The sequence below is a fragment of the Camelus dromedarius genome, chromosome 4 (genome assembly GCF_036321535.1).
Source record: "Camelus dromedarius isolate mCamDro1 chromosome 4, mCamDro1.pat, whole genome shotgun sequence".
Lineage (NCBI taxonomy): Eukaryota > Metazoa > Chordata > Mammalia > Artiodactyla > Camelidae > Camelus > Camelus dromedarius.
The window spans coordinates 19236522-20389954 of record NC_087439.1 but is presented as its reverse complement, the minus strand read 5'-3'; the positions used below and the strand labels follow the sequence as shown (position 1 = coordinate 20389954).

The 1153433-nt window shown below is 38.9% G+C and overlaps 2 protein-coding genes and 5 pseudogenes across 2 annotated transcripts; 3 read left to right on the top strand and 4 right to left on the bottom strand.

The window, feature by feature from the left end:
* Positions 1-20466: 20466 nt before the first annotated feature.
* On the bottom strand, positions 20467-34355 carry LOC116152910 (ras-related protein Rab-40C-like; annotated as a pseudogene).
* Positions 34356-79586: 45231 nt separating this feature from the next.
* HNMT (histamine N-methyltransferase) lies at positions 79587-109305 on the bottom strand. Its single transcript, XM_010983928.3, has 6 exons — positions 109045-109305; positions 103127-103179; positions 89588-89695; positions 88432-88562; positions 86799-86892; positions 79587-80451 (listed from the first exon to the last, which is right to left on the bottom strand). The coding sequence occupies exons 1-6, from the start codon at positions 109179-109181 to the stop codon at positions 80096-80098; spliced, it is 879 nt and encodes a 292-aa protein (XP_010982230.1). The 5' UTR covers positions 109182-109305; the 3' UTR covers positions 79587-80095.
* A 28239-nt stretch (positions 109306-137544) lies between these two features.
* LOC105092461 (large ribosomal subunit protein uL22-like) lies at positions 137545-138143 on the top strand (annotated as a pseudogene).
* Positions 138144-339724: 201581 nt separating this feature from the next.
* On the bottom strand, positions 339725-341060 carry LOC105092469 (large ribosomal subunit protein uL4-like; annotated as a pseudogene).
* Positions 341061-349659: 8599 nt separating this feature from the next.
* On the top strand, positions 349660-349763 carry LOC116153182 (U6atac minor spliceosomal RNA; annotated as a pseudogene).
* A 7126-nt stretch (positions 349764-356889) lies between these two features.
* THSD7B (thrombospondin type 1 domain containing 7B) lies at positions 356890-1121059 on the bottom strand. The gene is made up of 28 exons (XM_064484730.1): positions 1120766-1121059; positions 1015437-1015609; positions 871173-871983; positions 847191-847439; positions 834183-834352; positions 792979-793134; positions 781735-781932; positions 708637-708828; positions 706796-707030; positions 699118-699233; positions 673117-673246; positions 668978-669081; positions 582949-583143; positions 576568-576831; positions 540009-540187; positions 444290-444423; positions 437305-437455; positions 396367-396508; positions 394886-395001; positions 392660-392777; positions 379573-379718; positions 374322-374481; positions 373091-373264; positions 372895-372990; positions 370553-370635; positions 368038-368230; positions 364921-365008; positions 356890-358081 (listed from the first exon to the last, which is right to left on the bottom strand). Exons 2-28 carry the CDS (start codon positions 1015573-1015575, stop codon positions 358000-358002), a joined length of 4821 nt encoding a protein of 1606 aa, XP_064340800.1. The 5' UTR covers positions 1015576-1015609; positions 1120766-1121059; the 3' UTR covers positions 356890-357999.
* On the top strand, positions 1068708-1082284 carry LOC116152909 (large ribosomal subunit protein eL33-like; annotated as a pseudogene).
* Positions 1121060-1153433: the final 32374 nt, after the last annotated feature.

The window sequence follows — 1153433 nt, the reverse complement described above, 5'->3', positions numbered from 1 at the left end:
ACTGGTGAGGTATACAAAGAGCTACTTAAAGTAATTATAGTGTCAATTTTCTGAAACTGTTCTTGAGTTCCTCATACCATTAACTAAGAGGTAGTATATTTTTTGAGTAGCTAGTATGTGTCTGGCTTTTCCCTGGGCACAGAGATACACTGGTGAACAAAAATGAGAGGTTTGCTTCTCTTGGAAAGTAACACCAAGTAAAGGAGGAGATAGACCAAAAGTAAACACACAAATAATATCATTACAGACCTCATTACGTGCTTAGAAGAAAATAAACAGTGTCTTGGTGGAGGATCAGGGTTTGTGGAGTGATAAAAAAGCAATGTTATTTGAGTGGTCAGGGAAGACTTCCAGGAGGAGGTAACAAATTGAGCAGAGACCCGAATGATGAGATTGAGACAGCCATGGGAAGATCAGGGAAAGGAGTTCCTGGCAAAGGGAACAGCATGTAGGAGGGCCCTGAGGTAGGAAAGAGCTCAATGAGAAACCCAGTGTATTGATTAGGGTTCTCCATAGAAACAAGCCAATAAGATGGACACACACATATAGGCACAGACATATCTGTATTAATATAATGTATATTATAAAGAATTGGCTCACATAATTATGGAGGCTGAGAAGTCCCAAGATGTTCAGTTGGCAAGCTGGAAACTCCGGAGAGTCAAATATTAATCTCATCCAGAAACACCTTCACGGATACACGTTTGACCAGATGCCTGGGCACCCTGCGGCCCAGTCAAGCTGAAGCAGGAAACTAATCATCAGACCCTGCGAGTCTGGAGTACGGTGAGCAAGAGAGAGAGAGATGGTGTGAGATGAGCTTGGAGAAAAATGCTGGGGTCAGACGATTCAGGGCTATGTAGATAGCAGCAAAGGATAGACCCATGCATGTCCTACTGGAAGGCATTCAGAGGAAGCAGAACTAAAACTGACCGACTGCTCAGAATGAGTAGGATTTATATGGACACAGAGGTGGGAGAGAGCGTAGTGTCAACTAGAGCAATAAAATCATGATATAAAGCAGATTTGTATTCTGGCTGCCTAATACAAAAGGCCTGTGGTTATTTCAGTTATCCCATTCACTGGAGAGAGAGTGGCGCTGAAGTAACTTTTGCCAACAGCACTTTTATTTTAAGAAACATTTTAAGGAAGTTCAGGTAGAGTCAACGTTAAGCTCATTTTTAGAATCCCGGTCTTTCCTTTATCATGCTACCTCATGTTTTATGGTATGAAGGACTCAGGAACTGTTCCAGATAACTGGCAGACCATAGCTAAATAAAAAATATCAAAAGTTGTTCACACTTTGTACAGGTTATTAAAATTAACAATCAAAAGTTGAACAGTAAAAGGCAAATGGGCAATACTGTTCAATCTTACCAGTCATGTGAAGCTAATGATGAGTGCAGCTGATCATAAATTTAAGAAAATAAAATATTTATTGTGAAAGAGTAAATACAAATCTGAAACCTCAGCAATGCAACATAAATGAACACCAAAAATATTCCGTTAGATTTCAATGCTTGGTCGATTTAATTTTATTGCAGCTAAACTCATCTCTTCCCTGTGAGCAGATTGTAACATAAAGGGATATTTATGACATTTTATAACTATTCATAGTTCAGTGTTAAGAAAACATCTGAAAACGCTTTTCATTTATTTATTTTGAGACAGGTAAAGCTGAAAACCCTGCAGAAGAACGAAGCCAGGCTCTCTGTTGTGCCTTTATTTCGTGTGTGTTTGCTTTTCTGCTTTCTCTTAACCTTTTAACCTCTAAATGCTAAAGTTTAACTGACTAGAGCAAAAAAGCACTTTGTAAAGTTTAGAATCAGTTATTTCCTATTTAACCCACATATTATGTCCCACATTCAACCATTCTAGCTCTTTCTATCTGCGTATCTTGCAGAAATCCAGTGCTGGACAGCTTCAGCTGTTGCTTTCTCTGCATCTCACCCAGTCTGCTATTGGAAAGTGCCCCAGGTACCACGAATCCAGAATCTTCAACTTCAGATGGGCTCCCAGTGCTATGAATAAGCCTGAACTTACTTCATCAGCCTCTTTTTTGTCCCCCATGCCTTCCTTATTTCCCTCCAGATCCCTGCTCAACGTTCTGCCTCACATTTGGTAAACACCTTTCAATGCTTCTCTGACTTTGTCACAGAAAACAGATGTCTTCCTAAGGGTTTCCCCAATTGAAAAAAAGTCCCCTTACCCGCTCTGGTCTTACCACTCACTAAATTATCCCCACAGCCTCCCTTCCCTGCCACACCCCAAGCCCCAGTGTAGAAGGCATTCCTGGTCTCATCTGAGCTGCTTTCCCCATCTCGGCCCTTCCACCTGTTGCCTGCCTGCCTCGCTAGGTCTAAGCAGACGTGCTTTCCTGGTCATCTCCCTTTTCTCTTTGTCATCTTCAACTACTTCCCTGAACATATTTAAATTTCTTTTACTGAAAACAAACTAGACAAACAACAACAAAACCCCAAACATATGTCTTCCTTCATTATTGATCAACTAAATCTCTCCTCTTCACAGCCTACTTCTTAGAAGACAAACCCACACTGATGATTTCTGCCGTCTCCTTTTCCACAGGGTTGTTCTACTTACTGTTGTCTGGGACTTCGTTACCATTTCACCAAAATTGCTCTTGCCAGGTGGTTAACGCCATGTCATGGAACAGACCCCAATTCTCATTTCTGAAATGACTTTCGCAGCCATGGATGCTATTGCTCCCTTTCTCTTTGCCGACACTTCTTTTCCCTTGAGTTTTATGTAACACTGCTCAATGGATTTCCTCCTACCACTCTGGGAGAGCCTTCCCTAGACCCATATAGGCTCATATTCCTCCTCTAACTCTCTAAATGTCCCTGTGTCACAGGTTTCTGCCTGCAGCCCCCTTCCCTTTAACATTTTACAAACTCCCTGCGTGACTATCTGCTTTCACTTAGCAATTTGCCTATTGCTTCCAACTGCTCTCTACTGTCCTGCTGCCTTCCTCAGGTCCTTACAATGAAGGTGATCATATGATTTCATGCCCTGATTTGGGCTCTTTGGAGAGTGAAAGGGGGCATTATTCATAACTTCACTGTGGTAACAGGCAGAAACTGGAATTTGCCTTGCAACCCAAGGTGTATGGTCAACTCTACTTGAAATCAACTGACATTCTTAACAAGTTACACGTAAAGGAATCATAGGACCCAACAATGCTACTCCCAGGTATATCCTCAAGAGAACTGAAAACATATGTTCACATAAAAACTTGTATACAAATGTTTATAGTAGCATTTTTAATGTTAGTCAAAAAGTGGAAACAACTCAAATGTGCATCAACTGATGAATGGATAAACAAAATTTGGTATATCTAGACAATGGGATATTATGCAGCCATAAAAAGCAATGAAGTACTGATATATGCGGCAATATGGATGAAACTTGAAAACATTATGCTAACTGAAAGAAGCCAGACACAAAGGCCACATAATGTATGATTCTATTTATATTAAATATCCACAGTAACCAAATGCATAGAGACAGAGACAGCATTATCTGTTTTCCAGGGGCCCCAGGTAGAGAAGAATGGGGAGTGACTGCAAACGGGCATGAGGTTTCTTTGTGGAACAGTGAAAATGTTGTGGAATCAGGTAGTAGCAATGGTTACACAACTTTGTGAATATACTAAAAACTACTGAATTGTACAGTTTAAAAGGGTCAATTTTACTGTATGGGCAATATATCTTAATAAATTAAAAAAAAAAAACCCTGGACAAATAAAACTTTCTACCTTGATGTCCCACATCCAGGTACCAAATTGAATTCTCATTTCTTATCTCATTGAATGGCACCACCTTCCAACAAAATAGCTGACCCTAAACTCTAAGAATCATCACTTACTCCTTCCATCCCTGAATTCAATCAAAGAGCACTTTCAATTTTACCTCCTTAATCTCATGTATCCCTCTTTTTTCATACACGTCTCAATTTAGGCCCACATTTTTCAGTCCTTCTTAACACATTGCTATTCATTCACTCAGCAAGTATTCATAAAATGCCTATTAAATGACAGACTCTGTTCCAGGTACATGTGATGCATAATGGAACAAAATGTATAAAGATCTGCTCTGGAGAAGCCTTCATTCCAGCAGGCAAAGAGTGATACAGACATAAAAGATAATAAATAAGTATATTACTATATGGTAAATTAAAAGGCAGTGATTGCTACAGGATTAAACAGGGTAGGGGAGATCCAGAATGCTGGTGGGGTAAGGGGTTACTACTTAATATACGGTGCCCAAGGTAGGCCTTATAAAAAAGTTCCATTTGGGCAAAGACTTAGACAAAGTGAGGGTGTATCTAGAGGAATACACAGGACTATCTAGAGGGAAAACATTCTTAGAAAAAGAAACAATCAATACAAAATTTGTTAAGAGGAAGTGCTTCTGGGGAATCTGAAGAGTGATCAGGAAGGAGGCCATAATGGCTGAAACAGAGTGAGGTCAGAGAAGTGAGGGAGATGGCAAGTCATGGGGCACCTTTTAGGTACTTTAGGTACCTTGGCCATCACTCAGGGTTTTGAGCAGGAGTAGTAAGTTTAAAGAGAATTGTTTAGTGCTGAGTACATATTTTTTAGAAGATAAGAGTGAAAGCAGGGAGACCTGTTAAGAGGCTTTTGAAATAGGAGATGATGGCTCTGATCAAGTGGCAGCAGTGAAGGTGGCTGGGAAGTAACAGGATTCTAGCCATTTCATGATAGTAGAGACATAGGATTTAATTATGTATTGGGTATGGGAGAGGATGTGAAAGACACAGAAGCCAGGTGGGTCTCACTATTTTTGATCTGAACAACTAGAAAAATGGAGATGCTTTTGAACAGGATGGAGAAGGCTTTGATGGAGCAGGCTTTGTGGGGTAAGACCAATAGTTCAGTTTTGGATCTGTTGAGCTGGAATGTCTATTAGTTGTCCTAGTGAAGGTCTTGAGAAGGCAGTTGCATACGTGAGGCTGAAGTGTGGAGGAATGGGGCTGACCCAGTTCCTCCCCTCCCAAATATATATATACATATATATGTATATATATATTTGTGAGGTGTTGGCACACAGGCAGTATGAGTATAAAGAAAATAGAAAAGAGGATCAAGGGTGTATCCCAGGGCAACCTAACAGAGAGAGCTGGGGAGAAGAGGCAGAATCAGTAAAAGAGACCAAAAAGCAGTGACAGTGAGGTAGAAAACCAAGAAAATGTGTGCCCTGGAAGAAAGTCAAGAGAGAAGATCTAAGAAGAGGATTTATGCAACTGTATCATTACCAATGTCACTGAAGATGAGGACTGAGAATGGATCACTGGATTTAACAAGATAATTTCTGCAGAGTGGGTGAGGCTTAAAGGCCATAAGTAGCAGGTTTACAGAAAGAAACTGGGAGGGGAGGAATTGGGTCAGTGAGTAGAGACAACTTTTCGGAGATTTACTATGAATGGGAGCATTTAAAATGGCAGTATTTGGTGGGGAAAGTGGGTTGAGAAAAGGACTTCAAGATGGTAAAAAAATAACAGCATATTATATGCTGATGGGAATGATCCATGGGTGAAGAAAAACATCCTGGGAGAACAAGAGAATTGCTTTGAGTAGGCCAGAGGGAATGGGAACTAGAAACGGGAGGGATGGGGTTTAGATGGGAATCCAGGGAGCTCATCTGGTGCCAGGCAGGAGTTGTCAGAATATGCAGACACTGAAGGTCAGTAGATATGGTATGAAGAGTCTACTGAATGTCCTCTTCTGCCTGCTTCCATTTTCTCAGTGGAGACCAAGGTCAACGAGTAAGCATGAGTTTCTCGGAGGAAGCAGCAGTTTGAGGGAAGAGAAGTGATGAAATAGCATCTAGGGAAGAGGAGTGAATGGACATAAAGTATGACTGGCGGGCAGCACAAAAGGCCCTTATGAGGTTGTTGGTTGTGATGCAAAATGAGATCTATCGGTGAAACTTTGTGACTCTCATGCTAGCCTATTGGCTCCACATTTGCCTCATTCAAGGTTGGAGCCCCAGCGACTAGGACAGTGCCTGGCACACAACAGGGAGCCCAGCCCCCCTCTGCCTCTAGTCTTGCCTCCTTGTAATTAATTCTCCACTCAGCTGTCAGAGAGATTACTCTAAAATGTCATTCCTCTGCTTACATTTTCACACATGGTTCTTCCCACAGAACTCAGAGTTGGGTTCTAACTTTTTGTCACAGGGTAGAAGCTCTTCACAGTTTGGTCTCTGGTTAGATTCAACCTCATTTACTGTGTTTACTCTCATGGCCCACGCACTAGGGCCGGCCATAACAGCCACTTGGGAGTTTCCATTATGCTCCCTGCTATCACCTTTGGATTATAGCTTTCAGCTGATTAACTCCTAACTAAGTTTTCAGGGACTTAGTTCAGAAATCACCTCCTTAAAGGAGCATGCACTGAAATCCTAACAGTGCCTCCTCCCAGTCTGTGTTTGATGCCCCTTTGGTGACCTCAGTCATAACACTTCCCCTACAGAATTATAACTATGTCTTCTCTTTGCTCCCTAACGTATTGTATGCAAATCTAGGACAACGATATGATATTTATCTGTATCCTGAGCTACTACAATGTTGGCTAGCATATAACAGGTGCTCAGAGAATGTCTGTGGAATGAAAGAAGGAAAAATTGGAGTCAATAATGGTTGTCTATTGTCTATACAGGCAGGGAACAGTGAATGTTGACATATAATGTATATCAGGACCGCCATTCATACCCTTTTTGGATTATTTGTTTAATTTTTGACTCTTCCTTATTCCTAAAAGTACTTCATGGTGCTTATAAGACAAATTTTACAAGTAAAACAGCTGTGATTTATTTAAGATTTGATTTACAGATAAGCCATCAGTAGAATATATTCTTTGGACAGTTTTTTTAGATTCTGGAGTTAGGTGGCTCTGGACCATGCTCACTGCCTTATATACAATTACCATGGGGAAGGAAGGACACACTCTGAAGTCCATTAGACCAGGTTAGATATCCAACCCTTCTCTGTACCTCTTTGAGTCTCATTTCCCCATTTGGAATGAGCTTACCTGAAGCAATACTGTAAGGATGGCATTTTGCAGCTGAACAATAAATGCCAGTTAGCTATTGTAACTGTGACCTAGGACTCTCATTGTTAAGGCAGCTGCCCTGAACAAGGAGGGTTATAGAGCCAAACAAAACCAACTGTTCCACTTGACAAACTACCTCCTTCCCTATGCTCTGAAGTCTGCTCCTTCTCCCCTTTTGGGTCTTAGTTGAAATGTCCTCACCTTTTCCAGCTACTCCATCTAGATTAGTTCTTACTACAACTGTCCCCACTCCCTCCAGCTCACCTGCCCCTACTCTCCCACCCAGCTCCTCCTTTGTCATCACAGTTCTCCAGTTCCTTCATGGTGCTGATCACCATTTATAATTCTAGAGTACAATTCTTATAATTGTCTTGTTCAGAGTTATACCTGTGTTGCCCAGAGTCCAGAACACAGTTATTAAGTAATCAATAAATATCTGATGAATGGATAAATTACACTGTATTTTGATCATACTGGCCAACCAATTTGTATAGGATCTTCGGGGAGTCAACTTCAATGAGATGCCTATAAACCATGACCCTGCCTTCCTAATGTGAGGAAAGCATGTTTGTCACCAAATGGGAACAACTCCAGGTACTAGGGGTCATGGTTTCTGAGATAACCCCTCTGCCTCCCCATTGCCAAAGGCTTTACCACTGAAGAATATTGACAATTGTGTCAAAGAAGGTTCTGTGCTTACAGAATAATCTGTAATATCTTCAAAAGTTCTTAGCAATGTATAGAAACAGAGGATATCCAGAAAAATAGGCAGTTTCTCAAATGGAGCCTCTGTCAAAAAAATAAATGTAACGAATATAAAATCTACTGGCCATGCCTTAAGATAGGAATCGCAACCCAGCTCCCCGCGTTTGCTAGGAGCCGAGGGAGCATGCCAGGATGTGTTAAAACACTGATCATGCCCTGTGGTTGCTTACAAGCTGGCTGGAGAAGTCGAGACTGACATCCTTGAAATCCAGTGAGACTACAAGTCGATATAAATTACGGGCTAAGCTGTGCTTCATAGACGAGTACTACTAAAGTTACCGGAACTTTTTAGTATGGAGTGCCTGAGGAGAGGGAAGATCAGTGAAGGCTAAAAGCTTCCCACAAGGGATAGGCTTGAGGAAAACTTTGAAGTGTAAAGAAAAGGCGAGGCGTGGCCAAGAGAAGGGAGGGGTTTCTGAGCACAGAGTAGCGCCCCCTGCTGGTGGTAGGCTTGCCGTTCAGATAAGAAATACTCTGCTGCTTCCTGCCTTCTCTGGAACACCGCAAAACTAAACCAACATCACCACGCTAACTGCAACGAAAGAAAACAAAAAATTCTCTACCCACAGGACTGGAAGCAGGTGGAAACTCCAGGCTTTCTTGCCAAGGAAACCATAAGGACAAGCGTTTGCGAAAATGTGTCTGGCTACACAGTTGTTATTTCCCATAAAGGATAAAAGACTGAACAAATGCCAGCAGGACACTCAGCATGGCTGTGTCACTGTGTGTGTGTACTGTGTGTACTTGTGTGAGCTCATGCATGATGTGTGTGGGTGGATGTGACTGTGTGTACGTGTATGGTGTATGTCCATATTGTATGTTCCTGTGTATGTGAATGCAGTGTGTAGTGTGTGTGTAGAGGGTGCACGTTTCCTTCCCTCCCCTGGCACCTGCTTGGACATCCTCAGTTCTTGGCTCCCCATCAGCTAGGAGAAGGTTTAGGGTGTAGTCCCCTGCTCCTTCGCCACTGCCCGGCGCACAAGGACTGCCCTTGTGCCCACTGCCCATCTGTGGGGATCCTGTCTCCCACTGGCTTCCTCCTCATTGGCAGGAGCAGGCCTCGCTCCCACTCCCCGGGGAAGGCAGGAAGGCAGAGGAAGTGACTTTGATGGATCGCATTGCTCTGGAGGCCCAGCATCTGCAGATTAGAGAGGCTGCCGCTCCCGTGTGCGCGCCTCCATCCGGGGTTGTTCTGATGAGATAATTTTTCTCATTAACCTTGATAACTCTCTGCTGATATACGGATCTGTTTGCACTAACATAGAACTTTTTTTTTTTTTTTTTTGAATCCTTCTGGACTCCTACACTTTTCAGGTGGGAGCTCAGCTGTCGAGTTGTTGAGTAGCAGTTTCATCAGCTTCTGGGAGCCGAATCCGAAGAGGAAGAAGCTCACCAGCCCTTGTCTTCAGGACCCCGGATATTCTTAGGCAAAAAGCTCTCAACAAATCTGTACCAAGTATTGGAGTGAGTGAGAGGCTTAGAGATTTAAGGAACCCTTGAGGGCAGGAAGTGGGGCTCACCTGCTCCCCACTCCCATCTAACCCCTGACCCTCTGACCACCTGCAGCAAACCCCATCGAGCTGCTTGAGCTCTTTACACACTCCAGTTTCAGATACTCGAGCCTCTGTCCCAGCTGTTTCTGGGCTGGAAAGCAGTACAGTATACCCCATTATTGGGGGGTTTCCCCCAGAACACTCTCCCTTCTCCCCAGTTCAAATTAATTTCTGTGTCATAGTCATACTTTTCTTACACTATGTATCATGAAATGTCCCCATGCTTCAAGTCTTTTCCCTTGGTCGGCTATGAGCCCTTTGAGAATACAGGCTGTCCTTTTTGTCTTTGTTTCCTCAATATTAATACAGTGGCACTTAGCACTTGATAAATGCTTGTTGACTTCTGATATAAATTAGATAAGACATGAAATTAGGAAGTACTCTGAATGCTTCATGGAGTTTGATTTTAAGGGGAAGTTATCAGTGTAGGTAGCATTATATCCATTTGGGGCCTAATGCTGGACGCTCATACCGACTCCCCTAGATCCTGAGTATCTTTCCAGAGTTTCTCATAAGGGAGAGAGGCCAAGGCAAGTTGATACAGTGAAGCTCTTAGGCCATTATCATGAATAATTGCAAGAACAGGGCCCAAGAATTTAATATATTGACAAATTACTTTTATGAAAATCCAATGCAATATAATTATGTTGTCTATGAGGTCAGTACAGCACTTCTTTATAAAATAATTCACTATACGCTACGAAAACTGTAATCCACATATGAAACACAAGAGAAATGATGACTATTTTTCAAGTGTGCCTCTGTGAGTTTACACATAATCCAACTTAGAAATAACGAGTCTAAATTCATGCTCCTTCATGAATACGATGCTCAGACAGAAGCTTTCCTTGACTCCTAGTCCCTGATCTGATCCCCAACCACACACACACACAACTATTACATTCTCTCCTTTCTTCCCTCAACCAGGCAGAAGCCATCTTATAGCCTTTGCTTACAAATTGACACTCAATTTTAGGAAGATGTCATGTGTTTCTTGGGAAGTGAAATTATCCTTACATTCATAACAAAGATGTTATGTTGGGTCACAGGGACAGGGGAAGTCCAATTTGAAGAACCCTTGTTGGTTTGCAACCTCAGAAGTTCCCCCAGGTGAAATCTGAAACTGGCCCCCCTACACAGAGGGCAAGGAGAGATGGAAGGAAGAGGCAGACCACTCCAGATTGGTAGCAGACCACTCCAGATTAGAAGGAAGAGGCAGACCACTCCAGATTAATAAACCAGGGAACTTACATACAAGGCCTGTCTTGAGCAGCTGTAAGACCAGCGGATCTCCATATCCGCCTGCCAGAATTTTAAAAGTTGATCTAGAGGCCTTAACTGAGTTCAGTCATGTATGCCATCCAGATGGTCTCAACAATACACAGCTCTCCTAAGGCTACTTCCTTGGAACAGTTCCCTCTGTAGGAATGGTGGGCAGAATGTGCATTCCAAGGACAGGAGAGGAGCTGAGGAGCCTCCGATTACCCAGGTCCAGCTTGCAGTCAACAGGTGGAGATGGCCCCTCCAAGACCTCCTCCCACCACTCTCCAGGCACTCTCCTCTCTGCAGAATGCAGGGAGGTGTTAGCTGGCAGCTGCTCTGGAGCTGGACCCAGTGCTGATGTTTACGGAAAGACTCAGAGGGAGAGGTAGGAAGTTCTTCCTTTCAACAGGGGTGGTTTTCAAACTCAGTGTACAGGTCGTTGTTGATTCTGCTGGTCTGAAGAACCACTGCTCTAGAGGAACCTGATCCCAGAAATATGTCAGGTTACCCCCAAATTATTGGAAGTGGGAGAGGAACAAGTGGGTACTATTTCAATTATATCTCTCTTTAAAGCTGTGAAGGATCTTATAAAGCATCTAGCCCATACCTTCATTTAATAAACAAAGAAACCACAGGGATCCAGTGAGGCAGAGTGACATCATTTTTAAAATAAGTGACTAAATACAGTACCAAGAGAGACACATAATTGGTCCTAAGGCCGACTCAGACCACCCAAGTAGTTGTTTCAGCTACTTAAGATGTTATAAAGATTACAGCAGTATGTGCCATGGAATTAAGAGGTAAACACTTGTTCTTTATCTAAAGATCCCGGTTCCTGAACTCAGTGTGAGGAAAGCTATGCTCAAGTTGTGCTCTATAAAACGTTCACTTCCTCCTATCTGCCAGGCACTCTGCCAGGTCCTGTGAACGGAGCTTCTAGTCCAGTGACACAGACACATTTCTGACAATATGGTTAGAGCTGGCCAAAGACAAGCTCTCAGCAAAGCTTGGCCTCCAGCTCATTATGAGGACATCAGAGTTGCAGGTTATGGACAACTGGCAGAAGCTGGCATGGCTGCAAAGAAAGAAGCTCCCATTTGAATGTGCCCCAGCCTTCTGCATGCAAATGTAGAGCTGCTCTCTTAGTCAATGAAAATTGTTAGATCTTGGTTTATGCTTTGAAGTAGCCTGGCAAATTCCAGTCAGAGCTAGTGGTTCTCATTTTCTGCTTTCATCACATAGCTTTCAAACTCTCTCAGCCCCAGTTTCTCATCCAGCTAAATGAGGTGAGGATTTAATAAAATGAGATGATGAGAGTAATGCGCCTCACACAAGGCCTGAAACGTGGAAGACACTCAATAAAATTGTAGCTTATGCCAAAGTGAAAGAATATTCAGTCTAATTCTAGATAAACTTGAATTTTTTTATGCTTTAACTTCACGCTATGAAATGGATAAAATTATTATCCCCATTTTGCTAATAAAAAATAAAGGTTCAGATATGCAAAGTAACTTTTTAAGGTCACTCAGCATGAATAGATTATGAATTCAAACCTAAGTTGTTTGAAACTAAATTTGTTTTCTTTAAAATGCCTTCTCTTTTTTTTTGCCATTATTGCTTTTTTTTGGTATATATATTTATTGAAATATAGTCAGTTTACAATGTTGTGTCAATTTCTGATATACAACATAATGCTTCAGTCAGACATGAACATATATTTGTTTTCATATTCTTTTTCACCCTAAGTTACTATAAGATATTGAATACAGTTCCCTGTGCTATACAGTATGAACTTGCTGTTTATCTATTTTATATACATTAGTTAACATCTGCAAATCTCGAACTCCCAATTTATCCTTTCCCAACCTTCCCCCTCCAAGTAACCATACATTTGTCTCCTATGTCTGTGAGTCTGTTTTGTAAATAAGTTGTTTGTCTTTTGCCAAAGCAATACTGAAAAAAACGAAGGAAGCTGGAGGAATAAACCTCCCAGACTTCAGACAATACTACAGAGCTACAATAATCAAAATACCATGGTATTGGTACAAAAACAGACATATGGATCAATGAAACAGAATAGAGAGCCGAGAAATAAACTCATAAGCTCTTGGTAAATTAATCTTTGACAAAGGAGGCAAGAACATACAATGGAATAAAGACAGTCTCTTCAGCAAATGGTGTAGGGATAACCGGACAGCTGCATGTAATCAATGAAGTTAGAATACTCCCTCACATCATACACAAAAATAAACTCAAAATGGCTTAAAGACTTAAACATAAGACAAGACACAATAAATCTCTTAGAAGAAAACACAGCCAAAACATCATCTGACATAAATCTTAGCAATGTTCTCCTGGGGCAGTCTACCCAGGCAATAGGAATAAAAGCAAAAACAAACAAATGGGACCTAATTAAACTTACAAGCTTTTGCACAGCAAAGGAAATCATAAGCAAAACAAAAACACAATCTACAGAATGGGAGAAAATATTTGCAAAAGATGAGACTGACAAGGGCTTAATTTCCAGAATACATAAACAGCTCATAAAACTTAAAAATAAAAAACAAACAAACCCAATCCAAAAATGGACAGAAGGCCTAAAGAATCAATTCTCCAATGAAGACATACAAGTAATGTGCCTTCTTAATGATGCTTTAGCCTGTGGGAAGAAAAAAATCTGAAAAGGGCTGCTTGTTACCTGATCTAAGGAATGAGCTGACCTACAGTGCTTTTCTTCTGATGTGTCACATTATCACTTCAGTTTTCTTAACATTATTTCATCAGGTACGAGTTAAACACTGGATCTATAGCAAATTGCTACAGTCCTCACCACCCACCCCCTTTTATCTTATACTTGGTCTGCTTCTTTCATTTATACTACCTGCCTCTTCCCTTTGGCATCTGAACTTCGGCCCTTGAATATACCTTTAATATTTCTCCTTGCAAAAGAGCCCTGATATAGCCACACAAAGCTTGTTCAGGTAAGTTTACAGCAGCTTGACTTAAATAGCAGAACAACAAAAAACAAAACAACAAAAAAAAGGAAACAGCCTATATAATGTCCACTAACAAGTGAATGTGTAAAACGTTCTATAAAATGGAAACTAGCACTAAAATGGACTGACTGCCAATACATGAAAAGAACATGAATGAATCTTAAAAACAATATGATGAGTGAAAGAAGCCTGACACAAAAGAACACAGTTTGTGATTCAGTTTGTGTAATACTCTAGAGCTGTAGCTTTATAGACAAACTAATCTACAGGCAGAGCAGATCAACGGTTGCCTGAGGTCAGGATATGGAGTAGGTGGGGGCTTGACCTTAAGAGACATGGGAAGCTCTCTGGGGTGATGACAATGTTCTACATCTTGGTTGTGGTGGTGGTTGTAACACAAGTGTATATATTTGTCAAAGTGCTTTAGACCATATACTTGACTTTTTAAATTGGCTCTTGCTTTGGCCAACAAAAAGGTGCAGAACAGGACAAAGCCTTTGAGAAAGAAAAGTACCAGACAGTGGGATAAGGTCAAACAAGGCCTGCTTTGCAAATGGGGTGAGGGCTTGATGGTAGCAAGCATCCTCATTTCTCTGAAAGCATCTGCTAAAACATATCTACCAAGGCTAGGACCTAAAGAATTCCTGTTCTAGCACTCTGGGCTTGTTTCTCTAAGACAGTAAAAGAAAGCAATATAAGAAACATAAAACCCTCACACCATGGTGGAAAACAAATTTAAAGTAAAGACCCGCCCAAAAGACTAGCATGCCTTGATTTTGAGGATTTTATCAGGAGCTTAAGCCAATGATGGCAAAGGACCGGATGCAGAAGTGAAAGAAAAACACGAAGTAATGGATTGATTCTGAAAAGAAGCTGGTATAAATGGACAGAAAATCATACTATGTTCACCTGAAGTAAAGAAAGAAAATTTCCAATATACCTGAAGAGTTGAGATTGGGCTAAGAAATCAAGTCGTCCAAACATCCCAGAACACTGCAAAAACACCCAAATACCACACACACAAAAATTTCTCTAAAATCAAAATCTAAAATTGTGATATTTGTGATATTTGATCTGAACTTGACATCTTGTCAAGATGCAAACAATGGAGTAAACCTGAAAATTAGCTAATGGTTAATATAGGCAGTTTGTCTATAAACCTGGAATTCACCAAAATTGCTTCATTTTATTGATAATTCACACAAATCTCTCAGTGTGGTACTTGGCATAGAGTAAGAGCTAAGCAAATCTTTGCTAGAAGGAAGAGAGGGAACGAGAGAGGGAAGGAAGGACTGTATTTTAAGTTTTGGCTGAATCTATATACCTAAAGACAAAAAAAAAAGTATTTGATAAAAAGTTCAATAAGTAAAAGACATTAACATTATTTTTCATTTACTTCACACCCTCCAACTCCCCCAAGTGGCCTACTGATTAGTGAGTTAAAATATTTATTTAGAGTAATTTCAGAAGTCCAAAGTTACAAAATGCATACAATTAGGATGGCTACTTAGAATGGATTTCTATCTCTTTATTCCTGCCTCAGCAAACTCTGGGCAGGGAAGGAGGATACATGCCTAGACTGCTCAGTGGATGTCATGCCCTCCTCTAAGCATTTGACTTCAGGAGGAGGAAATGGGCCATGGTTATTGAGTAGTCATGGCAGTTCAGCTGACGGGTGATCAATGAACTTCGACTCAGATGCATAGTTTGATTGACAGAAGATAATTCTCATTCAAGCTAATGGGAAACCTAAAGTAGACTCATAGTTTTAGAAAGTGAGGAAAGGGTAAGTCTTCTAAATGAGAAAAAAATAATCTCTGGTGAGTCCATCCGTTTAGCCTGAGTTCCTCTGATAGTCCATGATATAGAAGTTTGCATTTTCAAATGATCTTTTTCAGTTTAGATTCTTATCAGTGTTCCTTACTGGTACTACTTAATATATTTTCTCAGAAAGAGGCTACAGATTGCCTTCTTTCCTCCAGGAGAGAGTAACTGAGCATTACAAAGGTTTTCTGCCAAAAGCATGGAGCCTCAGATAAGGAATCTCATCCTTCACCCATGATAAATAAGCTATTAAAAATCAAGGGGAAAAACAAGGTAGCAGTTGGGATGTCTGCAGTGCACAGACGATGTTGTGGAAACCTCATCTACAAGAGCACGTGTCTTCCCCAATGTTTAGCCACAATGCTGGCGTCTTCTCTATCTACATTTTTGTTTGGGGATTTTTTTCCTTCCCAGGGCTGAAGTGCATGAGACTGAAAAGCTGCCAGGACTAGTCCATCTGGCCGACCAAATGGACTGCACGCACTGGAGCACTGCCAGATGTATATCAGCAGAGTTTAATTTCTGGACAGTCTAACGCCCCAGTTCCTTTCTCAGTTTAATAGAAACCACATTTCTCTTTTCCAGAAACTCCTCCAATTCGCTTGAGTATCATCACCTAGTGTTGCCTCCCATAATCCTGGTCCCAGTCTTTAGACATCACCAGGCTCAAGACTGCCAACCTCTCCATCAAGTCCAAAGCAGTGAAATGGGTTAGACAAAAAGGTCTATGCCAAGTGAAAAATCACTGTGGTACATCTGATTACATTTGTCTGACCTTCAACAATCTTAGGAGCCAGGGTCGTCATTCAAGTCATTTAGTTTAAATTGCTTAATTAAGAAATAAAATTTCATGGAATTCCCTAGATTAATTTGCACTTATACTTAAGAGCATCAACATTTATAATCAATTTAAAGAGGAAACAGGCCTACAGTATTTTATAGTTTGCAGTGAAACCTAATTGGATTCACTTGGGCTGAAATAGGAAATACAGAGAGATCTGATATATTTTTAATTTCCCACATCTTAAGGACAATAATAGGTATTTAATCTTTGTGAGGCACTGAGTTTTAGAGTTGAAATTACAGAAATAGTGGATTTCAAAGATAAATTGGCTGATTATGCTGTGTTCTTACCTTTCAGGGAAGGCATTTGGCAGGGCTAGTTTGTAACAGGCACTTACAGGTAGGGTTGGCATACACGCAAGTCATGCATAGGAGATGGGTAGGGAGGGTGTCTGGGACTAGCAGGGGCCTGATCTCATCAGCCTCTGTATGTGCTCTCTACCACAAACCCTTCACTCCCCATTTTTTTTTTAATTTAAGTACAGTCAGTTACAATGCATCAGTTTCTGATGTACAGCCTAATGTCCCAGTCATACATATACATACATACATTCATTTTCATTAAAGATTACAAAATATTAAATATAGTTTCCTGAGCTATACAGAAGAAATCTGTTGTTTATTTTTATATATAGTAGTTAATATTTGCAAATCTCAGTTTTTTAAATGAGAGTGTCAGGATCAGATTTGAGTGTTTAAGATTCTGTCTGAGATGTAGAGAAGGTATTTGAGGAGGAACAGACTGAGAATTAGAACATTTCTGAGCTCATGTGTCTATCCAGTCAGAAAACCTGAGATACCTGGAATTAAAACAGCAGTATTAGAGATGGAGAAGATGTATTCTGGAGGTTATATTGAAAGGACTTGTGACCCATTGGGAGAAGGTACAGGGGAAGAGAGGGATGAGGGAGTGGGAGGAGGCATGAATGATTGAAAGTTTTCTGCCCAGGGTGACAGCTAGGCACCCACACATCAATAGATCCAAGTATATCTGGAGATGTGCTGGTTAATGCCTGTAGGATCATCCTTTTATTCTCTGGTGTGTCCCAGTTTGACAGATAAATTAACATGATCACTCTAGTAGAGGAATGAATGGCAACCACATTGGGAATTCTAGGGAAGAGATTGTTGAAGGGAGATTTTGGACATTTCACATTTGAGATGCCTGTGGTATAGCTATTTATTCACTCACCTCCTTCAAACCTTTGTTTAAGTCCCCCTTTCTCATTGAGGTTCCCCTGACCATCTAATTTAATCCTTTAACTTGCTCCTTGACCCATCCCTGATCCCTCTTACCCTGGTCTACTTTTTCTGTAATCTGTGTACTTAACATCATCCATCATACTGTATAATGTACTTATGTAGCATGTTTATTGATCACTGCCTGTAATCTGTCATGATGGAATCTCTCTACGGACAAGGACCTTGGTCTCTTTTGCTCACTGATGTACTCCAAGCACCTACAACAATGCCTGCTATTTAGTAGGTGATCCACAAATATTTTTGAATGAATGAATACGTGAACTGAATGAACTCTACAAATATGTATGGAGCCTAGTGCTTTTTTGAGCTCATGCATCTATCCTGGTCAGATATGTTCAATAAATTCTAGGATGTTCAACAGAAAGTGAGCACATATACTTCTAGGCTCAAGAGAGAGGTCTGGACTAGAGCTGTAAAAGTGTGTCTCAGTAGTAAGCATATCATGTTTGAGCTATGTCATGATTAAAATCCCTTAGTGAACTCATTCTAAGTGAGGTAATAAGAGGGCCCAGGATGAAGCCAAGAGATGAGTAACAATTAGGGGAAGGTATAGGAAGAGAAATTTGGATGGAAATCGAGTAGGGTTTCCAATAAGATAAATGAAATAGGCAGAAACAAGAAAAAGCACTGTCATGGAAACTGAAGGGGGGATTAAGGAAAAATTTTTCAAGGACGGAATTGTCAAAATTATGAAGTAAACCACACTATTCAAGTAAAGCCAGAGCTGCCGTCAAATTTATTAGAAAAATAGTTGTGACAAAACGATGTGCCCCTAAAATTCCTATGTTGAAGCCCTAACATGACTGTATTTGGAGAGAGGACTGTTACAGAGGTAAGTGCAGTTAAATAAGTTCACAAGAGGGGGCGCCTAATTCAATAGGACTGATGTCCCTACAAAAAGAGAGAAAAACACCAGGGCTGCACCCTTACCGAGGAAAAGCCATGTGAGGACACAGAGAGAAGACGGCCATCTGCAGTCCAAGGAGAGAGGCCTCAGGAGGAACCAACCCCAACAACACTTTGATCTCGGACTTCCAGCCTCCAGAACTGTGAGAAATAAATTTCTGTTGTTTGAGCCACTGAGTCTGTAACATTTTATTCTGAAAGCCTTACCAGATTAATACTATGGTCATTATGGACACTGGAATAATAACATTTTCAGAAGTAGCAAAGGTTGATATCATAGGGTGGCAGGGTAGAGAGTGAAATGGGGTGTAGGGGGTGAGTATAATCCCATTTATATAGACTTGTAGCTATGTGGGAGGAGAGAAACGGCCCAGGAACGGAGGGGCTACGTCCAAAACCCAAGAGTACACAACTAAATCATGGTTACTATAAATTTCCAAGGGACAAGCTGATCATCTTCACACTATAATACAATACAGAATATGATACATATAATTACTCATATTGAAGAGAACATATTTCTTTGTTTTGTAACTGAAGGAGGTCTTGGGAGAGTTTTTAATTTGAATCGAGCAGGAGAATCCTAGCATTAACAAGGAAGTTTGCATTCTTTTGGTGTGGTTTTAGGGTCACTCCTGATCTAAGTTATACTGTGTTGATGCCGTACCTCAAGCTGTAGAAAGCTTAGGGTTGTCTCAAATCATCTCTCAGATTTTTTAATGAACTTTCAGTTTTTTTTTTTAACTCAGAGTTTATCATTGACAATTTAAAGTCAGAACTGAGTTTTTTCCTTTCTAGAGGACATAGTTTACTCCTACTAACAGAACTTCCCTGAATTATCACGTTATACTTTCCAGAGTGAGTCTGCATTCATTGGGTCCTAATTCCTCTGTCCCTCTCAGGGAATTTGCTCCTGCAGTTACTCCACATCTTCCCAGCGTCACCAATTTCCCAACATAATATAAATGCATTGTTAGTCTCCAATATTAAAAAAAAATAATAAAATACACCTTCTACTCACATTACTCAAGGATTCAGTCCTTTGACCTCCTATCTTCACTGCAAAAGTCACTTCTTAGACGATCTCATGATGATCTCGGATATACATAGCATCTTGAAGATGGTGACTCCTAAACCTTCCCCCTGGACTTCAGTTCCATAAACCTAGGCATTGAAAATAAACACGTCAAAAAAGAAAAGGAAACCTCTTGTTTCTCACCACCATCTCTAACTCAACTCTTACAATTAACATTCTGCCTAGCAATAAACGGCTTAATTCAACCAGGTGTTCAGGCCAAAACTCACCAGTCACTTTTGAAACTTTTCTTTCCCAATCCAGTACCAAAGTTGTGTTTGCTCAAGCTTAAAGTGAGATACCAATGAAAACAAACCAAAACAAAAAAGCCACGGTGCTCAGAAAGACCAGCACAAGTAGCTGGGGGTCCTAGATTACTCCAAAACTTCTAAGGGGTTCGCCTCCTTCGTGTGTCCCCATTGGCCCCTGCACAGCCCCCACACCCCCTACGTGAAGCATACGTGAATTGAAAGAAAAATTGGAGCTTTGAAGGCACATTCCCTCCCTCTCTGAAAGTCCCAAGTTCGTCGCCAAAACTGATGTGGGCTCACCACTTGGCTGTATGGAGGTTTCCCTGCCAGCCCTCTAGAAGTGCACAAGACGGGCAAAAAGTCTTCTATTGTAAATAAAAAGAGAGCCAGGTCTCCCAGGTCCCCAGGGGTAGCCCCTGGAGGCCGGGTTCGGGCCTGGCAGAGCGCCCCCTGACCGCTTCTCAAGCTGTGTGGGTGGGGGTGGGGCAGGACTTGCCCAGCCAAGACCCCCGCAGCACCCCAGCGCAGCCCTCTGTCCTTCTATGGACATCACTCTGGCTGAGACCACCAAAGTGTGTCCCCATGCTTCCCAAAAGGGGCTGTGTGGCCCAAGTTTTCCCTGCACAAGGCGTTATCAGCTCTGGGCCAAGAGCAGTCCCCGAGCGGGAACCCTCTGGAAGCCAGTCTGGTGAGGTGGAGGTTGTTGAGGGAAGGCCGGAGGGTAGGGCGGGCTAGGGGCTGGGGAGCGGCGGATGGACTCAGACCTCTGGAGGCTGCTGCCCTTGCTGCCGCCGCCTCGGGTCCCACTGGCCAGCAAGCAGGAGCGCCCGTGCGTCATGAACGCCGTCGGCCATGGAGAAGGACTTGAGGTGGCTCTTCACGGTGGCGGGCCGCGGGAGCTCGTCGATGAGGTGCACAGGGGTGCAGGAGGCGATGGCCGGTTGGGCCTCCAGGGCTTCTCCAAGCCAAGCTGTGCGAGCGCAGTGAGGGACAGCTCCGTGAGAGACTCGGCACTGAGGGTCCACAGACCTCGGGCCTCTGAGGGCGTGCGTGTGCGTGCTTCTGTGCGCAGGCGCGCAGCTGCTCCGTCTGGACGTGCCTCTGGAGGGCCTGGAGTAGCGAACGCCCAGCCGGGCCCCGGGGGGCCCGGGGTGCACGCTTGGTGACGTCAAACGACCAGGGGTTTGTGAAGTCGCACGGACACCAGGAGGATCCCCTGCGCGACCCTGGAGTGGGACTTGAAGACAATGTAGAACCTGCCTGATACCTTCCAGAGCTCCGGTTTGACCTGCCGACCTCCCTCAAGATGGTGGTCGTCTCGTAGCCTGTCCAGTTGCTGTAGGCTCACAGGGACTCAGCCACCCCGTCTTGTAGGCTCTCCAAGATGTCCCTTTGGTCCTGCCGCTGTCGCCGGCCCGCAGGAACTTGAGCAGGTAATAGCGTGGGCACAGAGGTGGGGGCGGGGAACGCGGCCGCGGGCCTTTGGCCCGGAGTCCTCAAATGGAATTTGGAGGGGGTGCCACCAGCCTCATCCCCGTCTGAGGTTCCAGGTTCCAACCTCTGCTAACTACCTCCAGACCACTAACACTTGTTTCATGAATAACTGAAACAGCCTTGCTTCCGTTCTTGCTACCGCAGTTTATTCTCCACATAATAGCCAAGATGATATTCTACAAATATAAACCCTATCTGGGCACTGCAGTGGTAGTCATAGTGCCACCCACTGAACTCACTGCTCCCTGTGCCTTTGGATACCCGGTAGGATTGGCTTCCCTGCCTTCTTGTAGGTTTGTGGGGTCACATAGCTTGTTCTGGCCAATAAGTGGTTTGCAGAAATGACACCTGCAGTGAGTTGGAGCATCTAATTGCTGCTTCCAGATCCTCCAGAATTTACTTTCCCACTGCCACTGGGTCTGGTATGACCCAGACCGGTATGACTCCACCTGTATGGACACCAGAGTGAGAGTAAGGATGGTCAACAGAGAGAGCAGAAAGATAGGTAGAAGACTACTTCTGAAAATTTTCCAGACTAACTTTTGCCCTCCTCAGTCAAGTGAAATGTGTTCTCTCTCCCAAATACTCTCTAAGATGAAATACTTCCTCTGTCTTGGAATGCAGGGCCTCATCCCAAGGAGGGGCCTTGTCTTCCCATCTCTGTACAAATATTGGTCGAAAAATTTATACCATGAGAGAAGGTACTTACATGGTGTGCAGAACTTCAGAAAATATCCAGAATCTGGGCTCCAGGATAGCTGCCCATCCCCCCACCTCCACTCACTGAGCAGAGAATAGAATCTTTATCTGAGAGACAGCCCTTTAAGAAATCTAATTGTACAAAGTGACATTTAGAGATGATCATATTTAAAGTGTGTACTCTATAGTCTAAATATTTGGATCCTCATACTCCCACTTTTTCCATGGACTTTCAAGCAACCTTTGTTCCCAGAGACTTACTTCTGCTTTTGCCTTTCCTCAGCAAGTGCTACCACACGAGACCACCCACATCCTACCATCTGAATTAGTTACTAAATTGCACTTTGTTATCAGAGGCCTCTGTAAGGACTGTCATATGATTCTTCTGCATTTTATATGACATAGGGGCTAATTTTTACCTTTAGATTGTAAATGTCTCCTTTTCAAGGTAGGAAGTCTCTTTCCAAGTTTGATATGAAGTATAATTTTGTTTCCTCGAGGAACAAAATATCTTAAGACCTCTGCATTTTGGCAGCTGAGACACTTTGCACGTTTTATGTTTAATTCCAGAAGCTGTGTTGCTCCGTCTGGTTGGGGTATTGCCTTTGTCCTCTTAACTCAGACCTCTCCATGCCACCATACATTGAGACCAGGTAAACTGCAGCCTCATCCCCAATGTTTGTGTGTGGCCATGTGCAAGAGAACAAAGGCGAGTATGTGCTGGAGTGGGGAAGAACAGATGGAAGGAGGAGCACCAGGAGCCAAGGAAGCCACATGGCATCAGACAGACTGATGGGCTCAGATCCCATGTCTGCCTTTTGATTGTCACAATTTACATATCCTCTGTAAGCTTATGTTTCCTCATCTGCAAGTTAGTAATAAAAATACCTGCCTCACAGAGTTACTGGGAGGATCAAAAAAATACCTAAACAATTAGTACAGTGTCTGGTTCTCAGTTAAAGCTCAATAAATGGTAGCTCTGATAGTTCTTATTATTAACGTTATTGAAGGAGAGAGATGAGGAAATCCCAGTAAAAGGTCAGCAACCTCAAAACGGAACCATTAGTGAGTTGTCCTTAATGCACTTTCTCTGTGACATGAGCAAAGCCTCAGACCTCCAGGGAAACGATGACATGGTAATGTTTTTCCTCCAAGGATTCAATATTTTTTTTTTCTTTTTCTTCTTTCAGGATTTATGACTAATTATGGCCACTACTTTACTCAAGTGTGTTTATTCTTTTAGTCTTTTATTCATCAATCATTCATTCATCCATTCAAAAAATATTGCTGTGACTATGCCTTGTGCCAGACACTGAGCTTGGTGCTGGGAAGTAAGAGTTAACAGAGGCACAGTCCTGCCTCTATGGAGAGTACAGCCTAGAGAAGGAAGCAGGCTGAAGGCTATTACGGAAGGTAACTATGTGCCTCCTCTTGTCACAAATAACAGTGACCCAGTGAGCTTTTTCACACGGAAATCCTTCTCGGATTATGTATGACTAATGAAGAACTCCTAAAGAGGTGAAAGCTTCATCCACATAAGTGAATCTCTAATGGCAGGAGTTTGGTTAATGTGGCACCCACAGTAAAACAGATGTTTAAATCAAAAGCTCTGCCAAGAACCCCTCGAATCCCACCACATAGTTAACTCCTATTCTGCCAGAAACCAAGGCTTTGATATTCTTTGCACATAGTGATGTTAAAGAGTTAGGGATGCTCTCAACCCCATGCCCCAGTGACACTCTTCCTCCTTTCTTGTATTATAAGCTCAAGACAACCAGAGTCTGTTTTATATTTTAAAGATGAAAAGGACTTCTCAACTAGATAGGCAAAGAAAGATCTACAATTGAAGGAACAATAGGCTTTTTTTCATTGTAAGCTGAGACATTTAAACAGAAATATGGGAAGTGCAATTAAATTACAAAGTGGAATGTGGTGATTCGAGTTGAATGGAATTAAGTAAAATCTTGCTGCACATTAGAATCACCTGGGGACCTCTTTAAACATTCCAATGCCCAGGGTCCATCTTAGACCAATTAAATAAGCATGCTTGGGATCTAGACATTGGCCCCCCCCCCCTTTAAATCTCCCAGGAGATTCTGTTATGCAGTCAGGGTTGAGAACTACTGGAGCAGACGAAGGGAGAAGGGACTGGAGATGAACCCAGATGTTGATACATGGGAGGAGTAAAGATGGCAGTCCAGCATGAGACTAATGTGAGAATAGTCAGACTTGAGAATGGCCCCAGACTGGGCTGTGAGGAGAGGGCCTGACCTAAACTAGTGCCTCCTTGTTGAGAAGGTAGAAGGTAGGGCTGGTTTGGGAGTATAGGAGTTCCTCCACCACAAATACCTTTACTTTCAATTCTGATTTAGTTTGTGAAGGTTTCCTTAGATAGCTTTTTGGGAGGAATGAATATTTTAATTTCTGTGAGTTTTGAACTAATTATTTTGGTGATTCCTAGAAATAAGGGAAACACTGGGGGTTAGAAATCAAAAATGAAACACAGAGTTTTGGCTAAGAGGCTTTTTTTTTTTTCCTCAGGGGTCTCTCCGAAAGGAGAGAAAGCATTGACAATTAAATGAGATACGAAACTTGGGGTTACAATTCAGTGCCTTCAGAGGCCAGGGAGGTAGTACAAATGGGAGTCAAGAATATGAAGATATTTATAAGCACTTCTGTAGTTTCACTTACAATGTTAATGCACCCCCCTAACTTCCCTGAAGGATAGTAAATTCCCGAACCCTGAATTCTATGAAAATGAGGTTTCCAGAAACCTAAATCAAGGCGTTAGAGATGCCTATGTTGTTAGAAACCATTCCAGGTAGTGTTTGCAAAAATCTAGTAGTAGTCAAAGCTACTGACCATCCTAATTCTTTGCATTATCAAGTTTAAAGACTCTGTTATGTACGTGTAAAAGCATAGCTCAGTTCAGAGTACAGATTTTCACTAGGGAGTTAGACTCTGCTATAATATCATTGGGAATGGAAAGAGTTAGAGGAAAGTGAATTTTAAAAACTTGCCTTAGGATGAGTATCGTTTGTAATTAAAAGAAATTATGTTATAGGCTGCTTTGGGATGATGAGGCCAGGAAGGGCATAACTGAATAACTATCGATGATCACTAGACCACATTCTAAAGAAGGTGCTGGCAGTTAAGTGCAGGAGTTTATTTTAATGAATGAGTTTCCAAACTAGACTGTTGTCTTCAATATTCTTTTATCTCTTTCCTTTCCTCACAGCTCTTCATTTCTTCTTTCTATAAACATGGAATAAACATTTTTAAAATATGAGTTTAGAAATGTGTCAAATGTTCATCTTCCTGGGCTGGTCACGTTATTATTTCCATCTCTGCCTTACTCCTCTTAAAGAGTATTGTTTGCCCCTGAATGCTCCTTTAGCCCCTTTCCAATATTTTTTCCTTCTTTACCTATTATATAGGACAGATTCTAAGGTGGGTTCACCTACCATGCCTCCTGCCTCCTCGTATTTATGCTCTTGTATAATCCCTTCCCTTGTGTGTGAGTGGGACCTGTGACTTGCTTTATCTTATGACAACTTATCCAGAGGTTGTTTCTCTTCTGCAAGTAGCTAGAACTTGGATTTGTGGAAAAGTAGGACAGCTGCTCTCTTGCAGAGGAGTGAACACACACACACACTCAAATGTGAACACATGGCCCCACTATAATAGGTGCAGCAAAAGTTGTATGCTCTCACTGATGTGTCTGCACAGTGATAAATTTTTATTTTTTAGCATTTATTTGAAGTGCAGCTTTTTGTTGTCTCTTTATGCAAGCTTTCATCAGCATTATTAAAAATGCCTGCTGCAAAGTGACAATGACCACACAATGGCCAGTGTGAGCCATTTCCATCCTGGCTAGACTGCTTCATTAGGGCATCAGTCTGCCATGGACCCTGAGCTTCCTTGCTGTTTCCCTCCTAAGGAAAGGCAGTGGAAGTTCATAGGTGCTGAAGGACCCTATCAAAGACATGAGACTTTGGGTGGAGCCAGAGTACAATGTGGCACAGTTTGTATTTACACAACAAATGGAAGCTTTCCTTGGGATTTCAAGAACAGAAGGTGCAGACAGACACAATAGTCTCTCAGCCATGCTTTAATGAGCCAGGGCCCTTGGCTGGATGGATGCTCAGTAACAGGATGTCTGTGCAGTGAGAATACAAGCAAAGGATGCTCGGGCTTTGCTTGGGCAGGTGTCTCCAAAGGAGGGAAACATGACTCATGACTCTTGAGCAAAGTAAACACTGCTGCCATCACCCTTGGAAAGCAATTTGTAGGCAGAGATCTAGGCTGTTTTTAAAAATGACATGAGCAGCAGGTTCAACCTCAGGAGGCTTCATAGGGATAGATAAAGAGGAGGATTACAGAAGCTAAAGCTTTTGTTTAAAGACAGATTACAAAGCATTTAGTTCGGATCAATCTGCCTGAAGCTTAACTGCTTAAATGTGCGCCTCTTCTCTGCTCTGTCATGAGTTTTGCTCTTAAACTTAGTGCTCAAGTGTGAAGATGAAGACCGGGCTTTATTTGGAATGACTGTAGATGAGGCTGTTGGTCTCTCTCCTTTCTGTTAGTATGAATTCAGGAAACATGAGGATTAGAAAAGATTCTAATCAATTTACCCAACATGAGTTTCTCTAGTAACAAGGGCAAGTGATTCGTAAGTACTTAAATGTGAAAAGGAAATCATGCAGCCGAAGTGAATGCAGCAAGGTGAACACCTACACAGATTTTCATAAAGTTATGGTTTCTGTATTGGAAATTATCCAAAGTATTGACTGCTCATGTTGGGAGAATAAAATATATATGTTTAAAAACACTCAATCTATTTCCTTCTTCTGAGACTGAATTGGATTGACTGCATGGCTGATCCAGTGACTGCAAAAGCCTACGCATTCAGGAGGTGACTTTAAAAAATGAATTGATGAAAACTCAGCCAATTTGTCAACTAGTTGTAGAATTGGCCTTTGTTCAGCGAGGGATCATTCCTGATCTTTTCTACGTCAGGGAGATTTTCTGCTTCAGTGAGTCTTTCCCTTTCTTTGGGAATTAAAATCTAAAGAAGAATGATAGAATTCTAATGGAACCATATACAAAATTAGATGTGTGTGACCTATTAATTTGTTCATGCATATGGCCCTGCATGGGGCACCTACCAGCTGCCTGGCTCTATTCTGAGCGTTGGAAATCCAGTGACAAATGAGACCAATTTCCTGCACTTAAGTTACAGTAGGAGAGACAGAAACTCAATAGTTAAACAAACAAGTATATACAAGGATATACTTTCAGACTGTGGCAAATTTTGCCAAGAAGTTAAAGGGGAAAGAACATAGGAAATGGAAAGACTATTTTAGAGTGGATTTCAGGGTAGGGTTTTCTGAGGAGGTAATATTTGAGTGCAGATCTGAAGATATGTGAGGACAAGCTATGTGAAGATCTGACAAAACAGCATTCAGTAGAGAGGGAATATTGGTTGTAAAGTTCTCAAAGCAGAAACGAGCTTGCACGGCTATAAAATGCCCAAGGAGGCCCAAGTGTGACTGGAATGGAGAGTGTGGGGAGGAAGCAAGTAGGAGTTAAGGCTGGAAGTAGCAGAGGTCAAGTTATATATGCCAAGAGAGTCCATGGTAAGGAGCTGGGCTGTTATTCTAAGTGTGATGAGAGGCAGGGGATGAGTACTGCAGGGAAAGCTACAGAATCTGATGTGTGGTTTTAAAGAGTTCTCTGATGACAGTGTAGAGAAGAAACCATAGTGTTGCAACGGTAGACACAAGGAGACCAGTTGTGAGTCAATATCTAAAGTCCATGAAGGAGATGGCATCTCAGAGGATCTGATGCTTAGAGAAGTGAACAGAAGTAATGGGACTTAGATATATTTTGAGAGTCAATCCAACAGAGCTTTATCTTGGATTAGATGAGGTGAGAGAGAGAGATGAAATAATGGGAAGAATGGAGTCATCTAGAATTGTGCAGTGCACAACCTTCTCCTGTGTACAGATGGAGCTTTAGCAAGTGAATGAATGTTGATGGTTGCAATGAGGAAGATGGTGAAAAAGCACACTTTTGGGGGGTTGAGAATAAACAGTTTTGATTTGAGTATCTTATGTTTTAGATACCTCTAAACTACTACTATTACTACTAACTAGTAGTATGGATGAGTCTGGAATCAGAGGTCTGGATGGGGAATCCAAATGGGGTATCATCAGCATGTAGATACTACACAAGATAAAGGGATTGGAAGATCACTAAGGGAAGTAGAGAGAGAACAGGGCCAATGACAAAGAATGGGAGAAGGACAGTATTCGGGAAACGATAGAGGAAGAGAACCTGGCAACTAAAACTGAAGAGAAGCCATCTGTGAAATAAATAAACTTTATGGAGGCTAAAGTGAAGAAGTTATGTATTTGAAATCTCACTGAATGGTAGCGTTAAGATAAAGACATTGAACTTACTGATGGATTTAGTGAGATAAATGTGTTGGTGACATTGATGAGTGATTGGTGAGGAAAAAAGCCTGTTACAAAGTTAAAAAGAAAACGGAAGCTAAGTGAATGGAGACTGAATGTAGATGATCCATTCAATGATTTTTCTCTCCTAAAAATAGCAAAATAAATTGACAGTAGCTGGAAAGGGAGGTAGGATGAAGAGGTTTTTTTTTTTTTTAAACAATATATTTGTATTCTCTATAGTCAAGATAGGCTAGATTATGCTGCAGTAACCAATTTGGCCCCAAATCCCAGTGGTTTACTACATCAAAGGTTTATTTCTCCCTCATGCTACATGTTCTAGAAGAGTCAGCTGGAGGCTCTGCTACCCACAGTTTCTGGGGGTCATTATCTAACTTAGACTCCATTGCCTTATATCTGCATAATCTGAAGTATGCAGACTCTTCAATTGCTACAGTAGAAGAGAAAGAGTGGAAAAGAGTGAAGCCGATTTTCATTCTCTGAGCCTGAACTGATGCACATTTAATGGTCAGAAGTAAACACATGACCTGCCAAACCACAGAGGAGGTGGAAAATGTAGAAGAGCTAATGAAATCTTCAGTGGCCATCACTGCCCCGACCACATAAGCCAATAGGAACAAAGCAATAGAGTCCATTAGTCTAAAAGTCAAATTCCTGAGCAGACCAGAGGGGATGGAAATCAGTGCACTTTTGGAGGGACTAGTTTTAACAGCCCTATCTGAGTGAGGATGTTTTATCCAGTGTATCAGGAAAGAAAGCTGGGTATGTGGTTACTGATTCATGGAGGCTGGGAGATTTGGTATTGGAAAGATGAGGGCAAGGCCATCAATTAAGAATGAAGAAAGAGGAGTGATTTCTGTAGATTTTAGGAGACTGTAAGTAATGGTCTCTAATAGTAGAAAGACAAGTTTACTGGGAAAATGAGATAAGGTGGTAGAAGCAGCCTTATGTTCTGGTTACTCTGCAAAGATCTTAGAGCCAGACTGTCTGGAATCCAGTCTTGGCTGTGTCACCTATGATTGTGGCCTTGGGTAACTTACTTAGCAGCTAAGTGCCTCAGTTTCCTGATCTGTAAAATTAAGGTAATAATAATACTTACATCATAGATTTGTTTAGGGGATTAAAATAGTCTGACACAGTGAAGTGTTAGCTGTTATTGTGAGGATACCCTGACAGTGCGACAACTTCAGGTTTATGGTCTAAAAATGAAAATTGTGTGTGTTTCTTCCTCCAGCCATGTTCAACTGCTCAGTTGCTAGGAGGCAGATAGGGAGTAGGCAAAAAAAAAATCAGATTTAATCATGGTTAGGCTAGATGAGTATGAGAGGGGGCATTTTGTCCAGTGCACTGTTGCTAGGTAGTCTTAATCTCCCAAGTATACAGTTGTCTACTTCCACATTGTTTCCATTTTATCTGGAAATTCAAGCATTTTTCTGTTTTCTGTGAGTTCTGTCAGGTTTCACAAAGTTGAACTTTTCAGGGGCCCTTCAGACTATTTAGAGGGTTGGAATTCCATTTCTGATTAGATTGATCCTCTTCTCCAAGAAGGACACCATTGATGATTCTGTAAAAGTGGCACATTTAGAGCAGCAACCAACCTGCAAGTCTCTCCATGAGGAAATTTCACTTAGAGCTACAGAAGTCAAGTAAATTATTTTCAAAGCTTCTCTCTTGTAAATGAAGAATAGTATTTCTATACCAAATGAAATTACATTATTGGGATTAAGCTCATGTTATTTTTCCCATAGGTGACACCTTTTTCCTCTGTTTGAGAATCCCTGAGTATCTGAACCTTAATCTGTAGTGGGAAACAGTACACCAAGGATCTCCACTTTCATATCCTGCCAGTTTATGCACTGCTTTCCTAGTTGCCAATGATCTGAAGCAAATGTCACCAAGTAGAAAGGGAATAATTCTAATGAGATTATACGGGCATGCCAAATCTATCTTCTTTCCTCACACGGGAATCTGCAAGGAGGCCAACAAAGATCTGTTATTGGGAAATAACAAAAGGACTGTTTTCTCCATGTTTTTCTTTGCCTGTAGCAGTCTTTTTACTTTGACTTATCTTTCCAGAATTCATCTCTAGTTTCCTTAGTAACTCAGGCTTTACAGAAACCCTTGTGATGTTTGATATTAGATATTACTCGCTATCTAATTCATTGGGATTCCCCTTCCTACAACTATTAGATTTCTGATTTCAAAGGGCAGGTGGCTAACAATCTCCATGGTGGCCTCTTCCAGCTCTCATGAAAATGATTATAAACATATGAAACAAGAAATACAGAATCAGCAAAAGGTGAAAACTCAGAATAAAGAAACGGAGATTAGAAAATAATCTAATGCCAAAATCAAAGAAAAATTGTTTTATATTACAGATAGAGCCAAGTGGGAGGATGCTTCTATTCCCAACACGCAGACAACCAAGGAAATATACAGTTCTTCTATGACCTCAAGTCTGTGATGCTCACCTTATTTGAGTGGTGGAATTGTGAGTAAATTTGATATGTTTCCCAACATTTATTCTTTACTTCCTAATTTTTAAAATCTAGCTTTAAGAAGAGAATGTCTGTATGGCAGAAGATAATCTCAAATGCAAAGTGGTTGTTTTTGGGATTGGAAATTTGGATGATGATTTTGTCCTTCTATTTTATTATATTTACAAATATTTTGCTATATTCATATATTACCATATAATTGGGGGATAGAATATAGTTTTTAAAAGATAATACTATAGAGGACTTTGAGGACATTGGTTTTATTACCTCTTATTTTAAGTCAAATTTGCAATGAAATATTTTCATCCTACTTGGTGTTTTTTATCATTAAAGTGAGAAAGCTTATATTTTTATATATATATTTTTTAATGAATTTTTATATGTATATATAAAATTCAAGATGCCTGTCTGGATTCTTACCCAAAATGGAGGGGATGGTTGGGTACAGTCTTGAAATACAGTCTAGGTAGTATGCAGAACTTACAGTGGTCATTCCAGAACTAGATTGTCTAGAAGCTAAAACTGAGGATGACTTTTTAATAATAATAATTTTAACAATGTGGAAAGAATTATTGAGATAAGCTGTGTCATTGATAAAATTCTTGTGGGTACCTAAGAGGGGGTGGCATATCTTAAAAGACACAGGAGTCATCCTCAAAAACAACAAAAACTGAGTTAAGATAAGAGACTCTTGTAACTACTGATTTAGAAGCACCTGCTATACACTTTATTATTTTATTATTATCATCATTGTTATTAAGGCATAATTTCCATACATTGAAATTTACAACTCTAAAGTGTACAGTTCTATCAGTTTTGACAAATACATAGAACCTGTGTAATCTATACCAAGATATAGAACATCTCTATCACTCCAGAAAGTTCTCTCAGGCTTCTTCCCAGACAATTTGGTTCCTTTCCAGTTTAGGGCTTTTATGGATAAAGATGCTATGAATATTCTTGTGCATTATGGTAGATAGAAACACTCATTTGCGTTGGGCATATGCCCAGGAGTGAGATTGCTAGGTTATGGGGTATGTGTATGTTGAGATTTAATAAGTACCTTAAAACATTTTTTCTATGCATTTGGACTAATTTACACTCACTCTGCTAAGTAAGACATTCACAGTTGCTCCATATACTTGTCAACACTAGTATTGCTCGTATTTTTGGTTTTACTCATTCTGATATGTAATGGCAACTCATGGTTTTAATTTGCATCTTTCTGGCAACAACGTAAGCCCTTTCTCATACGTTTATTAGGTATTTAGATGTCGTCTGTTATGAAGAGCCTGCCATCACAGTGTATTTTAAATGTCTTATTTTCTTGCCTATAATTATGCCCTTACAACTAGTCTGTGAATTCCCTAAAGGTAAGGAATGTTTTTAATAGATCTTTCTTTTTCTGATACTTGGTACACTGCACTAGCACATTGCAGATTCTAAAAAATGTTGGTTTGAATGGAAAAAGGATAATTATTAAATAGCTCCTCTTACGTGTCAGATGCTTTTCGTGTATTGTCTCAGTTAATCCCCATAGCAAACCCACCTACCAATGAAGATATTGAAGCTCAGCGGCCATGGAGGTAGTAAGTGGCTTGCACTGCTGTAGTCTGAAACTAGGACTTTCCTATTTGAAAACTGTTTCCTTTGTTCCTTCTAATCCACCACAATGGGTTCAGATTAAAAAGTAGTCCTTCACTGTATTCATTTTGTACCCATTTTTACTGCACATGGTGGCAGAGAAGGCTGTGCTAACATCCAAGTTTCTCTTCTTTCCTCTGGGCACACAGCTAAATTACCGTTCCCAGGCCCCTTGATGTTAGGTAGGGTCTGTGACCAAGTTATGGTGATAGAATGTGATTTAATATGGTGCATGTCACCTACAGGTTTCACCCACAGAAGTCTGCCACATGCAGTCTTCCACTTACTGTCCACATGTTGAAGATGGTCACAACATGAGATAAAAGGAGCTTGGGTCCTGAATGACTGTGTGAAACAGAAACTCCTCCCCTCCCCCATCACATTGGTCTATTATGAGTGAACATTAAGCTCTCATCGTAATAATCCACAGAGATGTCGAGGTTTGTTACAGCAGCCCAGCCTCTTACAGTGACTCTCTAGGTATTGGTGATGCAGAGGTGAATAGCTGTTAGCCTTGAGAACTTTGGTAAGTTAAGAATTCTAGCACATGACAAATGTTATAATAAGGGTACAGACCAAGTTCCGTGGTAAATGATGGGGACAGATCAATTCTACCATGTAAACTTAAGGAATATCTTACTGAAGAAATAATATTTTTTATCTTGGTCCTAGGAGGGTCAGATCAAAGTGGTGGGCGTTTCAGGTTGTAGAAACAGCATGGAAAAATTTTGTAGAAAGCTGAAAAGCATGCTGTACTCCCTCCTAGAGATTTGTGAAGTTCTCTGTGGCTAGGTTACAACTCACATGTAAGGAGAATGCTAAGAGAGAAATAAAAATAATAATTAAAAAATAGATTAGTGGCCAAAATTGAAGCATCTGCTCTGCCATGAAAAGGAATTAGGGCTTGGTGTTATGATCAATGGGGAGCCATCTCTTATGGATTGAAGGGAAAAAAGCTAGACCAGGAAAATCTTATAAAGGTGTTGGAATTATCCAGATGAACAATAATGAGGATCAGAACTAAGACATCGTCAATGAGGATTAAGAAGGGGTAGATTTTTAAAATTAATATTGCTGTGGAGGGAAAAAGAATGACATTTAGACTGTTTCTTTTGTTGAATATCACCCACTATTAGAAAAGTATTACATAAATCAGGTCCAGATGAATCTTTGGTATTTTCAGGTCTTATTCTAGAGTCTGTATTTCTTGTTAAAATGTCAGTTGTTGATTTCTTTCTCTAACTTCTCAGAACTTCTGGAAGCTTTGTTCTACTTAAAATACATTCATCAATAATATCCTATCAATGAAAACAAGGTTATGATTTTGTAATAGTTAATTCCTTGCATGCCATTCCCCAGCATTTCAGTTTCTTTGTTTTCTGTTTTAGATGGAAGTTAAACAATTTAATTCCACAAAGTTACTGAACTTCTGTTATGTTCTCAGCATGGCAGTAGGCAATATAGTCTAAAATTACTACCAAAACGAGGTATTATGAGAGTTCAGAGTGCTAAGAGGATTCAAAGGAGTGATGTTGGGAATTAGGAATGGTAGGTAGACCACGCACAATGTAGTGGGCCACACACAACGTAGTATAGGTTTCAAGGATGAAGACAGTGACAATGGTGATGATGATGGTGGTGACAATGATGACGATAATGGAGGGCAGGTTCCTCTTAGCATCTACAGTTACATTAGTTACTGCTGACATGTCTGTGGGCACATGACCAGGAAGGCTTTTCTTCCACATGCATACCTGGTCTCCTGCATTAATGATTCAAATCCCTGATTATGTAATAATAGTAATGAGAATTGTTAGCCCAAGAGTTAATTTTTACTGTTTGGTTTGCTTCTTCGGGGGACTAAAAGCAGTTTTAGAAAGCCTCCCTTGAATTTTCAGAATAAAACAAACATAGAGAAGAAAAAGCATCACCAGGGATTAAGGGAGCTCACGTGTCAGGGTCAGAGTAGGAGACACGCAGAAGCCTAGCAAAAGGGATGAAAGAGCAGTTTCTTTTCTTCTGCCCCTGAAAATATATTTACAAATTGAATCACAAGTACAGGAGGAAAAGGTAGGCCATTGTATGATGAGAGGCAGTAGGGGGTGGGGAGAAAGCAGCAAGTAGGATTTTAGTTTGGTTTTTAGAGGATTAAATATGCCTGATGCCAGGAACGTGATGAAGTAAATTTCCCAAGGGGGTAAGATTTTGGCAGAAAATCAGAATCATGTATTTAGAAATGTGCATTATTCTTTAACAGTAGCAACAAAGACTATAAACGATTCAGCCTGAAAATGAATTTTGGAAAGAGTGTAATAGATGTATTCATTCATTCATTTATTCTCCAAACATATATTGAATGGCTATTATAGACCAGACACTGTCCTAGGCATTGATAAAAAAAAAAAAATGCTGAGACAGTGAGGCCTCCCTCAAGAACTTCATATGGGGATGAATCACAGGAAAACAAAAAACATAGAAACATTAAACATAGTGATGTGTATTGTGAAGCTGTATATGAGCTGCTAATTTAGTGTGGAGAGAAAAAAAAAATTCTTCATCTGTCTGTGACAGTCAGGAAAGGTTTCCCAGAGGAGAAACTATCTTGAGTTAGGATGTGCAAGATGAATAGAAGTTGGCCAAGAGGAAAAAGTGGGGATAGGTATTTCAGGCAAAAAGAAAAATTTGAGAAGCGGATCACGCATCAGTGATAATTGTTGCACGTAACAATTGCTCACTGTTGGATGCTAAAATTAGTGGGCAAAAGCTTTAGAATAAACAAATTTTACAGTCTCAAAGTATCTCCCCCAAGGTATGTATTAACTGCAAAGGCAAAGATAGTAATTTTACAGCAGAAAAATCCAGCAGAAACCACCTTCTAGTGGATAGAGGTCCACATCACCAGTAATCAGACATACCAGCATTATGAACCCAGTGATACGATGCAGAGGAGAGCGCAACATTCCTGCATGTTCTTGCCCCAAATGCATAACTTCAGTCCAATCATGAGACGATAACAGACGAAATAAAACTGAGGGACGTTCCATAAAACATCTGATCGATACTCTTCAAAGGCATCAAGCTCATTAAAGATAAGAAAAGGCTGAGGAACTGTCACAGACTGTAGGAGGCCAAGGGGAGATGACAGCTAAATGCAAGGTGGGATCCTGGGAGTGATAGGGAACAGGAACGAAGTTAGTGAAAAATCTGGTGACATCTGAATAAGGTTGTTATCTTAGTTAATGATAGTGTCCCAACGTGAATTTCTTTTACTTGATAAATGGACCACTGTTATGCACGATGTTAGGGGAAGAGAGGATATATGGAAAGTCTCTGTACTGCTTTCCCAATTTTTCTGTTAAGTCTCTGGTTCAAAATTTAAAAGTTTAAAAAAATAAATGCAGGTTTAAGATAACGGAATGTCCACATGGGAGGATAAGTACACTGATAGACTGTTAGTGTTGGGTATTTCTGGGAGATGAGGTAGACCAAGTCTTTTCCTGAGGAGTCTGGGTGCGGTCCAGTGGGTAACAACAGGCCACTGAGGCAGTTAAACAGCAGAGCATCGTAACCAGATTTGTGTTTCATAAAATCCTTCAGCACGGACAGGAAAGGTAGGGACACTGGGCCTGCAGCTACTTTAACAGAGGCAAGAGGGTAAAGACTTGTACCAGGACAGTGGTACAGGTGATGGAATGGGATGATAAATTTCCACAACAGCCTTTTTAAGAGATCCATCTTCATTCCCTTGTGAAAATCGTATATACATGTTTCCTAGGCCGATTTGCTGTCATCCTCCATTTATCTGTGCATGCAGCCTACATTGCTGTCGCTTTATCCTGGTTAGGAATTTGCTCGTCCTCTATCTCCTATGTGCTTCCCCTTCCTGACTTCCAGCCTGAAGTTTGAGGTCATGACCTGGAGATCAGCTGCTCCCTGTATACATAGAACAGGTCAGGTTTCTTTCAGTGGAACATCCAACTTGATGATGAGCTTTTCCTGCCCCTAAAACGTTCTCCATGTGGGCAACAGGAAACAGAGATGAGGAACTTCCGCTCTTTTCCTGTGCTAAGGTTGCTAATCCATCTAGCTAAGGAAGACCACTCAAATTCAAGATCAAATAAGTTCTTAGCCAAGTGTAACATTACTCCTTTGTTACAAAAAGGAAGGAAGGAAGGAAAAGAAAAGGAAGAGAAAAATAAGAGAGATTGACAAAGAGAATATTTCTTGACTCTCAGAACAATACAACCCACCTTCCAAACCATTTCTCTTCTTTGGGTCTTGTTACCAATTTACAGTGTTTTGCCACTCCCTCCAAAATTCACTACCTGGGCTTCTACTTGAGGCTTCTTGGTTCTATGTTGAAATCTGCTCTGGAGTTTTAATTTTAAAAGAGCCAGAAACGGGAAAGACTTCAAGTAAGATCGAAAGACTGGCAAAGGTATCCTCCAAAACCTCGACTCCATCTTGCACCCTCTACTAGTTCTTGAATGCTTCCGTGCAAATGGAGCCCAGGTGACCATCAAGTGGCTTCATAATGAAGCAGATTTGATAAGTCTAGGAAATAAGTTGCCTTCCTCAGTCTTTTATCTGCGTTGTTCTATTAAGGACTATTCCTTTTTAATGAAGCATATCTCCCAGTTCTTCCTAAACTTTCTAGCAAAGCAAAAACTCCTGATAGGAAGGCGACATTAGGCCACCACTGTCTAGTGTGTTCAGTGTTACCAGGTTTCTCTTCTTGAGTAAAGCAGGTGGAAAATCTGAAAAGCTGGACACTTTAGAAGGAGCAGTAGCAGAGGGTCCAGGGTTAAAATACATATCAGAGATCCTGGCCTTCCAAGGATGCCAGACGTCCGGGTATTAGCAGAATACCTGATTTATTCCCACGTCTGCCCCATTGCTTTGAGTCATACACGGCATTACCTAAGACATTAGTTTAACTATAGAGCTATCCATTGCCTTGGACATTGGAGTAGATAAGCAGTAAGCTTGGTCTTCAGTAAAAGAAAGTAGAAAAAGGTTTCTGAAAAAAGATAATTGAAAGGAGGAGGAAAGAGACTCTGCACCTGCAAGAACTGGAATTATTATTTTTTTAAGTTAAGACACTAAATATCAGCTAAATGCCCAAGTTGAGACTGAGAACAAAAAATAGAGGAGCCAGAGTTTGTAACCCAAAGGATAGTGCAGAGCCTCGTGGCAGGGGAAGATGAATTGGAGAGAGAGTATAGACGTATAATCATCTATTTATCTGGATACTTTGTGTCTAGTTACCTGGGATGTAGCTTTGCCCCAGCAATCAATATAAAAGAACATGATAAATATAGTCTAGTCTAACACAGTCAGTATTGAGGTCATTGAAATCCTTGGCCTGTTCTGTGGCCCTGTGACAGGGAGAAGGAGGCCACTGTAGATGAGAAGTCCATCCCAGACAGAACCACCCCAGAGAGAAGTTGTAGGTGTGTGTCTGTTTTAGGGGAGTTATTGTGCAAATATTATAGGAGACTCCCAACTCCTGCTCAGGTCCCAGATTAACTTTTATACAACAGTAAGGAGAATACAGAAGATGTAAGGGAAGCTTGAGACAGAAAGTTTTTCAGCAGAGTTCTTTTATTTTCTGCTCAAAATGATATTAATAATTAAACATTACCCAGATTATTTCTCAGCTTGGTGTGAATGAGTTCTGTACTGCCAGAGTGTAGATTCAAGATCTCTTCTGTTGAAGGAGAAGGAAACAAAGAGAGACTCTTCTGCAGTCCAGCTTGTGGACGATGCTTCTCCCCTCTTAGGGGGCCCGTCCTCTGTTATCCCCAAGCCCATTAACAGACATAATAACCTGTGACATCATTCACTTTCTTATTTGAATGTAAGAGGTAGACTGTCTCTTTTCTGCTACCCAGCTTTTATAAAGTAACAAGCAGGCAAAAAATCTCTGAACATAAAGATACAAAGCCCAAAGAATGTGTTGTGTTCACTTTTCATTCCCTTGTTATAAATCATGGGCTGAAAGTGCCCTGCTGTTCTAGGGGCAGTATTACCAGTTCCTTATACCCATAGATGAAAGTAGCACTGTCACATGAAAGGTGGTCAAGAAGAATTATTCATGGGACATGTGATACATTTCCAAAGATGAGACTTCACCCATCTCATAATTTCGTCCTGAGTGAGCCCTGAGTTCATGGAAGAGTCCTCACGCAGCCCTGGAATGGCGTCTCTCCATCACAACCCCACCGCTCAGGACTGCAGAACAGTGGGGGCCACCACTCGATGCACTGGCTCTCCGCTGACTGAATGCTGCTGTTGGATTGCAGAAGTCGTCTATGGGGACTGGTGGGATTTTATAACAATTACCAAGGACTAATTTCCATTCAACTTCCATTAAACATGATGTGCTATATATTAAGAATATTACTTACCAGTGATAATTTATCCGTGACCTTTTGAAATATGAGGAATTATCTTGCCATGTATTATCATAGTAAATCCTCCTCTCCTTTATCTAATAGCAAACATTTTTAATAGGTCTCTGAGGATCTATTTGAATATTCAGCCTAATACAGAATGCTATAAACATGTATCTTTTGCATATAAAGAGCACTGCTTTTCTCTTCCCTTGGAGATCCTGGGCTTTAGATGGAGGGACTGCTGGGGGAGGCGAAATGTTAGAAGCCATGCATCTGATTCAACCCCCTAACTTTGAAGCAGAAAGCTAAGAGGTTAGCTGATTGTCCTAGTTCAAAGGCAAGTCAGATACAAAGCCTAGACTCATGCTGAGTTTCCTTCACTCTCTGTCCAGGACTCTGTCCTGCACACTGGCTGAGGACAGGGTTTAGAAGCAGCTGCTATCTAACAAGCCAAGTTAGGGAAACCCATGCAAGGGTGAGAGAAAGGACTTTATAACATAATCAGCGAACCCCCTTGTAATCTAATAGTATGCTATTAGGAGATGAAGTGTTTGGTTCTGTGGAGAATAAAGAGGGCTCCCTGGAACTCTAGCATTGGCCAGGTCACACATGGAAGAGTCTTGGACATTTGTTCTTTAAATATGTATTTATTAAATCCCTCTGTACGCGAGACATCGTGGCTGTTGTTGTCTAGGGATCTCGGGGGCTGGGTCGGGAATCTCCCTTCCCCAGCCTCAGGTGTCTCCGAGAAGAGACCTCACTTGGTGTCTCTAAACTCGCACACGCGCACGTCTTCCCCGGCTAGGGACAAGAGGTGGGCGGTGACCTACCATATTGAAGAATTTCAAGCAAGAACTTGGCATGACTCAGCCCTTTCTTCTTTCCTTCTCTTTGGAATCTGTCTGGTCAGCTCTTGGTCATGTGTTGAGCTTAACAGTAGAGATTCTGTTCTAATGGGAGCCAATCTGTGGTTTCCCCTCATGTTTATAATAGGAACTGTCAATTTATCTAATATGAAGGCACAGAAGGTGCCAGGTCTACAAACAGCATCTGGACTACCACAGTGCAGGGCTGGGGTCGTCAGTGTATGACCAGGGCAGTCACACAGGGCCCTGCTACTTGAAGGGCTCACACCGGGCTTAATGCTTTAATGTCATTGTCTTCGAATTCTTAATTCTTGAGCAAGGGGCCTGCATTTTCATTTTTCACTCGGCCTCACAAATTATGTAGCCAGTCTTGCCAAGGTCCTTAGCTCAACAGTGGGGACTTAAGGTATGGACTGCATGGCTTAGTCCCAAGCTACTTAGATGAGCTTGGCCTGGTGTTCGAAGATCACTTTAGGCACTAGTGGATAGAGCATTTGCCACTTCTAAACCTTAAGGTGGCTGAGATCTGCATTCAGACCACTGGTAAAACTCTAGCAGTAAAATGTTAGGTTGAGCTGGATTTGCTGCCATTCCACATTCAGGAAAGAATTCCATATTCCTGAGACTTATTGAAAGCCTCTAGTATCACCATCTGCACCCCCCGCCAAACACGCAAGTTGGCTTCTCGCTGGTTCAGGATTAGTTAACTATTAAGCTCTTTCTACATTTTACAGTATTTGAAGAGTGCATGTTAGAGATTTTGGTCCTCACAGGGCTTCTACATACAAGTGAAAGCTTTAGCTTCAGTGTGTTGGTCCTGCTGAAATCCTGGTAGGGAAAGGGAGAAACTCTCTAGGAAGCAAGTTTGTAGTCCTAGTCAGTTCCACAGTCAGGGACTTTGTTAATAGACACTGAGGCCTACGGGTAAGAATGCCTGCCAGCATTCTTACTGTAGAAACATGCTTCTAGAATGAGCCATACTCAGTAGAAGACCGGGGTGCCAGGGACACAGGGATTAAAGGAGACATGGAAATCGGTAAAGTTTAATTACGCTGGATGAAAAAGAATGATGCCTCAAAAGAGACTTGATGACTGAACAGCTACATTACAAATTTCTAAACTCCAGAAGACAATATGTCAAAGGGCACTTTCTGGATGGGAGACAGAACCCCTAGGTGGAATTCCCCCATGGATGTGATAAAGGCACCATGCCCAAATAAGCCTTCTTTACAAACTCTCCCAACTGAGTTTAAACTTAAAGATGATGGTGTTCTTAAGCAGACACAGCTTAACTGATATGCTTTGGAGCTGAAATAAAACATTTCCCCATAAACCCACAGCTTTCAAATACGACTGAATCTTTGCTGTATTCTTTGGTAGCCATAACTGCTGGGTTTCTTTGCCTGAGATGAGAACTTGAGGACTGGAAAGTGCCTTTGTTTTTCTGTTCGCTAGGTTTTCAGCAGCGCTGAAATAATGTCTTGTGTTCTAATATACCTTTGACCTCTTTAAAGGGTGAGAAACATGAAAGAGTGAGATTTTATTTGGAGCTAATTCAGCTCTTGGGGCCCAAAGGAACTGCCTGGATTCTAGTGATGGACAACACAGGCTATGGCTTCTGAAGGAAGCCAACTCCATTCTGGCACTGAGAGAATACCTCTCCAACTGAGATGAAGCAGAATACAGAAAGATTTCACTGTCTTTGGACTTTTCATACCCAAGAACAATATTTGATTTGGGGCTTTAATTACTTTCAGCTTTGATGTATTTGAACTTGAACTTTCAAGGGGATCTAATCTGTAGGCTTTATTTTCTCCCAAGGAATTTGATCCTGGGAGTTTATGTTCAGGTACTGGGAATTTTATTATTGGATTAACTTTGAGTGTCCCAATGAGTTATATTAGGTACTGTGCTTGAACATAAGGCAGAACTGGGAAAACAAAAGGCAGACAAATTTCATTTGGTGACAGTGGTTTTAGAACTAGTTTAATGAGTGACCCAGTTCCATGAGGAAAAATCTACACTGTCACCCACAACCGCATGAAGGTCCTTAACAAAGGAGTGATTGGTATGGGGGAGAGCTGTATGAAGGTGGACTCACCCCACCCTTATGGGCTGCCACTCTCCTCCCCCAACGAGCTAATCATACCACTATTGACCATGTATTTAGGGTAAAGTCAAATGAGTTAAGAGAACCAAAGTCTTCAGAATGTTGATTGGAAAACATGCTTTATCCTCGTTTATGTTTCCAAGGAAAGAGACATCAATCAATAACCTCTTGGCTTCTCTCTCCAATCTATTTTTTTTCCTCTCTAAGGCAGATGGAATGAATAATCAGATTGGTGCGATAGGGAGAGGAACTGGGGATGCTCAGTCCTTCCTCCCTCTTGTTTTGTGCTTTCTCTGCCTTCAGAGAACATGTGTTCTTGTCTTTTCTTAGCAATGGGCTCAGCTTAGTGCTTGAGGCTTCCCTTGGAGGAACCTGCAGTTTTCTTTTCTTTGAGACAGGGGTGCAGTATTACGAAGTACACTGTTGCTTTTCACTTAAACTACAATCTCTTTCGGCTCTATAATGGAAAGGTAACATTTTGACCTCTCTCTGACTCATAGAGCCTAGAAGGTCTCCTATTTGTAAGCTAGATGATCCTTGCCCAACTACTTATTTCTCAGTTTCCCTGTGTGTAAAATAGGATAATATCTGTACCTACATTTACGGGATTGTTACAGATGAAGAGAGTTAGTGGCAAGTGCTTAGAGAATGCTGTATTAGTGTTTACTGTTACTACTTTATCTTATCTATCAATTTGTACAGAATTTGAGGAGTGGGAATGAGAGATGCTTTTCATTGTGTCTCCCCTGCAATACAGTAAGTATAGGTGTACACACAAAACACTGTCATGGTCCTGGCTTCAGTCTAGTGGTAGAAACAGACAGGTAAATTAATATTTGTAGTAAAGCATGCAGCATATTATAATAGACGTGTGCTATGTGCCATGGGAACTCGGAGATGGGAACAGCTGACAATTCAAATGTTACTACAGCTGTGTTCAGGGCTAGTTTAAGGCAGACTGTGAATCCCCAGAGTTAAAACTTCATCTTAGTGCTCTCCTTCCCCATTTTTCTGCCACACAGTGATCTGTGCCCTCTCAACACTCCCTGGCTGCCCTCCTGGAGTTGCTCCTTCCAGTATTCAGATCCAGACTCAAAAGCAGGTTGGCACAACAGCTGCCTGAGGCACCCATCCATATTAGCTGCCAAACCATTAGTTGAGGATGAAAAACATCACTGGATATGTAGCAGGATAGATAAAATTGAGTTTATCATAAAGGAAAGGAAATTGGGTACTGGATGAGAATTAGAGTTCCAGGCAACAGAGGCTAGCTCAGAAAGATGAAGCAGAAAAGGCATTTATTAAAGAGATATTCAGTAGATCACAGAATCATTTGAAAGCGAGCTGGAGACTGTGTTCATGGCAGTGCTTCACAACCACATTATAAAGCTGGTCTGGTGAGAAAACCACAGCTGCAGCCACCGCACACCAGATGACACACTGTGTGCTACTCTCACTAGTGCATCAGATCAGGACCTCTTTGCTTCTGTAACCAGTGTTGCTGCCTGCACCATGCCTCTTCTCTACCAGCAAAGCAACTTTGTATCTTCTGCAGCCACCACAGTCCCCAAATGATGGACACCTTCTTTAGTCTGGCAATAACAATAACATGAAAATGAATTCTGTGCATTTGTTACTTTTGCCACTGTTTACTTTCTGCCACAGTTTTGCAAAGGTGTATCCAGCCGGTAGAGTCCAGTTCATATACCTGAGTTCCAGCTGCAAGGAAGCTGACAAAGCCAGTTCTCTGGTTTCTCCCTTGGGGTGGTGTTGGAAAAGTATTAGACAGCCAGCAAGTAAGACAAATGTCTAGTATACCACTAAGAGCCTTGGAGGAGGAATGAGACCCTTTAAAGACTTGATTGATACCAGTAAGTATCTTAAAATGTTTTTTCTTTCTTTCTCAAATGAATGGAAAAGTTTTCTTTTTCTTTTCTTTTTTCCCTTTTATATGCAAGTTTGGAGCCAGAACTCAGAAAAATACATGCAAGGCCCAGCACCTCCACTGTGATTTCTTTTTATCCAACATTCCCCACCCAGTGATCTCCCTCTCCTTTAAGGGTTGAATTATTGAATATAAATGTTGAAAAGCAAATTATTCTGAAGTTGTATCAAGTTAGCTAGCCTACTTGTGGCATCCACATGTCTTTATATTTAATGGTGTATCATGGTAAGTTCTCCCTGCCAGGCTCTCCAAGATACAGTGTCAGGGATTCTCTTATGCAGATAGGACAGTGTCAGATAGTGTCCAACAGTTAGAGCCTTCTGAAATCTGGACTAAGTGATCTCTCCATCTTCTGCTACCTTCTTTCTCTTACCAGATGCAACAACCACATTGGAAACAGTGGGCCTTGCTCAAATATATCAGTAGATTCAATATATATTTAATTTGTGCCTCTACATATTATAATTTCAGACCTTGAAATCAAAAATGCCTTCAAGTCTTGGCTCTGAAATGTCATAGATAAGATACTTTTGTCAAGTTTTCTTCCATAAGATGAGAAGCATCAATACTATCAAATAAATACTCAGAAACCATTAGCTGCTATTACTGTGTTTCCTTTACTTCTCTCACTGTTGAATTTCTGCCCAGCCTCCAAGTGCAGAAGAAATCCAGATGCTCCAAAGAACGCCCTCCCCGTCCCCTCCCTCCTCAGACACAGTTGTGCTTGCTTTCCTTTTACAACACTCATCTCAGTTTCAAAGACTGGTTTGCATCAGAGTCACGTACTAGCTTTTCCCACTGCCATCACCTCCCTTGTGACCTTCCTAGGAGCCAGAGTAGACTTCATCTTCTGTTCCTCCACATGGAGGTAAATTGCTTTTACAGACCAGAATTTCAGCAAATATTTGTTGGATTAAGCTAAGTATTAATTCTTATTTTGTCACAGACCCCTGCCTTTTGTTAATTAGTCATAGAGGATAAAGGATTTTAATAGAATACTGAGTTATCCCTTCATGTAACTTACTATTTTTAATTTTTAAAAAAATTTTTATTTTCTATTTTTATGGATATATTGTTGATTTACAATACTGTGTTAGTTTTGGGTGTATAGTAAAGCGATTCAGATATATATATGTATTTAGATTATTTTCCATTATAGGCTGTTACAACTTATTGAACACAGTTCCCTGTGCTACTCAGTAGGACCTTGTTGTCTGTCTATTCTGTACATAGTAGTGTGTATCTGCTGATTCCAAACTCCTAAGTTATCCTCCCCACCTTTCCCCTTTGGTAATCATAAGTTTGTTTTCTATGTCTGTGAGTCTCTTTCTGTTTTGTAAACAGATTCATTTGTATTATTTTTTAGATTCCACATAAAAGTAATATCATATGATATTTGTCTGTCTTTGTCTGACTGACTTCACTTAGTATGAGATTCCTTCCCTAGGTCCATTCATGTTGCTGCAAATGGCAATATTTCATTCCTTTTTATGGCTGAATAGTATTCTAGTGTGTGTGTGTGTGTGTGTGTGTGTGTGTGTATCACATCTTTTTTTTTAATCTATTCATTTGTTGGTGGACATAGGTGACTTCCATGTCTTGGTTATTATAAATAATGCTGCTATGAACACGGGTGTTTTTTGTCTTTTCTAATTAGAGTTTTCATCTTTTCTGGATATATGCCCAGGAGTGAGACTGCTAGATCATATGGTAGCTCTATTTTTAGTTTTTTTGAGTAGCTCATTTATTTTTATAAGGGGTTTCTGGAACCACAGTGCAAACTTCTTAGATGTAGGGGTCCCCTAGAAACAATATAGGTAATTACCCTTGAGAAAGACAGTCAGGTAAAGTCTCATGGCCCAGAAGGGAAGTATATCCAGAATAGCCCCTTGTGTTACACAGGGGGAAAGGACATTTTCTTGATCCTTCGGACAAAGAATGACAGTAAACTGAGAGGGCTGGCTTCAGAAATCAAATAGGGGTGCTTGGGTTAAATTCAGCACCAAAAAGTGGAATCATGTCAATCTCTTCTTCCCTTAAAATACCACTGATGGAAGCTTAAGCTTGTCTAGTGAAAACCTGCAGTGCTGGGCATTATCAACCAAATTCATCAGTGACACTTTTTGGTACTAAAAAAAAAAAACATTGGGTCAGAAACTGCAGCAGACTGATTAAAAAGCCAGCCTCTCCTTCTTTGGGCATGGGAGTCAAAGAAAGAGGACGGCCAGTTCTTTTCTAAACTTCCTCTGGGAGTCTGATCTGATTTATTTTAATTTGGAGAAATAAAATGTGTCATCAAACTTAGAGGCTGAATTACAATATTTAAAACCAAAATTATATTTTTACTGTTGCAGCAGTTAAGGATGTGTGCCAGTGTATGTGCAAAGGACATGGGGCAGACTGCAAAGCTGTGATGGGAAATATATAACAGTATACAGTGTAAGTGTAGGTGACAGTGTGTTCACAGATAATAGCTTTTCTTCAGAGTAAGTTCTGGTTGCTGTTTATTCCTCCTCTGTTTTGCAAAGTCCTTTTGAGGGAAAGATCACAGAATGTTTATAGAAGAAACTTGGATATCGTCCAGTCATTTCATTTGACGAAGAAGTACCCTGAAGGCCAGTGAGGCAGTGAGACTTACTAAAGATCACACAGAGTAAACAGCAGAAGTGGGACTGGAGTCAGACCTCTTTTGGTACCTCCGGGTCCTGATCAAAAAGCTATCTAAGAAACAACTCAGAGACAACAAGCATCCTTTGCTTCCTTCCTAGGCATCAGGCAGGCTTTGTTTCGAGTTCTCTTTTTCAAAATGATTACTTTATAAATTTTAACAGCCATGTTGGGAAGCAACATAATTCCAATGTTGTTTACTATATAAAAGGGGAGGGGCCTTTGCCAATATGTTACTGTACCCATAAGCTAACCCAGCAATGGGGCTAAATCTTTTCTTTGTTACCTTCTTCCCCCATCGCAGTCTAGAAATACTTGGTAATGAATAACCTGTTCCAACTACTCCTTTTTTCTGAATACCAGCACTTGTCTTTGCCTCTCTTTAACACTGGGCAGCTGTGGGTCCTGTTTGGCTTCGTTCCTAATTACTGTGCTATTAGCTTGATCTTCATCTGTTCTTGGCCATTTCGTCTACGTGGACTTGTTTTCTCTGCCCTACCGATTATGAGCTGGGCAGTGGGGTAACTGAAACAATCCCACTCAGACCCAATAGATAACCTTGTCTGATCTTAATTGTCTCATTTGACTAAATTATCACTAGCCAGCCCTTGAGGCATTCCCTTTGAATTCTAATCCGTTAGATAATAAAGTTCCCAAATTGCCAATCAGGAGTCCATATGGCTTAGGCAGACAAATCCTATGAGTTAATCCTATTAATCCAATTTGAGGGGCACAGTTTAGACCCAGGGTGCTTCTTGAGAAGCTATATCTAGTTTTAAGGTTGTCTTTGGCAGCTTCATTTGGGGAAAATTTACTAAATAACCCAGTATGTATTTTTCTCTGGTAACCTCTGTGTGTGAGTAGGTTTTGCACACCAGAACAAAGGAAGACTGGTTGATATCTATCTATATTCAACTACATAGAAAATCCACCCTAGATGGTCTGTCCAGCAGAAGAAAAATGTCTTGAGACTCTGACTTGTTCAGATAAATCTGAAAAGTCCTTAATGAATTCATTCTACTTAATGATCTCCATTTCCAACCATTCATTGATTATTATGAAACAGAGCAGAGCCGCAGAAGAACCCCCCACTTAGTTGAATGCTCTACCACTGCTGTCCTGAAACTTAAAATTTTAGTCTTTGAATGTATATTTTGTCTGTGAAGTCTGATGGGACAGTAGAGCATATACTGGAACAAAAGCCATATGTAGAAGAAAGGTATTTACCTTTTATTTTAGTACTTTTAGTGATACTGTTTTTCTGGTTTTTGAGCAAGAAATCTCGTTTTCACATCTGAGTGTGAGTGGCATGCATTGCTGAGTCCCCACTTCACCTTAGCCATTTATATTTAAATAGGGTCCTAAAACCTTCTGTCCTGGCTTACATTTTACTCACAAGTCACAGACATTGTCTTTGAAGTTTTCTGGAAGTAGGGTCAAGGCTGAGGTGGCCATCAAGACAGTGAACAAGGGCATACAGTATTCAGTGAATGAGAGGTAACGTCTCAGTGGTGGTAAAGGATCAGTAGGATGATAGAGAAGGATTCTGTAATACTCAGAGGAGTGTGGAATGGTCTTGAATTAGCCCCAAGGGGAAAGAGAAACAATGCCACCTCTTGTTCCTATTATGAGATAAAAGCACGCTCCTTTTCAGCAGGCTACAGGAAACAGTATTCAAATAAAGTGTTAGAGGGACCTTTGTGACTTTTTTTTTTAACATTTTTTGTTGATTTATAATCATTTTACAATGTTGTGTCAAATTCCAGTGTAGAGCACAATTTTTCAGTTATACATGAACATGTATATATATATATTCATTGTCACATTTTTTTCTCTGTGAGCTACCGTAAGATAAATTCACTCCTATTAAGGTCTCCGATGACCTCTTTCGCTAAAAGCTCAGCTACCTTTACCTCACATCAGGCTTTGACAGAATAGGTAACTTATCTTCCTCTTGAATCATTCCTTATGGCTCCTGTGACTTGCCTTCCAGGTCCCTGGTCCTCAGGCTCATCACTTCTTCCTTTTATGCAGCCCTTAGGGTGTGGAGTTCTTCAGAGACCTCTCTTCTCATGCTGCACTTTCTTTCCAGGTGATCTCATTTCCTCCCACGGCTTTACAAATACCATTTATTGCTAATGGTCTCAGACTTATTTTCCTACCCAGCACTATCTTCTGAGCATCAGGCCCATGTTTTCATTAAGAATCTCAATGTGGTATGTGAAAAACTAAATGCCAAACTTATTATCCTGGAGAGTTACTTCCCGGAAAATGGTGTCATTGCTGAATTCAGAAGAGTCTCTTCCCTTTCCCTTATTTCCTGCGTTAGTTCCTCACCAAGTCCTGTCTATTCTGCTGTCGCAGCATACCCTGTGTCTGTTGCCTTCTGTTTATCTCCTTTGTCTTACATAAACCATCATTTCCCACCTACCACACTGCCACAGTCATCTAAATAGTCTTTCTGCCTCTACTCCTGTCTCCTTTTAATCTGTTCTCTGCACAGTCTCCAGTCTGATCATGCTGCTTCCTTGCTTAAAACACTTCAAGCAGTCCTCTTCACAAGTAATCTGTAAAGTCCATTAAGCCTGGTCTGTAACTGTTTCTCTTGCATTGATATCTCCTATCTCTCCTTCACACTCATTATCCAGCTACACACATCAGTACTCATGAATGGCTTTTATTAGGGTGTCTATTAAGTGTATTGTGGTAGTAATTTAACTAACCTACATTATCATACCAGATTACATCTTTCATGCAAAATGAGCAGAAATGCCATGAACTTGAAGGTGAAGAAGTTGAATTCCAGGGAAATTGATCTTGGCACTGGAATCATATTTATTGAATGAATAGATGGATGGTTGGATGGATGAATGGATGAATTTGCCCAAGACCTCATACCTAAGCATTACAGAGCTTCTCTACCACACCGGGTTGTTAGAATGATACGCATGTCAATTTTTGGAAAAGTAAAAGTACTAAAGTGTAAATTTTTTAGAATCATAGAACATTTTGGAAGTTTGTCTTACCCTGTATTATGCAGGCATTCCTGCTGGTGGGGGGGGGGAATAAATAACTAAAAGGCTGAGTCCTCACTGCTAAGGAGCTTATCTTCTCACTGGCAGGGCTTCCACGTACTAAAACTCATAGAGAACAATATAAGATGCCACGAATAAATGCCTGGGGAGAATAACTGGGGAAGATCTTCTTTTTAATTCTTTTGAGGAAGGATACAAATAAAGGGCCTCTGCCTGGTCAACTAATCTACCGAGGAAACCAAAGGAGTGTCATAAATTATAGCCAGATCTCCGGTGTCCTGTGTGAAAGTCCCCAGCACTAGATTTACCGCAGCATACATAAGCCACACGAATTTGCTATATCTGATCCTACAAAATGATATCTAACAGAAGAGGTCTTCTCTGACACCATGTCCACCGCACACTGCAACTCCCTACCCTTTAATCTGGCTCCCTTTCAACGTGATTTATTTTCTTTTTTCTCACCACCTGACACTGTATATTGATTTGCTTGTTGTCTCCCTGTTTTTGTTTATTCTGTCTCCCCCAACTAGAGCATAAGCTTGAAGAAAGCAGAGACTGTTTTATTTGCTTTTGTGTCCTTGGTCAGTAACCAGGGCTTGCAATTGGCAGTCACTGAATAAATAACGTGTTAAATGCCCGAATAACAAAGCACTAGTTGTGTAGAGTCCATTCTTTGAAGGACTCAGGGATTAGGATGACCATTTTAACAATTCTCTAATATAATCCTTTCTTGAGTAGAAAACACCACCTACTTCTCCTCTCTCAATTTCCAGGACTGTCTTTCCTGCCCTGTTGCCAATCTTATCATAGGAGAAATTGCAGCCCCAGCCACCCATTGTCCCCAGGAACATGACCTGGGCCTGGGGCGTGCCCTCACAGAGACAGAATGAGTGCCCCCACAGGCAGCTGTTTGGTGTCTCAGTGGGCCTCACTTCGGGCATGGCTCCAATCCAGAGGATCACCAGCTCATCTCCAAATGTGCTGTTCATGAGGATTGATCCAGATACCCCCCTCCAGAACCCAAGAGGCCCCATACTGGCTCCATTCAGCTATGACAATGTGCCCAAAAGCTACTGCAGGTTTCACTAAATTACAGAGCAAATGTCAGACTTCCTTTGCATTATCAGACACATCTTACATGGCCTCTTTATTGGGTTTTTATATCTTGAGGGGGTCCTAATAGGATGAAAGGGAGGGTTGCTAGGTGCAAATGAGTGCCGTTCAACTATTTAAAGGCACATTTAATTAAACTGGATTCATTGCCTGCATGGGGCAAGTTAAATGAAAACTAAATAGATGGAGTATGATTACATATTATTAAGAAGAGAGACAGCTCTGGAGACCAAATTCTTTTAACACAACATTAAGCTGAGCTCATTTCATATGCACAGTTTAGCACTGGCCTATAAGGAGAATGTGTTTTGAGAAAATCAGCAGAATGGTTATGAGCTCTAAACAGCTTTTAATAAAATGCAATGTTTCAGGGAAGGACCAGCGTCTAAGCTTCACTTAAATATGCTAATTAAAGAAAATGAAGTTTCCCACCGCTTCCAGGTTCTCTTTGTTTTCCCTCTATTTTTGTGTTCATCTCAGCCAGGCTACTTTCCACTTTATTTTTTATAAACTCCTAGAAATGTTCCAGATTCCTTGTTTAAAAGATGTCAAGACTTTCTGAGAGTTAGAAGGAAAAAAACAAACCTAAATCTGTCAAGTTGATAACTTTATTCAAATTGGCTGTCTGGGCCTGACTGTCCGTAGGCTGAAGTAACCCTCAGCTTCTAGCTGGTGTTTAGATCATTTTAACCAAATGGGCCCACTGAGTTTGGCTATATTAGTAAAAAATAACTGTTATCTGTCGAGTCACTCTTGTGGGGCAGGTGCATTACATACATCATCTAATTTGATGCCCACCATCCCCCTAGAAGATAGGTACTGATATGCTCATTCCACAGAAACAGACTGAACAGAGCAAATAGTCATTGGTGTTGCTGGGGTTCAAACTCAAGTGTGAATGACCAGGAAAAAATCCCTTCTTCCCCACTGGCAACAGCTGCCCTGAACCTATCCAGGGAATTACAGCTCTGGGGGAAGGCGCAGTATTTGAAAAGCATATGAAATAGTATAATTTTGTAATGGAAAATAGAATAAAAAACCTTCCAATAACTTTCAAAGCATGAACCTCTTCAAAGAAAGTTTTATAGAATTCTCTTGGCTGCTGGTCCACAGGTTAAAACAAAACAAACAAACAAAAAAGTTGAGAAACCCTGATCTGATTTACCCACCCCAGAAGTACAGCTTTCTGACTTCGCCTCACTAATCCCCATTCTTCTGATGGCAACCCCTGTGGTGTAACTTCTTCAGATCAGCTCTCCTCCATCTTCAGCCCGTGTGGCCTGAGCTGTGTTTACCCTGCCATTTAATTCCATGAGTTTGCACATGTCTTTGGGCTGGTCAGTAGAGTCCCAAATTGGTTCATGAGACCTATTCCAAGAAAGTAGCCCCAGCCCTCATACTTATGGCTGGAATGATTGAGAAAGAGATACTCGCTGAAGTTGCTAAGCTGGTAGAATGTATGCCGGGCATTGCTCATGGTCCTCTTGTCATCATGAGGGAGAGTCTGTCTGAGATGAAGCCAGACTCAGAGATAGAAAGGCTCAGAATCCTGATGACATTGTTTAAAAACCTGTGTCCAGCCATGCAGGAAGTCAGACATCTACACATGGACTTTCCAAGTTCATGAACCAGTCAGTTCCACTTTTCTAAACACTAGCATTTGAAAAAGCATGCCCTCCCCATCCCCACCAATTTTATAGCTGTGGAACCAGCAGCTCAGAGAGGGAGAATGATTTTCTCACAATTTTTATTCCTAATTAGTGGCAGAATTAAGCCGAGAACCTAGGACCCCTTCTTCCCAGCCCAGTTTTGTCTCCCTAGACTATTGATTCCCAAAGTGGGATCACCAGACCAGCATCAGCATCACCTGGACCTTGTTAGATATGGAGATTCTCCAGCCCCTTTCCGAATCTACTGAATCCAAAGCTGTGGGTAGGACTAGCAATATGTATTTTTAATAAGTCATTCAGGTGTCTGGGATGCCCGCCCAAGTTTGAGAACCACTGGTCTGGATCAATGTTTCCTAAATTTTTGGAGTGGCAGAAACATTTTCTTTAAATAGAATATTGCATAGGAACTCAATATAAATACCAGATAGGGGCAACTTGTCTGGTGAGGAGCCTAGAGACCTGCTTGTTCCTCAAGATACATGAAAGCACCTGAGAACATTTCCAAGGAAGCTCCAGGACCCCAAGAGAGATACTTCGGACAGAGACAGATTGGTGAGATGTTGTGCAGCGTCCACCCCAGTTCTCGTCACTGTAAGATATTCCCCCACTACCATTTATGCTCAAATTTTCTGTAATCTCTGAAGTGCTGTCTTAGGGTGAATTATTCAAAATCTCTACATAAAAAAGGACCTTCTGTTCATTGACAGAATCAGAGAGAGCAGCTGGGATTGGAGAGTTCACAGTGACAGAGATCTGTCTTGGGAAGTCCCGGATCCTGTCCCCGCTCTCCCTACATCCAAATGTGCATGTAGGAAGTGAAGTGGCAGCAACTCTGCCCAAAGAGCTGAGGACCCAAACCTTTGGCATCTGGAAGTGGTGTGGGAAGCTATTCATATTCCCCTCAAACGTGGATTGCTCTAAATCTTTTTTGATTCCAGAACCTTTGCTCTTATCCTGTCTCTCCCTCTCATTCATTATACATTCATTCATTTATTTAGCCCACGTGTAAGGAGAACCCCCTTTGCTTCAACAGCATGACTGGACGTGTGGACATTCCGAGAGGCTGTCCTCAACCTAAAAGTCCGGACTTCCCTAAGCTCACAGAATGGTGGCAAGAAAGCCCCTAAAACTGCAACAAATAAATACGTAAATACAGTCTGTTTGATTATGGTACTTGTCTTGGATCTACAAGCACATTTTTTTTTGAAAGAATATAAAACTCTGAGTACCTAAGCAGTGAGATCCTAAAGAGATTGTCCTTGTTTCACTACTTTCCCCTACAGAAACGAAGCCCATTCCTTTACAACATCCTGAGACGTCAAGGAAGATCAAATTTAGCAGGTTGTCTTGGTACCGTTAATTATCCCAGGCCTGCTTGCCTGTGCCCTGCTCTAATTGCTAGCTTTCCTGGTCAGAAGTATTTCCAAGCTGCACCCTCGGCACTTTCTCCTCCTTTTTTATATCATCAGATTTGAAATAGACATGCACTGCAGTAGAGTTGCTGGAAATATTATAGGAGCCCAGTAGGAGATATTTGCATATTTATGAAAATAGTTTACCTTCTGCTATGACAATAACAAATGTTCACAATCTCGGCAGTTTGTTCACTTTGTCCGTGGAAAGAATCAGGAGTATAAGCAATTTAAGAAGAACTTTTGGTGGGGAGGGGCAGTTAGAAGTGATTCCATTTTCTTTAATATTGTATTCCAAGAAGTTTCTGTTTTGGCATAATTGCTCATGCCAGACATAGCCTTCTTCTGGTCATGGTAAACATGGAAACTTGAAATTCTCCCAAAAATGTGCAAAAGTTTAGGTCAGACTTTGCCAAACTTAATCCAGCCAATCTATACTCATTGTTCATATTTGACAAATATAATTTTTTTGGTAATTACTTATAACTGATTTCTTAGTTTCATGAATCATGTTCAACTTTCTAAAAGTCTTTCCAAAGACATCAAAGAAAGGAGGATGCAAATCTGACTCACAAATAGCTAGTCTGTAGTCTTTCTCTAGGAAGAGAATGAAGATTGCGGAAGAAACGTTTTAAAACAGAAAGATGAAAACTGCAGTGCTTTTAACGACGTATGTCTTTGGCAGCCAACATTTGTGTTCGACTCTCTCCAGCTACACCACCAGTTTACTGTAATTTTGAAAAAGTTTAAAACAGGTGAGCCACTTGTGGAACAGGCTAAATAACATATTGGAAAGACAACAGTCTTGACATTAGACAGACCTGGACACAAATCCCCACTCTCCTACCCACTGCAGTGGTCTTCAGGAAAATTCCTTAACCTTTCTGATATTCCGTATCATCAGCTGTAAAGTTGGGATGGTCTTGCCCACCTGCATGGTTCTATAAGTTTGAGATGACAAAGAAATATGGGAGGATTCTGGGTTCAAAATGCTCCAAAAATATTAGCAGGTGTTCACGAACCTTACTCTTGTTCAATAGCCATAACCAAGATGTGTTCCATCTTTTACTCTATTTGTGTTATAGTTATCGTATAGTTTCAATGTCATTACTAGTTGTTTTTCTTTCCTGTGGCTACTGAGACAAATTATAACACACTGGGTTATAATAAAAAACATATTGCCTCACAGTTTCAGAGGTCAGAGGTGTCAAATAAAGATGTTGGCAGAGCTGTGCTCTCTTTAAGATTTGAGGAGCAAAATCATTCCTTGCCTTTTCCAAATTCTACTAGCTTCATGTGTTTCTTGGCTCGTAGCTACATAACTCCAATCTCTGTCTGCCTTCTCTTTGTCTTCTCCTATCTTGACTGTTACAGAGACACTCATCATTGGATTTAAGGTGTACCCAGATAGTCCATAATAGCATCATCTTGAGAACCTTAACTTAATTGTATCTGCAAAGGCCCTTTGTCAAAATAAAGTCACATTCACAGGTTCAGGAGATTAAGGCATGGATATATCTTTGTGGGGACCACCATTCAGCTCACTACACTAGTATATTGTGAAACTAGAGTGAGGCAACATAAAAGGTAAATTTCTTTAGCTGCATAAGAGGGTGCAGCAAAGCCTTTAAGTAAGCTAGGACCTGTGTGGATCCATAAAAGGTAATGGATGTCATGAGATGATAATCATGAAATGTTAGGCAGGCAGATAGAAGATAATGAGTTTGGATGAGATTGTTGCAGTTTGTGATGAGCCAGTCTGGCTACTCTGGATCGCTCTTCAGCTTTTCTGCAGTAAGCTCAGTCTTCCTAGAATCTCCCTGACTCAAGTATTTCTGTAAATCCCAGAGTAGGAGTGGTAACATGGCAGTGAGTTAGCTAACACAGTGAAATCAGTCTTGTACCTAGTTAAGCAGGGAATCAGACCCCCTTGAAATTCATTTTAATAGAGATATCCCCAAGCAACTAGCAGCTGAGCTTCATAAATATTGGCCTCCATTATAGTTTGTTGGGAAGATTGCTGCTGCCTCTAGTATTTGTGAATGTTATAGGTTAGGGAGTCTGTCTGTTTTGCCCCTGCTCCTTGATCTAGGGGGTCCTCATCATTGTTATTTGCTGTGAAAAGGAGAAATTGAGTTTGAATAAGGCAGAAGAATGATGAATCATCTATGTCACTCCTAGCTTGGGTCCTCAGGAAGATGACCCAAGCTCCCAAGGGTTGCAGCTCTCCCATCCTTACCAGACCAGATGTCAGTGATAAGGTTCTAGTATCAGCTAACATACTTCTTTAGATTTACTAATAGCCTCCAAAAATTTGAACTTCAGTGCTGAGTTCTCATACATATGTTCAGCCTTCCTGCTCTCAAAGGGTCCGGTTTTCCTTTTTTGTAATCTGAACTTCAGACACAATTCCTGTACGCAGACTGTCTGTTAACAACTCTGGATATAGAGCTCTGGCGATCTGAATTCCATTCTCTTTTGACCAAATCTTTTTCAACTCTTAGGCAAAAAGAGGTTTCAAAAAGATACAGAAAAGATAAATGCTCATGTCTGTCTCCCACCAGTAGCATCCAAGCTCCAGACACGACCCGGTCATGTTATTTTAGGATTTTACACCTGAATTTTAAAATTGAATCTGTTTATATCTTCACTTGATATCACTCCCCTACATGCACACCTTTTACGAATTTCTTAGAAAAATATGTCTAAGTAAACTGTACTTAAAAACAAAGAGAAGTACAGTCTTTACATCATAGGGACAAAAGAAGAAGGTACACGGATCAGTGAGTGAGGCCCCACTAGGGAGGTGCATTCATGGAGAGAGCAACTCCCCATGGCTAGGCATTCAGCCACCACTGCTTCCCTAAATCTTCTGGAGGTCTTTTCTGCTGCAGTACTGAAGAAGTTGGTTCTTTATGATTGATCTTAGTATAGAGGGGACAATTATGGACCTTGGAACCAGAGGAACCTTATAAAAATTCTAATCTACCATTACCAGCTTTGCTTTCTCAAACAAGTTGTTTAGCTTTTTTGATCATTTGCACCATTATTACGTCGAAGAAAATACCACCTAACTTAAAGCATTGCAGGGAAGGTGAAATGAGAATTGAGAGCTTTGTCATAGTAAGAGTTCATTACCTTACAGCTTTATATAAGCTTTAGTAATTTACAGATTAACTGTCCTTGGTACCTTTAACTAAGAACATCTTTGTTGCTGGACCTATCTCTTTGGCTTGTTGTCTCTTCCTCTTTGGCTTTTCAGGCCTGCCATAAACTTTGCTCCGTGATAGGTTAATTGATGAGTGCTGAAGGTTTGGATGAAAATACTGTCATTTTCAGAAATCTCTCCTTAAATAAATACACAAAATTCATACTCTTATCTTTCATTTGCCTTTAAAAAATAAATAATGTAGACAGAACTTCCTGACACACTTAAATGCTAGTTTGAGATCACTCAACTCATTTGCATGGATGACCTCTACTTGAACTCGTTTCTCTGGAAATAAAAGTTTAGTGCACTACTAATTCAACTTAGAAAGTAATTGGAAGACTTCAGCAAATGAGGAAAATTCTAATTTTATAGGGACTGGGGACTTAATTCAAATGAAAAGAGCTTCATTGATGACATGAGGTAATTGTGCAGTTAACATGAAATAACCTCACCTAGCATCGCAAAGATGCTGAAAGCACCAGTTTGCAGGTGTCAATGATTAAAAGATTCTTTAACAGGAAATCGCATTTCTTGAATTTTCCCTGTGTTGTATATTAAAAGACACAGTCACCGGTCACTAGAGAATCTAATACTCTCCATAATATTAAATGGTAGAACTCTATTATAACCCCATTCTATACACAAAGATAAGGTTTCCTCAGATTCCAAGATACCATACTCTCTCTTTTGTGGAATCCTTACCTTCTACTTCTCACTGTTATAAGGCTCAGTTCCAGACTCTCTTATCTAATTACATGCCTGCTTGGAGATGTCATCAATTCCTCTGGCTACTAGTACCATTCAAATGCTGCTGATGCCCAGACACTCCATCTCTCTGAGGTTGAGTCATATATCAACCTGCCTACTTAACATCACCACTTGGATGCCTCATAGTCATGTCAAACATAATGTGTTCAAAATTAAATTTCTTCTCAGGTTGGGTTCCTCAGAAGCAGAGCCTCAGACAGGAATTCTCAAGTGATTTATTATATTGGTACTGATTTAGTGATATTCAGGTGATTTATTTGGTGAGGGTTCTCAGGAGAAGGGGAGGGAAGTAGGAGAGGGCTGGCGAAAAGAGCTAAGTGAAACTAGTTCAGTGCAATCCCACAGGGAAGCTCTGGAGTATAAACTGTGCACGCTCTTGGTCTCATCTTGAGGCAAGGAGGCTGGCCTGTTATAACCACACGTCAGGTTTCTGGCTCCCCGGGAGTGAGAGGGTGGAGGACATAACTTCCCAAGTATTGCAGCTACTGTTTTACTGGAGAAAATTCTCCAAAGATGGCAGCTACGAGCAGTCAGCATCCAGCACCCATGGCAGCTGGGAAATGGGTATATCTGTCAGTTGAGAGGGTAAAAACAGGCACCAATTGCATTCACTAAAGATTCTTAGTTGATCCCTCAATATGTGGCTCAAGTTCTACCTACAGCTTTTATCTGAAACCCACCCACATCTCTTCAACACCAGTTCTAATACATAGTCCAATACATGTCTTATCTACACTAGTAAAACACTTCCAACAGGTGCCCCTAGGTCCATTCTTACTCACCAGCAATACGTTGTCCTCACAGAAGCCAGAGTTGTTTTCTTTGTTTAAAACACAAATCTGACCACCTTCAAATCCTTTAATGTCTTCTTATTGCCTTTATAATTAATTTTAAGCTCAAGGTCAAGATCTAAATTTCTCAAAGAATCAGGCCTCTGCCTCCCAGGCCAGCCTTATCAAAGGCCCCTCTTCCCCTGTTGTTGCCCTGTGGTCCATTCGTAGATCATTAAAAGCTGCTGCCTTGTGGCCTTCCCTTTTGTGGTTTCCTCAAAGAGAAGGCTGTTTTCAGATCTCTTTGGTTGGCTCCTTCTCATCACTCAGTCTCAGGTTCAAGGACACTTCCCTGGGAGAAGCCTCTCCTGACCTGTTAGCTCATTCACAGCGCTAATCGCAATCTGCAGGGTTATTTGTTCTTTAAAAACCTTAGTATTGAATGAGCTGGGCTGGTGTATGAACGAAGAAAACAATTTTCTATTAACCTTGATCTCTTAACTCATTATCCTCCACAATGGATAATCCCATAGCTGCTTCTGTTCCTCTCAGGTATTAAAATTCTAATCTAGTGAAACCTCTACACTTTAATTTCTTGGACTTATACTATTTAAAGCTTTTCAGCTTCCCCCAACTTGGGTCGGCCTCAGGGAGAGACTGTATTGGGCGAAGAGGGCAAGATCAGCTCCTTTACTATTCCCCTTAGTTTGCATTCCCCTCCTGCCCCCACTGAACTGGGTAGGCTCCCTGTGTCTTCTTCAGGACTGAAGCAAGGGCAGAGCCAGACGGGGCATAAAACCACTTACTCCACTCGGGTAATTGTAACCTGGCATCAGGGCCATCTACATGTTGTAGGTCTGACTGCTGGTCCTCCAGCTGGGACTCCCCCTCTGCAATTTCTGATACAGTTAATGCCTTAGGTCCTGGTTGATTATACCTCTGTCAGCTCCTGGCTTCTTGTGGCCTATTCCCTCAACCAGCTGGGTTGGGGTCTCTTCACTCCTTTGACCAGTCCACTTTTGAGATAACTCAGATGCAGTTCCCTTTTGCAGAGACAGTATCTGGAATAGAGAAAATAATTCAGCTTTGCACTGCCATCCCCCAGAGTGTGCAAGATTGTCTCAGTCCATTCAGGCTGCTATAACAAAAACTGAGTGTCTTATAAACAACAAACATTTATTTCTCAGAATTTTACAAGCTGAGAAGTCCAATATCGTGGTGCTGGCAGATTCAGTGTCTGGTGAGAGCCCACTTCCTCACTGATGGCCATCTCTCACTGTGACCTCACATGGTGGAAGGGTCGAGGGAACCTGTCTGGGAACTCTTTTATAAGGGCACTAATCCCATTCATGAGAGCTCCACCCTCATGACCTGGTCACTCCTAAATATTTCTTCTTCAAGTACCATCACTTGGGGATTAGGTTTTACCAAATAAATTTTGGGGAGACACATTCAGACCATAGCAAAGGCTTCCCAGTGAAACCTGCTACCAAAGTTTGCACAAGGTCATCTGGAGGCATTCAACCACAAGTAGTAGGACATTAACCCTGTGTCTTCCAGGCTTCTGCTTTCTGAGGATCAAACTTTCTGAGGATAAAAGAATCTGCATCCATCTGACCAGGCTGCAGTCTGACAACACCTTGTCCATCGCTCCTTGCTCCCAGGCCTCTCTTGTTTCCCATTCTTGACAGCCAGGAGGTGAGGGCTGAAACAGATGGCAGAACTGGTTCTATCCAGTCTTCTTGCATAGCCAGCATAGAGTATCTAGCACTAGATTTAGAATGTGGAGTACATGACACCTGCTAGTCTCAGCTTCAAGGCCTCAGTTAAAACTCCCAGGAGAGGGGAAGCCCCATTTAGTGTCATGTTATTTTTTCCCCTTTTGTTTGTAGCTCTCACTAGAATGGATGCTATGAAGGCCAGCTCTTGTCCATCTGGTGCTCTGAAGAGTCCTCACCACCTGGCCCATTTCCTCTCACCATAGTCTGCACCCAGTAAATATTTGATAAGTAAATTAATGATGCTGCGTCTATAAACTTTTTTTCTTAGTTCCTTTATCTGTAAATTTTGTTTAAAACTTAACTCCTAGGATGAAGGAGACAAGAGGAAAACTTACGCAGCATACAGAGAAAAGAGTAGAGGACTGATTATAGCCTTTATTTAGGATTTGAAGGGTGTCAGAAGTCAGTATCAGGGATTTACAACACCTCCCACCCCCACTGACTCCCTATAGGTCTTTTGTTTAAAAAATAGTATTTAAACTGTTAAGGACTTTTTTCCTACCCCAGTTCTTGGTAAATTCTTCCCATCATTCATCTCCGCACCTGCTCTCCCTTGAAAAGCTGTTCAGCATAATATGGTCTGTGTGGTTCCACAAGGTGAGAGGCCCCTTCTCCCACCAGGCACTTATCAGTCTCACCAGTCCTGTCCCACCTCAGCAACTCCTGTCTCCCTCCCAAGAGTTCAGAGATCCATAATAGTAGCTCTGTCTTTCCATGAGGCAGGAAAAAGAGATACTTGGACATTGTTCTCTCTTACGGGGTGATCCACAAATCATACCTATTATAATAATTATCATCATCATTATTCTCATGATATGTTAGTAAACCATCCTACTGGAGTCTTTTATGTAGTGAAAGTAACAAACCTCCTTTCATCATCACTTTCCTTTGTCAACGTGTATTGTTTCTGCAGCTAAATAAGCAAATTGTGCATTTTCATGGTCCGAGTGAGCAGTAAGTTCTGCAAAAAAATGTGCAAAAGGAAGGGGTGTCCATATTCCACCCTAGCAGCCCAGCCATCTGCTGAGAGGGCATCCGGCTTCCCTGAGGGGCTCCTTACTACGTGTCAGGCAATGATTTTGCCAGGGTCAGTGCTGGTGAGAATGCTGTGATTGGATGCTTGGGAAAAAGTCAAGAGGAAAAAGTATGTGGAAAATCTAATAAATTTTAAAATTTTGGGTTGTGGCCACCTCCACAACCCAAAACAAGTATTTGAATAGGACAAGGACAAAACCCAATACTGACTTTTTCCCTCAAGCTCTTCCAAGACTAGTGGGAAGAAAAAGAGAAATGGGAAAAGAATTACTTCAAAGGACGTCTGTGGAAACCTTCTAGTTTATTATCAAAGTAAGTGAGTATTGGGTCTTTTTTCTTTGAGACTGGCAAGATATGAAAGAACATAGCTCTTCCATAACAAATGGAGTACCCAGTCTGTAAAAATGAAGTCCTGTGAGTTTGGGGAACATGCCTGGAAACTGAGGAGCACCTGCAGTTCTGGATTAAGTACAGAGACAGTCTGTTCTTCCCTGAGAAATATGTGGCAGTGATACTTTATCTTTAGGGACTGTAGTGGGCGTTGAGTTTCCACTGGTAAGAAGAATTTTTCCTTGTATTTATTACTCTTTCACCTTCCATCTCTTGTAACTATACCAACATACCTAATCGTGTGACCACTGATAGGCGTTTATGTGATTGTTAGCACAACTTAAGGGAGTGCAGGACAGCGAAAGTTGCCAACAAATGTTTGTGCTTTATGTATGGTACCTTACTTTGCACAATGAGCTTTAAGTCACACATCTTTCTACCACACTTCAAGAATCTCCCTGGAGCATCGTTGCCTGGATCTGTATCCTGGTTCTACCCAGTGCCTCTAATGACTGTCCACATGGAAAATTTGTGCAGATTTGAAAAAGGCATACTTTTTTCAAAATTCTTTACTCCCATCAGTCCAAAACATATCATAATACACTGGTTTTGTTAGAACAAAACACTTTACTGCCATCTTTGGAAAAATTATCCTGCTCCATACACAAGCCTACCACGGCTATAATGGGAATGGTAGACTCTTAGGTGGGACACCTTTTGTGTTGTACAAATGCAAAAGCACCTTAGTTCTGCTGTTTTTTTGTTTTGTTTTGTTTTGTTTTTTTGCTACATGAGCTTGTGTAGTCATTTAACATCCCTGCTTTTGTAAGATGAAGCCAATAATATGGTTCTGGGGATTCAAATAATTAATATACATAAAGTACTTGAGCAACTTGGCAAATAGTAAATATTCAGTAAATATAAATTATAGTCATTATCATTGGTGAAGAAATAGATTTTGATCAAGCAGCTTCTCCAAGGATTTCCCAATGCTAACAGGAGCTGGGACATGAATTGGTGTCTCTCACCCACCCCATTCATCTTCTTGCCCCCACTTCATGCCGACTTCATGTCAGGGATGTGGTCTGTGGTCAGACATCAAAAGCTTTGCTTCATCAACACTGAGCTTTCACTGCATGGAAAGTAGCTGTGTAATAATCTGTTACTAGGAGGGAGGGTGTAGACATACATTCTGTTGTTTGCATTTACATTTTGAAAAAGTGAGCAGCTCCCTCCAGGAAATCACATGGTTCTGCTCAATTTTCTGTTATCTAACGTCTTGCAAAAAGAGTATCGCATATTTACTACCCAATGTGGAGTCTGCTGTAAGAATAGCCTTTGTAATATGGTCTTTTAGCCCTTTTGAGAATTTATAAGCTCTTGAAAATCAGAAGCCCAACCATGGGAGGCAAGTTTGCAAATAACACTGAACCCTGGGAGTGATTGAGGAATTGATGGCCACGTTCCAGATCAGACCTCTCACCTGATGGTTCCCTTAGGACTGAGGAGGTGGCCTTGAGGGATGTGATGCAGCCTCAGAGCACTGGAGGCTCTTCTCTTACTCCTCCTTCTCACTATCCTATCCTCCCACCGCTGACCAAAGCCCCCCACCTAAACCCAAACTGTGGAGAGTAGGCTTGGCTGCACTTCATATCCTGAAGGTCCCTAAATGCAAGTTTAGATTTTCTGGGGCAATTAACTGACAACTGCAAATGAACAAAACCCCATCTGTGTGCCTGTTCATGGCACTGTTTGCCCTTGGATTTCTTTCTCTGCTTCCCTGCTCTGCTCTATATAACAAAGGGTGAGGAGGCGGTGAAGCAGAAGGTTGACTAACCCCTGTAGGCTGTTTTCCAGGGTCCTATGCTGTGCCCGCAGACACATGCTTATGGCTGGGTTTGGCCAAGGAAGGTACTGATGGAAGATTAGAGGTCGGTGGATAGGAAGGAGATGCTACCACTTCTCTGCCTAGGGCAGGATTTCCAATAATGGCTGCTTTTCCTCTGTGTCTCCAGCAAACCCTGCAGTGACCTCCCCTGGCTCCGTCTTACACCAGGTGACCCCCTCCACAGGGCTCCAGTGGTGACTGTCCTCTCTTGTCCCTTCTAACCTGAAATTGTAGGGCCTCCTGCTGTTGCTCATCTCTGAAGTTGTACCAGGTGACTGCACAGCATCCTCCCTTTACCCTGTGTAACTTTGGAACTAATTCCCTGCGTTGTTTTAAACACTCAGAGTGGGTTCTGTTTTCCTGGTTGGACCCTGACTGATAGAGAAGCTATTTTTAGAAAAGGTGGTTGTGGTGGGGTAGAGACGAGGATAACCTCAGGAATACAGTATGTAGAAGGAGTATGCTGTGAGGAATGGACATTGTGGAAAGCGATTCAGATTCAGCATAAGATATTGGCTCCTAAAAGCTGCATTGCAGAAAGGAAGGGGGTTAGTTCTCACCAGCCTAAAACTGGACAGCCATCACACCCGGGCCTTAATGCATCAAAACCACAAGCTTTCTTTCATGCACAAATACAGTACTGATCTCCCTCTCTGAGAACTGCTTTGTGCTCAGCACAAAGGGAGCAGCTCTAAGGGAGCAGACAGGAGACCTTGTGATACTTAGGATGGGTGGGGTAGAGGTGTCTGAGGGCAGGAGAAGATGGATGTCCCAGCTCAAACAGAGAGCAAATTTGCCCGTCCTCTGCCTTTTTGTTCTATTCAGGCACACAATAGATTGGATGATGGCTATCAACATTGGTGAGCTGTTCTTCCTTACTCAGTCTATCAGTCAAATGCTAATCTCTTCCAAAAGGAGCCTCACAGACACAACCAGATGTAAGATTTTACCATCTGTCTGTTCATCTCTTAGCCCAGTCAACTTAACACGTAAAATTAACCATCACAAAAACCTTAAAAGTAGTGGCAAATGAGGTGTGAAGCAAAACATGAGGTGGGGGGGCGGGGGTGTCCTAAAAGTCACAGGAATGTGTTTCAAGATAGAATGTAACAAATGCTTCTAATACATGGAATAAGGTGAGGACTAAGGGCTTACCATTGGATGTAGTCATCTAAAGTCACTGGTGATGCTGAAAAGAACAGTATCAGTGGAGTAGTGTGAATTTAACAGAATGGGCTCAAGGGAGAATGAAGTAACATGAAAATGAATGACAGTGAGTATAGAAAACATTTTTTAGGAGACTTTCTATAAAGGGTAGCAAGAGGAGAAAATAGAATTAGTTAAGAATTTTTTTATGTAGGAGAATAAACAGTAAGTTATGTTGATAAGAAAGATCTAATAGAGAAAAAAAATCATGGTTCAGGAAAGAGAGAGGATAATTGCAATGTCTTTGAGTAGACTGGAGGAGTTGGCACCCAGGGCACAAGTAGAGGCACTGGTGTTAGCTTAGAGTGAGGACAGTGCATCCATGGTACCAGGAGAGAAGGCACAGATGCAGATAGGTAAGTAGATGTGGGGGCAGTCTGCAGAAGTTCTCTTTCGGTTGCTTGTGTTTTCTCAGTAAACTGTGAAGCTGAGGAGGGTGAACTGAGTCATCAGCTAATAAAGGAGGTTGGGAGAAGAGCTATTGGAGGTTTCCTGTATGACCTAGTTCACTGGTAGAGTGGGAGAGAAATGGGTATGGAAATATAATTTCCAGTTAGCATTAAGAGCCCATTTGAGATTAGTGATCATGCATTTAAAATGAGGCCATTTATCATAGTTTTATGCTTTTCTTTGATCACGTTGAGTTGCACAGTTGTAGGCGTGGAGTAGACAGAGAGTTGTATTTAACTAGGACTGTGTTTTTGCCTATGATGAAGCTAGAAAGGGGCAAAAAAGTCATGGGTATATGCAAGGGCAGGTTTATAATTATTAGTCACAGAATTAAGGCTGGATAAGAAAGAGAGTGAAGTCAAAATAGGTCAGGAAAAGTGAAATATTGTTATCATTGATGGATTTTAGACCCCGATGGGTTCAAAGGGCAGTTGGAGAGAAAATACTGGAAGAAATGGGCTGGAAAGAGCAGGTGGTGAGCAGAGAGTGTGATGCTGGAAATAGAGAACATGGAGGGGACATGGTTCAGGTAATGACAAGGTCGGTGGTATATTCATGGAGCAACTGGCTGAGGAACAGAGAGTAGAGAAGGTCATAGGAAGAGAGGAGCTTAGGGACCAAGAAGCTGGGGTATTAGAAGAATTACATTGGACCAGAAGGACATTGATATTACCAAGAAGTGGGAATGGTATAAAAAAAAGTGACAAAGAGCTAGAATCAAAAGTCTTCAAAAATTAAGAAGTGGCCTGAGTGTGAGTTGATGATTTCTACAAGGAGGACTGGTGTGTGGAAGCACCTGCTCATCTGAGACTCAAAGCTGTGTGTTTTCATGAAGAAGGAAGAGAAAATACAAAGGAAGGAGCTACGAGGCAGTAAGAAGACACCTGTCCGTCCTGCACACCCAATGTAGGAGAGTGCAGGAGGGCCAATATTTATCATTTGCAAAGGCTATGGGGAAAGTCGTATTCTTAAGAGAGAGTCGGGGTCTGAAAGATAAGGTGTCTTTAATTATAATGGACCAGGAGTTCTATAAGTCACAGTGGGAAAGTTTTGGGAATTGGGTACAGTTAGAAGATGCGATCAGGAAGTGATTTCATGGGCTTTAGCACATGGATTATAGGGAATGAAGAATTCTATATGATGTCTATAATGATGGAGACCAGGACTTCTAATATGGCTTTCTTTTGTTGAAACTTTGATTGCTTTAACTACTGACTTCTAGCTTTGTCTAATTGTGGGGAGATGAATTTCTTAGTGTGGGGTAAGGTGCACAGGCATGAATACACACGTACTTGGCTGTGTCGAAGAGATAATCTTCCCTGAGCTGTGATGCACTATGCTGAAGAGATAACATAGGGAAATTGGGTGGAAAGCAGAGTTTGGCTCAGGATAGCAAGATCTATACAGATTAAGAGCAATTTGCATGGAAGTGGGAAGATGAGGTTATTAGAATCTAAAGTCGAGCCTGTCTTATTGTTATGGGAATGCCCCTTCTACTGTCACGTCTAGGACAAGATGTCATGCCCGGGCAACGGTAACATAGATTTCAGGGGTGGAAGGAGGAGCAAACTGACTTACACAGATGTTGAATCCTTACGTGGGTGATAGATGCCCATGTTGAAAGTTACAAAAGCAATATTTTACAAATTGGGCTTACTTTATGTCACTTTCTATTTCATTTCCACCTAATAGTGGAAAATATAATCGAATTACCTTTCCATAAATTCAGATGAATAATGGATGACTTAGACATTTCAGGTAAAAGCTCAAATTCAGAAAGTGTTTCCCTACCCATCCTTCTCTCTAGTGTCAAAACTGTAAGTTTGGGGTAGGGAGAGTCAGCGTCACTCCAGGGAGAGCCAGTGCTCTTTAGCGACAGTAAACTGAACAAACGTGGTGCCATGTTCTCTGTCAGCAATGCTGCATGGTCACTGGTGTCCCCTGTGCTCTCACTGTCTTCCAGGCCCCCTGCCCAAGCAGCCCTCTCTCGTTGCACCTCCTCAACACATATAAAAAAAACCTGTTGAGAATCAGTGGCCATCCCTCCACCCTTGCACACTCATTTGGGTGGCAGAGGGCAGAGTGAATTGGGATCTTGGGAACGCTTGCTCCTGCCACTCTGAAGCATAGGAGAACATGTCCTAGAGTGTGGTGTCCTGTGTTTCCCTCGCTTGGCTTTGCAGGCTCAGGCATGCTATGCCAGAAGTGACAGTTTTACTTTGCAGTAGCTGCCCATGATTATAGAAAGTTTTCTCCACGAAGTTTGCTGTCTCCTTGGCTTGACCCAGGATGGAAGACCCATTCCTGTTTTTCCCACAACCATATTCCCGACTCTGAGTTCAAAGTGTCTTTAGCTTGTGAAGACCTGGGAGCTTGGTCAGGGCAGAGAGAGAAAATCATTACTTACCGAAGTCATATGCTTTCTCCTTGGAGTAAGACATTTGATGTCCCTGCTCTTTGGTTCCCCATGAAGAAAAAACTGTGGGGATATCATTGGATATGACACAAAGTACATTTTTACATTGTCCTGAAATGTCTATTTTTATTGTAGTGAGAAGCTTGGGTTGATAAATAAAACAATATATCTGGCAATTGGCAGACTCTGTGCAATAAAGGTGCTATAGGAATGGGAATCGTTGTTTTAAATTCTTGAGAATGGGAAGGAGAGAATGAGCAGATGGCTCGTCATGCTTTCATTGGCTTCCAGGTTGGTTCCAAATGGCAAACTATTGCCTGGGCAAGTATTTGGAATCAAAATGACCCTACTCCATGTGTTCAGAATATTTCAGTACTCTGTGTACTATACAAGTCACGTTCACCATTATGAAAGGACATAAAACTTGCTAGAAAAAAATGTGATTTATTAGAGCACTAGGATGGAGTTTGAAAAGAAAGCAAGTGAAAGAACAGATATCTGTCACCAAATGGCAAAGATGCTAACAGAGGAAGTAAAATCTGAGCACATTGTGAAATTTGAAGTTAAGGTGGCAAAACTTTTATCTAGGTATGGGCAACCTCTATCTGCTTCATTGTTAGAGCGATCGGAAATATTTTCAAATGAATAGTAGATATTGAATTATGGTTTTTGTTCTGAATAAGTCAAAGAGAATATTGTGTAATTTTGATAGAACCAGTTATCTTTATTGAGTAAATAAAATTTATCTATCTATTTTTTGCCTTTAGTTAAACATGAAATCACTGTATTTTGGAGGAGCTCTTGAGAATAAAAGTAAAGCAGAATGATACATGGCTGAGCGTGTCAATCAAATTACTTGGACCTAGAAAGAAAGAAAATGAAGCATAATATTAAGTAATAAGAATTAAGTTTTGGCAGGTGGGCGTTCTCTTTCTCAATGCTCTAGTTTATTTCTTGAGATTAATTTTAAAAACCACCATAGGGGTGTACAGAAGCTAATGTGTGGTACAGCCTGTATGATCAGATAGGCCTGAGTCTGAATTTCCACTGTACCACTTACTGGCTGTTTAATGCTAGGCAAATCTTACCTGTCTTAGGTTCCACAACTTGCTGAAGTATCAGTTTCTCCTTCTGTAAAGTGGAAATACTAAAACCTTCTTCATGATTTGCAAGAATGCAATAAAATACATGTATTGCTTAGCATAGTATCTGGGAAATGGATTAGGATTTTGCATCTCATCCTTCTTAGTGAATTTGCTATGCAAAAATTAGACTGGTATCCCCTGAATTATTTGACTTTTCTTTCAAAGACTTTGGGAATAAATTCAATAAAAGAGCCCATTTGCTCTGTCTGCTTTTTCCCACTTAGTGATTGAGTAAAACCGAAGTCCCATTGAAAGAAGGCTAGAAGGACCTAGATATTAGAGTTTCTCTGAAATAAAAAGTAGATTCATTCCCTCTGGCTACACTTTATTGCTCACCCTCTCTAAGAAATAGGTACATTCTGGCTGTGATTCTGTACTTGTCATTGTTAGAAGTTAGGCCAGCATGAATTAGTCCAGCCCATCCCAAGCTAATGGTTATTTCTGAAATAGGAATCTTTTACTCGCCTCATGCTGTGACTTATTCCAGAAAAAGGCGCTGCGTTGGGGGATGGGGTGGGGGCGGAGTCTCTAAAGAAAGGGGAAAAAAAATGGAATTCTTCAAATCCTGCTCAAAAGTGTCCTGCCTATGAAATCTGTTTCTTTAATCCTCTCGTAAGAACTAATTGTGTTACATTCCCTCAAGTAGTTTCTGCAGCTCAGTGTTGCATTTATGTCTCACTTGATCTTGTATTATGTTTTTCTTGCTTGTCAGTTCCCCTGAGCAGTAAGCAGCCACTGTCAGAGCCAGGCCGAGTCTTCTCCTTCGCCGTCGCTTTCCCATCATACCTAATATCCCGTCTTGCGCACGGTGTCCAAAGTCAGCCTGTCAATCATTCCCTCTCTGCAGAACCCCAAGACTTGAATTTCTTAGTTACTGTGTTTGTATCCCTGGAAATGCATGTTCTTAATTTGGGAATTGGGGAGAATTTTCAGGTAACCCGTAATTATCTAAAATTCTATTTTGAAGTAAGAAATAGCGAAGCTTGTGGAACCAGTTGCCCTGTAATGCAGAAAACCCTTCCTGGTTCTGCTGCCATCCAGCTCCTTGGCGCAGAAATATCACAGACTGGTAAAGCTCACCTCCAAGCCAAAGGCACATCTATTACACAGTTGTGGCTATTTCTGTTTCAATATTACATTTGTTTCTCCCATGCTCCTCTCCCTTCTCTGTAATGTTTTCTCATTGCTCCACGTAAATTCTTTTGTTTTTCAAATGATTGATCTGAAGAGGATAGGAGTGGGAGCTCTCGCAAGAGAAGGAAAAAAAACAAACAAACACAAGAAACACTTGGCATATGTTGTTACCTTGAATGCCTGACATTTGAGTTTAGTTGTTACCCTCCTAAAAATTAAATAATGTCTTTTTAAGGCACACAGTTGGGGCTGTTATAAACTCTGATTTTAAATAACCATAGGTATCTGGGCCAGATCTAAATGTATTCTTCTGGGTGGAAAATGATTATGTCTTACAGATGCCTTCGGTACTGTTGTGCACAACCCAGCAGACCTCTGTTCTTTTTGATTGGAAAATGTAAATCATACTTAAGACTTGTTCCAAAAAGAGTCTCGAGTTGAGTCCTTGGACGCAAAGTTGCAGCTCACTGCAGATTTCTGATAGTTGAGTTACAACTCACTGAAAATCAGGGTTTTAAAATGGAAGCACTGACAAACCTTCAAGCCAGGGCAGCACAAATGGCGCCTTGATAATTTATAATCTACAGGCAGCTCTTGGGTTTATTATCACAATGACAAATGCACTGTCATTGTTAATAGGATATGTCCCAACAAGGACTTCTTGTTATGCAAGCCAGGTTCAGTATGTCATGCAGCATGATAGCAATAAAGTCTACAAGAATTTGTAATGAACTTCAATTACTAATAGATTATGGTTAATGGGAAATATGTGCAGTAAAGATAGGGGTTTTTATATGCGCCTTCTGGTATTCTACAAGGCAGTGATTTATGCTACAATTTATGTTAACATTTTCTACTATGAAAAGGCCTAATTTGGTAGAAAGCCACTTCACTCATAACAAATATTTAAGATAATTTTGCACATAATATAAATGAAAGTATAAAATTAAATATTAATGTATTTAATTTTAGCATTTTTATTTTTATTGAAAATGGAGATTTTTTCTCCTGAATAATACTGTTGGTTAAAAATTCTTGCTGTAAAACAAAAGCATGAGATATATTGATGTCTTTGAGTTAAATGGAACATTTTGTATGTTAATTTCTTTGTTTAACTTCCTGCTGTAATTAAGGACCCATTTAAGATTTGATATATTCTGGTGTCTTGCTTATATAAGTATTATTTTAAATTAAGAAGACTCGCAAGTATACATGTTAAATTAACATGAATTTGTGATCCACATCATGATTCCTCTTACTTTAGAGGTTGATAGCTGTGATATGTGGAAGTGCACATGTAAATGATTTATGACACACAAACACACAGATACACTCACATATGTGGTTTATATACATATATACACTTTGGCAAAAACTGACAAAATTGAAAAATGCTAACTAACCACAGCTTAGCCAAGTATAGACCAAAAAAATAAAAAAAAATCAATACAATCCAACTAAAGAAAATGAAACAATTCAGTAAAGGATCTTGAGTTAAATGATAGTGAATTTAAAATTATGATCATAGAGCATGCATAATCTTGGGAAATCACTGAAAGCATTTTTATATCTATCATGTGCGTTAATAGCGAAGATGGTTTATTAAAAGCTTGGTCTTAAAAGTTAGAAGACATGTTTTTAATGCTCTTCCTTTTCTTCTAATTCCTGAATTCATTTTTTTCATAAGTTCTATGTGAGATCTTGCAAATGGCAGGTATGGACATAATGAACACTGCACTCATTACTGCCCTTACTTGAATAACCTTTGAAACATGGTTTCATGTTTCATGAAAATAAGGAGAGTTCTTAGTATCTCAGAGTTAGGCTCTTGGACTTTGGAGAAGAGACTCAGCTCTGCCACATCTCAGCTTAGATTGCATACAAGCCCATCTAAACTTATTAAACCTCATAGTCTTCATCTATAAAATGAGCGCAATTAGTAAAAAAAAAAAAAAAGCCTTTTTATTTTGCAAATGAAGTGACACATCAGAAACTTTGTATAGTGCCTATACATACATAACTTGTGCTCAGTTCATTTTAAATTATTATTTGTAGTGTTTAGAGAAATACTGGTCTAGATATGTCAGTGAATGATGCCATACTTCTATAATTATTACTATATTATTACCAATATTCCATACAAGCTTCCATATCTTGTGGGTTTTGAGGCTGTGGTGAGCCTGAGAATCACACCACCTGCATGATTAAAAGACAGATTCCTGGGCCTCGCACATGATTCAAATGTAGGGTAGAACCAAGAAATTTGCATATCTAATAAGCCTGCAGCGGGATTCTTCTGACTACTGAAATTTTAAAAGTAGTAAGTGAGTAAGATTTATAGAATTTGTTGATGTTCATGTCTCTGTAACTTGTTGAAACAGGACTAAATACCATGATGAATGACTAAGTCATTTGCTAGGTGAGTATTTGATAGCATTCAGGTTAAACATTTAGAATTCAGATGATTGACAAAATAGGTGCACTTATCTTGATATTTTGGCTCTATTTGGGGAAAAATAAAAGTTTTCTTCTCAAAAATGTCACCTCCTTTCCTAGACCCACTGTGATCTGTGTTGTATTTTTCAGTTTTCTCTTATTTTCTCAATGTTCCTTTTGGCCTGCTTTATAGATGTGAAAAAAAAAGATTTTGAAAACGTTGGGAAGGACTTGGTTAAGATGAACCTACTTGTGGTAGGTAGGGCATGTATTCAACCACTGTTATTTCAAATAAGTTAACACTGTATGTAGAAGGTGGAGAGTTATTTCTCTCTCTTGTAATAGTCCATCCCTAGTCTGGCACCTCTGCTCCATCAGGTTCGGGAACCCAGCTCCTATTTCCTACTCTTGTCTACTTGGTCTGAGATAACTCCCTGTCGCATACACATTCCAGTCATCCAGAAGAACAAAAGGCAGATGCGGAGAATATACCTCTTCCTTTTTCTGGGTGTCCCACAAATTGTTACTCCTCTCATCCTGTTGGCTAGAACTTTGTCACATGACTATATCTGGCTCAATGGGGGTATGGGAAATGTAGTCCTCATCTGGGCAGCCATGTACCTAATTAAAAATTAGATTTTATTTTGTCATAGAATAAGGGGAGAATTGTAATTAGGAAAAAGTCTCTGCCACATTACATTTAATTCTCTGGCCATCTGGAGCTACACAGGCCTTATGATTAGCCATTACAATGTGTCTTGTATTATGGATACTCAATAAGTAAGAATATGTGTACACAGGATTAAAATAATACATCAATTCTCTGGTATTGTCCTTCTCTGCCCAAGAAGACAGACCGCCGTCATACAGGGGCAGCCTTTTGGAGATAATACACTGTTGGATCAAAGTTGACTATGTCAAACAGGTACTCTGTACTTGAGTCACCAGGTGAGATCAGTCCCCAGGAAACAGAATGAGAATTCGAAGCTAGCAGATAATTCCTGTAATGAAGCTTGGAGAGTCAGGAGAGAAAGGAATAGAATCAATAAGGATCAGCATTAGAGGCAGCCAAGATGATGTAGTTAAGAAAATGCCTCTGGGGTTTATCTGTGGAGGCTAGAATTCCGGTTCTACCAGCTGTGAGAATGTGGGGAAAGTTATGCAAGCAACTTAAACCTCGGTTTCCTTCTTTGTGAAATTGAGATAAAAATGGTAAGTAATCCATAAGCTTGTTATGAGGATTAGATTAAATAATGTGACACAATGCCTAATACATCATAAACCCCCAATAAATATTAACTATTTTTTTTAAAGATTAATTTGCTCTTCCTCTTAATTTTTATTTATTTATTTATTTATTTATTTATTTATTTATTTATTTATTTATTTATTTATTGGAGGGAGAGGTAATTAGCCTTATTTATTTATTTATTTTTAATGGAGGAAATGGGGATTGAACCCAGGAACTTGTGCATGCTAAGCACATACTCTACCAATGAGCTATACCCTCCCCACCAAATGTTAACTATTATTAACATGGAGTCCTTAAAATTCTTTAAGATCTGTTTTATTTAACAAAGAATCTTTCTCTTTAATCAACTCTTTTTCAACCTGGAAATCTATAAATTAGAGAAACCAAAGGAGACAGGGAAGCAGCCAAGCCTGGGAACCAATATGTACTCCAGCATTCCTAGGACACACAGATGGGAAACCCATGGGTTGCCAACCTTGCCCAAACAAATCCATCCCATGAGGTATCTTCTGAGGCAGTAAGCCCTAGCTAATTTCCTTGTCGCATTTTCTGGATATCTTTTATAAAATGAGAGAGAAGTCCAAACTCTTCTCCCAATCAGACCCGAAGAAATAAAAAACCTAATAAAATAAAATTAAACAAACCACAAAGATTGTTATGCTTCTCCCATTAAATTCTATTATGTTGGGTAGATTAAGCCTCTTGGAAAATGTGCAAAACAGCAGCAATATCTTGATAAATAAGCCAAGGTTGCAGTGTGCTTGTGCTGATAATAAGTAGCATGGAACAACTGTCTCTTCTACAAAACCCTGGGATTTATGTGCATTCTGCCTGCATTGGAAACTAGAGAATTAACTCATGAAACCCATCCATCAACACGTAGAAAACGGAATCACAGTATAGAAATGGAATTAGCATAAAATTAGTTAGCTATAGGACATAAATTAGAGGCACTGACATTTTCCTGCGTCTTCTGTATCAAATGTCTTTGGAGAACTCACCAAGCTTGGACCGTAGTAGTTGATAGCCCCTGTGATTTATTTCAACATTTTCTACTGTAGGCATATTGTTTGCAAAGTCCTTCAAGTATCATTAAGACAAATCAGGAAACACAGATAGTTCTTCAGGAGAAGAATATGATCATGGGAAGACACTGCTTATATAGGATATCCACAATGTGTCATTGCAGACTCCAGAACAGTGCATCACTGTATTTATTAAACCATTGCTACAGAGATTACAGCCATCTGACATGGAGCCCTAATGAATTTTTGGCACGTTTGGAAATTGTGACTGTCATTGCCCAGGGAGCCTCTTAAATCAACCCCCCTTTTACTATGGTTGCCTTTTCATGGTGTATATCACATTGAGAAATGGATTACACGATCCATAGCTTTAACTACCCTGCATTAGTTGATCACATACAATGAATGCATATTCCACAGTGTATGAATCATGGGGGAGCTAGGATATGGGTGACAGATGATTTAAACATGAAACTAGTGATACCTGGGACCCAGTAGGAATAGAGGTACAGAAATAAAGGTGAAAGTCAAGGAAAATGGATGGGAGAACCCAGATATTTAGGAATAGGTGAAAAGTAAGTTATTAGTGAATCATAGTGTTTAGAAAGGGTGCTACTCCTCCATTCAAAGAGGTGATTTTTGTTTTTACTAACCTTTGACCGTCTCTTCTCTTTTCTTTTTTCTTCTCTTCTTTTCTTTTTCTTCTCTTCTATAATCAGAGCCCCTTCAGTTTGCAGATGGACATTTAGGGGCAAAGGCAAATTAGTTTGATGAAGTCTTACACTCTTTAAGATAATCTGCATCTATGATGCAAGCGGATCATAAACTTAGTTTTCCCAGTATATAGATGCACAGTGTGAAGTCAGAATGTAGAGGGGCTTGCTTACCTCCTGTTACAAACTCATTTTGAGAGGTGGGCAAGTCATTTAACTTAATACATCAGCTTTCTCACCTCCAATAAAGGATATTAATAACTAGTCTTTCAAACTCATGAAAGTAAGAATCAAGCGAGATCTTATACAGTATTCTAACTAGGACATTTGGGAGGCAAAAGGTAGACACCCACGTGGACACTTCAGGGAAAAGGGTATTTGTTTTCAGGCTAGGCACAGACAGGAATTGGAAATGGCAAGGAGCATTCCTCCAGACAGCCAGAACTCTTCTCCTGTTCAAAGGCCATGTGGTCTTATTCTCTCCGCAGTTCTCCTCCCTCTCTAACCGTGGGCATCCTTGTGAGGTCCTCCCACACATGGCCCGCAGTGGCTTCTCTGGACTTGAATACATCCCATGAGGAAGCCAACTAACTTCCCGACTCTTCTTCAGATGCGCGAAGCTCGTCCCCACATCAGGGGCTTTGTGCTTGCACTTCCTTCTTCCTGAAATGCTCTTCTCCAGCCTCTTTGCTGGGCTGCTCTTCACTTCATTTAAGTCTCTGTTCAAATCTCACCCATTTAAAAAAGCCTTCCTTGACCTCTACAACTAATATTGCTCCCTGCAGTACTCTTTTCTCCTTATCCACTTTTGTTTTCTAAATAGTGCCTATCATCATCTGACAAATATTTACTTTTTGGTTCACCCTCCTGCTAGAAATCAACTCACTGACGTTGGGAACTGTTTTCTTTACCGCAGTATCACCTTTGCTTAGACCAGCGCTTCACACAGTCAGTATTGGTGGAATGTCTATTTCACGAATGAGGGAAGGAATGAATGCCCGATTCCCCCGGATTTGTAATTCCAAGTTTCTAAGAGAATTAAAAGGATCCATTTTATATTTGTCCAGAGAAACCACTCCAGTCAATTTCTGGCCAGTCTGCAAGACGCTGTCCTTAGGTCAGCTGCCCACCGTTTGGTCTACCCAGACAGGATTGAGATGGGGCCATTCTTCATAGTACAGAGTGCAGGTATTTACAGCAACAGGCAGGCAGATGCCCTGAAGTGGGGTTCGAGCGGCCCCCTCCCTCGTGGCAACGTGGGCTTTGTGAAACACCAGCTCAGTTCTGTTAGAAGCAGAGAGGCCCTCTACCCTTGGCTAGAAATGTCAAGGTCAGGAACTAGGTTGACTTCCCTGGGTACTAGCTCTCTGGCCTCAGTCATAATTTTCCTTAGTTTTAATTTCTTAAAATCTGCTCTGCATTTTATATCTAATTTTAATGTGCAGTTCATAATAACCATAGTTAACATTTTTGGAATTCCCTATGAGCCTGCCACTTTATGAGAATATTTATGTAGCTTAACTCCTGGACTGCTCATTACTATCCTCTGAGGTGCGAACTATGATTATTATCTTCATTTTGAAGATGAAGAAATGTGAGAATAGGGAGAAAATGAGTTGCCTGAGATCTTTCAGTGAGTAATGAACAGAACCAGCATTTTTTTCTCTTCTTAAAAATCATTTAATTAAAATTTTTATTGACATATAGTCTGTTTACAGTGTTGTGTTAACTTCTGGTGTACAGTCTAGTGATTCAGTTATATATATGTATATATAACTGGGTCTATGCAGTTTCACGGATTTTATATATATATAAATATATATATATATATTTATATATATTGCTTTTCATATTCTTTTTCATTATGGGCTATTACAAGGTATTGAATAGAGTTCCCTGTGCTCTACAATGGGACCTTGCTGTTTATCTATTTTATATATAGTCTTTTGTATCTGCAAATCCTGAATTCCCAATTTATCCTTCCATTCCCCTTCCCCCCACACTGGTAACCAGCATTTGAACCCAAGAAATCTGGTTCTACCTCTCTGTCTAACAAGACTTTTATATATTCACTTCCCTGTGGGGCTTCACAAGAAGTCCTTATTTTCTTAGAAATAATATTCTGATAGGGTAAGCAAATGCAAATATGCTTTTAAAATGACAAAATATTCAGTGTGAGCTATTTTTATTAAACAAACATTATAAATACATTAAATATACACTTGGGTCTGTGCAGTTTCACAGATTTAATATCTAGTATTCTCTGTGACCTTTGCATCTGATTTTATGGATGAACACCAGAAAGTTAAATTTTTTCTTTTGCCCAGATTGGCAGGCTTTTTAGTTAAGAAAGTTGCCAATTTTTATGATAAGTAAATATCAGGGCCCTAAAATACGGTTCTCCACTTAATACTTTTTTTTTTTGCAATACCCCCTAATAAATGCAAAAAAAGTGTCAGAAACACTTTAAATAAATTAAGGTTTATACTAATGCTGAAGGAAACAAGCAGTTTTGTTGGGTTTCTCAAGCTGTAGTTACAATGAGAATATAAACACATAGGTGTAAGATAGATACTTGAGAAAGAAAGAATTCACTGAACACCGATTACTTAGCATCTCCCACATTCATGGCCCCTCATTAAACACTGAGAGATGCACAGTGATGTGTAAAACAACATTCCAAATTCGTGTTGTGGGCTCTTTTCTGAACCACGTGAACAAACTTGAAATGTCAGCATGTGGCTGCCCCAAGTCCTTGGTGGTATCATGCAGCCTGGGCAGAAGCCAATAATTCCATCCCTTGCACCTGCTATACCCCTGTATCTTTCCGTCACTTACCAGTGGGTAACTTATGAGGATTTTCCTTAAAAAAGGCTTGAGTCTTTTCACTGCATTAAATTGAAGCTGGTGAGAATTGATTTATCTTTGTATTTTATAGTAAGGGGTATATGAGAAAAAGACCATATTTATAAATATTCATCTATAGACTGCTGTTCTTTTCTATCTTTAAACAGTATGTTAGTTCTTTTGTTTTTCATGTGTGCTTTTTAGAAAAGGCCAGAATTCGCTCTGTAGTGTCTTGATTTCCATCCTTTTGGTGAAGTTGCTCAAGGTCATTATGGTCCATATCCATCAGGCATGCCTGTCTCACAGATTTCCTTTGTCAGGGGTACATATCAGTATGATTAATGGTTCAGGGTTCATATTCAGGAATCTCATTGGATAACTGTCGTTTTATTGGTTGGAACCTATAATTCAAAAACATTGATGAAATTGTCCAAGAAAAGAGAGGAATGCAGGTCAATTATACTCGTTATGAACGATAAAGCTTGGTTATTTGTTAGCACGAGTAGGCTCTGTACTCCCTCGGTCTCAGGGAGGGGCAGTGACTCTTCTAAGTGACTGCACGGCAGCACTACGTGGTAGCTCTGTAAAGTGCAGGAGTGAATGTCATACTGCGCTGAAGGCTTCATCACCGGGAGAATCAGCGCTCGTGAGCTCTTTAGTACAACTTAACTTTTGTTCTGTTTCTAACAGGGAGTAGTAATTATGTACTTCAAAAATACGTGTTTATTAATTACAAAATGACTTAATACTTATCATAAGAGATGTACTATTTTTGTAAGAATGACAGATGTTTATTATTAAAGATGAAACAAAGATTATCAAATAAGTTTTCAAAAATCCCCTGAAATCCTGCTATCTTGATCTTAGAGGAGATCTTAGACAGAAGGACGTAAGGGATTATAAAGTATTGAAATAGATGCAAGGTTTTCTAGAAATTTAGTAAATCATAAAAGATATATTTTGTCAGTGGAGCATTTTTCCCAAGTAAATTGTGTTGATGTAGCTGACTCCCTTTTGGAGGGAAAATTGTTTCTCAATCTCACTCTTTATGCTTATGTAAATTTTAAACATTTATTTTTTTAAAGTGAAACTATAAAATTATTATGATAAAATATGTTGATATTTTAAAACCACAGTTTTAGAAGGTCTTTAAAAATGTGTCAGAAACCCAGAAATTAAAAAAATGAAAAAAAGGAAATTTGACTGAATAAAATAGGAAAACTTAAATATATCAAAAAAAGAACAAAACACTATAAAATCATAGATAAAAGAGAAAAGAAAATGAGAGGAAATAACAACACATGACAAAGTTAATTTTGTAACATCTTAAGTGTTTATTTTTAGTAATCAATAAAAATAAGAAACTACAACAGAGTAATGCACATAGACAAATACTTCACAAAAAGGAAAAAAATCATTTTTTAATGTCCAGGATTATCAATAAGTATATACTTTACTAGTATTTAAAGAATCTATAGCACGTATTTTATTGGTAGTCCAGGAAATTCCACTACAATTAACAAATGAGAAGAATTTTATCACGATATAAGTCAGTGAAATTGAGTTGTCTCATTTTTCCAGCTTTTGCGGTCTGTAGCCCTCACATATCTGCTCTACCTGGAGAAGCGATAGAATTAAGACCATTTATCATATATAATTCTACATGGAAGTCCAAGAATATCTTGGAATTTTCTAGATTTTACATATAAGGGACAATACTCCGTTTATGTTATGAGACGTATTTATAATTTTAACACACATTTAAGTGAATAATCAACGCTGTTCAAAATAACAATTTTTGAATACGTTCTCATGATGGATACTTATGCCTCAGCCACTATGAAACTCAGATTATTATTAAAAAGAACCTTTCCCTCTTTCTTGACGCTGAATTCAGGTTCTTGCAGATCTTTCATAATTTCTGCTTTCAGATCAGGTGGTGCTGTTTTATTAAAGTGGCAGGTTTCTGTCAAAAAATCCCAAAGCAGGTCTCCATTTTCACTGCCATCAATAAAGCAGTCAGATACGTCCATGGTGGACAGAAGATCGTAACATTCATACTTAATCCCCAACTTGTCCAGCATCTGAGTGACATGGGATGATGTGACATACTGGCAGAGGTCATCCCGGGGTAAGCGGGATCCGTACTTTTTCCACAGCTTGTCCCAGCCGCTGGTTCCTGGTCAACAGAACAGAGTTCACACTTTCAGCTATTCTTTTCATTTGCCTACTCCGCCAAGCAGTACACTAGATGCTTGGAACAGAGCAGTCAAGTTAAAAAAAAAAAATTCCTTGCCTATGTGTAGCTCAGTTCGAAGAGTGCAGGGGGTAGGGGGAGAGAAAGTTAAATAAATAAGTAATAAAGTAATAAATCAGATATCTGATAGTACTAAGTGCTAGTGAAAAATTAGAGCAAGGAATAAAGAGGATCAAAGAGTTGGACCTTCTAATCTATGCATGTAATACTGGGCTGTTACATACGTAGTGGATACAATGCAATAATTAAGATTGATCTCTAAAGCCTGACTGCATATGAAGCTTGGCTTTTCCTATTATTAGCTTTATGAACCTGTGCCTCAGTTTTGTCCTCTGCAAATTGGGGATAATAATATATATTCATAGGACTGTTCCAAGGATTCACTGAGTTAATAAAGTAAGGCACTTAGAACCATACTGGCACATAGTAAACATTGCTCAAGTATTAGAAAATTAAATTGGACTTGGCCACAGCGCTATAAGAGAGAACCTATATTTTCAAGGATTAAAAGTTAAGATTTCAAAGGCATGAGATTTGAAACTCCTTTATGATGGAAAGAAAGTAATGCACTCTCCAGTAAAGTACACAAACAATACATACCCACACAGTTCTGCATATAACTATAGGATGTTCAAAGACCCCTGACCTTCATCCATCAACCAGGCTAAAGTACCCTGACTTAACAAAAAAAGGCTATCAAGAAAGAAAATGGTAAATAATAAATAGCCTAGATAATTGATGTTCTACTAATATTTCAGACAAGGGAATGATACCTGCAGGATAAGCTCTCAGAGAAAGTAGAATTGGAATGAAGCAGTAAAACAAACACAAAAACAAACAAAAGAACACCTCAGTTCAATTAAAAAAAAATGAGGGTCATGTGTATATGCTAAAAAACCTTTCATTCCAGAGACAGTGATTCTCTGCCCAAATAAGAATTTGCCTACAAGCAAGACATTACAAGAAAATAAATATTTCAGTGGTTGAGGAGAGGCTCTGTTACTATTATTATTATTATTATTATTATTATTATTATTATTATTATTATTATTATTATTATTACTACTACTACTACTATTTTTAACCTGGCAGAGTAAAAAGAACCAAACACTAATTGCAGAGAATTTGCTGGTGTCAGTGTTCTGTGACTCAGTGCCATTTCTGAGCTGAGCAATTATACACTTTTTGACTGATGCATTATCATAATGGCTCTCGGTGGGCACAACATATGGTGTTAATTTTGTTTTCAACATGATATAAACCAGATCCTTTTCCCCCCACTGTATTAAAAATAACATACCATGATTTGCCTCCTTCCTTAGATAAGGAGAGGGCAGGACAGAAAACTTCACTGATTTCCTTCTATCTTCCTTAACCAGATAAGTTGCATTTTAATTAGTAACTCTCTCAACTAATGCCTGGCTACTACATTTGCAGGAAAGCAAATTTATTATTATGACATTATTTTAGTGTGAGATATTCCTCATTTAAAAAAAATCCACCTCTTCTTATTTCTCTTCTTTTTCATCTGCAAATCAAATCTTTTCTCTTTATAATCAGGAACTTCTTCTTGTTATAAATAAATGAGTATTTACTGAGCTGGGCTAATTCTTTTAAGGATCCTTAGCAACCAGAGGAAGACCTCTCTTCGCTTGAGCAACATGTATTCAAATGGGCTGACCAGTAAAATACTGTCGTTTAATTCTGATTTCAGTTTCTCTTTCTTTTCCTAGTTTCTCTTGCCTATGCTTCATTGCTTTTGTTTGCCTACTTCAGTGTGCACTGTGTTGTGTGTGTGAATATGTATATCTTCTTTATTGAGTCTTTTATTCCTGTTTATTAAATCCACCTTCAAATATCCAGCACTTTCTATATTCTCTGATTTCATGTCTATCATGTGGTAAGTTTTAGCTAAAACATGTTCTCTTTTTTGGATGGACATTCAGAACCAGTTGTAGTTAGGCTATTATAAAGCAGGAACAATAAACAATTATTCAGTTCCATTCAAATACATTCACTGGGTGTTGTCTTCTAGGTGCCAAAGGCTTAGCAAAGATCTGGGGCTAGAAATGAGAGGCAGAGCCCCCTGCTCTCCATGAACTCTCCTTAAACTCCACATGCGCCTCTGTTAGGAAACTTGGCACACTGCTGAAAGTGTTTACACATCTAATAGATTAGGAGCCTTTCAAAGGCAGAGGAAGAGTAATAGTCATCTTTGCAACCTCAGAGCCTAGCAGTGACTGACAACAGGCGATCGGTAAAAGCTGAACGAACCAAATCTACACAATGACTGTGCTGTCTGAGAGTGCAGGCTGAATATGCTGAACACACCTGGCACCTTAACCAAGCTAGGTGCCATGCACAATTAAATCTAGAATCTCACCCTATATTCCATTATCTTACAATCTAATAAACTGCAAAAATGGGTATCCATATGGTGCTCACATAACTAAGTAATTCAGTCTTTTCAGAGAAATAACTTGTCAGTTCAGTGACAGGTCAGTTTCTGGCTGGGTTGGACTAGCAGGAGCCTTAGCTGTGAGGCATTTGTAAGATGACCCTTTAGAGCAAGAGGTTAATACACATATGCCATTATCTGCTTAGATGAGATGCTGGCTCAGTGAGGGCTCTGAGACATTTACTTTAGTAACTAGTTCTAGGCTTGGCCGACTCTGTCTGCAGTGAGTGGTCGGTTTGCCACCCTGCAGTGAGGCTATGGATGACAGTATTGCCCTGAAACAAAGGATGCAGGCTTCTGCACTTCTAGGGAATTATGAAGCAGATTCCATTTAGAAAGTGACTCCAACATACTTGATAAAAAATGGTTCCATTTGTGTCAGTGTTCCAAGTTTTAGGGTACTGTTCAAGTTTAAGGAATGTTTTCGTTGGGCCAGTGTGGAGAGTAGTGTTTCAAGAGTTATAGTTTGGACTAAGAAGGCTGCCTAGGGCAGTGGTTTTTATGCAGGCTGAGGTGGGAAGCTGATCCGGCACCTCAGGTGACCTGGGGAGCTTTCTCAAACTTGTCTGCTCTCCGTGGGCTGGTCTGGCAGACAGGGATTGGAGGTGACATCATCAAATGAAAAAGTGACTAATAAAAATGTGGATTCATCCTATACATGTTGATTGACAATGATATAAGACAAATCTGATTGGAAAGTTCTTGTGATTACATTTGTTTTCAGTGTTGGAAATTGACCATGATCCATTTTTCTAAAAGTTGACCCAAATCTATGTCTGGGCTTTATGAATGCAACAAAGTAATTGTTTCTATTTTTGAAAAAGGAAACTGTAACCAATTCCACATACCGAGGGGCTAATAGAATTTATCTCAGAGAAATATATTGTTGTTAAGATAGTTTTATAGGTGTACAAGTTTATCTAGGTCAAGAGAGGTAGAGCAAAAAGGAGTTAAACGGCTCTGTATAACAAGAGGGGCACAAGGCGGGTGAGAGGAATCAGTACTTAAGGAAAAGCACTGAGCTAAGAAGATACGGGTGAGGTCTGAGAGAAGTTCTGAGCAGGTGCAAGAGAACTGGGTCCTGACGGAGCAAGAGGAAAGCCAGAATAGCCACTCTTTTTGATGCTGAATTGTGTTTCTGCTGTTCTTCCTCCTCACAGATCTTGATATCTTCCAAAATCAACGGATGGTGCTTTGGAGAATGAAGGAAGTAGGGCTATGTCCACGGTGGGACAAAGCAGAACAGGATAAGAAAAGATAGCTTAGTACATGTAAGGTTTGGAGATAAGAAATCAAAAGTTGAATTGGGAGCAGAAATTTGGAGGAAACAGTGGCTGGCAACCATCAGGAGCACATAAGCAGGACCCCCAGGAATCCTCGGGAGTCATGGGGTGAGGGATGAACCACCCAAGTAAGCTGAGATGAGGCCTCCAATCACTTACTATGGGTTTGTAAGAGTTAAGTATGAGCCCGTAAGACTGGGGAATCTGGAGACATGCAGGTTACACTAAGTTGATGACAAAATCAACATACTTTAAAATTTATTTCCCCTATCAGGTAGAATATTTTCTTTAACTGCAAAGGAAACTATATTGAACAAGGTGGGTTTAAAAATTGTTTTTTACCTATACTTCATTAATTTATTTACTTAACAACTTTCCTGATAAATAGAGGCAATAAAGTATGACTTTTAGCCTTAGGAGAGAAGTGGAAAATTCAAAATAAAATACCTAAATCCATTTTCTCCTTTTGCTAAGTGGTTCTTTAGGTAAAGATATATATGTAATATTTCTTCTATAGCTGTATAAATCTCTTCTAAGAAAGCAGTACATATGGTAAAGGAAGGAGGTCATTAGTGTCCTTTTAATAACTTGACAGCTGTTATTTGTTGCATTCTTCTGTCTAGGAACCATATCTATTGACAGTTTCCCTCTTTGGGACACCTGTCTCCCAGACTGTGTACAGTAATGAAATTGTAAATTGCATCCTGAAAAAGTTAGTAAAATATTTCCACCATCAAACTACAGAATGAATAATTTTTGACCCACATTTTTAAATAAAAAGCTAACTGGTTTTTGAGCTTTTACTTCTTTTCTTTAATTTTTTTCCCCATGAATGTATGTATGTATGTATGTATGTATGTATGTATGTATGTATGTATGTATGTATATAGTACATAGGAGCTACATATATATATGTGTAGATGCCATATAACATAGGTATGGTTATCCAGAAATAGCCCTTGCATAAACTGAGACTCATGGGCCAGATTCACATCACCAGGAAGTGCCTCAGCATCCTCCTTTTCATGTGTCATCATGCATTTCACTGGGCCTGCATTGGCTTACACATATCCTAATGCCAATGAACATGGATTCTATTAACTTCTTCATGATGTGGTCATCAGAATACTGCATCCATAGGGGCACTGAGTCGATTCGTAGTTGCTTGTAGACCACTTATAGCCACTTTCTAAACCTCAGACTGGCCTTTTCTTGTTGGTAGGCATATACTCATAGAAAGCTGCTTTCTGACACTCAAATACTTAACTTCTGAAAGTATTTAAGAATAAACCAACTATAAATAACAGTGGATCTGGATTTAATATGAAATATATTCTAAAATCAAACATATATGACTTCTGGATGAATTGCTGCTTCTGCCTGCAACACAGTTTCTATGTTGTTGATACAGATTATCAAGAATAGACTGCCTTCAGTATTTGTAACTGAATTTACTTTTGTATTCCTAAATGCAGTACAAAGTGCTTTACCCAAGTATCCTAATTTAGAGAGAGGTTAGTGGGAAACATCCAGTTTATATAAGCCCTTCTAAATAGGAAGATAGAAGTCTCCCACATAAATGGGTATTTTTAACTAACCTGAGAAAAATAGTGTATCAAATTTTTGCTTGGAGGAGAGGTTGCCTACAGGAACTCTCACTTGCCAAACTCCCACATGAGTTCAAATCCAAGATTATAGGCAACAACTGTGTTTGCCATCCCTAAAGCCATTCCTCACATTTAAGAATAAATGAATTTTGTGACATACGGTTTTTGACTTTGAGGTCTCGTATAAGCTTAGGAAGATAGCTATTGTAAATCTGAAGTCACCCTGCCTAGCATTGCATGGACAATCCATAAAGATTGCCGAATGAAAGAAGTAATGAATTAATGAACTCAACAGTGTCAGTGTTTCATTTGCTGATCTGTTTGCTTATGTTCTCTGTGTGGTACTTATTGTATCACTGGAAGCAATGTGACATGATCAAATGCCTTCTTTGGGAAATAACACAATAATACAAAACAAAACAAGTGAATCATTTGTGGTAGTTATTTGAGAAAACCTATAATGAACAACATTGATAATGGCTCTAGAAATGTAAATTAGTCAAATATGATAGTGTCCCAAATAATTAAACCTTTATTTTATTTATTAATAAACACCACAGAGGGGAGACATTCAAGGGACAAAAAGGAGGTAAGTAGAAATATTTACTGTTTTTAGTCTTATTAAAAAATTCCTGTCAGTTGTGTTCGCTGTATTTTATATTAAAAAAGAATTTATATGTAGATGGCTAAGACAGATTTTCCCAAGAGGAAGAAGAGACATTTAATTCCACTAGAATCCCTGAATTGAGAGCTGTTGTGAAGGACTTTCCTAATACGGTGTTAATTAATTGACTATGATCAGAAGCCAAGTCAAGAATTTCCTAATGAAGACGAAATATACCAGCTGCCTTCAAACACATGCATCCATGTATACATGCAATATTGCCGTTTTAAAATTCAAACTGAAGGAAAATAACTTACCTGACACAAGAACAATGAGAATCTTCGCACTGGTAGCTAAGAGACTATGGAAGAATTTCAGGGTGGCTGGGATGTCTTCTACATAATACAGCATCTAGAAATGAAGGAAAAGAGAAACGAGACGCTCTTCTGTGTCCGTGTCTTTGTTGCTTGGACTAGATACTCACTAGAAGGTTTGATTTTCAAGTTGAGTGGATTTTTACTCAAGACACTTAAGAAATTTAAAAGTTAAAGATGTTATGTAGAGGAATAGAATAACAAAATGGGAAAATATTGGGGGAAAGGCAAAACTATGATATTTACTCAACTAAAGTCACAAAGTTTTAAATTTACTCTTTCTGGCTTCAATAACAGACATTTCTAGCTGGAGACACTTAGTCTCCACTCCACATGGGGGCATCGATTCCATGCTTACTCTATATTTTGTGAACTGCAGTTCTTCTGGGAGAAAATGGTCCTGGCACCATAAACAGAGACCCCATTTCATGGAACGTTGCTTTAAAATTAAGCCCTTTGCACTAGCTTCACCATATGCTCACAGATGCTTTTTTTAAATCACAGAAAATGTGACAGGCTTTGATGTTGACAGATTCTCTAGGAAAACGGACTGGATAAAGCATGAGTTTCATGTATGGTCATAAGGTGTTAGGAGTCAGCCCACCCATTTTTTAATAATTCCAGACCATCTCTGCTGAAATGCAGGGAGAGACCTTTCCACCCAGCACAGATAGAACTTGGAATTATACATTGGCAGTGGAAAATTTTCCCTAATGGCTTACATCCCTGGAACCTACTCCCGCAGACATGTACTTCTTATATCTCATCTTCAGCTCTTTTGGATAAGAATTCAATATTTTATGTAGATGCCATGATGGAATTTATTGCATAAAGCAAAAGCAACTTAAGCTATGCCCATCTCACATGGATGAAATACAATGGCCCTGCACATAGCCTGTCCTGCCTCGGGGGCCATTTTTGGTATCATGTCACTCCTTGCTGTTGACCACGGGGACTGTACACAGATAGGCACCCAGATGCAGCTAATCTATGAGGTGGCTGACAACCTATGACATGACCTGGCTGAAAAAGAGGAGGCAAGTCATAGCAGATGCTCTGAAATTTGATCTAATAGTCTCAGATTCTCTGCAGCTGACTGTGAATATTAAGTTGAAAGAATGTCATGAGAGTGTTAGGACTAAAAGGACCAATAAAGAGACAGAGACATACCCCAGAAAAATGCAGAGTAGATGGAAAGGAATAGAGGAGTAATACAGAGGAAGCAGCATTGCGGTGAGAAAGAAAGAACAGAAGTTTTGAGAGTAACTGGAGAGTGATCTCCAAAGCTGCAACATACTCCCTATAAACTTTCAATCCTACAAAAATTAATGAAGCCAGCAGTGAAAAGAAATCAGTAACCATGGAGGTATTTGGAGTAGAGGAAACTGGCTTTTTGAATCTTACAGAGAATCTCTTAGTATTGTCAACATCCTTACCCTTAATTTGGATAATGCTCACTTGTAAAATCAGAAATCAGATTTTTATTTTTCTTTTGAAGTAAACTATTAGGCACTCTTCATACATACTTCGGAAAAAACTTTTATCTGAGAGTATGTAACAATAGATTTTTTTTTACCTGAATCATATGAATAAAGTCATACTTCTGAATTTCTTTTTTCTCCATCATTCTATTTTGATATTCAGATGATGTCTCCTTATGCCAAGTAAACTTTATGTTCTCGAGGTTTGATGTCTTGGCTACAAGCTCTAAAATACAGAGAAAAGGTGGCACACCATCAATTTTAACTGCAAATTTGGAACCCATTTCCATTTAGAATTTTAATGCAATCAGTGTTATATACATAGCAGATATAAGCACATTTTTCTTCTTTATGTACCTCCAGAAGACCAGAGAGTTCATCCTGGTTTTTCTCTAGTATTAAATGAAATGGGAGATGAATGAAAGAGTCAGTAAGAAATAATGATGAGAATCCTGATCAGACACAGGTTACATTGTCTTAGTATTAATAGGGAATCCAGTGGTGAATTTTATCAATGAAAAGCTGATATAAAACAGGTGACGTGATTCTGTAAACCACCACCCATGTATCACATCTGGTCCACCACCTATTTTTAAATAGACTGAAAACTAAAAACATTCCCTGTTCTACTTCCTGACTTCATGCCTCTATCTTTCATATCTCGTACCATTTACACTTTTAAATGGCTGAACAAAATCAAAAGGAAGAATAATACTCCATGATAGGTAAAAATGATGTAAAATTCAAGTTTTAGTGTTTATAAATAAAGTTTCATCGCACCATACCCACACTCATCAGTGTACGTATCGTCCAGGGCTGCCTTTGTGCTTCAGTGGCAGAGCTGCGTAGTTGTGACTGAGATCATGTGGTCTCTAAGTCTAAAATACTTCCATTTGGCCTCTTGCTGATTCCTGCTGTAACCCATTAAACTTAAGCTCTTTAAGGGCAGGGATTCTGTTTCACTTCCTCCAAATGAATTAACGACTCTATCTCTAAGAAATAAATAGCAAAAATAATAGTTGATGACCAGGGGATAGATGGAGAGTCAGTAACAAAAGGATTCTATTCACCATTCATATTCTGAGGTGTTTAGTCATGCCTGCCAAGAAAATAAATTAATTAGGTTCTTCTCCGAATAAGCTTACAAAGAACATACCACAGTAACCATGTTGTTAGTGACTGAAGGGACGCACTTGGGATGACACGCTTTTCAGAACAGGATTTGACATACAGCACCAGGGATTCAGGTACCTTTGTACTTGGTGATTTGTTCAGCACTTGGTTCAACAACCTCATTGTTGATACGAACTCCTGGGTGCTGATCCTGCACTTCGGAGAGGATTCGAAGATCAATTTCACCTACAGAACAAGCATACAGAACAGATCACCTCAGTCCAGAAAGAAATGATTAAGAGTAATTTGAACTAGTTTATTATCTCTAGCAAAGCCCAGCATAAATAAAGAATAATTCTCAGCTGCTGCCCTGCCACAATGACTATGATGCAGAACAGCTACGTTGTAAGTAGGAATAACAGTGTGATTTGAGGAAGGCTATGGTTGTTATTCATTCATTCATCCATTCATATAAATAACCTTAATTTAATATCTATTATTGTGTTACATTAAATCTAAGATGCCACTGATTACAGGATACAATCAACCCTTCTTTTTATATCACTAAATCAGAAAAAAAAACACTGTCAATTATCATTTTAAGATTTCATCAACTGGAAGATGTATATCAATTTCAGAGATGTGAAAATATGAAAAAAATACACCTTACATTTGATTAATTAGGCTGGACCAGAAGCATACAAAAATATGTCAGATATAAAATGTGTCAGGTACAAAAAAGGATACAAAATGATATTGGCCATGTGCCCTCAAAAACACCATGGTCTCCTGAAAGAGACAGGCTGTAAGGAACACTGGCTTGGCTGGGCCAGGGTGGGAAGAGGGAAGGAGGCAGGGAGGGAGAGATGAGAGCCTCGTGGCAGGAGATGACTCCTGAGCTCTGTGTCACAGGGTGAGTGGCAGTGAGCCCTGAGACTTCTGGGGAAGTGGGACGTGCAGGTAGAGAGGACAGGAAGTCAGAGGCATGAAGTCAGCAAGCAGAATAGTGTGTCTGAGGCTCCTGGCAATCCAGTTTTGGAATATTGGGCAAGGCAGGGCCTTGAAGCAAGACTGCTCCCAGAGAGGTAAATAGAGAGGCGGTTATGGCAGAATAGACATTTGTTCATTAATTCATGCACCAACGATTGATTACTTATCCACTATGTGCCAGGCACACACGAGGCTCTAGCAAATGGTGATAAGAGGAGCAGATACCTCCCCTGATGAAAATTTAGCCTGTAAGTGATTACAGGAGAGAGATGGTGGTGCGTTGGATAGACTTGAGTTCCAAACCTGTGTGATCCACTTACCAGGTAATATGACCTTCAGCAATTTGCTTTATCTTTCTAAGCTGCATTTTCCTCATCAGAAAAATAGAGATAATAACAGTACATAACTTACCGTTTGTGAAGGTTAAATGAGGCCATGGATATAAAGCACAGTGCAAAATAGAGTTGGCACCCAGTAAATGTTAGCTGTTCATTATTTTTATTGTTAACATTGAGTCCCTCTCTTTAAAAATATCTCTTCTTTCCCTATTGCTGAAGCCTTCAAATTAAGTTTTGCACTTTTATCCTCTTTGGCTATGATGTTGACCTTCACTAAAATAGACCTCTGTGCTGGCAAGACTAGCATATGAAAATGGTATTAGTCCTTACCATTTTGGCATAAATGACATTAACAGAATCTTTCCACGGTTATATGTGGTGGGAAACAAGGGCATAGGTCATAAGACTGAGAGAGAGGAAGGAGATGAGGACGATAAATCAGGAACAAAAGATGCAAGACTAAGAGAAGAGGGTGTTCTAATGATAATTACAACCCTAAATACTAGTAATATGAGAGTGTGGGGAGCTGGCGGGCGAGAAGGAGTGAGAAGGAAGCTGAAATGGAGGATGAAGGAGTCTAGGTGGCAGTTTTCTGCAAAGCTGGTTCCACCAACATGAAACCTTTAATTCCTTCCTTAATAATAATGCTAGCAGTCATTTACTGGCCACTTATTATTTGTTAAAACTGTGCCAGGCACTTTACTTGAAACATCTCACTTAATCTTGACCACGATGCTATCACAAACTCCATAGTATTGTTCCCAACCAGTAAGGTGATTTGAGTACTCTGACACTCAGGGGACAATAATATGTCTAAAGTTTAAGGCATTTGTCTGACTCCAAAGTGTGTGTTCTTCTACTAAGAAATAGGAAAATACCAAATACTGAAAGGATAGAGGAAGTTTTTCTTTTTCTCTACAGTAATTATTTTTTAAAGGGTTAAAAAATAAGATAACTAAGGCAAAAGGCTGATGAGAAAATCTGCAGGCTAATGAGAAATAGAGAGATTCCAGCTCACCCCAAAGGAGCAGAGGCCAAAAGTTGTGTTCTTGCCTCTGTCAGCCTCTGTCAGCCTAGCCATATATTTTAAATAAAAAAATCATCAATTCTGGAAACCTCAAATCTAAGATTTTAAAACTCATGCAGTGGAAATGCAACAATTTTCCTGAGTTCAATGAGCTCCGCTAAGGTGGACCCTGACATCCGGGATCTGCCCAAATAGCAGATTGTGTCCCACACCTCCCAGGGATGTTCCTGTCTTGTCACTTCACCAGCCTGCAGAATGTTCTACCACAGTCGGAGCCAGCCTGTCCCTCCTCCTCGGGCAATGACAGGACACAATGCTAGAACTGCGGCTGAGACAGGGAAACCACGGGTTCATGTAACAGCCCGTAGAGCGTGAGCCTGTGTGTGGACGTGAACTGCTGGATCCCTAGCAGAAATGGATAAACCACAAGAGGAGATAAAGAAATTATCTTCTCAGGAGTTACCAAGTAAAATCCAGTTCTGACTTCATAAGTCAGGGGACGTACTTCTTGTTTGCCAAGGACGGTTGAGCTTTGTGCTCATTTTGCTGATGTCTCATCTGGTTTTGCTTCTTATCCCAAAGTTCTTTTTTAAAAATTTTTTAACAAAATATTATTATTGCAATTTTATTTTTGAAAATAGTTTTTTTTAAAGAACTACTTAAAAATATTTTTGTACTGAGATATAGTGGATAGTTGTATTGACATAGTTGAAGATATAGTTGATATTATATAGTTTTCAGGTGTACAATGTAGTGGTTCAAAATTTTTTATATTATACTCCATTTATAGTTATTATAAAATATTGGCTATATTCTCTGTGCTGTACAATATATCCTTATATCTTATTTATTTTATACATAGAAGTTTGTACCTCTTAATCCCCTATGCCTGTCTTGCCCCTCCCTTCTTCCCTCTCCCCAGTGGTAACTATTAGTTTGTTCTCTATATCTGTGAGTCTGTTTCTGTTTTGTTATATTCATTCATTCATTTTATTTTTTTAGAATCCACATATAAGTGATAAAAAGTATTTGTCTTTTATTGTCTGACTTATTTCACTTAACGTAATACCCTCTAAGTCCATCCACATTGTTGCAGTGGTAGAATTTCCTTCTCTTTTGTGGTTGAGCCATATTCAGTAATATGGCTGAGAAATAATCTTCTTTATCCATTAATCTGTTGATGGACATTTAGGTTGCTTCCATATCTTGGCTATTATAAATAATGCTGCCATGAACATTGAGGTGTGGGTATCTTTTCAAATTAGTGTTTTTGTTTTCTTTGGGTATATACCCAGGAGTGGAATTGCTGGATCATATGGTAGTTCTGTTTTCAGTTTTCTGAAGAACCCCCATACTGTTTTCCATAGTGGCTACACCAATTTACATTCCTACAAACAGTATACTAGGGTTCCTTCTTCTCCACATCTTTGCCAACATCTGTTATTTGTAAGCTTTTTGATGAAATAAAATAACTATTTTATAAATTGACCAATATAATAAAAAAAACTTTTTCAATAAATATTTCCAAAAAAAGTCATAATTTTAATTATTTTACCCACACCCTCCCACTCTCACTCTTAAAAGTATCTTGGGTTTGACAATAAATGCCACTGTGCTCATGAGGCACTTATTTTCTGTGCTATGTTTTTATTTATAACAGACTCTGTTATTTCTTATTGTGAGATATAGATAGATAGGTAGATAGATAGATAATCTCCCATAATATATCCCTTGATCTCATATCTTATGTAACTTGCTTTCTAGTATCATTCAGAAATAAGAGAAATTCATTTAAAAAAATATTTATTTGAACCTCTTCACTAACAAAAAGAGAGTCAACAGAGAGGTAGTTCAGATGTTCTGTAGTATTACAGGCTGAACATTTAGCAGTCAGTTATAAATATGTTTAGTGACAAATATTTTCATGATATATCACCTCTACCATTCACTATCCATCCAGACACCCAAACTTCGCCCTTTCCTTCATCCTCCCTCCCTGACCATCAGCAGGTTTTCCTGCTAAATGTTTCTTTACCTTCTCTTTTCCATCCCTACTAGCAATGTCCTGTTCAGGCCCAAATTATGTCTCTCTTGGAATACTGCAATAATATACTAAAACTTCAGCCTATCTCTGCTGAACCTGGTCTCCCTCAAAGCCATCACTACAACGACCATTTAAAACCCTCAGCTAAGCAAGCCCATCACTTCCCTGGTTAAAACCTGGTAAAACAGGTTAAGCCCAGCTCCTTAGCGGAGTATGGACCACCCTGCCTGCTTCCTTATTCTCATCTCTCACAACTTCCTATTTTGAAACTCTTGGCTCCATGTACCCTGAATTTCTTGCATTTCCACCTTTCTCTCTCCCCCTTCTCCCCTATACATCATGCTCTTCCTTACATTTTGTCCTTTGCCCATGCTTTCTCCTCTACCAGGAATCCTCTCCCCTCCTTCCTTACTTCATCTAACTAACTCCTAGGCCTGCTGAACTCTTCCACACATGACTAACGGCCTTGGTCGTCTTTCCCACAGAGCCTGGAAGTAGCGTCAGAATCCTTCAGACAGAAACTGTTTGTCAGTTGACTGGAGGTGGTAGCAGAGATAAAACCTTCTTGTGTTCCTTGATCTGAATTATTGCTTTACTTCATTTATTTTATTCACTAGCAAAGGCTGGATTCCAATGAGTTGGTTAAAAATATCAAGGACTCTAAAATGCTAGATTAAGCAACCGAGCAGGTTTGACCATCAATCACTGAAAAGCATGTGAGGGGTTATCAGACCCTACAGTACCACGAACCAGCAATAAAGAGATTCAAACACGGGGGGGAAGTAAAAAGAATGGAGACCATGTGTTCTTTCTCAGCTGAGTCCTTCTGTTCCAGTATCAGACATGAGCACCCTATAAATGCTTTTAGAGATCTCACAAACCAAACCAATGTGTCAAATAACGGGGGAAAGTAAACCAGAAATGAATCAATCAAATAATTCATAAATTCTCAGTAAATTTATCAGTAAACAAAAGAAACATAGAAGCCAGCAGCCTGCTGCTTTTATTGTGCATTGCAAAGGCTTGCAAGAATCTTAATGTTGAGGTCCAGAAAACAGCATTTAAGGGGAACAAGGCAGTACATGTTCATTTTATAGTCAGTCTCTGAATTTCACGTATGATCCCTTATTACACATTGCTTAATCATAATTCTGACAATTACAGACTCTATTTTTGACATCTTAAGCCTTTAGGCCGACAGTTGTTTGGGTTAACTAAAGCCTTATTTTGTGTTCCCCCTAACGTTTTGGAACAAAATCTGTAGTTTCCTGTGACAAATGGAAAAACTGTAATGATTAAGCAACTCTATTCCAATATACCATCCTTCTTTTTGTTTCTTTTCCTTTCTTTCCTTCTGTCCCCCAGCCCGTTTTGTGACTACCAAAGCAGATTAATGATTTTGGAGTCTGGGCATTTTATGATGATGTAACTGATTTGCTCAGTTGATCAATATATGGAACTTGAGCAAAGTGAGCAAAATTCAAACGTGTGTCAGCATGAATCAAAAGTTGTTTTCTGTGAGGTAGGGTTGTGGGTTTTTTCTGTCCTGTTCACTCCTGTGTTATTTTCTATCAAACCGAATATGCTGACCTTTTGATTTGGACAGTTAAATGAAAACTAAGTTTTTAAAGTTTCCTTCCTTGCAAATCTCTTTCCTTTTTACTACCCTTTCCCTCAATTAGCCACAATTGTAGAATGACTTCTAATCTCTCCTTTCTGAGCTAAGTTGAGTGTTTTTCTTAATGCTACAGTCAGATATTTTTGTCATTATACTATCTTACTTCCATATGAGCCATATTTTAAATGCATCATACCTATATTTGAAGACAGACATACAATTGAAATCCCTGACAATGGAACGCAAATTTAAAAAGTTGAAAACAAGGAAAAGGGTGGGAATCTTATCTTCTAGACAACTTTTCTTCACTCCCTGAATTTCAAGGATATATTTAATGAGATAGCAGAGGAATGTTGCATTTTGGCTTGAAACCCAAGGTCATTTGATTAAATGGGAAAAAACATGAAGAGGAAAAGTTAGAGGCTATACAGAGACAAAACTGAACTCAAATTTAGTATTCACCAGAAACATCTTATGCAAATTTGTTAGTATCTCTGCCCTTTAAATTGCGTATCTGTAAATTAGGGATAAGACGGTCTTTGCTACAGGGTCATTGTAAATGTTAAAGGCATTTTGTGGAGATAATTACCACAGTTCATGATATATAGTAATTACTCAATAAATTGGAGCTACTATACATTAATCCAACAAATATTTTTTGAGTGCCTACTAAATGCCAGGTTCTAATCACTGGAGATGTAGCAATGAATAAAACAGACAAAAACATCCTTTATGGATAGTGGTAAGTCCCATGGAGAAAATCAAAGGATAAAGAGTGAGTGGAAGTCATAGGGGTGGCTTTGAGATTTTTGATTGGTTGGCCATGTAAGCTTCCTGGGAAAGGTGACACTTGAGAGAAAGTCTGAAGGAGACTGGGAAAGAAGGCAGTGAAGACCTGCCTTTCTAAATGGGCATCTCCATAATTAAAATGACAACTTGAAAGAGCATTCATCACGTACTGGTGACGGTTTGCCTTTCGGACTGAGCCTGCATTAACTGAAACACAAATCCCAGCTTCAGAACCCTAGGGCTTCCCCAAATGAGAACATCCTCCTGGTCAAGAAAATGAAGGATCAGAGACTGGTCGAGGTATCTCCAGCCATTTGATTTCCATCTATTCTTGCTTCATTTCTCATGTCAAAATATAGATGAGTTCTTCAGATTATCAGTAGCAAAGATTTTATTCTATTCCACGTTGCATTAAGATTACTATCTTCCCTGTTCCCTCTACTAGTATATCAGGCACACAAAAAAAATTGTTTCTAGTGAGAAAAATTGTCCAGATAACCCTGTGCTTAGTGATGAAAAATAATTTCAGCTATGGATTTGTAACCAGAGCAAGAACAATCTGATTTGAAGCTGCAGTGCAAAAGATAAAAGATTCTTGATGAAATCTTTTCTTCCCTTCTCTTGTTTTCTCTTCCCTTTCTCTCTCCTCTCCATCCCTCTCTCCCTCCCTCCCTCCCTCCCTCTCTCCCTCTCTATCTATTAATGGTTAGAATGGGCCCCTTGATCTTTGGTGATTTAAAACAAAACAAAACAAACAAAAAACAGGCCTCAGATGCCAAATGCTGAGAAAGGATGCGGGCTAAAGCACATTCTTAGAACCCCCTGGTCAGGCAAGACCAGTCTAATTGCTGGAGTCCTTGGAGATGGTGGAGCTGAGGTACAGGATGGTTGGGGAAGTGTACAGAATCTACAAGGAAGGGCTGGAGCAGCAGCTGGGTATGTGTTGGGACAGAAGGGATTGGCTATTTACCAAGTAAGCCAGTATTTTAACAACCAGCATTACAAGGTCCTTGTGCGTTAGATGATTATCAGAACTGTTCTGATACATAATGCCACATTACTTTCAGGAAAATTTCATTTCAGTTCATACTCTTACCTTTTGTACATGAAAGCTTTCAGATCATTGTAACCTCATCACTCTTGCATATTGGCTTTTTAAATCTCAAATTGTTCTCAGTAAAAATTCGAACTTTTCTTCAAGTAGGTTTCTTATATTTTGTATTAAATATGTTATTAGCTTGCTAATCCAATGTTTTTCATCATTTCTATCAGTTTCTTGTTGTTAATAGAGAGAGACAAAGCTACAGAAGACCCTGCGCATTGAGCCCAACCTCTAAAACCCTCAAACCCCCTGTGGCATATATGACTAGGTTCACCAGGTACAAAATGAAGATGAAAGCAGACACCCTCCACCAGGGCTACGTGATTGTGTGTATTAAATCGCAGAGTTTTATTCAATAGTGTATGTCAATTAGCAGCATATTCACTAACAGACTGCGTCCCAAACTGGTACAAGAACTGGCAAGATATAAACTTGACCTTCAGCAAAATTACAGATAACCACATGCCATGAACTTTCTAGTACATTGTAAATAATCAAAACTGTGAATGAAAAACACTCAAATGTTGACAAAAACAGAAATGTGGATCAACCATATTGCTTTTTTCCTATTTTACCTGTATCAGGCCATTGCCGCATTCTTATTAATTTTAAGGCTGCACAACTGAGTTTATTTGCTTTTCTTAGTATATAGTCATTTAATCTGCAGACAATGATAGTTTTGTCTTCACTCTGCTCATTATCCCATTTTCCTGTTTCAAGCTTTATTGAATTAACCAAAACAATCTTGTTTACTTTGGTTTTAATGACAGTGGCTCCAGTGTTGTAGCATTATGTTCCCTTCGCTCAAGTCTGCAATGTGTCTGTCTTTGACAATACTTCCATGTTCACTGAAAGTTTAAACACAATACAGTGATGTAAACTATTTTAGTAAACATATGTATTTAGAATAGTTTATTTTAAAATTATATAGCCATGAATGCCTTTAACAATACTTTATATCTGAACCCCCAAACTATGGTTACGTGAAGTAGACAGTCCTAACTTCTACAGATTAGTGATCGACTAGAGTCCATATCCTGCTGATTATGGAGTAAGTGCTAAGAAGAGTAAAACAGTGCTTACTCATTTTAAGTTACAAAGCAACTAGAATCCAGGTTGACAGTTGTCTGCATGTCTAGAAGCCCTATTTAAATTCCACTTCTCAGTATAACCAAACACGGTGTCAACCATACCACTCTGGAGAAACTCCTACCTCTTTCTAGAAGGTTACTCATAAAACCATAGGTTTTCTGGACTGAAGGCACCTTTAATGGGCCAAACACCCAAGAAATTAGTGCCTAAGTCCCTTCTATAACATATCTGAGAAGTATTTTCCCAGCTTATGCCGATACTCCTAGAATGACAGATAGCTCTTTATATCCCAACATGTGTGCTTTCACTTCTGAATAGGTTTGATCAGTAGTAAATTTTAATACTGAACAAAGAAATCTCTCTTTCAACAACTGGACCTTTAGGGGCAAATATTCTGTAGTTTGCTCAACAGAAAATATCTGAAGATGGCAATAAACACATTCAAATTCTGTTTTTCTGGGCAGAAAAAAAAAAAGTCCCCATTCCCTCTATTTCCTCGGTCATTCCTAAATTTCTGATGTAGATTATTGGCTTATTTCAGACCACGGGAAACGTTAACCTGTGCTTCCAGCCAGCTCCTGCTTCTAAACTGAATACACTGGCTCTTCCAGTTCTTGCCCTAATTACATATGTTCTACTTCTGTCCACCTAGCTTAGAAAATTAAACTTCAGTGTCACCTTAACATGTCATTTGTGAAAGGAAACAAGATTAATAATTTAATAAAACTAGATTTTCAAATAGCTAATCATTACTAAATACCCAATCTCTCCTTTGCCAAGTCGGTAATTAACTTTTATATCTATTTAGTAGTTTGTTGGACTGAAGTCAAGAGATCTGAGTTGTATTCTGCCTTGATGGTTCTCAGGTTGTTTGTCTGTGGAGTGAGGGTGTTGATGGTCTCCAAACTTTTCTATTTTTTTAATCTCTGCAGGAATGTTGCTGTCTATATGTTAACAGAGCAAGAAAACCACCCAGCTGCTCTCAATATATGTCAGCATTATTATTATCAAAAAATGTTATAAAAGGGTTCATACCACCTGTTTTTCATATGTGAGTTGCTTCAGTGGATTAAAAAATTATCAATATATACACTGTTATATAAGGTACGGCAACTGAGTAGGTATAAAATAGGTTAATAAAAATAGAAGTAGAAAGCTGGATAAAATAAGATTATTTGAGTTATAGTCCTATCTAAACCTCATAAAATTTTCTGGCATTTGAACATAAGAACTGAACAATGCAGTAGATAAAATGATTTTCCTTCAAGCAGAGCCCAGAGCAAGGAGAACACTTTGCCCATTACTGCCTCTGAAACATTTTTCCAGGCATAAATGTGTGCACTGTAAATTAAGAACATTCTCCCATATCAAAAAGAATATGGGTTTCTTTCTCTCCGTGTACCATCAGACATAAAGACAACACTCATTAAAAGTGAAAAATAATTAAGCTATATTGGGTAGTTTAATTTTAGGAAGCATCAATGTTGAAAATGGACCAAAAAGCATATTCTTTGAGATTTAGAATACAGTGCAATTGCTCGCAATATCTAAAAACAATTGCTGAAATGAATATGGTATGAATACTCTGAGGCCTCAGATAAAGCAATTCCCACTGCTCAGTGTGTTTCATTAAAGCACACAAATTCATGCACATACACACACTTTATGCTTCCCAGTTTGCCCTGTGTAAAAACTATATGGTCTGTATTTCTGTGCATGATTTGCTTTTCTCCTGATTTCCTCTCTTTCTTGTTTTGGGTACACATAAATATTTATTTCAAGCATTCTCGTAACTTAAACGTATAATCTATGAATAACAGTGTTGCTTATCAATTGTATTTTATTGATGTGGTAGATCACTTACAGGCGACATCAAAACGTTTTCCATCAATTTCCTTTCTTTTGAACTGCTCAGAGCTTTAATAACTGTTTGGCTTCTGGACTGAATTGCCAAACACCTTTTTCCAAAACCTTAATCAATGAGATCCCTCTCCACCCAAATATCAATCTCTTCCGAAGAGACAAAAGACAGAAAGAGTGCATAGCACCCCCTGCTCATGTTTCTGAAAAGAAAATCAAACAGGCTCCCCAAAGAACATGAGCGTTAAGTGATATAATTGAAGCAATTTGATGTAGAGAGGTTTTTAGTTTGTTAGCTTTTGGTATTTTTCTCACTGTGGTAGTGAGAAGTGGTAGCACCATTATGGACGTAGAGAGAATATTTGCACCAAAGATATGCAGAACAGGATCTGCAGGTGTCTGGGCATCCAAGAAGAGAACATCTGGGAAGTGAAACCAGAGACACCTGAGACTGGAGTAGAAGAACCCTGTAAGATGCATTATGGGCCAGGGGCCTCATTTGCCAGGGATTGGAGTTCAGTGACTGATCTGAAAGGATACTCAAGCCACAGGATAATGCAAAAGTCTCAGGCACACTGTAGATTGTTAACCATGTGGGGAGAGCATTTCTCTAAGGCAAGGACAGGAAGTTCCTCGCTATATGATAACATATTGTTCTCCTGCACAGTACTTGCAGTTAGGCAATGACAGATTATTAGATAAGCATCTCCCAGTTGGCATATGAGTACTCAGACTCAGTGGGGTGTCCTTTCCCCCAAAACACTATTTTTTCATGCCAAGAACTTCTAGACCTTTTTAGGATTTTAAATGCATTGCTTTCGATTTCATGTAGCTTACTTGAGCAGTGAAAACTAAGTATTTACAGCTTGAATTTATCTTGGAATTCTTCTTATGTTTCTGATCACTTTCTTATGAAGAGTGACCTTAGAGGGCACCGATATTCTCCCCAAGGCAGAGTTTGTTATTAATGCAGTGTTAGGGGTCATTCAGGAGAACACCAAGTGTCACTCCTCCTTTTCTGAGGAGTTCTGTATGTTAGTGCCTCTGTGCACCTTTATAAGGAATCACTGTGTGGGCCAATGTTCCTTTCTCTAGATAGAAGCATCTGGATAAATTTACATTAGAAATTCAATTAACTTTATATTATAAGGCCAATTAACTTGACCATGGTAGAGATTGTTTTTAATTACTTTTCCTGTAGGGCTTCTCATCTCATCCAAGCACAAGTGACACTCTCAAATGATAGACTTATTGCCTGTGGTTGCTCGAAACTCATATGCAAAACACACTGGAAATGACCGGCTTGGTTAAATGAATTAATAGGACACTCTTTGGGCAATTCATCACTCTTATAATCCTTAGGACATAAAATATCAGAAGCAATAACAGGGTGTGTTAGCTTAAACACAGTGTATTAGATCATTTATGACAGTATCTTTCATTATCTGTCCTTGTTGGTTTCTATTTTCTTGGTGAAAGATGATAATAAAGTAAAATTATTTTAAGAGTCAATCCTTATTACATTATATCACAGTGTATTTTATGAAAAATGAGCAAATGATGTCATCAAATGCTAGCTATGCTATTCCATTAGAAGGCTCTTGGCTATCTTTGTGTTAATACGGCTACAATTCACTCATTCATGTAGCATTAGAACACTTATACTTAAGAGACTCGAGAGATTACCATTTGGTACTATGTAACAAGTGGTAATGTAGTGTCTACTTGTTACCAAGTGGTAACCTGTACTAAGCCATCACTCAGTGATTGATTCAAAAGAAAATAATAATAAAAGTATAAACATATAAATAATATATATGAATATATACACACTCAGACCTCCAGGTGACTAGGAGCTTAAAAGTAAAGCAAACACTACTCAGGAGTTTAATATGAGTCAGAGTCTGGAGATAAATTTTTTTTGTTTTATTTTTGCAGAAAAGACCTACCTGCACCTTATGGGAGGACTTGGTAACTTTATCTGTATAAGTCTCACTCCCACCCTGTGAGATACAATTCATTGTTCCCACTTTACGAATGAGCAAACTGAAGCTTACGTTTCAGCCAAGTTTACACAGTTCATTAGTGGCAGAGTCAGAAACGGCACCCCCAGTAATCTGTCTTTCCAGACTTCCCACTTCCTCCTAGGATAAAAGCACTGACTCTAAGGGTAGTGAGACCATGACCTGCTTGTGAAAGGGGATTGAGGAATGTGCTGAATGCTTAGAGGGCAGCTTTAGAACTGAACCAGAGGAAAGGAATGGTTTAGGCCAGTGCAACTCAAAGAGTGGGGCCACAAGAATGTAAATGAACTGTTGTTAAACATATTTTTTCCTGTATCAATGCTTTCTCAATGAAAGGAGCTGTGTGTTGATTTACATTCCAGTGCACACTTCTTATCTCCTTGTGTACCAGTAATAATTTACAAACCAGCAACCAGTCTATGGACCTTGCTTTAAGTGAAACAAGCTTAAGGAACATCTTATAAAATCTTCCTTTTCTGTGAGCAGTTAAATAATTTTGGATAAAAGTTATCTTCAAAGTTATTCTATATTTTTTCCATTTTTAATTTTTTTTTTAAATAAGAAAGTCACATTTATCCATATTACAGGTAATAACGAAGGCTGATGTCCTAAACTCTGTAAATCTATGGGGACATTAACCTTAGTTGAAGTGGTATGACTCTTACTAGTTTTAATAAACCAGTCTCTTCCAAAAGCAAAAGAAAATGGCTTTCCTAAAAAAAATGAGTAATATTTCCATGAAACAGCATGATGTTTGGCGTGAAATACAAATTTTAAAATGTGTTATTCATACCTGCACCTCCACCAATGCTTAGAATCTTAATTTCAGATTTTGTGTCTCCAATCCTGAAAAAAAAATGTATATAGTTTAAGAAAAAGGTATCAGGTAGTTTATAAAATTTGATTATCAAGTCTAATTGAAGAGAACAGACTAAAATTATAGAGACTAGGCCAACATGAAAAGTCTCAATCATTTCAGTGGTTATACTGCTGTTTTTAGAAATCTTTAGAAGGAAAGGTTCCATTCATTAACAGTCTTGACCTGGGAGACTTTTAGAAACAGCACTATAAACATCTCAGAGGTAGGAAATACCATTTGTTTAAATATTGTTTGGAGAACAAAAACAGAAAAAGTGGGCCTTTGAGGCTAGTGATACAATAAGCCATTCACTGTAGATGGGAGCAAGGCTATGGTGATTCATACTCCCTCTCTGAGACCTGCCTTCTTCACTTCCTCTTTCTAACTTCTTTTCAGTAAGCAAATGGTTATTAAACATTTACTATGTGCCTATCCTAGACCCTGATGTCTAAAAATGAGTAAGATACCACTTTGTTCTCAAGTTGAAATCTGAAATAATAAAGCCCAGTATTATGGCTCTAGTATAGAAAAAGAATGGAATTGATGGACTGGGATGCACAGCAGGACTTTCTTTAGACTGATTTTTTTTTTTTTTTTTATGAATCAGAAAAAAATACAAGGTTCACAATGACTGCCATGTTTCCAATTTGATCGGGTGAAGCATGGTATCAAAAGGAAGCTGGATGATGTAATTTTACAGCAAGTTTATGTTTCATCAGGTTTTTTGTTTGGGTTTTTTCCTTTTTTGGTTTTTTGATAAATCTGAATTCAGCAGACAATTTGGATATGCAAGATGGAAGCTGAGTAGGAGAGACAACAGGGTCAGTGATGTATTCTGGAGAATTATCATAAAGTAATGGTCAGAACTAGGAGAGAAAATTATCACCATGGTTACTGTAAAGAGAAGAGCGGTAGGATTATGACGCAATACCAGCTTTCAAACATCAGGGATAGTGGGGAACACACAAAGGAGACAGAGAGGAAGCAGTAAAGCCGAGAGAGATGATAGGAGAATTAGAGAAGGAAAAAGCCATTGGTAGAGTCAGGGGTGACAGCATGTACTACTAAAAACTGAAGAAAGAAAACTCTCTGTTGAATTAGGCAATATGTGTATCTTTGATAACAGCAGTTTGATAAGGAAGTTGAGGGCAGGAGACAGGTGGCAGTGGGATTACAAGTGAACTCAATAAAGAGGGAGATCCAGAGATTTTTGAAATAGAATGAAAGAGTGAGAAGGAAAAAGACTGCTGGAGGGGAAATATGACCTGAAAGAATGGTGCTTGTTTGTGCTTTAGGATGGTAAATAAGCCTAGTTTTTGGTTAAAGTGAAGCGCCTGCCCAGACTAATAGGATGAAGGCAGAGGTTGAAGCAAGGTTCTTAAGGAAACTGGAAAGCACAGAATCAAGGGTACCTATGAATGAGTTGCCTTCCTCAGTTCTAATTATCTTCCAATTCATAATCCTGAGTCTTACTACACCCATACCTATCTATGCTCTTGGTTAATTCTTTAAAAATGTGTATATCCTGTGGATAGCATAGTGAGCTATGGAGCAGAACACCTTGGTTGAAATCCCACCTTATTAATATGTTACCTTAAGCAAATCATTTAACTTCTCTGTGCCTTTATTACTAAGAAATAGGATAATAACACCACCTACCTTATAGGGTTGTAATAATAGTATCTATCTTAAGAAGGAGTTGTGGGGATTAAATGATTTAATTTATGTAACTCTTTTAGAAATGTATCTGCACATGACAAGCACTCAACTTATTATTATTCCAGGCACAGCTAAGTGATTTATGTGAATTAACTCTTTGAATCCTTACAACTCCTCTATGAGTTAGATACTATATTATTATCCCATTTCATATATTATGATGATAACTAGCAATTATTGGAAACTTGCTATTTTCCAGGCAAGGATCTAAATGTATTATATGTGACAACAGCAACAAACATTACTCTTTACAGCTATATACTATAACCCTCCCTACCCCACCCCTCACCTCCAGATAGAGATTAAATAATTCCTCCCTGAGGAGACAACCCATTTCACTGAGTAAACTTATCTACATTGGCAACTGAAAATCTCCCATCCGAGAGCTAAGTCCACATCCAGTTATTAGAGTTGGCCACCCACTCAACAGACTCCATGTATACACAAAGAGGATCTGAACCAATTTTTAAGTGCCTCATTATTTGATTGGATGGACAACCAAGGTTCATCAGGTAGTTGAGGAGCACCCGTAACATAAGAGAGACCAAGAGAAATGGGTAAGTGGAACTCAAAAGAACATGCAGAGAGCAGAGGAAAATTTTATTGGATAAAAGAAGGTATTATAGCTATGAAAGATGAACAAGATGCTATAAAAAAGGAACATTCTTGGAAATTAAAAATATAACAGCAAACAACTAACAGAGGGGCTGAAAGATAAAATTGTAAAAATGAAGGAGGATTAATAAAATGGCCACATTTAAGCTAACAGATTGCTTATTGTTATGCTTGCCCTTAAAACGGTCAGCTGACCTGACTGACCGGTTGCTACTCACAGCCCCAGGCCAATTGTTAAAATAAAGCTATTAATTTTACTGTTTCTGCTTTACTGCAGTAATCAAAAGTAATAATCATACTTGGTTTCAGAACTATACAAAATAGGCTAAATACCAAGAAGACCACGCCTTCGGCACATATGAGATAAAGAGATCAAAAAAGTGACAACCACTAGCCTCTGTAGAATTGGTCGCCTGGAGGCATCATGATGAAACCACTCTAAGTCTTATGAGGAGGAAATGATTCTGTTGATTGTTTATTGTTTGAGCTTCAGCCGTATAACCACTCCACCCCATCCCCAAGGTGGGCTCACAGTTTTGAAGGCACTAGCCTGCTGTGAGTCCCCTTTGCCCAGCAAAGTAATAAAGCTGTCTCTTTTCTTCTAAGCTCCAAGACCCTGTCTCTAAGTTTCAGTTTGGCTGGTCAGGAACGGGGGCCAATCTTTTCAGCAACAAAAAATGGAAGTGTAAGAAAATTAAAGAATCAATTCAAGAGGTGTTCTGTTTAATGAACAGAAGTCACAGCAAGAGAAAAGTAGAGGGGAGGAATGATTAAATAATGCCAAAGTCTCCCTGAACTGAAGGATCTGAATCTTAACTGAAATGTCCCAGGGACTACCCACAAAAATGGGTGACAAAGACCTGCACCATATCTCCTTATCTTAAAATTTCTGTATACTAGATATAAGGAATGATTAAAAAACAAAAACCAACAACAACAAAAAGGTTACAAGCCAAGGATGAGGAATTTGAATGGCATTAGATTTCTCAACTCCAGTAGCTGCAAGACCATGGGGAAATATCTTTAAGTTTCTGATATAAAATCATTTTCAGCATAGAGTTCTGTATCCAAACTATCTAACAAAGGGGAGCAAAGAGTGAAAGCATTTTTAAACATTTCAAAAAGTTTACCTCCCATTCTCTCTTTCTTAGAAAGCTCTTAAAGAATTCGCAAGAAAAGAAAAAAAAGACTAAAGAAACTAGGAAAAGAACAGCATGAGATCTAGAATCAGGGAATTTAATACTGGAGCAAGGCAAAGAGAATTTCTAGAAGGTGAATGAATTCCTTCATCAATACTTGTATAGCAGGCCAACAGCAAATCACCCCAGACTAGAAAAAAAGAACAGAGAACTCCAGAAAAGATGTTCCCATGGGGAAAGATGAACAGATCACTCGATCTGTTGGAATATGTTGAAAGGAGATGAATAATTCTGCTTGGGGTTTTAAGTAGTGATAGGTATACAGAAAACTAAGAAAATAAAGTTAAATCAAGACAATAGTTAACTCTAGGAAAAACAAAAGGTTGTACATTAGAGGAAGTGTAATTATAGTATAAATGCATTGTTCAATTATGAATAATATGTACATAGGCAAAAATGATACAAATTATGTAACCAAATTTGGACATAAATATATGTATACATATATACTGTATTGACATGATATGGGGAGGGATGTGCATGTTTATTTAGCTATTTTAATACATCAAAATTAAGAAAGAGGATAACATGTTATTTAGAATTAGGAAAGAGAATTCCAGAAGAAACAGCTAATGATTTCAGAGTGTTGAAAGTGATTGTCTTTGGAGAGCAGGCCTCAGCAATGGGAATGGGTAGGGCAAGGAACCAGTATTCTTGTTGTCGTTAAAAGCTTTTTAGAATCATTTGACTTTTTGAAATACGAATTTTATAGTAAAAATGAATTTTTAAGCTGGCATGTTGCCTCCTTAAAGCTTATAAACTTTTAAGTAGCAAGTTTGAAGGTCCTTCAGCTAAATCTCATTCCACATCACCTTCAGGGAAAAAAAAATGCTTTTTTAATAAATGATACTTTGATTCAGATGATTTCTAATTATTACTAATTAATAATTATTTCTAATTATTCTAAATATTACCACTGTAATGAAACTTAGTTATGCCTTTGAAAATTCTTCAGTATTTCACAAAATTTACGTTCAGTATTTCCAGTTAGATTGTATACACCTTGAAGACAGGGCAAGAGTCATCATTCATTATGTTCTGTGCAGCCATAGTATGTCTTCAAATCAACTTGGTGGCTGAAGTAAACCACATCATTTATCTGCATGAGCCACAGACATGGAACAGATGCTTGGGATTATTGCAAAAGGACTCAGAAAGTAACTCATTACCTTAAATGTTAGAAATGAGCAAAAAGATCCAAAGAAGTAAACTATAATTAGTTCCTAGGTAAGAAGTTGTCTGTATTTGCTGTCTGCTTTGATTTTTGCATTGTTATGCTATTACTTACTAATTATTAATATATTATATAATACTCAGTGTGGGGAAAAAAAAACCACTTAAAAAGTGAACCATGAAAAATAGAAGATAGAAAGGGAAACAAAATTCCATATATATGCCCAACAGTGCCTTCTCTAGTCAGGCAAAGTTAACCGTCCTGGTGAAAGAATTTCAGGCCTACAATAGAAAAATGCAGCAGAAGATAAAAATATCAGTTTCCTTTGCTGTTGGATCCACATTCATTTCCCCCAGTTTTCTATTATTATTTCCTGAAGCAGAGTAAGTTACAGCAATCCACCCCCAGAGAGGTGATTTGATTATCTTTAGCATGTGGAATCTGTTACTCTCAAAATGCTTATCAGCTCTGGCACAAATTGAACACATTAATCACAAAAGAAAGAAAGAAAGAAAGAAAAAGATTCTGCAAGAAGGATAGGAACTAGTGAGTTTCACTGATAATGAGGAAATGCTTTTTTAGGGTCATATTGCTAATATTAAAGTTGAAAGTAAAATACGATTTTTTTTTCCCGAGAGTGTTAACTATAATAATGGATAAGGAAAATGAATTTAAATGGATATTAAGATAATTCAGAGACACCCACTCAGTCCTCGGGGTAAATAGTATTTGGTAATTATTTATATTTGATTCTAATGAAAAGAATACCAGACGCTGTTGGGGATTTTTTTTTTTTTTTAATGTAGAATTTGGAGGAGAGCTGAAAAATCAGCTCACATATTTGGATCTTATCTTTTCCCAAACGAACGAGGATTTGTGCCTTCAAATAGTTAACGCCTATCTCGGTGCAGCTGGAAATCCTGCACAAACCGGAGCCTTTGAATGCTTAAAGCGAGCGTCTCACTGCAGCACCGCGGGAGCAAGGGCGCCGGGCGGCGCGGCCCCGCGCAGCTGCTGTCAGCTTATCCCCGCGCCCAGCCTGCGGGTCTGGGCTCGACCCATGCGATCACTGCGCAGAACGAGCGCGAGCCTCGTCCCTTGGAATAAAAAAAGCGGCCTTTTGTTGTTGTTGTTGCTGTTGTTACCTTGCTATTATGCCTGGCAGCTTCTTGTCCATGAATTCCTGCATGCACTGGTGCTCCGTGGAATTGCTGAGAAACCTCCGAAAACAGTCAACATATCTGCTGTGGTCAGAAAACAAGCTCCTCATGGAAGATGCCATATTGGGTTTTCTGAGACAGACAGGGAGGGAAGGTTTAACTTCCCCTTTCCTTTCTCTTTCCTGCTCTTCCCAGCTGCTCCTTTCTCTTTTCACCCTCACCAGTTTCTCGCCAAAAAAAAAAAAGCCTGCTTTGAATTTAGCACACGGCTGGAAGGGCTGATGTACAAAGTTCATTACTAAGTCAGTATTTGTACAGGACTTTGCCACTGACACTTTAACCACTACATAGGTGTTTTGTAAGAAATGGAGGCAGTTAAAGCAAAGCAGTAAATCCAGTGCTAACACGTTTTAAAACTCTGGAAGTTCAGAAAGTTGTTAAAGCAGACTGCATTCCAATCACTTCCTGTTTTGTCCTCAGCTGCCAAGAGTAATTTCCAAGTGGGAAAGTGGCTGCTTTAAGGGCCAAAGGAGATCAAACACAGAAATAAACACGCCAGTTATGAGGCTATAAACCAGAAATCTACAGCTGCTGAAATCTTTGACAGAAGACTGTCATCTGCCTCCAGGCTTTCTGTAGGAGGGTTTCATGCTTTCACATCCCTAAACACTTGAACCTTAAACTCATCTTCTGCATTTCTTCATACGTTGGCTGATTGATTGGTTGTGATTCAGGGAGTCTCTTTAGAATAAACTCTTAGGAGGAACCAGGGAACTATTAACTAGAGGGTCTGAGAAGCCTCGTTGGGGTGGGGTTGAGGGACCCGAGAGGGGAGTCTTAGGAAAAGAGTGCAAGACCCTGGAAGCCTTCCCTAAGCTCCTCTGAATGTGAGATCATAGAAACTTAGCATGAGCCTTTGGAGGCCCAGTGGTGTCACCCATCAAAAGACCCAGAGCGTCTGAGTACCCACACACTGGCCCTTTCACCTGGGAAGTCGTCTTTAAGAAGGCGAACCCTTGTTCAATGTCAGATATTAATAGTAGTATCCAACTTATGGAGGCGTTATGAGAATTAAATGAGTTAATTCATACACTTCTCTTAGAAATAGGTCTGCCTGAACCATTCTCTTCCTCTGATTCAATTGCAAAGCTGCCCTCAGCATTCAGCATTCTCCGCTAACCCTCTTTTATAAGCATTTCATGGTCCAGCTACTCTTAGAGCCAGTGCTTTTATCCTAGGGGGAAATGGGAAGTCCGGAAAAAAAAAAGATGAATATGGATGTAGTTTCTGACTCTGCCACTAATGAACTGTGTGAACTTGGTGAAACGTAAGCTTCAGTTTGCTCATCAGTAAAATGGGAACAGTGAATTCTATCTCATAGGGCTGTAGTGAGAATTATGTACAGAACAGTTCTAAAATGCTTAGCATATTATTACTGCTTAAGGTGCAGGCTGGTCCCTTCTGCAGTAATAAGACAACAAAAACACTGAGTTTCATGTCATTTTCACCTGTCACAAAATATTACTCTTCTTTGGGTTATTTTTTCAGTCATTTAAAAATATAAAAGCCATTCTTAGTTCATGGGCTGCACAAAAATCAGGTGCTGGCCTGAATTTGGCCCATGGGCCCTCTTTGGTGGACTCCTGATGGAGATCCTCGGCCTCCATGCACTGCTTAACTCCCATCTCTATCCAACAAGCCTTGCCTTCCTGAAACTGACCCTCACAAGCTTTTAATTGTTCTATTACCATTTTTCACATTTCTCTTAGAACTCAATCCAAATCATTCATTCATGTATTCATCTACAGAACAAATATTTAGTAAGGGTCTACTGTGTGCTATTCTATTGAGAAGAGATAACTTTGACCTCTGTCTTCCAACTGAAAGCTACCTTTCTTTAAAACTCAATTTTCACCTGCCTCATTTGTCAAATCCTCTACAAAAATCTGCTCTGCAGGTGTGACTCATTAAGAATTTCCTCTCCATTCTTGTTGCTTCCAGGATACTTGAGTCTCTCTCTCTTTTTCTTTTTTTTTCTCCCATTCTACTTGCTGGTTTTCTTACTGGCTTTTCTGCACTAGGCATCACGCAGATCCTAACCAATTGTATTGCCACCACCAAATTCAGTTATTAAAGCACAGTTTGGTTAAAGTCATTCCTCTCCCCACAAATGTTTACTGTCTCTCCTAAGTTAAGTCCAAGACTCATTCTATGATCCTCCCAAATCATCTAGATTAACATTTCATTTTTCTTTAGACTAGCCATTGCATCCCTTCAAACTGTGCTGCTTATCTGTATTTATCCCTACACTTTCCTTCCTACATACTCTCCTCATAATAATAATCCTCTTTCTGTGATGTCCTACTTCTCTTACCCACCCACTGAAATAGTTTCCATTCTTTCTGTACTGCTGTTACTGAGCAAGGTCTCACTGCCTGATGCACACAGAAGCAAGTGCTATGGCACAGGCTTTTGAAAGAAGGAAGAGCTTTAATGCAAGGTCGACTGGCAAGAAGACAGGAGGCACAGCTCAAATCTGTCTCTTTGATACAGTATTTGGGGTGAAATTTAAGGGCTCAGGGGAATTTCAAACTTGGAAGCTGATTGGCTAGTATTGAATCAGTCCGTACAAGGTGCTGGAAGCCAGATTTTCCTTACTGATGGACTTCTCGCTTCATAAAGGGCTCTGGTGGCAACATTTCTATTCTTTGAGTTCCTAAACTGAAGATTCTTGGTTCCAGGGTCATCCTAGAGACATGGGTTATCATCTTGTATATCCGCAGTGATGTCTCTGTAGAATACTCAAGGTTTGATTAGTTAACAATCTAAGGAGGCAAAACCAGTTAAAGCTGGTTAATGTTTTACATGCTGTTTCACTACCACTTTAATAAAGGCTTTCATATTTCCCTCAAAAGGATTAGCCCTTGTGCTCTTAATTTGTGAACCTCTTACAATTTTGGTAGCATTTGTCCTAATGTCCTGGTTTGTTACTATGTTTGTTTCATCTCCCCTGCTAGGCCCCATGTGGTTGCTAGCTTATAAAGACAGAAACTGAGTTACAGCTACTCTCCCTGTGTGCTGCCCATAGTAGGCTTTCAGTTACTCTAAATCATTAAAAATTGTGCTTGATCATGTTCATGGAGATGCTCTCTATCATCAGCTGTTCTTCATCCTTTTCATTATTGGGCAACACTAACTGTTATTAATACAATCATAATTCCACTTATTGAGTACTTAGAATATATCAGGAGCTGTGCTGATCTTTTCACATTTAGTACAGTGTTTTTACTTTGTAATACTGCTGTGAGCTTCCCTGATGAGAAAATTGAGATTCTGAGAGGTCAGGGCCTTTGCTGAAGGGTGCTTAGCTAGGGTATGGCTGAACTGGGCATATTATTATAGTTCATCAAATCCCGAGACCAGTGCTCTTACAAAAGTCTTTATATCCAGCCAAAACCTGCCTCCCTATAATTTCTACATAATACTCCTATCTATGTAGAAACTGTTGGGGAACACGGCAGGCTAGTGTCATAGGCAGTAAAAGAATTTACCAAAGACAAAGAATGAAAATAGAAGAGGAGTTATTAGGTGAGCTGCCATAGACAACAGTGAGCCACACAGACAGGAGGTGCCTGTGTGAGCAGAGGGCCAGTTGTTGGGGTCTTTTATGGGTAAGTGGTTGGTGAACACAATATGTTCGGGGCTGCATGCATGCACAGTTCTCTGGTTGTAGGTGAGGTAAGAAGTTAGGGTCTGTGAAGGGCGGTGGGATTTATGACTCTAATGAGGTGGAGATGTGGGCTGAAACAAGCCAGCCTGAGCTATTGTGAGATTAGGCATTACCTAGGGTATTAGTTTGTTAGGGCAAACACACCCAGTGAGGAATGTACTTTTATCTCTTGAGGGCAAGTAGACACCTGAGAGACCAGGAATGGCGGTTGTGGGACTTTGAAGGATGTCTTTTGGCCCCACAAAAACTATGTATTAACTAAACAGAATGATTCTAATTCCTTTTCCATATGAAAAATTTGAAATTGGCTCATAGGACAGCCCTACTTCCAAAGGTGTCTCTTCCATAGTTCCATAATTAGTCTATTTGGATTGCTATAACAAAAATACTGTAGACTGAGTGACTTAAACAACAGGCATTTAGTTCTCATAGCTCTGAGGCTGGGAAGTCCAAGATCAAGGCATTGGCAGATTCAATATCTTGTGAGGGCCTGTTTCTTGATTCTTAGGCATCATCTTCTGTCTGTGTCCTCACATGATGAAAGGGGCAAGAAATCTCAACAGATGATTTGGGGGTGGGGGGTGGGCATGCATATTTAGTCCATAATAGTTACTAATTATTTCCTTTACAATATATTACATTGTTTAAAAATATATATATATATATATAAAATTATATAATGCATTATACTGGTATCCTCCTTTGGACAAACTCTTGTTTCTCAGACTTTCTTTAAAAACTGATGTTTGGAAATAAACACATTTTCCAAAGGCTGCCTAATGAGCCCAAGGTATTACCACTGTCTAGGCTTAGATTAGACTAGTGTTTCTGGATGATGTTCTGCCCAACCCAATTTCTTTTAGGTGTTATTAGCTGCTCTACACAAAATGTGTTCCATGGGCAAAATAGTATAGAAAGTACTGCATTTAGTAGCTTCCTCTAGATACTCATAATGCACATTAACATGTTAAAGTTCTGAAACCTTTGTTATACACCCTGTCCAAATGCAGATATACTGTGTCTATGGCATTTCTCTGGTTAGTCTTTCAGCCCCTCCAAATAAAAAGAGGAAATCTGGTTGCTTTCAGCATGACTTGCACTTGACTAAATGCTGGTTTTAGTAATCACAACTTCCTTTTAAAATTGCATGTAGAATATGTTTCGTAATTGTAATGCACCCAGAATGTCACTGGAGATGAAAACATCTAACTGGCTGGTTAGAATTACTAAGTATTGAGAATTCTTTTTTCCCCTCTTTTTTGAAAATTGGAGCAACCGTCTAGCCCATCTGTCATTTGCCATGACTTCTCAAAGGTTACTGGCAGTCATTACTGTTTTTATAATTTATATCAGTGCATTGGGATGTGATTCTTCTAAGGCCTTGAAAGGTTGTCAAATTTGGAATTCTTAGATATTCTTTTATCTACTTAGGGCTTCTGCCCCCTGTTACCTGTCACTTACTAGGCTGTTACTGTGTCAAAGTGCCTTCCATACATTATCTCACTTAACAATCCTAACCCTCTAGGGATGGCACTATTGATATCATCAAGCAAGAGAGCAAATAAATTGTATAAGATCATGAAACGCATGAGAGGAGTCTGGGTCCAAATTCATGTTGAATTCTATGAACCACTTTTTAAAACTTACATCACACTACCTCTCATCACTTTGTGCTTTTCTAACGTGAAGGTTATTTTCCGTGTTAGAGACAACTAGAAGAAAGAAAAGGTGGAGGAGTAATTCTGTATTGTTCCTATCACGTATTAATATGATACCATCTATGCTAAGTCAAAAAGTAAAGGGTTTCCCATGTTTATTCTTGTTGCTCTGTATGTGCTATACCAAAAAACAATGAACAGAAGAGAAGAATAAACATTAGCAAAATTCTAAAGATCTACTTTTATTGTATACAGCATTCTTTGGCCATCTGAACACTGTTCTTTTTTGGACTGGCCTCTTTTCCTCAGTAATATGCCCCACGGCATAGCATTTCTGTTTATGATAATGGTAATATTGTTAAATTATCTTAATCAAATAGTTGGAAGAATTCCGTTTTCTCTTGGCAAGACAGGAGGAAGAAGATATTTTATACAAATTGGTTGGCTCGCTTGATATGTTAGTTTATTTGAAATTTAGCAAGCAGGTGACCCAATAGTGGTCTTGAAGGGAGGTTTGAAATCATAGTACATCAAATTTTAGAGCCTGATTAGACTGGTGATTTCAGGCAAATACAGTAGATACCAGAAATCTTAGTTTCAGGAGGATATTTGGCTAAGTTTCTCAGGAGTTTAGAAACAAGCCAGGAAGTGAGAGACCTGAGCGCTATACAAGTTTAACCTCTACTAACTAAATGGTTGGATAAATAATGTAACTGCTCTAAACAGTAAATGATAACCTACAGATAGTCTCTGGATGGGCAGTCCCTTGACTTCATGTGAAATGCCATTGATCACATTTTATCAGAGTAAGTTGCTTAAGCTCACACAGGTGATAATATGCTATATGCCTTGCTTTTAATGGCATAGTTGCTTCAATTGCACTTTATTGACATGGAATTTACAATAGTTTTGTTTTAATTAATATATAACAGAAAAAAAAAAGGCCCAAAAGACCCCGAGAGGAAACAAATTAAATGAAATAATGCAGAAGAAATAGTTGGGGAATCATTAGTTGAGAGGGAAAAAGGGTGGATGAGTAGACAAATAATGTTAAAAGATAGAAGAGTAGCCAGTGATATTCTAGAGACATAAAGCTTATACAAAATGTTTAAGGGTGGTAGTGAGACAAGACAAAGAAGAAAGCCTGAGGACTTAGTTCCTATTTAATAAACCAAAATCTTTAAAAATCACCTGGAAAGTTCTAGATTCCCTTCCAAAGATAGAGTTTGGTAAATATTTAGAACCTGGTAAATTATCAGTAACTGGACAGTTGAAAGAAAAAAAGAAAAAGAGAGAGAGAGGGAGGGAGGGAGGAAGGGAGGAAGGAAGGAAATAATACAATTCATCAAATAAGCTTTGCCTGAGTCTTTGCCTGAGTCTGTGATACATCATCTCAGTTACTGACTCAGTGACCCTAAGAAGAAGGTCTAATGTTGATTAAGGGATCTGGTGAAAGTTAAGGGTTCATGTAAGAGAAATTTTTATTAAAAGAGTGGCAATAGTAAATAAACTTCTGGCATTTAGTGGAGGGGCATGCGCTCAAGAATATTCTGAGAGAGAACACCCTTCCACAGGGACCTTGCCTGTGCGTGATCCAGAGATCATGTGCCCAAGGGGCCCAAAGATTACTTTATTAAAAAAAAAAAAAGCATACTTTACATACATTAAAATACATACATCTTAAGTGTACAGGTCGAGGAAGCTTTACATGTGAGTACTTCCAGAAGGTTAACTCATGTCTGCAATCTATAATACTGCCCCCTCCACACCCAGGATAGCTACCGTTCTGACTTTTATTCCCATAGATTAGTTTTTCCTGCCTTGAACTTCGTATAAAAGGGCCACAACAGAATGTATTCTTTCGTATATGGCTTCTTTTGCTCACCTTCATATTTTTGAAATTCACTCATATTTTTCAGGGGATGAGCATCAGCAGTTTATTCTTATTTATTGCTGGACATTATATTGTATAAATATTTCATAATTTTTAAACCGTTTTTCTCTTAATGGACATTTGAGCTGTTCCAGTTTGGGGCTATTATGAATAAAACTGGTAGAAACATTCTTATACATGTCTTTTGATGGATATATGCACTTATTTTGGTTACCATGAGTAAAATTATGTCATGGGATAAGCAAATGTTTAGCTGAAGGTTTTGCAAAGAAAGTTTTACAAATGCCCTCAATTACCAGCAGAATATAAGGATGTTAGTTGCTCCATATGCTCACCAGTTCTGGTTTTGCCAGTCACTTTTGCTTTATCTCTGCTGGGGATATATAGCAGTATCTCTTTGTGGTTTTAATTTGGGTTTTCCTCTGAGTAATGATTTTGAGTGTTTTCGAATACTTGTGGGCCATAAACGTTGTAGTCTTTTATGAAGAGCCTGTTAAAATCTTTGTCCATTTTAAAACTATTGTTTTTCTCTTTTCTTACTGATTTATGTAAGATTTCTCTGTATGTTCTAGGTATCTTGTCATATATACATATGCATATGTATGTGTATATATAAAACATCTACCAGTCTGTGGTGTGCTGTTCATTTTTTGATGATGTCTTTTGAAGAATAGGAATTCATCAACTTGTACTTTTAGAATCTGGATATTTTTTAAAATATCTGAAAATATATGCATTTAATATAACCAAGTCATCAAAAACTACACACGTGCCTTTTATAGCTTTAGCCATTGGTGTGTTGGAGCTGATTGTTAGAGGTTCAGGAATCCTGTGAGCTGGCTGACATCACATTAGTAGCTTGAAATCAGCCACAGTAGGAATATTTATACTATGGAAATTGGCAGACATAGTGAATCAAGACTCCCCACCCCCAGCCCACCCGCCTCCGGCGAGTGGATTGTTAAACAGTTAGCAGCACATCACTGCTTTTAGTGCTGTGATTGTTTGCAAAGCAGTGGTGGTGAGCCTTCTGGTAAACTGGCCGAGTTGTGGTAATGCAGAGGCCTCCTTTCTCCAGTCTCTAGCATGAACTTCCTGAAGAGCTTGAAACTCTGGAAGAGGTGGTACCATCTTCCAGCACCTCTTAATTAATTGGTTGTGCCCTCACTATGGTCTAGGGACTGAACTCAGCATAGCTCCTAGGTCCGCCACTAACTAGTATGCCTTTAGGTAGATTATTTATGTTCCCTGGGCCTTGTTTTGTCGTCTGTGAAATAGGAGTGATAATATCTACCTTATAATATTTTTGTGAGGATTAAATGAAATACTTGGTAAAAGTGTTAGCATAGGGTCTAGCAACATAGTCCTCTATCTGGTATGAAGACAGTCTTTTCTAACCTTCATGTCCTTTATTTATAGGATGAGGAGAATAATGAATTTCAAGTCCAAATGACAGAATCCATGTCAAGTGGTCCAGAGGGAATTTTTAACAATGGGAACTAGTTGTAAAGGTACTAGAAGAGCTGAAACCCCCAGGCAAACCCCCAGGAAGCTCCTGCCACCCGTAGGGCTGGAGGGAGGGAGGGAGAACGTGGTGTTACAAAAGCCCTGGAGCCTGGGCTGTGAACCAAGGGCTAGAACAATGGAGGGGGCACGGCCATTCTTGGGATGCTGCCTGAAACTGAAGAAATGGGCAGAAATATCTGGCATCTCCCTTCTTCCTAACTTCTCATCTTTGCCACTTTACCTCTTTACTAAAACTAACCGAAAACCATTTGGCAAGAAAGCTTGGGTGATGTCACTTGCAGAATTCATCCACCTTCAGTACTGCACGGGGCAGGGGAAAAACCAGAAACAAATTTGACAGCAAACAGGCAACAACCAGCACAAGTGCCCACTAGACTAATTTGTTGCGAGAGTTAAAGTTTTCTAAAAAGTATAAAGCAAAACACCTAGGTCATGTTAAATGCTCAACGAAGGCCAGATAATCACAGTAAAACAGTGAAAATTAGAGCTATTTTCATTGTATTATGCTATTGTTATAGCTATTATGATACCATGTATGTTATGTTATATGATATTATTACAGTTATTATGATAGCTGCAGGGTCAAAGAAAGACTGGTATTTATAAGGTCTTAAAGATAAGGAGCTGAGACGGTTGACTGCAATCATTAATTTCCTCAGGTCACCAGGAAGACTGGCTTTGTTTTAGGAGGAGGGTATTTGGTTGATGTGTCTTGGGAATCCATCAGGGGTTCAGTGAGCTCATCAGGAAGAGCCATCAGTGAACACCTGTGACTCCTCTAGCCTCTGAGCGTTTCAGAGCGGGCTCGGTGAGTCCCCCTCCTCCCTGGCACTCAGATGGAGGTGGGAAGCAGAGCCACGTGAGACTCCTGGTTCTACTCCTTGCAGCTCTGCTTATTAGCTACCTGTGTGACTTTGAGCAAGTCCTTAAATCAGTTGGGCTTGAGTTTCTTCAAATGTGAAAGACTAGATTCCTTCATCTCATTTCCAGTTCTTAAATTCTAAGATTTCTTGGGTTGAAACCTCATACTCAGAGACAGGCTAATACGTCAGGTGGCGGGTAGGATGCCTCTTCAGAAATTTGGCGCTCTGTGTGCCTCATTCTCTGACTCTCTGGTGCTCCTCCTTCACAAAATTCAAAGCTGTTTTCCATTTTTAAGCATAAAATAGTCCATCATAAAGTACTAATTATTTGGAGAACATAAGGAGACCATAGTAATTACCCATATGCTCTCAGGCAGTAGAAAATAATTAAAATCTGTTTATCAGTATGGCTACTTAAAAACAAGAAGCGTATACATATATATATCAATGTGTGTTTTTATTATTTCTTAGGTACAGGCCTCTCAGACTTGTTGACAGCTACAGGGCCTGAGGAACTAGCTCCTTTTCCAGGATGTTCCAGAATCAGACATTATACACGGAGTGAAAGCCAGTTTAAGTCACTAGAGGATGGCCCCCCATAAACACAGTTGCTGTTACATTTCAGAGTTAATTCTGAATACATTTTGTTCAGTCAAGTGAAATTTGCAGTCAAAAAACACATGATTAAAGGAGGAGATATCATGTATATAAAGTGCATATGAAAGCTCTCTATTCTCCTAGTCCAAGGAAATGCTTCCACCTGGTACAGTTCTACAGCTCTAGCAGCCATGAAATGCAGATTGGGTCAAAAATGGTGAAGGTGTATGGAATTAACTCAGTCACTTCCGAAAATTTGCTTTGGGGAATTCTGAATACATGTGTTGGCTGTCTTGACTCTGAAACATCACACCACCTCCCCTCCACGCTGCCCCCAGAAGGTCCCACAGTGATTTTTGCCTTCCACAAATGCCTGCTGTTTTTATAGTCTGCCTTTTGTTTGGATGCCAAAAGAAACACTGGTTGGAATCTCAAACTTCATTAAAACTTTTCGCAGTATTTGGCCTTTCACTAGCCAGATAAACACTGAAAAGCTCACCTGTTTTTCATAATGTTGCTGCTAACATCGTTTTCTTAAGGTTCATTTTATCACCTTTTTATCTCCAGTCAGGATAAGAAATGAATGCATATTGGAATTTAATTTGTGTAGGGAATTCATTTTGTTTAATTTGGTTTTAAAATACTAGCTGTAATCCAGTATTGAGAAGAGATAGCTCAAACTCCTTAATAGCCTTATCCAGAGAGATTTTCACAGTGAAAATGGAGGGAGAGGGGAAGATGGATGTTGGTGATATTCAAGCAAATAATTTTAGAAGACCTGTGGAATGAACCAAAATTATGTATAAAAACTCAAATTGGAATTAGAATTCAAAGCAAGGTCTCAGTGAATACAGGGCCCTGCACACCACTGCTAGTTGGCAGACAGAAGGAAGAATAAATGAGCTCCAGCTTTTGAGAAACTTAATTAAAAGTTATATCAAACCTGAGATTCTCCTGAAAGAATTTGTACTTTCTTTAATAAAGGCTGTTTCTCATTGAGAAGCAATTCTAATTTTACACCAAGTTTGCAATTCTGTGCTGAAAATGGGCTTTCTATGAGGTCTTGTTCATTTTTGCAAACACAATATATCCCCACCCCCAGAACCTTCCTCTGGCACCCAGACAGGACATCATTTGCCAAAACAATGATAGGAATGCTTGGAAAACAATAGCTCTTCTTTGAACTTTATTACTGTGAGCTACAGTACAACAAAAAATCCAGACCAAGGGCAATGCAGAGTTAAGAAGGAAACCATATTTACGACCCACATGGGAAGTTTTCATTTCTAAATTTAAAATTCTAGTAGAGCCAGAGAACAGATCGGTGGTGGCCAGAGGTTAAAGGACAGGGTTGGACTATAGAGGAACAGCAAAAGGGAGAAGTTTTGGGACTGATGGGACTGGTCTGAGCATGGTTGTGGTATTTGTCAAGACTTCTAGAACTGTACACCCAATAAGAGACATTTTACTGTACATAAATTTAAAAATAAATAAACAAGCAAACATGATCAACTTTGACATTTTAAAAAGTGTGTCAGTTTAGCTTTATGTTCCCTGAGTCCATCAGTAGAACTGAAACCTTACTGGTACTTCTCTACCTCCCTAATTATGATTTCAAAGGCCCCCTCCCTCCCACCTCTCTTGCTATGATTTCCCGATCTCTCTTCTTTTGTGGAAAAACCTTTGAGAACGAAGGCCTCAAATTAGTGATGATGATGATGAAAAGAATTCAGACCTGGGAAGGAGCATTTTGATGGTGGAAAAATGTGCTGGTGGAAAATCTTCACACAGAAAGTTGGTGGTGGGGGCAGTGGGGGGCTTCTTTTTCTGCAAGACCCCTGATGGGGGGCAATAGGGAAGGAATGAAGAGAAGGATATAATAATCCTACCTTATGTTTGTAAAGTGTGTTACAATTTACGATAATCTTAAACCAGCTCCTTTAATATGCCAACAGTGTGCTAATGTAGGCAGGGGTCATGGCCCCATTTTACAGATGAGGAAGCTGTGGCCCAGAACAGTGGTTAGCCCATGGTCACAGGGCTAGCACGGAGCTAGGATTCCTGGATTGAATGAAATAAAAACATACAGCACGAGAGCTGTGCACTTGGAGACCTCCTCTCAGCTCTGAGGAACTGCTCTGAAGAAAGAGCAGTCAAGCACACATTTTGTAAAAGCTTACTGCTAGTCATGAGGAACAGGTATCTCCATTAGTGATTTTAGTGCTTTTCTAAGTATGGGGAGATGCAAGAATCCAGGTTCATAAAAAATTTCCCCTGAAATATTTCTATCTAAGGGCCTAATTGGCCTGTTTTCCCAGAGCACAGAGTGCCTCATCCTGATCTTCGCCCTGAATTCCTTTCAGGGTGTGTGGCAGCTCAGTGACTGCAGTGGCTGATGACTTGATTCATACAGAACGGGATGGTGGGAAGCATTCTTTGTTTTATACCTGCTTCTAAGCAGTGGCTTCAGTCTACAATGCACCCCACCCCCACCGTAGCCTCTGCTAAAATGCTGTGAGACCAGAGCTACTGAGAGAGCGACGCCACCCCCCGGTGAAATCCTTGTGGGCAGTTGCGCAGAGGGTGTGGGTGGGCAGTGAGCCAGCGGTCTCCACCTTGGGCGGGTCGTTTAGCAGTGGCATTGCGGCTGATTCTGTGTGGTTGGGCTCACTCCAACTACTGTTCTATTTTGGTCTAGAAAAGCCACAGAAATAGGTAGCTCAGGCTGGGGCAGTGTTCCCTCAGTCAAAGGCCACTTCCAACAACAGGCAGCATCAGTTTGAAAATCCAAGCCCAGAAAAGACTGCCTGAGTTCTCACCTCCCACGTGCTGAAGGAGAGGAACTTGACTGACTCCAGGATGAACGTGTCAGACAGGGTTTCCCTCATGAGGCAGGAGGTGACTAACTACAGAGATAAATCTCTTCATTCTGTGCCTTGTTCCACAAATGATTTCAGGAGGCTAACTAGGAAATTACAGATCTGTCCTATTAAGCAAGCATAGTTCACGGGAGATGGGCCCCAGCGCTTCCTGAGAAATTTCCTCAAGAGACTTTGGTTTGGCCAAATGTTGTGTGTTTTGCTCTCTGTAGTGGATTCAGTATTTCTCAATATGTTCCAAAGTATAAATAGCAAGCCAGTTGAGCAAATGGCCATCTGGTTGTCTAATCTCCTCTTTTAAATAGAGAAAAAGAATGCTTTTGAGTTAGGGGAAAATTCATATCTGATCTGGCCACATTAACTCCCTGAACAATACTTGAAAGTCATGTCATCAGAGGAACAGTCCCTGACCCCATAATCCAACCCCCTTCCTGGCTTAGATCTTTCCCTTAGATCTTTCCCTTCAAACCATTTATAAAAATCTCCTTCATTAGGCTGAAATACCAAAAGGGCAAGGAGCTGCGTGTTTGAGTCACGTGGCTGGATCTGTGTGTGTTTCTAGTGCCTCTCACAGTTCCTGGCATATAATACAGGTTAAATTAATCAATGAAAGAACGTGTCTCATGTTAGATGATTCTGGATACATGGGCAGCCCCCCAGGGGTGCCTGCAGGCATGGGACAATATAAAGCCACTCTTTCTTCCACCTTAAAGTTTTCCTCTTGTAAAGATTGGACAGGCTGGAAGGCAAAAATTAGGATGATTATTCTTGGGTTTTACTCCATTTTGGTGTGAGAAACTCAGTTTCCAAAGAAGTAAAATGTGCAAAAAGCTGTGGAAAGTGCTGGGCTGGTTGTAATGAAATCCTAAAAACAGAGCTGGAACTGCTTTAGACCAGAAGTGGGTAGCAGTCTTCAGCCCTCACAGCATATTAGAGTCTCCAGTAGAGCCTGAAATAAACATATAGTTGGATGCCTGGGCCCCATGTTGAGGGATTCAATTCAGTTGGTCTCCGTGGTATTTTGTCATTTAATTTGTCCCCAGAGCTCCCCTGGTGATTTGTCTGTGCAGCTGGGTTTGAGAACAATGCACATGAACCAAAAGCATTCTGTACACTGGTCACTAGTTTGGGCCAGCGGCATCTGCCCCCAGCTCTGTGTTCAGGGAATTCCCCACCTAGTGAGCTCTGGTGGAGGCAGCACCTTCTCCCAGGTGTCCAGCCTCCTTTGCAGCTAGAAGAAGGTCCTGAGGGCCTGACAGTGGAGCTCTTTCAATCAGACACACCAGCCCAGGACTTTGAATGGAGACCTCAGGACACTAAGGTCCCACCAGGTCTCTCTGCTGATGGTGGCAGCAACACCACGAATGTCTTTCTTGGGCAACAGTGGGGGCAAGTCCATCACAGCAGCATTTGCAGCAGCAGTGGTGTCCTTATCACACCAATTCCGGCTTCTTCTTTCTGGCATCAATTCTGGCTTGTTTCTGGCAAGCAGCCCTCAGGGCTACTTTTCCAGGCCTCCCTGTGAGAGAATCAAAGTCCTTCAGAAGATTAAAGTTAAATAAATGCCTTTTCTGCCTAGATCAGCTAGACTCAGGTTCTGTTGCTTGTAAAGGGGGATCTTGAATACTACAAATCCATTTTTTTTTTTTTTTTTTTTTTGGTTCTGACTATATTTCTGGGAATCTTGTGATTCTGCAGTTCCCTCAGGAGCAATGTGGAGAAGACAGTCAGTCAAGCCTGCACTTCTCTGGGCTCTCTGTCCCTTTCAACCAGAGCAGTTCCATTTAACGTTTCCTCACCAAAAAAGGGTTTCTGCTGCCAAGAAAAAAGTTTGGAAACTACATTTGGGTAGCAGGGAAGAAGTTCTTTAGTTTCTACCAAATTCCATTTAATTTTTCTGGACTTTCCCTGAATACCAAGATGGTGCAGTTCTCCCAGACTTGGGTGAAAGATTCTAGTAGTGAAGTGAACCAAAATGACTGCCAGTTCCTTTTCTAACATTCAAAGTTGTCCAGCTTATGTTTTAGCTGGGAGCCTGGAGACCCAGTGTAGATCATATTTCTGCTGTTTCTTAGCCATGTCATCATGGGCAAATACCTTATTTCCACTAAAATTAAATTCCCCTTTCTGTAAAATAGAACAACTAATACTCTTCTGTCAACCTCATATGAAACCTGTAAGGCTCAAAGGATATAATAACTTCAAATAATACAGTAAGTAAAGATGTCTTATGCACTTATAAGCTATTCTGTGCGTGCAAGGTGAAATTATTATTCCCACTACTGTCAGCATGAAATTTTAAATCAGTGGGTGAGTTTATTTCCTGGATGTGAATGAACTAAACTAGTTTATCTGTTGGAAGAAAAAGCTGGTTCTTGTCACAGGAAGATGGATAGTGTTATACCAGGGGTCGGTGGTTAAATTCTGAGGTGATACTGAAATTTTACAGTATATAATCTTTATACTTAAAGGGCCTGCCTCTAGTCTGTGAAATGACTTACTTGCTTTTGGTATATTATTGGCCCAGAGATCCAGAAGTAGTAAAAATGGTTGAAGGACAATATCCCTTATATTTTCATCTATATAAATTTGTGTATTTATAATTATATATCAATATCAAGAACAAAGTTTATTAAGCATCTCAAGCACGACACCATGTGATTCTATGGTTATGTAAAGGTGGATTAGCATGGGTTGTTGGAACTCTGGTTATTAGCCTGAAGTGCTTGGAACCTGCCCCATAGTTAAGAAGCCATTGGAAGTATTTGAGAAGATTCATATCATAGCAGCAATGTTTTCATAAGAAGTAAAGGTTAATTGGATAATAACAATTAAGGAATTAGAAGAGTGAAACATAACTCAGATTGCCTAACTTGTGAAATTGAGAGACTGGCGTTGCCCATAGAAAAGAAAGATCTGGCTAGCTGTTTTAGATGAACCTTTAGAATGCGTAAAAGTCTTCAAATATGGCCAGAATGAAAAGGGGAACAATGAATACAGAATATTCTTGACTTGCATCCACTTTTAACAACCACTGCCCCCTGCTGGCTTATGACCCTGTTTCCACTGAAGGAAGACGTCTCATTGATTATTAATTTTTTTATTGAAGCATTGTCAGTTTACAGTGTTGTGTTAATTTCTGGTGTACAGTGTAGTGATTCAATTATATATATGTGTATATATATTACTTTTTATATTCCTCTTAATTATAGGCCATTATAAGCAATTGAACATAGTTCCCTGTGTTGTACAGTAGGACCTTGTTGTTTATCTATACTATATATATAGTAGTTTGTATCTGTTAATCCCAAACTCCTAATTTATCCCTCCTCCCCTTTTCCCCTTTGGTAACCATAAGTTTTTTTTTTTTTCTATGTGTGTGAGTCTGTCTCTGTTTTGTAAATAAGTTCACTTGTGTCATTTTTTAGATTCAACATGAAAGTGATATCATATGGAATTTTCTTTCTCTTTCTGGCTTACTTTCACTTAGTTTGACGATCTTCAAGTCCATCCATGTTGCTGCAAATGGCATTGCTTTATTCTCTTTAATGGCTGAGTAGTGTTCCATTGTATATATACACCACAACTTCTTATACTTTAATCATCTTTTATGAAACAGCCAAAGCTGGAATCCAGCAGGATTTCTGAGACCAATAGATGTGGGTTAAAACTGAAGATCTCGTCACATACGTTTGACTTACTCCATTCTGTCTCCTTTTGATTCAATAAGCCTCATACCTCTCCTGAATCACTGAGTAACGGAAGACATAGGAACCGCAGTCGTTAGGGGAGGAGGAAGTAACAGGCGGACAGACAGAGTCCCAGTGAGAGAAAGACAACGAAAATGAGAAAATGAGCGGCCCGAAACGTTTCAAAGAATAAGTTAACACCTGATTTTTTTCTGAAGTAACTTTGTAATAGAGGTGCAGAGCTGCTGCTGATCCTGATTCTGAGAGTAAATATTTACTCTCAGGGCCAACCTCCCATCACCCATAACTTCTCATCATTTCCCAGGAACAATAATTCATTTTAAGATTTCATGGTACCTTTCTTAATATCTCCTGCTGCTGGGAAATTTCACCATGCTGTCTACACATTTCTTCCAGAAACTCTTTGTTCAAAGGATCCTTATGCTGGAAAGCCTTCTAAAACTTTCCCTGAGCAGAGACATTTCTTTCCTCGGTGATACCACTGATTGCATTTTGTTTTCATCTTATTATGTTCTTATCAACTCCTCATTATTCTTCTATCAAAGCAAGGTCTGTTGTATCTGTTTAAATGCCTATGATATCCCTGTACTTTGGCCTTCTTCGGATCAGACACGTTGTGGTTCAGTTCTATGTTCCACGTGTTCTCTTGGTTGACAGCTGCTGGAGTAGGTGATGCCCCTCTCGCACTTTCCAGGAGGATAATTCTGGGGAGAAATTAGTTAAGCGTGTGATAGGCCTGGACACCAGGTTTTATGAGGGTTAGGGAATGAAGACAGAATTTAGGTAAATGTATGCACGCCTATACCTGTGGACCCTGAGCTTCTAAATACTTTCTTAAGGCCTGACTCAGAATGCACAAGGAGAGTTTGCCAAAAAGTAAATTTTATCATGGAAATTTACTAAATTTGGACTTTTTTTTTAAGCAATGATCTTTTTACTAACAATATGCAGACATACTTTCTGGGGCTCTTCCATTTCTCTAGAGAGGATGCCTCCACCTTTGCCCAGAGGTATGGCTCCTGACTGTCAGTCAGTGCTCTGGAAGGAGGCAAGAGAGGATATCCAGGGAACCTAAGGTTAAATGTGCAGAGCATGGAGGAGACAGAGATTATCCAAAAGAAGAAGATTAAAAAGCAAAATAATACTATCAGTAGTAATCTCAAATAGGTAAGAGAAGCTATTCTATCTTTTGGAGTAGGGTGCTATGAAAAAGGAAATTAAAAATACAATAGACAAGATAAATGCAATAGAAACCTTAGAAGATAAACTTTTTTTAAAATCTCCTCAAAAATAGAGCAAAACAGGAAAAAAAAAAAAAAGTGGAAGAAGGAAGCAGAAGAGGTAGAACCAGAGAAATGACATCATGAGGAAGGTTTGATGGAAGGAGGCCATGAGCCAAGGAATGTGGGCAGCATCTAGAAGCTGGAAAAGGCAAGAAGTTGGATTCTCCCCTAGACTGTCCTCCAGAAAGGAAGGCAGCCTGGCTAGCACCTTGATTTTAGCCCAGTCGGATGCCCTTTGGACTTCTAGCCTTCAAAATTATAAAATAAAAAAATCCATGTTGTTTTAAGCCCGTAAGTTTGTAGTAATTTGTTACAGCAAAAATAGAAATTTTTTAAAAGACCATATTGCATTTATTTATTCCCTCCTTCGGTTGCTTTAGGACATTTGCTCCAATCCTGTTGTCCTTGTCCCCAGAAGTCTGTCTTCCCCACAGGATATGGTGTCTGCTTTGCTAGAACCCCCAGCCACCTTCCTCACTGCACTTGGACCAGTCCTAACTCCTTGTTGGCTCCGAGTCCTGGCACTGCAGTGTCACTGAATTTGCTGAGACCCTGGCTGTCCTCACTCACGCCCACTCCAAGCCTCTAATGAAGACAGCATTGACAAGGATACCAAACCTCCTGAGATTATTTGGCATCATGACATAGACAATGGAGGTTCCATACTGTGTCTTCTTTTCCCCTCTAAGGGCTCAAAGGCCCTGACATGGCTGTTTTCAACACATAGATGAATCTTAGTTATCTTGATTGAACTCTCCATGCATGGTTTTTAAACAAAATTGCCTTTAATCATCCAGGTCATCAACTGAATCCTTGATGTCGATCAGAAAAACTGTCCTATTGGGGGCCAGTTCTTGCCAATCCACAAATAATTATTAAGTAAGAGTATTTCTTTTATAGTTGCAAAGGCTCACAAAGACTGCTAGAAACTGCCAGAGACCTGAGAGGGAAAGTCATTGGGTCTATTAAGAACATAAATAATAACTGAGAAATCTCAGAGGATTGCTGAGTGAAGAGGGCCATTAGTAATGGGGGAGCCACCAGGAGTGGAAGGTGGGATCCTGCAGAGGCAGGATCTGCAAGAGAGGCCAAGTTTATCTGAGTTCAGAATCTCAGTCATAGGAGAAAGTGCCTGGCTTGATAACAATTTGCCCCAATTATCCATTTCCCTCTGACCTCAGACTAAAATCAAATCATACTCAGCATGAAAAGAGGCCTGGTGGGACTTTAATATCCACAGCCTCTCTGCAATCTCTTTTTTAGAGTGCTAAGAGGGGGCTGCATATGTAAAGAAAACCTGCAATCTTGATTTCGCATCAGGCTGACAAAACCTCATTTTAGGAGACAACCAAACTGTCTGGGATAAAGAACAGATTCTTCTGTCGCCTGTGATTCTCCAAGGTTGTTTTCATTAAGATGGAAATATCCAAGGCTTTATGCAGGGCTCACGTGTCCATGAAAGAGCTGCCTCACCAGCAGTGGAGCTGTAATTGTCTTCTCTTGTTCCTGAACTCAGCACTTGGCTGTTCATTAATTAATGGTGCACCCCCTGAGCAGAGCATTTCTAAACTGTGGGCTCCTGAGCAATTCCTCAGCAAACACAGCGTTGCCTGCATTAGTGTTGCCGCTCCTTGCTGTTATGGGCTTCTAATTATAATTTTATTCATTTTTCATTTGGCAGATCTGTGTTGAACTTCTTGTGCAATAAGCCACTTTATTAGCTGTTCTGGAGAACAGAGAGATAAGTAGGATGGAATCAATGCCTCAAGGTGCTGGAAGCTGGGGCGACCCCCAGAGGAAATGTAGAGCATGTGGCCCCCACCTTGGATTTAAGAATACAAACTCCAAATTACTTCCCTGTATCCTAAGCCTTCTATTTTTACTATCAACAATTTTTTTTCTTAATTTTAGTTGCAAAATAGCAGATTCAAGAAATATTTGAGCAATGCTATTAGACTCTATTGGATGCTCGTAATAACCTTATGAGGAAAATGATATACTTTCCTGTTATATGTTAACCGCATTTCCCAAGTTCCCCTGAGACTGTCACAAATGAGGTCAAATAGTTGGCTGTGACCCACGTTTTACACAACTTTGCCAACATTCACCAATGAAGGACTTAGAGAAATATGTGTTTTTCTAGTTAAACAAACCATTACTCAAGCAAAATGGACTCCTGGTGGACCCAGGCCACTGACCTAGCAAAGCCTACACTACATTTGGGATCCCAGCTCTGTAAAGATGAGGAAAAATTGGGCTCTGTGAGTCAGTGAGTTACCCAAGGGCACCGCTTGGGAGAGACGGACCCGGGTTATTGCACTTCTGACTCCAAGCACAGTACCTTCTCTCTGCTAGAGCCAGCCAACCTCTTGTCTAACAGCAAAATCATCACACATGGTCCCTCTCGTGTATGTTACTACATGCTTTTGCAATCACACAGATTAGTTTCCTCTGGCAGATAAACTGGAATTGCAGCAATTGGCTGCCAGGCTAGGAGAGTAGGGTGGGGCAGAGGAGTCAGGTCCTGAAAGAGGCTGTGTGAGACCAAAAGGCATATTTCCCTGAGGACAGTGAACCATGAGCAGAGAGGAGGGGTAATGCCCAGCACCGACCTCACTATTCGTCTGGGCTGAGCATAGTTTAGGTCATACTTTGTACTTACTACCTAGCAATATTTAGTAACTGGACTGCAAGCTTTGTTGCCAACCAGAAACCCATGTAAATATTAACCTCTTGCCCATACTATGCCAACCATATTCTCCATGGTTTGGTGTCTTTCATCTATGTATATAGTCTTCTCAATAAGCCCTTAAGATCCTTTGGGAAAGAGAACGTCTCTTGCTTTTGTACTCCCTTACCACCTTGCTTATATGCATGATTAATAGATTTTGTTATTTCAAATTTCAACAGGAGTGGAAATTCAATAGGTATTGCCCAAATTAATCTTCCTTGAAAGGGGCCAGTGCCCTTAGGATGCAAATCCCAGGGACCATATGACACTGAATGGCTCTGCAGTCATTGATGTGATTTCTGGCTTCCCTCTCCCTCTTTGAACATCCATGCTGCATTTTCTTTTTCTTTTCTTTTTGTAGGATTAAGGAAGCAAACCCTCAGCTTCTTGGAGAAAGTGCTCATCTGCTGCAGCTCACATATCTCTTGTTGGACGGCCATGACCTCAAAGAGGTGAGCACTTGACTTTTTCTAAAACAGTGAACATTTCATTGCCCTTCCTTTAGACAAGTACTGAGTCACAGTTTATTCCTGCTCGATGCTCCAGCCTGTTCACACTTAGCAACTTCTTCCTCTCTCACCTTCAACTGGGAGCTCCAGACTGCACAAGTATCCCAGTTGCACCATCCTTCTTACTCTTGACATTTCTATGAGCTTGAAATACTCAGGGAAAATTCTGTTTACCAACTCATTTGATGTGGACAGGAGGACACATCCCACCTACCATTTGCAGTCACTGTTTCTTGGGATCAGTAATTTTAAAGCAATACACATCCTCAGGCTCTTAAATATGTCATCGCAGGAGCTGCTGCTCCCTTTTCTCATCTTCCTCATCACCCATGTGTCAGACATGCCTTAGGCCTGCTGGGCATCTGCTGTGCACCAGTGGGCCCTTCTCCCCAGCCCCCAGCCCCCTGGGAAAGTCATGAGGAGCAAGTTATGGGAAACACAGCAGCCCACAGGGAATCTAATCCAAAATGTTTTCGTTCCTGGCTTGGCAAAAATAGGTAGCGAATTAACTGAAGGTTTGCTCACTGCAGGCTCTGTTCATAAGCATAATATTTATATCTTCTGGTTTCTAACGTGCTCCAGATAGGTCAAAATGGTGATTTTGTACATTTTATTTTACCAATCAATTTTTGGAGAGGTAACTGTAGACCAGGCATTTTATATAATTCTGGCGATATTTTGATGAATAAGGCATGGACAAGGTAAGGCCATAGACTTACTAGGGGAGAAAGACATAATGAGATCATTAGAGCAGAGTGTGGTTAGGGCAGCAGTCGTGCTGCCTTCCAGTGGGAGGGCAGAGGAGGGTCACTGAATGCATCCTAGTGGGGTGCGGAAAAGGAAGTCCGAGAAATTCTCTGAAAAGAAAAGGCACCTAAATTGAGAGTTAGAGATTGAATAGTTAGCACCTTTTCGAAAGGGAGGAGATAGGTAGAAAGGAGAAAAGAAAAAAAAAGTATTCTTACTTCTGTTTTCCTCTAGCTCGTGTGTATTATTAGCACACCATGGGGAATCTATACCTACTGCTTCTTCAGAAATCATTACACCTGATTTCCATGAGCCTCTGCCCCCATATAATTTCTGTGCATTTGCTTAATTAAGACACTGTGATAGACTGGGCAGACATCTCCTGGCAATTAATAATCAGCTGGAGAAGCTTAAGTTTGAAGCAAAGCTGTGAAAATATGCACTTACATTTATATAGAAAGTAGTCAAATTATTACCTTTTCATGCCTCAATCAGCCAAAAGTTGAAAAGGCACATTGTTGTGGTTGACAAGCTGCATTTATGGCTTGCTTCTTTTCCTAATCACTAAAAGCCATCCACAAGTAAACAGAAGGAGAGCAGTGCATACTTTATTCAATTAGGTATTTGGAATCCAATGTAACTCGGAGAACATTCCTAAGGGGAACTACTGGTTAATACTGGGATGAGTTACTTGGCAAGATTTGTGGTGCAACCATCATAAAGACTTTCACAGATGTCTTTATTTAATCAAGATAGATTCGGCAGAGTTCTGCCTAGAGATGGTGGAGTAGGCAAAATGAGTCTGGTAATTGTCCTATAAAGTGTATAAAGATGTTTTGGGTTCATCAATGCAAGGTGTAATACTTGAATTACGCACAGAAGGGACCATGTAGTATGGGCTGTTTGCCTATAGGGAATTCGTAGAAGATTCTAAGCTTTACGCCAACCGTTTTCTGTCTGTAACAATTAAAAGGTTTGGAGATGCTTTTTCACTTAAGTTCTCTTGTGGTGGACTGATTTCTTTCCTGGCACCCTGTCCCACCATTTGAACTGAAGCAAGAGACTAGAGTCTTAAAGGGAGTTAGAAACAAGGAGCAAGTGATGTGGATCAAGTTCCATTCAGACAGGAAGGGAAAGTAAAACAAACAAGAACGCTTACCCCTTCCTGCCCTGAGGGATCATGGAAAAAGAAAAAAGAGAGCAGAAAGTTTCTCATTCCCACTGCCCCACCTAGTGAAGTAGTAGGTATGGGGAGTACACAGATATCAGGGGAATCGCTTACCTTCCAGGACAGACTTGGGGAGGCTGCAGGCCCCTGGGACAGTCCATCTTCAGCTGAAGTTAGATTGTGGGGAAGGCTTCAGGATGGGTTCAGATGCATGAGCCCAAGTTTGACCTGCTGGCTTTTTACTGTCTGCAGTCGGTGTGACAGGAATCCAAAAGTTCCCATATGTCCCAGAGGGGATGTGGAAGTGTTGAGAAAGGAGTGGGGCAGCTTTCCAGAGGCTTGGAGTCTGAGTGAGTAGGATAAAGTCAGGGTGGAATTGGAGAACACACACGAATGCCTGGAACCATGTGGGACTCCAGTGGCGGGTGCCAGAGCTTCACTCCAAATGAATTAGGGAGAGCTCGTCACAGCCATCCCCAGTATAGGAGAGGTGGGCCAGTCCGCCCACAGCAGGGAATAGGGGGCATCAGGGGACCCTGCATGACCTGAGCCTTCTCTCCCCTCTACCACAAGGACAGAATAAACCCCCTTGTATGCCGGGCATCATCCCAGGGAAGAGGAGGAAAACAGAAAGTCTGAGCAGCGTCTAAACCAGATTGTGTTACCTAAATGACTTCCAGCTCCTGGATCAGACCAAGAGCACATGTTTGTCTCCACTATCAACTGGTGTCCAAGTTTATAAGGACCGGCTAGAGAACACTAAGAAGCTACATTTTTTCACCCATATTTGACTATTGCATGAGTACGGTTGTAATCATACTGCACATGTGTTTTCTCATTGGATTCCCAGAACATCCCTGTAAATCGGTATTAGTGTTTTTCAGATGATGAAATAGACCCATCATCTCACAGCTACAAGTGTAATGTGGGAGAGAATACAGATCAGTCTGAGTCCAAAATCCATGGTCTTCCAATGATGACTCATAACGTCCCTTTTCCCCCCCTGAATATAGAAACATAGGACGCTTTGTATCTGATGGAAAGGAAATATAATAAATAGTGGGGATTCAGTGTCCCTTTTGTCTTCAGGGACTCTTATCAGGACCTGTGAGGAGACATAAATGAAGGACAGTTGCCTTCTAGTGGGTCTCCGGGTCACCGTGGCATGACTGGGGGATGGGTGCAGGCAGCGGCCCCACAAGCGATGGGGTTAAAGGCTGAACAGTAATCACTGCAGCTATTTGCTGGAGAAATGAAGAACCACAAAATTACTGATAGCTCAGGAGGTAGCAAGCAGCATGCGGTGTTGGTTTAATTAGAAAGGGAGGGAACAGAGCTGAACAACTCAATGCAGTGAGCATTTACTAAGCTTCTACTATATACATGGCAACGTATGAGAATAAGATGACGCATAGACCATAACAGGGTAAGCCAGTGCACGGAAACTGATTTTTTTTTCCCATCTATTTTTAAAGCAGCTTCTTTCTTGCTCAAATCTTTGTAAAACTAAAGGCAAAATCTGCACCTGCGCGAAGGAGATATGGCAGAGAGCTCTCAGGGAGGAGCGGGCCACTTAATAAATCTGCGGCCTCTTTTCACCTTGTCATAACCTTGCTCTCCCTAGTGAAGCATCTGGGGACTCCATCGCGTATTATGTTTCATTTCGCTTATTTGCCTTCTACTCATCTCCAGTTCAGCTTTGTCGGCTCTTAAGCACCTGCATGAGTGCAATTCTCCCAGGACTCCTCTGGCTCAAACATAAATTGAAAAACAGCAAGTTTGGCAACAGCCCTTTGGACACATTTCAGTGGACTCATATCTCAACGAACTGAGTCAAAGAGGCCAACTTGTTTTTACCAACAACCTATAGACAAAAGCACCTCAGGGTTATGAGAAAGGCTTACTTTAAAAATACAGTAAAGGGGATTGTACGGCCGAAAAATAGCACATGGCAATGGAATTTTATTGTTTTCAGGAACCAAAAATGAAAATGTTTAGACTGGGAAAAAATTGCTGGGAAAAAAGTATTGGGCCTTTACTTGTACCCTTCAGAGAAGAATGAAAAATACTGAGTTTAATTCTGCTAGGAGAATTAGCTGGAAGGGAAGCGTGTTCTTAGGACTTTCTCACACAGGAATGAATGGCACACCCAGCCCTCCCTCTTCCTAGCTGGACCAGCCTGCTTCCTTGGCTGGGAGACCAGGATCCTCACCTCGTCTCAGTGGCACTGGGAGGTCCCCTACATACTTGCTCCAACCAAGAGCTTATGCTGACAGTGGTGCATAAGCTGGCATAGCAGAGTGGCTTGGGGCTTTGTCCCTGGGGTGATAAACCTGTTTAAACCATGGCTTCGCAGTGCACTTAAGATTTACATGTGCTTTCTTGGAAGGATACTGGAGGGGTAACGGGAACGTGTCTGTGCTTTGCCACTGCCTCTTTTTCAAGGGTCTTATTCCAGCTCTCTTCCTACCCTTCCCACCATGACGGAAAACATGGAGCACACAGGGGCTTCTCTTGTCTTGTGTACACAGAGATCCTGTACACAAATCTGGTGACTCTGCATTGTGAGGGCTTTAAGGCTTCTCAGACTTCAAGTGGATGAAGCTCTTCGCCACACCTTGCACATACATCCTCAGACTGCCATCTCCCGTCAGTCTCTCGATTGAAGACACAAGCTGTGTGTGATCTTATGTTCCCTTTTCCTTATACAAACACATTGCCTGTGCGCTTCTGGAGCCACATAGCTCCATAGGCAAAAACAGGTTAAAATTTTGGGAAAAGAACCTGAAAGTAACATGAGCTGGAGAACACTCTGGAAAAACTAAGAAAAAGTACATTTTTTCTCTTCTCTTTAACCATGTCTAGGAGTACCAAGGGCTGGAGAGAGGTTTCTTTTACCCTGGGCACACTCTAGACAATGTTTCTCAGCCTCCCTTGTAGTTAGGTGACATATGACTGCATCTGGCCGGTGGCATGTGGGCCAAAGTGATAACTGCCCTTGGCCCCTTACCCTCCTATGCTCAGTCCTTTCTCTTTCCTTGTTGTTGTTGGATGTTGACACTCAAGGAGACCTTGGGAGCGCCGCACTGAAGATGTTGGGTTCTCCTTCAGCCTTTATTTCTGAAAGGCTGTGTACATTATCATTATGGACTGAATGGTGCACCCCTCTCTAAAAAGTTATATTTTGAAGGTTTAACTCCCAGTGTGACTACATTTGGACATAGGGCTTTAAGGAACTAGTTAAGGTTAAATGAAGTCATAAAGGTAGGGTTCTAATTCAGTAGGACTGGTAGCTGTAAGAAGAGGGACACCAGAGCTCACTCTCTGTCTTGTGCAAGTGCAGAGAAAGGTGTGCTGACAGAGCCAGAAGGCGGCCATCTGCAAACCAAAGAGAGTCCACACCAGAAACCATCCCTGTGGACACCTTGATCTTGGACCTCCAGCCTCCAGAACTGTGACACAAAACCTTTCTGTTGTTTAAGCTCCCCAGTCGTGGTGTTTTGTTACGGTGGCCTGAGCTAACAAATCAAACATAGATCTCACTCGCATTCCCACCCCTGCTGCATACTGGATCTTACATGACGAAAAATAAACCTCTTTTTTTGTTAAGCTGCTGAGATTTCAGGCTTCATCTCTTAAAACAGCTAGTGTTTATTTTTCTAACCCAAAGGCCAAACAGAGCTAATCAACTTTGTGCTATCCCTTTTCTCAAAGTGTATATATAGGCTGGAATTTATGCAAACTACCTCAGTGCAAAAGGATCCTTGGTGTCAACTCCACAATTATTATTTTTTTTTAAAGATAGAAAAGCTAAGACCTCTTTATTTATTTATTTATTTTTGTTTTGTTTACGGTGTACAACAGGATGATTTAATATACATAATACATTGTGACATGATGACCACAATCAGGTTAATTAACACATCTGCCATCTCAAAGTTATGTTTTTTTGGTTTTTTGTTTGTTTCTTTTTGGGGGGGCGTGGTTGGAACTCTCTTAAGGTCTACTCTCTTAGCAAACTTGTAACACAGTATTGTTTACTGTGGTCATCACGCTATACCTTAGAGTCCCAGAAACTTTCATCTTATAAATGAAAGTTTGTACCCTTTGGTCAACATCACCCCACTTTCCCACCCCCTGGCAACCACTGTTCTACTCTCTAGTTCTATGAGTTTGACTTGTTTAGATTCCACATATAAGTGAGACCATGCAGTACTTGTTTTTCTGTGTCTGGCTTATTTCACTTAGCATCATGCCCTCCACGTTCATCGTGTTGTCACAAATGGCAGGATTTCCTTCTTTTTAAGACTCAGTAACATTCCACTGTATGTGTGTGTGTGTGTACATACATAAACCACGTTTTCTGTATCCATTCAGTTGTTCATAGAAACTCCAGTTGTTTCTGTATCTTAGCTATTGTGAAGAATGCCGCAGTGAACATGGGAGGACAGATATCTCTCTGAGACACTGATTTCATTTTCGTAGGACATATACTCAGAGGTAAGATTGGTGGTTCATGTAGTGGTTCTATTTTTAATTTTTTGAGGAACCTCTATACTGTTTTCCATAATGACTTGTACCAATTTACATTCCTACCAACAGTGCACAAGGGTTCCCTTTTCTCCGCACCCTTGCCAACATTTGTAATCTCTTGTCTTTTTCTTAATTGCCATTTTAATGGGTGTGAGGTGATATTGTGGTTTTGGCTTGTATTTGCCTGATGATTAGTGATGTTGAGTGCCTTTTGATATACTTGCTGGCTATTTGTAAGTCTTCTTTGGAAAAGCATCTATTCAAGTCCTTTGCCTATTTTTTAATCAGGTTGTTTGGATTTTTTTTTTTTTTTTTTTTTTTTTTTTTTGCTACCAAGTTGTATGAGTTTCTTATACATTTTGGAGATTAGCACCTTATCAAATATATGGTTTGCAGATTTTTCTCTCATTCCACAGACTGCCTTTTCACTGTGTGGATTGCTTCCTTTGTTCTACATAAGCTTTGATACAGCTTCGTTGGTGTGGTTTGATGTAGTCCTACTTGTTTATTTTTGCTTTTGTTGCCTGTGCTGTTATTGATGTCATATTCAGAAACATCATTGCCAAAACTAATATCTTATGTCTCAAAAATAACAGTACTTAGCTAGAAACACTTTGTGTATTCACCTTGTAATTAAAAAAAAAAAAGAACTTCCTTTTCCAGTAGGCGGCCTGAGGTGACCTCTAAAAATGGTTCGCTATTCACTTGACCCAGAAAACTCCACAAAATCATGCAAATCAAGAGGTTCAAATCTTCGTGTTCACTTTAAGAACACTCGTGAAACTGCCCAGGCCATTAAGGGTATGCATGTCCGAAAAGCCAGCAAGTATCTGAAGGACGTCACTTCACAGAAGCCGTGTGTGCCGTTCCGTCGTTACAGTGGTGGAGCTGGTAGCTGTGCCCAGGCAAAACAGGGGCTGGATGCAGGGTTGATGGCCCAGAAATAGGGCTGAATTTTTACTGCACATGCTCAGAAATGCAGAAAGTAATGCAGAGCTTAAGGGCTTAGATGTAGATTCACTGCTCATTGAGCACATCCAGGTGAACAAAGCTCCCAAGATGCGGCGCAGGACTTACAGAGCTCATGGCCGGATCAACCCTTACGTGAGCTCTCCCTGCCACAATGAGATGATCCTTACTGAAAAAGAGCAGATTGTTCCTAAACCAGAAGAGGAGGTTGCACAGAAGAAAAAGATATCCCAGAAGAAACTGAAGAAACAAAAACTTATGGCCCGGGAATAAATTCAGCAAAAAAAAAAAAAAAAAAAAAAAATGCAAATAAAAGTAAAAAAAAATGAAGAAGAAGAATCAGCCCATCAGATTAACTGTACTTGACAGCTATGTGCCTTGGAAGACCACATTTTCTGAGCACTAATTTTATCTCCTGGAGGAGTAAGACGTAACACACAAATCTAGTCCCCCCAACCTAAAGCCTCTACCACCACAGCGGGAATTAGGTCATCAAAGCGTCCCTAAGAAGGACACTCATTCTAAAGTCATTACAGTTCAACAAGAGCAAAGGGAAGACTAATCGGAAAATGTGATTCCTGAGACATAATAAGGCGGGCTAATTTAGGAATGAGAAATGACACTGTGAGGGACATTGAGCATCATCACCCTTGAGGAGCATGTCAGAAAAATCCAGAACCCGTTCTCTGGGTGGCACAGATCTGGAAGTGCGCCACCACGTCAGCTCTCCTTCCCTTCCCAGGAGACTGTTACTGCTTAGCACACAACTCAATTTAGAGCAGCAACATACTCTGGAATTTCATGTAATACTTCTAAAGGATCGAAAAGTCTAAATAAAAATTAAAAGACATTGGTGGCAGTAGAGGAAGGTGATGGGGAATTTCTTGGGCAGGAAGTGTTTATGTAGAGATCAGTCATGCACTAGCACTTTCTGAGCTCCACTCTCTGCCTCCGTTCACATGGCCTTCTCTCCTGTGTCTCTGTGCCCTTTCCTCCCTTTTGTAAGAACACCCATCATTGGATTACGGTCTCAGTCTAAATCCAGGATGATTTCATCTCAAGATTCTTTTTCACATCCTAATTGCATCTACAAAGACTCCTGTTTGCAAATAAGGTCATATTCTGATGTTCAGGGTGAACGTACATTTTGGGAGGACACGATTCATCCCACTACATCTCATTCCTTTTAAGCTAATTTATATTCGATTAATGATGCCCAGGGTTTATTTAGTGACAAAAACGCCTATTGTTAATCACTGAGTGTCTGATTAGAAATGGAAATACGGTCCTCAGCAGCCAGCAGAGTGTGTGGGCCGCGAGGAATCCTATTTCATTCTTTATGTTAGAAAGAAAAAAATAAAGACATGGAGACATGAAATATGCTTTGTGAGTATATACTTTAGTCTTTTACTTTTAGCTTTCTTTTTTCTTAATTTTGGCATAAATGAATGTTTTATTGCCTCCGATTTAGCAGTATTATTATTTTTAACACAACTGAGGGTGTGTGAGTATAAGTCTTTTTCCTAAGGAGAAAAAATACTGACGCTTAAAAATCAGATCAACAGAACTGGCTTTATTAAATGCCTACTGTGTGTCCAGGCACAGAGCTAAGGAATGAGAACAAGGATGAGTAAAGGTTGTCCCTGCTCTCAAGGCTCTCACAGGCTACAACAGAGCCTACAGCAAAACAAATAAACACAGACCTACGAAGGTCTTCCATCTTCACCAACTATGAAGCTCTGGGGCGCAATTGTAATTTTGCAGGAGAAAATGTGAGGTCTTCGCTGCTGCATCTGTGGGTCGCCGTGACTTCCCAGGACCGTGAGAGACAAGGGTCCCCTCCCAGAGCAGACTCTGACCCCAAAGAGCATTTGTCCAGCCTTCTCTGCTCTAAGCTTTCCTCAAAATAAATTTATCTCCTTTGTGAATTCATGCTTTTGGAAAGAAGTCTCCCCAGCTTGGGGGCATGTCTAAGTATAAGAAATAAGATTTTTATAGTTTTGTATATATTCTTTCCTTTTTGTTACGTTATCGTTAAATCAAGCCCCTGTCTTCCTTGGCCATTCCAAGTCAGTGCTTAGCTTGCATGCAAATACCTCATTGTATTGGATTCTCTCCACAAACCCCACTGCTCATTTCTCCTGCACACTGGATCTCCTGTGATTCTCCAGATAACTGGACAATGCAGAACTGAAAGCTGCTTTCTCTATCAGCAGGATGTGGCTGGCCCAATTTTCCTTCTTGCTTTGTTGAGTTGGATCCCAATGTGTCAAATCTCAGATGCATCAGAGCATTTGTCTTTCCTGCCTATGCCTTTAATTGTAGTTTACTCCTGCTATTTTTTTCCATTTAATTTCTTAGGCTTCTTAATTTCATAATATATTTTTGTCTATCATTTGGGTAAGGAGATGTCATGGAAATGAGGTGAGAAAGGGATGAACTTTAGCACCCCAGATCAAGTGTGTTTGTTTTCCCTTACATATTTGTTTTTGTGCCTTCCCAACACGGTATGTCCGGGAGCCCTGGACAACAAGCAATTATGCACTTACATTGCTGAATTATGCTTCCATGAATCTGCTGCTGGAGCAAGTTTTATGGTAAGGAATTAAAAGTAATCATATCACTTTAAAAAAGCTGTTTACAGTTTCAGCTGAGGATCACTGAGGGTACCTCGTGACTCCTGTCCTCACTGCTGACCTTCCTCAAAGGACTAAAGTTAATTGAGACCAAGTTTCCACTGGACTCCAATTTTCCTCCACACAAAACTACATATTTCAAAAAAAAAAAAAAGGGAGGAAGAATTTTACTCTTTCATGCATTAATTAGCAATTTTCTCTAAGAAATGTGCAAGGAGGTGTGTGTGTAGGGGGGGGGGTTATAACTGCAAAACTTACTCTTTGTACAGACTTATAAAGATCCCATTCCCTCATAGACTAGGAGGAGTTGAGTATGTATTTTACCAAAATTAAAAAAACCAAACTGGATTCATTGACCACCTTGAGTGGTAGGTGGGTGGGAGTCTTCATCGTAATCCTTTTTGCTCTTTAACATAAGAGCCATTTTGACTGTAGGAGCCAAAAGCTCTGTCTTCCTGGTCTGTCATATTTGTATAGTCAGAAAAGGTAAATGACAATCAGGCAAGTGCCCTAGGGTTTGCGTATCTGCTAAAAGGAGAGAAATTGTTACTTTCCAATCCAGACTTTGAAGGTAGACAAACCAGAGTTTCCATTTTAATCCCAGCCCCTTCTATCTATGGGCTCTTCAGCAAGTTTCTTTGGCTTCCTCAGCTATAAACTAGAAATAATAATTTCACCAGCAAGTACCAGATCCCTACTGAGGACAGTTGGCATACTAGACAGAGTAACTGCCTACAATTCAACAATAAGAAAGCAAAGCCTGTTTAAGAAATGAGCCAAAGACCTTAACAGACACCTCACCAAAGAAGATATACAGATAGCATATAAGCATATGAAAAGATGCTCTATGCTATCAGGAAAATACAAATTAAAACAACGATGAGATATGACTGCACACCTATTAGAACGGCCAAAACCTAGAATGCTGACAATACCAAATGCCAGTAAGAACATGGATCAACAGGAACTCTCATTCATTGTTAGTGGAAATGAAAAGTGGTACAGCCACTTTGGAATATAGTTTGGCAATGTCTTGAAAAACTAAACACATTCTTACCATATGATCTAGCAATAACATTTGTTCGTATTAACCCAAAGCAGTTGAAAAAGCATGTCTACACAAAAACCTACAAACAGATGTTTATAGCAGCTTATTCATAATTGCCCAAACTTGGAAGCAACCAAGATGTCCTTTAGTAGGTGAATGGACAAATAGACTGTGGTATAACTCAACAGAGAAATACCATTCAGTTCTGAAAAAGCTGTTACAGAGAGGGATGCTGCCACTGCCAAATCACCGTCTGGCAGAGTGGGGTGGAACATACAGACCTAAGGCTCTTTCCTGTTGCCTCCAGTCCCCTGGCAGTGTGCTCAATTGGTGGCAATCAACAAAAGGCCAGATGACAAAGGAGGACAGGGGATTGGGGTCAAAGAGGTCATGTTCCTGGACATAGATTTGGGTCAGAAAGGATGACAAATGGATATGGAGGGGCAACTAAAGAACATTCAGGATCCCCCCACATTAGATGCTTGTTATTTGCCTAGTATTCTTTCTTTTGAGTAACCACTACTCCTCCCTCAATAAAACTCTGATGAGGCTGGAATAGAAACCCCTAACCCCCATGACCAAGACCATACAAAGGATTGAATTCCCCCAAACTCCAGTAAATCAATCAGACTCAACCTTGAGATTTAATACAGAGTTTTTAGAGAAGAGAGTCTCTTTTTCATTTGGATTATGAATCTCAAAGATATAGACTTATGCCAACCAACAATCATCTTTCTGGCTGTATGGAAAGACCTGGTCTGAAGACCTAAATAGATATTTCTCCAAAGAAGACATACAGACGGCCAATAGGCACGTGAAAAATGCCCAACATTGCTAATTATCAGAAAAACGCAAATCAAAAATACAATGAGGTGTCATCTCACACCAGTCAGAATGACCATTGTTAAGAAGTAATGATGTAGTTAACAAACAATAAATGCTGGAGAAGGTGTGGAGAAAAGGGAACCCTCCTACTTCATTGATGGGAATGTAATTTGGTACAGCCACTATGGAAAACAGGATGGAGGTTCCTTAAAAAATAAAAACAGACTTACCATATGATTCAGCAGTCCTGCTCCTGAGCATATATTGAGAGGGAACTCTAATTCAAAAAGATACATGCACCCCAATATTCATAGCAGAACTATTTACAATAGCCAAGACTTGGAAGCAACCTAAGTGTCCATTGACAGATGACTTGGTAAAGAAGATATGTGTTTTATATTATTTATACATATATATAATGGAATACTACTCAGCCATAAAAATTTAAATAATGCCATTTGCAGCAAAATGGATGGACCCAGAGATTATCATACTAAGTGAAATAAGTCAGAGAAAGACAAATATATGATATCACTTGTATGTGAAATCTAAAAAAAATGATACAGATGAACTTATATATAAAATGGAAACAGACTCACAAACATAGAAAACAGACTTATGGTTACCAAAGAATCACTATGCTGTACACCAGAAACTTAACACAACAGTTGTAAGTCAACTATACTTCAACTAAAAAAAAAAAAGAAGAAAGGCCATGCCTGCCAATGAAGAGAATGCAGAGAGAGCACAGAAGAGTCCAGAGATGGGGAGAAGGAGATAGATGCATGATGACTTCGTTGGAAGTCCTAGATCTAATTATATCTTAATACAGTTTCATTTTTTAACATTCCACTTATGTGAATCTTTCATTTCCTGTGTTGGAAGAGTTGAAGGACAAAACAAGGAACTGTGACACATCCAGAAGTTGACATCATCAGGGAGTTTCTATTGTGCCAGAATTGAGGCTCAAAGGAAGGCTTTTGACTACCAGATTCCATGAGCTAGGGATACCCAGCAGGACTGGAACCATGGAGAAGGAGCTTCCCAGAAGATGCTTCATCTGCCGGGCTGGAACTGGAACCACAGCAGAGATTGCACAAGAGTTAAACCAGAGGGAAGATGGGACTACTATGGAGCCTTAAGCACAGAGTGATAAGAAAGTTTCTGGCTTGCCTTTTCCTCCACCCTTTGATGCTAGTGCCCTCTCCTCCCCCTGTTAACTGAACCTAACTGGTAGCCATTTAGTCAAGGGAGCCTGAGGAATCTGGTTTGTGGAGGTAAGACTCTGCAGTTCACAGCAGAGCAGGAGAGGGGCAGGGGATGGCTTGGAGAACAAACAAATGACCAGCACAGGGGGTTGAAGCACATCAGTTCTCTTTTCCTCTTTCCTTTCAGAATGCATTGCAAACTTTGGTAAATGATGCACAACTTCTTTTTCTTCTCCGGGTCCAAAGAATCCTGATCAAGTTATTTTCAGATTAGGGACTTCAATGAGTTACTATTTAATGCTCTTTGATCTGATATTTAAGTTACTTTAAAATGTGACATTTAAGTTCATTTAAAATTTGGTCTGATATTTAAGTTCTTTTAAAATGACTTGTGGGCATGAAATATTGTGACAGGAAAATGTGAAAGCAAATGATCATGCAGTCACATTAGGTGACTTGCTCTTCTTCATTGCTGCTTAACTTTCCCAGACTTGCCAATGATAACCCCTCTGCCAGGCTCACCATCCTCTTCCCCATCTCTCTTCAGTGAACATCCACATCACAAGTTAGCTTACACTGTTTTCCCAAGCTTTGTTTTATCTCTCCCTTCTTAAATTTTTATTTCACTCTCATGTCACTTAACAAAATGAATCTTGTATTTTAAATGTTGAAATTTCTATCTTATCCTTTGATAATGGACTAAGAGTTCTCCAAGGGCAAAGAGTCTTTCCCACAAGTTTGTACCCTTCAGAGAAGGTCTGAATGATTCCCTGTACCTGTTAGGTGCTTGATAAATATATGTTTTAGTAGTTGGATATCTGGAACAGATGGATACTCAAAGTATGAGAAACCTAGATTCCACTGTTTTCTATGTCACATTAGGGTGATCAGCAGAGTAACACTCCTCTGTGTTCTTATCTGCACAAGGAGGTCAAATTAGATGAATTCAGAGGTCCCCTCCTGGCCCTTCCATAATTCCCTAATTTCAATCAGAAGGTAGATGATTAAATTTGTAAGCAGCAACTTTATAACTCTATTCCAGAATTTTCACTTGGGGAAAGCTAACACTGCATGATCTTACTCTTGCTAGATTCTTTCTCAAGAGTTTCCATGGGGCCAAAATTAACCCATACTTCAAAAATAAATGGAACTACTTCATGGTCCTCATTCTTCTTCCTCTTCTTTTATACCTCTACCCTGGTGATGGCACACTTTGCACCAAAAAAACCCCACCTTATTTTATAAATATGTTGTGAAGCATAGCAAGAAATAAAGGAATAAAAGTTTATAAAATATTACATTCTTTAAAGGAATACCAGTCCATCCACAAAGTTTATAAATGCTGGTATGTCGACTATGATGGTAAAACACGTGTCTGTATAATACATGCAGTATGATGGGTGCTATTGGGGTGGCTTTGGCATATTACAGTTTATTTTTATGGACTAGATAAAAAAAGGAAATGTCTGCTGTAAGCAGTCACATGAAAATGGATAAATACAAAAGCAAGCATGAGAGTATTCAGCAGAGAATTTTGAGCCTGAACAATCAAGTTTCAGGCAAATCTTATGTGGTTCATAATTTTAGCCCTTTATTATGCAAAGCTGCCAATTCAATTTTACAATGCAAAGAAATGTTTGGCATGATTATCAAGTTATATTTACTGTTCTGTGGATCTAGTGAAAGATTCACTATCTTCAAAGAGCCTGTTCAAATTACCTCTGAACACACTTTTAGATCCTCAGTGGTAAGCAGAAGTTGGCAGCGTAAAATGCATCAGCATGTGAGACTTAAAAAAAAAAAGCTGGTAGAGTAAATGATGATTCAGTTGCAGAGCCAGACAAATGATTTCCAAATCAACAAATTCAGAGAAAAAGTTGCTGATCCTTGTTGAATTGCCACATGTTGCCACTTCCTGTTACATGTGTCTTGCTGGAAAAAAATCTCTTGTAAAACTTTTCTCACCCATCAGAATGAAGTGTTTGTTATTTCCAGTCCCTACCTGCTGAAAAATCCGGATCTCAGAAGACCCATTACAAAACCCAGGCTTGAGAGGTTGGAAAGTTCGAGAGCACTAAATTCTGTGCTCTAATCCTGCTCCAGATTCTTCCCCTCCCTCTACAGCTTCCCCCGCTTCCTCTCCCTTGAAAAAGTTGTCTGCATTTGCCAAATTCGGTTCCCCTTCTCCCTCTCCTCTCTCTGATCAGTGTACTCGGTTCGTGCGTTTGTTTGCATCTCTCCACGGAAACTTTCTCTTCAGCATCATCGATGACCTCCAGGCTATGGACGTCAGTGCCCCAGTCTCAGTCCCTATCTAACTTGATAGAGCGACGTGAAAGACAGTTGATGGTTCCTGACTTCTTGAAGCGTTTTCTTCACTTGTCTCCCAGGACTCTGCACTCCCTTGAACCTCTTACCTGTCTATACTTGCTGCCTCCATGAATTCATCTAGTCTTGTGATAACTCCCTAATGTATAACTTTAGTCTAGACTTCTGCCCTGAGATAGAGTCAGTGATTCAGTGGACCACTTGATGCCTCCAATTGGATGTTCAGTAGTCACCTCAAAGTCAACATGTCTGGAACCAGAATTCTTCTGTTCACTTCAGTCTCACCCACCCTGCTTCTGTACAGCCTACCCCAACTCAGTTCATGGTGACACCATTCTTCTGGTCAGGACTGGGACCAGGGTGAAGCAAGTGTGTTGCTTAAGCATGGAATTTAATTCGTTCAGAGTTTTATGCAAGTGCCCACACTGCTTTTGCAGGACCTTGAAAATGAGTGCCTCCTTAAATTTTATATCCTCGACACCTCCTTCCCCTTACCCTAGGCCCACCTTACCTGGTCTTATCTGCTCAAGCCAAAAACCTCAGCAGCATCCTGTATGCCTCTGTTTCTCTGACACCCATGTCCCATCTGTGAGGAAGACCTGTTGGCTCTGCCTTCAGAAAGAGAGAGTCATGCCGTAAGTCTGCTTTTTAGGAAAGGCTTGAGGATCAGGCAGTGATGGTCTCTGGGGCTGAATTTTAGATCATGTAGCTGCTGGAAGGAACAGCTGGCCTCAAGGGTGTGCGATAGAACAGTGTGTTTGGGTTGCTGTGGCACTGGTTCTTGGCATATGTTGTATTGGGGCCCCAGTTTTCCTCACTAGAAGAATGTGTGCTGCCTCTAGGCCCTTTGGGGTCCTGAAAGGCTATGGCTTTGCTGCCCACTCATGTGCGGTTCACTCCCCTGTTCCGGCCTTTGGACCGGAGTCTCCACCCTCCCTGCACCTGGCTTGGCCTCTAAGGCAAGTGGAGTGGGGTTTGCATGAAGGTGATATGAGCCAGACTTCTTACCCATGAGTCTGAATGAGGGAATCCAGCACTGGGCAACCCAGGTCCATCCCCGGACTCCCCTGCTGTTCCTAAGACCCCTTGAAATCAAGCTTCCTCTCGATTGCAGCTTAGCTCCTCGAGACTGATTCCACCTTTCTCTGAGCCACCCCTGACATGCAGTGCATCCCATCCCATCCTCTCCCTGCCTCTCCATCAGGACCTGCACTCACTGCCCCACATACCTGAAGTCACACAGCGTACCCTGTGGGCTCCATCTGCACCATATGCCTTCCTGGAAAGCCCCACACAGTACTCAATCAGCCCAGGCCCTGATCATGGCCCACAAGTGTCCCACACCCCAAAAATCTATTTCAGGCACACTTTCTTCTAGGCATTTGTAAGATATGCTTCTCCTTCTCCTTGAAATTAGGCATGGCTGTGTGACAAATTCTAGGCAATTGGTTATGGGTGGATATGATGTATGCCATTCCTGGTCACACATTGGTCAATTGAGCTGTTCTAGAGCTTATTCCCCTGCTGTTATTATCAGAGATGCTCCAGATGGTAGATCTTCCATTAGTCTCAGTCCTAGGATAAGGATAATACAGAGCAAAGCCCCCATAGACAGGCAATTTCCATATAGTTGATCTAGAAATACACCGGTGCTTTAAAGCCACTGAGATTTGAGGATGTGTTACCCTAGCATAGCATAACCTGTCCAGATTAAATAGGACCAAGTTTCTTCTAGCTTGAAGGCAAGAGGATTAAATAACAAATTGTGTAAAATAGAATCAATAAGAAATTATGGTATCTAAACTTGTCGGAAAATACCCAAACTTTGGGAGACGTGCTTTCAGTTCCTTAGAGGGAAACTCACACATGCACACGCTCAAGCACACACACAGCTGGGTGGGCCTCAGAAGCTTCATTCTAATGTAGCAAAGAGTCTGGTAGTTTTGATTAGACAATTGTAATGATGTCTATAGTTACACATCTACCTGTATGAGCCTTACTGTGCTTGTTCTGTCCTGGTAGCAGGATCAGGACCTATCTACTCATCATGTATTGACCTTTGGGGATAAGCCAGAATGAAGAGTGGTATGTATCAAATGAGTCATTGAAGTATTTGGTCTAATTATTGAAGAAGTAGTTACAAATATCAAAAATAATGCAGTAAAAAATTTTGTGTATTTAAATACTATGCTTCTCCTAAAGAGAGGAAATCAAAATCCTGAGATTATTTTTACAAAGGGAGAGAACTCGTACAAGCTGGATGCATTGTTTCAGAGGCATGTTTTCCCTTCAGCTAGCAGTGACACATTTAAGTTCAAGTAAAAACCACTGTGTTACAACTTGCTTGCTGCTGTCTGTGTTAAGCAGGTTAGACACTGAGGGCAGAATGACATCACCTGCCCTCCAGGTTGCAGCCTGTGTCTGATGCAGTCAGAACCCAGGGCCCATCTGGCCGTGTGCCCCAGTAACCCTCTCCCACACTCAAAACGAATGACCTTCCAGACGAATCATAAGTACCGTCTCCTCTGTAAAGCTGTCATGAGTCCTCCTAGCAAAATTAGTTGCTCAGTTTTCTTTATCCTGCTACTGATATTAGATGCATAATTACAGCACTCATCAGGCTGTCTAATTCTTTATTTACACGTCTGCCTCCCTGACTAAACTGTGGGCTTTTCAAGGGCAAGAGCTCCATCTTAGTCATCTGTGTCTTCTTCAAGACCTGTACCTGTCATTTGGTTGGTACACATTGATAACGTGCGAAAGAGGTGGAGGTTGAAGTGGGGTCGAAGGAAAGAGGAGTGAATGAAGAAAAAACTGGGAAAGAAGAAAGAAGGAAGAAGATGAGCGAGGATCCAAGGAAGGAACGAAGGAAGGAAAAGAAGAGGTTTGCACCTGTGTGCCTCTTGCACATGTCTCCATAGATTGGCACAGGCTTGGGCACAGAGCAGCAGGAAGATGCCTGCGCGGGTGTCTCTGAGTCCGGGCTCGCACCCGGCAATGCAGCCCATAGCTGACTGATTCTAGGGTATTCTACATCTCCCCACCAGTCGCCCTAGTTAAACAAGTGAGACTATTGACTGTCATTTCACTGACTTCATAGACTCATAAAAGCTAAAGAGTAATGAATTTTATAGTTACACGGGATGGCTTAGTTTGATAGGTTGCTGTAGTTTTACATATAAAGAAACAGCCATCACTGAAATCTTTGTGAACATAATGAATTGAAACTCTTTAGTTTAAAATAGAAATTAAGGGGAAAAGTTGCAGTTTATGAGTCATTAAGTTGAAGATTCAAAATTGTGACTATACTTGAGAATACTGATTATTATTTGAATATTCATGTTCTTTGATCTAACAATACCATTTCCAAAAATTTATCCTACAGAAACACTAAAACATGTGCACAAAATTATGGCAAAAATATGTGTGTGGCAAAATTATTTGTAGTCATGCAAAATTTGAAATGATGCAAATGGTTTTAATAGAAGATTAAATAACTGTTTAATGGAGAGTATGTAGTAGGTCAAAAAGCTATTATTTTGAATGACTGAAAAGTAAAGATTCTAAGATACATACTCATTGAAAAAAATTTAGGACCACACGTCTACTGTCATTTCATCTTTGCAAAACAAAAAACAATAAAAACAAAAACTATATGTACATACACATATACTCACACACACACACACACCCCAGGACACTTTTCACTTTTGTAAACTAAAGGGGCACTGTTAATATTTGTATCTGAGCCACAAGCATGATACAGGAGTATCCAGAGGAGACAGGATGTATAGACACCTTAATTTAAGGGTTTTATATTCTTAATTATACATTTTGTAAGTTTGTTTAAATAGCAAAAATACACTACTATTAATAATAAAGTAAAATTTTTCATACTTAAAAAAGTATCTCTGAGAAGAACATTGAGTTAATCTTAAATGTGGATCTCAAGTCTGGTACCTCCAGTTCTCTCAGAGCTCCCTCCCTTTGTTCCAGTACCTGTAGGTTGAGCTGTTTCTTCAGAATGCTCCACAGTACTTTAAGTTCACGTATCACCAGGACATTCTTTTCTCCTGTTCTCTTATTGTCAGAACACACTGTTAATTATTCTTGACAGTCTGACCATTGCAGAGCTCCCAGCTTTGTCAGTTTTATATTTTATCATTCAAGTATCCAGAGCAGCAGACTGATGGTAGTATATAGTCTTTATTTTTGTCCTTCAGATTTTTCTAGAGATAAATTACAGTATCTATTTAAGTGGATGATGCCTTTTGCTGGTTCTTATTGCTAATGAGGCCAAAAAGCCTTTGCTGAATTCCCACATCAGCCTGGTTGATCAGTCCTATATTTGGTGTAAGTTGCAAGCCACACTCACATTGTGCAGATGGTGCCATTGGTCACATGAAGACTGGAAAAGAAACTGTGGTGAAGGGATCAACACAAATCTATTCCTCTAGCAAAATGCAACAAGTCAAGACATATGCATTATGAGTACTGGATCAAAGATATTATCTCCATATTCAAAGACTAGCATATAATTATTAAGGGCAGACATGTAAAGAACATGAACAGCTTGATGATGGCATTGGTGTGCATGTATTATTAGAAATCCAATTTGAAATCTAGGGTACAACTGAGTGGGTAAAAATATGTCAGACAGTAGGTGACAAAGAATATGAGAAAATTACAACTTTTTCCCACCACTAAATTTAACAGTGTTTTGCACCAAATTCTTTACTTGGTTGACTAAGTGCTTTGGCTCTGCAAAGCTATGGTCTCAGGGAGATGTTCTTTCTGCTATTATTTCAGTCTGTGATGCAGCTAGTCTGGGATTTGCATGCTGTACTAGTCAGTGTGACTCCAGAAATGCTATCAGAACACAGGCCCATCTTCTCTCTTTCAACAAATCCCAGTTGAACATGAAATCAAACTTCTCCTGGTAGTAGGGCTATAATTCAGAAAAAGTCAAAGGTTGAGAAGTTTGAATTTAAGTTTAAAAAATAAAAACTTGTGTGTGTAAAAATTGCTACCATGATGAACAGATACATGAGATAATGTCATTGCGAAATCGAATTCAAAATCATCAGCTTCTTCAGTATTGTCCTATGCTTCAGTTGGACCATGTTAAAAAGCTAACCAACAGGAAGATGGCAGAATAAGAAACACCACGAATCTGTCTCCCTACCAAGACAGCAGATGCACTGGCAAAGTCTGTCCAGTATAACTATTTTGGAACTCTGGCGTCTGTTTAAGATAACTTCCAGGGCAATACTTGGATGGTAAATTGATGTTAATGATTATTAGGACTTAGGACAGTAACACCTACCCACTGCTACTACAGCCACGTGGCAGGCAACAGTACCTTGCACATAGCTGGTAAGAGTCAGGGTAGACAAAAAGGACCCCATCTTCCAAATATCAAGGATTTGTGCTCTGATCTCTGATTGCTGCTTCTGATCACAGAAGTGTATACAAAGAGGTGAGCAGCCATCGTTTTTGCGTCTACTCCATTGTTGCAAGCCCCTCCCCCTCTGTTGAAGTCACTTCCAGGGTTTTTAAAGGGCTAATACCCTTTCATTCCCCACTTCATTTCCCCTTTTGTTCTCCTTTTGGGAGCCAGACATTAAAGATAAGGACATTCAAAAACAACCGTATATACTGGGAAAATTAGAAAGTGACAACACATAACCAAGAAAAGGCTCTGAAAAGACCTTAAATTCCTACCTGATCCTCAGCACAGAGGCAGCCTAAGCAATAAAAAGAAAGAAAGAAAGAAAATTAAAACAATAAATGAAAACATAAACAGCAAACCTTGGAAGGGGGAGAATCTGATTTCCAGTTACCATGTTGTTAGATTCAAATGGTCAGTTTTCAAAAAAAATCACAAGTCATGCAAAGAAACAGGAAAATATGGCCCTTTCAATGAAAAACAAACAAACAAACAAACTGTCCCTGAGAAAGACCTGATGACAGATATACTAGACAAAGATTTTTAAATAACTGCCTTTAAAATACTCTAAGAATTAAAGGAAGATGTGGAGAAAGTAAAAACAATACAATACAAAAACAAAAACATGATATATGAGCAAAATGGAAATATCAGTAAAGAGAAAATCTAAAAATAAACCAAAAAGAAACTCTGGAAATGAAAAGTATAATGACTGAAATGAAAAATTTACTAGAGGGATTTAAAGAGAAAGGAACTTTAAAATATCACTATAAAAATCAACTAAACGTTAAAGAAGAAAGTAAGGCAGGAAATAAGGGATTAAAAGCTATAAGGCATACAGAAAACACATAACAACATACCAAAAGTGAGTCCCTCCTTATCAGTTAAATAGCCTAAATGTAAATGAATTAAATCCTCCAATCAAAAGGTAGAGATTGGCAGGATGGATAAAAGTACATGATCCAACTATATACTGTTTACAAAAGACTCATTTTAGATCCAAAGACATAAACAGATTGAAAGTGAAAGAGTAGAAAAAGCTATTCCATGCAAACAGTAGAAGAGACGGGGTGACTATGCTAGCATCAGACAAAATAAACTTCAAGTCCAAAAAGATTATGAGACAAAGAAGCACATTACATATTAATAAAAGATTCAATACAATGAGAATTTTATACAATTATAAAAATTTTATGCAATTATAAAAATTTATGCACTGACAGGCCACCAAAATATATAAAGTAAAAGCTGACTTGAAAGGAGAATTGAAAGGAGTAATAGATAGTTCTATAATAATACTCCACTCATAATAATGGACACTTCACTACCCCACTCGCAATATCAGGTAGAACAGCCAGAAAGAATTTAAGTAAGGAAACAGAGGATTTAACACAATAAATCAACTAGGCGTAACAGACATATACAGGATACTCATTCTTTTCAAGTGCACATGGGACATATTCCAGGATAGACTATATGTTAGGCCACAAATTATGTTTCAATAGATTTTAAAAGATTGATATCACACAAAGTATGATAACCACAATGAGATAAAGTTAGAAATTTTTTTAAAAGTTAAAATAGAAGAAAACCTGGAATTTTCACAAAATTGTAGAAATTAAATAACACACTCTTAACCAATAGATCAAAGAAGAAATCACAAGGAATATCATATAATATACTTACATACAATGAAAATACAATATACCAAAACTTATAAGATGCAACAAAAGTAGAGCTAAAGGGAAAATTAATAGTAATAAATGCTTACATTAAAAAAAAAGATCTGAAATCAACAACCTACATTTACAACTCAAAGAATTATAAAAATAAGCATAAACTAATCACAAAGCTTGCAGAAAGAATGAAATAATTAAGTTTAGAGCAGAGACAAGTGAAATAGAGAGGAGCAAAACAATAGAGAAAATCAATAATACAAAAAGTTGGTTCTTTGAAGCAATCAACAAAATTGACAAATCTTTAGCTAAATGGACTAAGAAATAGAGAAGACTCAAATTACTAAAATCAGGACTGAAAGTGGGGACATTACTACCAATTCTAAAGAAATAAAAAGGATTATGAGAGTACTATGAGCAATTGTACACCAACAAATTGGATAACCTAGATGCAATGGGCAAATTCCTAGAAATATAAAATCTACAAGGACTAAATCATGAAGGAATAGAAAATCTGAATAGACCTAAAACTAGTAAGGAGATTGAATCAGTAATCAAAAACCTACCAATGAGGAAAAGCCCTGTACTTAGTGGCTTTGCTGATAAATTCTACCAGATAGTTAGAAAAGAACTAATACCAAATCTTCTCAGCCTTTCCCAAAAATTGAATAGAAGGAAGTAATTCCTAACTCATTCTAGGAGGCAAGTATTACCCTGGGACACCAAAGCCAGACAAAGACACTACAAGAAAGGAAAACTATAGATCAGTACCCTTTTATGAACACTGATGCAAAAATCCTCAACAAAATACTAGCAAACAAAATACTGGCAACTAAATTCAGCAGCATTTTAAAAAGAATATACATGGTGACCAAGTGGGATTATCCCTGAATACAAGGATTGTTCAACATATGAATATCAATCAATGTAATACACCACATTAACAGAATAAAGGAAAACACCACATGATCATCTCAATTGATGCAGAGAAAGCATTTAACAAAACTCAACACCCTTTCATGATATAAACACTAGTAAACTAGGATTAGAAGGATTACCTCAACATAATAAAAGCCATATATGGAAAAGTCATAGTGAACATCATACCCAATGGTGAAAGACTGAAAGAAAGCTTTTCCTATAAGGAGAGGAACAAGGTTAGGGTGACCACTTATAGTACTGGAAGTTCTAGCCAGAGCAGTTAGGCATGAAAAAGAAATAAAAGGCATCCAACTTGGAAAGTAAGAAGTAAAATTATCTATTTGTAGATAATATAATCTTATATAAATATAAAAATTCTTAAAAATTCCCCCCAAACCTGTTAAAGCTAATAAATGAATTCAATAAAACAGTCAACCCACAGAAATCAGTTGCATTTCTATATACTAACAATGAACAATCTGAAAAAGAAATTATAAATACAATTTCAGTTATGATAGCATCAAAAAGAATAAAATGCTTAGGAATCAATTTAATCAAGGAAGTGAAAGACTTGTACAATAAAAACTATAAAACAATGCTGAGTGAAATTAATGGAATATTATTCAGCTTTTAAAAGGAGGGTAAGTCTTCAATATGCTATGAAATGGATGAACATTAAGAACATTGTGTTAAGTGAAAAAGCTACTCACAAAAAGACAAATGCTATGTGATTCTACTTAGAGTAGTCAAAATCATAAACACAGAAAGTTGAGTGATGGCTGCCAAAGCCTGGACTTTGGGGGCTGTGAAGTTATTGTTTAATGAATATAGAGTTTCAGTTTTATGAGGTGAAAATTCATGGATATGGATGGCAGTGATGGTTGTACAACATTATCAATATGTTTAATACCACTGAACAGTGCACTTAAAAATGGTGAAGATGGTAAATTTTATGTTACATGTATTTTATCACAATAAAAAATATTTTTTTAAACTAATGGACATTATGTTTCAAAGAGGACAAATAGAGTAATATAAGGACACACATTTCTAGCATCTTCAGACGCTCAAATAAATAAATATTTTATATATATATCTCAGTTTGCTTTGTTATTTTTGAAAAACATTTTTTTTTCATTTTCATGAAAATGTCTCCAAAATGCCTTAATGATTTATTCTTTGAATAGAGGAATTCGGATACAATGAATGTGAGTTCGTTCTTCTCTATGTTACTAAGGATCATCACAGTTTTGTGACTGTGCTTTTTAAATGTAGTGCTCATTGTGTTTTTGAGGTATAAAGCCTGACCCTGAACTTACTGACTCCAACCTCTTTATATTTGTTGATTTTGCTACCAATATTGTCTCCTCCGTCACTCCTATTTTGTATTTCAGTGTTTCAAATTCTGAATGTTTTTGTTGTCAATTGAGACATCAGATGGGTCAAAAGTTACCAAGATAACTAAACAAAGTAAATGCAATGATAGGGTTTTGGCAGAGGATGAATGGATAAACTTACTGTAAAGCAGTAGTTCCCAGTCTTGAGCATACCTCAGAATCACCTGGAGGACTTGCGAAAATACAGGTTGCTGGGCCCGCCTCAGATTTTCTGTTGCAGTAGGTCCAGGGTAGGACCTGAGCATTTTCATTTCTAATAATTTTCCAACTGATTCTGCTGTGCTAGGACCACACATTGAGGACGACTGCTGCTGAACAAAGTGGGATGGGGACAGTTTGAAATACCAGTAAGAATTTGAAGTTTCAGGAAATTTTGGAAATGTCTAGAAATCTGAAAGTAAAAAAGGGGGAATGTTACAGCATAAAGGAGAAAAATAGAAATACAAGTAAAATTCAGGCATTTGTATAAAATGGTAGATTAGAGTTACATGTTGGTTCATTAAGAGATTTTAGGAAGATACATTAAATACTTCCATCATTATAAAGCACATCAGACACAGACAGCCTTGGCATCTCATGTTGCCTCTGTAATAAGCTGGCCTGAATGGACCATTAGTTTGACCCCGTGTGGCATTCCTGATGTCTCTATATTCTAATCCATTGGTTGCCACTAAAGTGCTTTGCCAACAGATTTTGTTCTTAGATAGAGCACAGCGCTGAAAAGAAAATCACTTTGCAAATCCAGTGATTTCATGGGCCACTAGGCTCTCTGCATTGTCTATCACCCAGCTTATCTTTTGTTCATTTAATGCATCGCCGACAACATTGGATTAGTTTGTTGGACAATTAGGTAAGATATTAAACTAAAGATGTACATATAAATATGTTAAGTAATTATTTTAAGAATACATATGTAAGGAGTAGCTGTGAAGGCTTTTTCTCCTGCTTTCTCTAATAGAGAAAGCTCCAACTTTTTATAAATTATTACACCTTTTGCTAAAGTGTGCACAGTGAAATAAGTTTCTGTAATTAATGTTTAAAAATCATTTCCAAGGAAATTAGGTTTTGTAAACATCCTGGAAAATGTCAGGAAATTGAATTGGTGTTTGTTAGAATGAACATCCCAAATTGAATCCACCGTTGCAAATGTTGGCTCAGACCTGGTTTCTAGTCTCTGTAAGTCTCATCTTTCCTGAGCTGTGGCCACGTAAAGCCCTCCTGCAGTTTTATCCCTGGCTTGACTTTCAGCACGGCTCCTGAAATGTTGCTGGGGTGACTTACATGGCTGCACATCTGGGAGCTGCGGTTTGATCTTGTTTCCTTTGCCTCTGCTCCAGTGTCGTATCTTAATTTTGCTAAATGGACCTCAGTCTGACCCTAAGTCTTATTTGCCTGTTCTCTAGACATCTAAGTTTGATGACTAAGCTTCAACTTGATCGCTGTTCACGAGCTTCTCTTTTGTTATCTGCCATCACCCATCTCAGGAAGGGGTAATGCAGTCCTGGATTCTAAACCATTGGCTTGGACTCTTATCTGTCATGACAGATATCCCTCATTCCCATGTGCTTGTACTTCCTGTGAGAATGAATTGCCTTATAAGCCACTCATCTGTTTGGATAAGCCAACATTCCATTTGTAACCCTTTGCTGATAATCTACTTACCAAGAGTATTACTTGTTGTCACTGTATTCTGTGGGACATGCTGCTTTGGTCTCTGTTTACATTATGGGACCCATTCACCCAGATCCAAGTTAGTAATTGAGTTTTTTCCCCCAAATTTTGGCCCTTTGCCACCTGAGCTATATGACAGTAAGTAATTAAATGTACCTGGTTTGTTCATTCTGAAACCACTGAGGGCTTATCCGATGCTGTAACTGTACTGCCATTGGGCAGATGGACATGAACAGTTTTGTTTTGTTTTGAAGAATTCATTCTGAATGACAGAGTACATAAGCAAACAATTGAAATACGTTTTAACAGTAAGTTCTAAGAACCTTTCTCACCAAGATATCATAGGTCAGACAATTATCCCCCATGAATACACATTCTATTAATGTTTGCTCAAAACCTATGGTTTGCCAGGTATTTTGTTCACATGCTGGGGCTGGAGCCAGAGGTTCCCTTCTGAGAACTGTGAGTCAAACCTAGACATTCGCCCTGGCCTGGAGTGCCCAGACTTTTCACCTCCCAGAGACAGATGTTACATGTGTTCTGGCCCGAGGAAGTCATCAGGAGGCCTGTCTGGTAGGTAATCTCCAAACCTGACTCCTGCTCGCTCAGTCCGCAGGTGATCTACTATGATGACTGCAGGATGGGGAATTGTAAATTCAGTCACTTTGTTGCCAGATCTGCTTTTCCCCCCCAAACCTCCGAATCAAGCGTCGGCCTGTTTCATTTCACCGTTCCGGGTTAGCTGGAGCTGGATATCCTGAAGGGATGAAAGTTTCCCCATCTGATTGCAGTGCTTGTTGGAACAGGTGGAAGGAGGCCCTGGTGATAAACCTGCTGTATCTTTCAAAAGTCAGCATTAACCCTGAGTAGCAGGAGGCAGCGTTTGTGTTTCCAGTGGAAATGCCCACCAGAATGTCTCTACTACCTCCTAACTTACTGAAGAGACAACTGAGCAATCCCTGGACCTCCCTGAGTGAACTGTGACTCCCCAAGGACACCTAAAACATTCTTTACTCTGAGTTGTTAAGACTGGTCACGACTTTTGGCTGATGAAATGATGCCCGGGCTTGAGATGGCTATGTCAGGGATCGCTAAGGACATCCTAGGGAAATGTGAGATTGCCCTGGTGCCTCTGACCCACGCTCTAGAACTAATCTGCGCTTCCCATGACGTTTTGCTCCTCTGCCCCAAATCTAAACCAGCCCAAGCCCACTGGAGAATAATTCTGAAACAAACCTAGAAATAACTTCTCTATCTACCAAAGTCCCTGGAGTTTCATGAGGATTTTGAAGAGAGGAGACAGGTGTTTGGCTTAGAGAAGGTAAGAAGGTCAAAGTGAGGAGAGGGTGTCAGGTACTCTGCAGACTTGCAGCAAACAGGACTGAAGCAATGGCCCCAGACACAAAGGACAAGCCAAGGTGCTTACTTCCACCGTGAAAATACAAAGTCAGTTACATCAGCGTACTCACCTATAAAACATTCACCTTCTGCCTCACAGCGTTCTTCCCATAACCTAATAAGAAAAAGCATGTTAAAATGCTAGGCCATATTTTAAGGAGTTAGTTAAATATAATATACTATTGGGGTAGATTATAGATTATCCTTCTATCATTTCCCTCTTTCTCACTTGTATAGTTCCTGAGATGCTTTTATGAACTTTTAGTTAATTATGTTTTGCCTTCCCTCCTTATTTACGAGCATGCATGCCTCAAGTTTTAAAATATCATCTCAAAGTTAGTAAGAGGTTTAGAAAATTCAACCGTGTCTTTTATTTGCTTACAATATTTTGTCTGGAAAAGTTCTTAAAAAAAATAAAAGGTCTGTTTATGAAATTGTGGTACGATCAAGGCCAACTCTAAACAAATGCTCACAGGCCAACAGACCAAGTACGTCGGGCAGTTGGGTGACTTTCCCGGTGTATCATAATAGTTCCTTAAAGCTGTTATGAATTATTCCAGGAACTCATATTTAGGGACTTTTAAAAATGCAGATTATTGGCCTGAGAAACCATTCTGTCTCCAAAGGAACATTTGCAGGCTGTCGTGTGAGTCTGCATTGGAGCTCCTTTCACATTATGATCTTAGTGAATTCTTGACCAGATGGACTTGAACAGCTGCCACCCAAGCCCAGTAAGTCCCTTTGCTTGAGAAGACAAAGTAGCTCATTTGTTTGCAATTCCTTCCCAAAAGTACACAAGGGCAGTTTTCTTCATTGTGAATTACTTCTATCAGAGCAACATTTTCCCTGAAAGACCATAGCTCCTTATGCTACTTAGAAACAAACAAAAAATATGCACAAACATTTTTTTCCAGGAGTCTTATAATTTGCACCCAGAAGGGACAAGTTCCTTTTCAGATTAAGTTTTTCAAAATGTTCCTTAGTTCCCAATATATTTAAGCTGCCGTGGAAGGTTATAACTGAGAGAACTCCCTCTGAAATAATGCCTTACTTTTGCATAACTCTTTATCCTTTTCAAAGTGCTTTCAGACACATTTATCTCATTTGAGCCTTGAAACAACACAGGGAGGCAGGAAAGTGGATGTTTTTATTTGTTACCTTGTAGATAAAGAAATCTATTCACTCCACAAATATTATCTGAGTATCTACTAACTCCATTGTATTGTACTAAGTATCATAGAGGATAAAATAACATGCATTCCTGAAAGAAGAGTCAATTTTGTAGGTAGGACATAGAAACACAAAGCTGAATAATATAAAAATGTACAACATGTTTCAAAAGATGACAGAAGGCAATATATGGTTAAAATATTGGAGGCACTTATAGTGAGCACCCTCTGTTCTAGAGGATTTGGGGAGGCTTTTTAAAGCAGGTGGCACCTAAAATATGTATGCCTGGAAGGAGGCTTGGAATTTGTGGAATCCACACGAATGTTTCCTCTTTGGTATCACAATCATATAGTCGCATAACCTTAGAAAATGTAAAGATTTTGGCATCTAGTTTGTCCTAATCCAGCATTCTGGCACTGTTTCTATGACACTCTGGACAAAAATGTGGAAACAGCTGTAGTGTTTAGAAAACTCTCTCATTTGAGGTCGCAGTCCCTATCTCTATAATCCTACCCCTTGCTGACTGAAGCAACGCAACACAAATCTATTTCCTCTTCCTGTGGAAAGCCTTTAATACGTGTGTAGATCGCTGTCAGATCTGTCTTTGGTCTTTTCTTCTTTGCATTGAATCTTTTAACTTCTCTCGGTACCACAGTCATTATTATACCGCTGGACCCCTGTCTTATTTGTCCAAATTATCTGACTTTTGCCATCTAAAATTGATACACTTTTGTAGGTGTACTGAGTTAAATAAGATTCTTACCTCCTGAGCTCTGAACACTGTACTTACCTTTCTAATACCCCTTTTCAGCATGTAAGTTACTATTGCTGGTCATGAACATTCCTCACACATAAGGGTAGCTATCACGTGAAGGGTGCTCAATTAATGTGCCTTGAATGAGTTATGAATGTTTTCCTAAAGAACAAAGGCCACTTTCATTGCATGGCCTTCCCCCTACCACGTTTTTCTTTTTCCTTCTTTTTGTTAAGTCATTCATGGTCTATGCTTATCCACCCAGATGTAATCCTTGCTTAAGATATTTTAAAAAATACCACTGTTCCAATATAACAATGATCCTCCATATTTTGTTTCTCATTTTTACTAACTGGGAAAATAAAAATTAATAGCTCGTGTAAATTAATGAGCCAATACTGACCTCTGGTGCGTAGTGAAGAAATTGCTTACTGGATGAACTAGTGGACACTGGGGAGAAGTTTTGTTTTAATGTTGCTTCATCTTTGTCCAAGCAAGGAAGTTTCCCGAGTTATAACGACAAATGCGGAAACTGGGGCATGTAAAACTAACTGGAGGCAATTTCTCCATGTTAGCCCTTTGTGGTAGGTCAGTAAAAAGGAAAAGAAAGACTAGCACTAGGACAGCCCCATTAGATGATGGTTTTGCCTGACTTGGTCAGTTTTTAAGCAACTGTAAACACGAGTTGGGAAATGATCTACCCTCCCTCCTTTGACTCCTTACGAACTGGATTTAATTTTTAAAACCTGCCGTGAATTTGTTTCGTCCTCAGATAGTAGATGTGTATTCATTGCTGCTATGCCCCCCAGATACGTCTCCACTTATTTCAGATACAGTGTCCCAAAGTCATCTTTTTCTAGTCATACTTGTTCTTCTTTATTCTCCTGTAATCTTCCGAAGCCGTGCCGTAAGCCTGGGATATACCACACAGGTTCAGGCCTCAGTGGCCGCCAATAGCTCTTGCTGCCTGACCCTTTCCTATAGGAGTTCTCCTGGGATCTTAGAAACTCACTTGTTGGAAGAATATCCCTGGGCTGGTAGCCCAGAGTCTAATTTAATCCTGGCACTGCCACTGACGGGCTATGAGACCTCCTACAGTTCATTCCAACTCCCAGACTGCTAGACTTCTGTTTCCTAATCTGTGAAAAGGGTGATTAGGCTACCGTCACCCACATCCCATGGCGGTGACCTAATTCTACACTTGTATAAACCTGGACTCAGGAAGCCAGCTTGGAGCCCTGGGTTCTATGCTGCCTGCAGTGCCCCCTCATCTGTCTCCTCCCATCCTCCAGTTCATTTTGATGTTTCTACTGTATACTTCCTACGTACACCAAACCAATGTACCTATTACACTACTTTGTAACTTCTGTCTTATTTTCCTTCTTGGGCCTGATGTATGGCAGGCTGTTACTATCTATTGAGTGAATGAAAAAAGAATAATTATCTTATCCTGCAAGTCTGTATCTGCTATGTATTCTTTAGAAGCGTCTGGGCCCTAGAAGCCATGTAAGTCATATCAACTTTTTGTCCTGATTCTGCACATCAGTTAATATGCAAGAATGTTGCCTCTTGAAAACTCTCAAAGGTGGTGAATAGATGTAGTCCAAGCTGGAGGAAAGTGAGGGGACACTAGGTTGTTACTGGGAGCCAAATCACAGCCATAATAGAATGAGAAGTTTTAATTCCTAGAGTCAGGGAGACTAGAAAGGAGTGGATGAGAAGAGATTTGGGTCAAGGGGGAAAGTAGAGTTCATGAAATGGTTTGAGGTTGGAGACATGGGCTGAAGGCCCGGTGAATGTTTCCTGCTCTTGGCGTGGCCACAGGAAATTTTTAAAACTTGGAATTGAATTTGATTTAATTAAATGTGATTGCCTATCCAACTCCCAATTTCCAAATTTCAGTAAATTCTTCTAAACTTCACGAACGCCTTGCCTGGGCAGCTTTTCATGGAGAACAGTGAGGGGAATGAGCATTATGTGTGGGTCTGTGTTTCTCAACCTTCAGAGCACTTTAGAATCACTTAGGGAGGTTTTAAAATCTGGATGCTGATGTCATACTCCAGAGCAATTACAACCGAATCTCTGGGGGTGGGGCCTAGCCATCAGTATTTCGTAAAAGGTGCCTGGTGACTCTAATGTGCGGCCAGAGTAATGAACCATTGGCCAAGCTGTACAGAAGAGAGCTGGCAAGCCCCAGAGCAGAGGCTGCTTTGGAGTGAGTGGTTATGCAAGAATAAGTTATGGCTAGTTATCAATGTGAACTTATCCAAAAACTACTCAGCAGCCGTGCGTGCTCTGGTTTTTAATCGACTCTATTTCCCATTATTTGCAATAACTGTTTAAATGTTACAAATCTTTACTCCTTCCAGTTCCATGGATACTTTAAACAAATGACTTATCTTTCACTTTCTGGAGATAACTGGTGCTTCAAATGGAAAATTCCCCCGATTTTTTTTTTGCCCCCAAATCTGTAAATCCGTTTTCTTCTGCATTCTTCTCCTTTCTACCAATGTGTAAGTATCCAAAGCCATCCCTCTCTTTAAATCAAAGATTCAGAAACACAAGTGTGTGTGGGGAGGGGTGGGGAATAAAACAGCCCTGCCAGCAAAAGACCCCTGAAGCGACGTAGAAGAGAGAACAGTTTGTAAGTAAGTAAGCAGTATCAGATTTACATGAATGTAAGTTAGCAAAAGAAGTGACTAAAAAGTCTGGACAGATTTTCACATAATTTATTTAGCAAAGTAGAAGCAAGAGTAACTTACCTCCTCAAGAGACAAAAGGCTACACCTGATAACAGTCTCTTTGTGAAGTCTTCTGAGTTAATTTTGGAAGCATATATGTATAGTTCCAAGGATGAGAAGGTCCCCAAACTTGCATTGTAAGACCAAAGAGCTCAAAAGATCTCTTATTGGGCCTATTGAGATTTTAAAGATGCACTCTAAGGAGGGGAGTGTGAGGAGATAGCCAGCTCCTCTTCAAAGGCAGTTTCATCATTTAAGCCTGACAGTATGCACTGGGAAGTATATACACATATATTCCCAGCTTTGTCCACTGAGAGGGCATAAAACAACAGGTGACACTCCAGGAGAACATCAAGCACTAGACCTTGGTATCTAAACACTTTTTCAATAAAAGGTGTCAGTGCATATTTGGAAAATGGCCTTCCTGGACTGGTAGGGAAAACACAAGGTGAGCTCAGAATATCTTGTGGCCTCAGGAAATAAGGAAGTGCTAATAATAACTAAATAAAAAATAAAGGAAAAAGATGGGTGCTTGTTAAAAGAACACAGTGGACATCTTAAAGGGGCTCCTAATGGCCAAAGCTCAACCTGTTTGAGAAATAAAATAATGACATTATTGGATTTTGTTCCATAGAATAGAATAAATATCTGGGAGTGTACACCCATATAAATAATTGAATAAATAAATAAATGCAGGGATAAGACAGCTCTTGCTTAAGAAGAATTCTAAATAATAAATGTAGACAGAAAGAGGAAGATGAATAATCCCCATTAGTCTGTTCCTACGATTGTAGTCATAGTGGCAAGGTCCACCAACAGATGCTCAAATTAATGGGCAAAAGTTTGGGGTGAAAAGACATTTGCACTATCTCAAAATGTCTCAAGATATTTATTAGCTACAATAGGAAAGATAGTACCTTTAAAGAGTGGAGAAATCTAGCAGACACAACCTTAGCCAAGTGATAAAGGTAAACACCATCAGTAACAAGATATGTCACCATTATCACATGACACCTGCAATGATGTACTGAGAAAGGAACATCACTTCTGATTATTCTTGTCCAAAATGTGTATCTTCAGTAACAATCATGAGGAAACATCAGACAAACCCAAATTGAGGGACCACCTACAAAATAACCAACCAATACTCTTCAAAGGTGGCAAGATTCTAAAAGGTAAAGGGACTGTTATAGATTAGAGGTGACTGAGGAGACATGACAACTAAATGCAAGGTTAAATCCTCAGTAGAATCCTGGAACATGGAAGGGATGTCAGTGGAAAAACAGATGAAATTTGAATAAGGTCTGCAGCTTAAGTTAATAGTATTCTGCCAATGCTAGTTTCCTAGTTCTGATGATTGTACTATGGTTATGTAGATAAAAACATTCAGGAAAGCTTGGTTTGGGGCATAAGAAACTCTGGGGTATATGGAAAATTTTACAACTTTTCTGTAAGCCTAGATTTAGTTCAGAATTAAAGTTTAACCCATCCTCCCCCTACAAAAAGTTCTAGGGATAAAGATAGGGTGGTATTGGACAACAGGAAAAAAGGACCAAAGGAATAGAATGAAACAGACAGAAAGAGATGAACACATATGTGCATACGTCGATTATGACAAAGATGGCTCTGGAGAGCAGTGGGAATATGAAGGTATTTTATGTGGAGTGAAAAAAAGAACATTGACTGCCATCTCACATTTTACACAGCAATTAATTTGAGGTGAATTCTAGATCTAAATATGAAAATGAAACAATATTTTAGAATGTAATATGTGAGAATATCCTTATGATTTTGATATAAATAAGATTTCTGAAAACAACAAAGAAAAGCACTGACAAAGATATAATTTGGACTGCATTAAAGGTAAGAGCTGCTTTGTAAAAACATATATGATTAGGTGCCTGAAGAGTCAAGCCACAGATTGAGAGAAGATGTATGCAATACACAGAACTGTAAATGTCTCATGTCTAGAATACGTAAACAATTTCTTCAAACAGCAGAAAAAAACATTTGACAGAAATCAATATCCATTCATGATTAAAAACTCTCACCAAAGTGGGTATAGAGGGAACATATCTTAACATAATAAAACCCATTTATGACAAACCCAGAGCCAACATAATACTCAGCATTGAAAAGCTGAAAGCCTTCCCACTAAATTCAGGAACAAGACAAGGATGCCCACTCTCATTACTTCTATTCAACATAGTATTGGCAGTCCTAGCCACAGCAATCAGATAAGAAAAATAAGAAAAGGTAGCCAGATTGGAAGAGAAGAGGTAAAACTGTCATTGTTTGCAGAAGACATGATCATCTATCTAGAGAACCCTAAAGACTCCACCCAAAAACTATGAGAATTAATACATGAATTCAGCAACATAGCAGGGTACAAGATTAACATACAGAAATCTGTCACATTTCTTTATACTAACAATGAAATATTAGAAACAAAGAAAAAAAATCCCATTTAAAATTGTGTCAAAAAAAGAAAAAAACTACCTAGGAATAAACTTAACCAAGGAGGTGAAAGACCTATATGCTGAAAACTATACAACATTGATAAAGGAAATTGAAGATGATTCAAAGAAATAGAAAGATTGCCCATGCTTTTGATCTAGAAGAATTACTATTGTTAAAATGGCCATATTACTCAAAGCAATATAGACATTTAATGTGATCCCTGTCAAAATGCTCAGGACACTTTTCACAGAACTAGAACAAATAATCCTAAAATCTAAATGTAATCACAAAAGACCCAGAATTGCAAAGCAATCCTGAGGTAAAAGAACAAGACTGGAGGCATATCCCTTCCAGGCTTCAGACTGTATTACAGAGCTACAGAAATCAAAACAAAGTGGTATTGGCAGAAAAACAGACATATAGATCAATGGAACAGAATAGAGAACCCTGAAATAAACCCACACACCTACAGTCAATTTATCTATGACAAAGGAGGCAAGAATATACAAAGGAGAAAAGACAACTCTTCAACAAGTGCTGTTTGGAAAGCTGGACAGCTGCATGTGAATTAGTGAGATTAGAACATCTCAAACCATATACAAAAATAAATTCAAAATGGTTTAAAGTCTTAAATATAAGGCATGGCACCATAAAACTCCTAGAAGAGAGTGTTCTTGGTTATAAATCGTAGCAATATTTTGTTAGATCAGTCTCCCAAGGCAAGAGAAACAAAAGCAAAAATAAACAAAGGGAAGTAATCAAACTTAAAAGCTTTTGCACAGCAAAGAAATTAGCAACAAAGGAAAAGACAAACTATGGAAAGGGAGAAAGTATTTACAAATGATGCAACTCACAAGGGGCTAATATCCAAAATATACAAACAGCTCGTACAAGTCAATAACAGCAACAACAGAAAAGCTCAATCAAAAAATGGGTAGAAAAACTGGATAGACATTTCTCCAAAGAAGACATACAGATGACCAATAAAAAGACACTCAGCATCACTAATTGTTAGAGAAATGCAAATAGAAACCAAAATGAGGTATTATCTCACACTAGTCAGAATGGCCATCATCAACAAGTATGCAGAAAACAAATGCCAGAAAGGATGTGGAGAAAAGAGAACCCTCCTTCTCTGTTGGTGGGAATGTAAATTGGTGCAGCCACTGTGGAAAACATTATGAAGGCTTCTTAAAAAACTACAAATAGAGATGCCATATGATCCATCAATCCTACTCCTGGGCATATATCTAGAAAAGATGAAACTCTAATTTAAAAATGTACATGCACCCCAATGTTCCTAGTAACACTATTTATAATAGCCAAGACATGGAAATAACCCAAGTGCCCTTAAATAGACAATTGGCTTAAGAAGATGTGTTATATACATATACAATGGAATATTACTCAGCCATAAAAGGAATGAAATATTGCCATTTGTCCCAACATGAATGGACCTGGAGATTATCATACTAAGTGAAACAAAGGCAAATATTATATCCCTTATATGTGGAATCAAAAAATAATACAAATGAATCTATATACAAAACAGAAACAGACTCACAGACATAAAAAACAGACTTACGATTACCAAAAGGGAAAAGGAGGTGGGTAGGGATAAGTTAGGAGAAAGGGATTAACAGATACAAACTAGTATACATAAAATAGGTAAGTATCAAGGATTTAATGCATAGTATAGGGAACTGTATTTAATATCTTGTAATAACCTACAATGGAAGATAATCTGAAGAAATATATAACTGAATCACTTTACAATACACCTGAAACTAGCACAATATTGTAAATCTGCTATACTTCAATTTAAAAAAAATAACAAGTAAATGGATGAACAAACAGTAGTGTACCCATGCAATGGAACACCATTCAGCATCAAAAAAAGAAGGGAATGAACTATTGCTATATGAAACACCATGAAAGAATCTCAAAATAATTATGAGTGAAAGAAGCCAGACAAAAATAAATACATACTTGTATAATTCCATGTGCTCGAAATTCTAGAAAATGCAAACCGACCTTTAGTGACAGAAAGCAGATCAATGGTTGCCTGGAGATGGAAGAAGCAGTGGAGAAGGGCAGAAGAAAGAGCAGGATTACAAAGGAAGTTGATGGGTATGTTCACCATCATGATTATGATGATTTCACAAGGGTATATACAGTTGTGTATTGTAATATGTGCAGTTTGTTGTACATCAATTATATCTCAGTTAAGTGGAAAATAAACAGTACTCGTGTGTGTGTGTGTGTGTGTGTGTGTGTGTGTATGAATTCCTAGAAATCAATAAAAAAATTTAACAATCTGTTAGAAAACTGGGCAAAAGACTTTCAACAGGCACTAAATTGAATCAGATACCAAATGGTCTATAAACTCAGGATATGTGTTTAACCTAATAAGTAATCAGGAAATTGCAAATTAAAGCCAAATGAGCTTTTTCTCTTCCTTTTCCCCTTCCCAGTGCCTTCTCTGTCCTTTTTCTTTCCCTTCCCTTTTTTCATTCTTCCCTTATTGCACAATTCAGTCCTAAAATCATTGGGTGGGACAGAGTAAGGAATGCATAGTGTCTACATAAGAAGAATGCCTCGTGTGAGTTGAAACCAGAGGTAGGTAAAGGCTTCAGTGCATGCTGGTGACCCCATATGGGGTATTAGAATCCAAATAGGGTGATGAGACCATCCATACAGAAGTATTTTCCAACATTTAGTGTCAGAGTCCAAGGGGCTAGTGTAAGAGCCCCACACAGAACAGTGACGCAGAGTGGAACTTCAGAAAGAGAAGGGGGAATAAAAACGGTGTCCCTGTGGAAGAGGAAGTTCAGTGTAGGATTTCAGAGTCCAAGCAGGGTGAGGAAGGCATCTGTAGTGGAGGGCTATACACAATGCCAGATAATGAAGCCTTCTTCAGATATTGATGACTCCTTTAGGTGTGTGTATAATTTATGGATTTAATTTCCATGTTATTTAACTTTAATTATTTCATACTTTTTTATATTTTAAAATTTATTTTGGGATAATAGCTCACTGAGGTTAATCTAGATTACTAATTCAATACAAAGGTATAGTTTACTCATGCATAGAATACTAGGCAGCTATTCTTAAAAAATGAGACAGGTGTTGGTCTTACAATATATAGATGCTATAATGTATAGGAATGTCCTTTTGCACTTCTAAATGAAAAATAGTGCAATTTATATACTGTGTTGCTTTAATTAAAATTTTCTGTGTGTACATGGTCTGCGTTTCTTGGCATATTGCTTTAATCATATAGTATGTGTTTGGTGATTTGGCTGCAAATAACAGAAGAGTTACTAATAGTGGTTTAAGAAGTCAAATTATTCCATTTTTCTACATAACAAGGCCTCTGGAAATGGCAGCTACCATGTTTTCTGCAGCAGTTCAACAATCTTATCAAATACTCAGCTTTTCTCTAGCTTTCTGCTCAGCTATCCTTAGCATGTTTACTTTTCATACTATGTAGTTCTTCATAGTTAAAAAAATCACTACTACAACTCCAATAATTATATTTTTAAGCAATAAAGCCAATTTTTTTGTTTCCTTTTTTCCGTTGCTTTTGTTTTCATCAGAGGTCAAAATCTTTCTCATAAGCTCCCTCCCACAGCATACTTTCTAATACATCTGATTAGTTAGAACAGGGTCAAATACTTATCTCTAAATGAATTGCAAAAAAGGGGGAATTATATCAACATTTGTATTAGTCAGCTTTCACTCCAATAATGCAGCTAAAGGAACACACTAACATGTCAAGAAACATATATTTGTTGTTGCTTGCTCATGAGTCTGTAGATCAGTTACAACAGTTCTACGTCAGTGGGTGAGGTTCAGGTGTGTTTCATGAGTCCTCATTTATGGACCCAGGTTGAAGCACAGAAACTGGGACATATGATTTTCATAATTCAGGACAGGAATGCAAGAGGAGAAGCAGAAATACATGATGCTTTTTAAAAAGTTCTGCTTAAAATAGGCACACTCTCACTTCTACCCACATTTCATAGGGTAAAGCAATCACACAGCCAAGCCAAAGTCAATGAGATGAGAAGTGTTCTCTTCTCTCACTGAAGCATGCCCAGTGTGGGGAGCGAACAAATAATTATGAACCAGCAAGGCAATCTACTACAGCATTCATGGCTTAGACCAGTCACGGTTCATCCCAATGGATTTCTCCATTGGGAGAGAAATCCAGGTTCTGTGAACTTGTTGCAACATGCACAAAGTATGAGTATTATAAACTAAGGAAAGAAGGGATTGTGGTTATTGAGTAGACAATCATCATTATCTAACATGATTCACATCAACCTCGTGATGAGTATGCCCGGGCTGGAGAAGAGAGTGGATGGGCAGAGACCACTGTGAGGCAAGAATGAAACAGTTCTGTGTTGACATCTCACTATTTAAACAATTAAACTAGAAGCCTCTTCTAATTAGGAAAAGGCACCACGTTGGAAAAAGCAACTCAAATATTGATGAAAATTTGACTGTTTTATTTATTGACTAAGCATTTTAATTCAACAATTTGGAAAGAGATACACTGTCTTTCAGAAGCCATTCTGCCTTATTTCAAGGAGGCTAAAATTCATGTATTTCGAGTATTAATTTAACATTATATCCAACTCTCTGACACCTTGGGTGAGAAACCCCCTGCTGTCTTACCTTCAGGGCAGCAATATTTTTTTTTAATATTTTAATGTTTTATTGTTTCATGACTTACAAAGTTTTTATACCAAATTTAAAAGTATATAATGCAGAACATGACAGACATCCATGTCCCCACTCCTACTACCAGAAATAGACAAAATTACTATCAGCAATATAAATACGGGGTGGGTATAGCTCAGTGTTGGAGCACATGCTTAGCATGCACGAGATCCTGAGTTCATTCCCCAGTACCTCCATTAAAATACATATATATATATTAAACCATATATATATATGGTTTCTAATGGCTGCATAATATTCTAGCTCATAATGTAATGAATATTTGTCTGCCTTAGCATAGTAAAATTACTGAATCTTTTTTTTAACATTTTTTATTGATTTATAATCATTTTACAATGTTGTGTCAAATTCCAGTGTTCAGCACAATTTTTCAGTTATTCATGGACATACACACTCATTGTCACATTTTTTTCTCTGTGAGTTATCATAACATTTTGTGTATATTTCCCTGTGCTATATATTCTACAATTTTGAAATCCCAGTCTATCCTTTCCCACCCTCCACCCCCCTGGTAACCACAAGTCTGTATTCTCTGTCTGTGAGTCTATTTCTGTCCTTTATTTACGCTTTGTTTTTGTTTGTTTGTTTGTTTTTGTTTTTGTTTTTGTTTTTTAGATTCCACATATGAGCGATCTCATATGGTATTTTTCTTTCTCTTTCTGGCTTACTTCACTTAGAATGACATTCTCCAGGAGCATCCATGTTGCTGCAGATGGTGTTATGTTGTCGGTTTTTATGGCTGAGTAGTATTCCATTGTATAAATATACCACCTCTTCTTTATCCAGTCATCTGTTGATGGACATTTAGGCTGTTTCCATGTTTTGGCTATTGTAAATAGTGCTGCTATGAACATTGGGGTGCAGGTGTCATCCTGAAGTCGATTTCCTTCTGGATACAAGCCCAGGAGTGGGATTCCTGGGTCATATGGTAAGTCTATTCCTAGTCTTTTGAGGAATCTCCACACTGTTTTCCATAGTGGCTGCACCAAACTGCATTCCCACCAGCAGTGTAGGAGGGTTCCCCTTTCTCCACAGCCTCTCCAGCATTTGTCATTTGTGGATTTTTGAATGACGGCCATTCTGACTGGTGTGAGGTGATACCTCATTGTAGTTTTGATTTGCATTTCTCTGATAATTAGTGATACTGAACATTTTTTCATGTGCTTTTTGATCATTTGTATGTCTTCCTTGGAGAATTGCTTGTTTAGGTCTTCTGCCCATTTTTGGATTGGGTTGTTTATTTTTTTCTTACTGAGTCGTATGAGCTGCTTATATATTCTGGAGATCAAGCCTTTGTCGGTTTCACTTGCAAAAATTTTCTCCCATTCCGTAGGTTTTCTTCTTGTTTTACTTCTGGTTTCCTTTGCTGTGCAGAAGCTTGTAAGTTTCATTAGGTCCCATGTGTTTATTCTTGCTTTTATTTCTTCTAGGAGAAAATTTTTGAGATGTATGTCAGATAATGTTTTGCCTATGTTTTCCTCTAGGAGGTTTATTGTATCTTGTCTTATGTTTAAGTCTTTAATCCATTTTGAGTTGATTTTTGTATATGGTGTAAGGGAGTGTTCTAGCTTCATTGTTTTACATGCTGCTGTCCAGTTTTCCCAACACCATTTGCTGAAGAGACTGTCTTTATTCCAATGTATATTCTTGCCTCCTTTGTCAAAGATGAGTTGACCAAAAGTTTGTGGGTTCATTTCTGGGCTCTCTATTCTGTTCCATTGGTCTATATGTCTGTTTTGGTACCAATACCATGCTGTCTTGATGACTGTAGCTCTATAGTATTGTCTGAAGTCTGGGAGAGTTATTCCTCCAGCCTCTTTCTTTCTCTTCAGTAATGCTTTGGCAATTCTAGGTCTTTGATGGTTCCATATGAATTTTATTATGATTTGTTCTAGTTCTGTGAAATATGTCCTGGGTAATTGGATAGGGATTGCATTAAATCTGTAGATTGCCTTGGGCAGTGTGACCATTTTAACAATATTGATTCTTCCAATCCAAGAGCATGGAATATCTTTCCATTTTTTAAAGTCTTCTTTAAATTCCTTCATCAATGGTTTATAGTTTTCTGTGTATAATTCTTTCACCTCCTTGGTTAGATTTATTCCCAGATATTTTATTACTTTGAGTGCTATTTTAAAGGGGATTGTTTCTTTACTTTCTTCTTCTGTTGATATCGTTAGTGTAAAGAAATGCAACTGATTTTTGAACGTTAATTTTGTAACCTGCTACCTTGCTGAATTCTTCAATCAGCTCTAGTAGCTTTTGTGTGGACCTTTTAGGGTTTTCTATATATAGTAACATGTCATCAGCATATAATGACACTTTTACCTCTTCTTTTCCAATTTGGATCCCTTTTATTTCTTTCTCTTGCCTGACTGCTGTGGCTAGGACTTCCAGGACTATGTTGAATAGGAGTGGTGATAGTGGGCATCCTTGTCTTGTCCCAGATTTTAGTGGGAAGCTTTTGAGTTTTTCACCGTTGAGTACTATGCTGGCTGTAGGTTTGTCATATATAGCTTTTATTATGTTGAGATATGTTCCCTCTATACCCACTTTGGCGAGAGTTTTTATCATAAATGGGTGTTGAATTTTATCAAATGCTTTTTCTGCATCGATTGAGATGATCATGTGGTTTTTGTCCTTTCTCTTGTTGATGTGATGTATTACACTGATTGATTTGCATATGTTGAACCAGCCTTGTGTCCCTGGGATGAACCCCACTTGGTCATGATGTATAATCTTTTTTATGTGTTGTTGGATTCTATTTGCTAAACTTTTGGTGAGGATTTTGGCGTCTATGTTCATCAGTGATATTGGCCTATAATTCTCTTTTTTTGTAGTGTCTTTGCCCGGTTTTGGACTGAATCTTGATATATGTTGCCTACCTGAATGTTCCAGTGTTGCATCCCTGCCAACAATAAGTTACTTTAATCTTTTTGTTTTAATTTACTAAGTGAAAAAAATGTTGTTACAATGTAAATGAACTCATTCTTTCCTTATTTTTAATTTCTCTGCTTCTTTAATGAGATTGGATATTTTACCATGTTTCATTATCTTTCATATTTCATCTTTCATGAATTATCTATGCATATCCTTTGGGGTCCTCTGTATTTTTTTTCTTCAACAATTTATAAAAACTTTTGCTATGTTAACAGATACAAATGCTTCACCATACTTGTTAGAATAATTTCCCCTATTTTTTTTTGCTTTAAAGTTTTGTGTTTTACTTTCACGTGTACAAGCTTCTTTTTATGTAATCAAAATGATGTATTTTGTAATTTATTTTATTGATTGTTAAGCTTAGATAACCATATTAGTGTCCTAGGGCTGCCATAACAAAGTACCAAAAACTGGGTGTCTTAAAACAGAAATTTATTGTCTCACAGTTCTGGAGGCTAGAATTTCAAAATTAAGATGTTGACAGGTCCATACTTTCTCTGATGGCTCTAGGGGAGAGATCTTCCTTCCCTCCTCTAGCTCCTGGTGTTTACTGACAATCCTTGCTGTTCCTTGGCTTGTAGATGCATTACTCCAGTCACAGGGTGGTCTCTTCCCTGTGTGTCTTCATATCGCTAGGATGACATTTTTACCATTTAAATTCTGGCCTATCCACAGGCACAGACTGTTCATTTATGTTACTGTCATAGGCAAGTGATGCAGGAAGAGAAACATTGAAATTAGACAATACATTAAATCTGTCTTGGTATTTAAGCCACAGTAAGTACCATGTTTAATTGGGTTTATGATATGACATCTTGTTCAGGGCAAGGGTCAATATGGAAGAGAAGCTATAATGGGTGCTAAATGTAATGCCTAAGTTAAAGCTAAACTATTACATGTACAAGTCAGTAATTTCAGAACTATGCCTCCCAAGTGAATTAACAAACTGACCTCTTTGAGCACAGTGTGGGACATAGTTTGTGTGACATTATATGGCATTAATTTTAAAAACCTGATCGGACTTTTTTCCAATTATGTGCCCCCAAAACCTAACTGGGAGCATTTTCTTTTTCTGCATTTCCTGACATTTCTTCTGCAATACTAAGTTGATGGATGGCTTCAAAGCTAAAATCATGGGAAATGCAAGAGCCTACCCGAATGTTAATATGTGAATCTTAGGGTTTATCAACTGTAGCATATCTAAAGATTCAAAACCCACCTTTTCTGGTTTTCTGGAGTCTATTAAGTGTGAAAATAAAGACCTCATTGCACGTGTAAGTGCCCTACGAGGTACAATTTTCATAAAGGGAATTTAATTGGCTGTTTTAATTTGTAGACCAGACTGTGTGCGCCTGGAATCCAAGTCTAATGAGACACTTTCTCAGAGAATTGCCTCTTCTAAATAAACAAGGCCTTTTGCACTGACCCAGGAATCTGAGTTGTAGCTGGAGGACTAGTTATACCACTATTATAATGGGCATATCCACAACAATAAAAGGAATATTTTCTCCATCTTCAAAGTTAGATGCTCATTCAAATGAAATCCAATTTATTTATCTGCATTGTCTTTAGTGTTTTCTTTTGCACCTATAAACGAACTAAAAGACTTTTCCTTTTAAGAAGCAGTTTGAAAATTCATTATTTTTACTTTTTTTCAATACATATGAAAACTCCTCTATAAATGAATTCCAAACTAAATTTTTCCCTTGGTAATTTGATTTAAAAGAAAATTAGAACAAATCATTATGAGCAGAATGCTTTCAATTAAGACCTAATTAATTAAATGTGAAAATACAGAATACATTTGGATGTGCAATTAGATGACTGATTATTCCGGAAATCTAGTTTCATATTTATATTGCCAGCCACAGCCCCATCTTAAGCTGTAGAACCACCACAAGGGACCACAAGTTTGGACTTCACCTCCGGAGGAAATGACCGCAGTGAATAGTGCTTTTGCAGTGATTCTGTAATCATCTGTTAGTATCTGTTTTTAGCCAGTAGTTAGAGGCAACATGTGCCTTTCTTATTTTTAAACAAGCATCTTGTTTTATTTTAAATAAGTGATGCGTAATTTGGCAAATTGTGAAAGGCCTCTTTTATCCCGCTTTACTTAGTAACTGTTTTCTGTTCAGAAACTCTTGAAAAGTAAGTTGATAAACAAAATGTTAAACATGTATGAAAAGTTACTGAGCTTTGAATTTTTTATTTAGAAATTATTTGGCATTGCCTCACAAATTGTCTTTAAGTTGTAGATACAAACGTCTGGAAGCTACACTTAGCTGTTGGCGTTTATGGGTTAGAAATGTCCTTAAACTAACCAAGACGATGGATTTTAGTGCTAGAAGGAGTGGAAGGGGTGATTTAGCAAGGTTTGTAACTGATATGTATCAATATTGCTCTAAAAATTGAAGAGATTCCCATCTCATGCTAAAAACTGTTTATAATTCCAGAAATTAGCTAAAGTCCTCTAAATCAGACATTGTTTTAAGTTCCCTGAATAGTTGAAAAATTTGTAAAATGTTTTTAAGGATTCTAAAAACTTGATAATTCGGGAAGGAGGAAAGAGTTAATGAGTCAATGCTCTGTGTCAGGCAGTGTGCTAGATTTTCTCTTGTATCATGTTTGCATGTGACAGTTATTAAGGTGTCATCTCTCAAATCCAAGCCCTTACTTCATGTCTGTTCCTGCCATGCTGGGTCTGGAAGTCTGCAAGCTGTCTTTCCCAGAGCCGGCACACAGCATGGTGGGAATGTCTCTTGGATCAGAGAAATCTCCCTACCCTGAATTATAGCCATTAGCATTTCAGTCCATTGAGTTAGATGTTTTCCTCTTCAGATAACTTTTGAAAATGCAAAAGGCCATCAAAGATAACAGTAGCCCCCTTTTGGGTCACTGAAGCTTCAATATTAGCAGGTTTGTCCAATAGTTTTCTTCAACAATAGCGAGTATGTTGTCACAAAGGCAGAGTAGGGATCCGGGTAGATAGGAAAAAACAAACCAAAACAAAACAAAAAACAGGTGCAAAGAAAGGGAGGTAGACAGCATCAGAGCTTATTAATTTTGTAATTGTGTCTTATTTTGAGCTTAGAGCTATTTGGGAATGACTCAGTTTCTCTTCTTTATGTAGTTGTTCATGGACCCATTTGTGGTCTGACCTTTGGTAGCTGACTGCAAAAAGAGGAATGTTGAGAAAACAGGCAATGATAACTCACTGTTAACAATCCTTAACTGGGAAATCCAAAATAGTGGTTCTCAAGCTTAGCTACTCATTGGAACCACTTGGGAAATTTAAGAACTACTGATACATGGGTCCCGTGCCCAGAGATTTAAAAAAAAAAAAAGTCCTTCAAATGATTCTGACATCCTAGGCAAGGTGAAGAATCACTGCTCCAAAGAGCTAATCAAATGAACAATTATCATGTGCCCATAGGATTTATGATTTAGGAAGTTCTAGCACAAAGAAAAAATTAGAAAAATTGACTACTCTCCTACTCTGCCAATCAGCATCCAATTCAAAGTCCATGCTTTTCCTTATTCCTGTTTTCCCCCAAGCAAACTGCCTCCTGCTGCTGCAAGAGCTAGCAGTTAAGGGACTGTTCCATTGGACTAAAAACTATTTTCCATAAAATAGAAAAAGTAAAAACTATATTTCATAGTCTAAAAACTAGGCAGTACTAGAAAATGTGAGATATCAGAAAGCCCCGCTTTTAGTGAGCAGACGCAAAGAGAAGCAGGTGTTGCTGGAGAACTCTGATGCCAGATTCTCTAGAAATTGTGCCTTTTGTAGTGATAGCTGGTTTTCTTTGAGGAGAGAAACTGAAATGCGAATAAAGGATGGAAACTTAAATAAGATTTTTTTTTCAGGACCCACATGTAACCTTGCAGAAGGCACCCAGGAGAGTCAGCGAGGAGTGTGGAACACATAGCCAGGATGAGACAAGGTAGGAATACAACTATGAGATAAGACACGGGTATGTTGTGTTTCTTTTTGAAGAATCAGCTCCCTCTATGAGCCTAAAATTCCTACTGCATTCTTTATGTCTTTTTCCCATTTTCTGCCTAGAATTGTTGGGTTACCTTGATTTTAACTTTTGCTTGAGAAGAAATATTGGCAGGGTCAGCCTAACAGACTAATTTATTGAGACATTACCCTGGGGCAATACCCTAGGTTGTCAAATTCGAGTATGTGGTCACAAACACCTGAGAGTTTGTTTAAACAGACTTCTGGGTGCTTCCCCCAGTGGGTCTGAGCTGGGGCTTGAGAATGTGCATGCCTAACAAATTCCCAGGTTATGCTCCTGTTGCAAGGTGCATGAGGTCACTCAAAGTCCCTGGTTGCTAATCAGCTTCAGCTGGCTAGGAGCCGTTGTAATGAAATGCCACCCTTGACTTTGTCATCTCTTAGGCAAGTGCTGCTACAAGTGGCAAATTTTCATTTTACAAAAAAAGAATACCTGGAGGGGGCATCCAGAGTCAGATGTCAGAAGCAGTGCTGGACAGGGATTGACAGAGGGTTGAGGAGGGTCATTTGGCCCCAGGATTATTTGTGATGTAAAAAGTACCCTGAATTTGGAGATAGAGGAACCTTGGAGAATTGCTGAGTAGACTGGGTTGTCTTCAGTGAAGGGACCATGTGGGTCTAGAAGAATAAATAAAGATATCTATGGGTCTGTCTGTGCAGCGTGTGAAAGGTGTGACCATAAGATACAAGTGTAAGCCCTTCAAAATGACAGTTGTCTCCCACGTGAGTGGTAAGCTTCAATGTAGTTACTGAGAAACACTGTTTAGTATTACGTTGAAAATAAACTTGAGACACCTAAGAAACTAGAACCTACTACTCTGTTCCATGTACATGTGGGTGCACAGTGTATTACTTGGGGAATTGTCCCAAATCAATTCTACGTAACTATATATACCTTTTCCCACCTTTGTCTATATGACTATGCACGTCTTACTCTCTGTGATTTTGGCTGTTTTCAGATTGCGCATTTAGCTTCAGAGGATCATTTAAGAGGTTTGGAGAATCTTTGACAGTCTCTAGGGAAAACAGGAAATAGCAACAAGCCTCTTATGAGTAACAGTGGTGGCAATGTCGGGGGTGCTTTGGAGAAGCAGCACTTATTTGAGTCTATGAATTCTGGTGTGTTTGATAAAGAAAAAAATTCCATAAAGAAGTAATTCTGAGCATCTATATTTACACCATTGTAAAACATTTTTAAGTGTTGAGGTATGAGAAAAAATTAGACCCAAACATGTCTGGTACCCAATATGGGTGCACTGTGTAATCAAGGTCAATGTAATTTCCCACAGGCTGTTCTGCTGGGTTAGCCAATATACTGAAGCCAGTTTACCACAGATATTTCCTAATTTATCCAAATTAATTTCTAGACCAATTAAACAGCTTAAGATACCAAACACTTATCTTTCAATGGAAAAGTCAAAGAGAAAATCTATTTCTAAAAGTAGGAAAAATGAAAGGCTAAGTAACCATTTTTTCTTCTAGTCATGATAAAGTTAGAATCTTCTGACAGATTCTGTGTTCAGAGTGGTCTTTCTGCCCTGGTGGTTCAGGTTTTGGTGAGAATGTTGTCGACTGAAAAAAAATGCACAGCCTGAAAGTTGAGAGTTACGTTTTATTCGTCGGGCTTTCTGAGGACCCGGGCCTGGGAGACGGCCGCTCAGATCACTAACAGGCTGCTCCAATGAGGTAGGGGAGGAGCCGGGATATTTAGGAATTTTTACAACAAAGACCAGGTAGTCAGAACATCAAAAGATAACTGTTAATTGAAGAAAACCAGATATCTCAAGGTAAGGAATTTAATGCTTTTCTGTGTATAGGATGGTGCAAAAGTCTGGGCTCATTGAAATCATTTATTTGGTATGCACCTAGCTCTCTAGGGCCAGCATCCTGTTCTTTCACCATTTTGGGTGGCAGCAGAGGTCAGACTGCCTGTTTGTCTCCATCCTGAGTTCTCTCCTCACTGTCAGTGGGAGGAGGGTGCGGTGGAGTGGCTGATGACATGAAGGCCACAGCCTGATATGGCAGGCAATATTTTTCATTCACAGTATCTTTAAAGTTTCTGCATGCGAATGTCCACTCTAGGGTACGTTTTCCTTTTTCTGTGTACCTAAAGTCTCCAGTAGAAGAACATATGGAAATGGTAAGAATTTCTAAACAATTGAATGAAACAGAATGCTGTTGGAGGTACAGTTTTGTGGGTCTGAGAAGGATAAAGGAGAAGGGGAAGAATTTAATGATTGCCAGAGAAAAACTGAGAAAAGAAACAGTCCTGGTTAAGAAGGTCCCAGCCATCCCTATTTTTAACATGAAGTCTCCTAGAAAGACTATGTGCATATGTATGTATACATTTATTATTTTATTATGCATTTAAAAGGACAATTTCGAGTTTACTGGTAAACATTAAAAGGTGTATGTCAAGTTATATCAGTACTATTTGTTAAATAATTCATCATTTTCTCGTGTAAGTGAACTACCACATAGATGTTCTGTTACTTCTCATATATATGGGATGCCATTTCTGGATTCTCTGTTCTGCACCACTGATCTGTTTGTCCTATCTTATCCAAATACAATCATGAATCAATTATTCATAGTATTTTATAATAACTGGTAAATCATCATGGTCTTTTTCTTGACTGTTCCATGGTAATGGTAATCATCTTTAATATAAGTGCTTAATTCAGTTTCTCCAATTAAAAAGAGTTATTGAATTTCTGATTGGAGTTCATTAAATTTATATATTAATTCAGGAGAATGAGCGACGCCATGAAATTGAGCTTTCTCATCAAAAAAGATCGTGTTCCTTTTAGATTTTGTTTCACATCTTTTCATACAATTTTATAATTTTCTCTCATACAGACTGGTGACTCTCTATGTTAATACCACATTGAAATTACAAGCTTTAAAAAAATGTTGATACATGGAGTTCACACATAGACATTCTGATTTGTTTTCTCTGAGAACATCAGGATATTTTAAAGTACCCCAAGGTGATTTTATGTAGAGCCAAGGTTGAGAATCATAAATACAGGTGTTACTCCATTCATGTTAAATTTATTCCTAAATATTTTATAGTTTTCTGGGAGTCTTTTCCAATAATATATCCCTAATCACCTTTTGAATCTCTTCTATTGGGGTTGATCCATCCAAGTTTCCCACTTCTTAATTTGGCAAGGGGTACTTTGTTAGGAATTCACTCGTTTACTCATAAGTTTTCAAACATATTCCTATAGAGTTCCATATTCTCTTTCCATGATTGATTTGGTGTTACACTTGAATCCTTATATACTTTTTGTTATAGGTTTTCTTCTTTTTCTCTAGCAATTTTATTTTATTGGATGTGTATTAAAATTGTTCTGCCTGATCTTCCTTTCTCTTGCAGTTGGCCCTACTTTTCTTTGTCATCTAATTGGGACCCATTTCTGATTATTGGAAAAATTCATCAGTACAAAAAAGTGACTTTGTCCCTATAAGCCTGTTCTGGCAGATCCCTGCCAGACGCCTGGAGGAAGCCTCTTGGCCCTTTATACCCCAAATACTCTGTTTACTAAAAATGCACAAAGTCGTCCAGTTACACATTTGACTTCTTTATCTTTTGGAGATCAGGAAATCTAGCACCTTGTAGGAGACCCATGTTGCCATTTTCCCAGATGTGCCCAGATCTTTGAAAGCCAGGCGCTTCCCTGAATAGGCTGCCTTCTTGTCAGTGCTCATCACTAGACTCTGACACTGTTTGCTTGTCCTTCCATCCCTTGCCTACCCGTGAGGGAGAAATCCCCACATCAGTGTTCTCCGCTGAAGCCTGAACAGAGGCTCTGCTGAGCCTGATCCCTTCCTGCTGCGGTGAAGAGAAAGCTAGCTGTATGAGGATGCCACATTCCCTATGATGATAGGAAAAGACGTAACATAGATCATAATTCACAGCCTTTCACTGAATCTCTCAACTTGTCTGTCTTTGGGAAATGTTTAATTTCACCCTCCCCTGAACTATATTGTCCAGACTCATGTCGCAAAGATATGTTTCTCAAATTTATAGGTATCTCTAGTTGGCTTCTCACACACACTTGCCTAGTGTTGTGTAAGGAGAGAAAGAAAAAAAATCAGGCATGTGAGTACTTTTTAGGGGAAAACAGTGCTTAGTGGGCATGGAATGTATGCATCTGAAATCTTCCATATATTAACTATAAATACACTGCGTAAAATTTGATCCTTTAAAAATTTTCTTTTTGTGTTGATGACAAAGCAATGCTCTGTGTCAGGGAGAGTGTTTTATAGTTATTCTAAACATCAAAGGACCATTGTGAAGTTAATTGGCGATCTTTACACAAATAGCCATTGCACTGCGTTGAACTTAACTTTGGGAGTGCATGATGTATAATGATGGCGAAACAGTTATAAGTAAATTACTGTGGTTGCATGAACTTCTAATCTGGTATTAGATCTGTTGATGGAACTTGAACACCACAGGTCAGCCACCAACAAAAAGCATGAAAAACGAAGGTGGGCCTGGAAGCATAATATTACTTTTCTTCTCCTAATATTTCTGCTTTAGATTAAGGACAAGTGGATTTTTGCATCTTTTCCAATTTCGGAAGTGTGAAGAGAACTCTACTAGTCTATCTCTGTCTCCACACTGATTTTTACCTATTTTGTAAGGCTGGCGTTTGTACTCCTGAAAAACACTCTGTCGTGTTATTCATGGAAATAGTAAATAGGTCAAAAATAAAATGACTTTGCCTAGGTTTTTAAATCCAGTTTCTTTCCCAGATTTGTAGAAACTAAATCTGGTTCCTACACAACTAAAGTGTGTTTATACTTCTGGTCCCATTTTGCAAGCCACTAGGGGGAAAACTCCAACATTGTGCAACTTTTCTGCCCGAGTTGTGATGGGTAAGTCCTATCAGCTCTGCCTCCAGGGATTGTCTCTCTTCATTCTCATGTCTCATTTTGACCTCAGTTTCCAGAAGTATATGGAACATATACTAAAAGGAATTACACTGTACTGAGTTAATTTTGACTAGAATATGAAATTATGGATTTTCTATTGTTATTTACACCTTACAATTTACCTGTACTGAATTTTTATAACCAGGCAAGAGTAAATGGAGTAAAATTTGGAAGTGTGTACTTAGAAACGCCTGGGTCTGAAATGCCATCATTCTCACTTCTTACTTAACAGGCTTAGGAATAATTAGTTCTATCTGAAACATTTGAAGTAATTTATGCTTTTAAATTGATCACATTTTTCTCTGCTACATTTCCCCATTTTCCTCTAAGCATCTATCTTCCCTTGAATGTCTTCCATTTCTTTGTCACAGGAAAGCTTAAATTTATTTCTAGCAGTTTCCCTCACATTCGCATGAAAAATACACACCTGCTTGTGTGCGTGTGTCCTTTCTTTTTTGGTCATATCTCACTGAGAGGATGCTAGCATTTGTTTCTGATGATTTATGGAAAAGTAAATATAGTTTTCCAGTGCTATTCACCCCATGTAAATTTCTAATAATCCCAAATGTGAGGGCGTGTATGACAATGATGCTTTGGTAAAAAGCCAGCTGCTCTTTTCATCTGAGCAAGAGTTTGATATTATTCAGCTCACTAAGTGAGCTTGCTTGTTCCAGCAGCTGTTGACTTCGTCTCCCTCTCAATGAATAAAAAGCAAAAGAAAAAGGGAAAAGTTTCCCTCCATAATCCTTGCCTGGCTGCCTTTCAGGAGGCTCTTCGCTAGGCGGTAGATTTTTTGCTCATTATTAGAATCAGGGATATTTGGCCCTAGAAAGCGTCTGATAGATTCTAAGTGTCAAGCTTCCTCTTTGTGAAGTAATTTTACATCGCATACATTGTGTTGTCATTAACCACTTTCTGTCAGATAAGAAAACTGAGGGTCAAGTCTCCTAAGTAGCTTGCCGATGGTCACAAATCTTGTGGAGTGAGAATCTGAATCACTCTCTTCTTTCTTGCACACGTGGAACTGCAAGGTCTAATAACCTTACTTGACTTAAGGTCTAATAAAGTGTATCACCGAGTTCCATTACTGGTAATTGATCTGTTCATACTTTCTGTTTCTTCCTGATTTATTTTTGGGAGATTGTACATTCTAGGAATTTATCCATTTCTTCTAAGTTGTCCATTTTGTTGGGATATAATTGTTCATAATAATTGCTTATGATCCTTTGTATTTCTGTTTTGTTGGTTGTAACTTCTCCTCTTTCATTTCTGATTTTATTAATTTGAGCCCTTTCTTTTTCTTGATGAGTCTGGCTGAAGGTCTAACAATTCTGTTTTCTTTTCAAAGAACCAGCTCTTAGTTTCATTGATCTTTTCTGGTTTTTTTTAGTCCCTACTTCATTTATTTCTGCTCTGATCTTTATTATCTCTTTACTTCTAACTTTGGGTTGTGTCTGTTCCTTTTCCATTTCCTTCAGCTATAAAGTTATATTGTTTATTTGAAATGTTCTTGTTTCCTGAGGTAGGTTTGTATTGCTGTAAACTTCCCCCTTAGAACTGTTTTTGCTACATCTCATAGATTCTGGATCATTGTGTTTCCATTTTCATTTCTCTCCAGGTGCTTTTTAATTTCCTCTTTGATTTCTTCAGTGACCCATTGGTTATTTAGTAGCATATTGTTTAGCCTCACATGTCTGTGTTTTTTACAGATTTTTTTTTCTTATAGTTATTTCTAGTCTCATAACATTACGGTCAGAAAAGATGCTTAACATGATTGCGATCTTTTTAAATTTATTGAAAATTGTTTTGTGACCTAGCATGTGAACTATCCTGAAGAATATTACATGTGCACTTGAAAATAGTGTGTATTCTGCTACTTTTGGATCCATTTGGTCTAATGTGTCATTTAAGGCCACTGTTCCCTCATTGATTTTCTATGTGGATGATCTGTCCACTGATATGGAAAGAAGTTAAAATGTCCTGCTGTTATTGTGTTACTGTCAATTTCTCCTTTTGTTTGTTAATATTTACTTTATATATTTAGGTGCTCCTATGTTGGGTGTAAATATACTTACATTTGTTATATCTTCTTGTTGGATTGATTCCTTTATCATTATGAAATGTCCTTTTATTAAATCTCTTGTTATAGTCTTTGTTTTAACGTCTATTTTGTTTGATATAAGTATTGCTGTCCCATCCTTTCCATTTAAATTTGTGCAGAATACCTTTTTCCCTCCCCTTACTTTCAGTCTGTTTACCTTTAGGTCTGAAGTGAGTCTATTGTAGGCAGCATATATATGGGACCTGTTTTTGTATCCATTCAGCCACACTATGTCTTTTGATTGGAGCATTTAGTCCATTTATACTTAAAAGTAATTATTGATAGGTATGTACTTATGGCCATTTTGTTAATTGTTTTGGGGTCATTTTTACAGCTCTTTTTTGTTCCTCCCTTCTTTTGCTCTCTTCCCTTGTGATTTGATGACTGTCTTTAGTGGCACGTTTGGATTCCTTTCTCTTCTGTGTGTGTGCATCTGTTACAGATTTTTGGTTTGTAATTACCATGAGGTTCATATATAGCAACTTGTATCATCATTCATACAGATATGAATATATGTGGTTATTTTAAGTTGATGATCTCTTAAGTTTGAACACATTCTAAAAACCCTGCGTTTTTTTCTCCCCTCACCCACGTTTAATGCTTCTGACGTCCTGTTTTACGTCTTTTGTTTTGTGTATCCCTTAACTCCTTACTGTGGGCAGAGATGAGTTTGCTACTTTCATCTTTTAACATTTTTACTAACTTTATAAATGGTTGGCCTTTACTGTATGTTGAAACTTTATCAATTTGATTTTTTTTCTTTTACAATCTTTATATTTCTAGTTGTGATCTTTTGCACTTAGAGAAGTCCTATTAACACTTTTTGTGAAGCCAGTTTAGTGGTGCTGAGCCCTTTTAGCGTTTGCTTGTCTGTAAAAATCTTTATCATTCCTTCAAATCTGAATGATGCCCTTGCTGGATAGAGTATTCTTGGTTGTTGTGTGGACTTCTTTGGGTTGATCTTGTTTGGGACTCTCTGTGCTGCCTGGATTAAGTGTCTGTTTCTTCCCCCGGGTTAGGGAAGTTTTCAGCTGTTACTTCCTTAAATAATTGCTCTGCCCTTTTCTCTTTTTTCTGTCTCTCCTCTCCTTCTGGGATTCCTACAGTGTGAATGGTAGTATATTCAGTGTTGTTCTGGAATCTCTTAAACTGTCCTCATTTTTTAATTCCTTTTTTTTTTTTTCTGCTTTGCTTGGGTAATTTCCACTATTCCATATTTCAGGTTGCTTATCTGTTCCTCTGTGTTATCTAATCCTCTGTTGATTCCTTCTGGTGTATTTTTTGTTTCAGTTACTGTTTGGTTCTCCTTGATGTTTTCTGACCCTTTGTTAAACTTCTCCCTGTGTTCATCCCTTCTTCTCCCAAGCTCTTTGAGCATCTTTGTGATTATTACTTGAACTCTTTATTGGGTATACTGCTTATCTATACATCACTTAGTTCTTCTGGATTTTGTCTTGTTCCTTTGTTTGGGGCACATTCCTTTGTCTCCTCATTTTGTTTAATTCTCTGTCTTTATTTCTATGTATTAGGTAGGCTGGTTACACTTCCTGGTCTTGGGGAAGTGGCTTATGTAGGAGGCTTCCTTGGGGGCTCCCAGCACACTCCCCTCTGGTCATCAGAGCTTTGTGTTCTAGGGGTGCCTCCAAGTGGCTTCACGGGCCCTTCTGTTGTGTCGAGGCTAAATCCTAAGGGTGTGCTGATAAGCGGCGCTGACCCCCAGCCCTGCTGGTGGGTGAAGCAGTGTCCTCCCATGGATGGTTGCACAGTCTGGGGAGTCCTGAGGCATGGTTTTGTTTTGTTTTGTTTTGTTTTGTTTTTTAAATGCCAGACAAGTGTGGCAATCATTTGTTAAGAACAAAAATTATTTCATTTTTGTAAAAAAAAATTCAAAGAGCTCATTAAAAAGATTTAGTGGATGGAATGTAGTTTATTGGAATAGATTAAGTTGATAATAATAATTAAAAGAAATCAGAAAGTGGCAGGGAGAAGTAAGAATGTATTTGCCAGGTCAATTTTAAATCAGGGATATATAAGGAAAAGTTTACAAAAATTCTGTCTTTGAAGCGGGAAGTGTGCAGGGAGAGACAAAAACAACTGTCAAGAAGTTCTATCCCAAATCCTTATTCCCCTGAGATGAGTTCTTAAGAGTGCAGATTAAATACATTCAAGGAAACTGAGTTTCCAGGGGGTGAATTGATTTGTCTCAAAATTATACAGCTAAGGATTTCATAGCTTAAAAAAAAAAAAAACAAAACAAGAATTATAACTGGGAAGGAAATGTCTTTTTTGCTAACAGAATACTCTGTGGCAAATCCTAGACTTAGTTCTTGCAACTATAGCGTGAAACTGCTCCCAATACTAAACACCCCCGCTTTTCCATTCTTACCATTAGATCAGGTAAATTAAGTATCTTGATATATAATGTCGACGATATATTTAGCTAACAGCAGCACACAATGGACATTTTTCTCAATTGCTTAGGCAAACTTAGCATCAGCTTTGCTACACATCTGGGCAGATGTTTCTTACACATTTGATGTTTGAGCTGCAGTGCAGTTGTTGGAATGTGTCTTATTTTTTGCAACATATCAGTCACTTGTATCCTGTTAGGAGAGATTTGTGACTACTGAAGTGAAGCTTTCTTAGAGGTGCATTCAGAGGTGAGGCAGCCAGCTTCTGACAAGGTAACTTCCATACTTGTGTTTGGAATTGTTTCAAGCCACTGAAGCTTGTAACGTTTTTTGGACACATGGGGATTTAACATCTCCAGAGTTAAGTCTGATATGCTCTAAAAGGGAATGCTGACACTACAGAAAGCTGAGCAGGTTAGTTCAAGACTGTATTTCACCTTCCTGATGCCTTTTTATTGACTCTTTTGAGATTTTGTTGCACTGGGTGAGGGCTCCCTCTCGTGGCCAAAGATCCCAATAATTCAGTAACTGCTGGATAACACTGAAGGTTGCAGGAAGATGGTGTTCTATGCTCTGCGGAAACTGCTGATCAGGGCAAAAGACATTATCTATTCAGTATCTTTTCATGCTCTAACTGCCAGAGAAGAGAACCTTACATTTCAACTTAGGCAAGATTCTGGGTTTTTTATAGAATTTATCTATTTGCAGGACAGATTTCATTCTAATTTGACAAAGTAGCATTGGAAAAAGACTTGGAAATGTCTGCTTTGGAATGTTTCTTGAGATAGTGCTTCCAAAGAGGACCATTGCTTTCCTGTGACCATAGCCTGACCCTCACTTCATGACAAGGAGGACACTGAGTCTCATGTTCTGTAAGAGCTGTGCTTATTCCATCTTTTAATGTGAATTCTTTATTCCCAGAGAGGATCTATGTATTTTGAAGTATCTGCATTAATAAAATCATACTCACTTCTGCAGGTTTCACTATCCTCTCTGCTGTCTCTAAATAAAAAAGTTACTCTACAATTTATTTAAGTCATAGAATATTACAAGGTATTCAAATTTTAAACAAAATCAAACCATCACAATCCCATTACCCTGTCACCACTATTATAATTTTGATGTATTTGCTTTCCCTCCTTTTATGTTAATATATTAATATTTCCCTCCTTTTATATATATTATATTATATTACATATTATTATATATTATTTATATTCACACTACACATAGATGCATATATCAAATGCATATTTTAGCCTATAATACTCATTTTCATGTAATTTTAAATTTACAATTACACTTATATTTACTATATAATATATAACATGTTAAAATAATATATATTATTATTGTTTTTTATTATTCATAGATTTTTTTTGTAATGTTGATCAATTATTACCTTGAGCAAATTATATTCAGAGAACATGCTCTAGCTATTGAAACTTAATAATAAGAGATTTGAAATAAAGTGGACCTGGAGTGAGCCTGCATTCAATATATGGGAAGATCTTTGGAGTTATCTATCTATATATTTATATCTAAATCTGTATCATTATCTGTGTCTGTCTGTCTTTCTTTTTTCCTTTCTTTCTTCCTTTCTTTCTTTCTTCCTTCCTTCCTTCCTTCCTTCCTTCCTTCCTTCCTTCCTTCCTTTCTTTCTTTCTTTCTTTCTTTCTTTCTTTCTTTCTTTCTTTCTTTCTTTCTTTCTTTCTTTCTTTCTTTCTTCCTTCCTTCCTTCCTTCCTTCCTTCCTTCCTTCCTTCCTTCCTTCCTTCCTTCCTTCCTTCCTATCTATCTATCTATCTATCTATCTATCTATCTATCTATCTATCTTCATTCCATCTTTCTCCAGGAAGCAAATAAGGTTATTAAAATTTAATTTGTGTTCCTAAGCTTACCACAGTGTGTGTCCCTTTCACCAAAGGTAAACTCCAGTGAGGAAGAAGAGAATTTTAGACCTGAAAGACCTGGGACTGTGCTGGCTTGCAGAGAACATCCTTAGGAACTAGCTCCAACACTGTTCCTGTCATGGTAGTGAGCTAGCCAAGTGTTTAGAGTTCATGCTGCTGCAGGCTGTTCGGCCATCCTGCGAATAAGATGTGTTTGCCTGCGGACCCTCTGGAGAATATGTATACCTATCTCCAGTTGCATTCCTTTATGATTTTCCTTTCAGCTAACCAATAATATATATAATTCATAATAAGGTCTATTTTGACCAACTAGGCAGCCCTTGGAAATTTGGGATCCACAGGGCACTCAAAGTCTCTGAAATCACTTGACTCCGGGCGGGCAGCACCCTCCCCAGAGTGAGCTGGTCCCTTAGGGGAGCCTCACAGCACACAAAGCAGGACTGTTCTGCATCTGTTCCATCCCTGAATCAGAGAAGGCGATGTCACACACACGTCTTTCCACAGGGGCACCTCAGTGTTATGAAGTGCTGACATCAGTCACAAAGATGAAGATAGATCATCTTGAATGAGACAGGCAGGGGGTTTCCAATCAGGAATTTCCCCATTGCTTGGTACTCTTACTGTTAACTGGATATGGGGGTGTTGGACTTGAGAATTAGGGAGCATGGGGATCCTCTTCAAACTTCCTACTTACAGAGAAGGGGCTGCCTGCCATTTTCGCCCTGGCCTTACCCTCTGCCCAGGTCTTCTGATCTCCTTCCCAGGAGAGAAAAGCTTTAGCTCACCCCTGCTACTGAAGGGCGGAAGTGGGTAAGCTGGGTAGATGATTGGAGCCAACTTCTCCTATTTCATCCTAATTTACATTAGCACTCAGCTTTGCATCCCTATCTCTACATATATAATTTGTAAGTGAAAGAAAAATTTTCCTTCTCTTCAGTTTTGCACCTGAAATTATTCTGAACAATTTGGTTGCTATGTGTCAGTTACTTTAGGATTCTCTTAAAATATACTCACATTTTGTTATGTATCTGGCAGGCATGCACTAATGTGTGTTGTTATAAAATATGCTTATGGGTATTTAATGCCAGATATAATGATTGTATTTCATTTCAACTTCAGTCCACAGCATGGGACCTCTTCTGAAAGTGCAGATACAAAAGTGATTATATCTAGTAAGGCCCAAAGTGTTATCTTCCTTTCTTCTCATTCCTGGAGAGTGTTAAATTCTGTTCTCCTTCCAGAATTTGGAACTTATTGTTGGAAAAAGAGAAACTAAATGGTGGTAAATTTTCTGAGTGTGTATCTTCCAATATTGCACAGATAAAGTTGCCACAAAAAGATTTTTTTCAAAATAGTTCTTACCACTACTTTCATGGAAGAATTAGCTGAAGATTTTCTGTCTGTTATGAAATTAGGCTATTCTCACAAAATCTTTCTCTCTGTAATTAAAAATTTCATCCTCATGTTCTAAATTAGTTTTACTACCTACTATCTATAAAATACATTTAAGCTAATGTGAATTTCCTTTCCGTATCCCATTTCCCTATTAAGATCTTTAACTGCTCTCATTTACTGAAACAGGTTGAAAAGTCAAATGCATATGAGGGATGTGTTAAGAAATATAGCAGAGTCATCATCGTACCATAACCAAAGGCTCATTTATTGAGCACTTACTAGAAGTGCCAATCACTGTGCTAAGTGCTTTATATCCACTCTTTCATTTACTTCTCATAACTCATAAGCTAGGAATGATAAGATGCTCATTTTGCTAGTAAGGTTATACATTTTCCTAATATCACTGGCCTGAATGTAGCAGACCATGATTAGAATTCAGTTCTATCTGACTACATCCTGAGACCTTAATCATTGCCTTTTTTTTTTTAAATTGAAGTATAGTCAGTTTACAGTGTGTCCATTTCTGGTGTACAACATAGCATCTCAGTCATGCACATACATACATACATACATTTGTTTTCATATTCTTTTTCATTATAAGTGACTACAAGGTATTGAGTATAGCCTCTACTGATTACATGCCCATATTTTTCTTCCATGTCGTTTATATCCTCTTCCAGGAAATAAATTTCTCTTACAGTTCAGTTGTTTTTTCTCTCCCTTCTTCCTGTTGAATGCTTATTACACCTCAAATTGCAGTTAAATTTTACCCTTTCAGTATTCAAGGTTGTAATGTTTTCTTCCTTCCCTTCAAATATTTAGCTAATTATATACAGCTTTCCTATGGAATATTGTATATTTATTCTATATTGCAATTTGGTTATTGAAGCTCAACTTGGTTGAGTGCAAACAAAAAGTTGTACTTGTTTTATCCACTAACTTTTAAATTCTCTTTATGGCATCTTTTTTCTCACACATGGAGGTTAGTTTGAGGAGATCCTAGAATTTTTCTGGTCATGTTCAGGCACTGAACGCCTCATTTTCCGTTAATTAAAAGCCTTATCTAAAGCTATTTAAAATTTTTATTTGGAAATATGAAGGATCTAAAATAGCTAAGAAAATTTTGAAGAAGAAAATTCAAGGGTTTACATGATCAAATATTCAAAACTTTTACTATAAAACCAAATTAAATCAGACAGTATGATATTAGACAAGGATGACAAAGTAACAATGGAATAGGGAACAGTCCAGAAGCAGACCTTCCCATATAGTGTCACCTGCGTTTTGACAAAGGCAGTACTACAACTCAGTGTAGTAGAATGGTCTTTTCAATAAAAGGTGCTGGACTGATTGGATATCTACAAGGGAAACATTTATTTTGATGCTTCCTCATACCCTAAACAAAGATTCATTTGCTATGAATCTGACACCTCGGTGAGAAGTATAAAACAATGTAGCCTCTAGAAGAAAACATAGGAAATTATTTTTGTGATATTAGGATAGGCAAAGATTTTCTAAATAGCACACAAAAATGATTAGACATAATTGAAAGAGCAGACTTCTTTAAAACTGAGAATTTCTGTTCATCAAAAGACACAATTAAGAGAATGAAAAGCTAAGCTACACACTAGGGAAATTACTGTGATATAAACATATCTAACTAAGGATTAATATACTGAGAATATAAAGAAATACAAGTAAATACAAAAGACAATGAATAAAAGTCGCTAAAATGGTCAAAAGATTAATTAGAACAGTCAATACACACACACACACATACACACACACGAAGGAATGATCGATGAGTGTAAGAAAAATTCTTCAACATCATTACTCATTGAGGAAGTGCAATGAGATACCATTACACAATGTCTCCAATTTAAAAGATTACTAAATATAAAAATTTAAAAGTAAGGAAGTAGAGCAACTGGAACTCTTCTATGCTGCTCATTATGGAGTGAATGTTTATATCTATTTAAGAAAATTGTCAGGATCTACTAATGTTTATGTAGTCTATTAATGCCACTCTTAGATAGGTACCTTACAGAAACATTCCTACAAATATGTTTGCAGCAGTTTTATTCATAATAGACATAGCCTGGAAACAACTCACCTATCAATAGTAAAGTGGAAAAACAAATGGTGATACATTCATACATTGGAAGTCTTGAAAAGGACAATGGGTACACACAGCATCCTGAGTCACACTCACAGCTATGATGTTGAGGGAAAGAAGGCCAGACACAAGAGATTTCATGCTGTGTAATTTTTTCTGTGTAAAATTTTAGAAGGATTAACCATCTAAGATGATAGAGGTTAAGATAGTGCTTATTGACTCAGAAGATCTGGCTGCTGGTCAGACATGTGTAGAGATACGTAAAAAGTCATCTTGCTGTACCCTTAGAATTGTTCTCTTTATGTGCTGAGAATCTTCAAAAGAAAAACAAAATCCAGTCTAGGCTAGTAGACGCTATATTCCCAATTCTCCTGTTCCACCCCCACCCCTACAGCCTGCCCCCTGCTCTCCAGACTTGCTTGCTGTGTGGTTCTTCAGACTTGCAGAGGGGTAGGAAGAGGTACTGCAGTTTTCGTCTTTCTTTTCTCCATGCTCACTCACTCACTAGTTGCACCCTTTAAGGTCAGCCACAGGGGTGAGGCGAGGGAGGATCTGAAGGTCTTTCTGGCCTAGGGCATCTGTGATAGATGTCCAAGTGCTCCCCCTTCAATCCCTGGGATGTGTAGGGGAGAAGAAAGTTTTCCTCTGCCCTGCTACATTCAGTGTTTGGGGCCCTGCAAACAAAAGTGACATGAGATAGATTAACAGGAGAAAAGAGAGCAGAGTTTATTTACACGTGTAAAGTACACACCCACGAGAGAAACTCAGGGATGAGGAACTCCAAGAGGTGGTTAGAACTTGGCGTTTATATACCCAGTTTAGTAGATGATGGGGAGCAGGGAAGGGGCACGTATGGGAAAACAAAGGACTTTTTGGAAAAATAAGTGGGTTTTCAGGAAAACAGGACAGGAAATTGGAAAGTTTGTGATAATGTTTATCTGTACAGGGATACAGCTAAGAGTGAGCTTTCTGTTCCTTTGAGTCCATAAAACTCTGATACATTTATTTATGCTCTCCCTTCTGAGAGTAGCTCTAACCTGAAGAGGAATTACTGCCTTTAGTCAGGTAATGAGAGATCTGAGAAGGCTGGTTTGTATTTTTTTGGTTTTGGGGGGTTTGTTTTGTTTTGTGTCTGTTGAATCAAATGTCTTCAACTTAACATAATCTTTATACCAAAGTGGCATATTTCATGGAGGGGGTATGTTTTGATCCCCTTCAGATGCTATTGTCTATTCTTTGGGGATGGCCCACTTCAGTGGGCACTTCCCATGAAAATCCCGCTTTCCTTGTCTTTCTAAATTCTAGAATGACAGACTGTTCCTATTATGTCGTCCTTTCTTCCCTCTGCAACACAACATGCTTTGGCTAGCGTCTCACAGAGAGGTTTTCTGGCAAGAGTCAAGTACTGGTTGCTATCCCGTCAGTCTCCAGGGGTTCCTTCAAACTCTTTAAGTGGTCTTTGGGTGCAACCTTCATTTGTCTTGAAGTGGTGAGGGAGGGGTTTGCGGGGAAACCTCACCGATCTCCTCTCCCCAAATTTCTGGGCTCACTGTATAAATACTCTCGTTTGGAGGCACATAATGGGCTGAGGATTGCAGAGCCAGCTTTGGGACCACCTATTAGAAAGGCCCATTGCATGTCCTATCCTCTTCACCTCATGTTCATATCAGAAGCCATTGGGAAAGATGCCTTAACCTCGTGTTATAAAATACATCTGATTTACTTATTTGTACACATAGCTACTCCTCCCCAACCCTGACACCCATGTATTACCCACACCTTGAAAACAGTGGTGGAATGCATTCTTTGTCTCCAGAGTGCTTAGCTCAAATTTGACATGGCCTAATGCTTAACCAGATTTTCTGTGGAAAAAATCCATGAGAATTGTTTTTTGTTTAGGATCAACACACCAGTCTCATGTATTGTACTTTAAATAGTCATAAACTTGCAACCTCAATGCCTTTGCATCTGTCAGGATAAGCTAGGTTATGCTACAATAGTAAATAAAACAAAAGTCCCAATGACTGAAACACAAATGGCTTATTTCTCATTTGTGCTGCATGCGCACTGCAGATTTGTAAGGGTAGTTTTTCACATCGTAGTGACTCAGAATTTCAGGCTATCTCCAAGTGTTTCAGTGATCACAGGGGAAAAGGGGGAAAAAATGTGAATCACGCACTGGGTTTTTCAAGATTCTGCTCAGAAGATACATGTTAATCTCCCTCACATTTCATTGACCAAAGCAAATAAGACAGATGTCAACTAGAAGGAGGAGTCCAGTCCTTTCCCAGAGAAGGGCAATGAATATCTGTGAACAATAATTCAAGCTAGCATACAATCCTATTTCACGAACCAGAATTTATCACTGTTCATTATTTACTATGTTTGCCTCCAGTGTTTTTTCTTCTGTTTATAAAATGATGATGGAGTTTAATGTCTGTGGATTGTTATATTGGCATCACTGTTCTAAACATTTAAATACATAAATTAATTTAATCCTCATAATAAGCCTATGAGGTTAGTACTAATATCAACAGAGTTTTAAAATGAAGAAATAGAAGCTGAGAACAGTAAGGTAACTTGCTCAAAACCACACAGCTAAAGAAAAGGATTCAAACTCAACAAGTGTGGTACAGAGACCATAACCTGAATCATGTCTATCTACCTATCTCTCATATTTCTATCTGAAATGTACTATATAATTGCAATATATAGTTCTATATATAGTATGCATCTGAACACACATATGTACTGATATACATACATGTATGATATATGCCCCTTTTACATTTAGAATATCATAAAATGTCGTAAAACCTTTTCTCGATTTCTGAGCTCATCAGGGTTCCACCTTGTCCAAGTATAAGGAACTTGGTGCACGTGCTTACAACCTTGTTCTACATGCTTTTAAGAAAGATACCCATAAAAATATAATATTGTTTTGTGCTTCAAATTTACATAAATGACCAATTTTTTGCCACTTGTTTTTTTTCACTCAACACTATTTTTGAACTGTATCCTTTGCTGACACATAAAGACCTAATTCATTCCTTTTAAGTTCAGTTAACTCATTAGTTTCTTTTTTGTTGTTGTTAACACCTTTATTGTGGTATGGTTCTGGTACAGTAAACTACACATATTTCAAATGTACAATTTGATGAATTGTGAGAGATGTATACACCAATGGAACCACCACCACAATCAAGGGTAGCTAACATTTGCATCACTCCCTAAGAGGTGCAGTTTTTGAATTCCCAATTTATTCTTCCCACCCCCTTTGCCCACTGGTAACCAATTATTTTCTGGTTACACTTAACTTAGTCACTTGATCCTATACTTGATTTCTCAAGAGTCAAAGATTTGGGGTTTGTTTTTTGTTTTTGTTTTTGCTTTAAAATTTCTTTTCTTTAAAATAAATTAGGGAGTTTGAACAAATGCCAAGAAAAATGGGTTCTGTATCTTCTTTCAGCTTTGTCAGTGGGGTCAAGAGGAGAGCCTAACCTGAGAAAAAAGATCAAAAGCTCCACATATCATAACAAATCCTGCAATTTGGAAAATACCCCATGTTGTGACATGTCGAAACATGTCCCAATACATGACATCACAAAGACTAAAAACCTGTTTACTTGTAAGCTACCAGATTCTTTGCTGGATGGTCTAGGATATAAACAGCTGATATCAGTTCTATAGACAAGAATTTCAAGGACTCAGATATATTTTTTTTCAACAAAAGTTTAAGTCTAAAATAGTTGTTGGTCTTCGATACAAAATATCCTTGTTAGGAAATGTATGGTCAAATGAAGTTTCAAAGGCACAGGTGAAAATATGATCTTATACATCATAGAATAAAAATTTGAGGGAGGATGGTAAATATTTTAAGATTTGTGTTTTCTTTTAAAATTGGAGATAAAATTTTTCTTCCTTGAACAGAAACGTTTGGTTTCTTGAAACATATTTAGATTTAATACCTTTACTTTTCCTATTTTATGAGCTAATTTTATTTATTTTAATTTTTTTTATTGTAGTGTAGTCAGTTGGGAATGTTGTATCAATTTCTGGTGGATAGCATAATAGTTCACTCATACATGTACATACTTATATTCATTTTCATATTCTTTTTCATTATAGGTTACTACAAGACATTGAATATAGTTCCCTGTGCTATAGAGTAGAAACTTTATCTATTTTATATACAGTAGTTAGTATCTTCAAATCTCAAACTCCCGATTTATCCCTTCCCACTCTTTATCCCCCAGTAACCATAAGTTTGTTTCCTATGTTTATGAGTCTGTTTCTATTTTGTAAACAAGTTCATTTGTGTCTTTATTTTTTTTAGATTCTACATATAGGTGATATCATACGGTATTTTTATTTCTCTTTCTGGCTTACTTCACTTAGAACAACAATCTTCAGGTCCATCCATGTTGCAGCAAATGGCATTATTTTATTCATTTTTTATGGCTGAGTAGTATTCCATTGTGTGTGTGTGTGTGTGTGTGTGTGTGTGTGTGTGTGTGTGTGTACACATATCATGACTTCTTTATCCAGTATGACCTAATTTTAATTTGCTCAACTATGTCACACATGTTGAACAATATATTCTAAAATGAAATCAAAACCTGCAGATTTCTTATTCAAGTTCCAGTGTTTTTAAGAGAATGTATGATTGGACAGGGCATTTATAATGCTGTAACTCACTTTTATAGGTAGATCAGTGATTATCCATTTTCCAACAGGTATTAATGAAACAGTCAGTTTGTTTATTACAAACTTAAACATTCTTGGAAGTATTGATTTTTTTTTTCCAGCTTACAATGTTGGTAAAGGACTTTTTTCTTGTTAAGAAGAAAAGATGTGTAAGGAAGTTTCCCTTTCAGGATTTTCCACCTCCTCAGGCCACTTTTATGTTTGAACACAGAAGGAAGTTCAGAGATTGTATACACACACCTTCCCGTTGGAGGTATTTCTTTTGCAAATGGTTATACACTTGTCTTTTTATGTGATTAATTGAGAAAAGCACTCTATTCATGGAAAAGATTTTAACAAGTTATAAACAGTATTTCAGCAAATCCAAGACACTGTACTATTCTCAGACATACTATCCTTCCTTCTCTTCCTCCTCTGCCTTCTTATTTCTTAGAGAAGTAGGAGCAGATATGTGAAAGCCTCTTGTTTTTCTCCAATGTGTATAATATTGATTGGATTGAGTTATACATTCAGATCTTGTGGTGGCTCACAGTGAAAGAGAATGTGACAATGAATGTATGTATGTTCATGTATAACTGAAAAATTGTGCTCTACACTGGAATTTGAGACAACATTGTAAAATGACTATAACTCAATTTAAAAAATGTTTAAAAAAAATCACATTGATACCTAAAAAAAAAAGGTTTATTTTTGTATTTTTCACATAAAGAATGGATTTAAATTTAATTAAACACTTTTTGTGGGGTCTCTATCCATGTGGTTAAATTTTTTCATCTGACTTACTGATACGATGAAAAATATCATTGACTTAATATTGAATTATTCTTTCGGTTCTAGAGTAAACTGCTTAATCCTATTTTATATTCCTTTTGGCATCACACTCAATTCAGTTGCTAATAGTTATGTACAATTTTTGGTTATGTTTTTCAGCAATGTTTTTTTTTTTAATTTTCCTTTCTGTTAATCTGAGCTTATCAGAAAGGATTTGTAAATTTTTTATTTATTTATATATATATGCTGGAAAAGTTTAAATAGCCTAGGATTTGTTCTTTAATGTTTAAATCCCTTTGATAAAGCATTCTAAGTCTTGTGCAGCTCAGGGGAATAAAGTTTCAGGTCTTTCTTCAAAGAATAGAGTCATTGATGGTTATAGAATACTATTCTGGTTTTAATTTGGCTGTTTACAAGTTTTGATAAGAATAATTTTGCTACTATTCTTATTTTCAAAGTGGTATGCCATTATAACTTTTATTTCTTATTTGATGTGAGTTATTTGAGATTTTAAATTTTTCAGTAAGATAGTTTGGGGAATTTTTTGTCCATTTGTTATCATTTCTCAATTTATTGCAATATAGTCAGAGAATATTGGCAGTAAAATTTCATGATTAGATTTTTTTCTCTATAGCTTAGTATGTTTTATGAAAGTACCATGGATATTATAAAAGAATATCTATACATTTTATAAAATTCCATATAAGATATACATTGTTGATTATATAATTCACATATGCTATATCTGTATTTTACTTTTGTTTAAATTATTTGCAGATAACCGAAGGATGTCTGTTAATGACATTTCCTGGTTTGTCTTTTTGCTTCACATATTGCAGTGCTGTGTTATTTTATGCGTAATGTTTATAGACCATACATTAATCCGTAAGAAACCTTCTTATCCCATTTAATTATTTGGCTTCTTTGTCATACCTTAATACTGACGCTCATTCATCTTTTATTGATGCATGCTTGTATATTTGATGCCCATCCCTTCCTCCTCCACGCCAGCCCATAAAATCAGGCCAGATTATTACTTTGTAATCAAATGTAAAACTAAACACTTGTATGGATGTGAGTAGGCTACTTTTTTTTCACTGCAAGCAAAGCTACAGTTATGATGAGAAGTTTCATTGTGAGTAATGAATCAAGTAAGAAAAATTAATTAGATGACCAGACACCTAACAGTATTCTGCTAAGAGAGGCAATACATCCATCTTTATATTGAATGACTCTGAAAAAGGGACAATCTTTAAAATTTATAGGCTGAAGTTCCTTTTCTTTTTTACCCCTCTGTGTTTAATTTTATCTTTTATCATTTTAAAAGTTTGAGTTTTCAAGATAGCATACTCTTAAATTTCTTCCTCAATACAAAGTCAATTCTCGTGGGATGGACTGCAGACCTTTGTTCCCTGTGTCCTGAGGACTGACACTTGAATTACAAGGCTGGGTTCCAATTTCCATTGGCCACAAAATATAACAGACCTCAAAGCTTGCTCCAACTGGGCATACTCATTCTTTTTCTTGAAGTACAGATTTTTCTTTTGATTTACTTTAATAATTATTGTTTTGAAATTATTCCAAAATAGCTTATAGCTACACAGAATGTAAGTTTCTTACTTCGAATGATATAGTATCTTCATGCTTATGGTTATGACATGGTTTCTATCAGATTGCTCTGGATATCTATTTACACACTTGGGTCTCAGAAACTAAGAGAATGGGAACATTTGGATTATAGTTTTATGATGTCAGATGAAAAGTTCTTTCTTTTTTTTTTTGGTGATCAGTAAAGAATGAGACTTGGTTGGAAGAAGCACTGTGGCACTGTGCTAAAGTTGTCTTGCCCACGTCGGTTGTTACAAACCAAATTAGCTGGAGTATTGCTTTTCTACTACAAGACCATGAATGTCAGTGGCTGTCCCCTAACTCCAACCAATTATCCACACCCACTTATCCACAGAGATTCCTGCATCCCACGGGTAAGGCAAGCTGGAAGTGAGTGCTTTGGCTGACATTGTGTGTAGCAGTTCTGGAATGCTGGTCTCAGAAGAACTGGAAGGGTTAGTGTTTACTTCTTATCTACTGCCTTTGCCTCAACACTTAACTTTGAACTTGGTGGCACTAGGTTCTGCTGGGTATTTACTGGACTTTGACTTTACCTACAGTGTCTTACCTTTTGGTCAGCCCTCCCTTCTTCTGATCTCACCTGTGCTGTGTCTTACAAAGATTCCACAAAATCTCTGGCTTGTGGCGAATACTCTCCCCCCATTTCCAGTGCGGTATAAATGCTCCCCTATGAGTTGGGCGAGTTAGAAAGACGGCAGGGAAAGCAGTTAAATGTGCAAGGCCAATTTGCCCTGTTATATTGAAATATGTCATTTAGTTCATTTAGGCTGTTTAATTAACCATATCAACATGTTAATGAGCTTCTACGTAATAGTTGGAAGTGTGTATTAGCCTGAGATTAAGGACAAATAGACCTGTTAATAGCTTACCACCTGACTTTACGCAAGCCACTTAATCAATCTGGGCTTTAGGTTTCTTAACTAAAATACGAGATAAAAAATGTTAATCTCTAAAATTCCTCTAACTGGTCTTATTTTATGACTCCCTGGTTTTTAACAGTGCATTTAACTAAAGCATTCCACCAGGACTGCGTTTTACTGCAGTTTGATTGTTATGAGGTGACCCTCACATGTATATAAAAGTCGATTCCTACATATAAAGGGAGTGTCATCCCCTCTACATTTTGAGCAGATCGCAGTAATAACAACCTGTGTGCACACGCTTTGCTTATCTCTCACATAGTAATTGTTCATTTGCAATACTTGATACTGTAGATATTTTAAGGACCGGTTCTCCTGGATGTTCTTGATGAAAAACGTTATGCTCCAGTACTCAGCACTTAGAACTGATAACTGTTACTCTCAGCTTGTCCGCCAGCTCCCACTTTTCTCTCCAGGACACTTATGATGGCAAAGCGTATCTTTTGAGATTTTTGGAAAGATATTAAGGTCCGGAAAGGTCACGTTCAGGAAGTGCTTGGTTTCTGTCAGTTCTTGAACAAAATACTTAGTTGCATGTCAGCTGATGGGAAGGAAACAGCAAGCAGGACTGTTGCCTCTGAAAGGGGGCAGCACTGAGGCTTTCCTCACGGTTCGGTTTGGTCACTGCTTTGTGGTAAGTTATGCAGAATTGCCAGATGCAGAACGTGTCCTTTGGATTGGCACACAAGATGACAAAATCAAATATATTAACTATATAGTCCAGATAATTTTTTCAAACATCTTAATTATTCAATATCTAAAGGTTTTTTTTTTTTTAATTGTACATTTGACTATTAGAAAGGATCATAAATGTTACCTTGAACATCCTCCCAACCAGCGCAGTGATTCTTCCTAATATTGCCATGGCCATGGTGGGGGCCACCTGGCCTTTGTCGAGCATCTCTCATTACAAAGAAATCCCTATTAGCAACATAGATATGTCTATTTTTGAACAAGTTTTTACAAATTAGATTTACTAATTTTTTCTTGGTCCTACCAATTGGTCCTAGTTTTTCACCCATACCCTTAATCCCAAACTTTTCCTCCACCCCTATATCTGCATAGAGAAAGGAAAGGTTTTCTTCTTTCATTCATACATTTAGTCATCTGGCAAGTCAGTAATTGTGTAAATAATGTGTGTGTTTATGTGTGTGTTTGTGTATTGAATGCCTCCTACATATTAGACACCATGTCAGATACTAGAATAAAACAGCGATTAAGGTAAAAATTGTAACATCCCTCAGAAAATTTACTGGTTAGGAGTAACACGTACAAAGCAACTGTCTATTTCAGTATATGGTCGGCAGTATTTCAAATCTTTAAATACAAGTTTTGGGAAATAACTTCGCATCTAATAACCTTACATGTGTTCAACCGTCTCCACTCCTCAAATTAATAATGTTAACAACATATTACATTTGTACAGTACTTGGGATATGATATTGCTTGCACCTGTATCATTTTGAACAGAATAATAATCGCAAACCTTATTTATGATAATTGAGAGTGCTGTTACCATAGGAGTTTAGTGTGTATTATTACCTTGACTTTATTTTTACGTATGAGGAGGCAGATTCATCCAAGTGACTTACTCAATCATAGAATTAGTGCATGGAAAAATAAGATTCCATATTCACTTCTTCAACTCCTTGGCTTCTGCTGAACATCAACTATGGGAAAGAGCTTTTGCTTTTGCACGAGGAAGGGGCATTCTCCACTTTTGAGTCCATCCTATAAAGTAATACTAAACCGCACACATGGCAAGGAGCTCAAACAGTGGAATGGGAATTTAGAAAGGACTTCTTGTGTATGTGTCTTTACAATATGAAGCCTTCTAAGAAAAAATGGTTTTAATTGATTCTCAAATAATAATGATACGGTGATTAGAAACACAGCATTGCTATTTTATAACTGAATGATTTTAAATATGTTTGTAAGAAACAGACATTTCATTAAGTAGCCCTGGGAAGAAGTACTGAGATCTCCATTTACTATACCAGTGGACTTCAGGCTTTAGCCAGTCAGTTAAACCTACTGTAAATAAACTGCAAAGATAGCTTTAAAATAAATACCAAAAACATCACAGAACATTTGGACTTCACAATTCTCAGAATGCTATCTTGGCTTATTTTGAGAGTGAGTGGCATCTGATAAATAGACATTGTCCTGAAATGCTGTTAATCAGTGGCAGAAGAGGCTGGGATAAGTCAGTTACTCCTGGGACATTTTTCTGTGCAGGGCTCTTTATCAAATGTTTGCTGTTAAGGAACCCATGTGATCAGGAAGATTCTTTTTTAAATTTATATAGCTAAATAGTCTCTTCTCCTGTCATGGAAACATTTGCTTAGAACCTCAGAAAAAAAAAAGGCATTTAAGCTTTTCTTTCTTAGGGCATAACAAAAGCAGGCAGAATCCATGTTTAATTGTGATAGCTTAATCATCCTCATTTCTAGTTAATTGCAATTTATAAAATTCACACATACACACACTCATTTTGAACAACTTTCCAATTCCAAAAGTGAAAAAGAAAGTGTGTAACTCCTTTAGCATTTTCATCGATGCATTGATTCTTTAAATTTGATGTTTGCAGGTGTGTTTCAATTTATAGGTGGCTATAAAATAGTCATAAAAAACCAAATACACTATCTTCCCCCAAAGCTTTATTTCAAGTATCTCCCACAATGGATAATAGTATAATACATAAAGCAAGGCAGTTTTAGAAAATTCAAGAGCCACAGTATCACTCTTTGGATAAAACAAATAACTAATTAGAAGTTATAGAAAATATTACTTACTCATTCACTTGATATAATTCAGCAAAGAATATTTAAAATTCAGTTTCTTTCCCTACGAATCAAGGAAATTCCTGATTTCTTCACTCCTCTTTTACATAACTGCGGCGCTAAAACTGAGGGTAGGAGAGAAGGAAGATGGAGCTAGTTATGGTTGGAGAGGGGAAGGCTTTTGAACCTCATAAATAAATGTGTGATAGAATTTGTGGTGCTGGGTTACTTCATAGGATGTCTAATGCATTTTATACTACCTTAGATACTGTAAATGCTTTCTTAATTTTATCAAAAAATAATTTTTTTTCTCATTATGAGTCACAAAATACTCTACCTGTGTTTATAATTTTTTTTGAAACACAAGCTACTAAATAACTTTGTACAATTGAATGACAGTTTGCAATCTGTTGACAGCAAAAGATCAAGATCCACATAGAAATGGTACTTCTACGCCATCATGACATATTCATTTGGTGTTACTGGACATTAATCAATACCATTTTCTCAAGACCTAGAAGCCTTTTCTTTGTGGTTGAAAGAACATTCATTAAGTCAAGTTTTCTCCTAGTACTTAATACCTGAATTTGATTATGTGTTCCCAAGTTTGTACTTAACTCACTTCTTTCTTTATGAAATTAAAATTGTCTATGAAATAGAGTGTTTTCTTATCAAAGACTGTCTTTAAATTGAAAAGGTAATGTATTCATCATTTGTGAGGTGTCATTGATGCAGGAAAACGTATGTGGGGCATGAGGAGGGCCGTGTCCCAGGCTTCGGTTGAGCCCCTGGGACGTGCCCCGCCACGTGTGGGTCCTTGGCTTCATGCAGGAAAGAATTCAAGAGCGAGCCACAGTTGGGTAAAGGTAGATTTACTGAGAGAGATACATTGAAAGACAAGAGAAGGGCCACGAGGTGTGGGGGCTGGGCTCTCAGATTAGAGTAAAGTAGGTACACACTCCACAGACAAGAGTGTGGGCCTCTACGAACTGGAGAGAGAGAGAGGCTGTGAGGGGCAGTGTTGCCCGTTTTTATGCGCTTCGGTAGCTTCATATACTAATCCGTGCAAGGACCAGTCTAACTAGTTTGGGGTAGGGGCTGAGATTCCCAGAAAATTTGACTTTTTGTGGCTAGACTTGGGAATGCCATGGCGCCTTTGGGCATGTTATTTACCATGTTAATATATTACAGTCGGCGTATAATGAAGCTCAGGGTCTGCTAGAAGTCAAATCTCCCACCATCTTGAGCCTCAAGGCCTACTGGGGGTTGAATCTCCCACCATTTGAATGTTAATTGCTGTAGCATTCCTTGAATGGCTATTCCCTGCCCCCTTCCTGTCTCACCGTGAGTTCAGGAACCATGTAAGACGTGCAGTCTCAGGCACAGGAATGCCTTCTGTTCACATGATGGTGTGCATAAGAGCATAATACCTTAGATGTGTGGGATGGGTAAATGAAAGCTTGAGTTACAGGAGTCCAGTGAATAGGGGTGTATTTTTCTCAAGGAATAAAAAACAAATCTTGAGTAAAGCAGTTTTTGGTATTGGTTTAACAACCATATGAGCAGGGATAATATCTCAGGTTCCTTGGGTCTTTCCTTTGTCCTTGCCACCCAGCGGTCCAAAAAGTGTTTCATCTGTATTCAATAATTTAAACGAAGAATACCGAGCCATAGAGCCAAAGTCTTTCAAGAAATCAGAAGTATTTCCAATACTTGCCAGTGTTGTATGGTTATTATAGTTGCAAGGGATTATGTCAAAAGGAGCATGTAGATTTCCATTTGATACAATCCCTTGCTTAAAAAGGGGGCTTGAGTAAGTATTGGGTTTGCAAACCCACAGTGCCTGCTATAGCTGTTGATTTTCAATCTTTTTTGACCAAAAATCCATACAGAACCCACCTGTTAAAAGACTCTGTAATTGTAAAGTCAGAGAAACACTAGTTTGAATTAACACTCTCACTCTGCTGAAGAGGAGAATAAATTAATTGGCTGTATTTATATCTAACATGCACACTGGTTGAATTTATGTCATGTAGATATATATATATATATAATTAAAATATATATAACTTTTCCCCTAGGTTTGTAACCAAATGTTACCTTCTTTGTGAACCCTTCTCTGGTCATTCTGTTGAAAAGGATAACACTCTTCCATCAAAAAACTTACTACTTGTATTACTTTAATTTTATTCATAGTGCTTTTAACTAACTATATATTTTATAAATTTAATCTATTTAGTGTTTGTTATACTAGAAAATAAGTTTGATGGAAGCAGATGTTCTGTCTGTTCCATGTCTGTCTACCCTACTCATGGTACACTACTGTTTGCGTTTTAAGTATGCAATAAATCTGTTACAGAAACCAATAAATGAATGTCTCCACTGAGAAATTTCTCATTAACCAATAGATTGATGTAAGCTAGAACTTTGACTCTACATAAATTGTTGAAGATTAAATAGAGCTATTCATTTATTATCATTGTGGCATAATATTGATCAAACTAAACTCATCATTTGCTGTCTCCTTGAGCTCAAGACACCACTGATTGATCATCTTTAATACAGGTAGACTTGATTTTCCTATTTAGGGTACTGAAAGTTTCTGCTGGATTCTTTATGATCTTAGAAAGACAACTTTCCTCTCTTTGCTTAGTGAGGATAGCCAATCTGAACAGAAAGACAATTTGAATAAAGTTATGTATATCTAGATTTATGCTAGGAAAGCTATACAATACATAACTCATCAGAAATGTGGAATATGTTATACAGAAAAATTAAAATTCTTCTTTTGGAAGTCATTTGGCTTCAATTTGAGGCAGTTCCCCCTAGAACATAACAATAGGCTTAATGTGTGTGGATTTAACTCTTCAAAGCCTTTGCAAACTGTTACCTTATTTTTGTACCTTGTATATAGATAAGTACATACCTGAATTCCCCTGTTATACCACTAACTGTGAACTGTCCCACTGTTCCCCTCCCCCTCCCATCTCCACCTCAGGGATTCCAGTGTCTTGACGGTAGGATTGTGTTTTCATTTTTGTGATATTTAGTTAAAATATGCATTAAGTTATCTATATCTATATCTCCCTCCCCCCGCCCCATATATATAGTAGCACCAGATAAATTGTACTGAGTTCCAACAACTTTAGACTGAGAACAGTTTGGGAGCTTTGTTTAACCCCATCTCCTACAAGGCATCTGTGTCTGTTGTTACGAATTTCAAAAATATCTTGGGTGGGACCTGAGAATCAACAAAACTATAGTTACAGTAAAATTCCAACGTTAATACAGTGATTGAAGTATAAAAAAAAATCAATTTTATGAAAATGTGGGATTGAACTGGTGTGAAGTTAATGAATTAATTGATGCAAGTCCATGTAGTTAGCCAGGATGAGTTTCAGTGGTCTGGCTGTGTGATCTAAAACTATACTGGTTTGAGCTGTAATTTGGCACCACCTGCTGGGTGTTGTCTGTGTTGATTTAAACATTGATGGAGATGATACTGGGTCCTGTGGATGGCTGGGACTTGGACCTCAGCGGGGGTTCCAGGAAGCTCTCTGTACACTGACATCTGAAGTTGGGTCCAGAGAATACTAAGAATGCTGGGGCTTTCTTCTGAGTTTCCCTAATTCATAAAAAACCACATTTGCTTGCTGTTTCCCTGACCTTATTTCCCTTGACCCTCTTTCCATTCTTTTCTACCCCCACAAACTTCTAAAAGTATAAACTGCTCTGATAGTTGATGAAGGACAGAAGGCCGTCACCAGTTGTGTTATATGCCAATTTATGTTATGAGTTGTGGCATATTAGCATGAGTTTCAATGGTTAGAGGTTTTAAAGTTAACATTGAATTTTACAAAAATTTAGTTTTCCTTAAGCCTTTTAGTTTATCTAACTTTTAAAAAAATTATAAGCAGTATTTAAATAAAAGTGAGAGCAGTCTCTTACTTTACTTTAAAGTAATGATTGGTTACCCCAGATTAAGCAGATAATGTCCCCTAACTGGTGGCTCCCACTTTCCAAGTTAGCAAAGTACATTCTCTTCAGGATGCTAAACTAAATTTAAAATTTAATATGTTTTCTTTTTTAAAACATAAGTAACCTTATTAATCTAATAAATGAATTAACAAAAGCTAGGAGCAGAGTTGCCATAAATATTCCAATTCAGTTTACAAACTTATATTTTCTCATAGCTGAAAACCATCAATTATTTTTAACATTACAAATACCCATAATATTCAAATATTACCCCAAATTTCATGTAAAATATTAATACTCTGGGTTTGATTTAATATTATATCTATACGTATTTCTTGGTGTGCTCAGTGCTGCAGAAGTTCTCAATGATGTAATCTCATTTAAGTCTCCTCAATAGTATCTTATTAGCTAATGTTGCTAATTTAAAACCTTGGGGTCTGAGTAAAGTATTTATCAGTTTGAGACTAAGACATGAATTCTACCAGAATGATTTTACCAAAGTCTTTCTTATAGTCACTATGTCAGCAGGTAAACCAAGGTCCCCGCCTTCACCTGGAATTTGACTTTTTATTCTATGCCCTGATCCAGTGTTTTGAACCTTTTTAAAGTTTTTTTTTAATTGAGATATAATTGATATATAACATTATATTAGCTTCTAGTGTACGACATGATTCAGCATTTGAGTATATTACAAAATGATCACCACAACAAGTCTACTAAACATCTATCACCACACAGTTAACACATTTCTTTCTTGTCATGAGAACTTGTAAAATTGACTCTCAGCAACTTACAACTCTACAATACAACATTATTAACTACTGTCACCATGCTGTACATTACATCCCCATGACATATTTAAATTGGAAGTTAATACCTTTTGAGCCCCTTCCCTCATTTTGCCCACCTCCCATTTCCTGCCTTTGGTAATCATCAATCTGTTAATCTGTTCACTATGAGTTTAGTTAGTTTTTTTTTTTAAGATCTTGTAAGCTTTAATCATTTAAGTTCAGATCATTAGTTTAGTGCATTAATTTAGATCAGGTTTTAATGCTGATTTTGGTAGAAAAAAATTTGCCTTGCATCCTCATGTTCTTGAATTTTGTTTAACATCGATCTCATTAACAACAGCTCTGTTTTCATGTCAAGATATTGTATTGGCTCCAGCAGCCCACAGAGTGTAGACTGACAACCTCACTGAATAAACAGTTGAAGAATGATTTTTTTTTTATAAACTAAAGAGAACGTATTATTTATTTGATACAGACAGTTCAAAAATACTTTCACTTAGTGCTTTGCTTCAACATGATTCACTTGGACACTGACTGAACAACTACTCCCATACAACCAAATTTCTCTAACCATAAAGTATAGGCACCAATAAATCATCGTTAGTTGAGACTCCTGAATGGAAAATGCTATAAAGGACTAGAAAAAGCATGTATCACATATTTCAGATGTCTCCAACTTGAGAGTTAACTGCAGTGTCACAAAAGCAGCTCTTTATTTCCTAATGGATAATGCTGGTGGAACATATTACTTGGCTTGCATGCTGTCGCCAAGCCATGGGATATAATCATGTAATTGTTCCTGCAAAGAAGTGAAATTGGTGTTCTAATCCCTCTTATTGTCTTTTTTTGGGGGGGCGGGTAAATGCAGGACAATGGGTATATAACTTTTTGTTTGTTTGTTTGGGATGTAAAGAAATATCTGTTGGTACACACTTCACATATACATATGCATATATACCTACATACAAAAAAAAATCCATCAGGCAAGATTTTAAAGAAAAAAGTCAGTAAGTTGTGTGTTCTTACTTAGTACAAATTTGCAAGAGACAGATACTGAACTTAAAAACAATGAAGCCATGGTTTCTTACACCCATAGTATTTCCATGAGAGGAAAAAAAGTAATAGTAGTTATCAGGTCCCATTTGAGTTTGTACTGAGAGTTTCTAAAGAGATGCTGAGATTAACAGATCTTGATTCCTTCCATTGAGGGTAGTATTGTGACAAAAAAAAGGGAAGCAAAAAATAAGAATATCCTATAGGAACCCATCTACAGTCTTTCATTTTCTTTGTAAAAACTTCGTTTAATTGGTTACATCTAAAATAGCTTCAATTAAGAAAAAAATTATCCAATTCTGAAAGACAGATTTATTTTCTGAGACAGTGTTGGCTAATATTATTGTGAAAACTAACCAATCAATCAGACAGATCTAGATCGCTAGTGAAGGCAGCAGTACTGTTAGCAGTTGTTAACCACTAAGGCTTAAATAATTCTGCTTGAAATCTTTAAACAACAGTACACAAGTCACAGTTCTTTTCAGGAGCATATGCAGTGCTAACATAATTGAAAATTAATACCTCACGAAAGTTAATGAATGTGATTTCAAAGAAAGGTCATGTGCAGTTAAAAAATAAACAATATGAACAGTTATTGTTTATGCAAACATACAGGCTTTGATTCAGAAAGCAAAATGCCTTTAAAATAAGTATGTTAAACAAGTGTATATTTATTTTCAAAATCAGAAAACGTGGAAAAATCAAGTTACATAGTTCCACTGCACAAGAAGAACTATTTTTTTTAATACTTTTATTGAAGTATAGTCAGTTTACAATGTTGTGTCAGTTTGTGGTGTACAACACAATACTTCAGTCACATAGGAACATACATATATTCGTTTTCATATTCTTTTTCACCATAGGTTACTATAAGATATTGAATATATTTCCCTGTGCTATACATTATGAACTTGTTGTTTATCTATTTTACATATATTAGTTAGTATCTGCAAATCTAGAACTCCCTTCTCACTTACCAGTAAATAATAATTCTTCTGTAGATCTCTGCAGACATATTTTTTCTGTGGAGGGGAAGAGGCTGGTGTTGGTAAGTGAGATGTTCCAAAGCAGCTGCAGGATTTGAGAGAATAGATGAAGAGAGAAAATTGGTTGTTGTAGTATATGAATTTGATAGCCTTTAATATTCTTTGCTAAATATTGATTTTGTATGTTTTAATTAATTTGACCATCGGACATATTTCTTAAAATGCAGCTCTATGCAGAGTTTGGACCTCATGAAACCTCTGAATTCATTTGAGTTACAGTAATGTTATTTTAAATTTTATTTCAGTTTTAACAGCATATTCTAATTCAATTCAAACAGCATATTCTAAAAATGTTTCTGCATCAATAAATATATTTATGTAATATCTTACGGCTGACTTTTGTAGAAATGTGACATACTTCATTCACCAAGCTCACTTATAAAACATGTCATTTTCTTCTTTACTCCATTATATAAAGTGTTACAACTAGCATTAGATAACTATCTGTGCACATTTATGATTTTTTAGTTAATGCCTAATAGTAGAAAACCACAGTTAAGGATAGTAGACTAATCCAACCCGTCTATCCCTTCTGTCCACTAAGCACCCACTAAAATGATTATAGATAAATATTGCAAATAATAAAGCCTAAATGTGAGAGCAAAGAAAGAGAATCGTTGGTGGACATGCAGTTTCAATACATTCTGGGATATGGATAGCATAGCAAAGGCTCATAGAAGAGGAGAGAAAGTAGCAGCCAAGAGTAAGATGCCATGGGGGAAGAAGCAAATCTGACAGCCACATATCAGAAATACTTGGTTTGCAGTTAGCATGTTGGAGATTCTTGGGAAAAGGGGTAACAAAGCAGGGGATTAATTAAAAGTCTGTCCCAGTTTCTTCTACACACCCCCTTCCCATACACTTGTAATGCAGCATATACTCTCAGGAAAAGTCTGCAAGCCTCTGTCCTAAAGAAATAAAATGACCTCCTTGGGAATTATGGTTCTTAGGGTGAGCATCGGCACTCTCCTCTTTATGGTATGTGAATTACACACGGCGTAGAATCAGAACCCTATCCTCCTATCCTAAAGTGAAGCCTGCATTATAAACACAGATAGTCTTCCGGTCTTCCTTCAGGACATGGAGGAAACCTCTCAGTCATCTGAAACTGACAGATACAAAAGAAGAGGAAACTATAGCAACTTCCTAGAAAAATCAATCCAGAAGCAAAGACTACTCTATACATGAAGTTGACTAAAATCTTGAAAAAATGATATACACTTCTAACATGCATCACTAACATTCTCTCCATCTCTTTCTTAAGTCTAGACAATCAACAAAACAAAAAAACCAAGCCCTGATTTGTAGTGTTTGCCAGTTTCTGTGGTATAAATGCTCCTGCCGTTGGGGATTTTGAACTATCATTGTGACATCTTCCAACACAGAGTTGGAAAGAGATTCCCAGAGGTGCATCATTATAGAGTATTCACAATATAGAAATAAATATTTATAAATGTAAATAACCTCTAAAGCATCAATCATAATAAAATCTAGTAAAATAATTAAGTGATGAGTTTTTAATACTTATTATCTTTGTTTGTAATATATTTCATTTAAAGTTTATCTGATTTAATGTTTAATGATGACCATGTTTAACAACCTGCTCATAAAATTCCTAATAATTTAACAGTCAGCTTTTATGAGCAATTACAAGCCAGCTTCCACACACCATTGCACCTTAAGAACTTTACTCCTACTGGTAACTCTTCCAAGACTTCTCTTCCCCCACCACTAAATATTTTGTTCAGATGACTGGATAAAGAAGTTGTGGTACATTTATACAATGGAATACTACTCAGCCATAAAAAAGAATAAAATAATGCCATTTCCAGCAACATGGATGGACCTGGAGAATGTCATTCTGAGTGAAGTTAAGCCAGGAAGAGAAAGAAAATACCATATGATATCACTTATATCTAGAATCTAAAAAAAATGACACAAATCAACTTGTTTACAAAACAGAAACAGACTCATAAACATAGAAAAAACCTTATGGTTACCAGTGGGTAAAGAAAGTGGGAAGGGATAAAATGGGAGTTTGAGATTTGCAGATACTAACTACTGTATATAAAATAAACAAGTTTCTTCTATATAGCACAGGGAACTACATTCAATATCTTATAGTAACCTCAAAAGAAAATGAATATGAAAATGAATACATGTATGTATATATATGACTGAAAAATTATGCTGTATACCAGAAATTGACACAACATTGTATGCTGACTATATTTCAATTTTTAAGAATTAAAAAAAAATTTTGTTCAACTTCCTTTCTTTAATAAGATCTACTCTGATGATACCATTTATTACTGCAATTTGACTCCCCTCTACTCTGTTCTAATTTACTGTACTCCACTTATTTTTTCTATATAATTTCTCATTTGAATATACTAAACTATTTATTTATTAGATTTATTTATATTTTCACCCTCTTTCCCATCTAAAATATAAGCTCAGTGAGGGCAGGAATCTTTGTCCAACTTTCCAGCATTGTAGCCAGTAACCTAAAATAGAGATCCCACTTACAGTTTCAACTCACATTACTCCTTTCTTCAGTGAATGTTTAAAATTCTCCAAATACTCCAAAGTGCCACTTCAGTCAATCTTCCTGTGTGTCTTTGATTATGCTTGTCAGTGCCCATTGTCTACTATGTCAAAACAAATGGTTAAAAAGTTTTAAAATTCAGTCAAGTTATTTTTTATGAACTTGATTGAGAAAAGTAGATTATTTGACTACATTGAATTAACTGTTCTTGGGGAGATTTTATGTCCAACAGCTCTGGGTGTGTCAATTAATCTTTGTTTTCAGAGATAGCAGTTGAAACTAATACAGTCATAATATGTAGCTGTTAGAATCTTGTCATTGGATTTATTATCCCAAAACAAGACAATTGACAATTCTTCTGTGTACAAAATTATTCCTATCAAAGTTCTTAATGGCTTGACTAGATGTGGTAAGAGCTGATGAATGTGCATTTGTGACTCAACTGAGTTCTGTATTTAAATTTGGAGCTAATATATTCTTGAGTAAAAACATTATAGTGTGAGTGGTAGGGCTGTGTGAGTCATATCTTCTGTTCATTAGGAATGTTTTTTAAATTCATAAATATTAATTATTACCCATTTACCATAGAGTTTAAGGAGCTTTATTTAGAAAGGAGCACTTAGTTGATTCAAAAGCAACTTTAAATATCCTCAGGAGGGTATTTATATGACTGAAGCATTGTGCTGTACACCAGAAACTGATACAACATTGTAAACTGACTACACTTCAATAAAAATATTTTTAAAAATATAAATAAATAAATAAATAAATAAATAAATAAATAAATACATAAATACATAAATACATAAATATCCTCAGGAGATTAAAAGTTAAATATGGTCAGATAATTAAGCTTATCATTTGCTAAGCAATATACACTATAAATTGACTATTTTAATTGAAAAGTATTTTGTTCTCTTTTTTTAAAATGCACAATTCAGCAATTTTTAGTATAGTCACAGGGTTGTGCAACTATCACGACTGTCTAATTCCAGAATGTTTTTCATCATCACCAAAGCAAACTCTGTACCCATTAGTAGTCAATACCTACTTCTCCCTTCTCCCAAGGCCCTGGCAAACACTCATGTAGTTTCTGTCTCTATTGATTTGCCTGTTTTCATTTCATAATAATTTAATCATACAACATATGATATTTTGCATCTGACTTCCTTAATTTTGCATAATGTTTTCAAGGCTCATCCACATGGTAGTGTGTATCACCACTTCTTTCTCCACACCACACAACCCCTTTTTAAACAGGTTTACAGAGATACAAATCACACATTTAAAGTATAAAAATCCAATGGCTTTTGGCATATTCACAGAGTTGAGTATCATCACAAAATCAATTTTAGAATATTTTCATTGCCCCAAAAGAAATCCTGCACCCCTTAGCCATAATCCCACAACCTCCCATCGCCTCCACCACCCCTGCCACCAGTCCCAGAAAAACACCCATGTACTTTTTGCCTTTACATAAAATTTTTTATCTGAAAATTTCATGTAAAGAAATAATATAGTAATCTGTGGTCTTTTGGGCCTGGTTTCTCTCATTTAGTGTACTGTTTTCAAGGTTCATCAATTTTATAGTAGGTATCAGTGATTCATTCCTTTTTATTACCAAATAAAATTCCATTCTCTGGATGCACCACATTCTGTTTATTAGTTCATCAGTTGATGAACTGGACATTTGGGTTGTTTTCACTTTCTGGCTATTATGAATGATGCTGCTATGAACATTTATGTATAAATTTTGATGTAGTTGTATATTTTCATTTCCCTTGGGTAAATACCTAACAATGGAGTTGCTGGGTCATATGGTAACTCTTTGTTTAACCATTTGATAAACAGACTTTTCCAAAGCGCATTTTCAATACTTGTTACTGTCTGTCTTTTTGGTTTTAGCTAACCTAACAGATGTGAATCAGTACCTTACTGTGGTTTTAATTTGCACTTCCCTAATGACTAATGATGTTGAGTATCATATTATATATTAGTCATTCATATGTCTTATTTGAAGAAATGTCTATCCGAATCATTTGCTCTTTTAAAAGTTGTGTTATATGTGTTTTTATTGTTGAGTTACAAGTGTTCTTTACATATTCTGGATATCAGATATATGGTTTTAAAATATTCTATCCCATTTTATGTGTTGTCTTTTAATTTTCTTCATAGTGTCTTTTGAAGCACAAGTGTTTTTATTTTGTTTTGTTTTAATTTTGATGAAGTCCATTTTATCCTTTTTTATTTTATTTTATTTATTTATTTTTTTGGTTGTTTGTGTTTTTGGTGTCATATTTGTGAAACCATTGCCTAATCCAAGGTCATGAAGATTTACACCTGTGTTTTCCTCTAAGAATTAAATAGTTTTAGCTTTTACAGATAGGTCTTTAATTTTGAGTTAATTTTTGTATAAGGTGTGAAGTAAGGGTAATCCAACTTCATTCTTTTGCATGTAGGTATCCAGTTGTCTCAGTACTATTTGGTGATTATTCTTTCTCCATTGAGTTGTCTAGGCACTCTGGTTGAAATCAATTGCCATAAATGTATGTGTCTATTTGTCTGCATTCTCAGTTCTATTCCTTTATCTATATGTCTATCCTTACACAAGTTCCACACTGTCTTGATTACTGTAATTTTGTAGTAAGTTTTGAAAATGAAAAGTGTGAGTCTTACAATTTTGTTCTTTTTCAAGATTGTTTTTGTTATTCTGTGTCTTTAAAACTTCCATATGAATTTTAGGATCAGCTTTTCAATTTCTGCAAAAAAAAAGTCAACTGGGATTTTGATAGGGATTACTCTGAATCTGAAAATAAATTTGGGAAGTATTATCATCTTAAAAATAAAAAATCTTTCAACCCATGAACAGGAAAGCTTTCCCTTTTTTTAGGTCTTTAATTTTTTCAACAATGTTTTATATTTTTCAAAGTACAAATTATGTACTAGTTTGATTAATTTTTTCTGAAGTATTTTATTCTTTTGGGTACTACTATAAGTGAAATTGTTTCTTAATTCCATTTTCAGGATTTTTTTTAATGCTAGTATATCGAATACAATTGTTTTTGTATATTGATCTTGTGTCGTGCAACTGTGCTGGACTTGCTTATTAACTCCAATAGTTTTTGTTTGTTCATTTGTGAGGATTCCTTAAGATTTTCTATATACAAATATGTCATCTATAAATATAGATTATTTTACTTATTTTCAATGTGGATGTTTGTGTGTGTGCACGTGTGTGTGTGTGTGCAGAACTTACAGTGTTAAATAGAAGTGACAATAAGGGACATCCTTGTCATGTTCCTGATCTTAGAGGAAAGCTTTCAGTCTTTTGCTATCAAATATGATGCTGGCTGTGGGGTTTTCATAGATACCCTGTATCAGATTGAAAAAGTGCCCTTTTATTTTTAAGTTGTCATTTTTTTTTAAATAGGGGGTTAATATACATTGATTTTCATAGCTCTGAATAAATTTTGCATATTTGAAACAAATTCCACTTGGACACGGTGTATAATCTTTTTGTGCACTGCTGGATTCATTTGCTGGTATTTTGTGTAGGATTTTTGTGTCTACATTTGTAGGAGATATTGGTCTTTCAGGTTTATTTTCTTGTGACTCCTTTCTCTGGTCATGGTATCAGGGTAATACTGACCTCATAAAATAAATTATACTTTCTCTCCTATTTTTGGAAGTGTTTGTAAAGTATTGGTGTTAATTATTTATTTAATATCAGGTAGAATTCACCAGTGAAGTCATCTGGTTCTTTTCTTGTGGGAAGTTTTTGATTGGTAATTTATATTCTCTAACTGTTGTAGATCTATTCAGATTTTCCACTTTTTTCTTGAATCAGTCTAAATGGTTTGCATCTTTGTAGGAATTTGTCCATTTCATCTAGGTTATCTAATTTGTTATCATACAATTGTTCGTAGTATTTCCTTATAATCTTTTTTATTTCTGTATGATTGGTAGGAATGTTCCCTCTTTCATTCCTGACTTTAGTAATTTGAACTTTCTTTTTTCCTTCCTTTGTCAGTTTAAAGTTTGTAAATTTTGTTGGTGTTTGTGAAGAACCAGCAATTGGGTTTATATTGTTTTTTAATTCTTTATTTTTCCCACATACTGATGTTTTTATGTTCTTCTGCTTGCTTTGAGTATAATTTGCTCTTAGTTTTTTACTTCTTAAATAAAATGTTACTGATTTGAAACTTTCTACTCTTTTAATAAAGGTGTTTACTGATATAAATATCCCTTTAAGCACTGTTTTCAACACATCCCATAAATTTGGTGTGTTGTATCTTCATTCTCATTCATCTTAAAATATTGTCTAATTTTCCTTGTGATTTCTTCTTTGATCCATTGGTTATTTAGCAGTAGTATGTTGTTAATTTCCAAGCATTTATGAATTTCCCAAATTTCCTTCTTTTATTCAATTCTAATTTTATTTCATTTTGATCAGAGAGCATATTTTGTATGATTTCAATCCTACTAAGTTTATTTACACTTGTTTTATCTTCAAACATATGATGTACTATGGAGAATGGTCCATGTGCACTTGAGTAGAATGTGTACCGTGTGTTGTGGGTGAGTGTTCTGTAGATGTCTGTTAGTTCTAGCTAGGAAACAGTGCTGTTTAAACCTTCTATTTCCTTGTTGACCTTCTGCCTGGTTGTTCTATCCATTATAAAAAGCGGGGCGTTGAAGTCTCAAATTATTATTGTTGAATTGTCTATTTCTCCCTTCAAGTCTGACAATTTTGCTTCCTATATATTAGGGCTCATTTATTAGGTGCATATGTATTTATAATTGTTGCATCTTCTTAATGAATTTGCCATTTGATCATTATAAAATATCTTTTGTGTCCAATAACAATTTTTGTCTTAAAGTTTACTTTGGTATTAACAGAGCACTGCAGCTCTCTTTTGTTTACAGATTACATGTTGTATCGTTTTCCATTCTTTTCTTTTCAAACTGTTTCTTTGAATCTAAAGTAAATCTCATGTAGGTAGCATATAGTTAGTTCCTATTTTTTGTCCATTATATTGATATCTGTCTTTTAAAGCATTTAATTTAGATGCTATGTAATTAATAAAGTAGAATTTACATTTGCCACTTTGCTATTTATTTTCTGTATCTTTGATGTCTTTCTTTTTCTCTGTTACTTCATTCTTCATTGTTAAATAGACATGATCATCTAATATACCATTTAATTCCCTTTTTATTTGTTTTAGCATATATGTTAAATTTTCTTAATGGTGACCCTGGGGATTATAATTGCCATTTTAATTTATAATCTGTTTTGGGTTAATACCAACTTTCAATAATATACAGAAATTTTGCTTCTGAATTAGTTCCCTCCCCTCCCTCATCTTTATGCTGTTAGTGTCATACAGTTGACATCTTTATATATTACATGCCCATTAACATAGATTTATAATAAGCATTTTATGCAGTTGCCTTTTAAATAAGATATGAAAAAAAGGACACAAAACAAATTTTACAAACAAAAATACATTTATATAATCTTTTATACTTACTTGTGTCATTAAGTTTACTAGTGCTGTTTATTTTCAGAGGGTTCCAGTGACTGTCTAGTGTCCTTGGATGGCAGCTTGAAGAACTCCCTACTGTAATTCTTGTATGACAGTTTTGCTAGTGATAAGTTCTCTCAGATTCTTCTTACCTGGGAAATTCTTAATTTCTACAGTATTTTGAAGGATAGTTTTACTGGATATGGGATTCTTGTTTGATAGTCTTTTTTTTCCAGTTTGAATATGTTATCCCACTGCCTTCTACCTTCCATTAGTTTCTGGTGAGAAATTAGATGCTTAAGTTAATGAGGATCCCTTGTGTAAGATGAGTTGCTTCTTTCCCGCTGCTTTTAACATTCTCTACCTTTAGCTTTTGATAATTTGATTACGATGTATAGATGTGGATGTCCTTAGATTTATCCTACTCAGTGTTTATTAAACTTATTGATGTGTAAATTTGTTTTCCATTAAATTTGGGAAGTGTTTGGACATTAGCTCATCGAATATTCTTTCGACTCCCTTTTTTTCTTCACTCCTTTCTAGAGAGCCATTGTCCATATATTGGTTTACTTGACTGTTATCTCAAGGTTTCTGAGTCTCTGTTCATTTCATTCCACTCATTTTTCATTCCTGTTTTCAGACTGAATCATCTCAATTGACCTATTTTCAATTTCGTACAGTTTTTTCTTCTGCATGCTCAAGTCTTCTGTTTAGTTTCAGTAGTGACGTTTCAACTTTATTTGTTGTGCTTTTCAACCCCAGAATTTCTCTTTGATTTTTTTCATAATTTCTACATATTACTGTTCTCTCTTTCGTGAAACATTATTCTTGCTTTAATTCTTGAGACGCGATTTCCTTTAGTTGTTTAAACATATTAAAGTGGTTGATTTAAAATCTTTTTCTATTAAATCCCATGCCTGGCTTCTTTAGTGATAGTTTTATTCCTTGATTTTTTTCACTTTGTAAGGACAATATTCTGTTTCTTTGCACATCTGATAATTTTTTTGTTGAAAAATGGACATCTTAGATAATATAATATAGCACCTCTGGAAATCAGAATTTCTCTTATTCTCCCAGGCTTATTACTGTAGTTGCTTTTTGTTGTTGTTATTCATTTAGTGTTTTTTTTTTTTCTAAACTAATTGTGTAATGTATGCACTCTTTTTCAGTGTGGCCACTGAAGTGTCCTGCTCAGTTAGCTTAGTAGTCAGCTAATGATTGGATAGAAGTTGTCTCAAATGTCTGGAACCAGTATGTCTCTCAGTCTTTGCCAAGGGGCTCTATGTATTTGTTTAGACATGCCTTCAACACCAACTCACATAGGTGACAACTCTATTTTAGCATCCCACCTTCTGCTTGTACAATGCCTCAAGTTCAGCCAGAAGTGAAAGGTTAGGAATGGGCATGTCCTGTTAGGTTCCCAGGAAAATGTCAGGACTTCTCAAAGTCCCTGTGGACATCTTATTCCTCAGCTTTTCCTTTATAGCTTTTTGGTTAGCCTCTTGTTTGCCCCTCTGTTATCTACTACTTCATGAAATTAAATAATTGTTTTTACATGTTTTCAACACCTCTGGGAGAAAAGCTGTTCATATTGGGTGAGCTCTGAGTCAGGTAAAATAAAGACAACCTGGGGGGGGGGGGGTCTTCCAGGAAACCACCAGATGAATGAAATAATGAGAAAAGGAATTTCAGGTAACTTCAACCCATTATGCCATTTGCAATGGCTACCAGGCTCTTGTTTTTCACTGAGATTGCAGGCTGTTTGTTTTGAAAGCTGTAGCAAGTTTGGAGGGGTGGAATGGGAATAGGGCAGGTAAAACAGTCACAAAGCTCGGTGTTTTCATTGATGTTCTGCCATTTCCTTAAACAAATAATCTTTGAATAGCTGAAGACCTTATTTAATTTTCAGAGTTCTGAAAAAAATTGATTTTGACAGCCATTACCAGGTTTTTTTATTTTTATAGAAATGGGAATTTTTGGAGGTCCTGACTCTGCCGTTTTTTATTGACACCACCCCAGAAAAAAAAAAAATCTCCTGAATGTGACTGATAATGGTGTGTCTGTTATAATGAGAAATATTTTATAATAATAAACTATATAAGTTTTGCAAAATGAAGATACATTTTTAGTATGAATTATGAGAGATATCCTAATAATATATGCCCTGTGATTTTGGATTTTTCTAACAAAACTCATCACGCTGATAGTGAATTTCTGAGGCAAGAGAGATGCATTAGCCTTACTTAGATTCAGCTATAGATAATCTCATGACACAGACACTAGCGGACAACCAAACCGTCTATGTCCCCCAAACAAAGAGGGTGCCCATTTTAAGCAAAGACTCCAAAGCATGTCAAAGGCAAACACACAAGAAGTAGGTTTCGAAAACAGCAGAGGCTGTGTTTGCCGATGGTAAACCATCCTAGATGACAAAGCCAACAGTCACACATCAAAGCTCTTAGACACATCTGTGAGCACAGCTGTGATCAGTTTGAAAGTCACGTTAAAACAGGAAAGCCAAACATCCACCGTTATAGGAGGATTCTAATAGCCAGATATTCAGAGGGGCTGTTCTTGTGTTTGAGAGTTCAGGTAAAATTTTGGGAATTGTCTTTTATAGACTTATGAAAAACACGAAGTTGCTCAAAACAGTAATCCTATGTTGCGAGCATCTTTCAGTTCTCATATTTGAGAATGCTGGAACAGTTTGGAGCTAAACTACGCATTCTATCACTGCGGTACCCTTTAACCATCTAGTCATTTTTCTAATTTGGATTTAACATGAAAATGAGCTAACAGTGATCGGTATGCTTTGTTGTTTGAAGAGCTTCCAAAATAATGCTGTTAGATCAATATTTATAGAAGCCTGCCTGAAAATCAATCTTGTGTACCAGTGACAAAATGTTGAGTAAGTCATTTAACTTTGTTTTATTGTGAAATATACATATAGGCATGGCTATTCAATTATATGATCTACATGTAAAATCCAATAAATATTTTTGCAATGTCTTGCAATCAAATACAGTTATTACAATTGCGTTAATGCTGCTGCTGCTGGATGCCCAGATTATACCAAAATGACGAGTGGGAGTCCTTCAAGATTATCTCCTGTATCCTTTTAAAATGTCCAATTCATTTTATAAAACACAAATTAAGATATCTAGCCCAACTGTTCACCTGAATCTGCCCACTCACCCCTTGAGATCATACTATCCCTTAATAAATACTTGCTTTGCTTTCTTGAAAAAAACAAAAACAAACAATCAAACAAAACCAAATTAAAATATCCAGACTCACTTTATATTTTCCCAGCCTGAAGCAGGGACTTGGCCAATAACTCTGATTGATTTTAGTGAAGAATTATATGTAGAAACCAAATAAGGCTGCTAGTTGCACTCATGGCCACTGGCATGAGATTGCTCCCTCACGTGTTCAGTCAACTGAGATAGGAGAAGTAGACATATACACACATACATATTTAAAAATCATGAGTCAGTTCTGATATTTTCAATTCAATTTTAACATTATGTTTATTTTTATATTTTATTCACTGGATAATATTGTTTCTAATAGTGTTAACAAATTTACTTGTTTGCTTTATCCTAGAACACAGGATCTTCAAACATTAAAAATGGTTTTCAATTACAGTATCGTTATTTCTGTTAACAATAATTAACGCATGACATTTCAAATATCTTTACATTTCTTATTTGTCGTTAGACTGTCTTTTAATCCTTTTAACTTGCTTAATTTGTTTTTAGTATGTAAAACATCTACATAATTCAGAAGCCAAAATTATATAAAATGGCAGATTCCAAATTTTCACTTCAATCTCCTATATTGTGAACTCCCCACACTCACTTTTTTAAAATAAATTTTTAATATGAAAACAGTTTTAGACTTACGAAAAAAATCCCAAAGAGAATACAGAGTTCCTGTATTATTAACACCTTACGTTAGTATGACACATTTATTCCAACTAATATATTACTACTAACCAAAGTCCATTGTTTTTTTTCAGTTATCTTTAGATTTTTACCTAATTACCTTTTATCCAGGACATCACATTTATTTAGGTGTCATATATCCTTTGGCTCCTCTTGACTGAGACAGGTTTTCCAGACTTACTTTGCTTTTGATGACCTTGATTACCCTCCGTGCACTCTAAAAACCACAGATTCCTATAATGACTTGTTGCATGCCAACCGCATACTGAGAAATCTTGATTTTTCTTCTAATTCCTGGATACTAACGCTGAGGTGTCTTAGCTGATGTTGAAGGTGATCTACCTGGGCTCTGCCTACTTTTGATGCCCTTTTATGTCTTTGTAAGAGTGAACCATTCATTCCAGCAAAATTCATCCGTTTATTGCATACAAGTATACTGTTATATATTCCTATCCTTCTTTCTGAAGAAATGATCTAAATTATTCCTTGAATTCACAATTCCAGCTTCAATTCCTACTTTAAATCTGAAATTTTGTGGTCCTCAGTTTCTGCATCACAGATTTTCATAGTCATGACATGCTGTGCAGTACTTTTATTAATCTTTTTTTTTACAAATTTGACAAATCTCTAAACATAAAGTCAGGCACCAGATGTAGTTCACGATTATCAGTAAGTAGATGGCAAATAAGGAGAGAAAGACTATTTGTAATAGGGTGTTTAGAAAGTGCACATCTTAGATGCAGCCAGTCCAGTTGACAAAATCTAGAATGAAGAATAACCCAAAATGCAGAAACAGTGTTATTTGTACAGATGTTCATGAGGAGTTTGTTTACAATTGCAAAAATTTCAAAATAACCGAAATGCCCAACTATAGTTAGGTCATTAAAAACATCGCAGTGCACTCATTTGGTAAAGAAACATATATTGTTACAAAATTAGGTTGTAATCTGTCTGTAAAACATAGGGAAATACTTCTCATATCCTTTACCATTTATTGAGTACTGACTATGCCAGAGTTGGGTTAAGAGGTTACACATCTGTTAATTTCGTTCCCCCTGTGTCACCTGATGAGGCTGGTGGTACCTCTCTTTTTCTGTTTACCTGTTTACAGCACTTCAGCCACTACATTTAGGAATACTCTGAGAAAGTTTGCTGACAATATTGATAACAATCACAGGACCTGTGTGTCAGACGTAATACAGAATAGTACAGCTCTACTGCTGTTTTGCACTTTGATCGTTTTTGGAGGGACTTGTCTTCATGGGTTTAGTCTGTTACAGTCCTAGACAGAAGATTCAGCTCCCATGTCATTGCCAAGGTAGGTGACCTGCAGTCAGTATCTTGTTACGGGTTTTTGCTTTCTCTAAGGGTAGTCATCTATTTGCAGAACAAGTGATGTTCATAACGTTTAAAAACTAAAACAGCATGGGCACTGGCCAATCAGCAATGTCACCGCCGGTCAGAATGTATACCTGCGTAAGTAATCAATACGGCTGTACCTGTGCAGTGGGTCAGTATCAGCCCTGGTGATTGGGGGTTAGACAGTTACTCATGCTGGCCTGGGCCCTTCCAGTCACACTTTACCGGCAAACTCAGAACTGTTAGACTCTTAGGAACCAACCTGTGCTTTCATGGATGGCTGAGCAAAGTTTTAATGAGACACTCTTTAACACATTGAAGCAGTTTCCTCATGAAATCACAATAACCAAGATAAGGAGGGTTTCCAACAAGTTACACTGGGAAATCTGGACAGAGTTCTTAATGAAGGGGCAAAGATAATTACAGACTTCTAATTAACTACTTAACTGCTATGAATTAGTAAATCTCCCAGCTTGGATCGTTTTTACTCAGTTCCGTGGTTGAAAAAATACATTCTTTTTAACTTTCTTCTTCTTCTTTCAGTGTAATTAACAATTTCCTTGTACCACTGACCTTTTCTAAGAGACGTTTAATTATTGTTAATCCTTCGCTCTTGTTTTTAATCATCCAAAAAATTAATGGCTTTAGCAGCAGTAAGCACCTTAGCTTAGAACTGGGTCTATGTAAAGTATAGAACATTGAGTCACATGACCTTGAGACTAATGTGGCCCATTTCTTAACTAGACAAAAAGCCATCCCAAGCATCTGTGACTTGTGTCTGAGGAGACTGATCAGTTGAATAAAAATTAGAAAAGTGAATTAAATATGTTTAAGACATTTGTTTGTTTGCTTATGCATATTTAGTTGCTGTGTTCTTAGGCAACATAGGGGAAACTCAAAGGGGTTAAAAATGCGAGGGAAAGATCAACACGCATCTTCACTCCCTGTGTGAACCTGGGAAAGTCATTTCACTTCCTTAAACCTCAGTTTCATCAGTGATTAATTCCACCTACCTAATAGTGTGGTTAATAAAATAATGCATATTTTTTAGTAGAGTGTTTGCCACTTACAAGGTACTAAATAAATATTACCAACCAGTCTAATTTATCTAAGTTCTGAACTGAACTAGCTGCTTTCTAAAAGCTACACTCTATACAACTTGTTTTCAAAAAATTCCCAGTGAAGCAAAGAGGAACAAAATATGATGGGTTTTTTATTTTTTAAATTTTACATATTGATTGGGTGGGGGATTAGGGGGTGGGAAATTAGGCTATTTACTTATTTATTTATTTATTTTAATGGAGGTCCTGAGGATTGTGCTCTACCACTGAGCTATACCCGCCCCTTAAATATGATGGATTTTTGGGTGACTCCTTTCCAGCATGCCTCTGGCAGGGCTCACAAACTCCTGGGCCTGCTGGAATGTGGTCTTAACTGTCACCAACTGGACTGAGCCCTTGGTCTTGCCACACTGAATTAGTGTGCTGCCTGGGCGTTCACATTAACCTGAGGGTTGAAGAATTCTCAGATATAAAGCTCTAGGATTTTCTCTGAGGGAGGCGCTTGACATATTCACAACAGCACCATGGGACGTTCCTTCCGAGGTACAGCTGTCCACACACTCTGCGGTAGCCTCATTACCCAAGCCATGACTGCCTCCCCCTCCAGTCAGTCTCAGCTTCAGCCATGTGAACTCCAGATGGAGGTCTGGTTTGTTAAGCTGCATGGAAAGTCCTCGTGCTGAAGTCCCCGGGATTTAACAGATATTAGGCTTGTACAAACCTGAGAGGTATCATCTTGTTGAGGGTTCTAGGTTTTCCAGCCCCCGTGTTGTCCTCCATCTCCTGCAGTCTACAGAGATGCCATCAGGATTAGAGCTGTAGCCACATCCAAAATGCAGTGACTCCTCGCCAACGATGCCACCCAAGTGAGAGGGTTGACAGAAACCCAGGAAGGACTGTCACGGCCAAATCTTCCCTTTTTGTCCCAGGAAGGTCTCACAGGACTGGAGAGAAGTGTTCTGTTTTCTGATCCTCGTGGGAGAATCAAAAAGACCATGGGAGTGAAAGTAACTTAAGAGTTTTGGTCTCCTTTTTATATTTCTAATGTGAAAAATAATATTTAACTCCGTAAGTTTCTATATTCAAAAAAATGCATGCATTATGTGCATGAAAGAGTTATTTAAAAATCCTAAAATAAAATATGCATTAAAAACATAGCATGTGCTACAAATTCAGAACTTTTTACAATCATTGCAGAAATTACTTTCTCTCGTGAGCATGTTCTTAAGTAAATTTATTACTGAAACGAGATTACAGGAGACACACGGATGTAGCCTGCCGAAAAGCATAGATTTTTTCGTAATTTGAGTGCATTATATATAAGTGGCATATAACTAGTGAACTTTTTCATTCATTATTCAGAACTTCCACTTGAAAATACATTTTAGTGTCCTAAGAAGTTCTTAAGAACATTTTAACCTCATTGCCCAAAATAGCTTTCTTATTAAGGTTAACATGGATTTTGGTATAACCTGATGGCATATATGTGCGTAGTAGCTTAAACATACATGCGTATATGTGACGTTCTGCCCTCAATCAGCTTGAGAGAACGTGTCAGGATGACTTTCTGTCTGTGTGTACTCTAATGCAATATATAAAGAGTCACTGAAGCATTGACATAGGTATGCATGTTCCAGAAAATGAAGAATAGAAAAGAATGAAGGAAACACTATATTTCTCTTGTATGTTCTTTTCAAATGTACCCATGTAAAGGTGTCTGGGCAAAGTCATACCTAAACATCAGGTACAGTGGAAGCCTGCCTTAACTCATTTCAGAAGAAGAACCTCATGGTGCCACATGTCTCTAATTTCACATGTGACATCTTATCTCATCCACTGGAAGTTAACTCAGTGAGGACAGGCACTGTCCTTTCCTTGTCGCCCAAGCATCCAGTTCAGTGTTTAGTTAGGTGTTTAGCTCATCTCCCTTTCAAGATTGAGTGGAAAAAAGTCCTCATTCTCCGAAATTCTTCCTTTGCACCATCTGAGGTCACCACACCGCACCACGTGCTCTGCAAAGGGCCCTTTGGACACTCTTATTTAAGCCTTACAACAATACTGTGAGGAAGAGATTGTGCCCATTTTAAGGATGAAGAAATGGAGCTTAGAAATGCTAAGTAAAATACTGAGTAATATACTCGTTTTCACACCTGGGGATGAATCTGGGATTCAAACTTAAGTCTACCCGAATCTATGCTCTTATCTACTATTAAATGTGACTGGAGAAAAGTGAAGTAGAATTTCAGGGTGGATGTGTCCTCATGCGTGTTTACAAGGCTCCTGGCAGTTTGTGAATGTAGGGGAGGGGTGGGAAGGGAAAGAAAGGACTCTGAATGCCAGCTGCCTCTCCCAGTGCCACTGTGACCCGGTATGAAACATTCCAGTCAAGATTTCTCTTCTCTTGGTTGTTTTTAGAATGCCCCTTCTCCAGCCCCCTCCTCACAATGCCAAAGATGTCCATACCTTAATTCCTGCAACCTGACATTATATGGCAAAGGAGAATTAAGGTAGCAGATGGAATTAAGATTGCTAATCAGTTCCCCTCACAACAGGGGTATTGGCTGGATTACTGTAATGGGTCCAGTGTGATCACAGAATCCTTTAAAGTGGAAGAGGGAGATGAAACAGAGAGAACCAGAGAGGTGGGAGTGAGTAGGCCTGGATCCGATGTTGCTGGTTTTAAAGAGGAAAGAAGAGGCCCAAGCCTGGAGGTATTCTGAAAGCTGGAGTAGGCTAAGGAGCCTGCAGAAGCCTGCAGACCTGCTGACACCTTGATTTTAGCCCACTGAGACCCATCTCAGATGGCTGGCCTCCAGAACTATAAGGTAATAAGCTTTTGTTGCAAGCCACTTAATGTGTGCAATTTGTTACCACAGCAATAGGAGACTAATACGAATACTAATAGGTGCCTTAGGAGCCTTAGAATGTGTATTTTATAGTGGAGTGATGAGAGCTGCACCTTCTCTTTCTATATTTACACGGAGGCATTCATCATTGCATTACCTGTGTCGAGGAGGAAGACATTCTCCTCAACCCTTTTGGTTTTTCTGGCTGGTCTAAGAATTAAACTGACATGAGACAGATTAACAGGAGGAAATCAAACCAAAGACTAATAACATGTATACATGGGAGAGACGAAAGAATACTGAGTAACTTCCCCGAATGGCTGAAACTCCCACCTTAAGTACCATCTTCAGCTAAAGACCAAAAAGAATGTTGGGGGTAGTGGTATGGGATTTCAAAGGGGAGGAAGGCAATTTACATGGAGATGGGAAAGCAAATTTTGGTAAACAAATGTTTGCTAGTTCAGGCAGAGACAATGGACACAGAGAGGAATTTTAATAGACTTTGCTAGGTTCCTCCCTGTCTATTCACCTAGTTCACACTATCCTTATCTATGGTGATAGCTCTGTTCCTGGAACAGGTTCCCTATCTACATTCTGATAGGTAGTTAGAGGGAAGGTCCAAGTTTCTTCCTGAATCTTTTGGAACTTGATTGTTTTCAACTCAAAATAATCAGCATGCCAAAGAGACATTTTGGGGTGGCAGATTTTGTTCCTCTACAGCTAAAAGGTGGTCTTACTTTAGCAGCCAACTCACACCCATGTGCCCTGGGCACCGTCAGCACCAGAATCAGCTCTTCCATGAGCTTAGTATGGAAGCTATCTTTGATGGACAGAAACTGTGTTTTCAGGTATGAAAAATGATTAAAAGCAAAATCTGTTAGCCATTTTTGTCTGAACTCCTCCCTAAGATTGTTGTCAAATCAGACAATGCCAAAGGTTTCCAGTTTCATTAAAGGGAAGTTAGGGGAGCATATATTTTTGCTTGTGTTTTGCTATTACTGAGGGTGGACCTAATTCTTTCACTCTCTGTTACAGAGAAGATGGCCAGGTGAGGTGCATTTATGTCAGACTGGCGTGCATGTGTATATAGAGTGCAAGGGAAGTTATTTGATGCAGATTTTGATAGGGTCCCTATTTAAAAAGCAGAAATTAATTACTAATACCAAAAAAAAAAAAAAAAAGACACCAGAAATGGTCCATACGGCTATTAATTATGTTCCCACTAGATGGCAGTACAATGTAAGCAAAAAAAAAAAAAAAAAAAACACATTCCTAGCCCTTGGCTTCTTGCTGCTGGTGAAGGATACTTAACTGTTATTTCGGGAGAAGAGGAAGATAGGCGGGTCAAGGTAGTCAACTTTATGGGGTAGGTCTAATCTAGACTGATCCCAGGGCAGTGGAGTCCTAGAAGGAACATGGACTTTGTGGCTCTCAGCGCCTATAACTTCTAGCTGTAAAAGATCCTAGCAGGTTACTTAACATCTCAGAGCCTCAGTTTCCACATTTGTACAATGAGTGTGAATTTAATATCTTCCTTATAGGGCTATTATCAAGATAAAATGAAGTACTATAGGTAAAAATCTTAGGGCATACTAGGACATCAATTACTAATAGTTCTTTCTCTCCCCTGCCCAGGGGGGAATGTAAATAGAATTTAAATTTTGTATCTTAAGCTCTTATAATCTCCAGGTATGTTTGTGATGAAATGAAGGGTCTTGAAAAGGAAGGAGATATGATTTACTCTTTAATCTGCTTGGGTTTGACTTAAACTTTACAAAAACCAAGGCCATAACCTTCTATTTATTCTCTCAAATGCTTTAGGTGTTTTAGCTCCCCATCTCATCTCTCCATCATAATTGAGGTTCCCTTCTCATGAGTAGGATTGTCAGCTTCCCCCAAGGACTGCAATGCTGGGCTAACATTCCCTTCTTCCTACGCCTGCAGCAGGTTGGCCTTCAGTTTGTGGGTGCACAGGAATGATGGCCAAAGAGCAGGATTTGAGTGTAGTGAGTTGAATGGTGACTCCCCAAAGATATGCCTCCCTGAAACCTGGGAAGGTAAACTTATTTAGAAATAGGCTTTTTATCAAGTTGAGGCTTCTGAGATGTACTGTCCTGGATTATCCAGGTGGGCCCCAAATCCAATGATAAGTGCCCATAAAAAGGCAGAGGGAGATATGAGAGAGGAGAATGGAGGCAGAGACTGGAGTGATGCAGCCACAAACCGAAGAACACCTGCAGCCATCAGAGGCTGGAAGAGGCAGGACAGGAATCTCCCCTAGAGTCTTCAGTGGAAGTGTGCTTCCACTGACAGCTTGATTTCTGACTTCCAGTCTCCACCACTGTGAGAAGATAAACGTCTGTTGTTGTAAGCCACCAAGTTTGGGGTAATTTATTATGGCAACCCTAGGAAACTAATACAGATTTATATCAAGAAAATTCCCATCCCCAAATATATTTCTGCTGTCGTTAAAAAGTCCACCATTAGCAAATTTATTCCTTTGGTTTACACTGCAGCCTCCTTGAAAACAAAATTCATAAGATCCCTTAGGAAAAGTAACATATTTCAGAGAATGAGTTTTTCATGTTATGACCTGCATAAGCGGATGGCTTGGATTAAAAGCATTGAGCATATGGAAGGATGTGATTCCAAAGAGGTGAAGGGAATACGCTCTAAAAGACTAGCTTCACCTGCAGAGGCATTTGATGGCATTTGGCCCAGTGCTTACTCGTTATTTCAATGGTTCTCAATGAGAGAAGCCAAGATTTGTAGAAATCTCAAGCAGCATTGCCATGTAAAAAGCTCCCACTCTGTGCTAACTTCAGCATGCCTCTTGCTGCAAGGTGAGGCATCTGTGAGGCCAGTGGAACATGTCCTCACAACTAGCACCTCCCAGACCGTGATGCAGGTGCCCAGAATCCCAGAATTCAAGCGGCCCCACACAGCCTTCTTTTCCAGGTCCCCTCTCCCTAGGGTGGATCACAGCACCACCCCGCACACTCCTAGACCCAGGGCGGTGAACGTGAGAGGGCTTTCTCTGCACAGAGTGGAGTCAGGAGCCAGAAGAAGAGGGAAGAATGTCACTGGGGCCCAGGACCTGTCTCCTTTAGCACCACCACATTTTGGCCAAGGAATTGGATCACTTTAGACTCAAGCATAGCCTTCCTGTTAAGGCAGAAGGAATGAACATATTTCATCAAATAGTTTGTTGTCTTGGTCTATATACTTAGTATTTAGGCAAATGGAATGTGGACCTGCATTTACACCTTTTCCCTGGGCCCAGCAGAAGCCAGGGTGGCCTTGACTGTGAGATATGCAGCCTTTAATAGCATTCCAGGAAGGTAGAGTAGGGAGCCAACAGCAGTCCATTAAAGGCAGGGCATAAAAAGTCATGGTGCTGGAAGTGCCACAAGGAGGAAAAAGAAAAGAAAAAAAAGAAACCTTGGAAAAGAATTGGTAGTAAAACCGAAGAATTGCATCAGGCATGCAAGTGACTCCACGGTAGAAAGCAGACACAACCTCCCCATCTCTCAGTTATTTGCTTTATAAAAGATACTCTATGTTTTTAGACTGAAGTTTCTTCAAATACAAAATTGGCATGATTAGACCTATGCCAAAAAGCTACTGTGAGAAATGCAGGAAGGAGCAAACAGAAGTCGTTGCTTTAAGTGCAGACACACGCTGAATGCCATGTAAATTGTAACTGTCCTTGTTGTGTGATTGACAGCTTCTCTCATAGTACCCCCGGGGCTTGGTAGGGTGAGACTTGGCACAGGGCACAGCACTGGAATGGACCTCTTGCTCAAAACGTCAGATGCCTCAGGAACTGAGACACACTCCGCTACCCGCTGTGGAGCTTTGCATAGACAGACATCTATGTATAGTGAAAGTAAGCCGCCCGAGACAACGTTGCAAAAGGGATTGCTTCCCTGCTCTGCTCATTTTAAGCCCCAGAGTCACACATGTGAGTCTTAAATGTGATTTTCAGCTTGGCTTAGCTCAGACCAGATATCTCTCTGCCATGACACAGGGAGAGTTATTATTATTAATTTTTAATAACAGGGGACTTTATGAGAAAAATACATGGGTAGTTTCAAAACTATATGCAGTTTATTTAAAAGTTACTTGAGAATAATTACACATAGTAAACTGAAAGTTACAAATGGCCCACTCTTACATTTCATTCTCTCTTTAGTAAAATCTGGTCATTCCTCGGTCAGCTGGAAATGCAAGTGGGAGCGGCTTCTGTTTTGGTTTAGCTCAGAGTTCCTTTCCTCCTTCTCCGAGCAGAGCTTGTTCATTTCCTTTGCGGTCTCCATCCCCTGGGGTCCCAGGCGGCGGGGATGATCGCTCCCTTGCATCACAGTCTTTGTTGTAATTTCCGAGATTTTTCCTCTCTATAACTACCAGTGAAAGGTTTTAAGTCACAGAGTCTTTACCAGGTATCTCTAAGTGGGGGCTGTTTCTCCACCATAACCTAAAAAGCCAGCCTGCGTGCTGTCGGTCATTCAATGGCCAGGAGTGAATGCCCTGTTTTTCTGCTTTCTTGGCTCAGTCTCCTAGTTCTGTCTCGGCCTCATGGATTTGCTCTGTGTTCTGCCCGTTTGACTCCATGTTGTTCTCAAAGCTGTGGCAGTGGGTAAGCTTTTAAGATCCATGGTATTTTTCTTCTTTTGGTAAGCAAAGGGGAACACTCCGATTAGATCATTACTAAGTATTGATTCTCCATTGAGCAGAAACATAAATACTGCTTCATTTCCTGTATAACACCATTAAGTGTCCTCCCTGGCTATAGGAGTTCAAATTTTGTGATGTTTACTATTGATTGCCAGTGGTCGTTTGGCTGCTGAAGCACCCAGGATAGTTCAGGGTGAGAAAAAGAAGAGAACGGCCGATGTTACAGCTCTAGGCATAAATACGGTCGCTCAGTGGTGATCAATGATTTCAATTCTAATTTTTAGGCATGATCCAGTAAGATCTTTCTTGGGAGCTTATCAATAGCTTGATTAAAGATAATGATACATGCAGAAAGCTGAAGAGGGTAGCTTAATACACACAAAGTCAGAATCAGGAGATAAAAATATCTTGGTATTGGAGTGATGAGTGGAAGCCAACAAGGTCAAATGCAGGCTGGATATGTGGACATTCCCACACTGAAGCTGGAAATCCTGCCATCCAAGTGGAGGATGGGGAGACGTGTTTTCACAGCTGCGTTTTTACCAGTCTTAGCCTCCACATTGGCATTAGAAGCCAGTGTGGCCTTCAGAGCACTTCACCTTCTGGTCTGCACCTTCCCGTCAGCCTCATATCTAATGACATTTTCTCCCAACCCACTCCCTTCACACAGGTAATGGGAGGTAGATTTTACTCAATACAAGGAGGAATTTTCTGACAATAGAGCTGTCCAAAAATAGAACTAACTTTCACCAGAGGCAGCCAGTCCTCCCAGCAATAGGGTGTTCCAGCTGAGGCTTAATAACTTTTTGTAAGGTAATTGCAAAGGGGATTGAAACAGTGTAACTAAGAAAATAGTCTTTGGAATAAAAAAGTTCAAAGACTCTCTCTAAATAGATGCATTATTTTGGGCAGAGTGGTGGTTTCTAGAGCTCATTGGCCTCTTTTCAATCCAGGTCTGCCACTTCCTGGCTGTGTGACCTTGGCAGGTCATTAAAACTCTCCTGACTCAATAACAAACAAACAACAACAAAAAAAAAACACACAAAAAAACCCAATCAAAAAATGGTCAGAAGACCGAAACAAGTATTTCTCCAATGAAGACATACGAATAGGCATGTGAAAAAAAAAGAGCTCAATATTGCTAATTATCAGAGAAATGCAAATCAGAATTATAATAAAGTATCACATCACACCAGTTAGAAAGGCCATCATTAAAAAGTCCACAAATGATAAATACTGGAAAGGGTGTGGAGAAAGGGAACCCTCCTACACTGTTGGTGGGAATGTAGTTTGGTGCAGCCATTATGGAAAACAGTATGGAGATTCCTTAAAAACTTGAAAATAGACTTACTCTATGATCCAGCAATCCCACTCCTGGGCAAGTATCTGGAGGAAACTCTAAATCAAAAAGACACATGCACCCCAGTGTTCACAGCAACACTATTTACAATAGCCAAGACATGGAAGCAACCTAAATGTCCACCAATAGACGACTGGATAAAGAAGTTGTGGTATATTTATGTAATGGAATACAACTCAGCCGTAAAAAAGATAAGATAATGCCATTTGCAGCAACATGGTTGGACCTGGAGATTGTCATACTAAGTGAAGAATTGGAAGTTCAGGATTAGCAGATACTAACTATTCTATATAAAACAATAAGCAACAGGATCCTACTGTAGAGCACAGGGAACCCTATTCAATACCTTGTAATAGCCTATAATGAAAAAGAACATGAAAAGGAATATACATGTGTATATGTTATAAATGAATCTCTATGCTGTACACCAGAAATTAACACAACATTGTGAATCAACTATACTTCAATTACAAAAAAAAAAAATCCCTCTCTTGGCCTCAGTTATCTCATCTATAAAATGTGGACAATGGTCCCTTCCTCACAAGTACTATTCTCAGCGTTGTGTGAGGATTAAGCAAGTCAACACACATAAAACTCTTAGAACATTATGTGGCATATGGTAAGCACTTAATAAATTTTAATCATACTTATTATTATTTAACTACTTAAACCTAGATTTTTTTTTCATGGGTAAAATAAAGAGAATGTTTATCTCATAGATTTATTTTGAAAAAGAAAAGATGTGTGAGTAACATAATTCTTAATGCTAAACAGCTGTGATTATTAGTTTGCTGAACTGTTTTGCTGTGTATAATATCTAACATTTCTTATAAACTGGAGATTCTGTCATTAAATGACTCACCAGTGGCCAGATACCAGAGGAATTTTCCAGCATGCTCTGTGGAGGCAAATGCCTATAACTTGTACATGGAAACAAAACCTTCCATCATTCCATCCAATTTAATACATTAATGATGAGAGAGAGTATGAACGGAGGGGGAGGGAGAAAGAAATGAGAACTTGAGATTATAATTCTCACTCCCAGTATTCCATGAAACAACATGTGGACAATTAGGTACCAAAGAGAGATTTAAAAAAAAATTACTCTGGCATCATAATCTTTCTGATATGCAATATATTTGTTATTCCTCATTATCATTGTATTTTTACTGGCTTTGAAAAAAATGCATTTTTCAAGTTGAAGGACAGAATCTGATTTTAAAGTTCCAACATAATTTTTCAATTGTATTCTAAAAACTCTGAATTCCTTCTGAGTTTAATCACCTATACTGAACTGTCAGTATCAAGACACGTGTAAATTGTGCTTCTCTGTGAATACTATGTTTAGAATATAGTTTTCGACATTGTGGACTTAAAGATATTTCTAATACGCATCTTTTTACTTCTCTCTTCTATTCTGGTGCTAAAAAGTTAGAAGGAAACAGTAATTTTCTTGTTTCCAAGCTCCTATGAATTGGACTTGGGATCTGCCTCCAGCTGCTTTTGGTTTCGTGTTCTGAGCAATTCATTTACTCCTTTATGTAATAAATACTTACTCGTCTGCATGCAGTGGGCTCCACAGAAAATACAAAAGTTGCGTAAGACCTCATCCCAGCTTTCTAGCTTAACGTACTCCAGTGGTGTGGAGCAGGGAGGCGAAAGTAAGAAGTATGTCTACAACATCGTTAAGTAACAGCACAAGCAGTTGGCTGTTTACAAGTTGGGCGCTGTCGGTACTTCGGGCTTCAGAGATGTTGCTGGACAGGTATGGGAAGGAGTAACCATTTTTAAGAGGTGCTGCTGCAGGGCCAGAGAAAATGCTGCCTCCTGACGTCTGTGCTCTGTGACAGTGAGCAAAATAACCTCACAAAGCTTCTGCTGATCCATCTACAGAATGAGCTAAATGATGCTCCCCCCACTGGTGGTGTAAGAACTAAAGACAACGTATAGATAATGCCTACCATATGGAAATAGCCAATAACTGTGAGTTTGTATAGTTATCCTTGACATGCAGTGTGGCTAGGGTTCAAAAGGATAGATTAAATTCAGACACATCCAAAGGTTTGAGGGAAAAAGGAGTAAACCACAGGAGTAGAAGTTCCATGCTGACTGTGGTGGGGCTGGGAAAATTTGGAATGAATATGAGCATCCCAGAAGGGAAAGCACTGAATCCCAAACTAGTTGTATTTTTAAAAACTATGATGTAAACAGAAATGGATCTTCTTTTTTTAATCTTGAAGCTTATATAATTGGGTGCCCCCATAAGAATGTTCGTACAAAATTAGGTACAAGGTGAATGTTTATTTCAAGTGGAGAAATAAATCACAACATATTACAGATTTTTAAAGGCTGACAGATTTCAAAAACATTAGAAAACTTAGGAAAATAACATAATGTGATTATGAACCAAAAAGTTTAGCACTAAAATGGATTAAAACGTATTCTCAACTAAAATCCTGTTATACAGAGCCAGAATTTGCCCACTGTTTTATCACCTCCTGGCAAAAGGGGGTGTGTCAACAAGGGTTTGCCAAAGCAGAGACATGGTCTTAATTAATTTGGATTAAAATATCTTTGGCTAGTTTTACAATAGCATCTGACCACGTGAACACGATACTGGGTCCCCTGCCAGTGAGGAGCCCTCAGGGTTAAGCCTCATTTACTTGGTGGCAAATTCACCTCTGCATAAAGACAGTGGGAAAACCACTGGACTGAGACATGAGAATTATTGTTTTAGGAAGGTGAATCCAGTGTTGTCATAGCTAGAAAAGCACTGAATAGAGAGAGAGCAACACTTAGAAGTCAAGACATCAGGGAGAGAATCCACACTTGTTAGATGCACAATGACAAGGAGGAGCCCAAAGTGACAGGCAGGTTGAGCTCAGATGACTGAGAGACTATACACCAGAGGATGTAGCAGGGAAATAGCTACTGCCCGTGAGAAAGTCTGTCCACTTGATATTGGCCTTGGACTTCAGGAGGCAAGGACAGCCAGTGGTTGAAAAAGAAGGAACATGCCCCTCTTTCTGGCATGAATGATCCCATCAAACATGGAAATAGAATGACTAGTCATTCCAGTGCTTATGGTGATTAGAGATTAGGGAAAGTGTGGGGTCCCCCCTATGGCAGTACTATTGCCAGGGTCTAGGGACACCCAGCTTGGCCTACATCCAGTTTGGGGGAGATTACAAAGAAAAATACACTCATAGCAAATAGAAGGCACATTATTCTTGGATATTGTGAGGTTTTTCTGCCACTACCCAAATGAGAACTGTAGAAATCTGGGATCCACCAGGTGCAAAACTTCTTTGGGTCAGTTTAGAAGTCTTCTCCTTAAGTCTGAAACTGAATCCCAGTCCCAGTAGCATAGGGTGGAAGCCAATAGACAGTGAGAGAAAGAGTGTTTGCCTGTAGTGCCTGCTGCTAAGCTGGCCTGTGCAGGAGCCTGGGCGCTAGCCCCACCTGGCTTCCAGGTGAGATAAAGAGTGAGCGTCCAAACTGAGAAGGGAGCTAGCCAAACTCAGGTAAGATGATCACTCCAGCCGTGGAAAGAAGAAGCAAGAAGGGGTCACATCCATATTATGTCTTCATTAGGTAGCTGGACTCAATCCACCATCTTCCTTGACAATGACTAACCTAGAGAATGATTCCAATTCCTTGGCAGCAATTTTTTTAATTGAAATATAGTTGATTTTACAATGTTGTGTTAGTTTCTGGTGTACAGCATAGTGATTCATTTATACGATTATATAAGTATATTCTTTTTCATTATAGGTTATTACAACATATTGAATACAGTTCCCTTTGCTATACAGTAGAACGTTGTTTATCTATTTTATATATAGTAGTTTGTATCTGCAAACCTGTATTGTATCTGCAAAACTCCTAATTTATCCCTCTCCCCATTCCCTTTTGGTAACCATAAATGTGTGCTCTATGTGTGTGAGTCGGTTTCTGTTTTGTGAATTAGTTTATTTGTGTCATTTTTTTAGATTCCATATATAAATGATACTATATGGTATTTGTCTTTCTCTGTCTGACTTACTTTACTTAGTATGATAATCTCTAGGTCTATTCATGTTGCTGCAAATGGTATCATTTCATTCTTTTTTGTGGCTGAGTAATATTCCATTATACATATATGTCACAACTTCATCCAAACTTCTTTATTCAGTCATCTGCCTATGAACATTTAGGTTGCTTCCATATCTTGGCTATTGTAAACAGTGCTGCTATGGGCATTGGGGTGCATGTATCTTTTTCAGTTAGAGTTTTCTCTAGATAAATTTGGCAGCAAATTTAATTTCTCATTTAATCATCACATTCACTAACAGGCAAGCATTGTTATTCTACTTCACAGAATGAGCTAATAGACTCCCAAGTTTAGCTACTTTATCCAAGGATATATAGCTGTAGAGGCAGCACCAAGCTAACACCAATGATAGGAAACATAGTATTGTAAGTAGTTATACTGTGTCATCTTATTTAATCATCACCACAACCCTATAAGGCGGCGCTGTCATTATTATTTTACAGGTGAGGCAACTGAGGCATATTGATGTTGTTGCAGAAAAGCATGTGACAGTTCAGTGTTATAGCTCAGTATTACAGCTCCATGTTATAGCTCGGTGTTACAGCTCAGTTGTGACAGCAACCTGGATCCGGGCGAGAGACCAAGAAGCACTTGGAGAGTTGGAGAACTCAGGTTTATTACGCCAGCAGGCCCAGAGGAGTTAACACTCCAAGCTCTGGACCCTGTCTGTAGGTTTATACAGGCTTTTATAGGCTACCAGTCTAGTTTTGCAACATTTTGTAACATCATATGCAAATAAGGTATAACAAAGATGACTAATTAGGAACAAGCTTTGTAGAAATAGACCAATCAGGAGTGAAAGAAATAACCAATCAGGAGCTTCATTTGCTCCATGCAAATGAAACACTACAAATGGACCAATCAGGAGTTAGCTCAGGGAACCAATAGAATTTTAGGGGTAAGTTCCACTTTCCTAGAAGTAAGCCATTTCAGAGGCAAAAAGAGATAAAGCTGCTGGGCCAGGGAACTGGATGGTGCTGGCAGGACAGTAGTGGTCCTGCCGGTCTTTTTTAATGGGGCTTCCCACCTCAATGTCAGAGGGCTTGTCTGAGGTCACCAGCTTATGAGAAGTGAGACTGGGATTTGAATAAAGGCCTTAGGTGCTAAACATACGATATTCACCATGTGCTATTCTGCCTTTCCAAAATTTCAAACCATGACTTCTGATTCCACAACCATCTTTCTTTGCTCAGTCCATCACCCTTTCTTACGTTCATAATCAGATCCACCTCACGTAAAGAGAGAGAGGATAAATCTGTCCGAAGTACCAGAAGGAGAAGCAGAAAGAGGAAGAAGCACTTGGGGGAAAGGTGATCAGTCCATTTTTGGAAATGCAAAATGAGGATCTGTGAATGCCCCTGAGGAAAAGGGGCCTAGGTATTTGTCCTAGAAATGCTGATTTGAGAGTCAGCAGCCAGAGGTAATAGAGTCACGAGATGGGATCTGCTCATGTATAATTATGTAATTAAAATAATGATACCTTAGAGTCATTTAGTACTTTATAATTTTCAAAACACTTTCATATATACTATTACATTTAATCACCTGCAATATTTTTAAGTGATACTGAACCTGCTGCATATTACAAAAACGTTTAAGTGTGTTTCCATTCCAGAGATAAAAGAACAAGATGACATAGGAAGGCAGGGAAACCAGCATTTATTGGACTCTTGCTGTGTGCCAAGAAATGTGCAAGGTGTTTATGCCATTATCTTACTTAATCCAACAACAAATTTACGAGAGCAAATCACATCCTTCCTTTACAGATAAGGAGGTGAAGTCTCAGAGAGTTTAGGTAACTTGCCCACGATCACACAACCAGCAAGTGCTGGGCCGGGTTCTTTTAGGACTGTCATCCAACAGATGACAGCAGCCCAAATGTATGTTTCCAGCTTTGACGCTTCATAGTATGCATTTGTTGAGTTCTGTTTGTTCTGGACACAAATCATTCATGTATTCACACAAAATGAGTAGAATGAAGATTAGAAAATCTGTGTCAACACAACCCCCATCCCATGACCACCAAACTCCCTGCTTCAAGCCCAGTTCATCTGCTTTCAACTGTCTTCCATGTGAACAGCCTTTGCCTTGGAATCAAGCCACATCCCCAGCAGTGTTGCTGTTTCTCACGTACTAAGCCTTGCCAAATTAACACATTCCATCCGCCTCTTCCATCCCTCTCATATTCTTTACTATCTGTCTCCCTGGACTTCTGTTCACCTTTAGAACTTCATCAGTTTCGACCCTGACACCTGCAGTGTCTCCTGTAAGCTCACTATGCTTGGTAACCCAGCTGACCAAGCCTGATTCTTGACCACTTTTAGTAAGAAGTTCAGAGATCAGGGAGGTCCTTCAAACAGCAGATCCTCATAGTAGATCCAGACAGAAAAAGCCCACCATGCCAACTTAAATTAAAAAATGTTTGTTGGTTCTGGTCTTCCCTGAGCCAGACCCTTTTCTGGGCATTATCTAGGCTGCATGTTCAAAGCCACTTTTCAAGTATCTGGAGCAAGAGGTCCTGGGTAGGGACAGTATGCTATACTGGTTAAGACTAACTGCTTTGGGGGTGAATCTTGTGTTCAGATCCTTCTCCCATTCTTTATTTACCTTAAAGGTTTGAATCATGTTTTTGAAGATATTTGAGACTTGGATTCCCCATTTGTAAAATTGAAGAATAATGTCTATCTCAGGGTTGTCTCGTGAATGAATGGATGAGAGGCACGTGTTACCTATGGAGCACTCAGAGAGGCTGCTGCTGCTCCTGTTACTTTTATCACTGAGAGTTGCAGGCATGTTACAGCCTGTTCATAATGCCTAGGGGGCTACATGTGATATAGACCAGTGGTTCCCAAACTTTGCTGCATATTAGAATTACCTGGGGGGCTTTTCAAAATTCAGACGTCCATTCCATCCTAGTTTAATGAGAATGTCTGGATAAAGGAACTAGGCAGCCCATTGTTTTCAAAGACATGTGTGGGTGATTCCAATCTGTAGCAAAGTTTGGGGGAACCACTGGCATAGACAGAGCTGCTTTCAGTTCTTCCAACACCTGTTCGAGGACCACTGTCTCTCCATGCTCACCTCCGTGGCCCCCCAGGGAAGGGCAGTGACCCCCAGCTCCCCTGCTCTGGTCTGCCCTCCTCCCCTCGGTACGTGTGTTCCATCAGTGGAACCACTGCTGAGTCTTCGTCAGTAAAATGGTGAAGGCAGAGGAATGTGAAATATTAGCATGGAGCAGATATGGGGAGTGGGGCTGTGGAGGCTACAAGTTCAGCAAAATAGCATATGAGGAATTTAGGCCTCTGGGGCTCAGGATGATGAGAGCAGCTATGTAATCGTAGTCAGCCCCTCTCTGGGGCCAGAGTCCCTTCAGTTTCACTCCCACTTTTTCTCCTGCCAATGGGCTAAAATGGACAAATGCTGAGCTTTTCAAAGAAAGTCTACAAGCAAGGCTTCTTCTCAGAGGCATTAAGGAGTAGGGGGATTAAAAGTGCTGGAGAGGGTATTCCTGTGGAGATTGTCAAAGGTAGAGCCAGGCACTAGTCAGAAGGGTCAGGACAGATTTTAATCATAATAACTTACAATAGGGAAGGGAGTCCAGCGTGAACTAAACTCAACTGACTTGTGACTGGGTGTTTCAAAGCGGGGATGAAGGATTAGGAGGGGTGAGCAGGGGTTCAGTAGAGTCAGGAAGTGAAAAGTTACAGAAAACTGGAAGGAGATTTATCCATGCGAAACTCATCTGGGTTCGCTAACTGGTGCTTATTAAAGTTGGGCCCCACCCTCCCACAGAGCCCCGGAGACAGGGGCCCCATCTTCAGGTGTTAGCTGGAACAAACAGGCAATCCATTTAGCAGCCTTGAGTTTTCTCAGGCAGCACTTTAAGGGAGGTTGGGGTCAGCCTTGGGATGTGACCTTGAGCTGTTAACAACTATGTTGGTGTTTGTTCAAGTCTTTATAAGCCAAGGTTGAGTCCTCATGGAGAAGAGGGCTCGGAGGAGCCTAGCTAGAGTTGGGTCAAGGAGAGGGTCTTCGTCAAGACAGAGGATTGGTGAGTGTTGTTTACAGTCTTTCCTTTTCCCTCGGTGCCTTTCTGCTGTTCTGTAGAATTGAGGTTCAGCATGTATGTAGTGTGTGCTCTGCAGCCCGTGGCAAAGCACTGGCCTGACTCGTAGTGGAAAAGGTGGTCGCATTTGACATCCAGACCTCCTCTAGTTCAGCATTGACTCAGACCCCTCCCTCGTCCTTCTCCAGTGTCCTGTCTTCTCCTTACCAAACATGTGGTTCCCCTTGGCCTCTCTGCTGTTTTGGGGAGAATGTGACAAAAAAGTGGCAGATAGTCACAGAAACCCTCATGGTAGCTATAGTCCTGTCCTTTGAGGTCTCAGCCCGTTTGTCAAGATCCAGCAGCCCCAGGGCCACGGAAGCTGCAGTGTTGCCATGGCAGCACGAGTAGGCTGACCCTTCCAGGACTCCAAGTCCCTGGAAACATTTTTTTAGGATTGTGCAGAAGAGGAACATGAGCCAGGTTATTCCACAAACCACTACTAGATGATAAAAGGTATCATTTAACCTTTTTTCTCTAATGTGCTACAGTCTGGTCAGCGCAGGTGCCATTCTCCCGAAACCATGGCATGACGGAAAATGACGTGTGCTCGTACCAGACTCTGGGTGGCATCGCAGCTCCAGCACTTACTAGCTGGGTGACTTTGGGCACTGCTTCTCTGTGCATCAGCTTCCAATCTGTAAAATGGGATAATAAGCTTATGATAATTATACAATTATTGTGTTATAAAGTACTTAAAACAGTTCCTGACATATAAGCACCTTTTAATGGCCAATATAACAATCTGGCATTGTTATCCCAAAGTTTCCAGTAGCCTTCCACTCACCTTTCCCTTTGGCAAAAATTTACATTGTAGATTATGGATTTCTCTTGAAATGTCTTTGTTTTCTGTGACTCAGACCCACTTCTGTCTTCTGGTTTCTTACCTTCTCCATCTTCCTGTTCTTTCCTGCTTCCTACCACCCACCCAAATTCAGCTATCCCAGCATTTTGTTCATGGCCATCCTTCTCTTGGTCTCTGTGTCTTCCTTTCAAACAGTTTCAGTTTCTGCCTGTGGCTTCTCTCGTGATAAGGTAGGTGATTCGTAGCCTCTGCCCCTGCCTTTGGATGGGGCTGGAGATCCAGCCTTTGGTTGGAACTTGTGTATTGATTCAGTTGTTGATTAGTTTTGGCATCAGAAAGATTTTTTTGTTTGGCTTTGCTAGATGAACAGCATAATTAGCAAATCACTGACTCTCTCTATGTCTTCATTTTTCTCCCAATGCAGTGGTGGGTAATAATAATGATAGTTGCTAGTTCATAGAATAATTATAAGCATTAAATTAATATTTTATAGCAAATGCTTGGTAGAGTGACGTGTATGTATGAAAGGCATTCTAGTTATTCTGTTTGACTCCTCAATTCCCACATGTCCAACACCCAGATTATTGCCCACTTCTCACAAAACCAGCTCGTCTTCTACATTTCTTAAGCCCGTCACGGTACTGCCATGTCTGTGGTCACCTGTTTTCATGAGTTGAGTCACCCTCGACTCTTTCCTCTCCTTCACTCATCTGATGGGTCAGCAAATTCTGCTGACCTTTGCTTTCAGGTTCTTGCTGATTTCTGTCCTCGCTGCCCCATTTTCATTGTCACTGCCCTATACCTTGTTTGGTCTAATTCAGTAGTCTCCCCAATAATCTCTTTGATTTCAGAGCCCTACTACCTGTATCAGAGTCAGCAATTGCTGCTGGCAAGATCAGGGTCACAGATAATGTTAGAGGCCTGAACGGGATGAGTGTGTGTGCGTGTGTGTGTTTAAAATTTTTCATTCTATCTGTTTGATGCCTGAAGATTTTGGACCTGTAGCCCCTGTTAATCTAGTTAATTCCAATCCTTTGGTGATATAATAGGCAGAATTGTCCCAAAATGACCCTGGCAGCTAGCTGGGGCTTGCAATCTCCTTTGAAACTCAGCCTGCTCCCCCTACAGAGGATACTGCAACATCTCATGGGTCCCAGGGCCTCCAAATCCTGGCTATCTGCCTTCCCCAGACACTTCCTATAAATAGCTGGCATCACAAATTCAGACTCCATGTGATTAGGTAATGAGAATTTACCCACTATGGTGCTTAATTGTCTGTGTCAACTTGACTGAGCCACGAGGTACCCAGATTAAATACCATTTCTGGGTGTGTCTGCGAGGGTACTTGTGGATGAGAGGAGCATTTGAATCAGTGGCCACAGTAACGTAGGTGGCCCTCCCCATGTGCAGGTATCATGCAGTCTATCAAGGGCCTGAATAGAACAAAAGGACAGAGAATGGAGGAATCCAGCCTTTTTGCTTGGTGCCTCACTGCATGAGCTGGGACATCGGTCTTATCTCGCCCTGGCACTGGGATTATACCACGGGCTCCTCTGCACGGGCTCCTCTGGGGTTCTCAGGCCTTCAGACTTGGGCTGAATTACACACCACCATCTTTACTGGGTCTCCAGCTTTCAGACAGCAGATCATGGGACTTCTCAGCCTGCATAATCACATGTCAGTCACTCATAATAAATCTTTACACACACACACACACACACACACACACACACACACACACACACACACACACACACACACACACACCCCTTGTTGATTCTGTTCCTCTGGAGGGCCCTGAGTAATACATCCACTGATGGGCTAATTTCCTTTACATGTCCTGTAAGAAGTGAGACCAACTGAGGAAGGTGGTCTGACGACTGTTGCTCAGATACAGGTCAAGTTCAGCACTGCCTTGATCCCAATAAAAATAAACTTCTCTGTGGAACGAAAGTCATATCAGGGCTCCATGGCTTCTTTTCCCTTGTTTATCTTTAGCCTATTTAAGCTTCCCAATGAATCCTGTTCCTTAATTCATACCATGTGAAGCTGTGAACTTTGTACCTAGTGTGTTAGAAGTGGGAACTCAGAAGAGATCCACCTTGCCACGACCACCTTTTGTCTATCATGTAAAGTATCTTTATGACCCTGTGATCAACGTTTCCCTCCAGATTTGTCTTCCATTTGTCCTTCCAGTTAACCTTCTACGTACACTGAGGTACTTTCACTTTTAAGTCTCCACCTTATGGTTGGCTGCCTCAACCCTTTGTAAGTTCCCATCCATCTCCTACATCCTCCTACAGAAATCCTGCCCACCTTCCACCATCTGATTTGCTTCTCTAGGAAAGCTTCCCTTAGAGGCTAATGCAGGTAAATGCTCTTCTGCCCTCATTTTTTGTTCTTCAGACAATCCCTGTAGATCGTAACCCACAGTGCCTTGGGTAGTAAATACTGGGACACACTTTATCTTCTTAACCTTCAGAGAGAAGATGGCTGTGACTCATCGTTACATATCCCATCGTGAGCACACACTGCTTTGCTTGAAGTAGTCAGTAAATGTGTGGGAAAATGGGACTTCCGTGTCATAACGTATGTGAAGAAAATGATGTCCCTTTGAAACGTTTGAGGCTTTAAAAACTAGCAGAAGTTTTCTTGGATTTTAAAGGCTGCACAAGCCAATGATTTACTGAATGCAAACTGCAACAGTAGCCTTTCCCTGCCATTCTGACTCATGGGAGAGTGTCTCCCAGGTCTGAATGCCTGGCTGGTACTCTGAAACTAGTTTCTATTTGTTGCTTTTCTTAGCATAGTGAAGAACTCTGACATTTTTCATTGTGTTTGTCCTTTAAATTACTCTGAAGCAATTTGGCTGGGCGTGGGACCTCATTTCCTGGCCAGGTTGCTTATCCACATGCCAGCTGTTTTCTGCAGGGAGACCACCACACCTGTTTCACTGTTACTATCTTTTTCACTCAAATATATTTCAAATATGAGTAAATACTTGAAGAGAAGTCTGCATGATAAAATGTTTTTCGTCTTACTTAAATAAGGCTTTATCAACAGAGTATAAAACTTCGGGATGTAACGTCAAAACAATCTAGGTGTTTGACACAAGCCATACATCCTCCAAGTATTTACTTTTTTCTCCCACAAGATGTTCGGGATCCTTTAAAATAAATTTTTTAACTTGTGATCTTTGAATGGATTTATTGTGGCCTCAAATATAGATGAGTGAAAGCAAAGCTGTCTATGGCCATATTCTGACCAACAGCTAGTTTTTGACCAAAACTGTGTGGACATAAAGTAACTAAAAATCGCAGAGGAAGGATTTCCACTCCCAGTCAGAATTGCAGGGATTGAATTTACTCTCTGTGTGGATGAATGTTTGTATTCCCCTAAAATCCATATGTTTAAGCCCTAACCCTCAATGTGATGGTATTAGGAGGTGGGCCTTTTTAAATGAGGCCAGAAGAGTAGAGACGCCATGATGGGGTTAATGCCTGTTGGAGGGCAGAGATACTGAGTAATAACCTCCAAACTGAGAAGGTGCTTTAAGAATGAAAAATGAAGCTGGCAACTCCGAAAAAGGCAATTCTGAAGTTTGCTGTGGGTAACTTACATACAGGAAGGATCGGGTGGACAGTGATCTGGCAGCATCCGCAGCTGTAATCTGCACCACCGAAAGGAGTACCAGGAGATTTAAAGGGGCCAAAGCTAAAGATGTAATCCGACTACTAAGGGAGAGGCATGTTTATACCAACGGGAACCAGGGGCTTTTACTCCCCCGGGGCGGGTCTCATGACCGGCAACCACCTGCGTCAGCAGAAGGCATTCTTCCAGTTCTCCTGTCATGTGAAGGCAAGGGTAGATGCTGATTGGGAGCGTACTGGCTTGGGCTCATTTCTGTGAGTAGGCTAAAGCCCAGACATGCAGAACGGGGAGGGGGTAGCACTGTGAGCCGAAGACTGAGCAGAAGTCAGTGTGGTTTGGCCTTATAGGAAGAGGAAGAGTGGCCAGAGCTTGCTCGCTCTCTCTCTCTCCCCACCGTATGAGAACAAAGCCAGGAGGCAGCTGTCTGCGAGCCAGGAAGAGAGTCCTCATCAAGAACCAAATCTGTCGGCCCCTTGATGTTAACTACCCATCCTTCGGAACTATGAGAAATGAATGTCTGTTTTTGAAGTCATCCAATTTATGGTACAGAGCTAAAACACTCTCCTGTCTTAAAATACGTGTCACAAAATGTGTGAAGCAGTAGTTTTCAGATTCTGAACAACGGTGAGTGTGGAACAGTGAACCTCCAGAGAGAAGATATAAACAATATGGGTCCTGTGATTGTCCAGCCTGCAGACTGGAGAGAACTTTCAGGCGATGATGTAGGGAAGGGGACCAAAATGGGGCCTGGCAGTTTCGGGAGAAGGAAAGGGAGCACAAAGATGACTGACAGAACATACGAAAGTGGCCTTATTCATCAAATATTATTACCTGAAAGCTAGAAGTTTTCACTGCTACAAAGAAAGCATGATTTCTTTTAATCAAGAAAATAGACGTGATTGCAAACCATCAGACAAACAAAGAGCTATGCACGAAGGTCATGCTTGAAATATACAGCAAAGCAAAATGTGGCATGCTTTGAACAACTAATGGAAAAAGTTAGAAGATAATTATTTTGACAAATGCTAGGAACATTCTGTTTTCATCAGCATACTTGACATGACGTTGAATTATATTTCTTTCTGTGGGTTCAAGCACCCTACTTGGCTCTAAAAGGAGGAGTATTTAGATAATCAAAATATTAGTACTGTTTATTGGGATTCAAATTTTTAGAATCTCAAACTGTGGTTTCTGAATTATGGTTTTATACTATAAAGTAAATTTCATAAGCTTTGAAATTCCAATAATGGTACAGAAGGAAAGAGGGTATAGAGAAGATGTAGAGAGTTTGGAAGGTGTAGCTTGGTGTGGGGGGTATGGATTTCTTCTGTTTTTTAGGTTTAAAGTTAATGGAACAAATACATTGGCCCAGATATTTTATTTACATTTTAAGGAAATCTGTAGAAGAACTAAAATAATCTCTCTCAAAATTTAGAATACAGGGAAAGACTTGGTGGATGGTAGAATAAGTGAACTGAATTTTTAGTCTCCACTAGCTGAATAAAAGATAACTATCTGAAGATGGCAAATCAAGCAATGGACTCATATCCATATTATTAAAATATTATTAACCACTAGAAATCCAAAAATGCAAAGACTTTAAAGCAATTAACTGTGAAGTAACTGAGAATGACAATCATATCTTGGCTTTTTTCATTGCATTTTATACCGTTACGTGTACTATTATTTTGTAATAAAAATATTGATCAAATTAGTTCAAACATGATAGGATTTAGACAGTTTTAAAGTAGAAAGTACCTATAAGTTATCATAATACTTACATGGCACATTTATTTGAGGAGTAAATGAGTTAGTGATTTCAGGAATGATTAGCAGATAGTAGCTACACATCCATAAAATTACGTTGTATATAGCTTTTTCAAAATTTACTTGCACCATCCTAGTTTTTGCATAGAATCTAGTTTTATTTCTTTATTATAATAAGATTTATCTCCTCGCAGGCCCTAAAGGAAATCATACTGCTTTTGATTATCATGTCTTTGTTCATTTTTTCTGAAAGTAATTGACAAGTTGATGTCCCATTTAACTAGAATATTCTTCTTATCAAATATCCTCTTTCATTCAACAATGTGATAATTTTTGGAGACTCCATTATGTGCCAGGCATCATTCTAGGGGCTGGTGGTACAGCCCGTTGATACAGGTGGCTACCGAGGATAAGGTGCCTTTGATGAGCTTGCAGACTATCAATGGGGAGACAGTTTAAGGACATTGTGGTAACTTCTAGGACAAGGTGAATGAAGATATTTTAACAACACATGGGGGTTTCTTAATCCAGCCAAGTGGATCTGAGAAGCATCCCAGAGTAAGCTATGTTCGAGTTGCTTTTGAATGGCTAGAAATTGGTGGTCAGAATAGGGTGAAGAATTGGGCACAGCTTTCTAGGCAGAGGGAGTAGCGAGAACAAATCAAGGAGGCATCAAACCAAACAGAGTCTGGGGGTAACATTAAGTAGCCTGTGTGCCTATCGCAGCCGTTTCATGTGAGGGAACAGATGAGGATTAAACCAGAGATGGAAATAGCTCAGTTGTGGCAGAGTTGATTCTGGAGCTGCTGCTTCCTGAAATAGTAACTGGATCTTACAGACCAGAGGCATCCTCCCTGCTCAAGCCTTTCTCTGCCACTTACTCAGGGTCTTACTCAGTTCATCTTGCACTCATCAAACATGCCATGTGTTTCATCTTCTCTCGGTAAGACCCTCTATTCCAGGAGGCATAGACTGTGCTTCATTTGTTTCTTCCATAGACGTTAGCACTGTTCTTGGTATACAGTGGCCCTAAACAGTGTTGCATTAAAATGTTTCGGAACATATTTATTAAATACAACGCGATAGATCTGTGACAGTCTGCTTCTCGGGATGTCAGCTAAATGGATAAACACAGTGTCATTGCAGATGTGTTTATTTCTTCCGCATGAATTTTGGCACATCTGATTTGAGAATATTTCTCTTTTTGGGGGGTTGCTGAGATTGAATAAGAATTACAAATGAAATGCTTTACTATTTTCTCAATTTATTTCTACACTTAAGACTTCCCCTAAGTTTAAAATGGAAATGCTTTCATCGGAATATACCTACATATTCAAGAATAACATCACCATAAAATGAATGTTAAAAATACCTTTCTGTTCTCTTGTCACTCCAGACTGCCAAAGTATTGTGGCATTTTTAACAAAGTCTAGATCCTCATGTTCAAACGAGAGTTTGATTTGTCTTCTAAATTCTGGGATATGTATCAGCCAGAAACCTCATTAAAGCCCAGCGTTATTAAAACAGAGGAAATAGCCAACTCCTAGCATTGCTTCTATAATGTGCACTATCTGTAACAAGCCCAGCAAATAAAACTTGAATGGCTATAGAGTAAGGAAATAACTAATTAGTAAGATGCATTATAAAGAAATATGAGAAGTTAGAAATACAATCTGAATAATATAAAGCCAGAGTGTTTTATATACAATCACAAGGGAACTCTAGGAAAACATCATTCTACTTCCAAATAATGTAGAGCGTTGAGTTCCCTATGGGAGAGCAGATAATCAATGCTACCACTTCTACTTTTGATTTAATTATCTCGTTTTATGCTATGGTAAATGAAACTGCTGATTGTTTTATTATGCAAAATAATCCTCCTCTAAGACCCCATCTCTACCATCCAGACCAGGTGGCATATAACATGTGCTCAATAAATATTAGTTGGACAGAATTGAACTTTTAGATCCATCGCCTTTTTCTGAGACAAAAGACAAGAAAGCCAAGTCAGAATAAATCCTTTAAATTTACCTCCCCACTGCCCGCCTTAACCTTTTCAGGGCTGTTTTGCCTCCACATCTGTTACATTTCCTAAGTGGCACATCGTGTTCATACGGTTTCCTAAGCTTAATCACAGCCCATCTCCGCTACACACATTTTCCTTCTCGATTTTCTCTGGGAATTCATTGCAGTTACAAATTATGGTCACCAGTGTGAATCAGGCCGTCACTTCTCCTGCATCCCTCTACTTGACCCTGTCCCATTTTCTTTCATCTTCCAGCATTTACCTCTGTTGGACTCACGGCAGAAAATCTGGTCATCTCTTTCTGTGAGTAAACAAATGCTAACAGAAAGCAAACTATTTCAACTCCTTGTTATGAAAAAGTCGTCTCCCTGCCCCTAAACCCACCTCATCTACTTTGCCTCTTGTCCAAATGAAAGCAGAGTCCCTCCTCCCGTCTAAGGCCAGTCTTCTGCCTGGTACTCCAGTGCCTCCCCAGGACTCTCACTCTTTTGATTACTTCTTTCTTTTCGGTACCTTTAACCTCTCTTTCTCTACCAGCTTGTGCATACTAGCTTTGCAAATGCTCCAGACTTCCTTGTTTACAACAAACACCCCCCCCTTTTCATTTCTAGCTACTGCACTCTCTGTGGTCCCCTTCAAAGCCAAGTCCTCTTGAAAGAGTTCTCTACACTATTTTCAATTATTTAACTCTTGCTTATGCCTCAAACCATGGCGAACTAGCTTACCCTGCCCTAGGCAGAGACTGCTTTACAGTGTCACCAATGACATCCTTGTCACGTAATTTAATCAGGCTCTTCAGCTCCCTCTAGCGTTAACCCTCATAAACAACATCTTACCCTTCAATACTGTGCAGAAAAGTTAACTTAGCAGGTCTGACTGCTTATCCTTAGTAAGGCCTGCTTGCAAGGTTGGCCCTTGGGAAGCACCTGGGAACTTGGATTTCTGGCGGGTTCCCACCATTCCCAGAACTGGAAAGAGTGGCTGCCTGTACCTAAACTATCTGTGCAAACAACAGGATTTACACTGAACGCCTGCTTTCCTTCAGGGAGTCTGGAATTTTATGTGCCAGGCAGAGGGTGCCTACCTGACGAGCTTCCAATAAAAAATGCTGGCCACGGAGTCTCTAACGAGCTTCCCTGGATGGCAACATATCACATGTATTGTCAAATCTGCTTGCGGAATAAAGCATGTCCTATGTGACTGCCCCTGGGATAGAACACTTGGGAGCTTGTGCCTAGCTCCCTTTGAATTTCATTCATGTGCCTTTTCCCTTGGCTGGTTTTGCTTTGTGTCCTTTACTGTAATACATCATAGCCGTGAGTACAACTATGTGCTGAGTCCTGTGAGTCTTTCTAGAGAATTATTCAACCTGGGGATGATCTTGGGGACTCCAACACAGACACACACTCCTTTTAAAAACTCTCTCCACCTCTAGCGATATGCTTTTCTGGTTTTTTTTCTTGCCCCTCTGTCTCTTTCTTAATTCATTTTTCAGATGCATGTTTCTCTCCCTGGCTATTAAATGTTTCTGTGCAGCGGGCTTTCCTTTTGGTGTTACTTCCTTCATTACAGCATCATCAGTGACAGTATATATGCCAGTGACTCCCAAACTTGTAACTTGTCTCCAAGTCTCTCTTCTGAGTTCTGGACCCTTATCTTCAACTATCAAACATCTCCAATTTAGTGGCTCACAGATTTCTTAAGTATGACAATTCCAACACTGTTCACTTGCCTCCCTCCAAATCTGTCTTCTCCATGGTGTTCCTACCTAAGTAGTGCCATCAGCTCCTACATTTCAAACCATCTACAAGTCGAATGCTTCTACCTCCCAACATATCTTGAGTTCTTTACTTTTCTCTAACACATTATCATGGCACAATCATGATCCTAGCATACTTGTGTCTTTCCATTATTGTTCTTGCTCTATAATCTTACCATTGCCAAACTGTGTTCCCAAAATTCACATATTGAAGGCCCAAGCCCCGATGTGACTGTATTTGGGCATGGAGCCTTTAAGGAGGTAATCAAGTTTAAATGAGGTTGTAAGGAGGGGATACTGATCCAACAAGACTAGTGTCCTTATAAGAAGGGGAAGAGATACTAAATAGCTGTGTCTAGTTTGAGCTGAGCTGGTTAAGACTGGATAGGACCACTGACCCTTCAACTGGGCATGGGCCAGTGGTGCCTCAGTGTCCTTTTGAATGTGCAGAGGCCTGTAGCCAGCGCAGAATGACAGTTGTTACACCTTTTTCCAATCACCTTTCCCCATGCTCTCCACACCTCAGACTGCCTTGCTTCCTTATTCTTTATTCCATAAATTCACCGAGCCCCTTGCCTCCAGGGAGGCAGATCTGAAACTTGTTCTCCTGCCTCCTTGCTTGGCTGCTTTGCGAATAAACCCTCCCTTTCCTACAACCCTCAGTGTCTCAGTGTTTTGGCATGCTGTGTGTCAGGCAAAACAAACCTGATTTGGTAAGAGTTCTGCTTCAGAGACAATGATCCTTCAGCAACTTCCGAGATTTCATGAATGCTTAAATGAGCACAAAATAGGATAATCCTAATTTTTCTCAGGGTCTTTAATTTCTTGGCTCCTTAAATAGGATTTACATAAGCCCAGTGCTTCCTTGAGAAAGCAGGCTTCAGCAGGCTCTGGATTTTCACCCATGACTGCAGCATTAAGACTGGTTGGTACCTCTGTCCAAAAAGAATCATTTTGCTAGGAAACCAAGGGTTGCATCGGGTCACTGAGGCTGGTTGATGGAGAACAACTTTCAGGAGTATAAGCTCAAGAGGCAGAGTCCTTAGTTACTGGGAGCGTGTGGACTGGCATCACCCGCAAGACATCAGCTGGTTCACTGGGTGCACTGGGCAAGCCGACCCTGTTTGTGCGTTAGACTGTTTCTTGACCTGTGCTCTGTCCCCAGATCTTCGCTGCTGACACATTTCTCATGTTCCACTCCAGCGTCATCTTCCTCTGCTCTGTCTTTCTCTACCCATCCCACACTTCCTCAGACTCTCTCCTTTGACACAGAACCCTGACAACACGCCAGCAGCGCCGCCTTCTTCGTCCCCTAGTCAGCCTCACTCTTCTAATCCCCGTTTTTAAGCTTCGTGATCTCACATGTGGTTGAGTCACTTTGTTTTCTGACTGAAAGATGATTTATCATTTCACCTTATTTACATTTTAATAGGTCAGATATTGCAAGGGAGACTCAATCCAAAGCAGCTTCAACAAACGGATAGAATAGGAAGCATTCATTGGTTTAGGAAGCTTGAAAGAATACCAGGACCTGAAGAGCTGTGAGAACCAAGTCCTCACCTCACAGAATAACCCTGGGATTCAAATCCCATTTCTGGGTTTTTGTTTGTTTGTTTTTAACCCTCACTTTGAAGATATTCTTCTAAATGGATGGAAGACACATTCCAACAGCTCATGCCCAGGTTCATACACCAGTTTATTAAGACCAGTGTAAAGATAGCTTCATTTTTTCAGCATCTCCATAGAAAAAAATAAAAAGCAATCAGAAGAAGTCCAAAAACAAACAAACAAAAGAAATATCTATTTCTTAGACCCATCACTTGTTCAGTTAGAAATACATAATAGTTGGCCAGACTTGGAACATGTGCCCATGCCTGTATCCTGAGGAAAGCAGGCTAAGGAAGTGTGGTTCTCTAGAGGGAGGAGGAGAGACTGACCGTGGGCATGCCTGCTGATGTGCAGGGAGGACACTGAGATAGTAAAGAGCTCATGTGCCGACTTAGTCAGTAACTAGCTGAGCGGCTCACCTTCCTGGGTCTCAGGGCTCCCTTTTTCCTTCCCACTCAGTAGATTTATTGTATCACGAGTATGATGCTATAACAGAGACAAACGATTTGAAAACTTTTTAGAATGCTTTACATAATTAGGTTGTTTGTTGCCGTTAGCATTTGATGTCGTTATTTTTTTCCTCTTTACCATGGCAAAGTTTGGCTTGTGGGGTCACTTCACATCTGAGAAATTTGAGTTTCAAAATAGGACAAATTCTGCTTTTTTTTAAATTGAAGTATACTTTATTTACAATGTTGTGTTAGTTTCTAGTGTACAGCAGAGCGCTTCGGTTATACATATGTACTCCTTTTCATATTCTTTTTCAATATAGGGTTTTACAAGATATTGAATATAGTTCCCTGTGCATACAGCAGGACCTTATTGTTTATCTGTTTTATATATAATAGTATTTGCAAATCCCAAACTCCCGACTTATTCCTACCCTCTTTCCTAATGCCAGGTATGTCAGAAAGAGAAAGCCCAACACCATATGAAATCACTTATATGTGGAATCTAAAAAATGACACAAATAAACTTACTTACAAAATAGAAGCAGACTCACAGACATAGAAAACAAACTTCCGCTATGTTGTGGTAACAAAGTTGTATCCCAGATGCATTAAGCCACAAGTAGTCCTGGAGGAGTATCACTCTGCACATCCTGGGAGAGAGCTGCAGATCTGGTCACCTGCCCCTGGATGGAAATCTGCTGCCTGGTGGCTGCCTTGTCTCAGTTACCCTATCCTAAGTTTGAGAGGTGTTCTGCATCCTGGAGTCTATAGCATATTCCCAGAGCAGACTAGGAATAGCAGTCATCAATCCACAAAGCAAGTGCACCAAGGCACCTACCAACAGGAGACACAAACTGACACCTGAGTCATATCACTCAGATGTCAAATCAAAAAGCAAGGAGGTTGAGAGAACATATTTCAGAGCATTTTCTTCCTGCCCCTGTTCTTAAGTTATTTTTACACGATGATATCTCACTTTAGACTCACTGCATTTATCCACTCCTGTATCTGAATTTCTTTGATTCTTTAAGGTTGAAAGCAGGAGGGAAAAACATGTTGCATTTGGTAACATAGCTGTTTCTGACATACTCAGAAATATAGGATGGCAGAGAACTTCAGTGTTTCATCAAGATAATTTTTTAGGCTTTGAGTATTTCTAAGATTGGGATTATATGGCTGGTCTTATGGAAAACTACAGAAATGTTTCAGAATTCTTCAGGAATCACATGATAGGCATATGTATTGCCTTCTCTCTGCACCTAAGAATTTATTTCCACAAGAGTGAAGCTGATAGACTCCTTGGCCACTACACGAGAGAGCAACCCTACACGGTGGAATTTTGCCTCGGTATATTTTGGAGGCTGCTCTTCCTTCAAGCACTAATCCATGACCTAATGAGTTAAGACTAAGAGAAAAAGTTCGCTATTATACAATATATGAGCCATAGTTTTTTATATAACTTCTTTCCTGTCAAAGTAGCTGGATTATGACAGGAACATGAGACTTCACTGTCCAGTGAACGCCCTTTCCCTCATCTAGAAATCCAGACCTAATTTCCAAAGAGAGTAGACCTAAGAATTCATGCATGCAGTTCACTCCTTCATTCACTCACTGCATGAATATCACTTAAACATGTCAGGTCCTGTTATACTCTGGAAACTGAAAGAGAAATGAACCAATGTCCTTAGGTCTGGAGGAGCTTACAATCAAATGGAAGAGACAGACATGTAAACTGTCACTGTAGTTTAACATGCTAAGTTCTGTGAGCGATATATGAATAAAATATTGTGGAAACACAGAAAGAAGAATGAGTTGAATGCCCTCGAGTTGTCTAGAATGACTAGAATACTCCAGTTATCTGTTTCCTGGAATAGGAGGAAGAGAAATATTGTTTAGGACTATTGGCTCAAAACTAAATCTTGAAATAACAATGGTAGTATTTTCTGCAGTTGATTCCAACAATGATGTATCTTGATATATAATGACAAAGATGACTGACTGTCTATCTACCTATCTATCTATCTATCTATACACATACACACTGAGAAACTTTTAAGAGACAAAGAAGCCTCTTTTTAAAATTACCCAAGGACAACATGTCTCAGGGTATCTTCCCCCAGATGCAGAATAGGAGACAAAAATTTGAAAACAAGCCATTTATGTGGGAAGTTACCCCAGGAAGCAGCAGTGGGACATGCAGGAACTAAGACAAGGACAGGAGGGAAGCCTCACATCAAGCCAAGTACCACTATGGTCACCTGGGCTGGATCCCACTGAGAAGCTCTGAAAACCACTCGAGAATATACCTCAGAGTTAGACACCAAGGAAAAAAGGAAACTGAGCTGTTTATTCTTCATCTTCCATTGTCTGAGGTTCAATCTCAGAAGCATAAACAACTATACACTCTCTTTCATTTGAGCCAAGAGACAGCCCTTATAGAGGAGTGGCCCCGGTGCTTGCACTTGGACACCTTGGACATGAACTTGAATGTGACGCCAAGGTGTTATGGGTGAACACAATATAGCCTCATCTATAAGATGTTAACTAAGATTGTCCCAAGCTAACTGGGACATATGATCTCCCTACTGTTGGCCTCATATATTAGGAATACATGTTTGTCTTTCCCTCCTTGAGCTGAACATGAAAGTGAAGAGTTCAAAACAGGTGAACGTGGGGAGAGGCAAATAAAACTTCCCTTGTTAGACTTCCACCAAGATCCTCTCCTGACATCTTGCTCATACAATCCACAACTGTATAAAAGCTCACTGGTTTGCTCTGTTTCTTCATTCAATTACATTTGCTCCATCTGCACTTGCTTGTGAAAATTCTCTAATTAGCAAGCACACATTTAATTAAGCACCTTTTTAGTCACTTAGCATGAAGTTGTGAAAGTCGTAAGAGTGAGAATCAGTCATATGAGACGAATAGCAAAAAGTATAATAGACCCACCTGTTCGAAACTGGTGGAATAAAATGAATGTGTAGGGCATTAAATATTCTGAGGAGCAAACTTCCACTTCGTTGCTTTGCAAAATGGCTTCTGGATCATCATTAATGCTCTCAGTAATTAATGAACACCAAATGGAATATGCAACAGACAGGACCACATCCATCAGGAGGTGTTTTCTCAGAGTTAAATGAGGCAGAGCTTGGAAAGTTTTCTCCTCCCTTAGTCTTCAAAGAAGGCCCTTAGATGCATTTTTACATACTTTGGGGGAGACCTAAATGCATGCCTTGACCTCTCTGATACCCAAATATGAGACACAGTACTTTCCTTCCACCCATCTATTTCTCATGCAAAATTCTGTGATCTGACCCCACTGTCTTCAAGCAATTTCCCTTCTTTCCCACTAGGTAGAAAGAACAGTTTTGAAAAATCTAAAAATGGGTGGAAAGAGGAAGAGAGCAATCCGTATCATTTCATGTGGCTAAATCATGAAAATGAATGTCAGTAGTTACTCCATGGCTTGAGAGGACAGGCATACATTGACAGCGGAAGCATATGAGTATTGGAACTTCCAAATAGTAATAGAAACACAAGCTTTGAGGTTCTCTAAGGTCCTGAAGGACAGGGTATCAAGGGCACAACTTAGGGAACTTCAACATGAAGGGGGATGATGGAAGATGAGGTATTGTGGAATTAGGTAGTAAATCAAGATGCAATGACTGTGTACCAGGATACAAGAATTGGGAAGTGTATCTGTTCTTTGGATTTTTCTATAATTTTCCTTTTATCTGAAACTTTGAGGTGTCTCAGAGAATGGAATAAACCGTTTAGTTCTAACAATGAAAATTATTAGAAAAGTTTCTGAAGAATCTAGATGGAAAAGACTCGCTCAGAGATACAGCAAGGGAGGATGACGTACAATGGAAGGAAGTCCTCCTAAGAAGTGAATAACATGCAAATGTATACAGATAGCTTTGTTGATTATACTCCAGGTCTTGAGTTTGCTTCTTATCCAAACCAGTTAGAAAGTTGGAAATAGGGGTTATGCAAGTTTAGAATGAACTAATTTCTACCATTTGAGACTAATGATATGTTGAGCTATTTCCTTATTTGACCTTACCATGCTCACTCTCAAATCTGGGCTCCTGGTTATGTAGCCCCTGCTAACTGAATTATTATTACCTATTACTTTTGCCCTTTCATCTATCTACATGATGGATCTACCTTCCTTAAGAGTCTAACAGAAGTCTAAGCCTCTCTGGGAAGATTTTCTTTATCCTTAGAGTCCACCCTCATCTCTCCCCTCTTCTGAAATATTTTGACACTCATGATCCTTTCCACCCAATTCAAGACAAAACTATAGTCAGTTCTATAATGCTTGCTATCACTTTACATGCATAGCCTTATATCTTCAACTAGATTGTAAGTTCCTTGAGTCATGACTGTGACTTATACTTCTGTATATTCATAGCATTGAACACAGAATAACATAGATTCATGGACTGTTTGAGCTGAAATAGATTAAAGTTAAATCCTGTATCTAAGGATAAGGCAACTGAGACCCAGAAAAGGAAAAACACTTTATCAATGTCTTTTAAAGACTTAGAGTGTCAAAACTGGGATATAAAATTTTGACCCAAGTCTAATGTTTTTTCTATTATACCAGATAGCCTCCAAGATCTGATATGTTTTAGGACAAATTTAATTACTTTAAAGTCCTGGAAATTTTTAGGGGCCTTCTCCAAAACACAAGGATCAGAACCCACCACTTCTTTTGTGGGAGGAGCATTTTTTAAAGTTGGCAAACTGAAGAGTTTCCCTTGCAAGAACTTTTACCCTGTTTGGGTTGGGACAGAGAGCTTTGGTTTTTCTCATCATTGTCTCTGCTCTTTGGTTCTGTCTAATAAGCAGCAAGAAGGAAGGTTAATATCATTCATTTAAAGTAAGTCATCTACCTAACTATGAGCCCACCTTTCTGTCTTCTCTAGCAGTTAGGAAATCTCTAAATTTGGTGTCAAGCGACAAGTGGAAAAGGTCTAGCAACAACTTAAGACTCATCAAAAACCAGCCTGTCCCTTCCAGCTATAGATCACTCAGTATTTTGATAGCAGCATGTGAACTTTTTTCCAAATATAAAGGAACAAGCAAACAGTAAGAGAAAAAAGGAAAAGGGCAGACAAATAGCAAAAGTGACAGGAAACACTAGAGAAGCCTTTCTCTTTTGCAGAGCTTATACTGCCTGACCCCCTCCCCTCAACCTTACCCACAGGTAAGTTCGTGACAGCTGCCCACCTGCAAACGCAGGTGTCAGCTGCTGAAAATGTACAATGCTTGGATTTAATGCTTGGATTTCTTAAAACCTGACAGCAAAGATGAGCCTGATCGAGTATTATAGGGACAGTACACAGTGAGCTAGGGATGGAAGCTGCTTGAAAGTAGCAACAGTGGGAATTTACAGAGTGCTCTGTGAAATAAATAATCAGTGTACATTTCCTTTGAATCCTGAAAAAGATGGCTGAGCCTTAATCTTAGGGGAAAATGTTGGACAACTAATTAGTCCTGGGCTTGCAAACTTGAAGTGCTGTTGATCAACTTCCTGATTTTTAAATTTGCTTTAGACTGGTATTTTTCTTTTTCCTCTGCTGGTCTAGGAAGCTAGAACACGTAGGGTTTGGCAGCTTATGGTAAGAAGTTCATTTTAAATATAAGAGCTGCCTTAAAATCCTCTCCCACATTCCTTGTCGTCTCTCTTACCATCTCTCTGTGATCTAGTAAACAATTTAGACCTACAGTTTGTCTGTCTGATTAAATGTGTCCAAGGGATAGGAATGGATCAAAGGCACAAAAGAGAATGTCACACTAGAAGCTAAAATACTAACTTCATGGTGACCCAAAGAAATGGAGGAAACCATGGTAAAATTCCAGAAAGTAACTGGGTTGAGGGAAGAGTTTTGGAATTATGACAAGTATTATAAACTTCCCTGTCTGGGGTTATTGACTGACAGTTATCTCAAGTGTAGCTGAAAGGACCTGTGGGTGGGAACATGTTCTAACTTTGGGGGATTTGAAGAGAGCAGAAGAAAAATGGCCAGTTTCTGGATCACGCAATTATCTCCTCAGAGACTAACCTATAAAAACTCAGCGTAGCCATGGTTCAGCTATTTCTGGAGCTCATAATCCTGTGAGAATTTACCTTGTTCCAGATACTTTGTTAGAGACTCATCGCAGGTTATCTCTAATTTTCACAGTAGCCTGCTTTACAGATGAAGTTACAGTCTGAAGAGTGATTACAGTAACTGTTTGCACCCATGAAGCGAAGAATTGTCAGAACCTACATTTTAAGCCAAGTTAATCTAACTCCAAACTCTTTAGTATAATTTACTCTGTGTTACATGACTGTAAAATGTAAAAACAAAAGACAACACCCCCCCCAAAAAAAAACTGTAATTAAAGCAGCCAGGATGCTGTTCTAATCCATCAGCATATACCGTGACTAGCCTTATGACCTGGGCAGTATTGAAGCAGCTCACCCCAAAACCAGATCACTAGCCTCTTTGTTGGACGTATTCCCACTGGATATCTCAGTACAAATACTACGCTTGAACACAGATTGTTTTTCTCATCTCAGCGTGCAGAATTAAGGATCAGCTTGCTTCCTCAATGCTTTGTAGGTTACCATAAGCTTGTAAGTAATCAACTTCCCAATGAACTTTTAGGAAAGCAAGTCTCTCAGTCAGCTGGTAATCACAGCAGTGTTGCATGGGTTCAACATTAAAGTTCCTCATATGTTAGCATTCTGAGCCTTACTTATCAATAAGAGGTTTTCCATGTGTTTGCTTTTCATGTATTTAGAGAGGAGCTGCTATACCTAGCGTTTACAGAAAGTGGAAAAGAATGTTCTCCTTTATAACAAAAACATGTGCCTGACGCCATAGTTATTAAGATACTTTTTCCTAAGTTGGTTTCTTTCTGATTTGGAGGATACATTTGAATTACTCCATTCATTCCAGTACATATATCATTGGGAGCGTGGGACTGTTAAACATCTTACATGTGGCCTCCTGTTCAGCTCTTTACATTGTTTTTCATTTCATAATCACTAAGTTTGATGATGTTCTATATTTTTCAGAACTCTTCTGATTAGAAGTGACAGAAACCCAACTTAAAATGGCTTAAATCAAAAAGTAGTTTTAAAAGCCAGGTCATATAACCAAATTCAGGGGTAGGCTGGCTGCAGGCACAGGTGAATCCAAGGGCTCACAGAACATCATCACAACACATCACTACACTGCACCTCTGAGGTCTGCACAGTGTCAGCCTGCCCTGGCTCAGTTGTCCATCGGTCTCAAATTGCATCAGCAAAAGGGCTGCAGCAGCTCCAGGCTTCTATCTCTATCATATCACCCCAACAGAAGCTAAATTCATCTTTCGCAGTTACTTCATTGAGTCCCAGCATTGAGTCCAGCTGGACCACTGTGGGTCACATGACCAACCTTGAGCAAGAAACAGTGACAAGGAGAATTTGGTGCCTGAATAAAACCTGTGTTCTACTGCCTATTAATGTTGAGGCAAGAGACTCTCTGCCTCAAACATGGGCTTAATTTGAGGGGTGGAGGGGGGTTAGTTTGCTAGGGAAAATCAGGAATTCTCAAAGAGGGGGATGGGCTAAGTATTGGGGGTTGCTGGATAAAATACAAGATTCTCATTTAAATTTGAATTCCAGATAAATAGTGAATTTTTTTAGTATAAGTATGTTCCGAAAGTTGCATAAATTTTAGTATATGTCCCATCCAATATTTGAGACATAATTTACACTAAGAAATTATTCATGTTTACTTGAGATTCAGATGTAAATGGGTGTCCTCTACTTTTATTTGCTAAGACTGGCAACCCTAAAAAATGGAAATGGCAGAGGTCCACTACAGAGATCCTATTATTTACATTTTTCACATGAAAATGTTTTAGCCCAGAGAAATTTCATAACAAGCCCCAAATTATAACACATACAACAAATCTTGACAGGATATTAACTCATGCCTATCTAGTTATAAAGCCCTTGCTTTTTCTATCCCAACTGCCCTCATCCCACACCCCTTAAAATAAGAGGTCCCAGGCGCTCACTGGAACTAAGGAACTGCTCTTGGCATTCAGCTTCACAGTGCGCACCTGGGATCAATTGAACTTACCTCCTGACTCATCAACACTAACTTTTAGGAGGATCATCTAACATTTGCAGCTTCACTTTATTCTAAGAATTTAAATTAGCCAGTATTCTGTCAAATGTGCCTTTTCCCACTACGTCCCTTGGAGGGAAAGATGATCTGAGAAGGAAAACAGATTACACAGAACTGACCTCCGTCACACAGAGCTTACCAAGAACACAATTTTAAAAAAGGGGTTTGTAGTGCCTGGGGCTAGAGGGCTCCTAGTGACAAGAACTGACAACTTTGGCTTTGTGGACGAACAGGAAGTGAAAAACCTAACAGGATTTTAAAACAACAAAAAAGATGTTGTTTCCTTGGCTTTGTGTACATAAAGGGAACGCCAGTTTTAGATTTAGTGTTATCACACCAGTATTAACTGCTTTGTTGTCATTTCAGGAAGAAGTAGATCATGATTTTTTTTAATCACTTCACTAAAATCAGTATATTAAGGTTAAATGAAACTTCTATTTACCAATCCTACTGTGCTTACAGACTTCCCTCTGAAGACACACTACAAAGAATTGAGAATGCAGACAGGGAAAGAGCCAAGAGAATGCCTGCTTGAACGGCTGCATTAGCTCACTGGGATGAAGATTAGCCCCCTCACTTCCAGGCACGCCATCTAGATGAAGGCAGAGCAAGAGGTCAATTCAGGCATAATGATAAGACATAATGATGAAATCAGTGATTAGATTCAGCTAAATAGGTCGCCCTGTTGTGTCCATCCATGTTTCCAGAACTGAGATTGCCTGGGACCTGGGACCCTTTACCAGAGTGCTTGCACTGCACCCTGGACAGAAATCTCCTCCAGCAACAGAATACAAAGAAACTATAAAGGACTAAAAATAACTATATGAGTAGGGACATGCATGGGTACTCGGGGCAATTATGAACAATAAGATACAAAAAGGGCACAGACTAACTGCCACTTCTGAGGTGCCCGGAGCAAAAGCAGGTACTGCACACACAGCACCGCCAAGGGGGAGGGGGCGAGCAGACCACCTAGGCCATCCCTCCAGCCCCACCCACCAATCCGCCCCTACCCTCACCCTCGTTTAAGGGCCCCGGTTTCTTGTTTTCGCTCCCTCGTGTGGTATGTGGTAGCACGAGCCACAGTAAAGCCTTGCCAGAATTCCTCATCTGGCCCTTATCAGTTTCTATTGATCAGAGTCCAAGGACCCTCATCAGTAACAGAATAATCCAGCACCACCAAACTGACATACTCAGGAAGAATAATCGTAATCTTGACACCACCACCACTGCTTTCAATGATGTGGGCTCTAAATACTTGTGTTAGTTTATTTAAAATTTGCAACAATCACAGGAGGTAGGTTTTGTTCTGGCATCTTACAGATCAGGAGACTGGGATTCTGAGATTTGTAACGGAGTTTGCCCAGCGGCAGAGTTGAGGTTTTAACACCAATCTGTTCAGTTTCAAAATCCATGCCATTAACTGCTGCGCCATACTGCATCTCTAGGTTACAAAATAAGTATAAAAGCAAGGTCAGAAAAACTTTTAAAAATCTTTTAACAATGTTTGAAAGCATCTTTATTCACATCTTGTTGGCTCATCAAAATAATGTAAGTAGATGACCTTTAAGATTCTTTCCAGGAAAATCATCATCTTGGGCCCAATGTGCTCTCGGGGAATCTGTCGTAACTGTGGGACACAGAGCTCTTACCTCTCTGTGCGCTGACGCCAGAGCCCCGTCTCAGGGCTGAGCTAGCACTTCCCTCCCTGCTTGGCACCTAAAGGTCCTGGCAGAATTCCCCCACCTGAAATAGGCACTGCAGCTCTTGTTAAGTGGAGAATCCTAACACCCCAAGTAGAAGGGGCTGAGACCCCTCCATGAAGCACCACATCCTGGGTTCTGGGCCCTGGGTTTTCAGCCCTGCCGCTCCTCTCTGAAGTACCCCTTCTTATTTCCAGTACAGGATGATCCAGCAACTAGTTAATTAAAAACAAAACAAAACAAAACAAAACAAAAAAAACCACTACTATTCTCAGGATACAGTTAAGGAACTGTCCAGACATATTTTGGAGGTAAAACTCATGTAGGAGCCAGTATTTTTCCTGATGCCTGCAAATTCCCAGCCTGCCCCCCATCCCTTCTTGGGATCCCACCCAAGAGAAAATACCATCACCATTTACTCAAATGCTCCACTCACCAACCCTGACTGACTGGTCAGATAACTAATCACCTGTGGCTGTGGGGGTGGGAGGAGGGGTGGGTGTTAGAGTGAAAAACAATCAAGTGAACCACAGCCACCTGGCTGGGGACTTGCAACGTTAATGCAGACTGATCAGGTGTTACCACTCAGATTAACCGTGAGCATTTTAACATGACAATAAAGGGGCGACCCTTGAACCCAGAAGACTGAGTCCCTAATCCCAAGTGATGAGTGGGGAAAATTATACAAGGAGAAATACATTTTTTCAGACCTCAAATCATACTTTCACACGCTGATGCCATTTCATGTATATACAAAGCCAGCCTTGGCAACGTGGACGAAGAAAGGAGCCTATACTGGGAATTGAATGCAAGGATCCCGCAATTACGTTGTCTGCCACTAAAAAGGAAGGATTTTAGGGGGAAAAAGCCATTTAATCCCTTTAAGACTGATTACAAAATTGCAGAAATTCTCAGAAATTCTCTAGAACTTTGTCCAGATTGCTATGCTTTTACGATTCTCTATAATTTAGTAAGAAGAATCTTTTTACCTAAAAGCATCTGAGTACTTGTCTTGGTTCAGGCTATTGTAACAGAATACTGTGGTCATATCGCGTGAGACCCTCTTCCTGTTTTGCAGATGGCTGTCACCTTGTTGTGGAGGTGGCAGGGAAGGTGGAGATCTTGTGTCTCTTCTTTTTATAAAGGCGTTACTTCCACCCTGAGGGCCCCATTCTCATGACCTAGTCTAACCCTGATTATCTCCTTAAGTCCTCATTTCCAAACACCTTCACATTGCCATCAGGGCTGCAACGTATGAGTTTTGGGGGGACACACATTTTCAGGCCATAACGGTACTTCTTGTCTAAACATCACTATCATTAGTCTCATTAAAATGTATTAAGTGTCTGCGAATGTTTCTGTGCCAACGAGAATTCCACAGACGGGGAGTTTTCCTAGGTAATTCTTAAATAGTGCTTATCAAGCACTTGCTTCACTCCAAACCTGTGCTAATATGTGTTCTAATCTTGAAAACAACTCTTCAGGGTAAGTGTTATTACTCCCTTTTTGCAGGTAAGAAAACTAAAGCTCAGTGAAGTCAGTAGCTTATCTAAAGTTTAAAAAACAAACAAAAAACCCCCCAAAAATTAGTTGATAGAGGCAGCAAGATTTAACTCCAAAGAACCAGATCCTGCTTCTGTTCATATTATGAACAGAACATTAGCATCCTTTCTGTATTACTGCTAAGTGGAGTAAACTGGACAGAAATGCAAAGGCTGAGGGAATATTACGGGATTCCTCTCCTGGAGTATAGCAGAGTCATACAAGGATTGATTACTCTGTAGCCAGACCTGGTTCAAATTCTGTGCCTGCCTTATTAGCATTGTGGCCACGAGTATTACCATGTGTTTCTAATATTTGACATCTGAGACCTCTGGAGAGGCAGCCTCTCCCAGGGTTAGCCCATTTCTGAAGACATTAAAAGACTCACCTGGGAGGGCACCTTTTCCCTGCAAATCCAGAGCCCATACCCCCAACAGCCTCTTTAATGGGATTCCTACACACCAGGCCACTTTCCCTTCTGCCCTAATCACGCCCAGCAGACCACTAGGGGCAGCCCCTACACCCTGAAATTGTTCGAACTGGCCAATCCCAGGCCGGTTTACCCCGCCTCCCTGGTTCCGGCTCCGGCCCCGGCCCACAGAAGCCGCAGCAGAGGCTCTTGTCACGCTTGCCTCCTGCTCCTCCTGCCCAGCCCGTTTCCCTGCGTGGCCTTCCGTGGCTGGGGCGTCACCAGCGTGGCGAGGCACGTCTCCTCCTCTGGGAACTGTGAGTGACAAACTATCTTTTTAATTACAGTCGTCTCCCAATCTTGGCTTCTCTATACCTGAATAATAATGAAGTCTACGTTTTAAAACACCTTGGGAAGTTCATTTAGCTTCTTGGCATCTCGGTTTTTCTTTTCTTTCCCTGTAAAATTGTTGATTGCAAGTTTCTATGTGAAAATGTGCATGAAAAACTCGGCTCGGGGCCAGGCTTGTGGCGAGAATTCAACAACTGGTGGTATTGGTGATGTCATCGGTAATCAGACTGTCAGTCTCCTTACAAAACTTCTGGTAACAAGGACCAAATCTGATTCCCTTCTGCATCTCGAGTGGCTGACAGAGAGTAGACACTCAAAAAAAAAAAAGTTTGTTGAATTTTAAATAAAACATTTATCCTTCTCAGAGGCCACTATGACTGAAATTAAAGATCTAATTGAGCTACCTGCTTTTATAATTAGAGTGGCTGAGCAAAACTATTCATTCTTGGGTATTTGCATTTTAACCTATTTATATTCTAGGTAAACGCATGAACATAGTAAACACTTAAATACAAACAATGTGACAGGAAAATTCTTCCACATTCACTTTGCTCAGTCCTGTGATAAAAACTATTAAGAGTTTGGAACTGGGGATATATCCTTTGAGGAAAAGAAATTACACATTCTTTTTAAAAAATGCAATAAATAATAAATCTCCTTCCCTGGGAGCACGGTGTCTGCCAGGGACAAATGATTGCCACGTTAAGTGGAAGCAGCATGCAGCCTTTATAAACAAGGTTCCTCTCACATTGCGCCATCTTTTCTATTCTGATTGTGGATTCCAGAGGCGTAGCATAGCACGGAGGCCTACTGAGGGAAGCAGAGCTGCTCTCAGGAAGGCTTTGGACTCAAGTGACAATTAGTGAGGAAATGAGATGGTCTGAGTTTTGCTCCCATATGTGCAGGCTCTGATCTGCCTCCAACATGGATTTCTTTGCCTGCGTGGGAGAAACGTTACCCAGTGCGCCAAGCAGAAAGTGTTAGGAGCGGATACTGTTGTGTCTGGGCAATAATTCCTTGGAATCTAAAATTCTCTATAATAATCCCCAAACTTATGGTAGCTATGGGGGAACAGGATATAAGAGGGAAAAAAATGCGGTGCTTTGGGAAATTTCTAATACCATCAACGCTGAGTCTGACTGACAAGGTGATTATGAAGTAACGGCCACAAAATTGCTCAGGGATCACCTGTCTTCAATTACCTCTCCAGGCCGCCCTCTTTGTGAGCTAATGTGGAATGGTTTAAGAAGGAACATAAATTCTCTTATTCCAGGCCATAGAGTCTCCCTTCCTTTCTTGCTGGTTCATCTTTTAATTTGTGTTGGATCATTTATCCCTTATTTCACATATAAATGAGGGCAATAGCAAAATTTGCACCAATGTCAATAAGACATACCTGGGGATTGGGTATAGCTGAGTGGTAAAGCACATGCTTAGCATGCACAAGGTCCTGGGTTCAATTCCCAGTACCTCCAGTTAAAAATATTTTTAATAATGACAAATATTTATCAATATTAATTATAATAAATATTAATAAATTAATTAAAAACGCATACCTTCTTGAGAATTTATGATTTTTCTAACATACACACTGATGTTCTATGACTAAAATTAATTCTTTTTCTGCAACATTGGCGAACTATTAGGATTGGCCTAGAAAAAAACAGTCTATACATAATATTTAAATCATCAGTTACCATGTGCCTACAATGTGCTGGGCACTGTGCCAAGTTTCATGTACTTACGATCTCTTATCGTTACAAAAATTCTCCAGGCTCGACATATCCACATTACAAATGAGGAAACTCAAACTCGGGTAAATCAGGCAGCAGAAGTCACTCAGGTATAAATCATGGTTTATAAACCCTACAACTTAGGTATTTTTCTGCTTATTACATCTTGTGCTTCAAGACACTGTCATTTTCAGTGAATTCTCAAAAGGTTAAAAAAAGCATTTATTTGCTTATTTAACGTAGAAATCCACACTCTTTATGTTCTTGGGTATGCTAAGAAACAAGAAAGAAGGATAGATCTTCTGGTTGATTCAGATTTGACTGGTTCCGCAGTACTTTTGAGGAAAGTGGATCTCAGGCTTTGTCCAGTCTCCGGGTTGACTGTCTCATGCCAGCCTTTTTCCTTTCCCATGGAAACATTCTCCTCCACCGTGATGTGTTGCAGGCCCACACCAGGCCCCCTCCTGAAGTCACAGTCCCCAGAGCCGAGCCAGGATGGCAGACGTTACACAATTTCTCAGGATGGCCTTGGATTAGGTGGGCCCTTTGATAAGGCCCCGAGTTTGGAGTTTAGCTTTAGCCCTCCCTCACTTAGCAATCTCCCCACTGAGTGGTGGATAATGCCTGGGGCCTAGGCCTTTAATCGCGGATGTTTGTTCTGTCTTGCTAAAGTGATTTATTCAGTTTAGCATATAAAACAATGCAAATTATCAAACAGAAGCTGCTTGAATGCCAGTGCACAAGCACTGTGATGTAAGCTGTGTCAGAAAAGTTTAATAAGTCACCCACAAAAGGCTGATCCTAGGGATGAACAGTGAAACAGGAGGGAGAGGCCTGAGTCTGCCTCTCCCCGCCATTGCCCGCCCAGGACCCACGGAATCAAAGCAGCCATCTCTGTCTTTCTGGTCTGTTCAGCACCCCATGTGAACCAAAGGCCATTGTGGCTGTGATATCCACCCCTTCTCTTTTTCCTCTTCGTTGCTTTTGCTTCTCAAGTGTTTAAGGCTTAAAGCAGAGGAGTTTTGCTCCCCTCTGCCCCGGCATCCCCAGCCCTAACACTATCATAAAATGTCAATGCTGAGAAATTGGAAATCTCACAGAATGCATGCTCCTCTGTGGCCTCAGCTGCTTGGTGGTGATATAGGCTCTGCTGTGCTAGACCTTACGGACTTGGCGTGACGATCTCACCTGTTCAGGACTCAGCTCCCCTTCTCAGCTGAAGGCTTTGGTTGCTGTTGGGAAACAGTTTGAAAAGAGCAGACTGGGCTGGGGGAGAGGAAATGGAGGTTGAGCTGATGGCAGAGCAGAGGGGCAGCTTTGGCCACACAGCTTTCTAGAATTAGATGAAGAGGAAGCCAAGGACTCCAGTGTCATCTCTCTTGTTGGGTCTGAGTGGCGTCGAGATGTCTGGTCAAAGGGTTTTCTTCATCTTTCTAGGCTCTGACAAAATGCCGCCAGGAGTGAAGACAAAGCAGAGAAATTCAGAGTAAAATGAGCAGGTTTGAGGAAAGTCCTTTAGCTCACACAGAGATTTTCTCACCTGTGCCAGGCTGCGTAGATGAAATAAAAGGACCTCACTTTTCTTTGTCTTGAATTTAAAGACACACAGAAGAATAAAAATGAGAAAGGATAATTCATACTCATCAGTCCAAAACTAATGTTAAATCTTTGCATATTTGCTTTGAGCCAGTTTGGGTTTTGTGTGTCTTTTTTTTTTTTTCTTTAAAATTTTCTCAATTGCTTTTACAAAATGAAAAAATACTCCTATAGAGTTTTTAAACAACCAAAAAGGCACAAAAGGCATATGAAAAGATACTCCACATCACATGTCATCAGGGAAATGCAAATTAGAAAAACAATGAGCTACCACTACACATCTATTGGAATGGCCAGAATCTGGAACACTGAGAATGCCAAATGCTGGTGAGGGTATGGAACAGCAGGAACTCTCATTCATTGCTGGTGGGATTGCAAAATGATCTACTCTGGGAGACAGTTTGACAGTTTCTTACAAAAGTAAACATGCTCTTACAGTACTGTCCAGCAGTATTTACCCAAAAGAATTAAAGACTATGTCCACACACAAGCCTGCACCCAGATTTTTCATAATCTATTTGTAATTGCCAAAACTTACAGGCAACCAAGGTGCACTTTAGTAGATGAATGGGTAAACTGTAGTCCATTCAGTCAATGAAATGTTCCTCAACACTGACCAACTGAAATTTTCATGAAGTGATCACAGTTCAGGCATACACAAATGGAGATGGGTGGCCATTGAAGATCTGGTCTCAGACATGTCTCTGCACCACTGAGAACTTGAACTTTCTTTGAAGTGTGCCAGACCCAGGGACATAATAAGCCATATTCAGAGCAACACCTGCCAGCTACAGCCTTATGGTCTGGTCTCCCCCTTGTAACTATGCAACCATTTTGGACTCCAACCAATCTTTATTTAACAAGCACCTTTACTTCTGGCCAGCTCCAATTATTTTTGATAATTCATATAACTAACAGGAACCTTACTTTTTTTTTTTTTCCTCTTTAGTTTCCTCTATTCTGAAACATGATTGAACACAGTTCAGTCTTCTTGAATCTGTCTCCCAGGCTGCAGCCCTGACACACGCCAAATAGGCTCCTTTTTATTTCAGTTAGGTCTTCATTTCTGAAATGTTGATTAGCAGTGCTTTTCATCATTTTTATCACTTCTTTTTAGACATAGCTATCAATCCATGAAAAAAAAAAAAAAGAGGAAGCTTAAATGCATATTACTAACTGAAGGAAGCCAATCTGAAAAGGCTACATACTGTATAATTCCAACTATATGGGATTCTAGAAAAGCCAAAAATATGGAGACAGTAAAATGATCAGTGGTTGCCAGAGTTTGAGGGAGAGAGGAGTGTATAGGTGGTATACAGAGGATTTGGGGGACAGTGAAACTATCTGCATGGTACTATAATGCTGGATACATGTCATTAAATATCTGTCAAAACTCATAGGATGTACAACTCCAAGAATAAACCCTAGTGTAAACTAGGAATTTGGGGTAGTAATGATGGGTCAGTGAAAACTCATTGATTGTAACAAATATGCCACTCTGGTGTGGGATAGCGATAGTAGGGAAAGTTAGTGTGTGTGGAGAGGGAAGGAGGGATGGACGGGGCACACGTGAGAGCTCTCTGTACTTTCTACTCAATTATTCTGTGAAACTACAACTGCTCTAACAAAGTTACTAGAAATACACACACACAAAGGTGAAGTATTTTCATAAAGAAACATAATTCTCACTATCTATATATTTTTATTATCACCGTAGTTGGAGATTATGTTCTAGATACCCAGATAGATGAATGATTTATAAATAGATGGATAAAAATAAATAAATAGAACTACTTGTATAAAATTATAAAGTACATGCTATTTTAATAACAAGGTGTTTACTATTCTGGGTCTTTTGCCTCTTCATAGAAACTTTAGAATTAGTTTGCAGGTAGTTATCAAATAATGTGATGTTATTTTGACTGGGATTACATTGAATCTATAGATCAAGTTGGGAAAAACTGATTTCTTTCTGCATCTAATTGATAAGATCATGTGATGTTGTTAATTTACTTCCATGTATTTTATGGGGTTTTTTTTGGAATTGATTTTTTAACAGTTGATTTGTCTCCGACTGGTTTAATCCCCATCCCACCCTTGCTGAAAATTGACTTGCTTCTGTTATGAGGTTAGGCTAGGGCAGATTAATGTAATCCAATCAGGGATTGAGCTAATTTGAAGTTAGACTGCTATCTGTGAGAACTCCCTATTTCCAGTTTACCTATATTTCTAGTTTTGGCCCTCCTAATGTGTGGTTCTTGAGAGCTGGTTACAGCTGGGAATCTGGAATACTTAACAAGGCTCTTTCTCCCTGATGGTTCCTGAACTCTATGTTTTGTTGTTCATTCCTATGAAATAATCCAAATCTCTGCTCAGATTCTCAATTTCTACACTTTTTATTCTTAAACTCTGTGCCACAACTTCAAATTAGCAAAATCTGGAGTGAAAAAGCGGCACAAACAGAGGCTTCACATCTTAGGGATTCCCCTCACTATGCTTTAAACCCTGCAGTAACTTTTTGCTTTGTTTTTTGTCTCCTGTGGATTTAAAGATGATATGTGTGTAATGATGTATTTGTTTTTTATTCACTTAAGGAGAATTGGTCTGAGTTGTTTATCCACCAATGCCAGAAATGGGATTTTTGTTCTGCGTTTTTGAGAAATATTTTAGGTAGGCAAAATTGTTTGACTCACTTTTTTACTCAGAACTTTGCCATTGTCTCTGACATTGAATAATGCTAGAAGTCTCAGTTTCACCTTGACAATGAATTTGAGTTTTCTACCTGGGTATCTAAAAATAATTTTTCTCTACCTGGCCTTTTACGGATTACCTAGTGTATGTCTTTGTAAAAAGCTTTTAGGGTACATTTTTCTTTAAAATGAAATAGAATTTTTTGATACTCAAATTTTTGTGTTTAGAAATTAAAATGTTATTGTATTATATTTTGAATGATTTTCCTTTTATAGTATTCTTTACTAATTAACATCATGGCATACTGTTGTCTGTTGAATTTCTTTAACTTATTTTTTACTACCTTTGTCTTTTTTATCTGTATTTGCTGTGTTTATATTTTGTTTTAAATCTGTGTCAGGAATTTGAAAAACATAATTATTCTATTACTTTCTGTTTCTAATTTATTTAAATCCATAATATTTTTGGTTTTTTTCATCAATAATGTTTTTGTTAAAAAGTAAGATAATAAGTCCCTTTTAAACATCATTTGGTTTTAATATGTTATCTTTGAGTTCTTGTTGCACTAAGATTTTATAATGTGAAACACTGAGAAGATTTACTTCTAATCTTTGAATTACATTTTCATCTATTATGGGCTTGTTTTCTGTTTTGTTTTGTTTTCTATACACAGTGCATTTGTTAGGGTGATGCTAGCTACCGTAACAAAGAAATTTTTAAAAGTCTGTAATGGTTCATATGCGATAGAAGTTTATCTCATATATGGGTGTTCCTGAGAGTGGACAGCTCTCTGACAAGTTTCTTTCCGAGAACCCAAGTCCTTTCTATGTTGTGACTTCAACGTTTCCAACACATAACTTTCAAAGTTAACATATTTGTCTGTATCAAGTTGGAAACTGCAAACAACCATACTGCATCTCGTGGAATTTTTAGATGGGCCAGTTCGTTATTCCTTCCTCCTCCTTCCCTCCCTTCCCTTCTTTCATTCCTCCCTTTCCTTTTTTTTCTTTAGGTTGGCCTATTGCCGAGATTCCTTTATTTTCTATTCTGCTCCTTTTGGGGAGTCTCTATCTACATATTCTATTTGCTCTGATAAATTGTAGTTAACTTTTAGACTCTTTCCCCAGAAGCGTATCTTTGCCTTTTTCTTTTTTTTTTTAAACCATGAACTATAGTGAGACCTGAATACTTTGTATTATTTCCATTTTTCTGCAGCCTGAGGAAATGACAAAGAAATGGGTAAAACTCAGCTGACGTAGTGTGTATTCTTAGTTGGAATAGCTTGAATCTGTTCTCTCTTCTGAAAATTTTGTAATGGGAGTAATGAAGTAGTAACATTTATCCCTCCTAGCTGTGGCTGGGGTGAGCTGGTTACACCGTTCTGATGGGAATAGACGAGGGAGATTGGTTTCTCAGGATTTATTGCACTTAATCTAGGCAGGGCAGGAGGGGGTGAGATACACTGTTATGTAGCCCTGAAGCCTTTTCATCTCTCCAAGAAGGTTAGTTCCCTACTTTTTTTTTTTTTTCTATTTCCTATTATAGGGGCTTGCAGTATTCTTTCCAGTAATCTCATCATTTTCCAGAATTTCCAAAGTATTCAAGTTGTTCAATTCCTCTGGAACCTTACAAACTAGGGTAAACATCCATTATCATAGAGCCACGTGAAGCAAAACAAATAAGTCACCTGACATTTCATGACTGTAAACAGGTCAACAAATAATAGGCTCTTGAAAGATAATAAGCCACCTTATTTTAAAAAGAACTGTCCTACCTACACCCCTAATAAAGGAAAAGGGATTCCTAAATCTTACTCCCTCTAATAGGGCTTTGAAATTACTTCCTTTTGCTCAAAGCTGCACAGAAAACTTAGGGCTCCCCTAATGAAAAGATGTCTTGAATTAGAATCTAGTCTTCTGGTAAGTGCTGATTTCTACCTCAAAAGTCTCCTTTTGGCAGGGTGAATAATATACTTAAAGATAAGACATTTATAGTTAATTTAGATTTATTAATGAAAAAATGGAAATAACTTTAGTGTCCCCAAATAGAGAAACAGCTTTGTAAGCAATTGTCATTCTCAATCCTGGAAAATCATGAAGCTTAAAAATGTTTAAATAGTTATACATGACATAGCAAAAACTGTGATAAAATGCCCTAACCAAGCTGTCAGCTCTACAAGGTCACATACAATGTCTATGCTGTTCACCATTTATCCGCATACCTATTGCAGGGTTTGGCAGTATAAATGGACTGAAGGAACAAAAAAATGAAAGCTCCGATCTGCCTACAGTTGACCCTGAACAACGTGGAGGTAGGGGTACTGACCCCCCCACAGTAAAAAATCTGCATATAACTTTAGAGTCAGCCCACTATCCAAGTTCCACATCTGTAGATTCAACCATCAGCAGATGAGGTAGTACTATAGTACGTATTTATTTTTTAAAAATCCCCATATACGTGGTTGGGTGTAGTTCAAACCCATGTTCAAAGTCAGCTGTACTTCCCTGCAAGAAAAGGCAGAGAAGGCAGTAGATAGATGCTCAGTGTAATCAGTTCTAAGATACTGCTTCCGAATAGAGGTACATATGTGAAGGGCATTAACTGAGAGACCACACAAATTAACTTTTTTGTAGTCTGAGTGGAACTTGAAGTTCCTTTTCTTTTTCTCCGAATGGAACTTGAAATTTTGAGTCTTAATGAATTCAGGCCATTTAAAAATCTCAAAAGAAATATACATCACATTGAAATTCTACCAAGTTCTAAGCAGCTACGTTCCTTTCTCTTAGCTCAGCTCCTAATTACTATAAAGTTTTGACAAGTAGTTCACACATTCAGAATTCTGCACTCAGCTCTTGAGAGTCTCCAGATCCTTTAATCATCTCACTGTCAGCTGTGTCAGCACAGAACCAGGGGGGAGTTCCACAGCCAGTAAGGAGTGGAGTGGCCCAGTGCTTCCTTCTTTTAAGCCTAGAATAGCAGACAGGATGCAAAGTAAAGTGTAGCCACAAAGCAGGGGTGTCTGTTTCAAAGACCAACTGAAATTTAATGAAAGGGAGAAGTTTTCATTAAGCTGAAGAATCAGAGAAACCAAAAAAGTTTGAGACATTTTACTTTTAGGAGAGTCAGGAAATAGCAACTTTGAAGAATGTTTAGGATTTTAAATACATGGTCAGGTATTTTTAAAGTACCTATTCTGCAAAGATGCACATAGGATTCAAAGAGGAAGAACAATATGATGCTTTTCATGTCTCTGTACTTCAAAGTTTATTCATCTGATCGTCACAATTTTGTGAATTGTTTGACGTATCGTCAGTGAACTAATAATTCATAAAAGGTAAGTTGTCCATTCATTCATTCAGCAGACTAGAGTCACTTTGCTAGGCACAGGATAAAATACACATCCTGACCATGTTGTGCACAGGCAGACAAGTGAAGAGATGAGTAAGTGTAGTAAAATTCTGGCTGGCTGTCAGGAAAAGATACATGGTTTCATCCCTACCTCATTCTAAGGAGTCAGATAAATCATACCATAATATTCATGTGGCTTTGCTTAAAATGCACGCAGAAAGATTCAGCTTAAATGTTTATACTTCACTTTTTGAATGGTGGGAACTGAAAAAAGTAGTTAAGTAGAAAACATGCTGTTTGTTATATGTAGAGGCTTCCAAGTTCTTCCAGCTTTTCTAGGGACCAGCCAGCAGGGGGAGAAAGGAGTGTGAACTCTGGGGCTTGACTAGCTGTGTTTGCGTCCCAGCTCTGCTTTCTTCCAGCTGGACAAACTTGGCCAAGTTATTCAGTTCCACGTACTTCAGTTTCATCCTCCTGAAATGTGAACAGCAATAGCACTTACGGGGTTTTTGTGAGGATTAGAGCAAGTTAAGATACATAAAGAACTTAGAAGATCGCCTGGCCCATAAGAAGTGGTATATAAGTAAAAGTTATTATTATTACTCGAGATATGTCATTTTACAAATGAAACAGCAAAGAAAACACACAGACTGAGTATAACAATGTAAAAACTATATATTCTTATATGTATGTAAATGCGCATGTAAAACCATTTCTGAAGCATGAATTCACCTGTTAACCATGGCTAATTTTTGCATGAAGATTAGGGGTGTGGGGATTTTTTTTTTTTAAATGAGTAGCTTTCCAGTTACCCCAGCAACATGTATTGAAAAGGCTATTTTTCTTCCGTTGAATGTTCTTGGAACTCCTGGTGAAAATAAGTTGACCATAGACACATGGGTTTGTTGCTGGACTCTTCACTTCTGTTGCATTGATCTGTGTGTTGTATGTCAGTACCACATGGTCTTGGTTACTCCAGCTTTGTAGCAAGTTTTGGAAGTGGTATATAAGTAAGTATAAGAGTAAAAGTATATATGTAAGTATAGGAGTAAATCTTCCTACCTTGCTCTTCTTTTTAAAGATTGTTTTGGCTACTCTGAGTCCCTCAAAATTCCGTGTGAATGTTAAAAAAGAAATCATCTGGGATTCTAATAGGGGTTATTTTGAATTTCTAGACCAATTTGAGGAATACTGCCACCTTAACAATATTAAGTCTTCCAATCCATGACCATGAGATGTTTTTCCTTTTATTTAGATCTTTAAATTCTATCAATAATATTTTTTGCATATATTGTGTGACTATATGAGTATCTATTGTGCACCTCTCTTGTTAAATTTATACCTAAGTATATTTTGTAATTCTATAGTAAATAGAATTGTTTTATTTTGGATTCTTCATTGCGAATGTGTAGAAATACAGTGACCTTTTTCTGTGTGTATATTGATCTAGTGTTCTGTAATTTTGTTGAACTCATTTATTAGCTCTAATAGTTTTCTGGTGAGTTCTTTAAGAATTTCTATGTATATGATCATGTTATCTACAAATAGATAAAATTTTATTTCCTCCTTTCAATCTGGATGTCATTTGTTTCTTGCCTGTTATCCCTGGCTAGAACCTCCATCACAATGTTTAATAGACGTGGCAAGAGTGGACATTTTTGTCTAGTTCCTGATTTCCCCATTCTGTATGATGATAGCTATGTATATTTCACAGATGCAGTTGATCAGGTTGAGAAAATTCCTTTTTACTCCTACTATTCTGAGTCTTTTTTTTTTTCAATCATGAAAGAAGGATGGGTTTCGTCAAATTCTTCTGTACTGATTGAGATGATCACGTGGGTTTTGTTTTGTTTATGCTTTTTTCTGTTGATAATGGTACATTGCATTAATTTTCAGGTGATCAATCAACCTTACATTTCTGGGACAAATCCTGCTTATCCAAGGTGTAAAATTCTTTTTACATGTTGCAATTTCATTTGCCAGTGTTTTGTCGAGGATTTTGGTGTCCATATTTGTGAGAAACTTATTTGTAGTATTCCTTATCCTTATCTATTTTTGGAATTGGGTTAACATCAACCACAGAAAGTGAGTTGGAAAGTGTTCTCTTCTATTCTTTGGTAGACTTCATGAAGAATTGGTATTAATTCTTTAAATGTTTGGTAAAATTCAGCCATGAAGCCATCTGCTCCTGGGCTTTTCTTTGTTGATAATTTTTTGATTACTGTTTGAACCTATTTACTTATCATAGGTTTGCTCAGATTGTCTGTTTTTTCTTGCATCAGTTTCAGGAGTTTGTGACTTTTTAGGAAGTGTGTTCATTTCATCTCAGTTATTAAAAAATAAGTATACAATTCTTCATGGTATTTCTTTATAAATTTATAGGGTTAGGTTATTAAGTTGAGATGTTTATTTTTAAAAATATAATTTTCATTAAGGACTGCTTTAGCTGCAGTCCCGTAAGTGTTGGTATGTTGTGTCTTCACTTTCATTAATCTTGAAGTATTTTTTAACTTCTTTTTATTCCTGTGACCCACTGGTTATTTAAGGGCATGTTTTTTAATGTCCACATATTTTTAATTGCCCCAGATTCCTTTCTGTTATTTCTAAATTATGCATATTTTACTACAAAAAAAGCCAATAGACAAGATAGGATGAATACTGAAAAATTGTTGTATTTACTGAAAGACAACAGGAATCAAATCAAAGACATAGTAGACTTATCCCCAATCATAGCAATAATTACATTAAATGTAAATGAACAGAACACTTCAATTAAAAGGTAGAGATTATCAGACCAGATAAAAAGCAAGTACAAATTTATGATGTTTATATTAGGTGCTATAAATATAAAGACACTCAAGGTAACATTAAATATAAAGACATTAAAAGTAATGGGAGAAAATACATGTTACGCAAATATCAAGCATAATACAGCCAGTATGACTGCATTAATATCAAACAAACTAAACTTGAAGACAGGGGATATAACCATAGAAAAAGAGGGCCATGTTACAATTATAAAAGGAGAAAAATCCTTTATATTAAACATATATACACTTAAGATAATTTCAAAATATATCAAGACAAAAACTAAAAGAACTTGAAGGAAAATAAGCAATTCCACAAACATTTATGGATAGTTTAATAATTCATGTAATTGGTAGAAAAAAGTCAATTAAGTGTACAGAAGATTTGAATTAACACTTGGATTTTTCTAAGTTTAGGTTTTCTGAGGAACAGATGCAGACAGATACTTGTGCACAAAAACTTAATGAATACTTTTGTAAACAACTTTAAAGAAATGAGGGAAGCCGAATTGAAGAGAGAACTGAACGGCCACAGTATAAAATTATAAAAATGAACTGTGATCATGGTGTAAGGATAGACAAATATTACAGTCCAGAAATGACCAAATACATTTATAGTCAATAGATATCTGACAAGATGCCAAGATAACTCAATAAGAAAAGGACAGTTTTTTTCAACAAATATGACTTGAGAAGCTGGTTATTCAAACAATGAAAAAATAAATATAGCTATAAAAATATACTATATTATATTATTGTGTATATGACAAAGGGCTTTTGTCCAGCATATATAAACGACTACTATGAATCATAGGAAGAAAATTAACATGATAAAAGTCTTGAACAGGCACTTGCCAAGTTATAAAAATGGCTAAAAGTCACATATGATTTTCAACCTTATTAATAGAAAAATGCACACATCATTTTGCACATATCTATAAAGGATGAAATTAAAAGGTTTACAATATCAAATGTTAAAGGGGGAATAAAGCAACTGGGTCTCTCATACACTAATCTGGTGTAACACTATCCCACCACTTGGGAAAACGGTTTAATAACTTAAGAAATTAAATATATACCAACATGATGACTCAGCAAGTCCACTTCTGTTTACCCAAAGGAAATAAAAATGGATCCCCACCAAAAAATTATAAAAGAATGTTTATTACATGTTCATATGGCCTCAAACTGGAAATGATTCAAATATCCATCAGCTAACTGGTAAATAAAAAGACATTTTGGAAAATTTATACAATGAATCCTTCTCACCAATAAAAAGGAATGAATCCTTGCTACACTCAACAATACAGATGAATTTTAAAGTGTTGTGTTGAATAAAAAAGGTACATAAAAGAGTACATACTGTATGAGTTCTTTATCTGAAAGTTCTAGAACAAGTAGAAGGAAGCTGTGGTGACAATGTGACATAGACAAGTGATTGTCTTTGTGTCAAGAGGGGGCAGTTTGGGGGTTCATTGTCTGAAAATGTGTCAAGAATGGGGGATTAATGGAAATCTGGAAAGCACAAAGGAACTTTCTAGGCTAAAGGAGATATTTTTTATCTTGATTGCTGTGGTAGTTACATTGGTGTATAGATTTCTCAAAACTTACTCAAGTGGTAACATGAAATCTATGTGTTTTGTCATATGTAAAGTATCCCAATTAAAAAAGAAAATTTAATACATTTTAGTTTTTGAAAAAATTAAAGATGAAATCTCATAAATTAGAAATTGAAACTAAGACACCAGAAATGAAGTCATGGTTTAAAAAACATTCATTTTTTAAAAAATATAGAATTAAAATTAAATTATTGTAGAAGTTATGGTATTTATAGAACATAAATTTTTAAGTTTGAATATAAAAAACATTCATAAGTGGGAAGGTTAGGAGTGGGAAGAGAACATCTAAACACATTAACTTTATCAGCTTATATCATATAAACAAAGTTCTTATTGTAGATAAACTTTCACTGCAGATGCCAACTGGATGCTTTAGATATACATGGGAAGCATTTTTTGGTCAAAATTTTTGAAATAACACACTTTTCTCTTCATATATAAATAACTGTGTGATTTGATGAGGGAGTTCCAGGATGTGTTTACATTGGAGTTCCATGCTCAGTCATTCAGTATCAGGCTCAAGCATTAAAGGTGTGCCTTAGAGTTTTTATTTTCACGTATACAAAAACTAAATATTTAAGTAAAGTGGTGAAGCAAAGGTAGGGAAAAAAATCCTCAGAAAGCAGAGATACTAACAGTAAGATTACAGGAATATATCAGACATTTGAAATAAACTTGGAACTGGCAGAAACGAAAGAATTTCTGCTAAACTCAGCAACATGAGTGTATGTGACTGTTCTAAGACCTTTGCCATCATCATTATGACTCAGTGAATTCCAATGAGCCCATCCTGGATCAGGATCCTTGGCTATGGCCAAGAAGGGAGGGTGATGTTAAACAGACCTGGGTGGGTAGCACCCTCTCCAGTGTAACTCCCAGGGAAGGGGAAATAGTTTGGGGCTGGGAAGACACACTAAGATATGCCTGCTACATTGGAAGTCCAGTTTTCTTTTATTGTTCTCCATCTTTTATACCCTATTTAGAACATTTGTTATTTCTTTTGTTGAGATTATCTTGCATATGTCTCAGAGAAAGTCAGCCTGGATTTATCTAGTTTCATGCAAGTCATTTTTCTCTAATTGTTCTAATGATGATAAGTTTTCTTAAAACATTTATTTGAAGAATCTTCTAGATCAATTAAGGAAAAAAAACTAAAAATAAGACTTTTCACACTCTTTCTCTATGGGTCTTACATAATTAAACTAAAAACCAGTTCTGGGCTTACTTGAGTAAACCCAGGTCAGCCCCCAAATAATTATTAGGTAGGTCATGTGAAATTAAATTTTTAAAATTACATTATGAGGCAGTTGATTCATTTTTATCTCAGTTATCTAGATTTGTCCAAAGAAATTCTTCTACCTTAATTATTTGTCCAATACTGTCAACAGTTCTATAGCATTAAATAAAGAAAGTCAACAACTTTAAAGATACACAGATTAGGAGTAAAAATGTTAATTGAAATTTATCAGTTTCTTACTGTTACTGTTTCATTGCACATATTTGTGGCTTCATGGGGAAATTAGACTTAATAATCTATACAGTTTTCTCATGCTTCCCTTCATGAGAATGGTGTAGTAGAAGGATCAGAGGCTTTAGAGCTAGACAAACTAAATTCAAATCTTACTTTTAGCAGGTGTGTAATTGTCTCCAATTTCCTTAATCACTGTGAATCTCATTTGAGTCATATATGATAGAAAAATGATGTATAACATGATTTGTGACTATAAAATGTATTGATAGTGAGAACATAAGGGAGAATGTCACACATAGTGGTTGTTTCATAAATGGTTACACTTCTAAGTTTTCCTTATAAGATATGAGAAGGAATGAAGAGAGGAATGCTGACACAGCTGACCATGAAGGATATTGAATGAATCCTTGCTTAAGGAGGAGGAGGCAAGAGACTAGAAATGAATAGAGACAATTATATGATTAATAGTAGGAGATACCAACAAAGGTATGGAATAGACAGTCTTAAAAACAGCAAATGAACAGCAGAAAAAGCAAATAGATTTCCATTTCCAGAAGCTGTTTTCTTCCAACGTACAGAATCTGTGGTGCTTTAGGATGAACAGAATGCTCTTTGTTAATTTTATCTACCTTCTGTGGTGATAAATAACCTTTTCTGTTGTGCCCATGTCAGACATCTCAGACTAGATTCTGCTGCAGTATCAAATAACCCCTGTAAATCTCAGTGACTTCAACAGAATTTTAATTTTTTCTTGAGTTACATGTCCAATATGGATTCAGTACATCTCATTTTCTTCATTCTGGGACACAGGATGAAGGCAACCCCCATTTTGGGGTATTTCCAGTCTCATGGCAGAGGAAAAAGGGAATAAGGACAGAAGGACATGACAGCTCCAAAAGTGTCCACTCATTAGTAATACCCATCACTGCTGCTCACATTGTATTGGTCAAAACAAGTTATGGGTGAGACTGAAGTTAGTAACTTGGGATGGGTAATCCTCCCCCAGGAAAAGAAGAGAATATTTTATGTACTCATCTAATCACCTAAAACAGACTTTTTCACTTCACTCCCAAAAGAATCTCATGGATTAGATAAATACTTACGTACTGTTATGGATATAAACTCATTTTTCACTCTGATTTTACTTGTCGAATCCAGTTATTATAGGCCAGGTGTATCCTAAACAAGTAAGAACTCCCTCAAGTGTCTGGCTGATCTCAAGCTGCGTAAAGACTTGAGTGTGGGCCTTCATCATGCCATCAGAATTTTATCTTCACCTGACATGAATTGTTACACTGCCGAAATATCTGGAGAACTGTTGAGACCCAATTCTAAGGAGAATCTCTGAAGTCTAAAGCATGTGAGAGTTAGAAAAAAATTAACTTGAAAAGGAAATGGAGAAAACCAGCTTTGTCAGCTCAGCAAGATCATCGCTGACATCTACTGGATAGAAAATTAAGCAAAAAATGTAGTCAGCTTGTGAGAACTGTCGTTCTGATTGGCAAGTGTGGCATTATAAGAAAAATTTCAGAACTGGCTGTTAACTTTTTTGGGGGTGTCCATCCAATTATACTTGGAAGTCATTGCTTTATGATATTATGATGGTAGCTATGACCAAAAAACCCCTATTTTACAGTAACATTTTATTGAAAAATTTGGCCAACCGCTTTGTCAGTATGTTTTAAACATCCCTATATATGTGCTGAGTGTTGTGATATGTGTAGAAACGATATCTAACAGCTTCCAATATTAACGTTCTTCATTGTTCTAGAAACTTTATTAGCTGCTTATATATAATGTTTCACCTTACTTTATTATCAAGAATTCTGAAGGGTCTTGAGATTTTATTCTTGCAGGCTAATGAGTTAACCTGCCGCAGTTTTATGAATGCTGGTAGATTACATGAGACTCCTGGTTCAGAAAAGGACTGTTTATCACTCATAGTAATAGTAGTAGTTAGAGTAGCTGCATTCTTTGTGTGTGTATGTGTCTGTGTATGTGTGTTACAGGAGATTAGCTCTGTGATTAGAACCTTGATATTTTGTAATAGGAAATAAGTATGCCCATCCTTTGTTCCAGAGGGAAATATTATCTTCATTGTGTTAGACTGTGAGCATGTTTTCTCTTTGCTCTGGGGGGTAACATTATATCTTCCAAAGCTGTTCTCTCTGCAAACATCTTTTAAAAGATCAGAGTAAATTATTGTAAATTTATTGTAAACAAGACATGCAAAAATATGAGAGATCCCTGGAGAATTCTCCCCTCAAAATATCTGCCCCTCATTGGTACTGTATCTTGACTTGTGGTGAATTTCCCCATGAGTTTGCCATTCTGTTTGTTCATGCTCATTGATATGAACAACATAGGCTGCAACCAAGTCCATCAGTTGGTTTCCTATATCACTTAATTAGGATTGTCATCACAAATGGGATCAAGATGATGGAGGAGGAAGATCTTAAACTTATGTTCTCCCATGGACACACAAAAACTCTGTTTAGAATAACTCTCTCTGAGAATGACCTGAAAACTAGCAAAACAGCTCTTACACAATTAAGGATGTAAAGAAAAATCCACATTGAAACTGGTAGGAGGGACAGAGATGTGCTCTAGTCAGGACCCACACCTCCAGCGTGGTGACTCACAAAATATGGGCATATCACAAACTTAGAGGTTCTTCCTAAGAAGTAATGGGTTCAAGCCCAGTGCTTGGAATCCCAGCCCCAGGGTCTGACACTGGGAAGAGGAGACCCCAAAACTGGCCTCTTAACAGTAGGGCTTACATCTTGGAGAGCCTGAAGTCTGCAGAAATCTGAGACTTCACTTTTCGAGGGGTCATGCACAAACTTACTCTGGGTCCCAGCACAGAGGCAGCATGTTGAAAAGTGCCTTGTAGCTGGCCTGCCTCCACCACACCAGCAGCCCCTTGGCCCATGCCTGGATCCAGCTCCAGCCTCCCACCAAAGCCACCAGGGATATGCAGTCTGCAAAGGAATGTTCCTACGCTAGGCTGTATCTTCAACTCTAGGAAAGGTAACCCTTTCAGCTAACAGAAACAAACACAGAAAGTGAAACAAAATGAGAATACAAATGAATTAGTTCTAAATGAAAGAACAAGATAAAATCTTAGGGGAAAAAATGCTAATAAAATGGAGACAATTAATTTACCTGATAAAGAATTCAAAGCAGTTGTCATAAAAATGCTTACTGAACTTGGCAGAAGAATGGGGGAACACAGAAAGAACTTAGAAAATATAAAAAAGAACCAGTCAGAGCTGAAAAAGATAAATACACTAGGCAGAATCAACTGCAGATTAGATGATACAGAAGAACTCACGAGTAACCTGGAAGATTGGGTGATTTCTCCAATTCTATCAGAACAGCAAAATGAAAAAATTTTTAAAAATGAAGATAGTTTAGGGACCTCTAAGACAACACCAAGCATACTAACATTCACATTATAGGGGTCCCAGAAGAAGGAGAGAGAGAGGTAAGGGCAGAAAATTTATTTGAAGAAATAATGGCTGAATATTTCCCTAACCTAGGGAAGGAAACCGATATCCAGGGCCAGGGCACAGAAAGTCCCAAAGATGAACCCAAAGAAATCTACACCAAAATATATCATAATTCAAATGGCAAAAGTTAGAATTTTGAAGGCAGAGAAAAACAATGAGTCACGTACTAGGAAATTCCCACTAGCCCATCAGCTGTTTTCTGAAAAGAAATTTTGCAGGCTTTTCTTCTTCTTTTGGTCTATTCCCTTGTGGCTTGATTTTCTATAGGATTATAGAAAATACCTTTCTCTTTATTTTTTAAATATATATTGTAAATTTTTGTATTGTGGTTACTGTGAGTTTTGTATATATCTCTATATCTCTTTCAAACTGATGGTCACTTAAGTTCAAACACATTCTAAAAGCTCTGCATTTTTTACTCCTTCCATGTTTTATGCTTTTGACATATTTTTAAGGTATGTGTATTCGTTAGCTGTTTATTGTAGTTATTGATTTTACATCTTTTGTCTTTTGAATTTCATACAAGATTTTGAAGTGGTTGATCCACTGCTTTTACCATATATTTGCCTTCACTAGTGAGATTTTTTTCTTTCAAATATTTTCGTATTTCTAATAATAGCTTTTTTTTTTGCCTAAAGAAGACCTTTTAACATTTCTTGTAGGTTTTTGGTGTGTTTTTAAAAATTTTTTTAAATTGAGGTATAGTCAGTTACAATGTGTCATTTTCTGGTATACAGCATAATGCCCAAGTCGTGTGTGTGTGTGTGTGTGTGTGTGTATAATTTGTTTTTATATTCTTTCTCATTAAAGGTTATTACAAGGTACTGGATACAGTTCCCTGTGCTATACAGAAGAAATTTGTTTTTTATCTATTTTTATATATAGTGGTTAACATTCGCAAATCTCAAACTCCCAAATTGATCCCTTCCCACCCCCTTTCCCTGGTAACCATAAGCATTTACTATGTCTGCAAATCTTTTTCTTTTGTAGATGAGTTCATGAGTGTCCTCGGTGATGAACTATTAGTTTTTGCTTGTCTGGGAACTTTCTCTCCCTCCTTCAATTCTGAATGATAACCTGAATAAGTAGAGTATCCTAGGTTGAAAATTTTTTTTTTCCTTTCAGCACTTTAAAAATATCATGCTGAATGAAGGGGATTGGGCAGGGGGTGGGAGGGGATGAGATGAATAGGTCAAGGGAATTAAGAAGTACAAACTACCAGTTCTAAGTCACAGGGATGTAGTGTACAGCACTGGGAAATAGTCAAAAACATTGGAATAACTTTGGTGTGTAGTATATAAAAATATCACTGTTGTATATCTGAAACTAATGAAATATTGTAAGTCAGCTGTACTTCAATAAAAGAAAAAGAGTGCTGTTACCAAGACTTCAGGCAGCAGGAGGTGGACGACCTGCAGTGTTAGCCTTTCCTCCCAGCTGCACTCAGCCAGCTGAATGAATTCCATAAATGGTCAGGGTTTTACTATAGGAGTACAGGTGATTTTCTTCTTAAATTTCTGCATTGACCTCTTACCTTGATCCAAAGTCTCAGTCTAGAACGATAAGGTGTATCAGTGAGCATAGATTTCATCTTGTCCCACAAAGAGGAGGTCTGCAGCAATTCTGTTACATGCCACAACTCTGGCTGTTGACTTGTTGCTTACCTGAATGCGTTTTAGAGCTGCGGTGGTGTTGTTGATCACATCAGCTAAGTTAAGGGCCAATTTTATTCAACTTTTTCTAATTGGATGACTCCCATTATAGGAATAATAGCCCACAGGGTATGTATATAACTAATTAGCAGTTTATCTCTCCAGAAATCTCCTCTGAGTAAGGGTGACCAAATTTTGGAGAGACTTCCACAGTCATATGAGCATTACATGGTCTCCTTAAATACTTGAAGGTCTTCTAAGTTCAGGTTACAGTGTTTTCAGGAAGAAGTCAAGTTAATGCCTGACTTACACACAGGAAGCAAATGTACATGGTGCCCTTGGGAATGAAGTGCTATTTACAATTGTTGGTGCCCCTGAAGTAAAACCTCTGTTGGTCAGAGTCATGGGTTGACAGGGCTTCTAACATGATCATCTGGCCAGTAGATCTTAGGGTCCCCAGTTCAGTTAAAATAATTGAGTCAAGTCTTTGTTTTGGAGGAATGGCTTGAAGGACCTGTCCTGTTTGTCTTTGCTACTAGTGAGTGGAATTAGCTTCATGGGACTGAGCAAGGGCTATTAGAATGGAGGTGGGAAAAACATCCAGAAGTGTTGACAGATGTTCTAGATGGAAAAGGAGATGCTTATTCCAATAGACTTCTGAGTAAGGTTAAGAAAGATGATGATCAAATCATGGTCCCAGGTGTCAGGTGGGGCATGGCGGGCGGTACATCAAGTGGTCAGTTAAAATTAAAGCTCTTACACCATTTTTAGAGAACAAAATTGGGAATTTTTCCTCTATGTTAAAGGCTCCAGAGGTAATTCTGGAAAACTGATTATTAACAGTCCCCCTTTCTGGTGTCTGAGGCATTTCTCCCTCTGGTGTCAGGATGTTAATTCTCTCCTACAGAATCACCTTTTCAGTATCAGTAAATTCACCTTTTTTTTTTTTTTTTTAACCATCATCCCCTGCTCACACCTAGACTTCTCATTTAGAAGGTTCAGATATGAGAGAAAAAAGGACATTTTTACAAAACTTACAGAAACCTATTATGTTTCTCAGTTTGGCCTGGGTAGAGGGACTTAATGAGCAATATAGTCAACCAGGAGGTCATTATCCTGATCAAGGACCATGTCAGTCCAACAAGAGAGCTCAAGTAGCTGAACCAGAATTAAGTTTATTTACTTTATGCCCCCTTTTGGCTGGGCTGCCATCCAAAGAATATAGCAACCAAGCTGGCCTGGGTTTTCCATTAGGGGAAGGCAAAAATCTTCATGTCCAGAAATAGTAAGAGAGGAATCCTGAATTTTAAAAACAGGTCTGTATAACCTTCTACTCCTTTGGTTTTGATCGTTACCTAAGAAGCAGCCAAAAGGACATGATACCTTTCTGGGGATAGTTGCATCCAGTGTTTAAACAAGAAAGGTAAAGTCAAAAATTTACAAACAATTTTAGAGGAGGGTTTTGCAATGCACAATATCAGATATATGTGGATGGGAAGGAACATGGACATTCTGTCAATCACCTAGACAATCAACTCATTCTTAGGCGATTTTTGTGATACAAAGCACTTCTTAGACTTCAAGTGATTTAGAAGACCAGATATGTGATGAGGACTGGTTTCAAAGGTCACATTTGTGGCCAGATATAGCTAATCATACAGGAACACCAGAACAAGAAAAAGAGTAAAGAGTAGTGAACAGTTATTAGCCTTACGAAGGAGTCAAAGGTCTGATGTAGTCAGTCTACAGGAGCTGGTGAGAGCCATGCCCTGTCTGATGTGGTCTCCCACACCACAGAACAAATGGGCCAACTCTTGTCACATGGGTTACAAGTCTGGCAACTGGTGGTGACAGAAGTGGTACACCAGAAATAGAGTCTTTTATATTGTGCCCAGCCTATGATGGTGGCTGCACTGCCCTATCTGGTATGAAGCTGAATTTAGACAGCAGTGGTGGCAATCCGAACAGCACAAGCTCGAGCAGTCAGTCTTATCAGAGAATGGACCCTGACTGTGGACCTCTACACCAGTAACCAAGATGGCTCCACTAGTAGCTATGATTTGTTTTCACAGTTTGTGGCTCCAAAGGGTTTAATCGGCCAGTCTGTAGCGTACCAAGTGGTAGACCAAACAGCTAGACCATTGGCAAGAGCCCAAAAGCCAGTAAAATATAAGACATTTCTCCAAGGCAGGTATTACCTGCTGAACAGAGTGGTCACGTCCATGTTGGTTCTTCATAGCTGGTACTGGTGCTGAGGTTGAACAGCCCGGTGGGCACCACTGGGTCCCCACTTAGATATGCCATCACATCTGTGGCACACAGCCCCAGACAATGTTTCGAGAGCACAACAAGCCAGCAGATTTGCTTTAGATAGTAGAGCAGAGGAAAAAGATTCCCCAAAAGTAATAGTTGTCAGGTTACTGTAACACCAAGATGCTGCCCCAGGCCAGGCTGTCTGTGTTCTTAAATACACCAGTTCCATTTTGACAAGTGAGGTTTCATGAGGCTTTCACACCGTGAGTTTCAGACCATGAGTCTGAATTGCCCACGCCAAGATGGGACTATCAGGCTGGAGAGTCATAAAGCCTCCGCTGGGCCAGCGTCCAGTATTAACAAGAACCCCATAGCAAGCCAGTGGCTGCTTTTGCATAGGAGTGTACCTGGTAACCGTGCGAAGAGGCAGCAAGTCCAAAACCCAAAGTGGTGCCTCTCTTAGCAAGGGATGCAGTCAACGAAATCATCCATCACAGAGATTTGTAGCTTAGGGGGTCATTAGAAAAACCCAAACAAGATGAATATGATGAAAACTACACATAGGCACAACATAGCCATTCTGCTGGAATCTAGTAAGTCTTAAAAGCAGTAAGAGAGAAAAGTGATCCATTTCTTAAAGAATAATAAGACAGTGGCCAACTTCTTTTCAGAAAAAAATAAAGGTCAGCAGAAAATGGAAAGGCATCTTTAAATTGCCGAAAGAAAAAAAAAATCTATATTTACAAACACTATCCTTCAAACCAGAGGACAAATAAAAACATTCTTAGATAAAGAAAAAAAGTAGAGAATTCATCTCAAGCACCTCGTGTTGCAAGAAATTGTAGAAAAAATCCTTCATGCTGAAGGAAGATGATACCACGTGATAACTTTAATCTCCAGAAACACAGATCATGGGAAATGGTAAATATAGAACACTGTATATAGTTTTGTTCTAATTTTTAAAATAAATGATATATATTTAAAACAAAATTTGAACACTGTAAGATGTGTGTACTATATATGTATATTAATATCTGACAGCACAAAAGGTGAGGTGTTAAGTGAAAATATTCTATTTTACAAAGTTTTTGTTTTATGCAAAATAATAAATATTCTCAGTAGCCTGTGATAACTTAATGATTCATATTGTAACCCCTAGAGCACCCACTAAAGAAAATAATGCAAGGAAGTAGAGAAAAGAAGCCAAAAGAGGACTCAAAATGGAATACTAAAAATATATTTGCTTAACCTAAAAGTAGAAAGGAAAGAAGGAATAAAATGACATGATGATCCAAATAAAAAACAAATACTAAATAGCAGATTTAAGATGTGCATATTAAAGGACTCCAATTAAAAGGCAGAAATTATCAGACTAGATAAAAAGCAAGACCCAACTGCTTACCTCTCCCAGAGATGCGTTTTAAATATAAAGTTAGAGTAATTTGTACTTGATGTTCTCATAGACAATAGTTATACTAACTTAGCTACACCTAAGTCTGCAGTTTGCAAATATATACAGATAAAAAGTGTGATTGAATCAGGCTAGAGTTTGTTATTATTATTATCACAAGAGAGCAGTTCTAAGCCCTACACAGAAAAACGTGAAAATCCAAAAGACATTGTAAAAGCAGAAAAATCAGGAAATTGGTGACAAATTGGATATGAGATAGGATAAGAGGGTGAGAAATGACTTTGGACTTATTACAGAGGCATTTTGAAACTAACATTTTATTGAGCAACAGTTTTTTAATTCAGTGATTTTAGTGGTCGCCATAATAGGGAGTAAATAATAGTTTTTGTGTACTTGACTCCCCCACCTCCCCACTGGTTTGGACTCAGTGACAGGTGGGTTCCAGAATGGGGAGAAGCTACCATCCAGAGCCTTAAATTTTATGAAATGACAGAATTCAAGCAAACTCATGAGAGAAGAGAAATTGAGTTTCTACCAGTTTTGTTCAGAAAGTTTTTTTTATATCCTATTCCTCAGCTAAACTTCCCTTCTAGTGATGTCAAAATGCTCAACTATCGTTTTCTCCTTACTAATCGAATTTTCCCATGTGCTCTTTTTTTTTAAATTTTTGCCCAGTGCAAACTTCTTTTATTTATTTTTTGATATATTTTTATTGAAGTATAGTCGGTTTACAATGTGTCAATTTCTGGTGTACAGCACAATATTTCAGTCATACAGGAACATACATATATTCATTTTCATATTCTTTTTAACCATAAGTTACTACAAGATATTGAATATAGTTCCCTGTACTGTACAGTATAAACTTGTTGTTTATCTATTTTATATATAATATTATCTGCAAATCAAATCTTGAACAACAACAAAAAACACCGTGTGATCTTATATGTAATGATAAAGCTTATCTTGCTGAGGAGGTAAAACACCAGATACATAATATACTCGTAATACAAAGAGCCCACAGCATGTTTGCCATTCCAACTCTATGCACAGAGAGAGACATGCCTGTTACCACATTATGAGACTCTGAAAGTGAATTATACGCATAAAAACATATTCAACTTCAGTATCTCAAACTTATGAATAAATGATACCTGAAATCAAAGCTGCTTCTTTTTTTATCATGAAGCAAAAATGTTCATCCTAAAATCATTCTAGGAATCTGCCTGGAGGGTTGAATTGATTGGAGAGAATGTTGTGTTCATTACCCTTTTTTTTTTTTTCTTCTGGCCAAGTCCCATGGAGATGTTTTCTGAACAGATTTTCCTTTAATGTCAGTGGTACCCCTATGCTTAGATTAGCTTTATAAGCTCAGAGCAGAATAAGAAATAGCCTCGTAGGGATAATGTCCCTGAAAAAGAGACATTCATAATCCAAATAAGCCCAACTGCCCTGAAGAGATAAGATACGAAGAAATGAGGAGAAGGCTGAAAGTAGATTGAACAAGAGACATGAAGGCACACAAAAGACTGTCCTACGAAGGAAACCGCCTGGTCTTTTCTATTTGAATACACAATTTTAGAAACTGATATAGTGATTTACCAGAGCAAACGCTGCAAGGTTGATAAGAGTTACTGTATCTTCCAAAAGCACGTATCCTGTCTCAAAACATATATCGCCTTACAAAGTCAGTTGAGAGAGCACCGTGTAAAGTAATTCAACAGTTTCCTCCCCTTCCCTGTCCTGCTCAGATACCATCAGCTGAAGCAAGGGGCCTTCACATTCAGTGGTAAATAGAAAATATCTTGGAAAGTAGATTTGTTTCCGGAGAGTTAATAAGTATGGTCCTGGATAATATGTATGTGTGTTTGGAATGGTTATTGATTTTGTGTCTTGGGCTACAGGATTCTTCATTTTGGTGGAGTGTACAAGGAGAGAGTTAAGCCTCATTAGGACTGCATTCTATACACTCAAATGCTTACCTGTTCCATCCACTCAGGGCACCAGAGTCTTGACTCTAATTATATAAGATGGTTTCCATTCACTCTCTTATCAAAATAGGGAGGGTTCTTTAATTTGGGAATGTTTGAGAGGACAAAAGAAAGACAATAAGAACTGTGTAGCATTCCATGTGCACACATGCAATGAACTCTGAAGTAATTCCATGGCTTCTGATGTTGATTCGATGTTCTAATTGCCACAGATCTGATGATAATCCCTAAGCTTGCAACACGGGTTTTGTGCCCCTCTGTGTTGTCTTCATGAGGATGCTCTGATGTCTGTTGCTTTCTCTAGGTTCTAGTGACTTACTTTTTTCTGCTTTTGCTCATGGGACAGCCTTTAGCAGCTGAATTCCATAGAAGCTATATTTACTCCACTATGTTCTGCTCAATGCTAGCTTCCTATTTTTCATATTATCAGAGATAGCCATGGGCCTTTGCAAGCCTCTGCTCTCTACCTGAGGCCGGTGGCAGTGCTGTCTGTCACCTGTGCCCTCTCTGTGCTATCAGCTTTATCCCAGGTGCTGTTGAGATGGGAAGGGCATTTCCAAAGCCTCTTCAGTGAGAAAAGTCATTTTACTACCCGGCGACTTTAGAAAATGTGCTGCAGTCTAGCTTAAGCCAATGGAATATGATGATTCAAAATTGTGAGGTTCTTTTTTGGTTGATACCGGTCTCCAGTACCTTAGAGGTGGTTGAGAGCTATAGGTATCTTCCTTAAAGTCTCACGACAATAGGTTACAATGAAAACAATGAAAAAATTCTGCCATATATACCAAGATGTATTAGCAAGTGTGCACAAAAATAATCATAGAACATGTTCAGTAGTATTGATGTGGTCCCTGGTCTCTGTCCATTTCATTGTTCCAGCACCACCTGGCATGATCACTAGAGGCAAATGTGACATCCTTCCAGAGGCAGCACTGACTTAATGTTACAGTTGGGGCAGGTGTCAAATTCTCTGGTAGCTGGTTGTGGTGGTTAATTTTGTGCGTCAACTTGACTGGGCCACGGGGTACCCAGATATCTGGTCCAACGTTATTCTGAGGGTCTCTGTGAGGGTGTTTTGGGATGTATTTAATATTTAAACCAAGCAGATTGCTCTCCCTAATGTGGATGAACCTCATGCCATCAGCTGAAGGCCTGAATAGAACAAAACGGCTGACCTTTCCCGCAAATAAGAGGGGAGTCCCTTCCGCATACTGCCTCTGAGCTGAGACATGGGTTTTGTTTTGAATTGAGACTCAGACTGAAATATCAGCTCCTCCTGGATCTCGGGCCTCCCGACCTTCAGATGAGAACTTACATCGCTGGCTCTCCTGGGTCTCCAGCTTGCAAATCTTGGGTCTTGTCAGCTTCTGCAACTGCTTTAGCCAGTTCCTTATGGCAATTCTATATTATAATCTCCTACTGGTTCTATTTCTTGGGGGAATGCTAGTACAGTGGTGAAATACAGGTCTAATTACAGAATCCTAAACCCAAGACAACATTCTGTAGGACTGAGCCTATTGGGTTTGCTGACTCTTACTCTGTGTTCTTACAAAAGTGTTGGGGTGGGACATGCTGCCCTGAGCAATAACCTTCCTCTACATGCATCTTAAATGCCACTCAGTTCACTGATGAAAACATATTGTATCGTCCAGTATGTGAACTTTTAAGGGCTCGATGGTGATTGGAGATAAAGACAGCTAAAGCCCCTGGACGGGAGACTTACAGGGTTATAGGCTGGTGTATTCCCAGTCAAGGTACTTTAAATGTTCACTCAGTGCCCCTCAGTTACAGATTGAAAATAACACCCACATATATTGTCTGCGCTGAGGTATTTTAAAATTAAGTACAGACAGTATAACAAAACAGGCCCCTTATTGCAAGTATACAGGCAGCAGGACCTAACTACATAAACCAGCAACTTCCTCTCAGCACCGGTAACTTGAGGCCTTCCTGTTTGATTATTCTACATTCTATATTACAGGGCCGTCCAAGAAATACAGCATTTCATATTTTGTACAAGACTAAATCTTCAGATTCGGGCTCTATTATCAACAATTCTAAGAGCATCGAAAGACAGGTGTCTTCATGTGACACACTTTTCTAGGCTTGTATTCAGAATCTTTGGTCACAGGCTTTTCTGAAGATACACCATTTCATTGCCCAAGAAAAAATGCATCTTGCAGCATTTCATGGAAGCAAATTGCATGGCTTCTGGGTTCTTTTGAATACGTGAATTCACACAGACACAAAACAGATACTCAGTCCGTATTACGCCAGCCTCTCGGTTGGATAGCTCTTTCTCCAAAATGGTGCCAGTTCCTGCACTTTCTCTCCTTCATGTTCATATTTATTCCTTAAAATAAGAAGATAGTATATACTTCTTAGTCTCTTCACTGCCCCTTGTGAAACCCTGGCATATACATGAGATCATCCAGGGACTAAAGTCTCTTCTCTTTTGATAACAGCTGTTGTATTTTAGCATAGCCATCACAGGTCACCTTCCAGTGTTGAGTTATCTTAGCAATGCCATCAAGGTACTTAAGTTGATTATCGCTAACCAATGGCTAGCCCTGCTCATTGCTGGTTTTCAGCTTCAAATGCAGTGGCTATTTTAAATTCCACATATATGAAAAATGCTGTTTCAAGCCAAAGGCCATATCCAAATAAAACATCTCTCCTATCAGTTTAGAACTCAACACAGGAGAGCAACACATTAAGGGAAATTCTGATGCTAACGTGAACATTTCCGGGTCAACTGGTTCCATCCTCTTGTATCCTTCTCGAGTCCCATCTGGCCATCAGGAAAGCTTCCACTCCGTTTTGAGTTTTAGGGCATAATAACAATGTACTCCTTAAGGTCCACAAGCTTATTATTAGGGGTAAAATGTGGGTCATCTGACTTGGATACAATCTGAAATGGAAACATTGGGTCCCGGTCCCCAGATTTAGTCAACTAACGTGCAAAAACAGTTTTTATAATTCCTTAATAACAGGCCGATTAGCTAAAAGCAATAGGCCAACGCGTCTGAATTACCCTGTTAACTGATTGAATTTAGCAGCCTCTTTAGTTAAAACAAGTAACCTGGCAATATCAAATTAATTACGTGGAATCCCTGCTAGTGTGTTAGAACTACTAGCAATCTCTGCGACCTAATTGGATAGATGGTTATCGCACTTTCTAGATTTGATGAGACAGCCAGTGGGAGAGGAAACAGTGATTTTATGATTCTTTTTGCTCTTGCGTCCTCCCTCCCCTCTCCAGAGTGATTTTGGAAGCCCTTGCCAAGTCCAGAGAGGCTGCTGCAGGGTGTGACCACCAGACAGTTTTGGAGAGATTTAGTTTTATTCCAGGAGCCCGGATGCCTGGAGGGCGTGGGAGGGTACAGGGCTGCCGCTTCAGGCTGCCTTCTGGTCTCAGGCAGAAAAAAGCATCTTGAAGCAAGATTTCTAGGAAAGGAAAAGGAGAGTTTAGTGGAAGTGTATGTGGGTAAAAGGGAAGAGGTCAGAGGCAGAAGGTCAAAAACACAATGACCTGGGGTGACTAGGCATCACCCCCAAAAAGTGACGCAGCTTAACTGTTGGGAGAGATGGGAGCTGGTCCGTGGGCAGAGGCAGCAGGATGAAGTGCCTGCTTAGCAATCAGATCAGTAGCTGCCTGTGCCCTTCGATTAGAAAATGCAAATACGACAGGGCTAAAGGGGGAGGGTAACACGCCCTGTTGTCCCGTGGGGCTGGGGAAGGATCAGCCTTCTAAGGAATACCCTTCTGAAAATACCAAGCAGAAGAAGCCTCAGGCCTTTCAGGCTGCTTAGAAGTCTCTGTGCCCTTTCAGCAGCTCCCATTTAAAGGAGCGCTCATCCCTGCAGCATTAGGCCGGTGTTAAAGCCACCGAGGAGGGGAGGAGCTGAACAAATGGGCATGTAATGGGCTGAATTTCTAGGTCAGCATTTTGGAAGCCATAGTTTTTTTTTTTCCCTTAAAGCATAATTTTTTTTTGTATATATATATATATTTTTTTTTTAATTGAAGTATAGTCAGTTTACAATGTTGTGTCAATTTCTGGGGTACAGCACAATGCTTCAGTCATACATGAACATACGTATATTCGTTTTCATGTTCTTTTTCATCATAAGTTTACTACACGATATCGAATATATTTCCCCGTGCTATACAGCATGAACTTGTTCTTTATTCTATATATATCAGTATCTGCAAGTCTCTAACTCCCAGTTTATCCCCTCCCACTCTCCTCCCTCCTTGGTAACCATAAGTTTGTTCTCTATGTCTGAGAGTCTGTTTTCTGTTTTGCAAATAAGTTCATTTGTCTTTTTTCTTTTAGATTCCACATATAAGTGATATCATATGGTATTTTTCTTTCTCTTTCTGATGACTTAGAATGGCAATCTCTGGGTCCATCCATGTTGCTGCAAATGGCATTATTTTATTATTTTTTATGGCTGTGTAGCATTCTATTATATAAATATACCACAACTTCTTTATCCAGTCATCTGTCCATAGACATTTAGGTTGTTGCCATGTCTTGGCTATTGTAAATAGTGCTGCTATGAACATTGGGGTGTATGTATCTTTTTGAATTAAGGTTCCCATTGTATATATGCCCAGAGTTGGGTTGCTGGATCATATGGTAAGTCTATTTTTAGTCTTTTGATGAATCACCATACTATTTTCCACAGCGGCTGCACCAAACTACATTCCCTCCAACAGTATAGGGAGGGCTTCTTAAAGCAGTTTTGGTGACTGTTTAGGAGAGTTCTGGAGTCATATAGTTCAGATTCACATTCTCACTCTGCCCCCTGCTGTGTGACCCTGCATAACTTAGTTAATTTCTCTGCCTTAGTTTATTCCGCCTATGCAGTGAGGGGACTCATGTTGAGAGGATAAAAGGGATAAAAGGTATGGAGGGCTTCGATGTGCTTGGCGTAGACTGGTTGATCAACAGATGTTCAACTATGATTGATAAGCTATGATTTCTCATGGTGCTCAGCTCGCATCCTGTATGTGCCTAGGCTGAAAGGAAGCCTGTATAATTCTGTGTGTTCTCTTGACAATGAGAGTGTGCATGGTGGCTGTGTGCCTTTTTAAGGGAAGGATTTGGGTGGTGATTACAGGAAGGCAGATGACAGAGAGACCTCCAGGGAATGGGGGTCCCCCTGCAGAATCTGCTCAGAGGAGAGTGCCAGGCTCCCACACAGACAGGATTGGGGGATTATTGCTGTTTTTGTCTTCTTTTCTTTCCATATTTCACTGAAGCAACAAAGCTGCTTAATATCCACTCTTGGCATTTTCATCACATGCCTTTAGCAGGTTCCAGGTGGTGGTACTAAGCTATTTCCAAAAATCTGTTGGAAACTAGTTTTTGAAGGAAAGAGGCCAAGTACCTCACACAGCTGAACTGCTGCAGGTATTGTGAGGGGTCAAACCTTTTGCTAAGTTAATGAAGTAGCTGTCTTTTCACCTATGGCTTCCATCACCTTGTCAGTTCAGTTTACTTCCCCACCCGTTTTCCCTTCGAAACGCAAGGCTGTCGGAACTGAGCTTCATTTCTTTTTGTGGAGGGACCTTTTTATATTCATTTAGTTACTGTGTGGCGTTTTTATGTCAGGAAAACCACATTTGCTGTCATGAAATGACCCTAAGGCAATAAACCATGAATTCTGTTTAAAACCTGGTAAAGGATTTTGTAGTTATAAACAAATCATACAATAATTTGCAGGCACTGTTATGTCCCCACCAGATTTGCCAAAAGAGACTGTTTTGTGGCAAGATCGATTTATTACACAAATCATTGTAGAGCTGGTGAATGGCCATTCCAATTTTCATTTATTTTACTTTTACATTGGGAGAGAGCTGTGGTGGAGAGTGTGGAGGAAAGCTCCAATATCAAGGCCACTGAAGAATTAGAGAAATACTTTTAAAGTGAATAAGCACTTACATCATGTTTAAGGTAAGTGTAAGAAATGGGGGAAATGGCTTTGAATCTGGTATGGAATGAAATTTTAGAAGTTCATGTACGTGCATACACATTGACATTTTATGCCAGCAAGTGGTTGTCATGCTAGGAAAATCACTGAGATTAGAGATGTACCAAGAGGACTTCTATCTTTCTATTTTTTTTTTTTTTTGCCAGTAATATATGTTTATCATTTTATAACAAAAGGTCTCTCCAAAGAACACACCAGGTATGACCAAGTATGTATATACACACACGTGTGTGTGTGTAGCCAGTTCACTGACACTTTTAGTCATTGTGTTTGCTTGCTAAACTGTTTCCTTTTTTAATTTTCCAAAATTTCAGTACCGCAGACATTTGGGATGATGTGAGAGAGGGTGGGGGGGATATAGGAGAGAGAGAGAATCAAGTAAAAACTGATTTTTTCAGAGTCGATTATATATATGTTAAAATGCATAAACTGGAAAAATAGATTAAAAAAGAAAGAGGAAATGGAGGTGAGAAAAGATAAGAGGAAAAAAGCAAAGGAGAGAGATAAAACAAGAAGGAAAGTAATGGGATGTTGAAGAAAAAGAATTGGAAATCAGGGAAAGGAAGTGAAAAAGAAAGAACAAGGAGACACGGTCTCAATTATTGATGGGTAAGAGGCTCAGAAATCGTTCCCTAAGGGGAGAACTTTGTTAAAGGATGGGAGAAAAAGAGGAGAAGGAAATGACCTTGGCTTCTCTCATGATTGAAGAGATAATGGGGAAAGGAAATCTTGCCAACCGTCAACTACTAGTACAGAAAGCAGGCTTGAAAATAGTTTTGAAAAATCATCGTCTTGTGTATGCCACCTCCTAAAAGACACACAGTTTGCTTCCTTTTTATTTATTTTTCCCTGAGCCCTGTAACTCTTAGAGGTTGTATCTGTCTGCCTGGATTCCTGTCACTTAAACAGATTGGGATTTATAATCCACTCAACAGGGAGAAGTCTGAAGACAAGCGCTTGCCGGCTTTGGTTCAGCTGCTAAAAGGTATCCATCCGAGTCCAGGTTTCTGCGGCTCTCTCGGCTTTTCTTGAAAGGTTTTCGGATGACTGTTCTGCCCCAGCTCTCACTCCCAACCAGGCAGGAGGGAAGGAATGGCAAAGGGTAAAAGGGCATAAACCTGCTGAGACTGTTCCCTTTAAAGAAGCTTTTAAGGAAGCTCTGTTAATTACTTGTACTTACATCTAGTTGGTCAGAATTACATCACTTGGCCATCACTGTTTGAGAGGGGGACAAGGTGATGCAGGGCTTTTTTTCTGTTTGTTTTTTTAAGCTTAACTCTTTGTTGCTGCCCTCAAAATTGAGATGTCAGTAAAGAAGAAGGAGGAAACGAATACTCGGTCGACAGCTCCTTTTAAATTACATAGATTAAATATACTGAAGTTAAAACAATAGATGGGACTGGCCTTACCATTTCTTTGCTAATGATATAAAAGTATGCATTTTTTTCAGTGAATACTTGTATTTTAGAAAAAATAATTCAGACTTGTGGTTACCGGGGGGTGGAGGGTGGGAAGGGAAAGACTGGGATTTCAAAATTGTAGAATAGATAAACAAGATTACACTGTATAGCACAGGGAAATATACACAAAATGTTATGATAACTCACAGAGAAAAAAATGTGACAATGAGTGGGTATATGTCCATGAACGACTGAAAAATTGTGCTGAACACTGGAATTTGACACAACATTGTAAAATGATTATAAATCAATAAAAAATGTTAAAAAAAAAAAGAAAAGAAAAAATAATTCATCCTAAAGTAGAGCTATATGTTTACTAATGGCTGCATTTTCTTTACTTTACTCCAAATAATCACTGAGTAAAGTTGAAAATTGACTTAAATAAATGCAAATGAATGACCTATCTACATAAATGAAATCAACATGAATAAAAAATTACGAACATACTTGTATCAGTGGCATGGATGGCCACAAATCTCTGATAACACTTAGGAATCACTGGTAAGCAAGATTCTTTATTTTAAAAATAATAACAATAATGTTTGTCAGTTGGTAATGGGATGTTATGATAAAATAAGTTAGGATTAGGTTGGCTGCATGAAAGAAAAAAACAAAATAACAATGAGGTTAAAAAAGCACATAAAAGGTAGCTCATCAAATCTCCTGCGATGATTTGATGAATGACCTAGCCACCTAAGTCCTTGTAGTTTTCTGCCCAGATATCTTCACTACAGGGCTTCTATTTTCAAGTTTGCTCCATGGACAAAGATAAATTCTGGGATTCAAGCCATCTTATCTTTAATTCAGATAAAACACAAATAGAACGAGGAGCGGAGAGGCTGTAGAACTGAGTCAACTTGCTGCCGGCGATTAGGTTCCTGTCTCGTCACAGAAAGAATTCAGAGATGGGACATGGAGATTGAGAAAGTAAACTGGGCATTTATTAAGGGGTAAATAGTATGATCTCAAGTGGAGAGCAGGCAGGCTTAGGTGAGCAGCTGTGCTGAGTTTCTTTGGCATGTTGGTTATATGGTGTGTAAAAATGAATGGGCAGAGTAGTCACTGGGGAGAGGTTTGGGGTCATATTCCCTGATCTCCATCCCAGCTCCACCTTCCTGAGGGGAGGAGGTTATTTTTTGTCCTCATTTAGTCTGGATCAGAAGTGTCATGGCATTGGTGCCTGATGGGTACTTCTCATCTGCAAGGCTAAATTTATTGTAATGAGGGCATAATGAGCAAAAGGCTACATAGGACACTGAAGAGTCCTGCCTTTTCTCACCTTTCTTTGCCTGCCTCCAGGCTGCTCATCACCCCAAAACATGTGATCTCTTTTCAGTCCAGAGGTTCCTGCTTTTCTCTGTCTGCCCAAGGACCCCCATTGTTCACATGATACATGGATTCCTGACATTTGGGCAGTGCCCCTCTTTCTCTGCTCATATGTGGCTATCTGCCTGCTCTAACAAATTGCCTTCTAAGCAACTTTCCTAGGAGTCACATACTATGTACCTGTGTATATATTATGAGCTGTAACATATTGACATGCCCACACCTCATGGAAAAGAAGGCTGGAAAAAGTAGTAGAAGGTTGATTGCATTGTCATGCTAAATAAAAATTGAGTTGTGTTTTTATGGAAGAAGTAGAGAATGGATATTGGTTAGCAATTAGCAGTGTCTGCCAGAGTGAGTTAAAACGACTCTACTTCCAGCAACTTGCAGAGTTTTGACACACCAGGTACCTCAGTAAATAGGACAGTGGCCACCCAGCCCAATTCATGATTAGAAATAGCAACTTCATGGCATACATAACGCAACAAGAACAACAAAGAGAAAAGGTTTGGATTGCTGACTGTAACACGTGTGCCTTTGCAGTCTCTGTCCTGTCTTGTGCTCACGTTCAGGCTAGGCTTAGCTTTTGGTAACCAACCCCCTAATCCCAAATAGCCAACCTTGAAAGATTTGCTGAACAATAAGGATGTCAAGGGAGCTTTGTGTGGGGAAAGATGATGACGAGGACTTTGCACTTCGTGCAGAAAATGCCCCTGTTTGCCACTTTAAACCACCTGATCTTCCTTCGTGGGTGTTTCCCTCTGGTACCTGCATCTCTCCCCTCTCTTCCAATCCTTTCTTCTTTGGAAGCTTCTCCTGCCTTCTGTTTGGGCCAGCCTCTTACTCAAATTCCCAAAGCCTTCATTTCTCATACATTCATGGCAACACCCAACAGCAAGCCCAGAAGTCCTTCGAATGAAGACCACACAGTGTCCCTTAATTAACCTCATTGCATGTTGAACAACTGTTTGCTAATAGATTTCTCAAAGTTCTGGATTCTTGGCAGAGTACAAATGCGTGTAAAGCACAGTCACTGGGCTCCAGAAGTTTGAACTTCAGTGTAATGTGGAATGTAAATTCCATGAGGACAAAGACTTGCTCTGCTTGGTTACCATTGAAAGCTATGAGCATCAGTGAGAAAAACCACGAGCAAGTCTCACCTTTATTTCTAACAGGGCCCAGCATACCTTTTCTGCAGCTCATCTTCTCTCCTTGGTGGCTTCTTTCAACCAGTGTTATCCTGGAGTCTTTTTTGTTTGTATTTTTTCAGTTACATTTATAACTAATGTTAGAGAAATTTGATTTTTTTCTTTTTTGCAACAGTAGCAGAAAGGGTGCTCCCCACGTGGCTAATAGAAATGGCTATTTTTGCTCTAAATATGTGTGTGCCAAGCACAGTGCTTGGTGCCCTACAGATGTTATTTCATTTCATCCTCTAAATAGCCCTTTGAACAAAGTATTTTAAGTAGAGCATAACTAAAATGTTTGAGGGAGAAAGGGGCCTTGACTGAAATTTTGTAATATTTCCACTAATACAGGAAAAAACCTGTAAACTGTGTTTCATAATTTATATGAGCATTTTTCTACTTTTGATAGTTTTATTATAGTCTCGATGACTAAGGTATTTCCTACCCAGCAACCCCGGGCCTGCATCTTGCAGGTTGGGAGCAAGGGCGCTGGCCCTGTGCTCTGTGCCCGGGCCACCCGTACCCACCGAGGATAATGAGCATCTCTGTGAATTCTAGGTGAAGAGGCTGAAGTTTAGAAACATGAAGTAACTTGCAAGGTTATGGAATGAGTGGCAAGACAGGGATTTAAAACAAGAACTGATGAACCAGACAGTTCAGTCTCTTAATCATTATGCTGCTCAGTCTTTTAGGTTCTTACTTGTAGGGGGAGACTTTCCCATAAACAAAGAATTAAACTATTCTGGGTCAAACCTTGAATGGCTGGATTACTTGTTAAAAAGAATATGCTGGTAAATGTTTAATGACTAGCTATCAAAGAAAGAGCAGCTCTAATTTTCAGCCTTTGCTGATTTCTGTGGTATAAATACTCCCTCCAGGGCTGATTTCAAGCATCCAGTGTGACAGTGTTGAAAGAGGGGTCGGAAAGAGATGTGCACAAGAGGCCCTCGATGGCCAGCGTGAACCAGCACAGCGCCGACTGTGATAATTAGTAAGGATACTGTGCTCTGCATCAACAGTTAATTAAATCACTCACTGGGTTGTGAACTACAAAGGCGGTATGTAGTGTGGCAGAGACTTAGCCTTTCTGCCAGGTCAGAATTGCATCCTGGTCACACTACGAAATAGCTACATGCCCGTGTGATTGAGGACGACTTATTCACCCTTTTCGAGCCTCCGTCACGTTATCTCTTGCATGGAGATAACGTCACCTACCTCATGAGATTTAGTGCATGTTCAATGTAATAACATGGAAACCGCATGGTACAGGCTGAGTGATAGTATATTGAGTTACATACGTATTAACTCATATTTCTCTTCATTCCTTCCATTGTCAAGCGTTTACTGATTGATAAAGAAAAAAAAATTGTACTGGCTTTATGAAATATATCATTTTTGTTTTCTTCATCATAAAAATTATCTTACTCTACCTTTTATTTTCCAACTTTTCAAAGAAATGTTAATATAAGAAATATTGCACCTTCCTCTACTGCCATTATTAAAGACCCACAACCCAAACTAGCGCAAGTTAAATAGTGACTATTACCTTCGTCTAGTATTGAGGAGACCATAGGGAGTGGTGGGGTCTGCACCATCTAGATAAAGCAGCAACTACTCAGCTCTTGTCAGTCTTTCCATTTTTCTGAAGAACTAGGAATCTGAATCTCTATGAAACCTCCTAATTTTTAAGTATCTTCTTTCAAGGCACTATAAAACCAGTACTGCATAAGCCAGTTCTGACAGATTGGCTGCCAGTTTGCAGCTTCTGAATTCATGGTTACCACCTCCTTGGGTGATAGAACACGTGGAGACAGGAGCCTTAACGAGGCAGGAATGATGAGGGGAGGGACCTACTTCAGGCAGAGCAGGGAGTCTGCCACTGCTGGAGAGAAGCACTCTTGCAGTAGACAAGCTTGGACCAGCGTCATGGGGAGAAATTGAGCATGGTCTAGAATTCTAAGAAAATATCATTTTTCTTCCATAAAAAAAGAATTTTTTTTTGTCATGGAAAGTGATGGAATTAATCTGATAGTAGTTGAAGATGAATTCAAGAATGGAAAGCAGTACACATGAGTATTTTAAGAGCCTTGTCCTTGGTGCCAGGCTGCCTGGGTTTGCATCCAGCTCACCACTCTGTAGTTCTGTTACCAATAGGGAGGCCATTTGATCTCCCTGGGACTCTCAGTAATAAGATAGTTGTGAGGAGTAAATGAATGACTGACTACAAAGTGTTTAGGCAGTGCCTAGCACATAGGAAGCATTCAAAACAATTCTAGCTCATACTGTTAGTGCTCAAATAAAGGAAATGAGCAGGAGGAACACCAGTTAAGATGTCGCTATAAAATGCAGGTGTAAATTGTTCAGTGAAGTAGTCAAAGACATTTGATGACCATAGAAAGAGAAAGAAAGTGTAAAAGTAAAAACTGGGGTCTTTTACATTTTTCTTAACCTTGCTAATGAGAAAAATGTCCTACCTTGACAAATAGAAGGAATTTAAATGTGGAATCTTATGATCGTGGGAAGATAAGTTCAACTTTAGATGTGAGTAGAATTCCAGATAAAATATAAAACACAGTGTGCTGTGAGCAGTTGAAGCTGTAGGACAAGAGGTAGGTTGCAATTTAAATGTGACACATTTACTGAACAGTGAATGATGTGTGGCACCTTACTATGTTCAGTGCTTTAGAAGAACATTGGGTATGTGAAACACAGGCTATGCCTTCACCAAACAATATGCAGTTTATTTAATATTGTAAATTAGACAAGGACACACATGGCCATTTTACCAGGTAAGCAATGAAAAAGAGTGCTCTGGGTGTTCACAGGAGAGACAGTATTGGAGATGGAGGAGCACAAGGGGTTTTTAACAAGGCATCCTCCGGGATGTGCAATGATGCGGTACACAGTTTGGAGGGAAGAGGCAGACTTGAGAAAAGGCACACTGGGCAATATGTAGGTGCGTTGGGGAACAAGGGTCAGGCTACTTTGGCCAGAATATGGTGTCTCTTTGGGTGTACACATTGTCAAAGCAGAAAAGATAGGTTAAGGGCATATTAGAGAGGGTCTTACTGTCAGGATGAGGGCTTTCCTTTTAATGTAAAAGGTGAAGAGTTTGCACTGTGCATTTTGGCAGTGCAGTAATGTAAGGATGCTCTGCTTTTTAAAATTTTTATTTTATTTAACTCTAGTTGATCTATAATATTGTGTTAGTTTCAGGTGTACAGCTTCAGATTCTTTTCCATGATAGGTTATTACAAGATTGAATATTGTTCCCTGTGCTATATAGTAAATCCTGTTATTTATCTATTTTGTATGTAGTAGTGTGTTTCTGTTAACCCCAAACTCCTGATTTATCTCTCCCCTACATTTCCCCTTTGGTAGCCATAAGTTTGTTTTCTATGTCTGTGAGTTTTACTGTTTTGTAATAAATAAGTTGATTTGTATTTTTTTAGATTCCGACATATAAGTGGTATCATATATTTGTCTTTCTCTGTCTGACTTCTCTTAGTATGATCATCTCTAGGTCCATCCATGTTGCTGCAAATGGCAATATTTCATTCTTTTTTATGGCTGAGTAATATTCCATTGTATATATACACCACATCTTATTTATCCAGCCATCTGTTGATGGACACTTAGGTTGCTTCTATGTCTTGGCTACTGTCAGTAGTGCTTCTGTGAACATTGGGGTGCATGTATCTTTTCAAATTATAGTTTTTTTCTTTTCCAGATGTATGTCCAGGAGTGGGATTGCTGGGTCATATGGGAAGTCTATTTTTAGTTTTTAAAGGAAACTCCAGACTGTTTTCCATAGTGTCTGCACCAATTTACCTTCCCACCAACAATGTAGGAACGTTCCCTTGTCTGTACACCCTCTCCAACATTTATTATTTGTAGACTTTGCACATGGCCATTTTTATATAGGACTGAGAGATGAAGAAGGCAAGTAAGTAACTACAGGAGGGACAACCTGCATGATTTCACACTATGTGAAGATGCTTGAAGGAGGACATTAGAATGTGCCTTTAAGAAAAGCAGCAAAATTGTACAAAGCAGCTGGTACCCAGGAAAACATCTGTAATTCTGGAAAGAGATTGGGCTTTAAATTGCAAATTTAATAATCACCTAGAAATCATTGTTGAAACTAGAAAGCTAATGAGATTTTCAAAGGAGCATATTTGGAAGAAAAGCGATTCTTTGTAAGAGCCTTTGGTGATACCCACATGGAAGGAATGGGAAGAAGAGCAAAACTTGGTGAAAAGGACAGAGAAAAAGGGTCATCAAGGTGGAGGAAGGGCTGAGATAGGGTCCTGTCATGGAAAGCAAATATGCAAGAATGCAGGCAGCAGAGCACCAAACTCATGCTTGGAGATGAGTTCCTGGGTCACCCCTACTCTTTTCCTTCAAAGAGAAGAGGGTCTGTGGAGAAAGGATAAGGGACCCTGAGCTCAGCCAGCTCTGGGGAAGGCCCTGCACTGTAGGGGGCGGAATAGGTACAGCCAGAAAGAATTCAGATGTCTAGAGTACTCCAAATTATAACTAAAAATGCATTGGATTTCTTGGAAATTAATCTACATAATATATACCTATGTACATTAACTTATTTAGATTTTAAGGGGTCTTATTTTAATGGAAATGTCTGGTTCTAAGTAGACATATCTTGATATGTAACTATTGCACTACAGAAACAATTCTGTGGCTCAAGACATACCAACCTTGGCACTACTGACATTTTGGACTGGATACTCGTGCAGGGCTGACCTGGCACTTGCAGAATGTTTAGCAGTATCCCTAGCTTCTGCCCACTAGGTGCTAGTAGCACCTTCAACAACTGTGGCAACCCCAAATTTCTTCATTCACCATAGATCCTTTGGAGGGCAAGATTGCCCTCTTCCCCCTGCTCTGGGAAGCACTGATGTAGTTTAATAGTAGCCAAAGGAAGGTATTTTTTTTTTTTCTTTCTTTCCTTCTGCAAGGGGAAAGAAAACATATCTAGGCAATAAAGTTCTTGAAATAATAAATTATAGTTGCCATACTTGACATAAAAGTGTTGCATATACACACGCATAGACACGTATTTGCAAAGAGAAAGAGAAAGTTATGCTTTCAAGTATGGAGTAGAAGAGGCTGAAGTTATAAAACCACAAAATAAATTAACCATTATATCTAAACAGATATGCCAGAGGCTAGTATTTTCATTTAGTGGCAAATACAATTAAACAGACATTCAGTTTGAAGCAAATAAAATCCTCCATATATCTGGTGGCATCTTTATACTGATATAAATTGCACTGAGAAGCAATTTGTATAAATCACTATTATACCAGAGAGAGATATATAGACCGAGCAAATCTAATGTGACAGATGTTATAAATGTCATCATTATGGTTTTTCATTTCTATTCAAACAGTTCATAGACTTCTGATTGTGTTAAATAGGAGCTTCTACTGTCAGAAAAGACAATAGCCTTGTCATGTAGCAGACTTGTTCAGGTTGAGATTTTTTACTGTCTTGTCGATAAAACAGGCTCCATTATACGGTCTTCAAAGCAAATACTTTGGAGCAGGAATAGGCTGAAAACCTATCTGAAATAGCAGATTAAGATGAAATAAGAAAAAAAAATTCTAGTCAATACGTGAACAATTTTAGATAATTTTATATAAAACAGTGATGAATTTTACATTTTTTCTTATAAATAAATATTAAAATGCACACTAGAGGGCTATATCAATAGTCCGTAAAGGTCTCAGTTCTCATAGGCAAAGAGCATAAAAGCTCTCTTGTGGCCAGCTTTAGCAATTTATTTTTATCCCCTCAAATGCAATGGATGATGTAGAACAGAATTTATATGCCTGTAAATGCATGTCTGTAAGGATGTTTGATGAGAAATATTGTTTCCCCTTAAGATCTTTCCTAAAATAGCAATATACTGCTATCTATTGGCTAGAGAGTCTCCCTTCCATATCTGTGGGTTTCTCACCTGCTGATTCAACCAATGGCAGATCCAAACGCAGCTGATTAAATCTGTGAATGCATAATGGGTGGTGTGGATGTAAACTGGTGGATGCAAAATGCTGAAGGTCCGCAGTATTCATTGTACTATAGCATTTTATGTAAGAGACTTGAGCATCTTCAGATTTTGGTATCCAGGGGGACTCCTGGAACCAATCCTCTGTGAATATGAAGGGAGAACTGTATATTATTTTTTCTGATGTGGGGTGTTTAGGGAGTTTATTTTAAGTAAATACAATTTAAAATATGTGACAGCATGATTTACTTCGTTTCAGGTGTACAGCATATAATTTGATATTTTTATACATTACAAAATGATCACTGCTAGTGACCTAGTTACTGTGAGTCTGGTCACCATCTAAAAGCAAAGTTATCACTTATTATTGACTACATTGCCTATGCTGTACAGTGGGTATTTATTTTGTAACTGGAAGTTTGTACCTCATAATCCCTTTGACCTATTTCACCTATCCCCCTGCCCCTCTCCCCTCTGGGCAACCAGTAGTTTGTTCTCTATATCTATGAGTCAGTTTGTTCAATTGTTTTATTTTGTAGATTCCACATATAAATGAAATAATATGATATTTATCTTTCTCTGTCTGATTTACTTTACTTAGTACAATGCCCTCTAAGTCCATCCGTCCCTTATTGGACATACTTCAAAATACCTTCACCCATTCAGTAGGTGGCCCTTTCATTTTGTTGATGGTTTCCTCTACTGTGTAAAAGCTTTTAGTTTAATGTGGTTCTATTTTTTGTTTTTTCCTTTTGTTGCCCTTGCTTGAGGAGACAGAGCCAAAGATCACTGCCAAGACCAATGTTAGAGAGCATACTGCCTATGTTTTCTAGTAGTTTTATGGTTTCAGGTCTTCTACTTAAATCTTTAATCCATTTTGAGTTTACTCTGTATACAATGTAAGAAAATGGTCTAGTTTCATTTTTTTTTTTTTTTTACATGTAGCTGTCCAGTTTTTCTAACACCGTTTGTTGAAGAGACTGTCTTTTCCCCATGGTATATTCTTGCCTCCTTTGTTGTAGATTAATTGACCGTATAAGCTTAGGTTTCTTTCTGGGCTATATTTTGTTCCATTGATCTATGTGTCTATTTTTCTGCCAATACCACACTGCTTTTATTACTATATCTTGGTAGTATAGTTTGAAATCTGGGAGCATGACACCTCCAGTTCTGTTCTTTTTTTCAAGATTGCATTGGCTTTTCAGGGTCCTTTGTGGTTCAGTACAGATTTTAAGACTATTTGTTTTCATTCTGTGAGAAATGACACAGGTATTTTGATAGGGGTCACATTGAATCTGTACATTGCTTGGGATAGTATGGAATTTTAACAATACTAATTTTTCTAATCCATGAGCACACTGTGTTTTTCCATTTATTTGTGTCATCTTTATTTTATTTAATTAATATCTTATAATTTTCAGAGTACCTGTCTTTCATCTACCAGGTTAAATTTATTCTTATGTATTTTATTCTTTTTGATGTAATTATAAATGGAATGTTTTTTAAAACTTCTTATTCGGATAGTTCATTATTAGCATATAGAAGTGCAACAGATTTCTATATATTAATTTTGTATCCTGCAACTTCATTGAATACATTTATTAGTTCTAATAGTCCTAGAGTCTCTAGGACTTTCTATGTATAGTATCATGTAATCTGAAAATGGTGACAGTTATTTCTGTTCTTCCAATTTAAATACCTTTTATTTATTTTTCTTGTCTGATTGCTGTCCAGTACTATCTTGAGTAAAGGTGATGACAGTGAGCATCCTTGTCTTGTTCCTGATCTTAGAGGAAAACCTTTGTTTTTACCTCTGAGTATGATGTAAACTGTGGGTTTGTCATATACGACCTTTATTATATTGGGGTATGTTCCCTCTATATCCATTTTGTTGAGATTTTTAAAATAATAAATAGATGTTGAATTTTGTCAAAAGCTTTTTCTACATCTATTGCAATGACTGATCATAAGATTTTCATCCTTCATTTTGTTAATGTGATGTATCATGTTGATTGATTTATTGTTATGAACCATTCATGTATCTGTGGAATAAATCCCACATGATCATGATATATGATCCTTTTAAAATATTGTTGCATTCAGTTTGTTAATATTTTGTTGAGGATTTTTGCATACATGTTCATCAAGGATATTGGACTGTAATTTTCTTTTTTGTACTATCTTTGTCTGGTTTTGGTATCAGGGTAAGGCAGGCCTTGCAGAGTAAGTTCAGAAGCTTTCCTTCCTGTTCAATTTTTTTGAGAAAAAATAGGTATTAACTTTTCTTTAAATGTGTGGTAGAATTCACCAATAAAGCTGTCTGATCCTGGGCTTTTGTTTGTTGGGGATTTTTTGAATACTGAGTCAATTTTATTGATAATTGGTCTGTTCAGATTTTCTATTTCTTCATGAGTCAGTCTTGGAAGAGTGTATGTTTATAGGAATTTATCCATTTCTTCTAGAAGGATTGTCCAATTATTTTGGTGTATAATTGTTCATAGTACACTCATAATTATTTGTATTTTTGTGGTATTGATTGTAGATTCTTTTACTTCTGATTTTATTGATTTGAATTTTTTTTTCTTGATGGGTCTGACTTAAGGTTTGTTAATTTTATGTTTTCAAAGAACCAGCTCTGTGTTTCCTTGATCTTTTCTATTGTTGTTCCCTTTTTTTAGAATTCATTTTTTCTGCTCTGATTTTCTCCTTTTGTTTACTAATTTTAAGCTTTGTTCTTTTTCTAGTAACTTTAGGTATAAAGTTAGGTTGTTTATTTGGAATTAGTCTTGTTTCTTGACATAGACCTGTATTGCTATAAGCTTTCCTCTTAGAATTGCTTTCCTTGCAGCCGATTGATTTTGGAACATTGTGTTTCCATTTTCACTTGTCTCTAGCTATTTTGGGATTTCTTCTTTGATGTATTCATTGGCATATTGGTTTTCAGTCATGTGTTGTTTAGAATCCAAATGTTTTTTTTCTGTAATTGATTTTTAATTTCATACTGTTATAGTTGGAAAAGATGATTAATATGACTTCAGTCTTCTTAAATTGACTAAAACTTCTTTTGTGGCCTGGCATGTGATCTGTCACGGAGAATGTTCTATGTGTGCTTGATAAAAATGTGTGTTCCACAGTTTTGGGGTAGGATGTTTTGTAGGTATCTATTAGGTCATGTGGCTTAATGGTATCATTTAAGGTCAATGTTTCCTTATTGATTTTCTGTCTGGATGATCCATCCATTGATGTAAGTTGGGTAGTAAAGTCCCCTACTATTATTGTATTGCTGTCTGTTTCTCTCTTTAGGTCTGTTAATACTTCCTTTATATATTTAGATGCTTCTATGTTGGGTGTATATATACTTACAAATGTTATGTCCTCTTCTTGGATTGATCCTTTTATCATTATGCAATACTCTTCTCTCTTGCTTTAGACTTTGTTTAAAGTCTGTTTTATCTGATATGAGTATTGCTACCCCAGCTTTCTTTTTGTTTCCATTTGCATGGAATATCTTTTTTCTATCCTTTCAGTTTTAGTGTGTTTTAAAGTCTGAAGTGAGTCTCTTCTAGGCAGCCTATAGATGGGTCTCTTTTTAATCCATCAGACACCCTATATCTTTTGATTAGAGCATTTAGTCCATTTACATTTAAAGTGATTATTGATAGGTATGTAGTTATTGCCATTTTTAATTGTTTTCTGGCTGTTTTTGTAGTTCTTTGTTGCTTTCATCTTCTTTTGGTCTCTTCCCTTGTGGTTTGATGGTTTTCTTTAGCATTATTATGTTTGGGTTACTTTTTTTTTTTTCCTTTTTTTTCTTCTTTTTTTCCCCTTTTCATTTCTTGTGTATCTATTGTAGGTTTGGGTTTACCATAGCATTCATATACATCAACCCATATATTTAGCTATTTGTTTTAAGCTGACAGTTGCTTAAGGCTGAACACATTTTAAAATTACTACAGCTTTACTACCCCACCTGTGTTTTATCTTTTTGCCATCACATTTTGTCTTTCTTTGTGTATCCCTTATACCTTTTTGTAGTTACAGTTGATTTTACGACTTTTATCTTTTAACCTTTTAGCTTTTTAAGTGGTTAATCTATTGCTTTTACCATATATTTGCCTTCACCAGTGAGATTTTTTTTCTTTCATATATTTTCTTATTTCTAGTTATGGCCTTGTCTTTTCCACTGAAAGAAGACCTTTAATGTTTTTAGAAATGCTGATTTGGTAGTGATGAATTCTTTTAGATTTTGCTTATCTGGGAAACTTCTTAAATTCTCCTTCAGTTTTGAATGATAATCTTGCTGAGTAAGGTATCCTTCATTATAACTTTTTTCCTTTCAGCACTTTAAATGTATCATGCCATTCCCTTTTGGTGTGTAAATTTTCTGGTGGAAAATAAGCTGATAGATTTATGAGGATTACCATGAATGTGGACGCATTGTTTTCTCTCGTTGTCTTTAAAATTCTTTATCTTTAATTTTTGCCATGTGAAGTATATCTGTTGGTATAGATCTCTTTGGGTTCATCTTTTTTTGGACTCTGTGCATCCTGAACCCCAATATCTGATTTCTCCCTGGACTGGGGAAATTTTCAGCCATGACTTCATCAGGTAAGTTTTCTGCCCCTCTCTGTTTTTTCTGTCTTGGACTCCTGTAATGTAACTGTGAGTATGTTAATGTTGTCTAAGAGGTTCTTTAAGCTATTCTTGTTTTTTGGTGGTGGTGGTGTTTGTGTGTGTGTGTGTGTGTTTGTTTTTTTAATTCTTGTCTCTTTTGGCTGTTCTGATTAGGTGATTTCCCCTATTCTGTCTTCCAGGTCACTGATCATTCTTCATCATTTAATCTGCTGTTGATTTCCTCTAGTGTATTTTTTATTTCAGTCATTGTATTCTTCAGCTCTGTTGGTTCCTTTTATACTTTTTAACTTTTTGTTGAAGTTCTCACTATATTGATTTTTCTCTTGAGTTCAGTGAGCATCTTTATGACTTTGAACTCTTTATTGGTTACATTATTTATCTCCATTTCATTAGGGTTTTTTCCTTGGGTTTTATCATATTTTGCTTGGAACAAATTCCTCTGTTTTCCTCATTTTGTTTGACTCTCTGTGTTTGTTTCTGTGAATTAGGCAAAAGAGTTACCTCCCATGGATTTGAAGGCATGGCCTAGGAGATGTCCTATGTAGGCTGCATGTGCCAGGCAGCTTTGGCAGGCAGGATCATGCTGGAGCAGGTGTGGTTTGGGGCTTTCTCAAGGCTCACCAGGCCAGGCCACCTCTTGTGAGATGGCTGGAGCTGGAGCATGTGTGGGCCAGAGGCATGCTGGGACAGCTTTGGCAGGCCAGCTAGTGTGCCAAGTGCTTTTCTAATGGCTGCCTCTGCACTGGAACTTGGAATGAGTGAGTTTGTAGATGAGTCCTTTAAGAGCAGAGTCTCAGTTTCCTATAGACTTCTGGCTCTCCCAGACTTAAGCCCCATTAGTGTTCAAAGCCAGTTATGTGGACTTGTCTTCCTGCTGCTTGTCCCCAAATCTGGGGTGCTTGATGTGGGGCTCAAACCACAGAGGACCTCTGTGGTTGTGATATCCCCTCCTGTTTCTGGGTCACCGCATTGAGGTTTGGGTCCTGACTAGATGGTGTCTCTGCTCCTCCTACCCATCTTAATTTTTTTTTTCTGTACATACTTAATTGTAGAAGAGATGTTCTGCTGCTCTTTATTTTTTCTCAGAGTGGGTCGCTCTATATATGGTTATAGTTTTGGTGTGTTTATGGGAGGAGGTGAGTTTAGGATCTTCCTACTCCATCTTGATCCCATGTGTTGACTATGTAATCTTAACAGAAAAATGCAGACTTTATTTTGAGATTCTTTTTAGAATCATAATACTCATTATCTGCATAAATATATATTTAATAATCTTTGTGTATGATTTATTTTATTTGTATCAAAGTATGGCAACATTAAGGAATTAATCTTTTGACAGAGCGGATACTCATGATATCCAAGAATCCTGAGCTGGATTAGATCTGGTGGACTGGATTGTGTCCCTCCCCAAATTTATTTGTAGAAGCCCTAAGCCCCCCTGTGATTCTATTTGGAGATAGAACCTATGAGGAAGTAACTAAGATTAACTGTGATCTTAAGAGTGAGGTCCTAGTTCAATATGACTGTATCCTTAAAAGAGGAGGAAACATCATGGATGCATATGCTCAGAGAAAAGGCCATGTGAGCACACAGTGGGAAGTCAGCCATCTAAAAGCCAGGGAGAGAGACCTCAGGAGAAACTTAATTTTTTGACACCTTGATTTTGGACTTCCAACCTCGAAAACTGTAAGAAAATAAATTTGTGTTAAGACCCCCAATTTGTGATTATGAAATTGTTTGGCATTCCCAGTAGACAAATACACCAGAGAAGGTCACCTCTGCCTGAGTTTCCAAAAAACTTCTGTGCATACCATCTCTTAGACTTATAAGAACATACAGACTTTGAAAGATTCTGCCTCTTCAGATATCTCCAAAATTCCCCAGGAATGCATATGTTTCCTTCCACAACTGAGAATTTAGTAAGACTTGTTCTTTCCGAGTAGAATAGCAATGCAAGTATGCCTCTCAAGATAGGACTCTACAAACCACTGATTTAATGACTAGTTGCCCAGGAAGATTGGAGCTACTACCATCTTGTTCATTGCTCCACAGTGATAGTTATATAAAATCTGACACAGCTGCTACTGTTCTTGAAGGACTAGCCTGAAAATTTCACTGCTGCCATGATATTCTAGATGTCATTTCTGCTGCCACCACCTTTGTGGTAGTTGTTGGGCACAGATCTAAAAGCAGCAGGGGCAAAGCTCCTAGTCACATGGAGCTTGTCATCTTGTGGGAGAAGCAGCAATTAAGTAAATTATCTCGTAATTAAAGTGAGAGCATCTTACTGTGAGTGAAGTGCCTAACCTAATCTTGGAAGTTAGAGATGTTTTCTCTGAAGAAGCAAGTTTAAGGCTGAGGCCAGAATTACAAATAGGGGTCAACAACTTGAAGAGTTAATCAGTGAGGAGAATTAATGGAAGACCTGAGGAAGCACAGAGCTGGGGGAACGCAGGCAACAGAATGCCTATGTGCTAGACCATAGTGAGTACGCGCAGAGGGGCTGGATAGGCAGTGGGAGCAAAGGCTGGTAAGAATTCATACTAGGGGAGGACAGGAGAGGAGCCCATGTGACATGATGCTTGCAGACCACTTTTGTGTCTGGAGAAAAATGAAATCTACTTTGTAGTGCTTCCAGGTGATTAATTTTACTATGCCAAATAATTATAAAATAAATTACCTTGAAGCGATGATTTAACATGTGTATTGGCAGTAATTGAGCGGTCAAGTGAGATTAATTCAGTTGATTTCATTATATGAGAATATTTCTTTGGAGTTGGTACAGAGACTACCTGTTGGATCTGTTGCTTGAAATACATGCCTGCGGGAAGCATTTAAGGTTTTGAAGATGGAGCCAGAGATTGTGTTCAAAATATGTAAAACTCTCTGACTCTTGATAAGAGTCTCTGCTTGCCCAGAGAGGAATGGGGTTGTCTCTTAGTTTGTGGCAGCCCTAGAGGTCAGCTGCCTTAAGAATTACAGTTCCTAAAGATTAATTTTTTTGCCAAACCAGAGAGTTGCCTAGAGTTTGAGAGTTGAGACTACTAGGACCAGAACTTCGCTTTTCTGCCATATGATGTGTGTCCAGCAGGAAGGCAGAAGTGAGTGGTATTCTCTGCTGTGCTAAATGCCCCACTTAGTCTTAGATAAAAGAGCTTTATCTTTGATGACAGGTCAGCAAAACTAGTAAGTTTATCTCCAGTTCACATTGTTAATAGAGATTCCTGTTTACTTTAGAAATCATTTCTAAGTCAAAGTAGCTTTCCAAAGTCTTAAGCAGTAGGTGCCTCAACCACCATCTATTATAACCTGGCCTGATAATTTTAGCAAATGAGTCTTAAATGCTAATGGCTCAATAATGCCTTTAGCATATAATTTATTTCTAAGACACTTATTATTGTCTACCCCAGAGCTGTTAAAATTGTTTAAGCTAGAAAAATGGTGATGCTTTTAAAAATGAAAACTAAATAATTAGAGATGGCCCTCAAAAATATCCCCTAGGTAATCACTGGATTCATAAAGCAAAGATAATTGGTGAAATGAGACTTTAAGTCTGTATCGTTTTGGAGCTAGTTGGTAGTTTCTGTAGTAAAAATTGGAACATTCTAGGTAATAGAAGTCTTGGTTTGCCCAAATTTTATTCTCACCTATTTCTCACTCAACTGTGAACTGAATTTTTAAAAAATCAATTGCTCCAGAGTTGCATGCACAGCATAAGCTTTTGCTACTTCTTACTGAGCACTGACTGTATATAAGACATAGACCAGGTCCTGCCTGGGTATGATGGGGAAGACAAAGATAAGTAAGAGCAACAGTTGTTTTCTCCTCAGGAGAATACCATTTAATAGAAGACAGAGTAAGATACATTGGTAAATATGCCAGTACACCAACTGTGAGCCGACAGGTCCTAAACGTGAAGAATGAGAAGTGCCATCGGACCAGGGCTTTGGTACCCGTTGGTCATGAAATAAGAAAAATAAGGAAAATGTTGAAATTTTTCATAAAGTTAAATATACTTAATCGAAGGGATTTAAATTAATTCTAAGATAAAGATCCTTCCTGATTTTTTTTTTTTTTTTTTGGAGCTGAACATAATCATTTATTTTCTGAAAAGATGGTGATATAGATGGTAAGGAGGGAAATGCTGTGATGGACTCAGAACCTCTCTCCTTTACTGGACAGAACATCTAAATATCTGAGATCCACTGTTTTGAGAGCCAAAGAGGAGCAACTTGAGTGCCTGTATTAGAGGATGTCTTCATGAAGGAGGTAGCTCTGAGGTGGGTTTGCTTTGAATGGACTACTCAGCATTCTATCCGATTTCATTCTTTGCTGCCCACAGTTCAAAACTAAAATATCATTGATAGAAGAAAAGATGTTGAACAGATCAATCTGGTCACCTTAACATTCAAAGAATACTGAAATGTTCTTTACAATCAAGAGATGTAACTCTTACACACAGTGTATCAGTGAAGTCTCTTTTGTTGAAAGAAAATGAAATCAAGTCTAGGAAAAATGTAAACACTAAATGTAAGAACCCATAAATGTTTCCTAAAACCCCAAAGACGGGAAATAACTAAAGCTGGGCCTCAGCAACAATAAAAATGCTAGACATAGCCACACCACAACTCCCACGTTCACTTGTTCCAATTCAAACTATCGACAGAGACTAACCTGATCCTTCAGTATTAATTCCACATTCTCGGAAGATCATCTGCATAACTCAGCCTGAAACAGGTATCCTCCCTGGTCAAATTAATTCCATCCTGAGATGAAGAAGGTGAAATGCACCCACAGACTTATATAAAAATAATAATCATATGTCAGACACTATCTTAAAAGCAGTACTTCTATCAATAGTATTGAGTTGTATTAGACAATTAGGGTGTATTTATTATTTAATCTGCCCAGCAATTCAATGAGAAAGTATCATAATTATCATCCTCAATTTGGAGAAAGGACAGTAAGGCCCAGTAAGGTTAAGATCTTTGTTTAAGATCATGTAACACTTAAATGGAAGCGCTTGTATGTTAACTCATGTAACTCGGCTGTGGAACCAAACCTTTATGTAACATGACCCTGGACTCTCATGCCTGTGGCTCAGAGGGAAGTTCCCTCCAACAGGGGGGTCATTGTGAGCTGGAGATGAAATGTATGAAAGGTATTCCAACTGCAGTCACTGAAGGATGTAATCATTCAATGGCAGGAAGAGTTTCATTCCTTTTAGGAGAACTACAAATGAAAACTGAATTTTTAAAATGCGCAATTAGGATATGAACTCAGGTACAGCATATTATTAATCTTGTTCTCATTTTGATCCAGTTATATAAATATGTTCTACCTGACAGAGAAAAATTAATTACTCAGTATCAAAATAGGGGTAAGAGAATTCTCATGCTGAATTCTTTCTCACTGAAACTATAATACGTTATAATCTTAAAATTAATAAAGAGAATAGCAACTTGTAGAGATTTTAAATTCACATTTTGATAAATACTATAGCTTTAGACATTGGAATATATCTTAACCACGTACTTTTTAAAGTACCAGTAATAAATATCAAGTCATTTTAAATACCGTAAGATGATGCAGAGATCATTGTGATGAAGGACAACATCTAAGATGAGCTGGGGAAATAAATGTTATTTAAAAATATAAACTGGTATATAAATATATATATATATATATGTCAGTGGTAAATTATCTTGATCCAGAAAAATAAGATTATAAAGTAGAATTTGTTGTGAAGAGAACTTGGATGTATCTCAGTGCCTTAAATGAATACCCAAGAAAAAGTAATTAATAAACTGAAAGGTGTAAGAAGTCAATTATTTTCTTCTATATAAACATAAAAGTAGGTTGAAAAGTAGATTAAATATATATATATATAAAATTGTATCAAATAGCAATTTTTATTATAAAATATTTGCCAAAAAAGAGAAAGAAGGTTAAGAAAATATTCATAAGGAAGATACAATCAAGGTTAGAAAAGAAAAGAATTCAGATGAAATCTTGTATTTCAGATGAGAGGTAGCTGAACTGAAAATATAATTTCATTGGAATTAATAGATAATTAGTAGATTAGTAGATTGTTTTGATTATAAAAATTAAACTAGTTCTATCAGGAAAATAATAATTTTATAAATGTATTAAATGATGGGTAATCTTAAACACTTATTTTTAGTCAATCTAAAATGAACATTAAGAGGTTTTTAACCCAGGAAGTTGGAAGTAGGAAAAAGCAGCCTAAAAAGAAGGTATTGTAGATCTGAAGATCTTTCCTGCTGATCCTACAGGTACCTCAGATGTGTCCCCATCTCATCTCATCACCTTTTTCCTCAAACAAGATCCACATAACTAGTCAGTTCATCTCTTTTTTGTTTCCACAGCAACTTCCTCATTGTCTCCATTACCCTGCCCCATTCAGTGTACTAAAATACAAATCCGACTAGTGTTCTACTTAAGCTCATTGAATGGATCGCCAAGCCTTTGGATAATTTCCACACTGATTATTAGGTTATGGATAACTGTCTACAATTCAACTCTTTTTGACTTCTGAAGAAATCCGTTCTATAGCCCAACTTACATCTGTGCTTATGTAATTCTGGTCTAATAATAGTTTCTAAGTATCTCAAATATGTCTCCATGATTCCTACCTCTGTTTTTTCTGCCTGGAATGCCGTTCTCCAATCCATTTCAAAACTCAGCTCTAAATCCTTCGTGAAGACATCTCCTAGTTATTCCAGGCAAACTTAGCATCTTTGGGCCTTTAATATATTCTGAACGTGATCTTATAATGCTAAACATTTTACTGCTAAATGTTTTATTGTACCCTACCATTTATAACTCTTAATTCCCCGTAATAAACTCTCAGTTTCTTGGGGGTAACAGTCATCTATTTCATCTTTCTGTTCCCAACACCTAATGCGTAACATTGCCGAGTAGATGTGGTTGCATACTAGTATCCTAGCAGCTGTGGCTGCAGTGTCCTAGATAAAACAGAAAAGACAAGGGCATTCCAGATTTAATGACTTGTGAAATTTTATTATCTTTCCAAAGTCAAGACTCTATCAAAGCAAGTAGTAAATGGAACTCTGATGGTTATTTCAAAGATACATATTTTGACATAAGTATATATCAGAAAAATATAACTTTCTCCTTTCTTTTTAGTTATAATTTACTTATGGATTTTGGCTTTTATATGTTAACAGTCCTGCCATTTTGAATAATGACAATGTCTTTCCATTATTTGTCTTTCCTTATCTCACCACACTGGATAGGACCTTTAGAGTAATACTGAAGAGTAGCAGGCATCCTGTGCACCCTTGGCTTATTCCTGATGTTGAGAAGAACAATTGTGGCATCTCCGTTAGCAATGATAACTCGTGTGGATGAGTCATATTAGGCTAAGGGAGTTCCCATTTGTTATTAGTTTGCTAGCAGTTATTATCATTAGTAAGTATTGAATTTAAGTTAAAGCTTTTCATATATTTTGAGATAATAGATTGTTTCTTTAATTTCTAAATGTAGAAAGTTATATCTATAAATTTGCTTTTAAATGTTAAGGATTCTTGGGAAAATTTGATATGATTATGATATCTATATTTTAAAGCAAATGTTCAGATTTGGTATACTAAGAGTTTTGAGAAGATTTTTACATCTATAGTCAAAGTTGGCCTGTAATTTTCCTTTTTACTTATTTTTGGTCTTTTATTCTTTCTTTTTTAAAGTCTTAAATACTTTCATTTTCTGTTGTTTATCTTATATATACACATCTGTTTATTCACTGTAACAAAACTAAATAGATTTGGACATGTTATTAGGGTTTTTTTTTTATTTAAATATACCTAATTCTTTTGTTCTCATCCTTCCACACTTATCAATCCTTACCTCCTATTTAAGAATGCAGGCACTATTTACAATTTCTCCTTGATCTCACAATAATATGTAACAGTGTATATGAATATAAATACATAATTATACATTCAAACATATAGAAGTGTTGGGTGATTTTATAAAAACTGAATACTCTACACCCTTTTATTGCTTTTCAGCCCTTTGCTATATTTCATAGAAATATTTCCAAGTTAAATGATAACTAATTCTTTCTAATGGCTGTATAATATTCCATTATGTGCCCATATCATTACTTACTAAACAGTCCTTATTGAAAGGCATTTACCTCTTTTTTTTTTTTTTACTATGAAAAATGCTGCAATTAACATCATTGTATATGTGTCATTATGCACTGGTGATTTAGTTTTTATTGTATGGTTTCCTAAGAAATAGATTCCTGGAAGCATATAAATGTATACTTGATTGTTGTTCAGTAAACTTTTAACAACATACACATACTGAATTGCGCACAATTGTAAATGCATACCACATAGTTTAAGAAACAGATTAGCAGTACTCTCTAGTTGAACATTACACAGACTCAAGACAGTATACGTTCTCTTGTGTATAACTGCTTTTGCTTAATTTGTGTGTGAAATTAATCCTTGTTGCATGTAAAAATATTTGCATCATTTTCATTGTGTGCTACACAATTATATGACCACAGTTTATCCAGTCCACAACTGAATAGTTGTTTCTAGTTTAGGGTTATTACTAATAGTGTGGTTATACATTCTTCTGCATGTCTTTTGGTGACGTAGCTCCACACGTATATAGAAATGGAATCAGTGAGTCACAGGATGTGCTTTTATTCCACTTTAGGGGAAACTTGTACAAAGTTTATCTAAAGCTGCTGTCCCAATTTACATTCCCAACTGTAGTATAGGAGGGTTTCTATTGTGCTACATTCTTACCAACACACGATACTATATATATATTTTTTTAATTTTATTTTTACTTTAGACATGTGGCAAATGTGTAGTGATACCTAGTTGTAGCTTTAATTTCAATGTGTTGAGGGATAATGAAATTTAGCACTTTTTTCATTTATTAGCCATTTGGGTATTCTCTTTTATAAATTGTTTTTTTGGGGTTCTTTATTTTCCTGTTGTGTTGTCTTTTATTGACTCATGATAGTTCTTCATATATTCTGGATACATATATATCTTCTATTTCTTGCTTTACGCTTTCACTCTCTGTAATAGTGCCTTTTGATGAATAGATATTTTAAATTTTAATGTAGTTCATCTATCAGTCTTTCATTTTGTAGTGTATGTTTTTATGTCCAGTATAAAATATCTTTGCCAATCCCAAGCTTATTAAGATATTCTAAATATCTTCTTCCAGAAGTTTTATTGCTTTATCTATTACATTTAAATTTATAGTCCTTCTGGAAGTGAATTCTGCATATGGTGTGAGGTGCTTGTCAAGATTAAATAGTTTTCTATATGGATATCCAGTTGACACAGCTTCAATTATTAAGACAGTTCTTTCCATACTGTATTCCAGAGTCAACTTTGATATAAATCAAGTGACCATATATATATAGAGAGAGAGAGTCTTTTTTTTGGATTCTCAATTTTATTCCTTTGATTTATCAGTCTGTCCTGCACTAACATCACATTACCTTAATTAGGGTAGCTTTATAATAAGTTTTGATATCTAGTAATAAAATTCTTCCAGCTTTGTTTTTCTTCTACAGATTTGTCTTGTTTATTCTTGGCCCATTACATTCTTATGTATATTTAAGAACCAGCTCGTGATTTTACACACATACACTCACACACACACATATTCTGAGATTTCATTTAATTTTTAGATCAAGTTGGAGATAATTGGTTCTTTACACTTCTGAAGATTGCAATTAATTAAGCTCCATTTACTTATGCAGGCCACCTTTAATTTACCTCAGACATGTTTTGTAATTTTTCTGTGTCTATGTCTTACACAACTTTCAGTTTTACTCTTTGATGTGTGGCGGTTCTTGATGTTGATGCAATAGTGTCATTTTTAAGAGGACGTGGGTTTATAATTTTGTTACTATTTTTATACAATATTTTAATATTATTTTGTATATATTTATTTATGTGTTGACCTTGTTTCTAGAGACCTTGTTAAATTCATTTTTCAATTCTCTTTTTGATAATATTTTGGATTTTTTTCTTTGGAGTATTTTTTACATGTCATATGTGAATTATGACCATTTTATTATTTTTTCCTAGTCCCTACGCATTTTCCTTTTTTTTTTTCTTTGCCTATCATAGAAGAGAGGACTTTTTGCAATGTTGTACAATGTTGGGTAGAGGAAGAGATAGTGGACATCTTCATCTTGTTTCTGATCTCATGAGGAAAATTCAATAATTAACCCATTAAAGAGAATGTTATAGATATATTTTAACATATTTGAGATAAAGCTTGTATAAAATGAAGTGCACAGATTAAGTATTCAGCTAATTAAGGTTTATATATGTATATTCTTTTGGAACCATCCCTGAACATTCCAAGAATCTCAGAAGTCTCAGATATGACCCTCCTCCATTCCTACCAGTGCCTCTGTCTTAGGGACTGAACCCAATTGGAGTTAAATGGGTAAGGGGTCTCATTGATAAATTACACATCATTTTTTGGATCATAGAACATGGTGGAGGAAGGTGAAGGTTAAATCTGCAAGGGAAAAAGGTAAATATTCATTCTCTTTTGTTCTTTTGAGAAATATAGCAGCTATCATATCCTTCTGAGATGATGCCTATTCAGTCATACTTTCTGAAATCTAAAACATGGCTTTTTGCTCTTCATGTAAGAAGACATCAATAAAAAAATATATGTTGGAGTTTTGATCCCAGTTAAGTCATAGTTACAAAGTTGATCATTCTATAACATTAAGATAAAACAGATAAATAGTGATGGAATTATTAAGTATCTTGATTGTGGTGGTGGTTCCATGGGTGTATACATCTATCAGAATTCATCAGATTGTACATCTGAAATATGTGTAGTTTACTGTACAGAAATTAAACTACAATGAAATTTTTAAAAAACAGATAAACTTTAAAAATATATACTTTTTATATATTTTTACTGAAGTATAGTCAGTTTACAATGCTGTGCCAATTTCTGGTGTACAGCACAATGCTTCAGTCATATAGGAACATACCTATATTTGTTTTCATATTCTTTTTCACTATAAGTCACTACAAGATATTGAATATAGTTCCCTGTGCTATACAGTATAAACTTGTTTATCTATTTTATATATATTAATTACTATCTGGTAATCTAGAACTCCCAATTTATCTTTTCCACCCCCTCTCCCCACAGTAAGCATGAATTTGTTGACTATGTCTGTGAGTCTGTTTTGTAAATAAGTTCATTTGCCTTTTTTTTTGATTCCACGTATAAGTGATATCATATGGTATTTTTCTTTCTCTGGCTTACTTCACTTAAAATGACAGTCTCCAGGTCCATCCAAGTTGCTGCAAATGGCATTTTATCATTTTATTGGCTGTGTAGTATTCCATTGTATAAATATACCACAGCTTCTTTATCCAGTCATCTGTCAGTGGACATTTAGGTTGTTTCCATGTCTTGGCCATTGTAAATAGTGCTGCTACGAACTTTAGGGTGCATGTATCTTTTTGAATTAAGGTTCCCTCTGGATATGTGCCCAGGAATGGGATTGCTGGATCATATGGTAAGTCTATTTTCAATCTTTTGAGGTATTTCAATACTGTTTTCCATAATGGCTGCACAAAACTACATTCCTGCCACAGTGTAGGAGGGTTACCTTTTCTCTACACCCTCTCCAGCATTTATTGTTTGTGGGCTTTTGAATGATGGCCATTCTGACTAGTGTGAGGTGATACCTCATTGTAGTTTTGGTTTGCATTTCTCAGATAATTAGCAATATTGAGCATTCTTCCGTGTGCCTAATGGCCATGTGTATGTCTTCATTGGAGAATTGCTTGTGTAGGTTTTCAACCCATTTTTGCATTGGGTTGTTTGTTTTTTTCTTAAGTTTTATGAGCTGCTTATATATTCTGGAAATTAATCTCTTGTCAGTCTCATCTTTTGCAGATATTTTTGCAAATTCCATAGGTTGTCTTTTTGTTTTGCTTATGGTTTCCTTTGCTGTGCAAAAGCTTCTAAGTTTAATTAGGTCCCATTTATTTATTTTTGCTTTTATTTCCATTGCTTGGGTAGATAAAAAAATATATACTTTTAAAAGTCATTAAAGAGCTAGGGACACAAAGAGGTCTAAATGAAATAATTTTAGAAAGATGGTAGCCCTTCAAAGATGAGCAAAGATCAGCAGCATTCTTTATTAATGCAGTTCTTGAGTCTGTATAAGCAATTGGATGGAAAAGTAAGACCATTATAGGCAGAGAAAGATTAAGGAGAGAAGAAGAGATTCTCTGAGGTTTTACCACTAAAAATTAGCTGACATGGCTGCTTGCCAATTCTACACATAAAGAATTTAGATGACTAAGCAGTGGTTCTGGAAAATTAAAAGCTGATTGGAAAATAAAGAGAAGTTGCTTAATTTCTCTTTGACTAAATTTCAAAGCCCTCTTGTAAGGCAAGACTTGATCTCATTGTGGAGAACCAGAACACAAATCACCTAAACTACTAATCAAACTGAAGTTATAAGCACCTAGCTGTGTTACAGAGGAACAAAGCAAGCCCCTTCTGGAAGAATTTATTATCCACTTGAGTCTCTCCTGCTATCTTATACCCAAAGTACAATATATACACAAAAATCTAGAAGATATGCAAACTAGCAGAACAATGTGACTCAAAATAAAAAGTTAAAAAGTCTAAAGAAGCAGAACCATAGATGACAAAAATGCAGGAGTTAGTATTTCTAAAATACCAGGCTAAAATATAAGTATTATAAATAAGAAACTTAGCGGAAAAAGGTGGATGAAATGGTATGGTATAAAGATGAAGAATTTCACCAGAGAAAAGAAAACTCAAAAAAAAAAAAAAAAAGTAAATTCTAGAACTGAAAAATAAAATACTTAAAATTAATAATTCATTTGATTGGTTTAAAAGTAGATTGGAAAAAGGATTATTAACTTCAAAGAAGGTCATTTGGAATTATCTAAAGTGAATCACAGAGAGAAAAATAAATAATAATTTAAAAATAGGGGATCAGAACCCTTTTAGAGACTAAAATGTTCTTATATATGTTTAATAACAATTAATTGTAGAATAATGCAATTGCAGCCCTCTAAAATATAAAATACCTAATAATTTGAAGAAACCATGTGTAAATCGTATACATTGAAATTGTTGAAGGAAATTAAAGGTCTAAATAAACAGACACATACTATGTTGATAAAATGGAACTCTGAATATTAAGATGCCATTCCTCCTGAAGTTGACCTATAGATTCACATTTATCCCATCTCAATTCAAATTCTATTTTAGAACTGGAAAGTTTATTTTTTATAAAAGAATTATAAAACTATAATATATAATTATATCGTACATTAATACATAATTAATGTAATAATTATAACATACGTTACGAGTATAATTATAAAACAATACATACGTAAGTATATAATTTATATATAAATGTGGAGAAAGTAGAACCAAGGCAATCTTTAAAAAGAAAAATAAAGATGGAGGACTGACTTATGATATTTCAAGACTTAGAATAAAACTACGTTAATTGAGCTAATGAGATATTAGTATAGAGATAGACAAATAAATGAATGAAACCAAAAAGAAAGTCTAGTTATAAACCCCCATATACAATTACTTGATTTTGACAAAGGCTCAATAGGGTAAGGGAGTGTTATTCAATTAAAAGAATTATTAGCCAGAATTCTCCAGAGAAATAGAACCAATAGGAGAGATGATACAGAGAGAGAGAGAGAAAGATAGAAAGAAAGAAAGAGAAAGAGAGAAATGCAGAGAAAGAAAGAAAGAAAAGAAGGAAAGAAAGGAAGAAAGGAAGGAAGGAAGGAGGGGAGGAAGGAGGGGAAGGAAAAGGGAAGGGAAGGGGAAGGGAAGGGAGAATTTTAAGAGGAATTGTTTCACACACTCACGGAGGCTAAGTCCCACAATCTGCTTCATCTGCAAGCTGGAGAACCAGGAAACCCAGCGGTATAATTCAGTTTGAGGTCGAGGGAGGGGGACTTGGGTAAGTTCCAGGATCCCAAAGCCTCAGAACCAGGAGCTCCACTGTCTGAGGACAGGAAAAGATGGATGTCCCAGTTCAAGAAGAGAGAGACGCTACCCTTCCTTCACCATTTTGTTCTATTCTGGGCCTCTTTGGACTGGAAGATGCTCACCCACTTTGGTGAGAGTGAATGTCTTTACTCAGTTTACTGAAGCAAATGCTAATCTCTTCCAGAAACATCTTCATAGATACACCCAGAAATAATGTTTTACCAGCTATATGGGTCTCCCTAAGCCCAGTCAAGCTGACACATTAAATTAATCATCCCAACAAATATTGTTGGAGAACTTGTGTCTCCAAATGAGGAAAAATAAAGATGTTACAAAATCTGTTACCATTGATTCTTCCATCTTATCCCTTATACCAAAATTAATTTAAAAATGGATCATAAACGAAAATGTCAAAGCTAATATTTTAAAGCTTTTAGAAAGGAATGTAGACAAATCTGGTGTAGGCAAATATTTCTTAATGAGGACAAAAGAGGCACTACCTGTAAAAAATATTGGAAAATTCAAGTTCAAATGCAAATCTTCAAAACACTAAAAGACAAGTAAAAAGACAAACTGCAGACTCAGAAAGTATATCCATAAAATATATATCTGGCAAAGGATTCATATGCAGAACGCATAAAGCAATCCTACAAATCAGTAATAAGATGACAAGCAAGTCTGTTTCTTCAAATGAGCAAAAGATTTGGATGAACACTTCAGAAGATGAGATACTATGTGGCCACTAAGCATATGAAAATTTCCCAGTGCCATGACTAATGCAAATCACACTCACAGTGAGATTTTAGAATTAAAAACAAGTGAGGAAAACCAACCAGACAAAAACTACACTTAGAAACAGTGAAAACTCCAAGTGTTTGTGAGGATGTAGAGCAACAGAAACACTCGTGCTGAGAGTCTAATGTTGTACAACCACTTTGGAAAACCATCTGCTAGCCTCTCATAAAGATTACCAAGCTTTGATCATATGAAAAAGCAATTCCATTCTGTATAAGACTCTATACAGGGATGTTCATTAAAATTTAACTTATAAAGCTCATAACTAGAAACAAACCAAAACTTAAGCAATAATAGGCTAGGTAAATAAATTGAGGACTTCAAGACCTCCAAACACATTAATTCCCCTAAGCTGCTATGAATGGGAGGCAAATTTTTTATTGTTGTTGGATGATTTGGTGCAAACCTAAGAATAGTCACTCCTACCTGAAATGGACTGAATATTGGTACCCCCCGTTCATATATGGAAGTCTGACCCCCCAGTGTGATGGTATTTGGTGGTGAAGCCTTTGAGAGGTGATTAGGTCATGAGAGCGGATCCCTCAGGAATGGAATGAATGCCCTTATAAGAGACACCCCAGAGAGCTCTCTCCCTGTTCTGATTGTGTTGAGGTTAAAGCAAAAAGACTGTTGTCTAGGAAGTAGGCTCTCACCATACGTTGAATCTGCTAGTGCCTTTATCTTGGACTTCCTAGAACCCTTAAGTTCTTACAGTTCCTAGAACTGTAAGAAATAGATTTGTACTGTTTATAAGCCATGCAGTCTATGGTATTATGTTATAGCAGCTCAGACAAACTAAGACATATCTCAACACTGTGATTTTACAACCTGTTCATGGGGGAGATCATTGCTAATGTAAGACAACCTAAAGCACCTTACTGCATCCTCAGTCTCCTAATTGTTACCGTCCATAAGCAGCTCCAGCATTCACTGGAGCCAGCTCCTTACGGTTTATGGTAGCATGTGGTAAGACTGCTGAATTCAGTGAGCCTGTTGTCACACTTCATGTGTCTTGAGTTCTCTAGTTCAAGGTGCTGTTTGGTGAACACCTGGCAAATAACACATTCTGTAAGTCCATTAATGTAGGTGCTGGGAGAGGGAAGGGGTAGTAAATCTGACTGCAGAATGTATTTCTGTCTCTGTAAGATCATCTCCTTGTTCCCTCTCTGATGGAAGTTCTGTTATAAACAATCAGCCATCTAGTGGCTAGCTGGTTTCCTTGGAAATGGTGCCGTTTGGAGCTCAGTGTTGGTCTCTGTTATTAGCAGGTTTTGCACACAACAATTAGTAGCTCTGGTGAGAGAAAGAACAGGCTATTAAGCTATGTGTACCCTCTGCCTGTATCAGGGTCTCATTGCACATGAGCTCAGTGAGCAAACAGAGTGCCTGCAGAAAAAGGCTGACTTCAGAGAATGAATCTTGTGCATCTCATTATTGAGAGTGATGTTGTGGATACCCTATGGTGGGCATTTAGGTAGAATATCTTTATACTCTGTGCCAAGATATTCGTTAACATACTTCACATTTGGACCTCATTGCCAACTTTGTCCAAGACTGTGATTTACCAGCCAGCATACAGTGTCATCTATGAATTGATGTTGACTTTTACCACAGGCCATCTGTATCTTATGTAAAGTGGAAAACCAACCCACTGGGAAGATACCCCATCACCACTGTCTTTCTCTTTTCTCCATTTCCACTTAGTGATAGAACACTGTGCAGATTCATGAATAACGCTGTACTGTCCTTTTTCCTTTTCCATTAACTATTCTTACAATATTTTCCATCTGGCTGCAAAAGGATGAGGAAGAGACAGTAAAGCAGGAGTAGACACTGAAATCTGAACCACTTTGTGCATTTTACCCATACATTCTGGACCTACTAGTGCTGGATTGCATGCTATTTCCACCTTACAATGCAGTGACTGCTGAAAATGTTCCAGTTTGATGATTGGTAAATTACATAACACCAAGTACGTAATAAGTGATTTAGACTGCATGGATACTTGGCGCCCCATAGTTTGCTAGACGTTTCATTCAGCATCTCTCTCACACAGGTACTTCCAGAGCAGTATACCTGCAAGTCCCAAGTCCCAAATGACAGGGCAGCTTGCATGTTACCCTATACTTGCTATCGACTTTTTGCTTCAGGGCCCCTCAAAATCAGGCTTCCAGGTAACACAATAAACACCTTGAAACAGTGTTCCTGAGTAGATGATAGTTACCCCCAAATCTAGACTACCACCACCATTGGGTCTCTTTCTTCATTGGTGAGCAGGCAAAGTGCAGTTGGCTGTCCCTGTGAGTGGCTTCTGCATCCACAGATTCAACAGAGTCTTCTGATGCGGAACCTGTGGATATTGAGGGCCAACTGCACCACACCACTTTATACAAGGGACTTGAGCATCCACAGACTTCGGTATCCGTGGCGTCCTGGAACCAAGCCCCTGCCGATACCAGTGGATGACTGTGTAGCAGTTGTTTTGTTGGTGGTGGTGGTGGGTGGTTCTGTGTCTTGTTTTTGTTTTTGTTTTTGCTTAGTTTTTACTTTATAGACAATATCCCAACATGCTACAGATCAGTGGGTCCAGAAACTTTGATGTGGTCGGCCTCTAAATGTTCATGGGTATTTATTACCTACCTCTGGCACACATGTGTTACTCTGTACTCATTAGATACAATGAGGAAAATCTTATCAACATAAGGAATCAGCATAATGTTTTGGGAAGTATCAGAAAAATCAATCTCCCTTTGGAACATATTATGGACAGAGAATAGGAGGATTCTTATAATTCAGTGACAAGATAATAGTATACTGTTGTCCCAAATATGTAAAGACAAACAGCTTCTAACTAACTTTGCTCATAAAAGTAAGGGAAAATATTGTCAAGTTAATACCTGTGTACTAAGTGCCAAGGGGTGTGTTGTTTTGTTGCAGAAAAACACCACTTCCACAGAGACCACTGTAATTGCCGTCACTGCCTGACTGCCTGAGTTTGTGGTGGTGTATACTAGAAGACATGATGGCTTTTGACGTTTCAGACAAGATAAGAGAGAATGAATGGCCCTTACTACATGGGTCAGAAGATCATTTTTTGAGAACTACTGACTTAGAACACCAATTGCTTACCTGAACCAAAAAAAAAGGACTATTATGGTAGATAGGGTTCTCAAAATATGATCCCTAGACTAGAAGCATCACCATCACTTGGCAACTTGGACATGCAGATTGATAGGCTCCATCAAAGACCTACTGAGGCAGAGGCTTTGGGGGTAGTGCCCAGCAATCTGTGCTTTAACAAGTCCTCCGGGTGACTCTGGTGTGTGATAAGGCTTGAAAACTGCTGTTCTCTACTTGTGATACCTACACTAAGCCTTAATTTTTGGACAGGGTACATCACCACAGCATGTGTCTGAGCTTTCGCTGGACTCACTGTGATGAGATGGATTGCAGTCAGCTGTTTACCTATCACCTGACCTCTATAAATCTCCACTGTCACTTGTGGAACATATTAATGTTTTCAGTACCTAGTTATGTCCACATGGTCTATGTATTTCCATTTTCGTAGTGCACAAAATGGTGGGAAATGGTCACAGGTACCTCTGGGGAGGGCTTGAGCTATGATTTGTAGTATATTGCTCTGGTTACGCTGTAAAGTCTCCTTTTCTATCAGAAGACCCTTAGTCCCTTAAATTATTTTAAGTCTGGGTACTGTATAAAATGCCGCAATTCTCTACTGTAGTTAGATGGACCTGTGCCACCAGACATGGAATGTTCTCTTTATATATGTAAAGCAGTGGCTTAATAACTTTTCAATCTATTTTTTGTTTAAGTATAGTTGGTTTATAATGTGTTAGTTTTAGGTGTACAGCATCGTGTTTCACTGTTTTTGCAGATTATATTCCATTATAAGTTATTGCAAGATACTCAGTATAATTCCCTGTGCTATACAGTAAGTCCTTGTTGCTTATCTATGTTATGTATAGTAGTTTGTATCTGTTAATTCCATAGCCCAAATTTGTCCTTTCCCTCCTTCCCTTCCCCTTTAGTAACCACGTTTGTTTTCTATCTGTGAATCTGTTGTGCATATACATTGATTTGTATTATTTTTTAGATTTCACATATAAGGCATATAGTATTTATCTTTCTGTGACTTATTTGGCTAAGCATAACAGATCCATATACATTGCTGCAATGGAAATATTTCATTCTTTTTATGGCTGAGTAGTATTCTATTTTGTGTGTGTGTGTATCTCCACATCTTAAACCAATCACCTGTTGTTGGGCATTTGGGTTGCTGACTATTGTAAATAGTGCTCCTGTGAACATTGAGGTACATGTGTCTTCTTTAATTAGTGTTCTCATTTTTCCAGGATATATACTCGGAGTGGAATTGCTGGATCATACTGTAGTTCTATTTTTAGTTTTTTGAGGAATCTCCATACTGTTTTCCATAGTGGCTGCACCAATTTACATTCCCACAGTGTATGAGGGTTCCCTTTTCTCCACATCCTAACCAATATTTGTTACTTGTAGACTTTTGACTCTGACAGGTGTGAGATGAATATCTCATTGTGGTTTTGATTTGCATTTCTCTAATAATTAGTGATGTTGAGCATCTTTTCATTTGCCTGTTAGCCATCTGTATGTCTTCTTTGGAGAAATGTCTATTTAGGTCCTCTGCCAATTTTTTGATTGGGTTGCTTTTTTGATATTGAATTGTGTGGACTGTTTGTATATGTTGGTTGCATCATCTGCAGATATTTTCTCCCATTCCACAGGTCGTCTTTTCAGTTTGTTGATGGTTTCAGATAGTTGATGGTTTCCTTTGCTGAGCATTTGTTTATTTTTGCTTTTATTTCTTTTGCCCTAGGAGACTGATCCAAGAAAATATTACTATGATTATGTAAAAGAGTGTTCTTCCTATGTTCTCTTCTAGGAGTTTTATGATTTTAGGCCTTTAATCCATTTTTTTAGTTTATTTTTGTACATGATGTGAGGAAATGTTCAAATTTCATTATTTTACATGTAGCCGTCCAGTCTGTACATGGAGACACCAGTCTGTGGCTCGACCTGCTCACTCCCTAGGGTGAGGGTTCACCTATGCAGACCTTGTCTTCCTTTCAGATCCCTCCCAGGGTCACATCCCAACCTGGTGCCTTTTTTCCATCCTACCCGCTTATGTGGAAATTTTTCTTGCAGGCTTCATTGTGTAGGAGTTCTGCCAGTTTCCAGTTAGTTTTCCTTGAGAACTATTCTACATGTAGATGTATTTTTGATGAGTTTATGAGGGAAGGTGAGCTCCTCCATGTCTTCCTACTCCACCATCTTGATGCGACTTCTCAATCTATTTTATTTCCAGGGAACATGTGATCAATTAACAATCACCATAAATCTCTATGGGTCAAAATATTCTGATTACCACCCTGTCGCTATGAATTTTTGTGAAAACTGTGACAAATTTTTGTTGCTGATTTTTCAGTATAGCAACCTGACCCTTCCCATGTAGAGTCTTATTATTCTCATTAAAAACAGGGATCTCAATTCCATTGCAGCATCCTCCACCACTATCTCTGACCTGCAGAAGTCAGCTGCCCCAGAAGGGTTGGTATTAATTCTTCGAATGTTTGGTAAAATTCACCAGTGAAGCTGTCTGGTCCTAGACTTCTCTTTGTTGGGAGGTTTTTGATTATTGATTCAGTCTCCTTACTAGTAATCAGTCTGTTAAAATTTTTATTTCTTCATGCATTAGTATTTGTGGGTTGTTTGGTTTTAGAAATTGATCCACTTTTTCTAGATTTTTAAATTTCTTGATATATAATTGTTCATAGTAGTCTCTTATGATCCTTTATAATTCTGTGATATCGTTATAACATCGCCTATTTCAATTCTGATTTGTTTTTTGGGCCCTGTCTCTTTTCTTCTTGATGAGTCTGGATAAAGGTTTGATTTTATCTTTTCAAAGAATCAGCTCTTAGTTTCATTGATCTTTTCTATTTTTAGTCTCAATTTTATTTTTTCTGCTCTGATTTTTATTATTTCTTCCCTTCTGCTAACTTTGGGGCTTGTTTGTTAGTATTTTTCTATTTCCCTGAGGTGTAAAGTTAGGTTGTTTATTTGAGGTTTTTCTTATTTCCTGATGTAAGCATTTTTTTGCTCTGAAGCTCTCTTTTTTTTAAAAGTAAACTGCTTTTACTGCATTCCATAGGTTTTGGTATGTTGTATTTCCATTAGTATTTGTCTTGGGGTATTTTTTGATTTCTTCTTTGACCTATTGTTTGTTTAGAGCATGTTATTTAATCTTCACATATTTGGGAATTTTTCAGGTTGCTTCTTGTGATTGATTTCTAGTTTCATGCTATTCTGGTTGAAACAGATGTTTTACATGATTTTAATCTTCTTAAATTTATTAAGACTTGTGTTGTGGCCTAACATAGGACCTATCATGGAGAATGTTCCATGTACACTTGAAAATAATTTGTATTCTGTTGCTTTTGATGTTCTGTATATGTCAAGTCCATCTGGTCTAACATGTCATTTAAGGCCAATATTTCTTTACTGATTTTCTGTTTAAATGATCTATCCATTGATGTAAGCGGAGTATTAAGGTCCCTTACTACTATTCTATTGCTGTCTATTTGTCTCTTTAGGTCTGTTAAATGTTGCTTGATATGTTTAGGTACTCCTATGTTGAGTGCATAAATACTGACAAATGTTGTAAGTTGACCGGTGAACAATGTAGGAGTTGGTGGTGGTGACCTCCCATAAATAAAAAATTTGCATATAGCTTTGTGGTCAGCCCTTTGTGTGTATGGCTCCACACCTGTGGACTCAGCCAGCCATGCACTGTGAGGCACTGTAGTATTTACTGAAAAACCCTGCATGTAAGTGGATGTGTACAATTCAAGCCTGTATTGCTCTAGAATCGACCGTAATCTTATTGGATTGGCACCTTTATCATTATGTAATGCCCTTTATCTCTTATTACAGTTTGTCTTCAAGTCTGTTTTGCCTGATGTAAGTATTGCTATCCTAGCTTTCTTTTAGTTTTCACTTGCGTAGAATACCTTTTTCCATCCCTTCACTTTCAATCTTTGCGTGTCCTGATGTGTAAAGTGTGTCTTTGTGCACAGATAGATGGATCATGTTTTTTAATCCATTCAGCTACTCTGTGTTTTTTGATTGGACAATTTAGTTCATTTACATTTAAAGTAATTATTGATAAGTATGTACTTACTGCCATTTTGTTAATTGTTCTGTTTTGTCGTCCCACTCTGTGTTTTCTTTTTCTTTGGGTCTCTCCCTTTGTGGTTTGATGACTTTATTTAGTGGTATGCTTAGATATCATTCTCTTCATGTTTTATATATGTATTACAGGTGTTTGCTTTGTGGTTATCATGAGGCTTACATGTAACAACTTATATTTTAAGTTGATAACATCAGTTTGAACACATTCTAAAGCTGTACGTTTTTACTCTTCCCACACATTTTGTTTTTGACCTCATATTTTATATTTTTTTTAAATCTTCTGTACCTCTTAACTAATTATTGTAGGTATAGTTTTTTTTTTCACTACTTTTGTCCTTTAACCTCCCTACTAGCTTTGTAAGTTATTAATCTACTCCCTTGCTAAGTATTTCCATTTATCTATGAGATTTATACTTTCATACATTGTTACTAATTAGCACCCTTCATTTTCAGCTTAAAGAAGCCCCTTTCATACTCCCTGTATGGCTTGTTTAGTAGTGATGAACTCCTTTAGCTTTTGCTTGTCTGGAAAACTCTCTCTTTCTCCTTCAGTTCTGAAGGACAACTTTATCATGTAGAGTATTCTTGGTAGGAAGTTTTGTTTTTGTTTTTTTTTTCTTTTGGTGCTTTGAATGTATCAGGCTTGACTTCTGACTTGCAAAATTTCTGCTGAAAAATTTGTTGATAGTCTTATAGGGTTTCCTTTGTTTGTAATTAGTTGTTTTTCTCTTGCTGCTTTTAAGATTTTCTCCTTGTCTTTAACTTTTCACATTCTAATTATAACGTGACTTGTGGGTCTCTTTGAGTTCCTCTTTTTTGTAACTCTCTGTTTCCTGGATCTGCATGTCTTTTTCTTTCCTCAACTTTCAGGCATTATTTTTTCAAATAAGTTTCTCTCTCTCTGTCTCTGTCTCTCTCTCTCCCCTTTTGGGATCCCTATAATGTGAATGCTAGTCTGCTTGATAATGTCTCATAAGTCTCTTAAGCTATCTTCACTTTTTTAAAATTCTTTTTTCTGCTCGGATTGGATGGGTTCCAATACCTTTTCTTGGAGAGGTCACTGATCCTTTCTTCTGCTTTCACTAATCTGTTGTTGCACCCTCTAGTGTTATTTTAGTTTGGTGATTGTATTCTTCAACTCTATGACTTCTATTGTATTTTCATATATATATATTCATTTTATCTCTTTATTGAAGTTCTCACTGTGTTCATCCATCCTTTTCCCAAGTTCAGTGAGTATCCTTATGACCATTACTTTTAACTCTTTATCAGGCAAATTACTTATCTGTGTTCCATTAAGGGTTTTTCTGAGTTTTTAATCTTGTGTTATTTTGTTTGGAACATACTCCATTGCGTCTTCATTTTGCTTGACAGTTTGTGTTAGTTTCTATGTTTTAGATGTAATAGCCAACTCTCCCAGCCTTGAAGAAGTGCCCTCGTGTAGGAGACTAACCTTATTGTTCAACCCTGCCTTAGCTCTTGGTTGTCTTTCACACCTTTGATTGTCCAAGCAGACTGTTCTATTTTTAATCACTTCAATTAGTTGAGTATTAGCCAAAACCTGTCTGTGTCCCAGAGGGGAGAATCTCATCCAGCACCTGGATTCAGACTAATATAAGCCAGACCTTGAGGCAGCAGCTTTTAAAGTAAACAAATATATACAGTCCCATGGGGCCACAAGTATATGCCCCACTGGTCACCAAACCCAGGCTATTCGGAGTTGTCACATGGGTGTCGGTTACAAAGTATCCAGGTTCCAGGCAGGTATATAAACTCCTTTCTGGGTGATACTGGCAAGCTGTAGCAAGGCAGACGGAAAGTGCAAACCTGGCGATTTTTGGCCTCTGTTCCCTGAGAGCACCTCCATAGGCCTCTCAATGTGTGCCCAAACCTGAAGCCTGGCCCTCAGGCTGAAGCATCAGAACAAGAAAATAGGCTTCTTCCATAGAAAGACTGGGAATGTGCGTCAGTCTGTTGTCTGTGCAGTGTCCCGGGGGTGTAGCCAGCCAAGAACACAAGGATAGTTACAGCCTCTGGTGCAAGCCACGTGGACACCAGAGGTGCTCAAGGGATGTCCCCTGGGTGGCAGTCATAGAAACTGGGGCACCAGATGTGTGGCAGAGCTCCCCTCTGAGAGACACTGGTGCTCTGAGCACTGCACATGGAGAGTGCAAAGAGAGTGCTGGCCCTCCCAAGGTCTCCGGAAGGGATTACCGTCAGCCCTTGATGTGTGTTAATTAGAATTCTGCTCCTCAGCCTGCAGCCATGATGAGAAACTAATAGGCCTCTTTCACGGGAAGATTGTGCTCCTGAGTTGATTGCCTTTTGCTGAGCCCTGGGACTGGGAACTGTTTAAGAATTCTTTGTCCACTGGTTAGAGTCCTGTGGAGCCTGTGAGCATAAGCCCCATGGGTCACCAGAGCCACGTGATGTAGAGATGTCCCCTGGCAGCAGCCACTAAAACTGGGCCACCAGACAAGGGTGTAAGTTCCTTTCTAGGAGGTCCCGGCGAGCTGCAGTCAGGCAGAAGGGAGTGCCAAGATAGTCTCTACTGGCCTGTTTCTGATAGCCCCGATGAGGGCCCCTAGACGTGTGCCAAATCAAAAGCCTGACCCTCAGACCAGAGCTCCAAGATTAGGGATATGTCTCCATCTGCTGTCTGTGAAGTGCCCTGGGGGGTGGCAGCACACCACGAACTCTCTCTCTGATTGTTACAGTCCCACAGGACTGTCCACCCGACCTCCAAAGCCAGGTGGTCAAGGTGCATGCCCAGGGTGGCACCCACAAAAACCAGAGCACCAGACAAAAACCCAGGGCACCAGACACATGTGAGTTTCCCCGCGGAGAGATGCTGGCACTCTGGAGCGTGGCAGAGGGAGAGTGCAGGGGTAAGTGCCAGCTGGAGTACAGTGGAGGGGGAGCAGAAGGACAGTGCCCACTGGGAGGAGAGAAAAGGTGGTGTTTTCTGGCTGGAGAGAGGGAGAAGGGGAGCATAAAGATGGAATCCTCCAGGGGTGGAGGGAAGAGCCTAGAATTTTAGGGGGAAAAAAGATGTGAGAAGATTGTGCCCGCCAGCCTCTGACTGCAGAGAGAATCCCAGCAGGCTTCCAGATAGGTGTTCACTTAGATGCCTGTCCCTCAGGTTGATGCTTTTAGCAGATGAGCCTCTTTTTACATAAAGTTTGGGCGAGATCAGGTGCTTTCCTGAGGCAAGTGAGTCTGAGTGTATGAGCACTTTAAAAGCCATTTCTCAGATTGCTACAGCCTATGGGTTTCCTGGTCATGAGCCCCTCTGGCTTTCAAAGTTAGATGTTTTGCGGGCTCATCTCTCAGGTGCAGGTCTTAAAAACTGGGGTGCCCAATGTGGGGTTCAAACCCTTTGCTCCACAAGGAGAAGCTCCAGGTTTTGAGTTCCCTCCTGATGGAGGGATCACTGTACTAGGAATGGGCTTTATGGTAAGACTGTCTCAGCTTCTCTTACCCACTTTGATGTTTTTTGTTTTTCTCTAGTTCGCTTGATGTGTAGTCATTGCTTAGCTGTTTTTTAGGAAAAGAGAGCCCTTATATACTGTTGGTGGGATTGTAGACTGATGCTGCCACTATAAAGAATAGTATGAGGGTTCCTTCAAAAATTAAAAATAGGCTTACTCTATGATCCAGCAAGCCAACTCCTGGGCATATATCTGGAGGAAACTCTAATTTGAAAAGATACATGCACCCTAATGTTCATAGCAGCACTATTTACAATAGCCAAGACAGGGAAGCAACTTAAATGTCCATCAACAGATGACTGGATAAAGAAGGGGTGTGTGTGTGTGTTTGTGTGTAGTCATACTAAGTGAAGTCAGACAGAGAAAGACAAATATTATATGATATCACCTATATGTGGAATCTTAAAAAAATGATATAATTGAACTTATTTACAGAAGATGAACAGACTTACAGGCATAGAAAACAAAGTTTGGTTACCAAAAGGGAAAGGTGAGGGGAGGGATAAATTAGGAGTTTGGGATTAACATATCTATACTACGGTATATAAAAAAGATAAATAGGGACCTACTGTATAGCGCAGAGAACTATATTCAATATCTTATAATAACCTATACTAGAAAAGAATCTGAAAAAGAATATATATATGCATGTATGTGTATATGTATATAAAACTAAATCACTTTGCTGTACTCCTGAAACTAACACAACATTGTAAATCAACTATACTTCAATAAAAAAAATTTAAAAATATACATATCACAAGAGAAGAAATGCAAAAGTAGATCCTAGAAACCGTTCTACTAAGCAGGTGTTAGAGATCTTGTAAATGTGATGTACTCTTCTCAAAATTTTTTCTTGAAAATAGTTATCTTTTCCAAAAAAGATGTCATTTTTTAAAAAATTGAAGTATAGTCAATTACAGTGTATCAGTTTCTGGTGTACAGCACAATGTCCCAGTCTTGCATATACATACATATATTCATTTTCATATTTTTTCTATTAAAGATTATTACAAGATATTGAGTATAGTTCTCTGTGCTATACAAAAGAAACTTTTTTTATAATCTAACTTTATATATAATGGCTAACATTTGTAAATACCAAACTCCCAGATTATCCCCTCCCACCCCCTTTCCCTAGTAACCATAAGATTATTTACTGAGTCTGTTTCTGTTTTGTAGGTGAGTTCATAGTGTCCTTTTTTTTCAGATTCCACATATGAGTGATATCATACAGTATTTTTCTTTCTCTTTCTGGCTTACTTCACTTAGAATGATGATCTCTAGGTCCATGCGTGTTGCTGCAAATGGTATTATTCTTTTTTATGGCAGAGTAGTATTCCATTGTCTAAATACAACACAACTTCTTTATCCAGTCAAAAAGATGATATTTAATGTTAACATGAAGTAGGTTTATTACTGTTAATTCTAATGAAATAATACATGTTTAAGATTAAAAAAAGAAATTGCTGTCTATATAGCAGTAGATCCAGTGTGTCTGTGGAGGTTAGTTCACAATCTTTCTATATCGCCATCTTGAACGGGCAACATTGATATTTTGATTTCCAATCTGACTGACTTACTAAATTCTTTTATTAATGTTAATAGTTTGTCTGCAAATTCTTTTGCATTATCTCTTAAGGCAATTTTTTATCTGTAAGTATTATTTTTTTCCTTATTTCACAATCTTTATAACTTTTCCCCCTATCTTTTCTTGTTGGTTTCTCACTGCCTCTTTGATCAGATCCTTATTCAAAATGAGCTGTCCAAAGTGATTTGACCTTTATGGAATAAAGAACTTTGAATTTATGCACCAGGCTTCTTTTCTTTTGTGGTGCATTTCTCTTCTGCTGGCTTCTTTTCAACTGCTGGTTTCTTGGTAGCTACAGCCTTTTTTCCCCCACCAAAGGGTTCTTCTGATTCTTAATACTAACAGCCTTCTTTCCTTTGTTCCCTACTGCTAGCTTTTGCCTGGAATCCCCTTCTCATCTGATTTGGCTTCTAGTGCTGCCTTTTGTACCTGTGGTTTGTGATTATTGGCCTGGCAAAGAATGACGTTCCAGTGCATGCTTTTTACATGTGGGTTTAGGGTCAACATTATGCTCAGGTTTTTCAGTGAATTCTTCGTAGGAAGTCTGTGATGAATCTTCTTATGTGATTCTTGGAAGGCTCTCTGAATATCTGTGGGCTTTTCAAAATTATGCTAAGGTCTGTATTGAGCATCTTGTGTATGGGAAGGTCGTAGTTACTCCTAAGGGTAACTTGTGGAAGGCACTTTCAGTCCAAAGCAGGAATGTCCCACAGGCCCACCAGGGGCAAGTTTCAAAATGTTTAGTTTGCTTATGTTAAGTAGCGTAATTGTAGGGATGTTCCGCACGCCTTGGCAATGCAGGGCCCTCTGTGCTGGATACAATGGCAGCTTCTCGTTTTGCTTTGCCAACTCTCGTTTGCTGAGAGGCATAGACCTTGTTGATATCATTTCAGATGCTCAGTTTATTAAGAAGCAAGACAGCCTCCTTGGTCTTCTGGTAGCCTTCAACTTTAACTTCAACCACCAATGGAATTTCAGAAACCTCCTCTGTATGAAGTGACCAGCACAGTTAAGGCTGAGTGAACCACGGCAGAGCAAACGGCACATCGCTGTGTGCTGTGTTCACTCTAGGGGGAACACTTAAGGTTTTGGTTGATGAAAACACACAGCCCCACAACACATATTTCCAAAAGCCCCCTGGCCATAAGCAGGAGCTAAATACTTACTGCCCTGTAAACAAAACCGTGGGTCACTGTGAAACTGGGGAAACCTTGTGTTTTCTTTCCAAGACACACAAGCTTATCAGAAATCTCACTCTTCAAAGCAAGGCATGGGCTTCCTGGGTGCTGACTGTGGAGGAACCAGCAAGATCACGCTAGTCTCCAAGAGACTGAATTTGCTGGCAGCTCCAACCTAGAATTCTTGATGGCTTTCTGAGGGACAGCTACGCCAAATGGGACTAGAACCAAAACAAACAATAAGTGAAAAAATCACTCAAAATTTGAGAACTGGACCAAAGACCAGATGAAAAACAAGCTGGATGCTAGTAAGGAGGTTCTGGGATGCCTGCCTGAAGCTCAGGGTTTTGATGCATTCTTTGTCGATAGTCATTGCTTGCTCTGTGTATTGGACTAGCATGAGGTATAGCAGCAATTTGGGACACACTGGCTTTTGTCTCTTGATCCGTAAGCTCGTGGTTTACTAGTGGGCAGAATGCTGACAGAGTCTGATGATAATTTTCAGCTCATACAAAAAAAAGCTAATTCTTTATGGTAATATAAATCCATCAACTGTAGGCTGAGCACAGCTGTGAAGAAAATTTGTCAGATTAAGCAATTGTAGCCCCTTGGTGACACAGTATTTGATGGAAACCACATTTCTGTTAACATTAAGGCATCCAAATTCACTTGTTAAAGCACGACTTCCTTTTATTTTTAAAATACACTATTATAACAGGTCACTTTACAGCGTCTAGCAATACACCATCCTGCCCTATTGCTCTTGAATTTGAGATGAGTAAATGTCTTCCTTAAAATGCTCACGGTAATACATTCTTTGCTCCCTAGCCCCCAGGGAACAGTATGTTTTAATTAACGTATACATTATACAAATATCTGCTCCTCTTGGTTTTCTGTATGAAAGGGAATGAAATTTGTTCCACCAAAGAAGCAAAATCAGCACACTCAAAGGCTGGGTACAGATATATTAGCATTTCAGAGGCTCAAGTGTCGTAACTGGTTTAACTAAACAAAGCCATAATGTACATTTCAGAAAACTACCAGGAAGGAAAATCAATTCTGTATTTGACTTGAATTCAAATAAATCCAGCACCATGTATCTGCATTCTGTATATCCCTGCTAGGATTTCTGCAAGTTATTTGCAATCAAAATCTTACTTAAACTTGTTTGAAAAGAGGCATAAATTTGCCGTTTTTCTTAAACTGAAAGCTTTGTCCTTACAGATCTACAGAAATATTTTGTGTCCTTAAAAGTGATTGATGTTGACTTGCTATTTTTCAATTTCTACCTGGGTAAAGTTATTAACATTTTATACTTTAATTGTAAATGTACTCATTTTGCTTGGGAGATGGACTGAGTGAATTGGTAGTGGTATATAATGCCTAGAGTCTGATTAGTCAGTGGGAGTGAAGAAAGCTCGTTAAGTCAGCTGTACATTTAGTGTTTCTGTAAATTGATAGGAGATTGGTCTTTAAAGGGAAATCTAGAAAGCTAAGGAATTGAGGATTACTATTTTGTACTTAAGGATTATGTTTCATTTTTCCCGAATCTTAGGATGAAGCAAGTTGCTGGTATCATGTCATAATATTTGAGAGATACAATGCAGGTGAAAAACTGACAAATTTAAGATCTCATACTTAAAAGGCGTTCTCTTTAAAGAATAAAATCAACAAGACAGTTTTTCAGATAAAAATTAAATTTATATGACCATTTTTTTTTTACTTCAAGTCTCTGTTCATTTGGTGCTCTAGCTTCAGTATAAAATATCTCAGTCTTCATTTAAAATATAAAATATGATAAATTTCTCTGGAAAATACTAGAATTAGAGGCAGTTATTCCACATTATCGGACCAGGAAGACCATGAGGGCAACTGCATCGCACAATTCGGGTTGGAATCGTTAACACAGAACACACTGAGAACGGCAGCCCCCCTGTGCAGCTCCATGTGAAGGGAGCTCCGTGGGGCCAGGCAGTGCCCTGCAGCCTTTGTGAGGGCTGTGAGCGTTTCGTCTTTTGTGTCCAGTATACAAAGAGGAGGACTTGAAACTCTTTCCTAGTTTTCCACACACTTTCTCTTCCTCTGTGGACAACTTTTTAAACTACCTGAGTATCTTCTCCATTCCCCTGGGGGTGACTGGGCTTACTGACTTGTCCTGCTGTTCTGTCCAGGGGAAAATACAGTACTGAGCCATTAAGGACTATCCTCCTATTCTCTTAAAGATGAAAGAATGGGAACAGTAAATCAGGATTCTTTTCTGACCCTGTCTGGAGCATGGCCATGTTCCTGCTTGACATCATAGACAAATCTGTATGCAGATCTTAGTGTGCAACGTGATACACAACCACCCTTAACATTGGTTGCACTATGAGATTGCAGGTCAGAGTCTGTCCATTGGTTAAAAGACTAATCCCTTGAGTACTTGCAGGCTGTTCTAGTGGATTCATTACAACTTACTGATGTTTCAAAGTATCTAACCTCATTTGTAAAATGAGGATAATTCTTTCTGGCCTAATGTAGTGACTATAATATGTTAATATATTAACTCTTGAGTGGTCTTATATCTCCTCTTGTTGGTCTTAAATTTGGGTTCCCTGAAGAAAAGTGTCTTAATATGTGTATATATATGTATATAAATCTACATACATCCATGTGTATATATGTATATACATCCATGTATTCTCAGGCAATTCTAGCTATGAACAAAACTTTCATCAGTCGCTTTTTATGGCAATGGCTTTGGATCCTTTTAACTTATGATGTAGTAATTAGTAGCTGAATACTTCTCTATATTTTTACCTCTTTTGTTTTTTCTTTTTCAATTTTTCTGCAACATTTTGCCATCTCCTGTGTTCTAATTCCATGTTTCCTGGTAACTTTTTTGGCCATAAATAAGTATGATTATGTTAACTAGGTCTTAATGAGAGGTGTCTGGGTAAAGGGTCTGATAATAGAAAACTTGGCGGAAAGTGCATATTACTCCATTTTAAGGGCACCCTCTATAAAAAATATCTGAACCGAATATATTTACTAGGGGTGAGTGATCACACACAAAAAAGTCCTTTGGCTGCTCCCCTTGTGTTCGAAATATGTAGCAAATCAATAGTGTTTGATAGAAAGATTTTATGACATTTGAGGAATAAATTGAAGCTGTACAGAAATATGAGGCTCAAGTGGTTATTTATCCCTGAAATGAAAAACAAGCTCATGGAAAATAAACACGGATGTCTAAAACCCTAATGCAGTCGCAGCCCTCCAGAAACAGAATTCTGTCTGGTTGTGTCTCAAAGTCTCTTTGGGATTATGTTCACCAGATTTTAAATTTATAAGAAAAACACAGCAAAACACAGCATCTGTCAGACATGATAAGAACTACTAGCCTAAGGCAGTTTGCATTTTATTAGATTGCACCACATTTCTTTCGATGATGCCGTATCTTTAAGAAGCTGCGTTTTCACTGATTGTTGTGATAAAAATAGTGAAAAAAAATCAAGATGAAATGGGAAATGATGGTGGTAGCATCCAATCTGATTCCATGATCTGATAAGTTCCAGGAGCACAAATCCATTTAGGGTGTAATTGTGGTTATCTAAAAAAAATTTTTTCTTTTAATTTATGTGTATTGTTTTTTCTAAAAGATGACTAAGTTGTTAAGACATAAGTTATTAGGTTGCTTGAACCTAACTACTTCATAAAAAGAATGATTAGGTATTGCGTTGGGCCTGTCAAATGTCATGAAAAAGTTGCAGAGACTCTAAGGGTCCTGTAAACCAAGGCAGTCTGGGAATCTCTGAATTATACAATTTTGTTGTTTGATAGTCTTGAACTATTTGAGTATGTTGATTTTTCTTTGAAAATAATCAACAAAGACCAAGTGACACTCTAGGAGGGTTTTCTGGTGTGTGTGTTTGATTTCTAGACGATGGCTGAGTACCTCCCAGATCCCTGGTATCTTAACTATCAATGAGTTGAGGCAGAGTTTTCTTAGGTAGTTGAGTAGCATGTTCTACATTCCACAACTCCCAGTTCTGGTAGGAGGTTGATGAGGCTGTTTCCTTGGTGGACACAGGGTAGAAGTTCTTTGCTATTGATGTGGTACTGAGAAGCCCAACCATAAGGCAGTGTCAGTGAAAAACCATTTCACACTGCCTGATGAAAGACTTGTTACATCTTGATTTGGACTGATGTATTCTTGGACCATCCCAAGAATGTGACTGTTATTCTCACCTTGCTTCTCATTCCAAAGAATGTGAAAATTATCTTAAATCTCTGGGGTAGCACTACGAATCCAATTAGCAGTCACCTTTCCTCTACCCCATCAAAAAGTCTGCACTCTTCAGTCTGTAGCTCAAATTCCATTTTCTCCCTAAACCTCACCTTAATCCCACAGATGAAGTAGTCAAAGCTTCCTTACGCACTCCTCCCTATCAGTGTTCCCTATTATTGATAGGTGCTTCCCCTAGTTTGTAAATTCATTAAAAATTTGAATATACTCAGGAAAACTTTGTCAAATTATCCTAATTTTCATAATCTGGGCTTCATAATCTCAGCAGTAGCCACAAACTTAATGATTTTTTTTTTTGTCTTTTGGAAAACAGATCATTGACAAATTACGACTGTTGTCCACTGCAAGACTTCTTAACCTTGTGACATTCAAATAAAAGGACCGTACTTCTATAACATATCAGGATGAATGGATGAGGCCATGACTGATGGAAGGGGTGGGCTCTGGTCACCCCCAATGTGGGGGAGCATTGATATCTCAGCAGGACTCTAACCCATGGGTGGCACACCAGTGCACTCCAGTATATTGGTTTGTAAGCTGGGTTTTATTGCACTTTGGTTACAATAACATCTTTATATAAACCTCTCAGAAGACAACTTATAAACCTTCTAACAAACATAATACATACGACTTAGAAAACTCACATAGAATCTGTTTCAAAATCACTGAGCTTACTATTTAACGTTATTAAAGAATTGTGCAGAGTTTGCCAGTAAACCCTTCTCTCCCTGGGGTTTCTGTCCGTGGAGGAATGTTCTGAGGCGGAGTCATTGAACACTGGTGTTTTGAGATTCCATTACCATAATCATTTCTCATTCATGGAGTATTTGCTGGACTCAGATCTGTAGCACAGATCAGGGAAGTAGCACCGGTGAATGGACCTGAGTCAGTCCAGGGTAAGGAATGTAGGAAGTCATGAGATCATGGTGGTCTGGATAATATCATGTTATTCCACTGTTGAAAACCTTCCTGTGTCTGCCCATAAATTTGGAATAAAATCCAAATTCTTCACTACGACTTCTTCCATGGATGTATGCTGTGTACTGCTTATTTCTCTAACCTCATCTGATCATTCTGCAAATATTCACTGAGTACCTATCATATTCCAATCATTTGGGATACATATATGAACAAAATTAAGATGTAAACACCTTGCCTTCATGGCGTTAACAATGTGAGAAAAAAACCAGATAATAAGCCATAAAATAAATGTATGTAATAAATAGAATTTTAGAGGTGATAGGGATATGGGATAAGGAAAGTTGGGGAAGTTAAGGGGGGTTGAGAGGACAAGCAGGAATGGGGTTGGCAACTCTTTTTCTGTAAAAGGCCAGGCACTAATTTACGCTTTGAAGGCCATAGGGTCTAAACCCCGCCCTGCCCTTGTAGCACAAAGGCAGCCAGAGGTGATAGTCAGTGAGTGGGCGTAGCTATGCTCCAGTGAAACTTGACAAAAACAGGCAGTTGGCCTGGTATGACTGATGGGCTATTATGTGAAGACTCCTGGGTTACAGTATTAAACCATCACTGGGAAGGCCTCATTGTGAAAGTAGGATCTGAGCAAAATAACTTTCTGTCCCATTGTCCTGTATAGGTTTAATCATAACGTTTATCATCTTGTTAACATGTTTTCTTTGCATGCTTGTTAGCAAGCTCTGTTGCTCTCTCTCCTAATGAGTATGTAAGCGCCATGAGGGCAGTGAGCTGCTGTCCTTTTGGCACCTGGAATAGTGATGGCACAGAGTGGATATCCGATAAATATTTGTTAAGTGAATGAGTGGAGAGTGAATGTCCTTTCTAAAGAGAGCAGCCTGTATCTAGTTCTAGCAAATTATAACCATGAAAGGTTGAGATGTTTGTGGCTAGATCTTTTGAGTTTTCAAGAGAAGCTAGAGATCCCAATTTTTGTATAAAATCTCTCAGTTTCAAATGACTGCAACTAATTAAAAAAAATAGAAAAAACTTTGCATGTCAAACTAAATATTTCTGCAAGCTAGTTATCCAGGACTTCTATATACATTCATGGGGTGAATCAGCTGGTGTTTTTATTTGAGTTTTTTTTCCTGTGGTGCACAATATGAAAGATGATTTTGGTGTCTTGTTTAGGTCATGACTAGTTAGTAGCAATATAGATCACACTTCTTATGACTTCCTACCCATATTCTCTGCCTGTAAGAACTGCATGTGTTAAAATCGTATTTACTGTAGGGCAATATGCTGTCCTAAGGGAAAGAGTTCACAGATTCCATGCCTAAACTTTTGGAACCTGTATAAGCCTATGGAATATAGTTTTTTTTTACTTCTTTACTTGGCTTTGCTCTTAGGAGAGTGAAATTCCCAACTCTGGATCTATATGGTGTAATTTTCAAGTAAAGTAAAAGTTGGAAGGCATCATTCATTTCATTGATTCACAGTGTGCCTATCCCATGGTAGATAAGTAATAAATATGTACTGTTAGAATGAGACAATGAAATCTATATTCATTATGACATTTGAAAAACAGATGAAAGTAGAATAAATATATTTCGAGTACTGTGTATTATTGGAGAAATTACTGTTCTCAAGTCATGGATGCTGAAAATCTAATACAGTAACACAAATTCAATACCTGGATAATTCTTTTTTTTTTTTATTGAGTTATAGTCAGTTTACAGTGTTGTGTCAATTTCCAGTGTAGAGCACAATTTTTCAGTTACACATGAATATACATATATTCATTGTCATATTCTTTTTCACTGTGAACTACCACAAGATCTTGTATATATTTCCCTGTGCTATACAGTATAATCTTTATCTATTCTACATGTGCCTGTCAGTATCTACATCGAACTCTCAGTCTGTCCCTTCCTACCCTCCTCCCCCCGGATAATTTTTAAGTCTACAATGAATGAAAAACTTGAGTGACCTAAGGGCCCTAACTGAAAACGCTATATCATACTAATTGTAGGTAATATTTATTACACTTTTAATATGTGATGAGTCCTTTTTACATTATTATTCTTTTTAGAATATTATATTATGTTTAGAATAAGGTTGAAAATGTATTTCTAATACCATGATTATACCAAAGTCACATGATCCATACAGTTTCAAGCAAGTATGGCAGGAGATGCTTCTGAGGATTTAGGACTATTTATTTCAGATCATTTTCAAGATAACAAAAATAGAAAAATGAATGATACTCTAACCTATAAAATATAAGGCAAAGGATCTGAGTTTTTTTGATTATGATGCTTTACTTTGAGGATCAGGTTTGGAAAGAGCATGAATGATATGTTTTGGTATTCATTTTCTATAATATGCTTATGTACATATGAATCTATTTGTACTTTAAGGGACACAATTATCACAGGTACTTAAAATGTGGAGATAATACTGAGAATAAATTTTTAAAATACATCACATTATTAATCTTATGTTTAGTAAATGGTAACCAGAACTATTAGTATATATTGGTAATTTTTTTTCCTACATTTTTTTTTTCATGGAGAAAATTGACATATAAAATTAGGTTAACTTAAGGTATGCAACATAGTAATTCATTACATGTGTAAATTGTGAAATGATGATTACAGTAAGTCTAGTTAACCGTCACATACAGTTACAAATTACTTTCTTGTAAAAAGAACTTTTAAGATTTACTCTCTTTAATAAGTTTTAAATATACAATACTGTATTGTTAGCTATGGTCACCATGCTCTGGATTATATCCTTAGGATATTATTTATTTTAAAATTGGAAGTTTATAAGTTTTGACCACCTTTACCCATTCCACCACCACCCCCACTTCCCAACTCTGATAACCACCAATCTTCCTATGCATTTTTTTTAAAAGATCCCATGTGTAAGTGAGATCATATGGTATTTGTATCTTCTCTGTCTGACTTACTTCACTTAGCACAATGCCCTCAAGGTCTATCCATGCTCTCACAAACGGCAGTATTTCCTTTTTTATGACAGAATATTATTCCATTGTATAGATATCACATCTTCTTTATCCATTCATCTGTTGATTGACACTTAGGTGGTTTCCATGTCTTGGTTATTGTAATTAGCACTGCAGTAAACATAGGATGCAGCTCTTTCTGAGCTAGTGTTTTATCTCCTTTAGATAAATACCCAGCAATGGGATTGTTGGATCATATAGTAGTTCTATTTTTAATTTTTTGAAGAACTTCCATACTGTTTTCCATTAGTAGCTCCACCAATTTACATTCCTACTAACAGTGCACAAGGGTTCCCTTTTTTCCCCACATCCTTGCCTACACTTGTTATTTCTTGTTTTTTAAATAACAGCCATTCTAACAAATGTGAGATACTATGTCATTGTGGTTTTGATTGCATTTCCCTGATGATTAGCAATGTTGAGCATGTTTTCATGTACCTATTGGCTATCTGCATGACTTCTTTGGAGAAAAAACTCTGAGATCCTCTGCCTATTTTGTAATGAAATTGGTTTTTTGCTTTTCAGTTGTATGAGTTCCTTATGTATTTTGAATATTAACTCCTTATCAGTTATATGATTTACAGAAATTTTCTCCTATTTGGGAGGTTGGTTTTTCATTTTGTTGATGGTTTCCTTTGCTGTGCTGAAGCTTTTTAGTTTGTTTTTTGCTTTTTTTTGCCATTGCTTTTTTTAGATCTAAAAAAATACCACCAAGACTGATGTTAAGAAGCTTATCACCTTGTGCTGTATAAAAGGAGAAAAGGTTGGAGGCCACCCTTGGGCCTGACAACACACATATGGTTAGGTATTGCCACCTACTTCGTGGCATCTAACCATCATTTTTAGAAGCAATCTAAATGTCCATCGACAGAGGATTGGATAAAGAAGTTGTGGTATATATACACAATGGAATACTACTCAGCCATAAAAAAGAGTGAAATAATGCCATTTGCAGCAATGTGGATGGACCTAGAGATGATCATACTAAGTGAAGTCAGACAGAGAAAGACAAATATCATATGATATCATTTATATGTGGAATGTAAAAAAAGGACACAAATGCACTTACTTATGAAACAGAAACAGACTCACAGACCTAGAAAACAAATTTATGATTACCAAAGGGGAAAGTGGAGGGCAGGGTGGTTAAATTAGGAGTTTGGGATTAGCAGATAGAAACTATTATATACAAAATAGATAAACAACAAGGTCCTACTATATAACACAGGGAACTATATTCAATAGCTTATAATAACCTATAATGAAAAAAATATAAATAACCGAATCACTTCGCTGTACACCAGAAACTAACACAACATTGTAAATCAACTATACTTCGATTTAAAAAAAAAAGCTTATCACCTTTGTTTTCTTCTAGTCTTACAGATTCAGGTCTATGTTCAAGCCTAATCCATTTTGAGCTAATTTTTGTGTATGATATTAAATAGGGGTCCAATCTAATACTTAGTATGTGGCCAAAGTTTTCCCAGCACTTTTAATCGAAGAGACCATTCTTTTTCCCATTCTATAATTTTTACTCCTTTGTCATATGTTAATTGACCATATATGTGTGGGTCATTTCTGGGCTTTCTTTTCTGCTCCATTGATCTACGTGTCTGTCTGTTTGCCAAAAGCATACTGTTTTGATTACTAAAGCTTTTTAATACAGTTCAAATCAGAAAGCATGATGTCTCTCACTTTTCTATACTTTTTTAAAGATTGCTTTGGCTATTATAGGTCTTTTTTTTTTTTTTAATTACATATACCTTTTAAGGTTGCTGTCTATTTCTGTGGAAAATGCTATTGGAATTTTGATAGGAGTTTCATTGAGTCTATAGATTCCCTGGGTAGTATGCAGAATTTAACAATATGAATTCTTCTAATACATAAGCATGGAATATCTCTCCATTCATTTTTGGTGCCTTCAGTTTCTTTCATCAATGTGTTATACTATTCAGTGTAAAGACCTTTCACCTCCTTAGTTAAATCTATTCCTAGGTATTTTATTTATTTTATGCAATTGCAAATGGGATTGTTTTCTTAATTTCTCTTTCTCTTTCTTATAGTTTGTGTTATTAGTGTATACAAATGGAACTGATTTTTATATACTATTATATTCTGTAAATTAGCTGAATTTGTTTATTCTAACAGGTTTTTGGTGTTATTTTTAGGGTTTTCTGTATGTAATATCATGTCATCTACAAATAGGCATTTCTATTTCTTCCTTTCCAATTTGGAGACGTTCTGTTTCTTTTTATTGCCTAATTTCTCCGGCTAGGACTTCCAATACTACATTGAATAAGAGTGGCCAGCATAAACATCCTTGTCTTATTCCTGGCCTTAGAGTAAAAGCTTTCAGCTTTTAACGTTAAGTATGATGTTAGCAGTGGACTTCTCAAATATGTCCTTATCATGCTGAGGTACAATCCCTCTATATCCAGTTTTTTGAGAGTTTTCTTTTTCCAGTCATAAATGAATGTTGAAATCTGCTAAATGCTTTTTCTGCTTCTTTTGAGATGATCATATGATTTTTATCCTTTGTTTTGTTAGTGTGGTGATTGCACTGATTGACTTATGGATGTTGAACCACCCTTGCATCCCTGGGATAAATCCACTTGATAGTGGTGTATGGTCCTTTTAATGTATTTTTAAATTCAGTTTGCCAATATTTTGTTGAGGATTTTTATATCTATGTTCATCAGGAATATTTACCTGTAATTTTCCTTTCTTATAGTGTTCTTGGTTTGGTACAAAGGTAAGGCTGCCTTGACAAATGAATTTGGAGGTTTCCCCTCCTTTTCTATTTTTCGGGAGACTTTGAGGATTGGAATTAGTTCCTTACATATTTGCTAAGAATTCACCAGTGAAGCCATCTGGACTTTAATTTGTGGGAAGTTTTTGATTACTGAACCAATCTCCTTACTAGTAATTGGTGTGTTAAGGTTTTTCTATTTCTTTACAATCGTTATAATTCAGTCTTGGTAGATTGTACATTTCTAAGAATTTATCCATTTTTTCTAGGTTTTTTGACTTGTTTGCATATACCTGTTTGTAGTAGTCTCTTTATGATCCTTTGTATTTCTATGATATCAGCTGTAACATCTTTCCTTTCATTTCTGATTTATTTATTAGAGTCCTATCTTTATTTGTCCTTGCTGAGTATAGCTAAAGGTTGGTCTATTTTATCTTCTCAAAAACACAGCTCTTATTTTCATTGATGTTAACTATTATCTTTTTAGTCTCTATCTCATTTATTTCCATTCTAATCTTTATTTCCTTCCTTATACAAACTTGGAGGTTTATTTGTTCCTCTATTTCCTTGAGCTGTAAAGTTAGGTTGTATGATATCTTTCTTGTTTATTAATGTGTTTATTGCTATGAACTCCCCTCTTAGAACTGCTTTTGCTGAAGCCCATAAGTTGGGATCCTGTAAGTTTGATGTTGTATTTCTACTTTCATTTACCTCAAGATATTTTTTGATTTCTTTTAATTTTTTCTTTGACCCTTTGGGTGTTCAGTATCATGTTGTTTAATTTCCACATATTTTTGATTTTTCCAGTCTTCTTATAATTTCGTTCTACTGTTGTGTTTGAAAAGACTCCTGATAAGATTTCAGTCTTCTTAAATTTAGACTTATTTTATGGCCTAGCATCTGATACATCCTGGAGAATGTTCCATGTGTGTTTGAGAAAAAGGTATATTCTGTTTTCTTTTGGATGGAATGCCCTTGGTCTGTGACGTTCATCTGGCCTAATGTGTCATATAAGGCTGATGTTTCTGTGCTGATACTCTATCTAGAGGACCTTATCTATTGATGTTAGTGGGGTATTAAAGTTCCCTATTATTGTACTGCTGTCTATTTCTTGCTTTGTATCTGTTAATATTTGCTTTATTTATTTGGGTGTGTAAGCATTTACAAATGTTATACCATCTTGTTGATTTGATACTTTTATTATTATATAATGGCCTTCTTTGTCTTATATTAGAGTTTTTGCTTAAAGTATATTTTGTCTGATGTAAGTATAGCTATTCCAAACCTCCATCTTTGTGCTCTCTGCTCTTTCTAACCCCACGTCTCCAGCATCTCATGGAAAGGAGCTTGTTCACATATTTGGTGCCCTGGTTTTCATACTGCCACCCAGGCTTCTGGACATCCTGACCATCTGGCTCTGGTAGCCAGTGGGGCTTACGTTAGCAGCGCCCACACGACTGTAACCCAAGTGTTTCTTAACTAGCTTCCCTGCCCCCCATCACTAAAAGGCACAGTGCAGAGACAGAGACAGAAATGCCTACCCAGTCATTCCATGAAAGAGGCCTATTAGCTTATCTTTATAGCTGTCTTCTGAGAGGTTTCCATTTCGATGCAGTATCTTTTCCATCTTTTCACTTTTAGACTGTGTGTGTCCTTATATTTGAAGTGAGTCTCTTACAGGCAGCATATAGACAGTTTTTATTTTTATCCACTTAGCCATTCTGTCTTTTGTCTGGAGAATTTAGTCCATTTACAGTTAACATAATTATTGATAAGTACAGACTTACTGCCATTTTGTTAATTGTTTTCTGGCTGTTTTCTAACTCATTTATTCCCTCTGTTCTTTCTTCTTTTGTGATTGGATGATTTCTCTAATGGTATGCTTAAATTACTTTCTCTTTGCCTTTTGTATATCTACTGTTGGTTTTTGCTTTGTGATTACCATGAGGCTTACATATAATAAGTTATATTTATAACAAAATTTTAAGTGGGAATATCAGTTTGAATTCTGGAGCTCTACATAGTTACTCCCCCTCCCACATGTTATGTTTTTGATGTCACAGTTTACCTTCTTTTTATCTTGTGTACCATTAACAGATGATTGTAGTTATAGTTATTTACTACTCTTATCTTTTAGAGTTCATACTGACTATATAAGTGATTAACCCCCCACTTTACCACGTTAGATTATTCTGACTTTTACAATATTTGCTTCTACCAGTAAGATTTATACTTGCATAAATTTATGTTACTAATTAGTGTCCTTTTGTTTCAGCTTAAAAAAATTCTTAACATTTCCTATATGCCAGTCTAGTGGTGATGAATTCTTTCAGATATTCTTTCTTAGCATTTTTCTTCTTTCAGTACTTTGAATGTGTCGTGTCATACCCTTTTGGCCTGCAAAGTTTCTGCTGAAAATTGCTGATAGTCTTACAGGGTTCCTGTATGAAACAAGTTGTTTTTCTCTTGTTGCTTTTAAGAGTCTTCCTTGTCTTTAACTTTTGACAGTCTAATTATAATGTGTCCTTGTTTGAGTTTCTTTGTGTTCATCATATTTGGAACTCTCTGGGCTTTGTGGACTGGCGTATCTGTTACCTTCCCCAGGTTGGGGAAGTTTTCAGTTATTTCTTTAAAGGCGTTTTCTGCCCTTTGCGCTCTGCTTTCTTTAGGGCTACTCCACTTGATTTTCTCCCATAAGTCCCTTAAGCCGTCTTCACTCATTATTTTTCTTTTTGCTGCTGTGAGTGAATGGATTTCTCCGCCTTGTCTTCAGGTTTGCTGATCTGTCCTTCCACTTCGTCTAGCCCACTGCTGAACTCTTCTGGTCTGTTTTGCAGGTCAGTTATTGTATTCATCAGCTCTGCGACTTCCGTTTATGTTTTCTGTCTCTTGGTGAAACTCAGTTCGTCACTGCATTGCTCTCTTGACCTTGATAAGCATCTTTATGGTGATTATTTTGAACTCTATCAGGTGAAGTATTATCCTCATTTCACCAAGGTCTTTTTCTGAGGGTTTATCTTGTTCTTTCATTTGGAACACATTCCTCTGTTCATTTTCCTTGACATTCTCTGTTGGTTTCTATGCCACAGATAAAACAGCCATCTCTCCTAGTCTTGAAAAAGTGGTTTTGTGTAGATGGAACTTTTCATTCAACCCTGCCTTAGCCCTTGGCTGTCTCTCAAAACTTTGTGATTGTCCAAGTAGCCTACTTTGTTCATAGTGGCTGTTAGTAGTTAAGGGTGTGTCAAGACCTGTCTGTGTCCCAAAAGGGAGGATCTCAGTCAGCACCTAGATTCAGGCTGAATGGATACTGGATTCCCATGTAGCAGCTTTCAAAGTACGCAAAATACCTCCTTCAGGAAGATTGGGAGGTGGACATTTCTGTCTCTTCCCTGAGAGCTTAGCCCTGGGGTGAAAGATAGTTAAGAACTGTTTCTTTGTTTGCTACCATACTGTCAAACCTATGGACACAAGCCGTACAGGCTGCCAGAACCAGACTGTCAAGGGATGTGTCCTCTGGGCAGCAGCCACAAAGGGTGGGGTGCCAGACATGTGTACAAGCACCTTCTTGGAGATACCAGTGACCTGGGGAAGACGAGAGGGAGAACCCAAAGATAGCACCTGCCAGCCTCCCTGGTCTCCAGAGAGGATTGCCGTTAGCTCCTAAAATTGTGCCTGCCTCTCAGATGACAGCTATAAAGATAAGTTAATAGGCCTCTTTCATGGAATGACTGGGTGGGCATTTCTGTCTCTGTCTCTGTCTCTGCACCGTGCGTTAGTGGGGGGGGGGGGCAGGGAAGCTGGTTAAGAAACACTTGTGTTATAGTCGTGTGGGAGCTGCTAATGTAAGCCCCACTGGCTATCAGAGTCAGATGGTCAGCCAGATGCCTGGGTGGCAGCGTGAAAACCAGGGCACCAAATATGTGAACAAGCTGAGACCTGGGGTAAGAAAGAGCGGAGAGCAGAAAGATGGCACCCACCAGCCTCCATGGCCTTTGGCGAGTATTTCAGTTAGCCCCCAGATGAGTATTAAATCAGAGGCCTGCCCTACAGGTCAAAGCTCTTAAGATATGCAAATAAGCCTCTTTCACAAAAATTCTGGACACTTTTCAGTAGAGTGTCTCTCTGCTGGGCCCTGTGAGGTGGCCACAATGAGTCCATGCAAGCTCTTTTATAACATTCTTAGTTTGTTATGGCCTTGTGGTCAGAAGCCCTGCTGGCTTTCTAAGTAGGATGTTTTGAAGGCCTGTCTTTCAGGTAGAGGTGTCAGAAGTTGGGGTGCCAATGTGGGCTTCAAGCCTTGTACTTCTCAGGGAGAAGCTGGGGGTCTAAGTGTCTCCTGGTGCCACTGCACCAGCGGTGTGGCTTGTGGAAGGATGATGTCTCAGCCTCTCTGACCCATTTTGATGTTTGTTCTTTTTTTTCCTGTTTGCCTGATGTGCAGGAGTCACTCAGCTAGTTCTGGGGTTTCTCTCGGAGGCCCTGCCTGTAGGGAGATTTGGCACATTTGTGGGAGGAGGTGAATTCAGGATACTCCTACGTTGCCATCTTGAACCAGAACCCCATTTTACATTGACTGATAAGTGTCTAGCTTACAAGGAAAATGACTTCATTGTCTTCATTTTGCGGGTCCTACAACTGAGGCCGAGATAACGATAATCCTCACCTCAGATCACACAGGCAGAAAGGGCACAGCTAGGATTTGACCTACCGTGAGGACAACTGAAGCGTCAGCTGACGAGAACTAAGAACAGGACAACTCTAGGACTTGTTTCCTCAGCCACGGCATTGACATAGCTCTTCTTTCATATAAAACCACGGTGCCACGGACTAAAATCAGTTAGTCAGTGTTCATGTGGTTAACAGAAGTCATAGTATAAATAAAAAGATCCTCTACTTTGCTCATGGTATCGTGTTTCTAACATTTCCATCTGCTCAGGCTTAGTTCATTTACGTACCGGCGTCTGCCTTACCACAGAGGTTTGTTCTGATACGTACTAAGCTGCAGATATTCCTTAAAAGCTACTCCGCGTAATTGTGCTTGGCTCCATTTCATAGTGTAACCAATAGTGTTGAGAACGTGGGGTAAGATTCCTTTCCTCTGTCAGTGATTTCAGCTGTCACCCTCTAACACAGTGACACGGGGAAGCTATATTACTAAAGCTGTTTTTGTCAAAGCATGGGCTCTTCTGAAATGAATGAATCTACAACAGTGAACATCTCAGTCTCTTGAGCACTTTATTTGTTATAAATACAAGTCAAAACCACAAGATGGCGCCTTCTTACTTGTCAACATCTATGATTACAAACACGTATCCTCATAAAATGGTTTCAGCTTTTGAATGTGTTGTCTTCGGTATTATTGAAACCTTTATAAAAGCAAGACCGGCTATAAACAGGATCGGTGTTTGATGTCTATTAAATGAGGTCAGATAATTAAATTCAAAAAAAGGATTTATAAATATTCAGATAAGAAAATTGAAATTACAAAAGCAGGGTTTGTCATCATTAAACTGAATTGCAAGTGTGGGTGGTTAATGCTGTATCTACACGGCTAAGTTTTTGTTAAAATACAGTTTTAGTAATTAAATAATTCACCTCATTCTCCAACAGAACCAACTGTTTCATTTGTACACCCTGACATTCAATACACATTTCATCCAAAACCACCTAGCTTTCATCAGGTCCAGAAATTACACACATTCCGTTTGTTTTCAATAGATGCAACCCATGAAGTGCCATCATGTCCCTGGCTACAAACAAAATATACTATTTAAAGGTAAAAACTCAGAACATTTCTGAAATGGTAACCTATTCTCTCTGTGTTCATGAAAATAGGCCATCCCAATCTGACAGTCTTTGAACCAATGTAAACTCTAGAAAACTCAGTGCTGAAGGATGAGAAGAGATCTGCACTAATATAGTGCGTAACGATGCGCTGTGGGACTCGTCATTTACAGTAAACGCCTTGATTGGACTCTCCTCCGGATTGTCATCATGTGGCTGAGGATAAAGTTCACTCAAGTCTGTGGGAATTCCATCCCGTTTTCTTCCTCCCGTTTCCAAACAGGAAGAGAAGGGGTTTCAGGTCCCTTGGGAAAATCAAAAAATTAAACACTCACACCCACAAACAACTTGAAAGCAAAATGGCAGACCTGTTAATCCTTGACTCCACGTCCAAACGAAGTTGAGGCAATATTACTTTTGCAGTATTTGTATTCTGCCCGATATATCACATCACGAGATTCCTCAAAAAACTGAGAAGTCTGAGCTACAAAAGAGAAAGCGGTTAAGGCAGTCGATGTCTACATTTGGGTTTCTTTTTCAGGTTACATGTCTAAGTCTCCGTCGTAGGCTAAGGTCAGAGGCTTCTGCTGGGGAGGTGTGCTTTGATGTGGTTTTGGCTTCTTGCTGTAAAAGGAAAAGAATTCCTGAGATAAAGTTCACAGAGCTCTGTTTCATCTGCCAAAGACAGCTGTGAGGTACAGACATTCAAGTGGTTAGACAAGAGGTTCCTCTCTCCGGACGGGTGGGTTCCCTTTTGGAATGCTTGTATATTTTAACCCTTAGAACAGAAGCTTTTTTTTCCCCCCAAAAAAATCTTAAAAATTGTTTAGTGGGAACAATGAACTTGGTAAAGGGCTACTTTCCTTTATTTGCAGTCATGTGAACATGTACTGTTCTCTAATTCCTAAGCTACTTTGACCTCCATAGCACAGATGTTTAACATCGTTAAGTAGCTGGAAAAGCCAGACTCCTGTGCCTTCCTCTGGGCTTGTTTTTAAGTAAACATGCTTCTACTCTGGTCTGAAACCTGACATGTAGCTGCCAAGTCACCAGAGTCTGTCAGGAAAATTTCACTGATTCTGCACCAGCCAAAGCCTTTCTCCCTTGGTCTCTGTCCTCCTTGAAGCTGACAACTTTGCCAGGTCCGGGAGGACTGCTATTCCTTCTCAGAGAGAGGAGCTGAAGTTGAGTAACATTCCCCAGCCACACAGGGATGCCCAAGGGCAAAACATGCTGCATTATGCTCTTTGATGCTTAGTACGGGTGAATCTCAATCTGTGAGTATTTATAGCTCGAATTCTGCCACACACCACCCCACCTCCCACGGTACCGGCTCCCTTCCCTCCTTGGTGCCTTGGTTTTGGCACGCCTTCTGAGTCCAGATTAATTGGATGTGTACAAAGTGCCCAGCCCTGTGCTGAGCATTTTCCATCAAATATCTCGGTAACCTCAGAACAGCAATGAGTGGGAGGCATAAGGATTACTGATACTTGACAGAGAAGGACTAGAGAGATCACTGACCTTCCCTCAAGTCACTGAGTGAGGGGCAGAGCCGGGACAAAGTGCATCTAAAACACACAGGACAAATGCTTGGAACCCTTCAGTGCCTCTCATACACATGCCAGTAATTAGGCACGTGGTAGAAACAACTTTTTTGTCTGTACGTATAAATTTTTATACAATGAGTATAAATTAAAAACAAACATCTTAATGTGTACAATTGAGTGGCAGTTTGAACGCTCACAACGTAGGATACCCGTAACCCCAAAGGGAAGCTCTGTACCCACTAAGCAGTCTCCCCCATTCCCTGCCCCATCCTTGGCGACCACGTATCAGCTTTCTGCCTCTGTAGACTGGCCTAGTCCGGGTATTTCATAGAGGTGGAATCATACTATATGTGTGCCCTTTTGTGTCTGGCTTCTTTCACTTAATGGTTAACATGGAGAAGTCTTTATGGTGGTAAAATTCACAAAACACAAAAGATGTTTGATAAAACAGTTGTGGGGAGACTCTCCTGGTTTAAAATACTCAAGTTCTAATTCAAGAGGAAAAACTTTTTTCTTTGTTTTGATGTTGGAAGCAAAGTATAGATGCTAAAGAGATACATTTCAAATGATTTTTAAAAACCTACTAAAGAGAAGCACACAGCCTATCAGTTCCCTGATCCCGGTACCTGGCAGGCAGTGGGTGCTCAGTGGATGACTTGCTGAGTGCTGGGCACGGGCCACAGGCCAACACCCTCCCACCAGAGGAGAGGCAGAGACATGCTTTAGAACCCTCTGCAGGGCCTCGATCTATGATTTCCTGCTTCCTGGGTCTGTTCTGCTTTTCAAAAGAGTAGCTATTGCATAATTATCTGATTAACGTTCATTTCGACTTTGCTTATGTTAATATATATGTGTATTCCTGTAGCTTTAGACCCGGGCCCAGGCTCTAGAATGGACCCAGCTTGGGACCTGAGCACTCATCTGCAGCATTTAAAGGGATTAAGAAGTCACACAAGTGAGAGTACAGGACAACTTGGACGTCGCAGTGTGTATCCACTCTGGTGGCAGTGGTGATGACAGGGTTGCCTTAATGTCCAAAAGGATAAGAGGGAGTGCATCTGGAATGGCAGTTCCTCTTCCCGTGTCTCCTGCTGCTTTAGGGGAAGAGAAGAGAGGGGCAAGAAATGGAGGTGCTTCCAGAGTTTCTGGCAATTGCTAAGGGCTATTTGGCAGAGAAATGGAAAGCTGGGTCCTGGCACGTGGGGAGGAGGGACAGAGATGGCTGGATCTTTATAAAGAGACAGTAGTATTGCCTAGGAGACAGCTAACCTTGGCCAGACTCCGGGAGCTGGGACTGGAAAATTCTGCTCAAATATACAGATTTTTATATCAGTTTCCAAGTATGGAATTATGAATATTGTGTTCTGGAGTGGGGGAAGAGGGGCTTCCTGATATGTAGGCCTTGGATTTTTCTGGACCGTGGGGTGTGTTAGGGATGGTTGTGATGAAGGCCTCATGTCATTATGAATCTTCATCTTACGTGAGCTCTCAGCTGACTAAGCTCACAACTAGAAATGCATGAGATCTGAGAACTTTTAGAGAGTTTTAAAGTACTCAAATGTTGGCACCCACTGAGCCAGGCGGCACTTTTGCTGGGAAGCTGTGGTTTTGGCAAATAGGAGACTTGTCTGGAGAGGGCCTTGCTTCTTTCTCCCTTACTGGTGGTCATTAGGAAATTCACTCAGAAGTTTTTAAGTCAGGTTTTCTCTTCCACTTTGGTATCAGGGGAGGAGCGGCCATTAAATAGGACCTAGAAATGCCTGGCACGTGGGCTGCTGCCACCACCGGTCATCTCGCACCCAGGGCGGACTCTCCAGCCAGCACACTGTTCCTTCCCGCTGAGCCGAGGATTAGTCTCGTAACTCTGCCTAATGGAGCAGCCCTGACAGCCACCACCACTGTGAGAGTTGGCACAAGGGGGAAAACCATTATGCAACCCTGGCTGTAAGAGATTGGGTGACACATTTTAAAGTTACCACTTCCGCGAGCATTTGAATTTTAGCAGAAGATACCGCCCATTAAGCCAGAAAGGTGAGATTGTTATGAACTGGCAGGCAAGCTGCTGGCACTTCTCTGCATCCTCGAATTCAAGCCACAGGGACCCATCCCTAAGCCAGATGACATGAACAGGCAGCACTCACGAGGGCTGAGCCTCTGGAACGGGTAGCACCACTTTCAAACTTAGGCAGGAGAGCCCTTTTGCTGAGTTGTGCTGAGCAGGGTAGAATAGATGCAGTCATTGGGAGTAACTCCCAGGCACTACGTCTAAATTAACCGCAAGCTCACCCAGCGGTTGTCCTCGCTAAATTGCCTCATGGATCTTTATTACCAGGGAAGCTGGGGCATCAGTAATATTTCAAAAACTCCAAACACTAATGGCAGATGTACAAAGGGTTGTATCTGAATGAAGCAGTCCTTGAGAAGATGATTTTTCTATATTTTCTCAAAAGCATTTCCTAGTTTTATTATAAATTGCTTTCATCTAAAGTCTACGCCTAAAACGTGGCATATTATATATAGCAGCTCTCTTAAGCTTTTTATTCGGGGGAGAAAATATAAAACCTCCAAAACTGTCATCCTCTAAGTAAGTCTTCTGCAAGCTGTTTAATAGAAGTAGATGCAGTGAAACTGTATACTTGGATTCTAAAATTTAGGAGGCTCATTTGTAACAGTAAATGGTATGTGTTTTGATATCAATAGATCTGTTCCCAGGGCTGTAGCTTACTTTACTGAGGAAATAAGTAGCCCCTAAAAATGTGAAAGGTGTAGACACTGCATAGAGTCTACAGAGTTTTTAGGATTACTCCAGGGAAAGACACCATGGAGACTGGAAGTCTTGTGGCAAGAGTATACACTCTGGGGTTAAGGCAAACCTGGAGAGTTGGCTGTCCTAGGCTCATGTGTCCTTATGTGTTATTAAACTTCGCTGAGGATCACTTACTCCCTCTTTAAATAGCAACACTCTTTGGATTATTGTGAAGATTAAATAAGGCAGTCTACGTAAAGCACTTTGTTTGACGTCGGAATGTTAGATTTTTTTGCTGACCTTTATCTCTAAAATTCATGGGTACTAAATGATTTTTTAACTTATTCACTCATTTATTCATTCACTTATTTATTTGTTCCATAAATATTTGTGAAACTTACATTCTAGAAATCAATACGATATAGTCACTATACCTCCTCCCCCTCCGACCAAGTCCTTGGGGTTTGGTAGAGGAGGAGCACGTAGTGGTACCGTAGTACGAGCGTGGAGTAAATGCCACAGAGAAGGAGGCATGAACAAGTTATTCTAGACGGTTTGATTAGGAAAATGTTGCGCTTGAGTTTTACTGGGCAGAACTGGTAAAATGCCAATAGCTGATGAAAAATTAACTCTAGAAGAATGGGATAGGAAGCAGAAACCTTCTTGTGAAAGAAGATACCACCCTAACTTAAGGTAACGTAAGGTCCTGAAACAGCATCCTTCCGAAAGAGGTTATAGCTTTATATTCAATTCCTATAAATCTCTTTGTAATATGAGGAGCTACCTTTATAATACAAAGTTTTTTTTAAATGGAAATCCTTAATATATGTTGATGAGTCTTGGGTCAAAACCTCAGAAACTTGGATGGACATAAAGATGGTAGCCTTGAAAAACTGAATTTGATGGTGAGAAGGGAGACTAAAGCAATGACAAAGTGACCAATATGAAAGGACAGATGTGAACTTTGTTACAGAATAAGCAGCTAGAGAAAAATGAGTATTTTATCATGGTCGTGTTATAATGAATACAATGAATTATTATGGAAATAATATAGGATTACTGATGGGAATGCATAAGCACATTGGCTAACTACTAGAGTAGAAAATTTACTATTTCATCAAAAAAAAGTTGATTAAGGAAAAAAAATAAAAAATGTTACCTTCAGTGATAAAATGAGGGTTTAAATATACCTGGGCCTATACAAACGCCAGGGCATAGGGAAACAGTGGAAGACTCAGGTTGACAGGCGAGGCAGCCACAACCAGACTTCCATTTTGCTGTCAATGGGAAGCCGCCCCTGGTGTCTGAGTAGGAAAGGGGCTGATCACCGGCTAAGTTTTAGGAAGTCTAATCTGGCTACTGAGAGCTGAAGGGAGCACTTGTAAAGAATCCAAGTAGGGAGCTACTGTGCTGCTTGCAGAGGAGGATTATAAAGGCTGGGCACTGAGAATGAAAAAAAGAGAGAAATACTGTTCATAAATATTTATATAATTTGGTCACTAAAAAGTACGGGATGATTCCATTGATCTTTCATATTAAATATTCTCTAGGAAATTATGTTTGTCACCAGAATTCAGTGACCTGCCTAATTAATCCCCGGAGCCTAGTGTCATACAGAAAGGGCATCAGTAACTATTTATTTTTGAAGAAATGGATCAAGGTTAACACAATTTTAAGTTGGGGGAGTGCAGAAATGTAAAAAGGCAAAATTTACTACTGTAGTTAAATTTTAATTGTTAATCTTTTAAATATCTGAGGGAAGAAGGAACCATAGCATGTGGACCTGGGCATGTGGCCATTAAGTAGAACACATCCAAGCTTTTACAGACTGATAGACTAGCTGATGATCTTACGCTGTATGGGCCATTGCTTTGAGAGCAGTTTCTCATTTGTCAAACCTTTCTGTTCTTTGTTGCAATTTAAGACCTTTTCCTCTTTTCCTAGTAGTGAATGCTTCCTATCACTCTCAACCTGATATAAAGCTTTCAACCTCATATTTGTTCATTAAGACAGGACCTAGACAATACCAATTCAAACATAAGTGCTCAAATCACTTGCTTACAGGGTAAATGGTTAACTGAAGGGTTACTTTTTACTACACCACCATGCAAACATGAGCTGGATAGGAATCTAACTTCTAGAAATTCAATTTCTATCACTATGGGTGGCAGAAAAATTTAGTCACCTCAATTTCTTCACTTTCACTGACCAAGGGCAAAGATTTAAAACCCTGTGTAACCTTGGAAACATAAGCGAAACATACAAAGACTGGATTTGAATTAAGATTAAAACTTGGGTTAAAAATTCTCAAGGAAATAGTTTGAGACACATGTGATGAATATAAATCTCAATTTAGAGAAAAAAGCAAAGTAACACTTTGATCTCATGAAAATTAATAAAAAAATCCTTTGAAAATTCTTCTTGGGCATCTAATAAAATATTCTCAACACACTTTGAAGACATTCAAATGTATTTACGTCTGTCTGGTTTCAAGAGCAACTCATCAAATAAAATATATTCTATATAGTAAACTAATCATCATTTTCCAAGAATAACAAACTCTCTTACAAAATGGGGTTCCTGGAATGGACAATTAAATTTTCTCTCATGCTGGTCAACGTAGATAAACACCTGGCTCTACGATTCAAAATGTACTAACAGGTTGGTTGAACCAACTGCTCAATTTAATATAACTGGTCAAAACAGGTCAGTTTGAGAAGAAAATTTAAGAACTAGAATTAGCTAGAGTAATGGTTCTCAGCCTGCACATTAGAATTTCCTGGGACACGTTTAAACATCCAGGCAACCTGACCACATGCAAGACTAATTCAATCAGAATCTCTGGGGCTAGGACCCCGGTATCAGTCCCCTGGAAGTGCCCATATGCTGTCAAAGCTAAGAAGTAGTGATCTAAATCCAAATTCTAAAATGGGAAAGCCCTGAATAATGATTTTTCTCTTATACTTTCTGATATTTGAAAACAATAAAATGATAATATTTCAAACAAGGACAATTAATCTCCCAGTTCAGCAATTCTACTGTTGGTGATCATTTGTAGGTTTGAGGGTCCTGTTCTATATGATCAATGATCTTGACATAGTTTTTTTCTTTTAGTATAATATGCCACCCATAAAAATGTGGAATATAAACTTTTACTAGTTAGTACTTACCAAACAAGGTAGGAAGTAAATACTAGGAATATCATGATGAGAAAACCACCACCTGAAGCACCATAAACCCAAATTTTCACTCGGCCATCTGTTTAAAATAGAAAGCAACAAGTTTAGCCTAGAAAAGCTTTCTTTCTCCTCTGAACTCTGAGACTGGCACAAGATGAACATATAAAATATGAGACAGTCCTTCAAGTGTTCCAGAACACCAAAGAGTCTAACAGCTGGCAGAATACTTTCAATTTATCTTCATTTGTATGCACTCTTCTACTTGGCAATACTTTATTACATATATATGTCTGCAGGGGTGCAGGTATGTATTATTTTGGATTTGATATCTGCTGGAGTTAAGAGAAATAGAACCAAATAGTCTGATCTATTTTGTGATTTTGACTATGTGAGGTACCTTACTGTATGTATTTGAGTTGTGTCTGGAAATCAAGTGGTTTTTGTGCTGTTTTATGTGAGCATCCAGTTCACTTAAACTTAGAATTAGACCGACAGTAGCAGTACCTTAAAACCCCAAAGGAACTATGTTCCTTTCTGAAAGATATACACACACAGAATTCATTATGCTTACATGAATATAATTAACCGTGGGTCCAAAATAACTCCCCCCCCCACAGATCAGCATCTTATTCTAAAAGGCTTCCATGGGATGAAAAACAATAAAAATCTATTATAAACAGCACTTGTTTGGAATAAAATCACAATTACTTTCAATTATATTGTAACTACCTATTACAGTTTTGCTTACAAGACACTTTCGAGCCTCAGTCAGGTTTTAGAATGAGGTTTCAAGGTAGTAATGGTATTTTTTCTACTGTCATAAAACTTTGAACAAAGCTTTGATTCTGATCTCTTTGAAACACTAATGATGAAATCCCCTATTTTGACTTTTTTTTTTAATTGCCAGTGTAAAAAAAAAGTCTTCCCTGAGTGAGAATGCACCTTTCATCTTATTACCTCTAAACCTCGTAGAACTACATAAAGTACTAGAAGATCCAGTGCTTTTAAATCTCTAGTGCAGAAGTATGTGGTCCATGACCTTTAAACCATGTTACTGAAAGAATTAATGCAGCTTTTTATAACACCATTATGGGTAGGATCAAAGTACAAACTATTAAAAAATATATGTAGTGAAAAAAAAAAAATCAGTCTTCCTGCCACTCTGAGCTCCCTACGCAGGTGCTACCACTGTTGCCCGTGAATCATCTCAGTTTTCTCTGCCTGTGCAAGCACCCGACTACTTACATAATACATGCACTTTTTAAAAAGGCACAAATGGTACATATCATTCACTTTGGTACTTTTTTCCACTTAATATACTGGAACTATTTCCATGTTAGGTCATAATGGCAGGTCTATCTCATGCTTTTTAATAACTCTATGAAGACACACTGCACAGTTGTATATTTTTGTTTTTCTACTTAGACATTTAGTTTGTCTCCATTCATTAGCTATATAATACTCATATAATGAATATCATTTACATAATTCTTTTTGTATATGTGTGTATATTTTGATGAATTCCTAGAAAAATTTGAGGTCAAAAGGTATGATAGAGTTTGCCTAATTAGTCCTCCTGAGAGGTTGCTCCAATTTACAATCTCATCATGAGAACCTAATGAAAGTTATAAAATACGTATTTGGTCTGGCAGAGAGTTTTTATTTGTTTACATACATACACAGTAACATATATATGTGTATATGCATGTATACACACACACATGATTTTAATGCTTTAGCTAGATCTCCAAAAGGTTAAGGACCTCAGTTGTGAATTTAAAAACTCATTTCCCTGGAACCTAACCCTAATTCTCTTCCTGAAATAGGGTCTGCATGCGTCTCACAAATCTAAGTCTATTGCTATAAATTAGGGAAATGTCACTAAATGTCACAAAGTTAGTAAGATATTTCTGAATATCTAATGGTATGCCCAGACATACGGGAATCAAAACTTGAGCAAAATATTGTGGTCATCCTTAAAAGTTGGCTGAGACATTGAGAGTCCTTTGTGCCTGGGCTCTGGTTTTGCTTCATCTAAGCGTGGCATCAATGCACTTTGGCATGGCAAAGGCCTAGCATCTGGGGGAGCGTTCCCAGGGCAGCTGCCTAAGCTTTGTCTGTCCCTTCCCTCTCCATGATCCCTTTACCAGGTATGCTGTTTTGCTTAGTCATTCACAGCATTTTGTTTTCTAGAAGAGGTATGTTGGTAGGCACAGTTTTACTTTCATTTTCTGACCACTTCACGGTGTGGGAAGTAGAGGCCAGTGTTATGGAAAGCCCTCAGTGACCTGTCTTTCAAGCATTCCTGTTACTTACCGGTGGTCTGTCCTTGGTCAAATTAGTCTGCACTGCCAGTTTCAGAATCCTAATATCTAACATGGGGGTAACGGCACCTTGTTAAGTTGCTAGAACGTAATGAGATGAGTTATGCACCATAACCAGCATGCAACCACAGGGAACATGGAAAGCATCTACTAAGTGTTCATTCTTATCCTTAACATCCACTGATTCTTAGTCCTGCAGGCCAGACACTGTGCTAATCCTCATGAAACTCCTGCACGGTAGGTGCCTCTAGACTTATTTCTAGATGAGGAAACAGTTCCAGAGAAGTGAATCAATTACAGTCAGTCACAGAATAGGTACTTTCTGAGCCATGATGCCAGTAAGGTCTGTTGGCCTCTGCAACTGATGCTCTGTTTTACTAGTGTTTCTCAAACTGCAGAGAGTCCCTGGACGTTTCCCTAGGTACCTGCATGTTCCTGAGACTATTCCAATTTTTGCTTTTAATTTCAATTATATATACAAATTCATAGTAAGTCTTCTGCAGAGATGATTACAGTTAGAATAGCTTTAAAGATTAATATTTTGGTTACTTAGTGTCTCTTAGATTGGAGTGGACAGACTTATCCTCAGCCACCCATGATAACATGCTACACTCTGCAACACTCAAATTTGAGAAACCTTGAACTAGGCCATATTACCTCTTCCTTCTCTTTTCCTCCTTTCCTCCATTCTTTCCACCAGGAGCAGTGGCCACAATATGAACCCGAAGCCCCCCCCCCCCCAACATAAGAAAATTTACATTTCTTACTCACAACTGATACGTACCTGGATCAAGGGGTTGGAGAGACCATCCTTTAAAAATATCATGTATTTTTGAATTCACAGGCCTGTTTTTCCCAGCAAGGTTTTTCACATCAGCTTTTTTATCCTCTGAGCCAGGCACTTTCATGCAGTAATCCAGGAGACCATTTGATCTCATTATCTCTGTGTAGCCCTTCTCACACCCACAGACTCCACCCTACAGCATAGAAAAATATGTGCATGGTCACACAATGAGCTGTGCAGATGAAAAAAGAACACTTTAAATGTTGGAATCACTTAATATCTGCAGGGTATGTCATGGCAATTTAGGGTTTTTCGACACCAGGCTTGCCAAAGAGATGAAAACCCTATAGTTCATCTTTCTAAATTCCAAAGTCTAACTCTAAATAAAGTATCAGGTTTTCCTAGTGGTTTACAATTCTTACACTTTCCAAATATAAAATCACCATTCTTTGTCAACAGAGGGCATTAAGCACATACTGTTCTCGCTTACAGAGATGTTTAAGCATTTAATTAAGCATTAGCCTCAGCTCTCCCTCCTGCTGTCTGAGATTCCTGCTCACTCACTCCAGCCTGCCCTTTGATACTGAGAAGCAAGGCATCAGGAACTGGGTACATATCTGCGTTGTGTTCTGTGCTCTTTGAGGACCGTTGGTGCCCCAGCTGCTAAAGGCCTCCACCACCTTCTACCTTTGATCACTAACTGGTCTCAACTGCCTCTCTGCTCCTGGGCTTAGTTCTGCTCTCAGAGGCAACAGCCCAAGGCTAGAAGCAGCCCAAGTGGGGGAAAAAAGACGTCACCAAAGACACAGGGCTAAGAGAAGCAGGAGATAACTGTGTACTGACAGACATCCTGCAGCAACCCCGGTGTCACACCACCTCACATTCCCGCTGGCATCATGACAGTGTGTCCTTCATTGTTATCTATGGATTCCAGGTAATTTTCACGTACAATAAACCTCTCCAAGAAACTGATTATGATAAAGTATAATGGACAAGGATTTCTATCCGTGTCTGGATGTGAGACTAACTGCTCCTCCTTCCCCCCAAACATAAAGGCAGCAGAGAAGAACAGAAAATAAGCGTTAAGATGATGAGTCTCTCTGCCTGTGCGATGAGGGTTCCCTGCCTGAAGCTGTAGCTGGAATTTTCTGAATAGGCCCTCGCCTCACGTAGCCACTCACGTCAATCCTTCTGAACCAGACAAATTTACTTAGGCTGTCCATTGCTGACCGAACACAGGATTTTGAGGAGCAATAGACGCTAAAGCTAAAAAGGGTCCCTCAATCTTCCCCAAAAAGTAAAAGTGAGAGAAGCATATAACTAACAAATGCCTAGAGTTAACAAATAATAAGGACAATTACTACAGTAGTTCCAGGTGGTTTTTTTGACAGAGGTACTGGGGATTGAGCCCAGGACCTCGTGCATGCTAAGCATACACTCTACCACTGAGCTGTACCCTCCCCCTCTGGTGGTTTTAACTGAAGGCATTAATCGGTGTTCAGTGGAGAGAACTAATTGAGAAAATTGGAATATGCTCAGCTAGGAAAGCCATCTTTCCAAGATGCATCTACTAGTCTGAGTTAAAAGCTGCAGGCACTCACGTATGCCAGAGGTTCAAGGGAAAAAGTCAATTCATGTTTTATCAAAGAGGGTGTCCAGAGAGTTGGCTGGAAGCCACAACTCCTATTTTTGCAAACACCATGAGCCCATGAAGTTGTTGATCTTTTCCTTCTTTTCCCCTCTGGAAGCTTAATCACTAGCGTTTTCTGTGATAAAGAATGAACTCACCTTGACACAGAAGAGCCATAAAATAGGACTGAGTACTTGAATTATTTTTAACCAAATCATTTTTGGAAAGAACACACAGTAAGAAGAAACTAGTTTCCTTGAGAGACATGACACATCTTTCTTATATACACACTGTGTACTCTAGGTGCCACTGATTAGAATACATTGTACGTTTTTGCATTAATTACTGAACAGTGATAGATGGGAGGTAAGGGGGGGGAAGAAAGATTTCTGCTTTAAAAAAATGTATATACACACACACATCATTATTACCCACAGTCACATAGTCAACTTATTTAAAATCAACTAAAATTTACTCACACTATAATAATCAGGGTGTAATCGATTTTGCTAAATAATATTTAGCAAGTAGGAGCATGCATTTATAATACCTTTGAAAATAGTTTAGGTATATGAAAGGCTAAGAATGGAGGACACAAATCAGCTGAGAACACTTACTGATAAATAGCACTCACATAAATTAGGTATCTGAAAGAGAGGTTTGGCCATGTATAGATTTAGGGGAAAAAAAAAGACCACTTTGTTTTAACACATGGTGCGACAAAGAAATTCTTACTAGCTGTGGGTATGCCTGCAGTTGCCTCTAGATGGTATCGTGGGCACACGGAAGTGCTGCTTGGGCTGTAAGCAGACTGGAAGACGTCAGACAGCATATGAATAATGCAGCAATTAAACTACATGTCCAAGTCTCCCACACATGACTCACCTGTGTACAGTAGGAGAAGGGTTTTCTGCAGGCGGGGTTACACTGCCGAATAGCAGCAGGGCGTGCCTGAGGGGAGCAGCCTCCTACAAAGGAAAGCCCATCAGTTACAGATGTTTCTATGATAAATACTAATTTTCTTTCTTCTCCAGCCCTGGCTGCTTTGTAACAGCATTATTTTTAAAAAATCTGTTTGCTGACAGTGTGGCTCAGTCTGAATTTATTGATTACTCCAGGATGAGCTGTTTGAGATGGGCAGCTCTGCTAACAGAAGATGTTTACAGTAGAGGTTTGAGACCTGCGAACTGGCAATGTGATTCTATCATCTGGTTGTGCTTAAGGGCAAAGTCTAGAAGTGCCCGGACCAGTGAAACCATTGATGAAATCTCAATTTAAGTTCAGAAGCAGAAAATATATATGCTCAAATATTCTTGTTCTACATAATTTTTTTCCCCTAGCTCAAGAATACCAAATTTAGGCACTAGACTAATTCCCGGCAACTAAACGCTAAAAGAATGCCACTAGTCACTTCATGGGACCATGATATCAAACACTTTGGTAGCATTTAAAAATGGATTTCAACCAAAATACACACACACACAGACTCCCACACACATTTTTAGGAGCAAATGTATACATTCCAGGAAGGGTAATTATACATCTGACATGGTACTTGCAGGTGCTGATTAAATATTTCTGAGTAAGTGGATGGAGTAATGTCTCTATAATCTGAAAAACACTTATACATTAGTCATGACCTTCTGGATTCCAGGTACTAAGCAAAGAAGTTGACATATTATTTGAGGGCAGTGTCTAAACTATACTTATATACCACTGGGTGCATTTATAGGTTCTAGCCTCTGCATTACTATAATTGTCAACCAATTATAGTTCATGATTTTGTAACCAGCAAAAAAAAGCTCTGGGCCTAAGGCTGTGTAGGGAACAGTCAGATCTACATTTTTCCTAAAAAAAAAACGAAGCCATTACATTCTCACTGTTACTTGAAAAATAAATACTCCCCACAGAAATTAACAAAACAAAACACCACTAGAATTAGCAGGGAGGTGCGAAATTGATCATGTGGGTGTCAGTGGCAATACCCACACAGCCACGTTGCTGCCAACAGAGTCTGGAGGGGGTGTTTTTCACACTTGAAACTAGGGATCTCCACAATGCAGTGTGTGCGCCCCATGGGGAGGCGATCTCTTGGGAACTGGAGAAAACGTTAGAATTTGTGTTGTTTATACAACATTTTAATTTACATTTTAGTAATGAAATTAAGCACTGATAATACTTAGCAGGTGATACTGGTCACTTGAACTCATTTGTCAGATGGCCCTGTGTTGAACACTGGGCACGAGGTGCTCTGTGCAGAGAATTTAACAGTTTAACCCTCGCCAGTCAGTTAATTCCCTGCATATTGCTGAGGATGTGCTTTCTGTGTTCCTGCGTAGGTGAATTTACAGTATATTTAGTTTCAACAATACCCTAACAACATGGACGAGTAGCTTACAATAAATTATTGTTTGGATAAACTATGGATTAAAGGGAATACCAATGATGCACAAAAAGGTAAACTAGCAAAAGGTGAAGCTGACAGTCTTTCTAAGGCTATAGAAAAATAGAAATTCTCCTATTCCTCTGATGAGCACTCAGTCAGCCACAGTGCTAGTAAAAAGAATGACAACTTAATTTTATTTGATAAGATGGCATCAAAAAAAAAATCCCCTTTAAAATGATTGAGAAGATCATTTATAGCAGCCAGTTGCATTTGCCATCATGAATGTCCTCAGACCCTTCCTTTCATCTGTATTCAGCTATTAAATAATGATCATGACTAACACATTATTAAAAATGAAGCTTCCAGTACATAAGCATAATTTACAGTAAAATATTTTCGTATCATTACTGTATTTTAATTTTTATACCTTCATCAACCCTTTTAACTCTGTAACATGATGTATTTGCACAGTAGTGTAGGAATGGGATATGCTGAGATCTGTTCTCAAATACTTTTTTTTACTGAAAAGGTACATCTTTTATAAATTTAGAGACATTGTTTTAAACACCAGTCTTTTCCAGTCTTTGTGTCAGATCATGATATTTAAGGAAATTGTATTGTTTCAGCTTGTCTTTAAGTTGTCTGCTATATTGTGAGACTTCAAATAGAACTGTTTGCTGTCTAAGATGCAAAGGTCTACTGGTAACTTGCCATAAAGATCATCTAAGGCCACCTGCCTCCTCTTCCTTTGCTTATAATCTTCCCTTGCTTATAATTCTTCTCACAAACAACAACACTCAGATCTTTTCAAAGTACCCACATGAATCTTAGGCAGGAATACCTGTGACGTTAATGCCATCTGAACGCTGGCACCACACAGTCCGTTCATTATTGTTCCAAAGACTTGCTTTCCACGTGTAGAGATAACATTTACCTCCTGCAAGTAAATACGGTAACAGCGGTTCTATTATGCCTCCCATAAAAGTAGAAAAAGCACTGATCAATCAAAGCTGAGAACTGAAAAGCGCTCTTGGTACCTGTACAAGGGCGTGTTTCTAGAACTTGCTGGGGGCAGCTGTCTTGGTTCTCAAAAGACTGAATTATAAATGTCCTTGATCTAGATTGGCGGCCCAGAGTCTCGAAGCTTCTTCCATCGATGCAGGTTAATTCACACGTGCTCCACTCTGACCATTCCGTTAAATGGCAGTCTCCTGGGTGGTCGCATGGTACAGAGCAGAGGAAACGACGTGAGAACTGGTACCCAGCAGCATTCACAGTGAGAGCCGGGGTGATGGTGCAGTGATACAGGAGGAGGGGCTTCTAGATACCACACATTCTCTGTTGACCAATTTTCTAATTAAAAAGTACTAAGAATGATGAAGTAATTTATGGTTTAATCTTATTTAGTGAAAGAGTGCCAAACACTAGATTGCCATTACTTTGCTTCAAATCATGACAGTTTTATCTGGAGAACACTACGTGTCTACTAGGGATAATAAAATTTTTAAAAGGAAATGTAAAGATTATAGCAACTCAGGTTTTAAAGAGCAGCATAATATCATAAAATGGATGTTCACAGAAATCATACCAAGGGAGTAAGTTGGTTACTGAAGTGGAATTTCTTTGGCCTTAAAGAATGTTTACTAATCTAAACATACACACGTCTGTATGTACGGATGTAGGTATATACATATGTTACATGTATATTATCAGGATATATAAGGGTATGTTAATCCACCTTAAACTGATGCCACACAAGTTGTATTAGGATTAAAATAAACCCGTAAGTTTTATGTAACTAATAATGACCTTCACAAGAACGCAGAACTTGACTGTTTACCAGCATGTTTTCACGAACCCATGGCCTCACTCGTCTGGCTGTGTCATTGCCCAGGGGAGGGCTTCGTTCACTCAGGGTTCAGTCATGGGCTGAGTGCTGGCCAAAGTGCTCGGCTGGGTCAGGTACTATTAACACATTTTCTAGACGGAGCTACCGCAGCTCAAAGGGACTGACTGTGTGTCCCAGGTAAAACCCAGGGAGTGTGAGGGTGCTTGTACATTTCCAAGTCCTGTGTTATTTTTCCCCTCTGGCCTACTTGGCCTCCATTGAAGTGGTTAGGTGTATTTCAAGGTGATAATCACAATTAACAATGAATTAAAGTGAGTTAAAAACATCAACTTTGATGAGAGAAAACTCCAGAAAACAGATAATAGAAAATAAATGAAGAGGGCACCATAGAAGGCGCTCCCAGTCATTCTGTTGCTTACCGGGGCAAGGCACGGAACACGGCTGCTTCAGGTTGCGGTCTTGGAAGGGCATTTCTCCACACAGTGCATCCTCTACCCGTACTGTCCAGTGAGACACTGAACCACTGTGGACCACACAGGAGGGGCTGCGGACCTGGACTCCTTCCCCACAGTCTCCGCCCTGTCAGAGGAAAGGATGCTGTCAGGGTTACCCACGTCATCATCATCTCCAAGGTCTGGCTCCCGCTACCTCTTGCTCCAGAAAATCCTAGTTGCATATTTCAGCAGCTTCTTCCTCTTGACAGTTATTTTTCAATTGTTGACAGAAGGGATCCCTGAGCAGTTCTCCTAGAGCTGATAGAGAAACTGAAGTAGAAATGCAAATTTATGCTGTGAAATTTATGCACTCAGAATATGATTCATTTTGGAACTCAGCCGGGACTGAGTGTAAAGGAAAAACAATACCTAATTTGTCTAGTGTGTGTGATGAAACGGTCTAGTCCATAATCCCTCCCCGGGAGAGCATGTGCAGCCACAGGGCAGACATTTCCCTTTTACTCTGCTTATTTTTCTTTTGTAGGGAATTCAGTACTTTCCTCACATCAGTTAGGTTGGGGTTTCCAGTAAAACACTGACTATCTCTATTGCCACAAGAAGTTGTTTTCCCAGAGTGTCTTCTGTGCTGAATATTATTTTTTGAAGTTATTTTATACAAATCCCACTCAGATTATTCTGGGCAATTAGAAAAAATACTGTGCAGTGTCTCACAGAAACAGAAGCTTCAAAGTGGAAGGCTCTAGTGGTCATCTCCCAACCATCTGCCTGAGGAACGACTTCCTAACGTAACACTTTGGCAGATACTCATGAGTATTAACTCCTCAGTCATGGTCAGGTGCTCCTACTTCAAAAAGAAGTCCACTGGATATGTGGATAACTTTCCAAGGATAGTTCTGTTTTTACATAAATGCCTTAAAAAGCAAAGCCCGAGGAAAAGTTTTTAGACAAGGGAGGTGAAATCGCAGGATACTAAGAGGGAGAGTAAAAGAACCACGGCAGGAACAGAGGGAGAGCAAACATAAGGTGGCGTGTTGCCAAGTGGGCCTCAGCCGCAGAAGTGAACAGAGCTGGCTTCTTGGTCCATCACCACACCTTGCAGACAGACCACAGGTCCATCCATGATGGGGGGAGGGAGGAAGAAGGGGGGGTCATTTACACTCTAGCTCCTTCTTGGATCAACCTTCATCTCAGAGTATTACCCACCCCACGCCCCATACTTCCAAGGCATGTAACTCAGCCTCCACCAAGTCCAGAAGCTGGTAGAGAAGCTAGAGCTCTCATGACCATTACTGATATGGATGCGGGGGTTGGGGGGGGAGAGACTGAGCCTCTGCACAGGCCCTGTTGCTGCCAACAAGGATGCTACATGCTACAGCCCCTGATTAGGTGACACTCGGACAACTGTGCCCCACACCGGGAAACTGAGTTTCAGCTCCTCCTTCTCCCTTTCCCCCTAGGACCCAGACACTGCCTTGGAGCTTCTGTGGCTCTTGTACTGGTGGGAGTGAAGAGGGACAGGGCGACCAACTAAAGCAGTTATGACAGCGTTCTAGGGCATGGAGCAGGTGACCCAGGGGCTGACGGGTCTGCTGAGCACCAGCCAGGTCAAGAAACTGTGGCAACAGCTGCCGAGGATTAAGGGCTAGTTGTGGACAGACTGCTGGATGTGCAGGATGGTGCAGAGTGGCTGCTGAGAAAAGTTCTTGACAGAAGAAAGTTTGGATTCAAAGCCATAGTGGCAAAAAAAAAAAAAAAAAAAAAAGGTGAAACTTGGACGAGGTCCTAGCTGCAGCAAATTAAAGCCTGAGGAATCTGAGTAAACACACAAGTTAGGATCATCACATCCTTTTCTAGAGATGCTTTAACAAGAATTATGATTTGTTTAAGATGGCAATTCCCACACTTGATATATCAAACCTCACAACTGCTCTAATCACCTCTACGGCTGTTGTGCAATTATTAAAAAAAATGCATCATAATTTTGAACCTAAGTGCATTTTTTTTTGAGACATTGAGGTTCAAAATCAATTCATTGTACTTTCCTTCAAAGCAAATGCTCTAGTAAATGTTTACTGCCTAAAGTGGAAAATAACTAGTGTTTAAGTTAAATTTCTTTTGGGGGAGAGTTCTCTCTCTAATTTATTATTCCAGATGATGGTTCCTCGAACAGAACTGTCTAAGGTATACATTTTGCTAGAGAGTGTCAGACTTCCTGAACCTGGAGTCTGAAGACACTGCAGCATGCCTGAAATTTGACTTTGCTGTTCTCTGCAACCTCGGTAACAGGAGAGGTTATTGATTAGAGCTTTGTTTGACGTTGCAGGAGATGAGGTATGAAGACATAACAGGAAACAAGTCTACATCAGGGATCACTTTAAACAACAAGACAAACAGTAATGTGCTCCCAGTAGGTATCCCTGTTCAGCCTTAATCTCTTACACCTTTGACAACAACGGGCACAGCAAGAGAAATCAGCATCAGAATGATCATTTCATTCACAAAGCAAGCACTCATTCAGTCTCCGTCAGAGGCTTTACACGCAAGAGAGCCTGAAGAGAGAGCCAGGCTTCTCAGAGCGAGATAGTCAATAGTGAGAATTCTGTCACTGACTCTCCACCGTCCCCAGTCATCAATGCACTTTTTGTATATACTCTGAATCCACATCACCACATGTGGACAGGCAGACGGTGCTAACGATCAGGATAGTAGTTTTAATCAAAACTAGAACAGCAACCCCAGTTTACTGAACTGTTAATTTATGTCAGGTACTCTGCGGGGCACTGTATATGAATGATCTAACTCCGACCAAAAACCCCTAGCAAAACGGGTACCGTTGCCACCCCAATGATACAGCGAAGACAGCAGAGGTCGGGAGAGGTTAAAGACTTGGCAAAAACTGCAGAGCGAGGAACTGTAAACACCTGGACCAAAATTAAGCCTGCTAGACTCCCGAGTCTGAGCTCTGAAACAGATTTTGCAACATATGTGTGGATACGTGTTACCAGCTGAGGAACTTGGAAAGAGTTAGGAAACCCTGAAAAAAAAGTGAAGCCCGAGGATAAACACTTCCTTCCACAGACGACGGTGGCCAAGCTGGCACATCCACTGTGCCCTGTGCACGCCCCTCTTGGGACATTTTGATATAATTGAAGGCATTCAGCCGCTTAAACATAACCACCACCTCTAGTGCATGAGTTTCTGACTGCGTTTGGCAGGCAGGGTATTACAGATGGAGGAGGCAGAGGGGACAGGCATGAGAGGGGTGTGCTTCCTTTGTGTGCAGAGGCTCCCCCGTAGTTTGATGAGTAATTCCCCAAACTCAGCTTCATATACATTTAAGAAACAGCAACTCACTGAAAAGCTGTTGTGCTATCTCACAAAGCATTTGCAACTAGGCTTCAGGAAAAGCAGGAATGCACTTCAAACTCAGGAAAAACCCCAGTCGACTGTTACCGTGATTCCCTTTCTCCTCTGCCTCTATTTATGTGTGTCCCCTGCTTTTCTGTGTCCCCTCCTTTGTTCTTCTTGCTTCCGAGTGACTTTACCTACCAGGTGGGGAAATGTGGCACCTCCAGGAACTGCTTCAATCCCATTCCAAAGTCTTAGGGGAGCCTGGCCTCATTTGGGAAAGGTGCCCGCATAGGAATAATTCATACAAACATGGATTTTTTGAGAGCTTTGCCTGGATTGAGTCTAAAACTCCAGTTTCCCCCTGACTGGAAGTGTCAGTGAGTGGCACGACCTCATTTAGAAATCTGAAGCACCTCTGCCATTTCTGGGTACACCTGCTCTCATGGTCTCCGTGCCTAGGTTCCTCCAACATATGCCACAGCCCCCCGTTTCCCCAGCACGGCTACAGAGAATGCTCACAACCCACCACTCTTGCCCCTAAGGTTCTGGCCAAAGCTCAATGACACATGGCATTTGGCATTTCCCTGTAATGTTCCCATGGGACAGATTGGCAGCCTTATCTATAAAAGAGTGTCCCAAAGGAGAAGTTAAAAGGGCAAGTACAAAAGACCACATGCAGCCCAGAAGCAGCTGTGTGCCCAGCCAAATGCGCAGCGTGGAGTCTGTCTGTCCTCCTCCCCCACTGAGCCACCTTCCCCCTCCTCTCCCTGCCCCCGCAATGGGTTCCTGCATTCCTCACATTTATTTTCTCTACTCCATCAATAGTTATCGCAATTATAAGAAGAAATACACCATTTGCTTAATTGTGATTCCAAGCAGCACTTAAAAAAAATTGCTGAAGGTTCAGGAAAGAGGATTTTAGAGGAAGTAGACAAAGTATTCATATTTAAAGCTATTAGGTTACTTGGGAATTAATCAGCACGGTTACCTTATTTTCTGTAAAGAGGAGACTGAACAAATGTACCACACATTTTTGTTCCTCTGGGACTTATCAAAATACATGGGCATTTCACTTCTGCAAGATGATAATGCCGCGCGACAGTCGTCCTGAAAGGAGCACGAAACGTCTCTATGGGACGACTCGACAGATCTCCTAATGCATCATCAAAATTATCGTTATTGAATGAAAACCTGCTTTGGAATATGAACTGAAGGATAAGCTAGTAAAATAAGAAAACAGGGAAAATCAATGTGCTTTTTCTTACACAAGAAGCCAGAGAGCAAGCCATAGAGGATCTTTGCTGACCCAGCGAAAGCTCTGGGCATGTGAAATATTACGATGTTACTAAGCATTTATATTTCAAGTCAATAAAAAGCAATCACTGAGGAAAATGTAGTAACCTTGGTTCATCTAATACTGTTAAAATATAACTTCCCTAAGCTTTTGGTTTTCAGCCCATATGCAAGATTTTGTCTAAATCTGCAAGTACTTTTCTAAGAAATACAGTCTACAGCAAGCTGTACATTTCCATAGCATCCAGGTTTTGCCTCATTACCTAATGCTTTGATATTTCCGACAAGGCAAGAAGATAGAGAATTCTTGAAGATGCTGAAGAGATTGTAAGTCCCATGACCTGGCTTATTACAAATAGTGCCTAACAAATGGCTATTTATCTTCCTAGCAGTAGCGCTCTGCGTGAGCTTAAGTCATTTGGTTATTTTTCCCATGCTCTCCATTGCATAAAAATACACTGTGCCAGGCCCCTGGGGCTGTGAAATTTATTCCATCAGCGCACAGGGTTGACCAGACGAGTCCTTCGGACACGCTGAGAAGCATTTCTCTAACTGTCGCTACGTGACGTACCTCCAGGTTACATGCAGACCAGTTGCTGAGGATCCAGCTGTAGCAGGGGGTCACTGGGCAGGCTTGCTGCTGGGTAAGCTCTGTGGGGCACGGCCGTCCTTCCCCTTGGGTTGGCATGATGATAAATCGAGTCCGGCTCATTCGACCTAAAATCATAAGGAAGATGTCAGCTTTCCCGTTAGAGTTTGGCTTGGAAAAGGAATTAAAGGACGGAATGCTGCCTTCCATACAGAAGTCTTCATTAAAACACACATGTCCAGATTCCAGTTTTTCTGCCATTTTAATTTAGGCCTCTACAGTGACACGGGTTCCCTAAGGTCTGCGTTATGCTTAAGGATCCGAAGTTCCGTCTTCTACTTCTTTAGTCATCCTAAATCGAAACTCTGTATTGTTGCCAAATAGACTGATCCCATAAACACTGGTGGAATATTAATTCATTCAACAAATATTTCTTTATTAAGCTCTAGAATAACCCTGGCATCCTGCCATGTGCTAGGGGTACAGTGATGAAATTGCCAGATGTACCTTCTGCTCTCAAAGACCCTGTATTTTAGGCTAGGATTACAAATGTTAAACAGAGTCGCATCTTCTTTGTTAGGTTCTAAATTAGCAAGGTGAAACTGCACATAATCCAAATTACTAGGAAAATTCTTTGGGAAGGTGCCACCCTAGTTCTAATCACTGGATTCTCAATTCCTTGAGGTTTGGGTTCTGTCCCTAACATGGTGCTCCTTATATATTAAGTACTAACTGAATGCTTAATTCATATTTTTAGTAATTGTCTACCTGTTATTATCTGGCATCTGAAAGTATGTGATATAACAATATTATTATCGAGCAGGTACCATGTGTTAAACAATTTTCAAAATACTTTATATATACATTGGCTCGTTATATAATCATAATAACCCTAGAGGAAAATTCTATTATTTTCCCATATTACAGACAAGGAAATTGAGACACAGAGTTTGTCACTTGTTTAAGGTTAGAAAGAAGAAAAAACAAACAAACAAACCCTAGTAAGTTGCAAAACAGGATTCAAACCCAGAAACTTTTGCTCCAAAGACTGCTGTGTTAGCCATGATGCTCACGCAACACAGCAAGGACAGCACCTAGCTAGGTCTTTTATGGGAAACAGAAAAGAAACTTCAGATGGCGGTACAAGCTTGTCAATGGTAACACAGGCTTGGTTAACACTGACTCCACCCACCCTGCACCCCTGGGCACGGAGCAGAGCCTAGGCGAGGAACATACGTGTTTGGACAGGTGTTCCTCCCAGCATCACTCAAACCCAGTCATACAGGTTGGACATCACCTCCTTCATATGAAACCTTGTCCCGCTTGATGAACACATTTGGCTCAAGATTTTACATTAATTCTTGCTTAAATAATGTTCAGTTTTATAATAATCTTTATGTTTATTCTCTTGACCTAACTGTCTATTACCCTAACATCATTATAATTGCATCTGTTCTCTATCCACCTCTGTAGGAATAATGACCATGTAGTGTCACCTTGATCACAGCTGAAGAGGTTCTATTTCATTAAAACCAAATAATTTTAAGCTTCTTCTTAAACTGGTGGCATGTGGATGACCATTCCTTTAGGACTATTTTATTTATTACCATTGAAGTGTCAGATATTTTCTGCTGGGCACAGAGGTGGGGGGAACCTAATGAATTCAATAGAAAAAAGTGATGCCATTTTACTTTTTGAGATAACGGAGTCTTAAAACCACTCGCTGATGGCACAGCCCTATGATTTCTCTGCCTTTTTCTATCCAAACACAAAGATATTTTCAAACAATGCCAACAACTACCAAGGAGCATATCGTAATTCTGCCTTTTTGGGGCACCTGATATCTTTTAATAAGTTCCTTTTTCTAAGTCAGGGATATTTGGTTGTTTAAATAAAATAATCAGAGAAAGTGTCCCTCAAATTAGGCACTTCTCCAGCAAATCCTGAATCTATAAATATAAAATCTAGCCACATGGAATACGGAGGCAGTGCACAAGGAGGCCCTCTGTCTCCTCTGGTAGCTGGCTGCTGTCACCTGGGGTTGCAAGCATCAGACTGGATGGAATATTCAACCAAGCACCTATCTCTCAGCCATACGTATTCTAAAAGGGACCCTAATGGCCGGAGACTTAAGGGACTGTTGGTGATCGTGAATTTTCACACGAGAGGGACAGCAGAGGAGGATGCGGCCAAATGGGAGAGATTTAAAATTATGATGCAATGCAGAATATTAGAGAAAGAGTTTGAAAATAGCTGATATGTGGTGGAAAGAAACCTGGACTTAGCATCAAAATTCTCTAGTTGGAAACAGTTCTGTCAAATTAACAGCTAGTAAATGATGTGACCGCCTGGCAGTACTTTAACTCCTCTGAGCATGAATTTCCTCTTCTATAAAATAAAATTAAGTATACGGAGAGTCCTTGTTATCTGAAGATAATTTATGCTGGGGAAAATGCCATTTAAAAGGGAATGTATTTCAAATGGGCATTAAACTATTTTTAATAAATAATAAAATGTCTAAATGGGACTTTTTCTAAAGGAACTGAAAAGTATGCAAATGGATTTTTTTTTAATCTAAAGCAACTACTATGCAGACAATTACAACTATGCAATCACTATTAGAACAAAAAGTGATTATTTCTTACATAATTTTATGATTACCCTAGAAAAGTTTTATCCTGTCACGACTGGCTTTCACAGTTTGATCATAGACTCTTTGGTCTTCGAGTCACTTTTCATCAGTTTTCTCAAGTGCTCCCTCTAATATTTGGCATACAGTTTGCTCCATTTTGGGCCCCTCTGTTGTGGGTGTACATTCCATTTGCAGCCAGAGATGCACCAGCAAATACCATGATGCAATGACAGAGCGTGTGTGTTAATGGAGGAGGCTGGGTGGCTGGGGGGATGGCTTTATAAGCAGTCAGTTCATTGGTGAATGTTTTGATACCATGGTGGGGGGGGTGTGATTTGCCTCCTACAGAACTTATAATTACACTGATGCAGGTAAAGAATACTGAGATGATGGGGACTCCTTGGACTCATCTCATGTCGCTTATAAGAATAAAAAAATACTGTGTATAAACTACCTTACAGTGTATCTAAAATATAGTAGGTGCTTGTTAAAGCTTTTCATAATTGGTAATCATGTTTTTTAACAACTACAATTTTGTATCAGTGCCAAAAACTGGCCCTAGAACAAGCCTGTCATGGGTATAAAAGCATGCAACCTGTTTTCTGTCGGGCTTATAACATTAAATGCACACAACTACAGAGTCCATAATGATTCCAACCCACCAAACCCTTACACCCTCGCTTACACTCCTGCCCTCAGAGGAAGAGTGAAGGTTGTTGCCATGGACAGTCGCATGCTTCCTGTCTGAGAAAGTGAGATATTTCTTGGACACTCTCTGGATAACTCTTGTTGGGGTTTATGTGTTTTAATAAAAGCATAAGATAGGGGAATAGACATCTATTTGAAACTCGAACTCAATAGCTGATATAGACAATATGCTTAATGGGTAATACCAGTGAGACATAGAAACAGGAACTGATTCTCTTATTTATCTGCACTTCAGGCTATAAAAGTGAGAAAAGCACTACATCTGAAATACATTTCCAATTTAATAAAGACCAAGATTATAGAAGGTTAAGTTTGCTAGCAGTTCTCTCTGAACCTGTTCCTCTCCTCCCTTGAGGAATATTGGGGACTCATTATAAGCAGCAGTGATACTAGGCCTACTATTACATTAGCAATAATTTTCTGCAATAAAGGAAAAAGAATTGTGTGTTAAGACCTCCAGAAAAATACAGACAGTGGGGCACACTAGTTGTAAACACATATACACACATAAACAAAAACCCAAAGAGAGGCCAGTATTGGTACCTGCAGACAGGTTTAAGGCACACTGGACCAGATCATACTTCCACTGAATTCAGTGGCAGTCAGACTTCACCCTGAAGAGCTCCATCGACAAAGGCAATGTGGGAAATTTTAAGCAGTTTTAAAAAAAACCCTCAAAATTGGTTAAATAGATGTCAGTTTATACATTCATAAAAGGAACTGGAGTCAAATGCAATGGTTCTCGGTTCTGACCATACTTTTAGACCCAAGTAGCCAGCCACCAGGCACCATTGCAGCGGGATGCTCTAGACACTTGTCCTGTGGCCCTGACACATGCTCATCGAATTAACTGAAAATTATGCTTTTGATAGCTCTGGAAAACCTGAAAATGGTCCAGGCAAACAATGCGAAGGGTATATGTATGGGAAAACGGAAGAAGGAAAATAAGAATAAATAGAGCAGTGAAGAATATTTAACCTTGAACAGTTCATTAAATATCTGAGCAATTTATATGACCTTACCTATAAACTCCAATGCACCATAGACATGTAAATACAAAAAGGGTAGCATATGAAGTCACTCTGAGCTTTGAGAATGTTGTTATTATGAACATTATTATTACTGGTTTGCTTTCCACCTGGGAACTTTTTTTTTTTAATATAAGTTGAATTTTCAAGGCATGTGCACAATCATTGGCAGGGGATGCTCTTCCTGAGCTGACATCTATAAGGGTTTGGCCAACTTTTACCACAAAGGATGATGTTCAGTGTCACCAACCTCAAGTTGATGATGGTCCTTCCTGATGTGCACCCCAAAATTAGGTTACTGAATACAGTGTTTCCACTTTTAAGTATTTTCTCCTTTGAATTTATTCTTAAGCTTTTATTCCTCAGTAGAAAATACTAGCAGATTCCTGGCAAAGGGATACTAACAAAAAACCTTGTTAATAGCTGGTTATGTAATCTCTTAATCGGTTTTAATCACATAGGTCTTTGTGGTTAAGGCAATTTACTGTACACTACCTCTTGTCATTATAAAAGTATTCCTCATTATGGAGGGAGGGACAGAATTAACTGAGTGAATACAATGTGCTACGCTGTAGAGATGACACAGCGTATTCTTGCTTAGTTCTCTCCCCTTCCTTATCCTGCTTTCTTTGCTTCCTGTCCACTGAGAGCACCTGCTTGCCCCACCCTCTAAAACACTTCAACAAGAATCCCAGTCTCATTTCATATGTGACAAACTGAAGCCCAGGGAAGTTAAATAATTTTTTGCAAAGTCACCCAGCTGGAAGAATTGGAACAAAAATTGGCCTTACTCTAAAAGCATGTGCTTTCCAACAAATCTCACCTGGTCCAAGTTAGTATCAGATGCTCTGCTGTGCTTTTTGGCCACTTGAGCAAGTTTGAAAAGTACACTTAGGTCTACTCTCAGCAATAAGTATATTACTTGTATTCATACGTCTCATATTTTCCTTTAGGGAAAAAAACTATAAAATTATGGTACTAACATCTTTCTCTGTGGTAAGTCTTTATTTGCTTCTGGGTACCTGTCGGACTAAATTTCTGCAAACAGCAAGAAGTTAGGTTGTATACAAAATGCTCAGTTAATTTCATGCAGCTCTTTATGCTGGACATCTGTTTTTTATTTCTCTTAACAGACATTATCTGGAGTTTTTATCCAAGTTTATTTTTTAAGTGCCAAGTTTGTTTTAAATATCCACCCTGGATTGACATGGATTTGGGATCAAGGTTATTTTCTAATGGAACAGAGTGGAGAACAATTACGGCCCTGATCTGCAACCTAAAGACAGATCTTCAGCATATGCTTGGCATCACTAGAGATGGAAGATGCAGTAATGATTCTGCATTCAGAGCTACTGTCTGTTCCCCTATAGAGGGATTCCTTGCCTTGTCTGAAAAGTGCTTCAGGCACCCAGACACGTTTCATCCTAGAGAACACTCAGGTTAGGTAAGGCAAAAACTCTGTAGTTTTTCAGCATAAAATAGACCAGTTCCAGCCATGACCATCTATTTGGGAGTGAGGTCAGCTAAACAAAGAAGTAACGAGACCAGTTTTAGAGGTCAAGACAGACCACGGCATCACGGGAGTGAGAGAGGTCTTTTAAAGGAGGATTAGGCACTGTTGCTTTTACTTGGAAACTGAGCTCCAGATTTCTCTGTGATAGTGTGTATGCATTCTAGCCGCTTATTTCCCGTTCTGTTCCCAACAATCACATTCCAGACCCACTAAAAGCTAACAAAACTTGATGGGCCACTATAAATATATAGCAGAAATGCCTCCAATGATGCTCTCTGCATAGGATGCAAGATGACCAGGTCACAGAGAGTGATTCTGGCAATCCTGGAGCTATTCTGTCCATCAGACTCACACAGTCCCTGTCTGGAAGACTGGCTCCCTGAAGCTATATTCCAATTAGATGCACTAGATAGTAATAGGCAGCACTGTTCATTATGAAACAAGTATACATTTAGGAAGCTTAAGATTCAGAGACAATTAAAGCCCTCACTGCTCTTTGTGTTCCAATCTTAGATCCATTTCCTCTACTTAGGCTTAAACATACCTATGAATTATGAGAGTTTTTGTAAAGTGATACAGAACCCAACCCAGAGCAGGTATGTTACATGGACATTTACATCCGTCGAATGTAAAGGGGCAAAGTGGAGAGCATGGGGCTTAGGAGACACCTGAACTTGGGTTCAGATCTTTTCTCTACAAGTGATAAGCTGTATGACCTTGAGCAGATTACTCAATTGCCTGACATCTTACCTATAAAGTTATGCGTATATTCCACACCACTTTTGTAAAGAATGATTACAATATTCCTGGCAACAATAATTGTGCCTTTGACCAATAGATACCAAAAAGTAATTATCCTAATATTTCATCATTTTACTGATAAAAAATAGTGCAACTGAGTTCTGCAAAGGCTAGCTCAAAGTCTTACAGCTTGCTGTCGGAAAAGCCAGCTCTAAAACTCAATCTTCTTGTCTGGTCTATCTTCCCAGTCTACAATTTAGCTTCTTGTTCTCTGTCATGGGAACTGATTACTTGATACAGTTGATAAGTTTGAATTGTTATAACTGTTAGACTGTGCTTGATCAAGGATACCACACAGATCCTATTTTATACACATACTACAAATGAAGGTTACTACTGGCTTGTCTTTGAAAGTTAAAAAAAAAAGAGAAATCACAAACTTGTGGTGCTTTGGAGTTAATACAAAATCATTTTCTCATTAAAGGCTACAGAAAAATCATGTGCTATCTGGGAAATACAAAAGGCAGGCTGGATTACTCGTATAGAAAAGTATTATAAACTCATACATTGAATTTAAAAAATATGAAAGGAAAAATCATAATTTGGGATTAATAACATTCTTGGAATATTATCAGTTAAATAATAATTATGAATAATTCATGATATGCTAAATTTAGTGAGTTCTACATCCCACTGAACTGATGAAAATTCAACAAAGAACATGACTAATCCAAATATTAAGCTCTTCTGTTACAAGCTTTGATCTTTGAAATCTATCTAAAAAGATCCCTTAGTGGAAAGCTAGAATCAGTCTCTCTGTAACATGCAATAAATGGGATTCAAACCGTCCTGACCTTGAAATCTTTAATATAATTAGAAAGTATATGCCAAGCATCAGGTGTACAGTAAAGAAACAATCCAGACGCTCAGAAATAAAGGAAGGGCTCATTTTAGAATTTCCCCTCAGATCAATGTAGTTCTGTAGGTTTGATGACAAAGTGTGGCCGTGGGGAAGCAGCCGGGACATCCAGCTCACCAGGCTTCGCCTGACAGCCCAGTGACTTTCTAAACGGGGACAACTGTGTGCATTTTGCCTTTGATGAAAAGAAGTCAGCCGAGAGCTGCAGGTGAAGTCAAACTCCCATGCAACTTGCTTGCGGACTTTAATGTGACTAAATAAACTCTGTCTCCTCTTGTGGTCGCTGCCCCATTGCCATCGCCAGTGGGAAAAAAGAAGGCGGCTCCTAGAAAAGACAGCCGCTGGCGCGCTGTTTCAGAGGAGATAAGGCACAGATGTTTTCAATGATAGTTTCCAGCCTTTTCAGCACGAGAGTTTTGGTCTCTTTTAAGAAACAAGTTCATCTGTGCCATATACTTCTGCTTTTGATTATCACTGTTAGTTTGTTGTTTTTAGCCTGTGCTGCTTGAGGATTAAGGCATGATTTAAATACAGAATTCTCTCATTCTGGAAACACTACTATCTGCCAGAGGGCTGGTGATCTGAGAAGAGTGGGGCTGGCAGAACTGGAAGGCTGGAATGAGGAAGTAGTTTGGAAGCAGGTGGGATATAATACAACATATGATACATGATATGATATAATGTAATACAGTGTCATATAACCACAAAGGCTATCTCAGCAGTGTCCTGAGGGTAGCTGCTTAAAAACTCAAGGGCCATGTGTCCTATTCTTTGTACTACTCACTTTATTTTTTAAAGATTAAGATCAGGCACAAATGTAATAAAAATACTCATTTTTTAATATTTTTGTTTGTAGGTCGTGACACAGAGCCTTCAATGTAACAGGTTGTCAAAAAATGGCTGTGAGACTGAGCCCAGAGCAGTCTTGTAAAGAAAACACAGGTCGTAAGAGCTATGGTAACTTGTCATTCAATTCTGACACAAATGTCACCTCCTCAGCGGCCCCTCTTCCCCCCTCAAGACACCTGTTATTCTCCATCACATGACCTGTTTTTTAGTTTCAACACAGTACTCATCGGCATCTGTGGCTTTTGTGTTTATTTACTTTTTTTTTTGCCGTCTCTCTGTCTTGTCAGTCTTGTCATCACTGTCTAGTCTTCCCCTAGAATACTGGTTTTATGAAGTCAGGGGATTTTGTTTCCCCGGGATCTTATTCATTCCAGAAAGTGTATCCTCAGCTCCTAGGAGAACGCCTGGCTCTTTGAGTGAGTATTTATGAAATACGTGAGTAAGCCTCTCGATAGCCCTGCCTTCAAGAATAGAACTCAAAAATAGCAGGTCACCATATAGTTCATTTTCCACTCTGCCACTTTTAACAATGAAAGAGCACACCCGTAGGTGTCAGGATGACAGGTGTAAACACACTTTATAAATCTTGGTTGAATACATTCGATTACTGGAGGATTTGTCAAGTATCAGGATCATGGGACATTTTTAAAAAGGCATTATTACATCTTAAAATTCAGGAGACTAAGGCATCTAAAGGTCAAGAAAGGATTCCCAGGAGGTCATCCTAGTACCCCACTAGAGGCTAATGAGGGGTGATTTATAACTAGTGCTATATTCATGTGCCAATGGACACTATTAAATGCCTGCAAAGTGCTTTATGCAACTTGACTTCTCTAAGTAGTTAACATTCCTTCCTGAGTCCCTCTGTGCCTTAGGTCACACAGTGACTTTCATTAGGACATTTCTGAGTTTCTTTATTATCCTAAGGATTAGAAAAGGTGAATTTAAGTTTAAATTCTAATTGCCTAGAAATCTCCAAAAGTGGGATTCAGATTTGGAAAGCTTTTTTTGTTTGTTTTTGTTTTTCTAGTAAACTAACAAGGTTTGATGAGTCCACAGCACTAAAAGAACTGCTTGAAAAAATTAATATTTTATAATACAAAACTGACAATTTGGGGTCCTATTTTCAAAGGTAGCATATTAGCATAACTTGGAGATCTGTCATGCCTCACTGACTCAGTACAGTGGCAGAATTAGGACTTCCAGGCAAAAACAATAATAAACAGATCTTCTGACACCTTGCATCCAACACATTCTTGAGCAATGCTACCTAAGACTTATGAATTTACTTAAAAGGAGAGGAAAATAGCCATTGGCAGCGGTTGGCTGCCTTTGAGTTTCTGACCCAGTCTTCCCTTTCAAGGTTTCCCTTGTGGTCCAGAACTACCGGGCAAGGACAAATGTTGAGTGCCATTCCCCCAGTGCACCAGGCACTGTGTTTCATGGGAACTAGAGGGATTCATCCATGAAGAACCCAGTCAGGGTCTTTGACCCTTTGGACAGACAGATATTACAAAGGATTTAATTTATACATAATTAAAGTAGTAGAAGTGATGGTGAGCTAGTCCACGCAAGGAAAGGAGCCAAGGTAGAAGGAAGCGTACACTCAAAGATGTGACTGAAATATACTTGATTGCAGCAGAGAGACCCAACATGACAGCGAAGGGTAAAGGAGACAGGCAGGCAGGCACAGGTGAGCTCCTGCGGGTCCCTGTGGACCACACTCACAATCCAGGACTTCATCCTTTCTCTGTTCTTCCATGCTACCCTTTACCACTGTGAGAGTCACACCTCTCACAAGGGGCCCATGAGGACAAGACTGCAGTGGGTGGCTCACCCTGGACAGAGAAGCAACCAGTTATTCACATCACTAATGCAAGTAACAGCCCTTGTTTAGTGAACTCATCAACATGTAATATTACCTATTTGTCTATTATCTATTGTCCCTCAACTAGATTGTAAGCTCCATGAGAATCAGGAAATTATCTTTTTTCTCCCTCACTGCTTCGTGCCCAACACATTATACTCTAACTGACACATCAGTATTTATGGATAAATGACTCTTAAGTCAATAGGGAAACAACTGTCCTGATTTGCATTTTTCAAATATCACTTAGGCTGTGATTCTAACGTGTGGCTTTTGAGTAGGGTAAAAGGATGAGATTTGAGAGTGTCTGAGGGTGACTGAGTCTATGGAATAATCTTTAAAAGATCCTAGGAAGTCTCTGATAACACTCTCTACTACAGGTGGGTAGGAAGGTGGAGATGGAAATTAACATACAATAACCACCCATGCTGTCAGTTATTGGACTGGATGCCTACAATACTTCATAGCATTTAATTCTCAAATCCAAAACAAAGCCTCTAACATGTGCATGAATTCCATGTCAAAGATGAAGAAGCTGAGACTCAGAAAGAGTAATTTGCCTAAAGAGCTGCAATTACAACCGAGATTTACCCAACTTTAAAGTCAATGCCCAATCAGAAATGACATCATGCTGCCAATCAGAATATCTGAGAAACTAGCCTAGGTCGGTCACTGAAATCTTGGTCCTAAGATTTACCATGCAGTTTCCTGAGGTGCTTTGCAGACTCACAATTGTGCAGGAAATGACATGTTATTATTGGACATTGCGATTCCCACATTTTGAGCAATGCTCTTTGCAGAAGTAAATTACAGTTTCCTGAGCCACATTTTCCTCACACATATCCTGAGTACTGTTGTCGGCTCTGCCCTCTCCAGGATCTTAGAGCTGAGTTCACAGAGGAGCCCCTTTTCTGTGCCGCATGCTCCCTCAGTTCCTCAGACCATCGCAGCTAAAGCAGAGAATTACCGATAACCCCAGCACACACATTTGTGAGAGGCTCAGAGCCCATATCTTTGTTGGGGCAGGCAGATAGCTAGATATGAGCAGAGAAAGGAGGACGCAGGCCAAATGGCAGGAACTGAGCCAAAAAGGAGCAGCCCGGCCAAATGCAGGAAACCATACATCTTGTGAACAACAGGGGTCCTTGCGTAGACAGAGAAAAGCAGAAACCTCCGCACTAAAAAGAAGTTACACATTTTGGGGTGACAAGTGGCATGGAGGCCAACAAAGCAAGGTGGGAAAAGGCAGGAATCCCCAGTGTCATAATGTAACCTTTTGCTCATTATGCCCTCATTACAATAAAACTAGCCTTGCAGATTAGAAGTACCCATCATGCACCGGGGCCATGACACTTCAGACCCAGACTAAATAAGGACAAAAATCCCTCCTCCCCTTTGGAAGGGGGAGCTGGGATGAAAATCAGGGAAGATGACCCCAAACCCCTTTCCCAAATAAATATTCCGCCCATTCATTTTTACACCCTATGGAACTAACTTGCCAAAGAAGCTCAGCGCAGCTGCTCACCTGAGCCTGCCCGCCCTCCCCTTGACAGTGTACTGTCCATCCTTTAATAAATCCTCACTTTACTCTCTCAACCTCCCTGTCTCATCTCTGAATTCTTTCTGTGATGAGACAAGAACCTAATTGTCGGCAATACCCCAGCACCAGTCACAGGACTTCTGAACAACTGCTTCCACACTGTCTGGTGACCAGATCCAGGCCTTTGAGCCCCATCTCCCCCCAGATTCCATGATTCCTCCACTTGAATTTCTTCCCTTCTCCTCCCCTACTTAGAGATGAACATACAGCAGGATCTTCCCTAGGTCCCTACTCCAGACTGCTGACATTTACCTTGTGATAAACTGTAACTGTTTTTCAGGACCGGAATCCTATACCTGAACCACAGCTCTGTGCTTTCCTGGTCTGCTTTCCTTGTTCTCTCGTACATGGACACCCGTCTTGCTCCCCACTTCAGCCTGATGGCTGGGGTGCCATCGCTGTTGCCATTTGCCCGGCTCCTGAGTACTGACTGCCTTCCTTGCCATTGTGCCGGACTTACCTGGGAACGTATCGTATTAATTGCGATCTGCTCTGCAAAGATTTAAGACTCCCTTTCCTCAGGAACTATTTCTCCCAAAACACTGCTGCTAAGAAGTGACTGACCACCCAGAAACTCCATTTCCTGCTCGACCATCTTGCACTGAGCTGGAGAAATGGGACCACATTTTATCTGACAGAATATAGGAGGGAGAGATGTATGCCACTTCCCACCTGGTCCATAAAAACCTTCACGGAGCCAGCTGGATGGCACCCTCCAGAGAAACGTGCTTATGTTAAAGCAGCAGAGCCTCCATCAGCCCCTGCCCTCGGCTGACACTGTGAGGCAGAGACGACCCCTCCCTCTTCATGGGGTAGCTAAAATTCTTCTCTGACCTATGATATTAAGCCACTGCGATGGGGCAGTTTACCTGACACAGGAGCCAGCTTTACTTCTAGAATATATACTTCTTCTAAAACAAGAGAGGCCAACGTTGTTTGAATTGGTTGAACTGAGGACCTTTGGCATAAACACCACCCCGCAGGGCCAGCAGCCCCTCTGAGTCTGCCACTGTCACCAAACCCTTTCTCCAGCCTCTGCCTGGTCACAGAGGGCCGAGAGGAGGCCGGGCTCTGATCCTGCTCCTCTGGGTCAGCCGCACGTTGTGTCCAGCTGGCCAACACACCTTATGCCCATTTGTCAAGCTCTGGCACACTGAAAGATACTTCAAAACTAAAGTGTGTAGTGGGAGCAAACACAGGGAAGCTAGATACCTCCATGGCCACACGTCTGTGAGCACTCTGTCCAAGCGGTCCACCCCGAGAGCTGACAGTTGACCACACAGTCCACCAGGCAGGGCGTGCTCATCCTCCGGGGCTTCTCCAGGTAATGCTGCAGGTGGGAACGGGGTATGATTGCACTGGAGAATTCATGTCAAGTCAAATCTCTGTCCTTTTATGGGAGAATAGTCTTTATTCTGTGATAATAATCTTCCTATACTTTTGTGGGGAAAAGTATCTTTGCTTCTGTAAACGGGCGGCAAACCGAGAAAATGATGGTCCCTCACTTTACAAAATAGAAACTTGTCAGCCCCAATTTCTTTTCATAAAATCCTTGACTTTTGAATAGACCTGCAGTTAAAATTAAGGAAAGCAGGCCTTTATGTGACACACAGATCTGTCTGTCACTCAGCCAGCAAGGAGCCAGGAGGATGCCTCCGCGCTGAATTCAGGCACCTGCTCTTCTGGGTGGGCTGATAGTGCACACAGAGCTCAAACGATCAGCTACTGGGGCTAAAACAATAAACAGAAAAAGAATAAAATCCAAATCAACAACCCATCTGAAGTTCATGAAAAAGACCAATTAGTCTAAAAACAATCATGATCTTAATCAAGGAAAAGCTGGTGACACAGTTTCTTTTCCTCTTGCCCTCTCTGAAACCCACATCTAGGCCACATTACACATTTTCTAATGGCCAAGACAGAAGAGGTCTTAGTGAAAGAATAAATCATCCAAGAAACACAGAAGAAGAAGAAAAAAAAACTCTGCTTTGGGAATCACACATTGTGTGCTTATTGAGGAAAACTTTGACATTCAATACACGCTAAATGTTAGCAGTGTCCACACTTGAGTAAAATTAATGATTACAGCGTGACTGCTTGCTCAGTGGACAAAATAGAAATCACCACTATGATCCATTTGAGATATATGGGTATTCTAGTTAGGTTAATAATTCAGGACTTTAACATTCTTTAAATATTTGTTGGACATACGATATTTGAAAAGCAGAGAAACTGATTTTTCTATTAATTAATAGTTTATATCGTTCTTTGTATCAAAAGAAAAGGTTTACTATTTGCACTAAATGTAAGATTTCCACTTATGTGGAGTTGTCATACATTCCGCTGATTTATTTTTCCTAAAGCAGACAACTTCTTGAGAGGCAGATGAAATGAAACAAAATGTTAAAATAAGTAAATCACTGACACTTGGTAGACAGAACTCTGCCCTGTACTAGCCAGTCTCAGAATTTCATTAAATGGGACATCCAATTTCAGGTGGTCTAGTCTCAGGGTTGCTGTTGGCCTGTGGTGATACTGTTGGTTTAAAAGCATGTGGTGGCAACACTTAACAGAGTTAGATCAGGGTAAATGAGGAGGATTTTGTTCTGATTTTAATTTCCATTTGTGGACTCTACTTACCTAAGGAAAATTGAGACAACTTTTATTTTGCCAGTTTGTTAAAGTTTCTGTGGAAACCTGGCTTAACTTGCCTCATATATATAATAATTTCCAATTATTCCAAAGATTGTTTTAGTGATTCTTATATGACAGCTTATGGTCATCTTTATGTCTATGAAACTGTTCCTATCATGTGTTTCACATATACATTGGGAAGGAAATGCCAACTTATTTGGAACGTGTCTGATTACAGCTTTTGTCCAAACTCCGCATATTTTTGTTGTGGGAAAAAGAGGGGCAATAAAATTTCAAAAATTTAAAACTCACTACTTGGAGACTTGGTAGGGAGGCATCTTCACTTTGAGAAGAAGAATGCAACTGTGCTAATGACCTTACAATCATTTGCTAAGCAAATTAGCAGAGCATTCTAATAGTGGGTGTCAGTGTTCACCCTGTATGCAAGGGGCAGTGTTTACTATACAGGCAAATGAATCACCTGCCCGATTCAAAGAGTTGTATCTAAATATTAGAAGAGTCACGTGATGTCAACACTTTGTTGGCCAGCAAGTGCCTCTAAATAAGTTCTTGAAAATAATATTTTTTAATGACCTCTGTCATTGTGCAAAATGCAAAATGACCTCTCCTAGTGATTCTAAGTTCAAACTAGTGCGATATAACTGTAAAGATACTGGTACCTCTTATTCTAACTGAACTGCAGCTATAATTCATACTGTCATCTATGTCAAGCATCGTGGAGGTTGCAGACCAACATTAAGAAAACCAAGCTGTGGATGTGGGACACAGACACACAAAATTCACCTGCTCACACTGGTCCACGCCGACGGGCTTGCCGTCACTGCGCACACAGCTCAGAAGGCGGGTCCTCATGCCTTGTCCGCAGGTCGCATTTTCACTCAGCTGGCAAGTGCTCCACTCTACAGGCATAAGATCACCACACTGAGTTTCAAAATTATGGCCATGTGAGCAAAATACAACACACCTTTGATGATCTGCATTGGTTGCAGAAGAATGGTGTGCACAGAATCCTAAAACCACTTCCAAGTGGCTTCAAAAAGCATGATTCAGTTCTATTTTTGCCAAACAATTGATTAACCAGATAATCAAATAAAAGTGAGTTACCTTCCTAAGGTCAAAAGCCAAATGGTTTTTAGAAACCATCTCACAGTTGGCTGGGGTAGGGAAGGAAAAACACTAAGCACGACGGCAAAGGAAAACCAGTTTGGAATCATCTGTGTGCTGGGGATAACTGAGATGGAAAAAAACTCAGAAATGATGCTAAGTCTTCGATGTCAACTTGAAGATACTTTCAAGAAATAATTATAATTTGGTCTAATTGGTAGAATGGATACAAGAGAGGTACCACAGAAGGGAAAGAGGGCAAGATATATGGACCGTGACAGAAATTCTCATTTTAATAAAAGTTATTCTCTCATGAGAGAAGGTTTTATAGACTTGTCTAGCTGTAATATAAACTAGACACTAGGAATTAGAATAAATTACCCCTTAACTAATTCTTTTAAAAAAATCTTACTTTCGTGTGGGTAGGAAAAAAAAAGATCCTTGATCATATACCGTGAGAACCTCTTTAAGGAGATTTTTCCTATTTGGTAGATGATCTACAAGTTTAATAGAAGAGCAAACCCATGTATGGTGAAATTGGTATTTTAAAGACATGCTTTTCCAGGAAAGCAAACTCTATTGTGTTTCTGAAAAATTACTACAAAAACTAATGATCTGAAACACCCTTAACTGAAGAAAAAGAGCAGATACCCCAGGCCAGCTTTCACCTGTAAAGACAACCAGGCAGCCCGGGGGAAATCACTAGGAGCTTCCTACGTGAGAACTCTCCGCAGTGCCGCTGTGACCACGGGTGACAACTGGTTTCAGGAAAGGCTACTGCTTTGCCTCGGCAGGCATGTGGCGATTTGGTCGTCGGCACTGAATTCAATGCTGAGACTTAACATGGCTCCGCGTCTTGCGGCGTCCTGTGTGTCAGCTGCTGCAGGGAACAGCAATCAGCGTAACTACACAGTCCTTGGGTATCAGACACTGAGCACTGTGGTCCCCAGGAAAAACCTGAGCCGGGTCTGAAGGAGGAGGCCGTTGTGACTTTCAGTGCCTCTAAACCATCCCTGTCCAGTCATGCCCGGCAGCCATCCTTAGTGAGCCCCAGAGAGCAAGGATGGTCAGGAGCCTGACATTTCCTGAAATAATCAGAGCCATGAAAGAGCTCAATTCTACAACAGCATAATCACATTCTGCATGGTTTTCAACCATACCTGTTAGATTGTACTGGAACTGAAAGCAGTTTTCATTGAGGAGGCAGGGCTGCACCTGGGAGTCCTCAGTGCACGACCTTGAGCTCAGCGGGGGCCTCAGCAGATGGCGGGTTCTCCTCTGCATTGTGTGGGGATCACATGACTGAAAATAAAAAAGCAGGCAGAGTCAGAAGGGACCTGGAGCTGGCTGATAAATTCTACGTGATGATCCGTACGCGTGTAGGCATGTGTATAACAGTGACATGGAAGAGACTATTGAGAGTATGAAACATACTAAGAAAATCAAACCATTATGTGATTCAATGTAAAGCATTGTGAGGTTTTTCACCTGACACCTCTTTCTTGTGCTGTGTTATGATGAAGACTACATTTCTACCTCCCATGCATAATAAGGCACAGGGAGACTATTTTCATCAATGAAACACACCCTGCTCTCAAAATAGTCTGCCATTTGTAAGAGATGAGTGCATTTTGAATGTTTACATGAATGAGAAAAGGAAGACAATGTCCCTTGTGCCCTCAGATAGTCTGGTCCAATAGAAAAAAAAAAAAACTACACATAACATTTTAATGAGAAAATCACTTTTTAAAAAAGAACAAACTCACAGAGGACATTACAGGTTCAATCCTGCCAATAAGTTAAAAATTTCCTCTTACTTGGGAGGCCCTCTGATCTGCAGAAGATGAGCCACTGCATGCTGTTCCCCTTCCAGCAAAATAAACGTATAAATATGAACTTCAAAGATCTCCTACACAAATCACTTTACCCACGGGTCCCCACATCTTTGTATACTCTTGGCTCATACAACATTCTTGAGCCAGGGAAGCCTGCCTACCACCTGCCATCCACCTGCTCTACCCACAGAGGACCTGCAAAATCTCCCTCTACTGGAAGAATCTCCTTCAAGTGTCCTAAATCCTATCTTTCCTCTTCTTCAGAGCACTGAACAAGGCTTCATTGTGGACAGTCTTTCTTTTAATAATGATGAATTCTTTTCTTCCTTCCTAAGCAGCTTTCCACCCATGCTCAAGAATTACTCTACAGGATTTGATTCTAAACATATATACATACACACGTTACACCTGCCCGTATATGATCATTCGTTATTTCTTTATTACCCCATCTCCTTCCTTTCTTTATAAACTCTTTGACGGCATGATAGATCATGGTCTCTACTTCCCATGTCACTGCCTGAAGATCTTGGTATGTATTTTACACAGTGGTTGTTCAATAAATACCATTAAATATGGTCAAAGTAACACAATTCCAGACACAGAAATATAAAGAGGCACACAGATGTTTAAACGACAGGAGAAATAGAAGTCTCTGAATTAAGGTCACCAAAGCATCATTTCCATATTTGGAATGTTTTATTTATTTTTTAAGCCCTTTTACCTTTTCAGATACTGTAGCAAGAACAAAACCTGTAAACTTAATCTTGGCTGTTAATCAAAATGATAATGTTGGATTGCACTGAAATACGCAGAAAACTGCCACAAAATTTTCTTCTAGTTCTACATGTTTAGAGCCATTGAAACACATTTACTGTCCATGTGGCTTTATAATTAGATAATCTGTCAATACTTGTAAAGTCATTTTACATTTTAATTGTATCAAATTGACACCAGATGATCACGAAAGGCCTTTGAAATCAGGTAATTACTCTTAATTATCTGAAAAGGAATCCCATGCTAAATGCTTACCAATAATTTATTACTAGTTCACCGTTGAATTTGATTGTTTGTTCTCATGAGCAGGAATACTAATTTAAATGATTTACCAACAAAAGAAAATAGAAGTATCTTAAAAGATCCTCCTGATTAGCATTCTACTACTTTTCTACCTTCTAAACATCAATTAATGCTTGAACCAAGTGAACATGTGAAAAGATTTATGTACCTGCTTAGTCTAAACCATCAAATAAAGCAAGAGAAAATAACACATACACACAAGCATGCACACACAGTTCAAATTATTATGTAAACCCTGAATAATTCACTTGTATATTCTGTGCCTTAGTTCTTGTGTAAACCCAGGTGAGAAAGGCGTTTGGAAATAGTGCTGTAATGTGATAGGATTTAAGAATATCCTCCTTCAAGGCCTCACTCTCCATCAGTCTCAGTCTGCTGGGTCTGCTTTTGAGATGATACCCTCTGCCTGTCATTCATAACCGTGTAGACGTTCTAGAAATTAATACACTGAAAACCAACACTGCAGCTAACTCTCCTACCAGCCCTCGCCACGGAAATAGGCAACGGGGTGGGGGGGGTGTAGGTGACTGAAATCCACAAACACAATCCAATCTCAGGGGATATTTGTACATTTCAGCCTATAAAAACTGTTTAGCACTGCTAACAAGAGTTAGATGAGTTAGTGTTTCTCCTTACTCCTTTCTCTCTGTTAGCTAGTGAGATAGGAAGTTCATAAAATAGGTCACAGGGGAGATGGAGGTGGGCTAAGAAAAGAAGAATAACAAAGGAGGCTTACATCTGGACGATTTCTTTATTAGATCGAGATTCTTCAAATATAAACCTGGATCTCCTCTCCCCTAGAGTATTTATATATATAAGACATACTGTCAGCTTCCAAAATAGAGAAGTGAGAAAGTAAGGTGTGGATACCTAACCCAAAGTCAACTTTGGACCAGTTTCATTATAAAGAACAAGATCATACAGCTAAAGTTTACTTGCTAGGGAAGGAGATGGCCAGTAAGAACCAATAGTCTTTGGCACGTAGGCCCCTTTATGATTCTAGATTTTTGAACTTATTTACTGTTGAAAACCAACACTTAAAAGTTCAGTCCTTCATTATGACACTGGGCCTTCACACCTTTTGTTCTCTCTAGCAACAATGCTGTTACCCCTGAACCTGGCCTGAATGTCAGTATTACTCTGTCAAAATTAAAACGGATGTTCCCTCTGAGAGCCTCCCCTGACTTCCTTGCACCCATATAAATGGAATCACCTTACTAGTAAACGTTCCCACTGCATCTGTGCTGATGTGTGTGCTTTCTTTCCTGTGGGCTATTTGGAGAGTCCATGTCTTAACATGTCAATTTTCTTGGGCACTGAGAGCCTTGTTCTGTGTCCGACATACAGTATGTAAATCATAAGTATTTCTTGGTATAGGATAATTTAGTTCTTCCTGGGCACTAAGACTGGACTTTTTAAAGTTGCCATTAGCAGACAAAAAGTCAACCCTGGACTGTGATCACATTGCCTAAATGTAAGGGTTCCCCATAGGTACCTGTGTATCTGATACAAAGAGAATATAATATTTTCTCTAATTCTCATACTTATTCTCTAAAATCCAGATGACATTTCCCAGAATGATAGACTATCATTACAGTAATAAAACATACAAACATTAATGAGTTTAAATCACCCATATAAAATATAACAGATAATTGAAGTAGAATATTTTAAATAAATCCAAATAAGAATGTATAATTTGATATTTTTCTAATACTGAACTATTAACTGTGACAGTTTAATAAAACCTGGCATTAATCTAGGTGCTTGTGAATTTAAGTCCCTGTGTAGATTTCTCATCTGGAGATAAGCACGACTCCAAGGCCTGGCCTTGTCAGCTCCCATCAGATATAGAAACCCACTGCCTTTGTTCTGTTATAGGATTTCTCTGATGATTCTGATGTGGTCTCTCCCTCATTTAACTCATTAGTCCTACTGTCTGTAGCTCTGCCATTTCTAATCTTCCTTGAGGCAAAAAAAAAAAAAAAAAAAAAGAAGAAGCTATATATGCTGTGAAGTTGAGTCTTTGGAAAAATGGGATAAAAAGATTTACCAAATACCACTGCAATGCTTTCTAACGAAATTCTTAGCGAAATTACACTCTGATTCTCAAAAGTTGATGAGGGATGAGAAAACCTCTAGGACAGAAATATTGCCTAAAAATTTTTTGTTCTTGCTTCTCATATGTAAAAAATTCCTCAGAGATTCTGAGGAAATGGTTATAGAAGTGGAAAAAAAAAGTCCTTTGCATATCATGGTGCAACAGAGAGAGCAAAGACAAAACCAAATAGACCATATTCTCAGTAAAAGTTATCTCCACAAACCTCAAAGCATGAACAGGTGGGGACTGATGACTCAAATTACAGAACCTGTGTGATATCAGTATCCAACACGAGAAACAGAAGGTAAAAATGTGGCATCTGACATACTCAAGAACACCAAAATGGAAAATTAAGCTTGAGAGTAGATTTTTTGCATACTCCAAAAGCACGTGAATACAAGGGGTCCATGGAGAGATTTGTGGGCCTGAAGCTGTGTCCAATGAACTTTCAACAGACCAAAGCTGCCTTCCAGGACAATTTCCTGCACTGAAGAGAAACTGGTGGGGAAAGTTCCCAAACTGATCAAAACAGGGAAACTAGCAATTATGGAGAAGAAAAGGCCAGTAAACCAAAGGGGGAGGAAAAGGAATCCGGCGAATTTCACAAAGAGCTGCTATATCTTGAACATGCAAAACAAACAAACAAGCAAACAAACAAGAGACGAGAACTCTGGACCATGAAAAGGAAATTAGGAACAACAGTCCCCAACCACACCTCTTTCTAAAAGTTCATAAAACTTCATGAAAAAGAGAATAAATGTCAGAATACCATCTCCATAGATAAGAAACTGCAGCAGAAAGACATGCATGAATACTAGATAGAAACTACTATTTCAAAATGAGCTAACAGTCATTTAGGAAATGACAGGATATGAAAGAACAACATAATAAGAATTACAAAAACTCAGAACTTAAGTGATAGAACTCAGTAAATAGACATTTTAAAAATTTCAGAAATGAAGACAAAACTAGGAGAAATACAAGGATAAAAATATAAACAATGCCTTAAGAAAAAACAAAATAATATATAAAAAGAAAAACGATCGAAGAAAATATTTTTAAAAGAAATTGAAATAATTTGAGAAAAACTAATAGAAAAGTGAGGCAAAATAGATGCCACATGCTTATGTAGAGTTTATGAAAAACAAAACCTAAGCAAGAGAACAACACTTTACAAAAAAAACCCCAAAAGATTCAAGAAAACTTTCAAAAAATAAAAAAGGTTTGAAAGGGTCCTTTTTACTTTTTTGGTTTGTTTTGTTTTATGAAAGAGAGGTAATTGGGTTTATTTATTTATTTATATTCATAGGAGGTGCTGGGGATTGAACCCAGGACCTCGTGCATGCTAAGCATGTGCTCTATCACTTGAGCTATACGCTCCCCACAAAAGGGTCCTATATTAAAAGGGAACATCAGAATTGCGCATACTGAGACATATCCTAGTAAAATTATTAAGCTTTAAAGAAAAAGAAAAAAAAATTGAATATCTAGGCAAGAATGCCCAATGTCTTATAAAGAAAATAAAATCAGATTGTCATTAGATTTGACAGAAAATTTTATGCCAGAAAAAAATGCAGAACTATAAAAAAGATACACAATGACAAAAAAAAATCCAAGGATTTTATATCCAGCAAAGCTGACTTCCAATTAAAAGACCATACATAAACTGCTAACAACATGTAGGAACTCAAGGAATATTGTTTCCTCGAACCCTTTCTTAGGAATTCACTAGAGACTTGAGTTTTAGACATCAAAACTGGCTGGAAAGACATCAGTGTGAAGATTTGTGTTGAGCCAGTTTACATGGAGAACTTCCGCATGGGCTATATGCTCTGAAGACACAGATCAAATGCAAGTGTAAAAGAATGAGAGAACCTATGTAAAAATATTACCTTTTTTATGTACTCCTCTTGGTGACAGTATAAGTATTATTCTGAAAATGTTTTCTGTGTTATGTGGAATAAAGCAAATGTATAATTATAATACATTCTGTTTCCATATTCAATGTCCTTGAAAAAGTGGATTCTTACTATAGTAAAAAGGAGAGATGGAAGACAGAACTTAAGTGAACACCTATAGTTCATTAGTATGAACTCAAGAAGTATTTCATCTTCAAAATAAAGGAAATAACAATATATATTTCAAACCTCTGCTCACTGAAATGGTCTGGAAGCAGCAGAATCCAGTAAGTGTGAGGATCTCTAGAGTCTTCCCGTGGCAATAAAGAGCTGTTTTCACTAAAAGAAGCCAGAGCTTTTTAGAGATAAACAGCTGATTCCAAGTCTGGCACAGAAAATGTGTAAGATGAGCCTGAAATGCCTCACTGTAGTGGGTAACAAGGAAGCTAACAAAGCCCACCAGAGTCTTTATTAAAATCTTTGGAGAACAAAATTACAACTAGCTGATCTGAGCTTAATATAGGTGATAATTGAAAAGAACTAAAACATATCCAATCTGCTTAAAACTGTGTTTTCATTATGATACAAATTAATCACATGCTAGGAAAACAACTCCTTGTTTTGAAAACTGGTAAATACAAAGCAAATAAGCATTTTTCCTGCCTTTTCTATACAAAATGGATCAGCAGGTGATTAAATACCAGCTGGGGAAAAATTTCTCCTTACCGTAGTAGTACTTCCACAATGAATTAGTATTTCCACAGTGAATGAGAAAGGGTTACAGAATCGGAAGGCTGCCAGCTTATATTTCCTAAATAATAAAAAATCTAGGCCTTGATCATCAGTGACAGCCAAGCTCAAAAAGAGATAACCATACATTATGTGCCTCCTGAAAAAGAGCGCATCTTCTAAGAAGGTGTTTTGCCAAAGTAACCAGGTTTGAATCTGATTAAGCCTCTATAATCCAACTCCCAATTTATGAGAAACTCAAGGATAGAGGAACATGTTAAACCTCACCATGGGGATGCAATTTACTAGACAGACTGGGAAATTCAGTAACAAAGATGGCCCATTTCCCTTACAAATAAATTGCTAGGAAGAAAAAAGATATAGAAGAAACAGCTAGATTAAAAGAAATTTAAAGACATATATAAAAATAGCAGAACCAAGCCATAATGGCTGGCCCATTCAGATTACAGATCTAAAGAAAAAGGAAAAGATTATCATGCAAGTCTGTACAGGGTTTACTTTTGAGGGAAGTGAGGAAGCTATAACCTGTGAAGCTCTTTATGAGTAACTGGCAAGGTTCTGTCTCCTAACCTGAGTGGCTGTTTCAAGAGTGTCTGCCTGATAATTAACGTGTACAATTTGTTTTACATAGTTTTCTGTGTTTATTTTAAAATTACTATTTTTAAAAGTTTAGAAATCTCTCTCCGATCATCCTTGGAAAATGTAGGTTTCATTCCATTATGTGATTCGAGAGTCTCCAGATATCAGTCTTTCTCAAAGTATGCTGCTTTCTACAGTGTGTTAATAGGTGCCAAGAGAGAAAAGAATTTCATACTTAAATGCATTTAGGGAATATTGAGCTAAACAGTTCTAAACAAGGATTTTTTTGATAGACCTTTACTATATCTTTACCCTTTACTATATCTTTACAGAGTCTGCTATAAAGTCATCAAAATCTAGTCTCTCCTTTCTTCCAGGCCACAGGAGTGGACCGTGTATTCCAGCCTTCCTTGCAGGTGAGTGCAACCATATAACTGAGTTCTGACAGATGCTCCGTTAGCCTGTGTTCCAGGATGACTGTATGGAGCAAGAAGTGTCCTTTCCTCACCAAGAAATCCCACTTGGGACTGTTTGCTGGGAGACAGATAAAATCATATACCATTTGAACGATTATAATTTGGGGTTATTTGGTTTTTGCTAATTATCTATTATTATGCTATATATTGTGACTCTAAGGGTCTCAAACTTTCATGTATTAATTTAGCATTTCATATAACACATTTTCAGAAGCACGGATTGCAGATTTAAAGACACATTGAATGGGAAATTCTTCATAAATTACAAAATTATTAATTTATTATCTATGTAAATCAATTGCTCCCCTTAAGAACTCTTCCAGTAAGGTTTCCATTCACTTTAAACAAATAGTTTTTGAAAATACATTAAATTCAAGGCATTGCACCAATGAATAAAACATCCTTTCAAGGAGGATTTTCCTTTTATGCTTTGGATTTCCAAGAGATCATACCTTGTCTCTCCAAAAGACTTAATAGTTACATTTTAAAAGAACATGTCAAGGTTTTAGAAGGCAATGTAGTTTTTTCATCCTCCCTATAAAACAAAGGGGTTTATTAAGTTTGCCTCGGAGGAAGTTTATTTAATTTGTGAGTTTTTAAATTAATGTGTTCGAAGCCAAGGTGGCAGGTGAGATCAATCTAGGTTATCTAAAGAAGTAATTTTTTTTTCAAACTTCAGGTTATGACATATTAGTGGGTTGTCAACATGGTATTAATAACGAATACTTTCATAGTGTTTACTGTGTCCTGGTCGCTGTTCTAAGCTATTTAACTTATTTCATCCTCATAACAGCCTTCTGAGGTAGATGTATTATTTTCCCCTTTATACTGATGGCACAAAGACGTTGAGTAACTTCATCAAGATCACATAGCTAGAAAAGGGAAGAACCAATATTCCAACCCCATCAGTCTAATTCTATAGTCTATGTTCTCAACAGTGATGCCATCTTGGTTCTCAGTTTAGGGAATCAAATTCAGCACTTAAAAAAAAATCAGCACTTTTAAAACTGATAGAGCATAGCATGGAAAATATGTCATAGACTCAGGATGAAAATTATTTCATGAAAAGGTTATTTCTGTTTTATATATATATCTCCCCATAAGTAAGTAATAATGTATGTAATCGTTTGTGATATAAAATGTCTTTCTTACAATGTCACGGTCAAAAAGGTTTAAAAGCCACCAATCTAGTAAAAAATGCTTATCAAAAGAATTTTTCCACTAAACAGACTGTCACGATCAGTACTGCAACACAGTGTTTTCATTTATATAGGTATGTTTGGTTTTTAATTTTGCAAGTATGAACTGTAACTTTTTGAAAAGGGGTGGTTTTTCATTCTATTTTTCTTTCTATAGTATTTCTACCATAAAAACTAATTGCTTCTTTAAATACCAGGATTAATTTTAGGATAGAACAATTATTAGATTGAGTTTATACCTAGAAAGTATGCATTTATTTTCAATTATATGGGATAAAGAGCACAAATATGATTCTTAAATGTAAATGTGTAAGAAAAATTACTTTCCTAAACACATCCTTTCCCACAGGAGATGGGCAGGGGGCTTGGTTGGTGCCCGTGCTCTATCTAGGTAAACTCGACCTACAAGAGGGAGAACGAAGTGGGTGCCTAAGTGAAGGCTTCATGTATTGACAGAGCAGTTCCATTCAGAGTGTTCCCTTTCACAGGGTTCTTTGTGACAGGACAGAAGTGGAGTCAAAGCTCAGAAGCTGAGTCATGGGCCAGTACACGCTGAGCTTGGCCGGAAGCGGGTGCTCCGGCAGTAAGGCACGGAGAGCACTCCAGCACCTGTGACTTCACTCCTCTCGTCTAATGATCTGGGCATTCTCTTTACCTTAGCCGACCTCTTCCGCAGATACATCCAGGACTAGAGCAGTGGTTCTCCACGTGTGGTCCCAGCACCAGCAGCACCAACATCACCTGGCACTTGTTCGAAATGCAAATTATTGACCCCCATCCCACACCCATCGAATCAAAAAACTCTGGGGGGAGGGAAAAAAACACAGATCTGGGGAAGGGTCCAGCAATCTGTGTTTTAAGAAGCTCTGCAGGTGATTTTGGTACACTCCGTAGTTTGGAAACCACTGTCCTCAAACCACTGTTGGAATTTTATTTGTACGATAACTTCCTAATTTTCTGGACCTCAGCATCTTCCTCGAGTCTCTCCTATCTCTATTAATGACAACTCTAGCCATCCAGAGGTCCAGGTAAAAAAATTAGGAGTCATCTTTGATTCTTTTTTTTTTTTCTTTGTTCCCTTACATCTAACAATCATACTCTGAGCAGATCCTTTCAGCTCTAACTTCAAAATAAAATCTATGATGCAGCTGCTTCTCACAATCTGCATCACTCCCACCCTGGTCAAAGTCACAATCACCTTTCACTTCAGCGATAACAGTAACCTCATAACTAATTCTGCCCTTCCTGTTCTATAGATGATGTTGAACTCTGGGGCCAGAATTATCTTTTAAAATAACACAAATGAGATCACTTAACTTCTCTCTTCCATACTTTTTAATAGTTTCCCAACTTAGCATGAAAACTAAGTCCTTTTCTAGGACCTACAAGGTCCTGCACAGACTGGTCCATCACTACCTGTGAATGCTCATGGCCTTCGATGCTCACTGTCCACTGCTTCCTTCACCACTCTGGCCTCCCAGGTGTTCCTGGACAGCTCCAAGCACTCCTGGTCTCAGGGCTTTTGTTCTTGCTGTTCCCTCTGCCTGCAGTGCTCTTCCTCCAGCACCTACATGATTTGTCCTCTTACTTCCGTCAGGGCTCTGCTCAAGTGCTGCCCTATTTGAGACTTCTTTGACCAAGCTGTGTAGGAATGTCAGCAACTCTTCCATGTCACGCTTTGTCTCATTATTTTTCCTTCTTCTTATCACTTACCACTAACCTGATACGTTATATGTGAAATTGGTGTGTTTTGACGTTTGTTTTTCATCATGTCTTTCCTTTCTACTAGAATGCAAGCTCCTGGAGGGCTGGGACTTGCTCTCACTGATGGGTGATGTTCCGAGTACCTGGTAGGCCCAGACCCCTAAGAGATATTCCATACACAGATCTCCACAAGAGGGTATGAGTGAGTGACAACCCAAGCCTTGCAGAAGCACACTGGCCTTTTCACCGGCTGAAAGAGAGCAAATATTTATCACTTACCCTCCCCAGGACTTTGGGATATTTAATGAGTGAAATGAGATTAATGAATGTAAGCATTCCAAGTTCCTGCAAATTTTGGATTTGGCAAGTGTAATGAACTCTTATTATCACTGTATTTTACACAGGTCAAAAGACAGCGTACAACAGAGGAATATTTGCTATGACATCATCGCAAACCTGATCAGGAATTAAAATACTGTAAACTAAAGTTACTGGCCAGAGAGGCCAGAGGCTGGAATCTTGGGCCCTACAATGAGAGACTGTGTTTCTTCCTCTACTTTACCCTAGATTTGAGGGGGCCAATAAGACATGCAACTCTATGTATAGTGGAATAGCCTCTTACAGCTTCTGTTTGTCTTTTGAGAGATTAAGTGGATAATAACAGTGGAGACTGAGACTATATTCTGGATGCAGTCGTATCCCCCAAATAATAGAGACAGGCAACATTTTACAGGAAGAACACACACCCAGTATTGGGGTGATCATTCCATGAGATTATCTCCTAAAGCCTTTCAGAGTCCAACCAGGTGCACTCTGAGGATCCTCGTTTTTACAGATGGTGACATTGAAAGTTCAAAGAGTAAAACCACTGTATAGTAGGTACTCAAACCAGGATTTCAGTCTGGAAGTGTTACTTTGCTCCTCAGTATCTTCAGCTCTTCTCCTTGTAAAGTAGCGATGCTTGTGGACTCTGCGGAGGTGGGGACAGTGGATGTAACGGGGCATCACAGAGCTTCGCTGTGATCGTGGTTATTGTGGCTGCTATTTATTTTAACCTGGAAAGCATGTAGTATGGAAAGTGCTAATTAGACGTGGAAAGGACAGAGAGAATGGACACCAGGAACTGTGGCTTACAGACTAACCAAAAAGCGAGGTAAACCAGACTGAAGGGTGGCAGAGTCAAGCTAGGGACAGGACAATGAATAAGGCTCACTGCCTGTCTCTGAGGAGCCCACGGTTCATGAAAGACGCTCTCAGTCTAGGGGCGGACTCGTCCAATTTAGGGAGTTAACTGGAAGGCATGCCAGACACATGTCTCAGTATAATGGGATGACAAGAGCAGGGGCAGAAGCTATGACATCATCAAGATGACATAATGGTCCTGGTGTGGCTTTGCTGGGCTACTGCTAAGAGGACGTCAGGATGACACATCAATACCAGGAGATGTTTGCTTGGCCAAGATGTGTGGGCAGAGATTTTATAATGGTCAGGGACATCCCTGAGAGTCCTTCTGGCTGGTATTTCATGACACTAAGGAATTGTGAACGTGAATATTTATAATCCAATCAGCGACCCTGGAACAGATGAGTGACGTATGGCATATCCAATTGGAGTGTCCGAGGCTGTCTGCTGCTTATATTATAACTGTTGGGGCTGGGGAATGAAGAAAGAAGAACGACCCAAATCCAAGCCCAAATACTGCCCTGCATTCCTCGAACATTTCAAAGTCATACAAGAGAAAGAAAGATGGAAGAAACAAAAGAGATGATTATTAAATGCAATATGGTCTGGATCCTGCTATGAAAGGAATATAAATGCTCTGGAGGGCATTTCTGGGCCACTGAGAACATGGGAATATGGCCTAGAGAGGAGCTGTAAGTACTGTGTCAACGTTGTATTTCCTGAATTTCTTAACCATTGTGTGATTATGTTAGGAAACTGTACTTAGGAAAGGCATATTGAATTAATGATACGATGGGGTAAAGGGGTGTGATGCCTTCAACATATGCTCAGATGGCTCGGAAATATTAACAGTGTGTGTATATATGCACAACATACTGTTATTTTTCATATATGTATACATATGTGTGTGTGTGTCTGTGTATGGAGGAGGCAGAGAGTTAATAAAGCATATGTGGCTAACTTGAAAATTAGTGGTGTGGATTTTTTGTAAATTTGAAACATTTCTAAATAATTTTTGTCCAGTAAGAGAACTGTAAATGGCACTGACACACCAGTATTCAGGAGACAATGATGAATGACATAAAGGAAGCAGGCACTCCTAACCATCTCTCTCCCACCCAGAGCATCCTTAGGTGGAAGCTCCTGTTTGAATTGAGGGCACATACACCCCTAATCTCAATCACTCTCCCTCTCCCTTCTTTTTCTTCTTCTTTTTAAAAAAATTTCCATGCAGTGCTTACCCTTTGTTCTTCACTCTAAACCCCAAACCTTCAAGGACCAAATAAAGAAGACAAGTCAGAATACGCAATGAACTCCCAGCCTGGAATGGGCCCTAGGATGCTGTCTGGAATGAGAATCCCAGGACAGAAGTTTTGGTCTCTATCAGCTATGTAGGAGTGCTGGGCCCCTCTTTAGACCCGGGAAGACTAAAAGAGTCGATTCTGTGATATTTTTGTTTTACTGTTTATGCCCTATTCCAATTCCAGTCCCGACCACAAACCAAAGAAAAGGCGTCCACCACTGCATCTAGAATGTGTCTGAGATCTCACTCTCCAGTTCTGCCTTTCCTCTCCCACCAAAGATTACTGGGACCCTTTCTTCTCAGAAGAATCCTATCCTTGGGTAGCCAAAGTCATCTGATCTGCTAGAAGGAGAGTGTTACCAAACACAGGGCTACTGACTTTAGGGTACCGCATGTACTAGATATGAATGAGAATGTTCATGGCGGATGACTCTAAGACTGGACAGCACTGGTTTTAAGACTAACCCCTCGTTGAAGTATTAATATTTGTAAACGTCTATACACGGGGCTACCAACATGGAGGGCACCCACATGGGACTCTGACCTGGGTTCATTCTTTGTAGTCACACCATTGTTCTAGGCTCTCACTCACACCGAACGTTTTCTTTCTTTTTTCTTCCTTCTTCCCCATCACTCCTCTGCCTAACTAACCCTTACTCATCTCTGAGGTTTCCATATGAATATTCTCTCCCTAAAAAACTTCTCCGATCCTCCTTGGGATTAGACCATGTGCCAGCATATACTCTCATGACACCGTTTGCTTTGCTCTTTTAACACATTCTACTCTGTTGAAACAGTAGGGATTTTCTGCATTCCTCATTAGACTGGAGGTTCCACGAGGACAAGGAATCTTCACTGCCATAGCCCTACTGCCTAACAGAGCATTTATCATGGATGATTGAAATTGGCTGAATTTATTTTTGTATGATGTGCTAGACCCTGTGCTAAACGACTTACACGTTTCAATCTCCACTCTGCCTTCTGAGACGTGCATTACTATTCTAACTATTTAACTTACTGAGGTTAAATAGCTTGCCCAAAGTGCCAGTGCTAAGAAGAGAGACAAGGAGGAAAGAAAATACAGTGTGTTTGGGCTGTTTCTAAATCTCAAACTTATTTCTTGCAGTTGTTTATTCAGCATTGCTATGTATCTAACACTTGCCTCTAAAGATGAAAATTAGCACCTAGAAAATAAGACTTGCAATCAAATTGCATTTTCTCTGGGCACCTCTTGGAATGGGGAAAAATCTGAGGGATGGGACTGTGGTTTCCATAAAATATATAAACTAATTTTAAGGTAAAAACACCCATAATATTTCTACCTGTAAGTACTATTATTTTTCTCTGTTACTACCATATAATACATGTAGTATTGTAAACCTTAAAAAAAAAACCAACAAATATGAAAACCTAAGGAATACTACTAGGATATGATAAATCTAATATCAAACACATTAACATCCTTCTTTAAGAAACCATAGTGCACTTGAAATTATTCAGAGATATTTTCTCAAGGTGTAGTATGTGTATAGTTACCACAATGGAAAGGAAGTTAAGACTTGGAGAGAAACATAAATTTTAAAAAGCTGAAGTGTGTACAAAAACCAGCAAGAGCTCTCTGTCAATTATGACTCATCAGACATGCCATTTCATTCCCTGGCAATCAGTGCTGCAGTGTGCCATGGGGGAAATTGTATTTTCACATTTTTTTCCCTATATTACCAACCTGGGGGATGGAAATGATGCAAGAAGGACTTGTAGGATAACCTTCATGTACTGTAAATGCACGTTTAAAATTCAAAGTGAAAACCTGGCCTTTTCTTCTTGGACATGAAACATACATTTGGGATGGAATAGAAATCACAAGTATAATGGAGTATAGATGACAAACCTGAGTTCAAAACTGTTCATACATAGTAGTTTGATACTAAAGTTAATAAAAGCCATCATAATAATGAAATATCATTGACAGTAAAGACAGATCTCACATAGATCAAAGAGGAATTAAAGTCATTTTTAAAAATCAAATTTTATATTTCACTATTTTAAAAAGTTGAAGTAGTCACTTTTCATACTTTGTGAAGAAAACTCTGTAGCTACTTTCAGGAAGCTATGAGCAATTACAAACATTTATTGTAAGTGACATTTGGGCTTTTTGATGTTTTAACATTTTCAATATTATTAATTTTTGATGCATTTGTAATCCCAATAAAATCATCTGATATTCCAAAAAGTAACTATTACACTCACTTTTACAGATCAGTAAACTGAGCTTCAAAGAGCATCAGTGACCCGTCAAAGTGACACAGCTTAAAAAGTAGAACAGAAACCAGAATCTCGATATCCCCTCTCTGCTATTTTCCCGGATGTCAACAACTGCATCGAGTACTGTCTTTATATACCTGCTTTATGAGTGATATTTATACATTAATAATTTAATATTAATTCAATATCAAGATGACTAATTTTATTATTATCACAATGGCTAATCATTCCTCATTTCCCTGTTCTAAATTATACGTGTAACTAAAATATGCCAAGCACGCTATCCAATCATCTGAATAGTCCTATGTCAAAACTATCCTATGCAGAAAGTCAGAGATTTTGAGAACTGATATTAGCACATTGTAATTACGAAGCGGGTATTGGCGGAAGTCTATTTCCTTAAAAACCTAAAGCCATTGCCTCCAGCAATAAACGTCATTTTTCCGTATTCATTCCTTCACTCAGAGATTTACCCTGCAAATAACTCACCATGAAGTCAAGACAGTGAAATAAGTCTGAGAGTACTCGGAACACAAAAAGCATTCTACAAAGATGAAGTCATGGTGTCCATATTGCAACTGGGGGACACTCAGGTTTGGTGAGGAGGTTTCTGCTGGGCTGTGCCCTGAGATAGCAGTTCAGCAAAGCATCATCTAAATGAAAACCAAGAGCTATCAAGTTTCAACTCATCACTAATTACCCAAAGGTTGGGGCTACTCAATCAAGGGCCATCAGAAACAAGTTGAAAATTGGTGGAGCACAAAACAGACAACAGTCAAATTCTGGGATGTGAGTCAGTGAACGAGGGCTGATGTCTGTCAAGCAGAGTCTACAGGGATGGCAGACACACACATGGGGCACTAACAGAACCCCCATTGCAAGGAATCTCCACTCCCTATTGACACCTACTCAGAAATAAGCAAGCCTTTTAAAAGATAATTTGGAGTGTATCCCCTCCAGAAGCATGGTGGTTCTCTCAGCCTGGAGGCCCAATGTGACCAGAAAGAGGCAAAGGAAAGGAACAAAGGTAAATGTGGGGGGGAGAGGGCCACTGCAGGTTAGGAAAGTCAAGCACAGTTAATGGAGGCAAAATGTCAGAGCATTCTATCGAATAGACGTGACGCATTTCCCTAAGATTAGAATAGCTCGCCATAGTTATGAACAAATAGATCAAGCTGAAAGAACACAGACGCTGGCTTTTGAATTAGGCTCCGTTTCAAAATCAGATGCTGCAACCTCAGGTATTGTGGGTATAATTTGTAATTTTACTTCTGTATATTTCACTTTCCTCCCTAATACAAGGGGCTAATGCTATATTACGAGTACTAAATGATATAATGCACACAAAATGCCTAGCACAGAGAAACACTTTTTTACTCACTCTTATTTTCAAGGATAAAACTGAAATCAATGGTCTGTATTGGTTCTAAAGCTGAATGACCATTTTACTTCCGATGTGCCCTAAGTTCTAATGAATTGATGGAGCTGAGAGTAGACAAAATGTGTCTGCATTGGTTCCTATGATAATGTTGTTGGGGGTGGAGGCAGAGGGGAAAAGAGGTGGGGGAGGGGAGGGAAAAAAGGTCAAGGAGAGAAAAGAAAGGACAAAGGAAGCCTCAAGGCTTTGGAAAATGGTTTCTCCCTGTAGGGAATTCCTGAGGCTTCCAGGAAGGATGGCTTGATAGGGAAAGACCAGAAGGATACAAGAGTGATGACCCACCAATGGGCAGTGAGTCACTCTATATGCTTCTGGTGGATTCCTTCTTGTTATATATTAAATCCTCTAGCTTCTAGTAAAAAGAAAAGCTTTATAAAAGCGTTCAAAATGAATTTCTTTGAGCTAGATGTTTGTCGATATCATAGGAGAAGGGAGGGGACAAAAACAAGAGAAAAATCTCTAAGGTTTTCTTCAGAGGGTTGCAAATCACTGAATTATGAGTTACACAGCAATTTACAAGCTCGGTCTAGATAGACTACAGTAATCTATAAATGCTGTTCAAGTGATTTATGGCCCAACTGTTCCAACACATTAACAATAGCAGCAAATGTATTTAATTTATTCTCAGGGATGCACATTTACATTATTCACAACAAGCCATTTGTAGGGAAATGTGCAACCCTTAAACTAAAGTGAATGCATCTCTAGTGGGTTTTGAACAGTTATAACTGTCTAATAAATGCTCGTATCCTAACTTACTGTACAGCCAATGGAGATGTTCACCAGCTCTCCTGTAAGCCCTTAATTCTGTGAATTAGTGAACAGCTCTGGAATGCAGGACAGAATCTGTAGTCAACAAAGTTCTCTGCGCCCAAATGATAAAGAGCCTACTTGCCTTACTGAAATTTTGCTACAGCGTGAAAAAGAAAATAATCTTTTATTCTGGATCCCATATTTCAGATTTGTCAGATGGAGCAGAGTGATATATTTCAAGGTTCTAAGGAGCTCTAAGCTTATCTGGCTACCGTCTGGAAAACGCACCATCTGGTGGAACACTGTGGCATTGGACTAATTTGCATGCTACCTGAACCAAAACAAATATAATGTTTTGGGCTTTTCTGGTTCTTTATAAAAAATACTCACATGCATACAGCTTGAAGACATAAATGAAGAAGAAAGAGAGGAAAGAAGAAAGAGTAGGTGAAGAACAGACAGGAACAGGGATGACAGAGGGTGAGGAAGTGAGAGACGTAGGAAAAGGGAGCCCCATGCTAAATCACCAGGGACTTTCATGTTAGGTCATTTATTTCTCTCAGGAACCCTCTGAGGTACAGTTACTTAAATAACTATGTTGCAGATGTGAAAAGCGAGGACTATAACTCTATATATAGATAATCTAATTATAATTTGAATAGTCAGCGTCTTACCAATAAATAGCGTAGCCCCGGTTTAAAGTAATTAACCTGTAACTGCCAACACTGTGTACCCTTTGTAGGTCTCATCTTAAACTCAGTAAGAATAGTGCTCTTTTATAAACTTAGAAAGCTAAGTTTTACAAAATTGAATTATCTTGTGTGCTTGAAACACAACATATTTCAATGACTGTGTCTTCTTGTCTTGATGATGCTCGTAGTTTCTTGAACAATATATTCTCTGTCTCTTGGCCACTGATCAAATCATTCCTTGTCAACTATGCAAACAACTAAGTGAACCAGAAGCCAGCTCTTCCTCTGATTCCCAGATAAATTTTATTGTAGCCATAAGATAGCTACAAACAAGCACCATCTTTTCTAAAGCAGTTTTCTCCCCCTTTGCACACTGGACCTTCTTGGATTAGTAAATGGACAGCTCATACAATGGGTGCATTTTAGACATAAAGATGCCTGTTTTCAAGCCCTAAAAGACCATGCCCTGAGGCCTGATGGACATCTGAGAATTCCATGGTCTCAGATTGTTTTAAAGCCAGAGAACTATAACTCAGTTTTACAGATGTTTGATAACACAGGCAGAATTCCATTATTCTAAATGCCACTATGACAAAGATTGTATCCAACAATCTATTTCCATGTACCGTTCAATTGTCCATGGCAACAGTAATTTGTTATGTTAATTACAATGATGGTCTACTGTAAAGAGTTGCCCAACTAAAATTTCAGCCCATGTCTTTCAAACTAAGGGTCATTTACAATAAGGATAAAGTGTAAAAGTGTATTATATTAACAAAATAATTCTCGTTACATCATCTCTGGAAAAGTCTGAGTAGGGAAGGGCAGAGAAAAAGGCAAAGAGCTTTATTAATGAAAATGAAAGTGCTGTTATATTTTATTAAAAATTGACCTCAGAGTTTTTCACTAACCCCTTAATAGAAGAAAGAATCAGAATAAGTTAGTTTGGAATACTGACTAGACCATAACTAGCTGTTGTACTCCGGGAATAACTACTTAGCCTTTTATCCTCTTATGCAATATGGACATGATCAGATCTGTCCCAAGTCCCCCCAGTACGGTTCTGAGATCATATGTGTAAAGGTATGCAATTATCATCAACCTCTCAGTGCGGATTTCCTCCACACTCGTCAGCACATTCTGAAGAACCTCATTTTATTCTGTCTTGATATTTTTCTTTGATAACTCTGTATTTGTGTGCATAGGTGCGCACGTGTGTGTGTAAATGTAGAATAATCAGAGGGAAAAAGATATATGTCATTGTGCCATATATTTTACCCTGTCTTTTATAGCTCCCAGGTATCTAACTTTTTCAAAGCTGTGCTAAAATGTACTCTTACATTATGCCGAACATTAGCCACTTCCAATATACTAATCTCCATTCTAACAAAATTTCAAAACCACGTACCACATGACCTCATACCCATGATTTTGGAGACTGGGCTGTCAGAAATACTGGTTTCAAAACTTTTTTTTGTGTGTGTGAAATAACCACACAATAGCTTAAATATTTATGAAAGCAATGAACAAATGTTATATTCTTATATTCTGTTGTTGCTATGGTAATGCACATTTGTAGCATCTCTGAAAAAAGTATGTAATCATCTTGTTTTATTATCTCATTTTAAACCTTTATAAATAATGTCAAATATATAGTAAGAGGGGAGTAAATGCACCGATCAATCCACTGTTACTAAACCATAGAAAATACTACACAGTACCACCAATTTTGAAGAGAAAGAAAGAGGAATAGTAGGAAGAAGAGAAGGAGGAAGAGAGGGGAAAGGAGGAGGAGGGAGGGGAGAAGTCCTCCCTGCAGGGTGGGGAGGGAGAGGCAAAGGGAGGAGCAAGAGGAAAAAGAGGAGGGAGGGGGAGGGGGAGAACAGGGAGAGAGAGAAGGAAGAAAAGGAGAAAAATAAAAGAAACCAAACATGTCAGAAATTCACAGCGCAACTCTCATATTCACTCAGTTTGTGTGCACTTTGATTACTCTGAAGTCAGTTAATTTTATTTCAAGGTAAGATAAATACAAGTTGAGATACAGCTAAGAACTGTTTGGTACTTTACCAGAGTACGTTTAACTATGACAATAAGATGTTGCTTTCAGGAGCTTTACCTGCTCATCTGAGCAATCAGAAAATGTGTGTTTGAATACACAGCTAAATGAAGTGTAATTAAAGGAATATTTTTAATGGAAGTCTTCAGGAAGTGTGCAGTTTTCAAAGCACATACTCATTCTATATGCTGCCAATTTTAAAATAATTCCTTAATCTGCCGTTCAAGACCTTTGTTCTCTGTTCCCATTTACCTGAATCCCTGCAGTTTGTTAACAGCTACACTGGACTCCAGGTAAGACACGTTCTGCCCTGTCCATGGAGGATGCTCTATCACACAGCATGTACTCATGATTTTGCCTGTATTTGATGACTTTTACTACTGTTTTTCTCAGCCTCTTGGGTTTATAATAATCTCAGGGTCCCATAATAAGATTTAAAGGCTGAAATACATTTGACCACTTTGTACTTTTCTCTGTTTTTGCCACTTGTGTAAATACCTATTTTATTTACTGAGATTCTGAGTTTTCTTTAACAATTTGAATCATAGAGATCTTTAAAAGTACCCAGCAATGTGTAAGCTTCCTCAATTTATACTTAATACTTTCTCATTTGAATTAAAATATTAAACAGGCAGCTACTATAACCTTCACCTAAAGGAGTTTATAATAAATGACATTATTTTAAGAAGTTTTGTGTGACTCATACATCACTCATGATGCATCTGTATCTGTAGTTATTGCCACATGTGGAAATGCATGTATGTGTATTTTTAAAATCAGATTCTTCATAAAGGACAATCAGCAAAAAAAAAGAAAATCAATCAGATATGAGCTTATCTATAAAAGATAGTTCATCCTGATCAAAGTGAAAGTTGAATACTTCCAAACCATGCCAACACAGTAAGTCTTTACTTAAATTGTGATGGATCAACATTTGAAAACGTTTTAAGCTAAACAAAAGCTGATCTGGAATTATACAAAGTAACAAAAGTGTTAGGAATCAGAAAGCATTTTTATGTATTTCATCATTCTTACCCTTTTGAGAAAGCGTGTGTCTCTTGGTTGGTAAGATGTGTCTGTTTTAGGGCTGCTCAGTTGGCCATATGCATACGTTATGTCTGATAAAAAGCATGCCGGGACTTACGAAACACAGCACAACAATCTTCTCGTACTACTTCCCATGAGAAGATATGAACAGACTGACAAATATAAGGAGCAGGTGTGGCATTTTGCATCTCCTTTTAATTAAATATTGTCATTTTGTAATAGATAAATAAGCACAGGAAATGCATTAAAGATGAGGATTTGGGTTTTGGAGACCATGACATGCACTACGGTGATGAAATATAAGAAGTCTGCCTCACGAAGACCGGAAAGACTTTTCTACAGGAAAAGAGAGTTTTTAGCACTAGTGATTTTAGCATAGAAATAATATATAAGGTTAATGTTTGAAAATCAGTGCATATCAGCAATCAACAATGGGAAAGTGAAACAAGCAATTTCACTTACAATAACATTGAAAATACAAAAACAGAAGAAATAAGATATGAAAGACGTCAAAACTGAAAACTATAAAACATTGAAGAAAGAAATTAAAGAAGACCTTCAAATGGAAAGATATACCAGCTTCATGGATTGGAAGATTACTGTTAAGATGTTAATCTTCTCCAAACTGATCTATAGATTGCCTGCAATATTGGTCAAAAACACAGCAAGATTGGTGGGAGAAATTGCTGATTCAATACTAAAGTTTACATGGAAGTGCAAAAGACACAGTATAGCTGTGACAATCTTAAAGAATTAAAACAATGGAAGATTTTAATTCCCAGATTTTAATTCTTATTTTAAATCTATAGTAAGTAAGACGGTATGATATTGGTATGTGGATAGATAAATAGATCAGTAAAATAGAACAGACTGTCTAGAAATAGAAACACACGTAACTGTTCACTTGATGGTATACAAAGGGAAGAAAAGGAGGTCTCCTTACCAAATGATGCTGGAGAAATGAGCTATCTGTATGGAGGTGGGGAGCATCCATTCTACAGTGCACACTCTTTGTGCACCATTCAGATTACTTTGCATCTTCTAAATAGCTCTGAGAACACCTTTCTCTGCTTCTGCATGCTTTGCTCCTAATGACTTGCACCTAAGACTCTCAAATGATTGCTCTTGGACATTTATCCTACCTCTCTGAAACCCTAAGGAGAATCCAAAGTGCCTACAAGATTTAATCCCCAACCCCCAAAGGCAGCTTTTTTTTTAGTGGATGATGACTAGTGACAAGGAATATGAGCCTAGTTCCTCTGCCTTAAGAAGAGACAACTCTGTAGTGTAATTATGCTCCAGGATCTGCTTTCCAAATCAGGCTGAATCGGGGACTTCATTTCAAATGGCACCCTTGATTGGTTTCTCTACTTTTACAATTCTGCTTCCCCACTACCCTACTGGTTACTCCTTAGTAAATCATTTACACTGAGTTATTGGCTCAGGATCCAGCTTTGGAAGAACCCAACCTGATGACAGTCCTAAGCCATGCTACACACACACACACACACACACAAATCTGAGATGTGCCATAGATGCAAATGTGAAAACTAGACCTATAAACATTTAGAGAAAAAAAATATATAGGTGAATGGTTTTATGGCCTTGGGTTAGGCAAAGACTCCTTAGATAGAACTAGATATTAACCATAAAATAAAACAATAAATTGGACATATGCTGCCTACAAGAAAGTCACGTTAGTTTTAAGGACACACGTTAAGTTGAAAGTGAAAGAAGGGAAAAAGTGCCAAGCAAATGGAAACCAAAAGAGAGTAGTAGTGACTAAAGTTAGACAAAACAGACTAAGTTAAAAAGAGTCACAAGAGACAAAGAAGGTCATTATATCGTGATAAATGGGTCAATTTTTACCAAGAAAATACAACAATTTCAAGTATGCACCCAACACTGGAGCACCTAAATATATAAGCAAATACTTACAGAAATAAAAGGGAAAATAAATAGCAAATAATAATAGTAGGGGACTTTAATACCCTACTATCAACAATGGATAGATGATCCATTGTTGAAAATAAAATGGAAACAGTGGATTTGACCACCACCATAGACAAAATGGACCTAACAGACATACATGGAACATTTCATCTAGCAGCAGGAGAATACACATTATTCTCAAGTGCACACAGAAGATTCCCTAGGAGAGATCATGTTAGGCCATAAAACAAGTCTTAGCAAATTCAAGAAAATTTAAAATATATCAAGTATCTTCTCCAACCTCAGTGGAACTAAACTAAAAATCAGTAACAGGAGAAAAATAGGAAAATTCACAAATAAGTGGAAATGAAACAATGCATTCTTCAATGACCAATGGGTGAAAGGAAAAATCAAAAGGGAAATTCAAAAATATTTTGAAACAAATGAAAATGGAAACACAATCTTCTAAAATCTATGGGATTCAACAAAAGTAGGTTTAAGATGAAAATTTATTACTATAAAAGGTTACATTAAAGAATAACGAAAAATCTCAAATAAGTGAACAAACATTATACCCCAAAGAACTACAAAAAGAACAGACTAAGCCCAAAGTTACCAGGAGGGAGGAAATAATAAAGATTAGAGCAGAAACGAGTGAATTAGAGAGTAGGAAAATAAGAGAAAATATTAACAAAAATAAGATACTATTTGAAAAGATCTTAAAAAATTACAAATCTTTGGCTAGACTCAACAAGGAAAAAAGAGAGTATTCAAATAAAATTAAAAGTGAAAAAGAAGACATTACAACTGATACCACAGAAATAAAAAGGATCATAAAGGCCTACTATGAACAATTACATGCCAACAAATTGAATAACTTAGAAGAAATGGATAAATTCCTGGAAACATACAACCTACCAAGACCAAATCATGAAGAAATAGAAAATCTGAACAGACCAATAATCATTAAGGAAATGGAATCAATAATCAGAAACCTCCCTAGAAAACCCTGGGATCAGATGGCTTCACTGAAAATTTATACCAAATATTTAAAGAAGAATCAATTCCAATCCTTCTCAAACTCTTCCAAAAAAAAAAAAAAAGAAGAGGGAATACTTTCAAACTCAATTTACAAGGCCAGCATTACCCTGATACCAAAACAGCACAACAAAAGAAACAATCAACACAATGAAAAGACAGTGCATATAAAGAAAATATTTCCAAATCATGTATCTGATGTTAATTTTCAAAATAACTCACACACCTCAATAGCAAATATCAAATAATCCAATCTGAAAATGGGCAAAGAACCCAACTAGATATTTTTCCAAAGATCACACACAATGGCCGAGAAGTACAGGAAAAGATGCTCAACATCCAGAGAGATGTTTCATCAGGGAAATGCAAATCAAAATCATGATGAAATATTACTTCTTAACTGTTAGAATGGTTATCATCAAAAAGACAAGTAGTAAGTGTTGGCAAAGATGTGGAGAAACCCATTGTGCACTGTTGGTGTAAATGTAAATTAGTACAACTATTATAGAAAATAGTACAGAGGTACTGCAAACAATTAAAAATAGAACTACCATAACATTAAGCAATCTCACATTTAGGTATATAGCCAAAGGAAGTGAAATGACTACCTTGAAGTAGTACCTCCTGTACCTCATGTTCTTTGTAGAATTGTTCACAATAGCCAAGACATGGAAACAGCTTAAGTGTCAGTTGACAGATGAATGAATAAAGGAAATGTGATTTTATATATATGTACACAAACACACACACGTATAACGTAATATTATTCATCCATAAAAAGAAAATTCTGCCATTTACAACATGGATGAAACTTGAGGGCATTATGCCAAGTGAAATAAGACAGAGAAAGAAACATACTGTATGATTGCACTTATATGTGGAATCAAAATGTCAAATTCATAAACACAGAGTAGAATAGTGGTTATTATGGGTTAACGAGAAGGAAAAGTGGAAAAACGTTGCTTTAGTTACAAATTTTCACTTATAAGATGAGTAAGTTCTGGGGATCTAATGTATATAACGATAGCTATAGTTAACAATACTGCACACTTGAAATTTGTTAAGAGAGTAAATATTAAATGTTCTCACCACAAAATTTTTTAAAAAGGTATCTATGTGAAGTGATGGACGTGTTACTTAACCTTATTGTAGAAATCATTTCACAACATACATGTATAGCAAATTATTACACTGTATACCTTTAAACTTACACAATGATATTTGTCAATTATTACTGAGTAAATATGGGGGGTAAAAGAAAACTACCTCCCATTCCCTCAAAATAAATTAATGCACTTGAAAAACAAACTGGTAAATTATTTGAAAAGGCATTTTACAAGTAAGATATCTAAATGGTCATAAGCCTGTGAAAAGTTACTCAACATTATTAGTCAAAAGGAAAATGCAAATTAAAGTCAAAATAAGATACTATAAACCCAATGGATGGCTAAAATTTAAGAAGGGGAAAAAAAACCCCCAAACTTCAAATGTAGATGAGGATGTATTAGCATTGAAACTTTCATACATTGCTGAAAGTAGTGTAAAACTGTTCTATAACTTTGAAAATCATCTGAATGTTTTTAATAATATATACCTATTCTATGACCAGCTATTCCACTCCTAAGTATGTGCTCAAGAGAAATGAGTGCATATATCCACAGAACGACTCATAGAATGTTTTCAGTAGCTATATCCATAATAGCCCTAGACTAGAAATGACACAAATGTTCACTAACAAGCAAATACATAAATAAATGATGCATATTCCTACAATGAACTATTACTTAGCAACAAAAAGGACAAACTACTGACCTTCTCAAAAACACTCATAAATCTCAAAACATTATATTGAGCAAAATAAGCTAGACATACAAAATATATACTGTGTGATTCCACTTGTATAGTATACAAGACATAATATTAAGGTAATGAGATCAGATACAAAAGAGTACATACTATATTATTCCAACTACATGAATTTCAAGGCAGGGAAAAGTAATAGGTATGATAGAATTAAGAACAGTGACTTTCTTGGGGTAGGGAACTGTGTATATAAATTAAGAAGTGGCATTAAGGTGCCCGGAGGGTGCCGAAATTGGTCTATATTCTGATCTGTTTAGTGGCTAATCAGATGTGAAAAAAAGTGAAATTACATCAAGCTCTACCCTTAAGATTTGTGCATTTTAATGTATGAAATTTATACCTCATCAGAAAATAATTAAAAATTTCCTAGAATTGGGAAAATACACATATAATAACCTAAGCACAGCATACTACAGTGGATAACAGAATAGTGCAGCATGGATAAAGATGGATCTAGAAATAGATAAAAATAAGAGGTGGTGTAGGCATAATGGTTATGGTCTTAGAATACACTAAAGCACTTGAAATTTTGTATAATGAAGTAAAGAGAAACATGAAGTATTACTTCAACTTGCTTAATGTGATATTTATAATTAAAATACAGTAACTAAAGAGTAACATGTTCTTAAAAGCAAAAATGGTCTTATAGAAAAAAAATTAACATTTCCTATGTAGAAACAGAATAGAGAGCCCAGAAATGAACCCACAAACTTTTGGTCAACTCATCTTCGACAAAGGAGGCAAGAATATACAATGGAATAAAGACAGTCTCTTCAGCAAATGGTGTTGGGAAAACTGGACAGCAGCATGTAAAACAATGAAGCTAGAATACTCCCTTACACCATATACAAAAATCAACTCAAAATGGATTAAAGACTTAAACATAAGACAAGATACAATAAACCTCCTAGAGGAAAACATAGGCAAAACATTATCTGACATACATTTCAAAAATTTTCTCCTAGAAGAAATAAAAGCAAGAATAAACAAATGGGACCTAATGAAACTTACAAGCTTCTGCACAGCAAAGGAAACCAGAAGTAAAACAAGAAGAAAACCTACGGAATGGGAGAAAATTTTTGCAAGTAAAACCGACAAAGGCTTGATCTCCAGAATATATAAGCAGCTCATACGACTCAATAACAAAAAAATAAACAACCCAATCCAAAAATGGGCAGAAGACCTAAACAAGCAATTCTCCAAGGAAGACATACAAATGATCAAAAAGCACATGAAAAAATGCTCAATATCACTAATTATCAGAGAAATGCAAATCAAAACTACAATGAGGTATCACCTCACACCAGTCAGAATGGCCGTCATTCAAAAATCCACAAATGACAAATGCTGGAGAGGCTGTGGAGAAAGGGGAACCCTCCTACACTGCTGGTGGGAATGCAGTTTGGTGCAGCCACTATGGAAAACAGTGTGGAGATTCCTCAAAAGACTAGGAATAGACTTACCATATGACCCAGGAATCCCACTCCTGGGCTTGTATCCAGAAGGAAATCGACTTCAGGATGACACCTGCACCCCAATGTTCATAGCAGCACTATTTACAATAGCCAAAACATGGAAACAGCCTAAATGTCCATCAACAGGTGACTGGATAAAGAAGAAGTGGTATATTTATACAATGGAATACTACTCAGCCATAAAAACTGACAACATAATGCCGTTTGCAGCAACATGGATGCTCCTGGAGAATGTCATTCTAAGTGAAGTAAGCCAGAAAGAGAAAGAAAAATACCATATGAGATCGCTCATATGTGGAATCTAAAAAACAAAAACAAACAAACAAAAACAAAGTGTAAATACAGGACAGAAATAGACTCACAGACAGAGAATACAGACTTGTGGTTACCAGGGGGGTGGAGGGAGGGAAGGGATAGACTGGGATTTCAAAATTGTAGAATAGATAAACAAGATTACGCTGTATAGCACAGGGAAATATACACAAAATGTTTTGATAACTCACAGAGAAAAAAATGTGACAATGAGTGTGTATCTCTCCATGAACGACTGAAAAATTGTGCTGAACACTGGAATTTGACACAACATTGTAAAATGATTATAAATCAATAAAAAATGTTAAAAAAATTAATATTTCCTATGTAGAAATCTATAAATAATATATGATTATATAAGATACAGAAACTAATAAAATAATCATCTAGATCTATAATCTCAGATTATATCAACAAAGATATGAAGCTTTGGGGAGAAATAAAACAAGATAAATATTTTTAATACACAGGGTTCATAATGTTATGTTTTATTTAGAAGTTTAAAATGGAAGAATATATATTTGAGATTATTTATAAAAACAAAAGTATTAATATTAAATTACTCAAGCACACAGAAGAATGCAAGGCATAGCCCATGACACCAATGGAAACAATCAAAATTTCAGGGATCCTTATTTTAAAGCATAAAGCACAACAGATGTCAGCTATGAAAATTTTAAAAAATTTAAACACTCCTAGAAAAGCCAAAAAAAAAAAAAAAGGTATACTTGTAAGAGAAGTCTTTTTCAAGAGAAAATAACATTAAAACATGAGTAAATATAATACAAATAAAACGAAAAAGCAGAAGTAGACAAAATAGAATAAAAAGGCAAAGTTTGGATAAAAAAATTGAAAATTACTGAAGCCAACATCTATGAAGTTTATTGTGCTAAATAACATGGTATCAAAATATAGAAATAAAACAATTATAAAGATAAGGAGAATTTGACAGAAATACAATCGTAATAGCATAGTCTAGTAGACTGCTGTCAGCCTATAACTTTTCAACTGGCTAATGACAAATATGGATACAAGAAAATTGAAAAATATAATAAACAGTGCTGAAGTTTTCCGTATATATGCATGCATCCTAAGAAAGGCAATAACTCACTTTTTTTTAAGCACAGTGGAACATTAACAAATATTGATCTTTCCCCAGTCTCCAAAGCAAATCTCAATACATTTTTAAAGCAAACAAATATAAAAGATTACATAAGTAGGGAAGCTTTTGAAATTTAAAAACTTACATATATTTTGTAAAACAACTACTTAGGATACAAGGGTATCTGTATCTTGATGAGCTTTTTAGATAACAGTGAAGGCAGATATTGGCTATGAGAGACAAAGGAGACTTGCACCTGAGGCTGTGTCTGAGCGGAGCCATAGGCAACTGCAAAGGCAGTGCACTGGTTCTTTGTCTGCAGGTGACCCAAGCTGAGAACCAGCACAGGCCCCACTTGCTTCCAGATAACACACCACTTCTAGACTGCAATAGGTAACTGTTTCACCCGAATTCATAGAGGCACAGAAAGCTAAGCAAAATGAAAAGACAGAGGAACCACTCTCAATTGAAAGAGTAGGAGAAAACACCAGGAAAAAAAAAAAAAACATAATGATACAGAAATAAATAATTCACCAAATAAAAAATTCAAGACATTGGTAACAAAAATGTAACTGAATTAGGGAAAAGAACTGATGTACGCAGTGAATGGATTAACAAGGAACTAGAAAATATAAAAGATCAAATCAGAAATGAATTCAACAGCTGAAATAAAAAACAAAGAAGGAATGAGCAACAGACTAAGTGACACAGAAGGCTTAAGTGATATGGAAGACAGATTAATGGAAATCACCCAATTAGAACAGCAAAAAGGAAAACAAATAAAAAATAATTAAAACAATTTAAGAGATCTTTGAGATAATATTAAGCCGACCAAAATTCTCATTATAGGGGTCCCAGAAAAAGAAGAGAGAGAGAAGGGGATCAATAATGTATCTGAGGAAATTATGACTGAAAATCTGAGAAAGGAAACAAATATCTAGGTACAGGGAGCACCCAGGATCCCAAATAAGATGAACCCAAATAGACCCACATCAAGACACATCATAATTAAAATGGTAAATTTAAAGATAATACTAAAGGTAGCAGGAGGAAAACAAAGTCATCTACGAGGGAATCCTCATAAGCCTATCAGCTGATTTCTCTACAGAAAGGTAGAGGGTGGCTGATTGAATTAAAAATCAAGACCCTTCAACATGCTACCTACAATAAAAACTCACTTCAGAGCTAAAGACCCGCACAGACTTAAAGTGAGGGGATGGAAAAAGATATTTCATGAAAAAGAAAAAGACAAGAAAGAGGCGGTGACAATACTCATACCAGATAAAACAGACATTAAAACAGAGATTATAACAAAAGCCATAAAAGGGCATTACATAATGATAAAGTGATCAATACGAGAAGGTATTACACTCAACATGTGCACACCCAATAAGAACATCTAAGTATACGAAATAAATACTACTAGACATAAAAAGAAGAAATTAACAATAATAGCAGGGGACTTTAACACCCTACTTACATCAATGGACAGATCACCTAAAATCAGTAGGGCAAAATTGGTTTTAAATGACACAGTAGACCAGTAGGATTTAAAGACATCTACATCCAAAACCAGCAGAATACATATTCTTTTCAAATGCACATGGAATGTTCTCCAAGATAGATCATATGCTAGAACACAAAACAAATCTTAACAAATTAAAAAAGTTAAAAATTATATCAAGCACTTTTTCTGACCACAATGGAATAAAACTTGAAATCAACAAAAATTAAAAAAGAACAAATACATGGACACTAAACAATGTGCAACCAAAAACTAATGGGTCAATGAAGAAATCAGAAAATACCTCAAGACAAATGAAAATGGAAACACAACACTCCAAAATCTATGGGATGCAGCAAAAGCAGTTTTAAGAAAAAAGTTTATGGTGATACAGGCCTTCCTCAAGAAACAGGAAAAATCTCAAGTAAACAAGAGATTTGCAAATGGTAGCCACTATATATAGATAGACAGATAGATAGACAGATATAGATAGACAGACAGACAGACAGACAGATTAAAAATTCAAATTTCTTCTGTATAGCACAGGGAACTATATTCAATAACTTGTAATAACCTTTAATGAAAAAGCTTATGAAAATGAATATATGTATGTATATGCATGACTGGGACATTGTGCTGTACACCCAAAATTTACATATTGTAACTGACTATACTTCAACAAAAATAGAAAAGACCTGCCCCCTCAAGAAGAAATCTAACTTACCACCTAAAGGAATTAGAAAATAAGAACAAAGCCCAAAGTCAGCAGAAGAAAAGAAATAATAAAGATCAAAAAGGAAATAAAAACATAGAGACCAAAAACACAATAGAAGGATCAATGAAATCAAAAGCTGTTTTTTTTTTTTGAAAAAATAAAATTGATAAACCTTTAGCCAGGCTCACCAATGAGCAAAGAATGAAACCAAATAAACAAAATAAGAAGTGAAAGAGAAGAAACAACTAATACCAGAGAGATACAAAAAAATCATTAAAAAATACGAAAAAAACATTTAAATGTCAACAAATTGGATAACCAAACAGTAATGGAAAATTTTTCTAGAAAGATACTAATTGACAAGACTGAATCAAGAAGAAACAGACAATTTGAACAGACTGATCACTAGGACTGAATTTGAATATAAAAACTCTCAGCAAACAAAAGTCCAGAACTGGATGGCTCCACAGGGGAATTCTACCAAATATATAAAGAATAATAATACCCATCCTTAAGCTATTAAAAAATTGAAGAAGATGGAACACTTTCAAATTCATTTTACAAGGCCATCATTACTCTGACACAAAAAACAAAAACAATACAAAACAAGAATTTACAGGCAAATATCTGGTGAGTACAGATGCAAAAATTCTCAATAAAATATTAGCAAACTGAATTTAGCAATACATAAAAAGAATCATATACCATGATCAAGTGGGGTTTAGTCCAGTGTCACAAGGATGGTTCAATATTTGCAAATCAATCAATGTGATACACTGCATCTAAAAAAGGAAGTCTAAAAATCACATGTTCATCTCAATGGACACAAAAAAGCATTTGCCAAAATTCAACATCTATTCACGATCAAAACTCTAATCAAAGTGGGTATAGAGGGAACACATCTCAATATAAGAAAGGCCATTTATGACTACCTCACAGCTAACATCACACTCAACAGAGAAAAAAATGAAAGCCCATACACCTATGGGTCAATTAATCCATGGCAAAAAGGACAACAATATACAATGGAGAAAAGACAGTCTCTTTGGTAAGTGGTGCTGGGAAAACTGGGTATTATATATGTAAAGCAATGAGCTTAGAGCATTACCTCACACCATACACACACAAAAAAACCTCAAAATGGATTGAAAACTTAAATGTAACACCTGAAACCATAAAAACTCCCAGAAGAGAACACAGTCAGAACACTCTTTGACATAAATTGGAGCAATATTTTTTTGGATCTATCTCCTAAAGCAAAAGAAATGAATGCAAAAATCAACAAATTGGACCTAAATAAACAAAAAATTTTGCATAACAAAGGAAACCATCAACAAAATGAAAAGACAACCCATAGAATGGGAGAAAATATTTGCAAATGATATGATCAACAAGGGGTTAATATCTAAATGTCAAAAAAACCAAACACAATTTAAACAATGGGCAAAAGAACTGAATAGACATTTTTCCAAAGATGACACAGAGATGGCTAACAGGCACATGAAAAGATGCTCAACATCACTAATCATTAGAGACATGCAAATTAAACCACAATGAGACACCACCTCGCACTTGTCAGAATAGCTATCATCAAAATGTTTACAAATAACAAATGTTAGCAAGGATGCGGAGAAAAGTGAATCCTTGTAGACAGTTGGTAGAAATGTAAATTGATGAAGCCGCTATGGAAAAAAGCATAGAAATTATTCAAAAAACTAAAAACAGAACTACCACATGACACAGCAATTCTACTCCTGGGTATATATCCAGGGGAAAAAAACTAATTAAAAAAGATACATGCACCACAATGTTCATAGCAGCACTATTTACAATATCCAAGATACGGAAGATACTCAAATGTCCATCAATAGATGAATGGATAAAGAAATAGTATATTTACACAGTGGAATGTTACTCAGCCATAAGAAGAATGAATTTCTGCCATTTGGATCTATGTGGATGAACTTGGAGAATATTAGGCTTAGTGAAATAAGTCAGAGAACGAAAAATACTGTTTTATATTATTTGTTTGTGAATTCTAAAAAAAAATACAAATGAATTAATACAGCATAACAGAAATAGACTGAGATATAAAAGAAAAACATTGGTTACCAGTGGGGAGAGGGAAGAGAGATGGGAGCAGGGGCATGTTAGGGGTATGGGATTAAATTACTATGTATCAAATAGATAAGCAATAAGGTTATATTGTATAGCACAGGGAATTACAGCCATTATTTTATAATAACTTTTAATGTAGTTTAATCTGTAAAAACACTGAATCACTATGCTATATGTCTGAAGCTTATAAAATATTACAAATCAACTATACTTCAATTAAAAATGGCTCAAACATCACATTATGATTAAAACCAGGTAAAAACTGAAATAAATTTGTACTTAATTTTTAGCACTATTTAGAAAGATCTTTCTAATAAACTATGTCCAGAAAAATAATGTATCAAAAAGATAAAAATAATTATTTGCGATTATATAATTATATATAGATTATATAATTATATGATGAGGAAAACCTAGTAAGTGAACCAATTGAAGAAAACTCTCTGAAGAAATAAGGGCCTTGCCCTACCCTACCCTCTTCAATATTTTGCCCTTCAAATTTCAGCCTCCTTCTACCTCTCAGACCTCTGATCTCTGCCTTCTCATTATGATCTTGTTGGGATCTCATTCCTGGTCCAGCCTTCCCGAAAGTATCTCCATTCTATAAGGTGATTGTAAGGCTCACCTCATCAGGCTTTCCTCCCTTAGGATCATAGTTCTATGCCACCTATTGTCTGATGTCTAAAAACTGTTGTTTCATGTATTTTTTAGTTATTTCCAGCGGGAGCATAAATTCAATCTAATTCAAATAAATCTAATGACAGTCCATTATTGCTAGAAGTAAAAGTTCTCTGTCCACTCCCGAATCTCCTTGAACCCTACTATCATGCTGACTTAATCATTAATGAGTTGAATACTTTTTGACACTTTGTATGAGTCATGTTTCTAATTTTTTTAAAAAATCATCTTTTATATAAAAACATCGTGGTTATTTTGTTGTAATTAGTCATACTGCTTAGGAAGATACATAAAAGTATTCACGGATGAAATAATACAAAGAGTAGGATATATGTTAAAGTCATTCACAGGAGGAAAGATAAGAACTGGGGAGGAGGAAAGGAGTAAAACTGCCACATGTAGAGAATTATTGAAGCTAGGTGATCAATATTGAAGTTAGGTGATGAATATTGCAACTGTGTGATTAATTTATGGGGCTTATATATTTTTTTCTGAGAATTTATATTATAGAGATAGAAATATAGACAAGAGGAGAGGGAGGCAGAGACAGAGACACTGAGAGCAATAAAACCCTTATTTTGAACTTCAAATTGGTGATCGTAATATTCAAAGAAATTGCACTGCATAAAGAAGAATGATAACAAACATATTAAATTTTAAAACTTAGAGCACCCCAAAGACTGCTTTTATAGGATTGTCATTTGCTGCCAAACTACGTGAAATGAGACACCCTTTCTGCAGGACCTAATGGAGTTGTGGAAATAAGAATGTTTCTGAGGGATATGAAACCTCACTGCACACAGGAGAGACATACTCCACAAGTCCCTGAGTAATGATTTACTGGCTTCTGACAAGAGCTGATATCAATTTAACAGAAGCAACCAGGATTTGCAATCCAGAATATAGAAAATTATCATCTTTTCCCTCTGGCTTTCAGTTGTGAGTCAAAGAAAAGCACCAGGCAGCCTGAGGGTCGTGACCAGTAGACATGCCCCCCAGAGACAAATACAGGTTGTCATGTGCATGTAACAGACCATGAAGAGAGGCTGATGAAGCGCTTGCTGCTGAGGAGTAAACATTGGGGTAAATTGCTTCCCTGGAAGCAAAACTTTCAGAGGTAGCGCTAAGGTGCCGAAAATGCCGAGTCATCAGTAATAGAAGGTCACTGTTGACAGCCTTTACCAAAAATAACACTGAAGCACAATGGAAAAAAAAAAGGGTATTTTTCTTAAACTCAAATGCTTAATTCTGGACCATTTATCAGAAAATCGGTACACGTTTCTCTTTTAAGAGTGTCTTGGCCTGCAGGAGTAATGGCAGTGCATCTGTGCCTATACATACTTGCAATGGCTTTCATTAGTGTGTGTTGCATACACAAAAAGTTAAAGAATACAATATAGAAATAAGATGGATTTTGGAAGTACACTAAGACTAAGACTGCGATAGAATCTAGATTTGATTACACTTAAGCTCTATGTAGTTTCTTTGCAGTTTCCCTCTGTGATCTTTCTCCATAGGTTGTTCTGGTGATAATGGCAACGATTTGAGTTACCATTTGATCATGAGGTTGCAGTTGGACCACTGTTTAATGAGTCTCCAATTCCCACAGTGTGAGAGGATGCCCAGCTGCAGTCCTAGACAGCCTTTGATGCATTCAGCTGGGAGTGAATCAATTAAAGTTCAAATAGGTTTGCTAAACTTGTCATCTTTCTGGGGAAGGTTTCTGAAAGCTGGCTTCTGTAAAGTATACATCAGTTTGGAAATTTATCTCCAAGAACTTCCTTTCTTTTTCTTTTTTTTTTTTAAATCAATGTAATAGCTTAAATTTATTTGTCAAGTTTCCAAGGAGAGTCATAAATAGAGAATCTTTATTACTCAATGGAAATTCACTGTACGGATTGGTATCATAAATGGAGAACCATATATTCTTTCGGATGTGTCAGGGGCTGAGCAGTTTCTGAATTCAGAAATTTATAAACCTCACCTAAAGAGTCTATGAATACCCATCAGCATAATTTTGTAGTATGAAGGGTAAGGATAAAAACTGGAAAAATTTAGATAGACAAAAGAGGAATATTTGGTAATAAACAATTATTAAATATATACCTGTACATGTGTACACATACATCTGTGTATGTGTACATACACGCCTTTAAAAAGTGATTATTGCAAAAGGCCTTTTATGTATAATTCCATCAGCTTCCTCTCACATTAAAGCATTCCACAGAAGCGAGCATATTGGAGTTAAAAAATAAATTATACACATATATTGATGTGTGTGTGCATGTGTTATAGGAACAAGAAAAAACAAGAACATGAAAATAAGTGAAACACATAGTTTTCCATTTCCTTCAAATTCTGCCTTGAATTGTGTTTGTTTTCGCTAGATCCATTTATAGTCTCTAGTTTTCCCCAGTATAGTTCAAATGGTCCCATTACAATTTTTAATGCCTCTGTCGTGTTTACCTCTTTGTTACAGTTTGCAGTTGGCAATCACTCTACGTGCAGTAAGCCATTCATTCAAAGTCATCTTTCGGATGCCTTGCTTTTGGGGGTGACCATTATATTAAGCAGAAGTCATTTTTCAGCAAAGGTGACATTTTATTTTTGTAAGACCAAGTATTAACTCATTCTGTGTGGGGGAAGGGAAATTTCCTGCATGTCTTAGAAAATATACAGCTGCCTTCTGGTTCCTGACAATACTATAAGCAACATAAAGGGGAATTTTGATTCGCTTCTCTTCTCCTTCCTCTTCTTCTTTTTTTTTTTTTTAAACAAACCTGGATTAAGTAATTCTCTGTGCTGTGCTGTTCATTTTAAAGATATTATCTCTAGTCCTTAAGCAATCTGGAAGAGGAGACGTCACTATCCATATGTTCCTGATAAGGAACCTACAACTCAGAAGTGTAAGTAACTTGGCTAGGATCACAAGGCCCCCAGGCTTCCCAGGGCATCAGCTCACACCCTCTTTCATGACTTCCTTCCCTTCCATGGCAAACTACTCAAATGAGGTAGACTGCTCAGTTTAGACGTATCTTCCTTCGCAAATCTAATTAGCAAAGTAAGCGAGAACAGGAGACAAAAGATTTATAGGAAGTGTGGCTTCTATTTCTTCTGCACTGGGTAGGAGGATATAGACTTCCTGTGCTAATGTAGTCACTGTGACTCTTTCTAGCTTTTTAAAAGCAACAGGTTCCTAACCTCTCTGAGAGGTTAGGAACCTGATGAGTTTACTCATCTCTACGTAGTGAGGGTGGTAGTATCTGTTTCATAGTTACACTATGCAGAGTCAGTGAAATAATTTAAGTGCTAAGCACATTGTCTGGCAGGTGGAAAAGCATCTGCAAATGTAAGCTAAGCTTCCACATAATGCTAGGTGTTTATTCAATAGTCAGCAAACCATGCTGTGTGACAGGAACTAACAATGTTGTAGGTCAATAATACTTCAAAACCAAACAAACAAACTCATAGAAAAAGAGATCAGATTTGTGGTTACCAGAGGTGGGGGTGGGTGGAGAGGGAATGGAGCCAAAGGAATAAACTTCCAATTCTAAGATAAATAAATAAGTACTAGGGATGTAATGAACAACATGATAAATATAATTAACACTGCTGTATGTTATATACGAAAGTTGTGAACAGAGTAAATCCTAGGAGTCCTCATTACACAAGGGAAATTTTCTTTTTAAATTTTGTACCTACATGAGATGGATGTTCACTAAACTTACTGCACTAATCATTTCATGAATATATATAAGTCAAATCATTATTTATTGTGCCTTAAACTTATATACAGCTGTATGGCAATTCTACCTCAAAAACTCGATGAAAATGAATTTTAAAAATGCCACTCCCCCCCAAATAAATAAGATCAAGGAAAAAAAAACTGTGATTAAAGTGAGATTGAGAAAGAACATGACATAGAGATAATGACCAAAAGCATTGTGACTCAAAGGGTGTCCCCAGAACAGGAGAATCAGCATCACTTGAAAAGTTGTTAGAAACATAAATTCATGGGAACTGCCCCAAATGTACTGACAGAATTTCTAGGCTGGGGTGGAGGAGCTGGGTGAAAATCACTGACTCAGAAAGTGCATTTCAAATTATTTTCCGTAACGCCTACCGTTTTATTGGTGAACACTGTGTGAACTAATAAACTCTGCTCATCAGCTCTGAATGTGACACCTACACAGTATGTACGTATAAAAGATCCTGAGAACTGTGCACTCCTTGGAGCACTGATAGTCTGGTACAGACGTCTGGCCTCAGAGTGTAGGACACACGCAGGAATTCAAGACATATTTTAAACTGATTAACTGGTTTTGCTAAGTTTCTCTTCATTACCTACCGTGTCTATTTACTTAACCATGTTTAAAACCATTATTAAGCTTATTACATGTTAAGTAACGTTTTTATAGCTAAATCAAAATATACATTTCAGAGCATTTTATGGGTATATAAGAGAGACATATGTTTGTCTCAGAAATATTCTGTTAGTTTGTTTTCGAACTTATTTATGTTTTTGGCTCTAAAGAGCTGCCCTGGGAAGAAAAAGAAGAAGAAACAGTAACAGTGAATTGGTTTCATTAACATGTCACACTGCAGACCATCAAAGGAGAACTTGGTAAAATAACGGCCAATATTTAGAATCCACGAATCAGCACACAGCATACAGAAAAATTATACAATTGTTTCCTTTTTTCTCAGAAAATGCACATTGAAGTGCTAATTACACTTCAAGCACACAGATCCAGCTTGCTAACTCTGCTATAATCACAATTATCATCACCATCCAGTGGTGCTTAAGCTCTGTGATGTTGGGGCACTATGCTAAGATGCTGCGATTTATTAAAATGATGCAGCGTATCTGGAGATGGGGAAAATAATCAGACATGAGCCCTGATTATCTTTTTTTTCCCCTTCATTTTAAAGTCTTCATTTACACTTGAGAGCAGTGTGCATCTAAGAAAGAAGGCCATTGTGTGACCTGAGCGCCCATGGATGAAGGTGTTCTAACATCATAGCAAAGTGTAGCTATGAAACTCCAGCACGGTGCCAGTTACCTAAGATGTGCTCAATGACAGCTATTGTTGTTGTTGTCAGAGCTATTATTATTAGTATGGAACTCAGAAGGAATATAAGCAGTTGCAGAAACAACCCCTCTGCTTCATGCTGACAGGAGAGTAACTATCGGTGTCATCTTCCAGACACATGAAAGGAGGTTAAAGTATTTTCTCTCGCTCTAGTTTCTCAACACTCCAAAAATAGAGTGATTATGTTTAGAAGAGCAAACTTTAAAGACAATTGCCTCTAAGAAGCCTGAAGGGGTAAACACAGGATGCCAAGCCGTCACAACATCATATAAAATGCTCCTAGGACAAACATTTTAGCTTTTGCAGCCAGATCCCTGGACTTAAGAGGGCAACATTTTGATTGCAAAGTGATTACAGCTTAATGGAGTCTTCTGTGAGCAAATTAGAAAAAAAGAAGCGAGGAAGAGAATGACCTCTACAATTAATTACACTTCTTCAGGTTGCGAATTTTTCTGCAAGTTGATTAATAGTGTATGCTACCATGCTTTCTAAAGTATGAATGTACGTACTCAGTCATGAAATAATCATACAGACTGCTAAAATAATTAGCTTTGTTCCTAAAATAAATGTTGCATCTTAAAGAAAGAGAACTATTGAGTGTAAATCTACATTGCTTCTAAGGTAACTGAGCCAAGAATGTGAGACCAAAGGTACTGGTTCCATCAGACAGAATAAGGCTCATTCCCAGCTCCATGGCTTATTAAGTGATGTAAGTAGTGCAAACTACTTAGCCTTTCTGAGAATCAGTTTATTCAGCTGTACAATGGGGCTGATGACGGTACGTACTTAGTAGGATTCGTGCAAGGACTAAACGGAAGAATTCTTACATGTGCCTTGTACAACACAAGTGCTCATGAAATGTAAATTCTCATTATATTCAAGTCAGGCACAAAATAAATGACTTAGTAGGAGAAGCATTTCATCCCTACAAATCACGATTCATTGGTGCCTTGTCATCTTAATATTGTACTGTCCTATCCCCAAAGAAAAATGCAACAAATAATAATAAGAACAAAGGAAAATCTCTTTCAGGAATGGAATTATAGAAACATCAAAGATAAATCTGCAATAACTAATAGGAAATCAATAAGTAAAAACTACAAATGTAGGATATTAACTGATTTCAAAAATATTTTCCATTTCCATACAGATTTTTCACAGTGTTTTCACAAATTGTCAATATCACCACTGAAATCAAAGTATTCTAATTCTTTCCTTCCCAATGTCTGGAGCTATATAATATTTTCCTTATCCTCATTTTCTTTTTTAGCACTTTAGGCAAAAGATTTAGTCTAAAATATCCAACTTTATCTTCTGAGAATACTAAGTTGAACCACGCTACTCGAAGAATAATTATTTTGCCATACTCCTGTTATGTTTCTATTTTTTTTTTCTTCTTAAAAAGAAGAAAAAGGCAAATACTTAAGACTTTATAAAAGGGTTTTTTGGGTCAGCTTTCGAAGAAGAGCATGGCAGAAGAACACCCCATCTTTGGGAAAATAGCACAAGGCAAAAACATCATCCCTACAGAAGCTGAATCACACAGTGCTATTGAGCTCCTAAGACACACTGATTCTGCCAAGATAAAAATGGAACAGAACCAACAGATTAAAGAGAATCATTTTGGTACTAAAGAAGCCCCTTTAACAATGGGCATGCATTCGAATCCTAGCATGATCATTACAGGCTCATTTTCCTTGTCCATGTTCCCACGATAAAGGCCTTAACAGAAGCACTGGCTTTTTAAATTACTCAGTCTCAGCTGCTGACATTTTTTTCTTTCTTTCTTAGGCAAAATCACTTTCCCATGTTCTGGGAAGAAAGGCTTTGGAGAGCAGCAGTGTGAAAGTGTCAAGAACAGCAGTGAGGGCAGCCCTGGAGGATGAGGGTGTTGACAAGGAAAGAAAAATTACCTGTGGGCATCTGCTCCAAGGTCCCCACTCGGACATGACACATTCCCCAGGACATGGCAGAGAGCAGGACTGGCTTTCCGGGGGAACGTCATGCTGGTCGCACAGGCTGTTCTCCACCACTCCACCTTCACCAGCAGCAGTGCTCACACATCTGCAGGGCAAGAGCACAGGCATCCTTGATCATTAAAACAGTGAGGACTAAATTTAAAATAGTGATGTCTCATAATTACTTACCCTTAAAAGACAGTTAAACAGAAAACAAGACCAGCAGAGAAACCAGGAGAAAACAACATCCCTCCTTCAGCCAGTCAGGCTCTACTGAGTGACTGACTCAGGGCAGAGCCCTTTAATCAGCAGAGCAGGGGAAGCCTAGAGACAAGTGTCATCCTTGAGGAGCTCTCCGTCTAAAGAGACTACAACAGAGTTCAGCCCACGGTGAGTTTTCTTTTTATTACAACCAATCTTGAAGGCTCTCTTCTGAATAAATCCATGACTTTTTAATAGCTAGACCCTTCATAGTTCCGGTGACTCAGACGCTTCCTAACTTCTCTCTCACAGCATCTAAGCTGCCCTAGTTTTTGCTCAGTACATTTAAGGTCACGTCAGAGTGATGTGGAAGAAACTGAACATGTTTGTCTTTCAGGTATTTTCTGCATTTCAGTAAGGACTTTTCATATCGTCAACCAAAGGGCAACAAGCAAGCGTCTCCATGCAGCAGCTGAGCACACGGCATCATTGCACATCCTGCAGTTGCTCGGCTGACTCTAGGCTTTGAGGTAAGTGTCGGTGAAGATGAGATATATAATCATGCTGTTGGTTCAGTCAAATTAAAACCAAATTATTATACTAATATATACCTGCCAGAATGGCTTAAATCAAAAACATGGAAACATCAAGGGTGGGCATCATTGTGGAACAATGCTAACTTGTCTCACTCTGCTGGTTGGAGCATAAATCCTTTGGCAAACTAGTTGGCACTATCTATGAAAACTAAACATATATACACACTATGTGACCCAAAAATTCCACTTGTATTTATAAATGCAAGAGAAATGTGTATAAATGTGGACCTCCACCCAAAGGGGAAAAAACCTGCCTGAAAATGTTCATAGCACCACTATTCAAATCCACCGAAGTAGAATCAGCAGCATAGTATCTAAAATATCTATTCAGTAATAGTAAAATAGATAAATATATTGTACGAAACTTGTTGAATTAAATGCTATAAAATGATGAGAATATATAAACTATTTTTGCATGCAAGAACATGAATGCAGCTTACAACTATAATGCTGAACAAAAGAAGCTAGACGCAAAACAACACAGACTAGCGTTCCATTCATAGGAAGTTAAGAAACAGGCAATACTCATCTATGGTATCAGAAGACAGAAGAGCAGTAACCCTTCGGGGAATGGTTACTGACTGACAGGGCTCAGGTAGTCCTGGTGATACTTTATTTCTCGGCCTTTGGGTTGGTTACACAGGTGAGTTCCTATTGTGCAAATGCATGGAGCTGTACCCTATGATGTGGCTATTTCTCTGCATTTACATTGTATCTCAGAAGTTTACATTTAAACTGTTTTTTCAAAAATATTTAATAAAGGCTTGCCATATACAAGCCTCTTTTGCTGATACTGGGATACAAACTTACTGTTAATAACCATTCATTTAGTAAACATTTTGGGGGGCTTACTACGCACCATGCCCTTCCCTGGGTAATTGGGTACAGAGTTGCGGGAAAAAAAGACAGACAAGATCGCATGTTATTTCAGTGGTAACGATCAAAGTGAAAGTGAAAATGACAATGATGATGAGATAAATGGTGCTATTTGCTGATCTGGTGATTTCTGGCACAAAGCCACAGCCAAGGAATAGGCGTTTAAGAGGGTTGTGCTGGAGAGATTTCGGTGCTCCTCAAATCATACTATGCTGGGATGAATTATCCTACATTAGGAGTTTCTTTTATGTAGACCACCATTTTTTTTTTTTAATTCAGGAAAACTGCAAAGTAGTCTACCATCTGGTACAAAAAAAGCTTTATGAGGTATAAAGTAATAAAAAATTAACATTGTATGAAGCAGGTTAACAGAGAGGAGATGTAAGTAATGCCTTCTACTGCAAGGAGGCGAGGCAGAGAGTCATCTATGGCCTTCCATTTCTCCTGTGCTCACAGTCAGTAGTGGAAGGAGGGACAGCGAGATGGCTTTAATGTCTTCCCTGGTCAAACCTAAAACCTGGACATTGCTGTCCTTCTTGACTGCATACTCTCAACTGATGTCCTTTTATTATTTCACTGAAAAGGAGGAGGTAATACTTCTGGTCAATGATGTCCAGTTGAACATAAGCATTAGTCTCTGTTCACTCCCATTATGCCACAAAAAGAATAGTCAAGGAGCTTATTACAAAAAGGAAAAAAAGGGGGTGGGGTGGGGAAGGAAAGATATTATCCCACAAGGACAAAGAACATGGGAGAGGAAAAGGCAATGAATGGAAAATAGATGGGCTAGTGGTAACTGACTTAACATACTAAGAAACAGGATGACTAAGGCTTCATGGGAAAACAAAGAAAGCCACTCCATTTACACATCAGAACACATGAAAAATTCAGGAATTTGTGGCACCAAGCACCTCTGGAAATGTCGATGAAGGTGGGCCTGAAAAACATACTTCCAATAAATCCTCCAGTTTAAGAAGTACCGAAGCCCTCAGATCGCCTTCCCCACCTCACAGAGCTAGGTGATGGCCGCGTCCCCGCCCCCACAGGTAAGTGAAGGTTTATCATCTGGAAAGGGTCACAAAATGGGTCTCTGGGTTAGAGAACACGTGGCCCAATTAAGGATAGGGATATCATGCTAAAAATAGGGTTTAAGTAAAAGTTAGCTTACTGGAAAAATTACCACTAACTTAGTGACTTAAACATGCACATTTATTAGTTTACAATTTTATAGTATAGAAATCCTACATGGAACTCACTAGGCTGATGTCAGTGCTCTGGCAGGACTGCATTCCTTTCTGCAGGCTCTAGAGGAGGATCACCCCCTTCCCTCTTCCAGGTGCTAGAAGCCCCCCACATTCCTTGTGGCCATGATCCCTTTTCTCTGTCTTCCAAGTCAGCAGCCTTGTATTTCTCTGTGCCTTGTCTTCTGTAGTCACATTTTCTGCTTTCCCTTTCCCAGTTCCCCTTCCACTTTTAATGACTCTTGTTTGTTCCCAACCAGATGATCCAGGACAATCTTCCCATCTCAAGATGCTTACCTTAATGTATCTGCAAAGACCCCTTTTCTATTTAAGATAACATATTCACAGATTTCAGGGGTTAGAATGTAGATGCTTTTAGGGGCCCTCATTTTGTCAACCCCATCAGCCTTCTTCCACTGGGTTCCCAAAATACTGGTTTCTAGGATTATCTGTTTCACAGGTGATTTAAGAAGAGCACTTCTGGGGGTTCCGACAAGCCCAAGAGTAAGGCCTTAAAAAGACTGAAATGGAAGGTTTTCCCAAATGAAAATGCCCCTGTACTTACATATCCTGCATCATTAGTTTCCTTGCCAAAGCTCCCTTTGGCCATCACCTCATTTCTATTCAAACTTACTACAAAACTGCTCTAAAGCATGCCTATACTTGCTATTTCCACACACTTCTCTTCTTTTCCTCCGTTATTATCTCTTGGACTTACTTTAATCACACTTACTACCATTCCAGAGAAATCCCTTATCAAAATCAACAGAATCCCCTTTGCTAAACTCAACAGCCAATTCTTACCGTAGTAAACTTATCAGAACCAATGGAAACTATTGATTGCTATCTCTTTTTTTGAAAATCTCTCTTGTCTTCCCATTCTCTTGGTTTTCCTCCTAGCCCACCGGCTCTCAGTCTGATTTGTAAGATTTTGCTCTAATCTATGAATACTCCTCAAGGCCCAGTTTCTTGTCTTTCTTATCAATATATATCAAGTTTCTAAGCTGCTGCTGCCCAAATTTATACCCCCATCACTCTCTGAACTCCAGCTTGTAATATCTCAGTGGGAAGGCTAATGCCATCTCAAATTTTCTGTGTTCAAAAGCTGGGTTTTGGATTTCTCTCTCTACTTTGCCTCTAATATTCCTCATCTCAACAAATGGCACCACCATTCTTATAATGGCTCAGGACCTAAAATCTAGCAGTCATTCTTGATATTCCCCTTTCTTCCATATTCTACAACCACTTTATAAGCAAATCCTATGGTCTGTACCGTCCAAATACAGTCCAAATGTGACCTGCTCACCACCTTACTACTACTATGCCCAATTTAAGCATCAGACTCTCACCTGGAACCATGGATGTCCTTCAAAACGTCATCCCTGTTTCTACGTCTACATCCCAAATTATCTTCTCTATATCCTATCCAGCAAGGTCCTAACATGGCATTCACCCTGGCTCAAACCTTCTATAGCTTCATGATGCAGTCATAAGAATATACTTTAACCTTATTTTAGAAGACTACACAATTTGAGGACTGGCACCAGCCATATGGGATGCAGTGTTATCCATCTTGTTCTAACAAGCCAAGAAGGTTCTTGCTTTGGAAACTCCCTCCCCCTTGGAATTTTCTTAATAGAGATCTTTACATTCATTCAGGCCTCTCATATTTTTCAGGTCTCTGCTCAAATATTTTGCTGACCAGCCTCTCCAAAGTAGTATCCTCTATGACACCAATCCAATCTTATTTTCCACCTTGGAATTTCATAGCAAAGACAGTCCATTATATATTAATTTATGGGTTTATTTTTCTCTGCTGTTCTATGTTCTTTGAGGACAGTAACTCGTTTTGTTCACTTTTGTTTCCCCAGTGCCTAGAACAGTGCTTGATACATAGAAGACAAATATTCATAAATATTTTCTGAATTAATAAATGATTGCAGGCATGTATGAACCATGACAATGTCCTCTAGTTCTGAGGTTCCAAGAAAGAACAGCTAACGTGCTGCATTCACTGTAACACCATTTCACTAAGGCCAATAATGGGTTGGGATGCAAGATATCCAGGAAATCAGTTTCACATACTTAAAACTGATTATATATATATAAAGCATGTGACACAGTGAGTTTGTATAGCTAGGGCTGCCGTAACAGAATATCACAGACTGGGTGGCTTAAACCACCAACATTTATTTTCTCACAGTTTGAGAGGCTCAAGATCAAGGTGCTGGCAGGGCTGGTACCGTCTGAGGCCTCTCTCCTCCGACTTGTAGAGAGCAGCCTTCTCCCTGTGTCTCTGCATGGTCTTTTCCTCTGTGTCTGTGCCTGTGTCCTAATCTCCTCTTCTCATAAGGACATCAGCCAGATTGGGTGAGAGCCCATCCCAAAGATCTTGTTCAATATTAATTACTTCTTTAAAGACCATATCTCCAAATACAGCCGCAATTTGAGGACTGCCAGTTAAGACTCCAATACACAGATTTTGGGGCGGAGGACAGAGGAGACACATTCAGCCCACAACACATAATATTTGGTAGGTGTATTATTTTTTTTTTTTATCATATCAGGCTATGTCCATTTGGGCTGAGAGGTCTGGCTTAAAGGCCCTCTTGTTCAAGGGTGTTTTTCCTCAATCAACCTGCCACAATTCTGTCGGTTGCAATCTATTTTCTTAAAGCTTTCCTTTCCCTCCTGAGATTTTGCTTGAATACTGCTAAGAGGCCTGGCTGGGATGAGAATGAGAGATGCCACCGCTCATTTACACATAATACTTGATAAGCCAGGTCAGTCAGTCATTCCTCAAAGACATGAGAGGACAGGACACTGGAGACACAGCTTTTGAAGAGAAAGAGGTAGAAGCCCAAGTTCGTGACAGCCTGAGAACCTCGTCCCTAGGGGAGAGGGCAGGAACAAAGGGAAAGAAAGGCAACTGTCTGTTAGCCATTTGCCGGGGCTGGTGATGAGGATCCCCTCTATAATCTTGCCAGCAGCCGTGTCTTCCAACGGGCCACGTGCCTACCGGTGATTTTTCAACACTGGGACTAAGTCTCAGACATGGTGGGTACAGGCTGAATTACTGAATATAGTAAGTTCACTGGAATTGAGTAACAACCAACCCATATAAGCAGGCTCTGCCTTGGCAACTGACTTCAATCTCATAGTTAACTGGATAGGGGGTCTCACGTGATTTGGGCGCTGCCCGTCCATTTGAAATGGAGCTTCCTAAACCTAGCAAATGATACACTAAGCTCATGCACTCAAATAGCTGACTATACTAGGTCTTCTTCTCGATTGTACATACTGATTGTTGTTTATGATGACTATTTTGGCTTTTGCTTAGTCAGTCTCTAATATTTATTGCAGTTTTCCCTAGCTGGTAATGAAATGATCCTTTTTTCCTTCCCAAATCCATTCTAAATAGACCTTTTTGATGAACTGAGGCCAAGGGTTTCCTTTGCTTACCACTGCTCTATTTACAAAACACAAATTTTAAACAAACTCCCCCAGTAGATAACCTGGCATTCACTAAAATTCTTTCAGAGATGTGTTCTTTTTATATTAAAATAGATCATCTCTGTTCATTACGTGTTCTCAGGTTAGTTTCCAAGGCCAGTAGTTGGGGTTTTAAATTGACCTTTTCAGTGTATTGACATCCAAAATTAAGATAATGTCCATCAACCACACTAACCACAGAAAGAGGCACGGCATCACAGTCAGGATCACCTAACTCGTTAGCAGTGATGGCCCTGAATCACTGGAGGGATGTGGGCCTGCTCCCATGCAGCTGGTTTTCCCTCTGAAGTCATTTGCAGGAAGCGTTAAGGATTGTGGCTGCACTGCAGAGGGAATCCCATAATATACATGGCAGTTCAGGGCACATGTGCTTCCAGGGATACATCAAGATGAGCAGAAGCCAGAGGATACTGTGTAAAAATCAGCGTGCACTTGGATAAGCAACACTGTTCTCTTTATAAAAACACATAAGTCCCACTGCCACATTTCCCACATATCTCCGTTTCCACACACCTGATCTTCCTAGATTGCGTTCCTCCTCCACAGCGCAGGGACCTCAGCTCATTGTGGACGGTACATGGAGACCAGTGTTCTACAGCCCAGGAATACTGATTGCACTCACTGTAACATGGGACTGCCTCATGCACCTGTTAAAAATAGGAAAGGAAAAAAAATTATGCGGGACTACCCAAGGTAGGGAAAAATAGCGTAACTTTTAGTTAAGTCTGTTGAATATAACCCAAAGAACTACACTCTGGCCCGAAAAGCCAAACTGTACTCCCCCCAAAGCAAGACATATTTGGCTTCTCTAAAATTACTGACTTGCCTAAAGAAACATCCAGAGGAAATCAACCAGAATATAACTGCATGCCTTTGCAGAAGAGAACAAAAGCACAGTTATTTCCTACCACCAAGAACAGGAATTCCATTACGTTTTCATTCTCTCAAACAGCTCACACAGCATCTATTAGATGGTCCAGCTCTCAATTATATGGTATATCGTATTCTCAGATGTACTTTACAATGTCAATTGAAACAAATACATGTAAGGCAAATTTACTCTTGAATATAAGAGGTTCTTAGAATGCATGAGAAAAGTGGTATTATTTGCACCAGAAATTTCTTTTCATGCCCCCAAATGATCAGAGCTAACAGGAAATCATTTAGCCTGGTGGGCATTGTGACTTCATATGAATTTAGCTATTTGTAGGATGTTTTTAGAGCGTAGCTGAAAAACACAGACACACACAGACAAGACGCACACGTCAGAGGCTGTGCGTGATTACTGATTGTGAATGTATAGTTTTACAGTAAAAACAACGAATACAGTAAATGGATTCTTATGTTACTTTCTATGCATTTACTTGTCATGATTTTTCCTAAAATTTTATACCAGTGGGTAGTCAATTGAGTTTTTCTGCTTCTTCAAGACTGAATTTAAAATGCAGTACTCAAGACAGAACACAGCTTTCTCCCTTGGTAAGGAAAAAAAAAAACTGTTCTGTCATAGGATATGTGACTAGATCACAAAGACGGTTCTAAGGTAGCATGCTAATGAATAATGAGTCAACCTATTACCAAAATAGTTAATTGACGCTCTTCCTTTTAAATAAGAACTTAAGCCCATTCTTTTCCTCCTTTTGCTTTTCCAATCCCATAAAATTGTAAATGATGACTAGGGAGTGCTATCCAAACAGACCCATTACTAGCAAGTTTCCACTAAATGCAAGGGAAAGCGCGATGTAATGGGATAATCAGAAAACAAGATTGGAGCACTGTCAGCATGTTAGATGGAAGTCAGGTGAGGAAAGGTTATTTGCGAGACTACATCTTAGAAATCACAAATAACGTCAGAAACTATTTTTAACTGAGGGGTTCGATCGGGCTCTCTCATGTAGAGTACATAATGATAAAGGAAACCACATAGTGAAAGTATGTGAGGGCAAAATGAAAGGAGATGGGAAAGTAGAAGTGGAAATGGGTGTGAGCAAAGTGAGGAATTAAGTAATAGAAGAATCACATTTCATGCTGTGAATGCTGACAAGAACGGAATCAAAGGGTCAGAAGTAGTGTCCGAATTAGAATAAGCAGGTAACACTTGTCAAGAAGAACAGTATGGCCCCCCAAAACTCAGAGTGCAGTGGAGGTAAGAAAAAAATCTATAAAAATGAAAAGACACGATGCCAATCAGACACCAGGAAACTGAGCTGAAGACCATTGAGGGTTTAGCTGACCCAACTGCACTATGGAAATTAAGCTTTCACTGAATTTATGAGTTTGTTCTATAAACTCTTCAATACGTATCAGACAATTTAAAGAAAGCTTTTTGATTTTCCTATGAGCTATAAGAAGTTCTGGTAAAGCACTCTGCACAAACGGGGTGGATGAAAAAATTAATTAATAGAGTAATTCTTCCCACACCTCATGCACGAATCTAAGAGCAAATGGATGGGGTATCCTCTCTGAGATGGACCTATCTTTCTAAGCTACCAATACTAAGCAGAGCTTACACCTTTACCCTCCCTCCCATATAAAGCTCCAAGGTCAGAGGGAAAATGAAACACTGTTTCATTGCATGTACCTCTGATATACACATTTGAACACCTGGTCATATATCAGCTTACTATTTTTATTCTTTATTCTCCAGTGAGCTACACATATAGCAGAATAATTAATCTCATTGACAAGCTATTGGAACACAGGAAGCAGGTCTCCGTAGGGAGATGTGGACCCACCTCCTTGAAAAATGGTGTAAAAAAACAGGACCTCTTGAAGAAGATTCTCCAGTCACATGAATTTAACTGATATTTTCCCCCCATATGTGTCTGCCATTTTAATATCCCTCATATTGTCATTTCTGGCTGACAAATCCCTACCTTCTTCCTTCAAAATCTAAGTAAATCCCACCACTTCCACAAGGCCTCTCCCATGACTGGCATCTTTGCTACTCTGTGAGTTTCAGTTCTTAGTAGACTCATAGTCAGATTACAATGTCAGGGTGTGCATGTGCAGGGCCAGGACAGCGGTGGTGGGTATGGCCACAGCGTGTGGTGCTGGGGGAGCGAACGCTTTCAATGACATCATCACCTTGACTCTTCCCTCCGCGTCTCATCTTCTCACGCTACTTGAACTCTTTCTCACCTTAGTCTTAATATAGCTGTATGTCTGCTTTGTACTTTAAATCATACAGAGTGAATAGGCTCAGAGAAACACAACTGAACTCTCCACAGATAAACATATTTCTGGTTTTAACCAAAGTCAGACCTGGACTATCAATGTTTGTTTATATGACTACTTGGGGGAAAAAAAACAAACCTGTTGAGACTTAGGAAGACAGGGATTGTGTTCTATGATGTCTGTATTTTGTAAAACATTCAGAGGGGACTGGTGCCCCATAAGTATTTGTTGAATTGAAACTTATTTTTGAAGGGGTCTTGATGGCTAAATGACCCTCACTTAATTTTTTACAGAAAACAGGCTCAGAATAGAACATGGAAGGCACAAAGCTCAAGGGACAATAAGAAGGAACAAAAATGAAAAACTTTTCTTTCCATTATGGGGCTTCGGTGAAGAACAGCCATCACTATGTTATCAAAAGGTGCCACCTAATGACTTTGTGATGGGAAAGAAAGGCTGCCCCTAAAGAATTGTGAGAGTTGTTTCTTGAGAGCCCGTGTTCATCAGAAAAGGAGTCTTCTGTAGAGGATCAAAAATCCTCACAAGAGGTTAAAAAGGCAGCAGGCATTCAAGAATAAAAATTTACCACCAAGATGCCCGATCTCTCCTCGTGTTGGTCCTTTGTGTTCTGGATATTTCATATTGCTATTTAGTTGGTGCTTATTATAGTCTCATAATGGAAATGTGTTAAAGCATGGACTTTAACCAGGGAACCATATGGAAATGCTCTAAAGGAGAGAAATGAGCCATGGGAAAGTTAAATGAAAATCATTTCTAAGTGGCACAAATTACAAAGAAAATAACAGGGTTTAATAGGGCCATTGATGCTAAAAAATGCTGCTGAAAAATCTAAATCCTCTGAGAGAAGTAACATTTCATTCTCCTACTAAGGAGTCCTATTTATTTCTTCTTTACTGGGGAACTGGGTTTTTATAATTTTGTAGTTCCAGATTCATATCATAAACTCATTGAGTCAGTCTTTTAATATTTAATAAGTAAGCCTTTGCTCATTGTAACCGATCAATTTAATTAAGTATTGTTTTCTGATCCTGCTCGCTGACTGTATAGACTGCCGGCTATAAACCAGGAGGCAGGGCACCCCTGGGGTTCAGACGTCACTATTATATATCAGAGTCTTAGGGTTTGAGGGCTCACATAAAGCAAATCGTCCAACAACACCCACAACAGAAACAAAAACAAAGAAAGGAAAATTCATGGCCTCTAGTTTCCTGTAGCAGTAACTTTTGCTCCAGTGAAGCTGCCAGTCAAGGCCCAGGTAGAAACCTGCAGGCTTGACACCTCCATGCTGGGCGCCGTGGCTACTCTGTAGAACTTGAATATCAGTTCAAAGGCCCAATTGGGACAAGAGATTCCTGCAAGTCAGAGACAGCGTCTGTCCCACTGGAATGTGAGAGGAAATGGTCTCTAGGAGTGGTAAGATCAGTAAGGCACAACAGGTCCTCTTCGCCCCTTGAAGGTTGCAAGTTCTTAACATAAGATGTACATATTTGCCTCTCACAGGTCGATGATCCTCACCCCTTAATTCAAAGAACTTCCCTACTAGTCCTTTCTGCTTGTCTATGGTTCCTTTCTTTCTTCCTCCAGGGCTCATATTTTCCTCACAGAATGGTCCTCCAGACTGTACTTTCCTTCAACTTACCAAATTCTGTCCCTTCTCTTATTCAATCAGCCACAACGTTCTGCTCTCCATTATGACTTGTCTGACCAGCTGGAAACTATCACATTTACACAAATAACCTTTCGGTTCCATTTTTGTTCATCATGCATTTATAGCTGCCTGTGTACAATGCAGTATGTCTATGCAATGCTAAAAAGTTCAGCCCTAATGCAGCTGCATCCATATGCCTTACAATGTGCCCGTCACTAGTCTCTGATCATCAATGGTAAGACAAATATGCTCCGTGGATGTTGGTGGCTTATACAAACATTCTATGCCGTAGGTCTTGACCATAATGATCATTTGAGTTAGACAAGGTTGGTGCAGTCCCTATTTACAGGTAAAAATAACTAAAATTTGAAGAAGCTAAGTTAGTCATTTATGACTTATAAATGACGAGGCTGGTGCTCAAACTGAGATTAAGAAACCTACTTTTGTGATGCCGAGTTCACAGGCTCTGCCAGTTTAGCTTGTTATGGGCACATCACCAGGATTCCAAAGAGTTATATTTTCAGTGATGAAGCTAACACTAACATTGATCAATTCCAGGAAAAAAAAAGAAAAAAGAAAACCAAGAGCTGAATTTTCAAAGGTGTCTATATAATAAGTGATAGAAATATTCCTAGTCGTTGGATACGGAATCATTGTCACAATTTCAAAAATCCAAAAAGTATCTTGGAAGACTTGGTTCCATGTTTAAAGTCAAGTCAGGCCTGTGTCTTTTGAATGGTTGTAATTCTTTGTGTGAAGATGATGGGTTAAAAATACACACACGTGTTTCTACGTTGGCATCTGTGGGAAAGTCATCATGCCTATCATCTTGTGCTATGAGTTGCTCCTTGGAGTCCGGATTCTCTGGAGATCTGGAGCCCATGGTGGGGTAACTGGCAACTTTAGCCCAGATGCTCAAGTCTGAGGCCCTGACTAACCTCCTCTTCCAGGACGTTTTCACACACCACCTCCTTAGCTACACAGCAACCAAAGACTTCCTCAGAATTCCCTAAATTTACCATTATTCCTGGTTTGTAAGATTCATCATTAATAAATATGCATTATATGTTTTCCTTACAATTTTGATGTTAAAAAAATCTAAAAATGAATCTAATAATGCAGAATATATTTTATTTGCAAGATCTGTTGACAAATAAATTGTTGAACTTTAAAGCCAATGGGAGATTCATTAAAACAATGACCATAGGAGCTTCATTCCCCTTCTCCTAAGAATAGTGGTTTCCAAGCTTGATGTGCAGACCTGGAAAACGGCAGCTTTATTGTAAGCATGAATGCATTCTCATACCGAATGTTGTCTGTATTTTCCATGAATATCATCTCAGAAGTGTTAGTCCCACCACTTGTCAAATGAATGCAGGGAATGTTGTGATTTTAAAAGTTTTAATTTCATCTGAAGGTACTGCTAAACTTGAAGTCACTCATTAGAGATTTCTCAGTCCATACTAACTAAAGGCATAAGATCTTTATATCAAACACTCAGGGAGCCACTGTCTTTAAATATAAGGAGAAGAATAAATGGCCTAACAAGGAGCCTGTGCCCTATACTGTTTATATTTTGATTAAAAGATATTGTACAGAATAACCCTCTTTCTAAAAGTAAATAGTGAAATAAATTTTTCCTGAGAAGTTCTAACCTCTAGATTCTTTACTTTTCATTTTCTGATGGTCTATACCACTTAACCCTGCCTGCCCTGGCCTGAATATCGCTGATGATCTTTTAAGCACAGAGTCCTGGTTATCAGTACCAACACCCATGCACAGCTAAACCATCTCTGCATCCACAGCATCCTATTTTCCTACCCCCATGGCAGGGGATGGAGGGATGGGAGGCAAGAGAGCCGGGTACTGAGACTGAGTAAGTGGGGCCCCAAGCCATGATGAACTTCTTCCCCTCCTCTATGTTTCCTTCCCCTTCAAGGGTATCACACACAGCTCATCCATTACAGGGGGTATTTTGTGGAGGGGAGCCACAAAGCCCTCATCCAAAAGTCCACAGTTAAGCTCAGTTATCTGTGTTGATGTAGTTTAGATTATTTATAATGGTGAATAAGCAGAGATGCCTATTTTTTTAAATGCATATTATATTTTCCTCATAGCAGATTTACATTTCTTATTGTGCATCATTTAAGCTATTATAAAAATAAACCATGGTCCTAAAGTGAACTACATGGTGATGGACATCAGCAACAAAACCCACTGTTGTGGACCCATTATCCATAAAGCACAGGATATTCTACAGTAAGTATGTGTGTGCACACTCACATGTGCACTGATCAGAATCCCTCTGTGCCTGGTATGTGTCACAGAACTGAGGGAGCATACTGACATACACAACTTGGGGGGCAAGCTGATCTAGAAAGCCCACTCTCTGTACCACAGCATGGCGTAAAAAAGGGAAACTCACTCCAGGGTCTGGACTGCCATCTGCAGTCCCCTGGGAGAAGCCGCCCACTGCCATGCTATGATCTCAGATCAGATGGAATTCTGTAGATTGTTCACAGTATGCCAGGGACTACGGTCACGGTGGCCTTTTTGATTTTCATAGAACAGACTGCAGTGATCAATCAAGCTCAAGTGAAAAAAAAAAAAAAAAGCAACCCTATGCCACTTACATTGATACTTTCAGAAAATTCTGGAGGAGCTGAACTCATAGCCCTTCATAAAAGAGGTTACAGATGAACCTTGAGGACAGTAGGTAAAATAAGCCAATAAATACTGCATGAGTACACATATATGATGTAGCTCAAACAGTCAAACACATTGAACCAAAGAACAGAATGGTGGTTGTCAGGGCCTGGGGGGAAGAGGGAAAAACAGGGACTTGCTAGTCAAAGGGTATAAAATTTCAGTTACGTAAGATGAGTAAGTTCTAGAGATCTGTGCAGTGCTGCCTACGGATGACAGATTTTGAAGAGTATAATACAGCACTGTTAAGAGGGTAGGGCTGATCTTATGTTAAGTGTTCTTAAAAAGAGGTGTGTGTCTCAGAGGGGGTTGGATTACACCATGGAAACCTGACCAGTGAAAGGGCCTTTCTGCCCTTAACATCTATGAGATGCTGCCTAGGGGTCTAGTTCAAAGATTAGACAGACAGACAGACAGACGGAGTGAGTCTGGATCCAGCAGATGACCAGCAGAAATCAGGGGAGAAATAAAAACTTTCTGTTGCCACAGAAAAGACAGTCTGAAACAGAGACAGCTTTGCCTTTTGGCAGGTAACAGAAGCTTACAAGTTATAGGCCGAAGGCAGTGCTAAAGCAGAGATTAGCAGATCTCAGTTCTTAGAAACAGATGTGCAAAGGGTAAGTAATTCAGAAAGGTATATGGCATTGTTTGGGGTTTATCAAGAAAGGGAGGAGATGAGGTTTAGGTCCAAGACTTGCAATTCATTATATAAGTGTCATATACAAGTGAAGGCTTTGGGGAAAACCTTTACTTTCCTACTGGTTTTCGCTGGGAAAGCACCTCGTGTAGATCCCACTCATTCTCAGTAACTGAGAACCTCATGCGACCCCCACTCTAGGGTACATGCAACTGTCTCTACACTCAACGAATATGAGAAGCCTGTCGGAACATGCCTAGGAAATCAACGTAACTTGAACTACAAAGAAGGTATTTGTATAAAGAAGCAATGCGATCTAAGTTGCACATTCTTCAGGCAAAGAAATTCCAGGTTTGTATGGCTGAACTATCAGGTACAAATGGACAAGGATGCGTAGCCAGTGGGATGCAATCTACTACGAACTATTTTGGATGAAAGATTTGTCAATGAAGCAAGCAAACAAACAAAATCTAAATACAATTCTCATCAGATATACACAAGGCCCTGGTACATACAGGATGAAGCCTGAAGACTGTAGCTACCTGTGGTAAGTAAATGGGGAATTTGATGAGGTAGAACTTTATTTCTAGACAATGGGAGCCACTAAGACTTCTGGGATTCATATCAGGAGAAATAGTCCAAATGAAGTTTGGGATACATAAATCACCTTAAATGTGGGGGAGAAGGAGATGGGAATATGTGAGAAGGCTGAGAAAGGTGAAGTGGTCTCAGTATGAGGTCATGGTTCTGAAGAAAGGATTATTATATCTACCATTTTCATAAAACTTCCAACATAACACGGAAGAAGAGACATCAAGATGTGGTGAAAATGAAAGAGACAAATGAAACATTAATGCTTCTCTCTGAAGTCATTTAAGATTCACATATTCTAGAACCTAGAGACACATTAAAATTTCTTCTTCTTTTATTTTTTTCACCCAACAGAATTGCGAGGAAGAAGACAAGGCATCAGCTTCTCAACTGCCCTGAATTCCAGGGAGTGTTGCTAATGAGCAGAGCAGCAGAAACTCTTGGGTATTTGACAAGAAAACTTCTTCATCATATTTTTACCATCTTATTTCATCTTATGCTGGCTTAGCTGGGCTAAATCCGAGGCCATGTGTGACCTGAAAAGCCATCTAGTCTTTGGAAGGTTTGCTCAGAACTTCCCAATATTCACAGTAGGGAAGCACAAAACTGGTTTCTAGGACCATGTCCAAAAGGAAAGCCCCATAATTGGCAAGAAGCGCCTTTTCCCATGTTTCCTATCACACAGTGAGGACTCTGGCCCACCATACCTCAGCCTCATGACCATTGCAACAAGCAAATCATGCCTACTCTAAAACGCATCAGAGTTCTCATACAACGCTTACTCCCAGGTCTATGGGGAGTGAGAGGCAACAGAACAAAAGAAGAAGCCGTCCAAAATGGACTTTATGCTATCTAGTAGAAGGAAAGACATAAGAATCACAGTCCGCAAATTCCAGTCCTAATCTGGTTAATTCCAAAATGCTCCTGCTATCAGAAAAGGCAGGAGAAGGGGAGAACGGTGTATCTTTATCCAAGAAAAAAACACAATTATTTCCTTTTAGTTTGGTGCAAAAGAGAAAAATTGAAAAAAATTTTAAATATTATAAAATATCCCTAAAGACACTTTTTGCACAAAGATGTTGTGTGTCACACACACACACACGCACACACAGAGTAGTCTCTTTTCCTGCTGCAGATACCTGCATGAGGAGGCAGTTCTAAGACTGCGTTGTGCTGTAACGGTTTTCCCTGTAAAAATACAAGGCCAGTCACAGCACTAAACAGCTTTTAAAAATATGAACTATTAGTGCGAGTCCTTCCATAACAAACCTGATGTGTCTGGGACAAAGTTAAAGTGAAACAGAGCCACAAGGGATGTTTTATCACCAAGGATGGCACAGCCTGACCTTTGCAGAAATGAGAGGCAAGATTGATTGGATAATGGAATCCCTGCCATTCACTTACATAGTGATAAATTGGAATCTTGGCTCTGATTTCCACCCTAATTTCACCACTTGGAGATTCTTATTAGGGGCTAATTGAAAGCTGCTGCTTTATGGAGTAAAGGGTATTTTGTTGGAAACAGTCTTTCCCTGAGGCAGAAAGTGAGGAAGAGACAAAGACTGATACAGACCTTTAGGTCTTTAGGCTCTTCACAAGATAAAAACAGAAGATGACTGTTGAAGGAAAATAGTGTTTAAGGTAGACCTGTACCTGCCCTCCAAGATAGCTGATGGTGAGACAGAAGTCAAGCCTAACAGGAGCAAAATCACCACAGAGAACACAAATGATGAGCCTATTCCTGGGTACTTGCAAAACACAGGTTATCTGAAAAACTTGACAGTGAAGTTCTTAAAGTGCGTTAAAGAATGATCAATTAATCCATTTATATAAAGTGGGCAAGTTTCCACAAACTTGGACTCGACGGAAAGTTAAAATATAAATACATGTGCAACCGATGACAGCTTTTCGAGATATTTATTGAGAATTAAGATTCCAGATACCATACTTCCTCTGAATAATCCTTCCCCTACCCTCACCCCTCACAATGAAAGAACTTTATACACTGTGCCCCTGGTTTATACTCCATGCTCAACAGATATATATTGGCATAAATATGAGTAAGTAAAGAAATATTCTCTAAGCATGCTCCTGAAAAGCATACATAGAACAAATCATGATGCTGGTATCACCTAAAGATAAAAGTTTTGCCCCCCTTGTAAATGACTTTATGTGGACTTTAATATTATGCATTAATAATTCAAATCTAATTGCTTGTAATTATACTATGGTCCCCATATTTGAAAGCAGATAGCCAAATGATTTCAGTCTTTCTTATATATTTTATGATTTCAAAGTTCTCTCATCTCTGATTTCATTTCTGATTTCTCTGAATACAGATGACAGTAATTGGAAAGTGTTACTCCACTTTCCTATCCCAATTACGGATGCCTTGAATTCATTATGAAAAATACAAGCTTCAGAAGGACTGACTTTTTCTTCCCCCAAAGGTAGGTAATACTCAAGGTTTTCAGGACTCACCATTCCTACTAACTGAAGGAAGCCCCTGCTGGCGCGAGGGGGCCAGGCTCACAGTGACAACTGGCTCTCTCAGAAGGGAGGGACAATCTCTTACATGTCTCTTAAGTTGCACTTAGCATCTGACATGTTCAGGGCCCTTAATAGGCTCATAATAAATGCGTGTTGAACTTAACTAAATGCTAGGAAGTATAGGGCTTATGGTTCTAGATCTGAGCTGGCATCTCACTTCCGGGGGATAGGGGGTCTGTTAATACATTCTTCCTTAGCAGAACCACACTGCTTTGGATTGATGAAATGGCATCTGTAGAGTAATTTAGGAGATAGGCAGCATCAAATACTTCACTTGTATTGGATTCCTGTCCTGCATTATTGAATTCCTTGGTTGGATCCCATTAAATTGATAATGCAGTCCTCTGCAGGGGTGGCTTCATTTCTGTGATGGGTGAAGTGATCCTTTATACTGTGTTAAAGATCATCTGTGTTCTAGTGAGTGGAGAGGTATGAAGGGAGCCATGAGAAAGGGGTTGTGATTCAGGTTCCGCCACTGATTTCCTGGCAGCTCACTCAAGGGACTCTTGGGGTCTAGCTTTTCTCATCATAACCTGACATTAATACTTACTTTTCCAGAGAAATATAGTAATGGTATATTAGCTTTCAAAAGTTTGAGTTCACTATGAGTAATATTTGTTTTGAGTAAGATTAGCAATGAGGCATGGAATTGAAGAAATTTTGTAGCTGGAAAGGAGCTACATGACCATTTATTCCAACTGCATCATTTTCTTTATCATAAAAGAAAAGCGCACTCTCATCTAGATTAACCTAATAAACTTTGAAGAGTTGTTAACACGGCACCCTCAAAGCCTGGGAGAGATGACAGACTGAAAGAGACAGATGCCTTGAAGTTTTATCCTTCCTCATCCTCCACATCACTGAATACACTGCTTAGAAAGAGAGGTGATCGGTAACAGCTAAGCCAGCAACCGGAGTCATTCTGGAAGCAGCATTATTATTTCTGATAAAGATACAAAAGGCTATGTACAATTCCCCAGTCACATCAACTTCTGACATTCTCTTGAGCATGAAATGACTCCTCCTAAAAAGAAGTCTTTAATTTTATAGCTGAGACATAAAAAGTACCCCTAATGAAAACCTATTAACAATTGAGGGATCATTTACTAGATACAAGGTAGAGAATAAGGTATTGATTAGGACTGGAAAGAAAAGAGTATGAATATCATGAAAATTATTCTTCATTAGGGATAAATGTCACCTTACAGTAACAGCTGAATATCCTGTAACAGTTGGGGCTTTTAGTGGTTGCAACTAGATCACTTGTACTTATCTAATAATGCATTCATTCATCAGCCATGTACTGATTATCTACTGCGTAAGACGTAGGATCACCTTAGCCATTGGACAAAGATGACATAAATTCTTCTCTCATGTAGGTTTTGAAAAACTACAGTCCAGGGGCCAAATATGGCCTGCGACCAAGTTCGTTCTTTCTTTTCTAAAAAAAGTGACATATAATTTATATATCAGGAAATTTACTCTTTTTAGTGTACAGTTCAGTTTTTAGTATATTTACAAACTTGTGCAACCATCACCATTATCTCTAATTTCATAATATTTTATTCATCTCAGAAAGAAACCATGAATCTATTAGTGGTCACTATCCATTCCCTCCTTCCCTGCCCCCCGCCCCGGGCAGCCAATCACTAATCTGTTTTTCGCCTCCATACAGATTAGCCTATCTGGACACATCATATAAATGGAATCATACGATTTATGGCCTTTTGAGTCTTTTTATTTTGACTTAGCAATTTTCAAAGTTCATCCACATTGTAGCATGAAAAGTACTTCATTATTGTTTATGAATGAATAACATTCAATTTTATGCATATACCAAATTTGTTTATCCATTCTTCAAGTTGATGAACATTTGTGTTGTTTCCATCTTTGGCTCTTATGAATAATGCTGCGATGAACATCTGTGTACAAGTACCTGTGTGGATACATACTTTCAGTTCTCTTGGATATATACCTAGGACTGAAATCCCTGTATCATATGGAAACTCTATGTTTACCTTTTTGAGAAACTGCTCAAGAGTTTTCCAAAATAGCTACAACCTTTACATTTCTACCAATAATGCATGAGGGTTACAACTACTCTACATTCTTGTCAAGACATCTCATTATATAAAACAATATTGTTTTATATTTCCCTAACAAATACTAATGTTTAGCATCTGAGCATTTTTTCATGTGCTTACTGGTCTTTTGTGTATCTTCTTTGGAGAAATGTCTATTCAAGTCCAGTACCCACTGATTAACTGAGTTGTCTTCTTATTTTTGGGTCATAAGATTTCTTTATGGATACTAGATTCTTATAAAAGATGTAATTTCCAAATACTTCTTCCATTCTGTAGGTTGTGTTTGCACTTTCTCAATTAAGTTCCTTGAATTGCAAAAGTTTTTAATTTTGATGAAGTCCAGTTTACCTTTTTTCCTTTTAGTTGCTTGAACTTCAGGTATTCATTTCCTGATCCAAGATTACAAAGATTTATACTGATGTTTTCTTTTAAAAGTTTTATCATTTTTGCTCTTACATTTTGGTCTTTGATCCATTTTGAGTCAAATTTTATATATTCTGTCAGAGTGGTACAGATTCATTCCCTGGATGTGGATATCCAGTTGTCCAAGCACCATTTGTTGAAAAGACTATTTTCTCTTCATTAAATTGCATTGACATCTGTGTTGTCCTGAACAACAGCTTCCATGTCCTAGTCCCTGGGTCTAATGAATGCTACTTTATATAGCAAAAAGACACTCTGCAGAAGTGGTTAAGTATCTTCTGACATACAATCCTAGATTATGAGGTGGGCCAGATGCAATCAAAAGGGTCCCTTATACGAGGATCACAGAAAGGCCAGATATAGACAGTAAGACGACAATGAAGCTGAGATCAGAGTGATGTAGCCACAAGTACTGAAGCCTCTAGAAACAGATTCTCTCCTGGAGCTTCCAGAAGGAACTAGCCCTGTTGACACCTATGAGACTTATTTTGGACTTCTCACCTCCTGAACTGTAAGATGTTGCTTGAAGGCCGTAAGTTTGTAATAATTCCTTACAGTAGTTATGACACTAATGCAACCTCCTCATCAAAAATCAAGTATCATAAATGTCTGAGTTTATTTTCAGATTCTTGGTTCTATTCCCTTGATCTAGAGGCCTGTCTTTAGATACAACACACTAATTCTTGTAGCTTTGTCTTAAGTTCTGAAATTGCAAAGAATATGGCCTCAAAATTTGATCATTTTCAAGACTATTTTCACTATTCTGCTTCTATTGCACACACTGCATGACTTCAATCCACTTAAAGTTACTAAGACTGTTATATATTCTAGCATATGGGCTTTCCTGAAGAATATTCCTCGTGCAATTGAGAAGGATAGGTATTTCGACATCACTGGCTAGACTAGTTTTGAATTTATATCGTTCACCTATACTAGTGCTCTTTACTTCATGTAGAGTTACTGTCTCACGTCCTTTCACTGTGGATGAAGTACTCCCTTTAGTACTTTGTATAGGGCCAGCAATGAATTAGCAATGAATTCTTTGCTAGCAATGAATTCTTTCTGCTTTAGTTTATTGAGAGAGTTTCTTAAGTTCTCCTTCACTTCTGAAGAATGATTTTACTGGATATAGAATTTTTGGTTGCATCTTTCTTTTTCTCTCCCAATATGTTGAATATGTCTCCCCACTGCCTTCTGGTCTTACTGGTATCTGATGAGAACTTAGCTGTTAAGCCTGATACTGACGATCACTTGTATAGGATGAGTCATGTCTCTCTTGCTGCTTTCAAAGATTCTCTCGGACAATTTTTATTATGATTTTTCTGTGTGTATATCTCTTGGGCTTTATCCTATGTGGAGTCTGTTGAGTTTCTGAATTTGTAGATTAATGTCTTTTTCACCAAATTTAGGAAGTTTTGGCCTTTGCTTTTTCAAAAATTCTTTCTGCTTTTTTCATCCTTCCTCTTTTCCTGGGACTCCCATTATGCATATGTTTGTGTGCTTGATAATGTCTCACAGATTTCTGAGGCTCTATTCATTTCTCTTCTTTATTTTATTTTTCTGTTCTTCAGACTGGATAAATCTCAATTGACATATCTTCCAGTTATATGATTCTTTTTTTCTGTCTGTCCAAATATACAGTTCGGGCCCTCTAGTTAATTTTTTATTACAGTTTTTGTACTTTTGAACTTCAGATTATCAATTTGATTCTTCCTTATGATTTCTATTTTGTTATTGATATTCTCTATTTGGCTTGACATCATGCTTATCCTTTATTTTAGTTCCTTAAATGTTATTTAAAATAACCAATTTCAAATCTTTGTCTAGTAAGTCCAACTTCTCAGCTTCCTCAGGAACAGTTTCTACTGACTGCTTCCTGTGTATGGGCCATACTTTTTCCTTTGCATGTCTAATTTTTTGTTGTTGTTAAAAACTGAACACTTAAAATAATGCAATACGGCAACTCTGGAGACCAGATTTTTCCTTCTCTCTAGTGTTTGTTGGTGTTGCTCTTTGTTACTGATATTGTTTGTTTGTTTAGTAGCTTATTTGAAGAAATTATGTCAAATCTGTGTTGCTTGTCACGACTAATGATGTCTCTGCCTAATGACCTGACAGAGATTCCCTTTAATGTCTGGCACCAGTAAATCTTCCAGTCTTTGTTGAGGGGCTCTATGTGTTGGGGCACACATTAAACATTTAGCTAGGCTATTTACAACTCCATCTCAGGTCTCAATTCCTGCTTGCACAGAGCCTCAGTGTTAGCCCGAGGAGAGAAGGTCTGGTCAGGGCTTTCCTGAATATATGCACTGCCCCATGTACGCACATGGTCTTTTACTTCCCAGGAATACATCAGGGATTTTTAAAACCCCTATGGACATCTCACCCCCTAGCCATTCCTTTTAAACATGTTTTGGAATTGAAGTATAACTGGCATATAGTATTATACTAGTTTCAAGTGTACAACATAGTATGTACATTTCTAAATAATCACCACAATAAGTCTAATTTCCAACTGTCACCATACAAAGTTAACATGATATTATTGACTATACTCCCCATGGTTTACATTATATCCCCATGAGATACTCACTTTTTAACTGGAAGTTCGTACCTCTCTAGCCCCCATCCATTTCACTCATACTCAAGCCTTCTCCCCTCTGGCAACCACTAGTCTCTTCTATGTATCTGTAGGTCTGATTTTGTTTTGTTTCATTTGCTTTGTTTTTTAGATTTCACATATAAGTAAATCCTGCAATGTTTATTGTTCTCTGTCTGACTTATTTCACTTAGCATAATACCCTCAAGGTCCATCCATGTTGATCATCTCAACAGATACAGAAAAAGCATTTGAGAAAGATCAAACATCAGAATTTATGATGAAAAGTGTCAACAAAGTGGGTATAGACGGAATGTACCTCAACCTAATGAATGACTTATATGACAAACCCACAGCTAACATCATAGTCCATGATGAAAAGCTGAAAACGTTTTCTCTAAGATCACAGGAAAGACAAGAATGCCAACTCCTGCCAGTTTTACTTAACACAGTATTGGAAATCCTAGCCACAACAACTAGGCAAGAAAAAGAAAAGACATCCAAACTGGAAAGGAAAAAGTGTAACTTTTGTAGAAAATATGTAACCTTTGTTTGTAGACAATATGATTTTGTAGATAGAAAACCCTAAAGACTCCACCAAAAGATTGTTAGAACTAATAAATTAACACAGTAAAGTGGCAGCATACAAACTTAATTTACAGAAATCTGTCACATTTATATATACTAATAACCAACTTTCAGAAAGAAAAATTAAGAAAAGCTCATTTATAATTGAATCAAAAAGAATAAAATACCTAGGAATAAATTTAACCAAGGATGAATGAAATTGATGAAAGAAACTGAAGATGATACAAACAAAAAAACACACCACGCTCATGAGTTGGAAAAATTAATATTGTTATAATGCCCATACTACCCAAAGCAATCTGTAGATCCAGTGTAATCCCTATCAAGATACCAATGGCATTTTTCACAGAACTAGAATAAATAATTCTAAAATTTGTAGGGAATCACAAAAGACTTTCTTTAAAATTTGTGTTATCCTACTCTTTGCTCCAACTGTTAGCTACTATGTCAGGTAGCCACAAGTTAAACAATTATCTGATAGTTTTGGACTAATGTCTCCAAGGAAAAAGTTGTTCATACCGGGCCAGTTCTGAGTCAGGGAAAACAAAGACAGCTTGTGAGCAGGGTCTTCCAGAGAACATCAGACAGTCAAATGACAATTTTTCAAGAACAGGACTTTGAAGGCGCCCTAACCCTGTTCAGCCCTCTCCAGTGGCTACCAGGGTGTTGATGTTTCTTTTTAACATGATTGTGGGTAGCCTCTTTCAAGTCTACTGTGGAGCTTGGAAGCAAGGTAAGTTAAAATACAATAGAGTTTCCTGTTTTGAGATTCAGCCATTTTTCTTGGTGGGGGAATAAAAGGTCCTACATTTCTACAAATCTTTAATTTATAGAATTCTGAGAAACTTGATTTAGACAATTTTTGCCAGTGTTCTTGTTGCTTTCATGCAGGAGAGGATGTGGGGAGATCTTTTCTCCACTATTTTCGCTGATGTTGCCTATTTCTTTAAATCAAGTTTTACTGAGTCACAGCCATGCTCATTCATGAATGTGTCATCTATGGCTGCTTTTGTACTATGATGGCAGAGCTAAATAGTTGTGATAGAGGTCTTATTGCCTGCAAAGTTGTATTTGCTGACCCCTTCTCTACATCTCACAGTCCATGTTATGTAAGACATTATGAGCTATATGAAGCTTTTACTTCTTCAGTTTTTACACTGTATGAACAAGTTTTGGAGGAAAATTTCAAATGGGCTCCCCTTTCTTTATAAAATGAAATAAAAATAAAATAGACTAATCAGTAAGATGAAGGATTGGTTATTTAGAAAGAAATACGTCATGAACTAGGAGGAGAATGTCCACCTTCTTCAACTTAAAAAAAAAAAAAAAAGACTAACTTCACAAAATGAAACATTTTGGGTCAGTAACCTAAACCAACCCACCAAGTTGCATGAGCCATGCAGCATAATATACAGCCATCTAAGCAAAAAGTCATTAGTCTCACTCAGAGAAAACAGTTTCTGTAAGACTAAGTATTAATCTTGACAAATCATTATAAACAATCTTGGAAGTTAAATATGAGAACATGAAATGAATATTTAATTTCAGCAAATTCATCCTCTCCGTAAGTTGTTTATGACTAGAGCATGAAGTGGAAGATTACCCTAAGAATATCATACCATGATTTCACACACCATATGACCATAAAAAGCCAACATGAGCATTTAGTTGAAACTTAGATACAACAGGAGGTATGATGTCATAAAAGTCTTTGGATTTGCTACCCAGCTCCCATCAACAAAAGACTGAGTAGGTCTGGAGTTCTACATTTTATACCCTCCCTAGAACATGGAATCCAAACTGCCTAACCATTTTATTTTTCCTTGTTAGTCCTTGTAAAACTTTGCACATGAAAAAAAAAACATCTAGATTCTCCTGTGACTGACAAACTCAGTTTAGCTGTACTTAGCTCCTGGCCCCTAAGATATCATAAACATCACTCTAGTCTACTATACAGGCATCCTCTGAAAACATTACTGATGTTTTTATTCATTATATGACCAACAATATTTCAAATAAAATTGTGGACAGAAATAGCATGTGGATTTATTAAAACTATAAAAATAAAGAATCTGAGATTTACATGAGATATTGATGTAATCTTGAACAAAGATTAACACCTTTGAAAAACAAGAAGAGAGACTGAGAGAGAAAAAACGATCGATGTTCTGAATGTCATTTGCTAAGAATTTGGTGATCCTAAAATCAGCATCCTGATAGAAAGCTATGTACAGAACTCTTAGTACTAAGTTTGGCTCTCTGGAGATCATGCACAGTGCCATCTAATATCCCCTGAAAGTAGGAGATTTAATGTCAGAGACCTTTTCAGAGTCTGGTATATTCTGTTGATTCTAAAATCTCAGAGCATTGTTTTCTTTATATCTTAAAATAAGCCAAGGGTGGCAAAGTTAAGCAGATATAAATCAGTTTCTGGATTTCTGAAAGTCCTTTTGCTGATGTAAAGAAATCCATTCAACCACAACTTACAGCAACTGACTCTCTATGGGAGATTTTTTTCTTCCATGTGTAAACAATGTTTTGATCAGGATTTACAAAGAGAAAAAAAGCCGAATTGTGAAAGAACACATCAAAGCTTCTTTTCACTAAATGAAAACAGTAAAGACCAAAACAGATTGCAACACCAACCTGAGCCTTTGTAGAAGTCCATGTTGGCGGTGCATGACAAGCAAAAGGGAAAGAAAATTATACATGCATTAGTTGAGCTGCTATTATAACGCAAAACTGAACAAAAAGTAGAAATCCTTTCCCCTGGTTATTCAAAATTAACCGCTTACAGTTTAGCTAGAATGTGAATGTTTCCATCCCAATTTTCAAGCAAAATACCCCCTCTAAGTGGAAAGGCAACCGTATGCTTGTGTGGGAAAATAAAGAACAAATGGATCTGAGAGAGTCGAGCCGATTTTCTCTAGCTGCCCTCTGGCTGTGAGTTGATTCCTAAGACCAAGGCATAAGGAAATACAACAGCTCTCTAAGAAGTAGCACAAGTATCACGCTCACAGCTGATTAGTCATGGTAAAAAAAAAAAAAAAGAAAAAGAAAAAAGAAAGAAAGGAAGAAAGAAAAAAGACACAAGAATGATTATTTTTGAAGGTCACAGCTCACATGGGCCAGACTAAACCTCAGAATGTGAATTCCATGACAGATTCTTACTGCTCAATCCCTGCTCCTTGACATGCATTTTTACTTCTTAATATTCCCACAACTATAATTTTGAACTTGAGTGGTTACCTAATTACTGTCATCTCTATAAACAGACCGTATACTCCCTGAGGGCACAGCTACTATCATTTTGTTGTTGTTCATCACTGTAATCTCTGTTCATCCAGTGCGTGCAGTTGAGTAGATATTTCAAAAGTATTTTAGAATGGTGAATGAATGAATAGTAATCCCAAGGCTATATACATTATAAATATTTGGAAACATCTAAAAACTGTAACCCAAATCAAAAATTCATTTTCAGTTTGAACTAATTTATGGAATAATAGGAACATCCTTTTACCTGCATCTTGGGAATTCTAATCCAATTCTAATTTGAATCAATCCATCGTCATCGCAATCTATAACTAATGACTGTTTACAGCCAGAAGTCACCAAACCCATAGGGCTTCACAAACTTAGCAGGTGGCCAGACCTACTGTCACTACCTCAAAAATAGTATTAAAATTGATACATTTGCCAGCTGTAAGTTATATAGGTTAACTGAAAGAAGAACATCTTTGGCTTTAGAAAGAAGTATAAAAACATTTAAAATCCATAAGAAGTTCAGGAAGATCTCTGACATTAGAAAACATCTGTTTTTGGGATAACAGCTCGGTGTAACTCACTCAGAGTTAAGTGTTCGATGAACAATGTTCACAGGGTCATTCTACTGCACGTTAGTATCACATCTATGGAAACGATCCATGTGCTGTTTTAATATCACTACCAAATGTAAAGGATTACTGCTTATGGATTGGCGTTTAAATCAATGAACAGAGAAACCTGGGTGTATCACCTCTTTCACTCCTGTCTTTGTGTAGACATCCTACACGTTTTGGACTATTCAGAATTTAGTAAGGTTCTAAGTATACAGCTCCATAGTTCAAGGATTGCTAAAACTATTCAATTCTATTTCACTGCACTTCTGCAGCAAATTGATACAAATATGTGTCAATAATGAACACATTATTAACATTAAAGACCAAGAATTGTCTCCACGAATAGTAGTGGGTAAGTGATTTCTTTGATCTACATGGTTAAATTTCCACAAGTCAATATATAAAAGCAATCAATAAGTACCTCTTTTGTTATTCCTCAGGATATATACTGAAGTTTTCCGAAGTATTAGTAAACAGGCTAGATATCGGAATCTGTACTTTGAAGAACCGTTTTCCAGAATTTATGTTTATTACTCTCCCTTTTTCTGTTTTCCCCCCAAAATCTTGGGAATGTAATTAAAATACAGATTAAAAAAATTTTTTGGATAAAGATTAACCCCCTATTCTTGCTCAAAATTCTTTGCGATATTTCAACCACTTTACCCCTATATGCAACTTCAGTTTTTCTCCTTGGCTTTAGTCCAACTGCTTTTGACTGTTTCTGCTTTAAAGTACTGCTCTCATAAATACATGTGCCTAAGCAGAACCTGCTTAACATTCCCGCTGGGCCAACTCCACTTCCACATACCAAAATGCTATTTTTCCTTTAAAGATCAATTCAGGTCTTAGCCTAAATTTCCCCAAATCTGTGCTTCCACACTGTCCTGAATGCCTGAGGCTCAACAGACAGTTCCACAGATTTAGCTTTTTATCCCTAAGCCTCCATCTAGGGAGACAGAACACAGTCTGTTCTGAGACTGGGATCCACAGCACATACACTAGACAAGTTCAGACAAAGTCCCTTGGCTAAAACGCTGCAGGGCTCCTATCACAGTGTGAACCATACCCGCGGTTCTCTTACTCGTGGCCTCCCGGAGCCCTCAGCGACCTCATCCTGCTTATTTGCCTTTAAGTATCTCTGACTTTCTCCCTGTAGCTCATTCCACTCCAGTCACACCAGCCTTCATGCAGGTAAAATTTCCCCATTAGGTTATGCATGTATTTGGTATGCAGTGCAAGGTAAGAGTGAATTAGGTATTATATTCATTTTCAGTTAAAGAACAATACAAAAGTTGAATGACACAGACACAATTCAAACACGTTTCCTCTTTCCTTAGAGCACCTGTATTTCGCTGTTTCCTCAAAGACCAAATGAGGGGAAAAAAATGCATTGCCCAGAAATGTTAGTTAGCAATGTTATTTTTCAAAGAGTAAAACTGCTAGTTGGTCATAATATGCTATCTTATGCTCACAATGACATACAAGGGATTGCTACACACCATTTAATAGCCACCAATGACTTCCAAAATAGATGTACTGCTGTTAGACCCCTGGTTCTCATTAAACCTCTGGAATCCTCCAAAAATAGAAAGGCAGAAAAAGAAATGACTTTCTATTTGATGGTACAGAAACTAAAAATGGAGGAATAAACCTGGATCAAAGGCAAAAGGGGAAATGGGAGGATTAGGGAAATAATCAGTGTTTCAAACTCTGGAAAATCAAAGTTGGAACAAAACAAGCTCCTTTGATAACACTATTAACTATCTGTGTGTGTGTGTGTGTGTGTGTGTGTGTGTGTGTGTGTGTGTGTGTGTCTGTCTGTCTGTCTGTCTGTCTGTCCAGCTATGCAAGTACATGGGCGCATGAGTATGCATGTGTACAATGGGCAGAGTTACTTAATGTACACTTCAAAAATACGGGAATAAACAAGCGTGATATTGGAGAGAGAAAGCTAAGACTAGGGTTGACAAATTAATGTTTAGTCAAAGTTTTCACGGTGCTTCCACCTAATAAGAGAACCAATCAGGCAGTCCAAGAAACAACATTATCAGAGGCAAATTGCTGGTTCTAAGAGCCCTTTAGTCAGATGAAACTTGCCGAAATCTCAATAGCCTGTGAAGCCCAGTGGCAGCCCAGGCTAAGGACATGAATGCTGTGACTACATTAAGACAAATATAATAATCTATCTAGGGAATCATTACTTCCTTCTTTTGCAAAGAGCTATTTACATAACATCTGAAATACTCTGCTTTGCATACCACAAGACTAAGTCACAAAACAAAGCCTTTGTTAGAATGGAGGATCTAAAACAAACAACCCCAAACTACAAAACAATAAGAACGACAAATAATGCTCCAACTGCTTTGCTTAACCTCCTGCTATGTATCAGAATAGCAGGGATCATTTTTCTTTTTAAAGTAGGGCATTAAGATGAAGGAGGGGTGATGGAGTTAGCAGATTAAGGTAAGTCTGCAAGTCATAAAGTAACATGACAGAGGAGCCTTTAGTCATGTGAGCGCAGAGAGGCGAGGCCGACTTAACCAGTGCAGGAGTAACAGTGGTTTTACTCTGCAGTCTACTTAGTTTCTATGAGACAAAATTCTGCACAGTCATGTTACAGGGAACTGAAACCTTCCTAATACTAGAGGAAAGAGTTCGGATTAATGCGTACTGAAAGAAACAAACTAGCAGTAAGGAGCCATTTATATCCAAAAGCAATTTGGTGAATTAAAATAGAACAAATATATTTTGTCTTCATCTAATATTTCTAAGCTACATTGTTAAAAACACATGCTACTTTACTGTGCATATCTATATTATGTATTTATATATAAATATTATGTTGTATATATTACATAAGATAATTACATAGATATATGTGTATATATAGGCATATACCACAGATACACCAGATATCTATATATCTATGTATGACATGTCTATATCTATCTTATCTAAGCAAACAATGTGTGGGTCAGGTCCTCACTTCTCCATTTTTCTGACCCAAATATTTTAAGATGTATGAATTAAATTTTTAATATCAAATCCACGGCTTATCCACTATTTTAATTTATTATTTGTCATCAGACTTTTTTGTCCTAATGTCTGTCATCTTTTTCATGCAGCCACTAATTTGTTTTCATCCTGTTCAGTTATTATAAAATTTCTACATCACTCATCATTTAAAAAACACAAGTGAGATCATAAAACCCTGCAGATAAGAACAGAGTCAGAACAAGAAAGAGAAATAAAGATGCAAGGAGAAAGCCAACCATACTCTGTATCTGGAGACAAACTCAGGGGAACGAACATATTTAGTCTGTATTACACAACCAAGCAGTTTGTTTACAGAAAAACATTCAATTTCTTTCCCTCGTTAATAAGAAAATCTTACCTCAGAGATGTTATCTTTTTTCCCCAAAGGCTGTGATCTCATCAAATTAAATCTAAATTAAATGTGTTTTGTAGGAATTTAGCAAGTTATAAAACAAATCGAATAATCTAGAATAATTCTATTTGTTCTCAATCTAAAAGTTTTGCCTGTTCTATAATTAGATTATTTCTAGTTTCTTCAATCATTAATATCAAAGATCTAAGAATTTCTCTTTTAGTAGCTAAGTTAGTAATAGCTTCATGTGTTTAGAAAAACATCCTTTATTGGCATTTTATATGCAGAGAAACTAGCAAAATATATTTGATCAACATAGTTCTAATGACACCGCAAGATGCAGATTCGAAACGGTCCAAAAGTAATTGCATTCACCAAACATTTACTGACAACTACTGTGTTCTCAATATTATGCTAAGCAATTAACTTGGTAAATCACAGTTCCTAACCTCACTTCTTTAAGATTCAGCTCCAAAAATACAATGAAAATGAGTTCTTCTGTTCAAGCACACTTTGCTCTGTCAAATACACTCTATTTTATAGGAGTCTAATCATCTCCATTTGGCTATAAGCCCTAGACTTGGGCTCATTTCTCTGCCAAGAAAGCACCATTTGACATTCTGTGTGCAAAATACCACAACCTACCCAAAGTCACTCCAGGAAGACACTTTACCTATTGAGAATTCAAAATAATGCTAATTAGGCAAAGGACACGAGGCAGTGGCATCAAGCACACCCACGCTGATGGGAGTCAAAAAGGCTCCTTTTCTTCCGTGAACCTTTAGCCCTTACGATTAACCACAGGTGTACATAACTGCAAAGCAGATACAGCTGCACCTGAAAGTAGCTGATGGCAGGTGTAACTCGTCAGTTGTACCCACCCAAGGGAGTCCTTGGTTAATTATGCCAATTATTAGGTAAAGATAGGTATAATTATGTGAATTTCCATGTAATTTTATTGCTTAAAAAAACTAATGCAGAAACTAAAATACGAACATAAGCTTTCATAAAATTTTTCATTAAGTGAGAGTGCTGCTGGGTTTCAAGTTCTTCAGAACTGAGTTCCACACTCACGGTTCTTAGCCTGAGTGCCAGCCTGCACGCTCAAACATTGTTTGAATCATGCCTGCGAGTTTTCCAACAAAGTGACATGGCAAGGACATCTGGGACAGGATATTTTCTTGGGCTCAGGATTAAGCCTGAATCCTAATTCTAAATTCAATGCAGAAAACATTATACTCTGATAAGACTGCTTCACTGATCTTTCGAACTCAAGCAATATAAATATTGTAGAGTCAAGTGCTGTTGTCAGAGGAAAGTGGGCGTGTACCACACAGGGTCCGGCCCTCCTGCTGGGGACAGAACGCCTCTCTATTCCCCTAGCAGAATGAGCTTGCTCCTTGTGGTTTTATTTTCTGGCTATGGAAACACTGAGGTTGCGATCTTTAAGCCCACATTTTAACAGTAAGGCACATGCAACAAAAATGCTCTGTACTGATTGAAAAACTAACCTGAATATTGGCTGTTTGCATAGTTGAGAATGGATAAATTTCGCTGGTTACATAGCAAAATTCAAGGACCAATAATGCCTGTACTCCTCTGTCTCCTAATTTCAGCTACTAAGCTCTTGCCATATTCCTTGTGGCACCACACCCTATCACATACCACAATTCTACTTTTAGGTCCTACGCTTGTTTCCATATGCTTTTAGTCTACTTTGTGCTTTACAGAATGCTGTTTGCTCTCTCGAGGCCTCCTGGAGTCCTGCTTCTGCATCCTGGCCCCTAAGATCAGATCTGTGATATCCATCAGTAGGACTCCCCTTAACACTGCCTCCTTGGACCTCTCAATTTTGCTCACAGCAGTATAACTCACCTTCCTGTCTTGGTAAGTAAAAGAGCCTAGTGCTAAGACAGCCTAATTATCCAAGCAAGGCCAATGATCAAGCTGACCTGAAGTTCTGCCTTGTTGTCATTGTAAGGATCATCTGACAAATCCAAGAAATGTTTTTCACATTGCAATTTGGCCCCATTTCAGTTGTGCTCCAGCAGCATCATGGGCAGGGCCGACAATATGAATAGAGCACTTTGTCACTGAAATACATGGGGAGGCCTGGCAGGTCATTCAGCCACCGCCAGCAACATCCCCATGCAAATCTCACAAATGGCTTAATAGATCAGACTGCAGCATCTTGGTTAAAGAAAAGGCTGTAAATCAGTGAAACTTACACAGTTCTTCAAAAGTTCTACAGTCAGAAATACTTGTGAGACACCGCATTATAAATAGATGAGATACGTGTGTAAGATACATCTGTCTTACCTTTCTTTCGTAATGCATATTTATATATCAGAAGTTCCGAGACTACCAAGAAGAAGCAGGTTTAAATTTGTTAAAATTCATGTTTTTCAAACTTATTTTAATATAGAAACCTTTTGGGAGCAGAATCCCCGAGAACACCCTTTGTAACATCCCTGGCACATGCTCTGAAAAACCCTGCTCAAAAGTTCCATTTGTAAACAGATGTCACTCATTTTGGGTCCCTAGAGCTGCTTCACCTATTATTCACTCAACAACTGACTATTGCAAAGGGGAGGAGAGGTAGAGAGGGCTCTCTACTGACTGCAAGAGCAGTAGTACAATGCTCATTTTTTCCCCTACAGATCTGCACAGCTTTTAAACTCGAATTTTCCCAGGTGTACTACAGAACACATTGCACTATGAACAGTTACTTTTTCAATTAACAGTCAATATTTAGAGGGAGCAGTAAAAAAAAAAAAATTTAAAGGCTCCTTCGTGCTTAATTTTCCTATGCATTACTTAAAAAGCACTTTCTTCCCTTATAATGTTAATTGAATGATCACCCACCTGTCACTTAAATTTTAACCGCATGGCAGGACACTTCTCTAAGCACTGCCTTGAGGTTAGATGGCCCCTGTCCAAACCCACGTGTCTCTATTCTCACCTCTCATCTCAACCACAGCCAGAAAAGCAAGTGTGATATCTCAAGGACAGTTTAATTCTCCTGACAGTTAAAAACATATTGCTCTAGAAAACCTTGCTTTCAATTGGAAGTTCTGAAGGTTCTTATGGTTTCTCTGAGCACAGGTGCAGTGAAGATGTCTTTAAAATTTTTTTGGAGGATTCTAAAAAAATAGATTCTAAAATATTCCTTAAAATATCCAGATTCCTTGGACATTGTATATTACACTCAGCCATCTTTACTGCTTATTTCTTCTTCTCCTTCAAGGCTCAACTCTTACAACAGCTTCTTTAGGGAGCCTCCCTAAACATAGTGATAACATTCAGCCTTTACCTTTTGAAGTCATTAGTCCCTCAGCATGTGCAGGCCTTATCTTGTTAAGTAAATCTGAGGTGAAAGAGGTAATTCCTCAATTGCATTGAAAATCCTCACTTTGAATATAAAAAAAGAATACACATATGTATATGTATGACTGAAACACTACACTGTACAGCAGAAATTGACACAATATAACTGACTATCCTTCAATTAAAAAAAAAAAAAGGAAATCCTTGCTTTGCCTGTATATCATTGTCTGTCATTGCAATGCCTGTCACAATGAAGTGTACATTCTGTCTTTTATTCATTTATTCAACACACATCTACAGATGACCTCATCAAATAATAACTATCATATCCAGATTACCCACTGTCCAGTGGAGAAAGAGAGGGAAGGGAGGCAGATGACAGTCATGTAAAAACAAACAATTCATAAAAGTGAAAATGGCCTTAGTAAAAAAAAGGACTATTTTTGTCAAAATGGGAGACTCCTGAGAGATTTAAGTTAACCTCGATCACTATACAGTCGGAATTTGCTCGAGTGAAGTGAAAGATTTTTCAGGTGAAAATAATTACATGGATGAAAATTTAACAACTAAACAAAATTGTATGCTCCAGAAATGCCAAGGATTTTTGATGTGGCTGGTAGGTAGGGGATGGAGGAAGAGACAAACGGTAGGAAGATGAGTCTGGAAAGTGTCAGCCAGTTGAGTGCTTCGTGCATCACTCTAATCAGTGTGGTCTTCGCCCTGGGCACCAGGAGGTCTTCAACTGCAGAAGCCACTAAGGAGTCTAATGAAGGAGGTCTACAGTGGAGTCCAGGAATGTGCATCGCTAACATCTCTGGGGACTCTGATGCAGGCTGTCCGCAGATGAAATACTGAGAAATGTCGTGTGTGTGTAATGAGAAACCTAAGGGGGTTATTAAATAAGCAGTATGGAGGCTGGCTTACACTGGGCAGTTGAATTCTCCACTGCTAGGAGGCTTTGGCATTAGTGCAGGCCAGAGGTGTCCATTTTAATAATGATTATAAACAGCTTTATTTAGTTAGTTCATTGCTGCTATTCTTGCATAAAACAAGATTGTACCCAAATGATCATTAAGTAAAGGCACTGAAATATCTAGTTTGATTCACAATATTCCAGGGTCTATCAATCTTCTCTTGTTATGCAAAGTACTATCCCACTTAAGCCTCATAAAAACTCTAGAAAAATATTGAAACAAATATATGTGTGTATATGCATGACTGAAACATGCTGCAACCAGAAGTTGACACAACATTGTAAACTGACTATAAACTTCAATTATAAAAAAAAACCCTATGTGGTAGTCATTGTCTAATGGATGAGGAAACAAGGGCTCAGTAAGTTGAATGACACACTCAGTGTCACACAACATGTGCATGATAGGAATGGGGGTTAAAATCTAGGTCTAGCTGACTCCTTTCCCTACACCATACTGCCTTTCCAAATAACTGCAAAGTAACTTCGAACATATGCAATGAAATACAACAGACATCAATTTTGTACACAAAACTGAACATAAATTCGGCATTACAAAGTTTAAAAATGTAGGTACCCGATTAGTTTATATCAGTTATTGCAATATGTGTCCTTACTGCAAATGGCAAAACTCAAGCCCAGATGGTTTAAGCAAAATAGGAATCTATTGATTCTTATGGTTGAAAAGTCTGTGGTAGGCTCTAGGTATTACTGGATTCAGAAAACCAAAAAATGGCTCTGGAAATCAGCTTCTCCTTTCCCATGTCCTGACTGCTTTCTCTTTGTTATCTGTTTGTGCACTTCCACTGGTCTCGGCAAGGTGGCTCCCTCCAGAGCTCCAGCCGCAAATCCTCCAAAGTTCAAGGCTAATGGAAAAGAGCAATTTTTGCTCCAGCAATCTCTGTCGAAGATCAACTGCAGTTCTTACTGGGTCACATGTCCATCCCTTAGCCAACCCCTTATCTAGGGCTACTCAGTGCTCTGAGCCTCCACATGGAGTCTACTGTTCAACTTTGAATTCAGCATAGTGTCCATACCACCCAAACATCACAGACTACGAGCGCGGGAAAGTGGTTCTTCAAAATAAAACTGGGGGTTTCATCCTTGGGACAGCAACACTAGCAGATATCCACCATGTTCAGCTAAAGAAAAGCGCATAACTGACCATGGTTTCATATTTTTATGACAAAATCAATTACACTCATTAACGAATTAAATACTTTCCTAAATTTTCCTATTTTCCTTAGGATAGCACAGCACCAAAATAAATGAAACTTTAACAGAGAATATATTTTTAGATGGTCTCTAGACACACACACACTGATTTCTACAAGACTACTATGTTGCTATGGATTGAATCCATTCAAATAAGATTACTTTGTAAACAACTGACTGAATTCTGTCATTTTGTTTTCAAAAGAACCCACTGATCAATCAAATTCAGGCACTTGAAAAAAGCCCTTTAAACTAACTAGTGTGCACATACAGCCATAATCATTCTTCAGCCCGAAAACACTGGTTCTTTTAATCAATACTTCCTTCCAGCAATTTACATCTTTTTATTCCCTTTCCAGGATTATTCATTTCTCTAAAGAAAGTGGAAGGCTTTTATGAATCCACCTCTTTGGTGGCTTGTTTCAGACTGGAGAACCAGAACAAACTTCCTGGGCATTTTCCTCTTTGGTGATATTTTATGTACTTCTCTGTGTACGTGCTCATTTTCAACCTGCTAATTCTTTAAACCACAGTTCAAGTCTCTAAAACACCACTCCTCAATGGTCCAATAGCCTTTATTCAAAACAGTTAGCACAGTGTGCCACAAGTATTAAGTATTCATACCATAATAATACAATTAATTAATTATACAAATAAAATTAATATCATTAAACTAAATAACATCAGTTTAATCCTGCATAAACTGAAAGCTCCCTGAGGTCACAGATGTGATTTTTCAGCCTCTAGCACAGTATCTTGTAAACAAGAATTGTTGGTTGAACGAATGAACATATGATAGGCAGTCATGTGGTGACTGAATATTTTATAGCTTCAAAGAGTTGATTTTGCTCCAATCTCCTGGATGCAAAGGCTAGAAAGGGAACCCACCCAGCAGCCAGGTGTTTTATTCCTGCAAGGCAGAGGTTGGTAGGGGACACAGCTCTCCCCAGGCAGTCAGTGTATCGAACCTGGGGAGGTAAGGGAGGCAGAGAAAACAGGCCAAGGGGCTTTCAGGTCGGGAGGAGCTGGCTCAGCACAAATAGCTGGGTGTGAACAGTCAGAGCTGGGAAACCAAGACGCGGGGACAAGAGAAGAGATACTTCTAGACTAAGGAGGAAAGGGGCTGGCTGGTGCACAAACTGTGACAGGCTGGGTGAAGCTGGCTTTTATGTGTCTCCTAATCAGGGATGTGTGATTATATTACTAGCCAGGAACCGAGGAAGTAATCTGGTTACACAGACACTTATCCAGCCCCCTCCGACTCATGAAATACTTCTAAGGGTGTGAACTCACCAGCAGCTCTTCGCTCTCTGGCTTTTCCAGAGCTGCTACTCTCTGACTATAATATTTCCATTTGTAAGCACGGCACAGCATGACATGTTGGTATTAATGATATTTAAGCAAATTAAATTGCACTATTATGTTTGCTGAGTGTGGCCCACATCCATCCATACCACACATTACAAATGCAAAACACTGCTTAAGCTGCATAATGACAGTGTATTTTGAAATCTACCCCTGAGTGGCAGTTAGGAGTTTCAAGAGAAGACAGAAGAACTGTACACAGCTGGGAGATGGATAAGTAAGTATAAGTAACTTGCAAAGGTTTGCAGTTAAAGGGTTTACCTAATGAAAAGTGTGCTCCTAAGACATGCTAAGAATTTAGCTTCCTGCAAAGTCAGAAGACATTTGCTGCTACCAAAGAGGTGGACGTTCCCCGCTTAGGCATCATCTGGGGCAGTGGTTCTCTTTTGAGATGTTAAGAATGAGAATAAACTGAGATGTCTGGGCACAGTGAGAGAGAGAGTGCTAGAAATTGTGCACAGTGTCTATTCTATTGTCTCTCTAGCAGCTCATGTTCTGGGACCTGTCAACTGAAGCAAAATGCATAACCTAGAAGTTGCCAGTTAAGTTTTATTAGAGGACCTTACTGAGGACTATAGCCCGAGAGGCAGCCTCTCAGATAGCTCTGAGGAATGGCTCCAAAAAGGTAAGGGAAGAGCCAGGATACATAGGAGCTTTTGCTGGGAAAAAATGAAACAAAATATCTACCCAAACATCAAAAGATTACTGCTAGTCACAAAAACAGACATTTCAAGTTCATGATTTTGGTACTTTTCTATGAAAGATGCAAGAGTCTGGGCTCATTGAAACTATTCCTTAGATATATGCACCTTAACTTTCCAGAGCCAGTGTCCGAAGCACATAATACTTCCAGTTTTCCTCTATCCTGGATTCCCCCCAGGGCACACTGTCAAGGAGGGTGGCTGATGGCTTGATCCTTGTTTACTGGATTGGTGGGTAACATTCTTTGTTCACTGGAATGGCAGGCGACATCATCTGTCCACAAAATCATCCCTTGTGAGGATGTTGCTCAAGTGAACCAAACAGGCATGAACGATCCCACTGCTCTTAGTACTCTGAACCTCCTAACCAACAACACATCTTTATTTCTGACTAAGTACCAAGATGCGCTACGCAGCTGGGAAACATAAATCAGCCTCAAGCCAAGGAACAAACAAAAAAGACACACCTACAACCCCACCAAACACGCAGTGCAAACTCCTCTTTGTTTTCAATTCCGGTTACTGTCAACTGTGAAAATGAGAAGCAGCAGCATGATACCAAAAAATACTGCCCACAACTCATGTGAACACAAGTTCTAGAGTGGTGATGATATTCAGAATACTTAACAACCTGCACGGTGTCACATAATAAGACACATATATTTAGTCTCTATCTCCAGTTCCTGACAGAGTTCCTAAATCCCACGGGGTTTCCTAGGTGACAGGAGCATCCTTTGTTCTAATGAGACGGCTCTTGATGGACTCCTGGATAGCTTCTGGATGTGGACTGGTCACCAGGGAGACCAAGCTATGATTAGAAGCTTGGAGTTTTCAGCCCCAACCTCTGAATTTTTTGGAGGAGAGAAGGGCTGGAGATTGAATTAATCACCAATGACTGATGATTTAATTGGCCGTACATATGTAACGCAATGTCCACAAACCTGAAACAAAGAGGTTTGGAGAGCTCCTGGGCTGGTGACCACATCTATTGCCAGAGGGTGGCACGTCCTAACTCCATGGGGACAGATGCTCCTGTGTGTAAGACCCTTCCAGACCACACCCTGTGTACCTTTTCACCTGGCTGTTTCCCTGTATCCTTTATAGTAACATCCTTTACAATAAATCAGTAAGTGTAGTAAATCAATAAATGTTTCCCTGAGTTTTATGAGGCATTCCAGCAAATTATCAAATCTGACCGGGGGAGGACTGTGGGAACCCTCAACTCTGCAGTCAGTTCAGACAGAGGAGCGAGTACCCTGAAGACCCAACACTTGTGCCTGGCATCTGAAGTGAGTAGAGTGTAGGACTGAGCTCTTAACTTATTAACTTACAGGATATCCAGTTGGTGTCCAGAGAGCTAGAGAAGTGGTAGGTGTGATGGAGACACCCTTACACATCTGGTGTCAGACGTGTTGTGAGCTTTCCTTTAGGCTAGTACACACTAAGAAGAGTCACCAAGTAATCAGAGAGGAGCAGCTCACGAGCTAGACAAGGACACATCCATGAAAAATCTGTCCTAAGAGGATGGGCTGCCCTATATAGGCAAGGCCCAAGATTGGAAGCTCACCCCAGACCTCTACACGTCGATTTTCTGACCTTAGGAACATATATTATTTTTCTGCATACTCAACGCTTCCAAAGCAGAATCTAAGCTCTTTGTGAGTTGGCACTGTTTCTTACTCACCATATAATGCATGGCGGTTGACGGTATAACATTGGTTTGGCAAAGATAAACAAGCACACTGCAGCCACCTATTAAAACTGCAGATGTTTCTGTTCCAGACTATGTGGGAAGGTGAGGAGACATCTTGTACTTCAGAATACCTTGGACCCAAAATAGTAGTGAGCAGGAAAGAAAGCAAAATAAACAGTGAGCCCTAACAAGCTGGGTCCCCACGCTCTGCCTGCCAAGCAGCAAGTTCCAGCGGCCCATGGCAGAGATGCCGGGGAGGTGGTTCCACATGAGAAACTTCTTCATGACTTGGAAAATGTCTCTTAGGCTAACTGCAAAGCCTCCCCCAGCTGGGCTGGGATTTTCCAGTGGCTTACTGAATATCCTATTAGTATCTCAAGGCATTCTTTTAAAATGAGGTTTTGATGCCAAATCTTTTGACATTTTGACAGACTACAAAACTCAGAGCAGCAGGACTTTGTTTGTTGCTGCTGTTTGGATTTCGATTCAGTCAACACACATGCCATTTCACTCAGCAGACTGTAAACAGAGTTGGATGAAATCCAGAAATTGATTAGTAGACTATTTTAATGGGGGAAATATCCATAAAAAAACTACCTTGACAAAAGATTAAATCCCCTCAATATATATTTTTAACTAAGAGGCATGTGCTGAGAACTTACTGTTTCAGAATATGCTACAGCAGTGGCTTCCTCCATGACTTCACTCTGGGAATCATAAAATGATCTTTACAAAATGATGGTGCCTGAGTCCTACCCTTGAGCTTATAAAGAGTTTGCCCTCGAGATCTCTAAGTAGAGGTTGCGAGAACTAGGTCATGGGCTGACTGAAACAGCATAATGGAATAACCACGGCTTTGCTTAGACCGTCTCAATAAACTCAGTGGAGCAGGATGCATAATTGACTGAACACATTTGGGTTCTAGGAGCATGAAGAAAGGAATGGAAGGAAAAATGGCTCTTGTGCAGTTAATCACTGGGTGGGCAACCGTGTCTGCCATACTCTCTAAGTATCTCACATTGTTCTTAGAAATTTTCAGAGGAGATGGGAAACTTACTAGAGCATAGTTTGAAACGAGTATTTATCATATCAATTCTTCCAGTACCCTTGCTGTTCTGTGTGAGGACACAAAATTAACTTTGACGATGGCTCTGATATATGTGAATTAGATTCAAACATTTCTAAGCTTCTTCCTATCTCTTAAAGCTCCTGATTCAGGACTCTGTGAGAAGAAGTAGGGTTTTCTGGCATTGAAAATATGATAATCTTATGGAGACATAACATGGACACATGGAAAACATTTGAAGATTATGCCCACAAAATTAATAAAGCAAAAATCGAACTCTGAATTAATGAAAGAAAAAGTTATTAACCAAATAACCACTGTAGCCTATAATCGGAGCAGTGAATACCTGCCCAGTCCATTTCTACATCCGTAAATCTGAAATGATATTTATACCATTACACTATCCTAAGGAAAGTACTCACTCTTTGCAGATTTTTAGATTGTGGCATTTACAAAGTCAGATACTAATCCTCCAGCATATTCACTCACAACACATGCCTGTTCAGTAGCCACGATGTGGAATGTCCTCCATCGGGTGGTAGGGATATTTAAAGATGAATGAGATGCGATCCTTGCCATCAGACAGATAAACAACTGGTTTGAATGCAATCATCCAGCACAAATGGCAGTAACTGGCAGAGTCTTAAACGCAGAAATGATCTATCTGGAGTAAATGTATATTGTGTCATAACGTATAATTCTACGTGCACCATTCTGCTCTGTAAGAAATTTCTAATCAAAGTCTTCTTTGTTCTCATTCAAGTAGCAGGTAGGTTAACTACAAGACTTAGCCCTTACAGAGCTGGATTTATAACAATGTCAATGAGATAATACAAAGGAATGGGAAACCCAGAGTAAAAGGAGTTGCAACGAAGGCTTCTAACTGTTAAGGAATTTCACTGTTGCTCTATCCTTATTCTTTCTTCATTTATTAAAAAAAAAAAGAATCCACTTGGAAGTGCTTTCTTTCCCTCACCTGAAATTCATTTAACAAACATCCAGCAAGTGTTTCCTATGAGATGAGAAATACGCTAACCACAGCGAAGCAAATTAAGCATGCAAGGCAGTCACAATACTAGAATTTCTGGGTGGTTATCTTTCTGTTTTGGAGATGAAGGAATTGAGATGCCAAAGCTGGCTTACTCATGTTACAGAAGAAACATGTACAGAGCTAGGAATGAAGCTTAGGTATTTCATACCTAGATGCTGTCTCTGCAGAGCATCCTTGGGGATTACTTGGTTACTGCACCAAGACAGGGTTGTTTGAGCTGGTCTAAACCTTAGAAGAAGAAGGTCCAGCCCACACAGTCCTCAGGCTGAGTACAGAAGAAAGGGAAGTTCACCTCCCGAAGGAGGCTGTACAGGTTCACAGAGGGCAGGGCCAAGCAGGACTTGTGGGATTAGGCTTATTAACCGCCACAAGGAGGGATTCAAGCACTGGATATTTTGTGCTCAAAAGTAACACAGAACATGGGGTGAGATTACCCAACAGCTCAGGCGCACATGCCAAGCAGAGTCTTCGCAGCTGTGTGGACGTCCTGTAACTGACAGGCCCTCCAGTGCGTCGCCATGTGACACAGTGCCCATATGCTGAGGAGCTCTCCTACTCTATGGGGAGACAGACTGTCAGCGAAGTCTCAAAAGCCAGGCAGGTGCCAGTATCCTCTCTACCGTCCCTGATCTACCAGCAACAGCCTTGCCAGCTGGCGTCTCCACCTCCTCCAACCATGCTCTGATCACAGAAAACAAACAGGGCTGAGACACTAACAACTCTATTCCCCTGTTATCAGTACAGCCCTGCCAGGGGGAGATGAATTAACGGGCAGGGAAGGAGTCCAAGGAGAGGCAAAGGGGCATGGGGTGAGTGTGATTGTGCTGTCCTCTTGGCTTCTTTTCCTTAGACCAGCCTGTGTTGCACTTTGCATGACCCATTACAATTTTTTTTTTTTAACTTTTTCATTTTTTTTTTATTTAATTTTAAGTACGGTCAGTTTACAATGTCAAGTTAATTTCTGGCATACAGCATAGTGATTCAGTATACACACACACACACACACACACATTCCTTTTTATGTTCTTTTCCGTTATAGGCTATTATAAGGTATTGAATATAGTTCCATGTGTGATATAGTCAGAACTTGCTGTTTATCTATTTTATATAGACTAGTTAGTATCTGGCAAATCCCAAATTCCCAGTTTATCCCTCCATGCCTCCATTTCCCTTCTGATAACCACAATTTTGTTTTATGTCTACGAGTCTGTTTCTGTTTTATAAATAAGCTCATTTGTGTCATTTTTTTTAGATGCCACATATAAATGTTATCATATGGTATTTTTCTTTCTCTTTCTGGCTTACTTCACTTAGAATGACAATCTCCAGATCCATCCATGTTACTGCAAATGGTATTATTTTATCCTTTTTATGCCTGAATAGTATTCCACTACATATATACATAAAGAAGTTGTGGCCACAACTTCTTTATCCAGTCACCTGTTGATGGACATTTAGGTTGTTACCATGTCTTGGCTATTGTAAATAGGGCTGCTCTGAATACTAGGGTGCATGTAACTTTTCGAATTACAGTTTTCTTCAGATATATGCCCAGGACTGGGATTGCTGGATCATACGGTAAGTCTTGTTTTTAGTTTTTTAAGGAATCTCCATACTGTTTTCTGTAATGGCTGCACCAAACTACATTCCCACCAACAGTGTAAGAGGGCTCCCTTTTCTCCACAGCCCCTCCAGCATTTATTGTTTGTGGACTTTTTAATCTATTGAGTAATCCCTCTGCCCACTAGAGTACGAGCTTCTTGGTGACAGGGATGGTCTCACTGCCTTCAGGGGTCACAGCTCCTCCTGGGTACAACGGCTGGCACAGAGGGAAAGCTCAATAAGTATGTTTTGCTATTTTTGTGAAGAATTGAGATAGAATACTTATTAAACAAGGACTGTGACATTTCCATAATGCGGGTCCTCGAGATCCCAGGAATAGCTCTTTCTCACCCAGAAATGAATAAAAATTCCATGTCACTCCACGGGCTACACCCAAATGGTTATTTGCCTTGATCGCAATTTCGCCCCTGTCCCAGCTGTAGAGTCAGGCAGCAGAAACCACAACCACAACCCCAGCTCCACTCCAGGTCAGACAAATAACTGGAAATCAGGGCTGCTAATATTTCACTCCTGTCTGACCACAGAGTTCACCCACAACAGCTCACCAAGAATAACTTTCAAACAATTTAGAGATGTGTTAAAAGCCCAAGTGCTGGTGATTTTAAGCTAGTCGTGACTCATCCAGCATACTGAATAATCCAATGTAATTCTGTAGAAATTTCATCACACTCTAGCATTATGAAAGCAATAATACATAATTGAGATTTAATATGAAGCATCGCCCTATTTATTGATTTCCTGATATACACACTGTGCTGAAGTATAAAGACACTAAGATGCTGAAGATAACGTACCCTATGCCAAAGAGCAGAATGTGAGTGGACTGTACAAAGAAATCAAGCAATACATGACCTCACCGTTCTTGCAAGTTTTCCTGCCATAACGGTGCCTACCTAGGAGCCTCTGGACATAAAACACATCTAGTATTTACAGGCATCTTTCTCCTACATATTCAATGCTTTTAATGGAGATTTGAAAATACGTTTCAGTTCTGGATTCAGTTGCCTTCACATAAGCAGAATCTCTAGATCACTAACTTACACCTAATTTGCCCTTCTGTTAAATAGGAGTGCTTCAAACATATTAATGATGATGATTTTACGTACAGAGTGTGTATCCTACTGTCTGGCATATGGTTAGCTGGCACTCGTAACAATTAGACTGTTGTTCACAGAAATTGTTCTCTTCATCGTCATCATCATCTTTGATGGAACAGAACAAAAAAGCTGGAAAGACCTTAGCAGAGGTAACTAAGCCAGATTCTCTTTTTTCTTTAGATAAGAGAAGGTAACTACTGTAGTACACCAAAGCCATCCAACAAAGTAGGGAGAAAACTGAAAACAGGAATGCATCCTGACTCCAGGTCCAGAACTTTCTCACGCAATTATTAAACGATCTAAAATATTGTCAGGTTGCTCAGGGCATTGGAACAGGAGGTCTCTGTTAGCATCTCTCTCGCCAAGCTCCTGTGACAATGCTTCCCATACCTCAGGACTCTCAGAAAGGAGATGGCAAGAGATACTGAAAACTTTTGAACATCTTCTGTTGACACTCACTCATTCTTTGACATGTGCGTTTCCTTTTAAAAGTCCCAGTGACCAAGTAAAGTTGTTCTTTCTATATTTTAAGTATTTATAAACTATTTCTAAGAAACCATTTCTAAGAATATTTGAAAGACATAAGAAGGTCTAAATGTATAAAAATAGGACCACTAAGATCCGTACCTTATGACAGATGCTTTATTTTCTGTTTCCTTTTAATGTTAGACATTAACCTATTATGTTTCAGCTCCAAACTTGTCCTTCTGTATTCACCTTAAAACTGCTATCACGAGTAGCCTGTGAACTACAATTTGCAGGCTTCCTTGCTAGCAAGTTTCTGGTTATATTCTGTCACTTAGAATCACTCATGCCAAATGGAAGTCAGTGAAAAGTTAAGACATTCCTCTTCTGGTGGACAATCCTATAAGTAGCAGCAACAGCAGCAAAATCAGCAGCCCAAGTTTTACTAATTACACATCTTAAAAGCAGTAGCTGGCGGTTCCATCAAATGAAGAGACAACAGCTCCTGCTCACAGCCACCTGCTGTGGTCCCAGTAGCCTTGAAGACGACTGTTCTGAGAATCTCAGGGGCAAGAATGCTCTTACTAGCATCGGCCCAGAGATGGTAGTATCTACCTGACATCGGGGTAATATCTTCTCCTTTTACTTCTCCAGCCCTTCTAACAAACACTTCTGTAAACTTTCCTGCGAAAAAAAATCCTTCTCTGACTTAAGTACCTAGATTGCTGTTGATTTCCTGACTAGACAGTGATACCAGACGAAGATACATTTGATTTTTACAATGACTTTTACAACTTTACAATGATTCTTCAAGCCAGTATTTTTACCTCCACTTTAAAGATGAGAAAAAAAATTCATAGAAAAATTAAGTAATGTCCCCAGGGTGATTGGGCTAATAAGTAAAAGAATCAGAATCAGAACTATAGTTCTATGGGGCTCAGATAGCTTCGTTATTCAGTGTTAAGTACTACCTATTTAAGCATGTTAACTATTTTAAGTGTATCTTATTCTAATTCGAAACAATCCACAGTAAATTGATAAAATTTGGAAAAATACAAGAAATGAACATGGCCTTTTAAGTATCCACATGAATTGGGAAGCACTCTGATCATTTCCCATGGACCTTTAATCGATGGCATATACAATAGGGTATATATCACATATCCTGTCATATATATCAGCAGGGAAAGAGGGAACAAGGTCAATTTTGAGGCATTCATCAATTTTCAGTTGATGTCCAGTGAGAAAATACTATCAATCATGAAAAGAGACAGTCACAGGAAGGAGAAAAAAAGAGAAATACAGTGAGGTACAGAAACAGGAAGCAACTGAATTACTGCTTTGAGACATATAAAAATTATAATTTACAAAGGTAAATGGAATAACATAGTCAAACTCTGTGTCTGACATGATTCACGTCCCCTCTCAGAGCCTCTGGATATCACCTGTCTCCTAGTCCTGAGGCTTTGTTCACAGTTTCCCACCTTCCACCACTGCCCCATCTGCAAACTCTTCTTGTTGCCTGGACAACCTCTGATTAAGCATCTGGTTCCAGAACAACCCTCTCTGTGTTTCCTCTGCATCTGCCAGCCTCTACTGTCTAGGGTACCGTGAGCAAGACACAAAGCAAGAGAAAATCATTCTTAATGAAAAATTTATCTATTTGAGTTAAATTATTTTTGGTCAAATTTATACTACAAGATTCTTGTTAGATTTAAAATGTGACTGTATACTTTGTAAGTTATTGAAAATTTGAAGTTACCAGTGCATACAATATATTTATGCCTACCTGCAATATTTGGACCATAGTTTTATGACTATAAATCAGAGGATCTTCTCTTTGCTTTTCTGTTCTCTTGGCCAAGCCTAGATTTTTATGTGAAGCTGAATCCTACACTCTCCATTTCCTCCACCCCCAATTAAAACATCAATGCTATAGACATGGCATCAATGTTTTAACAACTCACTTTACTATGCTCTTTCAGGTATGTGCTGCAGCAAAACTACTTCCTATCTTCCCCAAATTTTTGCTCTCAAAAAGCTCTTGCAGAATGCAGTGTAGCCTATTGCATATTATCACTTGACTGGTTGACGGTGTAATAGGGAAGAACAAATCTGACTCCATACTGGATCTGTTTCTTTTACTGTAATCTTTGTATTCTATTGCTTTTGCTACAAGTTAAGAATGTTGCCTATAGCCTGAAATATACAGGATAGTCCATTCTCAAGGCTCTGGCCTTTAAAGGTGTAACACTTTTCCATTCATAAAGAGAGAAAAAGTTGCAGAACAGAGAATAACATTTGTCTTGTTGGAGGTTTACAGGAACATTGTGACCTGACCTACACTGACAGCTACAAGAACAAAGGATTCCAACACCAAGAAGTTTGCACCAACCAACCACATTCCCTCCCCTTTAAGCATAAAAGAAGCCTGAATTCTAATTTGAGTAAGATGGTTCTTTGAGATACTGGTCCACCGTCTTCTCAGTCTGCTGGCTTTCCAAGTACAGTCACTCTTCCTTGCCCCAACAACTCATTCCTGGATTCACTGTTGTGTGATAAGCAGTACGAGCTTGGACTTGGTAACAATGGTACTAAGTATTGGGTATGAATTAGAGAAACTGCATCGATAAAAGTATGATGAACATGCCCCCAGTGGTCTAGAGAACCTTGAGTTTTTCAGTGTGGGAAAGCTGCAGGAAGACACTGGGAAATATCAGAAATCCATACTGTATATCCTTCTGAGTTTTTCTATGGTGTTGCCTAGACATTTTCAGCTTTTTTTGGGGGGGGGCTATAATTTAGCCAATGTCAGAAAGTGAGTAACAGTCCTTGAGAACTTTTGATGTTATCTTAAGTTTATTTCTCTAATACAATGAAAGAAGAGAGTATCAGTGACTATCTCCAAATGCCTGAATTTGAATTCTGGTTCCATTAGTTAGTAGCTGGGTGATCTCAGGCAAGTTATTTTTCCTGTTTGTGCTTAGTTTACTTATCGAAAAATGAGGACAATAATAACACCTTCTCATAGGAGTGCTGTGACGATAAGAATATTACGTGTAATGAAAGTAAAACTGTGCCTGTGTTAAGTTAATCTTTAAATACATGATATCTTTTATCACACTCTTTTCAAGGTCCTTTAAAAGTCTAACTCATTTAAAAGAAAACAAAACTTATATACATACAGATTCCATAAATGGTTTAAAAATGATTATGGAAACATTTAAAATGAAAGAAAAAAATTTTAATTGGTCAAATTATTAAGAACAGTCATTGACACTGAAAAAATGCCTGAAGGTAAAGCAATGACTTGAGAATTACTTATTTGTGAAACACTGCTAATTCATTCATAAGACTAGTGATTTTGTTGCTATGGTGCTAGACACATTTCCATTCCCTCAGTTTGGGTGGCACAAGCCCATAGCTTTACTAGTTGGTGTTTGTAGACTAGTTCAGTGCAGGTGGCAAAGCAAGTAAAAATTTTAGTGAGGAATTGTAATGCCTGGAAAAATAAACTCTCCTCACATCCCTGGCTTACTCTTAAACTACACATGCAGGTAGGACACACAAGAGATCCAGGTGAAAACTGAAAGCCTGGGGGGAACTGAGGATTTGTCATGCCTTTGAGTTCACTTGTCAACCAACACAGAGATCAGGTAACGGAGGATGGAAACCTTATTGGAGCAATAATGTCTGCATATATCACTGGTTGACTGTGAACTCTGCAGGGGATCCAGGCTATCAAACACTGAGCAAACACACAGGACTGCACACTGCAGGGCATACAGGTACTGCCATTTAAATCCAGGAAATACAATTGCCTGTTAGCACAACAACCAGCTGCAACAAACAGCACAACAAGAATAAAAGGACACTGACTTAGAAGTAGTGACAACATACCATCTACATGGTTCAGTTTCTCACAAAGTACATTACTAGACATGTAGAGAAATAGGAATGAAGTAATGCCATTTGCATCAACATAGATGGACTTAGAGATTATTATACTAAGTGAAGTAAGTCCCATAAAGACAAATACCATATGATATAACTTACATGTGGAATCTAAAAAAAAAAAATGATACAAATTAGCTTGTTTACAAACCAGAAACAGGTTCACAGACATAGAAAACAAACTATGATTAACAAAGGGGAAAAGTGGTGAGGGAGGAATGAATTAGGAGTCTGGTATTAACATATACACAGTACTATATATAAAGTAGATAAACAAGGACCTATTGTATAGCTCAGGGAACTATATTCAGTATCTTGTAATAATGTATAGTGAAAAAGAATCTGAAAAAGAATATATATGTGTATAAATATACATATGTATATAAGTGAATCACTTTGCTATATGCCTGAAACTAATACAACATTGTAAATCAACTATAATCCAATAATAATAATAAAAAAAGAAATAAGAAACCTATTGATGCTCAGAGGGTAAAAAAAAATCAACAGAAATTGACTCCAAGTGAATTTAGTAGACAAAGACTTCAAAATAGCTATTCTAAATCTGCTCAGACTTAAGAAAATATACACAAAGAATTAGAGGAAGATATGTTCAAAGCATTTAAAAATATGGAAATAATGAGCAAACAATTTGAGGACAGATCAATATCCAATTAAAAGAACAGAGGAAAAATGTTTAAGAGAAATGAATAGTCTCAGAAATCTATATAGAGTATCAAGCATTCCAACACTCAAATTGGAGCCCCAGCACAAGATGAGAAAGGGGAAGAATATTTTAACAAGGATGGCCAAAAATTCCCAAATTGGTGAAAAATGTTAACTTATGCAACCAGAAAGTCCAACAAATTCCAAATGGCATAAATAGAAATAAGATTGCACATAGATACATGAAAGTCTACTGCTGATATAGACTATTCTAAGATAAAGAAAATACCTTGAAAACAGAAAAATGACAAATCACACACAAAGGAAAAACTATATGATTAATGGCAGAATTCTCTTCAGAAACAATGGAAGCCAGAGACATTGGAATGCTGTTCAAAGAGCTAACAGAAAAAAAAAAAAAAATCAATGAAGTATTCCATATTCAGCAAAACCATTCTTCAAAACCAAAAGTGGAATAAAGACTTCTCCAAAATAAGGAAAACCAGAACAAATTTGTTGCTTGGAGAACTGTACTATAAAATATACCAAAAGAAGTCCTTTAGGCTGAAGGAAAGTAACATAAAATGATGACTTAGCTACACTGGAGGAATACACTGGAAAAAAATGAAGAGCATGTGAAATGGTAAATACAGGGTAAGTGTGTAACACACACATTTCTCTTCTTAACTTCTTTAAGACTTAGAATTGAGTAAAGCAGAATTTGTAATATTATATTTGGGGGCTTACAATGCATACAGATGTAGTATACTTAATGCAAAGGATGGGGGAAGTGGAGTTACATTTGTGTAAATTTCCTACATTTAATCAGAAGTCAGTGTTATTTCATATTAGCCTATAGCAAACTAAAGATGATATTATAATCCCCAGAGCAATCATTTTATAAAGAAATATAGCTAAAAAGTCAGTAGAGAGGATGAAATTATCAAAATACATAAATGCAGATAGAAAGGAACAGAGGAATAAAAAAACAAATGGAAGAAACAGAAAACAAGTAGCCAAGTACCGTATCTAAATCCCATCATATCAATTATTATATTAAATGCGAACTTACTTATCAAACAGTAGAGATTTTCAGACTGGATAAAAATCAAACTCCAACTATATAACGTCTCCAGGAAACATACTTTAAATTCAAAGACATGAATAGGATAAAAGGATGGGAGAAGTTAAACTAACCAAATAATAAATAGAGAAGAGATGGAATTGTTATACTAATACCTGACAAAACAGACTTCAAGAGAAGAAATATTGCTAGAGAAAGGAATTTCATATTTAATGATAAAAGGAATAATAAACCATAAGCCTACAATAGTTATAAAAGTAGAAACACCTAACCACGGGAGTGACTGCAAAAGTCAACAGGGAAACTGGCAGATAATGGAAGCATTCTAAAACCTGATTGTGGCAGTGGCTAAAACTCTTCTCATTGAATTGCTAGAATGACTGGATTTTATTGTAAATAAGTAAAGCTACACAAAATAAATAAAAGGAAAAAGAGAATAAAGACACACACACACGAAGACGACCTTAGACTACACAGGACTGTCAAAGGATTTGCAGGTCTCTGGGCAATATTTTGGATGGGACTCCTGTCTCTGTAAGCAATCTGAGTCCTCCCCAATCAGCACTTCTACTGGTAACAGGATTTAATCCCAGGGTGTCTGGTTCCACAATAGCTGCTCTTCATCATTATACTATTTTTAACTAAAGCCTATAAATGCAGGCAATGTACTGATTGGGGTAACGCTTTCAGTTGCAACCGTCTTTTTAGAAAAATATGTTTCACTCAACAATAAGTTTTTAAAAAGGAGGGAAAGGAGAGAGGGAGGAGAAAAGAAAAGAAGGAAAATTAGAAATTTTCAAGGAGTTATATTCCCATTTATAACCTATTTAGGTCTTTATTAGAGTCATGAGGGAAGACATGGGGATTTATGACTTCATGGAGGTTAAGCCACCTGCCCAAATTGGTAGAAGAATGAGTAATAGAGCAGATCTGACTCTGATCCCACTGAGTTTATTCCATCCAACGGCACTCTGGAATTTTTAAAACACCCAACTCAAAAGTCTGGGGAATTTGTTGCTGCGGGGGAAAGACAGTGGACTTTCTGGTATGATTTATATTCCAAAAATCTCAAACCCTTAACGTGTGATTGCAGTTTGGCCTCCCCGGGGGCTAGCAATTCTTGGACTCCATGTTGACGCGACTGTTTCAATGGTTTGAAGAGAAGCCTGAAGGTAGGATCGTTACTTTCTGGCACTGGAGGGAAACCCATTTGTGACCTCCCTCCTACTGCTGACATTGTAAGATGATGGTTGACAAAGAGGCCAGATTTTGGATGAATGAGAATACTCTATTCCTGGAGGGATCATCTATTTTCCTTTCAAGGATGTAATTCTGTACTGTGCTGCCCTCTGAAATATCTTCAAGTTCTTCAAGTCTGCCAGCTGAGCTCCACGGTTGTACACTGCTTTCCTCGGAGAACACCAGTTATGTGATGGTTATGTCTTTCAAGCCTCTGGGGATGAGTGTGTTGGCGCTAAGTTGAAGGTTGCCAATTCACCTTTACATTTGCTGTGCAGGACTCCTTTCTGGTGCCGAGATGTTTACTATTAGTTGCCTCCTGAGCCCAGGAACCCGGCGATTTGTGACAGCTTCCTGGACCTTCCCAGACAACAAAAGCTTAAAGTCCATTACCACTGAATCAGGTTTTCATCATGAGGTCATCACGAAACTTGAAAGAACACTGTGGGAGAGTTCCGGAGAGAAAGACGCCCACTCTGCAGCTTTACCTGTGTTAAGTGCTAATGTATGAGTCTCCTTGTGGCCTTCCTGACCCTCCCTCCGGAGTGTTTACCTAAGACTTTCCACATCCTTCTGTTCTCCACAAAGCAACACTTGAGTCAGAACCATGGGAAGTGGAAGGAAGGTAGACTCGGCTATCTTAGAGAAAAAAAAGCTTCATTTTAATTGACATTAACTGATATTTATATAGAAATGAGGATTCTGATAAGCTTTTACCCAGGAATATTAATGAAATCAAGAGGAGGGAAGAAAGTGTTTATTCTGACTAGAAAGTAGTTCTCCCAGGGGCACGCCAAGCCACTAGAGCAGGTCTCCCTTGGGTGTAAGTGGTAACACTTAGGATGAAGAGGCAGCTGAGAGCTTTCTGTACCCAGAAGTCACTTCTGAGAGAGCCACTGGCTGTATTAACTATGGTTCTAGCTTCTGCAAATGTCATACTGTACCATCCTCCCCACATGCACATGCTGAACATTCCTAGTTCTGGACAAGCTGGTAATACCGCCGGGGCCTCTGGCCTCCCTCATCCAGCCCACCCAGTCCTCAGGACGAGTCCTCTTGCTTGGAGGTGGCCTTCTCAAATGCAAAGCAGTCAATCTAGAGCCCACACTCAACCTTCTTTATCAGGCTCTCACACTCTGCACCTCTATACACATGCCCCAGTCATCCCAGGGCCAGATGCCAGACAACCAGAGATAGTTCCTATGTCCCCAAATCATTCAAGCTCGCTGTACCTAAGCCTGCTCACCCTGCTTTGCTCACTCCTTCCTGTGCAGACCATGTTAAAGACTCTTGTTCATGGTCCCCCATGTTCCCCTACGTCCCGCCAACCCTCCTCCTATCCGGTGTGGCTCCCCATGGTGTGGTGTGCCCTCTCCTTCAGGGATCAGTGAAACTGTCTTTTCAATGGCAGGTGTTTTCCTGATCTGTTGGCCTTCTACACCCCATCCAGTTTCCTATCCACTCACTGTATTTTAAAACACGGGCTACTTATTATGCATGGTTACCCCAACTTTGTACATTACCCTAGAAGGCTGACCACAGATTCTTGGTCCAGGGATGCAGAGCAGCCATCTACAGACTGGACACTGGCCTAGAAGTCGGTGTGATACAAAGTTCTATGTAACTGGGCTTCCTTGACCGCAAGTGAATGGAGGAGCAATGGATCCACAGATGTGGTCTGATCAATAACAAAGTGCTCTCCACCACTACAACCCAACGGTGGTCCTCAGACAGAGTGGCTTAAGCAGCTCCTGAAGGCTTGTTAGTTACAAGACCTCAGTTCCCTCCAAAGAACTTCCAAATAGAACCTGCCATGTACTGGTGGTTTGTATGCTCATGAAAGTTTGAAAAGGACCACATGTGGTGGTCATGAGAATGGGCCTCTCAGTATCCCAAGCTGCTAGAACTCTGAGATCCTTCACTGTGTTTGCACTGAGATCTAGCTTCCCTCAGGGCTGCTCCCAACTTATAATTGACTATAGCAAGAATACTATGGCAGGCCCGTTCTTGGGAAATATGGGACTCCCCTGACAGGTAAATTTGGCTCAAGGACTCGCTGATGGCCTTCGTAAATTTTCCTTGCAACAGCAGTCTAAGATATCTGCACCAACCTTCCTTCCTTCCCTGTCTCCTTCACCCAGGGTCAGACCTGCACTGTGGGCCAGTGGCTCTGCCAAAACATTGTATTTTTTTCCTCACAGGCATTTCCCCCAATAAATTGCTCAAGGCTTTAATTCTATCTTCGAGTCTGCTTTCAGGACAACCTAGATTAACACGCAGGTCTATACCATTTCAAGTGACAGCTTTCCAGATCTGCAGAGATCACAAAACTGACACAAAGAAGCTGGCCAGAGTTGTAGTTACATGGTTGGGGAGATATACATATATTTTGCCTCACCAATAATGTAACAGTCTTACATATCCCCTCCTGAGTTTATGATCCAAGATTGAATATGAGATAGATGTTGGACCCAAGATGACTACACAGAATGACAAAAAAAAAAAAAAAAAAAAAAAAAAAAGTATAGTTTGCCACATCTGCAGTGGGGATCTAAGTTTTGCTTGACTCAATCGTATTTGTATTACATCATTACCCATTTTAGATTAAAGGAGTAAAGCGTCTCCTTGTTTAAAGGACAGGTGTTGGGATTGTTGCAGTTGTTCTGGGCTAGCTCATAAAGGCAAAAGTAGTCAACCTATATGGATTAGAGGGGAGGGAAATAATCCAGTACCAACCTTGGAACCTGATCTCTCAGCAGCACAATAGGAGCTGAGGGAGAATGGCTAGGACTTAGATTAGACAGATGTAATGATGGCTGTCATCTTCCAAAAAAAGCACATGGGGAAAGGATTTTTCTAATTACAATGTATTCCATGTATGAACATATGTACTTTGGATGAATTTCAGCAGTATTCTAAAAATGTTATAAATTCATCATCCTGAAAATAAACATTACAAACCATAACCCACGGAATTAAGATACTGTACAGGGCTAAGGCTGACCAGAAACAGTCTTCACAGTAAGAGTATAAGGTATGCTTAGCACCATAAAGGTGACAATTGCTGCACTGAGTGAATCACCCATGGGAACTCATTCACTGTTTTCTATCTGTAAGGAGATGCCATCTATTAACAGGGGAGGAAGCCAGGGTTCATAGAGGTTATGCTACTTTAATGAAAATGATGCATCAAGCCAATAAGTAATCTGGAATTTTAAAGTACTGAAGCCCAGTGCTATTTTTATTACTCTCCATCTGCACTGCTTAATATTCTTCCCATGAGAAAGATATAAACATAAAATTTAAAAACTGTAGTATCTACATATAGAATTTTCAAAATACTTTCATATGTCTCTGTCCTCCAACACACAGCATGTTTATTAATACTGTGTGCCAAGACAAGCTTAAAATGGGGAATAGCTCTGATTTTTCAACCATGCTTTAGAAACTAAAGCAAGACGGATGGTGACTGAAAAACGGGCATAAGGAAATCTTTTTTGGTAGGAATGTTCTATATATTCATTGGGGTGGTAGAAATGTTTTGTGTTTTGACTAGGGTGGCAGTTACACAAGCATATTTGTCACTACTCACTGAACTGTACTGTACACTTAGGAATACATTTCATTATATATAAATTAAATCTCTAAGGTTTATAATACAAGTAAAAATAGTCACAGGGTTATAATAATGGAACGCTTAAAGACTGTAGTATGTTCTTTTAGGAGGCATGATTCTCCACAAACAGCAGTGATAGGGTGAAGGTTTTATTAGAGCAGGAACATAGCTAGATACAAGCAGAGAAAGGCGAACACAGATCAAGTGGCAGGAATTGGGCAGAAAGGAGGGGCACAGGCCAAATGCAGGAAACTAGACATCATGTAAGCACCAGGGGTCCCTGGGCAGAGAAAGAAAAGCAGGAACCTCTGGGCTGATAAGTGGTCACACTTTGGGGTGATGAGAGGCCTGGAGGCTGACAAAGGTGGGAAAAGGCAGGATTCTCCAGTGTCCCAATGTAACCTTTTGCTCATTATACCCTCATTTCAATAAAATTAGTCTTGCACTTAAGAAGTACCCATCATGCACTGACGCCATGACACTTTGGATCCAGACCAAATAAGGACAATAATCTCCTCCTCCCTTCAGGAAGGTGGAGTTGGGATGAAAATCTGGGACTAGGACTCCAAACTCTTCCCTCCCCAATGACTATTCTGCCCATTCATTTTTACACTCTCTGTAACCAACTTGCCAAAGAAACTCAGGGCAGCCGCTCACCTGAGCCTACCCGCTGTCCTTTTGACAGTCAGTGTACTGCTATCCCTTAATAGATCCCCACTTTATTAACCTCTGCATCTTGTCTCTGAATTCTTTCTGCGACAGGACAAGAACCTGGACACTGGCTACATCTACCGGCAACAGTTTTACTTACAAATATGCATTTTCCCCTGTTGCTTTTTTGAAAAGATTTCTTACTGTTTACAGCCTGTTATTATGTAAAATGTGTAATTTATAATAATGACTATCATCCTCTAAAAATGACACAGGGAAGATTTTTTTTTCAATTGCATTGTATTCTGCGAACATACACACTTCGCATGATTTTCTGCTGTACTCTAAGAAAATAAATTCATCAAGCTGAAAATAAACATTACAAACCAATACCCATGTAGTCAGCATCATATACGGGGCTGAAATTGACCAGAAGTGGTCTTCAAAGTGAAGGTAATTTGAGGACAAGGGGTGTCAGCACTGGATTAATTAAAGTGGGTGTTGTCCCAAGGCATAAAATCCCTAATTTATTTAAAGTTATCCAGCTAATATTTGTTGCAGCCATAATGACAATTTTAGGTAGGCAGAGTCAGCTGACTTCACCACACTTTAGTTTTAATCCACAAGAAAGGTTGTTGATTTGAAAGCATTTATTTAGTGCCAAGGGTCATATTTAGCAAGCAGCTAGATTGTATTCATTTCGCCCTTGAGGTTTCATTAACAGAATCAATGCACTCCTGTTTCAAATGTCGTAGTCGTTTCCTCTCTTTCTCTCTGTGTCTCTGTCTGTCTCTCTCTAGATATACGCATGTATGTACACAGACTGAAAGACGTACACATGTACGTGTCTACCTATCTAATCCTGTACCACTAAGGATTTATGACGCACAGTGAACTGCTAATCTGATTTATTCTCCAACTTGGTGAGAGAACCACTGAAGTGCAAAATCATTATGATGTAAGAACATTACTGTCGGAAGAATAATAAACACAAGGATCTCACCCTTAATGCACAGAACCTGACTTCATCATCATTGGTTTCATCAGCTAATATACTTTCAAATTCTGCTAAAGCATTTCACTATGCATCATTTATGTGTTTATGAGTTTCTTTTGTTTAGTCTTAGGATAAGCACAGAGAGCTGACAAATCAACACTCTGAGCTTAAGCATTGATCATCAGTGCCCATTTAATCCTTTCCTGCTTAAATTACTCAATTCATTAGCGAGACCACAGCCTCCAAGGCACTTCCCCTTGCATTCAGGGGAAGCTCAATGTTCCTCATTGAGGGAGAGCCCTGCCTAGATTTCTGTAACTTCCCATACAAGCAGCTGCTGATTTGAACTTACCTCTGGTCTTCTGTGGCTTCAGAGATGCTAATTTCCTTGCTAACCCACAATTAGAGGAGTAAATCAGTGGCAATTTTCTTGAAGAAATCTTGAATTAAATGCACATTACCTGAGTGAATCCTCTAAATTCAATCAAATTGGTACTGCACTGATGGCTCTGTGTGTATGCGTGTGAGGTTGGGGACTGGGGTGGGGAGAGCGTGTCTCTAAGTTTTAGTCTTCTTTAAGGAAAGTTTTCCATTACTGAAGCAATCTAAAGAGGCATCAACCACTAAAAAGTAAAGCAACAAATATGGAGGAATAGATTCATTTTCATAACGCCATAGAGTAAAACCCAATCAAAAACTTTTTTGAGATTACGTATTTTGACCTTTCCAATAAGACACCTTTACCAAATGTATGGTTTTCTTTCAAAAGATTGATGCAGAAAACCTCCATGTAATACTGAAGTGATCTTCCTATTAGGAATGAATTCATTCAGTATTCCATACATATTGGGCTAGCATTTAATTAGATACCTTATGGGGAGAGATATACCCACAAAGTCTATTGTAGGGGAACAAGATGTGCCACCTCAAAATGTCTCTTTGTCATGCTGATTATTTCAAGCTGAAAATAATCAAGGATCAAAAGACTCAGGAAGGAAAACTCTGACCTTACCCCTAACTGCCAAGTACAGACAGAGGGTCTGTTCCAGGAAGAGTGGTACCACCGCAGAGAACTAGTGTGAATTAGGGGAGCAGACAGGGAGGAACATAGCAAAGTCTGTTCAAATTCTTCTCTGTGTCCCATTATCTCTTCAAGGCTCTGTAGATATCTGTTTACCAAACAGCAGCTTTTTCCTTCTTCATGTGAACTGCCTCCCTCCCCTCTGAAGTCCCAAGCTGCTACCCTCAACGTCCTCTTTATCTTTAGATAGTATTTAATATTGACGGTTTTCACCATTTTGGAAAGTTACTTGTTTTCCTGGGTTTGTCCCATGTACACGTTATTAAATTTTTGTTTGATTTTCTCCTGTTAATCTGTCTCCTGTTAACTTACTTCGTAGACCAGTCAGAATTACCTAGAAGAGTAGAAGAAAGTTTTTCTTCCCTTGACACTATTCTATGAAGAGAGATATTTCTATTAGAAAAGGTAATCCTCCTTCCCCTTTGCTAGATTGTGGAATCTCTTCTTCTCAGTATATGAATACCCTTCAATGTTGACTCCTGTTGCCGACTAAAAACTGTCCCTCGCCAAATGGTTCTACAAGGATGAAGTCACATGCCACTGCAGTTACTAACCTTCAACACACCCTGAAAGAAGTTCAGGACGGAGATCAGGAACGAGGCACTCTACTCTGGGGGAAGCTGGCAGAACAGGCCTTCAGATAGTTAAGATATTTTTCAGGAAAGCTTTTATGACCTCAATTTATCGCATCTTCTCATAACTAGAAAAGTAGTAAAATCATTAATGGAGACATCTGCTTCTCATGACTAGTGGCAACCTTTTGCCAAAATGTGTGCTTGAAAGCATGTATTCTCCCTTCACCAAAATCACATATATGCTGACTTCTCTCCTTGCTTCTCTGGAGTAATTTTTCAGAGCTATCTGAGAGGCTGTCTCCCGGGCTATAGTCCTCATCCTCCTTTTGCCCTAAATAAAACTTAACTCACAACTCTCACGCTGAGCACTTTGTCAGTCTGAGACAGGAAGAAAGAGGGCAGGGTAAAGCCATTCAAGAAACAACACAGCAATTAACACCAAGGTGGTGGAAAATTCAACTCCCAGTAGACCCTGAGGCCCAAGATGGTGGGAGATCTGACTTCCAGTTGAACTTGAGCTTCATTATACGCTCATTGTAATATATTAGCACTAATAGGCACTCCCACAGGTGCCATGACAGTTCCGAGGCTGACCATGAAAAGTCAAAAGTGAGCTGTGGCCCAATTCCTGAGAATCCCAGCCGCTTCCCCAAAGTAGTTTGAATACTCCTCCCACATGTTAGCATATGAAGCTACCCAGCCCATAAAAACTAGCAACACTGTGCCTGCCGGCCTCTTGCTCCCTTGCCTGCTGAGAGTTTGCACTCTGTCTCTGGGGTATCTATAGAGCACTCAACCCCCACACCTCATGGCCTTTCTCTTGCCTTCTGATATAGCCTGTACTCTGTCTATGTAGTATGTATCTCTGAATAAATCTAACTTTATTCAACTGTGGCTCACTCTTGAATTCTTTCCTGTGAGAAGCCAAGGACTCACACTTGGTGGGGCGTGTCCCAGGGACTCAGTTGAGACCTGGGACAAAGCCATCCCCTCTCCCACATTCATTTTCCTGTATCAAGGCAACACTGTTTCCCTACAGCAGTGGTGTCTAATTCCAAAGGGATGGAGGTAGTGAATCCTTAGCTCCATGATTTTAGAAAACGATGCTAAGTAAAGCCCTAAAATACCTGCCCTTTTAAAGTAAATGTCACAATTCAGGGTGATTCTACATGTTAACTATCCCTGCCACGCAGTTGATTTTACTCTTGTGTGAGGCCCTGGAATGTTTAATCTTACAAATCTAACACCATTGGAAAATGTTCTTGGTTTTTTTTTTTTTCCCCTTTCACAAGAAGCCACAAAATCTGTAAGGTCCTAAGCTTACAAGTCACAAGGCACATTTTCAATAATTCTTTGTTGTGCAAGCGCCATGTTCTAGGCTGTAGGGGAGGCCATACCAAGGCACTGAGTGATAGACTTGGTAGATATGATATGTACTTCTCATATGAACTACAGTGCTTAGAGATGCCCACAGCATGTGTTACTAATGTGTGTATAAACAAAATGACACACATTACTGAATACTTGCTGAATGTCAAATTCCTTATTAGAAAATGTGCAAATATTACTTTGTTTAATCCTCATGGAAAACCTCATAAATACATAATATGTATGCCTGTTTTACAGATTTGAAAAATAGCTTCAGAGAATGTGACTCTCAGGGTTGCACTGGTAGTAAGTGGCTGAGCTGTAAAGAAAACGTAAGTGTGCCTGACTTGAATCTTAGACCTTGCTCATTTGCCTTCTTTGCTCTGTTGGTGAGTTAACTCTCAAGGCCCTGGAAACTTTTTTTTAAACTTTTTTTTATTGAGTTATAGTCATTTTACAATGTTGTGTCAAATTCCAGTGTGGAGCACAATTATTCAGTTATACATGAACATACATACATGCATTGTCACATTCTCTTTTGCTGTGAGCCACCACAAGATCCTGTATATATTTCCCTGTGCTACACAGTACAATCTTGTTTTTCTGTTCTACATTTTGAAGGGCACTGGAAACTTGACAGAACTGTGGCACATACTGAGCTGAGATAAGAAGTGAGCGATCAGCCTGAATATGCACATCTACAATATCTAGATCTTTGCTACTGACTCAAAAAGATGTGCCTCTGAATTATCTACAGAATTGCTTTAATGTGTATTTCTGATGGCAGATCTGAGCAGAGTCAAAGTTTATACTTAGCTTATGCTAGGTTGTTATGTTATTATCTCATCTTATGTACTCACAGAAGTTTTGTCATTCAACATTCAACTCTACTCTGAGATTCCAAAATGAGTATTTTAATTTGGTCAGGATTTTGCTAGTGAGTGATCGTTTGTCAAAGAATGGGGAAACTTTAATTGGAATTGAGGGTTTTTATCTGAACTCCATGCTTAAACAGTGAGTGTCTTGAAATCTATGTGTTTTTGTTAAATTTTCCCTATATTATCAAGGATTAGACACCACTACAATTTTTTATTATGCTATTTTTCCTCATAAGCTCCATTTTTTTTTTTTTGTCCTAGAAGAGTCTACCCTCATCTTCTCCCCCAGGATTTATGTAGTTTCAGCATCCTCCTCACTGACTCTGGATCATACTGTATTGCCTGATCTCTTGCAATGTACTCCTCCAAGAATATCTGATAGTCTGCAAGGTGCGGAGCAACCATATCTGACCACTTTGTCATTCAGCTACAGTCATCACATGGTACTTCTTAGTGAGTCCTCTCCTGCCCAGCTCATGTTCCCCATTGCCGCTGTGCTCTGTGAAGGAGCTTCCATTGTCCTGGCTCACCCAGCAGTTGGAGAGAACACTGATACCCACTGATGGACACTGGTAAGGACTTAAGCAACTCAATACCTGTCATACGTAACTAACACCTGGATCATCCAAAAACCCTTTGGTGCTGCTGGCTGGCAGTCTTTGCCATAAAGTGTTAAACATACATAAGGAGGTAAGATGAATCCTCAAATGAAAAAATGGGAATGAATGCAAAATCAGAGGAATGAGTTATGAGAAGACAATAAAATGCTGCAGTGAGGACATTCTTTTGTGGCTTATGGAAGCATTCATTAGAACATACTGGTGCCTATGCCAGGCTGAATATATCCATATGCTGTGTTCCACAAGCACCAAGATACATTCAAAATTTCTCAAAATTCTGCAGGTTGGACAGGTCCCTGCAGTCTCCAGTTTACCTTATGTTTAAAACAATTGAGTCTAAAAGAGAAATTGGATCCTGGAACAGAATAGATTAAACCAGTAAATGTCCTCTGGTTCCTACTATTACATACATATAATTGGTCCCATCACAATAATAATTGAATAATTGAGAGTCTGGCCTCATTTGCTCCCACAATATGCCCACATTCACCCCTCTCCTAGAAGAGGCTCCCCAACTCCCCCAGGTTCCCTGGAGTTCTGAACAGGTGTCTGCAGATGCTTGTGAGAAGGACTCTCAATCACAATCATATACAGGAGCTCCAGAACCTCCTTGCCATCTTCTGGGCCCAGGAAGCCACCTGAGGGAGTCTCAGTACTGACCCTACTAGTGGTCACGGTCATGCTTATATCCTTGTCCAAAGTTCAGTCTGTCTCACTCACTCAGAGGCCAGAACACCACTGAATTCTTAGTAGAAGTGGGGAGTCTATCCCTTTCCCCAGCTGGTGCAGCTCACTCTCATTTAGGCCCTGAGATGGATTTGCTCTCTCCTAGAGTTTCACAAAGGCTACCATGAAGATCATTTCCTTCAGGACATAATACTCACATCTCTCCCTTCTTACTCACATCTAATCTAAGTGGCCAATTCCTACCCTTTCTTCTTTTCCCTCTCTCTGTCTTTGCATGATCTCTATAGATGGCTACAAAACAACCAACCAACAATTAGAGCCTCCTCCTCTCAACTTCTACTTCTCTCCTCAAAAATAACATATCCCATAGAATAACTCCAAAGAAGGTCACTGGCCAGTAAACTTTATAAACTCTAAAGTTTAGTTTGGGATTAGTAAGACATTTGTTGTTATTCAACTTGAGAAGACATACAGGATCACCGGGTCTGATGCTTTCATTTAAGGATAAGGACTGAGACCTCACAACATGCCCAATGTCTCAGAGCTACTTGGTTATGAAATCAATTAAAATTGTCCAAATCATGCTAATAAGCTCTCCATATGAAAAACAAGATTTCTCCCTCCCTTTACAGAGGTATGATATACTAAATAGGCTTTAAGTATTTTTTTATTCCCTGTGCCTAACATAATACCTTGGCACACAGGGAGTGGGGTGGCTCAAAAAATACCACGAGGGGTGGCGGGTAGAGGCAGTACAGGGGTGAAGAAGTGGGAGGTTCAACTATTGGGTGCAAGAAGCCTACAAGGAAGTACTGTACAACATAAAGAATACCACCAATATTTTGTAGTAACTGTAAATGGAGCATAACCTTTAAAAATTATATAAAAGTAAATTAAAAAGAAGGAAATCACAATAAAAATACCTCCTCAACAAAATCAGGGAAGGTACTATAAATCTCTAAATTTCATTTCGTATTTATCTGAAAATATTTAAATATTAGTTGTCACACTACCATTTTATACATGGCTAAGTTCTTTATGCCTTAGATATTCGAACTGCAGTGGTAGTGAAGCCAATATTCTATGGTACAATGAGTTCTCTGATGGTGCTTAGCATCCAAGATTACAAAAAAGAAAATTACCATCAAATCTATATTCTCAACAGGAAGGTTTCATTTTATTTCATCTGGGTGGAAAAGATCCCTTTGAGATTTTTGATCCTTAAAAGGAAACCAGCTTTCCATGAAAAGCAGTATTAGTTTACTCTCTTAAGGTTGAACATGTATGACTTTAAAAATGGGAGCCATTGAAGGAGTCATGAAACCTTCCTGTTACTTAATAATGCCTTTATTTCATGAGGGTAATTTTAGTCAGCAGCCTCTGGCAGTCAGAATGAAGTTATATTGCTGTTAGAGAGTTTTTAAAGGAGCCAACAATTCTCCCTCATAATTCCAGAGGAAATTACTTCACTCGGGAAATAATATTTTTTTGCTATATTCTATACAGAAAGGTTGTATGCAGTTGGTACATTTGGGAATGAACCTAGTCTCAATGCTGAAATAACCATGCTTAACATATGATGTTTATGGGATCTATACAGCTTACCAATAAGTTGGAAAAAATTTTTAGGATCTCAGATTCTTTCACCAGGAAGTTGAAAGAAAAATTAATTATATTCAAAGTTATTGTACCATCAATGCTAACAAACAGTTCTTAATTTTTAAATCAGAAAGAGGCTTAAAGTTTGTGTGTTAATTTCACCTGTAAGAAGTCTAACGAAATAACCAACAATATTTCTGGAAGTTTTTACCTGCCTTAGAGTTTGGGCAAGGGTTGGCTGGGTTTAGCATTTCACTTTTTTTTTTTTTTTTTGGATAATGAACCCTGGAGAACCAAATGAAAATTATGGCTATTCTCTGCAGGAAAAAAAAAAAATGAACAAATAATCACACAGAATTTTCCCCACAATTTCAGGTGGTTCACTGATCCCAGAAGAACAGATGACTAGAACCTCTCAAGGATAACCACTGAGTGCATTAATTTTAAATCTCTAAGGTCAGGTGTATTGTAGACACTCAAAAGTTGTGGCTGAATTTAAAAAATTACCTTTATGAAAAAAACTAATGAGAAGTCACAGCTCTCTGGCTATAAATTATATCTGATTTTTTTAAACTGTTTCTATTCACAGAGTATTTACAACATAATGATCACTTTAGAACTCTCCCAATTATAAGAGTTTATCTTATCAATAAGTGGATGAGAGATTTATGCTGCCAGAAAGATCAAATACTGCCTGTGGTTTTTTAAAAGTGCAGTTGAAGGAGAGAAGTTATTGATGTAGCCGTAATTGTAACTAGTAATAACTTAAAAGAGCTGGCTGCATGAGAGAAATCTGCATACAACAAACGCTGGCCAAATACTTGGGAGTGAAAAAAGACCTGTAAAACAAAGACTCCAAGAGGTAAGAAATGCGCCTACAGGTGGGAGGGGCCAAAATTTGGACAGGGAGCCCTGATTAACAGACCTAGACTTAAGTTTATCTTTCAAATTGAAGAGGAGACAGACCTAGATTAGCTGGGGTATAAAGTGTATTGATTTGGTTGTCAAGAGACCAAGACATTAGTCACTCTTTGGCCGAAAGAGGGGACCTCAAGAAAGTTACCTAGCAGCACAGGGTCTAGTATCTAACCGTTACTTGTAAAATAAGGTGGCTCATTACCCATGCTTGAAAGTCTTTGGTATCTTTAAAAATCAGCTTTCTTTGATACGTCTCCACTTACAGAATTTCAAAGGATGGCTTTAACTACAACTCACTAATTTTATTATTTTTGCTTTTACGTTTGTGACTGTGATTTAGGGAACACGGTGTTTTAAGAAAAAATAAGAGTAAAGCAAGTGAAGTACAAACAATTGCATCTAAATTGAAATGCCGTTCAGTAGGAAGAAAACGCTTGCCTTTGTTTTTTAATATGAAAAATAAAGTAAAAAACAAAAATTTTTAATGACTGTAGTGGGCTTGAAAGGTGACAGTTGGTAGCTTTGCCAAAACATGCCATTTAAAAGTTGAGAAGTACATACTCTGTCCAAGAATAAATATCAAAATGTGCTGGAGCAGAATTTTGTTCTGGCAAGAGCCAGGTGCACGGTCCCTTTTCGTTATATAACCTCCCACTGTTCAGAAAGGCACGGGGTAAGGGGAGCCCTGGAGAGGCTGAACTGACCATTGGGTGGTTAATGAGGAATGAGGTTTGACCTTCTAACTCACTAATTTCCTCACTCTAGAGTTTCTCCCAAGATAGCCCTTGGGTGATGGATGTTCCACCCCTGGCAGTAGCTATTTGCATCGAGAAAAGTCCTTCCCTAAAGGCTGAGGGGGTAAAGCCCAGAGTATGCCTCCCCAGCTTTTGGGATTATTATGGGTAAGGGATTAAGGGAAGTTAAGATCTAATTTCCTGCCAATACCAACAAGGGAGAAGGGTTCAAGTGGGTAAAGCAGCTCAACACCTGGGGATCAGAAGGCAGCAGCTTTTAAGAAAGAAGGAAAGGCTAACGGGCCTATTGCCTTATTGTCCTGCTATCATATTATATCTGCCTTTTTTTCATGGGTAATATTTATTTTGAAATTGTGTATTTATTGAAGTTTTTAATGCATTTTCTTCCTGTACTGCTAAATGGAAAGGGGAACAAATTGGCTGATTTAATGTTCTGAATACACAGTACTTAGCACTGCAGAGCAGTCTACCTAGCATATATAGAAAGAGACGAACAACCCATAATTACACTCTGGTATGAAGATGGTAATCAGGGCAGCACTCTTGGAGAAGGTGACACAAAGCATGGTTACTCACACATGAGTTAAAGGTAGAGAACAGACAAATGGACTGGGTAGGCAGGATGGGGATTAAACAAAATGCACAGTTTGTAGGAAACAAGGAAGAGTTGAATGCAATTCTAGATGACTGGGGAAAACAGTGTCCATGGAGGCATAGCACCAGATCATAAAAGCCACAGTTATAAAGCTAAGGAGGGTAAACCGTCTCTTGATAAGGTAGCTACAAAAAGTTACTATGAAAGCAAAATGCAGCTTGAGAAGTTATAAGAAGATACAAGGGAGAAAAAATATGCAGGAAGAGTCATGAGGGTAGCGAGGAGAGATGGTCAAGTGATGTTTAATAAATGCACGTAAGGAAAATGAAATTGCTGTTTTGCTTTTATCTGCTAAACCAGATCCTTAAAGGGCAGGAAAATAGGTAGACAGATGGTATTCCCTGTCCATATGTCACAGATCATTTTCATTCTGGTACAGAATGAAACCAGAATGTACAGGATCTCTAAACTCTATCCTCATTTTTTTTCTGTACCTAACTTCTAGAAATAAAAACCTATTAAGAAAAACTGGCAGTAAGTACCAATTGATTATTTAAAAGAATAAATTCCAAGGAATACTTTATAGTTGATATGATCTACTCTCCTGTACCTTATGAATGTTCATCTACTGTACTCTTAGGTACAAAATAATATTAAGGAAGTACAGGAATGCAATCAGAGAATATTCTATTCATTACATCCAGCATACCATGTTCTATTTAATAAGACTATAAAGTAGAATAATAATTTTTAAGCTCTTTTCAACAGTAAAGATTAAGTAAGTAACTGTCTGTTAACCACAGCTTTAAAATTTAACAATGAATGCTCTCTCTCTAGGCATTTTGGTTAATCAAGAGGCAGGAAGATTGATTTCTCTTGGAAAAATGATATGCTATTATTCAATGTATTCACTAAGAAAATGTATATTCAAAAACATCACGCACCAAATTTAATTACTAAGCAAATAACTCCATATAAAAAAGGGTGAAGAATTATGAAACGTGGAGATTTAAGCTGAAGTTTTAACACTACCATTTTCCCAATGATGCAGACGGTGTAATATCCAGTGGTAGGGAGATTTTCCTATTAGTATCACTCTTCTTAAAAAACATTCTGGCCAAAATGGGGGAAAAAAGTAGGAGTAAGGGATAACACATTTCCATTATGTTACTATTCTCTGCCTTAAAAAAATTTCACTTTAAAGGCTGTCAGCATCTTGCCTCACCATCTGTGTGGCTTTGTATCTCTCTGATCCAGAAACCAAAGGTAAAATTGGACTCATGAGTTGACCTTTACCACGAGTCATTCTTTTATTTGAAGATGATAATGGACTTTCCTTATAGTGGAAGTTCTGAGTCAGGAGTGCCCTCACTTATCTTACCGTTCAAGTGTGTGAAGTGGCCATAGCAGGGAGGAGCATGCGGAAGCAGCTCTTGGGACAACAGAAGCCAGGCATAGCTGCATTGTGGTTTGTCAGCCTCAGAATGTCCTCTGATTACATATAATAAACTTAATCTCTTGGTGACATTTAACCTACATGTTTGTGGCCAAAAATAGTAAGACCCATTCTACAAGCTGTTAGAGGAAAGCAACTGTTCAAACTATAAAGGAAAGGCCTCTGTGAATTTGGCTTATAACTTCCTGTAAATCCCCATTCAGAAAAACAAAAAAGATTCAAGGCACACTATGGCTAAAACGGGGGTGGGGGGGGGAACTGCTGTACAAAAATACCTTCCTTAATTTACTGCCACAGTACTTAAAATTGCACCATTTCTAACTGCTAATTTCTTCTATTAGTTATTAACTGTTAATTGATAGCGCACGATGTTTGGTGCTCTAGATACATCACCCAGTTTAATCACGGCAAGACTCCTGAAAAGTAGCCATTGTTAAGCCTTTTTACAGAGGAGGAAACTGAGGAACAGATGGGGCTGGAATGACTACACAAGGGTTCTTAACTCCAAATCTCAACCTCTCTCCATTAAGCCCTTCTGCCTCCTCTTTGCTTAGTTTGAATTTGGAATTTTTCTTTTACAAGGCAAATTATACTGGGCAGATGACAATACTATGCTGGTCATTCACTGACTCACACCCTAATGTGACTTACTTCCTTTCAGATGATTTCTCCCTTAGAGTTGGTTTTGCTGATACAAGATGGGGTCAGGGAGGTGTCTAAATAAGAGGGATATAGTAACAAGCTCCTAACAGGCACATGGACACAACAGATATTGGGTGGATAGCAACACTGAATCAAAATAGGTGGAAGATGGAAAGAAAACAAAGTTTCAAAAATTAAATTCAACATTTTGCTGTTAGCCAGCCCTACTTAACTAGGATTGAAATCTCTCCCAAAAGTTGGAAAACAAAGTCCTGTAAACAAAAAGAACAAAGAGAGCCACACATCATTCTGTTGTACAAAGGGTTAGGTCACAACCCACTGAAGTCACCAAATGAGAGTGCACCCTGAGGGGAATTCAGGAGGGAAAAAACAGGATGAAATACCCTGTGCTCTGGATATTTGGGCCCCTAGATAGTTAAGACACATACCTAAGGAAGAATGTCAATGACATCAGATCCTTGCATTTTCCATACACAGAAAGACACTAAATCATTAACTTGAGATGTCTATTCTTTGTGATTAGCAGTTATCTTTTACCAAGATGATGACTGACTACATGTATTTTCCAGCCAAAAATTCATGTCTATGTGTGTGTGTATATCCTTACGCGCGCACACACACACGCACTAACTCCTCCCCTACTTCTTCAGAGCAGTCCCCTTAGAGCTACAGAGAGGTTGTTTCCTTGGTTACAGTTCTCAGTAAGGTCCCTGAATAAAACTTAACTCACAGCTTTTGCAACGTGCATTTTTCTTTCAGTCGACAATTTTGGTGACCACGAAGGGACCCAGAGTAGATGTTTCTCCATTGCCTGAACTCTATGAGGATGTGGAGCTTTGGTACTAGCAAGGGCCACTGGAGCATGTCCTCCTCAGTGAGTCGAAGTGATTGAGTGAATCTTTCCTGGGTCTCAGATCACTCATCTTGGTCAATGATCCTGGGTTTTTAGTCAGTGGCGGATAAAAAGTTACCTGGCTTCTCAGTTGAAAGATACTGAGAAAGTGCTCAGTACAAAGATACTGTGGAGGTTTGTGTAGGAGGTTGGCCTGATGTTTTTTTTTTTTTGAATTGGCTATTTTAACAGAGTTTGTTGGAATAAAAGTGAAGCTACCCTATAAGAGCTTTTAGCTCTGAAGATAAGACACAGCTCCTTCTGGCTGTTGATGGCTTTCTCAGGCAACTGTGAAATTTACAGGAGCTGTAGAGGCAAGTCCTCGTACTGTGCAGTAGTCCCATAGGAAAACCCACTCATTAATGTAAAGAAACTTGCTCATGCAGGAAGGCACACATAAGGACTGGCCTTCCAGTGCTCCCAGCTTCCATGGTGGTTTCATACTACAGGCAGGAGAAGCTGAGGCATGCAAGAGCTGAAATGACTCTAGGGTGCCACCTAGAGGAATTAAGCTCACAAACAGCACACAAGTCCATCACACAGTCTTCAACAGTAATTTTATCTCGACCAACGGACCCTGAAATGGGAAACAAACCTTTCAAAACAGAACAAAGATGGGTGCCAGAGAATTAACCTCCAACTAACACTCCAGCCCAGTTTATGAACATCTGGAAGTCATATTTGCAGGTACTTACTTAATTGGGAACTAAGTAAATCTCATTCTGAGATGGCCTAGATGAGGCACTTCTGACACTACAAAACTGGATTTTCTGTACATAGCTAGAGAACTTTTATTTGATAAACATTTCCTCAAAATTCTGACATTAAGAGAACAAAAGTTCTCCTAGGAGGAGCTTGAGTTTCTTTGTGCCTTTGAAATGTAAATGTTCTCCTAGGTCAGGGAACTTCTATCTAGCCCATCTCCAACTCTACAGATTAAGGGGAAAAAGTGAAAAAGAGGCCTTTTTAAGCTCAAGCAAGTAAACTTAACTTATTCCAACTGTTATTCATAAACTAGTGATTCTACATTGTAATATCAGATACATAAATAACTTTTAAAATGAAGCTATGAGGCCTTTGGTTAAGTCTTTTTATATGTCTGTGTGTATATTTTAGATATGCTATATCTCTACCTTCAGATGGTATTGTCAAAAATAATTTGTAAAAGAGCTCTATTTAATTGACTTAAAAGTGCTTATAAATTAAATATTTCTAAATGTTAATAGAAGCTAATCCACATGAATTTCAAGTTCACATGGCCTTAAATTAATATTTGGTATTAAGGTTAGTTTAAGTTTTTTTGGTTTAATTAATATAGACATGTTTTACTTTTATTGCACCTGGGTTTACTAAAAGTTAAACAAAATCTTAGCAATGTTCTCCTAGGGCAGTCTACCCAGGCAATAGACATAAGAGCAAAAATAAACAAATGGGACCTAATTAAACTTACAAGCTTTTGCACAGCAAAGGAAACTATAAGCAAAACAAAACGACAACCTACAGAATGGGAGAAAATATTTGCAATGATGCAACTGACAAAGCCTTAATTTCCAGAAAATATAATCAGCTCATACAACTCAATAACAACAACAGAAAACAAACAATCCAATCCAAAAATAGGCAGAAGACCTAAGCAAGCAATTCTCCAATGAAGACATACAAATGGCCAATAGGCACATGAAAAATGCTCAATATCACTAATTATCAGAGAAATGCAAATCAAAACTATAATGAGGTATCAACTCACACCAGTCAGAATGGCCATCATTCAAAAGTCCATGAACAACAAATGCTGGAGAGGATATGGAGAAAAGGGAACCCTCCTACACTGCTGGTGGGAATGTAGTTTGGTGCAGCCATTATGGAAAACAGTATGGAGATTCCTCAAAAATTAAAAATAGATTTACCATATGATCCAGCAATCCCACTTTTGGGTATGTATCTGGAGGGAACTCTAATATGAAAAGATACATTCATAGCAGCACTATATACAATAGCTAAGACGTGGAAGCAACCTAAACGTCTGTCAACAGATAACTGGATAAAGAAGCTGTGGTATATTTATATAATGGAATACTATTCAGTCATAAAAAAGAATAAAATAATGCCATTTGCAGCAACATGGTTGGACCTAGAGATTGTCATTCTAAGTGAAGTAAGCCAGACAAAGACAAATAGCATATGATATCAGTCATATGTAGAATCTGAAAAAAAGCGCCCCACCCCAAAGAACACTATGAACTCATCTACAAAACAGAAACAGACTTGCAGACATAGTAAACAATCTTATGGGAAGGGATAAATTGGCCATTTGAGATTTGCAAATGTTAGCCACTATATATAAAAACAGATTTTTAAAAAATTTCTTCTGTATAACACAGGGAACTATTTCAATATCTTGTAATAATCTTTAATGAAAAAGAGTATGAAAACAAATATATGTATGTTCCTATATGACTGAAATACCATGCTGTACACCAGAAATTCACACACTGTAATTGACTGTACTTCCATAAAGAAATTAAAATAAAAACCAAAGTAAAAAATCAAAAGTCAAACAAGATCATATTTTCTCTGTTGCAAAATTTATCAGCAAGAAAAATAGCTTGAAATGATGGCTGACTTGGCCTAATAGCTCATGAAGTTTTCATGGGTAACCTAAACATTATTGCCGGGAACAAATGAAGTAAATAAATACAAACAGAGAAATGGGGTATGAGCTTTAGGGTGAACTTCTGAACAATAATCATGTTTTATGGTATATCTACTTAAAAGCAGTTTCTCAAGAGTTTTGGTAACTTGAAAATTTGGAGTTTTGCTAAATTAAGTTAAATAATGAAAATTTATTGACTGTTTAGATCATTTCCAAATAGGATAAAACATTAATTATGAAACAGGCTTCCTTTTACAGAGAACCTAAAGATATTAGTAAATATGTTTGGTGCCATAATGAGACATTTTGTATAAGAAAGCACATAATTTTTAGAAACTGTAAATAGTATTTGTAAGTTTGCCAATATACAAATGCTAATGTAAAAGTGCATAATTGCTTACTTCTTAGTTTTCACTAGGAATTAAGGTTTCTAAAGGTGAAGGATTCTAATTAAAATATGTAATTAAAACCACTAAAACTAATAAGGAAAACATCTACATCTTTGTATACAAGGGAAAAGAAGGTATAAGGAATGGAAATGCAGTTTGTTACGGAAAAGAAAGTAATTTTGTCCTAAAGAGTGGTTAAGACAGAGGAGGGCCAGTAGAGAGGGAAGGAGGAACAAGAGAGGGGAGGGAAGAGAGAGAAAGAAAAGGCCTAGGACAAAATCTGAGGTTACAAAGGGAATTTATATAAGGTTATGGAAAAGAAACCCTGGGGAAACAGTTTAATTTGCGGTCAGGATTGGCTAAGAACAGAATGAATTTATTTGAGTAAACCAATTCTAGTTTCAAAAGGTAATACAAACTAGAATTTGGCTTTCTTTCTCTGTTAAGAGGACAGACTTACCCTGCAATATTGATCTACTTTTGATAACAGATTCTAAAATTACTCTACCTTTCAAGCAATCTGTTATAACTATCTGTATTTGCTTTTGAAATCTTTCATTGTTGCTTTGGTTAAGTAAGTATTGTTTCACAGTGATCTATGACACTGTTTGACAGTGTTCTAAATCTTTTTTGATATCTTTGAAAAATATCCTCAAATCAAATTCTAAATGAAGTTCTTCTGACCTCTAGCTAACATTGGGATGCTTCAGAGGGCCCTAGAAACAACTCAAAGAGAGATTAACTTAATTAGGCTTATTTGGTATGTTAAATTACAGGGGTAAATACTCTCAAATGAGTGACAATAAGCCTTCGGTTATATGAGTGGTTAAATGTTATTATGTGAAATTACTAAAATTTCGGTATGTCCTGGGTATGTTATCAGTCATAACTCTAGTTGTTACCTTAAAATGTTGTATGTCACAGAAATAACCAAATTTCCTTGTCAATTATATGGTAATTAGATCTTAACCATGCCATTTTAAGTCTTTCGTCACTTATTGACAATTATTTTACTCTGGTATTTATAAAACTGCTTCATCTTCCAGATGATTCACAGAAAGGACTTTTTGACAAGTACAGATTTCTGGAAACTTTTAGATCATACGCTGTATTGGCTAAGAAATTAGAGGATTCTAATGGAAAAACCTGATGGCTTCATAAAACTGTTAAAAGAAGATCAAGTTTTCTAAGAATTAGCTACATAAGGCTAAATGATAATTTTTATGACTCTTGTCTGAAATATTACTGGCTTTTGATCTTTGGCTTCCAAATATGAGAAAAGCCTTTCCCCCTTGGCCTAACTATAACTTAAAAGTAATTTGGTAGACTATACCTTTGTAAGGAGAATTGAAACATTTATCTTTTCTCTCCACCTGATCCCTCCAGAATTTGGAGACTTTTAGTGAGTATTCTTATTTTCATGGTGATATGGTTATTTGCACAAATTCAGTAGAATCTGTTCTCCTTATAACAGGACATAATTGGGAACATTATTTATACTACCATGGCTTTGAATGGGATGTCATATTTTAGAATATGCACAGAATCAGGTATCAGATATGATCAGACAGCTTCAAAGAACTAAGGTGGACTTTATGGAGCCATAAAACCCCCTGGAAAAACAACCTTTGCTACAAACTTCCCAGCAGCCTTATCAGGTGAAAAAGGAAGGCTATTTCCTGGCAGGTGCAGGAATCTCAAGATAGTTTGGGGACATCAGAAACAGAGAAATCCACCCACACCTGCAGGGATTACAGGTAGAATATGATGACAAGTCCTTGGCGTGTCTTTCCTGGCCTTGGCAGGCCTTTTAAAGTTCAATCTTAGATTCCTTATGCAAAGTTCCAGTGAAGCCAATGGGAAGGAGCTTATCGGATTACACCTACGTAAATAATCAGGCCAAGTTTATCAAAACCAGACTTATTTTGCGAACATATTAGTCTTAATTTGGCTCTATTTGCTAACAATGAGGGTCATTTTAGAGAGAAAAATTATGTTGCAGTGCATAATAAGTTCTCGTGTTGTTAACTGTATTTGAGGTTTGCTATTTACTAAGACTCACTTTCTAGATGACTCCTTGTTACTGTGTCTCATTATTGTTAAGGTTTACTTGAACTATTAAAATGACACCCGAAGCTTGTTTCTGAAGCTTATCACAGTAATCTATCTTTGGATGAAGATCAGCTGCCCCACGACCCACAGCAGTTTATCCATATTGGGAAAAATCAGTTAAAAGTCTCTCTGCAACCTAGTGGAAGGTCACTTATTAAGGACTCTTAACTAGCTCATGTGCAGCAAAACTAAAGGGAACTGACTCTTGGATCACATTTCACACTTAAAAAGGGCCCCTGTACCAGAATCATTTATAGACAGGACTGCTGACTGCAAACTCACCTTAAAATGATGCTCTGTCAGAAAAGAAATGACACTGATGCAAGGACAAGACAACAACATCACAAGTAAACAGCTGTCTCCAGATGCCTGACCTGGCCCGTGTGATTATTCTTAGTGTTTTCTTGATTTCTTACACTTTTGCACATGAACCAAATGTTTTTCTATCATGAGCACACAATCCTATACAAATTTTAGAAATCAATCCAATTGTTGGGTTTATGATCAGTTACCTATGTCCAGTACTTCTGGTTTACCTTGGTGGATTTCTCCTCCCCAAGGCTCTGATTGGATGGTCCTTAGTAAATTTATTTCAGAAGAAAAGAATTGTAGTTCTGCTCAGGCCACTATTGGTATTATTTGATGGGATCCCCTCACTCGGTCAATCAATCACACTTGCTCTGACCCTGGCCATAAACATTTCTTTTAAAGTTACTCAAGCTCAGTCAGATCAATGAGCTAAATTTTGGTCAAAGAATACAAACTCTTGATTATTAGGAGGGACCTTCCCTCAGTTACAGGGTGGATTTATATGATTAACACTGTGGTCATTTACGTTTAAAGCCCCCCTAGGTTGGGAAAAATTAAGTCACACTAAAGATAATTAGCCTAAGAACACTCGGGAATTAGGCTGGGTGCCTTGTGAAAAATGTCAACATGTTATTTCCCTTAAAGATAGCAATTGGAATGAGGTGAGGCACAGGGTGAGGCAACCAGGAACTTGCTGGGCCCCCTCTAACGGAACTCAGTGGCTTTGCAGCACCAACCTGTGGTCCTAGCTTTCATCAGGACGGACAGGAAGATGTCCTCTAAGATTCCCTTGTGCTCAAGGCCGTATGTGCACCAGTTTGGATATGAATCTAGCAAATTTACCATCAGTACAAGTCCGAGGTATCAAGAGACATGTGTTTCATTGGTATGAGCATTCAGCGGCTATTTTTGCGCCTTCAGTAGGATTGAAAGATGTAATCACTCACATGGAAGACTTAACAAGATTCTCCCAACACAGCTTAAATGACAGAATCAGGCTGTTAGTGTACTGAATTCTGAGGTCTCTATAATGAGAAGAGGTTATTACAAAATCACATGACCCTTGGTATCCTTACAATGTCTCAGGGAGGCACCTGCACCATAATTCAGACTAAATGCTGTGTTTTTACACCTGATGAATCCTCTGATACAACACATTTAATGACCCACATGAAAATCAGATTTCTGCCTTAAGTGATCCATTCTCTAATCTTGGTGATCTTTTAAAGAGCTGGTTTGATTCTGGAAACTCCTGACTTAAACCCTAACTTATGACCTTATTAATGTTACTAGCTATATTATTTATATCCTATCTATTTTATAAGATTGTTGTTTCTTACATTACTCCAATGTGTAACCAGGTCTCCAACAAAATTAATGATGGCTAAATGTCTTGAAGCAATTGATCACATATATAGCTCTATATAAAATTAATTGTAGTAGTACAACTCTAGATATGGGAAGAAGCAACAAAGGAAAACATTTCCTAGATCATAACAGACTAGCAAGACAGACAATGCAGAGAAATTTTTAGGTTATTAACAGGGCCTAATCCAGATACAGGACATGAATGGCCTAGCAATGAAATCCTCACCCGACCTAGGAATGAGCCTTCCTAGCACTGTGGGACAAATTGATCATGAAATGCCTTCCAAACCTTTGTCAAACTCATGACCAAAAGGGGAAAGCTGAAAACAAAAAGAACAAAGAATGTCACACATCATCCTCTTATACAAGGGGTTAAGTCACAATCCACTGCAGTCACCCATAGACAATGCACCCCAAAGGGAATTCAGAATGGAAAAAACAGGATGAAGCATTCCGAGTTTTGGATGCATGGGCCCCTAGATAGTTAAAATGTGTATCTAATGAAAAATTTCAGTGATCTTGGATTCTTGGATTTTTCCATACATAGAAAAGCACTAAAATCATTAGCTTGAGATTTCTGTTCTTTCTTTTATAATGATGTGTGCTTGACAACATACATTTCCTAGCCAAAAAGTTCATATACACACACACACACACACACACTGGCTCCTCCCCTGCCTTTTTGGAGCAGTCCTCTTAGAGCTACTGAGAGGCTGTTTCCTGGGCTTTGGTCCTCAGAAAGTCCTGAACAACACAACTTACAACTTTCACATTGTATGTTTTTCTTTCAGTTGACAGTCTCATGTCTCTTCCGTTGCAATATGTATGTACTTGTATCCCAAAGTAGTAGAAAAGGAATTCAGGGTTAAATGTAAAACTTTATAAACGATGGATACAGTTGAAAATAGGGCTAATCAAGAAACTGCTCTTATCTGCCTTATTGAAATAAATGCAAAGATTAGCTGCGACCATGACCAGATTAGAAGCAGTACTCTTTAGAAAAAAAAAAAAGCTTCAGATTTTGCAAAGATCAAACAGCACTGATTGCTTAATAAAATCAGTTAATTATCACGGCACACAGAATACCGGAAACAATCTGGAAATTAGTAGAGTTGTACAGTAATCTTCCAGGGACAACTTAATTCATTTCCTTCAAAGAATTCTTCCCCAACTTGTTAACTCTTAAATAGTTTACCTTTCTTTCAACTGACATTGAAATTAGGAAAGGTAAAATCTTTCAAAAAGGAACCGGAATATAATTCCAACCAGTATAGCATGAAACAGACTTTGGCTCAAAATTTTGCTGGCTTCTAGCAGCCTGGGGTGAAGCTTGTCAACGGCTAAAGCTATTGGCAACCCTGCATCCACATGGCAGCAAAGTAACAGTCCATCTAATTAAAAATATTGAGGATAGGGGAGTAAAAGTCAGCAATTAACACACTGTTTGGCATCATGTATATAGAACTGAGCAGTTGACTTGCCTTTATATATTTCCTTTGGTTCCTCACTGTTTCATAAGCCCAGATCAATGGACAAGGTCAGGAAGTCCTACAGAAAAGGTGGCCACACCTATAGTTCCTGATAGTCCTTTTCAGTAATTCAGAAAAAAAGATGAATATGTTTTTTTTTTTTTTCTCTCTTAACTTTCCCTCTTCTCTTTTCACTTTAACTCTGGTTAAAGTTGAAAAAAAGTCATTATTTCTGTGTGTGTGTGTGTTGGGGGAGGCTTCATGTGTGTGTGTTTGCTTCAGGGATCAACTGAAAAGCTTCATCTCTAGCTTTATTACACATGTTATTCTCATAGTAAGTATTCATGTTGAAAACAGCCTGTCTGCTGGAGAATATGTCTTTGTAACAACCTGGGACAATCTGTCTCTAACTTAAAAATACAGGCACCCTCACAAATATTTCATTCCTACATCCACTGTAGCATTATTTACAACAGTCAAGATATGGGAACAACCTAAATGCTCACTGACAGACGAATGGATAAAGAAAATGCAGCATAAACATAAAATGGAGTATTATTCAGCTTTAAAAAAGGAAACCCAGCCACATGTGACAACATGGATAAACCCTGAGGGCATTATGCTAGGTGAAATAATCCAGTCACAGAAGGACAAATACTGGGTAATTCCACCTGTGTGAGGTAAGGGGACTAAATTTCATGTTAAATGTTCTTACCACAGTAAAAAATAGGGGGTCAGCTGTAACTGTCACAAGTCTATGGATCTCAACTTAAGATTTAAAATAAACCATTCAGTTAATTACTTGTTATTAGTATGACCAGAAACACAAATGTGAAAAAGGTTTAACTAAACATATCACTTATTTACATATAAAAGGTCTGTTTGAATAAACTAGAATAAGTAATACATAAATTGATTCTTTTCACAAGAATTATCTTTGTAATTAAAACAATCATAAGTACATGCATGCATAGTCCACTTGAACAACTTACATGCTGTCTAGACTACACCTATTATCCTCTGGGGATCATCAGAACCCAGATGGACAAAGTTCAATACAGAAGATTTGCATATTTGTGACTTTCTCAAAAATAATGCTTCTGTTAGGATCTTCTGAGGGACCATTTTTTAAAAAATTAAATAGTTCTAGCATGCTATTAAAATCTTTAACTTATGTTACTTTTTTAACATCATTAAGAATGAATGTTTTAAAATATGATCTTATGTATTTAAACTGAATTTTCAACATGAAACACAATTAAAATTTATACTTTGAATTCTGTAACATCTAACAAAAAAACATTTCTGAGAAGTCACCATCCTATCAAAGATCAACTGCACTTACCTGGTCCTTGATGGGTATGTTTTTAATATCAGTGGCCAAATGCTAATTAATGGCCAGGAAACATACACACTTCAGCTGCGCTCACTTTGTCTATAACATCTTCATCTATGCCAGCTTGGTGATTACACTGATTTTATGTTCTGTTCAGTCTATTTCCATTTCTCCTTGGTAAAACTTAAATTACCATCGATTTATTTGATAGATTTTTCTAACAAATATCTATTGTTCTTAACTTGCTCAAGTGTTTTCTCTAAATGAGACCACTAGGGAAAAAAAAAGAGAATGCTATTCCATGAGCTTCACAATCAGTAGTGTTTGTGCAGCAATGGGGGAAGGAGATGATCAAGGAGAGGTTCTCTCTTCAAGCACTGAGTGGCTTGAGTTATGATCAGTGATTTCAGGCCAGAAATACATAAAATGTTCTACATTGAGGATATAGTTAAGGTGTGTGTGTGTGTGTGTTGTGTACAGGTGGGTGTACCTGCAGGTGTACACATCAGGAATAATGCTGGGTTCTAATTCAGGATTTCCTTTTATTAACACTTTTACTGAGGTGTACCTGACATACAGTAAAAGCTGAACATGTTTGATATATTCAGTTTGTTAAGTTTGGCATATGCATGTTATGAGCTCGACATATGTGTATCAACCCATGATATCATAAGCACAATCAAGGTAATAAGTATTTATATCATCTCCAAGTTTCCTTGTGCTCCTTTTTGGCTAAGAACCCTTAAGATGAGATTTACCCTGTTAACAAATTCTTAAGTGTGCAAACCTGTATTGTTAACTATAGGCCCCATGTCAGGATTTCCTATTTTTAACCATTCAAATTATGATTAATCTGGATCACATTATCTATGGACTGACTCAGTGATTTTAAAAGCTACAGTAAAATTTTCAAATACACATTTGATTTTAATCCATGTATATTTGATTTTAATTCATTCCATGAATGCAGTTCTTAAAATAAAAACAAGGCAACTTACTGTCACTAAGACTCAGTTGGTAAACACCAAAGGAACAAAACCTAATTAACTCTATTCTATTTGTTATGGGATTGGGTGGATTAACATTTTCTTGAGAGGAGGAGTCAGACGAGACCAAATCACTGGTTGCTGTGTCTTTTCAATCTGTTAGCATTATAATTAAAGCAATGTAAATTATGAGCAGGTCCAATCTGAAACAAAGTCATATCCCCAAATCTACTTCTATGTCAATGTTGTGGAACTCAAAGTGCCTTTTCTCATAGAATTATATATACATATATACACACATAATATATATTGGTACATGTACGTATATAATATCTTACCTAGTTATTAAGTATTTATCTCATAACATTCTTTTAATATAAAGCAGTTACTTCTGTTTTTTTTTAAATAAAAGTACTATTGGTTGAAATATTTCACCCTTTTTGTTCCAGTGTGTCCTGTACTGTGTGTCCTGTACTGAGAATTTTCCTACACTTCAGATATAATATCCAACTACTGATTGGAAATGTCCACCTAACTACCTTAAGAAACCTCAAACTAAGCACATCTGGAAGTAATCACATCACATCCAGCCCTCAAGGTGCTCTCTGTCCTCTCTGTCCATTGATTGTTTTAGCATCTCACCAGCCATCCAAGCTTGAAAGATCATCCTTTCTTAGCCCTCTCTGCCTCAAGTTCCAATCCATCAGCACGTCCTGTATATTCTGTCTCTGAAATGGTTTCACAGGTTATAACCAGTTGGACCTGACAATTCACTGTCCTTCCCTACAGAAAGGGCTGCGGGTCTTTGTGTTTTATTTTTTCCTGCCCAGAAGGCCTCTCCTCTGTTTTCTATTTGTTAAAATCCTCCTACAGACTGAGCTCAGTTGTTATTTCTTCTATGGAACCCTCTCTAACTTCATTAACTAGAATTAACTGTTCCTGCCTCAGTGCTTCTGAAAGTTCATCTATTAAAAAATAAAAGTAAATGCACAGTAACAAGAATTCAATGAAACATGTGTCATATGTAAGAACCTTCAGAGCAAGGGTTGGATCATATCTACTCCTGAGTGTCTTGCTCCTGGCACAGTGCCAACATGTTCATCAATTACTAAAGGTTTCTATTGGGATTAGGGATTACTGATCCCTCATGCACTGGGTCAGAAGAGACAGGCATTAGCTAAGAGTCTGGAGACAAGCTTACCTGGGTTTTAGTTTTTAGTCCTAGATTCACGACTTCCTAGCTACACAACTTTGGGCAATTACTTCAACCTTCCTGGAGATGATTTCCATTATCTCTAAAAACAGCGTGATAGAAGTACCTTCCTCAAAGGATAAATCCCAAACTAAAACAGATGATACAGGTAAAACATTCTTCTTATTAGTCAGAATTCTTAATACTATAATTCCTTTGAGCAGGAGAGCCACAGGAACACCAGAACCAATGACCATTGGTGCAGAAGAGGGTCAGGGATGAGAAGCAGTAGGTCCCAAGGCATCTTGTTGGAGACACTTCTCAGCTCCAAGTGGGACAAAACATATTCATTCATAGCTTTCATCCTTGGCTTCTGTGACTTAATAACACCCTACTCTTTCCCCTCATTAAGTTGTTTGCTAGAACCAGAGCACCTTGCATGTTTCTATGTCCACGGGTCTGAAGGATACTTCTTTCTTATTTCAGAAAACCTAGGCTGTCTTGGGCATAAGGATCTACCATAACCCGATTGCCTTTCCCTCACCCTGTCAGTTTTCCCTATTCTGGAACAAAGAGAGAAGTGGGAACATAAAAAAGGTGGAAAGGTGGTTCTGGGAGTACCAGCTGAGGAGAGACAGCCCTAAATGTTGGCTGATGAGAAGAAACAGTCATTTTCAGAAGACTTGGAGCCTTTCAGCTGAAAAAGCTGTTTCCAGATGCTCAGCCATAATTAAGAACACTGTTAGGCATACCCAAGCCAGGACTACCCACACTAGCATTTCTCCAACTATGCTCCATTGTATCTCCTGTGATTACTCAATGGGGGTTCTGTGATTAAATGTCTGAGAAACAGAACATCAAATCCACACTGCCACCTGGAGATTTACATTGTATCACAGCATATTAAAAGTTTTATAAATAAAAGTCAATACACACATTTAATTTTCTTCAATCCTGTGTTTCTGAAAGTTATTTGGATATGAGAATTTACATAATCAACTCTACCCTTGTTGTTTCTTCGTGAACATGTAAATTATAGATGAAGAGCTTCACTATACTAATAGCTAAAACAGCTACTATTTTGTTTGCAAAAATGAACCCTGTGGCTAAGCTCTTACAGAATGCAGTGTCCAGTAGCCCAAAGGAACCATACCAGCTAATTTTAGAGGTGTTTCTGACAGCCCTAGGGTGTGTGAAGGGGCTAACAGGGTCTGCTCTTTATGTGATTTCTGATTTTTAACATCTTTTGTAACTCCTGAAATCCTGAAAAAAATCCTCTCCATTCATAGAGGGCTTCAGGGTTGGTAAACTACAGTCCACAGGCCAAATCCAGCCCGCTACCTGTTTGTAAATAAAGTTTGTGTGTGTGTGTGTGTGGAAAAGAAGAAAGTTACTCACCCTGATGTCTTGGATTATTTTTTTAGAATTAGATGCCATATTTCTAAAAATAATTTTACCTTATCTAGTGCCGGGACAAAACCTTAAAACTGTCAGAGGCAAAACTAACACATCAAAAACTGGTATTACTGTATGAGCTGCAAAACTCATGGCATGATGAAGTCTGAGTTTGCTGAGAGGTAGCTAATAGTTGAACACATAATACTTTGGGGAGAATGCTTTCTCCAAAGTTCTGATTTGATTTTTTTAAATTTACAAAATTGTCTTTTAAAAAATCTAGATGCTTTGCACAGTCCTTTACATGGTTAAAATTTTAATCTTGTTAATTTATTAATGCACTTAAATTTAGCCTCTTCTGAACACTAATGAAAATTTCTATGTGAATTATAATTAATTAGAAAGTTCTTGAAACATGCAATTTAGCTTAATCAAAAGTGAAAGTTCTCATTTTTTCTCAATAAAGACAGAATTTCAGAGTAATTGCTCAGTATGTCGAACCCTCTCCAGGTAAATTTAATAAAATAATCTTATACTTAGGGCTAGTTTTTTGTTGAACTGCAGAATTTGATGAGAACTACAGGAGTACTATAATAAATGTCTTGTGTTGCTATCTTAAATTAGTATAATACACTATCATTCAAAATGAGTTTCTGAAAACTCCATAAGATAACATGGGCACAGACTTTTTGTAAATACTGAGATGATAGCTATGATTTTAAATTGCTGATGAAACATTATCCTGAGAATATTCTTTGTAGAATCACTACTAGTCGTCTAATCCTGTATTCTTATCCCAAATGTTAAAGCCCATTCTAAAAGTACTTCAAAAGGGTTAAGCCCAAAGACCTTAACATTGAATGTATGTCTAAATACATATGAACAAAGACTCCACTATGATGATTAGAAATGCATCTGGAGGATAATTGACATCACTCAAGCACACTGAGGGCACTGGTCTTTCTGAAGAGTTCTTCTTTCTTAGAGTCTCTGTAAAACAAACACCCAGCCCTGGTGAGACTTACACTTGAACAGAACCACACAGAACTAAGAGAAAAGTAAGTAGAAATGGGATATAAGCATTTAGAATGATTCATTAACAGTAGCAATAAGAGCTATCATTTACTGAGAATTAGTATAGCCGTAGGCTGTGGTACATGATTTTTGTGTATTCTTTTCTTACACGTTAATTCAGTAATATAGATACTATTCTTACCATTTGTGATTGGGATGTTGGGATTCTGAGAGTTTAATTTTGTTGGAGATCAAATAAATGACTACAAATTTTAAGACATGTTTACTGGACTCCAATGCCCAGGCCCTTATAACTGTGCTCTAAGATGCAAATGGAGAGGCTCACTAAAGAAGAGCAGATCAAAAGATGTGCCAAGAAAGTACAATTAGCTATTTTAAAATCCTGATTGTCTAAAATGTCTGTCTTTGGTTTCAGAGTTTTGAACTAATGCCAAGCTTACAGGGGTATCTAAAGGAATACTTCCTGTGAAGTATCTGGCATTCTCATACATCCTGGTCAAGTTTAATGAACTGTGTGGTCTCTGTCTTGGGAGGCTGAAGAAACGATTACTATTGGTAAAGCTAGAAAAAAAGCAACAGAGAAAAGGCAGCAGACTTTGATGAGTGAAACCTGAAACCATTTCATGTCTCCCTTCCAGGTCTGATGACTTAAATGAGACCTGGAATACGAAGAAAAAATGCAAGCCAAAAGACTGATCAATGGCACACATAAGTTTTCAGGAAACATGAAAAGAGTAAGTTTTCAAAAAAGCTAAGTTACCAAAAAACAGAAGACTAAGGAGCAACTTAAGAGCAGTATTTACAGAGAGGAATTATAAACGGCATGGTAAGAATATGTATTAACACCATGAAAACTTCAGTAGGAAGGATTTTGGTCAGGAGTGAAAATAGCTTCCTAAAAGTGAGGAGCCTAAGAACTGCAATGTCTTGGAAGAGGAGATTAGGCAGCCTTCTTAAACAAAAAAAAACTCATGTTGCTTTATAATGGATTTAATATGACGAAGTGGGAAATCTAAGAGGAAAATGCAGTTTTCTCCCCCCAACCCTGAAAGGTTCTACACTCATCCTTCCACTTTTAAGGTAGTAGTTTTCAAGCTGTTACATGAAAATTAAAATTTTGGAAAACTTGACTCTGTCATCATAAGCTTGGGAGCTTCCCAGTCCTTACAGGTTTTTCTGATAAGATCAGTGGCAATATGAATGAATATGAATTTGATACTATGTAGTAAAATAGGTCAAAATTTTGGCATAAATCAACAGATATATTCCAAATGATCAATGCATGATATCATCTGCATGGATTAAAGATTTATTCAAAGTGCCAGACGGCCCAATGGATTTTAATGTATTAGAGTAGAAAAAGCACATTGTCATGATTTCAGATTTCACATTGTAACTAAACTTTGAAAAACTACCACCTATCAAGTTTGTGTACATTACCAAACATTATCCAAAGTTATCTAAAAATGACCTACTAAAATATTTTTCCTTTTTCTATCTACATATCTGTGTAAGTCTGGGATTTCTTCACATATTTCTTCATATGCTTCACTAATACAATCTATTGAAAAAGGCTGAATGCAGAAGCAGATATGAGAAGTCAGCTATCTTCTATGACGCCAGATAGCAAAGCAACTTTCCAAAATGTAGAACAAATACCTCATTTTAAAACTATTTGTTTTGTGATATATAGTTATTTTTTGAAAAGGTTATTAATGTTAGCATGTAAAGGATTTCATTTTACTTACTTTTAAATAAATTAATACTTTTTAAATATCTTAATTTCAATTTAGAGTAAATATAGGTAGTCATAACCCATATAAACAAAAGCTCTTTGAGATCTTCATTCATTTTTCAGAGTGTAAAGATTCCTAGAAAACTAAAACAATTTGAGAATCACTGGTTTAAAGGCACTTCCTAGAAGACTTCTTATAAATAACAAATGTTGGTGAGGATGTGGAAAAAAGGAACCCTTATAAACTGTTGGTGGGAATATAAATTCATGCAGCTACTGTGGAGAACAGAACTGAGGTTTCCAAAAAACTATAAACAGAACTAGCACATGACCCAGCAATTCTATTCCTGGATATTCAACCAAAAAAACCAAAAACACTAATTTGAAAAGATACAAGCACTCCAACATCGTTAGCAGCATTATTTACAATAGCCAAGTCATGGAAACAACCTAGGTATGCATCAACAGATGACTGCATAAAGGAGACGTGATATATCTACATACACACACAATGGAAGGAATACTAAGCCATAAAAAAGAATGAAATTTTGTCATTTGCAGCAATATGCATGGACTTGGAGGGCATTATGCTAAGAGAAAGAAGTCAAACAGAGCAAGACAAATCCTGTGTGGTATCACTCATATGTGGAATCTAAAAAATACAACAAACTAGTTAATATAGCACAAAAGCAGCAGGCTCACAGATCTAGAGAACAACCTAGTGGTTACCAGTGGGAGGGGCGGGAGGGGCAAGACAGCGGTGGGGGAGTGGGAGGTACAAATTATTAAGTGTAAGACAGGCCACAAGGATGTATTTTAAGCATGGGGAATAGAGCCAATATTTTGTAATAACTGTAAATGGAAGTGACCTTGAAAATGGTGTAAAAATTAAAAACTAAATTTAAAAAAAGGCTTTTAAATGAAGGTCTCCTAATTTCTTTCTTATGTCCACTGAAATGATATAATAAGTGTTCCACAACCTCACACTTTGGCACTGTGACAAGCAATTAATATTCATTAGCAGCCACTCTGCATCATGAACAAGGCATGACAGTCTGGGCAGGAAGAAGATGACTCAACCAACGGTCTCAAACTCAAAAACCTGCCGGCAAATACGAGGCATGGGATATAAATGAGTACAATCATCTCCATCTGAAAACTAGGCCCTTTCCATTTTCATGAAATTCTCTACATTATTTTTCTGTCATTTACGTTTTTTTTTTGGTAGAGACGTGAATTCTAAAACTAAGGCTTTCATCTTAAAGGTACCCCAAGAAAGCAACGGTACAAGTCTTATTACAAACAGCCACTGACAGTGCTGCCTTCTGGCTTCCCCCCGCACAGAGAAACCTCCTCTGCCCTCCTCCAGCTGTGCCTCTGCCCTGTGGGTGAAGAACCTGCAGCGTCAAAGGGGCATGCCACTGGCAGCCTGCTCTCTGCCTCCTCCTAGAATCTATTAGGCCACATTCCAACAACCCTGGAACCCAGAATTCTCCACCAGTAAGTGTGAGCTGCTTCCATGACTTGGGCAAGCGCCTCCCCAGGTCTGGCCCCTGAGGAGTGGGGCTGCATCCCCTTGCCCACATGAGTGTCCCTAGGCCTGAAGATGGGGGAGAGGGTGCCTGCCAGCAGTGGGCAGAGCTTGTACAAGTAGATGAGGTTGTGTCTGGGACAGAGCAGAGGCTGCAAGAGCAGAAGCACAAAGCACAGGCTGAAAACTGGCTCTCCCGATGGCGTCGCATTCCATCCCAGAACTCTGAGAACCTCAAATTTGAACTTAGCCTTCTGGACTGTTATGAGGGTATATTCGTTAAGGGAGGATGATAAAACATTTTACAGAACATTCTGTTGCCTTGGTTTGTAACTTAATTACTGAAACATTGGAAATGCGGGTATCTGCTGTGGTCTCTCCCCAGCTCACGGGTACTTAGGGATGGACCTGGCTGTTGATGCTGGGCCCAGGTGCAGGGGAGCACTGTGGGGACAGAGAAGGAGTGGGTCACCGTACTGATACAGTCTGTCTAAGGGGAACAGGCATTCTAAGATTCACATGAAATTTGCCAGATATTCTGATTTTAAAAGGATTTTAGGAACCCAAATTTTAAGGCCAAATTTTCTAGTTTTAAAATCTTCACAACTAATCAAAAACCGTAACACCTAGTAGCAAATACTGAACAGTCCAAATAACACTCTGGCATCTAGAGCTTGCCGATGGACCTCCAGATTATAGTATGCGGATGTGAAGAAAGTTTGTAATACAGTGGGATTTCCAAAGACCTCCTCCCAGAATCCTCACTAGACTCATAATTAATGATGATGTTAATAATGCCTAGTACAAAGCCAGGCATTATATTAGGACCACTGAACACATTATTATCTCCATAGCATACACACTTTAAAATGTTTCTTAATCTATAGGAAAGCTTTGGAGTTTAATCACTAATTTTCACCTAGCCTGTCCCCTTCATAGTAAGTCTTATCAGGAAATCTATTAATACGTTTGCATGGTGACTTGATTGGAGCAGGTATAAAGTATGTGCATGCAGATGAGAACAATTTACCTGGTCTGTGGAGGGCTTAAACTTTGGCACAAATTGTAATTAAGTAAATTAATCTGCTTCCCATATTGATTCCAAGCCTGTTATTCAGTAACAGATTCTGGGCAAGAGAAACTTGAACTCTTCTGAGCAATATGGGTATTGGGCATAAAACTCTTCTGTTTCTATGCCAATAAAGTGTCATCTCTTGATTACGACTTCGTCTATAGCCTTTCCATAACTCCTTCAAATGGTATTCGAGATGGGCTATAAAGTAGTTAATCAGAATAAATTAAAATTTGTACTGAGCACTAAAATGTGAATTAATTGTATGTTTTCTCCCAAATCTAACCATTTTAAACATCTGGTATATATATTTTAGAGCTTCATTCACTCTAATGGTGATAATTTTTGCAAGCTGTTAAAACTCTTTCTCACTTCCCCACCATAGCAGGCCAAGGGATGCAGCTCATGTGTCAGCAGTGAAGCATCTCTTACAAACTCATTAGAGAAACACCCGGTCCTCTTCGGTTCATAATAAAGTAAAATAGAGCAGAACGTTATCATCTGCCCACTGCCAACCACACAATGAAACCACTGGCCTTCCTGTGAGGAAAGTTTAAAGTTTTCAAGAATCAAGGGCAGTAAGCATAGAAAATTAATCTTTTCATTGCCGTGTTTTATACTTTTGAATATCAATTTTCTCCAGCTGTGATAGCTTCCTTGTAAAAGGAAGGTGCTAGAAGGTAGAAAAATGCATAGCGATTGTACTTAAGTATAGCAATGTTTTTGATGATTAAGACCAAGAGAATTATGGGGAATTCATGACTTGCAAATGATATAAATTATATAAAGATTGAAAGTGCTCATAACTTACTTTTAATTAAGTAATAAGCCAGAATAGATTTTTCTATAGTTTTGAATAATATGCATTTCAAATGACAGGCAATAATTCATGTGAAGGCTATCATATATTGAGTTCAAAATGTCCATATTTCACTTTCACATTCCAAAGTTGTTTCAGTTCTTCCCTTAAGTCTTTGCTACCCCTATTTAACATTAAATAGCTAATTCTGTTTCCCCAGAATTCATCAGCATTTTACTCAATTATCTTTCTGGTTTGGTTTTCTAGACATAGAGGGCTTTAATTCTAATGTTACAATTCCAAGGAGAAAAAAAAAAAAAGAATGCAGATAGGTCTATATTTAGGTCATCAAATGTTCCATTTTCATGGACTTTTTCCCCTGGACTTTACTGAAACTGCCATTTATTTCAGCTTCATAAAGACGTGGCTTCAGTCACTACATGTAGAAAAATAAGCCTTTTTGAAAAGCTGACACAGTGAGCAACTTAGTTTCTAACAAAAGCTGCGATCTCTTTTTAACCAAGAAAAGAAGAATGAACTACACTGATAACAGCAAAATGACTAAATTAAACTTTCCTTCTTCTGTAGATCCTAGGACTTGATTCTGCTTGCCTAATTGCAAGCTCTGAGTGATAAATTCAACCACCATAAAGAAGCCATGAAGAAAGTGAATTTAAGGCTAAAAATGAAATCTGAGCATAAAGTATCTAATTACATATGCATCACTATCTTAGTTCAGGCTGCTATAATAGAAATACCATAGACTGGGTGGCTTGTCAACAGCAGAACCGTTTCTCATAGTTCTGGGGGCTTGGAAGGCCAAGATCAAGGTGGCGGCAAGTTCAGTGCCTGATGAGAGCCCACTTCCTGATCCACAGCCAGCTGTCTTTTCTGTTTCCTCACTTCGGAGCTCCCTGGGGTGTCTTTTATAAGGGCACCAATCCCATTCATGAGGGTTTCTACCCTCATGGCCTAATCACCTTCCAAAGGTGACATCTCCAAATGACATCACACTGGGAATCAGGTTTCAAAATATGTATTCTGGGTGGACACATTGACTCTACAGCACTCAACTTATTCTCCAATGACTCATAATTTACTCGGAGCAAAGAGTTCAACACTTCCACCATGTCAGAAATTCTTTACACATAAAAAATCCATTTGCCTCTAAAATATTTTCTTCTTTTTAAAAAAAAATTTAGGAGAGCACATGGACTTTCAGTGACACGGCTGAGTGATCAGCCCTTGGAAGAATTATGGCAACAGAAAACAAAACATCTACCTTCTAGCAGCCTCAAGTCTCAGGATGAACCAAGACAGACACACAGAAAAGAACATTACAGTTAACTACAAGGGTGTGTACCTATTAAACCACGCTCTAAATGTCTGATGTCTCATTGTTTTGCATTTTCAGACTCCATCTGCACCTATTCTGAATGTATCATCCTTCAGGGGCTTTTAAAATGTTTTAAAGCAACTATATATACAAATCTAAATCTATCAATCTCTAAATGAGCAATTTCACTGAGATTTTTTTCCATAAACATGGGCTTTTATTTCACCTTCATGCAAACGATACTCAGCTGTACTCACTCCTGCCATCTGCTATTGTCACTTGCATTACCAAATGGTGTTGCAATATTGAATAGTCTATGGAAGGTTTACTTGGATTGAAACATTCTGGAGGAATCCAAAGGAGATATTAGACTTGGCTTCCTTCATTAATGTTGTTATGAGCCCTCCCCAGTATGTGCATAGTTCCAATATGCCTTTAAATTATTAACTCAACTTTAAATTAAATAACCCAAGAAAGGATTGCCTGGGCTACACAGAGCAGGGAGAGTAAGAGACACGTGGCATATGAATGTACGACGTATCTGATATTTAAGTCTGCTTATTTATCATAGAGAGAGAGGCACTGGTAGGCTGGTTATGCAAAATAACTTGCAAAATGGAATGATGTTCTTGTCAAAAGAAAAAGCATCATGGAAGAGCTCTAGTCAAGGCAATTCATATCCTCACAGGTTAAGTATAAGGTCAGATTTCATAACATAGTAGACTTTCAGATATTCTACTAAAATAGTACTTAAATTTTCCATCATGATAAAAGGCGCAACATGTTACTTAAAACTAATTATACTCTTATCAAATTAAATGTCAAAAAGAGTAAAATTAAGGGTATACAGTGGACATTCTGGTTCACTCCACCCCAGGTATTAGTCTAGGAAAGGGTTCCCAACTGGCACACACTAGCATCTCAAGGTGTAATCTGTATATTAGCAGTTCTTTCACCATCTGGGAGCTTATTAAAATAGCCATCTCTTCCCTCTTTCCGCCAGACCTACTGAATCAGAGTCTGTATTTTAGCAAGCTCTGTCATGTGATTCACATGCACATTAAAGTTTGAGAAGCAGTGCTACCATACCAGTGTCTCAGAAGTGGATTTCAGGTGTGCCTGAGATATTGATGGCACCATCCAACAGAGACTAGGGTCTCAGACCATTCACCCCTGCCATAGTAGTTTTTAATACATATCCCAGTTTGCCAGATATTACAGGGTTTTACATCTATTATGGAGTTTAAAGCAACTTTGGTTGAAAAATGCTTGTTCAAACTAATGAAGTTCATCCCATGACTCCTTCCAGAGATTAGTTTAGGGATGGACCCAAAATCCAACTTAAGCCATTGATGTGTCAAGTGAAGTCTTCTGGGGAGTCGGGGAGGCTCTAGGAAAATTGTCTTGTTCCTAAGAGTCACAAGAGAGAGGCTCTCTTCATTCTTCTGGTCATTGCTGCATCAGGAGGCATGCCTGAAACTGCAGATCATGCCAGCACCCTGAGGATGAAGCCAACGCTGGCAATGACTGTTACTCTAGTATTTGATTGTCCTGGAACTCCTTAGTTGTGTTCAGTCAGATTCTATTTTTTCATGCACCGACAATGCTGCCTAAGAGTGTCACATGCCAGTCCCACCCTGCCCCTCCTCCTTTTACTTTCAGGCCAACAAAACTGTACTTGGTAGCAGTCACAGAGAAAGGGACACAATACGCCGTACAGCACCTAAAGGGAAACAGGAGGATGTATGCAGGGTAGTTCTAAAGCCCTTTGAATGACCTTATTTCCAGCTCATGAATTGGGGCATGTTTGGTCTCTGTACCCAGATTTCCTCCTTCCCTTCTCCTTGGTCCAACATCCACAAAGGACATGTGTTCAATTTCAGGAAGGACCAGATGAGACTGCACAGCCTGATAATCAGAAATCTATTTTCACCCCAAAAGAAAACAACTCAAAATGCACATCTAACTGGCCATGGGGCTGTAGTAAAGTGTGGTTTTATTGGGAAAATGTGGACTTCTGGTTATGACATGGATTGTAGAGGCAACGTACAACTCCAGTTTAAAAACAATATTATATGAGCAACTTCAATGCATCTCAGTACTTTAAATCACAGAGGGATAATATCAGTAGCAACCTTGTGCGCTGGCCAAATTCCAACTGCCAGTATCTAGATCTCTGTGTCTATGCTTAGCCCAAAGTGCACAGAGTGAACATTCGTCTCAAGGGACTCTCAGAAATTTCCACACAAATATCCTGGCTTCCTGGCCCTTCAAGTCTGATAAAACTTGGGCATGTGTTTTGCATAGTCTCCCAGAGTTCTCCAGAAGCTCAGGCTTCAGTGGGCACTGTGATACCTGGCTTCCTAACACAGGTACCGTACTGTTTCTTCTCATCCTTGTAGCACTTCTGATTCACTTCCCTAATGCTGTGCCCTGCACTAGATAAACACAATTCTGGGTGTGTCTGTGGAGAGACAGCCAAAAATCAAAACCAAGAATAAATAAATAGCAGGAAAATGAGAGACAGAGGACAAGCGAGAGGAGTAAAGGTGGTGGGAGAGGCAGTATAGAGTCCAGACGGTCCTCAACTTAATGATTTTTCAACTTTACAATGGTGCAAAATTGATATGTATCAGCAGAAACTGTACTTTGAATTTTGATCTTTTCCCGGGCTGGCGGTATGTGGTACATATTCTCTCATGATGCTGGACAGCTCCCAGCCAGTCACGTGATCACAAGGGTAAACAACTACACCATCTGCACTCAGACAACCGTTCTGTTTCTGCACTGTCATTAAAGAATTCGGTAAATTACATAAGCTATTCCACAATTTATTATAAAATGAGCTTTGTGTTAGATGATTTTGCCCAACAATAGGCTATATTTAAGTGTTCTGAGCACGTTTAAAGTAGGCAAAGCTGAGCAATGATGTTTGGTAGGATAAGTGTGTTAAATACATTTCCGACTTGTATTTTCAACATATGATGGATTTATCTGGATATAACTCCATCATCAGTCAAGGAAGATCTGTATTAAATATATGCTCAAGTAGGACACATTTAGAAGCTGAATTTGGGTAGATTTAAAGTATAAAAATACACTTAAGCCAGTACCAAATGTCCTTTGAAATATATAAAATATAAATTTTTGGGCCAACAGTGACTTCACTATAGTTCTGTTCCTTTGCGCCAAAACCAGAAAACAAACAGCAATTTCACTGTGTTGCCATTCTAGTTTATGACACATGGCCCCTGCTGGCCCCCATCAGATACACAGCCCCCTGGAGAGTCAGCTGAACTCATAATTCTTTCCTAGCACTGCTATTCAAATTAATCACCTTCAGTTCTAAGGGTGACAAGATTGGTGTCCATTAGGGTGGCAGATGGCTTTGGACAACATTTCTGCTGTTTGGGAACATCATTTGGAGGCAGACTTTGCAAATGGTTCAATATTTGCTTACAGCACTGATGATAAACACGGTGTCCCTTACCTTGTCATCTAAGAGAAAAGGATTTCCCTTCAGAGAAGAAAGCAACAACTCCAATCTGACTTGGGCAGCCTGTATTTAAATGGTAGCAGAGTTTGATTTTAATCCAATGTACAGGGAATTTGATGAGTAGCTTCTAGAGAAAGGGTGGTAACATCAATCCAAATATTTAATTTCCCTCAAGTATGAAAATGTGATTTGTAACTGAAAGGCAATTTCTGTTAAGACACCATATTAGACAGCTATCTATTGATTTACAGAATCATCCCATGAATGTGAAATTCTGTTTATGAGAGCCTGTCCAAGGGCTGATGAGGAGACAGAAAGACAGTAGTGGTCCCTTCCTCCTGACTCATCAGAAGCTTCCCTGAGGGCTTAGCTCATTTGACCATGACTCTGAGCTCACAGAACATTGTTGGGGCCAGATCAAGAAATGTCTTATAAACCACAGTATGTAGTTCTCGCTTTATCCTGAAGGTAACGAGGAAGAGGCAGAGGAAGCCTGGCGGTATGCTGGTTGTTGAGAAACATGAGCGGGGTCCAGCAGGAAGGCAGTGCTCACACACTGTTCTCTCTGGGAAGAGTCACAACATGGGAGTCGACCACAGCCACTGATGTGACATGAGAAATGCTAAGATAGACATTTAATGCATCCCAATGGCTTTCACACCTCTTTACATGGTGTCAGACAGGTCGTATTTCAAGTCATTATTTAGAATTAGGTACTATCTGTATGTAGGGAGATCTGTGATAATGTACAAGTTAAAGTGAAATGCCAATTATCTACTGAAGTGGAATATATGCATAGCCCATGACCTTGGAGTTCTATTGTCAGGTGTGTACCCAACAGAAACGCACACAAGAAAGCACCAGAAGACAGGTGCAAGAATGGCCACTGTAGAGCTGTTAGGAATAACTCCAAACTGCAAACAGCCCAGATGTCCACCCATTAACAATGAAAATGGGTAAAATGTGGAATATATCATCTAACAATGAGATATGTACAAGGATGCAACATAAAGCAATGGAAATGAACAAAATACTGCTACTCATCACAACATGGATAAATCTCACAAACATCATGCTGAGGAGACACAGGCAGACACAGAAGAGCACACAGTGCAGAATCCACATGTGAAGTTTTTTAAATGATAAAACTAATTTATCGTGTTAAGGCTGAAGAGCAGTTCTATTTGGTGAGAGGAAGGTGGTAGTGAAGGAGGGGGAGCTCAAGAAGGGGCATGTGAGATGCTGATGATGTATTACTTCCTGATGTGGGTGGTAACTGAACAGCAAGATTCACTTTGTAAAAATTCAGTGATACCCATAATGATTTGCATAACTTTCTGCTATACTCATACACACACATACACACACACACACACACACACACACACACCTCCAAAGAATCACAAGTTCATGGGAAATCATTTATAAATATATAAAAAGTTACATCCTTTTTTGCCACTAGGAAAAAAATGCAATGCCAAATAAGATGTTTAGAAATAAAACAGACTTTCCATGCAGGAAGCAGTGACAGTAGTTTTTCTGTGTATATAAGCTGAGTGATTACAATGAAAATATCTGACTTCAAATATTCCAGTAGCTAACTGTAAAAAGAAAAGCAATCTGCATAACTTAGTTCTAAAAGGCAATGTGGTATAGGTGAAAACAAACTGAACTGGGAACAGAAATTATGTGTTAGAGACCAAGGAAAAACAATCCTATCTAGTATTTACCAAGTACCTAACTAAATGCCAAACAACAAAACAGGAAGTTTATATTTATTTTCATTTTATATTTTCTAATACAATAACCTTTTAAGGTAGTCTTTACTGTTATACCTATTTGACAGATTATGAAATTTGGACCTAGAAAGGAAAAATAATTTTCTCACATCTCTCATCTTCTAGCTTCCCACAGCTAGAAGATGGCAAGGTAGCATTTCACCTCAGATCTGAATGACTCTTAACCCCTTATATACATCAGTGGGTATAGTTGGTCAAGTAATTACACCCCTCTAAGCCTTAGTCTCCTCTTCTCTAAAATGGGAGGGTCCTCCCAGATTTGCTTTGAGTAGCAAAGAACCAGGGGTTGTGTTCATTGTTGATATTAGAAAGGGCAGGCTAAGTCAGCTGCAGAGATCTTTTCCAGATCTGACCTCAACAGAAACGGTAGCCTCGGGGCAAGACTCTCAATTCAACAGTGTTCACCAACTTGCCTGATCAGAGGACACAGCCAAGACAGGGCTTTGTTAACAAACACATATTCCTGAATCCACTCTAATTGTGCCGACTGGTTTCCAGAGCAGGGGCCTGAGAACCTGCTTTGATGTAAACTTTTCTCCCACCCAAGGTGATTTTTTCTATTCTTACGATCAGTAAAGATTATGAAACAATACTTTCTATTTCAAAAGATTTAGATAAGCTTCTCATAGAGACTATTTTTATCTTGGCTCTTAAGTCACATAGGAAAAATTAAATCATGATTCAACCAAATGCTTCACCTCAGGGATTGATCATAGGATCTAGTCAGGACCAAGGTAACTGGCTTTCTGGTATTTTAATATAGGGATAAAGCTTGAAAAATCTAAAGGGTACACACTTGCAATTAGTAGATAAATAAGCTCTGGAGATCCAAGGCACAGCATAGTGATTATAGGCAACAAGACTGCATTATCAATTTCAAAGTGGCTAAGAGACTAGATCTTAATTGTTCTCACCACAAAAAGGAAGAGATGATTATGTGATGTGAGAGATCGGTTAACTAATGTTATGGTGGTAACCATATTACAATATATAAATGTATCAAATCAACACATTGTACATCTTAAACTTATACAATATAATGTATCATTTATGCCTCAATAATAATTTTTTAAAAAGACCTGGAGAATTAGTATGCCACTTAGAATCTTTCTTTTAAACAGGTTTTGAGTGAGTTATTTTAAGAAGGTGTTACACTCCCATCAGTACGTGGTGGTTTAACTTCCTAAATGTTTGTGGTTAAAGTCAGATCCACATTTTTTTTAATGCATGAGAGGAGAAGGGAAGTTTCCATTCTTCATTTAAAGCTTAAAAGACAGGATGATTCAGGAATGCTCTGAATAGCAGGTTCTGCCCATATTTTTTTCTTTCTAGAAAACTACTTCATGCGCTTCTACTTGACATACTTGGTTAAGAAGACAGTTTTGCAAAATCAAATACAGATGATGTGATTTCCCGCTGAGGATGATGTTACCTGATATAATATTTCAGAACTTCAGGAGTTAAGAGCCAGGGATAATGGGAGGTTTGACAGCACACTGAAAGAGTTCCAAAGACAAAATCTGCCCGCTTCACCACTTTACAGGTGCCTCCTGCCAATCCTGGAAACCCTGCCTAAGGACAGCATTAGAGAGATTTGCCAAGCCAGCTTAGGAGTTAACATTCCAGGAACATGGCAACATCCTGTGTAACAACTGAAAGTGAGCTTGAATATGCACAGAGTAACAATACTCAGTATGAGAAAAACACAGTAAAGTCCAAAAGAGAAGGGACAACAGGGATAGGAAACCTGTTTCTCATGAGTGATTCAGGCAGTTCAAGAAGAATGATCCAAGTTTCAAAAGATTTTAACAAGCCCTGAGGGACATTCCTTTTGGAACAATCAAGAAAAGAGTATGTGTAGATGCAGATGTGGTGGGAGAGGAATCTCTTGAGAAAACTTTTTTTTTCCCTTGGAGGTGGTGACAGGGCAGGAACAAAAGACAAAAACTGCCTCTCCTCCAAGCTCTACTCAGCTCAATCAGAGCGACGTCCCAATTTTAGAGCACAGAGTCGGGCTGGCACAGGCACAAAAGACAGACAGACGGACGCCAGTCCTTAGACATCTCACTCGGCTTCTGAGAGGGGGTGCAGTGTATTGCGCTTCGTGATCATAATTACTGCGTTGGGGAGAGGTGAAATGTTTTAGTGAAAGGAAATCTATTAAATCCTCCCAAATAACCCTGAGGAATAAATCACCCTGCATCTCTTAATTTTATGACATTTGGTATTTCATAATTAAAACAAGTTCTTGTCAAAGGTGCCATCACCAACCCCCACCTCCCACGCCAGAACGGTACACCTGATTAAACTTCATCATAGATAAGCTGGAGCCTTCCACATTTACACTCAAGAAGATGATTTCTTGCTCCATGACAGTCTGGAGTGCCTGCCAAAGTACTAAGTCCTAAGTGAGCAGGACTGTGCCAGCGATGATTTGGACAAGGTTAGGATGAGTGGGAGTCGGGTTGGTTGAAAAGAAGCAAGAGGCTAAAATCAGTTAAGTCAAATTAAACTTTAAGTGTAGCCAGATTTTTCTGGGTAAACAAACATTCAGATTGGATGACAGTTATCCTATTTCCGCATCCTAACATCCTACCAATAATAAATGAAGCAGTATTAACATGAGCATATGCTATTTCTCTATAGAAAACTTCTCATCCAAAACCTTCTTCTAAGGAACAAATGTTCACGCTAAAATATATTTGTATCTCTTAGGAAAGAATGTGTTCTTTAAAACATCATTACCCTGCTGTGAAAAATAAAACACATTATACTTATCGCTTCCAAATTTAGACTACTTCTTTTCAGGGAGAAGACACACCTTTAAACTAGCAGTTGTTATCGATACACATTACTAAATATAAAATAGACAAACAAGGACCTACTGTACAGCACAGGGAGCTGTATTCAGTTTCTTGTAATACCATATAATGGAAAAGAATCTGAAAAAATATATATGTATGTACATGTATAACTGAGTCACTTTGCTCTACATTTTAAAAGAATATTGTAAATCAACTACACTTCAATAAAAAATTTAAAAAACAAAATAAAATAGTAGTTGTTTCTAGAGAACACACATATTTAATTTATACTCTCATTCAGTTGCAAACAATCAAAACTCTTTCAAAAAAAGTATTTAAATAGATAGCATGAATTTTAAAAAGTATAGATAATGAATGTCAATGTAAGATTTTTATTCAAACACACTGGACACACAGATTTACAATATATAAACAACATCTAATTCCCTGGAACTCCCTTGCTTTCAATTGTGTGAAGAACTCATAAAGGGAACTGTAAGTCCAATGGAGCTTTAATGTCCCCATATTTAGTCTTCTATTAAGCAATATTCCAAAAGAAAAAAAAATACAGCAAAAATATACAAGTGCACTTAAATCCACTCACATTACAGACCATAAAAAATTAAAATATATTTCCTATTGATTATGCACAACAGTCAAGGGCAGCAGCCAACTGACCCGATAATCTAATAAACTATTTAGAAGTTTTCTGCCTCAATCAGAGCTTTGGGTGAGGTGCACGCTCAAGCTATTTAGCATCACAACTATACTTAGCAGAAAGCCACTCAAATGCTGCTGTCACTTTGGCACTTCTAGAGAAAGAGCGATCATGTTGATAGGTTTTAGCTTAAAAGGGAGGCTTTTTATGAGAGATTATAAATATTGATTTCACTAACAGACTCAGAGCAGTTTATGAGCTTGGGTACATAACACCACCCTTTTCATTTATATCACTGAGTAAGATTTCACTGGGGATCCAAACACCCAGGGTTTTTCAGGAAAGTCACGAAAGACTCCTCGGGCAATAATACTTTGGAGATTCTTATTTCTTGCTTCTAGGAGAGCTCATATTTTTTGAGAATTCGAATGACAAATCATTGCTTAAGAGACCAGAGTTCTAATACATTTTTTCTTTCTATGGAGCTAGCCAGCCACTCATCCAGAGAGAAAGCTTCTTTTCAACTAAAGTATCCAATGAATATAATTTGAGAATCCACATGGTGGTGTACCAGGGGCTGGAATGAGTTACAAATGTAGAAAGAAGCCCTTGCCCTCAGAAAAACCTCATGTTTTCAAGAGAAATGAAGGAGGAGAATGATTAAGCACATGTAGGTACACTAATGTTTACACAGCAGATGCAATATACATACACACACAAATAAGAAAGTTCAGTATTTTTTTTATGAACAGTATGTTAGGCTCAATCTGACATATACTGAATTTTCATCATGCGTAGGTACTAAAGATATGTACCTCTCTTACTGCTATAATTTGGTCACATTTTTTTCAAGTTCTTACTTATGGCTGAGTGGATGAGAGAGTATTAATCTGGTTCCAGAAATAGGAAAATAAATCCAAACCTAAAAACAACTGGAAAGGAGACAAGTAACCTAAGGCCAGTAGTAAAACTGAACTTAAAAGAGCCTCCAACTAGATCATATTTCGAGCTCAGAGAAACAAATAGTAATCTCTTCTAAAGAATTGCCATAAATAATAGAAGCTGGGAATATCTTCTGAACCATGAAAATTACTGACAATCCAATTTATCTTCAGATAAATTAAGGGAAAATGGATAACTTCAAACAAATTTCAATACATAACATACACATACACACACACACACACACACACGGTGGGGGAGGAGGGATTCTACCACGTATAAAAGCAAATATATAATGAAATCCACAGATATCCTTCCACAAACATAGGTAAAAATGTGCTTTCTTTAGAAAAGGAAGTGCTCTGGGGTCAGTTTCCTTTAAATTTAGGATTTTTCACAATAGCATTTTCCCTTGCGATTCACAGACTTAGAGTGAGAGGGAACGGTTATAACTTACTGCCTTAATTAACTTATGTTAAAATATAAAGCACAGATTGGGATGAATTTTTTCAATTTAAGGGTAACTAAGCTCTATATACCTGAAACCTCTTCACATCAGAGTCTATGCCACACTCAATTTGCTACCTGAGAATTAAATCCCGGATTCACCTCTGAGCATCCCCACAAATGTCTCTGGAATGCTACAATTCCCTTCCTGAATTCAAACTCCAGAAACAGCTCCTGGAGACAAACCCAGTCTCACCTAGTCTTCACGTAGGGCATTTACTGAAACTGTTCTTGAACTTGGGCTTAATTTTCAGCACGCACTGCTTCTTAAGGTCACAAGTTTTATATGTCAATTAAACGTTTAGAACACGTTTGTTTTAAGTCATAACAGGCTTACAAATACCTTTATCTTATTCATACTCTAAATCTGAAGACCTGTTTCTATACATTTGCCTAAGAATACTGAGAGTATAGTTTTAGAATCTGTGCTCAAGGAAGTCCTTTTACTCCCTTGACAATTTCCTAGTTCATATAATTAGCTTATTAAAATTAGTGTTTAACACTAGTGCTAGAAAGGCTTAGTTTCAGAGAGAATGATCATACCTTATAACTATAAATGCTTAATCGTTATTTCCCATTTAAAATGTCTAGAAAGTCCCCTAGGGAGAATCAGACAGTCTTCACACAGAATAGTCACCTGAAAGTCTTCCTACTGACCATCAACCTATGTTACACCTTTCTTCATACTGAAGAGGCTTCCCTATTCAGACTCTGATTATTTCCCTCCTGTTTTCATTAATCACATTCGACTCTTCCCCTCACCAAACTACTGTACCTGTGGAGTTTTTATTTTTTACTTGGCAACCTTTCTGTTGATTATACAATCCTCTGTCTTGTTTTACCCAATAAAGTTCATATCTGTGTAGAGGGAAGAACCTATGGTCATTATTTTACCAGATAACCTTGAAAGACAAGACCAGCCTGATACTCTGCCCTGCCTTAGAACACGATTTTTTTTTTTTTTTGCTGGAATGGTAATTTTTCGTTTTCAACGAGTTATGCATCTTTTATCAAAACTTAGGCAAAAGTAGCTGAAGATGTCAGTCTTGAACTGACAAATGATATCTAAATACAAGTAGTACTAGATACACTATTCAAATTAATTAACAGACGTGTGGATTTCCCTTCCATTAAACAACCTGTTTAGAAAGTCTAATCAAAATGGAGTTAAGAGGGCAGAAATTAATATAATAGAATTAGTAATAGAAGTGTGTAGCCATTCTGTTAAGAGTTTCAGAGTTATAAAGGATCTAGATACCTGTATAAGACACACTCCCCTCTCTAAGAATAAAGAACTTTCAACAATCATCTTGTGCTCCACATATTCAATTGATAAAAATTTATAAATCAGTCTTAATGTAATAACAGTATGCAATCATGGGAGAAATGTGAGTGCTTCATTGTAATTCTTAACTAAGTCTTAAACTGTTACATGGGTAAAACCAACTGAAGTGCTCTAATCAATTTTGATTACTTACAATGGCAATTTTATTAGAGATATCTATGGAAGGGTCCCTTTAGGGTTCCATTTAGGAAAATAGCTTTGATTTGGGGGGAAAAGGTAGAGAAATAGCCCAGAAGACTCATGAATAGCTGTGGAAACAGTGGTGAGATTAGGAACAAAGAAAATTCAGATGAAGAGTTAGGTGACGGAAAAACAGAACACCATTTTTGGAGTATGTGGATGAGACCACTAATTATGACTATTGCCATAAAGTAACTGACATCCTCCCAACATTACACACACACACACACACACACACACACACACACACACCTTGCATAATACCATGATTAATCAAATTATATTTCAAGATAATTTAAAAACCAGTTGGATTTAATTTTGTAAACATTAGTATTGCTAATATTACCAAGTCATTCTCGGCACTCCCTTTAAAAACCAATTGGATTTAATTTTGTAAACATTATTATTGCTAATGTTACCAACTCATTCTCAGCATTCCCAAGGAGTGGCCAAGACTCCTATTATCAATTCTATTATATTAATTTCAACCCTCTTATCCTCTCTTCTGAACTTGTAATAACTTCTTATCAGCTACTTATAACAAGAGAATGACTTCAATTTCAACAGGAAATAATAAAGGGGATACTTTTTCTGCTTTTTAATTTGTTGCTTCATGCACTTTACCTGATTCTTGAGATCCAATTTGGGACACGGGCGCCCTCCATTGTAAGGTTTTTCTTTCAGCCACTTGGATCGAATTCTCACTCCAATCCCACAAGATGAACTGCAAGACCCCCAACTAGACCAGTCACTTAACTTGCAATCAAATGGGCAGGGGATGACACACTCTTCTTGAATATAACCTGAAAGGAAAAGATTTAAGGGAGGAAAGTTTGATCAAAATATACTGATCAAATTTACTTTCTTTTTCCATTATCACAGCTCAGATTGCCTAACAATATTGCTGCAGGGATTTCAATAAACAGACAAAAGATCGAAGGGACAGACACATGGGATCACCTCTGCATTCCAAATCTGCACCGTCTGTTTACTTCCTAGGCAATTCTGGGATTGAAGGAGTAGGGAAAAGTGCTTTCTGATTAGAGGAACTGAAGGAGCTCGGGGCTAATGATAGCACTATCGCCCCCACCCCAGGCCTTGGGTCCTGCAGTTCCCAGTCTGGGAACAGAGGGCACGACAGAGTCGATCTTAGCACCTGTGCTCTGCAAGGCTTTCACAAAGAAAGATCTTGAGTCTCACTTCTACGCAGTGTGACTTGGAGGTGGGGGGTGGGGGGATGAAGAGTGGACCACAAATTAGGAAGAGTAGGATATTACTGAAAGACGAAGAGGAAGAGTGAGAGGTTGTGTATGAGATAGTGGACTGGAATCCAAGAGTACGGGTTGACATACAGATGCAGATGTTCCCGCTTTACTAGCTCTCGCTCCTGTCCTCACCCCACTTCTTGCTACAGCCTCTCTCTGGATGATTCACTATCACCTCTGCCGATCACTACCAAGTAAGTATTTCCAATTGTGATCTCTCCACTAAGTTCTATACCACCTACTGACCCACTCTAACCAGATGCCCAATTACCCTAAATTCAACATGTCTAACACTGAGGCCATCAGTTTCCTCCTAAAAGATTCTAATTCTCTTGTATTCCTCATCTGAATTAACCACAACATATCTGATTCCTATACAATGGTGTATATGTCTTTATAATCTCCTCCCCTTGACTTTGGACAGGACCTGTGAATTACAGGAAGTCAGTCCCATGATTAAGTTACAGTATGTGCCAAAGGGGAAGGGAATGCACAGATACTATTAACATAACAAGTGACTGATTTTGAGTTAATCCAAAGGGAGATTATCCTGAATGGGCCTGAATTCATCAGGTAAAAACCCTTCAAAGAGTGACTGGGCCCTTTTTGTGAAGAAGCCAACAGCCACACTATAAAATGCCTATGGCGTGGCCACATGGCAGGAGACTGCAAGCAGCCTCTAGGACCTGAGGGTAGCCCCTGGCTGTCAGCCAGCAAGAAAACCTAGAGCCCTCTAGGTACATGAAGATGAATTCTGCCAACAATTCCAAGGGAGCTTGGAAAAGAAGCTTTCCCCAGTCAAGCCTCTGCTGAGACTTAAGTCTGGGCTCACACCTTGACTGTAGCTTGGTGAGACTCTTAAGTAGAGAATTCAGAAAAGCCACAGCTGTACTCCTGACCAGGGGAAACAGTGAGATAATGAATGTTTTGAGTTGTTACATCTATAGGAATTTGTTACGCAGCCATTGAAAGCTACCAGATAATCCAAAGTAAAAGTCTCATTTATCTTAGACCTGCCTCCATCATTTTACCCATCTATTAAAAGGGGTAATAAGTTCTTATGTTGAAGCATCACAAACATGTCCCCCGCCCTGTAATTCTTTTGTTAGTCCCTGGTTCAGGATCATAGTGTTTCTGGCCCAGAATACTGAAATACTTTCTCCACTGGTCTCCCTTTCTCCTCATCATTCTCTTCCGGTATCAATCAGTCACTCTGACAAAGAAGTTACCTTTCTAAAATACATAATACCTTAGGCTACCCCTTTTAAAACCTCTGCTAATTCTCCATTGCCTTGAAAATAAAGTGACAACCACTTCTGAAAAACTGTAAGATTCTTTATAAGAGGCTCTAAACAAGGGTTTTCAACTTTGGCCATAAACTATGTTCCCATTGTCCAGGATGTTCTGTGGACCAATTCAACCAAAATCGCAGAAGATGGGACCTAGGCACCGGTAGTTTTCAAAGACCCCTGGAGAATTCAAATGTGTAATCAAGTTTGAAAGTCACCTCCCTAACTTGTTTTCCTCCTGCCCGCCCCTCTCCTGTATCTTGAAATCTTTCCATACAGATGACTTCATCTTCTCCAATAATATGCATGTCTTTCCTCATGAAAAAAACTCTGCTCTTCCTCTAACCAGTTTAGCCTTCCTGGTTCATTATTTCAGCTACCCTCTTGCTAGTACAGATGACCATCTGGCCCTACTGCTCCTACTGCCATGCCAGTCTGCCAAAACTTCAAACCTAGACCAGTCTGTTATCCTACTTTGTGCTTAATACTGGACGCCAAGCAGAGATCAACGCAGTGCTAATGCCGCACACTGCCCAGTGATTCTCCTGAGCTTTCTTCTCACTCCCGTTCCACATTATGGCTTTTTCAAACCTTCTCCACCTGTCTTCAAATTTTTAAGATCCCAACTCTTCTTTCCCAGAAAAAAAAAAAAAAAAAGAAACAAATGAATAGGCACTCCTCCAATTTCCTATGAATGCATGTGTCTACATTCCCATCTTTTTTCTTCCCTCCTCATATTATAATGGAAAAGGCATCCATTTTCTTGTCTAAGGCCTATTTTCACCACTGGGTATCTCTGCAAGCTTACTCACTCTCTAACTTTACATCTATATTTCTCTTACATTAATATGAGAATGACTTTATATTTCCCACATAACAGTCACTGACGAGAGAGTAGAGCAAACATCTAAATCATCAGGAAGGATCCTTCTGGGGTTGGAAAAATTGCTACATTTAAGGTTGTTAAAAGACTAATTCTCTATTGTTTAACAGGGTTGTAATTCCATGGCCATTTCTAGGGAGCTTTGATGGTTAATTCAGTATGAGGGACATAATAAATGCTAAATACAGAATGAAATACAGGCCACAGGAATTAGTTTACAGAGAAACTGAGTCCAAAATGATTCCACTGTTACTGAATGAAAAGAGCAGGACACTTTTCATGGTGTAGCTGCTTCAAACATTAAATTTCAGGAGACTTCATATAAATAACTTTAAAATATTTGAGTGCCCATTTTGATTCTATTTTAAAGCATATTTTGAATTAGGTGTTTTTTTTAATTCAATGAGATTTTAAATCATTTTCATCTTTACTTGCATATTGAAGGATTTTAATTAGAAAGCCTCTTATAGCAATACTGTTTTTCTTTTCTTTCCCCGTGATAAGATAAAAACCCAGAGGATCTCTATGAAAGTCAAGGTCATAAATTCAGTAAGTATGCAATAATTTTGAAATTCAACAGGTCTAAGCAATAGTGACATTTACTTTACAGGAAAGTTGTTTTCCTGCTGGAGTATACCCCAAAGGAAAGCCCATAGTGAGAACCATTAATAACTGCATGTTCTTATACCTGCCTCATAATTGAAAGGATTAGTTTTACCCACATACTTAATGCTTACAACTTCTGGCAGCAGGATATGATCAAATGTGACTACCTACAAGGTTAACCTGCCGTAAGAGAATTCCAATTCACTTCACCAACAAACTTCACTAATGTTTTCAAAACTCATTTACATAAAATATACCACAGACTAGCTTCACTGGCAACATTCATAAATCTAAGTCAAATCGCTATGAAAGAAGCAGTTTTTCTACTGAAGCTATTTTACACTGTGATTTATATGCAGAACATATTGCTTGGACCATCACATTACTTGGCCTGGGAATGCTTTCCTGCTATTTTAGAACATGAACTTAGGTATGAAGTACTCATTACAGAATTATCAACAGGGAATACATCCAACATTGTGATTTTGTAAACCATATACACTATATATAATAGGTGTTGATATTATAAAAGTATCTGTTGATATTACAAAGATGAGATGAGTAGAATCCACTAACAGAATCTCTATGTCACAACTGAAGGAATTTATCTGTTGACTTACACCCAATAGGGCTGAAGCCCAGGAACCTGGAATGACTTCAATCTATCTTACCAACCCCCAAACACTGCTCTTCAGTGCAATAGATAAAGGTGAAAAGACAGCTCTCTGAATACAGTGGTCTCCTTGATAAAACTACTTCCCAGGGTATTACCTGCTGTGCATTTTTTTTTTCCCTTCAGCATTCAAGCACTAACACCCTTCCCCCGGCCCCTGCCCCAACCCCTACTCCAGAAGATACTGCTTTGGAAAATGTGAAAGAAAGAAATATTGACAATATTCAGCCTGAGGAAATAATTTAGATTAATTTACTTATATATTTTCCTACTGTGTAAATTAAGGGCAAACATCCTTCTAGACAGTGAATGTTCTATTCACTGATACTGTGCTGAAATAAACACAATACCAAAAACAAAAGAGGGAAAAGAGAAAGAAAATGCCATCATCTCCTCCCTTCTTCAAAGGGAAGATCTGGGAGAGTGCTGTGAGTTCAAACGGCATGATGTCTTCATTTCTCAATATTTAAAGAATTATTATTTCAATTTATACATTTTAGTTCTACTGTTTATCAAGTAAAAAGTTCCATACTAGAACGTACCTGATGACTTAAGCCAGAGTGGTTTAAAGTAGGTATTTGTTTAGGAGGGTGGGGAAAACATGGGGGCAGATGTTTTGACATGGTTGTAAGAAGAATCTGAGAAATTAGATCAATACTTTGCCACTGTTCTCAAGGGAAACACGACTGTTAAACATTTATTTAGAATCTCAGTCCATTAGTGTGTGGATACGTAGTGCAAATTCAATAAGGCTGCCAGCTTTGGTGAATTTCTATTTTGGCCTGAAAAGACTACTTATAGATGGCAGTTACATTCTTTAAAAGATGGTTCCAACCTTGTTTAGCCTTCTGTGGGTCCTGAGAGGGGAGAACCACCTAAATTATTATCTCCTTTTAAAATTCAGAGTTATTAAAGTAACATTTTTGAAAATACTCTCTAATAGAAATATCTCTACTGCATATATAAACACCCATCAGCTTAGACTCTCTAATATTAAACCACTATAAAATCATGTTTACAGTATTACAAATAACCAAGAGTTTTTTTGGACCCATAACCTCATTAGATACCTAAATATAGCTGAATTAGAAGTTACACAAAGTTCGAATAAGCACATTAATTGTAAAGTTTTCCTGGCTGCCTTAAAACTCAAGTACTTCATAGCATGATTACGTATTAAATTTTATTATATCTACTAGAAAAAATGTCATCTAATTGTTAACCAGTTTTCTTAATTAAAAAATATAATTTACTGGTGAAATTTTAGATGAGTGATTCAAAGTCATCAAAACCAAAAGATTCATTTTATAGACTGGTCAAAATTGGATTTGAATCCAGACTTGACTGAGATACACAGCTCACTGTCAAGTAAAAAAAAAAAAATTATTATTATGATGTCAGAATGTTCTCTTTAGTACTGGAGTGACAAAGTAGAAATTTAACCCTGGCCTTAAAAACTCATAGTTTGCTAGTGAGCAGCCTTATAAAAAAAAAATGGTATAAAATCAATGACTTAAATTACATGATACAAATGACATACAAATTATACAACAATTTCAGGTAACAAATGAATTCTGGCTCAAAGTTCTAAACATTTCATGTGAAAATATTTACTGGCAAAACTGTGGAAGACACAAGTTTTTGACTGATTGCTCAACATGGTTCATCTGCTGTAACTAGATGTATCAGTGTCAATTTAATCAACCAACCAAATCATATAAAGAACCAATCTTTTAAATTGACTTGTCCAGGCAAGTTATCCATAGCCGTTCATACAGAGTTTCTGCATTAACAACCTCATGCAAGGTTCCTCCGGGCAGACAAAGGAGGCATTTTGCTCCCAAGACACTGAGGATGTTAGGGACAAATGGAATGCTCTTAGACACACAACAACTTGAACTCTTCAATTAGGACTGTATGTACCAAAGCAGCTTTTATCATTACTGTGAATAAATGCTGTTAAAATTAAAGTGACTGAATGCCTTAACCACATAATAAACTTGGCATTTGAAGCACTACAAAGAGACTGTTGACAAGACAATATTACTGGGTAATTGTTAGAAGTGTGGCTGCAAAAGCCTGTCGAAAGTCCTCTCTTTATATCTTCTTGCCCTGAGAAAATCTTGACTTAAATTACACCAGATGTTCTTTACATTTCCTTTAGAAGTTCTGGAAGCTGATGTCGGAGCATGTCAGTGCTATTCTCATCATGCTGTCCACACTATTCTCCAAAGATTTTAGATTTTGCTTCTGCACACATAGTATGACAAAGCGTCTGTGCTCCTGGAAGTTAGGTGTGATCTTATTACTTGCTTTAGCCAATGAAATGTGAGCGGAAGTGGAGTGTCACTCCTAGGTGGAAGCTTTAAGAGCCTGAGTGTAATCTGCCCCACTCTTCTTTCTCTCTACCACAGAGGCCAAAGATGTTCCAGAGAGCAGCTGCTCCATCCTGGAGTGATGAAAAGCCACAGCCAATGCAGGACACACACGGATACTGAATGATCTCAGCGGCTTTCAACCCTGAGATTCAAGTTGTCTGTATCATTCATTACCACGCTGTAACCTATCTTATCCTAATGAATCAACCTTGGCATAGGAAAGTGTACCTTCAGAAGTGAAGTAAAAAAAACCCCATGGAACAACTGTTTATAGAGTATTTTGAGATTCTATATATAATGTCCTGAGAAAATAAGATTGTGCTATCTCAGCAGTTAGCACAATCTAAATGGTAACACCATTAAATGAGAATGTGACTTTGTAAAAGTTGAGCCTATAGATACATATTTCAGAAAACATTTTAATTTATTATTTTAAAAAAGGACTAGTGGAAGAGAGAAGCAAGATGGCGGAGTAGAAGGACGCTCGCAGGTCACCTTCTCCCACAAATACACCAAAACTCACATCTACGGACCTACTCAGCCAACCAGAGCACCTGCCGAACTCTGACAGAACACTGCCCTCTTCGAAAGACAAAGATGCCAAAAATCTGGTAGGAGAAAAGGAATAAAGAAACAAGAAAAAGCATAACAGTGCGGGACCCATCCCGCGGGGAGGGAGCGGCAGAGGAGGACTGGTGCTCGTTCGCTGGGGCTCCCTGCTCCAATGGAGAGGCCAGCGGGACGGAGGGGGGGCCTCTGAGGCTCAGATCTGCCCTAAGTACCCCTTGACCGACAGAAATGAGTTAAATAGGCACAAAACGTCCCTGCGACACCCAGCCTGAGACCCGAGCCAGTGGCTGGGGCCAGGGCAGGCGGCCCAAGCAGGGTGGAGGGCTGGGGCGGCTGCACTGAGGAAGCCCTGGGGGACTGCAGGGGGCTGCACGCAGTGGCTGGGAAGGGATACAGAGCAGAACAACTTGGGTGCTCCATAAATTGCAAAAAAAAGCAAAGCAACAGGGCTGGTGTGCCCTAGGGGGAGGGGCGCCACAGCCTTTGTCTCCTGGGACCTGTGCCACCATTACTGGCGCTTTTCGTGAGAAGAGGCGGGGCGCAGCCACAGCCGCCATCTCCTCCTGTGCGCAGCGCCTGGGCTGGGGCGGGGCTGAGGCCTGAATCTGCACTCAGGGGCTCTGCAACCTCCTGGGCAGGACTGAGACTTGTTTACAGCCAGATGCAGATAGGATCTTTCTGTCTTGGCACCTCAGAGAACTCACACAGCCAAGACAAACAAGGAGCTGAGATTTGGCCCGGAGCAGGGGCGGGGCCATTCCGTGGTCTCCCCCGAGCCCGCCTTCGGAGCACAGACCTGAGACGGAGCGGGCAGCTGCACAAAGCAGTGGAGCGACCAGCGCCAGGAGAGGGCGGGTGGCCCACCGCCCACCTGGCAGGAACTCAGCACCTGACCATGGTGCTGGGAAGGGGCGCGATCAGCCCACCTGCCTTGCCCGAGCCCAGCAGCTGACAGCAGCATTGCATTGGGAGGGGGAGTGACCTGCCCGCCCACTAGTTAAGAGCTCAGCACCTGACCCAGTGTTGGGAGGGGGCGCAATCTGCCAGCCACTGGGAGCAGCATAGACAAGGGCGCCAACGGAGGGCCTCTGCAAACAGCAAGTTGAGTACGTGAAACAGGGTAAAGACACAAAGATCTCTCGATAAAATCGTTAAGAGCACATGTCTCCAGGAGAACTAGATAACTGATACTCCTTAAACCACAGCGCCAGAGAGATATGAGCAAGATGAAGAAGCAAAGGAACCACTCCCAATTAAAAGATCAAGAGAAATCCCCTGAAAGCATGATCAAGGAAATAGACATTGAGGGCATACTAGATAAAGATTTCAAAAAAGGAGTGATCAAAGTACTGAAGGAACTAAAAGAAATAGTGTTTAGAGATATAAAATATGTCAAAAATGAAATTGAAGCTATAAAGAAGAACCAAGTAGAATTAGTAAACTTATTTGCTGAGATGACAGCTGACCTAAAGGCTGTACAAAGCAAGCTAGATAATGGAGAGGAACAAAAAAGTGACCTTGAAGACAGGACAACAGAAAGCACCCAATCAAAACAGGTGAGAGAAAAGCAAATTGAAAACAATATAAGGGACCTATGGGATAATATAAAGCATGCAATCTACGCATAATAAGGGTTCCAGAAGGAGAAGAAAGAACAAAGGGAACTGAAAAGATATTTGAAGAAATCATGACTGAAAACTTCCCAAACCTAAAGGAATCAGATATCCAAGTACAGGAGGCCCAGAGGGTCCCAAACAGGAAGAACCCAAGCAGACCCACACCAAGACATATCATAATCAAGATGGCCAGAGTCAAGGATAAAATGATCCTAAAGGCAGCAAGAGAAAAACAAAGAGTGAGTTATAAGGGAACCCCCATAAGGCTCTCAGCTGATTTCTCTACACAAACACTACAGGACAGAAGGGAGTGGCAAGATATATTCAAAGTCCTGAATGAAAAAAAGATGCAGCCTAGGTTCCTCTATCCAGCAAGGCTATCCTTTAGAACAGAAGGAGAGATAAAGAACTTCACAGACAAGCAAAACCTAAAATAGTTTAGCAACACTTAAACCCATGCTAAAAGAAATATTCACAGGTCTACTCTAAATAGAAAAGAAGCAGGATGCTACAAAAATGAGAAACTCATAACTGGAAAGGAGATAACTGCCATGAGTTACAAAAAGAATAAACACAAAATTGTAAAAGAAGACATCTAAATCATTAAGAGTGGGAGAGGGAAGCAAGAAAAGCCACTGTGGAAAACAGTATGGAGATTCCTCAAAAGACTAGCAATAGATTTACCATATGACCCAGGAATCCTGCTCCTGGGCATATATCCAGAAGGAACCCGACTTCAAAATGACACCCGCACCCCAGTGTTCATAGCAGCACTATTTACAATAGCCAAGACATGGAAACAGCCTAGTTGTCCATCAACAGATGACTGGATGAAGAAGAAGTGGTATATTTATACGATGGAATACTATTCAGCCACAAAAACTGACAACATAATGCCATTTGCAGCAACATGGATGTTCCTGGAGAATGTCATTCTAAGTGAAGTTAAGCCAGAAAGAGAAAGAAAAATACCATATGAGATCGCTCATATAAGGAAACTAAAAAAAAAAAAAAAAAAAAAAAAAAAAAAAAAAATATATATATATATATATATATATATATATAAAAAACAGAAACAGACTCATAGACATAGAATACAAACTTGTGGTTGTCAAGGTGGTGGGGGATGGGAAGGGACAGACTGGGATTTTAAAATGCAGAATAGATAAACAAGATTATACTGTATAGCACAGGGAAATACATACAAGATCTTGTGATATCTTACAGTGAAAAAAAAGTGACAATGAATATATATATGTTCATGTATAACTGAAAAATTGTGCTCTACACTAGAATTTGACACAACATTGTAAAATGACTATTACTTAATAAAAAAATGTAAAATAAAAAAAAGGACTAGTGATATGGATTATAAATCAAGGTCTGACCTTATGTGATCTAGAAAAAATAATAAATCTTAATAGTTCAGTTTCCTCATGTAAAAATAAAAGTGTAACAATACTTGCCCTTTTTAACTTCCTTTAATACTGCAAGGTCAAAATACACTAAGTAGGAGTTAGTGGAAAAATTAACATACAATATACATGGCATACTAGTATTTTAATACTACAAAACCTATAGAGCAAAGTAAAAATGTTTTTATGCTTATCCTGGTTTTGGTGCTAGTGATTGATAGAGAATATAATTCTGTAAAGATGATTTAACAGAAAAATTATAGGGTAGTATTTTTCAAATTTGGGTGCCATTTCTCATTCTGGTTCATTTCCATGTAAATTAAAGGCTAGGATAACATTCACAAAATGAGAGATTCTGTCTGGATCAGTAAATCAATGGTGGTTTGAGCCCATTTCTGTCTTTTCAAGTCTGCTGCCACCAGCCAAGGCCAGATGCTTGTTCTCTCTCACCTGAACTGTTATAATGGCCCTTACCTGACTCCAGGTGTCCAATCTCTTCTAATCCACTCCATGTCTGGGCCAGTGCCACATTAATGTTCCAAAAGCACAACTCTAAATAGATCATGGCCTAACTTAAAATAAATCATCTCTAAAGCACAGCAGAATTTTGACAAAAGGATAGATATGCAGAAGGCCATCTAGGCAGAAGAGATACCACAAATTAAATCAAGATGATGAGTGTGAACCCCAAATGTTCACAAGTCAATAGAGGAATCTTTTGTACAGGAATTGGAGGTTGAGGAGGGGTATGAAATTGGCTGTCAGGCAGGGCCACACTAGGAGGTCACACTGGAGGGCTTAGAAAGTTGATTAAGAATTTTGATCATTTTCATTATAGGCCATTACAAGGTGCTGAATATAGTTCCCTGAGCTATACAGTAGGACCTTGTTGTTTATTTTTATATATAGTAGCATCTACAAATCTCAAACTCCCTATGTATCCCTCCCCATCTCCTTTCCCTTGTAATGATAAGTTTGTTGTCTGTGGGTCTGTTTTGTACATAATATATATTATATATACATATATATATATATATGTGTGTGTGTGTGTGTGTGTATATATATATATATATATATGAATTTAACTATGCTGTACACCAGAAAGTAACAACATTGTAAATCAACTATGTTCAATTAAAAAAAAGAAAATCAGATTGCTAGAAGAATCAATTCTGAGTATCCAATAAAGATTTTGCAGAAAGCAAGCCAGAAAACCTTATGACCAATAAAGATACCACGTTAATAAAAATAAATAAAAATTAAGAATAATTTTGATCAGTAATTCGGGTGTGCTACTGGATTGAATTAAAACAGCATGAGAACAGGGCACTTCTTAAGAGATGATGGGAAAATTCAGAAGTGACAAATGGCTAGACCTTAGGCTAAAAGACCACTAAATGTAGTATCTATGTAGTACACATTGTATATGATATATTGTAATATATTGCTAGATGTAATATATATTATACATTATCTATGTTGTTAAACAATAATATAATGAAACATGATAGAATATTACTTGTCATTAACCAGCTCTGACAGGTACACATGGCTAACATATTGTCTAAATAAAACTTATTATTCACAACGACCAATGAATCAGTTCTTTAAATAGAAACTTCATTTTCCAACTATTAAGGCAGGTTAATATAACTAATGCTAAGAATCAGCAATGGACAGTTTGAATAGATAGAAGTTTCTAAGAATCCCATGGGATTCAGAAATACACACGCTTAGACAGAACATGTTTGTCCCTTTGCTTCATCTCATCAGTCCTTAAAGGAAGCTCTGACCTGAATCCAGACATTATATTGGGCTAGCATATGGGATTTATTTATTATCTACCTTCTCATTTATTTTCTTGTTTACATACCTAAGGTCAAAAATTCAATATTGGGGCATTTCATATGAAAAATAAAGATTTATGGCTTCTCTTGAAAAAGTGGAGGATCTGAGAACACCTGGGTCCTCATTTCAGCCTGGCAAGAATTAGCGGTTATCAAGTAGCAAGGCCTTTTCAGATAAAATATGCCTTTGCTGTCCCTTTGGAGTCCTGTAGGTGATAATCTAAATTTCTAAATAATTTCTCCACCAACTAAAGCAAAGCAAAAACTCAACACCTAATTCCAATATAAAAACAGGTGAGACAGAGGCTGCTTGTACTGTAGGGAAACATGGAAGGCACAGAGACCCCCTGGTTGGGGCTCACTCTACTCAACATATGAAGAGATCCATAAGGAGTCTAGCTAGAAAGTTCCACCTTGGAAGAGGCCCACTCAAGAGAGTTCTTGAAGTTGAAACTTCATTGGGTGAACTGAGTTCTATTGCCATCAGTACCCTACATATCACTAACACCAGCATTTAAACGTAATGTCTCAAGGTGGCAACAAGAGACATCGAAAATACCTACAACAGCATGAATACCTAGACATGAGGTGGATGAAGGCACCCTCTATTCAGAGCCAACCTCCTCCAAACCCTGTAGCACAGAACCAAGCTCACTGAGGGACACGGCTGCTCATGGAGCAGACTGCAGGATGAAACCCTAATTATTTTTTATTTGCTGCAATGTTGGATCATCCAGACAATGATTTGTATTCATGAACAAAGAAATAAGTTGTTAGTGTAATTTCTAAATTATGGATTACATGATGAAGAAAATTTACCTCCAGAAGTTTGTTTTGCCAAAGAACTGCATCTTTCGCTGAGATAATGCAGAAATCAATGTACTGGAATGAATTCACAGTACATTAAACTCCTTGCAAGTTAAAGTTACTATTAAAAAACCTTTGAAATATCGCCAAGGTATAAAATTAAATATGACCCCCAGCCTTGATTTATACTCTATGCTGATAATGGTGAAATTTGTTTCACTTACCAATAAATTTGTTCCCTAATGGATTGTGCATTAGCCAATCCAGAGATTTACATTTAGGCTTCTCCTGTCTTCTATGGACAAACAGATACCTTGTGATTTTATTTAATGATATTTAATGATACACCCGCTACAGGAATAAAAGAAGTTTCAGAGGGAGGGTGAGATATTTAATTTTATTTGCCTCTAAGAAAATTGAAATAGTCAACAATCTTCTAGTTACACTAATAGTGTCAAAGAACAGTGGATAATTTCAACTAATAAGAGAGAAGACCTCTTAAACCAGGAAAAGTCTCAAGAGTGACCAGAAATCTCTCTCAGAAAACAAAAAGCAACAGAAAAAAAAATGTAGAGATAAAGAAATGAAAAGCAATGAGAAGAAAGAGAGGTAGAAAACATTCTCAGCTTTTAAAGGTTCTCAACTATTATTATTTTGATATATTTTTCCTTATTTTGTTAAATTTCTTATCTTTAGTGGGCTGGTTTTTTTTTTTTTTTTTCTGTAAACTATACTATCTTACCAGCAACCTAATGATCATATTGTAGCACAAGTTGCCATAAAAAGGTATTTACATCATTAGTTGATTGGCCAAGACTAGAATAAAGCCTAGATAATTTGTCACTATTGGAAATAAAAAATATGTGTAAAAGATAGAATACTATGCAGTGCCCTCAAAGGAATAAGCAAATCTACATACAGAATAATGAATAGAGGCAATTAATATATTGACTAAGAGATATACCCTGGAACCAAATTGCATGGATGAGAAAACAAGCTCTGACATTCCTCGTAGAACAAGTTTGCGCAAGTTCCCTAATCTCCCTATCCCTTGATTTCGGTAACAGTAACATGGTAATAAAACTAATATCTGACTAGACTGTTGATAAAAGAATAGCATCAGTTAATAGAGGACACTTAGAAACAGGTACATATTGTAAATGTTCAATAAACGTTAGCTATCATTATTTATCAGGAAAAAAACTAAGAAACAGCACTACCAGGTGATTCAGCAATCCCACTACTGGGCATCCACTCAAAGGAAATTGATTTAGTACCTCAAAGAGATAGCTACAGTCCTGTGTTCATTGCAGCATTATTCACAGTAGTCAAGACATGGAAACATCCTCATTGTCTAGCGACAGATGAATGAGTAAGTACTATACACACACACACACAGGAATATCATCCAGCCTTAAGAAGGAAATCCCACCATTTATAACATGGATGAACTTGGAAGACACCATGCTAAGTGAAATAAGTAAACACAGAAAGAGAAATACTGCATAATTTCGCTTATATGTAGAATATAAAATAGTTGAACTCATAGAAGCAGAGAGTAGAATGGTGGCTACCAGGTGGAAGCAATGGGGAGATGTTGGTCAAAGAATACAAAGTTTCAGTTGTACAAGATGAGTAAGCTTTGGAGACCTAACTTACAGCACACTGACTATAGTTAACAATACTGTATTCTATATTTGAAATTTGCTAAGAGTGTAGACCCCAACTATTCTTCCCATATACACGCAAAAATGGTAACTCTGTAAAGTGATGTGTATGTTAACTAGCTTGATTGTGGTAATTATTTCACAATATATATCAAAACATCAAGCTGTACACTTTCAAAATATGTAACTATTATATGTCAATTATACTCCAATAAATATGAAAAAAATTGGAGCTACACCACAAATGTAAATTAAAACATAAGCTAAATAATTATATTTATACTTCAGGAATGCACAGGCTTGAATATAAACAGATGCAGAGAGGACTGGAAAGTTATAAATTAAATATGAGGGAAGCTAATAGGATCACAGATACAGAATGATAGGGGAAATTGTGAAACTGAATTAAAAATAAAAGAAGGATGTGCCTGGACTAAAGATGAGAGCATGCAGCAATGCAGTCAGATCCTCTCTCCAGGAATTTCAAATGTGAGACAGAGAAGTTGGTAGAGACAGAGGCGGAAGCAGAAGGCTAGGCTGTCAAGGAAAACTCAGATCAAAGACACACTCAATGAGAGAGTCATACCGCGGGAGCAGTAAGCAAAGGGAGGAATCAGGAACCACAGTGTGTTTCCTTCTGAGACAAAGAACCTTCTCTTCGCTCGCTTAGCTCCCCATGTACCAACAATAGGCCCTAATACTGAGGGTACTTCAGTTTGTCCTCATTCTTTGAGATTAAAAATAGCCTAATAATACATCTGTTTGGGCACGCCACAGAGAAAACTTCCCTAGGACGTACGTGATAAAACACTTCAGTTCAACCTGAGACGTAAAATATAAGGACACAGAAAACTATTATAATGACCTTCAAGACAACTGTCATTATTTTTTGTCCTGTTCAGGGCCCTGCAGTGGGCTTTGGTGGGGCAGCAATGGGGAAAATCGCATATTTAAGATCCCTGTGCACGGTGATCCTTTGTTCTAGTCCTTTGTATCATGTCAAGAGTTTGCAAAGATTTTAAATATTTTATTTTTTTCCAATGTGATCCTTTATCAAGGGTGAGCTGTGTGGGCCCTGAGGTTTTATTCCTGCTGAACAGATGTTATAAAATAAAAAAAGCAAAGCCCCTAGCAGAGTGCCTGACACACAACACACAACACACATCACAACAGCTAGGATCTTGTCCCTCACCTTCCTCAAGCATGGCTCCAATATCCAAGAAAAACCTGTCAAAACTTGTAAAATTAATGGACTGCTACTTACATAGATGATATAAGTGGAAAAGAGTAAAACTGAGGACAAATCTGGAATGGAGCTCCTGGGACTTAATAATCTTAGATATGCGGATAAGGGACTTGGGGGGTTATGGATGGTACTAACAGTTTTCTCCTAGAAGCAGCCTTTGAGAAAGAAGAGAAAGGAGATAGAAAGTAACATGCTTGCAGTGCAGATAGTACTGAAGATCACAATGACAATTTTTAGGCTATGAAATATAACAGATCTCTTGGCAAACAATTTCTAAGAGGAGAATCAAAAACTGTGTTTTGCAACTGACATGACCCATAGAGAATCAAGCTGAATTTGAAAAAAAGGAGAGACAAATGTACAGGAAAACATATAAGACTGAGAACAAGACTAGAATCAAGAGTGTACTGTAATAGCCTATAATGAAAATAAATATGAAAAGGAATATATATGTAATTGTGTTAATTTAAAATTAATAATATATAATTTCTGGTGTGTACAGGATACTGATTCAGTTATATATATGTGTGTATATATGCTGTACGCACCAGAATTTAACATGACATTGTAAACTGACTATACTTCAATTTAAAAAAAGTAGAGGAGACCCAAGTTCTCATTAGAAAAATAACAGTAGGAACTGAAGACAAATAACTGTAGCCGTTATTATCTTTAGATCAACACACAGACTATGGAAACTAAACACAGTAAAACAAAGACTTGGGTTAAATCAGGGCAGGAAATATATTCTGCAGCTACATCCTGAAATTGTCATTACTTTCCACTGAATAGCATCGCTACCTGAAAGGAACCATGAGCTGTTAAGAGATCATTCTCACTGGGTGCTGAGCAACCTGGCCTGGGTGTCAAGCCATTGAGACACTACCTTGGCCCAGGAGAACCAAGGGTAGCCAGATGGGATGGAACTATAGGGGGTTAATTCAAGAGTTATAGCAGTGCCCAGTTCGAACAAAAATCCATAAACATCCTATTGAAGAGCTTGCAAATATTTCAATGTAGAAGAAATGGGCACTGGACATGAAAATGAGCTCATTGATCAGAGGAAGTGATCTAGCTTCTTTTTTAATGTATTTACTAGACTGATAGAGAAGGAAGAGGATGCTACAGGCAGAAAGTATTATGACCAAAAAACAAAAAACAAAAAACTGCAACTCTCTCCTGATACCCTCACAAACAATTCTAAAGGAGCTGGATGAATCAATGCATCAGGGTCATCCTGAGGGATGTCTCCCTGTAGCTGAGTCCTAGGGGGAAAATGCTTGGTTCTTTCTTGTTCAACATTTTGATTAACAACTTAGATAAAGACACAGATGGCATGCTTATCAAATTTGGGGATGATATAAAGCTGAGAAGTTATTGCTGGTATGCTAGGTGTCAGAATCAAGATTTAGAGAGCTTAACAAGCTAGAATAATGAGCTACAACTAAGAATATGAAAGGCAACATAGGGCAAAGCACAGTTTTGCATTATGGTACGCAACAGACAACCAAACATTTATACTCAGAATGGGGGTTCAAAACTCTATAGCTGTTCCTAAAAAACAGACTTCAGGATTTTCTTTTAATTGCAAACTGAACACGCATCAATAGTCACTATACACATTAAATTATGCATTTTATTTCAATGCAAACTTCATCTACCAAGAAGTATTTGAGATGGTTTACAAAACAAAACCTGCACAGAAGTACTATTAAAATGGTCCAAAGAACATGGGAAAAAATACAATATTGGGAATACTGTACTTTTATTTATTCAAAAGACATTAGCTGAGCTTTGACTCTGGCTGAAAGAGTGTTATTTGCCTCCTGTATACTCATCCTTCACTCATCCTTGGGAAGATCCTGTTTACTTCCCTAAGTGGGCTTCTGAATCCCCAGTTTACCTGAAATGTTCCCTTTCACTGTTCTTCCTTAGCATCCTGATCAAGTCTGTCCTAGCACTTAGGACAAATTGAACTTATATATTCTGAGTGTACACTTTCTTAATGTATCTCTCAATTACTAGACTGCAAGTTCCAGGAAGGCAATGACCATGTTGTGTCCAACACTATATAACCAAGGTGTAGCATAGTAGACAAACGGTAGATTTCAATAAATATGTCCTGAATTGATGAATAAATGAGATAGGAATTGAGGGCTATTAATTTGGAAAAAGAGAAAGACATGTAAAGAGGTAAAGTCCAGTGTAAACCATAAACTATGTTCTACATGTAAGTAGGACTATTTCTGTGAAAACATAGAACTGGTCTAGAGAAGCTAGGGAGATTTTTTGAAGAAACTAACTTGATTTCAGGCTCCAAAGATGAGTAGGAGTTCACTTTAAAAAGAAAAAGACATCAGGCAAAGGGATGAAGTCACACAAGGACAGAAGGTGCGTGGGGAACGGTGGGAGGAAGTCCAGTCTGCATACAGCATATGGTACATGAAACGTGGGGTTCAAAGTGACACTGGGACATCTTGTTCCCTTAACTATCATTGAAATGCTTACTGCAAAAGGAAACATACCAGAGAAAAATGAGCATGATAATGAAGGAAATGAATTGCACATGAGTTTGAGTCCAAAACACTCTGGATATTTAACTTGGAAAATAAAACATTTATGTATTTATTAAAATAAGGGACATTGCACATATTTTTCAGAATTTTGAAACGCTCTTTTAGGTAGACAATATTTTAGATCTATTTTTTTAATTGAATAAAGTTAATTTGGAACCAATGAATGGAGTTACATTTAGATTTGAAAATTTCAAATTTTAGAGCTGTTCAGCTGACTTGTAGCAACAAGCTTCCAGTCAATGAGGAGGTTTAAGCAGAAGGTGGATGACTCTTACACCACCATCTGAAATAAATATTTCTTAGAGTTCTGAGGTCATCTCTTCTAGTTGTCAACACCATTCTTACCACCTACCTTGTCACCTATAAGCTATCCTAAAATCTATATTCCAAGTCTGTAATTACAGAAATTTATTTCTCTTGACTTGTATTTTTTTTACATCTCTAGTAATTGTTCTGTTCAGCCCTCAAACTATCTAAATCTGAGTTCTCCATTTTCTACTCTCAAGCTTGTACCTTACCCTTGTTAATATCACCATTCCTGACCCAGTTTTCACAATTATTCCCAATACTGCCCCGTTTCGCCACCTTTAATCAGTGTTATTCCCTCCTGACTTTCAAATACTGTCTTCTCTCCCCATCCCCATGGCCTCTGCCTTTTTTTCAGTTTCACAGCGGCCCCTGCAACTCTCTTCTAATGGTTTTTCTACCTGTAGTTTTTCTTTTATCTAATCTAACCACAACCCTGAAGCCAGAATTATCCTGCTAAAATAAACACAGAATCCTATCACAGCCCTGGTTAATAATCCTACTTTCTAAAGCAACCATGTCTTGACATTTTGGGACTTGAAGAATCAATGGGAGAGGGAAGGTAGGGTTAGGACAAAAACTGAGTTTCTCATACCCTCAAGCAATCTCATCTATGAGGCAGCCTGTAGGGAACATCCACTTCTTGAGGAGTATGTCCTAGGTGAACATTATCGGGAGAACATGGGACCAGATTGAAAGGTTAAGAACTACTGTCCTAAAGCTGAGGTATGTACTTGCGGCTCTGCGGCCCCTAAGCACAGAAACTTCTCAGAGGACAGGAAATCTCAAAATCTAACATCTACAATTGTATGTCTCTTTCAACTTTACATAGCTTATGTCCTGTAAACATAAGGAGGGTCTATCTAGTTTCATGTTAATACATATTTAATAATTACATAATAAAAACAATTTTAGTTAAGACTGAAAGTCTGTTGGATGAATTACTTTAAAAAAACAAGTTCAAAATATTCCTGAAGTTTTAAGTGCTTTGAATAACAAAATCCCTTTAGCATACGAATTCCTACACAAGTTAGCTCCAACCACGCCCAGCCCTGTGTTCTATCACCTTCATATATACCAACCAAACAACACTAGTCATCTTTGCCAAACTACAGTGCATCCCTTCCTACTCCAAGCCCCAGACCAGATATTCCCTCTCCTCTAAGACACTGTTGCTGCAATCATCCCCGAGTTAGTTTTCTGCTGTCTTCCCAGAACATTTTGTTCATATTTCACTTTCGGCATGTTCTACATTTAATTAGGTTCACTCATTTACAAGTCTATTCCTATCATAGGAGATTCTCAAAAAAAAAAAAAAAAACAAAAAACCCAACCCTTAATTAGTCAAAATTCTTAGTGCCCATATTTTAGATATGTGTATAGACATAGATATGCTACATATATTTTGCACTGAACTATTCTTTGAATTATAAATTTTCATTAGATCTTAATTTTTAATTTTTTACAACTTGAGATATTATTCATATAATTTATGTATTTAAGTTGCACAATGCAATTTTTTTTCAGTATGTTCAGAGAGTTGTACAGCCATTACCATCATCAATTTCAGAACATTTTCACGACCTTATAAGATACCCCATAGCCACTGGGGGCCTACCATGGACTACAGTGTGCTCTCCTCAAGTTCAGATATTGAAGTCCTAGCCCCCAGTGTGACTGCATTTGAAAATGCTGTCTTTGGGAGGTAATTAGATTTAGATGAGGTCAGGTTGGGGGGCCTTCCTGATGGGATTAGTGCCCTTACAAGAAGGGACACCAGAGAGCTGGCTCTCTCTTGCGTGTGCTCGATTTCTTTTTGTCATGTGAGGACACAGCAAGAACGCAGCCATCAGCAAGCCAGGCAGAGAGCTCACCACAGCCAAACCATACTGGCACCTTGATCTTGAACTTCCAGCCTCCAGCACTATGAGTAAATAAATTTCTTTCATTTAAGCCACCCCCATCTATGGTATTTTGTCTGGTAGCCTGAGCTGACTATTACACAGTCTCTCTATATATCTGACGGTTTCAGACATTACATGTAAACTGAATCATACAGAACGTGGCCTTTTGTGACTGACTACTCGCAATTAGTCTAACGTTGTCATCATTCACCTGCATTATAGCAGGTATCAATACTTCATTCTCTTAACTGTCAAGATAATTGCTTTATATATGCTACATTTTGTTTATCCATTTTCTCAGTTGATGATAATATGGGGTGTTTCCACATTTTGGCTTTTATGAGTAATGCTGAGAAATAATTGTGTTTTATGTGAATACACGTTTTCACTTCTTTCATTTCTGTTGGGTCATATGGCAACCCTATGTTTATCTTTTTAAGGAACTGCCAATTATTCAAAGTAGTTCCATTATTTTACATTCCCATTTGCAGTGTATGAGGTTTCCAGTTTCTTCACATCCTCACCAACACATGGTTGATTGTAGCCAACCTAGGAGGTATGAAGTGTTACCTCATTTTGATTTTGATTTCCACTTCCCTGAAGACTAATGGTATTGAGTATCTTTTCATGTGTTTATTAGCCATTTGTATTGTTTGGAGAAATGTCTATTTAAATATGTTGATCATTTTTCAACATAAAAGACTGTCTTTTTATTGTTGACCTGTAAGACTTTATATACTCTGAATACAAGTCTCTTCTTACCAGATATATCATTTACACCTATTTTCTTCCATTCTGCGGGTCTTCATACATTCTTAATAGCATCTTTTGCAGCACACAAATTTTTAATTTTGATGAAGTCCAATATATCTTTATTTTCTCTTTTCACCATTGCGTCGGTGTTGTATCTAAGATGACTTAGCCTAGCCCAAATCACAAAGACTTACTGTTATTTTTCTGTTAAGAATTTTATAGTTTTACTTATTACATTTAGCTCCATTATCCATTTTGTTAATTTTTGTGTAAGGAAGTGGCCAAACTTCATCCATTTAAATGTGGATATCCAGTTGTTCCTGTACCACTTGTTGAAGAGACTATTCTTCTCCCATTGAGTAGTCACAGAACATGTCTTAAAAATCAGCTGAGCATAAATGTAAGGATTTCTTCATGGACTTCCAAATCTGTTCCAGTGATCTATATGTCAATCCTTATGTCCCTGTCTTGATATCTGTAGTTTTGTAGTAAGTTTTGAAACTGGGAAGTGAGTCCTCCAAAATCCTTTCTTCTCTTTTAATATCTTTTATTATTGGGCTCTTGCATTTTCATGTGAATTTTAGTATCAGTTTGCCAATTTCTATTAAAAAAAAAAGCTAGCAATTGTGTTGACTCTGTAGTTGAATTTGAGAAGTATTGGCATTTTAATATTAAGTCTTCTGGCCAATGAATATGTTATATCTTTCTATTTATTGAGGTCTTTTTTTTAAACAATGTTTTATAGTTTTTAGAGTACATATTTTTACTTATTTTGTTCATTTTTAATTATTTTGCTCTTTTCATGCTATTATAAATAAAATTATTTTCTTAATTTTATTTTCTGATTTGCTGTTAGTGTACAGAACTAGAACTGATTTGGTATATTGATCTATTTTTTTCAGCTCCGAGATACAATTGATGGTATATTGATCTTATACCCTGCAGATTTGATGAATTTTTTTATTAGTTCTAATAGTTTTGTAGAAAAATTATTTAAGATTTCTTATTTACAAGATTATCTTATGTTATCTACCAACAGATACAGTTTCACTTTTCTCTTTTAAATCTAGATTATTTATCTTATGTTATCTACCAACAGATACAGTTTCACTTTTCTCTTTTAAATCTAGATTATTTATCTTTCTTGCCTGCCTTAGCTAGAACTTCCATTAGAGTGCTGATTAGAAGTAAAAAGTAGACATCCTTGATTTATTCCTGACCTTAGGGAGACTGAATTATTTTTTTAAGGCAACATAGGCAGAGAGTTATTTTGCATTTCATAAGATATCTATGTGTTTGACTCAAAGGAAAAAAAGAGTAACAGACATTAATTCCTTTAAAAAATCAGTTTCAGAGTTCTGTTTACCTTCTAATTTAGAGTAACATATCCCATTTTTTATTTCAGTTAGGTTAAAATAAAATTGTACATGGATTTCATTATGGACCCACAATTTCTCCAAAGAAAGGTTACAACCCAGAGCCTTTTCTAGAAAGGTGCTCCAACCCAATCCACAGATACTAGGCTATAAGGCTTAGCCATGCCTTCTCTCACTGTCCACCTCTAATCTCCAAGACAGAAGTCTTTATTCCATATTTGGACATAATTCTGGAAAAGAAACACAGACTATATGAAACTATTTGACCCACTGATGTCCTGAAGTTTTTGTTTTACTGCAATGCCAAAAACTACAGTACGGTCTGACTCAGAAAGGGAAGATAATCCCAAATTCGGAAGTCCCTAAAACTGTCCTGCATATTAGACTGAATATCTCCAGTGAGTATTACTTATTTATCTTTATATACTATTACATAGTCTAATGGAAACCAGATGTTCCTTTGATGTTTGTTGAACAGAATAAATGAATACATAAACAAGTGAGTCACTGTTCCCAACGTATCCCTTTCCTAGGTGAGTTCTTGGAATAGGAGTTCCTGAGACAGTTTCAGGAGCAGAACCCTCTCTTCAAATGAAATCTTATCCGTAAGCCTTTGTCTCTGGTAATTGTTAAGAAGGTCAAATTGGAACGTAAAATGTAAGAAATAAACAAGATAAAGCTAACATATGCCCTAAAGACAAGGGGATACTCTGAACCCTATTAAAAAAAAAAGTGAAAGGAAATACTGATTTCATATATTGTTCAAGTGAATAACTAAAAGCCACATTTGCTTTCTTCATTACAACATTTTAGACATTGTGACATTTTGCCTCATAACTTTCCAGATTATGATATCAATTGTCCACATAAATCCCCTTGTGTAGACACCACGCACATGAAGAAATAAAGTAACACTATGTGTGTGCCTCTAATACTTGAGAACTTTCCAATTCTTTTTCATTTGCGTATCTTTAAAAAGTTTAGGTTCAAAAATAGAACAGCCTTCACATATTATGGTATGCTAAATAATGATCCCCAAAGATATCTGGTCCCCAAAGCTATTCTACTCTCTGGAACCTCTGAATGTTCACTTCTGTGAAAAAAGAGACTTCACAGTTGTGATTAAGTTCAGGATATTGAGGTGGGAAGATTACCCGGGATTATGAGCGCAAGCTGGGCCATCCTGTGTTCTTTGAGGGAAACAGGGAGCATTGGCCCAGAATTGACACCGATGAAGGTAAAGACACTGAAGCAAGAAACTATGCCACTGGCTCTGAAGACACAGCAAGAGGCCATGAGTCCAGGACTGCAGCTCTAGAATCCAGAAAAAGCCCAGGAGACAGATTCCTCTCTAGAGCTTTTGAAGGAAACATGGCTCTGACTACATCTTCGTTTTGACCCAGTGAAACCGACTGTGGACTTCTGCCCTTCAGACCTGTGAGAGGATGCATATTATTTTAAGCCACCAAGTTTACGGCTTTGTTATAGCAATCGTAAGAAACTAAGACATATATGTCCATTACAGTTCTTTATACACAAGCACAGATTCCTATTCTGTGTTTCGCTAACAATTATTGAGTAATTTTGATGTGCTGACTCTTTACCAGATGTTTGTGATGACACAATGATGCAGTAGACACCGTCCTTCCCTCAAGGATCACATACCCCTCTGGCAGGACAGACTAGCAATAAGGTAGGTAAAATATGAGAAGTGCTAAGACTGGGGACTTGTATCTTGTTAACGGACACAAAGCAGATATACTCAATTCCTAGTAGTTCCTAGGGGTTGTGGAAGAGCTGACTGGCAAGTCTGCCTGAAGTTTCCCAGAAAAGCTGACATTTCTACCCTAAGTCCTGAAAAGTTATTAGGAATCAACTAATTAGGTTGCAAGGGGGAAAAATTAAAGTCACAGCAGGATTACAGTGTCCAGGTGGAGAAGGCAAAAGCCTCATGAGAGTGAGTGTTATGTACTGAGATATGCAAGAGCCTGAGGTGGGTTGGGCTCAGCTTGGGAAGGAAGAAGGAATTTCAGGGGTAAACAAAGGGTAAAAGCATGAAGGCCCCTCAATGCCTTGCTAAGGGGCCCGGGCAATGGTTGACATTGACAGTTTAAAACCTACAAGAGTGACAGTCAGATGGGCCTTTGGAAAGATTGCTCTCATTGAAATGGGACAGAAAGGTGATGGAAGGAAGGGCTGAGTGAGGACAATGGAAAGGCCCCCACTGCAGTGGACCTAAGGGAAAGGTGAGAGAAGTCTGAGCACGTGAGGGAGGGCCCCTGGGATGGAGAAAAGCCCCTGGGGTGGATAGAAAAGCATCTCTGAAGGAGTGACATCATATGAATTTTTTCCAGCAACATTTACATGAAACACAAATAAAAAGCAAAGGAAGCAAAATCTCAACATGAAAAAACACAAACATATTCATCTTGTCAAACTGAAATTTCTTTGCCCCAGAGTAGGCACTATGATTCTCCTCAAGTGGTGATTTGAAGAGCCTATCAACATCCCAGGAAACATAAAGGTGCAGAAGATTTAGGAAACAGGTCATTTGGCAAAAATTTCAGATCACTGAAGGGTTTCTATATCTTTCTGCAAGAGATATAATTATTTCGTCCCCCTGTGCAGTGGATTTATGAAGAGAGTTCAAAATAGTTTAAAAGTTTGTGTAATCTTTGACATGCACAAGTCTTTGCCAGGACACTTCATAAAATGCTCTCTTAACCAACTCAGTTCATAAAGATGTAAATTTCACTCTCCTATCTTGGCCAAAATAAACTTGTCCATACATAGTTGTGATAAATCTTTCAATAATGCAAAATTCAATACATACACAGAAAATATAAACTTTCTAAAGGGTATTAAGATTAAATTCACATTTTTTTCCAGTAACTGCAAATATGTGAAATATTATTTTTTGAATCAAAGATTCTTTAGTTTATTTTGCTTTGTCTGCTATCCATACCTTCTTATATATGACAGCAAAGTAATGAAACTGCTGTACTAGAGTTATGCATCTGCAAATGCCAAGTTACTTCTCCATTAAATATTAATGAAGATAAATTATTATTGCTTTTGATAGGCAATTAATTATGTGGGACCAGATATGAAACAGATTGCACTTTGACTTTATAATCTGATGAATTAAAGTTTTATTCACATAGTTATCATTGGATCACTAGAAAAATTGGTTTTTCTGTATTTTTCCATTCTTTCAAAAAAACACTCCTTGTCCACCAGTAACACTACAATTTCATTTCCTCTAATCCCAAACTGTATATCAAGGGCAACACAGAAACAGATATTCTGCAGTGTTTGCCTGACCACGTATTGTACAACTCACTTCTCTCTGGGTCTGCATTCATTACACACATCTGTTCTACCCAGAGAGCTGTAACACACACACACACACACAAATTCAGAACTTCTATCTAGGCATGCATGTTGACTCTTGCTGTATCTAAACCAGTCTTTCATTCATTCAGCCAACATTTACTGATTGCCTGTGATGGGCCAGACCCTGTGTTAGGCACTGGGATGGAGAAATAAATCTGATTCTGTACTGGATTTCAATGAACAACCAGATGAGTAAGAGAGCTAGAAATATACATGGGGATTAAAAAAAAAAAAAAAGGTCAATAAAGTCATAAGGAAAAGCATGAGGAATAATGGTAATCCTCAGACATGATCCCTTCACCCACCCTCCGAGTGGAAATAGGGGAAATGCCTCTCGAATCACCCATCACCTGGTCCTGTCCCCCCAAACGAGGGGTCTCACGAAAGGAAAGGAAAGAGCATGTCAGGCAGACTCCATAATTATGTAGCCCCTTTGGTGTCCTATGAAGGGTGTGAAGAAGAGACCAGGAAAAACTGCCAACAGAACTGTAGCATGGCTGCACTGGCCTTTTCGTATGCTGGCTGATGGCTCTCGGCATAATAGGTATCAGGTGGATAGGTCAAGATGCTACTGTAACATCTACCACTGGGTGCAACAGTAGCAAGAGAAAAGAAAAAAGTTTGAGAAAGACTTAGGCTACAAAATTACTAAGACCTGATGATACAGTCATGTATTTAGAAATACGTTTTGAATACCTACTTTCAGGCACCATTCTAGGTGCTGTGAATACAGTTGAAAAAAATTAAAAAATATAAGCAGTTCTTTGTTTCTTGGCAATTTACCATCCAATCATAGAAGGGAGACAATCAGCATATTTTTAATGTAAATACATAATATTTTAGTTGGTGATTAAATACTACAAAGAAAGATAAAGGCTGGGAAGGGCAAGAGGAAGTGATGAAGCGGAACGATTTATTAGGGGACTTTGGGAAAGACTTGCTATAACAGAAACCTGGATGAAGGGAGGGAAAGGAAGAGAGAAGAATGGAGTGTTTTGGGTGCGACCAAAAAACAAATCACTGGGCTAAGAGACATAGTTGGAAGTAACTCACCTCAGGCATCTTTATTTGGGTACATGCTATGCTGTTGCCTGAAATAGGTAATCAGAGTCAACACCCAGCCTGTTGTCAGTACCATGGGGGAGCAGACTGAACACTGACACTAGGCAGTCATGGGGCTCAAGAGGAGCAAACAGTTGCGGATGGGATCCAGATACAAACTGCATTCTTAAGTTTTTTTCTTTTTGTTTTTTAAACCAAGTGTAATTTTAATACTTGTCTCCTCAGTGATATTCCTCAAGACAAAAAGACCTGGCTAAGATCATCGGTGGTTTGAATCTTCTATGAAAGCCATTAGCATTGATAATTCAGAATTTACTCAATTGTGTTGCACACAGTTGTATGTACCACCAAGGGACACACAGGACACCTCAGCATGAGGAATAATTACCCCATGAGGAAATCTCGATGCTATTATCTGGGGGAATCCCATTTGTGTCTTCCAAATGCAGATGGAAGGTAACACTCATGCTACAGCTTAAAAGGGTAAATAAAGTAGTTTTCCAGATCGAGGTCACTGCTCTCTGCTTCAGTTTGTCCATGATGAAAATAGAATTCTTAAGGAACTCATGGAAAATTTTAAAGTGTCTGTTAGTGATCATTGAAAGATCTTTTTTTTTTAACTTGATAGATGGATATGTCTCTTATCCTTAGAAGTGATAAAATGTGCTATTTTCACTTATTATCTTTTTTGAAAACTGTGCTATAAAAATATCTTAACACAAATACATTAAAAGTTATATACGTCTCTGATGAATCTTGATCAATGTATTGTTTTCATTTGGTAAAAATCTCTTAGATTCTCTAGCAGCTTTTGCTATTGCTCCGTTAACTGGTTCTATTTCCAGTGCCACTTCTTCCTTGAGGACACTTTCTTTTCTAACCTGAAATGATTATTTTTAAAATTTTTTGTGGGTGGGGTGAAGTAATTAGGTTTATTTATTTTTAGAGGAGGTACCAGGGACTGAACCACCCAGGACCTTGTGCTTGCTAAGCATGCACTTTACCACTTGAGCTACACTCTCCCCAAACCTGAAACGATTATTTCTAAATTAAACACACACATACACACACAAACCTCTGAAAAATTAGAGATGAGTGATAGAATTGACAAAAGTATTCCAAATAAAAGTCACCTTTTCAATATATTTTCTATCTCCAAATTTTATCTTAAAACTGTTTCCCCTATTTCTTTATTGTTGCCATCCTAAGTCTGATCTAAAATCATGTCTTACCTTGGTTATTTCAACAGTCTCCCAATAGCATCCTTGACCCTTTGAAGCCAGTCGATACACACTATTCTATAGTGATTTTTTAAACACTTAAATTGAATCACATTACCTACACCTCTTCCCATCCCCTTCCCCTTGAATTAGATCCAGACTCCTTGCTTTGTTCCGTAAGATTCTGCCTACTTCAACATCATTTCAAACAACTCTCCTCACTCCCTAGTATTCAAACCACAGAGCTTCCTTTGCTTTTGGCCAGTATTTCTTTCCTGCCTTACATCATCTGGACATGTGTGTCCCACTAGCTGAAATTACCTTGTGTGTATTTCTCACATAGTTGTCACCTACTCACTCATCACATCTCAAATTTGTTTTGCTTTACTGAAGACTCCCCTAAAGTCTCCAGAATTTCTATTGAGCATCCTAAGGGCTAATCAAGACCTGAAATCCTTTTTATTCATTTGTTTTGTTTCTATATTCCACTAGACAATAAACTGCACAAGTCCCTCATTTCCCCATAATAGTATGCCCAAATCAGAAGAGGACTAGGAATATAGCAGGTTTTCAATACATAGGTGCGATCAAATGAATAAACAAACCAAGATGCAAGTGACATCAGATACATGGTGGGGCAAGGCATTCCTTACTTCTCTTCCCTTTTTGTAATAACTAATTAGACATCCATTACCAAACAAAAGTAACTCTACTACTACACCAAGGGACCTGGAGATTTCTAGTCCACTTGGTCATCCAAAAATAAACATAGGGGATGTCAGTAGGGGTTGTGAACACAAAGGAGTTGGAAAAAGCTGCCCCACTTCCACTCACCGAGATCAGAAAAGAAAGAACATGGAGAGGGCAAAACTGGGCAGATAACTCATGGACAGAAAGTTTGGAAGCACAGGCTTCCTAGGGGAGATTCCTGAATGCCACTGGAATGGAATAGAGAACAGTTCGGATGCAGAGGAATGGGAGAAACTTTCCGAGGTGCTTCTCCCTCTCCAGTGTGACACAGCAAGGGCTAAGTTTCTGGAAGTGGCAGTAGCTACCTCTCCAGCAGAAGGGGTTAAAGAGTATTGACCTCTTTCATAGAGGATGGTAACCACAAAGCAAAAATCTAGAGTAGATTCACAAAAACATCAAAAACGGCCAGAGAAAACATCATCATGGAAAACCACCAATTTACAAAGACAGGTAAAAGAGTAAAACAATGGGCATACAGAACAACCAGAAGGCAAATAAGATGGCAGTAGCAGGTCCTTACATTTAAATGTAAGTGGACTGAATTCACCAAACAGCAAAGAATATCTGAATGGATTAAAAAAAAAAGGGTCCAATTATATGATGCCTACAGGAGACTCATTTCAGTTCTAAAGACACACGGAGGCTCAAAGTAAAAGGATAGCATAAAACATTCCATGCAGGTGGAAATCAAAAGAAAGCAGACATAGCCATACTTATCAGACAAAATAGACTTCAAGCCAAAAACGAACACAAATAAGGTCATTATATAATGATAAAGGAGTCTCTCTCTCCCCCTCCCTCTCTATATAGGTAGATACATATTATTATATCATATATATAATTGTATCTCATATATACACATGTATACATACATACATTTTATATATATATATATACACACACACACACACACACACACACACACACACACATATATATATAAACAATCATGACTATATACACACCCAGCCTTAGGGCACCTAAATATATTAAGTACTAACATACCTGAAGGGAGAAATATACAACAATAGTATACCTCTGTCAGCAATAGAGATCATCCAGACAAAACTGATGCAGAAATGTTGGAACTGAACCATACTTTAGACCAAATGGACTTAACAGACGTATATAGAGTATCCATTCAACAGCAGCAGAGAATACATTCTTTCAAGTGCTCACAGAATATTCTCCAGATTAGATTATGATAAGACTTATCTTGTGTCCTAGCAAATTTAAGACTGAAATCACATCAGCCATCTTTTCTGACCACAATGGTATGAACCTAGAAATCAACAAGACAATCTACAATGATGTGGAAACTAAACACACTTCTAAACAACCAATGGGCAAATAATGAAAACAGAAATAAATTATCTTGAAACAAAAAGGAAAGAAAACATCAAATCCTAGGTGATACTGCAAAAAACAGTTCTTGGAGGAAAGTTTACAGTAATAAGTGGCTATGTTAAGAAATTAGAAGTCCGAACTACCTAACTTTATACTTCAAGAAACCACAAGAATAAATTCAGCCCAAAGTTAGAAGAAAGCAAATAAAGATCAGGGAGAAAATAAATAAAACAGATCAGAGAAACAAAAGAAATGATCAATGAAATTAAGCTGGATTTTCAAAAAGATGAACAAAATTGACAAACTCTCAGCTAGACTCAAAACACAGAAGACCCAAACTTAGAAATGAAATAGGAGACATTACAACTGATACTACAGAAATGTAAAGGATAATAAAAGACTACTATGAACTGCTATATGCCAGCAAGTCAGATAACCTGAAAGAAAAAGATAAATTTCTAGAAACATGCAGCCAACCAAGACTGAATATGGAAGAACAGAAAATCTAAACAGACCAATAATGAATACGGAAACCATCTATAACCAAAAACCTCCCAAAGCAGAAAACTACAGAACCAGATGGCTCTATGTGTGAATTCTATCAAACATCTGAAGAATTAATGCCAACCCTTCCCATACTTTTCCAAAAAACTCAAGTGAACACTTTCAAATTCATTCTACAAGGCCAGCATTACCCAGATACCTAAATTAAATATGGCCACTAAAAAACCCCCCAAAACTATACACCAATACTACTGACGAACATAAATACAAAAAAATCAATATTAGTAAACTGAATTGAACACATTAAAAGGATTATACACCATGATAAGTAGGATTTATCCCTGAGATGCAATATGCAAATTGATAAATGTTTTACATCTCATTAACAGAATGAAAGAAAATATTTTCACATTTCCTTCCACGATAAAACCCTGAAGAGATTGCATATAAAAGGAACATACCTCAACATAACAAAAGCCATCTGTGACAAACCCAGACTTAACATTATACTCAACAGTGAAACACTGAAAGTTTTTCCTCTAAGATTAGGAACAAAACAAGGTTGCCCATTCTCACCACTCTTATTTAACACAGCATTAGAAGTCCTAGCTAGAGAAATTAGGCAAGACAAGGCAGTAAAATATATCCAAGTCAGGATGGAAGAAGCAAAACTCTCTACTTGCAGATGATATGGTTTTGTACACAGAAAATCCCAAAGATTTAACCAAAAAACTGTTGGAACTAATCAATGATTTCAGTAAAGTTTAAGGATATAAAATCAACAAAAAGAAATCAGTTGTACTTCTACTCACTAGTAATGAAACATCTGAAAAAATAAAGAAAACTATCCCATTCACAATAGCATCAAAACCAATAAAATACCTAAGGATAAATTTAACCAAGGAAGTGAAAGATCTGTACAATGAAAACCACAAGACTTCACTGAAAGAAGTTAAAGAAGACATAACAAATGGAAAGATATCTTGTATTCATGGATAAAAAGGGTTTATAATGTTAAAATGTCCATATCACCCAAAGCCGTCTGCAGATTCACACAATGTCTATCAAAGTTCCAATGGCATTCTTCACAGAAATAGAAAAAACAAATGCTAAAATTTGTATGGAATAATACATATTTAGCTAAATAGCTAAAGAAATCCTGAGAAAGAACAAAGCTGCAGGTATCACATTTCCCGATTTTAAACTGCATTATAAACCTATAGTACTTCAAGCATGGTACTAGCATAAAAATAGACAAATGGAACAGATTAGAGAATTCAGAAGTAAACTCCAACACATTCAGTCAACTAATATTTGTTTAATATTAGTTAAGGAGCCAGGGACCACCTGATGGGGAAATGATAGTCTTTCCAACAAATGGTATTCGGAAAACTGCATAAACACTTATAGAACAATTAAATTGAATCCCTATCTTACCCTACTCATGAAAATTAACTTGAAATGGACAAAGCCCAAACGCAAGACCTGATACCATAAAACTGCTAGAAGAAAATGCAGAAAAGAAGCTGTTCAACAGTTATCTTGGATTGGAAAAATTAATATTGTTAAAATAGCCGTAATACCCAAAGGAATCTACAGATTTAATGTGATCCCTATCAAGTTACTCAGGACATTTTTCACAGAACTAGAACAAATCATGCTAAAATTTAAATGAAATCCCAAGAGACCCAGAATTGCCAAAGCAATACTGAAGAAAAAGAATGAAGCTGGAGGAATAATTCCCCCACACTTCAGACAATACTACAGAGCTACAGTAATCAGAACAGAATAGTATTGGTACAAAAACAGATATATGGATCAATGGAACAGAATAGCCCAGAAATAAACTCACAGACTTTTGGTCAGTTTTTTTTTTTTTTTTTTAATACAAAGGAGGCATGAACATACAATGGAGTAAAGACAGTCTCTTCACCAAATGGTGCTGGGAAAACTGGACAGCTGCGTGGAAATTAATGAAGTTAAAATACTCCCTCACCCCATACACACACACACACACACACACACACACACACACAAACTCAAAATGGCTTAAAGACTTAAACATAAGACAAGGCACTATAAACCTCTTAGAAGAAAACACAGGCCAAAACATTAGCTGACATAAATCTTAGCAATGTTCTCCTAGGGCAGCCTACCCAGGCAATAGAAACAAAAGCAAAAACAAACAAATAGGACCTAATTAAACTTATGAGCTTTTGCAGAGCAAAGGAAACCATAAGTAAAACAAAAAGACAACATATGGAATGGGAGAAAATATTTGCAGAAGATGAGACTTGTCTAGAGCTTGATTTCCAGAATATATAAGCAGCTCATACAACTTAAAAACAAACAACCCAATACAAAAAATGGGCAGAAGATCTAAACATGCAATTCTCCAAGGAAGACAAACAAATGGCCAATAGGCACATGAAAAAATGCTCAATATAACTAATTATTAGAGAAATGTAAATCAAAACTACAATGAGACTACCTCACACCAGTCAGAATGGCCATCATTCAAAAGTCCACAAAGATGAATGCTGGAGAGGCTGTGGAGAAAATGGAACCCTCTTACACTGTTTGTGGGAATGTAGTTTGGTGCAGCCATTATGGAAAACAGTATGGAGATTCCACAAAAGACTAAAAATAGATTTACCATATTATCCAGCAGTCCCACTCCAGGGCATATATCCAGAGGGAACCTTAATTCAAAAAGATACATGCACCCCAATGTTCATAGCAGCACTATTTACAATAGCCAACACACAGAAACAACCTAAATGTCCATCAACAATGACTGGATAAAGAAGCTGTGATAGATTTATATAATGGAATACTGCTCAGCTGTAAAAAATAATAAAATAATGCCATTTGCAGCAACATGGATAAACCTGCAGATTGTCATTCTAAGTGAAATAAGCCAGGAAAGAGAAAGAAAAATACCATATGATATTACTTATATGTGGAATCTTAAAAAAAAAAAAAAAGAGACAAACTTATTTGCAAAACAGAAACAGACTCACAGACATAGAAAACAAACTTATGGTTAACAGGGGGAGAAAAGGGTGGGAAGGGATAAATTAGGAGTTTAAGATTTGCAGACACTAATATATATAAAATAGATAAACAACAAGTTTATACTGTATAGCACAGGGGACTATATTCAAGATCTTGTAACTTATGGTCAAAAAGAATATGAAAACAAATACATGTATGTGCATGTATGACTGAAGCATTATGGTGTACACCAGAAATTGATACACTGTAAACTGACTATACTTCAATTAAAAAATAAGGAAGACTATTAAACAAAACAAACAAACAACAACAAAAAACCAATGGTCTTGGCAATGACTTTTTGGATATGACACCAAAAACATAAATTATAAAAGTAAAAATTGACAAATAGAATCACATCAAACTTAAGATTTTGCACAGCAACAGAAACAACTAACAAAATGAAAAAGCAACCTCTAGAATGGGAGAAAACTTTTGCAAACCATATATTGGATAAGAGGTTAATATCCAAGATATATAAAGAATGTATACAACTCAATGACAATGAGTGTGTATATGTCCATGAATAACTGAAAAATGGTGCTGAACACTGGAATTTGACACAACATTGTAAAATGATTATAAATCAATAAAAAATGTTAAAAAAATAAAAAATAAAAAAAATAACAAAAAACAAACAATCCAATTAAACACTAAGCAGAGGACCAAAATAGACTTTCTGAAGAAAACATCCAAATGGCCAAGTAGTGCATGAAAAGATTCTTAACACCACCAATCATCAGGGAAATGCAAATCAAAACCACATGGGCTATCTTATGACCCGTTAGTATAGCAATCATCAAGAAGACAAGAGACAACAAGTGTTGATGAGGGTGTAGAGAAAGGCAATCCCTGCACACTGTTGGTGAAATGTAAATTGGTGCAGCTACTATGTAAAATACAGAGGTTCCTCAAAGAAGTAAAAACAGAACTACCATATGATTCAACAATTCTACTTCTGTGTATACATCCCCCAAAAGTGAAAACAAGGTATCAAAGAGATGCAGGCATTCCCATGTTTACTGCTGCATTATTCACAATAGCCAAGATATAAAAACAATCTATATGTCCATCAATAGATGAATGGATAAAGATGTAGAGTATATACACGATGAAATATTATTTAGCCATGAAAAAGACATTCTGCCACTTGTGAAAATACGAAAGATCTTCAGGATATTATATGAAGTGAGATACATTAGTCAGAGAAAGACAAATACTGTGTTATTTCACTCATCACTCATATCACTGTTACATCATACTCATACATGGAATCTAAAAAAGCCGAACTCATAAAAGCAGAGTAAGAGTGGTTTCAAGGGGATGGGAGTGAAGGGATTGACAGGGATAGGATAGTTATTTAATGATACAAATTTGGAATTAGCAGAAAATAAGTCCTAGAGATCTAATGCACAGTACAGTGAATATGGACAACAATATTGTGTTATAATCAAACTTGCTAAGAGACTAGAATTATTCCAACCACTAAAAGGGAATGGTAATTATGCAGTGTTACAGGTAATAATTTTCACTACAATCACAATCACATTACAACCTACAAATGTACAGAATTAACATGTCATACACCTTAAATGTATGCAATGCTATAAGTCAAATATATTTTAAGACAAAAATTTTAAAAATAAACTGATATGTACATTAAAGGTGAAAAAAAGATTTGAGTTGACCAACTTTGGCCTCTGTAAAATGGGTCCATTACCTGCTTACGATGTGTTTAATGTTTCTGAAAGTAAAATTACTGAATACAATTCTGTAGACTAACTGAGTAAGCAGAGCAACAACCATACTAATTAAAAAATCATTAAGCCTTAAATTGCATTCCTATGAGGATCTAGATATATCCTAAGCAAAATGAGCTGTTACACTGGCAATAAAGAATAAAGATGAACTATCATTTAGTTGACTTGTGTGTAAAAACTGAATTCAATTTTCCATTTCTGGCATTATTGAGAAAGTTTATTAGACTACAAGACCTTGATGACAGAGACCAAAATCTACATTTTTTTTTTAAGAGTTTGTCACTCAAACATCAATTCTCTCTATCCATACCTTCTGTAAAATCCCTAACTTGCTTAGTTTTTTTTAAAAGGTAATTAAAAACCAAAAAATAGGGGAGGAAATTCATAAGCCACATTGTAATCATTAATCTCAGCCTCTTCCATCAGTGTTTACCCCGACCATATTTAACCATCATTCTTTTCTCTGTTCAACAATATCTTTTAAATCATCCCAAGGTTCCCCATCCCCTCCCCCCAAAAACAGTCTTCACCCTGATTAACATCTCAAAAACTTTTCCAGATTGCCTAATTTCTTTTCTACAGTTCTAGTCTATTAATTTGGGTGTACTTATACACTGCACTGTAAAACATTTAAAATTAAACTTCTTCTTTGGTATTCTGTCCACATCTTTAGAAGAAATCCAAGGCCTGATGCCTTCTACATATATGACCAGAGCACCAACAAAGCATAAAATATATTTGTTTGTTCTGGACTTTGGCTTTCTCAGAGAAGAGTGAGATATGGCTATGTGCATTTCATACGCCCATATTTTATGAGAGGCAGTGTGTTCTTGCCAGAGGAGAAGGGAAACATTTCTAAGAAACAAAGCTACTAATTCTAGACCTGGGACAAACCTCCCCATCTCCTTACCAGAGCTGTTGCAGTGGGCGGGGTCAACCAGCCTTCCATGTTTATCAGAGCAGGTTATTGCTCGGAAGCGCACGCCTTTTCCACATTCTTTGCTGTCTCCTTGTACCCGCCGTCCTCTGTGAGGCTCCCTTCTGCCTTCAGGAAGAAGGCAATCTGACCAATTACCATAAGGTTGAGATATAAACGCATCACAAGGACATGGTTCTGTTTCCACCAGAGGGTACAGGTCAGCATCTTGACATTTCTCCTTCTTCCTGCTTTTGCCTGTTCCAACAAGAGACATTCACGTATTAATTTCACATCGGCTGTTTTGTTAAAAGTCACTTACATTGTATTTAAAAGCTATTAGACTATTAATTCGTAATAAAGTTTTTTTTCACTCTTTTTTTCCACATGAAGTTAATCCTAGGAGAATGGAAGCAATTCCCAGAGCATCTGTGAAATTAGTTTATTTGGGAAAAAAGTTTCATGTTGAATACTGGCAGAAAATACTTAGAAGATGTTTGCTATGGTGGCTCAGCAACTAGAAAGGGTCTTGGTTGATTTATTTACTATCGATTTCCCTATGATTTACTGATAAAAACAGATTGATTACCTTGTCTCCATTTTCTTGAAATTAATGGTCACCAGGGAAACCAACAAAATACTGTAAATATTAACTCCTTCCGTGTTTTTTCGAGTAGCTTTTTAAAAAGAGTTTATGTATTCAAGGAACAAAATGGTATCCTCCCAGACAATGGCCCTGGAGTGAGGCTGGGTGCCACATGGGGTGGTGGGCAAAATGGAACTTACTTTGCCTCCTGCTGTTGGGCAGCTCACAAATGCTGCCAGAAACAACAGATTGCAATAAATGCTCAAATCATGTTGGATAATTTAATCTGAGGAAAAGGGTATGCCTTCCACTTTGAGAGACCTTTTTAACTGAAATATTTTAGAATATGACCTTACCTTGCCAACTGACTTTGATGGACCTTTTTGCTGGAATACTAACTTTGAGTAATGACAATGCAAAGTCATTTTTCAAAGCTGTGAGTGCTTGCTAATCATGTTCAATGGATTCCAAGACAGCCTGCAACTTGACTCAACTTAGCTACTAACACAGTTCCTCTACATTTTTTAAAGGATTTCCTAGATCTAATAATTTTACTTTGTTTCCTCATTAGTAGGTCATTAGCTAGAGCCTTGGCTCTGATTGTGTATGGGGGGGGGGGGGAGAGGGAGAGAAGGCGGCTTTATTAGTCTATGTTCAGTCTTTATGGCTGTTTTGGAAATGCTGGATACAAGCTGATAAGTAGACTACTTTCACTGGCAGATGGTTTTACATTACACACAAGTCTACAGTTGTCACCTGGACACTTGGCTCTATGTCTTCTGTGATGCTTATGGTCACAATAAATAAGGATTCCTGCAGGACCTGAAATGACCTTGTGAAAGCTCAGCCACACCAGCGTCCTGCTGGGAGGCAGTATTCACTTACCTCTACCATCAGTGACACTTACTGAGAGTAAGTTTGAGAGGCACAGCTTCTACCACAGCTGTGAGAACGTACCGGTTGAGAGATCTGTCAGTGGGTGGGGAATGGCTCCTTATCAGCATTTAACCTGCCCAAGTCTCTGGTGCTTTCTGAATTCCCATAAGGTACTGTTATCTCCATCTCTTCCATTTCTACTCTCTCAACACATGTAACCCTAGATTCTAAGTCTACCTGTTCCTTTAAACTACTTACTCTTGCCAAAGTAATAAAACAAACCAAGCCCTGAACTATCTTTTCTTATCTTTTAGACTTGATCATTCAGTGACAGCTCTGAGTACTGACTACACCGTCATTCTTGAAATAACCTTTCCAAGTTTCATCAGACCTTAACTTTTTGTCCCTTGCCCCTACCCCACGCCCCCGCCATCTCTCTGGGCACATCTCTTTTTGCTTGTTGCCATCTCCCTCCCTACCTCTCTTAACTGATGGGCATCCTCAGGGCACTGCCTTAGATTCTCTTTTCTGATCCTACACTTCCACCCACGCACAGAGTTCAAGTAATCGTCTATATGCCTTCGATCCCTAATTATTACCTTCAGCCCAGATTTTTTTACTCAAGCTCTGAGCCAGACTGGAAAACTACACTAAAGGACCAGTCAAACTCAATGTGACAAAACCCACCCTTCTGAACACCACAACTTTTCTCTCTCCTTCTGTGTTTCCCAGTTCTACCAATATGGCCAAGTCAAAAACTGGAGTGTCACGCTTGAAACATACCTCTATCTTTTAATGACAAAAATAATTTCAAATACCTAAATATCTCCTGAATCAGTCCACTGTATCCACTCTGACTGATACCACCCATATTTAGCCCATCTGCAAATCCCCAGCTTAAATCACTACAATGGCTCCTTCCGAGACGTCACTGCCACCACAACCCCCTCCCTCCCTTCCATCTATTCCCCACACTGAGGCCAGGACCAACCTACAAAGTTGGAAGTCTGATCACAACACCCATCTATTTAAAACCACGGTTCATGGAATGAAGTCTAGACTCCTCAGCCTGGTCATCAAGGCTCCAAAGGATCTGGGCTTATTAGTATCTGCCTCCTGCCTGTGTTGCACCACCTGCCTCCAGCAGGTTACAAACTAGCATCTTTTAGCTCCTAGAAACCACTCATTTAACTGCTGGCCTTTGTATGTTCTACTCCAGAAACTCACCAGTTCTAGCCTCCCTCCATAGCCTAGCTAATGACTGCTTGCCCTTTAGGTCCAGAATGAGAGATTAGTCCCTCCAGAAAGTCATCCTTGAACACACTCTTCATCTCAGCCCTAGAAGCGGTGTTCTTCTGTACTTGTGTATCCTGTGGTAGGCAGAGTAATGGCTCTCCAGCAAAGTTCACATCCTAATCCCTGGAACAGGTGAACGTGCTACTTTAGATGGCAAAAAGAACTTGGTAGGTGTGACTAAGAGTATGGATTTTGGGGTAAAGAGATTATTCTGGATTATCTGGGTGGGTCCAACATAATCACAGGATCTTAAATTCAGAGAGCATTTCCTGGCCTCCAGTAGAGGGTCAGAGGGAATATGACTAGGAAGGAATAACCCAACAGATGCAATGTTACTGAATTTCAAGACTTGGAAGGGAGCCATAAGTCAAGGAATGTAAGTAGCCTCTAGAAGGTGGAAAAGAAAACCTTTTCCCCTAGAGTTTCAGGAATAAAATGCTATCCTGCCAACCTTTTGCTTATAGGCATGTAAAACTTCTGTCTGACTTCAGACCTACAGAAATCTAAGATAATAAATCTATGTTGTTTTAAGCCACCAAATTTGTGGTAATCTGTTACAAAAGCAATAAAAAAACTCACACAGCACCCTGTAACAGCTACTGTAGCAGGTACTACACTGTATTGCGACTTCTGTAGCAAAACTCTTATCTCCCATTAGCCTGTAAGCTCTTAAATCAGGGTAATGTCTATCTATTCCCTTGTAGTGCCTAGAGCAGTAAGTGGTAAGCAAAAATTGTTCCTTGATTAATTGAGGAAAGTTTTTAAGAAAGAAGGAAAAAGGAGGAAGAAAGAAAAGAGAGTAGAAAGAAATAAAGAAAACGTCCAAGTACAGGGTAACCAAAAGTTACTGGCAGAGCAAATATTCTGTACAAATATACACTGTCTCTAGTCATAATCAGCATTAAACTCTGGATTCAGAACCAGCTAATACTTTAAAATGTTTTTTTAAATCAATCCCTACTGCAGCTCTTAAGATATTTTTCCCCTTAAATCAGAGAAATTTATAACTGATTCCACAAAAACAAAACAAAAAACTACAATATTTAATGGGTATTAGTTATCCAATTATTTTGAAAAAAAAAGTATGAATAACCCGACAGACCTCCTATTTGATGGGCTGATTATTTACAGTACTGTATAGACAACAGCTTTAATTATCATTGAATCTAAAACTGTGATCATCTACTTTACATACAACACAGAACACCCAGATATTCAATTAAAACCTCTGGTTAACAAAAATGGAAAAAAGAAACAAACAGCCTAGATGGCCCCCTGTACAATGGGAGGCTTGTCTTTATGTCTGTATGTTGCCCTGTGTGTGACTGTGTTGAAGAGAGAATCACACTGCCTTGCAATCTAAGCCCAGGCCTTTCACTATCATTTGTGTTAGACACAGCTTATTAAGCTTACTACCAAATTACATGGGGAAAATCAAAACACAAGCATTAGTATCACATCAAATAAAGCTTGAGAAGCACACATTTTTCACTGCTTGTTTTTCCACCAATGACACTGCAAACAATGAAGAGTAAAGAGCATTTTACTCTCCACCCAAGTCTACAAAGATTAACTCAATGCAGTGGCTGACTGACAGTGAACTCAGTGTTTCAGACAGAGGAAATTAAAGACAGTAACAGGATCCTCTGTGCTTTAGATAAACAGACTCTTAGCTTATTAGGTGCATTTCAGGAAGAAGTGTAATTACCCCCTCTTCTTGCATCTTCCCACACATGGAAAAACATCACGATCATTAGCTTGATCATTCCTGTTCTTTGTGACCAGCAGTAAGTCTTCATCAAGATGTATGCTAACGCATGTATTCCCCAAAAACAAAATTGCAAACTAGCCTTCCCCCATACCTGTTTGGAGCAGTTCCTCAGAGCTATCTGAGAGGCTGTCTCCAGGGCTAGAGTCCTCAGTAAGACCTCGCATAAACCTTAACTCTTACACTGTGCATTTTCCTTTCAATCAACAGCCCTAGATAATTCATTTGATTCTTTTTTTTAAAAACAACTCTTATATTTCATGAAAACAGCCAGTTGTTTAGGTGTCATCCAGATATTAAGACATGCAAAGATCAATTAGCTAGGCAAAAGCACAACAGTTAATAATCTAGAAAAGAAGTTCTGAATAGTCTTTAGCATGAGTAATTCTTGGGATAGAGTTTGCAGAAAAAAGTATAACAGTTTGCCAACATTTACATTAAAAGTATATGTTAAATAAAAGTCCAATCCATTACACTTTTGACCATTCATAACACAAACTGCACTGGTTGTAAAATGAATAAATATCCTAGGATTTTCAGTATTTTTCATTCTCAGTTTGCATGTACAAAGTATCATCACCAATTAAAAACTTTCTTTCCTCCTAAAGGAAATTCTCTTTCATCTCAAAGATACAAAGAAAGTTGCTAGGATAACGACTTTCGAAGCGTTATGTATGAACACGTAAACCAAGCTCCATTACATTGCCCCTGAAGTTGGAATTATGCCTGTAATATATATATTCTATACCAGTATATTGTTTCTCTGTAAGAAATCTGTTTTATCTGAGAAACATAAGCAATATTGCATAAAATTATGTATGAACAAATTTTTATAGAAGAGAGATCAAACTATAACATATTTTATTTGATGTTTCCATTTGTGATTATGTTTCACCTGTACTTACAAATGGGCTCCTGATGTGGGTGCAGAAAGCCTGTTAAAGGCTCTCATGGATTATGTCAATCCATTAGAGTGAGTCAAATTTAAAACAATCTTGTATGTAATGCATTCAAACAAAAGGGGTCTTGAAACCAAGAGAATTAGCTCACGAATTGCTCATGAGAACAAATGTCATCTGTGCTTAATTCTTCAATGTCAACCCTAATTTTATTATCCCAATTGTTATTTTGGCATCTTTCCTTGGGTTCTTCACTCCCTGAATTAAGTTTTCTGCTTATATGAAAAAAACATACAATGAAGAGAAGTTCTGGCATATTTATTTAGACAAGAAGTAAGATATATTATTGTATCAATTATTTGCATATTATAGGCACAATTGCTCTAGGACCTTGATTAAACTATTCATTGCTTTAATTTCCATTAAATTTCAAGGATGTAAATAAAATCATTAATTAATATATATCACAAAAATGGAATTTATTTATGCAGTTAATTTTTTGCCTTCCCCTACTAAAATTTTAAGATATCCAGTTACTTAAAAGGTAATAGTAAAAGATGAAGACATAATGAGATCTGCCTCTAATGTTATTTACAAATCCGGGGCTGCTTCCAAGCTGGCTGAGATCCTGGCATGAAAACGACACGAGATAATTTGCCATTAACTACTCCCAGAAAGTTGGTGGGTATATTGCCATTTATGACTATAAAGATTATAAAGCTGTATAGAGAGGAACTTTAGAGCTATAGAATGATTCACATCTTTCATTTGTTTCACAAGCATTTAACTGAGTATGTACTATGTAGTACCAACCACAGGCAAAGAGGATGCATAATGGCAGGGAGGGACGGGGAGAGGGAGAGACCTGATACAATTTCCTGCCCTTCTGGAACTTGATAGGTTCAGGAGAGCATCACTTGCCTGAAGACAGAGTGAGAGGCACACCCTACCTGTGAGCTGTCGCCGTCTACTTCGAGTTGTTTCACAATTCGTGGAGCAGGGCGTAAACTTGGACCAAGCACTGAAGGTGCAGTCATCACGACATGGGACTGTACACTCCTGCACAAGGGGAGGCATGCCATTTGTCTGCCTGAGGCATTCCGTCATTTCTGCTGACTGGTTGTTATCAGAGACACATGAGACAGCTAAAAAAACAGAAACAAACATGGATCCTTTTGTTATTATTTTAATTAAATCAGTCTGCTGCTGGTTCTTTGACAAAATAGCAGAATTTCCCAACATTTGAAGAATTTGGTTATCACAGTGATTGCAAAAGGTGTTCAACATAGCTAACCTTATTCATCTCTGGAAATTAAATGTTTATTGTTGCCAGTGGAGGTTTTTGAGAATTCAATTGGTTTCATTATTAATCCAAATCCTGCATTGACAGCAACCAAAATAACATTTAGTAATTTACTGTATGTCCTACTTTGAGCATCTGATCTCTAGAGGAGATATAAACCTAGAAAAACAGAATCTGTAAAACAGTAATATAAAGACCAAAAAGGACAAAACCATCAAAAAAAATCATTAAAAATTTTCCTAGATTTGATCTTTTTGTTTAGTTGTTGAAGTGGCACTTATGGAAGTGGTCCTATTTTAATTTCACAGTCAGTATTTAAAAAGGAATTTCTGCTCTCTACAAGTAACCTTCTTCCTTACTAACATTTCAGGGTCAGTGAGAAATTCTAAATCATTTTTTTTTCAACTACAAGCTAATCTATCCAGATAATCCCCACTACAAATATTCTACCAACTGCAGATAATTCTTCCACGTTTCTCACATACATTTTCAACTAGGATGTCTCTAGTCATACCATGAAGTAATTAATAATCTCAAGATAAAACATTTATGAGATTTTATTTGATTCTTTGGGCTAATGAAATTTACTTTATTCAATTACGAATGGATAATATTTTTGTGAATCTTTTACTCACCCTCATTACGGACTCTAAGGATGTATCTTTATTTTCTAGACCAGCACGCTTCAACCTTGGCACTACTGACATTTTAGATTGAATAGTTTCTTTTTGTTGGTCCAAGAGTCTTGTGCATTGTAAGATATTGAGCAGCATTCCTGGCCTTCACCCATGAGTTGCCAATAACACACACACCCTCCCAATTTTGGAAACCAAAAATGACTCCAGGCATTGCCAAATATCAGCCCTAGTTGAAAAATACACTTCTAAGCCAATTCCTAACCAAAAATGTCTATGAGAATATATTCAATGGCATAAATTCAGACCTACTATATCAGCATCTCCGGGGGAGAAGTCCAGGAATATTTTTGTCTTTAAGTGTCAAAGGTGGTGCTGATCCAGTCTGCCCACTGACTGGCCACATCTGGCACGATGCCTCTGGATGTGGTATATGTTAATGGCTATTTGCTGAGATCATCATCTTAAAGAAACCAAAGTTTAGGGTCATTTTATTATAGCTCTATAAAATCTACCAAGATACAAGGAATAAAGAGACCACAGCTTCGGATCAATATTGTTAAGAACTCTTTATATAAACCTCTCTTATACAGGATAAGTGTACGTAGGGGCTTTCAGTTGCCCATTTCTCTTATATTCTGAATTCCTTTCTTTATTCTGAACACAACAGAGAACAAGTCAATCTGAATCCCATCCAGCCAGCCAGCCATTTACTTATTATTTATGAACTGGTGAAAGCCAATCGTACTGAATGCTTTAGGACCTAGGAATTAGCTAAGATGACAATGGAGGCACACACAATACTTCCCAGTTTGTACATCTGCTCTGTGGCAGGTGGAGCTATTCATTCATTTTGAATAATTTTTTTGTTTTTTTGTTTTTATCCACATCCTAGGAACAAAATCCACTGCACATCAAGCCAACATCACCTGCATTTTCTTTGTTGGGAATATTATAGCCATTAATGATGAATTTAGCAATATATTTTCTTAAGTAGGATACAAGCAAATGTTATTTGAATTTCATGCTGAGAAAACTAATTTGGAGTCAATTTAGGGGACTTTTATTGTGCCAAGTTTATTTTTTCCCAACATGACAATGCACTAAATAACACGAAGAGGAATTTTAAATACTTCCAAAAAATATTGCCATTTGAAATTTAACATCTATGAATATACAAATGAAGAGCTTTTTTCCCAATGATAATAAAATATTAACTTTCTATAATTTCATTTGAGTAAGTTTAAAATTTGAAAGCTATGATAAACATTCAATGATATTCTGAAGTTCTACAAACCGTATAAATTAGAATGTACTAGGTTTATGAAAGTCCATATTGAACTATTTTGCATAAGAAATTAAGAAAGAATAGCTCCAGCACACGATAGAAATCACAGATACTGCTGTCACATGGCATGAATGCAAATTCCAACCCCAAACATCTGGGAATTACGTGAACCGAGATAAGTTATTTAAATTCTTCATGCTTTAGTCTCCTCGTCTTTAAAATGACTATAACAAGGGCACATGCAACAAAGGGTTGTGAGAATTCTCGTAACAGTGCCTCACACCGACTAAGGGCCAAATAAAGGCTATTATTATCCTTCATATTTGTTTTAAATCAAGCTGATAGTTCCAGCAGGTACACACACTCTTGCTCGCCAACATCACGTTTCTTCCTTGGCCACCCTCAGAATCTGAAGGATAAAGATGAAGAGAAAACTGGGGGAATCTTCACCTGATTCCCTACTACACTTAAAATCACCCTTAGTCAACCCATTTATTAGATACACCCTCAACACATTGACTGCATTAACAGGACTACGCAGAGCAAATCTGAGCCATCACTCCCACGCAGACTGATGCACTAGTCTAATGGAGACACTGGAGGATTCTAACGGCCACAGAATACATCCAAAGTTGTAGCATGAAATCTGATCCATACTACTCTGAAGACCAGAAAATCTAGGATCATTTATCTCAAGGGTGAGTAGTAACTGACAAGCTACAGAGCATGCAATCATCAGTTTAGGTCAGGCCCTGTGGTTTTCAGATTTCTTCAAGTTCAAGATTCTAATTTCTTTTCACAAGCAAAAAGAACCACTAGAAATAAAAACATGAAAAAGTTAAATAAAATGATTTCCTTCTTGGGGATGTTCTAGTATAAAAGGAATCATTGAATATACATGTACTGAATGACTGGGTATTGAACTATACTAAAGGGGAGGCAAAAAAATGAAGAAAGAACAAGTGAGAGGTAGGCAGGACTAGAAACCCCGCCGAGGAAAGAAGACAGATACACACACAAAGGAAATGAGAAGACATTTAGAGTCAGTGGGAATACACCCATTCACAGGCCCCCTCCACTGGGCAACTCATGGGCAAAGGATATTTTTAAAATGTTATTTTTAACCTACAACATAGTTCTGTGACCAATATTAAATGTGTATTAACTCCATCAGTCAGATAACTTCTTTTGAGGACTAAATCAGAGGTGGCAGGCAGAGTGTACCACCAAATTGTGGGGCTTGGTGTCTAACAGAACTAAGGATGGCTTTTAATTTTTTTTTTATTGTTGTTACCTTGGGCAAATTATGTAAATTCTCTTAAGGCAATTAATTCATCCATACCATGGGAATGATAACATCTACATCACATGATAAACTGATGCCGATGAAGCGCTTAGCACAGAACTAAGCACTTGGTATGTGTTTCTGGAGAGTTACCTATTACTCTGAAGAAGGCTAGTGGAAATGAAACCTAAGACATGGCTGGAAAGAGGATTCCACCATCACTTGTCTTAGGTCAGGAAGAATTTCCCAAATCCCACCAAACTCTCTTGACCCTTAAAAAGTGTGACTGGACCCTCCCTTAAATTATAATGTCGCTGCAGCCTCTTCCAAAGACTGTGTGGCCCTCCCTAGGATATTGTGTTATATTTCCAAGTGAAGCTCTGTGCACTGTGTTTACCATCTATAAAAATGAGCCTACAATATAAGCTTCCATATAAGATCACAACTCCAGGAAAAGTCAGAAACGGAAATCTAAGGTCTGCTGGAAATTCTTTTCAGAGGCAGCAAGATCAAAATACTTTCAAAGAGTTTAATGAGAAAAGAGTGAAGATTTGCATCAGAGAGCTGGCCATATTTATACCTCATTTACTGAGGTGGTCATATCCCACAGAAGCAGGTGCCATGTCCCTCTCTGCCAAAACACACTGAATTCATGAGAATTTTAACACCTAAGTAATATTTAGGGGTATATATCAAAGCTTTTCAGACCATTAGAACCATTTCAGCTTCATTACCGATCAGAAGAACAATGAACGTAAGGCAGAAAAAATAGCTTATGCCCCGGGATTGAGAATAGAACTTCTTAATGTCACTTACTTCCCTGGTGGCCTAGACTTTAGACGACTTATACACCTTGATCCTTATTAACTACATCTTCTGCCCTAATACTTACTGAAATTGACCTACTTTTTCATCCATCCATTCCTCCATCCACTCACTTGGTCACAAAAAATATAAAGAACTAGGAATAATTATAAAAACATCCTGTGTATGTACACAGATATGCATGTACATATAAATAATTCAGTTTCTGAGAGGCTACATTAGCGGCAGTAACAGGCAGGTAAATAGATAAAAGTGGCATAATACTACAGTTTACCTACTGGCAATAACCAGTCGGGAAGTCCTGGTTTACCAGAGAAAAGTAGGTACCTCAGTCTTGAAAAGATGTTGTAAGGGGCAGACAGGAAGAATAAGCCGTTACAGAGAATGTACCCATAAGACATCTGCTTTTTAGTTGAACTCTGAGTTCCAGATCTTCTGGCTCATAGCATATCACTTACAGGTCATAATCTTAAGAGTTCTCTTTCAGTGCTTTTGAGTATTGGAAGTACTGTACCACACTAGTGAGCAAGGTGCTTTCCATCAGGCAAGGAAGAGGCATTTACTGCTGGCCATGCCTGTCATGTATTTCTACCTGGGGTGAATCGTTCAAGAGCAGTGGCAATTTAGAGATTATATTTTATTTACCAAACTTGAAATGTTGTCATCTTTACTAGAGTAAAGCTGTACTCCCAGGTAAAAATCAGCTCAAAGAGCTGCAGAACATTCTCATCGTGCTTTGTTTGAAATTGAGCTAAGCTCAGAGTAGCTGCCTGCAACAGCTGGGTATTCTCATTAAGGACTGATGGAGACAAGCTACCAAGACAAAAGCTCCCAGACAAGAAGAGTCACCAGGTAGGTGGGTCCGGTGATCTGGAACTCTCTAGCGGCCTCTGTGATGCCTGGGGTCCCATTTTTCTATTCATAGTGTCTAGCAATGTATGTAACATATAGAATTGAGTTCAGCTTTATCTTCCTCTCAATCACGACACAGCCTGAGCAAAAATCACCCAAGAAGGAAAACAAGTTACTAATTGCTTTCCCTTGTTACCTGATTCTTTTCAATTCTAGTAGCATGAAAAGGAATGGCCTAGGAGAAAACGTAAAATTATCTGAGAATTGAGCAAAAGAAATGTAGCAAAGATGTGTATGAATTCTGAGCGTGTCTCAGAGTTAATTTTTTGAAGACAGCAGCTTTTATGTGGGATAGTTAGGCAGCCTTCTTAGCCTTTAATGATGACTGAAATCAGCAGATTATTAACCACTACTAAATGGCTAGTCTTTCTGGCCCCATCACCTCTCAACTCTGATAGTCACACATGCCATGGTAAGTTTGTCTTCTTTTCAGTTATGATGTGAAAAGGGCAGGGTTTGCTGGCCTTATGATAAGAAATGATAATGTTCTATCTGGAAAGATGAAATAAATGATAGAGCCCAGATCTGCTCATGTTTATCACCTTCACCAAGGACACCCGCATCACTTTCCTGAAGTCACTTCTGACAGATTTCAACTCTAATAGTTGACAAAAAAGGGCAAGAAGAATTTCTTTCAAGAGGTCATGATTTCCAGGAAATAAGGGTGAGATGCTAGGAAAAATAGAAGGGCTCCATTAGCTTGCCGTCCTGCAATTGGGAACTGCTTCAGTTCAGATACAGAGCTCAAGGGACATGCACCTCCAGGAGTGGGGTGGGGGGGGGGGTTGGGGAGGGGGGCAGCAACTGCTAGATCAACATGCAGACAATGTGCTCTACAGGGTAGACCCTGCACTAGTGGTCTGGGCTACCCAGACGAAAGAAATCTGGAATTAAAAGTACCCTACACCTAGGGTCCCACAAGAACGTAACTCCAGGTGCCTCAGACACTGGGCAGTCAGGAACTTTCCTGGACCAAGGGGATGCATGAAGAATGAGCAGGATGCACCCAGCCCAGATGGAGCCCGGCCAGGCGCTTGGCACACCTTACGCCCGTGCAGAGGAACAAGCAATGATACAGGCTGGCTTCCTGCCCTTGCTATGCACATTCTAAGATCCTTAGATAAGGCTCATAACACTTGCAATTACACGTTCCACGTCTGTGTAGCAAGGTCACTAGTTCAATGATGCAATGCAGGTTGCCAACATGTGTGGAGACCACAAACCACATGTTTTATTTCATGATTGCCAAAAGTCACTTCAGATTAAAACCTCTGTAAATATAAAACAACGTCTGTGGACCTTTAGGTAAAACCCTGTAAACCATCAGCCTTTTGCTTCTGAGTGAACCTTAGAAAATGTATAATACCTTGAATTTTGAAATTTTTTTTTAGTAATCAGATTTCAAATAAACCAGTTTGGTTATTATGTTTAAAAAAAATAGGAGGCCACAAACCACATGTGGAAAGAGATAGAAGTTATAATTGAAATGCACAAACGTATAATAGATCAGTTCTATTCTGCCTTAATACATCTGTCTTCATGACTGGGAACATTAGGGTCCAGTAAAAACTCTGGGATGACCTGGAGTTTCAGGCTGAAATGGGGCAGCGTAAGGGTTGTGGGCCCGGGTCTCTGGCCGGCCACCTTCTCATCTCACTCCCAGCTGGATTCTACCCCCGGAGGGATCTCCCTGCACTTAGGAGTGGGCACTACAGTCTGTCCCCCAAAGCTCAATTCATGAATCAGCCACCCCTGTCCACCCCAGAGGTCTAGGGTATACAGAGAGGCAGTGCAAGTCTTCCTCTGAGGGCAGACTCAGAAGACAGGGCCCTGCAAGTCCTTAAAGCTAGCTCAGGGCCATTGGTTTGGGCAGGGGATTCTGGGGTCCTGACAATTGGGCAGAGTTTAAATAAGTGAATGGATGGGGAAGCATGGGGTCCTGTGGGGCTCCTTGCCTGTGGGAAGGAACAGGCTGGAAGAAGGCCAGAGGAAGGCCTCCTAAGGTCTAGAGGGGAGGGCAGGGCAGGGCAGGGCAGGGCAGGGCAGGGCAGGGCAGGGCAGGGCAGCCCCCTCCACCTCCCTTCAGCCCAAGGCTAAGCGGGGAGAGCTGCACGCCATTCCAATTACTTCATTAGAAACAGGTGTCACCCTCCTTAGGCACTCCCTTCCTAGCAGGTAATCAGGAAAGGTACAAATGCCAACTAAAACGTATCTCAGTTTTGGCCATTTTGACGAGTTTCCTTCCTATTTAATTATTTTCGGGTAAATCTGGGTGCCTGCAGTGGCCAGCAAGGGTCTCAGATCTGCAAAGGCCTTTCAGAAGCGCTCTGGGTCTTTGCTAGCACCTGCAGGAAGAGTGGCCACCAGCGAAGACTCATCTCAGGCTGATGATTCACGCTCAGCCTGGTCAGAGGAGACTGTCCTCTAGCTAATGAGGTCTCAGCCCACACTGGTACCTGCTGGTGCGGAAGATCCTGGGGGACCATGGGACCGGTGCCCTGGGAGAGACAGGGCAGGTTCTCAGGTGAGACCTGCCAGCACCGGCTGCTGCCACGCCCCTCTCTCTGGAGCACAGGAAACTCAGGAAGCACCTGGGGAGGCACTAAGGCCCTCCTTCTGGAGTGGCGTTCCCGGAGGGCATCTCTTCCCAGAGTCCCAAACAGGACACAGAGCAGAAAACCTTCAGCTTTCCTCTTTTTTCCTTAGCCAAACTCTCCACCCCTACATCAGCCCTGAGTCAGGGACAAGCATGACACGGGTTCCTTCTAATTCACTTTCATCTCCCCTCTTTTTCTACCCACCACCTACCCTGGCAGGAGGAGAGCTTTTCATTCTTTCTGACAGATACTTTCCCTGCACAACGTCCATCTCCCATCTGAAGTGGCATTTATCTCCTCCCTTTCCCTGAAGCCATAATGGCACACAGGATGCAGAGAAAGCTGATTGGATCAAGGATACAAATTAAAAAGCATTTAAAAAATACAAAGCCTGCCATACACAAGCCGAGGCCCTAGTGAACTGAGCCTGTGACGGGCTGGTGTATGGATGTGTCTCCTAGTAAGAGAGGACGCATATGAAGGCGCCCCTAAATGCAACAGATGGACTCTCTGAAGCCCCATCATAAAGGAGGAGGCAGGGGCCACTGCGCAACACACGTTTGGGAGAGGTGGGGGCCAGGCGCTGAGGGGCCGAGATGCTGTAGCGGATAGCCCGATGCCATCTGGCCTTTAGTTTCAGGAAAGTCCCACGAGATGGTCTGTTTATATTATAATATTAATTATAATTGGTTATATTATTATATTATATATTATAATATATATATATAATTAATATATTATAATATTAATTGGTTTCCAGGGTATTACTGCTTTTCTGTTGCCTCTGTAACAAATTAGCAAAAATTTAGCACCTTAAAAGAAAAGAAACATTTTTCTTACAATTCCAGGTGTTAGAAGTCCGAAAACAGGTTCACCAGGCTCCAGTCAAAATGTCTGCAGGACTGGTTTCTTCTAGAGGCTCCAGGGAGGTTCAGGTACCTTGCCCTTTGCAGCTTCTGAGGCCGCTGACTTCCTGCACTCCTAGCGCCTCCCTCCGCCTTCACAGCCAAGAGAAGCACTACCCACCTCTCCACCCTCTCCTTACTTCCGGCTTCACAGCACTTCCGGCCTCCCTCTTATAAGCGACCCACACTGGACCCACCTGGGTAATCCCGGGTGCTTACCTCCCCCACCTCAAGCTCCTTAACTTAATCCGTTACACCTGCGAGGTCCCTTTTGCCAAGTAAGGTAAGATATTCACAGATTTTTAGCATTAGGACTTGGGCCAGCCTACAGCACAGGGCAAAAGTACCTCTTCCTAGCTCTCAGGCACTGCCTCATCCACTGGAGTAAGAACCTAGCCCACCTCATCTGCTTCCAACAAAAAAAAACAGAGTTGACACAGTCAGGTTTACCGTGACTTCCCCATTCCCAGCACCTACAGCAGGTTGGTTTTCTTTTGTTTTTTTAATTTTTCTATTTATTTATTTACTTACTTATTTATGGAAGTATAGTTTGTTTACAAAGCTGTGTTAATTTCTGGTGTAAAAAAAATATATATATATATATATTTTTTTTTATGAAGGTACTGGGAATTAAACCCAGGCAGGACCTCTACCACTGAGCCCTACCCCACCCCTCCACCCACGCCGTTCCTATTAATTCTTTCATTCTTCAATAACCTGCCTGGCTTCCCTCAATCACTCTGAGTCAGAATTACTCTCCCCATGTTCTGTTGGGTGTCCTGAGTAAAAATAAGCTGACTTATCTCTTATTCAAGATGAAGCATGAGTAAGAATGTCTATCTATGCTAAACAAAAGTGAAGTGCATTCCAATGACAAAGACCAGTATTTGGGTCAGTCTGAGCCATGCAATATGTAATGCCATTTTCCCCGCATCCAACTAGAATGCTTTGACTGTCAGCTTCATGAATGCATGAAGGGACAGTCTTTTCAGAGAGATACACAAAATTGAAGAGAACGTGAGAACAGCTAGAAGGAATTGAAAGTTCTATGTCCTAGAAAAGAAGGCTGCCTCTAAGCTCTCATTCACAGCAAGCATGTCTTGGAGACCCTGCTCTGACCTGTCCACCGTAGTGACAATAGCCCTGAGCCACTCCCACAGGCCACCCCAGGCTTGTGAGCCGAAAGCTGACCAAGGTTGGGGTGCATTCAATGTAGGCTCTCAGATGCTGTGTAGACTAGTCTTCCCAGCTTGTCTGTGCCTAGTTACCCTGGCCGTGGAGGAGAGGGAAGGACCACTCTAATCCTTCCCTCAGGTGGCCAGCACTGGTGCGGGGCAGGGCCAGTAGCCCCAGCAGCATAGGTGGGGACAGGGAAGGAGGCCACCTAGCATCACATTTCCCAGGCACAAAGACTGGGGCCCCCCGCCGGCCTGACCAAGCCAACCTGTCCACTCAAGGACCAAACCCAGGCCCGTCCCCTTTGGATGTCCATCACCTGAGCTCCACCAACCAACCACGGTAACTGCTCTAATCCTCTGAGTGGATGCCCTAGCAATTCCATTTCAGGGACAATTATATGCAATAGGAAAGACATTTTCACCTGTCATTATCCAAATGAGTCAATTTAGAAGTAAAAGCCAGTTTTGGCCATATTCCCAGGGTTTTCCTTTTCCCCTTGTATTTTTTTTCCTCTCCCGATGCAGAGCACAGTGTGAAAGCACAGTATTTGGAGGTCCCATTCTTCAAAACTCCCATTTGAATAAAATGCATGCTTATGATTACATGCTGAAAGACATATATGCAACTTTTGAGTGGAATAGCGTGGAGTGGTGAAAACTGAATTAAACAATAAACCTGTAACTGCTTGTTAGGGTGCTTTAATTGACTCATAAGTACCATATGCGATGCTGCGTGGCTGCAGGAGCCCAATTATAAGCTTGCTTATGGAAAGATACAACTCATTTTGCATGTTGGAAACATATTCCCCAATTATTGTTGTTGCCCTCTTAGAAAAAAAAAAGGCATTTCAAATAAATAAGAAATGCTTAGTAAGCAAATAATATATACTCAGTCCCTCGGTAAGCTTGGAGCACTTTATCTAGCTTCTAATACAAGATCAGGAAATAAATAGTTAAAAATGCCTGTTCACTTTATTCCGAGGTATTTTTTAAAGCCCCGGAGCTCTCTGTGTTCACAGCTAACCAAAGAAATATACCTCGATATGGCTCTTGGCTTCAAAGGATTTGTCCCCTAATTGAAAAACACCAGGAAGAAATAAAGATTTCAGGAAAAAAATAAATAAAATTACAAATGATTCATAAATTATATCAGAAACAAAAAAAGAAACCAAACAAAAGAATAGCTAATACAGGTGAGAGTCACAAAGAAGGAAGAAGGGAAATCTTGTAACTCTGACTGCTAACCTGGTGTGGCAGATTCCAGAAGGGAAAGTCAGGAATTGTGATCAAGTTACCCAGCCATGGTTGGAAGCAAAGTAATCACACTCAGCTGTGGGCCTTGGGGAATGGGTGGTGGGAGTGGGAAAGACAGGAGGTCCAAGTTGACTACCTGGTAAAATCAGGAAATCGGGAGGTTCTAGACTAAGAGTGTGAGCTCCTTCAAAAATTCAAGTGGAGAAGGAGTCGTCAGTGGGAATCCTACACCTAATGAAGAAAAGCATTTAATTGCTTTTCTCTAGGATACAGGGTAGCCTGACCACGATGTCTGCATGAATACAAGGGTCCTGGAGCAGCTTTAGACCCCCAGTGGCCTCCATTAGCCACAGTGAAAGCACCCCAAATCGATTTAAGTACAGAGAGTAGCTCACTTGTTGACAAAGTTGCATGACAGGTCTCTTAATCCCCAACCAGACCAAAAAAAAATACACCCTGAATAGAAAGGGCAGGCGATGCAAACTCAGCTTTAAAAGTTCTTAGCCTTTCCTTCCATTTAGACTGCCTCCTATTGAGAAATACTAAAACCTGTATTGAAGAAAGCCACTTATAAATGCATATAAATCATCACATTCAGCAAGACATTTGGTAGCCATCACTCTAAATTAAGCCATGACAGCGAGTCTGAAGGAGCCATCACTGCAACCAAGGTTTTTATACATCAGTGATTCTCTCCCTGATTTTACAACACCCTAGAGTAACTCCATTTATCTCAGCTGACTTTCTTCCATTAAAAATAACTCAGTGGGGAATGACTGCTCATAGTAGAGTGTTTCTTTAGGGGCTGATGAAAATGTTCTGAAATTAGACTGTGGTGATGCTTGCACAACTCTGTAAACATACTAAAAACTATCACATTGCACACTTTAAAGAGTGAATTTTATCTCAGTGAAGCTAGTAAAAACATTTCATCCTTTAAATATTCTGAATCTCAAATAAATAAAAACAATTTTAGAAGAAGAGTTCAAAAAGCATGTCACAAACTTGTGTCAATTAGATGCTGTGTTTCCAGAAATCCTGAGAATTATAGGCATTTACCAGCTGGTGAAGAAATTATTCTCCTGAAAGTTATGCCCAGAACCATTTACATTAACTTTTACAAATAATTAGTAATAAAATTAAGATTTCAATTTTAATGCAGTTCTTTTCTCATGATTCTGACCTGTAATCTGTTTATTTTTTATATCTTGTTATTTATTTTATAATCATATTTAACATTATGAATTTTATGTATGCTATGATTCTCAACTGCAAAATGGGTATAATAAAATCATGATGCATATTATTATTATAGGATAATAATATAACAGTAATGATAAAGAGGTCAATAAATAAAGGTTTAAGAGAATCAAAGATAATATATGTGAAAGAAATATACAAACATAAAGCACTTATATTTTTAATTATTGTCATTCACAATAATGAAATTTTTCTTTTTTATTGAAGTATAGTCAGTTTATAATTTTGTGTTAATTTCTGATGTACAGTGTAGTGATTCATTTATACATTATATATATATTCCTTTTAATAGTCCTTTTTCATTATAGGTCATTACAAGGTACTGAATATAGTTCCCTGTGCTATACAGTAGGACCTTACTGTTTATCTGTTTTATATATAGTAGTTAGCATCTGCAAATCCCAAATCCCTAATTTATCCCTACCCCCCTTCTTTTCCCACCCTGGTAACCATAAGTTTATTTTCTATGTCTGAAATTTATTTTTAAATTTTGTCCTATATTAAGAAAAAAAAAGACAATTGCCGAGACTGACTTACCAAGTAGGAATTCTACAGAACACAATTTGGAGGATATAGTCAGTTGAACTATGAAACATAACAGATGAATATCAGACAGAATTTCTGCCCTAAGAGGCTCATGATCTGCACAGAATACTCAACTTCTGGCGTGTGGGGAACAAACCCACTAAATACATAAATATCTATGAACTACCTGCATTTAGATGTATTCAGAATACACATAAGCACTGCATGGTGGTTAGAGTTAGGTTCTTCACATGTTATAAAAACCTGTCGGGTAGGAAATCACGTAACTGCCCTTATAAGCTAACTCCTCTTCTTTTTCTTCTTTCTGTATCATGGCCTCGTTAGAGGGGTAAACTACTGATGAGGATATGCTCTAGCATGTCCAAGATATATTTCTCACAGCCACTAAAAAGACATCAAATCTGATTCCTTCAGAAATATCTCCCACATCTAAATTCAGCATCTTATGCCAAATGAAGTCCTCGAGTCAAACTGGATGAAAAAAATTTTGACATTTCTTTTATATATCTGGGGAAAAAATGCATACACACTTCTTTCTCAAAGAATATTCTCTCTAGGCAATAAGCTAGAGGCTTTATGTTCCTCTGGTCCCTATTTTATGTACCTGTACAAGGGGAAGGTGTATTTGGCAGGTATGAAAGAATAAATATGCTAATTCACACACAGCATGTGGAAAGTGATTTATGCCATTTTTAAAGGAATATGGCAGTATTTACATAAGTTTCACCTGTATCTCTGCAAACAGCTGTTGTGCAACCAAATTCCAAATCAGGAGAAAAAAACGGGCTGGATATTTTTTAACAGTTGCTCTGGGTTTGACAGATGGATGGTGTTTTAGTTACCTGCTGCACTTCTCACAAAGGCACAGGGAAGACTGGGGCCAAATCACTGCAGCAAGTAATTATAGATTTTTTTAAAAAAATGTACTTACTCTTGGAGTATAAGAGGTAAGAGTCTAAAAAAGCCTTTGTAAAACAAGAATTTTAACTATATCTGCCATGAAATAAGCTATCCTGATAATGAGTGCTGTATTATTAATCAGGAGGCTAAACTTCATGTCGTAAAATCATTCCAGTAACAGTAACTAAGTAACCAATGGGATGTGAAGCTCCCATTAGAAATAATTTGGTGTTCTCTATTGAAAATCAACTTCAAAGACCCAGGGTATTAATTATTGCATTGCTACAGAGAAACAACAAACCAGCCCAATGTCCGCGTTTATCTTCCCCTCTTACCAAGCACACTGCATTTTCTCGTGGATCTGTCTACTTAAAGCATCTTCAAAGGAGCTCTCCTTATTCCACGCCTGATTTCCTCTTTGTAGATCACCGTGGGTACTCGTGCTTTACATGAAACCATAATCACTGCCATTATAATAAATTGCCTGTTATGTACAAAGTTGATGTCATGTCAAGAAGACATTTGTTTTCATTTTCTTGGGTCTCCTCCCACATAGACGCTGCCAAGATGCTGCTGAAATTATGTTTATTCATTCCCATTTCCACTTTGGTCCCTCAGGAGACCATGCATTTGCTACATCCTTTATGAAAAACAAATTTGTTACACTAGTATCTCAAACTGAATAAAACCCCATAATACAAGTCTGAATAATGGTGGATTCAGATGACTCTATGCATGGTAAATATTCACTGGTCATACAACTTCATTTCTCTCCCAAGACTTAAAGAAGAATGATTCACTTCACATAGTATGTAGATGGATTCCTGAAAAGCTGTATGCAAGAAACACAAAGGAAATGAACCTAACAGGGAAGCCTGCTATGTACAGAAAGGCTTTCTACCCAGAATAATGGTGCTTAACCTCAAAGATTCATTTTTCAATGTAAACAAACAATATTGTGCTTATGTGAAGTTGAATTTGTTTAAAGTGATATATATCCCCAAATCAAATGCCTCCAATTTCTTATGTGTAATTGTTTTACCTGCTAAAAGTAGCTGAATTAAGATTAAAGCTGAAAAAAAGGACACAAATGAACTTATTTACAAAACAGAGACAGACTCACAGGCATAGAAAACAAACTTAAGGTTACCAGGTGGGTAATAGAGGTGAGGAGAGATAAATTGGGAGTTTGGGATTTGCAGATACTAACTACTATATATAAAATAGATAAACAAAAGGGTCCTACTGTTTAGCCCAGGGAACTATGTTCAGTACCTTGTAATGGCCTATAATGAAAAAGAATATTAAAAGGAATATATATATATATATATGTGTGTGTGTGTGTGCATATATATATATATATATATATATGAATCACTATGCTGTACACCAGAAATTAACACAACATTGTAAACCAACCATACTTCAATAAAAAAAAAAAAGATTAAAACTGTCTTCCGTGTCTTACCAGTGATGACTAAAGTCAGGAACTTGATCTATTTTTACCTTTAAGCACTGAAAAATAATTAATCTTAAGGTGACTAGCAACATTCAATTCACACCTTTAACTACTTTGAGGAAGTACTGGCCACCTGCATGATTCGAACCACCAAGGCCAACTGGGCGCTGTAACCAGATCATCTCCTGACAATACATTGTTTTACACATTTGCTTCAAGTCCTCACAGCGCCCAAGTGGAACTGGTCATTTCAGCCAGAGTTCCATGGCAATAACCAGGACCCACACACAATCCGCGAAGGCAACATGGCAAGTCAGGAGAATGAAGCCTGGATCTGGCCCTTCCTGTAACAACTGCATGACCCAGTGGGCTAGGCTCATTGACACTCAAATGTATTTATATGCAAAATGAAGGAGATGGACCAGGATGATCTGGGTCTCTTCCAGCTCTAATACTCCTTGTTTATATTATGCGTACAAGCGTGTACAAAGCATTCTGGTGTGTATTGTTACAATCCACGATTCTACTGAGAATTTGCAAGACTACCAGAGCCAGCTGGTACTAAAGCAAGCATTTATGTGTAATTTTTTTTATTCCCCTTAGTGACATGTTGTTAAGTACACACAGCATCCTAACATCCAATGGAAGACATTTTACAATTTTGGTAAAAACAAATCCCACACTTCATGTAGGAAGGCATTTTATATAACAAATATAAACTAGCTGGACTTCCAGGTAAAGAGGACAGAGTGGAAACTGGAATATACTTCTACTTTCTTCTAATACTTCATTAAAACTCTGTGAGTCCTTAACACATTAAGAGAATGGGAAAGAACAGGACGGTGTCATGATTTTGGAAGCCGTAAATCCACGGACAAGACATAAAGGATTAAACAGACTGAAGAAAATAGTAAATTCTAAAGTGGAATCAACAAAATCCAAGGATTAATCTGACTTACATCATAGGATCTCTGGAGGTAGGATTGAACAGGGGGAAATGGGTGTGCTTGAAAAATCAGAAATCGCCCAAACTGTCTGTGTAAGTGTCAGATCCCCAGCTCACTCCCTCTTGTGCCACACTGCAAGGATACTGACTTCCCCTACCCTCCCTTTGCAAAAAACCGGTGGTTAAAAAGGGTATAACATAGGCTCAAAGGGGTGGAAGAGGCAAAGGTCTAGTTGAGAAGATTATTTAATCATAGTCCTGCTGAATACTGCAAACCCTCACCTTCTTCCTAACTCAGCTCCCAGAACACTGACAAGTAAGTCTTCCTCCTGCAGGTAGCCAATTTGGAAGTCTTCTCTAGGAAAAAGAAAGTACAAGGGGAAAGGTCTAACTGTTGACATGAGAATTTTCCCAACTGAACAGCCCGGTTCTATGGGCACCCAAATTCATGGAACTCAACTTTATCACCTCTAATGAGAAGCAGAAAACCAAGGATTACCAGGTATCTGAAGCAAATGGCAAGAAAAACAGAGTAACCAATAAAAACCATGAGGAAAAAAAAAAATTTGGACAGATTGTAAGGGGAAGAAAACTGAGAACAAAAGAATTATCATTATAATATTTCAACCATGACTGGAAGTGAATATTTTGAAAAAAAAAATGTTGAACAAATATTTTTTATATAAATTAAAACAAAGTAGCCCAAAGTAGCAGAAACTTAAAAAGAAACTCAATAGAGTGTAAGATTAAGTTGAGAAAAATCTTCTTCAAAAGTAGAGTAAAAAGACAAATAGATGGGAACTAGGAGAAAAAAGATTTAGAAAACCTAACCAGGAGGTCTAATGTCTGGATTTTAGGAGTTTCAGAGCTAGGGAACAAAAAAGGTAGGGGAGCAAATCACTAAAAAAATAATTCAAGAAAATATCAAGAACATAGTTTTCCAATTTAAAAGGTAATACTGAATGCCTAGTAAACACAATTAATATAGATCCATCTGAGGGTACATCATCGTGAAATTTTAGAACAATGTAGAACAAGATCTCAAAAGCTTCGAATTCCTTGCTCCTACTAAAATCTAGAAGGAAAATATCTACAAATTCTGAAGGGAAAGTGTTTCCAACTCAGAATTTGATACCTCACCTAATTATCACAGAAGTGTAAGAACAGAATGAAGGCGTTTTCAAGACATTCATGGTTATGAAGACTTTACCTCCAAATCCTTTCTCAGGAAACTAGAGGAGGATGAATTTCACTAAAAGAAGAGAGTAAATGAAGAAAAAGCAGAGGCGACAGTGAAAAGAGAGGACGATACTGAAGAGAGGTCCCAGGGTGACAGATCGGCACTAAATACAGCAACTGAGTCAAGGCTGGATAGGTCAGAAAGAGTCATGAGAATTTTTCTGAAATACAAAATGGATGGATCTGATTATCTAGTGAAAACACTTAATCAGTGGAGAGTTTGATTTTTTTTCCCCAGTGCTGAGAAGATGACAAAGAAAAATAATCTAGAAAATTAATAACTCCAGGGATAATAAAATGTTACATGACAGATTATTGTAGGAACGATTATTGTAGTTTACTTACACATGTTAAAGCTTTCAGAAACACTTACACAGTCATGCTAATATAAACAGTGAACATACTGACCTAACAAAATTACATAGTAACTATTGGGGGTAACTAAGTACCTGCCTAGTGAGGGTAGGTGAGACAAGAGAGCTACATCCTTATAATTCACAGCGGGGAGGGGATGCTTAATGCTTAAGTCTGCAAATAGACACAGCCACAAACTAAACACAATTTTTGAGCAATATAGTTGAGAAAACAACATATTTAGCTAAAATAAATTAAAGTGGTTGACTCTGAAGAGGGGCACATGGAGGCAAACCTCATAGAATTATTTAAAATTTTTATTTTTGTTGTAGAACTATTTGACCCTTTAAATTATGGGCATGTATACATTTGATAAAGATTACAATTAAAATGAGTGAATGAATAAAACAGATTAAGTCTAACATCTTTAAAATACTCTCACAAGTATATAAAATCGTATATTAAATCAAGTACATGATATACTGGATCATGTATCATAAATACGTTCCTTATAGGCAAACTTTTACCAATTTGCCTCCTTTTGCCAATAAAATACAATGGAGCATAATTCTATACTTCGGTACTCTAGTATTCCATCTATTTATTTCTTCTCTTTCTTAACAAAAACAACAGAACAAAAAAGTGGCAGACATTTTTTTGCTTCTGACTTTGTGAAAATAAAAAAACAGGTAGTCATTTCATTTATTAATGGCTTACTATGTGCCAGGTGTTCTATTAAGCATTATGAAGTAAAAACATAAAAATGAAATCCTGTCCGTGGCCTGTGACAGCTTAAGTGGTTCGTTGGGAAGAAGGTTGGCTAGATGGGTGATGTAATTTACTTTTAACTTCCAAAGGAGAAACTACAACAGGATGCAGAGAAAACTGTTGATAACAGAGGTAAAAATGATGAAGATGGAATGCAATGGTTATTAGCTCATAATGAGAGAAGAGCCAGCAGGAACACCAAAGCCTACAAAAGAGAATAATTATTACTGGGCTGCCTGGAAAGGCAAAGGTAGCTGCTTACGAAGAAATAATTGGTTCACTTTCTTATTTAGAACTCTCCTGCCTTTTTCAGGACATGCAACCCCTGACCATTACTGGCTTAAAAATCACATAATCTCAGATTTTATTTTCATGCTCCTATTTCTCTTTCTGGGAGAGTAGCTTTAATTTCTGTATCCCTTTAATTTCACAAGTTACAAAGAAATAGTCCAATGCAAATCCAAGGCACTGGACACAGATTCCTCTGTTGAGGGCATCCTCTCCTCCTCCAAACTGCTGTGTGTGACAGCAAATGATGCCAGAAATCAACTTGAAAGATGGCTGGCCACAATTAACAAAGCCAAACCAATGTAATCTCATTCTATTCTCAGCCAAGACAAACTCATTAGTGACTCTGAGGTATCTGCTTCTTTCCAAACTGTGCAACCTTTTGGGGAAAAGAAATGCAAATGGGCAGTATTGTCTGAAGTTGTTTCAAAACAAAACACAACAAAACAAAAACTGGGAAGGGATAACGGGCAAATGCAAACCAAAACATCTGAGAAAGCAGCTGGTGGCCTGGGTGTGAAAATGATAAAATATTCTTAAAATACTTGACTTGAACACATTTAGATATTGCAACATTCAAGTTTCCCGGTAGCCTATTTTCTTGGAAAAGTGGAATCACTGTAAAAGAAACCAAGAGGACTCGGTATTTATAACAAAACAAGAATGAGTTTGAAAAATTCCAAGCAGAGTTCTAAGAGTCTGTTATTTAAATAAGACTAATGATTACACGATGATAGTCTTTTGAGGTCAGAGTTTCCAATGCAAATAACAAAATTAACACATTTTCTGAGTAGGTAAGAATTGGGAATTAATGAATTAGGATAGAAATAAACACATACCTAATGATGGATATGGGAATTTAGCTTCCTTTTAAGTTACTTTCCAAGTGGTGGAAATTTTGACTACATCTGTTTTTTTAACAGTGAAGTGCTCCTGGCTCCGTCATGTTCAGTTCTGATGGTCTAAATTAGCACAGTAAAAATGTACCTGGAATGAAACCCTGACATCATTTGAATATGACATCATTGATGAAGTGACTTTGCACTAAAATCAGCTTAGTTGATAGGATAGCCTTTCACAAATAATTAAATGTAAGCTAGCTGAAAAATCCAGAATTAATTTAACTAATACCGTCTTTACTAATGACATAATTTTCACGTGGCTAGGAGAAACCCAAAGGGTTAAATAAATGCCTAAGCTACTGATCCACACTTATTTTTAAGAGAAAAAAGAGAGCAAGGAAGAGGAAAAATGGCATAGTCTTTGAGTAAGAAACCTTAGAAGAACATTCCATAAATGTCTTTTAATCTGGAGATTTGATTAACTTCTACATAACTTTTCTTTTATACATCCTAAATTCATCCCGCTTTCATTTAGGAAGATAGTTCCTTTTTCTTTCATTAACAGACAGAAAGCGGGGAGCTCACCTTCTCTGCATAATCTCAGAGAGAGGAAAGCGCTTCTTCCTTCTCAGCCGTCCACCATCAAAGGAAAACGATGCGATGAGTCCTTTAAGCCTGAAGTGCACAGCCCACCCCTTCCAGCACCTTCAGGCAGATGCACTGAGTGGGCCATGCTGCGGACTGCGTGTTTGTGTTCCCTAACATTCGTATGTTGAAGATCTAACCCCCAATATGATGGAATTTGGTAATGAGATCACTGGGGGGTGATCAGGGTTAGATTACATCATAAGGATGAGCCCTCATGATGGGATAAATGGCCTTATAAGAAGAGGAAGAGAGAGAGAACTATCTCCCCCCATGTACATCCCCAGGAAAGACCATGAAAGGGCACAGCTGTAAGGTGGCATGTGCATGCCAGAAAGAGAGCCCTCACCAGAACCTGACCCTGCTGGCATCCTGATCCCATGCCTCCAGTCTCCAGAACTGTGAGAAAATGCACTTCTGTTGTTTAAGACCCCCAGTCTACAGCATTTTGCTCTGACAGCCGGAGCTTACTAATACAAGTTTAACGTATTACAAAATTTTAAAGCTGGAAAGGTACTCAGAGGTGATTCATACCAAGGGTTCAAAATTGGTGGCCTTTTGAATTAGCCTACAGACTTGCTTTGTAGGTGTTCATAGAATTAAAAAAATACTTAAAAATACTTTTGGGGTGATAACTGCAATTTACACAAGCCTCATCAGTGTCAATTGCATTATTTTGCCCTAATAACACCTTTGTGTAACTTGATTCATTTTTCTGACTCTGGTTACTGCTGATACCTCTCCTTTTTTCTTTTTCTTTTTTTTCCTTTTCAGTTTTATTAGGTAGAATTACTACAGTTTGACTGCACATATACATTATATTGCATATAAATACAAATATACAATATACTGCATATTTTTTAGTTTACATATGTTTCTAAGAACAGATTAGAGCTTTAGCTTTTTAAATTTACACAGTCATCAAAGGAATAAAGCCAACCACAAAATAAAAATCCCAACAGAATGAGGTAATCCAATGATAAACGACAGTCAAATGTGCTCACACATATTCAAGACATCAGTCATCTAAGTTATAAACAATAAGTAGTTCACTTGTGTCCTTTTTCTTTCAGAGTCCACATATAAGTGAAGTCATATGGCACTTTTCTTTCTCTTTCTGGCCCACTTCACTTAGAATGATGATAATACCTCCCCTTTGCAAATGAAGAAAATAGAGTTCAGAGAAGTAAGGTGACTTGCCCAAGCTGAGGCAAGCATTTAAAATGGAAAAATGAGTCTAGAACCCAGATCTCTTGATAAGCTATCTGCCTTTCTACTCCACGGCCTGCCTGAGCTATATGTTAGCTAACCACGGCACCAGGACATACGACGGGCAAGTAATACAGCTACCTGAAGCATGGACGCTGAGGGAAAATATCAAGCAAAAAGGAAAATAAAATGGTCATTTATTTTATCTCTTCATCTGCCCAGATAGGTAAATTCTGAAAAAGTACATAGTAACTTTGAAGATGAAATAACATAATTTGGTAGTAAAGGGGCAAGACAAAAATTCTCATACTTTATTCCTTGAAGTAGCTCTGTTAATACTGACTTCAGAAAGAATTTAAAGGTCTTTTGGTAAGAACATGTAATAGAGATAAGATAAAAATATAATAGAGCAAAGGAAGTAACATAAAAAGTAAAAATAATTATGGAAATTCTGTATTTTAATATAGAGTGAGTAAACCTATTAAAATGTTTATATTTTAATCTAATTACATTAAGTCCCCATAAAATTTTAAGGAAGTATTGTAATTAATATTCAAAAAAAGTTTCCCTAACACAACCTGTGTGCTACACCTCCTTTTGATATTTCTTCTCCTCAAAACATCCTATTGATATACAATCAGTAAAATAAAAACAGTAGAAAACCTAGACATTTATAGCCTTTTCTTTCAACTGTTGTAAAGATCTGATAAAGGCAAAAAAATCAAAGGATTATTCCCTAGATAATAGGCCCTTGAATTTTTCTCCATAAATGTGTATATTAGTAAAAATGAAATGTAACATTTGTGTGATGTGATAGTTTACCAAGAAATTTTCATACATATTTGATTTGTTCCCGCCCCCAATTCTGGAAAACAGATGAGGCAGGGAATTATCTCCATTTCAGAGAAAAGAAAACTGAGGCTCAGAGACACTAGACCTCATGTCCAACACAGACGGCCACGAAGCCACATTTCCTGCAGTCTTTCAATTCCACATTTCACACGTTAATGCTTCTAAGGACACTGTTACATTCATTAAAAAGTTCACAGACATCAGCATGTCCTTGCTGGGCAAGTCAACTTCTAGCACTGATTACCTAAACTTAAAAAATGTGGCAGTTACTCAGTTCACGCAGCCCTGCTAGATACAATTTAAGCCCACTTTTATCTATATCCATAACTGGATCTCACATTAAGGTTCCTATATTACAAGTGAATCACCTCTTCATTGATTTATTCATTATTTCAATACAAATAGTTTGTCTTGGGAGCTTGTAAGTGTCTGCGAGTGCAGGGTCAGAGGGTTGTAGGGGTATAGGAAGATAAGTCTAGAAGGAACCCCACCATCTACACTGGACCTTACAGCAGGGCAGGAGAGATGCCACACACACATCCAAAGTAGCACCTGGCGCATGACCTGTTTGTCTAGAAGTTCACGGAGCCCAGGAGGAGACTGAACGTTCCTGCACGTGTCTAGGGTTACAACAGCCCATGGCTTATTACTCCTCTTTAAAATGTAGATCTGGAGTCCACTCAGACCAGAGGCCCGCAGTAGCACCCTGCCCCTCGGCCCTCCCGCCCTCCTTCAAAGAGCCTGCCCTGAAAGCACCACCCCGCCTTTGGCGGCTTTCCTTGCTAGTGACACGGTTTAAACCCCCACTTAATCCCTCTACATTTCACCTCCTTCTCCGCTGCTCTGATGCCTTGACGCTGACTCCTCTTCACTTTAATTTAGCTCTCCTGCCGTTTTTAGATAAAGCAAGTTTTTCTGTGTCCTGGCGCTAAGCCCCTCCAAGGCTTTTCTTTCAAATGCAACCTGCCAAAGTCCCAGTCCAGCCCACCCTGAAGTTGCCCCCACCTCCAAAGTGAGAGATGGATGAGATGCCTGGAGGAAGCAGGACCAGGAAGGGTGCCTTCGATTTTGTCTGGTAACATGCAGAGGGAGAAGATCCTACAGAGAAGGAATGGTGTGGCTAATTAGCCCTCCTTGGACGAAAACCTAAAGCTCATATGGGAAATAAGACAATAAAAGTAAGCATGTGCAACACCGTGGGAGGCCCCGGGTGCCCTCTTAAGGGCTCTTGTCTCTGTAGGTAATAGGGATCCATGAAACTTGGTTTGTGTGCTTTCGGCAGAGGAATATGTGCTTTAGGACATGTGATAAATGTCCGTGAGTAAAAGCCTTCTTTGAAAACAGCTACAGGCACCAGAGAATCCACAAATCCATGCATTGACAACCAAGGACACTGATAAAAATGGTTTATGAAAGTTGACATCCATGTTGTGATGCCTGGAAAGTCACTAAAGCCCTGCTGAAAGTCACCCACTAAGTAAAGTATTTACTAAGCACCTTCTAAATCCAAGATGCTGTGTTTGGCACGGAAGGTTTCCAAAGTATGACAGATGGCTTCTGCTCTCAATGAATGGGTCTATAAGCAACTCCTGATTTCTCGCACTTCCTGAACCTTCCTGTGGTGACAAGTGACACCAAAAGCAGAATGAGTGTAGGAAGTCACTGCAGCTGCCAGGAGGGCTCCTTGTCTGAGAGCCACTCGCCCGAAAGCCTTCCTCTTGTTTCCTGGGACATTATCTTTCATAAATCAGTAACAGGTTGGTGCTGTTTAAGAGATTTTTTTCAAATTAACTTGGAATATTCATAGTCACTCTTAAATAAACATTTTTTTTTGTAGTTGTACAAAGTTGACATCTAAATCATCTACTGTGTGCAAATTAAATCAGCCCTTAATCATGACCAAAAATGCTCTTGCAGATGCTATTACATGAGATGGAAAAGTCAGGTCTGTTTGAGCCATTTTATAAAACGAGAGAAAGAGAAATAAGGTTCTCATTAGAGCCTTGGCTACCAGTTTTTAAAATGCATCTTTTTCAGGGAACACTGTCTATAAGGAAATTTCAGTGGGAATCTCAGAATTCCTTTTAGGTTTAAAAAAAAAAAAAAAACTGACTGAAGAGTCTTCCAACCTGAAAAAGAAGCTTGCTTTACTTGTCCTGAGGTATTTGAAATAAGCAGCATCTCAGGTTCGTGCCTGAGGGCACGAATGCTCACTTAGGCAAAAAATAAAATCACCATTAAAAGAGGAAAGTATCAGGGCAAAGGCACAAGAGAACAAATGGAGATAATTTGCTCTGAAATGTGAAAAAGTGGTAAGATTAAAAGGCACACTTAGAAGGGAAGTATTTGAAACACAGGGTAAAGCCTCACTTTCCATTTGAAATGTTCTAACAGGTGTAAGAGTGAGCTGCAGAGTAAATTATCATTAACGCTCTTCCCACAGTTATGACATGCGCTATTGTAATTTTATCACTATTATTTGCCGCAGCCTACAACACTGTTGATCAATGTCTTGACACATGAGGATAAAAGATTACAGAGTGGGTTAGCAACGCTGGAGCTGGCACTAGTTTTCAAAAGAGAGACAAATTAGAATACCCATTTTCTCCAAATACATTTTCCAAACAGGAATTTTTTCCAGTGGTTTCATTTAAAGTAAGTCCAGATGGCCTCCAAACTGGCAAATGCAACTAGGAAGAAGAGGTAACTTACTAAACAACTCTTAAGGTGTTGAGGGCCCAACCTTTTTTTTAAGGACTAGGTGACGTATTGGAGCAGACAGGTAGCTAGATATGAGCAGAGAAAGGGGAACACGGGCCAAATGACAGGAAACCATACATCTTGTGAACAAGAGGTCCTTGGGCAGATAGAGAAAAGCAAGAACCCCTGAACTGAGAAGAAACCACACATTTTGGGATGACAGGTGGTCTGGAGGCAGACAAAGAAAGGTGAGAAAAGACAGGAGTCTCTGGCATCTGAATATGACCTTTTACTCATTATGCCCTCATTACAATAAAATTACTGTTGCAGATTAGAAGTACCCATCATGCACTGACACCATGACATTTCCGATCCAGACTAAATAAGGACAAAAACCCTTCCTCCCCTCAGGAAGGTGGAGCTGGGATGAAAATTAGGGAATACAACCCAAAACCCCTCCCATTCATTTTTACACCCTATGTAACCAACTTGTCAAAGAAGTTCAGTGCACCTGCTCACCTGAGCCTGCCTGCCCTCCCCTTGGGAGTGAACTATCTATCCCTTAAAAAATCCTCACTTCAATTTTCTTGTCCTCTGTGTCTCATCTCTGAATTCTCTCTGTGATGAGATAAGAAACTACCCTCCCAGAACAGATGTACAATATTAAGTAAGTTTCAGGTGTACAAGCTAGTGATACACAATTTTTAAAAGTTATACTTCATTTATAGGTATTATAAAATATTAGCTATGTTCCCTGTATTGTATTATACATCCTCCTAGCTTATTTATTTTATACATTGTAATTTGTATCTCTTAAACCTCTACTCCTATCTTGCCCTTCCCTCTTCCCTCTTCCCACTGTAACTACTAGTTTGTTCTCTAGATCTGTGAGTATGTTTTTTTGTTGTTATATTCACTAGTTTATTTTTTTAGATTCCACAAGTAAGTGATATCATTCAGTATTTAGTTTTCTCTGACTTGTTTCACTTAGCACAGTATCTCTATGTCCATCCATGTTGTTGCATACGACAAAATTTCATTCTTTTTAATGATGACCGAGCAGTATTCCATTGTATATACATATATGTACACACACATACATTAGTTTATCCATTCATCTCTTGATGAATACTTAGGTTGCTTCCATATCTTGGCAAATGTAAATAATCCTGCAATGAATATTGGGATTCAAGTATCTTTCTGAATTAGTGTATTCTTTTTGTTTTTGGATAAATACCCAAGAATGGATTTACTGGATCATATGGTAATTCTATTTTTAGTTATTTAAGGAATCCCCATGCTGTTCTCCACAGTGGCTGCAACAATTTACATTCCCACCAACAGGGTACAAAGGTTCCCTTTTCTCCACATCCTCACCAACTCCCTCGAGGAGTATCAGGCTTCCTCAAGACACAGCAGGAGCCTTCCAAGAGGGCACGCTCCGGTAGGCAAACACTTACCAAATCTATGTGTCGTCTTTACAGATGTCCTATTAGCCAAAGTGAGTCACATGAGCAAGCACAGAATCAACACTGGGGGGGGGGGGCTATCCCACGGACACAGGTTACCAGGCTATAAGATTCATTAGGAGTTATTAATGTACTATTCTAGCACTGATACTTTTTGGACTTGAAATTAGCTTTCCTTCAGAAGGGTGAGTAAATGAGTAAATAGCCTTGTGAGGATCCTAAAGAAATGTCATCTGATGCTTGCTGTTCGAGGATTTAAAGGGAAAAGACGTCTAATCTCTAAGTTTGATTCCTATAGAGAGAAGAGGGGGCCAAAATTCTACCCATGAATTGATGGATCATGAACTCAGTTCTGAATAGACACCTTAGGCCAGGTACAGCTCTGAGATGTGGATACGTGAGAAATATAAAAGTACTGAGCATAAAGATATGCAAAATTGGTAACTCACCACAGTGTTCCCTTGGCCAAAATTCACCCTAGGGGTTGTAGAACTGTCTTCACACTTAAGAACCTTGGTAGCTCAGTGATACTCGGTGATACACAGGACCCCCCCCCCACACACACACACACATTAGCCTTCAACAGCAACTCCCTGCATCACTGAGAAGCCATGCCTGCAGTGGACTTCACAGATGCCTGTTCTCTCCCTGCTTGGATGAACATGACAGGCTGCCACCTCTATAATTTTCAGGAAAGAATAAGTTAAAGCAGATGGGCAAAAAAGCAGGGTGTCAACTTTACAGAGTGCTTACTATGTGCCTGGAACTATTCTATACACTGCAGTTGGATTCTATTATCATTTCCATTTTACAGAGAAGGAAATAGAGGCAAGAAAATCATGCTGATTTTAAAAAGCATTCATGAGTTGGGAACTGTCTCTATTAGTATGTTTTAACCTTAACCATATCTCTGCTCCCTTCACAGATACCTGTGTCTGTGCAAAGATATACTTATTTTTCTTGACAGAAAACTGTTATTTCTTATACTTCTCATTCTGTCTGGAGATACTTTAAGAAGAACACGTAGGTGTTAAAATATATCTTTACAAAAGAAACCCTTAATTCCTGTGGAAATATTTCTCTCTCTCTTTTTTTTTTTAATGAAGTATAGTCAGTAACAACATCAATTTCTGGTGTACAGCACAATGTCCCAGTCATATTTATATACATACATATATTTGTTTTCATATCCTTTTTCATTAAAGGTTATTACAAGATATTGAATATAGTTCCCTGTGCTATACAGAAGAAATCTGGCTTTTTAAAAATCTGTCTTACAGAAATATTTCTGCTTATGAGTGTGTCATTTACTTCATGTAAAAGAAATATCAATCAAATAAGATGACTTATTGGTAACACAATTCTGATGGGCTATTCTGATCTTCTGGCTTTTCAGTATTTAAATGGCCATCACATTTCACAGTTACAGTTGATGGCTACTAGTTTATTTTTATTGCTCTGTCTCCAGAAAAACAACAACAACAACAACAAAAAACAACCCCCCCCACAAAAAACCCTACATGTAAGAACACGAAGCACTTAAAAAGCTTTAAAGTTTGTGACTCTTCTTAAGGAAGAATAAATATTTGAGGCCTGAAATTCATTCATGACTACTCCTTTCAGAAACCATCAAACACTCAAATCATTCCAAATAAATCTATTAAAGATACTGACAGTGGGTGCTTCCTAATTTTTTTTTTAATTTTGTTGTTTACTTTGCCATTTCCTTGCTTGACTGCAGTAGTCCCTTGCTATTCTTTTTCTTTAACAGTTATTTCCAGTCTCTCATAACATCTGCTTCAAGCCTCACTGTTAATTTCAGGCAAAATAAAAATGCATTTAGAATATTCCCTTTTGATTAGATGATCAAGACACAGAAAAAATGATGGCTCAGATACCCAGAAGGACCTAAAATTCAAACTTCAGTCAAAATAGGACTGAGTTTATGAGCTGTTTTCTGAACAAAAATAGTCCCACCTTGATTCTAAATTTCATAACTACCAAAAAAAATTCAAAATTACCGTGGATTTCATAATAGAATCTATAACCATAAAGGCAATTGCTAAATAGTCACAAGCGATGATAAAACTTGATGAAAAACTCTTAACCTGAGGCTATTTCCTATCTGCCAGATGTACCTTATATTATTTAAAAAGGAAAAGGTATAAAATGAATTAATTATAGTAAAATCTATAACAGAAAGAATCTAAATGCAACAATATGTTATTTTTATATTGCTTAGCAGAGGATTTCGCTATATGAGTATTAAAGAAAAACCCATCCTTTTGGCTAAACTATGAATATGATTACAAGTTACTGCTTCTTTCCAACAGTCAAGGTACAGGGTATTTAATCAATTTCCTTTTCCTCTTAAAAGAGAGACTTTTTAAAGGTAACATACACCAGAAATTGACACATTGTAATTGACCATACTTCAACAAAAAATAATAAAAATAAAAAATAAAATTAAAGGTAACATGCCATGCATTATACATTTACTAGAATTGAGATGTTCAGAGTAAGGAGTTCTTTTCTGACTGCATTAATTATATTCACGTATTCAACATCCACGATCTATGAGGCCACAGGAATGCAAAGAGAAGTAAGATACTACTCCAGCCCTTAAGAAGCTCATGATCTCATGGGAAAGATAAATATATAAACAAAGAACTATAATAACAATGTAATGAAATATTTCAGAGGCAACATGCATATAGTTGTTTGGAAGCAGAAGGGAGAGAAGTACTAGCTTTGCCTCTAGGGCCAGCCATGTAGTTACAAGCAGGATTAGTCTGAGACAGAGAAGAAAGATCAGACATCAGACCCAGCTGGGGGGCTGGAAAAGCAGACCATATGGCGGCGAGATGGCCCTTCTCTAATAAAAAGTGACACAGAAATTGATTTAAATGTGTTGTATTTTTTCCCTGTAGCTACAGTCTACTAATTCTTCCAAGACATTCTCTACCTCTTTTGCAACCATGTGCAGAATCTCCTGCAGTATGTAAATTAAGGATTCTGAAAGGTTGAATTGAAGGAAGGTTTCTATGTGGTTAAGGCTTCTGTTTTATTTGGCCAAAGAAAGCGTAAGATCCTTTTATTCATATGTATTAACTTATAAGCCTTTACCTAGAAAAATGAATAGGTGGATTCAAATGCTAAAGAGTACCAGGCTTGAAGACAAACTACCTAACCTACAATGGGTTCTAGGAGGTCTGGAGGAATGAATCCTCACTCCTGTGATTCTTTCAGGGAAATCCATGGCCCTGTCCAGAGCTACCTCCTGATATGGACACACTCTAGCTTTCGAGGAAAAGAAGTGTGGTTGGATAGGGCGGTGAAGGATACACAGGGAGGCTGGGCACACACATCACTGTCCATAGCTGAATACTTGACCTTGTGGAGAATGGAGACAAAGCTTCACCACCAATCAAACGCCAACAGCAACAGGAAGGAGCGAACAATACCGCTGCTAACTGACACAAGCTGCAAAACTCTCCGGTGAGGTTGTCCGCATCTCCCTAAGTTAGCACTCCACTGTCCTCACTACTCAGTTCCTTTCTGACCGCTTTTCTTACTCTCCGCATCTCCACCTGCTCCTGACTTCTTTCCAGGTCTGCATCTCTGTCTTTCCAAAATTGAAAGTCTGACTGAGTCAGGCAGTCACTGACTAGTACAGAGCATCTGCATTGAACAGAATTCCAGAACTAGGCCAATTAATAGTTATTTAGTGTCTTTTATGGATAATGCACCATTTCTACAGGATTCCAGGGGACAGATACTAGGAGATGCTAATCAGAGTTTATTCTGCTATCAAAAGAGCTAGTGGAAAATGCATACCAAACCCACCTCTTGGAAACTCACAATATGATATATGAAGGCTCCAAAACATTTCAGACCAAACAAACCTGTTTAACTCTGTTTAATAGTTAAACAAATCTACTTTAAAGATAAGGCCTTTTTGTCTTGAACACGTTGTATCCCTCTGAACGTTTAAAAGTATTTCCATAAACAGCTTAACCTTAAGTTTAGGAAACACTGCTTTCATTGGCTTCAACTAAAACACTGAGATCCGCTTCCATGAGTTGTGGGCAGAGTGTCAGAGACACACGACACTTACTCAGCAATTTACATGTCAGGACCCACTGGTGGACACTGGCCTCAAAAAAGGGCTGTGGTCATGGCAGGAATTTTGAATCTTGTAGATCCCACTCTAGGTAAACCTCATCAACCAGGAGACAGTAACTTAAGGAACAAAACTGGTTAAAGACTCTCTAAGGCTGAAAGGATTCAATTACTCAATTCGGGAGCCAGCTCAGCTTCCTGAGGTCCCCATAAAACCAAACTGTTTTTGAGTGAGAAGGGTGACAAGTTTTTGTCCCTCCTTAAAAAGAGACCCATTCAAACACGTAAACTTTCAGAAGCAACTGTGGTTCATCCCACGTGATCCATCTGTTCCTTAACTTCCTTTGGATCATGCTGGCAGGTGAGAAAATAGAGAGAAGAGTCTCTGTTTTGTCCTGACTAGTATTGAGAATTCATCTTCCTTTGTAATTATATGAAATGCTTTTTCTCCTTTTTTTTTCTCTTTTTTAGGTAAAGTGTTGCTTTGAAGATAGAATAAATGATGCAACCATTTAGTGCTTTGTGGTTTGAGGGAGAATTACAAGAGAACTAACAGGATTATTAAAAGGCCATCCTTAAATAAAACTTGCAGTTGGCAAAATTTATCCCCATGCTTTGCCCGTCTCCTCACTGTCTTAGTCACACCAGGGTCTTCCCTCTACTGCCCATGTGTTCAGTGTTCTCAGGCTCCAAGTTACCCAGAGTCCCATGCTGTTAATCTTCCACTTTCCCTCTATGTCCTAAACTCAATCAAGACTCACTCATCCGATGCCTCGTTCTATCAGCACTCTGGTTTCTACTTAGCTGGAGACCATCCCTAGTAAAAATGTCCACTAAAGTGATAATCTACCTTGCTTACGCACAGTTGGGTAGACTTTAATTTTGCTAACAAATAAACTAAAGCTTTAGAGGCCGTGACTTGCCTGAAGCCTCAGAAATATTGTATGTGTCCTGCTGAAAATACAATACTTCACTGGATGATGATTAAAAAAAAATCTATCAAATGTACAACTTTGATGTTCAGCGTTAAACATACTTTGTTAATTACTTACGTAAGTTATTAAATGACACCCAAATTCATACCATGTTCTGCCATCTGGAGTTCCTCGAGGCTTGGTCTTAAGCCTTCACCTCTTCTCACCTAACGCAGTCTGTCTCTTAGTCTAGACGATCTCATCCAATCCCAAGGATTCAATTGCCAATGGTGACACCAGGGATTACCAGGCTTGAATCTGCAACTCAGACCTTTCCATTTAGCCCCACTTGTCTATGAGTCATCTCCTCCAGGGTATATTTTCCATGCAGCCCATGCAAACATGACATGTCCAGAGTTTTATCAATGACCTTCTCTATATCTTCCTGCACTCTAAAGGCTAACTCATTAGTGGTGTCACCACCAATGCTGCCCTTGCTCAAGCCAGAAACCTGAGTGTTGTCCCGAATACTTCTCTTCTTTTTACTCCCCTCTTCAATTAATCTTGGGTATTCTACCTTTTAATGATCTCTGCAGCACATCCTTTTCTTTCCATCTCCACTGGCATCTTGATAATCAAAGCCACTATCATGTCTTCACTGGATTATGAAACTAGTCCTCCACCTGGTCTCCCTTATTCCAGTCTTCCTTCCTCCCAACTCATTTTCCACATTACTTCCAGAGTTATCTTCTGAAAGCATAAATCTAATCATGCCACTCTCTAGACTAACACTCTGCAGTGGTCCCACTGCTTTCATCATAAAGTCTAAGTACATGACCATAGTTCACATGCTCCTGTATGACCTTCCTTCCCTCCCCTCTGATGTAGCTTTACTTCAGACAGTCTCAATCTCTATGTCTAGCTATAATTTAGCCACAATAGGTCTAGTTCAATGATTCCCATGCACTGAACAACTTCCTTACATGTAGATGGACACATAATATTCCCTTTGTTGGCAATATCCTGTCTCCTTTTCCTGACCAATCAAGTTCCCTTTATCCAGACTCAACATTACTAAACTCACTCATTTCACTCTGAACTTTTCCTTTATAACACTTACCAGAATAAGAATGGCTTATTTAAAATATCTATTTGTTTGGTACATAATTGCATCATTAAGTTAAAAGATCCAGAAGAGTAACACTGCAGGCACCACATTCTCCATTCTACCCTTAGTACACAGTAGGTTATCAAACAGCACTTCTGTTTTTAAATAATTAATGAGAATACCTAATATTTCAGAGATTGTTTTAGTGGCATTTGATAGCAATATCACTCTTTCCAGCCTCTGTGTTTGCCCTAGGAAGTTTATGAGAAACTTTGTCTAGCAAATTATGATTAACCATTGCTACACCTTATTATTTATCTCAGAATTAGTAGACAAGATAGATACCCTTAAAATGACACTTCTCCCTCTTTATCTCTGGTAGTTCTTTTAATGTTATAACTTTACCACATTACAGTTCTTGTTGGTGATCACTGAGCAAGAGTTTGAAAAAGCATGGACTCATTTTAAAAATGAGAGACTAGGAATTTGAAATAACCATCACAAGAACTACCTGGGTATTCAAGAGTCAAAGAAAAACGGTCTCAATATAATGGTGAACACAGCAGGCAACAGCAATAGCCTACTTTGAAACTATAACCAGAAGCAGGGTTTGCAATAACTGTAAGTGGGTCAGACAGCTTTGCCCCTCTGGCATAAGTTTTTAAGGCGATTGAAAGGTTCATGAATTAAAGATAGACCTTTCTAAAATATAACAAATTTATAGCTATCACCTGGCACATTATTTAACAAATTGCCAAGGATTTTCATGAACTTTGTACAGGCCAGGAATGATTCTTACAGCATTGGGGTACTGTGTCCCACCCAGCTGGCTTTAATCAGCTGAAACCGAATGCAATCAGTATCACAAATTAATAATATTCCTTTTCATGATCACTTTGTTCCACGAAGAAATGACAAATGGGTAAAAATGCTGTTAAAAAAAATCACAAATAATGCCTCCATAGGAAACATGTTAGTTGGATTTGCAGATTCCCGTGATTACTTATGCTTGATTTCCCAAAGCAACAGACTTGAACACATGCTTCTGAAGCCATTTTCCATTTTGATCAGTCAAATGAAGGGTTTTGCCACAGGACAAAATGTATCGCCAACTGTATCTAAATGTATCCGGGTCTGTGGAAATAGTTACACACACACACACACACACACACACACACACACACACACTCACTCACTCACTCACTCACTCACATTCAGTAAATCACAATTTTAGCTGGCCAGAAAACTATTTCATAATTATTTTATACTACTATTGAGTTTTTGGAAAATTTCAGATTTATTATCACTTTCTAAAACCACAAGAAAGGTAAAGAATAATATTCTGTAGCCAGGGAAATGCTATCTAAATGCACAGATTTCTAAACTTTCAAGACAATAGGAATGAAAAAACACAGCATTTAGATTCCAGTGCCTTGACTCTGACCTTGATTAAGTCAAACTTTTGTGCTCCACCACTCCTTAAGTAAAACTGGAAAGGTAAAAAGGAAAAAAAAAAAAAAAAGAAAAGGAAAACAGTGTTCACAGAAACAGGATAATGAAGTATTCTACCCAGCTCGTGAAATATGATCACTGGTTCATACAGACACTTTGATTTAATGTGCATAGGCAGACAATTCAAAAATTATGACTGGGCCCTTATGTGACACACAGGCTCGCTACAAAGCTTGAATCACTCATATGTTTATCTCATAAAGCACAGGCTGGTGCAACATAAGGGCATTTCTAGCATACTCCATGGAGGGATAATCTGTAACTGTTCAAAATGATAAAAGGCTAACAAAATGGATTGAACGCTGCATATCGAGGGCATATGATTAACAGCACTCAGGAAATCAAAAACTAGAGAAAACGCAAGCATGAGCAGGAGTCTGAACATCTGGCCTTGCAGTTACAGATACTGTCACCAGGCATTCGTTGGCGAACAATTGCTTTTTAGTTCCTAAATCATGCTTGGCTTTTGATACTACCTTGTATAACCTGAATTTAGATCGTCTCTTGGTGATGCATTAATCATATCTTTTATTGAGGGTCTACAGCAATCAGATATCCATGAAATTTTGCATCTGGTTCTTTCACAATCTCTTTCTTCACATGAGAGCCTTTAAGATGGGCCAAATGCCTGCATATAGACGTTTCCATATTGCTGAATGCATGCAAACAAAATGATTAATGGTCCAACTTAAGTGCAGCTACTGTGAAACTCTGGTCTAGATTCCTCTAGTCATGCTACGTTTTTCGTTTTTGTGGGTTTTTTTGACAATGAATCCCCTACAACTCAACAACAAAAAGAACAAATGACTTGATTAAAAAATGGGTAAAGGATTTGAATAGACATTTCTCTAAAGAAGATTCATAAAAGGTCAACAAACCTATCAAAAGATATTCAACATCGCTAGCAATCAGGGATATGTAAATCAAAACCACAATGAGATATCACCTCACACTCATTAAGATAGCCATTATCAAAAAACGAAACAAAACAGAACAGCAAAACAGAAGACAAAACACAAGTCGGTGAGGATGTGCAGAAACTGGAAACCGTGTGCACTGTTGGCCGGGATGTAAAATGGTGCATCCAATTCAGAAAAAAGTATGGTGATTGCTCAGAAAATTAAAGATAGAATTACTATATGATCCCACAGTCCCATGTCTGGATCTATATCCAAAAATAACTAAAAACAGGATCTTGAAGAGATTTTTGCACACCTATGTTCACTGCAGAACCATTCACAATAGCCATGATGTACAAATGACCTAAATGTTCATCACCAGAGGAACAGATAAAGGAAATGTAGCATATACACACAACGGAACATCATTCAGCCTTAAAAAAGAAGGAAATCCGGTCACATGTCTCAGCATGAATGAACTTTGAGGACATCAGGCTATGTGACGTAAGTCACAGTAAGACAAACACTGCATGACTCCACTTAGACGAGGTATCTAAAGTAGCCGAACTTAGAACAGAAAGCAGAATGGTGGCTGCCAGGGGCTGGGGGAGGGGATGCCGGGCATAATGTTCTGGATGGGCAGGATGACAGGTTCTAGAGATCTGCCGCCCAACAGTGTACACAGTTAACACTCTACACTGTGTGCTTAAAAATGGTTAAGATAGCAAATTTCACGTTATGTGTTTCTTACCAAAATAAAAAACACCCTCAGAACAAAGATAAATGGGGTAAGGGAAGGTCCACGAGCCGAGCAGCAGCTGACAGCACCCCAGCCTTACACAGAAGTAAAGGGGCAAGTTCCCCATCCCACTCTTCCCACCACACTAAGCAACCCAGGACAATTCATCCAGGGCGAGACATAGGAGTTAATTAAATTTAGAAAAAGAATGTGTCTTGTTTAGATTTTTTTTTGTCTTACACTGTTTCTTACTCTTTTTTTCCTTTCTATCACTTATTTATTTATTTTGCATCAGCTGAATTGCTTCCGTCCCAAATCTCGTTCCTAATCTCACAAATTTAGCCAGTACATGGAATCTACATGCCCCCAAATACCCCCTCCCCTGATCTAGATTAGCTGTTCTCTACGCTTCATGCACTGCCAGTTTTCCTTGTTTTTGCTTAACTGCTCTTCTCAGTGAGAGTTCCTACTTCTTGGGTTCCATATTCTCTCTCTCTCTCTCCCCAGCCTGTCTCTCCTTAAATTTTCATCTACAATCTTGATTGAGCATATCCTTAACAGCATTGATTCTTACATCCCATTATTTTCCTAAATTATTTTTTCTTCGTTCTGAGGCACATCTTTCCATTTTTTTCAGCAAGGTCTGTGTCTTTCTAGACGCATTACATATTTCTGCATGTCTACTTTTTTCAAGTTTTATTTTCTCTTCACACATGAATGGAATAGTGGGATCTGGCATTAAATTCTAGGTAGCAAGTTGTCTCTCCCTAGCTGTCAGAGGTACTGTTCCATTATCTTTTGTGGAGCCAGAATGCTGAATCAGAAAACCAGCAACACAATCTGCTTTGTCACAGTCTGCTTCCTCAATGAACTGCTTTTTGTAGAAGATTCTTCCATTTGAGTTTTCTCCCTTGCTTTGGTGATGGCATCTTAAATGTTGGATGACTAATGACTTACTAGCATTTGTTTATAGTTGAGATTTTCTATTAGACTCTGATGTATCAGGACAAACAGCGTGTCTGAGGGTGGAGATGAGAGAAGGCAAGAAATAGATTCTGAGGTTTGTATTAACGTCTGTTTTCAGAAGGAGGGAGTCAGGGGCTGAATATGGAGTCAAAGATGACCCTGGGGTCAGTCTCTGCACAGGAGACTCCCTGCTCCACTTGGGTATCACCATCCTGTCCCTCCCATGTAAGCGACCACGTGTCAGGCTCCATCTCCTAACACGTACCGCCCCACCGCTGTTTGACCCAGGCTGGAGTAGGGAGATAAGCAAGAGTCAACGGCTAATGATAACTACCCTCCCTTCTTTTTGTGCTTGGACACCCCCAACCCGGCAACACCTCTTCTGTCCTTTACGCCCACTCTTTCCAGGCATGGTGCACTCTTGCAAAGGCAGCACTTAATTCGCATGCAATAACTAGAGGAAAAAGGTTCTTCCCAACCCGCGATGTTTCCTCCACAGGAAGGAAGTTTCAGTAGCTGTTAACACTTCTGATCTGTCTCTTCCTTTTCATCATCCCTCCCCTGGAAGGGAGGAAATCGACTGGGGCATCTGGAATAATGTGGGCATACAAAATCCAGCACCTTCCTTTGTTTTCATCATTCCAAAGTGGGCCTGCCTGCAGAGGTCATGAGGGGTTCTCTGCTCAGCCAGACTGGATGTTACAAGGGCAGCAATCACATCTCTAAATGTGGGAAGGTCTTCCCCAGCCTGTGTTGCTGTGGCTGGTTGGAAAGTCAGTTTCATTCTCACATTCAGAAACTCATTTGTCCCTAGATGTAAGTTTAACAAGCGAAATATTTAATCCCGAGTCTTAGCCCATTGTTTTTTCTTTTTCCTTTTTCTCAATTGATTCAGGACTCAAGGAGCAAAGCGGAACACTATTTATTAGGCACTTCAAAACTGAACATGTGTATTTGAGACCATTGCTTCCATCAACAATCTAATCTTTCATTTTCTGGTCCACCAAGGAGTCAGTGTATTGCAAAAGAATGAAGTCATGTGTTAGTTCAATTATCTTTTCTATCCTTTCTCAGGATTAAGTGTGGGAGTTGTGCATTACAGTATGTGCTCAGCCTGAGATCTGGAAACATACCCTTTCTTCTAAAAATAAATAAATATCTAGTCTAGCCCAGAGGTTCTCAAGTGAGGGTCACAGTGCTTCCCTGGGTAGAATTTTAAAATGAGAAGCATTGTGCTTGTCACAGTTAACTAGGTGGCATTTGGAATCTAGGGACAGAGGAGCTAAACATTTTGCATTTTCCATTTCAAAACAATCCTATGATGTAATTATTAGACCTTCACTCTAGAGGAAAGGAAACCGGGGTTGCAAAAGATTCAACCACCTGCCAAATACTGCCTGGTTGGTTAGCAGAGAACCTGGGATAAAATCGCAGGGCTGTCTGATATTTAAAAAAAAAAAAAACAAAAACAAACCTATTCTCTTCCTTCAGGTCACTGCTGCCTCTCTACATTGTTAAATTAACGAGCGAGAAGAGAGCTAAAGAGGGAGGTATGGCAGGAAGGAGCCCCGTGTCTATGTAAGTGAAAAACAGCAAGCCTTTCTGCCTGTCCCACACCTCACAAAGCCACCTAATAAAAGTCTTACAGTGGCTTCCTCCCCATGATGGTCCCCGCTCCTAGAGTCACTTCATGATAATCACTTGGCTCAAAGCATTTTCCTTCATTACTCTCATTGAGAGACCTATTTATTAACAATGGCTGCCTTATAAATCTCCCCCAAACCTCAAACCACAAGTGAAGAGCCCTTCCTTTGGTTTGTAATTCAATTTAGAAATCAGGGCATCCACTTTAACCCCAGCTCCCAAGCCCTCCCTTCAGAGTCCTGTGCTGTCTCTCTACTACATCCTTTCCTGTATTCCCAAGTACGGCAAGGCAGACTTCCTCTGGCTATTTTTACTCTTCCTTCTCTCCTGGCACGCAGTCGAGCATTAAGGAGCTTGTGTGCGTTTGCCTTTCTCCAGTTATTTTTGCCTCTACCGCAAACACACCTGCTCCAGCGACTGCTGGACGGACTGGACGCCCGGCATCTGACAGGAACAGTTGTGCTTATCTGTTTGAGCAGAAGGACCACATGTCTAATGGCACAGGACTTCGACTGATGACACAGTTCTTGGAAGAAAAGTACCAGAGGTCAGTCCTTAATTTGTCTTCAAAAGATATTTATTAGGAAGAAAAGGTTTGTCCTTTGTCAGTTTTTAGGAGAAAGTTTGGGCTGGTACTTCCTTATGTTACAGAGAAACAGACTGTAAGTTCCTCAAGAGTATGCCACCTGTGACTACGTACAAGTAGGTGGCTACAGAATCACAGAAAAGATAACTTCCTGATGCTAAGGGACCTTGATAAAATCGCTAAAGAATAAACATCAACAGACACGACCCGAATTATTTTCTCCTGTCCTCCTTTCCATCCATCCCCCTCTGTCAGTTAATTATTTCACTATGTGCAGCACACCTAGAAGCTTTGTGAATTACTTCAATGATGAGGTTCTGGTGAGTCAGATTCAAAACCTCCTTCTCTGCAGCACTTATACCACATCCTAAGCAGAATTTTGATTTCAATGAAGCACTGTTGACTGTCATGTTAAATTCATCTTGTTAATTAAAAATACATGGGGGTTTTAGTATTTCTGGTATATAACTTGAATTACTGTCTAATTCAGAAGTCCTGTAAGCATAGAGAATATTTTCTTATGGAAATATGAATATATAGGCATATTATGTAAAAAGGAATATGTAGACATAAAAATGACATTAAAATTAAACTAATTTAAATCAAAACCAGGTATGTATGGTAGCTAGTCTCCAAGGTGCCATCATTAATTTTTTCTCTCCATTTCGTGTAGGCCATTCCCCATACTGAGGGCCTCCCAACTTCCCAAACTTGAACCCACTGGCCCATAACTGCTTTCATCAATAGAATATGGCGGAAGTCATGATGTGTGACTTCTGAGGCTAGGTGTCTCAGAGCCTGGTAGCTTCTTCTTGGATCTCTTGGGGCACTTTCTCCGCCAGAAGCTACCAGAGGTAGAAAAACATCAGACAAACCCAATCATGGTATATAAGACGTCCAACTATGTTGAGACTCCCATAATCTGAGGAAGCCTAACTCGCCATTGGAAGGAACGATGTGGAGAAAGACCTGAGAAGTCCCCACCCTTTCCAATTCTTGGCCAGGTTTCAAACACATAAGGACGGAGCCTTCAGCAGTCTTAGCAGTTGTCTGTCTGCAACTGTTTGAGGGATCCCAAGTGAAAGACACCAAATTCAGACAGCCCATCCCCAGAAGCATGAGAGATAATAATATAATGTTGTTTTAAGCCATTATGTTTTGGATTTGTCACACAGCATTGAATAAGCAAAACAGCATCCATATGTTCTTTTCCCTCTTTAGAAAAACATTAATATATTTGGAGCCAACTTGAAGGAGTTCCCAATGGCCACATCTGAGACAATCTGAGCAACAAAATAACGATAGTAATGGATTATAACTCGCTGACTAATACAACTATCCATGAGTCCATACTGATATAAATAATTGAATAAATAAGTTGATGGGGAAGAAGAAACAGTTCTTCCTATCAGTACTATTCAAATAAATAAATATAGTTAGGATGATGGAAAATCACCACTTGGCAAATATTACATTTGTAATTTTTGCTACTAAGAAGATTTGATGGCTTCTAAAATTAACAGGCAAAAGAATGATGAGAAATAGGATAACTTTCCACAAAAACATGTATTACTTACAAAAGAAAAACAGCCACTTCAAAGCGGAGAAACCTGCCAGGTACCACATTAGCAAAGTGGTGAGAATGAATCTATAATAAGACATGTGGATATCAGGTATCTCTGATTTGATGCTGTTTTTGCCAAAAATGTATAATCTCAATCTCATCATGAGAAAAACGTCAGACAAACCCAATCTGGAAAACATACTGTAAAAATAAGTGACAAGTGATCTTCACAACTGTCAGGGTCACCAGAGAGAAAGACTGAAGGACTATCTCAGATGGAGGGAACAGACAACGAATGAAAGTGAAGTGCCACGTGGAATCCTGGACTGACTCTGAAACCGGAAAAATAAACAAAACAAAAAATGAAATCCATGGGATAACTGGTGAAATTTGAGTAAGGTCTTAAGATTACTAATAGTATCATATCAACACTACTTTCCTGGTTTAGATTACTATGTTATTATTACATGTAAGACGTTAACAACAAGGAACACTGGGGATACAAAAATCAGTGTATTATTTTGTAACTTTTCGGTAGGTCAAAATTATCTTAAATTGAAAGCAAATATCAATGCATCACAAAATTAGGGTGAAGGAGGACTGGGTGTGACCTCAAAGTTGCTTCATTTTATTCTTAAAGTGGGGTGGGTATAGCTCAGTGGTAGAGCGCATGGACAGAGTGTATCTTTGGCTAGTACTTGAATACTGCAACACTCTGCCCCACCGCTCATAGCAGGTTGAACCAAGAGTTGACAGATAACTAAAGTTTTGTGGGCTGAAGTGGAGTCAGATGCCAGCGTCCAGTTCCAGCAGAGCTTCCAAAGGTAATGAAGGTAGAGGCTGGAGAGGAAGCAGATCATTTACTAGCTTTTCCTTCTTCCACTCTTTACATTTCAGCCTTGGCAGGCAGTTTTATTAACATCAGACATTATAATATTAAAGTATAAATAGCCCCCAAATATTTAAAGTCACCTTGAATATTTTCAATGAGCTCATCATCATGATTAACTGCTCCCCTGACACATTAGTGCTGATAACTGAGAACTTTCTTCTACTGTCTAAAGAAAGCAACACTGAACTTCTAAAGACCAACAAACTTTTAATACTTTATACTTTCTTTTATACTCCTCTAATCAGTAAGCAACTGTGTTCTTTGAAAGTTAAGGCTATTAAATAATATTCATTAACGGTTCACTAGTGGATTACCTTACCACCGGAATGAAGTCCTTATGTAAATTAAGAAAATACATAAATAAATAAAGCAGCAGAAATAAACAAACTGCTAAAAACTTGAAAAGAAAAACAAACATTTTAAATTTGACAGGGCAATATTCTTCACTTAAAACCCAAGAAAATTTCCTCCGAAGGTGCTTTAGCTGAATCCTAATCACCATTCTCTGTGTAGGTAAATTCACCTAAAATCAATATTCTGGCCTTTCTTAGGCTTTTGCTATCTTAAAACACCAGCACTGGGTCTATCTACTCAAAGTGCACTGAAGGGCAATAATTACAACTCAAGATCATCTTACTGTCCTCTCTGTCCTTAATCTGGTTCCAATCTGTCTCACTAATGTAATACACGCCGAACAGTATTTCTCTTCCTCGCCCAATATTATCGCCAACTGCTGCTGACTTATTTAGAGGCTGTGAGAATGGGTTATTCGCTTTGGCAGGAAAATTCAATGTGGATAAGGGGAGAAAAAAAAGACTCTTTCCAAGAGGGGAGGATAAAAGAAAGGCTAAAATAAAACTCCTTGCAAGAGGGGAGAAATAAAATCAGCAAGAATTGATGCATTGGTTGCTAAAATGTTGGTCTATGGACCCTTCATGAAAATGGCAGAAGGATGAAGATCAGATGTTTCCAGAGCCCATGGAAGGCACTCCCTCCCTTGGCCATCTATTATTGACGGCCAGTGCTTCGGTTACCCTATCTGTGAGCACTCAAAAAAATCCCAACGCTAGGCAATTCTTGGCTTAAGTAGCATCAAGAGAGAGTTTCTAACATATGAATGGTTTCATTCCGAAAGTTCATATGTTATGATAAACTCAATTTGAATCTCCAAATAACTACTGCATTCGTCTATATAAATAAATAAATCCTGGGATACATGATAGAAATCTAGTTAACCCAAGTGTAAGTGTGTTTAACTGTCTTCTGTAACACAATCTATATGGGAACAATGCATTCAGATGTAACTTTGGAATGCCAGGAGTACATGTCCTTGCCAGACGTCCTGCTGGCTCAGTCACTGGTGCTGGGGCAGGGGTCACAGGAGTGCTGGGGGTATAGGGAGGGATGAAAGCATTTGTAGGAGGCATGCTAGCAATTAATACTGGGCTGAAGAGTCAGGAAGAATTTGGCACAAGACATGGAGTATGACAGAAAGGCTTGGGAGTGGAGAAAAAGACAGGCAGGGTTTACCCTCCCCCTCCCAGCACTGCCCTTCTCTCTCCGCATCCACATTCCATCTCTCCTGGAGCTGATGCTGGGCTGGATAATCTGAGGAGGGAAAGAAAGAAGAATGATGGTGGAATAAAATGTAACAAATGTTCTCGCTTTCTCTCCTTCTCCTTCGGCCCCTAGCATTGCAGTAGAAAAGGGATGGTGCAGAGCAACGTACAGGTCAGATTTGAACGGCATGACTGTTTTATAAATTGCAAAAAATTGATTGGATTGCAGTCACATCCATCTGTCCACATGTGGTCTACAGTTGTTTCTGTGCTAAATGGAAAAGTTGAATAGTTATGAGAGAAGCCATCTGGTCCACAAAATCAAAAATATCTACTATCTGGAGTTTTATGGAAAAGGTTTGCTGACTCCTAGTTTAGACCCATACTGGAGAATGGTTTTAGGGATTAAGAAAAGCCGTATTAAGGGAGAGAACTTTGCCATCCAACCTCGCTACTTCACCCCATCACCACTATGCTGTCCTGATACAGGCTACCATGACACTGGGATTATGCAATGAAGGAGACCAGGGAGAATGAGGGATCGGGGTAATACAGGGTGGTAAGCACGGGCATAAAGTGCAGAACTAAAGAGAGAAAGTACCTGGAAGATCAGAAGGAAATGGAGTCTCTTTTGCTATCCAAGGAGAGCTACCTTTCTTACCAAAGGTCAGACGGAGACTCTTTTGAACTCTTGTCTATCTAGTTGTCTATGCTATGAAATTTTAGACGTTTGTCTATTTTCTGGCGCTTTTTAATCCATGTGGGGATCTTATTTTCCCAGCTAGGCAGCAACTTCTTTAATGTGCAAGAACTCTATGTCTTTTCTGCCTTCCATGGTGTTTGGCAGTCTAGGCACAGGCTAACATAATCAAGAGTGGCTGATTGATGGATTAGGTCCAGAAGCTATTTATTCATGCAGAAGGGCTCAGAGACAAGAAAATACAAGGTTTAATTTAGTCATGTGAGCATCCTTGAAAATTCTGAGAACGTACAGATTAAAGTATTCTTTTTATAAATCCTCTCTAAATTTTTCTGAATTTCAAGAAATTGCAACTGGGAAAAATATATGTTTATTAAAGATTTTTGTTTCTTATCCATTTTACGAAATTCATTCTGAAAAGGTTGAAATTTGAGCATCGCTTTTGTCTTTCAATATTGGCTCTCCATTGCATGCTTGTTATGCCAACACTCATGACGCTCTGTGTGGTTACAGGCTGAAGAAAAGACCCCCTGGAGACATTTCAATGATGAAAGAAAGCCAGTTAAAAGAGAGCCAGACAGTAGACAAAATCCAAAATTTTATAGCATAGACAACTAGGCAGAAGCAGCAAAAATTCCAAACCTCAAATTTTAAAGCTTAGACAACTAAAGAAAAGAGAGCCAGAAATAATGTTCCATTCCTAATGTCTAATGGCGCCAAAGAACTTCAAAAAAATTCCAATAAAAGACTGCATTTTTAACATCATACTGACAGAGCATTTGGCTAGCTTGCTATAAATTGCCCTTAAGGGAAATTAGAATGTTGATTAATGCAATATTAACAGAGAGCCAAATATAATAATAATAGCACATTACTGGCAATAAGTGTATTGAGACATTATCTAATCTTTACAATCACCATGTGTCACATTATTAGCTCTGTTGGAAACTGAGTCTATGAATGATTATGTAAACTGATCAAGGTTACACAGGTAGATAGCAAGGAAGCCAAGACTGGAATTCCAGTCTGCCTGATAGCAAAAATCAGATCTCACGTCTGCCATCCTCTACTATCCTTCCATGGGTGGTTATTTATTTACAGACACATAAACTAGAGTTTGTAAGCATGATACTAGATACTAGGAAATCAGGAATAGGCACAAGGGACATGAGTTTACAATTTAGTTATCACAGGGTTTATAATCTGGTCATCACATCATTCATTAAAGAGTCAATATTAATCAACTAATCACACAGATTCATAAATGAAAGTTGTGATATGTGCTACGAAGACATGAGATGTCAGAGAAAGATCTTAGCAGTCTAGGGGGCAGAGAAGTTTTCACCAACTGAGGACAGTATTTTGGGAAGAAGGGCTAGAGGCTGAAGACAGTATTATCTATTCTAGGAACTAAGAAGACATCGGTGTGGTTGGAACACGGAGTCAGAGGGAGGAAAGGATTTCCAGGTTTGCAAAAGAGCACTGACATACATGCCTTTGCCAACCACGTGAGGACCGTGCCTTTGTCCTAAGAGTAAAGGAAAATCACCGAAGGGTTTGGGGCCAGCAACGATAGCATTTAAGACACCACCTGAGCAGCAGAGCAGAGTGTGGACTGAAAGGCCGATCTGAACCAGGGCGGTGGTGGTGGGGAGGGAGAGCTCTTAGAAGGCAGGTGTGTGGGAACTTGCTGGGTGCTGGGCTGGAGATGACGGGGGAGAGACGTCCAGGATGACTCCTAAACTCTCAGCTTGGGTTAACCTTCTTCTCAGCTCACATAACTGTTTCCTCTACCACAAAGACCCTCCCAGTATTTCTCTGGGCAACTTATGGTGAATTGATGCACTTGGTTTCCTTAGTTCTTGGATGTGTATGACTGTATGACTCCATGAACAGCTAACTCATTCTGCTGCTCAGGAAACCTCTCTGAGTTGTGAGGATTTGGGAAGGGCTGTGGAGAACAGAAAATGAGTCAGGCATCACTGGAGAGTAACCTACTAAGACCCCTTTTCAAAGGAAGAAATATAATCACTACTAGTATATGTTTCGCTACCATGTTTTCTTGACGCACATTTTCGATTGATAATAAAAACATTTTGATTTTGTTTGTTTGTTACAATAAAATAAAAATAATGCAGTCATTATCAGTGTCCCGTTTAATCCTTGTTTTATATGAAATTGCAGAAGTGTTCTCCATGAAAGTCGATACGATTAAGCCTTAGAGGAAGAGGGCAACCAAACCCTGTTGCTACTGGAAAGCGGCTACTGCATTTGGTTATGGACATTTTTCTGTCTAATTTTTAGTAGAGAAAATGGGTAAAACAAAATCAATGAAAAAAAAACCAGACTTTTTCCCCCAAATGTTTTAAAAAAGATCCGTTCTCTTTAATTGATAGATACATGTTTTTCTCAGGATAAGACATCAAATCTTATACAACCATGTCCCACTTATGAAAAGGAAGCAGCAAAAAATGCCAATTACTTCTAAATAGCTAATTAGGAAGCAAAGATCCCCATTTCAATAAGGGAAAGACATTGAGAGAGCTTTGCAATTTTTTTTTTTTTTTTTTGCCTCAGTGGTGTCTTGAAAATTCATCCAGCTGAGGAAAAAATGTCAACTTGGACTATCTGCTTTTCAAAATGTCAGCATATCTTTCACAAAAAGGCCTCTGAAGAATAATTGGGAAACTCCAAAGGCCACATCTGTAGAATCTGACAGCTTTTGTTTGAAATAAATAATGCTGTTTAGCTATTGCGCTATAAAGAAATACATGTGTAGGACGAGAAACGATCATTATTTCCAGTCTCTAACAATCCTGAAATTGTTGCTTGAAAGCATCTTTTTACTACATCTAGCTTTACGTATTTCCAAGCCAGAGCTCACTTAAAGTGACAGGCTGTACATAATGGTCTCACTCATATTTATCGATCTACCCACAATAAGCTGGCAATAAATATTTAATGATGGAGAAAGGGAGAGGCGAAAGGAAGGGCGTGGGGGTGGGAACCTTGTACAAAGGGAGTAAAGAGAAGGTAAGAAGAGAGAGGGTGGAAGGGAAGGACAGATGGAGGAGACTGAAGGTAGAGGAGGAGAAGAGAAAATGAAGGAGGAGGAGGGAGAGTAGAGTCAGGGGAAGGAAGAGGAGAAAGACATCACTGGAAAAGCATCAGCCAGAGATTGGGCTAACTAATTATAGCAAGGCAACACTGTGACTTTCCACTCCTTGGTATCACAATGTAAGTAAAAAACCCACTATGATGATACTCCTGATATTAACAGTAACAAATCAAAACTAGCCAATTAAATCCTGAATCCAAGGATAGTTGGTAGGGGCCAATGCTCTTGGGCAAGACTGATAAGAAGGAAGAGGTGGACAATATTCAGCAGATGTCACTGAATGTCTCGGGCGTGCCAGTGGCCCCGGGTTACCAGCCCCTCGCCTGGCCGGACTGTCCCAGCTCTCCCGATGCTTGCTTGCTCTTTAAAACAGGGACCTCAGTAGGCGACAGGCAAATACTGCCAAAAGGACACTCAGTGTTCATTTGGCAATGGCCAATACTTTACTAGCCACTAGAGGAAGGAAGGATGACTTAGTCAAATAGAAATAAAGCCACTTAATGTGTGGATAAACGTGTTTTCCAGGAAAGAATCAACAACTTAAGTGTTCCAGCATTGACCCACAGAGAGATTTTATGCTTTTATTATTTTCATCCTTGAACATTTATCACAAAACATATTTAATCATGCTTGCTATGTGTAGGAGCCTGCTCTCTGGCTTATTCTCTTAGAAAGTCTTGCGTTGACAGAGAAAAAGGACACGTGGAGACATACAAGTTAAGACACTGACAAACAGCTTTGTAAACTACGTTTTTCTAGCTGCAGGTATCAAGCAGGTGTGTGTTCTTATGACCTTCTTCTATTGATTTGTGCTGGTTTACTTGCTAGTTTGCGAAGACTCAAGTCATTTTCATTTTCATCAACTATTTGGTTTCCAAAGAAAGTTCATTCCAGGGTCTTCTATTCATTTTGATTATCTCCAAACAGCTCTGCATTTGATAGGCCTGAAAGCAGTGCCTTGGACTAACCAGTAATTTTTCTTACTAAGAAGGACAGTACAGGAGAAACTGTAGGGGCGATTTTGGATGGATTTCTTGATTTAAAAAAATTTAAAAAATAGAGCACTGTTCCCTGTCAATCATTTAATGTAAATGGTCCTGCATAACCTGCTATGAAGTTTCTTTAGTTAAGTTTACATTGAGCATCAACTACATGCCTGGCCAAGAAGCAGCTCGTTCACCCACTGTAATAATGCTGTTTGTTTTTTATGTGTTATGTATTCACTCTTCCCCTTCTTCCTGATGGAACCCTAGCTTTCCTTTGAGTATCTATCCCTCCCCACTATGATCATGTGCCTCAGAAGAAGTTAAGGCCCACACTAGTGCCAAAGGAAGGCTTGAAGAGTCTGAATTTGTTCTTGAACTATTAACTGGATCGAGAACTCAAGTAAAACAGTTCTTGATATTCCCTTACTAACAAGATTGGCTCTGGAATGGGCTTGCAACCCAAGCTAAGTCAGCGATACATGGGGAAGATTTTCTAGGGCTTCTAGGAAAAATGCTCCCTTGCACTTAAGAGAGGACACTGGGAAGTTATGTCTCTTCTCTTTGGATGGCACGGCAACAGATGGATGATAAGTTTGGAATTGTACAGTCATAGAGAAGCCAGTAAGTGAAGACTGCAATGAACAAACTCAAGACATTCAGAAAAATATGAAGCAGACACAAACCTTGACATCTGGATAGTAGGATAATTTGAACTGATTTTGCAGCAAAAGAAAAATTCTTTCAAATACAATTATTGCATTTCATTATCAAATATAAAAAATAAGTATTATTCCCATTTTAGAGATACTAAGCTTAGCTAACATGTGTTGAGTAACAGATATTGTGCTAATTTTTTTGCAGATAATCTCATTAAGCTCTCACACAATCATCTGAGATTGTGTCTCTCCATTTTAAAGATCATGAAACTGATGAAGGATACGTAATATCACCATAGTCAGGCAACTAGTGCAGGAAAAGAATTGTGCAGGTCTGATGAACCCCACCACCAGGTTTCCTTCTGCAATTTCACTTTGTTGGGCACAAGGACTTTCAATCTGCTTTTGCTGCTGTCCTTGCTCTTTTCCATGGAAAGCAAAAATGGGGAATTAAAAAAAAAAATTCATGGATAAAAAGCAAGACAAAGCAAAGGTCAAATGCTTGACTTCTCTTCAGTTTAGAGCTTTCTTTGTCCCTGCCCCAGACGTGGACCTGATTTTTAAAAAAGAAATAAAAATAAAAGAGGAGGTGGAGAAGACAGCTAGAATTCAGAGATGATTTCTCAGTAACCAGCAACTGCTTGTCTACTGACTACTTCTTCCCCCAGCAACAAAATCTTGAATAGACACACCACTTAAAGCCAACACCTAAGGCAAAACCACAGACTGGAACAGAAATAAAACCACTGACTTTGAGGAAATCTGTCATACCATATCATAAAAACCAAGCAACCAGCTGAATGCAGTTGACTATGAGATGGAGTGGGCTGCCCTCTGTTCACAAGGAAGAGGCTGTACTGATCAAGCTGACTCAGGTCTGAGGCTTCCCTCCTCCTCCTCAGAAAAGGGCCAGCAGTACGGAGCTTTGCTTTTGCTCTGGCTCCATTTTAATTTGTCTTCTTGGTTCTGTCTTTGAACTAGTCCCATCCTGCCCTTATACTCTTGATTTAATTCGTATTTCCCTTGGTTTAAACAAAACAATAATGTTTGAACGTTTGTTTTTCTACAGGAAGACACATTTGTTTTCTTAAATTGTCCACTGCTAACAAAGGGAGAGAAACTTCGCTATAAGAATCAATATGAATTGGCAGCAATCCCTCCAAAAAGTCTACCAGTAATCATGTCACTTCTATCCCTTTTAACTATAATCATTTTGAGGGTAGGAACTCAAGAGACAACTTTCTCTTTTTATTATTTCAAAAGGTGTCTAATAAAATTCAAAGCAATGAAAGAGAGGGCTCTAAAATATTTAGCAATTTCTCACTGAATGGGGATAAACACAATGGATTTCATTAATTATTGGCTGACTGAGTTTTTCTCCTCAGGAATATTAATTCTAGCACAGTAAATACAACCAAGTGATAACATCATTTGTTTATATTTTTATCCATTAACTGAAGAAACGTTTATCGAGTGCCAACTGTGTGTCCAACTACACACGGCTTCAGGGCTGTGTGTGTTAAAGGGGCTGATCTTGCCTCAGGGTATTTAGGACACAGAGAAGTAATTAGAAATTGTAAACCAGTGTGATGAGTGAAAGAAAAATAGCACCATGTGTCAACTTTCCAGTGTAAACTCTCAAACACAGTACATTCCTGAGAGTTTTGACAACAGGGGAAAAGACAAACCTCAGTCTAAAATGATGATGTCTCTTTGGGCCACTCATTGCTATGAGCCTCAGAGAGTGATGTATTTTCCTACTTAAAATTCACTTGCAAAATGATTATGACCCAGGGAAAACACGGAAATAAATGAAAGGTATTACTGCTGACAATAACGCAGCATTTTGCTTTGCCAGAACTGGACCATTTATTCTTGTCAAATAGAATCTCATTCATCTTCCTAAATTTTCTCCTATAAAATGATGAATATTTATCTGTGAAATTTATGTAATTAATATCTTTCAAAATTATCAATTCACTACTGTGTGTCTACAGTTTGGCTTGGAGATCAATTTGTCGTCAGGTTTCCAGTCAAATTCATTCATATAAGCCAGAGACGAAACACTCATCTAGTCACCACTACCTCATCAAAACTGCTCCCCTCCCTCCCTCAACAGTTAATAAGTGTCAAGAGATGCCAGCCCAGACCTGTGTGCAACTAAAATTCTCCCCTTCTCACCACACACTCCCTTCCAGCAGAGTCAGTGAAGAACAGATGCTTTAATTCATTCTTTCGACTGAAAATAAGAGAGGTCCTTAGTATATTTCAGTGGGGAGGGGGAGAGTGCTATCAGATTATTTTGTCAGGCAAAAATTCAATCTCCATGTACTGAATTCCCGTGCATTCATGGGAACACAAGAGGGCACTCTGAACACCAAGCTTCCGGTGCGAGAAGAACACTGGTGTCCACAGTAGCTAGAAGGTTGGGCTATTTATTCCCTTGCTCATGGGCTGAACAGCATTTCTGTCACGCCATCTCTGCCTCTGCATTAATATTTGCTCCAGTCTACTCCTTTCTCTGTCAGCTGTGCTGTGTTTTTGTTTTTTTGTTTGCTTGTTTTTGGTGGTTTTTTTTTTTTTTTGGTCTTCTATTTTATAGACGATTTTTAATCCCATGGTTTCTGTTCACTCACAGTTTTTCTCATTCAAAATTTCCTATTGAACATGATCCATCATGGTCTCTTTGGCTTCTTCCTCATCACATTCCTCGAGCTGCTTCTAAATCATGTGTATAAGAGTGTGTTGACTGGCTGAAGCCAATGAGCTTTTCCAGGAGTCAGGAACCTGGAGCCAAAGAGTAACAAAAGCAGCTGAAGGGCTGCCCTTTCAAGAGGAGCTCTGGCATGACCTTCCTTTACAGAACCTGTGCGAGTGTCAGCCAGTATCCTTGATATGACTGTGAAAGAGGTGACAAAACACCCTCTCCTCTGCGTCCAGCTCCCACACCAGCTCAAACTAGGTTTCTGTGCCCTGTGACGTACAGCCATGTGCCAAGTCTGGAAATTAGAACGGATTCGGGGCTCTTCTTGAGAATTTCTTCTAACCATCTAAATTTATCATGGCCATTCCTGAGGCTATGGTTAATCAATGTCTGATCAAATCTCAACGCAAGGTCAAAACGATTTTTCTCACCTTTTGTCAAAGATTTGTCAACTACCATTCACGAAGAGAAGAAGGGCACAGTTAAGGACACCAACTCTGGAGTAAAACTGCATGAGACTGAATCCTGATTCCACATTTTCTTGATGAATGAGCCTGGCAAATTTAATTTCTCTTAGATTTAGTTTCCTCATCCATAAAATGCATGCAATAACAGTACTCACCTTACAGGATTTCTTGAGTACTAAATACACCAATCCATACAGAACAGAGTCAAAAAGTAACTTTCGTTCACTATTAATGTTACTATATGCCAGGCTCCCTGCTACATGCACTATGCTTATAATTGCATTTTAATCATCGTAACATCTCCGATAACATAGGAAAGTGTTATCGCCTATCTCTGACACAGAAAGTGGTAGATCTGGGACTGGAATTCAAGTTTGCACAGGAACTTCCAGTCTAGTGATTTGCAACTTTATAAAAGCTTCTACTCAAAAAAAAAAAAAAATCAAGATTAGGGTTTAAATTATGATCCGACACCAGGGAAGAAAAGGGAACTGAGTTTTGGAGTGAGCAAATGACTTTTTAAAGGTTCAAAATTATATTCCCACAGTGGTATTTAACACTTGACTACCTTACTGCTCTACACCCTTAAAACCCTGCTTAATCCAACATATGAGGAGTGATGGCCATGCATAGGCAGCCACAGTGCAGAGGCTTGCAGTGCATAAAAAGCATCTGCTTCCCTATAACGTCTCAATGAATCATTATGACAAACAGAAATAAAGCCAATGCATTTCACTGTATAGCTGATGCCACTTTTCTGCTCACAAGGCACAGAAGTTAATTATTATGAACAGATGTGCTTAGATTGGACAAGAATTTATACTCCATGAAATTCAGCACGGACTAAAACAACACAATCTGGTGGGTAGATTTGTATTTCTTGGTGGCTGCTGAAAGGGACGCACTGCTCACCATCCCAGCGTGTTCATCTGAATGCCCTTGAGGGCTTGCTTTTCCTGCTGTCAACCACTTCACATGCCTTTGACTCCAGGAGAGTCCACTTTGCACACACTGCTGCACTGCCTCACTCTGAAGGCACCCGTGATTGGCAGGCTCATCTGGTGGCAGGACGGACTGAAGAAGCCAAGATTATGAGTATCTTCCCCATCTGGGGTGTCAGTTTGATGCAGTATCTCACCCCTTCTGGAGTAGGTGATCAGATAAGAATTTGTAGATTCAGTAGCACAAACAAAACACTTCTATAAATAGTTCAGAATGGCTGTGCACAAAGTACAACGTACAAAGTACAAAGCACGCAAACTCAATCACTGACTAGTTAATTCATCCATTCAAAAGATGCTTGTTTTGGATTTATCCTGTTCAATAAATGACCTATTCACCACTTAGTTCACGGCTACTCAAAGGTGAATGAAAACTTTTCCTTTTCTACACAGTACAGAATTCTGCCTCTAAGAGACACAATGTTCCAAAGCACAGTATACGTTAAGTGTTAAAAAAATGAAAAGAATAATTCTCATAAGACTAACGAAGATAAGGATGAGGAAAAATTCTATAATTTGAGTGTTAAATACGGGTTGACATCTTTGTGAAGACCTTATGTAACTAACCTCATTTAATCTCATAGCTTCTTTACGGCGTGGGTACTGTTATGGTTATTTTTAAAGACGAGAAACATGAGGGTTAAAGAAATTGAGTAACGTGTCTAAGGCTCATGAAAGCTCGAAGTCAGAGAGTCTGGATGAGAGCCCAAACACATTTTCCTGTGGGGCCCTGGGAAGCAAGAGAAAAGGAGGAATAATTCTGCTTTCTTGGAAGCTGGGAAGACTTCACAGAACAAGTGCCATCCACTCTGGGCTTTGAGGATAAGTAGGATTTCATCAGGCAAAGAAGCAGGGAAAGGGCATTCAAGGCAAAGCCAGGTGTAGAGAAAAATGAATGAATTACCTCTAATTTTGTCATACTTCCTTCTAGCTCACCTTTATGAGCAATTCATTTTATTTATACATAAGTGGATATTTATACATAAGTGTATACATATACATAATACATATATGTATGTATATTATATAATACATAAAATCCTTCCATTTATCATGAAAGCATGACCTTGGGCATTTGGAAAAAGTTACAACCCCAACATTAGTCCAAGCATTATAGACAAATTCAATACGGTCTAGATATATAGAGATTAACTCATAATGAAGGACAAATTCTTCATCTAATGTTATTTCCTTAATCAAAGACTAATAAATCTTACTGAAGTTTTGTGATTTCAAAATTTTAAAAATTTCCAATAAACTTGGGTGATTCTTTTTGGAGAAAAGGGTCACTTTTTTAGTATAAGTATGGTACAGTAGTCAAAAAATGTTGAACAGTACTGCGCTATGTAACAAAATACATGGATACGTATAGAAAACTACATGATATCAGAATATATGACGGTTATAATCTAATCTAATTGTATCTTTAAACTTATGTGAAATCATATGCAAAATATGGGTACTATGACCAGAAAAAGACAAAAAGGAAGAGTCTATATGGGAGTCTCTGTCAGATAGGAATTGTATTCTGCTGCTAATAACAGAAGTCCAACTACAGCAGTTTGAACTAATTAAATTCTCTTCCTAGTTTATTCTCTCTCATAAAACAAATCCAGTGATAAGTGGTCCACGGCTGCTAGAGCAGCTCCCTGAGGCTCTTTCTGTCTTTCTGCTCTGTAATCCTCGGTGCATGCCCTCCATTCTCTAGGGCACAACATGGCAGCTGGAGTTCTGACAGTCTCATCTATGAGCCAAGCAAGATGAGGGGCAAGTCGAGTCAGCCCCATTTAGCGATATTTCCCAGAAGCTTTACCCAGTACTTTCTGCTTATAATTCACTTGATAACTCTAGCTTTGAAGCTTCTTGGAGGAAGCCTGGGAAACAATGATTTTTTTAAAAACCAGGAACCCCTAAAAATGTCAAGATCTGTTATTAGGGAAAAAGGAGAGAATTAAAATTGCGCAGGCAGCTAGAAGTCTCCACCATAGCATCAGATGAGAAATCCAAACTGTTAAATGAGTTGAGAAGACAGCAGCAATAGTAGTGAGAGCATCTTTGCAGCACCTCACACTTTCTGAAGTGCTTTTGCAGTCCACACAATGTTGAACAACATAAAGCAATGACCCCGATTAAAGCAGCCTGGGCATGCAGATAGTAACATACAGAAAGTGTCACTGAGGGATTCCTAAAGAGAAGTAACTTTTTCTGCCAAATGTGTTCTAACGTGACTCAGTCCTCTAAAATAAGTAGTCCAGTGGCTGTATTTCATAAGATGCCTCTATAAGCAGGCAACTGCAGAAAATACAGTCACAACATATTATGAAAAAGGTTTACATGTAATAGGCTTCTTCTATAATCATCAATAAACACTATTTGAACACCTTGCATTCATAAAGAATACTGTATTTTATATATGAAACTACTTGAAATAACTGCTCACCAATGTTTGGGTAAAATAAAAATAGGTCAGAAAACTACTCTGTAGGACACAGTCATTTTTTGGATAAAAATAATACCTGATCAATACTTTGCAAAGATTAAGGAACAGAAAAAAATTCATGATATACAGAAAAGGTACGTATCAACATCACATGGGAAAAACTGTCAATTGCATTCAAGGACCAGTGTAACACTCTGAATAACAATTACATTTACAAATTATTTCAATTTATACGCAAAATACTATAGACTACTCCCCCTATGGTTTTACTTTTACTCTTGAAATACAAATTATGTCAGAACCTGTCAAGCCAGAAAATTAAGCAGCCTTAATTATCCACTGGGAGTAATACATTTATATAATGTTAACAACACTCGATGATTATAATTCTGCTTCTTTTACTGGCCTACTCTCTCCACCTCTCCTTCTCCTCAAGTTATGAAATATACAAATCTGATCAGTTTTTCACAGCAATTAGTCCTGATTTAGATGACTGACTTCTGTGAACCTAGATTTTTTTTCAATAGTTTGGGAAACATTATATAAAAAACTGGGGGATGGGAAATAAACCCAATAGGGAAAACGCTACAGTCGTTTCTTAATTTCCTTTTCTTTTTCTTTTTTCTTTTTTCGGCCAAGTGTCAGAGGTTATTCTTGGCATAGAAATGAAGACTGTGGCATTCTGTTAAGATAAATCATTTAACCTTCACCATTTCCTACTGCTTCTTAGTTTTAAGGATTCATTTGAAGCCACCATTTAAGCTATCTTTTTTTCCACACAGGCAGCCTATGCAAACACTAGAACTTCTAACATACCTACAATAATATACATCTTGCTGAACTGCCAATTTATTTCCACCAGATTTACCCTCTGAAGTAGTAAATTTAACCCAAGTAATAATCTGACATGAATATCAAAGTCTATGGAATGCACACAAAATTAAGTCTTAAAAATCAAAATAAAAATTTACTAAAGGATTCAAAATGCACATGAAGAACAAATACATAAAATTCTGAAAATATTGTACTATGCAAACAATTTGTCCTAGTAGGCTTTAAAACGTATTACAACACTAGGAATATTACAACAGTGGAATTACTAGTGTGTGAATAGGTGGATCAAAGAAAGAAAATAGGACTCAGAAACAGACCCTAACAAGAAATTTTGATAGGCAGCTTTTCAAACTGTACAGTGGTTGGAGGTAACTGGTTGGCTACTTGGGAAATAAAACATTCAATCTCTATCTCAATCTTTCACCCAGATGTATTCTAGTACAACACAATAATTAAACATTTTAATGTAACAGAAAAAGAAAGTATAAATGGATATGTTCATAATCTTGGGTAGAGGAACTTCTCTAATTATAACAACAAATTTAAAAACTGAAGAGTGATAGATACTCCACCAAAAATGTTTAAAAAATTAAGAATATCAATTCCTGAACCCTGCCCAATAATTTTTAAAAGCACATTTTAAAAAGTCCTATAAGTGAAGTTAAAAGCAAGTATCAAGTTGGGAACATATTTTTGAAATACGGTGCAAATAAAGCCTTCCCATTCATATTATACCAAATAACTCTTTCAAGTTATAGGGAAAGACAAAAAGACAAAGAGCCATTCTAAAAATAGACAAAGAAATTTGAGCGGCAGTGTTCACAAAGGAATATATTTGACTAAGAACTACTAGCAATCAAAGAAATACAGGTACAAAAACAAGTTATCACTTAACCACTAGAACTGACAAATACGAAACATCTTGGCTAGACCTACTATTAGCTGAAGGGGTAAAGAATAGACACAGAAATTTTTAAAGATACATGTTCTCTGACTCAGCACTTCTAGAGGTAAATCCTAAAGTTAAAAGTGCACAAAAGTTGTAGTGAATGTTGTTTCTAACAGAGAAATACATTCACATCTGTCAGTAATAAATTTGTTACCACAAAATGGAACATTCATATAACCATTAGCTTTGTAATGTGGACAGAGAACTTTGCCTGCCATATCAGTAAACAAAGGATGCTGGCCGCCTGACGCCATCAGCCACTGCAGCCGCCCTAAAACTGTGCACCTTGAGGGGATTCAGGATGGAGAAAAGCAAGAAACTGGCCCTAGAGAATTAAGGTGCAGATCAAAGGAATGATTTCACTGAGCCCAGACTCTTGCATCTTCCCATCCATACAAAAGTGCTAAATTCATTAACTTGAAATGTCTGTTTTTCCATTAATTAACAGTAATCTTTTGATGTTCCAACTACTGGTTTTTGTTGTAAAAACTCCTGTATATCTTGGTACCTCCTTTACCTCTGCAGAGCAGTCCCTCAGAGCTATGTGAGAGGCTGCCTCCCAGACTTGAGTCATAAGAAAGTCTGCCAAATAAAACATAATTCTCAGCTTTTAGGTTGTGCTTTTTTTTTTTTTAGTCGACAGCATCCATAATAAAAGGACTCTTAGAAAGGTCTACCTCTGTTCGGAACTAGGAGGAAGGAAAAAAGGCAGGTAAGTTTCCATGCATGTATACATAAAAAGATGTTTGGAAGTTTGTCACTAAAATGTAAATAGTGGTTTCCTCAGGTGATTTTTATTATATTATTTTCTTACAGAATTCTGTAAAACAAGGGAATTTTTTTCCAATGTATATACCTTTTAAATCATAAGGCAAATTATATTTTGGAAACTAATTACATAAATATATAAAACAAACCAAAAAAGAAAAGAAAAGAAAAGAAAAGAAGTTGCTTGTCTGAAACTTGTAACTTGACAACTATGTGTTAATGTGTGCTAATGGACAATTTAGGGATAGGATAAATCAAATGTTAGTAATGATTCTGAATGAAATCTAAAATAGGTCTTCTTAAATGTGGCATGTGATATCTAACGGTACTCCATCACTTATAAAGCCCCTAGGAGATAAGAGGGAAGGGGGCAGGGCACAGCCGTTGAAGACCCCCTACCTCCTGCCCAAGATGGTGGAGGATCTGACTTCCAGTGGACCTTGAACCTCATTATACACTCATTACAATGTATCAGCCGAATGGCACACCCACAGGCACCATGGCAGTCCTAAGACTGACCATAAGAGGCCAAAAAGTGGGCAGGGCCCAATTCCTGGTAATCCTCATCCTTTCTCCAAAATAGTTGGAATAATCTTCCCATTTGTTAGCATATGCAATTACCAAGCTCATAAAAACAAAACATCCCTGCACCCCATGGCCTCTTGTCTTTTGAGATGGCCCACATTCTGCCTATAGAGTGTGTATCTCTCCAAATAAACTTGCTTTCACTTTACTAGGGCTCTCTTTTGAATTCCTTTCTGCATAAAGCCAAGGGCCCTCAGTTGGTGGGGCGCATCCCAGGGACTTGCCCAAGATCTGGGACACGAACATCCCCTTGCATCCCATTTTCCTGCAACACCCATATAACTTCAAAGTAGAGAATCAGTTCTGCTGGATCTCTACTCATAGATGAAAGAAGCTTAAGCAGAAAACAAGCTGGTCTGGAACTTGATCAGGAAACTCAGAGCCACCACACAGTGAATCACCGCAGACTGTTTGAAAAGGCTCACTCTCTTCCTCCCGGTGATCTTTTCTGCTTGAAGCTCAGATAGAGCAGGGGCATCTCCATGGCAGCTGGGATTGTGGCTTGAGTTCGTGCAAGTGTGATGTGTGCAATGTCAATGACTTAGGGGTAAGTAGGAGAAACAAGAGGGTGTTAACTGAACACCTGGAGGAAAGGATTATGGGAAGCCTCTACTTTTTCCCCTACAGTGCATCACAAATGCTTATCAGATGAAACAGCAAGGATAGAACGATTAAGAGCTTGTAAGACAGGAAATACTGCCCTATTTGCATCCCTACCTTCCAGAAGAATCCTTCCCTCCTGCTGGCAGGTGACAGCAGCTCCTATGAGTGAGCTCTAAGACTTCCTCCCTCATCAGAAAGTCTCCAGAGAGGGACATCCCTGCTGGTCAGATTCTGGAGTCCTCTGACTGACAAGGGCACCAAAGTCAAGAATGGTAAGTCCTAAAATACACGGTAATCCTACACTTCACTCTGAGACAAATTTCATTATGTTTGTGCAACATAAATCCAATTTATGCCTAACAGTGTCCAAACTGCCCACAGAATAGTAAAATCATTTTCAGTGCTTTATGACCATTTTTCTTTACCTTTTATGAAAATACCTGCATGATTTCCTAGGAGTGAAAGCCTGTAGGATTTTTTTAGGAATATGTTTCATATTTGGCATTTGAGCTTGCCATTTTCACACTCTAATAAATAATGCTGCAATTTATCCAGAGCATTCTCACCACTATTCTAGCATCATGTCTTCAAAAAGTAAGTGAATACCACCTTTGGATTCCGCATGAAGTAGAAATTGATATTGATTCAGAGCTTCTTCTCATTCTTGAGTTGTCAACACACATTCCTAGGAAGATCAGTGTCTCTTTTGTTCTTTACTTGCTTGTGGTCACCTCCCCGTGCCCCTCGTAGTGGGGTTCTGGGAGTTACCTTGACTGAAGGTGGTCTATGCTAGGAGGGCTGAAAAAGGAGCCTCTCACAGGTCTGCTGGGCGCACCAACAACAAAGGTATTAGGACTAAAAAGTCAACTTGAACTCTTCATCTGTTAAGAAATTGTGTGCTGTTAAACCTGAAAGAAGGACTAATCCCCAAAACAATCCTTCCTTTCCAAGGGAATACGCCAATTTGTAAAGCTGCTGCAGAAGCCCACATTTCAAACTAGTCCTTCAAAGCAAATATAAATGAACAATGAAGAATCCCAAGACATATGAGGAAAACCAAGATGAGAAGAGATAATGCAGATTACAGAAAGGAATTTAAGGTAATCCTGTTCTCAAAGATTTAAAAGGACATTGCATTACTTATTTTAAGAGGCTGGTACTTCAAAATTTTGTTATGTACCATCTATCATTCATCTACCCACCTACCTGCCCTACCTATCTATTAGAGCAGGCAGATAGCTAGATATGAGTAGAGAAAGGGGGATTCAGGACAAATGGCAGGAACTGGGCAGAAAGGAGGGGTACAGAACAAATGCAGGAAATCATACATCATGTAAGCATCAAGGGTCCCTGGGCAGAGAAAGAAAAGTAGGAACCTTGGGGCTGATAAGTGGTCACACTTTTGGGGGTGATAAGTGGCCTGAAGGCTGACAAAGAAAGGTGGGAAAAGGCAGGAAATCTCCAGTGTCTGAATGTGACCTTTTGCTCATTATGCCCTCATTTAAATAAAATTAGTCTTGAAGATTAGAAGTACTCATCATGCACCAACGCCATGACACTTCCAATCCAGACTAAATAAGGACAAAAATCCCTCCTCCCTTTGGGAAGGTGGAGTTGGGACAGAAAATTAGGGAATATGGCCCCAGACTCTTCCCATCCTAATGAATATTCCGCCCATTCATTTTTACACTCTATGTAACCAACTTGCCAAAGAAACTTGGGGCAGCTGCTCACCTGAGCCTGCCCGCTATCCCCTTGAGAGTGAACTATCCATCCCTTGATAAATCTTCACTTTACTTAACCTCCACATCTTGTCTCTAATTCTTTTTGGGACGGGACAAGAACCTGGTTACAACTACTGGCAACATATCTACCTACCTATCTTCCTATCTCCCTACACATCTATGTCTTTCTGACACTTTTGGAAAATAGGGGCAATCAGAAAATAAGAAAATATTTGAATTAAAAAATTAACATGATTGATACTTACAAATAGTCAATAAATGTTAAAAATAGAATAGACACGGCTGAAAACCATACCAGAGATCTGGACAATATATCTATTTTTTAATTCAAAGAGAAAAGAAAGAGACAGACAACAAGAGAAAAATTAAGGTGTAGAAGATGGAGATGGAAGATATCTATCAGTCTAAAGATACAAAAGAAAAAAAAAAGAAAAGCAATTATACACACCATAAAACAGAATTCTTTACTACAGAGACATGTAAATTTTTAAATTTTGCCCACTAACTATAGAGAAAATATAAAATAACAAAGCAATATCTTATTTTGACAATAAACAACATAGATGAGGATAAGAATGAAGATAATAGTAATAATAAACACATTGGCAAACTCTGGTAAGAAGTTTGGAAGAAAAGGGAATAAAAGGGCACAAAAATAGGCTACCTAAAAAGGCGTGTGATGGTTTTGTATCATGTCAACTTGACTAGTTTCTGGGAGACTTGAGTACATTTCCCCAGAATTTTTACTTGTACATTTCAGGCTACAGTGACGCATAGGGAGATTTTTTATGGATTTGAAAGGAGGAAAAGCAGCTGTAGCATTTTGTAGCTCATATACATTGTTACTGATCTGCTGACTTGCTTCCTTGGCATGAAGCAGTAGCTAAGCCTACAACTGTTCTATCTCCCTCTGGATCCTCTTCTTAAGTTTTTCTTACTCCTAGGCCAGGTTGTGTATTTAATTCTGACAAAAACAAAACAAAACAAGACCCCATCTAGCTTCTGCAAGAAAACCTTATAACTAAGGTGAGAGATAGACCAGAGTTTCAATTCATCTTTCAAACGGGGCTCATGAGTTCCAGGCTACTTGTGATTTCTTCTTCCTGGGTGCCTACCTTGTAGACTTTAAGCTTCAGCATCAGATACTACCATACAGAGACTGATTAACCAGTTTCCACAATTGTGTAAGCCAAGTCCCTTAATAAATCCGTATTTCCTACAGGTTCTGCTTTTCTGGTTGATCCTAGACTGATACAATACGTGTCCGACTAGCACAAGACTTCTGACCCACCACATGGGGAAAAATCATTTCAAAGCCAAAATTCCTATACTCTATCAAACTGTCATTTTAGTTTGAGGGGAAAATAAAATCCTTTTTGAACACATAAGATCTCAGAAAATTTACCACCTCAGGACTCCCAAAAAGTAAGCCAAGCAAAATGAAATATAAATCCAAGAAAAACAAGGTAGAATTAAATCTAAGTTCAAATCTGAGTTTTATAATCACGCAGCAGGTCTAGAAAGTCCCATGGATATGTGTTTACGAAGGCAGTATTCACCATTAAACAGACTGAATAATCAAAATCCTGAAAGTACAATTAAGATACACAGTTGCTAAGAAAAATGCATAACATAAACAAACAAACAAAAAAGAAAACTTTAGGAAAAGAAAAAAATCCTACGAAGAGCCATGGTTCATGGATGAAACAAGCTAAATGTGGTATGACTTGAAGCAATTAACAGTGTGTACCAGAACTTTCTGGAAAAACAACAGCATACACATACCAGTGAAGAAACTGCAGAGATCCGGGGACCTACTGAGAATATAAAGTCACGTGATTTGTCATTTTTATTTAATCTATAAAAGGTATTACTATAATAATTATCTCATGATGTACTATTTTTTAATAATATTTTATTACTTAGAAGAATTTTGTCTTTAAATTAACCTTTCCGTATTATTATTTCTATGAATAGATTTATATGTGAAATTTTTTTCTTGTTTTTAAAGTAAATGTAAGTTCCATTAGGCAAGGCTTCTACCTGTACTGAAATGATTGCATCTACATTTTCTAACATAATGCCTAGCACACAGTACTTAATAGATATTTCTTGAATTATTTAATTAACTTTAAAAATTTAGGAAGATTTAGTTTGCTGCTTAGATGTCAGCAGTATAATTTGATTTTTAGGATACAGTTGATTAAGTATTATTAATGGAAATAAACATATGGCCATTAAGAAACAATTAAAATTATAACTCCAACTAATTAATGTTTCTCTGAATTTCTCTTGAACTTTAGATTAATTTTTGAGAACAAATTATTCCTTTCTTGAAATCAAAATAAAGTATTTGAATTATAGCAAATCTCTCATGTTTGTTTCTGTTCTGTTACATTTATATGTAACATTTTTCAATAAAAATATTAATAATTTTTTTTCTGGGAAGTGAATTTAGAATAAAAGTATTTGCTGTATATGATATAGAAATTTTTCCTTATTTTCTTTTCTTACTGATAATATGCATCAATTTTTATAATCAGAGAAAACTTAAATGTAATTTAAAAACGAATGAGGAACTTCCATACATAATCATACAGAAATGTACTTGTATTATTAATATTAAACAAAATTGCAAAGGTTGTAACACAGTATGAACCTATATTTTTAAAGTGTCTCTCTGTGTGTCTGTGTGGATATTTGTACGTATACTTCTGGACAGATACACACCAAGTTTCTTTTGAGTTTATCTGAGAAGTGAAATTGTGGTTGGAGGAATTGAAGGGGAAGGACTGTATTTATTTATATATTGTTTTTGTTTTCCTCTCTTCTTTAATGGTTATAACTTCATTTTTTTTTAACACAGAAAAGAATACAAAAGTAAAGCTCATCCCTTCTTGCCTTTAAGGACATTCTTCCAGCCATTCTCTTCTCTTTGTCTATCACCAGTTTCTCTCTCTCCACTGAATCATTCTCTTCAGCTATTATGTTGCCAATATTAGAAACAAACAAAATAAATGAACAAACCCCACTTCTTTATTTCCTTCACATCGAAAGTTGTTGCAAGTTTTTAAAATTTTATTTCATTTTCCCCAGTCACTGCCTCCAGCTGTCTCTTGAGCCCACTGTCATCATGCTCTCGCACCCCTCCCCACACCTTTACGTAACTGTTCCTGTCAAGATCAACAATGACCTCCACATTGTTACACCTTGTGGACAATTCTCCAACCCACCTTACTTTTTTTTTTTTCAACAATACTTAGCACAGTCAATCCCTCCTTCTCCTGAAATATTTCCTTCTCTTGGTGCCCAAGACGCCACCCTCTCCTGGATTCCTCCTGTACCCTGATCTCTTTTCCTGTCTCCTTTTCTGGTTACTCCTCACTTCCCTAATCTCTTAGCCTTGGCTCAGTCCTTGGAATCCTTTGGTGAGCTCATCCAGTTCCATGGTTTAAATATCAGCTATATGCTCATAACTCGCAAAGCTTTACCTCCAGTCATCCTAGGATAAGCTATCATTTACCCAATCCTTTTACAGACCCCCTACAACTCTGCTTTCAAAGCATATTCAAAATCTTATGATTGGACCAATCATAGTGTTTTGGTCAAAAGCATCACCCTCATTCCTCACATCATTCTAGTAGCCTCCTAATTGGCTCCTTGCTTGGATCCGTCCACTTATAGTTTACCAACCACTCAACAGACACGTAAGTCAGATCCTATCAGTTTTCTGCGTGAGGACTTCAACGTCTGCCCATCCTGCTCAGAATAAAAATCCAAAGTCTCTTCATAAGTTTGTTTATGTCTGTGAGTCTGTTTCTGTTTTGTAGAGAGGTTCACTAGTGTCTTCTTTTTACTTTTTTTTTTTAAATGATTCCACATATGAGTGATATCATATGGTATTTTTCTTTCTCTTTCTGGCTTACCCAGGGGGAAGGGGGTGGGAAGGGATAAACTGGAAGTTCGAGATTTGCAAAGATTAACTAATATACATAAAATAGATAAAAAACAAATTTCTTCTGTATAGCACAGGGAACTATATTGTAGTAACCTATGATGAAAAAGGCCGTCATTCAAAAATCCACAAATGACAAATGCTGGAGAGGCTGTGGAGAAAGGGGAACCCTCCTACACTGCTGGTGGGAATGCAGTTTGGTGCAGCCACTATGGAAAACAGTGTGGAGAGTTCTCAAAAGACTAGGAATACACTTACTGTATGACCCAGGAATCCCGCTCCTGGGCATATATCCAGAAGGAACCCTACTTCAGGATGACACCTGCACCCCAATGTTCATAGCAGTACTATTTACAATAGCCAGGACATGGAAACAGCCTAAATGTCCATCAGCAGATGACTGGATAAAGAAGATGTGGTATATTTATACAATGGAATACTACTCAGCCATAAAAACCTACAACGTAATGCCATTTGCAGCAACATGGATGCTCCTGGAGAATGTCATTCTAAGTGAAGTAAGCCAGAAAGACAAAGAAAAATACCATATGAGATCGCTCATATGTGGAATCTAAAAAACAAAAACAAAAACAAACAAAAACAAAGCGTAAATAAAGGACAGAAATAGACTCACAGACAGAGAATACAGACTTGTGGTTACCAGGGGGGTGGAGGGTGGGAAGGGATAGACTGGGATTTCAAAATTGTAGAATAGACTACACTGTATAGCACAGGGAAATATACACAAAATGTTATGATAACTCACAGAGAAAAAAATGTGACAATGAGTGTGTATATGTCCATGAATAACTGAAAAATTGTGCTGAACACTGGAATTTGACACAACATTGTAAAATGATTATAAATCAATAAAAAATGTTAAAAAAAGAATATGAAAATAAATATACATATGTATATATATGACTGACACATTATGCTGTACACTAGAAATTGACACAACATTGTAAACTGACTATACTTCAATTTGAAAAAAAAAAAAGTTTCTTCCCAATTAGCTTCCTCTCCTCCAACATTCTGGCCTCCTTTCCCCCTTTTCTCCTCCTAGCTTTTCGGCTAAAATTTCAGTCTTTTGTTGTTCCCTGAATGCAGTAGGATCTTTATTATCTCTGGACTTCAGTATTTCCCAGATACAAACATCATTCACTCTATACCCTCCTCCAAATCTTTGCTCAAATATCACTTTCTTAGCAAGAGCTTTCCAGATTGACATACTTACAATTAAACCATTTTCTTCACCGAACTCCTGCATTCACTATCCCTCTGTCCTGATTCATATTTCTCCAGAACTTATCACCATCTGACATAAACCTTCAGTTTGTGGATAACTGAATTCCCTATACCCTAAAAAAGTTCCAAGAGGTAACAGATCTTTGTTTTGCTTAGTGTTGTATACCAGAATCTAGAATTGGTGCTTATGACATAATAGGTGCCCATTAAATATTTGTTTTATTAATTAATATATAAATAAGGGAATGAATTAATAAATTTTAGTGCCTGAAAGAGCCAGAAGTGCGTCCTGAAAGCTGGGGTCCAGAGCCAGTTCCTGGAGGGCCAGGAAGAGAAAAGCAACCACAGCAGTTCCACAGGAAGCTGCGGGCAGCTGGGTTAATGCCCGTGGTAAACGCTAACAGGCCAGCCGTGAGGCCGTGCTGGGTGCAGTCAGTTCTGTGAAGAACCAGGAGGAGGGATGTTTTCATATTGTTTTATGAATTATAAGAACGGTTATAAATTCCAGTCATGAGAAGACTTTAGTTCTTCGGTCAGCGATGAGAACTGCAATTAAGAACTTCCTATCTGGTCCAGCTACTTGCTCTTTATTCTCCGCACCGACTTCCAGTACGGTTTCTAGAGCTCTGAACCCTTCTCCTGCACATTCCCTGCTGTCTCTGTCCTCACTGGCCTGGTTGTCCTCTACTCTCCTCAGTCAATGCGAAAGTCCTTTCAATTTTTCTTCCCGTATACATTTGTCCCACCATCTCTTACTTTTCCCATATTCTAGTATCAAATCAACTACCCAGCGTTATAAGTACGAATGTTTTTTCTTGCCTGATTTCACTTTTCTTTTTTCCAGAATGTGCCTTTGATTATAAATATCCTCTCACAGATTCTTATAAATTTCCCATCTCTAGATTTTCAGGCAGGACAAATTACACATTGCGGACAACTTACTCCCTCTAGCCCACATAGAATTGGTAACAAATTTTGAAATTTCACTTTCCACATGGAAATGTCCTCATGAACAACAGTCAGATAGACACACACACATACACACTTATCCTGTAATTGCTGGACCACGTTGTGTCACTAAAAACGTAGATTAGATGAAATGGAAACATACACCATACAATTATCATTCAAGGAAAGAAGGAAGGTCAGGCAAGCTTTTAAGTTTTCATAGCCTTGTGTAAATTATGAAATAACTCGCCAGGTTAAGTTGTTCATCATAGCTGTTTAAATGATATTGCAATAATCAGTATGGATATTTTAGCTGGAATAGTCAACTATTTTTTCTCTTCTTTTTGGTGTAGAAGCTCCAAGATGATGGGGCAAGTAGGAAAAAGAAACAATTAAAATAGAATTCAATTTATAAATGCTAAGAATGAGGTTCCTATTTGATTTCCCTTAGCACATAAAATGTAGAGGAACAATTTCATCCATGAAACAGATTTCTGAGAAATCATAATCAACCTTTATCTACTCCTATTCATTCCATAAAGCAGATAAAATATTTTTCATCAAGCACATAACAGTGAGACACAGCAATGCTCTTGGAAAGAACACTGTTCAATACTTTATTGCCTAACTGAGAGAACAGATGTAAAAGATCACATATAATATCACGTTTTATGGTAAAAACAATTGCTCAAAAATATAACAAATCTATAGAGAAAGTTTAAAGATCATATCTATCATTCACTGGTGCCAAATCAATTTCCTATACTGAATAGAGAAAAACTTGTGATATAGTAACAATTCAAACTTAAAAATATACGTAATGCTTAGGTTTCATAGCCAGTTAAGCTCACGAGTTTAGATACTTTTTAAAGTCTAATAAGGGTGCAATGTTTTTCAATAAAAGATGTTCCCCAAAATCCTTCTATAGATAAATAAAGTAGCTGATGGTTGCACTATAATTTTACTACTTTGTAACTTTGCCTTCTGAGATCACTTGATCTGAAAAACCTAAATGCAACCTTTCAGTAGCACAAAATAAAATCAATAGCTCTTATAGTTCATCATATATTTATACATGTTTAAATAAAGACTACAACAGATTAGTTCAGTACAACTGCTACAGAATATTGTCTGTGCTACAGAAGTTAGGCACTTTGGGTTCAGTCCAAGAGCGAGAGAGGAGAAAATGATGAATACCAGCTCCAAGGTCATGTAACGAGTCATGATGGAACTTGGCTTTCAATATTTAAGTTGCCTTATTTATGGAATCACCTTTTGGTGACCAATTTAGTCCCTTTCAAATATCTGAGTATTTCTTACCTGAAACTTGTGGCTTTAAAGACATTTCAAATATAATCAGGTTGACCCCAGTATGTTTACCTAGAAAATATGCAGAAAGGCCAGGGAGAGGATGGTATGACGGTGCCGTCACCACTAGGTATTTTCTGAGATCCCCTTCAACCCTCACGTCTATAATTCTTTGGAAAAGGCAACAGATCTAAACAAGAGTGCACAAATCTAAGCATGAAAAGAATAATAATAAAAACCATTTGTTGGAGACAAAAACAGAAAAAGCAAAGCAGTAAACATGAGCCAAGGAATCTATTATGCCAATTATGAGGGAGTCAATTTGAAGAAGACAGGCTGTTTTTTGTTGTTGTTTTGTTTATTTGTTGTCAAGGAGTAGCTGAGCATATCAGAATGGCCCGAGCAATGAGCAAGGAAGTCATAACATCCACAAATTCCTAGTCACCAGAGCTTGTACCTAAGGCAGAGCTACGGTTAATTTTATGTTTCAACTTGACTGGGTCTCAGGGTCCCCAGATCTATGGTCAAATACTATTCTGGGTGTGCATGTGAAGGTGTTCCTGGATGAGACTGACATTTGTATTGGCAGACAGAGTAAAGCGGATTGCCCTCCCTGGTGTGAACAGCCTTCACCCAATCAGTCGAAAGCCTTTCTGAAAACAGAAAGACTGAGTATGGGGACTTCTCCTGCCTGATTGTCTGAGCTAGAACATTGTTTCTTTCTGGCTCTTCCTGGGTCTCAAGCCTCTGGTATTCAGATTCAAATTTACACCATTAGCTCTTCCAGGTCTCCTTTGCCAACTGCACATCTTGGCACACATCAGGCTTGATAATCACGTGAATCAATTCCTTATAATCAACCAATCTTCTTTTCTCTCCCTCTCTGTCTCTATCTATATGGTTTTGTTTCCCCAGAAAATTTTTACAAATACAGTACCCAAACCAGATGGAGGCTCAGGTGAGAGGAGCCTTATTCGGCACCTGACAGCTCCTGCTTCTGTGCACCTACTGTCAACTATGATGACAGAAAGGGAATTAGGGAGGTTCTTCAAAATAGCTTCAATTTATCTGTCCATACATGTGCAGAGTATTTGCTTGTCATAACTGTCATTTAGTATTCAACTGTAGCATTGGAGTTAACAGACCACTGCTGACTATGAGCTGCTGCACAAAATGATTTAAAATCCTCCAGGCATCATAAGTTTAGAGTCTATGGTAGCTACATGGCTTTTAATCACAAAATCTGGAAGGGAGAAGGAAGCCTTCTATAGCATTCCTGAGAGCCAGTAAACTAGTTTCAACAGCTTCATAAATGGTGCCTTATAAACTCACAGGTCAGTGCCTCACACTGTGGGGTATCTCTCTTGTGTAGAAAGCTCTATGCTAGCTGGGCAGCAAACTGAGTCACTGCAACAAAGAAAGGAACACCAGATAATTTTCAATAAATAAATAAAGGAAAGAAAGGTAATCTTTAAGTGTAGTAAGAGTCAAACTGAAGAACGTCAGTAAAAATAATTCTAGTTTGACATAATACAAATGACAATAAATTTGCAAATAATATGGCACAAATTCTCTTCATAGTCTAGGTGCTTATGGGTCAATAGCGAATGTTTGGAAAAGCATGTTATATGGAATATATGAAGAATAAAAGTCATTTTAAACCCAAATGGATTTTTTTTTCTTCCAAAGACTCCTGATCTACTTATGACAGGAGGGTGATGGTATTAGACTTTTGATGTTCTGGGTTAACATACTGTACCATGACTTACTGACAGCCATAAAACATGTACCGTAAAAAAAATCAAAGGAAGAACTCAAAGAAACAGGTTCTGGTACATCAATAAATTTGGGAAAATCAAAAGACAGAAGGAAGAACTCAACTGTCAGTGAGTGAAAGAGGGCAGGTCATGCAGGACTGGATTTACATAGCTTAATCTAGCTCGGCCAACAGAAGATAAAATATTTTGGGACTCCAGATATTAAAGGAAACAAACCAGCTACCAAGAACCTGATCACCTGAAAACATGTAAGGGTGGAACTTCTACTAACAAAAAGGACTTTCTCACTGCATTAGGGCAAGGTGTTCCATTTAACACCAATACAGTTTTCACTGTCTGGCATCTGTGCTCTGTTTGAGGGATAAGAACATGATATGTAGCAAAGTTCAAAATTCCCAGGGGAATTTTATAAATGGAATAGATACAAAGGGAAAAACAGATAGGTGTGTTATTTGTGTATACTGAACGTATTTTAGAGGAAAGGACAAATCTGCCGTTCTAATACAGTATTATAAACCAGATAAAACAGAAGCATACGTATTTATTCAGCTGACAGTCTGCGATGTTTATTTCGACTATTTCTTTAGCATGTGTTGCTACGATATTGCTGGATGTGCTAGCAGTTTAATTGGGACAGACTCTGTTGCTCTTCTATAGTGACTCCCGTGAGAAAATGGGAAGAAAATGGAGACAATTGGAAACTCAGCTGAGAAATTACATGTGAGAGGTGTGAGCAAGTATCAGCCGTGCTGCGGGGGCAGAGGAAGGGGCATAAAGGAAACACGCAAGCAGCGTGCTGACGGTTAGTGAATATGGGTGCACGCGTATGCAGGGACTCTAGTTGTGAAGCTCCCTCCAGAATAAAAAGTAAAATGTCAGCATTAGCTAGAATTACAGTAAGAAAAGACATGCAACAAGTCGCCGGTGCTCTAGATACTCACTGGATACCCAGAAGGTGCCAGACACTATGTACGTACAGAGACGGATGAAACACAAGCTCACCCACCACTAGGAGACAGATAAGTAAACCAACAATTACAACCAGCAATAAAAGAGCCCGGAAGAAAGATGCCATGGGAGAAGAGAATCTCCTATCCTGGAGGCACCATAAAGAGTCTGAGCAAAGGAAAAAGAGTGGACACACGATCCAGGGACAATTCAGCGTGTAGCTGAGTTAGGTCCTGGAGGGGTAGGGTAAGTCTGGTGAGAAATGAGATTAGGGGCCGGACTGTGAACAGCTCTGTATGTCGTGTTTTTGAAGTGAGCAGGGATATATTTAAAATGTTAGATAATGCCATAATGAAATATGAATTCTAGAATAACCATTCAGAAATATCCAGCATAGATTTGGAGATTAATATAATACAGTTCAGAGATGGTAATGAGGCAGTGAACTAAACTGGCAGTAGGAAGAAGAGAGAGAAGATCACAGATTTGGGGGAGAATTTGGGATCTTATGCTTAATAAGATATAGTTGGTTAAGAATTGGGAAGATTACAGAATAATTTCACAGTGATACCATTCTTTTGAATATGGAATAGGAATAAGAAGTTGGGCATACGGATGTATATCAGGCAGAGATTTAAAACTGCAATCGAGAGAACTAACTCTGGTTAGCTTAAGCCGAAGAGACAGAGGGAGAGAGAGAGAAAGGTAGAGAAAGGAAGCATATGAGGAATTTTAAAGATCAGGAGAAAAAAATTATGATTTCACATCATAAAACAAAACCTAGGGCTGCTCTTAAGTCTGAATAGCAAGAAGATTCTATTGAAATCACCACAACTGGCCCATTCAACTTAATATTCAAAACCCAGGAGACTAGAGCCTTGATGACTGGCTGGGAAATCATGCCACCTACTCTTTGGCAAAGAGAGGGCAGGCGATTTGATTCAGAGTTCTGCCAACAAATAGCAAAACTCACTGCTCACATTAGGTTGCTGGTGGGGATATGGAGTGCTAATGTACGAATTTAACCTGGAAGATGAAATAAATGAAGAGCAAGTTACGTTACACATGCAAAGGCCAACGCAGGGACCATAATGCAGTCATGGTCTAGAGTCACGAGAGATAACTGGGACGGTGAAATTGCTGCTGGAAGTTAGGGAAATGTGGGTCTTTATGCCCAGCAAATATGGGTAGTTAGCATGAGGGAATAAATAGACTAATTTAAGAAACATTAGTAAATGAAAACAGCTGTGGAGACAAAGTTCTTTTTTCTGGCAATATAATGAAGAAAAAGTACTTATTAAATACCAACTGTGTTAATGGCAGATTCGATTGTTACAATAACACCATACAAATTAAACATAGCAGGTTCTAAAATATAAACACAGAATAAATAGCTCTTTACATGGCATATAATTATATCATTCATGTCACTACAAAACCCAGACTTCCAAGGGAAGTTGCTGATAAGAAGACATAGGACTCAAATTTTTAGTCTGCGCAAGTGTTTCAGAGTTTAATTATGAGTTTGCAGTTTTGCAAGTGTCATAGTACCATCCTCCTTCCCACTGTAAATTCTGAAGTGCTCCGGATCCACAGATTGAAACAAATTCTTTATAGAATTACTCAGCACGATTCTGGCTTAAAATGTTCTTGTAATGAATTTAGAGTTATGCATGCAGTTAACCAATTATTAACAATGAGCACAAGTTGTAAGAAATATGTATATGGGAAGCATTCTGATTAGTTCTTTAAATAAAAAAGTATTTTTAAATTAACTCTGTTTAATCATGAGGAAGTGAAGCTAACAATACAGTTTCGGTTCTAGAAGCAGGATTGCTTGATCTCAGCACTACTGACATGCCAGAACGAGGCCAACTGTACCTCATGCTCCCCAGTGGTGACCATCAAAAATGTCTCCAGTGTTGCCACATGTCCCATGGGGAGCAGATGCACCGATGGTGAAAACCACTACTCTGGAGAAGTGAAGCAACACGTTTTGCTCACTCTGCTTCAGGGAAGTGGCCAGATCCTCCCACTTGCACATAAACTCATGGAAAGACACCTACCTGCCTGATAACTACGCAAGTTCAGCACATGGTCTTGACATCAGAGAATCAGCTTGTACAGTATTTTATCATCGCCTGATTATCTTTCACTAGAAATACACTTACGAAGCGACCTGTAACATATGCACACTGTGGAGTAAAGCCAATTCAGCCCCCACTCTCTAGGAGGCTAAACTCTCACAAGCGCAGTTCCTTTTTCCACGACTTGATACAAGCTGTAGGGGTATATTATTAAATAGTATTAATAAAATAGATAAAATATTTTACAACAGTAACTTTCATATGTCATAATTTCTGGTTGTCCCTTTACAGAATAAAATTATACATGCATTACATGTACTTTGATTCGTCACATTTGGCCAAAGTTCTGAACTTCCTATTCTGGTACACAGAGTAAGGATAATTATCACACAAAGATGCATTGAGCAACTATTATGTATATAGTACAGGGATATTTGGGAACACTGGTGATATAAAGATGAATACAGTGCATTCTGTGCATTTTAGGAGCTGAAAATTATATTAAGGGGGTATTCAAGGTATAATATAATTGTAAAACATTAAATATGCATATAGGGAGTATACACTGAGAAGTGCTTAACTGTAACCAGAAGAATGGAACTATTTGAAGAAGCTTATATCTGAGATGGAACCAGGAGGAGGGACAGAATCTCAAGTGCAGGAAGGTAAGAAGAGGATTTCCAAACTGAAAGAGAATCTTGAAATTGATGAGTGTTTTGTGGATCATGGTGGTACCTTGTAAGCGGCTAGTTGGTGGGCACTCTGAGAGACGATAGTGGGAAAAGGGAAACAGAACATGAGATTAGGAGGATATTTAGGGCATAGTAATGGCTTTAAATGGGAAGAGGTTAGCCACTGAACATTCTTTGGTAGGTAAGTGATAAAATCAGATGATGCACTCTACACAGATGGCCCTGGGTTTAGCACTTAACAATGGATTTGTAAGAAACGTGCCTAGAAACAAAGAGAACAGATGGAGGTTACTATGATAGCCAGGAAGACATGAACACTGGTCTATAAGAGAGGGAACAGACTCCAGGGCCTCATGAAGATGGAACTGACAGGATTTCATGGCTGACACTCTATTAATGAATGAGTAGAGATGCAATTACTTGAGACCGAAGAATCAGGAAGAAAAATTCAGCATCTGGAGGTAGAAAGTAAATTCATCTTTGGAAACAATTTTGAACTTGAATTTGAATTTGAACTATCAGTCTATTGTCTGTATGGTGATTAATGTTCAGCAGGTGAAAATTCTAACCTCTAGTTAAGAGAGATTTTTTTTCCAAGAAATAAAGATGTAGCGATCATCTCTAGAGCTCAAATACTGGAAAGAGCTGGGGTTATTGGGAGAGACATTATAGATGAAGATGATAAAAGCAAACAGGAGAACTATGAAGGATGAGGCCATGTAAATGTAAGTGAAGGAAGAAAAGCCATGCTCAGCGACAGGGATATAAGCATTCAAGAGAGGCAGAGACGCTCCAGGAGAAAATGGGACATGAGAGTGAAGGTGAGCACTTTCTAAATGAAAGTGTACCTTTGTGAACAAAGATGGAAAGTAAAAGGGAAATTACTTTTTTCCCTACCTGATCCCTTGAGAATTCAGAAACTTTCAGTGAGTCTTCTTATTTTCATGACAATGTATTTGTTTGCATACGTTCAGTAAGAATTTGTTCTTGTGACAGGATGCAATTAGAAACATTGGCTATATTACCATGACTTTGACTGGAATATCATATTTGAGAGAGATGCTCATAGACTCAGATATAACCACATGGCTTCAAGAAACTGCTTGGAAAAATCGACCTGGTACTTTGCTTACAAGGTTTCAGCAAAGCAGTCTTAAAAAATAATGTATATGGTCAATCATTATTCTTGCTTCACTTGTAGAAATAATCAGGCAGAGTTATATACAAACAAATTAGTTTTACTGTGATTATATTTGGTAAACAAATGGGGGTAACCGTAGAGAAAAAAATCATGTTTGCACCTTCGTAGATATTAGATGCTAGTCCTATTAATTACATCTGAGGTTTTGTTATATATCTGTAACCTTGGATCTTGAATTTTTTTAGTTTCCCCAAATATCTAGCTACGATTCACCAAACTAAAGTTTCCAATTTTCTCCCACCCTTCTGATCTGGAATCACTAAGGACAAAGGCAAGCTTTAGAGCCCCACTGGAAGGGACCTCACCAAGTACCCCTGGGCACTGACGCTGCTGCCACACTAGAAAGTACTGACACACATCTCACAGTTCAGGAGGACTCCACCCGACACCTGGTCCTGTACAAATGCTGGAGACACTGAATCACACTGACCAGGAAGAGACGGAGCCGACGTCAGTGTAGGTAGACTGCTTCCACCCAACATGCCAGACCAAGACTTCTCCTTTAATTAGGAGGTTGGGATTAGCAGACACAAACTACTACATATAAAATAGATAAACAGCAAGGTCCTACTGTACAGCACAGGGAACTACATTCAATACCTGTAATAACCTATAATGAAAAAGAATCTATATATATTATGTGTATATGTGTGTGTATGTGTATATATAAAACACTGAATCATTATGCTGTGCAGCAGAAAGTAACACAGCGTTGTAAATCATTATATTTCAATGAAAAAATAAAAATAAATAAATAATAAAGATTTCCTCCTTTAGCTAAACATGAAAACCTTTCTTCTGTTCTTTCCCTCCCTCTGTCATTGTCCTGGGAAGATAATGCCCTCATTTCGATATTCCAGGCATTGCTAAGGGTGGGGGCAGGGAACCTCTAGAATTTAGGATGACTCTGTATTTCAGGCCAGGAGACTGTCTTCCCACATGTGCTAAAAACATGACTGACCCCTGGCTTGGACAGGGAAACACAGCAGTCCCTGTGAATGAATCCAGTCCCTGTACTTCCATAAGAGGAATGAGCTGTGCCCCGACAGGTCTTGTCTTTGTCTGTGGTGGTTATCATTTGCCTCGGGCCTTTGAATGCCAAGATGGCTGGAGCACAGCTGGGCTATGCCTCTTAGGCTGTCTAACCGTGCCCCTAACGGTTCTAGAAAAGGCCAGCCAGGAGGCATTCATGATTTGAGAACTGCTTCCTTTGGCTTCCCTGGTCAGGAGTTAATACAAATGAGGACACGATCAGGAACTTTTCCTTGACACTTGCAGACACCGCTGTCTGACAAAACTCCTTGGACTCTTGGGCCAAGCTTGTTTTTGAGAACAGGATAGTTTTTGATTGTCTTTTGGCTGAGCCAGGAGGTGTCTGTGCTGCGGTGCACTTGCTGTACCTGGTGTGAGCTTCTGGGGAAGCTGAAACTCAGTCATAGAAGATCAATGACCGCTTAGCTTAAAGGGCTGACTCCTTCAACAGTGTTTTCCTTTGATTTGGGTCTTGGGGATCACGGCTCTGAAGTGCACTCCAAACATAGGGAGTTTTCCTGCTTTTAATAATCACAGTAGGCTCCCTGGCACACCACATCCTTTCAAAAGTTTTAAATGTGTATTTGTAGCCACTGACCAGCAGGGAAATATCTCCCTAAGACTAGAACCTCAGAAAAGCAATGAGAATGACCAACTTAGAGATTGTGAACCTGAAGTTGTGGCCTGTAAATATCACAGGCGCTCAGCAAAATCATCAGGACTTACGATGACCACACTCGATAAAACTGCAAAGCAGTAGCTGAGAGTAATGCTAATGCCTTAAATTTTGATCGTCTTTCTCAGTTAGGCTGACAGTCTGATCAAAAGGGGGCATTGTTAAAGAGAAAAAACACAGGCCCAAAATAGTGCTACTTGTGCTAAATCCCATGATACCAAACCCAGATTTAATACTTAACGTGACTGCAGTTTCCACCTTCTTCTCCAGAAATGTAGCAGTCTGGAATTTTCTGGCCTGCACCAGTGAAGTCATCTGCGACAAGGGCCCTCTCCACCCCCAGAGGAAGAAAACACCTTGCCATCACCACTACCCCCTAAAAAAGAGGAAGTCCTGGCCTCAAAATCCTTTCTTTTCTTTGGTTCACAGTTCCCGTGCCCCATCTTCCTTCCTGTACAAACTTGCCATGTTGTACCACCCTGGGGAGCACCCTCCTAGTTCCTAGATGGGATGCTGCCCCATCCACGAACTACCTAATAAAGCCAATGTGATTTTCAAATTTAGGAAGCTGTTTTTCAACAATACTCAAATACTGTATTTCTCTCTCTTCCCATTTTTATGTCAGTCATTCATGTCAATTTTGTCAGATTTTTGTGTCAGTATTGTCCATTTTCATTGGCCTAACACCACTGAATCTTTTCAATTCTTCACTTTTCTTTTACTCTGTATACAAATGTAGCCATTAAGTGCCCCTTATTTTTCTCATAAAATGTCTTTCACGTATATCCCTTCTAATCCATTCCCAAAGGCACTACAGGGGTAGAGGCTCTGAAAACCCTTTGTAGTGTAATTACAAAGCCTCGGTGACCTCCTAACCTGACCTTCTTACTTTCCGCTCCTACTTTCAGTATCTTGTTAGGAGGTTGATCATCCTTTAACTTGACTGAGTTTAACTGGCTGTAATGGATTTTTAATTCTCATTCCTCATGAGTCTGGATTAAAAGATTGTGTCCCACCATGTGAATTCTCCAAAACATAATTGGCCTAAAAAGGAACTTGTTCTGCAACTTTTCGATCCCTTGGTGTATGCAAGGCTTTGGTTTCAGGAGCCCTATTTGGCACCAAAATCCACGGATGCTCAAGTCCCTTATATAAAATGGCACGGTACAGTCGGCCCTCTGTATCTACCAGTTAAACCTACCAGTTGATGCCTAATCTGTGGACTCAACCAACCATGGATTGAAATTTGATTCACAGTTGGCTAAATCCTTGGATATGAAACCCACGTATCCTGAGAGCCAACTGTGTGTGTGTGTGTGTGTGTGTGAGTATGGAAATCTGCATGTAAGTAGACCCCTGCAGTTTAAACCCATGTTGTTCAAGGGCAACCGTATTTAAATCCAGAGCAGTGGTTTGTCTGTTTTGATGCCCCTCTGTTACTTTTTTGAGCCTCTCAAGTAAGTGGGGGCACCTTTTCCTCTTGCTGCTACTAGAGGAATGTTGAAGTTTCTGATTTCTTTAGAAATGCAAATAAAAATGTAAAAACATAACTCCTTCTGATACAATCCTAACATGGCTCGAGGGCTAAACAGAAATGAGTATGTTGACCTCAGTAACCTGAGAGCTAAGGGAAGCCAGGAGATTCGCATCTATTTGAAGAAAATGAATTCTGGTTCCCGACAAGAGAAGGACCATCCTATTACAGTTAGCACATTTTGCAGTAGACTTTGAAGTTCATATGAACATTCCTGAAGGGACGATGGTTCTGTAAGAACCATGCAGTCAGAAAAGAAAATTATTGCTCTTAGTTTAGCAAGTAACTGTATTCCTCAAATGAAAAAAAAAAATTACCCCCTACCCATCCCCACCCCTCATTTCATCAGGGAAATGCCTGCTGGTGACGTGGCTGGGGTGAAGCTGAACTGAATGGTTATTACTTTGTGCTTTGCATTATAGCTTATTATGTTAAAAAACAGAGAGGCTGGCGCAAGACATCTCTGAATCTGCACTTAGGTAACATTATGCTACTAAAGCATCATGCCTTAGGTCACTCAACTCCTTTCATATTTATTTTTAATTTATAGCCAATTTTTGAAAAATGTGTATATTCTACCCGCAGCAACCAAGAATGCTGTAAAACTAATCCTACCCTAAAACATGCAAAGGAAACGAAAAATACCTCTCAGAATCATTATTCATTTGTTAAAATGCAATCTTTGCCATACATTCCACACCTGACTCTCTAAACCAATGCCTCAGGTATAAAACTTATTCTTTGGTTAAAATCCAAGGATATTTTCACTTAGAGAATTGCCCTACACTGTCAATTTAATTACTTCACTCTAACGTGATTTTCCTTTTATTTTCATACTTTAAAAAATTATGTTTAGAAGAGATGTAAAGTTCCTTAAGATATTTATAATGAATCATTTTGGTATCAGGTCTGATTAGTAAGATAAATTAATAAAGATCATGATGACCTCCAGCTGGTTATTCTCATGCTCAAGTCAGACCTGAAACCAGGAAATCACTCCAAGGATGATCTTTAAGACAAAGAATACCGGAGTCTGATCATTTTTCCTATGAGATGAGCATGCAATTATCAAAAATGAAATCACATAAGTTATCGAAAATAGTCTCACTCGTTGCCTAGATTGGACGCCCCAGGATGTTGATTTGGGATCACAGGCGGTATCAAGTGGAATCACGCCCTCCCTTCTTGAAATGGACAGGAAAGATATCCACAAACGTCTCTCCCCATTTAAGAAACAATTTATCTGCGGACAGAGTTCCCAGAGGGAGCTAGCGGTACTCCCCATTCTCTCCTGGAAACGCCCACAGTTCATAGTTAATGTAGCTTGTTTTTGTTCAAGCTTTGAAGCAAATAAAAGATACTTTATTTTCTTTCCTGGCAAAGCTTTCCTCGCCCCCCCACCACCACCAAATACAGAACAAACATAGAAACGACAGTGACTATCTTCGTCTTTGACTATACTGTTCCGTCACAGTTAAATCCTATACATTTGTTTTCCTCTCTGGATCTACTGAAAGGACTTCTATGGAGACGAACATGACGGACAATAAACCTGCGCAGCTCATAAGGTTAAATGACCATGACTGCCTCTATCCAGAGGATAAGAAGTCCAGTCACCCAGAGATATTTTCTTAAACTCTTAAAATGCAAGAACACTGGCAAGCTTAACTTCTTGCTACCTATTTCTAACTCCCTGCCTTTTAAAAATAAAAGTAATCCAGAACTTACTCCGCAAGTGGATTATTTTGCCCAGTATTTTTCTGGAAAAGCACTTTTAAACGGATTCCTTGATTAAGAGGTACAGACTGTCAGCTATAAAGTAAATGTCATGGGGACATAATGGACATGTAGGGAATGCAGTCAATAATGTTGCAACAACTCTGTCCTGTGATGAATGGTAACCGGTCTTAGCGCTGTGATCATTTCACAGGGCATAAAAATATCAAATCACTATGTTGTACACCTGAAACTAATATAATAGTGTATGTTAATTATAACGCAATTTAAACAAAAATAGAGGGCTCCCTTGAATGCAAAGAAAACACACAGAGTCCATCAGAACTATTGTATAAGAAGGCTATACCTCTCACAGTGACAAAAACCAATTAAGGAAGAACAAAAAGATTTGACAGAGATAACAGATCTCCCTCCTTCGGTCCACATAAACATTTTTCAGTGAGAACAAACCAAAAGAGAATTGAGGGTACTTCACAGGAGTCCAGGGTCTTTAAGGCAGCACACTTTCAATTTCCAATACCTACTCTGTATCCATTACGGTGCCATGGATGTCAAGTCTCTCTGCTATGATAGAGTGTATGCTCAAACTTTTGAACGAGAAGAAAGTACTATCCTAAAGAAAAACGCTGGCAAGCAGCCACTGTGAAGAGCAAAACAAGGAGCAACCATATCAGCCCACAGACAAATCCAGTCCCCTTCCAGCAATGCCAGTATCCTCACTGTCCCCTGTCTCAGTGCTGAAATTTTACCCTATTAAGGCCAGATACATCCGAGTGTGTTAGCATTTGTTTCTTCCTCTTACATTTTCATTTGCCATAGAAGCTGAGCTACAACAGCTTCTTTGTTCAGATTAAGCACAAGAAAACTGTGAAAAGACCCAGGTGTCCCTGAAGTATGAGGCAGCCAGGAAAATGGAACCCCAAATGCCCATTTCCTTGAACATGGTATAGATGTTTAACGACTGCTGTTATCCTATCTGCCCTTCTATATTCTTTTACTTTTCTTCTTTTTTGATTAGAAGACTATTACATAAATGTATTCTTACTGTAAATCAATTAACCAGGTCAGCAATATAAAAACACAATAAGATAAAAACAAGGAACACTTCTACCGGGGGCAGTATCGTGGCTTAGAAGTCATAAATGACCTTTCTAATGAAAAAGGGGAAAAAAAGCATTGGATAAAATATCTACCTTCTAAATGGATTGCTGAGCCAACCCAGAGGAAAGGAAACTATAAAGCACAAACCAAAGAAAAACCAGGGTATGCAAGGTAAACAGGAAGGACAACTTTCATCCCGCGGGTTTCTGTTAAATCTTGGAGACCCACTTTTCCACTTTCATGGCTTCAAGGCCTGCTATGGAGAATCTCATAAAAGACCCCAGAACGCAAATGATGACCACACAGGCTTGCCCTCGGGGTAGGGACGCACCGGAAATAGACATGCCAAGCAAAACATCTCGGCGAGGCCACTTGAATGGCTATGATTTAACACTGGGTGAAGAGGGGACAAAAGTCTCTTGTAAGAATTTATAACCCCCAGCTGGCCTTTCCACGACTTTATGGCCTGAGTTCACGCTCCCTCTGTGATTCAAAATATTCTCAAAGAGAAATTTAAATTGAAAGCGTTTCCAGACAGCTTGGGCTTCCACAGGACTGAAGAGTGTAAAAGCTGTCTGAGCAGTATGATAAAGCAGGGGAGGAAGGGCTGAGGGTCTCACAATTCCTTCTTCAGACTTTCCACTGACCCTCCTGACTTCAGCCTGGCCCCTCGTCTCACCCTCCTCTGCTTCTTGTCTGAAATCCACCACCCCTCTGGTCTTATATCCAAGGAGAATAAACCTCCAGGCTCCTATAAGAGCAAGAAGAGGTAGGAGCCTGACTGTGCAGGGTGAAGGGCCAGGTATGGAGGGTGTCTCTGCCTTCCTCCCACCTGCTAAACACACACACACACGCACACACACACAAAACCTTGTGTAATTCCTTCTGCAGAACGTGATGCCTTTCTGGAGTTGGCCAGACCACATCACCCTGTTTCTCTTCAGCCCCCATACCTTCACCTCTGCCAACACTTACGTAAAATCCTGTTCTACAAGGTACTTTACCTAGTATCTCCACCCACTTTCTACATCATACATTATGACTGAGGTTTGGGGAGCAATTTTATAAAGGGGATCTCACTGAACATTATTTTCCTTGCTGGTTTTGACATAATTTTAGAGAAAAGATGAGCGTAGAAATGTCTTTGCTCCACTATCTTCAAACTAGAGACCAAACCTACTGCTTTAGAAGTACAAATTTCCCCAAAACTAACTACTAGAAATTATCTAATATTGAAGTATAATTTGGGGAAAACTCGAGTAGGTACCTTGCCTAGTCTAAGGACTATCACAGCCTTCCAGTTAGACGCCGTTTATACTGAGATCCAAAGTAAACTATGTCTAAGATAGTAAAAATAATTTACCATTTTGTGGTAAGATTCTACATAATTTAGGAGCAATGCCTCTGCAGAATGTACTAAATGGCTTTGTAATCAAAACCAACCATTATAATATTCTAGTATCACGGCGCATCGAAGTCTAGGTCACTAGACAGAGTTAAGTTCTGCCCGGCACAAAGGTGCCTTCTTTAAAGCACTTCGTTCACGTACATCGTGCTGATCTAGATATTTTATAACAACTTTCCAACAGAAAGCAGGCACAAGTCTTGTAATCACGAGATGGTATCATTACAACAATTTTCTGACATAGGAAAGTAAAATGTTTTCAGGAAGTGGTCCCTTCCGTGAATTTACAGTCCCTGGATAGCATTGTAGCAGCCCTGAATCATACTACCTTGCAAATCAAATTTACACCTGCAAATGTTCTGACAGGGACATCATTTCCAAGATGTAACTATTATGGACCAAACTGTGATCCCTGAAATTCATATGCTGGAGCCCTGACTCCCAATACTAACATAGTTGGAGAAAATTAAGACTGCCAGAGGCACTCTGCTTTCGGTGGGCAAGGCTAGCAATACATCCTCACTGTCCTACCTCGGGGGGTCTATCAACTTTTCAGCCCTATTTCACATATTAGTTTGCAGGAATCTTGATCCCTTTTCCATCAACAAGTTATCACACTGGCTCATTACCCTGGTGACATTATGCTGACTGGACCTAGTGAGCGAGAAAAAACAGCTACTCTGGACTCACAGGCAAGACATTCTCATGGCCGAGCGTAAGAAATAAATCTGAGAAAATTCAGGGGCATTCTACCCCAGTGAGATGTCTGAAGGCCCAGCGGCGTGAGGCATGCTGAAATCCCCCTTCTGAGGTGAGATATGCTGTTACTTCTGGACCCTCCTACAACCAAAACAGAGACACAGCCTGTATCAGATGTGCCTTTGCAGATTTTGGAGGCAATACAGTCCTCAGCTGGGTGTGTTATTCCAGCCCGTTTGCCAAGGGATCTGAAAAGCTGCTGGTTTTGAGCAGGACCCTAAACAAGAAAAGGGTCTGGAACAGGTCTAGTGCAGGCTGCTCTGCCGCTCGGACCACGGGGTCCAGCAGAGGCAGTGGTACCTGGAGTGCCAGGTGGAGATGGTGCTGTTTGGGGCCTTTGGCAGGTGCCCACAGGTGGATTGCAGGTCCTTGGACTGAGGAGCAAAGCCCCACCGTCCTCTGCAGACAGCTAGTCTCCACTTGAGAAATAGCTTTTGGCTACTGGGCATCAGTAGAGACTGAATGCTGAGCCATGGGCCACTAGACTTACCAGGCAACCTGAGCTGCCCGTCACGAACTGGGTATTACCTGACCCATCAAGTCATAAGGTGGGGCACCCACAACAGCACTCCAGCATCAGATGGAAGTGGTATGTACGTGTTCCGACCCATGGAGGCCCTGAAGGCACAGTAAGTTACAGGAAGGAGTGGCCCAGCTGCCTTCTCTGTTCCCAGCTGCACCTACGTCCTCACAGGGAGTTTCCTACCTTCAGCTGACACAGGAAAAGAAGACGTGGGCCTGGTTTACAGACGGTGCTGTGTGACATGTTGGTGCAACCCCCAAATGGACAGCTACAGCACTAGGGCCCCTTTCTGAGACATCCCTGAGAGACGGAGGTGAAGGGAAGTCTCCCCAGTGGACGGGACTTCAAGCAGTGTACCTGGCTGCTCACTTTGCACGCAGTGAGAAATGGTCAGATGTATGGTTACGTACCTATCTGCAGGCTGCGGCCAATGATTTTGCTGGTTGGTCAGGGACTGAGAAGGAACATGATTAGAAAATTGATGGCAAGGAAATTTAGGAAAGTGGTAGCTGGATGGACTTCTCTGAACAGGCAAAAATGTGAAAAATATCTGTGTGCCATGTGAATGCTCCCCAAAGGGTGACCTCAATTGAGGACGATTTTAATAATCAAGTGGATAGGACAACCCAGGCTGTGGATACCAGTCAGCCTCTGTCCTCAGCTATGCCATCGTCCAGCGAGCTCATGAACAAAGTGGCCCTGGTGGTAGAAATGAAGGTTAGGCATGGGTTCAGTATCACTGACTTCCATTCACCAGGGAGACTCGGCCACAGCCACATCTGAGCGCCCAGTCTGCGCAGCAGGGGCCAATGCTGAGTCCTCAAGATGGCACCATTCCCCAAGGTGATCAGCCAGCTACATGGTGGCAGGTTGATTACGTTATACAATTTCCGTCATAGAAGATGCCGTGTCCTGTTCTTACCAGAATAGGTACTTACTCAAATAGGATAAAAATTTGCCTTTCCTGCATGCAGTGCTTCTGCCAAAACTACCTACCACCCACGGACTTCCGTAATGCTTATCTACAGTCATGGCATTCCTCACCACGTTGCTTCTGATCGAGGAACTCACTTCACAGCAAGTGAGGTGCGGCAGTGGGCCCAGGCTCATGGAATTCACTGTGTCTTGAAACGGCTGACTTGAGATAATGGTTAAAAGGTTTTTGGAGACTCATTTACAACACTGGTTAGGTGGCAGTACCTTGCGGGGCTGGGGAAAAGTTTTCCAGAAACATCCAATATATGGTGTATTATTTTCTCCCAGAGGCAGGATTCACAGGTCCAGGAGCCCAGGGGTGGGTATGAGAATGGCACAACTCACTATTACCGCTAGTGACCCACTCGTAAGATTTCTGCTTCCTGTTTCTCTGCGATCTTAGGCTCTGCTACCCTATGGGAGGAACGCTTCCACTAAAACACAACAACGATTCCACTGAACTGGAAGTTAAAACTGTCACCCACCCATGTCGGGCTCCTCATGTCTCTGAACCAACAAGGAAAGAAGTTACAGTGCTGGCTGGGGTAACTGATTCTAACTAACACAATGACCTATGCAACAGGAAGGGGACAATTCTAAACATGCCTTTTAGGAGACTTATGAGACTGGTGGTATGCAGTTGGTCCTACAAGGTCTGATTTTGCTATATATATCCCTTTAGCATCAGAGTATTGGATTTTAGAAAGAAAGCACTTCTTATCAAGCCTCATATCACCGGTATGAATGAAACAGAAAAGTGAGCTATCTGATGAGTCTCTGAGTGCTTTTCAGAGGTTTTGATATGCCACACCTTCTAGACATGGATGATAAAAGGCATGTCTACCCAGATCCAGAAGCCTATTCACAATGCCTTCCAGAAATTTTAATAGTTCCTCTGTATGTATGTTACATGCAAAACACACAGTAAGTACCTCTATAACAATCAGGTTTAAGTCATGACTATTATGATTAATTAGTTCATGCAACCAATATTTAAGAAGCACCTAAGAAGTACAATATACCTTATTGGGTCCAATCTTGACATTTCCTTCATTCCTCAGCTAATATTCGACATGCATCTGGAACATCGGCATCAGAATGTGCTAACGGCTGAGAACAGATATTTGCCTCCACTGCATTAGTCCTTACGTGCACTAGCGAGTTATGATGAAAAGATGGTCTAATAGCAGCATTTACTAATGCCAAACTTAAATTCAAACACGAGTAAATATAAATCATCCAACCCAACAATGTCACAACTTAACCAACTAGAAAAATAGAGCAACAGTTTATAAGAATAACATAATGTTGACTTACCTCTGAAGAGAAAAACCGTTTTAAAGTTCCCTTACCTCTGGTTTGTACCCCCTTTCCGCAGGCTTCGCTGGTGCCCATTATCCCCTGCCTGACCGACTCGGGCACTAAGATACAGGAGCTCCATTTCTGTGGCTTCCACCTGTGATTACAAAGGACAGCAGACTAGACATTTCACCAGGGCAAACATATCAAAGAAAGACTTGAAACAGATGAACTGGAAATCCGAAATCATAAAGAGTGAACTTCAATAAAGATGGATTTGAAACCAAATCTATAAAAATGGACACAAAAGGAAGTGCTGGCACACACTAGGGATGGCAGTAGGACCCTCTGCCCCAGATCCATGGTTGATGCAGTCAATCCATTTTTTTTTAATGTGGTTATTTTGCACACACATCTTAGTTCACATAGCAAAGTGATCATAAAAAGCATTTGACACACAGATCAAATCTAGAGGGCTTAGCTCTTTATGAACTTAACGCTGTTTAAAGAAAAACAATTAAAGAAAATAAAAGAGAGAAAATCCCTATGCCTCACTGGAGCACGAGAGAATCAAGGTTTGAACATCTGAAAATTTGGGGTGCAAACCTTCACACTTGATCTTTTGCTTTAAATGCTTCATAAGGTGTTGCCTAGTACTTTGGGGTAACTCAAATATCTCAACAGATTATCGAGTCAAAGGGCAGTGGGGAACCATGGGGACCTATCTTATGTAATAGCTCATCTCGGGGAAGAGGAATGGATCTGTCTCTGAGGAATTACCCACGTTTCTATTCCACAAAGGAAACAGTGTCTAAGGAAGCCTTCTGGTTTTCCAGTATTTGTTTTTAAGGCCAACAAAATTCTCTATTTTTATGACCCACGGGAAAGACTATGACCTGTGCCCTTAAACCTGGTTCTTCAGAATGTTTCAGAAAACTTGCACCTTAAATGTAAGGACAGATTCTACTCTTTCACTAAGGACATTTTTATACTTTTTTCACATGAGCCAATACCTCTGATAAGAAATGCAACTTCAAAAAAATGAACAGAAACATGAAGTAAAAATATTATTGACCAGTTTTGCCAGATGAAAAAAAATCTAGAGACCTTTGGATTATCATTGTGCATACAATTAACACTACTGCATTGGATACTTGAAAATGGTTAAGATGGTAAATTATGTGTTATGTGTTTTAAAAAAGAAGTGTCAGCAAAAGAAAAACGATGTATACTAGAGCACGGAGCAGGATTCCTTTGCTCAGGAAAAGTCACCTTAAAGGCCCCTCTTAGTTATGTGAACATAGCTTCATACAAGACATGGAGATCGCTTGGCAGAGCCAGTCATTAACATCAGCGCTCACCACCACTTCTGCCCCACTTAGACTGAGTCTCAGGTTTCTTGGACAATTGGAGATAAGTGAGGCAGTGGCAGCAGATACAGATCATCTTGCAGAACCAAGCAAAGTACATTAAAATGTAAAAGTGAAAAAAAAAGGTATCACTGATCTCATTCAAATGGCCTCCATATTGTGAAGAGTTGGGGTGAAATCAGGAAACAGCCAAATAGAAAATCCTGTCACATTTAAGGAAACCATCTATTAATTTCAAGTAGTTACATGTTTCCTTCGTAGATGCATAGACTCATTAAGTGTAATTCCAAAACACAGAAACTGCACTGGTAAGGTGGTTTAATCCGGCTTTTCAACTTTTCATTCATTCAGATCCCTCAAGTTCACCAAAGGCTTTCTTAGACCAAAGTGAGACCAAGGAATTCATTCCAGTGAAGTGCGCTGCAGAGATTGAAACAGAAGGAAGAAATTTTCAGGACTCTCCTGCTAGACTCACAGTTTTAGAGTAAGACTGGTCTCAGAGAGGTGAAGTGACATGCCTGAGATTGCACGAGTCAGGACTAGCCAGCTGTCAGTCCTAAGTCCCTAGACGCTCAGCCACAGCCTCCTGGCGACACCTTCATGCCCAGTGTATACAGGGCTACACGGTGTCTTCCCTTTTGCTTATGTTAGGGTCCAGGCTAGGCCACCCCAAAATGTGCCTCAACTGCACACTGATTATTCTGAATTAAAGTTATTTAAGAAATGACCAGTGCAAGAGGGACACCCTGACCTTCCTTTCTGTCTCCCTGAAAGCAGGAAATAAATCGCCCATATGAAAGGTGCCCTCCCTGCACCTGGAGGAAGAAGGGCACCTCATTGCCAGAGTTGGGGTATTGGGGACTATACAAACCAACCTTGTTACTTCTTTAATTTACCACCCTAAGCCCAAACTCTGTTCATAGATTCTTCACAGATTGAGCACCCAAAACCTACATTTCTTTGTCTTGTCAATTCTTCACAAATTTATTGTCTCTTTGTCTAAGGAGTATAAAAGCTGCCTGGTTTGGCCACTCCTTAGGTCTGATATTGCTGAGATCTCCATGCACATTAATTAAAATGTTTCTTTTTCTCTTGCTAATATGTCTCATGCCAATGTTATTATTAGTCCAACCACAAGAACTCAAGACCGGGTAGAGGGGGAAACTTCTCCTCCCCAGCACTTACTAACTTTACATGCTGGGAAGTGCTCACATTCACAGGAAAATTTCTGTAGACATTTGGATTCAGCTTTAGTTCGGTAAACCTGTGAATATCTCGCTTTAAGGGAGTAAGAGAGACGAATCAGAAGAAAATGATAAAGGTTTACATTAACTTGCCTTCCTAACATACCAATGAGGGGAAAGCAAACCTAACTTGGCACCGTATTGCTCAGAACGTAAGCATGCTTTACTAAGGGGCAGAGCATCATGCTGATAACTTGGACACATACTAAACACATCTGGAGAAATGATACAATGATCCAGTCCACGCACAGTGGAACTGATTTCTGGGGGAAATGGCAAGAGGTCACTAGGGGAAACTAGTTCAAACATGAGCGGTTAAATTGAAGTACAACCGGAGAGTAAAGAGAGCAGACAACAGAAAGAGCCCACAAACAGTTTCTAGGATCTTCTCTGATTATAACGGCACTGTGTTCATAAGAAAATGTCTAATAATATTTGATTTGACTAATTGTTTTCAACGGGCTACTTTCCCTAAGAGCTCTTCTGCTGGGCTCGCAAGTTTCCATTATTTACATGTGGCACAAAAAGGTGGCTATTGACAGTCTTCTTACAATGGCCCTGTGGTTGATGGAAAAACTGGCCGTCTGGGCTTATTCCAGGGCTTGTTCAACTCCTCTACAAACTGGTCATCAGACAGAAACAATGGGAGGAAAGAAGGATGAACCTGATAATACTTTGGACATCTTCAATAACATTCTAAACTTTAGTTGATGGAAATTCTTCTTGGAAAAAAAAAACCCCAAAAAACCAAAAGTAAATTAGCTGAGTAAATTAGCCCTTGAATTCCACAGCTTTAACATACAGTTTCTCAAATAATCAGGAGAAACATTAGACATTTTTTAAATCAGCAAATCCCAATAGTGATTAAATTTAATCCAAAAGTACTTTAAAGTGATGTTTCAATCCAATGTTGAAAGAATGGAAGTTAATGACAAAGCACACAAAGGTACTGTGTTTATAAATAATAATCACCAACTTGCCAAAAGGGAACATACGTATTTTAAAAACTACTCATCTTTTCTAAAAAAAAATATTATCCATAACTTAAACTTTTTTTTTCTAAGATTTCTTAAAATATGCATATGATTAAAATTGAGAACCAAAACCACTTTTGAATTAAAATAAGCAATTATTAAAGAAGTTCAAATCTGTCCTTGGTTCTTGATTAAAAGCTTTAGGATGAGAACAACAGAATGAGGTAAGGTGTGTGTGTGTGCGCGCGCACATGCGTGCGTGTATGTGTGTGTGTGTTTTCCAGGTAAGGACCTCATCCTGAATCTCTCTGGATTCTGATCCTGAAAATTAATTGCCTGGTGGCAGAACTCCAGCAGCTCAATTACAGTCAAACCATGGTTTTGGTTTTTTTTTTTCCTGTTAATTAGACTTTCATAGTCTTTACTCTCTCAAAATACATTCAAAATAAGAGGGGGAAACAGTGAGGTACTTGACAATAAACAAGATTACCTCTTTTTATTTCTCACTATGAATATTTCATATAGTAACCATATCTTGTGTGAAAGAAAATAGGTCATGAGTTATGCTGAGGTCTAAGGATTATTTTAAAAGGTGATTAATTACCGATACACGGGGCACAACGAGACATCTTCACACTCTCGCTCTTCGAATAAGGTATCTGGGCATTCTTGGCCTCCGCTGGCTGCTTCTTGGATGATAATCCTGTATCGAGACTGTTTTATGGTGGCATTTCCTAAAGTAAAGGAAAAATAAAATTATAGTGCTCTTTTATGTGAAAGCAGAGAAAAATCCAGGGTGAGGGAGCAATTGAAAAAAGAAAAAAAAAAGAACAGAAGAAATAAGAGTAGGTGGGAAGGCTACCTGGGGAATGAGACTAACAAGCAAAGCCCAAGGATTAGGACTCAATCTCACTTCCGTGAGAAAGACACACCGCACTTAATAATTGTGATTTCAAACCTACGTGCTCTAACATGCAAAGATTGTTTCCCACTGTCTTAATATATTTTAATTCTTATTTTTTATTGAGGTGTAGTCGATTCACAGTGTTAGTTTCATGTGTACAGCAAAGCAATTCAGTTATACACATACACACATATATTTTTCAGATTCTTTTCCATTACACACAGCTCATTACAAGAAATTGAATATAGTTCCCTGGACTGTACAGTAGGTCCTTGTTGTTTATTTTACATATGGTAATGTGTATCTATTAATCCCACTGCCTTAATATATTTTAAATTAATCAGAGTCTATATTACCTATGCCATAAAAGTTCTGTGGCGTAGTCTGAGAGGCTCCAAAAAGCCAGTTTGATCTCAAAACAACAGCTCAGGGGCCTGAAGTTTAACTATTAGCAATTCTCCCCCTCAGGTAAGTCACTTTCTTCTTTAGGCTACTTTTTATTATGCAAACACTCTTATTAAAATTAATACATTAGTATCGTATTTATTTATGGGGATTAGTTTATTAAATGTCTCATTCCTCATAACCGGAGGTAATATGTGTCTAACTGGCATTTAGAGAAGAGGCACTACGATGAAGACAGGACAAAACGTTGTCTACTTGGTGATTTTGCTGAGCAGCACAAGTGTCAACAGGCACCTCAACCTAAGGACAGCTGGTGTTCACTTTAACACGGAGGCGGTTCACTTCATCATCTTAGATCCTCCTGAGTCAACAAGAACAACAGAAACCCACGATGGTGCTTTGCAACTATTTTAATCGTTATGCGTAAGATACTGCACTTGATACACAGATACAAATTCTGGAACTTACAACTACACAGAAAGAAGAGGTGGCAGACAGCTACACAACTAGTTATGAGACCCTACAGAGTGAGAATCGTTGGACAGTGGTGCAGTATTGGGAGAGGACAGAAGACAGCGTAATCACTTTTAACTCTGGAAACCAAAGACAGTTCCTGGAGAAGGCAGATTTTATTCTGGGACTTGAAGGCTGAATAGGGCGGTTTCTTTTTTTTTTTTAAAGGCTGAAGCCATTTCAGGTCAAGGAAATAGTTTGAGAAAAGGCACTGAGATGGAAAGGTTTGTGGACTTCACAGAGAAAGACACCGCGTTCGGGGGCAGAGTTGTGTATAACGCTCGTGCCAGCACACCTCTGGGGACTGGGGACGAGCTCAGAGAGGGCTGTAAAGAATGTGGAGAGGAAGAAGCATAGGAGAAAACTGAATTAGTTTTTAGTTTTGAGACACATAATGGACCTACCCATATGAAGAGGAAAATTTCCAGAAATCCAGCAAACTAAGTGGAGCAAAACAAAAGGGGAAAAAAGGGGCACTTTAATGAAAGTTCTATATTCACACGGTTTTTAAACAATTTTTAGTGCAGAAAGACTTCCTACAGTGAGAATCAACTGACCTACAGCCCATTCCCTGTCCTCCTCCTCCCAGAACATTCTGAACTCTTTGTGCATTTAGTTCTTCTGTGGTTACCTCCAAATCGATAAATAATACGTTTATGTCATTTCTTCCTGATTTATTAACGTTCGACATTATCTATCGACCTTTTGCTATAATGGCTGAGTATTTATTTTGCACCACCTTTCAACGTTTTACAACTATATCACTATTTTTATGCCTCTCCTGGTTATTTACAGACTTTAAATAACCTGTATACATTTTTTCCATCCCACTCCTCACTCCCGCCCTCCATCCGACCAGCCACCATGGTTCTAAAGAGCCTTCCTGGGGAGACAAGCTTCCTCTTCTCTCGCCACCCACTTCCTGCTCCCTGTGCCGCACCCTCAGTTTCTCCATCTTTCAGTCTTTGCCCACTGACTCTACCATAAATGAGTTGAGATCTCTCATCCACGGGCCTCTTCTTTTGTTTTTGACGAGGAATTGGGCTTCTAAAATTAATTTCTACCATTTTAATGTAATTATGAGAAGGGGAGACCAACCCACTTTTATAACCTTGAACTATGAGTTAAGGAGATCTTTTCCATCTGCTCCTTTTTTTTTTTTTTCTGCCTTTCTTTAACCTGCTTTATACCCAGAGATCTGACCATATAAGATATTTATTAGTGGCAGCCTTGTCCATTGGCTTCTGGCTGGCTTTGGCCAAAGGTGTTTTGGGGCACACAATGGAAGGAAAAAAAGTTAACAAAGGAAGAGAGAGAGAGATGAGGGTATTTATTCCACCAGATTTCATCCTCGCAATCAACTCAAAGTTGGTTCCCTTGGTTCCCAAAGCCACAGTTTGTACCGAGTGCCACTGTCCTACAGCCACTTTCTCTGAGTTCTATTAACTGCTCCCATCTCTGTCAACTTTCAGGCTCCGGACCATCACTAGCCAGGCCCCAATGTTTGTTTACATTAACCCTGTCCACTCCTCTGTAACAGTTCCTTCATTAAATTTTCCCCAGTTACCCCATATGAGTGGCTACCTGTTTCCCACAGGGCATGCTTATAAAGTCAAAGGAGAGTTGCTACTATTTGACGGAGAGGAATGGTATAATCAGCCCCTTTCTAAATGTAGTTAAAGGCCCAGTAAGGAGTAGAGAAAAGAAAGCTAAATAGAAAAAAAAAGTAATTAAAACAGTTCTGCATAATAATATACAAGCTATCCTCATTTGGGTGGGGACATTGTGCCTTTAGGAAATTACGCCTTGAGGAAAACGTATCTTCCTCCAATTTCAATTAATTCTAATTACATTGTACTTACTCTGATAATTATTGTTTATCCTTAGGATGTGTACATGAATGTGGGTTTCTGTGTGTGTGTGTGTGTGTGTGTGTGTGAGAGAGTGTGCTTCGTCCAAGTGTTAGGAGACCAGAAATAAAGATTGAAGACAATAAGAAAAATGAAAAGGTCGACTTTACCCCACCCTGAGAGAGAACAGGGATCAATGCCTCTCCCTTCACAAGGCATGCACAGACACACACACACACACACACACACACACACACACACACACATGTGCACGCGTGCGCACACACACACACCCCACCACACACATAGAGGTATTTGCTTTATAGTGTAATTCCAGGTCAAATAATTCAAAGTTTGGGAAAAGGAGTTGCATTGATTATCATGTTCAGGTGAAGTTGAGAAGGCTGGATTCTACAGGCAAACAAACTTTTAGAATTGAGGTCAGGTTTTCCCAGAGAGAAAACTGGTTGGCACTGTATGGAAATAAAGAAATATTTATGTCTTTGAAGAGAGAGAAACAAGGAAGGATCGTAATATAGGTAAACACCACCAGATCTGTGAGATACCTGTTAAGAATTTCTCTTTCTAAGTGGTTATGCCTGTGTTTCTTTTTCCTTGAACATTGGAATCTCATGAATTTAGCATTCAGTTTTAAAGGATTTTTCCCCTCCCTATAAATGAAAGTACCTCAAATTATGACCAAACTTACAGCAGTCAGTTATGCAGAACAGACATGATTTAGCTCATGTTATGGGAAATTCAAGGATAGGCAGTGTCTACACTTGGGATGAAGTCCATGGTCTTCTCACTCGACCTGTATTTTGAAGCCAGCACATGGGTAGCAGTTCGGTATCACTAGGACAATAATTCCATAAATCTGAGAGGTAACCAGCAACAAAAGAAATGGATGCCTCTGACAGCACCAGCATCATAATTTGAACTCAGACAAGAGAAGGTGAGCAAAAGGGCCAAGTGGAAGCTCTCAGGAAGTGATGTCCAACAAAGCTTCCCTTTCCCCTGAATATACAAGAAGAAAATGATTTCTGGGAAGGAGATATGGACAGGCAAAGACAGTATTTTTGCAGGTGGAAAACACTCTATTAAATAAGTATGTAAAATATGTTAGAAATTCCAGAATTATCACTTTAATCTATGTCACATCCACTTCTTGGCATTATGCATACGCTATCTCATTATTACAACACTTTATGAGATTGGCTCTTATTACTATTGTTGTTATTATTATTATACCCATTTTGCAGATCAGAAAATAGAGGGTATAAGAGGAAAATAATTTCCACAAAGTCATCTAGCTAGGATTAAAACAGCAGCTAAATCGATATCAAAACCCATGATTTTTCCATAAAAGAGACTTTACAGTAAGATGAAGAGAAAGAAAGGGGCATTTCAGGGAGGAGTTCACATCAGCATCTCTGCTATTCCCAGCGGATACTGCTTCCTTCCTGCTGGCAGAAGGCCTCAATTGTCAATTAAAGCAATGTTTGTAGGGCTTTGTGAGTGAGGCTTCCGACCTCATTAGGTCTATGAAAAATAACAATAAATTAAAGTGCCTGTTTGCAAACAGAAACAACTGCTCAAGCATGATTATGGCTAATAAACAACTAGTCTAAATTCAATTTTAACTTATGCACATTTTATCATTAGTAAGTCATCAGACATAATTAAACTTAAGTTAATAATTGCAGTCCAAAGAAGTAACATTTAGCAAAGATGACAACTTAAAGACCAAGAGCCATATTTCACATGAGTGGATACAAACAGTGAGGGATATTTATAGACCCTCAGTGAAAGTCTGCACAAGACTTTCCCGGAAAGGTGGCAGCAAAGGTGGTAGAAATTAGCACATAAAGATCACCTCTGGGTGATTTATGGCCAGGTAAGCTGGGACACATTTCACTGAACTGAACAGTCATGGGTGTTGAGCCCTGACACCAGGGTTACTCAGTCAATGATTTGAAGTAAAGAATTGACCCCCTAAGTTTCTAATTGATTTGAAATGTGAGAATAGGGTAAAAGCAAGTACAGCAAGGGAGAGCATGGTGAATGTGAGCCCTGGGGGACAGGAAGGCAGGGTTGGAGACGGATGCGAGAGGGAAGGCTCCTAAAGGTACACGGATATGACAAGTAGGTGCAGGATGGGGACATACTGGTCACACACAGAAGTTACTCCAACACCAATCTGCAGAATTCTGATGGTAGGTTTATGCAAAGTGACCGCGCTGGCTTTCCTCATTTCTCAAATGTCTCGGTTACTAACAGGTCTAATAGATTTCAGCCACCCATTCTCTCTTTTTTTTTCTGGTTTATTTTTTTTTTAATTGAAGTGTAGTTGACTTACAATGTTAGTTGCCAGTGTACAGCAAAATCATTCAGTTATACACGTACATAAATATATATTTTCTTTTCAGATTCTTTTCCAATATATGTTATTACAAGAAATTGAATACAGTTCCCTGTGCTAAACAGTAGGTCCTTGCTGTTTATCTATTTTATATACAGTAACGTGTGTCTGTTAATCCCAAACTCCTAATTTATCCTCCTGCCCCCCTTCCCCTTTGATAACCATAGCTTGTTTCGTATGTCCATGAGCCTATTTTTGGTTTGTAAATAGAATTTGTATCACTTTTTTTAGATTCCACATATAAGTGATATCATATGAGATTTGTCTTTCTCTGTCTGACTTACTTCACGTAGTATGATAATCTCTAGGTCCATCCATGTTGCTGCAAATGGCTTTATTTAATTCTTTTTTTTTTTTTTAATCAGCCACCTATCTGCTTCAAGGCACCAACATCCTACCAGACTTTTCACCATGTAACTCTTAGTTCTCATCCGGTGCTCCTCCTTCCTCCCAACTTACAAGTCTAGTTCACCACTAAACAAACACAACCCAGATTCTGTTGATCATTCCTCTCTAATCCATCGATCCTGAAGCCAAAGGATGGCACCAGTGATATTTTAAGATTCATATCATGTAAAAAACCACACGTTAAATACTTCCTGGGGTTGAGCTGCAACGCTAGTGCTTACTAGATTTCACACAATCCCTTTAATCATGCTAAGCCTTAGTCTCCTTGGCTGTAAAACAGGCCAAATATACGTTTCTATTTCATATCATCGTTTTGAGGATTAAATGAGATACTGCATGAAAAGTATGTCCACACTGCCTGGGACAGGGAGTCTCCTCCAGCAAAGTAAGGATTCAAGAGAGAAGGTGAGAAGAAAGATTTTAAAAAATAGTAGGAGAAAAGCTTCATTAGTTGAGGCTCTTTCTAAATAAAAGAATAATGTGACAAAAATGGTCTTCCCTTCAGTGTTGGGTTTCATCTGTGTTCTGGGCATCTAAGAGTAGACCATGGGTGGCTTAAAATCATTCCATATCTCTAGTAAATTAAACTCGAGCTGCAATTAGCACCAGCCACCTTCTGGTATCATTGGAGAGGAACAGGTAGGGTCATTAAACATCCTGTTTCCTCAGGACAGTCCAGTTAACGCCTGTTTTCCTGGCTATAATATAAGAGCTCACCTACTCACTTTCAGAAAGTCCTCGGTTTGTATGAAAAATTACATGATCACTCAGAAAAAGACCATCACCCCCATGACTGCAAGAAACAAGCACATTTTGTATCTGACCTCAGCAGAAGGGTTGCATTTCGAATGTGTAGAAAAGGCAGGCTGCACTGCTGTTCTTAAAATTATCTATTTAATCTGATCATTGGGCCTTTTTATTTCTTGCCACAGAATTCTGCTTGAGATAGCAGTTCACACATCCAAAGAAAACTGTTTTGTGCCCTGAGCACACTTGCTTATGAATCTTTAAATTAAAAATGAAATGGAAAGAAAAAGATAGGGCTTACCTCAAAATAATCGACCAGAGCTACTTTCTATGTGTTCTTACGATAAACACATCACAAAGATGCTATATAACTAAAAAGAGCTGGCATTTAATCAAAGAGGAGCATGAATATGAGGAGAAAACAAGCTTCACTTGGCAAAAAATTCCACATGGTCATTAAGGAGTCTGTTTCTAAGTTAATGCTACAGACGGAGATCCCAGTATGATGTTAGGCAGCCTGAGTTTCTTCAACATTAAATCCCCTAAAATGTAGATTCTCTCTCCTGATTAATTATACACAAGAGAATATCCCCTTTCTAGTTTATTCACAATCATTTTTGAGATTTGGAGCTGATTTCCTTTGTAGAAAAAGTACAAAAACAGGATTCACCAGACCGACTATGTCCCACTTAAATTTGGAGAACCCAGACTCTGGGTTCTTAGAGGGAGGCACTGACCCATACAGTGCTGTCACCATTGATAAATACTTATCAGGTGGCTGCTATCCGGAGGAGACGCATGCAGTGCAGCGTGTTACACTGAAGCGTACATGCGTGCATTATTAAACCTCCCCAGCAAAGCAGAAGTGAAACACGATGGATGGAGAATAATGGGAGACGTTCTCCATAGTTTTATAAGCATTCAGAAATGATAATATAAACTTTGTATTTACTATCCAAAGGTCATCGATCCCATACGTTCTCTCTTCGCTCAAGGAGAAATGGAAGGCTTAAGTGGTGAAAAATGCAAAGCCCTAGAAGAACCACGAGTAGGAAGCTTTCATATCCTTCCTTCCTCTTCATCTTGGTGTTCCCTGCAGAGAGCAGATACGTCAAGGGCTGTCTCCTCCCCCCAGTTCCCTCCCAGCTAGACCTCCAAGTCCTCCCAGATGAACACGGAGCCCATCCATATCCAGACGAAATTAAACACAATTGCAAAGCTCTTCTGCTAAACTTTCCAGGAGTGCTGAAAAAAGGCTCCAGGATACCCATATATATCTTTCATTTTGAAATATTGCCTGAAAAAAAAATCTTCTACAGTCTTAACTTTTCATAATCGTCATTCACTTAGCCACACAGGCCAAGTTCAGCGGCTCGGGCAATAGACAAGACCCCTAGGGCTCAGATTTCGAATCCAGCTCATTATCAAACTGCTATACGACCGTGGGCAAAGCACTTAACCTTCTAGAGCTTCCATTTTCTTGCTTGTCCTACGTGGGCAATAATGTCAAGCCAACTCACAGGACAGCTGTTAGGAATGAGATTTAAAGCGTTTTGCAAATTACAGATATATATACTGTACTTCATGTAAGCCTTTACTATGGACTTTGAAAGAAGCAACTCACTTTCATATGTGCCACCTAGGATGACAGTTGAGCAAATAAGCATTTTTGTCCCTGTGGTAGGCACAACATACTCACTGAAGCCTACACAACAGTTAAATTTCTAGAGACCATCTCCAATTTCCTCTACTTCCTATTCTCAACCACTAATGCTCTTCAAACATTTCCAGTTTGGATAGCTAGCCTTACTGGCCTTTCCTCTCTTTAAATATCCCAACTAAGTCCCGCACAGCTAATCTTGCTGTCTCCTCAATCCACGTGGTCCTTCACCCTGACTCTGTATTAGAATCTCAGAGGGTACATGTACAGACTCCTAACGTCCCCCAACCCGAAGAATTTAAATCAGAATCTCTGGTGGGTGGGGCCCAAGCACGGATCTGTTTTAAAAATCTCCCAGGCAGGGAACCACTGACTTAGCACACTTAGAGCTAACATGTCATATTCATCCATATGTAAAACAGAAAAAGACAATGCAGCATGCTTAACCAAGCAACAGAAGCAAATGAGCACCCACTAATTTGTTACTGCTCTCAACACATTTTAAAAAACGCAGCCTGCCCTCAAGCTAAGTACATCGTAATGGGCATAACTGGAAATGTGTACTATAAAGGCGGACGGTTACCAACACTATCTAAAATGGTGCATTGCACTTGTCTTTTCTTGCTGCCAGTGCGTGAGGAAATGACAGGGATTTATTCCCCCCTCAACCTGACCCCTTTTCATTTTAGCAGATGAAATGTCTAGAGGCTGCCTGCTACAGCTCGCTGACATGTGGCACTCAGTCAGCATTAAGACTGAACTACACTGCCACGCCATACTGCACTGTGTGCAGATGGGTTTGAGAAGGAGGCACAGATGTCATCTAAGATGCAAGTTCAAGATCTTGTCATCATTATTAGTCATGAATCCAGAACTATATGTTAGAAAAATCCTTTTAAATAATACATGTCTCCCTATCCTGTTAATGTTTCATGCTTTCGTGGGCACGAAAGGACAATACTCATGCCCAGGATCGTGCTGACAGCTAGAGGACAGAAGGGCTTCTGGGTCAAGCTCATGGGCCATAGCAGAGTAAGGACTCAAGTTAGGGACAGAACCTTCAGGGGTGGAAACTTCTGCTAGAAAGTCCAGAATCTCAGATCCTCGTATCTTTTCACAAAGGAGTGAAGCACATCACTCGCCCATTTGCTGTCTGGAGCCTGCCATGTTCCAAATGGATCAGCACTCATCAACACTCAACCACAGAAATCCTGCTCTCTGCAACGTTCTGCAATGTCCCTTCCAGGATGTGTCTACATGTAAAGAAAGACTAGTTTACCTGAATGTAAGGTGTGTGGGGAATTGCTCAGATATTAATATCAGCTGTGATATTAAACTTTTTAGTTTGGGAATAAAGGTAGGAAAACTCAAAGGAAAATAACTCTGTGAAGGCAAACCAATTAAAATAAAGCTTTTCGTTTTCAACTCTAAATTTTAGCACAATCTAGACAAAGACTCTTAATTATCTCCTTTATGTATGAGGTTCATGTTATTACCCATCTTGCTGTCTTCATTATTTTGTCACTAGCTTTTGAAATTCCTCTTTTGGCTTCGAGTGGATGTAATAAAATGACTTTTCGAATCGGTGAATCTAGAATTCCAGGTTTGTGAACTTGGGAAAATTACTTATTTCCCGGGAAATAATTAGATCGCCTTACTGAGGACTTTGACGACGAAGAATTAAGTAAAGGGATGTAAAGTAGTCATTCAGCATCTGGCATCTGGTAAGTATACAAAACTGCTAGCGGGCAGACAGGTTAGTGTGGGGAAGGGGGTAAGCGCATTCTTCTCCTCCTTTATCTAGATAACCCCTAAGCTTCCTTTGAGACTGATCAGAGGGTCCCCTCTTTCAAGAAGTCTTTCCCATCCCACCCTCAGCCAAGGAGCCCTCCCCTTATGCTTCCAAGCCTCCACCAGATCCACAGTGTATCCTACTGTCTTCTTGTCTCAGAAAGAGACAAGCAGAAATCTTCCAAACAGCGAGTCTCTCCAGGTCTTAGTACCAAGGAGACAACTAACGAATGACTGTTGACTAAATAAAAGGATGAATGAGTGAAAGTCCTGACTGCATGAACATACAAACACTGACCAAATACTTATTTTCTTAAATGGGGAGTTGGGAGAGATGAGTTTCCACCCATGAGGCAGGGTACACATCTGGTGAAACTCTGTTAGCATAGAAAAAAATAGATTGCTGGAGAAGTTTGTTTTTTAGTTCGATGTAAAATGTTTATCTTTTATAACTTTGGAAATTTTCAAACATATCAAATAAACCCAATGTATCCATCCATCAGCTTAAAGAATTACATGGCCAAGCCTGTTTGACCTATACACATACCCACCCACTCACACCCAATTATTTCAAAGAACATTCAGATATCACATAATTTCATCTGTAAATATGTCAGGACAGGTTGATAAAAGATAAGGTTTGTTTTCTAAACATAACCATAGAAAGTATCATACATAGAAATACTACTACCAATTATCCTAAAATACTTATAAATACCCAATGGTCACTGGGTTACAATTTGGGTACCAATTGGCAATTGGGTTACAATTGGTTGCTATGTCCTACAGGATCCTCCTCCTTTTCTTCCTGTCTCCTTTGCAATTCTCGTTGGAATGCCTTTAAAACATTTCATAAATGTACTGCTAAAAATACAACACTAAGGAAAATTTTTGGAGCACTGGCTTTTGGAGAAATTTCTCCCTTGCTGGTGGTAAGATCCTGGCTTTTAATGAAGGCGGTAAATCAGGAAACAAGTGATAAAGCCTGTGGTCAGTGCACAGGGCCAGGTTTGGTCAGAGACACCCTCCCCTTCACACACACACACACACACACACACACACACACACACACACACGAAGCCTAACTCCCTTAGTGTGTGGACTAGAAAGTCACGTGATCTGACAGAGAGACAGAGTTGGGATGCTTGTCTATCTTGGCCTTCACTGCCAAAGGAATAAACAAAAAAATAAGAAGTCACCAGAGATTTCCTAATCACATGCCTTCTATTAATACATGGGTGCAGCTGGAATTTTCATTACTCCATCTAGTAGGATACCCAAGACATAACTGTTTATAAAAAGGAGTTCTTGATTACTCTGGAAGAGGAATTTGAAATTCTCAAAGGAGGAGACACTGTTTTAGAAATCGAGAATACATCAAAACACAAGAAAACACTATCCCTGCACTCATACACTTTACATTCTAACGGAGGCAGAAAGATAATTAAAAAATAGTATCAGCTATTTAGTGTTTTGTATGTCAATTAAATGCCGTGCAAAACCCCAAAACAAAACAGAAGAAAACAAAATGTAGAAGGGAGGGCTAGGGAATGCATGCGTGTGGGGGGCGGGAGGGATGGGTGCAATAAACTTCAAAGCCTCAATGAGAAAGAATATTTGAACCAGAACATGAAGGAGGTCAGGGATCACCTACATAATAACCTGGGGAAGAGAATTCTAGGCAGAGCGAATAACATTTGTAAAAGGCCCAGAGTCAAATTCTAGAAAGAGCGTGGCTCACAAATCCCTGACAAGCGTGGCTAGATCGTTGGGCACCCTGGGGTGCGTAGAGAAGACAGAAAAGGAGGTCAGTGTCTCCACGTGGGAAAAGTCGTTTGATTCCTATCTAATATCATACATATAATGAATTATTAAAGGCACAAGTCAACTTTTCCAAAGAAAAAGACAGGGTACGAGCTTTCTGTATTTAGGATAGGAAAAATATCTAAAAACACAAAAATAAAAATCATAAAGTAAATGATCAGTAAATTCAACTATGTTGAAATGGAGCATCTCTGCTCACTGAATGACAGACCTCACCCTGAATGGTAATGTTTGTACTATATGAAACAGCCAGATTCACGCTCCAGAATATAATCTCCAAAACAATAAGAAACAAGACCCAAGCACTTACAGTGTTTCAGTCACTTGCCAAGTGTTTTCCATGCATCAACCCAGTCCTCCTAACAATCCTAAAACCCAGTTACTCTCATCATTCCCATTTTGCAGGTCAGAGAACGGAGGCACAGAGAGCTTTTGTGCGTTGTCCAAGATGCCACTGAAGTGATAGAGAAGACTTGAAACCCAAGCAGTCTGGGTCCAGAGCATGTGTCCTCACCTGCTGCTCTGCTTTGCTGCCCGGCCCCCGACCCCGCCACTGCCTTGTTCCTATTTCTTCTGATCCTTGAATGCTCTCAGCCAAGTGTAAGAACTGCGATATACACAAAATGTTATGATAACTCACAGAGAAAAAAATGTGACAATGAGTGTGTATATGTCCATGAATAACTGAAAAATTGTGCTGAACACTGGAATTTGACACAACATTGTAAAATGATTATAAATCAATAAAAAAATGTTAAAAAAAAAAAAAAGAACTGCGATCCAATACAATGCTAATCCAATAATCTGGGTTAGTGTTTTAGCCACAGGATATGACAACTGTTCCCAGGAAGCAAATGTCAAAGTTAGGATTCTGGCCCCTAGAGAAAGCCAATGAGGACAGAACCAGCATCCTGGGCATATGATCCGTGTGGGTTCACGCAGGCTCAGTAAGGCTCTGACTTAATGTTCTGTTGCAGCTTAAACATCCTGGTAATTTTTGAGCCAGGCACTCACATTTTCATTTTGCACTGGGCCCTGCAGATTATACTGCTGATCCTGATAAGAGCCGACGGTGATAACATGGTGAGTTAGTGAGAACCTCTTTGTCTTTGGGCTCATTTTACTCCTTGGACGCACACACCCTCAGAGAGGTGGCCAGGATGGGTTTGCTCCGTCCTGGATCCATTGTGCCCATTGCTTACTGTGTGTTTCTCTCTTTGCACTGAAATCCCTTGAGCCATAGAGAGGGTTTACATAATCACCCAGTTACGCGACCTCCACTGGATGGGCGGAGAACTCAGTACATACCAGGTCATGAAGACACGCTATGAAACAACGTCGACTTACAGAAATTTAGATGCTTACTTATAATTCACATTTACTTGTATTCAAGAAAGCAGATTCTCTTCATTTCTTGGTCAGATAATTGAATAGCCTCATACTCCTTTCCACTGGTTTCCAGTGCTGTCTAACCTCATTATTTTCTGTACTATTTTTTTCCCATAAAACACAAGTCTGATACTATCACACCCATGCTGAAAATTTAAATTGTCTATCAGAATTCCAGATAATGTCCAAACTTCTCAGAGTGCATAATCTCTTCATGAGCTGGCTCCTTGGCGTGTCTCTCTAACCCTATTTCTTATCTCTCCCCCATATGCCTTGTGCATCCTAAGCATCACAGGCTGCCTGTAATTCGTTGAATTAAAACGGATACTCGCACCGCCAAGCCTCTTTACAAGCATGGCCTCCTCCATCTTTAAGATACTTGGACCCCATGTACTTGGAAACTCCTTTTCCACCAAATCCTGCCTCCTCTAACCACTTAGCTACAGCGAGACATCCTCCTTTGGCTGCTTAATACCCTGTGCACATTCCTGCTCTAGAAAGAATACACTTACACACTTGAATCCCCTAATGAAAAGCCCCTTGATTAAAGCAACCTCATCTTATTCATCTTAATGTTCCCAGCGGTCGGCACAAAATTCGGTACAGTAAGCCCTATGCAAAGCTCTACTCAATGACTGATACGTTCATCCATTGTCATCCCTTCAGTAACCATTTAGGCACTACTGCGTGGCAGCCACTATTCAGCACATCTAAAGACACAGTGCCAGTTACGTTCCAGCTGGGGGACTGGGCAGTGCCAAGAGGAAACCAGCACGGAGTGATAAGCAAGAAAGAGAAGGGGAAGGTGGTGACGTCTTAAGGTGGTCAGAGAATGACTCTTTGAGGTGTGACATCTGAACAGAAAACAAAGCCCTGATCAAAAGGCACCCATTCAAAAGCCTGGGAGAAGAACAATTCTGGGAGGAGGAGCAGCAAGTAAAAAGTCTGAGCAAGACAGAACGAGCTTGGTTAGAATGGAGGCCAGCAGAGCTAGAGGAAAGGAAGAGAGACAGAGGGCAGCAGGACTGAATTCACAAGGTTGCTTGGCCAGAGACTGTCAGGAGGCAGCCGTCCTGATGGTTCCTGCCACGTGAGAGGAGACGCATTTCCTCCGTCTTCATCATCCCTGGACTCCACCGCCTCCCTCACTTGTGGTCCGGGAAGGACAAGTGACACCTAAATCACGACTTTGGGAGAAGGGAGTGGACATACTTTCCCTTCTTTATCTTCTCTTTCTCCAGGACACATCTGCTCAGAGGACACAACATATTCTGATCTGTTTGCAGCTACGCTCATTCAAGGTTTTAGGCGTCCAGCAAGGCCTGTGACCAGGTAGCTAAGTCTGTCTAATTCTGGGGGTTAGAATCAGCTGATATTTTGATCTCCCTCTGCTATAATGAACTCAATTGTCGCCAAATTTGGGTGGTGGGTGGGAAATGGGTAGGAAAAGACAGACTTCCTCAAAGTCCAAGACCCTGTGTGAGCTGGCTGGTCATGTTATTTCAGATTCCATGCAATGTATTACAATATAAATTTACTAAACTCTGACTATTGTTCTGCTAGAAGAAAGTCTCTCTCTCTCCCTTTTCCCCCACACATACGCACACACACACCTAAGTATCTTCTGTGAAAAAATTAATTTTCACGGCTTTAGCTTGAGTACTCACGGATCTTACAACTTAGAAGAAACAAACTATGAAACAAAGGACAAACAGGGTGTGATCACACTGAGCTAGCCTCTTCTCGTAGGAAAAGAAAACTCGAGGAAGCAAGTTGTCTTATGATGCTCCACGTTATATTTATCCTAAGATAAGCATACAGAGTCTCAGAGAGGTTAACTGAATTTCAGAACACAGCTAAGAAGTGGCAACGCCAGGAGTCCACCATAAGGGTGTTAAGATTCTAAAGGTCACGCTCCTTCCACTACACATAAACGAATTAGAGAGAAGCTCAAGACAGAATAGAATTAAATGCTAAATGGGATGCAATCAAGCATATCAGCTTCAAAAGTGTTGGAGTCATTCAGCAGTGGCAGAGGTGTCGTTGGCTCAAGCTAGAAATGAACATGGACTTTCATTTGCTTTTCCAGATTAAAGAAGTTATTAATCAAAAAAAAAAGAACCTTGTCACTGCATTCATGCAGTCTACACTCCTACTTTCGTTACCATCTATAAGGTCTCTAAATAAAGTTATGATAAGGGTACTTTAGGTGTCAGAGCAAATGAAATTTAACTTGGAAAGATCTCAAATAACAGAGAATCTGTCATTCTTAGCATACTTATTTTGGGATATTTTCTTCCTTATCAATGAAAATAAGTCATTCAACAGCTGCTCTCTGAACCATCTCCATGTAGTAACTTAATTTTGAAGGAACTTCAAGAGATTAGCAGGATATCCAGTGACGATCTTTCTATTAGGGAGCACTTATAAAGTTGTTTATCTAAGCTGTCAGCAATCTACTTCATTTTCAGCATGGATTTTAATATCTTTCTGATTTGCTACCATACATAAATTATCTGATGTTCTTATAAAACCTGTAGTTCCAAAGTGACATATTAAGATCCCAACATGTAACACCACCTCTAACCCAAAGCTTTGTTTTAGTAACACAAATTAAATAGTTTATAAATCCAACATCATATTAACTAATCCAATGCATCAGAAACTTCCTGAAACCACTCTCTGATTTAAAATCACATTAAAATTGGAGCAATGCCAAGGAAGTGAAAAGGAATTAATTTCTTCTTTTTAATTGCAGAAAATTATTTAATAAACCTAAAGTAACACCCCAGCTAAATCAAAACTAATTTATTCTATGTCTTTGTAGAAAGTACACTGAAAGGCTAAAAGTAAACCCCTAATTAGAATGAGTACCTTGGTTTTTGAAAGGCAACTCATTCACCTCTATAAGCAAATAAGGATTATAGTATGTCACACTGTATTGCATGCAGAGAATTCTAGAGATAGGAGAAAGAAACCAGCCAGAAGTAGAAACATTTTGAAAAGAAAGCATTCACATTCAAAGAAACTTAGATTTTTGCCACCAAGACTAAGAATAAATCATTAGAACTATCCATGTGAGTCACAGGGTTTATTTATGCTAATGTGGCCTGACTGTTGAATGAGGCAGATTAACAGTGCTTTAAAGCAACTTTTAGATGCAAACTAGAAGGGAAAACAGTGGATTTTAGGTGTAAGAGACAGAACCCCATGCATCAAATCTACATTTGTTTATTTTGATTGCTTGTTTATTTATTTGATTTTTTTAAGACAGCCAAGACAATATTGTTCATGATAGATTTCTGTTTTTTGGGGGGGAGGGGGTTGCAGAAGAGGCAATTTGATTTATTTATTTATTATTATTATTTTTTTAATGGAGGTACTGGGGATTGAACCCAGAATCTCGTGCATGCTAAGCATGTGCTCTACCACTTGAGCTATACCCTCTCCCCTATGACAGACTATTGACAGGAATGACAGCACAGGCATTTTGATACAAATTTCGGTGCACACAGACTCCATTTTTTGTTTGAAGTAAAACCTCTGGCCCAGATCACGCACAGGGTGACTGCCTTCTCCTTCTTCCGAGTGTCTGTTCTACCTGAAGTGTCACTCCACTGCCTTCCTATTCCCTGGAGCTTCATTTCCCTTTTCTATCTTTCTGTTTAATTGACAATAGCTCTCTTCCTAAACCTAAGCTCTTGTGGTGGAAGGAACCTGGCAGCTTCCACCACACCTCTGCCTATAGTTCAGCACCTTGACGGACTGATGGGAACAGAGGGAGGAAGGTCAGGTTCTGAGTTCTCTCCCAGATTGCTGAGCAAGGGTGTCCTGGAGAGGTCAAGAGCCACTGCCCTGACCAGAGGGGAAGGCCCCCGTAGTCAGTTCCTGCTGCTTTCTGCACCACTGTCCATCACCTCCAGATGGGTCCTGACCTGAGGGGCTGATCCCCGGGCTGCTGAGTGACTGAAGGACCTGACACAAACCTGGCCACCAGACTCCTACTTGGTAAGTTGAATATAGATCCCTGAAGGAAAGGAAGTTTCTGTCGGTGTTGGGTTCTTGACGTAAAAAGTTTGTAGGTTTCGGGCTAGACAGCCATTGCTGGGCCCGGCTTCTGCTAGTTGTAAGAGCAGAGATTCAAAGGAAGCGCGTTAGGAGGGGCGGGGCAGCAGGTGCACAGAGAGAAGCAGAGATGGGAGGAACCACACTGGCTCTGAGAGCCAGAGGGAGAAGCCTCAGTTTCTGCTTGCCTTTCTAGCTCCCATATGCCTGCAAACTGTCTTTTTCTTATTTTTGGACATCTGTGAGATTTCCTGCTATAACCTCCCAACAAGCCCCTTTTTACTTAATGTAGCTTTGTAAGCTTTGTAAAAAGACCTTTGATCCTTAAAAGCCAAAACAGACTTGGTTAGAACAATGTAACAGACACACGTTATACATTTCTCAAAGAATCCATTGGCCCATCATTAAATTAAAGTTTTCTACAGTTCAGTGGTTCTCAAACTTTAATGTGTCTTAGAATTACTAAGGCAATTTGTTTAAAAACGCAGATTTGGAGGCTCTGATCCTGACTTCAAAATCAGAATCTCTTAGGGTTTTAACAAGCATCCCAGTTAATTCTGAGCTGGAAGTCTATGGGCCACACATTCAGAAAATTGCTTAAACTAGTCTAAGTTTTACCCTTGGGTCAATCTAGGCCACTGAAAAACTGCATGTGACCAGAATTTTGGATTTCAACATTATACCCTTTAATTGTATATTATAAACTCCAGGAAACCTGTCATTGCATTCGCTACAGATGCACGGCCTCAGTTGTGAGTGCTGTTGCAATGTGGAGCTCTGGTAGGAACTGCCTTTCAGAAATTAACAACAGAATAGTCTTTGTTTCCCATACGATACTTATACGACTTCACTGAAATATTAATAACCAAACAAACTGGATGAATGAATGAATGAATGAATGAATGAATGAATGAATGAATGAATGAAAGAAAGCGATGGAATGTGTTTCCCTTTTAACCACATTTGCCAGGAAACCAGAGACAAATGTGAATCTCTAAGTCCCACATCTTCTACTGCCAGCGTCATAGCGTGATGTGGAGGAAATTTAGTTGTAAAGGCAGATCCTCTTCCCTTTCAGCAGTTTGTTAGGTGTGCTTAAGCAAGTAGGTTCTAATTGGCATCCATTTGTTTTACACAACTTCACTGAATTCTATTCTGTCTAAAGTTCATTACTAGGCACTTCAGGGAATGAAAACTGAAAAGGTGTTAGCCCTCCAGGACTTTGTGTTTCTACAGAGAGACACAAAACACATTAACCAATAGCTAGACTGCAAGCCATTCAGAAAGGGTTATGAGACTCTAGAGTGAGAAGTGGTTATTTCTAGCAGGAGGATCAGGATCAGCTCTGCGGAGGAGGCAAGGATTTTACATCTAGTAAGATGGGCACCCAGCAATGATGAGGAGAAAGACATTCCAGACAGAGAGGAATTCTGATTCTGCCTTCCTACCTTTTCTCCTAGCTCCCTGAATTCCACATAGCACATATTGTATTTGGTAACTGTAGATTCATTAAGGCAATTCTGTGTTCAATGCCTCTGTCTTCCTCCACTGGCCAGCATTCGCCACTATGGAGGGCTGAGTGTGTTCCCCACCACTCTGCACATATACACACGGTACCCAGCACAGTGCCTGGAACACAGTGAGTGTTCAGCAAATATTAAACTGCTGAAGGAGTGGTTAAGAGCCTAGGATTCCACGTGCTTTTGCCGTTCATTAGTTTTGCAACCTTGGGACCCAGAGCTAAGCCTCTATTTCCTTGTATGTAAGATGAGATTATATAGTCCTTTTCAAATAGAGTTAACAATTAAATAGGATAACACATGTCAATAAATTATAGACTGCTTCCGTGTCAACCACTGTATGGACTAATATTTGCTCTGAAGGGGGGGGGGGGGGGTAGGTAACAGCAATTAAAGTTCCGCCCTCTGAGCGCCAGGTCTCCTTATAACCCAACAGTGCTCTTGCACGTCTGAATGGTCATCAGGTTATCATGAAATGTTCTAAATTTCCTTTCTTTTTGCCAAATCTGATTTCTTGGCCAAATCAAAGCCACCTCATACTGGGTTTTAATAGAGGTGGGCAGAAGGTGCCAACTTTAAAGGGGAAAAAAAAACCACATGGAAGGAAAACATTAAAAGAAATTAAGAGAATTTAATATTTTTTTTTGTCCTATGTATGAATTGAGGGCAAGTATCTTTTACAAATTTTATCAACAGAAGCCCTCAGTTTGGGAGAGGTATGGGTGAGAACTGTAATTTCTACCAGCCCAAGTGTTTGTCATTTCTCCCACTAAATTTTCAGGAATATTTATTGAGTACTGAGGCAATGTGGTGATCTATGGGCTCTAAATCATACACTAAAGGGGGCCCATCCCCCCAGTGGAGCCTATGAAAACAAAGGCACCAGTCCTCTGCATATTAGGCTGTGCTTGGGACGAATATGTGAGATACACATCTTATTTTATTTAGTTTTTTTTTTTGAACACCTGGTAATAAAAATCATCCAAAATTTATAGAGGTTGTAACTTAAATTTAGATTAAGTCACTTTCTCAAGGAAAGTCACTAGATCATTATATCGCCTTCAACACTATTTGGGGGGCTGGTGTTCCAGGCCCCAAATCCTGATACTCAAACACATTAGACTCTCCAGTATTTGGATGTAAACTATACTCCACTTCCACTTCCCAGGTGGACAAAAGTACAGATGGGCCTGCGTGGAGAAGGAGGGGTCCACATGTCCTTGAAAGAGTTAAGTACAGAGAGAGGCTGATGCCAGTCTGCCTTTGAGTGGGAGAAATTCTGAAATCCAGAATAAGTGATTTTGAACCGATCTGACATTCTGAATGACCAATACCTTTTCCCCTAATTGGCCTGGATGTGCTGAACAATCTGTTAATGCTTTGGCTTCACCTAAACGGAAGCAAGACCTTTCGGAGTTAGAACTGGTCGTGCAAAAGAAGTGGGTTTCATTTACTCATTCATTCAACGACAATTACTGAATGTCCATTACGTGCCAGACGTGGTGCTAAGCACTAGATGTTCGTTAGTGAAAGCAGAAGATCTCTGCCCTCTAGACTCCGCAATCTGTTCAAGAAAAATACACACACGGAAACCAGTGTCATAAGACCAGTACGTGGACAACTAGCAACTGCAAGATGCCAACATAATAGAGGACAAGTTCCCTGACCTTAAGGCTCTTAAATCATCACCATCATCATCTTAACGTAATAATAATGTCCTTGTACTTGGCATCCTGCCATGTGTCCCATTCTCACTGAATCCTTATAATAACACTATGAATCGGTGCTGATACTAGCCATTTTAAAAAGAAGGAGGAAACTGAAACACAACATTTAAAGTGAGTCTCAAGGGACTTGTATGGCAAAGACGGGATCTGCACCAAGGAAGTCTCGCTTGAGATTCCATGCTCTGCATCACGACAGCACACCACTCGGACATTAAAAAAACATTGTCGTCTTTGATACTGGAAGCTCAAGATGTAACTCCAGAACCTTTGACGCAGGAGCAAAGGATCCCACCAGATGAAGTTTCCTACCAGTTCTCAGTAGCAGCTTGCCTTTGGCCTTCCTGTTACCCTGCCCCTTAGAGATGAAAGTTAAAGGAACTCGATCAGCCTTAAATGATTAAGACTGACAAATAATTCATCATTAGCTCCATGGTTTCTAGCAATTTACAGGAAGAACTATTTTGAATATACCACATTTTATCTAATAAAGTGTCTAATAACCTTTCCTCTTTACGTATTTTTCCCTTCTAGGGAAGTGGTATACACATCTGGGAACCATTACAAAGTTATCCACTGGCAATGAAAAGGGGGATAAGGGTATACAAACAAACCATGAGTGATCACGAATTGATGATAATTTTTACTTGGTGATGGTTACATAGGAGTGTGCTCTGTTAATCATTAATATTTTTATATTAGTATTGTAGTATTTGATCTATGCTTGGAATTTGTATTATTAAACCTTGACAATATAAAGTGAGCCTCTTTAAAGACAGCCTGACAGAAATCTTGGAAAGTCAGTACTCATTTGTGACTTTAAAGTAAAAACACTAGATGTCATAGTTATGAGATCAGCAGCCAAGATTATTAATTTCCAATACTAACGAGGCAAACAATTATCAGCAATCTCCTAGAGGAGGCTAAAACGCACGTCAAGATATCTTGTAAATTATGAAGCACTAAATGAGTGTTTCTCTTGCCTGCCCACTTCTAAGAGTCACTTCTGGCGAGTTTTAATATTGCAAATGTCCCTCCAACATGAAGAGACTCTAACATGGGATGAGGTGAGTCTGGGACATCTGTGCGCTGAAAAAACTCCATAAGTCTGAGAACCTCTACAATAAACAAACTGTTGCCATTATTAAGCAAACAACACTGGATATTTATGCAGGCATTTGACTTACAGGTTGAAGGAAGATTAGAGAAAATAGCAAGAACATCACCAAAAAATGGTTCTTGGCCATTTGGCTGATTTCTTACTGGGACTTACAAATTGGAGAGTCCACCACAGGGCCACAGCTGGAGAGTTATCTGATTTGCTTAGAGGAATGTGGGTCTACCATTAATCCTTTAAAGAGAGACTCACATGAAGAGGAGTAAGAAGACAGAAAGCTGGCTACTAGCTAGAGACTATTCATGGCTTGAGAACACTTTTAAGAGGTAAGGATTTTGATTACGAACCCAGCCAGGACCAAATAAAACCTGATACAACTCATCCATTGCTAAGACACAAGTCACTCCTGGTACACTCTGCCCCTGGGAACCACCTTGGCTTTTTGAGAGCTCTAGAATGGATCTGGTTTTGGATTCACATAATCAAGTGATTCCCTGATCATAACAAAACACTATTAAGTCATAATGCCTTGGAGGAGGACCCACTGGGGATTAAGAACGCAAACTCATCTCAACTTTGATGAATCAACCCAGAACCACAGCTGCGGAAAGAGTTCCTCCCTTCTCTTTAGTGGTGGTGGTGGGGGGGGCACCTGCTCAGGCCCACCCTTCTCTTGATCTCTCAGTCTGGGTTAAACCACTTCCCTCCACCCCACACCCCACCCTACCTGGGTCCCCACCTGCTGGTCTGCCCCTAGTCCATGCTTTTCACTTTGTAACTTTGACAATGCCATTGCCTTGTTCAAAAATGTCTAACTAACCCCACCCCGACTTGGAGCTTTGTAAGCTACACACAGTTGTCACCTGGGATCCTGGAGAAACGTATAATGCCAGGTTCTGTCCAGGCCTACTGACTTAGAACCTGCATTTTAATAAGATCCCCAGGGGACTTGTAGCAGCATTTAAATATGAGAAGTACTGCTTTAAAACGCTATTTCCCAAAGTATCTTTTGAAGGACAGTCTCAAAAACAGAGAATCAACTGCCTGGATTCAAAGCCACACTTTTCTCCCTCATTAGAGGACATCTGTCCATTCAAAAATACTGAGTGACAGCTCTGCCCCATGCTATCCTGGGCTTACAGGACTTAGTGATAAAGATCACACAAGTAGTCCCCGCATTCGTGCACTTACAATCTAGGAAAGGCGGCATTAACAAGGGAGGATGTGTACAGGAGTGTCAGAAAGGGGGTGTGTAGGACACTGTGGAATGACCCAGTCAGTGAGGCGACTAGGGGAGGAGGGTGAGCGTAGTCTGAAAGTTGAGCACAATGTTCCTGGGGAAAGGCTGCTACAGCAGGTCCCTGCGGACGTACAGGTCGAGGGCACAGGAACGAAGGGCAACTTAACACAGCCAGACTCACACCAGGCAGGTGCAAAGGCTTGCCAGGTGCCTACCCCATGCAGGGCAGTGAGTGCTCTAAGAATTTCCCTTACACATAGGTGTGGTTATTAACCCTGTTTTACAGATAAGGAAACTGAGGCACAGAGAGATCAAGTAATGCATCCACTGTCACACAGCAAACCTTGGAGCCAAACCGTGGCTGTTTGGCTCCAGTGTCTGTGTTCTTAGCCATCACACTCTACAATGCTGGAGCAAGAAGCTGAAAAACAGGGTGTATGTCCAGAGTTCAAGCAGTGTTTGCTCGTGGATCTATGATCCACTTTTGTTTTAAGGGGGGGAGTACATCCCCCTTCAGGGACGGCTTCTTACAACACACATTTTGGGAAACAGCCCACAGTTGCTTAACCTGAATTTCTAGCCATGGAGCCCAAAGTCTGCATTTTAACAACGCTTCCACATGATTCAGAAGCAATAAAGCCTGAAAAACCATAGGATTAGAGCTACCATTTCCTCCAATAATCTCCTCCCTCTCATAGTCTCCCCTAATGAACCCATACTTATTTAATAATATATTGGTCCCCGAGTATAAACTAGACATGCGGGTGAATAGGATGGAAGCAGAAGACTGGAAGAAATCTAAAAATTGAATCTACGCTCCACCAGGTCCCCTGACTGCCAGGGTGTGAAGAGAATCATCTAGGTTTGAAAAACTGGAGGCAAAAAGAGACCACAGAGGCTTAGAACTATTTTCACTACAATGCCGACCATTTAAATAACTAATTGAATCTCTGGAAATGGGAGTAAGATCTAAAACTGCTGGAAGAGCAATTATCTCACATGGCCTGTGATCCCTCCACCCTTAGGCGGCACTGGACGGAGACGCTCACACGGCAGAGGGAATTTTCCTGAATGTAGATGCATACAACAGCAGTAGCTGAAGTAATCTCTGGCCACTGGGGCACACGGGCTCAACAAAACTAATACGCCTCCTTAGGTGTCGGGGGACCCTGACAGCTCTAACACCAATATCTGGCTGCCAGCATGGGTATTCTTTTTAATTCAGTCCTTTCCTCTCTTAAAACCATTTAACAGAGGCATTATGCTAATCCCCTATGAGGAAGAAACAAAGAGAAATAGCTGAACTTCAATAAACCTCTATTAGCATAGATTATTTGATCTTCTTGCATTTTTCCAATATATATCTTTAAGAGCTTGAATGTTTTTCAGATATGTGACTACAAAAATTTCAAAAGCCAACCTCCTCCTTCTAATGGTTCAGAATAGAGATCATAGCTTTTCCATCCCACTCTGTCTGGAAACGACCTTCCCCAGGTGACTCAACAAATCCTGGTCCTCCGGCTCAATTACTCTGAATTTTCATTCAGGAAAATAAGTGCTGGAGGCTTTCCAGAAGAGACTGCTGTTTCCACCCCTCAAAAGATCAGATAAACATTCCACTGTATTGTCAAAGCTCTTCTATATTCAGTACATTTATTTCTGATTCCATCCACAAGCAAAGTTTACTGGATGCTATTATGTTAATTCTAGGGCAGAGGGTCATTTAAGAAGAGGAAATGGCACAGTTAGAAAACCTTCATCCAGGCACCCCCCAACACCATTGCAATCTAAGACACTGATTGATGATAATCTTCAAAAGCGGTCACTACCAGCACCCCCCGCCCCCGTCCATCAATGAGAAGGGCTTTGAAGCAGCAGGCAGGTCTATGCCAATGCTGGCCACATTGTCATGTCACTCCCATGAAGATGTGTGAGTCAGAAAGCCTTTGGGGGATCCTAGAAGCACAGTGCCAGAATTTTCCAAGGAGAGGAGTTAAGTGCTCTCGATCTCTGGGATGGGTTCTCTCTTCAAAGAGCCGCATGCTTTCCTCTCCTGGAGATCTTCCAGGGGGCTAGTGCAGCGATGCACTGAGAGCCACGCCCTGCCCGAGTACATGGCTGTCCAGACAAGGCCAGAGGGGTGTGGATGTGACTCAGTTTGCTTTGAGCAGTAGGGTTAATACTCTTTCCATCCTTCCCTTTCTTGGGCGTGCCTTTTCTTACTACGGCAATGGTAAGATTCATAGAACTGAGGCTGGGGTCTGAGGCTAGGGGAGAGGGACCAAGTTATTAACTCTAGGTCTTAGGCCAAAACGGAGCTCTGGAACTAGTTCCTGTATCTCCACCTGGACTACCTCATCAGGGGACTGAAATAAGTGGGGAGGGGGGGAAATACTGGTTCTAAGAAAGTCATTTTATAAAAGTTTTCCTGTGTGTTTATTGGAACTTAGGTATTAAGCCTCATGGATCACAGCCCTCCAAATATATCCAGGGGTATAGAGCATCACCATTAAAAGGAAAGAAGTACCAATCATATATTGCCAATTTCCTTACCTGTTCAATACTTTTTAATGTATCTGCCTCTTTTCTTCCACAGGCTGGAATATAAATTCATCAGTGACACATGCTTAGTGCTTAAGGCCCTATATTCTAATGAAGATGCCTGGAGTTAGGCTTTAAGTACAGGAGCCACAGATAAATGGGATGGTGTGGATGTCTGATGAGGAACCACGTGTGAATGGCTGATCGAAATGCCACAACGGGGTCAACAGAAGATGAGTACTCCTGCAACACACACCTGAGGCACTAAGGCATGTAAAAATTGAATATGTTTTCCTTGCCAAGTTCTGAGGGATCTGGAAATTCAAGACTTCATCTACAAATTTTACAAACCTTGTTCCCAGGGTGACATGCAAATGGAAAAGACAGGCGCTTCTGTTCCACAGTCTCTGGCGTATTTATCAGTGGGGAAAGCAAACAGGTGGTCAGGAAGGAGAGATAGCACGAAGGGAACAGCGTCCGCCTACCTGGCTGGCACAGCCTCGGGCAGGGCGTCCACTCGCTGAACGCGGTCACGATACAGTCTTTCTTGCACGGGAGGAGACAGGGGCGTAGTGTTTCGGGCCGAGTAGATTCTGGGCATCTGCCAACGTGAAGAGAACGCATCAGTGCCTCCTGGAGAAAGTAAGCACTTTAACACAGAACCGTCAGATTTCAGAACTGAAATCACTGAGACCTTTTATACAGAAGGGAGAGAGACCCAGGGAGGTGAAGTTACGTGCTGTGCCCAAGGCCTCACAGCCAGAGGGAGAGCCCAAAGCACACCTTACCTCTCTTGACCCAGAAACCAAAATTCTTTTCACTAGACCAGAAGAAAAAAAAATCCCTGAAGCTAATGTAAGACAGATGCCAAGTGAGTATCTCCCCATCAGCATGAATTCAAGGAACACTTGATTTTTTTTTCAGAATAGACAGATTTAATTTTTTGAAAAGTGTTTTATTCAGGAATATATCAAATCAGTGATAGTGTACGAGGTGACACATGGGTCTATTGGGAAACAAAAAACATTGACGACCATGCAAAAATACTGCACATCCCTGATACTCAACACAGTTTTAGAATTACTTAAGTAATTGACAGGTGTCTCTTTAGAACACGTAAATTGATGAGCTGGAGTCAGCGAGACATAAGTGGAGTATGTTTGCTTGCAAAGAACAAATATGTAGACTAGCATTAACAGGAGAAACGTTTTAGTTCTGTTATGCTGCTGAGAATTACGTACTGTTCATACTTAGGGGGAACGGAGTCAGTGGAAGAACTGAAGTCTCAGAACATAGCAAACAAGTTTCTGTTTTTATTCGCATGCTTGTTTGCTTATTTTCATTGAGTACAGAAGGCTAAAAACCACATTTATTATCTTCTAAAACAGTGCCATGCCAAGAGGAGAACAGAAAAGCACTCTGCAACATACGTCTGCATCTTTGAATTCTGTTTCCCGTTAAGTTTCCTATACAGCACAGAGCTGCAGTGCGTCTAAAGCTTAACAGCAGGAAGTCTGGTACTAGATGTCAGCGGTGAGTAAGTGCTTTGCCTACATTCTTTCTTTTATCGCTAATGACAGCAGTGAGAGGCATTATAATCTCCATTTTCAGATGATAAACTGAGGTGCTGAAATAATAAGTAATGGACCCAAAGCCACATGGAGACAGAACACTTGAGAAAAATAATGATCGGAAAAAGAAATCGCCAGGCAAGTTCAAACAGACAATTGAGACTTCCCAGTAGAAGAGAACAGAAAATGGAAGAAGTAAAATTAACAAGGAAATCATGGATTCAAATATTGTAGAGCTGATGAAAGGCTGGCAATTCAGAGTGGAATGTCTACCAACTGCACAAAATGACCAGCGTGCAGACACAAAGACTGTCCAACTGGCAAACAGCAAGCCAAGGTAAGAGGAGAGGTAACAATGGCTGGGGGAGGCGAGGGAGAAAACCAGGTCACCTGACAAAAAAGGAGACTCTCACTGAGGCCAAATCTTGTCAAAGTACATAATTATAAAAATAAAAACCTACTCTTAGTTTTAAAACTTTAGAAGCAATACATAGACAAGACACGAATTTGGCTGTGAACAGAATGTACACAATATTTTTCTTGTCACCGTAAGGTGAAGACACAGTGGGGGCAAGATGGGAGGTGGCAGGGGAAGGAGGCTTGGATGTCCTCATCCAACAAAGCAGGTCCTCAGAGAGCCAATACATATAAATGAAATGAGAAAGAAAGTTCTAAGTAAATTAATCATAAATGCAAACATAACCAACCAACAGAGCACCAACCAAAGGAAGAGGAGTCAAGTCGGGAGAAGAGTGTAAACGGACATTTTAAATTGATCAATGAAGAGATATATGAATGATACGTGAAAACTACACCATTTAGAGTAAGGAGGTAAACATCGGAAAGGGGAGGGAGGATGAGGATATATGCCTGCACTGACATAAAGACACAGTGGAGATAGACAAGAAACTAGCAGAGTGGCTGCCAATGGCAGGACAGGAGGCGGGGAGGCGGGGGATGGGAGCAGAAGCGGTGGAAGGCTATTCACTGTCATATATTAGATGTCCCCTTGTATTTTGTTATAACTTGTGAACCACATGAAGGCGTACCCAGTCAAAACAGAGAGGGAGAGAGAGGAGAGAGGGGAGAGAGGGGAAGAAAAGAAATAACTATTAATAGTTAATAGAAACTACTAAAAAGTGGTTGTGTTTGGGATGTGGGATGCTAAACGTAGTAGATTTCCATCCTCAGTCCCTCTATATTGTTTTACTTCCACTATGGTGCTTATAATACACTGTAATACAGATAAATTAAAGTGGAAATGTATATATGCACAGAAAAAACTGCTCAATAAATTACTAGTGGTCTTATTAATAATCACCCATAATATACATAAAAACTACCTATTAAATAGTTGAATTCAATGAACGCAACAATGGAATGAAAAAAGTGTCTTTAGGGAAAATAGTAGTATTTAAACAAACTATTCTGGTATGGTAGACTTATGTCATCCTTTGACAGAGATAGCAAAAAACACTAAACTCACTCCCAAGTCCTTTACTCATACCCTGAAGTCTACTAAAATTTAATTGAACTGCTCTTTATTCTGTCTGCTCTCCAATCTCTCCTGGTATGTGGCTGGAAATGGAAGGACAACTTCCGGTGCGCTCAGTGGGGCGGTGGGGCTAGGGGTGCACAGACCCAGCCAGGACCCACTCATATGTCCACAAAGAGCTCAGAAATGCCTGTGCTGCTGGCTTGGCTTCAGGTGCTCTGGAGAGAGTGGCTTACTCTGCAGGCACTTTGTTCACTTCCAGTTAGGAGCAGGGGTTCATCTTTTTTGGGAAACCAATATTGCTTACGTTTGTTGACACTTTGTTAGCATCACTCACCACAAACTCTCAGCAGGCCTACGGTCAACTTCATAACATGGTCCCCGTTCTCTGTGTTCTTCCCCTAAGTCCATCAGTGAGAAAAGGTAAAATCCCCTCAAAGGCATAAGTCAAGCTCAGGTTAGACTGCTTTCATAGACACCATGAACGGAAGGCTTTCCTGAAACGTGATTGCTGGTCTGAGAGGAGCCAAGTATTTTCTTGCCAGTGAAACTGTCTTTTTGTTCATTTCTTCAGCCAATAATGCAGACCTTTTCCTTAGAGGTTCAACTTCCTCTTCCTCCTATTTATATGCTGTCTAACTCCTTCAAGGACCATCTCATTTCCAATTTCATAAATCTCCTCTTAGTCTTCAAAAATACTCTCTTCGACCATTAGCAGCTTATGTATCCTCCACTTCTAAAAACTATAATGTTTATTCTCTGTATCGTTTATTGTCACTGAGTAAGAAATAGCTTTTGACATCTTTCATGCTGCTGGTTTTCTGGGTATGTGTGTGCACAAGTGTGCATACACGTGCATACTCTGTACATACACTAATTTTGATGGTAGGATTCCATTTTATATCATAACTTAAAAATGCCAGAAGATCTTAATGCATTGTATATATTTAGTAACAGGAAGTGAGTGACTGAACAGTACTTATGCTGTTGAAGCCAGAAGACAAATCCTTGGGGATATTAGGCACATTTATCCAGCCATCTCTAAAACAAAACTGAAGCCTTAAAAACCAAGGAAACACACAGAGTCACTTTTTAGTTAATAAACACAGCATGGCTCCTTGCCTTTTGCCAAAATTCATACTTCCTACTCTCCTGTAACACTCTGATCCTTGACTGGAAGTACTCTTGATAAAAGGATGAATACATTTCATTTCAACACACACACTTTCCTGGACTTGCACTGGAGTATTCCATGATGATTGCCTCTTGGTTGCCCTGTAGGTTTCAGTTCCTTATAATCACTGTGCTGAAATGCATCAAATTGAGCTACAGAGATCTGCCATTTTCCAGTTACGTGTCCATAATCATGGTGCAGCCTCAGCGCTCCAACCCCTTGAGCAGCCCTCCAACCCAGGAACTGCCATACCATCTCAGCCTGCCAACTTTTTCAACAGGAAATGTGTAAACGGAGCTCTCAATTACTATATCTCACAAAAGGACCCGTGTTTTCACGTTAATGGCAGAAAGTACCTTACAGGACCTTTGGAAGGCTTTGAGTTGTGGGATTTTAATCTTAGTTATTATTTTTTTGCACATTGCAACTGAAAAAAAAATTGAGTAGTGAAACAAAACCAAATAAACTTCCCAAAATAACCCAACAAGCTCTCACTTCTGTGTCAGTTGTGCCTTAGCTAGTCCTCATTTTCTTTTCTTTTTTTTTTTTTTAATGGAGGTATTGGAGATTGAACCTCACGTATGCTAAGTGCTAAGCACGTGCTCTGTCACTGAGCTATACCCATGCCCCTAGTCCTCATTTTCTGATAAGATCAATTCTATTACTCATACAATGGCAATCTATACAATTACGTGGAAACCAAAACACCACCCCAGGGAAGCAAGAACTTGCAAGGAATTCTGTACATCCCAGTGCAGTGGGTTTAGGGCTAGAACACATGAGTCCATGGAGACATGCTTCTTTCTCTCTACCCTGAAGCCCACTCTTTCTTGAGGATATTTTCCTCTTCTCTTTCTATTGCCATCACCCCCACCCCCAGGATTTCACAAAAGGGAGGGGATTTTTTTCCACTGCAATGGCTTTCACATCAAAAAGAGCAAAAGCGTATTTTTCTGAAAGGACAGAGCAAAGGATACTTTCTACCGCTGATCATCTATCTCACTATGTGCTCCGCTGGACACTAGGTATTATTTTCTTAGCTCAACTAATCTCATTAACCTCAAGAATTTTAATTAACTTTTCTTAAGTCAATGCAGGCTTCTCTTGTTGAGCAGGACTGTTTGGAGACATACAGTAAAAATTAAAGCTAGGTTGTTAAGTCTCCAGCCTCATTAAAAGTGCAAAAAAGTAATTAGCAATGTCTTTATATGTGTGTGTTTGTGTGTGTGTGTTTGTTAGGGAAAACATCTGTGCGATTAATTTTCTTGTGTTGGAAAATCGAGCAAAACTGGAGGTTATTCATTGTCACGATGATATTTTAGTCTCACGTAAATTATCAAACAAATGCATATGCATTTGTGAATTGTGCTTTAAACTATAAACTGTTGGCCCTGTGATTTTTCTTCTCACAAAATATCATTAAGTTAACCTTTGAATAAGCTGATGGGCTCAGAGACTTTATAAAAAACTGTCATTCAAAGTAATCAGAAAGCCAGACAAGGAAATAGGGGTCTGTTTGAACATATAATCCAACTTTTCACGTCCAAATATGTTTGAAATGTGATGATAATGTCTTTGGTAGCTGTCAGTCTCAATTCTAATGCTCCATTGCTAAGACAAAAAAATAAACTGCATTCACATCAAGTGGATTTTTCCTGTTGTGGTTCAGAGGTGAAACGTTTCCTGGAAGGGAGCTCATACTTCGGGTATGCTCAATTTTCTCATCACTGTAAAGAATAATGGTTTGCTGCATTTCATGTAGCATCCATTCCTATATCTAAGCTATACTTATTTTCATTTGGATATTCAAGCTAATATGTCATGCATCTTTTTTTCAGCAGTTGGAAATTTACATCATAAAAATGAACACTATCAAGGCTGCAATCCGTCTCAAGATAAAAGGAGTTCTCTTGTCTGCATTGTATCTTTATAAGTCTTTCAGAATTTTACCATAACCTCATGAATTTGATTATCTCCTGAACCAAATGATGTGCAAACATTATTGTCCATGTTTGGCTAAAACTTTCACTGACTCGATTGATCCGCATGGTGTTTTGTTACCACCAGGTAAACTGAAACACACACTGGTGTAAACTGACATTCCAGAAAGTATCACAAGCAATTTAGAGTTAGATGCTAAAGCAGAAATAACATTTATGAGTTAATAAGAGCAGAAGGACATACGTACAATCTGCACATCACACTTCATGGCAGTCTCCTCAGCCAAAATTTATCATGGTAGATTTTATCTTTTTCTATTTCATAGTTTTATATTTTTAAATATTTTATATTTTTCCTTAAAGCAAAGGATAAACATCAGCTTCTTTAATCTTCTACAATTCATATCTGTTCCTTGTCGAACCCTGTTACTTTCCTACACGTAAGTCTGATTCATTCATAAATTCTAAAAACGTTTATGGACACTAACCACATGCCAGACACGATGCTAAAATCTGCAGTGGCAACAGTGAAGATCATCCAACCCCAGCGCGCTGGACGCCACATTTGGGAGGCGGGAGATTCAGTCTTCCTGACCATGCTTCACTTCCAGCCCTAGTTATCGTCTCTTGTATTTGCACAGCCATCTGCTCCTCAGATGCTCCAACACCACAGTATCTGGCCAGTCTGCCCTATTTCTGCCATCAGCAGCTCAGGTTCTATAACTTTCCTTACATACAGCCCAAGTGGTTTCCATGGCAATGTGGCTAAGGCCCAGAGTCCGTCATCATGGTGCCCCAAGACGAGATTAATCAGGTGTCTGAGTTGCCCATGACAGCAACACAAACTGGATGGAAGCAGGCAGGAGAGCAAATGTAGTTGCCTAGGTTGCCAGGAAAGGCAGCTCCCTTAGTGGGGATGGGACCAGGGCTGGACGCTGCCAGGATTTGTTCTGCTTCGGTTTCTGCTTCTTCCTGAGCATCAGTTTTACTCTCTCCTCCTGCTTTTTCCATCAGGCGAGAGCACAGTCATGCCAACTCTCCACTCATACTCTCAAAGCATCAAGATCAGAAAGAAGAGAGGGTATCATTTTCCCAACTTAGAAATGCCTCGGGAAGAGCTCAAAGTTGCCTAGTCTGTGACCCTAGACCCAAGTTTGCACCAGCCCAGCCTGGGGACCCACACTGCCCCTGCGGCTGGAGTAGAGTCTTCCATCACTGGAAGGGGACTCATTCACACGTAGCCACTTGGAAATCTCTATGGCAGGCCAGTTACCCAGTCTCTGTACACGAGGCAGGTCCCTTACATTTTCTCTTCCAGGAGCCCTCCTGCATGGACTGCAGGAAGACTTATGTCTCCCCATTCGGTCTAAAGAAACTCCTCCAGCCAAGTGCTCTTTTTCCCTCCATCACTTGCAACTGTCCTGATCCTTGCTGATGTCTATATCCTAGTCCACATGTCCACATTCTCCTGCTTTTTTTTTTAATTTACATCTCCCTGTGCAGGGTATGGCATGCATGAGACTGTAAGCCTACTCGAGGGCAGGTATTAGTCGATTTAAAATGACCGTGTGGATTTACTCAGTGCAGACAAGAGCAGTGGGACCTAAAGAAGAGTGAACATAGCCCTTCATTTTCAAAGTGTGTGTGTAACCTACCTTCACGTGGACCTTGTCTTTATGTGACTGAAAAAGAGTCAAAAATACTGATATCAGCTCTAGAAAATCTGGTTACTCAAAATGATTCAATACGGGTGGGCATTATATTTACTGTTATCCATTAATTAATGCACACATTATAACTTAGTAAATTGCCTACCTCTGGTTGAGGCATATTTTTTAAGTCCTGAAGAGTCAAACAAAGCAAAACAAAAATCTCTTACTCCAGCACAGATTGAGACATATTCAGAGCTTGAAAAAATGCTTCTGACTGAAAATATTCAACAATCAATAATCCTATGTACTTTCAATAAATTATCAATAATACCTTTTTGTCATCACCTGTCCCACATGACTCTTGACACAGAAGACCCTCCGTGTCTGAATGCCCACGCCACACGTCGCTTCTCCATTCCAGCCAATGGTTGCATTAAGGGCAGTTACCAATGTGTCTTCAGAACAGGGGCCCCACGGAGCTGTCTCCCAGTAGAGTTGCAGACAAGAATGGTCATTGCATGAACGATACTCGTGGAGGGCCTGACTAGGGGGGCACGGCTTTCCACCTGCGAAAACCAAAATCAAACAGAATACACAGCGGGCGCTGGTGTTATCGCCATGTGGCTGCCTTGTTACTGTCATTCTTGTTTTTTGTTGTTTTAACTGTTTTAATGGTCTAGAAAGAGGGCCTTTGTGACACAACCTTTCATTGGCCTGAGCCAAGTCACTCCATTTCCAACTCAAAGGTCATGGTTCTTTCGTCCTGAGGAACAACCTGAGAACAATACATTGCACCCTTCTCTCCCAAAGAACAGACAACGGTGCATGTCAATTAGATGTAAAAAATCAATTGATTCTACTTTCCACCTCTGAGTCATGCATTTCTGAGATGAACTCCAAAGAAATCTGCTTTTATCTTAATATTATTATGCCTACACAAATTAGTCAGTTAGCTATAGTAACCCATGACCTTGAAGTGATATCAGGTCAAACACACACATACACACACATTACCTACATATGCTCTTTCTTTCCTAAGAGAGTATTATTTTCTCTCAGAGAACCACTTTAAGACCTCTATCCTCCATCAAGCAGTGCATTTTACTGCTATTTGAGAAATCGAGAAATCTCAAAGTTTGGCAGGAGAGAGCCCATCCTTAAACTCAGAAATAATACCAGACAATGTGTTATCCACTGCCAGGGAGACCAGACAGATGTGCACCCTGGGTGAGTCAGACAACCAAATTTCATGACTATCTTTTCTTTCCCATTTTTATATCCATGTAAAAACTGGTATTTACCTAAAGTCTTGACTTTTTCCCCCTCCTCCTCCACATTATAATGTTTTATTCAGTGGGCCAAATGCTTGAGAAGATCTATGACCTTGGTCTTGTTATTCTTGTTATTTCTTTTCCCCCATTAAATACTATTGACTTTTTCTCCCTCCAGAAGTATAACAGACAAGAAGAGAAAGCAAATGCACTTTAAGAATATGAAAATCTTCCTTCATCTTGACCCTGGCCCCATTTCTTAGGACCACAGAACAGAATCTTGTTTAAAAAGTTCCTCAAAGCCAGTGGCCATACTACTGTGCAGTTCCAACTGAGCTGTAGGCACACAAAGCCGAGGAAGGACCTGAAAGAAATGACACATATGTCTGGAGACCGAGACCATCGCTGTAAGTGATAGGAACAGTAGCTCCTCTCATTCGCTCTGATGTCACCCATTTACATTCTCATAGTACCATTTTAGCTTCTTCAGAGCCCTTTCCACAGCCTTCACCTTTCTCCCTCTCACCACAGGCTAGCCTGACAGAACAGGAGATGAGGGCACACAGATCTGGTAGCCTGCCGATGTCAGTGGTGGCTCTTGTTCAAGAAGCCACGTCTCTTAACTCCTAATTTGGAACTCGTTTTACCAGACATATTCCAATTAGGTTCCCAATTGCATGAGCTATCTGAAGTGGGATGTATATCAACCCAGCTTTATTTTCTTCCCCAAAAAAGTATTTCAAAAACTAACATCTGTTTGATTGCCACAGCCTGGATATAGGATGGGCTTAAGTAATTCATGTCGATATGGGAACCTGCAGAGGATCAAAGAGAAAAGGCACACCTGGAAAACAAACTGTTCATTTGGATGTAGGGAACAGAAGCCTTTCCTATTACTCACCTTCTCCAGCCAACGCCAGGATAGTCCTCGACCTGGTCTGTTTCCCATCTGAGTTTTTATTTGAACAAGACCGGGAGCAGGATGACCACTCTGTCCACTCACTCACCACACAGTCCATTCGGCAGGGAATTTCACAAGCTATCTGTTCAGGAGGAGGAGATGCTGGACAGAGACTCCCCGATACATCTTCTCCTGCAATCAACCAGATAAAGACAGATGCCGATGAATATAAAATTGAGGCCAGTCCAAGGAACTTTTAGGTTCATCACTGCCTGTTACTTCAGCTTAGCTCACAAGACGTCACCTGGTGTCTAAACCAATAAAGTACAAAAAATGATTTTTTTTTAAGCCGGTCATAATATTTATGTCAAGAAAACCTGCCAGGAGAGAATTCGGCATTTAGAAAGGTAGATACAGCAGCAAAGCTGCCATTTGTCATCCTTCACGGGGACAAGTGGGCTTCTCCCAGGAACAGTTTAGCCATGGATGGCTGGAGACAGACAGGACTGACACGTTATTGACAACCACATGTAACAAGTACATGGTTTTCTGCAAAATGGGAGTCAGAGTAGTCAGCTGGCTTGAAAACCACAATATATGTTGAGCAATCTATTCTACTCACTCCCCAAAATTATCAATCTAATTTTCTATTGAGTGTTTTCACCTCCAAATATGTAACCTTAAGCAAGACTGTCACCACGATGATCCTTTTATGCTATTTGTGTATAGTCATATATAATCCCAAACCACATGGAAATGAACCCATGGCTAAAATTATATAATGGTGGGGGGGAGGGTATAGCTCAAGTGGTAGAGTGCATGCTTAGCATCCACAAGGTCTTGGGTTCAATCCCCAGTATCTCACCCAATAAACAAACAAACAAACCTAATTACCTCCCCCCCAAAAAATAAAAATTAAAAATAAAACAAAATTATACAATGGATTTATACAAAAGTTGAAAGCAAGTTGGAAGCTTCCCCTAATGCATTTACTATTCCCCTTTGAATGATGTGATGAATTATTCCAACCAAAATATTTATATATATATATAAATATTTATATATAATGCATATAAACATAAATATGTATTATATATAATAATATATAGCACATATTATATATATATTATATATATATATATATATAAAAAACGGGGGGATGGAGTTTTACAATTAACAGATGATAAGACTAAACGGATCATTTCTAAGTTGCTTTTCCATATCTCAAGTGATTACAATAAAAAATTTTTAAACTCTCTTTCAGGTTATTTATTCACTATTTTTAGAATTCAAATATTCCCCTTTATAGATAACAATTCAACTCTTACTAACCCCTGCCCACCCCTACAGTTGCCACACAGAGACAGAAGATGTGAAGGAGAGCGACACCATTCATGGTTTGAAGGAATGCCGTGAAACGCGGAATGGCAACAACGGGGAGAGGCAGCTTTGTCCGTATGACTTTACGCCTGTGGAATTCTCCTGTCATAACGTGACACAAAAAATAACTGCAAAAAGGGACCAATACTTATGCAGCATCTCTCCTGGGCCAGGCACTGTCCTTGTAAGATGCTCTTGGAGGCAGAAGTGACTCATCTCGTTTCGTAGATGATGAGTCAGTGGCTCTGGAAGGAAAACCTGCTCAGGGTCACACAGGCCTGAGTTGGGAATCAAATTGAAACTTTCTGACTCCAAAACTTCGAGTTTCCCCACTAACCATACTGGGTCTAATTCCAAGGGATGGATATTTCTTTTTGGAGGAAGTAAATAAAACAAGCTGACAGTGAGCCACACAGTCTGGAGGAGAAGACAGTACCCTCCTAACATCTGCATTCATATTTGTAAATGAGGCCAGGCTCATTGTCCTTAAGGTACAAATAAAACTTTTCAAGCATATTATGAGAAGTAATAGAGATTTCAGCAGATAATCAAGCTGAAAGACCAGTTCCAACCATTCTCTTTTCAATCTCAATCTATTTTCAGGTTGAGTCCACACTGTATAGGACATGCAAACACACACACACACACACACACACACACCCCAATACAACTAAGGGGGGTGCCTTCCCAAGTACAATGTAGAAAGGCCGAACAAAATGTACAGACTAGATTGAATCAAAATCCAGTTTCCACATTTGTGACTATTACGAGCAAAATTTTTATACAAAAAAGACCTTAAAGCAGTGTCTTGCTAAGAACATTTTGAAGAATAGGAGATATTGGAAGAGTTCTTATTTTAAAAATTAGAGGGTGAGCTGAGAAGTACTCGGTTAAAATAGTAAAATCAGTCTCATTACTGTAGAGCAGTGGATGTTGAAAATGCCAACTACTATGTAAACTTCCTGAGATTGAAATGGTATGTGGTGGTTTTTAACCTTATTTGACCAATGGCTACCTTTTAGGGAGAGCATCTCTCCCAGAAATGGTATTTTATTGATATATTTTGAGAAAACCCTGCCTTCAAGAGTTATAAAATTATCAACTACTATTTCATGAGCACATACCAGGTCCAAGGCATATAATGGAATAAATACAAGTGAAGATACTATTATTCATCTCCCAGCTCATGATTAATAACAGAGAGATGAGCTATAAATACATAAAGATAAAACCTAGTCCAAAAGTAAATGTCAAGCTGCAAATTTGTGCTTTAAACAGAGACTGCCATGGTGGTTTAAGGAAGAGGAGGCTCTCTGAGGGACTAGCCTGAGAGCAGAAGGCTTTCAACACGCAGAAGGACCAAGGCTGAGAATCAAGGGGAGGGCACTCCAGGCAATCCAAATGTCAACAAAGGTACAGTGTAGGAAAACACAAGGTATGTGGGAGACAGTTAATCCTGAAGCTGCAGGAGGAAGAGAGAAAGCCCGTATTGGAAGAGGTATCTGATATCAAATTCTGAATAACTTAGAATGACACATGAATTTGGTTCCATTTCTGCCTTCCTTAAATTCCCAGATGTTCAGGTTTCCCATGACCCAAATTTAGCATCCTCCCTAGTCATCCATCATTCAGCACCCTTAGATTCACTTGGGGTGCTGGGATGATTTTTTTTAAAACTTAAGCTGTCCTATAAACTGATATACCCATTTCCACTGTGCAGTTAAATGTCATTATTCCCGCCAACATTCTGACAGCTTGTCTATACAGGCTAACTCAGAAGTGGGAGCACACAGATAAGCCATTCTTCAGGGAAGCCACGTTAACAGTCAACAAGCAAGCTCAGCAATTCATGCGTGAGCTACTGCCTAAGAAGTTTTGCTAAAGAAAAGTTGTACAATGAGATCTCAGCCACAGGTAGCCTAAGTATGTGAGGGTGAATCCTAGCACCACTGATCCTCTTGAGGGTTTCACTTAACTTCTTCGAACATCAGTTATCTCATCTGCAATAATGAGGTAATAACATTAACCCTTCACAGATATTCTAAGGACGTGAAATCACTTATGCAAAATACACAGCAGGAAGGCTGTCCAACAACACAGGGAGGATTCCATATAGAGATACAACCTTAAAAAATGTTGTCTGCAAAGAGGTACACCACCAAAACCTAATGACGTTCTTTACCTAAAAAATCTAGATATTTACGCCACAATCTTGGAAAGCGCTTGCTTTACTAAGCATAGACGTGTGCAAACAACTACCAACAGCTGCACAGACTGGTTCACACAATATATTAAGACTGTTTATAATTATCCAGATCATTTTATTTATATGTGGCTACTTTACACGATTTAAGAGCCAAAAATAAAGCACTTGAGACTGAATAACCTCATCTGCCCATCCACATTGGTCTAAGTGTCTTCCCACTGCACAGAGAGAACCCGTTTCAAAAGAGGATCATTTATACTTTCCTGTTTTCATTTTTGAGGCTGGATCGATGAGACCAACTAAAATCTCAGGCAAGCATGGAAAATAAAGCAGCACACAGCACAGAATCTTAAATCATTAAAAGTGATTTTCACAAGCTCTTGTAATCTAATGTCATAATAAAATTGAATATATTTAAGAGGCAAATTGAATTCATCTTCCAAGAAGACCCTAAAATTACTTCCAGTCCTCACCAAGCTCCCAGGGATGGATAATGACAAACGCCACTTTCTCTCCTCATGTAATAGATGTATTTAAACCATTTGTGATTTTGAAAATATGGGATATGGTGCTGCTCCAACCTTGTCACCTGGTACTTTTTAAATAATTTAAAATGGCAAAATCCACATCACATAAAATGAACCATTTTAGAGTAAACACTTCAGTGGCACTTAGTAAATCACAATGTTTTTGCAACTACCAACTCTATCTTGCTTCAAAACATCTTCACTACTCCAAAGTAAAAAAACTCTTCACCTGGGAGGGTAATAGCTTAGTGGTAGAATGCATGCCTAGCAAGCAAGACGTCCTGGGTTCAATCCCCTGTACCTCCATTAAAAAAAACCCCAAAAATCCCTTTACCCATTAAACAGTTTCTCCCCATTAACTCCTCCCTCAGACTCTGGCAACCACCAATTTATGTTCTATCTCTACAGATTCATCTGTTCTGAATACTTTATAACAATGGAATCATGTATGTTGTGATCTTTTGCATCTGGCTTCTTTCACTTAGCATAATACTCTGGAGGATGATTGATATTGTAGCATACATCACTACTTCATTCCACTTATGATGGGGTAATATTCCACTGTATGTATTTCCATGATTTGTTTATCCATTCAAGGCAAGGAGCACCTTTTGGCTATTGTGAATAGTGCTGTAAGAACACGCTTAGACATGTATTTGTTTGAGTAGCTCTTTTAAATTATTTTCACTATATACTTAGGAGTAGAATTCTGGACTTATATTCATCACTCAGTTTTGTTTGTGATTCTGTAGACATTGGCATTGACAGCCAGATGACTAGGTCTTGGCCATGGTTCACTCTACTTCCCTCATATTTGCCCATTCCTGGCTAAAAACAACAGTTCTTAGATGAGGGAAAGATTCTTGAACATCTGAATAATCTTGAAATTCCCCCAAAATTTTTATTCTAGTTCAAATGAATAGGCTACTTAAAGTAAAACTATTTCATGGCAGAATCTCTATGGCTATTGGTCAAACAACCACGTAAATTTAACACTAATGTAGCCATCAGACTTCGGGCTTTCCACATCAAACTAATGTTTAAACCATACTTATACTATATACTGTGGCATTCTTTCTTTTATAATCCTAAGGAACTAGAATTTAATATTATAATCTACCATCTATCTTTTATAACAATACAACAAACAACTATCATTCTTAGTTTTCTGACTTTACACCACGTATCCAAAAGAGAAAAGATACAGACAAAATAGGAAAAGAAAGAGAAACTCAGATATCTATGAATCCACAGTCTGATTTTAAAAGTTGACCAGCATTCTGTCATTACACAAACTTCAAACTACCTTACTCTTCCCAAAATAACACAATTTTGGTGCTTTATTGAGATTTCCTCTTGTATACTATATCACACTATCTATGGAGAATAATGAAACAGTTATTGAAAATACTCTACATGTCATAAAATTTTATGTCCTATTTAAATTTCAGAAAAGAATGCCAATAAACCTTGATTAAATGCTTGCCGACAGCTGAGTAAGATGTCAGTGGACAGTACATAGCAAATTTACTGGAGTTTGTATGCACTTAATTCCATTTTTTTTTTTAATTTAACTGTTATCTCCTTAAAGGCAAGTAGCCCCTGGCCACTTCTGGACTGGGACCCTAATCAGCTAAGGAAATGTTTATATTTCAAGCCAACAAAATATGAAACAGAAGTAAGGGCTAAATAGAAGCTATGTGCCACAGCGCCATGGCAGCAATGCAGTTAATGCTTCTGCTGGCTAATTTTACAATGTGAAGTTTATTTGTCTATCTAGCTTGCACATACAGAAAGGCAGATAAAGAAACCTGATGTTAAGTATCATCATATTCAAAATAACCAAAACAACAACTGCAATAAAATAAAATTAAGATCAGCATCTGATATCTGGGAAAGCACAGAGTGGGCTATACTCTGCGCAAACCACACAGTTTACTGAATATTCATATTGACATCATTAGTTAGGCACTATGTTACACCTGAGGTCCTGAATTTGCACCTCTTGGTGGGAGATGGAAATGTTAGCTATCCTGATTGTGGTAGTGGTTTCATTGGTGTATTCATCTATTAAAATTCATCAAATTGTACACCTGAAAAGTGTGTAGTTTACTGTACAGGAATCATACCACAATAAAGGTGTTAAAAAAAGTAAAATATAAAAAAGTATTTTTTAATTAAGAAAAAGTACTTGGTCAAAAGTCATAATGGCTTTTAAGTGTCTGAGCAGGAACTGAAAAACCTACCTGCCAGACATTACAAGCCATATTCTTATCCATTTGCTGTACTGCTTCCTGGTTCACCTCTCACCTACGTCTTTCTCGTTACATTACTTTTAGCTGATGTCAAACCATAAAGACGGGATTCTACACAATTCATTGTCAGATAGTCGGTAAATTTAGTATTGGAAAGAGTAAGCCCAAGGGAGGGAGCAGCTTGATTATCTGGGAATTGCATCATAAGACAAGACTGAATAAGGCAATACTTTTCAAAAATGAAAGTTAAACAGATGAAGAAGGTTCCAAATGGAGTACTGGAAGGATAAGATAGAACATAAGGCCAAACAGGAACAGGAAAGTACGGACATTCAGCAAAAACACACAATGCGTGATCACACAAATACAAGCCCAATATACAGTCATGATGTAAGGATGCTCAGAAAGAGAAAAACAATAAAACTCTAACAGCTGATAAAAGAAAAAGAGAATGTAAGAATACAGACTAAATAAAATAAGCATGAGGAAAACGCCAAACAAATGTTAAAAGGAAAATACTTTACATAAGAAATAGCAATAGCAAGAGAAAGAAAAATACCATATGAGCTCGCTCATATGTGGAATCTAAAATTAAAAAAAAAAGAAAGAAAAGAAAAAGACAAATGAACATTAGTACAAAACTGAAACAGACTCATAGACATAGAATACAAACTTGTGGTTGCCAGGAGGGAGGGAGATGGGAAGGGACAGACTGGGAGTTTGAAATTTGTAGATACTGACAGGTATATATAGAATAGATAAACAAGATTATACTGTATAGCACAGGGAAATATATACAAGATCTTGTGGTAACTCACGGTGAAAAAGAATGCGACAATGAATATACGTATGTTCATGTATAACTGAAAAATTGTGCTCTACGCTGGAAATTGACACAACATTGTAAACTGACTATAACTCAATAAAATAAAATTTAAAAAATAGCAACAGCTTAAAATAGGGAATCAGTATTTCCAAGGTAAACATGTTCACAAAGGCCAGAAGTTAGCTGAAATTCCATCTGACAGCAGGTGAGCTATTTGTTCAGAAGCTGGTCTGACTGAGCAGGTATATGAGTTCCTCAGCATCTCAGAATATAATAGCAGCAGCTAACACTTTGATCACTGAGAATGTACCCAGCAGAATGTTACAGTTTACATGTATTTATGAACTCATTTAATCCTCAAAGCATCAATAACAGTAAACATGTACATTAATCAATGTTTATTACTCTAAGTGAATTACATATATCAACTCATTTAAATGTCATGGCAGTGCTATGAGGTAAGATCTACCATTATGCTCATTATACAGATGAGAAGACTGAGTCTTAGATCCGTGAAATTACCCATCCAAAGACAAACACAGGTAAAATGGTAGAGCTTGAATTTGGACCTGGGCAACCTAGTGCTAACAGCCCATTTCTTAAACACAATCCTTTATCGACAGGCATATCTTCTACTCACTGTCAGGACAATTTATGTGCTTGGCTACACAAAACCTGATCTGTGGAGAATCAGTCAAGTGTAAAGCATCCCAACACCTTTAGCTCATGAATTCTGTGTGTTATTCAGGTGTGAGAAGATGCGAAAGGCCAGAAACAGTGTATGATTTACAAGCAAACTACAATTGCTTAAAAACACATGCACATAAAATCTAACAAAATGTCTTAGTGTTGAAACATCACATTTCCTTGGCCTCAGTCACATATTCCAGAGGGAAGTAACTGCTATTTTATGAATGTGTAAAAGGTTTGAAAATTACTCATTATGACCTAGGTTTGGAAAAACAAAGACTATTTGTATAGTTCTGTTTTTTGACACCTACCAAAATGTGGCCTTGAAAAATTACTGTTTTTTTCCTATAAATGATATCAAATTGCTCACAAGCCCCAATTTCTGGTTGGTGGCCAGGGCCAGATGGGAGTTGGGGAAGGGACAGAAATATATTCATTTAAAGTAACTTAGCACCTCATGATCCAACTAAATCTTTTCAAAGGTAACTCAGTCTCAGTTTTTCAATATTTCTCCCTCTCTCCTTCTTCCTTTCTCTCTGGGTGGCAGCTGAATGTAACACACACCCATGTTGTTGCTCACTTTCCTTTGAAAATTGCTGGTTCCCTACTGAGCTATTCCCATCGACTTGGTCTTTGTGAATCATCATCTAGTCTTTGACGATCCGCCTGCATCCACTGCTAATTTCTAGGGTTCCTGTCACAGCTTCTGATTTTCTAGTCCAGGTAATTGATACTCACATAGACCTGACTCCAAGCTACTTCCAGTTTCCTGGGGCAGTCAGCACCTCCACGTCCCACGGTGGGGCACGATAAACCCCCAGGTTACAGATAAACTGGGGAGACCAGGTTGGGAGGGTGCTGGGCAGCTAGCTCAGACCCACTCTGTGCCTAAACACAGCACACCCCTGTGTCACTATCTCAGCCCCATCTCTTTATGTTGGGGTGCAAGGAACCCTGTGTATAGTCTCTTCCCACAATTTCAAACCAGGAATGAAATACTGGCCACTCTGCTTTGCTTTCCCTTTAACCTATCTGAAATGTCCAGAGGTTTCACTTCTTCAGTCCCACATTTCATCTGCAGAATGAGAGGGGCCAAGGATCCTCATGTCCACGTGCCGCTTCTCAATCTCCTCCCTAGGTACCCCCCTTTCTGATCCAGGAAACTGGCCAATGCAGGATTCTGGCTTATGCTAAAACTGTATTCTGAGTCATCTGGCCTCTCATTCTCTTATCTGGAGGGATCTATCTGGGATTTACGAAACACTTTTCTCCCATATGCCTGGCTCTTACATATGAAAGCCTGCTTTTCAGGGTTACTGTTTCTGAAATGAGCTTCAAGATTTCATTTTTGAGCACTGACTTGTTCTGTCTGTTTGCATCTGAGGCATAATAATCTTAATGTTTTTGTACACAGTGGATTGCTCAGAAATTTGGTGGGGTGGTAGGTGGGGGAGGTGGTAAGAAGGTCTTGTCCAAGAAGGCACAGAGCAAACATTGAAAAAGGCACACTGATACAGTTCAAAACACGATTTAAGGGTATCTGCTTAGTGTGGAAACCCTGTTTCTCATGAGAATTTAACAGAGAAACTCTGTACAATTTTTAAAAGATGAATCTGGAATGACAATAATGAAATAAATGTCCTTTGTAATGCAAGACATGCTTCTTCAAAAGGGAAAAAAATCTTTTGAGTAAATAAACAGTGCATTATAATAGACAGAATATTAGACGAGGAGTTGGGATTTGAGTTCTGCCTTTGATACTTACCAAAATGTGACCCTGGAACATTATTAAGCTGTTTTAGGCTTCGGATGCCTTGTGTAAGCAGGAGGTGGGGCACTACTATCATCTCCAATTACATTATCTGTTCTGATGCGAGATCAAAGAGGCTAACGTAAAATAATATTTTGGAAATTGCAAAGCACCTTTATATATAATGTGACTTTTTATTATGGGTGGAAATAAGGATAAAGGGCATTCCAAATAGAAAAATGATTTGAATCAAAGATACTATATTCTCCATCCTAATTTTGCCTTCGCTGGAAAAATAAGAGGAATTGAAATGATTATATAAAGGCAGAGATGATACTACTCTTCTCACCTGTCTACCTATCCAGCTATGTATCGAGCTATTAGGAAGAGGACTTGGACCAGATTGAATATGTGGTATACCTTTAGAAAGTACAAGTTTCAGGTTGTCTAAAAGTTTTCAAATATTTGAAAATTAGTATTTTAAGTTAAACTGGGGAAGTCAACAGAGCAAAATGATAATACATCAGTAAAGAATAATCATTCCTCTCTGTAATTAACCTTCAGGAACATAATTTTAATGCCTATAAATGGGAAATATAATTTACTTAACTACTTCACTTTAATTGCACAATTAAGATGTTTTCAATTTCCCTGTGATGAGTAATACAGCAGAGAACACTCTTGACCATATCGTTGATTGCTTTCCTAAGAGTAAATTTCTAGAGATGGAAAATCCTAGTCAAGGAATGTGAACTTCATTAAAGTCCTTGTATGGAAAATAATCTCAATTTCCTTTTTTTTGTTATTTATCATCACCCTTGATTTAAATTTTTTTTAATTTACATACAATAAAATGCACTCTTCGGGCGCTACAGTTCCATGGGTTTTGGCAAATGCATTGAGCCTGCATCCACTACCAAAACCATGAGACAGAACAATTCTGTCACCACAAATATTTCCCTGTGCTGCCCTCTTTGGACTCAACCCCTACCTGCCCGAGCCCCTCAATCTTAACCCCTAGAAAATCCTGATCCATTCTGTCTCTACAGTTTTGCTTTTTCTCCCCTAGAGTGTCACCAAAATGGAATTCCACAGCCTGTGTTGCTGCATGTGTCAATAATTCATTCCGTTTTTGTTCTTGTTGAGTATTACTCCACTGCACGGATAGAACACATTTTGTGTATTCTCCTACTGAAGGACATCTGGGTTGTTTCCACATATTGGTGATTCTGAATAAAGCTGATACACAGGTTCTTGTGTAAATATAACTTTTAATTTACTTTGGGTAAATAATTAGGAGGGTGATTGTTGGGTCATCTGTAAGCGTAGATTTTATAGGACACTTTCAAACTGTTTCCCAAAGTGGTCATACCATATTTCATTTCATCAACGATGCGTGGGCTTTCTGGTTGTTCTGCCTTGTTACCAGCAGTAATTCGGTATGTATGTATGTATGTATCTATCTATTTACCTATTTATCTATTTATTTATTTATTTATTTATATTTATTTAGAGGTACTGGAGATTGAACCCAGGACCTCATGCATGCTAAGCACGTGCTCCACCACTGAGCTATAACTTCCTTCCCAATTTTCATCATACTTACGGTGCATAGTGGTAATACTCCGTAATTTTTATTTTCATTTTCCAAATTACTAATGATGTTGAACCTCTTTTCATGCTCTTACTTGTCATTTCTACATCTCTGCTGGTAAAGTGTCTATGCAAATCTTTGACTCAATTTTCAAACTGGATTGTGTTATGAATTGAATGTTTGTGTCTCTCCAAAATCATATACTGAAACCTCAACCCACTATGTGGTGGTATTTGGAGGGGGGGCCTTTGGGAAGTGACTAGGTTCAGACAAGGTCATAAGAGTGGGGGTCTCATTGTGAGATTAGCGTCCTTATAAGAAAAGGAAGAAAAAACACGCAGAGAGAATGGAGCTGTCTATAAGCCAAGAAGCAGTCCCTCACCAGACAACAATCTGTAGGCACCTTGATTTTGCATTTCAAAACATTTCGAAATAAATTTCTGTTGAAAAAGCCACCTAGTCTACTTTTTTTGTTTCAGCAGCCAGAGCTAAAACAGGTTGTTTGTTTTCATAGTATTGAGTTTTGAGAGTTCTTCATATACTCTAGTTACAAGTTCTTTGTCAGACTTGTGATATACAAATACATGCTCATGGTCTGTGTGGCTCTTCTTTGCATTTTCTTCAGAGTATTTTTTGCAAAGCAAAGTTTTCATTTTTAATTAAACTTTTAATTTAAGTCCAATCTGTCAACTTTTCCTTTATGGTTTGTGCTTTGACGCCATATCCAGTTTGCTCTGAAAAAATACAAATTTTCAGGAAGGAATAGAAAATGTATTGTCTGTTGCAAACAAAAACTGAGTTGAAACTTACATAGTAGGCCCTAAAATTTCACAATTTTGGATAGAGTGAACTCTTTAACTAGCGCGTCCCACTCTCTAACACTAATACAAGGTTTCAAATATGGAAGCATAATTTTTCCATGGCAAATATTTACTGACGTAACAGCTGAAAGTCCAGCATTATAACTACCGACAATATGTGTGATGCAGTAATAAATAGCTTTTGGGTAAAACAACCCTTATGAAGTATCCAAGCAGTATGATGCACAATCTCCAAAGATGGAACTTTGCCTTTTATAATATTGCATCAAACACTGAGCACAATGCCTGGTGCATAGTAGGTCTCAGCAAATTCTGGCTGAAGAAATAAACGAGAAGAGAAAGATGTTACATTGATGTAAGGTAGAAACTGTAGCTTATGCTTTTGTAGTATGCATCCCAGCCCCAGTGCAGTATGCCCCGACAGACACCCGTGATGAACCCATAGAGATGTCAGGCACTAACTGGGAAACAGGTCAGGTTTCTGACCTCAACAGTAACTGAGAGACAGTATCGCATAATGGATTCCGGAGTCAGATGGCCCCGGTTCAAATCCTAACTCTGACATTTGTTTGCTAATACTTAATCATTCTGTGCCTCAGTGTCCTCATCTGTACAACGGTGACTTCTATTTCTCAGGAGACTGTGCTGAAAACAGTACCTTCTTCATAGCACTCCTATTCTCCTAGGTTATTTAAAAAATACAATCAGTTGATATACGTAAAGCTCTAAGATGGGAGCCTGCCACATAATAGTTAATATTATTAGGTAGTAATGTGTTGAAAGTTACAGACCACAGTAAACTATTTTCATTCCAACAAATTTTTAAGCTTAAGCCCCTGGGAAGGCTGTCTGTCTAAATCACATGCCTGCTACTGTGGGAACTATGACACTGTCAGTTTTTCCCTTCAAACCCTGCGCTATTTGGGATCCTAGAAGAACATGTAGAGTTCACCAATATCTTCTAAGCATTTTTGTACTCGGGAAGAATTCTACAAAAGCAAAAAAAAATTTTTTTAAAGCAGCCAAATATCCCTGATTGTGTAATTCTCATAGGAAAGCCATACCGTTTCCCTTTAAAAGCACCGTTGATGCCTTTTTCCTATGCTTCATCCCCTGGCTATTAAAGTGTTCCTATTCTATTTTACAGAACATGGCAGGGGTCTAATGATTACTTCTGTACCAGACTGAAGAACTATAATAAAACACTAAGCCACAAATCCACACTGAAGGTTTGCAGTGCTGAACTAGTGGAGAATTATACTCTATCATTTTCTCACTGAAATGCTGCAAACTAATTAAGACTCTAAAATGAAGATGGTACACTACTTTCCCAATTCATTTCACAAACTCAGTTCAGACATAGGATCACAGTACCATAGACCAGAGGGCATATAAACTGATTCTCAGAATATGTCTCATTATCTATCAGAAAATGAGATCCAAACAGCTTTTAAAAACTTAGTTCCATCTTTTCTCAAACCAGACAAAAGAGAAAAAATAGAATCTCCAAATAAAAATTAAGTGGATGATAATTAGAAAAACAGGATGGTGAAAGAATAAATGCTGAAGGTTTTAAAAAGTCATAGTGATGTCAGGTGGACATCTGTAAGTATACTAAATAAAAATGTTTTCACTTAGATTAATTACATAGATGGTACGAGATCCAAGAATATATAGATTTCTACTATAATAATTTTTACCTTCTGTACCTCACCAGTATTGTCTTAAGACTGATGTTGATGTCTTCTAGCAATTGAAGGAATTCTAAAGTAGAATAAACCCTATCTCTGGATATATGTCCAGAAGTGGGATTGCTGGATCATATGGCAAGTCTATTCTTAGTCTTTTGAGGAATCTCCATACTGTTTTCCATAACGGCTGTACCAAAGTACATTCCCATCAACAGTGTAGGAGGGTTCCCTTTTCTCCACACCCTCTCCATCATTTCTCATTTGATACACGTACCCCAATGTTCATAGCAACACTATTTACAATAGCTAAGACATAGAAGCAACCTAAATGTCCATCAACAGATGAATGGAAAAAGAAGTTGTGGAATTTTTATACAACGGAATACTACTCAGCCATAAAAAATGATAAAACAATGCCATTTGCAGCAACATGGATGGACCTGGAGATTGTCATTCTAAGTGAAGCAAGCCAGAAAAAGAAAGAAAAATACAATATGATATCACTTATATATGGAATCTAAAAAAAAAAAAAAAGACAGATGAACTTATTTATAAAACAGAGACAGACTCACATACATAGAAAACAAACTTACGGTTACCAGGGGGGAAGGGGGTGGTAAGGGATAAATTGAGAGTTCGAGATTTGCAGATACTAACTGATATATATAAAATAGATAAACAACAAGTTCATACTGTATAGCACAGGGAACTATATTCAATATCTTGTAGTAACTTACAGTGAAAAAGAATATGAAAACAAATATATGTATGTTCATGTATGACTGAAGCATTGTGCTGTATGCCAGAAACTGACACATTGTAAACAGACTATACCTCAATAAAAAAAAAAAGAATAAACCCTCTCTCTACTTGTATGTCTTCATAAAACTGATCTATAATTATAATAATAATTCAATTGGCACTACTATTTTTCCAGCCAATCTCAAATAGTCCAAAAAAATCAATAAACTTAAGTAAGGTTTAAAATATCAAAATAAAATGTATGCTGAAATATTTCAAAATATAAGGAGTAAACTCAAGCAAACGTTTCAAAAATCCAAACCTCACTTTATACTACTGCCAAATTCTCCTTAATATTCCATAAGGGTAATTGTGCCATTTGATTCAAGCTGTATGCTCAGAGTAATAAAAGATGAATACAGACATTTGAAATCTTTGAAATTCATGTACTGCTTTTTCTTCTGCACTGACCCCCAAAAGAAACATGTTCTTATTTCATGAAATAAATATTATTTTATTGGATGTCTGCTTTACTTAAGAGGTCAAATCCTTAATTACATCATTAATAATTATGTTGACATTTATTGCCTGCAAGGCACAGTTTCTTTGGAAGCAATTTAAGAACATTAGATATTTCAGATCATTTATGTAATTCTAACTGGCCCCACTGGTTAGAAGAATAATTTTCTAATCCTTCCAGGCGGTTAAAATAGCACTTATTAGGTTATTTGTAAATAGGCACTTTTTTTCCTGAGACATAATAAATGGAAGGAAACATCTGCTCAATAAATTTAAGGTTGTATAATGTCTTAAGTTTTTAACCCATTATATTGCTTACTTGCCAGAGACACAATGTATTTCTGAATCCCCAGCGCCTAGAATAGTACCTCATTCACAATAAATATTCAACAAATGGTAATTGAACTAAAGTAGAAGTGAGCTGAACAGATGTTTTAGGCTCTGAGATATTTCTGGCATTCATAGGGGTAACACAAATTGAGAACATTTTTAAATGCTTAGGAATGTTCCAACACAAATATATCTCATCCAGGTCCTATTACTATGAGTTAAAACACTAATTTAGAAGCAGACAGACCTGGGTATGAATTCTAACTTGTCCTGAATAGTTGTGTGTCACTCTGTAAGTTATTTCAATTTTCTACATAATGGCTCCCTTATCTAAATACGTGAATAAGAATTCCTACCAATATTTCACAGGAGTTACGTGATAATTAAATGAATTAATTAAAGTAACAGGTGCATAAGAAGTGCTCCATATGTGTTGGTGGTGATGATAATGATGATGATGTATATCTACCAACCTCCCCTAATGTCTTTAGATTTTGCATAAGTTCACTGTAGATATAACGGAATGTGTGAAGGACTATTCTAGCATAGGAGAGGAGTCAGGAAGAATGTAGAAAATAATGGATCTACCAAAAGGCATTTATGCAAAGATATGCAAGGCACCATCTGATTTGTCAGTTTGGTTGCTTTGGCAGCAGATTTGCCTGTCCATGATTTTTATCTTGCTTGGGGTAATATTCCATTAGCATTTATTTCAGCAGGGAGCGATCCTGAGAAACAATACTGAATGGCAAGAGGAAAGTGTCAACAAGAAAAGTCTGCAACAGGGGTTCTCATTTAGGTAATCAGAAATGACTGAAAGTGCCAAGAGGGAGGATAGCAGAATATTCAAAAAAGAATCAAGTTTCCATTATATATAGCTCTCGGAAGATACGGGAGCAAACCTGCTCTGAGGTATTCGGAGGAGGAAACCTAGACAATGCCATTTGAGCACCCTTAAGCTACAAACACTGCCACTGGCAGCCTGGGCATCTGATGCGTTACTCTGCTTACAGACCCAGCCTCATGTGACTTTCCAATCTAGTTTGCAAAGATCAGCCAAAGCTCGGGAAACCACATTTTCTTTCCTTGTGAAATTCACAAACTGTAAAAGCTTAACCACCAACCTGTTTTATACATCAAGCAAAAGCTGAGATGACTTACAAGATCTTTGCTAAGCATGCCAAACTCATTTTTGGACATCTGGGTACCATGGGGCACTCGTGCTCAACTCAAAAGTAATTGTACATTGTTTACCATCAAGCTGTGACAGAGGTTCCTCTAATTTCATAGACATGAAACTTCAGCAACATGAAAAGGGAAATCTGTTCTGTTTCCCTCATTAATTGCTTTACCTACAATCTCAAGTCTGTAAAAAATAAATGACCCACTCTCCCAAACTGACGTGTGGAAAAGGAAGAAAAGTATGTGTGATAATTTACCTCAAAATACAAAAAGCACCAATGTTAGAGAAGGTAATACTGTTTCTCTAACTCCAAAAAGATCTTCAGCTGTCTTATTATTCGCTTATTATAATGGAAGAGAATAGCCTGACAACTGATTTTGGCATAAGTTGTTACACGCATGTGTGCAAAGGAATAAGTATGTAAACAGAGAAAGATATAAAACTTTCAATGTTAATCTATATTTTAATACTCAAGCATATCTTGACAAGCTTTCAAATATAGAATGCATGAAATTCATAAAATATATATGAGCATGACTGCATTACCGTTTCTAATTTATTTTCCCCCTCAACGAAAATTCTGCCTTTGAATTCTTATTTATTATGCCTTTTATTCAATTGAGTACCCAGGCAGAAAATACAATAAAACTTTGCTAATTTCATAAAATACTGAAACACTGAAACTGCAAATGGAATTTCACTATCTTTATGTGCTTCTGGGCCTATCTCACAGTTTAATCTAAAAACCTAGTTAAGGAATGCATGATTTCTTAGACACTTATCCTGATAAATTACTTTCAGTACCTTAGAGAAGAAATATTCAAACAAAACTCAGAAATAGCATTTCCACTTGTTTAAAAGTAGTCAAAGCACTCATTCACAAAGATCAAGAGACTAAAGAAGACAACAAATGTGGCCAATGTCTCAACATGGTCCTTCCAAAACAAGTATGTCTCTCACCCTCTTGCAAGGTTTAGAACTAAACCAAAATCTTATAAGAAAGTAAAGATCACTTCTAGGGGGTCATATCTTTATCAAGTCAGTGTTTTAAAACTTATGTATTGTTCTGATTTCCTAATCTACGTAACTCCTTCTGCTGAAGGCATATGGCATTTCTCCCGGCTAGCAGTCTCCTCCATACATTACAGAAAACAAACACCTTGTTCCAAATGACCCCTCTCTCTGTGGGGACTTTGACTATTCGTTTTCAGAATCTGTATAACCTTCCTTGGAATCTGCGGTGCTTGTAGAAGAAGCTGAGGACAGTCTCTCTTAAAATGCTTACGTATCTCTTTATCTTCTACCAAAGGCATGGCTTTTAAAACTCGAATATTTATTAATACCATGCTAGAGAGTCTTATTAGAGTTCATATTCTTATTTTAATAGGTCCATTTCCATTTGTTCCCTGGTCCTTGATGTCAGCAACCTTAGATGCTAAACCTAGGAACCATGGTAAACAGAAGGAAAATCCAGATAAAAGTACATAAATTAACACTGTAACAATGTTAAGTACTTATTTCCCCAAAATGAAACCAGCTTCTATGGGAAAAACACATATACTGCCATTAATACATAAAATCTATGGGATGAGGTTATCAGCTAGAATCACAGCTTTTATTTGTTTCTTTCCTTCCCACTGACATATGAATTCTCATAATAGTATACAATACTATTACTATTAATACTATTGTTGTTATTATTAACAGAGATTCTGAATTTTACTACAAAGGAAACAGTTTAAAAATTCTTTTAGTTTTCAATGTTAGATAAGAATCAGTATTTTTCCTTTCTCTATTATGTTAACTTGATTTTCCATATATTCTAGGAAGCATCCTATTAAAAACAAAGACTTAATGTCATTTGCTAAAGGGTATATGTAATACACAATATAAACATGTTTCCTTACATGTATATCAGATACACCTACATTTATGCCAATCGTAAGAACTATACACAACAAGAATATCTTTTTTTTTAAAAAAGCTATGTTTGTACATCATTTGTTTAATTAAGACATTATACTTTGGTGAAATGCGTGAGCAAATAAAACTGGCTCAGGACTTAGGTTTAACTTCGGTTTTAAATTTTTTCTTCTTTATTGGAAAAGAAGATGAAACTTTTGGGTACACATTTAGAAGTTAAAAAGGCAATCTTATTTAATTTTAAACACCGCTAAATTTTATTTAATAGACATTAAGACATAAACAGAACTTGAATTCACAGCTTCAGTATATTACAACTCCACCCTAATGCAACAAGTGGATCCTAAAAATTTTACTTGCATAAAACATAGTATTGAGTTATTATGAGTTTAAGGGAACACCTGGGATGAGCCTGAGGCATCACATGTGTGTTCCTGTGGACCCAGTCCTGCCTGTCTTTTGTCATCACCTGGTGGCTGCTGTCCACTTTGGTTTAAATGAGAAAGGGAACAATTCCAGGTCCGAAGCCTGGCTGAGGTTTCCAGAATCAAGATCAAAATTCCAAAATGGGCAAGTAGCTTTTTTAATTAGAGCTTCCTCCGGATATACGCCCTGGAGAGGGACTGCTGGATTGTATGGTAAGTCTATTTTCAGTCTTTTGAGAAATCTCCACACTGTTCTCCATAATGGCTGCACCATCTACATTCCCACCAGCAGTGTAGGAGGGTTCCCTTTTCTTCACACCCTCTCCAGCATTTATCATTTGTGGACTTTTTAATGATGGCCATCCTGACTAGTGTGAGGTGATACCTCATTGTAGTTTTGATTTGCATTTCTCTGATAATTAATGACATTGAGCATTTTTTCATGTGCCTATTGGACATCTGTGCACCCCAATGTTCACAGCAGCACTATTTACAACAGCCAAGACACGTAAACAACCTAAATGTCCACCGACAAATGACTGGATAAAGAAGTTGTAGTATATTTACACAATGGAATACTACTCAGCCATAAAAACTAATAAAATAACACCATTTGCAGCAACATGGATGTCCCTGAAGAATGTCATTCTAAGTGAAGTAAGCCAGAAAGAGAAAGAAAAATACCATATGATATCACTCATATGTGGAATCTAAATAAAAGGAAAAAAGAAGACACTAATGAACTCATCTACAAAACAGAAACAAACTCACAGACATAGTAAACAATCTTATGTTTACCATAGTAAACAATCTTATGTTTATGAATGGGGGTGGAAAGGGATAAATACAGGAGTTTGAGATTTGCAAATGTTAGTCACTATATAAAAAAATAGATTAAAAAACCCAAATTCTCCTGTATAGCACAGGGGACTATGTTCAATATCTTATACTAACATTTAATGATAAAGAATATGAAAATGAATATATGTATGTATACGCATGACTGGAACATTGTGCTGTACACCAGAAACTGACACATTGTAATGGACTGTACTTCAATTTAAAAAAATTAAGATTAAAATTTAAAAAATCCCAAAATGATTTTCTTGGTATTGGCTTCATCAGCCCAACCCAGTCTAGCTAGGAGAATACTGGGGATGAAGGGGGCAACTCTCTGCTTTTCCATTTGAATTTTTTTTTTAGTATCAGTAGATAATGATACATGTTCTATGTAACAGTAGTATGATCTGTCATATACAATAGCAGATAATCACACAGATATTAAATAGATCATCTGTTAGTATACTGCCATACAATACTATCATATGTGATCATCTGTTATTATACATGACAGATCATACCATTAACTGCATTACAGTATCATATAAAGTGCAATATATATGATATATAACCTAATATAAACTTAATGCTAAAATCTAAAGATATTTTATCATATACAACCTTTATATTATATAGGTTAGACTTATAGTATTAACTAAGATCTAAGATATTATATATTATAAATTATATATATATCATACATTATATGATATACTATATATTATAATTTTATATATAATTATCTGCTAATTTAGTAAAAATTCAAGTGGAAGGAGAGAGCTGGTGCTATACATCAGCAGACATACTGATGATGTGTCAGATATGTATCTGATAACTGACTGTTATCTATCCATCTGTCTGTCTGTCTGTCAATCATTGGAATATAAATAGTAAAAGTAGTCACAGAAAATTTTGACAGAAATTATGTGCTCTGTCAAAGAAAAAACAGAGATGGACGGTAGTCAAAATGGTTAAAAAAAATATGTATCTTATTCAGGACTCTTGCAACTGGGAAAAAGAGACTTCAGTATAGAACCGGGCTCAATTCTAAAATAAAGAAAAGTGGGGATTTATAGCCAAGGAGCAGAGTAGGGAGCTGGTGGACGGAAAATTACTAAGAGAGTAGCGTAATTGTTGATAAAATGATCTAAGAGGATTCTTGCTGAAGGCGGGCCAGGATGATCAGATAACCCCTGGATGATGATGAAGGGTGAGGAATTTGGTCAGATATTGAGGGTGATCAGAAATCAAGGGTGGGGCTTCTCTCTAAACTGACTTAGTAGAATCTCTGCTAAAGCTGGATGCCACAGAACAGAGATGAAAGCCTGAGGAGGGGCCCAGCTGAGCAGACAGTTCAGAGGAGTCTGACCAAAGTCTGGTCAAGGAGAGAATCTGTCAGCCCCTGATACGCCAATACTTCTCAGTGTACTTAGAAATATCTCAGAGTCTCCTTCAGAAGCAAGCTTTCGAAGATACTACATATCTGATGAGCTTTCCCTGTAACTCTTGTTTTTAAGCATACAGATACTAGCTTACAGAATTCAGGACAATTTCTGTTCAGGCAGATGCCATTATCGGGACCTGAGATGAGTTACATTCTTGTCCTGGAACCTTTATTCAGGGATCAACTATCAAGGAAAGTATTCTAATTCTTATTTTGATTCCTTAGACAGGATTTTATATAATTTGCTGTTCTTCTCAGGTCTTTTCTTCATAACATTTTAGTTTTGTCCCTGGAGCTGTCCTCAAAACTTACTGCATCATTTTACATATTAAACATATTCAGTACTCATCTTAAAAATGCTTTATGTCCACGAATGACTAGAGACTGCCTGGAGCTACATAATTTCTGAGCTAAAAGTCACAGGACAAAAATGACATTCTTTGCATAGTAAAGAAAATGCCAGCTTAGAGATGGGGCCTACCTTAAAGCATTAGCTATTAGCATATGAGCTCTCAGTGTAGTCCACTTCAAAGCCAATGGTCTCGACTCAGACCACGTCTTAACTTCCCTTAAAACTGCGCTACATACTATTTCTTTTGGTCACATTTTCAATGACCTGGGTTTGACAGAAATCTTGAGAAATCAAATGGGCTTTGATTAATTTTCAAGCATTCTCAAATCTCACCAACTCTTGGTAAAGAGTTTCCTTGTGTAGGGTTTTCACAATTCTAATAAGAATACCTGATTCTGTACCATTTCTGTGTCTCTGAAATGCTAGAGGAGATGTGTCTTTGAAAATAAAACAGAAAGTTTACTCATGACAAAATGAAACCAGGAAAAGACATCGATAAAACTATGGTATCTGCCAAAAACAAACAAAAGGTAAAAACTGACCAGGATCTAGACCGTAAACCCCAAAGTGGCACCGTTTTATACAAAACGCAGCTTTTAAAAATATTTAGTAAAACAAATATTTTAAAAATTGTTGACTTTTAAAGAACACATTAGAAAACATCACTACAAATACTGTTGTGGTTTTATATTCTTTTATGTTTGCATTAATGTCAGAATATCCCTTTCCGTTATTAATCTCCATGATGACAGAATCTGTTTCTATTCTTCTCAGCGTGGTATCCTCACTCCTAAGACTGAACCTAGCACAGAATATGAATTCAACAAATACGTGTTGAATGAATGAATGTAGCCTACCGAGAAAGGCTGATTTCTGCTCCCAGGTTTACTGAGGTATAATTGAGATACAACATTGTGTTAGTTTAAAGTGTAAAATGTGACGATTTGATACACATACATTAGTGATGGTGAGAACATTTAAGATCTATTCTTAGCACTTTTCAAGTATGCAATACAGTACAGTTAACTGTGGTCACCATGCTGTACATTACGTCACCACAACCTATTCATCTTATAACTAAAAGTTTGCAGCCTTTGACCAGTATCTCCTCATTTCCCCCACCCCCAAGTCCTGTCAATCACCATTCTATTCTCTGTTACTATGAGTCTGATTTCTAGAATCCATATATAAGTGAAATCCTATTGTATTTGTTGTTCTCCATCTGAGAGACAAATTCTCTTATTTTCTCTAGCAGAATACCCTCAGAATCCATCAATCTTGTCACAAATGGCAGGATTTTCTTTTTATGGCTCAAATAATATTCCATTGTACGTATATACCACGTTTTCTGTCTCTGTCAATAGACAGGTTGTTTCCATGTCTATTACTGTGAGTAATGCTGTAATGAACATGGGGGTGCAGGTATCTCTCTGAGATGGTAATTCATTTCTTTTGGATATATTCCCAGAAGAGGGATCACATGGTAGTTCTACTTCTAATTTTTTGAGAAACCGTCACACTGTTTTTGATAGTGGCTGTACCAATTTACACTCCCAACAACAGTGCACAAAGTTCCCATTTCTCCTCACCAATACTTGTTACCTCTTGTCTTTTGGGTGACAGCCATTCTAAGGCGATATCTCATTGTGGTTTTAATTTACATCTCCCCGATAATTACTGAAGTTTAACATCTTTTCATGTATCTGCTGGCCATGTGTATGTCTTCTTTGGGAAAATGTCCATTTAAATTCTTTGTCCATTTTTAGGGGGGCTATTTGACTTTCTTTTTGTTATTGAGTTGTATGAGTTTCTTATATATCTTGGATATTAACCCCTTATCGGATAAATGATTTGCAATTTTTTTTCCATTCTGTATGTTGCCTTCTCATTGTGTGGATTGTTTCTTTTGCTGGGCAGAGACCTTTCAGTTTGATATAGTCTCACTTGCTGATTTTTGCTTTTGTTGCTTTTACTTCTGGTGTGATTTCCAAAAAATCACTGCCAAGACCCATGTCAAAGAGCTTTTTCCCCATGTTCTCTTCCAGATTTTTAGTTTCAGGTCTTACTTTTAAGTTCTTAACCCTACTTTGAGTTACTTTTTGTGAGTGGTGTAAGATAAGGATCCAATTTCATCCTTTCACATGTGAATATCCAGTTTTCTCAACACCATTTATTGAAAAGACTATCCTTTCCTCGTTGAGTCTTCCTGGGTCTCTTGTCAAATACAAGTTGACCATATATGGGTTTATTTCTGGGCTCTCAACTGTCTTTCCTTGTTCTACGTGTCTGTTTTCATGCTAGTATCATACTGATCTGATTACTACAGTTTGTAATACAGTTCAGAATCAGGAGGTATGACGTCTTCATCACTGTTCTTTCTCAAGATTGCTTTGGCTATTTGCGGTCTTGTTTGGTTCCATACAAATTGTAGGATTGTTTCTCCAGTGAAATTTTGATTGAGATTACATTGAATCTATAGATGACTTTAGATGGACATTTTAATAACATTAACTCATCTTTCTGATCCATGAACACAGGATATCTTCCCATTTCTTTCATTGACATCTTATAGTTTCAATGTATAGATATTTTTCCTCCTTGGTTAAATTTATTCTTGAGTATTTTTTGTTTGTTTCAGATGCTATTGTAATGAAACTGTTTTCTGTTTATTTTTCAGATAGTTCATTGGTAGAGTATAGAAATGGAACTGATTTTTATACATTGATTTTGTAGCCTGAAACTTTACTGATTTTATGTATTATTGATAAGCAGTCCCCTTACCCCAAGTGGCAAGCTTAGGATTTTCTACATATAAACTCATGTCATCTGCAAAGACAGACAGTTTTACTTTATCTTTTCCAATTTGGATGCCTTAAAGCTGATTTTCAATCCTTGATTTCCTTTTTTTTAACCTGATAAATAGGCAGGAAATCATGTAAATACCACAAAAGACACTTTGAATTAACAACCATAATTTCAACGACAAAAATAACAGCAACCCCACCCCCCCAAAAAAAAACTCATGGAGACTTAACTGTTTATAAAGTCATTTCCCACATCGTGTGTCAGACATTCCTCACCATAGGTATTAGCAGAGATATTAATACTGATCTTATTTTGACAAGTAATCTGAGGTACAAGAAGATTTATTGTATTGTCCCATGTCAGCTAACACATGGTGGAGCCGTAACTCAAATATAAGTCTTTCTACTAATATCATTTATAAATTCTAGACTAAAAGTTCACCTAAATAAGGGCACATGATTATAATATTAAAATGAATAGTTTAAAATGAAAATTATATAATTATATATGCTTCCTAAATGATTGAGCATGGTACCTTATTTTTCATTTTAAATACTGGCTATATTGAGAAAATCTTGAGTTTGAGACATTTAGAGCACAACTATGGCATTACTTGTGTGTGTGTGTGTGTGTGTGTGTGTGTGTGTGTTGTGAATGTAGGATAGAGTCTGGGTGAGGTCACAGACAAACAAAATGAGTTAATAGTTTTAAATGGGCTACTTCCCATTGTTCAATGTCAAATTTTATGAACAAAAATATCAAACAGTTGGACCATAAAATACTCTTCCTCATGGCTAATATCTATTCCTGTTTATGTACATTCTCACCTCCTGAGTTAATGTGAAAGATATTTGAGGTCACTGGCTACCTCTGAAACACTGAATGCCTGGGAAATATCTTGCCGTAATACGTTCTTAATGAATGTTCACCTTCACAAACTGTTGAATTCCAGACAGAAAAAAAAAAAAAAGCCAAAAAATATAGCTGAGAAAGAATAGTTAATGTTCCTACAATCAACAGGATCAAAGTTCAAAAGAAACAACTATAATATGAATAAATTCTCCTTCTTTCCCCAAATGAATTATTCTCTTCACAACCCTTCAAAATGAATAAAAGATAGATAAGGAGTTCAAAAGCCATCTGACATCCCAAAGTCTGATGTACCTAGAGGCCTAAGTTCTATCTTCTGAAACAACTATTTTAAAAACTTCAACTAGAACATAATGTCATTAAATGACATAATGCAAAAGTGAGCATAAAAGTTGTACAAGAGAAACGTTAAACACTTTCCGAAGAAATTAATGTTTACTGCCATAATCTTTGATACACCGCTCATCCCTGACTTAAATGCTGTTTAAATGTATTGTCATACATCAAACCAAGTCAGCCTAGTAATTTCTTATAAAATTCTCCCACTCAAAGTTTATAAAGATTTGACAATGACTTATAGGTATTTTACAAAGAGATTTAGCCTTGAATGTTTTCAGTGTTTAAACCTGAGAAGAAAAAAAAAAAAATAGAGGCGCCTACGTGACTATAAGAGCAAATTCTTGAATCAGCTTCAATAGGGAATTTAAAATACATGCACATATTTTCGCATCACTTTATAGAGTACTTCATTCCCTCATATATCTCTGCACCAATTATGCAAACGTTTTCCAGCTGCAAGTGACAGAACTTCTCAATACTGTGTGCCTGCGTGCTTAGGCAAGATCTATTCATGCTTATTGATTACTTAGCTTCTTTAACGTCCGAAAGTGAAAGCTTGATAGACTATGAGGAACTCAGATGATGGGCAGCACGGAGGGAAAATAAACAGCTCGCTGTGTTCCTTTGCTCCGGCTGCCGTAACAAAACAGCACAGCCTGGGTGGCTTTAAACAACAGAAGTCTATTTTCTCACAGTTCTGGAGGCTGGAAGTCCAAGATCAAGGTGTCAACAGTTTTAGTTTCTTCTGGAGCCTCTCTCCTTGGCTTGAAGACGGCTGCCTTCTCCCAGTGTCCTCACACGGTCCTCCCTCTGAGGGCACCTCCCTGAGGCCTCCGTGTGCATCCAAATTTCCTCTTCTTACCTGGATCCCGGTCTCACTGGATTCGGGCTCTAAGTCTAACTGCTTCATTTTAACTTAACCTCTTCTTTAAAGGCCCCCATCTCCAAATACAAGTACAATCTGAGGTACTGAGGGTTAGGACTTCAACACGTGAATTTTGAGGGACACAGTTCAGCCCACAGCACGTGCCAAGTTACTGTGACCGAAGCATTTCTTACATTCAGAGAATACTTGGCGTTTTGCTCTCTACTTCCATGCAGTTAGAATTGCAGGTACAATAAATAAATCTGGGGCATTACTGTAGCAATTTAATCACTTGCAGACTCTAGCCGTACCTAATTCTTGTTCTTAAATTTAAATATGAAACACACGAGTGTACAGAGATGACCAGATTTTCAGAACAGTTAAGAGGCACAGCAATGATTACATTATTCCCAGGTAAGCAAAGCAGTCACAATGACATTGGAAATAATGTAATCACTGTTGTACCTCTTAACTGTGTTGACCACAAAATCAGGCACACCGTGGGACCTGGTAATAGTCACTAGTGAAAAGATGAAACTCAGTTCATTCACTCATCCATTTATTTTTTTTCTTAATCCACTTAATTTTTTTCTGGGAGAAAACTTCCTGCGCCAAGAGTTACGGATTCAAGGAGAATTAAAGCACACTTCCTGCCTTCCAGAGGGTCAGACTCTAGTGGAGTCAGCTATGGAAGCAAAGACCTATTTGATCAGTGTTATGGGCATTTGAAAATACAACGATGGTGCCAAGGAGGACATGATCAGTTACCTGTGTAGAGATCAGAGAAGGCTTCCCAGAGGTGGCAGCAAAGGAGCTGAGGATTGAGTGAACATGAGCTCAGTGAACGCCATGAGAAAAGCAGGCAGCCCAGGTTTCCACCCTTGTGTGCCAGTCCCATCTCCCGTTTCATGAGTTTGAGCCCCAAGACAAACTGTCTACAAGTAATCCAGCTCAACGCCATCTCTTAACATCGAAACCCAGGCAGGCCGTCCACACTTATTGCCCACTTCATTTCTCTTTTTCCTCTTTCCATCTGTTTTTACACTGCATGATTTACTGTTACGTGTTTCTTCCTGCAAGCTATTTGCCACCTGCTCTGGTGGCCAAAAGATGAATAGTCAAACAATATACAGAAATTTGTCACCACCTGTTGCCTCACATGCATGAATTCAATAGTTCTTGATTAACTGAGGGTTCTTTATAATATGTATGTATTCTAAGGGAGGGGGGTTTGGTAGAAAAGTAAAAAGATGGAGTAAAAATTGAGCCAAGCTTTGGACCAGAGAGACCCAGATTTGAGCAATAAAGTCACCCATTTCTAACCTTCTAGGCTTGAGCAAATAATTAAAATTTGCTTAATTTGACTTCCTCATTTGTAGTAAATACAATGTTGATGGTTTAGTTGTTAACATACGAAAGCGCCAAAACACAGTAAGTGGTCCAACTAGTAGGTAATTATCATCATCTTCCTCCTCTTGGCTTTTACATCTTGTCTTGTCTCTTCCTCCTTCTGACACTGTCCTAAAGCACCTATTTAAATATCTGTTTCTTTCTAACATCAACATTCTCTTCCCCTCTGAACTTTCCTTTAGAGAAAAACAGTGCTAACTTTCCCCAAGGCTCATCTGACCAAGTCACATCCCTTGTGTGACCCGTACACGCTACTCTAATCAGATCAAACTCTTACTTATCTAATCACTTTTATTCCTCTCAATATATTAATTTGTATTCACAGCTCGAACCATGAAATTGCATCCATTATTCTTCTCTCATTCGACTTCAAGTACTGGGTGTCCGCGAACAATATGCCTATGAATAGTGACTGTCTAATAAAGGTAAACAAAACGGATCCTCGCCCTCACTCAGATGCATTACCACAAAAGGTGCCTCTCCTCCCTACCCAGAACACGTCCTCCGCAGAACTCTCCAAGGGTTTGCTCCATTCAAACATGAGTTCCATTCAATTCTTAAATAGAGAGCAAGGATTCTCAGCCCTGTTTGCATATTAGAATCACCTGGGAAGTTTAAAACTATATTGATGCAAGAGTTCAATCACAATTCAATTAAATCAATGTGTTTAGGGATGGGGTCCACTGATATTTTTTAAAAGCTCACTAGGTAATTCTAAAGTGCAATCAGGGCTGAGAACCTGTGAGTGGCTACCTATGGCTGGACGTTTGGGAATTTAAACACTTTCGTTTTTGTTTATTGTTTCTCCCTTATTAATTGTTGAATGTAAAGACTACTTTCCTTTTGAGTTTGTCCAGGTACCAGATGCATGTCCCTAGGCGAGTCATTTAACCCCCCCATAACCACAGTGTCCTGATCTTCGGCACTTAATGGGACCTGCTATCCTGTAGGTAGTGTCATGAATTAAATGAGGATGCTGTTGTAAGGTGACTCTACAGAGCAGTCAATGGCCACTTAAGAATTACCCACTAACGTAGGGAGGGTGTAGCTCAAGTGGTAGAGTGCATGCTTAGTATGCACGAGGTCCTGGGTTCAATTCCCTGCACCTCCTCCAAAAAAAATAAATAAATAAGCCTAACTACCTCCCCACCTCAAAAAAGATCACCCACTAAAAATAAAATGCCCTGCCTCCAAAATCACCCTTCCCAATCCACCCCTCTTAAGAAAATATGACACTCATGTAGGTTTTTTTTTTAAAAAAAAAAAAGCAAAAAGAAACTTTGCTGAAAATATACACTACTTTCTTTGTCAGAAGAGGGACAGGTTTGTCTGTTCAATTTTTCTTCAGTAATATAAAGAGGTAAGTGAGTAGATATTATTAACATGGAGAAACATGCTGACAACAATCTGCTGCTGACATTATTAAAACAATGATAAATAATGTATTAGAAGAGCAAGTGGGGTCTGATTTAATGCAAACTACTGCAAAATAAGTGTACAGCTGTTGTAGAATCACTTCCCTGGGATTTAAGATGCACGTGATGTTAAAAGTAAAAATATTTAAACTCAAAAATAGGGCTCTGCAGGACCCGAGAACCTTAAAACATGGAGCAATTTCCATCTGCCTGCATTTCTGCAGAAAGGAAGAAATTTGGAGACAAAGAACTTCCAAAGTTGAGAGTGATGGTCAAAGTCATCCAAAAGCATAACACTGCAGAGGTCTCATTTCTACTCAACTCTGGGATAACAGTAAGAAACAGCTTTTGCCTCTGTTGTAGCAAAACCAAGCAAACGAGTAAAACAAGAGCCGAAAACTATGTAACTAAAAAATGGAATAAGCATCAAAAGACTGGGTTTGACCATCCATTTCCTTAATTTCCTGAAAAAAAATTTCAGTAAGTAGAGTCCATCATTACTTGAATTTTTCCAGTGGCAATACATTTAAATCTTTCTTATGCTGACTTAAAGGATTTCTTATAAATTCCATTCATTTGTGGTAGAACACTCTCTGGGTTTCTCTGGAGTCCTACTGGGACCAAACAGAACAAGTTGAACACATGGTCTACATGGAAGACTTTTAAATGCCTAAGGACAACATTTACAAGTCCCAGGAATCTTCTCTAAAAGAACCTATGGTTTTTCCACTGTTGACACTCTATTCAGCAATAAAACTGGCAGTAAAAAAAAATGGTACCCAATGGCATCCTGATATCTTCCATTGGGATTTGGACTATTGGGAATTTGGATCTGGTTTACCCAGAGACAACAAAGAAACCGATGAGGGTAGCAGATCAAAGACATTATTTTAGATCGTCCACTCGGAGGGCATCCTGACCTTCTAGCTTCTCACACAGTAACAGTGTTATATTCAGATCCAGTGTTCTTTGATGATGAAGGTTTTTGTCATGCATTAGTGATGTTTCTTGACTCTAGTTTTCGTTAATCATTTCATAGTCTGACAAATGCCAATGTTCTAGTGATTTTTTTATTAAATCACTAAAATTCTATATGAAATCACTACATCATGAGCTATGAAAAATGTTACATATCACAACTCACTTTTCAAGTATACCTTCTTTTTCTGTTGGAAGACAAGTAAACAAAGGGGAGAACTAATTCTCCTCTTTGTTCATTAGAAGTTTGATATACTCATATCTTAGGTTTATTTAGAGGAACACTGAAGCACCTTTTTTTAAAATTAATTTTTCTTTAAAAAATAAAGTAGCAACTTAAACAGACTGGAATGTTATATTCAGGGTGTGCCCTGGCACACCCAGGCACCGTGCAACAGACTGTCTTTTACTTAGAAACCTTAGAGGATCCAACAACACACCCTTTGTCTGTCATTCTATTCCCAGTATCATCAAACGATTGAAAAAAAAATCAACGTTAATTCTCTTTCTGCTCTAAACGGTTCATTTTCCCTTGAGATTGTCTGTAGTTATCTTTCCTTTACACACTTCTGTTTCTTATTGAATGGCCTACATGCTTCCATCTGACAAGGAAAAGTTGCCTTGGAGGGGACAGAGTTATATAACGTGCTCTATGGTATTATATCTCCACGTTCTTTGGACACCAAAGTTCCTGCAAAGGTGGGTGTGATAGAATTTTCAAACTTCCTATTCAAAATTTTTATTTTTGAATGGCAATTCAAAGTGAGAACCACAGTGCATAGAACTCTATTTTCTGAAGTTCAAAGACCCTACTTTCTAACACATACCCCCCTTATTCCTTACTGATATGTTTTATTAAAGTTCCCAATGTTACTATCAGCCATCTCAGTACTTAAATGCATTAAGCAATCTGCATACCTACTAATAAATTACACTTTAAATTACTAGCGAGTTAATGAAAAAAAATTTAGCTTTCCCTTATCTCAACTCTCAGTGAAAAAGAGATGGAGTATTGGGCTAGGGCGGGAAGCATGACCAAGGTCTAGTCCACGTGTAAATTAATTAAATAACTTATTAATAAATAAAGTTAGATATTATTTATTTTCCATTCCACTACTGAGGACGAGAGAAAGGTACTTTATTAAAATTTTAATGATCTAACTTTATTCTCTTACACCCATACTAATGTCAGAAAATTGACCACAATTATTATTTTCCTATCCAGGAAAAAAGTAAATAAAAACCTGCTTTATTTCAGGCATTAAAAATACCAATAAGGAAGAGAAGAGTTCTTGTTCTATTCACTGCTTGGTACCTTAGACCAGGGAATACCTTATTCAGGAGTTAGGAGCAGTTATTTTTCTTTCTAGAGAACAATGTACATTTAGAAGAAAAAAAAAAAGTAGGAAGAATTCCAATTAAAATAAAAAGTTTATATAAGACTTCTGTTTTTGGCTATGATGGAACAGACTGATACACACCAAAGATCACACTGAGAACAAACTAAAAAAAAGTCAAATAAAATACTGTTTGTCTATCTGTCTATCTGTTGATTGATCAATCGATCACCATAGGAGAACTTCTGAGTCATACAGAAATCTGCAGGTCAGGATTCCAGAGACATGGAAGCACAGGGACTTGACCAGAACCTGCAGTCTCTGTCCAGGGAACATTTGCCAATTATCGGTTTGAACCTGGTCCAAATGCATGAGGCCATAAACAAAAGGAACCCTATGAAACTCATATTAGTCCCTAGGGCTGCTGTAACAAATGAGAATAAACTTGGCGCTGAAGACAACGGAAACCCATTCTCTCATGTCTGAAGACCAGCAGTCCAAAATGAGGTCTGAGCAGTGCTACTCTCTCTACAGAAGTTCTGGGGGGAAACTGTTCCTTTTTATCTTTTTCTAATGACGGGTAGCTTTTGCCAATCCCCGCCCTGTGGTCACATAACCCTCCAGTCTCCTTCTGTCTCTTCGCTTTGCCTGCTCTCTGTGTCGTCTCCCCTGGGTATCCCACTTCTCCTCTTCTGTCTAATGAGGATACTTCGGATGCCATTCAGGGTCCACCTGAGATAACCCAGGACTCTCTCCTCTTTGAAAGAGTTTTAAACTTAATCACATCTGAAAACACCCTTTTCCCCAAAGAAAGTACCATTCACAGGTTCCAGGGATTTCATGCAGGTATCTTTGGGGGAAACGTCGTTCAGCCTACCATAAACCCAAGGAACATAATAAAAAAAAATCATACATGAGCTCACTCAAGAAAGCAGAATCATTAAAAGAAAACTGTAATGAATACACTATGTAGAAATGAAAAATCTTTCTTCAAAAGACACCGTTATGAATGTGAAATTGCACAATACACAATGGGGGAAAAGACTGTGCAAAACAAAGAACCCATATTCAGAATATGTTGAGAACCAAGCACTCATTAAGAAGTCGGCAGGGAGATCATGGGGAATATGGGCAAAGACCTGAAAAGGAATTTCACAGGATAGACACACAAATGGCTGACAGAGACAGGAAAAGGGCTCAGTCTCGTTAGTCATCTTTTCCATATAATAGAATCAAACCGCAAGTGAGACACTGCTGCTATCCCCCCGGAGTGGTTAAAACGGAAAAAACAACGGCACCAAAACTGACCGGGGTGTGTAGCACCTGGCTCCGTCCACCGACGCCAGGTCCTAACCGACACAGCCACGCTGGAAAGCTGTGGGCCAGCTTTGACTAAAAGTGAGTGTATGAATACCGTGTGACATAACAATCCCGCACTGAGCTTTTGTTTTATTTTAATTTTGGGGGGGAGAGGAGGTGATTAAGTTTATATAATTATTTATTTAAATGGTAATAGACTTATTTTTTAAATAAACAATTATTTATTTATTTAAATGCTAAGCAGGCACTCTATCCCAGAGCTGTACCCTCCCCCACCCCTGCACTGAGCTTTTAATGCAACAAAGTCACTCATAAAAATGACCATCAAAAGAGAACAGATAAATAAATCGATTATAGTCAAACAATTCAATGCCTTTCAGCAATAAAAGACAATAAACTACATGTGTATTTATCACTAATGTTCGACATGGATGAATCCCACGAACATAAAGTGGAGTGGAAAACGTTACTTCTGCATAAAGTTCAAAAACAGACAAAACTAGACCATCATGTTACAAGGCAAAATAACAGTTACCTTGGAGACGGCATGTAACTGCGATGGGGCATAAGGAGGGAATCTAGGGACTTAGCAAGGTTCTACTTCTTAATATGTGTATTGTGTACATACGTGATTATATTTTAACACTTCACACAGAGAAGCACCGATTTATGCTGATTTCTGTATGTATATTATACTTTATAACAATTTACTTTAGAAGTAAATAGGATAAGCTAATTAAAAAAAATCAGTTCCTGAAAAACCAAGAAAGAATAAAACTGTGAAGAGTACTCTTAAAACAGCTTGAACGCTTAAAGTTTTTACATAAATTTTATGCATATAACGCCATAATAACATAGGTTCAAATGAAGATTTAAATGAAAACTGATGATTTAGTTCTCTCATTAATTCAACAAGCACTTATACTTGTCAGTCCCAAATTAGAGTGGGAATGAGTAAGATTATATAGAGATATACAAGATGAAAAAAGTACTTCCTTCATCTTGAATAAATTGCAGCCATCACAAAGAAAAGATATGTATGTTTGAAATACCTAAGGGAGAATGCAGTGGTACAGATGTAAGGATGTTAGTAAAAGGAAAACCATTAAATGACTGAAAAACATTCAAATTTCCAATGTTCCTTGTAGAATTAAAAGAATGTAATTATGTGAAGATTCTGAAGTAGCCTGCTCAGATTCTGAGGCTGTTTCTTCCCAAATATTAGTTAAGTCTCTAGAAATATTTGGCCACCAGCTTTGTTTTCTCATTAATCATTTTAGCCATCTGGCCACTGGAAAATATTTCACACTAGCTTCATATTTTCTCATTTTCTCTATTACAACCTACTTCCAAGTAAAGTTCAAAAGTGTAATGCAAGACTCTCACATTTGCATATTTCCCTTAAGTTAAGCAAAACATAGAGAGGAAGTTTCAAAAATCTGAGATAGGGAAATAAATTATCCTCACTTATCAAAAACAAAGCTGCAATGTGGTATGTTTATCTTCAAAATTATTTTAGGGATTTTTTGTTTGTTTCTTTCTTTCTCCATAATATAAAATGGGAACTGGAATTGGCTTTCACAGTCCTTTCAGGATAATCACCAGTAACCAAGTATTTTAAATCCTTAGAGATCAGCTAAAAGGAATTAGCTAACAAGTCCATATTCCAATACCTGACAAATGTAAACATCTATAAGTATATATGAAAAGATTTTTAAAAACATTAATATGCCACGTCCTGATAATTACTGGGACTGGAGGGAGGGGGACGGATGGGAAAGGGTTTTGATAAGTGGAAAATGCATTTTCAATGTTACATAAATCCTCATTTTTGAAGTATTTATAGTGTGCATAAATTTGTATACTGCATAGTTTTAGAGTTATAAAAGATTAGACATATCATATTCTCCTTCAATATATTTTCTAGGGAAAAATAAAAATAAAATCCTGAGAAAAACACTGTTCTTAAAATAAGTTCACCATTGCCAGTGAACAGCTAGACCCAGAAGGTTATGGAATCCAGCTCACTTGTAGACGGGGTGGGCATAGCCATTACTCATCCAATCACACTGTGGGTCACACAGGACTGTGCTGGGCGGGCCGCGTAACTCAGCCCCGCCCCCTACTAGGATGGCGAGGAGCCTCAAAGTCATCCACTATTCATTTCAAATACATAGTGCAAATCTAGGACATTCAGATTCCATACTCAAAATTCTTAAATGAAACCCTAGCAATAATCCCTCCAGAGATATCCTAATGTTCAATTAATAAGGGTAAAAAATAACAGTAAGGTAATTTAAATTCTTCGTCTAGAAAACAAAAACAAAAATACCTTCCAAAAGATTTTTCGTGTGTACCTGCTCACTCACCAACCTATCTCAGAGTAAAGATTTGAGCTGAGAGATACAACCATTTAATGAGAGTTCACAGAAATCAGGAGTTAATCGAAATACGTTCCCACTATGGGTCTAGAGCTCCCCACCTTAGCCTTTCTAAATACCCTTTTACCATTCAAAGAGCATATATGCGGTGGAGGGGAAGAGGGGCATTATCTGGTCATCACTCAGATGGCTGCAGACCAGCAGCTGGAACTCTGAGCCTCAGAAGGCTGAGTGTGAGCAGCAGCAGCCGAACGCAACTGCAGCTTCTGGAAGCTTGGGAGGATCTGCAGAGGAAATGTGAAGTTTTCCATTCACTCTCGGGAAGCAGATTTTAGTTAAATACAAGTCATCCCGCTCTAAGTGTCCAGATCTCCCTTCAGAGGTTTAGGGATGATGATGTGGGTGACAGCCCTGAAAGGAGAAGGAGAAAATACCACTTCTCATAGCCTCCTTTCAAAATCAAGGGAGAGGGACAGGTAGCGCAGAGAGGAATCGCAGAAGGAAGAAAACAAATGAGGACAAGAGAAATCCACGCATCCCACTGACTTCTGTACCCACAACGCCTCTGAAGAATTTCTGACAAATGACCCTATAGACTCATTAGTATGTCTGCTTCACTTTTTCCCCTTTGGTAAAGGAGTAATGAAAAGTAGGAACTAAATAATTGAAGAGCAGGCAAGCAGAAAGATGGAGTAGAAACAGAGGCATGAAGGATGTACGTGCTACTCCTTGGAAATAAAAACGGAACTTACCCACTGCCCGCCACCCCTCCCCCGGCACACACACACCAGGCATGTGTATCCACGTGTGCATGAGTGTGTGCTGAACAGGAAATGGCCCAGGTCATCGACCTGATTGCACAGGACTCAGCTGGCTATTAATAACCCCGCAGACACACCCTTACTCTCATAGAGGTGCCGAGCTCTTCCAGCACTGAAGGGAGTCATGCATTCTCAGCTTTCACAAACAATGTGCACTCTGAACAAATGCTGATGCCCTAAGATAATGAGAAAATAATGCCAAGGCTGCTTTAGGGATGTTCCTAAGCATGCTGATCCAAGAAGAAAGATTCCTCCTGTCCCCTCTGACTAGAGCATTTCTGAACTGCCAACTGTGCTTTCTGTGTCCCCAATTCATCTTCATAAAACTTACAACTTACTCTGACATCTACTCAGATTTTCAAAAGTTCTCCATTTCATAAGGTCCAGATTTCTCTCTCTATGGTCTGATGTCTCTATTTATTCTGCCGAATGCTTTTATCTGACATGTATTTTGGTCATTTAATCTTTATTTTAATTTATTATTTTTTTACAAGACTTCATACTGTTATAGACTATCCTTCCAAACTCACGTGCTAAAGCCTAATGCCCAATGTGATAGCATCTGAAGGGAGGGTCTTTGAGAAGGTGATAAGGTCATGAGGGTGGAATCCATATGAATGGGATTAGCACCCTTCTACAGGAGACCCCAGAGCTCCCTGGCCCCTTCTTGCATATCACACCCCTAGAAGGTGGCTGTTTATGAACTGGGAAGCCAGCCCTCACCAGATCCGCATCTGCTGGTGCCTTGATCTTGGACTTCGCAGTCTGTCTACAGTATTCTGTTATAGCAGCCTGAATGCACTAAGACACAGGCTTACATAAAAGTTGAAAGAATAAGGCAAAGGATTCCTGCAAACCATTCAACAAGATTGCCTGAATGTTATATTTTACTACACACTAAACTAGATTATTTCTCTCTTTATAGATACATATAGATATACAACGTTCCTGTTTCCAACATCTTCCTTCCTCCCTCTCTTCTGGGTTTTGTAAACAATATAACTTAACATTGACAATAACATCATCACCGAATTTCCAGGTCTTTTTCAGATTTTGCTACTTATACCAATAATGCAAATCCGAAGGCATACCCTATTTTGCTTTCAGTTGTCATGACTCTTTCTGCTTTAATCTGGAAGAATTCCTCAGTCTTTCTGTGTATTTCATGACTGATCTTCTTGAAGTTATTTTATGAAGAACGCTCCTAATTTGTGTTTGTCCAAAGTTTCTTCTTGATTATGTTAAAAAATCCCATATGATTTGATTCAGAGGACACAGCTTCAGCAAGCAGGGGTACCACTGAAGTGATGCTGAGTTCTTCCCTGGGTATTGTACCAGGAGGAGCACGTTGTCCGTCAGCCTCATTACTGTTGACATTTGATTGTTTAAAGTGATATCTGCTCGTTCTTTTCATCTGTAAAGTTACCATTTTACTCTTTATAATTAAAATGTATCTCGTGAGCATAGACTTCCACATTATGTAAATATTCTGTTCCTCCTCAAACTGTCATCCATTAGTCTCAACATCCATTGATATTTGCCTGACTACATCATTATTATGATGGTTTCAAATGTGATTTTCTAATTCTGTCAATCACTGTATATTTTTTAGTTAGCTCTCAAAGACTTTTCCCTCCTCCTCATTCATTCATTCATTTTTATCAAAGCAGATTTATACTTATCCAATAACTGTAATATTTAAGTATAATTGGCACCTGTAGTTGCCCACGTATAGTTCCTTCTGCGCTTAGTCTTATACTTTCCAGTCATTTTCAAAGTTACTTAGGTGACTGCTTACACCCTTCCATGCAGTAATTTCGTATTTTCATACATTTTAACACAATTAGAGTATTTTGTCACAGTCTGCATTCCATCCTACGATGCTAAATAATTTAAAAATAATTTTCTCCATGGCTTTTCTCAAGATTTTCTCTTTGTCTTTGGTTTTCTGCAGTTTCAAAAAGATATACCTAGGTGTTTGTGTTGTTGACTGATTTTGGTGTTTATCCTAACTATCCTTGAGCTTCCTAAGCTGCTCGGGTTTCCTTTCTTCTTCTGTCATTACATCATGTTACACCTTCTGAAATTGTCCCACAGTTCTTGAATGGTCTATTCCATCTTTGTCATTCTTTTTTGTCTTTTCATTTCATTTTGGGAATTTTCTATTGATCTATATTCCAACTAATTGATCCTTTCCTCACTGTGTCTATTAATGGAACCATCAAAGGGCTCATTGCTCATTTCTATTACACTTCCTTTGATGGTTTCTCATATTACCCCCATCTCTTCTTGCATGTTGCTACTTTTTCTACTAGAGCCCTTAACACTGTAATCATTATTATTTCAAATTCCCTGTCTGACAATGCCAACCAACATCTGTGTCATATCTGAGTCTGGTTCTAATGATCGCTTTTTCTTTTCAGAATGTGTGTTTTTCTTGCTTTTGGCATGCCTTATGATTTTTTTGTTGAAGGTGGGTATACTGTACCAGGCAGTAAGAACTAAGGAAAACAGAACTTTATTGTGTGGATTTATGTTAATCTGGATAAAAGTTGGGCTGTTTAATTTTGCTTGTAAGTATAAACATCAAAGGCTTCCAGGTTTGTTTGTTTTTTTTTTTTTTTTCGTGTCCTTGTTTTTGTCTTCCCTCTTGAATTTGGACTCCTTGTATATTCTTCCTTGGTGGGGCAAGTTCCAAAGAAGCAGGAGCATTCTATAATCCTATGATTAAATCTCAGTCTTTTAGTGGACCTGAGTCTTGGGACTGTGAGCCTCACAGTGTTTCTATGATATTATGCCTTTTTTGGTTTTGGTCCCCTATTCTCTTCTTTGGCTGGAGCATTCTTAATCCATTCTCTCTGTTGACTTAACCCCAACCCTATTTCAGTGAGAGGAGGGCTGGAGGAGGGAAGGATTCCCTTCTCCTGGCTGAGAGAAAGCCCTAGCCTTGAGCTCTGGTCAAGTCCTTTCTCAGGGAGAGTGGGCCTTTGTGATGGAGGAGACACCATATTTCACATTTCTTCTCTTCCTCTCTTCTGCCAGTGCCAGGAGGGGATCTTCTGGTATCTTCAACATAAGAACCTGAAGAGGTTCCTGAAGGGAGACCCCATAAAAGTGTGGGCCTAAGACTATGGTTCCTAGGAGCTGCTCACTGTCAAGAAGCTCAAAATCCACCTCCAATCACTGGTCAAAATTACTATTTAGGTGTTCCTATTTGTTTAGAGTTTCAGCTGCTTCTGTTCAATGTACACAGTTCTCGCTTGCTTATTTCTACAGATGCACCTGTCTCTCCAGATGTTAGAATGACAATTTGCTAAGGCCTTGGTTCTCTAATGGGTTAAAAAAATTGTTAATTTTCAGTTTTTCCAGCTTGTCCTTGTTTTAAGAATGAAAGCAAAGACTCAAGATCTTTACATGTTAGAACTGAAGTCAATCTGTATCTATCTATCTATCACATACTGAAGGCCATGATTTCATGGGATATCATCAATTCTAAACCTAAAGTCAGAGTTTGTTCCATGATGTCCCCTTTCCTGATTTGAAACTCATTTCTTCAACAGTGAAAAACTTGGCTCACAGAATGAATAAAAAGTCATTTCAGAATTGCTAAACCATGCCTCTTCCAAGAAAACTTTCTATTAGACAATTAAAGTTCCATATGTCTTTGGAGTTACTTGGTTTGTTTTCATTTTTGCTTTTTTGACTTTTGATTAAAAACTGCCAATCCAAATACTCCGTTTAAGTTCCCTGAGTTCATTCTCCTCTTCCTAGCCCCCTCTACTTCACTGTCACTATGTTTATTCATTTTAAATCCAGTTCAGTTTATTTATTTCAATTTGTTTTTGCTTTAACTCCACCCCCCTTAGCTACATGAACTTTATTTGTTTTTTATCCTTTTTCTATTTTTTGAATATGTGAAACATTAACATGGTTCTAAAAATCAGGCCTGTGAAAAAAATACATTCACGAAAGTGTCATTCTCTACCTACCCCCACCATCCCCAATTCCTTGTAGCCTTCCCACTCAATTTCTACTCACACTGTCAGTAACCAGCCTTAATCTCTGGGTTTTCTCTCCCGTATTTCTTATACAAACACAGCACAGCAATTTTTTTTTTTTTTTGCACTCTTTATCTTTAATTTAACACTATGCCCTGGAAATCACTCTACATCAGTTCATGACATCATCCTCATTCTTTGTTTACAGCTGCATATTACTTCACTGTGTGGCTATGTCACAGGTTATTCACCACTGTCCATTCAACACTTCTCCTATATATGGGCAGTTAGATCTTTAACAACATATTTTCAATCACAAACAATGTGACAATGAATAACCTTGTGCTACATCTTTTTGTACTCTGGTAGGTACCTTTTCTGGGTAAATATCTATAAGTGAGACTGCCAAACCAAAACATAAAAGCATATATAATTCCAAAAGATATTTCCAAATTTCACTTCACAGGGGTCAATACCAATTTTTTTTCCAACTATCAAAATGTAGGAATGCCTGTTTCCCCACAGGTTCACCAACAGGTTGTGTTGTGTTTTTTTAACCCGTTACAATCTGGTAAGTGAGAAATCATATCTCAGTGAAGTTTTCCTTTGCACCACCATAAGTATAGGTGAATTTTTATATGTTTAAAAGCTACGGTTATCTGTGTTTTTTTGTGAATTGTCTATCATGCTTTTTCAAAATTTTATTTTGATTTTCTTACCTTTACCCCCTCCCCAATTTTAAAAGAATTCTTTATACAGTAGGAGTGTTGGCCTTTTAGCTATGAGATACAAAATAAGCAATGACAAAGAAAAAAATAACTCTTCATCAGAAGGGATTTTAAAAACACCTCAAGAAACCACTTTGTTAATTTCTATTTAAATAAATCTGACAATCCAAACGAAATGGATAATTTCCTAGAGAAATACAATTAACAATATTCACTTCATTAAAAAGAGAACACTGAAACCGACAAATTTTCCTACAATAACTAGAGAACGAGATCACAGAACCACACTACAACAGGCCCATGTGGGTTTCACAGAGGACTTCTTTCGCCTTTCAATCACCAGTCAGCCTCCATACTCTAGACTAGACATTGTTACAGAAAACAGCATTGATAACTTAACCAGATAAAGACTATTTAAAATAATACAGAATGTAAAATATGTTTACATGTTAATGTAAATATTCTAAATAAAATACTACTGAACAGAATCTAATACTGTACTAAGAAAACAATACACCACAGCCAAGTAGGAATTACCTAAGGAAAGTAAGGTTGCTTCAATATTAGGAAATCCATCTACATAACACATCATTTGACCAAATTCCACATGCATTCTTAATTTAAAAATAAAAGAAAATAGAAATTGATGGATACATTCTTAAATTATATTTACCTTAGTCCTAAAGCCAGCATCCTTCTTAATGGAGAAACATTAAAGATTACTCTACTAAGATCAGGAAAAGGCAACAATTTTCACTAATGTTCACAGCAGCACTATATACAATAGCCAAGACATGGAGGCAACCTAAATGTCCATCGACAGATAAAGAAGTTGTGATATATTTATACAATGAAATACTACTCAGTCATAAAAAGAATACAATAATGCCATTTGCAGCAACATGGATGGACCTGGAGATCATCACTCAAAGTGAAGTAAGACAGGAAGAGAAAGAAAAATACCGTATGATATCATTCATATGTGGAATCTAAAAAAAGAAAAAAAGAGGACACTAATGAACTCACCTACAAAACAGATAGTAAACAACCTTATGGTTAGAGCGGGAAAGAGGATGGAAAGGGACAAATTTAAGAGTTTGGGATTTGGAAATGTTAGCCACTATATATAAAAATAGATTTTTAAAAAACCGAATCTTCTTTTGTATAGCACAGGGAACTATATTCAACATCTTGTAATAACCTTTAATGAAAAAGAATACGAAAATGAATAGATGTATATATATGCATGACTGGGACATTGTGCTGTGCACCAGAAATTGACACATTATAGCTGACGGTACTTCAACAAAAGAAACCAAATTAAAAAGAAGTAAAATAAGGAGATGGAGAAGATGGCGGAGTAGGACGCTCGCAGGTCACCCTCTCCCACAAATACACCAAGACCCACATCTACAGACCCACTCAGCCAACCAGAGCACCTGTGGAACTCCGACAGAACATCGCCCTCTTCAAAAGATAAAGACGCTAAAAATCTGGTAGGAGAAAAGGAAAAAAGAAAGAACAAAAGGCAAAGCAGCGAGGGTCGGGTCCCGCGGGGAGGGAGCGGCAAAGGAGGACTGGCGCTCGCTCGCTGGGTCTCCCCTCTCCAACTGAGAGGCCAGCGGGATGGAGGGGGAGCCTCCGAGGCTCGGATCTGTACAGAGCAGCCCTTGACTAACAGAACTAAGTTAAACGGGCACAGAGCGTCCCCCCGACACGCAGCCTGAGACGCGGGCCGGCAGCCGCGGGCAGGGCCAGGCTGCACAAGCCGGGTGGAAGACGGAAGTGGCTGCAGGGAGGTAGCCCCGGGGGAACGCAAGGGGCTGCGCGCCGTGGCTGTGGGTGCACAGGGCAGAACAACCTGGGCCCTCCATAAAACAGCACGGTTGATGTGCTCTCGGGGGAAGGGTGCACACCCGCATCTCTGAAAACCCGTGGAAAGTTTTCGGGGGAAGAGAGGCGGGGCTCAGGCACAGCCGCCATATCCTCCGCACTGAGCACTCAGGCGGGGGCGGGGGCAAAACCTGCATCCGCACCGAAGGGCTTAGCAGCCTCAAAGGCCAGACTGAGACTGGCCTGCAGCCCGGGGCAGATAGGATCCTTCCATCCTGGTCCCTCAGAGAACTTGCTCCACAAAGACAAACAAGGAGCTGGGTTTTGGCTCGGAGCAGGGACAGGGCTGTCCCTCGGTCTACCCCGAGCCCACCTGCGGAGCGCCGACCAGGGCGAACGACGCAGCCACACAGAGAGCGGAGCTACCGGCGGCGCAGGTAGAGGGAGAGCGCCCCCCCGCCGCCTTTCAGGCAGGAACACAGCCCCTGACCGAGGTGCTGGGAGGGGGCACGACCCGCCCTCCTACCCGGCCAGTCTGCAACATCTGACTGCGGCATCCGGAGGGGCAGCGACCCGCCCGCCCACAGCAGAGAGCTGCACCCGACCCAGTGTTAGGAGGAGGCGCGATCGGCTTGCCGACAGGTGCTGGGAGCAGCACAGAAGAGGGCGCCAACGGAGGGCCTCTGAAAACAGCAAGCTGAGCTTCCAAAACAGGACGAAGACAGAAAGACTTCACATTAAAAGCACACAGACTCCAGGAGAACACCGACAACCCCCCCCCCCTTTTTTTTTAAATCTGTTTTTACCTGTTCTATTACTCTCTTAATCTTTACTTCTTAATTCATTTCTATTTCTCTTGGGTTTTGATGTCCTGCTATTGATTAGACACAGGTTTCAAATACATCTATTCATCTCCCCCCCCCCCTTTTTTTGTAAAGGTTTCAAAAGGACGTCTCAACCCGATTAATACTCTGCTTCAACTCACTCTTCTATTATTCATTATACACTGTTTTCAAACCCTCTTTCTCCCTTCTTTTAAAATTCTCTCTCTCTCTTATTTTTTTTTTCTTTTTTGCCTAAGTTCTATTCCTAAATAGGCATCAGATAGATAAAATACTTAAGGACCAAAATAAACAACTGATACTCCATAAACCACAGTGCCAAAGAGGTATGAGCAAGATGAAGAAGCAGAAAAACCTTTCCCAATTAAAAGAACAAGAGAAATCCCCTGAAAGAAAGATCAACGAAATAGACATCGATAGCCTACTAGATCAAGATTTCAAAAAAGGAGTGATCGAATTGCTGAAGGAATTAAAAGAGATAGTGTTTAGAGATATAAAATATGTCAAAAATGAAATTGAAGCTATAAAGAAGAGCCAAGTAGAATGGGTAAACTCATTGACAGAGATGAGGAATGATCTAATAGCTGTGCAAAGCCGACTAGATAATGCAGAGGAACGAATTAGTGATCTAGAAGACAGGGCAATAGAAAGCACCCATTCAGAAGAACTACAAGAGAAGCAAATAAAAAATAATGAAAATAGCATAAGGGACCTATGGGATAATATGAAGCGTCCCAATCTTCGCATAATAGGGGTCCCAGAAGGAGAAGAAAGATCAAAGGGGATTGAAAAGGTTTTTGAAGAAATCATGACTGAAAACTTCCCAAACTTAAAGAAGGAATCAGATATCCAAGTACAGGAAGCTCAGAGGGTCCCAAACAGGAAGAACCCAAATAGACCCACACCAAGACATATCATAATCAAGATGGCCAGAGTCAAGGATAAAGAAATGATTCTAAAGGCAGCAAGAGAAAAGCAAAGAGTAAGTTACAAGGGAACCCCCATAAGGCTCTCAGCTGATTTCTCTACACAAACACTACAGGCCAGAAGGGAGGGGCAAGATGTATTCAAAGCCCTGAATGAAAAAAATATGCAGCCTAGGATCCTTTATCCAGCAAGGCTATCCTCGAGGATAGAAGGAGAAATAAAGAGTTTCACAGACAAAAAAAAGCTGCAGGAGTTTAGCAACACTAAACCCATGCTAAAAGAAATATTGAAAGGGCTATTCTAAATAGAAAAGCAGCAGGATGCTACAGAAATGAGAAACACACAACTGGAAAGGTGATAACTCATGAATTACAAATAAAGTAAGCATGAAATTATAAAAGAAGACATACAAATCACTGAGAGTGGGAGAGGGAGGCAGGGAAATATAGAATATTTTTTTTTTCTTTTTTAAATTTTTTTAACAGTAGGATGGGTTTCAGATCATGTTACTATCAGTTTAATAAAAACAGTTATAGTAATGGGTTGATAGATTTACAAAAAAGGGTAACCACAAGCCAAAAATTTACAAAGGAGTCACAAAAAGTAAATAAAACCCATGATAATACAAAGGAAAATCACCAAACCACAAAAGGAAGAAGAAAGGAACAAAGAGGATATACCAATTCAACTGCAAAGATAAGTTCAAAATGGCAATAAACACACATCTATCATTAATTACTGTAAATGTTAATGGACTAAATGCTCCAGTCAAAAGACACAGAGTGGCAGACTGGATAATAAAGCAAGAACCTTCAATATGCTGCATACAAGAGACCCACTTTAGGGAGAAGGACACATATAGATTGAGAGTGAAAGGATGGAAAAGGATATTCCATGCAAATGGAAAAGCCAAAAAAGCAGGTGTTGCAGTACTGATTTCAGACAAAATAGACTTTAAAACAAAGGCCATAAAGAAAGATAAAGAAGGACATTTTATAATGATTAAAGGAGTGATACAAGATGAGGATATTACACTCGTTAATATATATGCACCCAATATAGGAGCACCTAAGTACATACAAGAATTACTAACAGAGATAAAGGGGGATATTGATGGGAATACAATCATAGTTGGAGATTTTAACACTGCATTAACATCGCTAGACAGATCTTCCAGACAGAAAATAAACAAGGCAACAGAGAAATTAAATACTACAATAGAAAAACTAGATTTGGTGGATATTTTCAGAGCATTACACCCCCCAAAAATAGGATATACATTCTTTTCAAGTGCACATGGAACATTTTCCAGGATCGATCATGTACTTGGGCACAAAAGAAACCTCAACAATTTTAAGAAGATAGAAATTATCTCAGTAATTATCTCTTTACTGACCACAATGCCATGAAACTGGAAATCAACAACAGAGAAACAAAGGAGAAAAAAAGGAAAGCATGGAGATTAAACAATATGTTATTGAAAAAACAATGGATCAATGAGGAAATCAAAGCTGAAATTAAAAAATACCTTGAGACAAATGATAATGAAAGCACAACCACTCAAAACCTATGGGACACAGCAAAGGCAGTGCTAAGAGGGAAGTTTATAGCGATACAGGCCTTCCTCAAAAAAGAAGAACAATCTCAAAGAAACAATTTAACCCACCACCTGAATGAATTAGAAAAAGAAGAACAAAAAGCCCCAAAAAGCAGCAGAAGGAAGGAAATAATAAAGATCAGAGAGGAATTAAATACAATAGAGATTAACAAGACCATAGAAAAAATCAACCAAACCAAAAGCTGGTTTTTTGAAAAAGTAAATAAAATCGACAAACCTCTGGCCAAACTCACAAAGAAGAAAAAAGAGAGAGCACAAATTAGCAAAATAAGAAAGGAAAATGGAGAAATTACAACAAACAAAATAGAAATACAGAATATCATATGAGAATATTATGAAAAACTATATGGAACCAAACTGGATAACCTAGAGGAGATGGACAAGTTTCTGGAAACATACTGTCCACCAAAAACTGAATCAAGAAGAATCTGAACGCTTGAACAATCCGATCACTAGAAAGGAAATAGAAATAGCAATTAAAAATCTCCCTACAAATAAAAGTCCAGGACCGGACGGCTTCACCGGGGAATTCTACCAAACATACAAAGAAGAACTCATACCAGTCCTTCTCAAACTCTTCCAGACGATTGAAAAGGAGGGAATACTCCCAAACTCATTCTATGAAGCCACCATCACCCTGATACCAAAACCAGGCAAAGACACTACAAAAAAAGAGAATTATAGGCCAATATCACTGATGAACATAGACGCCAAAATCCTCACCAAAAGTTTAGCAAATAGAATCCAACAACACATAAAAAATATTATACATCATGACCAAGTGGGTTCATCCCAGGGACACAAGGCTGTTCAACATACGCAAATCAATCAGTGTAATACATCACATCAACAAGAGAAAGGACAAAAACCACATGATCATCTCAATCGATGCAGAAAAAGCATTTGACAAAGTTCAACACCCATTTATGATAAAAACTCTCGCCAAAGTGGGTATAGAGGGAACATATCTCAACATAATAAAAGCTATCTATGACAAACCTACAGCCAGCATAGTACTCAACGGTGAAAAACTCAAAAGCTTCCCACTAAAATCTGGGACAAGACAAGGATGCCCACTATCACCACTCCTATTCAACATAGTCCTGGAAGTCCTAGCCACAGCAGTCAGGCAAGAGAAAGAAATAAAAGGGATCCAAATTGGAAAAGAAGAGGTAAAAGTGTCATTATATGCTGATGACATGTTACTATATATAGAAAACCCTAAAAGGTCCACACAAAAGCTACTAGAGCTGATTGAAGAATTCAGCAAGGTAGCAGGTTACAAAATTAACGTTCAAAAATCAGTTGCATTTCTTTACACTAACGATAAATCAACAGAAGAAGAAAGTAAAGAAACAATCCCCTTTAAAATAGCACCCAAAGTAATAAAATATCTGGGAATAAATCTAACCAAGGAGGTGAAAGAATTATACACAGAAAACTATAAACCATTGATGAAGGAAATTAAAGAAGACTTTAAAAAATGGAAAGATATTCCATGCTCTTGGATTGGAAGAATCAATATTGTTAAAATGGTCACACTGCCCAAGGCAATCTACAGATTTAATGCAATCCCTATCCAATTACCCAAGACATATTTCACAGAACTAGAAAAAATCATAATAAAATTCATATGGAACCATCAAAGACCTAGAATTGCCAAAGCATTACTGAAGAGAAAGAAAGAGGCTGGAGGAATAACTCTCCCAGACTTCAGACAAGAGCTACAGTCATCAAGACAGCATGGTATTGGTACCAAAACAGACATATAGACCAATGGAACAGAATAGAGAGCCCAGAAATGAACCCACAAACTTTTGGTCAACTCATCTTTGACAAAGGAGGCAAGAATATACATTGGAATAAAGACAGTCTCTTCAGCAAATGGTGTTGGGAAAACTGGACAGCAGCATGTAAAACAATGAAGCTAGAACACTCCCTTACACCATATACAAAAATCAACTCAAAATGGATTAAAGACTTAAACATAAGACAAGATACAATAAACCTCCTAGAGGAAAACATAGGCAAAACATTATCTGACATACATTTCAAAAATTTTCTCCTAGAAGAAATAAAAGCAAGAATAAACAAATGGGACCTAATGAAACTTACAAGCTTCTGCACAGCAAAGGAAACCAGGAATAAAACAAGAAGAAAACCTACGGAATGGGAGAAAATTTTTGCAAGTGAAACCGACAAAGGCTTGATCTCCAGAATATATAAGCAGCTCATACGACTCAATAAGAAAAAAATAAACAACCCAACCCAAAAATGGGCAGAAGACCTAAACAAGCAATTCTCCAAGGAAGACATACAAATGATCAAAAAGCACATGAAAAAATGCTCAATATCACTAATTATCAGAGAAATGCAAATCAAAACTACAATGAGGTATCACCTCACACCAGTCAGAATGGCCGTCATTCAAAAATCCACAAATGACAAATGCTGGAGAGGCTGTGGAGAAAGGGGAACCCTCCTACACTGCTGGTGGGAATGCAGTTTGGTGCAGCCACTATGGAAAACAGTGTGGAGATTCCTCAAAAGACTAGGAATAGACTTACCATATGACCCAGGAATCCCACTCCTGGGCTTGTATCCAGAAGGAAATCGACTTCAGGATGACACCTGCACCCCAATGTTCATAGCAGCACTATTTACAATAGCCAAAACATGGAAACAGCCTAAATGTCCATCAACAGGTGACTGGATAAAGAAGAAGTGGTATATTTATACAATGGAATACTACTCAGCCATAAAAACCTACAACGTAATGCCATTTGCAGCAACATGGATGCTCCTGGAGAATGTCATTCTAAGTGAAGTAAGCCAGAAAGACAAAGAAAAATACCATATGAGATCGCTCTTATGTGGAATCTAAAAAACAAAAACAAAAACAAACAAAAACAAAGCGTAAATAAAGGACAGAAATAGACTCACAGACAGAGAATACAGACTTGTGGTTACCAGGGGGGTGGAGGGTGGGAAGGGATAGACTGGGATTTCAAAATTGTAGAATAGACTACACTGTATAGCACAGGGAAATATACACAAAATGTTATGATAACTCACAGAGAAAAAAATGTGACAATGAGTGTGTATATGTCCATGAATAACTGAAAAATTGTGCTGAACACTGGAATTTGACACAACATTGTAAAATGATAAAAAAAAAATTAAAAGAAGTAAAATAATTTTTGCAGGGATATAATTGTGTATTTAGAAAACCCTAGATCAATGGTAAAAGTATCCTAACTTATAAAAGAATTTAATAAAGTAGCAAGCTATAAAATTAACATAATCAACAGTCTTCAGTTACATAAATAATATTCAGAAGATACAAAGAGAGGCAAACACACCATCTACAACAGCAACATAAGGATAAAATGTTTAGGAACAATTTTAACAAGATATATATAAAATCTATATAAGGAAGACATTAAAACAGTCCTGAAACACACGAAGTTTGACTTGAGCATAGGTGAAGACGCCCTTGCTCCTTGACAGGAAGAATCAACATCATAAAGATGGAAGTTCTCCCTGGGATAATTTATAAAGGTAATGCAAACCAAATGAAAATACTAACACACTCTCTCCTTGTGGAGCACTATCTTTCCAGGACGGCCTGCTCAGATCAGGCATTGGGTTTTAAGGCTCTTCCCAGGAGCAAGAGTTCTGAACTGGAGTGCATTTTTCAGTATTTTCATACACAGGGTGATTTTTGTCTTTTCTGTGGTGGCTTTAGGTCAACTGTAGGTCTGCCGTTGGCTCTCCTGTTCTCTTTCCTACAGTGCATGCCTCCCTCCCCACCCTCAGATCCCTTGTACTCCCAGGAGGCAAGGGTGCTGGAGACAGCCCGCTGGATTTGGTGGGCATTTTTTTATTCGATGTAATTGTAAGTTTGGATCTTCTCTGTCTGCTAGTTACACTTATGTTGTGGATTGTGTGTAGTTTCACTTGTTACTCTCATTACTCACTATTGTTTTTGGAGGACATGTTGGGAATATGAATTTTACATGGCCTGCATTGCCTTGGCTAGTATGTCATTTAATCTTTTTATTTCCCCCACATTATTTTTATTGATGTGTAGTTGATTTACAATGCTAGTTTCAGGTGTACAGCAAAGTGATTCAGTTATACTTTTATATACATATATATTTTTTCTTTTCAGATTCTTTTCCATCATATGTTATTACAAGAAATTGAATATAGTTCCCTGTGTTATGCAGTAGGTCCTTGTTATTTATCTATTTTATATACAGTAGTGTGTATCTGTTAATCCCCAACTCCTACTTTATCCCTCCCTACCCTTTCCCCTTTGGTAACCATAGTTTGTTTTCTATGCCCTTGAGTCTGTTTTTGATTTGTAAATAGAATTTGTATCATTTTTTAGATTCCACATGTAAGTGATACCATATAATATTTGTCTTTCTCTGTCTGACTTACTTCACTCAGTGTGATCATCTCTAGTCTTTACAGGAACTCTAAAAGGTAAGACTGCCAACTCAATATCCAGGTAAGAAAGCTGAAACTGAACATTCACACTCTCACCCAATGTCAAACAGCTAAAGAGATAAGGAGCTAAAAAGTACAGGGTCTGGAGTATTATCTTGGATATACAAGTTTATTTCTGTGAGTTGCCATCTAGGTCTAAGAAAAAATTGATGCTTCAAGACATGCAAATCAGAAGTCTTGTGTGCACCCTTATCTTACGGCTTCTGGCTTTCATAACCCAGTTTATATAATGCACATTCCTTAAACAACAGACTCTTGATTTTACAAGAATCTGTTCTGTTTACAGAAAGTCCAATGGCACGCTTATTATTGGAGGTGTCAACAAGGTAGGACCCAGGACTGCCAAGCGCATCTGCAGTCATCCCTGCCCTTCAAAGTCTGGGTCTAGTACCTCAAGATGCTTTCTTATCAACCGGATTTGTCCTGCCACTTCTTATTTCCATATTCCCAGTCCTCTCCCAAACAGGCCAACACACAGTCACATACAACCCAGCTCACACACAGACATTAATGTTCACGGGTGTGTGTGCGCATGTGCGCACGCACACACACACACCCCCACTGGTGTGGCATGGGTACTTATCAGGTTGCTGGATTGTGGAGAGATCAAGTAAGTCATCGGAAAGGAACTGGGCCGGGTGGGGGGGGGCAGGTATCACCTAGGGGTGGATGGACGAGCCACCATTTACCAACTCATATTAAATTATTTTAGTAGTTTTACAACCAATACATGCCCTCTCAATATCAGCCAAACACACACACACACACACACACACACACACACACACACAAAACCTTTCCTTTGTAGGCTATGGAAAAATGAATCAAAATGAGACTTCAGAACAACATGTCCAATAACTTAGCTTAATCTGAAAACCTCACTAAGCGTTTTTTATGGCTCCTTCTGCTTTGTCTCAAGTTTTCCAAAGGTTAAGGTGAACAAGGAAGTACTGATTTTCCTTTTAAAGAGAAATAGTTATCTTTTATATACAAATATTTAATTAACAGGACTTATTGGAGTTAAAAAATATATACATGGCATGGATAAAAAGCATGCTAGTTATAGCAAGAAGCATCCAGGTGGTGTGCAAATGTCAGGAGGCTAGAAAAACAAGGATGGATTTTTCTTCTCTGTGTGGCAATTGGGAACTCTCACTATTCTGGAAAAATACCAATTGCTTTTCTGCTTCCAAACTTTGCTTTCACTATTCTTTCCATTTAGCATTTTCTGTCCATCTCCCATTTCTCTTCTCCAGTATATTGCACCAGTGCTTTGAGTCTCATTTCAAATGCCATCTTATTCCGAGAGCTCCTCTAACCCCAGTCACCCTGGCCAGAAAATACACTCGTGATTGATCACCAACAGCACTTTAACTCCTCTTTCCTTATGAGTTTTTCCTTGCTTATACCACTTCTGAATGCCTCCTGTTCACCTCCTGTAACATAAAACCCTTAGGGATTACTGTCTGCATCTTCCCACATCCCAGAAACCATACACTTGCCCTCACCATGTTGAATAACCACCTGCTGTATGACAGCAGATTGTTTATGATATACTCGTGATCAAACTGGAATAAACTTACATAGTCATAGGGACCTTCCCCACCTCCATCTTTTCTCCCACTCGGGGGTCTACTCCCCATTCCCAACAGGAGGTCATAACTCACAATACACAAGTGGTAACAACAGTAATTCTTCCTCTACAGTGCAACCTAAGGAAAGTATAAAGATTCAGCTATACACATATTTATCTCAGCACGGTTTATAGTAACTCCCCAAAGGGAAACATCCTGTATGTCTAACAATAGGTGATTCTTCAACAAATCACGGTACATTTGTCCTGTGATATACAATGAAGCCATTAAAAAATGATGTAGAAAGACATAAATGATACATGAAGTGATCATAACACAATGGCAGGACATTATTCAGTAGATACATTATAATCCACATCTATGTAACTAGGGCTGTGTGAGTGAGACTGTGCCCATGTCGCAATGGGGGAAAAATGACAGGTACCAAACCAAACAGGGGGCCAGACAGAATTTCCTGGAGGTTAGTAGTTAACGCCTAAACTGAGACGAGGGATGAAGTGACGGTCGGAGGGCAGCAATGGGGGTGTGATAGAGAACACATTCCAGGCAGATGCAAAATCCCAGAGGCACAAAGAACCCTAAGTTTGGGGAACCCCAAGCAGTTTACTAGACATGCAAAGACCCAGGGAAAAAACAGCAGGGGTGGGACAGGCACAAGCTTGCCTACACCTGTGCCGGGCTGAGTTAAAGCCCAGGCAACTCCTCACGCCAAGCGGGGCCCCAGACTGAGTTCCCATCTGAGCCTTGAGGATACAACAAAGGAACAATGAATACACAAGTACCAATTAGAGAATTCATGTTAACTTTTAACAATAAATTATATCTGGACTATAAAAAAAAACCCACAATGATATTATTTAGTAACAAACTAATATGGAGGGGATGAGATACCCCTTAAGAGAGAAGCCCCTCCTGGCCCCCAAGACCTTTCGTAAGGTCAGTGGCACCCTGCAGTGGGCAGCCTGGCTGGCAGCAGCATGGCTGTGAATGAGCAGCAGCTCTCAACCCCGCCTTAGCCCCGTGACAAGTGGTCTGCCCTCAGGAGACAGACGGCAATCTGCTGCTAGCTAACAGCCACCAGGCTGTCGGTGGGCAGCCGTCTGTCTCCCAGAGCACAAGTGACAACTGATGGGATGCGTGCCCCATCCACTCTCCACATGAGGTAAATGGTGCAATCCTCTAAAAGCTCTGAAAAAGAAAGCTCACATTTTTCAGAAATGTGATCTTCTGACACTGTAAACTGCAACTCGTTTCCTCTATGAATTAAAGCGGTAGATATGCAGACGAGCTTTAACCAGCCCCCGCCCCTGGGGAGCCTTGTCTAGTATTTGGTGCTGAAGTTGTCACTCTGACTCATGAAAGACCAGGCAAGGAGGACCAGAAAAGCCATGCCGTACAAAAACCAAGGCCATAAACCCGCGAGGAGGCCTTTGCCACGTGTCATCGAAGTCAACATGTTCATAAAAAGAGCAAGGTCCCTGGCTGCAGGCGGGTCTGGCAGAGTCCTTGTACCCATGGCAACCCCACACTGCCAAACCTCCTTGGAGACCGTTCAGAGCAGATGTCACGATGTCGATTCCACATCATATGCTGCCCCAACTCAGGCAACTTGCTCCAGTTCGTTAAGCCATTTTGACCACCGAAGAATTAAAAATTGGCAATACAACAACTGCTATGAACTGTAACATCTTAAGTGCCTGATATGTCCCCAATTCAGAATAATACATAACATGGACACTGCCTCCTGTAACCCTCACCCCAAGCCTGCAGATTTCATAAAACCACCTCCATGCTACTGACGATGAGAAACACTGAGGACACAACACAGGGCAGATTCCCTAATCAGTCAGAGGCCGAAAAAGGCTTCACAGTCTTAACTGTGGGCTATTCCCCTCTTACTAATCAACAGTTGTTCCTGGCAACTTGGATGGGTCTTCACACTTTAAGTGGCCTCATGCAAGTTGCCCGCCACGTTTAAGGCCTGAATGAGATGATGTCTAAAATATTTTCTATGGTGGAAACCATTCATTTGAGCCTTACAATATGCTAGGCAAGGCAGGCAATTTAGAATCATTAAGACAGTCTCTATTGTCAAGGAGCATATATTACAGAAAAGAGGCTCAAATTATAATACACAGTTGAGCAAATAAGTGTGAAGCTGTGTAGTAATAACTGTGCAGAAACAGAAGCAGGAGGGGAGAAGAGGGAAGGCAGCACCGTCAGCAGTCTTCACTGCGATGCGGAGAAGGGTCCCATGATGAGCAGAGGAAGGGAGGCAGTTGACCAGAAGACCCAAGTGAAGAATGCGGAGGCTCCTATGGATGGAACAGAACTCAACCTGAGTTCTAGAGGATGCAGGTCATGGATGATGTCGGCCTTGTGGCGTGGCCTCCAAACAGTGAACCCGCAAGCGTGATGAGAAAGGACGTGGCATATAGGGGACACCATGATGGCTATGGACCACACAGGACCTCAGCTGGAGACGATGTTACAGGGCCTATTTATAGACAGTTGTCTGTTTGTTGGTTTTAATTGTCTAATTATTTCCCTTCCAGGTTCTTAGCAAGAAACATGAGAACATTTGCATAGGGAGAAATCAGTTTCCATGTCAAGAATTTTGAAAACCTCACTTCCAGTGAAAAAAGGTGGCCCCAGGTTTCACCCAGCTGGCGGCGAGTCTGCACCATATAGCAGCCACAGGAGAAGACGTGAGCCTGGATGTAGCGGTTGGAGGACCAGGAGGAAGAGGAGATGAGAACTAGGTGCCAAAGGAGAGAGTGAGTTGAAGAGAAATGCTGGCTAATATGGTGGGGGTGAGCTTGGGAGAAAGACTGGGTCCAAACCAGGACACTTCTGAGATTGAAAAGGGGTGGCATTTGTGATTAGGGAAGGACAATGGAATAAACTGGGTTTACTGAGCAAACCAGGGTGAATGGTCACTCTCTGCAAAACCCTTCTTCTTTCCTTCCTATGAAAACCACAGTGTATGTTTCTCCCAGATGCCTGGGTATAACTATTCTCTTTAAAGGAAGAGAGTTGAGGTCAGCCTTCAGATGATCACACTATAGAAAACAGCAGGGTAGAAAACAGAGGCTGCTCCCAAGACTGCAGAGCAGCAGGTAACACTTGGTCAGTCCTGGAAGTTAGATGACAGCAGTTTCCAAAATGTCCTCCCTGAGAACGCTGTTCTACAAAGCGCCAGTGTGCATGTCACGAGTAAAGAGCTTAATGCTCCAACAATTTTAGTAAACGCCCAACGAAACACAATTATGTAGGTTTCTTCAAAGGTGTTCCTCTTGGAGCCCCTTCCATGGCAACGTGCACTCTGAGTTTTCATTAAGAGAGAGAATGTGTGCAGCATTTTCCACTTTTATTTGACCAGAGAATTTTATTTCTCCAGATTCCTGAAAATTAGAAAGCCTTGGAACTAATGTTCCATGATTTGGAAAATGCTCTGATAAAGGATTGAGTTAGATTTCCAGATACAATCATCTACCTACAAAGGCCCAACTCATAAAATCAGGAACATTAAAGTAGTTCTGCTTTGAGAAATGAACTATCCATTTGCTGATAAATGGAGTGGTCGACAGAGGACTTGGCAGGCTGCTAAGTGACTGGATTCCAACCTCAACTATGGATGGGGGGTACATTTGAAAGCAAATTAAACATAGTTAAAATCAATTACCAAACTGAAAAACATGAAGCCAGATATAGAACAACATCACAAATGAAATGCCACCTGAACCTTCTAATCAGCACAATATATTATTTTATGTAAAATAAATAATAACATACTTCTTTCAGCACAGCTCAGCCCTCTCTCTGGATTCTGCTGCTTGGTCTGGGCTGGCTGTTCCTTTGGCATACACTTCAGGCCTCCCAAATCACCTCTCCAAATCTTGGACTTCCCGAAGCAGAGGAATCAGGAATACCTCTGCGGAAGCCATGCACTGGCCTGTCACATTTGTTCAAGATTATTAACACCTTTTCAGAAAAGAACTTCAGCCAAAGAAAGTAATTTAGATTCCAAAGCACTCCCTGCCCTCTAACCCATCAAAAAGTGGCGCTGCTCTTGAGCTTTGCGTACAACTGGTACACGTGGTCTGTTTGGTGGGTCGTGGTGTACGGCACACAGATCTCCCGAACGGACCCGTCATCCCTTCCTGACGGGCATCCACACTCTGGGTGGTTCACACACCCACCATCTTTTTTTTTTTTAATTGAAGTATAGTTGACTTACAGTGTTGTGTTAGTTTCTGGTGTACAGCACAGAGACTCAGTTATACATATATATATATATATTCTTTTCCATTATAGGTTGTTATAAGCTATTGAATATAGTTCCCCATGCTCTACAGTAGGACCTTGTTGTTCATCTAGTCTGTATATGGTAGTTTGTCTGTTAATGCAAAACTCCTAATTTATCTCTCCCTACTATTTTCCCTTTGGTAACCATAACTTTCTTTTCTATGTCTGTGAGTCTGTTTCTGCTTCGTAAATAAATTCATGTCCTTTTCTTAGATTCCACACATAAGTAATATCATATATTTGTCTTACTCTGTCTGACTTACTTCACTTAGTGTGATCATTTCAAGGTCCATCTATGTCACTGTAAATGGTGTTATTTCATTCTTTTTTATGATTGAGTCATATTCCATTGTAAACATATATCACATCTTCTTTATCCAGTCATCTGTCGCAGGACATTTAGGTTGCTTCCATGCCTGGGCTATTGTAAACAATGCTGCTATGGACATGGGTGTGCGTGTATCTTTTGGAATTGGAGTTCTCTCCAGATGCATGCCTAGAAGGCCCATTGTCCATCTTAACCCTTGAGAAGCCATGTCACCATTCCTCAATGCCTGCCTCTCTCTTCACAAAGCAGTTTTGAAGAGCATTAGCTACTCAGCATCAAAGATTAGACAATGGACTACGCTCTTACAGACACAAACACGCCTTCAAATGCCATCTGCTAGGGAGAGAATCAGGGTATGACACAAGGAGGCACAGCCCATACTCTCTGTATCCTATCCCTTAAGCCACCTGGTTTTTCTCAACAGAGGTTTTAAAACGCACCAAGGAAATGCTGGAGAGGCTGTGGAGAAAAGGGAACCCTCCTACACTGCTGGTGGGAATGCAGTTTGGTGCAGCCACTGTGGAAAACAGTATGGAGATTCCTCAAAAGACTAGGAATAGACTTACCGTATGACCCAGGAATCCCACTCCTGGGCTTATATACAGAAGGAACCCCACTTCAGGATGACACCTGCACCCCAGTGTTCATAGCAGCACTATTTACAATAGCCAAGACATGTAAAGAGCCTAAATGTCCATCAACAGATGACTGGATAAAGAAGAAGTGATATATTTATACAATAGAATACTACTCAGCCATAAAAACCGACAACATAACGCCATTTGCAGCAACATGGATGCTCCTGGAGAATGTCATTCTAAATGAAGTAAGTCAGAAAGAGAAAGAAAAATACCATATGAGATCACTCATATGTGGAATCTAAAAAAATGAGCAAATAAAGCATAAATACAAAACAGAAACAGACTCATAGACATAGAATACAAATTTGTGGTTACCAAGGGGGTGGAGGGTGGGAAGGGATAGACTGGGATTTCAAAATGTAGAATAGATTAACAAGATTATACTGTATAGCACAGGGAAATATACACAAGATCTTATGGTAGCTCACAGAGGAAAAATGTGACAATGAATATACGTATGTTCATGTATAACTGAAAAATTGTGCTCTACACTGGAATTTGACACAACATTGTAAAATGATTATAAACCAATAAAAATGTTTTAAATAAGTAAGTAAGTAAGTAAGTAAGTAAGTAAGTAAGTAAGTAAATAAATAAATAAATAAATAAATAAATAAATAAATAAATAAATAAATAAATAAAAAAAAAAAAAAAAAAAAAACTCACCAAGGATAAAAGTTCATGGTTAGCCCTGTGGCTAGAAAGTCCCCACAGATTTTCTTCTTTAATAAGCTTTTGTTTAGTGTTCTTTTCAGTATGTTGATTATATCGTGGGAAGCTTGTTCTTCTCCAGGTAGACATTTGCCATTTCTGGGGTTCCTTTTTTGGGATACCCAAACATTTGATCAAGCATGTCATTTCATTTCAGTTCTTAATATACCTCTACACTATCTGTTGTATTACAAGAGTCAATGGGGAAATGACAAAACAGAAAGCTAAAAAGGGGTCATCTGTGACTAAAAATGGGTATATATCATTAAAAAAGAAAGTAAGGAACTCTTCCCAATAATTTAATTTTGTGTGAGTGAAATGAAGCCTCACATCCTCAAATGCCCATCATCACCTCCAACCATATTCCAAATTAGCTTCAGCCCATCTGTGCCTTAGGACGAGATTTCTAGTACAGCGGGCCTTCTAGTATTTTGCCTTACCTCTGACTCCCTGACTCCTCTTCCTCTTCTTCCCCAAGATATGGCCTAGGGAACTGGAGTTTTTGATGTGGCTAGGTATAGATATAGATTTACAGATACAAAGACGTAGGTGATAAGAGACAGATGGATATAAAGATGTGGAGGTTTTAAATTTTTCCCGAGATTACATAAGGGATATAAATATTGGTCAATGTCTCATATATATTATTATTATTTAATAATAGCTGCCTCAGCTCCCACTTCCCCATATGGAATCCCAGGATTCAGCAGCCAAGACTTAGGAAATACACTGATTCAGGAGGAAGAAGGTAGCACAGGCATCTGCCCTGTGAGCTCAGACAAATATCACCTCTCTTGTCTTCAATCTCCTCTGCTGTAAAATGAGGGTAAGCCTCTAACTCCGGAACACCATGAAGGGCTGTTGCGAAGGGTAAAAGGAAATGACGTAAGAGAAAGAGTTTTGTCAAATGTACAGTAGTATCTAAGTGGAAGGTGCCACTATCTTCCATCAAAACTGCAGAAAATGCATGCATTTTTCATCTTTACTGCATACCATCAGCAAATCTGAACCCTAAAAATGGAATCAGCCCAGGGTAAAATGTTACAAATGACAATGAGTCATTTTTATCAACAAAAAAATTGATTTTTCCATAAGATGATCTTTCCTGTTGCATGTAAAGATCTATCTTCATCAATGTGCAGGTCCCCTGCTTTGACACTGGGCGTAAAATATGGCTGATCACAGAGTTGATTGGCTCAGGTTACTATCAGCGCCTGAGGCCACTAAGCTTCCTCCTTCTTCTCCAGGGATATGACAGGATTTATAGTAAATTGTGTTGTTACCGAGGCATTTTCTTTAATTAACCTAAAAAACAAAAGTAATTCTCTTCGAGAATATGATCGAAGCCTGAAGCTTGAAATTTGCGTGCACCTTCCAGTCAAAAAATTCTGTATCTTTTATGATCATCATGTTTAAGCAATGCTTTCAAACATCTGGATCAAAGATTACCAGACACCCTACCTCTGCAGAAAAAATTACCTTCTAGAAAAATCAAAATAGGTATCAGATCCTCCATAAAGGCTTTTATTATTTTATTTAGCTCTCACAACCAGCTATATCGTACCGATGTCAATTTCTGGTTTTTAATAATTGAACTACGGTCATATGAGATGTTAACAATGGGGGAAGTGGGTGAAGGATATAAGCGAACTCCTTGTACTGTTTTTACAACTCCTCAGTTTTTGTGTAAGTCTGATATTGGTTCAAAGTAACAAGCAAAAAATAACATAGAAAACTCACAAAATAGCATCCTATTCCCATGAGCCTGGACACTAGGCCTCAGAAAGTAATCATTCACATAAAGTCAATTACTGTTTCCATTAATTTACACCGTCAATTCATTCTACAAAGTAGTTAAGGTAGCTTATTTATATGTAATACAGGATAATAATTATAATTTTATAAAGCTTACATTTTTGCAGTAGTCACCACATGCCAGGAACTGTCTTAAGAACTCAACATAGATCAAATCGGTAGCTCCATCAACCTATGATGTGGGTCCCATTATAATTTCTTTTTTTTAAATAATGTTTTTTTCTTTTACTTTTTGTGGGTGAGGTAATTAGGTTTGTTTATTTATTTATTTTTAGAGGAGGTACTGGGGATTGAACCCAGGACCTGGTGCATGCTAAGCACGCGGTCTACCTCTGAGCTATACCCTCCCTACACATTCTAATTTCTAATAGAAATTGCGAGATGCCAAGGGGCTGGGTAGCTTGCTCAAGGTCACATATCTAGCAAGTGGGGAAATGAGGATAATACACAGGATATAAGATGATATTCAAATGGCAGGAAAAAAGGCAGAAACTAAGCGGAGAAAATGAAGTGAGTCCAGGAAGGAGGCAATTTGGGTGTCCAGTCAACAGTGCAATTTTCTGAGTGCATTTGACAAAAGCCAGACACGTGACCAGGAGATGGTAAACAGGCTTAATCTAGGACCAGCTGGGGCCTCTTCTAATGCTCCTCATACATATGTGAACAGGATGCTGGTACGTGTAATCTGAAAGACTTAACTCTCATATCTTTTAAGGAAATGATAATGAATTTTGTGGAGAAGAGTCTTATAACCTAACACACTCTAGGCAGCCGATGTCATTGCAATAAACGACTCTGTAAAATCAATTTGTAGGTTGTCAATATCATGTGCTCCAGGCACACAGCTCTCCTCTCCCCCAACTTAACCTCAGGGAAAGATTTCAGACGATCTGGACCAATACTGTTTTCTCTCAGCTGCACTTGTGAGAAATATGGGGCGGAAATGATTCTGAGATTGTGCTCCTGCCAAGTTCTTAAAGCGCAGGGCTCTACTTATCTTAAGAGACACGCTCCCACCTGCCTTCCTAGTCTTCAAAAGAGGAAGACACACTTCCCCTCACATCATTCTCTCACACCTCCCGCAACACCCTCTACAGTAAGAAACTTTATTTATCAATCAGGAAACTGACTGGCCCTTCTGGACAAGTGAATTTCCCATTTACCTAAGATCTAAAATTTTAACTTGCAGCATGATCTTATTTTAGCAGGGTTTTTTTCATTGTGATGCATTCAAAATCTGCTGCAAATTTCCTTGTCTTACTTTTTATTAACTATTGAAAGTCAATCAGTTAATTAAAATTCATTACTTAATTAAGCACAACCTTTCCTTGATAACTCTGGAAAGACGCTGGGCATCTCCTTGCCGGTGGTTTCCATCAGGAGAAATTCTCCCGGGTTGGACTGAAAGTATGCGAGGCATGATTTGGGCTGACACAACTGGCTTTTTATGGGGATAAATGGAGATGCTAATTATCTTCAAGTACAGGAAAACTAAGAAGAATGCAGATCTGTCCTGCCCAGAATGGCAAATCCACAGAGCGACTCTCTCTTGCAGAACAGTGTAGAGATTCCGACCGCAGTAACCCTGAGAGGAGGTCTCCAGCCTCCGTGCAAACACCTTCAGTAACAGTGAGCTGGTTATTCTAACTACCATTGCTAGACACCTACGGGACATGAACTCCAATGTTAAACCTAAATTTGTCATCTTTTAATTTCTACCTATTTGTTTTTGGAACAATATCACAGGGAAATTAGGGCTTCTTCTCTACTATTGAAGCATACGTTAATAAATGTTGATGTAACAGGAAGGACCACTTCTGTGTACAGAAATTGTTTGTTTTTTACCAAACTCTCTAAAACTCCACGACAGGGTGTTATTAGCAGTTCTGTTCTTACCCGTCTGTATAACTCCTCTACTAGGAAGCAGTGACAAGCTGGTTGTCCTTAAAGAGCTGTCTTTTACCTTCTCCTCTGTGGTTTCACATTATCTCCTTTCTCAGAGAACCTGTGTCTCTCTGAACTCTCGGTCTAGTCTGAGGGATCAGTTCTGCACTGCTTAGCTGTCCGAATACAATCAAGATTAGAACTCAAGTTGCCGGGGAAAACCAGATAACTAAGTACTATACATCTAACTCAAAGACAATGTGTGCAAGAAGGAAACAGGAAATGCACGTGAGCTTTATGTTTTCATTGTATCAGGTGATCTCTCTCCTGCTGTTAGCTCACAACAAGGAGAAGAGTCAAAATCCTTGGACTTTGGGCAGCTAGAAATGGGCTTCATCCTTTGGACCTACACCAGTCAGTTGGCAGTGGTTGCCTTTAGTGCTGCATTGAGAGTGAATCTCAGCCCAAGTCTCACTTAACAAAAAAAAATAACATTTTAACCAATGAAAGTTACTGCATGGGTCTGAGACATGGTACCGTCAGTGTTGTTGGTACACGTGATACGCATTTGCTGACACCGATAAACAGAACAAGTTACTGGTTAGGAGTCCAAGGTCTGGAGTTCAAAGTTCTGGTGTTAAAACTTACTGGCTGAGTGACTTTGGGCAATCAACATCTCTGGGCTAAAATGTCCTCCCTCAACAATAAAATTGAAATAATACTTACAATTCCCAATTGGGCTGCTGTGTAAATCAATTGAAATAACTCTTTCAAGTTCTATAAATATTTATTGAGTACATTCTAATATGCCAGACACTCTGGCACTATGCCAAGAATAACATGCAGAATAAGTCAAGGTCTCTGCCCCTGAGAAGCTAAGAGTCAAATGGGAAAAACAGATAAAGGAGCAGATAATTTCAATATAACGTAGTAAAGACAGTGATAACTCAGTCACAGAGTGTTATGAGGATGAGAAGACAGTCAACCCATCAAGCAGGATGACTGCTGCACCGGCTGATAGAAACTCTGATAGACAATGGCTTTATGATAAGGAAATCTGTTGATTTACATTACAGCCAGTGCTCAGACTGTCGGTTCAGAAGCTCAGCAATGTCCTCCAGGACTCAGAGTGTCTTTGCATCTCTGCCCTACCGTACACAGCAGTGCCTTCACCCTGAAGCCACATAGCTGGGAGATCACAGGACGGATCATGGCAGCAACTAAAACATCTCGCCTTAGTCATGGCCCCCTTCCCATATCTCACTGGTCCAAGCAGATTTAATCTGACACATTTCTGAACCAATCATCTATAAGGAAATGGAATTATCATAATTGACTGTGACAAATAATCTGACGGTAGGTGGTAACTGTAACAGTCACCTGAGGTTCTAGACCAGCTTAAGGAAGTGGAAGTGGAGAGGCGGTTTCCTGTAAGACATCAATCCAAGTTTCTTGAGGATGAGTAAAAATTAGCCAAAGGAAGAAGAGGGGGATGAGCATCTCAGACGGAGGAATAACATGATCGTGACTGTGGAGGCAAATCACCACGGAGGCAACAGGCAGAGGTAGCATGTACAGTGAGCTGTGGATTTCCTAGATGCTTGTGGCTGACTGAATGGAGCAAGAGAAGTATCATGGTCTTAACATATCCCTAAATGAACTTCCAAAACATTTTTTTCCTTTAGTTATGTTTCTTTGATACAAAAATGTATGATTTCTGCTTTTTTTTTTTCTACTTCTTAGACATCTCTCCATGGAAAAATCATATAATTCCTTGGGCACAGCACACAATTCAGTAAGCATGGGATGAATAACCCAGCATAAAGGGTAAAACACTCTGAATTCTTAACTGTGAATCATCAATCAGTTAAGTGTATGCATAAATCATTTTAATTTAGAAACACAAAAAAGTTCTTAAGTCTAAGTAAAATTTTCTTCTAATTGATTTGTGTGGGATGGATTAGCCTTCCAGGAGAGTTTTCCTTCATTATGTTTTCCTGAAAACACTCAAATGGATACACAACAGGCAAACCTCTGGTTGTATTTCCTAATGTAGCCAGAATGGCTGTTCTATCAGTGGAAATTCCTCTTTCATAATAGAAATGTGTTTTAATCCATGTCCCTTATTTCTCCTATGTCTACATAGAGGGAAAAGTAGTGAGGCGGTGTATCAGGAGTAACCAGCCAAAGGCCATATGAAACAGCCAGAGACCACTTTAAAATGCATTTCAGAAGGAGGAGGCAAAATTACATCCCTATGACTAATGCTGTAACGAATCCCTGTTGGTAATACTGGTGGAATACACAACGGAACAGGGAAACTCAGAGCATGCCCAGAAAGCTGACAGTAACGGCAGGGGTGATGATCTCACATTAACTCCCACTGAAGGGTTGGGATGACCATTTAATCATATAAACGGCATTCTGAAGTATCAGTACACTTGATTTCTTTTGCTGTCTCAATCTTACGGGATGGGAACAGAAAGTAGACTGCCTGGTGAGAATTTCAGAAGAGACAGAAAAAAAGAGACAGTCTTTCCAGGAGACACAGAGGCACACTCAGGAAGCAATTTACGCTATTTCTAAATAGTATAAATCTGGAGAAACCAGACTATATTTGTCCGACGTGGAATGCTGCTGGCTAGTGATGTGTTCTTTAGGTACTTCAGAAGAAGAGAAAAGAGACAAAAGTGATCTTCCAGCATCCAGGTAGGTAACAGAGTGGGAAAAGGAAATCATTTAAAATACAATACCTGTTTATCGACAGACAACATACAGTCAATGTATTTAAAGCTGCACTACAGTTCCTCTCTCTTTAGCATTTAAATTGATTTCACCAGTTTACATCCACTCGCCAAGTTCCCCTCAGATATGGATGAGTATCTGATGAGAATGAGTCTTTATTTTCCTCTTTTGGATTCTGTCATTGCCAAATATGATTAAAGTTTCACCTTTAATTTCACTGCAAGACATCGGAATGAAAGGGAAGAAGGAACCTGGCTACAGGAATGCTCCAATTTAATCTCCTTTGCAGTCTGAGTCCTGTCGTGTGAACTGCAGCCTGATCTTACTGGCTCTTTTCCGCTGCAATGTCAGGTTCATTTCAAAATTTAATACAACGTATTTGTCATCACCACACTTCCTTTGGTAAGGACACTGACACCAAAATGCTACCAGATGGTGGTCTGAAAAACCAAGCTTGCTGAAAATGAAAATTCTCTCCTCTACACCTAAATAACTCATCTCATATATTACGTGTCTTCTGTTTCTGCAAGAGTACACTATTGCTTTCCACTACTTGATCTTTCGGTAATCCATCTAGGTAACAGTAAAGAAATAAAAGAACATTTACTCACTGCTTGCTTCTGGAAAGACTAATATATTTCATGGATTTCAGAATAATTTGCCCAGTAGGAAACAAGAAACAACAGATTAGAATCGATTCCACTGCTGATCATGACTAAGTGTACGACATGCCATTCACTGCTCCAGCCTACTCGGGTTATATACTAACGCGACGAGGCTGCCCGTAGGCCCCCTCCTGCCTAGAACAGTGTTTCTCGAAGTACGGTCCCTAGACCAGTCCCATGGGCATCACGTGGGAACTTGTTAGAAATATCAATGCTTGCACCCCACCTCAGACCTACTGAGTCAGAAATTCTGGAGTAGGGGTCAGTATTTTGTGTTTTTATAACCCCCTGAGAGACTGATGTACACTATAGTTTTAAAATCACTGATCTAGAACAAAGGAGATAAAGCAACGTGTTCCCCCAACACTTCAGACCCACTTTTTCTACACAAGTAAGTCCTATAACATCCAAAAAGTCTGCTTTTCTTATTCTTATTCAGAAACATTCAAATGCTCTCTGGAATCACTACACAATGAAAATATGACTAAGCTAGTCCTCCCCCGAGGGTCATAAAATGACTCAATTGTTAAAACACAAGACTCAGGAGGATGGTATAAGTTACCAGCATAGAAGCAGGATTAGATAATGTGTGGGTTTGGTTTGGTTTTTTGGTTTTTTATGTTTTCAAATGGAGGACAGAAAGAGTATACTGAACCCCTTCAGATATTACCAAATAATTGATAACTAGTGAAGGCTGCTCAAAATACTGAACGAAATCTCATGAGAGACTGTCACTTCTTCCTTCGAAGGTGATTCGTAAGTATCATTATCAATAAGGTATGATTTGAATTGAACCCTGTATCTCCTTCTGGAGTGGATCCAGTAAATACTTCTCCAAGCACCCTCGTGTTAGTTTGAGTTGCACCATAACCAAACTCTGTGTCAAAGATTCACAGGCACATATTTATTGGGTGATAATGCCAGGGAACCAGTGCAAGAGTAGAAGACAGAGACAGGAAAGGGAAGGAGGCTGATAAAGGTTGTCTGATCAAATAAATCAGACTACGCATAAGTGGCATTTCATCCCACTGGGAACTCTAGGACACAGCAAAGAACATATACCTCAAGGTTATTCCATCTGAGGGGCAAGGGAGTTGGTATTTATACACCAACTCTCAATCACTGGTTGAAGGTTGCTCCCTGGGATTGCTAAGTACCTGGCACTTCTGGCTGCTATGTGGGCAAAGAAGGCTCCAGTGGCTGGAGAAATTCCTTAGGCAAAGAGATGCAGGTGGCGTCAGCTGAATTTCTGGCTTGCACGCACAGAAATGGTAAATGGTCAAGGGGATCTGGGCAGGAAATAACTACCTGCTTTGTCTGACTACTCCACAAAGCCATTTCTCTGAATTCATATTGCTTACAGAAAATGCATGTCCATGTTTACTCTCCTCTCTTTTGAATCCTTCTGAACACTTGGCAACATAGTTCTAAGAGTCTTAAACCTTACACAAAGATATTTTTTTTTTACTCAAAATAGAAACAAAAAATTAATAGAATAAGAAGAAAATGATAGCTACTTTCTTTAAAAAAAATCCCAGTTACCATTATCCCATCCAAAATGAACAGCTTAATAAACTCTACTTATTTGAACAAAGATGCCATTGCTCAAAACTTTTAAAAGAACCATATTTGAACTTTAATTTAGAGGCACTATAATCTCTGTAGTGTCTCTCATTTTGTGGTGTCTCTTAAATAGGGTGATTCACTGCAGGAATATTCTTGCATGGCAAAGAAATACCTGACGAACATTCTATTCCTCATTCTTCCTAAAATACAAAAAAATGAATATTGTCCTTAAAAAACTAAACAACAGATTTACAAGTTATCCAGCAATTCCAGTCATGGACCTATATCCAGAGGAAACTCTAATTTGAAAAGATACTACACCTCAGTGTTCATAGCAGCACTATTTACAGTAGCCAACGTGTGGAAGCAACCGAAATGTCCATCAACAGGTGTCTAGATAAAGAAGTTGTGGGTGTGTGTGTGTGTGTGTGTGTGTGTGTGCGTGCGCACGCGTCTCCAATGGCATACTACTCAGCCATAAAAAAGAAGCAATGCCATTTGTAGCAACATGGCAAAGCAAGCCAGAAAGAGAAAGAAAAATACCATATGATATCGCTTATATGTGGAAACTAAAAGAAGGACACAAATGAACTTATTTTCAAAACAGAAACAGACTCACAGACATAGAAAACACATTTGTGGTTTCCAGGGAGGAAAGGTAGGGATGGAAGAATAAATTGGGAGTTTGGGATTTGCAGATACTAGCTACTATATGTAAAACAGAGAAACAGCAAGGTCCTACTGTATAACACAGGGAGTTCCTATATTCAATACCTTGTAATAGCCTATTATAAAAAAGAGTATGAAAAAGAATGTGTGTGTATGAATCACTACGCTGTACACCAGAAATTAACACAACATTGTAAACTAACTATACTACAATTAAAGAAATACTGTGCTGAAGTAGCAGTTGGAAAGTCTTGCTAAAAAAAATACATATATACAGAGAAGTAAAGCAGTACTCGACCAACACGAGATACAGCGTGAACAAAGGGCTGAACAAACAATGACTTGAAAACACAAAAGGGGTTCTATTTAGAAATCTGGTGAATCACAGACTATTCTGATCAAACACTTCCTACATGAATGGCTGATCAACCACTTCCTACATGAATGGAGTTTGACCTTATTCTCACAGGTGAGGCCAAGAACATTTCTTGAGATTTAAAGATAAAAATAAACAAAATAAAACTTCCACCTCCAATCAGAGATTTAAAAACATGTTTAAACACCTTAATTCAACAAAGGTACATGATTATCTTAGCACGCTTTCCACCAATTAAAGCCATCCTAGAAAAGGCACTTGTGGTGTGAGGGCTTCGAAGCACACGTCATTTCAGCTAAGATTAAAGATCACATTTTTGATTTGCTCAAAGTTAATGATACAAGGCAAGAACTCACAGAAAAACGCCTCTGAAAAGAAAAGGCAAGTCCCCTTAATGATGGGAAATCATTCCTCATGCTTTCAGTGAAGTATAGACACCACTTAAGGAATGTATTTGCATGGGGAAGGTCCCGTGCAACTGTGAAAAATAAGAAACCCTCTATAAAAGGGAGTGGTGCAGAGCCACCAGAGAACTCTTAACTCCATGTATCTGTCAATGTGTGAACTGTGTTCTTCCTGATGTATTACACTCTTCACCAGCGTGCAGAATGTACACGGCATTATCTCTGAATAAAAATGTTTGCTGAAATATACACTTTTTTTTTTCAAGGCAGCTTATTTGGCAAATTATGGAACAAAATACGTGGTGAGTACTCAGGGTCTGACCGCTCCAGCCGGCAGTCTTGTGTTTATCCAATGACCCTGTGACGTCACCTGCCCACTTTGCATCACGGAGACATGAACGGCGATAAATAGTGGTCACCTGCCAGCCACTGGGAACGCTGCCCACTGCCCTGGTATTACGGGGATTTTCCCAATCTGCTCTCAGAAGATGTCACCTGGTGCTAAACCTTCATCAATTGCCGGTGAAACACAGCAGCAAGGAACCAGTTACTTGTCCAAAAAACAAAGTTGGAAACAGTGAATTAACTTGATAATCTCCGGGAGAAATTTGTCAGCTTGCAGTCTGCATCATACTCCATTTACTTTCAAATGCCCCCTTTGAAATGTAGGAAACACAACAGTCAATGAGACAAGAAAAACTATATATTCTCTATACTCAGGAGACTCCTTTTAACCCATGCTAATGATCAGATGCACAGGGAGAGAAATCAAAGCTATTCCACCAATCAAAGTACTGCAAATCAGATTCCAAATCATAATACTCACTCTTGTAATCTATATACAATTTTCTTACTGAAAATAAATATTACTAACAGATTGTTTGCTACTTTCACAGGCTGGGTGAGAAACAGCAACTTTAGTGAGACTGATTTGACAGTATCACTAATAAATCAAAACAGAGACTGGGTCAAAGGACTATCTACAGAGCCAGCTGCAGACATTTGTACATGACTACTTGAATCTTAAGCAGTTCAAAGTAGATAACGTTCATAAACTAACCCAGTTTGGGGTATATCAAATCGCTATTTCCAGTTACCTCTTAGCGTCAATGTGACATACGTTGTGTATTTTTGAAGTTTTCAAGCTAGGGGTCTAAATGAACTTTTAGGGAGGAGACACGTCTTCCTAGTGGCAGAAGCAATGTCCACAAGACACTGTCAGGAGTCGTACAGAAATCTAGATTCATGGTTATGTGGAAATCTCTTGGCTCCACAGTCTGAATGGGGTGTAGACATTTTGCAAGGATACTAAACGTTCCTTTTGGTATAAGGGGTACATGGAGTGAGTCGATGTGGACAAGCCTTAAAACAAGGGACAAAGCAAGTAACCTTGCAATTATAGCAAGCTTCAAGTCTGACTAGACCTAATATGAGTCTGCTTGATTTTTTTAACCAAAAAAAAATTTTATTTATTTTGGTTGCATCCATTTACCTCTGAATAAATTCTGAAATAAAAGGCCCAGGAAACAATGAAGAAACTCAGAGTGATGAAAAGTATCAAATGTTACAAGAGAAAAATCACAGGAGACTCATTAAATAGATCTCAATCCTTTTTTTTTTCTCTCCAAGCGTTTAAATGAGTGTCAACAGTTCTGTCAATTCCTGTCACTACAGAAAGGCTATGATAATACGTGGAGACTCAAACGGGAGCACGTCTCTGGCAAACTTCAATCGTCAATCACCCAGAATCTCATAGAAGCAGAACTTCAAAAAGTGCAACCAGATCACATTTTCAATTTCTCACTGGACAAAAGACTGCTTCCTCCATTAGGAGACTAGCACGTTCTTGTAACCACAACCGTGGCTGTTGCCCTACAAGTGACAGAGGAACCACCCAGGTATTTAAAAACCACAACACTCCACGAAACTGACCTGAACCAGTAGTAACTCCTACTTCTTCCACAGAAATTAAGAGTGTAGGTCAATGCTGAAAATTCATAATTTCCCAGGAATATGTGATAAAACTCTAGAACTGCTGTCAAATGGTAAAGTTGATAGGTCTGTAAAGTGTTCTGCACTTGTAATCGAGTGTGTGTGTGTGTGGGGGGTGGGGTTCCTCACACTCCACCAAGCAAACTCTCCAACACCGCCTGGTTATCCTACCGTTCAGCTTGATTCTGACACTATCTACTCAGAAGTAGCATCAGATTCCACAGCTAAAGGGCTCAGTCCCATAAGACTGCCCTCCACTTTAGACACCAATCTCAAGCCCAGGTTACCTGTGCTTGTGACCAACTGGCTACAAATTGGGGGTTCCAAAGACTCCCTCCAGCTTAGGATGCCAATCACAAGTCTAGGTTGCTACCTGTACTTCTGACCAACTGGCTACAAATCAGATGCTCCCAGGACCCCCTCTTTGGGTTTGATTACTTTGCTAGAGCAGCTCCCAGAACTCAGGCAATCCATTTTACTTACTGGATAACCAGTTTACTATTAGCACGATAAAACTCAGGGACAACCAGAAGGAAGAGATGCATAGGACAAGGTATGGGAAAGGGCGAGGGGCCTCCACGTGCTTCTCTCCCCAAATCTCCCTGTCTTCACTAACCGCAAGCTCTCTGAACCAGGTTCTTTTGGGTTTTATGGGAGCTTCATGACGTGCATGACTGATGACCTCACCGGCCATAAGTGATTGATTCAACCTCCTTCCCCAGATATCAGAGGGGTTGCGGTGGGATTGAAAACCGGTCCCCATGGTTGGTTCCCATGGCAACCAGCCCCCATCTGTAGGTACTTTCCAAAAGTCCCCTCGTTAATACAAATACTACAGTTGTGGTAGAAAGGGGCTTGATGTGAAGAACAAGACACCCATTTCACCTTTAAGGAAGTGATTTCAAGAACTGAGGGCCAGAGACCATATATGATAACAAGAGATGCTCCCACTGCTCTTACTGCTCAGGGATTTCCAATGGTTGTAGAAGCTGTGTGCCAGAGAAGGGACACAGACCAAATACATATCTCTAATTATAGATCAGAGTATCACACTCTGCAACACTGTAGAAGGCACAGTACACATGGTGTAAGAAGTCCCTGGCTCTGTGGACTCCGTATGACAACCTTGTAAAGTCTCCCATCCCTGCTATGAGATGACAAAGCCTGACAGTCATTTGTCATTGGGTCTCAACCAAACAAATGATCTTGTTCCCACAGCTGGAGGTTGGGAAGACTGACTAGTATGGTTATTTGAATCCTCATTATTATTTTCATTTTATAAAAGAACATTCTCTGCACAAATCCCCTAGGGCGGAGAACAGTCATAAATGTGCATTACAAGTAAAATGAGCTCATAGCTTATTCTGAATGGTTATGTGCAGGCACTTCACTAATCACTTTTATATAAGAAATTTAACACTCACAATCAGAGAGTGAGAGGTTGGTTTTATTATCCCCACTTTGCAGCTAAAAGAAAGAATGCCTCTACAGTTAAACAATTTTCCTGAGACCATCTAGCAGAAGAGCAGCAGACTAGAAGTTCCAACCTGTCTGACTCGCAGGTTTTAAACGTCTGCACTCCTCTTCCTGAATTCAAAAAGGGATCTTTGGCGCTGCTGTTAATAAACTGCACATATGTCACCCCCATTCAAAGCTTATTTGGTAATATTAGAAGCCACTATTAGTTTTAACTATGTAGTCAAAAGGGACAGTAGCTAATACAATCTGTCCTGCACTCTACTTAATTAAACAACTACTTGGCTTCATGAAGTAACCAATTACATCGCTTGGCAAAATGTGTATTTGTCTAATTATGGAAATGATTTTTTAAAACAAAGAAGGAAGGATGGGTGGAAGGAGAGAAGGAGGGAAAAAAGAAGAGGGAGGAATGAAAGAAGGAAGGAAGTGAGGGATAGACAGAGGGAAGGGTGGGAGAGAGAGAAAGGGTGGTGGGGGGGAGAGAGAGAGAGAACAAAGAAATGCATTGCTGAATGTCAGCCCCCGGGGGATGCCAACAGCCATTTTGCATCCACTTTGTAATTTCCTTCTGTTTTATGGATTTCTTCGCTCCATAAGTCAAAATATTTCACTCCACATACCAAGACCATTATAAATCACGACTTCTCATGGCAGGGCTGATGAATAGACATACTCCGTATTCTTCCATGAGACTGAATTTTTTAAACTCTAGGATAAAGGCTTTCAATGTCACTTTTCTCATTTCCATGTGACTTCCATATTTTCTAGGGCACCCTTCATTTCAAACAACCACTGTACCAGAAGCTTGGTGATGAAGGAAAGACACCACTGTTAAAGAGTTTTGCAAATCTTGACAACTTATATTTTAAAATGGCTCTTTAGAAATGTTAGCATTATGTCTAGAGATGATTCTAATCTAATGTTATATAACTGAAAAGATACAGCTTAGCATTTGTGGTTTCTTTTTAAACTGGAGGGAAAGGTAGCCCTGGAATCTTTACAAGGCAGCATTTGTTAATGATATATAGAAGCATGTTACATGTCAACATCAATAAAGGCCAGTAACACTTTCTTCGTATTGATAAGTACTGAGGACTATCCAGGCAATTTCTGTATTCTGTTTGTCTTAATAAATTAAAAACCCCAGAGAACTCTCTAGGCTCCCTGCACTGCACTTAGGCATAAGCAAACAGGGTTCCTCTGTCACGAAACGCATGGCCCCGTATTAAGTCAATGCGGCTTACTTTGTGGCCATGTATCACCTGACTTAAATACTCAAGAGTAGGAAAGACTGTGTTTCTCAAATATTCAAGACCAAGAAAGACTGCATTTCTCTCCCTTGGGAAAATGACCTGAGCGTGGCCATGTGTTGTTCGGCAGACACCACTGAACCACCCCTGTGCTTCTTTGGCTCATACCTCGCTCATTCTGGCAGACAGCCTTCACGATGCGATGTCCCGGGCCACACCTGCCATGATCAGGCACACAGAGCCCTTCCGATGTCCGCCACTGATAACACATTGGATCCTCACAAGGAACGGATTCCACCAAATGAGGGCAATGCCCTGCAGGCCCTGCGGGCTCCATGAGGACGTGGCGCTGTCTCATTCTAAAGCCTGAAATGAGAGAGGACAAGAGGTTCCCAGGATTCCATCCTTATGCAGCAAAGGACAAGAAGCAGCAGCTACGAAATTGAGGTGACTTTCATTTATATACTTACAGCCCCAAAGCATGTATTATTTGTATGTGTTTTATTTTATGGGAAATGGGGAGATGAGGAGAGGAAAGGACAGACAAAATGGAAATAACAGGAGCAGGAAATCTGTCTTCCAAGAGTTTACAACTTAGGAGATGGAGAGGCCAGGTGCAGGCAAATGGAGGAAGAGGTGTATGTCCAGTGGTAGCAGTAAACCAAATGAAGACTCACAGAAACAGCCTAAACATAGATAAATCCCCATTGTCTTTTTGCTGTTGTTTTTGACATTCTTGTTACCGTGTACTAAGCTGAAACCCACCTACACTTGGACATATTCCTGGCACCTAAGCCTTCAGTTTCAGGCCCTGAGATTTCCCTGGATCGCGTCCCTCAGATTTCCAGGTCTGCCTGCCCTGAGTAGACACTACTTCTTTGAACTGCACTCTCCAACCTGGCTAGACATTGGTCCCTGGACTGTCAGTTACAAATGTACTGTAGGACTAGGGCCCAGGGTTATACCATCATAAGGATATGAAAGGGCCTTACATTCAACGAGTCTACAGAGTTACAAACTCAGTGTGGCAGGAGTCAAGCGGGTACACACTGAGACGTATGAGTCAACCACGAGGCTGCAGGGAGTGGTGGGGTCTGGGGTAAAATGGAGGATGTGTGCTTGCTCTATAGCGTTTGGCTATTTTTTATATATATTTTTATTGAAGTCAGTTTACAATCTTGTATTAATTTCTGGTGTACAGCATAATGTTTCAATCATATATGAACATACATATATTCATTTTCATATTCTTTTTCACCATAAATTACTGCAAGATATTGAATATAGTTCCCTGTGCTATGCAGTATGAACTTGTTGCTTATCTATTTTGTATATATTAGTTAGTATCTATAAATCTCAAACTCCCAATTTATCCCTTCCCACCCACTTCCCCTCCTGGTAACAAAAGTTTGTTTTCTGTGTCTGTGAGTCTGTTTCTATATTATTCAGCTTCCACTGACTGTTACCATGAGGAAATGTGAACTGTCTGTTGTCCAATCTTCCAATTCTGTCTAAGAAGCCAGAAGTCCAAGCTACATTTGGTTTTCATATGAAATCTCCCTATATTTAAATGATGGAAACTAATTCACATTTTTAAAAGCAAAGTGAGCTTCAAAAAATGACTAAGAACCAGAGGCAACCTTTTAGTCTGTGAGTCTTCAGTCTCTGGCCCTCAGGATCTTTCACTTCTAAAGGCTACACCTCCTTTCCATGAATGTTATATTTTACTTTCTATCCTTTAATCCTCCAAGGTCAATCCACTGATTCAATTCTTTTAATTCCTTTTTTAAACTAAACCAATCTTATTACATAATAGCATCTTAAGAAATGATTATTCACTTATTCCTTGGATAAGTAAAATTAAATAAATAACTAAAGAAGAGACTTTGATAAGAAGACAGACGGCATGAGAGCACTGAATTCACAAGACTCAGATTTGGTGCCCCACCACCCTTCCCACCAGAAGAAGCGAGAAAGACACATTCGGTAGCAGGAGAGGTTAATAAAGCCAGGTGCATCCCTCTCAGCTTGCCAGGACCCTGCTTCTTTTCCCACAAATAACACTGAAATAAAAAGGATGTAGTCAGCAAAAGACTGATCCCTCTTACGTAGCACATCCAGCGAGGCTAGAACACGTGGACACGTGGACATGTGGTTTGAGGCCACAAGAGGGAGCCGAGCTCCCTCAGAACACAGCCGGGCTGGGCCAGCAGTTTAGATAACCAGTCGTTAGTGCTTTATCTGGGTTTTCTTGGTCTAGGGCTAACCCGTGAGTTCTTTTTAAAAGAGACTGACTCACTTTATAGGTTGGTCGCCTGGGGGAAGGCATCCTTCTGCCACTCAGAGACCACATCCCCACGGCACTGGAAGTATTAAGGTCAGAGGCTGTTAAAACAACAGATGGCTTTTGGGTGCTTCACACCTCCACATCTATAGCATCAAGGAATCAAAATAAAACCTGCAGAGGAATTCAGCTCCCTTCCGAGGCCACCTTGAGAAGAGTGGCAGAGACAGAGGGCTTAAGACACACCTGATGGACATGAAACATCAAACCACAATGACCCCTCTCTGCCACACGACTTGGATGACCCCTGTTCTTATACATAAAGCCCATATGCTGCTTATTTACTGACTTAACGTCCGTGCTTTTTTAGCTTACATCTTTGAGCAGAACATGACATGGGTCTCCAGGATTTACAGCGTTTGACAACCGGCTCAGAAACGCAGCAGTCTTTACGGAGGGACGCTAGGCGTCCTATTACCTGGAGCTTAACGCCATGGAGGGGCATGTGCAGTTTGCCTCTATAAATCAAGCTGCATCTACCTCGCCATAAATCTATAGATTACATCTCCTCAGTCAATAAATTCTTTCAGTCTTTCATTTGTGCTGCCCTTGTCCTGACACTAACTAGGATCAAACCAAAGCACAGGCTCAGCAGAAAACAAAAACCTTGGATTCTCTTGTTAGCACTTAACTTTAATCACGCATCAGTGTTCCTGCCCTGCAACAGACACCAGGCTTCCCCCGGGTGCCTCCGTTCTGAAAGACACACAACTGTCAAGTCCACGGTGGCTCTGCCAGACAGCCACCTACCTTCATTTACTGAATTCCCTATCAGTCAGACAGGAGCATTCAGTAAACACTGACTGCCGTACGCAGATCACTGTAATGCACTGCGGGAAGGCAGGGGAGGAACAGAACACATAAAGCTGTTCTTCACAGAGCATGCAGTAACAAGCAAAAGGCACAAGCGTTAACTAAGCACCTAACCTTAACCAAGACTGATGACAGCCCTTTACTTCCAGTCCCCAAAACTACTGAATCCCCTTAAACTACTTCCTAAGTTACCATTCCCATTTTACATACGCGAAAACTAAGACTAGATGATATCTTATTGCTTCTCCTAAGGCACGTTACTGATTAAATGGATATGTGTGAAACCCAGCTGAGGTCTTCTTCAGTTTTACCTCCTCACAAGAAAGAATTCAAATCAACTATTGTGTATGCTGTGTTCTAACCCCACCTCATGCCGTGAATCTGACAGGTCCTGTGGATCAGTTCCTTTGATTAATCCATGTAGAATCATTTCCTACAGATTAGACAGCAGAATTCTGGGCACTGGGTAGTAAGAAGGAGTTGTAATAATCACTTCCTGATCAGAGATTCAGTTCAATTTTAGTGAAATTAATATTTGCAGGGGTTTTTTTCTCTATGAATCCAAAGATTTAGTGTATATTCTACTGGTGTGGTGCATATTCCACTGAAGATCATTAAAAAAGAGATTCGTGGGTTGGGGAGAGAAAAGGAAAGAAGCACAAACGGCAGAAGAGGGGGTCAGTATTTTTTTAATTGAAGCCAAGAAAAAATGAAAGCAGGCTAGGGAGGGTGAAATCAGGTCTGAAGACTGTATATCTTCACCTGCCAGTGACTCAAAGGTGTCCACGTGAGCGTCTATGAAGCCACCCACGGCCAACACTGGGCTCTACTCTAACCCTACTGGGATGTGCTTGACGCAACATCCAGCAGGTTGACCAAGGGTGACAGAAGCTACTCCATCTTAAGCATTCCATTTGCCCCTCATCTCTGGCAGCCCTGGATGTTGGGTAACAACTCCGAGTCAAAGGACCTGAGCAGACTGAAGCTTTGATTCCAGCTTGTTAGAAATCAGCCACCATTCCTGCAGGGGTGGCATTTTACAGTATCATTATTAGTTGACACCCTGTTATGATCAGAAGCATAAGACCATGAGCATGAAAACCTTCAACGTTTAGAAGGAAGAACAGGCCCAGCCCCCCACCGCCCTAACACACACAAAAAGGAAACAGCAAACGAGCAAACAAACAAAAAGGCTGTCTTACTATTACCTGTGACAAAGTTATTTTATAAATGTCTCATTAATGGTGACTCTATCTAGCAAACATAGATGCCAAATGGAAATTTTCCCCATTGTTGTTACATAAGATCGAAAACCTGTCAGTCTTTTCCTACTTTAGTGTGTTATCTAAACTGATTGGTTTCAGAGCATAAAAGATTGTATTCAGAAGGACAGACGTGGTTTCTCAGTTTCAAAATGTCTTTTCCTGTGGGGGTATTTTAGAACTTAAGGGCTCTCATCAGGGTGAGATACTGCACAGGGGATACTGCACCGGGAGAAAGAAGGACTCCCTGACGTCCTACCACGCACGCAGTTACCCACCGTGACGCCGTGCTGGGAAGCCCCCACCAAATTCCTCTTTAGAACAACGTCTGTGGGCAAGGCTGCCTTTCTAGAATATACCTGAATAGGGAAAATGATGTCATATAAATGTATGTCTGAGTATCAAAAAGAACCGTTTTAAATGTGTTATACCTATATAGATAGCTCGTCCACCAGCGAGTTTTTCAGGTTCTCCTTCTTTCATATATCCCTAACTACACCTCTCTAGGAGAGTATCAAAGATACGGCAGTGAATGATAAAAGCTGATCCAATTTAAATTCCTCTGAAAGGCATCCTAGCCTCACTTGACAGGTACCAACTGGCAGAGCACTGTTCCCCTTGTCCGCCTGTCACAGACCTGACGGAAGACGGAAGGCGGGGAGCCTACACACCACGGCGGGTTTTCTAATGGACTCTGAACGGCTGACAGCCACAAACCTCCCAGGATTCCTGAGAGAAGGGTGTCTGCCTAATGGCCATGTGAAAATAATTTCTATAATAACTGATTTTTTGTATTAAGTAATAAAACATTTCATGCCCTTCCATCCTCTACTAATTTTTAATGCAAACAAAAGGAACATACCAATGCAATAACACACGGGGAAAAACACGAGTAAGGAGACAATGCCATTATCTCCAACCTTACAGTTTTATTTCTTGCTGTGGTTGTTTGCTAGTTTTCCCCCCTCAAATCCTCCAACATCCATATATAAAAAGAGTATAAACTATCTAGGAAAGTATGAATCCCCTAGGTTTCTGCTGGAAGGTTCACTCCATTTCTTTAGGGTCGGGGATTCAAATATGAAACTAACCAGCTCAGTTTACATCCTGGAGTTTTGTGATGTTTAATGCATTAGCCTGTGTACTCCAGCCTCTGTGGAATTCTAAACACACTTCGTTCATGCCAGTCACAGGCCCTGGCAGGATCCACGGTAGGACCAAGGGACAGACTGAGATTGAGAGGCTCCCAGAACTCATGCTCACCAGTTGGTAGAACTAACGAGAATACTTACCCTCATCGTAACACGCTTGGACTCCTTGTAGGCACAGAACCATTTCCCCAGAGGGAAAACTCCATTTTTCATTCTTCCCAAGAGGGATTATAGGCAGGTGGTCCTGGCAGGTTTTAGCAAGACCTTAAAAATCAAAACTCTCTCCGCTCTAGAGAAACATTTATGAAACAGCCAACTTGCAGACTTGAATAACATTCATGACAGCTTTCACTCTCTCCTGTCTGTGTTTCCTTAGTTTCTAGGGCAGGTCCATTAGCCTCAATAATTCTCATCAATCCCAATATGCCCCTAAACTCGGCAGGTGGTGGTGGCTGGTGGCTAGTGACATTACCACCTTCAGGTAAGACGTTCTACTGCCTCTACCCTTTCCTTCTGCCCCAAAGGCTGAGGCTTTCCTTGGAAAGTTACTGTTTAAGGCAAAAATACACATTCCAGTTACCTGGTTTCCTCAAGCTGTTCTTGGAACACCCTCCCCTTCTCACACAACTGCAATCTACTTTTCCTCTTCCTCCAAAGATGACACACTGGAGCCAAGGCCAATCCCATGCCTCACACCATATCTCCTACATCAGCTCAGTGATTCACTCTCACAGCTAACAGTGCCCGCTGGAACAGAGGGGCAGAGGCACATGGGGAGAGGGCTTCTTGGCTAACCTCAGGGTTGAACTTGTGCCTTACTCCAAACTTCTTTAGGCTCGTGGAGGAACTCATTAAGGAAGCCAGTGTTTGAAGCACAGCGGACTGAGAAGACAGGCACCCAGGTTCTCAGCGCTGGCTTGGCCACTATTAAATCACTATGGGCTTGAGGATACATTTCTTTACTTCTCTGCACTTCAGTTTTAACATTTTATGAAGTGTTGCATCCTTGCTAAGCCTCAATGCTGGCACAAAGCTGGGCAGGATATTATTTTCCTAGGGCTTCCAAAACAAAGTACCACAAACTGGGTGATGTAAAACCACAGAAATTTGTCTCACAATCCTGAAGATTAGAAGCCCCAAAGTGAGGTGCGAGGACAGCCAGGCACCCTCTGAACATTCTGACTGCTTTCACGCCCCTCTTCTGGCTGCCGGCAGTTACTGGCAGTCTCTGGCATTCCCTGGCCCATAGAGGCATCACTCTAATGTCCGCCTCTATCTTCACATGGCCTTCTCCTCCCTTCTCCTTGTGTCTTCACATGGTACTCTCCTCTGTGTGTATCTCTGTGTCCAAATTTTCTTCTTTGTATAAGGACATGCATCATTAGAATAGGGTCTACCCTAATCCAATATGACCTCATCTCAACTTACTTACATCTGCAATAACCCTATTTCCAAATAAGGGCATATTCATATTCACATGTATAGGGGTTAGTACTGAACATATCATTCTGGAGGACACAACTGAACCCACGACAGGTGACGTCTAACGCACAATGTGCCAGGGTGCTTTCGCCAGAGTTGATTTATGCGATAGGGAATAGAGGACAATGACAAAGCAGTTTGGCATAAAAGCATCTTGTGCAAATGGGGTAAATGGACGGGTCAAAATGTTTTGAGTTTTCCAGATGAGTTCCATGGACCTGTTCTGAGTTATGTGGAAGAGGAAGGCTGAAATAAAAGTTGAAAGTGCAGTTTTTCGTGAAGGATTTTGTGAAAATTTGGCTCAAGTGACAAAAATCTCAATGCAGATTTGGGAAAAGGAGCATTTTCTGAATTGTTGCAGAGACTTTATGGCCCAGAACCAAGGGGACAAAGCACTTAATAAACATCTTTTACATCTGACCCCTCATTGCTTCTACCTTCTTGCAGCTTCAGCGTCTCACAGTCCCCTAAGGGAGCTGCCCCTCCCCCATCTCAGGCTGGAGGCTTGGATGTGGCCGTCCCTCCACTGGTGGTCACATGTCTAGGACCTGGCCAGTCCAGCCCCACCCGCCCCAGTCAGAGAGTCTGGCTCAGGGAGGAGCACAGGCCACAAAGCAGCCAGTGAGAGTCACTGGACTCTTCCTGAAACTATTAAGGAAGACATTTCTTCCTACTTTATTTTTACTGTCTGAAGTAACGATTACCTTATGTGCGTATGTGTGGTGAGAATTTTTAAGATTTACTCTCTTAGCAACTTTTAAGTACACAATACAGTTTTTGTTAACTATAGTTAGCCATGCTGTGCATTATTAGATCCTCAGAACGTATTCATCTTGTAACTGGAAGTTTGTACACTTTGATCAACACCGCCCCATTTCCCGCAACACCTAGGCCCTGGTAACCACCACTCTATTCTCTACAGTGAGTTTGGGTTTTTTAGAATTCACATATAAGTGAGATCACACAGTATCTGTCTCTCTGGGTCTGACTTATTTCCCTTTGTATAACGTCCTCAAACTTCCTCATTATTGTCACAAATGGCAGGATAACCTTTTTCTATTTATAGATACTTTTTTTTATCATATATATTATGTATACAGTATATACAAACACACATATGTGTGTGTGCGCGCGCGTGTGTGTGTGTATGTGTGTGTGTGTATCATATTTTCTTTCTCCACTCACCCATCTATGGACACTTAGATAGTTTCCACATGTTGACTCTTGTGAATAATGCTGAGATTAACACAGGATCCAGAGAGAGAAAAATTTTTAAAGTTCTTACCATAAAATTTTTTAATAAAATAAATAAATTTTAAAATAGAAAAGGAAAAAGAAGAAACCAATGAACTTACCCACAAAACAGAAACAGATTCACAGACATAGTAAGCAAACTTACAGTTACCAGAAGGGGAAGGGGGTGGGAAGGGATAAATTGGGAATGTGCAAATACTAACTACTATATATAAAATAGATAAAAAATCAAATTTCTTCTGTATAGCACAGGGAACTATATTCAATGTCTTGTAATAACCTATAAATATGAAAAAAAAATGAAAACAAATATATGTATATGTATGGCTGAAACATTATGCTGTACACCAAAAACTGACACACTGTATCTGACTATACTTCAATAAATTTTTTAAAAAGTAAATAAATAAATAAAAAGTATTTGGGAGGCTCTGGAAAAACATTTAAAAACAGGTAACTATGAGGTGATGGGTATGTTAACTAACCTCACTGCAGTAATCATTCACTAAGTATACATATATATGTATTGAATCATTATGTTGTGTACCTTAAAACTGCATGACGCTATATATCAATTATATCTCAATAAAGCTAATACAATTAATTAACCATAAAAAATAAGATATCATCCTTTATAAGACATTATGCTGATTTTATTACAATGTTCTGGAGAAAAAAATACCTCCACATAAAATGTGCTTATAGATTCTGTGACGCAATTAGATCTAGAAACCTAAAATATGTGAAAAGAATGGATCTAGGAATCAAGGAAACAGAAAATATTTAGCTTCATTCTCTCATTTGCAATTTGCAGACCATGTTTGGGAGGCTGACCTCTGAAAGTTTATATGAAACTGAGAGACTTTCACAACCTGCCCTATTAAAATTAAATGGAGTTTTATGTCTTGAGCTTAGATTATTAGGCTGGGAGAGGGGTACTCCATTTTTTGTTTTGTTTTGTTTTAAATCAAATGTCAGCTGGATAAAATAATATTTGAATGTAATATTGCCTCATAAGAAAACAATTATATCACTGAAGTGATTTAGAACATCTGATACTAGAAGTTTCATTAACAAAGTCCAAGACATAGATCTTTCAAATCAGAGTACCCCAAGGAGTTACAGAATTTTGTTAGTTGCCTTGTTACCCATCCACCAAAGAAAACAATCACTAAAAGGCATATATTAACTCAAACTCTATCTACCAACAAGAAGGATATGCAATAAAAGTTTAACAGTTAAAAAAAAAAAAAGACAGAAAATTAATACTGGTCTCTACTCCACAGAGAAGACTTGTCTTAAACTAAACCTAACACAGTAGTAGAACCAAGAGCTAGAGAAACAGAAGATGGTAAAGAGAAAGAGAAAGAACCAGAGAGCCTGAGATCTGGCGACCTCTTGATACGTTCGGATACAGCCCTACCTTCCATTCTGTTTTTAGCTAGATGAGCTAATAAATTCCCTTCTTTTGGCTTATGTCAGTCTGAACTGAGTTTCTGTCACTTAACAGCTAAAAGTGGCCCAATTAATATGGGGCCCATGTAGACTGCTGTGGTTTCTACAGCTTTGAAAGCAAAGAAAGGCAGCATTCAATGCAGCAAAGCTGTACCAGCATGGACAGCCACGGTCAGAGTGGCTGGAGGGGCTTAAGTCCAGCCTCAAATGATGCTCTAGACAGCAACCTTAACACTGAGAGGTTCACGTCAAATGTAAGAAGGTTGGTTCTAATAACACATAAGTCACCCTGGGGGGCCTCATATGCAGCTACAGGAGCCTTACATGGTCCCATTATACACGCGGGGACCGCAAGACAACAAATCATGGGTGTTAGTACTCATGGAAAATTATTTGTATCCACAGCTGAAGAGGTTTGGGGGACATTCTAACAAAGAAGGAACACGAGCTTTCCAAGAGCCCTCACATTCCATTAAGATCCATAGTCCTACTGCTCAATAAGAGAATTAAAGTTAGTTTCTTCCTGCCTTAGATTCATGCATTTGCTTCTTCTACCTTACAATAAAAGAGGCAGAATAAAGAGAAAAGCCCAGGACACGGGTGTGTGAACCTGGGCATGAGAGTGTGTTGGTGGGAGCTCTCTGGACGCAGAATGACGCTGAGAGCACAGCTCTGTAGCATCCAAGCGTAGCAATGGGCAACGTACTCTTTCTCTGCACGGGATGTCTGGGATTAGTGCTTAGCAGACACAACCTAAGTTGTGGAATTTCCTTGGACCTCATTCCTCTATGAAAAGTATTTCTTTTTTAGCACTGCCATTTAAGGGAACATAATAACAACATAAACTGAAGAGTCAATAAAAGAGAAGTCAAGATGTCACCACAAATGAATATTGGAAGATACAGAGGTGCCTAGAAGAGCAAACTACAGAAGACGAGACTGCAGAGACCTACAAATTTAAACAAGCACATGAAGTTTGAAGATTTCACTTTAAGCCTGAGGATCACATCAAAAAGTGAACAACATGTCCCTCGTGAAAATTTGACCTATTCCATCAAATTCAGCATTTGATTCCACATTTGGAAATCTGAAAACAAGTAAGATAGTTGTTTCTTGATGTGATTTGAGAATTCATGTCTAATTTCTTCAGGGAAACCTTTACATTTGTAAAACAGTAAGTTATGGTTAGCAGATACTTGGTCCTGTCCAAAACGTCCATAAGACATCTGGCACCTGGCAAAAGGTCCTTGAAATTTAATTTAATCTTGTCCCAGACCATTGGGCACAGGCCAACTCTGCTCATGGGTGTTTTGGACAGGACCAAATGTCAGAAACCTTCCAGTGTGAACCAAATGTCTTGTGGGCGTTTGGGTCAGGACCAAACGTCCTGCAGGGTTAAGTTATACCATTTTTGAGTGACAGTCACTTCACCAGCTCTGAGCTTAATTGGAAGGTCAATCAAGGCAGGATTCTGAGTTCCACAGAAATGTCCCCAATGGCCTCCTTAATAACTGGATGCTGGCAGACTTGGGCTGGCTATCTAAATGTTACAAACAAATACTGTCTTTAGCAGACTTCAGAGGCTATCAGCTATGAGAGTAAATGTGAGTGCACTGAAGGGAAATGACATGCACACAAACAAGGCACTCACCTTTTCTCCCCTGAGGATCGTGGCAGTTCTCATAGACGCACAGGCCCCAGCCTGCCCAGGAGGATACTACACAGTCTGTAGAACAAGGGGTATTGCAGAGCTGAGAGGCTGAAGGGGCGGGTCCCGAACATAATGTCTTTTCCACAGGTCTAGAGACTGCATGGATGGGGAGAAGAAAGAAAAAAAAAAAAGCCCCAAGTTACATTCTCTGCCCATCCTTCGAATGGTTCCTGTCTTTGTGTGCCTGCCTTGCTCACATCAGCTTTCTGGTTAAACACAGTATACGCAAACAAAACAACAACTTGCTTCCACTCTGCATTCCTTAACTCCACATTATTAGCATTTGGGGTGAGGAAAGGCAAACACAGACAGTGATAAAGGGCATGCATTTGAGTTTCCTGCTTGACAGAGTATTCCCTGGGAATCCAAGAGAGGACTGGAAACAGAGATACAAGTTATCTAGAGTTATGAATTAAAAAAAAACTTAAGTGGCTTTGTGAAGTTTTAAGATAAGTCTATCCTCACTATATAAATGACTAGGTTGCTGTGAAAAAAATTAAAATCGAACCCCTGAGGTGGGGTGTTTAGCATAACCAATCTACTGCTATTACTCCCCTGAGGGGTGGAGCTCTCAAAGACACTGAAGAAAAATGGCTCTTAGAATAAGAAGAAAAATCAGGATCTGTGATTGCAGAATTAGCCCCTGGAAGTCAGTTTCATCAGTGAGGTTACCCAGGGGCGCAAGGAGTGTCGGAGGAGCCACGGGGAAAGCCAAACTAGGAGATCTTCCAGCTCTTCCTGGGGTGCACCTGCACCTGGAGAACACCCGGAGTGGAATCACTGCAGGAGCCAGTCACCATCTGCCCACTAGTGACGTTCATCAAGCATCCTCTCTATGCAGCCCCATTCTGGGGACCATGAAGACACACAGATGAAGGAGAAGATGAGATCCTGACTCTTGTGGAGACTGTAACATAACAGGAGCCAGGATAGCAAGACTCAAAAAGGACCCAGTAAAAGGGCAGCCAAGTGCGTAACGACACTTATACAGACTGAGTCTACACTAAGCGGGTTTGGGAGCAATTTAGTTTGGGAGCAAATGGTTAAAGTTCAGATGGTTTTATCTTTATCTTATGGACTGCCTTGTACTATTGTCTAAACATTTCATGTATGTCATTTCCATCCAGTTAAGTAGATCCAGTATGTTTCAGAGATGGAGACTGGTATGAGAGGACTGGGTGGTAAATCACCCCATGGACTTTGCTTCCCCCTTCTCTATAAAAAAATGTGAGTTAATCAGATAGAGATGGCAATAAATCACCACTCTGACCAGCAGAACTCTGAACATAAACCAAAACAACAGCAAAAAAAAAAAAATACTGTCATTGAGACATTGTAACACAGGGGAAAGAAGTGTTTCTAATGAACAGTGGAGCAGCTTGGGGTGTTTATGAGGGTGAATGGGAAAAACAAAAAGTTGCAAAGGAAAATAATAATAATGGTTTGTTTGCAACTAATTCTTTTACAGTTTACCAAAAGGACATGACCTGACTTAAAATCAAAGACGGGCAAAGCAAGATTGCTAATGTAAATGTCAAAGCTTGCAAGCCATGTGGAAGAGGGAGGCAAAGGAAGACAGAACAGGTATTGGTGGACAGTAGAAGGGTTTCCTGGGGAGGCTGAGGAGAGGTGGTGATTAGATACAACAGCCAATGTGGAGGTTGGAGGAACCAGGACTGGGGATGTACACAGGACACTGATGGACCATGCATAAAAAAGAACCTGGGAGATGGAGAGTTTGTAATTCCTTCCCCAGGAGTAAGCAAAAGAAGACTCGTAAGACAGTCATCCACTGAGTACATTACGCATTCAATCCAAAACCAAGTAGTATTTTAACAAAATGCACGGAAAGAGATGCTTCAGAGCATTGTATAAATAGAAAGCTGAACAGCCAGAGGTCTTAAGGCAGAAGTGTGTTTGGGTCCAGGCCGATGCTTGGTTAGCATGTGTTCTCACAAACTAGTTTTAGTTCCAGAAACAAAACCTAACTAATGATGGAAAAGGAAGTGGGATGTAAACTGATTGATCCAGTTGTTCAATAAATACTTAGAGTGCATGTCAGACACTGGTTATAAACATCCATTTAACCTGCAATTAACTTCGAGATATATATTATTATTATTCCTAGTTTACAATGAGGAAACTGAAACAAGGAAATGTTTACTCATTTGCTCACATTCCCAATTAGTGAGCAGTGGAGCAGGAATTTGGAACCAGGTGGTCTGGTTCCAGAACCTGTGGCATTAACCACCACACTATGTGGCCTCATCACTGGTTATTCACGCCACGTTGTTAAGTACTTACCATGAGTTAACACCGTGTTAGGTGCTAAAGCAGATTAGTGAGTGAAACTGACAGGGTCGCTGTCCTTCCTCATGGAGCCTACTTTTCAATGTGAGTTGATACTAAGCATACACGAGTCCATGACCCTCAACAACAAGATGGAAAAGCCATTACTGGCACTTCTCTTTCCTTTTCCATGGCTGTCTCCCTGTAACACGAGACAGACCTTACGTGTGAGGACCAAGGCTGAGAAGACACCCCAAACCTCTCAGCTCCAAGACCCAGCAGACACTTGCTGTCACAATCTCTGAACCCGAGGTTGGACCCTGTAGTTGAAACCTGTCAACCTATCAGTGCAACACCCAGGCACAGAGTAGGTCTGCACTAAATCTCATTAGAAGCTCCAGAATGTCTTGACTGTCCAGAAGGCAGTTAAGCCTTCAGGTCGGCAGTACAGCTGGAAAGAGACTGGGGAACTTGTTCTGAAGCTGCTTTTGTCAAGAGCACTTTTACAGATATTATGTTTATTTGGCTTATTTTTGGAGGGTTGTTGACAATTACTGGGAGGTGAGGAGTTAAGTCTCCTAAGGTCCCCTCTGATAAATACTTAACTGTCAATCAATTGACATTAGGACATCAGGACTAATGGTACTCCTCAGATTTGGAAGTAGGGAGCGGCATGGTGTGCTGGGGTATCTCCCTGGAGACTCCTAAGTGACATAATTGGAAGCCCAGGGGTGGAAGTGAGGCCATTTGTCAGAGCGCTCAAGCCTCTTCAGCACCTGCTGCTTTGAAAGACAGTGGATCTTTATCCATATCAATAAATTCTTCCAGTCTCAGGGACATGTCTAAGATGCTTCATTTAGGCATTGAATCAATGGGCTTGGGTCAACCTTTCTCTATTTCAGCCCCCCTGGGATACATTTGCTCTGGAAATAAATCATGACTAAGTCACAAAGCACTTACCAGCTTCAGACCACTTAGATAGTCATCTCCCCAAGAACAGTGAACACAGGAAATTGCTACGCCTATTGACTCTTAGAGCTAGAAGGGGGCTTTAGTACTAATTTAGCTTAATTCATTAATTTTACTGAAAAACTGAACTCCAAAGACCTTAGGTGGTTTCTGCAAGTTCGCTCAGCAAGTCCAAGGCAGAGAAAGATTTGAGCCTTGTCCCGGGTGGCTGACTGAATTCCACCTATCCATCTTGGTTTTCCTTCCATGGAATGAAGGCATCAGATAAAACAGATCATCTGAACCAAGGATATTTTGTTTACAAATCACAGTGACTACAATGGAGACAACCAGGGGCACGACAGATCCAAGACACCCATGAAAACTGCAGGCTCACGTAACCCTTTGAACAAAATCCAAATCCCTCTCCTATGTTATTGCTACTTCAAACCCTTTCCCAGACCTCTCCAACTAAGCAGGAGGTAGTAAGATCAACACTGGCTCCACTTTAAATGACTATCCTTTTATTTGTCGCTATTCATGCTGTAATAAAATTATCTTGGGAAGTGGGATGTGTGGGGGGCTTAACCTAAACCATCTGAAATTGGATGATCGGTGTAGTTTACTCTTTTCTGAGCCCTCAATTCTTCTTGACCAAACTCCAGCCATGATGTGTGTAGGAAGCAGAGCTGATTTCTAGTCACTGAAATTCTTTCTCTGGATATACCAACTGAACTATTTTATTTGCTAACTCTGTCTGTTCTAACGCAATGGATCCCTGCTGTAGTCAGTGCACCTATTCAGCAAAGGTCTGTGCTGGTCCCACCTTCTCCAGCTGACTTAGACCATGTCACCTTAACACCTTTTGCCATTCCTGTGTTGACCAACTGCCTGACTAGGTAAGCAATTACCCAAGGTTTTATAGGCTATTTAGGTTTTGTCGGCAGCAATGTTAGTCCCTATAGAGACTTCTCATGATCAAAAAGTATTAGAGATAAAGTAACTTTTAACTTGGACCAACTGAGATCACTGCCTAGAAGTAGCTTTCTAAACCCTAGGGAATATATTACAGTATTATAAGTGACTGGTCATATGCAACAGTCATTAATGCTTTGAATATTTTGGTGCTTAACCTGGGAATTTTTCATTTGTAGTAAGAAATTATTAAATTGACCTGCCTTATAAGAAATGCGCAAGTCTGCTACTAATGACTGCAAAGTCATTTTAAATAATGAATTACTCCATGAACAGAATGTTAATTAAGAAGGAGGGGTATGCTGGGTAGCTGATATGTTTAATGTTAAAAAAAAGTTCTTAATTCTAGAAATGTACAAAGTTCATGATTTTCCTTAATGACAAGGTGATTTCAGACGACCGTACAAATTCAATCAAAATGATTTTTAATTAAGAAGAAAAATGCCTGTTGTGATCACTAGCATGTGACCACCGCTTTAAGAAAAATGAGTGCCTTCTTATTTTATTCTTTGAAACTAAATCAAGCTCGAATCCAAACTAATTTGAATTAACACAGAAATAAGTTGGCAAAGATTCAATCAGAGTATATTATCTCCCACCTCTACTGCTAGCCATTTTGTAAGATATAAATTTCAATGTCATTTAATGCCTCAAAAAATTAAATGGAAATTGCATAATAATAATATTTAATTAATTATAATTAACAACTAGGTACTCCTCTGTAGTTTTTTTAAAATTGAGTAATGTTTGCTTAAAGTAAAAAATGTTATTATTGAAGTCAATGGCATTTTCTTATTTTTTAATATGCCAATTAGTAGACGAAACATCAAATCAGTCTTTAAAAATTTAGAAAGCATTTAAGGTAATTCTGCCACGGCATAATGGAACTCAAGTTTCCCTCCAGATGAAAAGAAGTATCTTGATCATGGTCGAGAAATTAGTCAGAAGATATTGATTTTTTCCAATATTTTCAGGGATGTAGAGCTAAAAAGAAAGTTAAGATGATGCTACTTCCTGGGAACTCTTAAAACCTGGATGATTTTGCCTGTTACCTGTCTTAGGGTAACTGAGTGTTCCTGCAAACAACATAATTTCATCCTCAGTTGATTTCACATGGGATACGTGATTTACACAATGACATCTGCCTTCATAAAGAAGTTAGACAAAAAAGCGATATTCATACCGAGTTTTCAAATCAAATGCAGGCAGGCACTGTAAACCTCTAAGGGAATTCTCACTCCAAACCCAGGAGTGAGAACACTGACACAACATTGTAAATCAACTACATTTCAATAAAAATTTTTTTAATTAAAATAAAAACTCAGGACCCCCTCATTCCACAGGGTGTCCCAGCAACAGCCATAAAATAAGTAGCAACAACAAAGATTTAATTCAAAACTAATGAAAGAGCCTACTTATGTAAAAATGCTGCTTCCTAAATGATTTTTGAGAAACAATATTGCCTCTGACATACTCATTTAAGAAGTATACTGACTTGGCAGAAATTCAATCCACCTTACTGCTGAAATAAATAGGTTTCTTCTAAAACTGAAGGAGTCAAGCAGTTGAAAAGGAAAGATAAATAATATTACAATTTTAACCAGAAAGCCATTTTCCTCCAAGAAGCTTCATGTATTATTTCAATTGCCTTTTGCCACTGGGATTTGCAAAATAATGTATCATTCTTTTAACTTACTGGGTAGAATAAAAGCAAATATGTCTTCTAGCACTTATAGGCAGCTAAAAGAATTAAATCACATCTCATCCTATTATGTCTAACAGAGTTTAGTTTTAGTCACATTGTGCCTCTCTTGGCAAAGTACCGTACAATACAGTTTGGCAGGAGGATGTGTGTGTGTATGTATGATAAATTTAATATCTAAAAGTAATTCCTGCAATTAGAAATAATTATGTGAAATTTGGCCACATGTCAAAAACTTTTCCACATTTCATTCATTTCACATAGCAAATTAGAGAATGCCTACCAACCAGTGATTTTCTTAATGCTACAGAGTAACAGCATGATGGGAGAAGACAGACAATACTGAGAATGAAAATGAAAGCAAAATAAATGAAGTATGTAAACAGTTTTAGAAAGTAATCAGATAATAGCCAACAATTACATAATGAGGGGAGAAATATAGTCGCTTTCAGCCCTATATTCATGTATTTCTTTCTGATATATTCTCTCCTTTGTTCGTTAATGAGACTTTAATTAATTTATTTACTTACTTATTTCATTGAAGTACTGTCAGTTACAACGTGTCAATTTCTGTTGTACAGCACAATGCCCCAATCATGCATATACATATATATGTTTTCATATTTTTTATTAAAGGTTATTATAAGATATTGAACATAATTCCCTGTGCTATACAGCAGAGACTTTCTTTCTGACTGTTCCTCAGACTTGCACTTCAGAGCTAAAGAAGGGGTATAGAGAGGATGGAAACAACAAGGATTGACCTAAAGGGCATCTTTTACACTTTACCGAGTTAAAAATACCATTATTGATGAGAGAGAATGGAAAGGAAATAAGTGAATGATGTGGAAGTGGTCAGGCAAAGAGAAAAAGTGAAAAGGCAGAGAGGCAGGTAAGAGAGTCATCTCCCAAGACACCACCGGCAGAAATGTGCACCATCAGGAAAGTAAAGCCCTTAAGAGGGTTTTAGTGCCAGAGCCCCCTTCATACTCAGCACTGCAACCTGGAGTTCATTTTCCCATAGAGACAATCACAAGAGGTAAATGAGAGCCAGTTTTCCTAAGAATGACCGCAAGTGACTATTTCACTGATTAATATTAGAAGTAATAGCTAATACATGTTAATAACCCCCTTGGTTGGTTCTAGGCACTGTGCTAAGCATGTAAATGCACTTTCTCATTTAGTCATCACAATCACTCCGAGGTAAGTACAATTATCATTCCCATTTTCTAGAAGAAATAATTGAGGATAAATTACTTGCCTAAAATGACAAAGCTAATAAGTGACCCAACATGGGTCCAGGGCTCTTAAAAAGCCTGTATCCTTCAACCCTGCACTACCCTTTGATTTTGTATTTGTAATAAAAGTTATGATAGAAAAAAATCTACTGTAACAGTAAGAACTAATCAGGAAAATAAATAAATCGTGACCCCTTTAAGAAAATTCTTGAAGTGAGATAAAATAGAAAAAAAAGTTAAAAAGTATCAATAGTAAAGGTGAAACCTCAGGAAAAGTAAGTGTCGTTAAAAGAAAATGGGGAACCAGTTGGGTGTTTTTGATGTGATTCTGCAAGGTACTTAAACGTATTACTAAAGATTTGATGGAGTGGATGAAATTAGATTATCGCAATGATTTTCATCTTAAAATTTAAGTTTAGAGCCATTCCTAAGGAATTACGAGTTGACAATAAACATCCCTCCCCTGCACAAAGATTTTCTTAAAGAACAAAGACGACCAAAGAAACCATAAAGGCACCTTGGAACCTGGAGAAGGAAGTGGGTGTAAAGCCCACCTTTCACTGGGTACACATAGCATCACTAGCACAATTCTTTCTCCTTATCAGTCATACCCAACCCATCAACTGAGGAAGAACAGAGGTGACAGTAAAATATCCCTAAGTCCACTGAGCAAGAGTTGGAAAGAGAAAGGGTGTTTTTGAAAAACACAACCCCCCCCAAAAAAAACCCACACCAAACCATGGTTAAAATAGAAATGCATCAGAGAAGGGACACGGCACAGAAAGATCTGGTAAGAAAGGTCAGAAGGAGGAAAAAGAAAGCCGACCTCAGAAGGAGGTCTCCCAGACTTCAGTACTGATCCCAGGATGCCCTGTTAGACCAGCAGCAGGTCAGACCTTCATCTGTGTTGATTTAGAAAGTGGAATTTCAACCTGGGAATAACTGAAAGGAAAAATTTTAATAATGGTAACAAGAAGGGAAAATCCATCAGGTGACATGGTCCTTCAAGAAGGACATCACAAACTCCAAAGTTTAAAGCCATTTCTAAGGGACCAAAAAAAAGGGTGGGGGGGATTTTAGAGAGCCAGGAAATTATTTTTCTCTGAAGAAAAAAATCTGCACACCATCCTGGTTTTAAAGGAAGGGAAAGTAAAGGGCTCACTGTACCTGATATCCTTGTTAGCACACGCTGCTTTAAATTTGCAAATCATTTTGGACTGAACAAGTTAATTCAACTTCAAATGAAGGCTCATGGGATTCACCAGGTCCCTAAGTAGTGATAGGAAGGAGACACTGCCTAATAAATTTTCAAATGCACAGCAGTACGTTCTTTTGTATGAGGAACTGCGTTATACATTTTTAGAGGTAAAACAAAAATTACATCCAAAACCTCTGCATGGCAAAACTGGATGAAAGCTCTCTTCCTCCCAAGCCTATTTGTATGTTATAAGTCCTACTTTGTACAGCTCTGCACTATGTCAAGACATACTGTCAACCTGGCTAAAACAATGGGGTCTAACTTAGGCCCAACTCAGAAAGAATCTGGTCAGAACTGGGAAGGGGGTAGCAGAGAGTACAGTAAGGATTTCTACCTTTGAAAATCTTTATGGTTAGCAGGTTGGGGAGGCAATATTCTGAATAACTTATGACATATGATTTTGAAAAGCCAATTGGCAAAACACCATCATTAAAATCCATTAAACTGAAAGTCTACAACTACCTATCTGAATTGGGCAAAGTTTTAAAAAACTGAGCCCCCATCACATAAAGAGAAAAGGGACTATCCAATGTTCCTCATCTTTGCTGCATTACCTCCTCCCTAAGAAGCCCCTGAAACATTCTTTTCCAAACTGTCCCTCCCTCCCCCATGACAATTCCATACCACAAACATACTGTGTGTATGTATGTTCTATATATACAAATATATATACATATGACATACATACATACATATACTTTACATATAAAAAGCAGTTTTCTTCACCCCCAAAACCATTTTGTATCCCCCTGGGGGCAATATCGTCTCTTTGAGAATGCATGAACTAGATCACATGTTGAACTTCAATTGTACGCTGAGCAATCCAATCTACAAGTCTATTCTGATTTAGTTAGGAAAACCTTCTATGAGGTAAGTACTACTAGTATCTCCAGTTTCCAGTGAGACAATTGAGATTTTAAAAGTCTGCCCAAGCAGAGGCAGGACAGGAAGTCAGCCAGTGCGATTCTCCTCTCCACCATGTTAGACTTGTCCAGCTCAAGGCTCTGAAATTCTTGGATTCACTGCACATTTTCATGGCTGCAGGTTGGAATCTATCTTTTTAATTTGACTACAGTGCTTCTCAATACCTGTGTTTTGCTTGAAGTTGGAATCCACATGCTATTTTTTTTTTTTTTGCAATAAAAGGAGGTAATTCATTAACCAATAAGATAAGTTATTTTCTGGCAGAATTCTGATGCATGTAGAGAATACAGACATTTAAAACAGCTGCAATGCTGCAGAATTTTATGAACTTTTCTTTTGTTTAAATAATAGTCAAGTTATTTAAAAAGCTGTCTTAAGCTGCATACTCTATGTATTTAAATATATCATCAGAGCAAAATGAGTTATAATGTCAAGAGGACAGTGATTTACATTTTAAAATATTACAACTGTATTCTATGAAGTGTTAATTTGAGAGAACAAGCAACAAAAATGAGATAATTATTTAATTTAAAACAGAGGTTTTTATATTAAAAGCAACATGGATGCATTCATAGGTTATTTAAATACAAATAAACATTAATTCTGAAAGCGTTCTCACCTATTTTTAAAAGGGAGGGTGAACTGAATTGTTCAAACTGATATCGATTTTTTTTGTATCATAAAAAGAGATGCAGCTACATGCAACAATTGATTTTTTTAATGTTTATACATTCTTAACTGAGGTTCTCTAACAAATATTGTTCAATCCAGTAACATTCAAAGGTAAGACATGTTTATCATGACTATTATCTTTTTGTGGGGACAGACCCTGAAAGCACAGTAATCATGATTGTTTAGAAAACTTTCATATCTTTGGCAGCTAGAGATCTTTAAAGTAAAGAATGACTTGACACGAAGGTCAGACTTCAGAGGCTCCCAAGGGGGCATTACACAGAATGATGGACAAAAGCAATACTTGTCCAGAACCATCTCACCTTCATTCTGGCCCAACAGAATCCAAACAAGACACAGACTCCTAACAGCACCATTCCTGCTCTCAGACATATTTCATATCCTGTGAAAAAAGGACTATATCTCTCAGACCACCAGTCAATAACCAACTTTCTCCTGTCTACTTAATGCTGATTGCCAACTAATTATATGAGACATGTTTTAGCTAGAGTTATTTTCTCTATTTGTAATGCTCAAAAACAGATACATGCTGCTACATTTTTAGAGACAAGAAACTTCTCAGTCCTATTCTGAGTTGACCCTTGTGTGGTCTGATAGTTTTATGTCTCAGAAAGTAACCAGGCAGAAGCTAGGGAAAACGGCAGTCTACTTGGCCTATCCGTCCCGAGATGAGCTCCCACATGGAATCCTGTAATGCAAGACATCTTTACATCTTATACAATATCCTGCTTCTACAAATGAGAAAATTAAGGCCTAAAATGTTTATACAACTTGTCCGAGATCAACAGATAGTGTAAGCATCAACTTAGAATTCCCTGTCTTGACACTTAGTTGACTCATTTATGCTGCCTCTAGTTTAAACAAAAAAATCCTTGATTAGCCCTCTCATACCCCTTTCACACCTATACTTCACATTCCTTCAGGGCATATTTTATTCTGTAGATGACGATGTTCTTCTGCATGAAACGGGTGTATTTTTCTCTTTCCCAACTAGGCTGCACAAACCCTGATGTTACAGCGGGGTCATTTACTTCTACCTGAAAGTCATTATTAGCAACTTTTTAAGCTAATCAAGTGTTTATTACCAGGAAAAAAAAATACTCAACATTTTTTGTCAATAAGGAGTTTGAAAGAAACATTCCAATTATGATGAAAGACTGTGTAGCTATTTAAATAGAAACACATAAACTGAATTAAATACCCACTGCAACACCGATTCCACAAGAACAGCCTCTAAGTCTGTCCTGCTCAACGATACTGACCAGCACACAGTTGCAATCAACAAATATTGAATAAATACATCAGTGAATGAATGTGGTTATAGGAGTTTCAATTCCTATTAAATATTAAGTAAAATGGAGCTTGGTGGCAAATACTTGATGGATATCTGAAAGAGTAGGAAGATACCCACAGAACCCCGATATACAGGGTTCTATGTGGGGTTGCACAGGTTGAGTCTGCCCAGGGGGCAGGTAGGGACTGAAACCCAGCCCCGGTCCGCATCTTGCCAAACTCCTCTGGCTAGTTTATGCCCCAGGTGGGTATCCCTTTCTAATACTTCCACTCAGAGAGGGGGACTTATTCACACAATAATGCAACACATGCTACCTATGACTCTGCCCATGTACCAAATTAAAAATAAGTTACCTACGGAATCAGGTTGGCTTAAAAGTTCTCCCTGAAAATCAGAAGGCATCCCTATGGTCATAAATTACCACAGGGAGTTGTTTTGCGATTGGGAAAAACTTTGGAAAAACATCAGAAATGTATCGAAGATATGTTAAAAAAAAAAAAAAACCTAAAAGATACATAGTTTAAAAAGTGGAAAAAAAAAAGGTGACTGATCAAGAAAAGAAATCTGAGTCCACACCAGCGAAAACACAGTAGATGGAAGAACAAATCAGTAACAGATTCTCAGGGTCTGAGGTGGCCAGTGTCATTTATTAGAAATAAGATACCAAGACACAGAGTAAAAACTGGCTAGTGAAACTAAGAGTAAGGTTAATAGAGGCATGCATCAAAGGTCTGAATGTTAAATTTATTTGTTAATGACTCCAAAGTCAAGAAATTTAAACAGAAGCAGTGTGAAACTGTCCACGTTAGGCCACTTAACTTTTGTAACCTCTAGCACCAAGCAATGTAATACTAAAAGGAAACACTACATTCTTCACAAAAGGATATGTTCTGGAAGCAGAAAGGATCTGCTTAACACAAATAAGACATGCCACCTGAGCTGAAATTGCAAAAAAAGGAGAACTACTAAATCCCCCTTCCCACCCCACTGCCTGATTCTTCAAGACGAAACAGCTATTAACACTCAGCCCTTTTTCTAGGCGCTGCTACAAAGTCCCAGAGAAGAGAGATCACATAATCCCAAATCTTGGTGACCTTATACTTTGATCAGATAAACTAGGTTTACACACAGAAACTAGGAACTATTAAAAAACAGATATGTAATTAGGCATCCGCGTGCCTAGTACCAGTTGTACACGAGGTAGGCATTCCCAGAAGAAAAAAAGATCAGAAACAGGATGAGAAATTCTGAAAAGGCCTGCAATAACCTGGGCATAATTGTGAAATTGGTCTGCTAGGCCCTCTCCTTTTTATTTCACTTTTCTGGTGTCTCATTATTTAAGGTTCCAAATATATAGGACCCTCTTGCGGCCTTTTGGCCAATTATACACACGTTGGTGGGATGCAAGCCTGGGCTTCTCAATGCTCTGAAGTTATTCTCTCTACTCCATATTAAATTTCCACTCTCACCATATAACGGACCCCATTTTGCATTTTGTAACCTGATGCTAGAGGACATCAGAGGGGAAAAAAATTCTCATAACTGCACTTACAAATAAATGTGCAAAAATTCAAATGACCATCACTCCAAAATATTCCTCTTTCTACTTGCCCATGGTAATGTAAATTTAACCCTGCAACACATTAAAATATTAAAAGAATACTGAAAATTTAATCTGGCAGCACATTAAAACATTAAAAGAATTAAAATTTAACAGAGCAAGATAGTTTACCCTAAAAATGCAAAGATGGTTCAACATTGGTATATCTGTTAATTTAACTTACTATATAAACAGCTTAAAGGAGGAATCTCAAAAACTCATCTCACTAAATATATACATATATATGTACAATGATACAATACACAATATAATATGGTATAATATATATGATAATATATAAATGCTATTTATTTATATATAAACTTCATAGCCATGAATAATAAAATACCCAAATTCCCCTCCCAAAATAAAGAAACAGACTCTCTTACTTAATAAATGCCATCTAACATAAATCACAACAAAATCATATTTAAAAGTGAAAAATCTAGATATTTAATTCCAAAACAAGGCAGGAGTATTAGCTAATGTGTTATGACCTACTACTGTACAAGATTTCCTAGCCGGTGCAATAAAATTTAAAAAGACACAAAAGTTATAAATAGTAAATGAGAAAACATAAACATTACTATTTACATATGATCACTGGTTAGATCATTTAAAAGCATCCAATAAGAATTTCTAAGATTGCATAAAAATGTTTTAGGTACTGTCTTTAATTTCTCAGTCTTCCCTTATGTTTATATCTTAAAGCTACTTACTACATTTTATAACAATTCTTTCCCTGCTAATAAAAAATATTGCTAGCTTATTGTTTATCAAAGTATGGAGCCTCATATGGGAAAAAAAAGTATAAATAGAAAGTTTTGGCAATAACTTAAATAAATCTCTTGCTATATCTATGTCTTGATCTATATTAAAACCTAAGTTCAATATATCAACCATCTAAGTGCTTAGCAGACAAACCTGGTAACAAAGAACATTAAATATAAGTTGGAGACTGTAACAGTTAGTACTCAGAGTGGGGCGGGGGACAGTGGTCTGCCCAGGGGAGGAGCATTTTATCATTCATATTGCTAAGAATTATAGATTCATGGAAATAACTTTTTTTTAAATTTTAATTTTGAAGTAATTATAGATTTACAGGAGGTCACAAAAAATAATAATAAACTAAAAGTGGGTGAATGTCCTACGTACCTTTCACCAAGTTTCCTTCATGGTAACTTCCTGCATAACTGGAGTAGAATATCAAAACCAGGAAGTGGACACTGGTACAATCTACAGTTTTACACGCATTCATTGTGTGTGTGTGTGTACATGTGTGCAGGTGTGTGTGTGTGTGTGTGTGTGTGGTTCTAAGCAGTTTTATCACCTGCGTAGATTCACATAACCTGCACCACAATCAAGACACAGAAGGGCTCTGTGCCCTCCCTTTATAGCCACACCACTCCCATCAGTAACTAACCTGGCACCTACTAATCTGTTATCTCTATATTTTTCCTGATTGCATTTACCATTGCTTATAAATTCTCTACAGAAGATGCATGCTTTATTTACCACCTGCTGCAGGCTTACCACTCATATGGCCCTGCCCTCGGTTCACCACTGCGCTGTGACAATGCTCAGAGAAAGCTGGCATCTCATTTCAGGTGACCAAATTCCAACCCTTTCTTGGCCAGCTCGTCTCTGCATCATTGGGCCCTGGGCCCTGGGCCCTGTTACCCCTGGGACCCACCTCCTGCCTGTCTCCCCTGCCTCACACTTCTCTGCATGGGAGGCTCTCTGCTACATCAGGGAACTTTCCAAGCACACTGCTACCACAGAACTTGGCACTTTTTTCCTCTGCCTGGAACACCGTTTTCCCAGAGAGCTACAGCCTCACTCCCTTCTTTTACTTAAGTCTCTGCTCATATGTCACCTCCTGAGAAAGAATTTCCTGACGTCCCCTTTTTAAAGCAGTACATAGTCTCACCCATGTATTCATCATTATCTTTTTTCTTAGTCTGCTTTATTTTTCGTCATAGCATCTATACTCTCCAGTATGTATTTTTTTTTTTTTTGCCAAATTACCCATTATCTCCCTCTTTCCGTCAGAATATAAATCACAGGAAGGACTCCGACTACTTTGTTTACAGCTATATGCCAAGTGTCTAAAATAGCTCCTACATACAGTGAATGCTTAATAAATATCTGTTGGATAAATTCTCACTAATGATCATGAAAATGAACTTTAAATAGCAAGACTATAATTTTCACTTAACCATTTGGCAAAAGTTAAACACAAATGAAAACATTTAGCACTGGCAAGAATATGAAGAAACTGGCATGCGTGGACATCATTAATGAATTTAAAACAGCACAGCAGTTTCAGAAGGAATTTTGGCAGTATTTAACAAATCTGAAATCCCCAAATCCAACAACTCCACTTCTAGGAATCTTGTTAAAACACTGACATCTGACATTTGAACAAAGCTAGATGTAGAGCTAGGTGTTTGCCTCAACACTATTTGTTATCAGGAAAAAAGTCTTAAATGCCCTTCTAGTGAAAATGATTAAATTAACTAAGATCACACCATAGATACGATGCAATTGCTATTGTGAGGGATCTCCATATATTTACTACATGGGAAAACTCAGGTGACAAAAAGCAAGTCGTAGAAAATTATGCCAGGTATAATTCTTTTATATGATAAGGAAAAAAACAGATCTGAATGCACATTTAGATACGGATGTGTGTGTGTGTGTGTGTGAGTGTGTGTGTGTGTGTGTGTGTTATACATACAAAATTACATCAGGAAGTATTTACGCCAATTCATGTATAATAACTATCACTGAGATTAGAGGAACAAGCTTGAGGGAAATGTTTTAATATTCTACACTATATAGTTTCAATATAAATATTTATATTAATGCACATATTTTATAAATAAAACCTTATTCAAAAAAGTAAAACTTAAACGGAATGTAGTCTCTTTAAACTCCTTCAGATTAAAGTACGCTTGACAAACAATATCATAAGGTATTTGATACAATGTGTTTTCTTTTCATTGAGGAGACTTTTGCTTAAGCGCAATGCAGAAGCCAAAGGAAGGAATGACGAATGGCAGAATTTCAGCAAGAATATTTCTAGGATGGAGGGCTTCCTGGAGCAGCTCACAACGGATCCTGAAGGCAAATGCAGTATCTGCATCAATCAGAGGGCAGTTTGGAGGCTTCTCTGACTCTCCTCTTATTCACTCCCCCAAACCATGGCCCGCTGGCTGGCAAACTACTCAAAGGCTTGACATGGAACATTCAGGATGCCATCACTGAAATTTATATGACTACAAATAGAGAGAAAATCCTTTTCTTTCTCCTGCTCCTTAACTTGCTTAATACTAGGTGCCTTCTGTGCTCGGGCCGTCTCCTGGTTTACCTGGGGGTCCCACTGCAGCACTGTTCCATGAGTGGATTCAAATCTGTATCACATTGACTCGATGCTACATCCAAATTGCCTCCAAAATGTGTTCCTTCAGATCCAGAATAGCAGATTCTCTCATTACTTACTCAGTTCTTCCAACATAAAAGCTAGCAGAATTTCTCAGATGTTCTGCTAGGAGTGTGGGGATGACTAACTGCAATCTAGTTAACATTACTGGAAAATAATTCTAAAATAATTCTGCGCACATAACCCCACTGACCCTTAATCAACAGTAACAAGTCCATATGTTAGGCGCCACGTGTTCACAAAGCAGCTAACACTCAATGAATAATTATAGGGTATCCTTCAAGCTGAAAAGGAAAGGAAAGAAAGAAAAAGAACAACTTAAAGCTACAAAATGGAATAGATGGAAGACAGAATGCTGAAAGGTAAGACAGGAAAAAACAACAAGGAAGATACATTCAGTTATACACAGTGTAAATTAATACTTGGGAAGAGTTTAAAATAATACAGTAATAACCACCCTACAGAGCGAACTAGAAACATTAACAAGAGGAAGTAAATAGGATGTGGTAAATAACACCATGGCTTGCTGAGCTAGAGTGGTCAATTAGAGTATGGTCCACAATTTTCTTTAAAAAATAACTTTCTATGCAAAAGGAGGTAGAAAAATAATTTGAATTTATAAAACTCTCAGAATACAGTGTTTTCTCACTAAATGTCACAGCTATGCTCACCTGCTTAGAAATGAATGAATCTAAATATATGATGGGTAACTCAGGGGAGGCAGAGAGAAGAGGTGAAGGAAGAGAAGTAACCTTAGGAGAGAACGGTAAACCCAGCCACTGTGCTAAAGGACGGGAACAGTACGCTGTTATTCTAGAATGAAAACCCATCACAACCCTTCCCCAGTGGGTAGCAGATTCCAACTTTACCGAAGAAGTTGGTAAGGATTGGATTTTTTGAGGACATGAAAAATCAATCAACATCATTAGTGACCAGGGAAATGCAAATTAAAACCACAATGAGATACCTAGCCACCAAAATAGTCCAGAAGTTAGAAAGACTGAAAACATCAAATGTTGGTAAAGCTAGAAAGCAACCAGAACCTCATGGTTACACACAGCTGGCAGGTGTCCAAAATAGTAAACAAATAAACAAACAAATTTTGAAAAAAAAAAAAAAGATTTGGAGTTTTTTTTTTTAAATATACAAAACTATATCCACCCTACTGCCAGCAACTCCATTCCTAGGTATTTACCCAAGAGAAATGAAAGCATTTGTTCATAAAAAGGCCTTGTTACGAGAACGTTCATGGTGGCTTTGCAGACAGCAGTGCAAACCAATCCTGATCTCAGTCCACAGGAGAATGAATAAATAAACTGTGCTGTAATCACTCTGCAACATGGGGATAACATGGATGAAACTCAGAAACATGCCACATGAAAGATAACACAAAACGTGTGTACTTATATGATTCCATTTATATAAAATCCTAGGAAAGTATAAACTGACCAAAGGTTACAGACAGATGAACGGTTGCTTCTGGTGACTGGGAAGGAGCAGCAGAACTTGCTGAGTTAATGAAAATGCTGGTGTCTAGAAAGGCATTCATTAAAATATACACTTATCATCTGAACGTTTTGCTGTTTGTAAAATACACCTTAATTAAAAGTCACAGAAGTAAGGTTAAGGTAAAATGAGAATTTCAGTGGTGTAAATACCTTCATTTCATTCAACCAAAAGCAGAACTTCTGGAAAATTCTGTTGACTGTACGTTCATAGTGGAAATTGTAAAGAAAGTTGGGAGAGGAGCTGCTACCCCAGGACAAAGTCTGACAAATGAGAAGTTACCTTTGCTGGTGCAGACGTGACGAGAGCACTGGCAGAAAGCAATCTGAGTGGGATTAACTGAGCTTCTGGCCCCTACAGTCCTGTTTAGTGGCAGTAGATGGATACTATTTTTCTAACCCTCAAACTTTTGACTTGCTAAATACAGTATAGTTAACATGGAAAGAACTGAATTGTGGAGGGGAAGGGGAGGAAGGGGGGAAGGAAAGGAGAAGGAGAACAAGAAAGCTAAGTTTAAAAAAGATAAAAAGATGAAGAAGCCACTGGAGAACAAAACTTTGGAGGTTAATCCTGAGGAAGAACAGTGTGTCCAATGGTCTAATGAGGAATGCTACTGAATTGAATAGTTTGATGTAAGATGTCTCTTCATTTTTTCCTTCCCTCAAATCTTCAGGAAAACATCCATTTCTCATTAAATCATTGTTTCACTGGCGCTCTGTTTGGAGACTGCATTCAGAGACTGAGCCTTGTTCCAAGACGGAGATGGGTCAAGTGAGGTCCAGCCATGGACGGTTCTGCTGCCTCCAGGCTTCCCTTCCAGTTCCTTTAGAGTTTGTGACAGATGCGGAGAACTGAGCTAGACCTGCACCCAGAATTCAGAAATGCAAGTTCCAAAAACCATGGGTGAAGTCTCGTAAGATGGAATACATTTTAAGGTGTAGGCTCTTCCCGAAAGAAATTCTGACCCCCTAAATCACATGAGCACCAAAGAGGATCTGACAGAATAAAGCTCCAAAGGGCTTGTGGGGCTGCGCAGGAAGCTCTCTCCAACGAGCACATATTTTAAAGGCGTGCACACATTTAGAAAGGAGACACAGCCAAGACTATATATGTTAGCGACTTTGGCATTATAATACTGTTACAAGGACTTAAGCTTGGAATAAATTGGGCCTGTAAAAAAATGCTAAAGAAAGCAAAAGAGGAGAAGGGGCACTTTAAAAAGTTTATGGTAAGAAAAAAATTAATAAATAAAATGCCTGGATGACTTCTCAGCTTGGGAAAACAGAACAATGAGATATGTGGGGGAAGAACAGGGATGGCTGTTCAAGGGTTAACATCTGAATATTTTCTCAATGCGAAGTACTAAGCTAAGCATTTTATGTTTACTATTTTATATGATGCTTACAACAGCCCTGTGAACCCAGTACTGTTATTAATTAGCCTTACTTAAGGCTCAGAGGAAACAGGTGCATAGAGGATGAGTGACTTTGTCGAGCTCACACAGCTAGTGGGGAACATGAAATGAGTCTGAACACAGCCTTCCAAGTCCAGAGCCTGCCCTTTCAAGCATCTTGCAGTAATGTACCTATTAAACTCATTGCTGTTAATACTGAAATCCTCATCTACATGTGAAAAAGGTAGAAACATCTTGGTTAAGAAAGGATAAAAAAATCTAAGGTAGGCAAAGAGACCCTGTAGCTTCTCAAAATAAAATTAACCTCCTGCTCCAGGTCAATTACAGGCCAGAACAGAGGGAGGATTTATATAACCAATGTCTCAACCACTGTTGAGATGGGAGAGAAGGGCCCACAGGCTGGCTATTTCCCTTTGGTACACAAACAAAATCATCCAAGCCCTCACGTGACAGAGTGGTGGAAGGCCCGGCCCCTGGGAATGGGTTTGAGGATCGCTCCAGAGGGCCAGGCGCTTCCTGCAGCAGGTCCCATCTCCCTTTAGATCACCGGACCAGCTGACCCAGGCACCTCTGTGGCCTTGGTTTGACCACAGCAACTGTAGGCACAAGACCCCCCCCCACTTCCCAACCGGCTTTAATCCCCATAGGCACTGTCAACACGGGAACTCTGTTACTAAGTTACAGATGTTCATCAACACCAAAGGCTTAAGAATACCATAGGGAAACCACATCCACTGCATAAAAAGAAGTTCACTGCTCAGTGTCAGAGTTTATCAGCAATGCCCCTTCACAGGGAATCACCTTGCCTGGCCCTTCCTCCCTTAACACCAGGTCTGCTGCTCCCATTCCTTAAGGACTTGCTTCCCCCAGAGGGCCCTCTACCCTGAGCACTGCTTAAGAACACAAGCTCCACAGTCAGACTCTAGACCCGAATCCTGGTCCTGCCATTGTGACTCTGGGCTAGTTAGTGTCAGCTCAAAACCAGGCTTTCTTCATGCAGATAATGGTGATAAAAGAATGACTCACCTAAAGCATCTATAGGCATTCACATCTCACAGCAGTGCCATGGACAAAACAAGCATCAACAAATATTAGTTATTTGTATCACTTCCAGGTTATGAGGGATCCAAATCTCTAGACCCAGAGCCGCACTATCCGATATAGTAGCCAGGAGCCACACAGCCACACACAGCTAGTGAGTACTTGAAATGTGGCTAATCGAATAGATGTGCTGTAAGTATGAAATACAGATTTTCAACATTTAGTACAAAAAAAAAAAACCACACCAGAATTTAAAATATCTGAATTGTTATACTGATTCTGCACTGAAATAATAATGTTTTAAATATACTGGCTTAAATAGAGTATTAAAATTAATTTCACCTATTTCTTTCTACTTTTTGCTTCCTTTTGAAGTTTTTAATGTGGCTACTAGAAAACTTAAAATTACAACGTGATTCATCTGTGACTCGTATGAGATTTCTACCGGACAGCGCTGTTCAAAGCGTGGTCCATGAAGCAAAAGAAGACGCATCTCCTGGGAGCTTAGGAAGGCAGCATCCAAATCCCATCCCAGACCTACTGAATCACAGCCTGCATTTTAAAAGATCGGAAGATAATTTGCATGCTCATTAAAATCTGAGAGGCACTAGTCTTGAGAGACCAGCAGGTAGCCTCCTACCTTGTCTGCGTGCCAAGGACAGGAATCCTCTTTTCCTCTATTAGATACAGAAATTGAGGCCCCACTTGCCCAGCTCCCTCCTTTTTCAGACTCCACATCACTGGAAGATCCATTACAATTCCTATTCCCCATCCTCACCCAAGGAACTCTGTCCCTGTAGGCGGCTTTAAGATAAATTATTTTGAATCTTGCAACACAAGAAATTCTAGACATGGAAGTAGAGGGAGAAAACAAACCAATTTTGCACAGGGAAAGAAAGTGGATTTCACAGGGTATTCAGTGTGATGATAATCCCAGGCAAAATCCAAAGGCTTAATTTTAAATAGACAGTCGCCACACAGGAAGAAAATTATACTTCATTATGAAATGATTAGAGTTCATTAAGCATCTTTTATGGTGAAAGAATACAAAAAAATGACCCTTGCAGAAAACGTTGAAGACTGGGGATGTCTGGTATAGAGGAAAAATGTAGAGAGTATAGTATTGCTGTCTTTAAATTTCTGAAGGGTTTTCTTATGCAAAATAGATCAGTTTTAGGTAGCTCCTCAGCAGAGAACTCGGAGAAATGGATGGATATTAATAAGAAGGAATTCAATAGAAGAGAAGTCTATGTACTAACTGGAATTTTATGGAGTAATAAATTAGTTATCACTAGCATGCAATCTGAAACCACACTCAGAGATGCCTCAAATGGAAACCACTGTGCCTGAAAAAAGTTTGCACCAGACAATCAATCCAGCCCCTTTCAATTTATAGACATTATGATTCCACTATCTCCGCGAGTAAAGATAACAGGAATGGTCACAACCACACTGCTAAGGTTATACATCGACTTCCAGCTGAACCTGCACAGAGAATAGAAGGGTTAGTTTGGAGCTGAGAGACAGTCAATATTGGGCAGTTCATAAATGCATCGCTACTATGTTATACGAACACAAGTAAGAAAGTTTCCTTATCTCACCAGTAGACAAGATCTATTCCATTACTCTCCAATTAAAAGGAAACATTTTCAAAAACAAATGTATGCATGACTTCTCTAGGAAAAGGAGCTGGGTTTGGGGGAAGGGGCGGGGATTCTAGTAATTATGGAAATTATAAACAATAATGTAGTGTAGAACTTTGAGCAAGTAGTGTAAGGCTACATGCACTTTTAAAATATATGAGGGAATGAGCCATACAATGTGTGACTTTTCAGTGACTGTCTCATCCAGGTGTTTGAAATCAACCTCACCTGCCCGTGTCCAAAATTAGTTATGTGCTCGCACATCTGTCAGGTCCACCCCCAGCCCCTTGCTCTCTTCTTATCTGTCTCTCCAAGTAAATCCATCCTAAGGTGGCTCTTACTTGTGTTCTGAAGGTTCTCCCTCTATCCCTGGCTTCAACAGTCCTCTGGACAAACCTCAGAACTCTCAGACATACGCTGGTATGCCCTCTAACATCAAATATCAAGCATACATAAATAAACATTTCTTTCACACCCTATATTTTCTCCAAAATGCTTACCCATATTCGCATTTGGAAATGATGATGAGGTACTCAGAAATAGATCTATTTCCTAAGTTAGGAGCCTCCACTCCTGATAAAAATGGTCAACACATAGGTAAAAAATGCTTGTAACTATAGACAGCACGAGGAAACTGCTGTGTAAAACTGAGCTTAAAAGCATTAAACAATGCTCAAAATAGGATTGGAAGAAAAAGAAAATAAAGCTCCTTTAAGAAATCTTCTTTCTGACATTAAAAAAACAACAGAATACACTGACTTGTGACAACAGGGTCTAAATTTACTGTATAAGGTTTTTTCCCTGTGTGAAGGATAAAAGAGAAATCCAGAGAAAGTCTTAATAAATTTGAGCTTCACAGTTTTAGAAAGAAAATGATTATAGACTGATGCCTGGTATGTAGCTATCATGTCTTTTAAGCTTTAAGTATAGCTCAAGTTATTTGGAAACTGAGTAGAAAAATAATAATCTTTGTCTCTATAACAGCTTACAGATTTTCAAGGAACTTTGACACAGTATTATCACCATGTAAGTTTTCTGCAAGGCTATAAAGGAAAGCAGTGTGGCTTACATAAGATGTAAGAATAACCAGGAAACAAAAATCCATAAAATCCTAGCTAAAAAAAACAATTAGAGTTCACAAGTCATTAAAAGCTTTGATGCTAAAGCTGCAAGCTTCACACTGAGCCCTGACATCTAAAGTTATGATCATTGGAACAAGTCCTGAGAGGAGCCCTGTGATTCCTGGGGCTGCTTTTCAGACCCCAGAACTTGAATAGTTGCCAAATTTAGCCGGAAAGAAATTATTGGACAAGTGAGTGTGAAGAAAAATATCAGTTTAAGTTAGTAGAGAAGGTGCACGTGGTACAAGCACATTAACTTTCAGGCCAGGAAACCGGGTGGAGAAGTGGCAACGGTTACTAGTCTAAGGCCTGGGCCTTCCCTTAGGTCTGTAACTGACCCACGAAGAGAATTGGGCACGTTCAACGGCCGCAGGTCTCAATTTGTATACTTAGGATAAAAATATGGAATCGTATCGATCTTCCCTGACCTCCCTCATTTATAAGGATCACCCATTTTATTAATTTAAAAATTTACACATTTCTAGGCCCACACTAGACCCACTGAAGCAGACTCTCCAGGGAGGAGGCAAGGAAGCTATACACTTGACAAGCACTGCACTCAGACCCAATTACTGCTCAAATGACGCCTAAATTTCCTCTCAGTTCCAAGATCCCATTTCTTTAAATCTTGCTTCAAATAATCTTTCTCATTACCCATATAGATAAATGTAGAAAGGTATTCTTAAATCAACAAATAATTATATCATTTATTTTACTGAAGTTATCAGTCTTAAAAATGATAGATGTGGTTCCAAGCTTCATCCGGTCTAAAGAATATTAAATGAGTCTGACCAATTTGACAGCATATCCCAACTAGAAAAAAAGAACATTGCAGGTATGGAATTTGGGGTAAATTATGCACTTATAGTGCATATCAATTCTATCTCAATGAAAGGAGATCATGCAGATAACAAGAAAAAGGTGATTACCTATGAACAAATTTTCTTCAGAATGTAAGTTTTTTTTTTCATTTATATTTCCCACTAGGGTTTAATACACCTATGAGATGAGAATGAATACATCCTATTCTCCTGACTCTACACAAGGATAAACTGAAGCCAGCACTGAGTAACCCATCAACTCAAGGTTAAGTATCATCACCAAAGGTACAGAATCAGAATTCTATTGATTTAATTCCTTGTTCAGTATTTCTTTCCACAAACTTCCATTTTATCAAAGTATACTATTATCTTACTTTTGTGTACATTTGAAAACTTATACAATAAAATTTTTTTTTAAAGTTTGTTACCTTGAGATTAATAGGTGACAACTTATAGATACGAACCATTAATTGTCGGGAGTGGGGTTTCCAAAATATTAGCTCTCCCAACCAACAATTCTGGTGGCAGCAATTAAAATTTCACATCTCAAAAATGTCTGCAGGAGAAGCCAGTCTGTTACATATTTATCTATCCTTAATAAATTCTTCTTATAGCTTGTTGGATAAAATTGTACATCCATAGCCCAATACCTCTACAGTACCTATTTGATTCAGGGAAATAGAAGACATTTCCCAGGAGTGTAGATGCTGCAATTTTCAAAACAGAGAGGACATTTCCTAAATAGAAGTTATCTGTTGCTTGTGCTTTTTTTTTTTTTTTGAACTATAAATATTGCCTTCTATGAAACAATACCACAAGATAGGATACTGAAATATAAATTTACTTTTAGCCCATCAAAGATTTTGGAGGACATGCGGTATTTTATAGTTTCATATAGTGGAGATACTAGTTCCTGATTATAATTGGAAAGCCAGCAGATCCCCCACTATATACAATTAGTTACATTTTTAATTGAAAGGGATATATTAAACAATGCGTGTGCGTGTGTGTTGTCAATGGGAGACAATTTCTCTATGGGTCTGTCATATTTCTGCACATCTCATGATCAGAGATACTGATGGCTTTTTTCCAGACTATTTTTTCAAGTATGTTTATAGAGCAAATAGCCTTGGAAGAGAAGGTTGTACACGTTTGCTTTCAGTCCCTTATAAAAGATTGGGGTTTCTAAGGCTCTGTGTCTCTCTCCTGTTACACAGCTCACTATGAGTACATCACGTGGCCCCTGCTGAGTTGCACTATAGGAACGGGGGGGCTCCGGAAACCAGTACAGATGATGATATTCCAGCAACTGACATTACTGTGGGAAACAAACACCCTTTGTCTCTAACCAAGGGGTCTCATGACTTCCACCGGTATCTATGCAAAGGTTGCAGGCTGGCATGTTAGCTGGCAAGCAGGATAATATCTGACCCTGAACTGTTCTTGACTTGTGTGTGTCAGTTGTTCACACTTGAGCTTATCAACAGCTCTTGCTAGAATGACTTTGCGCAATTCTTTTAGCACTGTTTGTCTTTCAACTCTCTAACTTATATAGTAGGAAATTCTGGAGAGTCATTTATGACTGGCCATTTCAATTAAGTAACTAAACAGCCCTGGGAAACGTTTTGAAAAAGTCAAAACTTTTGCTATGTGTTCTATTTATTATACTATTACAAAATTCTCACATCTACCTCGTCTTCTATGTCAAATTGTTGCAACGGATTGCTTATGTCATGATCTGTGGACTTCTTTCATTAAAGCCAACTGGGATGCTTTGAATGGGATGTTTACATACCCAGTTCCCAAATTTCTAGGGAAGTACCAAATCTGTTGGCAGTTGATTCTGAAGGCACTCAGAGAACTCACAGATTAGTGTCATGTTCTTGGTGGTTGACTAATCTCAAGTAGATGTTATTACTTGATACGGAGTGTAAGGAATGACCCTTCCCACGCACATCATACCAGATGCAGGGCAGGCAGGGAAGCGTCTGGCCAGTGTCTGGGTCATGCCCTTCCCAGAGAGAACTGATCACATTACCTTATTACTGAAAGAAACTTTGCTCTTGGATAACATTCCAATTTCCTCATTTTACAGATGACAAAGCTGAACTATCTATATTTTAACAGAAACTTCAAAAGACATACTCCTTTCCTTTTCTGGATTGCTTGTTGTTTAATCTTGCATTTGAGAAATATTTTTTACACACCTGGAATATAATATTCATTATATTATACCCACATAATTCATTTTTATGTTTCTTTCTGCAAATTGGCTTTGACCTCCTGAGAGTCAAGGTTGATTTGTTCATCCCTCTGTCTCTAATATTTGATACAGTGTGTAGCCTATGTCAGGGCCCCCAATAAATGTGTGAATGCACCAAAAAGCAAAGCCATTAGTGCCTAAAATAGGAAAAACAACACTTTGTATTTATTGAGAGTTTACTATGTGTCAGGCATGGTGCTATGATTTTTTTTTCTCCTTTAAATATGGACAATTTCATTCAATCCTGACAACTTTACTGTTATCTCCCTTCTACAGGTGAGAAAACTGGACGCTTAGACAGCCTATGTGACCTGCCAGCATCATGAAGGTAGGAAATGGTCTGAAGAGGGCAATCCCCACTTCAGAGCCTGAATTCTTAATTATAAGCTAATTGGACCTCTGTTCCCCTTTACATCGTACCACATAATCCATGTATTCATAAAGACTACTCTCTTGCTTAATTTTAGTAAACCCCAAGGGTTATTTCTCAGAAGAGTAGGGCAGAATAATGGTCACCCAAATATGTCTAAATCTTACTCCCTACTACCTATGATCTGTTCGGTTACATGGCAAAAGGGAATAAAGTTTGTATAGAATTCAGGTTACTAATCAGCTGACCCTGAGATAGGGAGATCACCCTGGATTAACCAGGCAGGACCAATGTCATCACCAGGGTCCTGATAAGTGGGTGAGGAAGGAATAGGGTCATAGAAAGACATCTGGAGTTATGTTGCCAGCTTTAAAGACAGAGGAAGGAGTCATGAGTCAAGAAATAAGGGGACCCTCCTAAAGCAGGGAAAAGGAAGGAAAGGACTGTCCCTTGGAGTCTCCAGAAGGAACACAGCTCTGGTCACACCTTGATTTTATCCCAGTGAGCCCCATTTCAGACTTCAGACCCCCAGAACTGTAAGATAATCAATTTGTGCTGTTTTAAGTCATTAAGTGTGTTACAGCAGCAACAGGAAATTAACACATCAGTATAATTAACAGAAACTAATATCTGTGGCAGAGACATCTAGTGCCCCTCAAACATCTGTGCTTCTCATCCCAAGTGCACAGGTCTTGCTAAAATACGACTGCATAGTCAGGGGTCATGCTTTCCAAGGATCTCTAGTCCCCCTCCTCTCACTCTCCTGCACTGAAACAGGGATACAACGACTAGTGTCTTAAGGGTACTGTGGAACAGGACCAGCTCTGACTCAAGATGTTTTAAGATCTGGGTCTCCTGTTTTCTGCTGCATACGTGATGCGATGCTGGCTTCGAGCCGCAAAATGGAAACTCATGCACAGAAAGGTCAACAAGCTTCTTCAAGGCCACACAGTATGGCTGGGATAGAAAGAGTGGAAAGGAGGGTGTGGTCAGTTGAGGCAGGAGAGGCAGGCAAGGGCCAGATCATACATGGCTCTGTGAAAGATGTTAATAAGTTTTAATTCAGAGGAAGTCACTAAAGTCATTTTGAATAAGAATGACATACTCAGAGAAGCTTTCCTGTAAAGCTGCTACAGCTGGAGTGTGGAAAAGAAAAAGAAAAGCTCACAGTTATTCAGTGCTTCTTGAATAAGGCTCTGTTTTAAGAGATGGGTAAGTGTGTGTATTCATTTAATCTGCACAACACTTTGTACGCTACAAATTATCACTATCTCCAACACAGCTTGTAAGTGATAGAGTGAGAATTTGGACAGAGGAAGTGTGTTGGCAAAGACCATGTGCTGATCCACATTAGACAGGTCCCACTCTATTTACAAAGGGGTAAGAACAGAAGGGAAATAAGTCAAGAAACTACTATAGTAGTTACATGGAGAAAGAATGCTAGAAGGGGCCCTAGACAGACATAAACAGAACAAACAGACAGACAGACAGACAGGCAGGCAGGACTGTAACCAAGCAGGACCCTATGGGTCCTTCCCCAGGGACAGACCCCTCCCCCATATCCTGTGCCAGGCTCACCTCTGAAGAACCCAGATAACACTATCTGATGCACTCGTTCTGAGCTGTTTCACAGATGATAAAATCCCCACCAAATGGAAGAAATTAACTACTTGATGACCAGGAGCACATGGCCCCCAGAACTACTGGTGCCTAAGGATGGATAATGTTAATCCCTGTGACCCCACCCTGCTACCTCATCATCACCCAGTCAGAGAGCTGCACACGAGTCCATCACATACCCTGGGACGCCCCTCCCTCAACCGGCCTTTACAAATGCTTTGTTGAACCCATTGGGGAGTGCAGGCTTTTTGAGCACTAGCTGCCCTGGACTCCTTGTACCAGCACCTTAAAATAAACACTGCACTTCCCTTCACCACAACCCGGTGTCAGTAGACTGGCTTTACTGCATGTGGGTGAGTGGACCCATGTTCTGGTTCGGTAGCAGAGTTAACAAAATTTGGTGACACACTGAACGTGGGCAGAGGTGAATGACAGTGAAATATCAAGGATACTGACCAGGTTTCTAGCATGAGCACTTGGCAGGAGGAGAGACAAGTTCCTGAAATTTGGGACCCCGGAAAAGAATCTGATATGGAGTTGGGCAGGACAATGAAAAGTCCAATATGGGAAATATTGAATATAAAATACTGTAGTTTATTCAGAAAGACGTATCTGGGTCCAGTACTGAGCCCTAAGCCTAGAAAGAATTGGAACAACTGAGATAAGTTTTATCAAGAGTCAGGAATAAGCAGATCCTGAAAGAATAAAAAGAACTACAATTACATATTCCACATGGAGACACAGAGAATCTTAGAATTAGAAGTGGCATCACTATTCACCTGCTTTTTCAGCTTTTCCCTTGACATGGAAATGCAGTCTGCTCTCCTGTATTGAGAAAATGGCCATTCTTAAACACATAGACATTTCACTAAGTGGCTCTTCTCTCTTGAGGACAGAACCTGGTAAGAAACTCCAACTAGAGCAAGGAAAAATGCTAACCACTAAAATAAGTTGGTGAGAAAGTTGTGAAATTTTCCTGGAGGAAGGAGTGGACAGTAAGCAGATATTTCCTCTATGTCCTACTTGCATTCACATATTCAGCAAGGCTGGAGAAATAGATCTGGAAGGAATAACTTTGTTTCAGAAATTGCACTGCCAAGAGGAACCTCATTACCTCTTGGCTTGGTGTTCGAGAAAAATCTAATCCAGCTGACAAAATGAAGTTTAGTGAGACGCCCAACTAAAGATTGTAAATGCACTCGTCTCAGCATGTTTTTTGCCAAATACAATCTTGGACTCTGAAAAGGAGAACTTAACTGTTCATTAATGAAGTGCAGGTGTGTATGAACAATCGCAGTGAAGAGAAAAGTGGTCCCAATGTGAAAAGACATGCCCAAAACTGAACCCTAAGATGAGATGTAGGGGTTTCTATTCATTTGTTCAAGAAATACCTACTGAGCTCTTACTACCTTCTGCCGGACAATGTGCTAACTGCTGTGAAGTCGACCACAGGTACGGAAAATGTTCTTGCTCTGAAGATTTATGCCAGATGAAAATAAGAGGAAAAGGACGCGGAACAGAAAGGAATGAAAAAAAATTAGCTGATGAGGAAGAAGAACTATATAAAAAAGAGGATGGAAAATGAGGTTGAGGGAGGGGAAAAAAAACAATGGAAAATGAAGGAGAAATAAAAGAGCTGTTTACAGCCCCCGCCATACTTCAGGCTCATGCTACGTCTCGTCTAGACTATTATAATAAATCCTGAAAAATCGTGTCTCTCATTCTTTCTTTTGACACACAGTCATAGAGTTTTGTTGTAGCTGAAAACAGAGCTTACAATGAGAATTAAAGTGTTAATACTTTATCTGCCAGGAAGCAGTGACAGGGGAGAATAAAAGCAGCAGTAAAGGAAAATATGAAGCAATGCTTTGTGATGCATTATTGCTCTGGCTACCAATTTACAATGAACCACAAAGATACACAGCAGGTTTATGTATTGGGAAAACAGGATTTCTCTGGAAGGATTAAAAGAATAGGTTGGGGTAGAATACAGGTTCATTGGGAATAGGCTGGCTCCCTCCTAAATCACATCTCCCTTTGGCGATGTTTCATTCCTCAAGGAGCCAGGTCTCCAACACGTTCAGGTTGTATCTTCCAGGTTGAAACATCCAGCCCCTCAGCTGCTACTCAGAAGCCAGATCTCGTTTCACCACAACATGGTGGTGTATCCAAGTCTGAAAGTGGACTGCCAACCACATGCCTGGAGAGCATCAGCCAAGAGAAAGAAAGAAGCATTCCAACAGAAAAGGAATATGAGAAGAGGCAAAGCTTGAATTCAATCCAAACATCTTTTATGTGCCAGATACTGTGCTAAGAGCTGGGAAATTAACAGTGAACAACACAGATCTGTGCAATTGCAATGCAGTGAGATAAAATGGCTGGGCAGCAGAGGTCCTGTGTCATCTCAAAAGGTTCCCAGAAGGAACACTTTCTAAGAAATAGAAGTTATTCATATCAGAGCCAGGGAGTAAGTTCGTGGGGGAGGGGGATGAAGGAAACCTCAGTATAGTGGTCAGTGGTCACACAGAGACCGGCTCCAAAGGTCTAAAATATTAAAGAAAATGTTTCAGTACTGTTGGCGCTCAGAGTGTTGGACAAGGATGGAGAGGGTAATACTTCAAGTTCTACCATTTCATGATGACTATAAGACTAAAGACCACAGCCTAGAATTCTCCCTCTCTAACCTAAATCCATGGCCCTTACCTCCATCCACTCCACATTCATGTCTAACGTGATTATTGCTTTTTCTCTAAATATGTTCTGTGACTTTCCACTTCTGTGTCTTTACCTGATTTGCTTCACCTGGGATTCTGTCCCCTTCTTATGAACAGCTGTATAAAGAATGCCCTTGCTTTAAAAAGTTCCATGTAAAAGCTTTCTTTTTAACAAACATACCCTACCACATCTCACTGGTTTAACCTCCCCTAAAATTCCTATTTTTTCTTAAGGTACTTCCCTCATTTCTATAGTTATTTGTTTCACTGTCTCCCTTCCCCTCCTAGACCATTAAAGATCAAAAACTGATAGACATTATTAATTTCAAATTAAATTGTTTATGGTTTCCATAATCTCTTTTCTCTGGAGAACAACAGAGGGATATATTTAACTCTAAAAATTACTCAAAAATCAGCTACCTAGTGTATTGAGCCAAGACCACTGGGCAAAGCCACTGTTCCAGTCCAAGCTGGCCCAGGGACCATCTTTGTTTTCTCTTGTTTGCATCCTTCCTCAATCGTTCTTCCTGGACCATTTCCATCACTTCATGATCCTCATATCTTCTATTTTAAATGATTTCATTCCAGGGCCTCTAGACCACCTGGCTTGGCATGGATTGCTGATACCCAGATAGGAGATTATTTTGGTTTTGTCAATAGTAAAACAATTTCTTTCTCAGCACTACCCAAAAAGGGGGGTGGGGGGTACCTTAACAAAACTCAATATTTCACTCTCTCACTTTAAGAGTTTCCATTTTGAATTCCATAGTATTTGCAATTTGTCATTTACAGGATGGATGCTGGCACTCAGAAATACAAAGGGCCTCAGGCATGTCCTTAAAGGGCCTTACAGCCTAATGGGTGACAAAGACAACGATGCCAGTGGCTGGAAATCAGGCAAAAAGTGATGGACTGTTACAGAGGTTAAGGACTCAGTGCAATTTTAAGATTGGAAAAGTTGAACTATTACTGGTAAAACCAAAGAAAAAAATCCAAACTCACATCTAGTAGAGGTCCCTGACGATCGTGCCCCTCCATGGTGCCATATGCTCTGGTTTCAGCAGTACGGGGTAATGAATTATTTAGTTTTGTTAACTTTGATTAAATATGTATTACACAATGAAGAACGTAGTCTTCCTTTTTAGGAGATGAAATTAAGCAGGGCTCATATGTTTAAAAAAAAAGACCATTTTTCTACAAGCAATTTTTTTTTCCCCTGAAGTAATCTCTACTCAGCAGACTTTCTCCTCAAATATCCTGCCTCTATCATTTGTCAAGGCAAGCTCTCTCCTGTTTTCATTTCAGTCATGTGAATAACACCTTGAGCTAAATAAATTTAAAAATGTTTAATATCAAGAACAGCCTGATAATCTAATGAATGCTTAAAGTAGGAACACCTCAATATTTTCACTAAGTACAGTAATTCAATAAAAATTTGCTGTATCATACTAAGATAAGTTTGTGACACTTGATTAAAAAAAAAAATCACTAAACTGAGATACAAATGCAATGAAACATAACCAGTAAAAACCAATCTCAACTTAGACTCCTGGTGACCACTTCTACTTTCCTCTAAGTATTTAAGGTTCCTTTCCTTTTAAACTTTTCTCAGCTTTCAAACTTCTAGAGAGAATATCTGAACTATATTCGTATATATTCTATATATGCCCAATAGCTGAGTATGTTTCCAAGGTCAAAAGGTTATAAGCCAATATAGTCTTCTATCTCTTGATCTCATGTGAATGGCAATCCAATATCTTGCTGTTAATTAGCAAAGATTATTTCATCCAGTTATCTCTGTTTCTCTGTTAGCGTTAGAACAAGAGAAAATGCTGTAACTCCATCTAAACAGTCTCATTTCTCCTCTAAAGGTCAACACTAAGGGAATTTCTAAGCACATTATTTTCCTGGCACTTTGTTCTCACACCCAAATGAGCTTATTGACTTTAAAACCAACTTCTAAAGACAAGTAAAGGACATTTCTAAATCCTCAAATGATGGTGGAACGTCCTTCAACTGCCCCTTAAGAAATCTGTTCACCTATTTGTAATATGTTACTCTATTTCATGTCTCAAAAACTTCTTTTATAACCAAATATGTTTGCAAATAGGACATGACCATTCATGGCAAATCTCTTAGTACACTCATGTTTCTATATTGTTATATACAGCTAAAATATGAGATTCATTCTCTGCTTAAAAGCCCACAATGGGGAAAAAAGCTGCAAAGTGTAACTCATATTCTCAAGAAAAACCAAACCAAAACAACAACAACAACAACAACAACAACAACAGCAACAACAACAAAGTCTTAGCTCAATAATAATACAAAAGGCCTAGATTTTTTTAAGATATAGCTGATTTACAATATTATATTAGTTTCAGGTATGGAACATAGTGATTCATATGTGATTTATAGTTTATACTCCATTTAAAGTTATGATGAAATATTGGCTATATTCCCTGTGCTGTACAACACATCCTTGTAGCTTATTTGTTTTATACATAGTAGTTTGTACTTCTTAATCCCCTACCCCTAGCTTGCCCCTCCCCTCTTCCTTCTCCCCACTATTAACCACTAGTTTGTCCTCTGTATCTGTGAATCTGCTTCTATTCTGTTATCCAATTGTTTTATAGTTAAGATTCCACATATAAGCGATATCATGCAGTATTGGTCTTTCTCTGTCTGACTTATTTCACTGAGCATAATAGCCTCCAAATCCATCCAAATTGTTGTAAATTCTTTTTTATGGCTGAGTAGTATTCCACTGTGTATATGTATACACCACATCTTCTTTATCCACTCATATTTTGATGGATATTTAGGTTGCTTCCATATATTAACTATTATAAATAATGCACTATTAACACTGGGGTTCATGTATCTTTTCAAATTAGTGTTTTTGTTTTCTTCAGATACATACTCAGGAGTGGTACTGCTGGATCATATGGTAGTTCTATTTTTAGTTTTATGAGAAACCTCCATACTGCTTACCACAATGGCTGCATGAATTACATTCCCTTCAACACTGTACAAAGGTTTCTTTTCCTCTAAATCCTCATCAATATTTGTTATTTGTGGTCTTTTTGATGATAGTCATTCTGATAGGTGTAAGGTGATATCTCACCGTGGTTCTGATTTGCATTTCTCTGATAATTAATGATATTGAACATCTTTTCATGTGCCTGTTGGCCACCTACATGTCTTCTTTGGAAAAACATCTTTTCAGGTCTTCTGCCTATTGTTTGATCAGGCTGTTTGTTCTTTTGATGCTGTTGCTGTGTTGTATGAGCTGTTTATATATTTCAGATATTAAACCTTTATTGGTCATATCATTTGCAAATATTTTCTCCCATTCAGTAGATTGTCTTATCATTCTGTCGATGGTTTCCTTTGCTGTGCAGAAGCTTTTAAGTTTATTTAGATCTCATTAATTTATTTTTGCTTTTATTTCCTTTGCTTTTGGAGGCATATCCCCAAAAATATTGCTATGATTTATGTCAAAGAATGTTCTATGTTTTCTTACATGACTTTTATGATTTCCAGGCTTACATTTAGGTCTTTAATCTATTTTGAGTTTATTTTTGTATACGGTGTGAAAAAAAAGTTCTAATTTCATTCTTTACATGTGGCTGTCCCAGCACCAGTTATTGAAGATACTGTCTTCTCCTGCCTGTATATGCTTGCCTCCTTTGTTGTAGATTAATTAATTAGTTAACATAAGTGCGTGGGTTTACTTCTGGGATCTCAATTTTGTTCCACTGATCTATGTGTCTGTTTTTGTGCCAATATCACTCTGCTTTAATGACTGTTTCTTTGTGGTATAGTCTGAAGTCAGGGAGCATGATACCTCCAGTTTTATTCCTTTTTCTTAAGGATTGTTTGATTATTTGGGGTCTTTTGTGTTTCCATATAAATTTTTAAATTATTTGTTCTACCTCTGTGAAAACTGCCACTGGTAGCTTGACAGGGATTGCATTGAATCTGTAAATTGCCTTGGGCAGTATGGTCATTTTAACAATACTAATCTTCCAATCCATGAACACAGTGCATCTTTCCATCAACTTGTGTTGTCTGCAATGTTTTCCATCAATGTCTTAAAGTTTTTTGAGTACAGGTCTTTTATCTTCTTAGTTAGGTTTATTCCTACACATTTATTCTTTTTGATGTGATTGTAAATGGGACTGTTTGCTTAACTTCTTTTGTTGATAGTTTGCTGTTACTGTATAGAAATGCAACAGATTTCTTCATATTACTTTAGGATCCTACAACTTTACCAAATTCATTGATGAGCTTTAATACTTTTCTGGTAGCATCTTTAGTATTTTCTATATACAGTACCATGTCCTGTGCAAGCAGTGACAGTTTTACTTCGTCCTTTCCAACTGGATTCCTTTTATTTCTCTTTCTTGTCTGACTGCTGTGGCTAGGACTTCCAATGCTATGTTGAATAAAAGTGCTGAGAGTGGGTATCCTTGCCTTGTTCCTTATCTTATATGAAACACTTTCAGCTTGGTACCATTGAGAATGTTAGCTGTGTGCTTATTTTATATGGCCTTTATTATGCTGAAGTATGTTTCTTCTATACCCACCATGTTGTGAGTTTCTATCATAAATGGATGTTGAATTTTGTCAAAAGATTTTTCTGCAACTATTGAGATGATCACATGATTTTTATTCTTCAATTTGTTAATGTGGTTTATTACTGATTGATTTACCAACATTGAATCATTCTTGCATTCCTGAGAAAAATCCCAATTGATCATGGTGTATGATCCTTTTAATATATTTTTGGATTTGATTTGCTAATATTTTTGTTGAGAATTTGGACATCTATGTTCATCGGTGACATTAGCCTGTAATTTTCTTTGTGTGTGTGGTGTCTCGGGTTTTGGTATAAGGGTGATACAGATTTCATAGAATGAGTTTGGAAGTATTCCTCTTCAAATTTTTGGACTATTTTGAGAAGGATAGGTGTTAACTCTTCTCTAAAGTTTCTTAGAATTCACCTGTGAACCCATCTGGTCCTGGACTTTTGTTTACAGGGAGTTTTTTTTTTAATTAACGATTCAATTTCATTACTGATAATCGGTCTGTTCATATTTTCTATTTCTTCTTGGTTTAGTCTTAGGAGAGTGTACATTTCTAAGGATTTGTCCATTTTTTCTAGGTTGTCTATTTTATTGGCATATAGTTGGTCAGAGTAATCATTTATGATCCTTCATATTTCTGTGGTGTCAGCTGTTATTTCTCCTTTTTCATTTCTGATTTTATCTTTATTGATTCTGATTTTATCTCCCATTTTTTTCTTGATGAATCTGGGTAAAAGTTTATCAATTTTGTTTATCTTTTCATGAACCACTTCTTAGTTTCTTTTCTTTTCTTTTTTTTCTCTTTCTATTTCATTTATTTCTGTTCTGATTTTTATAATCTCTTTCCTTATACTAACTTTGGACTATCTTCTTTTTCTAGTTCTTTTTGGTGTAAGGTTAGGTTGCTTATTTGAGATTTTTCTTGTTTCCTGAGGTAGGCATGTATTGCCATGAACTGTCCCCTTAGAACTGCTTTTTCTGTGTCCCATAGATTTCAGATTACTGTTTTTTTTTTCATTTTCATTTGTTTCCAGATATTTTCTTTCTTTCTTTCTTTCTTTATTGAAGTATAGTCAGTTTACAATGTGTCAATGTCTGGTGTACAGCATAATGTTTCAGTCGTACATATATTACTTTACATATTTTTTCATTATAGGTTACCACAATATATTGAATATAGTCCCCCGTTCTGTTTCCAGGTATTTTTAAAATTTCCCCTTTGATTTCTTCAGTGGTTGTTTAGTAGCATATTGTTTAGCCTCCATGCACTTATGTTTTTTGAAGTTTTTTTTCTTGTAGTTGATTATAGAGTCATAGCTTTGCAGTCAGAAAAGATGCTTTATATGATTCTTAAATTTACTGAGATTTGTTTTGTGGCCTAGCATAAGATCTATGCTCCATGTATTTGAAAAGAATGTTTCTGCTGCTAGTTTTGGACTGAATGTTTATACACACACACATATATATATGTGTATATATATATATACATTTTTTTAATAAATATATATTTATTCCATTGGTCTAATGTATTATTTAAGGTCTGTGTTTCCTTATTGATTTTCTCTGTGGATTATTTGTTACTCTTCCAAACTCTTTAAAGTCCCCTACTGTTATTTTGTTAATGTCAGTTTCTTCCTTTATGCCTGTTAATGTTTGGTTTATGTATTTAGATGGCCCTATGTTGGGTGCATATACATTTATAATTGGTATATCTTCTTCTTGGATTGATCCATTGACCATTATATAACATCCTTCTTACAGCCTAGTTTTTATGTGTTATTTAACTTCTTTATATCCTGTGCTCTCATAATACCAGTTCATATGCCACCACTGCATATAAACATCTCCATTATTTCCATATGTTCTGCTTGCCCCCACTTAGAACATTGTTTCCTGTTGCTCTTCCAAACTCTCTAAACACTAACTCCAATATGAAGATTACTTTCAGGTAAAATATATATATATATATATATGACCCAAAACACTACTTAAGATACAGTACTTAAGAAACTATAGCATAATTATTAGTATAATTGTTGTCACAATTAAAAGATTGCAAACTGATGAGGCCCCTGTATAATTCCAGTGTTTAGCACAGAGCCTAAAACACAGCTGGTACATAACAAATTATTTTTGAAAAAAATAGTGTATCTGTGATTATTATCCACTTCTACTCACCAAACTAACATACTTTAAACCAAGACATGTCCCATTATCTTATCATATACTGCCTTAAGGCCAACTTTAAGCCCAACATGACAAAGACACAGGACTTTCAAGAACTATTCAATCCTACTGGCGAGAAGTGGTTGATTAATACAGTTAACAATTCAAAGCTATATGTGTCCATTCTTGAAATAACTGTGTCCATTTAATGACAAATAATGAATCTAAAACATGGGGAAAAATCTAGGTAATATTCCACTTAACTGCAACCACACCAATACCTTTTCCCAACTTTTTATTTAGTTTACAGGTTTTCTATTTAGTTTATAGGTTTTAGGTTCATTTTTTTCCTTCACCATACAAATACATTATATCTCTATGACATTTCACTTCATATTTGTTGATATGCCAATCTCTAAGCTATTTTATCACAAACAGAATAAATTTTCCATATCTTTATTAGATTTTTGAAGGTATGCCTATTGTTTCAATGTTTTAGCTTCTGAGAAATGACCCTTGAATACAGGATGAGTGGTTTTAATTTCACCTGAGAAAAGGGTAAGAAGAAAATGGTCTCACCAAATCCCAGCTTTTAGGTTTATAAATCAGTATCACCCTTGCTGGTGCTTCTGAATTATAAAAGAGAAGCACAATTCTCTCTACAACAATAACTGGTAAACACAATCATAAATATTCCACTACATCTTCATTCACAGTCTATTGGCTTGGCTACTATTACTAGTAACACTCCTCGTATCAATTATTACAGTACTATTTTGGCTACATTTAAAACACCACATGACCAATGAACAACAGAACCAGGGAAATATGCCATTGATGTTATTTCACTATTCCTACAAACACCAAGAACTGAGGTCAAATGGAGAACTGGGTATTAGTGAGAATAATTTGGTGACAAAACAGCATGAAGTCCCAATTCAGCCTCAGCATTCAACAAGAGACTGAGACCCTTGGGAGAGAACTAGCACTCTTTTCTGTTTTTTGTTCTTTTTTTCATTCTGGCATCTAGAAATTTTATTGCATTTTATTTCATGAGAGATCCATGAAAATGGATCTTATTTTTTTCCCAGGATTGTGGGTTCCTCTAAGATCAGGTTCTTGGAATGCACTGCAGCTAATTCAAAGAGAATGGGGTGGGGGCGGATTTTGTAAGGAAGAAAAATCAAGCAACTCCACTTCAGAGAGTGAGCAGAGTATCCTGGAGCCTAAGGAAAACTAATCATCGTGGGAAAGTCTATTGTGACTGAGAAAAGAATTTCCAAAATCAATGCTATTGAAATCCCCTCTCCCTCCAAAATCTAACATAATAATTAAAAAAACAAGCAACAAAAAAGCCGATCTTCACAAAAAAACTGCAATGCAAAAAAAGTCACCAGTTTTGACATTTGTTACTGCATTAGCATAAAAGTTAGAATACTTAAATTCTGCCTCTTTAATGGGGCAAACACTCTCATTGGCCCCTTATAATTGTAATTCAATTGTTCCCACGTATTTGACTTGAACTAAGAAGAAATTTTCATTTTGCCAGACTTGTCAAGGTATAGCCATAAATGATAACAGTTACAAAATGAAAGCATTTATAAGAAAGGGAAGTAATGGCTGAATAATCTTTCTAGCTCACTTCCACACAAAAGCAAAATCAAACCTTTGTTAATGATTACAAAGATAAGTAGTAAGCTATACTATGCCTTTAATTCAATGTGACTGTGCTATATTTTCCAATGCAGCAATAGTTTGACTACTGTATTCAAATTTGTTCAAGCGTATGGGGCTGTGTTATACATTCATATGTTTACATATTGTCCCCAAATCTCAGTGCCCCCTGAGAACTGGGTTATCAGGCTTACGTTTTCTAAGGACATTCTGTTTCCACATGAACCAAGCTATTAATCTGGAAGTTTTCCTTGGCCTAAGATTTCCTCCTCTTCTTGAGATGCTTGAAGTATATTGTACCCGGGCTTAATAGGCTGCTAATTCTGCGTTTAACACCCCTCCTCTATTTGACATCCCTCTACACGTAGCATATGATTGCCAACTCTAGAACACCATCCCCCCACTTTCCTCCTAATTACAATCTTCCTGCCCAGCATGTTCTAATAAGAAAGATGGAAAGATTCAGATCGAATAAACATCAGAAATAGGTGAGCCATTAGAAAAGCTATTTTTACTAAAGAAACTTTAGGAAGATGAAAATGTCAATAAAAGATAAACGTTGAAGCTGAAACTAGATCATAACATATCAATTCTACAGAATTATATACACGTCGACCCCTGAAAACCCTAGTACTGCAGACAACAGTAAAAGAAAAGAAGGAGAAGGTGGAACAGAAAGACCACCAAGATCTGAAAAGATAATCTGAAGCTTTTTATCTAAATTCTGTTCTTCCAAATTCAGAGAAGTAAGTATAGTCATGTTCTATCCCAGAAGAGAAAGTGTGTAAATCGTCACTTTCCAAAAGTGACATTAGAGAAGGAAGGAAATTTAACTATTATTTTAAAATAACTTCAGTCCTATAAACATGACACTGAACTTCAATTGTTAAAGCAAATGTTAAGGAATCAGTACAGATGACCCCTTTATGAGTCATGTGGTGAATCATCCAAGGCTATGGTCGTGGCGTGTGGAACAATGAGAGGCCACATCACAGAAAAAGGCACTGATATGAAACGCTTTACAGGATAAAGTGGATGTATTTTCATGACAAGAGAGCTTACACCTTGTCTTCTTAACCAAGCCCTACAGTATAGAGAATGTACGCGCACACTCAAGGAAAGCACTCCCACCTCGACCACTTCTACAGCGGGCACTGCTGGGCTCTCCAACGTGCCTGGAACAGGCCATACATTTTTCTAGGGTGGAAGCACTATTGCACACTCTCGGCTTTTCAATCAATTGACTTAAATAAATCTGGGCCAGTTTTTCAGTCTTCATGTTATCACTACCCCAAACTCTGAAACAAATGAATTGTGCATGCCTAATAGCAAATCTACAATGGAAGTTTTTTTTTTTTTTTTCCCCTCCACCTCTTCCTCCTCCTCCTTCTTTTCATAATATTTAAGCCCTGGCAATAAAACAATGGATCCTTGACATCTGGAAGTGATATATCTGTATAAATCTCCACATTAACAAATTCACACAAAAAACTCTTACAGAAAAAAAAATGCTACTAATTCATTGCCAACTGACTCACTCCAGCATGCCAGCCCCTTAGCATGTAGCATTCATCTCTGCTACAGATTTTAGGTATATTTTCTCATTTAATTTTCATAACGATCCTTTGAGGTTGATGGTATTATTACTCGTATTTTTAACTATTCCAAATTACTGCAAGTAGCAGAACTAAGAATGGTTTGCAAATAGCCGATATAATATTAAATTGTGAAAGCTGAGGGTCCACTATATCAAGAAGAATATGAGGAGATGGTGTTGGAGTCAATTTCCTTTCCAATCAAGAGCAGAATCTGCCCCCGGAACTGACTGCCTACCTTCCTTGGGCCTCTGTGCCGTGGATGCTGGTGTGCTCTGGGCACAATACACCTCCCGGGTCTGGATCCCACCTCCACAAACGGGTCCCGTCACATGCCAGTGGGGGTCCTGCTGCTCGAGGAGGAGAGAGACTTGGCATTCTTTCCATTCAGAGGTCCTCCAGGAATACCTGTTCGGTTTGATTTATTTAAAAGAAGAAGAAGAAGAAGTAAGGAAAATATAAAATTCCAAAGGAGACTTAAGTCATGACATCAAATGTGCATAATAATCTCTCTAGGACCAAATTCTGCCTACTGATAAAGAAGTTTACCAGCTTTGAATACTAAACCCCTTTTATTTCCTGGAGAAAAATCACAGCAGCCTATCATGCTAATAGTACAGGACAAGAGGAATGAAGGAAGGAAATATGGATAAATGGTAGATACGTCTCAGCCTTACAGCTCTAAGAGAATAAAAAATTAAAAAAAAATTAGAGGAAAGAGATGGAAACTAAATGAGCCTATTCGTAACAGGCGAACTTGTCATGGGGTTTCATTTCACGAACCTCTAAATGACTTTGTGTGAAAGTTGGTCTTTCTTTCCTAATTAGTAGGACACTGTATGAATGTGTGAATATATTATTTTAAGTGGACAGAGATTACCTCCAACTGTCCAATCTTCTTGATATAGGAAAGAATGCCTATCTGTTTGGCCCCACTGGGATAAAGGTATACATATTAAAAGTGAGTTCACAATGTGCCACTATATTTAATTGATGGGTTTTTTTTTTTTTACATATACAGACATGCTATTATTATAGGAAGGAATATATCCTCTTGGTTTATGATGGGTTGAGATCTACACTAATAGACACACACACACTTCCATACAAATAAGAGGAGAAAACACAATGAAGTTTGTACACAACTCACAGAAAACAAAACAACCATAACAACTTTGCACTCATAGCTGGAGGATTATTGCAGACAGAATTTCCTTTTGTGGTTTATTACAGCATTCCTGAAGCTCACAGCATTAATATAACCCTACAGCATTCACATAAATACCAACAGACATTAACTTCTGGAACAATGAACTAAATCTAAGAACATTCTTATATCTGCTGTCCCATTTCAGATTAAAGAAAAAAAGTTTTTTCAGTTCTATGATTATTAAAAAAAAAAAAACTGCAGCAATAAAAATAAACATCAGTCACCAGGGCCCAGGCCTTATAGAAACTAGAGTAAAATTGTCAGCAAAGCCCCTCACAATGGGCGCCATCATTCTAGAAAGCTTGAAAGCTGAGGATCACTTGTCTTGTGGAAAGCCCACTGTGGAAAAAGGATCTGGACAATCCTGAGGGGTTTGCGGTAACAAGATTCTTCTCCCTCTGCCTCACTACTTCATCTTCACAGGGTTTTCCAAGGGAACATCAGTCAGGGGGCTGGACAAGGGTCTGAAGTACAGAATTCAAGTCCTGCTCCTGCCAGGTAAATACAGACAATAACATGTTCCTAATTCTTGGGCATGAGAGACCGAGAAAAGGCCAGGTCTTCCCAGAGATGGTCCTTCTCCAGAGGTGATGCTCTGAAGCCCTTTCTTCTCCCTCAGATGGAGCTGCCACCCTTGGCTCCGTGGTCACTCAGGTAGAAGGGTCATCTCCCGTGTCTCTGAGTCCCAGGGCTCAGGAAGCTCTGGATTCTGGGGCAAGGCACAGTCGGGCAGGGGTGGGTTGGGTGGATGGTGACCACATTTTCATTTCAAATCTCTTGCTCCAAAGATCTCCTAAAAGAACTCTCTGGCTATTAACGAGGTCAGATACAGCCCTGACTCTGAGGTTCCTATGATAAAATTAGCAAAAAAGTTCAGCAAAAGGGGCAGAAAGGGGGCAGTGTGGTGTAGACAACAATCATGCATTAGAGTCAAACCGACCTGATTTGAATCTGAGCCTTGCCACTTACTAGCCATGTGACTTTGGCTGATTTTTGTCTTTCCATCTGTAAAACAGGGATAATAATACCAAATGTGGATCCTGGCATGTAACAAATGTTTGATAAAGGTTAAGTTCTCTTTTTTCTTAGATCTTTTTACACCTGCCTTTCACCCATTGCTGACACCGAAAACACACACACAAACACACACACACACACACACACAAAACTAACATTGTCTTTATGAGAATTTAATTAATTTCATCAAAAGTCCTAGCATTAGAGATCCAGGAATGCTGTGGTCTAACTTGCAGTAACCAAACTGCAGCAAAGAGCATAAAAGAAACTTAGAGAGTTTAGAATCATAGCAAGTCCCAAATAATCTGTTTGCAGTGTAATTTGTTTGAAAGGAATGGGCCATGCTGTATGAATTACTTTTTCAATTAATTTATCATGACCCTATAAGAATTAGCAATGGAGGAATTTTGGAAGTCATTATGGAGAAAAATGAAAAGGAAAGTTTAATGACTCTGGTTTTATATAAAGTAACAAAAACCCTGTTGGTATCTCATTAACCAAAAACACCCAAATTCCATTCACCGGCAAACTACAAATTCTCTAAAGACACAGAAGACATTTGTCACTATTGCTGTTTGTTTACTACCTCAGAGAAAACAGCAGCGTAGCAAGCGGCAGGGGAAAAGCACACCAGGGCAGGACTTCTATATTCCTTTTTTAAATGCGGATCTTTTCATGGTCTTTCCTTTTTATTTTTTTTCAAACGAGCTATCTATGTTTAGTCACAAATCACCCAGCAGCCATGAAAACTAAACAGCCTGAACTCCCGCAACTTGAGAAAGTGTCTCCAGGATCTGACAGAATAAGAAATCAAAGGAGCCTGCTCAGCTAAACAGTACTGGCTACCCCCTTTAGAAGTTGTTACAGGGAGAGTCCTCCAGCCTCCGGACAACCTGGCTTCCTGACTGCCGGGGACATCTTCAATGACGAACTCAGAATCGAAGACCAGGCCTTTCCCCCTTCGCTCTCCCAATTCTGATGCCCCTCAACACAGCCTCATTTGTCCTTCTGCTTAGGAGGGAAACGGAGGGGTCTCGAAGGCCAGCGTCTTGCCCCCAAGGGTGAGCAGGACTTTGAAATCGACTGTGGAAACGCTGCAGTGGAGGAGATTTCTATGCCATGAAAGCAATCAGTCCATGCCCATAGCCCCTTATGACCGTGACCGCAGGATCCACTTGTTTTGTCAAATGGTCGGGCTGAACAGGATAGACAAGGCATTAATTTACTTGGGCTTCCAGGGCATCGTGACAAATGCCCGAGTGATAATAATAATGAACAAGGCTTTCTATGTGCTTACTCTGTGCCAGGCACCGCACTAACAGATCTGGGTGCATTACTTCACATGCAATCCTCCCGGCAAGCCTATGAGGAAAACTTCATTTCCTCTCTCACAGATGGGAGAATTGGCAGAAAGAGTAAGCACTCTTCCAGCGTCACATAATCAAGGAAGCGGAAGAGCAGGGTTCAGAGTCAGGTGTATCTGATTCAAAAGCACATCTTCTTAATGAAATGATACTCTGGTAGTCTCAAACAGCGAATGGCAGACTCATGAAGGGTGGTCCGAGGATACAGAAAGCAAGTTCAGTAGAGGGTGGGCAGCTGTCTAGCCATTATGAGGACAAGTTAATGCTGGTCTTGGTCTCAGGAAATGCTTTCTGAACTGAAGCAAAAAAATAAAAAAGGAAAAACAATGAAAAATCCTTGGTTGGTGACAATGATACTGTCACTGACAAGTGACCCATAATATTTCACAAAATAATTCTCCTTGCAGTCTCAAGCGCAAATACAGTTTGAGAATATCTTACAGTCTCTCATTTTATGATTCAAACACTGTGGTCACATCGGGTCAAAGTTTAGCACTTTCAGGAGATATTTACAAGTTAAAAAGAGAAACAAAATAAAAGCTAAATAAAGGAATCTCTAACTGTAAAAATTCAAATTTCCACTAAATAGTACAACGACAGTTTTTTGAAGAGTAATGCCTTTTCAAGGCCCTTAAATCAAATTCCCATGTTGTTCCCTGGTCATTGTGAATGTGATGTACACCTGCTATCATCCATCCAGGTGAAAATGACGCCAATGCCCTACCATTAGTGAGAGGCCCCACTGTCAGACACTCTGGATCCCCGGACCTCTGACAAGGGAAATGCTTAAAACTCACATACTAAATGCACAGGAGACATGACTTGCACAAGAATATTTCAGCTAATATAAAGATATTGATGACAGACTGATGACAGAAAGGAAATCCGTAGGCAAAGAAACAGGCTGGACCAATATTAAGCAAATCACTTATTCAATCATACCTTTATTCCTCCTTTCTTTCAAGAAGTAACTCTTGAGCTGCAACTATGTGCGAGCCACAATTTCAGACAACAGAAATGCATAGCAGTGAGCAGGACAAAGCCCCTGACCTTGGGAAAATGACCTTCTAGTAGGGCACAGACAGAAATGAACCAATACGTAACTTGGGATCAGATAACGTGTCCATCAAAGAGAGATGGACAAGGAGAGCTGTTTCAGCACCATGACCAGGTAAGTCTTCAGAAGCCTGACTAAAATGAAGGAGCGAGAACAAGAAGAGGTAGGCAAGGAGCACGCTGGGCAGAGAGGAGCATGTTCAAAGGCCCCAGAGAAGGAGAGTATTTCGTACTTTCCAGGACAGCACAGAAGCCAGTGTGGTTGGGCACACGGGTCACGTCAGGAGGCAGATGGAGTGAGGGGCTGTCAGAGGCCAGGCTACAGAGAGCCTTGTAGGCTGGGGAAGGACTGTGAGTGTCATTCCAAATATGCCAGGAAATTATTGCAAAGTTTTGAGGAGAGCAGTAATATCATGATGCGATTGAAATTTTTAAAGAATCCCCCTGGCCCCTGGGTGAAGAATAGACTATGGGGAAGTGGATTAAGAGAGAAGAATCTGGAAGCCTTTGACAGTCCAGGAAAGATGATGGTGGCTTCAACTGAGGCAGTCACAGTGAATGTGATGAGAAGTGATGAGATTCTGGATATACTGTGAAGGTGGGGAGGACCTTCTGCTTGAGCAGGCAGATAGCTAGAAATGAACAGAGAAAGAGGGGCACTGGCCAAAAGGCAGGAAGCCACACATCCATACATGTATACATACATGTGAACAACGGGGGTCCTTAGGCAGAGAAAAGTAGAAACCTCAGGACTGATAAGAAATCACACATTTAAGGGTGATAAGTGTCCTGGAGACAGGCCAAGAAAGGTGGGAGAAGCCAGGAATCTCCAGTGTCCAAATGTAACATTTTGCTCATTATGCCCTTATTACAATAAAATTAGCCTTGCAGATGAGAAGTGCCCATCATGCACTTTTGCCATGACACTTCCAATCTAGGCTAAATAAAGACAAAATTCATTCCTTCCCTCGGAAAGGTGGAGCTGGGATGAAAATCAGGGAATATGACCCCAAACCTCTCCTTCCCCAGTGAATATTCCGCCCATTAATTTTTACACCCTATGCAACTAGTTTGCCAAAGAAACTCAGCTTACGTGGGCCTGCCCACACTCCCCTTGAGAGTGTACTATCCATCCCTTAATAAATCCCCACTTTACTTTCTCAATCTCCGTGTCTCGTCTCTGAATTCTTTCTGTGATGAGACAAGAAACTAATCTCAACCAACACTTCTAACACATTTAATGTAGGTGGGAGAGAAAGAGAGGAGTGAAGAATGATTCCAAATTGTTTTTACCCCAAGTACTAGCAGCACAATTTCTTGGCACTGAATTCTTATGTCAGACAGCCCAGGAAAGGGGACAGGAACCCAGACATCAGGGCAGCCATTTATTGTAACTATAAAATTCAGTTTTCTTCATTTACCTTCTAGAATCTGTTTCCTGAATCTTCCTGCCATGTCTGAAACTTGCTGCACAATTTCTTCATATGTACCCCATAATTTATGTCTACTCTTAGGAAATGGTCAATAAATGTATCCACATGATACACAGTAAAAGGTAATAGTAAATATTTAACCATTCTAAAAAAATACTGCAATTTTAAAAGAAGAAACCAAGATTAAGCCAAAGAAAGAAATTTCTAATGGTGGGAATACATATTTCCATCAAGAGATAGAGGAGACAAATTCTGGATTAGGAAAAGCTACTCTAGGCCTTGAAATTCAATTGTTTGGGTGGCCGGCTTGTCTTCCTGCGAGTGATGTTGTCTAACCCAAGGACCCAAGGAATCCTGTATTCAAACTGTTCTCCAAATGCAAGAGGGGGAGGGTAGAAGGAGTAAGGAATGGATTCATTGTTCTGAAACACAGAATAGAGACATCCTAAATTAGCAAAGCCAAAATTAGAAAAATAGGCACATTTAGTGACTATTTTTAAAAGACCTCCATCCTACTAATGTGGCATAAAGTGATTCTAATAGCAGTAGGATGGCAGGACCATCAGAGTTTTATAGCAACCTCTGCCCTTTAGAATGCATGCACTGTCACTTTCAGAAGGCTTAAAATTGCTTACAAAGTGTGGGTTTCTTTTCTGTTTCTTCTAAAGGCTTAGATTTAAAGCAAAGCGACACAGAATAGGATCTTAAGTGATTTAATGATGACAGATTGAATGAGTAATTGCACTAGTTAATGATCATGTTTTGACTAAGCACGTATAGATCTGCAAACACTCTTGGAATCGAAACCCTAGTGCAAGGTATTCAAATTAAATGCGCGTATATTAAAAATCAGTGTACTGCAGCATGACTAATTTATGATAATGTCTGTTGTCCTTTTAAAGTTGTAAATGCATTCAGAAAAGAATTAACTTGAAATTTTTTGCTGAACAGATGACCAAAATAAAGGGAACTGATCAAGCTTTATACATTTTACGCTCTAGTAATTTTTTATTGAATTGAATGGGACTATTGATTATGGAAAGCTACTCTGAAGTGCAAAGCTCTTTGCTCTTCAGCAGATGGCTCTGGTAGCCAAACTCCACATATGTATTATTAATAGACTTCTATCACCATGCACAGCACTCAGCAGTACGTTAACTTTCTTACACCAACAGAGGAACAAATCTCCCATCCAGGAGAACTGAAAGTGGCCCAGCGGGGACCCATGAAACTACATGCACCAGTAACAGATGGACTCCGTAAAAAAGGCATCAGTCGCCTTCCGTCGAAACAATTCACAGATTCTTTGAAACTGCTGTTTCTTTCCTGAAACAGATTTCCCAGAGGGTTCCAGGTCATGACTCCTTTGCTCCTCAAGTGCTACAGAAAAGCTGCTTAATTAACACAATTTAAAAAAAAAAAAAGGTTCCTTAAAGAATCCATTAATTCATTTAACAACCATTTACTGACCTCCTATGATGTGCTGTGGTAAACAATCAGGGGAAAAACATACAGCAGACGTGGTAGGTGGTGTGTGTGCTTTTTTTCCGGAAGGCAAACTTTTACAAATTCAGGTTGTGAGATCATTTCTCACTCTTTTTGAAGCTACTCTTATATAACCAATGAAGACAGAAACTTCTCATCTGGAAAAGCAGACACACTTAGCAAAAGCAAGGCAGCCGTTGGGGACCATGTCACATCAAGGTCCATTCCCTCCCTGGGTAGATATCCTTAATTTAGTCTCCGTGATGATGCCTATTTTAGATGCTCTTTATAAGAAATGACTTTAAATCCCTCACATCCATCATAGACTAAGTATAGGCGTGGAATACAGTCCCCTGTGCATAAAATATTGTTCTCAAACGGCCCTACATTTGAACATTCGTCCATTATCTATGGAGCCTTTACTCTGAGCCAGGTCTTTCATAGGTGCTGCCCTTCCTTTATAAGGTAGAAGAGAAAAAAATAAAGAAACAAAAAAATCCATATCCAGAGGTTTGGGATGATGTGTGGGAACATAACTCACTATTCAACACCCTTAAAGAACATGGTTATGAGGTTCTAGATGCTCTAGTTTTTAATGAGCATATTATACAGGATTCTTAAGATAAGTGAATTCAGAGTGAAATTTCCTGACTCCTCCAGCAATCAGCAGTGACAGGCTGAAGCAGGTGTGGAACAAACATCTCTTCATGACGTGCCAACCCCGTTCCAGCACACACTCCACTGCAACAGGCAAGGGAAGCCAATACCAAGCCAACTTTACCACCATCGCTCCTCTTGGCTCCTTTCCTGGCTTCAGCATTCATCTAAAAAGATCCATCAGCTAATCCCCAGAGCTTCCTCAAGGAAAAGCAATTTTATCTAGAAAATCTAAAATTGGGTTCAGTGCCTTAAAGTGAAACAGGCTGGTCACAGGGGTTGTTTTACAAGCAAGTCAGAGCGGGCTGCAGGAGACCTGTACAGATTTCTCAGTATGAGTCTGCATGCACAGACCTTTTACAAAGAATCTCTAGTTCACCCATAATAAGGATAAATTCATAACATACTAGAGATAAGGAGGGATGGATTATGAGGCCCCCATCTATTCAGTGCCAGAACGGAATATTGAATCAATGTTTAAGAAATTGGCTTTTCTGTGCAGCAATATTGCACAGACTATGCAACACTGCCAACGATGCGGCTTCTGCCTTGAGATCTTCTTGAAAGTTTTACTCTAAGTTGGTCACTGCCACTTGTAATAGTGCTGTCCTATATATGATTTTAAACTTGAAATGATCATTTAAGAGGTAGAAGAGCCATTTTTGCATGACAGTTGTTGCCTCCTAGTAAGATGGTGGAATTGTCTGGTAGATCATCTGCGGTTTCGTTTCCAAAGAGATGCTGACATTTTTCAGTATTCTTGGCTGTTCCAGTGTCTTCATCTGGAATGAGCTCTCTACTTAAGCACAAAGGATCTAAAGTCATAGCTGTTCCAGTATCAGGTCACATCTCAGCTATCTGTGTCCTCTCTCCATATGCTAACTAGTAGACAGGGCCACCTTATCATTTATGGTCTTAGAATGCTTTTCAGCTCTCTTAGTTGAGACTCTGATCTAACACTTTCAATGTTAACTGGGACATAAGAAAGTTCCCAAGTGCCAAGGTACCTTATAAAACACATACCTTTCAATGTTTTGAGGCAGAGAAAAACATAATGCTTAAGGTCATGCTGTGCAATAATAGGAGATAATCACACCAAGAGAAAACGTGGCAAGTGACAAGAAGATTGATCCCATCTCTCTCATTTTCATCCCGACCCCATAATATACAATGTGAGCTCTTAGTGCTACATTGAGGTGTGGGCATAAATTTACAAGTACACTGTATAATGCTGAAGGAAGGGGTTCTAGGAGTCTATGTATATCTTGGTGAAAAATACCACACTTTTGAAACAAGCTTAAGGCTACACAATGCTAACTCCGATCTACATTTGACCCTTGAACAACTTGGGGTTGGGGGGGTGACCATCCTCCGTGCAGCCAGCAAATGTGCTATAAATGATAGTCAGCCCTCTGTATCCACAGTTCTGCAGCCATGGATTCAACCAACCTCAGATCGTGTACTATTGTTAATAATCACTATTGAAAAAACTCCACAACTAAGAGGACCTGTGCAGTTCAAACCCATGTTGTTCAAGCATCAAAGGTAGTTCTAAAATTTCCCAGGTTAGCTTAACATAGGCTGGCCTCTGGCTCCTTTCAGGTTAACTTAATGCTAGTTGTCCCAAGGCACTGCTGTTCTGCTCTCAGGGAGCTCTTCTAGAGTGGGCTCCTCTTGGTCACAGTTCCTTTCACAGAATCATGCCTTACTGATGGACACCCACGGTGTCTGCAGTGAAGATGCTCATCACTGGAGTCTGGCTGGTGCAAAGCATCATCCCCTCTCCCCCCAGCTATGCAACTAAAACCTGTTTTGAGCAGTATTAATACGCAGGAACTAGAGCATTCCTCTACCTCGCCTCTTCTTAGAATACTCTTCCTCTTCTTCCCTGAAAGGCTAATTTCCTCCCTTCCTTCATGCCACTCTGGCCCAGATCCTGCTTGTTCAAATGAGGCTTCTCTAATAACCATCTTTAATTCTGTCTAATCACAGCATCCCAGAAACCTCTCCTCTTTACCCTGCTCTAATGCTTTATTTTTTCCAAATCTCATACACAAAGTATATAGTTTAGTACATTTATTTGGTATATCTTCACTAAAATTCACAAGATGGGAGTTGGGGGGCGGTTGTCTAATCTGTTCCCTGGAGTATCCCAAACACTTAATGTAGTGCTTGGCACATCACAAGAGCTCAGAGTGTATTTACTGAATAAAGGAACATGTCTCCTATCACAGAGATGGTGGAAGGGTAAGAGCCAAACCATATTCTAAGAGAGGACATTTCCCTGCAGGGGAGAAGGATGGGGAATTAGATTGCTTGATGCACATGAACTGCTCATGAATTCTGGAAAAGGAGAAATGGACACTTTTGTTCCCTAAGAGATTTTTGTTTCCATTTCCCTTGTTCACAATGAATTTTAATCACTAGTGTCAAACTAGAAACAAGAGTTAGCACATCGCCTTTACGCTTTCCTGTGGTAGAGGCCACAGCTCGGATTTCAGACAAACAAGAATGTCAGCCGATGCTAATTTGGTTGCTGTTATTTACGCATTCTCCTTTCCACAACCAAGTGGTATCATTAGTTAACACATCATTCTCCCTAGGAAACACTGGTTGGTATCGAGTTGGTATTCAATTTTCTAAGACTCTTATTTCCTACAGATTCACTCTCTGAGAAGGCTTTTAGTAAATGTCATACTCAGTAACTTTTCCAAATAGCAGAACTAGAGGTCCAGGTCCATCTCCAATGAACTGTGTCAGGCCTGGCTTTCAGATGTTGAGTTTCAAGCAAATGAATCTCAATACAGAAATTAATCTTGGGTACCTCTGGAAGTATCACCATTCTACGTGTTTTTGTTGGAAAAACTGGTACATATGAATATGTGTATATGTGTGTATATCCCTTCATCTGAGCATGTGACTTCACTGTGACTACCGAGAGCAGCAGTGTGATGTACTGGAAAGGGCACTGACTTTGAAGCCAAATGGATTTCAAACTGAATCTGAACAATATCAATTTACATCCCTTTTACTCTCAAAAAATGTCCCATTTGGAATAATAAACTCTATATTATTCTAAATAATCTTTATAAAATCTCTGATTGTGATTGGCCAACAGTAGATACCCCATAAAAGATAGCCATTATTTAACAAAAGTTGATCCAACTCAACTTTCTCAGCATCATCAAGGAGGCACCACTCTGACTTCTAAGAGATTTATAACAGTTATTAACAAAGAAAAGAGTAGAAAAAAGTGGAGGGATATCCGTAAATCAAAAAACTATTGAAAATATCAGGAAAGGTCATCAGCCATTCCATGAAAGAAAGGAAAGAAAAAAGCACCAATGCCATGGTCATCATTAAACCCAGATTCTATTCTCAGCAGCCTAACATTGAGAACCCTCCTAAATTAGGCTTCTGTAGGGAAAAAGAATCTCCAGATCACCCAAAAGAAATAACCGTTAAGTTACCACAGTATGCCTCCCCAGGAAAGGAGGGATTCTCCTTCTGGAAGAAGTGAACTCACCTGCAAATAGCAACAATAAGGGTCGACCAGTACTCTCGCAGTGCCTCCTACGTGCTGAGCACTGGGACAGACAGTGCTAGTCTGCAGCTGTTCAACTTTCGACACAGCCAGTCTAATTAGACACATTTTGTTGAAGAGGGAAGTGTCTTAGAGAAGTCGCAGAGCTTGCCCAAGGACACACAGCTAACAAGTGAGGGTGCTGCAATTCACCCAAGGTCCATCCAGGTTCAAAAGGGACAGAGCCCTCAGGTTTCAGTTCCAATCCCACGCTTTGCCCCAGAATTAGTGTCGTGAAAAGACTGGGAGAATTCTGTGACGGTGGGTTACTCTGTGAAGGATCATGAACTACATCTCCTTTCTCTACTTTTCAGGGAAGAAATGATACAAATTGAAGGGGTCATTTTAGTAAAGAATGAACAATTCATATGTAAGGAGTATGTTAAATTGAGTCTGATTTCAAAGGTGAGGCAAAGGAAGTGAGTGACTAAGAACCTATAACCAGAAACTAGCTCCTCTACCCCCCCGCCCCACACAGGCGTTATTTCCCGTGTAAGGAAGAGCCAGGCCCATCAACAACACGTGCTGAGTGTGAACCCACTTCCCCTTCACGTCTCCCCAGGTGATTACTTCTTTGCCTCATTTTATTTTTCACTCAGAAAATGACCTCAAATCTTAGACACTATCAGAAACTATAGAAAAGGTCTATCTAAAACAGCTACAGATTTAAGACATAGTTCAGGACCACTGAACACATTAGCACCCATTCATCCCTAAAGACTTCTGAATAACCAGTCCCAGTGATTTCTGTTATTATCAGACTGGGCCCATCAGGAGCCAACAACCAGAAGAAAACACAATGGAGGCCTTTACCGAGGGCTATACAACCAGGCAGAATATAACCAATATCAAGATATTAAAATATAGCTACTAACTTATGTCGATCCTTTCCCCAACAGTCTCTGGTTCCCTAGGGACTCTGGCATAGGAGCAGTGCCCCAGGGTGGCAGTGACTTTTACAGAAAGAGCAGCATTAGAATCAAGCTGCTGCCACTCATTAGCTATGTAACCTCAGAAAGTATTTCCTCTCTCTGAGCATCAGTGTCCTCATTTGCAAAATGAAGATGCTATGAATGGCTTCTTAGGCTGTCAGAAAAACTAGGTGTGATATGTCAGGTAATAACTAATGGCCATTAAGCATTTATGATGTGCCAGGCGGTGGATGAAGTACCATTAGCAGAGGAGGAAACTGAGGCACTAGATGTAAGTCATCTGCCAAAATTCACACAATTAGAAAGGCACAGAGATAGGACTGGTGGCCAGGGAATCGACAGAGCCCATGCTCTTACCCCACCGTGCTGTACTGCTTACTTTGAAACTGTGTACTGAGTAAAGACTCAACAAATATGAGTCATAGCTACAGTCACCGTTAACATCCCTGCACCACCTAAAATGAGGTCATATGGAACATCGAATACTCACGCCAAAGAATACACAATACCTGGGACATGGCTGCAAGAGTTCTCCTTCTACAATGCAGGCTTCTTTCTCGAGCAGTTCAGGGCAATCCTTTCCACCTCCAATAGCGATGTGCTTCACAGTCCGGCTCCTGCTCCTAAATCCTGGTGAGAGACTCCCCGAACGGCACGTCTTAGAGCAGGGGCCCCAGGAGGACCACTCGGTGGTTTCACAGTCCTTTGGCAAGATGCAGGACTGGACAGTCAAAGGGAAGGAATCTTGCATGCAAAGGCTGAAAGAACAGAAGCAGAAAACAGCAGGTCATAGATTAAGTGGATTCAACCAACATTATGAAGTGCCTATTCTGGAAAAAAAGGGAAAAAAAATCTGAGATCTAGCGTAAGCTTTCAAGTAGAAGGACTTTTTGAAAATGTTAGAGGCATCATGATGAAATATTGGAGGACATACATTTTAAGGATGAATGCTCTATTTCACTTTAAACTGTGAAGTTACTTCACTCTCGCAAGACACATACGTAAGGCGAGTCCATCTGGTACCTTGTCCAGAGCATCATCAGAAATAATGGGGGTGGTTCTTCTTCTGTGTTTTCACCTAGGATCCAGCCTATAGTTACCATTTACTCACTGGTTGCTCGGTGTGACACCTGTGCTGTACTTTGCAGACACTTTCTTACAACAATCTGATGAGTTTACATATTATTATGTCCATTTACAGACGAGAAGACTTAAGGTCAGGAAGATTAAATCATTCGTCTAAGGTCAACCAAAGGTAAATGCAAGCTCCAGCATATAATCTATCCACTCTTTTAAACACTGGGCTATTAAAAAATAAACAAAGGCGGTATTATGTATCCCCACACTATTAGGCTCGGAGCATCAATTTCCACATCTTCAAAATTCAAGTGCTTTCAAATACTCACAATGTAACTGGAAAACAGATAAATAAATAAAAGGATCAGATCATGTGACAGCCTAAACATAAAAGCATTTGTAAGGATGAGGAGAAAAAGTGATGAGGCAGAGATGGACCACCTGGGGAGTCTGTGGGTAGGGGTGAGCATGAGGGGATTTCTAAGAGAGAAGGGCGATATGAGCTGCATTTTAAAAGATTAATAGGAGCTTCTCAGGCACAGAAAGAGAAGTATTGTAAGTTAAGGAAGTAGCAGATTTAAAGCCTTCATACAAATTCGGTGGGCATGGGAACCAGTGGCATGCTGGAGCTGCATATATTGTTTCACAAGAAGCAACTGTTATATTCTCAGGAATTTTGCAAGCCAGTTGATTTAAGTAGCTTAAAATTGGCCATGGTAGGAGTACTTACATAATAGAAATAGGCAAATTATACAAATCAAGCCCCTCCACCCTACCCCCAGAACTGGTGGTCAAACATTCGCAAGAACACCAACGGGGGAAAGTAAAAGCCAGTTTGTCGTGTCGTAAATGTGCTCATTTATAAAATAAAATTCAAAGAGGAAAGTGAGTAAATATTAGGTATGCAGTTCTTCAAAAGGTATGTCTGGAAAGGCTTCCTGTCATAGACTAAGGAATTTGGATTTAGTCGAGCATTAAATACTTTTAAGTGGAGTAAAGTCAGACTTACACAGAAAGATGACAGTTTATTCATTGGCATTCTTTTCTTTTCACTTTATTATTTTTGGTCTTTCCCTTATTCAGTCAAAGGCACCCATTACTTTGGGGAATAAGAGGATAATTTCGACAAGACTGTAAATGAAAGAAAGGGTCAGTGTTCAGAAACTGACTTTCAAAGCTGGGCCCATGAAACCCAGTGGAATAATGGGCTATAGATAGGATTTAGCAATGGCTCCTTTCTATGCATTTAAAAAGTGAGAAGTATTAAAGTGTTCCCAAATTTCTGACTTGGGAAAATATGCAGATTAAGGGAGCCACCAACAGAAATAGATTATAGACGAAAGCATGTGGGGGAGAATAAAATATGTTCATATTTGACCACACTGATGAGTAAATTATAGTGAGACTGAAGCCACAGAGAGTATGGCTTTCAAGAGTCACAGTAATGTGATATAAGATAAACCTTTGGTCTGAGATTTTTAAAAAGTCTATCCAGATCATATTATCCCCTTCAAAAAAAAAAAATCATTACCATTACTCACTCTAATTAGATATTTGGGGGGCTTGGGGTTGAGACAAAATAGGAAGAACCTCTCCTGAAAAAGCCCCACCTAAGTCAGAATGTGTGATCACTGCACAATATGGAGGAAGGGAGGGGAGGACCAGCTCTTTCTGGCTCGTGACACAACAAAGAGCTGCTGATCAACAAGAAGTTTCTAGGTTCTGACTTTTCAGAAATTATTTTTGGCAGAGTGCTTGTGTCCCCCCTCCCCAAATTCATATGTGTAAGTACTAACCCCCAGTATCTCAGAATGTATCTGTACTTGCTGATAGAGTCTTCAAGGACATAATTAAGTTAAAATGTGGTCTCTAGGTGGGTCCTAATCCACTAAGAACAGTGATGAGCTTATAAGAAGGGATGGGGACACTGACACATGAAAAGGGAAAGCGATGTGAAGACCTGGAGAGAAGTCAACCAAGCCAAGGAGAGCGCCCTTAGAAGAAACCAACCCTACCAACACCTGATCAGCCTCCAGAATTGTGACAAAGTGGATGTCTGTTGTGTAAGCTACACAGTCTGCGGTGCTTTGTGAAGGCAGCCCTAGCAAACTAAGAGAAATTTAATAAAGTTTTTTTTTTAATTTGTGTATTTATTAGAAAAAGAGTTTTCATTTCCAAGATGGATTTCCTTCTTCCTTTCATAAAGAAGATCCCACACTGTGCAAGTATGGGAGTCTGTCTGTGGAAGTAGTGATTTGGTTCTTGTCATTTACCAGTTTTCACTGTCTTGTTTGTCTCCCCTGAACTGATGTTTCCTGTTGGACCAGGAGAAGGGATAAGACTTCAACCGTATTAAGCACTTCCATGGAGGTGGAGGAATTAATCAAGGCTTTTGTAATTTTAAAAGGGGCTCCTAATTCTTGGAATTAGGAAGGGTATATGTTCCACTGATTACATATTTACTTATTTTTAATGTTATTTTTACTAATTTGCCTCCTTGGTTTAAAAAAAAAGGTCATAAAAGGTACCATATGGGGACCTGGTCTAATTTGATCAATAAGATTTCTTTTTACCAAAATAGTGAAATAAGCACTACATGCTGAATCAGAAATATCTGTGTCCTGAATTTTGCATCACAATGCATTAGCATGCCCTTAGTCTCCTGGTTACTTAGTTTCATTATCAGCAGGAAAAAAGAAAAAAACCTTATCTCCTTAGCCCCCAGAGCTGTGGTACCCTTCGGGACAAGTAGAGTCTCCTTTTAAATTAAAGCCCATAAGGAAGATCAATGTCTACACACAGCATGGGACTCCATCCTTCCATAGACAGTGACATGCCTTTTAATAAAACAGACATATACTTTGATTTGTATTTTTTAAAAAAAAGAGACTACGGTAATTATACCTCCTTGACATTTACAGAGTATGTTATCATTTGTAAATTACTTCACAAGTATTCAACTGCAAAGGAAATCTTTGAAACCCAAAATTATTCTCATTACTGTTACTTCCTCTGGAAATGTAAGGAAATCTCTTTACTTACAAAGTAAGGACATAAACTCTTATAAGGTAAAAATCAACAGAAAAGTACTCTCATTTCATTAGCACTTCAATTAGCACTTTAAAATAATATTATCTCAAACATTCAGAGAAGTAGAGTAATGTAATAAACAGTCCCATACTTTACTAGCAGATGCTAATATTTCCTTCATATTTCAGTAAATAAATTTAAAAAGTTACAAATTCAGGTGAATTCCCTGTCCTTTGCAATCTGAGTTTCATCTCTCCTCTCCAGACACAGCAACTATTCTGAAACTGATTTCTATTATTCTCTACCACATTTTTATACTTTAACTAAAAATTTATATGACCATAAATAGCATTTATTGTCTCATATGTTTTTAAAAGTTTTACTTAAATATTGCTTTATTGTACATATTTACTCTGGAAATTATTACTTAAATACTATTTTATTATACATATTACTTTGGAAATTATTATTTCCTTAATATTATGACTTCTAGATCTATCCATGTTGATAAATGCAGGTAATTTACATTCACTTTTATTAATGGGTAATATCCCAATACGAATATAGGGCAATTTATTTATTCATTTTCCCATTAGTACACCTTTTGGTTGTGTTTAATTTCTTGCAGTTCCACAGGATCACGCATTAATCCTCTTTTTGCACGTCTTTATGTTGTTACACATGTGTGAGCAATTTTCCCTAGTATTTTTGCCTGGAGTTTGGCCGTAAATATTCATGTAATCAAATATAGTAGATATTGTGAAACTTCTCTCTTCCTACATGCTCAGAACTCTTTGTATTATCAGAGTTACTTTTTCCAGAATGTTGAGTAAGTACATTTGGTTTTTCAGGTTACCACTGAGCTTTACTTGTATTTTTCTCAAATCATTAGTGACTACTCAGATTTCCTGTCCTATGAATCAGTCATTCATATTGTTTGTCCATGATGATAGGCAGACTAATGGGCCTCCCCAATGATGTCCGCATCCTAGTCTCTGAAAGCTGTGAATATGTTACTTTACATGCCACAGGAAACTTTGCAAATGTGACTGTTAAGGATTTTGAGAAGTAGAGATTATCGTGTATTATTCTGGTGGGCCCAATAGGAGGGAGGCAAAAGGGCCAGAGACAGAGAAGGAGATATGATAGCAGAATCAGAGGCTGGGATAATGGAAGACCATGACCCAAGGACCGTAGACAGTCTCTAGAAACTGAAAAATGCAAGAAAATATATTCTCTTCTAGAACCTCCAGAGAAAAACAACAACAAAAAAAATTTTCATTTCAAGATTTCTTAAATTTTAGTCTTCTGACATCCAGAACTGTAAGATAATACATTTACATTGTTTTAAGACTTTTAGTTTGTTGTAATTCATTATAAAATTGGTAGGAAAATAACATATCTACCTTTCTACTGGGTTGACTTTTATTGACTCTAAGAGGTACACTCACATACATATAGATGATGACAGCAAATAGATATATAGAGAGAAACATAGACAAATTCTATATAATAACCAGTTGTTCTTTCTATATACTATAAATAACTTTTCCCATAATTTTATTTTTAATTTTGCTTTGTGGTACACAATATTATAGTTTGCTTTTTCAGTCCTTTCCTTTATAGTTTGTGCTTTTTATGACACATAAAAGATTTTTCCCCTATTCCAATGTCATAAAGTTATGACCTCATATTTTTTCTTCTACAAAACATTTATATTTCTGGTTTCTTTAGTTCACCAATCAATTTGATATATATTTTCATGTCTGGTGTTTTATAGGAAGGACTTCCTATTTTGGAAACATCAGTATTAAACATATTTATCCTTCTTGTTTAAGCTATATAATTCTGATTTTTTCCTATTTTCAGTATTTTTTCTTTCAGAGAGATTTCCTCAATATTATCCTTACATTTAGCGTTAATTTTTAACATATTTTGCCATCACATTTTAATGTCTAATATTTATTTCCTACTTACTTATTTTTAATATTATCCTGCTTTTATTTCATGAATGAAATCTCTCATTTAATATCTTTGACAATATTGACTATAACTTTTTTTCTTTGGTGATCCTTTGCTCTTATGGATTAGAATGAAGTACCACAAGCAGAGACTGGAAGCTGTTTGATCACAGGTGCACTCATTGAATGGTGAACATTTCTGTTGGCTGACTATGCAGAATTTAGACAGATTTACTGGAGACTCTCAAATGTTGGTCTCCTTCAGTCTTTACTCTCTAGCTCAACTTTCTCCGAAGATAGTAATCCTCTTATCTCTTAAGCTTGCGTATAGACCGGACTATCAGCTTTATAAAAACTGACTGGAGAAAGAGCTGTCAGGACACCCTCAAACACTAAGGATAGATTTCCCCTTAATCTGCAGGTTCACAGGATGAAGTTTCACATTTACAAGAGTGTCCGGCAGGTAAATGAGTAAATTTCTGGCACACTAAACACATTTGTTCTCAGAGCTACTTACTGCCTATAATTCTTAAACTTTCCAAGAATCTTGTATAAGTCAGAATAGAATAGGCTATACCAAGGCAACAAATAAACCCTGGAATCTCAACAGCTTAATATCCATCTTGTAAGTCCACCATCTAGAATACGTGGCTCTCAAGTTCACCTTTAGGTAGAAAGACAGAGTAGGAAGACGGCCCAAGGTGACTTATGACATTAGCCTAGAACTGACATATGTTACTTCGGCCACATTTCATTGGCCAGAACTCAATCAAATGACTCCAATGGAACTGCAAAGAAGATGGTGAAATGCCATTTGATGTGCTCTGGAAGAGACAAAAGTGGGACAGGCAAATAGCTTTGTGCCTGAAACAGCTGTCAGGTCAGCTGATCTGCTTCTCACAGATCTTCTAACTGAACGGGCGCTTTCAGCTATTCCCACTCTGCCAAGTAAACTACCACTCATCCATCTGTTTTCCAGCTCCCAACATTTGTTGGCATTTCTTTTTAGCTCTTATATCCTTTCCTAGTATATTTGTCCTTGAGAGTTTGTCTTATTTATTCCTTTACTGTTATTTAAGTGAGGTTTCAGAATACAAGACTAATAAATGGGTACGTTCAGTTTGCCATATTTCACCAGAAACCTAAAAAGTTCTTTGAAACAAAGCTTTGCTAAAGCCACATAATGATCTAATCTATAAATCAACAAATTCCTAAAGAGCTAAATCTACCCTACACATAGGAAAAATACTGATTAGAAGTAATTAAAACTGTATGAGTAAAGTATTGAACTGTGAAAGTATTTTCATTTCTCTTACTCTTGTTCTAAATTAAGTAAGATTTGTTTACAGAATTTAGTACTTCCAAAATATGCCTTACAGTTAAAAAGTGATTTTTACAGAAGTAAAATTGCAACTAACTGAGAAAGTACTTTAGCAACCTTAATAAAACTGGGCCATTCAAAAATCCAGTTATTCCAATTATTTAGCAAAACACTGTTATCCATATGGTAGCAGCTTACCCAAATTACAGCATAACAACAAGGGAACGGTTAGCTGCTTCTAGAGTTTGTATATTCTAACTTGGTGAATGACAGCTAGGTCACATCATGAAAATAACACCAGGGAATAAAAGGTGAACGGTGAAATGAAGAGAAGTGAACCAGAAGCTAAATGGGCTTAAAAAGAGAACAGATTTGGGAAATCATATAGAACATATGCTATTTATTTAAATGATTGTGACTCCAAACTGGTAGCATTTTTCTGCTCTCAGTCAAACTAACACGAGTATCCAGGAAAAAAAAAAGAATAACAACCTTAAGAAGAAAAACATGCACACACCAAGGTTTACATGAAATCCCCGGCTGTTTTAGAATCTAGATTAAAAGTCAGCTGCCTACCACTTACACGATTCAGCAAGTAAAGACATTTGAAAAAGCCGAGTTTTTAAAAATTTTGTCTGGAAGACAATTTTGAAAATACAAGAAGTAATTTTAAATTACCAATAAACAATATTAAGGATCACTAAGAAATTTTAGCTGGAAGATTATGCGTTTTCTTTTCTAAACTCCCTTCTTAGCCAAATTAACCTGAGGTAATTCATGTCTTACTGGACAAAAAAATTGTTACGTTAGGTTAGAATTTATAACTAACAGGGTCCTCGGACTGAGATACATAACCTTTTTCTGTCTAATTCTCAATAAAATAAAACTGAGCTATTAAAATGCCTCTTAATTTCTTATTTTGATTTATATCATTTTAAACTATTCAACAGATAATATACCTAAAATCATGTCCTAAAGCTAAAATAGCAATATGAAGTTATATTTTAAATATGCTGTTCAGTTGCTTCTGTGCAATAGAGAGATTGTTCTATGGATTGAGACACACACGCAGATATACTGAGATAATACATTCTTGAGAAGAAATATCCTTGAGAGCGATATTATATCAAAATGGGATGTTTTTAGTATTGTGCTCATTTCCTGTTACCAGAAAACATGATTCAACAGAGATTTAAAATGTGGTGTGAGTCTCAGAATAAAATGGATTTTATCTTCTCCAAATTTCTTAGAGTACTAAGAATGATATGTAGGTACATATTTGTGAATGTGAGTGTAAATGGTTAGAGATGAAAGAAATATCAGCAATCATTTGAAGGTCTTAGCTGCTGTCTTCAATTTACATAGAAGTAAACTGATGCCCCCAAAATTATGTGATTTCCTAATGGGTAGACAGAAAAAATACAGAATGGCCATGACTAAAATTAAATTCCTCTGTCTTTTAGGCCAAAAGTATGTTTACAGTTAATCCATGTGAGTGTTCTTCTTGTTACAGACTCAAATTTATAAGAACTAAAACTTCCATTGAAAAAATAATAAAAGCCTATCTTGACTGCCAGGTTTGGAGAATACTCGCAGTTGCCTGACTTTGAATTTCTCCGACCACCATTACCCCCCAAAATATTCAGAAGAATAAAACAAACCACACACTACCTTGTATTCACCATCAGTGGAGACAGAGAACACACACACACATCCCGCCTTCAAATTGCAAATTAACTAGAATAAAATTTCTAACATTATCCACTGACCATCCTCAGATGCAACTTACTGGGTGTGAAAACTAGAGGAAGGGCGTCCTAAGAGATTCCATAAAAAGACTACAGAGGAGTTAAGATGTAGATTAAACACAGACAAATCTTTTCCAGAAAAAATAAGTTTACCAATAACTTCAAAACAGAGAATACAGGTCAGAACTTGATAGTTCACAGCACAGACACAGATGAGGGCATGAAAAGTGTGCGGGGCTGGATGAAGTCCTGGAGAAGCATCCCTTTGGAGGAGAATCACACAGAGAGAGAACGGCTGGTAGCCCCAGAGATGAGGCACTGAAGGAAAAGAAGGAAACGGGAGGAAATTAAGGATCCCACAAAAACAAAGGAGGAGCAGGACACACCAATCTTTCCCCACCACCACTACTGGCAATAATATCCATAAATGTATCATCACAAAAGATGGCAGAACTCACAGGAGAGAGTTTTTTAAATAGGAACTGTGTTCAAGAAATGAATAAAAACAGAAATAAAGCAGACTACATCTGTTCAAAACTAGAATATAAAGTCAGAAAATGTGACAGATTTTCTGCTGGTAAGAAGTTTCCTCCATACAAGCAGAAATGAAGTAGAAAAATACTGTCATTCCACATATGAAATTGCAGTAAATATCCTCAAACATTTAAAAATATTTTTTAAAAACCCTAAACTGAATCAGAATGCAAAAAACAAGACCACAATGGACACAAAACAAGAAGATATAAAATGAGAATTGGCTGAACTCAGGAAGAACATAGCTGGAAAAAAATCATTTCAAAAGTGAATACTGAATTACAAGATGCCCAAGAAAGAACAGATTAAAATGAAAACATAATGTAGGGTATTGAAGAAAATAGGAAAGAAAACCCAAAAAGATATAAGATGAGAGATACTGGGTCAGAGAAAGTAGGAAAGTAGGCAGGGAAGTCCAACATATATGTATTAGGTGTCCTTGTGGGGAAAAAAAATTAATACACTGGAAAAAAAAATGTTTACAAATATAATCCCTCAAAAGACCTTTCCAAAAATAAAGAATATCTAAATCAACACATTGAAAGGACCCACCGGATACAATGGAAATCTGTCTCAACTCTGAGACACATGCTAGTAAAATTATTAGACTTTAAAGATAAAGAAAAGCAATCAGGTTTTCAGGCATAAATAAATAAATAAATACATACATACATACATACATACATACCTACCTACCTACCTACCTACCTACCTTACTTACAAATACCAAAAAATTAACTAGCAACAGACTAAACAAAAACAGTATGTAAATCAAGGCCTCAGTGGAGTAGCAATATTCAAGGACAGTGAGGAGAAAATGTGAACTAAGAATATTTTATCCTGCAAAGCTATTCTTCACACAGTTTTTAATCCACCCAATTGAGGAAACCGTGTACCTTGTGACTTTCCATAGGAACCTACTGGATGTTGAGCCTCATTAAACCAAAGACAACTTGGAAAGCTGGAGCAGAAGAACTGAATTTAAGCATTTCATATATAATAACTGTAAATCTGAGACTACAATGAGGGTGGGGTCATGGGTAGAAAAATAAAATATAAATATTATTTACTCTGACAAGTGGAAAGAATTCACCTAAAAGATGGAAGGATAAGAAAAAGCAAAAAAGGGAAAGTAAAATAAATTAAAAGTCTTGGGTGAGAGTCATTTAAAACTGATAAAACGCACAGTAACAGATGAGAAACATGGGAGTGAAGAGCAGTATAAAAAGTGTAAAGGGAAACACTGAAATAAAAATGCAAAGAGTCCTAAATACCAAAAAATATATTTGAAAGTAAAAAATATCACCAAATAAAAAACACAGTAGACATGATGCAACTCTACCTAAGCTAATATGACAAAAATGAGACAAAATATAAGTCCACAACTGTGAATAAGCTTAATTCATTTGTTAGAAGAAATTTGTTTACATTGACTCACGAACCAAAATCCAACTCCACGGTGATGCTGAATATGAAACACGCGTAAAATGTGATGATATTTAAAAGGCTACAAGTAAAAGGATAGAAAAATATTTTTCGGGAAACTGAAAATAGTAAGAATGCACATGCTGCAATCCTAATACCAGAAAATGTAAAATTAGCCAAAAAGATTAGAAAAGATTAATAAGGATACTTTATAATGCTAAAAGCTACACTCCACAATGAAACTACAGGAGTTTTGATACCTGTGTGTCAAATAATACCAGCAATCATGTATAAGAAGATGCAGGAGAAAAAAATAGAAACATACTAATAATAGGAGAATTTAACAACCATTTTTCAGTATAAGTCAGGTCTAGCAGACAAAATATAAGGAAAGATATAAAAAAAAAACCTAAAGTGTATAATCAGTAAGTAAAATATATATTAAACAACTCACACCAGTAATAGAGAATATACTCCTTAGGTAAACAAAGAACATTCATAAAGATTGATTACTCAGTAGAAATATTACAAACAGCAATATGCTTACAATGCAATAAAACTAGAAATTAAAAATAAAACAAACAAACAAACAAAAAAATGAAAAAGGCCTTCATATCTGGAAATTAAACATCTTGCATCAAACACATCTTTGGTGAAAGGGGAAATACAACAAAAATCTATAAAATTTTTTAAATAAAATAATGATAAATAAAAATGCTACATGTTCAGAATCTATGGGATCCATTAAAAGCAGTGATCAGAGAAAACCCAAACATGTATGCCAGCATGAATGAAGATAAATTAATTAAATAGCCTATCTAAAGACCTAGCCATAGAACAAAAATAAACACAAAGGAAACATGAGGAAATAGGTAATGAAGAAAAATGCAGAAATTAATGAAGTAGACAACATAAAATATAGACCATATTAATAAAAGAAAATCCTGTTTTTCAATCAACCAAATATACAAACTATTATTTTAAACAATAACTGAAAAGAGAAAGCACATGTATATAAAAATATAAATGGCACAAGATAAATAACTCAATACAGAATATGTATCTATATAAATTAATTTGAACATCTAGGGGAAATGAGTTATTTCTCTTAAGAATATAGTCTATCAAAACCATTCCTAGTATGAACAGACTAGACTCCATAGAAAAAAAGAAAGTTTTCAAAGAAATACCTCACAATAAAGCATCAGTTCCATCAGGACTAGATGGTCCCAAAGCTATATAAATAATTCATAACATGGAAAATTTCCACATTAATTTTATGAAGCAAGTATAATACCTCAACCAGCTAAAAAGAGCAAAAAGAAGAAAATGACAAAGTGGAGTATATACTACAAATGCAAAATGGGTTCAATATTCAAAAATATATTGATAAAATTCACCATAGTAATAGGTTCAAGGAAAAATATCCTATGATCATCTGCAAAGATATTGAAAAAGCCTTTGACAGAGTTCAATATCCACTCCTAATACAAACTCTTGACAAAAACAGGAATGGATGGATACAGATTGGTGATTGCCAGAGGTGGGAATTGGATGGAGAGGGGTGCAGAGAAATGGGTGAAGGAAGTTAAAAAGTACATTCAGTTTTAAAATAAGTAAGAGTGGAGATATAATGTACAGCATGGTGACTATAGTTAATAATAATACTGTATGGAATATTTGAAAATGTCTAAGAGGGTAGATCTTAAAAGTTCTCATTACAGGAAAACAATATTTTTGTAACTATGTATGGTGGTGGATGTCAACTAGACTTATTGTGGTGATTATTTTGCAATATCTACAAACACTGAATCATTACATTGCAAACCTGAAACTAATACAATGCTATGTATCAGATATATCTCAATATTAAAAAGATAAAAGGACATTAAAAAAGATGTTAGTTCTTTCTATGTTAATTTATACATTTAATGTAATCACAAAAATTCCAATGAGCAGGTTTTATTAAGCTAGACAAATTAATCATAATTTTGTAAGGAATGATTACCTTTCAAGAAAGCTAGGAAATACAGAAAAAAAAATAGTTATAAAAAGGACTATCCAATCAGATATTAAATTATGTTAGCAAAGCCCTTCTAATTAAAATAGTGGGGGTCTGGCTCATGAATAGACAGAACAGAATTTCAGAAAGAGATCCAACTATATGTAGAAATGTAATACATGATAAAGATGGTATCTAATTACAGGGTCAAAGAGTGAGTCTTTTTTTTAATAAATGGCACTGGAACACTGGGAAGACTTTTGGGAAAAGATAAAATTAGATCCATTCCTCATACCATGTATAAGAACACAGTGTAAAGTGATCAAAGATTCAAATAATGAAAACAAAATTAGGCACACACTAGGAGAAACCATGGGTACATTTAGACTGGGTGAGGGAAAGGCCATGACTAAATTTCCAAATGCAATAACTTACAGAGACAGACCACTATGGCTATTTAGAAATTTTTTTTAAAACTTTTGCATAACAAAAATTACCATAAGCAAAGTCAAAACACAAATTGCCAACTAAGAGACAATGGGAGAACACCTGTCCCAGATATAGGGCTGATATCTCTGACTACAAAGATTTGGAAATGAGAGCAAAGACAAAACTTCCTAAAGAAATACAGGCAAACAACACAAACAGACAATCAGCATAATGAACTAGAAACATGGCCCCTAAATATACGGGCAAAGGTTCAAATTCACACATATTAAGAGAAATGCAATTATAATCCCATTCCTCACATTTCAGATTGGCAAAAATTTCAAAAGCTTGAAAATATCCTCTCTTTGTTAGTCTAGTGATGGGAATGCAAGATGGTACCACTCCCATGAAGAAGAATTTGGCAATATCTAACAAAACTTATATGTGTTTATTCTTTTACCCAGCAATCACACTTCAAGGAATTTATCCTGAAGATATACCTGCAACAATATCAAAATATATGATCCAAAGTTTATTTACTGAAGAATCATTAGTAATTGAAAAATACTGGAAAATATCAAAATGGTCAGGCACAGGAGTTTGTTCAAAGAAACTATGGTGTACACAATCAATGAAGTAGTATGCAAATTTAAAAAAAAATGAAAAAGACCTTAAATAACTGATGTGGAACAATTTCCAGGAAATAATATTGAGTGCAAAAAATGCAACAGAGTTCATATAGTACACTTCCCTTTGGGTAAGAAAGAAGACAAAATATAAATAAACTCAGGGAGGATAAACTGGAGACAGGAAAGCTCATTATCTACAAGCGGTGGAATGAAATATATAGGATGAAAGTATTCAGTGGGGAGTAAAGCTTCTCTGGATTTAACTTTATATATACTTTTGGCTTTTGGAAACATGCTAATATATAATGTATTTTTAAATTCATAAAGATGAGGAGGGGGAAATAAAATCTAAAAATTAAAGAAAATGGAAAAAAACACAGAACAAAAAGTTCTCCATTCTCATGTCAAGAAACACATCCAAAGCAACAAAATATTTTCTACTGCTTTCAAAGAACAAAGTATGAAAATAACTTTTTTGTTTGGGGTCTGCATTTGTTTATGTTTTGGGAGTTACAGGAATAGAAAATTTTTTTCCAAATCTACTCTAGGGGTAGAGATAAAAAGCAAACAAAGAAAGTAACAGTAATATTTGAACTTTGGAAATGATTATTTCTTTTATAGTCTTAAGTTTTATTATCCCTTAGAAACTCCTTTCAGGGAAAATCATAGAGTATTTATTTAACTATAGTGGTCAGAAAATTTAAGGTATGCCTAACATGTACCAAATGATCATAACTCTTAAAAGACTGCCCATATCGAATGTCCCTCTATGTTAAAATAGAAGTAAAATTCATTCCTCTCAATTTTATGCACCAAAACAATAAATATGAATCACTTTCCTACTCATATTAACAGACTGCCTAGTCTACAGCTCAGATTTCTTAACTCAGATGTACTTCTACTTAAAAAAAAAAAAAACCAACCAAACAAACAAACAAACAAAATGACAGAAAACCAAAAACTGAATAGAGACAACTACTTCATTTCATGGAGTTAAGGCAATGTAAAAGTTCAATAAGTGCATCACTGATGTCTCAGAAAAAGAATGGCTAACAGGCTGTAGGACAGCTATTTTTAAATGTAATGATGGAACCTCAGAGAAACTCCTGTCAAAATAGAAGAAAAAATAGGATATGCAATGAGACAATTAAAAACAAAAGATCTTTAAACCCAAGAGGCAAATCAATGATGAGAGAGCAGAGAGGCAACAAGGGCAATCCAACTGCCTACCACGTTACAAATATAACTGTGAAGGGAAAATTGCTTGAGGTGATTATCAAAAGTTACAGGAATCAATGAGAGAACTGGTAAAGGGCATTAATTAAAGCTCTGTGGTGTCCTAGATTGAGAAAGTGACTTTCCAGCAAGGCACAAGCAGGAGCTTGTATTATAGTAGTAGAGAAGAGGTCCTCCTATTTTATATGCTAAGACAACCAGCCATTGCCCTAATAAACCCAAGTGCCATTTGTGTCTACAGCATCACAGAGTCCACCAAAAGGAAAGTGATCTAAAGGAGACAAGTACAGAATAAAAGGAATCTGTACTATCAAGGGAAACTTTAATTTCATCCTAGAAGTCAACAGTCACACAAAAAATGACAACATTGTCTTGAATGAGTCAGAGCCACAAAAAGAAAAATGCATATTATTTAAAGATGTATTTGAGTCTTTTTAGCAAAAATCCCGGTGGACTCTGTTCACATAGTTCATCAGGTTTGATAGAAGTAAGACAATGCAGTCAACAACTCAACCTTACAGCTGTCAGTGGTAATGTTTCTGTTTATGCAGTAGAAGGTAGATAAACAGGAATGCCCCCCACTGCACACCATGTTCCTAGTAACCCAATCATTTCATGACAGTTTATGAGTCACTGTATAATGATGCTCTGACGACTAAATGGAATGAATAATATAGATTTCACGGAATAATGTTTTTAAAAAGTTGACTTGGTTAGACATGCTGCCTAGTACTCAAAAGAGAACAGGGTGACTTCTGGTGTCCACCCCAGCATCTAAGCAGCTTGGAACGTGTCACTTCAGTCCTCACAACAAACTGAACAAACCGAAAATCAACAACATTTCTTAGATCCACCAGAGAATTGTAGTCACAGGGCAAATGGCTGCCCCACAAACTGGAGAGACAAAGGTAGATACGGAGTATCACAAATTACTACTAGAGGAGCAGCCCAGGCACACAGACTGCCGCTGGAGCCAGTGCCAGCACTGGAAAGCTGAAACTGTAACTGACAAACTACTGGTGGTTCAGTATGGACAAGCTTTTTAGTTAAAAAAAAAAACTCCATGAGGGGGCAGTCCTAGCAGAGATTCCACATTTTTGTAGGTTTCACTGCCAAAAGTCTTACCAGTTCTGACAGTCAAGAGAGAAATCTCCTCATGCTTCCAACAGGGGAAGGGAAAAGTAGCCATTTTGTAATACACCTTTCTCAAAACTCTTCTCAAAAAGGCCTGCCCTCAAAGGAAATGATTTTACCAAAGCCTAACCAGCTGGGATTTCACCAGAGCCTAACTGACCTGGGGGAAGGAAAATCCCCAACTCCACCCCCCTCTAGCCTTCCTATACTACCCAGCTGAGGAGGAGGGACTGAGGAGTGTTTGTGAAGGCCATACTGCAGGGGCAGAGGTTCAATAAGAGACTGAGACCTAATCATAGGGCTATAAAACATTTCTCCTCTCCTCAAAACCTGACGTATCATCAGTAGGGCTCCTGCATAATAACAGAAAATTACAACAGAAAGAACTGCATGTCTCAGATGTTGTTTAGGAAGAATCCTCTAAAGAAACCGAAGACAAGGAGGAAAGGGAGAAGAAAACAAAATCGGACACCAGGCACAATTTTAGCCTTTGATACCTTCAGCTACAGCAAACACAGCCTAACTCCTAACTAGATAAATACAAGACTTCACACTAAAAGCCTATTTATCTCCATCCCTTTTACCCAGTACATTATGCCCAGCGTTCAACAAAGGAACAAGGCATACTAAAAGACAAAACACACAGTCTGAAAAGACACAGGCAGCATCAAATTCAGGCTCAGATATAGCAGACGTTTTGGCATTATCACACACACTGGGAATTTAAAGCAACTATGATTAATATGCTAGAGGTTCTAATGTAAAAAATACAGTATGTGACCAAAGATGGGTATTATCAGCAGAGAGATGAAAATTCTATGAAAGAATCAAAAGTAAATGGTAGAAATCAGAAACACTGAAACAGTGTTTGGGCTTAAATAGACTTTGATGGGCTTATCAATAGACTGGACAGAGTCAAGGAAAGAATCACTGAGCTTGAAAAAAATGTCAATAGAAACCTACAAAACTAGATAAACAACAAGTTTCTTCTGTATAGCACAGGGAACTATATTCAGTATCTTGTATAATGAATAATGAAAGAGAATATGAAAACAAATATATGTATGTTCATGTATGACTGAAGCATTATGCTGTACACCAGAAATTGACATAACATTGTAAACTGACTATAATTCCATTAAAAACAATAAAATAAAATAAAAAAGAAACTTCCAAAATGAAAATGTAAGGGAAAAAAGAATAAAAAAGATATAACAGAATATCCAAGATCTATAGGACACTTACAAATGGTGTAACATCTATGTGATGGGAATATCAGAAGGAAAAAAAAGAAAAAGAGGCAGAAGAGTTGTTTGAAGTAAAATTATGAGTCAGATTTTTCCAAAAAAATGAAAGACAACCACACCACACATCCAGGATACTCAGGGAACACAAGACATAGGATAAATACACATGCCAAAAACAAACAAATAAACAAAAAACTACACCTGGGTATACCATACTCTAACTGCAGAAAATCAAATACAAAAAGATAATCTTGAAAGGAATTAGGGGCATGATGAGAGGCGGAGAAATACCTAACCTAAGGAGGAACAAGGATAAGAATTACATCAGATTTATTTTTTCAGAATTATTCCAGCAAAATGAGAGTGGAGTGCTAGAAGAAAAATTACCACAAACCTAAATTCTGTGTTCAGTGAAATTACCTTTCAAAAGTTGAGAAATAAATACTTTTTCTTAAAAATTGAAGGAATTTTCACCAGGAGACATGCCTTGCAAGAAATATTAAAAGAAGTTCTTAGAGGAAAGAAAATGATATAGCTCATGAGGATGTATTTAAGATCATTTAAAAATCGAAATGGAGTAACTGTGGTTCCAGCATCCAAAATGGAGCTGAGTGGCCATTAAGGATGTGGTTCCAGACACATCCCTGCACGACTTGAATTTTCTGAAGTGTATCAGACTCAAAGATACCACTGGTCATTTTCAAAAAGTATCTGCTAGCAGTTGCCAGCTGCAACCTTATGGACTCAAGGCCTTTCCTTGTAACTATGCAACCGTTTTCAGACCCCAACCAATCCTTACTTATTAAGCACCCTACTTCTTTTGCCAGTTCCAATCCTAATTCTTGAAAAGCAATTTATGTAACTTCGTGGTTGTTATCTATATAAACCTCTCCCATTTTGTGGTCCAGTGGAACATAATTTAAGTGCTTCTTGAATGTTTGTCTCCTGGGCTGTTGTCCTCAGATTGGCTCGAATAAAACTCTCTTCTACTCCTTACTACAGACTGTTTATTTATTATTTATGTTCACACTCAGCAACTTGGACCTACATAGAGGAAAAGGAATAAATGAAGGTAAAATAAATCATTTTATTTTTCTTATTCATAATTGATTAATAGGTAATATTTGTTAGAAATTAAGTATAATAACAATGTACTTGTTAAAATTATTATAATAACAATGTATTTGGTGGTTACAGGTTATGGTTAAGTGAAATTAATGACAGCAATGTCATAAGGGATGAGGAAAAGGGACTGGTAATACTCTACTATAAGGTGCTTGTAGTACACGTGAAGTGGTATAGTGTCATTTGAAAGTGACTTGATTTAGTTGTAAATATACACTGCAAACTCTAGGACAATCTTGAAAAAGGTTAAAAATGGTATAATTTATACGCTAAAGAGGAGACAAAACGGCATAATATAAAATGCTCAACTAAAATCAGAAGATGGACAAACAGAGGAAATTTAAAAAGTGGAATAAAGAACAAGGGCAGTGAACAGAAAAAATAATAAATGTGGTAACATTAATCTAATTACAGCAATGATCATTTTAAATGTCAATAATATAAATATACCAATTAAAAGACTGAAACTGTCAAGAGTGGATAAACAAACATGATCCAACTACATGTTATCTATAGGAAACTCACTTTAAATATAAAGACAGAAATATTAAATAGTAGAGGCATAGAGAAAGATATATCATGCTAACAGTAATCAAAAGGAAGCTGGAATAATTATACTAATCCCAGACAAAGCAGATTTCAGAGCAAGGAAAATGATCAGGAATAAAGAGAGGCATTACATAACTATAAAGGGGTGAGTTCTCCAAGAAGACATAGCAATCCTTGATATGTGTGCACCTAACAACAGAGCATCAAAATATGTGAGGCAAAAACTGAGAACCACAAAGAAAAATAGCAAACCCACTATCATAGTTGGAGATTTCAACAGCCCTCTACCAGTAATGGACAGATACAGCAGGCAGAAAATCAGTAAGGACATAGGTGAACTGAACAGCACCATCAATCAACTGAATAAAACCGACATTTATAGAATACTTCATCCAACAATAGCAGAATGCACATTCTTCTCAAACGTATACAGAACATTCACCAAGGCTGACCACACTGCTGGGCTGTAAAACACACCTTACCAAATCTAAAAGAATAGAAATCATAAAAAGTGTGCTCTCAGGACACAATGGAATTAAACTATAGGTCAATACAAGAAAGATGGCTGGGGAAACCCCAAATACTTGTATAGTAAAACAGAACACTTCTAAGAAATACATGGGCAAAGAAGAACTCTCAAGAAAAATTAAACAATATTTTAACTAAATCAAAATAAAAACAACTTATTAAAATTTGTGGGATGCACTGAAAGCAGTGCTTAGAGGGAAATTTATGGCATTGAATTCACATATTAAAACAGAATTATTATCTAAAATCAATAACCTAAACACCCACCTTAGAAAAACTAGAAGATCAAATTATATCTAAAGTAAGCAGAATGAAAATAATGAAAATTAGAGTTGAAATCAATAAAATTAGAAACAGAAAATCAATAGAGAAAATATCTGAAGCCAAAAGTTGGTTCTTTGAAAAGTTCAATAAAATTGATTGGCTTCTAGACAAGATAACAAAGGGGGGAAAAAAAAGGTGAGAACACAAAGCACCAATATCAGCAACTAAGGAGAGGTCACCACTATCACTAATGATCCCATGGACATTGAAAGATAACAAAGGAATATTATGAACAAGTTTATACCCACTAATTTGATAAGTTAGATGGATAGACCAAGTCCTTAAAAGACAAAATCTGCTAAAACTCACATAAGAAAAATTCTATAATCTGTATAGATTTATATATATTTAAGAAATATAATCAATGATTAATAACCTACAAAAGCAGAAAGTACCAGGCCCAGATGAATTGAATCCTACCAAATATTTGAGGGAAAAATTATATCACTGTATCAATTCTTGACAATTTATTTCTAAATATAAGTAAAGTAAAGGATACACTTCCCAACTCATTCCATGAGGCCAGCATTACCCTAGTACTAAAAATAAAGACATGATTAAAAAGGAAGACCAAAATCAGTATCTAGCATGAACATATTTGCAAAAATTCTCAAGAAAATATTAGCAAATAATATTCAACGATATATAAAAAGACTAATACATCATAACCAAGAATGATTAATTCCAGGTATGCAAAGCAGGTTCAACATTTGAAAATTAATCTATCCTAACAATAGATTAAGTTAAAAAAGTTATATGATTATATTCATATATGCAGAAAAAGCACTTGACAAAAAGCGATACCTCTGCATGATAAAAATTCTCAGCAAACTAGGAAGAGAGGCGGACTTCTTCAACTTGATTAAGAACATGTACAAAAAACGTACAGTTAGCATCATACTTAATGGTAAGAATCAGGTGCTGTCCTGCTAAGAATAGCAACAAGGCAAGAATGTCCCTTCTCACCACTCCTATTTGGTTTATACTGGAAATTCTAGATAAAGCAATAAGGCAAAACAAAGAGATAAAAGGTGCACATATTGAAAAGGAAGAAATAAAACTGTCTTTGTTTGCAACTGATATGCTTATCTACGTAGATAATTCCAAAGAATCAACAACAGCAGTAATAACAAAAAACCCTCCTGGAACTAATAAGAAATTATAACAAGGTTGAAGAATGCAAAGTTAATATACAAAAGTCAGTTGTTTTCTTGTGTATCAGCAATGAATAATTAGAATTTGACAGTAAAAACACAATACATTTATATTAGCACCAATAATACATAAAATACTTAAGTATAAATCTAACGAAATACGTGCAAGGCCTATAAGAGAAAAAAGCATAAAACTCTGATGAAAGAAATCAAGGATGATTTAAATATATGGAGAAATATTCCATGTACATGAATAGGAAGACTCAGAATTACCCAGATGTTAGTTCTTCCCAAATTAATCTATATATTACAAGTATTCCCAATCAGAATCCTGGCAAAAATTGTTCTATGGATATCAACAAATTGATCCTGAAGTTTATATGGAAAGGCAAAAGATTCAGAACAGTTAACACACTATTAAAAACAAACAAATTCTGAGGACTGACACTACTTATCTTACAGACGTACTATAAAGCTTCAATATTTGAGACAGTGCTATTGGCCAAGAATAGATAAAAAGGACAATGGGACAAAGATAGAGGGCCCAGAAATAGATCGACAAAAATACAGTCAACTGATCTTTGACAAAGGAGCAAAGATAATTCAATGAAGAAAAGACAGTCTTTTGAAAACGGTGTTAGAACAACTGGACATGCAAAAAAAAAGAATCTGACACAGACCATAAGACCTTTCAGAAAAATAAACTCAAAATGGATCACAGACCTAAATATAAATGCAAAACTCTAAAGCTACTGGAAGGTAACAATGGAGAAAATCTAGCTGATCTTGGGTTTGGTGATTTTTTTTAGATATAATACCAAAGAATGATCCATGAAAGAAATATTGATACACTGAACTTCATTAAGATAAAAAAAATTTCTCTGTCAAAGACACTGTTAAGAGAATGAAAAGGCAGGTCACAGACTAAAAGAAAATATTTGCAAAACAACTATCTGACAAAGGATTGGTATCCAAAATATACAAAGAACTCTAAAACTCAACAATAAGAAAAAATAAATTAAAAAATAGGCAAAAGGTCTGAATAGACACTTCACCAAGGAAGACAGATAGATGGAAATTAAGCATATGAAAAGATGCTAAACATCATATGTCATTAAGGAATTGCAAATTAAAACAACAAGATACCACTACACACCTATTAAAAGAGCTAGAATCCAAAACACTGTTAACACCAAGTGCTGGCCAGGATGTGATGAAAAATGAACTCCCACGGTGGCTGTGATATAGCCACTTTTGAAGAGAGTTTGGCAGTTTCTTACAAAACTAAAAATAAATTTATCGTAATATCCAGGAATAGGGCCTGTTGGTATTTATGCAAATCAGTTGAAAAAGTATGTCCACATAAAAATCTGCACCTAGATGTTTATAGCAGCGTAAACTGGCAAAATTTGGGAGTGACAGTAAAAAGATCACTGGTTGCCAGGGGTTTGGGAAGAGGAAGGGTGGTATCACTTGGTGGAGCACAGAGCAGTCTTAGAGCAGTGAAAGCGTGTATGACACAGTACTGGTGGGCACATGCCATCACACATTCGTCCAAACCTACAGAATGTACACCACCAATAGTGAACTCTAACGTAAATTAGGGGCTACAGTAATGTATCGGTATTGGCTCATCCACTGCATTCACATGGTACATCCACATGTACCGCACAACTTGTACTAATGTAACACAAGATGGCTATGAAGCTGTGTATGTATGAGGGAGAGGAATGAGGAGATACATGGGAACTCTGTATCTTCTGCTCCATTCTTCTGCAAACCTAAAATCACCCTAAAAGACAAACCGCTGATTTAAAAAAATAGTACATGGCAAAAACAAAAACAAGCAAACTAAAAGTGGAGACATTCTATGTAAGATTCCTGTATGGACTATTAAGAAACAATGTTTGTACAGAATTCAACATACATATTCAAACAATAATCACCCAAATCATCTGTGTAATCTTTTGGGCTTCACTGAGGCAGGCAATAAAAGGGCAGAAAATCACTCTTCAATGGACTTGCCAAGTTATACAGTATAAATCAGAATGAAACATCAAAGGTAAAATATGCTCATTTATGAAGTCAAATGGGAAAAAACAAACAAACAACAACAACAATCATCATATTACTTTGTTCTTGAATAGCAGAGGTAGTCTTTTGAGCCAGCTGTGGATCCTGAGGAAACAGTAACTGATGATAATGATAAATTGAGGGATGAGTGTTACATTGTTTGGTAATTCAAGACCTATTGAAAGGCATCTTAATTTGGAAGAAATCTGGTAATACACCAGTGCCTCCACTTAAGACCTTCTGAGGAAAAAGTAAAACAAATGTTACTTTTAATGTATTTCTATGATTTACATCATGATGTTTTCCACTACAATGTAAAGTAAAACAATTACAAATAATTTTGAAGCCTGAACTACTGCTTTTAAAAGTTTAGTCCATTCCCTCTACAGGTTTGTAATTCTGATTATTGCTGTGCACGTTACTATTTTTATCAAATCAATGCCAAAGAAAACAGTCAAGGATTAACTTAGTATTTACTACTACGAAATATCTACAACTTGGATGTAAAAGAATCTTCTTAATCATCAAAACAAAATAAACAAACAAAAACATAAGTTTAAAGAAGATAAACCATATGAAGAATAATAAATATTTACATAATTTACATCCCAAATTTGAGAGTGAACTTGAATTTTATCATTATAATGAAAGGCTCAGTCTTTTTTTTTTATCACTGTAGTGGCAAAAGACATTTTTTTAAACTGACTGATGTCACAATAAAATGTGAAAATATATGACATATCCTACAGAGTTGCACTACTAATTATGCTGGAATCCAGAGCACTGCTAGGTCTGGATTCTGAAATATTTATAATTGAGATTGAAAACTTCTCCAATGAAACTTCTAAAAACTCAAATCCCAAACCCGATTATAATGTTCCCGTCGTCGAAAACCATAAAGAAACCTTACACAATTACACTGTAAAATATTTAGGTGAATCAGATAACCACCGAAGGCCGCCTACCTTAATACAGCGTTTCTCCCGTCACTTCTTGTACACCACACCTGCCGCGTCTGATAACCTATCTCCACGTCCCAGGGCTTGGAATGGTGATGTGCCTTGTAACTTGGATGTCTAAAGGTGACTCGCTCCTTTGAATCAGAGCTAAAATCCAGAACGGTTCTTCCGCTTAGGTTAAGTTCTTTAAGGTGAGGCAGTCTACATTTACTCCATGGTCCCACTTTAAGGCTAAAGGTATATTCCTCTGCCCCCAGAGGACAGGAAACGGGAGCGTCACAGGCTCTTGACTCGGTCAGATTGGGACACAGCGACCCTCCGTAGAGAGGAGGAGCAACGGCTGAGCGAGTTCTGTGCTGTAACTGCTTCCCGCATCCCTTGCTACACTGGGACCACTGCGAGAACTCAGAGACCACGCAATCCCGGGGGCAAGGGACGAGGCAAGCTTGTTCTGTGGGGGGCTGAGGGGCAAAGTGTTCACATATTTCACTCCCCACCATGGTTCTGTTCAGCTTCTGAATACAGCGCACCGTCCGGTGCTGCAGCCCGTGCTGGGCCGTCACGCACTCTGCAGCCCGGGGCCTGACCTGGCCTGGGGCCGAAGGAACGAGCACACAGTGGTGCCAGTCGGAAACCTCCCACTGGAAGAGATCTCTGTGCCAGTCACAGACTCGAAAGCAGCTTCTTTCCTTCGGAGGCCTGTTGCTCTCATCACAGTTGGACAGGTGACTCGTCCACCCTTCAAAGTGGAAACACCACAGTGCGCGACTCTGGGTTCCTCCTGGCCCACAGTCTCCTGTACACCTTCCCCAGGGGCCTGCAGGCAGATAGACAAGGGTGTCAATTACTCAGAGACTCCACGCCGCCATCCACACGAGAACAGGTCAGTGTGCACCCTTCTCGACATAACCAGTGGGAAATTATGTATTTTGATGGAAAATACAGTTTAGCGGTTAAGAATGTGGATTCTACATCTGTCGGCCCTTCTTGAAATCCCCATTACATGTCGTGCAGCAATGTAAACCTGTACGAGCTACTTCAACTTTCTAAGCCTGAGTTTCCTTTCCTAATCAGGGAGAGGATAATAAAAGCACTGACTTGTAGAGCTGTTCTGAGGATCAGTGATATCATGTGCTGCCACGTAGACAGTACACATTTAATAACTGATTGGTATCATTATAATTATTGTGTTCCAAAGCCCATGTACCTAACTCAATGGTAATAGTTTCTAGTTTAACGGCAGAGTTTCATCTAAAAGCAAAGCCTGAAATCCAGGATTTTAATAAAGTAGGATTTTTCCATGTTTCCAGCCCTTCATCTCATATCCTAAGTAGCTCAGAAGAGAAACACATTAAAAAAAAAAAAACCCTGCTAAAACATCTTAATTAGATTTTAGTTTTCTAAATAGCTATCCCCAGTTTTGGTTTTGGTTTGCAGAGTGAATTGCATGAAAAAAAAAATCTGATACAGGGTAGAGAAGGTAAGGTAATAAAAGAAGCAACAGCACTGAATTGTCTGGAAATTCCGCCCTGACAATCCTTGGAATACACCCATTGGGTAAAGCTGCCAACATTAGCATGTACTACGCCATCACTTTTAATGAATGAATTAATCATTGTGGGAAAGGGTTCAAGAAATGGACAGATGAAAGAGCTGCCCACTAATGTTTCTCACTTTTTTTTTTTTTGCATCTAATCTATAACATAACAGCTGGCCTTATCCAGAATGTTGGTCATGTATCTTCCACGAGAACCAGTAAGTAATCACATTCTGTGTCACTGGAAAACAAAAGTTTCCTCGCGTTCGCTTTACTTAATACGTAATATGTGCCTGAAAAAGGTTGATTAACTTAACCGTGGAACCTCTGTCCCTTTACTAGGTTTGTGGTCATCATAAAGGCGACTCACACAGAGAAACACTTTAATTTACACAGGCGAGAGAAAGAAGGCGGTCTTTCTCTCTTTGCCCGAAATGATCAAACCCCAAAATGCCACTTAACTACTTCATAGAATGTATTTTCACGCACATCTGTTACATTTCTAGGAACAATAAATCTGTACACAGTTACATGCTTTTAGGAAGAGACACACACGCCTCCTCAGAGAAACAGGTATCTGTGTTTTGGGCCACATGCTACGAGGAGCTCTCACTTCAGCAGAACAAGAGTTTTGAGGTTCCAATGAACACAGGTCCTGGTTCTTCCTCCCAGCTGTGTTCTGGATGACATGTAAACCTGGCACTCTGGGCAATACCATGCTAGGCTACAGTGCCAATGATTTCTGTCCCTTTGTGAGAGAGATTAATGTAGAATATACTCTCACCTCCTTCGGGTGCCCGCACACTAGAGTCTTCTTTTGCTGAAATGGTCACAGGAGTTTTACTGGAGCAAGTCAGCTTTCAGTCACCAAAATGTCCTTGGGTTTGCCCACCCAGTTCCCCAGACGAGTTGTCCCAGCACTGTCTGCTCACGGTACACGTGATAAGTGCAGGTAGAAAGTGGTACTCCTGAGGCGGGAAGCCCCATGAAAAGACCGGCAGGACCCCTACGCAGGGCCACTACTCTCCTGCCAGCACCATCCAGTTCCCTGGCCCAGAAGCTCTCACTTTTTGCCTCTGAAACGGCTTACTTACCCCTAAAATTCTATTGGTTCCCTAAGCTCACTTCTGATTGGTTACTTCCTTCACTCCTGACTGGTTATTACTATCACTTCTGATTGGTCCACTTCCCTAACTTCTGATTGGTCCATTTGTAGTACTTCATTTGCATGGAGCTCACTCCTGATTGGTCCATTCCCCTCACTCCTGACTGGTTATTTCTCTCACTCCTGATTGGCCTATTTCTACAAAGCTTGTTCCTGGTTGGTCAACTTCTGTTATACTTTATTTGCATATGATGTTGCAAAGTGTAAAACTGGCAGCCTACAAAAGCCTGTGTAAACCTACAGACGGGGTCCAGAGTTTGGAGTGTTAACTCCTCTGGGCCTGCTGGCGTAATTAACCTGAGTTCTCCAACTCTCCGAGTGCTGCTTGGTTTCTAGCCCGGATCCAGGTTGCTGTCACAACTGAGGTGTAACATCAAGTTGTAACACATTTTTCCGCAACACTCTCAGCACAAGCTGATTTACTCAATCGCCCTCAATTCTGGTGATTTTGTCCTAGGTCATCCACAGTTTAGTATTTGGTAAACTGAGCTATTCACTGTTACATGAAAGTTATTTGCAGGCTTCTCATGTCTAGATGTTCTGGAGCAGTTTCAGTCCAGCATGCCATCCCCCGTCCAACATGTCAGACCATGCATGCAAATGTTTATTATTACCAAAAGCAAAACAGAACAAAAACAAAGCCCATGGTTACTCAGTAAAGCAGTATTTCCAAAAATATATGATTTCAGCAAACTTTTAAAGCATAAAATAAGTCTTGAAGGACAGAAAACAGTTACTGGATAAAATAAAAAGCTTTTTTTGTAAAGCACTGAGTTTTCAAATAGAGGCTGTCAGTTTCTATTTGTTTAAGTATCAAATGCACACAATTTTCTGTTCAGGATTTTGTGTGTGTATAGATTAAAGGATGTAAGACCAGGAAAGTGGAGCCACTTCTAACCAATCTTGAAAAAGTTAACATTAAATTTAATTAATCCAGACCATCTTACAAAGTGATCTTATTCTTATTTTTACAACATTTGAAACACATGTTCTTATTATTAACATGCTGTTTTCTTCTTGTTCTAAATTTTTTGCCTACTTTCAAAATTGTTAAGATAGCTCTTTTGTCATATGAAATCATTAATATTTTAAAGTGCATAAATGACCATTCTTCCCTTAGCTTTCGTATCTCCATCTACACAGAATTTTACCAAACAGCCAAAATTTTCCTAGATCAACAGAAGACAAAATACAACTATTAAATGATTACTACCATTAGTTGGAGGCTAACAGCAGTGTGCTTGGCTCGGCTGTGACCAAGGGACGGTTAAATATTCAGGAATTTTACCAGGTGGCAGTTAAATCAGTCATAGATGAAACAGGCCATGGTGGGAGTATTTATACTGCACTACAAATCAAGGCAAATCAAGAGGGGCTCTTCTGTTTTTTGTTTTTGTTTTTTTTTAAACAGAGAGCGGAGCTGGTTTAGTACTCCACCACACCACCAGTGACTTAACAAGTACCTCCCTTTTTTCCTTCCTTCCTATTCCTTCCAACAGTCCCATGAGTTGGAGCGTTTGTTCATTTTATCAGTTGGGGAAAATGAAGCTCATAGAAGTTAAGTGCACATCCAAGGTTACACAACTCGTGCATGCTGGACCAGAACGGGACTCCAGATCTGTGTGACCCCAAGCTCAGGCTGTCGCCCTGCATTTGAAAAGAACCTTTTTCAGGGGGTGCATTGGTATATGTGATCCTAAAACCACAAGGCAGATTCGTTTCTTCGCTTAGCTATCATCTCTCCTATTTGTTTGTTAATACTTCTTTGGATACGAGTGGAACAAGTAATCAAGGGGGTGTGTGCACAGCTAGTCCTCCTCCTGGCTCTGGAAATTTAGGGCAGAAGCTCTTGCTAAGAAACAGGCATGTTTATAAACGTTAGTCAGTACATTTCGGAAGGCACAGTCAAGGGAGAATAGTTTTTCTGCACATTAAAACAAACTTTGCAGACAACTGAAAAACATGTGAATAACAAGCAAATGTAAAATGAATTGGGTATGCTTGGAATAAATGAAAAACAAATTGCAAACAAGACGTATGAGATGGAGACAAGACCTCTCAGCAGTTGATCTATAACAATTTGCATTTCCGGGCATGGAGAGAAAATATGTTCCATGGTTTATTCAGTTGTGTTTGGCTATGAACTTTAAACACACACACTAGTGAAAACCACACAGCCATGAGGGATTTTGCCATTTAAGAAAACCTGCATATCAAGGTAAAATGTGACCTGCAGTTTGACAAATCTTTAATCTCTTCTCCAAGTTCAGAAATAGAAGATCCAATCAAAATTTTGAGCAGTTGCATGAAAATAATATTACCTTTAAATTTGACATTTATATGTAAAACAAATGGTTATATTCAGAATATATGCCTGAGATAATCTAAAGAAACAATAATCTAAAGAAACAACTAAGAAACCTATGTTTAAATATCAATCATTTTACATTTCTTAAATGAAAATAAGCCTCAAGACACAAATAGAATTTAGAATAATTAAAGGACTAGAAACTTAATTATGTACATAATGTGGCTTTAAACAACTAAAACTTGAAAAGATTTTGATGCTATAATAGGAACAGTAATTCTATTTTGTTTACCTGCACCAGTGTTACGTAAAAACACTATCCGCCTGCAACTCACTACCCCTTCTGTGACAAACAGAAGCTACTAAATACAGCTACTCTGAAATAAACTAAAGTACTTCAAAGTCACATCAGTTTTAATTAACAGGTTAACATTTTGGTTTAGAAGTCAGTTTTCTGGACTTGGGAGGGTAGCATCGATGAACACTCAGGTTACAGTCACATTTAAAACTCTGTGATTCCTCTTAGTGTTTTTGCAGAAAGTGGAAATCTGTGAATGCTCTAATGTAATATTCCTCAAGGAGCAGAAAAGTGCTGGTAAATTGTATTCTCTTAATTAAGTTATCCTTAAGTGGATTAGTCTGGATGAATGTATCACCCAATCTAAATCATCACAGTTAAGACAGCTTGCTGGATGCCTGAATTTTAGGTGTGGTATTTAGTAAAAAGCCAGCAACCAAGGAAAAAGAGCACTCCAAATGAACTTATTTACAAAACAGAAACAGACTCACAGACATAGAAAACAAACTTGAGTTGGGGGAAAAGGGATACATTGGGAATTCAAGATTTGCAGATACTAACTACTACATATAAAATAGATAAATAACAAGGTCCTACTGTATAGCACAGGGAAATATATTCAATTTCTTCTAGTTACCTATAATGAAAAGGAATAGGAAAATGAATATATGTATGTATATGTATGACTGAAATATTATGCTGTACACCAGAAACTGACACACCATTGTAAATTGACCAATTAAAATTAAAAAATTTAAAAAAAAATGTGGGGGAGGGACTCCAAAGGGCAGGGAATAAACATCTCCCAGTATCTTCCCCACATTGCTTACCACTATATGAGACAGCAACCCTGATTTAGTAACTGTTCACAAGATAGGAAGAGATGTTTGTTTCATTATTCATTTTTTCAACCACAGCTTTTATTATCCTGACATTGCTTTATTTTTAACTTGAGCAAGAGTGCTGAGGAATGACATGAATGGCACGGTGGCACTTTAGTGTCTTAAACAAGTTATTTGTGGATAATTACTCTACCAAAGCACTCTTCGACCGCGGCACTACAAATGGTGACATCCAATAGCATTGCTTTACTTGCTAGATGCCTCACCACCAAGAATTGGCTTGAAATATCTGTATTAACTTTCAGTTCTCAAAGACCTTTCACACTGATCACGGAGGAATTAAAATCCTATCTCCATTACACAATGGACAGTTACCTAGGAAATCACACTTTCTAAAATACATCAAAAAAACTCAAGGGATGAAGGCAAAAATGGCCGCTGAGCATTCAGTCACTAGAACAACAATTATTCATTACCTGCCCATTGATAGGTAGTGTATTAGACTCTAGGAGTATAAAAATGAGACAGTAAACATCTCTCACGAGAGCTGAGTGCTAAATATAATGCCAATTTCTCATGAAGAGGACATTTGGTCCCTCCCTCCAGCCTACCCACACTTGCTTTGTACACAGTATTAACAATCTTAATTTGGTTTCCCAGAGCTCATTAGATCGAAAGCAGCAAACCAGAACATGAGAGGGACCACTGGAGGCGGGTACACTGATGAAAGTCAGAAGAGACGATAGTTTCCAAGTCTATATTTCAAAGTCTTTCATGATACTTAATAACTTCCACTAGCAGAGGATGTAGAAAGCCACCCGTCACTTCCTAACCTCTCCAAGGAAACCTGCTCATTAGCTATACCCATCTGTGAGTTATGCATCAGATAGCAACAGACACATAACACAGAAAATGCAGAAACAGGAAAAACAATTTAAATGGGATGCAATTTAGACCTTAATGCATTTCACTTTAAAAATTCCATGGCACTTTTTACAGTCATCAAAAACAATCCCTTATTAATACTATAGCTATTTTCAAAATACATGTTTGTGACCTGAAGAATCTGTGTGTTAAAGGGTTCCCATAATTCTCCTTAGAAAAATTTTAACAGCGACAGTTAGGAGCTACCAAACATTTTTAGAGGCACACAGATTTACTTGTGAAGATAGATCATGATTCCAAGCTGAAGAGCACCAGAGTATCTGGACTGAATATTCCTACTTGAAGTGACCGTATGCATTGCTGCTAACATCCAAGCTCTTCTTTCATGATTGTGTTTTTGTTAGACACCTAACAGCACGTTCTAATTTTATTTCATCTTTGTAGACAGATGCCTCTGCCTGAAAAGCAAAATGCCTCTGTCACTTATCATTATGATTACAAATTATTAGTTGCCGGTGGCTAGAACATCCATTAAAAGAAGCCTGACAGCAAAGCAGATTAGAAATATATCTGAATGGCTAATCAGCTAATGCAAACACCACAGAAACAGACGGCCACCTTTTAAAAACCATGTATCAATATTTCTGGTTTGAATTCTACTTTCCAACAATTCTGAAGCCTCAAAGGGCATCAAATCTCCTAAGCTTCACTGCATCCTGACATCAAGGGGGAATTCTCAGATCACAGAAATCTGTAGCCTGCTAACCACCTCAACGGTAGTAATCGAAGGGAAACCTTACAGCCCCCAGTTTTTGGAGGAAGAAATAAAACCCAGACAGATTCAATGACTTGCCCAAGGTCACATAGTCACTGGGAGCATAGATGGAACTGACAGCTGTCTTCCAGAAGCCCAGTCCAGTGTACACAACATCACACTGGCTTCTGTTTTAACCCTCTAAGAGCACAAGGGAAGAAAAAGGACTCGATAAATGGTTGTAATCCAAGGTGTAGGGGAGGAAAGAGAAGACAAATGGCCAACAAATGGGAATTACATAAAAACATACATAATACAAACAATGGCCTGCCTGTTAATGCTTTGAGTTTGTAGTCTTGGGCTGGCACCCGAGGGGCAGATAGCTGCTCCCAGGGGCCCTACACAATGATTCTGAGAAACGGCATCCTTCCTGCCGTTGCACGCTTGAGAATATGGACCAAGCTACTGTTTCAGTACCTCCAGCAAGGTCCAGGGATTCAGCGCCCAAAGGAAGCCTCAAGCACCAGTAAGAAATTATGCGTCCCTGGAAATACGTAGAACTATAGCACTGATGATAACAGCGGCCGTTTTGCTGAACACCTACTACCTCCCCAGCACCGCGTGCACAGCAGTGACATCACGCTGCTTTGTGTGATGAGAGCATCAAAGCCTGAGGTCAAAGACTTTGCTCAAGGTAAACAGCTCCGGTGCCCTGACACTGAACTCCTCAGTTCTATCGACTCTAAACCCTTCCCACAATAACTGCAGTTCAACCCTTTTTAGAAGCCGTATCTCTTGAGCAAATGAAGCCTTGCAACACCCCATTAGGGAAAATATATTTAGAATGGGGTTTGTTCTGCATGCAGCCGATGTGAAGGGCTCAGGGCTGGGCCCTTCCTCTCCTGCCTAAAGCCCCTCAGCTGTGCCTCAGTCCCAGCTCAGTGGCCCGGCTCCATGATGGCCCAGCACCCCTGCGGCTCTGAAACCTGTCAAGGGATATTGATGGGGTGTTCTCATCCCATCAACATGGCTCCACTCAACTTTGACTTGACTCACAATAAACACTTCAGCTAAGCCCTCTCAATTCCCGGGAGAAGCAGAAGACTGTCATTTATTCAGCTGTTTTGAATCAGTTAAGTGGAAAAGGCAACAAAAAGTAAGCCAGAGACAGAGGGAAGCTGAATCCCGCACAGCGCTCTTCTGAAGGACATTCTCCCCTTCCTTACTGACCACGGGGCAGCAACAACCCTTCAGGAAGACCAGAAGTCTTCTTACTTGATATCACACAGAAAGCAAAGGGGAACAGGTGCTTGGGAGGCTGAAATTTGTAGGCTGTGTCTCTGCCCCAAAAGTGAGATTCAAGTGTTATTTGCACAGCTAAAACTCAATCCATGCTGGGCTGGATGAAGGAGGCCCTGCTTGTTTCTGTCAGAGGTGCAGTTGGCACTATTCGCACAGGCTTTACGAACAGATAAAGCAAAGGAGCAGGACTGCATCCAAACTTTTTTGGGGGGTTTGTCTTTTTTTTTAACCATTAAGCAACTCAAGAGTTAATTTTGCCTAGGGTACAAATGGCACCAGAGCATACTTGAGATAATATTTTCTCTCAGTAACTTCAATTTTCTAATGGTTACATGGAGTCTATCTGCTTCTCAACACACCTTCTCTCCTTCCAGAAGCAAATTTTCATATGCAGACAGGTAAGAGAGCAAAATGTAACAGGCAATTTGGTGGACAGAACATTTAGTTCACCTAATTCTTTTTTCAAAGGAATAATTATTTCTGTTTTGCAACTGCAATTTTGAGACTGTTTGAGACTCCACTCTTGTCAACTTAAAAATAATTTCCAAGGCACTGTATTTGAAAAAAATCTGAGAAACTGCAATACCATGGCATAATCACATTTTTTTTTCTAGAAACAACTGGAAATACCTCTTTACGCTATACAGTCTAAGAAGCATACTGAAGATGCTACAAGGACTTGACAAAGGCCCAGTCCAATCACTCACTCATCAGCTTTTATCTCCTAAACACCAATCCAATCTGTCCCTGTTTCTTCACCCCCACCATCACCACCCTCATATTTATCACCTTTTCTTACATGAATAAGAGGAGGAGCCTCCTGTCTGGCTTTCCAGAATCTACTGCCCCACCCCACTCCCTGTCATCAATTCTTTCTCCTTATTGCAGATGTGTATATCTTTTAATAATTCAAGTCTGCACCACTGTTGGTGCAGTGTGTCATGTGTATATGATTTCCATTCTTAAAGCCCAGCAGTGGCTCCCTATGCTTCTCAGAATAAATAAAATCAAAATTATAAACACGACATACAAAATTATTAACGTGACATAACATGCCTGATCTGGCCCCATCCTACCCCCGTAGCATCCTGATCACCTGGGCCACCCACATTCACTCACTCCTCCCCCATGAAGTTGGCCATTTTCCAGGTCTGCCTATGTTCCAAGCTCCCTTCCAAACCTGGGCAGCCCCTCCTACTGTCCCTTATGCCGGATCACATGCTCCACTCCCTACAGCCCAACTCAGTTTTGACTCAGCCTTCAAATAGTTGTTACCTCCTTAGGGAACTCCTACCGATTCTCCGAATGCACCATATTCTTACAACTTAAAAACCATAAAGCACCTGCATGCTGTAAATGCACCTTCACCCCGTGAGGCTGACCACTGGGGTAATTGTAGTGATTCGGGCCGGGGAGGGTGGCTTCTGGGTCAGCCGTGAAAGAACAACTTGGAGAGGGAGGAAACATGGTCCCCTGAAGCCTGAAGGAAACGTTAATCAGTTTAGTTCACACCTAACACCTATTGTTTGGCGCAGGTGGAGTGAAGTATTTCCGTGAGAAAAGTGACCTATTATTAGCATGGCCAGGTGTGTGCACAAGGGCTAATTCTCTGACTTGTCCCTTCCCAAGTGCTTGGAAAATTCTTATCATTTACTTGGTGCTTTTACATTTTTGTTATATTCCTATTTTTTTTTTTAAGTTAAAGTAAACTTCACTTAACTCAATGTTAAGTATAAACCAACCCCCGGGCAGAATAAGGGAAACCACTGCCCCTGGTGACGTCAGTGCTTTGTAGCTGATGCCACTTTTTTTTCTTCACGTGTTTCTAATTTTTGTTTTTTATTGAAGTGTAGTTGATTTACAATGTTAGTTTCAGGTGTACAGCAAAGCGATTCAGTTATACATACACATACATTTTGTTTTATTCTTTTCCATTACATGTTATTACAAGAAATTGGGTGCAGTTCCTTGTGTTGTACAGTAGGTCCTTGTTGATCACTTTTATATTTAGCAGTGTATATATGTTAATCCCAAACTCCTAATTTATCCTCCCCTGTCCATTCCCCTTTGGTAACCATAGTTTGTTTTCTGTGTCTATGAGTCTATTTTTGGTTTGTAAATAAGATCTGAAATTGAAATATGATATCACGTATATGTGGAATCTAAAGAAAAAGGATATAAAGCTATTCTTTTTTTAACAAAATATTTTTTAATCCAAAGTCATCTGAATTCTTTTTTAAGCCCATTTAAAATATTGAAATACAGTTGATTTATGATGCCCATCCTTATGGCACGTATTTCCTGATCAAATAACGCATTGTTTCATCTTAGTCCTTTCTGGTCTCTAACACTCAAACAGTGCACTCAAAGGTAAAAGGCAGATAACATTCCTTTTCTCTACGAGTTTCAGGGCCAAGACTGTCTGCAGTCTATCATGGTCAAGGCTGTCCCAGCAGGCGTGGGATCAGTGGACCCACAGAGGAGATCAAGATCACCATTTTAAGGGGTTAGGGAGGTGGGATTGTCTACACTGAGATCCAGAAACAGACTCAGGTTCTGTGATGCCTACCTAAAGCATTTATCACTCTTGCAATTACAAATCCAATTGTACAATTCATTGTTTAACACTTGTCTCCCTCACTTGATTCTAAACTCCATGATGGGAAAAACATGCCAGTCTTGATCACCAGTCTATCCCCACCACTAACCCAGAGCTTGGCACATGGTAAGCATCCCACCAATACCACATATGACTGAAGCCAGAACAAACAGCAGTGCAGGCAGCAGAGCCAGGTCTTAGTATAACTAGCAGTAATGTCACCACTGAAAACCCATCACACCAACGGATTGATGGTTTTGAGCAAATGAGGAAAACGTTAAAGAAAAAAGTCTCTTCTGTGTTTCCTTAGCTTATGCTTAAAGGAAGAAACCTCCAACATAATAATGCCCAATGGAATTCCTAAATACCAGTTTTACACATGTAATACCCATCAGTCTTTGTTGCAACTCTTTGGACTCCTTCTTGCCAGGCTCTGCAAAGGCCATGCATTCAGGGACGGAGTGTCCAGTCTTCTCATGGTCAGCATGTTAAATGTACTGAAATATCCATGTCTACAGAAATACCTTTGATCTCAGACATAGGTCTAATCAAACTATCCTAATTATTCCAGAACATCACCAAACAAGATGCTATGATCACTTCTTTTCCTCAGAGGATTCCAATAAATAAGAATTACATATCAGATCCTATCACCTCAGCCTACAACTCACACACCTAAAAGGTGGCAGGAGGTGGCATTATCATGGAGGTCACCGGCTTGTTATAACAGTACCAGCAGGGCGGCAGACACTGTGCTCGACACTTTATAATAATCATGTCACACAGTCCTCAAGGCAGTCTTGCAAAGTAGGCTAATTTAAGAACTCCTCAATAATCCAAGTTCCCTGGAGATTTTCAGGACAATTGGCAGAAGGAATAAAAAGAGAGCAAATGTGGTCTTTTTAGAGTTTGTTGACATGATATCATTCTCAGACACCCAGGAAAACACCTAAGAAGAGAAGGGTCTGGAAGGCACACTATAAGGCTGTTAACTTGGACCACCCTTTGCTTGAGGAGGAAACCCCAGAACAAGGGGGAAACCTGTGACACCTGCCAGGATGCAGGGTTCCATTTGGAATCTTGAAGATTCTGTGGAAATGTCTTCATGCTCACACCCATGCTAGCGGGGCTTTAAGTGACACCATTTTTATGAACGGTGGAGTTTAGGTCAGAGGTCCAGTACCCACATTCCTGTGAAGCTCAGGGCTGGGAGAACCATGTTTAAGAAGTACATTTTGTTTATAGGAACAGAGATTTATTAGAAGGTGATGGGAAGATATTTCTGAAAGCCAACCTAGCCCAGCAAGCCCCTGGCTTTTGTGTTGCCGTAAGTCTAGTCCATTAAGGTTCTGTTGGATGCTTCTGACGAAAGGACCCCTCTCCCCCTGACACATACCTCTTAGCTCAAAAAAATCAAAGCTTCTTCTGTCCCTTCTGCTGCCTGGAACAAAACTGATAATAGTAGAGATGTTGATGTTAGTGAGAAAGTGGGAGACCCTGTGTCTTGCTACCCCAGAAAGGAAGTGGCTGCCTTGGGTGTCCAGGCAGAGCTGGGTGTCTCCTAGAGATCCAAGGACTCAGCACGGTGAGGAGCAGCACAAAGGACCAAGCAGGGCACAGAGGTTCTAGAGTGACTCGCCAGCCAGCCTTTCAGGAATAAGGGCCTTGTAAAATGGTGACCAGTGTGAACTGATGGCTGAGGGATAGGTGGATCTCCCAGAGGAAAAAGGACGGACAGTGGTGGTAAGAAGAGTTTAAATAAACAATCAAACTAAGCTAAAGATGAAATAAGTCTATTTCTTGCACATCTAAATTTTCAGCTGAGATGGGTACCCACTACATTAATCACCACCACATATAATTCAAGGGAGTCAGAAAAGGAATAATAAATACAGCCTCCACCAGCCCAAAGGCTGACAGCTTCACAGGACATTCAAGTCCTTCGATCAATAATAGGTCACTGAGAAAAATCTATCCTCATGACCGTTTTTTAGCTGGGAGAGCACACGGCAGTGCCCTGCAGCCTGTGTCAACTCATTGTAGCCCCTCCACCCACCCATCCATGCACGACTGGAATTTCCCAGAAGGCTTTGTGAATACAATACAACGAAAGTGAATTGAAAAAAATGTCATTTGAGATATGGGGATAGTTTACATTCACATAAAGAAAGTAGTAATTATTGTAAGGTATCATTTATCACTTGATTGAGAAAAAAAATGATGGCTTTTAACTGCTCCTGGGGACAAGAAAGTATTGTGTGACCTTTCTGCCTTTCCTGTAGTGACCACCCCAGCAGATTCCAACTGAAGATAACATATCATCATTCCATTCAGGAATTCTGAAAATGTTTTCAGTGGAACAAATTCATCCTCTGATATCAGTAGGCAGGGAGGGGCTCTGTTACTCAATTTGGGAACAATGCAGAGTTAAACAAAATTTAAAGTTTTCTTCTTTGTAGGACTCCTTAAAGCTTTCAATACACACTGTGAATCCCTAAGAATGTATCCCCAGCGTGCAATGTTCACAAACTTCTTTGCCTACCCTACTCTTCCTAGAGGCAAAGAAAAAGAAAATAGTTTGCACATGTGGATGCTTTTCTCTTGTGAGATGGGGTAGCTGATCACATTTTTTAACCTTAGTAACTTTACATACCAGGAAATAAAAACATTTTTATAATTTTAATTTCAGGATCCGTATCATAAATTAAGGTTAAAATGCAACTTCCAATCCAAAGACTCGCATTTACATCCCTCCCAAGATATGAACATGCAAAACCACAGAGCAAAGAACACATTAGAAGTCATCTAAGATCTGCCACTTGTTCACAAAGAACAAGATGTGATGCAGGAAAACGGATGTGGGGAGTAAAGAGGGCTGTGTCCCAGGTCTCGGTTGAGCCCCTGGGATGTGCCCCGCCAAGTGTGGGTCCTTGGCTTCGCACAGGAAAGAATTCAAGTGCGAGCCACCATTGAGTAAAGGTACATTTATTCAGAGAGATATACACTGCATAGAGTGTAAGGCAAGAGAAAGGTAAGGAAAGAGGTGTGGGAACTGGGCGCTTAGGTCAAAGTAAAAGTAGGTACACACTCCACAGACAGAGTGCAGGCCATCTCCAACAGGGAGGGAGCGAAAAAGGTCACCAGGCGTGGTGTGGTCAATTTTTATTGTCTCATTAGCTTCACACACCTACAGGTGGGATCATCCCAACTGCACTGGGGAAGGGGCTGAGATTACCAGGAACTGGACCACCGCCCATTCTTTGGCCTTTTGTGATTAGCCTTGGGGCTGTCGTGGCGCGTGTGGGCATGTTATTTGATCACGCTGTTACAATGAGCAAATAGTGAAGCTCAAGGTCTACTAGAAGTTTAACCCTTTTAATCCTTAAGGCCATCTAGTAGGTGAATCTTCCACCATTTTGGTGAATCTTCCACCATTTTGGTTTGATTGCTGTCATTCCTTGAGTGGCTGTGCCCTGCCCTCTTCCATCCTGTCTCAGATGGAGACAAATCACACAGCAAAGATCGCAGGTTTGTTAGGTGTCGGCTGAGCTATTTCAAAGACCTAAGACACGAGGTCAAAGGACAGGGAATAGTGACAAGGCTTGATGTTGGAAAGGCACAGACCGATTCAGAGCAATCATTGAACAAGTCACTAATTTACAGCCCAATGAAAGGATTCTGCATACAATACACATCGTCTAAGATTAGATTTTCTGTAGTATTTCAAAAATAGCTTGTGCTATGCTGTGTTTTACTTCAGGATATGACAAGGTGTACTCGGTAGGCCACACATTAGTGAATTACAGCAAGGAAATCATCGATTCCAAGTTTAGAACACAGCTTATTGACTCTGCATGCCGTGCCAGGAACATTTCATGAATCCGATATGCTGCAATAATATGCAATAAACAGAATTGGCAAAAAAAAAAAAAAGGGGGAACTATGAACTCATCTACAAAACAGAAACAGACTCCCAGACATAGTAAACAATCTTATGGTTACTGGGGAAAAGGGGTGGGAAGGGATACATTTGGGAGTTCGAGATTTGCAAATGTTAGCCACTATATATAAAAATAGATTTTTAAAAAGTTTCTTCTGTATAGCACCAGGAACTATGTTCAATATCTTGTAATAACCTTTAATGAAAAAGAATATAAAAATGTATGTATATGCATGACTGGGATATGGTGCTGTACACCAGAAATTGACACATTATAATTGACTGTACTTCAATTAAAAAAAAAACACACACAATGTAGTTTTACTTTTATTAGTGTTGTTTGATTTATTGGTGTTGACAAGAATATTGTAATTTTAATGTAGTTTAATTTTTTAAATTTTGTCTTTATCTTTAGTGCTTTTTTGTGTTGTTTAAGTAGTCTTTGCCTAGACCAAGATCATTAAAACATTCTCCTGTGTTTACTTCAAGAAGCTTTATTATTTTATAATTAACATTTAGATTTATAATTCATCTATGTGGTTAGGTGGATTAGGTGTAGAAATTTTTTCTATAAATACATATTTCCAATTAGAAAAACAGAATTGGCTTATATATACTTACATAATTATATTATATCAAATATATAGTATACATATTATTATTAATGTATTACAGTATTTAAGTTAATTCTACTTCTTACGCATGCTATATTTTAAATATTTTATTATATATTTATTGTGTAGTATATAAATGTATGGAATATAACATATTATATAACCATAGACATAGTATGTATGCATGTATGAGTTTGTGTATCTGTAAGTACATATACATGTACACACACACATGCACACATGGATATGTATGCTGCCCACTGATTCTGTAAACCTCTTAGTGTATTTTATTAGTACATCTCAATACCCACCCCTAGTACACACTGCCTTAACGACAGTACTGCTTACCTGCGTCTCCCGACCCCATCCCACCACAAATAAGCTCAAGAAGTCTTTTTCTGCTTCTCTTCTGTCAACACAGACAAATGGGTAACTATCTCCCTTAGTTAAAATACGGTGCTTCTGCATACAAACATCGGAGTACTGGTATCCCAAAGGTAAAAACTTCAGTCCTTCCTCCACAGAGACCACGCAGAAACTGATGAAAAACAGACAAGTATTTCTGAATCAGGCGCAAAATCACTAATTTACATTCATTGTCATTTCAGAGTGGAGTATACTCTGTTATATCCCTGTTCTCCAAAAATCAATATTTAATCCATGGTCTAGATGTGGAAATCTAATGCGGTCCATAACATTCCACTCCCTGGGCACTAAGTCACTGTAACAGGCTATTAGGACTCCTTATCCCCCGTGAGATTTCAGAGGATTAGTCTGCGCACCTCTTAATTCCTATCCTGAATGAAACACATTACCAAAAGTCTATACCACTTTGAAATAACTGAGGTCCACACTTCCTAATCTACACAGATTTACTTGAGGCTTTCTTTTGCTCTGTTCAAGACAGACGTAGTCTCAGCATGAATCCCTGTCCTTGACTTTTTTCCAGCTGACCACATAAACCACAGGCTATGCTGGGCAACAGACCTACCTACTGGGTCCCAGAAAGAGATCACGCTACCTCTTTGACCGTTCACCTCTGGGAAGGGAAGAATCAAAATTAGCTTACATACTCAGTCTCGGGGAGCTGGTGTACCCCAGCTCCTGTCTGCCTTTCCACTGGAACCCATTTTAAGCACTGTCCAGCCTTTGGAGTTTTCACTAAACAGTTCCTTTGGGAGTGAAATGACACTATTCCTCTTTGACATTCTTGTGACAATTACAACAAGCACTGGAAGCAGACAGAATCATTCACGGTGCAGCCAAACCTGCTGCTCTACCGCAGGGGTAACTGTAGATGTGAGCATTTTGTCAGTGGCCTGGGTAGCAAGCAGGAAGCAGCAGAGGGATGACAGCATGTAGCTACAACCAGAAATCTGGCATCTTCTGTGACCACCAGGGTGTGGTGAAAGGACAGAAACCCAGGACAGTGGGCGGGGCTCTGCTCACGGCATCCCACAAACTAGCCTGAAATGCTTAAGGTAACTTGGTCGTCTAAATGTCTAAAGGGAAGAGTCAAGGACAGCAACCGCTTTAAACTAGGAGAAAGCCACTTTGTAGGAAATGCTTCGGAGCTCTAGAAACTCGAGTTGTCCAAATCTTGATTTCGCCATTCAGCACCCTGGGACCTTGAGCAGCACTTTTCCCTTGACCGCCAATCATTTCAACCTGTAGGCTGGTGACAACAGAGGTGATGTATGTAAATCTCCTGACACGGTGCCTGGCCCACAGTGATCGCTGATGAGTAACAGTCCACGTGGGAGGCATTGTCTGTTACCAGGCTCCTGATCTATATAAGTGTTGATTCCAAGTTTGCCATTTGACTCTTGGGGTCAGATACTTTGTTGTGGAGGGCTGTCCTGTGCATTGTAGGATGGTCAGAAGCATCCTGGGCCTCCACCCATTAAATGGCACTAACCTCACTCCACCCCTAGTTGTAACCATCAAAAATGTCTCCGGACATTGCCAATTATACCCCAGGGAGCAAAACTGCCCCAATGGAAAACTGATCTACACTCTATCATTTAATCCTAACAAAAATCCTGGGAGTGAGTGGCTTGTCCATTTTACAAGGAAGCCACATATGCAGGCTAACAGTGAGTCAAGGGCCTGAACTCCATCCCTATGTTCCCCATCTGTAAAACGTCTATTTTAGAGAAGAACAGAAGTGCCACTGATGTGTATTCAGCAAAGTTCAACTTCTGGCTGCCCAAAGCAATGCCTATGTGACTACATGTTTCACCTTTTCTCTAAGTTTATTAACTGTCAGTAATGAAATTTTCAGAGCCACCCTCCCCAGATATCTCAGTGCTACTCCACTAAAAGTCCATTTCACCCTCCTCCTCCTCTGCTCCAGAAATAACCTGGACTTGAGAATCAAAGCATCCAGATTTGAACTGCAGCTCCTACACTTTCTAGCTATGTGACTGTGGGCAGGTAACTTAATCTCACCTCACCTTTGTAATCTATAGAAAAGCCAACCAGATTTTGCAGACTCAGCAGTTGTGTGGAGGGCCAGCCTGCTACGCAGAGCGCAGGTGAAGGGTACAAAACTGCAGCTGTGGAGCAAAACCCTGCCCTCAGCCTTCTTCTGCAGGGCCATCACCTTACATGTGCACATCCCTCCACTAAATGTCCTCTGCCTACCCACATGCTCTCAATTAATCTTCTCTTCCCCACAGAAAAACACATTAAAAATAATTCAACTTCCTCAACAAATGGAATACAAGTCAAACATAACCTAACTGCCCCACTTGGTCTACGACTAAGACACTGTGCAGATGCGCCCAGCAATAGTGCTTGTTAGCGGCCAAAGGCAGGGGTGGCTCTTTTCCACAGAAAGGGGCCAGGGACATCAGCAGCGGGAACCGTCCAGGAGGGGGCGTAAAGACCTGCTGCCCAGCACAGAAAAATGACTTCTTTCATCAGGTGTGTTGGAACAGGACCGTTTAGCTTCCAACCCCTTCCCTGCAGTGATTTTGAATGAGGAGGTTTTAACCAGATGCTTAAAAATCTCACAGAGAAAATGCCAAATATTTCAATCACTTTCCAGTCCTAGAACTTCAAAAATTAGGAAACATTCTTGAGAAAGGACATTTTTAAAGTCACACAGCCCCTTAAATGCCAAACTGAGTGATAACTATATGACCATTGTGAACCCCAAATAGAGACTGAAATGAAAAACTATGGTTCCGAGTTCTATCTTGTGTTAAAATTTTACAAGTTAAAAAAAATTTGAGTGATTCTCCAAAGGAAGAGACCAACAAAACATTTTTCATTTTTCTTCAGCATTAAAGATGAAAATCTTAACACATATAAATAAGAACATTTGGGATTACCCCTCTCGTAGGTGATATGGCCAATACTGATTCCACTTTACACATTATCTCTGATTTAAAACATCCCCCTTAACATCCGTGAAATTATTTTTAATGTCCTCTGAATACCCTCTTCCATTCTCTAAGGATGCAGCTAATACAAATCTCACTGTTTATACTACTTTGTCCCACAACTGGAAACATGTGAGCATGTGAGAAAACGCAATCTTAAGATACAACCTGTTAGTGAAGGAAGTACTTTAGCCAGGTAAATGTATTTTTATCTTCTTAAGAGATGAAGAGAAAGAAAAAAAGCAAAACTGTGATTTCTGGGCCCCCAGGTCAAGATTCATTGGGAAATTAGAATAAGATCTTCTCTCAGGCACAGAAATGTGAAAAATGAAAACAGCAGGCCGTAGTTACATGGAAAACTAAACTAGATTCATAAAGGCCGGTCCTTTCAGCACAGAAGTACAATATTCATAACATGCCATATATAATACATATAATGTACATACACAGTTGTCCCTTGGTATCCACAGGGGATAGGTTCCCAGATGCCCTCAGATACTAAAATCTATGGTTGCTCAAGTCTCTTATGTAAAATGGTGTAGTATTTGCATATAACCTACGCACATCCTCCTGTATACTTTAAATCATCTCTTGATTACTGATAATACTTCATATAATGTAAATGCTATGTAAATAGTTGCCAGCATGTGGCAAAATCAAGTTTTATTTTTTGGAACTTTCTGGAATTTTTTTTCAAATATTTTCAATCCGAAGCTAGTTGAATCCGCAGCTACAGAACCTACAAATATGGAGGGCGAACTGTATGTATATGTCTGTATGTATGTATCCATCTATCTATCGATCTATTCAGTTCAAAAAACATGAGCTCTATTTTTACATGACTCTTCATAGGCCAAGTAAAAGATTCTACTGTCCATTTATGGTTAGATCATTTTAATATAGAAGCATAAAATATATGAAGAGCTGAAATAGTACCCACCTATATAAAATATTCAGTTTGGTATTAAGTACTATAAATAGTACATACAGTACTATTTAAGTACTATAAATAACACTGTAATACTATTATTATAGCATTATAGTACTATTTATAGTATTCACATATATAAACTTAATTTGGTATTAAAAATCGCTATGTAGAAAACAATTATCAAAATTATATCAGAAATATCAGAATTGATACACAAGAGGCCATCTCTACCCTAAGATTGCTTAGAATCTCATAGGGAAAGAAGACTTAACCAAAATAATGTTAATATAAAGAAAAATGAATTGCTGCTCCAACCAATGTTAGAATGTTAGAAACCTTGAAATCAGAAAAATGATTCACTCAGAAAATGGGATGTCTTGTAGACAGCAGAGTATGAATAACTACACTGGTAACTAAACTTTATTCTCAAAGGAGGTGGACAAATGAGAATGGTGTGAGCAATTCATTCCAAAAGGACTTGATCTTTTTAATCAATTGGAAGGCAAGCAGAGAGAAAGGTTCAGCCGAGCCACTGTGAGACAGATGAAGAGTACAATAGGGGTGAGTTATTGTCCTTCTAAACTCGCAAACAGTTGAAGGCTACCTTAAACCTGTGGCAGGGATACCCCATCAAATGATATTCCCCTGCTCTGCTCAGTCCCTCTGGGAGAGGAATGCACACACCATTCCGATTTAATACTTGCAGAATGATGTTCTTCTACAGACACTACACAGCAGCTGGAGGTATTTCAAAATAACCCTATTTAAGTAAAAGTCTACTTGTGACAGGTATGCCTTTTTGTGTTTTTGAAACTCATAGTTAGAAAGTTGTAATAGTTCCTTCAAGCACATTGAAGTGAATAACCTTTCTTTGGCAACACTGGTAATGATGATACATCTCCATCATTCACACTTAGTCACTCGTAAGTTTGATGGTACAACTGAGAAAGAGGAATAAGGATTCCTCAGGAAAAAATTGCAAATACAACATCTTCCACATTGGTGACATAAAACAAACATGTAACCAAAAGATTATACAGGCTGACATTTTATTAAAAACTCTGTGGACATTTATATATAGCTATTAAGCAGGAACATTAGGAAATAAAGGTTACCGTTTGAAAAAAAAAATCACAAGGTAGTTCTATCAAACATTTTTAAGTGAATAGTATTTCATGTGAATAAGAGAAAATAACTAAAAATGGCATCATTCATGATAGTCTTAAAAATACTTATAATTCCACATGAAAAACTCTGAATCATTTAATCTTTTTTTTTTGAAGGCAGCTAGTCATTTAAGTGTTTGCACATTTTGAATATACGGAAGCACATTTTATGTACTTCAGAGGACTGCTGATGTAGGAGGCAGTATATCATCAAACCACCGCTGCAGCAATTCTAAGGTCAAACCTATTGCTTTTGGATTTGATACATTTTGTACATGATTTATGGATTAATTTTATGGAAAATATGTAAGCTATATGCCCCAAAAAGCATTTTATGGTATTATAACAATAAAACATTATAGTTATGGGACGCCCTTCATGGAGGCATATCAAAGCCCTTCCCTGGCATTAGTTAATCCTTGTAATACCCTCAGAGGCAAGGAAGTATGACCCACACCACCTTTTTTTAGAACATAAAGAGCACTGAGGATTTTCTCAAGCCTACCTAGGTTAAGAAATACTATAAATCATTCGTGCATTTATTCCTTCATTCTACTATAATGTGCTTTAGACAAGGTGCTAGGACCTGGGGATAGAATGATGAAAAACTAGGAGCACCATCACTGCTCTCCCTCTTGGAACTGATTGTGAAATATGTGAAAGGCTCTCATTTATGAGAAACAAAATAATACCATACCTTTTCTCTTATCTAGAATTTCAGCATAACAATTTGAAAACATACCTCTCGACGGTATCTTCTAGCAGCAAAAAGCTAAGCTTCCAAGTAGTGAAAATGCATTACAAACAGGAGAGCTCCTCCTGCCACAGAACTTACTGAGAATTAACTTTACACGGATGCCTAACAGACATTGGTCAATGGGATTCTAAGAGAGTGAGTTACAGTAAAATTAGAAAAGAGAGGGATATAGTTAAATGGCTTGACAAGCAGGTATGTCAATAATAAAGATAATGAAGATAACACAGGCAAGAAAACAGACACACATACCCCCCAAAAAGCAAATAGCACAGTTCAAAGTTCACACTGGTCTGAGGCCAAAGAGCATCTGGGGCTGAGAGTCTTGGAGTTCATTCTCTCTTGATGATGCTGTCTTAGGTTGTCTGTGGGAAAAAGCCCCACATTTTCAACCCTCCCTGTATCTCCACCCTTTGCAATACGATTTTGCAACAATTCCATCAAGATGCGAAGTTTACTTCCTCATCCCCTAAAACCGAGCCAACTTCGTGACTTACTCTGGCCAAAAGGAGGCAGTGGAAGAGACCATGCCAGTTCTGAGCGAGGTCTTGGGAGGCCTTGTGCACCCCTGCTTCCGGTGCACTCCTGCCACTGCCTTACGCACAGCTGGGCCGGCCTGCTGCAGGATGAGACACCACCCGGAGCAGAAATGAATCACACCAGGTATGACCATCTCAGGCCAGCCAGCTTCCAGCAGACTGTTTCACTGACTACAGATGCAAGAGCAAGCCCAGCCCAGGTCAGCTGGGCCCAGCTCACATCAGCAGAACCAGCTAGCTGATATGTAGGTACAAATACAATAACATAATTATTGGTTTTGGCCACTGAATTTTGGGGTGTTTGTTACCAAGTAATAACTAACTAATGTAGCTGAATTTCAGTAAATATTGGCTATTTCATAATGATGAACTTAAATCACTAGTAAAAAACTGAATTCTACTGAGATCTTCTGTTGAATAAGACAAAGACACATGAACATATTTTAGAGATTTTTTTCCATCTGAAACGGCCGTTGAAAAAACACATAAAGGAAAAACATACAAAAACCTCTGAAAATTCCAATTACCCAGTACAGTTTATTCCCAAGGTATGCTACATAATCTTAATTTTGCTAGACATGAAAATCAGAATTATAAAAATGACAAATTAGAGGGTATTAGACATGTCATATATTTTCATGCTTTGTAAATGACCTATTACTTGGTTCTGATATGCATTTAAACTATAATCCAACCTTGAAAGAATCTACCTTTCAAATAATTTTTCATAAGCACATTGTGTGATACAAGGAGCACTTTATTATCTGGACTCCAGGACAAGCAGGACCAGCCTGGAGGAACTTCTGTGCCAAATTGTGTGAAAACTTAATTTTACAAAGTGTCCTAATATATTCTAAGGGAGTTATCAGGCTGTTCTAAGAGAAGTGGGGCACTGGGAGCATTGGTAAGCATGTGCTGGAGATGTCATTTCCCTTTGAGGGAAGACGTGGGATAGACACAGAATATTATGAGTTAAGTCACAAGCTGGGAACCACTCCATCCCTTACAGACTCAAAAAATACTTCCTGAGCACCTATTATGTGCCTGGAACAGTGTTGGACACTAACAGGTACCAGGATACCTAAGACAGGGCTCCTGTCCTTAAGGAAATGTGGTCTGTAGGGAGATGAAATCCTTTGTAGGGAGACCAACAAGTCCAAGTCAGGAATCTAAGTCCTAAACAAACTACCTGCAGTCAAATATCAACACACAACTAGAGAAACTTCTTTAATCTCAGGCCTCAACTCATCAGGTCCTCTTGGAACGCTGTGTTAAGAAGGTTTCTGAGACTCTATCCAAGCTCATTTAAAAGCATGCAATGGTTGGTCATTGATGTAACACACGGGGAGGAGAACAGGATGTGGTGACAAAGGTAATTTTAAAGCAAGTATATTTAACAAATATGTTTTATCATCCTCCTTTGTGAACGCATTAAATGAGGTCCTACTATGAGCCGGGCATTGTGCTAGGCACTGGGTATATGCTGGTGAACAAAATTCACATGTCCCGACCCTCCTGGAGATCACAGTCTAGTTTCCTCGCTGTCATACTGCCCCTGAGACAGTGTGACAAAACACAAGGGCTTCAGTAAAAATAAGAGACTAAGAGGGCATGAAAAACATAAATTAACAGAATAATAGTAATGGCAAGAGCTACAACCTAGTGTTTATAAACCCTTACTTCATGTCAAGGGCTTAATATGTTATCAGTTAAGTATCTACAACACACTGACCATCCCCATATGGGAGGCTGGGACCTAAAAGTTTAAAGCATCTGCTCAAGGTCAACCAGCTCCTGAATTTCCGAGCTCAGATTTATACCCACAGCTTTCTGACTCACAGCCCAGACTCTTAACTAATAGGCTATGCTCTCCTGACTGATATCTGGAAATATTCTAGTTAAACTTAATCTCAGATTTCACATTAACGATGAAGAGCTTCATCCCAACACCCACACGTATATTAAAATTTGTTTTCCTAAGCTCTCTGACAACCTGTGAGATCTCCTTTCTCTAAGTCTCCTGCATGTCCATCTCCTGGAGTATTGACTGTGATCTGTACACAACAGAGATATTTGTGTCTTGATGTTTACCCCACCCATCCTTCATGAATATGCTCATGCCCTCCTGTGCACGCACACACATGCACACACATGCATGCACAGTTACCCTGATCCACTGAAATCTCTTAAGGGCAGGATCTGCTTCTCATATACCAACATATGCCCCATGCAGTGCAGCTAGCACTGTCTTATACAGAGCACAAATATCTGACCAATATGAGGGGAACGAAGGCACAACCCTTCTGATCTTAGCTACTATGGTCTTTCAGCCAGCAACAGACAGTCTAAAAGTTATAATAAGTCAGTCTTTACAAATCTGAGCTCCAGGGAACACAAGTCCTATGAGGAACTCTACATAAACAGGATACCCTGCTCAAAGACCGCTGGGAGTCACAACATAGTGATACACCTCCTCCCTGGAGATTAGCAGAGCAGGTTAGCATACTAAGGGCTCCAAGAAATGCCACAATAAACTGTATCAATACTGACTAATATTTTGATGGACCTCTTGATTCACATAACTGAGAGGAACACTCAACAGGACACTGACTCTAGGAAGAATGATGGAGAGAGATGATAAAAATCAGAAGATTCCCCTTTTGCAGTGATAGAGGCCAGGGAAAATTAATTCTTTATTTTTCAAGAATAAAAATAAAAGCTAATTACAAAGTTTTACTTTTTTGAGCTATCCCCAGGAGATGTAGATTTTGCCATATTATAACCAAGTATGACCACATATCTTTGAATGTCTTTAAAACAGGATATTAATTTCCAATGATTTTTCAAATATCAAAAAATGGAAACAATCTAAATGTGCAATAATGAGGTGAGGGTTAGATTCAGCCACAAGATGGGTTATCTTTTAGTCATTAAAACAATGCTTATAAAATTTTTTTAAAACTGTAAAATGCTTCTGAAATTATTCTTAGTGACAAAACAGGAAATATTTTGTACTGTACTATTTCAGTTATATGAAATTTACACAGAAATACACAGATGAAATAAACTGGAATATTACCAGTGTTTTTTTTTAGTTGGTGGAATATGGAAAATGTATATATACATCTGTTTATTTTTATATAACTCACTATAAAATAAAAAGTGAATTCTAGGTTATCAGAAACAGCCAAAGCTGCATGTATGAGGTCCTAGGTTCAATCCCCAGTACCTCCATCCAAAAAAAAAAAAAAAAAAAAAACACCAAAACCCCCCCCCCCAAAAAGTAAATAAATAAACCTAATTACCTCCCCCCACAAAAAAAAAGAAAGAGCCAAAGCTTTGTTTACCTGACCAGCTCCTACTTATTTTTCAGGACTGAGCTCAGCTATGATTTCCTCTGGGAATCCAGGCAGGATCCCATCACTGCAGGACATACCCTCTGCTGTACTATTCCCCCTCATGGCACTTCTAACCTGGAATTCCATTTTCTCACTTCCTTGTTTACAGGCCTTCTAGACTATAACCTCTAGCTCATCACTGGAAGCCCAAGGTCTAGCACGGTGATTGGATGTAGATGGTTAGTGTTAAATGAACATTTGCTGAATAACTGAAAGTTTAGACATTTTCTCATTTCCTGAATGTGTTGCAGAAAGTGTGGCAAAGATCATATAATATCGGGATTCTGCAACAACAATGAAATTTCCCGCTTTTCAATGATATCTTTTATTAAGGCTGCTGATTTTTTTGATAACTTGTCAATAATTTAAATTTCCCATGAAATTTTATCTACAAGCCATTTCCTCCTTGCCCCATTAAAGGGTAACAGAGATTCTTACCACGTTATATATTTCTATCAGCATGACTATCTAAGTACTATAAGGTCATATATGCATGCCTGCCATCTGTTGTATAATTTTATCAGCATCACTAAGTCTTGTAAGGTGATACATGTTCCTGTTTGAGTCTCTCAATTTGCTTCAGATTAAAATATAATCCTCTAAATTTATGAATCCAAAACAGTGAACTGTTTCAACAGCAAACTCCTACTTAGGTCCAAGAACAACTATTTTAATGGAATCTGTCTTAATTTCAGAGGTGAAATTCTATTCAGTTATCCTCAAAATTTCATAATATGGAACTTGGGATAGATATACACATATATAAAAACAGGAATAATAATGATAATATTAACTAACATTTACTGGATGTTTCCTATGTGCTATGAATGATGCTAAGTGTTATATATACATTATCGAATTTGACCCTCACTCTATGAGGTAGACAGTATGATTTTACTCTTTGAGGATGGGGAAATTAAAGCAACTATCTTGAGTTTACAATAAATGCCAGAGTCAGAATTATGAACCCCAGAGTTCAATTTATCATAGTCATTCCTTTTACAAATATTTATTGAATGCCTACTCTAATCAAGACATTACTCTATGTCCTGAGAATCTACCAACAAACAAAGTCCCTGGGCTTCTAGAGCTTACATTTTAATCAAGATAGAAACTTAGGCACATGCATGCATGTGGCAAAGACGGCTGAAAGTCCACCAAAATGTCTTTATTTCCTCTTTCATATATGATATTTGTCACTGGGAAGTGGTAGTTCATCCAAGATTAAACTTCTCAGCTCCTCTTGCACATAGGTATGGCCATGTGCCTACTTGTTGCCAAAAGAATGTGAGTTAAAGAGATCTGTGTTCCTTTGGGGCAAAGGCTTCAAGGAATCGGGTGTGGGGTGCAAGTCCCACTTGTCTTTCTCCTTAAGTGATCTGAACGAAGACGATAATAAAGTCCGAAGAAATGCAAGAGCCTCCATAGCGAATTTGCCTGAGTTTACAAATCACTACTTGGAGGAAAGATAACCTGCCAAACAGGGAGACGTGTCCTGAACTGCTCTGTGACTGATAAATGGCCATCTATGGGCTAAGCCATTACATCATGAGGTCTACATGTTAGAGCATCCAGCACTATCCTGAACAGTACAGAACAAGATGTCTTGATTCCAGTGCCACCAGGAAATTAACTCCAATATGTGGCACTGATTTAATGGCCAAGCACTGAGTGGCATGGAAAAGATACCACAGGCTAGAAATATAAAGATCTACATTGAACAGTAACAAAATATTTGAGAACACTGTTGCCTACAACAACAGGGAAGGCTGACCAAGCATATTCTTAGCCTATAGCTCCAGGGAGCACAACTTCTTTCTGAGTATTAGTTTGTATCGGGCTATAGTTGCTGCTTTTTCCAATGTATTATAAAAAACTAATAAGCTCGTGAGAAAGCTGACTGCTTAGCAAACAGAAACTAAGGGACTTGCTGGGATGGAGAGACAAATAATAAATGACCATAAATATCAGATGATGAGAATAAGAAATGAGGACAGATGCTTATTTAAAATTATAATTTAAACAAATAGTCGCAGCTGAAAACAAAAATAAGATTATGCGCGTCGCTTTCCAAATCGTATATATTATTTCAGGTGGCTACCCTAAGGCCAAGGGTGAGAGGCACAGGTTTGAGGAAAGAAAGAACCAAAGCAGTCTCAAAATTTAAAAACAGGAAAAAAAACTGAGTGGAGGTACAGACACACAATGCTGATTGGAAGCAAACAGAGCAAAAGGCTAATAAGTTATGAGGGAACTTTACTATCAAAGAAACTATGAGTATGGCCTTTAAAAAGCCTTGGACTCTCAAGTCCTTAAAGCAACCCTTGGTCTCCCAAAGGTCTCCCATGAGCAGGAGCAAGTTGCAAAAATTGCACAGACTCTAAGGAACACCAATTTCCAAAGCTCACTGCCGACGTGGCCATGGAAGAGACTGAACAAGGAAGAGCTTCTGAGAAGCCAAAGCCGAGAACCACAGAGAACAATGGAGAGGAATTTCCTGCTCAGTGTAATCCAGGTTCTAACCAGGAAACCTCCTTCACTGGAAAAGCACAGCCTTCACAACACCTGTCCCAAAGATTCCATCCCTGTTCGAGACTGCTGACTCCGGTTCTCCATCTTCCCTTTTCTGCACACACACTGTCCCTGTCCTACCACTTTACTTAGGGGTGGGAGAATGATAGCTCATCTTTCAATTAAGGCATCAGAACATGAGGAACCATACTGGAACCTGATGGAAGTAACTGAGCATTACTCAGAGATTTTGGATGTCGAGATGGATGCAGTATCTGAAAGGGGGCTTTGGGTTGTCTTGCTTGGAGAGGATGTGAGTTATACTCTATGCGAAAAAAAAAAAAAAGAAAGGCCATGCACAGAAATTTCTGTCCAGAGATGTGGCAGATCTCTCCTTCCACAGTATATTATTATTGGCCGTTAGCAGCTTGCAGGTTAGGAACTCAGTGTCATCACCTCCACCCACCTTGCAAGCAGGCGAGGCCAGGTGACAAGTTATCACCAAAATAATTTGAACAGAAGTGATATGTGCTGGTTCTGGGCCAAATATTTTCAGAAGCGAGTATGCTTCCCACACACTCATTTTCTCCTCCTGCTGACTTCAAACTTGGAGAGAAGAGCAGAGCTAAAAGAGGAGAGGCGTCTGGGACCCTGAAGCCTCGCATAGAGGACAGTTAGTTGTCTGCCAGCAGGAACACTTACCTTGAACTATTACATGAGCAATACATCAACTTTGACAGTAGCAGAACTATGACAGCCTTTGGGGGTCTCTTTGATACCAACACTTAGTCTATCCTAGATAATCCACATCCACATATAAGAAGATTCCACATAGTGAACTTCTGGGGGGAAAACAGGGTGATGGATAGAACTATATCCCAATTAGTTGGGGTGACCAGTTGAGATACAAAGATCAGAGAAAGTTTCTCTGAAGAGGTCACACTTTACTTAAAAAAAAGAAGTAGTTGGACAAAATCTGCAGGACAAGTATTTGGGGCAAATACTATAGCACGTAAAACTTTTACGGTATAAACCAATTTTATGCTTTCAAGGAAGAACAAAAAGCCCAGTGTGGAAGAGGTACAGAGAGAAAAAGAAGGGAGATGGGGCTAGCTGGTCTTTGGGTCTTACTGGCTTGGTGAGAAGATTAGGAAGATTTTAAGTCCAACAGGAAACTCTTAGAAGGTTTTAAGCAAAAGAATGACGTAAGTGATCTAGTTCACCCTTCTGGCTGCATGAAGAATGGCATTAGGGAGGTAGGGTGGAAGAATGAGATCAGACAGGAGGCCCCCGCAGGACGCCAGGCACGGGGTGAAGGTGGCTGGCCGAGAGGGCATTGGTGTTGATGGTGAGACGTGTTCAGGCTGGGCTGTATCTTGGAGCTAGAGCTGAAACAGCTTGTGTAGGGATATTATGGGTGAATAAAATATCAAAAGATTGGATATTATGGATGGAGAAAAGTGAGAAACCAATGATTCTTATATTTTTTGATCTGAAAAGTATGCGGGCAGTGGTGTTATTTACTGAGATGTAGAAAAGTGGGGGAATATTCAATTGACTAGGTGTGAGAGAACCAAGAATTATATGTGTGTGTATGTTTGTACCAGAGTAACTGACACAGGTTATGTATTACATATCAACTTTTAATATAGGTATGCTACTATTTGTTTTTGTTTCTTTTTGCTTTCAGGTCATCCCTATTACAGTAAGAGAGGGCTGCTTCATTTTGGAGGTTTTAGATAAAAGGATTACATACATCCTTTTTCTCCTCTTGAATTTGAAATCAACTGGGAAACAAATCCAGGAAGGAAGTGTATGGAGATCTAAAAATCACATGCATAGGATGACGCTGAGTAGAGAAGATAAATTTAGACCCTCAACTAAGTACCCTCACTAATTCTAAGCCCCGCCTCCTACCCTGTCTCAGGCAGCTCTGAAGAGAAACATGCCTACACGGGTAGTCAGGTCCCGGAGCCCAGAACGTGTCAATCATGCTTTCTGAGAAACCAGCCCTGGATTCTTCTCCCAAATCCACCTCCAATCACTAATGTCTGTCCCAAGAAGAGAGCGACGCAATAGATCATGAGTTTGGGAATGCTACCTACACAGAAACATAAAGAAACGGGAAAGGCATGTCTCTCTTAGAACAAATACGAGTAAGTGAACGTTACTGACATCTGGAAAACATCCACACAGGATACAACGACAAAAGAAGGGAATTTTCACTGGACGGCTGTCATTTTTCAAAGATGAGCAGACGTGTCATCGAACAAGCCTCTTCCCTTACACTTGCCAATCCAGCTCCCAGACTGAAGCAAGATTGAGATTTTACCTTACCTCAAACAGTAAAAGAAGAAGGAGAAAAAAACTAGAAGGGAGAAAAAGTGTCTTCTTCATTAGTTGGATTGGGAGTGAAATTCGGTTTTTCTGTTTCCCAATCTCATATTCTACGGGTGGCTCATACCCAGAGGGGAGACGTGTCACAATTCCTCCGGCTACGGACTGCCAGCTCACAGTCCATCACTGCCATTACACCTCCCGTGCTCCTGGTGATTTACTGACAGAACTGATAACTCCACCTGAAGACTCTCGTTCTCGGGCCTTTTCTCTCATTCTTTCTTGACTACCCATCTTCCCCGAGGGATTAAACAGTAAAACCACTAAAAAGAGCACCCACAAAGGAAGGAAATAAATTGCACAAAAGGCTATTCTCGGCCACTGGGCTAGCTCAAAGCTCCTTACCTCCCTTTAATTTTAGGTTGGGGCGAGGGTAATAGCTCAGGGGCAGAGCGTATGCTTAGCATGCATGAGGTCCTGGGTTCAATTCCCAGTACCTCCAGTGACAAATAAATAAAAAAGTAGGTTGAATCTGGGGACTAGAAAGGCATTGCTCTCCAGTGCCCTCCCCATGCTGCCTAGGCACTGGTCGGCATGGTAGGGTACCACATTTTTCAGAATCCCTCCCTGATGTAGGACCACCTGCTCCATGGCACCTGGGGGAGACTACAGAAGCAGAAGGCAGGAGCAATCTCTAGCAGCTACTAGACTTCCTCCTGTGTCTGGTCCCACAGGACAGCCCCTCCGTCTGCAGTCCCAGCCCCTGAATGGCAGCTCCCAACATGATGCTGCTTGAACTCTGAGAACATAAAGTTTATGGAACTTTACGGCACACAATGTCAAAAATATCTACCAGCTGGCCTTTCACAGAATATGTCTGCTGACTCCAGCAATAAATAAAATAAGGTCCTCCATCTAGAGCCTGAGTGGGCTCTGTGACCCAGTTTGTCTAGACCAGCATTGTCCAGTAGAAACATAACGTGAGCCACCTTGTAACTGTACATTTTCTAGTAGCCACACAGAAAACAGAAACAGGTTAAATTAATCACAAAAATATATTGTATCTAAGCCAGTGTATCCTACAGTCCTTTCAACATGTTATTAATATGACAAACTGTTGAGACACTGTACTTTTTTTAGTACTAAGTCTTCAAAATCCAGGGTGTTATACTTAAGCACATTTCATTTGGATGTTACATTTTCATTACAAATACAGGATTGTGATGTATATTTCATAAAATTTACAGTTGAAAAAGTAGACTCACACTACATATGTAGCAAAATGAATAAAACAAACAAACAACAACAGTGACAATACTAAATGCTGGCCAAGAAGCAGAGAAATTGGGTCACATTGCTGGTAGAAACACAAAATGGTATGGTGACCCTGGAAACAATTTGGTGGTTTCTTATATAACTAAAATGCAACTACAATATGATCTTGTACTCCTGGGCATTTATTCCTGTTAAGTAAATACTTAAGTTCATACAAAAAAACCTGTATGCAAATGTTTATTATAGCCTTATTTGTAATAGCATGGAACTGGAAAAACTGCAGATGTCTTTCAGTAGGTCAATGGTTATACAAACTGTGGTACATCCAAACTATGGAACATTGCTTGGCAATAAAAAGGAACTAACTATTGAAACATGGAACAATATGGATAAATCTTAAATGAATTCACTGAAAGAATCCTACTCAAAAAGATGCTCAGTTTATGATTTCATTTATATAGCATTCTCAGAATGACAAAATTATAGAAATGGAGAACAGATTACAGATTAGCGGTTGCCAGGGTCAGGAACTGGGGGGGGGGGGGATGGAGAGATGAGAGTGTGATTAAAAAAGTACAAAAGGGAACATGAGGGATCCTTGTGGTGATGGAAGTGCTCTAAATCTAATTATTAATGTCAATATCCTGCTTAAGATCTGGTGCTACAGTTTTGTAAGACGTGATAGTAAGAGAGACAGAATTTCTCTGTCCTATTTCTTACAACTCCATGTAACTTTACAAAATAAAAAGTTTAATTTTAATAAAAGTAGATTCACATAACCAAGTTTCTCCAATAACTGAAAGTCTTTCAATAAGTGAATCAAATATCAGTTTTCAAACTTAAAAAACTAATTAAACTTAAAAAAATAAAAATTCGATCCTTAATCACTCTTGCTACATTTCACGTGCTGAACAGCCACAGTAGCTAGAGGCCAATGCATTACACAGGGTGACTCTGGATCCTCTTTGGGGGCTAGCGCAGTTAAAATTAAAGCCAAATTTGAGGCATTAAAGAGGAATATGGCCACACAATACCACTCCCAGAAAGCACACTTCCTACAAAGAAACACACATTTCTACTCTAAATACTCTGCAATTCCAAAAGAGGTAATGAAACTTTCATGGTATTAAAAACTAACCATTTGAGACGAACTTCTTACAGAGAAGCACTGTTCTTTAGACAGTTCCTCAGCCAGGGAATAGGATGTTGTCTCCTAGATAAGACGTACACTTCCTCCTAAACTCACTTGTTCAAAAAAGAAAAAAAAAGACTGAATAAGAAAAGTGAGTTATTGTAGACTAGACCTTTCCCCACCCGCCCCTATTTCTGCATGAACAATGGAGTTCAGCAGGATGAGCGGTGACGGTACAGGCTCACAATGAGAAGCTGATGCTCCGCTCAGAAGGTCTCTCTCTTTGACAAGTCGACAGATGAAACTGGAGGAAGACGTGAAATTGTAACTCCTCGTGCACTGGCTGTCCGCCACGTGGAAGGGCCACGGGAAACAGGTGGGATGCTCTCTGTTAATGGAGCCCTAGAGGGGTAAGCGAGGTTCCAGGGCTCTGCTCCCTTTGGTGCCCACTGTGATGAGCTTCTCCGTGACATAATGGGCGACCTGGCACAGCTTCACTTGCTGTGCAACTGACATGTGTGTGCCCACTGGTGGGGCCCTGGGGGCAGCATGCTCCTTTTAAATGGACAGCAATTGGATCGTGTTGTGAGAAAATCAGCAGGAACAACTGTCTACAAGGATTGCAGGAGCTGAGCAGGTCTGGAAAGAGGTCAAGAGCCCCTCAGTCTAACAGTCAAGGCCCTCCACTTTCTGGAACTTTCCCCCTGCTGGCTTTATGTGCCTCCACCCTCCACTCATGTTGGTTTACTTGCTTCCTTCCTTCAGAACACTGCCTGGCTTACACCTGGAACTTGACTCAAGCTGTTCCTTCTGCCTACAATGACACCTGTTCCATTTACTTTTATGAGAGTCTCATTCCTCCTTTAATGTTCAGGTAAAACCACACCTCCTGGAAATACAACTCACTGTAAATGATCTTGCCCATTGCAAGATTTTCACAGCTGCTAATAATCACAGCTGTATTTCATGGGGCAACTGTCCATTCCCAGTTCTGTGGATGGATTTTCATACTCCCTAATTTAATCCTCACTGACCTACTGGGTGTGCATTGTTATCCTTATTATTCCCATTTTATAGATAAGTAAACTGAGGAGAAAAGCTATTAAGTAGCTACCCTAAGGTCATACAACAGGTGACTATCAGAATCCGTATTCAAGTTACATATTTTTTTTTCTGTCTTCCAAATCCTGTCCTTTAGTCCCTGAACTATTCCATTAACTCAGGACACAGTTATTTAATCAAACCACATTTATAGAACATCTGATGGATGCCAGGCTCTGAGCTGGGCTCAAAAGACACAGTAAATAATAAAAGAGATTTACAATACAATTATGCAAGTGCCTTTGGTAAACATGGGTGCAATGGAGGCTTCACAGAAATGTGATTTACAGTGGGTTTGAAAGTTTACCAGGTGGAAAGGACCTGGTCAAAGGCATCACATTGGGGTGGAGGATAAAGGGCAGTATAGTCTAGACACAGAAAATGCTTGTACAAAGGCAAGGAATAGAAAGTCCACAGAGAGTTGAAAATAGTTTGGCAGCATGCTAGAAACATGGTGAAGGATGGGCTACGAGGGCTTGCTTGTCATGCATGGCAGCTGGAAGGTATTCTCTGGGTAACTGAGAGCCACAGAAGGATTTTTAAGCAGAAGGTGATCAGAACACATAGGTATCTCTTTCATTCCTTCATCAAGTATACATCAAGTACCAAGTACTGGGCTGCAATTAGAGACACAGATAAGAGTTTCCAGTTGGACAATGGAAAGAATCAAATAAATCAATAATTAGAGAAAAACTGGGTAACTTGTGAACAGAGGTGTGTGCAGGGCATACGGAGCACAAAGGATGGGGCACTGGCTAGAATGGCAGAGGTGGCAGGTGGCAGGAATGGCTCCCTGCAGGAGACATCACGTGGGCGGGTGGCTGGAGGAGGGACTGGAAGGTGTGAGATGGGGGATAAAACGAGGGAACTGAAACTGTAATGAGAATGTATTTGAGAATGTTTGAGAATTATTTCATTAAAATTATTAAAATATTTAGTGGCTTACTGGAGGGGGAGCAGGGACAAGGAAAATGTGGAGGGAAGTACAGGGGTTGTGACTAAAATCTTTAGTCCATGGAGTTTATGGGATAGCAAGATACTGGGAACAGAAAAAGCAGCAAGTGTGCAGAGAAATGAGTCTACATTCAGTTTTGTACACAGTAAGAGGAAACGGCCAATAGTTTACAGACAAAACAAACAAAAAGGGAACTGACTAGAAAGAAAATACTAGAAAGAAAAATTAGAATGCCATACTTTTGTTAATTTTTAATACTAATTATTGCATTACTTAGCTAATCATCTTAAATATTGAGTCATCTCACTTATCAAAATAACATGATTGAGCTTGCTAAAGTAATAAATCCTAATTTATTTGCTTTTTTTTGCTCTATAGGCTAGGTCTCTGGCACAGTGCTAATTGAATTCCCTACAAATTTGTAACCTGCACTTAAAAGTATACAATGGGGTTTTCCAGAAGCCATGTTCTGTTTGATGACAGCATCACTCTGAAACACAAATGTGTGTTTATGCATTCTTGTGTGTTACCCAAACTTTTCAATGTTTAGAATATAGGTATGTACATGTCCAGGGATGAATTCAGCTTGTTTTTAGCACGACTACTGTGCTCTTATGAGGTTTCTCTGGTTCCATCTGCTATCATCTTTGTAACCTTATTACCACCCAATAAATCATTGTTTTGAAACCTTAGAAATTTTCTTGTGCCTACGTGAAAACATTGTAAGATGTAAATAGAATTTATTGTCTTATTTTACAATATTCTTAAATTTTTTTTTGGAAATTTTTCCAAAGCTTAAAATTTTATCTATGTGCTATTTTTTAATTTAATAATATTCTATTCTAAATAAAATAAAAGGTACTTATAACGCATCTTCCTTATAATTTAAGGACAGATAGTTGGTTTTTAAAAAGAGAGAATTGAAGACTCACCTTCTCAATGCACAGCAACATAGATCTATGCCTAAAGATGCTCAATAAGACAAGAGTTCTTGACTAAGGAATGAGGAAATTCTACTCTAAAGAAAGTTAAAATGAAAATAACTTCCTTCAGCCTCACAGATGTTAATTATTTCTCTTATCACATCTTATATATAAGAGAAACTTTGGAAATTTATTTTATAATGGTACAAGCCAAAGTGCAGCATTTTTAATCCAGTTGCTCAGAATTTAAAGGAGAAAAATGGATATTCCTTTTAGATGAGCTATTTAAAAGTTAAAAATGGTTCTGGGCAACTTCTCAAGCTAGAAATGAAAAAGCCTCAGGAGCATCTTACAGGGTAAGACATCGCATGGCACTGAGTGGAGAAGGACCCACAGTACCGGAGAGACTAATGAGGCTTGTACAACAGACAGAACACCAGGGACGCCATGACATCAAATCTCCGAGAACCAGGAATCAGCACTTCAGCCGCCTTCTCTGTTCTGCCTGACACTCTGCTTCACACATCGGCATTTGTCATTTCCAACTCAAGTGTTGCCCCTCTGACATTGAGCAGATGGCATCAGGCCCCTCTGATGACTGGAGAACCACTTCAGACCTGTACTTCCACCTCCACTTCCGTTCACCCACACACTCCTCCTCCCAGCCCACAAGGGGCTGTCCTTTCCCTCCTGTTCTCTCAAAGGCATGTGTCTCTCTTCCAAACTCTTCCCAAAGTTGGATCCACCGCTACTAATAACTTTTTCTTTTAAAAAGAAGAGAGAGAGAGAGAGAGAACACAGAGCCCTTTCTTTCAACTCCTGTTCTGCCTCAAGTTACTATTACATTTTTTTGATTTTTTCTCTGGTTAATAACAGCGGATACATACTATGAGCCCACAATTTCTCATCCACATGCTAAAGTACAAAAGCTGTGAAAATTAAAAAAAAAATTATTTTGCAACTCATTTGAGGGCAACACCTGATCTAATTTTGCAGTGAAATCTGATGGAAACTGACACGAAGTGAATGGTATATTCCGCTGTGGCGATATCACCATGGTTGGTTGCTATGGTGTGCTTGGGGCGGCAGGGTGGGGGTGGGGGGCTCTGCAACATAAAGTGTACACCCACTCTACTACATTTTGAAGCATCTGTATTTGGAAGAGCATCTGGCCCCCCATATTTTGGGTAAAGGATTGTAAACCTGCACTCTCTTTCATATCAATCTCAATATTAAGGAGGAATTGCAAAAGTATTTACATTATGTCTTTGATTAATACAGAGGCTGATACAAAACACCAGTGGTTTCCGACTAAAGAAGTCCGTTCACAGAACTGTGGTTTCATTCACATTAAGGTGCATTAACAGGTCTAGACACTCTTCATGTACCATTTAATATTCTCAGAGAACGTATCCTGGTACAAGTAGGGAGAGTTGTCTTAATGAAAGAAACCCTGGTGGTTCCAATGAGAGCCAAACAATAGATAATAAAGAAAGAATGACTATGGCCACTCCCCCTGCCAGGAGTCTTGTAGGACAGTTTTTCCAGAAAGGTGGGCAGAGCGGTGGGAGGGTTTCACATTCAGATGTCAAGGTTTGTCTAACTTCCCACAGAGCTGAGCGGGAGTCTATGCACCATCATTCCAAACTGAGGTTGGAACTGAAGCTCTCTGAAAGATGCAGTTCGAGAGAGAGGTGGTGACAGATGACATCCATCAAAAATGTCCGCCAAAGTCCACCAGATACTACATTCTTACACACCCTGAAACTCTCATATTTATTGTTATGCTTTTACTTTAGAAAATAAAAATCGGGCTACCAGTCTGCAAGAAGCTGCTGGTAAAAATTCATTTTTATTATTAGTGGATTACAGGAAAGCTCTCAAGGGTCTCTCTTATCTAATTATTCATTCAACAAACCCTTACTAGTCTTTGGAAGGGAAACAGCAGCAGAAGACTGCAGGCTCTGAGGTGAGTCTGACTGGGCAGGAATCTTCTTCTGTGACTTTAGGACATGACTAAACTTCTCCGAGCTTCTGTTTCCTCTTATATGAGAATATTACCTACCTCAAAGTGTTCTCGTGAGGATTACTTGTGATTTTCTCTGTAAAGCTTTTAGCAGAGTACCTGACACACAGAAAGCATTCAACAAATGTTAGTGGAACAGAATATGAATGTTCAGGCTCTTTTATTATGCAAATTCAATTATTTTGTTTTACTATTCACTGCTGCACTAGAAGAAGGGAACACAAATATTTCCATTTCTTTTCATTTCCAGTATTTCCCGGGAGGTTTTGTTGATTAAGCCCTCCCCACTCTCAAGGGAAGGGGAACTGATTTTTGCATGCCACTAGTTCGGGTTCTGAAATCTATAGGACATCAAAGTCTACTTTAGAAAGAAAAAGAGAGTGGCTGGGGTTTAGGGAAGAGATAAAGAGTCAGAGAAGCAGGAAGCAAAGAAAGGTTTCCTGAAATTAGACAGAAACTCTTTAAAGTAGGAGTAATGGTACAAGAGAGGTCTTTGGTTCTATAATTATAAGGACTCAGATCTTTTAACACTGACTACATCCACGGTGGCATAAATTACCTTCAAGGAATGAAATATAGTATGTCAAGGAAGAATGAAATTCATATGGCATTTCATGTGAAATGTGGTATGTCAAGGAAGGTGGGCTCAGAAGACCTTGAGGTATCCATCCTCACCAATGATTTCCAGTCCCACTCATGACACCAAAGCACCAGAGAGCTGTGGAAACAAAGGATGTCTCCGCAGTAACCTCTGTGGGCACATGAGTGATAACTAGAAAAGCTCTAATGTCATGGAAAAACCAAGACTAACCAAATTGAAGTTCCTAACAGTTCATCAGAGCAACTCAAAGTCAAAAACTATGCTGACTCATACTAATAAACAAAGGCTGCGTTTCTTGGGTATCTGCTGCTGAGAGTGAGACTCGCATCCTCTAATTTAATTTTCATCATTATGACTCTGTACTCCTATCTGTGACAGACTGGGTACACAAGAGTGAGCAAGAGACATGGTCACTGCCCTCAGGAATTTATAGTTTAATAAGGGAGATACATTCTTTAAAAGCAATTTAATATGCAGTGGAGATACGATAAGAGGAAGTAGGAGATCAAAGTGGATTCAAGGGAACAGACCCAAGCCTAGGTGAGAAGGCATCTCTGAGGGAGTGTGGGCAAAGCTGAGCCTGGAAATGTGAGGGAGAGTTAGGCAGGTAGGAGAACAGAAGGCTGGGAGAATAGCATGGTCAATGCTCCAGAGACAAGAAGAGATAGCATGATGTAGTTAAGGAAACAGAAGACAGCTAGTCAGACTTGAGCACAGAAATCAAGGAGGAAATGGCTTGAGATGAGGTCTGAGGGAGGCAGAGGTCTGATCATGGAGGGCAAATCTCTCTGAATGACTCCATCGAATTGACCAGGGAAGCCCACTGTTCAGTTGGGACAGCCCTTGTTGCCATGACCACGAAAATCAAGTAAAGCCCCTGAGGGAGCAGATGAGGGAGAGGCCAATGTTGAGCAGCCTGGATGGGGAGTTTTAAAGGAGGACCAGAGAAGCATGAAAGAACTAGATGTGGTGACAACGTATGTGTACTTCTGTGGTGTATGTTTCTACAAATTAATGAGGATATTAAATGGAAATTAATTGGGAAGTATAATATATCTCTTCCTTACTGGACATAGAATATTCCATGGTATTGTTATGAACTAAATGTTTATAACCCCCTAAAATTCATATATTGAAGCCTTAACCCTCAACGTGATAATATTAGGGTGTGGAGCCTTTGGGAGGGAATTAGGGTTAGGTGAGGGTGGGGTCTTCATGATGGGATTAGTGCCCTTAAAGAAACCAGTGCATGCTCCTCTCTCTCCCTCTCTCTCTCTCCTTCTTTCCCTCTCCCCACCCCCCACCTCCTAGATACAGCCAGAAGGCAGCCCCTCTGCCAGCCAGAAGAGGGCCCTCACCAGAACCCAAACATGCCAGCTCCCTGCTCTCAGACTTCCCAGCCTCCAGAACAGTGAGAAGGAAATATTTGTTGTTTAAGCCACCTAAATCATGGGTATTTTGTTATAGCAACCTGAGCTGACTAAGACAGGTATTTAAATATTTATGGACCAAATAAAAGTACTCCAGGGCTGACAGTACTTGAAAACACAAAGCTGAGAATGAATGGCTTGAAGTGAAGCACGGCTCTAAGGCAGGTGATGAAACACGTCCTAAGCAATGAGCCCAGAGGGACGCAGGCACATCAGCACCATGGAAAGAGCCACCAACACACAAGTGCCCAATCACAAGACCATTCACAACACATCTATTCTGCAAAACTGTTTGCAGCCACACCAAACTGTGCTGATGGGAACCACGACCATGTGAATAACTGCAGAGACAGCTGAATATTGAGCACAGGGCTTGAATCCTGAGTCAGCCACATCCTAGCTGCACTGCTCTGAGTGAGTTACTAGTGTCTTTGAACTTCATTTTTCTCATTAGGAAAACAGAGGAAATAATTTCTTTCAAGGCTCTGTTGCTGGCGGAAACCCAGTCAACCAGCACAAGCAAAAGAAGATGACCTTGTTTTCAGAATGGGGATGATAACATGGAACGTGCTGGCAGGACGCGCAGTCAGGTCTCTCCAGGGAAGAGAAGCAGCAACTAGAAAGCTGGTGGAAAGCAATTAATCTCTCAAAGGCTCTGATGCCCAACCTCTGCTTTAGTTTCTCCTCCACATCCTCTGCTTTCCCAGCACAAGTCTGGCGATCTGTAGCTCTCCGTGACCCCCGGGTTAACATTCAGTTACAAGAAGAAACTAGAAGTTACTAGAACTCGTTTCTGTGAATTGTCATTCCTAGTTCCCAGGAAAGCATCTGAGTGCCCAGCTCTGTCCCAGAGGAAGCAAGTCACACACACATCAGCCTGGCCCCCAGAGCCCTCTTTGAAGGAGGTGGGGAATGGGGCTGGGGGAGGATCTTAAAGAAGAGTCTATGAAATGACAGGCACACCCAAAGGGGATCTTCTACAGGGAAACCTTACACAAGGCTGTGTTTAGGATTTAATTGCTATATGTGGATCAGGTAGCACATAAAATCATCAATATGTTATAACTTAACTCCTTCCCATACCCTCACAAGCAATTTACTAAATGTCTATTTCTTACAGAATTACTCTGGCTAAAATGAATGTGTCTGAGCAGGTATAACATTCTTCACCACATGGGCATTTCTTAGGTAAGTCTAGACCCCAGGCAGTTTATATCCAGTGGTTATATTTGGAAATAGTACAATTCACTTTACAATTTAAAAGAATTTATTTCTGAGAAGTATGAGATAGGCCTGTGTTTCAGAAATCCCTACGCAGTCTGTCAGAGATGCACCTGGAAGCACAGGGATGACTATCAATCATGACATAAGAGAAGAAAACACATCGGGAGACCTGAAATGCCAGCAGGCGAGAGCAGAAAGCTGTGGCGGTGCTACACTTCTCAAATGTCATTAAAAATACCTTGTTTGGGTTCTCCAGCGTTCAGTAATTACCTGAATGCCACATGAGTGCTGATTTTACTGCACAAACCAATACACTCTGAATAACAAGTGCTCAGACGGAGAAAGAACTGAATGTGTGGGCTTTTCTTCCAGTGAGACCCATAAACCTTCCCTTCAAGAGTTAATCCAAACCATCAACTTCCAGAAAGACACATGTGCGCAGTTCACATGAATGGATGTCCCTTTTCTTACATTCCCCTCAAAAGACCTCATTGGATATGTAACCATCTTTTGCATAAAGAGCTAAACGAGGTGGCACCTTGTTGCTGAGGTGAAAGACCTTTACTTAAAGTGTCTGACTCTCCAAACTCTGGATCGTCCTCGATGAATATCTTCCTTCAGAAAAACTAGTTTGATAAGCTCAGTTCCCCCAGTATCAGTTACTGACCCTCCATGCTATCTGTTACACTTGAATTAAATGTTGAGTTAAAAAAAATGCTCGCCCAAAATGACTGACTGTTATGAAGGCAATACTGTTTGTGTTATCCGTTGCTTCTCCTGAATAGGGATGGGGTTGTTGGTGGAGTATTTTTCAGATGCTCGTGAAGATGCAAAGATGACTAAGGCATGGTCTCTCCTGTCGAAGAATATGCATGGTGGAGTATTTTTCAGATGCTGGTGAAGATGCAAAGATAACTAAGGCATGGTATCTCCTGTCGAAGAATGTGCAATCTAGCTGAGATAAAAAAGACATAAGCCTTTTCATAAACAACAGGGAGCTCAGCTAATGGATGAAGATGGCAATGATGGAACAGAAAAGACTCAGTGGAAATTGTGGAGTAGAAGAGCTGGAACCAGCTGCAGCGCACAGAGGAGGCTTCACGCGGTAGGTAAAGTTCTAGCTGAGTCTTAAAGGATGGGCAGGATTCAAATGATCGGAGAAGAGAAAGAGCCTGTGGTGCTGCACAAGCAAACACGAGTCGGGCAGCAAACGCACCTGACAGCTGGAAAGACCGAGGAGATTCCTACCGGGTAGCAGTTTTCAGCTGATGCTGACTTTGGCCCTTAAGGGACATTTGGCAATGGCCACAGACATTTCCAAGTGTTACAGGCAGAGAGAGGGCATCTTGTGGTACAGGTCACAGGTACCACTGAACATCCCAGAATGGACACAGCAGCCCCCCCACAGCAAAGAACCATCTGACCCAAAATGTCAAGAGTGCCAAGGCTGAGAAACCCTGCTATAAGATGAGATTAAAAAGGATTTGAGATGGCTCACTGAAGTTGCCTTCTTTATACCAACTGAGAGAAAAAAAAATGGAGGAAGGGGACTGTTTAGGAAACAAAATATGAATTTACTTATCAATTAAGAGGTAAAGCTTCCTTATAGGGAAACTACTATGCAGACTGGCTGGATTAAGGCCACAAATTTGATTCATTGCATAGTCAAAATCTCCATTTCAAAGCTGTAAGATCTACCCCCAACCCCATTTCCTACTGTTGGTCCCAAGGGGAACCAGGTCAGAGAATGTAAATAGTTCAGCATTGCTATTAGGAAGATGTATCACAGTATAAGTTCTCCTAATGAAAGACTGTAATATCATCACCTTGATGATAATATTAATTATGATAATGATAAAATTAGGTTAATTACTTCCTGAGAAGCCTTGCCTTGTCACTTTCTATAAAATAGGTCTCTCCATCACTCTCATCTCGTTATGTTTTTTTCATAGCATTTACGCACTTACCACCATCAGAAATTAGGTAGAGAGGTAGGTTGGGAGGGAGGTAAGTAGACAGATGATTAATAGAGGTTTCAATTCTTCCTGACTGCCTAGCCCACTAGAATGCAGGCTCTATGAAGGCAGGCACTTTAATCCATTTCCTGCTATATGTATTTCTGGATCGAGAGATTGCCCCAACTTGGCTTTGAAAAGTAGGTGCTCATTAAACATCTACTGAAATACTAACATTTACAGAGCATATGCTAAGCACTTTCATGCCTTTTTTTCAGCAATAACCTGCACTGGCATTGTGACCCAATCTCTGGTGAGAAAGCGAGATCTGAATCTGCCCCTTAAACACCTCTCACAGGCCAACAAGAGTGCAAGTAATGGAAAAAATAATTATAATCAAGTGATGTGTGTTCCAATACAGCATGTTGAGTGTAACATGGACTAGCATAGCAGAGACCCATAACACTGTCAGGGAAGGTAGATAATCCTGTTCTTTGAACTTTATCAGTGAGAAGACAGCAAGTCAGAGAACTCAGCAGAATTATTCCAAATCATGTAGTTGAAATATGGAGATGAGGTTCTTGTGACTATATATTGGCCCCTTAGCTATGAAGATTAACCTAGGGTTACTATTTTGAAGTACACACATAACTAAAGCAGAAATCTATCTTCACTCTGTCAATATTTAGTTTCTTCTACCACTGTTGGCTGTGAGGGTCTATGCATGGCTCCGTATCTGACTGTAATGTATTCCACCACTCCTCAAATCAAAATGAGCTGAAGATGTCTACACAGTGGGAGGACCCGCTGTCAGCAGTCCGCCGGCATTGCTCAGCTACAAGGCCTCCAGCAGAGGCACCAAGAGAATGAGAGGGGGCAGGGAAGGGGCAAAAGGGAAAGTCACCCAGATTTATTCAGAGTCAGATAGCAGAACTGGGGATGGGAAATCAGAGCTGCCTTTCCACTTTGACATGACTAAGTGACACCTCCAGAGCCATTTAAACACAGAGCCAACTTCTGGATTCACTGGTAGAAATGTTATTGTCTTATGTGGTATCAATAATCACAGTTATTTCTTCAGAAAATATTTACTAAATGTCAATTATGCGCCAGACATCGAGCTGGTCCTTATCTGGAGACACTTTTGATTGTCATGACTCGTGGGTGGGGCACTGTGGCACATCTCGTGGGTAAAGGCTGCTAGACAATCTACAATGCATGAAGCAGCCCCCACAACAAAGAATGATCGGGTTCAAAGTGTCAATAGTGCCAAGGTTGAGAAATGCTGGTATAGACCTTAAAGCTCAAAAGGAAGAATCCTTGCCCTCAAGGACTCAAGGCACACAAATAGTGGCCACCCAACACACTATGCTTCATGCTACACAATACTTCAGGTGCCTTAGAAGCACTAGGGAAGCAGTGCCTACATCCACACTCCTGAGAGAATCACAAGCAAAATCCCTACTTTTGCTCCCTGATGCTCAACGTCATTCTTACGTCATAATGAATCTCAGTCTTAAATTTTGGTGCCAGATATCACATCAAAGACTTAAGGAATTTACTCCCAATGGTTTTTATCCTATGCTACTCCTTTACTGTCTGCAGAGCAAAAAAGCCCCACATGGCATTTCAGGTTTAAAGGCTGTCAAAAGCATTCTTGTATCAACTTTTAAGAACAGACCAAGCTGATTATCAAAAAGAACACAAATAACAAATGTTGGGAAGGATGTGGAGAAAAGGGAACATTCATACACTGTTGGTGGGAATGTAAATTGGTGCAGCCACTGTGGAAAACAGTATGGAGGTTTCTCAAGAAACTAAAAATAAAACTATCACATGACCCAGCAATTCCACTCCCGGGTATATATCCCCCCAAAAGAAAACACACTAATCTGAAAAGATACCTGCACCCCAATGTCCACAGCAGCATTATTTACAATTGCCAAGATATGAAAACAACTTCAGTGTCCATCAACAAATGAATGGATAAAGAAGATGTGGTATACATTATGGAATACTATTCAGCCATTAAAAAAGAGTGAAATTTTGCCATTTGCAGCAACATGGATGGACTTGGAGGGCATTATGCTAAGTGCAATGAATCAGAGAAAGACAATAATGTATGATATCACTTATATGTGGGATCCAAAAAAATACAACGAACTAGTGAATAAAACAAAAATGAAGTCAACTCACAGATACAGAGAACAAACTAGTGGTTACCAGAGAGGGAAGGGAGGAGGGGCAATAAAGGGGTAAGGAGAGAAAAAGGATTATTATGAGATTATAAGAAATCATGTATGTGAAGCTTTTGAAAATTGTAAAGTACTACTGAATTTAAGGGATCTTCATTCAATAAAAAACAATGAGAGAGAAAACAAAACAAAACAAAAAGAACAGACCAAGCTGGTGTTAAGTGAATGAAAGGAGACCACTTTAAGGCCCCTTCCCTCCCCAGTGGGTAACCGCAGGTACGATGTGTGAATTATCTTTATCTCCTTCATAAAAGGAGGTATCTTTACCATGGCTCTCCTCATAATTTAAGTGAACGAATATGCTCTACAAACTGTGATGTCCATGCAAATGGAAGGCTTTCTACAAGCTAAGCTCTTATACAAAATTCCAGTTCTATCTTTTTACTTTGAACAGACACACACACATCAACACATCGACCACATCAACCACATCAAACAAAAGAGCATAGTCAAATTTAATCTTATGCTGAGAGACTAGACTTCATCTGGTTAACTCAAGAAATACACCAAGCATTTTGGGTTGACCAATAGGTCATAAGTTCAGTTTTATTAGCAGCTAATGACATTTCTACAAGTTGACATCTAAAGATGTAATATACGTTAAGGGCTAAGAAATGTTTCATAGTTTCCCCTTAAGTTGACTTCCATCTTATTTTTTACTTAACTTTTTTTTTTCTAAAAAGGTCTTCTTAAAACAATTTGTTTCTACATGTTCAACTCACTGTCAAAAAGACATTCTCATTAAGATGTGTTTCCACCCACTCCTCTATCATTACCTCATTTAACAATGCCCTGCAAAGGCTGTAGAATTTAGAAAGGGCTTTCTACTCTGTGTTGCAAACAGAAATTTTGGCCATAGGTTATCTTCCTGGTGCAGTCCTATCTAGGATGCAGTCTTTTTCTGATAATACAATACTTATTAATGCCTTTGCTAAAAGAATGGATTAGATATGAAACCATTAAGTCTCACAGCCTTGACATCACATAAAATTTATCTGGATAGCTGAACCCTCCAAGTAACTATTGCTGAAACCAAGCCAACATATATCAATTATGCTCAGAAAAGTAGTCCATATATCATTCATACTTTATGATGGATATCTGTCTCATAGATATTAAAAGAACTAATGATAGTATCAATTGACCTGGAATTAAAGTGGTATTTAGGTGATTCATAGTTAAATAAAAAGACTTCTGGCCTCATGAATTCATCATATAGAGTCCTTTCCCCAAATTTTTCATTGGCAATATGATCCCTATAGAAATATTACTATTAGTATTTGCCTTAATTTCTGCTTTTTGTGTTACCACCAAAATGTATACCAACAAGTGTCTCTTTGTAATTCGTATCTTACTGCGTTATGCCTTTGTAACAATTAATGGTCCAAGTACAGAATTCAAGGTCTGACTGGGCTTCTGACTTCATTTATATCTCAATGACGCAAACTTTCCAAGACATCTTCCATCAACTGGTATTTCGTTCATGAGTGTTTATTCTCTGATATGGAAACATATTAAACTAGGTCCCACTAATCTTTTCAGAGAGCTCCCTGCCTTCATTTCTCCATCAAGCGGTCATCTGTCTTTATTAGATGTTAATGTGATTCAAATCCACGGGAAAGTTTTAATTGCTAAAATGCTTCATACTGTAATTTAAACATTCCTGTGATAATTAGTATACATTTTAGTCATCGAAATTTTCTCAAACCTAATTTAAGCTGCCCACAAAGTGACTCTCCCAGAAAGTGACAAATGTCTGATTTAACCATAGCTTCATTTTCCACTGCCCCTTTTTTATAACGTGAGTATTTACCATCTCAGACTTGAGACAGCCTACTCATTCACACTCAGGAATGTCTGTCTGCATGCAAATTTTCACTATTAGTCATATGTAATGATGTGACAGAAAAAATTTTTAAGTTTCCTTAATAGATTTAAACGTAATGCCTTCAAAACTAAGAGGCCACTAAAATTAATCTGCTTGTCATCTACACAGCTGGGAAAGAAATGTTTTGTACAACACTGATTTGAGTAAATTTTACATTTTTATCATGAAAAATTCTCTTTAAATTATTTACATTCTAGTCTTTGACATCATAGTTTCATAGAGTCCATGAGCACTGGTTCAAAAATATTCAGATCTCTGATAAGATGAGAAATATATAGCTTACAGAGAACACTGAAGACTAGATGATACAGAATTTGAAAAATGTAAAATGGTCAATAGATATGAAATGAGACACATGATATTTAATTAATTCATACTTGTTAAAGTGTTAACTTGGGTTGGGAAAAAAAATTAATTATTTAGTAACATCCTGCTGATTTCTGGAAGGACTTGAGAGTGGGCTAAGTTTCCCCTTTCAGCATTAGTGGCGGAGAGTGAATGAGGAGTAGGTGCAGCCGAGATGCCAGACAAACCAGGAGGATGAGGATTACAGGATGTGTTCTTTTGTTCTTTACTTTTTTTTTTTTTTTTTTTTTTTTTTTTGCACGGGAAGGTGATTAGGTTTATTTATTTATTTGGTTTTTCAATGACGGTACTAAGGACTGAACCCAGGACCTCATGCATGCTAAGCATACGCTCTATCACTGAGCTATACCCTCCCCCCAACAAGACGTGTTCTTTAACTTCCTTTACACAAATGCTAGGCCATGTCAAATGCGCATGCATTGCACACACAGCCATATTTACTCCTTGAAACAGTTCAGATGTGAAATCAGCTGGCACATTTTTTGAGACAGATCTTACTGCTTTTGTATTTAAAGGTGTGAAAATGGTTCTCTATTCAATACTGTCATTAGCTCAGATCTTTCTTCTCAATCATTTGAAAAAGATGTAAAGTCTATGATTTATTATAAATGTGTACACACACAAAATCTTAAACGCGTTCTCTCCCCACTTGGGTAACACCCAAAACGATGTAATCAGTACTTTATTAGATTTTGTTTAATTCTAAGGCAGAGGCAAAAATGAAATCTTTTGAAGGTGAAACTTCAGTTAACAATATAACACAACTGTGCTATTGGAAATATATACAAAAGAATCTAGAGAAAAGAAAGCTTTTCTTCCTCTTCTTTGTATAATGAAAAGCCTAGATTGTGGGTTCATTTTTCTCTACAATAGAAGCCAAATTAATTGGCTTACTTGAAATTCATGAAACTTGGCAACTGCAGAAGTAATTATGACTCAGAGAGCCAACAATATAGGTATACAATGATTTCACTTAAGATATCTCAATTTCTTCCAACAGTAATGCCAACGCATGGAGCCTGGTCTCCAAGCACTGTAACATCTCACAGCTCAAATGATGTGAAAAGTCACAAGGTGCCTGAGCAACGAAGTAAAGGATGGGCAGTTTCACTGGTGACCAAGCAGAGCCAGTGCCGTGGGGAGAGAGGATAACAGATGATCTTTTTCTGTCTCATACCCTGCATTTCTTTTCCTTGGGGAATTCAAACATAAAACAACTGACATGCTTTGTAAGGCTTCAGAACCTTTCAACTCCACCAGCTCACTTGTTCATAAACATTTGTTGGCTCAAGAGGAAAATTATTGGTAAAATAAGTTGGCTGAGTACTAAAACCATATTGTCATTTAAAAAAGCTTGAGAACACTCCAGTTCTCCTGGTTTGTATCAAATAATGCTTTAAAGGATTGGCAAAAGCATCTCTTCTGATATATAATACACATATTTCATTGGACTTTCTGAGCAGTAATGTTCATTTAATAAGACTATGTTTATTTTATAAAAGGTAAGAAAAGTTATAAAATGCTTACACATGAGTAAATAATACTTTCATATGATATCCAATCTCCAATAATAGAACAATATAATGATTTAGCCATTCACAGATATTTAGAAGTGATCTAAGGAAGTTGGAATATATATGACAATAAAAATTCAGTGAACTCATGAATGTATTTCAAATCATTATGAAAATCTAACAAAATCAAGATTATATGTTCTTGAGAGTAAATATTCACAAGGAAATGGGAAATTTTACTCAAATAGTTGGGTTCAATAAAATATCCATGTGGCTGGCTGATTATTTGGAACAGAATTTGAAATGATATCAACATTATCACAGTATTTCTCCAAACAAAGACTGTAACTGGGATTTTAAAAGCAGATTTCCTCATACTTTGGTATAGAACTGTGATTTTCCAGAAAGACAAGTTATCTGAGTTAGATATACAGTTTTCCCCACAAAGTAGCCTGTTCTTTTATATTTCACTGCCTTTTGTTTCAGTCCATCATACATGGTAGTTTGAAAGACTTCAGTAACCTCCATGAACCCATAAGTAAATAATTGTTCCCTTAAGACAAATAATATGATTTATGGAATAAAGAGCTATAGTCACATGACCTTGTAATGATTCTTCTGGAATGATGAGTATGGGTATGTGTGAGTGAGAATGTGAGTGTGTGTGTGAGTGTGTGTGCACTGGATCAGGGGAAGGAGGGTAAAGGTGGATGAAGGTCGACGGTCCAATCTATGAATGTGTAAATGTCCATACTTCTAACTTTACACAAATTCATCTTTGAATCCTCACCATAATGAGATGTTTTCTTTTGGCTGATGAAAAAATAATTCCCTCCATAATTATCAATTAATATTGATTTTTCAGAGACTTTCCATATTTTCACACCCAGATGTGAAGGCAGAGTTGTAACTGCACTGAATGCAGAATTACATTCAGGAGTCAGCGGTGGGATGGGGAGGTGAAAGGTGTTTTTTTAAGGCATCAATGCAAGGGAACAGACAGGGTAGGGTTTTGTGACTAGAATTCAGAAAATCTGTATGACATGCTTAACACCAAGAAGTAACATAGCCTAGAACAAAAACTGAATGCTCTAAAGTCAGATAAATGTCAGATTTGAATCTTAGTTTTGAAGATTCAAACATGTACTCTTTAACTATGGGCATGTTACTTGACTCCTCGTGATTCTTTTCTGTTGTCTGCAAGATGGAACTGATAACGCCTTCCTCAGATACAGCCATGATGATTGATGAGATGATAAATGCAAAGGCAGGCCTAACACAGAGTAGGTACACATGAATTGGGGCCTTATAGAGTCTTTCTATGTAAAGAAGATCATCCAGAGAAGGTATTTTAAAGAAATTCATAAAAAAAGTCAGAGCCTATCCAGTCCTGCAAAGGAAAGGACACTTTGATTTAATGAGTTTGCATCTGAACAGCTGAACAGCTTTTCAAGGCTTGTATTTCCTTTTGGTATCAAATAGGATATTTCTGGTCACTGACTTCAAGAATTTGAGCAACTCTTCTATCCCTTCGACCCCATTTTCTCTTTAATCCACTCTAACTTCTGTTCAAGGCAGGAGAACACAGCAATCTGCTCCTTCTCTCCCCTCTGAGTAGTTAATCATGCCTTTCCTCATTCCTGGGATGGCCTTCCCACTTTCTTTAGCAAAACTTTCAACCTCCTTCTCTCAAGATTGTTCTAAGGGAGCAGGACTCCAAGACAATCAAATTACATCTCTGAGTTTTGTATGCTATGCATTTATAAAATGTACTATGTGGGGTTGGGGGTATAGTTTAGTGGTAGAGCACATGCTTATAAGCATGCCCAAGGTCCTGGGTTCAACCACTAGTACTGCCGTTAAAAAGAAATAATGTCTGGATGCTTCCACTCCATCCACACAGAAAAACAGTATCTATGTCAACTTGTCCCATTAGGCAGATTACTATATAGTCATTAACTGATTTGCAAAACAAAACAACAAATAAAGAGATTTCCCAGTGAAAATGCCCAGCATTTAAGAAGTTCATAAAGTAACTGCAGCCAACTAGATAAAAGACTTGAGTTAGGCATGGAGGCTTAATTTATTCGGACACTGTATAAATAAAGTTTAATGACTTCAACATTTGACACCCCAGCTATTGGTTTTTGCTGCCCACCTGCTAAAAAAAGAGAGCCATTAACTCTATACCTTTTATCTCCTAACTGAAATCTAGTTACGATATAAGAAATAAAAGAAACAAATCCAAGCACAAAATGAAAAGTTAGTATGATGCAGATGATTATAATTTTAAAGCTTAGTGTGATGCAGATAACTATAAATTTTAAAGTAATGAGAATTGGACAGGAAAGATTTAAGGCAAAAAAGAGGGAACAAGAAGGAAAAGAAATGGGAACAATGATATAGAATCAGATATATAGAAACCAAGGCAGGAAAGATAGAAAATAAAAATGCTAGAGTGATATGGACAACATTTAGTGAAATTTAACAACATTTAGCAAACCCTTCTTGAGAATTCAACTTGTGTTAGATATTATGGAGGATGACAAAGAGAAAAAGCAAAGAGGTACAGTTTCTGATTTCCAAGAATTTATAAAGTAACTAAGGGCAAAAGCACATACATGATCTGTGTGTGTGCCGAGTACAGCAAGTGCAAGGAGATGGTGTGGAATGTGGGGCCGCCCAGTCCTGTTCTGACACTGGAGGTTCTCATGATCTTGGACAGCTCAGGTGAGCCACTCTGGATCTGAGTTTTCTCATCTGTACCATGAAGAGATTTGACTACATCATTTCAAAGATGCTTAGAATATTCTACAATTCTAGTTCACTGAGGAGGCATACTCCATAATCCAGATGTAAAAAATTCTTGCAAGAATGGAATTCTGAAGATAATTTAAAGGAGGGAGAGAGTGGGTTATTGACAAAGTGTCAAGGAAGAAAATTACAGGCAAAGGAAAAGTCACGTACAAAATCAAAAAGCTAGAAATGAGAGTGAAACTTGAAAGACAAAACTCATACCTAGTTGGCTACAATGTGGACTCGGTCAGAAATAACATAATGAGATGGGCGAGAACATAGGGTCTTGAAGACCAGAAGCCTTGGGTGAAGACGGGGCAATCACAGAAAATACATTATGTGTAACATAATGATGACAGTGTATGAAGAGTCGGGTAAATATTTCTCAAAGGCAAAAGAAAAATGTTCCAAGAAGAAGAACAAAGAAATTGAGGACCAATTAAAAGTCAGGAAAGTAGAAAAATAGCTGTTGGGTTGATAAATAGGAGAGAAAAGTAAGGAGATGTGAGAAAATGAGTAAGTAGGTGGTTTAGAAACAGTGGATTAAGGGTAGAAGGCAGATAAACGGTCAAAGATTTGAGCATTATTTCTGAATCGCAGCCTTAGATACTGCATCAAAATGAGCATTTCAGGGTCACTGAAGCAGCCAGGAGAATTTGGCTTCTACAAGTGTTTTAGCTGCCAAACCCAAAGCATCTCCAAGCAGGACAAGTGGAGAAGAGGAAGTGAAATTGTTGGAGAATTCTGATGAAATACTTTCTTCCTCCTGAGCTCAAAACCAATTAATTGGTCTAAAATTGGACTTCTAGAAACAGTGAATGCAATGCAATCCAAACAATAATTATTATCTTAGCTCACATTTATTGACCCCTTCCGTGTCTCAGGAACCATGCTGGGTTTTAAAGGCACTGTCTTATTTAATGTTTCCTGGGAAAGGAGAGAAAAAGCTGTCGGTGGCCAGAAATTGTGATTCTAGCCTGCTCACCCTTTCCTCATTTATATATGAAATTCAGTGCTCCTAGCAAGCAAGAGTGTAAAAAAGTCAGGTGCCAAGGGCACAAGTGTGCTCTTCGTCAGATGTCAGCACACCAGGGAAGTGCAGGTAGAAGTATCATTACCACCTCCCACAGGAGAGTCCAAATGAATCCATGGCAGTGAAGAGAAATCTGGGAAATGTCAAACATGAAAAGGACTGCAGTGCATAAAAGTTAAATGAGGCAGTTTAAAGAACACGTGCTCTGAAAACCCTCAGCCTCTGGCTTTTTATTCCGTAATGTAAACATAACGTTACTACCTGGAGGGTGGGTGAGAAACCGCTGAGGACAGTTTAGTTCTCATGAGGAGTTAAATAAGGAAACATTACTCAAATTTATAACTAACTGGATATTTCTGTAACAACATGGAAGATACCCTTTCAAAATGCAACAGTCTGTTGAGGTTTCCTTTTCGTAACTAAAAATAAAAAAATTAAAATGTCTGCAAAGGTACGCCTGGTAGTTCTCTAATTAATGATCACAAGTACATTTACTTCAGCATAATTTCACATTTTTATGTAAAGTCTTGTTTGATTGTAATTAGCACTGACTACAGAACTTAATTAGGACTAATCATTCCTTAATGCAATCAGAATCCCAGAAGAACAATATCAACAGATTTTTATTGGTATTAGTGATGCAAACTTGTAAAATATAGAGCCAATTAACCTATAACAATGCTTTCAAAATACAAAATAAAAATAAATTATGGGTGCATTACCAAACAGTTTCATGAGTACAGGAGGAACATAATAACAGAGTTAATGATCAACTCCCCCCAGGATCAGTCTTCTTTCTTAAGTGCTAAAGACAGCACTCACAATTGTGAACACATAAAAATATGCTACCTCTTAATGAGATTAAGCAGTAAAAGATTTTCCAAGACACTGCAGGTTTGATGATGTCAACACAGCTCCCCAGTTAAATTCCGAGAGAGAGGAATTGCACAATTCCTAGATCACATAACAAAATTCAATGACACTCTTCTCCTTAAGTTTTGAAAAATTAAGTTTAAGGGAAAAAGAGAAGGTGAGGGGGGGCCGAGTAAACATTCCTACTTTGCAAGCTTCAGCGCACAATGGGCAACTGAATTTCTCTTGCCCATTATATCCTAACTCTGAAACATCCCTTCTTCAGCCTCATAAAATGGTTTTTAACCCCTCTTGAGAAAAAAAAAATATATTCACAGTGAGATAGACCTATTGCAGTTTTTGAAAAGACAGGAAATATAATTTGTCTTAACACAGAACTCTCTAGTGAAATTTCTCCAGTGGAATTGGAATCCACCCTTAAGAGTCTGGAATATTTCACACAATTAGATTCAGAACTCCATCTCCACCTCAAACTGTTCTCCATCCATTTCCAAAGGGTACCAAAGAGAACACGTTAGCACAGGATGGATTCTCTTGACCGAGCCTGGAAGCAAAACTTGAAAAATACAAATTGGCATAAACCTTCCACTGAACCAAAATTACTTCCCAGCTGGGCTTTAGTCAGACCTTAAGGGGGAGGCGTGCAGTATTTGAAATACATAATCTAAACAGTATGCTCATATTTCTTAAATATTGTGAGTTCCCCCTCACAATACTGCAGATTCATAGCTGCCTGCTGGTGAGACAGATGCCAAATTCATTCGTGAGGAGGGGAGGGGAACGGACTTCTAGATTTGGAGAATTAACTAACTAATCCCTTACCCACTGCCATAACTTTTCAGTATTTCCAGGGTGAGTTCAGCCGAGTTCACACTGATGTGCAAAAAGGATAAATCAAAACAGCCACCGTGAGTGAACAAGTAACAAAATCTCTGACCTAATCTATCACCCTCCACGCTTCCATCCCAAAGCCTCCCAGTTCTGCCTGTTCCCGGTCAACACACAAGCTCATCACACTCAGGCTTTTATTAAACACGACTTAGTAGAGCTGATTTACAGGCTGCACTGGGAATCTCTAAAAGACTGTGTTGTGTATTTGGGATAGGTGGCTTTAATTTTAGTTACCAAGGATTAGTTACCTCCTTTTGCTCAGAAGACTAGGGTGAGACCATAAGACATGGTAGCTGTCTTTACAAGACTTACAATCCTTCCTGAGGAAACTGTGAATTCTCAGAATGCTACTGATAACTCTTGAGGCAAAATACAGTGAGTCCCTAAATAAGGAATGCAGAAAACAGATACTGAAAAGAAGGAAGAGGTGGGATGTTTGACACAGACTTGAACAAGAAGGAGAATTTGGAACAGAATCGTCCCCCCTGCTTAAGCTTCAGATGGAAGGAAAGCAGGTCTGTGTTTGCCCATGAGTTGGGGATTATTTCAAAGCACATAAAATAGCAAGTGATGATGGAAATGAAAGCCACTAATTTCTTCTTTTACCCACGAACAAGGGTGTCTGTAAGCTTCTCAAAGCTGTTATGTTCTTGCTATAGCTTTAGGCTCAGAACTTGAGAACCGGAGAACCTCAGACTTGAATTTCCCATCCTCCTGAAAGGAACCACAAAGCAACCTAAGAACTAAATGAAAAGCAGGTTTGCACATCGATGCCAGGAGATCACTCTCTACAGCCAGCAAAGACGCTCTCACTCTCAAGAGTGTGTTTGTGTCACCCCAAAACGCCACGTAACTTGATATTGTAAAGCTTTAGGCTTGAAGTCTAATTCCTCAGCAAAACTTTACAAAGTTCTTCCAGCCTCTGCCATTAGAAGCTCTCCTCCCATTCCTCCTCCAGATGGGATACAGAGAAAAGACGCTTAGACATTTTGCCGTGAGTTACGTGGTTGAAATGTACACGCTACACCCAGATGTAAAGAAAAACATATTCCTACTCTCCAAGAAGCAAGGAGGGAAAAAAAAAACTTAAACTTTCTAATACAGGAGTCTTCATCTTTTCTTTTTCTGGTTTGTTTTATATTTCTTTGTGAGACGATCAGTCAGGTGCGGCCACAAGAGGCGACAGAGGAGAGGTGCACGGAAGAACAAAGTCTATGATACTCACAGGTCCCAGAGAGACAGAGTCACGTCAGGCTATGAGGGGACCATGTTGGGGGGAGCTCCAGGGGGGTGGGCAGGTGCGACGCAGAGAGCGCAAGCGGGCATGTGCCCTTATCGGGGGCCGGGGGTCCACACCGGCGTGTTTGGAGGTCATAGGTCACAGTCAGGGGAGGGGAGGAAGGAGAACTTGTGGCAGGGGTCCACCGTCACACCGGTGCACCTGGGCGCCTGGCCGCGCGCTCCCAGCCTGTTTGTGGGGAAGCTGAGGCAGCAGGAAAACATGAATTTTTCAAGGTTACCACACAGGTCTTTTTGTCTCTTTATAAGATTATTTTAAGAGATAAACTCTTTTATGGATAAACTATAGACTTTTGGGGTTTCTAATGCATCATCCTCCCAAAATGGCAACATAGAGGGAACAGAAAGTTTAGGTGATGCCATGGTCTTTGATTTTTCATGTGGGTCTGCGGTCAATGTCTTTGGCTAGTCTCTCCTCCATCCTGAGCACTTGTGACATTGTCTCCTAAGGTGTGACTGCTGAATTCCTGGCTTTTTTCCTTACTTCAGTCCAGGATATTTCTCTGCCCACCTCGCCCTCCCTAGTGCTGGGGAACCCTTTGTGTCTTAGCCATGCTCTGCGGAGCAACTCTGGCTTAAGCTACGTATCCTGCAGCCTATGGGGTACCAGGCTTTGAGCTGAGCTTCTGCCAGCATCACCAAAAGGTCACCAGAGATCATCTGAATCACTCCTAGGAAATAAAGCAACCGGGTGGATGAAGCAAAGAGTCACTAACTCGGGCCCTCTCTGTGACTAAGCATTTTTATTTTGCTGTGACTGGAGGGAGGAAACTAGGATTTCAGTGTCAGATCACTTGTTTCTATTACTTCTCCTCCTTTATTATTCTACTTTCATCACATCCTCTGGCGGTGCCATGCACCTGCTGCCCACTTTCCAAAGTGGCTGGAGCAGAAAATCAATGGATGGAGGCAATACAAAAATGACACTGGTTTTGTATTTTCAAAATGTTTCTCCACTGAGTCGAGGGTATGACAACATCCACACAAATTAAGGACATAAATTGTATGAGATATTTTCTGCTTTAATCTCCAATTAAACAAATCTCTCAAGCGTGTGGACTTTGTCTTATATTTGTACTCAAGTTTTACAAGAATAAAGTCAGCGTCAATAAAACAATTCTGTAAGTAGGAATTTGACCAAACAAGGAGGAGGAGAAAAAGTGGGATGAGGAGATGAAAGAGAAAAAAGGGGGAGGAGGAAGAAGAGAAGAAACAGATTCCCACACCAGGAATATTCTCAGCCTGACACAGAGACTCAGGACAGTCCACGTCACACCTCAACTTTACAATAATCCTTGATGCTTGTTATGACTAATTTGGTGGCACTGGAAGAAGATCTTGAATCCAGAGATGTCGCTCACATTTATTAGACTGTTTTTCTCAGGATGAAGAAGAGACAAAATACTAGTATAGATTTTCAACAAAAAGTATTTGAGAAAAAAGATTTTCCATTATTATGTAGAAAATGCATTTAATAAAGATAACTCACTCCCCCATCATTCCAGTCCATAAAAGATTAATCATAAATGTTTCCAATTCAGTCCAACATCAGAGAGAGTACAGCATCTCATTAGCAAAGTTGAAAGACAGATCTCTCAACCATTTATTTACACCTCCATGCATTTGTTAGACGTATTTGTTTTGGCACCTAACATGCTCTTTTCAAAGGTGCCCAATGACTACTGATTGATTAATGATGAAACTGTGTTATTAAAAGAACCCATCTGTGTTCTTACTGTGTTTCTAAATCACATGTTTAAAACACAGTCTGACTCATTTGTTAATAATTAAAGTAGTCTCAATGTCTTTTCAAATTACCTATGGAATCATGAAACTTCTCCCTGTCTGCTAGCCTTGTGCACAGACAGATCAAGGAAAATAGAAATACTACAACAGCGTCTCTGCAGAGGTGTCAACACACACAGGATTAACGCATTAAAAAATCAGTGTAACCTAAAATAACGCTAGTACATTTTTAAGTTACATGCTGCTATTCAAAGATACAAAATGTCATGGGAGATGAAGAAAAAAATTAAGCTGATTCCTTAAAACCTGTATGAGAAAAATTAGTTGGTGGATCAAAAGATGAGGGCTGAAAAAAAATTCTAATGTGGGACACACAGCTATTGACTCTGATCTCAGTGATGATATGTACTCTGCCCTCCTTCCACCCATCTATAAATAAGACCTTGCATTAAAAATGAATAGCCCAGAAAACTGACTCAATAGGGCACGCAGAATTCTATCTTCTCAAGATTTTTTTCTCAATTTCCTCTCTAAAATGAGAAGGACAAAAGCAGGTAACAAGCACCTTTCATTCTTAGTAAGGTCTGTTCAAGAGTTTGTTTCCTTAAGATAATGAAGTCAGGAAAAGTAATTATTTGCCAATCGTATTTTCACAAGTAAGGGGAAGATGATGGCTTCCATATTGATTCACACATCACACTAAACCAAGAAATGCCCTCTTAGATGGGGGTCATTCCATTTCAAGAAACAGAAACAACTCAGACTAGATTAAATTAAAACAGGTATTTACTGGAAGAATTATGAAAATAGAACAGAAACATAGGCAAGAAGAAGAGCTTGGTCTCAGAGAAGCAAGAGGTCAAGAAGTGTTGTTATTCTATCCATTTATCTGGGACGCACATTTGCATCTCAGGGATGGTCCCTGCTTCTCTGTGATGCTGGCTTTACTACTCGCAATCTGTCCATCTCCCTTTCCCCAGTCTCCAATCCCGTCTCAGCCTTTGCTGCTTTGATGACACATCACATTAAACATCCATTGGCAAACATCTACTTCCCCGCTTCTGGTCAGAGTCCCCACCAGGGTTTGTTCTGAGACAGCCATAAAGTTCTTGGTTGGGTAGAACTGTCCTCCCCCTCTACTCCAGGTGCAAGTTTTCAAATGCTGGGGATGGCTTTTGAGAGATTAACACACTGCTCTGAAAAATTTAGCGAACCTGTTAGGAAGACTCCAAGAGACAAATGGGTCATGGGAGTGACGCAGCGTCAGGTGAACTCAAGCACCATGAAAGGTTCACGCTCTACTGAAAGTCCCCAAAGCAAGCAACACTTACCAACTTGTATTTCAAACGGGAGTATGACTCAGAAACACAAATTAATGCCGACTTCCCACTTTCTGGAAAATATAAACAATCCTTGCTGCTTAGAAAACCGTGTGTACAAGGTTGCAGGTGTACTTTAAGGAGGATGATCTGTAGAGGAGTCTTGGTACTTATGGATGCTATTTTTACAATCTGGAGCAAGTTGTTTAAACTCCAGGTCTTTGTGTGCATGTATAAAGGGGAGGGTGTATTTTCCCTTTTCTAAAGTGGTTCCTTAACACCATATAAGATCATTGTTGGGACCAAATGAGCTAACAAAGGCAAAATACCTCACTCAGGACTCAGCATCCAGGAACTCTTCAATTCTCCAGCTATGACCCGAAGTACTTACAAACCTCTCCATGCTGTCCTCTCTCTCACAAAATAAGCAGTGTCAGTCTCTCACCTATGCCAGACCCATTCAGTTATGGGTTTCCCTCTAAATTTACTTACACACCAAGAAGTCCCTCTTGCCAAAATCTTTTCTAATAAAGGCAAGGAATCAGTGATGTGGCAATGGCTGAGTTGGCCTTGAAGTGGGAGCATGATTGAAATGACAGAAGTAAATGGGAAAGTTATCTTTATATGATATATATACTTTATATGATATATATACTTATATGAAAATATACTTATTTCACTGTTTTCAATAATATATATGTATAGTCATACACATATAGAAATACATATTCATCATGAGCACAAAGGTGTCTCTCTCTCTCTCTCTCTCATACAAACACACACACTCACACACACACACACACACATCTTCCACAGTTGGCAATGGAAGTAATCTGGTATTCATTCATCTCTCCGTATCAGAGATCTACAGCTAAGTTTGGCCTCTATGTTGAATCTGGTCAGCAAATCTGCTTTATTTGGGCTACACAGGGTTTTAAATGTCACATGAACATCCATATTCCTTCTATGGAAAGTCTGGTTGATCCACCACCACTGGGACCACATCTCCACAAGGCAACCTGTCCACTTTAGATGGTGCTCAAGTTCTCCACTGTACTATCTCTCACTCATTATTACATTCGTGACCACGAGGCTGAGTGTTACTTCCCATTCGTCTCATTACACCTGGCTGGCTTTCTCACTCCCTTTACCTTCTCTGCCCTTCTGGGCACTTGTTCTTGTGCACTCTGGACTATGCTTTTACATCCATTTCAGTGTCTTATTCAGATTTTAGACTCCAGGGAGAAAGAAGCACATTAGATTGACTTGGTTTTTTTACTGCCTAAAAGTCTCATATTCCAATGGAGATGCCTGCTGAAGAGGTGACTTTATGATGGAGGTACAAGCACTAGCTGACTTGTTCTTACATACAGCTGAACTATTGGAAGCATCCTCTTAGTTGCAAAGGCCTGTTCTGACAACGCTTGATTACTCATGATCTGCTTCTCCAGTTTATGACTCATTCAGGTAGCTTTGTTTCTTTTCACGTTGCCCACTGCCTGACTTGTCTCTGAGTATTTCCTCCAGGGCAAGAGTATGAGTAGAAAGATGAAGGAACTAAAATCTCTTGATTAGACTACAGATAAGGGAAAAGGATAGAAGCAGTGGCTTAAAAAGAGAGCAAAGATTTTAGGAATATCTTTGTTCTCTTTATCCCTCAGTTCTTCAGATAATCCAATGTCAGACCAACCAGTATAGGAGATGCTGTCAATGGCCCATGCGTTGTCCTGGAACCATTCTGTGTGCTGGGAGCAGGCTGACTTCGAACCACCAGCAGCTGACCTTTGTTTCTAGAATGATGGAAAGGTGACTTGCCCAGATGTACGACTGCATGGCAGGCCAGAAGTGCCCAAGAGTTAACACCCCCGGGGGCAGGGACGTCTTCAACCAATGTCCTGAGACTTGGTATGCAATTGTCCCACCTCCTCATCCCTCAGTTGTGTGTTCTGCATTGTTTTCCAGACACCCACCATCATGCTGGTGCAACAGCTCACCTTCATTGGCTGCCTTCCTTTTCCTGCGTCACCTCCCCACTCCCGACAGGCCTTTCCTGCACGTCCCAAGTACATTTCCTTCCCTCGATCCTCATCTCTGGATCTGCTGCTGGAAGAACCCACAACATGGGTTCACAAAACACGTACGTCAGAAATAGCTAGATGACCAAGAAAGAAGCAAGTAAATCGGTTCCCATGATTTCCACCCAGCCAAACTGACACTTAAAGATGGAAACTCCGTTAGATCTGTCAGCCTTCCATCAGAGAAAGTTTTGCTCAAGAACACATTTTATGTGCCATACTTTAGTCACTGCAGTAAGGTCTTGGTAACTTGAGACAGATTATTATGAAACAAAGATAGTTTAGTCAAGCTTTTTAACCTTGGTTGATCTAAAATGTCTTTTTATTGCTGTATCAATCAATGAAATGATTTTTTCCAAGTCTAAAATAAAATTAGATACTAGTGTGTTGGGCCAGAGAGACAATGAGGATAAAATTTTAATTTGTTCATAAATGTGACTCTGTAGCTTATGTAACTGCTGACAGGGGCTCCGGAATTGTCATCTCGGTCAAGTGACTAATGAAGATGGCAGAAGCCAAGGAAGAAATCCTATTTTACAGCCAGACCAGCTTCCTCAAATTATGAAAACCCACAGTTGTGGTTTGGCATTCATAGTTGATGGACCTGACTTCCAAAATACTCTTGACAAATTTAATTTGGCCTTTGGGCAGCGGTGAGGAAATTAGAGAATTTGAAGGGAAGAAGCAAGGCAGAAGGAAAATGAATGGGATGAAAGAACTGCCTATGAGGACTGAATGCAAACGGTAAGGCTTAAGGCAGATTCTCAACTTTCACTGCCTTTAAAATGAACAGCAAAGGAAACGGCTTACAAACGAACGGGTCCAAGGGACTCCCCTATCCCTTCCAGCTCCTCGGAGATACCCTGGGACTCCCCCAGCTACTGTTTAGTGTTCTGCTCCTCAGAAGCCAAAGCAAAACAAATACAGAAGTCGAGAGAGAAGAGCCCAGCTCTCTGCTGCACCCCCAGGCATGCTAGTACCTCCAACAACACAAAGGAAACCAAAGAACAGAGACTGTTCTGCAAATCTACCTGGCTAATTCATCTTTCTCAAGTTCAAAGCTGACCTTCATATTTTAATGTAATTTCTTATTCTCGGTATTACAGGTGCTTACCATTCCTGTGACTAAAGTATATTTTACCCACCTCCATAACAGGAGTTATGTTAGACCCATTTTTTTATGTCTTCTTTCTGACTAAATGGTGAGGAGTTTGAGATCCGAGATCCTACCTTGCTCAACTGGGCCTCACCAGAACCCAGCACTGCATTTGACCCATTATAATTGCTCAAAACAAACAAACAAAACCAAAAACATTCCCAAGTTGAAATGTTAAATTATATATCTAGTTCTTTCTGAGGAGCTAAAAAGTACGGCCTTTCTATTGAATCTCGTAATTGTTCAGACTCATTATATATAACATATAACCATCTTTCTTTTTTCTTTTTTTTTTTGGTATCCAACTGTGCCAACAGAGATGATGTGACAGTTTTGATGTCTTTCCCACGTCTGATTCTCCTATTTTCCCTGCTGATTTTGTTACAAAATCACCTCATCTGTCGGCTTACACATTGTTTCACTTTCAAATATTTTAAGTGAATTTTAATTGCTCAACTCTCAGAAGAAATGCCATTGGCCTGGCACTGTGGTGTGTCCTAGTTGGTACCTCCATCTCAAAGACGGAATTAGAGAGGGAAGAGCAAACTATAAATATTTCCCCAGTTCCACAATCGAGTGCACTTTCATTTAAAAAGGTGTTGAGAACTCGTACCCCCCGTGACAGGAAATGTCCTACGAAATAAGGCCATCTCCCCCCATGTTTTGCAAAGCATCTCCATCATGAGTAATTAGTGTCAATGACAGTGCCGTTCGTCCCACGTTCCGGCGGTGCCCATCTGCTGACTGTCCTGTAATGCCCTCCGACAGTCTCAGGTTCATCTGCTCCCTGCCTGACGTGTCCCCCCCTACCATTCCGTCCATCTGCTGTCTTCATTGCTCTGACCTTTTAATGTCCTGTCACTTTGCTGACTCTCTGCCACCCTTGCTCAGGCATCTTGATCACCTTGGGTTGACACGATGCTCTAACTCTGCCGGCTCAGGTCTCTTTTTCCATTGACAAAGTCGGGGACCCTCACATCACAGAATACTAAGATGGGTATATTTCATGAGCATAGAAACCAGGCTGGGCATTAGTGGAAGGAGCCATCAGTGAGAAACCTGGAGCGTTCTACTCTTGGCCCTGTCACTAACTAGATGTACAAACTCAGACAAGTCACTGATTTTCCTCTTGACCTCAGTCGCCTCAATGCCAAAATGAGGAGATTGCACTACACCATCTCTAAGAACATTTCTAACTCAGTGGTTTAAAGTCATCCTCACTGGAGGTTAGCCAATTCATGAAGACCATTTAAAAAAAAAAGCAGAAGATACGTCACTTTCAGAAAAGAGGCCTAAAGGATGAAGAGAGGACACATCCTGTTAAGAATCAGCATATGAACCTACCAGAAGGTGTTATGATCCTAATACAAGCCACTGTCATTATCACCTCCAGACCCATCGCCCAGCTTCCTCCCATGAGCCCTAGGTTCCATTTTACATCAGCACTTAGTGGAACCTGGATTAAGTGTCAGTCAGATCAAATCACAACCCCCTCCCCTTTCCCCCACGGCTTCCTCTTGCACTTAGAATAAATTCCAGATGCCCCACCATGAGTCCCAGCCTCTCTGATCTCATTTTGGATCACCCTCTCTCTCCCTTCCTGAGCTGCAGCCACACTGATCTTTCTTTGGTCTTTCAAACACACCAAGCACATGTCCATCTACTTCCGGCAACTGCTACCCTCTCTGCTTGGTATGCCCATCCAGCAAATCTTCACCTGGCTGGCTCCCTGTTTAACTCGTCTCAGCTGAAATGTCCATCTCCTCCCAGAGACTTTCTTCTAATCACCCTATCTATCTATCTATATAAGCCCCACCATCCTATATCACCAGTCATGCCTCCTCATATGTCCTACTTTGATTTCCTCCTATCATTAACCTCTGTCTGAATTTACCTTATTTATTTGTTTATTATTTCCCTCCTCTTACTAAAATTTTAAACTTTTAGAAAATAACGGTTGAGAAAAAGATTTTTTTTCCTTATTCCACACCTGCATCCCTATCATCCAGAACAATGCTCAAAATGACGAAGTCTTCATCAATGAATGAATAAGATAAGGGAGAGTCCCTGGAGTATGAACGCCTTGGGGGAGAGCTGTCAGACTTGATTTTGAATTGAGCAGGAGTGGAACACATTCTGAATGGAAAACAAAGAAGGCATCCCTACTTCCAAATCTGCCAGAGGGAGTTGAGAAACTTCTTTAAAAAGTAGACTGACATCATTAAAATGTCTACAAGCAATAAATGCTGGAGAGGGGGTAGAGAAAAAGGAACCCTCCTGCACTGTTGGTGGGAATGTAAACTGTGACAGCCACTATGGAGAACATATAGAGGTTCCTTAAAAACTGAAAACAAGGTTACCATATGATACAGCAATCCCACTCCTGGGCATATATCCAGAGAAAACTCTAATTCAAAAAGATACACGCACCCCAATGTTCACAGAAGCACTATTTACAACAGCCAAGACATGGAAACAACCTAAATGTCCATCAACAGATGACTGGATAAAGAAGATGTGGTGTAGTTTTATAATGGAATACTACTCAGCCATAAAGAGTGAAATAATGCCATTTGCAGCAACATGGATGGACCCAGAGATTATCATACTAAGTGAAGTAAGTCAGACCGAGAAAGACAAATGAAAACATATGATATCACTTATATGTGGAATCTAAAAAATAAGACAAATAAATTTATTTACTAATCAGAAACAGACTCACAGAAACAGAAAACAAACTTATGATTATCAGAGGGAAATGGGGGTGGGAAGGGATAAATTGGAGTTTCAGATTTGCAGATACTGACTACCATATATAAAATAGAGAAACAAGTTTCTACTGTAAAGCAAAGGGTACTATAGTCAATATCTTGTAACTTATAATGAAAAAGAGTATGAAAAGGTATATATGTATGTATATGTATGACTGAAACATTGTGCTGTACACCAGAAATTGACACAACATTGTAAAATGACTGTACTTCAACAAAAAAATATATATGGTATATTTACACAATGAAATACAACTCAGCCATAAAAAAGAATGAAATAATGCCATTTGCAGTAACATGGATGGACCTAGAGATTATCATACTAAGTGAAGTAAGCCAGAAAGAGAAGGAAAAATGTCATTATCATTTATACATGGAATCTAAAAAAAATGTTCAAAATGAACTTGTTTAAAAAACAGACACAGACTCACTGACATGAAATAAACTTATGGTTGCCAAAGGGGAAAGAGGGGAGGGAAGGATAAATTAGGGGTTTGAGATTAGCAGATACAAACTACTCTATGTAAATTAGATAAACAAGATCCTATTGTATAGTATAAGGAACTATATTCAATATCTTGTAATAACCTATAATGAAAAAGAATTTATGTATGTATAACTGAATCACTATGCTGTACACTAGAAACTAGCACACCATTGTAAGTCAAATATACTTCAATTTAAAAATTAATAAAGTACCTTATAAAATGGAAACCATGAAAAGAAAAGTAGTTTGAGATCATTTAGTCCTTCCTCTGGCTCAGGTGACCTCAGGGGACCCTTGGGAAGACTGCCCTCCACTGACAGGTAGTAAACAGGTTCCCGGCGTGAGGAGCTTTGAGCGAAAATGGTCCCTGGGTGGCCACAGGTGAGAGAATTTTGTCCTCACCCGCTGGAAATATTTCCATTTTCCACAGAAATTTGTCTGTAACCTTGAGAAGCCACTCATAGATTTCCAAATTTGGGCATGTGAGTTTTTCCTCACAAAGTCAGAAGAGGTATTGTTTCTTCCACTGCCCGGGGCCATTTTTGTACAATAGGTAAAAATCAAAATACTTAAGCAACATTGTAAATCAACCACACTTCAATTTAAAAAGAAAGAGAGCAAAAAGAATATAAAAGACTTAAAAAATTCAGACTGCAGTTCCTAAGCTCATATTTAGTACCTTCACCCCACCTCTGAGGCCAGAGACACCAAAATGCACCCTAAAATCTTCCTGGACCAACTTGTTCTCCTTAAGTAATGCCTTTAGCAAATCTATAGAAACTTAAAGTACATCAGTGGTTGGCCAGGACTGAATGGGAAAGGGGATAAAAAGGCACCAGGGATCTTACTGAATAGGGTGGTGGATGTGTTCTAAAACTGGATCTTCATGATGGTTGAGCAACTCAGTATATTTATCAAAAAATTATTAAATTGTATGCTTAAAATAGGTGAATCTTATGGAATGTAAATTATATCTCAATAAAGTTTCTGTTGCTGTTGTTGTTGTCTTAATATTAATTAAGTCCTTGGTCTTAATCAGATGAGCTCCCCTGGCTTTCAGTTTCAAGGGGACAATGTTTCTACTCTTACATAAAAATGAATTTTTTTCTTTTCTTCTCTCAACTTAATTTAAGGATCTGGGGAATCTTCACTTGATAACACTGCCAGAAGAGGTAGTTTCCTTTCTAAAAATAATGTGTCATTTTTGTCTTTTATCCTTTTCGGCAAACAGAAAGCGACTAGATGTAAAAATATTTGGCACACAACTTGATCAAATACAAAAACTCACACTTACTAGGTTGTGTGAAATGTTGAGGGAATAATCCAAACCACATTAATATGATGCCATTTGGGAGCTAAAGACAGACTCCTTTGTTGTGTGGAGAAAGGCCGGTGGAAATGATGGACTTCCAAATCTTTTATCCCCATTCCCAGCGTGACATTTCCAGCCTCCCCGGCTGCCTCATCCCTCCCTCATGGAGTGAAAATGCAGTCATCATGTCTCATTTAAACCCATCTTCACATGCTGATTTCCTGTTACGTTGCTCTCATTCCATTTTTCCTTTAATTGAGTGTAGTTGATTTACAATGTTAGTTTCAGGTGTACAGCAAAGTGATTCAGTTATACATATACATACATATATTTTTTCTTTCCAGATCCTCTTCCATTACATGCTATTACAAGAAATTGAACATAGTTGTCTGTGCTATTCAGAAGATCTTGTCGTTTATCTACTTTAAATACAGTAGAGTGTATTCGAATGTTAATCCCAAACTCCTAATTTATCCTTCCCATTCCATTTATGGCTACCTTTTGATTCAGTTTTCATTCTATTTTTTACATTTTTAAAAGTATTCCTTTCATCAAGGTACTAAATAAATGAAGAGTTCTGGGGGTTCCCACCAGCATACTTCTCCCCAAAGGACACACCAATCTTTGGTTGTGTGTCAATCACAGTCATCTTCCCTGGCTAAATGACTTTGCAAAATCAAAAGAAGGGCTGTCTTCTACTTGCTCTTGAACATATATTCTGAATGCCAGACGCAACTGATCTAGATATGGGACATTCTGAAATGTTGCTTGAACCACTGTGAATCTCAAGTGTTCTCACTGGAGAAATGAAGATATGGACAACTACCTTTCTGTACTGACCGGTGGAAAGACAACACCATGATGCTGTCATAAGTAAGTGCTGAATTTAGAGGGCTGAATAACTCATAGTCAATACTTTTGCTATCACCAGTACCTCTGGACTCTGAGATGGCACCAAGTTTCTCCCCAGTAGACAAATCCTTAGTGTGTTGAAATAGCATTAATGCTGTTTCCAAAAATTTCTTACCAGTTGGGAATTGACAAAGGGACAGAAATAAACTTTCTGGGATGATGGTTTACAAAGGTACATTTGCTGCTGTTGGCAGGAATGGTTGTCTACCCTGTGATTCATTCTCAGCTAAAATACACTGAACGGACTCTGAATAACATCGGTGCTGTCTGACATTTCCTTAGCAAACCCAGGAGAAGCACTCCAACTGCCTCTACATTGAGAAGCCTATGTTATTTGCTTGTACACATCTGCTCACTTCACATCCTTTCCAGCTAGACCATTCCGTAGGATGGGATGAACAGATAATACCTATTGAAAAGTGGAAGAACATGCACTTCATAGCACTTACTGTCCACTTGAAAATTCATCACAGACCTTGTTACTGCTTATAGAGTATTTTCTTTAAAAATCTTACTTTCTAGGCTTAGATGTCATATTTTCCTGTCTTACTTAAGAGCAGAAACTATGCTTACACTCTGCATCTTGCAAAACATGTCAGTTTGCAAAGTCAGTGCCCAATGAATCTTCATTACTTTGAGGCATTTGGATTGTCCAGAAACTTTCCACTCTATGTGGCTACTACGTACTAAGCACACTCATGAAGCCCAGGTGAGCCAACAGCAAGTTTCCAAAAGAAGGGACTTACCACATCATAAGCATCATGCTATTTCTTCTAACACAGCACATTTCTTTGCCATAGCTTTTAAACAAATAGTTCACACTATGTGACACAGCGGTTTGTGTGTCTATCTCTCTAACTAGGTGTGAGCTCCTTGAGAATACAGTGGAGTCACATTCATCTTGGTCTCCCAAAAACCTCACCCAGCGTCTTTTGCATAATGGCTCTCAAGTGCTCCAGCAGAGCCAGGCATTGTGATGGACACTGGACAACAAATGAGTAAGACAAAGTCCTTACTGTCATGGAGCTGACTGGCCAATAAGAAAGAGAGTCTAGTCAACCGGTGATCACAAGATGGCACACGAAGCTCTATGACACAGGTGGCCAGTAGACTTGAGTGGGCAAAGACTGGAGGAGTCAGGCAAGGTTTTCCAGCTAAGTTAATAATAAAGAGGAAACGTGTTGGGTAAAAAAATGGAAGGCACTCGTTCAGGATTTACAAAGTTGAATTCAGCATAAAGGCACAGCATTGGTAATAATAATAGAGAACCCTGACCTCTGCAAACCATGCTGCCGGGTGAGTGAGAACACTTGATGCCTAAGAGGTCTCCAGAGAAAGGGTATGCAGCTACCCTCAAAAAAGACACGGCTGGAACAGAATTAAACTAAAAAGCTGAGTCAATAATGAAACAAAAAAGAGAAAAAGCTCACATAGATGACTTAATGTTGTATCTAAGGTGGAAGGTGGATCCGCACAACCACGTAAGCACAGACCCACGGAGCCCAGACCAACACGCAGCGCTGCCTTCTTCTCACCCAGTACTCTGCTCTTCTCCTCCTCAGCATCCTGGGCTGGGTGGGTGAAATGAGAACTCTCAGCTCCAGCACTTGCTACCATTTTTAAGCTTAAGCTCACTAGGAGAGAATCTTCTTGACCTGTCCTGCGTGGTTTAGCAGTGACAAATATGTATTCTGTCTTGTTTGCACACCCACATGTTGCTCTCATTTCTGTTGAGGGCTGAGGGTGCACTGGTGTCTTTGAACAACATTATAAACTGCCTGGCAATCCTCCCACAGGAAGAAATTTTGCCAAAACCCTCCCTCAAGTCTTTAGAAGTCATTTTATAAGATGGACTTCAGAGAAAGTTATTCAAAAATCAACAATTTCGATTTATGTTAAAGAGACTTTTTTTTTGCTGTAATAGATACAGAAAATAAAATTTTCTAAGTTCATTCTTCAGTTTTAGTGTTAATTTATTCCACATACAAAGTCTCCTTTGGGGGTTATAAGAAAAAAAATTGATACTATAAGTTCTAATATAAAAATTATTTCAGAAGATCATTCTATGGATTTCATCCAAAAACAGGTCAAATACACCATGATTTTTGTCTAATTAAAATAGGCACTTTAACATCTAAATTATGTAAGTATTCCCAACAGGAAGACAATTTTTAATTGAAAAAAATTTTTGAGGAGGGGGGATTGGGTTATTTATTTATTTATTTATTTTTAAGATTGAACCCAGGACCGCGTACATGCTAAGCATATGCTCTACCACTCAGCTATACTCTCCTCCCCAGAAAGATCATTTTTAAAGAAAAATAAAGATATTTAATCACATTCCTTCTATGTCTAATAAGAACAGAATTCATTTACTCATTCTCCTCTTGTTTTGAGTATACCAAGTTTAAAAGTACACAACTGTCTTTCACAGTACAACTATGAAGACAGAGGGGCATATATAGCAGCTGAGGTAACTGCCCATCTTAGAAAAGTGTGGGAAGCATTTTAAAAACATACATGATTATTTAAAATTCTTTTTCTCTCAAGGTATTTTTTAAAAGATAGAGTAACTTTTTAGATTATACACTACTATTCCTATTTAACATTATTTTTCTATTTTGGCATACCCTCATGCACACATTCATACATACAACAAACAGTGATACTGTGCAATGTGAAGAAATTAAATGATATAGATGCATGACATGAAACAAAATACTCTTTAAAAACATTTAATTATGTATTTTATCTGTCGAGTTCACTATGCTTTCGATCTGAATGATAGGACAGACTGAAATCAATCATTTCCCAACAAATTGAGGCATTTGGCAATAGCGCCCCCTCTTAAGCAATCTGATCGCTTGTCTGTGCCATTTTGCTCAGTCACCAAGATGTACGAATTCACTAATTTTGATCAGCCTAGCCAATCACACACGTTCTGCAACAATCTGGTAACTGCCCAGCAATTAACATTTTTAATCTCCAAGACCCAATAAAAGTGATAAACTGTCTATTCAGAGATAACTTGGAAATACAGTCTTTTAAACCTCAGAATATACATTGCCTTTATTGACCAATTCTCTCTGCATCCAAGCCCACATCTTCTGGACTCTGTGATCCTGAGGCTGGAAATCTGAGAACTACAGACATTTCTTAGATTTTCTTGACAGCTGCCCTCTGGTCAGCTTCTGACACTAGGAGACACTGATGAAAGATGAGAAAGGTGGGAAGGGATAAAAGGAGAGCTGTTTCCTGTTCCCACCAGTACTCTTCCAACAGCAGCGGACAGCACTAACTTTCCTCCCTTTGGCATCTGAGGAGCAATTTCAAGGCACACCTGGAGGACCAAAATCAGCCTTGCAGAACTCTCCCAAAGCTCCGAGCCTGCTGGACGGTGCTTCCCAGAGTTACCAGTCTTGCTCCATGGCGGCCACTCCTTGAGCTACTAGGTTCTCACAGCACTGCCTCTTCTCTTTGATACCCCAGCTGTAGGAGTGAGAACCACTTTCTACAGTTACACTGACAATTACCAATTTCTGGATATCTCTTTGTCTACTTCATACTCAGTTTCCCAATACCTGTATGAAAGCCTCTGTTTTAAATATCTACAGTATTTCCTATTTCTTGAATGGAACCTGATTGACATACTAGATAATATATTTTGAAAGAACAATTGTTTAATATATAAGACCAAATGAGATGCACAATTTGGTTTCAACTCATTTGCCATAAGACCTGTGTGAATTTGGAAAAATTTCATAACCCGTCAGTCTATTCACTCATATAAATTAAATACACTAGCAATACCTATTTAAGAGATGATGATGATGATGATGATGATGATGATGATGATGATGATGATGATTATTTGTTTAGGAGGTTAAAAGAAATGATGCAGGTTAATCCTTCAACACATTTCCTGGCATGTGATGAACATTTAATACATGTTTATATTATTATTATCATTATTGCCATTCACCAAATGCAACATTCTCCCCAGTGTTGCCAGGTGACTGTGCATATTTTCAAAACATACCTAGAAAAAGACCCATAAAATTGATCTCTAATAAACCAGAACTCTGAAACTATGATATTCAACATCACCTCTTATCCAAAGCATCACAGAAAGAGAATGATCTATGTTGATTCTTCTGTATCACAAAGATCAACAATTAAATCTTTATTCAAAATAAACTTCATTATCTCTAGTTCCTTAATCAGTAAAGTTTGCCTAAGAATGTTAAGTTCACCTTTTATATATATTTCAATATAAACTGTAATGTATAAAAATTTTTTATAAAAGTAAAATGGTACATTTTGACACTAACCATATAAAAGCATTTTTTAATCCTAAGAATACCAAAATATTATATAGATACGATACACAATGCAAGAAGCAAATAATTTTCAATAGCAGGATAAAAATTGATGTCATAAGTTCAGATGAATATTCATTAAATTTTTACATAAACTATAACAAGAAAAAGAGCATAATCTGAATCATCATTACTTAACCACTTCCATGTAGCCTAACTTTCATTAAAGATAAAATCCTTTTGAAATGTGTGATTGTGCACAGCATTATCTTACGATCCTTCAGTTTTAAAATATTGTTTCCCTAACCAATACAAATCATTAAGGAATAAAATATCTGCTTGCATCAAAACCCCACATACTAACTTGTACCCTCTAGAATGCCAGAGTTCAAAAATATTACCCTAAATGTTAAAACTCAAGGGTGCTACTTTAATGAACTTAATTATGAAAAACACCATATGCGATAATGCACTAACAAAACAGCAATTTGTACCAGATGGGCAATTAGAACAGCTTGCCACAGACGGCATGGTAGTACAGTGTATTTGTCAAGCTTGGTTTTGATCAGAGAAGTTAATTGAAAATATTTTTCCAGTGGTACAATAATAGAATGAATGTTGAAGACTTGGAAATCCATTTTCACAAATAATTTTTGAAAATAATGATTTGTGCTTGTCCCGTAATGACAAATGCCGATTAAGGAAAAAAAACTCCATTATAAAAAAGCACAGAATAAATAAAGACAAAGATATTTAGTCTTCAAACTCAATCTATTTGACAAAATAGGATGTAAAAGTAGAAATTAAGTCTTCCACATTGAAATGCAAAAGCCAACTGGTTTTTCCAACATGAAAGGGGTATGAAAATGGACAAGATATTCATTACACATTTGAAAGGCGAGTCAGGTCAGTTAGGAAGCACACACAATTCAAAAAGGCCAGTACAGCCAGGACCACCCATGCTCCTCTAGAAAAATGGCAAGACTGGTTACAATAAAAAAGAAGGGAAGAAGAGAAAAACAGGATCCCTCACCTGTAACTTTTGCCCTTCCTAAGATTCTTTGCTTTGAGGCAAGGGGATGGGAGTGTGAGTGACAGGGAAGGCAAGATTGGAGATGAGAGAAGACAGAAAGAGCAAAGTACAGAGTTTAAGAAGTTATATAAATATAATCTTGATTAAATTTATACCAATGACATATTAAATGTTCTGAAATTATGATTCTTTTTAGGGTGGAGGGTAACAATCTCGCTGAACCCAGTAATTCTCAAACTTGAGTATTCAATGTATCACTGGAAAAGTTTTCAAAATAAACCCATGGCTATGAAGCTGCCTCATCCCCAAAAGAAGTTTTGATGCAGTTAGTCTGGGGAGTAGCCCAGGTATTGAGATATTATAAATCCCTGCAGGTGATTCAAATGTGCCTTAACATTTGAGAACCACCATTTTAACCCTTAAGCACTTTTCTCCCCTAAAAATAACTTGCCTCAAACCTCAGTTTATTTAATGTTCATCAGTGGAGTATTTTAAATGAATTAAAGCTCAGCCTTCATGATCTCTTCATGATCTGCAACAGCAAAAGTCTCCAACAACCTAAATACTTTTCAATAGGGGACTGATGAAGTGTTATGGGAAACTGTGTAATGGAACATTAGTTATGGTATTGCTTAAAATTATGCTATTAGATCTTTTATTATTTTACTGTTTAAAGAAGATTTTAGCAAATGCATGTGCATTGTTTAAAACATCAAATAACATTGAAAGATATAATGAAGTATTTAAAAAAAAAAAAAAACTTGTTTCTACTCTTCCTGTTTCCCAGAGTAACTCTTCGAAGTTGTTTTTATTAGTGATACTGATCACCAGATTTCTAAATAATATACTTATACTTCTGTATCTGAATTCATCAATGCTTGACTTCATGCGCTCACTTCCACAGTAGATAAGGACATAGCTCTCACTACTCCTGAACACTTTCTATCCCAGCCAAGTCCAGCATTATGTTGGTTGACTACCCAACATTCACTCTTGGTCTGAGACTCTAAGCCTATCACGGTGGTCCATTCCCCTTGACAGTGACGTGGTTTAGGTGTGGGCATGTAAGTACTCCTGCCGTAGAGAACTGATGGGAAGGGTTCCAGCGAGTTATTGGGAATGGTTTCTTAGATCCTGAGAGAGGCTTCAGCAGAGATGATCTTCTTTCTGTCTGTGGACTTTATCATAACCAAATATAATGCTTGGAACTTCTGCAGCCATCTTGCTGCCCGTCTGAGGCAGCAAAAGCCAAAAGAGAGGCAGGAAGAATTAAACATTCACAGAGAAGTGGTAGCCAAGCCTTGTCAGCATGGGAGCCATAGCTTTCCTATCTCAAATTTCTTATGGTGTGAGATACTAAATTTCATTCTGGTGAACCAAACAGAGTCAGTGTTCTCTGTTACGGCTGAATGTTCTTAATTGATATCCCTCACTTTCCCCATCATCCAAAATAATTCTATTTTTGGTTAAACTCATGATCCAGTGTTTGTGTTTTCAATCCACATAATTTTGTTCCATGATAAACAATGATTAATTTGCTTTTCTAGGCAATAGTTAATGTTCTTGGATTTTAAAATGTGTCACGTTTTTCATTTGCTTTGTTTGCTCTGTGCCTATAGCTTTTTCTTCCTACGCCATACATAAGTCATTCAAGGTAATTTTTCACATGGTAGAACACGTCTGGTGTGACCATGTAATTTAATACCCTCCCAGAGACATTTCTGAGGGTGAAAGCATGCGTTATCAGTGGTAAGGCCAGAACAATAGGTATAAATCAGGATTGTACGGAGAAAACCAAGACAATCTCCCATAAATATACCTAGTAATCTATCAATGCATTTTTAATTAAGAAGCTCCCTCCATGGGTTCCCATTTCTCCAGCTACAAACTAGACAAGTTGTGTTTTAGGTCCCCAAGCCATAGTTCTGTGACTTCCATCACAGACTTCCTAGACATCCCCTTTGTCTTACTCCTTCTTGTGTTCAATATTCTGTAGATGGCGCTTGTGTTTTTCTCTTTATTTAGGTAGATAATATGTTCCTAGAGTTTCTGCTTTCTTGGATTCCTCCACTGTTTTGTCGGAACACATCATTAGGTAGCTTCCTGAAAAAACTTAGTTTTTGAAATATGGAAATCTCTATAGTCTACATTTAAGCACAATTACCTGGTTAGAAATTTTAAAGCTTTAATATATGACTTTACAGCTTCCAGTCTTCCTATACAGAAACGCAATGTAATTTTTAATTCCCAGATCTTAGTATATAAGTGAGTTTTTTTCTCTCTTTTTCCTTTTCAAAAAATATTAGGATGTTCTCTGTATTTCTAATATTCTGTTTTTAATTATTTGTACTTTGGAGTAGATCTGTTTCTTTTAACTTACTGAGCTGGACCTTGATAGGACCTTTCAATCTAGTTACTGATAGAATTCAATTCTGGGAAATTTCTTGTGTTATTTATGTCACTATTTCATCACCTTCTTTTATCAGTTCTGTCTTTCTGAAATTATTAAAGTCAAGTGTTAGACCTCTAAAGTCAATTTTTTATTGCTTTTATATTTTCCTTTTGTTTTATTCTTTCTTATCTTTTCCTCTTCTTTTTTTGTTTTGTTTTATTTGGTTCTGAGCATTCCTCAACTTTATCCTCTAAAATTTTACTTTATTTTTTGTTTGCTTTTTCTAGTTTTGTTGAGAAATAACTGTCATCCATCACTGCATACATTCAGAGTACAGCATCATGGTTTACTTTACATAGACTGAAATGATCAGTACAATAGGTTCAGCTAAAAATCTATCATCTCATATAGACACAATAAAGAAAAGAAAAGAGAAAGAAAAAGATTTTCCCCTTGCAATGAGACCTCTCAGGACTCGTAACAACCTTTCTATGTATCATTCAGCAGTGTTAACCATAATCATCATGTTGTACATGACATCCCTAGTACTTCTTTATCTTATAACTGGAATTTTGTACATTTTGACTGCCTTCTTCCAATCCTCCCTCCCCCTCCAATCTCCAATTCTGGTAACCACAAGTCTGATGTCTTTTTATGAGTTTAATCTTTTGGTTTTTTTTTTTTCTTTAGATTCCACAAATAAAAGACATCATACAGTATTTGGCTTTATCTGATTTCACTTAGCATAATGCCTTCAAGGTCCATCCAAGTTGTTGCAAATGGTAGGGGTTCCTCATTTTATATAGCTGAATAATAATAATATATATGTTATATACACAGACATACATATATATGACATGTACATATATATACATACCATGACTTCTTCATTCATTCATTCATTGAAAGACACTCCATTTGTTTCCATATCTTGGCTATTATATATAACACTGCTATCAACATGTGGGTGTAGATATCTTTTCCAGTAATTTTTTTTTGTTTCTTTGGATATATACTCAGAAGTCTATTTGCTGGATCATATGGTAGTTCTAATTTATTAAGTATCCTCCATATTGTTTTTCTACAGTGGCTTTATAACAATGTTCCCTCTTCTCATGTTCATGACAGCATTTCATATCTCTTGTCTTTTTGATGATGCCCATTCTAGTAAGAGTATGGTGATAGATCTTTGTGGTACAATTTGCATTTCCCTAATGACCACTGATGCTGAGCATCTTATCATGCACCTGTTGGCCAAATATATGTCATCTTTGGAAAAAGATCTATTCACATCCTTTGCCCATTTTTAATTGGGTTGTTATTTGTTTGTTTTGTTTTTATTTTTGTTATTGAGTTCTGGAAGTTCTTTACATATTTTGGATATTAACCCCTTATCAGATACATGGTTGGCAAATATTTTTTTTCCCATTCCACGGGTTCTCTTTTCACTTTGTTGATGATTTCTTTTGCTATACAGAGCTTTTTAATTTGATGCAATCCCATTTGCTTATTTTTTTATTTTGTTGCTTGTGCTTTAGGTATAATATTTTTTTAAATGATTACTGCCAAGACTCATATCAAGGAGATTTATTTCTGTGTTTTCTTCTAGGAGTTTCACGGTTTCAGGTCTTACATTTAATTCTCTAATCCATTTTGAGTTAATTTTTGTAGGTGGCATAAAATATGGGTCCAATTTTATCCTTTTTCATATGAATATCCAATTATCCCAGCACCATTTATTGAAGAGACTGTCCTTCCCCCATTGAGTATTATTGGCTCCCCAGTCAAATATTATTCAACCATATATGCTTGGGTTTATTTCTGGGCTCTTGATTCTGTTCCATTGGTCTGTCAGTTTTTATGCTAGTACCATATGTTTTGATAATTATAGCTTTATAGGATAGCTTGAAATCAAGAAGTGTGATGTCTCCTGCTTTATTCTTCTTGCTCAGGATTTCTTTGACTACTCAAGGTCTTTTGCAGTTCCACATATATTGTAGGAGTGTGTTTTCCTTCTTCTGTGAAAAATGCCATTGGAATCTTGACAGGGGTTACATTAAACCTATAGACAGCTTTCGGAATTATTGGTATTTTAACATTAATTGATATTTTAATATTAATTCTTCTAATCCATGAACACATGATATATTTCCATTTATTTGCAACTTCTTCATTTCTTTCATCAATGTCTTGCAGTTTTCAAAGTAGAGAACTTTATCTCCTTGGTTAAATTTATTTTAAGTATTTTACTGTTTTTGATTCTATTGTAAATGGGATTGATTTACTTCTTTTTTTAGAAAATTTGCTGTTAGTGTATAGAAACATTACTGATTTTTGTATGTTAATTTTGTATCCTGCAGCTTCACTGAGTTCATTGATCAGATCAGTTTATTGGTTGAGTCTTTAGAATTTTCTATATATAAAATCATGTAATCTGCAAACAGAGAAAACTTTACTTCTTACTTTCCAATTCTGATACTTTATTTTTCTTCCCTGATTGCTCTAACCAGGACTTCCAGTATAATGTTGAATAGGAGTGGTGACAGTGGGCATCCTTGTCTTGTTCCTGAACTTAGAGGAAAAGCTTTCAACCTTTCACCAGTGAGCATGATTGTTTTCCTAATTATTTTAGTTGTCTGAATGTTCTTGTACTTCACTAAACCTCTTTAAGAGGATTATTCTGAATCCTTGTCTGACAGTTGATAGTTCTCCTTTCCTTTAAGAACACTTTTAGACCTTTGTTACTGTCCTTTGGTGATGTCATATTTACCTAGTTTTTAAGATATTTGATTTCTTTCTGATTCCTTGGTATCTGTGCATTTGAGTAATTAGATTCTTCCCCCAAACTTTACAGGTTTCCTTTGGCAGAGATTTATCTTCAGCAGGTAGCTCAGTTCAGGTTTCTGGGTGTGTCTGCTGGCAATGTCCAAGGTCAGATGAGGCCTACTACTGTGGTCTATTTTTCAGTGAGGCAACTGTTCAAGCTCTGAGGTCAGGGATGGAGGTGTGCCACTGGCTAAGAATATCTGGATAGGACTATTGGCCTGGTTCCCTACCCAAGTGAGGATGAGCTCTGCAGTTGCCTGGATTTTCTGGTCAGGTTTACTAGATGTTCGGAATTGGGCACTATACTCAGTAGTTGATGAGGCTATGAATTAGCTTACCTCCCTGACAGAATAACAGGATGGGACCCAGGCCCTCTATGGCTCACTGTTTAAGGACTTGAGTCGGGCAAGAATGTGCACTGAACTCCCTGGTCAGGTGAGGCCGCTGGTTTTGCTCTGCAGACAGGGAAAGCCATAAGCTGCACTCTCTGTTCAAGTGACACTGTAAGCAGGGCTGTTGGATGGGCTACACAGCTTCCCATGGGCTCTTGTTAGGTTCCCCGGTGGGCAGATTGGAGGCTGTATTCAGCAATAGGCAGGGTTATAGATCAGTTCCCCCGCCCAGAGAGAGCGAGAAAAGCAGCTCTAAAGCTGGTAAAGCCTTTTGTTTATTGTCTTGACTCAAGCCTACCTGCATCTCTAGTTCCCTGGCTGAACAAGACCATTGGCTTTGCTCTGCAAACTCTCAGTTCTGCCTGCCCTTTTCTTGGCTCGAGCACCACTGGCCACAGGCTTTCTAGGTGTTCTTGTCAGCTCTTATGGTCAGATAGGGCCAGGAGCCACAGTAGGTGGGGCTATGCCTGAACTCCCTTGCCTGGATGGAAAGGGGAGGGGTCACTCCAGGTAACTCCTAATTTCCCAACAGGTTCTCCAGTCGGAAGGTGCAGGGAGATACCTACCTTCAGCCTTGGCCATGAATTAATCGCTTCTTATGCATAGCAGGGGAATTCTCCATGCCCAGCACTGGCTTTCCTCTGGGGGTAACTGGCTCCTCCTGCTAACCTCTCAGTTTAAGGATCAGTGGCTACACAGCTTCCAAGTGTTCCCACCAGCCCCTCTGGTTAGCTGTGGCCAGGAGACACTCTCCACCGCAGGTGGGGCTGCGACTCAGCTCCTTGCCTGGACATGGGCAACCAGGTTCTCAGGCCACCAAAATACTTCATTTGAGGATCCAAATAAGGCAGATCGGCAACCCCTCAAGTTCTCTGGCCAGAAGGTAACAGCAACTTGATTCTGCAGATGAGTAAGTCACTGGTTGGTACTACTACTTCGGCACTGCAGGAATGAACTCAGTCTGCCAAGATTTACGTGCCAGTTGCTGCGAGCCCTTCCCTCCTTCTCCATCACAATCGGATTCCCAGCGGTTGAGCTCCACAGATCCCCCTGTAATCCCTGTGGGGTTAAGATCAGAGTAGCGGCTCCTATAAAGCAACTCACAATGCTGGGGTTGCTGACTGTCCCTCTTGGGTTCTCTTTTTCCACTGGAGGAGCCAGAAGCTCAGGGGAGACCTCTCCGTATGATTCTGTACTGGCCTGAGAGTGGGGGCTGGGGGGCAATGTGATCAGTGTGTAGCTGGTTCTCTTACTCTTCTAATGCAGTCTGTGTGGGTCTGTGTGGCACAGGGCGACTTCAGCCTCATCTACACATTCTAGGATTCTCCCAGTGGCATCTTCTTCTTGAATAGTTATTAGTTATTCTTCTTATGAAGGGGAGGAAAATCAGGAATGATCTGTCGCCATCTTGGTGACATCAGCGTCTGATTTTTTTTCTTTATTTTATTTTCAATTTTCTAAAGCACATTGATAGTCTGAGTGCTTTTTTCTAAGTATCCTGATCCAGTGTCATAAATTCAATATTTTCTCCTATTTCTTTCAAGATGTTAATTTTAAAAGTATTTAACTATTTGTTTCCCGCATTGCATCTACTTCCTTCCAGTTTCTGTTATGGGTGTGTGGTTGCTTTGTTGTTCTAATTTACGGCTTTCATATTGCAGGCTTCCCTCACATGTACGGTGATCCTTGGATATTTAATAATATTGCACCTGAAACAGTAAAAAACTGATAGGAAGTTTATCAACTGTTGGGCTTCACTTATGATGATTAGGTGGTAGTTTTTTGTTAGGGGAGCCTTGGTTTCCCAAATATTGGTATTTCTAGGTCTTTCCTCTGAGTTTATTCAGTTTCTTTAAAGAAAAATCCTCTAAGTTTTGCCTGATGTGTTCTGGGAACAGCACAACCAATGAGGGCTGCAGGTCTCCATTCATTCCTTCCTTTATAATGTCACTATTATCTATTTTCACAAAATATTTTTGCAGAACTATTCTTATAATTAGATGACTGTTATAAACTCATGTTAAGAAAGAAAAAGAAATAGGACGAATTGATGGACAAAGGGATTCAAAAATATTTTTGAGGTTCTACCACAACTTCTAAGGCATAATGTTTGATGCTCTCTGAATCTCAAAAATTGTTAAGATTTAAACATTTGCTCCAAAACAGTTCATAATCTACTAGAGAGAAATACTAGCATAACTAACTTTAAAACAAGATCTGCTTTGTGGTACTGCTGAGAGGTAAGTCTGGCAATAGAGGGACTCGCTAACCAGTGCTGAGAGACAATACCAAGTGGTGGAGGAGCAGAGCAGACATATATCCCTAAAGGGACCTGGGAAGGTTTTGAGGATGAGCTGGGTTTTTTTAAGTTAATTTTTATGTGTACTGAGTAACACATCGCCTACTTCTCATATATATACTATCCAAGCTATTGTCCAGAGACCACAATCTGGCTACAAAACATGAGATAGATGAGAGGAGAAAGAAACCAGAGGGCAAACCAAAAAGACTTTTAAAAGAGTTTATTTCCTTCTACTTAACAGCTTAAACAAGAACCAAAGATTGGAATAAAGACCTAAATATTAAAAGCTTCCAGAAAATAATACAGGAAAATATCTGCATAAGCTCAGCAGAGGAAAGGATTTCTTATAACAAGACTCTGAATATACTAACTGTAAATGATTGCTAAGGTTTCTACATTAAATTTAAGAACTTCTGTTTTTAAAAGATAACACAGAGAAATGAATATATGTGTGTATATGTATATGCATGTGTGTGTGTGTATATAATATAATATAACATAACATAACAACATAGTATAATATATATAATATAACTAACAGAGGGCTCAACTCAAGGACACATAAGGAAGGAATCTCTTAGCAATCAATGAGAAATAAAGAGAAAATAAAACAGATACATGGGCAAATATACTTGAACAGGTTTTTTTGGGGGGGGTAGGTAATTAGATTTACTTATTTATTTTTAGAGGAGGTACTGGGGATTGAACCCAGGACCTCAGGCATGCTAAGCGTGCACTCTATCACTTGAGCTATATACCCTCTAACAAAAAGAAAATCCAAATGGCCAATACACATGAGAAGATCCTCTATCTCACCAGTAGTATCATAGTAGTATTATCACAAAAATGCAAATTAAAGCTACAAGGGGGAACTTTAAACATATACAGATTCACACACACACTCAAATAAAAACAAAAAAAAATTTAAAGCTTGATTATACCACATATCATTAGAATATGGAATAATACAGATACCCATAAGATGTTAAAGCAAATGTAAACTGGTTTCATCGCTTTGGAAAAAAGCTTGTCACTAATGGTAGAGGAAAGATACACATGCCCAGCAAATCCAGTCCAACATACAAATCCCACAGAAACTCAGGCACATCCATATCATAATATGCTCATAAAATGTTCACTGCAGCACTGTTTGCAACAGGAAAAATGGAAACAATGTAAATCCTCATTAATAATAGAATGAAAAAACAAACTGCAGAATATTCATTCAAAAGAATGATATAGCGATAAAAACATGCAGGGATATGACACTATGTGGATGAATTTCAGCAGCACAAGTGGAATGAAAGAAGCAAATCACAGAAGATCCACTTTCAATATAATTTCATTTACATAAAGTTTATATAAAGTTCAAAACTAAGCTATTTTCCTTAGGGAATCATCTATCAGTGTTAACTCTAAAGAGAAGAAAAGAACACATTATTACAAACATTAGGGAAAGTGCTCCTCTCCGACTGGTAAGGAGTAGATTGTGATATGGACGAGGCACACAGGGGTACAGGCAACACTGTACTTCTTGCCCTAGGTTGTTGCATCATGGTTTACTTCACAATTATTCTATAAACTTACATTTATATTTATATGTATTTTTCTCTAAGAATATCGACCAACAAAAAATAAAATAAATACATAGATATTCTGAATTCATGAATCAGGTAAAAGACTGAAGAAAGGGAGAACGAAAATACCAAAAGTAGACAGACAGGTTATTGCAACAACTCAAGAGAAGACCTGAGGTCTTGACCAATGACAAAGGGAGAAGGGGTGGGTCCTAGCAGAGATAGAATTAATAGATTTGGTGAATGACTGGATACAATAGCAAGGAGAAATAGAAGAAATGAAGATATCTTCAAGGTTTTACTGAGGTGAGTGGTAGGATAAATACACTATTTAGTACCAAAAGGCAACAGAGAAAGGGGATAAAGTTCAACAGGAAAAAGGTGGTGACAATGACAGGAACAGCCTGGACATTTTGTGTTTGACCCCCCCTGTGTGACATCCCTGTAGAGATGCCCAACAGGCATGAAATACTCATTTAGAATATGATTCTACTGCAATCATTTCTTTCAAATAGCCAAGCAAGAAATGCTTTTTTGAGTACCTCTCACTTGCAAGGCACCAAGCTGAGCACTGTAAAGGACACAGGAAACAAAAGCAGCATTCTTCTCAAGGAAGCTTACAAATTAGCCAAGGTCATGGGACATGTATAAAGGGAATGGCAGCAAAATAAAAGGCAAAGGTAAGTGAGTTACAAAGTTGATAAGCGATAAGAGAGTTCAGTAGGGGAAGAGGAAGGATGGATGGATGGATACACGGATGGATAGATGGATGGATGGATGGATACATAGATATATACATAGACAGGAGAGAGAGAGATGAAATCATTCACAACTAGTCTTTCTTTTGATCTGTGTCTTGGAATATGAATAGAACTTAGGAAAAAGGGAAAAGTCTTTCCAGACAGAGATGGTACTAAATACTGTATTCAAAGGGTACTAAACAGACCAGTCTGGGAAGAATTAGAGAAACAGCAAAGACAATATGGAAATGGTAGAATGGAGCCGGATCTTTTCATCAGCTGAAGAGGAGATAAGACAACAAACAAAAGATAGAGACCACAGCTCAGAGATCATGCCACTACAGCAATTAAGACAAAAAGATATAAAGACCTGACCTAAAAATGAAAGCAAAGGGACGGGCTCAATAAATACTGTTTTTGAAGAATTAATATCAAACTGATCGGGAGGGAGACAAAAGCTAAGGCCACCTCTGAGGTGTGAAGTCCAGACAGCACGGTTCCTGAGGCCACTGTGGGAAAGAAGGTAAGCAGGATGGGGAGCTTCTGGAGACAGACATGAGTTCAATTTTAAGCACTGGGAAGATAATGAGACAGAAGCTGATTAATCAAGCAAAAAAGTCCAATATGGTCTTGGAAAATTAACACATTTACTCAGGAAAAGATAGGTCAGAAGAAGAGTGAAGATGTATGCACGGAAAAGTGAAAGCTGAATCTAGAGAACTAAAAAGATCTCTAATGAATTTATTGAAAAATCATGTATTAAGCACCAACCACATGTGATATATCCTAACAGGAACTTTGAGTAAAGACAGAAAAAGAATTACAGGGAGAAAGCAAAGAAATGTACAAAGTTAACAAGTGGGAAGGAAAGAAATCATTTAAAAAATCACCATAATTAGCAACTTCCCCTCTCGCCTCCCCCTACTCCCAGCAACCACAGGTATAAAGTTTTAATTATGCCAGATAAACAATTTCTAGAGCTCTGCTGTAAAACACTGTGCCTATAGTTAACAATCTATATTTACACTTAAAAATCCATTAAGCGAGTAGATCTCACGTTATGTGTTCTTAACATAATAAAAAAAAATTTAAGATACATTCCAATAAAATTAAAGACAAAAAAAAAGTCAGAAGCAAAAAAAAAAAAAAGATTATTTCGACTGGACAGGAAAAAAACTGATTGAAGGAAGACAAATAGAGCCAAATACAACAGATACCAAAAAGAAAGGAACAAAAAAGGGATCTTTAAAGCACCACTGACAATGAGAAAGTCACTGGTGAACTTCAGGAAAGCAGTTCCACTGATGTGAAGTGGGCAGAAGCCATACTGAGAAAGGAGAAGTCTGCACCGGTTCCCTCAGCCCAGAGCACTTCCCTCATGGTTGCCCCTTCGTCTCCTGCAGATCTCCGCTCAAATGCCACCTTCTTAGAGAGACCGGCCCTAATCCTCCTATTTGAAACCTACCCCCCTCAGCACTCCTTATGCATGCCCATGCTCTATCTTCATCCCAGCACTTATCCCCATATACGTTACTTATTTACATTTCTCTCGGTCTCATTCCATATAAACTCCATGAGAGCAGGGATTTACATCTAGTGTTTGTAGCTCCAGTGCCCAGAACCGTGCCTGCACAGGTGTCCTGGAAACCAAGTCAAGAAGGCGTGAAGGTGTATTAACTAGTTAACATGAGGACAGAGAATGCACAATAGGATGTGGGGGAATGACCTTGGCCAGGGCAATGTCAAATGAGCAGTGAGGAAAAAATGTTTGATTGGAATGGTTAAAAGCATTGATGCACAGGGAGGAGGTTAAGCTAGGAAGTATAAACAACCCTTCTCAAGAGGTCTGCTCTACAGAGGAGAAGGGAAATGAGACCATGGCTAGAGAGATGGTTTGGTTTTGGTTTGGTTTAGTTTTGAGATGGGAGATGTTATAGAATACTTGTATAAGGATAAGAATGCTCAAGTAGAGAAGAAAAAGTATCATAATGTAAAAGAAGGGGGATAGATAATAAAGTGACCTCCTTGAAAAGTCAAGAGGGGGCAGAATCCGGTACACACAGCTGGGAATGGCCCTAGCCTGAAGGAGAGACAGTTACCCCACTGGGAAAGGCAGCGGGGACTAGCCTAGAAGCAAGTCGACCAAGGATGAGGCAATTTCTTCTGATTCCTTTCTTAGTGAAAGGAGAATTGAGTCTCCTGAAGATTAAAGAAAAGAAGCTATGAGACAGTTTTCTTGAGCATGACAAAGTGAATTTACAAAGGAGATGTGTAGAATCTCTACGTATGACTGAGTGCCTACGGGAATCTGGGGTATGGAATTTTAAGTGAGGACACTGACCAACAAAATTGTCTATTCTTCCCCAGCTAGATTCAGTGGCAAGGGTACAACTGTAGAGTGGATGAAGGGTTGGGTTTAACCACCATGACTAGCAATGTTAGAAATGATAACACAGTGATGCATATAGTTGTAACCCAAATAAACAGTGAAGCCTCACATGGCCTAGGCTCACTACTTTAGTCCATTAACCCACACAAACATAAAATCTAATAATCAAAAGGAATCATTTGCTCATACCTCTCAAAGAACACCCAAGAAGATCCAATTCATAATACACAAATACCATTTCCTCATTCTGCTCACTAACTCTCTCATCCAGGGGTACCCCTGAAACTTTCCATCACAATTTACAATTCTCCCAATCAAAACTTCTGTGACACACAGTTGGCACAGCTCTGCTCCTTCATCTTAATTTCCTTTTTCTGTTGTCCTCATTCCTCTCTACTTCTCTGGAGCAAATCCTGAGCCTTTCCAACACAAATTGCCTTCTATCTCCTATTCTTCCGCACTAATCATTGTGATTGGTGAAATAAATGGAGGGGTGGGGTGGCAGGGATGTGAGAGAGCATGCAGGCCAAACAAGTCAATCCAAGGTTTTCTACAGAGAGAGGGGGACAGGAAAGCAATGGTAAGGATTCACACATTCATCTCTGTTGCATAGCTTTAATTATGTAATTCTTACCAAAAAAAGCATTATTTTGAACTACTGCCTTAATCTCTGAAAGATAATATTCAGAAGCAGTGACATAATCTCTATTTGCCATTCCACGGGAATTTCTACTTTGATCCTCTATTGAAACAAACAACAAATGAACACAACAACAATTAAAAAAAAACACCAGATTTCAAAATAAACATTTTTATGATCAAAGCTGAAGTGTTAGTTGTTAAGTTTCTTTGTTCAAACAGTATGTTCTCCAAATGGAATAAAATACTCCCACAAACTCATTATTTCCACAAGAAAATAACAGATCACTTATCTTTATTGTCAAATTTCTTAGCAAAAAATACATAGTATTTTCTGTAGTACTTTAACATCATTTTACTGAGAATTTTCTCTCAAGTGTCTTTTTCTAAAGATTCCTGCTTCTTTTCTATTTAGAGAAGACCTTTCGATATTTCTCTTAGGACAGGTTTAGGATTGCTGTATTCTTTTAGTTTTGCTCGTCTAAGAAAGTCTTTATCCCTCCCTGTATTCTAAATAATAGTCTCGCTGGGGAGAGTACCCTAGGTGGAAGGTTTTTCCCTCAAATGTCTTGTGAGTATTTCTACACTAAAGTCTCGGGGAAGCTGCTTTAGCCCAGAGCAGCCCCTGTCTCCTCCTTTTCTTCTGTTCACTTGTCCTCAGACACTCTGCTGTGCCCTCAGCGGCTGACGTGACACACACCCCTTCAGAGGGGCTGCCCTCCTCCTGCCCTCCACACTCAAGACTGGCTGTGCAGGAGGGTACAGCCATCCCAGTTCTCCACAGATCTGCTGCTTCTAAAGGCAAGGTCTTATTAAACTTTGGGGATTTTTATTGCCATATGCTGCAAGGAACTAGGCAGTAGACTAACACAGACAGCCTATCTGTTTCCTACGGCTGGGGTAACATATTACCATAAACTCGGTGGCTGACAACAGCACAGACGTGTTACTTTACAATTCTGAAGGCCAGAAATCTGAAGTGGGTCTCACTAGACTAAAACCATGGTGTCATCAGGGCTACGCTCCTTCTGGAGGCTCCGGAGAAGAATCCGTGCCCTCCCCTCTTACATCTTCTAGAGGCTGATGGTAGGTGTTCCTGCCTCCTTCCATCTCCAAAGCCAGCAATGGCCAGTCTAGTCCTCCTCCTGCTGCCCCACTCTGACATGCTTTCCTTTCATGCAGGAGGACCCAGGTGATTACACTGGGCCAACCCAGAAAACCCAGGGTGATTTCCCCACCTCAAGTTCAGCTGATTAGCAATCTTAGTTCCATCTGCAACTTTAATTCCACTTTGCCATGTACCATAACAAGTGCCACGTTCTGGGAATTAGGACGTGGGCCTCTTTGGGAGGCCATTATTCTGCCTACCACAGATACAAACATTGGAAACTCTAAGAAATCTTTTTAAGGTCTCAAAATCATTTTCTTTAGTTCTCAGTTCTCTTGCTGATACAGTAAGTTAACTAGAAGTTGAAAGAAGCTTCTACTCTCTTCCATTATTTTAGAAAATGGAGCTTACCACAATGCACCATTTGTGAACAGCCCACATGGACTTCCTTCCTTCGTGATCATCTATCTTCCTTAAATAGAAAGCTAAAGAATCAATAAATCCACAATAATAAGCGCCTCCTTGTTTCAGTTGAACACATGTATGTTGGAAGGTCTCCACAGTAAGGAGCACCAAGTTCTGACAGGAATGACCCATTCTGGGCACTCCTACGGTAACTATTTACATTGTAAAATACATGCCTAAATACCAATAACACCTATAAGTACATACGATGGCTTTCCATCAGAAGCAGAAATCTTAATGTTTACCTGGGAATTTTCCAAAACTATTTGGTCCTCCAGTTTCAAACATGGCATTGTTCTCCCCTGCCCCCACCGGAAGCCCACATTCCATCCTCCATTATTCTATTTGACTATAAGTGACAGTGGCAGCTCCAAAATTTCTCCATATTAAACAAGACAGGAAACATGTTGGATAGGGAACCTTAATGCTATGGTGTTGAGGGCTGTGTGCTAAAGCTGCTCTTTGAAAAGCACTTCTCAGAAAGGGCAGTGCAATAGCCAGTTCCAAGAATGGAATGAAGCTAAAGCAGCTCATGGAAAGACTAAAGGCATTCCCGTCCCAAAGTCATCCTGCTGTTACCAGCAATGATGGACAGTCCACAGAAATTCTACATTTGGAAGAGATCTTAGAGACCATTCCAGTCCAGGTAGCAATCCTCTGAACTCCCTCAAAGGAGCATCTGAGACATGGGTCACCCATCTACTGCAGGATCACTTCAAATACAAGCAAGAACTCTCTAGCTCAGAATAGTGAGTATCCCAGCTGAGTTCTGAATCTGGGCGATTTTAATTCTGCATCAGGTAACCCTTCCTCCAGTCTGGGGTCCTGGTCCTTTCCCTAAACTTAGTATCTGATTCCTATCTCTGAAGTCCCCCTCCAGAGTTTCTCTTCCTTGCCCAGGTGGGGATAAATGTCAGAATTATTTCAAGCACAGAAGCACCCCTAGCTCTCTCCACAATATATCTGTGGGAGAACTGACAGAGGCAGGAACACCTCCTTCCCCTCAGATGTATATTCTATTTTTGGTCACCTGGATTTCAGGTTGAAAAGCATTTGGCCAAGCAGCAATAACGGCCTTAAGTAACTTGAAGTTCAGCCCACCCTGCTGAAAAGCCAGCAAGGAAACTCAAGATGATTCCTCTGACCAAATAAAACGTGTTTTTCGAAAAAGTTCATGAAATGAGTATTTTGACAACCAGGTAATTTTCAGAGAATGTGGAAAGTGGTGGGTTTCTGCCAAACCTGTGTTTAGGGGCAGAGTGAAGCAGTAAATTCAGAGAAAGAGAAGTTCCATAACGGGCAGAGACAGGACAGCAGAGCACAATTCAGTAATTCACTGTAAACCGGAGGGAAAGGATGCTAAGCGGCTGTTCCAAGGGGAGAGCAGGAGCTTATCCGTTTCAATTTCTACTTCCCTCAGCGACCATGACTACAAATCTGGGAAGAAAGCTGGACTCTCAGAGAAAGAAACAGGAAACTATTAAGTCAGAATGACTGAAGCAAATGAAGTGAAACTATATTGTATCAAAGTAGCTGCTGGCTCTCAGATCCCTAGATCATATCTAAACTCTGAGGTTTTCTTGTGACTGTGCCACTGATACCACTTGAAACTCATGTGAAAGGATGTGCCAGAATCCTAGGACAGTGGGAATTCTACAAGTCAGGTACCCTGTCCCCACCACCACCACCTCTACCAGCACCCGCCACACTCTCTGAGGCTTGTCTGTCAGAAACCTACTCTGGGGGAAATTCAGCCCCCTTTGGGGCAGTTCCGACCATAAGACTGCTATGAAACATGCCTCCAGAATCTTAAACCCAGTTCTGCTCTCCAGTGCTGTTCAGAATAAATGGACTCCCTCTTCCACAGAAACGCTATTCAAATATGTAACGGCAGGTATGTTCCCTGTGAGTCTTCCTTCCTCTAAGGCAAACATCTCCAATTTCCTCAGAACACTGACAGAGCCTCTCCCCGGGCTCTCCCTCTCCCCTGAGCCCCACGCTTCCGTCAATAGCCCTCAAGCACATCGCCAGAAACCACCACCTGATTCTTCAGATGTGGGATAATGATCCCAGCGTGAAAGGGGACAATTACATCCCTACTGAATGAACCCAGTACAGACCTGAATCAATGTGTCCACATTAACTATTTTGGCCAGTACACCAGGCTGTTAAATCATATTGTTCTCACAATCAACTAAAACCACTAAATGATTTTCACAGTGCTCCTGATAGACCACACATCTCCATCCTGTGCTCGTGCAGTCTGCAGCTTCTTTGAAGGACACACCTCTAGTCTATACTTACAGAAATCCTCACAGCTACTTCTGCTTTTAGTGCTTTTTGTTTTAAATGAGCTTCCAGTATTTGAATTTTGATAAATTTGAAAATATCCTTCTTCTATTTCCTCATTCATTACTTCTACATTTGAACTTGTTTCCACAAAGTAAATTAATCCGGATGGAAAGAAATACTAATTTGTTTTGGTAAATGCATTAAAAAGGCTGTAATTAAGAAAAGGAAGCTTGAAAAATCTCACCACTGTATGCCACTGTAAAAAACTAGAACTCTGTTAAATTTCATCTTGTTGCATAAAATAATTGTTCTAGTTATTGAAGACCTGATCTAGATATGCAAAAATTTAATCCACACTTTCAACTTTGTGTCCAACAAGTAAGTATCTCCATTAACAGCTAACTTCAAGATGCTGGGAAAAAAAAAAAACTGACCAGATTTAAACTACTAAGAGTGATAAGGCACACTATTAATAACTAGTATTGGTAAATATTGCAGCTTTAATCCCACAATTTGATTAGTCAAGAATCTCTCTAGATTTGGACTATAATTCAACTCAAGTCTTTTCATACTTCATCCACAAAGTGATGAGATACGACATCATGTGAAGTACGGACCACATTAATTCAGATTTAGAGTGCTTTGATTCACATACAAAACACAAAACTCGGGAGGTTCTTTGCACTATAACAGCAAAGAAAATGAAATGCTCTCATTAGACCAACAAACCTATTGGGGCTCTGCTTAAGTTTCAAAAAGAAAATATTAATAATAATAATAATCATGGAACCAGTCAAGGCAAAATAAATTGCACTGGCTCTCATCATTGAAACGTCTACAATAGGCAAAGCAGGGTTCCAGGCTCACAGAGAACCATCAGGACCTGGCTTCTCTCCAGCCCTCAGCTCTGCTCTCCTCCACGTTGGCTACATGTGGGAGCAAGATGGCGGCCAGCAGCTGGTACCCTACATCCTCCCAGACTCAATTCCTGATTGAAAAAGCATGTTTCTTCATGGTAACACCAGACCAAATCCCATGCTCCCCTCTGGATCCAAGAGGGAAGCCCCATCTGAATACAGCCTGAGAAAGTCAGTGGGAATTTGAGCTACTGTGACCAGAGGAAGGGGCAATGGGTGTTGGATGGGCCCACACCTCAAATGGCTACTCCGTAAGCCTAATGAAAACCTTATGGTGCCCTCGCCGCAGGAGAGCACTTTGCTAGATAAAACAGAGAGGTGGGCTGCTATCAATCAAACCAACAGGCAAACAAACATGTGACGTTTCCAGGCACAAATAGCTGAGAGATCTCTTTCAGATTTGCAAAGTATGTAATCACATTTTCCATTTCAAACCGTGTAAGTTCCATACTCACTGAGGGCCAAACTGGCATCGGATGATGCTAAAAAACTGATTTTGCTGACATCAAGTTAAAACGAGTCAGGTCTGCTTTGCAAAGTAACTTTGAGATCAAAGGTTTAGTTCAGAATCCACGTGGCTGGCCTTCATACGTATTTAAAGAATTTAGGGTAAATTTAATCCTACTCCATGCCTTATTTTTTTTTGTATTAAATTTCGACTGCCTGAGAATAAGAACCTTAACTTTTTTATATGCAAGGAAACATGTAGTTTTTATATTCTTCTTTTCTGTTGCCTCTGACGTGCCCTCACTTTTGTCCTACTTTTGCATTCACATCCTTCATCTACAACACTCCTAGACATTTCTGTAGAATTTAGAATCTGAAAAAATTGATTAAATAAAAAAACAACTCACATCCTAAACCTAATTGATACCAAAAACAAATTTTAAGAAACCTACAGCTTTATAGGGACTCTGATGACTGATTCTGTAATTGGATTTCCTGAGGTGGTATATCGGTTACCCTGAGAGTTTCCTTTTTAAGGAGCATGGGAAGCTATTATTAACACATAGGAAGAATCTATACAGAGTAGATTACATTAGTCATATCAAATCCAACTCTCTTTAGGAGTGAGGCTAATTTAGCTAAGTGATTTTCTAAATTAAGTTACAATAATTGGCTGTTATAGGCTGAAACGTTCTCAGTTAAAGATCAGAACAAACAATAGTTTTTCAAATTTCCATTGATACATCAGCTCTATCAAGGTGACCCAGTATATTCCAGCTATTTGAAAATCACCTTAAATTGCACACAATTTTATTGGTAACTCTTTGGTTTCAGAAAAGGACACAGTTGCCCACGCTGGGACTCAGTGAGGTTCACCAGTGGGCGGTCCTCATTTCTACACCATTAGTGTGACTGGTCTTCCCTCCGCTCTTCACCAGTCTTCTAGGGTCCCTCTGATAAATGTCAGTACAAATATGTGGACTTGAAGGATAACAAAAGCTAAGAAAGCAAAATGACAATCTATTCAGAAAAAGCAAAATGGTTCAACTCTGGAGCCTACTGAAACACACAAAGAAATCACTGCAGACGACCAGAGGCAAATGTTCAATCAAAAACAAAAAAATCTAGGTATTCTAGGCGAAAAGCTAAGAACCCAGAAATGCATTCTTTTACAATCTAGTAGAAGAGGCAAGAGACTAAATACTAAATACAAGACAAACAATGTGATGTGATGTCTTAAAAACAAGGCAGAGACACTAACTGGTCAATGTATCTACTGAAGAGGAAAATCACTATGACATGAGTAGACAAAGGACGATTTGCAAAACATTTTACCTTTTTTTCACCTGGCTACCCTCTGATGGGTTTCTTTAAATCTCAGTTTAAATATGACCTTCTCAGGAACCTTCCTGACTCCCAAGCCAGATTTGCCCCCCACTCCTTTTAAACCTTATAGTAGCCCCCCCTTTTTTTTTTCCTTTTGGAGCACAGTTCACAATCAACAATTCCTAATGAATAGAGTACTGACTTTTTAAAATACATAGTTACAATATTGCAAACTCAGTGACTGCAGGGATCATGCCCATTTTCCCAGAAGTTAGTAGTTGCAATAAATAATTCAATAAACAATTTTTGAGTGAGTAGCTAGATGAACCATCTAACTCTTTCATTCCCTAGAATATGACTCTAGAATAAAATCCTGAAGCATAGCACTATTTAGATGACTGGGTGATGCTGTATTTCTGACACATCTGTCCCTAAGCAAGTATCTCACGTCTCTTCAATTCTAGCTCCGGCAATGAGGGCAACTCTGACAATTCTCAGTACCTTAGAAAAGACTGAGCATGGTAAAGAAGATAATGTCCATGAAATTCTCAGAGGAGAATATAAAAGCTTTTTAAGGATAAGGAATTATTGGTGCTTTAGGAACAGGTGCTTATTTGTGTTCTAGGATTGATGAGATTAATTTATGAGGAGAGTGATGTCTGGTTACTGCACAAAGATGGTGCAGTGGCTCTGAGGGCCATTTCTCTTCCAACATGGTGCTCCATTTAAGCCTGACCCATGTGATCCCTAAGTGATGACTTGCACACATTTGTACATAAGTGGCATAATAATGAAATAAGTCTACAAATAATCTCTACATGTACAAGAAAAGCTTAAGTATAAGGACATACAATTCTTTCTTGCTGTTTCTCTGCTTGAATCCCTTATTACTTGAGTAGTAAATATTGTAACCTAATAATGAAGAGACGTTCCCAAAGCTGTAAATAGTTGTTCTTTAAAATAGCTTAATGTATTCTTTGAAACCAGTAATCGGATTAAGCAGCAGGGTCTTTAAAGGAGTCATTTAGCCTTTAAAGTCTAATAAAGTAGGTTTGTCTTTCCTACAAAATTAATCTAAGAGTGAACTTTCATCCCTACAGAGGGCTTTTGACTATCCATTCCTTTGTTCTCAAAGTACAAGTTAAAAACTGTAAGTGAATAATTTTAACCATGTTTATATTACTGTTTTTTTCTCTATATACTTTTAGTTAATTTTTGTAATGTTTTACCATTTTTTATTGGATCAGTAATAAAGTCTCTTGCCATGTTATCAACACAATATCACATATTAATTTATCTATCGTGGTCTTTAATTTTTTTCTCCTGAGGAAAGCATAACTTTAGCCAAATGACATGTGATTTATCTAAAGTTATTTGTCTAAAGTTATAACTTACCATAAACATTTGCTTTGGAAGGAGCCATATGAAGCTGTAATTCTAGGTGGTTTGTGAATTTTTTATTCCCACTAATAGCAAATTTCAGATACACACAAGGGAGAAGGTAACCCAGTCTCTTAATGTTTTACAACGGTATCTCTTGAGAGTCAAACTTCATAGGCTGCCTAAGGTCAAAGGTGAAATGGGCTCAAGGCCTTTACAGTATTTGATTCCAGAGAACATACTCAGCATAAAATACATGAAGAAATTTAGGTTCTTGGAGAACCTCTTTAAAGGTGCCAGCAAATCATGCATTTGACATAGTAATTCACAAAGAGTAAAAACACCAAAACGGATTTGGGTCTCTTAGATGATTTACTGTCTCATTCAGAAACAAAAAACCTCCAAAGATTAGTCCTCTGCCACTGAACTAGCCTGTACCTAAATCATCTCAGATATTTCTAGGAATGGATATTCAGTAACTAATAAGGAAATGATACTCACACACAGGAAAGGCTTCTGCCCAGACTATGTCTCTCAGTGCATTTATGCTTTTTATGGAAACTGGGAAATGGAAGCTACAGTACATGACTCATATTCAAGTGCAGGAAAATCTCACTAAAACAATCTGACAAAGAACAATCTAAATCCCCAAGTTATCTCCATATCATACATGATCCATTGAAATATGTCTAATTAATGTGATTTCAATGAGTTTATTATAAGTGCTATTTTTTCCTGGTCCCACCTTATTTAAAACATATTAGTTTTTTGGGTTGTTTTTTTTTTTTAATCTTGATGATGAGTTACCTGCATTGTAATAGCAGAGAGAAGCTGATTTATGACTGAGGTTGAAATTGTGACAGTTCTTTTTTCTGACCATCAAAGAGCAATGATAATGTTGGTGACTATCCTACATGAAACCTTTGAATTAAAAACCCACCAGCACTATCAAACCATCCTCCCCAATACAACACCATTATGTAGCTCTGATAGTCACTACCCGTACCTTCTTGGATTTTACTACAAGGCTGATTAGACTTAGTTTGCAAGGAAGAGGAAGACATTCATGCAACAGAGCGCTGATGGAGTCATCATTCACAGACAAAGGTAAGACTGTCAGGTGTGGAGCAGAGGTGACAGAGCCCATTTTGGATACATCAGTGTGAAGGGCCTGAAGAACAACCCCATGGAAGCTGGAAGATGGCAGGGAGAGACATATTTCTGGATGGTCTAAATTGGGGTGTCAAGTTTCCAAGACAGAAAAAATGAGAGAGAAAAATGTGTCAATGACTAGGTGCAGAGTCACAAGCATGTAAAAGGTGAGCCATAAAAATCCCATGTGAGTTACAGAAATTAACAGGTTACAGAAACTCAGTCTGACAGTACAGTCCGACGCATACGGATCTGCATCTTAGAATTAATGATCAAAGTAGGATTTCCCTTCTTTTGTTCCTTCATCTAATGGGAGGGCTTCTTCTCAGGGAAATGCATGGGGACAAGAAAAACAGAAGGAAGAGAGAAACCAAAGTAATTTGCAAACTGGATAATCTCTGGTCAGGGTGCGCTGCTATCACAAATGCTTAGATTTAACCTGTCTCTCCCTCAGGGAGTCATGTCTCTAACAGAGTAACCTCAGCGGAAACTCAAACCCTGGCTGGCATGTGATATATTTGTCTTTGTTATAAAAGGTAGCATTGTTTATGAAAGTCTTTCAAGTAACTGGGAAAATCATTTGAAATATGATTCCCTTACCTGTGTGCTTAAGGATTTTTTTTGAGCTGGTGAAAGAAATATTTGATGTATCCGAGATTATGTACCATGACAAGAATAATAACGTCAGTAATTCTTCAGATGTCTCAATTAACCTCTCCAATTGTGCCTTTCAGTCTGGAAATAGCTGAGAACACCACAATCAGTAGAAAACAACAAAGCTTCAGGTACTTTCCCAGGTTGAAGAAAGACTCTGTTAGCTGCATGCGATCACAAACATTAAGATTGTATCAAAAATAATCTATTTGAGGGTCAGTTTTTCAGATCCCATTGGTTATCCAGAAGGAAGGACTTTCTGGTTAGGATAGCAGTTACACACATTAATATACACATCCCTACTGACACAGAAATAAAAGCTCTGGGTCACCACGGGGTACTTTGGGATGAGATGTCAGTGGCAGTGGTGCAGGGGAGGAAGTAATAAATAATTTCAATTCTCTCTTCTGGCGATCCCTTTAATAAACGCTGCACATTCACAATACAGCTGAACAGAGTTAGGGGTATAATCTGTGTCTATGAAGCAAAGTGAAGGGAGCAAACTGTCCAGATGTGAAAGGGTGAGCTGCATCTACAACACAATAATGAGGGTTACAATGGAGAGATAATAGGCTCTGATGGTTCAGAAAAGGAAAAGATCATTGCTATTGGTCAGAGAGGAAGGAAGGCTTCATGGAGGAGACTGAGTTGAGCTGAAGCTTAAGGAATAGCTGGTGATCAGGAATGCATCCACCACATTCATGGCAACGGGAATGATCCCACTTGGCAAGAATGATGTTAGAAAAGCACAGAGCATCAGGTAGTAAGGTTGTTAAGGTCAGTATGTCAGGTGAAGTGAATGAGACTACTAATTATAGGTAACGGGGGCAGGGAGTTAAAATCCCAGTAGCATGATAACCTATGAGCATCTGTGTCTAAGGAAGATTCATCAATGATCTTCCATTCCAAAATGGACTGGTAAAGAACTTATCAAGACAGTGGAGAACAATTTGGGGGCTGCTGTTAGGGTGGCAGCAATAGAAATGCAAAGGTAATTTGATGAAATTCTCAACATAACATGGAAATTAGCTGGACATGGGAAACAACCGAAACACCTAAGCCAAGGGAAGCTGCAGCTACAGGAATGCAAGCTCAGGTACCCAGACAAAGGGCAAAGCCAACGAAAGGGATGAGAAATTCATTTTTCTTGGAACCTGCTAAAAGGAAGTGTCTCAGGAAAGATGCCACGGAACCTTGTTTTGCATGGTCATGTGGGCTAGCTGCCGACAGGGACTCAAGAAATAGCAAAGGAGCCATGTAAGATCCTTTCCATTGCTACTGTCAAGGCACACAGATGGTCTTCATTTCTACAGCAGACGTATGAGTTGCATTATCTTCCTTTTTCTCCCATTAATTCTCTAATGAATAGAGTCTGCATGAGAACAAAAATTTTATCTTGGCAGCCACCTCTGTTATGTCATCCAAAGTCAGACTGGTTTATTCATCAAATTACTCTCTTACAGACATGGACACAATGAGGGCTTCGTCAATTCTGGTCTTCATCTTATTCTTCTTTTCAACAACATCAAATAACAACCTTCCCAGCGATGCGCCGTGGTACAAAAAAAGGAAAATGTGTTTCAATACAGTCTAATCCCTGCTACAACAAAAGCAGAGGACATTATCTTTGACTCCAAACTAAAAATAAAGAATATTTATTTCAGATCTTCTTTACCACAAGTACCTGAATAAAAGCCAAACACATGAAAAATGCGTATGTGTGTGGGTATAATATACGTATAGAATAAATAAAAAATATTGTATTTGAGGAGAAAGGGGGTGAGGTCAATATTAATATTATGATGTAAGTATGTTAAATGAAAGAAAAGAAAACACCTCTGATTTCCTTTCCCCACTGAAGGATACACTTAACTGCTCATTGTCTTCCTTTGACTCCTCAGTTCCTGGCTTTGGCATCTTTCCCTTCTGCCTCCCCTCCTGCTTTAGCATTCTTGGTTGTTTGGTGACCCAGGCTATTTTCCTTCTTTTCAATCCCAGTATGTCTCAAAACCCCACATTCATTAGGATGAGGATTAGAGTTAGGGTTTAGAAAGGATGCGCACTTCATCCTCTCCTAGCACGGTCTCTCCAGTCACCCAAAGGCCACTTCCACTAGCATCCCTTCAGTGTAGGCAAAATACTGATTCCAAAGCACAGCCCAAGTCAAACTGAGTTGGGCTTCTCACCCCTTCCTGCACACCTCATACTCTTGGGTGGACTCCTTTCATGTCTTGAAGTACCCTTGTATTTTTCCTTTACCCTAAATCCATCTGTGTAAGATCGGATGGAAGCGAAGTCTGTCTTGATACAGAAACAGTGTATGTCTTGATACAGAAACAGTTTATGTCTTGATACAAACTCCACCCATCTGGGATGCACCTGCCTAAGGCCATCACCACTCAGCTATGGCAAGTACTTTATTTACTCAATCACAAGATCAAGCAACTACTCTACTCAGTTATTTCTTTAATAGTTAAACTCAAGGTCTCTTCAACTGCTGATGAGATCATAGCTTTTTCTAGACAAGAAGTTTCCACCATAGGTACAAGAAGTAGATCGCTTTCCCTATAACAAAATGAAGAGGACTTAAAGCCTAATTTGGGCAACTGTCAAGCAGATGAGTGAATAGAGATGATAGTAAATATTAATTTGTGCTTTGAGATAAAAATCAACAAATATTTATTGATTATCAATTCTACATAAGGAACCATTACATACTCTGTAGGATACTTGTGGATCAAGCATCCTGTAATTAATTTGGAAAAATAATGCCAGCGTCTGAACAATTAAATAAGATTTCAGTTTAAAACAGCAGAAGGTTTGGCACAAGACTGTATAAAATATGCCTGCCAACTGGAACAATCCAACCTCAGAGAAAACATAATTCAGTTCACCCTAAGACGTCAGCAAAGGTTTTACAGAAAAGATGAGAAGTGAACTGGGATTAATTAGGTGTACACAGGTAGACTAGGAGAGGGACAGGGTTAGCAAGGTGGGGGAAGGAGATAATGGGTCAGAAAGGCAGCGGGCAAAGCAAAAACCATGGACTAGAGACCTGGAGTAAACGGGGGTGGGGGGGAGAGCTGGACTAGAAATTCTAATCAGAAGAAATGCAGGAGAAAGGCTCAAAAATGAAGAAAGAAATTAAAAAATAGATTAACAGTTGACTATAACTGGAAGAGGGGAGGGAGTGACCGCTAATAAATATGGAGGTTCTTTTCTGGGATGACAAAAACTTGAAAATTAGTACACGGTTGTACAATGAATATTTTCAATGGGCAAGTATTACGGTACATGAATTCTATCTCAATAAAGCTGTTTAAAAAAAGGGAGGGAATTATGGTAGCTCACAGAGAAAAAAATGTGACGATGAATATATATATGTTCATGTATAACTGAAAAATTGTGCTCTACACTGGAATTTGACACAACATTGTAAAATGATTATAAATCAATAAAAAATGTTAAAAAAAAAAAGGGAGGGAAGATGGTCTTGACAGTCACTGTCACGAAAGGATCTTCAAAATTATTTTTATATAATTATTCCAAAATCTAACAAATATCTCCGTATAGACCAAAAAATCTGTAACCATCATTCTCCCTAAACTCTACTCCCTGGTAATCATCACAGAGTATGATCTCCCTTCTCTCCGCTATATCCTCATTTATTCCAAAGTACAGACTTGATTAGCATTCATCATGGCTTTGGACAGAGTAAATTATATTAGTCACATCTGAATTCTCCTATTGGAGAAATGACACTCAGTTGACAACGTATCTGAATCTCAGTAGACTGCTGTGTTTCAGCCTGTGGAATTTTTCCATCAAATTAAAAACACATGTCCCTAAATTCATTCATTCCCTTGATACATAAATGGCTTAAAAATGGCTAGTGATGGGTGGACCCTAGGATATATTCAATATATTGCATCTAGCTCTATCCCCTACATTAAAAACAATAAAAATGATGCATAAAAGTAGCTTAACTACATTGTTATTAGCATGTGCTAAACACTTTCTATAGACACTCCTCATCAAATCCTCACCACAAAGCCACGATACAGGTTTGAGGACCCCCACCATACAGATAAAAAAGTTGAGGCTCAGAAAAGTAGAGTAGTTTTTCCCAACACTAGGAGATAGTTCCAAGTAGGACTATCTGACCCAAAGCCATCAAGGACTGTTCCAAAGGGAGAAAGAGAAGAATTGTGCATAAGCTCAAACATTAGCTGAAGTTAGGACATAGAAAAGAAGGCAGCTTTATACCTGAATTATTCCTTTATTTAAAGTCTTCGGATGCTTTTAAGTCTGAAAATGAACCAACCCTCAATTGGCTTTTAATCCTTGAGCCTATTCTCGTGATCATATTCTGCAAAAATACTGCAGTTTTATCTTGAAAGAATATAAATGTCTTTTACATTCATCTTAATTTTTAAAGTTTCTTAAATGCTTAAGAAATAAAGTTAGTATTAGCCTGTCTACTCACTAGCTAAAATTGTGATGTGATTTAAGAGTAAAAATATCAAAATATAAATGATTCAGCATCTTTATAGAATGAACTGGTAGAAATTTTGAGATAGGCTAACACAATTAAAATGTAACATCCACCAGAAGAAAAACGGAAATTATATGTTAAAATACTAAAATGGCTTAGGTATGCCTAATTTCTTTTTACTACACTATATTTATTTTCTACAGTTAATGCCAACCAATAATCTCTTTTTATTAAAAATGAGTTGTCCCTGGTGTATATATACTAACTGTTGTCTATCTTCATCTACAGAAGATGCTGAGATTCCTGCATCTTGCCAGACAGATAAAAATTCTGTGGGTCTACAAACTCATTTGGCAATAATTTGTTTATGCAATGATAAAGCAGTGAAGTTATCCATGTTTAAGTATAAAACAATGGAAGATATAAATTTATTTTTACTGGCATTGAGAGAGTAGAGTGTTCCAGAGTTCTGCACAATCCATTAACTGCTATACCTAAACAAAGTCTTTATAATGTTATGTTTCTCATTTCATGAATTTTTATAGCGAATGTGTTTTCAGCCAAGAATAATGTGGTGATTAGAAAGAAGAGAGTTCAATAAGGATACGTGGCAATGCAGTAAGTACGGGGGTTAATGAATTTCTCAGTGACTAGAAAACAATTATTGATCACCAATTTTTGGAAAGCTTTAAATCAAATTTTTACTACAAAAAGTTTCTGGAAAAAAATGCAAGAGAAGCGAGATAAAAGGTTTTGAAACTAACAAGATATTGATTTTTCTAACTTCGTATGCTAATTTGTGGATTTAACAGCCCCTAATTTAATTAGACTAATGCCTTTTGCATGGACATGGCTTGTAGAGAAAGGCTGCCTGTCAAACTGACTGAATTTGTGAACTGAGCTATTTCCAAAGAGGGGAAAATTAACACACTGCTAGTTTGGGAACCTCAGTTAGTATCATAACCTTAACAGCTATGGATTTGCAAGATTCAAGTAGTTTTATATTTGTTTCTTATTTACTTGGCACTTGAATCAGTAGAAGAGATCAGAAACTGGTTTAAAATTTCACATAGGTCCACTACCAATTAGGTTAATACAATTCAGCATTAGAATATGAAAAAAGGGTATTCACATCATTGCTATGATAATGGCACAGGGCTGGAGGCAGGGAGCAGGGAGAAAAAAGGAGAGAGAACCAGAAAGATACTGAGTATAGAAATGAGACTAATTTAATTAAAATCTATCAATAATAAAAAATCCAGGAGTCTCTTCACAAATTAATAATTTTCTGTGACAGCCAATGGGTGGGTAGTAATCACAATAGATCTGAGCTTATCTTTTGTTTTCTGAGTCCAACCTACTTAAGAATATACCTTTAAAAAATGAAATAGTCAAATGCTAAACAGAAAGAAAAAAAACTAAATAGGCAATCTATTAATGAGGCAATTACGGCCAGAATAAAGTCTGATGCTAAGATTCTCCCTGAGTAACAGAAACCAGATTTACAAGTATCACGTTCCCCTTCTTTTAACCATTCTCAATGCTACTAATGCTTTATCTACATACACCCCAGTCAGCCCTACTGCCTACGGTGCCCTCCAAGCTTCTCTGGGACATTACTACCGCCTGGTGGCCAGAAGGAGGAACTACTGAACCCTCCGGCTTCCTGACCACCTTATTTCTACCCCAATTCTAAAACTTCACATTGTATTTTCACTGTTTCCATATCTTCCTGCTTGACTCAAGTAACTCCACCTCAGGTAATCAGTTTTCGCACTCATTCACATATCCAAGTGTCCATTTTTTCAACTTCTATATCCCTTCCAACTTTTAATAAATTTCTTCAGGAAAATAACGTTTTACCCTCTCACCTTACCCTTCTTTCTGTCTCACTCTTTGATCTCCATAATGAGTTAAAAATGGATTAATGAGCTTAGGACTCAGATAAATCATCACTTATAAGTGTACTATTTCTTTAGAGAATTATACCAAAGACACATAAATGAGATATAACTATATTAAGAAAAAAATTATAAATGTAATTGAAATAAATATCAGAACCAGTGCTCTCCACATTAAATATAATTTTTAAAATGTTAGATTCAATAAATCTACATCAAATGTAATTGAAAAAAATCAGAATCATTACTGTCCACATTAAACAATCTGAAGTGTTTAAGATGTCATTTGCAATCCCCACTACTGTCTCCCCATCTAGTAAAACCTTTTAATTAAATATGCCTATATACTTTAAGTGTTTAAAAAAAGCTAGTCCTAGTTTAAATTTTGCTGCTTTTTGTTTGGGGCCACAATACATTCTACTTCTTTATTATTAACATGGAATATTTTACAGACTATAATATGAATGATTTTCACTGGCTAGTGTCAAACTTAACACTCTGTGACCCTTCCTCTAGAGGGAATGGCTTTCCACGTTTCATACCACTGAGAATCAGGTGGATGTGGAGAAGAAAATAGTACCTTCCTCCAGCACAGAGCAGAGCTACAATGGCTGTGTTTGCTGAGAATACACTCTGGAAGCGTAAAAGAAAGACCAGGAAAGTGCAATTAATAAATGTTCAGCATTTAGTCTGAACATAACCCTCCACCACCATGATGAGACGCAGTCTTGTAAAGAGTAAAGTGCGATGGTTTGGAACTAAACTTGGGCTCCGATTCCCAGTCTACCACGTAAGCAGCTATTTAACCTTGACCAGATTGCTAGGTTTTCTGAGCAATGATTTTCTCATCTGCAAAATGTTGCTAGTAAGGCTTATACTCCTAGGGCTGTACTAATGTATGCATGTACATGTGCACACAGACTTATACACACACCTGCATGCACACACACACACACACACACACATTTCCCTCCAACCCCTGAGTCATTGCTCTTACCACTGCATCTTTCTGCTTGTTGGCTTCACTCTTACGTTTGCTCTCCCATAAGGCTGTAACAACAGTGGCAGGTAGATCTGGTCTTGTATCTTTTCTTTTAATTGAAGTATATTTGATTTGCAATGTTGTGTTAGTTTCCGGTGTACAGCATAGTGATTCAGTCATATGTATATGCTTTTTCATTATAGGCTATTACAAGATATTGAATTCAATTTCCTGTGCTCTACAGTAGGACCTCGTTGTTGATCTATTTTTATATATAGTGGTGTGTATCTGCTAATCTCAAACTCCTTATTTATCCTTCCCCCATCCTTTCCCCTTTGGTAACCATAAGTTTGTTTCTGGTCTCATACCTTTAAGGCTTCCTGGCCAGAGGAAAAACAGAACTTTTCCTAACTAGAATAATCCAAAACAAAACAAAACAAAAATCTGGGAAAGCACTCTTACTGGCCCACCTTGACTTAAATACTCATCACTAGACAAATTACTCTACCTTGGGTACTGGGTAGGATGCAGTACTATATAGAACCAGCGTGAGGGGGACTTAAAAGGCACGAGGTCTCAGCAGAGAGAGGCTGGGCGGCCCTACTGAGCAGACACAGATGCGGGTCTACACAAAAGCCATGCTAGCTAGCATCTTGGGATTCCTCATTTTCCAGTATTAATAGACTCTTCCATTTTTTAAGTAATTAATCATTATTCCCTCCTCAAATAATTCCAGCAGTCTGGATGACTGCAGTAGGTTTCTAGCTGGGTACCACTTCCGGATTTGTCTTCCCACCACTGTCCTTTCCGATTACTTCCAGGTTCAAGAACCAACAATGGTTGTGCGTGGTCTTTCATAAAAGATCACACCTCTGCCACACAGCCTTAAAGCCCCTTCAGTGTCCGGCTGTCCCTCATCCAGCCACCTTCATCGGCTACGATTTCTTAAGAACCATTCTTCTTAAATACTTAACATTCCCTGTCATGGCACCACCATTCTCCCCCAGGTCTCTGATCATGCTAATCTCATCAGCTAAACTTGCCTACTCTTGCATTTCCAAACCCCACTCACCCATCACAACCTCATGCTCCAATTTTGTCCTGTTTTTACATGCGACTCATACTGATCCTGTTCGCCCTTAAATTCTTACAGCGTCCAAGCGGATTCAATGATATAATCACTTATTACTTCCTGTTTGTTCTGCCAGCTCTCCCTTTCAGTTGCAGGTGCTTTGAGAGGACAGACACATCTCAGAGTTACTTTCCTCTAGGACATTGTCCTTAGACATATTCTGCTCACAGTGCCAAGCACAATGAGCTCCAGCAACAAATACTCGCTTTCCATGCCCTTTGCAAACTGAGAACTTCAATACCCTAAACAGTTATCCCTAGGATAAAAACAAACAGAACTCCTCCGCGATTAAACTCATCTGGCTCATTTATCTGTAGCTGTCATGAAAATGTTACGTTTCTAAGCCAACACTGAAGTCCAGTTCTGCTACCAGATAAAGGTCATCTTCAGACAATCATCTGATATACAGGGAGTCAGAAACTGGAAATCTGCGCATGTTTACAGCCATTTCATTGCATGCAACTCTCCCGCAGGGGAGACCTGGTGCTCTCGTGTACAAACGGATCAGTAGTCTGCTATGTGGACACCGACAACCATCTCCTAAATACATCTGAACACCGTAACTCCTGAATCCTAAGTATCCAATTCATCCTTACATCAAGCTGATAAGAAAAACACTAACTCTTCATGTCTTAAAAGAACTGATATCAGTGGTTACTATTTTCTGAAGGAGTGATGAAAATTTTCCAGTTGAGTGGCTTCTTAGGCTGCCATTTCTTTTTCCTTTTTAACTTACAAATTCACTGAAAGTAAAATCTACTAAAAATTCGACGCAAACACCTGACATTCTGAAACAAACAGATCAGACCAATGACTATAGAAAAACAAGATGAACGTCCTCTAGTACTACTGATCCACTGGTGTAGAAAGCAACAGAAATGTGAAGTCAGAGCGGGGAGGGATTGAGAACTTGAACAACTGCTGATTTACAGTGATAAGTGTTTCAAACCCAAATTGAATAAACCAAAGCAACCATCTGTTTTCTAAACTGAAATGATTAATTTTTAGTAAATCTTCGGATGGGGCACTATTTTTGGCAGAGGATTAATTTATAAGAAACAGAACAAACTGGCAATCTAGCACATTTCATAAAGGATAACTACATTTCCCAGTTATCCATCTGGGCCCTTTTCATTGCAGCGGTTTAATTAAAACTCAATGGTATTATCAATCTGTTACATTTTTCATGTTGATGGTTATTGCATTTACAGTACAGCAGGAGTACAAATTAAAGTGAGAAGATGATAAATCTCATCTCCCAATTTCATTTCTGTTTCTCTAGTAACTAACATTCTTGTAATATTTTTTAGCTCACTCATGTTTATAGAACAATTTCCATGATTTTTTATGATTAAAATAAAGGGAGAAGAAAAAGAAGTATGACTTTTTTCCATAGCTTTCTTCCTTTTTGTGTGTATTATATTTTACGACTCTTCTATCAACCCACTGGGTAGATACATTGAAGTTGGGCTCTTCAAAAGCTGTAATAAACTTGTTTCATGACTTTCTTTTTAAAAATATTTGGGTTTCTTTTCCTGAATGAATCTTTTAACATTAGATTTCCTCAAATTGAAAAAAAAAAAAAAGCAGACCAATTATGAATTTGAGGATATAAATTCATATGTACAAATATGTTTATTCTCTACTTAAATCAGTAATAAAAATAAATGATTACCTTTTTTTATATCAAGAATGCCTCAATACCATATGATCCTGGGCATATATCCAGAGGAAGCTCTAATTCAAAAAGACACATGCACTCCAATGTTCATAGCAGCACTATTTATAATAGCCACGACATGGAAACAACCTAAATGTCCACTGACAGATGACAGGTGACTGGATAAAGAAGTTGTTATATACATACAATGGAATACTACTCAGCCATAAAAAAGAATATAATAATGCCATTTGCAGCAATATGGATGGAACTGGAGATTGTCATACTTAGTGAAGGAAGCCAGAAAGAGAAAGAAAAACACCACATGGTATTACTTATATGTAGAATCTTTAAAAATGAGACAAATGAACTTACTTACAAAAGAAAAACAGACTCACAGACATAGAAAACAAACTTATTGTTAATGGTGGGAAAGAGGGTAGGAAGGGATAAATTGGGAGTTTGAGATTTGCAGATACTAAATACTACATATAAAATAGGTAAACAAGGCCCTTCTGTATAGCAGAAGGAACTATATTCAATATGTTGTAGTAACACATAATGAAAAAGAATATGAAAATGAATATATGTATGTATATATATGACTGAAACATTATGCTGTACACCAGAAATTGACACATTATAAACTGACTATACTTCCAATATAAAAAAAGAAAGACAAGCTTTCCATTATACATGAAAAAAAAATGACCTGATTTACCAAAATAAATGAATAAATAAAGAATGCCTCTTCAAAGTAAAACCATTAAATACATATTCCTTGAGGTATACCAGGGATATATCACATATGTATAGGAATATACCAAGGATATATGTTGTTAATACAACTGTAAATCAGTTTAAGATAATGCCAAACAGGATACAGTGGATTATGCTGAAAAAATGCTGTATGTTTTCAAAATATTTAAAATTATACAACTATATGCAAAGTTGTAAATAATTAGACTGAGACTGACTTTCAGAAGAAAAAACATATATACAAAATGCCTCTCTTCCTCTCCTATCTCCCTCCCTCCTGACCTCTAGAGTTGGAGAGGATGCACACGATAAGAACAGATACAATCCAGTGTGTCTTGACAGACAGTCAAAAGGGCTTTAACTTAGTGACCACCCCTTAAGAAACAATTATTTTGAAACAACTGGTGTCAAAAACGAATCTGGAAAATCTCCAGTCTTGTCAACATTTTTGCATTCCTGAGCGCTGGTTCTCCCCTATCAATGTCTGCCATCAGTCAGTCTTGAATATCTACAGTCTCCTTGTTTGGGCCAAGATGGACTTCATCCATAGAGGCAAAATTTACTTGGTTCAAGTCAGCCTTTCTCAAGAACAAACACCCACTCCTCAGAAATGCTAATGAGATGCCCTGCAGTTTGGCAAACTTAAGCTCTTTGCTACTTACACAGGTGACTTTATCTTTTCAGTACCAAGAACAAAGACTCCATCCCTGAAGCCAGTTATTTAATAGGGATCCCATAACATTATCTAAGTGTCAAAAGATGTATGTTCTAGTAGGGCAGCATTAGAAGAAAACCCCCTTGTTAGTATCCCAGAAGTCAGTTTGTCTAAAACTCCAACCACGTCTTAGGCAACATAACAATGAAGACAACTCCCCTGGGTGCCCAGCTAAGGTCAACCTATTCTAACCAAGTGTGTATGTGCGAGACAGGTGATCAGGACGGAGCTCACAGAGCAGGTGATGTTTTAGCTGTTCTTAAAAGATTAAAAGATTAAAACAAGTTAAATATGTAGTGACGAGAGAGAAAGTCAGAAAAAAAAATTAAAAAACAAAATCAGAAACTGGGAGGGAGGAGAAGGGTGGGAGAGAATAGGGGCAGAAAAGACAGTCTCCAGAAAATGGTGCTGGGAAAACTAGATATCCACACGGAAAAAAAATGAAGGTGGACCCTTACCTTATACCATGTACAAAAATTAAGTCAAAATGGATTAAAGACCTAAATGCAAGCAGTGAAACTAAAACTCGTAGAAGAAAACACAGGCGGAAAGCCTTAGGATATTAGATTTATTGGATATGACATCAGAAGGACAGGCAACAAAAGCAAAAATAGACAAATGGGACTATGTCAAACTTAAAAATGCCTGCGCATCAAAGGAAACAATAGAGTGAAAAGGTAACCAACATATACAGTAGCAGAATATTTACAAATCACGTGTCTGATAAAAAGTTAATATCCAGAATATAGAAACTTCTTCAACAACGACAAATGACTTGATTTTAAAATGGGCAAAGGATTTGAATAGACATTCTCCCAAAAAAATGGTATATGAATGGCCAATAAGCATATGAAAAGATGTTCAACATTTGCATAAAAGAAATTCAAATCAAAACACCCATTAGGATGTCCACTATCAGAAGAACCAAAAATAATACCTGTTGGTGAGGATGTAGAGAAATTGGAACCCCTGTGCACTGTTGATGGGAATGTAAAATGGAGCAACTATTGTAGAAAAGAGTATGGGGCTTCCTCAAAAAATTAAAAACAGAATTACCATATGATCCAGCAATCCCCCTCCTGGGTATATGTATCCGAAATAATTCAAAGCAGAATCTTGAAGAGATACCTACATATTTGTGTTCATTGCAGCACTACTCACAACACTCAAGAGTTGAAAACCACCCAAATGTCCATCAACAGATGAATGGGTAAAAAACATGTACTATATACTCACGATGGAATAGTATGCTGTCTTATATAGGAAGGCAATCCTGACATAGACTACAACATGGATGAAACTTACATACATTTTACTAAGCAAAATAAGCCAGTTACAAAGGGATGAATACTGCATGATTCTACTGGTATGAAATATCTAAAGCAGTGAAAACCACAGAAACAGTGTAAAAAGGTGGCTCGCTGCCAAGACCTGAGGAGTGTAGTTTGGGGGATTAATGTTTAGGAAGTATGGAGTTTCAGTGTTGCAAATGAAAACAAAAATTCTAGAGATCTGTTGCACAACAATGTGAATATGGCCAGCCCCACCTAATGGCGCATTTAAAACTGGTTAGGATAAAATACCATAAGATATGGCTCGTATGTGGAATCTTAAAAAAAAAAAAAAAAGAAGAAGACAAATGAACTTAAACATAAAACAGAAACAGACTCACAGACATAGAATACAAACTTGTGGTTGCCAAGGGGAAGTGGAGTGGGAACCGACACACTAGGAGTTAGAAATTTGTAGATACTGACAGGTATATATAGAATAGATAAACAAGTTTGTACCATATAGCACAGGGAAATATACACAAGATCTTGTGGTAGCTCACGGTGAAAAAGAATGTGACAATGAATATTTGTATGCTCATGTATGACTGAAAAATTGTGCTCTGCACTGGAAATTGACACAACATTGTAAACTGACTATAACTCAATAAAATTAAATTAAAAAACAAAAACTTCAAAAACTGGTTAGGATGGTAAATTTTATGGTATGTGTTTTTTACCACAATAAAAGAGCTGGAAAAAAATTTAAAAAACTAAACCAAACAACTGCAGGGCCACATGCACATAAACTACACAGAAGTACAGAGGAAGAGCAAGCGTTACAGGGCATGGATGTTCTCTGATGTGCAAATAAGGGAGTTAGAAGTTTTGCTTCGTGGTTTTCATGGAAAGGTGGGCTATAGCTAGCTTGATGAAAATAGAGCCCAGACACAGAAAAGAGTTGAAGTTTTATTTTAGAAAAAGATATAATTCTATCAAGGTTATCTACTTTAAAAGTTAAATGTGGCAAACAAGAGCTCATCAATCAAGTAGAGCATACAGAATCGTGTATCTCATCTGTGTATTTCCAGCTTGCTGGAGAAACTGAAAACGGAAACATAGAGATAAGGAAGCTTAAGACGTTTTTAGATATAATTTCTGGTTGATAGGCTGAAAAGGTTATCAACTGGAAATTACATCATGGCCAAATAGGTGGATACTTCCCTCCAAAATAATGTAGCTTTGTTAGCCACACTTCCTTTCTCCTTTCCACCACCTCCAGGAAGCTGGAATTGGCAAGATTCCTAGTCTAGAGAAACTGAGTAAGGGAAGGAGGGAGTAAGAAAGGCATGGTCCCCGTAGACCCAGGTGGGGAAAGTAGGGCAGAAATTGATATGAAATGATATGACATGCTATAACACTGTGTGGCATCATCCCCTCTGGGCAGCGAGTGGCCCCAGTAGTCATCCACTGAGTTCACACAGTGGACCAGGGGGCCAAGTGGGAATTAAGGTAAAGGTGACGCTGGACACAGTCACCTTGGACTTGGTTGCTCACATCCACCAGAAGTGGGGGGCAGGTAACCGAGAACCAAGAGGCCAAACAGTGAAGGAGAAATTAAAGAATATTGCAGAGAACGTTGGGCCTTTTTATTCCTTTGTTATGAAAGCATAACTGGGATTAGATAACAAAAACTAAAAAGCAACAAATACTAAAAAGCACAAAAGCAAACCCAGGCTGCAATTTCTCCACCCTATACTTACAGCTTGGGAAATTTCTAAGTAAAACAGCCATTTCCATGCAAAGCGATATCCAACCAGAAAGACAAGGGACATCTGAGTTCTCACGATCTAGGAACAGGATACAATTTGGCCCAATTGCTCTACTGACTAAAACTGCAGTGCTCTGTTTTGTAAATAATGGTTTGCAAAAACGGAGGCTGTATGAATTCCATCATCTAATGATTCTCCATTAACATACTAATTAATTCTATAATTAAGGAAATGTTAGGAATCTTAAAAACCTAGAAAATCAAGGAAATGCTGAATTGAAATTGCCAACAAGCCCTTAAGACAGTAATATTAATAGTAACATCTGGAACAAATTCCAAACATTTCACCTTCTTCATTATCACACTCTGCTTTCTACCTTCTTTAGTGTCGCACGTGTAACCTGGCCTGTGGCCTGGCCTTATAAGAGAACTAAAATCCAGTATATGCTATATATAAAAGTAGCCTTGCACATAAGCAGAGTAAGATGCCTGCTGCTATGGTGTTCTTTGCGGATCTCCAGGATGAAAAGTCTCCTAAACGTCAACATGCCTACCTGCCCCAATCACAGATTTAGTCCTCTGGGTTCAGATGCTGCACTTTTAGAGTAAACCTACTGAGAAGTAAGCATTCTTATGAGAAGCAGCTGATATAATAAACAATCAATGACATAATTCAATCATAATTCGATCAGAATGAAGCAAGCCAGGCTCCTAAAAAAGCAGACAGATGGCTGCAAGGTTAAAAGAAGTGTGGACAAGAAAGGGAGGGGGAACCCTGCAAGGGAAATTGCCTCCTTGGGTCCTGCTGGAGGCTAGTCCTAATTACCAGGAAGCAATCAAGAGCACATTTTGGCCGAAGGAAAAATGTACTCTGCAGTATTACTGTTTTAAGCAACTCTTTCTTTTGTGGTCCTTTTACGTGAGTGCCATCTTTACTCAAGGGTTTCAAGAGAGTAAACAGGACTAAAGCTATTGAATTGCCAATTATTTACTACTGCTGTCCTAAACTGCATGCATTTTTAAGGAATTCATCATTTGGGAAATTGTGCTGCTTTGGGGCTTGGTAAACACTACTTTAAAGGGCTAGAACTAAAGCCAGTTTTTAAAGGAGTTCTAAATTGAGTGCTTAACGAGGAAGACCTGAGGTATAAATGCCTCTGCGATTAGAATGCCAAGTCCGCCCAGCACTACCGCTCATGGGACTCATGCCCTGGGTATCTCAGTGTTCAAAGTTGTCTACTTTACTGTCCCAGGCCCGAAGGCCGGTATCGTATACTTAGTAAGAAAAGGAAGAGATCAATTTGGAGAAATGAACATCCCTTTAAACTCCATTCGTGGAGTCTACATAATTTTGTTATGCGGGGCAGCCAATTTCAAATTGGACTTCTGGAAAGTCACTACAGAAGCCAAGTTCCCAGTCTGGTCCCAGCAGCCTGAATTCAGAGAGGACAACAGCAAGGCTCTGGACATCCGCTGGTATCCCTCCCTCCAAGGGGGGTGAGTTATAAAGGCTTTAGCAGTGGGTCTACAACAACGAGGCCTGTAACTCCAGGGGAGGCCATCACTTGCCACCGTCTATCCCAATGCCCTCATTACACATATTCCAGAAAATGCAAGGACGGGCTCAGGGGACAGGCCTTATCCAGACAGGACAAGAACAGACAGAACGTAGCAACTATATTTAGCAAGTGATTCAAAAAGAGGAAACGGGAGGTGGATTTAGTTCCCCTTTACTTTTCTATTTCCAACTTGCTGAAACCAGAGTCAGGAAACGAACACGAAAGAGACGTGGTCTTTGATTCTTTTCTAAAATAGGATCACGTAGGTGGGAATTGATGTAACAGAGAGGTTATACCAGAAGTTAGGTGACTTTGGTTCTGGTTCTAAAGGCGTGACCTTCAACAAGTGGATTTTGTTTACAGACCCAGAGTTCCTCACATACAAACTACAGAGACTGTCAGAATAACTTCTGTCATATACTTCATTTTCCAAACAGTCCATGACTAAACGTATTTATTATCAACCACAAATGGAAAAAAAAAAACTGAACTTTCAGAGAGTCCTTGAAAATGAAAGGAGTTTACAGATTCAAATTTCTTCAGACTACAGCTAGTAACTGTTTTGGAACTGCAATCAGTGCTCCAGAAATGTCTTCCATCCAACCCTAAACCACTGTATTTCAGTTAAAGGATGTTAAGTCTTTTGGATATTGGGCTTGAGACTTTATGCCAAAGTGAAAAATCGCTCAAGGCACATTTGAATTTTTATGACTCTAATAATGTCAGTTCACAAGATGGACAGAAAACAGAGTCCTCCAGGGTAACAGAACAGACGGAGGGCCAACTATCACTTACGACTCAGGTTACATAGACGCTGCACCTTAAATAATTTACACGATGCAGTCAGACTCGGGCCTCATCTGTGAGAACAGACTGAACTGAAACCAAATATGCCCCAGTCTGTATACTAATCACTGTTCAATAGCAGAGATGCAGTGGCGAGTCCATCAGGGTAGCCAGAGTCTGGAGGCTCATGGTACTTAAGTACTGAGCAGATGCTCAATTGTGGCTAAAATGCCTCATTCGACGCCACCCCCAGCTGAGAGCTCAATAAATGTAAGCTGACTCCCTGACTCAGTGAGACAAGACCTGGCTTCGGCAGTCCGTTGACAAAACCAGCCATCAGCCTCCGCCATTCCCACATGAATGAACCCAATGAGGTATGCTACTCCAAAAAGCTGAAAAGTATCTACAAACACTGCGGCAGCGTGAATACACTTCCGCTGACTAAGAGGAACCAGGGGAATAGAAACAGTGAGGGATGGCAATACTGCCCTTCCAAACTGAGGCATTCGTATACGTTTAAACGGTGTGCTCCAAAGTTTGGGACTGGGTACTTCCACCAATTGGAAAAGCCATCACATAGTCAAAAATGTTCCTTATGAAAGCAACTGATGGTTTATCCAAAGTGCCTCCCCTATGAGACTGATACAACCAGTATCTGTTTGAATGCTGTTTTCCTAGGTATTTCTGCAAACTTTCTTTTCAGAGCCTCATAATAATGCTGACTGCAACACATCCTGGGTAACTAACCATTTTATCGTTAAGAGCCCTGAGGTCTATTCAAATAAGTGCAATGCCACGACTGAAGAATGAAGCCCCGGGTTCACGACCACCAGCATCAGGATCCAGGTCCTTTCCCACTAGAAAGCACCAAGAGCTATCCGCCTTCTGCATCCCTACATGTGAGTGTGCAGCCTGGCCAGATGCCGCCTCCACATGGCTGAACTAGCTGGATCAAAAAGGAGGCAAGGGAAGGTGAGGGACTTCAGAAAAACCTCATCAGTTGGAAGCTGCCCTCCAGGCCCAGCAAGTAGCAGTGGGGACAAAGCATATTTTCTAGATCGCATGCTTAGACTACAATAAAAGGCACTATCAGACGGTGGAAAGTGGGCAGAAGTCCCAGAGAGCCAAGTTCAAAACTGAGCTCTGTTGCTCATGAGCTGTGTGACGTGGAGCAAATTTCTGAACGTCTTCATGCCTGGCTCTTCTCACGTGTAATATAGGATAACCATGCCTTCTTGACACTGTTGTTGGGAGGAAATTAGGAGATGCATGTTAACTAATCTACCTGGCATGGTAGACCCTCCAAAGTAGCACCTTTCTTACCACACTTGCTGCAAGCAGCCACCAAGTGCTTTCAAGGCCACTGAGTACAATGTGAACCAACAGACCTAATATTCCCCATTGCCCAGCACGGGTAGAGGCGAGTCGTGCTCCTCCCATCCAATTCCCTACAGGCCACAGACAATCAAAACAATCTTACACCTAACAAGCACGCTGAAACTTGCTCTCCAGCGCTTTTCTTTCAGTAGTTAGAAGTAGATTAAAAAAAAATAAAAATAAAAAGCCTGTGGTCTCTGGTCTCCTTCTTCCTTTTAGCAAAGTTTAGACCCACAAGAAAGCAATTAAACAATTATTAGGCAAAGTTAGAGTGGTTCTTTATCTCCTTTTATACCACTAGGGAGTGAGATGGTTGGTTATGTCTGCAATCATTATAAAATGTGCTTCGAGTACACACACTTGACCCAAACCTACAAACCTGGAAATGAAGGGTCATGCTGAGCAGAGATATTTTTGGGCAATATTTAACTGTAGATATTGTTATAACTATTTAAAAATATTAAGCACTTATTATCTAAGGCATTAGTTTAGGAGCCAGGCTCTGGGATCAGCGGGTTTGAATTTGGGCTCTGACACTGACATGAGGTATGACCTGGGGCTGAGTATTTAACCTTTCTGTACTTCAATCTCCAGATCTACAAAATCAAAATATTAACCAACCAACCTCTTAGCAATCTGTGTGAGGCAAGAGAATATAAAAATCTATACAAAGCAACTGAAACAGTGCCTGGCTGTTAAGAAAAAGGAGTAAATGTTGGCAATTATGCTTATGAATCTCACAGGTCTTGAGAGAAATGTGATAAAGACTGGTTGGGATGGTTAAACACTTGAGAGTTTGAAATAGCATTTTATAATAAAGACACTGACAAAACCCTCCCCTACTAATGGTGAAATGACACACTATCACCACATTTATATTCAAAACAGGACACACAGCAATTTATAATAAAGTCGTCTCTCTGTCTCTGGACTGGGTGCTCTGATTATTTCCACACTGTGAAAAATTTACCATTGCATTTTGCTTAAAGAAAAAGATTTTTTAAAGTCTCAGCTCAGTTCTGAGCACAATTTGAACGTTTATGAACGTTTCCTCAGTACTGAAATATCTTGAAAAAGATGGACACCTCACTCTATTGTACGGATGTAGGTTCCCTCCACCTATCTGAAATCTCACACTATAGATAAAACCATCTTCTGTTTGGGGCATTTTATTGCACAAACAGTCCAACTCCTATACAGATAACCTGGAAGCCGTATTTGTGTTCCTTCTAGCTCAAAAGCAATTATTTTTATCTTGAATTGTTCTAGTACAAAATGGCATCTTAAAAATTTCATTGGATTTACCTTATCTATCTCTTTATCTTTTTTCAATAATGTTACTAATAACTAGAAAGTGCCTATCACACGGTGGACACTGGTCACAACAATTTGCATAACTCATTGTCATCCTCATAATAATAATGCCATATAGTCATAATAACAGTTTCAGGGGCATAACTATTTTTATGACCGTTTCAAAGGTGATAAAACTGAGACAGAAACAGTGTTAAGTGGCTGAAGGTCATAGAGCCGAACGGAAATCAGAGCTAGAAGCTCACACACACATTATGCTGAACTCGAATTCCTCCCTTCCCTTCTGCTTTCCACTATCCGTCAGTCCTTTTAGCTATCTGCCCATCTCCTCATCTAGCTGTCAAGTAAGCAGTAGAGGGAAAGGAAGAAGGAATTAAAGCATTTGCTTACACAGAAATCTGGAACTTTACTAATTCAAATGTACAAGCAGGATTTGGTAACTGTCAAGTGCTCACTTGTAGGAGGCTCAGCGTGGCACGCATTACTAAAGAAACAATGCTTCAAATGAGTGCCAATTTTTCAAAGCATGAAGACTGGCTCTTTTCAAGAAACCCAGCAGATTTGAAGGGACATGTACAATCTTCCTATACAGCGGACATGTTACTAAGATAGGAACATTATATCTAAAAGGAAAGATGTGATCAACAATTGTTCCTTTTCTGTCAGTAAGAAGAAAGCCAGATAGGAGTATGTCTAAACTATCCTTCCTTCCTTAAGGAAACCGCTATTGATTTTTCATCCTACTGAATCATTGCCTCAAAGCAATTTCTTTTAGCTGCAAGTTCTCACATTTAATTTGGATGTATACTTAAGAGGGAGTTTATCAATAAAATCTCCAGAGGAATGCCAAAAGGTTTTTATTAGAAAGAAACCGTGAAAGCAATTTTATCAATTTTGTTCAACACAAAGATGATCAAAGAATTATTAATGAATGGTGTTTAAAGAACAATTTCAATGTGAATCTGGGTCATATCAAGATAACTGTCATCCAAATGTTCTCAGTGAGCATAAACATTCAATATTTTCATGAGCAAAACATAAATTTGATACTATTAGAGGAAAGGGCAAACACATTCATTGACCAAAAGCTGGCCTTACAGTTGACTTTGCTGACCAAAATTCCTCTCTCCCCACGTTCTTTTAGCATCATCACTGACTTACTAGGTACCATTACTGAACAAAGCATGATCTGTGTATTATCTTATTTGATCTTATGATTCAGGGACCATAAGCCCCAATTTTATCCACAAATGTGAAGCATAGACAATTTAAGAAATTTGCCCCAAATGATACAATTACCAAATGGTGGTGCCAGCACTCAAACTCATGTCTGTGTTTCTAGAACCCATGTTCATAACCCCACGAACAGTTCATATATGCAGAGCACTCTGATTCTCCACCATGCATAAAAAAGCCTCTGAATAAATAAATATTTTCATTACATTCATTAATGCTTCAGGATCGTGAACTTTATTTAGACTAATAAAGTTAAATATGTACCATGTGAACCACAAAACCCACGGGCATGTTAGAAAACAAGACATATTAAAAATAAGAAAAAGCTCTTGAGGTTCAACTTACTTTAGATTCTTAAATATATACTAGTACCATAAAATCCCACACAGAGATGACTACGTCCCTCTGAGAACACAGCCCCTGCTCCCCAGAAGTGCGCCATATTCTAGAATGAAACCACCGCTGACAGGACTGGTTGCAGAAACATCTGCGTGGTGGCTTTTCTTGGCCCTTCCTCTCTGATCTCTCTCTTCACCCTCTCCTGGCTCCTCGCCTGTCCTGCACGTCTTGCTTTAACTGCGTGCAGCCTATACTCAGTTCTGTCTCCAACCCAGCAGAATTTCTCCACAGGCTGATCATACACCACTTCACTCCTCTTTCCCTGAGAAACTGTTCCAGGAGTCCTGAAACAAAAGCCCTGCTCTTGAAAGGAGCTCAAACCAAGAAAGATATCTCCCTATAGACCCCAGAGGGGCCCCATATAAACATAAATCTAAGAACATAACTGTCAACAACCTCTTCCTAGGTGATTCTCCTCTCAGGGTTCTCAGCAAGTCATCCCATTATGACAGTCATTTGTGTTCACCCTCAAGGAAATTATGCAGAAAAATGAACAGTAACAATAGCCGAAACCAGAACAAACAGTCAATAACAACAGAAAAGGACTTAAGTTACTTGCAACATGACAAATACTAAAGCATCACGTACAGTCTGATTTATTCATTTTGAACACTATTGGAGCTTGTTCCCAACCCCTCAATTAACAGTGCTATCCATGTTTCCTCTCTACTTCCAACATGACTTTTGAGTATATGTTAGACACAACCTGATTAGTGTTCAGGGTTTTATAGGTAAATAGAAGCTCAAACTGGATTTTCCAAAGTCACGTGTGTATTTTGTCATGCACTCATTCTTTTAGTCACTACACATTTTATTATGCTCAAAACTGAGCAAGACTATGAATATACGTAAGAAATAGTCTTTCTCTTACAAGGTTTCTCCTCTGGGAGAGGAAACACTGGGGCACCAGACACCAACCGTGATGGAGAAAACAAGGAACATTCTCTTGCTGTTCTTCCCTGGTCCTTCTCTCTGCCTCTTTTCTCATCCTCTACCCTCACTTCTCCAACCTTGCCCACTTCTTACTGTTTTTCAAGCATCTGAACCGCCTTTTTCCTTCCTGTCCTCTCTGGTGCTGTAAGCCACCAGGACTATGCCGGTGCATTTTCTAGGACAGTCTCACTTTTAATTAATCTGCCCTGTTGTCTCCATACGTTTACTGATTGACATATATTTCTGTATTCATAAAATATAACCCTGAATGCCCATGCCTCAAATGCCCTACTTCTCCACATAGAAAACTCTAATTCACTCAGTCTTTGCAGCTAGTTGTTCATGGAACCAATGCAATTAACTAAGGTCTAAGGCCATTTGTCCAAAACTATGTTCTCTATCTGTCCATTCAGTACGTATGTATTATGGGCACATGTGTGCAGAGTACATCTTCAGTGGATGATGTATAAATGTCAGGCTCCCGGGGAGGTTGCCTCCTCCAAATGAGCCTCAGAGGGTCATGATGGACTCCCACTTGGAGTCTCAGTGCTCCATTTTTTTAAAGCAATTTTTTAGGAGCTCAAGTCTGTTATTAAGAATATTCTAGTTTAAATCCTAACTCTGCCACTCACCTTCCTGTGTGACTCAGTTTCCCCAGATGTGATATGGGGACAATAATCTCATAGGATATTTGTGAAGATCCAATGAAATAAAGCACATAAAAGCAATGAGGGATCTAAAAACTGATCAATCAACACAGGTTATTATCACTGTTATTTCTAGCACTTTTGTGAGACTTTTTTGTAAGATTTTTCTTACATGCTACTAACTGTGTGCATGACACCTGTAACTTACATGGCTCCAGAAATTTTTAAATGAGCCTAGGAAGCAAATTTTGGCAGCTCTACTCAATATTTCTCTGAAAAAAATAAAATAAAATAAAATGAAACTATTAAAAAACATTGAAGTGTTTTACATCAAAGCTGTCTTATCAATTCCCTAAAAAGATTAAATGAAAACTGAATCACTCAATTTTGAGAACTTTAAGATATTAAATTTTCAGGCAAATATAAAAACTTCAGATAGATGTTTTTTCATCAGCTATAGCCACCTATGTCACATTTCCTCTATTAGTGTCATCCATGTCACCTAAAATACTGCACCAAAGGAGACGTCCTGCTGCTTAATGTTGGTGACATTTATTTTTCAGCTCGAGAAAGAAAAACAAAAACCTCTAAACTGAAATCTTTGTAGGCCCATGAAATACAGCAGTTGTCTTTTCAAGAGAAGGAGGAAAAAGACAATGTTTCATTATCTGAGACCATAATTATTACTTCAGCTTCTCTTAAACAAAATAAAAATTTCAGGATTTTAAGTAGATTTTTACTACTGTAATAAATTGATAGAACAGTTCATGAAACTGAATTGTCAGTCACTTCGAGGTGTAAAAATTATTCACATAATAACAGCTTTTATTATGTAGACATTAAGAATTAATATTATTCCATGGTTCTTATTTATCATTTCATCATTCTTTTGTTTTGAATTTTCTCTCTTGGTCATCAAACTTTTCTTTGATCCAATGTAGTTGAACACACAAGTGGATTAAAATGTACCCATCTGTACAAATTTGAAAATAAAAAATGTGAATTTTTGTTTTAAAATTTAAAAACAATTAATATTCCTTACCTTTGTAACTGATTCAGTGAATAAAATCTGAAGACTACTTAATTCTATAGCATGCTTTCTTTTTTGTCCATTTTTAATGAAATACACAATAAAATCTTTTCCACATTTCTTATCTAGAAAACTCCTGTGTTTGTTTAGTTCTACATATAAGTGAGATCATACAGCACTTGTCTTTCTCTGTCTGACTTACTTGACTTCATGTAATTCCCTCAAGGTCCATCCATGATGTCGCAAATGGCAGGATTTTCTTTTTTATGGCTGAATAGCATTCCTGTGTGTGTGTGTGTATAAAACACATTTTCTTTATCCATCCGTCAGTAGACACATGGGTTGTTCCTATGTCTTGACTATTGGAAATAATACTGCAGTGAACATGGGGATTCAGATATCTCTCAGGACAGTGATCCCATCTCCTCTGGGTATATACCCAGAAGTAGGGTTGCTAGATCAAACGGTAGTTCTATTGTTAAAATTCTGAGGAACCTCCATACTGTTTTCCAGAATGGCTCTATAATGACCCCCAAATTCTCAGGTTCACTTTATCTGACCTCACTCTCAACCTCCAAAAAAATCCTTCTTTTCTACTAGGGAATACCCTGCAAGTACAAGAAAATCAACGTGTGCATGTTCCCCACCCACATGTCTTCCTCTACCTTCCCCCCGTCTCCCTCTCCTCTTCCCCTCACCCACTTCTCTCCCTCTACACACACACACACACACACACACACCACTCACATGTATACATTATATATATATAAACACACAATACACATACACGTTCTTTCTCTTTCTATCCAATATTCAGAACACACTTTGGGAAACAAGGTATTTTCAGGTTAGTAGGCTCTCATAGGGCTTCTGCCTGCAGCTGAATAGTAAGAGTTCACCCCCAAACTCAGGTTCCCCTGAAAATTCACTCCAAACAAGCAAAATAGGATAAGCAAGGGAATAAAGAGTATTTTTAAAGACCCCTATTAAAAAATTGAAAGATTGAGATTTGTAGATACTAACTAGTATATATAAAATAGATAAACAACAAGTTCATACTGTATGGCACAGGGAACTATATTCAATATCCTGTAGCAACTTATGGTGAAAAAGAACATGAAAATGAATATATGTATGTTCCTATATGACAGAAGCACTATGCTGTACACCAGAATTGTAAACTGACTATACTTTAATATATATAATAATTAAAACAAAAAGAAATGGAGAGGAAATGAGACAAGGGGTCACAAAAAGCAGAGCAGAGGTGAAGTGGGGGAAGACCAGGTCAAACATGCTGGAATGTTAAGACTGGGTTCTCCCACTAGTGATTAAGAACCTCAGTGGACACTTGCAGGCCTGCTCATGCAAGAAAATGCCACCACTTGACCCTACTGGTGTCTGGGAGTACCTCCCACTGGTGTTCAACATTCAGAACAGCCTGCATGCCTCCCTCCCTCCCCAGTGTAAAGAGGGCTGTAACACTGGCTCCAAATGTCCTCTTCTATCTGACTCTCACTGGTTTTCTGTTTTTGCACAAGATTACATGGTCCCTCAATTCTAGATAATCCGTAAGAATAATTTGTGTTAATGTATAATGATGAATTTGTCTCAAACTGGTTATCATTGGTTTATCTGCCTACAACAAAAAGTGACAGATTATTCCTGATTTCCAGTATTTCATTAGATACCAGGGCATTTCATGGAAGGAAGCTTGGTGAGGAGAACAGGCACAATCATGATTAGGGAGGATGGCTGTTAGCCTAGATGTTCATTTACGGCCAATGAAGTGGCCTCTCTAATCCGTAAACAAAATAATTCATGCCAAGCACGTAGCACAGTGCCTGGGATATAGACTATTGTGGCTCTTTTCCACTGTTCAAAGCAACTCTCCCCTGTCATCTGTATTCCCATAATGCTCTGATGTATCTCGGTTAGATCTTCTTTCTGTGATCGTCTGCTTATGTTGCTACATCACCAGCTAGGTGGCCAACTCCCTGAGAGTGAAGAAAAGGAAACCATCACTGCATCCTCAGGGCCTCCGGTGGAGGAAGGACCATGGACACTGCCTCATGGACGTCTGACAGCCAGCTGAAGGAACGAGGGCAGAGCTCAGTTTTATAACAGTTCACTACCAGCTAAGTAGGATGATGAGAAGAAAACTCAACCACTTCTCTGGGAAGCTGGACTTCCATCCTGCCTCCACCAATGATTTCCTGCACTGTCTTAAGTAACCCACATGGAATCGGACAGTGAGACTTAGCTACAAGGTTCTGAGGGTTGCAATGAGGATCACATTAGGTAAATGTGAAGATGAAGGCCAAGGCGACATTCACAGAGTCACCTCCCCTCCCACAGATTCAGTTTTTTTCACTGAACAAGGGAGATGGTACCAGCTCCAGCACTGGACGAGTCAGAGAAATCCCTAGACCAACTATGCTACGGAAGTTCTCAGATGAAAGAAAACAAAAAATCACATCAAATGAAACATACATTTGCTGGAAGCAAGAATTTTTTTTTTCTGTTCACTCAGCTTTCACTAAGTTCTTTGTCCAAATTATTTCATCTGTTCAAAAATTACCTCCCCATGAGATCTGAGGGCCAATCATTGAAGGCCCCTGAAGGTCACCAGACCCCTCATTGCTTCTCCCCAACTGGGATGCACCACCGTTGTCTCGGCACCAGCTGAGGTGTACTGGCTACAACAGGAAGCCCCAGCCAGTGCCAACCTGATTCTCCCATGCCAACAGTTCAACACTAGCTCCATTCTATCTCCTAAATTGTACCAAGTAGTACATTATCTAATTTCATACTTAAAGAGAAAAAAAAAAAGCCTTCTGGTGTAGATATAAATACCCCTATTTCACAGAATATGGATGGTAGGGACCATCATCAATGCTACATACGTGTTAATCAAGGGAATGAGGGAAGAAATGCAGGGCTAAGCCGAGGCTCAGAGAAGATACCCACATAGCCCAAACTCACACTAATAAGAACAAAACTGACGCAAACCACTTTCATCCAAGCACAAAAGGCCTCTGTGCTGGCCTGAATTATAACGGTCAATCTTGGCATTGATTTTAAAATGAGGCTTCCTCCACGGAAGTATTCTGAAGCAGCCGCTTCTCTTCAACTGGTTCCCGAGCTGCCAACCCTGGCCCCGTTTCCCAGAGGCTCCTCCTTCGTCTGATTATGCGAGACGCATCCTGAGCTTCTGGGGCAGCCACTCTGCACAGCTCTGCTCTATTATGTCATCTGTCTTTTCTCCTGACAACTCTCACCTGAGTTCATTGATTTTTAGCTTCCACTTCAATGACCTCCTATTATTTAAACTACAGAAAGTGGAAGGGGTACCATTAAAGTCCACCATGTGCTCCCTCACAGCCAGGCTCTGGTCCCTTCCATCCTCAGCCCACGTGGAGGGGGGAAGTGAACTGTACCAGAAACGAGGGGAGGAGGACCCACTGAAAGCACCCATGGCTCAGTTCTGTCCCTGCTGTTCAAAGCTGTCTTCCCGGCCCTCGGCTTGCTTTCCTGATGTTGAGAAGGCCAGGGCTGATGATCTCAAAGTCCCCTTCAGCTCTACAATTCTATGAAAATGAGTGTTAAATATATGCTTCAGGTTGATCCAAACAATCATAGTAACCTTTGAAACTCCTACATAATAAATTCTACTTTAACTGAACTCTGATGTCAGTACCGATGTTGGTGTTCAGACTGTTAATTTAATCACCCTAAAATGTGCTCCCTAACCATCCCATGCACTCAGTATACCCTGAATTTGTCCTCTCCTCCATTTTCTAAGCTCTAGATACTTTAAGGGTCCCAGAATTTCCATTATGGGATTTGAGTGAACTCATCCCAGATTAAGAGGCACCAAGAAATTCAACCCTTTGACATTCAGAGCTGAAGACCTGAAGGGAAATGCACTATGTTCAGGTCAGCACAGGGGTATACATCAGATATCAGCGACATAAACTCTGTATCTGTTCACTAGTTCATTCTGAACACTGTTTCAACATACCATCAAATCTGGTCTGGGGCCTTGGGTTCTGTAATAATTAAATCATTCTCCCACTCTGAAAGCTGGCTCATCTATTTCAAAATCAGTCAAGGACAAACAAATTACAACCCAAAGATGGAATAAGAAATGGCAAAGCCCACCTTTTCATGCATCAGTAGCTTTAATATTGAAAACAGAATGATTTTCAAAAAAAAAAAAAAAACACACATTTAAAAAGTATCCTTGATTTGTAAAAATCCTGCTGAGGACAGACATATTTCTTTAGGTTTACAAATAAACTTCCCAGGGGGAATCGCTCTGTGTCAGAGTCACCCTAATGGAAATGTCTTCAAAATATCAAAAGGACTTAAAGAGCTAAAGTGACTTCCTCAATAATTAAAAAAAATTTAACCTTGGTGCTGAGGAGTGTTTAAATATCTGTGAAATTCTGCTCAAACATCCTCTTTCCAGTTATCTTGTTACCATCCTTTACTGACCTTATTGTCTGTTTCCAAATGCAATGATTAGGAAGCACTTGGGTTTTCTCAGAAAAACATCCCAGCGCTTAAAAAAAAAGTAAGAAGCGCTAAGGAAAGGATATATTCTTAAAACATCCCAGGTTATGCATCAATATAACGTAGAGGAAAATTCTTGGTGTTCTTCCAGAACGAGTCTTTGATGGCCCTGGCCCACCTGCTCTACTGATCTTCAGTGAGATCAGAAAATGGCAGCCCTCGTACTTGAAAACAGGAGCTCTATCTTGTTCCACTCTGTCACTCCCACAGCACAGCACCAGGCATAGTGTAACACCCAGGAAGTATTTGCTGCACAAGTAGAACCTTAGCATTCAAGCATAAAGGCAGGAAAAAGAACCTTCGGCACTTCAGATCAGAACTTCATTAAAACAATCAGAAAATCCAAGGAATGAAAACCGTTTCCTGATTTACAAAAGCACTGAGTAAATGTTCTTACGACGGTTCTCCAAGTACCAAGAATTTGTACAATCCTCTCACCTCGTGCCTTACAATAGAGTTGTGTATATAAGACACTTCCCAAAAGGATGCAAGCATTTTGTTTATTCAGGAATATACACTCCATCATTTACAGACTCAACCAAAACTCATTAAATTTAGGTGCCATGCTAAAATCACAGCTGTGCATCCTTATCTTCCTTTTGTCAAAATTTGAGCCTATGAATTTTGATAGATGTTTCATTTTTCTCTTAAAAATTAAGTTTTCAATCACTTTTAAGTCATCATAAAATGTTCATTTTAAAAATTACAGAATACATGAAAATGAGAGTGGTACACAAAAGGTATATTTAAGATAAGAAGTGTTACTTGAAAATAAGAAGCATCAAATAAATGTAAACTGATAACGCAGTAGAAAGAGTCTCTCTTGTTTGTTTTTTTTAATAAAATGTAATAAAATATATTACACTGCTATAATATTAAAGAAGTTTTCCACACTAAAATATAGAAAGGTTTTGTTTTGCGGTGTGTGTGTGTGTGTTTTCTAAATGCAGCCATGGTTTCAAAGCAACCTTGGTTCTATTGATCAATAACAACACACAACTCAAAGGCATCCCGAGGGTAAAGGAGCCAAAGGAACCTTTTAAACTGTCACAGATAGCTTGTTACAAAGACAGGGAAAGGTAGCAAGAACAGACACACATACACGTACGCTAGGTTATGAGCAAGACTCAGTATTTTACAGATCAAGAGGATAAGTAACATTGCTCTAGAGCTCCTATTCTCAGCATCAGTGGGACACCAAGTAAGGCTACAACTCTCCACCACAAAGATGTCAGATCTTCATTCATGGCCTTCCAATTGGCTTCTCTTTGAACATATGCCCTTTTGAGTGAAATTAATCAATCTCTTTATCACTCTCACTGCATATGGAGTCATAATCATTACCCAGCTGCTGAGAAAGAAATGAAACCACTAATCGCCCAGAGAGCAGGGCTAAGTCTTCAGATTGGGAACGTTTTTATTAAGTTCTAATTTGAAAAGTGATCTTTCATGACTAGCCCTACAAGACATGCTCTGTGCAGGAGGCTACACTACCAAAGCAGCCAGCCAAGTATCCACCAGCATATCATCAACATATTAACAATTATGGAACTTATACTTACATTATTCAATGATTGAAACAACATACAATATTTAACACGCAATATTCTGGGTAGGAATATCGGAGTTCTTCTGATTCTCTGTACTTACCGTAAGTGCTGGTAGGTATCAAACACATGAATATCTAGTTATTCATAACCCTCAAATTTCCCCACCAGCAATTTTAGAAACCTTACTGACAACTGTAACATAAACTCAATGAAATACAATGAACAAGATTCTCACCTACTTGTTACTTTTTGCACTTTTTAAAACCTCCCACCATTTCAGGATACTAAATACAGCTGTGATTCACTGGAAACCGCACGCATGTTCTGGTACAAAACCAATTTATGTTAACTGAAATACACTGTCCAATTGATTTACCTTATAAAGCTGGACATGTGTTCTCAGAAGAAAAATTACAGTGTCAGAATACAGTTTTAAAATCACATTTAAGAATGCAATAATCACCTTTGTACTGTATAGTTGAAATGATAAATAGTAGTTACTTGAAGCAAATAATGATACACAATGGAGAATAATATTAAAACAAAAACAGGACACTTAACTCACGAGAGGCTAAGAATTACAGAGCACCAGGCATAGACTGCAGGATTGATATTTAAACAGAGTTTTAGGAAACAGAAAAACAAGACTTCTGTCCATTCAAACCAGGTACTTTCAATAATATAAGCTAAAAGATACTGGCCAGGGTCTGCTAAGTCTTCACAGTCTGTTCATTTAATTAAGGGTAATTTTTGTAGCATGGTTCATTGATACCTTAAAGGATGTTTTCTCTATTGATTTGTTTGCTGTAAAAATAAAAAAAAAAAGATTCTTGCTATGATAAGGCTCTAGGAGAGGCCTTCTGACATAAGAGGCAGCAGAGATCATTAAAAGGCTCAGTTCCCCAATATTATATCCAAGTGAGTTTTAACACACAATAAGCTTCTGTTAGGCAGTAAGTACTGCAAATAAATTTAACTCCTATATTTAACATCTAGGAGGTCCAGAAAATGCTCCATAGCTCCCTGGTGAGAGAGGGAGAGAGAGAGTAGCTTAATCACTGAATAATAAGCTTAATAACCAATCATGGCAACATACAAGATCTATATAAAAAATCATTTGTATATCTTTGTACCACCAGTGAACAATCTTAAAATGAAATTAAGAAAACAACTTCATTCAAAATGAATAAAATGTTTATGAATAAGTTTAACAATAGAAGCACAAGGTTTAGCTGCTGAAAATTACAAAATATCACTAGAGGAAATAAAAGAAATGGAGAGTCTCCATGTTCATGAACTAAAGACTCAATACCGTTAAGATGGCAAGTATTTCTAAACTGAATTATAGATTTGACATAATACGTATTTAAAGTTTAGCAGGCTTTTGTGGAGAAATTGACAAACTGACCCTAAAATGGAAATGCAAATACAAAAGACTCAGAATAGCAAATGCGAATTTTAAATAGAACAAAGTTGGAGAACTTCCCAATTACAAAATGAATTATAAAGTTATCAAGACAAGTTACAGTTACCTAGACAGTGTAGTACTGGTGTAAGGATAGACATACAGATCAATGGAACAGAGCTCAAAGTTCAGAAATAAACCCTTATATTTATGGTCAATTGATTTTCACAAAGATGCCAAGGCAATTCAATAAGGAAAGTACAGTCTTCTCAATAAATGATACCAGTACAACTGGATATCCACATGCAAAAATATGAACTTAGATACCATACAAAACAGTGATTCAAAACGTATCATAGACCTAAATGTAAGAGTTAAAACTACAAACATTTGAAGACAAGATATAGAAGACAATCATTAATAACTTGAATAATGCAAAGATTTCTTAGCTATGAGACCAAAAGTATGATCTAGAAATGAAAACAAAGAGATAAACTGGCCTTCAAAATTCAAAACTTTTGCACTTCAAAGACACCATTAAAAACTGAAAAGGCAACCCAAAGACTGGAAGAAAATATTTGCAAACCTCATATTCAACGAAGGGCTTGTATCCAGAACATAAAAAGAACTCTTGAAGCTCAATAGCAAGAAGATAACCAACGCAATTAGAAAATGCAAAAAGGGGGGCTTAGGTATATAGCTCAGTAGTAGAGCATATGCTTAGCGTGCACAAGGTCCAGGGTTCAATCCCCAGTACTTCCACTAAAACAAAAAAAGTGCCTACAAAATGCAAGAAGTGTTGGAATAGACATTTTACCAAAGAAAGTATACAAATAGCTAATAAATACATGAAAAGACAACATCATTAGTCGTCAATGAAATGCAAATCAAAACCACAATGAGATACTACTTCATACCCACTGAAATGAATTTAATAATAAAATAGACAATAACAAATGTTAGCAAGAATATGGAAAAATAGAAACCCTCATATATTACTGGTGGGAATGTAAAACCTATGACCACTATGAAAAATAGTTTGCAATTTCTTAAGAAATTAGGCATCCATTCGCTATACAACCCAGCAATTTCCACTCCCAAGAAGAATGAAGATGTATGCCCACCAAGACTTGCACACGTATTTCACAGCAGCATTACCCACAGTAGCCAAAACAGTGGAAACAACCCAAATGTCCAATAATTTGTGAATGGATTAAAAAATGCTGTATCAATACAACAGGCTACTGCACTGTTCAGCTACACAAAGGAAGGAAACATTTATATATGATATAACATGAATGTGGTTCAAAAATGTTATGCTAAGTGAAAGAAGCCAGTCACAAAAGACCACTTCCTACACGATTCCACTTATATGAAATATCTGGAAAAGGCAAATTTATACAGACAGAAACTAGACCAGTGGTTGCCTAGAGCTGGGGATGGGAACAGGGATTAACTGTTCACTGTGGTGATAGCTGCACAACTTGGTAAATGTATTAAAAATAACTAAAATATACATTTTAAATGGGTAAAATTTTGGTATGTAAATTATACTTCAATAAAGTTTTTAAAATAATCACTTTTTCATGCTAATAATTACTAGTACTATAACAGCAGAGAATGCTGTAAAGAGAAGCTTGCACTTGGTATAAAACATTTGTTAATCAAATCACCAACCAGCAAAATCATAACCAATTAACATGAAATCTGAAGAAAGATAAAAAAGTGGTCATTTTTTTGCCTCATGAGCCTCTCTACTGAGAATGACAACACTATACGGAGTTCTAAGTTCAACGTTTCAAATGAGGAAAACCAAAGACCTTTGCATAATAAAAATTCAACTGTAATTTCAAAGAGCACTGAGCTAGCCTTGGTGTCATCACTTAACACCTAGGCTACTCAAACTCAGTTTCTTTCTTACCTTTCCCACAACATCTCAGGCTGTTGTCAGGACCATATAAGATAAATGAAGAAGGCATTATAATAATTTTGTAAGGTGGCGCTTACATGCTTGATTTTTTTTCTCATTTCAAGTCTGAAGATGGAGGAAGTCAATCGTCTGGACCCATCTAAGTTCAAACCCAGGTTTGGTCAAACAGTCAAACAAGCTTATACATCCTCAGCTTTCAAGAAAGTTGTGAGACTGCATTCTGCCTGGTCATTGTTTGGGATAGAATCTCACAGCTCTGGCTTTGAAAACAATACAATAGAGTTTTATGAATGGACATGTCAGGGAACAATATTTATTGGAGCACCAATATTTGAAACAGCTAAGATGCACAAGTAATGCCAATAGAAATAAGCAATAAAATGGAAATTTTAAAATTACTTATTTTGGAAGAGAAACTTTAAAGTGCAGGAAGAGAATATCAAATGACCTCTTGAGAGAAAGGATATTCAATATACTTGCATGTCTGTATATCCCAACTAAATTGGGTTCTACATGTCGGACAGTGGGAGGGACACGGAATAACCTCTTACAGTAGCACCCACTAAACATGATGAAAAGGAGGCATTAAGTGAGTACTTAATATGATCTTGATGACATAATACTTACTCTGAGTACAGAAAATGTATATTGGATATGTACTATAGGATATGAACTATGCTTTATGCAGATTTTCTCATTTAGTCCCATTTGATAAGAAAGCAAAGGCATAAGGTCAGTCACACACAGCTTGGCTGAGCACCCAGACAGTCAGACTTTGGTGTCTGTGCTCTGAACCTCTCCATCATCCCGCCGAGTGTGAGTGTCAGCATCTCCATTGTTTGCAGGTTCTCTACAAATACAGCTAAGTAGTTAAGCCTCAAAGTGGTTTTCTAGAAAAGATTTTAAAAGGAAGCCATTCCTTTTCAACATAGTGAGTATACTTAGCAACAAAAATCTTTGAGCAGCTGCATTCAATTAAAAAAATTATTAACCCTGAGGGAAAATCCACATGAAAATATCCATATGTCATTCTTACCCGTTCTTATGTTACTTTTGACGTGAAGCGTATCCGTGAATGAAACCCACTGCTGGGTGATAAAACTACTTATTTCGACAACAGCTTATTATTTTCCTTGTTTGAGGGGAAAATGTTTAATGTAAGGAGATAATAATATCACAGATTCCTTACATGAACCACAGTTTCGTTACCATAGTAATTCCAAAGAAGAAAAGGAACAAAAGGACAAGATGGTTAGTTCATATTCATACATTTGCTATGAAAATAAGCTTTAACAGTACATAGTATTAACGAGAGTAGTAAATATAAGTAGTGTTAAAGGTACATTTTTCGAATTATTTCTCTGATTGAGTCTCAGATATCATATGCGGCACTAATGTCTGTAGTGCAGATGTCATCTGTGGCTGGAAAGTTTGGGGAACTTTGCTGATGTATCAGAATAACTGCATGAATTGAGTAAATCCATAATCAATCCATAAGAAGGTAGGCAGCTTCTTCTGTTTTTATTTGGTTCCAATCAGGACTATTATTCATGGCAAATAAAGTCATGGCCGTGAAGATGTTTATAAAATCAGCTTTTAAGACTGCTCTTTGAATTTGTCATACTGTCTCTTAGTCTTTAATTCATACTTCAGTCCCACTTTGATAGGTCTGACTTGTTTTCATCTTGGACTTCTAGACTTCTCTGCATGGAATCCTCTAATTTCCGAGTTAAGAATAATTCAAACTTATGTTAAATATCAAAATTCTACCATGAAAGAAAAAGTTAAAGGAAGATCATTTCCAGGTGGCCATAAAGGAATTTCTCCATTGGTCATCTGACCACCAGGCAGAAACCACTCTCCTATCAAACCCTCAATCCAACAGCTCAGCCTAACACCGATCATACAGAGCCAATGAACATTCACATTAAATTAAAACAAATTTCAACCTGGGAAAAGTTCGGTGGGCCAATTAATTTTATTATAGATAGATTTTGGAGTACTTGCTCAAAGAGAATAACTGAGTTAGTCATCACAAAAATTAATATTTCAACAACACTTTTCCATTCCACAATAAATAGCCTAAAATAGGCATGACAGAAAAATAAGTTAGAAGACTTCCCATTAATGTGGGGGACATGTATATATTTTCACTCCTTCCTAATACCCCTTTGAAATGACAGTATAGGCATCAAAACACATAACTCAATAAGGGCCAAAAATACACAGTGTGGAGAACACGCAGCAATGAATTTTGGAACACAGAGAGCACAGAGGGGCAGTAAGCAACCTGAAAATGAAAAGGAAGCTGAAGATTCTGCCTACAGAAGAACACGGTAACAACAACAGAAAAAACTGATTTACACTTGCAGAACTCTGGGAAAGTTTGGGATCTAGAGACCCTAGAAAAAAGTAGTAAGGCTGGTGGCTTGACATGGGGGATAATTAAAAGTCCATAAAGGGAATTAATTAGCCCCTAAGCTCCCTTCCTCTGTCTTTTCCTCAATATCTGCAGGAAAACAGACAACAAAAATCAACTCTCAAGAGGACATTTTTGAGGAGAGCACACAAAGCAAAAGACGATGAGGCATCATACGCAAAAGAGAAGTGACTGAAATGCTGAGGACTAAATGTAGAGCCAGTCTGCCCAGACCTCTGCCCTTGTTCTTTGATTGACAGTCCAGTGTAGGCAGGTTCATTTCAGGAGACACTATGATGGTAAATTTCATGTGTCAATTTGCATGGACCACACAGAATGCCCAGATATTTGGCTAAACATGATTTCTGGGTGTTATCTGTGAAGGTGTTTCCAGATGAGATTAGCATTTGAATCAGTAGACTGAGTAAAGCAGAAGGCCCTCCCCAATGCGGCTGGGCATCATCCAATCCGTTGGAGAACAAACAGGACAAAAAGGCAGAGGAAGGAAGGACTCACTATTTGCCTGTTTGAACTGAAACACCGCTCTTCTCCTTCACTTGTACTGGGACTTGCATTATCAGCTCCCCTGGTTTTCAGGCCTCTGGGCTTGGACTGAACTACATCAATGGCTTTCCTGGGCCTTCAGATTTCTTAGCCTCCATAACTACATGAGCCAATTTCTTATAATAATTCTCTCTCTCTTGTCTCTCTTTCCCTCTGCCTTTCTCTTTCTCTCTCTCTCTCTCTCGAAATCCCTGACTAATCCAGACACTGGATAGCCCCTGTAAAGAAGACTGTTACTCATGACTGAATCCATTTCCCCTTCTTACAAGGCTGTCCGACTACAAACTACATTTCTCATCTTCCCTTGTGGCCAGCAGTGACCTTGTAACTACATTCTCACCAATGGAATGTGACCAGAAATGAGGGATCGTGGCAAATTTAAAACATACATCTGCAAATTCTTTGCCACTCCTCCAATCAAAGGATGAAATCTAGCCCCCGCCTTAGAGACTCCCTTGCAACCAACAGAATGTGGTCCAAGTGGCCATGCCTGGCTCCCAGGCTAGGTTAGAAAAAGGCACGCAACTCCTGCCTGCTGCTCTTTGGAAGCTTGTTCTGAGAGTCTTCAGCTATCATATTAAGAATACTCACTACCCTGAGGCCTCCATACAAAGGGAGCATGTGGACAGGATCAGAGAGAGAGAGAGGGAAAGGGATACTTAAAGAGTCCCAGCTGTTCCAACCTCATCTGTTTGAGTCTTCCCAGCGCAGGTACTTCCAGATGAGCCAGCCTCTGCCTTCATCGGACCACAATGGCATAAAAGACCCCAAGGGAGATCACCTAGCAGGGCCCAGCCGCCTCCACATGTGAGAGCCAAACTGAAGCCCATTAGTAACTGAAGCCACTTTTGTAGTGGGCTCCTACACAGCTCTCTTTCACAGAGTACTGGAACATGTATGGAACTTCTTTTCTTGGTGGGGGGTGGGGGCGGGGTTCCTTTTTTTTTTTTGGTGGGGAGAGGTAATTATGTTCATTAATTTCTAGAGGAGGTACTGGGGATTGAATCCAGGACCTCATGCATGCTAAGCATGCGCTCTACCACTGAGCTGTACCCTCCCCTCTGTATGGAACTTCTATGTTACTTGTTGAAATATATTTTTTTAGACTTCAGTTCTGTGCTCTTTTCATCACTAGAACGTGGAAATGCCATGAGGCCTTCCCATGAGAGAGACAGGAGCTGCTATTATTTTTAAGCCATGTACTTGGGAACATCTTCATTACAGCAACTTACCTTCACCTTAAGTAACACACACAATAGGCCCTGGATAAAAGACCGTCTGGTACTGATGGATACAGATTTTTGAGAAACCCATCCTCCAAGAAAAAAAGCCAGCTCACTACTCAGAAGAGTCTGACAGTGAAACCGAAACAGCTGAGTCAGGTACACAGAATGTCAATCAGCTTTTAATGCCTCACCTTCAATGACGGGAAACACTAAAAAGAGAGACAATAGCCGACAGACATTAAAAGAAAGCTCCTCATATCAGAGGCCATGATCAGACAAATAGATGAATGAAAAAGAGATTTAGAGGAAGCATAAGTGGTAGAGAATGAAAAGAAAAAGTTAAATTATAATTAATATCTTCTAAATGAAAACATATTGCATCTGTGAAACAAGATATAATTTCAAAAATCACATTGAAGTAAGAGATCTTAGAAATTTAAAATGCGGTAATTGAAATAAAAAATATTGAAAGGGAGTGCTGAAAGATGAAATAGAATAAATATTTTAGAAATTAGAATAAAAATGCAAACAAAGGAAAAAAAATAAATACCTAAAACTTGAAGACCTGTTAAGAGAGGTGAAGTATCTGTCTAAGGAGTTGCAGAAGGAACAGAGACAACAGAGGTGGGAAATCATATAAAAAGTGAATCTCAGAACTGCAGAGCATGAGCATATTGGTGAAATATTCTCCTAATGACCAACAAAATTAAGAAGTGATTCACCCCAAAGTATATAATCATGAAATTTCAGAACTTCGTGGATAAAAAGAAGATTCCAGAAAGAGGAAAAGAGGCAAACAGGTAACATACAAAGAGATGAGATCAGAATGACATAAAACTTCTTAGCAACAACACTGGAGGCTCGAATACAGTAGAGCAAAGCCTTGAAATTTCTGAAAGAAGTGTTTTTAACCTTGAACTCCACACATGCAAGCTATCAGTCAAGTATATGACAAGAGACCCTTTCAGACATGAAAAATGACTTCTAATGTACCCTATTTTAGCAGTTCTAGAAAATAAAGCTTCAAAGGCAAGGAAGAGAAATACAAAAGACAAAACAAAACAAACAGGAATAAGGTGTTCAAGATGACAAAATAAAGGGAGGCTCCAAAATGAAAATGGTTCAGGAGTCCACACTGAATCAGGGGGACAGAGAGCAAGGGAAAGAATTCCCTAAGAAAGAATTTAATAGGGCATTTGGGACAGTGCTTAAATGTTTCAAAAAATGAGTAATGGGCATATGACATATCAACTGGAGCATCGTGGGGGAAGCTGAAGGAGACTCAAGTGTGGGATTAAGACACACACACTGCTATGCATAAAACAGTTAAACAACAAGGACCTACTGGATAGCACAGAGAACTATATTCAGTACCTTGTAATATCTTTTGTGGAACAGAATCTGAAAAAGAACACGTGCATAAAACTGAAACTCTTTGCTGTACCCCTGAACTAACACAATGTTGTAAATCAACTTAAGTTTGACTATAATTAAAAAAAAAGGTGAAGCAAAAAAATGAGAGAATTTTTTTTATCTCTGGGTAAAACAAAAAGCTGAAGAGAAAAGAGGTGGAAGTGTAGTATCCTGCTTGGCTCAGCAGAGGACAGTATGTAGAAATATATAATTCCTGTACATTGATTTAAATATTTGCATATAACTACTTTGAAGGGAGGCAGTTAAGGAGGGAAAGGGGTAGAAGATGAGAGCTAAATCTTCAACTAACATAACAGGAAATCAACAGGAAATATCCAATATTTATAAATAAAAAAATAGAATTAATGAGTACATCACTTAGAAATATGGAGGTATATACATCAGGCTAAGTAGAAAAAGAGTTGAAACTGGCTTCCTCCAAGGAAATGAACTGGAAGACAACATGAAACTGTAATATCTCATCACAAGAATCAAAGTAATACTTAAATTTCTTACTAGGTGCAACTATTCCTTTTTATTACAAAATGCATTCAACATATGTTCTGGAGATGATCAGAAATGGTACTAGAACCAAGGAACCAGAAAGTATGGATCATTTGTTTTCATATTTACAGATTTATAAGTTTGACTTTGGTTTTCATTCATTTTATATCCTCTCCTCAAGATATATTTCAAGTTCTAGAATAACAGCAATTACATGTTCTATTCCTTCAGTCTCACCATTTCTCAACACTCTGAAATACACACACTCACACCCCTCCAAGAGACAGTGTTCCTCATTCTACAAGTACTTAGATGTAGATGTGCTGGGGATATTTTATACCACAGTTATTTACATTCTAGATACTTGGAAAACATCAGTGCATAACATCAACAAAATCTCTCTCCTCAGGGAGCCTCCATTACAGTACTATTTAGGAAAAAAATCAGAGTAATTTATTTTAAATTATTTAGGTAATATAGGCTTTTTCTGACTTACTGGAAGGATTATAAAATTAGTAGTTTAGTCTCCAAGGAAAAAGGACTAGTTTTTAGCCGTGAATCCCATGCCATATATGTCTATACTTTTTGATATTACAGAAATAACATCACTGAGAGTTTATTACAGACATGGCTGTAAGATAAATTAATATCCATAGATGTAATTTAAATGATTTCAATTTAATCAAATCCCTAGAAGAAATATTTTATGAACTTCTAGGACATAGTCAAAAAAATAGCTCTCTCCTAAGAACATTTTACTGTTGCTAAAATTCCTGAACTCGAAATAGATATATTATCTATGTATATAAAAATATACAATTTTTCCTTAAAGTATTTTCAACACTGAAAACATTACTATTTAAGCTATAATTAAATATTAACCTAAGTAAGATCCCTTTTTTTAACATAGTCATTTTCATAATCTCTTTTTTTCTTCCAAAATGATTAATTTTTACTTATCTACTTAGTTCTTAGAACATAGGTCATTATTCTCACCCTTTTTATTCACTGGGAAGGAGCTACTGAAATTAAAACTTTCCAAGAGTCTGTCATACAGAAAGTTTTAGAGCTAAAAAGTCAGCAAAATTACTTATGACCATTTACTAACACAGTACATACAACCGTCAAGCCGACCTCCCCTCTTTTGTGTGTCTAAAGAAAAAAACATATGAAAAAACTGTACAACATAAAAGCAAGAATAAATATTTCAAGCATCAAATTATTATATAGTAATGATAAAAATAACAGCTAACATTTACTGAATAGCTACTATATACCAGGCATTTCAATATATTTGTTGTACTTAACTTTCAGAATAGTCCTCTGAAGTATTTACTTTCCTCATTTACTTAATTTTCAAAACAGCCCTCTGAAATACTTTCTTCGTTTCAGAAAGATGCATAAGGCTCAGAGACATTAAGTAACTTTCTCCTCTCTAGAAACATAGGACTTGAAGGTGGGTCTGCCTCTATATAAAAAGCCCCAGCTCTTTCTAATATGCTGAGTGATCTCTTACGATGACTTAAGGTGTTAAAACAAACTCTCACCAACAGACAAGTATGGATTTTCTTTCTTTCAGACCTTATTATTCATAGCAAAACTTGTTTTCCAGTCTTTTTATAAACATTTGCAAATGTAACTTGGAGTGATGAAAATGTTCTGAAACTAGATAGTGGTGATGTTTCCATCACACTGTGAATGTACTAAATGCCACTGAATTGTAACTCTCAAACGCTTAAAATAGTAAAGTTTATGCTATGTGTATTTTACCACAATAATTTTTTTTAAATGTCATTTGGCCCAAAGGAAGTACATTAGAAACTTATCCTTTACACATACAGGATCATAAATTTCAAGGTTGCTTCTTCATTTCTAAGGTTATCCAGTTAAATTCTACCTCGTTGCTAGTGACTTACAAATTTATATCTCTAGCAGAGACCTGACTCCTGAATTCAGATCACCCATCCAACTTCCCGGTCAACATCTCCATGTGAATTTCTAACAAGTTCAAATATTGAACATGTCCAATACCACATTCCTCATGTTCCCCCCATACCAACTCCTGACCATTCAGCCCAGTTTAAATGATGGCAACGCCACTCTCCCAGCTGCTGGGGGCAAAGCCTCAGTATCACCCCTACATCTCTCTCCCTCCCCACTCTCATCAGTAAATTAGGATGGTTCTACCTTAAATCAAGGTTTCTCAATCTGGCCGCTTTTGACTTCTGGAGCCAGATAATTCTTTGCTGTGGGGGACTGTCCTGTGCATTTTACGACATTTAGCAGCATTCCTGGCTACTACTCCCAGATGTCTGTAGCACACCCCAGTTGTGACAACCAGTTGTGATATTCCCAAAAGTTCCCTGCTGGGCAAAATCACCCTCAGTTGAAAACCATGGCATGAAATATATCCAGCATTCAACCCCTTCTCAGCAGCTTCACTGACATGACCTTAGTTCAAGCTATTATCATCACTCCTCTTTATTTCTGTAGTCACCTCCTAACTCGTCTCCTTGCTTCCACTTCAACTGACCACCCACGATGATGCTATTAAAATCTTATTTAAAAGAAAAAGATCAAAATCAAGCATAATATGAAAGAAAATCATCAAACCACGAAAGGAAAAACAAAAAGAAGGAACAAAGAAGAAATATAAAATCAACTGGAAAACAAGGCAATAAACAGATACCTATCAATAATTACTGTAAATGTCAATGGGCTAAATGCTCCAATCAAAAGACACAGAGAGGCAGATTAGATAATCAAACAAGAGCCTACAATGTGCTGCCTACAAGAGACCCACTGTAGGGTGAAGGGCACACACAGATGAAAAGTGAGAGGATAGAAAAAGTATTTTGCACAAATGGAAATGACAAGATAGCGAGGGTAGCAACACTCGCAGAAAAAAATAAGACTTTAAAACAAAGGCCATAAAAAAAGATAAAGAAGATGGAGATTCCTTAAAAAACTAAAAATAGACTTACCATGTGATCCAGCAATCCCACTCCAGGACATAGATCTGGGAGAAACTCTAATTCAAAAAGACACATGCACTATTTACAATAGCCAAGACATGGAAGTAACCTAAATGTCCATTGACAGATAAATGGATAAGGAAGTTGTGGTACATTTATACAATGGAATATTACTCAGCCATTAAAAAAGGAATACAATAATGCCATTTGCAGCAACAGGGATGGACCTGGAGATGGTCACACTAAGTGAAGTCAGAAAGAGAAAGAAAAATATCATACACTATCACTTATATGTGGAATCTTTAAAAAATGAGACAAATGAACTTATTTACAAAACAGAAACAGACTCACAGACATAGAAAAGAAACCTATGGTTATCAGTGGGGAAGGAGGAGTGGAGGGATAAATTGGGAGTTCTGGATTTGCAGATGCTAACTACTATATGTAAAATAGATAAAAAGGTCCTACTGTAGGGCACAGGAACTATATTCGACACCTTGTAATGACCTATAATGAAAAAGAATATAGGAAGGGACAGACTAGGATTTCAAAATTTGTAGATACTGACAGGCATATGCAGAATAGAGAAACACGATTATACTGTAGAGCACAGGGAAATATATACAAGATCTTGTGGTAGCTCACAGTGAAAAAAAAAATGTGACAATGAATGTAAGTATGTTCATGTATAACTGAAAAATTATGCTCTACACTGAAATTTGACACAACATTGTAAAATGACTATAACTCAATAAAAAATGTAAAAAAAAGAATATGAAAAGGAATATATATATGTACAACTGAATCACTATGCTATACACCAGAAATTAACACAATATTGTAAATCAACTATACTTCAATCAATCACTCAATCAATATAAGATCATGTCATCACTCTGTAAAAACTCCCCAGTGTCTTTTTATCTTACCTAGAGTAAAAGCCAAAATTGTATTTTGACCTTGAGGACACTGCTGCTTTAGGCCCCATCACCCCTCTGACCTGACCTCCCATCACTGTCCCCCATGTTTGCTCAGCTCCAGCCTGCTGGCCTCTTCTCTGGTCCTCAAACAGGCCACACCCATGCCTGCCTCAGGGCCTTTTTCCCTGGGCCTTCTCTCTGTCTGGAATATTCCTCACCCCAATATCCCCATGACTGTCTCCCTCCCTTCCTTCCAGTCTTCACTTCCTCAGCGAGTTATCACATAGCCCACCTACTTAAAATATCAGTCTCTCACCCATCACTGCACACCCCTCTTCCTTGCCTTATGTTTCCTTCTAAGCACTTAGCACCATCTAACATGCTCTCTAACTTCCTGATCATGTTTATTAGCTTGTTCATGAGGCTCGAGGATTTGTCTGCTTTATTCTCAACTTATCTCACACATTTGTCACAGTGCCTGGCACACAGTAAGGTCTCAACAAGGATCAGTGGAATGAACGAACTTCTTAGAACCATTACTGAGAAAGTTTTTAAGAGACCACTAGTTACTCTGGCTTCAGAGACCATGATCTGTTCATCTCTACAAAGCAAGCAACCATGCATAGCTATGTGTTTATTTAAAACCACAAGCAGCATCACTCCTCATCTCAAACACTTGCTGACATGATCCTTCTTTCTTGGCAGAGATGACAGATTGCCTGATACTAAATACAGATCAGAGGAACTCATCACAGTGATGACGGGCGTTCAACAGCCTTGCCGGATCAATGACCCCACAGCCGACGGCTCACGAGTCTCTCCCTCATTACAGAAATCCTTAGCAACATAATATATCACTCACTTATTATTCATCAATCCATTGTTTTCCCAAAGCCAGGACTCACTTACAAACGCCTCTAACTTGGATGAGGTTGACTAACATCTAACCTATGGACTCAGGGGAAAAACAATAGATGCCAGGAAAGAGCTTAAGTGACTGGCAGCTACCATCTAAATCCAGAAAATGGCTTCTAAGTTTCTAAAATAAGGTATATTTATCTGGATCTCCATGGAAATCTGTTCAAATTCCAGATTACATTAGACGTGAGTTGTTGGATTTGATAATATATAAAAAATGCAGCTAATTTCAACTGCAATGGAGTTTTTATTTTAAATTCAAATGAAATACATTAACCATGCATAAGTAGGTACAGACTCTAAGATGTTGAGCTTGTCTTTGAAGGTGATGACCCAGGATTGCTCTAGGGCAGAAGACTCTTCAAACTGATTTATGGCTTACCTTTAAAATAATGCTGCATTCATGTCAGTTTTATTTTTAATAGCAAAAAACTAAAAGCCACTGAAATGCCAAGCGATACCAGAAGAAAAAATAGACAAATAGGTACTGATTAAATAAACTATTAAAAGTCCAACAGAAAACTCTGCAACCACTAAAAGATAAAACTGACCCGTGAGCTCTAACGTGAAACGTTCATCACGACATCATTATATGATAAAAGCAGCCGGAGAGTAGGATTCCGCAGAATATGATTCTGACTGTACGAAGCAGTGTTCGTGTGTATGTACACACAGGGATGTACACATTAGATATTTTCACATCCACATTCTCCACCGTTTCACACTCTGCTTCCAGCCCCGGAGGCAGGTCGGATGGAGACATCAATGGGTTCCCTTGCCTTGTGGCTTCGGGTTGGATTCCGCCATTGAGATCCCCAGCAGGAGATGTGTGGGTAAGGACCATTCATTACCCTGAGCCCCTTCCCACCTTTTCAATGCACTTTGCTTATATCCCTCTAAAGGCCACAGCATCTGTCGCGCATCCTCCCCATGAAAGTTTTCTCTTCAGATTCCAGAAACCACTCCCTTTCTTTGCCTGCAGACTGAGAAGCTGTAAATAAAGACACCAGCCCAGGGGCACTCCATCACAATTCCTCATAGCTGTTCTCATAGCTTGCTCGTATTTTCCTACTTTTGTAAATAGTCCTTTTATTAAACTCTTCTCAATTACCTACTTTGCATTGACCATTTCTTTTTTGGCAGAACTGTAACTAATAATGATAACAAAACTTTTGTGTGTCTGTATTCTGTGTCATTTATATACTAACATATTTGTATTTATATATGCAAAGGAAGATACACATGGTCTAGGTGTTGACTTTTAATTTTGTATCTTTTAAATTTTTTCTACCTTTAAAATGTCTGGTCACATACAAGTAATAAAGGTGCTATTCAGAAATGAAACCAAATGGGAAAAATATATGTTATCACCTTTTAGCTGGCACATTCATGAGGGAAAGAAAAGAGGTAATGAATACCAGGGAAAATGAGAGTGATGACACGATATTCATTCTGATCTGTGCAAAGCGTCTGAGGGGAAGGCGCCTCACTTCTGAAACTGAAGTGTGACAGTTATCAAAGTGTTCATCCACTGTAAAAGTGGGCTGCACCATCTTGTTCCACTGACCTACTTTCAGAAAAGCAGGCCTATTTTTAAAATTTGCTTCTAAATAAGCCCATTTCCTTAACACATCCCATTCATGTTTCATATTTGCTACTTTCCATTTTAATTGCACTTTTTTGGGAATGTTAGACAGGAGTACAATCATATAAATGTGCTTATTTAGATATGATAAAACATTTAGTCTTTCCTGATTAAAATAAAATAGCCCCATTCACATAAATGCAATATTGACTTTTCGAACTATTTTCAATGCTTCCTAAAACTACTGTGAGGTAAAAAATGAAAATCACTAATGTGGTATTAAGAGCCCACAATTAAATGAATTTACAGAGGCTTTAATGCAATTAAATTTCCTCCAGACTCTATCTCTAATGGTCCTGGGGTTTTACTTAATATACTTGGAAGCATAATTCACTTTCGTTTTTGCAAGATCATGTAAATATTACAAATATCACCTTTACACATATTTCCATGGCGACATAATATGTTTGCAGTCTATTTAATTTACAGATGATGGGACTAAAATGAAAACTCTTCAAGGACCACAGATCTTCCAGAACATCACATTTTCCAATTCTAAGATATTAAGTGCATAAGTTATCTGTATTTGCAAGAACGGACTCTTGAAACGGTAATACATATTTTAAATACTCTGTGAAACTTTTAAGAAAACTAAAAGCTAGAGGAAAGAAAGCCATCAGTATATAAAGAGCCGAGAAGTTTGGGGTTCATCACTGAAGTTAATAAAGCATTAGCCTTTAAAATTAAATTTAATACATCTTTTCCACAGCCACACTGAGGAAATACTAGAAAAGAATGTAAGTTATATGGAAGCCTCAAACCTCAACTCAGCTCATTCATACAGTTATATACACAGCAGTTAAGGATCTTAAAACACATGAGGGCAACTGTATAGTCACAACTTACGGACAAAGATCTTGGGATAATTTTTCATGTTCCCACACCTAGATATACAGGATCTATGTGAGAAAATATTCAATTAATGTATAGCTAACTAGTTTGTACCCCCAAAGACAAAGACATAGATTACTGGTCCAAAGCCTTTTTTAGCAAAGGACATCAGTTGAATTCAGATTCATTCTCGCAACCGATGTGCCACACAGCAGTGATACATCTGACAAAGGCAGAGCAGATGTAACTATGGAAATCGTAACTTCAACTGACAACAACATGAAAATTCAGTAGGATAACCAGCATCACGGATGGAGATGACAATTATGTAGTCAGAAGCAGCAAATGTAAGCTTTATTATAAAGAAGAAGAATCTACTTTTTTTCCCCTCTCTAGATATTTTCCACTACTCCACAAATTGGAACAAGGATGGAAAGAATAGTCTTCTCATTAATGAAAATGGGACAAGGGAACAGCCAGGACATTCCTACCTGGTTTCCAGACGAACTGATTATCCTGTTTGCCTTCCAAATGAGCTGCGTGGGACAGCAAGAGAGACAGTAATAGAAACAGCTTCCTCGTGCCCCTCCATACCCAGCGAGCGAGGGCCAGACTGCCCTGGGGAACCATTCTTCAGAGTCTCAGCCTCCTCACTTGCCTATTCCTAGAAGGAAAAAAAGAACATCAGATAAGTTCTTCTGCAAAGAAATTACAAAAACTCACTTGGACTTCTGGAACCTTTAGCATGACGACATCACCAATTTCCCATGGCCATAAACAAAATACATAGGAAATTAACATTTTAAGGTCAGATATGAATTAGCCCACATGTTCAATCCTTACCCATGGAAGGGACTGTACTGCTCCCCAATCAGCTGACTTTTGTTTTTAAGAGCAGGGGGAGCAGATCCCTGATATAGTCCCTCTTTCTCCTCAGCCAGACTCCTTCAGGAGCCCACGATTTGGGGAGAAAGATCTGCATACACAGCAACATTCAAAAGAGGGCAATGAACACTTTAATAGTAGTATTAAGAAAGGGGGGTGGGGGGTATAGCTCAGTGGTAGAGTGCACGCTTAGCACGCACGAGGTGCCGGGTTCAATCTCCAGGACCTCCACTAAAATAAACAAACAAACAAACATCAAAAATTTAAAATACTCCTAAATAAATTTTTTAAAAGGGAAGAAAGTAAGAGGAAAAGACGGAAGAGAAAGCAATTCGTTCTTCTCACCTGAGGAAAACAAGAAGGAAATCAAACACAAGGTAATATCTGAGAAGAGCCAGGGGAAAAGGGCTTCAAGGTGCCAGGAAGGGCATGTCAGGACGAGAGAACTCGGTGCTGAAATGCATCTTGTGTCTGGGGCCTGGGAGTGGGGCCAGTGGCTGCAGCGAAGGACACAAAAAGGAAGAAGGAATGGACAGAGATGGGATTTAGAACGCAGATTGGGGAGCAAATGATAAAGAGTCCTGAATGGCACTTGAGGGACTTTGACTTCATTCTGCAAATGATAGCACTAAGGATCACAGGAGAGCCAGTGACTTTTAAGTAGCTGACATCTGTGTGCATAAGGGATTACCAAGAAACTGAGGCCAGTTAGGAAACAAAGATTCCAGGTGAGTATTGATGAAGTAAAGGATCAGAAGAAACCTGAATGGCAGTGCAGAGGCTGGGTTTCAAGGACTTGGTTAACAGCTGGATGGGATCTATGAGATAGAGAAGACAGAAAAGACAGAGAGGTGACTGAACTGATGGGGCCATTCTCCCGAAAAGGAGAAACGTGAAGAGGGGCAGTTTTGAAAAGGAAGACAAAGAGAATTTCCTTTCAAGAACATTAAGCCTGTTGTGCCTACAGGATATCCAAGCAGTTTCCCAAAAGGTATTAAGAAAATCTACCTGGAGTTAAGGAGATATGACAAAACTTGCCACAATATATGTGTTAGAAAAATAAAGTAAGAGGCACAGGTACAGGGAGATAAAAGGACTGAACAGTAAGAATGTCAAGAGTAGAAGTTATTGCCCCTAATATTTGCTAGAAGTGGGGAGCAAATTTGACCATGAACTTCCAAGTGACCAAAAATAAAAGTGGCTACTACAGCCCTCATATACGTAGGAGTAAAGTTTAAATTCTCTTTTTTAAATTGTTTTAGGAAAAGCCATTGCCCTGGTCCCAAACACTGATGGAATTTACCCCCAAGAGTTCTCATCAACACAGATGCTATGCTGAGCAAGGGCTGAACGCATCCATTCATCAGTAACACAGACACCAGCAATCTGCAGTCAGTGGGGCCCAGGGCTCTCCCAAGTACAAATCAGTGAAAATGATTCTGCAAAGAGTCAAGAGAAGGAGCTGAAGTACACAGCTCTCTGATGGCCTGCCTTGTTCCGAAGACTAAGGGAATAGTTGGGTAAGCAACCGAAAGAACTTTTCTTCAAAATTCTGCCTCACATACCAATATGGAGAAGAGTGGAATGTTCCAGCTGAAATGAAATAGAGCTCTCCTGCTTGATTATTTGTCCCCAGGACTGGCCTGTTAAGACTATTCCATGGAACCTTTGGGACATTACTGGACACAGCTCAAAAACCTCTGGACTAGATGAAAACTGTACCCCCTTACATGAGACATCTTTACGCATACACACACACACACACACACATCCCCTAGACAACGGATATTTCACGTTGCTAGTGGCAAATCTACACGCTTAACAAGCAACACACAATGAATGGCGAATGGTTTGGGAACTGTATCATGGTATTTTAAAGTCTGCATACACACACACACAAATAGGTGATTAATTCTTCACAATATAGATTTGCCACAAACACTTTGGTCTGGACATATTTCAGAAGGCACCATTGCCATTAATTCCATCAAGGCAGCGGAAAAAACTCTCAATATTGCCCCCTCATAAAACAACAGACCTTCCTAGTGAATCAGACCCATCAATTTAGTTGAAATCTATACCCCGGGGAAAGCAAATGAACTGGCCTTCTAATGATGGGTTTAAGTCATTGTAACATTAGAGAACTTTTGATAAAAATGATGATTTGAGTTTTAGGGTAGTTGATCCTAAACTATTATTATTACTATTAATAGATCAATTAACCAGCAGGACCAGCTCTCTATTGAGACCACTTCTTTTGTGACAGGCAATCACCAGGGTACAGGAGATGACTTTGTTCACTCGCATTAGTGGAAGACACACTTTCAGCCTATCTAAAAGCATATTCATGTCATTACAATGTAAGCCAAAGAGATGGAGGACCAAAAGCCTATTTGTTAGACTCTAAATGGCCCCAGGTGGGAACCTAAACAGAGATTTAAAAGGATTAGGAGTTCCTGTGAGACTACATGGGAGCTGAAATGATTAGCCAATAATTTTATACAAATACTTTGAATTTTGCATCAATCTTTGGATTTTAATTGCAATACCTGAACACAGGTTGCTGTAAGCCCTGGTCTTCTTTTAGGCTTCCTCACTGGTACAGAGCCCTGGACAGACTCTGCAAAGGGACCCACTGGCTTTAACAGTCCTGTTGTGTTCACCTAAGCTGGGAAAGATCCCTGAGCAGAGTGGCTTCGGGGGCCTACCGGAAACTTGCAGTCATCATTATCTCCTGGCGAGGATAGTACCAGTAGAAACCCAAGACTGATCTTGAACCCCCCCAAAAATCTGAAATACAGATTTTAGAGAATACACCAAAGCATCTCAATTCAGGACTCTCTGGCAATCTTAGTTCTGCAGAGACCCACACATTGTTAGCATCTGGATTACAATACTATTCCCCTTTACTTCTCTTTTTCCAAGAAGCTTAAGGACAGAGGATGGGAAACCAGATTTGATGACCTTCCACCACCTGCCATACTGCAAGCTTTATATCCACTAGGAAATGGAGCATCTCCGCTGAGTTGAGGGAAAGTGGAGGGTGGAATCTGCACACAGGTTTGTCTTACTCCACTAACCTGTGATGACTCTCTTTCCTCCAAAGGCCTGAAACTCACTAAATTATTCTCTGGAAGACACTGGAAGTCACTCCTGTAGCCATTCCTTGAAAAGCCACACAAGAGTTCATAATAAACAAAATGAGAGAAAACAAGAAACGATTAGAGCTTCCACTTCTGTTTGTAAAACACAAATGGGAAAATGCTGTAACTACAATGAAAAAATACATATTATGCAGGAAGCATGTGTTACTCACGATGGCATGAATAATTTATATCAGGAAGGTCGCAGAGTTTCTAAATCGACTTATTTACTCTATATCTTAGCATCCAAAGTGTATTTGCAAGGTTAGCTCTAAACTGATGAATACTAAGAGAAATTAAAAAAAAAAAAAACATAGTTTCTCCTCTAAGCCTCAGTTTTCTAATCATTTAAAGGCCATTCAAACGATGAAAAATGTGCCTTATACTTCATACGCATTTCATTTTCCCTTAAATGGATTCTTGTTGTTGAAGTCCTTGAATATTTAAAAGGTACAAAACTTAAAAATAAAATAAAAACTGTTCCAATTTGCTTTCAGCCCAAAGGGCCAGCACTTGAGTAGGAGAAAAGCAAACTTGACCATCCATACCCCTGGTGCGCCACCTCATGGCAGCCGTGCAGAGACGATGGCTCAATAAAGATGGCTCAGTAACGGGCTGGAGGGGGCGATGCTCACTGTGAAGACCCACTCAACTGACCACGATGGCCACTCCAACTAGTTGCCTAATGCAGGCGAGTGTTAACTCAGCACTGCTGGAGAAGCCCCGGAAGCATTTGTTTTTGCTCAGCAATCCACCTCATCTCTGACTGCAATATCGCGCATTGCATTTCATCTCTTGTAATCTGTCAATACAGAAAATGCTGACCCAAGCACTTCACTGAACTCTCATCACAGCCTTATGAAGTACTTACTCATCTTACACCCCATGTTAGCAATGAGGAAACTGAGGCATGGAAGTCATAAGTTGTTTGCAGTCAGTCTCAGTGGCCCTCCTCAGAAAGGAGAGACTAGCATCGTGACCCAGTATCAACACAAGTGATTTTTCATACCCCTGGAAATGTGGATCCTTTCTAGCCCTCAGGAGGGTCTCTCGGCAGCCTGTGGAAGGCAGTGTACGTACCATGTCCCTTAATCCTCACGTAATACTATGAGCAATTATTCCTATTTTTCAGATGTAAAAGAGACTGATCATTGAGGACGTGAAATACTTATCCCCAGGTCACCTCAGCTAGAAAACATCAAAGCTGGGTTACAAAACAGGCCTGACACCACAGCCATGATCTGCTCATAGTATCACATGTGGTCCTCAGAGCCTCAGGGGCCCATCTAGAAAATGATGAGGACTCTCACTCTGCACCCCTTAGAGCATAAGGATGGAATCAAAAAACAAAGTTCTCAGATGAGCTCCAGCCAGAGAGTGAGCATTCACTGAAGGATTAGCTGTTATTACTGTCATGATTCTCTCAAAATTCAGAAAAACCCTGACTTCAGCAATATTTCAGGGAGGGTCTGAATGCGATCTTGCCCTGCAGCAAAAGTCTGGGGGATTTTTTTTTCAAGATTGGGAAATCTTGTGACTTTGTGCCATGTTTCTGAAGAGCTAAAAGCTTTCCGTACCCGGAGCCCCATTAAAGATTCACACTGTCCCTGTGAAGGAGACAACAGGTATTATCATCTCTATTTTATGAGAGAGTAACCTCTGGCCTCACAATGACAAGATATTTAGTAACTTCCTCAAGCCTTTTAACCTCCAGCCTCTTCCTCCATGCAATTCACTGCAGAATTCCAAATTACATCCAATACCAGCATGAGGTGCCTGCAAGTGTGCCCTAAAAATACACCATCACGTGGTTCTCAGTTTACGGTATTAATCATTGCAATAGGTTTGCATCACATAATAAAGTCACAAAAAATTTTGCACAAAGCCCACACAAACCTTTTATGTGTCTCTGAATAAACTTTTGCCACAGGATGTAACTGACAGAAAGAGAGCTTGAAACGATCTGTCGAAACCTTCAAAACTACAGCTTGCTAGCTGTGGCAGACGCTGCCATAGGCTCGCTTTCTTCTAGAACTACAACTTTTTAAGAATGTCTACCAATCCTGTTTTTAAAAAATCACATTTGCAGATTTCTTTGTAGAAAGGGTGGCCATCTGACACAGTTCTGGCCAATGATTTGCAGCTACAGGTGCCAAGAAAGAGGAGGGGATTTTTTCTCCAATGAAAATATAAAACCCTCCTTTTGTGTGAAAGTGTGGTTTTTTGCCACTGGCCTGTTTTCCCATTATCCCTGCCTGCAACACAGATATTAATGCCTGGAGGTGTCAGAGCCATCTGAAGACCATGAGATGAACTCCACCCACCAAGATGATGGAGAGGGAGGCAGACAAAGCCTGAGACTCAAACATCATGACGGAGTTACAACAGTTGTCCCAGACCGTCAACCTCTGGACTCTCTGATCTGTGAGAAAAATAAACTCCTTTGCTTTAAGCCACTGCTGGGTGTGTTTTCTGTTACAGGTGCTGAAAGCAACTCTGACTCCCACCATATCCCTGTCCCTGGAGCAGGGTATCTATTTACAGACATACCTATTTGTGTGACTGCCTCCTTCTCTCTGACTTCTACAGACTGAAACACAACTTCTCACGTGATTCAAGAAACACACTGGAACTCTCTGGAAACCTGAATGTGGACGTCCCTATTTCCAGGCAGGTGAGGTTGATTCACTCCCCACCTTGGCATCTTTAGGTAATACGTGCATTATTCCAAGAAAAGAAGCTGCCTCTGTTGTCACTTTTCATAAGTGTCACTGCCATGAAGAAAGGGGCACTTCATCAATGATAAGCTATAAATAAGAGAGAAAGGTAGTAATTACTCTGGTAAGCTGCTCAGATTCCCCAACAAGAACAAATCCATTCATAGAGACATAGTCTAAAATAAGAACATATTTATGTAGCCACCTCCTATGAAGCTGCCATGCTCTCCCTGGTTCTGCAGGTATCGGGGCACATTCTTGTAATTGTAGAATCACCTTGTCATCACCTCATGGAAAACCATCTTAATACCTCATGGAATCATGTCCTCATTACTCCTTAGAAAAGATCAATACTTGACAATCTAGTGTGTACCAGTTTATTTATTTTCACCTCCTCCAGTATCATCTAAATAATTTATCTTGCTCACTGTTCTATACCCAATCCTAGTATATTGTCTGGGGAACAGTAGATGTTCAGTAAATATTTGCCAAATAAATGAATAGACTACGGAGTCTACATTTGTACGTTTTTTTCTAGTTAAATTTTCTTGATCTTGCACCACAATTCTGATGCAGAAGCTTTTCCATACAATGGGAGAAAGATGGACAGAAAAGCTCGTATTTCCACACTGGTTTGACTTTCTGAATTCTTTCCTCTGTGCTCAGTAAACTTAATCTGGGGAACTTGTGATACCCTGAAATCATTTGGGTGATGGTAAATAGCTGAAAAATTCCTTCCACTTTACAAATAAGTTACAAACATCCCACCATACCACCCTCAAAAAATCCAAAGAATAGAAAAGGTTCTATATTGTCTACACGTTCAAATCCTCAAGTGGAGGATTCTTTTTTTATACAAAATTGGAAAAGATAAAAGTTAAACAGTTTGATAGAAATACTATGAAGTGAAAACAAATATATCTATGTACATATGTGACTCAAACATTAGGCTGTACACAGATACTGACACAACATTGCAAACTGACTATACTTCAATTAAAAAAAAGAAATAATATGAAAAAACAGAAAGGAGTCCCTAAAGAAAAAATAAAATATGTTATCTCCTCTTTGGAGAAGCTTAGGTTAATTACAAAAAGAAAATGCATTCAATCTGAAGGTATTATATTCTAGAAAGACTAGTAAAATTTGTACAATCACTTCTCCAGATGTTTTAAGAGAAAAAACAGGCACCTAGTGGTATTAGCCTACAGTCCATCCTGCTTGAAGATGCAAGAAAGAATCTGATAACCCCTTTTTACCAAACTTTACAAACGAACAAACAAACAAAATATATATACATGTTTTACACGTATGATTGTAGGGAGAGTAATTTCATGTGGGCTTATATTTAACAGTCTAAAGAGTTTTATAAAAATTCAGGAGAACTTGGATGTGTGAACGAGATAAAACTCTTCTTCTCAAATGCTACTGACCTTTGAAATTAAAAAAAAAATACTTAATTACTCATTAATATTTTCTGCAATGTAAGATTCTAAATATTTAATGTCAGGAGAATTATCCAGTTAAACTGTAAATACAGCTCTCTGTTCTCTTGATTAATAATGCATCTAGTGTTGCAAAGGAACTTTTGGAAATATGTGTCCACAGCTGACATAAAAATAACAACATGTTGATAAGCCTAAACAATTTTCTAGCAGTCTCCACTGTCTAAGTTTTCGTGTATTATGGTTGGACATCGACCATTAACAAGATGCTCATCAGATTCAGGAAATTTGATAGAATTTACTTTCATCCTGTCTCATCTCATTATCTGATTCTTCCCAAAAGAATGGTGTGAGGTCTGAAAGAGAGCATTCCAAATGAAGTTAAAGTGCAAATGGTGTTTTCAGAGTCTTCCTTTATTGCATAAACCACAGGGAAAGTTGCAGGAACGTGCCTGCCTGACCAGTGGAAAACAGACTATATTCTTTCTCCTAGCATCACAAAGGTTTTGGTTTTGCTTTTTATTGTGTCTAGACATTTCAAATAGATCAACAAAGCCTGAAGGCACTTGTTTTGAAATCCGTTTCATTTACCATTTTTATACCTTAAAATAATGCAGTACATTAATGTTATCAATACTGTCTCCAATTTCACCAAAACAGGCAGAAATTGATGATACTAAATAAAATGTCAGTCTGCATCTTCATGAACTAAATATTACACTATTAATGTGTGTGTACATATATGGCCACATATGCACACACAAAAACAGACACTTGTGCAATGATAAAATGACCAAAACACAAAACCAAAATTTTCACAGAGTGATTTCTCTCAGAGAAGAAAAGAAAAGTTCACTGAGTACCCTGGCAATTTGCCACTGGAAATTTTACATTTGGAAGTTTAATTACAAACTTCGATAAGTGGATTATAATGAAAGATCTCTCTAGCAAGGGAGCCCAGACAGCAGCGTCATGAATGCATTAAAGAAAACACCAGAGAGAAGACTTTCCATCAGCAGAAAGATTTTAATTAAACAGCAATAGGATGGATCTCTTCTGTGAAATGATATTTCTATTACCCACAGTTCATTAAAACTATTTACTACATAATACATTCTTTGCAACATCCACTCCAGGAGGTATGTTAAACTGTTCACTCCCAGATATAAGGGCAGAAAACTGTGAGTATGCAGGAGGGAAAGGGCCCACTGGTAGAATGTGGGGATGAAAAACCATTTCTTGGCTTGCATGCTGTCCTTGGCCAACCAAGCCTGACGTGGCTCCACACTGCATGGAGACCCGGAGGCTTCCGATGAAGGCAAATGAGCCAGCAATGACCGCCAAAGCGTCCACTGAATGTTACAGTGGTCCATTAGGGACAACCAAGAGGACGGCTGAGAGCAATGTTCAATAACGTCATTTGTCTGCACTTTTATTCTTGGCATGAATTCAAATATTTACTCAGGGCAAGAGGTTGTTAAAGACGTGCATTTTCGAAAGCCTCAGCAATATTCCTGTGGCCTCTACAGTGTCCAACCAAAAGTTTGCTCCTTGAGGTCAGGGGTCATATTTTCTTCGTTTTGTATTCCTACCTGGTAGCTCAATATCTAGACCCAGTAGGTGCATGGTAAATTTTAAGTAAATCAAGAAATGAATGAAGTGAATAGGTACAACAGGGTACATTCTATTCTAGTAAAATTAAAATTAAAAAAAAAAGAAACTGGGATCAGACATAGTCCCCTGTACTATACTGTAGGACCTTGTTGTTTATCTATTTTTGTATACAGTAGTTTACATCTGCTAATCCCAAACTCCTCATTTATCGCTTCCTTCCCGCCTTTCCTCTTTGGTAACCATAAATTTGTTTTTTATATCTGTGAGTATGTTTCTGTTTTGTAAATAAGTTCATTTGTATTAACCTATAATGAAAAATATGAAAAAACATATGTATATATAGTATGACTGAATCACTATGCTGAACACCAGAAACTAACACAACATTGTAAATCAGCTATACTTCAATTAAAAAAAGAAAAAAGAATTGGGCTTGGAAAGCCAGTAACCTCAAATGCGTACAAAAAAGTTATTCTAATTATGCTTCCCCAAAACACTGCAAAATTCCAGTCTCACAGACTTTCTTAGACACCTAACGTTTACCTTTCACCCTATCAATCTTACACCTCTTCTAACACACATCTCCCAGACTGTTGTCAATTCCACAATTGGAACAAGGTACAATGTAGGAGGATCCCTAGGGCCCCAAAGAGAGAAACTCTTCTGACTGTAACAGTACATGGAAAGTGAAATAAATTTTTTTATATAAGTATCTTTTTATAAATCTTTTCTTTTTTTTTAAACGGAGGTACTTCCCAGTACCTCATGCATGTACTCTACCACTGAGCTATACCCTCCTTCCCCAAATAGATATCTTAATAAAACAAATAAACATTAATTCATAATTAGGTAAAGTTTTCATAGAAAGAAAATTGATTCATGTCCCCTTAAATAACAGTCTTATTGAACCGTCAGATGCCTTGTAATTTCTAGAAATAATCACTCACTTTTCCAGAGTTAAGGATGAATTTCAGGAACCCTTCAAAGGATTTGGGCCTTAAAAATGTTTTAGAATAGTATTTTTAATTAAAATTCAAAACATAACTTACTACACATCTGATATTTGCTGTATCAGAGCATCAGACATTAACAGCGACCGAGACATGACCTCTTGTCAGTTAGGGGAAGAGGGATCGTGCTCAGAAATCTGAAGGTCAGGGAGAGGTGTCTGTGGGAGCAAAGCTATAGTCTGAGGGAGAGAAAACTCTTAAAATCATTCAAACAAAAATGACACAATCAAAATGAATCAATGCAAACACAAGATGAGCTTATGAGGAAGTAGGTAAATGACAAGAATGAAACTAAAACAGGCGTTCTCACAAATCTTTAAAGAAGAAATCTCCATTCTGCCCTGCTGGATACACCCCTGGAAAACTGACAGACTCCACAGGTGTTAGTAATACTTCGGGGGAACCAGAGGTAAAGTTCATCATCCAAGCTGATCCAATCACACTCATGTGGAATTGTTTATTAATGAGACAAGAAGTAACAGACTGTGTCACCTGTGGGTCATCTGTATCACTCTGTTCTACGGCCAAAGACGCACCTTAATCCACCATCTGCTTCAGATGGGTGTGGGTGCTGACTAAGCTTAGACAAGGGGAGACAGTTCCATTCCAACAAGTCTTTGCCACCATTTAAAAAAGCATATTCAGTATCTATATTCAGTATCTTATAGTAACCTATAATGAAAAAGAATACGAAAAGGAATATATGTAGGTACACGTATGACTGAACATTATGTTGTACGCCAGAAATTGACACACTGTAAACTGACTATACTTTGATTAAAAAAAATTAAATTAAAATTAAAAAGCAGAGTGATATTTACAGAGGATCAATAGTCTTATGAGAAGAACACCACTTTAAACTGGTGATGTCAGCCTCCAGTGATGATATCAATTCTTAACTGAAGATATTATAGCCCTTTGACAATTTCCAATACATGCCACAGGTTTTCTAAGCCTCCTCCTCTTCTTCTTACACCTTCAAGCTCACAAACACAAGAAGAAATACTAACTACTACATATAAAGTAGATAAACAAGGACCTACTGTATAGCACAGGGAACTATATTCAATATCTTATAATGGACTATAATGAAGAAGAATATGAAAAGGTATACATATACATGTAAAAATGAATCACTATGCTGTACATTAGAAATCAACACAACACTGTAAATCGACTATACTTCAATTAAAAAAAAAAGCAATGACTGTTGAAGTCATTGCTGAAATATGTCAAGAGTATTGACAGCACTGACACAAACACTTAGAGGGTCAACAAATTAACAGAATGTTAGAAGAGATTTCTATAGCTCAAAGTTTCTCAAATGCTCTCAGCAGTAATTCAATATTTCCTATGACAGGGAATTAAGTCAATGCCCTACGAAGCAACCCATTCCATCTTTAGAAAGCTCCAATTATTGGGACATGCATCTCAACCCGGAATGGTTGTTCTCCTTTCTTTATCTAAAGCCTTTGATCTTAACTCTTCTCTTGGCAGTTAACAGCTAAAGTGTATCTCGTCTGTCTGCCACAAGATAAAACTCCAAATGTCCTCTTTTTCTAGGCTAAACGTATCTAGCTCTTCCAACTATTCCTCATGATTCTTGGTTTCCACATCCTTTACCAATACGGCCCCTTTCTCCAGATGTGATTCTAGGAGGTGAAGGTCAGTTCTCTGGAGAAGGACACGGTCGTGAGCCACGAGCACCTAGAATCACTGCAGCTGGCCAGGTGTACGGGGTGTGGATGGAGCTGCCCATCCAACAACTGCCCCAGGAACAACCTAAGTACAAAAAGGAAAACACAAACCAACCCTGTGCACAGGAGTATTCATATCTGAGACTATTATTAACATTAATTAGAAACATGGTAATATTAATAAGAAAGACAGTAACCTCAGTGTCTACTATAAAGAAATAATTAACTTCGTTATATCTTTGCAAAGGAGTATTGTATAGCTGTATTATGCAGTTACAAAGAGTAGAAAAATATGGAAAATGTGTATTGATGAGTTTTTAAAACTTCAATATTTATTATATTTTACTAAAATGATGAAGGAAAAATCTAGGCATTACATTTTGGGGGAAAAAGATATACTAATGAAACAAAGCAGGACCTTGTGGGGTCCTCCCTGGTACAATGCTTTCCATCTTCCATTTCTTGTTTGTACGAAATAGGCTTCCTTCAGCCTCCTTGACCTTCCCTTAGTTCCAGAGGGCAGATTTAAACAGTTGCTAATCAGGGAAGGGAGGGAGTGCAGCTACAGAGGAGCAGTCAAGAAATAACAGGGCAGCCTTGGGGCAGGGTCCTGGTTCCATCTCAAGGAATATACATAACAATACCTTTGAGTTCTTCTGTGGGAACTAAGACCTCCAGCCAGGTGGAGGATGGTGACTTTAGGCTGAATGCAAGATTCCTGGAACATTGCCCTGTTACCTCATCACCAGCCAATCAGAAGAAAGTCACACACCCTGCAGCCCTCACCCCAAATTTTGCCTTTAAAAACTTCTCCCCGAAAACCCTCGTAGAAGACACCTGTTCTCCTTACTGGCCCTGCAATAAACCTTTCTCTGTTCCAAACTCCAAACTTTCATCTTGGCCTCACAAATTTTTGTTCAGTAACACTGAGGACGTTAGTTGCATTTACGTGGTAGAAATAGGAAACATTTTATTCTTCTTTGTCTCCTTATTTACTCAATCTTTAAAAAAAATTTGATTAGGATGTGTAATTCAGACTACCTTCATTTTACCTTCATTTCATTTTTTTAAAGAAAATCTGGAGAACACACTATGAGTACCCAACACTAAACGCAGCACAACTTGGAGCGTATATCGAGTGCTTAACAAGCATCTGGTGCCTGCTTGAAAGAAGCCAACTCAGCCGGGCCATTTCGCTGCACTGTGTGGATTTTGGCAATTTGTCAGTGAAACGATGTTTTTCCCAGGAAGAAAAATAATCTGCTGCAAAAGAAACTTTAATGACTATTTTAAAAATAGTGTTGTTTCCCCGTGCAGCCATTCTTCTCAAAGTAGCAAAGAGGGGCGGGGCTCCCCCCATCCCTGGTGCTCCACAAAGCTCATCTAAACACAGTTACCATCAACTTTTAATGGAAATGCCTGGAGCATGACAGGAAGCGGACCCTGGGGTGTTAAGGTCCTGCATAAATAACCAAGGTGTGTTGCAGGATAGCTTTTATGTCTTTTTATCATGAAAATTAAAATAAATGTAAACAATTTGCCTCTTTCATGAAGGTAATCTCCGTTTGAGTTATAGGTGTTGACTCTGATCCAGCACTCGATAATGAAAGCTTAAAATCAAACAGAGATCAAAATGTCGACTCCTGCTTTCCTTTCCCACCCCTCAGAGTTGCAGGCGGCCATGGGACCCTCTTCCTCGTCCCCTAAACCAACTCAAATCCATTCTAATTTCTTCTCCCAAAATTCTCTGCTCCAGTTGGCTGTCCATTCAGAGAACTGAGGCCAAATTCTACCACCGTGATAGTCACTGCCCCAGCCAACTGCCAGCTGATTTCATTTAATATTATATGACTTTCTAGCACAAAAGCTTCTGGATGGTCCCTTGAATGCTGTTAAAATCTGACACACACGTAACTCCATGATATTATGTCTCAGCAACACAGTGAGCAGAATCCCATGACTCTGCTCCTATTCTAAGATGATATTTCATATCAAATATTGCCATCATAAAATATTTCATAAATATTGGAATGCAGAGACAAAGGAGAGTGTGGGGCTCAGGTGAAACCAAGAAAGTTTGCACACGGCCCCTCTTTCTAGGATATTCACCAAGCTATCGCAATGACTGGACATACATTAAGTAAAGATATAATTAACTAAACAAAGTAGCTCATGGAAGTGTCCATTTCCCAGTACAGACCATGAGCATTCTAAGTGCTCCTGTGATGACTCTTAAGGAGGAAAATTTGAAAGATAAGGAGATTTGAAACAAGGTTGGAACATGGGACAACATATGGCCCTGAGTTAGATAATGGAATTCTGGACATTGAGCAGATGCTGTAAGATGAGGCTCTGAGGGACCTAGAAAGGGTGGGAATGTATTCTGCATGTGGGAAAGATGGGAATCATTGGGGGACACAGGGGAGACTGTAGAAGGTAGCCTCCAAGATGCCCTCCTGCGAGTCTCACCTCCTGGTACTGATGCCTAAACAGTCCCCTTCCACACTGAAAAGGTACCTGTGAAGGTGAAGGTGAGTGACTCCCTAGGCTAGGCCATAAAAGACATCACAGCGTTTGCCTTACACTCTCTTGACCATTCATCTGGGGAACACGAAGTGCCACGTCCTGAGGACATTCCAGAAACCCTACTGAGAGTCCAGGTGGCAAGGAACTGAGTCTTCCTGCCAACACACAGCACTGATGTGCCAGGCATGTGTATGAGTTCCCTTGGAAGCAGGTCCTCCAGCCCCAGTCAAGCCATCAAATGACTACAGCCCCAGCTGAGGTCTTGACCCAGAACCTCAAGAAGGACCCTGGGCCAGACTCCTGACCTACAGAGACCATATGAGATAACCAATATTTATTGCTGTTTTGGGCTTCTACAATTTTGAAGTAACTGGTTACACAGCAATAAATGATGAAAACACTTAGGTTCTTTCTATTTCTCTAGATCTCTTCCCTAAGACAATAAGGGAAAGGCAATGATAATGACTTTTACAGGGTAGACACTTGATTATTCTGCTGAAGGATTAAAGACTGCAAAGTGGAGTGACCCTGACTCAAAACTAGAAGTCCTCATTCTACCACTGGTTTACTCTGTCACTCTGGTCAAGTCCCTTCATCCTTCTGAACCTCTATTTCCATCTGTCCTGCAAAATGAGAATGATAAAACCTAATGAACAGGTTTACTCTCGGTTGTCTTAAATGAGATTAAATGTCTTAAGCACAGGATCTAACACATAATAGATGCTCAATAAATATGAATTGAATAAACATCTACAGACAATTCAAAAAGAAACCAAATTCAGAGGCTAAGAAATGAGTGGAAGAAACCAATAGAAAATTAACCACAAAATAATGAGGTTCTAAAATTAGACTCATGTCTCACACAAAACATTTCTGTGCCAGGTCTTACTTCCTACCCATGTCAGAACAGGTCCACCTCACTACTTTGGCAAATCCCTCCCATGCTACCCAAACCACTAGCCTTTGGGCACATCTCCTAGTTCAAAATAATTTCATTCTCTCAGTACCTATTTAGAGAGTTCCTACTGTATACAGGTATTGTTCTTGGTGCTAAGGATACAGCAGTAAACAAAATAAACTTAAAGCAGATAAGGAGTGAGCTATGGGGATATCTCGGAAACAGTGCTCCAGGCAGAAGGAACAGTAAGTGCCAAGGTCCTGAAGCATGGAGCCAGTGAACCTGGAATGAAGTGAGCAAGAGGACAAATAGAGGAAATGATGCTAGAAAAGCAACAGTGTGGGAATATGACCTTAATAGAACACTACGATGAGTGTGGCTTTTACTATCAGTGAGGTGGGGAGCCACTGGAGTGTTTTGAACAGAGAGGGCAGGATGTGACTTACATTCTAGCAGGATCTCTCTGGCTGTTGTGTTGAGAATAGACTGTGGGAGGGGAAAAGACAAAAACAAGGGCACTGGACATGAGGCAGTTATGAGCAAAGGTGGCAAGAATTAGTCAATTTCTAGAAATATTCGAAAGGCAGTGCCCACAAGATTTGCTGATGGATTAGATGTGAGGAAAAGAGAAGAATCAAGATGACTCCGAGATCTGGGACATAAGCAACTGAAAGGATGACTTGTGACTGACAGGGAGGGAGGGCTGTGAGGTGAGAGAAGCAGATGTGACGTAGGAGGGATGTCGGCCTTCAGCTTCAGATGTTACAACTGAAACACTTCTTATATATCCAAGTAGAAATAACAATTAGGAAATTATACCCACGATCCTATAGCTCAGGGGAGAGCCCAGAGCTGGTGATACTTGGAAAGCATTATAACAAGTGTGAGGTTGGATGAGGTCCACCCTGAGCGAGGGTCTCCTGGAGGAGACCAAGGACAGCACCAGGTCCACCATCAACAGTAACGGCTCCCTCCACGTATGTCTCCGTCTCTTGTATGTTTTCTCTCGCTCTGCTTCCCCACCTCCCAAGATACTACCCTCCACATCTCAAATAAACCTTGAAGCATCTTCTCCAATCCACTCCCACACTAAACTGGGCTCCAACTTAATTCTTCCAGTGCCAGTTTCTGGCAGGATTTGGTTTCTCTTGCGTCTGTATTCATCCGCTGATCAACGATGGAAAACTGATGGCCAGTCCCTGCCGTCATTCCCACCACAGGACAACAAATGCACCTCAGTCCTTCCTTCCCTTCTTTCCTGAAACTTTCAGCTCTGGACTTCTCTTTTGGGGTCATTCATACCACTCCTCTTCAGAAAAATACCAAAGAGTACGTAAGAAGACTCTTCCCAATGAACATTAAAAACCTCCTGTGGCGGCATATGCTTAACCATTTGGTCTCCTCTCTTGGATGCTACCCATAGGCAGGTTTGCTTTCACAGCCACACAAATCCTCCAATCAGCCCCTTTCTCTCTCACTTTATTTGGTGACTGCCACCCTCCTTCCTCTAAACTCACCTCTAGGAACTTTGTAAATTCTATCCCCCGTGTATGTGGTTGCAGCCTTCTCTGTCGGCTGCTGCAGTCATCACCTATTCACACATCAGTACAGTGTTGGTTAAACTTCACCAACTCGAGTCTACCTTCTGAACCAAATACAAACATTTGAATGAAGACTTTTCAATTTGCATTAAAATGATTTTTAAAAGGTACATGCAGAATACCTATTTCCTTACAAAAATTATTCACAAGCAGGTGAAAGCCTCATTTCAGACACTTTAAAATAGGTCATGTTTGCTCCTTTTGAAAAGGATGAAATGATCATTCACCCAGTTTAAGTGACTTCTCTAAAGCCGTGATTCGCAATTAGGACTCCTGGTTTAGTAAGCTGTTAACACATCCCGGTTAAAGAAACAACAAGTTAGTTGATAACTGGTGTCGACAGTAAGACACTACTAATTTCAGAGGACATTAGTTTTTATTGACAGATTGTAGCTGAAAATATCTCCCATTCCTTCCCATGCATGCGAAAGAAACAGGAACTGCCAGCCCAACCCAAATTTCCAGGGAGGTCATAAGAATGCAGAGTTCAAACTGTATCTCCACTCCTGTAATCTGTCCTACCCTGCTGTCACTCTCATTATAGTTCAATTAACAGTGGAAGCCAGGAGCGACTCGATGAACATCTGTCGCATCCACCTGGAAATAATTCAGTAAGTGTGCACTATGGGAAGATGTTATGGGATGCCAACCTAAGTTTTTTCCCCCCTCCATTTTCACACTGGGTGTCAAGAATAAATCAGAGAATGGGAGGGAAAAGGGTACTCCATCACCTGGAAATATGAGGTCGATTTCCCAGAACAGCATTCCAACACATACTGGAAAGGAATATAAAAATAAGAACACAAATGGACTGGACTCATGAAGCAACATGATCACAGTGGCATCACTGTTTTAGATCATATAAATGAAGTCTAGCGTTAGCCGAAGCGGCAGTCAAGCAAAATATCACTATCTAAACACTATGCATTGTGTAATGGAACATATTTCTGACACATTACCTAAGCATTTTACGGAATGCCCAAAGATGACCTGGAAATGGACAAAAAAGTGAAGGACCATCCGCCTTTTACTGTGTGGGACGAACAGACAATGACAATAGCAATTAAAGATAAACCTAGAATGAACCACACTTTTGCATGACTGAGATTCCCAAGTTAAACTCAGTTATCATTAAACAGACCTATAGATTCTCTTTAAAATGCTCAATATTTGTTGATTTCTTCAAATGAGATATTTTCAATGCCCCAAAGAAAATATTCCAAAAACACAGTGAAAACGTGCTGCCCAAGTCTTAAAAAGCTACTGATTGAATAATCATCACTTTTAAATGTTTTTAATTAGCATATCTAAATAACAAATCTCTATTCATTTAAATTGTTAATTATTTTTCTCAAATGCTGTGCTCAATTATGTTTTTAAGACATCTGTTTGTAATGCTACTCCCATCTAGAATAAAAAGTTGAGATACCAGGCTTAGGAAAAAAGGCCATAGAAACTACAAATAATCAGAATAAAAAAGAAGACAGCCAGTGAATAAATAGAATTGCCTTCAAGCAATACAATGGGTAACAGACAGGGGAGGCCAACTGCTATTCTCTACAGATGCTAAAACAGCAAGAAATGGGCTTAAACTGCAGGTGCAGGAGACAGGGTTTAGCTTAGACAGAGGAAAGATAATATATCATGTTCAACAACGGAGAACCATTATCATGAAAGATAAGACTCCATTTTTTTCCCCTCAAATTATTGCAAAACTGTTTGATTATTGTGTGAGATTTTGTTGGAGTCCTATGAATGCAGCAGCCATATCTGGCAGACTGCAAATCACTCCTCCAGATATACGATTCTGCCTCCACGTGATAATTATGCCAGCAAATTTCACATAGCTATAGAAACATTTCACAGACACTGAACGGGATAAATTCAAGTGCAAAATTAACCTAGGGAAGAAACACATACAGGATGCCTAGAAGAACCTGGAAAAGGGACATCTGCTGTAACATTTTCAGGGTCAGGGAAAGAGAAGCTCAAGTTGCTGCCACTTCCTGCTGCCTCGAGTGGAAATAAAGCCCAGACTTGCCGGGGGCGTCTGAGCCCTGGGCATCAGCGCACTTCCACCCACAGCCTGAGCCCGGAGAGGACATGCCAAAGTCACATGGAGAGCCTGACTCTGGCAACTCAAGAACTTGTCATTTGGTTTGTGGTTAAACATTTAAACTTAGTCACACAATTGCATGAACTCCTATTTCCAAACTGGTGGCGATTTACAATCAATACAGCCCATTTAAATTTTAATTTCATACTTATACATCAAATGATTTTTCAGACAGGATGAGCCGCATTTCTGGTGACTGTTGAAATGAATCCACTCAGAACAGAGTAACATCACACCAAGAAGCCAATCTAGATCTCTATTCTAAAAGAATGAAAATTAAGCATGTGAAGAAAGTAGTTTCTGAAATCTTGGGCTCTCTCTCTCTCTTCCCCCCATCTCTTACTGGAAGAAAATATTAAGATGAAGATTTAAGGAAAACAATTCACAGGAATTCGGAACACCACTCAAATATTACACCTCATTATAACTGAGTGATCTACCTCTTCAAGAGGTAAGTAAATTGACCTAAGTTCCAGAGAGGATTTAGCACTGACATTAAAAGTCATTTTAAAGAAAATCTGTAAAAGAACCATGACACTGCATGCAATAATAAAGAGACTTCAGGGAAAATGTAACAAGCTTCAGCCCGTGAAAAAGGTAGTTGGGGTGAGCTCTGGAAGATCCCTCAGCTCCCCCTTGTACTGAAACCCTCCCAACTCCCTAAATGCCCAGATGTGTCTGCTGCCCTCTTAGCAATGTGGGGAAGATGAATTCTTTCATGTGACAAGTATTTATTAAAAGTTTACAACATGCCAGTGCCTGTCCTAAGACTACAAGTAACCCTGCCCTCCACTCACAGGGAGGAAATTAAGAAGCAAATCGATACTTACGCAAAGATCTTTCTGAAAGGAATGCACGCTCTGAAGGAAACAAAACAGGGCGGTGGAATGCCTAGCTGGAGCATGGACCTGGGTGGTATATGGGAGAAGCTTCCTTGAGAAGGTGCCCTTAAGGTTGAGATCTGAATGCTAAGAAGGAATCAGCCATGTGAAGACCTTGGGGGGTGGGGGGCGGGGGGGGGGGCAGGCAGGGGGGTGTAAAGCAGGCAGAGGGAAGAGTTGTAGCAAGACCACAGGAGGGAGAGAGCTTGGATTATCTGAGGGGAAAGAGATGCTTGTGGAGGTTGGCTTATAATGAATGAAAGAGTGATAAGAGAAGTGAGGGAAATAGGCAGGTGTCGGGTCATAGACGGCTTAAGTCCTAGTAAATAGTTTGGATTTTTTTTCTAAGATAATAGGGAGAGTTCTCAGATTTTAAGCAGTGGGGATTTGGGGTGATATGATCTGATGGAAAAATATATTGGAAAAAAAAAGATAATCAAAGTTTAGTCAAGATGTACCCACTTTTCACTATATACAGAGAAATAAAATCCAAATAGGAAAAGAATACATACATAAACAGAGAAAAAAATCAAAGAGATGTATCTCTACAGATAAGTAGTGAGTAAACTGAAGCCATAGGTGTACTGAGTTCCACGTTTGGAAGTAGCAGAAATAGCCAAAAATTCATCTCCTGATACAAAAAGGAAACTAAAAGTGTTTTCATATAGTAAAGCAGACCAACATGAAGCTAATGACTTGAAGCCAGTGCCTGGGAAGGGGTTTCTCCTATTTGAAAAAGAGATTAAAAGAATAAAAATCCTTGCTGACCACCACCCGAGGCTGGGGCTTGTAGAAAATATTGGTGAGAGGTCCACACAGATTCTGGCAACCAGGAACTGAACCAACAGGCTCACCGCATCCATGGCTGGCTCTCCCACATCCCCAGTGTCACCATGAGTCATGAGCCCAAACGCCACCTTAAACCCTGGACAAGAGGGATGACTAAAGAAAGAGAGAAAGAACTGTGGAACCACTTCTCATTAACAATGATCTAGCTGCCCTTCCTTTCAGAGCTTCACTTGCCAAGCTCCCCTGTCATCTTTCCTTCCTTTCCCTCCCAGCCTCGGCAAGCAGAGCGGGGGTGAAAGCAGGACAATGAGGGAGAGCTGGTGCTGCGCTCGGACCACAGGGATGTGCAGGGAGAACGCAGGAGAAAGCAGAGAAGGGGGCACCAACAGAGCCAGGCAGGGCGGGGGAAGAGGGGGTGGCTGGGAAGTGTGTTAACTGGGCAATTACGTTAGCTGAGCAAATAAGGAAATAACATCACAGGTAACGGGAGCCACTTCTCACTGTCTGAGGATTTACAAATATGAAGAGAGGGAAGACTGAAAAGAACCCTGAGGTGTTCAGTTAGAACTGGGATTATCACTATGAACTCAGGATTTGTAACAACTAAATATATATATGTTTTCATGTATAACTCTACATATATAACTATAAACATAGGAATATGTTTGATTGTGTATAAGAATGCATATATACAAACATATTTATTATGTATGCTTTCTCCTAGCTCTGTTTCCTAGGAGGAAATGACATTCTTCTTAAGAACAATGATATCCAGTCATCCCAAGAGCAATGACATTCCAGTAACAGTGAGCACATAGTTTCCTGATCTTGTCTATCATCCTCCAGAAAAAAATAGCTGATTCAGGCTGGGTTAGGAAAAGTACAGGATAATAAGATGAGCCTAGAACATCCTGTTATGCCAGAAAGTAGGGAAGCACTCAAAGAAAGAGGGGGATAACGTCAAAAGGACATAAATCAGCTTTTAGAGCTACCATAGGCCAACCTAGGACAAAACAAAACATAACAAAACAAAACAAAACAAAAAACAGGCTAATGAGAGCATAGGATTATATCCTGTGGAATAAAATAGGAATCCATAAATCTTTGCTCATATAATTATAATAAACGAATAAATAAATGGAAGAGAAGGAACAATTCTTTTCTCACAGTGAAATGCTAATGTGCAAATGTAAAAGAATGGTAGAAGACAATACTCACCACTTGGCCATCATGACAGTAGTTGTTAGTAAAAGCAAGGGTATCAGAGACTGTCAAGCCTGATCAGTGGTTTCAAAAAGTGTAACAGTATCTCCACACAAAATGTGAATTAAACGAAAAGGGGAAATGTCATTTTTAGAAGCAGTAAGCCTGGCAGACACCACCTTGACCCTGTAATCAAGTGAGCGTCAACAATGATTTGGTGAGTCAACACTGGGTGTCTCCTGATCACAGGAACTGAGAAGAATATGGTACCTTGCCAAGAACGCACAGACTCACGGGAAAACACTGCATGGATCCCTGTCAAGGATCACCCTACAGAACTGAGGTCTGCACTTTTTAAGACTCTCAAGAACATAAGACATGAAGACATGGGAAAAGATGGAGGAAGTGTTCTAGCTTGAAGGAGAATACTGGGATCTGACAACCATATGCAAAATATGACCCTGGATTGCATCCAAACAGATAGTGAAATCTGAGTGAGATCAGTAAACTGACCTTGATTCAGTGTTGATTGATTTACTGATAGGAGGAACATAGACAGTGCTCACATAAGAGAGTGACCTCACTGTGGGGAGGCACACCCTCGGGTATTTAGGGATGATGTGCATCTTATCAGAAAAAGACCATACATATACCTACCCACACACATACACACACACAGACAGTGGGGGGATGGGAGAAACACATCAAAATATTAACAATCAGGAAAACTGAGCTAAGGGGATATAAGGGTTCCTCTACTGTTCCTTTAACCTTCCTGTTGATTAGAAACAATTTTTTAAATTTTTACATTACATACAAAATTTTCTAACCAAAATGCTGAAAAAACACGAAGACATTTAGTGGTAAGAAGACAAGTAATTATCTCAACAACTAGAACATGAATTAACTCCAAATATAATTATTTTGTGTAGAACTATAAAAAGCAAATTATCTAAGATGCTCTTTTATTTGTAAAATAAAAATAACTTTTGGTAGAAAAAGAAAACAAATCATAAAACAAAGGTTAGCATAAATTTCATTAATAGATACTAGAAGAAAGAATAAAATTGAAAGCACAGAGATTGGATTCATTTTATACGGCTGATGGAACAAATTACCACACATTTAGCAGCTTAAAATAACACATATTATATTACCTAACCGTTTCTTCAGGTCAGAAATGTGGGCATAGTGTGGCTCAGTGTGGGCTGGTCCCTCTGCTGCAGGTCTCACAAGACCAGAAGTGAAGTGTCAGTTGGGCTGAGTTCCTTCCTGGAGGCTCTGGGGAAGGATGTACTTTAAACTCATTCAGGTTGTGGACACAGGTCAGTTCCCCGCAGTAAGACTGAAGTCCTGTTCCCTTGCTACCTATCTGCACAGGTCCACCCTTGGCTCCTACAGGCTTCTCTCTCTTCCTTGTCCATATTCCCCTCCACCTCAGAACCGTTCTCAATGCTGGACTTTCTCCAACCCCTTATGTTACATCTCTTCTGCCTTACTCTCCAGTCACGTCACTCCGTCTTAGGTCACAGAAAGTTCTCTGCTCTTAAGGGGTCATGAGATTAGACTGAGCCTCTTGGACAGTTCAGGACCGTCTTCCTATTTGAAGGACCACAGCACTAATTAAATCTACAAACCTCCATATAACATAACCATAGGGACTATGGTGTGAGCACCTTTTGGAGGCTATTATTCTGCTATGACAGAAATAAAATATATATTATATATATATAGTGGTTGCAGTCTGCAAGATTGGTCTCAATTCTTCGTCTTTCCCTGTGGTTAAACCCTGCATCGTTGACTCTGGAATTCCTCCCATTAAAGCAGAATATATCTTTACATCTCTTAACTTCGGGCTCAGGCAATAAAGATGACCCTGTCCATTAGAAAGAGGTAGAAACGACGCAAGACTGAGCCTTAAGAAATGTTGAGTGTTTTACTTTGCCCTCTTCTACCTTGACAATCACCATGAGAAGAACATCTCTCTCTGGCCCTCTGGTTCAAGGAAGATGAGAGACACATGGAAAACAGCCAATCCAGCTGAGCCCAGCCAAGATCAGCTCATTTCCAGCCAATCCAGACAGGTAAGCAATAATACCAGGCTGCTGTTTCAAGCCCCTGAATGGGAAGATGATTTAAAGGAACAATTGTTAATGACATGATGAAATAAGTGCCAGCCTACACAGACTCAAAGAAAAATACATAACCTGGAAGTATTATCAGAATTCACTCAGAATCCATACAAACACAAAGAAGAAAATAACCACCACAAGCTGCAGCCAAGAGACCTGGTGGGTAGAATGAAGGTCTATATAACATGCAACTGATAGTCTTCAGGAAAAGAGAATAAAAGGAATGATGGACAAGAATACTGACAGGAATAATCAATGAGAACTGGACATAATCTCAGAAAGATATGAATCCTTAGATCAAAAACATATGTTTAATCCAAGCAAGAAAATTAAAGATAAATTTCTATCTAGATATAGCATAGAAAACCTATAGACCACAACAAATTAAAAAGGCTACACATATTCAGAATGAGAAGAGAGATGATCTAAAATGGGACAATTACTGACAGCAGCCATTCTCATCGGCAATTAAAAAAAAAACAGCAATATCTTTAAATGGTTAAGGAAAAATCACTTTAAATCTCTAATTGTATAGCCAGATAAATGAGTCACTATAAAGACAATATAAAGACAATCTTAAACATACAAATAATAGAAAAAATTTTAAACGAGTAAAGAATACACTTCAGAAAGAAGAAAAGTGAAAATAAGTATGTTGAAAACAAGAAGTCATAATGAGCACAAGATATTGCTGGCAGTGCGTTAGGAAAAGAGTAACATAATTCTTTTTATGCTTCCACATAGATAAAACCATCCTTGATCCACTGCCAAACAACATATGAAAAAAAAAAAAGTTCGACATCACTAACTAGGGAAATTAAAATTAAAACCACATTCTCAAACCATTTTGTATTTCCCAAACTGAAAAAAAAATGCATCTGATACTATAAAATCTTGTAATAAAGGATTCATGCGCTGTGAGTGATGGTGTCCACTGGTACAATCCTTTTGCAAAAACTACTTTAAAAAAAAAAAGGCTTTTGAAAAACTAGCATTATCTAAGAAATCCCTCTGACCTGCAATTCCATCTCTAGTTATCTCATCTGCCTTACCTTTCTGTAGGCATGTATAGGGAAATCTTTCAATTGTACTCAAGGAGAAAAATACACAAAAATGTTCACTATCTCCTGTTTTTAACAGCAAAGTATGGAAACAACCTCAATGGCCATTCCGAGGAGAATGGATAAATCAACTTTCGTGTATTCATACCATACAGCATTAAACAGTTGTGAAAATTGATGAACTAGATTACATTTATCATCAACACAGATAAATCTCCACATATGTAAGTCTGAGGGAAAAAGCAAGCTGCAGAATGATGTATAAAGCATGAAACCATTCACGTAAAGTTTAAAAAAGCATAGAGCTGCAACAATAGTAAAAAATATCTATTGGAATTATAAACACAAATAAAGGCTAGAGCTTAACTCAGCAGAAGAAGAATGGGTTTGAAACAAAGTATGCAAAAGGCTTCCAATGTAAAAAAAAAAAAAGAATATTAGAAAATCTTCTGAAACAAATGTGGAAAATTACAAAGATTTGATAAAGCTGGGTGGTACATACACAAATGTTAAACTATTTGCTTCACCTTTCCGTATTTCTCTTAATATTCTGTAGCAAAAAAAAAAAAAAAAAAAAAACTGAACATTTTTCTCCTAAAGACCACTCGGCTTATTTTGGTAGAGGATGAAATGCAATCTGAGAGGGTATTTTACTGCATGAGTCCTAACAAGGGTGGACACATCTGCAAAAGACACCTGGAGAGAGCAAGGCTGCATTTATACTCGTAAAACACGAGTGGAGAAATACCAGGCTCTCCAGCCCCTGCATGGTTTACGAGGATGCGGGGGAGAGGGGGACAGGACTCCCCTATACGCCCCAAATCTCTATAGCAAGACTTCCTAGTCTGCCCAGGGGTACGTCTGAACATGGTTAGGTGAATGAACCACAACAGTCATCAGCTTTAATAACATTTAAGATAAGACCATTTCAAGGCTTAGGGAAAACACTTAAGGTGTCTTGAAAAGTGTACATATTTAGAAGCCAGAAGGACTTGGCTTCAAATACTGCTTTCCAAGTTATTTAGGTAGGACCCTTACTCTTTCTTGAAGCGTCCGAATTCTCATCCCTCAAAATGAAGTTACCATCACTTCATTAGCAGGGTATGGGGAGGAATACATGAAATCACCTAGATAAAATGTACAGCATCTCGTAGGCACTCAGCATGTGATTATCTTAAACTTCATTCATGCAGTACTGATGGAAACAAAGAAAACTTGTCAGAAACCAGATATAACATGTGGGGGAAAAAGTGTGTTCTGTAATGAAGAAAATGCAAGTCTTTACCACCTAAGAGATCAAACTGCCTATGTCATTCAATAAAGTCACGTGACATTACGTAGTATCAACCTCCTCATCTGGGAACAGAGTTTAAAAATTTAACTTACAAAGTTATTGGGAGACTCAAGAGACCCCGCACATTGCAGTGCAAGGTATAAAAGGCACTCAGTCACTCAAACAGTAATTGCCTTTTTTTTTTTTTTTGCTGCTGTTGTCAATGTTATGATTCTCTAAAAACAGAGGAGAGTGGAAAAGAGAAGAAATTGGGAATTTGTGATCACAGAGTGAGAAATTAATTATGAATTTTGAAACCACTAAAAATCTTGCTCAGTCTAACGTATCTCGCCACAGACTTTCAAGAGAGTAAGACCATTTCATCCTCAACGAAACTTTGCATAACTAAAACCCCTATGGCTTTCTCAAAATGACTGGCAGACTTACTTCTCGGCCAGAATGAATAAAAAGATAAATGGCTAGGTCTTAAGTCTTCATTTTTCTCAACAAATACATTCAGAGGAGCATAATAAAATTGAAAATTAAAATTTGCAAATGAGAAGCATCCTTGAAAAAGTTATTAGAATTTATACCGTATCCCTAATTTAGCATCCGCCTTTTTATTACATGTTCTTTTGTTAATTTTCAAACCTCAGGGACCAGCCAAAACCATGGGTTATAGTTTTGGCTCTCAAACCATGGTCTCTGGACCACCAGCACCTAGAAACCTGTTAGAAATGTAACTTTTAGGGCCTCATCCGGGGCTGCTGAATCAAAAACTACAGGGGTGGGTCCAGCAATGGGTGTTTCCCAAGTCTTCCAGGTGACGCTGACACAGCTAAAGTGGAGAAGCACTGGGTTTCCACTGGGATCCAGGAGATCCCAGTTTCCAAATCTGGACAACAGCCCAGTGTTACTTCTAGTGCGCTGACCACACCCGCCAGAGGCGTGCTGTGCCAGGAATTCATATGTTCACCTGAAGCCTGGATCGGAAGACCTTACATCTCTGATGCTACAAATGATGGTCTCTGTACTCACAGAAAGGTCTTCAAAGCACAGAGGAGGACATTCCGTACAATGATCTTTTAGGTCCCTCCCACCCCCAAAGTCCATGACAGACAGCCCAGGGTGGCACGTGAAGAACCTTCCCGATGCACGCTGCAATCATAGCAAGTGTTCTCCTGTAAGAAGAGATGAATGAGGCAGAGATGGGCTCTGTGGTTTTGGATGCCACATGTTGTGCTTCTAATATATTCATTCAAACTCAAAGCCTCAAGTGGGGAAAGAACCTGCTAGTGTCTGAGGTAAAAAAATCAAACACGCACATAAGAGTCTGGAAAGCCAAAGATCTGCTGGCGTGCCCTTTGACATGGTTTTGAAGGGTGTGAAGGGTGGGACTTGGGGAGGGCCTTGCTTTGGCATAGATTGAGAGACTCTGACAAGTTCACGAATTCTGAGCACCTTCTGAGAATCAACTTGACAATTACATACACACCTCCCTTACTCAGGCTTCCCACAGAGAAATCTCTTAACGGAACATTAATATATATACTGTATATGAAAAACCACCTGGTTTACTATTTCAAAGTGCACTAAATCCAGATACAAATTCACCTTTTTCCAAGCTGTCCACCAAAGACTCTGAAAGGCATGGCGCCCGTCCCAGGAATATCCATCCCCTTTGCTCTAGGAAACAGGAAGCATCTTAAATTCCCCCAAAATATCCTTTACCCCCTTGGCTTATACCCCTCACTCAACAGAAACAGGTTTCTGGACTTCAAAGCCTGCTTTCCAGAAAGTTCTAGATAGAGCCAAAATCAAGCAATCCTCAACACATTTTCATTTCTGTCATAGAAGATTCACTCTTGGATGCCAATGGCCAAACATGACTTTCTCATTGTACGTTTATTCTGGAGTCTCCATGACTTTATTAGCATGGTCCCACCTTAGCCAGAAGCAGAGCCTCTTCTAAATAAGGTAGCAAGCTTCCTTGCCAGAAGGTTTATTCCAAATCAAAGTGATTTCATTGATTTCCATTCTCACTAACATGTGTTCACAATACATCTTTATTCCCACCTTTAATTCAGCAATAAAACTCTTCTTTGGGGGGTCTGTGGGGTGGAGGGGTGCACACAGGAAAGCTGTGTCAGGTGAAACTTTTTCAAATGTGTCTCCTGTGGGTAGCATTAAGCTTTACATAAAGTCTAAGTAACCCATATGGCTGCATACGGATCCAGTAAGATGTATAAAAGTTGAAATCTCAACTTTTCACCATCCTTTTTATTATTGATATTTACTGCACATCAATAGAGTCCTAGGAAAGAGAGTTGCTAGTAAATTCTAATGTTGTGGTAAAGTTAATATGGAAATGTGTGTATCATAAAATCCATACGGTGCTTCAACTTGTGATTTTCTTTTCTGAATACCAAGCTCGGGTCATATTCTTAATGAATTCTACATCACAGGAGTAAAAAAAAAAAAGTTATATCCTAGTAGGGCAATTTTCTATGGATAATGATGATGATGTCTTTGTTGCCTGCACTCTGGATGAATTACTAAGTAAGGTTAAAATGGAATCACGAAGTGCTTTTTAATAAAACAAGGGCATCTATAAACAATTCTCATGTTGATTATTTAGCATCAGCTTCATAACTACAGAAAATCAGGCAGGTACTGGGGTGTTTCTCCTGCTTCTTGCAATACATCAGTTTTATTATCAAATTACTGCAGCAGAAAGTGTTTTCATTTCTTTAATGAATAAAATGATTGCATTTCCCAGTTATGGCTCCTTTCCCACTGGACATTAAGCATAAAAAAGAATCCAAAGAGTGGCTTTCAGACATCTGTCTCAGTAACTAGTGTTTCCTTGGTCACCATATTTAGATCCAGATCCAAAAAAACAATGGCGTGGGAAGCCCACTTCCTCAAGCCCGGGTAGCTGGGGATTTGGCTACCCATGGCAGCAGCGATTCACTGTTATCAGGAAGGCTCTTCCCTCTTGATTTGACCCTTGGTGATAAGCATCCATTAAGAATAAGAATAGAAAATCTCTAGTTGGTCTCAGTGTGGCCAAAGAGTGTGTTCTTGTCTTGCGAAGGAGAATTTAAGAGCAAGTCAAAGTACAGTGAAAGTAGATTTCTTCAGGGAGATACATAGTCCGCAGACTGAGTGTGGGCTGTCTCCACAGGCGAGAGAGGCGGCCCCAAAATGTGGAGGTGGTTAGTTTTGTGTAGGCTGGGTAATTTCATATGGTAACAAGTGGGAGGATTATTCCAACTATTTGGGGGAAGGCGCGGGAGACTTCCAGGTTGGGCCCCCGCCCAATTTTGGTTCCTTTATGGTCAGCCTGGAAACTGTTATGGTGCCTGTGGATGTTCATTTAGCCTGCTAATGTATTACAATGAGCATATAATAAGGCTTAAGGTCTGCAGGAAATCAAATCGTCCACCATTTAGGGCTTAGCTGGTTCTAACTAGTTTATGTGGTATCATCAATTGCTATGTCATTCTTTTAATAGTTGTGCCCTGCCCACTTCCCTCCGGTCTTAACAGGAGTCTAATGAGTATTCCCAGAGCCAAGATGAGGGACAGTGACCGGAAGATATCTGATTACCTCTCGCACTTACCAGAGTTCCCTCATCAGGCCGCCCACTATGGCCAGTAACCGCAATGGTCCAAATACTCCTTCTGTATATACAGCATATGCTAGGATTGTGTAATAGCCCAAGAAATCCATAGGAACTTTCCACTTAAGCTCCCAAATGTTCAGGAATAACTTGATGACACCTCTCTTTCTCAGCAGAGCTATAAAATATTACTTACATTTTTAGCATAGTTACCTTTAGAAGCAGGATAAATTCATGCTCACAGACTACCTAAATCTATAAAAAAAAAAATGAAACATATCTTGTCTTTGTGTACTACCACACAACTCCTTTCCTAAACCAAAGTTTATAATAAGTTAGTACACCATTCCATTATGTAATTGCTTGTAATAGTGCCTTTCTGATTTTCTTTCTTTCTAATATGAAATCCCAGAAAAGAAAAAGAGCCTGTATTTAAACAATGACTTTTTCTACCTGGCTCAATTATGCTTTTGTGATTAAAGGTTTTTATGGGGAAGGAAAAAAAAAGTACCAAGCTAGTAAACAAAATCCTGTTAGAAAACTTATTTAAAATTCACATGCCTCTTTCTGCCACACTGTGAAGTATGTTTCTCCAGATGCTGCAAAGTTTAAAAGAAAAACCTCTTAGCATGGCTTCTAGTCCTTCCCGGAAGTAGAATTTAGGACCAATGCCAGATCCTACCTACCAGTGCCACTACTTCTTGCATTGAACACAACAAGTCCCACTGTTACACCTTTGACAGAGCTCTTCATCTCTTCCAGAGTTCCCCCTTCACTGCCACCCACCTACTCCAACCCGCCCCCCATTCTTTGCTCCTCTATGATGACGGGCCCAAGGTCCCAAAGCTCACAGGACTTTCCCTTTTCTGATACTTCTCTAATCTCTAAAGAGAATTATGATCCAGTTTCCCCTCCCAGATCCAAGACCTGTTCTTTTCTCCCTCTGTCCTGGATCATGTCTGAGGTTTGAGTTGATAAGTATGTCTGTGTCTAGGTTCAAGTTATCCAGAAGCAGATGCTGAAGTGGAGTTTGGGGTACAAGACGTTTACTAGGTGTCAACACCTGCCAAAGGAAGAAGAAGGGAGCAGCGCTGGGCAGAGGGAGAAGTCAAGCTGCACTTCAGACTTGACAAAGTCTTGGACAACCCATCCCTGGGTTTTGGCAAGAACACTGCTGGTAGACCGTGGCACCTCTGGCCCAGCTGACCAAGCCCTTCCACATTCTCTAGCTCAGGCACCAGATGTGGGCTGCTCAGGTTGGGTAGGACCTCAGGCCAGCAGGCTCTCTGTAGCTGAGACAAACTGAAGGAGCCGATGGTTGAAGGTTCTTTACTGACCACACTTCCTCCCGCTGGCTGTTGCCTAAAAGAGGGCCCACCTCCATGTCAGCCTCTGCGTTCATCACCTGTTCACACTCAGATTCAATCTTGACCCTTCTTTGACAAACTACCTTTCACAGATTCTGAATTCCCTTCTAGGTTCCAGAGGAGGCCATCAGAGACCAGGAGAAAGGAAGAAGCCAGGGTCCTTCTTTCTCTGTCTCTCTGTTTGGCTGGCCTCTCTTTCCTGGTTCCAGCTCCTCCTGGCAAACTGTGCTTTCTATAGATCCAGCATCCAGGAGGCAGGCCGATCACAATTCCAGCCTCCACCAAGTGGGCTGGCAACACCTCTCCCTCCCCTTATTTCTCCAGACTTAGGAATGGGAGGAGCTTCCAGCTGTTACTTCCTAGGTGACACACTGCCCGTTGTTTGGCTTCTCAGCTCTTCCATCACCTACGTGATCAGCTCTCTATATTAATAACTCTCTATTGGAAATGCCTAGAATGGTTTTGTTCACCTGACTGGACCCTGACTAATAACAGCTTTCTCAGAAACAAAACCACATGCAGAACATCCACATCTAAACAAAAGTTCAAAGTCATGGTTTGGCCAAAGAGTCTCTCTGTCCCAGGGAGGCCTTCAGCCTCTCGGAGTAGAGTCTGCAGTTCACAATGGATGGTCCTCAATTGCTACTTTACATTGCCATCATGCAACTGGAGTAAACCAGAGCCCAAAAAGGGCCCCGGGGCTTTGAGGAGAACAAGGAGTACCCCAGAGCCACCAACTGTATGACACTACAGCAGTTGAGCAGCCACCTCAAAACAGTCAGGGTGCCATTTTGGATACCTCCTCACTTGCCCAGGACAGAGAAACAGGCTTACTAATATGTGTACCTTTTCTCTGCAAACCTGGTGCTAAGTTACTACACATGGATCACGTCTGGATAGCTACAAGGACAGATGCATGCCTCCATCAGCACACCATACTGGCCATCAGTTCTTCGTATAACTGTCTCCTCCGTTGGAGTACAGCATTAACTCTGTCATATTTATCAAATTTCACCCAGAAGAAAGCGAATGGCATATAGTCAATGCTCATTAACTTTCCCTTGAATGTTAAATTTTTTATTTAATTTTTTTCCCATTTTTATGATTTATCTATGCATATGAGATAATTACAATGCAGGAGAAAAGAACAGTGGGACATTTGTGAATACAATTCCATTATGAGAGATAAATATGTTGATATAAGTATCAGTGATAACTTTAGAGGAAGCTAGGATCCCTCCAGGGAAATGCAAGAAATGCTATGTCTAAAAAGACATGAAAAATTCCACCTTTCCCCCAACAGGCACCGATAACTATAACAATGGGACATTGCCTGACTTCAAATGAACGATTACGCTTGACAGTAGAGGTGTAAACAGTGCTTTTAAATCTGTTGAGATATATGAAAGAAAAGAAAGCAATGTCTTAGTTAGAACCAAAGGAAAAAGCAAAAAGAAAAAAGCCGCTTGGTATGAGTGAGCAGTTATTTTGCTCAACTTCAAAATTACAATAACATTTTTTTTGGAAAGGGAGACCATGCCAATGGGGAAAAAAGAACATTTTTGGAACAATTACAGTACATGAAGGATTGTGTTTGATGTTTTTATATATATTTTCTTGTTCAATCTCTAAAATAAGTCTGTGAAATACCGCCCCACTTCATGGAGGAAGAAACAGAGACCTGTAACAATTAAAATTACCTGCCTAAAGTCAAAGTGTGAAGTGATGGGGTCCAGATTCACGGCCAAAGCACTCTGATATCAAATCTTCCTATTTCTTCATCCCCCTGCACTGCAATTTGGGGGAAACTGTTGGTCCTTAGGGAAAACATTTTGTTTATTATTTTCAGAAATGTTTGCCCTAAGAGAAGAGACGTTTACTCTGCATTTCACTTTCAAATATCAATTTTAGGAACAAAGCTCACTTTTTATTCTCCTGATAATCCAGAGGTTATCTTGGGATAACGGGGGTTTCATTTATGGCATTTTCCCCCTGAAATTGCCTCACTAAATAATTATTCTAATTACTGCTTTCTTGCTAAGACAGTTATCTGTTAAATAACGTGCCTATTTATGAACTGGTATTCACCCACTGATTAGAATTAACCTATCTTTGACCCTCGTAACGGGACTAGATTGATATAGTTGAGATTAATGAGTCAATTATTTTTGGACAAGGTACAAGGAACACAAACTGTTTCACACTGGTAGTATGGCGTGGTGTTCTTCACCTCCTGTGTAGCTTCTGACACCTATAAAATAACCCCGTGCAGTCTTTTTTCTCCCCCAACTTAACAATGATGAATGCTGATACTTTCCCAAGAACACAGAAATCATCTGGATGGAAAAGCAAGTGATAACACAGAGTGCAAGCTATTCTTTAAAAACAAATGTCTTTAAATCCTTTTATTTGACAAATTCTTGCTTCCACAGACTTAGCTGCTTCAGAGGGTCATTTTTATAGTTCAATTAGACTGCTGGAGGACTTAGGTTCCACTGTTGGTGAAGCAGGACACACTGACAAATTAGCAACAGACTCTCATGGGAAAACACTAGAAATCTCTAGAATCATTGGGAAAAACTTTATTGTGAGAGTACGTATTAGATTCTATACAAATCTGCTTATATAAACTGATCCTTTCATTTCTTCAGACAAAATCTAAAACCTTTATTTTCTTCATAGAAGGTCACGGTTCACACAGTTACAAGAGTTAAGAAAGATTTTTGGTTTTGTTTTTTTAATTTATTTTCTACATTTTTATGGTTACTAAATCTATCTACTGATGATTTCCAAATATGTTTCTCTGGCTGTAACTGCAAGTCTGAGGTCCAGATTCACATAGTCAAGCCCCTAGAAGATATCCCCAGCCAGGTAAACCGAAGACATCTCAAACCCCTCCTCACCTCACTTCAAAGTCCACCCAGAACAATAAAGGCAAGATTTGACTTTTTTGTGTAGCAAGAGCCTGAATGATCATTTTTCCTTTTCCTGTTTTCAGAGATTTTCTCATTTATATAATGAATGCTCATTATCTTTAAAACAGAATGACACTAAACAATAAATATATACACGTAAAATATTTTTAAGCAGATTATGAAATAAGACTGGGTTCACATCTTGGCCTCGACACTAGTAACTGTAAGACTCTGGCCAAGGCATCTAACCCACTGGAGCTCTGGTTCCCAGTATGGAGAATGAAGGACAGTAGCAATTCTTATGTCACAGGGCTGGTAGAAGACTTAACCAAGAGTGATGAACACAACGGGCCCAGCACAAAGCACGTGCTCAGTAAATGCCAGCTGCACTGATGATAATTTAGAAAGCCCTTCTTCTGCCTTCCCTCTTCTTTGGTAACAACACCAACTACCCAATCACACAAACCAAACACTCTGGAGCTATTCCGTATTTCCCTCTATTTTTCCATAGCCCGAATCTCCCGTCCTGACGTTTCACTTACCACGTGCCTCTTGACTCTACAGTTTTCCATTTTCCACTGTCATCTTTTGCCACTTCTTACCTGGGGTCCCAGCAAGCTCACTCCCCCAGATACAATTCCCAACACAACACCCACAGCAAGCTCCCTGGAATGCAAATCAGACCATACCCTTCCTGGGTTTAACATCCTCCAATGCTCCCCATCTTAAGGAGAAAATTCAAACTCTTTTGCAAGATATCCAAGTCCTTTGGTGATCTAATCCTACTGACTTTGACAACCTCATTTCTTGCCACTGTCTCAAAATCCCAACCATCTAAATCTATTTAGAGTCCCTGAAATTCACCATGTCTGCCTCAGTGCCTCTGCATACACAGTTCCCCTTCTGCCTGTCTGCCACGCTTTTCTTCAACCTCCAACTCAGGATGACCTCCTCAGAGAGCCTTTCCTGCTCTGCCCTGCCCTGCCCTGCAACTACTCAACAGAAGTGGAGATTCCTTTTTCTATACTCTGTCTTCTTACACACGCTTCTGTAACTGTGCTATCAATCTGCCTTGTATTTGCTCTTTTATCTGCCTGTTTTCTTCATTAAACTGAGTTCTCCATAAAGCTAAAATCCATGTGTTTTCAATTTAACATCCCCAGAACCATAATACAATATCAGGCAAGTAGCTGGCACTCAGTAAGTGCTTACTAAGTAAAGGTTTAACCTGCACTAGCTACTAAAGATTTAGCTGCTTCCATTTCAATAGAATATGAGTACCTTTTAAATACTTTGTAAGAAACACCTGATGAATGAAAAGTCAAAATTCTAGATTAAAAGATGTTACTGTGATTTTAAAAATGCTTATTGAACACGTCCTTGAAATGAGACTCGTACATAAGACATACATGTAAAAGATGTCATTTTAAAGTCCACTGACTCTCCTCAGGTACATGCATCTTTCTAGATCTGTTTGATTTCTTTGCTGGATATCATGAAGTCAGCAAAAATCAACATAAACAGGTGAGACCTCGATGCTCATCAGGCCCCAGAAAACCAGGAGAAAAAGGAGATTATAAAACATTTTAATGCAGTGATATTATCAATACATAAAAGAGAGGCATTGATTATTGCTTCAAGAATCTTTTCCCTTTACACTGCCCACTTTGAAGGTCAAATGTCTCCTGAGAAGGGGAGGGGGAGTTCTACCCCAAAGAAGAATGTCAATGCTGGATACGGAGTCTCAAGCTTAAGTTAATGGGCTGATAGTGAGACAATGATCTCAAAGGCCAAGGTTTTGCAGCAAACTAAAAAGTTAGTAATAGGTTTCCTCTATTACTAACTCCCCATTTATATAAATAAACATGTTGAACTCAGATCACAAAACTTTACTATCAGCCATAGGGTAAGGAGGATGGAGGGTGAACCCCTCCTTCCCCAAACTAAGGAATCTTGCAGCTGACGGGAAGCAGAAGGAATAATTCTTCCCCTGGTTCTCATTAGCGCAACTGGGACGAGAGAGGAGCATCCTCCCAGACGGGAGTGCCCCTCGGGCAGTGGAGAGAAGGTGGGTGCGGCAGAAATCCTCAAGGTGAGGAGGAAAGTCCAGTTTAAGGGCCGCCTGGTCTCTGCTCCTCAGATCAGAGTCCAGGAAAAACTGCCAGCTCCTTTGTCAATTCCTTTGTCCAAAATGGCGTGAGAATAAAAGGGCTACGTTTCAAAGGGAGTTTAGAAATGGATGACAAATGGACGTGTTCTCTCGCTGACTCTGGAAGTCCAGCCTGGTGAGGATAAGCAGCTGAGAGGCCCTGGAATCCACCCCCAACACATACACAGCCCAGGGCTCCCCAGGGGCTGAGAGAATAAAGGAACCTGAAGACACCTGAACTTAGAGACAGGCTGGTGGAGACCTCGGGCAGAAAACGGAGATTTTATAACAACAACCAAGAGCCCCACAGACTTCAGCAACAGTGTCCCCTGCCTCAAAAGCAGGTCAGGCCTGTCACACCTCTGCAGGCACAATGCCAGATGCCCAGGGCCAGACCCAAATGGCCACAGCCCATCAGACGCCACAAAGGCATGGAAGTTGGTATGCCAGCCTCCAGGCCTCTCCTGCCATGTGGACTCAACCCTGGGAAGGAGGACAAGGAGAGGAGGGAAACTCAGGAAGGGTGGATATTTACCTGCAAAAAATTAAATGACCACCCCTCAAACCTTTAGAAAGGAAAAGAGACTGGTATATCTTTAATTAGCAAGTTTATGTTTCCTCAAATCCTGGTATCCGATGGAAGGAGGTTGACAAGCAAGATGAGAGCTACAGAAAATACAAAAACTAGATTTCTTATACAGCTTCACTTGTATCAGTGTAAATATCAACTCTGGTGCATACATAAATGATAAAAGGGTAACTGCCCATTGTGCCTCTACCTGACCCCAAAACACGACCCTTCTCAATTAGGAATGGTCACCCAAACTGCCCACCCTCCTTCCCTCTGTATTCAAATCACAATCCAAGAAAGCAGATCCTAAGAGAACCCAGAATCACAACCAGATCATCAAACCAAAAAAGACTGACAAATGCGACAACTTGATGATCAATGATTTGATCACCAAAAAAACAACTTGTTTACACAAATCTTTCGTACCAAAGCTAGTAATACCGAGTACCTTATTTGAGCATTAACTCTGAACCACATACATGATTTTATTTATTCTTTACCACAAACAAATGAGTGTGGTGTCACTACTCCCAGTTTACAATGAAGGAATGATGCCAGGGGAAGTGGCTTAAATTGTCCCCAAATCACAATCATGAGGCAGCCAGCATTAACAGGTCTGTTTCCTTCCAAGTCCTGTGCTTGGACCCATTATGCTTTTTTAACTGTTAAATCAGTTGCTCTTAAATCAGATGCTCCTCAATTCTAAAGGGACCAGAACATTGTTGAGTATTCATAGCAACGTAGGCTGGGATATAAAGAGACAGTTTAAATCATCACAAGATGGAAATTAGAAAATGGGTAAGGAGATCAAGGAAGAGAGATTAACGTAATTATATCATTTATTCATTCATTCATCACATGCAGGAGACACACGGAGCCACATCCAAAGGGAGCTTCCATACTTTCCGAGGAGACAGACAATGAGCAAACATGCGAAAGCCAATGTGACTTCAGGTAATGAGAATCACTATAAAATATTAAGCAACGATAAAGAGTGACAGGATTGCTATTTTAACTAGAGTAGTCAAGAGCAGAGTTCTGGATGAGATGAGGAAGGAAGCCCCACTGGCAACCTGGGGAAGAGAAAGGAGTTCTGAATGGGGGGGGGGGGGGGGTCGGCCAGGCATACCTGGGGGAAGCACAGTGCAGGCAGAGGGAACTGAAGCCCTGATGTAGAAAACTGGTGGCCAGAAGGGAGGCCAGTATAGCTAAAGAGAAATGGATGAGGTGGAGATAGAAGAGAAAGAGGAAAAGATAAGTAAAGAGTGATAGGCAATAGCCAGACCACGGCCAGACCTTGCATGCCTTGACAGGGACTTGAGATTTCATTCTCGGTAGGACAGGAAGTCTTGGAAGACAGCGAGTGGCAGATTAGTTTCAGATTTTCAATGGTTCCCTCTGAATACAGAGGGTGAAATACTGACTACCATTAGGTTAAAAGTGGACACAAACCTTTAGAGAAGATGAAGTCAGTCCAATCGAGGAAAATATCCATTGAACTGCTATGATTTATTTGGGGATATATGTAGGATATACCTTGCAAGTATAGCTGACAGGACTTGTTAACAGATTGAATGTGAAATGAATGATGAGAAAGTCCAAGACAAATTTCTAGGTATTTTGGGGTAACTGGGCCAGTGGTAATGCCATTCACTGTGATGGAGAAGACAGAAGAGGAACAAGATGGGTAAGAATCAATAGTTATTATTTCAGGCACACTAGGTTTGAGATGACTTTAGACATCCAAGGAGAGATATACAGTAGACAATGGACACAAAAGTCTGAAGCTCAAGAACTACTGGGGCTAGCAATAAAAATATGGACATCTTTAGCATGTAGATGGCATTTAAAGCCATTGGATTGGATGGAATCATCTAAAGTGAGTGTAGTTAGCTAAAAGGAGTGGTCCAAGAACTGAGTCCTGGAGCACGCCAACACCCAAAGGCCAACAAAGGATGGAGTGGGAAAGGGGGATCTAGGAAAAGTCATAGGAAAAGAAGAGCCAGTGAAGAAGTGCTAAACTCCTCTGGAGGACATGAGGTTACAAGGTGGTTTTACCAACTGTTATCATGCATATAAAATGGTAATGTACATAAATGCATAAATCTCATTCCTGCTAACCACAGAACTAGGCGATATGAGATTAAAATACTGTGCTTGTGTATGTGTGCAAGCACACACACACTCACAAACACACACACACCGCCTGACAGTAAAGATGGAAAAGGGTTTCTCAATTCTCTCTTCTTAACTCTGGTAAAAGTTGAGTATGTACCAACTCAAAAAAGGAGACCCAGTTAACATAATTGTCCCGTTGGTACCCAGAGCTCAGCATCAGCGAAATTCTCATTTGTGATTACACCCACGGGATGTTGGCAAAGCAGCACACATACACATTTTTGAATAAATATGTTTTAAATAATGTAATAACATTTCCAAAATGGCCTACACTGTTTTGACTAGCGATTTCTCCAGCTCTGAAATTAACTTCAAATTCTCTAATTTCATATTTGAAAACAGACACCAGCTGAATGCTCTTCCTACATGCAATGAGCTCCTTTTTAATAATGCAGTCTGCTGTTTTCTGAAACAAAGATTAAAGAGAACAGTCAGAAACTTCCTAAATAACTTTGATGAGATTAGTTTAATTTCTTCCCCGAAAGCAAAGATAAACAGACATTAATTTTCAGTCATTTTCTGTGTCCTTATGCAACTCAAACTTCTGGGTTCTTTTCATCAATACCAGGGATAGACTCCATCCCTTATCTAACATCCCAATGGGTACCAGTCTCTCTTCCTGGAGCATGGAACATTCAGGAAGTAGACATGGTTCCAGAAAGAAAAAATGTATACCAGTCTTTTGTTTCTCCATTGTTTGTGGGGAACTCAAAGTCTAGAGAGAATATTTTTGATATTGTTCACACTTAAGCATGACAATGCTAAAACAGATTACAGATAATAGGGTTAAGTCCCCAAGAAGATCAAAGATACCATTCAAAAGGTTGCCCACAGACTGAAGATGGAGAAGAGTGTATAAGTCAGCTTGCCAAAGGGCTAATCTACTCCTGACTGCAATGAAAGGACAGATGTCACAGCCAGAGCCTCCTCCCAGTGGCAAAACTTAATCAATTCACATTCTACATCACGATTATTTACATCATCAATATTCCCAATTTAAAAGTTTCTTGATACTCAATAACATCTCCTATGAGGCAAACTAGCATTAATAATCCCATTTAAATAACTAAAGAAAATATGGTTTAGCAGTCACCGGAGAATTATACTGGGCTCAATTAAAAAGCTCAAAAATACTACCCTCCTTCCCTCTCATCCCATGAACGATGCAGATAACAACAAACATAGCATTCCTTTTCTACATTTAAATGTTTAAAGACTTGTTTCATTTTGTTTTGTTTCATGAACTGGAAATGTTTCTCAACTTTACAAGTACCTGATTTGAAATATTGGGCTTTGTATGGAGACAGGGTCCTGGTAACTTGGAGATGCCCAGTATCAGAGTTGGGTGGGCAGAGTCATGTGGGAGCCGGAGGCAAATCCAAGGTCGTGGGCTTTAGCTCTCTGCTCAGAAGCATTTGGCTTCTGTCAAGTCACTCAATCTCTATAAAATACAGATAGTAGCACCTTTCTTATTGATTTTATGAGGATAAAACGAGACAATGGGTACATTTAAACATTTATTTATACCCAATCTTGTTTCATTCATGATTTACAACATTTTACAGCTATACAAAACACAGAAAGTAACAAATTCATCAGGAGCCACCAATTTCATCTTCTCTTGTTTGTTTATGTTTGTTTGTTTTTGCGGGAAGGGAGGTAATTAGGTCTGTTTATTTATTTATTTAGAAATAGAGGTACTGGGGATTGAACCCAGGACCTCGTGCATGCTAAGCACACACTCTAACACTGAGCTATACCCTCCCCTTCAATTTCATCTTCCCTTAATAAATCTTGGAATGTATTTGCATCTATAGTCAGATACCAAACCTATAATCCCCAATTCAAAACACCCCCCAGTACAAAATTGTGAGAACGCCACCAGTGTTTCACACAGTCAATCTACACGCATTCCTTTGGGAAATAATGCTAGTGACAAGACAAGAAAGCAAAACCAAGCTTAATTCCACTCACTCTTGCCCAGATATATGGGGTTTTGTTAAGGTATGGTATGGAAGACTCTACTGCTAATTTTAAACTAGAACAGTGTCTGTGAAAGAATATTTAAAAGCCAACTCTCAGCTTAGCAAGGAGCAAGAAAGAGCCACAGCCTCTTTGAGCCACTGGGCTCCACATCTGGGCAGACAGATTGAGCAAGAACAACCAAGGGTGACAGTCAAAAAACAGCCACCAAAGGGAGAACAGGAGCTAGCAAGGAGCAGGGTCCTTGATGGCCTCTACTGAACTAGATATTAATCCTTTAGCTCCTGGATTATGAGAGGCTTCAGCAGGTCAGGGCAGTGACTTTTACCTATCACACGGAAATATTTCAATATTTTGACAACCAATGTGGTCAACTAGCTACACTTCAGTCATAAGAACTCCTTAGTAGGAAACAGTTTTGATATAAGTTCTGGTTACATTATTGAGCTCCAAAATTCCAGGAATGATAGAATTACTATTATTATTATTATCATCATCATCATCATCATCATCATCAAAAATATTTCAGGGAATTTGGAGGCTACGCCATCCACTTTAGGCAAGGAATGAGAATTACAGTGAATATTTTTATTACTTTAATTTTAATGAATTTGATCACTTGTATGAATTCAAGCAATTATCCGTATCTCAACAAACTTCTCTTCTACCTGACCTCAAACCCCTTTCATTGCCTTGTCCTCATCAAATGCTGAGCAAGTGGACCTATTACACGAGAAAAAAAAAAGGTGCTTAATGATGGTCTAAATTATTCCACTGGCCTTTTGCACTTTTCTGAGTGAAAAACACTCCCTTCTATGAACCAGGTTCTAAATCAGCAGTTTTTAGAAAGTGACTCTGAATACACAAAAGTAAAATCGCAAAGTAGGATATTGCTAACAATATTCATTACAAAGTCCTTTAAATTATGAGACCTACACTTGACCCTTCATAGTTATCCAGACAAGATTAGCTCTAATTATTGTCTTAAATTTAAAAAGGAAAAATATGGGTCATTAAAGTACCAAACAGCTAACTGCTTAAAAAAAGGGTGGGGGAGATCCTAGGGAATAATCAAGATCTATGCACCTAACTGCCCTTTACTTTTAAACCTGTAGGATTTCTTTCTACCAGTATGATAACCACTCATCAGAGAGTCCATTATGAGATTATTGAAAGAGTGATGGTTTTATCCAGAAAATCCACAAATTCTTACCCAGCTAGCAATATTCCCAGACAGAAGGCAAAGACAACAAACAAGATTAAATTACACTTAGAGGACCCTGGACAGGCTCCAAGAAACAGTGGTGGAAAAAGAGTACATCACACATCTGCTACTTAATGGGAAAGTTATTTCACTTCCTGCGTTGCAGTATCTCAACTATAAAATGAAGAAACCAGTACCATGAGGATCTAGCATAGCACCTGCTATATGCTAGATCAAGACAAATGATGGCTATATTTTCAAAAGATGATATGAATAGCAGAGGCTGTGACCAGTGAGAAAGTGGTTGGGCCACCGGGCACAGTACTGTCCCACCCACTGTGGTCAAACCGGTAATACAAAAAAGGTTAAAGCATTCTTCCCTCTTCAAACGACCTTAAACCCAGTGGAGGAAGCAGAGTATTTACAAGAAAATTAAGCCAACACAACTGCTAAGTGCTAAATCAGCAGAGTAGCCATTTATTGCAGGAGTCTCCCAAAAGGAAGAGATCCCAGGGTCCTGGGCAATCTGGAGAAGGCCACAAAGAAAGGCTTTAAGGGAGAATAAACCTTTTCTTAAGTGGACTAGGACAGAGAGAGATGGTTTACTGAGGGCCGTCTGCCAAGACTAAGGTGTATGCTCCCAAACTGTGATCTCTGGTAGGTCCTCAAATTCTCCTAAAGACTCCAAAACCATCTGACTCTTAACTACTGAACCTTTCTCTTTGGTACACCAACCTTTGGCAAGTCCACCAAAAGCTGATGTTCATGAAATACTGATCAAGTCTGCACTACTAGGCCAATTACTGTAATAGATTATGTTTTTAGCATAGAGAAATACATTTATCAATACCTCTTTATAAAGGAATTCAAGTACATCAATATCCACTTATGGGCTAGCCATTACACCAATGGCATGGGAAAAAAATGTGGAAAGGAAAGCCCAAAGCATCTGAAGCCTTTGGGTTGGAGCTCAAATTTGGCTATCCAACAGCTGTAAGGCCTTTATTTGATCATTTAATACCTGTTTCCTCATTCATAAATAGAATATAAATATCTGCCTACCTATAAGATTAGTTTGTTGTAAGGGTCAAATAAAAAGATGAATGAAAACCTAGAAGAAATGGACAAATTCCTAGAAAAGTACAATCTCCCAAGACTGAAGCAGGAAAAAAATAGAAAATACGAATTGACCAATTAACAGCACTAAAACTAAATCAGAAATTAAAAACAACAACAACAACAACAAAACTCCCAACAAATCAAAGTCCAGAACCAGAGGGCTTCTCAGCTGAATGCTACCAAATATTTAGAGGAGTTAACACCTATCCTCTCAAACTATTCCAAAAACATTGCAGAGGAAGGAATATTTCTGAACTCATTCTATAAGGCCAGCATCACCCTGATACCAAAACCAAACAAAGATCACAAAAAAAGAAAATTATAGGCCAATATCACTGATGAACATAGATTCAAAAGTTTTCAACAAAATATTAGCAAACTGAATCCAATAATACATTAAAAGGATCATACATCATGATCAAGTGGGATCTATCCCAAGGATGCAACAGTTTTGCAACATCTGCAAATCAATCAATGTGATATTTCACATTAATAAATTGCAGAATAAAAATCATATAATCATCTCAATAGATGCAGAGAATGCTTTTGACAACATTCAACATCCGTTTATGATAAAAAAAAAAAACTCCAGAAAATGAGTATAGGGAGAACACATCTCAACAAAATAAAGGTCAGATTTAAGACCACAACTAACATCATACTCAACAGTGAAAAGCTCACAGCATTTCCTCTAAGATCAGGAACAATACAAGGATGCCCACTCTCACCACTTTTATTCAACATAGTATTGGAAGTTCCAGCCACAGCAATCAAAGAAGAAAAAGAAATAAAAGGAATACAAATTGGAAAGAAAGACATAAAACTGTCACTGTTTGCAGATGCCATGATACTATACACAGAAAATCCTAAAGACACCACCAAAATACTATTAGAGCTCATCAATGAATTTGGTAAAGTTGTAGGATCCAAAATTGATACACAAAAATCTGTTGTGTTTCTATAAACTAACAGCAAACTATCAGAAAGAGAAATTAAGGAAACAATTCCATTAAAATTGCATCAAAAAGAATAAAATACCGGAGGTAAAAGACCTATAACCAGAAAACTATAAGACACTAATGAAAGAAAATGAAGACAACACAAACAGATGGAAAGATATACTGTTTCCATGGACTGAAAGAATTAAGACTGTTAAAATAACCATACTACCCAAGACAAACTTCAGATTCAATGCAATCCCCGTGAAAATATCAATGGCATTTTTCACAGAACTAAAAGAAAAAATTTTTAAGTTTGTATAGAAACACAAAAGACTCCAAATAACCAAACCAATTTGAGAAAGAAGAATAGAGCGGAAAGCATCTTGCTCCCTGACTTCCTACTACACTACAAAGGTGCAGTCATTAAAACAGTAGGGTACTGGTACAAAAACAGACACATAGATCAATGTAACAGGACAGAGAGCCCAGAAATAAATACACACACTTATGGCCAATTTATCTACAACAAAGGAGATAAGAATACACAATGGAGAAAAGACAATCTCTTCAATAAGTGGTGCTGGGAAAACTGGACAGCTGCCTGTAAAATAGTGTTACTAGACCATTTTCTTATACTATATACCAAAATAAACTCAAAATGGACTACAGACATAAATCCAGGACCAAAAACCATAAAGCTCCTAGGAGAAAACATAGGCAAAACACTCTTTGAAATAAATCATAACAATATTTTTCAAATCAATCTCCAAAAGCAAAGAAAACAAAAGCAAAAATAAACAAATAGAACCTAACTAAACTTAAAAGCTTTTGCACAGCAAAAGAAACCACTGACAAAACAAAAAGACAACATATTGAATGAGAGAAAATATTTATACATGATGTGACCAACAAGGGGTCAATATTGAAAATATATAAACAGCTCACATAACTCAACATCGAAAACAAACAACCTGATCAAAAAGTGAGCAGAAGACCTGAATACTTTTTTTCCAAAAAAATCATACAGATGGCCAAAAGGAAGGCACATGAAAAGATGCTTAACACTGTTAATTATCAGAGAAATGCAAATTAAAACCACAATGAGATATCACCTCACACATATCAGAATGGCCATCATCTAAAAGACCACAAGTAACAAATGTATGTGAGGATGTAGAGAAAAGAAAACTCCCATACACTGTTGATGGGAATGTAAACTGGTTTGGGCAACTGTGGAAAACAGTATGGAGGTTTCTCAAAAAACTAAGAACAGAATTAGCATATGACCCAGCAACTTCATTTCTGGGTATATATCTGAAAAAACTGAAAACACTAATTCAAAAAGATACCTGCACCCCAATGTTCTAGCAGCACTATTTACAATAGCCAAGATACAGAAGCAACCTAAGCGTCCATCAAAACAGATGAATGGATAAAGGAGATGGAATACTACTCAACCATTAAAAAGAATGAGATTTTTGCCATCTGCAACAACATGGATAGATTCGGAGGGCATCATGCTTAATGAAATAAGTCAGACAGAGAAATATAAATACTATGTTATATCACTTATGTGTGAGTTAAAAAAAAATAAACTAGTGAATATAACAAAAAAATAAACAGACACACAGACATAGAGATCAAACTAGTGGTTACCAGTATGGAGAGGGTAAGGGGGAGGGGCAAGATATGGGTAGAGGATTAAGAGGTACAGACTAGTATGAATGAAATAAATAAGCTACAAACATATATTGTACTGCACGGGGAATATAGCCAACATTTTATAATAACTACAAATGGAGTATAACTGTTAAAAACTATGAATCACTAAGTTGTACACCTGAAACTTACATTATATTGTACATCCAAAAATATTAGCTACTAAGTATGTCCATATTTTATTTTTAATCTTTGGTTAAGATCTTTATTTCTTCTTAATGTAAAAATACAATTAGGAAATATCATTTTGTGTTGCCTTGGATGAAAAGAGGATCAAAAAAAAAAAAATCCATTGGCAAAGTGAACATAGCTGAAAAGAATCATTCTGCAGGCCTAGAACTCTGAAGCACCATCCAAATAAGGCAAACTCAGAAAACAGGGGGCCTTGTTCCAGAAAGTATGAGAAGAAAGGTCAAATACTTTTACTGATGGCAATTACCAGTTAATGACTGTTTCATGTATTTATAATTGGTCCACATATGTCATCTTCTGTTAAGTAAGGCTACTCCTTCCTTTTCTAAAAACAATCTAAAACGAATCAATGAGTATTTATGTACCATTTGCCACAAGATCTAACTCCTAATTTCAAGAGACCTACAATGAAGGTGGAGTAAAAAATTATTAAGCATTAAACTCAGAGCAATTCTGGACGGGGTATAAGTAAGTGACAAATTATACACTGAGCTAAACTCAGTAACAATAATATAGCCAATGGAACACATTTGGAAAAAAATAAGCCACTGTCCATTTAAAACATCTAAGCAAAATATTTGGAAGAGAAAAGAGGTTTTAGAAACTGGGAGAAAACAAGTAACTGAAAAGTCTAAAATAGTAAAGAGAAGGAAAAAATCTGCACTTACAGTGAAATTTGACATTGGAGAAAGAAAACATGGCAGTATCTCATTGAAATTCCATTTCCAAGTACATTAAGGTTAGCGAAACTCAAAACACCCTAACATGCTATCTGTGTCAGCTGAATAATAAAGGCAGAAGCAAAGAACTCCCGAGAGGAAGTAAAAATGAAATCTAAGTACTTGGAAAAACATATTCAGAAGATCACTGGGGGCCGAACTTATTTGTTTGGTTAAATTTCCCCCATTTTACTCATTTCCAATGGAAAAAAGTATTCATTACAGTCTGCAGCTAATTTTCCATCTTTTAACTTAAGGTACCTAAAACAGTTTTACATAAAAAATTTCATTTGTCAAATGCCAAACATCTGTACCCTTGATTACAGCCCTGCTACTGAGACTCAGGTTTTTCAGGTAACATATGTCACAGAATTTCACTTCAGTTCAATCTCTGTGCACATTGAGGGTTGTGTGTGCGCGCGCGTGCGCATGCGCCACCTAGAAAAAGAAAAGGAGCAGAAGGACTGTAGGAAAGGCAACGAGATGTGTGAACTAAGCCCCATACACCACCACTCATAGTTACCGATGATGACACCCTGCGAGGTCACAACTTTGAGTCTGTATGATAAACATACAAAAAAAGATAAAAGGAGGCAAGAGAGAAAAGGAGATTTTTAAAGGAATGTTTTCATGTATAATTATCCTATAAATCAAAATTAAAGTGGCAAAGCATAGGAAAAACAGATACAACGTATATGCTGCAAATAAAAATACATTCTACACAATGTCTTCATCAAATACACAACTCGTCCCTCCTTCACCTGGCTTCACCCACACACCCAGATCTTCCCCCAGGATCTCCCAGGCTTTCCCTGTCACTGTTAATTGAGATTCCCAGCAGTGTGCCTCGTCCTATTAAAGAGGGCTTAATCTTGCTTCTCTAAATTTAAATGCGACAAGCCAGCAAAGAACAATAGGCCTGGAGTCAGGGGACCCCAGTTATGGCTACAGCTTTTCTGCTAATTAGTTATGCGACCTGGTCCAACTGATGGCACACCTGCCTCATGTGAGGCAAAGGCGTCTCCTCTCAGGGTCTCAGTCTCCTGATCGGAAAGGTGAAGAGTGGACGCCTGCTCACTCTCAGGTTCCAGAAAGTTCAGCAGAGCCAACAGTGCCAGTCAGTGGCTCTATTTCCACCTCTCACCCATCCCCACGCGCTCCATGCCCCAGGCAGCTGGAGGAGAGAGCCAAGGAAAGGGGTACCATGTGCAAAAGATGATGGCTGAACTTCCACACACAGGAAACACACGTAAATCAATCCCCAAGTCTTGGCTCCAAGCCTGCTTTGTACTCAGAATCATTCGGGCCACCGCTGGAGGACCTTTTTTTTTTTAAAGCATAAGAGATGTTCCCTGCCCTCAGAGACAGTTTGTCCTGACAGAACTTACTATCTAGATAATGAAAACTCTCAGATATATTAAAAACAAGAGAATAAGGGAAGACTCCCACTTAAGTGATGAATACTTCAGAAAAGGGAGAACTTCATAGTATCAATAGCTAACAAAAACTTCAGAGTGAAAATAAGATTCTGCTCATTCAACAAATATTTCCTGAGTGCACACACTGTGTCAGGTGTAAAAACAGGCATAGTTCCTGTTCTCACGGAGTTTAGTCTTCTAGGACACAGTCATCAACAGAAAGGCCCATGCTGCAATGTGAGAGATAAGGAGGGAAAGGATCTAGTAAAGAAACTCAGAGCACACTTCCCCAAAGTGACACTAACGCTAACCGTCTGAGCTTTGCCCAGTGTTCTCTGGACCAACCCTACCGGAGCTACTTAGTAATCAAACAGCTTTCTGATAGCAATCAACAATGAAAGACCCCATAGGCTTAGCACTGGGCACAACCCTTTGGTAAAGAGAGGACAGGTGAAGTTGCCTCCCTCCTCCTACAACAAACGTACAGAACAATTTTAAACTGCAGAAGACAATAACAAACTCTCGCAATTCTAATTCTGGGAGTTTGGCTTCTTAACCTGAGGAAATTTAGTAAATAGAGCCTCTCTCTTTCGTGTCTGCTGTTTCCTGAAATCTGTTTCACTGCAGTACATTTAAATAATTATGAACTACTTCATATTTCAGGAAGTCTACTTCAGAGTATATAATTTCATCAGTGAAAGGGTGAGCCCCGCACTCCTTGAATTTTCAATCTGCTCATGACTTCAGAGAACCCAGGATGGGTAGAATAATGCCCCCACACCGCGTCCCTGTTCTAATTCCCAGGATCTGTGAACACGTTCTTTTCCATTGCAAAAGGACACGCAGTTGTCAGGATTTTGAGATGGGGAGATTATCCTGGGTAACCAAGGTAAACCCAATCTAATCATCACATGAGCCCCTAAAACAGAGAACCTCCACTGGATGGGTTAAAGAGACAAGAAGGAAGAAGGAGGGAGACTGGAAACGTCAGAGGGACTGGACTGTTGTTGCTGGATTTGAAGATGGAGGAAGGGGCCTGAGCCAAGGAAAGTGGGTGGCCTCCAGGAGCTGGAAGGGGCAAGGAACAGACTCTTCCTGGGGCCTCCAGAAAGAAACACAGACCCGCCTACACCTTGATTTTAGCCCAGTGAGACCCATGTCAGACTTTTGCCCTAAAGATCAGTAAAATAATACATTTGTTCAATCAACTTAAGGCATTAGGTTTGTGATCATTTGTTATAGCAGCCAGAGAAAACTAACTTGTTTTCCTTTATATTTTGAAATCTATAAAATGGGGACAATTGTCTTTTCATTTTTCTTTTAAACTGTTGCAAAAATGAACAGACAAATATTGGATGAAGATTTTTCAAGAAAAGAGCTTGAGTAGGAAGAAACAGCATTGAAAATGTTCTTCATTGCACCTCTTTTCCTCAACTTTACGGGATTCAGTCAATCAGAAAATAAACCAGAAACCTAATCTATCTGAACAGTTTCATGGCATCCCCAGGTAATCAGAGGCAATCTTTCATATTGATCATAATATAAAACTAGTTGAGTTACAGAGACACATATTTTGTCAGTTCTTTGGCAAAGGTAAAGCCTCCGTTGGAAAAATACAGTAATGAAATATTCTGGAAGTCAGTATGCAGATCTCCAACTGCTAGGCAAGTTAATGAGGTGTGTAGCTGGGGACTTAGCATGCATCTCAAGCACTGGTTCTGCATAAGAAACACAGTTGATTCTGATCTCATCACCTTATCCATTTTTTACAGAACCATCTATCAGCGAAGAGAAGACACTCCATGTATTAAAAGTTTCCACATCCACCCTGAGCTATCAGAAACAGGACAGCAGGCCATGTATTAGAGTTTGCAAACCTAATAAAATATTTTGCAAGTAACATATTTAATAAGTCAAACACCGATTATATTTGGTACATTCAAAATACTAAAGCCCAGCCACACAAAATGTCTTGTCAACATGCCAGGAATAGCCCTTTAAAAGAAATAACTTCGGGGCTTATATTTTAGATGGGTCTCCAAAAATGAGCTTCCAAGCTACTAGAACAGAAAATCATTTTATGGATGTGAACAAAAAAAAAGGATTGTGGACAAAAAATACTGCAAACCATATCAGTAAGCAAAGAATGCTGAAGTCATCAAGTCATCAGCGGCTGCCGCCACCCCCCAGGGAAAACAAGCCTGCAGCCCGGCCTCTGCAGCCACTCACAATGGTGCACCCTGAGGGGACTCAGAATAAAAAAGGACAGGATACTGGCCCTAGATGGCTAGGTGCTTGTCAAAGGAATGAATTCAATGAGCCCAAATGTTTGCTTCCTCACGTACATAGAAAAGCACTAAATTCTTTAACTTGAGATGTCTGGTTTTCTATAGATAAAAAGCAATCTTTTATTGTTCCAACTACCTGGTCTTTGTTGTAAAGCTCCTGTATATCCTAGCTCCTCCCCTACCTCTTCGGAGCAGCACCTCAGAGCGATCTGAGAGGCTGCCATCCCAGCTTGAGTCCTCCCACCAAATAAAACATAACTCCTAACTTTCAGGCTGCCATTTCAGTCGACGATACAAAAGAGAGAAACAACAAGGATGTACTGTAGAGCACTGGGAACTATATTCAATGTCTTGTAATAACCTACAATGGAAAAGACTCCGGAAAAGAATACACACACACACACACACACACACACACACACACACACACACACACACACACACACACACACACACACACAAAACTGAACCACTTTGCTGTACACCTGACACTAACAACACAACACTGTAAGTTAACTACACTTCAATTTTTTTAAATTAAGATAAATAAATAAATAGCCTTTGGATCTTGGGATGTGCTCCCCATTCCTGTCTTCACCCCATGGCTCCTTACACACACACCCCCCACCCCCGCCACCAGAGGCCTGGCCCTGCTGACATCCCCAGAGTGCTTCGGTGTGAAACCTTCTCATTTACACTGTGGCATCAGGATCCACAAAGGATGGATTAATTGCACTCTGATTAACAGCCAGCAGCAGCACAATGATTAAAACCAATATAGGTTTTATTCCGATCTTCCCTGACACCTGGTGCAGGGGCGGGGTGGACAGGTGTCTTGATGGTAGAGGGCACCCCACGAAAACAGCCCCTCTGACATTCTCAGCCACAGTAGGGCCCCAAGGGACCACCAATATCTGACTTTTCCCTCTGAGGAAGTTCCGCCTTCAAACCACGCACTACCACCACCTCATTCACCTCAACAGCATATTTTCCTTCTCTAAATGGAAAAAAGAGGACTGAGCTCAGCCCAGTGTTGTGAAGATTAAAGGAAATAATCAGTGCAAAATGTTCAGTACAATGTCTGAGCCGCAGTACATATTCAACACATATTAACAATTATTTTCATCAATTATGACCACTGTCATCACAGGAGGAACAACCTACCACAAAATCTGCCAGAGATCCAGTCCACAGACCCCAGCTCATCAGATCCATTTTTTTAATGTTTTGGTCAATTTTCTAATACTAATAGGAGGGACGTACCCAGATGTCCTTTGTTAATTTAGTAGAGAAGCACAGAGACATTTCTTTGGGAAATAAATGTCAGAAGCAACTACACAAGAGTAGATTCTAAACCCTGAGGAAAGCAGGAGAAAAGTCAGGAAGACGAGAGAAATGAACTTTAGGAAAGAAAATTTTGCCCAATTAATAAATTGGCTCAGATGAGATCTTTGTGGAGAATAGAGAGCAAATGGGAAAGTCACGAATGGTAAAAGTTAGGCAGGGTTTTAAGTATAAAGAAGCAGATGCTGAAGACACAAGTTTAGAAAATGAAGGAGAAAAAAAGATGTTACTGTCAAAAGATACAGGATACCTTACGAAGCACAAGAGAAACACGGAGAGGAAAGGTTAACTGCTAAATGTGAGGAGGCGATCTTGTGTTTTCAACCATGCTTCTAAAAAGAAGTATCATGTGCTTTCTGCTAAACCAAGCAAGTACAGTCTGACACAAGAAAAAAGAAAATGAAACCTAAATGGAGAGAGAAAACACTAAAATAAAATACTATCATTCTAAACACCCCCCAAGTCCTACAAGGAGGTGCTCATTCATAATTCTGCCTTGTAATTAGAGCACAACCTTCTTCAAGGAAAGGCCCCTAACAATACTCCACAAAATAAACTAGAATTCACATGTTTACTTAGAGTGAACAATTTAACTAATATACATGACTAACTCTGGCTAACTCTCTAGGGCAGTTAAGACATCAGATTCCCGTGTGGTACTTCGTTTAAAACAGTAGACTCCCCACTCCACCCACTGAGTCATGATGCCTGGAGGCAGGCGCCCCCCTTTTAAACACTCCTCCTGGTGACATCCACACTCACTAAAGCATGCATCCTGGGCTTTCTTCTGCTTCTTTTCCCCTTCTTCCCTTCTTTTATCAGGCATACTTTTGCCTATTTCAAGTCAGGGCTTAAGAACAACAGACTTCAAATCAATCAGAGCTAGAGTCAACACCTCGCTGTAGAATGTAATGGTTAAGTGACCTCCGTGAGTCTCAGTTTCCTCATCTGTACAATGGGAACAGTAATGCTTATTTCACAAATCTGCTCTGTGGGTCTGAGGACTAAATGAATGGAAATGTTAAATGTGCTTGAAGGAATGCCTGACACTCCTCTGACCTTCAGTGAAGGACCATTAGCCCCCAGGCGCCAGCAGCAACCAGAGCTCGTCTCACGGTAGGCCTACAATAGCTTCTAGAAAGACAGGTTGCCCCTTGGCTTTCTTATTTCAGCACACACACTTATGCAAATAGCCTAAGGTATTCTTTGCTGAAATTAAATCATCCTAAAGTGGGCTTGGCGGACACATGTCTGGATGGGGTCTCAATGCCATAGACCTCATAACTCTGACCAACCCACTCTCCAAGGATGGCAGTGCACTGGTCTCTACATCCGTCAGAGACACACAAGAGGAAAGGAGGCTGAACTTCCTCATTATAACCCCCAGCTTGTCCTCTAGTTACGCCCTGGTTACACTGCCCTGTCTAGTCTGAATATGGTTCACTTTTCCTCTTCAGGGGAATTTGGAATTAAGAGATGTGCCCCAGTCCACAATCCAGGGCCAAGCCACCTCACTATGTGGCTGGTCATTCACATCCTGACATAATGTGTTCTCTGTAGACAGCATACATTTATTGAACTCCTACCAGGACCTGTGCACACTGCAAGGCTGTGCCCTGCTAAAGTTTGCAAGAAAGCAGGGAGATTTGCAGTCACAGATGGGCTGCAATAGGTATCACTGGAAGAAGTTATAAAAGATGTGAAAACCCGCCTACAGGTCACTGAGTTTGGAGCCAGGGCAGAGCACAGGCGTTGCTTCTGCTGAAAAGGCCAACACAGAAGGACAGTGGGCCACGGTCAGAGCAAGGAGACCTCACACAAGTCATGCCTGGCATCTCCTGCACCAGCCAGAGAGACAAGTGATAAGAAAGGAAAAAGACCTCCTCTACCTGGTCCAGGTGCTGTGCTTGTCAGTCAAGAAGACTGGACTCCCCCAACCCCACAGGCCACTACCAGCCCTACCCCCACCCAGCCACCAGCTCTTCAGCTGCTTAGGAGTCTGGGATGGAGGAGACAGGGAGGGAGAGGAGAGAATTCAGCCCATGTGAGCCAGTCCCAGCAGAGACATTCTAGGCGAGCCGGGACCAGGGAGCCCTGGACTATTCCACGGAATGGACTTTAGAGTTTCAAACTAATTATAAATGAAAATCAAGTATGACAAAATTATCAGAAGGGATGGAGAGGCCCCTAATTGGCAACTTTACATTTTCTCTCTTACCCTCAGCAAGTACATGGAATATAGGCGCTTAAAAAGTCAAGCTGATATAAATGGCCAGGAAAAAAATGTTCTACATAAATTCATCACTCAGTAAAGATTCCCAGTCATACCTACTACATTTGCTTTCTTTTTATAAATTTTTCATTAAAAAAAAATCAAACTTTCAGAAAAGTTGCAAGAATGTTAGACGAACTACATGAAACTGGTACTTTTACAAGTCAAATATGGCCAAATATTGGTTATATCATATAGTTCTACCTAGTATTATTTTTGTAATTTATCTGTAAGTTTTTTAATACAATGAATTTTCATTCACCCTTCACCTAAATTCTCTAACTGCTAACATTTTGTTGCATTAGTTTTTTGATAGACAGACAGACAGAGGTACAGAGCTATAGATATATAGATGCAGACACAGATACACAGGGCTGAAATTTTTGAGAGTTGTGAACTCCATGATGGTTTACCCCTAGGTACTTCAGTGCGTTTCACAAGAACAAGAACTACATCTCACATAATCACAGTATAATTATCTAATTCAGGACCCTGACATTGTTATGTATGCTACTGGTAACTAATACACAGTCCAGATTCAAATCCTTCCAACTGTCCCATAATGGCCTTCACAGCATTGTTTTCTAATCCCGAATCACACACTGCATGTGATCGTCGTGTTTCTTTAGTTTCCTTTAATCCAGAAAGTTTCTCAGCCTTTCTTTTGTCATTTATAATAATGGCATTCTTTGAGAATACAAGCCAGGTGTTCTGCAGAATGCTCCTCACGTTGGATTTATTTGATGTTTTCCTGTTTCCTTGCGAGATGGCAGCATTGATGCCATGTCCTCAGTGCATCACACTAGGAGGCACGTGATGTCTACTCATCTCACTGTGGGTGACGATGACTTTGACCACTTGGTTAACATGATGATTCTACCATACAAGTTACCGTTTTCCCTTTGTGAGTAATCATTAATCTCTGGAGAAATTAGCTACCATTTTATATACAGTTCAGAAATATTTACTGAGCACCCACCCTATCCAGACACAAGTCTCTCCCTTCAAGGATTTCATATTTTAGTGGAGGTGGGGGAATCGGATGATACGTGAATAATCAAGGATTCAGTATTCTAGAAGGCAGCTGAAGGTGGCCGATGGAGGGATGTGTGTGCTTCCATTTTAAATACAGAGTCAGGCAAGATGTGTTTGAGGAGTTGACATTTGAGCACAGGCTTGAAGGGGAAAGAACAAGAGCCATGGGGAAGAGAAGAGCTTTCTAGACAGAAGGATCAGCAAATGCAAATGACCTGACATCCCTCATATGTTTCAGGGACAGCAAAGAACCAAGATGGCTGGAACAGAATGAGCTGAGCGAGGAGAAAGGTTTTTCAGGATTCTTTCCATTAGAGCTGACCAACACACTCCCTAAACCCCTACACTGAATTAGAAGTGGGGAGAAAACAAAGGGAATGTCTTAGCCAATGTAACTGTGCCATTTACAGCAGAGCTCGTTTCAGCCACAGCTGGACTGGGAGGGGCAGGGGCGGGGGGAGGATAAGTGAGGACCTAACGAGCCTGCCCGTCTCCAGGTCTTGCCTCTGATTTCTTTTCCCAAAGTGGAGGCTCAGATGGCCATTCCAAGTCCAGCCTTTCATCACACTCATTTAGTCATCCCAGGGGAAGTGAGTGCCTCTTACCCAGCAGATTGAGGACAATTCCTGGGAGCAACATCCATTGACCTTGTTCACCTCAAGTCCCATTCTGGAGTAAATCCCTCAGGGGTTGGGGGCAGGGAGGAGAAGTGGGGGAGGGTGTTAGGACTGACAAGGTCTGGATCCCAAATCCACCCCCAGAACCCAGCTGGCAGGGGAGGCCAATCCCCCGCCAGAGACACAGTGAGAGAATGAGTGAACAGTGATTCTCTCCCAAAGTAGACTAAGGTCCTGATTCTAAAGAAAGGAAGAAGGTGTAATGAGCAGGAGAGAAAAACAACAGATGCACCATTAGTGCATTTACATAATTATACTTTGTCTCCTTTAAAAAATAATAACCATCTTGACTTTCAAAGCCTCTGATAAATGACAGTTGAAAGAGATTTTTTTGCCCATTATATTTTTTTTTCAAGGACACTAGCTTAGATCCTTTTGTTCCCAACGCTGACACTGGAGGATTGTGAAGAAATAAGCAAAACAAAGTATTAAGCACACAGCTTCTCCATGGTTTTCATGTTCGTTAAGTCTGCTTTCACCCGTGCAAATAGCTAATTCTCCACTGAGATGCAAGGATATCAAGAGGGTAAAAGTCTGACAGCACCTACAGTGACAATTCTCCTTTAGGACAGCATCATTTTACTAGAGCTATAAGCAGCCAAACCCAGTCCCCTGAAATCAACTTATTTGAAAGCCAGTGGACATTGCCAAATGAAAAAAAAAAAAAAGAAAAATGAGGAATCAGTGACTTTTTTATACCATTGGCCTTACACTCATGTTAAACAATTTCACATAGAGGCTGAAAAACTAAATTAAAACATAAATTCTGTTTTAAGCTAAAAGACGTAAGGGACTGTCATTTCCCAATGCATTCCATATTCTTTGTAAGAATGAACACAATTCAGTTCTTTTTTAAAAAACTCTAGCATTTTTTTAAACAAATTTGACAAGTAATACCAAACAAGACCTTAATGCTTCTAAAAGTTGTACTTGTAAAGGGAAGTATTCAAATTGTAGATTAATCTAGGTTTATTAAGTCAGTCCTCATAGGCTCACTATCCTTTTTCTTAGTAGCATTGTTTTTTGGATAGGATAAGAATAAAACTGAAAACAGACTTATCCTATAATCCAGCAATCCCACTCCTGGGCATATATCTGGAGGAAATTCTAATTTGAAAAGCTACATGCACCCCACTATTCATAGCAGCACTATTTACAATAACCAAGACATGGAAACGACCTAAATGTCTGTCAACAGATGACTCGATAAAGAAGTTGGGGTATAAATATACAACAGAATCCTACACAGCCATAAAAATAATAAAATAATGTCATTTGCAGCAACATGGTGACATAAGCCAGAAAGAGAAAGAAAAATACCATATGATGTCACTTATATGTGGAATCTAAAAAAAAAGGACACAAATGAACTTATTTACAAAACACAGACAGACTCACAGACATAGAAAACAAACTTACAGTTACCAGGGGGCAAAGGAGGTGGGGGAGGGATAAATTGGGGGTTCAGGATTTGCAGATACAAACTAATGTATATAAAATAGATATACAACAAAATCCTCCTGTACAGCACAGGGAACTATATTCAATACCTTGTAATGGCCTATAATGAAAAAGACTATGAAAAGGAATATATATGTGTGTGTGTGTGTGTATAAATAAATCACTATGCTGTACACCAGAAACTACCACAACATTGTAAATAGACTACATGTCCATAAAAGAAAAAAAAAAAGAATGAACCAACAAAAGAGACTTTTATGTGCATCTTCACACAGTGAGGGAAATTGAAGATCTTCACTCCTAGGATCTACTTACTCTAACCTCTCTGTTGTCTAAATGCAAACTGAGAGAATCCTCTTACATACTGTTAGAATGCATAGGTGAGTTCAGAAACACGAATACACTTATAAAATATTCCCAAAGTCGTTGTTTTCTTAAAATATAAACAGTAAGTGTATGGAAAATAATGGTATAAAGATTCTCATTCATCATACCAAGTGATAAATAGATTTGGGGGTATAATATTTATGAGAAATGTGCCAGTCCTATACTAAAAAATTGTAAAATTTCTCTCAGATGTATGGATATAGATATAACAATAAACAAACACACACACATGGCATTCATCTACATCCTCAATAAAAAATGTAAATCTGCATAACCTTTCTGGATGGCAATTTGGCATTATATATTAAATCATACAAATATATATACCTTTTAACCCAAGGAACCCTGTGTGAAAAATCTATCCTAACGAATTTATCAGAAATGTAACAAAAAATGAAGGTCATTTATCTCAGTGTTATTTATAATAGCAAAACAAACCAAAAAAAAATTCAAAATTCCACAAATAGAGAATTGACTAACTTATTTCTCATTCATGCAGTGTACCTCTGTGCAGCTATTAAAAACATAGTTTTATTTCAAGACTATGAAATAGCCTTAAATAATATACTATTAAAGCATGATACCAAATTGAAGAGGCAGAATATTCTCCATTTCATAAGATGTGTGTATGTAATAGACACTTAACATTATAAAAAGATACCTTCTAAAGCTTCTCCAATTCCCATATCTGCAAGCATCAGTATAATAATTTCTCCCATAAAATGCAATCAGATATAATGAAATATTGTTAAGGAACTCTTCACTCAATCCCTGAATAAACTCTAAAGAGTATGGCGCAGAGAGATGCTTTCTTCGTGTACCAAATAATCCCAGGCCAAATTCCTACCTTCCTCCCCAATCCTCTCTCCCCACTAGGAGAACAACCTCTCTTTCAAATGCCCTGGATCTTCCAGCTAAAATCATAATCTAATTTCCTTTCATCTTTTTAAAATATTGTTTTCCAAACTTGGGCCATCTGCTTCCTAAGTTCACAAGACTGACCAAACTTACATAGTATTATCAGTTACTGTCTATATTTGTTCTTTACATCAGCTCATGTTTTTATGTAAATATTTTGGTCATATCAGCCATAACATTAAGGGTTGATATTATTATTTTTTCTAATGTATCTTAAAATAAATACCTTGGTCCCCCCAAAAAAGCATCTAATAAACTATCTCATACACTTACACCATTGCTATCTATCCCTACAGAAAACACATGGGAAACACCAACTCAGGGGATGATGTGTGACCTGGGTACAGTTTAACAGAGTTTAAACAATGTCTTCATCCAGATCAGTGTCTCTGAGAGCACCAAGTCAAGAAAGTTAGGAAGTGGAAAGTTAGCCAGGGGCATCCTTTAGAACCGGCCATAAGTGGGTATCTTTCTGCCTGACCGACCTGCTGCAGTCATTTCTCCCTCTAGGTCAGGAAACCCTACACTTCTCTCCAAAATCCAAGAAGCAATCGCCATTTACTTAGGAAATAAAAGATGTATTTAAACAGTACAGAAATACTTTTCCAGAACTTCCCTTTAGTTCAAGAGTTGGCAAACTTCTTCGGTAAAGAGCCACACGGTAAATATTTCTGAGTTTGTAGACCACACTCTCTGTCACAGCTGCTCAACTGTCATTATAATGCAGTGTAGCCACAGATGTGTAAATGACTGAGCTGAGTATGGCTGTGGTCCCATAAAAGTTTATCCATAGACACTAAATTTGAATATGATATAATTTCGCATGTCATGAAGTACTATTCTTTTTTTTTAAATTTTTTTAAAATTTCAACCATCGAGAAATACAAAAAACTTTCTAAGCTCAAGAGCAATAGAAAACCAGGCATCAGGCTAGATTTGGACAACAGGTTACATCTTGCCAATCCCTGCTTTAGACTATCAGAGGTGGCAATCTTACTGCTTATACAAACTGATGGAAACAAAAGTACAGTGTTCGTAATAATTTTTCCTAAAGTTTTTGTTTGCATACACAAAAAAAGCATTTATCAACATGGATTTTATCCAAAAAATATTTTTTAAAAAGACGTAAGAACTCCAATTGGCATCATTTAATTACACATACATAATTACCAGCAAATCCATTTTGAGACTAATCTAAGTGAGTGTATGTGAATAAAAGAGCTTTAATTTTTCCACTTCCTCCCACTGAAGGGCTGTTTTCCTTTTATTTGGGAATTCAGACATGTTCATCCAGGAACAAAGCAATGTGTGCAGTTCAAGTAATTGTTCTTCAATAATTATTCTGAGGAAATTCTGACCCACTTCACATACTGAAAAAAAATAAAAGTCTAAGTTCCTGACTTAGGGTTTTGGAAAGCGTGTGCAACAGAACCGTGGGAGGCACGGAGAAACGGGAGAGCCTGCAACAGCCCAAGTCAGGAAACAGGAGGTCACCAGTCCTGCACTGCCGCACACCACACCAAGGGACAAGACCCCGTCCCCGTGTCACTCTGCTGAGCCAGAGAGCGTCGTCTGTCAAGCAGGGATCACTTCACTCACAGAATTTTTCTGAAAACCAATGGAGAAAAGCCCTCTGTCAACAGAGGAGGATAATGCAAAACATAATGAAATTGAAAAGAGAAGTGTGGCCAAGTCAAAAGCGCAGACGTAAGCCGCTCAGAGCCATGAAGTAATGTAACAAGCACTCTCTGAAGGACACGTCCATCACTTCCCCGTACGTTTCTGGAAACAATCAAAAAAATCAGTTCGTGGAGCTTCCTGAAAAACCTGACAGAATAACACTTGAACTGAATCCTGCCATTTTCATAAACATGGCTCTTAATTTTGCAGTTGCCTCTCAAAGCTGTGAGTTCAAATTTGCAATCAGGAGCTAAGAACCTGCAGCTGTCTCCAAACAAGTGTCACTGTAAATACAGGCAAGCCGGTTGTCAATCCTGCTTGAGTGCTGAAGTCGTTTCAAAGAGCACTCGCTCCATTTTCCCTTCTCTTGGGAAATGACAAGCATCCACCATTAACTTTCCAACTGACATGAGCTCTGTAGTCACACCGTGGGACTAATCCAAAGGGTCTGAATGCTGGGTGGGAACCAGTATGTTACAGAAGGTCTGAGGGCAGGTTAAATGGCTTTAATTAAGAAGAATACGAAAAAAGAAAGATCATTTGGCACATAGGTCAATATTTTTCTTTCAAAACCAACATAGGCATCCTGGGGAAAAAAATGACTGCATATTCATCACAATGAAGCCAGTATGAGACCTCAGAAAGGAGATTAATTAAAGAGAGGAAAAGTAATCAAACATGAGAAATATGTAGTACATAAAACGCATTTTTATCCACCATATTATTTTATCTTGTACATCACCTGGTTTAATAATAGGTGGGGGATCTCACCTACTGCTGCCTGAGTGCCAACTGGTGTAGCTCACCGGCATCAGACATATGCGAACAGATTCGTGTTTGCCAGATAAAGACTGTGCGAATTTTCAAAAATAATGTACTTTGGAGATCATCATACTAAGAGAAGTAAGCTAGAAAGAGAAAGAAAAATACCACATGATATCACTTATATGTGGAATCCTAAAAAAAAAAAAAAGGACACAAATGAACTTCTTTACAAAACAGAAACAGACTCACAGACATGGAAAACAAACTTATGATTACCAGGAGGGAAGAGGATGGGAAGGGATAAATTGGGAATTCAGGATTTGTAGATACCAACTACTATATATAAAATAGATAAACAACAAGGTCCTACTGTACAGCACAGGGAACTCTATTCAATACCTTGTAATGGCCTATCATGAAAAAGAGTATGAAAATGAATATATATACATGTATGTATAAATGAATCATTATACCCTACACCAAAAATTAACACATGGTAAATCAACTATACTTCAATAAAAAAAATTAAACTTTTAAAAATAACACACTTTTAGAGCATAGCTTACTATATAGGCCAAGACATACTGTATCCTGAATGAGAAGGTCTGCATACTGTCATTTATTACAAGGATAACTTAGAAAGCTCATGGTGGTGACATTAAAGTGAAAGAGGAGTGAGGCTGAATTCCACTCTCCTCCCTATTTGAGCAAATTGCTTACAGTTTCCAAACTTGTCTCTTCAAGAAGTGAAGACACTGCTGTCTCCTTTGAGTCTCACTGAGTAAATAGGATAATGTTTGTAAAGTATTTATAACTACACTGGGCACATGGAAACTTATCGACAAATAGTAACTGTTACTATTTTTATTATTCATATTATTATCACTTTGCTCAGCTTCTAAGTTTCAGCTTACAGCCACTTCATTGGCATCTTAATCAGAATCATGTAAGCTATAGCATGGAAACATGCTTTTTATTTGACAAAGTGGCCAAACATGCATATTCTTGTCAACTATCAAACTTCAGGTCAACTTAGTGCTGTGACTCTTTCAGATTCTTTTCAGATAACTCACTGTATATGCCATCAAAAATTTTCATGACAATTACTATACAAATAACATGGAAAAGTGTTGGCCACTTAAACAAGAAAAGAAAAATCTCCATTTCTAGGCTGAAATAACTATATTGCTCAAAGTATGCTCCAGGAACTTCTGCAGGATTCCACAATGAGCTTTCAAATGACTGATATTTAAAAATCCAAGCTATACACTTTATTTAGAATGAATTACTTACTCGTGATTCACAAGATCCTAAAAGGTTTGAAAAAGACTGCTCTAACCAAGTACTTTGCTTTATATTGCATTTAATAATTCATGTTAGTTTAGATAGGAATGGAAACTGAACTCTCAGCTGCAAAGCACAGTCTCGGCTGTGCACAGAGAACACCTCTATGTCCTGCACCGGGTTCCCTGCTGTCAGAAGACCCAGATGTGGCCGGGTCTCTGCAAATTTCTCCCATTGTACTGGACGTCTATCTTCTTTTGGTTGCAAGTTTGGATTTTACTTTACAAACTAACTAAGCAGATGGAGAGAGCAGCACTTTTCTTGTTTTCAGACGCATAGGCCTTAGAATAAATGCACAGCAGATGGCAGGTAAAAAAAAATGCCAAGTGGAATAGTAGAGAAATGACCGTAAGGATTCATGCCTCTCCTACTCTGAAGCTCTGCCCTCTGCCTTCTTGGGATCAACCATTGTGTAGATTACAGAACACTAAGCAATTCCCATTGGGTCACTTCCTTAGACTATATATGTTAATTCCATAGTTCACAAGAATTATTCATTTTTTACGAAAATTTCTTTTCCTGGTTCTTTTATAGCTCATTAGCTTATCACTATTGTTAAGATGCTATTTTGAAAAAGGTGGGATATTTATATATCACGGTTGAGCTTAATTAAGAAGATGGATTTCAGTGGCTGAATCCAGCCTTTTTCAGAAAAAAAAAATCTTATGCTATTATTTGTATTCTATAAAACTCTAAGTGTTTTTATTTATATAGAGTGTTTTTACAAAAGAAGCTCATAACAGTAGCTGTTTTAGGAGAGGAAACTAGGCCACCGGAAATTCTGTTTGGGAAGGAGACTTACTTTTTGCTACATATATTTCTGTACAGTTTTGGAGAAAAACAGCATATTAACCTTAAGAAAGTATTAGTGCATATCGTCAGTGCTTCTGTAAAAAAAAAAATGGATTTGAATAGAATGCTCTCCAAGATTCCTTTCATTCTAAAAGTCTAGGATTCTAAACTCTTGTTGAGTGCTCAGATAGCCATTCTATATCTAAAGTAAGAAGAACAAAATCAGTCTCAGCTATTGCGGGATCTGCATTCTCAAAAGGCTGGGCATTGCTGTATATACACCAAGGATATGAGAAACACATTGCCATTTGTAGAAAATTCTGGCTCTCTTCTGCAGATCAAAATAATCTAGACAGTCCTTTTAAAAGTAACTTTTTTTTTTTTGGTTTTTGTTCATTGAAATTCTGGGGTTTTTTAAAATTATAGTTGCTTTACAATGTGTTAGGTTCAGGTATACAGGTGTGTGTATATATAAATTTTTTTTCAGATTCTTTTCCATGATAGATTACAAGATATTGAATATTGTTCCCTGTGCTATACAGTAGGACCTTGTTGTTTCAAATCCAGCCTTTAGGCATAGTTTCCTTGGTCTGAACAATGTTTAGCTCTTTTTGAATTTGTTTCCATCATTTAAAAATCAGGAGACGTTCGTTACACAAGACTTGGGATTTCTGGCTTCTGCTGAAATGTCTCCACACGGCACCCGCACTTACACGTGGTGACCACCAGCAGGAGCTCGGGAGTAGCTGCCCTCTTCTGAAGGCTGTGTGTGTTCCAGGTCCCTGCAGTTCTCTGTACTCACTGATGTCCTGTGCCTGATCTCAGTAGGTATTAGATTTGGGGTCCTCTGCTTGAGAGAAGAAATTCTTCCAAAACTGTGCTTTGCAGTTGAGAGCTTACTTAGCCCCAACCCCTACCTAAAGGAACATAAAATGAATTATGGATGGATCCTGCTGACAGGCTAGCATGCCACATTCACCAGCATTCAACACGTTGTTTTAGAAAGAACTTAATGGATAGAAACCAACTCGACAGAGGGGACCCAAGGAGGAAATGAGACTCACCAGGACCCTCTGCCATTGGTGGGGGGGTGCCTCTGCATCTCCAGTGTCTGTCCTGGTGGTTCCTATCACCTCATGTTCAGTGGAGAGGCACAAGTCAAGTGTGAAGCCCCCATAAAGAAACTCAAACACTCCATGCCAAGGAAAACAGCTGACTGAAGGGTGACAACAGTGTCATCACATTTTATTTCTTTAGCTTTCTAACAGGTTTGGCACGGTGCCAATAGATGGTCTGCATGGAACATGCCTCAATGATCAGACCATGTTGATCTAAGTGAAAACGGCACACAAGCCAGCTAAAGTATATACAGCCAAAGGATACGGCTAAACATATGTGCGTAGTACCCTCTGCACTACCAGAAAAGCCCTATACGGAATCGTTCATAATGAAACCCAACATCAGCAGCATCCTACAACCGGCTGGATGAAGACATCCCCAGGGAAACCACGCCACTTCAGCCGCTGCAGAACACATGACGTATCTTTTACAGTTTCATTTTTGGATAAGACATATCTTCAGACCACTTTTGTAGTGGGGAATGGGAGATTAACTACCAGACGCTGGTTGGAAACTCACATAGGTCTCTACGGCTCTCTCCTTTTATACTTAGTGACCAATTTTATGGTCGTAGAGAGACATTTTTAAAAAGACATCACTTCTATCTGCTCACAGACAGAAGCCTGAAATAAATGACTGGGGTCTGTTTTCCTTCTCCTCTGGCAGGAGCAATTGCTTTGAAAGGCTATGTTCTGAAAGATTCAAAGTTCAGCTTAGCTATTCTGTGGCTGTTCTGCTTTCCAGAAAAAGCTTTCATGGGCTATGAACTCAGGCAGCAGCACATGACAACACAAGTGAAAACTAGAAAAGAAAGGCTCTTGTCATACCCCTCTCCTCTACAAGTTAACACTCCAGCATCTGCAACACTCAATCCAACCACTTCTTACCCTGAGCACAGGAAAGGCACACCTTGCATTTACCTGAATGATGAAAAAAAGCACATCTTATCTTTTGGGGAGGAAGAATTACAAAAAGGGTATCCTTCCTCCTGGACGATGAATCACAAAGCAAAAGGCTTAAAAGGTGGAATGTAAATTGGATGGCCAGCTCAGCCCACCCACTCTGCTGGTACCTTGGACAGCGCACAAACTACACAACTGTGCGGGCTGGCATTTCCCTCCTTAGTGCCATCACTACTGGCCCAGACCAAGCACCGAATGTTGTACTCAGACTCCAGCAGTAGCCTCCTAGCTTCTTCTGAGGAGTTTCCACTCAGCGGGCTGAGACTTTAAACTTTTAAATCCAATCACATCATTCCCACGCTCAGAATCCTCCTCAGACTTTTAGACTCATTCAGAATAAAGCCACGACCAGAGTCTCCAACTTTGCTGTTCGTAGGATGACCCCTGGACCAGCAGCAGGGCTATCACCTCTAAGCCTGTGAGAAATGAAAGCTCTCAGGTCCTACCCCAGACCTACTGAATCAGAATCTGCATTTCAACAGAATCCTGGGGGATGCCCTGGCATGTGAAAATTGTAAAGTACTGGCTTACCAAACCCAACATGACTCAGCCCCCACCCTCTCACCAACTTCACGTCCTCCCACCCCTGCTTACTCAACTCCAGCCACAACAGACTCCTTACTGCTCCTCAAAAAATGGCAAGAGCATGGCCACATTCAGGCATCCGCTCCTACTCCTCCCTCTGCCTGGAACATGTATCCCTCTGGACGCCCACCTGGCTCACTCCCTCACCACTTTCGGATCCCTGCTCACCGTCCTCTTCTCAGTGAGCATCTCCCTGACCACACCCATTCTCTCTTGAAAGCTCCAGTGTCGAGCCTTCTTGGAGACTGTGGAGGCCTGCTAGGAACAGAGCTTCTAAAACGACAAATGTGTCCATCAGGCTGTGGTCCAAGGCCATTTTTGCTGGCTATAAGCGCAGTCTCCAGAACCAGAGGGAGCACACAGCTCTTCTTAAAATTGAAGGTGTTTATGCTCGAGATAAAACTGAATTCTATCTAGGCAAGAGATGTGTTTATGTGTACAAAGCAAAAAGGAACACAGTAACTCCTGGTGGAAAACTGAACAAAGTCAGAGTAATCTGGAGAAAGGTAACTTGTGCTCATGGAAACAGTGGCATAATTTGTGCCAAAAGTGAAGCAATCTTTCTGCAAAAGCCACTGGACACAGAATCCATGTGATGCTGTACCCTTCGAGGATTTAAACTTATTGAAAAGTAAATAAATAAAAGGGGGAAAAAAAAAGGAAAACTCCAGTGTTCTCAAAATTCCTTAGACCCTGCTTTAATTTGAGCAAAACATTTATCATACTACCTTATACTACATTATATTATATATTTATATGAAACGTTGCTCTCTCCCACAAATTTAACCTTCATACCTACAAAGACATTGTCATTTTTTTCACTATTGTACCCCCAAGTCCAACATATAATAGGTATTCAATAAATATTTGATTAACAAGTGAATATATGAAACCAGTGTTTCTAATGAACAGTGGATGAGGCAAGTATCCAACTTACTTGCACAGGCAGACATGAAAAAAGATAACTCAGGCACTTCTGACTTCCAAGAGGAAATGAGCCACAGTTGGCAAGTAACATGGTCAAACCTCCAGCAGAAGGACACAGATTTTAAAAAGACCACGTGGCCCTAGGTAGCGTTAGCTGTGGCCAGAAGCTACAGAATAATTCGAAATAGGAAATCCATGTGTTTAAATTTAGGTCTTTCGGGGGGTGAAAAGAAATGGCATTACCAAGCACCAATGAGGATGTGGAACCCCAGGAACATTCATTCATTGCTGGGGGGAAGGTCAAATGGTCTCATCACTCTGGAAGTCACACACCGATGTACTGACCCAACTGACGGAAAAACATACGTCCATACAAAACCCTGCACACAAGAGTGTAGAGTGGCTTCCTGAATAATCATCAAAAACGAGAAGCAACCACATTGTCCTTCAATAGGTGAGTGAATGTACAGCCAGTGGTACATCCAACCTACAAATGATAATGTAGAGCGATGAAAGGAACAAGCAATTAATCCACACAAAACGGAGAAATTCTACATGTGCACTGCTCAATGAAAGAAGCCAGTCTGAGAAGGCTCCATGTTGTATGATCTCATTTATATGACACTCTGGACAAGGCAAAACTATAGACAGAAGGAAGAGTGATTGCCAGGGGTGTCTGGGGGTGAGGCAGGAGACTCAAATAAGTGAAGCTCAGGGGATTTGTTTGCGTAGTGAAGCGAGTCTGTACGAAACTGAAATGGTGAATACATGACACGACACATTTTCCAAAACCATGGAACTTTACAACACAAAGAATGAACCATAACGCATGTAAAATAACAACAACAACAACAACAAATCAGCCGGGAGGGCAGGATATCCCAGGATGGAACTCAGACTGTGACCAAAGAATCAAACTCTATTCCAAACGTATGACATAACCTCACTGAAGGGAGTAGGGGAAAACAGGTGCTGACCTATGTAACTTTGGAAATGTTAAATAAAACTGTAAGACTCTAGATGAAAGAAACTGCCCCTAAGAGTGTACTTTAGTTGATAAAGTTAATGCTCAAGAAGACAGTCATAAATAATTCTGAAAGCACTGCACACGTGTACCTGGACTGGACAAGCAAACAGATGACTGATGGCAAAATCTGAGTTTCTCAAATGAAAAAGATATATGTGTGTGTGTGTGTGTGTGTGTGTGTGTGTGGTTGTACACACACACACTGGTGCTAAGGGACAGATGGGTGAACTAACACTGAGTGTCAAACTCTGCATACACATTAATTCATTATATCCTTTCAATAGCTCTGTAAGGAAAACCTTTGCAGATGAGGACTCTGAGCATAGGAAGGTAATTAAATTGCTGAAGGCCATGCAGAGAGAAGTGGCCAAACCAGTATGCACAGAGCAAGCTCTTCCCAATGCACCTCACTTCCCAGAGCTCATATTGCTCCAAACTTTGTATAAAGTATATTATCTCATTTTTTATTCTATATTAAACAGTAAGGTAACAAATTATGTCTGCACTTTCTATCAAAGAGCCACTGTTGACCTTTAACTTTCATAATGCCTAAAGTCTTCTACATGTGGTCCTATGCGAAATATTTCTTTTAGAATTTTGTGCTGATGGAAGTTTGCCTTTAAAAACTGACATGTTCTCTCCTTTCTGGTAACAAGAATTTCACAACCCATCATAATATGCCTCCCAGCCGTGACTACCAGGAAAACCAGCATCAAAATTAAGACTCAATCACAATAAAAAAAGAGGACACTAATGAACTCATCTACAAAACAGAAATAGGCTCACAGACATAGTAAACAATCTTATGGCTACCAGGGGAGTGGGTGTGGGAAGGGATACATTTGGGATTTTGAGATTTGCAAATGTTAGCCAGTATATACAAAAATAGACCAAAAAAACACAAATTTCTTCTGTATAGCACAGGGAACTAAATTCAGTATCTTGTAATGACCTTTAATAAAAATATAAAAATGAATATATGTATGTATATCCATGACTGGGACATTGTGCTATACACCAGAAATTGACACACTGTAACTAACTGTACTTCAGTTTGAAAAAAAGACTCAATCACAATAGCTCAGTGAGGTTTTTGGTAGAAAACTGGCTTTTTCCTTCTTTTTGTGGCTTTCACTGTTCATATTAATTTACTGGATGCTTCATTTGTTCTGTCTGAATTTTCATTGAGTCTTTATAGATGTATGTATATTCCAGGAAATGTGATCTGATCCATGAGATATCGAAATCCATGAAGGAGGAATCCGTAATATCAAGGATGTTACTACACAGTTTATCAAAATTATTTATAAATAAGCATCTTTTTTTCATCTGAACTATGAGTCATAATTTTTATGAGCTTAGATTTACTCTCTGAAAAATAACAGCATTGAATCTGTTGTTGGATATTAGCTGCATTTGTTGCAGGAGAAATGTCTCTTAGCATGCCCATCATTAGGTGATAATAAAGACATACATAATAACGATGGCTTTAATAATTGATTTGGTTATACAGCAAGTGTCCCTCTAAGTGAAGAGGAAGGTCTCACATTTCTAAACCACTCTTGTTGTAGTTCAGCAGGTGAATTAAATATTTAGCGGGCTGCTTAATATTTCATTGTAGACAAATCATAGTGGGTTTTACCCACTCTTGGGTACAAAAACAGTGATCCAGGGCCACATGTGTATATCAACTTAATTCATAAATCATTTTTAAAGGCATTCCACTCAATAGTATACATGTAGGGACGCTTGAAGGACCACACCACTGGGTAAAGTAATTATAGCAGTTTGCTGGTGGAAGACTTTGTTATCCTCCTGGGAAAAAAGATCTGAGGACAGGGAGATTTCACTCCGGCTCTGTACATTTCTGAAATCAAGAGAAACTATGTTCCCTGCCCCTGTAACAAAGGAAGTCAGTCCTTCAGCCAAAATACTCTGGCTCCCTCACTACTGCAGAGCTTTCTCCCTTGCCTTCGCTGTACATATATTGCTAAAAATCTATTTGGAAATGAAAGGAAGTTAATTCTCCGAGGATCCATGGGATTGTACTGCCTCTGGCTGTTCTCACTTCCTTTCCCACACGGTACATTTCTGTCAGCTTTGAAAATCTCTCATGATGGTAATTGGCAATTTACCCCACTAATGTTCCCCTTATATTCAAAGTGTTTTCCTCATTACCAGCTATTTCTTATTCTGTCCCTAATAATGGGGAAGAATAATCCATCTCTACCCGAGTTGGTATGACTCAGGGAGGTTTACAAGGAATTGCTTATTAAACAATTATTAACTGTTCGGAAACCACACATGGATTTGTGTTATTGTAACAGCCACTCATTTCGATACAAGCAGCTCACTAAATATGCATAAGCCATTTCTCTACAATAACAGTTTAACCACCACGTCTACATTATGCAACCAGGAGGAAATAATGCTCCCGTTCAAGATATTATCATTTCCTTCTCTGAAGTCTCCTCTTAGTTCTAGCCCTCCACATCACAGCATGTGCTGAAAATTACTGCCTCCGTTTTATCCATTCAAAGCTGCACAATCACACCCCAGCCTGCAGACACAACTCCACTCACTGCCTTGCCAATTGCATTACAACAATATTCAAACCAAAAACCTCCTGGCTTTTAAATGCTCTCTTCTACTTGCAAGAGCCTCTTTAATGGGCCCTTCTTTGGCTTCACTGCCATTTTTCTTCTCCTAATGTAGAGACAAACCAAAGAATGCTGGAACGGAGAGCAAACTGCGTGAACTAGATTTGAAGAGGGGGTCTTGACAACCTCAGGCTGAGATCAAAATAAACCTTTCTAAGAAGCTTGAGGATGAATCAGACTAACCCCACCATCTCTATTTCTGAAAGTGGGTCCATCCAATGGTATCTCAAATGATTTTAGTTACAATCAAGTCTACAGCGTGGAAATTGAGTATTGGAGGTCTCAGGTTTTCTCGTCTGTAAAATGAGAAATCGGAACTGAAAAAAATTTTTTCAAGATTTCCTTTAGTTCTACAGGTATTTGTGTCCCTGTTTGTGTCCAGGTGTCGTGCAGATGGTACTGCAAGTTACATCATTTGCCAGAATAAGTATCTCTGCCTTCCAGGTGATAAATTATACTGGGGAGCAGAGATATGTAAACCATAAGGATTTAAGACCATTGCTAGAATGGACGTAGGTGCAGAGGATGCGGGGGAACTAGGAGAAAAAATCTCCAGGTCTACCTGGTTAAGTCAAGAAAGGCTTCATGAATGAGGTGGCTCTGGATGTGTTTTAACGGAGGAGTAGAAGTTTACCCAGCAGACAAACAGCGTGAGCACATGACAAGCCCAAGGAGCCACACAGGCCATAAAATCAAAGTCTTCCATACCCTAGGTTATTCTGCACACACAGAAGCACAGTACTACCTAGAAGCAAGAAAGTTCAGGAGAAGAACATCCAGAAAGTTGATCTCTCTCTCTCCCTCTTTCTCCCTCGCTCTCTCAGTATCCCCCCTCAATACCCCTCCCTCCCTCCTCCTCTCTCTCATTCTCTCATACAGCTCCTAGAGTCTTAGACCATCATCCCAAAGTGCTAAAATGCAAAACACGAGAAAATCACAAAAGCCTGTGCAAATCTGCATCTACTTGAACAAACAGGTCATCTTGCAAACATTTTATTTCCAAAATACAACTTCAGCAGATCTGATACAAGTGAAACAATATACAGCAGATTCACTCTGCTGTGTGATTAACAGGTGACAGCACCCATCTTCCACTTGATCACAGGTTTAAAGTTTTCTATTCTGACTTGGCAGCGACGAGTCATACAATATTACAATCCCCTTTGTGGGGAAGATACCACGAAAGAACCACCTACTGATAAATACTGAGTATAAGCCACAGAGCAGTGAAATAAGCCAGAGATGGTGGACGTTGGTTTCAAACCCAGGCAGTCTAACCCAAGAGCTGATCCTCTTTGATATGACATTTAACTACCTCCCAAAAGAAGAAGGAGGTCACAAAAGAAAGTTATTGTAAAAACAGTTAAAACAGATGCAACTATAATGGCTGGATAAAATTTTGGTGGTCTGTGAGTTGACAAGTATTTTTAATTATATAATACATAAAAGATTATAGAACCAAATTTAATAGGAGAAATAACATGGGAATTCAGATACAAACAGGTCAGGATTTCCTTAAATCATAGATTAGAAAACTGATTTTTCAAAGGAATCCCAATTTCTATAGACCACCTTCATCAGAATATTTTTTATTCCACCTAGAGTGGACATACATCTCAAAGAAAACTCTCGTCGTTTTTAAAAAGCTTTCTTCTTTCAAATTATCTTTTTCAAGTATTATTCACATAGTTACTGTATTTACATAATCGTTCAATCACATCCACATTATTGAGAGCAGAAGTAAAAATCAAAGTGACTCGTCTTGGAATCTGGAACAAAGGAACCACCACTGTACGCAGAGAGCTATGTCACACAAGAATAAAAGAGCCTCTTAAGAATAACTTACCTGGGGATGCAGACATTTATCTTGATCCCACTGAAAAGGCAATATTCCAATCTCTGAAAGTTCTGTGCTTCTTTCAAGGCAACACTAATCCCAAAGAAGTACTCCACAGTGACAAAAAGACTACATATAATGTATAAATAAAGACATGCTTGGACATCTATGTATCACGGGGGTGGTTGCACATGAGTGTGAAAAGTGACTTCAAACTCTGAAAAATCAAAAGCTGACTGGATGAAAAAGAGGTAATGACTTGTATCTGAAATGACCTGAATTAAATTACAGACATGCCTGGAACACAGGTCAATGAATTTGAAGGTGAAATTGGGTTGTAAAAAAAGCAATCCATGGAAACTATTGATGAACAAAGAAGGGATTCTTTTTTGTCACTGAAATTAAATAGGTTCCAGTTAATGGTACAAGTTGTTTAAAAATAAACATGTCTAACATCTGATCTGTGGCACTTAAGTCTTAAACTTATCTTTCAATTTCCTAAAACATTTCCAAAATGGATTTTGTACTAAGAATTTAGACTATTACAGTGTAGGTTGGTAATGACCTCACTTAAAGTATAATCTCAGGGCCAGCCAGTGTCCCTCTCACTGTATGAAAATAAATCATTTTTCTTATTGAGCTAACAGATAAGTTAAGCACTTACACAGCAAATTTAGGTATAAGATGTTGCTCCTATTTAGTAAAGAAGAGTAGGAAAAGGAATTCCTTTATCAAGTAAGACAGCATTAAGGAGGATTTTAGATAAAACCCTCAAAATTTACAGATTCACACATAAGTGGCAATATTCAAGTCTAGCAGGACAAAGTGTCCCAAGCTGGCAATTTCTGGATAAGGCCTAAAGGAAGTCAGGAGATGAGCACAGACTATAAAACCAACAAGAAAACATTACTAACTACTTCTATTGTCTATCTGATTAATGCTTATGGCAATCTGAGTTGTCCCAGGAAATTTGCCAAGTAAGCTGCAAATAAGTAAGTTATTGTTTCACATAAATTCAACAGAAGGTGGTCATGGGCAGCGTGGCCTTGGCCAGTGTTGATTTTGCAAGAGAGTAAAAATGGCCAGTTTGGTTATTATTGATTTGTTTTCGTTTTTAGTAGTGTTAATATTATGTCAGTGGTTCCCAACCTGGAACAGTACTGCCTCTCCAGCGGGTCTTTTGGAAATGTGTGCAGACATTTTTGATGGACTGAAGGCAGAAACTAGCATTGCAAAGACAGGGAAGGGAACAAAGATGCTATACATTCTAGAATATGCAGAATAGTCTTACATAAGGAAGAATATGCCACCCCAAATGCTATTAGTGACACCCTGAAAAAATACTAGGATATTTCCCTACCCACCACACCCCTTCCTTTAGAAATCCAATCTAGGGCATCTAAAACAATCCCTATAACTTGTAAGCTTGCAAAGAGACCTGAGAACTGGATGCAAGGTTTTCAAGGAACTGTTCCTGAGTGGTTAGCAGCCAATCAAGACCAGTCCACAATGAAGAAAAGGTCAGGCATACTTTAATGTGTAAAATAAGGGTTGTGAATATGCAAGATTTAAGGAATTCAGCCTCTGAATCTTGTTTTTCTAATGAAGGAGGAAAGACGGTCAAACTGAAGTAACTGATTTGGCGAAAAGTTTAATTTTAGAGCTTAGTATAATGTATCAACCAACAGCTATCCTTGAGCCTCAGGTAGGGACTCAAGAAATGATATTCCAAGTAGGAACTGGTCATAGAAGAGAGCCTGGGAGAGAAAGAAAATAAACTTAATGGAATGCATCATTTTTTCAGATCCTTATAATTTTAGTAATGACAGCCTTTTAAGTTCTCTGAGAATCATCTTACAAACCAGTGTTTGCAAGGATACAGCCTGCTTTGTGTATAATCACCTCCAAGCAAAAGTCAGATATATTAAATGGCAAGACAAAATTCACCAGCCCATTTGGTACAGGTGTGCAAAATACTCCACATAAAAGTTCTGGTGTTAAATAACTGTGTTTGTACACAGTAGAGAGTACCAGGGAACGTCATTTTCTTTGTGAGAAGGGTCCTAATGCTTTGAAAGCAGCATCAGGTGATAGCAGGCTGTATGTCTTCTTTGAATGATAAGACTGAAAGGGAAGAATGAATAAAAAGCAAATCATAAAATGTCCACCCAAAATGTTCAGAAAATCGAAGTGCCTACACTCAATAAAAATAATTAAAATGTGTGCAGAATGGCACTGCTTCCCATCTGACCAGTCTCAAAAAGATCATGAACAATCATTATGCGCAATCAATGGCCTATTTATCTGCAACACACGAACAAGCCCATTTCAAATAAGCCTTACTCCATAGTCTTGACCGTGACGTTCCATCTGCACTAGGGAGACTTCTCTACGCAGACGTCGGCTCTGAGTTTGTTCATTCTGATGAGGCTGCCTATCAAGAGACTTATGTCCTCTCCAATTGTTCATTAAGTCCATTAATTCAAAATGCAGAGAGGTTATGTAATTAATGTGGGGGTTGTAGTGACTCATGGCCTTGAGAGAGCTCGGGAAAAGTGGTCATTTAAATCTTTCCTCTGACTTGGGGGTAGAAGGAAGTGATGAATTATCTAAACCAACCAGTGGAGACTGGAGCAACTTCCCAGAAAGAAGATTTCTCACCCTCTCTCAATACCCTGCTCCAGTATCTGAATTTACTGATTCATAGGAGACCTACTCTGTGGTTCTTCAAAGGCTCTTAAGTGAACAAAAATTGGATTTCTGCCCCCAAAAAGTCCCAGACACGTCACTTCTTAATAATTACCCTTTCTCTTCTTTTTGACAAAAACAAATGAAACTTCATTTCCCTTTCTGCAGGTCATCAAATATGGTATCTTAATATCATGGCCAGTAAAACTGACAATGGTATATTCTGCCAAACACTTTGAAAATTCAATTAAGGTTTCTTCATTAAAATCCCAGATATAGAGGGAGGGTATAGCTCAGTGGTAGAGCTCATGCTTAGCATGCACGACGTCCTGGGTTCAATCCCCAGTACCTCCATTAAGAAAAAAAAATTAAATAAATAAATAATAAATAAACTTAATTACCTCCCCTAAATAAATAAATAAATATCCTAGATATAGAAGCATGGCAAATTCTGTTTATAATTTTAAATTACTATTAAAATAAAACTCCTAATATGAAAAAGGGAAGCTCTTCAAGGAAAAAGACAAGTTCATGATCTCAGTCTTGACAGAATTTATACTGTGGCATGCCTTTAACTTCATAAAGAGTCTCTTTCCAAATCTATACAAATACTGACTTTAGAGGAACCTAAAAATCCCAGAATTGATTAAAAGCACAAAGATTAAAATATTGGAGAATATTTCAATTTGATTTAATGATTAATCACTGAAGATCTTTGATAACATTTTATAACTAAATGACTCTCAAGTGCCACCTACAGGTAGTACCCAACTCTTACAATCCACTCTTAAAAGATTTCAATGAGACCTCTGTATAACTAGACTAGTTTTCAAACAGAAACACTCAGAGTTGTGTGAATTAGATAGCCAACGAGTCTACCATTACCGTTGACATTCCACAGTTCCCTGCACGAATCCGTGCTATTTCAAAATCTACAGACCTTTCCAGGAAAAACCTACTAGAATCACAGGAAAACAAAAGTGAACGTGTCCTCACACACCAGTTAATGTCACTTCTCAGGTTAAGAAAGTGTCTACACCAGGATCCCCTGCATCTGCCATGCTCTATGCAATCCCTTTAACTTTTCTCCCTCATGAATGATACTTCCTGACTTGTGCTTTTAGGATGGTTGTAGAGCTCACAGTCATCTTTGAGGTCCCACTGCAACTACTGAAAAAAAACAAAAAGTATAAACTTCAAAAATCATGTTTTAAAAGACATCAAAAAGCTGTGGTAGCAATGAAGGCTAAAATTATACAGAGGGAAGAACACTTTCCAGGTGAGAAGGTAAATGAGGATAAGATATGACATGTGTTATGTATTCAAATGCAAATGAGACAGATAATCAAAAAGAAAAAAAAACAAGCAAATTCACAAATGACCCACATATTAGAGTTAGCATACAAGGACTTTTAAAACTGTATGTTGTCAAAATAATCATTCAAGATGAACTATAATGCCATGGATGCTTATTGAAATCTTTAAGGTAACCAAAAAAATCATACAATTATGCATAAAAAGATTGGATGAGGAAAAAAAAAACAGTAATGAAATACTTGTTTCATCCACCAGAAGGCAGGAAAAGAGAACAAAAAGAAAATAAAGAGTAAGATAGTAGACATGAACTCATTTATCCCATTAATTGTATTACATGTAAACAGATGAATAATCAAAAGAGAAAAATTGTCAGAATAGATTAAAATGACAATATCTAACTATACGTTGATGTGTTAGGCAGGAAAACTCTCCAAAAGACGTCCATGTCCTATGTTACCTTACATGGCAAAAGGAACTTTGCAGAAATGATTAAGGATCTTAAAAAAGGAAGATTATCCTGGATGGTCCAAGTGGCCCAAGGTAATCACAACTGTCTTTATAAGTGAAAAAGAGACTCAAGAGAGTCAGTGACAGAGTGATCCAACATGAGAAACGCAGTTGCTGGCCTTGAATATGGAAGGCGCTATGAGCCAAGGAATGCAGGTGGCCTCCAGAAACTGGAAAAGACAGGGAAATGGATTTTCCCCTGAAGACCCCAGCAGAATATAGGCCCACCAACACCCTGACTTCATATCCCAGTGAGACCCATCTTGGATTCTAACCAGCAAACTGTACAAAAACAGATTTGTGCTATTTTAAGTCAACACAGATTTGGTAACTTGTTACAGCAGCAAAAGGAAACTAATACAACCGGTTGTAAGAGAAACATCTCAAATATAAGGATACAGATAAGTTGAAGGTAAAGGATAGTAAATGATAGTATCAGGCAAATATTAAGCAAAGAAATCAAGTGTGGCTATGCTAATACTAAGCAAAGTAGACTCTTGGACAGTAAGATTTACTACACATAAATGGGAACATTTTATAAATATAAAATTTTCAATTAAACTAGAAGACGTGGCAATCCTAAATTTTTTAAACTCGAGGGGAAAAAAATAGAACTAAACAAATCCACTGTCATCATTAGACATTTTAATGGCCTTCCTTCTAGAACTGAAAGAACAGCAGACAAAAACTTGGTAAGGGTGTAGAAGACACGGACAACACAAGGAACTAAACTGATCTAAGGGAAGGTGAACAGAAAAATGCCCAACAATGCCCAACAAACAATACACATTCTTTTCAAATGCACAAATAACGTTTCCAAAGTAGATCATACACTGGGTCATAAAGCAAAACTCAACAAATCCCAAGAGATTGAATCATATAGACAACGTGCTCTGATCCCAAAGGAGTTAACTTAGAAATAAAAAGAAGAAAGATAACTAGAAAAATTCACTTTGAAAACTGAGCAAAATATTTTTTTTTGCAATTATCTGACTCTGCAAAAAGCAGAAGGCACTAATGGACAGCCAACCCATCCCCATGGTGCCCTGAGTGAAGACAAGTCAGCTTAGATATATTATGGACTAAAGAAAACTGAGTAAAATACTTTTAAATGGGAAAAAGTAGAAATTATAAAATACTTCAAGTGAACAAAAATGAAAAGGTAACTTACAAAACTTAGAGAATGCAGCTGAAGCAGTGCTTAGAAAGAAATTTTAGCTACATGCGTATATTAGAAAAGTATAAAGGTAGAAAATCAATTATCCAAGCTTCTGTCTCAAGAAAAAGAACAAAAAATTAAAATTGAACAAGGTACAAGAAAGGAAATATGAAAGATAAGACAAAAACTAATGAAACAGAAAGTAGATATAAAGAATTCAACATAGTCAAAGAGCTGCTTCTCTTGAAAGATTACAAAATTGATATACACTTAGCAAGACTGAACAAGACAAAAGAGAAAACACAAAGAACACTTATCAAAAATTAATGAGGGGCAACATTACAGATAAAAAGATACTGAGAGAATATTGCTCATGTCATGTCCCATGCTATAAGAACTAAGAATAAAAAAGGTATAAACTCTTCATTCTCTTCGAAATCCCCCAGACAAAAGTTTTTATAATGTCCATCCTAACTTCGCTGTTGTTCAGATTCGGGAGACAATTTGGAAAGTATTTTGTTCTCTTAATGTTTTACACATCTTTCCCTGTTTCCTCATACTTGAATTAATTACTCTCTCCTTAGTAATACTCACATTCTGTCATTTATCAAGCTACACATTGCTTCTTTTTTAGGTGTTTATTTCCTTTATCAGGTTGTAAGCCTCTTGAGGATAGGGAGCAAATCTCTCAATCACTGTATCACCAACTTAACATAGTACACAGGTGGCGCTTAGTGAACTAAACAGAAATTATTTATCCAAATGAAAACTAAGTAGTGATTATCCTATAATCCGGCAATCCCACTCCTGGGCATATATCCAGAGGGAACTCTAATTCAAAAAGATACATGCACCCCAATGTTCACAGTAGCACTATTTACAACAGCCAAGACATGGAAACAACCTAAATGTCCATCAATAGATGACTGGACAAAAAAAAATTGTGGTATATTTATAAAATAGAATACTACTCAGCCATAAAAAACAATAAAATAATGTCATCTGCAGCAACATGGATGGACCTGGAAATCGTCATTCTAAGTGAAGTAAGCCAAAAAGAGAAAGAAAAATACCAGATGATATCACTCACATGTGGAATCTAAAAAATTAAAAAGACACTAATGAACTTGTCTACAAAACAGAAACAGACTCACAGACATAGTAAACAAACTTACGGTTACCAGTGGGGGAAGAGGGTGGGAGGGATAAATTGAGAGTTTGAGATTTGCAAATATTAACTAATACATATACAATAGATAAACAAGTTTCTCCTGCATAGCACAGGGAACTATATTCAGTATCTTGTAATAACCTATAATGAAAAAAATATGAAATGGAATATATAAATTTATATGTATGACTGAAACATTAGCTGTACACCAGAAACTGACACACTGTAAACTGACAAAACTTCAATTAAAAAAAAAAAGAAACTAAGGAGTGATTATCAATTCTTTAAGATTAGGAAATTTGTATCCACCTTCTTTTTTATGTTATTTTTATTACTCTTTTTCCTAAGGATTGAAGTGTAGCAGAAAAGGGCCTAGAAGCAATTTTAAAAAACTACAGAAACTTTAAAAACCAAATTGTTATCATTTTAATTATTAAATCTTGGCACTCATATCTCTTTAAATAGTGATTTTAAACATCCTTACACCTCAAAGAACCTAATTTTGTACTGAATATGCAAATCTAGAGGTCATTTCATTTAATAAATACGTACCTTCTAATCAGCTGCATACTAATGAGTTAATCTAAAGGCTAAATTTCAATTATGAATTATAGACCCTCATCTCTGTTTCTTGATTGCCTGAATTACTATATCTGGAAACTTCCAATATGTAGCAAAATGATTTGCTGGAAAAAAGAAACCTGTTTCTGAAAATCAACTTCATTCAACCAGGTGAGGTGAAAAGCAATTTCTATAATTCTTAATTTTTATGTAACACGACTTTTGCAAAATAACAATTTATAACCACCTAGTAGGTAGCTGGGCTAACTCAAGGCATGCAACACAGGTTTGGATGCTTTAAACTGAGTCATAAAACTTAAGATCCCTGAGGTTTGTAATTCATGCACATCCTTCAGCAGGAGTATTTATCCTGCTTCAGTTCTGAGAAATTAATTTGAATTGAAAAGAGAATGGTTTTCCCTCTCAATTCATAGCTCTCACCGTGAATTCTGAGCAGGTTTTCTCCTAAGGAAAAAAAAATCAAATAAATCAAATATAAAGGAATTTTTTTTTTCCTAAGCTGAGTATGACATCCATCAGCTGACATTTATACTTCAGTTGAAAATTATTATGTGTGACTATAAAAGCAACAGATTGTGTTATTTCACAATGTGACAATGCAATTCAAATAACTATCTCAAATAGCATATCTGAAAGAAAAATAATTAAAAAGTCCCAGCTCACTTTCAGTGAATCGTTCAAATAGATCACTAGTGCTGAGCTCAGAATAGAACAATGCTCCAATCAGAGAAAGTTCTTTCTCATTCTTGCAATCAATTGTGATTTGCAGTGTTAGGCATGACTCTAATATCTTAAGGTATCTCCCAATGATGTACCTTATCCCCATTCTGGTTTAGCAACTTTTTTCATTGAATCACAGAGCGCAAAAGAAAATTCGGGTGCCTTCAAGTCACCTATGCAAAGCAGATCACTGACTTTAAAATTCTCAACCACGCCCTCTGGATGGTATCAACAAAATCCTGTATTACAGTCATGCATCTCATTTCTCCTCTGTAGCAGTCAGTTTAGGCTAAGTTATGCTGCATTAACAAACAAACAAAAATTGTAGTGACTTCCAATCATAAATAAACATGGTTCATTTCTCAAATATGCTACACATTTCTCACAGATCTAAAAGCCAGCTTGAAACAGCAGCTGTTATCTGGGATGTGCCAGTCCCAGGGTAGAGGGGAATAAAGAGCACTGGTTAGACTGCATAGTGGTTCCTACCACGTCTGCTTGGAAACAGCACTCTTACTTTACGCTCACATTTCATTGGCCAAAGCATGTCATGGGACCAAGCTATGGCCAAGAGGCAACTAAACAAGGGACAGCAATATGCTTCTAATGATACAATCAGTAATAAGGTAATAATACAATCTACTACACCCCCGAAAACCACCCATGGAAAACTTCAGATACTTGTCATCCAAGGGGACAAACAAACCAGCCAAGTTGGTGCCTTTTCTGAAGTTACACTCTAGGCACCCTTTACAAAGTAGCCTGCTCCTAAAAACTACATCTTGAAACTCTTTAAGAATCCAATACCATCTAATCCCCTGAGCAACGTTAGAATTAGTCAGTGTGCCAGAGCACTGGGTAATTTACTCCTGGCAAACAGAAAATAATTTACATCTGGAGAGCTGGAAAGAGAGGGCTTATGAAGAAACTGTCAGAGTTCATAAAATTCTCATACTTAATCAAAAGCATACTATACAGATATGAAGGAAGTCGTATTCCAACTCAAGACTTTCTTGAAAGAAAAGTCATCCAACTTCCATTTTTGGAGTGTCCTAGGTTTCATTTTTCAGACACTTTGAATTTTTTACATAGCATCAGATTACGGATTTCATCATTTTCTAAACTTTCACCCTCTCCTTACATTCATTCCGGGCTTTAAACAGAATCACCCTTTGTTAAAGTCACCCTAAGCTTTCTTCTGAATTTTAGGCTCAATTCTTGATATTTCTGGCAATCCTGTCTTGGCTACCAAGATACGTCTCATGCAAAGACTACTAAGATCTGTCTTCCTTCCTGACCTGAACAGAGAAAAACCAATATAGCTACTTTTTTAAAGATTTGCACCAACCTCCATCCCTAGAGCATACCTAGCCATTTCTTTTGATTTAAAACACCTTCGTTCATTATAATTGGTGCTAAAACTACTAGCTGAATGGTTGATGAGGAATTAGACACTCAATAATGTCAAAATAATCCCATACACATTACTTACTAGACAAGGGAGGAAACATGTAACTGCAGAATGGAAGGATCAGAGTCATCACCCTAATCCAGCCATTCAACTGTAGTACCACTAAGAGTACTGCTTCTGATATAATGCAATCTGAAGCATCACCAAAGCAAAGCAAAGTTAAAAGAAACATTTTAGACAATATGTTCCATTCCCGAAAACAGAGGAACAAGCTAAACAATACCTTAAGAGGCAATCAGACAAACCTAGAAGGTGAGACATTTCACAGGACAACTGGGACTGGGCACGTTCTTCAAAAGCCAACGAGAAGAAAAAACAGACTGTTCTCAGTTGAAGAAACATAAGAGACCTAACAGACAGGAGTAAAATGTCGTCATCTTTTGGATGCTGACTCGGGTAACTGGCAGTGAAAGACATATGGGACAACAGAGAAAACTGGAAGATTCTCTGGCTCTAGATGAGATGGAAATTAATATATAAATTTATATATGTATATATATACAGAGAGAGAGGTCAAAAAAAAAACAAACACTAAAGTGCTAAAAGTAGTCATCTCTGTATGCTGGAATATGGTGATTTTTTTTCTTATTTTTGCTTGTAGATACAACCTAATTTTCTACAATACACATGTACTGCTTCTGTAATAACAGAAGACTTTTTTTAGGCTTTGCCTCACTATAGTTATATGAGCAACATTTTAGATTATAGCCTTGAGGTGGCTTTCTGATTTTATTGGATCCTGGTCTATCTGCTTCACTTAAATCTTTCTCTGTCTCTAAACTACGGACGAAGGGAGGAGTAGAGGGAAAAGGACTAACAGTTTTTGACTGGTCACTGGGCTTGCACATGACCTAAACTATCACATTTAATCTTCATAATAACCATCAAGCTGGGTATTATAACCCCTCTTTTATAGGTGAGAAAACAGGCTCCCAAGAGTTAAATGACCTGCTCTAAGAAAGTGTATCGAGATTTGCAGATACTAACTAATATATATAAAATAGATAAACAACAAGTTCATACTGTACAGCACAGGGAACTACAGTCTATATCTTGTAGTAAATTACGGTGAGAAAGATATGAAAATGAATATATGTATGTTCATGTATGACTGAAGCATTCTGCTGTACCCCAGAAATTGACATAACATTATAAACTGACTATACTTCAATAAAAAAAAATATATAGATATAGACACACACAAAAAAAAAATAGAAAGAAAGTGTATCAGGTAATATCTGAGGCACCCTCACCCTAGCTTTACTGAATTTCTTGCTGGGATCTCAGAGCCTTTCCCCCAAGCCCAAGAACCTCTACTGAATGGCTCACTGTCTACAAGAGAATTAGGAACCAGAAATCTCAAATTCTTGACTTTTAGGCTTAATATTGGCCTTGTATATGTGTTTGAAAAAGAGCAGAAACCTTTAAAGGGAAACAAAAGAGTGAGATACAGTTTGGGTTTCTAAGAAAGAGGGTGGAGGGGAACAATCAGAGCCCCCAGTGTCTTGTCCTGTCTTTTTTCTGGGACATGAGAAATGGTAAGTGGCCTCCTACCCTCCATGTCTTACCATCCCCATGTGGTCACGGCCCAGAAGATCAGGTAGCGATGGCAGCAAGAGGCTAGGCAGAGGTAGGCGGCCTCACCGAACCCTCTGTGTGACCTGACGGAGCAGGGGGAGCCGGCAAACATGACCCTCACCATCAAGAGGGCAAGGTCAGGACATGCAGGACAAGACAGCAGACCCAACCTCCCCCAGTGAGAGAGGATGCTGTGTGAGGGCAGGATGGACCTAATGCAGGGAAAGCAGGTGGGAACTGGGATATTCTGCAGAGAGCAGCACGAGGAAGGGCTGACAATGCCCAACACCAGCTAAGGTTTCGCGTCTCAGAGGACACCAGCATGGGCCATGCCGGATCCCCCCAGGGTAGATACCTCTCCCATAACAGATGCTATCCAGGGAAGAAAGGCCAGAGAATATCTGAAACTGAATGAAAACAAACAAACAAACAGACATAATGAAGTTAACCCACAATTCTGTCAATTAGGTTGAAAGGCATTCTGAAAATAGGTTGTCACTCAAAATGAAATTTACTTATTTGCACTCTTATGTATGTGGTTTAAAAACACTGTAGCTAGTGTAATAATGTATCCCCATTTACAGAGCCAGTGGATATCAGTGTAACTTGCCTTGTAAATTGCACTTCTTGGTGCTACCAATAGAGGAAAGGCTAACAAATGTTTCAACAGGATGACAATTTTATACACTAAGAATTTTTTTACATCTTTCATATAATGCCTTTGAAATTCAGAATTAAATGTTATTTCTGAAATAGCACTACAGAACACACAGAGAGAAATTCAGTATTTTTTTCTGAAATTTAAGAAATATTTATTAAAATTAAATTGCATTTTTTATTTCAATAATACTTCCTCCTTGTAAGATGGAGTAAGTCAATGACTTTAAAACCTCTTATTCATGCATTTTCAATTTTTTTCACATACTTTACAAAAACAAATAGAGTTTACAAAATAGGTACAATCATTTAATATCTTACCCCACCCCACCCCCCCAAAAAAAATCTGGCCTGGCCACTTCTGTAGCATTTATAGCACTGCTGTTCTAAATGATACAAGGAATGAACCAAATAAATAAGGCAGCCCAAACAGAATGTTCTCAGTCTCAGGGAGAAGCTGTGTTCAAAATTATTATCTGCAAAAGCTCCATTTTGATTACTTTTGTTTTGCCCTGGAGAATACTTTAATATTCAGCTGGAAATGTAACTTCTGGAGGACAATACTGCCTACAAACTGCAAGGAAAATAAGAAAGGCAGGGTAAAGGTGAGACGCATTGCCTTACTGCCAAGACTGGGAGCCAGAGAGAGACTTCACTTTCCTAAGAAATATTCTGCACTACGACTCATTAGGGGAAAAGTCTCATCATGACACACATCGTTCCCGCTGGTTAGCTGGCTCTATGGGACCCACGCTTCACACTTTTGACACAAAATACCCATTAACCAGGAAGTTTCCTCAAGAAGACTCTAATGGAAGTCCTAACACTTGTGAATTTCTCTTACCAGGTAATGAAGAAAGCTTTCAGAGTGATCCGTAAGGCAGCGCTGATACCATTGATCAATTTATTGAAGAGGAGGCAATGAAACAGTGGGGCCACACTGATCATTTGCCCCATCTCTCTCTGCTCTGCAATGTGGGGCAGGGACCTGATTCCTGCAAATGCATCCTTGCCCTCTCTCACCAACAACCTTCGGTTGTTACAGTGGGAGGCACTGGTAGAAGACAGGTGGCAGGACAGGAGAAACTGGGTATTTTTTAGCCTCTTTCTCTCTATTAAGGCAGCATTTTCATCAATGGCTGTGACTCCTTTGCAGCTTCAGGTCCCTCTGGTTAGCTCTGCCCCAGGGCTCTGGTAAGACAGACTCTTTCACTGGTGTCTCCTGTGAACAGCAGCTTCCTGCTATAGCTAAGTTCTGAAGTGCCTCACCAACCTGTTTATTTATTTTAATAAAAACTGTGACTATTTAAGGAGTACAACATGATGATTTGTTATACATAATGAAATGATTACTACAATGAGGCTAGTTAGCGTATCTCCTCCTCACGGTCACTGTCACGTGTGGGTGTATGTGTGTGTGAGTGTATGTGTGTGTGGGTGTATGTGTGTGTGTGATGAGAGCATCTGAAATCTACCCTCTTGGCAAATTTCCAGTACTCAATACAGTGTTATTAACTATATAGTCATGATGCTGCACATTAAACCTCTTGACTTATTATCCAATCTAACTGTAACTTCTTCCCCCTTGAATGACATCTCCCCATTTCCCCTGCCTCCCCGCCTCTGGTAACCACCATTCTACTTTCTGCTTCCGTTTTTTAAAATTCCACATATAAGTGAGATCACGCAGGTTTTTTTTTTTCCTTTCTGTGTCTGGTTTATTTTACTTAGCATAATATCTTCTAGGTTCATCCATGTTGGCAAAATCTTCTTTTGAGGCTGAATAATATTCTAGTGGGCAGGTGTGTGTGCATATCACAATTTCTTTACCCACTGATCCACTGACAGACATGCTATTTTTCTTCTATCAAAAATACCTTCTGAACAAGTCCTCATCTTAAGGCCCCTCCATTGAACAACAGGGCTTGAGCCAAGTTTTCCCAGCTCAGTTCCACCTGATGCTGGAACCATGTGGATAATTTAATAAAGAAACCATCCCAAGACTTTGCTCTCTAAATAGAAAGACACACTAAGCCATAATCAGCCACAAACCTTCCACTCAGAGGATATACAGCAGGCATAGAAGTCCTGAGACAAAGAAGGTAAGAGGAAAGTAGCCAAATTTTCTTTTCTTTATTTGTCAAGTGCCCACCACTAACCAGGCAATGCACTAGGTGATGGGGCTACGAAGATGCGGGAAAGTACAAACAGCCCTGCGCCACAGTCTCCAGTCTAATGGGGAAGAGGGACATCCGTGGAAGATCATGCAAATCAGTGTAAGGTGACAACAGTGTACACTCAGTTCTGCTACAACACTTGTTTGGAAATACTGAAATTGATACATCAGGGAGCAATTTGAACATAAGGAGATTTCATGTTTGCTTATGCAGGGATTCCATCCGTGAGACACTCTGGACGAATATGCAAAACTCTGCGCCCAGCTGAAGAGAGGTAGGAATACACAAAGAGAACACAAGCACAGCCCCATTCCAGGGAACTTAGTTCACCAGGAGCCACACCCACTCGGTGATACAACTTTGCCAAGGATTTCAGACAACCCTCTGCCCATCACGTCACAAAAACCCACAAGCAGCAGCCTTTCCGAAGCCCACTTCCACACGTCAACTTCAGGTCTTTTTCAAGGTAAAATACCATATTTTTGGAAGTCTTTATCATTGCTTAATTATTCTACATGTGCAAAAGCTTACTCCCATTTTGTGCTCGTTTCCAATCTCCTTGTCTGTGTCACTGGGGAGGTTTTTGACTATTGTGCCCCTACTTCATTTCCCATAAACCCTGTGGTTTTTAATTGTGCCATTCTGTACAGCATGGTGGTTTTAAAAAAAAAAAATGTGTATGTCGCAATACAACAGAACTGACTACATTTTGAAGGAAAGGGCAATGAGGTAGCTATGAAAGCACGTACCAGAAAAAGGGGGGACAGGGGCAGGAAGAGGGAGCAGGGCACTAGTCCAAGGAACTGAAGAGAGGCTGGGGCAGGATAGCTGGAAAACAAAGAGACAGCAATGTGGTCTGGGAGGAGGCCAGAGAGCTGGAGTGGTTGAAGGAGCTGTATGTGGAGCCTGCCAGGATGGAAATTGGTGAGGGGACATGATGGTCTACCAGGAGGGAGCTGGGCACCCAGACAAGTCTCCAAAGGAAATGGTAAGCAGGCCAAATATAACACAAGGCCCCATTCTCTCTATGATAAAATACAAAATAATCTGTTTTGGGGCCAATGTGAATGGATACACATTTTGGTACATATGTATTAAATTGAGAACATCTACTTGGAAAAATTTAACTTATTAATTCTGCTACACATGCACATTTTAAAACCATACAACATGAAACAATAAATGCTGGAGAGGGTGTGGAGAAAAGGGAACCCTCCTACACTGTTGGTGGGAATGTAATTTGGTGCAGCCACTATGGAAAACCAGTATGAGGGCTCCTTAAAAAACTAAAAATAGATTTACCATATGATCCAGCAATCCCACTCCTGGGCACATATCCAGAGAAAATTTCAATTTGAAAAGATACATGCTCCCCAATGTTCATAGCAGCACTATTTACAATAGCCAAGACATGGAAGCAACCTAAATGTCCACTGACAGATGACTGGATAAACAAGTTGTGGTGTGTGTATATATATACACACATACACATACACTATAGACTACTACTCAGCCATAAAAAGAATGAAATCATGCCATTTGCAGCAACATGGAAGGACCTAGAGATGATCATACTAATGAAGTAAGTCAGACAGAGAAAGATAAATATCGTATGACATCACTGTTATGTGGGATCTAAAAAAATGGTACAAATGAACTTGTTTACAAAACAGACTCATAGACACAGAAGACAAACCTACAATTACCAAAGGGGAAAGTGGTGGAGGGATAAATTAGAGGAGTTGGGGATTAGCAGAAACAAACTACTATATATAAAATAGATAAACAACAAGGTCCTAATGTATAGTATTGGGGTCTATATTCAATATCTTGTAATAACATATAAGGGAAAGAATATGAAAAAGAATATATTTATATTTGTATAACTGATCATTATGCTGTACACTAGAAACTTTATAAATCAACTATACTTCAATAAAAATGAGAATAAAAAATAAAAATTACATAACATGAAATCAGAATGATTTTAAAAGATTGCTTTTTACACTTACACATTTCATGAAGCATTTTACTCACACCCTATACGCACCCTCACATCCTTTATATGCACTAGTGACATCAATGCTTATCTTTTCTGTGGCTACTACCCCCTTCTAATTAGTTATCTCTTTAATTATAGGTGAAATATGAGCCTGTTTTACACTTCTCTGGGCTCTGGAACTCTGGGGAGCCTAAACAAACTGCCACCTGGATTGCTCAGTGATGACTTTTAAAAGTACTAAGTGTCTGGTGGATTTAAACACTGGTCGAAAGAGATCCAATTTTGGATAAAGAATCTAAAAGGTGTGCTTAGAGACTTACTTAAAAATTAAATGCTTAAAAGAGAACCTTACATGAAAGTCTATACAGGTGATTCTCACTACATTTGGAGAGGGGGGAGGCCTTGACACACAGTGAAAAGGAAAGGCAGGTCAAAGTTAGACACTGGAGATGGGTGAGCCTTGAGGCAAACTGGAATCTGCTCACCCTGCAAAGGGGACATCAAATTCAGCGGGGGTGGGGCAGGAGCAGAGGGGAAAAGAGCAGCCCAAATATACACACACACACACACACACACACACACACACACACACGCACACATGCGCACACCCACCAAAAGCCGTATCTGTGGCGGATAGTCAGTTTGCAACCTTTGTCAATCCACACTTTCATCAACTCTGGCCTTTAAAGTTCACCCAGCTTCACAGCAGACTCCTTTGCTCTCTATCATTTCTGTCCACTGTACTCACTGCAAAACCTTTTGCAACAGGTCTGACATCAGTCCCTCCACAGGACCAGCCCCACAGTCCCCAAAGAAACAGAGGGCGGGTTATCTACATGCATAACCAGTGTGTCTGCTTCCTACCATTTGCTACAGACTGAATGGGTCCGTGTGCGTGCATATCTCTTCCTGCTTATAGTAAAATTCTATTTATTATATGTCTAAAACCCCAGAAAAATGTAAACAAACAGAATTTATAGTGCCACTCAATGGTAATTGATTTTCTTGATGTTTCTGGGAATACTCCAAGTTCCTAAAGGAACTCTAAATCATCAAAGCATGATTAACCTATGTTCAATGAAGTTTCCAAGTTTTTTTTTTTTCCTATTCTAAGATGATTCATTTAAGAAATGCTTAAATTAGCTCCTACTACACACACAGTAATGTGCTCAGCATAATGGAGAGAATCCAAATGTAAGAGAAGGTTTGGGACCTTGAAGCAGTTCTAATACTCATATGAAAAAAACTGGAACATAAATTAAGCTACAACATAACAATATTTATATTAATGCCACTCACCAACAAAGGCACTTTTCTTTCTGCACTAATATGTCCTGAGAAACTGGGCCATAAATCAAATTATATTTCCCAAAGGAAAAACGTTATAAATTATAACTAAAGGTTGTTCTCCTGATCGAGGACGTGGCATTTAAAACAATGTATGTATATACGTATACACACACACATCCAATAATATCACGTCACAAAACAAACAAGAATTGCAAGAAACCCTGGTAGCCATTTAACCTAAGTGTTCCCCAAATGGTATAATAATTACATAGAAATTATACAGTGAGAGCCAATGTACTCCAGTGAACACAAGGCACAAAAATAAACCTCTAATGAAAATGTTGATGTATCATAAATTTTACTTAATGCCATAATGCCAGCTCTGATAAACATAAGCACATCATTAACTACAGTTTTGCTTGACTTGTTGGATTTGAAAGAGGACTTTGGGGATGGCTTGATGGCCTGAGTCTTTTTATAAAAATGAGCTGATGCATTCTTTTTCTCTAGATAAATTTCCCTGCAGAGCGTCTGAGCACTCAGACTCTCTCACTGACCTTCCAGCTGACTTAAAGGGCCAGGGCAGGTGTTTCAGAAGCGTCTGCTCCTGATGGTGATGGGGGCATCCGTGTGTCTTTTCTCTCTTAAAACGACTGACCTAACATTTATCCCCTTCAATCTCTTCTCTCTCCTGAATTTTCTTAAAGGGACAGTTTCTGAACAAATTTTTTTAAATGAGGAAAAGGCAAATATAGAATAAACCTAGAGACTGCAAGCAGGTATCAAAGAATTTTGTGGGGAAACCCGACCCACCAGCAATTATTAGATAGGGGACCGAGGTTTCACTGAAAGATGATTTCAGTGATGATGCTGTCAAACAGAGCAGCTGCAAGCAGACCCTTCATTCTCTACACACTGGAGCAGGACGTTTGGTGCTAACCAGGGCATCTGTAACTGAGTACATCGTCATCTTTGTGCATTTCTTAAAACTTTGCCCCCTTTCACTTCTTTAGGCTTCAAAGTCCCCCAGAGAGGGGAACATGTGTAGTAAGCAACATTTCCCCTCATTCCCTGTAGAGTTAACATGGTATTTTCCATAAAGGATTGTTATATTCTCTACTAATAAATCCTAATTAATTTTTAATTTAATTTTTTTTTTTACTTTTTATATTTGGGGGTCGTAGGTAATTAAATTTATTTATTTATTTATATTTGTTTTTTAATGGAGGTACTGGGGATTGAACCCAGGACCTTGTGCACACTAAGCATGTGCTCTACCACTGAGCTATACCCACTCCCCCTAAATTAAACTAAATTAAATTGTCTTTTACTTCCCCACGTCTTCCTCAATTTCCAAAGGCTAATATTCCCATTTCCACTTTATTTTGGAGCTATTCATTTTGGCAAAGTGTTGTACATTTCGATCTTCTCCAGTTTCCATTTAGTCCAAAATTACCCACTTTGCTTGTCTAAATCTTCAGTAGTTATTTTGGCAGTTTTAAAACAGAGAATCCAAATGGTAAGAGGGTGGGAACTTTGCCAAGTCATTCTTGGCTTCTCTAATGCACTAGGATTTTTGTTTTAATCATCACAATAAGAAGAGACTGGGAAATGTCCCTTGGATTTGATAACTGGGAAGCAATTCATAACTTGGCAAGCACTATTTCAGTTGGAGGGGTAGGGACAGAATTCAGACTGGGTGATTTGAGGAGTGAATGCATGGTGGAGACAGTGAGCAAGTTCTACTAGTTTAAGAAAGTACAACTGGAAATAAAAGGCAAGCGATAAGGAGGTAACTGGAAAGGGAGTCAACAGCAGATTCTTAAACGGGACAAGTCCTGGGCTTGTATATAAAATACATGAACTTTTTATTGAAGTATAGTTGATTTACAATGTTGTGTTCATTTCTGGTGTACAGCATAGTGATTCTATTATACGTTTACATATTATATATATATTCTTTCTCAGGTTATTTTTAATTATAGGTTATTACAAGATACTGAATACAGTTCCCTGTGCTCTACAGTAGAACCTTGCTGTTTATCTATTTTATATACAGTAGTTTGTATCTGTGGACCTCAAACTTCTAATTTATCCCTCCTCTCTCCTTCCCCTTTTGGTAACCATAAGTTTGTTTTCTATGTCTATGTGTCTGTTCCCATTTTGTAAACAAGTTCTTTTGTGGCATTTTTTTTAATTCCACATATAAGTGATATCATATGGTATTTGTCTTTCTCTGTCTGACTTACTTAGTCTGATCATCTCTAGGTCCATCCATGTTGCTGCAAATGGCATGATTTCATTCTTTTTTATGGCTGAGGAGTATTCCATTGTACATCTATATATGAACTTCTGATGGTACATTATACAGAGCACTAAATTTTACTATGTCAACCATTGCTTCATACCTCTCCCATTTGTTTCTGTTGTTCTTGTTCATAGTTTTTCTAAATCTAGGATAATGCATAATCTGACTGGGTTACAGATTTCTCCCTCCATTACAACTGGCTCGACCTTTAGAACCAAGGGTGTGCTTTCTTTCCCAAGGCTTTCCTTCCACCCCTTCCTAATAGTCTCATTCGTTGGTTTCAGTGGAATGGTATTTCTAAGCACATGTCTGGTCCCAAGAGCTAAGAATGCTTATCCGCTTCAGGTGAACTGTTTGCCTATTCTTCCCTCTCTTCCTGTCACTTCTCGTCCTATATTTGCTATCACTTTCCTATCACTTAAAGATGTGTTCGTTTCCTTTAGGGTGTGCGTCTGTGTTTGTGGTCACATGCATGCCCTACCAAATTTCCATCATCCTATGTTCAGTTCCTAACCTTCACAGTATAAATGATTTCATACTATTTTAAGCATCTCTTAGCTTTCAGTTCTTGAGGCTGATTGACTACTTGGCTATTTCAGATGCTTTTATCTTGTAGTCATTTCCCAAACATCTATGCTTGCCAACCTTGTTGCCAAGTCAATGGATAATTCTGTCCCGGTGTACATCTCCCCACCACACTGATGTGTGCTGGACAAAACTGTTTACCTTAGATTATAAGGATTTGGGTCTCATTTTATTTAGACTGTGAGCATCACGAGTTTTCAAAACAAAGAGTTTGAGAATCAGATCAAGTTCTATGCAGACCAGTAAACCATGGGTAAACCATTCTGCCCACATTCCCAGGCTGCTGGGGAGTTTATTGTTGGTTTTAATGAACCCTGAAGAGCTTTCTTAAGCCACAGACTTTACGAAACAAAGTAAGATTTTATATTAAAGAGAATACACATATCCAGTCTTAAACACTAGCCTATACGAGCCAGAATCAGAAATAATGTTGCAAAAACTGTAATAATACATAAGGTGACAGGGAGCTCAATTTCTTCCTTCCAATGCTGAATCTACTAATCTATCAAACTCCACAGATGCAATTTTTATCTTTGAGGTATCCCTCCTTTTTTTTCTCCTACCTTCACATGAACTCCATGAAAATTCCTGAAGGGAATGGCCAATTCCTGGGTATGGCTGTACATCCCCCTGGGCCAAGGATGGTACAAGGCATATCATAGAAACACAGTGTTCTTTACTGGCTAATATTCTCCTTGAGGAACCTGGTAGGCTGGGAAGAATTAATCTATCAAAGTGGACTGAAGTCCTTGCATGCAAAATGCTAAAGAAACATCTTCCTGGTGATCTGATGTCCTCACTGTATATATCAGCTTTTCTGTAACTGGCTTAAATAGCCACACTAGCAAAGCAGCATTTTCTAGGCACTTGATGGGATGTTCAAAGGCGGCTCCTGTTCTGTAGGTTACATAGACTTGCTAATTTTTCGCTGATCTCTTTTGTTCGCAAATACTAAGTGATCTGGGATTGTTCAGCACTATATTCTTCAATAGTCATTGGAAGCCCTAGGCAGACATATGTAAACAGAATTTTATCTCCCCCTGCCCCCCACCTCCTGTAGGCATACTTCCAAGAACTGCTTAACGTGAATGAATGTCAAGGTTCTTCATCCTCAAAACAAAACAGAATTTTTTTTGGTACACTAAATCGGTCTGCGACTGAGGATGAATCATGATACGACCCTGGCATGTTGAGAAAAGAGGCCCACACTTCGTTCAGGATAACACCAACTTTTTTCAACGGCAGCTGAGCTGTTAGCCGTCACCTACTGGAGTCAGCAGAGCAGATCCAGCTAGAGGAGCAGCAAAGGGCTTGGGACTGGAAGTGATTTGTCTTCATTATTGAAAAAGAGATTCTGATACAGATGGTCCCATTCTAAACACAGCACTATAGCCATACTTTAATTCACATGTAGAAATAAAATTACTGTACCACTTTCCTCTAATCCAACATGTACCTATTATTCAGTTATTCTCTGCAAAATACTGAAGATACAAATACAAGATGCATTCTCTGCGTTTATAGAGCTCATATGTAGTAAGAGAACTAGACATATATAAATAAGGTGATTTGGGTCTGGCAAGGGCAGAGGATGCGCATGTAGTATTGTTAGAGCAGGCAGATAGCTAGATATGAGCAGAGAAAGGGGGACGCAGGCCAAATGGCAGGAACTGGGCCAAAAGGAGGGGCACGGGCCAAATGCAGGAAACCATACATCATGTAAGCGATGACATATTTTGGGGTGACAAGTGGTCTGGAGGCCAACAAAGAAAGATGGGAAAAGGCAGGAATCTCCAGTGTCCGAATGTGACCTTTGCTCATTATGCCCTCATTTCAATAAAATTAGCCTTGCAGATTAGAAGTACTCTTCATGCACCCATGACACTTCCAATCCAGACTAAGGACGAAAACGACCACCTCCCTTCAGGAAGGTGGAGCTGGGATGAAAATCAGGGAATATGACCCCAAACTCTTCCTTCCGCAATGAATATTCCACCCATTCATTTCTACACTCTGTGTAACCAACTTGCCAAAGAAACCAAGGGCAGCTGCTCACCTGAGCCTGCCGCGCCCCCCTTGAGAGTGTACTATCCAGCCCTTAATAAATCCCCACTTTACTTTTTTAACCTCCGAGTCTTGTCTCTGAATTCTTTCTGGAACGGGCAAAGAACCTGGACACGGGCTACATGGGCCGGCAACGATATCTCACCAGTTAGACGGCAAATTCCTGGAAATCAAGGCTGGGATCCTATATTTGCTTTCATCCACTCTGTGTCACAGATACAGCAGGCGCTCAGTAAATACTCTTCGAATTTATTCACACAGTTCACAAACAAAGGCGTCTTGCATTTGCCATTGGTTTGTCTTGCTGCGTGATGACAGCTTAGTTTAAAAAACAAAACAAAACCTGAAAGATAAGCTCCACTGGGGATATATTATGTCCACAAATAGTATGTTTTAATTCCACCAACTCTATAATCCACATGATATCTAATATTCATGCACATAGTATGAGATGACACAAGGAAATTCCTCCCAATGAAGTTTAGCTGTTTTTTTCTTTCCAACTGAAGCTGTGTTCTTAATATGTTTCTTTTCATAAGCAACTGAAGTCCAATTTAAGCTACACATGTAATATGCTCCCCACCACCCCCAATCCCTCTGGAAAAGACGTGGAATTATTACAATGTTTCACACTATCATGTACAGCGAACTAGAGGTTGCACTTACAAAGGAGACACAGGAGTTTTTTCAAGCTTTCCACGCAATGAAAGGCATGTCACATTCTGCCTTTTCAACTGAAACATGCCAAAGCCCAGAGGGTCGGTGACTGTCAGAAATTCAACGTGAGAAAAGCCCTTCAGATCACTGAGAAGAATGCTACCTGCCAAGCAATGAATCAAACCTACCCAAAATTACTACAATTGGATCAGAAACATCCTTTGGTGGGCCGCATGTCATTTCTGACTGCAGGAACCGTAAGAATACAGTCAGAGGACTGAGAAACATGCATCAAGTGTCAATGAGAAATTCCGGTTAAGTCCACTCTTCCATAAAGCTTATCTTCTCCCTTCTCATTCTCACTAGAGAGAAGCAGGCTGTAGGCTGTGCCCACCTCACATGCATCAGGCTACAGGTATACACCAGCAAACCAGTGGAAACAAAACACGATAAACAGCAAAAAACACTGGGATTGTTTAGCCTGGACGCAAGAAGCGGGCGGTGATTTCATCACGCACGTGAAGAGTTGGAAAGCGGGAGCAATCCGGAAATGCTCCATCTTCCCCAAGCGAAAGGCAGATGGGATTCATTTTTTGACAGACAGATACAGAGAAATCTTCCTATCTTACAGGTTTTAAGAGTAAATGTGTTCCTGAAAAAAAGTCACGGAAGTGCTTTAATTTTTTTGAGAGAGATTATTCATGCTGGTATTTAAGGGCAAAATTAATAACCAGCTGAATGGCCTCACATAGGCAGACTGACGGTGGACGCCATGGAAGGAAACTTGGTAGCCAATAGACAGCAGAAGAGTGGAACTGTTCATAGTCCGGGTTCTGGTCATGTCCCACATGGTGGCCACCAGCCACATGGGCTACTACGCATGTAAAACTGGCTAGTCTGAATTGAGATGTGCTTGTAAGTACAAATTACAGACTGGATTTTAAAGACTTGGTACAGCAAAGATCTAAACCATCTCATTAATAATTTTCTTATAATTGATACATTTTGAAATAATATTCTAAATATATTAGTCAATAAAATATAGTATTAAACAAACTTCAATGCTTTTTTTCCCCTTTTTTAGAATGTGGCTACTAGAAAACGTAAGATTGCATATGGGAATTGTATTTGCTGCTTGCATTTCAGTTCTATCAAATGGTGCTGCTCTAGAATTAGTATCCGGATGGCAACAGAGACTGACCTGGAGCAAGTAACTTACTGTTTCTGCATCTACAAAATGGGACTAATAACCAAAAAGAAATCAAGAAATGCAAATCAAACTACATATCACCTCACACCAGTCAGAATGGCCATCATTAAAAAGTCTACAAATAATAAACGCTGGAGACGGTGTGAAGAAAAGGGAATCCTCCTTCACTGTTGGTGGGAATGTAAATTTGTGCAGCCACTATGGAGGACAGTATGGAGGTTCCTTAAAAAACAAAAATAGACTTACCATATGATCCAGCAATCCCACTCCTGCACATGTACCTGGAGGGAACTCTAATTCGAAAATATACATGCACCCCAACGTTCACAGCAGCACTATTTACAACAGCCAAGACATGGAAACAACCTAAATGCCCATCAACAGATGACTGGATAAAGCAGTTACACAATGGAATACCACTCAGCCATAAAAAAGAATAAAATAAGGCCATTTGCAGCAACATAGATGGACTTGGAGATTCTAAGTGAAGTAAGCCAGAAAAAGGAAGAAAAATACCATGTGATATTGCTTCTATGTGTAATAAAAAAAGACACAAATGAACTTATTTACAAAACAGAAACAGACTTACAGACATAGAGAACAAACTTACAGTTACCAGAGGGTAAAGAGGGGAGGAAGGAATAAATTGGGAGTTTGAGATTTGCAGATACTAATGAATATAAAATAGATAACAAGTTTATACTGTATAGCACAGGGAACTATATTCAATATCTTGTAGTAACCTATAACAAAAAAGAATATGAAAACATATGTACATGTATGACTGAAACATTATGCTGTACACCAGAAATTGACACAACATTGTAAACTGACTATACTTCAATTTTAAAAAAATCTACTCCAAGGATTTTGAGAGGGTTTCATAAAGTAATATATGTAGAACAGTATCTGGTACATAGTATATGCTCAATGAATTTGTTAATACTATCCCGTGCACACATCCTTTCTGCAGATCACCATGACATGTATGTGCTAGTTCTCTGTTTGAACCCCCCAAAGATGGGGAACTCCGATTTCCTTGAGAAAGCCTATGGCATTTCTAGACTTCTCTGAATGTGAAAAAGTTTATTCCTGGAATGAGTAAAAAACCTCTCTTTACAACTTTGAATCTTATGAGTATGACTGTGCCAGAGGCAAAGAGAGAAACTGGTCATATTCCAACACTACATTTCTATAGAAATTGTTGAAAGACTTTGGTTGGAAATGAGGATATTATATATTCCCATGGAAGTTCATGTCAAGAGACCTAGTGCTGATCCAGCAAAACCCCTTTAAGAAACTGATCTTCAAAAACGTGATTTATCATACATGCTTCACCAAAGAACCACCCTTCTCTTCTTATCAAAGGTGTCCCTTTTGACCAAGGACACCCTGCTGTCGGGAGGCACATGGAGCAAAGACAGACAAGGACACAAACCTGAGCAGATGGCTCAGCCCAATCACAGGAGTGGCCAAGGCCACTGCCAATCTACCCAGTCACATCTGAAAACTAGTCTTCCCCTTTTCCTGCTCTTTGTGCCAGTTTCAAAAGCTAACGCTTTGCATATTCAAGTATTTAGCGAAACAGTTCTATCTTAATGATAAGCCATTAATGAAAAGGAATATGATATGGATTTCCTAAGCATGTCTGGATTTTTTTTTTTTTAATGGAGTTACTGGGGATTGAACCCAGGACCTCGTGCACACTAAGCACGTGCTCCATCACTGAACTATACCCTCCCTGCTGTCTGGGTTTTCTGAATTTTCCAGTGGTTCCTCAGGAAGCCCACTTTCATACACAAACATCTCAAGCTCTTTACAATTCTAAGAGTTTGTAATCTTCATATATTAGGTCTGTGCCAAGTGAAAATGCAGCTCTTTCCCTATTTCCAAATGACACGTCTACCCCCAGGTAGAAGTGATTCAGCAATGCTCTTCCTGTCAGTCATCTCCATCCTCCATCGTGTGTGGAAGCTCTGACAGACGGCGAGCATCAGTGCTTGTATATGTGTGTTGTGTTGCGTGTGTTTGTGTGCGCGCACACGCACTCTTATATTCCAGTAGAAGCTAAGATTAAACTTGCTGACCCAAACTTTAGGCTCCAAGGCAGTCTGGTGTATCAGAAGCCCAATGGGTCTTGCAGAGCAACAGCCTGAGTTGCAAATCTTGATGCTGTGGTTTACCAGCTGCACTGGTGGCTTCTTTTACACCATGTGCCTAAGGTCCATCAGCTTCCCTTTTTAGTATGAAAAATGAGGCTAGATAATGGAAACCACTGTGCAACATTATTAAAAGGATTAGACATGCTGATTGTAAGGCACCTAGCCTGGTACGCAGGCTGTCGTAGATAATCAGTAACTGGTAGCCATTGTTGTTGTCTTCCCGGATATTGCTAAGTCTTGCCCCGGAGATCCTCAAAGGGCTATTGTCACCCTGCTGTCCATCACACTCTACTCTCTAACATGTTCTAGAATTCTCAGCAGAGAGTTGTGCTCTTCCTCATTCAAGTCCTCTACTATCAGAACTGCACAAGTAGATGCTAATAAGAAAATAGATTCGATCAAACATTAAAATTAGAATTTACCACCTGAGTTGTTCGGACAGAAAGAGGGCATAACCAGAGAAAGCTCAGTGAAGTATAATTAAAACTGGGTCTTGACTAACAGGTAGGATTTGGGTAACGGGGGCTGTGGTGGAGAAAGAAACAATTGCGGTCTTTTGAAATCGGTGTGGGTCTTGCGGGTGGGTGACTTAAGGGAGACAGGCCTGATAGTGGAAGGTGGGTAACAGAAAGTTAATGGCTGTCGTGAGTAAACTGGATATGGGACCTGGAACACCATTTTTTTCTGTTCAAAAAAGAAATGTAAGTTGTGTTTTTCAGGGCCCATTCAGCAGTGTTTCATTTTAACTAGAAAAGATCCAAGAGAAAGCACCAAAGAACTTTCCTTACAGAGTCTGCAAGGTCATCACCATCCCCTTCCTCTCCCTCATTGGCTAAGAAGATATTCTAGCTCAGAATGTGTTAGTTCAGGTGCAATGAAGCCCCGTTAACAATACTGAATCACAAAAATGAATGGAAGTCGATACGAAATAAATTGAGTTAATTCTGAAGACCAGAAATGGAGATGGAAAAAATAATTACTTTTTCCCCCAAAGAAAAAAGACTTGTTGAACTACTCCCACACACATAGGTTTTAATTAAGTGGTCTGAGACAGCCGTGGGGCAGAAGGACGTACTGCTACAGCAGGTGGCGGGGTCAGAAGCTTGGCTCTGCCTCATACCACGAGTACGACCTACCATGCCTAGTGACGGTTTGGGGGCCAGCGGGGGTGGGGGGCACGAATTACACTGAACGTAGTGTGGCTTTATAGGAATTGATGACTCAACTGAAAGAGGTCTAGGTTCTTTGGGCTCTTTGGTAATATAAATATATGCAAATAATAACATTTAAGTGTTTTTTAACAGATATAAATGTTAAACTTAAAGTAAAATGTAAATTTAAATAATTTCATGTTCAACTACTTCATAATGCCAGTGGTTGCATTTATTCATGTTATGAGTAAAAGTGTCAAGGGATGGATACCAAAAATATTTACTGAGTGGTAGGGCTCAATCACTAACCAATCAGAACAGTGTCCCCCTCCCTGGGGCAGATCCCCAGCACCCCCAACACCGCCCCGCCACACCAAGTGGTTGGTGACTGTCTTACTGGCTGTAACAAGAGATGATCTAAGAGGTGTCATGGCCATAGGACTGAGGTGGTAGCGGGGCCTTCACAGGGCTTAGAATAGCATCCGTTTACCTACTGGTATACAAGTATTTCAATATTTTTACAACCAGTAAGTCTGTATCAGTGTACACCAGCCAAATCACCCAGAATATGTCTAATGTACGCATGAAAGGCAGAAATCAATAGGGGAACACCCAGGAGCAAACTCTGTAAGGAGAGATTACTATAAGCCTTAGTCTTACCATAATTAAAATCTTTCCTTTGTGTGTGTTACATGGTATGGTTTTAAAAATAACCACCTGAAAGAACCCAAAATTCAAATATGCATCACTCCAAAACTACAGTCTAAGACCAAGGCAATGGTGCTTGAGTCCCATGAAGTTGAGAGCTTTTCTCAACACTGCTATTCTTCCAGAAGTAATGAGCTGTTCGCTAACATAACACTAGGGCACAAATGTGCAGCTAACCCTCACGCAGACAAGTGGAACGCAGCAGCTTCTTTCTCTCCAGTCAAGGCACTGAAGGATCATTTGTGCATTAGTTACTTAAGATACTGTTTTTAGCTGCAGCATATTTAATTACAAGAGGCTCATAATTAAAATATACCTAGAGAGGCAAAATCAAAAGCAAGTATCATGTTCCTTGCTACAAAATACCTAAGTTCAACAATGATCACCTTTATTCCACGTAGGAAATATCTCCGCATTTTCACCGATCTTCACATTTAGGTCAGTGTCCAACCTTTTCTAATAGGAAGACCTCTCTTTTTCAATTTCAAAAAATTCTAGATTCCCACATCACAGGAAAAAAAAAAAAAAACACCTGCAAATTACCTACTGACCAAAAGCTGGGATGAATAAATGTTAAATGAACTGTGTTTTATGCATCCCAAGAGCATATCCATACTCCTAAAATGTAGTAGTTTTTATATGTGCTGGATGACTTAACTGTTCAGTTTACAAACCAAGCTTGGGTTGACCTCTCCATCCCGGCAATAAGCCTGCGCCCCAGCCAGCAGTGAAGATGCTCTATTTTACAGTATCTCCAGGTCTGGTTTTAGAAATGGACCAAAAGACATGGAGTAATTAGGTTTCACTAATCGTCTGTTATCCCCTTCAAATGAATTGCTTGATCAAGAAGCTATGGAATCCCCATAATAAATAATGAGTGGATTACAACCCATCAAAATAACCAAATATCTGTATTTTGCTTAATTGGCCCACTCCAGGCAACACGGCTCAGGATGAAAGTGTAATCCTACGATTCAAGGACTGTGATCCCTATTTCCTCCTCAGTCAAAAGCTACGTACAAACTGACAGGGAACTGCGCCTAATCCTCTCTGGCTTGCTTTCACAAACAGCTACTGTTAGCTCTTATAAATAACCATCCATTAAAATGCTAGTCGAAACATCAACAAAATAATCCCAATTAACGAGAAATTTTGAAGGGTGAACACAGTGTTTATCACCTTGGAGCAAGGGTGCCACACACTCACATCTGCAGAACACTGATCCCATTCAAACTCACAATTTCTAAAATATCTAGAATTAAAAGTGAAGTTTAAAAATACTACTTTCACGGGTTTAAGGTGTTAATTATCACTTGGATATTAATCCTGTTAACAGCACTAAATTAAGGACCTGGGTTATATTTAGGAAGCCGCCTTGTGTTAAAGTGAATGCAGCTGCTTCTTTTACAGTTATATTCTGGGAAAACGTCTCCTTCTAAAAACATAAAGCACTTACATGCAATTCATATTCAAACAATCCAAAAGGATGTTAAAGTAGCTCATGTAAATAACTGTTGATACTGTAATAGCCTCTAGTTAGTCAAAGACCCATCCTTTATCCTTCACCTGTAGAGTGTCTCTGAAGCTGTACTGTTAACAGTGCTGTACTTTTCTTCACCAAGTAGAGCTGTCACTGCTTAGACTCTTTTAATCAGTTTGTCTTGATCATGTGCTTCATATACTATCTCATTTGTCATTTCTACTCTAAACTCAATAGGACCAGTCAACTGTTCTTCATCATTCTATTCAAACTTTTGAAACGATGTCATTATTTTCCTGCGTAATCTTTATAAAGGAGTGTAACACAGCAAAACTGCAGTTTGGGCAATTTTTTTTTTTTTTGAAAGAATCAAATGACTTCAGCTTCAGTTTGTGAAGTATAATCAAAATGAGTTCCATGCCTTGGAATTTGTCTTGTTTGGACACTCCCCTCCCACTAACCTAGCTCTTATCTTTTTATTCTGTTTATTCAGTCTGTTATTTAAGGACAAACTTTTTCTGAAACATATTAATGAAAGAATTATTCCTTCAGAAACAGCACCTGCAGCAAGAAGACAAGGTCCTTCAGAGCCTTTCTGATGAAGTACATTTTAGCAGTACCATTTTTCTCAAATTCTTTACCTTCATTCTCTCAACAGGCACACTCAGCACAGAACAGAGAGGCACCTTTAGTTGCCAATTTATTAATGTCAATCCTCAAACAGTGGAGTCTGTGTTTATCCTGTTTTTATCATCAGTAATTACTGTCTACCCATCTAACAGTCTGTTTCTTAGCCCTTCAACTATTTAACAAGCAACAACTTTCTTAAAAACAATAGGGGGAAGCGGGTACTGCGGGGTACTGAGGACTAGGAAACACTGTAAAGATAATTTTTCAAGTATTGACTTAAATATTAATGTATACATAAAGTAAGCCAACTTATTATGAACCCTCAAAGTGGACTATCAAAATCTACCAGCAGCAAACATTTCCTAGACTACACAACTCCAAGTACTCACCGTGGGTGATCTCAAATCTTCAGAAGTCTGAACGGTTTGGAGGTGTTCAGAGCGGCTGGGACTGTTTGTGGGAATGAGCAAACATCCCATCCCACATTTCTGAAATCAACAATTGTATCTGCATATGTTGCTATAGGATTAGGAGAATTATCTTCAGAATTCTTTTTCACTAAAATTCGCATGAAGAAGAGTTTCTATTTTACCTATCCAGAAGGTAGGTAAGAAAAACTCAATGCCCAGGCACTGTAAGAAGTCAATTTTAGGTGTCTTCCAATCTACCCCTACAGTTCATCTACCCACAGAAAGCAGAAAACTGGTCATATTACGTTTTAAAAGAAGGCTGCTGGTATTAACGGCATCAAGGTTTGTAAACAACAGTGCATCAGAATGAAGCCTCAAGACAGATACTTTATACAGCTTTCCACCCACAAGTGCAGGAGCTTTTCTCTTATCACTAGATAGGACTTCTTGATTTGGTTAGGAACATCCTAGGTGGCTTTCACAGAGCCTTAACCATCAGTTGTAGTATAGTCCACAGCACAAAAAGGCCTCCCTGGAGATCACCACCTCCCAGTTACCCAAGAAACCATTACTGTCCTGGGAGATACATGTATCACTTTGACATCCAAAGATTGCCTGGTAAAAGGAAACTCCAGATGCACATGTGCACACGTGCACACACTCAGATACACGCACACCAGAGCATGGCTGGCATGCACCCTGCCTGCACGGGTTACCATTTCCATGATAATAGAGCACCTCCAGGTGCACTCCCGAAAAACACCAAGAAGCCAGGTTGTCATTTACAAAACCACGAATGCACTGTAAAGGTGGGAAATGGCAGACTGCCAGCCGACCACCCTGTAAACGAACAGGGCACCAAATAACTCTGGCGTCTCCCACAGAACATGCCAACGTACATAATCTTAGTCACTTCCACCTTGACCAAGAGGAATTAAATTACAATAGTTCTTAAGGGATGCTCAGAATAATTCCAAGAAAAAGTATCATTAGATCACGCGCCCTTCCCGGAATTAAAGTTTTTTTCCTTGTATTTAAGAGATGGAGAGCTTAACGCCCCCTCCCCAAACACACACACCACAAGCTTTCCAACTTCAAGACTCAAAGTATTCGGACTTCAGAAAGCGGAGAGTTCATTTGCATATTCAAGTAACTTTAATACCACAGAAGTGTTAGAAAGGAAAGGTGACAGGAGCCTATGGGTGATGCTTTAGAAATTGCGCGCGTCCTCCTCCATGCCCCTCACTCTTGTGCCCTGTTCCCAGTTTTCTCTTGATAAACAGCGTGGTGTCATGCCAGAACTGCAAGTCCCATTCTCCCCAGCTCGCCTCTCGCTCCCCTAGGGGACACTAGAAATGTGAACTGTTGTTGCAGCCTCCTGACACTCCACTGATAAATCAGAGGAAACTGCAAAACTTCTGGGCTTGCTCGGCTATCCTCCGGGGGCACTGAATGCCCAGAATGCCCACGAGCAGGTTTGCTACGGAAAGGGAACCCTCAGTCAACCTGTTTGCAAAGCCCGCAGAACTCCCCCGCCCTCCCCTCCTAGGCTCAGAGGCTGCCGAAGCAGGACAGGGGACCCCCTAGCTCCCCTCACCAGTACCCACAAAATAAGCTGGAAGGGAACAGGGCTCCTGCTGCCCCAAACCTAAGGCTCGGTCCCTTTGCCGGCGGTCTGTGCCCAAGTCTCTGCGTGGGGTCCCTCCACCTTCCCAACCCAGGGGACTCCGCACGCTGCGCCCGGCCAGTCCGTCCTTTCCTCAGCCTCAAGCCAGAGGCGTCCAGGAAGCTCCGCTCGCAAGTTCCAGCGTCTGGCCGAGAGAAGGGGTGAGGGAGACCGCCCAGGGGGAAAGAGCAAAGTCTGCGCCCCCGGCCCGCCCGCCTCTCCGGGCCGCTGCCACCTCTCGCCCGCGCCGGCCAGGGGTCGGGTATCCCCCGCTCCGGACGCAGCGCGGCCGCACTCACCCGCCTCGCCGGAGACGCCGCCGCAGCCTCTGGGAGCCGCCGAGCCCCGAGCTTCCCGAGCGCAAGAAAGATGGTGGTGTGCGTCGGGAGACCACCCATTCCAGCGTCTGGCAACCCGGCGGCGACTCTGGCTCCTCAGCACTGAAGGAAGAGGAGGAGGAGGAGGAAGGCACGGCGCAGTCGGACGCCATCTGCTGTACACCTCTGCGCTGCCATTGGCTGTCTGGTGCGTCCCCGGGAGCCGCGGAGCGAGGGCCACGGGGAGCTACCTTGCGCCTCGCCTCCCCCGGCAGCTGCGCCCCGCCTCCCCTCGCTTTTCCCTCCTCCCCTCGGCCTCCTCCTCCCCCCGCCCGCCGCCCCACCTCCTCCACCCCTCCGCCCAGCGCGTGCAGCCGCCGGACCCTCGGCTCAGCCCTGCTCCCCGGACGAGAGCCGCGGGCGCCCTGGCCTCAAGCTCGGCTCCTCCGCTTCCTGCGACTGTTTTCCGCAACTTTGAAGCTTCGGGGTGCAGATGCGGACCGGATGAAGGGACTCCCCAGCTGGCCCGAGCCTGGGGTACCTAAGCCTCTGATGGCCGGGGCCAGGGGCGAGCGCTTTGCGCCTCGGGTATCCAAGAAGTGATAGGGAAGAGGGAGGGAAAAAAAGAGTAGGGGTGCTTTACTCCCCATTTAAAACCCCGAACCTCTCCCCAACACACACACACATACACACGCAGACCCATCAAACCCGCAGATCCCATCCGTAGCCTGGTGTTCCTCTGCAGTCCCCGAGCGCGAGAGGGCTTCAGTTTAACAGGGGAAAAGACAAAGAAGATTCCAGCGGGATACGTGGGAAAAAAGAAAAACGGGGAAAACTGGGGATAACTCGGGGGGAACGCCAGAAGCTGAGTCCGCACCTGCCTGGACGTGCCTCTGTTGACAGGCTTCCAGTGACTGTCAGCCCACGCCGCCCAAAGCCTGGGAAAACCCCCAGCTCTGGCTTCTTTTTTGAAAAGGTTTGTTGTCCAGGACGCAGAAGGCAGGGAGGGGGCTGCGCTTCGTGTGGGTGGGGGAGGGGAGGGAGCGTCTACGGCAACTGGGCGGTGGATGCCGGGCGGGGGGAGAAGGCGAGAGTCGAGTCCGACCAGGTGAGGCAGGAGTGCAGAGAGCACGTGGGCAGGCTGGGCGCAGTCACAGGTCTGAGAGTCCTTTGCTTACTCTCTGACACTTGTTCCAAACCCTCCCGGTTTCTGACACCTATGGTCTAGGAAACTTCTTGATTTTGTTTAGAGAGATGAAATTTCTTCAAAAGGGAAAAGGAGGGGGAGCATGAGGACTACATATTACTAATTACAGGATATTTTGCCTGTCATATCTCTTTAAATGTGTGAAGCCAGCGACAGCAGGGATTGTATCTTTTCTGTTTGATCCAATGCTTGGCACACCACGGGTGCTTAAAAAGAAGCAAAATAATCCTGAGAAAATTAAAGCTTGATGTCACAGCGCAAATTAGATTTAAGAGATAAGTAGAGCAGTTAGGGTTGTCACAGGGAAAAAAATTAAAAGCATGTAAGTACCATTGGACAGGGAAACATGAATATGATTGTGAGGGGTTCAGATCCATCTAGCTATGGGACTGGATTCTGAAAGCTGGAAAGAGAACCCACCTTACTTAATATTTTAAACAGCAATTTCTGTTCTCCCAGCGAACACTGGCACCACACTTTAGGTTTTGCCCTTCTTTCTGACATCACTGTCTTAAATCAGCTGCCATCCAAATCCTAGAATATTTCCCCAAATCCAAGACCATGATTTATTACTCCCAAGAAATAAAATGTCAGTCCCCTGAGACTGGGGAAAGAGAAACTGGTCCATTATGTTTTATTTAATCTCAATATGTACAGATCAATAGCCAATGAGTCTCATTTTATGTAACTTCAGGAACAACAGCCAAAGAAAAACATTTCTGTCTTCCTGAACTGTTACGTCCTGGCTTCCCCAATTTCAGTCCTCCCAGAAGCGATACAGCATTCTGAGACCATAACCCATGCACGCATCCATGTGGTAGAAAGATCTGTGTTTGAAACCCTTCTGGAAAGGGGCCATCAAGGACCCACTTCTGAGTATGCCATTTATGCACAGCTTTATAGTTACGTATCTTCCTCCCTCTTCAGACAAAATCGCAATGATACCTATGTTTTTCTTTAGGCTAACAATTTGGTTGAAATGTGCATTTTAATTTGATATACTGGCCCATCTCTTTAACCTCTCGCTCTATGTCAGTGATCATTATGGTACTCAAAAATATTTTCATTCTTAATGTGTAACTTTAATCCTCTGTTGCATTGTTTGTATTTGGTCTTCTGTATTTTGAATCTAGATTATAAGAGGTAATAGCTGCATGGCAGTTATGTCCTATACACTGGGCTTCTTAAAATCAAAAATAAATAATTCATAAGAATAAAATCTAAATTATTTCTAAAATACAAAGAACCATGAATTAAGCATTGCTACCTTTTGTTAGTTTACTGACTCCTTTAAACTACAAAATAGTCACTCTTCATTTACGTGCTATGTCAACAAAAGGTATTTCAGTATAGTTAAATACTATAAGTTGCCTGAACTTTCTCTAACATTGTTCAATTGCATACAAATCTGGCAGAAGGAAAAAGCAGACCATTCTAGCTCAAATTCCCAATTTATATTTTAAATATACATTTTACTGATAATATGAGTTTCCTGCCAAGAGAGTCAGCTTTGGTTCTTAATAAAAGCACTGCCCTCAAAATATAGATTAGGTTAGAAACACTGAAAGGATAACCTAGGCAGGTGAAGAGATATTTTCAGCAAAGATTGGCAGGGAGGGACTTTGGGGGTAAACAAAGAAAGGCTATGAAAGAATGTAGCCCTAAAAATAGGTGTCGTTATTATGTGTAAGGAATAGATCACTATTGCAATGTGAAGAACAAACTGAAGAGTATAAATTCACATAACCCTACATATACAGATGCCAAAGGCTCCAATCCCCTCTAGGCTTCCAGGGAGGATGAAACAAAACAACAGAACAATAGAAGAGGAGAAGAGGTTGGAGGAGAAGGTCTCTTGAGACCTAGTTACTAGTGAGAGCCAAGGGGGAACCACAGAGGAAAGCAACCCTATACTCTCCAAATATCATTGGAGTTCCTTTTGGTTTTGTGTGTGTTTGTCAATTTTTTTTTTCTGAACATGATCTTCCCCACAGAGTCTAACAAGCTTGGATGAGAAAGTACTATGTAAGTAAAACAGAGAAACATCAGAATTAAAGGAATAAGAGATAAAGAAGGCATGCAGGTAAAGGAGTCTGATTTAAAATCAGAGAGAGAAATGCAAGCCTGAGCCAGGATTTTGGACTCTCCACCCAGGAAGTCACTGCCCAGTTCCCCATTAGCCCCTCCGCTAAAGCAATGAATTGAGTCAAAGGCTCAGTCACTTTGGGAGGCAACGCGGGAGGAGGGGGAAGGGAAGAACCACAATTGTGTCGTTTACACAATTCATTTCAGGCCAATTCCAGGTTGGATGAGAGTCCATGGCAAATCTGAACATTTTTTTTCCTGCCAAAAAAGAGCATTTAATCCTGGCAGACAAATGTAAGTTTTGAGCTTGGTCCAGTAATTTGATTTTGATGTGTCAACATCTTGAAATACAACGTAAAGATAATGTATTGAAAAGTAGTGTAGTGGAACTCCTCTGGCTTCTGGCCCAGCTCAGTCCCTCGGAGGGGCTCACACTTTTCCAGTGGACATAGCCTTCACCAACCTAGTTAGTCCTGAAGCGTCAGCTTCAGTCATTCATTCAGCAAGATATTTGTTGAATGTCTGCTATGTCCCTGGCACTGTATCACATGCTGGTTGTCCGGGGACGCAGCGGCCTGAGTCCTTGCCCTCACAGAGTTTACAATTGAATGGGGATGTCAGACAATAAACAAACTGGTATACACATTGTTATAAACCTATAAAATAAAAGAAACAAGTTTTGTGGAAAAGCAACGTAGGAGAGGGGAATAGAAAGGAAGGATTAGGCTCAGATGGGATCTCTCAGAGGAAATGATGTTTAGGCTGAGACCCAAAGGATAAGAGGTAAATAACATTTAGTGAAGATGTTGTAGCCCTTAGGCATCAGGCTAAGTTCTTTGCAAGCATTATTGACTCATCATAGCTAGCCTAGGAGGTAGGCACTGTGATCAAGGCCATTTTACAATAGAGACAGGGAGAGTTTAAGCAGTATATTCAAAGGCACATGGCTAATAAGTAGCAAAGCTAGGATTTGGCCAGGCAGTCTTTACTGTGTACCTTTAACCCCTAAGATGCATTGCATCCCATATACGTAGACATCAGCCAAAAGGGCTTACCAACCTGTAGCCAGTGGATGGTTTTAACTCTGAGGGATATGACGTAATTTAGACTTTTCAAAGATCACCTGTGTGCTTTGCAGAGACAAACAAAGCAGCAAGAGTGGAACAGTTGTCCAGGCAAGAGATGAGGGTGGCTTAATGGAAAGGGAAAGGACTATACAGGCTGATGGGTATTTGGAAAACCTTGTCCATCTCTTCATTTTTCCTTCTTCCTTCCCACCTCTCCCCAAGGCTGGCATCCAGGTGTTTACCTTAGGACCCAAAATCCTAAATTCTTGACCTGAGTCACTGGATCTTGGGTCTGCTTTCTTGTCATGTGTTTGTAGTGTGGACTGGAAGAAGAGCGATGAGCCCTTCATTTGGCCAGCTCTCGGACCTTTGTTTCTGAGCACTTCCCAGGATCCCACCTCCATGCCCAGTGTTATCTGAGTCCTCTATTTGCTGCTTGTCCTCCAATACTATTTATTGACCAAGAGATCTAGAGTGTGACCATCCCTTCTTCCCTACTACTTTCTAACATCACCAAGCCACAGCAATATCAGGAGAGGCAGTCACTCAGTCCACACTAAACAAGAAAACCTGGGCAGGCAACCTCTATATATATAAGAAACAACTCTGATTAATTTGGAAACCATAAAACCCCTGGAGTGACAAGTTGGATCACGTTCATAATGACTTGGTTTGTAAAGACCAGGTGTTATGTAGATTGGAGCTTGTTATTATCCAAAGCTTTGGCAACCCTAATCCTCTTCTACTGGGCACAAAGCCAGACAATACTCACAGGCCTGACTTTGATGAGATAGGCACGAGAGCCTCGATCTTCAATTTGCTGTTTTCCAAGGACACTGGACTATCTGATGGGCAGCGGGTCCCTTTACTGGTAGAAAGGATAGAAAACATTGGAAAATGACAATACTGCCAACAGATTGCAAGCTACGGTGTTCATCAGTGTGGTACTTGGGGTGGAACAAACAGGAGAGGGTTTTCTCGTTTCTTACTCATTTAAACTATAAGACCCAATTATCTAGGAAATAAAAATCCCCAACACAGATGATGATGAAAAAAATTATACACGGAAACTTCATAACTAAAGCTTGCTAGCATCTTCATCTTAGATTCTGAATTACATCATTTTCCTTGGTGCTCCCTCATTGATTCTCCATCTTTTCCCATATTATGTGCTAGCTTCCTGAAATACTCTTTGTCATATCACTTTGATTCGCAGGAACCTACTCTTCTCTTCATCTTGTCACTTGGTCCCTTCATCAATATCAGCTCCTCCGAAAAGCCTTCCCTGACCCTCCCCTATAGAAAGAGGATGGTGGGTTCCATCTCTCTGTGTCTCCTTATGTTGCCTGAATGGACTCACAGCATTTATCACAATTAGAAATTTTGCTGTGCCATTGTTTCAGTGTTTATTACCTATCTTCTTATCAAAAATGTAAGCCCCATAAGGACTAGGCACACACCTCAGACTGACAGTAGTACCTGATACACTGTGGCCACTCAATAAATATTTCATGAATGAAAGAATAAATGAATGACGTAAGTGACTAGTTAGCTGGCTTTTGAAATCCTTCCTACTCTGGCTGCACCTACCTTTCCAAGCACATTTCTTACCACTGCCCAATAACATCCTTCCCGCTGGTTTCAGGAGTCTCCTCGCTTGTCCTTTCACAATCCATGAAGCTTTGATTCAGGACCTCTCCATGTCTCCCTCCCCAGCCTTGCAGATCTGACCTCCCCTGAGAAATTTTCCTAGATCTAATTTCACTTCACATTTATCTATTTCTTCCCTTTACCAAACTCCTATAATGCTCACTGTCTGTGCCATTCAGTTTTTCAATTAACTATCTGCTGTCTCACACTGTTCTCTAATGGTTTCATAGCCATTAGCCTAGTCCGCTCAACTGCATTATTCTTCCTTGAGGGTAGAGGCTGAGACAGACACTTCCTTTCTTTCCTTCAAAGCACAACTTTTGGTACACGGCAGGCGTTCAGTAAGTACTTGTTCACAGACTAGGTATGTGGAGAATCTGAACAAAAGGTTGAGGCTTCCTTTGGTCATGGATGTTGAGAGGAACACTCATTACCTTACGTTTATGACAGCTGGACCGTTATCACCTTATGTTTGTGGGAGTTGATCTTGCCAGGTGCCAGGCGAGACCGTTCATTCATTGAACAAACACTGACTGAGAATCTGCTTCGTGGCAGATACCATTGTAAGTGCTGGGGAGAGTCCTGGGGGAGATGATTATCTGAGGAAACAGACACTTACTTACATTGCAGGAGAACAAGCTCCAGAGGCGTCATGTGATTATGGTGGAAATCCCAAGGAGAAGCAGCTAACCTAGTGCCGAGTGAGTTAGGAACACCTTCCCACGTTGGATATATCTGGCCCAAAATCAATGTCAGAAAAAAAGAAAAAGAAAAATTCCTTAGATTTTGTGACCTGCTGGCTCAAAATAGTTTAACCTTGTAGCATTTTTATAGTGTGCTATGCTCCACTCATGACTTCATTCTGAACAGTCACAGCACGGGCTCTCTCACAAACAACAATCTAGGGAAAACAGAACTGCCAGTGCAACGTCCATGCACCGTAGCATCATCCCTTCTGCTCAGATACTCAGGATATGAACTCTAAGGGTGCGATCTTTATACCCCTTTTCTCCCCTTAGCTTCCTCGGCACCACACAGTCCTTGCTTTCCTCTCTTACCAATCATTGTGTGTTACAACATATTAGGGTTCTAGACTGAGCTGCTTTTTCCTCTCCATCTACACTTTCTCCTTAAATGAATGTGTCCACGCCCATGATTTCAGGTCATATATTTTTACTGAAAATGCCTAAATCCATTTCTCTGGCTGTAGTAATCAGTACAGGCTAAGCTGTGCTACAGTAGCAAATGAGCCCCCAAACCTCAGTGGCTTAACACAAGGTTTCTTTCTCTCTCATCCTATATGACCAACAGTTTAGCAGAGGGAATGGTGCTTCAGATAACCCACTCAGGGACCCAGGCTGAAAAGGGCTCTCCATCAGAAACATTCCTGGTCACTCTAGTAGCAGAAGGAAAGGCAACAGAGAACTTCAAATTCCCTCTTCTGTGCTTCAGTCCAAAGTGACATAGTCCATTGGCCAGAGTAGTCACATGACCCTCACCAAAATGCAAAGTGGTCAAAAATACAGAAAAGCACATGGATATACAGTGAACTATAACTATCTCTGCCACAACAACATGGGGCATCCTTGGTGCCCCAATTCCCTATCCAAGTACTTGCTTGCCATCTTTTTTGACATCACTTGTATACTTTGAACTGAACATTGATTGTACTTCATGCTGAAGATTGATTTTCCTCCCAAAACCAGCTTCCCTTCCAGTCTTCCTTGTCCCGGTACATAGCACCATCCATTAAATTTGCTCCACCCCAGCCTCTAAGAATCATTCCTCCTTCATTTTCTCTCACTTTACTCACATTAGATAACTAATTCTGTTATTATTCTATCCCCCAAATAAATTCTACATGCATCCACTTCTTTCTACTTCCACTACCCACCACCCTGATCTAAGCCACCACAGTCTTTCACTTTCCTTACTGACCTCCTTTCTTACACTCATCCTTACACAATCCATCTTCTACAGAGCAGCCAGGGTGATCTTTTTCAGTGGTACACTGATAAACTCTTTTCCCTGCTTAAAACCTTCCAATGATTTCCCAATACACACAGAGTAAGTTCCAAATTCCTTATGCCCAGCTCCTGTCTTTCTCTGAGAAGTGACCTCCTACTTCTCCACTCGGTTGTCGCTAAACCACAGCCTTGCACGCCAATTTAGCACTGTCTTAGGGCCTTCAAGTCAACTCTGCTGCGTCTGGAATGCTTACCCCCCAGACCCGCACATGGCTCCCTCCCTCAAGTCATTCAGATCTCAAAGTTAGTATCATTTCCTCAGAGCCGGCTTTCTGGGCACCCAAATAAAGATACCCAAAAAAAAAGTGGTTGCCAGTCACTACCACATCCACCCTAGTTGGCTGTTTGCACGGGACTTGTCACTGTTTGGTATTCTGCCATTTCTGTATTTGTTTGTCCATAGAATGGAGGCTCTATTAGAGCCAGATTTGTCCACCTGTTCACTCTGGTACCTCTCAGTGCGTAGGGGAGCAGTGCCAGGCACACAGAGTAAGTGCTCAATAGACATGAACTAAAGAAATGCATTCGTCAGTTAGAAACTTTGGTGCCACAGCTCATTCTCATCTTTATCTCATCTTGACTTCTTTTCCATATATTGTTTTAATATAAAAGTCTCAGACTGAAATCCTTATTTCCAACTGATGGAGACAAATCTAAAGAAATGAAACGGTGAAGTGATCTTCTGTGTGCTGGTGACTGGCAGTCTTCTCCTTGCTAATCAGTAGGAGGAAGTTAACTAAAGAGGCAGCTACCTGTCACATCTAGAGGTTCGCTTGACCCCAGTGATTAAGATGATGTGCCTGACGTGGTGAACTTTTATATTATGTTGCCAGAGCACTGGGAAAACAGCCCTTTTGTCACACCGAGTTCTCAATTTTGGTGATGGCTGTCACTGTTCTGGAAAAAAATGACTCACCCAAGATGGGGGGGTAGTGCAGGGATGGGAGATGGGACTGATCTGAGGGTCTGTTTCCGAGTCCACTGGAATAAATAGAAAATGAATATGCCATAATACACAGGGACATTTTGATACCAGACATTGTATAACTGTGGTCCAATTTCTAAAGTCTTCAAGGAAGGAAAGCCTTCCCTGTTCCCTAGCAATTTCCTGTCCCTAGCATACCCAGAGACTAAAGGCAGTTTATCTTCTAGTGTTTGGTTCTGTCCAGCTTCTCAAAAACATCAGGACAGGTAGCTGGGACCATGTAAAGGAAAGTCTTCGTAGTGTATTAACCTGTATCCAGTACTGCTTTCCCTGCATATATTCTCACATCTTGCTTCACAGTTTGCTGCTGCTCCTCCCCATCCCTAACTCTTTGATTTGGCTTCCCGTTTATGATACCCCACTGACGCCATTACCACAGTACCTCTTGGCATGCTTCTCCTACTGGGATAATTTGTCTTACATGTCAACCATGATCTGGTTCCTCTGTCCAGTGATACTGCTTCTGCTGTTTGAGGACTACACCCCTCCCAGTCTAGTCTGACCTCGGCATCCTTATTTGTCAAAGACGACTCCCACGTTAGGGTACGGGTTTGAGCTACAACTTCCTCGGCAAGATAGTTGTTATGGATGGAATGTTTGTGTCCCTCTAAAATTTATAGGTTGAAGCCCTAAATGCCAATGTGATGATATTTGGAGGTGGAGCCTTTTAATTAGGTCTAGATGAGGTCATAAGAGTGGAGACCTCCTGACGGAATTAAGTGCTCTTATAAGAGACCAGAGAGCTCGCCCGTTCATGCTCTCTCTCTCTCTCTCTCTACCACGTGAGGACATCCAGGAAAGGGTCACCTACAAGCCAGGATGAGAGCTCCCACCAGAACATAATCATACTGACGTCCTGATCTCAGACTTCTAGCCCCTAGAACTTTAACCAAGAAATGTGTGTTGTTTAAGGCCCCCATTAGAGCAGCCTAAGACAACAGTTATCACCTCTCTTAAAAGTCTGTACATCTCTCCCAAAACATGTTCTATTAACTCGTAACCTTTAGAGTCAGTCAGGGAGGAAGGGCTCTTCCCTATTTCTAGTCTCAATTTCTCAGAACCTTAATTTAATTAGCGCTCATACCAAAATGTAGATTTTGACCTCGTGGGAAAAAAATGTTTCTTAATTCATTCCTATAAAGAGAACTTTTTCAATCTTTAAGGAATCTTATTTCAATAGTATTGGATCCATCTCTGACTATACAATTATTAGCCTTTTGGTAGTCTAACCAATGACATTTAAATAGCATTTATGTGCAGGGTTTGAATTATGGAATCACAAGACTTCTGAGCTGAAAGATACCTCAAAGAAAATATATAGTCCAATTCCTGCATTTGAAAGATAAGGAAAGTTGAGACCCAGATAGCTGAGGTGTCTTGTACAAGGTCACACAGCTTGTCAAGAAACAGGAGGCAAGAAAATATGTGAGGTGGCCTTCTCACCATTCCACCTGTAGTTGAAGGAAAGTGTTTAAAAAGATAAAAAGGAAGAGAAATGGTTTTAGGATCTTAAAAAAAAAAACACCTTATGCCTTCCCAATGTATTTTATCACACGTCAAGGATGGTATGTCATTAACACAGAGAACCCTTCAAAACATAAGAATGTTGGCAAATCATAATTTTGAAAAGAGGAGTTAACTCTAAGATTACTGTGGATGAATGGGCATGGGAGGGAGTGGGAGGAGAGATCTTAAGAAAACCAACCTAAATCATAGTCTCTGGAACCAGTATCTCCTGCTTCTATCCTACTGGGAGTCTTGTAAGAGAAAACTGGAAATGTTCAGCTGCACACAGATTGCTTTATTTAGCAGACAAGCTCCAAAAAAAAAAAAAAAAAAGCAACAAAAAACATGTTCTCTTGTGATTTGAGCCCCAATTATCTAATTTTCTCTTTGTGGTGCTCCTCCACCAGCAACCACCTGCTAAATGGCTGGAACAGACATGACTACTCTGTTAACGGTCCTTGGCTCTCTAGTCTTCTCAGTCACCACGCTCTCCCTGGGAGCTTCCATTCACTCCCATGGCTCCAGTTGAAGAGGCACAAATTCAATCTCCAGCTCTGACTTTCCTTTGAACTTTAGACTCACTTCTAACTGCCCAAGGTGTATCTCTGCCTTGATGTGAACAAGCACCTTGAAGTCTAAAACAAAATCCATGACTTTCTTCCCCATGACCTGAAATCAGTCTCTTTTATAACTATCTAACCTATCTAAGTTAATGGTGTCACCAGGCACCCGCATACTCATCCCTGACTCTTCCTTCCACCCCACCCACCACATCCAACTGATCACTAGTCTCTCCTGCCCACCTCTTTGGTATCCCTGGACTCTGTCTCCTATACTCTTTCTCCTTATCATGTGCCCAAAGTCCAGACTCCATCATCTTTTGCCTAGACTATTTCAAGGAGCTTCTTATAAGATAATAATCTCATTTTCCCTACCTTCTACAAATCCAATACACTCTTGCTAAAAACTCTTCTGCGGCTCCCTACTGCCTGAAGAATAAATTCCAAATTCTTTAACATGAAAAGATAGATGACCTTAGTTTTACTTACTTTAAATTTAGATATACTGAGCCTTAATACTCCATCCTGAAACTTTTACCCGTTAGTAATAGATCCATTCTCATGAGCTGAATGTAGCATAAAAATTAACCTGCACCCTCATTCACAAAGAGGACTGTGTATTGTGGTTGAGAGAAAGGACATGACAAGCAGGTGGAACTGGATGAAATTATGAGTCCACCATGAACCACCTCTGTGCTCGATGTCCTTATCTGTAAAATGGGGATGATAATAGTACATCATCATGGAATTACATGTGATGCATGCAATGTGCCTAACACCAAAAGTATCAATAAAGGGCAGATATTATGAATATCATTATTATTAACATAATAGCTCTTTAAATATTTTAGGATAATTAAGATAGGCCCCTCATTAGGTGTGGAAAGAAGGTAACCCTCTTACACTGTTGGTGGGAATGAAATTTGGTGTAGCCACTATAGAGAATAGTATGGAGATTCCTTAAAAAAAAAAGCAGAGTTATCATATGATCCAGCAATCCCACTCCTGGGCATATCCTGAGGAAACTCTAATTTGAAAAGACACATGCACCCCAATACTCATAGCAGCACTCTTTACAGTAGCCAAGACATGGAAGCAACCTAAATGTCCATCAACAGATAAATGGATAAAGATGTGGTATAAATGTACAATGGAATACTACTTAGCCATAAAAAGGATGAAATGTCATTTGTAGCAACATTGATGGACCTAGATATTATCATACTAAGTGAAGAAAGTCAGACAGAAAAAGACAAGTATCATATGATACCACATTTATGTGGAATCTAAAAAAATGATACAAATGAACTTATTTACAAAACAGAAAGAGGCTCACGGACATAGAAAACAAACTTACAGTTACTAAAGGGAAAAGGTGGAGGAGGGATAAATCAGGGGTTTGGAATTAGAAGCTATAAACTACTATATATAAAACAGATAAACAACAAGGTCCTACTGTATAGCCCAGGGAACTATATTCAATATCTTGTAATAACCTATTATGAAAAAGAATATGTATGTATGTATGTATGTATGTATGTATGAATGTATGTATGTATGTATATATATAACTGAATCACGATGCTGTACACCAGAAATTAACCCAACATTGTAAATCAACTATACTTCAATAAAAGAAAAAGATAGGCCGCTCATTATCCTCTTCTTTAACCCAAACATTCCCATGTCTTACAATCAGTTTCAAAACCACATTGTTTTGAGAATGGCTGTCCATCTTGGTTAACTCCTAACCATTAACTACTGGACCATTAAGAAACTAACCATGACTTTAAAACTTGAAGATGAAAAGGAATTCACCCTTCCTAACAGTTTAAAGGTGATTAATAAATACAAAATCTCTTTTTCCAAAGTGTTTTCCCTTTTAATCATTATGACTCTAAAGGATTAAGCTCCACTTTAGCGTATACATTCACTTCCTAATTGGGGCTTTCAGGGAAATTTTAGACTGACTGTTTCAGGCCACAAATTAGTCTCTCCTTTCTAAAAATGCACCTTCCAGGTTTTGGTCAGAGGTTACTAGCAGGAAGTGAGGGAAAGGCTTACACTTCCTTTCTGTGGCTTCCTAGAGCAGGGCTATCAATCTATCACTTTTCACCAGTTCTGAATTTACAGTCATTTTAATAAGTAAAAGAAGGTAGTTGATAGAGCAGCAAAATCGCTTGCTATGAAAATGAAAACAGATAGCAAACACAGTAGTCTATTAAAGTAAGATTAGTACCCACAAGAAGTCAAGATATTGTTAGAGATGTCTTCAAAACGTCAACAGATAAGAAGATTGGGCAGTGAGCCAATGATATCCAAGCAGAATTTATTTGTTTCTTAAGTGAATTAAATGACTCTTCAACCAAAAGTACCAGACAATTTCCATTTAATGCATTCTGAGTGCTGTTACTGTCAACTGGAGTGTGAGTATCGAGGAAGTTTTAAAACAAAAATAAAAAACAGCATCATAAGAAAGAACCCTTAAGTCTAAAATACCTTAGTCCTAATGTTGGCTCATCACTTAACTAGCCCTGTGACCTTGGGCAAGATGCTTCATCTCTCTGGACCTCCGTTTACTCACCTCTAAAATCAAGAAAGGGAAATAAGAACACAAATTGTTTTGGAATGAGGACCAAGTCAAGATAATTCACTTCATGTGTCTAACCGAGCGCCTAGCACATGGTACTTAATCAACAACTGTTGGCCACACAGGACTAAGGCTGAATAACAAAACTGCTATGAATCTCATTTCATTTTTGCTTAGAGATCTAATGCAGTGACAGCAAGTGACAAATTCAGTCAGTAGTTTCAAATTTTAACTCTTCATCCATTCTTTGTCAGTCTATAGAAAATCAAATACCAGTGGGCTTTTTCCTACTGAAATGACCAGCTGTTCCACCATTAAGCAGTGCCCTATGTGAATAGTCCCTTTGACACCCTGTATTTTCTAGTTCCGTAAATTTAGCATTATTCGTAGAGAACTGTAAACGCTAAAGAAGCCTTATTCTCTAAAGGAGCAAGGTCAGGAGTAGCAAAAGATTAAGAAAAACATAATTGAAATATCATGAGTAACAATATTCTTCAAAGTAAACTATTTGCCATCCTGGGTTGATTGTGAAAGGAAAGACTCTTCCTAAAAACCCCAAGCAGACAAGCTGCCTTTAATTAGGTGCTAAGTACAGGACCACGGTTAACAAGATCAAGTCATATCTCTGTCAACTGGAAAATATTATTATATTTATTATAAGCAGCAGAGATGTAGGCAGCAAGCTCGGAGAGAAGGTTGGGGACTGCTGGACAGTTATCCAAGTCTCAGAATTCCGTGGATCGGATGGTAATTAGATCAGCTGCTGTTCTGTTGGGAGACGGATACAGAGCCATGCTATACCGCGCCCCCACTGCTGCACGGTGTTCAACTGGCATTAATTAGGTGGAGAATACAGGATCGTGATTAACTAAATCAAGTCAATACAAAATGCCAAGGTATATATTTAATGAGCTGTTTTTTTCCATTATGAACCTAGATAAGTAAATAAACTACATCATCTTAACTCAAGGATATGTCAGATTTATTTTCTTTTGATCAAAGTGATTCAGAGAAAATTAACATCCTTTAATGAAAAGGCCAGTGCAGAGAAAATGTTGATACTACTACTTGCTAACACTTAATAATTTGTAGATATATGCACATGCATATAGTTCTTTAAATTTTTTTTATTGAAATGTAGTTGACACACAATATTATATTAGTTTCAGGTGTACAACCTAGTGATTTGACATTTACATCCATTATGAACTGATCACCAGGATCAGTATAGTAACTATCTATCACTGTACAAAGTCATTGCAGTATTATTGACTATGTTTCCTATGCTGTACATTATACCCCTGTCACTTATTTAATTTATAACTGGAAGTTGGTACTGTTTAATCCCCTTCAGCTATTTTTCCCAATCCCCCACTCCCTCTCTCCCCTGGAGATCACTAGTTCTCAGCATCTATGAGCCTGTTTGTTTTGTTTTTCAGATCTCACATATAAGTACTATCACATGGTATTTATCTTTCTTTGTCTTACTTATTTCACTTAGCATAATACCCATCCATGTTGTCACAAATGGCAAGATTTCATTCTTTTTTATGGCTAATATTCTATTGTGTATATATATGTGTGTGTATATATTGGGTACACACACACACACACACACACATGCATACCATGTCTTCTTTATCCATTTGTCTATCAATAGACAGGTTTCTCCCAGATCTTGGGTACTGTAAATAATGCTGCAATGAACATATCTAAATTCTTAACTTACGTGCAGACATAACCATTTTATAGCAATAAATCACAACCATCACTTATGTGTATGTGTAGGAAAACCCCAACTTACAGTGATGTCTTAAATAATCACTTGTATGTTAAGGAAATTAAGAGGAGAAAAAAGCTGTTATCTTATATTGACCCACATATTTACCATGCATTTCCCTTCTCTTGTATTGTTTGGTTTTACACTGACCAATGGCTTTTGTCTGAAAACAGTGGCCTCAAATCTCAAATATTGCACTCAGTTTTCTGGTTGTTTGTATCAGGAAGACATGTCTAGTACCAGTTACCTAGTAGTGGCCGGAAGCAGAAGTGTGTGGATAAAATTTTTATAATTTCAGTGTTTCTCCAGTTGGGGTCCAGTGGAAATTGCTTTTTCTGTAAAAAGGGCCCATGCAGTATTAAGCATGCGGAAACTCATTATAAATGAATGCGTGTCCCAGATAGAAGGAAGCTCATGGGAACAGGGACAGACAGTTGTCTTGTTCAATCATGGGAACAGGGACAGACAGTTGTCTTGTTCAATCATGGGAACAGGGACAGACAGTTGTCTTGTTCAACTTACTGTCTCAGGGACCTGATCACTGATGTTTGGTTGAAATTTGGGTAGCAGAAATAAACTAAGGATCAGAAGTTCTGTTGTGTATGTCACATGTTAAGGAGAACCTGGAAAACAGGTGTGAGAAGCAGTAGAAATGGTAGAAGAGTGTGGAAGTGTGTAGGTAGCACAGGAACTAGGGGTGCATCTATCTTTTTGAATTAGTGTTTTTGTTTTCTTCAGATAAATACTCAAAAGTAGAGTTTCTGGATCATACAGTAGTTCTACTTCTAGTTTTTTGAGGAACTGCCACTGTTTTTCATAATGGCTGCATTATTTTACTTACCCACCAACAGTGTTCAAGGGTTTCCTTTTCTCCACATCCTCACCAACATTTGTTATTTGTCATCTTTTTGATGATGGCCATTCTGACAGGTGAAGCAATATCTCACTGTGGTTTTGAGTTGCATTTCCCTCATGATGAGTGATGTTGAGCATCTTTTCATGTGTCTGCTGGCTGTTGGTATATCTTCCTTGGAAAAATATCTATTCAGAGTTTCTTTCCCCCATTTTTTAAGTGAATTTTTTAAACACTGAGTGGTGTGAGTTCTTTATATATTTTGGGTATTAACCCCTTTTTGGATGTATCATTTGCCAATATCTTCTCCCACTCAGCAGGATATCTTTTCATTTTGTTGATAGTTTCCTTTGCTATCCAAAAGCTTTTTAGTCTGATGTAGTCCCATTTGTTTATTTTTGCTTTAGTTTCCCTTTCTTGAAGAGTCAGGTTCAAAAAATTGTTTCTAAGGCTGATGTCAAAGAGTATACTGCCCATGTTTTCTTCTAGGAGTTTTATGGTTTCAAGTCTTACATTTAAGTCTTTGATTTATTTTGAGTTTATTTTTATATATGGTGTAAGAAAGTGGTCCAGTTTCATTCTTTTGCATATAGCTGTCCAATTTTCTTGACACCATTTATCTAAGAGACTGCCTTTTCTCCATTGCATATTTTGCCTTCTTTGTCATAAATTAATTGACCGTGTAATTGTGGGTTTATTTCTGGGCACTCTCTTCTGTTCCACTGACCTATGTGTCTCTGTTTATGCCAGTGTCATACTGTTTTGATTACTGTAGCTTTGTAGGGTAGTTTGGAATCAGGGAGCAGGATACCTCCAGCTTTGTTCTCTTTTCTCAAGATTCTTTGGGCTATGCAGGGTCTTTCGTAGCTCCATGCAAATTTTAGGATGTTTATTCTACATCTGTGGGACATGTCTTTGGTATTTTGATAGTGTTTCAGTGAATCTGTAGCTTTCTTTGGAGAGTATGGACATTTTCTAATGTTAATTCTTCTCTTCTACACATGCATATAGTTGTAAGCACTTCATGGTTATTTAATCATTTAATCCTCTCCACAACTCTATGAATACCTAACATAGATACTATTATCATCTCTATTTTATAGAGGAAAAATCTGAGGCACAGGAAAGTAAAGTACCCATGGCTACTTACCCAGTAAGTTGATGACCCAGAATTTCAACACAAGCATTCTAATCCAGAGCCCTTAATGATAATAATCTCTATACCAGGGATCTTCAATTGGAGGGGGGTGATTTTTACCACCAGGGGGCATTTATCAATCTCTGAAGACAGTCTGGACTGTCATGACAGGAAGGGGAGAGCACTACTGGCATCTAGTGGGCTAAACATCCTGGAATGCACAGAACAGGCCCCCTCTCCTCCCGCCAAAACAAAGAATTAGCCAGCTCAAACCTTCCATAGGGTGGAGGTTGAAAAACTCTGTTCTGTATTATACTGCTTCTGGGGTCAGTTATACCCTTGCTACAAAAAAACGTGGTCCGCAGACCTGCAGCACCGCATCACCTAAGCGCTCGTTAGGAAAGCCCGCCCCAGATCTACTACTACTGAATTAGAGTCTGCATTTTAATAGGATCTCTAGGTGATTCATCAGCACATTGAAGTCTGAGAGGCAGTGAGTTATACTATTAGCCATATCATGCTGTGCTGGGTCTCGAATAAGACACACCATTCCTCCCACACAGCAGTCTCATCTCCACATGCAGGTGCAGAGAGGAAGTGTGAGGAAGGCAGTGCGGGGTGGGGGAGGAGGATGGACAGACCCATCAGGGATGTAATATCAGGGGCTGAAATTGTCTTCAGTAGATGATTCCCTGAAGCAGTGGATACGATCAGAAGGCAAGCACAATCTGGGTCTATAAAAGACGGACAAAACCAATACTCACATTTAACTCTGTCAGCAAGACTAAGAGCAGAAGACATGCACAGATCGCCAGGAGCCAGGTAAATACAGGTTTGGAGTCAAGGTGAAAAGAGCAAACACAACTGGGATGTGAAGTCGGGGGGAGGGACAGGATAATTGCCACAAACATACAAACCAGCCAGGACAGCAAAGCTCCTTGTATCTGGGTACCAGCTATGTGGACTGGGGATTGGCTTGGTTTAAAGGCACCAGTGCAGAGACAGTCCCCCACCTGATGAGATTTGTAGGTATTTCCACAAAAGGCCACTTTCCTAGAACACCTTTTTTAATAGTCAGTGAGGCGAAAGCAATACTGAAACACCAAATGCCAACAATCACCAGCCATTCTTTTAAGAAAAGACACCCATCCTTTTACGAAATATGTGCACCACAACCAATGAAGAAAAGACGCAGAAAGCGTTCCCTCTCCCAAGTGGCCCTCAGAATTGACCACAAAGTGTGATAGAACCAACCGATACCGACGCATCAAGCATCACACAACTTCACATTTGGAAATTTAAGACAATACTTTTGTCAAAATACATTTCCTCCCCCACGGGCCTCTCAAAGCACTGAGCAAAATAACAATCTTTTGTGCGCTTTATCAAGTGTTAACTGGGAAGCCCTACTATTTTAAATTGTGCTTGAATAAATGCAGACCAGGATCTGTGAGTGCGAATAAATAAAGTGGGTTCTCTCCCTCTCTCTGCCTCCAAATCAGCTTTGCATTGATGGGTGGGCATTCCCCAAGCCAAAGGCAAGACTGAAGGAAAATCCTCAGAGCCCAACCACTGTGAAAACCATTTCAAGGTAAGCAAATAATTTAAGAATACTTCTGCTGTGGTTATGCAAATAATTTCCCCTTCTATCATTCTCTATTCCAAAATCACCACTTGAACTGTTGCATTAAAATCATAGCATTTGGGGATGAACTGGATCTTAAAAGATTTTCTAGTACAGTAGTTTCCAAATATGGGGTCCTCTGATTTGGGGAGAGAGGGCCAGGGAAAAAAAAGCCAATAGAGCCTTTTAAAAATGCACATTCTCTGGGTCCTACCCTCAGGGATTCTAATCCAGCAGGTGTCAAGTGGGCCCAAGGAAGTTGTGCTTTTAACAATCTCCTGAGATAATTCTGATGCTCAGCAGGTTCTGGGAAGGCTCTCAAGTTCAATTCTCCCATCTCACAACTCAGGAAACCGAGACCAGGACACTCCCTTCACTGTAATACCAGAGCCAGCATCCTAATTTCCAAGTTTAATTTATTTTGACGACCTAATCCTAATATGTTTTCTCATGTGACCAACAACACTGCATAACAGCAACATATAGTATTCCAGAGTGTGAACCACCAAATGCAGAAGAATCCAGAATTTGGAGCTAGGACTGCTTCTGTTTTTTTCCCCTTCTCATTCCTGCTCATTTTAATCCTCCAGCAACAGTCTGCAAATAAACTGTGTAATCAATGACGTCCCATAGTTATATTTTCTCCCTTTTATGCTCTTACAGCTTTATTGTTCTTGAGCTTGCAGGGAATTTCTGATTATATTCCCCAAAGAAGAATCACATTATTATAACTCAGGAACATCGAGGTGTTGCCTCCGAGGCCCTACCGGCTGGTCAACTTCGGCTATTGTAACTGTCTTTTTACCTAAAAATGTACATACTTTTTAAGAGGAGGTTAATTTAAGGAACACATCCACTATTTAATTTCCCTCATTGTATTCTTGACTTTCTAAGAAGTGACTTGTCTAACTTATTCACAAAACAAATAGCATTAAGAAAGAAAAAGTGCAACAATTAAGATAATGATATTGTTTTGGTTTGGGTTTTTTTGAGGGGTAAGAGATACCCCCAAAACACAAAGAAGAATCATTTATTTTTAGGTAAAGGTCCACTTCTGTTTGGTAAAAGGTATTTGTGGACAAAAAAATGTTGCTTGCCATTTCAGTAAACAACACATGTTGTCTGCCATCTGGCCATCAGCCACTGCAGCCACGGACAGTGCACCCTGAGAGGAACTCAGGAGGGAGACAACCAGGATCCTGGCCCCGGATAGTTAAGATGCTTAACTAAGGAATAATTTCAGTGAGCCCAGACTCTTGCATCTTCCCATATATAGAAAAGCACTAAACCCATTAACTTGAGATACCTGTATTTTGTGATTATCAGCAATGTTTTGATGTCCGACTACATGTTTGGTTTTTTCCCTAGCAAATACTCCTAAATATCCTGCTTCTCCGTTACCTCTTTGGAGAAGTTCCTCAGAGCTATCTCAGAGGCTGTCTCCCAGGAGGCTCTGGTCCTCAGTAAAATCCCCTAACAAAACATAATTTGCAATTTTTAGGTTGTGCATTTTTCTTCACGCAACATATCCAAGTTCCAGCTGAGTTCACTTAGTTATGCAATTCTGCTCTGGGATACAGGGGTTCTGTCTTTATGTCTATTTCTTTTTCAGACACTTAGACTGAAAGAAAAGAAGGGCAGGTAATCCTACCTTCCTGTACAGAAAGCCTGTTGTTTCATCCAGAAAATGTATGCTCATTTTGGTATCTGAGCATCCACATTATTTTCTTTGGTATCATCAAGTTAACAAATGGGTTTTTATAAAAGATCCCAAAGCATAAGGCATTTTGTCTCCTCCATCTATGGAAACCCTACAGGCTTTAGAGCCCACACAGCACCCTGCCATCTCTGGGAAGCACTCGTGCCCAGTCATCATCTAGCATCATTTACGGCCCGTGCCCTTGTTCCTCAGAGTGTGACCTATACACCAGTGGCATCAGCATCACCCAGAAGCTTGTTAGAAATGCAGACTCTTGGCCCCATTCTGGACCTACTGTATCAGAATCTGCAGTTTAAGTAAGATCCCTGAGTGATTCAGATGCATGGTCAAGTGTGAGAAACACTGCTCTGTGCCACATAAGACTTCATTCAAGTTCGCTTTCAATCACTTGTCTCCTCCAACTCAATTCTTATACCTTCCAGGGAACAAGTTTTGTGTCCTCTCAGCACGGTGCCATGAGAAATCTATGGTGGAGTTTAAGATAAACCTTGTGTAGCAGACACTGTTGGCTGCCTGTCCAAAGCAATTTCTCACCTTCAATCGTACGGACAGTACCTCAGCTTCAATCAGGGAGGTGTTTCCAGGTGCCCCAAGGGACGTGGGGTCCAGCTCCACCTCCAGCCTCAAGCCCAGGGGACAAATCACAATCAGTTTATGCTGATCATGGTGATCCCGCTTCTCTTCCCAGGGACCGGGGAACAGGGAGTGTGGGCACGGGACACAATTCTAGCCAACTTACTGATGAGGGAGACATGGCACCTAGGAAAAGTTTCTGAACAATTACAAATGGATATGATGACTGAGAGCCCCATCCTGATGAAGATAGGATCCCTAAAACTAAAGAAACCATCTTGTGAAGAGAGCTAGCTCAAGGAGAATATTCAGAAGGGTCGAGCAGAAAGTTGGAAGATCTGGATCTCTGCTGGCATGACCTTGGACCTGTGCTACTTCCAGACTAATTATTATGTGACATATCAGTCATCCCAATAAGCCATTTGAGTTGAATGTTCATCACCTGAAACACGAAGTATTCCAACTGATGATACTGTTGACTGAAGTATCAACCAGTAGTTGAGGGTGAGTGTTCATCCTTCACATGTATTATTTAACCTCATGCAATCATGTTTGTTCTAGGAAGAACATTTTGTCCAAATTTTACTGACATGGAAACAAAAGTTTAGATAGATTGAGTAACATTTCCAAGATTTAGGATTTGAACTCGGATCTTCCAGAGCCCACTGCATGGGGATCTTTGCCCATCCTCCTTCCGTAGCTTGACTGGTTAATAGCCATGGTAATTCACTCACACTCTTTTTTCTTGGGCTCATATAAGAGTTGATCTTTGGGAGGATTATGTTCCAGCTTGGATGGGGAGGAGAGCCTTTTGTAGGTTTTCTTGAGAGTGGTTTATTATTTGCTTTTCTGATGATGCTGCATGAACAGATGCGTGGGTTATTTAAAATGGGAAGAGGCTCATCCTACAAAACTCTCTTCCCAGAGAATCTCGCAGCATGCCAAGCAGGTTCGAGACGAAGAAAATAATGAAGCTCCCAGTTTGAGGAACTGTTCATTGTAAAGAGAGGTTGTGTTATAAAATTAATGAATCCTTCCAAGAGGGTTGATAACAATGAACCAATAACCAATTCCTGACACGTACGCACGGGTCTGGAGGAAGATGAACTCTATGAGGAGTGTGAGAGAAAAACATCACACTGTACTTCTTTTAGTCTACCAGCTCACTTTGAAAGTGTGTGACTCAGCTTTCAAATTTACCCAATTTGGGAGAACATCTGCATTCAATTGGTCAGGTGTTTCACCTGAAAGAGGAGATAAAAAAATACCCAAATATGTGGAATTCTCTGAAACCACCACCTATATATTTCATTTGCCATTTCCACGTGAAGGACTAGTAGTGACACAACCCTTGAAATGAGGCCAACAGGCTGGACTCCAAAATTATAGGAGATGAAAGGCTTCTGGAGCAATCTTTAGCTCCCAAGGGAGTATCATTCTTATTCTTAGAAATGTCATTTTCCAGGTGTCTACAGATACATAACAAGCAGCAAGTTTCCTGAAATAAAAAGAGAACACAAGCTTAGACACAATTAGCAACATTAAAGGGAAGAAACTGGCTTCCACGAGAATAAGGCCCTGTCCTCACACGAAAATAAATGTCTCAGGACACTGACCTTCCACTCTCCGTGGGCAAGCTGTGCTTGGAAGTTCACCCTATGTAGACAGAATGCTAAACCTCGCTCTTAATTAGGTCATGTAGTCAATACGGTGGGAAATTCAGTCCCAATGGTCATGGGATGCATGTAAACAATGTTTGTCTTTTTTCAGTCCAATCTTAAAGATCTCTTACAACTGTCATTGGAAGTGAAGGATTACTTCAGTTAAAAGAGATGAACTAATAATTCTGTGCAGATGCAGGCACTGCTGATTAACTCTAGAAATGGCATTAATTCACTCAGCATTATCTCAAATATTTCACTCTAGCATCTTAAAATAAGGACTCGGACTCATTATTGTAAGAATCAGAAAAGTGTTTCCGATTCTTAAGTCAACAGAACAATGGAAAGAAGACTTACTTCAGTATTTTATCTTCTGATTGAATTTCTGAGTTTTGCACAGGCATCCTGGTAATTAGGAGAAAGACAAAAGATGTGTGGGAATAGAGAAAAATGAACCATTCCAATTGTTAAAGTTAAACATGTGCTCTTGGTTTGTCATTTGTATAAATATGGAATTTTAATTTTTCTTCCCAATTTAAAGTTAATTTAAAACCATCTTTTTGACAATCCCCCCAGGTAGTCAAAAAAGACCCATGATATGATCGATGATTTTTATATATATTTTGGAAGAGAATCTCCAAAACATTAAATAATCTTATTGTGGTAGGTTTTTTCCAACTGTAGACATTTAGGGGAAGTTAGAATCTTGAAATATAACCAGTTTTTAAAAAGAAAATCAATTTGTTAAATTAATATACTGAGGCAGTACTGATAAACATTTTGACTGAAATTGATTGTGTAAAAAATTTAATTTTAAATTGAGCATAAATAAATGCTGTTAAAAGGAAGGCATGTTATCTGTGATACATACAACATTTTGATAGAAATGTGATTCTAAATCAATCACATATTTAAAATAACCCAAGAATTAGAAATCCTGAAATCACAATTTCTGTTCCTTTGGCACAGTTTATAACAGAACAACAAGAAAACCCCTTTAAATTGTGGCATAGCATTAAGAAAAGAGATGAAAAATTTCACTTGCTATTTTCAGCCTTAGCTCTTAAATTCTCACTAAACAATCAAGGCCTATGACTTTTAAATTTTTCACTAAGTAATATAAGACTGTGACATTATTTTGGTTACATATGCTGCCTACTCAGAGATAGATAATTATATGTTCGAATCGATTGTTTTCTAAGTGATGAGCAGATTTTATTAGAGTGAATCTTTATTCCTTTCATATAATATTCAAAGCAAAGCTTCATGGCAGTTGGGTGACGATCTCAAATTTTCCCTCACTGTGAATGTTACTTCGGATCCCCAAGGCTTCTGCCAGGACACTTGCAGACTGTAGAGAAATATAGAAGTTCTTTACAGCAACGTGCTGGGAAACCTGTGAAGGTTAATATTACACTGACTATTCTTACAGACGAATAAAGGTTTTTCTTTTAGAGAGGACAAAAAGTAGCTATAAATGGGAATTCTAATAGCTATAGTGGCAGAATAGAAGGTCTCTCTCTCTCTCGCTTTTTAAAATCATTTTCCACCAGTTGGTAAAGATTAAACAAACTTTTGGTTCAAAAAATTTGTAAAGGGGGCTCTTTTCTAAATAGAGCTACAATTCAATACATCTATATTTCATTTTCGCCCTCTTGTTAAAGGTTTGCTGACGAACTAAATCCAAGAAGTTCTGTTCTTGGAGTACTGCTTTAAGAGAATGGTTTATTTACACAACATTAGACACTGAGAAGAGACAGCAAAATGATCTCCTCCAGCAGTTTTTATTACATCTCAAGGTTGGGAACCTTCTGTGCTGTTTTTATTTCCCCAAACCCCAACAGCTGATGTGATATGAGAACAGGGTTCAAAGGATGTGCAATAGGAAGAAATGAAACATGCCTACTATGACCAAAAGGTCCTTGACTTCTCACTTGAAATTTAATTTATTCTTTTTTTATTATTATTATTACTGAAGTGTAGTTGATTCACAATGTTGTGTTAGTTTCTGGTGCATAGTCATTCAGATATCTCTATATAAAATATATACATATATAAAGTCCTTTTCATATTCTTTTCCATTATAGGCTATTACAGTGTATTGAATATAGTTCCCTGTGCTATACAGTAGGACCATATTTTTTTTATCTATTTTATATACAGTAGTTTGTATCTGCTAATCCCAAACTCCCAATTTATCCCTGCCCCCTAATTTCCCCTTTGGTAACCATCAGTTTGTTTTTCTATATCTGATTCTGTTTCTGTTTTGTAAATAAGTTCACTTCAGTCATTTTTTAAAGATTTCACATATAAGTGATATGATACGTTATTTTTCTTTCTCTTTCTGACTTACCTCATTTAGTATGACAATCTCCAGGTCCATCCATGTTGTTGCAGATGGCATTATTTTGTTCTTTTTTTATGGCCAAGTAGTATTCCATTGTATAAAGATACCACAACTTCTTTATCCAGTCATCTGTCGATGGACATTTAGGCTGCTTCCATGTTTTGGCTACTGTAAACAGTGCTTAATTTATTAATTCTTTTAAATGCACTTTATATTTTACAGATGTGTCTCTCCCCAGCTCAGCATGCAGTCTGACTGCCTCGTTTGCTTCTCTTGAACAGCCTCCAGCCTGTCAGGCACCTCTGTGCACCACTTCATGCTCTCAACTCCATCCCTTGCTGAGCCACTGTGACAACCTGTTTTCTGAGCCATCAGCTTATTTGGGTGTCACTTGACAGTGTAGCACACCCTAAATTTAAGCCTGAGCCCCACACCCTTCCCTTGCCTCCCACCACCACCAGATATCCATTGAATAAGTAATACTTCTTGTGCTGGTTAATTTTGTATGTCAACTTAGCTGGCCAAAGGATGCCCAGGTGAAATGTTATTTCCAGATGGGTCTGTGAGGCTGTTTCCGGATGAGATTAGCATCTGAACTGGTGGCCTTAGTAGACTGCCCTCCCCAGCATGGATGAGCATCTTCCCATCCATTGTTGGCCTGAATAGAACAGAAGCTGAAGGAAGGAGGATTCACCCCTCTTTTTTTTCCTGCCTCACCGTTGAGTTGGGACATCTTATCTCACCTTCTCTGCCCTTGGACTAGGATTTACAATCATCAACTGCCCTGGCTCTCAGGTGTTCGGACTCAGACTGGAACTGCATAGCTCACTTTGCAGATGGTGGATCACGGGATTGCTCAGCCTCCATCACCATGCAAGCCAATCATTCATATTAAACTTCTTCCTTTTAGATCCTATCAATTCTGTTTCTCTAGAGAACCCTGACTAACACATTCCCTCTTCAGACAATTTTGCGGCACATTTCATAAGGCTCTCCAGAAAGTCCTGACAGCAGGGAATGTGTAAGAACGCCCAATGCAGTCACTTGATACTCGTTTCCCTCCTTCCCTATTCCATTTCCCAGCCCCTCCCTCCTGCTTCCTGGACTTAACTTCCCACATCATCCACCTGCACCCAAGGATCTGACTCAGGCTCCGCTTTGAGAGACATCTAGGCTAAGACACCTAGGACATCATATTCATGGCTGTGGTTACCCTTCAATGTGAGCCTGTCATGAGCTGCTGACTTTACTCAGCAAGCTGATAGTCCTAAATAAGACCACTGATGCTGAGTGATGTAGGGAAGATATAAGTAGAATTCAAACCCAGATGTGCCGGAGATTCTCAACGTCGCCCTCCATGCTGTACTGTTCAGAACAACACCCTGTAGACACTGAGAACTTGGCATCAACAAAACATTACAGTTCAAAATGTTTCTAGCTGCCCCGGTGCTTCCTAATACTAACAGTAATGACTACTGTTTATTGAGGGCTTCCTGTGTGCCAGGTTCTGGGCATATCTGCAATCTCATTTCATCTCCACAACAAGCCCGTGAAATAAGCCAGACCCCACTTCCCCATTTTTGTACCCCGATGCTGGCTAAATAAATAGACACTTGGTACTTGCTTCCTGGATTAAAGTGAGTTGAAATAAAGTTTGGAAACCACAGATCTGTTTCATCTTCCTACTTCCTTTCAGACAAATGAGGTGGACCTCATGCTCACAAATTTCCACTTTGTTCTTTGATAACATAGTCTGATGCCTCGAGAGCAAAGAGAAACATATTGTCAAAGCACGAGTTAGTAGTCTCTTCAAAGGAGGAATAAAAATGTTGGATTCACTCAAGGAGATTCGTCTCGTGGAATTATGGAATTATAGGAAACCTCAGGAGGTTATCTAGTTTATAACCTTGCCTCCAGGCAGAACTACAACAAAGCTATCATGAGCACATCTCTGTCTGTGTCTACAGTTTAAATCTTATTCTAACACATGATAATTCTGATCTCCAAATGATAAAAAGATCCCTCTGATCCAACCACTGGCCAGTTTATTTCCAGCAGTGTTTGATAAGTCCAAATTCCAACAAGAAACATTTTAGTGGGCCTGAAAATGAGCACTCAAACAGGAGGAGAATTTCAAAAAGCTACGTAAAGGCCAACGACTCCAGGAATGCAGATTTGAATCAACATATCCTTTTTATTTTTTGAAACTGCAAATCCTGAACTCTGGGAGAAATTAAAGAGCAGAGAAATTCTGACACTATTAAACTGCATTACACCAATAAAATAAATACCTATTTCTTATAGGTCAGGAGTAAACGATCATCATTACATGTACCTCTTTATTGGATTAATAAACACAGTCTTGTTCAAGGGCCCTCAGGCAAGTGTACAATAAAACGTGAATAAAAAAAAGGGAGAGAAGCGTTAATATCTTCCAGTACCTTCTAAACCAACAAGTGAATTTCTATGTGCAGGTTTTTCCATTAAAAAATGCAAAGATCATTCATGAAAACAGGATGATAACAATGGAGATTAAAGTGCATGCATCAGAACTCTATTATCTCGCTCATTATTGGAGGCTTTTGCATTCGGCGTGGGTCAAGACATCCCCTTGGAAACATCTCAACTACACTGAGCAAAGCACAGTGTCAGGGTTTCTCACAATATCAGGTTTATTAAAACAGAATCGAATACCTTCATTCACTGCAAATGAATGAAGATAATGAATGAACTTAATTCATCAGCTAATTTATTAATTAAGTAAAGATATCTTAAAACCCCGACCACTGAGGATAAAGAAGCTGATATTTTGCAGAGTTAACTATATAATGGGAGGAGAAATTGGCCATTCCAGGATGAAATAACACAAAAATAGAGCCCTCGTTCCCCCATTTCCCTTCTTGCCTGGGTCCCACGAGCACTTTCCATGTTGCTCACTGTTACTCAGACCAAGGCACTGGTGTATCCAACACCATACATTTCAAGGGTCTTTAGACTCTGCCTTTTCTGTTTGCAGCCACCCGTCCTTGGGACACAGACCAGATTCATGACCAGTCCAGGCTGCAGGGCCATCTTGGCTACGGGAAACCACTAGGACATGTGTCCTCCGGGAAACTATCCTAAGTTGTTGCTGCTGTTCTTGTTTTAATTTTAAGAAGTTTATTTGAATGCCTTCTTAAAAGATATGTTTTTGTTTTCATCCAATATACAGTTGACCTCTGAACAACATGGGGGTTGGGGTGCCCACCATCTGTGTAGTCAAAAATCTGAGTATTACTTTATAGTTGGCCCTTTGTATCTGCAGTTCTGCACAAGCAGATTCAACCAACTAGGGATCAGATAGGACTGCACTATTTACTATGGGAGAAAAATCTGCATCTAAGTGGACGCACGCAGTTCAAATCCATGTTGTCCAACAGTTGATCATATTCGTATAGTGTAGCTTGGTATGGTGTTAGTCATATAGTGTAGTGTTAGTCCTGGTATTTCAGAATAGCATTAGTATTATAATATAGTACAGTACAGAACAGAATTTCAATTATAGGATACTATTAGCATTAGTATTATATAATATATTATAGCATCATATTAGTATAATCTGGAAGCATATCCCCAATATATATTTCTATATTAATCATGTAAGTAATGTTAGCTGCTGTAACAAACAAACCCTGGAGGCTTAGTAAAAAACCTTTTTCTTTTTCACTAGTATCCTATCTAACCCATGAATACAGCAGGTAGGTTCCCAGCCTCTTTCCACTGTGTGCCATTCTACTTTCACCTCCAGTCAGTGGAAAAGTAACGAGAAGGTAGAAGAGGGCACAGACTTCTCAAAAGTCTTGAGCAGAAGTACCGCTCATCACTTTCATTCTCCTTCCACCAGCAAGAATCACTTTGTGAGGTATAGCCAGAGGCCATATCTAGGTGCAAGGAAGGTTGGCCAATTCAGTCCCTGGCAGGGCACACATTCTGCAGCCAAAATTCCATCATGTGGATAATCCAAACACATTTCATTAGGCAGTCAGCCATCTCTCCCCTACTGTTCTTTTCTCTCTCTCTCATACTGTTCTAGAGCACACCCTCGTAAGGCTTCTCCTCTTACTTGTTGTTTGTTGAGAGGTGAGGGTTCAGAGATGTGAAATTTGCTGTATGACTGAAGCATAAGATATTTAATGCAAGGGTAATCTCCTTAATATACTTGCTTTACTCACAGCCAAATTCATAGTCTGAAGTTCTTGTCCTCCTGGGCAAGATTTTTAGCAGATATCTAAATGGCTACTCTTCTTCCTGCTTCCAGATCCCTAAATATATGATATCAAATTATGATTGAAACTGACAAAGTTGGTCACTCACATGTGAGGTCTCACTTCCGTAGACCTATCCTGTCTCTAATAAGCTTCCTGGCTTTTTTCCCCCTGAATATATAGATTCCAAAGCCGAGGGCAATGTTCTTTGGTTAAATACAGACTTTGTCTATCAGGGAAAAAAAGGAATTCTGGGAAGCTCTTTATTTGCTTAACAAACATTTATTGAGCACTGCTGTGTACAAGATGCTGTGCTAGACTTGGGGCTCCTGAGCTATATAATATGCAGTTCTTATGCCCAAAGAATTTATCTGTAGCATAAGGAAGAAATATAGTCCTCTCTAAATTTTATTTCTCCTTTCTCTTTTCCTTAAAGAAGAAGGAGAAAAAAACAAAAAACAAAAAACACCAAAAAATTCCCAAATACTTATTAAGAAATTAGTCCAGTAGAGGGCAGCACACACACATACACATACCTCCACCAGCACCCCACACCCCCAATAAATCTAGCTAAGTAGATAGAACAAAGTGGAAGTTCTTTGCATAGTACTCAGCACATGGTAGGTGTGCAACTGACTGTTAAAAAAAACAGACATGGAGTCGCAACAGAGAAAGCATTTACAAATGGGCAAACGTGACTTCAATAAAATTAGTATTCTAAAAGATAACAAAGAACAACCCAATTTATTCTTCACGTCTTAGTAATTGTTTCAAAAACAGTGTACATAGAATGCAGTAAAAATCCACTTACAGTGAAAATGCTCTATAATTCAGGTCTATTATCATATTACTGTGTTTGATTTGTTTTCTCTGAACTCTGATACAGCTATGAAAATGAGAAAATCAAGTGTAACATTTTTTTCATCAGTGAAAATAGAGATAAATGGAACCTAATTATTAAAACTGACATGTACCTTAGTCACCCACATGCTTAGATAAATTGTCCAGTTCTTCAGCACATTTTAACCATAAAAGAGAGCAAGAGATAAGCTCTAACTCATTAACACTGTATGAAATTGTTTAGTTTATTAATAAAAGGCTCTCTAATAACAGAGTCTTGTGGGTACATAAGGGAGATTTATAACTAGCATTTGCAGGAAAAAAATGTGTACATTTGCTGTTAATAAATCGAGAGCAAAAGTTCTTCTTCTCGCTATAAGCCTATATACATGGGTTTGGGCACTGGGTTGTAATTACGGTTTTCAAACCAGAGCATTGCTAAATTAGCACATCTAATGAAATCAATACATTCCGGAGCGCAAAGAACCTTTGTGAGGTCTGCAAGGAGAACTATTTAGCATGGCATGACCGCGTTTGGTTTCCACAGAGTGCTGATTCATTACCTCAGAGCAGACAACTAATGATTGAACATCTGTTACTGAAAGGGTAAGTAAGGTACGACATTAACAAGTTCACCCATTCCTACTGAAACGAAGAGAAGAAAAATCCCTTCTGTTTGAGAGTAACAAAGTTTTGTTGGCAACATCAGTAGTATAAATGGCTTCTCCCTCCTCTTTCCTAGATGAGCGCCACTGAGGTGAATAAATAAAACTGAGAAAGACTAAAATGGCAAAAAAGAGAAAAATAAAGCATTTTCAGGAACCCTGGGTCACAGAAGACATTTTATCCTTCATTCCACTAAGGCTGCAGCCCATCAGATTTTCACCCTGACATTTGGGTTTTGTAATACTGTATTGGGTGTCAGAGTAAACATTTGTCATGCTTTCAGATCAATTTAGAAAAAAAAATCAATATTTTTAAAAAGTATGTATCAAAATGCCCCTACCCCTTTACCACTTTGAAAAGTTTTTTTTTTTTCAAGCTTTGAAAAGTTTTTCAAGCTTTGAAAAGTTTTCTTCAATTTCTGGCTTCTAAAATCTAAATGCTTTTTTCTCCCTATTTCATCAGTCTTTGAAAATGAAAAGAAAAATTGAACTATTCAATCTAACTTTGTTGATTGAAGGACAGAAAAATGGGCTGCTATAGCTTATTCTCTCTGGTAATGACAATTTCCTAAGGCGTAATTCTTGCAAATACATGCATTCTAGAAGATGGTACCGTCTGGAAGGTAGCAGCACACACCACAGAGGGAGCCCGAGTTCGGCCAGGAGGACCCCGTACCAAGTAAACTCCCTTCCATGCTGGAAGGGCGAAAATAACCTAGACGTGCTGCACCCATAGCTCTTCTGCCTAACAGGCTTTTCACAATGATGGAACCTATTGACTCTGACTTCGTGAAAGGTCTTTAAATAATGCATTTTCCCCCAAAATAATTCAAGAAAAGGGTGGACTCTCACTGCCTCCTGAATTGGAAATAGTCTTATTTGTGTTGGAAGCTTGGAGATGCTCCGTTCATTGCCCTGAGAGTCACAAATTCTCTATTTGCCACCTGTCCTCCACAGTGTTAAGTAGTCAGCTCTGAAGATCTTCATAGTCATGATTCTTGAGTTTCATAATTTCTTATTGAAAACAGAGTCAGTTTTGCAGTCACCTGCCCTCTGCTTTGTTTCCAGATAGTGGTAATAAATGTCTCAGCAGCACTTTACAGCATACGAAGCTATTTGCCGCACGTATAGCTTGTGTGAAGCGCAGAAGGGCTGCGATGCAGACAATGTTGTCCTTGGGGAACAGTGAGCTCTAAGACACTTAAACAAAGTACAGATCGACAGGGACTCTGGGAGTCACTAGGCATGGAATTATGTGCTCCCTTGTGCTTCTACTTGGCTGCTTTGTGCACGTGTGTGATTTTCTCCTCCTCAATTGGCTGGTAAAACCGTTCAGAGAGCATATCATGTATTTTTGTATGGTATCACCCTCAGCTCTAGCACATTATTGAATAAAAAATAAATGTTCAAAAAAATGCTTGAAGGAATGGAAAAAAAAAAAAGGAATGAATGCATGAACAAGGAATGACTTATTAGGGAAGACGCCATTAAAACTGAGTCTGAGAACTTGAAAGCCAGAGCTTTGGAG

Excerpts from the sequence above, each read along its gene's own strand:
- HNMT (XM_010983928.3), bottom strand. The coding sequence starts at position 109,181 with ATGGCATCTTCCATGAGGAGCTTGTTTTCTGACCACAGCAGATATGTT. Across the intron at positions 89,696-103,126 it reads AAGCATTGGTGGAGGTGCAG|GTGAAATTGATCTTCGAATC; the intron begins GTATGAATAACA and ends CTTGTTCTGTAG. Across the intron at positions 88,563-89,587 it reads ACAAATCACCAAGTACAAAG|AGCTTGTAGCCAAGACATCA; the intron begins GTACCTGAATCC and ends TCTGTATTTTAG.
- THSD7B (XM_064484730.1), bottom strand. The coding sequence starts at position 1,015,575 with ATGGTTCCCCAGGGCAGTCTGGCCCTCGCTCGCTGGGTATGGAGGGGC. Across the intron at positions 834,353-847,190 it reads CTCTTGCAGCCATGTCCCAG|GTATTCCTGGAGGACCTCTG; the intron begins GTATTGTGTATT and ends CAAACCGAACAG. Across the intron at positions 444,424-540,008 it reads AATTGGATCTCAAGAATCAG|GTGCATGAGGCAGTCCCATG; the intron begins GTAAAGTGCATG and ends TATTTTTAACAG.